At 47.1% G+C, this 1,143,894-nt stretch overlaps 27 protein-coding genes and 10 long non-coding RNA genes across 95 annotated transcripts in view; 15 read left to right on the forward strand and 22 right to left on the reverse strand.

Annotated features, from left to right (window-relative positions):
- Nucleotides 1-3,761: 3,761 nt before the first annotated feature.
- On the reverse strand, nt 3,762-12,816 carry LOC310695058. 2 transcript variants are annotated; one of them, XR_014519902.1, is made up of 3 exons: nt 12,603-12,816; nt 10,058-10,173; nt 3,762-4,304 (listed from the first exon to the last, which is right to left on the reverse strand). It is a non-coding gene; the product is annotated as an uncharacterized lncRNA (long non-coding RNA). The 2 variants fall into 2 exon arrangements; XR_014519903.1 differs by having other exon boundaries at nt 10,058-12,816.
- A 177-nt stretch (nt 12,817-12,993) lies between these two features.
- Nucleotides 12,994-22,688, forward strand: PPP1R14B (protein phosphatase 1 regulatory inhibitor subunit 14B). Its single transcript, XM_083478980.1, has 4 exons — nt 12,994-13,963; nt 18,917-19,000; nt 19,777-19,809; nt 22,206-22,688. The coding sequence occupies exons 1-4, from the start codon at nt 13,736-13,738 to the stop codon at nt 22,272-22,274; spliced, it is 414 nt and encodes a 137-aa protein (XP_083335106.1). The 5' UTR covers nt 12,994-13,735; the 3' UTR covers nt 22,275-22,688.
- A 4,217-nt stretch (nt 22,689-26,905) lies between these two features.
- On the reverse strand, nt 26,906-33,554 carry LOC310695059 (peptidyl-prolyl cis-trans isomerase FKBP2-like). Of its 5 annotated transcripts, none has more exons than XM_083478978.1 (6): nt 33,409-33,554; nt 31,028-31,206; nt 28,375-28,487; nt 27,651-27,697; nt 27,385-27,420; nt 26,906-27,070 (listed from the first exon to the last, which is right to left on the reverse strand). In XM_083478978.1, the coding sequence occupies exons 2-6, from the start codon at nt 31,193-31,195 to the stop codon at nt 27,009-27,011; spliced, it is 426 nt and encodes a 141-aa protein (XP_083335104.1). In that variant the 5' UTR covers nt 31,196-31,206; nt 33,409-33,554; the 3' UTR covers nt 26,906-27,008. The 5 variants fall into 5 exon arrangements, 4 of the variants coding, with proteins under 4 accessions (XP_083335104.1, XP_083335105.1, XP_083335102.1 ...); XM_083478979.1 differs by having other exon boundaries at nt 32,828-33,415; XM_083478976.1 differs by lacking the exon at nt 33,409-33,554 and adding an exon at nt 32,263-33,328.
- Nucleotides 33,555-41,372: 7,818 nt separating this feature from the next.
- Nucleotides 41,373-55,583, reverse strand: VEGFB (vascular endothelial growth factor B). The gene is made up of 7 exons (XM_083477669.1): nt 54,980-55,583; nt 51,006-51,060; nt 48,586-48,785; nt 46,688-46,764; nt 46,201-46,233; nt 43,576-43,701; nt 41,373-41,986 (listed from the first exon to the last, which is right to left on the reverse strand). The coding sequence occupies exons 1-7, from the start codon at nt 55,052-55,054 to the stop codon at nt 41,941-41,943; spliced, it is 612 nt and encodes a 203-aa protein (XP_083333795.1). The 5' UTR covers nt 55,055-55,583; the 3' UTR covers nt 41,373-41,940.
- Nucleotides 55,584-61,323: 5,740 nt separating this feature from the next.
- On the reverse strand, nt 61,324-100,771 carry DNAJC4 (DnaJ heat shock protein family (Hsp40) member C4). 2 transcript variants are annotated; one of them, XM_083477740.1, is made up of 7 exons: nt 100,633-100,771; nt 89,955-90,096; nt 86,957-87,056; nt 71,306-71,520; nt 69,949-70,122; nt 63,584-63,670; nt 61,324-61,629 (listed from the first exon to the last, which is right to left on the reverse strand). In XM_083477740.1, exons 1-7 carry the CDS (start codon nt 100,754-100,756, stop codon nt 61,482-61,484), a joined length of 990 nt encoding a protein of 329 aa, XP_083333866.1. In that variant the 5' UTR covers nt 100,757-100,771; the 3' UTR covers nt 61,324-61,481. The 2 variants fall into 2 exon arrangements, with proteins under 2 accessions (XP_083333866.1, XP_083333867.1); XM_083477741.1 differs by having other exon boundaries at nt 100,646-100,742.
- Nucleotides 100,772-101,122: 351 nt separating this feature from the next.
- On the forward strand, nt 101,123-112,906 carry NUDT22 (nudix hydrolase 22). 4 transcript variants are annotated; one of them, XM_083477745.1, is made up of 6 exons: nt 101,123-107,417; nt 110,093-110,590; nt 110,948-111,058; nt 111,170-111,267; nt 111,922-111,943; nt 112,528-112,906. In XM_083477745.1, the coding sequence occupies exons 2-6, from the start codon at nt 110,123-110,125 to the stop codon at nt 112,630-112,632; spliced, it is 804 nt and encodes a 267-aa protein (XP_083333871.1). In that variant the 5' UTR covers nt 101,123-107,417; nt 110,093-110,122; the 3' UTR covers nt 112,633-112,906. The 4 variants fall into 4 exon arrangements, with proteins under 4 accessions (XP_083333871.1, XP_083333868.1, XP_083333870.1 ...); XM_083477742.1 differs by having other exon boundaries at nt 101,131-107,417; nt 111,922-112,015; XM_083477744.1 differs by lacking the exon at nt 101,123-107,417 and adding an exon at nt 107,480-107,828 and having other exon boundaries at nt 111,922-112,015.
- Nucleotides 112,907-114,895: 1,989 nt separating this feature from the next.
- LOC310694571 (rho guanine nucleotide exchange factor 11-like) lies at nt 114,896-123,076 on the reverse strand. Of its 5 annotated transcripts, none has more exons than XM_083477736.1 (12): nt 122,943-123,076; nt 122,048-122,253; nt 121,198-121,373; nt 120,026-120,172; nt 119,178-119,257; nt 118,729-118,854; nt 117,715-117,832; nt 117,027-117,205; nt 116,853-116,928; nt 115,937-116,104; nt 115,743-115,830; nt 114,896-115,018 (listed from the first exon to the last, which is right to left on the reverse strand). In XM_083477736.1, the coding sequence occupies exons 2-12, from the start codon at nt 122,077-122,079 to the stop codon at nt 114,943-114,945; spliced, it is 1,266 nt and encodes a 421-aa protein (XP_083333862.1). In that variant the 5' UTR covers nt 122,080-122,253; nt 122,943-123,076; the 3' UTR covers nt 114,896-114,942. The 5 variants fall into 5 exon arrangements, with proteins under 5 accessions (XP_083333862.1, XP_083333865.1, XP_083333861.1 ...); XM_083477739.1 differs by having other exon boundaries at nt 120,026-120,107; nt 122,910-123,008; XM_083477735.1 differs by having other exon boundaries at nt 122,910-123,008.
- A 109-nt stretch (nt 123,077-123,185) lies between these two features.
- Nucleotides 123,186-125,667, forward strand: LOC310694576. Its single transcript, XR_014519761.1, has 3 exons — nt 123,186-123,308; nt 123,774-125,107; nt 125,143-125,667. It is a non-coding gene; the product is annotated as an uncharacterized lncRNA (long non-coding RNA).
- LOC310694577 lies at nt 124,738-139,258 on the reverse strand. The gene is made up of 2 exons (XR_014519762.1): nt 138,970-139,258; nt 124,738-125,269 (listed from the first exon to the last, which is right to left on the reverse strand). It is a non-coding gene; the product is annotated as an uncharacterized lncRNA (long non-coding RNA).
- LRRC71 (leucine rich repeat containing 71) lies at nt 133,041-142,351 on the forward strand. Of its 6 annotated transcripts, none has more exons than XM_083477733.1 (16): nt 133,041-133,172; nt 133,797-133,915; nt 134,182-134,301; nt 135,507-135,647; nt 135,777-135,852; nt 135,984-136,058; nt 136,689-136,757; nt 137,154-137,289; nt 138,295-138,378; nt 138,591-138,680; nt 139,265-139,393; nt 140,524-140,629; nt 140,748-140,836; nt 141,344-141,452; nt 141,755-141,870; nt 142,059-142,351. In XM_083477733.1, exons 2-16 carry the CDS (start codon nt 133,822-133,824, stop codon nt 142,182-142,184), a joined length of 1,560 nt encoding a protein of 519 aa, XP_083333859.1. In that variant the 5' UTR covers nt 133,041-133,172; nt 133,797-133,821; the 3' UTR covers nt 142,185-142,351. The 6 variants fall into 6 exon arrangements, with proteins under 6 accessions (XP_083333859.1, XP_083333856.1, XP_083333857.1 ...); XM_083477730.1 differs by having other exon boundaries at nt 133,043-133,172; nt 137,154-137,313; XM_083477731.1 differs by having other exon boundaries at nt 133,156-133,235; nt 137,154-137,313.
- Nucleotides 142,352-142,491: 140 nt separating this feature from the next.
- On the forward strand, nt 142,492-150,629 carry TRPT1 (tRNA phosphotransferase 1). Its single transcript, XM_083477757.1, has 7 exons — nt 142,492-145,465; nt 145,955-146,036; nt 146,970-147,139; nt 147,630-147,804; nt 148,385-148,441; nt 149,425-149,535; nt 150,519-150,629. Exons 1-7 carry the CDS (start codon nt 145,373-145,375, stop codon nt 150,578-150,580), a joined length of 750 nt encoding a protein of 249 aa, XP_083333883.1. The 5' UTR covers nt 142,492-145,372; the 3' UTR covers nt 150,581-150,629.
- An 867-nt stretch (nt 150,630-151,496) lies between these two features.
- Nucleotides 151,497-171,882, reverse strand: FERMT3 (FERM domain containing kindlin 3). 2 transcript variants are annotated; one of them, XM_083477727.1, is made up of 15 exons: nt 171,689-171,882; nt 165,898-166,067; nt 163,686-163,919; nt 161,999-162,124; nt 161,183-161,351; nt 160,746-160,848; nt 159,941-160,048; nt 158,549-158,683; nt 157,765-157,814; nt 157,336-157,460; nt 156,418-156,524; nt 155,488-155,697; nt 154,930-155,054; nt 152,747-152,888; nt 151,497-152,288 (listed from the first exon to the last, which is right to left on the reverse strand). In XM_083477727.1, exons 2-15 carry the CDS (start codon nt 166,055-166,057, stop codon nt 152,109-152,111), a joined length of 1,974 nt encoding a protein of 657 aa, XP_083333853.1. In that variant the 5' UTR covers nt 166,058-166,067; nt 171,689-171,882; the 3' UTR covers nt 151,497-152,108. The 2 variants fall into 2 exon arrangements, with proteins under 2 accessions (XP_083333853.1, XP_083333854.1); XM_083477728.1 differs by lacking the exons at nt 163,686-163,919; nt 165,898-166,067; nt 171,689-171,882 and adding an exon at nt 162,937-163,057.
- Nucleotides 171,883-179,289: 7,407 nt separating this feature from the next.
- Nucleotides 179,290-199,732, reverse strand: STIP1 (stress induced phosphoprotein 1). The gene is made up of 14 exons (XM_083477803.1): nt 199,517-199,732; nt 194,280-194,489; nt 193,181-193,322; nt 190,978-191,119; nt 189,793-189,961; nt 188,500-188,626; nt 187,886-187,988; nt 186,504-186,624; nt 185,376-185,472; nt 184,137-184,261; nt 182,901-182,937; nt 182,425-182,528; nt 181,252-181,424; nt 179,290-179,800 (listed from the first exon to the last, which is right to left on the reverse strand). Exons 1-14 carry the CDS (start codon nt 199,523-199,525, stop codon nt 179,728-179,730), a joined length of 1,632 nt encoding a protein of 543 aa, XP_083333929.1. The 5' UTR covers nt 199,526-199,732; the 3' UTR covers nt 179,290-179,727.
- Nucleotides 199,733-200,198: 466 nt separating this feature from the next.
- Nucleotides 200,199-204,681, reverse strand: LOC310694613. Its single transcript, XR_014519771.1, has 3 exons — nt 204,567-204,681; nt 202,616-202,853; nt 200,199-201,939 (listed from the first exon to the last, which is right to left on the reverse strand). It is a non-coding gene; the product is annotated as an uncharacterized lncRNA (long non-coding RNA).
- A 54-nt stretch (nt 204,682-204,735) lies between these two features.
- On the forward strand, nt 204,736-513,968 carry MACROD1 (mono-ADP ribosylhydrolase 1). Of its 5 annotated transcripts, XM_083477837.1 has the most exons (11): nt 204,736-205,215; nt 210,148-210,249; nt 211,407-211,526; nt 433,482-433,511; nt 487,000-487,116; nt 509,427-509,548; nt 510,885-510,915; nt 511,029-511,102; nt 512,160-512,241; nt 512,399-512,430; nt 513,787-513,968. In XM_083477837.1, exons 1-10 carry the CDS (start codon nt 204,954-204,956, stop codon nt 512,401-512,403), a joined length of 945 nt encoding a protein of 314 aa, XP_083333963.1. In that variant the 5' UTR covers nt 204,736-204,953; the 3' UTR covers nt 512,404-512,430; nt 513,787-513,968. The 5 variants fall into 5 exon arrangements, with proteins under 5 accessions (XP_083333963.1, XP_083333962.1, XP_083333966.1 ...); XM_083477836.1 differs by lacking the exon at nt 512,399-512,430; XM_083477840.1 differs by lacking the exon at nt 433,482-433,511 and having other exon boundaries at nt 204,773-205,215.
- On the reverse strand, nt 244,003-408,300 carry FLRT1 (fibronectin leucine rich transmembrane protein 1). Of its 5 annotated transcripts, none has more exons than XR_014519768.1 (4): nt 275,424-276,296; nt 253,423-253,780; nt 248,516-251,526; nt 244,003-248,485 (listed from the first exon to the last, which is right to left on the reverse strand). XR_014519768.1 is itself a non-coding variant. In XM_083477788.1 (4 exons), the coding sequence occupies exons 3-4, from the start codon at nt 253,726-253,728 to the stop codon at nt 249,841-249,843; spliced, it is 1,992 nt and encodes a 663-aa protein (XP_083333914.1). In that variant the 5' UTR covers nt 253,729-253,780; nt 293,190-294,020; nt 407,996-408,300; the 3' UTR covers nt 244,003-249,840. The 5 variants fall into 5 exon arrangements, 4 of the variants coding, with proteins under 4 accessions (XP_083333914.1, XP_083333915.1, XP_083333913.1 ...); XM_083477788.1 differs by lacking the exon at nt 275,424-276,296 and adding exons at nt 293,190-294,020; nt 407,996-408,300 and having other exon boundaries at nt 244,003-251,526; XM_083477789.1 differs by lacking the exon at nt 275,424-276,296 and adding an exon at nt 407,996-408,300 and having other exon boundaries at nt 244,003-251,526.
- A 2,412-nt stretch (nt 513,969-516,380) lies between the features above and the next one.
- OTUB1 (OTU deubiquitinase, ubiquitin aldehyde binding 1) lies at nt 516,381-530,286 on the reverse strand. 2 transcript variants are annotated; one of them, XM_083477849.1, is made up of 8 exons: nt 530,132-530,209; nt 527,993-528,023; nt 522,936-522,997; nt 520,768-520,866; nt 520,236-520,354; nt 519,614-519,698; nt 517,886-518,080; nt 516,381-516,826 (listed from the first exon to the last, which is right to left on the reverse strand). In XM_083477849.1, exons 3-8 carry the CDS (start codon nt 522,963-522,965, stop codon nt 516,629-516,631), a joined length of 726 nt encoding a protein of 241 aa, XP_083333975.1. In that variant the 5' UTR covers nt 522,966-522,997; nt 527,993-528,023; nt 530,132-530,209; the 3' UTR covers nt 516,381-516,628. The 2 variants fall into 2 exon arrangements, with proteins under 2 accessions (XP_083333975.1, XP_083333974.1); XM_083477848.1 differs by lacking the exon at nt 527,993-528,023 and having other exon boundaries at nt 530,132-530,286.
- Nucleotides 530,287-531,900: 1,614 nt separating this feature from the next.
- LOC310694714 lies at nt 531,901-543,296 on the reverse strand. Its single transcript, XR_014519800.1, has 3 exons — nt 543,194-543,296; nt 539,934-540,199; nt 531,901-532,224 (listed from the first exon to the last, which is right to left on the reverse strand). It is a non-coding gene; the product is annotated as an uncharacterized lncRNA (long non-coding RNA).
- Nucleotides 543,297-545,632: 2,336 nt separating this feature from the next.
- Nucleotides 545,633-547,153, reverse strand: LOC310694611. Its single transcript, XR_014519769.1, has 2 exons — nt 546,788-547,153; nt 545,633-545,963 (listed from the first exon to the last, which is right to left on the reverse strand). It is a non-coding gene; the product is annotated as an uncharacterized lncRNA (long non-coding RNA).
- A 2,794-nt stretch (nt 547,154-549,947) lies between these two features.
- LOC310694599 (actin, alpha cardiac muscle 1-like) lies at nt 549,948-562,884 on the forward strand. Of its 4 annotated transcripts, none has more exons than XM_083477833.1 (7): nt 549,948-549,964; nt 553,193-553,333; nt 556,275-556,599; nt 557,957-558,118; nt 559,168-559,359; nt 561,513-561,694; nt 562,396-562,884. In XM_083477833.1, exons 2-7 carry the CDS (start codon nt 553,205-553,207, stop codon nt 562,537-562,539), a joined length of 1,134 nt encoding a protein of 377 aa, XP_083333959.1. In that variant the 5' UTR covers nt 549,948-549,964; nt 553,193-553,204; the 3' UTR covers nt 562,540-562,884. The 4 variants fall into 4 exon arrangements, with proteins under 4 accessions (XP_083333959.1, XP_083333958.1, XP_083333960.1 ...); XM_083477832.1 differs by lacking the exon at nt 549,948-549,964 and adding an exon at nt 551,008-551,137; XM_083477834.1 differs by lacking the exons at nt 549,948-549,964; nt 553,193-553,333 and adding an exon at nt 554,814-554,836.
- Nucleotides 562,885-563,901: 1,017 nt separating this feature from the next.
- On the reverse strand, nt 563,902-579,125 carry NAA40 (N-alpha-acetyltransferase 40, NatD catalytic subunit). Its single transcript, XM_083477852.1, has 8 exons — nt 578,888-579,125; nt 574,699-574,794; nt 574,022-574,074; nt 573,696-573,791; nt 572,872-573,030; nt 570,811-570,894; nt 569,223-569,300; nt 563,902-568,121 (listed from the first exon to the last, which is right to left on the reverse strand). Exons 1-8 carry the CDS (start codon nt 578,891-578,893, stop codon nt 567,980-567,982), a joined length of 714 nt encoding a protein of 237 aa, XP_083333978.1. The 5' UTR covers nt 578,894-579,125; the 3' UTR covers nt 563,902-567,979.
- Nucleotides 579,126-590,572: 11,447 nt separating this feature from the next.
- On the forward strand, nt 590,573-614,727 carry RCOR2 (REST corepressor 2). Of its 4 annotated transcripts, XM_083477797.1 has the most exons (13): nt 603,428-604,889; nt 605,467-605,563; nt 607,476-607,532; nt 608,273-608,353; nt 609,305-609,357; nt 609,993-610,154; nt 610,839-610,963; nt 611,671-611,740; nt 612,299-612,514; nt 612,706-612,783; nt 612,908-612,965; nt 613,275-613,513; nt 613,604-614,727. In XM_083477797.1, exons 1-13 carry the CDS (start codon nt 604,860-604,862, stop codon nt 613,952-613,954), a joined length of 1,617 nt encoding a protein of 538 aa, XP_083333923.1. In that variant the 5' UTR covers nt 603,428-604,859; the 3' UTR covers nt 613,955-614,727. The 4 variants fall into 4 exon arrangements, with proteins under 4 accessions (XP_083333925.1, XP_083333923.1, XP_083333924.1 ...); XM_083477799.1 differs by lacking the exons at nt 603,428-604,889; nt 605,467-605,563 and adding exons at nt 590,573-590,847; nt 591,650-591,716 and having other exon boundaries at nt 613,275-614,727; XM_083477798.1 differs by lacking the exon at nt 605,467-605,563.
- Nucleotides 614,728-614,920: 193 nt separating this feature from the next.
- Nucleotides 614,921-734,805, reverse strand: MARK2 (microtubule affinity regulating kinase 2). Of its 17 annotated transcripts, none has more exons than XM_083477768.1 (19): nt 734,098-734,722; nt 650,792-650,971; nt 645,971-646,024; nt 640,647-640,695; nt 640,195-640,260; nt 637,523-637,593; nt 637,164-637,220; nt 636,786-637,022; nt 636,230-636,349; nt 633,409-633,508; nt 633,058-633,170; nt 631,221-631,353; nt 630,178-630,356; nt 629,130-629,227; nt 625,460-625,618; nt 623,852-624,103; nt 621,539-621,565; nt 618,356-618,400; nt 614,921-618,052 (listed from the first exon to the last, which is right to left on the reverse strand). In XM_083477768.1, the coding sequence occupies exons 1-19, from the start codon at nt 734,152-734,154 to the stop codon at nt 617,695-617,697; spliced, it is 2,355 nt and encodes a 784-aa protein (XP_083333894.1). In that variant the 5' UTR covers nt 734,155-734,722; the 3' UTR covers nt 614,921-617,694. The 17 variants fall into 17 exon arrangements, with proteins under 17 accessions (XP_083333894.1, XP_083333904.1, XP_083333905.1 ...); XM_083477778.1 differs by lacking the exon at nt 734,098-734,722 and adding an exon at nt 726,716-726,869; XM_083477779.1 differs by lacking the exon at nt 734,098-734,722 and adding an exon at nt 694,142-694,301.
- Nucleotides 734,806-762,386: 27,581 nt separating this feature from the next.
- LOC310694586 (dual specificity protein phosphatase 10-like) lies at nt 762,387-782,580 on the forward strand. Of its 2 annotated transcripts, none has more exons than XM_083477794.1 (4): nt 762,387-762,727; nt 774,878-776,103; nt 778,852-779,151; nt 779,569-782,580. In XM_083477794.1, exons 2-4 carry the CDS (start codon nt 774,891-774,893, stop codon nt 779,832-779,834), a joined length of 1,779 nt encoding a protein of 592 aa, XP_083333920.1. In that variant the 5' UTR covers nt 762,387-762,727; nt 774,878-774,890; the 3' UTR covers nt 779,835-782,580. The 2 variants fall into 2 exon arrangements, with proteins under 2 accessions (XP_083333920.1, XP_083333921.1); XM_083477795.1 differs by lacking the exon at nt 762,387-762,727 and adding an exon at nt 766,609-766,739.
- Nucleotides 782,581-784,396: 1,816 nt separating this feature from the next.
- SPINDOC (spindlin interactor and repressor of chromatin binding) lies at nt 784,397-794,406 on the reverse strand. 2 transcript variants are annotated; one of them, XM_083477823.1, is made up of 8 exons: nt 794,304-794,406; nt 792,609-792,801; nt 791,543-791,827; nt 789,809-789,913; nt 788,908-788,994; nt 788,203-788,322; nt 787,021-787,071; nt 784,397-785,617 (listed from the first exon to the last, which is right to left on the reverse strand). In XM_083477823.1, exons 2-8 carry the CDS (start codon nt 792,763-792,765, stop codon nt 785,193-785,195), a joined length of 1,230 nt encoding a protein of 409 aa, XP_083333949.1. In that variant the 5' UTR covers nt 792,766-792,801; nt 794,304-794,406; the 3' UTR covers nt 784,397-785,192. The 2 variants fall into 2 exon arrangements, with proteins under 2 accessions (XP_083333949.1, XP_083333950.1); XM_083477824.1 differs by lacking the exon at nt 789,809-789,913.
- A 7,149-nt stretch (nt 794,407-801,555) lies between these two features.
- Nucleotides 801,556-811,992, forward strand: ZFTA (zinc finger translocation associated). Its single transcript, XM_083477791.1, has 5 exons — nt 801,556-802,063; nt 803,304-803,795; nt 806,032-806,421; nt 808,574-808,999; nt 809,455-811,992. The coding sequence occupies exons 1-5, from the start codon at nt 802,015-802,017 to the stop codon at nt 809,979-809,981; spliced, it is 1,884 nt and encodes a 627-aa protein (XP_083333917.1). The 5' UTR covers nt 801,556-802,014; the 3' UTR covers nt 809,982-811,992.
- A 3,520-nt stretch (nt 811,993-815,512) lies between these two features.
- Nucleotides 815,513-855,122, reverse strand: RTN3 (reticulon 3). The gene is made up of 9 exons (XM_083476914.1): nt 854,594-855,122; nt 841,703-841,753; nt 830,414-832,417; nt 823,812-824,019; nt 822,002-822,140; nt 820,669-820,738; nt 819,794-819,840; nt 819,110-819,168; nt 815,513-818,046 (listed from the first exon to the last, which is right to left on the reverse strand). Exons 1-9 carry the CDS (start codon nt 854,703-854,705, stop codon nt 818,001-818,003), a joined length of 2,736 nt encoding a protein of 911 aa, XP_083333040.1. The 5' UTR covers nt 854,706-855,122; the 3' UTR covers nt 815,513-818,000.
- Nucleotides 855,123-858,887: 3,765 nt separating this feature from the next.
- On the forward strand, nt 858,888-883,359 carry ATL3 (atlastin GTPase 3). Of its 2 annotated transcripts, none has more exons than XM_083477793.1 (13): nt 858,888-859,065; nt 866,339-866,556; nt 867,402-867,545; nt 868,465-868,569; nt 869,711-869,761; nt 870,463-870,519; nt 872,326-872,418; nt 872,725-872,863; nt 875,167-875,294; nt 876,557-876,613; nt 877,815-877,886; nt 878,544-878,975; nt 880,198-883,359. In XM_083477793.1, exons 1-13 carry the CDS (start codon nt 858,939-858,941, stop codon nt 880,306-880,308), a joined length of 1,734 nt encoding a protein of 577 aa, XP_083333919.1. In that variant the 5' UTR covers nt 858,888-858,938; the 3' UTR covers nt 880,309-883,359. The 2 variants fall into 2 exon arrangements, with proteins under 2 accessions (XP_083333919.1, XP_083333918.1); XM_083477792.1 differs by lacking the exon at nt 858,888-859,065 and adding an exon at nt 863,753-864,360.
- Nucleotides 873,182-874,472, reverse strand: LOC310694617. Its single transcript, XR_014519775.1, has 2 exons — nt 873,794-874,472; nt 873,182-873,453 (listed from the first exon to the last, which is right to left on the reverse strand). It is a non-coding gene; the product is annotated as an uncharacterized lncRNA (long non-coding RNA).
- Nucleotides 883,360-886,535: 3,176 nt separating the features above from the next.
- Nucleotides 886,536-905,340, forward strand: LOC310694598 (phospholipase A and acyltransferase 3-like). 3 transcript variants are annotated; one of them, XM_083477830.1, is made up of 5 exons: nt 886,536-886,690; nt 895,103-895,188; nt 900,641-900,743; nt 902,025-902,293; nt 903,434-905,340. In XM_083477830.1, the coding sequence occupies exons 2-5, from the start codon at nt 895,132-895,134 to the stop codon at nt 903,536-903,538; spliced, it is 534 nt and encodes a 177-aa protein (XP_083333956.1). In that variant the 5' UTR covers nt 886,536-886,690; nt 895,103-895,131; the 3' UTR covers nt 903,539-905,340. The 3 variants fall into 3 exon arrangements, with proteins under 3 accessions (XP_083333956.1, XP_083333955.1, XP_083333957.1); XM_083477829.1 differs by lacking the exon at nt 886,536-886,690 and adding an exon at nt 891,029-891,719; XM_083477831.1 differs by lacking the exons at nt 886,536-886,690; nt 895,103-895,188 and adding an exon at nt 895,673-896,050.
- A 306-nt stretch (nt 905,341-905,646) lies between these two features.
- On the reverse strand, nt 905,647-907,807 carry LOC310694612. Its single transcript, XR_014519770.1, has 2 exons — nt 906,992-907,807; nt 905,647-905,783 (listed from the first exon to the last, which is right to left on the reverse strand). It is a non-coding gene; the product is annotated as an uncharacterized lncRNA (long non-coding RNA).
- Nucleotides 907,808-908,260: 453 nt separating this feature from the next.
- On the forward strand, nt 908,261-933,644 carry LOC310694594 (uncharacterized protein). Its single transcript, XM_083477821.1, has 9 exons — nt 908,261-908,505; nt 910,779-910,881; nt 913,130-913,398; nt 922,681-922,794; nt 926,800-926,905; nt 928,752-929,020; nt 929,623-929,725; nt 931,117-931,385; nt 933,353-933,644. The coding sequence occupies exons 1-9, from the start codon at nt 908,494-908,496 to the stop codon at nt 933,449-933,451; spliced, it is 1,344 nt and encodes a 447-aa protein (XP_083333947.1). The 5' UTR covers nt 908,261-908,493; the 3' UTR covers nt 933,452-933,644.
- Nucleotides 933,645-945,585: 11,941 nt separating this feature from the next.
- On the reverse strand, nt 945,586-946,533 carry LOC310693847 (olfactory receptor 6N1-like; the record flags this gene model as incomplete). The annotated part of the gene is made up of 1 exon (XM_083476233.1): nt 945,586-946,533. One exon carries the CDS (start codon nt 946,531-946,533, stop codon nt 945,586-945,588), a length of 948 nt encoding a protein of 315 aa, XP_083332359.1.
- A 4,327-nt stretch (nt 946,534-950,860) lies between these two features.
- On the reverse strand, nt 950,861-953,061 carry LOC310694095 (olfactory receptor 6N2-like). The gene is made up of 2 exons (XM_083476865.1): nt 952,848-953,061; nt 950,861-952,031 (listed from the first exon to the last, which is right to left on the reverse strand). Exon 2 carries the CDS (start codon nt 952,024-952,026, stop codon nt 951,082-951,084), a length of 945 nt encoding a protein of 314 aa, XP_083332991.1. The 5' UTR covers nt 952,027-952,031; nt 952,848-953,061; the 3' UTR covers nt 950,861-951,081.
- A 79,414-nt stretch (nt 953,062-1,032,475) lies between these two features.
- Nucleotides 1,032,476-1,063,331, reverse strand: LOC310694618. The gene is made up of 2 exons (XR_014519776.1): nt 1,063,114-1,063,331; nt 1,032,476-1,034,780 (listed from the first exon to the last, which is right to left on the reverse strand). It is a non-coding gene; the product is annotated as an uncharacterized lncRNA (long non-coding RNA).
- Nucleotides 1,063,332-1,093,258: 29,927 nt separating this feature from the next.
- LOC310694619 lies at nt 1,093,259-1,104,748 on the forward strand. The gene is made up of 3 exons (XR_014519777.1): nt 1,093,259-1,093,272; nt 1,102,244-1,102,349; nt 1,104,521-1,104,748. It is a non-coding gene; the product is annotated as an uncharacterized lncRNA (long non-coding RNA).
- Nucleotides 1,104,749-1,120,145: 15,397 nt separating this feature from the next.
- CADM3 (cell adhesion molecule 3) overlaps nt 1,120,146-1,143,894 on the forward strand; it is a 107,944-nt gene continuing 84,195 nt past the window's right edge. For 2 of the 4 annotated variants that reach the window (XM_083477825.1, XM_083477827.1), the window contains exon 1: nt 1,120,151-1,120,592. In XM_083477825.1, coding sequence (XP_083333951.1) covers nt 1,120,511-1,120,592 — 82 coding nt within the window. In that variant the 5' untranslated portion in view covers nt 1,120,151-1,120,510. Of the gene's footprint in view, nt 1,120,593-1,143,894 lie in introns of all 4 variants that reach the window. The other 2 variants (XM_083477828.1, XM_083477826.1) reach the window with 2 other exon arrangements.

Here is a 1,143,894-nt window from a genome sequence, read left to right on the forward strand (position 1 = left end):
CCCCATTCCCCTCACAGAGCTACAATTCCCAAAGTTCCCTGGGAAGAAGGATTATTGAGTATTAAACCACTCTGGGAATTGTAACCCATTCAGGGGAAATAGTGATGTATGGAAGTGAGAGCTGGACCATCAAGAAGGCTGATCGCTGAAGAATTGATGCTTTTGAATTATGGTGCTGGAGGAGACTCTTGAGAGTCCCATGGACTGCAAGAAGATCAAACCTCTCCATTCTGAAGGAAATCAGCCCTGAGTGCTCACTGGAAGGACAGATCCTGAAGCTGAGGCTCCAATACTTTGGCCACCTCATGAGAAGAGAAGACTCCCTGGAAAAGACCCTGATGTTGGGAAAGATGGAGGGCACAAGGAGAAGGGGACGACAGAGGACAAGATGGCTGGACAGTGTTCTCGAAGCTACCAGCATGAGTCTGGCCAAACTGCAGGAGGCAGTGGAAGACAGGAGTGCCTGGCATGCTCTGGTCCATGCGGTCATGAAGAGTCGGACACGACTAAACAACTAAACAACAACAATAATTCTCAGCACCCTTAATGAACTACAGTTCCCAGAATTCGGGGGGGGGGGAGAGACATGACTGTTTAAAGTGCAATGAAACTGCTTGAAATAGTGCAGACGGGGCCATTATTGCTGTTCAGAAGGGCTATAGTACCAACAAACAAACAAAAGTGGGAGAAAAATATGCCAGAACTTTTGTGGTGTAAAACATTCCTGAATTTCAGCAGGATATGCACTGCTTGGAAGGGAAGCGGTGTGGGGACCCCCCCCCCAAAAAAAGCACCTTTGCAGGTACATATGGTATTGAACGTGGGAACCTGTGTGACTGCTCTAATAGTACCAGGAACGCAAATCATCACGAGCGTGAAATAAAAAAGAAGTCTGGAGGGGTCCTCAGTGTATGGTGTGTACATAGCTGCAGATGTCAGCGAACTGAGGGGCTTGTTTGTTGAGAGGGCAGCATGCCATGCAAGCCTAGGCAAAATGAAATCTAAGTGCAAGCTGCTTTTGAGATTTAAGGTTGTGGGCCCTTTAAGGAGGCAGAAGAGTGCTGGGGCACTGGGTCATAAACATCATTAAATGTCGCTCATCGCTGATCTTAGAGTGGGATGGGAATTTCCCCAGCTTACAGCTCCTAGCCTGAGTCACTCACAACAACTACGCCATCTCCAGGGAAGAAAGGCCCAACTAGGAAAGGGAGGTTATGGCCTTCGATATCTGGGTTGCGGTCCTGGCCTTCTCCTGCTCTCCTTTTCCACAGATGTGATGTTCAAACTGCTGAACAAGGCTGCGTACACACCATAAAGCACATTATAAAGCACATCCCCCCCCTCCAAGAATCCTGGGAATTGTAGTTTGTCAACGGTTCTGGGAATTGTTACTTTGTGAGGAGCAAACTATAGTTCCCATGATTCTTCAGGGTCAAATCATAGAATTGTAGAGCTGGAAGGGGTCACAATGGTCATCTAGTCCAACCCCCTGCAATACAGGAATCTTTCACCCAACGTGGCACTCGAACCCACAACCCTGGGATTAAGAGTCTCAAGCTCTACTGACTAAGCTATCCAGCCATACTCTTTCAAGGTACAACCATCTCCCTAGTCCAAAACGCAGGCCACTACACCAGACAGTCTCCATGGCCTGCGGTTGCATACTCACCATACACAGAAAGCACATATTTCCCCACAAAGAATACTAGGAACTATAGTTTACCCCTCACAGTGCTACAGTTCCCAGCAAACTTAACAAACCGTGGTTCCCAGGATTCTTGTGGGGAAGAGGGGGAAGCCATGTGCTTTTAAAATTATGGTGTGTCCACAGCCCAAGGCATCAGATCTCAAGCTAAAACTGTCTTCGCAGGGCCGCCGTGGGAAAGGAGGACGTCACCAGCTGTAATTTAGTGGCCAGAAAGGTCATATGTGCACCAGGAAAACCTAGAGAGAATAAAATGCTGTTGTTTTGTTCCAGGCTGGAGGGCTTCCCCTGTACAGAGAGCGATCTCAGCCGCACCCTGCTTTCAAGAAAGTTATTTAACAGGATCATAGCGCTAAGCCAACTTGGCCGTAGTCCACGGAGGAAAGCAGCCTTCGCTTTTGAACTTCCAGGGAGTTGGGAGAGAATGTAAACACAGAGAAAAGGAAGAAAACAGGTCCTGACCCCACAGACGCTCTTCCTCGTCTGCAGAAGGGAAAACTGAATCACAGCCACCAAGTCACAGCGCAGAGGCGATGCTTACATCTGAGCGAACTCTGATGTAAACGTGTTTGCATAATCAGGGTGGGAAGGTTGCAAGATAAATTTAAAAACAAGATAAGTCATTATTATTTTGATGTTGCACTGGATAATGCTTATTCGACTCCTCCCCCCCCCCCATGGAGATACACACACACACACACACACACACACACACATATATATATATATATATATATATGGGCCAGACAAAAGCACATTGGCTTCCTTGTGTCACCTGACATCCGCTGAGCGTGGAAGCTGCAGTACCTCCTTTGAGCCAGCTGTATTGGTGGCACCCAAGGGCAAGAAAGAGAACAAGCCAGTGGCTCCCTCTACTGGTGAACTGCCACGGCAGCACAGGCTTAGATCAGGCTTGGTCTCTGGTTCGAGACCCAAGCCCTCTACGTCTGCTTACAACAGAGTAGCAAATACAGTGGTACCTTGGTTCTCAAACATAATCCGTTCCAGAAGTCCATTCGACTTCTGAAACGTTCAAAAACCAAGGCGCGGCTTCTGATTGGCACAGGCGCCCCGGAAACAATAGCTGACAGCCGCATCGGACGTTCAGCTTCTAAAAAACGTTCAAAAACTGGAACACTTTCTTCCAGGGTTTCAGCGTTCAGGAGCCGAAATGTTTGTGTACCAAGGCATGCAAGAATCAAGGTTCCATTATAATACAATAATTCATGTTTCCAAATTATCAAAAGCGTTCTCCTTGACTGTAACAAAGCCTTGGCACATGTATATAAATGCCTGCTAAATGCCTTTAGACATGTAATGAATAATTTATTTTAGCAGCCTAAAAGTGCATTATTGGGGCTGTCACATAAATGTGAAACTCACACCTGTCACCTGCAGGAGGTATAATAAAAATAAGAATAATGTAATTATTTGTACTCCACCCATCTGACTGGGTTGCCCCAACCACTCTGGACGGCTCCCAACAGATATAAAAAGATATTAAGCATCAAACATTTAAAACTTCCATATATAGGGGTTCAAGTCCCCTCCCTTCTGAGTGCAACAAAGCCACTTTTTAAAAGAATTTTTGCAGTTAGGAAAGTGATGAGAAAATGCATAGAAAAACGTTGGATGAACAAATGATGAGTGGGAAGCATATCAGGATCGACGTTCAGTAAAGATAATGCTTGGTCCACATAAGCATCCTACAAACAAATCAGGATGAAGGCTCAATAAACGGGTGCCCAGATGAGCCCTGTGACCCTCCAGACATTTCTGGACTACAAATCCCATCATCCCTGACCATTGGCTGTGCTAGCTGGGGCTGGTGGGAGCTGGAGTCCCAACAAAATCTGGAAGGCTATCGGTTCCCAACTTGAGGGCTAAATTGCGCATTCTGGTTCAAATGATGTCTCTCTTCAGCTCTCGGTTGCCCATCAACAACACGCAGACCTTCCCACAAATAGCACGGGGGTCAAAAGGTGCTTTAGAGTCATGTAGGGCAGCAGAGAAGCTGTATATATAGACCCCAGGATGAGTTACACACAGACACACACACCATTCCTTTTTTTAATACAAACAATTTCTTTACTCCCACGATGGTTCCAGGGGCAATAATTTTAGCGTTAGGCTCCTTTTATGGCGAAAAGCTCTCTTCCAATCCCCAACCTCGTTTATTAACAGGGAGTTTATTTTAGTCTTGACAAGATGGCAACGTTTACTCCCGCAACGCCTAGTTCATCTTCCTCCGTTTGACACTTTCTGTGCAAGAGGGGCTGGATGCCGAATCCAATTCAATCGACTAGACACACGCACCCCGGGGCCACGATCCACAGGAGACGGTCTTCAGCGGGAAAACCTCGAATAAATAAGCAGAGGATTCTGGCGGTGCAGTATCTGAAGAATTTCATCAGGGATCTTCAGCTGTCCAAGCCAAATAAATAGAGAAATAAAAATAATAATACCGCCGTCATTCAGTGAAGTTTGATTCATTCGCTTAAAACAATGAATCATGTCAGATTACAAGGCTGAATGTAAACATCTGACCAGAGGCAGGGCCCAAAGGAGACATGTTTGACTGTCTGCCAAGGTCCCACACCTAGGAACAGGAAGAGAAATTTGATTCGGTTCATATCGAAAGGCAAACGTACCTGATTTGCACTTTACAAAACAATACGAGAACAGAAACACAGCCATCCCTCGAAATTTGCACTTCTCTGAATTTCACAACACAGATCTGGACAAGTAATGCGTACAAAATTCACATACTAAAGTGTGCATGTAAATGCATGTATTTGTGAAAATAACATATGAACATTGTATTGCATTAGGCAAAATTGCATATAAAAAAGTGTATATTAAGAGGTAATTGCCTTCAAATGTTGATGAATCTTCATGAGGACTTAAAAAAATATGTATCCCAAACTGAACTTTAGACTGGAAAAGGGAGACACTGAGAGGAACCAAAATGGATATATTTGCCCATCCCTACTTACACCCAGTTTCGAAACTTCCCTACACAGGTCTGCCTTCAGATGGCTCAGGGGTTAGAGAACTCCATAACCTTCAACATTTCTCAGACAAAAATAGGGACATCCTACCATACCCTCCAACATTTCACCAATGAAATTAGGGACGCCCTAAGGAAAAGTGGGATGTTTTGGGATCAATTCAGAAACCAGGACAGCTTCTGTGAATCCAGGGCTGTCTCTGGAAAATAGGGTTTGGCAGGGTCAGTGGTGGCTGGCCGAGTAGGGTAAATGGGGCCTTGCCCCACCATCCTCTACCTGCCCTCTGTCAGCCCCCACTGGGCTGCCCCCTTACTTACGATCAGTACGGTGGTAGAGTTGGCTGCCAGCTTCCTTCACCTGCATCTCATTGTTGCCCCTTGTAGAACTTATCAGAGAGGAGGAGGAGGAGGATGGGGACAAAACTAGACTGACCATCTCTGCCTGCCATTGCCTCTGGCTCCATCTACTGGCGGCTCCCTGTCTTCTGCCCTCCTTGACCTAATGGGTACCAGCCACCCCTAGTAGGGGGCATGGCTGGGGAAGGGGTCTGGCCTAAGGAGAGGGCCAAACAGAGAGCAGGTGGCCTCAGGTCGTCCACCACCGATGTACTATAAAATCTAAATAATAAAACACAAGAGCAAGAATTTCAAAAATCAAATGAAACGATCTGTTAGAAGACGACATTACACTGGCTGTACTTCTGTTTATTTTCTATGCTTCAGATGCAAATCCTGGGCTGTATCTAACTTAACATGCACTCCGAGTAGACCCAATGGAAATAATGAACCTAAGCCATGCCTATTAACTTCAGCAGGCCTACTCTGCGTAGGTCTAGCATTGGCTACAACCCCTTACATTTAACCTGATCAGATTGGAGAGAATAAATGCTTCACCTCCTGGCTCATAATCTGATATCCTAGAATCAGGCAGACCAGGCAAAAATCTAGTTTGGGTCTGATACCTAAGATATAGAAAGGTATACAATTTACAAATTATTATTGTAACTATAAGTAGCATGGATATCACTACAGACATATTAATGCAATATACCCAACAATGATAGGGTCTGAATTTATTTTTTCTTGTACACCCCTTTTCATAGAATTGTGGAGTTGGAAGAGACCCTGAGGGTCATATGGTCTAGTCCAGGGGTCAGCAAACTTTTTCAGCAGGGGGCCAGTCCACTGTACCTCAGACCTTGTGGGGGCCTGGACTATATTCTGAAAAAAATAATGAACAAATTCCTATGCCCCACAAATAACCCAGAGATGCATTTTAAATAAAAGGACACATTCTACTCATGTAAAAACATGCTGATTCCTGGATTGTCCTCAAGCCGGATTTAGAAAGCGATTGGACTGGATCCGGCCCCCGGACCTTAGTTTGCCTACCCATGGTCTAGTCCAAACCCCTGCAATGGGGGGATTCAAAGATACAGAAATCCCGGCAGATGGTCATCTAACCTAAGTTGACAGCTATGAACTTTACTGAGTATATAATTAAAATTTTATTTTAAAGGGGGGGATCCAGCTTGAATAACTTTATACAGAGGGCAGTGCAGCAAATATTGAACAAACTTCTCTTTGTCCATAACACAAAAATGTACTGACCGCAAAGGCACCTTAGCAAAACCTCCCAGTAGTTCCATGTCCAGACCTAGGACCTCTACACATCCTTTGCAAGGAAAGCTTTAAGAGGCGATCACAGAAATGCTTAAAAAGGAGGCAATGAACTGTGCTTAGACTATATGATATTTTTTAATTACTGTTATTATTTTAGAACCGACATGGGCTGAGCTGCACAGGGGAAGAGACCACTGAACTTGGGCTCTGACATACCATGCATTACCATAGGGTTATGGAAAGAAGCCCTGGAGAAAGCAAGATAAAGGCCAAACTGAATGTGCCGTTTTTGGAGTCTTGCTTCAACACCTGTGGATATCTGTTGTCCTGGGGAGACCTTGCCATCTAGTGGCAGGTGTGGAGAGCTGCAGGCAAAAAGCCCGTTGAAGCAATTTTCTCCTCTCCAAGCCAAATTACAAGAATGAAGGGAGGACGACATCAGGGAAGGAAAAAGGAGAAGTGGGTGTTGCATTTTTAAATGGGAATTTCTGTGCAACTATAGAAAAGCAAGGAATTTGATACCGGATGCAGAATTCAACACACACATACCCAAATTCCACCTCTGGTTTTTTGTTTTAAGTTTCTAGACCTTATGCTTGTCAAGATTTACCTGAACGAAACTGCCCTGGGAACATGACTGGAGAGTAGTGCAAAAAGGCATAAGAAACTACTTGTGGACAATGTTAGGTGAAATTTCTGCTTGGAGTTGATGAACTCTACAATATGCTGAACTCAATTCGTGTGCCCCCTCCCCAATATTTTTTCTTGTTTTTCATTGCTGAATGGATGTTTGCTGTGTAAGCCTGTATAGATCCATATAGGTCCATTTGCTGAATTTGCATAAGGGATGCAGGCCACAAACAAGGCCTAATGATTAGAGATAGATAAATATCGACAGATAGCACAGAACACAACAGTGCCCACTAGAGGTTAACTATTGTATTGCGTCTCTGAGTCACATCGTAGCTGTCTTGCCCCATCAATCATCATCATAGCCAGGGTTCTCTGCGTGAACTAATGATTAACAGGGAGATGTATAAATAAATCAGAAGATGTGCACTCAAGATTCAGGTCAAACAAAACGAAGGACTTCTTCAAAGAGCACCTACAGTAGTTAAGCTGTGAAGTTTGCTCCACCAAGAGGAATACGAGTGTGGGTAGCTTTAAAAAGGGGTTTGACAAATTCATGGCCGATCAAGCTGACAGGGGCCACCGGCTGGGATGGCTCCATTCTGCATCCATTGCTTCCAAATATCAGTTGCTAGGAATGACAAGCAAGGAAAGTTGCTGTCGCTCTCAGGTCCAAGGAGCTCAGCGTGGTGTCTGGGGGTCTCCCTTTCTCATTTATTCCCCACAACAACTCTGTGAGGTAGGTTAGGTTGATTTGGGGGCCATTTGACAACTTTTTAAAAATGTGCCGCCAGACCAAAATACGAGATACTCCTCATTTAGAGCTGTGAATTTAATAAGAGATGTGATAAAAGACAAGTGTGGCTTTGTTTGCTTTTAGTTAACTGATATAGATTTTCTCATTTTAGAGTGTTAACAAATATTGATTGAAATATGTCGGTTCTGATGATGGCCCAAGATTAGGAGCGCCTCCTCTCAGAACAGCTGATTATGTCACCAAACTACTCACGCTTTGGGGTGGGGGGGGAGCTTTATTTTCTTTTTGAGTGTCATCATCATCGTCATCATGTTATTGCTAACCTAGGGACCTCAAATGCTGGACTCTGGACATCTCTGGACTCTGAACCCCTGGCTGTACGATTGATAGGGCAAGACAGCTATCCTGCTATCCAAAGGCTGCAGCCCTTTGTAGGGAACCTTCTGAAGGTCACCTGTCAGTGGTGGGCGGGGCCAAAGGCAAAGTGGGTGGGGCAGCAGACATGAGTCTTACCTTTGTACTGTAGGCCACTCACCACCACAACACCCCACCCCCAAAAACAGGCTCCTCGTCCTATTGAAGCCCTTATGACATGGGTAGGCAAACTAAGGCCCGGGGGCCAAATCCGGCCCAATCACCTTCTAAATCTGGGAATCAGCGTGTTTTTACATGAGTAGAATGTGTCCTTTTATTTAAAATGCATCTCTGGGTTATTTGTGGGGCATAGGAATTCATTTATTACCCCCCCCCCAAAAAAAAATAGTCCGCCGCCCCCATAAGGTCTGAGGGACAATGGACTGGCTCCCTGCCGAAAAAGTTTGCTGACCCCTGCCTTAAAACAATGCCGATGGAACTTAAACAAACAAAAAAGGTCTGCAAAGTGAACTCTGGGTTTTCTGAGTGGGTCTCCTTTGTCCTCCCCCACCAAAGAAACCTACTTCATAATGGCGACTGAAGGGGGAGATGTTAATTAGTTCATGGTTAGGCCTCCTGGCAAGCAAATACAGTAAGGGATTTGTTCTTTTGCTCTGCCAGAAAGACTTTGCCCCCACCCTCCTGTCCTACAGATGCCGAGTTGCCTCTTTAAAGTCTCCCCGCAAGGTGACTAATTCCAGAGTGTTAGTAGTGCGGTTGTTATGGGAGGGGGAATAAGGAAAAAGAAAGGAGTGCAAGCATCTCATAGCTCACTTGGTAGAGTGCGAGACTCTTAATTTCAGGGCCATGGATTTGAGTCCCATGGGCAAAAGATTCCTGCCTTGCAAAGGGTTGGACTAGATGACCCCCAGGGTCCCACCCAACTCTACAATTCCATCAATCTATGATAGAACATTCAAGGTGGCACAAACTGCAGCCCAACAGATGGCTGTGCCCAAATCAACCTCTTTGTCTTTTCCTGTACCACACAGCACATTTCCCCTTCCAAGCTGGGCAACCCAGAATGCTGCTTCAGACAATTCTGGGTGCCACATCAGAAAATAATAATTTTTTTAATGATATTATTGAGATGGAGAAGGTGCAGAAAATAGGCAATCAGGATGCTATTGAAGCATCTCCCATATTTGCAGGGGTGGGGGCTTATAATATGTGGGTCTCTGAGGGAGCAAGCCGGGTAAGGGGAGACATGATTGAAGCGCCTATGTGATGGAGAAATTGGACTGAGTTTTTCCCTTTCCCTGTCGAGCGGAGGCTGGTTTTTTTGGCAAATGGGGCACTGCCCCACCAACCTTGGCCTGCCCTCAGCCAGCCCCACCTGCTTTCCTTCTTTCTTGTGACCAGTCCAGGAAAGTGGCCCCACCTGCCTCAGTCTCAGTGTTGCCCCTTGTAGAATTCAGCAGGAAGGAGGAGGATGGGGACAAATGTAGCATCAGCTCTGCTTGCCATTGTCTCTGGCGCCACCTACTGTTGGGCTCCATGCTGTCCGCCCCATCAGACCCAATGGGCACCAGCCACCACTTTCCGTATTTCATCCAGTGGAGCTGAAAGGAGCTGATTCACTGCAGACAAGAGGAAAGACTCGCTCCCGCACAGCACACTGTTAACCCTGCCAGCCATCAATTTAGGGGGCTTTAAAAGGGGATTAGACAAATTCACAGAGGATAAGGAACAATGGCTACTAATCATGACGGCTATATTACCTCCAGGATCAGAGGGGGGCCGAGCCTTTGAATTACGAGTTGCTGGGGATCACAAGCAAGAGAGGGCTATGGAACCCATGTTCTGCTTGCATAGAAAAAGAACTGAGGAGTTGGAAGGGACCCCATGGGTCATCTAGTCCAGCCCCCTGCAATGCAGGAATCTCAGCTAAAGCATCCACGACAGATGACCGCCCAACCTCTGCTTAAAAACCTCCAAGGAAGGCAGGCCACAGATGCTGATGTTTTCAAAGCGCAACCTCTCGTTCTGGAGCAGATTTAGGTTCCAAGGAAGGAAGCCACACTGAGGATCAGCCTGCAGAGGAAATGGGGAGCAATTGTCAAATGTGCAGAAATGTAATTTGAATTTGCAACCAAGAGCACATAATGCAGAATGCAAAATGGCCTCAGTTTCCCTGGGTCCTAGGTTCTTCCATTTAAAAGATCTCGAAAAACAAGTGGTGGGGGCAGGAATCTCTGCCCAAAATGCCAAAGAGCTGCTGCCAATCTGGCCTATACTAGCCAACGATCTGACTCAAACTTCCTATGTTCAGAAGCGTGCCTTGCAGCTGCTGCTGCTGCTGCTGCTTCCCCCAACTCTGGCAGGAAGTGGCTGAATTAAGCTTCTGTTGGGGCCCAAACCACGTGGTCCAACTCCCCCCCCCCCAAGAGTCTTGTATCTTAAAGCTACAGAGATCTTTTTTAAAAAAATTGGTATTCGAACACACGGTATAAGCTTGTTTCCAGTCTCCTGCTTAGGCAATGCTGGGACCATGAGGATTAAAACTCAGATCCAGCACTTGGCGAGAGTCTGCCTTTCATTTGTGCATTTCACTATGCAGAGAGGAGAACTCCCTGTGGGGTGTTGGTAGCAGAGATTATGCCCTTCCAAATCCCAGTTTCTCCCAATCCACTGTGAGCAGAGTCTCTGATTTTTTATTTATTAAAAAAGCTACAAAGAAACCGACCAACCATCTCTTATTCCCAGATAATAGCCTGTTGGATATCTGCCGGATGTGATGCAGTGAAAAGCATGCTGCATTTTTTGCAGTTTGTGTTTTTATGTTGTAACCGCCCTGAGACCTGCGGGTATAGGGCAGTACATATACACAATTAATTAATTAATTAATTAATTAATTGGATTATAGGCGCCTCTGCAGAACAAAAAGGGGCATCGTTCTCAAGAATAAATGCAGATATAGTTAAGATAAGCAATTGTTGCTTTGGGACATTGCTCTAATCTTCATTTTTAAACCACAATCGGCTTAGAGTTGAAATCAGAGTACCTTGTTAGCTGATAGTGAAGGGGATTAAGGGAAGTTTATCCGGAGTCAATAATCAGGATTAAAAACAATACCATGATGTGTATCCAAACCAAGGCAAAGGGTGACAACATCCCAAACACAACAAAACCCCTCCCCAGAAGCAGATGAATCACAGTACTAGAAGCGCCAGGGTTATATACATGCTGACCCTTCCCCTTTTAAAAAATAAGTACTGTATCTCACTTCTTCCTCACCACTCTGGAGTTTTGCCCTCTCCAGATTTGGAAATCATATTTAAATCGGACAAACATGCCTGTTGCAGAATGGCAGAAGAAGGATGCAATGAGACTTTGCAATTGGATTGGGGTAGAAATGGAGTGATGGGGAGGGGTGTTTGTTTGTTTTGCAGAAATAGCCCCCCACCCCACTTAACTGGAAAGCTCCACAAGACTCCTCCTCTAACCAAAGTGGCTTCAGTTTTGTGTGTATACGTCACATATACACAGACAGACAAAATTTGTGTAGACATTAGAAAGCATACGTTCTTCCAAAATGTCTGTACACAGACAAAATGATTCAGCACATATCATTATCATCACCAACACACACACACAATTCATATATATACATGATGTAGTTGATGCAATGAAAAATGTATCCATCTGCCTGAAATGACATCCATATTTGTGCCTATCTGGACTAGCATATTTGTATACATGCATATATTTTATCGAGTGAAATAAGCAAGCATGCGTCTGTGTACAGAGACTCACAGTGCATTTTTTGGGCCGTAGTAAACTGAGTTTCATTCATGGTTGTTGAAATTTCATACATACTTTTATCAGTATATTGCATCATAAATAATGGCTTGCACCCAACTAAGTTCTACTTTGAGTAAACCCATGGAAATCAACAAACGCAAGTGAATCAGGCCTCTTCATTTTAATGGGTTTACTGGCATTGGATACAAACATTGGATCACACGCACTTGCACTTCATTATTCCATTTTTGTTCCAACAGGCTTTTCCAAATGAGCCTTTGCCCATGAGTGCCTGTTTTGTATCCTTCTTATTTTGTTTTATTATTATTAACATCTATTTATATGGCTCTGTGCACAATAAAAAAGCAATTCCTCTCCAAATCTTGTATAATCTAACACCATTTAAACGCATCTGCCTTTCCCCTGCTGTTTCTGTTCTTTATTGTACATCGCCTTGAGACAATTGTGTAGAAGGCCATGAATAGATTAATAATAATAAAATAATAAATCTTTTGATATGTAAGAAAAAATTATGTTTCTGTGTCTAAATCTCTCTCTCACACACACACACACACATATACAATTTGTGGTTCAGAACTACCCCTGCTGCTATTCATGACCTGACATTCACGTGGACGCCTTAACAGCATCCATACGATGCCAGTCAGGTCACAAGCATTAACCTAATAAACAAATGAAGCCATTAAACTAAGATTAACCTGATGGAAGCTAATCCACCCGCCCCTCCTCTCTTCCAACAAGGCACGCGGAGAGATAGAAATCAAAGCGACCTGACAAAGCGGAATTTTCAAACCATTGTGGCAAAGCAGAAAGAAATTGGTGTGTGTGTGTGTGTGTGACAACCGGGCACACCCTTTTGATAAGAGAATAGATTGAGGAGTGGGCGGAGGGGGAGAAAACATGTCTCCAGACAGGAGATCTGAAAGGGGGGGTGCATTGGGGTGGGGCAAGCTGGGGGGGGATGGATGTGGTATCAAAGAGAGAGGCGAGCGTCCAGCCGGTCAGCCCTGGGGGTGGTCAGGCAGGGCAGCTGGGCAAGCGCTGGCTGGAGAGGAAGAGCGACGTGCTGGCCCTTTAAGGGGGCGGGTTGGGGTGCGGGGGGGGGGGAGCGGGGAGACGGAGCCAGCGCAGCAGCAGCAGCAGCAGCAGCCCCGGGAGCAGCAGCGGGACAAAGGGCCGAGGCGAAAGCGGATCGGAACCCGGACTGGACCTGCTTGGCTTAAGGAACTCCTGAAGCGGAGTGAAGCAATCGCGCCCGGAGGGAGGATCGGCGGGGCGGAGGGAGGGAGAGAGTCGAAACCGGTTTCCAGTTTTGCAAACAAAGAGGAGGAGGAGAGAAAGAAAGGCGGAGTTCGGGATTCCGGTTCTGGTTCGGCGCCGAGTTATTGCCCTTGTGTGTGCAAGAAGAGGCCAGATCCAGACCCCGTCGCACGTGGCGCAGGGAACGAGGAGCAGCGATCCATCAAACCAAACCAAATAAAAGACCCCCCGGTTCCTTCCCTGGGTTCGGACTGCACGTGGCGCTAGTCCTCTTGAGGCTCGGTTGTGGGCAGACTTTGCATCGAGCTCTCGCTCTCTCTTTCTGCCTGCCCCTCCCTCGGTTTTTGGTTCAGCCGTGTGTGGGGTTTGGGTGGGGAAGCCCAATCCGGTGCTGGGGCTACTTCTGCCCTCCGGATCCAACCCGGGGGTCCTCACCACGTGGCGTCGGGGAAGGAAAAGAAGACAAAAGGAAGACTCGCCAAGGCAGGAAGCGGAGTCAGCGATTCCGTGTGTGTGTGCGGTTGATCCGCGCTCTTTTTCCTTCACGCGCTCCGGTTCCGATCCGGTTCGGATGGCGGCGCCTTGCAGCCCAGAGAGTGGCCCCCCGGCGGCTGCGGGGACGGGGCCCCGGGTGTATTTCCAAAGCCCCCCGGCGGGAGAACCGGCCGCAGAGGAAGAGGAGGGCCCGGTCCGGCGCCAGGGGCGGGTGACGGTGAAATACGATCGCAAAGAGCTCCGAAAGAGGCTCCACTTGGAAGAATGGATCTTGGAACAGCTGACGGTCCTCTATGACTGCCAGGTAAAAACTCCGAAATCCTCCTCTCGCTCTTGGGTTTCCCTACAATCCCTTAAAATTTAGCCTCCTTCCATCATTCAGGTGCTAGATCGCGGCCCCTATAACCCAGACCCACGTTATGTCATCCCCTTAATGTGTGTGGAGCCTGTTACATGAATTTCAACTGCCCACCCAATGAATCTTGTTCCTACAGTTGCAGGCTTTGTGCTACTCCCACCCCACAAAAATTACTTGTAATAATTTCTTTTTTAAGGTCTCTGCCCCCAGGAACTTGCTCAATCTTGAGGAAGGAAAAGGTTTACGGACCCCAAAGTATACCCTATGCCCCAAGACCATCTTGATCTGGAGGGCAGGCCTCCTGGTCACATAAACATAACCTTTACAATAATATTATTTCCCATCACAGCAGTACAAAGAAAGTGGTGGATAACAAAGAATGAATGAGACGCTGTCTAGAAATGCAGGCTTGACTTTCAATTCGATGCCCTCCCAAAAAAGTCCCTGAAAACCCCAACCCTTTTATGTTGGTGTCCCCCAAATCCACTCTTCCGGAGACTTGAATGTCTCCAGCTCCTCCACCCTGTTACATCCTCCTTTTAACCCAGCTTAGATCCTAGATCAGCTCACGCAGCCTCCTCCCACCCCACCTTGTCTCCCCATATATGCCTGCCCCATTACCCTCCAATGCAGCCCGGGTTCAGGGAGTGGCTACCCAGGCACTCCAACCCCTGTTTCCTGGTCCTTTAATCATCAGGTATTGTGCAGGCTCTGAAAAGGGACATTGAGGACTAGTGACCCGCAGAGTGGGGGACTCGCACCTTGGCAAATTCCACCCACTGAATCTGGGGACCATTTCTAACCCAACTTACACCCCATATGCAGTCCCTGCCCCGTCCCAAGCTTCAGGCGGCAGCCCCAAGAACAAACACCCTTAGTTTTTGGAAGGCCCCCCATTTCCACTGAGTGGGCCTGATGCCGCCCCTCCCATTTTTATTCCTCCCCAAGCCCACACTTGGGTGCTTGTCCCCCCCCCCTCAGAACCACAGACAAATTTGTAGCTTCAAGGCCTGCTCCTCTCCAGAGAAAATGGTTTCCACAGACCAGAAGAAAACTCTTTCCCCAGCCCCCCAAACCCAACTTTTATTCATTTATATTTTTAATTTAAAAGGGCATTATCTAGCGATTTTTGGCTCATCAGGGCATCTTGTGTTCACTCAACCACCCACCTCCCCTTATCTCCGCTGGGCATTTGACCCTGTGCCAGTTTTCCTCTTTCCGCTTGCCAAATTTTGGAGCGTATGCTTCAGAAGTGACCACATGTCCAACAATATGCTTCACCCTCTCCCTCCCGCCCCAAGATTCTCTTGTTCTTCTTCTCTGCCCTAAAGACTGGAGAGATGGTGATGCCAGGATCCCTGCTTTTATTCCCCACCCCCTCCAACTAACGGTGAAGGTCACTTAAGGTCAGAGGTACTCAAAGGCCTTCATGGGGCCTGTGTTCGAATCCTCCTTTTCCCCAACCCCTCTTGAAAAAGAGCAGGGGGAGGGAATTACCGTCTCCTGATTTTGCAGCATTGTGGGTGGGTGGAGGGATTGTGCCGTGGGGAGCGGCGTTCCCCACCCTCTCTGCTGTGCATGCTATGCTGTTCTGGGTTTGGAAGTGTGGCCTTAGGCCGCAAATGCAGCTGTCTCTTGAGAGGAGCAGCTGTCTTTTAAGATACGGCTTTTCTTTTCCTTCCTTTAATGCTGCAAGATGCTTGTTGCCAGAAACCTTAAGGGAAAAATGGGTGGGTGAGATTGAAACCAAGCGGGGGGGGGGGGGGTTTGATGGTGCTAACCCTGCCCCCCCCCAGACTTGTGGCCAAGGTAGCATTCGAACGCGAGACCAGTGCCTAATTTTTTTACTGTCCAGGCCGCAGCGGCAGGATCAACTTTCTGTCTGCCCTCTCCTTGTGTGTGTGCCTGCACACACACACACACACACACACACACACACACCCGCCTGCCAAATGTCATCTGGCAGCTGGCCAGCCCGCTTACTGGGGTGGGGGGGATTTAGCTGGCCATATGGGGCTTGCGTCTGAGTAGGCTAATGGGGCAGTAAGTAGCTAGTCGAGAGGGTCCGAAGAGGAGCCGCTGGGTCCTTGCAAAACAAAACACACACTAGTTGATTCACAAATGCCAGGGGGAGTGTGTGCGTGACCCAGTTACCTTTGCCCTTGTTCTGCGGCTGAGAACGTACCTCAGCTGTTTGAATTCTCCTCTGCATCCCTCAATGACTCCCTTGTTACCAGGCTGCGCCTTTCGGCTGGAGGTACCAGTCAGGGCAAGTCCTGCGTGGATTTAGCAGGGAGCTTAAAGGAGCTTAGGGTTGCAGCCAACGCAGCCCTGCTCAGAGTAGACTCGCTGAAATTATTATTTATAAGATTTATATATCGCCCTGCATCAGGAGGTCTCGGGGCGCTTCACAATATTAACATGAATGGACTTGCATTGCTCAGTGCCTTTTATCTGTTTCAATAGGTCTGCTCTATAGTAGGATTAACCCCACTTACAACCCTTAATCTGCAACCCCTAGCCCCACTTACCTGGGAGAAAGCCCCACTTTATTATTATTAGTAGTAGTAGTACTATTATTATTAATCAATTACATTTGTATACCACCCTGTACTCAGGTCTCTGGGCCGTTACAATATAACATTACAATATATAAACACAAAATAAATAATAAAAACAAACAATCCCCTATCTTGGGGTTGTACCCCAACACATTTTAAAAGGGCATTGGATGTCAGTCAGCCAAAGGCCTGGTTAAAGTGGAAAGTTTTCTCTGGCTGCCTAAAAGTGTATAATGAAGGTGCCAGTGGGGCTTGCTTCTGAGTAGACTTGGTTAGGAGCCCCGGCTGCTGGGGTCTCCAGCTGTTTTTGGACTACAGTTCCCATCATCCCTAGCCACTGGTCCTGCTAGCTAAGGATGATGGGAGTTGTAGTCCAAAAACAGCTGGAGACCCCCCCCCCATTTGGGAAACCCAGGGCTAGATATCCTCAGGGTCCCTTCCCATACTCTGATGCTATGAGTAGCATGTACGTGAAGCATTCCAAGCACATGGTTCCTCCCCCCCCCCCCAGGAATCCTGGGAACTGTAGTTTGTTACAGGTACTGGGAATTGCAGCTTTGTTGCAGGGGAAACTACATTTCCCAGGATTCTTTGGAGGAATCCATGACAGTTAAAGTGACACAAACATGCTTTAAAGGTGTGGTTGCGGATGCCAAACTCTTCTAAGACGGTGCCTACCACCCATACTTTGTTTTCCTTCAGAAATGACTTCTAAAACTTTCAAAACTGCTGTCCCATAAATAAATGTTTTACACAACAGGTTGTGGATCCCCCCCCCCCACTTACTCTAACTGATGAACTGACTAAAAGTCCTCTCAGGGAGGCTTCTCTGCTACCCTGAGGCCTGGGGAATTAAGATCTGCCTCCAGTTTTCCACAGATTGCCTATAACTCCCTCTAATAACAAACTCTGGCTAGTGAGGAAAAAAGACGAGGGTTTGGCGGGAACCTCAAGGTTTCCAAAAGTACAAAGAAAAATTGTGGGAAACCTAAGACATCACCCCACCCACCTCCCCAAGCAATCCCAGTGTTCCTGTTGGCATGGAGTATCCTGAAAAGGGCATGGCTGGCTAGCTGGCTGGCCACGTTTTGTTACCACTCTTGAGTACCTCCTGAGTGCTAAGCACTGTACACAGGACCAAAGCCTGGTGTAGAAGGGCAGCAGAATTAGATGGTTTGAGAACATTTTCTGCCATGATGATGTGCATCGAAAGGGGTATGTGGAGGAGGGCATTCCCACCTCCTTTTTCAGTGCCAGTGTGGGATTAGGCCACAGACCAGCGTCCTCCTGACCTAGACGGTTCAACTGTTCAACTTTTAAAACAGTTGAAGCCAGGAAAGGAGAGAATGACAATGATTAATCAGGTGAACCAGCACAACCTTCCCAGTTGGGGACTGGGGTGGAAGCCTTCACATTGTAGCTATTTGAGGGGGTGTGGGAATGCCTGCCCCCAAATGAGCTGAACCCCAAAGGGGCGTGTGTACACACACAAAAAAACTTGTAGCAGATGAGTGTGGCAGGATTCCAGTCCTGGGAAGTCTGGAAACAAAATCCTCGATGACATCCCTCTCCTTGATAAGGCAGAGAGAAAACAAGTTCTTACACCCAACTGGTCCTCGAATTGCCTCTGCCTATGGGGCAGGGAGAGGCCCTTTTACTAGACACCTTAAAAAGGTAAAGGGACCCCTGACCATTAGGTCCAGTTGTGGCCGACTCTAGGGTTGCGGTGCTCATCTCGCTTTCCTGGCCGAGGGAGCCGGCGTACAGCTTCCGGGTCATGTGGCCAGCATGACGAAGCCACTTCTGGCGAACTAGAGCAGCGCACGGAAATGCCATTTACCTTCCTGCCGGAGCGGTACCTATTTATCTACTTGCACTTTGACGTGCTTTCAAACTGCTAGGTTGGCAGGACAACGGGAGCTCACCCGTCACAGGGATTCAAACTGCCGACCTTCTGATCGGCAAGCCCTAGGCTCTGTGGTTTAACCCACAGCTCCACCCACGTCCCTACTAGACACCTTACCAATGCTGAAATTATATGAAGAGGTAGGTAGGGGGTTAAGTACCCCCCCACAGCATCCTAAAAGGGGTCATGTTGTTCCTGTAATCTGAACACTGCAACTCTGCCCTTTATTATACAATTTGAGTTCATTGGAAGAGTTCGTTTGAATCTCGCACTCTCAGCCTGCCCCTCCGCCAATCCACTGCCCTGGGTAAGGATTTTACATGCAGAACTCCTTTCATGCTCCAGCTACACAAACACACACACACACACACACACCTTCAAACAATAAAACGACTGGATTCCTGGCAGGTTCTTCTCTTTGTCTTCTAATAGGAAGAGGAGATTCCGGAGTTAGAAATAGATGTTGACGAACTCCTGGACATGGAGAGTGATGAGTCTCGGAGCGCCCGGGTGAAGGTAGGAGCTGTGAAAGCTAGGTTGAAAAGGGGGAGGGTGTCCCTTCCTTCTCCCCAGCCCCCCCTCCCAGAAAAGGAGGGATTGAGAGGAGGGGGCCCCCGTGCGCCGCCTGGGAAGACCAGATGCTGTTTTCGCACGATGGCAGCCAAGCAGTGGGTCGGCTGTTCTGGTCAGCAATCTGGAGACCATACGTATCTGCCAATATTTCTTTATATATAAATAAAAAGAGTGGCCTTCTGTTGCTGCCATAAACACTCAGGATTTGGCTAGAGATTAAGGGTGAGTTTTAGACTGGGATTTCTATTTTCGGAATGCATCAGAAATGGGGAACCTACAGATGTCACCAGGCTTCCATTAGCCCCACTTAGCGTCACCAGTGGGTTTGGGGGTGATGGCAGTACAGCGACTCATCTGGGGGGGCATGGGTCCCCCACACCTGCTCTACCACCAAGCTGTGGGTCTTCCCCTAAAAATTTAAGATCTAAGTCCTCATGGTTCTCAAAATAGGAACACGGGAATCTGGTTCATGTGGAGTCAGACTGTTAGTCTATCTAGGTCAGTACAGCCAACACTGGCTGGCAGTGGCTCTTCAGGGTTTCAGATGGGGTTCTCTCCTGCCCTGCCATTAGGGATTGAACCTGGGACCTTCCGCATGAACAGAGATGCTCTACCACGGAGCTGTGGCCTGTCCCTCAATGAGAGCTGGGCGGACAGGGCTTCCCGCTTGTCCAAACCTTTGGCATCTAAATTTATCTTCTTTTTCCAAAAAAAAACAGGAACTCCTGGTTGACTGTTACAAGCCCACAGAGGTGAGTGCTTGCTTGCCTGCCCTGAGTCCACCCGCCACTTTTCCCATGACCCCTTAAATGCTCCCACATCCTTCCCTTTGAGAAGCCCCCCATGTCCCAGCCCTCCTCCCTTCGCAGCTGCTTTCTTGGCAGATCAGGAGAGCAGCAGCAGCTGCCTCTGCCCAGGGCCAGCTCCCAATCTTCTCCTGTTCCTTCCTTCTCTCACAGCAGGGAAGAGAGTCCCCTCCCATTCTGGCACCTGTTAGGGGAGGGGCTGCTCAGCTGTCTCCCCTCCTCACCCTCCCTTTTCCCCTGGCAGAGAGGCTGGGAGATTTCAGGGAAGGATCTCAACCGCCACTGAAAGCTGCTGGTTTCATCACAGAACGGGAGGCGTTGCTTGCGTTTGTCGTTTCTGCCCCCCGGGGTAGAAGTAGGCAAGAACTGTCTTGCTGGATCAGGCAGCTCAAGGGTGAGGAACCGCAGGCCGTGATGCCTGGCCCGCCAAGGCCTCTTTGTCTGGCCCTTGGGACGCCCCCCAGGCCCTAGACTGGCTTGGCTCCCCCTTCCAGCTCTTCCGCCTGGCTGGAACAGAGATCATGCCTCTTGCTTGCCTGGCCGCAGAGAGCTGTCCTGGTAGGAGGCTCTGAGTTTCGTGGGGCTGGGCTCTGCAAAGAAAGAGAGCCTGTTGCCCCATCCACGCATGGGCATGTGGCCCCCAGAAGGCGACTCCCTAGGAAATCAGCCTCAGGGCTGGGAAAGTTTTCCCCATCCCTGGCCTAGATTCCAGTGCAGTTCCTAGATTTCCAGCAAGTTAAGAAGCTGGCAAGCCAGGGCAGGAAGGCAGTGCTCTCCCTGCCGATTGAAGCTGGAGGCTCTAGAGCCTTTAAAGCGAACAACAATGAGCAAAGACTCACTTTGCTGTGAATTATAGTGGTGCAGCAATGAAACTGCCGGCACATTTGCAAAGCTTACCAGGGGCCAGTATGGTTTCAAATTGGATGGGGGAGCGTGTGTTGAGATTGCTGCATTGGGGGGGGGGGGTTGGACTGGATGACCCTCGGGTTCCCAACTCTACAACTCCCCTCCCTGCTAGTTTTTATCAGCCGAGGGAGGCACGGGTCCAGGGCGCAAGTGGTCGCCCTGACCAACCCAAACGCCTTGTCCACATCTGAGCCTTACTGACTGAAACTCCTCCAACACAACAGGACCAGGCAGCGCTCTGGGCACCCCATGAGATTTCATCTGCTTTTAAGATCTCGGTGGATGCCAGTGATTCTCAAAATGCTTTGCCAACAAGTCTGTAAGAGTCCCCTGCACCACCTGGAAAAGTTCTGCCGGATGGCACAATGAGGATGCAATGGAGGCAGCCACGTATGCCTTCTTTGTTGCCTCCACTGCCACTAGGCAGGCTCAAGTATGAGCCCTCGCCAGTGTTTGATCTGAATCCTTCCATGCAGATACCCCTAGAAGTTCACCAGCAGGATGCAAAGATGCCTGCCAGACTTTGTTCGTCCCCGGTGCCTGCATTTCAGGGGTAGACTGCCTCTGTTTGTGGAGGTTCTGCTTGGATGTAATAGCACATTTAAAGCAGAGGAGAGGAACTCCTCTCTTTTTTAATCTGAGGGCCACATTGGAGACTGTACCTCAGGTTAAGAATGAGCTTTAGGATGAGAACAGAACTCACGCGGCGGCAGCTGGAGGCCTCAGGTTAAGAACAGTTTCAGGTTAAGAACAGACCTCCAGAACAAATTAAGTTCTTAACCTGAAGCACCACTTTAGCTAATGGGGCCTCCTGCTGCCACCACGCTGCCGGAGCACGATTTCTGTTCTCATCCTGAAGCAGAGTTCTTAACCAGAGGTACTATTTCTGGGTTAGCGGAGTCTGTAACCTGAAGCGTATGTAACCTGAAGCGTATGTAACCCAGGGTACCACTGTATAAGCAGAGCCAGAAGCAAAAATGGACAGGGCAACAGATGTGTACATTCCAGCCACATAAGACCAAGCAAGCAAGAAGCATTATCACAGTTCCAAGTTTCCTCACCCGCATTAAAACCTTCTGGGCTAATGGATATCATGTGATGCAAGTTCCAAAAGTTAATGATGCACTGAATTATTGGGGGGCGGAGTTAAAATACGCGGCCAGCTCGAGTCTACAGTTGTGTACACACTGTATGTTTAAAGCACCCAATTCCTCCCCCCACCCAAAAAAAGGAACTCTGGGCACTGTAGTTTACCCCACACTGAGCTACAACTCCCAGCACCCTAAGCAAACTAGAGTTCCCAGGATTCTTTCCCCCCTGTATGTACGCAACCTAAAAGGGCAGATTAGAGATCTGGTGCCTATGCCTTCTGCATTGACTCTGGGTTCCTCGCTAACGCCCCACCCTTCTCTCCCCGGCCTCCTGTCGCCCACCAGGTTTTCGTTGCTGACTTGTTAGACAAGATCCGTGGGATGCAGAAGCTCAGCACTCCACAGAAGAAGTGACTTGCCACTGGTGTGATGATCTCCCATCGCTGCCCTCCTTCCTCTTTGGAGAGTTTGTCATTGAGACTCTGGCTGCTGGCTGGGTTGGAGAGGGAGAAGGGAGCTTTTCAGGGGTCCAGTGGAGAACCAGCTACTGCCCTTATAAGAGAAGACCTTCCCTTTTTGGTGGGATTGCCTTGATAATCAAAACCATCTGGACAACTTTTTAGCAATACCAAGCTGCTCCTTCCTGTCCGTCACCCTCCTCCACCCGTGAGTGTCAGAGGAGGGGAAGAGGAACGTCTGTTTTCCAGGGGAAGAGAAAGAGGGGTAGGATCCTGAGAAATCTTTTTTTTTTTTTTAGAACGTTTGGGTTGGTTTTTTTTTAATTATTTGCGTTTTTATATAAATTTAATAAAAATGCTTTGAGAACAAGGGTCTGGTTTCTGCTTTAGGGGACGGAAGTGTGCGCCAGGGCAGACGAGTATTTGCGTACGTGTATTTTAACAAAACCTTTTCACTTTTAAAAAGAAGAGAAAGCAGGGTTATGCAAGCAAGTAGAGTGGTAGGTCTTGGGGGTGAGAACCTGGGTTCAGATACTTACTTGACCAGGAAAATTAATGTGCAACCTTGGCCAAATTATTTCACCTTAGCCTACAGCAGGCATAGGCAAACTCGGCCCTCCAGATGTTTTGGGGCTACAACTCCCATCATCCCTAGCTAACGGGACCAGTGGTCAGGGATGATGGGAGTTGTAGTCCCAAAATATCTGTGGAGGGCCGAGTTTGCCTATGCCTGGCCTACAGTCTACCTCACAGGGTGGCTTTTAGGATGAAATAGGAGGGTGTGGAGGGGAGAGAAAAGAGGGCCGCAGCCGCTGTCTTTAGTAAAATAGGCTATAAAAATGAATACCTGCTGCTTGCTTATTACCAGTACTAGTAAAAACTGAAGTGTTTTGAAGTTGGTTTGCTGGTGAATTGGGAGGACATTTGTGTCACTCCCTGGCCAAGTATGTGGGACTCGAGTGGGGGAGAACCCAGGTACAACTCCCTTCTTGGGCAGAAAACATAATAGGTGACCATGGGCAAGTCACTTGCTCGGCCTATAACCTATCCTGCAAGGTTGGGTGAGGGCAGGGTGGAGAGTGCTACAGAGGCTGCCTTTTGCTCACTGAATGTGAATGAAATAATACTCACTTCTAGCTTATCATTGTCACCCATACTAGTGAAAAACAGAAGTGTTTTGGAGATTTTTGGACCAGCTAGGCTCGTGAATTGGAAATGAAAAGGAGATTCTGCTCCCCGCTCCCAGTGGGCCTTCTTCCCCTTCCTCACCGCCTGCAGCAAGTATTTTCAACCAAGTGCATCTGCAGACCAGGCCAAGTGCAGAGTTACAGGTCCCCCCGTTAGCAACGCTGTCCCTGGTGGGGACGCAGGCGGAGCCTCCCCCTCCCCTTCACTTGTGGCGGGGCTGAACTCGGCAAGGAAAGAATGTCTTCTGGGGCCTGGAACTAATCGGGCTTCGTGTTTCCTGCCTGAAGTCACCAGGCAAGTTTCGTGTGTGTGTGTGTGTGTGTTTTGCGAAATGGCCTGCCCTGGCCTCTGGAGCTGGCCCCGGCCTGATTTTTCCACGTGGCTCCTCTTTCCAAACCAAGATGCCTAAGAGGGGTTGGCACTGGCCCCAGAGGGGAGGGAAAGGAACAGGGAAAGCAGGCACCAGAGCCACAGCCTTGCCACAAAACACTACGTGGTTTCCAGACTGGGCAGGGCAGGGCGAGAGAGATGCTGTCTCGAGGGTGGAGCAGTCCTCCTGGCATCTTGCAAGGCTCCCTTTGGCTCTCTGCCGCAAAGGGCGTGGTTGCCTTTAAAGCAGGTGCCTCATTTCCTGCAGCTGGAAGAAAGCCAGAGTTCGCTTTCTGCCAGCAAGCACAACCTCCCCAGTTTGAAGAAAGAGGCTAAGCCAGGGGTGGGGGGAGCTGTGGTCCCCCAGCTCTCCTTAGGCCCCCACAACCCCATGGCCAGGGATGATGGGAAAGATCCAAGAACATCTGGAGGGTCCGGCAGGTTCCTCACCCACAAGCAAACCCAATTTCTCACTGTGGCCTTGGCAGAATTTGTTTTCATGAGGGAGGGGTGGTTTATTTCTCTCCCACACACATACTTTTTCCTGCTTTCCCTCCTTGGTTGATGCAAGGAAGTAGTTCGCTTGCAAAGCCACTTCTGCTTCTCTGTGCCAAGAAACCATAAAGGTTCACTCACGTGCCAAGGGATTCTGCTGCAGCACCTCACAGTGGGTATAAGCCACCAACCTAGATGGCTTTAAAAAGGATTTGACAAATTTAGAGGGTTAGGCTATCTGGCCATGTTCTCCGCTGTTGGAGGCCATACGCCCATGAATGCCACCTGTAGGAAACCTCAAGAAGGAAGAGTTGCTGTTGCACTCAGATGCTGCTTCTGGGTGTCCTAATCGGGGCACGGAGAACAGAATGCTGGGTGCTAGATAAGCCCCCGGCCTAAGCAGACAGGTTCTTATGTTCTTAACATCCTAGGTTGTTTAAATTTTATCTTGGGCATGGTGGGGGAGCAACTTTCTAACCCTTATGGCCAAAGGAGGAGTCTTGAAAGTTATGTGGTGAGAATCACACTGAAATCAGGGTGTGGGAAATGGCAATGCTTTCTATGCTCTAAAGGTGGGGAGGGGGAGTTGTGCCTTGCTAAATAGGATTTTTTTTGTTTTGTTTGTTTCTCCACAGCCCTGACAGGAACAATTAATTATACCACACATGAAAATCACTTCACTGGCATTATTTATGGAGGCTGCAAAATTAGGCACAAATGCGATTTGTAGGGGTTGGGTTTTTTTAAGTACAGCGTGTGCGCACACTGTCTCAACTGTTCTTCATACTGAACAAGGGAGGCTGGAGAATGGTCTCTTTGCAAAAGGCATTCTGTAGCTAGTCCCTCTCTGTCAGGGAGGATAAGTGAGTTCCTCACAGCAACCCATCCTGCCCCTTCACTATGGCCTTCTGCAGCAATGCTCACAACTGTTCACTTTCACAGTAGACAATACTGGCAGGGTCCCAGCAGTATTCACACTGGTGGTTTCACTGGGGGAGAACACCCCCGCGCAGTTTTCTGCTCTGCAGTGCAAACTTATCTGTTATATCATATTCTCGCCCTGCTTCACAGTTCACAACTTTCACGGCTCGTTTATTCAGTACAGGTTGTCCTGAAACAAACCCAAATTGCACTACAAAATCGGCGCATGCTTCAGTTAATTAATTACACAGGTTGTTGGGAACGTGGCTTCACAAATCCCCATACGCCTCTTGTGGAGGTCCAATGCCACAAGCACAGAAAAGGCCCCCAGAATCCCTTGCAGTCTATCGCAAGGGGATTCTGGGATGTGCCGCCTACAGCAAAGGCACACAGCACACAATATTCTCCAGAGCTTGCTTTCCCTTGGCAGGTGGACAGGACCAGACTGTGGGCAGCACAAGGCCCCACGTTAAGCCAGACCAAAGACGGAAAGGTTGGCTTTGGGCAGCCAGGCCACCATGACTGCCCAATCCTGCTGCCAGCCACACACAAAGCACAAGACTTCCCTGCTCTGCAAGTCTTTTATTGGGCTTCCAATGCCCCAATACTCTGGGAAAGGAGAATCTGCAGCCTTCTAGATGTACCTAAACTAAACCCCATACCCTCTCAGGCCACTGCCCAGGCTGATCGGAAGCGACATACATTAGAATCCAATGCCATCTGGATTCTGGAAATACACAGGCTGCCTGTCCCTGGCAAGCTATCTGTGCATTTCACATATAGGCAGCTGCCTTGCTTAGGAGCCCAGCCCTTAGTCAATCTAGCTCAGTATTGTCTACACCTGTGTTCTTCAAGCTTGGGGCACCAAATACTGCTGGATAGGGCTGGGAATATCTGGTTTTCTACATCACAATAGATCACCAGCTAAACTTATTGATATACCGATATATCACAATGTCTGAAATAAGGATAGAGCATTGGCTGGCTTCACGGTTTTCCCCACATAGTGATTTTAGTATAGCAAACACACACACACCCCAAAAAAATATTGCCAGGTCAAAAATTATGAAACTCGTATCACAATATGGACTTCAAACTGGTTTTGGATGATAGATTGCCCAGCCCTACTGCTGGATTACAACTCCCATCATCCATCTGCTTAGCAAATGGTCAGGGAGGATGGGAGTTGTAGTCCAACAACATGTAGCCCATGAGGCCCAGACACCAATCAAAACCGACAGGCAGTGGCTCTCCCAGCCCCACCTGGAGGTGATGGGGTCAAACCAGAGACCAGACACCCACAAGGACTTGAACCCCTGAAGCTGCCTTACAGTCAGGCCAGCAGGGCACCCAGCCTAGTAATGTCTGCTGCAACTGGCAGCCTCTCTCCAAGGCTTCAGGCAGAGGCCTTTCCTAGTCCTCATGCCTTAGGTCGTATTTGCCGAAGATGGCAGGGGTTGACCCTGGGGCTTTCTGCACCCAAATACCCCCCCCCGGCCACAGAAGTCAGACTGGCCCAAATCTTGAGCCCAAGGAACCCCGCACCTCCACCTCCTTGGAACAGCGTTGCCCCTTCTCCTGCCACCAGGCCACCCGCTGCAGTCACAATACAACTCTGGTCTGTGCTTTTATTTGGCCCATCGGTATCAACAAATCCTGAGTCGCGTCTGGAGGTTACCTCCCCTCCCCGCGTGCCCCCTCCCCCGAAGAGATGTCGCTAAAATTCCTGCCTTCGCTCAATGTTCAGCAGCTCAACTTCAAAGATTAAGGTTGCGCCACCTGGGGAGGAAAAAGAAAGGGACATCAGGAGTGCGGGCTGGAGGGAGCGGCGCTGGGAAGAAGCACTACCCATCCCAAGCCCTAGAGCAGGGGCCAGAGGGCCCCTGGAAGCTTTGATGGCCCCACAGCTGACTGCCTGGAACTGGAGCGGGGCCACTAGGTTTTGATCCCTTCCATTCTCCTCTCCTGGTTTTCAAAAGGCCAGCAGGGAGAAGTATCAACACTTCGCTTGGGGTGGGGAGGAAGCCCCCGCCCATCTCTTCAGAATCCATAGCAGGACTGATTCCAAGGGGGAAAGGGCATGCACGATTTACCTGGGATTTTGGGTGGTGCTCCCCGGTCCCCATAACCTGTGAGCAAAGGGAGAAAAATGGCAAAGTTACCCAAGAGATCAAAGAGTTCCCACAGTGCAGGGATGGAGCAATCTGTGGGATTGTTGTGGGATTTCAGCTCCCACTGACCCCTGCCAAAAAATGATGATGGCAACTCCTTAGAACATCTTGCCACTGCCACCTCCCTGGGGCAGGTTCCCAGGAGCCCAATTTCTTCCCCCTCCCCACCCCACATTCCAGCTCCTCACCCAGCTCAGAGGGAATGACCAGCTTTCTCTTCTCACCCTCGCACATCCTAGAAAGACCAAAGGAACAGTATAAATTCAGTTACCAACCAAATACAGTACACGGCTTTGCTGCTGTATAAAAGCAACACAAAACAGGAGGGCTGGAATCTGACTCGAAAATAATTACTTCATTCATATCACTTAACCTTCCCTTCTAACGTTGCCTAGGGGCAGCTATCAATATAAAAATTACATACAAATGAAAAAGAAGCACACTAAATGTAGTTAAGACTGGAGAGAAACACAGGATAGATGAACCGTCCTGATTAACAAGACACTTTAATAAATAAAATGAGCCGGGACAGATGGATTTTCAAAAGACGGCAAAAGATCATTAGAAGATGCCAGCCAGATCTCCTGGGTGCAATTGCACAGAGTGCTCTCCCCCAACATACCCGCCAAAGGTGCCGCAGATGCAGCTGGAATACATCAGAGGCCCTTCCTTGAGGTCATGCCCAGATTATGGAATTCTCTGCTCTTTATTAAAAAAAAAAGTTCCAGGAGATCCAAATAAATAAAGTTTTAGGAGCTTTCCAGCATCCTTTGAGAAGGGAGAGTGAAAATCTGTGCTTCTGACTTGCCACTGGAGAAATTGCTTCGTTTTCCCGTTCGGGTGCTTGAAAACCAGCAACCACAACACAGCGGTCACTGCCACACCTGATCCCTGCTGGGAGGAAGAATTTACCCAAGCAAGCCCTGATCCCAGCCTTTAATGACTTGTCCAGTCCCCAAGGAGAAGATAAACGGCTGACCACGAGTCAGGCTGCTGTCGAACTCTGTCCCATCCTCCAGCTTGCCCTATGAGAGAGTGCAGAAGTTAAAAGGGGTGTCAGCCAGCCAGGCTTTCTTCTTAAAACATCCACGATGCTGTGCTTATTATCCCAAAAGAAGAAGAGCCCTCTGAAGTAAGCCCAAAGAGAGCCCATCTAGTCCAGCAGCACCCTGTTCTCACAGTGACCAACTGGATGCCTCGACGGGAAGGCCGCAAGCAGGACCCAAGCGCAACTCTTGAGAGCCAGTGTGGTGTAGTGGTTAAGAGCGGTAGCCTCGTAATCTGGGGAACCGGGTTCGATTCCCCGCTCCTCCACATGCAGCAGCTGGGTGACCTTGGGCTAGTCACACTTCTCTGAAGTCTCTCAGCCCCACACACCTCACAGAGTGTTTGTTGTGGAGGAGGAAGGGAAAGGAGAATGTTAGCCGCTTTGAGACTCCTTAAAGGGAGTGAAAGGCGGGATATCAAATCCAAACTCTTCTTCTCTCCCCACTTGTGATTCCCAGCAACAGACATTCAGAGACATACAGACAAGGGAGCCAGTGTGGCTAGCAGACACTGATAGCCTGGTTCCTCATGGATTTGTCTACTCTTTTAAAAGTCATCACTACATCTTAATAAAGTGAATTCCATAGCTTTAACTATGTGCAGTTTTAACTAAGCACATGTATACAAACACCCTCCACAGCAGGAGAATGGCCCTCCTGTGGCCAGTCATCGCTGGACTACAACCCCCATCATGCTGGCTGGGCTGATGGGAGTTCAACAACATCTGGAGGGCTGAAAGTTCCCCATCCCTGCTCCACCCTAGTAAAGAAACCCCAGGGTGTTTCAGCCTTGCTCTCTCACTGACTGACTGACTAACTCAGGGCAGATTCACACATGAGTGCCTATCACTCAGTGATTCACTGCTCCACTGTAGAAAGTGACTCATAAGAACCTGAGAGGCGGAAGCCCTGCTGGGTCAGAGCAAAGGTGAGTCAGGTCGAGGGCCCTGTTTCCTAACAATGGTTAATGAAACGCCTGTTGAGAAGGCCACAAGCAGGACATGAAATTAATACACCCACCCTCTTTTCCCCTGCTGCTCAGATGACCAGGGGCCCTCAACTCTGGAATCCTGCCACCATACAGAGCAGGGATAACTGCCAAATTGAGATGGTTTTAAAAGGGGATTATTTATTTACTTGCTACATTTCTGACCCACCCTTCATGATTCGATCCCAGGTCCACTTACACATAAATTTTTAATTTATAAAACAAACACATCCCTTTAAAAAAAACACTTAAAAAGGGAGGACAAGACTATCAGTGGCTACCAGACACTAATCTCATGATGCAACCTCCAGGATTGTTTTTGAGTCCCATTAGCTGGGGGAAAATAGTGAGAGGCGGCTATTGCTGTCATGCTTATGGGATTCCCAGAAGGATCTAACTGCATAAAAGAGAGCTCTGCTGCATGAAGCCAGTGGCCCATCTAGTCTAGCACTCTGTTCTCAATGGGAAGCATGCGAGCAGAACCAGAGGGCAATGCCGCTCTCCCTAACTGTGATTTCCAGCAACACAGAATTCAATAGCATACTGGCTGGCTGCTATGGGAAAGAGGAAACTGAACTAGGTAGCCTTTGGTTTGATCCAGAGGAGCTCTGCTTATGTTCTCTGGCCAAACAGAGGTCTGGAAATTGCAGAAAGGAACGAGGTAGAGTAACCTCATGTCCATATGGTTGGAATCAAAGGGGGGTAAAAGCTCCACCCCCTCTCCTCCTCACACAGGGAACACAGAATTTTTCTCTGGTTGTCCATTTCCTGCATTCAACTTGCCACCTAACACAGCAGTCATCAAGCCATGAATGAGCATGTGTGAGTCAGCAAGGATGCATGGTTGAAAAAAGCAGCTGAGCCAAGCATATGCTGCAATGGCAGCGTTTGTTAGTGGGTGCAGAATTCAGCTGCTTCAAGAATTCCTTTTTTAAAAAAGCTAAACATCTAGTCCTTATGGTCACAAAAATTTCCGTCAAAGCCTTGGAGACGCTTCTAGTGAAATCTCAGAGGGGTTGCTGAATTCAGATGTCAAGGAGTAGACAGTTCCATGAGACACAAGACACGTGTGCCTAATTTACAGTAGGATTCTTTTTTTCTTTTATTTCTTTCTGTTGAAGCTCTGAACTTGGGTCACCACAGACGTCTGCCTTCCTAAACAAACCCAACCCCATCCGTGCTTCAGGTCACGGATGGGGAACCTGCAGACCCTCCCGGCTGTTGGGCTCCAGCTCCCATCAACCACAGTGAGCATGGCCAACGGTCAGGGATGATGGGAGCTGAAGTTTTGCAATACCTGGAGGCAGGCAGGCAGGTCCCCCAGCCCTTCCCAAAGAGCCATAACTCTGTGATGAGAGAGCAGGGGCTGGAGTCTAGAAATGAATGGAAGGCCCAACAGGTTCTCCACTGGATTACAATTCACCCTTTGACAATATGTCTCTCCCCCGTGGCTTCTGGAAAAGACCCCGCAAACCTCAAGTTGCTCAGCTAACACTGACCTGCCCTTCCACATCACGCCTGCAGCACTCACCGTATAATGCATGTGGAGCACATCACCCTTGCGGGACTTGATGGGGCAGTTGTCCACCCGCTTCTTGACCCCAATCTGGAGCTTCCGTTTGCCTTCCGTGCCCAGCACTAGCGAGAAGACTGCACACAGTGCCAGAGCGAGTAACGCTGCTCCCTGGCTCACCTGCATCGCATAAGCTCCTGGAAGGGCAGAAACTGGTTAGCTGGGGAGAGCTCTCTGTGCCTAAAAGTCTACTGTCACCACTATCTCTTGCTTTGCTGATCACAATGTTACAGGAAGGCAGAAATGGAGCTGGCTTCCTGGCAGTGGTGTCGCTGCCTTTTATCAGGAGGCAGGGGGAAGTTGGAGCTGTCTATGTGTACCAATGGGAGTACTTGAATGGCTCAACCAGGGTGCCCACACAGCCCTGATTTCCCCAACACTTCACCCCTCCCTATAAGCAGCAGTGACATTGCTGCTGGCTAGCAGGCTCAGCTGGCCCGCCCCCCACTGGGCAAGCCACGTCTGCGGAAAGAGATCCATTCAGCAACTGCCAGATATAGGGTTCGGTTCACTGTCCTTGTACATACAGGAAAAGGAATAATGGGGAAGAGCCCCAGTCCTTCCATGCCGACACATACCAAGACATGAGTTCTATTTGGGAAGGTCCACAACACAGTCATAAACACCTGCCTTGCATGCAGAAGGTCCCATATTCAACTGTCAGGTAGGGCCCTGCCCCGTTTTTCACATGGTGCCCCAATGAACAGAACAGAAGCCTCCTCCCCATGAAGGCCCATCCTTGAATTACAGTAATTCATGCAAATTCAACACTCCCGCCCCAGTCGCCAGCACCCCCAGCTCCTACCCTGGCATGCAACAGCATGCGGTCCATTCAGGTCCCCCCAGGAGCCTCCGGACCCCGACTTACCCGTGCGGCCGGAGGCGCCTTGGACTCTGCTCCCTCCCCTGGTGGCAGCCGCCGCCACCCCACTCCAGATTCTCTCAAGGATACTGGGCTGTAGCCACCCCAGGAATAATCCAGCAAGGTCTCTCTGCTCCACCCTCCCTCCTCTACTCCCTAGTCCTCTAGACAGGATCTCCCACATATGAAATCATCCTTGTTTCTAACCCTTTCCCTCAGGTATGAGCCTAGCATTTCCTCCCCCCTCCCTCCCAGGTGCAGTATCTCCCTCCCCCAACCCATGCCCCCCAAATAGCACCCCCGCCCTAAGATACCCCATATCCACCCTCACCTTGCCCCCCTTTCCTAGGGCCCTCCTTACGGAAGGTCCAAACCCTGGTCTCCTCTGCTTCATCTTCTTCATTACAATTTGTCACCTTGGCCCAGACCCACATGATCCCAGCCCCAGAGGGATCCCTCACCTTGTGAATCCAGACATCCCCGGGACCCCCACCCGCAGGAACTGGCTTCTCTCGGGGGATCCAGACCTGGCTACGTTCTGGGGAACAACCGACACCCCTAGATTCGGGCTTCCACTCTCTCTGCTTCCCCTGGGGACTGGCTTCCCGTTGCAGCCACGGCAGCCCCATCCTATCAGAGGCCCTGGCTGGCTTGCGGGGCACCCAGACCTGCCCAGAAGCCTCCGCAGGCTCTCGGTACCACTCCTTCTGGACCCACATCCCAGCTCCCCTTACAGGATCCCTCTGGGGACCCACATGCCCCAAGATCCCCCCGGAGTGGCTGCGGCTGACGCCCCGTGCCGGGAACTCTGGTTCCTCTCCGCCTCTTCCGCTGACCACCCCGGGGCCCCCCGCACCCAACTCCCAATCCTCCCTGTGGGAGAGCTGGGTCCCCACCTCTTTGGGGGCGCCCTTTCCTTTCACGGCCACAGCCACGCAGGACTCGCAGACCCCCACGCACCACGAGGCTCTCTTCTCCTGCCTCGCTGCTTGGCTGCTCCTCCCTGAGCCGGGCGGAGGGCGGCCCAGGCTCTCCAGGCTCCCGCTACCTGGGGGACCCCCAAACCCACGAGGCCCCCATCTGCTCATCGTGACTCTCCTCGGGCCACCCTGTCCCTGCGGGGCCTTCCCCACGGCTGGGGCCTGGATCCCCCCATTATCAAGGGCCCCCACGCCTGGACCCCAGGACACCTGGGTCCCTACGTCCCTCCGCTCCAGCTTCCGCGGCCCCTGCGTTGCCCCCGGCCCTGCGAGGCCCTCCTCGCTACCAGCCACCCCCCACTTGGGTGCGCCGGACGCCTGGGTCCCTTCGGGCCCGCTGGAGCCTCCCCGCTCCCTCCAGCCCGCCTCTTGGGGCTGCCCCATATCTAGGTCTCCAGGCTGCTGCCGCCGACCCTCGCTCGGTCCAAAGCTCCTGGGCGCCCCCCTTCCCTGTCCCCCCGTCTCCTCAGGACCCCCCATCCGCCCCCCCTCCTCACCTCTCCTTTCCTCAACGGATACCACCCCCCTCTGCGCATGCGCGCCTCGTAACGCTGATTTGCCTAACAACAAGGGAAGCAGCCGTGGGGTCCGCCATGTTTCCTCGCCCGCCCCGAGGCACGTTGGCCGCCGTCACGTGATCGGCGCGGCGCCACGTGACAGGCGCTCGGCCAGCTATTTTATTCAATGACCGGCATTACGATTCTAGTTCTCTTCTCTCGGGACATGGGAGAAATAATCAGAGAAATAAAGGCATGCCCCCCCTTCAAAATACAAAAATTATAACGGCCTCGGCTTGCACGTGACAAGGGCAAGGCGTCATTTCCGTTCTGGGCTGAGGCATATGAGCTGCAGTAGGCGCACTGACGTGTGAGAGCGCCCCCTGGTGTTCAAGTGGAGAAAGGGGGCTCCCCGGCCTCTCTGAAAGTGGCCTCGTCTTCATCACGTGGCTCCGAAGATGATGATGATGATGATTACCACGCCCATCTGACTAGGAGGGCGCTAGCCACACTGGGCAGCTTCCAACAAATGTCTGTCGTAAAGTGAACTTCTTGGTGAAATTTTGGAACATATTATTTCCTTAATGCGGTTTTATTTTATTTTTTAATTGTTAATTTAATTTATTTTACTTTCTCCCCGTGCATTGTAAAACCTACATTTCAGCCAGCTCCCAAGTGGTTAACAATAAAAATTGCTTTTAATTTTTTAAAAAAATCATTGGGCAAAATCTTCCTTGGCATGCACTTTATTTTTAATGTATTCATTGATTTAATATTTTTCATTTATTTCAGCAGTCCAGTGCACACTGACATTGGAGCAAATCTCACTGATAGGAAATGGGGCTTAATTCCCAGTAGACATTCATAAGTGATTTCCTACCCCCTGCCCCCGCAGTCAGGTGAATTTACGAACACAAGAACCTGCCTCAGATCTTGGATCTATCTAGCTCTCAGTCTACATTGACTGGTAGTGGCCGTCCAAGATTTCAGTCAGGGATCTTTGCCAGGGATAAGTGGAGATGCCAGGGATCGAACCTGGAACCTTCTACATGCAAAGCAGATGCTCTACCGCTGAGCTACGGCCCTTCCCCAAATGTGCTGTACCCACTGCATTGCAGCCTCTCCTTGTATGATGCAAACCAAACGAGTAAGAGGAAGGGGTCATTCACCCCTGATCCTCTAGTATTTTTGTGCGCCAACACCCATCCTCCCTTCCTAGCTTTTAGTAGTGGCCTTGGGAAAGGTGGCTGCGGAGAGAGATTTCTCCCCCCAACTCAACATGCAGGCCTCCAACTGGACTCTGTAAATATTGACTCTTCCAAGGTTAGGGCCAAAGTCTGCTTGGAAACCCCACAGGGCAGCTTTTCCAAATGCCCATTCCTGGGAAAGACATGGCCCTGTGTCCCAGGCTGCCCATAGGACAAGGGAGATGAACCCGAGTTAGGAGGCCACACAGGTCCCCTCCACTTCCAAGAATCTTGTTTCTGAATGTGGCCAAAGGTCACTCTCATCCAATGCCCTGTTTCCAAGGCCAGCCAGTCAGATGTTTTTCGGGAAGACCACAAGCAAAGGGATGGAGGAAACAGTCCTCCCCTGTAATTGGCCTCCCTGTTCTCTGGGTATTGTGCCTCTGGACATGGAAGTTCTATTTTAGCTGTGGCAGTAAGGCTGGTTCCAGAAAGTTGGCAACACTTGGTATTTACCGGGGCCCCAAGACCCATGGCGCTGCGACGTCTTCTTCGAACAAAACACCCAGGAAGATCGGGAGTAGCCTGGGAGAAGTCTCAGTTTGCACATCAGGACTCTTCCAAATTATGGGGGCCCAATGAGAGTTCAGTGCCTGAGCCCACTCCCAAATCTTGGAGCCATCGATTTTCTTCCATGGATGTGTCCTATCCCATTTCAAAGCCAGGGAAAGTTGCTATCACCACCACCTCCTGAGGCAGCCAATTCAATAAATTAACAATGCACTATATGATTAACTAAATTTATGTTGGCTGTCCTGGATCTCTTGCCAGTCAGTTTTGTTGGCTAGCCCCAAGTTCCATTATTACAAGAGAGGGTGGGTAAATCGCCTTCCTACTTTCTTCACGCAACACATACTTTTATCACCCTCTATGGTGCTTCTCTTGGGTGTCTTTGATTCTTAACCCAGGGATGGGGGACCTCAGCCCCATATGGACCTCCACAGCCCTCCATCTGGCCCTTGGGACTCTCCCCAGGCCACACCCCCTCCAGAGCCCAACTCTGCAACCTCCTTGAGGGTTTTGCCTGGCTGGAATCTGTCCCTGAACTGTGATAATGCTCTTGCTCATCTGGATGGGGAATAGAATGTGTATATAGAAACCAACCAATTGCACAAAGGTAAGATTTACATTTGCTACTCCACCCACTTTTGCCTTTGGCCCCGCCCACCCCTATGTGGCCCCCAGGAACTTGTCAAGAATAGAATGTGGCCCTCAAGCTGAAAAAAATGTTCCCCACTCCTGTTTTAACTGAAAAGTCTGAACTAGAGTTGTTAGGAGACTGCTATTCCCCTCCCACAGCTACAATTCCCTGGGGAAAGGGATTGGTGGCTAAATCACTCCGGGTATTTCTTTTGGTACTGACATGTTTGCCACCCTGGGATCCTTTGGAGGAATTACAGTACTGTACAGTAAGCCCACAACCTGTGTGTATGTATCTTGTGCACATTCAGCCTTATGGACTTGGGAAAGATTAAAAAATATACAGTATTTATTAAGGGGGCAGTTAGGGGGCCGGCATTCAGGAAAAAATACTTCTGCAATCCCAAGCGCCATTGCACCCAATGTGTTTTGACTATGTGCAATTTTGGCTTTAGGTGCAATCCCTGGAACATAATCCCTGTGTAAGTTGCTGGCTTATAAATTTAGTAAAGTAATAATAATTAGGGTTGGCCCAGGTCAGGAGCAGCCCAGACCCTGAAATTTCGGGGCCCAAACCTGAGACCTAGAGGAGGCCACTGGTGACATCATCAGGGGTGGTCCATCCATTAGGCAAGATGAAGCCACTTGCTTCAGGCAGCAGATCTGCCTCCCTGCCCCAGCAGGCTTTCACTCGTGTCCCACATAACCCCACTGCCCTTGCCACCGCATCAGGGCAAGATTGGTGGCAGGGTGTAGGCAAAACACCTCGGGCCAGCCCTGGGGGGTCATAGGCAGACAAGCCCTGGTGTTGTGATGGGGGTGGTTCTTCCTTTGCGCTCCCTCCCACCTCTGAGCCCTGGAGACGGAGGTTAATTGGGAGAGGGGAGGGGAGGAGGGCAGATCCTGTAGAGAGTCTGTGCAATAATTTGGAGCTGGTTCCTGCTGGACTAAAGCTTGCAAGCTGCATGCGTAGTCTTCTTGATCAATTTTCTTTCAGGCACTCTCTCCCACGTGGAGATTTCTGCCCTCCCCCTGCCAGCTGGAAGGGGCCAAGCAAACCTGGAGGCTTCAGGGCAGCCCTGGAGGTCTGGCAGCCCTAGGAATAATAGATAGCAGAGTATGGTATGTGACCTGGTCAAGGGGGGGAGAGGCAGGAAGCTCCCGGGCACACGTCAGCCAGAGAAGGGGAAGGGTGAAATATTGTGCAGAGGCCCAGGCGCCAGGGCCGAGGCTGTGAACACACTCAGTGCAAACCCTTCCAAAGAGACCATCACAATATATTAGACATATATGGTCTGGAGACTAGCCGATAGCGAAATATGTAAATACTTGCAAGTGTGACAAAATGAGCAGAAAGGAGAGAGGACCACGGACACGTCATCTCAAGGCCAGCCAGCCGTTCTAAAGACAAGACCTTCAAAGGCAGCCGTGCTGCCAGCTCAATGCAGTTTTGCGATGCGATTTAGCCATATATGTCAAAGAGCAACTGTCTGTTTCCCAGCCTCTGTTTTGGTGGACAATTTTGGCCACGAGTTAGAATTGACACCCCCCTCCCCCCAGCACCCTTGGCTCTGTCACTGTCCCTGGTCCAGGAACCAGACTCACAGAGATGTGAAAAGCAATGCTTTTTTTGCCGTGCCACAAAGGGAAAGCTAGTCTCTAGTTCAGGGGTCAACGGGCCAAACCTAATTCACAGGCCAAACATCAGACTTCCCTATTTGTCCCGCCATTTTTCTGCCCCCATGGCCAACTGCCCCACACCTGATGTCATTTCATGGGGAAACTGGCTGTTGTACCTGAACCCTGCAGTAAGTAGGATTGACCCATCCTGTTCAGGAAGTCTGGTTCTGCTTGGGCCACTCCCAAGAGCCAACTTGGACAAATGGGTGGGAAAACCCACCTGCCAATCACTTTACATCAATGTAGCATCAGATGATGGGCATGTGAGCCGTCCCACCTACCTGTTAAAACATTCAGAGAGCTGTAGATCTTTGTGAAGGGCTGGGGAACCTGCCTCCTTCCAGATACTGCTGGACTACAGTTCCCATCATTCCTGGCCATGCTGGCTGCGTCGCAAGTCCAGCAACGTTTGGAATGCCCGCGTGTAATTATCTGGATGGCAGGGTTTTGCCCAGTGATATGCGTACGAAGGAAGAAATGACAAGCCTTCCCCTGAGCACATGAGGAGTGCATAAGCACACACAGTTTCTAGAATTCAAAGGTTTCCAGGTTGAAGAACCCGTGGCTTCCGCAATTGGGAAGCCTTTGGAGTCCTCGCACGTCCCCGTTTAGGATCAAGCTGCTTGTTGTTACAGAGCCAGCTCCGTATTCTTCATGTGAAACTCACACAGCCAGGATCCCCCCCACCCGACACACGCACACTGGCACACACAGCCGGCATGGCCTGGGGAATCCATGCGGAGAAGCACGTCTCCGCCTGGCACTGCCAACGCTGGGCATGGCTGGGCCCATTCAGCCAGCCTGGGAAAGAAAGGAGCGAGGGACTCAGTCATTCACGGGCCCTGAAAGGAGGAGTCGAGTTCCACGGGGCTGGGGAGGGCCAGTGGGAGGGCGCTGTGCTAACAACGGCAGCCCAACTGGAGCTGCAGGAAAAGCCCGGCACTGCTTCACGCTGGCCAAAATACCTTGCCAATTTATAAACAGCTGCCCATTAGCCATAATAGCTAAATGGGAACAAGTTGAGCAGCTAGTAGACATGGAGCCAAATGGAGCCTCCACAAGCAGGGGCAGTCTGCTCCATACCAGATGCTGGCAGATGCTGGCAATGGTTATTGTCTCCATGCCATGCTTTGTGGGCTTCCCAGGGGCATCTGGCTGCTGACCACTGATGGAAGCAGGATGCTGGGGCAGGTAGAGGGTAGACTCTGGATTTTTGCATCTCTGTGGCCTGGCAGAAGACTTGCTTGCCTCTTCCAGAAATGCAAAGAATGCCCTTCTCAGAATGAGGCAGCCTCCTCTAGGGTATAACAGGGATCCCTTGTGGATACTTTCCCATCCATTCATAGCACCGCCACCCGCTTTTTTTCCTTTTGCAAAACCTTTGGCAGAAAGTCTGCTTCCGTGTATTCAGCAGCAGCTGGGGCTAAATATGTTTCACTGAAATATTCCACCCAGTGGCGTAGCGTGGGGGGTGCAGGGGGGGCCGGCCGCACCGGGCGCAACATCTGGGGGTTAGGGTTAGGGGGCACAAATCCACGGGTTAGGGGCGCAAATCCACGGGTTAGGGGGCACAAATTACTTGCCTTGCCCCGGGTGCTGACAACCCACGCTACGCCACTGATTCCACCAGCACTCCTTTACATTTCCTTCCTCTCCCCTGAGGCAATTTCTAATTTGTAAGCTTGCACCCTTTTACTCTGTCAAACACCATTGAGATCTATAAGGTGTGGGGAACCTTTGGCTCTCCAAATGTTGGTGAATTATAAATCCCCTGGCCCCTGCCCACACTTGTTGGAGCTGATGGGAGTTGTAGTTCATCAACATCTGGAGGACCAAAGGTTCTCCACATCTGCTGTAGATGAATAGAGATTAAGGTTTTAATGCCACAGTAAACATGCACGTGCCCGGGATGTTTTCCACTGTGGGCTAATAGCAACTTGGCGGGGAGTGGGAAGGTTTTGATTCAGGAAATGGCACAGGAGAAAGGGTGAAATGCAAATTTCCTCCTTTCCTTGAGGTTTTCCAGACAAGCTGGCCACTAGAAGTACCTGTAATTAAGAACGTGCACCTGAGTTTGATTATTTCCTTCTCCCTCCCCACCCATTTTCCTTTTGTGCTGTGTCTTTTTAGAATGTAAGCCTGAGAGCAGCCATAAATGTCTCATTTATGGTTGCCTATATGCTGCTCTAGAAGTCTTTATTTGGCTGAAGAGCAAAATAAAAATTATTTAAATAAATACATAAAATAAAATAAAGCCTATCTTCCCTGAGCAGCATTGCCCTGGCCAAAATTAGAGTCCCTTTTGGCCGCCATTAGGTAAACTGGGGGAGGGGGATATGGGAAGTCTGCTCACAAATCTCCTGCACAAATAGCATTGCATTTGCTCATGCTTATTCCTAGGGACGTGGGTGGCACTGTGGTCTAAACCACAGAGCCTAGGGCTTGCCGATCAGAAGGTTGGCAGTTCGAATCCCCATGACGGGGTGAGCTCCCGTTGCTCAGTCCCTGTTCCTGCCAGCCTAGCAGTTTGAAAGCACGTCAAAGTGCAAGTAGATACTGTAAATAGGTACCACTCCAGCGGGAAGGTAAATGGCGTTTCCGTGCACTGCTCTGGTTCGCCAGAAGTAGCTTAGTCATGCTGGCCACATGACCTGGAAGCTGTTCGCCAGCTCCCTTGGCCAGTAAAGCGAGATGAGCACCACAACCCCAGAGTCGTTCGCGACTGGACCTAACGGTCAGGGGTCCCTTTACCTTTACCTATTCCTTATTCCTCCAAACATCTTGCTTTCATTAACTCCAGATTCAACATTTGAATTGACTGCTCCTAGGGGCAGGGGGCTTACCTAACATCTGCTCTAACCTGTGAAGCATCATATATATTGCTAGACTGTTGTTAAGTTGGAGCTGCAACAAGATGCTGCAGCACAGCAAGATGTTGTTTGAGAATCCAGCTAGCTGTGCCCTATTCCAGAACACTCCATTCCATAGCCACCTAATAGTCAACCACCTTTCTGGGGCCATTGAGTATGCTCAGTCCTTACTGGAGTGTTTTGGGGGTTTCCCCCTGACTTAGGATTCTTTTCCTAAATCTTTTGTGTGTGTGCGTGCGCAAGGGGAAATAGCTGCTCTGTTTGGTGTTTGTGTATGTCAGTACATGCATTCATTTGTTTGAGTGGGCAGGCTTATCAACGGTCACTCATAAGCTGAAGTGCCCTGGGCTTCATAAACATTTAAGTAAAGCCAAATTTCCCCAGATGTTTAACCCTGGAAACTATTATGAACGATAACACTCTCACTGTAAAATCCAAAATGCCTTTGAAAATACAGCTGAACTCACCCCACACATTGCCTCCTTCTCCCCACCCTGTCCTAATCTAAATTTAGGAGCATTGGAATCTGCCTTCTACTGAGTCAGACCATTGGCCCATCCACCTCAGTATTGTTTACTCTGACTGGCAGCTGCCCTCTTAGGTTTCAGGCAGGGAGTCACTCCTAGCCCTTCCTGGAGACGCCATGAGGGACTGAGCCTGGCACGTTCTGTTTGAAATTTAGATGCTCCATTACTGAGCTACCATGAGGCTTGTCCTTTGCCGCTGTGACTCTGTCAAGCAGGGTTGCAAACATGGCGCCCTGCACAGGTAACTCACGGAAGCCTTTCCTGACGCCCACAGGGTCCCCTGCTGAAATCAGGCTAGCTCATAAACTAGACGGCAGTCTGTGCTTGATCTGCAGTGTGTGTGTGTGTGTGTGTGTTGCCCACAACAACTTCTCTGGTTTGTAAATGTGCCCACTAAAATGGGCGAACCCCACGCAAACTCCCTATGATGAAGAAGAACGGCATTGTGGGATGGCGTTCTGGAAGGCACGCAAGGCAGAGAGGTCGCTGCTCCCAGGAGCTGTGTCTTAGTGGCAGATCTTTATGTTAAGAGTAATATTCCCTCTCATAACCTCTCATAAAAGAGTGGCTCTTTGTGACTCTTCTCCTTCGGCCTGGAAGAGGGTGGGATGCCGGAAGCTTCCCCAGCGCACCGCAAAACGTGGGAAGAAAGCGAGTGAGGGGCGGGTGGGAAAAGAAAAGAAAGCTCCCTCAGAGGAGAGATGGTTATAAATTAGATGCAGCCCAGGGGGAGGCCCAGGACAAACAGACGACCAGTTTAGCGGTTGTTGTTTTTAAATATGAGTGGGACCGATCTCAGTGTCCTGACACTGAGGAGATGCTCCTTCAGTCTGCCTTCCGTGGGAGTGTGGTACGGCTCTTGCGTGTGGTACAGCCTCCTTCCGCTGTGAAGAGAGGTAATCCGGTACGGTGTTGCAGTGGTAGATAAAGAAGACTGCTTCTCCTTCCCCAGCGACCATTGGACGTCTCCTTGGCAAGTCCCGTGCTTCATTCCCACCAGGGAAAAGTCATCCCCGACTGAGAAAGGTCCGAGATCCAAACTCCTCCAAGTCCTGGCTTCCCGTGCAGCTACGCTTTTGCTTTCCTGCCGGATCGCCTGCGGTGTTTCACACACCTGCAGCAAGAATAAACCCTCCTTTAAAAATGTCCTCCTGGTTTCTTTATACCTGTGGGGACTGGCTCCCACTGGGGCTGGCAGGGCGGAAGTCAGGGGGCCCAGCAATAGGTGGGAGCAGAGGCAATGACAGTTGTAAGGAGAAGGCAGGCAGGCATTGACTGAATATCCAAAGAAACCCCTGTGTTGCAAAGAGAACGTCAACAGTCTAGGCAACACAATGACCATATACATACGTAATAGACAATCTTTATAGAATTCCTTCAAACCATAAAAAGATCAAAATGAAATCGTTAGTCTCAAAGTCTCTGAAAATCTTTAAATGAAGTGAGGTGCCAAACTTTGTACGATGAAAGACAAGCTGTGAAGCTTTGTGTATTCAACAAATATGATGTCCAACACTGAACAGTGATTCCGGATATTGACTACTGTTTCGTAGAATTCTTCGTCAGTGTAGTGGGAGGATATAGAATGCTTCATAAACCCATCTTATTTTGAATGAATGCATGTAAATGAAAATATCAAATGCTGTGGAACAGTGCTCATGTAATAATGTAGTCACCATGCTGACAAAGTTTGGTACCTCGCTTCATTTAAAGATTTTCAGAGACTTTGAGACTAAAGACTTCATTTTGAACTTTTAATGGTTTGAAGGAATTCTATAAAGATTGTCTATTACGTATGTATATGGTCATCGTATTGCCTAGACATTGTTGGCATTGACTGAGGGCAGACTGAGGGTGGTGGGGAGGGACCCCTTTGCCCAAACAGAGTAACTGTCTCTGCTTGCGTCCCTTCAAGGGGTCACAGGAGGTAGAAATGTTTTCTGGGGTGCATTCCGAAAACTAGCCCCACCCGCTCCGTCTGGCACCTGCATTCCGAAAAGGGTGACTTTCATAATGGGGAACCAAAGTTTAAAAACTTGAAGCCGTGGTTTGAGTTCTACCCCCATAGCAGGAGAAAACTTGCTTGTTCCACACAGAAGATGTAGCCGCCATGTTTTCTCCTGCTCTTGAGGGTAGGACTCAAACCAATGGCTTCAAGTTACAAGAAAGGAGATTCTGACTAAACATCAGGAAAAACTTTCTGACGGCAAGAGCTGTTTGACAAGTGGAATAGTCTCCCTCTGTGACTTGTGGATTTTTTCCTTCATTGGAGGTTTTTAAGCAGAGGCTGTGTCATGGACACTTTAGCTGAGATGTCTGCATTGCAGGGCGTTGGACGAGATGACCATTGGGGTCCCTTCAAACTCTACGATTCTATGAAATGAAATAAGCCAAGTTGTTGGCTTGGATCCATGTACCTTAAGAGGTAATGTTTCCCATAATGCCCTGGGAGTTGTGGGCAATTAAAATGGTGGCCCTAAGCCACGGATCTGATGTCGTTGCTACTGGTTGGAGCTGCTGCCTGTTAAAGCCTGCCAGTGCCCACCAAAAGATTTGGGGGGGGGGGTGCCACTAGCACGCACTTGGCCCGAGACTCCCTCAGGCCCAATAGTATCTGGAAGGTACTACACTGGCGGTCCCTGGCCTGAAAGCCTACCATTAGGGGGATGTTCAGGGTTGGGGGGGGAGGGAGGCAAACCCCACCTGCAAGTGGCCTTGTTGAGTTCCCAGCCACGCTGCTGACAATGGACGGAGTCACGCTTGCATACGCATTCACATGTCAGTGGGTTGACCCGCTTCTTCCTGTCCGGACAGGGCGCGCAGGACGGGCTGTTGGGAGAGGAGAATGCCAGATGAAGCAACATATTGGAGGGGTGCCTTCCAAATGTGTGGGGTTACAAGCTCACCCCACATTTCCTCTCTTTTTAATTGTTTTCAGACAGCGTCCCTCCTGTGGCTTTTAGCGTATGGAGGGTATGTGTCTCCTTTTTGCAAAGGACACTCCTCGATTTAGAGCTTTGGGGCTATTTTTGGTTGCAACATTACTGGATTTTTTTAAAAAACAAGTTTACCTGTTGGTGAGCTTTGTGTTCATTTAAATTTCGATGTATGTTACATGAACCGTTGATTGTTCTCCCCCCCCCCCTATTGGTATTATTATGTATTTTCACTGTACTACCTTGTCAATTAAGCAGTGTTAAGAGGTATATATAGAAATTAATTGTATGCATTAAGCAGGATATAAATGAATTATTGTTATGGCTAATACAGTATTTGGATTGGTTTTTTGCGAGCTGCTTTGAACATAGATGTATTTGTGGAAAATGTGATCGATAAATAAACTGAATATGACTAGAGTGAGTACTGTTTGAAAGGTTATCTGGTCCAAGTACTTATGGCTCTGGGTTGTGTCCATTGTTTGTTAAGGGTGCTGAGAGTTGTCAGAAGACACCTATTCCTCTCACAGAACTACAATTCCCAGAGTTCCCAGGGAAGAGGGGTTGATTGTTTACTCAGAGAACTGAGGGGAATAAGGGGGGGGGGTCTACTAACATCTCTTAGCACCCTTATCAAACTATAGCTTTCAGAATGTTAAAGTGGTGTAATACTGTTATAAGCAAATGGGGCCGAAATTCTACTCAGGGTAGACCCCCTGAAATTAATAATCTATGTCACTCATGCCCATTAATTTCAGGGGGCCTATGCTGAGTAGGACTAATATTCAGGGGCGGAGCAAGGGTGGTGTGGTGGGGGCGGTCCGCCGCAGGTGTCACCATTGAGGGGGTGACAAAATGCCGGATGGCACTCAACGCGGGGCCTGCAGCGCGCCTGAGCCACGTGTCTCTCCACACTGCCCCAAACGGTTGGCCCGCCACCTCCCCCTCAGCTGTAGGGCAGCTGAGTGGGAGGAGGCAGGCAGACTCCTCGGAGGCCCCTTGGGGACAGGGCACACGCCCGATCGGCTTGCTCCACCACTGCTAATATTGGGTGCAACCAATATTAAGAACCATAAGATGTATTTGAATGCAGGGAGTTGGACTAGGTGACCCTAGATGACCTTTGCAACTCTAAAATTCTATGATTCTATTGATGCTCCCCCAACATAATCATCATCACCATCATTATTACTACAATATTAAAATTATTAATTACCCACCTTTTACCCTAAGTTCCAAGAGCAGGTAACAACAATTACCGCTATTAAAAATATTAAAAACCTACAACCACAGAAATAAGGTGGGTCGTCAAAATATACATCTCAAGTTTCAGAGTGGGATCTGTTCTGGAGGTCCGGTCGGATCCTACGGTTTCCCGAACCTGAGGACTGCTTCTGCGCATGCGCAGACAGCGCAGAGAAACCCAGTAAAATACTTCTGGTTTTGCCATGCACACATCCCAAAGTTTACGTAACCAGAGGGTAACGTAAATGGAGGTTTGACTGTAATGTTTGTATATTGGTACAGGGGGCTTGAGGGTAATTAAAACCTACACACACAAGCAAGCAAGCAAGCAAGCAAGCAAGCAAGCAAGCAAGCAAACAAACAAACAAACAATAGAGGCCTATAAGAGGGATAAATTTACTGGAGAAGTCTACCACGGGACTTTAGGCTCCATCAGGTCTTTATATTTTTCCCATACAGCAAAGAGTGACTTTCTTATTATATGGTTGGTAAAGTTTTTATGAATTTTCGCTTTTCCATATATTAGGTAGGCGTGCCATCCCCAAACGGTTGTCAAAACCTTCCAGGTCCAGGAAGTCCGAATCCTGCAACGTGCTCCAATCTTTTAGCCAGGTGAAACAGGCTGCCTCGTAGTAAAGTTTTAGGTCGGGTAGGGAAAAGCCTCCTCTCTCTTTTATGTCTATTAAGATCAGGTGTTTAATCCTAGGTTTCTTCCCTTCCCACAGGAATTTGGAAATTTCTCTTTGCCATATCTTGAGACAACCTGCTTCGCCCAGTATTGGAATCATTTGAAATAAAAAGATTAATTTTGGAAGCACATTCATCTTTATAATGGAAATCCTACCCAGAAATGTTAATTTTAGTTTACTCCAGGTTACAAAGTTTTTTCTAATCTCTAACCAAGTTTTGGTGTAATTATCCTGAAATAAGTTTATGTTCTTGGGGGTGATCCAAATACCCAGGTATTTCGCTTTTGAGGAGATTTTCAGGCCCAATATTTTTTCTAAATTGTCCTTTTCTTCTGTGGTTACATTTTTAACAAGTATTTTTGTTTTTGTTATATTCAGCTTAAAGCCTGCCACTTCTCCAAATTCTTTAATCAAACAAACAAACAATAGAGGCCTATAAGAGGGATAATTTTTTTTACCTGTGCGTGGGCAATCTATAAACTTCCTTTGGTCTGAAAAGCAGAAGAATAAGGTTAGTATTTGGTGCTTGTTTGGCATTGATGGCTTGCAGCACTACCTAATCATTGCTCTTCCCCTTCAAGCCTGCAATCAGAATTATAACGGGCTTAAGAACATAATAAGAGTCTGGCTGCTGGATCAGGCCAAAGGCCCGTCTAGTCCAGCATCCTGTTCTCACAGAAACTTATGGGGGGGCTACAAGCAGGACCTAAACACAGGAGCGATCTCCCCTCCCGAGGCTCTCTGGCACTGGCACTGGGGATCATAACTGCTTCTGAAAGAGAAGGGTGAACCTAGCCATTCTGGCTAATAGCCACTGGCTAGTAACCTTCTCCTCCATGAATTTGTCTAATCCTCCTTTGAAGCCATCCAGGTTGGTGGGTATCACGGAATGGTCCCAATCACCTGTCTCTTCTTCAGCAGCTCCCCCCCTTCTGACTCTCTCACCTGCATTCACAGGTAGCGTGCTCCTCAAAAGTCAGCTGCTGCAAGTGGCTGCGTTGGAACTTGCTCAGCAATAACACCTGGAGAATGGGAGAAAGGAGGGAAAAAGGAGACCATAAGAGGAGTCTTGCTGGTTCTGACCCAGAATTCATCTGGGCAAGGGATTGAGGCCCGGTGGCCCTCCAGATGATGTTGGACCAACTCCCATCATCCTTAGTCATGCCAGCATCTCTACCCGTCAGATGGGACGTGGGTGGCGCTGTGGTCTAAACCACCATAGAAGAAGAAGAGGAGGAGGAGGAGGAGTTTGGATTTGATATCCCACTTTATCACTACCCGAGGGAGTCTCAAAGCGGCTAACAATCTCCTTTCCCTTCCTCCTCCACAACAAACACTCTGTGAGGTGAGTGAGGCTGAGAGACTTAAGAGAAGTGTGACTAGCCCAAGGTCACCCAGCAGCTGCATGTGGAGGAGCAGGGAATCGAACCCAGTTCACCAGATTATGAGTCCACCGCTCTTAACCACTACACCACACTGAGCCTCTTGGGCTTGCCAGTCAGAAGGTCAGCAGTTTGAATCCGCACGATGGGGTGAGCTCCCATTGCTCTGTCCTAGCTTCAGCCAATCTAGCAGTTCGAAAGCATACCAGCGTGAGTAGATAAATAGGTACCACTGCAGCGGTAAGGTAAACGGCATTTCCGTGTGTTTTGGCATTTGTCACGGTGTCCCATTGCACCAGAAGCGGTTTAGTCATGCTGGCCACATGACCCAGAAAGCTGTCTGAGGACAAACACTGGCTCCCTTGGCCTGAAAGTGAGATAAGCGACACAACCCCATAGCCAGGTTGGACTGGACTTAACCGTCCAGGGGTCCTTTACCTTACCTTACCCATCAGATGTGGGGCGAGTGGGCATGGCTTGGAGAGAAGCAGCCTCACAGGCCAAATTTTACCCACCATGTGGTCCAAATTTGGTCTGTGAGGCTGCTTCTCCCCAAGCCAGAGGTTCCTCACTCTGCAAAATGCAGACTTTAGGGGCCTAAAAAAAGGAACTCCCACCTTATAAAATAAAAATAACCAAGTAGCTGAATAACTAACTAGTCAAAGGACAGTATATGTGTATGTAACTTTTAAAGATACTTTTACTCACTTTGCAGGGCTACATTTTCCAGAGCTCTCTGTGGAGAGGGATTGCTTGTTAAACCACTCTGGGAACTGTAACTCTGCAAGCGGAATTGGGGTTTTCTAGCAACCCTAGGCTCCCTTAACAAAGAATTCTTTGGGAGGAAGCCATGACCGTTTAAAGTGGTATCATAGTGCTTTCCGTTTGTGGTATGAATGTGGCTGATATGTCTAAAAATATTGTGAAGCTTTTTATTTTTATTTTTATAATGATATTGAGAACAAACCAGAGCAAATATTCTGGAAAACAAAAACAAAAAAAAAAATACCAGATTTTGTGGCTGTGGTTCACTTACCGTATATACTTTTTCATTTTTGCAGGTGGGGGCAAGTTAACCTCACATGTAACCAAGAACTGGCCTATCAACTTTGCAGGATCCTACCCTCTTCTTGAAGGGTGCTGGGTGTCCTGGAAATCTCCTGAGCCGTGAAGGCTAGCCCTTTAGGATGAAAGGGGCACTGCCCACCCACCTCAGTCTGCCCCCACCAAGAATATAAGAAGAGTTTTGCTGGATCAGGCCACAATGGCCAACCTGATGTCTCTGAGAAACCCACAACGGCTGTCTCTGAGGGCAACTCTCCCCACATGAATTTGGAGGCATCCTGCCTCCACAGGGATAACATAGCTGTCGGCTGCCACCACCACCAATCTGGAGGGCAAAAGGTTCTCTGTCCTGGCCTTACTGAGGGGATTTCCCCTATTCTTGCCCCAGTTCATTACCTCCATGGTCACTGTATACGTCCGGGACGGCATACACTGTGCCGATTCATCAGCGCAGCAGCCGACACAGCGCTTTAGAGCCACGCAGGAGGGCACAATGAGGTGGCTGATGACCAAGTCCGGGTACTCCTTGTCCAGAGATACCATTGTCTCCTTGGCCTGGCAGGCGCTGCGGCTGAACACCTCCAGGAACCTCACCACTAGAAGAAGAAGAAGAAGAAGAAGAAGAAGAAGAAGAAGAAGAAGAAGAAGAAGAAGAAGAAGAAGGGGTTAAAATCATTGTCAGAGGGCTATCTCTGAGGAAGGATGGAGGCGGAGGTATCCATTTCAAACAGATTTAAACATTTAATTTGGTGGCTCTGACCAGGGATGGGCAAATCTGTCAATCTCAGTTTCTCATTTTTCCTGGCTTAAATTCAGTTCTCCTCATTTCCGCATTTGCAGCTGGGTGTTGTTTTTTGTTTTTAAAGTGCTCCTCATTTTTTTGTCAGTGTTTTAGTGTGTATTTACCCCAATATATACATAAGAAGAGCCTGCTAGATCAGGCCAGTGGCTACTGTGAGAGCGTCCTGTTTTCACAGTAGCCAACCAGATGCCCGTGGGGAACCCACCTCATGCAAGATTCGGACACAAGAACTCTCTCCCCTCTTGTGTTTTTCAGCAAGGGGGAAATCAGGAGCTTTACTGCCTCCAGCTGTGAGGGCAGAGCATAATCATCATGGCTAGGAGGCACAGATAGCCCCCTCCCCCATGAATTTGTCTAATCTTCTTTCAAAGCCATGTAGGCTGGTGGCTGTCACTGCCTGCAGTGGGAGGGAGTTCCACAACTTAACTGTGTGCTGAGTGAAGAAGTACTTTTTTATATAGCTGTCCTGATTCCTCCAACGTTCAGCTTCATTGGATAGCCATGAGTTCTAGTGTTATAAAGAGAGAGGAAAAATTTCCCTCCACATATATATATACTTTCTACACACCATGCATAATTCTATAAACTTCTGTCATGTCACCTCTTGTTGAGATTTTTACTAAGCCAAAAAGTCCCAAGGCTGGAACCTTTCCTCACAGCGGTTGTCGCTCCATCCCATGGGTCGGCAGCCTAAGGCCCGGGGGCCGGATCCGGCCCAATTGCCTTCTAAATCCGGCCCGCAGATGGTCCAGGAATCAGCATGTTTTTACATGAGTAGAATGTGTGCTTTTATTTAAAATGCATCTCTGGGTTATTTGTGGGGCATAGGAAATCGTTCATTCCCCCCCCAAATATAGTCCAGCCCCCCACAAGGTCTGAGGGACAGTGGACCGGCCTATGGCTGAAAAAGTTTGCTGACTCCTGCTCCATCCCCTTGACAATTTTAGGTTGAGCTTTTCGGAAACTTTTCCAACTGTACGATATCCTTTTTGAGGTGAGGTGACATCTTGGTACTGAACTTTGCCTGACATGCGCATCGTTTGGCAAAGCAATTTCCCCTGACGTAATCCAGTTCTGTCCGTCATTTTCAGGAATATATGCATTTTTAGACACTTTCTAGTAGTACATACATTTCTAGACACATTGGCTAGAGAATGGCATTGCAAAATTAGGAATTTTGAAGGGCCGCTGTTTTGGTTTGTGTATCATTTCAGAATGTTGGAGTTTGTTAGTTCAGGTTTCAGTGCAAACCAAATTTCTTCCTCACTCCCAGAGAGAGCCCCTTGGAGTGTGATACAAATGGAATAAATAGCTAATAAAGCTCACACATAATTATTGATGGGCATGGTGCTGTAAATCATCAGCAAGAATAAAAATAAACCAGAGCCCTGGTTAAGAAGTCTAAAAATTTGAGAGTGGTGCTAATGAGACATGAGCTGTGAGCAAAGGGGGAGGTAGCAAGTTTATTGAGACTCGGACAGGAAGGGGACGGCAATATTGTCCGACAATAGTTAGGTTCAAGATCCTATCCTGCTAATTAGTTTCTTTCCCCATTCAGTGAGGGGAAATGTGTATATTAACAAACAAACCTGAGCATGTTAGGAGAAATCCACCCTAAAATGCCAATAAATTTTCGTGGGGATATTTCTTTTTAATTGCAGACTGGTGTGGAAATGTAGGGAGCTGAACTTACAACTGGGGGAAAACGAGAAACCGAGAGAACCCAAAATGGGCAGATTTAACCTACTCTTCCCTTTCATTTTATCGTCATAACAGTCCTCTGAGGTAAGGCCAGGCTGTGAAAGAGAGTCACCAAACCAAGATCAGGTCCCCCAGTGGGCTGCATTTGAACCCAGGTCTCCACAGTCCTAGACAAACACATGCGAGCTCATTATCTGGGGCTGGAGGAAGATGTGTTTTGGGGTGGTTTTTCTAACAGTCCCTCTCTCTGTGTCCAGGAGAGATGCGCACCCCCACTCTCAAAACCACTGTCCTCCAACTCCGTGGCTCTTACCTTCTGTATCTGGCTCCACGACTGGTTCCATCTCATTAGTTGGATGCGGCAGAATCTGCAGATAGATCAGAAACAGCAGCGGATCAGAAATAGGGAAGGCACTTTGAGGAGTCTGCTTCAAGCTATCTGGGCCACAGGGATCCATGCACTGGCAACCTTTGGGCTTGATCACTGCCCTGCGCCCTGCATGGAGCCTGGTCCGGAGACTCCAGATCCTGAAAAACACTCCCACTAGAGTCTGTTGGTGGGGACAGACCATGGCCAGCACACAACTCTGGCGCTTAAAAATATGCGCTGTTGTGGGAGACATGTCTGCACCATTTTATGGTCCCCTCTCTCCCCACCACCACCGCTCTATGACATGTAGCAGCCTTTTTGAGCTATGCCACACATACACACAAACACGGCAGCCATTTTGTGACTGGCGCTAATGGCACTTCCTGAGGACCCCAAATGTGCCTGCCCAAGAGGTAGATTGCCTCTGAACATGGAGGTTCTGTTTACATGTCATGGCTGAACAACCACCTCCACAAATTTGTCCAGTCCTCCCGTCTAAGCTAGCAGCTACTACCACATCCTGTGGCAGTGAGTTCCACAAGTGATACATCATGTGGTGTGAAGGAGCAGCCCTCTCTGCCAACAAAAGCATCATAAGAGCCCTGATGCTGGATGAGGCAAAAAAGCTGATGGAGACCAGCATCCTGTTCTCACAGTGGCCAACCATTGTCTATGAGAAGCCTGCAGGCAATGTTCCCCTTGTTTGTTCCCAGGATTTTCCTCATTGCCACTTGGTTCTCTAAGCCTTCCTTCCATGGCATCGTCATCAGTGCATCAGTGGTAGCAAATTCCAGAAGCAGGTCACACACACATAGTGATCTTCTTTCTTTCTTTCTTTCTTTCTTTCTTTCTTTCTTTCTTTCTTTCTTTCTCTCTCTCTCTCTCTCTCTCTCTCTCCCACTGAAAGATCCCACGGGGGGGGCAGAAGACATGAAGGCTGTAAATGTGCTTATAGGAATTATAATCTGCAACTGTGTGTACTTACTATACATTGAAAGCACACCCAAAGCACATTCTTTCCCTCAAAGAATTCTGGGTGCTGTAGTTCACCCCTCACAAAGTTGCAATTCCCAGCAACCCTTAACAAACTACAGCACCCATAATCCTTTGAGGGAAAGAATGAGTTTTAAAGGCATGCTGTGGTATACACAGCCTGGCTCCCTGGAGCAAATGGATTTTTAAATGGTTTTATTTAGAATATTTATATTGTCCGCTCATGGAGATGCCTGTCACTGAGCCAATTCCCAGTGTGTGCATAGTGGTGTAATGGTTAGGGTGTTGGACTGGGACCTGAGAGGCCAGGGGTTCAAATCCCCACTAGGCTATGAGTGACCTTGAGCCAGTCACAGCCTCTCAGCCTCACCTACCTCACAGGGTTGTTGTGAGAATTACATGAAGAGGGGGAGAACCACATATGCCACCTTGAGTTCTTTGGAGGAAAAAAACTTTGGATACAAACACAACAAATTATTATTATTATTATTATTATTATTATTATTATTATTATTATTATTTTGCATACCACCATACACCCACAGATCTCAGGGCAATTTACAATACAAAACTACAAAATAAAAATATATATAATAAAAATACGAACACGCCAATCCAAAAATCCCGCTAGCAGCACCACCACCACTGAGAAATGTACTATTGGCTGTATTCACACTGTATTTCCCAAAGAATCCTGGGAACTGTAGTGGCTTAAAGGTGCTTGGATTTGTAGCTCTATGAGGGGTAAACTACACTTCCCAGAATGGTGCTGGAGAGGGGCAGGCCCAGTGCCAGTGGGGCATTGGCTGAAGGCCCCAGGGGCCTGGAAAAGTCCCTCAGTAGCTCCCCCACCACCCACCACCCTCCCTGCCAGGCTCCTGGGTGCTTTTCGGGTGGCTGTGTTGCTTTTGAACAAGAGCAAAGCTCAGCTGCTGCCACCACCAGTGGCTGCCCGCTGTCTTATGCAGCTCAAAGTTCACGTCCACACCATACATAAAAAGCACATGTTTTCCCTCAGACAACCCTGGGAACTATGGTTTGTTAAGGGTTCTGGGAACTGTAGCTCTGTGAGGGGTAAACCTCAGTTTCAAAGGTTATTTGGGGGGAAGCCATGTGCTTTAAATGTGTGGTGCGCTTTTACAGCAGTTCCGCGTAGGATGACAGCCTGATCGGTGGCTGGACACATGCATCATTAAATTACCCATATGGTGGGCAGAAAATGCAAACGCACATGGGGCCATGCCAGGAAGAGAGGGAGGGAGGGAATTTATTTGTCAGAAGCCATGTGGCAAGAACCCGCAACTCTTGAATAGCCAACATCCAAGTAGCCAAGTTTGTCTATCTGCTGATTGGTGCACGGTGACTCTGTTTCTAAGCTTTGACCCACGAAATGCCCTTCTCTGTAGCGTGAGGTGGGGGGGAGCAGTGGTTTGTAATGTTGCTGTAAGGATCCATCCATGTGCAATGCTTTGAACATTTGAAAATGCAATACAGGTGTTATCTAGTTCGTAACCTTTAGTATTATTTACTGTTATTTTGTAAATCCTGCCTTTAAAAGTGGCATGCAAATTATGAATAAGATCCAAGGTGGGTTATTGCTGGTTGGGTTTTTTTAAGAAAAAGCTAACAGTGCAATCCTAAAGAACTTTACTCAGAAGTGATTCCCACTGAGCTTACTGTTACTCCAAGGTAAGTGTTGCATAGGACGGCAGCCGAAATCCTAATATTCTCTCTGGCTATCATTTAGACACAGCTGGAGGGAAATCTTTTGGGGATTTTTACCTCTGTGACTGGCTAATGTGAAAGGATTGTTTATGTGTCCCAAGGTTTAGCTCCGTGATCTGTTTTTGATTTTTAATAACTAAGGCTGAATCTTGGAAACCCCTGCGAAGCAAAGAGCCTCTGAGCATTTGTCCCTCTTTACCGCCTTCCCTCCCCAAACCACAGTTAACACAAGATGTGTGGTAAAGGACACGAAGGGGCCCCTAATCTCTGGCAAGCAAAGTCCTTACATAGACCCACTTGCTGTCTCTTTCACAGCTGTGACCCTGGAGGGAATGCAGGGAATGCCTGCAAACCATGCATTTAAAGCATATTCTCCCCACCTCCCGCAAATATCTATCTATCTATCTATCTATCTATCTATCTATCTATCTATCTATCATCTATCTATCTATCTATCTATCTATCTATCTACTGTTATTTAAGATTATTGGGAACTGTAACTCTACGAGGAGTAAACTACAGTTCCCAGAGGGGTTTTTTTTTTGGGGGGGGGGAATGCACTTTGAATTTGTACACAGTTCAAGTGGGGCACCCAAAGCAAAGCATCAGGATTTGAGTGAAAGGGGAAAAAGTGGGGCGGGGGGGAGAGATAGAAATGTCAAAAAACTTAACAGTCCAACCAGCACCACAGCTTTGACAATCAAAGCATAATCGACCACATGACGCAGTGCACACATACTATTTGAATGGCAATGCCCATCAACTGGGGGGCACCCCTTCTAGTATTTTATTGGGGGAAGGCAAAGGGACCTCGACCCCTAGTAGTTGGCTCCTATGTCCTATACCATCTGGGCACACCAGTTTGGGCTATGAACTACTCTCCCCCCCCCCCTTCAAGAAAAGTCTCGCTCCTGCCTGCAGTTCTGACAGCACCCCATAACCTCACCCCCTTCTGACACACCCCTCTGTCTTCCTCCGCATTGGATGCCCATCTGAAACCCACCCAGCCTTCTCTGCCAGCCCCCATTCGTGTCAGCTCGCTACCCCATGCCTCTGGGGAGTTATTTAAAAAACAAAACGAAACAAAAAAACCCCAAACTTGCTTGCCATCTCTCTCTCTCCTCTCACCCCGCTTCTTGCTCAATGCCAGGGGCTTTTGGGTGCCAACTCCCAGCCACGCTCTCCCTGTGCCCACCTACCGTCGTGGCGGCGCAGTAGTGCAGCTGCAAGGTGGTAGCCAAGAGGAGCTGAAGGGCACCGCAGGGGGCGTTCATGGTGGTGCCAAGGCTGCCGCTGCCGTTGCTCCTGCCGGGCAAGGGGGCACACGCGCCCGCCTCGGGCTCCTCTTGGAGACTTTTCTCCAAAGTTTGCTGGCTCGGCGGCAGCTTCTGGGGCTGCTCTCCAGTCGATTGGGGAAGGAGGTCGTCCAGGATTCCCGCCCCCCCCCGCCCCTCCTCCAGGATTTGCCACTCAGACAAAATGCCCAGCCGACGGGCAGCCGCCACTCAGGAACTGGGCATTGCCCCTGCACCTGGGCATGGCTCAGATCAGCCTGGTGCCCGGCGCAGCCTCTCGCTTCTCTCTCGGTGCCATCCTACTCCCAGCACCTGGGCGCAAGGAGAGCCAGGGGTGGGTACAGGTGCATCTCCGCAGCTGCTGCCGCCGCCGCCGCTGCCCAGGGAGGAGGTGGCGACGGCGGTGTCGTCGTGCCAGGCGGCCGCAGAAGTAACTGGGCTCCAAGTCGAGGGGGGAGAGAGAGAGAGGGAGACAGAAGCTGCTGGCACAGCGAGGAGAGGGAAGGAGGCAAGCGAGCTCTCATGTGACTGTTCAATCCCACCCTAAGGGAGGGAGGGAGGGAGGCTGAGCCGGGCTGCTGGCGCAGGTCAGAGAAAGAGAGACGGGTGGGGGGATTTGCACCCCTATCCCAAGAAAAACCTTGAGCCAAACAGGTCAAGGAGGGTCTGCTTCCCCCAGCATCCTGCACCCCATCACACCTTAAAGCAGCCACAGCTGGATGCTTTGGAGAGGTTTCCTCTAGAATTGGTGAGGGCAGCAGGCTGCAGGTCTCTTCAAACTCTACAATGTTGTGAGTCAGATGGTTAGACTATCCAGCTGTTTTCTGAAAACTGACGGGCAGCCGTTCTCCAGAGATGCAAGTAGGCAATATTTCTCCTAGCCCTACCTGAGTATCTCATTGAGGGATGAACCACTCTGCCACTGAGCTATGGTCCTCCTCTAAAAAATGAAACAAGATTCCAGTCCTCATTGTCTGCTCTATCGCTGAGTAATGTGTGTGGGGTTTTTTTTTGGGGGGGGGAGCAGTTATCTTCTGCAACATGACATGGCGGGTTTATATTGGGCCATCCACACTGCCCTTTTGCTCTGTTGTTTTGCGAGGCTCCCCCAGGGTTAGCGCACTCTTGCGCAACGAAAGCAGGACAAAGCCACAGCAGCCCTGGAATATTTGCGGTATGAAAAGTTGCAGAATTTCAGCTGGAAGTTACAAGACTTGCACCGATTGGAAGCGATGCAGTCTGCCCCAAAACCTTTGCAGCGGTGAACAAGAAGATTGAAAGCAGGATTGTGTATAATTGCCACCAAACCATCATGAACACAAATCACATGTACGAGAGCCTTCTGGAAACTCACAACCAGGAATGGAGGTGACACTGTCATCCCTTGCTGTTTGTCCACCCAGCAGTTTGGCATTCAAAGGTAGACTACCTCCGGAGTTGGAGGTTCCATCAGGCGCTCTGCTGGGCTAAAAATTGGCAGGGAGATTTCTCATACGCTCCTCCTCCTCCTTGGGAAGAGCCACAGAAGTCCAAGGGGCCATGACACCCGGCCCATATTTTGTGGCCAATGTTAATCATGCATTTTTAGAATATTGTTGCAACCCACCCTGGGTCCTTACGGTGTTAGCTGGGCGAGAGATCAGAATCTGAGAGAAGGGTGTCTTGAGAGCTCTGGCAATGATGCATACGCCAGTGTGCGTAACGGTTAGAGGAGGCATAGGCAAACTCCACCCTCCAGATGTTTTGGGACTACAATTCCCATCATCCCTGACCACTGGTCCTGTTAGCTAGGGATCATGGGAGTTGTAGTCCCAAAAACATCTGGAGGGCCGAGTTTGCCTATGCCTGGGTTAGAGTGTCAGACTATAGGCCCTGGCAGAGCAGGGTTCAAATCCCCACACAGCCATGAATCTCACTGGGTTACCTTGGGCCAGTCACTATCTCTAATCTATCACAGGGTTGTTGTGAGGATGAAATGGGGATGAGATGAACCATGTACACCACCTTGGGATCTTTGGAAGATAGCAGTGATATTATATAAATAAATAAATAAATAAATAAATATTTTAGGTGGTCGATGCTGTGACTTGCAGTTTGTTCTACCCCAGAATGGGTAAAATAAATATACAGGGTTGGAGGGCATGCGCTGTCCAGTGTTGGCAAGGTCTCCTGCAGACTTTGCCAACTTGGTGCCCTCCAGGGTTTTGGATGGCAACGCCCATCAGCCCCTCCAACTAGCAGAACCAATAGTTTAACAACGCCCTGTTGTTACCCTCCCTAGCACTTATATTTTACAGCAAACTTTGCCAGCCTGGTCCAGTTCCCCTCCATGTTTTCGACTGAGCTGTATTTGAAAACATTGGGAGGGCACCAGGTTGGCAAACTTCCCCTCAAATGTGAACTAACAAACTAAACCACAGCCTTTACCTAACTCTCCTAGAGAGTCCTTACCAGAAGAGGGGACCCAGGAACACAGAAAGCTGCCTTCTGCTGAGTCCATTGGTCCATCTAGCTCAGGATTGTCTACACTGACTGGCAGCAGCTCTCCAGGGTTTCAGGCATAGAGTCTCTGTCGGCCCCACTTGGGGATTGAACCAGGGACCTTCTGCATGCCAAGCAGATGCTCTTGACCACTTGGCTACGGCTCGTCCTCCATGAAGCAGACTTCCTAAGCAGACTTAAAACCCCAGTACCTCTTAGTTCACCAATTAAGACATAGATTACGCTGCTTTGCTTGCTAAAGGAATCCAGCGACTGGGGAAATGCCTGGATTAGCCATGGGGTACATGGGGAGGGGGAGATGTGCTGTGTCAGAATGGGAGGGGAGGGGCATGAATTCCACCCAGATTAGAGGGGGCCAATGCCTCTTCCTATCATTGCAAGACTTTTCGTGCCTGAATTCCTTCAGTCCCGCTTTCCACCTTTCCCTTCCTCCAATATATGTTAGAAGTAGCTCTAGCATGACACACAACAGGGAAGTGCAAAGGCCATATCATCTCCTGCAATGAGTGAAGTTGGCCATATCCCTGTCCCCCGCTGCAAAAACCTGGTTCATTTATGGGCAATTTCTGTTGGGAAACTAGGTGCTTCCTGAACCAGCCAGCAGGGGGTGGTAGCTGTATAAGACACACCCCTGCAGAGATGCTGCATGTGAATCTATGTGCAAGTACACATGTGTGCACATGCAAAAGGCACATTTCTATTTCATTATTTTGGTTATGGATGTTTATGTCCTAATGTCCTAAGTGTCACTAACTTAACACCCTGCCTGCGAGATTTGCACGGGCTGCCAGTTTGCTGCCGGGTCAAGTTCAGTGTGTTGGTGCTAACATACAAGACCATATACAGGTCAGGGTCAGGTTAGATGCACTCAGTAGATCCCTGTGATCTGCGGGGGAGTTTCTCCTGCAAGTTCCAAGGATCTGGGAAGCCCACTTCACAGTAGCTCAGAGCAGGGCTTCTAGGACGGCTGCCTGTTGAGAAACAACAGGCACCGTTTGGAAATAACGGAAGTAATTATTGTTCCAGCAGGTTTTCTCAGCTGGATAAATGGGTCTTGACCACAGCGTCTATTTTATAGTGTTTTGCTTTAAGCACATGGGCAGGTTTAAATTTTTAAAAAACCGCTCGCTGATTTCATTGTACATTGCCTGGTGACGATTGTGTGGAAGGCAATGAATAAAATAATGATCATAACGAATGCTTTGCCATTACCCAACTTTGTAAGCTCCCACATGCCGCATCCTTTGCGTGAGCATGTGCACGCACAGGCCCTCCCAGGTGCTGGGGCCATACATGTACAAACCCATGGGCACGCTCCAGCAGTTGAGAGCTGCTCCTTTATCCCCCCCCCTCGCCTCCCTCCAGAGAGCAGGAAGCTTTGTAGTTCAGGCCCCTGCGCACAATGAGATTAAGCCAGCATTTCACACATAGTTCCCCTTGCAAGCCGTGGTCTTGCTAATCCTCCCTGCACGTCACTCTGAGCTACCTCCAAAGGTTCATTTTCTCCTACGCTCTCCCCCCCCCCCGCCGCCTCTATTTGCTGGAAATAACAGGCTCCAAAGGGGGCAGGGGGGCACAACCGTCCTTTTAATACTTGAGTTTCCCTCTACACCAGGGGTCTGCAACCCGCGGCTCCGGAGCCGCATGTGGCTCTTTTACACCTTTGCCGCGGTTCCGGGGCAGATACTAGCGAGGGGAGGAGGCGCATTGTGTGCCCCGACACTCTCCACTGTGGCGGGCGCTGTACTGGCTGTGACGTCACATGGGGGCAGTACATGCGTTAGTCACGCACCGTCCCGACGTCACCTTCCCGCCCGCTGTCAGATCGCGGCTCCGGAGATATATTTGTTTTAAATGTCACAATGGTTTTGCGGCTCCCAGGTTTTTTTTCTTCAGAAACGGGTCCAAGTGGCTCTTTTTGTCTTAAAGGTTGCAGACCCCTGCTCTACACAGTCTCTGGCTGAATACACACCATAGATTTTAAGCACATGGTCCCCCCCCCCTAAAAAATAAATCCCAGGAACTGTTGCTTACCCCTCACAGAACTACATTTCCCACCATCCTAAAGACACTATGGTTCCCAGAATTCTTTGAGGGAAGGCAAGTGCTTTAAATGCATGGTGTCTGCGCAGTCCCTCTTTATTGTGCCCCTGGCACAAAACATTGAAAGCCATTGAGGCATTAAGCCCAGAGAAGGCTGCCCGTGGTATCTCTGCATGAATCACTGGTCTAGGCCTTCTGTCAATCAGCCGCTGCCCAAGGCGGGGTAATATTGCCATGCCTTTGCACTGAGCGCGACTGGATTGCTTCCACTGTGGAAATGCAGAATTACTAGCCTTCAGAAGAAGCTACCCATTTCATCTCTGAGTGAGTAACGGCCCTAAGCAATCTCCTTCCAATCACGCTTAGAACAGTGACTATCCAGGAAAAAGAGGGTAGGTGTTCTGAGGTCCCGTCTCGATTATGCGTTTAAGGCAATGCCATAGAACTTTAAGCAACCATGGCTTCCCCCAAAAGCCTGTAGTTTTTCTCAAGGGTGCCAAGATCCATCTTCCACCTTCACAGAGCTTTAATATTTAGAGTGGTTAAACAGCCAATCCCTCTTCCCAAGGAACTCTGGGAATTGTAGCTCTGTGAGGGGAACAGGGCTCTCCTTACCTTGCCTTCACAAACAACAATTTCTAGGATTTTTTGAGGAGAAAGCTCTGTTTAAAGTGGCATGATAGTGATTTAAACATATGGTGAAGATGGGACCTGGGTGTGGGCGGGTGTTTAATTCTTGCTCTTACAAACCTCTCTTGTTTGGAAAATGCTGCTTCAGACAACACACAGCGGCAAAGCGAGAGGAATGAGTGGCGTGCTGTTTGGTTACCTGGCGGTTCTGCTCATCTGTGCTGCCCACGTCAAGACTGCAGGTTTCCACTTTCCAGGATGGGCTGCAACACTGAGTTGGAGGATGAGGGAAAAGCTGTGTGTCCCCCTTCCATATTTGAGGTGTCATAGGCCCAGCTGTGCTGGCTGATGGAGCCTGAAGCCCACAGGGCGGAGGAAGAGACTGGGCCAGTTCCAACCGCTGAAACATTCAGCAGCCAGCTTGGGAGGACACCCTAGACCTGAGGAGGGAAATATTTTTCAAACTGAGGGATGTATTCCCTTCTGTGCCACACTCTGGGGGCTGCATGCCAGTGGTGGGTGGGCCCAGAGGCAAAAGTGGGTGGAGCGACCCATGCAAATTTTACCTTTGTACAGTAGACTAGTTTCTACACACACTCACACAGCCCTCTCTGTCTTCCCATCCAGGCAAGTACTGTCAAAGTTCGGGGAAGCATCCCAGCCAGGCAGAAAGAAGGATGTGAAGAAGGACCAGTGAGGAATATGGCCTGAGGAAGTGGGGTGTGCTGTGGGGACAGTCCTGAGGGCCAGGCATTTGGCCCCCACACCTGAGCTGCCCCACCCCGCCAAAGACCAAGAGTCGGCAATGCTGGCTGTTGCCAATCCTGGCTCCTAGGCCCTGCTTCCAGTCAAACTCCTGGGTGGAGAAACATAGAAAGCTGCCTTAAGCCAAGCCAGACCATCGGCTCCATCTATGCTCAGTAATGTCTGCACCTGTCCAGGGTTTCAAGGCAGGGGGTCTCTCCCAGTCCTACCTGGAGAGGCCATAACAGGCTGGCGTGGAGGAAGGGCGGAGGGCGTATTTCTGTGTGGCAAGAGAGGTAGGCCAAGGAAAAACAACAACAGAGGCCCAGTTTTCACTGTACAGCGATGTTTCTATTAGGAAGGAGGACAAGTGGAGAAATGGGTGGTGGAGGCTCAGAAATGCCCCTTCCTCAGCCCCGGCAGCTGGCCACAACCAAAGGCAGGGAACCCAAGCTTGAGGATTTCAGGTCCAACTCAGTTTTTCTTTTCATTTGGCAGTGGAGATGGGGGGAGCCGTTTCCCTCCCAGAGTCCAAGGCTCCTGCCGGAACCTGCTTGGAGATAGCGCTGTTTCGCTGGGCGAATTCGGCATGCTTCTGCCGCAGTAGCTCCTGCTGCTTCTGGAAGCCGATGGACCTGGGGGTGGGGGAAGCACAAGCACTGCGGGTGAGAACCAACTAGGCTTCCTCCAGGCAAGCAAGCAAGCAAGCTCAGTGTTGCAGAGTGCTAAAACAGGCAAAGACACCTTTATCAGCCCAAGGGGCACAATGACATTGCGGGAACCTTCCAAGGAGCCAGTGATGGTCAAAAGAGGGCAGAGCAATGGATGGGATTCTCACCCATGCACAGGAAGCGCCATTGCAGCCATGTAGAAATCAGTGGTACACACACAGAAAGAAGACACACACACACACACACACACACACACACAGAGAGAGAGAGAGAGAGAGAGAGAGAGAGAGAGAGAGAGAGCTCTCCATCCAGGCAAGCAAGAAGCATCATCAGAGTTCAAGGGCATATTCCAGCCAGGCAAAAGCATTCAAGGAGGGTGAAAAGCAGGAACAATGAGAGACATGGCCTAGGGAGGAGGTGTGGCCTGGAGAGACTTCTGAGGGCCAGACAGAGGGGCCTGGAGGGCCACATCTGCAGCTTGGGCCTAATATTCCCCACCCCTACAGTAAATCAAGAGCCTACTCAAAAGCACTGCAAACCTTAGTACTGTGTCCCACATAAGCACACGTTGCACTGCAATGAATGGTACCAACTTCTTAAGTGCAGCTTTATTATGTGCTGGGTAGGGACTTATAGTTTTGTTGCTTCTAGTTTAACTATTTATTTGTGCTTTTATATTGTATTTTTATCTTACGAATCACAAGATATTTTGATGAAGGGTGGTTTGTTTGTTTGTTTGTGTATTACATTTGTTAGTCATTTTAGCTTGCCCAAGCCAAACCAGAGTGACTTACAACAGACTAAACCAACAGCCCCACATTAAAACCAAGGATGGGTGTGAAATACAGTATCTGGGTTTACAGTTAATGTTAATTTGTCTGCCTGCTAATCGTTCGCTTACCCCGCACTTTCCAGTGCATCTCCCCGTAACTATTGTAACTGAAAGAAGTTGGCATTTGTTGTTGTTTTTTGAAGTAGATTTGTTGCGCTAGGACGACAGAGCCCTTTAATCCGCTTTAAATGCCCAAACCTTAAGTTCTGATAAGCGCATGAATCCCTTGTGCAAAAGACAGACCATCTGGAGACATCCTAAGAGAGAATCCCAGGATACCTTGGGAGAAGAAGCCACTGTCCCTTCCAGACTGTTTTACAGGAAGGATTCAACTGCGTACTGGAAATTTAGGTTTGCACAATTAAAGGAGATTAAACAGCTCTGGTGCAACGAATCCATGTTAAAAACAACAGGAAGACCTTTTTGAAGTTAGGAAAACAATGGGGAAATGTACTAAGGAGTGTGGGATAAAGGACTGACTAGTGGAAAGACATGCAACCACCACGCAAGAAAATCAGAATGGAATGACAATGAGTGCTTGTTATTATATAACCTCCCTGCAAAGAAATCAGAACAAATTAAAAATAAGGTACTGGGTGCAGAAATCCACATCTCAAAGATCTCAGCTTTCAATTTATTTATTTACTTTTAAAAGGCAAGTTTCTAGTCCTCATAGCCTCATGGGTTTCAGCTGTTCGGGGGTGGCAATTGCCCAGTAAAGTCACTTAAAAAAATAAGAAGGAAAAAGACTTTCAGTGGTCACACCATACATTTAAAGCACACTTATACCACTTTAATGGGCTTCCGCCAAAGGATCCTGGGAACTGTGGTTTGTTAATGGTACAGTACAATTCTCAGCACCCTTAATGAAGTACAGTTCCCTGGATTCTCCATAACTGCTGAAATGGTATAATAGTGCTTTAAATGCACAATGTGGTTTCAGTGCTACCCAGAGCTTTGACTGTACTTAGCAAAACTTAAATATAAATTATGGAAATTAAGGAAAATACAGTCATGCTGTAGAAAGAATACAGTTCACACTGAGGGTCATTTATGTGGGGTTAAAAAAAATGAGAATATATGTACCTAGCCCGTTCCTTGCTCTCATTATATATCTGGGTTATGACCCGGTCCTTCTCATCCATGAAGTTGTTGTGAACTTTCTCCAGCTTCCTGCAAAAAAGGAAGAGAAAAAAGGTGTTTGGGTAGAGGTTAGAAGTGGAACAGAAGCAGTAAAGCATCACTGGTTAGCGTTGGTAATGCATTTAACAGAAACTAAGCAAGCTGAACTGCAGCAGAATGGAAACAGTGCTGATTGCGAAGGACCCAGGGAGGGACAGAAATCATTGTGCCCCCTTATAGCCCTAGCTCAAGACAGAGGCCTTCCCTGGGGTGGGAGTGCAGGGAGACGAGAGATGGTGTAAGACCAAATATCCTGTTCCCTTGGAGGTGGGGGAAGCAGCCAGATATATTTTCTGCCCTGGTCCATGTCTTTTTTTTACAACTGGGGTGGGAGGGGTTGGGGAGACAGATGTGGAAGAGGATGAGATGAACTCTTTGGGTTCGGAATTCCAAGTGGGCAATTAGGTCCATCTAGCTCAGTGTTGTCTACACTGAATGGCAGCAGATTTCAGGCAGGGATCTCTCCCAACCCCACCTGGAGATGGCATCAGGGATTGACCCTGGCACCTTCTGCATGCTAAGCAGTTGCCCTGTCAACAAACAACAGCCACACCGCCGCCCCCAATGTTCCCTGCATTCTATGTTTCAGTTGCACACAAATGCTGTTGGTGCTGGATGTTTCCTTCCATTTGGCAGACTGCCTTTCCCTCTCCCTGAATGTCTGACAACATTATATTCACAGCATGTCAAAGAGACGGCTACTGCTTATTCCACTAGCGCCTCACCTCCTGAAACAACGGCAGGGGTGTCACGCTTCTGATAAATACAAGTCCTATCGATGCGCAGGGAAGAAGACTTAATGAAGGACTCAACCCACCCACCCTTTTTCCAGCTCCCCAAATTTCCATGAGAAAATGTCTTGCCACTTAATAGCCTTTTTGTGTGTTTACCTGGGCTCCGCAAAACTGGGGTTGTGTGTGTGTGTAAAGCAGGGAGGGTGGCAGAATTTGCTATGAGCAAACTGAACTGGCCCACAGTCTGCTTGTCCGCTCTTTGCAAGCCAACCTTCCTTGCAGATTTCCCCTAATACTGTTTTGCTTTTAGCATTTTTCTAATATGACAACATTTGTTCCCACACAATTTATGGCTCGTCCAGACCCCCCCCCTCCCCACTTTCCACCAGGGAAAACCTGCTATTTATCACAGAACTGGAGCAAACAGCAATTGGGTTTTCTGCAAGTGGGCATTTGCTCCAATTCAGTGGTACAGAGCGGGTTTTCCCAGGCAAAAAGCTCTCAGACCCGGGCTTCCTAGGCATGGGACAAACACAACTGTGGACACCATCATCAAATTTGTCCTCAACTGTCTGCTAACTTGGTATTGCAGAAATGTGTATTTATTTTAACATCACCGGTTGAAGTGTTGACGTGATTATGTTAGCCATTAACCACCATTAACATTCATTGTTTTATCGTTAACCTTTCTCTCGCCTTTTGCCCCTGTGGCTTAGCCAAATGCACAGAGAAAGTGCAGCCACTGTCTTACATCTTAATGCGAATTCATGACATCTGTTGATGCAACCCAAAATGGGCTTTGTGTGTATTTTGTGAGAGTTCAAGGGCAAGTCTGATGCACGTATTTTTTTCTAACAACGTCATAGTAATGGGTTAATTTTCCTATCATCTTGTTTATACTTATTAATCCATGCAAAAAGACAATTTGCAGTTTTTGTTTTTGTTTTCCCCCTGGGCAAAGTGCGTGGGGGGGTGTTGAGGGGGAATTATCAGCACTCCCTGAGAGTTATGCCTTGGCCCTTGACCAATATGAACTGGGCTTTTGGGGGTGTGGTGAGTCACTCATTTGCTTGGCAATATACGTGAAAATGCTAGCTGGCTGACAAGAAAAGAAATGGCAAAGTGCTGTAACTCCAGTGAGTGGCTGGGTGTGGGGAAGAGATCCATCACCGCCTCATCATCCTCACTTGAACAGACAGTAACCCTGCAGCAAGATGCACACTTCAATGAGCAATCATCGGCTCATTGAGTTTTCAGTCAGCTCTGAAATCGTCATAAAAAAGTTGAACAGCAACACTATTTCCGAAAAGCTGAAGGACCGGATCAGGAACAGTTAAAAATAGCGAAGCGAGAACTGAAACGAAACGGTACGGGTGACGAGTCCGTCGAATTGGATTAGATCCCGAGTGTAGAGTGTTTAGCTTCTTGAGCAGGCAGACGGCATTGCCCGTCCCAGAATCCTTTGCAAACGCCGCCTTTCGTTCTTAGCCAGCAAAATAAAGTGAAAGGAATGTTTGTGGACTGACTGACAAGTGCATCCCTCAGTTCCCAAGTCTTTATCTGTGGGGAGATTGCTCAAAGGTTCTGGAAGCGGGATTAAAAAGCAGGCTGGCAACCGCCTGAGGAAAATGCCTGCCGAAATCTATCCATGGGTGGCCTCCACTGGGCATTTTTTGGTGGGGCAGGGTTGTGTCTTAAGCTCCACCAGTTTCGAGAACTGAAGGTGCCCTCCCTTGACAACCTGGGAAGAAGCAGGAAGTGGCAAAGCCGAGGCTCCCTCGCCCAGCACTGTTCATACTGGGTGCATATCTCCTCCTCCACCACCACCACCCCAAACATGTTAACTGCTCTGCAGAAAGATCCTCTGAGCGCCGCACAATACTGCTGCATGAATGAAAAGTGAGTGGATGCATTAACTATTTTATGAATGAAGAAGAACGTAAGAAGAGCCCTTATGGATCAGGGCAAAGGCCCATCTAGTCTAGCTGCCTGTTCTCACAGTGGCCAATCAGATGCTTCTGGCATGTGGCGGCTCTCCAAGATGGGGTCTCCCCCAGCCCTACCCAGAGATGGAACCAGGGGCCTTCTACATGTAAATCAGATGCTCTGCCCCCCACCCCCTGAACCACAGCCCTTCCACAAACTCGGGAAAATGAGAAGCACGGAAGGAGAGGCAGTTGATGGCAAGACGCCCTGCAAAAGCGGGAGAGGGGCATTCTGTCCCCTGTTGCTCTTCTCCCCACATGGGTGTGGAATTTGATTCACCCATGTGTCCTGCCCCCCCTTTTCAGGCCCCTTTAAATGCCCCTCCCCGTTCAAGCATAAGCAGGCATGTTTAATTGCATTAGGCTTGATTAAAGGCTGCTCACGATTAATCTCTCCCTGGTCATGGCCGGCTAATTAGGCAATGGATTAGAATTAGAATTGGCTGGCTGGCTGGCAGCCGGGGTTGGCAGGCTGCAGTGCTGGGAGGGGGGTGGCGAAGCAAGCCAGGGAAAAAAGAAAGGGAAAGAACCAGACCAGCACCAGCAACTGCACAAGGGTCCGCCGTACCGCCAAGACAGGCCAAAAGGACGCAAAGGCAGTTGTCTCCAGAACCATGAGGGCTTGCATCCCTTTCTGGGTTCAAAAGGAGGGATTTCCCCTACATGAAATATGTGTGAACCAGCACCAGCTTCTGCTAAAGAGCCCATGGCCTACAAGTGTCTGATGTGGGCTCCTTCTATCTGCCATGCATGTTGCAATTATCCACAAAGCTCCCTTATAAAAGGACGTACAGGCAACTCCCCTATTTACCTGCGTTCAAGGCACAAGCGACCGCGACCTCACACATCGCTGTGAAGCCGGGAGTGGCATGAAAAGGGTCAAAAACGGCCTCAAAATAGTACAGAAACAGCAAAAATTGCACACAAACAGCGTCTAAGAATCCCAAGAACCTTTGCAAGTGCAATCCCAGGAGCCCTTGCACCTACCTGTGGAGCCTCTGGAGAGCTGGAGTTTGAGCAAGGAGGTTTGGAGGGAGCGGTTTTGGCGAAGTTTGTTTTTTAAAAGGTTTTTCAAAGCCTTCCAGAGGTTCAGAGCATGGGTAGGCAAACTAAGGCTGGACTAAATCTGGCCCACAGACGGTCCGGGAATCAGCATGTTTTTACATGAGTAGAACGTGTCCTTTTATTTAAAATGCATCTCTGGGTTATTTGTGGGGCATAGGAATTCATTCATTTCCCCACCCCTAAAAAATAAAATCCGGTCCCCCACAAGGTCTGAGGGACAGTGGAATGGCCCCCTGCTGAAAAAGTTTGCTGACCCTGGTTTAGAGGGTGTTCACAGGCTTTTTTCAATGGTGTTCCCAATACAGTATACACATTTTCACTTAAATGTGCACGTATCCCCCCCACAGGAAGTTGCCCGTACTTTTTCATGCAGCACGTACTTAAACTCGCTTGCATTTTCATGCCACCAACCTAGATGACTTTAAAAGAGGATTACAGAGGTACCTCGGGTTACATACGCTTCAGGTTACAGACTCCGCTAACCCAGAAATAGTACCTTGGGTTAAGAACTTTGCTTCAGGATGAGAATAGAAATCGTGCTCCGGCAGCGTGGCGGCAGCGGGAAGCCCCATTAGCTAAAGTGGTGCTTCAGGTTAAGAACAGTTTCAGGTTAAGAACGGACCTCCGGAACGAATTAAGTACTTAACCCGAGGTACCACTGTAACTAAATTCATGGAGGAAGAGAGCTATGAAAGGCTACTAGCCACGATGGCTAAGCTCTGCCTCCACAGCTGCTTCTGAATACCAGCCGCTGGAAGCCACAGGAGGGGAGAGGGCTCTTTTGCCCGAATCCTGCTTGCGGGTTCCCCCCAGGCATCTGGTGAGAACAGGGTGCAGGATGAGGTGGGCCACTGGCCTGATCCAGCAGGCTCTTAGCTCATTATTGCCTCCACCAACTGGCAGTGGCCCTGCAGGGGTCCAGCAAGAGATTCTCTCCCAGCCCTATGCTGCTGGGGATTGAACCCGGGACCGTCTTCATGCAAAGCGACGATGGCTTCAGCTATGATGGGGCTGATGTCAGCATTTGGAGGGCACTGGGTTGGCAAAGGGAATTCATGGAGAGAAGACAGCTGTGATCACTAAGTGGAACCTCCATGAGCAGGGGCAGTATACCTCTAAACAACAGCTGGGCTATGAAGAAACTAGGAAAGGGGAAATCCTGATTTTGCGTCCTGATTGTGGGCTTTCCCTAAGCACCCAGGTTGGAAAGAGGTCGGTGGAATAGTTTGGCTTGCTCTAGCAGGGCTCTTTCTGTGTTCTTATTCTCTCCATGTTGCATGTTGGGGGCTTAAGGCCGCCTGGAGAGTTCATGGCTGGGGCGAAATTTGAACCAAGGATTTCCTGATTTGTAGCTCAAGTGTCTTAGCTACTAAATGGGAAGGATCATCACTCTGTGGCAGGGGGAGGGACACCTCCTGCCTGCAGAAGGTCTCAGGTTCACTCACCGGCCCCTCCGACGAAAAGGATTTCAAGCAGCAGGCGAAGGGAAAGGCCCATCTCTGCCTGAGACCCTGCCGGTCAGAGAAGGCAATACTAGGGAGGATGGGCAAATGGCCCAACCTAGGAGAAGGCAGCTTATAATGTTCCAGTGTTCCTGCTTTGCATCCATAATCCCAAATACTGCCTTGAGCTCCTTAGAGAAAAAGGTGGGATATAAATGCAAAATAAATAATGATCAGCAAAGCACTTCACTGGGTTGGACTAGATGACCCTTGGGGTTCCCTTCAACTCTACAATTCTACGATCCACACCCCCCCCCCACCAAAGAAGGGAGAGGAGTTGGCTCCCAGTCTCAAGGAACAGGAGTGGCTTGCAAATCGCACAACCTCCTCAGAGCTTTTGGGGCTGCCCGCTTTCCCACGCAGCTTGTCTTCATGATGGTAAAGCAGGGTGGTGTGGGCAGGATACCTTTGGAGGCGGTCCAGGGGTGAGGAGGCAGCAGGGCGTGCTGCCAAAGGGGATTCCCAATGCCCTACTTAGATCTTTGCCCCTGCATTGGCTCAGCAAACTATGCGGAAGAAACAAACGCGGCTAAATCTGTGTGATGCATTGTCAAGCTTCACCAGGGCAGCATTGAGGAAGCTCTTATAGCCCGATGGCAGTCTTCCCTTCTGGGTAACCTTTGGGAGGGTGCGGGGAGAGGGGCAAAAGTGGGTGGAGCCAAGGATCCAAATTTTTACCTTAGTATGGTAGGCTGGTTTCTACACCCACACTCACACACCCCTCTCTCTCCTTCCTCCAGGCCAGCAGAAGGCGTTATCAGAGTTCAAGGACACATCCCAGCCAGGCAAAAACACTCAAGGAGGGTGTGGAGCAGGGCTGGTGAGGGGTGTGGCCTGCTGAGAGTTCTGAGGGCCAGATACAGAGGCCTAGAGGGCCACTTTCAATCCCCTGAGTTTCCCCACCCCAGAACTTTAAATCTGGAGCCTTCTCATCTGGTTTGGGGTGGTGGGCAGGGACGGGGGGAAAGGGAGCAGCCCCATACCTGAATCCTATGTAGTGGGCAGCTAAGCCACCCACTATGACGAGCAAACAGTACCCAAAGATGTGTCTGTTCTGGCGACGCTTCCTCTCGAACTCGGGGCCTGAGAATGACTCTGAAGGAGAGTGGTGGAACTGTTGCCAATACCGTACGTCCTCGTTGGGCTCTGATGCGCTCCTGCAGGGAAAAGCAGAAAGTCAGCACAGGGCTGGCACAGAGACTGCTGCATTCTGGTTGGCTGGCTGCTTACAGAACTGGGCAGGTGCAAGATTTTTTGTGCCCTCTCCAGTTGGGGGGCAAGCAGGGGGCTGTAGAGCCTGAAGGAGGATGTTCTGGCCTTCCAGATGGGGTTGGCCTCCATCTCCCATCAGCCCCCAGCCAGCATGGCCAATGGCAAGAGATGATGGGCAGCTGTAGCCCAAATACACCTGGCATCCCAAGCTTGAAGAGCCCTGGCTAGTGGTGCGATGTAATTGCTTAAGGCAGAGGACAAAGAAGGATGGCGATCAATGGCTACTAGCCAACAGCAGGGTTGCCTCTGAGTGCCATTTGCCAGGGATCACAAGCGAGGAGAGCATTCAGGTCCTGCTTGTGAGCTTCCCATGTGGAGGGAGAAAACAGGACATTCCGGGATTCAAACCAGAAGCTGGGACGGCTTCTGCAATTCCAGGATGTCTGGGGGAAATCGGGACACTTCAGGGTACGCTGGGAATCACAAGTGTGATTATACATGGTGACACACCCTGAGATCTGTGGATGAAGGGCAGTATAGAAATTTAATAAATGATAATAATAATATTGATTGGGACGCGGGTGGCGCTGTGGGTTAAACTACAGAGCCTAGGACTTGCCGATCAGAAGGTCGGTGGTTCAAATCCCCGCGACGGGGTGAGCTCCCGTTGCTCAGTCCCTGCTCCTGCCAACCTAGCAGTTTGAAAGCACGTCAAAGTGCAAGTAGATAAATAGGTACTGCTGTGGTGGGAAGGGAAACGGCGTTTCCGTGCACTGCTCTGGTCTGCCAGAAGCGGCTTAGTCATGCTGGCCACATGACCCAGAAGCTGTACGCCAGCTCCCTCGGCCAATAAAGCGAGATGAGCGCCGCAATCCCAGAGTCGGACACGACTGGACCTAATGGTCAGGGGTCCCTTTACCTTTACCTTAATAATAATATTAAGTGGGGAGAGTTGCTGTTGTGCTCAGGTCCTGCTTATCAGGTTCCCATAACAGGCACAAGGAGGTGAGAACAAGATGACAGACTGGATCTTTTACCCTTATGCGTGGTAGTCAGGAGCCGTTGGCGTGAAGCTCGCAGGACAGGGAGCTTTGTTCCCAGAGGTGGGGGGCATCTCTCGTTCCATACCTTTTCCCGAAGTCGCCCAAATCAAAAGGGTTCCTCCTGGCGCTACTGCTGGTGCTACTGCCATGGCTGCCTGGGGGAGGCCGAGCTCCTTGGGCTGCTTGTGTGCTGTCGTAGCGCCTCCGGCTGCTGGCCTTGCTGAGCACCCGGTAGGCCTCGTTGAGCTTCACAAACTGGCTGTGCAGCTCAGGGTTGCCTGGGTCACTGTCAGGGTGCAGCTGTGGAGAGGAGAGGAGCTCAGCTGGTTAGAGCGCAGTGCTGATGACGCCAAGGTGGCAGGTTCGATCCCTGCATGGGACAGCGGCATATTCCTGCAACGCAGGGGGATGGACTAGGTGAACCTCAGGGTCCCTTCCAACCCTATGAGAAAAGGCTGGCCTCATACGCGCCCCTCCTGCACTCCCCCCCATCCCAAAGATTTCCCAAAGAGGATTTGCTGCAGCTTCTGCTTCTCTGGTGACTCACAGGTCATGGTGGAGAGCTGACTTAAAGCACTGAGCCAACTGGCTTAATATTCATTATTATTACTATTCGCATTTATAAAGGTAAAGGTACCCCTGCCCGACAGGGCCAGTCGTGACCGACTCTAGGGTTGTGCACTCATCTCGCTCAAGAGGCTGGGAGCCGGCGCTGTCCGAAGACACTTCTGGGTCACATGGCCAGCGTGACGTAGTTGCATCTGGCAAGCCAGCACCAGCACCGCACAGTGGCGTAGCGTGGGTTGTCAGCACCCGGGGCAAGGCAAGTAATTTGTGCCCCCTAACCTGTGGATTTGCGGCCCCTAACCCGTGGATTTGTGCCCCCTAACCCTAACCCCCAGATGTTGCGCCTGGTGCGGCCGGCACCCCCTGCACCCCCCACGCTACGCCACTGGCGCCGCACACGGAAACACCGTTCACCTTCCCGCTATAAAGCGGTCCCTATTTATCTACTTGCACTTAGGGGTGCTTTCAAACTGCTAGGTGGGCAGGAGATGGGACCGAACAACGGGAGCTCACCCCGTCGCGGGGATTCGAACCACCGACCTTACGATCAGCAAGTCCTAGGCACTGAGGTTTTACCCACAGCGCCACCCGCGTCCAACCTTTTTTACTCTCCAAGGAGCTCAAGGTGGCATACATGGTTCTCTCCGTCCTCATCTAATCCCCACATCAACCCTGCAAGGTAGGCCAAGTTGAGAGGCAGCGACTGGCCAGAGGCCTCCCAGTGAGCTTCACTGGTGAGTGGGGATTTGAGCCCTGATCTCCCAGGTTCTCTCCCGACACTCTAACCACTACACCACACCAGCTTGCACAAAGCTTATGCAAAGGTCAGACTGCATCCATTTTTATCTGAGCATTTGTTTTCCTTTTTTTACTACAGCTAGCATTCACCCTGCATTTATTTTATTTGATCAAGCAATTTATGTACCACATAACTGCAACAATCTCTACGCAGCTTACAGAGAATAAAAATTAAAACTATAAAATCAGACTTCAATTAAAATGCCTGCTGGGAGAAAAGAAAAGTATTCCATAGGCACTGGTAGTTCAGGAGGGACCTCAGCTGGAAAGGAGGCCCTTAGGATTCTTCCTGATTTGCAAGCGGGGCATTTGCAGGTCTTCCCCTTAACCAGTTGTCCATCCCACACTTTTCAGCACATTTCCCTATCACCTTCTTAACCACAATGGTGAATTTGTAGCCCTAGGGCAACGGAACACTTTAATTCACCTTTAATTGTTCAAACCTAAATTTCCCACTCAATCAGAGCAACTGCCAATGGGGTTTTCTGCAGACCAATGTTTGTTCCTGAGCAAGGGGGCAGGTTTTCGCTGCCTGAGGAATATAACATCCACCTGGGAACATCAACCAAGCCTGTTCGCAGTCCCCCGTCAAACAGTTCATCTGCTTTGAAGATCAGGGGACTAGGCCAGGGGTCTGCAACCCGCGGCTCCGGAGCCGCATGTGGCTCTTTTACACCTTTGCCGCGGCTCCGGGGCGGATACTAGCAAGGGGAGGAGGCGCATTGTGCGCCCCAACACTCCCCACTGTGGCGGGCGCTGTACTGGCTGTGACGTCGCATGGGGGCGGTGCGTGCGTTAGTCACGCACCGTCCCAACGTCACCTTCCCGCCTGCTGTCAGATTGGAGGGCAGCGGCGCACATGCTTTAAATGTCGCAATGGTTTTGCGGCTCCCAGTTTTTTTTCCCTTCGGAAACGGGTCCAAGTGGCTCTTTTTGTCTTAAAGGTTGCAGACCCCTGGACTAGGCAGACTGGAACTTGTTTCTGCTTGCGCATCCTCTCAGAAGGCCAAGAAGAGAGGACCTTCTCTTCTCCCTCTCTATATCTGTAACACACAAGCCGCCTGAGAGCCTGACTACAGCAAACCAGCTGGATTCGACTTGCCAGAACTGGCATTCTAAGTCTTGAGAGCATTTGGCACTTCTTCCTGTATGCACTTTCTTGCAAGCGTATCATTGCTTCAGAAGGACTAGAAACTTGCTGCTTTGAGTTTTTGTGACTGAAAATGGAGATCCTCAGAAACCGGCCTCCAACACTCCTGCAGAATGACAGCATAGGTACAGCTTCCCAGAACCACCTTAGCCTTCCTCTTAGCGGATGTTTTGGCTAACATTTAAACAGTCACTGCATCGCCCTCCCAACGCCCTCCCTGCCTCCTGCAGTCCTAGTCTCACCTGCTCTCGTCTCTTCTCCTTTTGGTACAGCATCTAACACACTGTTGGCTTTGAATAGGAGCATAAGAAGCTGCTTTTTCCTTAATCAGACCAGTGGGTTCATCTAACCAGTGGCCTCTCCGGACATCCTTTCTATTGTGCATTCATGGTTATTTGTGCTCATGGTGGTACCAGGGCATTAATTTGCACATGGCCCCACTTTCAATACCGCAAAAGTATCGGGCCTGCATTTCCAATCGGCACACAACCCATAACTCCCCATGAAAACTTGCAGCTTTTTATATCACTGAATGATCTACGGCTGTTGTTTTTAATCCCGCTTTACTTCCACAATAGCACAAGAGTGCCTCCTCCAAACAACAAGAATGCGCTAACACTGGAGAAGCACAACAGAACAAATATTAAAGCAGAACAATGTCTGTATGGTCCAGTATAAATCCGCCACTAATGGGCTATGCATATTGCAGAGTACACAATAAAATAGATGGCTGGTGGGGTCCAAAGACACTCCGGTCAGCCCAGGCTGGCACCCTCCTCTGTAAGCTCCCGCTGTTTGAGCTTGGTTGCCAGGGAGGTGAGGCATTGGACTGAAAATCTCTAATTCCATCTGGCTAAGCTGTAGTTGTCTCCTAGCAGAGCTTTTGCAAAAAGCTGACTACCAGCAAAGGAGAGAAGGGCCTTGCTGGCTTGTTCCAAAAACAATATGTTGGGACAGAGACCGTGGCCTGAGGCTGCTGCTGCCTCTGCACTGGCCGCCCCTGTATTCCCACAAGACCATCCATCACAGAGCCGTGCGCGGTGGGTGGCAACAAAGACGTTCCGAGCCAACGTGCCGAGACCAGGAGCTCCTCTGCTTCCCGGACCGGAGGAGAGGCAGGCGAAAAGAGTTCAAGGCTGCAGCCTGATAAGTCTCTTGCTGAGGAAGCTCCCCGCTAAGGCTGCGTTCCAGGCTGTCCTCACAAACTGTTAGCAAGGAAGGCATGGGGTGAAGCTGGATGGGAATTTGTACTCAAGGGTGTTCATGGGTGGGTGGGGGGGAGAAGGACAGTCCGATCCCATAGCCTGGCCCTGGTAAGAGCCAGGAAACCTTATATGTGCATCTGCACCAGTCCAAGAGGAAGGTCCTTGAGGACTTCCTGTGTAGCTCAGAGAATATCCCAGCTTTGTGGGCCCGATTGCTGTGTTTTTTCCTAGCCCATGGGCTGAATATGACCATGCAGGTATCTTTATCTAGGCCCCAGGACTCTTCCAGCCTCCATCTCACCTCATCATGCCCTGCTCTAAGCCCTCCTTGAGTGCCTTTTGCCATGGACGATGGGGAGATGGGCGTTTATTGGGTGCAGAATGAATTTGTTTGTTTGTTTGTTTATTACATTATTACAGTTGCAATCTCATAATGCAGAAATCTCTGGTTTTCACATAGATGGAACATGGCCTACCGTACAAAGCTCTCTCCGCTTTCCCCTCTGGCCTTGCCCACTGCTGGCATGTGCCCCATTCCCCAGTAGGTGACCCATAAAGAAATGTGGCCATGGGGCTTAAAAAATCCCGCCACCTCTGGTCTGTAGTTGTTACCCACCCTGGGACTTATGTGAGGCCCAGGAGGACTTGGCCTCAAATATCTAGATGAAAGATGGCCACTTCCTTCCCTGCAGAACCTCTTGGGTTAGTGATCAGTGGGGGTGGTTCTTGGTAATTCCACTGCACTCTGAAACTCAGGGTGGGGGGCCATTCATGCGGAAGCCCCTAAGTTGTGGAACTCCATAGAGGTGGGTCAGACACCTTCGTCAGATAGCTTTTATAATATGCTGAAGACGCTTGTGAGAGAGATATTTTCATGACCCACCCTGTTCCTGTGACTGTCATTTGTTTTAAACTGTATTTAATACTGAATTTTAAAAAATTGGGACCTTATGGTGAAGGGCAGGTAAGAAACCAAAATAATGAGAATCTTTAATAATGCTATCTTTCTGTGGGTTGTATCCAACTAAGTTCTTTTCAGAAGTCGGTGAACCTAAGTGAGTCATGTCTATTAACTTCAGTGGGTCTACTATGAGTAGGACTTACATTGGATACAACCCTTTTTTCCTTTCTAACTATAAATGCACAAACACAACAGCACTCTCTCGTTCTCCCTCTCATACACAGATACACACTTGCCCATCTTCAGCCTCACTTTTTAAGGAGCTCAAGGCAGTATAAATGGTTCACTTTCCCATTTTTATCGTCACAAGAACTCTCTGAGGTAGGCTAGGCTGAGAGAGATATATATTTTTTGAACCAGTACTTTTTCAGTCTTAGACTTGCCACTCTAACCACTACACCACCCGGCCTCTCCTAATGTCCTTCCCCTGCTAAATGAGGGCACAGTACGAGCACCTAAAAGGCCCCCAGGGAACAAAAGTGGGGTGCAGAGCACCAAGGAAAAACCACCAGGGCGAAGTTGCCGGCAAGAGAATCTCACACTCGCCGCGCCATTCAGCTTGTCATCTTGACACGCTCCTCTGATTTAGCGTCAAACACAAGCAATTAAAACAGCCCTGCAGTTAAAACCATGGAGGCAAGAAGGGGGTGGGTGGGATTTTGGCTGGTGGAGAAAGAAATGAGGGGAATTTAGAATGGGGCACTTGTTCTCCCTGGAGGTAATCCTTCGGGTGAAATGAGTTCCCACAGACAACTCAAATGCGGGCTTGGCGGCGGGTGGGAAGGGGGAGAGGGGCCTGGAAATAACAGGGACCTCTCTCCTCATCCGACTGCAAATCGTGTCAAGTTTGCAGAAAACAAAGCGGCCTTCCTCCTCTTCCTCCTTCCAAGAGCTGGTTGAAGTATTTCAGTGCTCCCATTCAATTCTTAAACGCCTGCTAACTACCATGAAGCCACACGACAAATCTCTCTTTTGCTGTCTCCACCACAAAATCTTAAACTTTCAGGTTGGTTCAGGCTGCTTCCTGGCAACCAGTTAATTGACCAGTTCATCCTAATTTGTTTGAACAAAGTTTGAAAGGAGGTCAGAGACCATTCTGGCTTGATTTCATGGAGGTTGAATTGCATTGTTGTGTCAAGCAATTGTTATTCCCCGCTACACACACAGATACCTTGCAGTGAATTTACCTCTCACTTTCCTTATCATAAATAACAGGCTTGGGGGGGGGGTGAGAGAGGTTTGCTGCACAAGAGCACCAAACTCACTTTAATTGTGCAACCTGGATTTGAACACAGCACCTCTAGACGTCTTTTTTTTAAATTGCGCATTCATGATGTTTTGGGATCACGGTGATACTGAGGCACTTATACGTGACCCTGTCTGCTGCTTCATTCCCCACTGGTGCAAGTCTTATAACTTCCTGCCAAACTCTTGTTAATGATTCGCACCAGAAGCGTTCAGAGGGTTCTGTGTCTTTCTTGCGCTACAGAGCAGGAGTGCCCCTCCAGACACAATAAGGGCGGTAACGTTGAACGAGCATCACAAAATAACTAATAAATCAGAACAATGTATTGGCGTTCCGTATGAATCTGCCACTGATGCACTATTATTGAAGTAATAAATATACTTAGGGGGGACAGGGACCCAGCAGTCTGGAGGAGCCCCTTGTAGCATTTTCTCAAAGGACGATGATTCCTAATCAAGTAATTCAGCTCCTGCAAAGCATATTCCTTTACTGTTCTTTTTTTATTAAAAAAATCTGTTTATTTCATCAACGCTTGGTGGCTGCAAAAAGCCTCTCACTCACTTTGGTTCCAAAACACATGGCACTCGCCCTCATCAGCTGAAGGCAAATACAGCCTCCCGGGACTGTAATATGTTTCATGACCACAGAAGAGCAAACATCCCTTATTGCCTCTCCCCCGTCTTCCGGCCCCCCACCCCCGGCTGGCTCCCCACAATGCAAAGCTGGCATCACTCAGCGGAGGCCAGAGCAGTGGACAACAAAGATGTTCTGGAGCGATAAGGGGGTTGTGTCAGTTGGAGGCTGTGTGCAATTTTCCCTTTACATGGGGAAGTGGTGGGGGGGGGGGAGGAGGAAGCCCAGCACAACACCCTGCTCCTTTCAGGCCCTTTAGCCAGTATTAGGGACAGGGCAAATCTGTCAACTTCAGTTTCTCCTTTTTCCCATTCTTACATCCAGTTCTCCGCATGTACGTGTCAGCATGCAAACTTATGAAAATTCATCAAGATTTTAGTGCGACATTTTCTTCTAACACACAACGCAACTTTGCCTAATATGCACATTTTTGCAAGCAATTTAATGTGGGGCTTTTTGTACATTATTTTCAGCAACAAACGCATTTTACGCATTCCTTACCATAGCATGTTTGGTAGAAATGTATTGCAAAATTCAGAGAAGGTGGGCTCTCGACGGATGGCTGTGTTTTGGTTCGTGAATTGTTTTGGGAACTGTGAACTTGGTAGGTTCGTCTGGACTGTGAAATGAACCAATTTTCTCCCCCTTCCCGCCCCCGTTCCCTAGCCATGATGCCCGGCAGTTAAATAGATGTTCAGAATGTTAAAGAGTTACGGATAGCCTGCCGGTCCCTCACCCAGCCCCGCCGTCAATCCTCCCCAGCTAAAAAGGAAGCGCAAAGCTCAATGTCCTTGCAAAAGAAAAACGCTTGCTATGCTGGGCAAACCAATAAATCCTCCCTAATGGTTAATTAAGAGATTTGACGCAGGAAAACAAGCGAGCTGGAGGGGGAGGCAATTGTTTTAAAGCAGCAGGTCAAATGCACACAGGCAAACCTTATTCTCCACTGGTTTAAAATACCAGGGTAGGAAGAGAGGGACAGAGGGCGATGTGGGGGGGGGGCAGGGGCAGGAATGTGCCAAGCAAAGGAAGATTCCCAGCTGTGACCTGCCTTTTCTGGAAGAGCCTGGCTGGGACAAGGTTGTGGGTTCCCAAAATGTGTCCCCACTCCCAGCGCCTCCAGCCTTTTGAACCCCTGTGCAAGCCCTTCCTCTGCCAAGCCGCCATTGGGCAGCTGCTTTGGGTTAAGTTCCCTCCAAACTGGTTTTGTGTGGGTAGGTGCGTTCTGCAACACGCCACTGATAGCGTAACAGTGCATTAGTAGTGGGTTGATAGAGGGCTGCCTGCAGATCATTCTGCTTTATGAGTAGTTCATAGAATCCTAGAGTTGGAAGGGATCCCAATGGGCATCCAGTCCAACCCCTGCAACGCAGGAATTACAGGTAAAAAATCCCCGACAGATGGCCAACCAATTTCTCTTCAAAAACCTCTTATGAAGGAGAGCCCACCACCTTCCCACATAGTCCATTCCACTGCTGAACAGCTCTTACCGTAAGAAAGTGATTCCTATGTTTAGTCAGAATCTCCTTTCTCGTAATATGAATCCAGTGGTTTGGGTTGTACCTTCTGGAGCAGCAGAAAACAAGCTTGCTCCGCCTTCCATGGGACAGCCCTTTAGATGGTTGAAGATGGCTCTCATATCAAGCATTCTGTGATGCTTGATAATAATAATATTTTATTATTATTTATTGTGGGAAGCTGAATGTGCATTAATTAAATGCACGCATGTTGCAAGTTACAAGTAGTAGTAATAACAATAGTAACAACAACAACAACAATAATAAATGTGTGCAAAAATACATTAGGGAACATTTGCAACAATATGCGTATTAGGGAACATTGCATATTGAGGGGGGGAAATGTGTACATTAGAAGAAATGCATACTGAAACACTGGTGAATTTTCATGAGGATTAAAAAACGAATGTATGTATGTATGTATATTTGCAAACAGATGTGGAAATGTGAAAAACTGAAATTAAGAGTGGAAAAATAAGAAACTGAAAGGGAGCGGCTTGTTGATCCCTCCCTGCAACCAAGGGTGGCTGATTTTGTCCTCGTGTGCACTTGGGACGCTCCTCTTTGGCCCCAGGCACAGGTCTCCTCTCTATTTACCTTGAAAGAGGTAGCTTTCGGGAATGGCGCTAGACAGCAAACACTGGCCACTGGGCTGCTGCTTACAGGAAGAACTGTGTGAAGTGAGGTGGGGGAGAGGGGATGTGCGTACAGCAGGGCTGACTTTACCTCCTTCAGCCAAAGGGGGTGGTGAGCTACCAACTAGGCCTGGTGGGGGGGTGGTTGTTCTCTTCTGATGCCCAGGCATTGCCAAATCCCTCCTGCCCAATTAAGAGCTTCGGTCTTGAGAAACCCTCCTTCGTTTCCACTGCAACCCAAGCCAACCAAACATTGCCATTTCTACCTCAGTGGTCCGCTAGCGAACTTGAAGGTATGCAAGACCCATCTCTCCGCTCGACCCCTGGCAGACAGATTACGATAACACTCTGCAAGGCTGGGGTGGTGGAGGAGACATTTATATTGCATAGATGGGGCAAGGATGGGGAGGGGGAAGATGTTAACCAATCGCAGGCGGGCGGATTCCAAAGCCTTAGAGGCATCTTGCCCCTTTGCACCGAGCCAGCTCCAAAACTTTTGCAAGAGTGCCTGGAACGCCCCCGAATTGTACAATGTTTGGTCTGCCTTGATCCTTTCCCCCAGTATGATCTCCCCTCTCTCCTGCAGGCCTGGCTCACTCTCCTCTAGCAGGAGAGGGCTGCATGAGGGTGGAAGAGAGAAGGTAGGAGTGGAGATGGCAAAAGGGACAGAATGTGCCCCTAGAGGACCACCTCATGTTAAAAATCTACTTGGGTGGGGGGATGAGGCAAGGCACAGACGAAAGAAAAGAAAGGGAAAGAGCCCCAGTTAAAGATTGATGGGAAATGCTACTAGCTACGTGGGGCCTTTTGACATCACCACTGCTGCTCTCACTCCAGCCTGTTTTAATCACCGCCCAGGTTAGAGAAACAAGCAAACGTGCTCCACATTGGCCCAGACCTAGAGGCCCTTCCGTCCGGCCAAAAGAGATAAAAAGATTCCCAATGCTAAGATTCCTGGGCAGCTCTCCAAGGCAGCGGAGGCCAGAGGCGGGTGAAAGAGGGAGCCAGCCAAAGCGGCCACAACTGGGAGCGACGGTTTCGCCACGGAACAAGGGCAGGGGTTTCCCCAGAAGGGATTCTGGAAGAGGGAGATTGTACAGTGGAGCAGCAGGGGGACATTCACGTGCATGGCTTAAATCGGCCTTGCATTTGACAACTTGCCCCTGGTAGCCACGGGCGACCGGAAATCCCACACAGGCGAATGACTGAGCCGACGGAGAAGGGATGGATCCGTTCCATCAGTGGAGGGAGGTTTGCTTGTTATGCTTTTACAGGAGGGAAAAACTGATCATCCACTTCTGCCATCTCAGGTCTCTGCTGCCTTATGCTACGTGTGTAAAATCAGGTCTTGGTAAGAGAATGCAGGAAGATATGTGAAGTTATTTGTCCCACGTGTTCAGTATTGTTTCCTCTGCATGGCAGCAGCTCTTAAAGAGTCTTACACAGAGCAGACTCCTTTCTGTCACCTGCCATCTCAGGGGTGGGGAACCGTTTTCAATTGGGGGGGCCGCACTCCCTTCTGGACAGCTGTCTGAGGGCCACATGCCAGAGGCAAAAGTGAGTGGACCATCAAAGGTATATTCTACCTTTGTACTGTAAGCTACTTTCCGCACACACACTATATTTTTTTTAATGCATTTGTACATGATATACCACCCTCTGCACAAGTCACAGGGCAGTTTATAACTGAAGCATGCAGATAAAAATCTGAAAGAATAATGCGACCCTTTAAAAACACAAACAACAACAAATCAAGGAAAGCCAGTTAATCTGTCCTCCACTGAGACAAGCAAGAGGCATTATCAGAGTTCAAGTTACACATTCCAGCCAGGGAAAATCACTCAGGGTGCAAAGCAGGGCCAGCGAAGGATTGCGGCCAGCAGAAGGTTCCAAGGGCCATACAAAGAGGCCCAAAGGGCCGCATTCATCCAGGCAAAAACGTTAGTCACAATCAGTGGCGTTTCCACTGAGCTGCAGTTCAGTTTCTGTCAAATGCTCACTGTCTGTAGCTATGTAACTCTTTAAGTAACATATATTCATTTCAATGTAAAGGAAGCATCAAAACAATGTAAAAAAAACAATAACTCATCAATAGTGCAGTGTTTGCGGACTTAGAAGCAACAATGATGTGGAAAAATGCCAATCAAATTCATTTGACTGGTTTTCATTCCCAACCACAAACAAACATGCAAACCCCTGCAATTCCCACTTCCTTTTCCATTGGAACTCTGTGGTATTATTATTTATTACTATCTGGTATTACTATTTATTTGTTGCATTTATACCCCACCTTTTTCTCCAAGGGGCTCAAGGCAGGGTAAATGTTTCTCTTCCTCCTCCTCCTCCCCCTTGAATCCCCACAGCAAACCCGTGAGGTGGCTTAGGCTGAGAGGTAGTGACAGGTCCAAGTTCACCCAGTGAGCTTCAGGGCCGAGTGGGGATTTGAACCCTGGTTTCCCAGGTCTTAGTCCATCCCTGTGTGAGGATTTGATGCCTGTTTTTATGAAATGCAGTATGGGGACAAACGGGGACAAAATATGCAAGAGGAGGACTGACCACAGGCCACAGGCTCGGCCAACAAATAAAGCAGTTTTCCCTCCACCCCACCTTACACCTCTGAATAAATTGCCTCCACTTCTGATTTGTCACACCCTCCACCCCAATCATCCGGACGGGAGTTGGATCGAATGTTCTCTTCCTCACTGGTGCAAGGGCTTGGTCTCAAAATAGCTCCTCACTCTCCCATCCCTGATGCAGCTACTAACTGGGGACATTGAGCCCAACCAGAAGCAAAGGCCAAACAGTCGCTTCCCCCCCGCCCCCTGCCCCCCCCCCCGAGAGGTCCAAGTACCACTTGGAAGCGATCAGTTAAATAGCCAGGGTGGGGAGGGAACAGATGCAAAGCTGCTTTCTGAGCAGTGGGGGGGAAAGGATGGCGGCAGGTCTGGAAGATGTCACTTTTTGCAGGGGCAGAGGGACAAAAAACAGCTGCGCACAGATGGCGAGAGAGGCTATAAAACACTTGGCACAGGGCTACCTCTGCTGAAAGTGATATAGTGGGTTGTTGTTGTTTTGTAATGGCTAAAGAATAAAAACAAAACGGGACACACAGCAAGAGCTGCTACTGCACAGCTGGGAATCCCACCCCACACAAATTCCACGCAGAGGGAGCCCAGATTTGCAGCTCTGAAATTCTAGCAGTCAAAAGCACAAGTGACCTGCTTGCACAATGTAATCCATTTTGCAACTGCCGGGGGCCCCTCCAGACTGCTGGGGTTTGGATGGTGGGCATACTCTGCAACATGGCACTGATGCAATAACAGTGGTGGGCTTATATCGGACTGTCCAAACATCGTTCCATTGTGTTAGTGGATCGGTGATACTTTCTCAACTTTACAGAGTTCTTGTGGCATTCTTACTCTATAGTACGATGAAAGCAGGGCAGAAACTAATAAACCCCGGAATATTTGTGACATAAAAAGTTATAGGATTTCAGAAAGAAGCCATGGGACATTCGTTGGTTAGAAATGAAGCAGTCTGTCTACCCCGAGACATTTGCAAGAACAAACAGTGCCGAAAGCAGAATTGTGTATAACCACCCTGGTACCATTGTGAGAACTAATAACGCACAATAAAAGGGACATCTACTGTAACTCACTATAATAATCTCAATAATAAAAAGGGACATCTGAAGGGGCCTTGGATGTTTTCAAATTTCCTAGTGTTTGGGGCTGGAAGGCAAAGGACGGGAGATCTGGCCCACAGCAGTGAAAGATGGGAGAATTATGTGGTCTACAGAATCTTATTTCCAGTCCCACTTTTGCTACTCTAGAAAGCCCTGGAAAAAGGCATGGCTTCCAAACAACATCCTTTGCAGTCGTAAAGCCTAGAAACTATTTTCTTTTTCTTTAAAATGAAGGCTGAGATTTTCAGGATTCCACACAATTAAATCCAATGCTTGCATACTGTGCGACTGTGCAAATTTGAAGTGCACAATACCTGGAAACTTGCATAAGGTTTCTGCAAAGACAGACGGTAGTACTGCCTTAACGAACTTAGGTCTGAGCAGAGCAGGTTTAACACATTTTGCCCCAGAAATCCAGCAGTCTTGACCTTGGGGGGGGGGGGGACGACCTTATTGCTGGAGACGCAACTATCCCGAGTTCATCCACGCTGGAAGTTAAAAGCAACAAGCAGAGGGATTACTAACTGCTCTGTGGAAGATTTTGCAACCACATCAAAAGGGTCTGAATGCCTCCTCTGGCACTGAGGGGGGTCTGCTTCCTCCTTAGTGGCGCCTGGCCAAGCCGAGAGAAATATCCACTGGAGCTACTCTAACCGTGGGCCCCTCCAGACTGGTGTCTTATTGAGGGTGTGTTCTGCAGCATATTTTTGACACAATACTTGAGCATTAGTGGCAGATTTATTCTTGTTTCATTATGCTTCCCTGATGTTCCCACGTGTCAGCAGTGGGTGTCAACTCACATCTGTGAAGTTAACACTTTGTTCGAAGAATCAAGAAAACTCAGGAGGCCAGGCCTAGTGAGCACAGCAACTCGTCCTGTTAGATCTTGCCCCACCGAGGCAGTTGAGGGGACTGAAGGTCCCTGCGTTCCCACACTTCTCTAAGTCTCCTCCTTCTCTGAGTCCTTCCTAAGCAATCTGAGACTTCGCTGCCTTGCTTGCCTTTGCTCTGCCCTTTTCATACCTCTTCTGGTTCTGAAACACCAGGGGGAAGGGGAGCTGGTCACAGCAGGAGGGGCAGACCCTCTGATTTTTCATCTCTGCCTCTTGGCCCCTCTCCTCTCCAGCCTCTGCTTCTGCCTCTGATTCTGGGCTGCTCTCTGCCACAGACTCTCCCTGCTCATTAAACCCTGTTACCTCTACAGCTTCCAACACCTCCTCTTCCCAGTCTGCTCCCTTCTCCCTCTGACCACCCATCCTCATCCCACCATCAATCTCCTGGCTCTGAGTCTTCTTCCCTTGGGGGTTCCCCAGCTGGTGCCTCCCACCACTCCTCTGCATGCATCGTCATCCAGTAATGACACCACATTACTGCCGTCTAGAAGGGCTGTAGCACCACAAAAGCAGGATAAAAAAGGAACCAGAACATTTGTGTATAAAAAGTTTCATCAGGATGTTACAGAATATGCACTGATTGGGAATGAAGCAGTGTAACCAGCCCAAAGCCTTTGCAGGTACAAACCATGGTAAGCGGGAACACGTGTGACCGCCATAATAGCATCGTGAGCACAAATTGTCATGAATGCACAACGAAACAGACATCTGGAGAGGCGCTGCCCCACAGCAGGAGGTGCAAATAGGTTCTCCAGCTTGCAAATGTGTCCATGGGCTCCTGAAAGGGTGGGTTACCCTACGATGCTTCCTGCAAGGCCAACTAACCACGCACACTGGCAGTGCACCAGAGGGAAGGGGCTATTGCTGAGTGGTAGGGCATCAGCCATGCCATGCAGAAGGTCCCAGGTTCAATCCTGAGCATCTCCAAATAGGTTTGAGAGACACTCCCTGTCCGAAAACCTGGGAGAGCCACTGCCAGTCAGCGCAGACAATACTGAGCTCAATTGACCAATGAGGTGACTCAGTATAAGGCAGCCTCCTACCTTCTGCCCAGGGATGCTCTGCCAGCATGATGCTACAGTGCAAGAATCATTTTGGCTTGACACATTCAAAAGCAGAGTCAGTCACTGCAAATATGCCTGTTCTTTGCAGTATGGTGAGTGCCATTTGAGGTCTTAAGCCACCTTAAGTGGCTCCCTAGGCTATCTATATGGTAGAGACAGCTCTGGAGTACCTTTGGGCTGAGAGCACAGGAGACTGTTTGGTTTTAAAAAGCCAGGTTGTCTCTTTCTAAAGCAGAAGAGGAATTCAAAGGAGCAACTTACTACAAAAACAAACACTGTGCTGGTTTTCCTTCGGGAAGTGGATCCAGGGCTCTTTCAGCTCAACACTGCCCTCTTCAGGGAAGAAGGGAGAGGAGAAGATCCAGGACACACCTGACCTTATGCAAAGGATGTTTTAGGTAGCTTTAGAGATGCCTTTAATGACAGCCATGGGTGTAAGAAAATTTTGATTCAGTTCACATTCAAAGGCCAACCTATCAAATCTGCATTCAAAATAATGGGCAAAGCAAAACACAGCCCTCCTCCGAAATTTGTGCTTCTTTGAATTTTGCAATGCAGCTCTTCGGCCAAGTAATGCATACAAAAAAAATTGCACAGAGTGTGCATTAAATACAAACATTAGTAAAAATAGCATGTAAAGAATGCATTATGTTAGAGGAAATTGGTTTGCAAAAATGTATGGATTAGGCAAAAGTGCATATAAAAATACATACATGCTGATGCATTTTTATGCAAACTGATGTGGAAATGTGGGGGACAGAATTTAAGATGGGGAAATGAGAAACTGAAAGTGACAGATCATTCCATCCCAAGTTACAGCACACACAAAGCTTACTTGCCCTTCTCCCATCCAACGTAATCCACAGTGGTCACTTCCCAACAGCCTATTTCATCCTATTTTTTCCACACAAAGTTTGTGGGAAGGTTAAATGATGTCGGCTATTTACTGTGCATATGTTTTGAGGAAGGGTTAGCCCACACCTTCTGGCACATCTTCCCATCCACTTCTGAAGGACTGACTGTTGTCTGTGCTGGCTGAGGGTGACGAGAGCCGGAGTCCAAGAACATCTGGGTGGCCAAAATCTTTGGGCTAGTGGGTAGCCTCTCATAGCATCCTTATGGAGAGGTTCAGCCAGCCTTGTGTACATAGCATACAATGAAAGCACATGGCTTCCCCCAAAGAACCCTGGGATCTGTAGGTTGTTAAGGATGCTGGGAACTGTAGCTCTCTGGGGGTGAGCTATAGTTCCCAGGATTCTTTGGAGGGCAGGGGATGTGCTTTAAATGTAGGATGTGTATGCTCAACAAGTCGGCTTCAGGGGGTGCTGTTTCCTCCTGCAAATGTATATCCCTCTGTCCCTCCCACCCATTATATAACACACCTTCTTTGACTTGCTGAAGAAGGCCTGCTTGATCTCCTCCAGGGTGGCATCCTGCTTGATCCCCAGCAGGTCATAGTAGCTGCTGTTCCTGGCTGGTGACCTACGAGGAGGAGGAATTGGTTACGCTGACATCATCGCCCATGTCTCCTCCCCACCCAGAAATCTCTCAATGTTGACATTTGTTTATTTATCACATTCATGTACTTCCTTTCCTCCAAGCTCAAGGTGGCATACATAGTTCTCCTCTTTCCCTTTTCATCCTCACAACAACCCTGTGAGGTAGGTTAGGCTGAGAGACAGTGACTGGCCAAGTGGGGACTTGGATCCTAGTCTCCCAGGTCTTAGTCCCACAGCTACACCACATTGGCTCTGACATGCGCCACCAAGCACTAGTGTGGCCATTTTAAGTAAGTCTTTACCATTCCTAGAAAGAAAGTTAGGAGAGGATTGGAGCACCTGCTTATCTCTCATTGGAAACAGAATGTATGATCAGTTGCTGTATCAGAAAAAAAATAACAAAGAGATTACATGCATCAAATGATACGAATGATGCAAACGATTTTGTTGACATACGCCATCCTTTAATAAAACATTTTGCTGATAATCCTGAAGAATGGCAACTACCAAAATCACAGAATGGATTTTGGCAAACTTAACCAGATTGATGAGTTCGGGGTGGGGTGGGGTGGGGATTGTGGTTTTGTATTACTTCCTTTCTTTTTTGTCATTGTTATGTATTGGAAATAAATAGAACAATATTTTAATAAAAGAAAGTAAGTTATGAGGCTAAATGTGCTGGTAACTTTTAAGTGATTCTGTGAAATGAAAGGGAATGTGGCTACCTTGGATACTTTTTCTGGTACCTAGGAATGCTTCTTGTTGCTGATGGACAGCAACATCATCGGTGTATGTGTGAGAGAGAAAGAGAGAAAGAGAGAAAGAGAGAAAGAGAGAAAGAGAGAAAGAGAGAGATGCTATTGTGTTGTGTCAGTGGCGCTCTCTTAAAATCTGAAATCTGGTCCAAAAAGGTTGACAACTCCTGGTCCACACATGCTCACACTCCCTTTCCTGTTTTCCATCCAAGCAAGCAAAAGGCATTTTCAGAGTTCAAGGGCACATTTCATCCCAGGCAAGAAACACTCAAGAAAGTTGCCAGGTTTGGGGGTGGCTTGGAACGGGGTGGCGGTGGCCTAGGGCAGGCTTCATCAACCTCGGCCCTCCAGATGTTTTTGGCCTACAACTCCCATGATCCCTAGCTAGCAGGACCAGTGGTCAGGGATGATGGGAATTGTAGTCTCAAAAACATCTGGAGGGCCGAGGTTGAGGAAGCAGAGAGTCTTGGGGGCCAGAGAGGCTTTGAGGTGTGCGTTTGACTTCCAAGCATGAGGTTCCTGATCTACATAGAATAGCAACAGCTCTCCAGTGTTACAGAGAGGAGTTTTTCTTCTACCTGGAGATGGGAGGATTGAACCTGGGAGACTTCTGCATGCAGAGCAGACACTCTCCCACTGAGCTGTGGTTTTGACTAAACAACAACACCGGACGTTAGTCTAGAGGATGCTCAGAAAAGCAAACAGTCTGAGGGTGGCACTGGGAGCTGACATACAGGGCTCTTTCCCTCCTTCCCCCGGGTACGCAAAATTCAAGAATCACTGTGAAGAGTTCTCGGTAAACGATATGCAAGAAATAAGTCTCCCCCCTCCACACACACACATGCATACAGAGAGAGAGGGAATAAAAGAACAGGCGGTTCATTACAAACTCAAGAGGACAAGACTGAAAAGAATATGCATAACATCCACCAGCTGTGTATATAATATCCTCCGTAATCCACCAACCAAAATACTCTGTTATCAGTAAGGACCAGAATGGGGGCAGCTTGCCAATGGAAGGGGATGCAATTCTCCCACTTCCTTTCTCCTGTGATTCCTTTTTTTGTTTAGGGAATAAATCTTGATAATTCAACCAGAGTAAATAGTTAAAGGAAAGGAGAGAGAGAATTAAACAGGTGCAGGCCTGCAAAATGGGTGGGCTGTTACGCTTCGTGGCTCCTTGCCACTGGAGACAAAAGAAGAACAAGGGAGATTTCATACGCTGGGCAAATGCAATGGGGTGATCCCCTGAGTGCAGCGTGGGGGAGCCTGTGGGCACCCTCATCTGAATCCAGAGTACTCCAGAGATCAGTAGAAGGGACCTGGAAGTACAGAAGATATATTTGGGGTGGGCAAGAGCTGCCTTGTATCATTGCTCTGCCCTGCTCAGTTCTGTGTCCTCACTGGCAGTAGTTCTCCAGGATTTCAGACAGAGGACATTTCCAGCCCCACAGAGAGATGCCAGGGATCGAACCCGGGACCTTCTGCATACAAAGCAGTTGCTCTACCACTGAGCTATGGCCCTTCCCCTCTCTTACCAGCCTTATGGTATTTATCCCAGGTGCAGTCACTCCAGAGGCCTTATTCCGCCTGCCTGGTATTGCAAACACTCCTAAGCCCTTTTCTGTGACTGGCAGGGGCTCTGAGGACTGAGAACACACACAAGTCCTGGATAGCACACCAGGCTTAAGTCCCAGCCTAAGGCCACGAGGTCCTGGGTTCATGTCCCCAACATCCTGTCATGACCCTGGGACTGGTTCCCCTTTCTTCAGGTGAGGAGACTGAGGACTCTATGGAGCCAGAAGGGGAAATGGAAGAGAAACATCTTTGGCAAAAGCCAAGAGACACTAGATTCAGACTTAGGCTGCATAGACACCACACATTCAAATCACACAGCTTCCTGGGAACTGCATCTTGTTAAGGGTGCTGGGAATTGTAGTTCTGGGAGGGGGTGAACCACGGTTGCCAGGATTCTTTGTGGGAGGAAGTTATGTGCTTTCAGTGTATGGTGGGCACACTATTGCCAATGAATCATCAGAAGTCTGCTCTCATAGTGTTTGTTGCGAGCTTTGTTCAAGGCCCTGCATTGTAATACATCCCAAATGAGCCAGCAGGAGAGCACTCACCGGCTGCAGAACGCGGTAGAAAACACCCGGTGCCTGGCACTTTGGCACAGCCAGCAGCAACGGCACATGGAAAAGGGAACGGCTAAGGTCATATTCAGACCTCCCGAAGAGCGCCACACCCTGGTCCTGGGAAGATGCCAACCTAGGAAAGAGAGAGAAAGGGAAGGCCTCTGGGATTTGAACAGTTGATGGGTGGTGTGTCTGTGTGGTGCTTTAAGGTCTTAAAAGCATTTCACAGGCATAAATTGACTCAGTAATCCGTACAATAGTCTTGTAAGCTAGGCCAGCATAATGAACATCCCCCATGCTGCACTTGGGAGAGTGAAACCCAAATTTAAAAGTGGCTCAGGTAAGGTGACCTTGAGAGCCTTGCTGCCAAGCCAAGATTATTTTATTTAAAAGATGTGCATCAGGAAGCACTGGCAAAGTCCCCTGAAAGGATTTTTCCTTGAGATGGCAGGTTTGAAAACAAGTTGATCCTCTCAAACTGTCCCATTCAGTCCTGAAACATCTAGAGGGCACCATGTCACCAACTGGCACCTCTCTGGTGAATGCCTTGTGTATTTTGTACTTGGGACCCCAATGGGGGGGGGGATTCTTTAAAAACTTGGAAACAGCATAAGGGCTGTTGTGCTAGGATTGCCCAGGCCCTTGACCTTGCCATGCTGGGTTTGTGAGGGTCTTCAAAGTCAGGATAGGCAGGGACAGGAGGATGCAGGTCAACGACTGATTTAAGCCTCACCCACCCCAACTGGAAGAACCAGCAGGCTAGGAGCCTCTGGTCATATTTCCACGATCTGCTGAACTCTGGCCAGGAACTCACAGGTGGTTGTGCTTGGCTTCTTTCAGTTGTGGCAGCCCTTCCTTCTCCCATACAGCTGCACTGGCTTCCAATTCATTTCCAAGGACAATCTAAGGTGCTCCTATTAGCATTTAAGCCCTTGAAAACCTTAGGCCCCAACTATCTGAAAGGTCACCACCCTTGGAAGTTCGGTGGGGATGGGGAGAGGGCCTTCTCTGTGGCAGCCCCTAAGCTGTGGAATTCCCGCCTCACAGAGGTGCGTCCTGCACCTTTCTTTATATAGCTTTTATCGTATCCTGAAGACACATCGTTTAACCCTGGCCTTGGCCTTTGACACCATATGGTGTCAAAGGCCAAGGCCAGGGTAAAGCGATGTGTCTTCAGGTGTGTGTGTGTGTGTGTGTGTGTGTGTGTGTGTGTGTGTTAGGACCCACTTACCCTATTCTTGGGATTGTAATTTGACTTGAACTATTTTTAATACTGTATTTTTTAAACTGCTGCAACCCAGTATGGGATCTTACACTAAAGCACAGGTAAGAAAACATGTAAGTAAATTATTATGATTGCATTATCCGTCAGCTGCTTCAGATGTCTATTTATGCCTGGACTTTCTCTGACCCATAAGATTGGATCATGCTTATAAATATTGTTTTCCTGATTTTTAAGGTGCACCTTTATTGTTGCTGTTATTTATAAGACTTGTTACCTGGAGATCTCCGAGTACTTAAGAATACATTTAAAACATCAATGCATTATACCATAAAAACAGAACAAGACAACCCCATAACAGCCGTAGGAAGCATTGGGAGATAGCATCATCGTAGTTCATCTTAGGACACACTTGTATTATTTTTATGCTGTATTTTTTGTATACCACTTAGAGAATTTTAATTATTAAGTAGTTTAGGACTGCTTTTAAATTAACTAAAACACACATATCAGATGCCTCCGTTGAGTAGGAAAGTGGACTAGATCATCCCCAGATTTCACCCACCCCAAAAATGCTATTGATTGTTCATTTCTGCACAGTGCTGGCACAAGACTCCATGTTTGAATTCTCTCCCAGAGAAGTGGGAGGAATCCTTATTTCCTTGCTTCTAGAAAAATAGTACATCAGGCAGAAGAGCTATACTGGCTGAACCCTTGACCTTTTAACATGTCAAATTTGGCCCGTTGCCTGACAGCTGCCTCTGGTGTTCCCAGTGTTAATCCAGAGCCAAACGATTATCAGAACCCACAGCAAAACTTTGGAAAACATGTCCCCCTCCAGACGTCCTTTTTATTCTGTATTTAATCATAGAATCATCAAACTGTAGATTTGGAAGGGACCACAAGCGTAATCTAGTTCAACCTAATCTAGTTCAGGAATCTTTTGCCCATCGTGGGGCTTGTGATTGTTACTGGGACAATTCTACACAATCCCCATTCCATAATTGTTTGTGCCTGGAAAAGGTTTTGTGGTGGACGGACCGCTATGTTTCCAAACAGTGTGTGCCTTGTAACTTCCTGCTAAAATTCTGCAACTTTTTGTGCCGCAAATGCTCTTGTGTTTGGCTGGCTGGTTTGTCCCCCTTTCGTTGCTCTGTGGCGCAAGAGTGCCCCCCTCTGGACAGCAATAATGCGGTAAACATTGGAAAAGCATTGCAGAGCAGCTAATAGAATGGAATTATGTGTGGACAGTCCAGTATAAATCCAGCACCAATGCACTATTATTGTGTCAATGGCACGTTCCAGAATAGACTATCACACACACACACAACCCCACCAATCTGGAGGGGCCCCATGGCTGTTATCTCCCGCTGACCTTGAAGCGGCCAGGGGACACCGGTCCCTTCCTGGCTTCAGTCAGGCACTCCTTTAATCAGGAGCCAAAAATTATAAAGATGAAGTTCTCCATCTGCATCCCTGTCACTCGGCTGAGTTGTTGCTATAGCAACCACCCTGCGACACCCCCCCTTTCTCTGTCACGTCCCATCGCCGCAAAACCATCAACGTGCCTCCCTTTGCCCTTTCTCAGCAACAACAAAATAATCATTATGATTTCTCGCTGTCTCCTCCGGGTCCAGGCCCCACTGACGGCTAGCTTGCTCCTGAGCTGATGGGGATGAGGAAATCAGCAAGCCCCCCCCCCCCCGCAAAATTCATGCCTGGCCAGCCGCCAGCTCCCACCCTGACAGCTGAAGTGCTGAAGCAAACATTAACCAAGCAGAGGAAAACCATCTCAGTGGGAGGCAGGCCTGTTAAAAGGGGGGAGCGGGTTTGCGACCTTACGGATACGCTGTCATTTTCCTGCCGTTTTTTACAGATAAAAGACGGATTTGCCACCTGTTTGGCTTCCCAAAGCGCCTTACACTGGCTCAAATCCTCTCTCTGCAACCTCTCCCCACCGCTCATGGGATAACAGTCTTGCAAAGTTAAAAATATAACACGACAGACATAGGAAGCTGCCTTGAACTGAGCGTCACACACCATTGGTCCATCTAGCCCAGTACTGTCTTCGCTGACTGGCGGCAGCTCTCCAGGGTTTCAGGCAAGGGGTCTCTACTAGCCCCACCTGCAGATGCGGGGAATTGCATGGGACACCCTGCATGCAAAGCAGACACTCCGCTCCTGAGCTCTGCCCCTTCCCACACCCACCGGAGATGCTGGGACGCCTGGGATTCAAGAGAAGACAATTTTAGAGAAAACGTCTGCTTGCAGGAATCCTATTTCCCCCAAATATTGTCACCCCCTCTAACTTCGGCATCTCTTGGTTTCTCAATGCAGGAAGAAGAGGGGAGGGAAAGGGGAGTTGTGGGAGGGATACATGCAAAGGTAAAAAGAGAACACTTTTTAAACAAACACCTTGGAAGGCGGTGGATTCTCCCTCACGGGAGGTTTTTAAACAGAGGTTGGGTGACCACCTGTCAGGGATTCTTTAGCTGTGATTCCTGCGTCGCAGGGGGCTGGATCAAAAGTCCCTTGGGGGTCCCCCCTTCCAGCTCTACAGTCTTGTGGTTCCTTGCATCTCCTTGACTGAGCAAACTGCCCTGAGAGAAAGGGCACCAACTGACTGCCTGGGTGACTAGCAGTGTATTTTTAGCAAACTGTTTTGCTGGCCCGAGTCAGAGACCCGTCAGCTGGGCCCCCACCACATAAGGCTATACTCATTTCAAATCAATTCAGTGGACCCAGCACATTGCAATTCTTCCTCTGTTTACAGTGGTAATGTCTCGGAAGTCAAACGTTTCGGTTTTCAAACTCCAAAAACCCAAAAGTAAATGCTTCCGTTTTCGAACACGGCTTGGAAGTCCAACGACTTCCGCTGAGTGTATATGCTATTTTTTTCAATTTTCTCTATTAAATTTGCAGACCGCCTTTTGCGCCGCTGTTTTCAAATGTTTTGGAACTCGAACAGTCTTCCGGAACAGATTACATTCGAAAACTGAGGTACCACTGTATTTATTTCCATTTCAGAGGTAGGCCAGGTACTTCTACACACACACACACACACACACACACACAGAGAGAGAGAGAGAGAGAGAGAGTTTCCACCACCATCTCTTCCTTTCTGCCAACTCAGCAGTATTAAGTGTTTATTTCTCCTTGTTTCAGAGTTTGCAGAAACACCATCTGGCTCATTACAGTATGGAGCACATGGAAATAAATTCTACACCATTAATCAGGACAAAACAAACAAACAATCAGATAGAAAGAGGCCAAGCCAAGCTTCCCAAAAGGGCAGTTGTAGGTGCTTTGTAGGCACCAGCAGCTAACACTTGGGGACGGGCTGTGGATCAGTGGGAGAGCATCTGCTTTGAATGCAGAAGGTGCCAGGTTCAATCCCTGGCTTCTCCAGAAAGGGCTGGGACAGTTTACCAGCAGGTTACTCACATACAGAACCTTATTCCAAAACATAACTTAATAGCACTTTCTTCTAGCAGTACATGTTCATAAAATGGAATACTGATCGAGGAACAGCAATCTTTTCCCATCAGGGAATGATATGAGCCAGCTGGCCTTCCATTAACATGACTGTATGGTCTGGTAGATCCAGGAGAGCTCAATTTAGTCCCTTTGGATGAAACCCCATGTCCTTCAAGCAGAGGGCACAGCCCAATCAGATTTAGATCAGGGACAGTGAAACCTGACCCATTTGTCAGAGCAACCAGGGCTTCTGTCTCAAAGCAGGTAGAAAGGCAATGGAGCAAGGAGACTAAGGATTAAGTCCCTGCTCTCTTAGGTCCCCTCCCAGGCATCCTTTTTATTGTGCCCTCATGATGATTTGCACTCGTGGTAATGGTTATACCCAACCCCTCTTTCAATACTGTTTCATGGAAGCATAGAATTGTAGAGTTGGAAGGGATTCCAAAGGTCATCTGGTCCAATTCCCTGCAATGCAGGAATCTGAACTAAAGCATCCATAACAGACAGCCATCCAAACTCTGCTTAAAAACCTCCGAGGAAGGAGAGTCCACAACCTACCGAGGGAGACTGTCAAACAACTCTTACTGTCAGAAAGCTCTTCCTGATCTTTAGTCAGAATCTCCTTTCTTGTAACTTGAAGCTATTGGTTCGAGTCCTTCCCTCTGGAGCAGGGGAAAACAAGCTTGCTCCATCTTCCATGTGACAGCCCTTAAGGTATTTGAAAATGGCTATAATATCTCCTCTTTTGACGATTTGTGGCAAACCACAGTTTGCTATTTTGTTCAAGCAAGGTAAACAATGGTTTGGGCAAACCATAGTTCTGCAAACCACAACACTGAGGTCACAACTGTGGCTCTGTGGCTGACGTAAGCCACAATTTGCAAAGCTCACTTTGCACCTCCATTCATGAAGTGCTAAGGTGTGCGTGTGTGATGTTCACATCACTGCTGACTTGTTTTTCTAGTCGGATTGAAGCTGGTTTGAGAAAACAATGCATCAAACAGCAGTATTTGTCAAGAAACTACAGGATCAGCATGGATGGTGGCTAATGTTGTGCAGATTAGGGTTGAAAAGCTAGCAATAGGGGTGAACCGGATGCAGAACAAGCAGCAACATGAACACACTCTCAAGTTTGCATATTAGAAAAAGCAAAAAGGTTTGGCAAGAACTTGCTCATCACGTCCCCGAGGAGAAATTTCAACTGTAACGGCACAGTGTCTGCGACTCCCAGTCCCTGCAGCAACTTTCACCATACTAATCAAAGCAAATGCTAATTAGAACAGCTCATGCACACCGAGGCTTAGGCTGCAACTCACTTTTAAAACCTCACTGCTCCTTTCAGCCAGTGGAGCAAATGGGAGCCAATCCAGCTTTATTGCTAGTATCATTTCTGCCCCCCCCCCCCTTTTTAAATTAACGTTCTTTTTTTTTTTACAAGTAAACAAAGCAGCCAGGACCCACAGGCCATTTGTTTTCACAGTAATCCGGTCGCTTACCAGCAAGCACTACCTATTAAACTAGGCCAGGTTAGTTGCACCCCAGGGAGAACTTCAAGAAGAAGAACAGACTGGAGGAATTTAGGACCGAAGAAGTTCAAGCAACAATTGCTTAAAAGAAAACAGAAATAAAGGCACAGGGTGCAGGGGTGAAGGAAAGGAATATTTTGAAGCGTCTGACAGCTGCTTAAAATGCGCAGGCTTGGAGCCCCCTGCGGGGTATTACGGTTGCACACAAAACAACCTTGAAGCTGTCGGTTGCATGCTGTGCTTAAACCCCCACAGGAAATACCGAAGGCACAGAGTGTTGCTCCAGTCCAATGTAGCCTATTCAAGGGGAAGGGGGTCTTGGGTTAACCCAGGGGAGCACACTGTAACCTGGCAGACAAGTTTGAGCTAACAGCTAAGCCACAAGAATTTTACCAGCTGAATTTAAACCTTGAGAGGCTATCACTGGCCTGGCAATCGTGCACAAACACAGGAAGTCAGTCCATCTGCCTCAATATTGTCTACACCAAGAATGAGAAATCTGGGACCCCCCAGATGTTCACAGAATCATAGAACTCTACAGTTGGAAGGGATCCCAAGGGTCATCAAGTCCAGCCGCTAAAGCATACATGACAGATGGCCACCCAAGGAGCTTCCACTATCCCTGGCCATTGGCGACACTGGCTGGAGTTGGAGTCCGATAAACACTTGGAGGGCCTCACAGGTCCCTCAATCCACTGATGGGATGGAAGCAGCTCTCCAGAGTCTGAGAGAACAGTCTTTCCTGGGCCTACCTATACATGGCTTGACTACTGAGCTAAGGCCGTTCCCTAAACGATGGTCTGCTCTGTTGAATGAGCAAGGTCAAAAAGCCAAGCTCCTAATATTTAGACCTGGCTTGGCCAATCTCATACTGTCTCCTGCTGCCTTCATGGCACTAATGCTGTGCTGACACAATGCAACCTTTCCTAATCTGGGGATCTCTAGATGTTGCTGAACTCCATCAGCATGGCCAGTAGTTAAGGATGAATGAAGTTGAGGCCCAGCCATATCTGGAGGGCCACGGGTACCCCACCACTCTGCTAGATGGACTTCTGATGTCCTGATGCCACATAACAGCCACTGGCCCTCAGAGGACAAGCTCTACCTCCAACCTTTATTGGCTGAGCAGCTTTGGTGTTACGGACTATCTATGGACATTCCAACTTCTCAAGCAGAGTTCTCAGTGCAGCTCCAGCCAGCATGGCCAGTGGTCAGGGATGATGGGAACTGCAGTCCTGCAACATCGAGAGGGCCACAGGTTAGGGAAGGCTGACCCAATGGCTTTGGTGCCCAAAAAGGACTCTTACCTCACACTGTCTCACACTGTCTTAAGTAACCTATAAGAGAGCTGGGGTTAACAAGTCACACAAGAGTACCTTCTTTTTCAGTGGGGACAACTGGAATCCTAGTGGACTGTGGTATTTTAAATTAAAGGAGAATAGCCAGAATGTTTTACATAGTAGGATTTGTGCAACTGGAAGAAAAGTTAAATGGGGTGGCCGCAGAACTGTGCCTGCAGATGCTTATCAATATGAATTGTTTTACACAGACGTAACTCGATGAACGTAGTAAGTAAAATAAGGATTATCTTCAAACACAATTTTAAAAAGCCATAAAACTTCAAGAATGTCTTTGGTTTTTCTTTATGGTCTGTCTCACATGTCAAAGTCCCTGACAAACTCCACTTGACCTAACATTCATTTCCATGCTGTTTTAAGCCCAAATTTAGCCTTCATCAGGCAATGGGGCGGTGGGGGAACTATACTCCCAAATGGAGCTGGGGGTGGGGAGCAAGGCGAGATGAACTCCTGGCATTCCTTAAGCGCAGCAACAAAACAAACAGCAATTAGGTCACTAAAACAGGTTTAACTCTCTGACTTCTTACACGCCTTTTTTTGCTTCCTCATCCCACAAGGATTGCTATAAAGTTGAAAGGTATCTGCTAATCTGTGCTATAGAGAGGGTGGAGGAGAGTTTTGGATATCATCTTTTCCCTTCAGCTAATGCTCACACTCACCCCTACATAGCCAGGCCACTCCTTTCAAAACAAAGACAGTAAACTTTTGTAAAATAAAATAAAATATTTTTTAAAATTCCCCAAAACAACCAAATCTATTATTTCTTTCAGGTATTTATTTACCACATGAGAAAATTTCTAAGCAGTGATGGGCAAGGTTGTAAGACACATCAGACCATTACCTGAAGTTAAGCAAGGCTGAGTCTGATCAGCATCTGAATTGGTGGCCACCACATGGGCGCTGTTTTAAGCTCCATGATAAAATATATTCACATATTCACACACACACACACACACCGCAAAAAAAGCCCAAGCCTCTGCTGCAGAACGTGGTAACTAAGGGCTGGCAATCTTTGGGGCACTTCTGGACGACTTGTTTATTGAGCATTGGTCCCAATTTGTTTCAGGGGAAGTCTTCAGGGGAAGACGCTGCACCAAGCACGCAAGCGATCCCACATTTTCCAATGGATTTCCACCCCCCTTTCCTGTTTTCAGGAAGTCTGGGTTTTGAAAGTAATCAGGCTTACTGCGCAAGACATCCAACTGTGCAACTACAATGTGAGTGAATCCCACCCCAAAACAGCAATGGTCTGGAAGCACCCATGGAAATCTTGTGCTCTTGCACACTTCCTGTGACTTTTTTTTTTTTAAGTGCACACACAGAGGTACAGAAATATCATTCCAGGAATGCGAAAACAGAGTGGAGGACAGGGGTGGGAGTGGTAGCAATTGAGGGGTGGGGCCTGAATTGCAGGGAGCTGGACCACACAACCTTTGGAGCCCCTTCCAACTCACCAATTCTATGAACACACAACATGGGGAAATTGTATCACTGGTGTGGACCAGAAACAGTGGTATAGCTATGAAAAGAAGACTTAAACCATGCATTGTGTGAAGCCTGGTAGGCCAATTATTCATTTATTAATGTATATCCTGCTTATATGCCAAAAATGACTTCTAAGTAGTTTAGAATTAATCAAGAACGCAGCAGGGTGCTGGGGAGGCACTCAGCAATTTGTCTGCAAGATAGTGCCTTATACAGAAGCATTGTAACAGCATAATCCTAACCACATTGTGTTTGGGAAAGGGCTGTAGCTTGGTGATAAGAGCATCTGCTTTGCATGCAGAAGGTCCCAGATTCAAAACCCCGGCATCTCCTGGGGAAGTCTCCCTGCCTGAAACTAGGAGAGCTTCTGCCAGTCGGTGCGCAGACAACACTGAGATGGACCAAAGCTTGTGTTCCTATGTCTGCTCAGAAGTAAGTCCTAGTGAATTTAATGGGACTTACTCCCACGTAAGAGAAGTTAAGACTGCAGTCAAAGTTAGCTGCATTTATCCCCCACAGCACTGAAACTACTGAGACAAATTACTAAAAACATAAATCCAACTGATGTTCATCTAACTTAGCATGGATTGTGCCCACTATGTCATGGTAAAGGTAAAGGGACCCCTGACCATTAGGTCCAGTCGTGGCCGACTCTGTGGTTGCGGCACTAATCTCGCTTTATTGGCCAAGAGAGCCGGCGTACAGCTTCCGGGTCATGTGGCCAGCATGACTAAGCCGCTTCTGGCAAACCAGAGCAGCACACAGAAATGCCATTTACCTTCCCACTGGAGCAGTACCTATTTATCTACTTGCACTTTGATGTGCTTTCAAACTGCTAGGTTGGCAGGAGAAGGGACCGAGCAACGGAAGGTCACCCCGTTGCGGGGATTTGAACTGCCGACCTTCTGATCGGCAAGTCCTAAGCTTTGTGGTTTAACCCACAGTACTTTTTATTATTATTACATTTTCTGTTTTAAGATTTAAAATACTCATTTTACATCCTTACGTTATCAGTGACTTCCCTTCTTCTCTTTCCATGGTTCATTTTACATATCATGAATCCCTGCCTATTTCACAGAAACTATACCGATCAGTATTCCATTACTGCATCCATCAAAACTTATTTACACTGTTGAATTTATCTTAATGCTGCCAGCGTTTTCAGCTGTACACAATTATTTCCCATATATTCAATAAACGTTACCATTATAGTTATGTATAACACAAATCTGTAATATTGGTATTTATAGACTGGCTATTTGCACGAAAATCATTAACATCCCAAATATGATCACCCCATAATTAATCGGGTGGGGGTGCCCAAAATCAGAAGGGCGGAACCATACAAATGCTGGCAGATTTTTCCCGGGGTAGGAAACGGGAGGGCACTAACGTCAAAACCAACAGATAATGAAGAAGGCAGATACTGTTGCAAGCAGCGGGGTTTGAAGGACCAATAGTTTTGAACAGTGTGGAAACGGAAGGCGCGCTGCTATTAAACGAGCAGTTAAATCAATATCGGCCACCCAAGGCCGAAGGGGGAGGGAAGGATAACGCAAGGAGGAAAGGGGGAGTGGTAATGGAGGGGACACGGCGGTTACCATAGAAACTCACAGTCAGCCCTCGGGTCGCCACCGCCATTTTGATGCCGCCGCCGCCTCTTCCAACTCGCCGGCTGCATTTGGGCCCGCCCCTTTCGAAAACGGAGGAGGGGTGGAGCGACATCCGGGCACTTCCCAATCACCTTGGGCTAACCTAGTTAGGAGTCAGATTGATTTTTAATCTAAAACCGTTGGGTAACATTAAAAGCAAATCCCATTGAATGCAATGGGGCTTACACACAGGTGCAATCGCAGCCGCAATATAAACTGATAGCATTTGTATACTGTAGTTCCTTTTCCTGGAATATATAAATATGAAAATACATAAATTTGCCCAGTGGTTGCGTTAGCAGTTGTATACATTGCATGCACTGTCTTTTACAACAGGCGTGTCATGTGAGATGCAAAAATTGGGCAGATCTCCTTACTATCACGGGGAACCTGGGTTTCAATTTGCAGTGGAGAGAGGAAAACTTGACATGCATCACGTATATGTGTCCACAGTTAATAGTTAATATGTTAAAATTGTTTTTCTTTTTCATGTTTCTGGGAGTTGCTCCTGAAAACAGTTGTGAGGCGCTTCCATGGGCATGATTATGTGTTTTTAATCCACTAGAAGGAAGGGGAAAGGGATTCACTGAGACCAGATAGATAGGTTCCCCACCCACATCTTAGAAACTGGGCAAAGTCTCTGACCTGATAGGGCCCTTTGGTAACCAGTCTTCACTGCTGATTGCTTAAGGATCAGGGGCCAGTTCAAATGTTGGCCACCAGAGGTATGTGGCATCAAGTGCCTCTCCTCCAAAAGAACTGGTGTCCACAACTTGTTTGCATTGAACATTGTTTTCCTGATAGTAGCCCACAAATGTCTGAGGTCAACACACAGCCTCTGATCCAGACAGGTCAACAGCTACTGACGCAGACTATGCTAATGCTGCTTTGCTTTTTTTAAAAAAAAAATGCAAATGAAATACAAGCTAAATCCAGGGGTTTTAAGGGCAGGAAATGCCAGGGCCTCAGCCAAACCTGCCTGCCTTGACTTGAAAAGGAGATCCACAGCAAGCAGTGCTGTCTCTAAATGAAGGCTGGGGACAGATCACAAGCCCTCCGTCACAAAGGTTGTGGGAATGGTGCCAACAGCCAAGGGAAGAGGGTGCAGGAGGGGCTCTTGCCAACAAAACCCACTTTTGTCAAAATTGCTACAGTGACTTCACCCTTTCACTGGGGAAGGGAAGGGGAGGGATAATGGTCCCTTTTCTCTTGCCTGGGGTTCCCCCTACAATGGCTCCAGTCAGGGCTGCTTAGTGGAAGTGTCAGAAAGGGGATGCTGTTGCCAAGGGAGCAGGGACTGTCATGAGGGGCAGGACCCCCACATGGTGTCAAGGTGAGGTTATAGCATAGAGAGAGACGGAATGGTGAGATGTTCAAGAGGCTGTACAACTTGGAGATTCAGTTTTATTTGAAGAAAAAAGGAAGACAATAGACTTAATGGTGTTTTTCTAATATTTGGTTTATTTGCAAATATATAAGCATAACGGAGAGAAGCTGCATACACACCCCACAGAACATAAGAAGAGCCTAGCTGCATCCTGTTCTCACACTGGCAAAGCCAAATGCCCCAATGGAAGCCCACAGGCAGGACCTGAATACAACAGCACTCTCCAAACTCGCAACTCCCAAACAACAGGTATTCAGAGGCATATTGCCTCCAACAATGGAGGCAGAACATAACCACCATGGCTAGTAACCACGGATAACCTTCCGTTGATCTGTCTATTCCTCTTTTAAACCCATCTGTGTTAGTGGTCATCGTATGTGAGCAAACCTCATAACTGAAATATGTGCGGTGTGTTTTTCAACCCTTTAGGTAGAAAAATCCCCTGTAGAGTATTTGTTTCATGAAGCCGGATGTTCCCCAGCAGGCAATAAATTAAAAAGCAAGCAAGACTTTTACCATGACAGGCACCATCTTGAATCCAGCCAGGCTGTGTTTGGTTTCCATTTATTCTGACGTAATTGGAGAAATACTTCAAGAAAGAAGCCCGGAAACATTTCTCTCATTTCCTTTTCGGACAGACACTCCTCTTATTTATCTACTTTGTGGCCTTCATTGTGTTCTGTTATCTATTTCACAGCCAGGCTTGAGGGAAATGAAAGTTACCAGTTGATTTTGGTGGGTCTACTCTAAGTTGGAGTTACTTGGACACAACCCTTAAAATTTCTCGATTTCTAGATGAACACAAACAACTGAAACAACTTTGGGACAGCAGACAGCAGATGCCAGCTTTGTGTAGCAAATAAATAAAGTATAAAAACTGCCTTTGGGATTAGATAAACTTCTGTAGTCTGCATTTTTTAGATTGTGTTGATTTTTCCATGGAGTATCTGAAAAAAGGACCAGCCACCCCAGAAGCAGAGGTTTGAGGCAAAATACCTTGAGGTCTTTAGTGCTGGTCGGCAAGGAAAAATTAGTCATATAAAAGGAGAATCCCTGGATGCCAGGATCCAAGATTGTGGCAAGTACTCTTTGGTGAGAGAACACCAGCAGAGATTTAAAACCACAAAACATGCAGCAAAGTAAAACATAGAAATATAGGCTGTTAGACCTTTATAACAGTCCAAAGTAGTCCACTCTTCCCCCAACATAGAAAAAGACAAGGTTGGTAAGTTAAAAATTGTTTCTTTACAAACATGCCAAAGGTCAGGTTCATGTGCTTTTCCATACATCAGTCAGAAAACACAGGCAGTACAACTTGGCTTAGTTACAGTGGTGAAAGTTCCTAAATTATTGGTATAGGAACTCAACAACGACTTGTAAGAGCCATGCAGTCTGAGCTGCAGCAGCCAACTCAAAACCCCTTCACGTGCCAAATTTCTCAGGCAGACTGGAAGGAGAACAAAGACTTGATTACCTGTTCCCACTCAAGGTGAGCCAAGCCTGGTATTAATTAGACCTAAGCATGATGGTTATATGAGGCTGATTATCCCACATCTACCTTGCTTTGTATTCACGTTGATGAATGAATCAATACAATTTCATTTACTTTAGCTGTTAATCAGGCAGGGAGTGTCTCAGGCTTAGCAGGATGTTTTAGAGAGATAATAAAAGAGACTCCATGGCACACACAATACAATGGAACAACAACCCAGTTTCAAATGTAAATGAATTTAACTGAAAATTTGCTGTCATTTAATTAGTGGTGGCTGGTGCCCATTGGAATTGATAGAGGGGAAGGTAGGGAGTCCTCACAGTAAGTGGATCCAGAACCAATAATAGGCTGAACCAACTAATTCCAGTTTTGTTCTGCAAGGGACAACACAGAGATGCAGGTGCAGGAAGCTGGCAGGCAGGGTCAGCCTCTGGACCAGTTGCAAATAAGACAGGCAGGTAGAGTTGGGGGGGGGATGCCTGAGGGATTCTTCTTCTTTCTTTGGCGATCACTCGTAGCTGAGTAAGATTGTCTTCCTTAAACACGGCTTTAACAGTGAGTCCGTAAGTGACTGTGGAGGCCAATTCTGGATCCATACATCCTTCCACAGTGGGGACATTGGTTTCCGGGCAGGAGTTGATCACAGTGTGGATTTGCCAAGCATGCCTTTCTCTTAGCACGTTTCTACCTTGCGTCCGGAGTTCGAGTGTCTTCAAAGCCTTCGAAACCTTTGGTAAAGGCTGTTCTCCAACTGGAGCGCTCACAGGCCAGTGTTTCCCAGTTGTCAGTGTTTATACTACATTTTTTTAGATTTGCCTTGAGACAGTCTTTAAACCTCTTTTGTTGACCACCAGCATTACGCTTTCCATTTTTAAGTTCGGAATAGAGTAGTTGCTTTGGAAGATGATCATCAGGCATCCGCACAACATGACCAGTCCAACGAAGTTGATGTTGAAGAATCATTGCTTCAACACTGGTGATCTTTATTCTTCCAGTACACTGATATTAGTTCACCGACTGAAGTTGGTAGGCAGAGCTCCATTTATCTTAACAGAGCAGTCTCCACTGCATTTAAAGGTAAAGGTAAAGGGACCCCTGACCATTAGGTCCAGTTGTGACCAACTCTGGGGTTGCGGCACTCATCTCACTTTATTGACTGAGGGAGCCGGTGTACAGCTTCCGGGTCATGCGGCCAGCATGACTAAGACGCTTCTGGTGAACCAGAGCAGCGCATAGAAATGCCGTTTACCTTCCCGGTGGAGCATTTAGTAGTGCCCAAAATCTGCGCTCTGGACAAAACATGGTTCAAAAGTTGGCACCCTCCTCCGGCTTTTGGCTTTTCACAGAGTCCCATTCTGCTTCCATCAAGCTGGGATGAGCAAGGAAGTGGGATATAGGGAGTTCAGAGCAATAGGGTTGTTATGTTTATTTTATTTTCTTCTGGCAGGATTCATTGCTGTGGGACGCATTGTTGTGTCAGTTGCCTTGAAAAGATTAGTCTGCATAAAATGCTGCATCCGTTTAAAGGCAATTCCAGGGCACAATCTAGTTGGCCTTAAGGTTGCCAACTGAGCAGGGAGGGAAATGCCCAGCCTGTTGCTAGTCAGTTTTGCGCTACAGAATAATCAGTTGAATCTTTTCCCACAGCACTGAGAATTTCCCCGAGATTATTTCCCAAATAACTGTCTGCAGACTGAAATGGCAGAAGAGCAGGGGCAGAATGAAAAATTGGCCGCTCCAGTTTTGGCCTATAAATATACCAGCGTCCTTTATGGATACAGCAAGGAACTGAATGTATACCTTTCCTTTCCCTCCCCCAGTTATTATCAGTCCCACCCCCTGTGAAGTGTTCCCACTGAGATTAAAATTAATTAGTGCCAATTACAAATCAGATTACACATATCCTCTTGGGGGTCAAAGCTCTTACTGAATGAAGCTATTGCCAGAGGGGGCGTGCGGATATTTAGCACAAACGAAATGGGGGCTGGAAAGTAATGTTAATTTCCACACATGCCAAACCATCAAAATGCCTTTCTGTGAGACTGTGAATGGTAAGGAGCTAGGGGGAGATAGGCTTTTCAGCATTCTCTGCTATAACCATTGGACACACATCAGGAATCATGGCTTGTCATGGGCTGTCTGTTGCTGTGTTCAGTCACACTTAGGAATGAGAGAGGAATTTCATTCAGTTCTCATTTAAAGGCAAATAATCTATCTAATTTGCATTTTCTGAAACAGCATGTGAAGCAAAACACAACCACCCTTCAAAATTTGAACTTATCTGAATTCTGAGATACAGTTCTCCAAACCATGTTTACAAAAAGTAAGATATACTGTATTAGGGGAAATGGCTGCAATAGTTAAAATAGCATACAAAAAGGCATTAAGAGGGAATCAATTGCAAAAAATTGCCCATCAGTAAAAAAAATAAAAGCATACAAAAATGTGTTTATTAGGAGAAACTCAATAGAATGGTGATGAAGTTTCATGAGGATTTATTTTTTTAAATCACAAATTGTTGTAGAAATGTGAACTTCATTTAAGATGGGAAAATGAAAAACTGAGAAACTCAAAGTTGGCAGATCCTTCTATCATTTTCAGAGTGACAAAATACATTAGGAACTAGCATTTATAAGGACAGCTATTGTTCCAGAGCATATAGCAATAAAAGAAAGCAGGGAAGCGTGTACTTTAGTGGCACAGAGCAACAAGCCCCCATAAAAGGATAAAACTCTCATATACACACTTTAGTTGCAAGGTGGCATTGGGCCAGTTCCTCTGGTGTATTTGCCTCAAAGGATTTCTTCCTTTATCTATTTCGACGGTTTCATCTATCTTCCTTGTTACTGCTGTCAGGATCCTAATCAGATTCATCAGTCTCTTTTTCTTCTCTCCGTCTCAATCCCAAATGAAACTCTTCATTCGGCAATTTTCTTCTCCTGTATTAAATTGTGACATAACCAGCAGCTCCCCAGCTCATGGAGGCTGTCAATCAGCTCGCTTGCGTTTATTACACACTGGTGTCAGAATGGGATTAGCGCAAACCAATTTGTGCTCTGCGGAGGCAGGGAGAGGACTAGGGAAGGCGCTTGATCTGAAAGCGGCGGAAGGGGACAGCCACAAGCCCCTAGCTGGTTAAATGTAGGAGTTTTTAATCGATTAAATCTACATATGTTCGCATTCTAATTATAAAATTATTCCAGGTAGGAAAAAGCCTACTTTGCTTTTACATGTCACGGTAGGCCCTAGTGAACATTTGAACATGAGCGGTATCAGGCCAGTGGTTCATTCAGTCTAGCATCCTGTTCTTGCAGTAGCTAACCAGATACGCACTATGGGAAAATCAGTAATGTAAATGGATTATGTTTAGTGGTCACAAAATGCAGGGCAGGGGTGAGAGGATGAGAATGGAATGGCATACCTTCCAAACAAGCATGGCTGGCTTAAATTGGCATCCTGAACCGGAACACTGCGCTAATAAGTAAAATCATAGAATTGTGGAGTTAGAAGGGACCCCAGGGTCATCTAGTCCAACCCCCTAAAATGAAGATATTTTGCCCAACGTGGGGCTCAAACCCACCACCCTAAGATTAAGGTCTCATGCTCTAGCGACTGAGTTCTTACTAATATTATTACTCCTCTCGTAGTAATAATAATAAGTTAAAGGCATAAGGATTGGATTCACTGATTTTTCCGGCAGCCTAATCCTGAAAAAGAAGCGTGCCGGCATCAGACAAGGGGGCAGGCTGATAAAGCAACCGGTTCGGGAGCTGCCCGGAGCCGAGGAGAGACACAGCAGCAGGCAGCGCCGGCTTTGCAAAAGCAGACTTCCTTCCGGGAGGCGGCGGCAGAGAGGTAAGGAGCCTGGCTCGCTAGCTAGGCCCCCGATTTCGGTCCTTTCCAGACACACACCCCTTTCCGATCTCGCTGTAGCGCAGCGGAGAATGAAATCGAGACGCCTGCCCGGGCGGGCGCACAGCACCGCGCGTGGGCACCCTGCAAACGGGGCGCGCGCGTAGTTCGCAGTCTCCCCTGCCGGTGGCGCGGGGCGCCGAGGGTTAATCCGGATCGAACCGACGTGGCGTCGCCGTCACTTGCATAATAGGCGACTTTAATTAGGCAGCCCGGAATGTGCCCGGTTAGCAAATGCGCAGATTAAACGCTGATTGTCTTGGCTAGGCGCGCGCGCACGCAAGCACACGGTTAACAAATAACACCAATAAAGCATACGAAGCGAGCTCCATTGTGACGTCCGGAGCATAACAGGCATGCGTTTTAATTGGTGTGCTAATTCAGCCCTCTTGGCTTCACGTCGCTTTCAACAGCTGGGGGGAAAGTGGCAAGCGAACCCATCTGTTCCCCCCTGGGTAGTAACAGTTCCTGTCTTGCTTCCTCCCAGCCTACCAGAAAGAAAGGGATATGTTTTTTATTTGTTGGGAAAACGAGCAATAAAATCATACAGATCGAGAAAAGATTGCAGTATAGGCATGATTATAGTCAAATGGAGCTTCCGAGTATACAGATAGTCTACCCTTGATTACTTTATACCAGGCAAGGCTGTGAGATTCTCAGAAATGTCTAGCCAGCTGGTGGTGGTAGATCTGGGATAGGGAACCTGTGGTCTTTCAGATCTTGTGACTGGCCGGTGGTCAGGGAGCTGAAATCCAGCCAAATCTGGAGAGCCACAGGTTCACCTTCACTCTGCTAGATGGACCTCTAGTGTTCTGATGTCATGTAGCAGCCATTGGTACACAAGCAGACAGAGCTGTGGAACAGACGACCTCAGAAGGTGGTGGACTAATTCATCGGAGGTTTTAAAACAGAGGTTGAATGGCCATCCATCAGGGATTCTTGATTCCTGCATTGCAAGGGATTGGACTAAATTACACTTTGCATCCTTTCAAACTCTACAGCTCTATGATTCTATGAAGTCTACACACACTCAACTTCTAATCTGTATTGGCTGAGCTGCTGTGATATTCTGAACTATCTATGACCATTCCAGTTGCTCAAGGAGAGTTCGTAGTCCAGTTACTGTGAGGAAGGATGCTTGTCGGTTTGCCTGGGATTAAACCTTCATATGGACTTGATGGAAGGGAACGCTGCTTGGGAGAAAGTCTGTTTCAAAGTACCCTTAAAGTCCAGATTATTCTATAAGAATGGTAACCTGCACCTGGGAAGGGAGGTTTTGTTCTGGCCCGCAGAGGAAACAAAACAGCTTATATTATTGTAACTCAGGGGCCGTAGGTCGGTGGCAGAACATTTGATCTGCATGCAGAAACTGCTAGCTTCTCCAGGTAAGGCTTGGGATCTTCCCTGTCTGAAACCGTGGACAACCACTGCCAGTCAGTGTAGACAATACTGAACTAGATGGACCAATGGCATGGTATGAGGCAGCTGCCTGTGTTTCCCAGCAAGCTGAGCTTCAACACCTCATACTGTAGTGCTGTCTCTTTTACTGTAAATACTTAGTTGTACATTCTCTCTTATTCCTTGTAAATTTAAAATTAAACTAAAGTGTATCAGACACCTTCTGGAAGTGTGAAGCCAAGATACAATCACCTAAAACCCCACACCTTCCTTCTTAACCCTCACCCTTCCTACAATAACTAAATCAACTATGTACACACTGTATCTTTAAAGCACATTATTTCCCTGAAAGACCTCTGGGCCCTGTAATTTTCCCTTCACAGAGTAACAATTCCCAGCAAGCCTTAACAGGCCACAACTCCCAGGATTCTTTTGGGGAAGTCATGTGCTTTAAATTTATGGTGTAGGCACAGCCTGACTCAGTCAAATATAAGGTAGGTTCCTCTGTTTTGACTCTTTTATTGATTTCTAACTCTCTCAGACTTGGCTTATTGTTAATTCAGTGTCTGTGCCAATTAACACTTGCTAGTGTATTTTTAATGAGTATGCTAATTCCCTTTTGGATAAGGATGACATTGATTTAGATTTATCTTTGTGGTCCTTGTTAACCCTTGGGGTGCCAAGTTTCCAAGTGTGCTTAAATCTCAAAAGTCAAAAGAACCCCAAAGCAGAGTCAGGGTTGCATGTGAGAACTGCAGGCTTCTGTGCAAAGTGCATACTTCATGTCACGCCCTCCTGGGCGATAGGGAGCCAAGAGGTCCTTGCTCTAACCCATAGTCACTACTTTCTATCGGTGCTGTTTTTTAATGACTTGGCCACAATTTCTTCTGTGGGGGTGGGAGAAAGCTGCACAGATCTGAATATTAAAACAAAGGAGTCAGGATTTTTATTGGCTCTGCTCCTGTGCCTTTAACAGCAGCCTGACATACCAGGAAATGATTTAACAGTTTAAGTGTGTTGAGCTGCTTTATAGAGGCGGGGGAGCTGGGCCTATACAAAAAGTTGGCAACCTTGCTCTTGGGATTTTTAATTCCTACTGATTTCTGTGCATCAGGCAGCTGCAAAAGGCACAGGAGCAGAGCCAGAAAACCACAATAGCAATCCTACTGTGGCAAAGAGACTGGGGATATGGGTGGATAACTTTTATTCTTATCTTCCAGGTGCCCTTAGATGGACAGAGCAGGCAGAAGATGGATCCTGATATCTCTCTCCTCTTCCAGTGCCCATCTCCCAAGGGCATCACAGAGGCTCAGGTCCGAGCTGAGCTCTCCCCACTGTATGACCGTCGCCCACTCCCTGGCGACAGGGCCCGGATTGAGACAGCTTGGGTGGCACGTCGCCAGCAGAGCCCATGGCTCTTTGACGGAGCCAAATTCCGTCTCCACTCTATCCAGCTGGAAGGGGACATCTTGACTTTCTGCCTTGGTCTCACCTGCTACAAGGACTTTGTGGGCACCAACTTGGCGGACGCAGCCGGGCAGCTCCAGGAGCGTGGGCGCGAGGACTTGGGGAACAGCCAGGCCTACCTCGCTGAGCCCCTGGGGGTGGGCGCCATGCTGCAAACAGCAGATGACAAGTTTGTCTTTTTGCGACGGAGTCAGTGCGTAGGGGAGGCGCCTGGGAAGATCGACATTCCTGGAGGCCACCCTGAACCGCAGGTTGATGGAATGCCTGGTTTTATGTCTTGGGGGTGTTGCTGTTAACAAATGGGTCAAATTTCAGTATTGTAAGAAGCAATATAACAGGCATCAGCTTTGCAGCTTATCCCAAGGGCTCCCCTGAGTCCATCTCCTTAATTAAGGTGGACCACAGCTTGGAAGTTCTCCTGCCACTTTAGCTTGGAGGCAGAGCATCTGCTTTGCATGCAGAAGGTCCCAGGTTCAATCCCTGGCATCTCCAGGTAGGGTAGAGAGAGCCTCCTTGCCTGAAACCCTGGAGAGCCATTTGGGCTATAGAGAATGGAGCTGTGTTCCTTGAATGGGCCTGTGTTCTTCTTACTGTGCCTCGCTTTGCAGGTTGTCATGGAAGATGCCGCCTTGGAGGGGCCTGTCCGTCACCAGGACCTCCCAGGAGAATCTGTGGTCAAGGAGTTGTTCTGCTCTGTGCTGCGAGAGATCCAGGATGAGGTGAGGAGAGGGCAGGGAAAGGGGAGCGGCCAATGACTAGGCTGCCCTCCCCTCCTCTCTGAACCAGCTTTTGAGAGTGACTCTGAACCAGCTTCCCCCTTCCCTTCCCAGGTGAACCTTCCACTGCCCACCCTCAGCAGCCCAATGTTGCTCGGAATAGCCCGGAACGAGACCAGCGCAGGCCGCTGCAGTGCTGAATTCTACATCAGGTAATGTGCTGAATCCTGATCTGAATAGTAGGCCTCCCTCTTCACTATCATCCCGGTATCAAGCTGTGGTTAGTTATGAAGAGTGCATTGATTTTTTTTTCCTGCTTAAGAATGTTTTTGTTTTATGCATTATATCCAAATGATTCCACGAGCTGATGGGGCAACACTGTAGGAAACAACCCTAAAGAAAGATCTTTGCCAGGCTCTGAAAGGAGAATAAGGTAGCTGTGCCAGCCAAATCACCCTGGAGTTAGTGTCCCACAACTGGGGTGCCACCACTAAGAAGGCCCTCTCTCTGGTATACATCTACCTCATCTTTGATGGTGGTGGCATTCACAGAAGGCCCTCTGTAGATCACAATGCATGGGTACATAAGTATGTATGGAGACAGCTTGCCCTTCAATATTAGAAACTCTTCTATTGAGCTCCACCCAATAGAGGCTCATCCATTCTTTGTCCTGCAGCTCAGCTGCCCCATCAGAGTACAGCCTCAGCTTCTTCCTCCTTTACCCCACAGTGTGGGCCCTGCCATGGACACCTCTTTCTCCAGGCCCAAAGTCTCCCCAGTTTAGTCTTCAGCTCCTAGTCCCTACGCCCACCCTCAGCTTCGCTGGTTGCTTTCTTCTCAACTTTGCTATTCATTCATTAATTCAGGTGCAGTCTCAACTCTGAGCAGGTGAGGCACCATTATGCTATCGGGGGCCCTGAGGCCCAAGAGTCAACCAGCATCATCTTTGTTGACAGAGAGGTAAGTGCTGGAGCTGGAGGCAAAAGTGTGTAGCTCGAGGGTCGGCAGCCTTAGACCTGGGTGTCAAATAGGGCCCTCCAGGCCTCTCTGCCTGGCCCTTAGGCTTCTTCCCAAGCCACACCCCCTCACCGGCCCTGCCTTACACACCCTCCTTGAGTATTTTTTGCCTGGCTGTCCTTGAACTCTGATTATGCACATAATTCTTGGGACCCAATTCCTAGTTTATATTGGTAAGATTGGACAGCCAGCCATCTAAGCATACAGGAACCTCCTAGCTTCCCCATTGGCAAGTGCTAAGGCCCCTTTAAAGAAACATATGCCTCCTCTGGACTCAATTTAGAGTTAATTAGAATACATTAAAATGAAGTTCATCGTCCCCCTTTTTGCATGCCAAGGCACTGTGACCCTGTCACCCCCAATATAGTAAAATAACTAGACAGGACAAAAAGTGTAAGTGTCAGCCCCATTTACTGCATCTCTTTTAACATATGGCTGCCTTTTTCTCTGTGCAGGATGTCCTGACAATGGAGCAGAGCGGGGACTTTTGGAAGGAACTGTGCCCATCAGCCAAAGGGGCCATTGAGCTCTACAGAGGGGTCATGGGCACATGCCAATGACAAGCCCATTGGGAAGAGGTACTTTGAGGAAGTGAACTACTCTCTCAGGGACTATTCAGAATTACTTTACAGATCATCCAGTTACCCCAAAATCACCAGCAGTCCTTTGGCAAAGCAGGAATATTATGCCATGGATATGGATAGTGGGATTATTCTCACCTCCCAAACCTCCCTTGAAACTGCACTGGCTGAGACCAGCCTTAGCGCCTTGTGAGCCCTGTCGCTGTGCCTGTTTGTGCAACCTGTTTCTCAATAAAGTAGTATTATTTTTTAATTATTAGTTTTCTCACCCATGGTGTGATTTCAGGTTTCCTAGCATGCACTGGGCCTTTCTCTGCACCTGCAATATCCTCTTCTCATCTCTGTTACTAAGAGGTTCCTCTTCCCCCTATATCAGATTTCCCAATATATCTAGGTCTGGTGCACCCTGTTTGTACAAATTATTTGCCAAGAGAAGTGAATTCTGCAAGCAATGTTGCAGGGTGGAGTGCTCAGTCTTCCAGTCATGCCCTTTCCCAGGATACTCCATTCCACTGTTGGGCACAGCAAATGCTTCTAAGTACCAGTTGCTGGAAACCATTGGAAAAGAGAATTGTTGTTGTGCTTGGTTCCAGCTTGCCGTCTTCCCAGAGGCAACTAGCTGGCCACTGTGAGAATAGTATGCTAGACTAGATGGGCCACTGGCCTGATCCAGCGGAGCTTCATCTGGAGTGATTTTAAGAGGAGAAAAAACAGTTAAAATTAGGAGTCATTGTAAAATGTCCATTAACCTAAAAAAAAAGAGCAAGAAACCAGAACTGCAGTAAAACTCACCACGCAATCTCATGGGAGGCTTTTAAACAGAGGTTGGATGGGCATCTGCCAGGGAATCTTCAGCTGTGACTCCTGCACTGTGATTCTATTTTCATAGTAATTTCTGTTTCTTTTGCACGTGCAAATCACAAATGTGCAAAGAAATGCCGTAAAAAGGGCCCAAGATGAGAAGGGCTCCCCAACCGCTCAATGAACAAAGCTTGCTCCCTCCCAGGAATAAAAGGGGCAGTGAGGCCGGACCCTCTGTCTGTATGCTACATTTGCACATGATCACCCTACAGCTATGGAGTGTCTCCAGAGTTGTGCAAGAGCCTCAGAAGACTGAGGAATTGGGGGAGGGTGAGCAGGGTGGCGTGAGAGCAGTTGCATTTCAGGGATTTAGCTGATCTTCCCCCAGAGCGTTGCTTATCTGGATTACTAGCAGCTTGGAGGCAATTAACAAACGGGGATCCAGGTCCCCCCACAATCCCACTAGTCTTTCACCCACCGCCTGAAGTGGATTAGTGTCTGAGCTGTGACCCGAGGTGCTCAGGTGCTGCATTTACTTGGCTATTTCTGCTTTATACAGGGGACAGCCCTCCCCAGCCCCCATTACACAACGGACACGGCTTCAATCCATGGTGGGTTGCCAACTGTTGAGGGGGAAGTGGCCCAGCCTGCTCCTGCACATTTAACAGCTGCTTCATCTGTCTAAAGCAGTGTTGGCCAAACTTGGGTCTCCAGCTGTTTTGAAACTACAATTCCCATCTTCCCTGACCACTGGTCCTGTTAGCTAGGGGTGAGGGGAGTTGTAGTCCAAAAACAGCTGGAGACCCTAGTTTGGCCAGCACTGGTCTAAAGGAATTGAGAGGGAATCCCCCCTCCAATGACATGAAAGGTTAGCTTGAACACCTTGCTAATGCCAGCAGATCAAGCTGCGGTTGAAAACATAGGTGCATGGGCAAATAATAAAAGCTGGCAACCTGTAATCCATGTAAAACTCCAATCTATCAGACTCCAAAAGGGTGTAAGATTAGGGTCAACTTCACACACATTGCGTTTTTCTTAACTCTGATGCTTTTTATGAAGCATAGTTAATGCGCCCTACAGTTTACAGAGGCAAATAGTTCTCTGCCTCAAAGAGTTACAATTGGTAAAAGAAGGCAACACTCCACACAGCCAGAACTTTTCATGCAGTAATTTGAGGCATGGGGGGATGCTGCTTAGCTGCAAGAAAGAAACAACTACCTTTATTTTCTTGTTACCCTCTGCAGAATTTTCTGTTTTGAGAACCTCAGTTGGCCCAGAAAAGCTAGTATGAGAAAACGGCTCTTGACAACCCATTGGCCTTAACTAGTAGCAGGAACTGTGTTTGAGGAGCAGGGTAATTGGTGAAGGTACAACTGAAGAATCCCCCCACCCCTGCTGCTATTGCCATTTTATAAAGTCTGTGGAATTATGCAAAAGGGTCTTCTAATAAAACTCTGTGGTTTTAATTTATTACATGTGAAGCTAATATTATCTCAGATTCCCTGAGGGCAAGGTGGCATTTCCCTTGGCACGCCTTACTGCCTCTTCCAGAAGTTCCATCCACCTGCCAGGAAAAGAGGGGAGAGAAAGACTCACTAAAAGCCCCCAAAAAGAATGGAATAGCTGCGATTTGTCATTAGAAAGGCAGATATTAAAGAGACGCCCCATATTAATCTCAGCAGCATCTTTGTCTGGGGGAGAGGGTACCAATATCTATATATATTTTATATATTTATATTTATATCTGTCTGCCTGGATATTTTTGGGACCCACCTAATTTTTGTGACTGTAGGTTGTTTTAAACTGCTACTAATATTGTGTTCTGTTGTAACACACACCCTAGGACCTTAGGGTGAAGGGCAGGTAATAAAATATAACATTAACAATTATCTATCTATCTATCTATCTATCTATCTATCTATCTATCTATCTTGCTATCTATCTATATACACTGTACACACACACTTTTTAAAAAAACACAACAACCACAGGTGTGTGTGCACATGTACAGAAATAGCTGGACACCTGCCCAGAATGGAAAAAGGCAGCAGGAAACAGGGCAGAGCAAGGCAGAGAGAGGAGCAATTGACAGCTGGTTAGTAAAAACAACTCCAAAACACATCCTGGATACATTCCATCAAGCTCTGCCTGCAACTGGACAGCAAACAGTGGAATAGCAACAAATATCCATGACTGAAAAAGCAGGAAAGTGGGAAAGGTAAATGTGCCACACCCACAAAGAAATTGTTCCAGAACTGTGGGCGAAACAACAGGTAAAAAAATCTTACATATTCTTTTCTGAAGGTGTTGAGGCAACGAGCTCATACAGATGGGTTACCAATTCTGATGTGCAAATGACAAAGATAGCTCGCGGATCTGGACAGAGAGGAGAGACAAGATGGAGGAAGAGGCAACCACACCAGGGCTGGCCTGTCTAGCTTACAACCTTTAAATAAGGAAACATGGTTTTATCCCATTTTACCTGTGACCACAGAGCGAATCAGCACCACATTCAGCTTGAGGACGGGGCTGATCGTTTGCCAAGTGCCTGAGGATCCCCACACCCTCTTCCTGTGGCACTTGAGAATGAGTCTCTCATCCTTCCTCTGCAGGAGCAGCAGGAGATTTTCCAGCAGCAACACGTGCAAGTCTAAGAGAGAGGCAGAGATTTTGGAGTGGCTAACCAGCTCTGCGTATCCAGATAAGAACATCAGGAAAGTTTGGCTGCAGATCAGGCCAAAGGCCCAACTAGTCAGAAGAACAAAGGAAGCTGCCTATACCAGTTCAGGCCACTGGGGTCCATCTAGCTCAGTAATGTCCACACTGACTGGCAGCAATGGCACTCCAGGATCTCAGGCAGGAAGTCTTTTCCCCAGCTTGACCTGGAGATGCTGTTGGGGATTGAACCCGGGACTTTCTCCATGCAAATCAGGTGCTCTGTCACCAAGCTAGGATGGCCCTTCTTCTGAAGGCAGTCTGTCTGGGAGAGTCTTTTAATCTGTCGCCTGTTGCTTTAGAATTTCAAACACCATTGGAAGTTTTGATGTTTCAATAGCTGATGCTTTAGTTGTTTTTCGGGGTCTTGTTCTAAAATTGCTTTTTTCTGTCAAACTTTCTGCAAGCTGCTTGGTTCATCTAGCTCAGAAACCCAGCCAGATGGGTGGGGTTTAAATAATAAAACTATTACTATTACTATTATTATTTGTCTGACTGGCAGCAATGGCTCTCTTGAGGGTTTGGAGCCTTTCTACCACCAAGCCACAGGGCTGCCCCACTTGGATTACTATTAAAAGTGGGATATAAACAAAGTCAGTGAGAGCGGAACTGCAGAAACCTCCACTTTGAGAGGCCTGTACCACATTTGTGTGTTCGTTGAGGTGAGGTTGACAGCCACGTACCCACAGTCTTGTCTTTGCGCAGGCGCCAGCGCAAGGGGCCCTCGTAGATCAGGCAATGATTCCGGAGGTCAATATTCTGGACAGACGGGACAGAAAAAGGCAGCGTTTTGAAGAGCGGGGAAGTAATATTAAAGCAGGAACTCAGGCAGAGGGCGACGATGGGGAGGACCATACCTTGAACTCCACTGCCAGTGCGTTGGTGGTCCACTGCAGCGAGGTGGTGTCCAAACACATCTGATAAGTCTCCAGGCGATGATGGTTTTCGGCCTTCTTCACAATCTCTTTCACACACTGAAGGATTTCCCGGCATTGGTCCCGAGCCTGGCACAGCTTCTGGTGCTCTGAAGACTGCCCTAAGCAAAGAAGGTGCAGAGAGAGAGAGAGAGAGAGAGAGAGAGAGAGAGAGAGAGAGAGAGATGGGCTGTCACACTGCTGTTAAAGTTTGTTTCTATTTACCAAAAACTTGGAGGCTGCTTTGGAAACACAGGGGTGGTTCCTAAGTGGTTCCCAACACAAAACAGACACAACACTGCATTTAAAGGAAAAACAACCTTGGACAGATGAGCAGCACTGCAGTAGGAATACATAATCCCAAGCAATCCTTGTTATCTCATAAGAAAGTTGGCCTCTGAACAACCCTTGCAACCCTGCAGCCCCACCGTCTGCTAATACTAGCAGTGGAGGGGTGTGTATAAATACCCATATACCATCATCATTGATGTGTGTATTCACTTTCCACAATAAGCTACGCTCCATGTAGCCCACAACATCCAAAGGTCACAAAGCATAACATTCAAATTATAGGCGATATGACTCTCCTCCCTCTCCCAGCACACACATAAATATGTAGAGACAGAGATACCATCAGTGTGTTTGATAATATTATCCAGCAGCAAAGGGTAGTTTGTCAGCTGCTGCATTTCGGAGAGGATGAGATCTTTCAGTTGATGGTGGCGGCACTGGTAGTTGCTCTCTGCTTCCTGGGAAGGGGAGACAGACAGACAGACAGACAATATGCTTCTGTGACCATATGGAGACTGGAGGCATGTCCTGTCTGTGGGCTTCCCTTTGGGGCATCTGGTTGTCAACTGTGAGAACAGGATGCCTATGGCCTGATCCATCTGCAGGGCTCTTCTTTGGTTCTTATTCTTATGGTGGGGGTGTAGGTTTGCAAAAGACCCCTCCAGGGGACAGTTAGAGAACCACCCTCCTGATGAAGAGGAAGTGCAGAGCTTTCAGGAGCCTTGAGATCTGGGTCTATGGCAGGAAGAACAACAACATGCCCCAGGAAAAGAAGGAAAGCAGGAGGGGGAGACGTGAGTCCAGTGGCGTAGCGTGGGTTGTCAGCACCCGGGGCAAGGCAAGTAATTTGCGCCCCCTAACCCGTGGATTTGCGCCCCCTAACCCCCAGATGTTGCGCCCGGTGCGGCCGGCCCCCCTGCACCCCCCATGCTACGCCACTGCATGAGTCAATGGTGGAGCTGTCTTGTCATTGTAAAAACTGAGGCTGGAAGTATGTGTATGGCTGGAAGGGGGCTGGAAGGGGAGAACAACGTAAGATGAGTCTGCTGTATCAGGCCAATGCCCCATCTAGTCCACCATCCTGTTCTCACAGTGGCTAACCAGATTTCTGTGGGAAGCCCACAAGCAGGATTCAAGCACAAGAGCACTCTGCCCACTTGCGGATTCAAGCATTATTCAGAAGCACTACCGCATTCAGGGTGGGTAGCAGGGAGAGGAGGACAGGCCTCTGGCCCTCCAGAATGGAGAAAGAGCCCTCCAAGGACTTCCTCTTGCACTCCGCACTGAAAGTGCAGACCCAGAATCTGAGACAGTCCCTCCCTCCCCCTTCCTTAGCGTATGAGCACACAGATACCTGAATGATGAGCCGGAATCGAGTGTCCTTCTGCAGCTTGGTCTCGATCAGCTCCAGGGCCTTGGACTGGTTCACGCAGAAGTCAGAGACAGCCTGTTGGATCTTTTCACGTGCAGGCCCACCAAACTGGGGGAAAGGAATAATAATAATAATAATAATAATAATAATAATAATAATAATAATAATTTATTTTTACCCTGCCCATCTGGCTGGGGTTCCCCAGCCACTCTGGGCAGCTCCCAACAGAATATTAAAAATACAATAAAACATCAAACATTAAAAACTTCCCTAGATGGAAGGGGGCAAAGGGGACGGGGGAGAGGAAACACTTCCTGGTTAGAATCAGGCAGGTCAGGAAATCAAGGGGTCAAACTCAACTGGAGCCCCAAACACTGCCTACGCACACAGCCACTTCACCCGCAGCAGCCCAGCCACTCAGGGATTGTTACCTGGGAAAGCATGAAGTGCCCAATTTCATGGATGATGGGCCCTTGTTCTTGAAGTGTTTTCATCGATTCTGACAGAGAACCTGGAGAAAGGACAGGAGGAGGGAATGGTGAGAAAAGAGGCCTGGGGAAATAGCCACAGCAGAGGTGGGGGAGGGAGAAGGACAGACATGGTCTCTATCTCTTTTTTTTAGAATCATGACCCCGGTAATGGGCCTCAAAGCTGGCCATTACAGATTGGCAGACCCTCCAAGTGTCCCTATTTTCCAGGGACAGTCCCGGGTTTACAGAAGCCGTTCCAGTTTCTGATTTGTTCCCAGAATGTCCCGCTTCTCCTTAGGACGTTCCTCTTTTCATTGGTGAAATGTTGGAAGGTATGGAGTTATATGACCCCTAAGCCAAGGGGGTAAGTAACTATACAACCTTTAGTAGACATCTGAAGGCAACCCTGTATAAGAAAGTTTTTATTATGCTTTTATATACGTTGGAAGCTGCCAAGCATGGCTGGGGCAACCCAGTTAGACGGGCAGGGTACTATTATTATTATTATTATTAATATTATTGTTGTTGTTGTTGTTGAATAGGATGTCCCTATTTTTATCTGAGAAATGTTGGAGTTCTTGGGGAGCGCTGCTGTTGTGCTCAGGTCTAGATGAGGCCCCCTTTGGCCTTATCTAGCTGCCTCCTGCAGGGCTCTTCTGATCTTCTGCTCCAATGGTCCTCCTGAGCGAGGGCCTTTGATGGAGGCGACCCTACTCCTGACCTGCCCATGAGCAAGCAACGATCTGTGCGAGACACAGGATGGGGGCCAGTCCAAAGGGGCTCCGACTGAATAAGAGAGGCAGCCTTACTGTGAATCTTCAGCAGCTCTGGGAGGTTGGGGAAGAGGAGGGCCAGCTCCTCCTGCGAAAGAAGTTTCTCCCTAAACATGCGCTGATAGAAGAAGACAGTCAGGACACGCAAAAGCCGCAGGTGAGAGGCTTCTGTCACAAACAGTTCTGTGCAAAGAGGGGGGAAGAATGTCAGCTAGAGGTCAAATCCCAGCAGGATCCAGGAATGAGGCAGCTAAAGCAGGTTAATTGAAAAAAGCCTTGGGTTCTGCCTTTCAAGAGGAGACTGATCATGTTTCTTCCTGTACTGGTAGCAAGCCCATGGAGTTGCTGTTGGTGGAGCATTAAGAAGCTGCCTTCTTCAGTCAGACCCTGGTCCACCTGGCCCAATGCCTACTTGTCTCTGACTGGCAGGTGGCTCTCCAAGGTTTCTGGGGTCTTTCCTTCTCATTCCTACCTGGAAATGCCATCGGATATTGAACCTGGGGCCTTCTATATGCAGAGCATGTGTTCCACCAATGGGCTGTGGCCCTTTCACTTAAAATAAAACAAGATTCCAGTTCTCATAGTCCCGGATAAAGGGTGCTGATTTAAATGAGAATGCAGGAAGCTGAGTGAAATACCATTGGACTCTCTGGCTCAGTGTTGTCTATAGTACTTGGCAGAAAGTGCTCCTCTAGAGGGGTTCAGGAAGGGGACATTCCCAGCTCTACCTGAAGATGCCATCAGGAATCAAGCATGGGAGCTTCTGCAGGGAAAACATGGTCTCCACCACTGAGCTATAAGTCCCTTCCCCAGCATGGGCACCAATATGCAGCTGATAGCTCTGGTTACCAGCGCAACACACACAAACACCATTCATCTATGGATTTCCCTTCCTCCTCAGAGACATTACAGCACACTTCAGGGCCAATAAGCCTCCTTCCCACCCTGCTCCCCTGGCCCTGTGTCAGAACTTTACGGGTGTCCATCTTTACTGACCCATGTGGGTCTTGCCTGGAGGGAATTTCACTAATGGCAATTTTTAAGAACTAAAAAGTTCCAAGCTACGTGTACAGCCAAGGACCCTCTTCCTAGGAGAGATCTCACTAGGCGCTTATTCCACTTTTGCTTAAAGTAAGTTGAGATCCTTCTAGAGCCCCATGACTTTCTGAGGGTAACCCAAAGTATGAGCCACAGAATGACCTCCTCACCATTGATGGCTTCCTGGTGGTCAACCTCCCGCTGTGGCAGGGAAGACGCAACATGGCGGCCGACAGCGTCTTTCCACTTCTGTGAGCTCAGGTCCGACACATAGAAGAGGTCGTCCCCCAGCAAGGAGGGGAGGGAGGGGTCTGAGGTGGACCACAAGTTTGGGGTCTCGATGTTCCTGCGGGGGATTGAGCAAATGGGAGAGGCAGGGTGTCAAAAGAGGGTCTGCTAAAGCTTCTCTGGCCTCATACATTGATTTTGGACCTTTCTTGGGGCTCATAGCATTAAGGAAGGAGACACGGATTTCCATTGTCACATTCTTGGTGGACAGACATTTTGCATATTATGTATACTTTACCATTTGATTTTACTGTATTTTTAGTTGTTTTGAGACACTTTAGTAACAAGTGATTAATAAATTTAATAAATAACAATGATACCTCAGTGGGACCCAAGGGAGTGTTTTTATATGCAAGGCTTTCAAGCTGCATTTAAGCCCCTCTGGGGCTTCTTCCATGACTTTGGCCAGCAGTGAACATTGTGGATGTGGAAGAGAGGGAATAAATGACAGGAAGCATGTTGAATGCAAACAAGGAGTGTCTCCCCCTTCTCCATCACCACCACTTCCACCCTCCTACTGACAGGAGGGCCTTTGTGTTCCTTGTGTTCCTGACCACTCCATATAAATGGCCTCCCTCAACCCCGTGGCCTCCAGATGTTGTCGGACTACAACTCCCATCAGCCCCCAGCCAGCATGGGAGTTACAAGGGTCTAATAACCGATGAGCATCTTCAAAACTGGCCATAGGGGACCACCCAGCTTCAAGATCTCTCCCCTACCCCCCAACTTTACCTTCTGTGAAAAGAGGACAAACAGCCTCCCATTGTGCAATGGGAAACGACAAATTGCCTGCACTTTCAACTGTACTGAGGAACACAGATGTCTATGCTTTCAGCGGATCCAAAGTCAGATGTCTGCACTTTCAGGTGAGCCAAGGAAGACCAGTGTCTGTTCTTTCAGCTGATCCAAGGCTCAAAGCAGACTCCTCACCAGGCCTCCTGGGAAACAAATATGAAGGATCCCACTGTCGGTTGTGAAGTCAGAGCCTAGCCTATCCCTTAATTTACCACCCATCCTGCCCTCTCAGGGCCAGGCAGCTGGATCTAGGCTACCCTTATAGTTAGTTCCCCTAAACACCCCCCCAGCCCCACATGCCTCTGGGACATCAAAGGAAATAAGGAAAGCCTTTTAATTTTAGTATGTGGGCTTCATTGTATTATGGAACCAACTTCTCTTTCAACTCAGGTACACACCCACATTCACAACATCTAGGCATCTTTTACAAGATACACCTGTGCTCCCAGGGACCTTTCTTGGTGCGTACTTTTATGATTACATGAAAATCCTAACTTTCCTCAAAATAACTCAAGGAGTTGTATGTGGCGCTCTGCCCCCACCACCACCTCCAAATTATCTGCACAACAGCCCTGTCAGGTAGGCTAGGCTGAGACTTGGCCCAAGCTCACCCAGTGAGCATCACGGCTGAGTGTGGATTTGAACCCTGGTCCGGAACGAACCGCTACACTCCAGTATATTATAATTTCAACTACCCTTCCTCGTTTGCTATCTCCAGGGAGAGAGATGTGGGAATCCCTTTCTCCTCCCTGACAGACCTTCTGAACAAGGGACTGAGGCGGGTGCTCCTTGTGTTCACCTGGCACATTCGTATAGAATAATGCATGTCCACCTGTACTAGTAATTGAGATGACACTGCATAAATAGGTGGGTATATTAGAAGATGTAAGGTAATGTTCAATAGGAAGGGGGAGGTAGAATGTTAGTGGTGAGTGATGATTGGCTGAGCCGGCATTTGAAAAGTGGTTTGAATGCTGGGAGGGAGGCGGTTGAGAGTCAGTTAGAGCCCGGAGATCAGAGAGGGAAGAGCTGGGGGTGGATGTGAAGCAGGGTTGGTTAGATGAGTGGCATAAGAATAGAATAATGGCCTGGTTAGAGCTGTAATAAAGTGACAGATAAGATACTGGGACATTTGAAACAATAAGCTTATGTAGTCAAAGGCATCTTGAAGCCCTCATTTAGTGCTTTTTCATTTGATGTTCTTTTATAAATCAGTTTTTTTAAATAATATTTTATTAGGTTTTATCAATAAGGAGATTCTAAAGAATACAAAAACAGAAAAATACAAAGTTACAAAATACAAAAATACAAACATTAAACACAAAAAAGACAGGAAAAAGGGGGGAAAACATAAAGAAAACAAAACTCCCTCTTTTAAAATTTCTCTTTAACTTATTTTCCTGACTTCCTCACGCCTCCCTTTTTTGTATCCCTTTTCTTAAAATTTAGTTCAGCAAATTCATATCCAGTTTAACTTATCTATTATCAATCCCATCTTACATTTTACCTTGGTGCTAGAACCCCATCAGTTCATTTCAACGTCATCAGCATTCAAAAATTTTACAGTTTCTGTAAATAAATTTTAAATTTCCTCCAATCTTCCTCCACGAGCTCTTCTCCCTGATCTCGAATTCTGCCAGGCATTTCCGCCATTTCCATATAGTCTCTTTTATAAGTCAGTTTTATTCCGCCACTTGCCTCTTCCTAGTCTATGTAAGGGCTACTGATGGTTCCTAGTCACAATGGCTGTGCTTTGTCTCCACAGTCAGAGGGAGCAATGCCTCTGCATACCAGTTGCTGGAGACTGGGGCAGTGGCAGAGGGGTGGAGAGTACTCTTTGTGCTCGGATCCTGTATTGAGGGTTTCCCTCAGGCATCTGGCTGGCCACTGTGAGAACAGGCTGCTGGACTAGATGGGCCACTGGCTTGAATCCAGCAGAGGTCTTACGTTCTTCTGTTCCGATCCAAGTGATCTGTGGTGGAGGGTATTTGGTAGGATACCCAGGAAAGACCCAGCTCATAGCAGTACAATTTGAAGTGGAAAAGTGGCACAGGGAAGAGTGAGCAGTGCTAGAAGACCTCAGAGCAAAGGGGTTGGCACAATACCCATCTCTTCCACCTGCAGCTGTTCCCCTGCAGCTTCACAGGAAAGGAAGTAAATTTATACAATATATGAAGGACAATTGCAAGCCATTAACAGCACTGGCAGGACTTATTTAAGAAGACTTGTAATGTTGATTATATATACCTTTATACATATTGGTTAAAATTTTTGACAATGGAAAGGACATAAATGCAAAGAGGAAGTAGTATATAATACTATGATATAAAAAAGAATTAAGCTAACCATGAGATGGGAGGGAGGGAGGTCGACAGTTTATTTGAACAAACTGGAAAAATATGAATGTATTTTAATAGTATAAAATGGAAACTTAATATATTTTTTAAAAAGGAAAGGAAGCTCATAGGGGTGGCCCTAGGTCATCGCCTGCCAGGCATGGGGCAAGCAATCATGGCAAAAGCTTCACTTTGCAAACAGCCTCCAACTAGGCCATCACCACCATGCCTGCTTCCCAGAAACTACTCAGGCTCAGCCACAGATTTCTGACACAATGAAAAAGCTACACAGATGGGATATTTCATTTCATTTTCTTAAAACGCACATAGACCTTTACAAGTGAATGTCAGAAAACACCTCTCAGCTTCCTCTGGCCAGCCAACACCAACAAGGGCCCTGTTTCCAAGGCAGGCCGAGATCCTAAAGTCCAGCCGCCTATTTTTTTTTATTATTTTTCTTTCAAAATGTCCATAGTTGGTCTTGAAGCCACCACAACTCCTGGGAGAGGTTGGGGGGGGGAGGAGGAATGTTTGCAGGATGGTGATGTGTCACCAGCTCCTCCTCTTGGCCAGAGATGGCGGTAAAACAGTTGCTCTGGCAGGGGAATGGGATGTGTGGAACAGGGGTGGTGGTGAAAGTGGCTCCTCTTGAGGGGTGGGAGTGGCTTCTTCTCTTGGTGGGATGCAGGGTGGGAGCTGCTTCTCTTGGTGGGGCAGGGTGGGAACAGCTTGAGTGGGGTAGAGGGAGCTCTGAGGGGTGGCTTGGACCAGAAGAATCTCCTTTCTGTCCCAGTGTAAAATTTCTTCAGGGCTGCCATCTGGCCTAGAAAGGAGAGAGAAGGAAGGTACTTTACAACTGCCAAGTACAGCACAGCCACCAGTCTGACTCAAAATGGGAGTATCTCCCCACTCCACAGGCTCCAGCTCCTCACTTATTTTTGAAGGTGGGGAGCTGCCTGATGTGCCTGCCTGCTCACCTTTTCATCACAAGCACTGAGGTGAAGGCTCTCAACATTGGGGGGGTGGTAGTGGTGGTCAAGGGTTTTTCAAAGACCCCTCCATTTGCTCTCTTCCCCAGCTTTGGGCCTCTCAGCCACTTCTCTTTTTACAGGAGCATACCTGACACTCTAGGCTTGGATGCACCCAACTTACCGTATTTGTTTTTGAGTCTAGGTGAACAGAGAGGGGTGCTCTTGAATAGCACATGGGGATTAGGGTCGGGTGGGGTGAGGTGAGAACTTGCAATACTTACACAATGAAAATGAAAACCTCTTCAGTTTCCTCAGCCTACATGAATAACTTGCTCTGGAAGGGCAGCTAGGAAATTGGCACCAGTGGAGACCACCCTCTGTGCCTTCTTGAACTCATTTGTTTGATTCTTTCCCTCAACACACACACACAGGCAGCTTCCACCAATTTGTTCTCTCTGGCTCTAGAGTTACATGATTCATACTCCCCCTCCATTTCAACCCATTGACCTGCCTCTCACAACTGAGGCCATGTGCAGATGGGTCAGAACTTTCATAAAAGGAAGTGGAATAGAATACCAAGTCTCCCACATCCCCGGTTCCTTTGGCCTGCTAGAGCACCGTCCTACCCCCCCCCCCAACTCCTTGCTTTCAGCCTGCTGAGCTTCTGTGAGAGCTGCTTGATGGTCTGGAAGATAATCTTGGGTGAGACATCCAGGGCCACTGCTGAACCTTTGAGAGAGGTGGGCAAAGCATCCTTCATACCCTCCACCTCTTCTGAGCAAGAGGAGACATCGGTGGGGGGTGGGGAGGAGAAAGAGAATTGTGAAGGGGGAAAAAACCTGAATTACAGGAAAACACATTATATGCCCAGCACCTCAGAGAACTCCCAGGAAGTACCAAGATGGGAGGGCAGAAAAAAGGGGAGATATATTTAGGAGTCAAGCACTTGCAGATTAAATCTCAAAAGGTTTTAAGCAAGAACAATCTGCTTCCAGAAGGATTCACAGAGTCCCCTGCTCATGTCCCATCATCCTCTTGTGATGTGTTCCCTTGCACTGTTGTATCAGGATCAGGAAGGTGGGTTAGTCTGCAGTTGCAGCTTATCACAATACAGAAGGGTTGGTTTTTTTGCAGATGGGAAGCCATTGACAAGGATGGCTGAGATGGCACAAGCTACTGTGTCAGCTGCCCCCCCCCCAAAAAAAAATCCCAATGGGGAGCTCTCACAGGGACAGGCTTGCCTCCGGCATCTTGATACCACCCTTGGCCCTATTCCCCTGGCAGAAATGCCCATCACATATCTGCTTCAACTCTACCAGAGGGAGGGCAATCTCAGAGAAGATACACCTCCCCCATTAGCTATGGCCTCAGCCTGCAGTCGCAGGCCCACCTTTCTGTGCCATTTTGTGGTGGCTGCCATCCCTTTCCAGGTGGGGGAGAACCCCCTGCATGTTTGCCAACACCTCAAGGGGGCTCCTTGGGAGGAAGAACCTGCATCTCCATGGGTGGGTGGGGAGGTGTATGGAAGATGACAAAACAGGACAAAGGGCTTCCTCCCGGATTTTCACCTCCAGCTCAGTAACATTGGGAGCTTCGTCTTAGGCAGGGTGGCGACTGGGAAACATTTTGCTGTGGTGGGGAGGGGAAAAAGAAAGGCATTGGAGAGTCTAAACCAAAACAGCCACCCCATCAATGTCCAAAATGGGAAGAAGCCAATAGTGGGGAGGAGGGGTGCTAACAGAGAAGACCTTCCCTCTCTCCCTGGTCTTTTCAAAGGGAGAGGCAGGAAATGAGCAGGATACTCCCAGAATGCCTTGCAACCCTGTTGGATCTTCACTGCTTACGGGTGTGGGTGACTATCAGCCACTCACCAGAAGTCCCTAATCTCCTGCATATCTTGCTTCTCTGCTCCAGGGTAGGGGAGACTGCACCATCCACCCATCAAGCTTCACCCACACCTCAGCAGCAAGCAGCAGAATAGCAACAAACACGCATGACTGAAAAAGCAGGAAAATGTGGAAGATAAATATGCCACACCCACACACAGAAAAGTCTGGTCCAAAATCTGATCTGTTTGTGACATAAGCCATGGCCGCCATCTGGAAGCCCGCTTGAAGTCCTGGGCTGTTCTCCCAAGACCCCTCAACCCTCTCCTTCCACCTCAGCAGTTTGACCATGAAGGGCACCCTTCGCTACCATCTTCATCTTCTACTCCCTCCTACCGAAAGGGGAAATGGAGTGGTAGGAAACAGCAGGTAAAAACCTTACATCTTCTTTTCAGAATATGTTGAAGCCATGTGCTCATAGATCTGAGGTCCTGGTTCAAAGGTGGAAATGATGAAGAGGACTCACACATTTGAATGGAGAAAAGAAACAAGATGGAGGAAGAGGCAACACGCCAGGGCTGCCTTGTTTAGCTTACAACCTTTAAACAAGGAAACATGGTTTTATGGTCTCCCTTTTCATCTGTCACGGTCCGGTTCACGGGCGATCAAAGTCCCGGCTGGGGACGTTGGGACCGGGGGCAAGATGGTGGGGTGGGAGCCGGAATGGGAGTCCAGAAGCCAGGAGTCGGGAAGCCAAGGGTCCGAGGGTCAGGAAGCAAGGAGTCATGAAGTCAAGGGTCCGAGGATCAAGGAGGCAAGGAACCCAAGGCAGGGAACGTGTTGCTGTGGCAAAAAGCTGAAGGGAAATAGAATAGAATAGAATAGATTCTTTATTGTCATTACACAAGTGCAACATTGCACAAAGTGCAACGAAATTGGATGCCATCCCTTAAAACAACAAAAGCAAAACAACAACAACAACCAAACAAACCACATTCCAGCCACACCCACACCACACCCATCAAACTCCCAGGTCACACTATCGAGTTACAGCATTCAAAAAGGCCACAGCTCTTGGATAGAAACTGTTTTTCAGTCTATTTGTCTTTGACTTGATGTTTCTATATCTCCTGCCAGAAGGCAGTAGTGCAAACAGACCGTGTCCCGGGTGAGATGAATCCTGCAGGATGTTATTTGCTTTCCTAAGACAACGGGAACCGTACAGTTCTTCCAAAGATGGGAGAGGATGACCAATAATCCTTTGGGCTGTGGTTATGACCTTCTGGAGCACCTTCCTCTCCCTAGCTGTACAACTGGAGAACCAAGCACAAATACAGTATGTAAGAATGCTCTCTATGGAGCCTCGGTAGAAGGACACCAGCAGTCTCTCACTCAGATTGTTCTTCTTTAAAAGTCTGAGGAAATAAATTCTCTGCTGGGCCTTCTTCACCAGAGCAGTGGTATGTGCGCTCCAAGTCATGCCCTGATCGATAGCTACTCCCAAAAACCTGAATTCCGCCACCCTCTCCACCCGTTCCCCGTTAATATACAAGGGCTGAATGTCCGCCTTTTTTTTTCTGTAATCCACCACCAATTCCTTGGTCTTAGCCGTATTAAGAGCCAGATTGTTCTCTCCACACCAAACACAGAGCCGCTCCACCTCGTCCCGATAGGCGGACTCATCCCCTCCTGAAATGAGCCCTACCACCGTAGTGTCATCAGCAAACTTGATGATTTTGTTGCTGGAATAGATGGCTGTACAGTCATACGTATAGAGAGTGTAGAGCAGGGGACTCAACACACAACCCTGTGGTGAGCCGGTGTTAAGGCTAAGGGCTGTGGACATGTGTGACCCTACTCTAACCCTCTGAGAACGTTCTGACAAAAAATCCAAAACCCAGAGACAGGTGGAGTTGGAGAGTCCAATCGCCTCTAGCTTGGACACCAGTCTATGGGGGAGGATAGTGTTAAAAGCAGAGCTAAAATCCACAAACAGCAGCCTCACATAACTCCCCGGCTGCTCCAGATGGGACAGAGCAGCATGGAGAGTGGTACTGATGGCGTCTTCTGTGGATCTATTTGCTCTGTATGCAAACTGGTAGTTGTCAAAAGTTGATGGAAGACAGGAAATAATGTGACGGCGCACCAGTTTCTCAAAACACTTCATGATGATTGGAGTCAGTGCTAACGTTATATCCCTTCCCGGCTCTTGCCACCAGGTGCGGTGAGTTACCAATCAGCCTCACCTGTGAGGCCGTGCCTTGCCTCTTCAGAACAAACTTAGGAAGGCCCCAGTCCTGGTCACAGGGCCTGGCTCCTGCCTGCACACCTGACATCCATGAGCAGGGCTGAACATCTACTTGTTGTCTGATGATCCCAGCACCCTCTTGCTGTGGCATTTTAGTACCAGCCTTGCACCCTTTTGCTGCAGGAACACTAGCAGATCCTTGTACAGCAATGTATGCAGGTCTAACAGAAGCACAGATAGTGAGAGATGTTGTTGTTAACCTGCTTCATGTATCCTGATGAGAACATTGAGTGTGTTTGGTTGCAGAATCAGGCCAAAGGCCCACCTACGTCAGAGGAACAAAGGAAGCTGCCTATACCACATCAGGCCATTGCCATCCATCTAGTTCAGTACTGTTGACACTGAATGGCAGCATTTTTAAGTGCAATCAGTCTATGAGTTCACTTTTGTGAAATCTTTTTCTGGCTTCAAAATTAGGGTTAATGAACATTTTCCATGTTTGTGGGACTGACTCCCCCCCCTCAAGATGTATAATAATGTTTAAATGGAATAATTTTGCAAACTATGGGGAGAGCTCAGTCTGAAACACTTGTCCATCTGGTCCCAGTGATTTACCTGTCCTAAGGTGCTTAATAACATTAGTAACCACTTCCTGAGAAATTGAAGTGAGCCTGCAATGCTCAAACTGGATCACAGTGTCCCTTGGGAATTCACCTGCTCTGCTTTCCCCAGTTGGGACTCATTATGAGCCCCCTCTAAATCCACTGAGGGCAGTGGAAATGGAACCATATCCGCCCCTTCTACTTTTTCAGATAAACCACAACATTTAATGTTTTCTGTCTGTCTCTGTCCGATTTTTCTTCTAGCTTAAGTGCTAGATCATCAGTTGCCTTTTGAAGCAGCTGAATTTCAGATTGATTTTCAAGGGCTGTATTCATAGCTTCATTAGATGTTTTGGAGATTTCCTTAAGGTCTCCCAATAGTGAGTCAAATCATCTTTCAAAGAAGACTAGAGCAATTGCCCAGTCTGAGGCTAGCACTTGTCGGATCCAGTTTATGTAAGCGCCTATGACACCCTGTCGCCCTCCATATTGAGAGCAGATTTCCCGCCTTTTTGTTGCCCCAGGCCTCCCTTTGCCATTATAGAGTAGGCCTTGCGTGAGGCCTCAGAACAGATACTATTTTCTCCCTTAAATCAAGTTTTACAATTTTGCTTTATGGACCTTGAGCATTACCTTACTGGAACTGTAAATTTCTGGGTGCCAAACCACTTTTAAAAGACCACTTGATGCATTTATTGTCCTGTGGCAATCAGAGACATTTTGATCCTTGGCTAGCCATGCCCCTGCATTTCATTTTTATCCCACCATTTTCTAAGCAGCTCAAGGTGGTGTATATGGTCCTCTGTCTCAACTGTTTATGTGGATGTGCAAACGCAGGGGGGGCCACATGAATCATGCGACAGCTTTGGAGGTCAAGGGGCAGAGAAAGGCAGCATTTAAAAGAGGGGAAGAGTAGTATAAAGCCAGGAACTCAGGCAGAGGGGGAAAGGGAGGCCATTTGAACTCTGTCACCAGTGGGTTGCTGATCTGTTCCAGAGAGGTGGTGTCCAGGTACTTCAAATCGTTGTCCAGGCGCTGCTTGTTTTCTACCCGCTTCACTGCCTCTTTTACGTACCAGAGAATCTCTTGGCATTTGTCCCAGACCGGGCAAAACTTCTTGTGCTCCAAGGCCTACCCTCAGCAAAGAAGGTGCAGCGTGGGAGAGATGGGCTGACAGCTACTAGTGGTTTGTTTTTATTTACCAAAAATCTGCAATCTGCTTTTGAAAAACGGGTGGTCCCAAAGCGGTTCACCACATAAAGCAGAAACGTTGCATTTAAAAGCTGCATTTAGAACAAACTGGTATTGTAAAATCAGATTTAGAAGCAGGCGCAGGAGCCAGACATAATGCAAAACGATCCTTGTTTGCCGATACAAGAGTTGGTTCCTGAACAACACTTGCACAGACCCACAGTGTGCTAATGCAAATGTGTGTGCATATTACATAAACACACAGCATCACCTATTTGCGTGCTGACATTTCACAGTAAGCCATGCTCAAAGCAGGTCACAACATTCAAAAGTTATTTACATAATAACAGTGCACAGTTCATTCAGCCAAGTGGGTACTTGGGGGGGGGGGTTCTGTATGTCTCTTTTCTCTGCATTGCTTTAAGAGACCTCCCCGCAAACATTATAACTGATTTCATGGAATAAGACCTGCACTCATTAGGCCTGACACTCAGCCAGGTCTGTGAAGATTGTGTTTTTGCTAACAAAGAGTTAACTCCAACTTTGAACGGTGTGATTTACTGACCGACAGGCTTTTTGACAATAGGTTGGCCACCTCTCAATATAATTTGGCCAAACTCGGCATGAGGGTTACTGAGGTGGGACTGGCAGTTGTCATTGATGTTTGGACACCAGCCACCATTTTGACTCAATATGGCAGACTGATATGTCACTTTGGTATGACTTCACCTGTTTTATGGCATAAGTTCAGCCACCAATCAAGGCAGCATCACCAAATTCAGGATGAAGGTTCCCGAGGTGGGGTGGCAGTCTTCATTGACATTTGGATGCTGGGTACCATTTTGATTCAAAATGGCAGACTGAAACATGACTTTGGCATGACTTCTCTTGATTTTTGGCATGTTGAGTCCACCCTCACAAATAACACTACTCATTTTAAAAACACTTTTTTTGTTTTTGTTCCTACAAATCTGTGGGTGGCACTAGGCACTCCCTGATGGTGTATGTGTGTAGGCTTCTAAGCAGGGTCAAATGGAAAGGATGGTCAGGGGTGGGGGAGAGAAGATTTTAGGGAGAAAGTGTGGGTCTATCTCAGGGGTCAGCAAACTTTTTCAGCAGGGGGCTGGTCCACTGTCCCTTAGACCTTGTGGGGGGCCCGGACTATATATTTTTTAGGGGGGGAATGAACGAACTCCTATGCTCCACAAATAACCCAGAGATGCATTTTAAATAAAAGCACACATTCTACTCATGTAAAAACATGATTCCCAGACCATCCGCAGGCCAGATTTGGAAGGTGATTGGGCCTGATCCGGCCCCCGGGCCTTAGTCTGCCTAGCCATGGAGATATCCTTATTTATTCCCCCTCCACTCCATTCAGGTTGTATGAACAGGGGAGATGGGGGAACCTGTACTCTTGTCAGGCTCTTTGGGGAAGGTTTGGGAAGTGGGGGTCTCCTGCTCCGCCCCCCACGCCAAAAGTTTCCTTCCCCAACGACCTCTCCCCAGACAGCGGGTGGCCATAGCAAACAGCACCCAGATCAAGCCCTTTTGGTGATAGGGGAGGTCAGGGAAAGCGGGAAAGGGAATATGCCTCTTTCTAGTTCTCTTCTCCCCACTGCAAGGGTTACAGGGCCCCGAGAGACCCTGGGGGAGCTTCACAGGTGCCCGTTCTGCAGGCGTGGCGGCGGCGCCCTTTGGCGAGCAGGTGACAGGTGGAAGGAGGGGGATGCCTTGACTCGGCCATCGGCGCTGCTCCTGCGCCCTCTAGTGGCCAACAGGGCTCGCTGCAGCCGCCTCGGCCCTGCCTCTTTCCCCGCCTAGCTGCTGCCGGGGTTTGGTTGCCACGGCGACCGCGGCCTACACAGCTGTGCGAGGCCTGAGCTGAGTTGAGGGAGGGGGCTGACCTCGATACTGATATACCGCTGTTACCTCTGAGGCGCGGGGCGGGGTGAGGTGGGGGGTGGGAAGAGGGTTCGTCACGTGGCCTTGGCAGGGAGACTCACCTGCTCCAATAAAAGTGGGCGCAGCCTCGCCTTAGAGAGCTTCAGCCCCCCCCCTCAAATCCTGCCCCATCTCTCTTAGGGTCCTTCTTAATAAGTCGCCAGCACCCACTTTGAGGCCCCTCTGCTCGTTAGGGACTCACCCCACATATACCCATGGCTGACCGTCAATTGCTCCCTCTTTGTCCCGTTTCCAGACCCTCATAGGGACCCCCATCCCATTGCTATAGAAACCCCCTCCCCCGTTCAGCCAAGGAGAGAGCCTTCTGATAGAATTTTGAATCTAACAGATCTCCCCTCCAGGGATCTCCAACATCTCAAAAAATCAGCCATAATCTCAGGGACCTTGAAGCTTCCCCCCCCCCCAACAAAAAAATATCTGTGCTGGTTCTCCCAGAATTCATTAATTTCCCTCCCCCAGCCCTCACATCTTTCAGCTCTTGTCCCCATTCAGGGACCTTCGCCCTCGACTTCCTCCAATCTCATGAGTTGTTTCTTTGTCCTCACAGAGTCCTTTCCAGAGGGAGGGGTGCCATGGGGAAAAAAGGAGAGCGGTGGGCCAAGGACAAGGCTGCAGCCTTGGAAGAAGAAGCCAGGAATGCTGCCAGAAGGGCTGAACATGGGGAAGGTAGGAAGATCTACTCTGCCCCCCCCCATCTCTCATTCTGCTTTGACTCAGCCACTCTCTAGGGAAGTTTTCAGTCTCAGGACGATCTTGCGTGGCTGATACATGGTGGCTTGCTGCGTTGAGTTCCACAGTTGAGCATGGATTGCATCCCAGCTCCACTCTACTCTAGCCACTAGCTGCCACCACCCACATACAATCTTAGGATCTGAACGCCAGCTGCTTGGTGTCTCTAAAGCCCTCCCGGGGCGTCTCCCCTTTCTTCACAGAGGAATACCAGTGCACAGGGATCCTGGAGCAGGATTTCTTGGAGCTCTGCACCCGGGCTGGATTCCAAGAGATCCCAAAAGTTACACTGAGGCCACACCCCAATTCTTTCACTGTACAGGGTGAGTGGTGCTTGTTCCTCTCAATAACTTCATTGGGTTTTACATCCTCTGTAATATTTCCCCACTTCACAAATCGAGTTACAAATCGAGCCCAATGCTGGGGTTGGGGGTCGAGAGTTTAAGGCAGTTCTCGGTGCTATCTCCGCCGCCCCCTTGGATGTCTTGGGTGTCGCTAGTTCTCTGCGGCACAATTCTGACAACAAACGAGTGTGTCTTTGCTCAAATGCTGAACCTGGTAGCATTTTTTTTTTTACAGTGCCTCAGTCACCAGCATGGGGGCAATCAATTCCATAAAGTATGATAAACATCCCAGGCATCTCCAAGTCGAGCTTAGAAAGATTCCTGAGAGCTGCTGACAGTCAGTAATCGCTAGAGGGACCGATGATCTGAGGCTTTAAGGCAGCTTCCTATGTCCCCGTTTAACTCAATCAGAACCATGAGGACTGGAGTTTATTTTTAGAGGAAAAGGAGTATCTCAGTGGCAGAGCATCTGCCTTGCAGAAAGGAGGTCACAGATTCAATCCCCAATGGCACTTCCATGAAGGGCTGGGAAAGTCTTCTGGTCCGAAACCCTGGAGAGAACCATTATTGGTCAGTGAAGCCTGGATTGGATTAGATGGACCTCAAAGGTCTGACTCGATACAATTCAGCTTCCTGTGTAAAGATGGCCATCTCTTGAAGCTATCTATACCTCCAACATCCGTTTTCACAGGAGAAGAGGCATGCACTTGACCAGCCTTCCCCAACATGGTGGCCTCCAGATTATGTTGGACTACAAATCCCATCAGCCTTAGCCAGCACACCCTGCGCCTGTCAGCCCCAGCATTGTATGGACATGCTGGCTAGAGCTGATGGAAGTTTAACATCTGGAGGGCACCAGGTTGGTGACAGTCGCCTTTCCACTTTGTGGGTGGGTGCAGACAGATGGGAGAGCAAAATGTTACCCTCTTGGGAATGTCCAGACCAAAGAGGCAGCTGCTCGATGGAGAGACATCAGATAAGGTGGAAGAGGCCAGGTAAGATTATCGCTGAGCAGAGAGGAGGCCACGTCTGGTCAATGAATCCAGAAGGGTTTGATGCTCTGTAGGTTGCTAGCTTAGCTTCCCTCCTGGAACGATGTCTTGTTCCTTACGGACCCATGAGAGAAGCTGCTAGGCTCTTTCCTCCTTGTTGCTACCCTGGTGAGCTCTGACTTGTCTCCACAGAGGAGCCTGACCCACTGGCCGAGAGGGAGGGTCCCTACATCATTGCACAGATCCAGTGCAAGTATGCCTTCTTCCGCCCCACCATCCAGGTGGATTTGGAACATGAGGACCCCAAAACCACTAAGGAGATCTTCATCCGGAGTGAGTGAAGTGGTGTCCCTCTCCCTGGTCCACACAGACCTTCCGTCTCCCCTCTTTGTGCCCCTTGAGCAGGGTGGGCTGGGGGCTTCAAGGCCAACGAAAGCCCCACCTGCTTTTCTCTGTCAGCAGACTGGAAAATCGAAGACAAGATGCTGGGTATCTTTGCCAAGTGCCTGCCAGCTCTTTCCCACCTCCAATCAATTCGGTGAGTGGCACAAAGTCCTGGGGCAGGGGGCATGGCTTTCAGGCTAGTGGTTCACCCAACATCCTCCTGCAGGCTAAAGGGGAATACTTCTCCTGAATTCCCAAGTTTCATCCACTCTGCTCTCCTTTCAGGCTCTGGAAGGTTGGCCTGACAGACGTCACCTTCCTCTCTCTCCTCTCCATTGTGCCAACCTGCTCCACACTCAAGTAAGTCTTGGATCAGGGCCTGTCAGGCCTCAGCCAGGGTCTCCTCCCCTCTGTCAAGTGATGAGGCAACAGCCTGGGAGTCCAGAGGCAGGCAGGGTGGTTAATCGCAGCAAGCAGGAGCAAGGGCTGAGGCCCAGGCAAGGAGGAGGGCAACACATTTCTCGGACGGATGAACTGGCTGGAAGGCTGGGCTTTTAGGGGCCCAAGTGAGCCAGAATTGTAGGAATGGGGGCCAAGGCTGAGGTGGACCCCTTGGCACTAGGGAGCTTTGGGCAGCCTGATGCCCTGAGATGCTGTTGGGCGCCCACCATCCATGATCCTTGATTGACCATTGGTCATGCTGGCTGCTGGGGCTGCTAGGAGTTGGAGCCCAACAACAACTGGAGGGCCACATTTTGAGAAGAGATGGCTTAGCCAGCCAAGTTCACAGGAGATGGCAAATGCTGCTGGCATAGACAGGAAGGTGTTCAGTCTTGACACCTACTTCCTGCCTGCAGGAATGCCCTGGTTACTTGATCCCACAAGCACCATCTTGATTTTTTCTTTTTAAAAATAAGATCAACAATAGAATAACAGAAAGGGGCAAATACCTGACAGTGGTGGGCAGACCTCTTCTCCTTCTGCTTGCAGGACACTGGCCGTGGAGGGAAACCCTATGTGTGAGCGAGTGTTCCACAAGCTGATTGCTGAAGAGACCAAGTGAGAACTGAGGGGAGGCCTGGGGGGAGATTGGGAGTGGAAGACTGAGCTCTGTGTGTGCATGCATGTGTGCATGGAGGTCTCTTGCCTCTAGCACACATAGAGCCCACAGGAAGGGAAGGACCACAGCTCAGCGGCACAGAATGTCCAAGGCCCAGTCCCCGGGGATGAGAAAAGATTCCTGCCTAAAACTCTGTAGAGCCACTCTGCCAGTCAGTGTTTACAATACTGAGCTAGATGGACCAGTGGTTTGACTTGGCATAAGGCAAGACGGGAGCCAGAAAAATATGTGTCCGGTGCAATTGCAGTAATCCAGGCCCTCTCTGGGGCAGCTGGGTGCCCAGTCCTGCTGAGAAGTGGCCTCTCCTTTCTTTCTTTCTTTTCCTTTCCTCTCAGCTTGGCCCACATTTCCCTCCGGAACAACGAGATCGATGACGAGGCGGCCTTACTGATTGGACAGGCGCTTTCTTCTCTCAAGGGCTCAAACAAGAACCTTGCCTCCATCAACCTCAGCTATAACCACATCACAGATGTGGGTGCTGGCTACATCGCCGATGTGAGGAGGCCTGAGGCAGCTCTGCAGCTAGGATTCAGGGCCTACATTCTGCTCTTGGAGGTTCAGGGGAGGGAGGGTGACTTTCTCCGAAAAAAGCCAGGAGTGGGAGCTTCTGGCAAGAGTGCTGTAGGGACAGACTGGGAGGTGGTTTAGAAATAGCATCCCAAGACTGAAGAGATGGGAGAGAGCGGTTTGTCAGGATGGAGGAAAGGAGTGCAGTTCCACTGTCAGTTTACAGCTGACCACTGGCTCTTTGGTGATCCAGTAGCAGTTTGCCCTTTTTCCTTGGTGTGGCTGGAAAAGTCTCTGTTGGTAATTTTGGCGTAGTGAAAGCTCTTTGGTTCTCCTAGCCAGGCATGGCCAAACTTGGCCCTCCAACTGTTTTTTGGGACTACAATTCCCATCATCCCTGACCATTGGTCCTGTTAGCTAGGGATGATGGGAGTTGTAGTCCCAAAACAGCTGGAGGGCCAAGTTTGGCCATGCCTGTGACCTAGGCAGAAGATGCCATTGGCTAGGGTGCCCTTTTTCCAAGGTAGCTACTTTTGGCAAAAGGCAACTCACTTATTGGATTGGAATGCAGGAAAATAGGATCAGCAGTTGCTGACTCCCCATTGAAACAGACATGCAACTGTTATAGAAGGGCAGCCCTTGTGAGGCAGCTGCTGTTTTGAAAAGTCCAGTGGGAAGGCATCCTTGCTTTTCACAACCCATTTGGACTGCCTAGAATCACACTGGTGTACGTAGACACATCCAACAGTACTCACAGAACAAATTGGGAATTTGCCCATCAGTATTTGGAAGCCTCAGAGAGTTGCATCCTCGACTTGGCCAGGGTTGTTGCAGTCCTGGGACTGCTCAGCACCCGGGGCCTTCTCTCCCAGAGAATGTGACCTTGCTCTCTTTCCAGTCCCTTGGCCTCGGGCCACTTAATCCCCCCTGTGCTTTTTCCTCCGTGTCTTTCTGGCCCCTCCTGCACAGGGCCTGCGGCTCAATCGTTCGCTGCTTTCCTTGTCGCTGGCGCACAACCAGATCAAAGATGAAGGAGCCCTGAAGCTCGCAGAGGTCAGTCTGGCTGTGGCCCTTCAAGCAGTTCAGGAGGTTCCCCTTTTTGGGAATGGGATGTGTGGGACAGGAGCCCTAATTGACAACATTGCTGCCTCCCTCCCTTCTGTAGCAGGCAGGCCTCTGCAGCCAGGGCAAGGAGAACAGCAAGTGGATCCAGGGAGGGAGGAATATCCTACTGTCCCAACAGCCTTGCCCTGCTCACTCCACAGGTTCTCGGCCCATTTGCCCTCACACACATGGAGGTGGTAGAGAGGAGGCGACTTCTGCTGGAGAAGGAGGCCCAGGAAAGATGTCGCTTGGTAAGCAGGAAGGAGAGAAGTGCCAGAGGAAGTGGGGGGGGTGGATGAGTGGGCTCCAGAACCCCCCTCTCTAGGCCCTGAAAGTTTGCAGCAGAAGCTGGCTGTTCACAGAGCTATTTGGCTTGCCTCTGCCATGGCCTCATAGAGAAACTGCCCACCAGCCCTAAATCTCTGGAAGTGTTTCTTCTTGTTCTTGCACTTTTTGTTGCTTATTTTAGGATGAACCACAGTTGCTTGTGTAGTGTTTATTATTATTATTAGATAAATTTTAAAAAGCTGTAAAACTTACCAGAAGTATGGGTGGAGAGGGACCACAAATGGCTGAACCAGCGTTCAGTTTGCTAGGATGCATGTCAGTCCTTCCATTTCCAAAGCCAGGCTCCCTCTATGGCTGCACCGCACATTGCAACTCTGTCGCTCTCCCTTTCCCTCAGAGTCTCCTGCAATAGGTAACAGAGCTTGCGCAGTAGGAGACTACCCTGATCCATCTCTGCTGCCACTGGGCTGGGGAATCGGCACAGGGCCATTTCTGCCAAGAGGCTGCTATTCTTCTGAGCCGACTCTTTCCACTCCTCTCTCTCAAGCCACAGAGACATGCGGAACTGAAAAACGAGCGCCCCTCCAGCCACATGAGCAGCATAGCCCTCGATAAGCTCCAGACAGCCAAGACCACCAAAGCCACCACTAAGAAGAAGGAGAAAGAGAAGGAGAAAGTGAGAGCCCTGGAGCAAGCCAGGAGACAGTCTGAAATGAGGAGACCCTAGGAATGCTGTTTGGAAAGGCCTTGCCCTCACTGTGGTTGAGGGAGGCAGGGGGTAGTGGAGAGATGGGGTTTCCTTCTTGCCGGGAGGCTGATTCTCCTCCTCCTGTTTATCTCCCATGGCTTCTGCCTCTCTACTTCCAGAGGCTAGGCTGGGGACTGTTGGGTGCAAGGACTTTTCTGTGGTGGCTCCCCATTTGCACAGATAGCATCTCAGAGCCAGGGGAAGAGCCTTTGATCCTCCCTAGCCTTGGCTGCTGCTTTTCACTTTTGCTTCCACTGACTCTTCACGTGCTTTACCAAACTCATTTTCTGCTCTGCTGCTAATTGGTGTGGAAGCCATTTAGCCTGAAAGCCCCCTTGAGGCAGAATACAAATGAACCTATCCTCCTCCTCCTGAATGCTGCATAGTTTCCTCTGCCAGGAGAGGGCCTGCATCCCCCCCCCCGGCCCCCGGTCCTTCCCTTCTACTGTCCCAGCCTCTAAATATAACCCCCTGGCAACCCCCCCCCCCCCACTTCTGCCGCTCTAATTAGCAAAGTGAAATATAAAACCTTTTCTACTTTCTTACTATCTCTCATTGGTTTTGTTTACTGCTTTGTGTCACCCCTTCTAGTTGTGGAATTCACTTAGTAAGTGAAGGATGGAGGGAGCAGCAAGGCTGGGTTCCCAGTCTGGGATACATCCCCTTCCCCTCCCCAATTATCTCAGCCCTGACCCCTTCTTCTTTCCCTTCCCACCAGCGCATTTGGCTGAGGTGTGATTCTGGATGTGGGGTTGGGTTTGAATAGGCTTGCCATATTTCAAAAAGTAAAAACCAGGACACGCCGAACTTTCTTGAGCTTTTTTTTTTTTTTAGGAAAACCCAAAATTTGTTAAGCATTTTTTTTCCAAAAGCGCTTTTTTGATTGACTTGCCTAAGATCCAAGACCAAGTGCCGCCTTTTGGAAATTTCCCCCAGATGTCAATTCCGCCTTTGAAATCCCAGTAATGTTTGAACCACTTTTAGAGGGGTGGGGGAAGGGACTACGCACTACCTATTTATTAAAAAAACAACCAACCCAAACCTTCCCTTCTTTCTAGGAACTTCCTAAGAAGGATGACAAGGGCCAGGCCAGTGCAGCAACAGCTGCACCAGCAACACCAGCAGCTCAGTCCAAGAAGGAAGACTCCAAGCAGGCCAAGAAAGGTGCCCTGAAAGCCCTCTTGACTGCCATTTCCTCCCCCTCCCTATGGACTGTTTTCAGGCCTTCACTGGCACTCGCAAGGGCTGCTTGACCACAGCCTTCTTGATTTCCCCCCTACAGCGGCTCCTCCTGCTGAACAGAAAGCCGCCCGCGGCAAAGGAGCAAAATCGGGCACCAAAGACAAACGGGCTCAAGTCATAGAAGTGGAGGTGAGGCTCATTCGAGCATCGTCCAGCTCAGCTCTTGACCTGGCTTCTTCAAGGAAGAAACTGGTAGCCCCAGCCCCTCACCCTTCCTTGACACCAAGCAGCCAAACCTCAAGGCAAGGATCCTTCACCTCCTCCTTCACACAGGGACCATCTGTGGCCCTCCAGATTGTGTGTTTGGAGCCCGAGAGCAATAATGGCCAGTAGCCAGGGGTGGTGGGAGTTTCTTCCCTGCCCTATCCACACACCAGCCCTTCCAGCCTCACATGTCCACACATTCAGAGAGTGTAGGAGAGGGCTGGGAAACATCTATGTTCTTCCCAGTTGCTGGACTGTAGCTCCCCTCACTATCATCATCCTTGACCTTCGGCCATGCCGGTTTCTGCCAGGAAGCATAGATGACCCCCCCCCCATTACTCTATAGTCAAGGACTTCAACAAGCTGTTGAATGGCTGCCATCTTTCCTACATGGTGCCTTCACCTCACCAGCTTTTCTGTTTTCCTGGGCAGGTGATAGAGCCCACTGAGATGGTGAATCCGTTGCTGGAGCCAGCAGAGCACAGGGATGGGCAAGTCTTCCTGCCAGGCAACCGGGTCCTCATCTACTTGAACCTCATCCGTACGTCTCCCCTAGAGCAGCAGGGCCAGGCTGGGCCAAGCAGGGTGAAGAGGGTGACTCACCTAGCGGCTTTTTGTTGGGAGCCAAGGCCTTTCATGGGGCTCCTGACCAGCCGACCCAGCCGCTGTCGTTTCCTGACTTGTAGATGGCTCTAAGCAGAGCCAAGTGCTTGGCCAGCCGTGCCGGCTCCATTCAGTTCCCAAGATGGGCTTGGAGAGGCTGGGGACGGGAGCAAGCACCCTCCGAACGGGGAGGGAGATCCTGAGCTTGGTTCTCATCTTTTGCCTCGTGTCCAAACTCAGGTAACCAAATCACAGAGAAGGGCTTACAGGCCTTTCTGGTCGCCTTGGAACAGCAGAGTGTTAGGCTGGCTCCTGGAGGCAAAGGGCCGATGGGCCTCCTGCGGCTGTCACTGGCGGTGAGTTTGGGGACGGGGATGGGGAGAATAGCTGAGCCTTTGGGCCCTGGTTCTCTTTCCATCTGAAACTTGCACCCTCCCTCCTTTATGGGATTGAGGACAAGCTGGGGAAGCCTTACTGGTACTGCAAGCTTTGCAGGTACCTGCCTCCCTCAATCCCTCACCTGGATCATGTAAAACTGTTTCAGAAAAACAACTATCCAGTGGACAGCAAGACCTATGCCAGGATCCAAGAGCTCATGTGGACACGTGACCCCGTTCCCAGGTCAGGGACAGCAGCCAGGGTGGCAGAAGAGGAGACGGGGGCGGCGTAGAGCTTTAGCTGGAAAGCACACAAAAAATCCAGGATGATCCCTCTGGCCTCCTCACAGCGCTCCTTGGATTCAAGCATCACTTGTCATTTGAACGCAGGGAGAGGGAGGAAACTGCTTCCCACCCCAATTCAAGAGAAGTGCAAATAAACCTGATGCTCACCTCCTCACTTAAGGGTGCAGGACCCTGTACTAATTTAGGGAAAGATTTCAGGGGGAGGAGTCACTCTGTGGATGAGAGGCAGAGAACTGACTTAATGGGACTGCCAAGTCAGAGGGTCGTAGCAATATTTATCCGGCTGATAATGGAATTAGAGAACTCCAAATCCACCATCCCTGCCCAATAATATGCATAAAATCCAGGTTATGGAGTAAATAAGAGGCCTCACCTGCTAGGTTGACAACAGTTGGACTTGGGGACATCTAGGAGAGACCCCCTTCCCCCAAAATCATTGCTTTCTTGTGGCAGGATGGGGCAATCACTGGGATGGGGGGATATGGCATGGCCACTAAGCCCATGGTAATACCCACCCCAGCCTACTGCACCCCATCCAACACACTCCACTTATCACAATATTTTCCCCCTCGCTTGCTGGACACACAGACACCTCACACACAATGAGACCCCCAAAGCCCCCCTCTCCCTTTGGGAAAGGGAAGGCTCTCGGAAGAGAACTGCCCCTTGGAGGAGTTTGCTACAAAGAAGCTCACCTTTCCCTGTTGGCGAGACCCATCCAGCCCTCACTTCCTTCTACAGCATGTGCAGAAACCGCCTTCTTGACTGTTGGACCCCCATTAGTCAATGCTTGGGGGCTTGAGACCCATCAGCTACCTTTGACTGGTTTAGCTGGACAGTGGAAGTTGTTTCCCGGGTTGTGGATCCTGTCGCCTTTAGGCATCTTCTAGGAGCCACAGGGGAGAGCTGAGTGCAGGGTGCGGACCAAAGGTGGACAGACTATCCCAGAAAGAACACAGTGTGTCCTCCACCAGAGTGAATGGTGAGCAATGATTGGCTGAGAGTTTGAAGAGTGGTTTGAATGCTGGGAGGGAGTCGGTTGAGAGTCAGTTAGAGCCTGGAGATCAGAGAGGGAAGAGCTGGGGGTGGATGTGAAGCAGGGTTGGTTGGATGAGTGGCATAAGAATAGAATAATGGCCTGGTTAGAAAGGTAATAAAGGGACAGATAAGATACTGGGACATTTGAAACCATATACTTGTGTACTCAGAGGCATCTTGAAGTCCTCATTCAGCGTTCTTTCATAAACCAGTTGTATTCTGCCACATGCCTCTTTGCCTCTTCCTTGGCTACGCGAGGGTTGTTGACTTGTTCAGATAAAAAATTACCTATGGTGGCAGTGCAGATCAAGGGGGCGTTTAGTAGAATACACAGAAAAGGCCCAGCTCACCTTTAAAAAAGCGAAAAGGTGGCACAGTGCCAGAGCGACTCGGAGCAAGGAGGGCTGGCACAACACCAGCCCCCTGCTTCCCCTGCAGTCTCGCAGGAAAGGAGCTCATTTGGAAGAGGGGCAGTGGCACCCCCAGATCCCCCCCCTGCCGGGCCTGTGGCAAGTGATCATGGCAGCAGCCTCATTTCCCAAAGAGATGCCAACACCACAGCTGCTTCCCACAAGTTGATCAAACTTGGGTGTTAATTTATGACAAAGGGGAAAAGCTACAGAGACAGGAGAACAAATTAATTAATATTAATTAATGAATGAAAACCCTATACCATTGAAAGGAAGAAAATGATCGTTGGCTTTTAGCAGATCAAACAGCAGAAAAGTGCACGTGTGTACCCAGCAGCTGGTAAAGTTTCTTCCACTTTGTTGGCATCCCCCTGCAAACGAGCTCCCTCCCTGCAGTCTCAGGCTCCTTTACCCTTGGAATGACCTTCCAAAGGCCAGTAGTAAAAAGCAGGATAAAGCACACAAAAGGAGGCTGAAAAGGAAGGTGGACAGTGCCACCTCATGGTCACCTTTATTCCTGGACTGAGTTGTGCATGCTCATTCATTGCACACACAAGTGCGCGCGCACGCACACACACACGCTACAATCTCATTGGAGAAATGAAATCTTCCAAAAACAGTTCTTTATTGCAACTTCCAGTAGCTTGGGAGTGCTCCTGGATCTGACAGTGTCACCTGAGGCTCAGGTGGCCTCAGAGGCTCGAGGGACAGTTTCCAAACTATGGCTGGTTCCTGTGACTTGGCCGCAGGACTCCATGCTCTGATAACTTCCAGCATGGATTACTGTGATGCGCTGTGCGTGGGACTGCCCTTGAAGACACTTCAGACTGCGCCCAGGGATGTTTTGCTGCTGGAGGCAAAACCCCCTGTGCTTGCCCCACCTCGGCCCTCACCACTGCCAGGCGCTCACTGTTGCCAGCAGTTTGCCACCTCCTGTTCCTTGACCCTGATGGTATGCCCATGAATGGCAGCGCATTCCTCCACTCGCCCCTAGGCTACCCCAAAAAAGTTGAGCAGGACAAAGATGGCAGCAAGTAGAGGAGCACGCCGCTAGGGTCAAGGAGACGGCGGTAAGCACCTGGCAGTGGTGTGATGGGTCAGTGCATCTGGCTCTTAACCAGAAGGTTAGTAGTTCGAGCCCACCCAGGGAAGGCTGTGGGCAAGATTCCTGCTTTGCAGGGGGTTGGACTAGATGACCCTCAGGGTCCCTTCCAACTCTACAATTCTAAGATGCCTTATAACGAGTCCGACCCTTGGTCCATCCTGCTCCCACATTGCCTGCACTGGCTGGCAGCGTTTCAGACCGGGAATTGCCAGGGATTGAACCTGGGACCTGCCCCATGCAAAACAGATGCCCTACCACTGAGCAGCGTCTCTTGCCCGTCGAAGAAGAGACCATACAAGTAACAGCTTTTAGGTGGGGAGTAGGAACTACAACTCCCAGAAGTCTGTGCGGTCCGTCGTGCTCGCTGACTATAAGGACGTCAAGGTTTCCTCCTGAGCGCCGCTCGCACTTCGGGAGAGTGTCGTTTGGGGAATTAGGGAGGGAGGCAGTGTTGTGATCCGAAGTGGAGTCCTGGGAAAGAGAGGGGAGAAGAGAGAAAACTGGGAAAGCTGCAGTAAGTAACTGGCATGGGGAAATAAGGATTTTGGAAAACAGGTACAGTAGTTTCAACGCCCCCAGCCAGCTACCCGTGGGGTTTTTGGATTTTTGAGTCATCATCACTATGGATGGAGAAGCACCAGGTGCTCTTGGAAGTCTGCAAAATCCTCCCAGAAGAGGCAGAAAACATGGAAACCAAAGGAGACACAGAGATCAGGTAAAAATACAATAGCCTTGTTAGTTTTAGCCCACCTTGGGAGGAGACCATTTTCCTGTACTCCTTTTAAAAAATAGAATAAAAGAGCTTCTTAGAAGGGAGAATTCTAAGACTGGCAACTTCTCCCGTTTCCTTGCAACCTCTAGTGAAATTTTTGCACCTGTGCCAACTTGAGCCCTGGAAAAGGAGGGTCTATGGAGGACAGGATTGGCCCTGCCCTCCACCTCTCCTATAACTGCAGCCTGCAACAGTGTCTGAGGCCAACAGCATCTGCAGGGCACAGTATTGGCTACCGCCTGCCCCAGGCTAGGGCTGAGGAGACCCAGGTTCAATTCCTTCCTCAACCATGAAATTCACTTTACTGGGTTGTTGGGGGAATCCGCACAACGTATGTTTCCTTGTGCTCTCTGCAGAAAATTGGGAGCATAAAATGTAAAAAAAATGTGAATACTCGCCCCTCTCACTGTTTGTCTCCAAACTTTGTTTCAGGATGCAGGTGTTCGCCTCTCCAAGGCTCTTTCTTACGTGCTGCGCCATGGGGCAGAGAAGTTGGGGCTACAGATGGGGCTTGGTGAGTGTTTCTGCCCTTCCACACCCCACAACACTGCCTGGGAAAAAGAAAAGAAAAAAAACCTTCACTGCTCCTGTTCTGCCAGCCACAGGACAGTTAAAGGCAGAAGAGCCCTGCCAAAAGGAAAAGCTGGCAACCCTCAAATGTGTCATTTTTTTAAACTGGAAGCCAGTTATTGGTGGAGCAGGTTCTAAAGAAAACCTTGCCTAAAGCCCTGTTCAGATGAACCACCCACCCACTGGAATCAATTTGGGACAAAGCCAGGCCCTCTGAGCAGGGAGGAAATTTTTGCGAGGAGTTCCCTGCAGAGCACAGGTGACTTGAGCAGTAGAGCCAAGTTGCAGGGGAAGAGAATTTAATTAAATCTGGAATGGGGAACCTGGTTCATCCCAAGGGCTGCATTTCCTTTCGGGCAACCGTCCGAGGGCCACATGCCAGTGGTGGGTGGGGCCAGAAGCACATGTGGGCGGAGCAGTAAATGTGCATTTTGCACTTGTACACGGGGCTCATTTCTACACATACACTCAACCCCACTGCTATTTTCTGACAAGCGAGAGGCATTATCAGAGTTCAAGGACACATTTCAGTCAGCCCCAAACAGAGAGAGCCTGGGGAGAGTTCTGAGGGCCACATAGAAGGACCTGCAGGGCCACATTCAGGCCCTGGGCCTGAGGTTACCCACTCTTGAATTAAACTTTTTAAGATGGATTTACCTTTGGTTTCTCGAGCTGCTCTAGCATTTGGCGCCGCCCTGAATAAAAATTGCACCTGTTCCTCCATTATGCTCCATTCTCACTATTAACGTCGTGGGGAATTTGTTTAAAAGCTTTGTACATTTTTAGCCACGCTTTTCTCACCTCAGTCCAGCTAGCTGGCTTGACAGTGCTGTCAAAGAAGGGAGTTCTTAAACGTTTTGTTCTTCCCAAACTGCAGATGGCTTTGTGGATGTGGAGGAGGTTCTTCACCTGCCACAATTTAAGGCTTGGACCCTGGAAGATGTGCAGCGCGTTGTGGAGACAAATGAAAAGCAGCGCTTTGCTCTACGCCCTCACCCTTCCAGTGGGCATCTCCAGATCCGGGCCAATCAAGGGCACTCGCTGCAGGTGGGAAAAAGGGTGAAGGAGTTGTCACATATGGGAACAAAAACGGGAATGAGCTCCAATTCCATGCTAAATGCCAATGTGGTATTAGCCTGAGTTTCTAGCCCTTATCAGTTGTAGAGTGGGAACCTTGGGCCTTCCAGGCCTCTGTATCTGGCCCTTGAAACTTTTGACAGCCCTGTTTTATATTTTTGAATGTTTTTGCCTGTGAACTCATGAGTCCCTGAATATAGAGGGGTGTTTGTGAGGGTGCATGGGAACTAGCCTACTATGCCAGGATATAATTTATATTTGTTGCTCTGCTCACTTTGACCTCTAACCCAGCCCTTCACTGACATGAGGCCCCCAGAAGGTTGCCCCAAAGCGAATGTGGCCCCTGGGCTGAAAAGGGCTCCCCGCTAGCCCCTTCCTTATGGCAGCAAACTTGAAAGTATGTGGGCTCCCTCAGGTAAAACCTCATAAACTGACCATTAATCTTCCATGAACACACCAGGTGTCTGAACTGGAGTTGATCCCACTGCTGGACCCACGGGATTTCCCAGAGGTTGTGGCCCATGGCACCTATCTGCGCCACTGGCCAGGAATTTGCCGCAGTGGCCTCTCGCGGATGGGAAGGACGCACATCCATTTAGCGCCAGGCTTGCCGGGGGATGGAGCTGTCCGGAGTGGTGAGCATACCGTTCCTTGAGTTGCAAATCTGTGGCCTGCAGTGCTTCAACTCCCATCCCAAAGTAGAGGGAAAAAAATACCTGGCTGTGAATTGAGATTTTTGACTAAGGACCTTCTCTGGCCGGTTGGGTGACTTCTCTGCCCAGGAAGCTCCCTTAAACCACATCAGACCATTGGTCAATCTGGAACAATATTGTCTAACCAGCAGTAGGGAAGCTCTGACCCACAAGCCTTATCGGGTCTGCCAGGCCTCTGGATTTGGCCTGCATCCTAGAACCCATTTGTACAATACATTTAAAGCAGTACTGCACCACTTTCAACAGTCACGGCTTCTCCCAAAGCATTCTGGGAAATGTGGTTTGTTATAGCTGTTCCACACTGCTAGAAGACCCCGTTCCCCTCACAGAGCTCCAATTCCCAGAGGCCCCCCCCCCCCCCAGGAAAAGAGATTGATTGTTTAACCATTCTGAGAATTGTAACTCTGCGGCAAAGATCAGAAAAAGAGGGACTGTCTCCGCTAAAGAGACACGACGGGAGTGGGTGACAGAGGCCCTTAAATGTGTTGTTTTTCCTTTCTAGGAATGAGAAGCAACTGTGACGTGGCTATAGTCATTGATGTCGCCAAGGCTCTGGCAGGTAAGTGGAAAGGAACTAGAGACTGTGTGGGTGGTACACAGTCTCTCCCTATGGTGCTAGACTCCAGCTCCAAGCACCCCTGCCCGTTGGCGATCCTGGCTGGGTCTGATGGGAGTTGGAGAGCTGCAGACTCCCCTACCTCTACTGTAGGTCAAAGGAGGAATAGGACAAGCAACCCTCTAACACAATCCCCCACCCCTTTGCTTGCTGCCTGCTCAAAAGGAGGGTTTGTAATGGGGCTGGCACCATAGGGCAGCTCCCTGGGAGGGACCACTGCTGGCCTCACACAGAGACCCAATGGGTACCCTCCTCATCAGATGAACACTGTCCCTTCAGAGAAGCAATTAGTTAACTGAAATTTCCCATAGCCCCATAATCTGCTGCCGTGCTGGCTGTTCTTGTCATAACACCTTGTTGTTAAGAAATGGGACTGGGTTGCTGAAGGGTGTCACACTGAGGCCAGGGACACTGGGAGGCTGATGTAATTGCTCCCTAGGATGAATGACATGGGAAGGCGGAGACCAGCCTGGCTGCCACCCATCATACAACGAAAGTGTAGCTGCAGGGAGTCTGCTTCTTCCCCTCCCTGCCAGAAAGAACTCTTGTAAGAATGTTGTGATTCAGAACTAGCGTCCAATTTTGCTGTCCTCCTCCTTCTCCCTCCCAATTGCTTTTCCTTTGGTGTTGTGCCTTTTAGGTAGTCCTTGCCCTCAGGCTTGCAATCTTGCTAGTTATCATTGTAAGCAAGTTTGCTATTCTGGGCGCCTTTTTTTTAATCCAAAGAGTGGTGTAAAACTACCTTGAATAAGTGAATGGAATCCAAGCATCCTAAATTCTAGGGGGCCTTCCTCCCAGCCAGCAAAGCCCTCTCTGGAATGGACTCCAGACTTGCCTGTCATTCATCTCGCACCACGCTATAGGGCAGGGTGAGGAAGTGGTTCTGGGCTTAACGGCCTCTCACCTGTGAAATGTCTTCTCTGCAGATGGAATCAAGTTTTACCGCTCGGCTAATGAAGTGATCCTCACTCCTGGCGATGCCAATGGGCTGCTGCTCCCCTGCTACTTCATGGAGGCCCTACAGCTCAAGCCTAGGCGTGAGTCGGGCAGCCTGCCTCTTGCCACTCTGGCCCGGGAGTGCTTGGGCAGCTTGCCATTCATGCTGCTGCAAAACCCAGAACTTTTGAGGGGTGCTGGTTGGGCTTGGGGGAGAATGAATGAATTTTACACAAATCTCGTGAAGGATTTAGTTGCAGCTTCCAGGTCTAGCTTGCTCTAACCCACAAGGCCTGCAGTGCTGCCTTTCTGGGTTGAGATCACAACCAGAGTCCTGCACATGTTGTTCTCTAAACCCACAACCCTCGCCAGTCCAAACCTCCCTGGAAGCCCTGGCAATCGCAAGTACTTGTGCATGACATAGTTGCTATCTCACATGATTGACAAGGGGGTTGCCTTGTCCATCTGTCAAAATTCCAGATTGTTTCCTCCCTTCCTGCACTCTGCTGCTGAGGTGGGCAGTGGCGGTGGCAGCACCAGAGTAGGATGGTTGCTGAGGAGCCGCTGTGGACTGTTCTGCCACAGCTTGTTTGGGCCTCCAATGCAGCTGCAATGGGCCAGCAGCTCTCGGATGGCGAGCATCACTCTGCAGGCTACAGCACCACCTGTTGGCAGCCAAGCAAACAGTTGCATGACAACAACCCTAAGCAAATACAAAATTGGAGAAGATTCCCACCCTTCCCCAAGTAGCTCAGAGCAGCATGCATAGTTCTCTCCCCTCGCCCACTTTTGTCTTCACAATCTTGTGACATAGGTCAGCGAGAGAGAGAGAGAGAGAGAGAACACAAATGAACATGACTGGCCCAAAATCCCCCAGTGAGCTTCATGGCTGGGGTTGAATCTGGATGTCCCTAGCACTATAGCTACTAAACCCAATTGCCTTTGTACATCCTCAGGACCACTTTTGTTTCATGTTCCTGTGACATGCCTTGCAACTAAAAATCAGGAGTGGAGGCTGCAATCTATATACTGGGGCTCAATGTTTTTATGGGGAGTCACACCATGTGCTTTTTTTGTCCCCCAGGGTGTGTGTTGTCCCTCAACTGTCCTGATCCTGAGCCACTGGATGCATCTACCTCTACGTAATTTATGTCACTTACATTCATTTCAATGTAAAGGCCTTATCCAAACACTTTTTAAAAAAGCAACTGATTACATATTGTTTGAAGTGATGATGTGAACAAAATACTGATTGTATTCGCTCGACTGATTTCCATGCCAGACCACAGACAAACTGTAGCAATTTCTGCTTTTCTGTTTCCATTGTACTTCTTTGGCATCCCTTTTCCTTGTTGGGATTTTATTTTTATTATTTTTTCGCTTTTCCTGCCTGCTGCTACCTCTCCATTATGTCTGGGTGGTGCTGTTTTGGCAGCATAAGCATCAGTACTCATATCTGAGATGGTTGGACAGTGTTCTCAAAGCTACAACAAAGGTCCGTATAGTTAAAGCCATGGTTTTCCCAGTAGTGATGTATGGAAGTGAGAGCTGGACCATAAAGAAGGTTGAACGCCGAAGAATGGATGCTTTTGAATTATGGTGCTGGAGGAGACTCTTGAGAATCTCATGGACTGCAAGAAGCTCAATCCTATCCATTCTTAAGGAAATCAGCCCTGAGTGCTCACTGGAAGGACAGATCCTGAAGCTGAGGCTCCGATACATTGGCCACCTCATGAGAAGAGAAGACTCCCTTGAAAACCCTGATGTTGGGAAAGATGGAGGGCACAAGGAGAAGGGGATGACAGAGGACAAGATGGTTGGACAGTGTTCTTGAAGCTACCAACATGAGTTTGACCAAACTGTGGGAGGCAGTGGAAGACAGGAGTGCCTGGCGTGCTCTGGTCCATGGGGTCACGAAGAGTCGGACACGACTTAACAACAACTCATATCTGAACACTGAGAGCAGAATGAATTATTCTCATCATCCACCTGGAAACCGAGAAGCAGAACAAAACAAAAGAGAAAACCAAGGATAGACTACCCATATATGAAGCAGATATTGTTTTTCAGGTGAACAGTGAGATGATATGTTTATTTCACAGAGACAAAACAAGTCATTGTGGGAAAATGACAATGAGAAGCATTTCCAAGTATGTATGTATTTATATATTTTTATAGCTCCTTAGGATAGTTTACGAAAACAAAGAAAGCAAATCCCCCAGCAAAATAGACAACAATATAATTTCGTGACATCAAAATATCCTTAAATGCCCCCCACAACAATTGCTGACTTAACACTGAGCACACACACTCCCCCCGAGTGAACTGTAGGACTAGGAAGGTTCTGCAGGCTATAGACATCCTAACATAATGCAAAAGGGCAGATAATGGATTTGGGGTGCGTAGGCTGGTTCCAGGAATTTGCGCATCCCCTCCCAAGAAAAAGGCATGAGAAGACATCCCTCCCTCTCTACCACAAGCACGCCGATTGCCACACTCCTTAGAATACAATTCCTGCAGATCCCTGTCCCTATGCTCATATTGGGAAATATTTATCATGCCCAGTAAGTATTCCCAAGCCCTTATAGGGCACAATTGACCCTGGTTAAGAGTCCACAAAGAGACTGGCCTAGTGTGCGCAGTTTCTGGGGGAGCCCTAGGGTGTGGAAGAAGGTCAGAGAGCTTCATGGCCTCCCGTCAGCTTGTGGAAGAGTTCTTCATCCAGTGTCTGGCTCCTGTCATTTGCGCGGGTGGACAAGAAGATGTACCCACCAATGTACTCGTGCACGATCTTGCAGCCAGCAGAAATGCAGCTGAAGGCCACATTGATGTGCTCATCAAACTCTATGGCCACCTGGGGAAAGAAGGTTAAAAGCTGAGCTTGCGGACGTCTCTTTGGGTGATCACCTCTGGTGCGTATAAATCTTCTACAGGCGAATAAGCAAAAAAGTTTAAAGGGTTGTTCTCTTTAGGCCAAAACTGCAGTGTGGGGGGGAGGGAAGACATGTCCTTTTACTTGCACATTTGTCTCAATCAAATCTAATGCAAGGATAGGCAATGTGGTACCCTCCAAATGTTGCTCAACTCGCAACTTCCATCATCCACAGCCAATGGTTGGGGACAATGGAGGATGGAGGCAGGGGCAGCCTGTCCTGTTTTGCCACTTAAGGGGAAATGGGGAGGGCTGTGCCGTTGCACCCACTGCCTGCCCTGTCGCCTCCACTGCTACTTTGTTAGTAAGAGTCAGGGACTTGCTACGAGAAATGCATATTCAGAGAACTCAAATCCCAAGCTCCCCACCCCACCGCTGACCTGCCGGATATCCCAGTTGACGTTCCACTGGCGCATATTGCTGAACCGCCAGGTCTTCACCACGTCCCCAACGGCCAGGTCAATGCGGATCAAGCGGTTGTTGGCGATGCCCAAGATTTCGTCCTTCCGGCTGCCCTTGAACCTGCACACAAAGATGGCAAGGCTCTGCGTTTTTGCTTGCATTTATAAGGTTCCTCTACTTCTAACCTAGAGGGAGTGTGCGACTGAAGAGCTAAAGGCTGCGCCATCACCATCACTGCAGGGAGGGTGGGAGCTGCTACAAATTTAATAAATAATAATAGCAACAATAATATGGGAGGAGCTGGTTGCCTCTAACAGCTACTACAGCCCCCTTCTCTACATTTTCAACCTTCAGTTTAAAAAGGAAAGCAAATCGCTAGTCCTCATGTTTTCAGTACAGGCAACTCCCCATTTACGCGGGGGTTGCGCTCCGAGGCACTGTGTGCATCAGCGGGACACAGGTAAGCCTGTCCCCGTCCTGTTATGCCACACACCCCTTCCTAGTGTCCAAAACTGCACATGCCAGCAATTGTGCGCATGTTGAATGTGCCCAAATGGGGAGTTACCTGTAATAGAAGCATTGCAGGTATGCAGTGTTGATACCTACTAGCCCAATAGGAAGGAATCTGCAGTTCGTTGGGGGAATGTATGCAAAAGTTCTGGGATAATAAGTGTTTTTACCTTTTTTGTGATTTTTGAAAATAATAGCAACAAAGTTTTGCACTATGAAAAAGTTAATACATTAAGGGCTGGACATCCCTATACATTTTATAGTAAACCACTTTGAGGTTTTCTACAATCAAATGGTACATAAATTGCATGAATTAAATAAATAAAAATGGTGGTGTGGCGTCTCAAAGGCTAAAATTTATAGTGGCTTCAGCTTTGGTAGGCTAGAGGCCCCTTCATCAGAGGCAGTTAAGCCCCAAAAGTTTATGCAGCAATAAATTTGTTAGACTCTAAGGTGCCACAAAATACTTCGTTGGGTTTGCTGCAATATAATAGCTGAGCTACACCTCCAGAATTTTTTATCCCAAATTATAAATCATTTATGCAGCATAACATTGTAAAGACATGATCCAGCCATGAATTGCGCAATTTTTAACTCCACGAATTTCAGTAAGAAAGTTATCCAAAGCAACTCCTATTCAGGAGAGAGGAGGAAGATAGCATCAGGATACTTTGCCTAGCAATGGGTTGTATCTAAGCACAGTCCTACTCAGAGTAGACCCACTGAAATTAATTGGCATGACTAACCTGGCTTCATTATTTTCAGCAGAATTTAGTTTGATACAACCCGGTGTGTTTTAACATGGGCTCAACTCTTTGGTGCTGAAAACCAACAGGATTTTAAATCTGCATTTGGTTGACCTTGTTCATTATTTAAAAAAAAAAAACTTTTAAAAAAACCAACAGAGGTTGCTCTGATGCCAAGTCCCACATCCTGCCTTCCACAGTGGCCAACCAGATGCCTCCAGGCAGCCATGATGGCAGAGGTTCACTCCTTTCATTGCTCCTCAGCAGCTGATATTCAGCGATATACATACTGCTTCTGAACCTGGAAGTTCCATTTTGCCATAATGGCCAACAGCCCTTGATAGACCTCTGTGGGTTTTTCACACGTCTTCTTAGATGGTTTTAGCACAGCGTCTGTCACCCTGTCAGACCAAAAGGCCCATCTAGTCCAGCATCCTGTTCTCACAGTGGCCAGCCAATGTCTGTGGGGAGCCTGCAAGTAGGGCCTGAATGCAAGAGCGACTCTCCTAATCCCCGCTGCCAATCTGTTATTCTCAGCAACTGGTATTCAGAGGTAAACTGCCTCTGACTGGAGGTAGAACATAGCTATGCATCAGATGAAGGACTCCCTCTTGTCTGCCTTCTCTGGTTTCACTGGTTGCCCCCAAATTCTACTATTATCAGAGGTGTGTGGGGTGTTTGTGCTACACATCAATTTATTTCAAATAAACACCTATCATGAGAAAGGGGGGAGGAAAGACTTCTTCAGACATGCAAATAACTTCCAGAAGTTGCCTTTCAGAATAAAATAAAATAAATAACGCTGAAAGATTTTTCATTCGTGCTGTCGACACCAGTGGCAGTTCATGAAAAGGTACTTCGGTTCCCCCCAAATGGTTTTCAGGGAAGCTCAGCAGTTTCTTTACCTGACTACAAAATAAGAGATGCCAAAATCGGGGAGCGACTGCCAAACTTGAATAAACTTCATCTTGGCATCGGGGAGCGACAGCTGGGCCACGTTCTGGTAGGCCTCCAGGATGCGAGGGGTTAACTGTGAAAGTTGCAAAGGGAGAGATTAGTGCAAACCACCTCCTTGACCTCAGAACCATCTCCCAAAAAAATTTGGTCACGGGTATCTCAGGAGGTGTGCGAATGCATAGTGAATAAGCAAAGCAGTTTTGAAAAATCTACAGCAGATTTTAATTATGTTTATTTTTTAAAAAAGAAATTGGTTTGATGTTTGTGAACTGCTTAGAAGCTACTTCGGCAACTGAGAGGTATATAATAAATTAATACTAATAATGTGACCATGATGGGAGTTGTAGCCTTGAGGGCCAAAAGTTCCCCACTCCCAATCTATAGGAATGCCCCATGTCAAGACTTCAATGGATCTGATCTGTAGAGTGACCTTTTTCTCCTGGCAACTGCTGCCAAAGCAATCAATCAGTGGTCAGGGTGGTTTGGGCTCTGTGGCCCAAAATTACCTGCTTCGGTTTGAATTTCTTCTGGTAGCGAGGGGACACAAGCCACTGGGCTCCCTCGGCCTGCTGGGCAAGGCGGGCATCCGGGTTGGTTTGCTGCAGCTTCAGAAAGGACAGGATGTTTTCCACCTCGGCCTGGTAGGATGAATCTGCCATGGTCTTTCCCTTTGCTGCCAACCTACAACCCGCCATCCAGCGGGCATATTGCTGCTCCTGGTGAGGGAGAGGAGGAAGACACTTGCCTTACACTGAGTTCGCTCTAGCTACTCCTGCAACAGCCCCTCACCCATCCTTATACAAGGCTGTTTGGAGGAAGTCAACTGGGATGGCGTTAGATCCGAGGTCCAGGCTTTGTGGGGGCATTCTTTATACTCGGCTGGGAAACTGCAGTTAGTGCAGAATACTGCAGCACAGAATATTGAGAAAACCAAGACCCTGGCCGCATTCTCGCCATACATTTAAAGTGCTATGATACCACAGTAAATAGCCATGGCTTCCCCCCAAAAAAATTCTGTAGTTTGTCAAGGGTGCTGAGTGTTGTTCAGAGACTCCTGTTTCGCCTCAAATAGCTATTATTTCTTTATTGATTTATCAAGCTTATTAGATTTATAGAAAATCTCAGAGTGGTTCACAAAACCCACTTCCAGAGTTCCCTGGGAAGAGGCACTGATAGTTAAACCACTGGGAATTGTAAGCTCTGGGAGGGGAACGGCGGCCCACCTGTCAGAGAAGCTGTGCTGCAGTTGCACTGTTTTTAGATGATGACTTTCAGGGCTCCTTCCAACTATGGTAGGGGTGCCATAGTTCAAAAAGTAAAAACCAGGCTGCCCCGAAAAGTTGTTGAGCTTTCTTTTTAGGAAGACCCCAAGACTGTTGACGTACGGCAGCCCTAAACTATGGCTCTAAACCGGGCATCGCCACCACCCCACTCACATCCGAACATCGCAAGTGTACTTCGCTCATCCCGTCGGGGGAAGGTACCAAGAGCTTGATGCAAAATTTCTGGCCAGAGATGTTGACGTCCGGCACCACCTCACAGCCTGGAGAGGGGCAGAAACAGGGTTAGGAACAGTTAGAAGCTGACAATTCTTATGCAGAGAATTGGGACCACTGGTCTGTCTATCCCTACACTCATGGAGCTGCACTTTCTCTTTGAGGAAAAGGGCTGGAGCCTCAGGGATAGAGCAATTTTTTTGCAGAAGGACTCGGGTTCAATTCCTGACATCTCCAGATAGTTCTGACAGGGACTCTTCGTCTGAAACCCTTGAGAGCCTCTGCCAGTCAGCGTAGATGATACTAAACTGGAAGGACCCAATGGTCTGATGCAGTATAAGGCAGGTTTCATATACAGCGGTACCTTGGTTTATGAACTTAATCCGTTCCGGAAGTCCGTTCTTAAACCAAAGCGTTCTTAAACTAAGGCATGCTTTCCCATAGCAGCGGGGGACTCAGTTTACAAATGGGACACACTCAACATGTCCTGCTTCCAAGGCAGTGGCGTAGCGTGGGTTGTCAGCACCCGGGGCAAGGCAAGTAATTTGCGCCCCCTAACCCGTGGAGAGAGTGAGTGAGCCAGGTAGGGGCAGAGAGCTGCGAGTGCGAGCGTGCCCCCCCCCCAGATGTTGCGGCCGGTGCGGGCGGCCCCCCCTGCACCCCCCACGCTACGCCACTGTTCCAAGGCAAAGTTCACAAACCAAAACACCTACTCCCGGGTTTGCAGCGTTCTTCATAAACTAAGCTGTTCTTAAACCAAGGTACCACTGTACTCATATTTGGAGACGTGCTCCATCCTTTGTAGACCGTACTAATGCCGGATTGGGAAAGAGGCGTTGGCAAGGTGGCTGGACTCACCTTTGAGGCTGAGTTGCTGCACAGGTTCCCCCAGAGCTTCTTCAGGACTCTTGTAGTAGGAGATGGAGGTCTCTTTGAAGATCACCCAATACTGCTTGTAGCCCTTCAGAGTCAGCTTACGGGGCCTGAAGAGCAAAAAGGGTGACTGACAGAAGGACATGAGCTTCATCTCCTCTTCTCCCAGCTAAGCACACCCAGCTCTTTCATTTGTTCCCCATAAAGCCTTGTGTTCCAAACCCTTAAATATCCTGGTCAATTCCACCCATTTTGCTAATGTTTTTAGTTGATCATAATATCCCAGCCCTTCCTGGAGATGACAGGGATTGAACCTGGGACCTTCTGCATGAAAAGCAGGTGATCTAACCACTGAGCGCCACTGCCCTTCCCCAGGATCCATTCCCTCATGAAACATTCAGTTTGATAGCTCACCTGAATATTCGGAGATAATCCTTTAACTCTGGGATAACTGTGAGACTGTCCTATTTTGGAAATGACAAATATGTGTTGTTGTTGTTGTTGTTTTACATAGTTCCTGTATTTATAGACTGCCTTTCAGTCTCATGGTAAAAGTAATAATAATAATAATAATAATAATAATAATAATAATAATAATACAGCAGAAATAAAACAATGCAACATTTTGGGTTGTCTCCATCTAGGTTGTACTCCAAGTAGACCCCGTTGCAATTAATGAATGTAAATTAAGTCTGTCTTTCAACTTGGGTCTACTCTGAGAAGGCCTAGCACTGAATACAATCTGTTGGAACTCCATTCTGGTACTTTCAGATAAATACGACCCCTCTTGTCTTCTGGACCCTGGTAGAAAAAACTTTCCTTTTCTAACAAGCCTCTTAAGTGGAGATCTTTACTGCCGTCTGTACTGGATTTGAAATTGTTTTTCTTTACATACAAAATCAATTGTATTACAGGGCGTTTTTAGCTGTTTACTGATGGACATTTGTTTCTCCTTTCAAAAATTGCTTTTATATAGGTAATGTGTTTATTTATTTTACATACGGAGCTGTGCAATTGTTTGCTTGTATTGTGAAACTGCTTTGAGATATTTCATGGGAGGGGATTCGTAAATGAAAATAAAATAAATAGCCCATTTCAGAAAACCCCAAAGGAAAAAGGGAACTGAATAGCAACAGAAGCAGAAGCAGCAGTCAGAATGCCTCAGCATAAGGGAAGGGAGGCCCTGTTGGGAACTTACCAGAACGTTGGGAGCTGCTGACGAACCTTCCAGTTTGACCTCCAAGGTGGCGAGGGCCTTGTCCAGGTCGTCAAGGCCAGAGTCGCCAGACTGCTCCACGGGATTGGTGTTCAAAGACAATTCGTTGATATGATACTGGAAGGCGTGAAAGCTCTGAATTAGTTTTGTGCAGTACTGACACTCGAGTCTCAAAACAAAGCTCTGAACACTTATTTCCTTATTTATAGAACAATTTCTTCACACCTTCTAGTGCAGGGGCAGGGAAACTTTTTGAGCTCGAGGGCTGCATTCCCTTCTGAGCAACTTCCTGAGGGTCAAATGCAAGCAGTGGGCAGGGCCAGAGGCAAAAGTGTGGGATAACCAGCCTCATATAACCAATGTGCTTAAAAATATAATAATCATCATCTATTATTTGTACCACGCCCATCTGGCTGGGTTTCCCCAGCAACTCTGGGCGGCTTCCAACAAAGATTAAAAATACATTAAAATGTCACACATTAAAAACTTCCCTGAACAGGGCTGCCTTCAGATTTTTTTTTAAGTCTAATTAATGCATGAAGGGGTTAATACCATAGAGTAAGCTGTCCTGCTAGGCTTAGCAAGGTCACATCCCCATACCTTGGGACAAATGGGTAATCAAGCCTATTTGTTCAACCTTTGGTCTACCAGAGAAGCTCAAGGTGTGAGGAGGTCTGAGCTGGTTGCTGCAGCTCAGAGCACATGGCTCTTACAAGCCTATACCACTAATTTAGGAACTTTCAGCACTGTAACTAAGCCAAGCTTTACTTCCTGTGTAACTTTTTATGAATGCTGTATGAAAAAGCACATGAATCTGGCCTTTGGAGAGTTTGTAAGTAAATCTTTTTTTTTTTTACTTACCAAGCGTGTATTCTTTTTCTTTGCCAGGGGGAAACTTTGGAAAAGCTAATTTTAAAGGTCCAGCAACCTATATTTCCTTGCTTTACTTTGCTGCATGTTTTGTGATTTTAAATCTCTGCTGGGGTTCTCTCACCAAAGAGAACCCCAAACCTGGATCTTGGCATCCAGGGAATTATCCTTATATATACCTAGTTTTCCATAAACCAACAAAGCGAGTGGAGCAATTAATGTAAGTTTTCCTTTTTTGCAGTAGGCTAATTTAGATACACGCTCCTGTCTCTGTCCTTCGTCCAGACAACAGAGAAGCACCATCAGCATTCAAGGACTAATTCTAGGCTCAGTTGGTAGAGCAAGAGACACTTAAGCTCGGAGTCATGGGTTTGAGCCCCTCGTTGGGCAAATGATTCCTGCATTGCAGGGGGTTGGACTAGATGACCCTTGTGGTCCCTTCCAACTCTGCAAGTCTATGATTCTAACGCTCACAAAACTTTTTGTCCAGGGAGAAAAGGTTACCTGCAGAGCCGCAAACACCACCATCTCTTCCTCGGTGCAATCTGTCTCCTCTAGTAGCACGGCCCAACGCGCCTGTTCATACAGCTGGTTGATCCTCACGGCATCGTACTGCATGGGAGGGAACGAGCAACAGCAGAGGCTGAGTGCCAAACCAGGGTTCAAATTTCACCTCCTCCAGGAAGTTAAGTGCATTTTTAACCCACCTGTCTAGGTGGAATACAAGATCTTCCCTGACATCAGGATTGGGGAACTTGTGGTCCTCCAGATGTTGGGACTCCAACTCCCATCAGGCCCCAACCAGTATGGCCAATGGTCAGAGATGATGGAAGCTGGGAGACCAGCAATACCTGGAGGGCCACAGTCCCGTCCCCCGCCTTACACATTAAAAAGCAAAGGGCGGGGACTTATTCTGCAAGCAACCCTCTACAAATTGGTAGTTCCCTGTGGCATGTACTCCAAGGCAAATATATGTTTTAATTTAAATATTTAATTTAATTTAAATGTAATTTAAATATATGTCACATCACATACTAAACATGTCACAGACGATGGGCAAAGCAACCCTACATCTTCAGCAAGGTTTACCGACACTTAAAAAAAACCCTGTTTATATGTTTTGCTCCCTGGTCATTAAGAGTAGAAGCTCCCCAAGTCGCGAGGAGTAGAAACACACCTAGACACACACAAAGATAACTCAGATCCTCAGAAGGATTTTGGAGCAGCCACCAGGTTAGAGGATGCATATTATTTTTTAAAGAAACAAGTGGGGTAAGGCTGAAGGCCCAGATCCGAGGGGAGCACTGACCTTGGGCTCCAGGTCAAAGAAGCTGTAATATTTGAAACGTAGCCACAAACAATCATTTTCTTTCACTTCTTGCTGCAGTAAAGTCCGCGACGAGTCCAGCCACCTGGGAGAGAAATCCACTCTTAATTACAAACATGGAATTCCAACCAGCGCTTGAATCTCTCCTGCAAAGTACTGTGCTTCGTTTCATCCAGCAGTATACAAATTTTGTTAGATCAATTGACACAGGTTCCCCACTTGCGTAGTAGATAAGCAGATACCACTCTTTAGCAAAGTATCTCAAACTCTTGCATTCAAGACAGTGGCAGACCTTGGGGTCTCAAATTACAGCGGTGCCCTGTGCAACGCCAAAATTCAGGGGTCCCGCCTTTCGCCTTCCCTTCTACATCATAGTAGTCCTCCAGTTTGCCCAAGCTAGCTAGCCCTCTTCTCCTTACCTGCCGTTGATCTGCGTCTTCTCGGAGAGGGAGCCTGGCCGGTGCATCTGCAAGATCTGATCGGGTGTCAGTCCAGTCTGGCTGACCGACAGCATCCTGTAGCAGGCCTCGGTTTCGGCACTGTCCGAGAAGTGGGCCGGCATGCCGCGGAACAGCTGCTGCTCTGCACCTGGTGACAGAACAGAATGGCGGAGGGGTCATGGCTGCGGAATTGGGCAGCCTGTATAATTTGTCCTCTTGAGAAGGATCATCGTATTACGTTTGGCTTGTTCAGGTAAGTGCAGCTGAACTTCTGGGATCCATGCGGCGAGAATAAATTCCCTGGGAAGAGACCCGGTTCCAAAGAGAGAAGTGCCTCCCACAGAATCACAGAATTTTACAGCTGAATTGAGACCTTGGAGGTCATTCCTGATCAGTGTAGGAATCTTGCAATAGCAGCATCCCTGAAAGCCTCTACTTAAACACCTCCACAGTGCCTACCACCTCGAGGCAGACGCTTCCATGGTGAAAACAGCTCTTACCATCAGGATGCTTCTCCTAATGCAGAGGTAGCCTTCCAGAGCGGGGCCTTTTTAGTTGTGGCTCCTCATCTGTTGAATGCTCTCTCCAGTGAGGTCTACCTGGTGCCTTCACTGACATCTTACCTTTTTTCCCGGGTTTTTCGTAGACTGAGATAATGTTGCTTTATCCTATTTCCAGTGAATCCTGAAGCTACACGCTTTTGCACAGGGAGGTGCATGCACAAATGCGCACACACACACACACACACACACACACACACACGGTCAGTCACTTGGACACCCCTAAGTTCCTTACTTGCTGGCAAGCGCACCCCAGTCAGGTCATGGCTTGCTACAGAGCTCCTCTCTTTGTCCTTCTGCTTCCGCTTCTCCTTCTCCTCCGGCGCACGCAGTAATGACATCTCTTCGTAGTGACGGATACCTGCAGAGGGGCAGAGGCTGCATAAGTCCTTGATCCAGGCTAATCATAGCCAGACAAATTCAGTTCAGTTTGCATTTAAAGGCAAACCTCCCTAATTCTCACTTTCCAAAAGAATATGAGAACCGAAACACAACCATCTTCAAAATTTATACTTCTATGAACAGACCCTCCAACTGTCCCTATTTTCCAGGGACAGTTCCAGATTTACAGAAGCCATCCCAGTTTCTGATTTGATCCTGGAATGTCTCACTTTTCCTTAGGATGTCCTTATTTTCATTGGATAAATGTTGGAAGATATGGAGTTATGCAACCCTGAGCCAAAGAGATAAGTAACTATACAACCTTTAGAAGACATCTGAAGGCAGCCCTATGTAGGGAAGTTCTAAAATGTTTTATTATGCTTTTATATATGTTGGAAGCTGCCCAGAGTGGCTGGGGCAAACCAATCAGATGAGTGGGGTATAAATATTCTTATTGAATAGCGTGTCCCTATTTTCATTGGATAAATGTTGGAGGGTATGTATAAATAGTTGCAAATAAAAGTGTAAACTCTACAATTCTATTATTTTAAGGGCAACCAGCTGCGTAGGAGGGCAGGGAGCAGGATTAATTGTGCAGAGGCAAAAATTCCAGCCGTTGTAGCTTTCTCTGCCCCTGCACAATGAATAAAAATGTAGTGCCTGTCTGCATTTGGGACCAGGCACCCTACCATCCTCTAATGTCTAGACCGTAGGGCTTGGAAACACAGCATTAGAAAACCCAGTCTCTGAAACTGAACCAGCTGGGCAGGCGCTAAGCAAAGGGTCACCAACCTTTTGGGGACAGTGAGTCCCATTGCAACGTTCAGAAAGTGCTGTGGGTGCCACTCACAAAGTGTATATGCGATAAGACAAAATGGCTGCCGGGAGGGAGTGGAACAGCACAAAATGGCTGCCACACCTAAATTATCACAAAAACAGATAGGAACACAACATAGAGTGGGCATGCCCCTCGCCCCACATCCATCCCCATGCCTATTCACAAAGAGAAGCTCTTTATACCTCTCTCTCCTCTGTTCAAAACAGAAGGGAGAGCGGAGGCATCCGGTTAAATGTGGGCACGTTTAAAGGGCCATGTACAATGGTCAAGCCAGTTCAAACAGCATACTGCCCAACTTTTATGGAGCCAAAACTCAGATGCGCATCTTCCTGGATCTGCTCCCGGGTGATTCACATGACCTGCTCAGTGCTCTCAACCTGAAAAGTGTCCCCCCCCCCCCAGGATGAGATTTTGCACGGTGCCCCAAAACATGCAAGATCGTGACACCCAAAATGGCCACTGCGATCTCATGTGAAAAAATGGGATGTCCCTTTTTTCTAGGGTACTTGGGAGGTATGAAACGGGAATTGAACTGGAAGAGCAAACAGCCTCTAGCGTATTTTGGGTTTTTGAGGAGATGCTGGGTGCCCATGGGCCTCGCACTGGCAACCCTTGCACTAAATAACATTTCAGAGCTTTGGAGACAAGCGCTCGCCCTCCTTGCTGCTCCCAGGCGATGCTCTGAGCTTCTTGTGGTGCTCACCAAGTATCTTGCAGAGGTCGGCAACTGTGCGGAAGACTGGCTGGGCAAAGTTTGCCCGGATCCTGACTTTGCAGCGATTTGGTAGGGAAAGCAGTATAGGCTTGTGCTGGGGAGTGAACTGAAGTTTGGCATCAGCCAAGATCCCATATTTATCCAAGCTCCAGTTGGTCTTCAGTAGCCAAAGTTTCTTCTGCTCCCACCACAGGGCATGATCTGACCAGTCCCTCTGAAGCTCTGGAAGCAGGAAAGTTGAGGCAGAGAACACCCTTTAGCATTAGCATCAAGACGCAGGCCCAGAGAATACAGTACTGAAAATAATAAATAATCCAGGGTGGCTTGATTTAAATGAGCGTTGGGAAACCTTTTTCCACCCGAGGGCCGCATTCCCTTCTGCACAACCTTCTGGGGTCCACATGCCAGTAGGGTCAGAGGCAAAAGCGGGCAAAGCAACAAATGTACATGTTACCTTTGAACAGGAGGCTAGTCTTCAAATATACCCTTTATCTTCCATCCAGACAAGCAAAAGGCATTGTCAGAGTTCCGGCACATCTCAAGTGGGTGCCATTGCCATTATAAGAGAACGAGGTGCTCACAGTTAGTTCTGGCACCTCTTTTTCTAGAAAAATGGCACTTGCTCAAGGACATATTTCAGCCAGGGAAAAATACACTCAAGGAGGGCACAAAGCAAGGCCAACAAGGGATGTGGCCTGAGGACAGAGGGCATGACCTGCAGAGAGTCCCAAAGGCCAGACAGAGGCCTGAGGGGCTACATTTGGCCCTATAGCCTGAGGTTGCCAACTCCTGATTTAAACCACTGTAGTTTGCTAAGGGTGCTGAGAGTTGTGAGAAGACCCCTTTTTCTCTCACAGAGCTACAATTTCCAGAGTTCCCTGGAAACAGGGCTTAGGTGTTAAACCATTCTGGGAATTGTAGGTTCTCAGGATTCTTTGGGGGGAAGCCATGACTGTTAAAGTGGTTTAACAGGGCTTGAAATGTATTGGGTGGGGGTGGTATCAGTTTTGTCGTTCTTTATGACAGTGGCAATGGCAGACTATTATCTTGTGTACTGCCCTGAGATTTTTGGACAAAGGGCGGTATATAAACTTAATAAGTAAATATTATTATTTTATTAATTAACATGGAATACCAATATGTGATCTTGTGTGAATGGCATTGAGCTTTACCCTTTCGCATCCCACTACTTAAACAGAATTGAAGTTCTTCAGGTTCCTTAGACGAGGTTAAGATCAGCTGACGTTAAACCCAACCCAATTCCTGCATTTGTTTCTTGACCACCCCGAAGTTCCTTGTCTTTGTTTCCATTAAACGTCCACCAAATAAGAATAAGAGAAAACTTTCCTGTCTGAGAGAGAGAGAGAGGGAGAAAGAACCCTGGTTTTTAACGGCTCCATTTCCCCCATTTTCTCTGTGCTCCGTGCATTAAGTTGACATGGTACAGCCACTTTGCAAGGACTGTGCCACCTCAGAAACAGCTGTCAAAATGGCCCTAGCCCTGTTCAGCTAAGAATAGCTTGGTTAGATCTGGGGCTACTTATCACATCACCCTCCAAGTGGGTTGTAAGGGGAACTAACACCAGTTCCCCTGAAAATGACAGGCTCTAAGCTTATACATATTGCTTATCTAAGCAGTGCCAGAAACCCACACAGGAAAAGGATCCGACTACAATTCCCCCACCCCCACTGAGTCACAATTATTCTCCCAAACACCCACAAATGGGTCCAGGAGTATCCCTTGTACACACCATAGAAGAATGCTGGGAACTGTAGTTTGTTAAGGGTGCTGGGAATTATTCCTCTGTGGGAGGAAACTACAGTTCCCAGGATTCTCTCGGGGGGTCTCTTTAAATATACCGTATTTTTTGCTCTATAAGACTCACTTTTTCCCACCTAAAAAGTATGGGGAAATGTATGTGCATCTTGTGGAGCGAATGCAGGCTGCGCAGCTATCCCAGAAGCCAGAGCAGCAAGAGGGATTGCTGCTTTCACTGCACAGCGATCCGTCTTGCTGTTCTGGCTTCTGAGATTCAGAATATTTTTTTTCTTGTTTTCCTCCTCCCAAAACTAGATGCGTCTTGTGGTCTGGTGTGTCTTATAGAGTGAAAAATACGGTATGTTGTATATGCAAGCTGAGTTGGATATCACCCTCTTTCAACAAGAAAAGCGGTGAGGGAAAACATCTTGGAAAACTTACTTAACTTATCCACAATCTGCAGCATTATGCCGCCGATATGCATGTTTCCGGTGACCCGGAGGGTGACTGGGTCAGCTTCGGGTCCCAGATCTTCCACAAAGGCTCTGAGCTCCCAAGAGTCATCAATGTATTCCCCGCTGGCTGTTTTCAACCCAGCCATGGTGAGAGCCCTAGAGAGCAGAGGATACAAGGGTTGAGGGAAAGAAAAAGCACCGACAGTTCATTTCCAGGCTCAATTCAAGAAGCTCATGCTACCGTTCCAAGCCTTAAACCTGTGGCAGGAAACCATTTTCATACTGGGGGCCACATTCTCTTCTGGGTAACCTTCTGAGGGCCACATGCAGGGGCACCAATTCCAGGGGGCCTGGGCACCCACAAATGTGTTTCTGTGGGTGCTCAGCCTCCAATTCCCCCCCACACCGCTGCCTGCCGCCACAGTAGATGGAGTTCCTTGGGAGGAGGGACTGAGTCTGAGAATTGTAGTTCTGGGAGGGGAATGAGGGGGGGTGTCTCCTAACAACTCCCAGCACCCATAACAGACTACATTTCCCAGGATTATTGGGGGGGGGGGAGAGCCAAGACTGTTTACAGTGGAATGATTCTGCTTTAAACATAGAGTAGATGAGGTCTACAGGGGAAGGAATAGCATACCGGTAGTTGAATACTTTTGTGTCAAAAGAAAAGACAAAACCACTCCTGGAAATTTTATTTTTTTAAACCGAAGCCTAGCATATTGCAGGGTGCACTGTGCAATGCACTCTCCATATTTACAACCTGCAAGCCAGGTTTCACAAGTAACCCATTTCTTCCTGTGTGGTTGGGAAATCAAGCAGTATAATCTTCCATGTGCCCAGAGCAAGGCTCACTCCTACCAGCAGGATGGAACAGAACTGGGTAAGACGCTTCCTGTGAAAGGCCTTGTCTAGACTGCTATAATCTCCAGCTTTCTTGTCTTCCTTCCTTTCTTGGTACTGTGATCTCTCCTCTCCAGTTGTGCTAAATTTGTCTTTTGCTCATGTTACAATGAGTCATGATGGCCCCAAAGCCTCGACTATGAGCTGCATGGAACTCTGCCCTTCAAGCGTCTAGTCCTCTCTGAACTCTCCAAACTAAGTGCATTGTCCCCCATGCCCCAAAGGTGGCAGAACAAGGCCACCGATAGATTGTTCAGGTGTGCTGCGCGGCAGGTGTGGGGAACCTTTGGCCAAACAGATGCTGCTGAACTCCAGTCCCATCATGCACAGCCATTGCCCATGCTTTCTGGGGCTGACGAGAATTGTACAGGGGTACCTTGGGTCACAGACGCTTCAGGGTACAGATGCTTCAGGTTACAGACTCCGCTAACCCATAAATAGTACCTCCGGTTAAGAACTTTACCTCAGTATGAGAACAGAAATCACGCTGCAGCGGGAGGCCCCATTAGCTAAAGTGGTACCTCAGGTTAAGAACAGTTTCAGGTTAAGAACGGACCTCCAGAATGAATTAAGTTCTTAACCCGAGGTACCACTGCAGTTCAGCAATATCTGGAGGGCCACCTGGGTTAATGCCAAGGAATGCAACATGACAGGAGGCGGTGGTCACATCCACACCACATATTTAAAGCACATGGGTTTCCCCAATGAATCCTGGGAATTGTAGTTCTTTAAGACTGCTGGGAATTGTAGCTCTACAGTTCCCAGGGTTCTTCTGGGGGGAAGCCATGACTTTCAAAGTGGTATTCCCATTGTGCATTAAATGTACAGTGTGGATATGACTAGTGTTTAAAAAGGGGGTGCAGGCGGAGGGGGCACCTCCAAATGCTGTTGGACTACAACTCCCACAATCCCTGACTATTGGGCCAAGGTAGCTGGGGCTGATGGGAGTTGGAGTCAAAGAACATCAGGAAGGCCATAGACATTCCCCATTCCTGCTTCACAGCAAAAACATAGCAACAAACCCACTCACAGTAAATAAATTCATGACATTGCATGGGTCACAGCCCTGTGGCTATCACGCCCAGAATCTGGTGAAATATCTATTTTGCTACGGTAGTCAAGGGCGATTCTTGCTCATCTTACTTGGCAACCCTGACCAGGGTTAAGAGTTATTTCATGCTCACATTGAAACGAGTGAAACATCATTTTAAAGAACAGCCAGTTAGCAAGTTTCTTTTTGCCCCTCTAAATTTATAGCTTTGTTCCAAGAGATCCAAAACATGCACAACCCCGTTAGGTTAGGTTTAGTCCAGCATCCTGTTCTGACAGTGGCCAACCAGCTGCCTCAGTGGGAAGGAAGCCCACAACCAGGACCTGAGCATGACAGCAACTCTTGGGTAGCTCAGAACATGAGACTCTAAATCTCAGGGTTGTGGGTTTGAACCCCATGTTGGGCAAAATATTCCTGCATTGCAGGGGGTTAAACAAGATGATTCTCATGGTCCCTTCCAGCTCTACATTTTCATGATTCCCACCTGCTCTTCCCAGAAACTGATATTCAGAGGCAGAACCGGCTGGTGATCCTGATCCAGGCCGAGAGCAAATTTGGTTTCTGCGCGGTCTGCCGTGAGTGGGAGGCAGGAGTGTTTAGAACGAATATCGTCTAACCAGCATTGTGGAATGTGCTTCCTATTACTGGTCCTTCAATTATCATCTTTAGCCCTATTTTTTTGCGCTGCATGAGGCTTTCCTTTCGGGGTGATGGTAACGTCTGTCTGAGTGACAAGGAGTTACCATTATACTGTCCCAATTTTGACATCCATTCCAGTAGTCATGGGCAGGGAGATTCTTATTTGTGGGGTAAGACTTCTCATCACTGTTTCCAGCCTCTCCACTTCACAAGAAATTGCTGGTTGCCTTTCTACCGAGCCCTCTGTTGTGACAGTGCTAATACTGAATGGCAGGTCAGTCCAAAGCAAGACCACAGTCATCATAATGTGATTGCAGATGAAGGGGCAGATCTGACATGGACCACTAAGACCTGGGGGTACGGGGTGAGCTTGGTGGGTCTAACCCAGCTGCACTGTGCCTTCCTGGGTACAGGGTGCAGCACCAGGCCCAACTGGAAGTTTGGAGATGGAGATGCCCATAAGAGCTCTTATGGGCAGCTCCATCTCCTCCATTAGGAAATGTCTGGATCTCAGGGCAAGCATACAGGGTTTGTGTCTAGTGTTGGGGCAGAGATACAAACCAGGGATGCTGCTGACTGAACTGGCCCAGGTGGTTTCTAACCTGATGTGGGAGGACGCCAGGACATTTGTGATTTTAACATCCACCCAGAGGCTGTGGGGGCAGCTCAGGGCTTGATGGTCTTCACAGCCACCTTGAAGGAGTCTGAAATGATCAATGACACAACACGCCAAGCAGAGCATATGCTCGATGTAGCCTTTGCCTTGAGTGATGTGGTGGGTGCTCTGCAGTGGTGTCCGTGTGCTCTGCTCCCCCCCAAATTAAGTCTGGATTGGTGGTGGCAATTTGGCCCTGCAGGGGTGGTGGACCTGTGCAGATGGTTTGCCCTTGGAGAGACTGATGGGTTCCTGGGAGATCTTCCAGCAGAGAAACCAGATGATCCTGTTGAAGCCCTGGTCTTCTTGGGGAATGGTGAGATGAGACGGACAGCAGACAGGATCATCCTTGAACTTGTTTTCCAGCATTACACAGCCCAGCTGGCTCCCTGGTACTTTTGGGAGCTAAGGGCTACGAAGCAAACTGGATGAAGAGTAGAGTGGCTAAAAAGGAAGGGCAGGTGGGCCAAAATCAGGGGAATTGGGACTGAGTAGCCTGCTCCTGTCCAGTTCCAGTATTGTTGGTGCTTAGGTTACATACACACCGATTCCTAGGAATTGTAGTTTAAGGATCCTGGGCCTTATAGCTCTCTGAGGGATAAACCAAAGTTCCCAGAATTATTTGGGGGAAGCCATGTGCTTTAACTACCAGTATATGGTGTGTATGCAAGCCGACGTCACACATTTGTTCCATCCCATTTTGTTCAGACTTTTTGAAAGAACTCCCCAAAAGCTCGCATTTAAGTTTTATGCATCTCGTACATGCTTTGCATAAAATACACATTTTCCCTCCAAATCTTTTCAGTTCATTTTCCTGTAAAGTAAACATTTTGTACACTTATTTTTTCATTAGATGTATTTCTGTGCATGCATCAAAACTGTATTGCAAAATTAAGAGGAGTGTGCAATCTGACTGGGAATTGCACTACAGTCTACAGGCAAGTTGAGCAGCATTGGATTGGGTCAGTCCACTGGAAAAAGTAGAGCAAATTTCTCCTTCTTCCCCTTCATTTGTAAAGCATATATTTTTACATTTTGCTTATGGGGAAGCAACGTACAACTGCTGGTAAGACCTCCACCATCCATCATCTTAATTTGACTCAGTGGCAAACAAACCTATAAATTAGCAGTGCCCAAAGTCATTAGAAGTCATTTTAAGCAACACCCCCTCCTAGACACATACAACCCACCATGATCAAATGTCAGCTATTATTACAACCGTTTCCAGGAAAACCCACAAGCCCGTTAGCATATTATCAAGAGCAAAGGTGACCCTCCTCTTCTTTACAAGTGGGCACAGTAAGAAGTGGGATCCTAATCTCTCTCTCTTGTGCATGGGTGGTTCCATTTTGGCCAAGCAGGGATTGGCGCTCACACTCTGAACATCAGAAATAGAAGGAAGTAGAGGCATTTCACTTCCTCCAGGGCAAGCGACTGGGTATTTTACAGGGGGTGTTCCCTTTGCGCTGGATTAAATAACCTAGAGAATAAAATAGCACAAGTACAATAATGCTCCCTAAGAGAAATTGGGTGCTTATGAACTGGAGATGAAGAGGTCTCCTAGCATTTTTTAATGTGCTTAATTTATCTTGGGTCAGCTTGCTGTTAGATGCACAGAAGGCAGGGTCCGTACAGCCAACCTGCCAAAATGCTTAAACGGTAGAAGGATCCTCAGAGATACACAGAGTAAGGCAGACCAGCATTTAAATCCCCTGTGAAGTCCTGCTGTAGTCAACAGTTTTAACCAAACAACTTGGATCCAGAGAGAAATAGCTGAACTAGAATTAATCACCAATTTTGATTCCAATTTATTCGGGGCTCATTCGTAGCCAGTGCTCTCCCACCCACACTGCAACACGAGATTTAAAGTCAGGAGGATTTGTATTCTCTCTTCCAATCTCTTCCAGTGTGAATGGTCACTGTGCTTACAGTGGTCATTAGACTTTTGCTCAGAATTACCACAGGCTAGAATAAGCTCTTCTGTTCCGGAGTTTCTTCCCCCCCTACTGTTTGCTACTTTACCCTCAATGCCAAGTACAAGGGATAGGGGAACCTGTGGCCTGCTGCATGTTTGCTGGACTCCAGCTCCTATCATCCTTGACCATTGGTCATGCTGGTTGGGACTAATGGGAGATGGAGTCTAACCACGCCAGGAATGGTGGCAGAATCTTCATCCCTGCTGAGGAGAACATATGAGGAAGTGTGCTCTGACCTACATAGGATTCGCCCACAAAATAAAGAACAGCCCTGTTGGAGGAGATCAATGGTCTATCCAATTCAGCATTCTGCTTCCCACAGTGGAAAACCAGATACTTCCAGGAAGTCCACGAGGAGGGCTGGAAAGCAATCGCTCTCTCCTGTTGTGGGGCACCTAGTTCAAGTGATGGCTCCACCATTGTTGGACTTCAGTGGAGAGGCCCCATGGGTTTGTGCACAAGTGAGCCTGTCTAGGAATAGTTGAGGAGGAGCAGCTTCCTCTTCTTAATCTGTCAAAACTAAGCCTGTAAGCCATAAACCAGATAAGAACCCTACCTTGAGGCTTCGGTCTCTACGCAAAGAGCTCTTTGGACACCAGCGTGGACCAGGAAGAGGGTTCGGGGATTTCTGTGGACTGCTCAGTTGACTTGTTGGCGTCTCCACAGGGCCCCTCGGCTTAGGGCGTTTCTCTGCACTCCCCCACCTCTTATCAACTTCCTCCCTGCATGTGTGACACACACACACACACACCGGAACTGCCACTTGCTCAAAAGTGGAAGTCATTTTTGCAACCTCGTGTTTGCTCTGAGCAGGAAGCTTTTATAGCTCTGTGGGTGGGTCAGGCACTCGGCCAAGCACGGACTTGCCAGGACTGTTTAGAGCTGTATTTCAAACACACACCCCTCAACACATATACGTACCTGCGACCAGGTCACGGCTTCAGTTTTAACAAGATGTGCGAGCAGGGGACAGCAGCCTGCCCCCTGTTGGCTACGAGGGGTAAGAGCACCCAACCTTGGGGCTATTTAAAAAACCATTAAGGGAATGCTTTTTACACACACACACACACACACACACACACACACACACACACACACACAAAGGTAGATGAGCTGGATGAACATCTGCAGCAGAATGATTGTGCACAGTGGTCAATATTAGTTCAAGACTGCAGCTGGGGGGAATTGTTTTTGAGTGTGGCCGTGTAAAACACACACACACACACACACAGAGAGAGAGAGAGAGAGAGAGAGAGAGAGAGAGAGAGAGCGCTCTCCCTGCAAACAGAAAACCAGCACATCAGTCAAAGGGCTGATGTGCTACTTTTATACACACAGTGGAATTTTCTTGACACAGGGAAGTACAGTGGTACCTCAGTTTACGAACTTAATTTGTCTGTTCTTAAACCGAAACCATTCCTTAACCGAGGCACACTTTCCCTAATGAGGCCTCCCGCTGCTGGTGCCCTTCCACCATTCGGATTCTGCTCTTAGGTAAAGTTCACAAACCGGGACACTACTTCCAGTTTTGCGGAGTTCGGAAACCGAATTGTTCGTAAACAGGACTGTTCTGAAACCGAGGTACCACTGTATTGAAAATAGTGTCTCTTCCTCAACTGCCACATTTTGCCCCACATGTTCATCGAGGCTGCAATAGCATGAAAGTGCAAAATGAAGTATTGGGGACAACTCATGAACACAACTGTGGGCAGAACTGTGCATAGTTTCCTAGCAAAACAGTGGTGAATTCTGGGCCACAGCAACCACAAATTCGGTTACCAGGAAACCGATAAAACACAAATAATGGAGATAAGTGAGCATGACTCCCATTTCCACCCTCCATCCCAGGAGTCAGCCAGCCACTCACACCCCGCAAATGTTAGAAAGAGAAGGCATGATATTAATGAAGTTTACAGGCATTTATTTATTATTATTATTTCCTTATTGCACATACTTTATTCCACTGATAGCATTCAGGGCAAGGGACAAAGTTACTTTATTTTATTTATTAATTTAGCACTTTTGATGAAAATATCTCGGGGCAATGAAGCCTTACTATTGAAATGATAGCTCACTCTCCTCTTTCCTCCCATCAAGCAGCCAAATTTATCAGCAAATAGCAATTTCTGAACTGCTCCACAGTTAAAAAGGAATAAAGAAAGCTCAGACCTGACCTTATATTGTAGACTGCACTAGAAAGTCTTTCAAGAGTGCATTCCGTATCAACAAGCCTTCTAAATGGAGCTCTTAACCCAGGTGGCATCTGCATTGAATTTTAATTAACGCATGCACCATGATTGTCTTTTTAAAAAATTATGTACATAAACATGGGGGTTTTTTTGAAAGAAAAACATTTTATATGTGCAATTGCTTTAACTGTTTTGATATATTTAACTGTCATATCTGTTTTTATTATGATATAAATTGTTTGGGATACCTCATAGGAAGCAATTAATAAATTAAATTTAAAAATGGTTTGTACAACTAACCTTGCTTTCTTTAAAACTCACCCCAGCATTTCTAGATAGCCTTTATCTAGAAAGTTGTAGTTCTTTGGCAAGATGGTGGTGGAAGTGTACAGCTGGTATATAAAACTCTAGATAAACACAGTGCTTCCCCCCTGGAGGTACTCAAGGGTACACAGTACTAGCTAGGGCCCCCCCCCATGTTAAAAGTGTGACACCTCTGTAATGACTTCATGGCGAGCCCTGGTGCCTTTTTTTCCTTAAACACATTCCATTAGAAGGTCTTATACCAGTGACACAATGCTGACCTTGATAGTCTTTGGAACTGGCATGTGGGCTAGAAGCAAGTTTTTTGACAGAAGGAAAACCGCCAAATCTGATCTTGGGTCAGAATTTTTAAACCCACCCCGAATTTCTAGCCATTGTGGCCACAAAGGCACACTTGAGAGCAGATGGGTCGGGTCTGGTCAGGCCTGGGGAATTTTCAGAAGCCCAAGGGGTTTGTGAGAAAGCACTGTCCCTTGTATAACTGGCACACTTTTCACAGCCAGCAAGAAGCAGAATTAAAATCTCCCAGAGCCAGATGTTGCAAAATCCTATCGTGCAGAATTTGGCATCTTACATGATGGACCCAAGTAGATGGATTTGTTTTTCTTGTTGCAACGTTTGGATTCTTCAATCACACTCCTGTTTGTTATTTGGCTTGTGAGATGAAACACTTCCGCTTCCGAAGTAAATGCCAGTAGGAGGAGGTTGGTACCGGTTAGAGAGAGCAACCCCTGCCTCCCACTCTTGGAACGTTTTCTACTCTCTCCATTGCTGCTTTGGCTGATGACACAGAGGCCCAGCCCCGGCTCATGTGTTTCAGCTGCGCAAGCTCAAGACAGGAGCCATGAGGTGGCAGTGATGAAAGTAACAGCTAGGGCTGCGGTTCCCCTTCTGAAGGGAGAGCTTCCAGCGAGGCTTCCTCCTGCAGCAAGCAGAATGCAGCCTTGCTATTTATAAGCCCTGTTTGGGTTCCTTAAAGGCAGGGAGGGGGTCAAGCAGAAAGCAGATCAGCATCTACGGGAAGAGGTGGGTGATTTGTAGTAGCTCAGCAAGAGTTTTGAACTGGCAACGTCTTAATGCCAGATGGGGAGCCTTTCTCATAGCCATATTCCCTTCTGGGGGCTACATGCCGGTGGCGGACAGGGCCAGAGGGAACAATGCATATCAATCCAGGGTTGCCCCCCCCTTTGCATAACCAGCTGTTCTAGGGCACAGTCATTTAGGGTCTCCAGAGTGGTGTTTGTTTTTTTTTTGTCCTGGGAAAACCCGCATTTTCTTGCTGAATTGGAGTAAATAGCAATCCACAGAAACTCGGTTGCCTATTTCTCTGACTCAACAGTAAAAACATGAGTTTTCTTGGGGAAAGCACCAGGACCAAAAAAAACCCCCAACAACTGCACCCCCAAACCCCACTCAGATATGGAGCTTTAAAGCCTGCACCTAGAAAGATAGCACAAAAGGAAGACCGGTTAACCCTAAATTTGGCTTTCAGAACCTCACGATCTGATAACTTCAGTGCATATTGGTTTGCATATAGCAACAGGGAGGGATCTTCCCATATCCCTCCACCTTCTCATTCTTTGTTATGGCAGGGGTATTTAAACGCCATCCAATAGTGAAGCATGACTAGAATTTGGTACACTGGCTTGCCATTATTTTATTCGGCAACACTGTACTTTTTCTCAGTTACCTGTATTTTTTATGCCTACATACTACAGTGGTACCTTGGGTTACATACGCTTCAGGTTACAGACTCCGTTAACCCAGAAACAGTGCTTCAGGTTAAGAACTTTGCTTCAGGATGAGAAGAGAAATCCTGCTCTGGTGGTGCGGCAGCAGCAGCAGGCGGCTCCATTAGCTAAAGTGGGGCTTCAGGTTAAAAACAGTTTCAGGTTAAGTACGGACCTCCGGAACGAATTAAGCACTTAACCCGAGGTACCACTGTATTGTATTGTATAGTAGTAGTAGTAGTAGTAATAATAATAATAATCCCGCAACCTTTGTACTAGGCAGGCAATTCACCCTGTGGTCTCTATACCCGCTACAGACCCAACTATCTATGTTCCTAATGATTCAATTGTCCGCTACCATGATCCCTCCATCCCACAGCGATGTGTCCTCAGCAGAGGATAGCTGTGCTCCTCCAAGGAGCTGGGTCCATTCTAAGGGAACCATGCTCTCTGTCCTAGGCTCTCTCTCTCCCTGACAGCAGGGGAGGTACCAGAGTGGAAGTGGGACAAAGCTGTAACTTCCCTAAAGGTCTCACCCACCAACTTCTCTGCCTCTCTTAGCTTTCCCAAGTCAAAGGAATGAACTTGCTCCCAGAGCCAGGAGCTCATTGTACCTTGAACACACGCCTAACTTCTGTCCAAGAGGGAGATAAGCATGCATGCTACCAACAGTGCAAAACACTGGAAAGTCCCTACACATTTTACCTGCAGAACTGTTTTGTAGTTTGACATTTCTCAAATGCCTAGATATAGCTGTGATTTTTCAGTTCTGCTTGTATTAAGAGACATAGACTGAAAAGATTCAATGGTGGTGTCTCTCAATGATACGAAACTTTTGAATACAATTGTGCGGGACAGAAACACTTCAGGCCTATAGCTTTAGATTTCGGGGTGCAGAAAAAGATAAAGGCAGGGTTCTGCCCCACCTTATCTGAGTAACCAGCCTTCCCTGACTTTAAGTAAACCATTGGCATTTTCCCCAAACATGGGTAAATATTTGCAGTTATTTTCATTATCTATGCAGGTAAGCCTTCAGAATTTCTTTAAAAGCTTAAAAAAAAAAAGGCAAAGGAGATGCAGCCCATCTTACTGGTTACTCCCAAATATGGCTCCTTCAAAGGTATCTGACTTTTGGGCTACAAAAGGCATAAATCAACATTTGTGGTCAATTCCGGGCAGGGGGTGTAGATGTAGGACAAAGCAGCAACTACCGTATATGCTTGCCTGCCCCACTACAGGGCAGTTGAACTCTTGCACTGTTGCAATAAGAACTACAGCAGAATTTAAGAAGAAGCGTGTCAGAAATAAAAGGGGAAGCCTCGAAATGAATCATCCCGAGTCTGGAAAACATGAGCTGTTGGTGCAAGAAAGTTGTTGACAATCGAATACGCCCCCCTCCGCCCAAATCAGACAGAGTGACTCTCATGTTCTGCATTTCACTCCTATTGGTGTCCTGCCAGTGACAGCAGCAGTGTCACCCTCTTTTGAGTATCAGGGAGCCTGTTGGTTTAACGGGTGGCAATCCAAGGTAAGCAAAGCATTGATGCTGTTGGAAATCAATCCCCATCATCCTAGACTATGGGCTAAGCTGGCAAGGAATGATGGGAGTTGCAGTCCAGGAACTCCCAGGGAACTAAGGTTGAACAACACAGGTGTAAAGCGTTTGTTGTCTCTAGTCAAATAGTTAAGAACTCAGCCTATAGCTGCTCACAGAAATGTTTAGCTCAGGGACAGGAAACCTGCAATCTTCCAGATGTTGCTGGACTCCCAGTTCCCACCATCCCTGACCACTGGTCATGTTGGCTGGGGCTGATGGGAGCTGGAGCCCCACATTTAGAAGGCCGCAGCTTCCCCATCCCTGTTTTTAGTTCAGATGCGGGGGTCTAGTGCGTGCTGCCCTCTAGCTGCTGTAATTAAGGGGGGGACAGAACAGGAGAGGCTATCCTCCTGGGCCCAGGGAATTGATCAGATCCATTAAAGGGCTTTTTACTCTGTCCCCTGAAAGACTCCACTGCTTTTGGAGGTGGTGACAAAAAGAGAAAACAAATGCGGGCAGAGATGCTTAAATCTCTGTGCAGTTCAGCCCCCTCCTTGGTCATCACACCCATCATTTGATGAGTAAGGAGGGAGTCAAAACCTGCCTCCTCCGCATGCAGCTGTGGAGGGGTGGGCAGGTTTAGAAGCTACACCTTTTTGTGTAAGCAAACAATTCAAACCTGGAAGTCCCCGATTAAAGTATGGCTGGAATGGGCAACCTTTGGCCCTTCAGAAGTTGTTGGACTACAACTCCCATCATCTATGACCAATAGGCCACGTTGACTGGCATTCATGGGAATTGGGAGTCCAACAATATGTCAAAGGCCACAGGATCCTTATCTGTGAAGTATGCCATTAGACAAATCCACAGAATGGTCATAGGGAAGTCAAGTCTTCTCTCATCCTCAGGCTGATTATGCCCCTAACCAAAGAATATAAACAGGCAGTCCACATCTGGGCAATGAAAACTGGAGGAATTTAGAAAGGAAAGCACATCAATCCCCCTTATAGACTTGGCAGGCTGGAGAGAACCCAGACCATCTAGACAGATAAATTGCTACAGTGTTATTGGGTGTTTGCCCATTCTTCAAGATTCCTGGAAGATTAGGCACCCCCGCAAGCCCCAGAGGTCCTTTAAGGTGCCTTTAAAAATCAACCTACTATTTTCCTTATGCAGTCTAGCAAAGGGCATGGAACATGTTGTTGCTTAATGCAAGAATAAGGCCAAAGTTGACACTATTTCCTGGCTCATGTCAACATTTCTACAGCCCTTAATATTAAGTACTTAGGCAACACTTCAGTGAAATCTCAGAAGTCAAAGAGTTAAGATTTCCACTAATTGGGACATGTATTTCAGCGCCATAATAGGACTAAGGGGTGACTCATGCCCTTTTCCTGGATACTCCACTGTCACTCACCACCCCAGACATGTACCATTCTGTGGTCACTGAGCACACTCAGACCTTATTCATCTAGCTGAGGATATTTTTCAATTTTTGGTCCCTTTACAAACCTGCATTTCCCACTGTGTGGGGGCAGTACTTTTTTTCTTAAAAAAATGTTTCAGGGTACTCTCATTTTGACTCAAGAAAGCCACCATTTTATAGTTCAAATCAGGAAAAATAAATACAGTAAATGGACAAAAGTACAAAGATTCACAAAATGTTTAGGGGTATGCGTACCCCCAGAAAAAAAGCACTGTGTGTGGATGGTATTGTTTTGGTCAAGTTTGGGGAACGAGCTTGCAATAAAACAGCCTATGGACTTTATGCAGAGTACACACAGACCTAACTGCTATTAATGTAGTCTAGTTCAGAGATGGGGAGCCCGTGGTCTGCCATTGTTAGCCTTCTCACTCCAATTAGTCCCAGCCAGCATGGACAATTGCTAGGAATGTTTGTTTGCTCCCACAAGAGGCAGTGATGGCAATCAACTTGGGGAGTGTTTAAAACAAGAGTTAGACAAATTCACAGAAGCAAAAATGACTGATGGCTACTAGCCACGATGGCTATATTCTTCCTCTACTGCTGGAGGCAGCATGCCTCTGAATGCCAGTTGCTAGAAACTGCAAATGGGGAGAGTTGATGCCATACTCGGGTCCTGCTGGTGGGCTGCACATTTGAACAACTGGCTGGCCATTGTGAGAACAGAACCCTAGACAAGATCAAATTAGTGATCTGGTTTGAAGAAGAATTAAGATGTCCACAGGAAGGTATTGAAGAAATCACGCTACCAGAGACCATCTATGCTTGGAAAAGCCAAAGGCCTTGTGCAGACATGACTGCAGAAGCCACCTTTGATTGCCTGCTACGGGTGAGAGTGCCAGCATGCACATGCTCAGACCAGAACCTTGACATGAACGGAGGCGACTCGGGAAGCCAAGGCCACTAACTTTGCTTTTTTATTGGATGTGCAGCAGACGACAAAAAAAATGCAGCCTCACAGCCAAAAGAAACCAGACAAATGAACGAGTGATGCGCTTTCTCCACGCCACAGCCATCGGCAAAGATAATTAAAAACTTGGGAGGGGGGAGCGGGGAGGGAAAGAAGAGAGCAGCTCACAAATGGGAATAACTGCTGAGTCGCAGAGCGATGGGGCCACAATGACTGAGAGGCCACGCCCTGTGCTGGCAGGGTGCTTGATGTGAGCACACACGCATGTATATGTGCGAGAGAGACTAACACACCGCTCAACTGTACAAGTCTCTGCCTCTGACAGAGGGGGTGGGGGCGCCCTTGGACTGCGTTGCCAGCATCCAGAAGTCCCAGCTGCCCTTTTCAACAGGGGAAGGAGGGAGGGCGCAGAGTCAAAATCATCACCGAATTGCGATCAAACCAACATCCATGAGCTTCTGGATTTTCTGAGCAATGACGGGATTCTTCAAGTGTCTGTAGGAAAGGAAAAGAGGAGAGTTGTGTCAAGTCAGGACCTTTGTCCCCACCGTGAGGCCAAACCATGGGATGGGAGAAACTGGCAGCCCTCCAGGTGTTGCTGGACTTCAACTCCCATCAGCCCCAGCCAGCATGGCCAAATGTCAGGAGTGACGGGAACTATAGTCCTGCCACACCTGGCTCCCTCTCCCTGCCATAGTGGGATCTTTTTATCAGCATCAAAGCAAGATTTCACTGCAAGCAACTGACCAGAGCGTTTCAGAGGCCACAGGGCAGCAAGGTGCAACTGGGCACTGCATTGTCAAAGCAGTGCATATGTCTAGTCCAGTGTTTCACAAACTTGGGTCTCTAGCTGTTTTTGGACTACAATTCCCATTATCCCTGACCACTGGTCCTGCTAGCTAGGGATGATGGATGGGAGTTGTAGTCCCAAATCAACTTGAGTCCCAAGTTCAGGAAACCTTGATCTAGTCTTTATGGATGCGTTCTTCAAAGCTTACCTCCACATCATTTTTATGCTGAAAAAGCCCCCCTCGGCTTATACTCAAGTGAGGGTCCTTTCGGGCTGCTCCTTCCTCCTCCTCCTCCAACTTTGCCGCTGGCGGCGACGGAGGAACAAGCAGCCCGGAAGCACCCAGGTATGTGGTGTGGTAACCCAGCTTATACTCGAGTCAAAAGTTTTCCCAGTTTTTTGTGGTAGAATTAGGTGCCTCGGCTTATATTCAGGTTGGCTTATACTGGAGTATATACGGGTATTACCTTTATATCTCAACTCCCCCCGCCCCCCAAAGGACCTCAAAGTGGTGTACATATATTTCCCCTCCCCATTTTATCCCCCGTGTCTCCCTGTGAGTTAGGCTGAGAGACAGTGACTGACCTTGAGTGACACAGCAAGTTTCATGGATACACGGGGATTTGAACCCAGGTTCTAATCTGACACATTAGCCCAGAGTTGGTTAACTTGTTGCCCTGCAGATACTGCTGAACTACAAAAGTCCCATGAGCACCTGGCCAGCATGGCCAATGGCTGGGGATGATGGGAGCTTTTGTTCAGCAGCATCTGGAGAATCAAAGCTCAGCCACGCCAGGTCTTGCACATCTCTCTCTCTCAACCTCTCATGTCTCTCATGGCACCACACTCCAAATCTCAGAAACTTTTAACATTTCTGAACTTTTAAGAAGTTCTCAACTGAATCCAGAAGCATGCAGAATCAGAATAAATGTAAAACAATTTGCCTACATGCTGATCTGTGCTTATTGCTAGACTGCAAAGTGCTCTGTGTCTTTAGTGGCCCTCAACATCAAACATTCCACTTATAAACTAGAACTTCACTGCCTGTGAAGACAACATGAGGTGGACCAGCACATCATCTGAGTCACCACACAGGCTGTGTTAAGAGACATCACACTACCGTCCACACTGGTGCTTTCTCCCTGCCCTCACTTACTCGCTTAGGGCTTGTGGGTCTTTCTGCATCTGTTCAAGAATCAGCCTCATGGCCGGGTCACTCATGATCTGCTGCACCTCAGGGTCGGCCATGGCACGGCGCTTCACATCCTCAGGGTTGTCATTGCGGTTGTACTGGGACATGAGGCATCGCTGGTAGCCCTCTGTAGCTTCCTGTAGGAAATAGGCAGGACCATGAGGGCACTTCAAGATGGGTGTTTCCCCGCCCTCCTCCCTTGAATATTTTCACCACACCAACAAAATTCTTATTTCTCTGCATTGGTTTTGATCACAAGGCTTCAAGGCCAGATGGAGGGAAAGTTATTCGCCACCACCCCCTTGTGGGCCTTGAAAATTGTAAAGACAGATTCCGCGTAACTATTGCAACAACCTTCCTGGTGCCCCCTAGAGGCTGCTGGACCACAACTCCCTTCATTCCTTTACCACTGGGACCACGCTGGCTGGGGATGATGGGAGTTCAACACCAGCTGAAGGGCACCAGGTTGGGGGAGGCAGAAATAGAATCCCCTCCATCCCCAAATTATACCTGAACATCTCTGAATCACCCAATGAGATTGATGGAAAGTAGAATTAGGATACAAGAACATACTTCATAGAATGCATTATTAATTTGTGGGATTCACTGCCACCAGATGTGGTGATAGCCCTTGTCTTAAAATAGGATTTTAAAAAATCAGTGAGGCCAATTAACAGCTATTAGCCACAATGGCTAAATGGAAACTTCATGTTCTGAGGCACTATCTCTGAAGACCACTTTTTTTGGGGGGGGGGCAGGGAGAAACAGTGTGTGCCCTGCTTGTGGATCTCCCAGAACATCTGATTGGCCTCTGTAGGAAATAAGAAGCTAGACCACATGAATCTTTGCTGTGTTCTAGAAGGCCTGTTACGTTCTTAGCAACAACAGATGGGACAGATGAAGTGTGTACAGATAGGAGGAAAGAAATAAGCCAATTCGCTGAAAGTTCAGGAACACCCCATTCCCAGGAGAACTGATACCACCTCCCCCTTTGAAGGCTGGACTTCACTGGAAAGGCCCTTCCTTCATGACCATGACGAGGCTCAGTTTTAATTCCTCCCCGCTTGTTATTACCTGCGTTTAAGGGAAGCGCTTTCCCATTTCTCTGCCACAGCTGTATATCCAGGAAGTGCTCACCTTGCAGTTGGAGTCCAGCTCAAGGGCTTTCTGGTAGACATCCATGGCTTTGGTATAATCTTTCATTGCTTCCAGTGCTGCTGCCTTGCGTGTGTAGCCTTTGACTGCAAGCCAAGAGCAAAAGTCATCAAACTTTTGAACTTACTTGCATCTTTTACCCTGTCCTTCATATATCTCGGTTTGAGTCTGCCCACCCCACCCCCTTTGTTTATTCAAGCACCTTGTCCCAATTAAGTGCTCTTTAAGCTAACTGGCTGGCAGCTTGCCCCTCTCAGCCCAGATACTGCCTGGTGTTATCTTGACACAAGGTGCACCCCCCATCACAATGGGATTTTGCAGATAACTGGCTGCTAAACCTAAACCCACTCTCCAACCATCACTTAAGCTGCATAACCCCAAGTCCTTGCCTGATGACCTGTTCTTGCCTTTAACCTTCCCAAATCACTTCCTTCCAATTGACATATTCATGTACTTACTGAATGTGGGTTCCAGGCAGATACATTCTTCACAGTCCTGTGGAAGGAAGAGAAGCTGCTTTAAAAATTGATTTTTCAGGAATGAGTGCAAGGCTCATCTGCTCCTTCTCCAGCCATTCCCAGTCAGAAAAGCCTTCCCTCCATCTGTACCCCCGGATGCTTACGCCTCTGCTATCAGACTGCCAAGTTTGGGAATGGGAAGGTTGGCAGATGGGATGGATGTTAAAACAATCCATCTCTACCACTCCTAACCATGGAACCACACTGGGGGCCTAATTAGTCAGCCTAAGTGTGGGATTACCTTCAATTCCAGCAGGCTAGTGGTACCAAAGAATCAGAGATCACCTTCAGAACACCTCCCTGGAGAGGACTATAAAGCTACCAAGACCACATGGATTATCCTGAACCACCTACGGCTGTTTGTGGGTAGGTTACAGGCACAACGTTAGCTAGGCCTTGTTGTGCCAAGACACCTGAGCTTCTTTCAAGTAGTTGCTTGCAAAGCAGGGATAGGGAACCTGCGGCCTTCCAGGAATTGCTGGATTCAAACTCCTATAAGCCACCGGGAGAATGATGGGAGTTCTAGTCCAAGAGGTTCCCTATCCCTGCTCCTAAGCCTAGTTCACATAAGTGGCAGATGAGGTGGCAAATTTGGGTCTGAACTTCAGATTGCAAAGGTCTTCCTTATAAAAGAGCTCCCTGCAAAGATAAAAAGCTGGACACCAACAAGGTGGTTTCTTCCATGGCCAGATACCTTAGCAGCTGGAGTGTCTCTTGCCAGTTTCAGCTGGTCTACCAGCTATGGCTGTTGCTGAATGGGAATAGCCTTACCATTGGTGACCTGCCCACCTGACAAAAGTTGGCCTGTGGCAGGTAAGAATCTGGCTCACTGATTGAATTCAGTCCCCCACTTCTGGTGAAGACAATACTAAGCTTGATAGACCAACAGTTTGGCTCCATACCAAGGCCTACACCCCAAGTTTCTCTTAACTTCTGCATTGAATTGTCTGCCACAGAGCTCCCAGCCTTGTAGAGGATTTGGGGTCACATTTAAAGGGGCACATGTGCTGTGAACAAGGAGTGTGTTGTCAGACACAACCAACACTCCCCTATATTTGGCAGAAGAAGGAAAACACAGGCAGAAAAGCCTGTAACACTGAAGAACCCAATGAGCTTCTGGTAAGAGCCCTTTCCCCCCAGAACACAATTTGCACAACACTGGCCTAGGATCCTGACCTTTACTGCTAACTGGAACTCCAGCAATTTGGTGTAACAGGCAGCTCTGTTGCTGTACAGTTTGGCATCGTTGGGGTTGCGTTTGATGGCTTCTGTGTAGTGTTTCATTGCTTGTGGATAGTCCCCTGCGAGGGAAGGAGAGTCATTAGCTCATATAGATGTTTTTTGAAGGATCCAAATTCTCCACTTGTTATTTCAATAATCCTTACGAAGGACTGATTAGGCACAGCTAAGTGTGAACTCCATGCTGAGAGGCAGTTGACTTTCCCTTCGTATCCAACGTTTAGGCCATGTGTGCAATTTCATGCCTAGCCAAAAAATAGCACCACCCACGGAAAAGAGGGAGCTATTGGCAGGCTTGGCAGAACCAACAAGTTTGCAGAAGTACAAAAACATTCTAAATGTTTGTACTGATAACAATGTTAACTATAACCTAAAGAAGGGAAATCCCCAAAGGCAGCCTAATAAGGACTGGCTATACCATGGAATTCTGAACGGCTGGGGAACCACAATGGAAAGGCACGTGGGGCAAGGAATGGAATAGAGGTCCTGACTGATTGCTCCTGTTCACTTTTCTAGCTAGGAAGGGATGCTGCTTTCCAGCTCTGCTTCCTGGAGGCAATGGGTTAGCTACTGCGGAGAAGCAGGATGCAGGACTAGATGCAGCAAGGCTTTTCTTGTGTCAATAACCATGTTAAGGTAGGTTAGCACTATCAACCCCATATTGTAGATTGGGGAGGAGGCAGTTTTGGGAGAAAGGAGGCTTATCTAAGCCCCCTTGTGAGTTTATGGCCAGATGTGACTTGGGGGTCTTGCAAAGTCTGCACATTCTTTACCAAAACACATCAACTACGAAGGGAGGTCTGGTTCACCAAAGTAAGACTTTTGTTGAATTTTATACCATTCTAACTGGAACGTTATTACTTGCTTTTATAGCTGTTTTTATTGATTGTTATACCTGTACAATATATGAAAGAAATTTTATAAAGTGACCAGCAAACTACATTAGTTACATGGCTTAATATGCTCCCAGTTCAACACATGCCCTTACAGAAACTCAGTCACTATGGACAGGATAGTTAGGCATCTGGGCCTATTTCTTCTGCAAAAATCGATCACTCAGCTACTCTTGCCAGTTATTTCCTAGACAGTCTCTGCAATTAACAAGGAGCCCCCTGCTCTTTGCAGTGGCTACCTTTCAGTACACGGAACAATGGACTCGCAAGCACAATCCCTTACCTTTCTGGAAACACTCATTGCCTTTGTTTTTCTCTTCCAGAGCAAGATCAGGATTTATATAGGCGACTCTTTCTTGCTCTTTCAAGATTTTCTCAGCCTGAAACAGAAAGTGAGCTTGAACAGTCCTGTCAGATCTGAGGCAGCAGATTTATGAAGCAGCTAAGCCTTATTGAATGGATTCAAGGTGTCAGTGTTATTAGAAAATTTGGAGAGAGGGTCCCTATCCTTCCCCAGCAACCCTAGCCTAAGAAGACTGATAGCCAACCTTTCAATTGTAAGCAACAGCACACCGTATTATCATGCCAGCTTACACACCACCTACCTAAATGAAACAACTTTTGACTAGTCAGAGGACCGCATATAAAGGGAGCAGGGCCAAATGAGTCTCCTGAGAGAGTTCAGTAATTCAGCCACATCAATCCTGATATGGCCATAGTCCAGGGGATGTGCAGAAGAGCCTCCTCATCAAATCTCAAAGAAGTAAAGGAGAATGCGTTCCTAAGTAACTGGCACCGAAGCCACATAGGGCTTTAAAATGGTCACAATCACCCTGGACGTGAATGAATAGCCAGTGTTAACACTCAGGGTCATAGCCAACTATGTTATATTCAAAGTAGAACCACTGAAATTAATAGGTCAGTCAGGGCAGACCAAGGGTTCCCAAATGTTGAAAGGACCAGCTAGGAGGTGACATGACAGATATGTGCCTGGCGAGCCACTGTCACAGTAAACACTGAGCCAGCTGGACAAATAGTCAAAACCGATAGAAGGCAACTTCCTAAATGTCAAACGTGGTGCCACAGCTCAGTGATGGAACATATTCTTTCCATGCAGGCGGTCCCAATTTGGTGCACAGCATCTTCAGTCAAAAAGGAGCAGATAGCAGGAGATAGGAGAGACTCCTCTCTGTGCTCAAGACACTGGGGAGAGCTGCTGCCAATCAGAGTAGACAATTCTGCACAAGACAGACCAATGCATGGCTGGGAAAAACGGGTGGGCCACAACTGCATGGGGGAGCCAGAGTTTGCAGATTCAGCTGGAGTATGGATTTGTAGGCCAGCCACATCAGGAGTGGGAGAGGTTTCCCAACCCTGAGCTATAGCAAAGCTCTTGCAAACAAACACTTGCCTGTTGACACTTTTTCAGTACATCCGGAGTCCGGTGTTCAGCCAGAGACTTGTTGTAAAACTGAATGGCTTCCTTGTACTTTTCCTCCTTGAAGTAGGAATTGCCAATCCGGGCATAAGCTCTATATTCAAGAGAACAGGCCATGGAATGAGCGGCTGGAAAGCATCCAATAGGTGAAGAACCCTGACCCATGATTCCCAGGAGGCTTTGTTGCAGGGGAAGGGCAGGGGCATGCAGGACAAAGACAAATCCCATGCTAAGGGATGCTAGGAGAAATAATCTTTATATACATCTATGTTGTGAGCACATTTGGAATACTGTGTACAGTTCTTGCTACTGCTTCTTAAGAAGGATACTGTAAACACAAAAAAGAAAAGAGAAAGGAAGAAAAGAAAAGAAAAGAAAAGAAAAGAGAAAAGAAAGAAAGCAACCAAAATGGATCAGAGGGATGGATCGGGTGTATAAAATTCTGCACTATGTGGAAGAAGTAGATAGAAAGTGTTCTCCCTCTCATAATACTAAAGACCCAGGGTGGATTATCCAGTGAAGGTTGTTGGAAGGAGATTCAGCACAGGCAAAAAGAAGTACGTCTTAGAATCACAGAATTTCAGAGCAATGCAGAACTCTTTTGCTTAACATGGGGCTCAAACCCATGACCCTGATATTAAGAGTCTCATGCTCTATCAACCGAACTCTCCGTCATCGTGTCTTCACATACGTTAAATGATGGAGCTTGGCTATAACAAGATGTGGTGATTGCAGCCAACTTGGATGCCTTTGAAAGGGGATGAGACAAATTCAAGGAAGGAATTAAGCTATCAAGGGCTACCAGTGGCTGAGAGGGCTATTGCACTCAGCTCTGCTTGGGGCCTTCTGGTTGGCCATTGTAGAAAACAGGCTCCTGCTGGGTCAGGCCAAACGTCTATCTAGTCCAGCCATCTTCTTACATTTATGTTAGGCAGGCTAGGCAGAGTAGTGATTTTATAGCACAGCAGAATCTAGGTCACACAGCACCATGCAACAGAGTACATTTCAAGCCGTCATGACTCAAGTTTCCATTCAGCTCATGCATAAAGCTTTATTCAGTCAGCAGTCAGGTCTCATTAGTTCAGGGGTGGGAGACCTGTTGCCCTCCAGATACTCTTAGATCACAATTGCCATCATCCCTAACCTGTGGTCACACTGGCTGGGGCTGAAACAAGTCGGAGTCCAACAACTTCTAGAGGGTCACAGGTTCTCCACATCTCTCACCCCTGCATTAGCTCAACGTCTTAAATTAAGCAACCACGTTTTTAAAAAATCGAATGCTCTACCACATGGCTCAGTGGTGGGTGGAGCCAGAGGGGAAAGTGGGCAGAGCAAAAAATGTGAATGCCACTCACTTGGCAATCTGCCGGTAATCCTCCCGGTTCTCGCGTCCCACTTCAATGGCCTGCTTGCACAGTTCCCGGCACTTGTTGTAGTCCCCCTTCTCAAAATACACCGCTACAGGAAAAGGAAGGGGAAAGACACAGTCGTGAACCCCTGATTTCCCAAGACTGGGTGAGCTACAAACGAAGACCTCTTGCTGGGAAATCATAGCCTCCGTCTAGTTTTATTTATTATGAAAATAAAATTTATGTGGCGTTTGGCCTGCTTTCAAGCTATCAGTTCAGGCCTCTGGCAAGAGCAAGCCATCTCTTCAACACTTCGCTCCTAATCTTTGTGAGAGCAAGTTGCTCATTCCGAGCTATTCATGGTCCCACAACCTTCAACCAGCCTTAACTTCAGCCTCACTGCTTTCTCTGTTAGTACCCAGGAATGGACCAGTGCACGACAATGACCAAACATATGGGGGGACACAGGGTTCCCACCCCTGGTTTAAAGGAACCTTACTGACCTGGTTCAACTCCAGCCCACGCTAAGCTTTGTTTTTTGCCATTTCAAACCTACCATAAGGCTGTTCATGCACCTCAGCTCTGCCTGGAATGGGAAGAATGATGCCCCACAATCTCACCTGCTTGGTTAGTGATGTATGTCATATTGGTTGGATCCAGCTCCTTTGCTTTGTCATAATGCTTCAGGGCTACCTCAAAATCTTTCTTCTTATAAGCCTCATTCCCCAGTTCTTTTTCCTTAAGAGCCTGAAAGGCAACAGACACTCAACTTAATAACTAGTATTGCAGAATGGCAAGACATAATTCAGCCAAAAAATCTCCACCTTGCCAGAGACAGCATTTCTTATGCTAAAAGCTTTGTAAGTGTATTTCAAGGATGGCCATTTGAACCTGCCCAGTGTTTGAGATCAGTTGAGACCCTGAAAAACCACACCCCTCGCCCCAACTTCAGGTGTTAGGTGTGCAGCTACCAGAGAGCTTTATGGTTCTGGCATCCCAGCTGTGGAATACCCTCCAAGACAGATCTGCTTGTTACAGACATCAATATATTTTGTGGGCCTGGTGAAAGCTGCAGCATTCCTTTAATGAGGATATTTTGATATTGCCACATTTTTCTGATAATGGATTTCTGATGTATTTTAGTACCATTATTTATCAATTACATTCCCATTCCACCCAGTGGTTGACATTCTGGGCAGTTCACCAAAACAAGAGTATAGGGTTCTTTTGAACCAAGTTATACTCAAAGTAGACCCACTGAAGTTCATGGACCTAAATTTGCCATGTTGATTAATTTCACTGGGACATGTTAGACCTAATCTGTAAGATGTAAGAGTAAAGGTAAAAGACCCCTGGACGGTTAAGACTATAGGGTTGCTGCGCTCATCTCGCTTTCAGGCCGAGGGAATCGGCATTTGTCCACAGCCAGCTTTCTGAATCATTGGTCAGCATGACTAAACTGCTTCTGGTGCAATGGAACACAGTGACGGAAACCAGAGCGTATAGAAACGCCGTTTACCTTCCCACTGCAGTGGTACCTATTTATCTACTTGCACTGGAGTGCTTTCGAACTGCTAGGCTGGCAGGAGCTGGGACAAAGCAACGGGAGCTCACCCTGTCGTGGTGATTTGAACAGTTGACCTTCTGATCAGCAAGCACAGGAGGCTCAGTGATTTAGACCGCAGCACCACCCACTCCCTTAAGTACGAGTTTTTGATTACTGTGTATTAATTTTGTTTTTATGAACCCTCGGTATTTTGTATGGTAATAAATAAAACCTGTGATAAGATGACAGCTATAAAAAAGCTTTTAAGAAAAGGTGGCCAGTCAATATATCTTCTGAATAAGGTACATAGTGCTGAGAGGGAACACTCTACTATTGCAGCCAAGTCTCCTGGGCCAGCAGGCAGTACCTGCTTCTTATTCTCCGGCAGGTCTTCCTCCATGGGTTCTGGCTTGGGCTCCTTCTTGGGGGGTGGCGGAGGGGGCGGAGACATTGCTTCGTCCTCATCATCTGCACTGGCCAAGTCGACTCCAAGTAGTACCCCAAGGGTTGTCATCACCCGCGGGTCCTTTAGTTTCCTGTCATGAAGGCAGGCCACAAAATAGGTCACACAGAACTGCAGCCTGGTGGATTAAGTGCTGGAGACTTGAGGTTGCAACCAATGTTGGTCTGGCTCAGAACAGACCCATTGAAATCAATGACTGATGCAGGTCCATTCATTTTAATTAGACTACTCAATAAGATATAGGTGGACGTAGCCCCCAGGATCTAGTTCTGCACAAGTCAGTGTCAGACTCCATTTTCTAACTGTAAGACTATTGAATACTCCAGCAGCTTTGAGGGGCAGCCATGTTTCTGTGATTTTTCTGAAATGGACCAAGTCCATCAATTTTATGAAAGACTGTCTTAAAAGACATCCTGTTTAAGGCTCTTTTGAGGTTTTTGCTACAAACTTCCTATGAAACTGAAGATCCTTGTGCTGAACACATTAACTCAATTTCCAATACTATGCACGAAGCAGGTTTTTTTCCTGGTTGCTGCCGGACTTCAAGCACATTAAAAAAGTAAATATGAACCCTTAGTTAGAAATTTAGAGGTGCTCCTGGATATCAATAATTTTTCATTCCAAAAGACTTTGAATATACCAGGTTGAAGACATTCTGCTGAACACTATGTTTTATCTACTATGCCTGACAGTTATATTTTTACTTCTGCTACATTCTACTATTGTGATTTAAATATTTCTTAAGCTGCCTTGCACAATTCCTATATCCTGGAATTCATTTTAATGGTGTTCCCTTCAAGCGGTACAGCTGCCATGACAACCTCAAACTGCCCTTCTGTCAAGTTCACAAAATTATTAACTGTGATAGTTAAATTATATTCACACATACAAAAGCAATGTTATCTGTGAATGCCAAAATACTGGCAATGAGAAGCAGGATAAGACAATCACCACCAAGCTCCACTTATGAGCTCCCAAGAACATTTAGCAAGCTGTGAGATAGAATTCTGGGCCCGATGAGTCTTGGGCATGACTCGGAAAGACAATTCCTACACCATACAATTCCCAACTCCCACTCCAGGCACTTACGCCCCCAGGTCTGAAGGCTTGTTGCGGAGCTGCTCGATCAGTTCTCTGTAGCTCGGATCACTGAGCAAGCCTCTTGTGCGGGGATCACTCTCCAGCTTCTGATAAAGGTTGGGCAAGTTGAAAGGGTTCATGAGATTCCTTTCTGAAGGATGACCAGGGCAGGGGAGAGAAGAAAGGCAATATCAGTTTTGAGTGACACACAGCGGCATTCTTGACAACAGGGCCTTCCCTGCCCTCCACCATCTGTAAGCTCTGGGAAAACCCAGGGGGAAGATTACCTCATGGAAGGTGTGAGGTTCCTGCTGCCACATGCCCACATTATTCACATCTTTCAGCAGCTAGACTGTGTGGAAACAGAAGTGCTGCTGAATACCTGTGGTCCCCGAGCGAAAGAAACAGAAAGCCCAACCTACAGTTCTGACTCACACTAATGAGACTGAAGCCCAGCTATCTGCAAGATCTAAATTCCTTCTGGAATAGGTGTCTGCACTCACTGCAGGTCTTTGAGATAGCCTGTAGCTATCTTATCCATGCAATCTAGGGAAGTCTTTGCCAACCTGGCGCCCTCCATGATAGTGTTGGCTAGGGCTGATGGAAGATGTAGTCCAAAACATCTGGAGGGCACCAGGTTAAAGAAGGCTTTGATAAGGAAACAGAAGCACTCCCTCTTTCCTTCATTTTGAGTGAGTTCAGCTGGTGGAGCAAATGCACCAGGCACTGAAGACCTGTAGCTTCATGATTTTCTGTCAAGTAAAAGGGTATTGGGATGTTTGGTTGTGCTAGAGATGCACCATGATGTTTCTTCTCTGCGCTCCTCCTAGCAGTCATTCCTCCTCTGGTCACTGCTATGGATGCCCGATCTGTCGGTCTCCAGAAATTCTGTGTCACTCAAGAGCTATCTCCCTTTTTGTGGTTTCCAGAAATGGGTATTCAGAAACGTTATTGTCTCCAACTGTGCAGGCAGAACCTAGCCACCATGGCTAGAAGCCTCGGATAGCCCTCTCTGCCATGAATTTGTCCAATTCACTTTTAAACCCACCTAGGTTGGTGGCCATCACAGCCTCCTATGATAATGCGTTCCATAGCTTAACTACACACAACATAGTACTTTCTATTATCTGTCCTGAATCTTCCAACATTCAGCTTCAAGGGATTTCCACAAATTCTAGTTCTGAGAGAGGGAGAAAAACTTTTCTCTAGCCAATTTCTCCATGCCATACATAATCTGATAAACTTCTATCATGCCGCCTCGTCTTTAAACTAGAAAGTCCCAACACTACAACTTTTCTTCATGGAGGAGTTGCTCCATCCCCTTATTTGGGGATGTCTTTTTGTAACTCTACAATATCCTTTTTGCAGCGAGGCCACCAGAATGGTACACAGTACAGTTATGCTCTTATGCTGAGCATTTGAAAAGCTACATTTTAAATTTTAACCCGTATTTTAATTAACTGGGGGTTTTTTGTTTTTGTTCCCCCCCACCCCAATTATGTTTTATTGTAATTTTATTGGTGTTAGCCGCCCTGAGCGCGGTTCAGGCTGGGGAGGGCGGGGTATAAATAATTTATTATTATTTATTAAATCAAATTATTTTAAAATCCAACAGTCTTCAAAGCTCAGCCGTGTCGCTTAAGCTCTCCCAACTCAGATCTGTTTCCAGACAGATGTCAAGTGGGGCTCTCACAACTGACAGGCAACCACCAAGAAAACCTTCATGACTTCACTGGAAAAGCATGTGCCATCACAACATGGCCCTCTTATCAATAGTCAAATCCAGTTATATATGTATTTGATGCTCTTCCATTTTATTATTGAAATCTGCATCACAACCCCTGCACCAAAGCCATTTCCCTTTGTGGTACAGGGTACAGGCAGGGAAGGTTACTGCAATCAGTTGTCTTGTAGTTATGAAGCTTCATCAGCAACTTTCCCCAACCTGCTGCCCTCTAGATGTCAGGGGACTCCCAACTCCCATCAACCTCAGCCAGCATGGCCAGTGATCAAGGCTAATGAGAGCCGTAGTCCAATAAAACCTGGAGGGCAGCAAGGTTGGGGAACACTGCCTTTCCTAGGCCAATTTATCCAATTCCTTGTCATGGGATAATTTCTCAAACTTCCATGTCACGTTAGCCACAGAACTAGTTCATGTGGGCAAGTCTTAAGAGATAAGGAAGGAAGCAGATCAGGGTGTGGCTGCCATCACCTGCATGCCTGGACTCCATGTTTTGCAGCCCTTCCTTCAACTGTGCGTTGCCTGGCTCATGTTTCAGCCCTTCTGCATATGTCTTCTTGGCCTCTTCAAAGCGGTTCAGAAATTCCAAGGCAGCTGCCTTTCGGGAATAGCCCTTAGAAGAGAAGAGCAGCCAGGTCAGCAAATACGGTATGAGACAAGGCAGAGCAGCCAATATATCAGTCTTCCAAAACTCACAGACATGAAGGACTATACAAAACTCTAGTTCACCCATGCTTGAAGGCAGCTGCTTGACTAATTGACTATGCCAACTATCAGTTGTTGCAAACCAATGCAACAGTTGCAAGGAAGAACCTCCTTTAGCCTGCAGACTTTGCATATACAACGGTGGTGCATGACACACTTTGGCCAAGTATCTGCAGTATGGTGCAGTAGGTTAGACCTGGGTTCAAATCCCTACTCAGCCATGGAATTCACTGGGTGACATCAAGCCAGTTACTTATCTCTCAGTCTGACCTACCTCAGGATAGGGGTGGGGGAGAGCAATTTATGCTACCCCGAGTGCCTTAGAAGGATAAAAATGTAGTAGGAACTTCAGTAATGAATTTTTTAATTGTCTACACTGACCGATAGCGGCTCCCCAAAATTCCATTCAAATGAGAATCTTACCCAACCCTGCCTGAAGATGCTGAGGACTGGACCTTATACATGCAGAGGACATGCTTTACCACTGAGCTACACAGTGCTTCCCCAGCACACACAGAAAGAAAATGCTACGCCTGAACTGCAGTGACTTCATTGCCAGGCATTTAATGCCCACTTCTCTCTTGTTCCTTGTGAAGTGAGGGAGGGCAAAACCTTGGGGCTCTCATTCTGGAATCACAAGTCCACCAAACAGAATAATAGTATATGGCAAGGATAGGGAAACCTTCACCCTCCATACGTTGCTGAACTACAACTCCCATTGCCCTTGGCCTTGCTTGCTGGGGCTGATGGGAGTTGACAGTTCAGTAACGTCTGAAGAGCCAAAAGGTTTCTCACACCTGGTGTATGGAATGGGCATTTCCCCACAGCTGTGTCATGTCTCCTTGGCTAGAAGGGGGTTCCCCACCTTGCCCCACTCTGGCTTCAGTTCAATTGTCTTGCAAGCGTCTTCCAGGGCTTTCTGATATTCGCCTTTCTTGGCATAAGCAGCAGACCGATTGCTGTACAGCACATGATTGGCAGAATCCAATTTGATGGCCTCTGAGTAGTGCTTGATAGCTTCTGCCGTGTTGCCTGAGCTCAGGGCTTTGTTACCCTTCTCTTTCAATTCATTCACCTGGTGGGAATTAAAAAAGAAGTCAAAAGCTTGCTGAGGATTCCATGCACCAGTAACCCAGAAAAAGAACCTATTGCTCCAGTGAACTACTTCTTACCAAACTCTGAGCATCTCAGATGAGTAAATGCCCTGATTCTGACTCCCACTGTTGCTATAACCTTGAATTGAGGCATTTTTGCTAAAAATTGGAGTTTGATGGTCAGCAAGCAAAAGGCCCTCCTTTCTTCAGCAGACTTTTTCAGGTTTGTTTTTTTTTTGGGGGGGGGGGGGAGAAAGTAAGTTTCTGGCCCCTGTAAGTTTATTGCACACCCATTTTCAGATACTTACCAAAGGCAAAACACACAACTTATAGTAATAATACATCAATGCAATTTTTACATCTCTAGATAAAATCCTAGCAAAAGCACTATAAGGTAGGTCAGCATTACTTATCCCCCTCCTCTCAAGCTTTCCAGCTCCTTGAGTGGGATACAGGGTTAGCACCTGACTTTGGAATGGCTTGCCTCTTGCACTCCCATGGTGTGATTTTGCCTTTTTACATTTGATTGATGCTTTATGGCATTTTTGTACAGTGGTACCTCGGGTTAAGAACTTAATTCGTTCTGGAGGTCTGTTCTTAACCTGAAACTGTTCTTAACCTGAAATACCACTTTAGCTAATGGGGCCTCTCGCTGCCTCCGCCGCGCAATTTCTATTCTCATCCTGAAGCAAAGTTCTTAACCCGAGGTACTGGGTTAGCGGAGTCTGTAACCTGAAGCGTCTGTAACCTGAGGTTCCACTGTATTTTGTTTTAATATGCTGTTCACCACTTTGGCAGAAAGCAGCATATAAAGAGTAGGGGGCGGAATTGCAGATGGAGGGGCTGAGGGTGGCTTGTGAGTTAAGGGCAGATGCAAGATGTGAACCAAGGAATTCCACAGTCTCTTAACCTCTTAGCCACTAAGCAGGGACAGGGAGAAAATGGATCACGATCAACTGGCCGAGTTACCCATTCCCAACTGCTTAACAATAGCAACAAAACATTACTTTCCCACCTAAATTAGGTTGCTGAAATTAAGGAAGTACTGAACACAAATCCCAAGACTTGGAATATGTTCAGAGGCACCCTGCTCCTTAACTCTTACTCTGTATCTTTTGTACTTGACCAGGCATAGGAAAACCTGGCCCTCCAGCTGTTTTGAGACTACAATTCCCATCATCCCTGACCACTGGTCCTGTTAGCTAGGGATGGTGGGAGTTGTAGTCCTAAAACATCTGGAGGGCTGAGTTTGCCTATGCCTGTACTTGACTTTCATTGGTAGATCTTGGGAATGCGCTTTTTTGTTTTTTAAAAAAGACCCCCAAGTCTGCCTACCTCAGATTATAGCAACTGTAAGAAATAAACAGACTTCAGCTAATGAAATCTGTGCAGTGTGGCAACAGTTGTGAAGTGGTTCAGGTTTAGGTTTCTTGTACTCTAAATATCTGCAATAAGACACCAATTCTCAACCATCACTTCCAGATAGAAGTCAGTTGTTGGGCATTCCATTTTACAAGGCTCCCCAATCAACCTGGCTGAATTTAGCTGCCAGGGCTTATGCTGCACAGGACTGCATTCACATATGCATCTCTATAGGGAATAATATATTGCACTTCTTTGCAGTTTTATATGACACAGAAAGTGTTGAACCCTCTATTGCTTACAAGTAGGCGCACTTCTTACGAGTGACAGCTGTGAGACACTTCTTTCACACCTGAAGGTGAGTAAGTTGGCCAAAGCTGCTGCAAGATATTCCCAGCGACTGTTTCCCTCTAGAAAGAAATGACGTGAGCCTGAGGGACAGGCCCCCAGGTATGAGTCACCGCCTCCACAGGTAGCCAAGGGAGTTGAAACTGCAGCATCCGCAGCCCAAATGAATTAGCAGCCCACCATCTGCTGATGCAAATAGAATGTTGTCCCTGCTGTGTCCAAGGCTGCTCCTAAGGGGGACAGGAAGCTGGAGGCAGCTCCCTCTGAATCACGGCTCTATTCAGATAGGGGTTGCTTGCTGAAATTACAGACAGCCAAAGGGAAAACAATCTCCACTTAGCTGCATTAATTTGGGACAAACCGTTCAAGCTACACATGTAAGGATTTTAGAGCCCTTTCAGTCTTAGAGAGACACAGCTGTACAATAAAACACAGCAAGATGTCACATGCAGAAAGGGCACAAATTGGCAGGCAAGGCATGGAGGTGGTAAACTTTCTCTAGAAGAAGCATATTACCCTACAGCCACACACCAAACATTTAGGAGGGGCAGTGGGGAGAGAAAGAAAGCTGAGGCCAGTATTGTGAAGTGATGCAGGTGGACTACAGCCAGGTTGCCATGGTATAACCTTGGCAGATTCACCTAAACACTCGGCGCAATGGGCTCTGTTTTTCACTTGCCAGTGTGGAATCACCACCTTGCTAAGCTTGAGGCCTGTTTTGTTGAAGATTACTTTCTTCCTATACCCATTTTCACAGACAAAAGACACACTTAACAATTTGGAATGGGGAGGCAGCTCCTATGTCAGGAAGTGAGCTGGCACCATAGCTCAGTGGCATACCACATGCTTTGCAAGCAAAATGCTTTAGGTTTACAGTAGTTCCAATTTAAAAGGCTTTTTGCTAAGACGACTGGGAAAGACCTTAGTGCAACAGTTGCTAGTCACAAGAACTGCCTTATGAAGAATCAGGCTGTTGGTCCATCTAACTCAGGACTGTCTACACTGTCTAGGAGTGCCTCTCCAGGGTCCCAGGTAAAAGCCATTCCCAGCCCCTACTGGGAGATGTGAGGGTCTGAACCTAGGACCTTTTGGATACAAAGAACGGGTCTCTACTGTTGACCACTGCCATCACTCCCAAGTGTGACAGCAATTCCTACCTCAAAAGTTTCCTTCTAGCAGGTGCCGAACATGCTGCAACATGCAGGCTGTGATCGGCTCAGAAGGCTCCTTTGGAAAACAAACAGGCTTTTTAAAAGCTGCAATGCCCCACTGAGCCTTGCTCAGCCTAACTGTTTGCTCCATCTCACAAGGGTTATAAAGCTGCATCCGCACCTAAAGCACTTCACTCAGAAAACTGCCATCAACTTGCTCATGCTACCAAAACTATACAATTCACCTAGAAATATAGGAAGCTGCCTTTACTGGATCAGAACTTTGGTCCATCTAGCTCAGCACTGTCTACACAGACTGGAAGGCCTCCAGCTTTACACAATTCCAACTTCCAAGTCCTAGCAAGAGATACCAGGAATTACAGCTGGGATCTTGTACCAACAGAGTAAGAGCTACATTAAGCTACATTCCTTTGCCTAGTTCCAACGGTTCCACACATACTGTCACCATGTGCCCCTAAAGCTACTCTACAGATCTTCCTGCAAGATTATTCCGGCCGCAATCCAGGCCTTAGGAATCACAACCCCTAGTGGAGCTTCCATAAATATTAAAGATCAAATTTCCAAAATGAGGTAGAGCTTTTGGCATTTGTGCTATTTTAATTGCATGCTCCACAACAGGCTACTCTATCTACCAAAATCCATCAGGCTGCTACATCTTATTCAAGATGTCTGTCAGGATACTGCTTCCCTCATGGGCTCCACCTCAAAGACTGCATCCCAGGACTGAGGAGGAAGGTGAGGATTTCAGCTTGGGAGGGGAATACTGTAGTGAGGAACAATGCAGAGTGGGAAATGGGGATTACCTGAGGAGCAGTACTAGCTGCATTGGTGTGGGGCATAGCTTGAGGGGTAGGCTTTAGAAATAAACTTATGCACATAAATTACCTGTGATGGTTCAAGAGTCCACTCACGGTAGATCCACACCATACATTTAAATCACACCCAATGCACATTTAAAACTCATGACTTCCCCCAAAGAATCCTGGGAATCATAGTTTGTTAGAGATGCTGCGAACTGTAGTTCTGTGAAGGGAAAAGCTACAGTTCCCGGAATTCTTTGGAGAAAGTCATTAAGTTTTGAATGTATGGTGATACGGAAGGGTAACAATGGTATAGCACCATCTTCAAAGCATCACAGATTACTTATTAATATAAGTTTTTTCCTACAAAACCGAGCTCGCAAACCATGCTGCAAGGAGCCTCGCCTCAAGCTCTAACTCTGTAGCCACCTTTTTAATGGTCTCTCGTTCTCATGACCTCTTTGATGATACAGTCCTTAATTCCCATCCTCCAATGACATTATTGGTTCAATGACCCCTGCAATCAAGGGTTATGTACATTTTATGAAATTAATAAATCAAGCTTATTGCGATCCCTCACAGAAATCTAGTTCCTCTGCCCCACACACTACTGAATCTACCAGCCCCACAAAGCCTGCCATTCAGCCCTCCAATTCATATGCCACAGCCCCTTCCCCCTACTCCTAGCCCTGCCGTGATACCCTAGGACCCCTAATTCGGATGTAGCCCCATCACACTACAGTATGTATTTGCTGAAAACCCCTCCATGATGTCTGGCACAGAGCCCATAAACCTTCCCCACTTCAGACAAGCCTAGCCTTCCCCCCCCCCCCCGCAGACCCCCTTCCCCACCTCAGATCTTCACACGAGGCCTTGCAGAGCCCTTTATTTCTTTATCCCTTCAGGACCTTCGCAGTTCAGCCACTCCCTCCCGCCTCCCGCAGAAGGCCCCTTATGAGGAGGTGATCTTGCTCCCTTCAAGATCCCCTCATGACCTGGCCTACGAAGGCTTCCCATAATGCTTTGCACAGGTATAGCCGCCCCCTCTTCGCAATCATCCCGTCAAAAACTACTCTAGACCCCCTTCCCATTCCTAACACCCCCCTCAGTCCTTCCCATGGTCCTTTGCCCCGACCACCTTTTCAAAAAGAAACCCCCTCTCCCGTCAGAACCCCTTTTCCCCCAGAATCCCTTGCAAAAAATAATCTCAGCAGCACCTCACACCACATTTTCTCCCCCTCTCTCCCCTTCCCGAGACCCCCTCTAGCACCGCCACCTTCCCATGAGCCTTTGCGGTTACTAAAAAGCTCCAGCCACTTCGCCCACCTTCTCCATGGCGCCGGCCAAGTCTCCCGCGCCACCGCTGCCGCTTCTAGTTAAGCCTTTCCTCCTTCCTGCGCCCGCCTTTCCTTTTTCCCACCAGCCTTCTGGAACCTGCTAGAACCCTCCAGTCCCCGCCCCTGCCTTCTTATTGGATCCCGCCTGGCGCGAGGCCGCGCCCGCTACCCCCCTCATAGGGCGAAGGGGGAAAGGCGGGGTCTCTCCCTGATAGAAAATCCGTCCTCGGCACGCGCTATTGGCCCCAACGCTTGACAGGCCCGAGCGGGGCGGGGCTTGATAACGGCAATTGGTGTGCGTCGCTGTGTCATTTGCCAAGCGGCGGCCTCGTTCCTCTGGAACGTCCCGCCTCCGGGTTTCATTGATCAAAGCTGCGCTGCGGTCCTGTTGGGTAGACCGTGAGTTGGAACGTCACCACAGACTGCGCCCATTGGCTGGAGCTTTGTTCGGATTTCTCCGCCTCCCCATCTTTCTTATTTCCAGATTTTTCCTCGTGGGACGTCCTTGAACGCTTAGAGAAAAGTGGCATACAGTAATGCTCTCCCCCCCCACAATGGTGAACGGAAGTCTCTCTCACTGTGTTTCTATAATTTTTATTATCATATCATACATGCAATGCAGTTATAAACAAAATTTAAAATGTTTGTCTTGAGTAGTATTTTTAATTACAAATTTAGTTTACAATTTTTTATTTATTCCATTAAACAGAGACATCCACGGTTAACAATAAAATAATGTACATTAAATAAATAAACAATGACTTTAGGCTTTCTATTAAAAAGTCCCTTAAATAAGACATGGAGAGGGATGGCAGTGGTCATATAATAAACCTAACTTGGGTTCATTTACTGCAGGGGTGGGGAGTCTGTTCCGGCCTGTAGGCCAGATCCTTCTCCTACTTAACCTTCCAGGGCCAAATTTGACAGGTAGGTGGGGTTGTGCACCTGGCAAGCACCTAGCATTGCTGGTCAGGACTTCAAAGCACCATTTGAGGCTTGCAAAGAGCCCCACATGGTGCTTTGAAGGGCTGCTGATCAACTTGCTCTCTGCAGGAATTGGCTGTATGATCGAGTTCTCGACAAGGAACTGAGTCATGCCACCACAGCTGATGTCACATTCTGTCAGATGTGGGGCAGGTGTATGTGGTATAGGAAAAGATTAGGGCCCTTGTCAAAGCAAATTTGGCCAGTGGGCTAGAGGTTCCCCGGCCCTGCTTTAATGTATGGAGTCTCCATACATGGTGGGCTTTTTATGCTGATTAGATTTCTCACCGGAAAGGAAAGTTAAATGGGAAAATAATAGTGGATGGTAGTTCAATGACAGCATTGCATATGGATGGTGTGAAAAACTTGCATGCATCAGCGGCACTGAAGTATACAAAAAACTCCCACATGGAGGTATGGATCTGGCAAGTAGCTGGATGTGCGACTGCCTGGGAGTGACATGGACACAATTTGGGATTCCATGATGGAAGAAAAGTGGGACAGAAATATAAGAAAACAAATAAATCCCAAGGTTCTTTGGAAGCAGGTTGTGTGTATGTGTGTGTGTGTGAAATTGGTAACCTATGCTAGTTATCTATGATTAAACTAAAGATAGGAAGACATGATAAGGAAGTGAGTGCAGGGGAAAAGTGAGCACAGGTTAGATAAAGACAATGTAAGGCTTAACAGTCAGTGGGGATTGAGGGGTGTGGGAGAGAACTAACAGAAAATCGTGGAGATTTTAAATACACAAAGGCTTAAGTAGGATAAAATTTGAGTCTGTTTTTAAGGATATGGACTTACAGAGGAGACGGTCCTGAACTAAAGTAACCAGAAGATTTTAATTACATTCAGTGGTGGCTAGTGCCCATTTGGACTGCATGGGTAAAAGGCAGGGAGCCCAGCAGTAGGCAGAGCCAGAGCTAGAGCCAATGACAGCTGGAGCCAACTAATTCTGGTTTGTTCCCACCCTCCTCCCTGTTGAATTCTACAAGGCATGGGTCTGAGCAGTTTTGCCATTGCTCCACAACTTCCCCTAGGTCAACCCACTCTTTAGCACTAAATCAGAACAAGCAGCAATCCGCAGAAAACCCGAATGCTGTTTGTTCCAATTCAGTGCTAAAGAACAGGTTTCCCCAGGTAAAAGTGGCGAGGGAAATGGGGGCATGGATAAGACCTAAGGAGAAGAGAGCTGGCAAGCAGTGCCACCCCCTGGCCTGGTTGTCAAGTAGGAAGAAAGGCAGGTGAGGGTTGTCTGAGGTTGGTAGCGCAGTGTCCCAGTTGCCCTAATTGACCAGCTGCCACTGATAATATTAAAATCTCTTGATTTTACAATAGCACAGTATGTCTGACTTGAGAATCCTGGGGTACAATATAAATTAAAAACCGAGTCTGTTTTGTCCACATTGTAGCTGCTGGTGCTCTGGGCTGCTGTGGGAAAGCAAAAAGATTAGTTTCTCGGCTATAATTAGAAGCTTGGCTTCTGACTTCGCCTGGTGGTGCCTTGGCAACCCACCTAAAATTAGCCTAGCAGCCACTGATGCCAAGTGGCAAAGAAAGGAAAAAATGGGCCCATCAAGGGAAAGTAAGATTGTGCCTCTTTCTCCCCTTCTAAAGTTATTTTGGGACTGAACCTTTGAGGCTGGACAGTGCACCTGTTTAACCATTATGTGGTATTCCTTTTCACAGCCTTGACACAACAACTGTTCACTGATATAATGACCCGCTGACAAATCATTGAACTGCACTCTCATTTCCATCTCCCCCTGCTTTTGGTCTTATATTGCCTAAGATGACATCCACACCATAAGTTTAAAGCACATGGCTTCCTCCAAATAACCATGGGAACTGCAATTTACTCCCTCAAAGAGTTGTGGTTTCCAGCACCCTTAACAAATGACAGTTCCCAGGATTCTTTGGGGAAAATCTCTGTGCTTTAAGCATATGGTGTGAACGTGACTTACGGCTCTTCATTTATTTTTAAGTTGGACTTCATCCAGACAGCTCTTCAAATACAGGCATCCCCCACTTACGCATGATTGACCTGCGTGCAAACACGTATACTTGAGGTGCTGGGAAACAAATAAATAAATTCAATTCAAACCTGGAAGTGGGGAGAGAGAGCCAGAAAGTCCTCGTGGCTCATGAGGAGACCATCCATAGAGCCTGAAGAGAACGCCAGTGAGCCAAAAGTCCAGAAACAAAGCTTTGAAAACCAACTTATGAGCTCCAAAACAGCGCATGGGAGCTCTCACTGCTGTTGCACTACCCTGTTGAACAGCTGTTGGGAAAGCTGAATTGCAGTGTTTCCTGACCTTTCTGGTGATTTGGAGGCAAAGGTACTGTATAAAAGAAAAAGAGCACGGAGAGCAGTAAAAATAGACATTTAGAGGCTTTGTAGAGGGTGCTGCCCACTTACACGCATTTTGCTAATGCGCGCAGGGGCCTGGAACATAACCCCCGCTTACTGTACAGGGCTTATATAGATAGAGGTGGGAGTGGGAGGCAAGGGATTCAAGTACATACTGGAAATTTAGGTTTGCACAATTAATGTGGGTCAAAGTGCTCTGTCGCCATAGCACAACGAATATACTTTTAAAAAATGCTGTTTTGTGGTTAGGAAAGTGATGGGGAAGCACACTGAGAAGTGTTCAGAGATTTCCAAACTTTTCATGTTGGTGACACACTTTTAGACATGCATCATTTTGCAACACAGTAATTCAGTTTTACTAGCAAGCTGGAGATTTAACTAACCCATTTCCAGCCCTGGGAGGAGAGTGGGGAGAGTTCGCGCGACACACCTCCACACTACAACTGACACACTAGGTTCGGAAAGCTCTGTGTTAGATAAACGATTGGCCAATGGGAAGATGTATAAGCACCGCGAAAGGACAAGGGCTGATTGTCATATACCGCCCTGCAAACAAATCAGAATTAATGCTCAATAAAGACCAGACGTGGACTAAGCTCTGCATAAGCTTTTTGCAAGCAGATCAGGCTGAAGGCTCAGTAAACAGGTCTGGAGGAGGGAGAGAATATATGATGCATATTCAGATACAGAGGTAGGGCAGGATTTTCAGGCAGATGTCCATGGCCCTAACCCATTAGAATGATGGAGGGCCTTCAAACTTATCAGGGTCAACCATAGGCGTACCCAGGATTTTTGTTAGGGGGCACCTTTTGTTAGGAGGGGGCAGTTTTTTTGGGGGGGGCAATCAATTGTATTGATTTTTATTTATTTAGCGGGGCAGCTGCCAAAAGGTTGACCTAGTCCAGCATCCTGTTCTTACAGCAACCAAGCACTGAAGTAATATACCATATATACACATTACCATCAAAAGCAATTGGTTCCCAGTTTGTTTCCAGGCCCAATTCAAGGCACTCACATCAGCGTTTAAAGCTCAAAATAACTTAGGACCAAAATATCTGAAAGAATGCCTCCTCCCCTATAGAACATCTCAGGCCTTAAGATCAACAGAGGGGGTGCTCTTTGTTGTTCTAGTCCTCAGAAACTTGGGGTCACGGTGTCAGCCTGGGAGAGGGCATTATCTGGGGCAGTTCCTAAGTTGTGGGATTTCCTCCCTGCAGAGGTGCATCTAGCACCTTAACTACATTATTTTCATTATATGCTGAAGAGAAGTTATTAATGTTTGATGTTTTGCTGTGTTTTTTATATTCTGTTGGATGCCGTCCAAAGTTGCTGAGGCGACCCAGTCAGATGGGCAGTGTACAAGTAATTAATAATAATAATAATCAGCCTGTGTACAGTATATTATATATACAATATTTTAGGACCCACCCTAATTTTGCAACTGTATTTTTAAAAATCAGTTTTTAGTATTATATATTTAAAACAGTTTTGACCTGCCCTGGGACCTGATGATGAAGAGTGGGTAAAAATTGTAACCAGAAGAAGAAGGAGGAGGAGGAGGAGGATTCCTTAGAATCATTACAGTCCAGAGTCTAAAATGTGCACCACTGTTGAGATAATATATTCCCAGCAAAATAAACACATTTCTAAAGATATCAACAATCGCTTGCTCTTCTTTCCTCACCAGTGAAACTATGATGAGCTGATATTCTTAGCCTGATTTTGTTTTTCACTGTGAAGGCTCGTGCCGCTGCGTTGCAGTTGCAGAAACGCACCAGGGAAGGAGCCTTTGTGGAACTACATTGCCCAGAAGCCCTTGCGCCAGAGGCGGGGGCGGGGCCAGAGGAAAGAGGCTTGAAAGTCAAAGGCCTGCCTCCATGTGTGCTGCTGGGGTGGCAGTAGCAACAACAGCAGCAGCTGCAGCAGCAGCTAGCAATCTGATTCCACTCTGCCACCTAAATACCAGGTGTTATAAATAAGGGAGAAGAATTTCTCTCGCCTGCTGAGTGACCAACCAGGGCAGCAGGCTGAGAGCCCAGTGAACCCCCCTTCCAGCCCTTTTCTTGAAGCCATGCCAGGCTTCTTCATGTTCCTGGGAAACAAGAGCTTTCTTGGAGCCTTTGGGAGGTTGTGGAGGGTCTGGGGCAGCTGCCCTATAGCGCTGCACAGTAGTAGAAGGAAGGGCGCGTGGAGTGGAGGCAGGGCCCCTGTCTGCAGGGTGCCAGAGCACTGGGTGTTTGCAAGGGGCATCCGGAGCTGGTTGGCTGCTCCCCCATTGGCCATGGCAGCCAAAGTGGATTTGACCACCTCCACTGACTGGAAGGAGGCTAAATGTAAGTGACGTGGAGGCGAAAGTGTGTTGTGTATGTGTATGTGTGTTTCTGTGGTGTCCTGGTGCTCTGGAGCAAATTTGTGGCCTCCCGCAGTGTTGGGCCCCTTGTTGCCTGCTGGCAGTCCCTGGCACAGTTTTCGTCTCCTGGGCTACTTTATCATATACTCCCCCTGGGCACATGATCCTCATGTTTGCTGTGATTGTTTAAATCCACAATGCCCCTTATTTGTAATGGCACTGCAGCTCTGGCTCTGAGTTTTTCACTACTGCGATAGGACAAAGGGGTGGCATTTTGAGGACGGTCGGCCCGTAGTTACTGAACCAAGAACTCTTCTTGTGTCTGTGTGCACTGTGAACCATGGGTATTTATCTCACCTGTTGAGCTTGCTCTGTTTGGGAGTGGGAAAAGGCTTTTTGCGGTGCATCATGGGAAATATAAATGGTCTCCTAGGAGACTGGCAATGGTAGCCGCCATATGTTTCCCAGAGGCCTAGAGAAGGGGAGAACCCCTCCTCCCACTTTTGATAAGAAGCTATGGTTCTTGTACCAAACAGGTGCTGGGATGCAGCTGGTAGGCTGTATGCTGTTGGATATGTTTTGGAATGGTCCCCTAAATAAGGTTGCCAACTTAAAAAAGAAAGAGAAAACTTTGGCTGTGCTCCTGGGCCTACAATAACAGCTTGACTGCTAAGAATTGATGGATTCTTATCCATGCCTGGATAAGTGGTAGGGCAAGCTTTGCCGTTAAATTTCTACATGCCACCCTGCTTTTTAAAAGCACAGGAGCGGAGCTAACAGTGAAAGGTGGCAACCATGCCAACGACCAGGACTGCCTCCCAAGCCTTCCTGTTTCTGTCAGTCAGAAAGGACGTGTTAATCTATATGTGCCCCAAATGCACCTGTATAGCAGTGAATTGTTTTGTTTTTGTTTCCAAACTCCTGAAACTTTTTTTTGGAAGCGGGAGCCTGAGAATACTTTCTATACAAATTATCTGTGGAGGCACCTGCATATCAAGCTGTGGAAATTGTGTGCCTTGTAGTGCAGTGGGGTGGAGTCTGCTATGGGCCACCTCACTTGGAAGAAGTGAATATAAAACGGCTGGGAAGGAGGGATGAAAGGAACTGGTGGTTTAGAGGAAGGGGTGGGGTGGGATAAGGTACAAGTTGAGTTTGAAAGGAAAATGGGAGAAGACATTACAGGAGACGGGTAAAAATGCTTAGTCACATGAGAGTATAAAGGCAAAGATATGTTTAAAAAGGCCTTCTCCACTTAGAGCCTCTGGATCAGCAAATTCTGCCTTAACATTGGGAAGGCTGAGTTGCAATACCACCCGAGCTATGCTCAACTTGAGGAAAGCTGAGTTAAATAACTACTTGCCACAAGGAAAGTGCTGTGGCAAATAATTTTATCAATTTCCAAAGATGGGTTACATACTGGCAGAATGTAATGTAAGTAATTGTCAACTGATTATGCCAAACGTTTCCTCCACCTCCCATTTTGTGACTGGGGCTGCGTACAAGCTATGCTTTTAAATCACATTCAAAGAACATTTCTCCCCTCCAAAGAATTCTGGGCACTGTAATATGTTAGAGACTGCTGGGATTGGAATTGTAACTCTGTGAGGGGTGAACTTCAATGCCTGGAATCGTTTGAGGGGGAAATGTGCTTCGAATGTGCTTTTGTGACTGGGTGCGCCTCAGTAATTTTCAAGCGATCTCAAGTGGGGCCAGGGAGTTGAAAGTAGTCGCTGATGTAGAGGTTTTGGGAATGTGTTCCAAGGGCTTCTCAACCCTTCATTTGCATAGGCACAATTTAGGCATATTTGGCTTAGCTGTTGCCCTAGCATAAGTGGAAAACATGTTTTGGAACAGGGATGTGAGGAATTTGTGGCTCTCCAGAGGTTGTTGGAACTCCAGCTCTCATCCAGCCCTAGCCAGGATAGCCATTGGTCAGGGATGATGGGCTTTGTAGTCCAACTATATCTGGAGGCCCCATCCCTTCTCTAGAAGTGTGCCTAGCGCTACACTTTCTTCTTTGGCAGGCTTTATGCCATGAATGTTGTATTGAGGAACACATCACCCAATATGCTCATGACGAACTGTATGTTTCCCAACAATATGGTTTGAAAGCCGCTACATATATTGGTTGGATTTGCAAATCTCTGCAGAGGGGTGTTGAAGTTCCTAAGGGGTTGAGCATAAGTAATCTTCCAGGAGGCTGATGAAGCTGTAATAGAGTTGCCAAACTTTTTTTTAAAAAACCCTGCCACCTCATCTTAATTAAAAGAAAAAAGAAACATTAATAAAATGTCAAGGACAAAGTGTGTCTGAGTTGTGAGGGCCTCTTTGGTGTGAAGGGAGTCGGCTTCTGTTTGCTGAAAAGGGACTGTATTGTTAAGCACCTGGCAGAGGCAGTGTGTTTCTGAAGGCCAGTTGCTGTGACAGGACCCCCCCCCCCCCGTTTCCCCCTCTTTTTAAAAATTCATTTTATATTGTACATAAAGCAGAGCTATAATGCATATAACAAAAGGCAAAAATTAAAAGATGAAAAACAACACTATAAAGTAGGCACATAGGATGAGTAATTGTTCATGAGTTAAAATAACAAAGTCCAAGTAAAGACTATCAATGTTATCAGATCAAGTATAGTTCCAGATTTGCCAGGCTTATGATGAGGTCTTGAAAATGATGGTTCCACTGTATATGCCACAGAGAGATGCAAAATCATACAAAATGTGTCTGGGGGTTCTAGGCCTTGTCAAAATCTAAAATTATTTGTGATCCCCCCCCCATTATAGCTATATTCCAGAGTGAGCAATACTAAGTGTTCAGTGTAAGATTTTGGGCTATTTTCCACTGAATTGCAATTGCTGTTCATGCTACCAATATAATATATAAGACCAATTATTCTGACAATATATTTACAGTGGTATCATCAAAAATATTCAGGAATATTTATTTTGGACAACACACAATAGTTTATTTTGTAATGTTTATCATTTCTGCCAAAATTAAATTCCAAAAATCTTGCACCAATTGACCCCACCATAAATGAGGACATGTACCAACTTTATTGCTACCCCGAGGTAATATAAAAGAAAACATTTTTGACATTTGCAAAGGATCTTTCCTGTTTTAATATTTCTTCTTTCTTAGAAGAGTTTCAGTTGTAAAAATGAAGTGATAAAGAGAAATAAAGAGAACAAAGTGCAAAAAATACAGTAAAAATAAAACTGTAATGTGATACAATCTTATGGAAATTAGGAAATCAAAATGAAAGCCTTGACAATGCATTTTCTGCTCTGCCATGGTTTTTCTTTTATTTTCTTCCCCACCTCCTTTTTCTGTTAGCAGGATGCGATTCTAGCAGGGCTGAGACAATTTGAATCTTTTGGCAACCATATTTCAGAGGCCTTGCTGGTTTCCATATGGGTTTTTACGTGACACAACAATATGAAATTGTTGGCCCTGTAAAACTCCCCGAGTTCCATGTGAATAATAGAAAAGGGACTGGCTGTTTGATCACTCTGAAATTGTAACTCTGTGAGGGGAATAGAGGCCTCCTAACAACTCTCAGCACCCTTAACAAACAAGAGCTCCCAGAATTATCTAGGGGAAGCAAAGATTCTTTAAAATTGTATAGTGTTTTCAATGTATGGTGTGAATAAAAGACCCATTCAACTCACATAAAAATGGCTGTTGACAAAATGGCAATATGTCGACAAGTGGTGGTGAGAGGTGGCATTCATTTGAGGGGAGGAGAACTGGAGTGGCTGCCATTTTGTTTTTCATCAGAAAGCCCTCTCCTGAGGTTCTTTTTGAATTTTTGGGAAATTCAAAATGGCCACCTCCATATAAGATAGCAGCCTTCTTCATTACTTGCTGTGGGTTGCTATAGTAGTGGAGTGCAGTTCAGTATTTTAAGGGGGGAAAGGATCTTAGCAGTAATCAATTTCATTTGGTGAGGCCAACGTTTATACCTCTCCAAAGAAAGTTGGACTGCAGTGGAGGAGGGGATTGAATGACTTTTTCACATTTCTTCACAACTAATATTTTAGAAATGTTTGGATTTCTCCTCAAATTATTCGGGTCAATTTTTCCAAGGGATTTTTTGTGTGTGTGGAATAATGGTCTGTGACAGCGTTGGGGAACCTGTGGTGGTGGATTAAATCTCCTGTTGGGTCTAGCCACCATGACCAACAGTAAGAGATGATGGGAGTTGTAGTCCAACCATGTATGGTGGGCCACAGGTTCTCTATCCCTGCTCTACATGTGACACACTAGAGTGATGCCTTGGCTCGGGCATAGGCAAACTCAGCCCTCCAGATGTTTTGGGACTACAACTCCCATCATCCCTAGCTAACAGGACCAGTGGTCAGGGATGATGGGAATTGTAGTCTCAAAACATCTAGAGGACCAAGTTTGCCTATGCCTGCCTTGGCTGCATACACACAATGCATTTAAAGCACATTTCCCCACTCACAAAGAATCGTGGAAACTGTTGTTTGCCCCTCACAGAGCTACAGTTCCAGCACCCTCAACAAGCTACACTTCCCATGATTCCTTGGTGCGAAAATGTGCTTTAAATGTATGGTGTGTGCGCAATTACGTTTATTCTTTGTACTTGACTTAGGACTCAGTTATACATCTACAAATAAAACATTTTAATATACAATGTGACCCTAGAACGGTTTTTATATGTGTGTAGTTTCCACCATAAAGCAGACTTTCCGAAAGGGTTTTGCCATCATTCGGGAGAATGAAGGTTTCCATTGAGCATCCACGAGGCAAAAATATAATGGTTGCATCACTGCTCTGAAAGTCCTTCTCCCAGAATTTTTGTGAGTCCTTTCCCCTCAGACTTTGTGCCAATATTTGTCTTTATCCTACTAACCCGTCTTTATTTCTTCTGCTCCTTTTATTTGCTGTTCAGCATTTCTGAAAGGCTTGAATAACAAGCAGAGGCGAGAGCATTATTTCACCAGGGATTTCATCAAACTGAAGCAAATACCAAGCTGGAAAGAAATGGCCAAAAGTGAGATTTTATTTTGTTTTAAAGCTCTTTCTTCTTAAGTATAATTGCATGGGCATGTTGTTTCTCCCCCCCCCCCCAAACCTCCCGTGGAGAAACTCAAGGCAAGGATAATGTGGACTTTGGTTGAGGAAAGGGGGTGTTGTAGAGCTGTTAACATAGAAAGCTTCCAGACACAGGTTCAGCTCTGAGGGCCTCCTGGCAGTTCCCTCAGAAGTTACAGGGAACCAGGCAGAGGACCTTCTCGGTAGTGGCACCTGCCCTGTGGAACGTCCTCCCATCAGATGTCAAGGAGATAAATAACTTTTAGAAGACATCTGGAGGCAGCCCTGTATCTAGACGTTTTTAATGTTTGATGTGATATTATGTTTTCATATGTGTTGGAAGCTGCCCAGAGTGGCTGTGGCAATCCAGCCAGATGGGTGGGGGGTTGTTGTTGTTTATTATACCATGTCAGGCTGCTGGCTCATTTAGTCTATGGCAGGGGTGGGGAACTGGGTCCGACTTGCAGGCCAGATCCTTTTCTTCCCCCGAAACAGGTCAGGTTTGGCAGGTGAGTGGGGTTGCCTACCTGTCCATCACCTGACATCACAATGACTCATTTTTGCATGGCACTGTGCACAGAAGCCCTGATGATTAGCTAATTGCCAGTGCTTGCAATGGGCTTTTTTTTGCAGAGGGTGGGGGATCATCATCAGCTAACTGGTGGTGTCTGCAAACCCACTTTGGCCCAGCCCATACCTTTTTTACTTTCCACACACTTGGCATCAGGTGTTGGACAGGTGGATGCTGTGGAGAGACCTGCAGGCCAGTGGTCTTCCCTGACTGGCAGCAGCTTTCTAAGACTTCAAACAGTGCATATTCTTTGCAGTACCCAAGGTCCCAGGTTCAATACCCAGCTTCTCCAGGCAGGACTGGAGAGCCTTGAGAGGTAGCCATTGCAGCCCGTTTTAGATGTTGCTGGACTACAGCTCCCATAATCCCTGACTATTGGTCATTCTGGCTGGGGCTGATGGGAGCTTGGGGTGCTAACACCCAAGGGCCCAATGTTCCCTACCCCTGTTGTAGGCCATGCTGATTTAGATGGACTAATAGTCCAATTTGACATAAAGGCAGCCTTTAAAATGTGCAGTCTCTCCCCCTTGTCTTCTTGATGCCAGGCGCCCGGGTTAAGCAGCCTGAAGAGTCTTTGTTCCCCAAGGATAACCATCTGAATGAGAAGATCTCTCTCTTCCGTGGTGACATCACCAAGCTGGAGGTGGATGCAATTGTCAACGCTGGTGAGTGAGTTTGGCTCTTTTGTTGACTGTGGTTGAGATTGGTTTTGGCTTATTAGTAGCCTTTTATAACTCACATGCCAGGCACTGTCCGTTGGTCTTCTGGGGTAGCCTTGCTGCTCCAATTTGTGAAAACTGAAAATGGCAGAGAGATCACACAAGCCTTGCCGGTTTTTGCAGTGCTTCTCATTCCTTGATGGTGGAATGTAAGAAATGAATGTGTAGACCAGGACGATGGCCCTCTAGTTGTTGGTGGACTGCAACTCCCATCAGCCCCAGCAACCGTGGCCAGTGGCAAGGGGGATGGGAGTTGTGTTCCAACAACATCTAAAAGGGCACCCATTCCCACATTCCTCATGTACTTCACTGGCAACAAGGCTTCTAATCGTACCATCCTCTTAACCTCAAAAATGGCCAGGCTCCAGTTCTCATAGCTGATTTACAGAACAGCTAATACTTTTGGGATTGCAGAAAGACATTAGAGTTGAAGGTCATTTGAAAGATGTATTTTTTGTGATGTGTGCGCTCATCTCATTTTTGTCTCTGGTTAAACAGGTTTGGTAGGTTTTTGTGTTCTTTTGAAACCTGTTTAACTCGATAGGAAACAAAAAGAAATACTGTAGGGGTGTACGTAATGGGAAACGATGCCTTTCACAGCCCTGCTTTAAAACGCTCTAGAAGTTTGTCCTCGGTTTTAAAGTTACCAGCTAAGGTTAACAAACACTAAGTGTGAGCTTCCAAGTTTTGAACAGAACCCCTTTTCAAGTACAGGAAACAGTGTTGGATGAGAATAATGTGTGGAAGAATTTAGGAGAAAGAAGCTGCTTCTCTAGGTTGGCACTGGCTTAGTTAAACAGAACATTTTGTGAAGCAAAAGAGGAAGTGGGCTTGAATTGGCCCCCTACTTATATTAGACTTCAGTATCTGGCTGCGCTGGATGAGCTGAATTATATGCACAACAGGCCACAAATGAGGAAGGGAAGTAATATTTACAAGGGGTCTGTGTGTAGCTCTTAGATGTTCATTAACATGCATTATGCTCTAGTAAAACTGGTAGTGGTACTTGGCTGTGCATAGTGCCGATTGGTTTTTCAACTCAAAAAATGTGTGGTGTTATAAAAATGAGTCAATGAAATGGGTATTGGGTTTAATAAAAGTTAAAATAGGTGTTTTAAAATTATATAAAATATGTATGTATAAAAATATTATGTGTGAGCTATGTATAATAGCCAGTTCACCTGAATAAGGGGTTCAAGAGATTACAAGACACATGATTGAGTCAGCATTTGAATTACTGTCGTTATTTGTAGATGTAGCACCTTCAGTGTACTTGGCGCTTTACAGAGTAGAGGAGGACAGGCCCCTGCCCTGAAGAGCTTACAGTCAAAAATTCATGCAGGAAGGGGAAAAGCAGGAAAAGAATATTCGATGGTTCCAATTACACATGCTTAGGCTCAGTTATGGGCTCAGTTGCTGTAGGATGTGGGAAAGGAAGGTATTTTTAAGCCTCTGCAAACTCTAAGCTCAGAAATGTTTGAGGTTTGCATGGCCTAGTTGTTGTTCCCAGCAACTTACACAAGAGGGCGCCAAAGCTCCATGGTTTGTGGGGCTGCCCCCCCCCCCCCCAGTATTAATTTCCCTACCTCAATAAATCAAGCTGTTTATTAGTGGAATAAAAGTCTTTGCTAACAAGGGGTTTTGTTGGCGCTTCATAAATCCTGCCTCTGTGCATCATGAAGCCCATATGTGCTTAATTCATATGTAAAGTCGCAAGTGGGACTATAATACGTGTCCATTAAATTCTAGGAGGCCCGATAATTATCATTAGCTGTGAGTAATTACCTGCACGGATCGAGGCCAGGAACCGCTTGCTGCTGTTGTAGCCACTCAATTCATGCTAGGATGGTTGGGGGTGGGGGGAGATGAGCAATGCTGCATCTTGGGAAAGGCAGGGTGGTCTGTGTCGTGCAGGCAAGAGAATCAGGCGGAGTTTTTATTTCTTGTTAACCTTGGTTCCCTGGAAAGAATCAAGTGTGTCCAAGGCAGCTCTTGGCGGATGTGATTTGTAGTGGTTTAATGTCTTCAACAGACAGCAAGGCTGTGGGTGGATGGTGGGACTCTGTGAGAAGAGGTCCAAGTGGGGAATTGAGGGACCTTCCAGGTGCTGGTGGAAGATGTAGTTCAGTGCCTCTGACCATTGACCATGCTGGCTGGGGCTGACGGGTGCTGGAGTCCCCGCAACATCTGGGAGGGCTGCAGGTTTTCCATCCCAGGTTCAGGTGCAGCCCTCCATCCTCTGTTCAGGGCTGGTGCGAGACTTCAGGGTGCTCTCAGCACACATCCATATGTCCCAATGTGGTCACACTATGTTTTGTTTCTGTCATTGCCACAGCAGCAGCCCATTACTTCCTGCTCTCCTTGCTGTGCCCCTGAATGGTGTTGCAGTAGCAGATGGGGAGCCCCGCTGCTTTTCAATGAAAGCCAAGCTAAGCTCCCAATCCCTTGTGGCTGCCTGCTTTCTTAATTGTACCCAAAGTGCAATGCTCTGGTCAAAGCTTCTGTCCAGACCATGGATCCATGAAGAGATTTTACAGATCTGTGAAGGGCATTGCATTTTGGGTAAATTAAAATGGCAGGTGGCCACGGCAACTGGGAGCCAAGGTTGGTTCCTGGTCAAAAGTGGCAATGCTATCTGGTGTCCCTTGCAGAGTGTTAAGTGGCTGTGTGGCCAGTGAGGGGCCCCTTTGACCTACTGGAGCCCTCAGCCAGTAAGCCCAATCTTACTGTCTGCTGGCACTGGACCTGGCTTGGTCCCAAACTGCCTGCTGGGGCTAGATTTGAGGGCTGGTTGTGTGATGGGCTTGGTGGGACTGTGCGTGAAACAAATTTTTATAAACAGTTCACCTTTGTCTCTAAAGCTGGCGATGCTGATCTGCTTGGCGATGATTGCTTTTGCATTAGTCTTTTTTAAAATTGTTCTTTGTTGGCACATAGGCATTGGTGCCTATTTAACACATGGTCTGTATGTGAGTTAATTGCGATCAGATCCATGCAGGCAGGTTTAATTGTCTTTATATGACAGGGATAAATCAGGCATGCAGATTGTGCATCCAAGTCATGAAATGAGCAATAAATGCAATTTTAAAAAGTGTGCTCATAAGTAGAGGGGTGCCAAAGAGACTTCTTAGCCTGGGTCACCATTTGGTTTTGGACTGGCTCCCTGGCACCTGCAGTGTCAAACAGATACCCTGAAGCAGAAGGCGGCGAGAAGGCGGCTTGATTATTTATTTAGCAAAGAGCCTTGTAAGTCCCCACCGTTGCATGGGAATGATAAGCTATAGAAGACCAGGCTAGGGACATTTTTGCTGATAGGCTAGTTTTCTGCATACAGGGGTTTGTATTTTATATGTGGGAATGTCGTTTACTCAGCCATTTGGCTGTTAAATTGGATCGTAGTGTTCACTTTTGGCCTGTTTTCATAGTGTTAATCTTGTGGTGGAGTAGGTAGAATCCATCTTTTTTAAACTTATTTATGGATGGGTATTCTTGAGTAGTTTGTTCTGGCTGTTGTTTTAAATAGTTGGTTTTTAATGTTTATTATACTGTGTAAGTTGCTTTGAGGCATCTTTTTGTGAAAAGCAGTAAAGATAAAATAAGGGTGCAAAGTGCTGTACATAACCAAAAGTTCCTTCTGTATAGCTAGCCTGGCACTTTTGCTAGAGGCTGTGAAACTCCTGCCTGCTTTGCTGCCTCCTCTGCTCCTATGCCCTGGTAGTGATCTCCTTTCAGTTGGGAGTGGAGAGTCCCAGAACCGGCTAGGAACCGACGAAATTGCTGTGGGGAGTTCTGGTTCTGGGATGGAGATGTCTGAATCCTACAGCTCCTCAGTGTCTCTGGTGGTGCAGAGATATGCTAGGGGTGGAGCCCTGCTCCTCCAAGGAGGAGACCCAGGTTTCAACTCGTGTGCTAAACTGCTGATGAACTAGGACAATTTTCCCTAACACACACATCTTTCCATGCAGTTTTGACTAATATAATGTGTATTTGTATGTTATTTCCCCTAATATATGCATTTTAACACATATTTTTCCTGAAAACAATTTTTTTTGTACGCATTGTTTGACTGGAGAGCTGCACTGCAAAATTCAGAGAAGTGTGAATTTTGAAGGGTCATTTCATTTCAGTTTTTGCATTGCTTGGGAAAGTGCGTATTAGATATTAAAATGTTCATGTAATTAAATTTCTTCCCCATCCCTAATAGCAATAGACCAACCTTTTGCAGCCTGGTGCCTTCAGATGGCTTGGACACCAACTCCCATTACCTCCGGCCAGCATGACCAATGGTTAGGGGTGATGGGAGTTGTAGTCCAAAACTTCTGGAGGACACAAGGTTGGGGAAGGCTCTTTCTGTTCTGGGTGCGGTTTCAGTAATTTGTTGCTTTTGTGCAGGAGTGGATATGTGTGTGTATGTGCACATGTAGACATACCACATAACAATACATGAAAAGTCGGTTCTCAAGTCCTGGAACTTCTTGGCCTTCTTTGGAGGGATGGTATTTCCCACACTTCCCTCATAAGTCACAGACAGGGAGTGGGAATAAAGTCTTTCTGCCTTACACAGAGTTAATATAGCTTAGTATTGCCCACCCCAGTGGTTCCCAATTAGCTACTGCGGAGCCCCTGTTTTTCAAAAGCCAAGCCATAGACCCCCTACTTTTGAAAATTTTGATGTCTCTGTAGTAGTTTTTATTAAATGAATGGTGCCACGGACCCCCTGGGTGGGTTATGTGGACGCCTTGGGGTCCACAGACCACTAGTTGAGAACCACTGACCTTGAACACCAGTTGGGAGCCCCTTGGCAGTGGCTTCCCAGGATTTTAGGCAGGACTCTTTTCTGGTCCTACCTGGAGATGTTGGGGATTGAACTGGGACTTTCTGCATGTAAATCAGATTCCCTGCCATGGAGCTATAGTTGTTCCCTGTGCATACATAGCCAGCTGCCTTACATGAAATCAGGTCATTGGTCTGTCTAGGTCGGTATTGTCTATACTGATATGGCAGTGGCTCTCCAGGGTTTCAGGCAGTTGGCATTCCCGGCCCTGCCTGGAGATGCCACAGGGAGTTGGGCCCTGGGACCTTCTGCATGCAAAACAGATGCTCTGCCACTGAACTGTGGCACTTCCCCAGACTCACCTGGTGGCACATCCAGCTCCTTTGCTTTTATGTGGGTATTCCTGGGACCATGGCGACATTGCTTCTAATATATATATATATAGGTTCTGCAGGCAAGCAGCTGGTAGAATGATCAGAGCCTTCCTCTCCCAACTGAGTACTTTACGAGTAGATGAATGGATCGAGCCACTGTGTATCCTTGGTATTATGAATGGCCGCCTTATAACGACAATAGTTATGGGACTGCAAAGTGCAGGAGACAAAGCTCCAGGCAGATATTACGATGCCGAACTGTCAGTGTAAATCGCTTCACCTGTCACTTTGGCAGTCCAGTTTGCTTGCAAACGCTTTGCTTCTGCTCGGGCAGCAGGAAAGGAGGCCGGAGCTGAGCCAGCACCAGCCTTGGGGAAGCTTGTATGTGTTTTGTTTTGTTAAAGCTTCCAAGCTACCTGAGCTGGAGCCAGTAAATGGGGAGTGGTTGCATTGCAAGTGTGGAGAACCTCTGGTCCGGAGGGCAAATGTGGCCCTGCAGACCTCTGTTTGGCCCTTGAGACACCCTCTACAGGCCACACACCCCTGAGCTGTTTTGCTTGGCTAGAACATGTCCTTGAACTGTGATAATGTTCATAAGGGTGAGCACTGTGCAGTGGTTAGAAAATTAGAGTAGGACCTGGGAGACCAGGGTTCAAATTCCCACTTGGCCATGAAGTTCACTAGGTGACCTTGCCCTACTTCACAGGGTTGTTGTGGGGATTAAATGGGGAGGAGAAACGTGTGCCACCTTGAACTCCTTGGATAGAAAAGGTGGAATATAAATGCAATAAGTAATGCCTCTTGCTTTGCTGGATGGAGAGGTGTGTGGTGCTGGTGTGCATAGAAGCTTCTGAGTTTTGCATGGCTGGAATGTAACCTACAAAGGTAAATCACATCTACTGCTCTGTCCACTTTTGCCTCTGGCCCTGCCCACCACTGGTATGTGGCCCCCAGAAGGTTGCTCCTGAGGGAATGGGGCCCTCGGGCTGAAAAATATTCACCACCCCTGTTGCATATTGAGAACTGGCACACACAGCGATCCTGACAGCTGCCCTCCAACTAGTATCTTTATCACCCTGGTGAAAAGTGAAAGTTAAATCTGAAATTCCAAAGGCAGGGCATTAGGCTAGCCTGTAAGGTATCACAAGACTTGGCGGGTATGCCTTAGGGAGGGAAATCTATTGCTTGCCCTAGGAGGAGGGATGATGGAACCCCAAAAGAACAGGTCTGAGGGATAAGCTTGGCCCATGTGTGCGCCTCAAGCTCTAAACCAGAGTTGGGAATCTTGAGGGGTCACATTCCCTTCTGGAGAACCACATGCTGGTGGTGGGCTGAGCCAGAGGCAAAAGTGGGCAGAACAAGAGTTTTTGTTCTTGTTTTGCTTTGTACAGTAGGCTAGTTTCTGCACACCTTCCATCCATCATCCTGACAATCAAGAAAACTTATCAGAGTTCAAGGGTACATTCCAGCTAGGCAAAAAACCCTCAAAGAGGATGCTCTCCTCTTCTGTAGTTGCTCTCTTGGTGTGGATGCAGCTAAATCCATCACTAGTGCTGGAGTATCATTTTTTTCTTCCCCGTTAAGCACTCTGGTCATATGTCTTGAGACTTCTTGACCTTTAGCACTCTCCCACCCACAGAACTAACTGGGGACTGCCTCACCTCCCTCATTCCTTGCTGCATGAACAGGAGGAAGAACTGATACAAAGCTGCCCCCTAGGTGCTAACTTTCCCTTAGGTCTCATGGTGGGGAATCTTTTTTCGGACTGAGAGCCACAATGCATTGTGGGCAACCTTCCAGGGACTGCTTGTTGAGGTGGGCAGGGGCAAATGTGGGCAGAAAAAGGTATGTGGGACCTGCATAAACACTCACACATTCTTCATCCAGGCAAGCGAGAGGCATTAACACAGTTCAAGGACGCTTTTCATCCAGGCAAAAGCGTTCAAAGGACAACACAGAGCAGTGTGTGGCCTGGGGAGAGGCCTGAGGGCCAGATGGCGAGGCCTGAGCTATATAGGGACTATTTTAAAAATGCATCTCATGGTTTTCTAAAAGCAGATCTGGCGACAATTGGACTCGCAGTGCCTGGTAGTTCCTTCTAGCCTGGCACTTCACTTCTGACGATTCCTGCTTAATAAAGCAGGAATCTACCCATCGGCGTCTGTTATGGGTCTTTTTCTTTTTTTGCTCTGTACTGTTCTTTTTAGAGACTCTCTCCCCTTCCTTGGAGCAGTTCTTGAGTTGGGCGACTTGCTCAGTCTACGTTGAGAAGAGACTGTTATATAAAGTACCAATCTGATGGCGCGAGTCAAGGGGTGGGAGTGGGGGGAGCTCTCCAGCGCGGAGTTTTAATGGACAATTTTTATCTCCTTTTTTATGGCATTGAATAATTTTAACCGGCTTTCTGACTTGGCAAATAAAACCACTAGCTCTTTATGCTCCCATGGCGCTCGCAAGACCCTGCTCCCTGGACCCTGCTGGCTTTGCAGCCAAGGTCAAAAAGGCCAGTTTCTGAATAAGCACATGAGCTACTGTGTGTGTGTGTGTGTGTGTGTGTGTGTGTGTGTGTGTGTTTGGTCTGGCTTTCTGCTCTTATTACATTCTCAGATCTTGCTTTCCATTGGGGGAAGAAATATTTGTTACTTAACTTCGTCTTTCAAACCTGCCTACTGTCAACTCTTTTAAAAAAAGAGAGAGATCTTAATAGATTAACTGTCTTGCTTTTCTGAATTTGATTAATTAAATGTACTTATTGCAGTACCTCCGAGGGTCCTGAATGAAGATGACAAATAGTCATATTTTTAAAGAGGGATGGAGTTCTGACTGGGCATAGCTGAGGGGCCCATCTCTGAAAGAGAAAGGAACCTAGCCTAATGAAGGGTTTTAAGAAATTTGCCACAATTTTGCAACACAACCCATAAGACGCAAGCAATAAGGACCAATTCTGTGAGCAGATTATTGTTTTGCCCTGTGCAGCATTCTCTGTCTGTGCTAGCCCAAGACTGGTGCATTTTTGAACACTGTGCAAAAGAGGAATCCAATGGAAAAGCTGTGCTAGCACAAACTTGTGCAACAGATTGTGCACCTCAGTGTTATCCCTGATGACATGCTGATAGCTCATTCTTCTTTCTTCTCTTTCTCTGTGGTCCCATTTTGTCTCTAATCCTGTTGGGCCTCACCACCTGAGTTCACCATTAGAGGGAGCTATGCATGTGGTTTGTATCCAGTGTTAATATTAGGGCTGGTCCACCCTTCCACTTGTCCTGTGCCTACAAATAACAGGTACAAGTGGTTTTCCCCTGGCCCTGCTCCTTTCCCAGGGAAAACCCACTTTTTAGTGCTAAATCGGAGCAAACGCCAATCCACAGAAAACCCGAATTGCTGTTTGCTCTGCTACAGAGCTGTTTTCTCAGGGGGAAAGGAGCGAAACAAGATGAAGTGTGAATAAGTTCTTACTCGGCATAGACCCACTGAAACCAATGATCATGATGTGACTTGGGCTCTTTCATTTCAGTGGGTCTACTCTGAACAGAAGTGAGTTTAATACAGCCCATGGTGTGGGTAAAGTGTTTGGAGAGATTTTTTTTTTTGTCCCTCTCTTTGTAGTACAAGAGCTTGAGGGAAGCCAATGAAAGTCAATTCAGGGCAGACAAAATAAAAAATACTTTCTCACAACAATGCATAACTAACATGTGAAGTTCCCTGCCCCAGGATATGTTGCTAGCTGCCACTCTAGATGGCTTTAAGATGAGATTTGACAGACCCAGACAGACTTCCTCTGCAAGCCTCTCGGTTGCTTTCATCTTCCATGGTCTGGGGTAGTCTACCTCCGAATTCCAGTTGCTGGAGATCAGTGACAAAGGGGGCTCTTGCCTTTGGGATCTGCTTGTGGGCTTCTCGGAGGTGTCTGGTTGGCCACTGTGGGGTATAAGATGCTAGACTAGATGGACCCTTTGTCGTCTTGCAGCATTACATTTTGCTGAGGACATGTGATATAGGAGTGGCCAGGAACTCCTGGCCTACGGACCTGATTAGGCCCACCAAGCCCCTTGGACAGCCCCAGGCACTGTGCTTTGCAAGCCCAGAGGCAATCAGCTGATTGCTAGGAGTTGCACTGTGTGATGACTTTGCCTGTACAGCTTGAGTTCAAATAGGGCAAAAACAGACCACCGGATACCATTGTAACATCAGGTGATTGTCAGCTGTCAAACCTTACCTGCATGGGATGGGAGAAAATGAGGATCCAGCCACCAGTGGTACAAACTCTTTCTTTCTTTCTTTCTTTCTTTCTTTCTTTCTTTCTTTCTTTCTTTCTTTCTGCTAGTTCCTCACAGAGTGACCCCCAATGACTCATGTTAAAACCAATTAATATTAAAAAATATTAGAAGCACAGCTACACTGAGAAAAGGCAAGACTTAACAGATCCAACTCCACTAAAAGAAGCCACAATGCCACCCTTCAACTTAAGGGCCAAAAGCCTGTGTAAAGAGAAAAATCATAGGGAAAGATAAGCCAAGCAATCTTCCCTGGGGAGAGCACAAGCAAGGGGGCCACCACTGAAAAGGCCTGGATGGGAGACCGCCAGGGAAGAAAGGTGAGCTGTGAAGCATACTTAAATAAATGCAAAAGTGAGCGCTTCTGCCTTTAAGAGGCTTCCCTGTAAAAGGATCAGTGATGAGTCCAGGACTACTCAGCACACGCAGACAGACAGCTCAAGTGAAATCATTTCCGAGTTGGGTTCCTGAGCTGCCTCTTTATCTTCCCATCCCTTCTTCCCTTCTCTGTTTTCATGAAGTGGTAAGTAACAGTGGTGGTTGCTTCCCTCCCCCTCTTTGGAGAGCGGGTGTCGTGTCAGCAACCTTGGTGGCATTTGAGCCTTTGTTCCATTTTAATGAGTGCTGTTAACAAGAGAGCAAGCTGGGCGCTGTGCCTGGCAGGAAGAGGAAAGAAGGGTTTCAGTGCTGCGGAAGAGGATGTGCTACAGACAACTCTGCGCTTGGCGTGGGGGGATTGCAAGAGGGAGAGGTGGTATTACAAGGAACTGGATGGATGGAGGCTACGCTTCCTGCTCCCACCCCATCCCTGGCCATGGCCAGCTTTTATTTCAGGAAGTGTGCCAGATGTACCATGTTTTTCGACAAAGGGGGCCATGGTTAAAAAAAACCAACCTGCTGAGGTTTGGTCTCACAGCAGCTATACTCCCTTGCATGGGCAGATGACTTATCAATATGGACTTGTTTTGCAGAGAATTAAGGAAATTGCATGGATAACTGAATGCTCTGGGATGTGGCAGGGAATCTTGGTCCCCTCTCCACTAGAGCCTTGCTCCCTTCCAGGGATTCCCTCTCCAGGTTTTGGGCTTCTCTTTCCAAACCTCTAGGCAAGCTGCAACAAGTGTGGCTGGGCTGCACTATTTCCTATTCCACCCCCCTCTCCTCCTCCCCTCCTGTCTCTCTCCACCTTTTGGCTATAAAAATTGCCATAAAAGCAGAGATTTGCAGCAGCTTTCTGCATGGCTAAGTCGGGAGCACTTCCCCATCAGATGGCTCTTGTCTCAGCTCCCTTTTATTGTCACCGCTGGGCTATATTTCACAGGGACATTTTAAATATCGTTAAAACCACCTCCTCGTGGCTGCTTTCTGATGGGGTGGCTGCTGCAAGGAGGAATTCTGTTGAAGTTTCGTTGGACAGGAGGAGGCCAAGCAAACGGTCAGCAGCCTCTTGCGTGACCTGCTTTGCATAATTGGTGGGTGTTGGGAGAAGCCAGCTTCCGTGTACAAATGGGTACACATTGCGTTCTTTCCAGTCATTCGAAGTGTGTGTGTGCTGTTATTTGGGACATCCCTGATGTGAATCTAATTTAGGGCACCCCTCTGTTCCTTGGACAAAGTCCCTGCCTGTTACTGTAGAAACCAAGTCAGAAGAGAACACTGATCCATTCTAGAGATGTCACTGAATTTCACCTAAAGGAAAAAGAAATTGGGGTGAATTTGGAGAATAAGATTATAAGAAAAAGTCTTCCTGGGTCTGTCCAAAGGCCCATCTAGTTCAGCAACCTGTTCTCACAGTGGCTAACATGATGCCTCTGGGAAGCCTGCAAGCAGAATCTGAATGCAGTAGTATTCTCTGTACTTGCAATTCCCAGCAACTGGTATTCAGACACACACTGCCTCTGACAATGGAGGAAGAACACAGACAGCTGTATCTGTCAGGGGGAAAGGTGGGGCATAAATAAATATATAGTAATAATAGCAATAGTACCCACTTTTTCCTGCTAGGGGAATAGGAAGAGAGAATTTGTTCACATTCCACACATTAAGGTCGAGCCTGCCTAATTTGCACTTCACAAACCAATAGGTGAAAGAAAACACAGCTATCCTTCAGAATTCACACTTATTTAAATTTTGTGATGCAGTTCTCCAACCAAAAGACTTGTACAAAAATGGGTGAATTGGTGGGAGTGCACACAGAAACGAGTAAATTAGTGAAAATAAACATACCCAAGTGCATTCTTGTGGAAACGTAGAAAAGTAATCTAAAACTTATGTGGAAACAAGACAAGCTGAAGTTAAGATTGGAAAAATGAGAAACTGAAAACGGCTGATGAAATGGATAGGTTCATCCATCTCTAATTCTTGAGTTTGCTTTGCTCCTCCCTGATGGTTCTTTTGCAGTGGTACACTGAGCTAAGCCATAAGTACAGGGGTGGGGTATCTTTGGTCTTCCAGGTACTGCTGAACTACAACTCCCATCATGCTTTCTGGGGCTGATGGGAGTTGCAGTTCAGCATCTGGAGGGCTAAAGTGTTCCCACACCTGATGCGGTGCAAGCCTGATTTCAGCACAGCAGCAGAATGACTGGGGAGGAGCAAAGGTGCTTTGATCTCCTTTCACGGAGCCCACATGCTCCTGCATTCATGCTAAGTCTTGGTTTGGCTTAGCATGATGTGCAAAGTAGGGCTGCACTATTTTGGTTCTCTTATTTTATTCCCTAAAGGTGGAAAGAGTTCAAGAGTGTCAGATCAAGCTCAACAAATGTATCATTCGAAAACAAATCTTGGCACTTGAAAACAGCAACAACAAGAAGATTCTTTATGAATTTCAATACATTTTGCTTATTTAAAGTCTTTTGTTTGCTGGGGCGTCAACCTCTCTTCTCTCCATCTCCCACATTTTAACCTTCACCCGGCCTCTGACTCACGCCTTTGTATGCGTCCCAACACAATGTGGCCGACATGCTGGCACCCATTTCTAAAAATAAGAGCCCACCTTCCTCCTTTTGCTTTGCACCAAACAACTGTTTTGATAATTTTTGGTTTTCTACCCAGTTCTTGCGCAAAATGTTTGATTTGGGGGAGAAGAGAAAAGAATTGCTCCTCCTCCACGGATGTGACAAAGACTTCCCTTGCCTTGTGGAACGGATCTTCGAGGGATGGATCTGCAAAAAATACCTGGCGGCCGCCTGCAAGTGTCTCAGTCTGAGGAGACTGAAGGAACAGCTAGGCTTAAAAAAATAATAAAAATCAACACTTCCCTTGCCAGATATCCTTGGAGACAGGCACCGTATGCGAGGCCTCCTTGCAAAAACAGCAGGGCCTTTCTGTCTGTACACCAGCCTGCTGCAGTCTGGCGGCTACAAAATGCATCTGAAAAGCCCCTGTCAAGCCTGCTTCGGTGGTGCTAAACGGAACCACGCCTGACAGCTGGCTTAACACTCCCCGAGCCTCGCTTAGCGGCTCCTTGTTTGCAGCTGGTGGCCACGTGACCATCTGATAGCGGGGAAGGTGGGGGGAGCCTCTAAACTGTTAGGCTTTATGCCGAACCGTAGCATGGTGGCCATGTGGGGGAGCCCCATGAGTTGGTGGCTCCTGAATTGGGTCCCCCTGCCAAAGCCCAGTCCTTGTGTGGGGCCAGCTCTGTCTATGCTACAGTCCTTGTGCTTCTCAGTGTCCGGTTAGAAGCACAGGCAAAGTTCAAGGTGTGCAAGCTGGTTCAGAGGCAGTGGAGTGCTCTGCTCCAGGCCCTAGCATAGGAAGCTGCCTTGCAGTAGGTCAGATAATTTGTCCAGTGTAGTCTTCTTGACTGATAGTGGCTGTCCAGGATCTTTGGCAGAAAAGAGTCTTTCCTATCACCTGATGAACTGGAGATGCTAGGGATTTGATTTGAGACCTTCTACATGCAGAGCAGGTGCTCTGTGACTGAGTTACACACTGCTGCCACCACCGTGCAGATTTCAGCTTTTGTTGGTACATACTTGGGTTTGGTTATTTTTTGTGGGGAAGGGCTGGAGAGAGCCAACATGCTGGACTCCAGCTCCCATCAGCCTCAGCCAGCATAGCCCAATGGTTAGGGGATGGGAGTTGTAGTCCCACAACAGCTTGAGGCAACCATATTGGCAACTTCTGCCTTAGTGATAGAGTACACAAGACTTTCTAGGCTTCAAACTCTGGTGTCTCCAGCTAGGGCTGGGGAGAGAACTTTGTTGGAAACTCTGGAGAGCCACTACCAGCCGGCATAGACTGTCATAAGCAAGATGGTCTGATCTTAGTATATGGAGTTCAGTAGTAGGGAATCTGAGGGTCATCTAGTCTAACCCCCTGCAAGGCAGGAATCTCAACTAAAGCATCCATGATAGATGGCTATCCAACCTCTGCTTAAAAACTTCACATGAAGAATCTACCACCTTCTGAGGGAGTCCATTCCATAGTCAAACAGTTCTTACTGTCAGAAAGTTATTCCTGATGCTTAGTTGGAATCTCCCTTCTTGTAACTTAAATCTGTGGTCAAAATAAAAAAATTCCTTCCAGTAGCACCTTAAAGACCAACTAAGTTAGTTCTTGGTATGAGCTTTCGTGTGCATGCACACTTCTTCAGATACGAAAGCTCATACCAAGAACTAACTTAGTTGGTCTTTAAGGTGCTACTGGAAGGAATTTTTTTATTTTGACTATGGCAGACCAACACGGCTACCTATCTGTAACTTAAATCTGTGGGTTCAGGTCCTAGCCTCTGGAGCAGGGGAAAAAGCAAGCTTGCTGCATCTTCCATGTGACAGCCCTTTAGATTTTTGAAGATGGCTATCATATCTCAGTCTCACCTTATGCAGACTAAGCATACCCAACTCCCTCAACACCTCATAAGGCTTGGTTTCCAGATTCTTGATCATCTTAGCTCCCCTCCTCTGCACAGGTTCCAGCTTATTAATATCCTTCTTAAATTGTGTGCTCAGAAGGCACAGTACTCCAGGTGTGGTCTCACCAAGGCAGTAGAGCTATTGCTATCCTTGATTGGGACACTATATTTCTCTTTATGCAGTAAAGAATACCATTAACTTTTTTCACTGTGGCATCACACTGTTGACTCGTGTTAAGACCCCTAGACCCTTTCGATATGTACTACAGTGGAACCTTGGTTCTCGAACGGCTTGGTTGTTGAACAAATCGGCTCCCAAACACCGAAAACCTGGAAGTAAGTGTTCCGGTTTTCGAACGTTTTTCAGACGCCTGACGTCCCATACAGCTTCCGCTTGAGTGCAGTAAGCTGCTGAAGCCAATTGGAAGCCGCGCCTTGGTTTTTGAATGGTTTCAGGAGTCGAACGGACTTCCAGAACGGATTAATTTTGAGAACCAAGGTACAACTGTACTGCAAGCCAGGTGTCCCCAATGTTATATTTTGCAGCTGGTTCTTCCTAAGACCTGATGTTTGTCCCTATTGAAATTCATTTTGTTAGTTTTGGCCCAGTTAAGGTCATCTTGAATCCCAATTTTGCCTTCTGCGGCATTAGCTACCCTTCCCAGGTTGGTTCCATCTGCAAATTTGATGAGCGTCTGCTCAATTCCTTCATCCTAGTTGTTGATCAACAACAGGCCCTGGACAGAACCCTGCAGCACCACACTTGTCACTTTTCTCCAGGATGATGAGGAACCATTAATGAGCAATCCTTGGGTTCTGTGGAAGCACCCTTAGGCTGAGCTAGCAGAGCACAGAGGCAAACTTGATAATATGCACTTATGCTGACTTTGTGCTCACTTGTCTTATTATAAACACTCCTACCCTTTTTTTTTATATGACACTTTTTGATTAAAAAACGTCAGATTCAATTTTTTTCAGTTTCTAGTCCTCATAACTTTAAAACTAAAAATTTAACACTCCCCCACATCCCTTTGGCATTTTAAGATGTGCCCCCTTTTTGGAGTTTGGAGCAATACTAGCTAAATTATGTGGCCCCCATTTACCCCCACCCCCTGCAATTCATAAGGAATTCTCAGCCATATGCTGAGCATATGGCTTGCTGGATCTGTGCATGGGTCGTATATGTGTGTGATATTTCATACCACGGGGGTAGAAATAAGCCAATTTGTTTGGTTTTTTTGGAAAAGGAAGACAGAGGAAGCAGCTGGTTTGGAAATTTATTACAACTTCGATACGAGCCACCTGTGTAGGGACCACTTATATCTTGAGAGGGCTGTTTAGGGTAATGTAGTGTTTGCAGTGATTCTTAAAAAGGTGAGACAGGCATCCCTAGGACCACATGCGGCTGCCCTGGGACAGATGTGCCAGTGTTGAGGTGCTATGCAAATAACATAGGACTGGTAGGTCTTGGGGTTTTAGCTTCCTTTGCAAAGTCTCCTGGAGGAGGCATAAAATCTGTAGGGGAAGGAAGCTGTTTTGTGTTTAGTTTGAGTATGTATTACATTTATGGCCTTTCCTTTCCACCAGTGAGTTGAATACCATGTACGTGGTCTCTCTCGCCCATTCCTCAGTCATTTTATTCCCTCTGCATTCCTGCAAACTAGACTATGCTGAGAGGTACTGACTGGCCCAGCTCACCCAGCAAATGTCATGACTGTGTAGCAGTTTGAACTTGGGTCTCCAGGACTGGAAAACTTCAGCCCCAGGGGCCAAATTCAGCCCTCCAGGCCTCTGTGTCTGGCCCTCATTCTTCCCAGTATGTAGCCCTTGAAGTCTTTTATCTGGCTGCAATGTGTTCTTGAGAACAGATGATGCCTCTGGCTTTCATGGATGGAGTATAGAGGGGTGTGTGAGAGTATGTGTGTAGAGTAGAAACTAGCCTCGTGCATAAAGGTGAAATTTGCATTCATTGCTCTACCTGCTTTTGCCTCTGGCCCTGCCCACCACTGACATGTGGCTTCCCAAAAAGATGTCCAGAAGGCCCCTGGGTTGTAGAAGGTTATCCATCTCTTTCCTATGTATTGACCTCGGGGTATGGCCGCTTTACAGACTTACTTTGATCATATAACAGTGTGGCGATTGTGGCTTTCCCCCAAAGAATTCGGGAATCACATTTTGGGGAAAGTGCTGAGAATTAGAGAGCATTTTGTGTGCGTGCGTGTGGAGTTAATGTGGGCATATACCCACAACTGTTTGAAAAAGCAAGTCTGAATGTAGTGGGGGGAACAATTCAGGCTTGAAGTGGAGTTAAGTGGCAGGGCAAGGACTTTAGCACCGTGGTAGAACATCTGCTTAGCTGGCATCTCCAGGTAGGGCTGAAAGAGACCCCTGGCCGAAACTCTGGAAAGCCACTGCCAGTAAGTGTAGACAATATTGGCCCCCTGTTCTCTGATTCATTATAAGGCAGCTTCTTATGTTACTAGAAAAAAGCAGTTTACCAAAGTGCAAATTAAACACAACCATAATTCAGTTGTAGCTGGAACTGAAGCTGACTTGGCCTTTAGTGCTCTGGCTTTAAACTGGTTTATCAATTGATTGACTGTGTGTGCCTGTGTGTCTTTCATGCTCACTGTAGCCAGTACGCTTCCTCCTTGAAGGGATCTTTCCAGCACTTCCACTGGTTAACTTTTGCCCTTTCCCTCTCCCCGAGCAGCCTGCGCATTCATCTTTTAAGAAGACATTTGCCATCTATCCTAGTGGCACAGGGTGCCCTGAAGCTTTCCTCAGCTGTGCTTTAATGTGGGACGAGTCCATCTTCTTGTAGACCTTGAGAGCTGGCATTTGATTTTCCAGGGTTATTAACAGAGCTATGCATGCTCCTGTTTTCTCTCTCTCTTTCTGTGTGTGTGTTTTTAATTTTTTCAAGTTGAGATTTAGGTTCGGGGAATCCAGATTTTTGCAAACCAAATGGGTGGAGCAAACATGCATTTGTTTACTTTCTTTTATGTTAATAGTTATCTTCCCTCCAGTTTAGCCTCCTGTTTCATATCAGATAAGCATTGTCTAGGGATGTGGAACAAATTTCATTCAGTTCAGATTTAAAGGCAAACCTACCTTATTCATACTTTTCCAAAACAATAATTGACCAAAAGAAATAAGTTCTTTTAAATTTGTCTGCCTCTGATTTTTGCAATGGAGTTCTCCAGCCAAGTACGGCAATATGTATGAAAATGCACGTACACAAGGGTAGTGTAAATAAAAATGCACATATTGATGAAAATAACAAATAATAATGCAGTGTTTTACGGGAAAGTGCAGTGCAAAAATGTGCATATCAGTCAAGATTACATACAAAAATGTATACATTAAGAGAAATTCACAGCAAAATGTTGCTGATGTAGAACTCTTGAGAACTTAATTTAAGATTGGAAAAATGAGAAACTGAAATGGACTGATCCACCCACCCTGAGCTCCATCTCTGTTCTATTGGAGACCTTTTTTCAACAAGCTTCTTAATTGGAGATTCTAAGTTTGCATCTATATTTGATTTGAAATTATAGATCTAGCTATATATCTCTATGTATCTGTATCTATTATTGTTGGTATTTTTATGGAAGTTTTTATTAATAATCACACGATTATTTCACAATAAGCAATTCATTAATGAAATAACATAAGGGAAATAAATATGTATGTTTAGAAGTTGCATTTCACAAAACGTTCCCAGTCCCTCCCTCCCTCCCTCCAACCTGCAAAGGGTGGTGATGTAGGTCAATAAATATGGGTTTAGTGATGTTGCTCGATAAAGGCAAGGTTTATAAAAAGCAAACGGGGAACTGTTTACCCAGAGGCAAGGGAAATCGGTGAACACAGAAGGAGAAAGGAGTTTGCAGGGAGGGGATGATGAGGTATTATTGGCCTGGTGTTAAAAGTGCCATGAAGCCTTTGAATAGAACCTGGGCCATAATGTATATTTATGTGTTTTGCTGCCGCAAGAAATTCACCTGCCATCTTGGATGTTATGAATAGATGGATTGAGCTAGAAGGGTTAGGGTTAAGACAGTTTCGCTCCACTTGGCACTGATAGAACCTTTTCTGAAGTATTGTATCCTTCTTTGGGGCCAGTGCTGCTTGAGAAAATTCATCTTAGTAAATTGATGGGCAGGGGAGTTAGAAGAGAGAGGAAAGAAAAATGAAGAGCCGGGGAGGGCTGTCTAGATTCCAGAAATTATCCCAGAACCCAGATTTCTTCCAGCATTTGTAAATGGGTGGGGCATAAATAATAAATTATTAATATTATAAATGCTGTGTCCTATCATTAGGCACAGAAGGAGCCATAGATGGGTGGCAGAGAACATGCTTTGTGTGCAGAAATGTCATAGAATTGTAGAGTTGGAAGGCACCCTGAGGATGATCTAGTCTAGTCCAACCCCTTGCGATGCAGGAATATGCAGCTGTCCCATGTGAGAATCGAACCTGCAACCTTAGCGTTATCAACACCGTACTCTAACCAACTGAGCTATACAGGCTCTTAACGTCTCTGCTTCGGTCCCTGGAATCTCAATTTAAAAGCGGTGTGTGTGTGTGTGTGTGTTTGTTTCACCTCAAGGGCCATATTCTCTTCACAGCAGCCTTCTGTGGGTCACGTGTCACTGGTGGGTGAGGTCAGAGGCCAAAGTGGGCAGAGTAAAAAATGTGAATTATACTTAGGTCTAGTTTAAGGACCCACTCCAGCTAGGCAAAACCCTCAAAGAGAATGTGAGGCAGGGCCAGTGAGGGGGAGTATGAACTGGAGAGAGTCCCGAGGGCCAGTTAAGAAAAACTTGGAGAGCCATTTCTGGCCCCTGGACCTGAGGTTCCCTATGCTTTTAGTACTAGATGATGGGGATGTCCCATTCTGCCTGGGAGGCTGGACAGCCAGTGCCAATAGGAGTGCATAATACTGAGCTAGGTAGACAAGCAGTCTCACCTGAATTAAGGCTTCTGGCTGTATAAAAGCAACAGAGAGGGTGGGGAGAACCATGTTATAAGGAGACCCTGTTTGCAGCCTTGTTTAATGAGTGCTTATATGCTGGACAGATGCCTTCTGGGAAGCCCCAGGGCAGAGCAGGGCATGAATGTGCTGGCCAAACCCCTTTTTTGAATATTGCCAGCAGAGGTGCTGCTTCGAGAAGCAAATGTAAAAGGAAGCAATCCAGTTGCAGCATAGATTTGTATAAAGGTGTTATGATATTGATAGTTTTCATTTCAGTTCCTTTCCTAATGATTCCCGACATAGAATTTCTCCCTCCCCCGCCCCCGCCCATAGCAATCACACAGAGGGTCAATGTTTTCATTAAGCTGTCCCCCCCCACCCCCAAATTCCCTTTCTTTGGTAAATCACTACCAGCTCAGAGCCCCCATCACTGTATAACACACTGTATGTGATGCTTCCCTTTTATCTGGCATGGAAGCTGCAAGTAGTGCATAATGCAGTGTCAGGAACAGGCTACTGGCAAAGTGCTATTCCTCTCCTCAGAGAGCTGCACTGGTTGCCAGTTTGCTACTGGGCCAGGTTCAGGGTTCTTGTTAATTCACAAAGAGCCATAAACTACTTGGGGTCAAAGTATGTTAAGGACCCTCTCTGAACCCCTATGTCCCTCCTCAGTCACTGAGTCAGAAGAGGGATACCCCACACGCCCAAGATTCGGCCTTTATTAGGGACTGAGCCTTTAGTGTGGCAGGCCCTGCCCTGTGGAACTCCCTGCCAGTAGAAGTTCAGAATAAATCATTCCTGCCTTAGATGTCTCCTAAAAACGGTGTTATTCGCCCTTTGAAATGTGAATTTCTTTTAATCTCATTGGTATTTATTGATGTTTTCACTGGTGTATCTATTGCTCTTATTGTAATTGTGTGTGCCACCTTGCATTTTTATGAAAGTGTAAATAAATAAATAAATAAATACGTCAGCATGATCCACCCACCCACAGAAGTCTCATTGAAATGAATGTGAAGAGCTGGGGGCAAGAGTTGCCTCTTAACAAGCAGTTGAAATCCAGCCTCTGGGTTTGTCACCTTCCCTTTCTTTCTGACTCTTGTTTTTTTATGTGTCCCCCCTCCTCGCCCAAGCCTCATTTGAACCCGAGGAAGAGACACCCCAAGATAGTATTTGTGATCCTTGGATCTGGCAGTGACATTGATCAATCGCAGTTACTGCGCCACACTCTTGTTCACTGCGTGAATCTGTACATCTTCCGCAGCAGGATGAGACGGCTGGGTTGATGAATGTGAGCAAAGGGCTGCTTGCTCGCTGCGCATGCCTGACTTACTGAAGCATGCCTATGTGTGAGTGTGTCTTTCCTCCCAGGCTTGAATGTTCGGGAGGTGGAGGGGAGCTTTGAACCTTCCCCCCATATCTCTCTCGCTAGTTCCTTTTTTTTAACCCTAGCTGTACTTTTTGGCCTTGTTGGGGACCTCACAAGTTTCCAAACCCCAGACCTGCCTTTACAAGGCCAACACTTTACTGCCTGCCACCCTGTCGTAACCGCTGGCTGAAAAATGGCACCTCTATCCCCAGGAGAAATCCATTAACCTGCAGGCAGACGCCGGAGCCCGTCTAATGCAGAAGTAATGAGCTCTGGTTTTATGTTAAATTTAGCAGAAACCACTATTACAAGTGACAGAAAATAATTTCCCCTCCCCCAGGGAGTATGATAGGCCGGCAGGCAAGCAGACTAGCCTGGGGGTGAGTGTGGAGTGTGCAAGGGAGGGCGTTTGTGTTGTAGGAGGGAAAGAGGAGGGGTGGATGAATCTATCAATTTCGGTTTCTCTCATTTAACTCATTTTTTCCCCCCCAATCTTATACGTAGAGTTCAACCCATTGCTGCATTGGTTTGTGAATTTTTTCCTTTTTTAAGTCCATGGGCAAATTTATATATGTCCTAAGTGTGCATTTCTCCTTCTATATGCATTTTTGCAAGGGATCTTCCCTAGTTTACTTTTTTGTACATTACCAGTAGTTTTCCAAGTGCATGCATTTTTGTGTGCATGTCATTTCCCCTAAGATACACCTTTTTGGTATGTATTTTGCAAAATGTAGAGGAAGTGTGAATTTTAAATTATAATTGCCCTGCAGTTCATGTGGTGGTTCAAGAAGTACAGATTAGGTAGGTTTGCAGTATCATGCAAGCCAAACAAATCTCATCCCCTTTGTCTCCATTTCATCAGGAGAACATGATGCAGTCCATATGGTGCGGGAGCTGGGCTAAGCCACTCAGTTACGGATCAGCAAGCCCCCAGTTTCCATCTCCCCTCTGTCTTGAACTCTTCAGATCAGGCATGGGCAGACTTGACACATGGAATCTCCTGTTTTTGTATTCAGAGGCATCCTGCCTCTAACAGTGGAGGTGGAAAACAGCCACAAACTACCCCCAATGACTATCGCTGCCTCTTTTGGGAATACCATAGTTTAAATTTGTACTGTATTGTACTGCCAGTCTATTCAGCAATTTACCAATAATTATCTTTTGTCAGCCCCAACTCTAGAAGGCCTAAGGCACATACAGTGGTACCTCAGGTTAAGTACTTAATTCATTCCGGAGGTCCGTACTTAACCTGAAACTGTTCTTAACCTGAAGCACCACTTTAGCTAATGGAGCCTCCTGCTGCTGCCGTGCTGCCGGAGCACAATTTCTGTTCTCATTCTGAAGCAAAGTTCTTAACCTGGGGTACTATTTCTGGGTTAGCGGAGTCTGTAACCTGAAGCGTATGTAACCTGAAGCGTATGAAACCCGAGGTACCACTGTATTCTCAGAAACCTTGCACCTGCAGCTTGGGGATAATATTACTGATCTACCCAGCATGCTTGTTGTAATGAATACAATATAATGGCACATGAAACACTTAAAACACTCAAAAGCCCAGTAAGTGCTACTTCCAGAGGGGCGACCCTGTTTTAGCAAAAACAGCAAAGAGTATTGTTGTACTTTAAAAGACTGACAAATTTATTATGGCCTAAGTAATTTATTTTGAAAGCTTGTGCCATAATCAATTTGGTTAGTCCTTAAGGAGCCGCAAGACACTTCGTTAAATAAATACTAAGCATTATTAATATATACATCAAAACAGGGCTCAAACAGGAGCCTGATTTGTGCTGTTAGCTGTGCTCCAAAAGGATGCCTTATAGCAAGCCAAACTACTGGTTTCTGTCTACACCTGGGTAAGAAAGAGGTTCTGACCAGTGGGATTCCCCAATCCCCATGGATCAACTTTCCCCCCTTGTCAATCCCCAGGCATCATAATGACATCAGCTACTAAAGTTCAAAGGAGGTCACTGTAGTGACTGAACACCTCATCAGTAGTTACGGCTGTCTGCTTTGAAGATGGGCTGATTTGTGCTGAAAGTGTGCCTTCAAAATGGCTCTGGAGTCAAACCACAGATGGAGGAAGTGGTTTGGATCCAAGCAGTAGCAGCAGCAGCCAAGCTTGCATTTCTGCACCCCAGCTTTAAGCCATTAGAACCCCTGATCTATAGTAACTCAGAGGTAGATTTGTATGCCAGAGTGTGGCTCATGCAGTGCAGAAGTAGGCAATTGGCTCCTTCCCCTGAGTGAGTTCATTCAAGCTGCCGTAGTTCATTTTGCGCCATGACCTGGCTCTGGTTGGTGGGCCTTTGCGTTCGAGTAACAAAAGAAGTACATCCTGCTAGCCTGACATCTGTCCATTCCTACTGCAGAGGTTTGACGATAGCTAACAGGATAACAGAACAAAATAATGGTGTCTGTGTACATCAAAGGCAATGGTGGCTTTGTCCACCCTATTCCATTTTATATCAATCTTTGGTTTGTCTTTAGCCTAAGTCAATGTGGGGAACCACAGGCCTGGGGACAAACACCTGTCTATCTGGTTCTTGGATCTGTCTCCAAGCCACACCCTTTCCTCTGTCTGCTTCATATCCTGAGCGTTTTTTCCTGGCTGGAATGTATTTTTGAACAATACCTCCCACTTTCCTGATAGGGTTGCCATACGTCCGGAATTTCCCGGCCATACCCAGAATACTGCAGTCGGAAGCAGCATCTGGGTGGAAATTGTGGTTCGGGAAAATGCGGACATATGGCAACCCATGTCAGAAGTGTTGTTTCTCCCCCTGATTTTCCTGAAAAATAGCCCCCAAACATTTTTTTTTGTTATTTTGCGTAGAAAGCTCAACAACTTTTGTGTCCGGATTTTCACTTTTTGAAATATGGTAACTCTGGAATGGAGGAAAGAGAGGGATGTATGAGTAGGTGTAGATACTGTACAAAAGTAAAATGCATGTGTGTTGCTCCTTCTCTGGCCTTGTCCATCAGTGGCATGCAGCCCCTGGAAGCTTGCCCAGAGAGAGTGAGGCCCTCATCTCTGGCCTAAGATATCTTTGAGAAAAAGAAAGGTTAAGTAGCTCTGCACTTTGGTGAACTATTCTGCAGGCCGCAATGTTGTGGCCTGGACAGACCCAAATTTCATCGCTACTTCTGGAGAATCAAGTTTCCTTCCCTCTTAAGTGTTTTGCTCATTTATCTAAAAATGTCTTCAGTTTGAGGTTTCTTTGTGCCTCAGATTTCTTTTCATCCTGCAAGAACAGGAGGGAAGAATGAGATGAAGCCTGCTACCAGCCACTAACTTTCTGCCATGCCAGGCGTGAGGAACCTTTTTCAGCCTGAGGGCTGCAGTGCCTTCTGGGACTCACATGCCAGGGGCGGGCGGAACCAGAGGCAAAAGTGGGCGGAGCAAAGAATGTAAATATTCCCTTTGTAAAACAGACTAATTTCAACACAGGCAGAGATGAGTCATTATCAGAGGTCAAAGGCACATTCCAGCCAGGCAAAAAGAAGGGTGTGAAATGGAGCCAGTGGGGGGGGGGGTGTCGCCTGGGGAGAGTCCCAAGGGCCAGATGGAGAGGCATTACAGTGGTACCTCAGGTTACATACGCTTCAGGTTACAGACTCCACTAACCCAGAAATATTACCTTGGGTTAAGAACTTTGCTTCAGGATGAGAACAGAAATCGTGCTCCAGCGGCGCAGCAGCAGCAGGAGGCCCCATTAGCTAAAGTGGTTCTTCAGGTTAAGAACAGTTTCAGGTTAAGTACGGACCTCTGGAACGAATTAAGTACTTAACCTGAGGTACCACTGTACAATACTAGGAGAGCTCTGGCTAGAATGTTTGATTTGGATCAGGAAGACCCAGGTTCAGTTCCACCCCTAGCCATGAAGCTCACTAGATGATGCTGAGCCAAGTCACCACCTCTCTGCCTAACCTACCTCATGGGGTTAAAGACTTATTTTAAGATGGTGGCTGCTGTTTGCAGTTTTGGGAAGCACTTGTGTTAAAAATAATTAGCCCCCCCCCCCCGAATAACTTTTTTTCCTGATTAATTGAGGATGACTGTATTTATGAATTTTTGTAGATTGATGCATTTTAAAATATTTTGTGTCTGTAATTTTATGCACGCTAAGCTTTCCCAAGAGTTTCTGGAAGCCTTCAGCAATGAAGGCTGTATCATAAATAAAAAGTTTGAAATTCACAAGATGACAGAGGCTAGCCAAGCCTTTGCTTGCTTTCAGTGGTGGTAAACAAGGACTGCTACAGCAAATCTGCTTTGCGCAATTTTTTTCTTACAGTCAAGCGGTATATAAATTTAATGCAAATAGATAAATAAATTTAAGGTTTATTTTCCTTTTTGTTATATTTGCAAATAAAAAATCCTTTGGAGAAAATATGCATTCTAACAATTGCTGCTTTTGATGGTGTGCTTTACTGCTGATGTTTTTGCTGATGCTTGTTTTACAGGTTATTGTAAGGCTTTTATTGTACTGTATTATTTTCCCTGAATTTATGCCATGATTTATGTTTTCAAATTTTGTAAATTGCATGGGGGCTCCATACATGTCAAGCAACTCATAAACTGAAATAATACCATTAATAATAATGGGTTTTTAAGGTTGCAACCCTAAAATTGTCATCTGGAGCTGTTACTGGGTCATGACCTGAATTATATTCATATCTGTATGTGACCCACACCCACCCTTGTCCTTCTCCTCCTCCTATCATTCTCTTACTCTTTGTTTTCAGTTGCAAACAATATTGCTTAAATAATTGTTGTAGTTGGGTGTCTTATGTAAAAATCTTCTGTAAATTAAAAGTGTTTTTAAAAGTGATTTTTAAAAAAATAAATAAATCCCCATGTCTGACGCCCTGGGTTTGTTGGAGAAAAGGTGATATATAAATGTGATCAATCAATCAATCAATCAATCACCTCCAATTTCCTGCTTGGATTGTTTTAGCACAGTGGGTCTAATTCAGCCAAGCTAGTCCCTCCAGTTTAACTTTCATCTCCATTCTGTCAATTTGCCCTGCAAGGTTGTTTCCCACAAACCACACCATATGTGATATCAGGTAAGAGCATGAGTCTGAAAAAGCGCAGTCATACTGCCAAATGTTAGTGTGAATGCTTAAGGAAATGTTTGAGTCAAGCGGAAACAGACCCACAGTTATGTTTGTTGAACTACATGCAAGGATAGGAGAGTAATGTTATAGTACACCAATCACAGATTTGTATATATTGTAACATTGCAAAGACACTGAATGCTGTCCTCCTCCCCTCCAAAGTTGAACTAATTAGGAAAAATATGGGAGCAATTGGAGATTATAAAATTAATGGCAGTGGTATGTCCCTACAAAATAACAAGAGGAGAAATGGGCAAATGGGTCCAAGTTGTAATGTATTAAAAAAGAATCGGGCCAAAAGGGAATGAGTCTAAAGGAACAGTTGGGAACTTCAGGTGAGCTCCTGCTTTTCCTTTGAGATTGGGGCTTCCTGACAGTTAGGATTGGCTGCATTTAGGGAGTCTGCAATTGGGAGAAGGCAGAGGGTTCCTGCAAAGCCCAACACTTTGCATTCACCACCAATCAGCTGACCGTCAGCACTTGCAAAGCACCAAGTCTTTGCCTGCAGCAGTTTGATGTCTAACAAAATGGGCCAAGGAACATGGGTCACTTGACATCCTTGTGCCATCAGGTGACTGAGAGGTGGAGAGCCACAACACTTGTCAAAGTTGGCCCAGGAGTGGGTGGGAGAAAATAAGGTTTGGACCTGCCAGTCAGATTCAGTTCCTCACCCTTGCTCTAGGGCAGAGGTTTTCAACCTTTTTGAGTCTACGGCTTCCTTAACCAACTACATTCTTTCTGCGGCACTCTTGTGGGGCTCAGGAGCCCAGTTACATCACCCCTTGCCTGCAGAGCTGGCAGCCTCTCACCCTTTTTCGAACACCCTCCCTTGTGGAGTGTTCCCTCAGCTTCTTCTCCTCTTCCCTCTCCTTGGGAGTCCTCTGGGCAGCCGCTGCCGCCACCTCTGGTCTCTGAGCTGCCCCTGCCCCAAAGAGAGGTGCCTTCCAAAGGCACCATTCGCCTGTGCAGCTTATAGCCAGGGCTGCATCAATAAACAGCTGTGCAAGCCTTTGGGAGGTAGAGACATGAGGGAATCAGAGGAGGGAGGGAAGGAAAGAGGGACAGAGGCCAGTGTTGCCTATGGCACTGTTGACCATCATTCAAGGCACCCCAAGGTGCCATGGCACACTGGTTGAAAACCACTGCTCTAGGGAATCAGATCTGATTTAGCCATGAGAATTAATTAGAGATTTAATTGAGTTCAATGGGACTTACTTCCAGGGAAGTGTGCACAATATATGATTTGCACACTAACTGGATTCAAAATTATAACTAGTGAAAAAGGTGTCCCTGTTAATTGGGCAGCAGATTTCTTTTTCTTTAATTTTTTTTGCATATTTTTCATACAAGTGCTTATTAAAATTGCAGTTAGGGAGCACCATTCTAAGCGGTAGAGTCTCCCCTGTAATTCATACAGGCTATGATACCTTGTAACATGATGACTGCTGTGACATAATTGTGTTAATCATCTAAAAAACCAGAAAACATGCTTTCTTGCTTTGGAAATAACTGTGCTTACTCAAACACAAATTTCAATCAACAAATATCCATGTGATTACTTGGACCAAGTTGTAGGTTTCAATTTTTTAAATTTCAGAGTTAACCCTGGGCAATCAATTTCTGAACGTTGATTTGTGTAGATAAACCTTGCCCATTGTTGCTGATTTCTGCAGTTTCTTTAGAAGAATAAGTACATTCATTTGCTTTTGATATACCTGGCTGACACTCTACTTCTAAGAACTATCAGCTCCCCCTTTTCTATCCCACATGATCTGTCCATCCTCCCAAATTTCCCTTTACATTTGTGTCTAGTGTGTTTCATGAGTCCACCAGCAGCACCAGCACCAAGTGACACCACCAAGACTGCTATCAAAGTTAAATCTTTTCTATTTTATTCCAAGAAAGGGCAAGGAAAGAATTTTTTTTTGTTTTTATAATTATCATTTTTTTAAACTTGTACTTTTAAAATGCTTTTGTTTTTCTATGAAAAACAAAAAACAAAAAGGGACTAAGGGAACTTGCGACACATTCATTTTTTGAAACATTTTGAAAATTTTTCAAGGCACCTAAAACGAGAAGGAGGCCAAAGGAGTGCACTTTGGTTTCTCTGAAGACGAAAAAGGGGGAAACGGGGGGAGGAGAAACACCCTTATTATTTTGGCGGAGAGTCTAGGGTGGGGATTCGCCCACAAGCAGCTCAGCAAAGCAAAGGAACGGGTGTAGCAGGTAGTTGGACCAAAAGAAGTGGCTGATGAGCAGAAAGATGCTTGTCTTGTCTGACATTGTCTTTCAACCAACATAGACCAGCTTGATCCTAGCCAGTTTTTGCAAAGGTCTTCCTTAACAGTTGGGGGAAATTGCAGTGCAATGAGTTTTTTTTCTCCCCATACCCCCAGTGCTCATTGTAGGATCATGGCCAATGGTGTATCTCCTCTCCTACCTTGGCCTTTCACCCCCGGCACTGATTGATGATTTTAATCCTACCACATAATCCATTACTGGCAGACATTTTTGCCATTCTATTTAAAAAACAAAACAAAAAGCCACACACATACATGTGGGCAACAGGAACAGTGGAAGCAGGTCATTTTCTTTCCAGTCTGTTGGAGGCCGCTGTGTGTTTTTGCTTGTTGTTAAAAGAGAGCTCAGTTGCCTTCTGGCAAGATGGTGGGAGGGAGCTGTTGGCCTGGAACCCAGCCATTGTTAAAACAAAATTAAGAAGAAAGCAGGTTGGGGACACACCATCTCAGAGATTCAGATTTCACAGTTAGCCTTGTCTTCTGCTTGTGCGCACGTGCAAGCTTTCAGAACTGGCTGGTGATGCTTGGCTGCTGTCAGATGCCAGCATCGTCTGTAGATCCAGATTGTGGGATTTTTTTCAGCTTAGACCAGGCAGCCAAGAAGAGGGAGGAGGCGGCGGCATGGAACTGTCCCTCTTTCCTCTGTTGCACCAAGTTTTCCCTGGCTCCAGATAACAACCAGCCTGGCCTTCTGATAAGAGAGCAATCTCATAGTCTATACACTTTCTTCCATATCAGACCAACTGTGACCTGTTGCGAGGAAGCCAGGATCATTGCGCGTAAACACTTGCTTTCCACTTCCATCCTGCCTTAGCCACCAGGACCCCAGCATTGGGCTTCTATCTCTCCTCTAAAATCAACACAGGTGTTGAGTTCCTTCAAGCCAATCCAGCTTCCAGATCCCTGTTGGTTGGGTTCCTTCCTGTCCACTGAGGTCCTGACCTCTTCCTCATTGCCTCCTCCCCTCAGGGAACTGATTTTAGCACCCATCGGACGTGTATAGAAGATGTCCGAGGATGTCATAGATGTTGCAGATTGGAATGATCAGGGCTGGGCTGTGTGTGCACCTTGGGAAATGTTGAACCAGGCCTACTTCCTTTCCCAGGGAAGCTAGAGAACACACCCAGTGCCTGAATATTCACTCTGCTATAATTTTCCCAACCTGACAAAATGGCAAGAGCAGGCAAATGTTTAACACTGTCGGCTCTCAGTGTACCCCAGTACCATCTGCCTCTTGAGGGTGACCCCAAAACATTTGTGGGTAGCATATAATGAACTACTTGTACATTAATCCTGAATGTAAAGCAAATAACAAGCCAGGGAAACAAAAGTGTGAGGCCTCTTTGACCCAAGAAAAACAAAATCCCACAATGCATTGCATCAACTCCCCACCTTCTGCCATGTTGCCATTTGAAACTATTCCAGTATTATGATCAGTTTCCCACTTTTACCTCTAAAGAAACGGTAACATTTTTGTCTCTAGACGATACTGGGATAGATGGAGCAGTGATCTGACTTTATGTATCAAATAGGTTGCACATGAATTCCTTCTGTTTTCAGCCTACACACCAAAGTAGAATGGTGGCTGGTACCCATCAGAACTGATAGGGCATGAGGCGGGGAGCCCAACAGTAGGGGGAGCCAGAACCAATGACAGGCAGAACCCACTAAGTCTAGTTTTGTCCCCATTCTCTTCCCTGCTGAGTTCTGCAAGGGCAATACTGAGGCTGAGGAGGAGGAGTATGGCAGGCGAGGGCTGCCCCCTGGGCTGGTTGTAAGTAAATATGCAGACATGTAGATAGGAGTGCAGACTGAGGTTAGTGGGGCACTGCCACTTTTGTCCTAATGGAGAAGATTCCACTGGTGCTACCTCTTGTTAGCAGTGTGTTTGACATGCCAACTTTGTGACAGATGCATGCAACTCCAAGGATTATCATAGGGGTGGCAGGTTGGTACCTGCCTCCTGTTTGCCAATATTAACTGGATTAATCTTGAGACATGTCTGCCTGTTCAAAGCACTCAGGATTGGAGGATGCTCACTTCAAATATACAGACTCCTGCAAAGTAGAAATCTTGTGTTACAAAGGATTATAAAAAGTCACAGGATGGACTAGAAGTGGCAATTCTTTATACCAGGTCAAAGTTTAGGGAGCCCCTTTGCTCTACTTCTTAGGTTAGGTGGGATTCTTAAAATTGTTGTGATTGCATGCCTGTAGGATATCATATGGTGGATCTCATGCAAAATCTGTTACTTGGCAACACTTCCTACATACCCTTTTACAAAGGGAGGGAGGCGAGTGTTTAGTCCTTTGTGCATCCCTGTCATAATCAGGAATCTTTCCTCTTTCTGTTTAAAAAGACTTTGGAGGGACTAAAGATATAGGCCTGAAATACTGAAGGTTAGACTAGAAGTGGCCAGTAAATGAAGAGCAAAATTGCTTTTGGAGGAAAGGAAAAATGGAGGCCAAAAAGAACATAGCTTCCTTCAGATTCAGTGATTTCCAAAGCATGTCTGGATTAGGAATGTGGAAGAATACATGATTCGGTTAATATTTAAAAATAAACCATGTTGAATTCACACTTTTTGAAAAACAGTGCAAACCAACCACAGCCATCCTTTGAAATCCACACTTCTCTAAATTTGATGATGCAGTTCTTCAGCCAAGTACAAAAATGCATATACAGGGGTAAAATGTACATAAAAATTCATACATTAGTGAAAATAACATACAAAATGCATTATATTAAGGAACATTTCTTTGCAAAAATGTGTAAGTCAAAACTTCACACAAAAATAGGAAAAATTAGGAAAAATTCACAATATAATGCTTGATGAATTCTCACGAGGACTTAAAAAAATAAATCCAGAAATTTTGATGGAAGTGTGGACTGAATTTAAAATTGGAAAAGTAAGAAACTTGGAGAACTGAAAGTGACAGATTTGTCTGGGATAGGAGATAAGTAGAATAAAGAGGGAAGTGGAATTAAGAGCAAGGGTTTTCAGGACAAAACTTCTGTGTGTGTATATATGTATGTAAGCGCACACACCTCAACTTGCAGAATAGTTAAGTGTTCTTCCACTGAGGAAGTGGAGAGCCCAGGGCAGCTGTCAAGTTGGATGGGATGGACAGAACAAATAGCTGAGTCTGCTTGATGGGTAATGCTGCCTTGCAGGGACGATGGATTGGAAGTTGTGCCATGGGCTCCCTTGACCAGACTGGCTTTCTCAGCCTCTTTTGTGTGCTGCTGTCAGCTTTAACTATTTTCCCTCTGCAGACAGAATGCCTTGGTTTTACTTAAGGGACAGCAAAACCTCTCTTATTTCCAAAGACAGTTTTATCCAGTTGTAGTCTGAGTCACAGTAGACCCCCTGAAGTCACTGAACATGGCTAACGTAGGTTCATTAATCTCATTGGGCCTACTCTAAGTAAAACTTAGTTGGATACAGCCCAGAGTTTCCCCCTTTTCTTCCCCATGCTCTATGGAAGGTTTCTGATTTGTTTCTGATATCGCTTTGCTTTTCTGAGCAGCTTACGTGCATGCAGGGTTCTTAGTTTTCTCTCAGTGACAAAGCAGATATCCAAATGAATGCTTATTATTGTGATGGGGGGGCATGCATGCTAATTTGTTGCAGATGGGAACATGCATCGGAATGCATCCCACACTGGTGGCAAAAAAACAGTGCTGGTGGATCAATGTGCTTGCATTCGCTTTCAGATTATTTTTTCAGTCTCCATTTCCCAGATATCTGCCCTGCCCAAGCAAACGGGCTGGAATCTAATATACATTAGTGGATCAGCCAGTAGTGCTTTCTATTATTTTCTCGTTTCCAATCTTAACTTCAGTTCTCCTAATTCCCACATCATGTTTGTGGTTCTTTCTTTTTTTAAAAAATAGCCCTAATGAAAATTCATCAACATTTCTCTTAATATCACCATTTGGGTGTGCAATTTCCCCTAATATTCAGGGTTTTACAAAGCGATTCCCCCTAACATAATGCATTTTAGCATGTTTTCACTAATATATACTGTACATCTTTAGGCACACAGTGGGCCTTTTTGTACACATTACTTGGCTGGAGAACTGCATTGCAATTTTTTTGGAGAAGTGCACATTCTGAAGTATGCCTATTTTTCAGTTCACATATTGTTTCAGAAAAGTGCCAATTAGGTAGGTTTGCCTTTAGATGCAAACTGAATCAAGTTCAAGTTCCAGCCGCAACATCCCTGAGGAACCCTCTTTGAAAATCTGAGACCTCCCATCCTCATGTCCTTAAGACCTATCTGTTGCCACATTCCGGGGAGTGGGTAGGTTGGGTTGGGAAGCCAAACTTGAGTGCTGCTTTCTTTTCCTGTTTCCCACCCCTGCCCTCTCTTGCTCACTCTCTTTTTTAAAAAGCTCGCTCTCCTAAATGAAAACTTTGCAAGCTGAGCTGCAAATTGCTTGTTACTGTAAACTCTGCATGCGTGCCAGCAATGGCGCACACCAAACAACCCTCGAATCACCTGAATTAATGAGCAGCAGGGAGAGGCAGGTTTTTAAGGTGGTGGGTTTTTTTGCATTGTGCTAAATGCATCCTCCCCAAGAGCCTGCTCACATTAGCTCTGTTTGTTAAGTACTGTATATAGAGTTAAACACTTAATAAAATTACACTTCACGGGAGGCGAGACTGACGCGTCGGGTCCAAGGCCCGGATTGTGTAAAGTGATGTTTAGCATATAAACATTAGCTGGCCTGGAGCACTCTTTTGTAATTTTTGTTGTTTGCGTTTTCCTTGTTGATGGTGTTTAATAGGAAAGAAACAAGCTACCCACCCACCCACTGCTTCTTTCCAAAATGACTTCCGTGGACGGCTTTGTTCCCCCCCACTGGTTATTTCAGTGTGCTGCTAATGAGCTGCATAAATTTGCATACTGAGAACCAAGGATTGGGATATATAGCTAGAGAGAGGTGTGCATGCATTTTATGCAGGGTATCTGTGATTACAGAATTGGAGTTGTGAGCACCTGTCTCTTTGGACTACAGATAGTGAAACCATGGCCCTCCAGATGCTGCTGGATTCCCACCATCCCTGACCACTAGGTCATTCTGGGTGGGGCTGATAGGATTTGGAGTCTTAACAGCATTTTTTTTCCTTACAGGGGGAAGGGCACAGATTCCCCACTCTTGGGGCACTTGGTCTGTTCCAGAAATGTGACTTCTCCCACCTAGGCTTTATTACTGCCCGCCTGTGCTCTCCATTAGATCCTGCCTGAGTTGCCTGACGTTTTGCTGTTTTCCAAGAGATTAATGGTGTCGTCCTTGTTTCTTGTTGCATTCCTTTTCTCTCTCTCCCTTATTTTATTTTGCTTCATTTCCCCTTCTTCAATCTAGGACAGTTCCTCTTTGCGTCTGTGCTGATCTTGGCACAACTGCCTTGTGCAAAGCTCTGCACAGGAATAGTGAGGTTACCTGGGGGGGCGGGGTACCACTCTGTTACTTGGAAATACATGACAAGGTGTCCCCTTGTTAACTAGGCTTACTCGTGGGCAAGCATACCAGTGGCAGACTTGGGGCTGCCAAATTTCAGCAGTGCCCTGTGTGATGCTAAAATTCAGCCTCTCCCACTCCATTCTACAGCATTGTTCCTGCAGCACAGTGCCCAGCGTGACCACACCAGTCACACTACACTAAAACCACCTTTGGGCACACCAGCTTTCCATTTCAACCAGAAAACTAAGAAGACAGTGCTCTGTTGCAGTTGGTTTATTTGCTTTAAAGAGACTGATGGAAGGCATGCTCTAATTTTACACCCAAGAAGGACCGTGGGAGGTTTTTTTAGTACATGCCTAGCTTGGCATGGTGAAATCCCTTGCCTGTGTTTCCACGACACCTCATCTAGTTCTTTCTCCCAGTTAAGGTATCCACCCTATTTAAAATATTTTCAAGGCAGCTTACACAGTTTAAGATTAAACAATACACTATCTGGGGTTGCTAGACTGCAACCTAGGTTGCTTCCAGATGTGGCCTTAATTTGCAAACAGATCATTTGCAAGTTTTTTAAATAAAAAAACCCACTTAATATTTTCCCTGGAAAGAGTAAATCCAGATTAAATGGGGGGCGGGGGTGGGGTAAAATGAGCTGGGATTTTGAGGCAAATTACACTGTGCAGATGCTGCAAGGGGAAAAAAAACCTCTGCATGTGTGAGGAGCACCAACCTCACAATAAACATGTCTGGAAATGCCCCTAGAGCAGCAGTATTTGCCTTGAATTTTTACCATGTACATCATACATAGATCTGCAGTGTAAAAAAAGAAGAAGTCTGGATTCTTCTAAATTTGAGCTCCCAACACAGATAAGCACTAGAGCTTTACGAAACTGAAAAAAACCCACAGGCTTCCTTGGACGTATTAGGAAAGTGTCTTATCTCACTCTGTTTCCTAACCTGTGACATGTATATTGCTATACATAGCAATAGATGGGGACTAGAATCTTGCACGGCTGGAACATCTGGTATTAAATGTAAGCCTGCTATAGGCCATTATGATAGGAGCACACCTCTATCCCTGGTTTTCTGTGCATAGAACTGGCAATTTTAGAGCAGAAAACAATTTCAGTCTGATACAGGAAGTGCCAATAAGGACTGTGTTAGAAGACAGTGCAAAAGTCAGTTAAGCCAAAGGCACTGTGGGATAAATTGGTAAATCTAGAGGGGAACTGCAACCCAGAGAGGGATGCGTTGCTCATTGCGGGAGTTGATGGACACAAATGCCATTCTGCTGATAATTGGCCAGGCTTTTAATGTTTTTCCTTTTTTGAGTGTTCATTGCCCACCCTGCTTCCTCAGTCACTTTGTTTTGTCACAAGCCCCTTGAAATGCATTTTTTCCTCCCCTGAACAGTTATTGTTGCTATTAAGGAATGCTGGGCTGTCAGAGAGCCCCGCTGGCCAGGAGAAGGAATCCCACTGAAAGATGCCTCTAATGGCGTGTTTATTGCCTTGCTCTCCAGTTAGCCAGCTAATCCCATTTATTGCCATTTGCAGAAATTAAGGGGTTGAAACACTGCACATTCTTGTACACAGCAGAAGGCGTGCAAAAAGAGAGAAGCTGCATGTCGAATGACACCTAAAGTGACTTCTAATTACTTTCCTCCATGAGTTTGTTTTGCTTGTCAAGATCAGGATCTTGGAGTGCGGGAATACTTTAAATTCTACCCAAACCTAACTAGAGGTCAGGCCTGCACAACTTGCAACCCAGCAAGTCAAACAGTGGCAACTGGTCACTGCTGGATCGGGGGGGGGGGCAAGGGGACCACCAGAGGTGGATCCAACTGGTTATGTCCCCCCCCCGCCCCATTCTCTTGCCTTCGAAAGGTACTGTACTGCGGGTGCTTAAGTAACACAATGCAATTACTTGAAACACAGTCTCCTGGCTGTATATGGTGGTATGGTGGCCCACAAGGAACTTTTAAATTATCGTTTTTGCTGCCTACTTTGGACTATAAAAATTGGTGTGAAGGTGGTGTTGGGTTCAAGACCTTGGCAGGTCACTTTATGTAACTGCTGGGCGACATTTGGTATGAAGTTGTTCCAACCCTGGCCTAGGGCTTATGTTGGGGACTTTCTTTCCTGAAGTGAATTTATTGAGGAGGGAAGTATAGCTATATCCCCTTTGCCTGATGCTACAGAATTGCCCATCCTGTGATATGTGGGGGAAAGTATTTTCTCTCAGGACTTGAAGAAATACTTAAATATTAATGGCAAGATGTAAATTAAGATGTAAATATTAATGGCAAGATGTAAATTAAAAGGGCTCCCATAAGGGGGAACTTCTTCAATGGGGTCCTATTTCCAAAAATCTTTGTTGAACCAAAGCTAAGGTTCATCTCACTCAGCATCCTCATTCAAATGGTAGCCAGCCCAATGCTTTTGAGAAGCACATTTTGTTCTTAGCCTCTGGCGCTCATAAGATATGCTACCTTTACAAATGGAGGTTCCACACAACTATCATGCTTAATAGTTCTTGATGGACTTAGCCTCCATCTGTTTTCCCCTCCCCTTCCTTGCTTTGTTACACTTTCCAGCTAAGTAACAGGTTGTATCCACCTAAGTCATTCTCTGAGTGGACCCACTCTACTGTTAGATGGGACTTAGATGGATGCGACCCAGTTCCTCACCACACCCATCCATCCTAAAAGTCTTGTGGGCCTCTTCAATCTACATCTGCACTTTTGGGGGGACAAACATGTGCAAACCTGACCATCATGTGGAACAGCAAAGCTCTCTCCTACGAATTCAGACCAGTGGTCCATCAACCAGATTCAAAGATGCACCTCCCCAAGTTTCTCCAAACTTTCCCAGCCCTTTTCCTGAAAGTGCACCACCGGCAATGCTGGGGATCAAATCCAGGAGCCTCACACAGACTCGGGGTATGTGCATTACTGCTCATTTCACAGCCCCTTTCTTGTAACTCATCCTGCCAGCAATTCACAAGATCTGAATAACTCAGGCAGGCAGACATGCAGGTTGTCATACTGGCTCAACTATAGCAAGTGGCAAAACTTTAGGTGTTCAAACACAGGGTGGATGTGGGTTTGAATTTCCTTTAAGCCTCCTGATTTGAGCAGAAGAATCTCTTATACTAACACCTCTGCAACTTTTGAATCTGCTCTTGGGCAGGGGAAGAACCAAATTCCAACATGGGGCTGTTCAGATATCCACATTGGCCAACGTGAAGGCAAGCCACCAACCACATGTGGTGGCCATTTGCCAGGGGCTCAGTACTCCACCTGCTTTTGCCCCTTGCTTTGGATTGCCAGATAATCATAAACACCTGGCAGGCAATTGGATGTGGCCTCAAGGGCTTGCCACTGTGCCCAACACCTGCAAAAATTTATAGATTGTCAGTTGGACGCTCAAACCTTATCCTATCAGGGAGGAGGCAAAAAATAAATGCATACAGTAGGAGACCAACAGAAACCCTCAACCATCTTAGTGATGAGCTGTTGAAAAAGACCTAGCTGGTCATTTTCTGAGTTGATGCAAAAGAAAAGAACTTGAACCAAAATCCTGCTTTTCTCGTCTTTCCTTAACATCTCAAAAACCATTCACACTCTAAATGTGAACCTGAGATTCATTTAGGATTTCCAGAGCCCCCACCTTGAAAGGAACATCTTGCGAGTTGGAAGACGCTGGCCCATCTCCCATTTCCATGTCAGTTTCTTTCTTTTTTCTTTCTTTTTGCTAAAAAGACAAGGAGCTACGTGTTGCAGTTATTCCTACAAAGAGAATATTCTTGAATGATTGTCCCAAAGGATAGATGGGTGAGGAGGTAACCAAACAGAGATTTCTCTTATGATCAGTCTGTGTTGAGCAGAAGAACAAAGTTGACGGATTCTGAGTCTTGCAGAAAGGAGCTGAGGGGAAACTTGAGTCAGGTGTGGAAGGGGCAGGTTTGGGGTTAGGGTCTTGTTTCAGAACTCCAGAAAGATATATATATATTGCCAATGCTTATTTTGTTGTGGTGGTGGTTGTTGCTCAACTTTGCATGACAAATTTGGAACCTGTAAGGAAAGCAGAGTTATGGAATGCAAAAGGAGAAATGGAAGCAGATTTGCACGGGCCCCCTCCCCCCCTATGCAGTCAACAGTTTAGCCGCCAGGAAAGACATTTTGATCTTTTTTTATAATCTAACTCCTGAACAAAATAGAGGATTTATACAGGAAGAAAGATAAAACAGGTAGCATTTTTGTTTTTCATTTTCACTTTCCCCCTTCCCTTCTTCCAGGTCTTCCCCCCTGCCCCCCTCAGGGGGAGGGGTGGGACCCAACAACAACCCAATGTTCCTTGATGGTCTGAGTTGTATGTTTATGTATTTTTTAAATCTGGTATATTAAATATAAATTATGTCTTTGCCCCACTCCATGTCTACTTTTTTTAAAACTTTTGTGTGTGTTTTTGTTGGTTTTCTACAAAATAGGCTTTGCTTTTGTTTGCTTTTTCTTTTTTTCTTTTTTTTTTTTGTAAAACTTTCTTCCCCTCCCCTTTTGTTCCACCTGGTTCTGCTTGGAAAATAGTTTTTGTGTTTTGCCATTTTTTTTCCACCTTGGCAAAAAAACAAAACCTTGGTGTACATGTTTGTGTGTGTGGATAGGGAGGGGGGGGTAAAAACAGAGAAGTGGCTGGGCAGTTGAGGGGATCAGGAGGGATGTATGTGAGAGGAGGGAGGGGATTCTACATCATGTATACGAGTAGTCTATGTCTGGAATTCCACCGTCTCTGTACCCACGGGTTGTGCCGTAGCCGATGGTGTGGGTGCTTTTGTAAAGACTGGTTCCATTGGATGGGAATATGGTATGGATGACGTACTCCTCCTTTGCCCGGTGCGGGTTGATTGGAAGCATCTGCAACCCGGGGCCTCTGATTTCCAGGATGGAGTTGTCCTTCTTGGTGCCCGACTCCACATAGTCATCTTTCTTCCGACTGCCTCGCTCCCGTGTCAGCAGCTCTCCTGTCCGGTGGACATACCAGCAGATGGCAGCCAAGACTAGGAAGAGGAAGACTAAGGACACCGCCCCGCCAATGATCCCTGCCAACGGCAGCCCGGCCATTGGGTCCATGTTTTGCTCATGGTTGAGGGTGGTGGTGGGGCTGTACATGTCTGCCGTCTCGGCCTTGGCACACACTGGGGTCTCATCAGGCACATAGGTGCTGCCCGTCTCCATGGTGACCATGCAGATGATATAGGTGGACTTGGGCTCCAGGGCTGTCAGCAAGTACTCTGTCTTGTCACCTTGTACCAGGGTCTCTGTGATGGAGCCCACGGCCGGGCTGTGGCCCAGGCGCAACCAGCTCAGGCGGAAAGAGGCTGCCGGGAGCATTGCCTTCCAGCTGATGCGGATGCTGTCAGCGGTTAGCGGCTTGACGTTCAGAATCAGTGCTTTGGCTCCAGCGCCGGTGGCCATTGGGTAGTCAACATTGGAATCTGGCAGTTGGATGCCAGGCCTCTTGGCCTTGAGGGTGAAAAGGGAGCCCTGCGGGGTTGTGACAGCGGCATTGCTGGCAGTCGTCTTGGCTGCCACCACCACTCCCGAATTGCTCTGCGGGCCCACGTCAAAGCACTCATCCATCTCATTGGTGATGTCCTTGATGGCCATGCCTCTGACCTTATCGGGGCCTTGGCACATCAGCCCTCTCACATTCACCACAGCAGCCCGGGCCTTGACCCAGTCCCTCAACCACATGAGGTTACAGCCACAGTACCAGGGGTTGTTCCTCAGCAGGAGCTGGGAGAGACTGTCAAGGTCATCAAAGAGACCCTTGGGCAGAGTGGTCAGGTTGTTGTTGGACAGGTCCAGCTTCTCCAGTTCCCTCATCTTGGAAAGGGTGTTGTAGGGGATGTGGCTGATGGCATTGTCTTGGAGGTACAGCTTTTGCAGATGAGCGCTGGGCAGGTTAAGAGGTGGAGCTGCCAGAGAGTTGCGCACCAGCGAGAGCTCGCTGAGGTTCTGGAGGCGGCTGAAGGTGTCGTCTGCAATGCGCTGGTTGGCCAAGAGGTTGCCATCTAGCACCAGGCGCCGCAAGCTGATCAGCCCCTTGAAGGCATGGAGGGGGATGGTGGATATGCGGTTGTCGTCCAGCCTCAGTTCCTCCAGGGTACGGGGCAGGCCAGAGGGGATGCTGCTGAGGTGGTTGCGAGAGAGGAAGAGCAACTTGAGGCGTGTGCTGTCCGCAAAGGCATCGTCTTCGATGCTGACAGTGGAGACGGAGTTGTCGTCCAGGTGCAGCTTCTCCAGGAGAGGGATGCGCGCCAGGGAGTCTCGGGCGATGGTTCGGACGTTGTTGTCCTGGAGGTGAAGTTCCCGCAACGAACGGGGCAGATTGATGGGGAACTCATCCAGGTCATTTTCATAGAGGTAGATGACCTGATGGGAATTGAATTAAGAGGAAATTCAACAGGGCAGAAGTAGAGAATGGAAATGCCATGCATGTTTTTGTTTTTTTAAAAGCTGCATTTAACAGATCCTCAAACCTGAGCAATTTGGGTTCCAGTTAGCCCATATTAAAATGCCTGTCATCAGCCTAGAAATCATGAACTTACCACAAGGAAAAGGTGTTTAAATTATTACATTTTTTTAAAAAATAGGACCTGGCATTAAACAGGCAAGGGAACTTGAGCTTCAAAGCTAGTGTGTAAATTCCAATCCTCTGCTAAAAATCAAAGTATGCTGCTAAACATACCCCAGAACCCTTCTCAAAACCAAAAATCCACATGGAATCTAAAATGTGAACATATTTTGAATTCCAACATGGATTTGGGTGTATCTACTCAAAATAAAAAAGAAAAATAAAAAGTTTAATTTCTAGCCCCAAACATTATCTCCAAAGTCTAAGGACCACTTGGGCACTGTGGGAACCTTTCATGGGGTCAGACCACTGGTGCATCTAGCCCAACATTACATAATTTAGGAGCGGGGGACCTGTGACCTTCCTGATATTGCTGAAATACAACTGCCATCAACCCTAACCATTTTGGCTGGGGCTGATGGGAGTCCAACAACTCCCAATTCTGGTGTATTCCCATTAGCAGTGGCACTTTAAGGCCTTAGACAAATTAGAGGTATTTCTTGGCCTCTGCTCCTTGATATCCTTTTAACTGAAGATGAAAAACATTGAACCAGAGCCAATTTTTTTAAAAAAAATACATTTAAAAATAATTAAAAACAATAAAATTTAAAAACGGATGCAATCAAATCACTTCGGGATAGGCTAGTCAAAACCCAAACATTTTCAGCAGGCATCTATAAGTCTGCTATTAATATTTCATGGGCTGGGCTTCAACTTTAGGAACATAGGAAGCTGCCTTTTATGAGGTCAGATCATTGACCCACCAAGTGCAATATTGTCTATATTGACTGGCAGCAGCTGATGAGGGTTGGAGACAGGAGTCTCTCCTAGCCCTACTGGAGATTCCACTGTGGATTGAACATGGGACCTTCTGCATGCAAAGCAGATGCTCTACCACTGAGCTACAGCTCCCATCCCATGCATTGTAAATTTATGGCAAAACAAGCACAAACATTAATTCAGTGTGAACTGATGAGGGGTCATAGCCCAGTTTGTGCTGGGGGGATCTCAGTTTCAATCCCTGGCATCTCCTATTCAAAGGCTCAGGTAACAGTTGATGCAAATGACTCTTCCTTCTCAGACCCTGGAGAGCTGCTGCCAGTCAGAGCAGGCAATAGTGGGTGAGGTCTAATCTCAGATAAGGCAGCTTCTGATACTGTCGCATTTGCCTGGCAATTTTGGCATGTTGAACTGGTCTTGTGAATATTCCAGTGCTTGTTTTAAGTTCTGAAACAGCACGTCCTGAAAACTTCTGCAAATCGGTAATTTGAAAGAATTGGGATGCAATGGCAAGTCACCATGATGGCAAGTCACACTAAGACAGCCTTCCCCAACCAGGTGTCCTCTACTTATTTTTGGACTCTCATCAACCCTGGCCACTGGCAATGCTGGCTGCAGCTGATGCGAGTTTGGTCCAGCCACATCCAGAGAGCAACATGTTGGGAAAGCCTGTATTAGAGTGTCCACAAGACTGTAGTTCAAGACACCAAAGTCTGAGCAAAACATTATCAGGTTAATCCTTGGGGAGGGGGAAAGTGTCCATCAACGTAAGTTTCATAAACCAAAGATTTCTACAGCTACTATTTAAGAATTCTGAAGGGGAGAAAAAGTTGGGTCAAGCCACATTCAGCCTCAGCTCATTAACGAAGATCAGCCACCCTCTTTCCAAAAATAAAGTCCCCCGGTTGTACAACCTGAACATTTAGCTTTTTCTTCAAGGTGGAGGGGATGCCGGCATTGTTGATCTGATTGTTCTGCAGGTATAGGGTGGTGGCATCATCCGGGATGTCAGCTGGGATGGAGGTCAGGCCCCGGTCATTGCAATAAATGAAGCCGTTGTCACAGCGGCAAACAGATGGGCAGGTGGTGCTGTCAATCACTTCGCTCAGGAAGGCAACCAGGCCGTAGCAGAGGAACAGCCAGTCACGCAAATCCATGGCAGCTGCTGTTGTCACCACGGTGGCTGTCACCACAGCGGCTGTGGGTGAGGTGGTCGCCATGGTTCGCAGGGGTGGGTGGTGCTAGGCTGTCCTGCGGTTAGGCTTTTGGAACCTGCAGATGGAATGTTTTTATTTTATTTATAGTCTTGTTTTTTTGTTTTGGTCTCAAGGTGAAAAGATGCAGGGGGAGCCTAGCACCCCTGCCATGCAATTAGTTTCCCTCCCTCCCTCCCTGACTACCAAGTTAACATTTAATTCAAAACCAGGGCTTAGCTCCAGAATATGTCTTCAAATCTAGAGTTTCAACCCTAGGGTATATAAAGTGCAAACTCATTTATATATGGAAAGCCAGCATGATATAGCAGATGTGGGATGTTGCAAAGTTCTAATCCCCACTCAGCAAGCGATCTTGGACCAATTCACTCTGTCTTAGCTCAGCCTGCCTCCACAGGGTTCTAGAGTAGGGGCAAAGGTAGCCAATGTAGTGCCCTCCTGATGTTCTGGAGTACAATTCCCATATTTCCTGACTGGCCATGCTGTCTGTGGCTGATGAGAGTTGTAGTCCAAAATGTCTGGAAGGCACCACCTTGAGTCCCTTAAGAACCAATGTTTTATTAAGTGATGATAATCAGTTGCAGAGCGCCTTTTCCCCTCAACGCAGCATAAACCACAAACAGCACCCACATGACTTTGATTAGACTGGACTGAGTTTACTGCACAGACAATATGTGGTATTGCCTGCCCCATACTATGCCACTTCTGACTGCAGGTGTGTCCCCCTGACCCCATCATCAAATGTTCCCTGCTTGAAAGAAGCCAGCACTGGTTGGAGATGGCAAGGCTGAAACCCTTCTCCCTGATGCACTTGATTTCTATGGGCATTGGAAGGTTTCATTTCATGCGGGAGGAGAACTCATTCATAAAGTTTTCCCCAAGCCATGATCTGAAGTGATAAAAAGTCCAGGAAGAGTTACTGTTTGCATGCCTAAATTGTCTCCATTAGGGCCTGGAATCTGGTGCCAACATCTAGCAAAATAAATAGGCTTGGAAGAAAGGCCCCACTAAAGGTGTAAATAACTGGCACATGCTAACAACTTGTGTGAGTCAATAGACACAATGGGGAAGTTGTGTGTTAACCTTGTTAGGAAATGCCAAAGTCTGATAGCTAAATACCTGAAAGGCTTTGAATGCCTTTTAAAACAACAACTTTAATTGGTGTGAAACCATTGATTGGATTTTTAATTGGATTTTAATCAGAGTCATGCCTTTCCCCATGAAAGGATTTCAGTGTTGGTGGTGACCTGGGCATTTGTTTTAAAGTCCCAGGATCAGAAGGGCACCAGTGGAGATCATCTAGACCAGGTGCTGCGGAACTATAGCTCCCATCATCCCCTGCTGTTGGCTATGCTTACTAGGGCTGATGGGAGTTATAATGCTGCAGTATCTGGGAAAGTCAATGGTTTTCCACCCTGATCTTGACTGACTACAAAGCAGGAGGAAAAGATCATCAGAGAAGGCTGCAAGAATCTCAGCTTGGCCTGTGTGTTCATTTTGCTGGAACAACTACAGTTCTCAAATGCACAATGAGTCTTACCCAGATCCCTGCTCTGAATTTAGCCAAAGTCCTGGGTTGGCCTATAAGCTTTATTCAGGTTCCTCAGCTTGCTGTGTCCTGTTCAAGACTATCTGGATAATGGAGAATGAGTTACTGACTAAGGAATCCTCCTGCATTTGGAACAAGACCGGTGTGTGGAAATCTGCCACTTTGCCATAAACTTCAATATGCCTCCTTCCCTGCTAATCCCCTCCACCCTGAAAGAGAGAGAGCATGTAATAGAACAGGGGTGATGGCATTGCCCATGCTGTTTCATTGCCACCTCTGACAAAAGGGTGAAACTATTTTGGTCTGTCATCTTTACAGTGCATGGTCTCTCCCCTTTTGGAGACAAAGCTTAGTTTAAGTTCTCTATGGTCCTCGACACACCTTGTACATAGATTTTTTTGTATGTGTGATTGGGATAGACCTGTCAGAGTGCTGGGCATGTCATTTGCTCGGAGATGTTAGTTGCTAAGAGCCACACTAGCAGCCAAGCACATGGTGTTGCAATGCTGGAAGTTGCCTATTGCTCTTGAGGCTGAGCAATCAGTCACACACATGTTGGATCAAACAGCAAAGGGAGGGTGGTGGTGGTATAGACTAAAAGTTGTATTCAGTGTTAGTACTACACAGAGTGGACTCATTGCCATTAATGAATGCAGCCTAACAGGTCCGCGAATTTCAGTGGGTCCAGTCTTTGTTGAATACAACCCTTAATAAAATATTGAGAAGTTTCAAGTAATTTGGCAGGTCTGCTTGGGCTTTTTCAGAGACTGGCAGTCTGATTCTCTCTGTATCAACACTGTCAGTCCTTTAAGTCTACTGTATCCACTTTCTCTCCTTTTTCCCATTTAACTTTTTCTTCAGGTTGTGAGTTAAGTGGGATGGGAGTAGGACTGGGTTTTGGTAGAAAGGAAAAGGGGGTTATTAACAATCACAGTAATTTGTTTATATTCAAAACACACACACCAGACAAACACCCTAACAAGGGGAAGCAGTTCGGTATTTTAAAAAATGTAGCAGGTGAATGTACTTTTTTCTTTTTCTTTTGAAGTACAGTGGTACCTCGGGTTAAATACTTAATTCATTCCGGAGGTCCGTTCTTAACCTGAAACTGTTCTTAACCTGAAGTACCACTTTAGCTAATGGGGCCTCCTGCTGCTGCGCCGCCGGAGCCTGATTTCTGTTCTCATCCTGAATCAAAGTTCTTACCCTGAAGCACTATTTCTGGGTTAGCGGAGTCTGTAACCTGAAGTGTATGTAACCTGAAGCGTATGTAACCCGAGGTACCACTGTATCCTCTTTCCTCCAATCCTCCCCCCCAAAAAAAATAAAACAAGGGACAAAGGCAACTTGGATCCATGTTCTTTTTGTGGACATCTTAGTGTAAATAGCACAGAAATAGCCAGATTTATATCCTCATGGTTTGATACATATGGGCCAGGCCTCTGTATTTCTACCACCAGATTGAAAGAAAGGGAGCAGCCATGCCACCCAATCCATAGGCGCAGCTCCCAGCGCTAAACCCTTTTGGTAGCATCTGTCAGACTGGAGAAGCGGCTTGCAGTGGCATTATAAATCCCTCTTAAGAAGACCGTATAGAGTGGGAAAGCTGACATGCAACAATCACAACCTCTGGGAAACTTCAATCTTGCATACATTAAGGCTCCATTTATACCATACATTTTGAAAAGTATTGTACCATTTTTGATAGTCACGACTTCCCCCAAATAATCATGTGAAGTGTAGTTTGCTAACTACACGAAAGGATTCATGTGTTGCCTCCTGCCACTTTGCTTTCAAGTGGGGACTTCTAAAGTACTTCTTCACCCAGTAGTTCAGCTATAGAATTTGCACTCACAAATAACTTTTGTTCAGACAAATAACTGGAGGATACAAGGCTATCAGTTGCCATTAATAGCCACAGTGGCTCCATTCTTCCTCCTTTATTGGAGGCACTTATGCGTCTGAATACCAGTTGCTAGAGAATCACAAGTGGGGAAAGCGCTGTTATGCTCAGAGGTCCTGCTTGTGGACTTCTCACAGGCATTTGGTTGGCCATTGTGAGAACAGGATGCTGGACTAGATGGGCCACTGGCATGATCCAACAGGGCTCTTCTTAGATGATGACGTTCACATCAGAAAATATAAGCCACGAGTGAGCAGCCTGTGGCCCTCCGGATGTTGTTGATCACAGCTCTCACTGCCAGCATGGCCAGTGTCAGGGATGATGGGAGCTGTAGTCCAAAGAATGGAGGGCCAGAGTTTCCTTATCCCTCTAATTAGATCTATCTATCTGTATCCTCATGCAGCTGTGTTGCATCTGCAGGGGTTTTTTGTTTTTTTTGTAACCATGCATAATATCTCTAAGCACTTGCAGAATCAACTCAGAATTTGGGCACACCAAATCTGGTGGAGTTCCTTTTGGCGGGAGGAGGTACATAGAGGCTTGGCTATTTGACCAAAGTTGTTAGATGGCCTGAAGTGCTCTTCCCCTTCTGCTGAAAATGGAAATAGCAACGTTTCAGGAGTTGGATGGGGGGCTGGGCGGGGGAATGAGTGCCCTTGCAGCTTCCTCACTGCTGCTCATCAGATTCCCAATTACATTGCATAAAAGACCTTTGGAGAGCGAGGGAGAAAAGGCCTGGCTTCGGAGATGGAGGCCTGAAAGGCGCCTGTCGCTTTAACCACCTCTTTTGGCTGCTCCTTTATGCCCCTGTTGTTTATATTACACGGTTTATGTAGCCTATCAAATTAAGGCCAGTAAATCGCTTTGCTTTATGGCCTCGGTTTTTATTCTCTTGGATCTCTCCCCGAGAGCGGGAAGAAAGCAAAGGAAGCAACAAAAGAGGGGGTAAGGAGTGGCGGAAGGAACAAATGGAAGCTTGGCAGGGCAAAGGGATAATAGAATCATAGACCTGTAGAGTTTGAAGGGACAATGAGGATCATCTAGTCCAACTCCCTACAATACAGGAATCTTTTGCCGAATGTGGGGCTCAAACCCACGACCCTGAGATCTGTATTCTAGGGCTGTCTTCCAGCTGTCGCTCTTTTATAGAAGGGATTCACATGTCAGGAATGTAGGTATAGTGGATGAAAGGGCCTTGGCCCAACAAATCCACTTTAACAACAGCAGAGTTTTTGCAGTTAGAAAAGAGATGGGGAAACACAAAGAAAAGTGTGGGATGACAACAGAATGACAGGAAAACCTATAACCTCCCTTCAAACAAAGAAGAATGACTGTTTATTAGTTGTATAACCTCAGTGCAAATAAACCATTAGCGAAGAGGAAGCACTGTATAAACTCCACAAAAGCTTTGTGCAAGCAAATCAGGATGAATGCTGAATAAACAGGTTATCTGGGAAGAGGAGGATTTCAGCTCAGTAGCTGAGCATCTGCTTTGCATGCAGAAGAGTCCCCTGCAGAAAAAAAACCCAATAGGATCTCCAGGTATGGCTGGGGCAAGACCCCTGCCTGAAACCCTTGGATGCTGCTGCCAGTCAGTGTAGCCAATACTGAGCTAGATGGACCAGTAGTCTGACTTGATATAATGCAGCTTCCTAGAGGAGACTCTGGCCTATTCCTCTTGCCATAGCATTCAGTGGTGATGTTAGAGTGCTTCAGAGTCTTAAAGGACCTGAGTTAAGATGGGACGGCGATAAAAGGAGAGTGCTTGCTAAAAGAAAAGGGAAGAGTAAAATCCCATGGTTGGGGGCTGTTTATACACTCTCCTGCACCTCCCTATAAGAAGATACTCAAACACCTGTGTGCTAAGAGAAGCTGAATTCCACATCTGTAAAAGCACAGCATTGCAGCAGTGTGTAGATCAGTGGCAGAGCCCCTGCTTTGCATTTAGGAGGTCCCAGATTTGATTCCTGGTATTATTGATTGAAAAAAATGGGCATCAGGTGACAGGAAGGACCCATCTTTGTCCAATACCTTGGACAGCCAGTCAAGAACAAGCTACACTGGACAAATAGTTTGACCTGGTAGAAGGCATCTTCCTAGGCTCCACATATGCAGATAACTTATGGTCTGCATTTATCTATCTTTGGGGGCTGAGAGATAGTTGTCTGCCAAATGAAAACTTAAATTTTCTTGTGCTGGGCGATTGAAACAAAAGAAGCTATTGGCTCCTAAAAAGTTAGATTTTTAATTTTGTTTTGCATTTTGCTGTTGGGGAGTTCTGCCAGGGCCATGGCTCTGTGGCTGTAGAAGATTCCCAGTTTAATGCCTCTTCAAGTAGGGCTGGGAACATCCCGTCTGTAACCCTGGATAGCCTCTGCCAGTCAGTGTGGACAATACTGAGCAAGGTGGACCAATGGGTCTGACTCAGTACAAAGCAGATTCACATGTACAAACTTCCTTCTGGTCCTGTTCCACCCATTTCTATGCAATTCTTGCAAGAACAGCTCCTTTTTGTAGCAAATAAAATACATTTAAAAGGGGTGGGGAAATGAACTCAGAGCAGAATCACTTTTTCAAAAAAAATATGTAAACAGATTCATCTGTTCTCTCTCCCTGTTAATTCACTCCTTCAGTCGCTAATCCATCGCCCCAGCCTCCGTGCTCATCAAGCTGTTCTCCCAGCCCCACACCCCACCACATATGCTCCATCCATCCTCTGTCCTTCCAGCTTTGACTTTTCATCCCTGCTTCCCCCAAGCTGGGCACTCACTCATGCGGGACACTGGCAGCTTCCGCTACAGGAGGCGACACTTTACAGGGCTCCTGCGCATCCCTTTTAACCTCGGCTGAGTTAAACTCCTTCCAATGTTATTTTTTACAAGGCCCTTTTCATGGAAGATTTGAGTCGGCAAGGTGTCTTGCTGGGCCAGTACCCATTAAATCACTAGAAACCACTCACTTGCCTTGACTTCATTATGCATTCAATTCCTCTATAAATTTTACATTTCCTTTTTCTTTCTCCCACCACCTTCTTCCACCCCACCCCCATTTTTCTATCTCCCTCTGGCTTATTCTTACTTTGGCCATATTCTCTCCATTATGGAACATAAAATCCTTTATAGCCCAATATTTCATGGTGTCAGATAAGAGAGACCAACTGGACACGGTTTCTAGTCTTTTTGCAAAAAGCGGTGCAGATCCCACTAAAATAAAGTCACCGTGGGATTTCCCTTCATCCCTCCCCCATTCAAAACTTCCCAAATTGCTGTAGACAATGTTTTTAACCTTTCAGGAGTGGCTCTGAGCCCCACAGCATGATACTGCTGCTAAGCGGGCTAATGCAATCAATCTCTGGCTGTATTAAGGGATGAGATTACTGGGAAGGGAGACAGGACTGGCTACGGATGAAGCAGGAAATATGGAGGAGAGGACAGCTACAATCCTCTTCCAACACTATAGTAATCTCACCCAGCTCAAATATTTGGGTAGTGGGGTGGTCTCTTCAGGCAAAGCCTCCTGATGGGGAGCCATCGCTTTTGACCTGGAAGAGGCAGAACATGCAGTCCAATCATTTTATCAACTTGCCTTCAGCCTTCTCAAGTGCCCCAGGCAAAGGGGATAGAGCAGCTCTGTTGGAGCATCAGGCCATTACAGTACTAGGTTTGGGGCCCTCCCAACAAATGCTTCAAACAATCTGTGGAAGAGAGCTCTCTATTAGTGCCTATTAGGCACAACTGCTAAATAGAACCTTGCGTGTGCTATGGCACTATGCTTCTGAAAGCAATGTGCTGAAGATCGCATGAGAGGGAAGGGCTCTTGCCTTCCTGTCCAGCTTGTGGAGTTCCCTAGACACATCTGATTGGTCAGTGCTTGGAAATAGAAGGCTGGCTAGATGGACTTCTGGTCTGGCCTAGCAAGGCTTTCAAGAACACAAGGAGGGCTTGCTGGATCAGGCCACAGGCCCATCTAATCCAGCTTCCTGTTCTCACAGTGGCCACCCAGATGCCTGTGGTAAACCTCAAGCACAACCTGAGCACAAGAGCACTCTCCTCTCCAGTGGTTTCCAGGAAGTGTGGAAGCAGAGCCGAGCCATTGTGACTGGGAGCCATCAAAAGCCCTCTACTCCCTGAATTTGTCTAATCTTCTTTTACAGCCATCTATGTCGGTGGCCATCACTGCCTCCTATGGGGAATAGTACTTTCTTTCATCTGTCTTGAATTTTCAGCGTTCAACCATTTTCTATGGTTGCTTCCACATGACCTGATTATTGAGCACTCTTTTTTGATCCGTTTGCACAAAATTTGAACATTAATTTTAATGAGCCTACTCTGAGTAAGACTGACTTTGAATACCACCTCACTGGTCTGTGTAGCTCAGTATTTTCGACACAGATTGGCAATAGCTCACCTGGATTTCAAGCAGGGAGGCTTTCCCAGCCCTATTTAGAGATGCCGCAGACGGAATCAGATATCTTCTGCATTCAGAGCATGTGCTCTACCACTGAGCTATTGCCACTTTCTCTAACCAGAGCAATGTGGACCTAAATCACCGCTGGACAACTGACTTAGCTGTGAAACACCTTCACAGCACCAGTTGCTGCTTTCTCCCCTATGTTACTTCTTTTGCAAATCCAGTGATGATTTCAAAACCACTGCATGTCTAGGATAGCTATCTATAATGCTAAATATGCAGGGGGGAGGGCGGTTGTATCAGATGCATTCCTGGCCTAAAATAAAATTCTGCAAGCCAGTGTTAAATCATTTTTAAAAAACCAATCAGAATACAGAGTAAATTTGGTTACTGTTGTGGCATGGGTTCTGCTAGGATTAGGCTGTGGTTCACAAATGGATTAGCTCCTACCATAATGTCACACCTCCACCTGTATTATTGAGGTGGTTAAAGAGCTTTAAAAGATTAGGCTGCTTCCACTCTTCTGAAGAGCTTTTTAAAAGAGGAGAACAGAGGCGATTCTAATCTGCCCTGGCGATTGTGAAAGCCTGTCAGGATAGGTGGATGTGGAATAAAAACAGAACACAGGAGTGTGTAAACGCTTCCATGAAAGTGAGCTTTAAAAATGGGGAGAGAAATCCGCCATTTAATCCAACCACACTGGATATGCATAACAATGTTTCATGGCAGCCAGGGGCGGGGAGCTAATCTGTATTAAGTGATCTTAAATATGGGTGCCAATTTATGCAGTGCTGATTGAGACCTGGTTAAAAGTGAGCAAAATGCCTGTTGTTATGAGAGGGTAAATGTGTTATGTGGTGGGAGGAGGCCTGCATATTGGGGCTGGGTGATATATGGTTTTCAATATCCTGATATATCACCAGCTAAACATCGCGATATCTGAAATAAGATGGAGCTATGTAGAGGTGAACATGGTTATGTCCTGGCAACTGCTACTAGGTTACAGGTCTAAATCACCACACACTGATGAAATCATCACTTTCTTCAGCAGGCAAGCCATCCAAACAGGACTTTGGTTTGGGGCTTTGATACCAAATGGTGGTATTCAGGTCCAAGACAATCCAAAATACAGTGATGAGTCATATTGAATACAAATAATCTGGGAAAATATTGAACAACAACAAAAAAAATCTAAATTTGATGCATATAATTATATGACAATTACCTCAATGATAGCATGCTTCAACTAAACCATTAAAGATTTCTGGAGAATATATTAATGTTCTATGCAGTTTTAGGGGCAAATTTAAAATTTACAAAAGTAGCGGATATAGTAAAAATATTAATTAAACTTGCATATGATTAACAATTTAGTCTGTTTTCTACTAATTTAAGAATAATTTATGTAATTTACTAGTGTCAAGTTGCATCTCCTTCCCCACTCTGAGGGCCAACTGCAATTGTATGCATGAGTAAGCCCCACTCAGTTCAGCTACTCACTTCTACTTTCCTGGAAATAAGCCCCATTGAATTCACTAGGGCCTGCTTCTGAGTAGACACGCATTTTCTTGCACTGCTTAACGACAAGCATCTACCCTCCCCATCATTTTCACCTCACAACAACCACCCAGTTTCCCATTTCCAGCATCCAGGTAGCAACTGTTAAATCTCCCCCCCCCCCTTCATTTCCCCCTATTGTGACACAGAAGGGCCTCCCAAAGCCCCCATCCCACCAATCTCTCCTTTTTTATCAAAGGAAAGGAGGAAGGGCAAGCAAGCAACGAGGTAGCATCCTTTAATTATTATTTTTTTAACTTCCTTTTTACATGAGGGAAGCTATGGAAGGCAAAACCAACAATGTCTTACACAGCAACTTGTCTTTTTTTTGTTCTTACTTTTACACAGGGGTGAGGGTAGGGGATCAATCCCAGCCTCAGAAGGGCAGTAAAGGCACCAGGGAGGGGAGAGAAAGGCTTTTTGCACATGCACGCACGCACGCACACACACACAGGCAGAACGGGAGACGGGAATAAAGAAAAAGAGTTAAATTATAGGGCAATGTTTTTTGTTCTTACTCTGAAGAAAACAACCCAGTTTCTCCTTTTGAGGGTGGGTGGGTAAGGAAAGGGCAAAGGGGAGAAGGGGGCTCCCAGCAAGAAGTCCCGAGCCAGCTCAGACCAGTATCTCTGTAAATCACACCTTCAGACCACTACTAGCCTGCTGAGCCGGGGCTTGCTGCAAAATCAAAAGAAGCTGTTGTTTTCCCAGCTACGTACTTTCATATCGGACACCTGCTCTTGCAGAGGCAGCAGAGCTGAGCTGGGGCTCGAAAGAAACAGTGCTGGCTGCTACGTCTGCTCTTGTGAGTCGCTTGCTGCTCCTGCAGGAGGCAGAGGAAGCACTAAAAAGCACTGGCCGGCTACACGGTTTTCTCAAAATCGCGATGTTTGCCAAATAACATTTTATGAAACCGCTATTGTGTTGTGGACTTCATAACCGACTTTGAACAATATATTGAAAAATCTCCCAGGTCTGCTGCATATTGCAGTGACCTTGGTCACCTCCATACCATCAGGTGTTTTGAGGCAAGGATTCAAATACACACCAGGCTTTCACAGTTAAAGCGGATTAAAGGGCTCTCTTGTTGTAGTGAAGCGTTCGGGAAACGTGCTGAAAAGTGCGGGATGAATCAATGATTACCAGGAAGACATAAGCATTGCACTAACAAATCAGGATGGATGCTTTTTGTCGTATAACCTCCCTGCAAACAATTGAACAAATGCTCCCTAGAGACTGAATATAATTTAACTTCTACATAAACTCTGTGCAAGCAAATCAGGATGTATGCTCAATAAACAGGTCACCTGGAGGACACCCTTGTATGGTTTTATAGCCTTCCTCAGCCTGGTGTCCTCTTGATGTCTGACTACAATGTCATGACCGTTTGTCAGGGATGATGGAAGTTTTAGTCTCAACAGCATCTGGAAAGCACCCAGTTGGGGAAAGTGAAGACAAGGGGGTATGATTTTTACTTAGGGTGTTGGGTTCAAACACCTGAAAAGCCCTGCCAGGTGGCTGCCAGCTGGGGTAGACAACACTGGGTTACATGGCCAAATAGCCCGAGCTCCTTTAAGGCAGTTTCTTATGGTCCTGCTGTACCATTTCCCTGGGAGGGAGGCAGAAAGACAGATCTCAGTGGTAATGATTTACATGCCAAAGGTTAGAGGTTCAACTGGCTTCTACCAGTCAGAGTAGACAATATTGGGCTGAATACCCTATACCAGGCCAGGATATATTCCAACAGAGAGATCATGGCTCAGTAGCTGAGCACATGCTTTTCATGTAGAAGGTTGCAGCTTCAATCTCCCAGAGTCTCTGGTTAAAAAGAGGGATGAGGAACCTGTAAACTAATCCATGAATGTTACTGTAGAAGCAGCAGCTTATGTTTTGTTTTTATCATTTTACCAGAAGCCTTTACCAGGCACTGCTCAGGAACTCCCAAAAATCTGACCAGTTTTGAAACTAGGTATTGCAGCAGTTCAATCCACCATCTTGATTCAAAATGGTGTCCAATGATATTCAAACATAGGAACCCGAATGTCTGACGCAGCTTCCGCTTGAGTGCAACCAATCGGAAGCTGCGCCTCGGTTGTCAAACGTTTCGGAAGTCAAACGGTCTTCCGAAAAGGATTACGTTTGACAACCGAGGTTTGACTGTATCTTAATAATTGTCCAAATGCACAGTGAACAAACAAACAACTTTCAAAAAAATATGGTGCCATTTGTTGGTACAGTGGTACCTCGGGTTAAGAACTGAATTCATTCTGGAGGACTGTTCTTAACCTGAAACTGTTCTTAACCTGAAGCACCACTTTAGCTAATGGGGCCTCCCGCTGCCGCCGCGCTGCCGCAGTGTGATTTCTGTTCTCATCCTGAAGCAAAGTTTTTTTTTAAGCGTTTATTATTTTCCAATAAAAACATCCAATTAACATATCAAATCAAATCCAATAAAAAAAGCAAAAGTTTTTAACCCGAGGTACTATTTCTGGGTTAGCGGAGTCTGTAACCAGAAATGTCTGTAACCTGAAGCGTCTAACTCGAGGTACCACTGTAATGGAGGTTTATCCCCTTGCGCTGCATACGTCAAGAGTAAACCTAAACCCTGTGATTTAAGTATTTGTGAGGTGGAAAAGGTCAGATATCCCCTTTCTGATCTTTGTTCCACATCACACAGGCTTGTTTCCCATGGGAAACACTCCAGAGCAGAGCTGGCCTGCTTCTGCATAGCTCCTCCCCTTTAGTCTACTTATCTCCGCCTTGGGTTCTATTTCTTGGTGTGATGGGAGAGTGACTGGCAGATAGACAGATGCTTCTTAGCACAGAATTTGAGGGGTGGGGGGAAGAGAGGATATGTATCAGATGAATCTATTTTGAAATGTTTAAAATAACACGTTTTCTGGCAAGTATCCCCTTGGGTACCAATTGGTATGCATTAATTCACTTCTATCTGCCATCCGGCTATTTTTGCATTCTGCAGAATGCTCTTGTTATCTGGCCATTTGCTTGCCTCTCTCAGCATTCCTGTATTAGAAACGCATTCTGCATCCTCACTTTGGTGAGTAACTCCACATCAACAGTTTTCCTCGCTTTTGAAATCCAATCACCAGATTTCTGCCTTTTGTTTCTACCTTCCTTTTCACTTTCTTTCAAGTTTGCTTTACAAAGTTATTGTAATTGAGGCATCTGAGAGCCTGATACCTTACTAGGTTAAAAAACAAAACAGTAATATGTGATCAGCACCTTTGCAAGATAATTAACATCCACTTTGCAACCCTTCCCTTAGCTTCTCTGCACACAAAGTGCCTTGCTTTCACCTAGCAAACTTGAAGCCTTAGAAAGCTTTGCTGAACCTGAGCAATTCATATGAAAGTAGGTGAGTCCTAAGTTCACTCTAAGCCAGTGGCTGGATGCTGGAGATAAAGAGGGGAGGGCTGTAGCTTTCATGGCATGGTTTGTGAGCTGCCCATGCTCCTCCAGCTGCCCACTGTCAGAAACAGGATGCTGGACTTCCCATTTCATAGATTTTTCACACAGCACATAGTTAAACTATGGAATTCACCCCCACAAGACAGAGTGGTGGCCAGTAACTTACAGCTCTAAAATAGGGTGATACAAATTCAGTGGCTATGTTCTACCTCCATTGTCAGAAGCGGTCTGTCTCTGAAAACTTGGGAATCACAAGTGAGGAGGGTTGCTGTTACACTCAAGTCCTGTTTGTGGGCTTGCTATTAAGGCCTCTGGTTGGCCACTGTGAGAACAGAGTGCTGAACTAGAGGGGCCACCACAGACTTGATCCAGCAGCCAGGCTCTCCTTATGTTCATTATGGCCCTTGGGGCTGATCCAAAAGGGTGGTTCTTCAAGTTAACTCAAACTTTGCTAACTCTGAGCTGCTCTGAGATTTAAGAACTTGCAAGCACACGTTTGGGCAGATACCTTGCTCACTTGACAAATGGAGAAGAAAAGGCGTTATGCGTGTGGGAATGGGGGGAAAAGATTTAAATCTTATACTGAGCCAGAAAACATGTCTCTGCAAAGCGGTCCGTGCTTTTGCTTGTATCCGGTGATGAAAATGGGCACAAAGTTTCGTGGAAGTATGTGAAGTAGTACTCTAAAGATCTTACTTTTAAAAGATAAGTTAAACACACACAAAAAGGTGTTCTCAGGGTGTTATCAAGGGAGGCTTGGTGCATGGTTTAATTTCCTGAGAGGGGACTCAGAGGTTGGAGAAGCATTCCTCCTTAGAATCATAGAATTGTAGTGTTGGAAGGGACCTTAAGAGTCATCTAGCCCGACCCTCGTGCAATGCTGGAATCTTTTGCTCAACATGCAGCTTGAACCCACGATCCTGAGATTAAAAGTCTCTACCATTCTAAGTATGTGGGACATGCTGCTTTTGCTTATGACTGAGAAAAAAGGCAGTCTGTTTATGATCAGTGGCACTCCTGTTTAAATTACAATATTACTTCAAATCAAATTTGTCAGAGATTGCATTGGTAGGCCATCTGCTTTGCATGCCTAAGGCGTTGGGTTCAAGCCATGGTGACGTTCCCTGGTGAGCTGTACAGGTGAGCAGAAATTCAAACAGGATGAGATCCAGATTCCAAGTCCAATATGACAGACACTACATCACACCACACCACACCACACCACACCACACCACACCACACCACACCACACCACACCACACCCTAGTCTCATCTTTCTGGATGTCTGTGTTGGCAGATGCAGTATTCTGAGATAGCTGGGTTGGTTGAGGCAACATAGATCTAACTCTTATATTTTTGCCCAGTCTTTCTTTGAAGGAGCTCAGGGTGGCCTTTGCGGTTTCCTCTTGCCCATTTTTATCCTCACTACAAACCTCTGAGGTAGGTGAAATAATTTTTTTTAAAAATAGTCTAGTAGCACCTCAGAGACCAACTAAGTTTGTTCTAGGTATGAGCTTTCGTGTGCATGCACACTTTTTCAGATACGAAGAAGTGTGCATGCACACAAAAGCTCATACCTAGAACAGACTTAGTTGGTCTCTAAGGTGCTACTAGACTATTTTGTATTTATTATTATTATTATTATTATTATTATTATTATTATTATTATTATTTATTTCGACTGTGTCAGACGAACACGGCTACCTACCTGAATCTTTGAGGTAGGTGAATCTGAAAGAGAATACCTAACTGGCCCAAGGCCACCAAGTGAATTTAATGGCTGAGCGGGAATTTAAACTGGGTGAAACCCAGATTCAAAGTCCCAGTGCTATGGCCACTCTGTCACACTGGCCTCCACGTATGCCAACTTGCTGTTATACTGAAGGACTGTTAGCTGTGAACATTTTAAAACAGCAAACCCATTCAGTGCAAGAACATGCACAGGCACACACAAACACTGAAACTCCTCAAGTGACATGGGGACCAAGGGTGGGGAACTTCGGGCCCAGGTGCCAAATGCAGCCCTCAGAATCTCACTGCCTGGTCCTTGGGACCCTCCCCACACCACACCCCTTCCCCAGCCACACCCCCTCTCCCCAGGCCATGTTCCTTACTGCCCCTGCTTTACGTCCTTGGCTGGAGGATTTTAACCTTACAATTCTTTATTAAAGGCCCCTCCCTAGCCTTTTCTTTAGTATTCAGATGCCAAACCCTAGGGCTACACAACCTGTTTTGTGACATCAGAGCAGCTCAGCCAATGGCAGAAAAGAGGGTGTGTATGAGACACAGACACCTCTGTTTGTTCAGCCACACTCTCTCACACACTTCTTTCTAACAGGCCATGGGCATAACAGTCTGCTAAATAATTGACACCCCCCCCTTCACTGTTTGTACTTGGCGTGGGAATGCATTATAGAAAGGGCAGGGAACAAAAAGAGTTGACAAAGATGCAACAGGCTCATCCCAGAGGCAACAATCCAGTTATTGGGATTTCCCATCTACACGCGTCTCTTTTTTGTCTTTTTTTTTTAAAGTAAGGTAAATTAGGATGATGAAATCTACCTCTCTCTAACCTGACAGCAATTTTTCAGCATGGGAAAACTGTGCTGTACTGATGCCCAGATGTTGTCGCTGCAGATGAGGTTGATCAGATGTAAACTACTAATGTTATTTTCCCCAGAAGGAATCCGTATCCATCTGCTTTGTGTGTGTGTGATGTTGCTCTGCGTAGCTAGAATTTTAGCATTTGGCACCAACACCAAGTCTCCCCACCACCGCACCTGAATATTTTTAAGGCGTATGTGAGCCAAGTGGCCTAGTTTTTCACAGAATGCCCACCACCTGCTGATTTGAGAGAGGGATGGGGAACCTGCGGCCCCAGGTTGCCTACCTATGTCTCAGGTCACACCCACATCATACATTTAAAGCACATGGCTTTCTCCAAAGAATTCTGAGGTTTAAGGGTGCTGGGAGTTTTAGCTCTGAGGCATCGACTGCAGTTCCCAGGATTCCATGGGGGAAGCCACTTATTTTAAATACTTGTGAAAGCTCTGCAAATGTATGGTGTGGAGCCGCCTTGTTTTTGTGAACAGGTGAACTGCATAGTGAAGCAGGAAGGAAGTGCAGCCACTTATTTCACAGCAGGGATGATGATGTTGCCTCCTAGGGTTTTATTTGCCAATCAATAAGCTTTTCTCAGAGAGAAACCCACCAAATAAGCTAAGAAGAGGAACAGATAACTTACATGAGCATGCATGCTTAGAGTTAAACTGACACTTTTTTGGGGGGTGAGGAACGATGACATAAAAATCCTTTTATTATGACCAAAGTGATCCAAAATGGTGGGCAAGCTTTTAAGTCCACCAGAACTTATTACCAGGCCAGATATTAAGTTTGAGGCAGTGGAAGCCAACTTTGTATTCAAGCTATATAACATCCATATTGGTCAAAAAATCATTTCTGTTGAATAGTTTTAGGGTGCTTTCAGATAAGCTGTTCATTGTGCATTTATCCTTATTTGATTGCAGGGAGGTTAGACAATGTTGGCTATTTGTGGGGGGCGGGGAGCAGTCTGTGGGGAAGAGAGTTTGTTGTGAGTGGGCTCCCAAATAAACTTTTAATTGTGCAACCAGAATTTGCCAGCATGTGATGGAATCTCACCCCAAAATAATGCCAGTCTGCACGTGACCTTAGAACCATGACAATGAAGGCCTGCATATCAGAATTTAACACTAAACCACTGCTTATAAATCTTGTTGTGATGCTAAGTCTCTGAACAACAGAGCTGGCAACATTTGGGAGCTGAACCCCTTGGCAGCTATTGTATAGATCTGATCTGGCAGTGCATGGGACAGGATGGATGGAACGGGATTTGTGTGTGTGTGTGTGTTGCGATGCTTCCGAATAAATTCAGCTTCCATTCACCACATAACCAGAAAAGAAAAGAAAAAGAAAAACAGCCCAGTTCCTGCAGGAGTCTTTAATCTGCCTAATAATTCATATCGCTGCTAAATCCCTGCCCACAGCCCCCAAGTTCATACACCCTCTTCTTCCCAAACCCCTTGCCTGAAGGAACACATGTTTAAATATTAAAACCGGCTCTTGCGTCTTTAAAGTTTCCATCAGGCTTGAATGCATTCAAAGCAAAGAATATTAGCTAGGCAGAAGAAGTAAGAGTAAACTTGGGATGTTGACTCTTCCTACAAAGCTCTCACTCTTTCTCTTTTTATTAATAGAAAGGGCCAGACCTTACATTGGTATAAAGATCTGCGAAAGAGCCATTTCTTTATTTCTTTTTTTGGTCAACACCACCCAGCATTTCAGCTCCAAAGCTGCAACCATGTTTTTGCACTAGTGGCAATGTAACACATTTGGTGAAAGGGTTTGAGGAGAAAGATTTGCAACTTCTGCCACATCTACACTATACATTTAAAGCACATGGCTTTCCCCGGAGAGTCCTGGGGAATGTGGATCCTCCCTCACAGACCTACAATTCCCAACACCCTTAACAAACTATTATTTATTTAAAACATTTACATACCACTTCATATTCACCATACATATTCACATTTCTAAGCAGCTTACATAAAAGCAATCCATAGAAAATGGGGTGCTCAAACAATACAATTTTAACATAAAACCAAACACTACCTTAAACTGCCTGCTGGAACAAGAAAGTCTTTTGTCATGTGCCTGAAGTTCCGCAAGGAGGGGTGGCCTTTCATTTGGGAGAGAGTTACCCAAGCTTGGGCCCACAGACTGAATGTATGGTTCCCAGGATCCTTTTCAATGTGTGGTGTTGATGTTAATGGAACCAAAGTCACTTCCAAGGACAGATGGGAATCTATCCTAGGGATGGGGAACCTGTGCCCTCCAGCTTCTGTTAGAATACGGCTCCCCTCCGCACCGGCCAGTGTGGCCAGTGGTCAGGGATGATGGGACTGGTAGGTGAGCAACATCTGAAGGGCCATAGGTTCCCCCATCCCTGAACTGTGAGCTTATTCCAATAACTCAAAGCTAATTGGAAACAGTAGGGAACCAGGTTATATTGTTTCTAGCAGATGTTAGCTAATGCATACCGAGTGGGAATCTGGGCTTTTGACTCCCTTAGATCGAGGTACAACCGAGGCTGGTTTAAAGGCTGTGGATCTGGTCCTCTTAACACCAGTGAATCAGCTGTTTCCCAACGTATATCAGCTGGGTATCCATTCCTACAGTTCCCAGGATTCTTTGGGGGGAAAGCCATGTCCTTCAAATGTATGGTGGCTGTGACCACTGTCTCCAGTGTCTCAAGGGAGACCTGCACCTAGTTGTGATCTGGCTTGACTCCAGTGGATTAAGGCTGATCCTCAACATGCCACGGCTCTGATCCCGTTTGTTTCCAAAGAACTACTGCTATTACAACAAATGACAATTAGTTACATTAATTCCAATGGAATGAGGCTGATCAGCAACAAGTTGGGATTTAGCATTGACTCAAGTGGGTAGCGGCTTGGAAATATAGGAAGCTGGCTTGTAATGAATCAGACCATGGGTCCAGCTAGCTCAGTACTATCTTCACCATGTGTGGCCCTCCAGATGTTGCTGACCTACAACTCCCATCCTGCCTGCCCATTGGCCATGCTGGCTGTGGCTGATGCAAGTTGCAATTCAGCAACATCTAGAGGACCAAAGGTTCCCCACACCTGGTCTGCACTAGCTGGCAGTGGCTCTCTAGGGTTTCAGAAAGAACATTGCCAGTCTGTGATCTTCTGCATGCAAAGCAGAGCTCTACCACCGAACTACAGCCCCCCTCTCCTTTATACATATAGGGACCTGGCTTAGACCATTGGTCCATCTAGTTCAGTATTGTCTACCAGTGTTTCCCAGACTTGGGTCTCCAGCTGTTTTTTTGACTACATATCCCATCATCCCTAGCTAGTACAACCCGTGGTCTGGGATGATGGGAATTATAGTCAGCTGGAGAAACACTGGTAAGCTGACAATTGACTGGCAGCAGCTTTCCAGGGTTACAGGCAGGGGTCTTTCTCCACCCTTCCAGGAGATGCTTGGGCTTAAACCTGGGACCTTCTAAATGCAAAACACATGCTCTACCAGTGAGCTTTAGCTGTTCTCACAGCTTATCCATAGTAAGTGTGGAATCTAACTCTCAACTGCAGTGGATTAAATCAAGTAGGGTTGGGAGCTGGTTTCATCTGCTCAAGATGACGCAAGACTAACCTACTGCATGTGAGGAATTTGGGCACATTTGTTTTTGGGAGACAGACTATGTAGTACCGGTAATTGTTGTAATTTTATCATTACTAGCTGCATTGAGGTCTACTGAGGAAAGCTAGGGTACAAAGGTTTTAAAATAATAGCCAATTACCTTAAGAGAATATTTTTTTCTCAGACTAAGCTTGGGGATTTGAACCAGTTTAAAAGGGATCAGTCCACTGGTGGTCATGTATTTTTACAGCTTTCTTACTAATGGGAAGAACAAGCAGGAGGTTAATCAGCAGCAGGAGCTTTCATGCATATGCTAATCACAAAACTGAAAAACAAATTAGATAATGCCATTGTTTCCCAATAACAGGTAACTTTAATAACAATGGTAATGAATTATTAATTTTATTACTTTTTTCCCATTCAACCCATCTTCCCAGGGATGCATAAATAGCCCTCCCCGCCTTTCTTTTATTCTTATAAGCCTACGAATTGGTAGGTCTTAAAAGTGTGTGAATGGCACAGTGTCATCTAATCAGTCTCATGGATGATTAAAGATTTGAACTTGAGTTCCCTTGGTCTGCTCAGCTACTGATGACAGCTTGTGTTCCTGTCTGGAGATGCGAGCAGTATTTACATTTGTATCTCACCTCTCTTCCAAGGAGTTCGAGGAAGTATATCTCCTCCCCCTTGCTCCCCACACAACAGCCCTGACAATTAGATTAGGCTGAGATATATTGACTGGCCTAAGGTCACAGAGTGGGCCACATTGCTGAGTAGGGATTCGAACCTTCGTCTCCCAGATCCTTGTCCAAGACTCTAGCCACTAAACTACACTGGCAGCCACAGTAGCTCTGCCATACCACTAGGTTTCCCCCAGAGTTTTATACAGTGCCAGGGGACAAGCTGCCTTCACGCTTCCATTGCTAACAAACAGCACCATAAAATTATAAAAGCAAGACAAGCTGCTGTCTATACAGTAGCATTCTTGGATTAGTTTTCTATATCTGACCAAAACCCACTGACAGTATTTGACTGGTCAAATGAAGAGGCCTGCCACACCTAATCAAACTCATCACTTCTGTTGTACAAGGCTAGGGAGCATGTGGTTCTTCAGATGTTGGTGAGCTCCAGCCAGCGTAGTCAAGGCTCAAGGATGTAGGAAACCTATCCAATGACATCCCTGGTTTAGGGGGTGTCTCTAATTCCATCATGCAGTTGAGGATTCCAGCCACATTTTACACCCAAGTTGCAGCAATATTTTTACTAGAGTTGGGATGTCTCTGGTTATTATATTTGCATCCCATTTGCACATGTGCCAAGGTGCTCAGAACAATTTTTTTCCAAAGACTCACAACAACCCTGTATGGTAGATTAGACTGAGCACTAGCAACTTGCTAAGGCCACCAAAATATATTCACAGTTGAACAGGTTTCTCAAATTCAGTCCCAGTATCCAACATTTTACACACACACACACACACACACACACACACACACCTCTTAATAGGAAGAGGAGAGGGGTGTGTGAGTCACTTCCCCCACTGTCTCCATACACCTCACTTGCTTCTGGGGGCCTTTCCAAACTGTCCCTATATGTGGGCACGAGTCATGCACAAAATCAGGTTGCACAATTAAAGCTGATCTTCCATTCTTGAGCAACACCCCCCCTCCCCCAAAAAAACTTATTTGGCAAGAAAATGCACTGGAAAAGGTGAAATTAACACAAGCTCAACACATCTAACCTCCATGCAGGAGTGCTCAATAAACAACCCCTTCTGCAAACTTCATCAAACAAATCAGGATGAATGCTCAATAAACAGGTATTTGGGGAGCAAACCACGATGGAAACATCTCTCCCCTCCCAAACCTCCCTGATGGTCTCTTCTGTGAGATGGGGGGACGACGACGACGACCCATGGCCCTCCAAATAGGCTTAAACTCTAGTCAGCGTGGCCAATGGCCAATTCCCATCATCCCTGACCATTGGCCAGGCTGGCTGGGGCTGATGGGAGTTGTAGTACAGCAACCCCTGGAGGGCCACAGGTTCTCTCAGCCCTCCTACAAGAAGAGCCCTGCTGCATCCTCCACAGGGTCCATCTCATCCAGCATCTGTTGTTTGTGCTGGTAACCAGCATGGTGTTTCTGCGTAAAACCTGAATGCAACGGTCCTCGTCTGCTCTCCTGCATTTAGAAAATGCACACCCGCCCTTTCATTGCACTCACAGCACTCTGGACGGCTTAGAATGGTTTGAGAAATTAAAAAAACAATCATAAACACCGTCAGAACCTTAAAAACCAGGGATGGGCTAGCTCTCGGGGGGCCAGTCTGTGTGTGTTGACAGGTCTCTCTTCCGTGCGAACCGCTCCGCTGCCGCCTCAGACCTACGGCTTGCCCAGTGTCCAGTTTCCAACGGTGGGCAGCTAGAAGATGCCTTTGTAAAGCGGGGTAGAGGCGGCGGCGGAGAGATTTGGTCCAAGGGCCGATCTCCATCGCCAAGGCTGGTCTCCAGCAAGCGGGAGACTTCACCCCTACCTACTACACGCAGACACCCAGCCAGCCACGGATCCCTGCTGCCAGGCGCCCCGGGCAATTCAGTCCCTGCCTCGCAAACTTTTTCTCCCCCTGCCTCGCCTCGAAGCTACTCACCGCGCCTTGGCATCCCCGGCGACGCTCCTCCTGCCGGCTCCCCTTTTGGCAACGCGTGTTGAGTTTGTATGGCGCGTGTGGATAGCTAGGTCCTGCTTTTCCCCCTTCCCGGTCTGGGGACTGGGGGTGGGGTGAGAGCTTTCTCCAAATCCGGGCGCGCTCGCCTCCCCTTCTGCAACCGAGGCGGCAGCGGAGCGATCTCCAGCGGGCACCTAAAAACCCTCTTCCCGGCATTGCGGTGCCATATTCCGCTGCTGCCGCTGCGCCCGAATCGCGACCCTCCTCTCCTTTATTTGTGCTCGCCCCCCCCTTTTTTTTGCTTTCACTGCCTCCGCTGCTCCGGATTCATCCCTCTCTGGGGGCCCATTTGAAGCAGCCGTGCAAACGGGAGAGCGGGGAGTGATGGCTGCGTGCAGCTGCGTGTGTGTGTTGTGCAAAAGGCCCGTTGCAGGGAGAGGAGGAGGGGGGAAAGAGAGGTTGGAAGGGGGAGGAGGATTTAGGACTAGGAGGCGGTGCTACGAAGCAATTCCTGGCGGGTGGTGGGGAAGGAGAGATTCAGTTGCAAAGACCCCCACCCTACCCCGCGTCTCAACGTTTTACAGTCTGATCAGGACCCTCCCCCAAATCACATCTGTCTCCCATCCTTTTCACTAGTTCAGATGCAAATAATCTAACAGACTACATCACTGGGTGGAGGATAGTGTACACGGGTGGAGCTTCACTGGGGGGCAAAGGTTAAACTGCCCCTCCCCCACCATCCCTCTCTTCCATTCACAAAAAGCAGCCCCGAGATTTGTGACTGAATTCTACAGGGCATATTCGCTGAGTTAGGGAGTATAACTGGCAGACCCTGAGAGGCAGACTTTCCTCCTGTGCAAGTTTACTCCAAAGTAACCCCATCTGAATGCAGTTGAGACTTACACATCCCAAGTGATACGTTGTGCAGATTGCAGGACTACAAATCCACATCCCCATGCCCCTTCCTCAGAAGCTTGGTCCGAAAGGTCACGCTCCTACCCAGAGCCATAGCTGGGGGTGGGGGACTAGCCAGGGATTTTGCCTGGTGAAGCCTCTAGAGGGGCACCATTGAGGAGGGGAGGCGCCAAACTGGGTCTTTGACCCAGGTGAAATAAAGCCTAGTTTCGCCCCTGTCCTACCCAAAAGTACGCTTGTAATTTTTCTGTGAAGCAAGCTTTGTTGAAATCAGAGTAACTATTCCATGTGTAGGATCAGGCCACGTGTGTGAAGGACAGGGTTGGCACCTCTACTTCCAAGTAAGCATGCAGCCAGAATCACAGCCTGTTGTGTGTTTACTTCAAAATAAAGACCTACTGAGCTCAGTGGGGCTTAGTCCTGTGTAGGATTGCAGCCTAATCCTGTGCATTTTTACTCAGAAGTGAGCCACACTCCCTTAGGACTCAGCTATACAGCTGCAAATAAAACGTTTTAAGTGAGTCTTAAGTGCAATATGCAATGTGACATTAGATGGCGATTGTGAGCCTTATGGAAAATTCAATGTATTTTTAAAAAACATTTTAAAAAAAGCATTTTCAGAACGGCTTTTATATGTGAGTAGATTCCACCTTAAATGAAACATAATTCTCAAGTAAATGTGTATAAGATTGCAGCCTTAGAGCCCTGAGCTCAGGGGTAAAATTCTAACACAAGAAGAAGATAGCCACCACCCCTGCCCTACATCATATAGGAAGCATCCAGCACATTGCATCATGTCATGGCTCTCCACAGACCCTGAAGTGCCCAGGCTGGCAGACAGAGAAATGAATATGGAAAAAAACTCAGTGGAAATGAACAAAACTCAACTACCACCAGAGCATTCTGAGGACTGCTAAAGTATATTTAATAAGGCATGTTATATACAGCGAACTCTTCTGATTAAGAAATAATTTATTTTTCTAAAGATTTTTTGTTTTCTGCTAACCTAACACAAGTAAAAAGGTCAAGTTCTAAAGCCCTGAGTTTATTTGTTTATTAAAATTGCTTATTTTTTTAGTTTTCCAAAGGAGCCCAGGGCAGCAAACGCTTCTGTGATTTTTAAAAAGACCAACAATTTAAAAAAGCATTTTTTAAAAAAACTCTTAAAAACAATAAAGCCAATTTAGAAACATACATAACCAAATCATGTGCCTGGATAGGCCAGCCAAAACAAACAAGCAGGTATCTAAAAGACTACTGCACCTTCCCTCTAGGAAAACAGGAGGCTGAATCTGAGATGTCAACCTCAGATTCCATTCATTGAGGGGGTGTTGAAATATCTCTGGGCTTCCATCACAACAGATGGGTGCAGCCTACCTGATTTTAACAGGAGGGGTATAAATGGTGCAACTGGCTGGGAGTCAGAAGAGAGTCTTGTTTTTCTCCCCACCCTTTCCTGGGCAGAATAAGTTGTACGGTTCCGTTTTGTCTCAGGGCCCAGACCAAAATACGCAAGTATGGGCACTTCCCTCTGTTGCTCCCCACCCCCAGCAGTGTGATTCAATCACATGCCCAGCAAATTCATGTTGTGCAACGAAAGATGTGGTGCTCTTGCATAACAAACCTGCTTCCCCCTAAAATGAGACCTTTCCCCCCAATATGGAAAGTGACAGCAAAATGCTCTGGAAAAAAGGTGGAATAATGTTTCCTTGATGTAACCTTGTCTAAGCTCCCCATAAACAAATCAGAATGAATTCTCAATAAAATACCTGATGTTATCTCACCTCCTTGTAAGCCCCACAAACAAATCAGGATGGGTGCTCAATAAACAGGTCATCTGGAAGCAACCCATGTACGATCCTTTGCAAAAATAAATATAATTTCCATAGCTGTAAGGTAATAGAAACAGAGTATATATATCATGGTTGAATCATCTCTCTCCCTCCCCCCTTTTTTTACTCCCTTATTTATTGTTTTCAGAAGGGTATGGGTTGGGGAGTTGTTAGGCAAAAACATCACAGAGTAGGGCTTGTGGATTTAATTAAAGGCCCCCACCTAGCCTTTTCTTCAAAATTCCATCATGTGCTTGACCCTGGACCAAAATGACATACCTGCCAACAAGTTTCCTTTCCTTTCCTTCTTTGTCTGCCTTTCTCATGCTTGGGGAGAGCTAAGGTCTCAGGTTCAATTCCTGGGATCTCCCGGTACGGCTGGGAGTGTCCCCTGGCTGAAACCTTGGTGAGCTGCTGCCAGTCAGTGTGTACAATAATGAGTTAGCTGGACCAATGGTTTCTAACTTGTCATTAGGCAGCTTCCTCTGTAAGGGTCGGGTTCAATCACTGGCACCTCCCCAAAATCCTAGAGAGCTGCTGCCAGTCAGTGTAGACAATAATAGATGAAACAATGGTCTGACTTGGTATAAAACACCTTCCTATGTTCATTTAAGTGCTAGCTTTCTATAGGCAAAGAACTTCTGGTGTGGGGGAGATAAAGCCAAATCTGCAAACCTATGTGATGATACCATGCAATTTACTTAAAAATAAAATAAAAAATATTTCAGTTGGCACTGATGGCTGATTTAGGTTTCCTTCCTCGAATATCCAGCTTTCGTTTAAAAAGTGGGGGAAGTCTGTAACCCTTTTTCCTTGCAGAGATGCAAGGAACTGTATGCAGGCAGCATTCCACCCAATTGTTCAGCAAGGAGCATGCTGCCTCTTGCCTTTCCAGCACTCCTGGAGGGATGACACTTAAAAAAACAAACCCATTTAAGTTGCCTTTATTGAAACTGTTCAATGAATGTAACAGGGCGGCTGGGTCTGTCCAGGTCTGAGCACTCTTGGGCTGAATCAGCCATCTGTCAGACCCGTGGGCTGTGCCACAGAGCACAGGAATGAGCTCCAGACAAATGAGCCCTGAGCCCAGCCGGGTGGGTGGCACCTCACAGCCCCTGGCAGAGTCTGAAAGGAGCTAGTCATTTTCTTAATTCCCTGGCAACGAGGGCGGGAGAAGTATTACAATATACTTTTTCTTTAATTAAAACATGTTCGTTTGGTACACCAAAGTGCCTTAAGTGAGATGAATAAACACGTCAGAGAAAGCACACTGCTTTGGCCCTTGGGGATGGCACCAATGGCACCTTCAGCTCCCTGATTTTGCCGTACGCTCCCCTTGCGGCTGGGCAAGTCCCTTGATTATCCCTACATCTGCCTTCTGTGGTGTCTTCTTGGCAGACAGGACCTGAGTCTCAAACGTTAGCTACATATGCCTCTGCCAACAGGGCCCTCCCTGACTTCACCAAAATGAAAGGGAGGGGTTTTGTCTGAGTCCTCCTGCTGTGTATGCGTGTGTTTCGAAGCTCAAATTAAATCCATTATTTATAGACAAATATAAGAGCTAGAGATTGAATCGCTGTACATGTTGGCTTTCCCTGCTCAGTGCCTAGAGAAGTTGGGAAATGCAAGCTAATAGTAATTGGGTGTACAATGTGTGTGGCCTCATCCTAGGCATATTCGGAGGCAAAGCCCCACTAGAGCTGGTGTTTTGCTCTCAGCTAAAGGTGTGCATGGTTACAGCAGCTCAAGCTGATTCATCACTTAGATGAACTGATTAAAAACATTTTGGTAAATTAGAAAAAAGATGCCTCTGATTAATCAAGACAGATTTCTTTTTAAAATGGTTAATTATTTTCAATACACACTTATAAGGAAAAGCATGTGGTTAGTGACATCTTAGAAGAGGTATTTCTCCTTTTCTAGCACGGGAGAGAACACCTTTTCTAAGATGGTGCCTATCACATTGTACTCATTAGCTAAAAGCAGAGTTCCTTCTCCCCTTTCTATTGTTTTATCAGTTTACAAATTTATGTAGATTTATTTGACCAAGGTTGCTTGTTTCCAGATGACCAGTTTATTGAGCATTCATTCTGATCTGTTTGCATAGAGCTCAGACAACATTGTGGCAAACAACAGTTATCCCACACTTACCAGTATGTTTTCCCATCACTTTACCTGTAGCAAAAAGTCTAATGTTGGGTAGGAAGTGAGTTTGTTGCAAAAGAGCACCTTGTGTTTGGCTTCCGTCTGTCTCTAGAAACAAAGAAGTGTTCCCCTGAAGGTGAAGCCAAACTGCTGGAGAATGACAGCTCCCCTCCCCTAACATCCCATACACCAAACCAATGTTGATTGTGCAACCTAAATTGTCCAGTATGTGTTGAATCCCACCCAAAAATAGTTACAGTCTGGGGACACCCCAAAATTCACATGATTAAGAGAGGGCACTTGCTTTAGTTAACATAGTATTCACAGATAGCATCTAAAATGTTTCTTATTACAACAATTCTGTATTGTTATCTCCAAATTAAAGATTTGGGTGGGGAGTGGGGAGGCTGAGAAATGATAGTTTCTCCTAAAGCACCTGTGGAACAGGAACCAAAACCCCGTGACCTAATGTGGGTTGCAGCAGTAGCAATGTTCTGCCTCCCCCAAGCATGCTGCCTCCAACAGTGTAGGTCAAGCATAATCATTATGGTTAGCCACCATTGATATCTTTCTCCTCCATGAATTTGTCTAATCCTCTTTAGACCATCCAAGTTGAGGCCATCACTGGCTCTTGTGGGAGCAAATTCCATAGTTTATATGCCATATGAACTCTCTCTCTCTCTCTCTCTCTCTCTCTCTCTCTCTCTCTCTCTCTCTCAGTGTGTGTGTGTGTGTGTGTGTGTCTTTCTTTAAAGAGGCATACCAGCAGGCCAAGTTCTGTCTTCTGCACAGGAGCAGGGTATCAGGTGGGGATATGAAGCAATGCTTAAATCACTGTTGGGCTCTTTATGAAATCCACAAGCCCCAACCCTGATTCTCCCCAACTGTAGCCAAATGCATGGACCTTTGAGCTAAAATCTGCAGCTAAGGGGGCCAGGTCCCCTTTGTAATTCAGGCACTAAATTGGAGTCTAGAGGCTGGGCAGCTGAAGCCCAATTTGCTACAGACCTTTCTTTGGAGTGGAGATTCTCCCTCCTCCCTCTGTGACACTTCGCACCTCCCTCCCCCCAAAAACACACACACTGAAGTAGTTAAGAAGCATAATTCTCCCCCTGGCAGAGGTGCCAAGCCTCCATTAAGTTAATATCTATGGAACTGTTTGAAGTAAATAATAAGTTTTTCTTCCTTTCTCTTTTTGGGTTGCCCCTTTCATCTTTCCAGAGCAGGCCGGATGGCAGACCATAATTACCCTCGCTGCGGCTTGCTCGGGGCTTTTATGCTGCAGTTGTTATTAAAAGGGCCAATGGCTCTGGGGAGCAAAGGAGGCTTGTGCGGAGTCTTTCTTTAATCCAGAAACTCAGGTGCCCCTTCATCCCCCTCCAGGGTAGCCATACTCAGCCCTTGTCAATCTGACAGACGGGAGCAGACCTTGCTGGCTGAGGAGCTGAGGCTGACGTATGGCAGTTTCTGTCTTGAGCTGCTTTGTGCAGGATGCACATCTGGAAGAGAAGCTGACCCAGGCTTTGCCTTCAGCTGCTTTGTTCTGCTCTTTCTCTTCCCCTTAGAAAACAAAAAAGGGAAGAGAAGAGCAAGGTTCTAGGCCTCATGAGTCCACACACTGCTGGAAAATGTGCAAATAGGTTTGTTCTTTTAAACATAAGACAGTCTGTCTTACTCCATCAACCACAGGCTTGCAAGCAAAACAGACTTGTTCAGTGGACAGAATGGAAAACTTGACTTACAGCAGAGATCACCTATGTGGTACACCCCTGGGGATTCCCAGTACCCACAAAACCTCTGAGCTCTTGCAATTCACCACCTACTTGGTGATGAGGTAGTGAGAGTGGCTACCTTTTTTCTCCCTTGAGAAGTACACAGAGCTGAAAGAGGAAGTTGGAAGACTGATCCTCCCCACCCCACTTCCTCTTTTAGCTCTGTGTGCTTTTCAAGGTTTATATTAAATCTGCTGGCTCTGACTTTTAACCAGACACCTTGGAAAAGCAACGTTTTGACATGTACCTCTGAGGGAGTAGGGAAGCTGATCCCCAGGGGGCAAGTGGCTAAAAAAGGTGGCTCTTCCCAGCACTTCCTCAAGAATAATGTTCATGGGCCTAAAAAGGATGACAGGCTCTAACTTACAGGAATCTGAAACATGTTTCAATGTTCACGGTGTGTACGTTTTTCCTACTGCTGCCTCTGGGTTAAACAAGTTTGGTAGGTTTTTGTATTGTTTCAAAAACCCCGCAGGCCCTGTTTGAGCAGAAGCATAAAAAGAATTACAGTGGTACCTCGGGATGCGAACAGGATCCGTTCCGGAGCCCTGTTTGCATTCCAAACGGAACGTAAGATGCGACGGTGCATCTGTGTGTGTGCAGGTCGTGTTTCGCCGCTTCCGCACATGCACGTGACGTCATTTTGAGCGTCTGCGCATGCAGCGAAACCCGGAAGTAGCGTGCTCCGTTACTTCCGGGTTGCCCCGGAGCACAACCCGAACACGCTCAACTTGAAGCACATTCAACTTGAGGTATGACTTTATCTCCACATTTGTGTGGGAAGTGATGCCTCTATCATACCACCTTCGACCCTTTTAAAAACTCTTGTTGGTCTCCATCTCTATCCTAAGATTGCAATTCTGTCCATACTCCCCACTAAGTAAGTATGGATGGGATTGTGGTTTTAGGATGGAGGTGGAGATCAACAAGCCCCATTGAACACAGGAAGGCTCACTTTTACTCAGTGCACAGGATTGGGCTCAACATCATAATATGCTTTAGTACGGAAGGCTCATATCTTCCTGCTCTAGTGCATTTATTTAAAAAAACAACCCACAACAACCCACACTTGTGAGTTTGGATAACAAGTCATGTAATGTGGAAAACTGCCATGTTTCATTTGATTGATAGTCTCTATAAAGGTAGCTGTTTAGTTCTGCTCCCTAAATTCAGGTTTACATAGAATTTCAAGTGTTTGGCAGGAACCAGAAGTTGATGGAGGGGAACCAGAGGAAGGCCTGGAAATTGAGCTTAATTCCCTCTCTCCGGTCTCCCTCTGTGTACTCATTGCTTCACTGAAAGCCTTAAAAAACAAATAAATTCTGTTTTAATTTTGCAATATAATTGCAAACAAAACAAACAAACAAACAAACAAACAAACCAACCACTAAAAAGAAAATAAAAGCATAAAGATTATGAGTTCATTACATACCTGGTGTGAAATCTTACTCCAATAATATAAAAAACAAATAAATCAGTTTTGTAGACTGACCGTCTCATCTTTCAAATAACCAGGGCATCTTACATTCTCTTTCTTTTCTATTATTTTAAGGAAAGTTATATCCCTTCTGAGAGATGGGAAGCAGCAATTTTCAGAAGAGACCTGAAGTTTTGTATCCTGGCCCTCAAAACCTTGTCCCACTGCTTTCCCCCAAGGAAAGCCGCTCTTTAGCGCTGAATTGGAGCAAACAGCAATATCTGTTGATTGATGTTTGCTCTGATTTAGCAATATTAGCTGGGAAAGGAGCAGGGCAAGGGGAAAACCACTCAGACCTGTGCTTCCTAGGCATGGGACTAGCAGAAGTGTAGATGAGCATCCTATCTGGATTCTGAGGCAGATTCCGCCTCCTATCTTCCTTAGTTCTTCTCTATGCTCATAACAGCTACTAAACGGCTTCGGCCCAGTATACCTGAAGGAGCGTCTCCACCCCCATCGTCCAGCCCGGACACCAAGGTCCAGCTTCGAGGGCCTTCTGGCGGTTCCCTCACTGTGAGAAGTGAGGCTATAGGGAACCAGGCAGAGGGCCTTCTTGGTTGTGGAGCCCACCCTGTGCAATGCCCTCCCATCAGATGTCAAGGAAATAAACAACTATCTGACTTTTAGAAGACATCTGAAGGCAGACCTGTTCAGGGAATATTTTAATGTCTGATGTTTTACCATTTTTTTATGTTTTGTAAGTTGCCCAGATGGGCGGGGTATAATAAATAAATAAATAAATAAATAAATAAATAAAACAAACTGCCACTTGCATTTTAAAAGGGATACCTAATCCTGTGGCATAGATTCTGAAGTCACTTTGCATGCCTGCTGATGAGTAAACTACACATTACAAAACTCATGCAGCTGCGCTATAAAAGTTCATACATTCTGCAGGTAGTCATACGTTGGAAGCCGAATGCCTTGGCACTTCTACGCTTTGGCTCCTGAATGCCGCAAACCCAGAGGTGAGTCTTCCGGTTTGCGAGCATTCTTTGGAACCTGAATATCCGGTGCGGCTTCTGATTGGCGGCAGGAGCTTCCTTCAGCCAATCGGAAGCCTCACCTTGGTTTCCCAACATTTTGGAAGTCGAACAGATTTCCGGAACGGATTCCATTCAACTTCCGAGGTACGATTGTACCTAGAAACATGGGAATGGAGTCAGACCATTGGTCCATCTAACTCAGTATTGTCCACACTGACTGGCAGCAGCTCTCCAGTGTTTCAGACATGGGATGTTCCCACCCCTACATGGAGATGCTGGGGATTGAACCTGGGACCTTCTGCATACCAAAGCAGACCCCCCTGCCACTGAGCTATGGCTCTTGCTGTTCCTGACTTTCCTTGCAACAAAATCTGAGATAATTCCACATATAGGAGGGGAAAACCCCACACTGGTGTTAGAGAGGTAAAACTCCACCATAATCCCCAGTCTCATTGCAGTGGCTCCCAACACAGGAAACAGAAAGTTTCTATCTCCTAATAAAGGCAAGCACAAAATTGCAGCTTTCGATTCCTTTATTTCCCTATCCTCCTCTTCCCAGCAAAAATATTTTCATATCAGATGTTACTATCAATATAATTAACCTCCCAAGACACAAGTTTGAAATCCTTTCTTGTTCACCAGCGTTTTCTATTAACTCTGCTAGTTTTTCAACGTGGCGGGGGAAGAGGTACCCCATCTTCGTTTTTAAAGCATTTAAAGCATTTTTAAAGAGATATATAACATTTACATACCTGCCTACAATTACAGGAGAGATAAGGCAAGATGCATAATGCATGCAGCATGAAATTGGCAAAATAATTAACTTTAGGCTCCTTTTATTTTTTGGGGGGGGGCAGGGTAGGAAAAGAGAATCGCAAGGGCTGCCATTTCTATAAAAAGACACCTCCAGATAAATATCAGACAGATGCTTAGTTGGTCCTGGTTCTAGCTGGCTCGAGGCTCACATCATGATACTATCTTTCCCTAGCAAATTCTTGCAAGCCAAGCAGGATAGAATGCTGTCTTGATCCTTTAAGGAGCACCTTGGTCCCTGCAGCTCAGAATTGGGACAGACAGCTCTGCTCTGTCAGCAAGATGGAGAACCTGTAAGTAGAGAACTGGTGGAACCCAATTCAGATCTTAGCCTTGTTATGCATCCAGCAAAGTATAAGTCTCAGGCCTCAGCTTCTGCAAAATGGGTACAATGATACTAGCCTTCTCACCTTACTGGGTTGTTATAAAGAATAAGATTACTGACACGTTGAATGCCCTGAAGTACTGGTCCTCAACTGGAGGATGCACAAGTAAGGTTAAAAATAGACACTTGCTTATTGTGTAGCAGGCAGTGAAGGCTGGTATATTAAGGCAAATAGGAGACTCCCCCACCAAACTCAGTCATCATGCCTTCTTACTTACATCCAGTTCAGTGGGAGGCACTGCCTATCAGCTTCTTAGTCTCCGAATGTCTTTGTAGAATTCAGCCAGGAGGAGCATGGGGACAAACCTAGAATCAGTTGACTCTGCCTATATTTTGCTCTAGCGCCACCTACTGTCAGGCTCCTTCCGTCTTACCAGTTCCCATGGACACCAGCAATTACTGGTAGCAGGGAGCTACATGCTTGTTTTTCCTAAAACAATTACAGGTACAAGGAACCTGACCAGCACCCCAACATCTGATAGTAATCTTTTCTTTTTCTCCCACTTTCCTCATTTTATCTTCTGAGCAAGGTAGATTTGGTTGTCACAAGTTTGCCACGTACGAGTTCATGAAGTCTGGAAAGTCAGTTTTGTCCATAATGCAGATAGTTTATACTAACGATGGAAATCATGTGGTGGGATAGAAAAGGGTCAAATGATCCAACCCACCTTCTGCTACTTTCTCACTTCACTCATCCACTTCAAAGTTGTTTTATAAAGGAAAAGATTACTGGGCAAAACATGTACCCAAAAGATAAATAAAATTTAAGAATTTTTTAAAGCCAGCTAAGTTCTACTTAGGGTTGCGTGAATCTGTAAATTTTGGCTCCTCTAAGTTGCTCATTTTTTCATTCATAAGTTCAGTTCTCCACATCGGCTTGCAATCTTTTTTAAAAAAGGCTTCATGAAAATTCATTAGCATTTTAGAACTATTTTCTTATAATATACGCAGGTATGTATGTAGTACACATTTTTGCGAATCAATTTCCCCTAATAACATGCATTTTTTACATGTTGCTTGCTTGCCTTGCAAAATTTGGAGAAGTGAAAACTTCAAAGGTTGTGTTTCAATTCTCATATTGTTTCAGGAAGTGCTAATTCAGTAGATTTGCCTTTAAATGTGAACTAAATCAAATTTCCTCCCCATCCCTAACTCAGAGCAGTCCCTTTGATATTAGTGGACATAGGTTTGTCATACACAGTAATTTTAATGGGTCTACTCTATGTGGGATTCAACTGCATTCCTATGCACACTTTCCTTGGAGTAAGTCCCACTGAGCACGCAGAAGGGTCATCATTTAGTGATAGAGCATCTGCTTTGCATGCAGAAGGTCCCAATAGGGCTGGAAAAAGAGCCCCTGTCAGAGGCACTGCCAATCAGTGCAGACAATACTGAGCTAAATGGATCAAGAATCTGACTAGGCTGCATCCTACATTCCTTGATATCACTGCTAAAGTAGCCTTCAGCTGTTTGCTTAGACAGTAGTAGTCTTCATTAACTGCCCTTTCTTCTCTCATGTGTGGTATTTTCTTACTATATCCCTTCCAGTATGTAGTTTGGTGCTTTTGTTTCTTGTCAGTTTTAACACCTTTAGGTGACATTTTTCTCTCACACTCTGATACTGATACAACTGTAAAAAAAAGCAAAAACCTGTTTTTGCTAAGCTTTGTGCAAACTTTCCCCTAACCCTTTTACAACACAAGCTGCAATTCTTCCTTGTACACAGTATTTTAAGGTTGGCACTTAGGAGCACTGGAGAGGGGAGAGATCTGGGGTAAGGAGGAAGAGGGGAGGTGGAACATGTGAGGTTGGTGTAGCTCAGGCTTCTGAAACACTGGACCAGGGGAAGCCAATGCAGTACCCTGCGCATGGGGTGGGCTGCAGCTTCCGTCATCCCTGACAACTGGAAGTCCACAACATCTGGAGGGCACCACTTTGGCTATCCTTGAACTGATTTGAAAAATCCACATTAAAAATGCCTTTATTAGATCAGCCAAAATGTTATGAAATAGTGTGCAAGCTTTTGAGGTCTCCAGAATTATTTGTCTGGCTTGATGTCAAACTAAACTCGAAAGCTTGTACGTTATTATATAACATTTTGATTGGCTTAACAAATGGACCAACACATCCATACTTTTATATGAGCCAGCATGTTCACGTTTTCCTTACGGCTCCCTTTGCTTTTTGTGGACTAATTTGGAAATTAGAAGATGCAGGCTGGACCTAGAAAGCCTAGATTCTTCCAACGGAAACCCCAGACCCAAAGGTTAAGTTGCATATTCATAGGGCCTTTCCTGTGAAATTGATAGCAGCATCATGACCTGCCTTGGGATATTAGGTTGGGGTGAAACAACGGCCAACAATTAATAAAGACCATGCACTCTCTCCCCCAAGAAAGCAGCTTGGAGGGCTGTTTGGAACAAAGGTCAGGAACAGGCTTCCAGACAAGACACGGCAATTTCTATCTTTTAACTGGCTGAATCCCCCACTCTGTGTCAGAAAGAAAACAGATCATCATCTCTATTGGGGGCGGGCCGCAGTTCAGTGGTAGAGCATCTGCTTTGCATGTAGAAAGTCTTGGTTTAATCCCCTGCATCTCAAGGTAGGACTGGGGAAAGACTCCTGGTCTAAAACTTTGGAGAGCCACTGCCAGTCAGTTCAGACATTACTGAGCTAGATAGAGCAATGGTCTGATTCAGTATAAGGCAGCTTCCTATGTAGGGAAAGGGAAAGCTGACACACTGAAGCCCCGAGGATGGTGTTGGACTCTGACGAACAACCATGTTAGCAGCTCACACAGAGAGCAGTTCCCCCACAAAAGGCAAATACAGGAGGGCAGTGATATACAAGGGACAGTTTACTGGAAAAGAGGGGTTATTCTTGACTGTGATGGGTTTTATTTTCGCAGCACACCCAAATGTTGGCTTACAGAGACACTGCGAATGTGTGGGCTTCCAGAGAGAAGCTCATGCCTGCTCTGCCCCTCCCTGGTCCTTTTTGCTGCCGCACCATGCTAAGGTTTGTTGCTGGCTACAGCTTTTAATTAGTGAGCAGAGAGCTCAACCACAAGTCTTGGTTCAGATGAGGTGCTAAGCCAAACCTTGGTTTGTTGTGGCACGTGGTGCTGCAGCAAAAAGAACAAGGGAGGAACAAAGTGGCTGCAGCCTATTATCCTGGAGTGCACATTTATACAATCTTGCTAAGCCTTTTTCTGACTGACCAGCAAAATCCTTCTCTCCTTATTCCCGCCGGACTAAATTTAACAGGTGGGGAGGGGCCGCCCAGCTGCCAATATCCTGATGTCACTATGACATCAGGTAACACAGTGCTTTGAAGCCTTGATTGTTGGGACTTCAGAGCGCAGCTCAGGGCTGTTTGAAAGCCTTTTTGGAAACAGCCCAAGGCTGCTGTTTCAACCTCTGAAACCTGGAGTTCCGAAGAGCAGCAAGGGGCTGTTTACAAAAGAGATTTCAAACAGCCCCACACTGCTGTTTGAATCTTTGGTTTTTTTAGTTTCAAGGAGCAGTGTGGGACGGAGAAATGGTTTCCACTGAAACCGCTGCTAAAGTGGAAATAATTTTTCTAGTCCATTTTAACATCCCCTCCAAAACAGTACTTCTGTCTTGTCAAGATTCAACCTGAATCCATATAATCCTTATAAGCAGTAGTAAGGCCCTCACACACAGCAATGCTAACTGACCACAGTTGGACTGCCATCTGTAGAGGGTCTCCCTTCCTTGTAAGACCTGTAGCGTCCAAAGTCTATTGCCTAACTGCACTACATGCCCAGAACCAGCTGGTAAACTTAGGGGTGTACAGATTGTTTTGTGCAGATTCTCTCAGTTATGCATCCACCAACCCACCATTTCATACTGCTGGGTTGAGAGAATGGCCGCTTGCCACCTCTTGAGTTCATGAGCTGATGGGAGGCTTGAATTGGGGACATTTTGTGGCATGCCAGTCGCATTCTTGGCCTCTGGGCTATGCCAGCTCTCTTCAGGACCCTTTTTGGGGTTTTCTGCTGCTGGCAGGTATATATGTGTGTGTGTGTGTGTGAGAGAGAGAGAGAGAGAGAGAGAGAGAGAGAGAGAGAGAGAAAGCAAGCAAGCAAGCAAGAAAGAAAGACAAGGGAAGTTAGTTAATAAACTGGTAATCAATGGTGGGAGGGGGCAGGGGGCGGATCAGACGCACTAGCAGCCGATTCATTACAACGCCCGAAAATGAGGCTGAGAGATTAATAAGCCTTTGATTTATTGGTGCTTTGAGCCCTTGAGCATTACTCACGGTGTGGCATTGACAGGCCCTCTGTTCCCACTGTGGCCTCTGAGAGCGGGGGTGGGAGGGGGCTGATGCCAGGACCCATCCGGATGAAGCCCTAAATGCCTGACTTGTCAAGGCATTAATGGCTTTGTTGTAAGCCCCACGGCCATGAAAGATTCCCTCTGGATGGGGTAATTGTTATTGATTATGAAAGCAGATAAATCCAGCAGGAGGGCAGAGCCTGTCGCTGGCGGAAAATCCGCCGATGAGGTTGCAAAGAGCTGCTTTGGCTGGTCTCTTGGTTGTAGGCTCCATGGGAAGGGCTAAAGCTCTGAGCATCTGCTTTGAATGCAGAAGATCTGAGGTTCAGTCTCTGGCATCTCCAGGTCTGGCTGGGAGAGACTGCTTGTTGGATACTCTGGAGAGCGGCTGCCAGTAGGTGTGGACAATACTAAGCTAGATGGGCCAATGGACTGGCTCAGTATAAGCAGCTATACTTGACGTATAGGTGACTTGGAGTGGTTGTGTGTCAAAGCAGGTATGCAATTGTTCTTATTTTGCCCCCATTTTTCTCTTTTAGTGGATGCCTTATTGAAAATTTGTTAGTGATTTGCTAAGTGTTGTTTTCAGGATTCAGCTGCAATTCTGGAGTTGCTTGTATCTTGTGTCTCTAAGACACATGCATGTAAATGCACACACATGATCACTAAGGTACCATGTGGTACACAGCCTGCCAATCTCTCTCTCTCTCTCTCTCTCTCTCTCTCTCTCTGTGTGTGTGTGTGTGTGTGTGAGAGAGAGAGAGAGAGAGAGAGAGAAGCTGTTGCTCTGAAGTCTGTTTTGATCTGTTGATAACAAATTGTAGGATAGTTTTGTTCTCCAAGAAGTATATCTTTTTAAAAAAAAGAACAAACATCCTGATAGTACAAAATCAGTGTTGGGTTGGGAGTAAATTAATACGGCAAGTAGAGTAGAGCTTCATGTAATATTAGGTAGTGGCTTGGGGCTCCACCAACTTGTTTATTGAGCATTCATTTTGATTTGCTTGCAGAAAGTTTTTTTGCAGAGGTTAGCTTATGTCTGGTCTTTACCGAACATTCCTTTTGCTTTGTTTGCAGGGTGGTTATGTGACAAGGAACATTCATTCTGATCTGTTTGTGGAGTGTTCCTGTTAGTTATTTGTTCACCCCACACTTTGCAATGCCATTTCTGCAAAAAGTTATTTGTTTTTGAAAGTGGATTTGTCGCCCTAGGGTAACAGAGCATTCTGGGCATTGTCATTTACACCTCAGAGAATTACAATTTCCAGCAACCCTGAGTGGTTTTACAATAAATCTGTATTTCCAGGGAACTCTGGGAATTTTAGGTCTGCGAGGGGGATTGTAACTTGAAGAATTTGTGCTTGGGTTTGCTTTTTCCTTCTCCCTCCCCTATTTCCTTTTCCTCATGTGTCATGTCTTTTTTGATTGTGACCCTGAGGCCAGGGAGTGACCCATCTTAGAAATGTAAGCCACATAAATGCTATAAGTAAAGAAATTAATAAATCTAGTTGGCTGTTCTGAGAAACAGGATACTGAACTGGCCTGATCCAGCAGAAGTTTTATTCCATTGTTATGTTCTTAAGGGATGGGCAGGTGAGCCAAGGAAGTGTGATGGGTGGCTGCCTTTCACACAGTGGCTGCAGTTGTACATCACAGTACACCCATAGTTTACTGTCAAGACACAGGTGGCCTTCTGCTTTGCTTTCCCCTTACTGTGTAAAGCAACAAGAATCCACAGTCTCTGTTTTAGTGTTATGTCTGGACCAGGGATTGTGGTTTGTTTTGCTCCAAAACTCCATAAAGTAAGGCCAAGGTTTGTTCTTAGCTTCTTGAACCATGGCCTCTGGTTCAGAATGCAACACTAAATCAAGGATCAAGGTCTGGAACTTTTCTGAGGAAAGCAGTAAAGTGTGAGCCATCTCCACTGTCACAGTAAACCGTGGTGGCAAGGCTACATGTCTTGACTTTGCTATGGCACATTATTTCATGGAATCATAGAATCACAGAATTGTAGAGTTGGAAGGGATCTTGAGGGTTGTCAAGTCCAACCCATGCAATGCAGAAGTCTCTTGCCCAACATGGGGCTTGAACCCTTGACCCTGAGATTAAGAGTCTCATGCTCTACTAACTAAGCTACTTTATATGCTTAGTTCCCAACTGCAACCAGCTGCATAGTATACTTGCAGCATGAAATGGGCCAGTCCCATAAAAGCCTTCCTTCTGGAGTCCATGGGTAGTACACAGTGGTGCTGTGCTACAGAACCTAGAAGTGCTTCTCTAATTATCATTTGCTGTAATTTAGGGATAGAGACGGGCAAATCTATCAGTTTCAGTTTTTCTCAATTTCTCATTTTTCCAGTCTTCAGTTTTCCACATCAGTATGCAATTTTTTTTAAAAAAAGTCCTTTATAATTTATTGGCATTTTATTGCAAATGTATCATAACTTTGAAAAAAAATGTATGCAGTTTTACCTAATGTACATGTATCTTTGCAGAGCAATTCCCCCCAATAGAATGCATTTGTATATGGTGTTTTCACTAATATAAGCATTACTATGCACATTCTACCCTGGTCTGTGCATTTTTAACACATTCCTTGACTGGAGAACTGCATTGCAAATTTCGAAGTGCGAATTGCAGAGAATGGCAGCATTTCAATTTGTGTATTGACTTGGATGTGCACATTAGATAGATTTGCCTCTAAACGCTAACAAAATCAAATTTCTTTCCCATCCCTACAACGGGTTGGGGAAGCTGTAAGTGGACTACAGTTCCCATCATCCTTGATTGCTGGCTAAGGCTGATGGGAGTTGGAGTCCAGTAACATCTGGAGGACCACAGGCTCCTAATCCCTGCCATAACTGCTCTTTCTCTCCAAGAGCTGCAATCGGAACTCAGCGATCTCTCGCCTGCTGCCTTTGCCTCCTATTCAGCCTACTTTAGCTCTTGTTTTTTTTCTCAGCTCTTTCCAGAATGGCTATCCTTCCATTTCCCATTCAGTGCTGTCTGCCTTTATTTAAAGGATGGATTAGATTCACAGAGCTTTGCAACAGCTGATGGAAGACCAGCACACTGGTTTAGGGCACAGCTGTGAGTTCAGTGCTTCAATGAATAATCTTTACCTGTCTCTTAGATTCAGAGAAGTGGCCGGCGGAGGTTAGGGTTCTCGGATCTTGCCTTTTAACGTTGATTTCCTCCTCCTCTTTTTCCCATCGACCTTCCTGAAGGCTTCAAGACCACTTGCTAGTTGAAAGGAGCTGTTTTACATGCTGTGGGTTGCCTGCCAGTCGCCTCTCCTTTGCTCCTCTCAGTGTACAGATAAATTCCAAGGACACCTTCTGGCCCACCATAGGCCACGCCAAAGTGGCTCGGGAAAATACCCTTTGCGGGAAAGGGAACACTTTCCTCCTCCCCAGCAGTTCTTCCACCTGCTTTTCTCTTCCTTTGCTTACTCGCCTTCAGATCCGGTGGTCTGAGCTGGTGCCAATTTGAGATCCCATCATAATGGTGAATCGGTGTCTTCCCTTGAATTTGAACATTTGGGACAGCGTGGTTCGAAAAAGAGTTCTGGTTTAGCCTTTCCTAGACCCACCGCTTAAGCTTTCCTCCCTCCTTTTCCCTGCTTTCTCCAAAACTTACATCCAGCAATTCTCAAGCAGATCTCAGAGGGATGCTTCTTCAGAGCTGGGCTAAGACAGGGGAGCAAGCAGTGGCCACCAGCCTGGTTGACCCGCAGAGCTGACTTGTCACAGGCAGGTGGAGGGGGCTGATTTGTTATGCTGAGAATAAAGGTTATTTTCACCCCCACAAAAAAGTACAGGTGGGACTCCAAATCATCACAGTATTCCTTCTATGATCTGGCAGTGGAGTGTATCCTCCCAGCGATGGCAAAATGCGGATGGAATCAGGTTGGCAAGGCAGAGGCCGCAGGACCAGACAGCAGCTTCTAAAACCTGCAAAAAAGTCATTTGAGAAGGCCGTTAAAGTCTGCAAAAGCAGGAGAAGTCTGCAAAAGCAGGGGAGCTGCTTCCCACTGCCCAACAGAACCTTGCATGCTGCGGTGCCTGCATGCAGCCCTGCCGAGCCTGGCGGATCAAAGGCAGGCACTGACTGGCAAATGCACAGACCGCTGAGCTGCAAAGGGCACAGCAAAGGCTGCTTTACTCCACACGCACATACACCAACTCTAGGCTTTAGCTGGGCAGTTGTTTTTCAACATTCTGCCTTTAGGGTCCAGGGTCCACATCATTCTTATTTTTAATATTATTTTTAGGTCCAGGTTACCCATGCGGCAGAATGAGGAGGTGGTAGCCTGCTGAGTTCGGGTAGCACTGGCTGAACCACTTTGGATAGCAGGGAGTTGGGGAGTGTCACAGTATTGAATAGTTCTCTGTGTTTAAAAACTCTGTAAGCAGAAAGGCAACACAGCAGGCAGAAGTTCTGGGCAAGAGCCTTTCCATGCGATGTGCTCATTTTTTCTTTACAGAGAGTTGTGTGTGTCTCAACACAGTAGAGCATTCAAAAGTGATATGTCTAGAGGTGGTAAAGTATCAACCCATCTCCTTCTGCTAAATGTGTGGTTCCACCCTTTGTTTTAACTAACTGTTTTTTTAAAAAAAGGTTGTAAAATTGTTGGGCATATACCAACAATCACCATTTTAATTTTTCCTTCCCTCCCCCAAACTCTTACTTTATATAGATTTTAAAAATATAAATAAAAAAATGGTTCTATACCACCCAACAACCTGAGTGGATCGTTTGCCTTTATTCTAAAGGCAAAAACCATAAAACAGAAATGTACATAAAATCTAAAATAGCACAATACTTAAAATAATTATAATTTTATATACATAGATGGAAACCTTTCATTTGATCTCAGGAACTATTCTGCAAAATTTGGTTACAATATCTTAAGAGGTGTCCAAATACATAGCAAAGAAACAACTTTCTTGAATATATAGTAGCTGGTCCCAAGAATTCATATCAGTGATCAGTGGTGCTCATGCCCAGAGCATAGAAGTGAGTAGGATAGACCTGACCTTTGTTTGCCACAGAACCTCTGCACTGTGCGAAGTATTCTGGGATCTGTTCTAGGGCACAGAGATCACATCAGGCACCAGCCAGGCCTGTTGGCATCACTCATTGCCTTGTGTGAACTGAATGCGGCAGAATTCCACCAATGCCTCTTTTCACCTGTGCACTCCAAGGGAAAACTGGGAAGTGCAAGCAAACCGTCTGCCAGGGAATCTTGGTGCCTTTATGTTTCTCACTTCCCTTACTTCTCAGTGATGAATCCCCAAGACAACCTGTTTCCTGAGAATGCATCCTGATTTTCTTGCATGAAGCTTACATGGAGGTTAGACCATGTCTGGTGTTTATTGAGTAGTCGTTCTGATTTGTTTGTGGGTAGGTTACACAACAGGGAACATTAATCTTGAGTTGCTTGCATGATATTTTATCGGTTGTTCATCCCACACGTTTTAATGCATTTCCCAATCACTTTCCAAAATGCAAAGTCATGTTGTTTTTAGGTGGATTTGTGGCTCCAGAGTGCTTTAATCCACTTTAAATTGCACAAGCCTAATTTTTTTTGTATGCACCTGAATCTGAAGGCAACCTGATAAACCTGAGCAGAGGTGATTTTAGGTTAGCACGGCTGGGTCAGCTGCACTGGGTGCCAGCACTGCAGGAGGCACTGCAGGTATGATGTGGAATCCTTGCAAGAGGTGGTGGTGGGGGACAGCAAATTTTAGCATTGCGCAGGGTGCTGCTGAAATCTAAGAGCCCAAAGTCCGCCACTGTTCTGAGGAACACTAAAGCCAAATTTGAAAACAGCTGCTGTAGAGGATTTGAGGCCCCATGCCTTTCTTTCACGTGGTTGTTGGTGCTATTTAGATTCCAGAGTACATATTCCCCCTATAGGGCATTTTCACATGTGAAGCCTAAATTGGTTTCTGCAATTAAATGAATATAAAGAAACCTTGAATGTTGTTTTAATGGAAAGGCAGGGTGCAACTTCTCCAGATATGGAATGCAAGCACAACACTGACTAGAATGTCCTTTATGTGAATGTACATTTCATATACTCATATAATACTCAGATGCAATATTAAATGGACAGTGTCAGTTCCCAGACCATCAATCCCTCTTTCCAGGGAACACTGGGAATTGTAGCATCCTTATCAAATCGCAGTTCCCAATATTCTTCAAGGGAAGCCATGGCATTTTAAAGTGGTATGATAGTGCGTTAAAGGTAAAGTGCACATGGAGCATGTGATTTGACACATTATGTGGAAGGTGGAGCTGCTGCTGAGAATGACATCTCCGTGTAGAGTTCCCACTCCACACCATTGTCTGCCACTGGCAGAAGTGGGAAAACATAGCAGCAGGACATGGCGGTCTAGGCCAAATGAGATGTTATGGAGTGGGGCAAGGGAAATGGGTACAGGGCTGAAATAGGTACAGTGACGGCCTGTTGCTCTGCATCACAGGTAGTTGCCCCTTCTTCTTGAGCTGCCATACAAAATAGAGAGAGAGAGAAACTCAGCTCCCACAATTTCTCTTAATTTCTGTTCTGATGGATGGCGCTTCACGTAAGCCTAAGATGACGCCGTCACCAAGATACCTTTCTTTCACGCCATGGCACAAATCCACCTTCAGTTTAATTTGCGAGAGGGGCGGGGAGAGGAAAGAGAGAGTGGGGCTGGAAGACAAAGGAGGGTGGGGTTCCGATCAGGACTGCACAGTGGTGGCCTGCAAAAATCCCCTCTTTTTCCGGGAATTAATTGGAAGCCCCGACTTCCGGCTCTTACATTTCCATAACACAAATGCTCCTTGCTGCTGCGGACAAAGATGCTGGGCGAGGGAGGCCGGCCCTCTGCACCTCCCGTTGCACAAGCACTCGGGAGACTTCAAGCCAATTTGTAAGAACCCCATGCTACTGAGAAGCGGTTTCTAAAAACCCTGCAGACATTAGATTGCCTTTCATTGTGAGGATTGGGAAGCTGGTTAGCCCAGCTGCAGGCCCTTTTGCTTTCTGCCTCCCTCCTTTTTTTGCTTCCCTCTTTTCCTTCCCGTCTCCTTTTGGAGAGGGAAGGGTTGTAGCTCAGTGGCAGAGCATCTGCTTTGCACACAGAAGGTCCCAGGTCCAGTCCCTGACATCTCCAGAGCCCCCTGCCTGAAACCCTGGAGAACGGCTGCCAATCAGTATAGAGAACCCTGAGCTAGATGGACCTGACTTGGTCTGACTTGGTATGAAGCCGCTTCCTGCGCTGACATGGGTGACTGGGACCAGCATAGCTGGTGCTGCTGAGGAGCACAGAAGGGGCAGGGTTGCCAGCCTTTTAAATTCCAGATATATTGGCCCCTTGCTAGTGGGGTTGGTGGGTGGAGAAGTAGAACTGAACTTGGAGCCTGGAAGGAGAGCAGAAGAATAAAATTTAAATGGCAGGCTGTCTGAAATTTCACAGCTTGTTTTGGGAAGAGCTGTGGCTCAGTGGTGGAGCATCTGCTCTGCATGTAGAAGGTCCCAGGTTCAACCTGCGGCATCTCCTGGTAGGGCTGGGAATGCCTGCTGTCTGAAACCCCAGAGAGATGCTGCCAGTCCGTGCAGATAATACTGAGCAATTGATGGCCTAATAATAATAATAATAATAATAATAATAATAATTTATTATTTATACCCCGCCCATCTGGCTGGGCCTCCCCAGCCACTCTGGGCGGCTTCCATAGAAACAAAAAATACAGTAAAATATCACACGTTAAAAACTTCCCTGAACAGGGCTGCCTTAAGATGTCTTCTGAATGTCAGGTAGTTGTTTATCGCTTTGACATCTGCTGGAAGGGCGTTCCACAGGGCGGGCGCCACTACCGAGAAGGCCCTCTGCCTGGTTCCCTGTAGCTTTGCTTCTCGCAATGAGGGAACCGCCAGAAGGCCCTCGGCGCTGGACCTCAGCGTCCGGGCAGAATGATGAGGGTGGAGACGCTCCTTCAGGTATACTGAACCGAGGCCGTTTAGGGCTTTAAAGGTCAGCACCAACACTTTGAATTGTGCTCGGAAACATACTGGGAGCCAATGTAGGTCTTTCAAGACCGGTGTTATATGGTCTCGGCGGCTGCCCCCAGTCACCAGTCTAGCTGCCGCATTCTGGATTAGTTTTAGTTTCCGAGTCACCTTCAAAGGTAGCCCCACGTAGAGTGCACTGCAGTAGACCAAGCGGGAGATAACCAGAGCATGCACCACTCTGGCGAGACAGTCCGCAGGCAGATAGGGTCTCAGCCTACGTACCAGATGGAGCTGGTAAACAGCTGCCCTGGACACAGATTTGACCTGTGCCTCCATGGACAGCTGTGAGTCCAAAATGACTCCCAGGCTGCGCACTTGGTCCTTCAGGGGCACAGTTCAGGACCAGGGAATCCTCCACACCTGCCCGCCTCCTGTCCCCCAAAAACAGTACTTCTGTCTTGTCAGGATTCAACCTCAATCTGTTAGCCGCCATCCATCCTCCAACCGCCTCCAGACACTCACACAGGACCTTCACCGCCTTCACTGGTTCTGATTTAAAAGAGAGGTAGAGCTGGGTATCATCCGCATACTGATGAACAACCAGCTCAAACCTCCTGATGATCTCTCCCAGCGGCTGCATGTAAATGTTGAAAAGCATGGGGGAGAGGACAGAACCCTGAGGCACCCCACAAGTGAGAGCCCAGGGGTCTGAACACTCATCCCCCCCCACCACTTTCTGAACACGGCCCAGGAGGAAGGAGCGGAACCACTGTATGACAGTGCCCCCAGCTCCCAGCCCCTCAAGACGGTCCAGAAGGATGTTATGGTCGATGGTATCAAACGCCGCTGAGAGATCCAGCAGAACTAGGAAACAGCTCTCACCTTTGTCCCTAGCCCACCGGAGATCATCAACCAGTGCAACCAAGGCAGTTTCAGTCCCATGATGAGGCCTGAATCCCGACTGGAAGGGATCCAAATGGTCTGGTTCTTCCAGGCGTGCCTAGAGTTGTTCAGCAACCGCTCGCTCAATCACCTTGCCCAAGAATGGAAGATTTGAGACTGGGCGATAGTTGGCCATCGTGGCCGCATCTAAAGTTATCTGATTTAGTATGACAGCTTTCTACATTCCTATGTAAAGACCTCAGTCTGCATTACCTTCCAGCAGCATAAGGGGAACTGGTAAGAAATAAGAACTTTGGAGGGAAGAAAAAGGTAAATTTCCCATTAGATGGATGGCCCAGGGAGATTTTGGAGGGCCAGCTAGGAAGGCCTAGAGGGCCACATTTGTCCACCAGGTCTGAGGTTCCTCACCCCTGCTCTGCACACTCCCCAGGGAGTAAATTAAGGAAACCTCTGAGTTGGCATGCACAGGATTGCACTATAAACCTACTCTTTATTGTTTTCCTTTCAAAGCTCTGGCAGAAGATCAAAGCCAAGCTGGATGAAGCTCCCAAACAATGGGAGTCTTCTTTTCTTATCTCCCTCTTTGCTCACTAGGCTAGCCTTGAACACAACTGTTTAAAGGCTGCCCCCCCAGTCTGTGTCTGAGGACCCTGGAGACTATGGGGGCTGGAAAGTATGATGTCGTGTTGTGACATCATTCTGAAGTTGCACATAATGGAAACACTAGACTCTGCTTGCATCATCCCTCGAAAACACCCTCAGGCTGCATCCTTAGTCTTTCTCCCACAGTGGCACATCCATGAACTCCTGTCTTGTTTTGCTGCTGCAGTGTGCAGCTGGGGCCCAAGGCGCTTGGCACAGTAGTGCATATATATTGGTCAGCTGTGCATGAACTCCAGCAGTAAACCTGCTAGTGCAGGGCACCCCAAGGCTGGCTCTGGCAGGTGGCAAGGAGGGTGGATGCTGGGGCCTTGGGTCTGCTTTTTTTAAGCCAGTATGTCTCATAGCGGGCAGAGCAAATCTCAAACTAGAGCTCTCACCAGCGTTACCACCTGCCAATGCCAATGCTGTTTCTATGACAAGGCTGGCAGACTGACTTGGTGCTTGCAGGGGGCCATCTGGGCTGCAGTACCAGGCTGCCTGAGCATTCTGTCAGCTGACTTCCAATGTCCAATCCTTGAGCAGCATCCCCTATAAAGCTCCAGCCTCGCAGCTTGCTTCTCAGTCTGAACAACTTTCCTCTGGTGTGGGGACACCACCCAAGCCCCTGCTGCTCTTTCCTGATTGCTGCTTGGGACTTGACTGCTAAATGTTTTAGACTAGGCACTTGCTTCTGGCCCATTTGGGCTGTCAGTCACCTCTCCCCAGGATCCCAGAACTTGCCTGCTTTTACAGGGCTTAGTAACCCCTAAATCCAGGGATGAGGAAACTGGAGGTGACATTTGTTTTTTAAAAAACGGCATCTAGCTTGGCTCATTCATACAAATCACCTGGCTGTGCCCTCAGTTTGTCATGGCTGATCCCTGCTCCTGCTTGCTAGTTAAGAAGGCATACTGATGGTCTCTTCTCCATCTCCCCCCACCGAATCCTGGTGCCAATCCTTGATAGGTCTAAGTAGCAGCACTTTTAAAGTGCTTCCTTATTAATTAATCTGCTAATGGTTCATTTCGGAGCTGCGAGGCGATCTGCTTAATGAACAGAGAAGCGGCCATCGCATGGGGCCCAAAGAACAAACAGGGAGCATAATTCCTTCCTTCCTGTGAGATTAGATATGGAAATATATGTTTAAAAATAAAAGTGTGCATGCATATGTTATGTGTGATTTTGCTCCTCCTCTGCCAAGCTCAGCGACAGTTTAATTCCTCGCCTTTGATGTTCTGATTGGAGCTTTCTTCTCATTTAATAGCAAAGAAATGGAGAGGTGCTTTGATTACTCTTTTGAATCTTGCACGCTGCTAAATAGCCTTGCAAAACCCTCCTAATCCATTCTGAGGCAAGGTTTGGGCCTGGCACGTTATATATATATATATATATATATATATATATATATATATATATATATATATAGTGGGGCATTCTGTGGGCTTCAACATAACAGTGTGGTGGAGGCTCGGGTGTTCTGGAAATGGCAGCATTTGTTATGTTCACTGGGCCTTGGATATTCTGATATGAACATCCTCCTAGAATAGTTTGATTCCCACTTTGAACAGGCAGGTTAGAGATTTGGAGTAGGGAGGTGACATCACTTTCTCATGGTGTTTGTGTTTGTGTGTGTGTGGTTTGCTCACAATAGTAAATTTCCTTGCATTTTATTTCACTCTTTTTTCCAAATTGCTCAAAGCAGTGTACATTGTCCCAGCTTTATCTTCACAATAGCTAATTGTCAGAGATTGGGGCTGAGCAGAGATTTGAGCTCAGCACCCCTCTTCGAGCTCAACCTCTCTAACCAGAGCACCATGTGGGTTCTCTAAAGCACTTTACACCCATTATTTTAATATTTCTTACATCAACCCTGCAAGGTGAGCCAGTATTATTCACATATTGCAGATTGGCAGGCATGATGGTGGCAGTAGATGAGCTCAGCAGCTCTGAGGTCCACTGAGCATAAATAGCAAACTGGGCACAGAGGGCCTAAACCCTCTGTGCCTTTGCTGAGCTGGTAGCAATTTGAAAGAGCAGAGAGCTGGGAGTTGTGTTGCCTGGCATTGACTGGACAATTAGTTCTCTTTCAGGAACTCACTGGGGAGTAGGGCAGGTGAACCTACAATGGCAGAGCTGTGGAACCTTGATCCTCATTTAGGGTCTGACCCTCAGGCCTATACAGCAGCACCGGCCTATGATTCCTTTCCTTCTAGGTGTTCCATAAGTGCACACTCTCTGACTCAACCTCAGACCTGTTTGGGGGGCTGTGGTAGAGAATGGCAAATCTGGCCATTTCAGTTTCTCTCCATTTCTCATTTTTCTACTCTTAAGTTTTGTGCTATACATTTCCACAACTGTGATTTATTTATTTTTTAATCTTCATGGAAATTCAGAAGCATTCTAGTATGAATTTCTCCTAACGCACATATTTTTGTATACAGTTTTGCCTGATATACACTTCTTTGCACGACAAATATTTTGGTATGTTATTTTAACTGATACATGCATTTTTAGACATATATTTCTTTACACAATACTTGGTTGGAGAACAGCATTGCAAAATTTGGACAATTGGGAATTTTGAGGGATGGCTGTTTGGGTTATTGTATTGTTTCTGACAGTATGAATTAGGGAGGTTCTCCTTTGAATGTGAACTGAATCACATTTCTCCCCAACCCACTCCCTGATCCCCAGTCTATGGCATCCCTGATGGCAGATGCTTGCAGAACCACAGCTGCAGAATCCAGCTTTGCCTCAGAGTTATTCTTTGATGTGTCTGGAGACTGGAAGGTGATGCCAACCTGTGGATGAAATGTCATCATGCTAAAGGCAGGCGAAATCTTGGTATTATTATTATTATTATTATGCACCACCCATATATGTGGTGCTGTACAAAGAATACAAGGGCAGATCCCTGCCCCAAGGGGCTCACCATCTTGGCAACAGGCACAGGGGAGACCACAGAGGAAGGAGGAGGAAGTAGAGACAGAGGTAAACAGGGGAAGAACCTGCAATTATTGCCATTACATGCATTTTGGCTTAGTTGCAGAAGGGCAGCCTCCCCCAGCCTCAGGATGTTGGACTGCAGTTTCCATCAGCCCTAGCCAGTATGGCCAGTGGATGATGGGACTTATAGTCCAACAACATCTGGAGGGCACCAGGTTGGGGAAGGCTATGCTAGGATGTGCATGATGTCGATAAAGTGAACAGAGAGCAGTTCTTTTCTGCCTCTCTCGTAACAATGGAACTCAGGAAACACCCAACACAACCGAAAGATTCAGGGCAGACAAAAATAAGGACTTTACAAACAGCGCATGGTTAAACTGTAGGATTTGCTCCCAAAAGAGGCAGTGATGACCACCAACTTGGACGACTCTAAAAGAGTAGGCAGATTCATGGACGATAAGGCTACCAACCCTGATGGCTATGTTCTGCCTACACAGTTGGATGCAGTATGCTTCTGAATGCCGGTTGCTGGAAACTGTGGGGTGTGTGTGTGCTGTTATGCTCAGGTCTTGCTTGTAGGCATCCCATGCACATCTGCTGGGCCGCTGTGAGAACAGGATGCTGAACTAGATGTGTCCCCCTATTGGGAGGGGGGGCAAGACCTCCCTGAACAGCTGGGCTTCAAGGAGGGATTTGAAAAGGCTAAGAGGGCCTCCTGGGAATTCTAAGAGGACATTATGGGAATGCGTTCTGGGCATGAGGTCCAGGAAGGGAGGAAGAATGGAAGAGCAGAAGACATTTTGATGGTTGAGGAGGTGGAGTTTGAGTCGGAAAAGTGAAGGTCATGGGCCTTGACTGTGTTTGCACAGGTACGAGCTCTCATCTAGTTTTCCTGCTGCTGTGTGCAACCAGGAATCCTAGGCAAGGCCATTGTGGTGCCTTACTGTTGGGCACATGTATCCGGTCTGGTTTTGTTAACCTCCACCTTGCTCTGGATGCTCACAGTTTTTCCTTCTGGGGGTGCTTTGAAACCTTTCATATTTTGGCGAAAGGAAAAAGTGCTTCAGGGGGGGAACGAGGCAGCTCCCTCTGTTCTTTTGGGAAGCACATCTTTTCTCAATGCAGTGCCCTTCAGATGTTTTGGACTAGAACTCCCATAAACTCCAGTCAGCACTATCTGGGGTTGATAGGAGTCTTAGTCCAAAACATCTGAAGGGCACCACGTTGGCGAAAGCTGCTGTAGTCCCCTGCCACTGCTGGGATCTGGGAATCCACCCTGAGCTGACGAAGAATTCCCTTTCAGGCTCCTGTCCCGCCTCTCAACCTGCTGTCATGTGAAAAAGAGACACACAGAGAGAAAGACATTGTCCACAGCCAAACCTGCCTCTTTTTCCAGCCTTGTGCACAAATTGGACAGTGTGTGTGTGTGTCTGCCACAAGAATAGTTGTAAGCAGGAGTTCCATTAATTATGAATGGGCAACAAGAGATTCCCTGTTGTTTGTAAATTAGCTGCTGCTTTCCTTCTCCCCCTCCTTTCTTCCTTTTTCTAAATTTATGTTTCTTAGAAATGAGTTTGCTCAGAGGGTGGGGAGCGTAGGAATGGAGGAAGTTGCCTGCTGAAAATGCAGAGCTGACTGGAATACCCGTCAGGACCAATTGAGAGTTTTTTTTCTTTTATTTTTTAAGAACATGGTACCGTAACTTTAGGATGCATGTAAGGGGAATGGAGGTTTGACTGCTCCCTCTTTCCCTCCCCCGGCCAGAATCTCCTTGTCTATGGAAAACTAGGGTTGTATCCGACACTCAGAGCAGACCCATTGGCATTCATTATTCATTTCAAGGGGGCTGTTCTGAGTAGGACTAACATTGGATATATCTCTATTGGAAGGCACTGCTTGAGCATCAGATGATTACGTAGTTTGTCTAATATTGTCTACACTGACTGGCTGTAGCTCTCCAGGGTTTTCCGACAAGTTCTTTCCCAGCCTTCTTGGAGATGTCTGGGATTGAACCTGTGATTTTCTGAATGCAGAGCAGTTGCTCTACCACCAAGATAGCTGACTAATAAGTTAAAGACCATTGGCCCATCTAGCTGACTGGCTGTGGTTCTCCAGGATTTTGGGCAGGAATCTTTTCCCACCCCTACCTGGAGATGCGACTGGGAACTGAACCTGGGACCTTCTGCAAAGCTCTATTAAGGCCCGTCTGTATACATTACGAGAAACATCACAGTTTGCATTGTGTCACCTTGGGAAAAGGTTTTGCTTCTGAGAAACATCTGACTGGCCACCACTGGGAACTAGGTACAGTACAAGGCAAGTCCCTGGTCTCATCCAGTGAGAATGTCCTCATGTCTGCCTCTGCCCAGTCTGGCACTTTTTGTTCCTGACTGTCCACAAATTTGCTTTAAGCACCGCCATCAGTTCTCCTCCTTTAAGCAAAACATATTGAGGTTGTTTAAGTGGGGATGTGCTAATTTGAATCCCTGGCTGCTCGAAGTGGTTGTTTTTCAAGCCCTTCTTAATGGGAGAAGAAAGCCGTTAAAAATAATGGGAGTCATTCCAGGCCTCTGCGAGTGGCACTGGAGAGAGTACATGGGAGAAGGGAGGACTGCTGCTGGTGCCAGTGGTGCTGGTGGTGGAATAATTCACTTTCTAGATCTGAGGTCATCCTGCGAAACTGATATACAGTGGCCGGAAGCGAAGCAGAAGGGAGCATAAACAGCAAAGTCCTGTGGCACCTTAAAGACTAACACATTGATTGTGGCATTGAGCTTTGGTAGCTTAGACACTGTTTCATCAGATGGATGAACTGTCAAAGGGGAGTTGGTAGGTTTACATTAAAAAAGTATCTATTCTCTCCAGCTCAGAGGTGAATTGTGCTGGGGTTATGGGGCGGGGTGTCAAAAATCCATGACTATTTCTGCAATAGGATCCCAGCAGGGTTCCTGTTCCCAAGAGTCCTAGCGCCGTCCAATATGAAAGGGCTTCTTTTTTAAAAAAAAAAAGCCACATAAGTCTTCTCACTCTTTGTGATGATTGTAGCCGCTGAGGATTGGCTCCTAGGGTCACTTTGGATAAAGCATGCAGAGAAAAACACCAAAAAGGTGTTGTTCCATGCCCTCCAAAGCTAAGAATTTAGGAACACTGAAAACACAAGGTACTTCAGTTTCAAGAGAATGGAGTGCAAGTTCTGTTAGGTACAGTGGAACTTAAAGGAAGACACAACTTAAGTATGATAAAATGCACTGAAATATGTTTATATTGAGATAAAGTATGTTCTTAAATAAATAATAAAATGCTATTTAAATACAAATTGCTATTTAAATACAATTTTTCATGTAGTTTGGTGGGGGGTTTTTGGACAGATTACTGTAGAAACAGGTTGGAAGGGACTTATGAAGGAACATGTGTGAAATTGGCATGGGCCCCAAAATATATCGATCCAGAAATAGAGGCCTCCATCAGCAGTGTCACACCATTTTAAATAGTCAAGGTTTCCCCCAAAGAATAATGGAAACTGTAGTTTGTTAAGGGTACTGAGATTTCTTAAGAGACCCCCATCTCCTTCACAGAGCTACAATTCCCAGAGTCCCCTGAATAGAGGGATTGACTCTTAAACCACTCCTGGGGCAGATTAATAAGAGTCCAGCCGCCCTAGGCCATTTTTCCTCTCTCTCCTCATTCCATGCCCTTTTAGCTCTGTCATCTTTACAAAAGTATTCCAGCATAGGGTTTTTGTTTATTTATTTTGGGGGGAAGGTAGCAAATTTTGGAACTAGAATGGAGCACATCAATGACATGCATTAATTTTTAAGCACATGATTCCCCCTCCCCACCACATTGGCCATAGCTTCATGGACAAGGTACCAGGCCACAAAGAGTCAGCCCGACTTGTGTTTTGAAATCTGAAAGCTGCCAGGATTTTCAGCCTGGTGATTAAACTCTCTCTCTCACTCCCCCGGAGAGTGAGGAAGGTAATAAATCCACATTGTGCCATTGCAGCGAACAGCTTGGGATAATTGCATTGGTGAAATAAAGCGAGGCGTTGCATATTTGGATGTCCTAACTCCTCTCCCCACCACCACCACCTCCTGATATACCCTCCGGGACTTGGAACTCCATATTGTTGCTTCCAGACAAACAAGAACCTCATTGAGAATTTCTTTCTGCTTTTCTTACACCTATACAGGGAGAGGGTTGGGATTGCGTGTGTGTATCCCGCCGGCCATTCTCAGTCATTGGCATTCAGAATAATTTGTCTGCATTTCTAGAAAGGATGTGGAAAATCATCTAATCAAGGGCCAACCAGAGGCTGAGCATTAAGAATTTTTTGACTCTGGGAGTTATATATTAAAATAGCACTCCCCCCACCCCAAATCAGGTTGTCCTTCTTGTCTGTTGTGTCCCTCTAGCCTAGAGCTGAGGCTGATGGGTTTTAAATACTCTGCCTTCCCATTGTGCTTTTCCTTCCTGCCTTTATTGCCTTTGCCTCCTAGGGCTCCTCCAGACAGCTCTGTTTTTGCAGGTATCCTGCACCATGTCAATGATGGTGCAAAAGTGGTGGATTCATACTGGACTATCCACACACCATTCCGCATTACCAGTTGTTCTGCAGTGCTTCCCCCCAAGTTTTCCCGTTATTGTTGTCTGGAAGGGCGCTTTTGCTTTATAGTGCAACAAAAGTGGGGCAAAAACAAACAAACTCCTAAACCTGGAACGTTTGCATTGTAAAAAGTCGCAGGATTTTAGCAGGAAGTTACAGGGCATGTGCTGATTGGAAACAAAGCATTATGCCCACTCGGAAACTTTTTGAAGTATTTAAAGCAGGATTGCATATAATTGTCCTGATACCATTATGAACACTGGTCATGATGAGTGTATAAGACAAATGAAATCCTGCACAACTTCATTGAGAATGCTGTGCCTGCCAACCCAGTTATAAATTTACAAAAAGAAAAGAAACGCCATGTCCCCAGGTATCCCTAACACCGCTTCACTTTCATGCCTTTTAGGATGCAATCCTTTACTGAAGATCCACTGGCAGAGGGGTTATACAGGATCTGGTGGAAGCCACAGGACTCTGGTGGAATGCCCCAAATATCTCACCCCAGACATGCTGAAGGAATGGCTGGAATGGGGTGGAGATGGGCGGGGGACGGACATGAGTGACACAGGGGAGGAGCTTTTCATCCATGGCCGCAGCTGTTTAATGGGCAGTTCCAGACAACCTGTTTACTGAGCATCCATCCTGATTTATTGCACAGATTTGTAGGGAAATTAGGCAACATAAGCTCTATGTCGAGCATTCCTTCTGGTTTGTTTGTGGGAAGGTTAAATGACACTGGGAGAAAGCAAGTGTTATCCCACACTTCCAAGTGTGTTCCCCCATCATTTTCCTGATTGCAAAACGTGCCACATTTTTAATTTTTATTTTAGTGGGAGGGAGGGAATGTGTTTCTCACACAAGAGCTGCAGTCTCTCCTCTCCCAATAGCAACAGTCTGGAAGTGCCCAGCAGTGCAACTTTGCACCAGTCCCGGACATGGCACAGGAAATTTGGTAAGGGGGGGACAGTCCCCGCCCCAGGTTGTTGACTGTCCTGCCTTCGTTTCCACCAGAGCATAAGGTTTTATATAACAGCGTCCAATTACAGCACAGCAGCAGCACGCAAAACCCCTCACAGGTACAAACCCCACTTGCAGATGATAGGGTATGGGGCTTTGTCTCTCCGGCATAAAACCCTACACACACCCTCTATGTCTGTTGAACTAGTGACTGCTGTAAAGGGATTCAAAGCCCTCCCAGTAAGGATATGTGGGGTCTGGCTGTAGCAGGGTCGTCAGTGGTTGTGCCGCTGAAGCTGAATGGAGTGGGGTCTGTAGTACTTGCACTTTGTGTATGTTGTGATGCACAGGGGTGTGTACTGGAAAGCAGCTTTCAAAACACCAAATGGTTTTTTGACAACTTGCTTTTGTCCCACCAGTTTTGATCAGGGGTGTCATATAAGGGGCCTGTAGCACCTTCCCCCACTCCAAAGAAATGATAGAACCATTTTCAGAACTAGCAAGCAGGGTGCTTTCAACCATAAGAAGTGCTCTCTCTCTCTTTCTCTCCTTTCTCTCTTTGGACTGTCCTTGCCTCCCGCAGCAAAACAATATATATTCTGTATATGCCTTATACCTTTTTGCTATCGTTTTCCTGCTATAAATGTTTGAAAGCAAGTGATGCGCCAATGCTCCCGCCACCATTTCTCTTTGTCCAAATTGCACTGTCTGACTGAGGTGTAATTGATAGTTTGGGGTCGGATTCAGGTGGAGTTGACATTTGTTCAGTGAAAAATTATAGGCGTCTCCCCACTCCGGGGCATGTGAGGGGCAGGGAAGTTGATCCCCTTAGCTCACTTACACATAGACAGACACAAGCGCACACTTACATCTTGAATCCTTTTTGCAGTTCGGGACAGAAATTATATCTATATCTATATATGTCTGTGTGTAAAATGAGATACTTAAAGGAGTAAAATAAAACAGGGTTTTTATCACCTTGTGTGCTGCTGGGCGAGTTTCCAGCCGCTCTGGTTGGTATGGAGAGAGGTGGAGAAGTGTGGTGTGGGAGGGAGGGAGGGAGGGCATCACTTTCAAAATGCAAATGACATGGCAAATCTTAACATCTGGGATAATTTATTTTAAGTGCCTCCTTGGGCATTGTTTCAGCTACTCTTCTCCCCTTCCCCCATTAAACCCGACATAGGCAGGGCATTGCTGTCATGTCCTAATCACACACCGCCAGATGAGGGAGCAGGCCAGCGTTGGATGGTTGGCACATGGTAATGTTGGCGCCTTTGGTGGCCGATGATGTGTCTTCAGAGGCCGACGGGGAGGGGAAGAGATCCTCATAAAGGAATATTAATGGGACAGTAGGCAATGGGGAGACCTCGGTGGGAGGAGGAACAGACCTGTGGAGTGCTGGAAACTGCCATTCTGGATCCACACAGGGGTCCATAAGTACTGTATCCTCTCCATGATAGCGGGAGGGCCAGATGTGGCCGAGACCAGTTCTTACCCTCATGAGAGCTCTATTGGGCTGTCTTTTTCGAAGGTCATGCCAACCCATGTGCTTCTTCCCCAACATCCACACATTCTACCACAACTTTGGGTTGGAGGACGCACCTGCCTTTAGTTGTGAGTTCTTAATTATTTGTTACACAGTCAGGGGAATCCACTTGGAACAAAGGCAAGTAAGCTTTTCCAGCCCAAGAGTTGCATCCCTTTCTGAGTAGTGGTGGACAGAAAGGAATAAGTGTAAAGTTTGCCTTTGTTTGATAGGCTAGTTTCTACACACACTTACATGTCTGCCCCCCCCCCCCGTCCTCCATCCAGGCAAGCAAAAAGGCACGGTCAGAGTTCAAGGACACATTCCAGCCAGGCAAAAATACTTGAGGTGCGGAGCAGGGCCAGTGAGGCGTGTGGCCTAAGAGAGAAGTGCAGTATGGGGAAGGTCTGAGAACCAGTTGGAAAGTGTTTTTCAGATTACTAAAATGCAAGAAGACTGGATTGAACCTCTTTTCATTTGCTTTCTGTGTTTAAAAGCCAGCCTAAGCGAGGTCTTGCAGTACAAGTTTTCAGGTTTAACTCTGGAGCCGAACCAAGCTTTAAATCTCCCTTTCCCCTAACTTAAGAGACTTCTTCCTGAGCCCCATTGAAATGAATGGGAGTTATGCAGGTGCACGTGCATTCATTTCAGTGGAGTTTGTACTACTGAACTAGATTGTGCCCCTTTCATTTAACAAAAAAGAGGGAGAGAGCACTTAATTAAGTATGCATATTCATTTAAAATTATTTCTCTCTTTTTTCTTTCTAATGAAGTGGATTGGATGATGCAAAGCTCTGTCCCTTGAGATTCAGGGAGCAGCTGTTGTTGGCCTTACACTATAATTTCTGGATGCTGTTGTCCATATTTTTATTGACCAGCTGATTTCATTTATAACCTCCCCTACCACTTTAGGATCAAAGCAGGTAATAGTAATTTAAAATACAAGTATCGGTTTTTTAAAAACCCATTAAAAAACTAAATGTTGCTACTACCATGCCTCTACCAGAGCTTGAAAATATGTTTGAACAGGAGGAGGATCCCACCCCCTATAAACCCCAGCACTGCATCCACCAACCAAGGTCCCAGGTCTGAAAGGTTGCAAGTAATTCTCTGTTCACGGCTACCGATCACTGTTAAATAACTAACAAAAACTAAAGGCTGGGCTTAATGTGTGCAGCTGGAGGAAAATATAGAATTCTGAGCTGGACAAATGGATGGTACCAATACAGAATTCAGGTGCAGGGTTTTTACATTTTTTACTGGGGGGGGGGGAGCTTTTCACAGACAGGAAAGTTCCATAATGGGAGAGTGCTAGGCTATTTCCCTTAAAGTCCTTTTTCTTCTTCGCAGGAAATGTTTTTCTTTTAATTGTGGGGGAGCAGTCAAAAAAGTTATCTCCCTGGAGCGGGGGAAGAATTTGATTTTGTTTGCATTTTAAGGGGGGAAATGACCTAATTCACACTTCTTGAAGCAATACATGAACCAGAACACAAGTATCTTTCAAAATTCACACTTTACTGAATAGTGCAATGCAGCTCTCCAACTAGTGCACACAAATAGGGGAAAGTGTGTGTAAAAATGCATACATTCGTGAAGATGACATAGAAAAATGCATAATGTTAAAGGAAATTACTAGTCAATCAGCATACACAAAATGTGTATTTTAGGAGAAATTGGCACAAAATGCTGACATATTTTCAGGAGGATGTTATCCAAAATGCATACGTATAAAATACTTTGTTATAAAATGATAACGGTTTGATGCGTGCTTTGATTGGTGTTCTTAAAGTCCACTTTGCCACGTCAGGACCTTAGTTCTGTTGCTTGTATATATTCAACCGGAGAAGTAAGGGAGGAGAGAAAGAACTCCCTAGTTCATAGTCTTGATCTTATGATTTTTTTGTTTGGGGTGTTGTTGCCTTCCAGTTGTTGGTACTCCAACTCCTATCAGAAGCGCCCAGCGTGGCCAATAGTCAGGGATGATAGGTGTTCAGCAACATCTGCAGGGCCTGAACATCTCTACCCACAACCTAGGTTGTCAAATATCTTGAAAAATGTGTATTACAGAGGCAGCAGAAGCCACTCCTCCTCCTCCCTTCCCTTCCTCTGCTTTTAGGCTACATATTACAGCAAGAAGGAGACACAATTGGAACAGACAGAGTCACAGCTGGAGCCCTCTGGGTCCTTTCCTCCTGATCTGGTTCTAAGCTGTCGGCCTGGTCACAACCTTGGCGACCTCCACAGGGCCTCTGTCTCCACACCCTTTCATGTGCTGCCTGGGAACCACTGTAAACATTTTCGTAGAGCAGATCACATCTTTCTTCCTCCGCCCCTGTTTCTCACTTTCCCTTTTAGCCCCCTTGCCTTTTGCCATCTGTTGGTTCTGAATGTTACTCCGTGCTCCTGGGCAAGCCCCAGATGCCTCCTACTTTGTTTTATTTCAAAGGCCATGAAATGTCTCTGGCGTGAACGGCTCGTGATCCTGCTCCCTCGATTCACCGACCCACAATCCTAATGCCAGGGTTGTGGCTCAGGTGACTGTCTATGCCTTCAACCAAAACATGTGGAGACCAGGGATTCTACAACATTGTAGTGCAGGTGGAGGATGGGGGTTTGCTTTTTTAAAATTCCTCATGTAGAAGGCTGACACATCAGGCATAAAAGGTTAGGCTTGAACAGGTGCCCAGGGATCAAATGCAATGCTTTAAGGCTCTCTTACTGACCCCTGGGACTCTGTATGTTCAAAATAGTGGTCTGTGTATTGGTAACCTCAGGACTGGATTACTGTAGCATGCTTTATGTGGAACTGCCCTTGTATGCAATTCGGAAGCTGCAGCTAATGCTTCAGGTTACTGGCAATATGTTGCCCTTCTGCTAAGAGAGTTGCCTATTTGCTCTCAGGCCAGGTTCAAGTTTCTTGGGTTAATCCACAAAGCCCTAAACAATTTGGCCCCAAAGTACATTAAAGACCTCTTTATTCCTTATGTGTCAACCTGATCACTGAGACCCTCTGATGAGGCATTTCTGGTGGTTCCCTACACCCCTGGGGTTTAGTTAGCCTTCAGCAGGGTCCAATCCTTTCAGCGTGGCAGGCCCTGTCCTTTGGAACTCCCTTGGCAGGAATCATCCCTGACTACTTTCAGACACCTATTGAAAATGGTGTCGCCTTTGAAATGCAGATTTTTTTTTGCCCAACCAGCTCTTACTGAAGCTTTTATTGACGACTTAACAAAGTTGCTGTTATTTTGTATGTTGTACAGTGGTACCTTGGTTTACAACCATAATCCGTTCTGGAGGTCCAGTTGTAAACCAAAACGGTTGTAAACCAAGGTACCACTGTATACTGCATTTTTAGGAAAAATGTGGTCTGAAAATATTTAATATTTAAATAAGCAAATAAATAACCCTTCCCCAGCCGCAACCACTCTTCCCACACCACAGCCGCTTCCTAGCCACCGCCCTCCCTTTCTGCAAGCCACAATCCTCACTGGCCTTTGAATGGAGGGACTCTCTAGTCTGAGCACGTTGTCTCATTGAAGCACAGATTGTACAGCTGGCTGGCTACCTGCCCTCCTTGTCCACCTGCCCCAGGCCTACTTGGCCTCGCCCTCCTCATCTGCTCTGTTACAACTTGCTCCCCGATGACTTTGTGCTTAGTCTGCGAGCCTTGACATGCCAACTCGGAAGGCAGGGGAGTGTCAATGAGACTCCTGGCTTTAGCCAGCTTCCTAGTACCATGGGTAGTGCGGCTTTTAATTTCAAAGGACTGGAGTCCATCGCAACGCAAGCACACCATTGCTGACTGCGCGATCTATGACTGCAGGAGTGGGAAACACTTTTCTGCCTGAAGGCCGCATTCCCACCTGGGCAGCCTTCCCTGGGGGCCGCATGCCAGCAGCAGGCATGCCCAGAGGCAATAATGGAGGAAGGAGCAGCCGTGTGCTGTCCTGCCTTTGTACAGCAGGCTACACTCAAGCCGTGCGAAATCCAGAGGCTTCTGCTAGGGATGGGGAGGAAATTTGAGTTGTTTCGCAGGTAAAAGTGAATCCACCTAATCTGTACCTTCTGAATCAATAAGAGAACTGAATCATGGCCGAGATATGCTGTTCTCCAGCCAAGCACTGTGTTAAAAATGCATATGTTAGTGAAAACAACACTCACAAAATGCAAGGAAGTGGGAGCTGAAGCCATTTCCTCATGCCAGGGACAACTTACGCAAACAACTTACTTCTCCAACTCGGGCTTTATAGGAACATAGAAAGCTGCCTTTATGCTGAATCAGACCATTGGCCCGTCTAGTTCAGTATTGTCCACATTTACTGCCAGTGGCTCTCCTGGGTCTCAGGAAGGGGAGACTCCCAGCCATACCTGGAGGATTGAAAGTGGGGCCTTCTGCACCCAGAGCAAATGTTCTACCACTAAGCTACAGCCCCTCCCCTTGCTTAATACACATAGGAAGCTGATTTAGACTGAATCAGACCACTGGTCCATCTAGTTCAGCACTGTCTAAATTGACTGGTAGCAGCTTTCCAGGATTTCAGGCAGGGGACTTTCCCAGCCCTTCCTGGAGATGCTGGGGATTGAACTTGGGGACCATTTTGCATGCAAAGCCAGTGCTCTACCATTGAGCCATGGGCTGGTGGGCCCCTTGGGAGGCCTGGCGATCTGCAGTTTGGTACTGCAACTTTGGTGGTGCCCTCAACAGCCCAGAATTCAGCCTGCTGGCCTTGCAGATGAAACATGGCACTTGTAGAGCAGATGGGAAGGAGCCTGGCTGCTGGGAACTCCGGTTTGATACACACCAGCAGCTTATGCTAACTTATTTGACTAGCTTGTTTTGGAGATAGCACATCTTGTATGCACCACCCTGAGCAACTTGGAGGAAGGGTGGGACACAGATGTGACACGAGTGGTCTGCACAGACAGATCACTTTTGGACTACAGCAGCTGCTTAGACAGCAATTCTTGTTTCCGGGATTGAGTCTGATTTTAGAGCAACAGTAGTGTGTGAGTGTGTGTGTTGTGTGTACAAGGGCCCTGTGTTTGAACACCCACCCACCCCACCACTGCCCTTAGATGCAGCTGCCTCTGGGGTGAAGTGAAAGTTTTAAACTCCTGACTTGCTAAGAGGATGTGTGCCTCTGGAGCAGGGGCACATTGGCAGTGTGTTTACACCTGAGCGCTGGATGCATGCATTTGCAATGAGCAGCGGAGCTGAAAGGAGCCAGGATTTTAATTACTTGAGCTGGATAAAATCCAGGGCACCAGGAGCAGGAATCTTAAGCTCTGCCAAAAAGGGCTGGTGGTTCTTTTAACGATTACAGCAAGGTTGCCGTCCCCAGATTCTCCAACACGTTAATGCCATCCCTGTAGCAGCCGCACTGTTCTGCTCGCCCCGCAGCCTGCTGCCTTGAATCAGGGCATGTGGGGGGTGGGAGGGGCTGGGAGGACCAGGGAGCCAAGCTCTATTTCGAATCTGCTGGTCCCCCGAGTTTCAAGGACATTTCCAGCCCGTCTGCCAGTGCAGCTGGTCATGAGAAGGAGAGTTTAAAGGGAAGATTTATGAGACAAGTTAAAATTTAATTTGGGTGGCAGGGCTCATGTGGCTGCGATGCTCCTGAATAAGATTAATTGCTCCCTTTCTCTGAGCAGTTTATATTGCCCTCACCCTCCCACCCCCCAACCACTTGGCATCCGGCAAAGGGAAATTCAAACGGGGGATAATAGAACAGGGAGCTGCCAGGCAAGCGGGTCCCAGGATTGTCAGATGGAAGCACTTAGAAACAACACTGAGCTGAAGACGGAAACTTTATTAAATTGCAATCCCCATCCCTTCTAAATCGATTAGCTAATCCTGCCATGCAAGTAAGACCACCAAGTTTCTAGACCTCTTTCCAACCACCCTTCCTAGCTTTCTTACCTTGCAGCACCCTTCCCCAACCTGGTGCTCTCCAGGTGAGTGTCAAGCATGTGGTTTGACACTGAGCAAGAGGTTGCCCTTGTGCCTGCATGTAGCCATCCTCACTTTGTTCCTGTTGGCCTTTGTGAACCTCTGTTAGTGCTGTAGCTGAGCAACAGGATAAGGCCCCTGCTTTGCACGCAGAAGGTCCTAGGCTCAATTCTTGGCATCTCTGGGTTGGACTGGGAGAGACTCCTGCCAGTCAGTGCTGAGCTGAATGGCCCAGTGGTCTGATTCAGTATAAGGCAGTTGAAACACACACACATATATAAAAAATGTCCAGTAGCACCTTAGAGACCAACTAAGTTTGTTCTTGTTATAAGCTTTTGTGTGCAAGCATACTTCTTCAGATATACTGAAACAGAAGTCACCAGACCCTTATATATAGTGGGAGGGTGGGGTGGGGGTTTTCTCCTTCTACCCTCCTGAGAAAAACTACATCCCACCCTCCCACTATATATAAGGGTCTGGTGATTTCTGTTTCAGTGCATCTGAAGAAGTGTGCATGCACACAAAAGCTTATAACAAGAACAAACTTAGTTGGTCTCTAAGGTGCTACTGGACATTTACATTTTTTTAAATATGTTTAGACTGCGTCAGACCAACACGGCTACCTACCTGAATCAATATAAGCCAGTTTCCTATGTTTCAGTCCCTTCTTCTTCCATCTGTTTCCTGCTTCTCATTCCTTTCCATTCATTCCCCTGGATTGATGGGCATATTAGATGTTGATGCAAGGACCAGTCTCCTGGCATTTTTTTAAAAAAACATGAAAAGCAGTCTTGGAGGCTGCCTTTGGAAGCAGAGGAGCAGAATTAGAGAGGGACTACTTAATCCTTTCCCTCCCTGCCATCTTTCCGCTAAAAATTGCGCTCACTCCCCCAATCTGCTTTTCCAACTGCATGGGAAATGATGTTGGGACCGACAGTGCTGTAGGTAGGTAATTTTTAAGAATCTGGACTTAATGGTCTTGAGCACCCCTTCCTCTTTTATATGGTAATGTGTGTATTACTTCATTTACTTCAAAATGCAGTGAGCTTGCAGTCTTGTTGCATTTGGGGGACCCTCCTGTTCCTTCTACTGAACCCTAAATTGCACTAAATAAGATAAAGAAAGAGATGGGGAAATGCCCTGGCATATGTTGCATAACAATTGGCTGATGCAGCAGCATCTAACCTCCCCGCAAACAAATTAAAACAAATGCTTAATAAATAGCTGACCATCCTGACCTCACTTTAACCTCCCCGCAAACTTCGTGCAAACAAATCAGGAGGAATGCCTTTAGACAACCTGCTTTATTCAGCAATCTGATTTAACTGGTCACTCTTTAACTGTGGCTCTTGCCACACTGTCCCCAACTGTCTTTATGTTCTTAAAGAATTTCCTTATCACTGTACTTCTGGTCATCCCTAACTCCTCTTCACCTCTTGTCCTTGCAGTGGCAGTTAACCTCCAGTAATCCCATGCTGGGCTATGTTCTTCCTCCCAGATTTCAGCCCTGACCTTTCAGCCATAAACAGCTGTCGATGCTAGACAGAGGCCACCTTTGCCATGCTCTGTCTCCACTGTTGGAGGTAGTGTGCCTTGGAATATCCATTGCTGTGAATCACAATAGGGGAGAGTTGCTGTTACACTCAAATCCTGCTTGCGGGCTTCCCAGAGACATTGGGTTGGCCACTGTGGGAACAGGATGCTGGACTAGATGGGCCATTGGCCTGACCCAGAAGGACTCTTCTTATGTTCTTATAGGATTAGACAAATTCATGGATGATAATGCTTTGTATGGCCACTAGTCACAATGGCCATGTTGTCCTCCACTGTCAGAGCCAGTATTGCCTCTGAATACCAGCTGCTGAGAATCACAAGTAGGGGGGTGGGATGCTGCTGCACTCAGTTTCTACTTGCAGACGTCTTGCAGGCATCTGTTTGGCCACTGTGAGAACAGACTGCAGGGCTAGATGGGCCTTTGGGTTGACCCAGCAGCTAGGTTCTTCTCATGTTCTTATGCGGAGGCTTGGGATGGCACTTAGCACTCTTCCCCCCTCCCCTTTGCCTTCCGCTAGTTAATTCTCCATAGGTCTCTGTCCGAGCAGTTCTGAATCACAAAGCCAAATGTACTCCCAGGCTCCTTCCAGGGCTATCAATCTCACTTACGTTGCCAGCTAACACTGTTCGCTGCAGGAGCGCTCCAGCTGGGAGTGCCCTCCCATTAATCTAGCCCCGTCCCAGCCTCCCTCCCCATTAGACTCCCGCCAGTTAGTAGGATAAAAATATTTAGTATCCGGGTGGCATCAAATGGCGCGACAAACCAGATGTTCAACTGGTGGAAACACAGTGTGATTTGCAAGTTTCTCCTTCCCAAGCTCAGGAATTGTTTCTGCCTCTCACCTATCACGGTGATTTATTCTAAACTCCCCCCACCAACCATGCTGATACAGCCCTTCCACTTTGCAAGCACAGTCTGCTCTGCTGGACGATAGAGGCTGTCCCATTTGGGAAACAGAGCCACCAACCTCAGTCTGCCCTCAGCTATCCTCCACCTGCCGGCCTTCTTATTACAAGCAGCCCAAGGGGTGACACTGGCTGCCAGCTTCCTCCTCCCCTTAGGGTCTATGTTTCCTTTGTACAGAGCAACCATGAGGGTCATGGAGGACAAAACTAGAATGAGCTCCTCCTGCCTATAATTGACTGTGGTTGTGCCTGTCATAGGCTCTGGCTCCACCTACTGCTCGCCTCCAGCCTTACGTCCTGCCAGTCTCAACTGGCATCAGGCAGCAGTGCCGTGGAACTACTGCTACTTTTAGAGGGAAGGAGAAGCAGAGCGAGACCTAGCTCCTTATTGAAAACCCCTATGTTCCAAATCCAAAAAAGAAAAGAAAGGAAAAAGGTTCCACCACACAAAGTGTGTTCAGATGCACGTTAGGATAAACTCCACCTAGGATCTTCCGTGTGCACAGCAGGTGCTCTGCTGCTGAACTAGTCCCATCCCAGTCCAGCTGGCACCTGCAGGAAACAGCATGCAACCCAGCAAGGTGTGTTCATGTGTTGCAGTACCAGAAGTTACATGGACACACTTTGGAAGAAAACAGGCCCGGCATGCGCCAGATTGGCATTCCCCCTCATGGGGAAAGGACTGTAGCTCAAAGGGAAAGCATTTGCCTTGTGCGCAGAAGGTCCCAAGTTCACTTCCTGGTGTCTGGGGGGAAACTCCATCTGCAGACCTCCAGAGTTCCTGCCAGTCAGAGCGGATGGTGCTGAGCTAGATTGATCAGTGGTCTGACTCGGTATAAGTCAGCTTCCTGTCTTTCTAGGCACTGAGCTGTCAGCAAGGCAGACCTATCCTCTCTGGCTTCTCAGTGTGGAATCTGCAAAGGCATCGCCCTATAATGCAGCACAATACTCCAAGAATCCTTCCGACGCTATCTCCAGATTAGATTTAGAGCATATCTGATAGATAAAGTAAAAGAAGAGCATGAAAGAAACAGGAGGGGATGGACCTCTCCAGGAGCCAGGCAGATGGATTAGATAAGGGCCAGGCCTTATTGGGAGCTTCCTAAACTCCTGCTTTTTGTTGTTTTTAAGACAAAAGGAATTATGGTTGCCATCTGACCCAGAGGAAACCACCTTGGCCTGCTCTTCTGCCTTTTAAGAGTGGAGAAATGCCTCTGAATACCAGTTGCTTTGAATCCCTTTTAGCCCGCTGCCGCATAATGCCTAGCTTTGCCCTGGGCTCTTCCAGCCCCCAACTGTTTTTATGTTCTTATAGAGCTTCCCTATCACTTGACTTCAGCTAAACCCTGACTTTTCTATACCTCTCATCACTGGCACTGCTCTGCTGGTTGCTAATCTCCAACCATCCTATGCTGGGTTAGATTCCTTCTCCAAGATTTCAGACCCGACCTTGCAGCTACAAACAGCTGCAGATGTCAGACAGGGACCACCTTTGTTATGCTGTATCTCCACTGCTGGAGGCAGTATGCATCTGAACACAAGCTGCTGGGAATCACAAGTGGAGAGTGTGCTGTTGCACCTCTGTCCTGCTTGCTATGGGTATCTGGTTGGGCACTGTGAGAACAAGATGCTGGATTAGATGGACCACTGGCTTAATCCAGCAGGGCTCTTGTTGTGCCCTTAAGGTTAGGGCACCTTCCTTCACCAGCAGGGAAGAGGCTGGAGCCTTGGATTGTCTGGCCCTCTGTATCACTCCATTTGAGGAGAATTTCCATTCTAGCGGAAGAGCAGACCAGTTTATGGCCAAGAGATCTTGGCACAGAACTGCAGATGCTGGGCTGGAAGGGTCTGTGGGCATTTCTTACACTCTTAGATGACTGCCCCCTGCCCACTCCACACACTCCCAGAATTGCAGAGGTATGCAGGCACATAGCCAGACATTTTTCTGGTGTGTGCTAAGGTTTAAAGAGCCCTTTGCCTAGTTCTCGTTGAGGCTCTCTGTGTAAAGCTCTCTGTGTGGGCTGCACCACTTCCCTCACAGAATGCTCCTCCATGCAAACAAGAATTTCCTGCGCATAGAACAAAATGGAGACCCATTTACCACCTGGGCAGAGCTCAGTCCAGAGGCGGCAGCAGCACCGCCACACCTGGGAGAGTGAGATGTGTTACCCACACACCCAGCCAGCCCAACCCACTTTGCAGAGCACCTCTTTAACAGGCATAAACTTAGCAGATGAATTTGTTTTAATATTTTTCTTTGCAGCAAGTTTTTTTTTTATGTGAGGGCAGACAAACCAGTCTATTTCCAGTTTTTGTTCCTATGAAAATGTGTTCTCCCTGAAGCCTATTCCATCCTGTTACCACATGACTCTGCAATGGGGGGAAACAGCAACACATAAACACATAGACTGGCATTTCAAAAGGTATTTAAAACGTATGGTCTCTCAAAATACACATTGCTAAAATATATTTTCTCCTTGAAAACACACACTTCTAAAATACACACTTTTTGTGCTGAGAACCGCATTGGAATATTTGGGAACTGTGAAAGCCAAAAATGAGGGCTGGGGAGGATTCTTGTTCACTCTGCATTTTGCAGCATGGTCCCACCTCCAGACCCATGCACAGATTGGAAAGTACACCTGCAGCTTAAGCTGCTTAATCAATGAAATGAACAATAAGTGGGTCAGTACTGAATTTACAAGATGGTCCGAGAGCTTCCTCTTTCTTTCTTAAACTTAGAAAAGCTCTGTGACCATATTATTTTTTTTAAAAGGTTTTTTAACACACCCTGGGGAAGCAAGTGTACATCATAATGTGCAATCCCTTCCTGGGAAATTCTGTGGTGAAAGAGATTGCTGCACAACCTTTAGGGGTGCAAGGAGGCAGCAATTTCTGTCATGCCCTGTGCTTGATGTAATCAGCATTGTTTCTGATCCACTACATTTCGGTTTCTATGGGAAACCTTGTCACTGATAGCATATGAGCTATGTCTCCTCTGCCAGGGAGGATGATGTCACCCCTTGTCTGTGAGGTGCTTGGTGGAAAGGGGTGGGGGCCCACTTTCCACCTGGGGGCCCTTCCTGCACCACAACACTTCATTCTGCCGAAGTCCCGGCAGACTGGAGGAGGGCAAATGTCCCTATTTTCAAAAAGGGGAAAAGAGAGGACCCAAATAATTACCGCCCAGTCAGTCTGACATCAATAGCAGGGAAGATTCTGGAACAGATCATTAAGCAAACAGTCTGTGAGCACCTAGAAAGGAATGCTGTGATCACCAATAGTCAGCATGGATTTCTGAAAAATAAGTCATGTCAGACTAACCTGATCTCGTTTTTTGACAGAATTACAAGCCTGGTAGATGAAGGGAACGCAGTGGATGTAGCCTACCTTGATTTCAGCAAGGCATTTGACAAGGTGCCCCATGATATTCTTGTAAAGAAGCTGGTAAAATGCGGTCTTGACTATGCTACCACTCAGTGGATTTGTAACTGGCTGACTGACCGAACCCAAAGGGTGCTCATCAATGGTTCCTCTTCATCCTGGAGAAGAGTGACTAGTGGGGTGCCACAGGGTTCTGTCTTGGGCCCGGTCTTATTCAACATCTTTATCAACGACTTGGATGATGGACTCAACGGCATCCTGATCAAATTTGCAGATGACACCAAACTGGGAGGGGTGGCTAACACCCCAGAGGACAGGATCACACTTCAAAACGACCTTGACAGATTAGAGAACTGGGCAAAAGCAAACAAGATGAATTTTAACAGGGAGAAATGTAAAGTATTGCACTTGGGCAAAAAAAATGAGAGGCACAAATACAAGATGGGTGACACCTGGCTTGAGAGCAGTACATGTGAAAAGGATCTAGGAGTCTTGGTTGACCACAAACTTGACATGAGCCAACAGTGTGACGCGGCAGCTAAAAAAGCCAATGCAATTCTGGGCTGCATCAATAGGAGTATAGCATCTAGATCAAGGGAAGTAATAGTGCCACTGTATTCTGCTCTGGTCAGACCACACCTGGAGTACTGTGTCCAGTTCTGGGCACCACAATTCAAGAAGGACACTGACAAACTGGAACGTGTCCAGAGGAGGGCAACCAAAATGGTCAAAGGCCTGGAAACGATGCCTTATGAGGAACGGCTAAGGGAGCTGGGCATGTTTAGCCTGGAGAAGAGGAGGTTAAGGGGTGATATGATAGCCATGTTCAAATATATAAAAGGATGTCACATAGAGGAGGGAGAAAGGTTGTTTTCTGCTGCTCCAGAGAAGCGGACACGGAGCAATGGATCCAAACTACAAGAAAGAAGATTCCACCTAAACATTAGGAAGAACTTCCTGACAGTAAGAGCTGTTCGGCAGTGGAATTTGCTGCCAAGGAGTGTGGTGGAGTCTCCTACTTTGGAGGTCTTTAAGCAGAGGCTTGACAACCATATGTCAGGAGTGCTCTGATGGTGTTTCCTGCTTGGCAGGGGGTTGGACTCGATGGTCCTTGTGGTCTCTTCCAACTCTATGATTCTATGATTCTATGATTCTATGATTCATTCGATGTTTGAGCTAGCTGTTGAGTGGCAGAATCCTACTAAACCCTGGCAGAATCTGCAGTCTGGAAGCATCAGCCCTCCCACCTGTGTTTCACATCTTGTTGCGTGCACAATGGAGGCGAAGCTCCTGGCTGCTTTATCCTCCTCTCCTTACCTCCCCACCCACAACCCCGCTGCTCCTGTTCCTCCTACACTTTCTCACCGAAGCCTAGACCAAAGGGTGGGTGTTTTAATAAGCATTTACTCTACTGGGGCTGCCACATTTCAGGTGTTGGGGGGCAGAGTAACCAAATTACTGTAAACGGCTTGTCTTGTTTGCAGATGTAATTGGATTGATTTTGTGTGAGGCATTTATTCTAGATATGTGCCTCTGTAGTTGCATCAAACTATACAGAGAGAGAGAAAGAAAGAGGGGAGGAGGGGTGTTATTGAGTTGTCACGCAAACAGGAAAGGCTTAGTCATTTGCATTATACAAAAATGGCTTCCAGGGCTGCATATGAGATTGGAACAAGAAATCGGGCCCAGAATCGGACGGAGGGGATGCAACCATGTTCCTCATTTCACTAGGGTTGGCCTACTAGGGCAAAAGGGGCGCGGCCCCACCAACCTCCGCCTGTCCTCATTTGGCTGGATCTGCCTGCTCCCACCTACATGCAGAACAGTCCAGGATGTGGACTTGCCTGTTAGCTTCTTCTTCCTTAGTGTTGTCCTTGTAGAACTCAGCAGGGAGGATGGAGAGAGAACCAGAAGGAGTTGCCCTTGCTCCGTCACCTGCTTTGCCTCTGCCTCTCATGGGCTGTGGCTCCATCTGCTGTTTGGTCTCCCTGCCTTCTGCCCTGTCAGTCCCAATAGTCAGCAGCCACCACTGCCCTTACTGAGCCATGGTACAGCCCTTCCAAATCAGCGTGCCTGGGTGCTCAGTTATGGTGAATGCAGCAGCCTGGAGGAGATGGCGTCTCTTCCCTGCATGCCTTGGTGCGTCATCCTTGTTGTGCTGCAAGTGAAAGAGGTGCACAAAATGCAGGGACGAGTAGATCTTGCTTGAATCTCTACATTTCTGCATCAGTTTCCAATTTTCTGAAGTCCTCATGAAAATTCATCAGCATTTCAGTGCTAATTAAGTCCTAATATATACATTTTCCTATGCCTAATGCACACGTTCTTGCAAAGCAATTTCTCCTAGTATAATGCATTTTGGGGGTACGTGCACATTTCCCCCTAATATATGCATTTTTGTGTGTGCACATTATTTGATTGGAGAATTGCACTGGCTGGCAGGGAATCTTGTTAGAATAAAGTTATGATCTCAAACAAAAATGTCGCAGGTCCCTAATGAGCTCTATCCCAGCCGGCTTAGCCCTCTGAGGCCCAGTGCAAGTGTACCAGGGTGCTCCCCGCCCTGTATGGCCCTGCTGGCTGGAGAACTGCATTGTTCTTGCATTGTTTCAGAAAGTGCAGATTTGGTAGGTTTGCCTTAAAATATGAACTGAATCAAATTTCTCTCCCATCCCTACTTGGCATAACAACCTTCCAGTCCTCTTAAGTTTTAGAAATCAAGCAGCCAGCTTCTGTGTTCTCTCCCTCAGCTCAAGGTGGCTTGCTTCAAGCTACTGCAAGTGCCTGGACTCGATGCCTTATCTGTCTGTTTCCAGCCTGATTGCTGTGTTGGGAAAGAAAATATGACGGAGTCTTAACAGACAGCCATTCTGACCCCCACCCCCAAGTACGCAATTGAAATCCAAGAGACAGGGCTTGGACAAGCCTTTTCTTGAAAACAAGGCACTACAGACTTCCGTGCTTCCTTTGTAGGCCACAAAAGCAGCTGGAGTAGCCCGTTCTCCTCTGGCGCTGCCTCGTTACGATTCCCACAGCATCGTCAGCAAACATCAAGGCGAGGAACCGATAGCATCTCTCGGAAAGAGAGACTCCACGGCAGGAAAGAGAGAATGACTTGTCAGGCGGAACGGCGGCCTTCAAAATGGCCCCTCGGCTCCCTTGAGAGATCCACTTTGCTGAGCGCAGGCGGGTGTAACTGTGAAGTGAACTCCAGCCATCTGAGACAGTGGGTTTAGGGATCTGGGTTTTTTTTGGTGGGGGGGGGGGCAATGGCAGGGTGGAAAATGGGCAGGTCTGATCGACAAGGGGTAGTCCTCACTCACCCCCCAAAGAGGTGTCTCTGCCCTGGTATGGTAAAGCGTGCCTTTTGGGCCTCATGGGGTTTGCGCAGAATAATTTTCCTGAGGGTTGTATTCCCTGTTAATTAGCTAAGGAGATCAGGGTGTGTTTGGGGATCTTCTGCCGAGATTTCTCAGGCCTGCCTTAGGCTGATGATGGGACCCAGTTGGGCTTCCTTGTGCCTCTTAGCACCTCAAGCACTGCCCTCGGCTAGGCTTGGCAAGGCTACAGCACCAGGGAATTGTGTCCTCAGAACCTCTGAGGGCACCATGGCAAAGCAGGTCTCTGCCATGGACAGGGACAGCCCATGCGAGGCTACCATTGCCAGCCAATGCCAGGTGGGGAGCTGAAGGGAAGGCCGTCTCCTGCCTCCTACAGGGAACAGATTAACACACATCTGGAAGATGCTGAGAGGGGATAAACAGTGCGAGCAGCGTGTAGGTTAGCCACACAGCTTCCTCGCTGAGAGACAGAGGGGGAAAGCACACACACACACAGACAAGACACACACAGCAAATGATGAAGAGGCACAAAAGCAGGGGAGGAGAGTGTCCTTGCTGTGTTGATCTGATTCATCCCCACCAGCACCTGCCTGACTTTGGGTGGGGGGGTTGCAAGCCTACTAATTAAAAGGAAGTTGGGAGTCTGGCTTCCTGAGGTTCATTTCCCAGCTGAGGGAGGTATTTTGTTGGACTAGACTAGGTGTAGGGAACCTCAGGTCTGTGGGCCATGACCCATGAGGTCTCTCCCTCCAGCCCTCAGGTGTCTTCCAAGGCCACACCCCTCACTGGCCCTGCTTCATGCCCTCCTTTAGTACTTTTGCCTGGCTGAAATATGTCCTTGAAATCCTCCATCCCATCCCAGCTGCAGCTTGGTTAGCGTTCAGCCAAAGCCAGCTGAGCCAGCTGGGGTAAGTTCTGGAAAGGGGTTGTTCGGGGGGGGGGGGGGGCGAGACAGGGCAGGAGGAGCCATACCCCTATTCCAAACCCTGCTCAGCTTGACCACATGCTCTAGGTACCCCAGCACAAGTTACACTGGCAAAAAGTATGGTGTAATCCAAACTCTGCTTTGAAGATTGCATTTCCTCTGCCAGGCTCAGGCCAACTCAGTTTGGAATGGGGGTACATTACACTGATAAATTATGCTGGCTTCCTATAGTTTGGAGAGATCTGTAAGCAGCCAACCACTACTGCCTTTGTCCGTACCCACAGTGATCCTGTCTGCCTACCTTACAGAGGCGCTGTAAGGATTGCCAAGGCAATGTACGTGTCTGTGTAGTGCTTTGAAATGTGCTGCAGAAATGCTAGATATGATTATTTAAATGGTCTAGAGAGGTATGTTCACTGCGGTTTAGCTTTCATTTTGGTTTTTAAAGCTTTTGCCTTGTAAAAGCGACAGCTTGTATCAGTGGGCTCCAGGAGCATATAGTCTGAGTTTAGAAGCCAACCTAACCAAGTGGGCTACACAGGACATTGTATGCTCATGCCTGCTTGAATCCCATTAGAGCGCTGAAATGAGAAAGGGGCTGCATAACATCCGCTGTTGCTATTGGTAGGCATAAATGGGTAGGTGCCTGAGCTTTTTGTTAAGCCTGTTGGTGACTACTAGCCACGATAGCTGTGTTCTACTTCCACTGTTGGAGGCCTCTGAGTAACAGTTTCTGGGAACCCACATGCGAAAGAATGTTGTTGCACTCAGGTCCAGACTTACTTTGGGGGCAATTTGCTGGCCGCAATGAAAACAGGATGCTGGACTGGATGGGCCTTTGGCCTGATCACGGAGGGCCTTTTTTTTGTTCTTACGCCAACAGAGCAGAAATCTTGGGCATACCTTTCTAGCCTTATATGGATGTAAATATGGCTATACCTGCCACATTCTTTTTCTTGCAACTACAGTAGGATTCCTTTGCAAACCACAGGCCTTCCACACTACAACCTTCTGCCAAAGGGTCTTTGCCACCTGCTGTTTCATGTACTCTGCTACAACTACGTGACCTCCCCTGTTTATTTGTTTCTTTAAAAAAGACACAAGGCATCAATCGTTCTTTTGGTTTAAAAATGTGCTAGAACAACATAATTGCCCAATAATATATGGTCATCAGTTTGAAACGGCAAGCTGTGCCCGAATGGCACCTTAGTGTTCATGCACATTTATTTACGTATTTTAGAAAAGTTTATAGATCATAGAGATATAAGAAGAGCCTGGCTGCTGAATCAGACCAAAAGTTCATCAGAGTCCAACATCGTATTCTTACGGTGGCCAACCTGATTCCTATGGGTATTAATCACAAAACTCTCTAAACCATGTACAGTACACTATAAAATTATCAATAAAGCACAGCTAAACATACACAATTTGAGAGACTCATGGACTAACCATCATAAGCTGCAGTGTTGTCTCACGCTAGACAACATATAAACAGCTTAGCAACTTTTCTCTCTTTTTCATTAAGCAGTATACAAATAAACCAACAGGCTTATTTTAATTACGAATGGTTTTTATGTTTGTGTCATAGTTTTTAAAATAATACGGTAACATTTAGTTTAATAATAGTAGTAACAGAGAGCTAATAAAACATATAAATGTTCAGATATGCCCCAAATTCACACACGCACACCCCCCACTGGCTAGATTAGACACACTCCCCTGAACCAAGATGCCAGTGCAGTGCAGCTTCTTATTCTCACCAGCTTTGGAACATGCCAATTAAACTGGGACCACCTCATGTGTGTTGAGGGTAGAGGAGATCACCCAGAAGGTTGGAGCAAAGTGGAAAACTTTGTTCGCTTTATATAAACAGCAATTAATAGTCACATTTGTTTGAAAAACAATGCCTAATTAATCCCCTTGATGGTGGCATACTGCTTTGTTTTCTGCTCTTGGTGCAAAGTTACTAATGGTGAGATGGAAGAAAATAAAGGAAAGCCAGAGCCTTGGCTTCCAGACTCACCCCTGCCTTAACTTTCCTGCTACCTCTTGACCTTGCAGAATAGAGACTAAAATCCAGGTGTTTCTGGGATGAAGCTCCTTGGCCCTTCAAGCCTCTCTAACCAGCTCTTGGCACTCTTCCCACACCACAATTCCACCACAGCCCCTCTCCCCAGACCCTGGCCCTCACTGTTCCTGCTTTACATCCTCCATGTGTGTTTTTGTCTGGCTGAAATGTATCCCTGAACTCTGATAATGCACCTTGCTTGCCTTGAATAGATAGAGGTTTGTGATAGTACATGTAGAAACTAGCCTTCTATAGAAAGATAGTATTTGCATTTGTTGCTCCACCTACTTGTGCCTTTTGACCCACCCACTGCGGTCATGTAGCCCCACCCCCAAAGGGTTGCTCAGAAGGAAATGTGGCCCTTGGGCTGCAAAAAGTTTCCCACCCTGGCCTAACTGAAGGCAAGGACTCTCTGCTGACACCATTAAGCCCCACTTCCTTCCTAGAGATGAGGGAGGAACCCAGAAATCCTGGTTCTTAGGCTCTACATAGGGGAAACAAGGGAACCTTAACTTTCCTCTACGTATGCACCTCAGCCACTGGAGTCTCAACCCCCCATCTTCCAGAGACAGGGAACGGAGTTCTGCTGGCCTTTCCCTCGACTGTTAGCTGCTTCTTCCTGATCCACAGCAGTTGCCCCCAGCGGCTCCATTCTTTGTGCCATCATTGAAATGATGACAGTGTGGATTAAAGATCCACCGGTCCTTTGAATGCCTCTCCCCACCACACCCCCCACCCTGCCCTATACACTCTCCTCCCCACAAGGTGGTTAACACTTGTTCTCAATAAAAGAAATGGCTTGTAATATCTCCAGGGTTGCAAGGCGGCTATAACAGAGCACACAAAGGGCCTTTTCCATTTGTGTCCACTGACAGGGCTATTCTTGTCCCGTTATCTCCACATCACAGGGCCCAGCACTCTGCGTGCATTCGCTTGCCGGGGCTGGCCTCGCTGCTCTAGAGGAGAAAAGGGACTCGCTGCCTGTGATTTATTTACTCCTCTGTTTATTTGCCCTGAGCAGCTTATAGAGAGCGTTAATACACTCCCAGCCCAATGTCATCTCTGAACAGCAGAGAGAGGCAGAAAGCAGGCTGGGAACGCCAAGAGGACCTGGGGGTCTGAAAGGACATTTACTTACCCACGCCTGGTCTCTCTCTACCTACGGTACAGCTGAAAATGGGAAGCCATGGGGGTGGGTGTCCTGTGGCCCTCATATAGGGCAGCAATTTACAAATAGCCAGCCCCCTCCTCCCAAGAAGGAAATGCATCATCAGAAAAGAGAACTGCATAAAATTTGCATGCAGTGATTTAGACATATAGCTGTATATTTAGAGACAATTAGCACCTCACCATACTAGGGAGGGAATAATATTGTGACCAGGTCACCTGTGTGTGCCCATTCAGTCTGCCACCTGGGTGCCAATTGTTGAAGGGCAAATTCAAGACTTTTCCTTTCCTCCCTTCTTAGGGTGAACCAGGCAGCCCTTTAAATAGAGGGACATTTTCAAGTAGGAGATCCTCTGAAAAGTAGGAAATATGACTCCCTTGCTCTTATACCCCCCACACACATTATGACTGCTGTCCCTCTACTTTATATAGCCATCTTCAACATTTTTAGAATTGCTGCACCCTACCTTGTAGCAAAATCAGTTTTCACTTTGGACAGCAGCACCCAAAGGGGTGTATGGCATTAAAATAAAAGGTAAAACAGGACCTAGAAGCTGCCAAATGTCATTTAAACCTGCCTTCTTCAAACAATATGACAGAGCAGATCAGTAACAACACCAATAAAGCATTTACTATTTTTTTTTATTTTTCCCATGTCTGCTTCAACAAGGAATGGCTTATAAAAATATGCATGGTACAGAGAAAGTGGGGAAAGGCTATTTTAAAAACAACCTGTGAGTCTAGCATTCAGGAACCACCCAACCTAATAAAATTGAGGAGAGGTAAATGGCCTAATCTGTCAGTTTCAGTTTTTCTCACTTTCTCCTTTTTCCACTGTTAAGTTTAGTTCTCTACTCCACTGTGCAATTTTACAATTTTTAAAAGTCCTCATGGAAATTCACCAGCAGTTTTGTGCAAATTTATCTCAGTGTGTACATTTTTGTATGCACTTGCCCCAGTCTACGCATTTTTGCAAAGTACTTTCCCCAATACCTGCATTTTTATGCACACTTTACTCTTGCGTATGTATGCATTCTTAAGCACGTTACTTGGCTGGATAACTGCATTGTAAAATTTGGAGAAATGTGAATTTTGAAAGATGGCTACGTTTCGGCCTGCAGATTATTTCAGAAAAAGTGAATTAGCTTGGTTTGCCTTTAAATGTAAACTGAATCATATTTCTCTCCCATCCCTGCTTCCCTCAAGGCATCTTTTGGAACCCACTGCCACAAGATGTCCTGGTGGGCACAAGTTTAGATAGCTTTATAAGGATTCACTGGCAGGATTTGAATAAACTTTTACAATTTCATTAGAGTAACAGATATTTCAGAGAAATGATAAGGGATTTTATTTTTGTGTAGGAAAAGCAGGATACAATAAATAAAACTAAATAACTCAGCAGAGGGGCCATTGAGGGAAGTCCAGAGGTGGGGAGGGAGAGTAATTGTAAATAACACAATGAATGAGATTTGTATTATTATTATTTGTTACAAAATTCAAAAAATATATATTTTTTTTTAAAAAAAGCTTCATAAGGAAAACAGGCCATTTGTTGAAGGAGCCGAGGTGAGATCCACCAACTATTATTATCCATGATAGTGAAATGCACAGTTGGGCAAGCTGCAGTCTGGAAATTGCCCCCTGAAGCTGTCCCATTCTTCCATCCCATCAGAGTCTGTTCCTTCCTGTTAGTTTCCTTCTCATTTTCCTTGGCTTTTAAAAATGTTCTCTCCCCCCCTCTCATTCAGAATAGCTGGAAGTAAAAGTGTGTGATGTGATAAAAAATTAATAGATTTTAAAACAACTTTCCCCCTAGTTGTGTAACTTGGGGGGGGGGGGAAGAATCCCTTCCTCCAGCCACCTGAGAATAATTTGGGAGGCTTTTCCTGTGCATGTGCAGCACACTAAAATCAGAAAGGATTTACTTTTGCTTGCTTTCCAGAACAGTTGGCTGCCTTGGTCTACTGTACTAAAAAATTATCCTCTGTATACTTGCAGAGCTGTAGAAGATTGGGAATTCTAACCTGAGGTGACGTTTGATTCAGGGCAGTCTTTATTCTGGATTAGTTAATCCAGATCTAGTTTGTCTGTGGATCCACCCCCATGCCAACATGACCTTCTCCATGCAGAGCAGACCACTGAGCTACAGGCGTCTCCACATTTAACACCTGTACAGCCCTTCCCCAGTTAACTCCAGTTCTGGACAGCAAAGGCTGCTGCCTACATGCTATTAGGCAAGGTGGGGTATAGTCTGGCCTGATCCAGCAAGCTTTTCTTTTTCTTACCACATCAATCCTTTTTGTGAAGCTATCACACACCAAAACATGTCATTATCACCTGATTGCATTATTATTAACATAGCAAGGCATGGTTCTCTCTCTCTCTCTCTCTCTCTCTCTCTCTCTCTCCCCCCCCCCCCTTCCTCTCCTTGTTTTGCCTTTTAGCTGCCTGATTAGCTTCTCTGGCATGGCAGGCTGGCGAATTTAATCAGATCAAAAAGGCATAATAGCCGCCGCGGTGGTGTCAGTGGGCTTATTCCACAAGCATGAGGTTAATGGGGAGTATAAATGTTCTCTTCACTATTATTACCGTTAATATTAGTATTATTTTGTTATTTGGCTGTGCTGGAAAATACATTATAAAGCAAACAACGCACACACACGCGCACACATTTCTGGAGAATTAGCTGGTAGCAGTTCTGAGTTCGCTAATGGTCACATCCTCCCGCCAAAAAAATAGAGTATTATTAAATCTTGCTTCCTGCTGGTGTAGCATTATTTCAGAGACATAAACTGTAGCATTGCCTGGAAATAGGAGGATCCCTATTAAAACAATAGCAGGCTGGTGTCAGGAAAGGTACATATGCATAAATATTTGAGGGACAACTTACCTTTCCTAAAGGGAGTGGAATTCCTGTACCTGCCCAGGAGAGGACAGCTTGAGTTGCCGCTGAAAAGCAACAGCATGCTATCGAGCCAGCATGGGAGTTAAGATGTTGGATTTGGGCATTGCAGGAGAGGGGCAGGGGGGGAGAGAGTGTATTGATCTTCGGATTTCTTTAAATGGCAGAGGGGAATAAAGAGAAGGATGATCTCCAGGATGACTGTGTGCTCATATGTTACAATTTGTGGAGCTCTGTTAAAGAGAGGGTACGTGTTTGTTTAATGTCATACCAGAATGGAAGAGAATTTCACCTAGTATGAACCAACCTCATTAGCACCTCCTAGACCAGTGCATAGAAAAAGGTAATTATTCAATGGGTTCTGCACTTCTCCAAATGTTGTGTTACACTTTATTGGTCAAAAACCATACCAAAATGTGTTTTTAAAATGTATTTTAGGGTAAGTGTGTCCACAGAGATGAAATACATTAACATATAATTATTATTTAAAATGTATTTAATTACAATTTTCCATACTTTTTGATTTTAAAAAATCACGCATTGATGTAAAATTGAGCAGTAAGGATTTATGAATGGATATATGATAATGACATTGTCGTGGACCAGATGCAGACTGGTCTATCCATCCCTATTTCATACTAAGGAACTTATTTATTTACAGTATTTATAATCCACTCTTTGTTTAGTATTTTCAGTCTCAGACTGGGAAACAAAAGTAATAAAGGTAAACAAAGAAGAGGCAACAATTTACAAAATTTACTAAATCATACAAACAGGTCCAAAAAGCAGGACGCTAACCATTCTGCATAAGAAAAACAAGCAGTGGAGTCTGTTCACACAACCAGCTATTTTAAGGGCCAACAACATGTAATAATGCATTTGGATTTTTGAGTGAGTGCTGTCAGCATTACCCCCTCTGGCCACTTCTCTCTCTCCTCCCTGTTATCAGCTGCTGCCTCAACCCTCCCCCCACCCCCCGCACACTGCACGGACACTTTAATTTTCCAAGGGATATAGATAAATGTCACATCCAAACCTTGAAAAGCACATAGAACCAAAAGAGGAAGTGGGAAATCAATGTCTTTCTTCCAGCTTCCATTTTCAGTTCTGTGTACTTTCCAAGGAATAAAAGAGTAAATGCACATACAACCTCATGACCACGTTGTCAGAAGTGTGAAGGGCGCCATTGTGCACATGGGCATCATGTTGGCAACCCCTGGGTAAGCCATCCATAAAGTGTTAACATAAATTCATGAAAAATCAAGTTATGGGCACACCTGTTTAAGCAACCCATCAGATGAAATACCTGGTTCCATAACATTCCAAGGGGAGGTGTGTGTGAGAGAGAAAGCATAAATCATATAGAATAATAGACTTTTGCGTTGGTGGGGCATTTGGGTAGAATCCGGCCTGCCTTCAGGATCCCCACAAGCAAAAGAGCTACGCAGGCCTAGGGCAGTGCCAGATTAAACCCTGTGGAGGCCCCTAGGCATTCAAAATCTCGAGGGCCCATCTTGCAAATTATTTCCTGATATGTTTTTCATTTTGCCAACCAACAATTTTAATAAACCAATCTTATTACACAAAACGAACAGTATTTATTTTGATCTGTTACCGTGAGGCCCCTAAAAGGCTTGGGGCCCATAGGGCAGTGCCTATTCTGCCTATCAGCCCCTGCCAGCCTGGCCACTGACCAAAGATAATAGGAATTGGTATTCAATGACATCTGAGGGGCAGTCAATTCACCACCCCCTGGGCTGGATAATTCCCCCCTCCCATTTAATGAAAGCTTAAAATTCAGGGAAGGAGCAGTTAATATCCCTCAGGGAACCCAGTTGCGTTTCTGAGCACCACACTTTTCTTCTGACTTTGTCTGAGGCTGGCAGTCCTACACACAGAGTCATCAGGGAGTCACCCCCATTGCATTCCTTGAGACTTATTTCCAAGTAGACACGCACAGGATCTCGCTACACAGAACCCACAGCACAACTCTGTGTGTTTCTACACAGCAGCAAGTCCCACGGCCACTCAGTGGAAAATGTGCAAAAAATTGCAGTCTCAGTCTCAGTTGAAACATTTGCTCCATGGCTATTCTCTCATGCACAGCTCCTCTCCCCCTTTCCCCACATTTTAAGATCCTACAAGCTCATCCATCTATGTATTACCAAGCAGGGCCCTTCAAGGCTCACACACTACAATAGTTATTCAATTTCCAGGAAGGAAAATAAATCCATTTTTATCGTAGCCGTGGAAGAGTGTGTTGTGAATGCGCGTTTGCCTGTTTGTGTGTGTATGCTGCTTTTGCCGTGTTTTATTTATTCCTATCATGTCCCCTATTGCTTAAACCAGCAGTGAAATCTCCTTCTGGGGAGTGCCTGGAATACTTTACGGCATTTTCCCATCATCAGACAGCTGTAATATACCAGCTGAAAGATCTCTCTCCTCCCCCAATGAAATAGAGGTTGTTTGCAGCATAGCCTGGTGTTGGGGAGGATTGGAATGAAAAGCCTATTAAATTATGCCCGAATCTTGCACAGTTGGGAATCTGATTAAGAGTGAAGTAGCCAAAGGCAATCCCACCATACTCTTGACGATGCACTGAGTACAGCAGGGGTGCAGAACCTTTTTCAGACCGGAGGCCGCATTCAGGGGTGCGTGGGGCTGGAGGCAACAGCAGATAGAGCAATGAATGTAAATTTTACCATTGTAGAATAGTCTAGCTACTGCACACACTCACATACTCCTCTCTGCCCTCCAACCAGACAAGCAAGAGGCTTTTTCGGAGTTCAAGGACTGCTATAATAGCCTTCAGAAATGCCCAGGATCTGAAGCAGGACCAGAGGGGCATCGCCTGGGGAGAATTCTGACACCAAGATAGTGAGGCTGCAATTGTCACCTAGGCCTGAGGTTCCCCACCCCTGGAATACATAAATGTTACTGAGGAATCCTGGCCCATTACCTGCCACCCAAAAACTGCTACATTTCCATGATCGCCATGGATATTATGGCCCCCCCAACCAAGAATCCTCCTTGTCATTTTCTGCTGTGTAGGTTCTAATTCTCCCTATTTTATGGCACTTGCCCCTTGTCCATAACTGTCCTTGTTTTCACTTTTTTTAAAAAAAGGATCTTATGTTAATTTCTTGATCTGTTTTTCTGCAATTCAGCTTCTGCTCAAAAAAACCCCAACCCCTATGATATTCATCTTGTTATCTGCTATGGCGAGAACTAAGGTTTTTAATGCAATTGATCTGAATGCGTTTCAAAAAACAATGTAGAAAATAGTGCAATTGTTTGCATAATGTTCGTGGATAAAAAATAACCAGATGGCAAATACTGCTTGCTACATTTTGATTTCCATTTCTGACCTTGGTGAACATGCAAGTTGTGGCAATTGCTACTCCTGTTTCTATTTCCAGTGGAGTTATCCCACATCCCTACCCATGAATGCAGAGGGGCACTTATTTTGGACTTGGTCTTAAGCAGTGTAGGACAATGATACCCCCACCCCACCCCCTTTAAAAGAATCTAGCATATCTTCAACCAAACAATAGTCCTGGCATTTAAAAAAAACAACCAACACGATGCGGGAAAAAGCAGATTAAATTAATACAGTGTACAGCAAGCAAAGTGGAGCCTCCAACAATATGCAGCATTGAGCAGGAGCGAGGCTTGGGCAGTGGAAGTAGGGGCCTTAGAATTCATGCACATACAGTTACCTTTACGCACAGTAAAGAGAAGATGCATCTGTTCCCTGCTCAGCGACTGAACTCCTGAAGACCCTGGGAGGAGGCTGAGCCTTGAAGGTGTGACAGCCCTAGCAATCCTCATTAGCAACAACTCAGCAAGGCATTCCTCAAAGGCACAAGTCATTTTTTTCAGGGACCCCACAGATGAGACTGTCCCTGGTAAACAGGGACATTCAATGGAGCATACACATCAGAACCACTCCTGCCAGGGGTAGGAGGTTGCTGTTTGAGCAATAGCACAAGTGAGCAGACAGAGCCACCTTGCAACATTTGGTAGAGTGGTTAGGCAGTTGGATGAGGACTGGGATGACCCAGGCTCAACCCCACTTCAGCCAGATCTCTCTCCCTCTCCCTCTCCCTCTCCCTCTCCCTCTCCCCCTCTCCCTCCCTCCCTCCCTCCCTCCCTCCCTCCCTCCCTCCCTCTCCCCCTCTCCCTCTCCCTCTCCCTCTCCCTAACATACCTCACAGGATTGTTGTGAAGATAAAATGGCAGAGGGAGAGGCAGAACCTTTGTACACTGTCTTGAGCTCCTTGCAGGAAGGGCGGTTAAAAACCTACCGTATTTTTCGCTCTATAACACGCACCCGACCATAACACGCACGTAGTTTTTAGAGGAGGAAAATCCATAGGCATGCCACCCGTAGGCATTTCCTCCATAACACGCACAGACATTTCCCCTTACTTTCTAGGAGGAAAAAAGTGAGTGTTATGGTGCAAAAAATACGGTAATCATTAGATAACCAAATATATTGTTTGGCTGTTTGCCCAGAGGCAATTTTTGTTTGCCTCTGGCAACCAACACAGCAAAAAAGGCATCAGCAACTTGAACCAGGCCCACCTGACTCAAGATTAACAGTGTCCTCCTCTTTTGCTGTGGTCTGCCATATGTATGTTGGCTCCCATAAGCTGTATTTGCAGCAGTAATCCAGGAGGAGAAAATGCAAGACTCACTGAGCCTTTGTCCACCTAGTGACAGGCAGCTGCTTGCATGCTATGGAGCTTTTCCTACTCCATAGATGCTGACAGAAGATTTTGGGGATGGAAACGGGGAGCCCTTGGTGTGCAAAGCATGTGCTCTGTTACTAGGGATGGATGACTATCAATATCAGTTTCCACCTCTTTTTCATTTTTCCAGTCCTAAGTTGTTTAAACATCACTTTGCAGCTGTTTTCTTTAAAAAGTCCCCATGAAAATTCACCAGCATTTTAGTGCAAATTCTCCTAGCGTATACATTTTTCTATGCAATTTTACCTAATGAACACTTCTCTCTCTTTTTTTGCAAATAAACTTTCCAGAACAGAACATATTTTTTGCATATTATTTTCACTAATATATACATTTTAAGGCACAGTTTCCCACAGTATATGCATTATTGTACTCATTACTTGACTGGAGAACTGCATTGCAAATGTATGCATTGTAAAGGATGGCTGTTCAGGTTAACCTATTGTTTTGGAAAGTGCAAATTAGGCAAGTTTGCCTTTACAAACAGAAACACAAGAAGACACCTACAATGGTGTAAAGAGAAAATGGAGATGCTTGGAAGGATGAATGTTTGCTATTAAGTGAGCCTGATGTGTTTTGGCTTAAGTGAGCCTTTTTTCAAGAGCTTATCTCACCAATTTCATTATAGGCTGCTCAAAGACCATGCATTTTAAGGGACCTTGCAGGGCAAACAAGGCTCACTTGAGCCAAAAGTATTTTGGTTATCATTAATTAATTTATATACCACCTATATTCCAAGCTGGCATCTCAACACATAATTAAAATATACAGTTATAAATGTGTTAGTATAACGTAATAATAAGCTCCTTTCCAGGAGCTCTGACGTACACTTCTCCCTTTTTTGTTGAACTGTTGCTACTATTTCACTCCCTCAGGGACAGATGAATAATCGTCTTTCCATTCTGTAAGTTGTATCCAACTAAGGGCTTATCCGCACTTGCCTTTTCTCTGCTCTTTCCAGGCACAGTCCGTGCTTTAAAGCTCCATGGCCAAGTGCCCCCCCCCCTTTATTGCTCTAAGCTTTCCCCGTGAAAACCTGCTCTTTAAAGCTCAGTTGGAGCAAACATCAATTCACGGAAAACCTGAATTGACATTTGCTGTGATTCAGCTTCAAAGAGTGGGCTTTCACAGGGAAAGTTCACAGAAAAAATAAAAGTGCTTGGACATTGAGTGTTAAAGTGTGGTCCTTTGCCTGGAAACAGCAGGAAAAGGGTAAGTGTGGATATGCCCCAAATCCTACTCAGAGTAGACCTGTTGAAGTCAATGGACTAAAAGCTTGTCATGGCTATTGCTTTTGTTGGGTCTACTCCAAGTAAGACAACCCTGTATCAATTTTGTCCCATTTCTGCATTAATCTGAATTTATTCATTTTAAAAATCTTTATGAACATTCACATTAGAAATGTGTTTGAATACATATCTTATCACAAAGTACGTATTTAACTGCGAAATTTATCTCAGTGCACATATTTCTAAACTCTGGGCTGTGTCCAACATTAGTCATACTCGGAATAAACAGACAGTGGTCAGTGCTTTCTGGGGTTGATGGGAGTTGTAGTCCAAACCTTCTGGAGGGCACCATGTTGGATTCCTCTGGAACAGACCCAATGAAATTAATGAACATAATTCACCAGTTGGGTGGCACTCTACAAGGCTATCATAGGGTAGTGACCTGAAAATGGGGTATTCTCTACTGTTGCAGAATGCCCTTTACCAGGGGTCAGCAAACTTTTTCAGCAGGGGGCCAATTCACTGTCCCTCAGACCTTGTGGGAGGCCGGACTATATTTTGAAAAAAATAAATAAATGAACGAATTCCTATGCCCCACAAATAACCCAGAGATGCATTTTAAACAAAAGGACACATTCTACTCATGTAAAAACATGCTGATTCCTGGACTGTCCGTGAGCTGGATTTAGAAGGCGATTGGGCCGGATCCAGCCCTTGGGCCTTAGGTTGCCTACCCATGCCCTTTACTTTGCCATTAATGAAGCAGCATCGGTCAGTTGCTCCGGGGGTCTTGTGAAGACCTATCTTTTGTGCTCAGGTTTCCTTGACCCCTAAGATCGGACCCTATTTTTTGTGCTTGACTCCCCTGATTCTCTGTTTTCTTTTATGTTTTTATAATGTTTTGTTGATTTTCAAGCTGTATTTTTGTTTTATTGGATATTGTTTCTATATTGCAAATAGTGCACAGTGCTTACATTTTTTAAAAAATATGCTGTTTAGAAAGCTGATTTTTAAAAACTTGGGTCCCCCAAATTTCAGCGGGGCTACTCTGAGTGTAATTTAATTGGCTTCAGGAACCCATACTTTATCCTCAAATGCGAAAAATAAATAATAATAAAGAGCTGAAAACCGTATGCGAAAATTCGGAGAAGTGCAAATCCAAAAGGATATTATGTTCTGATCTGCCTATTAATCTGAGAGGTGCGAATTAGGTTGGTTTACTTAAGAAAAGCAGACCAAACGAAATTCTCCTCCATTCCTATTCTCTCGCCTTTGAACGGCATTGAAGTTGTCTCATCCTTTCCTCTGGACGCAGTGAAACTTCCCTTTTAAGATTAAAATTGGTGGAACCGCCACAGGCTTCACTCTTTGGAACATATTGTCCTAGGAACACATCCCCCCCCAAAAATCCACTGTCACCCCCCCCCCCAGAAAAAAGACACAAAGTCTACCTTTTTCTTCTTGCTAGGGATTTACAACAAAAGGAGATGACAGTGGAGAAATAGATTTGGAAAAGAAACATCACCCCCCCTCCCAAAAAAGGTGGCATCTGTTCTGCCACCCCCCCTTTAGAAAACACAATGGCAATTATTTTTAGCATTCATCTGAAGGCTTAACGAAAGCCGCTAATGAGAAGAGCAAGGGCAGGCTGCTCTGAGCACTGGCTCACACATGGGCCCTGGAGGGCCTCGTGGAAGGGGGAAAAACTAATAAGGGACGCCCTAACAAGGTGAACCCGACCTACTCATTAATCCTGCCGCTTTGGTGGAGATCTTTGGGTAGACTGCCCTGCTCTAAGGTCGGCAATGGGCACGGCTCAGCCCATCCGCCTTACAAACAGAGCGCCTGCTTTGGTTCCTGTGGCATCCACTTAGCTGAAGCAACAGAGATTCATAAATATCCACCCTGGGGGAGCAGAGACAAAATGGAGGTGATGGTGGCTGGTAGTGTTTTGTTTAGAGCATTTGCCCTATTTACAACAACAACAACAACAACAACAACAACAACAACAACAACAACAACAACAACAACAACTTACTGGCTTCCCCCAGCCACACTGGGCGGTTTCTGACAAATTAAAACAACATTAAAAACTTCCCTATATAGGGCTGCCTTTGGATGTCATCTAAAAATTAGGTAGTTGTTTATTTCCTTGACATCTGATGGGAGGGCATTTCTCAGGGTGGGCACTACAACCGAGAAGGCCCACTGCCTGGTTTGCTGTAGCTTCACTTTTTGCAGTGAGGGAACCACCAGAAGCTGGACTTCAGTGTCCGGGCTGAACAAAGGGGTCGGAGGTGCTCCTTCAGGTATACAGGGCCAAAGCCGTTTAGGCTTTAAATTCATTATGCTCAGGAAACTAGGTAATGGTACCCCTGCCCGTACAGGCCAGTCTTGCCAGACTCTAGGGTTGTGCGCTCATCTCACTCTATAGGCCGGGAGCCAGCGCTGTCCGCAGACACTTCCGGGTCACGTGGCCAGCGTGACAAGCTGCATCTGGCGAGCCAGCGCAGCACATGGAACGCCGTTTACCTTCCCACTGGTAAGCGGTCCCTATTTATCTACTTGCACCCGGGGGTGCTTTCGAACTGCTAGGTTGGCAGGCGCTGGGACCGAACGATGGGAGCGCACCCCGCTGTGGGGATTCGAACCGCCGACCATGCGATCGGCAAGTCCTAGGCACTGAGGTTTTACCCACAGCGCCACCCGCGTCCCACCGCTCAGGAAACTACTGGGAGCCAATTTAGATTTTTTAGGATCGGTGTTATATGGTCCCGGTGGTTGCTCCTAGTCTAGCTGCTGCATTCTGGGTTAGTTGTAGATGCTAGAAAAGGGGCCTTATTTTTTAAGAGTAAAATAAGTGCATAGATGAGGACTTAACTTCCTCTGTTGCTCTAGCTGTTTTTCTCCATTATTATTATTAGCCACTGCTGTCCATTTTTCAATTGATTAGATATAAAAAATATATAACATGAAAGATACCTAATGAATTTGTATACACCTTTTCAATAATTCCCTCCTTTCCTAGTGGTTTATATACTACGCTAATATGCCAAGTCCTTCTGGCATTTAAATTGTCTGAATTTTCTGCTGTAATGGTGTGGACAGGTTTTATATGTATGTGTGTGATTTTGGTTCCTCTTGGTTTCTCGTTTTCATAGATCTTAAGTTCAGTACCTTCATATTTCCATGCCAGTTTGTGACTTTTCCATGCTCAAGCCACAAACTGGGGCAACCCAGTCAAGAAGGGCAGCATGTAAATAATAAATTGTTGTTGTTGTTTTGTGGTTGTTGTTAAAACAACCCTTAATGAAAATTCATCAACATCTTAGTGTGAATCTGTATGATAATTTTCAGCAATTATGTTCATTTTATGCATTCGTTTATATTTCATTTTCATCAGCATTTTTGTACACACTACCCCACTAGTATATGCATTTTTGTGTACACATTACTTACATTGCAAAATTTGGAGAAGTGTGTTTCGGTTCGTGCATTGCTTCAGAAAAGCACAAATTAGGTAGGTTTGCCTTTAAATCCCTAGCAGAGTAGTGATGAGGAGGAGAGAAAGGGAAAGCACCCTCCCCCACCAGTGTGATTTCCTTGCTGCCCCTCTGGGCCTCACCTATCTAATTGGGTTCCCTGCTTTTAATGTAAGGCCACGAGAACCTCATAAACGCCCTGCTGGATCAGGCCAAAGACCCACCTAGTCCAGCATCCTATTCTCTTAGTGGCCAACAAATGCGTCAGTGGGAAGCCCGCAAGCAGGACCTGAGCTGAGACATTTCCCTCTCAGCCCACCTCACCTTAATGTAGAACATGAGCACATTTCTCCACCCGGCAGTGTATAAAATGTCCCCCTAGACTCCAGAACCCGGATTTGTTTTCCTTAAATTTTATTTTATTGTGAGCCTACTTAACATTAAACGAGTTTGCTCTATTCCTGACGCCAGTCGTAACAGGGGAGTCGTTTCCCCCCTAATTCCACTTCTGCACACGCCACCCAAGCCCACAGTAAAAACTGGAGCAAGCAATTTCCGAATCCCTGAGGCTTCCAGAGCACTGAGGACGTTGCCTGTTCCCATGTGTGCTTTGAGGAGCATTGGCGCATGAAAAAGTCTCTTTGTGGAGCCCTTTCAGGACAATTAGGAACCTAGGAAGCTGCCTTATACTGAAACAGACGGATGATCCAGGCAGCTCAGAATTGTCAACACTGACTGACAGTAGCTGCCCAGAAATTCAGGAAGGGAGTCTCTCCCAGCTCCACCTGAAGATGCCAAGGATCAAATCTGAGACCTTCTGCATGCAAAGCAGGTGCTCTACTCCTTCCCTAAAAGTAAAGCAAAAGATTCTAGTCCTCAAGGTTCTGCACAAAATAGGAGCACAGGAAGCTGCCTTATACAGAGTCAGACCATTCATCCCCCTAGCTCAGAATTGTCTACACTGACTGGCAGAGGCTATCTAGGGTTTCAGACAGCCGGGACATTCCCAGCCCTATGTGGCGATGCCAGGGATTGAACCTGGGACCTTCTGCATACCAAGCAGATGTGCTACTACCAAGCTATGGCCACAGGTGCCATCTAGCGGGGGCCGAGGGCCCCCCAAATTTTCAAGCAGGGGCCACCCCCAAAATCTGCAGTGGCAGTGCACACAAGCCACACAATGTGCTTACCTTAATTGTGCAGCCTGCCCGGCATGCTTGCTGTGTGTTCAGACACCCTGCAGCGTGCATGTGACGTGTGCACATGACACGACATCACTCACACATATCGTGCGGTTTCAGCCCCCTCAATTGTGGGGGCAAGGCGGTGCACTTGGCTACAGCCCTCCCTGCTATGTTATGGCAGAGTAAACGAACACAGCTCAGAACAGATGGAGCAGAATCCCCAACACACACATATTTTATCCTCACAACAGCCCTGCAAGGTAGGCTAGGCAGAAAGGGTCTGCCCAATAGGCTTCATGACAGGCTAAACGAGGCTTTGAATCCAGGCCTTCCTGGTTCAAGTCTGTCTGTCACATCACACAGCGCCTTGCCCTTAGTCCCATTTCTTTTCAAATGCGTGAGGCTTGCAAGTGCAGTGGCTAATCAGACAGCGGTCTTTGGGATGAGAGCAGGATATTCCCAGCATGTCCCAGTTTCCACTTGTTAACTGCCAAAGACTACAAAGGCCTGGTTTTGACCCACTGGTGTGTGACGTTTCTGTACCTGCTGGCCTAGCAAACAGCTGGAACGAGATCTGTCACACTGGGGGGGGGGGACACACGTCTCGGGACAGTGCAGAATCTCAGGCCTTTAATTCCCCCCTTCTAAGCCGCCTGTTGCTGGTGTGAAGAAATTCTGACCGGGGGTGGGGGGGGATGAGAGAGAGATGGAAAAGGCTCCATCTAATTCATGGCCTGCTGCTTCCCAGGAGAATAAAAACCCTGTTATCAAGGATATTGATGCGAAAATGAGTTATGGACATAAACAGCTGGGGTCTCTCAGCGACGTGCCGGGGAGAAGGAGCAGGTTGGTTGGCAGGGACAGAGAAAGCCGTTTTTCGAGAGCAGGAGTGAGGGAAAGGGGCGGATGGGTTAAAGAGGCTACCTTTTAAAGGGGTTTTAGAGGGATTTTCTGTTCCAGGGAAGGAGCAAGGGGCAATGGTTAGAGTGCAGAGGACTGGAATATTAAGTCCTCTTTGCCCTGCTTCTGGGAGAGGATTGAGTTGTGTTTAAAAGAAAGCATTCAAGGGCTAGGAACACAGGAGGTGGGGTACAAACTGGGAGTGGTGGGTGCAGAGTGGGGGAAGGCATAAAGTTGCCTGGAGTAGGCAGGAGGAATCTGTACATAGTACATTATTGCTAGGGATGTTGAAAAATTCCAATGAAAACAGGAATGGAAATTGTCAATGACCCCTTATTTGCCCTATATCCAGAATGGAACTCAATCCGGTGAATACAACTGTCCACAAATGATACGTAACTGGTTACATTACCCGCTAGTCCCATTTTCACCGTGTTTCCTTTGCATTGTAATGAACGGAGTGAAATGACATCACAGCAACATAATTTATGTAACGAATTCTGCAAATCAGGTCAGTTATGTAATTTTGCCACAGCAGACAGAGATATGAATATGGCAGAAGACTAATTGTAGCAGAAAGGAAACAGCGCAGCATGCAAGAAACATAATATAGTATCATCATCATAATTTATTATTTCTATCCCAGCCACTCTGGGCAGCTTTCAACAGAACATTAAAAATAGAATAAAACTTCAAACATTAAAAACTTCCCTAAACAGGGCTGCCTGCAGATGTCTTCTAAAAGTCAGATAGTTGTTTATTTCCTTGACATCTGATGGGAGGGCGTTCCACAGGGCGGGCACCGCTACTGAGAAGACCCTCTGCCTGGTTCCTTGTAACCTCACTTCTCGCAGTGAGGAAACTGCCAGAAGACCATCGGAGCTGGACCTCAGTGTCTGGGCTGAGTGATGGGGGTGGAGGCGCTCCTTTGGGTATACTGGGCCGAGGCCATTTATGGTTTTAAAGGTCAGCACCAACGCTTTGGATAGAATGGGACAGAAGACAATGCCTCATTACACCCCTTATATTTACTCCATGTTTTCCCCACGAAACTCGGGATATGTTCCACCCCAATCTCACCCCACATTTTATTCCTGCGACAACTCTTCAGGGTAGGTTAGGCGGAGAGGGTGCCATGGCTGTCCCAGAGTCAACCCAGCAGCCTTCATGGCTGACTGAGTAAGGCTTTGAGTCCCGGCATTCTTGGTGTGAGTCTATCTATCACATTACATGGTGCCCGGTCCTTGGCCCCGGAAAGGATTTCAGTTCAAGCTGACATCATTTTCTTTTATCGCGAGAAAAATAAATAAATAAATGGCTGAGCAGAGATCAAGCGCATGCTGATCAATAGCAATTTTGAGGACAAATAAAAGTGAGTTAAAGAAGTCTCCCTCTGCTCACCTCCCTCCCTCCTGCTTTGCTCAACGGGAGCTGGGCTAGCAGTAAGTAAGGAGGGATGAATGACAGAGGGGCAGGACCCCAGGGAGAGGCAGCATGGGATAATGGTTAGAGGAGCAGATTCATGCCATACAAGGAAAGTGTGGGCTTGGCAAAGAGGGTGGAGAGGCAGGGGTTGTGAAATATACCAGTGCCCCCCAGGTGGGAGTGGAGTTGCCAGCTCTCGAAACAAGCTTCACTCCTCTGCCTTAAACAACAGCTCACTCTGCAGGAATGAGCAGGCAATCATGCTGACCTCGGTGCCTAAGAACATTTTGCTGGCTGGTTTCTGCAGGTCAAGCTGCTGCTAAAAGTATAGGAGCAAACCAGGCCTTCCCCCACCCCCCACCCCTGAGAAGTTGGCACCCTAGCAGGGGGCAAAGGCTCAGTAGAACCTAACAAATCAGGGGTGGAGCGTGGAGGAATACAGATCAGTCAGGCCAAAGCCTGGCTTTCCAGGTGAGCAATGCTAGTTGCCTGGTTGAGCAACCTGCGGCGACTGGTTGTGCTTTGCTGGAAAAGAGAAAACACCTTACCAAAAAAATTGCATAGCATTTGCATATGCTAGTTTGCATACATTGATGTAATTTTAAAAATGATTACTATAGTTTAAATAGAAATCTCACAATGGCGGGGGAAGACTGTACCAGGTGACTCATATGCCTGCTCACTCCAGGCGCTTCCTCTGGGATGGGCAAGTTCAAGGCTCCTTCTGCTCACCCTTCATGTAATTTTTTAAAAAATCTTTCAGTCAGACTTGGGCTTTCAAACAGAGAGGATGCCTTCAAAAGAAGGACTGTCCTCTGTGAAGTAGGACACTTGGGCACCCTTGAAGGAGCAAGGAGGGACTCTGGGGGCCAGATTCAACTAATGGGGCCCCTGTTGGGAGCCTGCACAAGGATTTCCAATAGCATAATGAGGCTTTACTCCCTGCAAATTGGCTCAAGGAGGGGCTTTTTGTGGGGGGGGGGGAGAACCCACAGAACAGCCTACATGGGTGGGGTGGGGGGAGATGGTTCCCTCAGGTAAGCAGAAATATTGTGCTCCTTAATGCTATGTTGCATTCCTCCTAGACTATGACACAGGTGTATGACAAGGGACCATTGCAGAACAGCAAGGGAGGTGCTCTAATATGCTTGGTTAGCTGAGTTAAACAACAATAAAATAATCTTCAGTGTTATAAAAGTTCAAAGTAAAAAATCCTAGAGCTGACCAGTTATTCCAGTGCTTCTGCAGCCATTGTACAGAACACAATAAAGCCAGGGAAGCTCACCTCCTTAGTGACCCATGGGATAGCATCCTGTCTATAATCTTCTTCCACAAGTAAGAGGGACTAGAGACTTGCTTTTTTGCTCCAGGCCTCTCTGTGACTGTCATATAGGGGTGGGGACCAGTACGGCTAACAGCATGGGATGATGGGAGCTACTGATGTCCAACAAGAGGTTCACCACCTTTGGACAAGAACCTGCAGTTCTGCCTCTGAATCTCATAAGGAGCGCAAAACTATCATCACGATAGTTTATAAAAAGGCTTTTCAATGTGCAGAGAACAAAGTCTTTTTCAGTGCTCAGAGCATGGGGCAAAAGGTGTGTGTGAAGGTTCATAATGAAATCTACACACCCCAATCACAGAACAAACATCCCCATTTTAGCTTATGCAAGTCTTCACGTCCTACCCAGAACCTTCTGAAAACAGCAGCTACGTTTATTTTAATTTACAGAATGTATATACTGGTCAAATAACATTTTTTTTTGTTAGTTTACACACACGCGAAAAGGTCAATAAAATATAAACATATCATAAAGCATAAGCATAAAATCTAAAGTGGAATGGAGCCAGCAGCAGAATAAATCCTGTTTTAAAACCAGCAGCCAGGAACAGCAATAGTACCTAAAAAAAAAAAAATCTTTATAAAGGACTAAAGAAAGATGGAAGTGTCAAGATGGAATTGTTAGAAGGGCCTGGTTGCAAGGGCCATCTATTCCAGCATCCTGTTCTCACAGCAGCTAACCTGATGTCCCAATGGGAAGCCCACAAGCAGGACCTGAGTGCACAGGCTGGGTGGGAAAGGTCATCACCAGGGACTGATAAAGCCACGCTATAAGCACCAGGCAAGACTCTATGGGGAGGGAATTCCAAAATTAGGGCACCGCTACTGAAAAGTCCCTATCTCTGGTAACCACCAACCGAATGTCATTCAGTGTGTGTGTGTAGGTGGAGTACCTAGAGAGGAACTTCAGAGGATGCAATCCTTCCAGGAACCTGGCCCCAAGCCATTAAAGCTTAAAACAAGCAGATACAAAAGGTAAGGAGGTTGGGTCCCCTCTATTCCACTCACAACCCAAGTCCTCAGCAGTAGTTCAGAAGTGCTAGCAGTGCATCCCGCCTGTTTGGATGTGCAGGAGCTTGTTGTGGGCTACCCACTCACACAAGAACACTCAGATGTACTTGGGTACCTCTTCAGAAAACTGGGCCATGGCCACAGTAATGGCACAGTCAATTGAGAATGACAGATCCCTCACGTCTCACTTCCAAGGTTCTCTAACAGCTACTCCTTACTCTCTGCTAGGGCCACAAGCCCAAAAATATTGGGACAGTTGCAAAGTTGCAGGGGGCAGAGCTTAGAATAAACCAACTAAGGTGCAGCTTTGGACGGTCAGGACAGAAACAGGGTGGAAAGGTCGTAGCTCACTTTTTGCATGCAAGAGGTGCCAGGTTCAATCTCTGGCTTCTTCAGGTAGAACTGAGAAAGACTCCTGCCTGAAACCCTGGACTGTGGAGGAGGAACGACATCCTTTCTATTTGGCCCTTGGGACTCTCCCCAGCCACACCCTTCTGTCCAGGTCACACCCTTGTCCAGCCCTGTGTTGCATCATCCTTGACTGGAATGTGTCCTTGAACACTCGTAATGTTTCTTGCTTGCTTGGATGGATGGATGGAGGACAGAGTGGGGTGTGTGAGTGTGCAGAAACTAGACTGATGTTCAGAATTAATATCCACACTAATTGCTCTGCCCATTTTTACATCTGCCCACCCCTGTAAGTTGCTCAGGGGGAATGTGACTGGAAAGGGTTTTCCGCCCCGGTAGTAGACAATACTTGGCTAGACAGATTCAGTATTGGGCAGCTCCTGGGTTCCCTCTGTGTTGCATGAAACCTTCTGAACGAGGGGCAGGGTAAGGATGGAATCTGGTAGGTCAGAGGTAGAGCCAGAAGGGAAGCTGGTAGGATTATAGCCTAGGGGAACATGGAGCTCTTTTTAGACCCCAGTTCCAGCTCCCTGAAAGAAGGCAATGAAATGCAGGCCTGTCGCGAGCCTTCTTCTGCTCCCTGCAGAGGCGACATTTAGGACTCCAACCAGCCCGCGGTGCAGATGTGTCTACAGCGCAGCCAGCTCTCCGAAGTCACCTTGACCTAGCTCAGCTGCTATGTTCTGCCGTGGGGGGTTCCAGCTTCCCTGATTAGCAGCAGCTGCCCCCGTTCTTCCTTTGCTGGGGGAAGGGAAGGGAGGGGCCCCCGCAGAGCCATTAACCGGAGCTGCTGCACAGTCAGCCGGGCGGGGAGGTCAGGCGCGGAGGAAGGGCCTTCTGGCCTCTGCCATTTCCCGCTTGAACGGCGCTCCCCCCCCCCCCGCGCTGCAGTAATGTAGTTAAGGACACGCTTGGATTCTTAATAGAGGGGAGAGGATTGAAGGGAAATATTAATCAGGGAGCGCTGGGCTGCAGAGACCGAGCGGCTGGGGAGAGGAGGCAAAGGAAACCAGAGGAGTGGGGAGCATTTGTCATCATGGGAAGCTGGTGGATTTCCCTGAGAGCGTGCAGCCTCCCTGATCGCCCTGAGTAGGGGTGGGGGAGAAATTGGATTCAGCGTGCAGGGAAAAGCCAACTTACCCAATTTACACTTCCTGAAACATAATGCAACCAAACCTCAGCCATCCTTCACAATTTTGCATGTCTCCAAACTTTGTAATGCAGTTCTCTGGCCAAGCGATGTGTACAGAAATGCATACACTGGGGTAAAACATACATATTAATGCGTGTATTAGTGAAACTGTCGTAAAAAATGTGTTATATTAAAGGGAAATAGTTTCACAAAAATGTGTATGTTAGGGGAAACGGCATACAGAAAATATGTGTACTTTTTACCAAGACGCTAATGGATTTTCCCGTGGACTTAAAAAAAAAGGAATTGTGAAGAACTTAACTTAAGGCTGGAAAAAGCAGAAACTGGAGGGAACCAAAATTTACATATTCACCCTTTCCTAATCATGAGACACCACTCCCCTCCTGCAAGAAAGAAGTCCAAATTCCCAGCTCCTAAGCTTGAACTTGAATTACAGTGGGCGAGGGAAGGGGGTGCCTGAATGAAATTCATGAGGCCCATCCTATAACGTCTACCCAGTTTTAGCCAAATCACACCTTCCTGTGTGGTCTCCAACAACAGTAGCTGGGGGATGGGCTTGCAAAAGGTGACTGGTGCACTGCCTCCTTCGGTAATTTGAAAAGTAGCCTTTCCTTCCATTCATCCTGGAGATGGAAAAAGGCATCCAAGGTCTCTTCCAGACTCTCACAATTTTGGGGTGGGACCTAGACCATGTGCACCCTATGCATTTGAAGCATATGGCTTCCCCTAAAGAATCTTGAGAATTGTGGTTTTCCTTTTGCGGAGCTGTAATTCCCAGCACCCTTAGCAAGCTACAGTTCCCAGGATGCTTGTGTGTGTGTGTGTGCGTGTGTGTGCGCGCGCTTTAATGTATGAAGCATACACAGCTTCGGTCACATATTGGTAAACTGAGGTATGTGCCAATTAAAGTTGATTTGGCACTCTTTTGCGTCAAATCCACCCCTCGCCCCAAAAAAGAATTATCAAAATTATTTAGATAGCAGTGTGAATTAATTCAAAATGTGGCAAGTCAGCTGTTTTGTATGTTGGGACTCCCCCTCATCCTGCTCAGTGGGGGCCCTGGACATCTGCCCCCAAGTCCTGCCCTGATGGGGCTTCTGCTTTTACTCCTCTGTAGCCCATTTATTGAAACAAGGCGAATGGCCCCACAAATGAAGAGGGGCTCATTGCTACTAAGGGACAAGAGATAGGGCTACACAGGGTCAACCATTTTTATTTTGCTCTTTACCCTATGTACATACATCTTTGTGTATACAGTGGTGCCCTGCAAGACGAATGCCTCGCAAGACGGAAAACTCGCTAGACGAAAGAGTTTTCCGTTTTGGAGGTGCTTCGCTAGACGAATTTCCTATGGGCTTGCTTCGCAAGACGACAATGTCTTGCGAGTTCCTGCTGTTTTTTCCCCCTAGCCCCCTTTTCTAAGCCGCTAAGCCGCTTATCAGCTGATCCGATCAGCAGATAAGCCGCTAAAAGCCACTAATAGCGCTAATCCGCTAATCTGTCAATGGGCTTGCTTCGCAAGACGAAAAAAACGCTAGACGAAGAGAATCACAGAACGGATTCTTTTCTTCTTGCGAGGCACCACTGTATCATACACACACACAGAGAGAGAGGCATGCAGGCACGTGCGTGCGCACGCGCACACACATACACACACACACTCATAATTCATATGCTGGTAGGCACACAAATGCATCCACACTTTTTGCGGGAGGTTCTTTTCCAGGAACCGGCACAAAGCTTTGTACAAACATCGCAATACACTCCCCCCCAGCTCCTTCATCATTTGCAACAAACAAATCTGTTGCCAGTGATCTGCCAATCCCCACTGGGCTTATTCTCTTGCATGCACACCCCCTCCCTTATTACTACTACTACTACTACTACTACTACTACTACTACTATTATTCCAAATCAGATGAAGGCCTTTTTTAGAAGAGGAGGAGAGAATGGGCGGGGGGGGGGTTGTGTGCGCGAAGCGGGTAGCATGGAGGCATTGTCTGTAATAATTGCATTGTTAGGCCAAAGAGATTCCTTGTTCTGCTATCTAATTTCTGCGCCTTTATTAAACGTGATTGCCGGCTTGACAGCTGCGGGGAAATGAGCAGCGCAGTGGCGTGTCAGCGGGAGAGCCCGTCGCTTTACAAATTGTTGCGCGTGACAAGAAAACCTTATTGTAGGGAGGGGGGAGGGAGGGAGGGAGGGAGGAAGAGAGAGACCTCCAGCCCCTCTGGAAAAGCAGCAGAAATGCAGCTACAGCGCAAGGTTTTGTGTTTCCCCTTTCCTCTTCCTTGGGGAAGGGCTGCAGCCCAATGATATCGCATCAGCTTTGCATGCAGAAGGTCCAAGGGTCAAAACACAATGGCAACTCCAGGTGGGAGTGGGAGAGACTCCCTGTCTGAAACCCTGGAGAGCTACCGTATTGGCCCGAATATAAGCCACACCTTTAAAATTGGAGGGAGGGGGGAGAAAAAAAAAAGAAAAAATAACTGAATATAAGCCACTCCATTCCTCGCTGCACACTGGGTGGGGGGGGAGCTGTGCTGCCTTGCTGGCGGCTGGGGCGGGTGCTGCTTTGCTGCGCTGCTGGTGCTGTTTGCCCCACGCTCCTGGCTGCATACCGTAAGGTCGCAAATATAAGCCATACTTTACCTTTTCACGGTTGGAATTTGTGAAAAAAGTGAGGCTTATTTTCATGCCAATACGGTACTTCCAGTCAGTGTAGACCAGTGTTGGCCAAACTTGGCCCTCCAGCTGTTGTTGGACTACAACGCTCATCATCCCTAGCTAACAGGACCAGTGGTCTTGGATGATGGGAATTGTAGTCCCAAAACAGCTGGAGAGACAAGTTTGGCCAACACAGGTGTAGACAGTACTGAACAGTCCTTTATTTAGAACCATGAGGACTAGGACCTTCAATTTACTTTTAGAGAAGGGTTGTAGCTTACTGGTAAAATCTCTCATCAAGATTCAACCTCAATCTGTTGACCGCCATCTACCTTCCCTCCAACTGCCTCCAGACACTCACACAGGATGCTTGCTGCCTTCACTGGTTCTGATTTAAACAAGAGGAGATGAACTTGTTGCCAATTTATTTGCCTTTCTGCTGATCATGGGGAAGGGTAAGGTCTAATGGAGTCCTGTCCAATAGCTGAGAAAGGTGTTCTGCAGCTTCTCTATTCTGAAGCCTCTGAGACTTCTCCCAGTAGTGCAGTTAGGGAATTTTAGACTCTGGATGTAATGGGGTTCTTTAGGTGGTAATGTGTATTATTTCATTGCTGCTGTGTTTGCTGTGGCACAATGACCCCACCCCACCCCCCGCCTGTGCATTCTGCAGAGTGGGGCCTGGACTTGTACCTCAAAGCCCTGCCTTGAGGGTACCATTGACTTCACCAGGCATTATCACACATGTTTTGAAGGTGAATCTTGGCACCAATGAGGGCTAGAAGATTGTTTTCAAAATAAAGACTGCAGAGACTATTCTAAAATCAAATGGTGTACTGAGCGCAGCACAGCATTTCCCAAAAAGCTGTTCTGTGCAAGAGATATAAATATGCCAACTCTCTCCCGGTTTTCTCAATTTGCGTACTTTTTAATGCTATCTGTCTATTGATTAATCTGTTGGTTTGGCTATATATCTAGCCGCGCAGGGCATTTCTGTTGCTGCTCACCAAGAAACCTCGAATTCTGCCTTCAAAATGCATTATGCAAATGGTGCTGGCTTCGCATACAACTTCCCCTGCTTTGCACTGGGTGCTCCCTCCTTCTCTATCCAACTATTTATTTATTTTTTTGCGTGGGGCTGTTCATAACTCTCTGCCGAGAAGGCTTCTCGATTTCAGCGCTCACAATAAGTGACGCAATCAATACATTGTTATGCAAATACCTTGGTTTTTGCATAACGACTTCCCGTTTGCATGCCTAATTTGAAACCCGATGCTTGATGATTGGCATGGCACTGAGTGGTTGCGGGAGCAGCAGAGTAGGAACGGAAAGTGCAGCAAATTTACTTATTCATGATGAATATGAATCGGCACCTGCAAGAGGGCAAGAGGTCTCTGCCCCGAGGAGCTGGTGCCTGGGAAATTTAACCCAGGGGAGACAAAGGAGAGTGGAAGGGAAATTGAGAGGCGAGGGGTAAGAATGGAGAGGGAAAGGTGGGTTTTGGTGAGGGATTTGAACAAAGTAAGGCAAGGGAGGGACCTATGGTGTGTGTGGTAGAGGGCGATGGTGAGCCTCTCAGCAGAGGCAGACTTAGGGTCGTTCAAGTGGGACACTGGGCACTGAGCTGAGGAGGTGCCATCTCAAAGCCCAGTAAGCAAGGGTCTGGGCTTTGGGAAGAAGGCATGAGGGCATTGACAGGGGTCCTAAAGTCCTCCTGCCTTTCCCCCAAAGCCTAATTAGTGCTTTCTCAGCTTTGGGAAGGAGGAAGGAGGACTCTAGGACCAAGCCAGAGCCTTGCGCCTCCTTCTAAAGGCAGGCGTCGTCTTAACAGCCTTTGGGAAGACAGCAAAAGGACTGGGTGGGTGGGTGTGCCAAATGTTGGTCTTGCACAGGGTGCCGTTGTACTACTACTACTACTACTAGTAGTAGTAGTAGTACAGCCTACTGTAGAGAATGAAGCCCTGAGTCTGAAAAAATTCCCCACCCCTGAAGCCATTTGTTCTGGGGCAGTTCCAGGTATAAGAGAACAAGTTCCCTAGCACAATTGTCAATGTTTTTCCAGGTTGATATGGTACTTATTTAGCCAATGATGCAGCTGTTTCTGGGGCAGCACAGTAGTTTATAGCAGCCCTTGCACCTGATGCTCACTGAACGATAGGGTGGCCACCTATGCATCGAGGAAAGCAAGGACCGGAGATGTTATGTCCTTAGTGAGGTTTCCACAAGAGAACCTCCTAGTAGATATGTTCCCTATGGGAATCACCTTCATCTTCCCCTGTCTTGCCTTTAATGGTGGTACCCCAAACCCACAGCCTCACCATGACTTGTGGTGGGGCCTCGTCTGCCCCGGATGCCTGGGTTTCCCCACCTTGCCACAGATCGAAGACCACCAGGCAGGTTGGATGGATTCCGGAGGGAGGCAAGGAGTGATTGTCTCGCTCGGGTGGCTGTGCCAAGCACGAGCCTTCTAGGACAGGGTGTGTGTCTTTGTGTGTATGTGTGTGTGTGTGATTGGAGACAGGGCAGGGAAGGAATCACAGCGTGAAGGAAGGGCACGGCGGCAGCAAAGTCAGGGCCCGCCGCATCAATTTGGGCTGACAGCTAGCAATTACACTGTGCGATAGCCAGATTACTGCAAATGCATTTATTACAGGGCTGAGGAGCAAGGGACTTATTTACTGGCAAATCCATACTCATTACAAGACTCACCCTACCCTGGCCACAAAACAGCTCAAGTGAAACAAACAATTATCGAAGGCCTTGTGGGACCACAACCATTTCTCGGGGCTTGGAGGGTGGGGCGGGGCAGGGACACAAGGAGAGAGGCAGGACAGGAAGATGTCTGCCTCTCTTCTCGTCCTCCTTTCCTCACTGCTTCTATCTATCCGTTACAGTCCTTACCACACTATATACCACGAGGGTATATAGTGTCCCCCTGTGTGGTGCCCTCCAGATTTACTTATTTCTACTACAACTCCCATCGACCCTAGTCTGACCAGCCAGTCATCGGGGATGATGGGAGTTGTAGTCCAACAACATCAGTTCTAGCCAACCTATAGAGGGCACTTGGTTGGGAAAAGCTGGGCTGGAGTGTGCCTCAGGAAATACATTGTTGTAGGTAATTGAAACGCTCTTCCTCAGGAACCCCAAAGCATATCCACCCACAGAGGAGTCTGCCCACTGCATCTCTGCACGAGTGACTGTTCTAGCTGCCTTGCCTTTCAATCCACCTCTATTGGGGGATGGTATTTCTGCCCTGTATTTGCCTCAGGGTGGGTGCTGCTGATTGAATTGTTCAGTGACTCAGGATAAGGCAGCTTCCTTTGTTCCTCTGTATTCACCAGCAAGGAAGCTCACCCAAGACTCAATGGCAAAAGAGTGGGCTCATCAGGGAGTACTGTCAAACCCGGAGCCAGTCTGGCCAGCAGGTTCAGGGAGTTTCTCCATTCCCACTATTTGGCAAATGGGCACAGTGGGGAAAGGGTTTTCAAAAGTCCTCTTTGTGCCAGGACTCTGAAATGAAATGCTTCAATTCCTCTATGGATACCAATGACACTTTAAAACAATGTGGGAAACCTGCCTGTTGTCAGAAGATAAGGCTATCAATGGTAGGAATGAGGGAGGAATTTGATTCAGTTAGCAATTAAAGCTGAATCTGTAGCATTCACATTTTACAAAAAAAAGAGAGAAGTGAAACAAAGCATGCCTTTAAAATTCCAACATTTCTGAATTTTCCAATGTAATTCTCCAACCAATGTTTACAAAAATGTATATATTAGGGGAAAGTGCACACGAAAATGAATATATTCAGTGAAAATTGCATATGAAATGCATTACAGTAGGATAAATTGCATGCAAAACTGTGTACGTTTTCAAAACCAAATACAAAAATGAGCTTATTAGGAGAAAGTGGCACTAAAATGCTAAAGAATTTTCCTGAGGATTTAAAAAAAATAAATAATAAAATTGCAAATTACTGTGGGAATGTGGAAAACTGAAACTTAAATTGGAATAACAAAAAACTGGGAAAACTGACATGGACATATTCTCCCATCCCTGATCAAGGGCTACTAGTTTGGGAATGTGTTTCTGAATACCAGTCACTGGGGCTCACAAGCAGACAAGTGATATAACACTCAGTTCCTGCTTGAATGTGAAAGTGTTGTGTGACCTCAAGGCCAGTGTGGCTTAGTGGTTATTATGTCAGGCTAGAGCCTGGGAGACCAGAGTTCAAATCCCCACTCAGCCATGAAGCTCACTGGCAGGGGACAACGACCCTTAAGGCCAGTCACTGTCTCTTGGCCTAAATCACCTCACAGTGTTGCTGTAAGGATAAAATGGGGAGGGAAAGAACCACGTGTACCAGCTTGTGCTCCTTGAGGGAGAAAGGCGGGGTCTTAACGTGATAATAAATGAAATAAAATTTCAAAACCAGCAAGGTATCTGAGTGCCCGGTCCGGGTCAGCCACTGGCCCCTTGTGGCCTTCCTGCCCTCACAGCCTCTGTGGCCCAGCATCTCCGATGGCCTAATTGCCCACGATCAATACTGCCTCATCGAGGGGAAGCTGTCAGTTTAATTGAAATGTGGCCGCAGGCTTGCCAAGCGCTCTTATTGCATTTGCCTGCCTGCCTGCTGGGGGCCAGCCCTGGCACAGGGCTCCACGGCGCTCATCTTAAATATTCATTCACTTGACAGAACACTAATTAAACAAAGTAAGGTGCATTATTACTTGATTAAATTTTTTATTGGCAGTTTAATTGGTCTGTTAGTCGCCCCGCAGGGAGCCGTGAGGAAGCGACCCCCCCCTCTACCCTTCCCCACCCCCACCCCGCACACATTTAATGGATCAGTCGCCAAGAAACGTCCTTTGTGACTCCATGCATCTTCTCGCATGGAAGATTCCATGGTGGGACAGAGAGGGGTGAGGGTGGAGGACCACGGTTGTCTCTGTGCTCCCAGCCTGCTCCTTGACTTTTCCGCCATAGACAGTGTGGTATGGCTGCAAGTGTGCCTTTTCAATTCCTTCTCTAGATTTCGATGCCCTTTGATTATAATCCACAGCCCTGCGCCCTTCCTGACATGTGTTTGGTATGCAAGCTCCTCTGGTGGTGACCTGTGCTTTGGACTGGCAGCCAGTTAATACACACCTGGCTATCCCACCCTCCTGCTTCCTGCCTTTGAAACCGAACGGGCAGAGATGTTAAGCACAGCAAAAGCAAGCTCTCTGTTTACAGTGTAAATTTTACACAAGGCACCCTTAACAATGCCACAGTTTTTTTTGTTTGTTTGTTTTGTCACTCGCCTGCACATTTATAGAAAGTTGCAGTTGTCGCCTTGAAAACAAGGCTGCTAGCTCCGAATTTTAGGGAACCCACTTACTGCACCATGCTGTCCCAGGGCTGACCCTGATGAATAAGCCCCATTGCGGTTTCAAAGCCGTAAAAACAGAGATGTACAACCAGGGCCATAGCTAGGGGGTGGTGAGGTGGGCCCCTGCCAGGGGCGCAGGCAAGAGGGCCCCTTGCAAAATTGACTGCTGAGACCCTCCGCTGGGCGCCCTGTACAACCAGCGCTCCCTGCCCGCAGCCCAGGCAGGGTGGAGAAGAGGGTGCGCTGGGGGGCAGCTGCTCCCGGCTGCCCCCCTTGCTCCTTGGCCCTCCTGGTGTTGGAGGAGAGGCAGAAAGAAGAGCTAGGGGGAGCAATCTGGACAGTTCTGCCAGGGGCGCAAAATCACCTAGCTACAGCTCTGGGTGCAACCTATCCCAATGCAGTCCTTATGCCGCTTCCGGTCTAAAATTGGTTTCTAACTCTAATTTCCAGTGCAAGGCATTGCAAAACAAGATAGAGATTCCAAGGGATGTGGACTTTGGTTGCCTCCAGGCGGTCCGTATTCTGCGGGAGGGATTAAAGCGTAATTCAGGTTTGTGCAATTAAAGTGGATTAAAGTGTTCTGTTGTCCCAGTTCAACAGTTCTATGGTATAAAAAAAAGAACATTTCACAATTTGGAAAGTGGTGTAGAAATACACTGAAAAGTGTAGGATGAATGAAAGATTACTAGGAAGACGTATAAAATTCCTGGAAGCAAGTAAGAACAAATGCTGATTGTCATATAACCATACCACAAGCAAATTGGTGAATGCCCAGTAAAGACCAGCTATAGTCTAATCTTTGCATAAGTTTTCTGCAAGCAATGAGGATGAATGCACAACAGATAGGATTTCTGAAGAAGCCCTCTGTGTCTATAGGGAATCATTTACAGTATTATTATTTTTTTAATGAGCTTTCATACGGGATATATTTCAGGCCAGTGGAGCTGGTCCATTAGGCCAAAGGGGCAGTCCCCCACCAACCTTTGTCTGTCTTCAACCAGCTGCCTACCTTCTTAGTTACAACCAGTCCAGGGGGTTTCCCTGCCTGTCTGTTTTCTCTTCCAGTATCTCAGTGTTGCCCCTTATGGAACTCAGCAGGGAGCAGGAGGATCGGGGCAAAACTAGAATTAGTTGGCTCCACCTACTGTTGGGCTCACCTGCTTTCCATCCCACCAGTTCCAATGGGCACCAGCAGCCGCTGTTTTTAGCTCCCACTCTTTTTTAAAACCCATATGGGTCAACAAAGCAGCTCACCCAAAAAGCAACAATGATAACATGAAATAATGCAAGCCAAGGGAGGGTCTCTAGCTTGGTGGCAGGGCACTTGTTTTGGTCATTGGTTCAGTCCTCTCTGTCTCCAGTTTAAAAACAGTGTCAGGTAACAATGAATGGGAAAGACCCTCCTGTGCCTCAGACCCTGGCAAGCCACTGCTGGAAAAAAGCAGACAGAGCAGAGCTTGATGGGCAAAAGAATCTGAGTTGGTATAAGGCAGCTTACTATCTATCCTCCCTGTGTACTAAATACATCACTAACCAAAGCCACAGCAGCTAAACAGAAAAAAAATGCTCCAAAGAACTTCAATGAGCTCTGAAATAAAACTTTTGTCACTTGGTGCCCGAAAAAGGCTGATAGACTCCGTGTGTTGGGAATTGTAGTTCAACCAAATACACAGGGACTTAAGGTTGAAGAGCGCTGCTACAGACAGCCCACAGGTTGGCTGCATGCCAGTTGCTGCATGATTGCACACAGGGTGACTACAGAGTCCAACGAAAACAGGGGATGATGGAGGCCCCTGTAAGCTCAGTAGAACATACATAGATCCCTGCTGGGTCAGACCAAAGGTCTATCTAGTCCACAATTCTGCTTCCCACCATGGCTAGTCAGATGTCTCCAGGAAGACCACAAGTAGGGACTGGAGGCAATAGACCTTCCCCACTCTGTTGTGTCCCAGTGGTTGGCATTCAGTGATAGGCTGTCTCTGAACATAGGTTCCTATTTTCACTTACCAGGAGTGCTGCCAAATCAGACTCCAGCAACCCACAGTTTCCCGTTTCCCCACAGTAGCCAACCAGATGCCTCTGAGAGGCCCACAAGCCATTCATGAGAGCGACGGCTCTTCCCTGTGCCAGCAGTTGGTCTTTAGTGGAGACTCCATTCAAATTTCACAACTAATAGTGGTTGATAGACCTCTTCCTCTTCCATGAATTTGCTTAATCTCCATTTTAAAGCCATCCAAATCAGTGACCATAACTACATTTTGTGGCAGCAAATTCCATCTATTAATAAGGCAGTTTGTGAGGCTTTCATCTGTTCAAGCACTTTCATTGGGTGGCTCCTGAATTCCAGTGTTATGAGAGCAGAAGAAAAGAAGTTCTCTCTCCCAGCTTTCTCTGCACCGTGTATAAATTTATTAAGCTTCTTATCATGTTTCCAGCATCTAAACTAAAGGTGCAGAGGTGTAATACAGGGACTCAGGAATTCTTTCCTCATCACTGGTGTGAGAGAGTTATGAAATGGTGTGTGTGTGTGTGTGTGTGTGTGTGTGTGTGTAGGCTCCTAAGGCTCCTCCAGACTAGGGATGTACTAAGTCATTGTTTTCCATTATGCCCCTTATTCAATGCATGCAGTGTGGCTTCTGTTCTGCTGCAGTTCATCATCCACCAAGTTCTTCATCTCACATCTGCTGTGGCAAAATTATATAACTTACACAATTACTTATGTAACACATGTAAGTTATGTTGCTGTTATATTATCCCACTTCAATCATTTCAATGCAAAAGAAATGCAGTGCAATTTGTGTGTGTGTTTGTGTGTGTGTGTGTGTTATCAATCACATATCATTTACAGACCACCAACAACAGTGAATATCAATTGTGTCCCTTGGATTGATTTCTGTTTCAGACATGGGACGAATAAACGAACGCTGGCAATTTCCTCTCCCATTTCTGTTTTCGTCTGAATTCTCTGATATCCCTACTCCAGACAACCTGTTTATTGAGCCTTCATCCACATTTGCTTGCACAAGGTTTATGCAGCGGTTACACTATGTCTGATCTTTATTGAGCATTTGTTCTGATTTGTTTGTCGGGAGGTTATATTACAATGAGCATTCATCCTGATTTGCCTCCACAGAGTCTATACGTCAAACCGTTAATCTTTTGTTCACCCCACACTTTTCAATGCATTTCCCTGTCAACCCATAAAAATCCCTTTTTAAAAAGCGGCTTTCTTGTACGAGGCCCTTTAATCTACTTTCATTGGGCAAACCTAAAATTCCAGCATGCACTCATATCCCTGTCACAAAATACTGTCAGCCCAGAGGCAACCTTGGCTTTTGTTTGTGCTGATAGTTCTGGGAATGTTCCTGGCATTGGTAAGTGCTGAAACCAGCTCAACACGCCCCTGGTCACTCCCCACCAGTAATTAAGCATATCAAGGTCCAGCTGCAGGGGAAGAGAGGTGCAAGGATAAGCGGATTACACTGCTAAATCCTTCCCACTATCAGATAAAGAGAGAGAGAGAGAAAGAAAGGGGGGGGGAATCTTTTGTCTCAATAACAGGAGGACTAGGAATGAGCAGGGGCTGCAGGGGGTGGGTTTTTCAAGTGGAAAGGGCAGGAGGAGCCTTGAAAGGGATTTGATGCTTATAGGGTGCCAGAATTTGACCAGCACAGAATCTCCAGCCTGCTGTAACTTTGATCCACACACCCACACTGCCTTATCACTGGACAGACTAGGGCAAATCTGTCAATTTTGGTTTCTCTCAGTTCCCCATTTCTCCACTCTTAAATTCAGTTCTCCACACTTCCAGATCAGTTTGTGGTTTTAATTTATTTGTTATGTCCTCATGAAAATTCATCGGCATTTGGGTGCGAATTCCTCCTAATTTACACACTCTTTCATGCAATTTTGCCCAATATGTACATTTTTACAAAGCAATGTAAAGAGTACATCCCCTCCCATGTGAGTCAAGAGGGAATGCCTCTGCTAATATGGCCCCTCCTGTGACAGATGCACACATCATCTACAAACAAAAATATCTGGGTTTCCTCCCCTTCAGTAATTCCGTTATTTCTCATGCAAACTTAGTTAACTGATTGAGATTTTTCTTAAACCAAGTGACAGCCCTGGCAAATGATGCATCCTGGGAAGAAGTATGCCACACCAGCCCCGCTAAGTCTTCTAACACCCGCCCCCTGAACCTTTTGCTTCTTCCTAACCAGTCCCTTCCTCCGTCCACTGCCATCACTTGCCACATCCTCCTGTGCTGCTTGTGGGCTACCTGTGCCGCAGCCATCATGTTTCCTTCTAGTAGTTTACGTGCCCACACAGCCACAGCCTCATAAGCAGGCGTGGTGCACCAGGCCTGGCACACTGTGTGGAACTGTTGCCTGAGATGACAGGGCAGAGAGTGGGTTGGTCAGCCTTGTAGCTGAATTATGTGCAGTGGCTCTGACAGATTTTATCTGCTGTACAGAAGGAATAACCAGCACATCCATGTTCTACCCTCTAAACTCTTCCTTCAGAAACAGAACCCATGTGTCTGGTTCCATGGAATCAGATGACAGAGATCTATGGTGGTGTGGCAAAAAACTGGCCTCAGTTACTGGCCACCCCATCGACTCTTGTCCTCCCTGCTTCCTATCATTTTCTGTCCTGGGCCACATGGGCTAGCACAAGTGTAGCCAAAAGGATGCACTCCAAATGTTGTTGCGCTCCAACTCCCAGCATTTCTCTGCTGGCTGGGACTGGTGAGAATTGTAGCACAACAGCATTTGGAAGGCACCATGTTGACTCTGTGGGCTAACGTTTGCACCGACGCCCCTCCAACCTTTCTCTTCTGCATCGTTGTCTCCCTGCTTTACTTGCAACAACTTGGACAGAGCTCAAGGGTTTAATTTATACGCTCGTCCCACCTCGCTCCCCACTCCCAAGCCCTGATGGAGGCCACAGTGAAATTTACAGAGCACATAATTAACACTAGGTCCCTGGCAGTGCAAGGTCACCAGTTAGGTCAGGCCTTGGATGTGGTGGATCAGAAACTAAATGGCAAGGGCAGAACACCAAGGAAGGCAGCTGGTCAGCTGGGTGAGGAGTTGGGTTTGTACTAGAGAGGATCAGAGGAGAGCAAGGCTCCAGTATGAAATACGGCCACACTCATCTCTCTCTTCCTTGCCTCCTCTTCTCTCCCAGGATTGTGACCATATTGTTTTTGAAGGCATACTTTTACCTAGTCGAGCAGCCTTCCCCAATCTGATGTGTTGGGCCACATGCCTCAGCCACAGTGGCTGCGCTGGCTGGGACGAATGGGAGTTTTAGTCCTAAACATCTGGAAGACACTAGGTAGGGCTTTAACAGACGGCAGTAGGTCTGCCAATTGTTTGGTTTCCCCTCTGCAGTCGGAGGCAGCCTCTGAAGAGCAGCTGCTGGGCATTGCAAGCAGAGAGTGTTACTGTTGTGCTCAGGTCCTGGTTGTGGGTTCCTTATGTGACAACAGTCTGCTGGACTAAATGGGCTCCTGGCTTGATCCAGCCAGACTCATCTTTCATTCTTAGTAAAAGTGGAGAAAGTGGATGCAGAGAAGTTTTTATCCCTCTCTGATCTCTAGTATTCTGTAGTACTAGAACTACAGAGCATTTGAGGAAGATGAACATTGGAAGATTCCAGACAAAGTCTTTCTTCACACAGTGTGTAGTTAAACTGTGGAATTAGCTCCCACAGGGGTGGCTGCCATCTTGGATTTGACAAATTCACTGAGAAGAAGGTTACTAGCCACAATTCCTTTGTTCTCCCTACACCAGAACATTCCAGACTTTTCCTGTTGGTGACATACTTTTTAGACATGCATCATTTCGTGACGCAGTAATTCAGTTTTACTAACAAACCAGAGGTTAAACTAACCCCTTTTGAGCCCCTAGAGGAGCGCGGGCAACGTTTGCGTGACACACCTACACACTGCAGCCGACACACGAATGTGTTGCAACACACAGTTTGGAAAGCTCTGTCCTACACTGTTAGAAGCCGTATGCCCCTGAATGCCAGTTGCTGGGAATCACAAGTGGGGAGTGTTGCTGCTGTTGTCCTACTTGCAGGCTTGCCATGGGTCTCAGCATGACCACTGTGAAAACAGGATGCTCAACTAGATGCGCCTTTAGAATACGTTATGCGGAAGGTGGGAGTAGAGAGAAACGAAGAGCCGAATCTGAAGCATCTCTCTCACAGCACACTGCAGGCGAGTTCCCACAACACGGCAGCCGGATGGTGCTGACTGAATTTGCACCTCCTCACACAGAAGCACTGGCTCACGCTCTTTGTGAGCTGTTAAATGCGTTTTCACGCAAGAGACTTAAAGCGCGTTTGAGCCTCTGGCATGGTATTTGTTCAAGCGGGAGAGAATGTGGAAGAGGCAGTGGGCTTCACAGTTGGGTTACAGAAAGCGGCAGCAAAGCGTTTGAGAGTCTGACTTAGGCCCTGCAGAATCCGTGGAGGGTTTGTGTGCGCGCGCATGTGTGTGTCCACACACAAATCCAAACACAGAAGGATCCTCTCTTGCTCTCAGGATCAGGGAGCATAGCTCTTCCCGCTGATTGTGAGGCAGACAACAAGGTGTGTGTATTTCTTTTCCAGATAGATTGAAGACGGCACAGCAAAGGAATCATAGTGTGTTGCACACTCATTTATTTTCTACCCTCTGAATTGTTGTCTGCCATTGGATAGGGATTTTTTTCTTCTAGGTTTCTGAAGCACCACACACACACACACACACACACACACACACACAAATATGCACACAGGTCCATAAGGCCTATGAATGGGAACAACAGCAAGATAATGCACACTATGCAGAATGTTTCTTCTATGTTTTTTACCAACTATTCTTCATAAATTAATGAGAAAATAATTTGCATGCAGAAGTTTTTAAAGAGGAAGAGAAATTCCAGTGAAATTCTTATGAGCAGGGTTTAGGTTTTCCCCATGTACCTTATTTTTGGGGTGGCCAAGGGGTTTTGTGGATGTCCTCTCTTTCAACCCACAAGTCATTTCTCCAGTGGTCTGAATTCTGTAGCCTTCCGAAATGGCTGCACTTTTTTCAAAACCTATGGTATGCTTGGCTAGGCTTTTCTGTAAGTGTGGAAAGTCAGGGAGGCTGCTTTCTATATGCCTAACAGCTGTTTCTTTCTTTCTAGAAAACACTATGGACATACTATTATTTTTAAGGTAAAAGGGATAACTTCCCTACAAAACAAATTCAGTGAGCCCACACATTTTGGGGTTGTATAAAATGTGAATCATACTCAGAGTAGCCCCATTGAATTTGATCAGTGTGATTAGGTTCTCATCTCTGCTCTCTATACCACTTTAAACGTTCACGGCTTCCCCCAAAGAATCATGTTTAGGGTGCTGAGAGTTGTTCAAGGACCACTATTCTTCCAGAATAATTATTAGAGTTGTTTAACAACCAGTCCCTCATCCCAGGGAACTCTGGGAATTCTAGCTCTGGGAGAGGAATAACAACAGAAAACTGTTTCTTGTTTTTCTTAAGTCTTTTATTTTTAATTGCTGCTGCAAGTGGCAACAACAGCAACTGTCTCAGCAGCCTGGCCAATATTTTGCATTCTGCACAATGCCCCAGATTTAACATCTTTTAGAGGAACTGAGTGTGTTTTTGTGAAGGGGACTCACAGCCACCCACCACACACACACACACACACACACACAATGGTGAAGAGTATTTGGAGAAAATTCAGCAAATTGGGTTTCTTTTTCTAGGGTGGGGAGTTGAGAAAAGAAAATTCCCAGATCCCCCCCGAAAAACAACAACACTGAAATATTTTCACTCAAGTCTAGTCTTAACTGCGATTTTCAAGCTTCTTGGGGGTGTGGGAACCTCACTCGGTTTCAACATTTCTTGTGGTTTAAATTCTCACAGGTACACACATGCCACATATGTGCACAGAGATAGATTGATCAGCAAGTGGATAACTAGATGTAGACTGATCACTGGCATGTGGGATCACTTCTGAGGTCTGCCATTGACCTTCCCAGTGGCACTTGACCCTCAGATGACCCTTCCTCTCTGTAGGCCTCTGTGTATGTATATATTCTGCATCCCTTTCTTTGTGTCTTTGAGTTCCCTCGCTATGCACACCCACTGCCCCAGGGTAGGATCCCACCATAATGCACTTAAACAGTACCCTTTTGTAAACCATTGAGATGCCTTTCCCAAGGCACAGCTCTTATATATGTAAATGTGAGAGGGCTGAAGAGAGCTGCATGCTATCCTCCTCTTCCTCCTTATTTTATATGCCACTTTCAATGTACATTGCACTGAACAAAGTAACATAAGCAAAAAAGAGCAAGCCAAATAATTTAAGAACGTAAGAGCCTGACTGCTGGATCAGGCCAAAGACCCATCCAGCATTCTGTTCTCACAGTGGCCAACCAGAAACCTCAGTGGGGAGCCTGCACTCAGGACCTGAGCGGTCCCAACCCATGGAGTGCTCCAAATAACAGTATTTATTTACATGCACCATTATCCAGGTGATATCAAGCTTGCAATCTATTTATTTATCTATCTATCTTTTGAGAAATGCCGAGCGGAGGAAGATTGCAAAGGGCAGAGAAGGGCGGGCAAGGGGAGAGAACATTAAGAAGGCAGTTACAGTTGAAACACTTCTAGATCTGTATATTTAAGAATACAGGGGCTCCTCATTTCCTCCTGCATTTGCTGCTGTGAACTTTGTAGAATTTTGAAATCTCAGGAATTTGGAGCATGAAGTGGAGAAACATAAACTCTTCCTTCTGTGCAACTCTTACATAGCAATAAGATGGTTTCCTTGTCTCTCTTGGTCTTACATGGTGCCCCCTAGATCTACTTCCCTCCGTATAGCACTGCACGGAATACTTTGGTTCCCACTTGGTGTTGTCAGTGCTATGCGAGTGATATGAAAGGTCCCCAAATCATGCTGGGGTGGGCTGAACTGAAAGGGAAGATCTTTCAGTCTTCAGGGCCTGGACAGCTTCCATATCTCAAACGTTGCCTCTCCTCTTATATACGCCCACAGGCAAGGTGGCCTTTTAGTGTTAGAACAGTGATGGTGCAGCATTTTAAATGTACAGTACTTTTAAGGGGCCTGTAATGGAAAGTTTGTTTTTCCTCTGATGCTTGCCTGGTTTGATTTTGTTCCAGTGGGTGTGGCTCTTTATTTGTTCTACTAATCCTGATAGGCATGCCACCTGTCCTGTATAATTTTGTCCCGTATTTCAGGTCTTCTCTCTCTCTCTCACTCTCTCTGCCAAGTTATGGATCCTCTCCAAACGCATGTGCTTGAAAAGGCATGTGAAAGGGCATGTATTTAAGCTCTGGGTAGCCAAAAACAGACAGATTTCCAAATTAATGTATGTGTGTGCATGTGTGACAAATTTCAGAGGGGGTATCCTGATAGGCCGCAATAGATTGAAATGGATTACTCTGAAGTCACTTCAGCACCAGATTGGGGGGGGAAATGGCCCCCTTACCCCCAACCTCTATTTTGCCAGAACAAAGGTGATGTCTGTGTTCTATCTCTACTTGTTGAGTCATGATGCCTCTGAACACCAGCTACTGAAGATCGCAGGCAGGGTGAGTTGCTGTTGGGCTCAGATCTTGCTTGTGGGCTTCCCACATGCACCTGGTGGACCACAGTGACAACAGGATGCTGGGCGAGATTAGCCCACCGGGTGCTATCCAGCAGGACTCTTCTCATGTTCTGTGGGTGTGCCAGCAGGAGTGCAGAGAACGCTCTGCGAGCTGCTTTGCTTCGCTGCAAGATATCTCTGCATCTGTGGGTGGTTTCTAGTGAACGGAAAGGCCATTTATGAACCCACTTGTCTTTGTTGGCTGCAAACCTGAAAGTGGAGCCCATCGGGGCACAGAAACACTAAGGGAGGTCTTTGCCCTTGGAACCCACAGGCGAAGAAGAGGAAATACTATAGATGGGATGGAGCTGAGTGTTTAATTATTTAAATATTTATTAAACCACACTTCCACATAAAGTATCATAGGAAAGGATAGAGGTTTGAAAACCACAGTACAACTATCAAAACATTACATGCATCAAACAACTGGCAAAGAATCTCAGGCTCGGAACGCCTGTCTGAATAGTGTGGTTTTTAGAAGATGTCTGAAATGTGGGAATTAGATTCTAGTTCCCATAAGTATCACCTGCCTGTCTTGTATGTTTAATCTAACAAGTGCAAGTATGCCTAGGAAAAGTTATCTGTTATTTAAACTTTAAAAGAAGAGTGTCTTGTATAATTTTTATAGGAGGGAAAAGGGAACTAATTATAGGGTTAAACAGCCCGGTCTCTTCCTTTTGCTTACCTCTGTAAATGGGAACTGGAATCTTAATTCCCACATTTAAGACGATGTCTAAAAGCACACTGCAGTGACTCCACTATTGGCCAGGAGTTCCACAGGGCAGGGGCTGCCACAGCAAAGGCTTGAGCCCTGGTAGAGGCCAGCCAAACCTCAGGGGGATGTGGGGAACCATCAGGAGTGCCCCATCAGATGGCCCCAGCAATCAAGGAAGAGCAGAGAGAATCAGGCAACCCTTAAGGTACTCTAGGTACTTTTAAGGTTAATGTCCTTGCGACTTTGGGCGTTAATACAATAAACCTGAACCCGAGGTTATGGAATTTGCTTCCCAGTGAGGACGCTCTCCATTTTCTTTTGAAGTTAAGCAGAGACGTGATGGTCACCTTGGAGTGGCTTGGAGTAGATGACTCTTGGAGCACCTCACAGCTATGGTTTTGCTGTGCCTTATATATTCAGAAAGTTGGACAGTTTTTATGCTCAAGTGAGCATTTCAGGATATTTCGCTGACAGCAATAAAAAGCGGGGGTGTATCCTGCTAAGTTCTACTCAATAGACCAAGTGGAAATAATGTATCTCAGCAATGTCCATTAGTTTCAATGGGTCTACTCTGAGTAGGACTAATGTTGGGTCCAACCCAGTGTCTTTTTGTCATTGATAAGTTATCCTAATGTGTCTGGATTAGAATGAAAGGGGGGGGGGAGATAGGGAGTAGAACGGGAGAAAAAAACAATTTCAGAGGATGCTGCTTTCAATGCAAGATCCAGCGAGCTCTATTTACCAGGAAAAGCCCTTATTTTCTGGTACATGTCCCTGGGAGCTCACCAAAGGTTGATAGGAAAATCATTTATTTTGTCCACATTTTTGCCTTTTGTGGATAGCTCTATTAAATGTTTGAGTGTGAAACTGCTTGTATCGTCATCCTTCTGGGTTTTGTCCCCACTTTAAACTCTACAGAAATTTCTGGTAAATCCCTAGGTAGGGTACATCTTGTATTTGGCACATCCATGTATTTAAATGTTAGCAAATGACCACTAAAGTACCACACAGTGCACAGACTTCCATTTCATACACTGCGGCTGCTGAGAGAGATGTTTTGAGCTGTTGATAGCAGCACATTACACGACAATTGCGTTTTTCATCCATATCTTTAACCAAAAGAACAAGCACTCTTGGCTTTGAAAATGAGTGGCGGGCAGGCTAGCAGCAGAGTAAATGAAGGCAGCACCCAGCCATTCTCCAAAGAGCATTAAACAAATCTTCCCAGTGGGAGGAGAATCTAAGAATCCAGCCTGTTGAACCAGGCACAGAACCGTGGCTTTATTTTTGACTGCTTTTCTATTGTCTTTGTCTTAGTCCATCCATAGCCAAATCATATTTTTCCTCTCATTGCAACTTGGCAAAAACAACAGCCCTTACTGTCATAAGAAAATAAGAAGAGCCTTGCTGGATCAGGCCAGTAGCCCAACTAGTCCAGCATCCTGTTCTCACCAGCTAGATGCCTCTGGAAAACCTGCAATCAGGACCTGAGCACAAGACCACTCTCCCCAGAGCATGGCCAGCTTAAGACGTTTTGCTGCCTGAGGCGAAGGACAAAATGGTACTCTCTCCCAAGGCACATGCAGAAGCCAGTTTGACTGGTAGCTGAATTTTACCCTAAAGCTAGTGAAAGGACAATGTCTTCCACTGCACTTGAGGGCAGCAGGCTAGTGTCGGGGTACAGGGCAGGCCTCACTGTACTCACAGCTCTGTCAGGTCCCCGCACCTCAGTATCTGCCACCTGAGGCAACTGCCTCACTCTGCCTCATCATAGGGCAGGCCCTGAGGCACTTCATAGCCCTTATTTGTCTGTCTCTTTTAAAGCCATCCAAGTTGGTGGTCATATCACTGCCTCTTGTGAGAGTGAATTTCATTGTTTAAAAATGCACTCTCTGCAAAAAGTCTGGTCAATGTCGTGGCCGTTTCTCACCTAGACTACTGCAATATTTTTGTCTTTTATCATCTCGTTTCTGTCATCACTATCCAGCACTCTACTGCCAACAACAGAACAACAGCAAAAATGGGTGTGTGCACCGTAGGTAGAAAAGTCTCTTGCACCATTTAAAAACAATAATGATAGTGTTGGTCCATCTTTGCTCAATGTCTTCTACACGGGCTAGAAGCAGCTCTCGAGGGCTTGAGAGACAAGTCTTTCCCCCAGCCCCACCTAGAGATGCTGTGGATTGAACCTGGACCTTTCTGTATGCAAAGAGGTGCTCAACTACTGAGCTAGGGCCATTTACCTAAAGAAAGTAACATTCTAGTCCTCATGTTTTGGAATAGGGGGGTTATTTAAATAGAAGAATCAGAAGCTTCTTCATGCTGTTGGATCGTTGATCCATCTAGCCCAGTATTGTTTACACTGATTGGCAGCAGTTCTCTGGTTTCACAGCAGGTCATCTCCCAGCCCTAACTGGAAATGCCAGGAACTGAACCTGAGACCTTCTGCATACAAAGCATGACCTCACTGAGCTGAACTGAGCTGTAAAAACAAAGTCTCTTCCTTTTTGTCCAGTCTTCTCCTTGCCCCATAGTGTGGTTAAGATTTTCGACGAGTGGAATCACGGTGTATAAATATCTGCTTTCAACAATGCAGGGGTTTTGCTGCTACTAGCAGTCGAGCCATGACCTTTGCGGGGACAATGCGGGTGTAACAGGAGCGTCCCCCAAGGCCCCCCAGATGGCAGGCGCCCTTCTAGTGCAGAGTAAAGGGATTCCCTAGAAGTGATGTGCTGGTGAAACTGAATCCGCTGGTTTAGCGGTGCACGATTCAAAGCCTGGCCTTTCTCCAGGCTCCTATAAACCAAAGTGGAGGAGGGGGATAGTGCATGTGTGTGAGTAGGCAGTTGTCTGTGCTATAGGTCCTATGAGAGGGAGCAGCAACAAGCAGAAAAGGTGTCACACTGATGCCGCTGTCAGTTATCAACTTTGCTCCTGACACCCAAATTGCTGTCTTCTTTCTGCAAGCGGGTCTTGTCTGTCAGGGGAAGTGCAAATTTAGGCAGAGCAAACAGCTGTCGGTCCCCTCCTTTGCATCCTAGTTCCTCCTTCTCCCCACTCCCCCCATACCTACAGAGAAACACACCATGTATTAACCACGCAGCAGCTAAAAGCATCTGCTTAAGAAGCGAACTATTAAGCTCCAGGAGCATCTGTTGGAAGACTAGCATTTGCATGCATGCTCATGGCTAGGTGCATTCTATCGCCGACAGCTCCAAGCAAGAGTATAATATGCTTGTGGGCGATACCGTTCAGCCTCCTGAAAAATCTCAGCTTTCATTGCACACTACCTAGCAAACAAGAGCTCAGATGTTACTAGCACACGCACACTGAGCTAGGTAAGGTTGCACCCAGAAGACCTGTTTATCGAACATTTATTGTTTTATGAAACACTTTCCCTGAATCTATTTGCAATTCATCCTGATTTGTTTGGGGAGGTTAAACAATACTGACTTATCGAGTATTTGTTCTGATTTGTTTGCGGGGAGGTTAGATGATGCACCGAGCAATAGTTCTCTCAAACTTTCCAGCACATTTTCCTGTCACAAAATGAACGATTCCAGGCATAAGTGGCTTTGTTGTGAGAGAGCATCCAATCAGCTTTAATAATTCAAGCCAAATAATTCAATATGTGATGGAATGTCACCCAAAAATAGTGACAGTCTGGAACTGACCCCAGTCAATTGTGACCCAAAAGAAGACAGGTAGGGGAGAACCAGCATCCCTTCCTTGTCAACCAAAGATAATTCTGGGCTCACCATTGGCGATCAGGCAAGTGATTACCGTACTTCAACACTTTGATTTTTTTTTAAGCAAGCGTCTGGATCCTTAGGTTATAGATAGTTTTAAGTAGTGAGCCAGTCTGCAATGTAGTGCAGAAGCGAGCAGACAACCCCTCCCCTGCCCCTCCAATCACCAAATGAATTGTTGGTGTTGCTCCTTCCCACACGGTCTCCTCTTGCTTGCATGGTCCAGTCTGGTTGGCCTCCTGCCTGCCTTTGCAAGACGAGTGGGAAACCAGACTGAGGCTGGTTGTTCTGGTGAGAAAACACATGAGCATGGTCTCTCCCTGCTGGGTTCCTGCTTCCCTTTGAAAGGTGAGTGGCAAGCTGGGTGTGCATGCCGTCTAGTGCTCTAGTGCATGCATTTATGGCACATTTGTTCCTTGTACCACCAGAGGACCTAGAAGTGAACAACATGCATAGGCAGACGCGCACACACGTGAGAGAGAGAGAGAGAGAGAGAGAGAGAGAGAGAGAGAGAGAGAGACGTGCTCTATGGATACTGCTTCAGGTCACTGGAAGTGCTATAGTATGGCCCTGATTGTGTGCTTTCATTTTGTTTCGATTTCAGGATTAATTGATTGATTCCAGTTTAAAATGCAAGTCCTGCTGACGGCCCAGCAGGCAATGCAATTTCCCCGTGCTGCACATAGAGATGTAAGAGTATTCTGATGAAAACGGATACAGAAGTGGAAATTGCCAATGCTTGCTTATTTGTCCCATGTCCGGAATGGAAATCAACACTGTTGTTGTTTTCAGTCTACAAATGACATGTAATTGATGACGGCTTATCCCCATTTAAATCCTTTGCATTAAAGTGAATGGCCTTTGCATTGGAACGAATGGTGTAGAAGTAATTACATCCTTAACTACGTTAAATTCACAGCCTACATAAATCACGTAAATAATACAGTAACATTAAATAGCAGTTAGTGAGACAAATAGCATAGTTATTGGTAGAAACTGAACTGCTGTGGACTGGAAACAGCACTGATTGTGATGGACAAGTCAGAACGGAAATCAATGCCTCTGTGCATCTCTGGTTTGTCGTCCCCCCCCCAAAGTATTTTTAGACTCCCCTCCCCAAAAAAAACTGAATAAAATAAAGCACAAATGGTTGAAACACTGAGCAGAAACTGAAGACCCCCCCCCCAATATTTCCTTTGGGGTGGTCCTTTTGTTACCACTGTGCAAAGCTAGGCATCAAGATCTGGCATGGTTGGGCATAGGGATGCCAGAGAATTTCAACAAAAGCATCAAAATGGTAGTGGAAGTTGTAGCTGCTGCTTCCAGCCTGCCACCAATATGTAATTGATTAGCCCCTCCCCTTGATTTGCATTGGGGTTCCTTTGCATTGAAATGAATGGGTTCATTATGTAAGTTACATAGTTCTGCCATAGCAGACAGCATGGTGGTGATTATTTTAATTTTTGGCAGAAAGTGAACTGCAGTGGAACGGAAACGGTGCTACGTGTAATGTATATAAGGTGGAAAGGAAAACAGTGCCATCTTACATCCCTAGCTGGCCACCTGCCAACAGTTCACACACCCTCAGGGGGCTCCCTGGCAGGAGCACCCCTGGACCTGCTCCTCCTCTTCACCCTTGCAACTTGCTTGATCACCTGCCTCTCAGTATGGCCCAGAGGAGCAGGAGCTGCAACCTCCTGCTTCCTCATTGGCTGTGTTTGGCAAGGAAGCAGGTGGTACCAACAAGGAAGCAGAAGAGCAGCATCAGCAGCTGGTGATACTGGCAGTGAGGAGGTGGACTTGCTAAGGGAGGGGAGCCCATGGAGGGGGTCTTGTCTTAAGGCCCCTCCAAAACCTGGAGCTGGCACTGCTGCTGCGGTTAATCTGTTACAGGGCCAAGCAGCTTCCTATGGTCCTCTGTCTCATGCAGAGAGCAACCCAGCTCTCCACGTGTCTCTTTTAGCCCCTGTATCAGCTGCCAGTCACAGAGGAACACAGGAAGTTGACTGCGACTGAGTCAGGCCATTGGCCCATCTAACTCAGTATTGACTACACTGGTTGGCAGCAGCTCTCCAGGGTTTCAGACCAGGAGTCTCTCCCAGCCCTGCCTGGAAGTGCCAGGGTTGGAACCTGGGACCTTCGGCGTGCAAATCAGATGCGTTCCCAAATAGGAATATAGGAAACTGGCTTACAGAGGATTGTGTTCAGCTAAGCCCTGCTCAGAGTAGATGCGTTACAATTAATAAATCTAAGTCATGTCCATTAACATCAGTTGGTCTACTCTGAGTCGGACCAGCATTGATTACCACCCACTGAGACAGACCCTTGTTCCATGTAGCTCAATATTGTCTGCACAGACTGACAGCAGCTCTCCAGGATTTTAGGCAGGATTCCTTTCTCAGCCCTACTTGGAGATGCTGAGAACTGAACCTGTGACATTTTGCATGAAAAGCACATGCTCTAGCACTGAGGCACTGCCCTTCCCCAAATAGGATGAGCCCATTGTCTAACTGGGAAGATCGAGGAGGGAGGTAACCTCCCCCTCCTGCCACCACTATTTTTTTCCCCCAGAAGGGTCTCCAGCCATTAACTCCTATGGCAAGAAATTGCTTGTATTTGGCCAACTATTTTACATAACAAAGCCAAACCTATTTGGCAGGCTTGACCGCTCCAGCAGGCCTTCTGTTGTCCAGATACCAACCTGAGACAAGCATAGAATCCCTGAGCTGGGGTGGGCGGGAATGGAATACTTGACCTGTCTCATTGCAAATAAATCTAACAGCTTTAGAAAAGGCCTTGCAAGTCTGTGGTGGCCCCAGGGCTTCCTTTGCATCTAATATTCTATTTGCCCAATTTAATTACTGTTATTTTATTTATTTTTTACAGAGCAAATGCACTTGTAGGAATTTACCTCCCACCCAGATTTTATCTATTCCTTGGTCACTCTCAGTTGTCCATACTTACCGGCCTTTGCCTGCTCATTTCCTGCTCTTCCCACCTTTTGGCAACCACAGCCCCACCAGAGTCAGACAAACCCTCCTGAAAAGCGGGACATTTGTAAATGTTTGCCTTGCACTCTGGACATACAGCATTCACCCCCTGAGCATGAAGTAGAACAATGGTTTGTCATTATCCCCCTTTGCCTGTTTTCTATCAGATTGCTGGGTGGTGGTTTTTTTTTCAAGTTTTTTTTTCTTGTTTGCTCTGGATCCCAAACCTCTTAGCAATAATATTGCATGATTGCTGAAAGGGTTGTTATTTTTCTAGCGTTCCCAAGGAGCTACTGCGCAGGCAGAAGTCTCCCAGTGGAACTCCCAAGAGCTTGGCAAGTGATTGGGCTTGCGCAGCTTCTGGCTAATTATTACGAGGCGGCAGCTTGTATGTGTGTCTCTGGGTTTTAAGACCCCCTCAACCAAGATCAGAAACCACTTGAAGCTGAGCAGGACATAAGCACAGTTAGACTTGTGCTAAAATAGCCTTCTCCAACTGGCCTTCCTCCAGATGTTTTGGACTACAGCTTTCATCAGTCGCAGTCAGCCCCACTTAAGAACATGTTGAGCATGAGAATATTAATCTCAGGGTCATGGGTTCGAGCCACACATTGAGCAAAAGATGCCCTCATTGCAGGGAGTTGGACTAGATGACCCTCATGGTCCCTTCCAATTCTACAATTCTTTGGTTCAATGATTCCATAGGAGTGTGAGTAGAAAATAGCCTACTGTACAAAGGTAACAAGGGGGGACGCGGGTGGAGCTGTGGGTTAAACGACAGAGCCTAGGGCTTGCCGATCAGAAGGTCGGCGGTTCAAATCCCTGCGACGGGGTGAGCTCCCGTTGCTCAGTCCCTGCTCCTGCCCACCTAGCAGTTCGAAAGCACATCAAAGTACAAGGAGATAAATAGGTACCGGCTCCAGCAGGAAGGTAAACAGCGTTTCCGTGCGCTGCTCTGGTTCGCCAGAAGCGGCTTAGTCATGCTGGCCACATGACCCAGAAGCTGTACGCCGGCTCCCTTGGCCAATAAAGTGAGATGAGCGCCACAACCCCAGAGTCGGTCACAACTGGACCTAATGGTCAGGGGTACCTTTACCTTTACCTTTACAAAGGTAACATACTCTTTCATTGCTCCACCCACTTTGCCTCTGGCCCTGTCCACCACTAGTATGTTCCCCCCCCCAAAAAAAAGGTTGCTAAGAGGCGCATGTGCCTCTCAGACTTAAAAAGCTTTCCACCCCTGTTCAACTGTTTATAAAGAGCATGGTGGGATAGTTGGGAGGGGAAGGAATTTTTGTTGTGACCACGACAGGAGTGAAAAGAGTTAAATCTCCCAGCATGCTACAGTCCCAATGAAAATGGTCCCCCACTGCACTTCCAAATTAAGACAAGAACAACAAAGTGATTTGGAAGGACACGCTGAGCGTCCCATCCAGTTCCCCACCCCCCTGGAAGAGAAAGGAAGCTGAGAGAATGGGCAAAGAGTGCAGATAGCGAGGAGCAGCGGTGGTGAAGAATCACATATCGATTTGAAATAAGCAGCTAAAAATCTGTGGCTGCAAACCCCAGGAAAAAAATAAATGACTGCTTGAGGAAGAGTCGGGAAGAGTTTGTGAGGCCATTTAAGATGGAGGCACTCAGATTGCAGGAAACGACGTGTCAGCAGCATGAACAGGAAGAAGAAGCACTTAACGGTCCTATGCAGGGCTTAAGTCAGGAGTGAGCAACCTTTAGCCCTCCAGATGTTGCTGAACTACAACTCCCATCATCCTGAGCCTTTCTCTTCTTCTGGTGTTGCCACCAGGAGGAATATGGAAGCTTTCCCTTCTGGTCTAGATGAAACATGCCCATGTCCAAATCCAACACACTGTGGTTAATGTGAACTACGGCATGTTAAAACAAGCCAGCTTCACATAATAGTTTAAGAAGCTGGCTTATTTCCACAAACCATAGTTAGGATTAGCCCCCGGTAATCTCCACTGAAGGCTCTCTGTGGCTCATCCTCAGGAGGCTAAATCATAGTTAGTGTTAAGATGTGAACTGGGCCCCTGTGTTCAAGAGAGCTTGATAACGGTCCTGGATAAATGCACATGGGAGATGGAGCTTTTCAGAGTTTCCAAAAAGTAAGCGTCGCTGAACTTAAAGGGACTTATTTCTGAGTGTTGTGCTCTCAGGCTATACATTTTACACCAGAAATTCCTAGTTTGAGATATTTATTTATTTTCATTGAGAAAAGTGGGGTTTTAAAAAATCTTCCCAGTAAAAATCTTCCAAATTTGATATGCAAAATAAAGTTTGTGAGAGGTGATCAGTCTGGTCATAACAGAGTCCCTTCTGAGTCTTGGAGGGGGTGGGGGTTGTTTTAAAACACCAGATGAGCCCTCACTCACCCGTTTTTCACTACAGAAGTAAAGCAGAATGTAATAAAATGCTTAAGACTCTGTGTTTCGGCCTTTAAAAATGCTATAGGAAGTGCCCCTCCCCTCCCTGAACTCTTTCATTATGTAACTTCACTGTATGATGTGGAGCCCGTGGTGCTCCAATGTTATTAGACTACAGCGCCCACCAACCCCTGCCAGCATCAGCAATGGGCAGAGTGGCAGATGTTGTAGTCCAGCAACATCTGGAGGTGCACAGGTTCTCCATCTCTAGGGATGGGCAAATCTGATAGCTTCAGTTTCTCTGTCTCTCTTTTTTTCCAATTTTATGTTCAGTTCTCCACACTTACTCATCAGTTTGCATTTTTTAAATAAAAATCCTCCTGAAAATTCATCAGCAGGTTAGAGTGATTTCCCCCTAATTTACACATTTTTGCATGCAGTTTTGTCTTATATACAAATTTCAGCAAAGCAAATTTCCCTTTAAAAATGCATTTTACCATATTATTTTCAACATTATATGCATTTATATGCATACTTTGCCCCAGTGTATGCATTTTTGGTACACATTAATTGCATTGCAAAATTCAAAGAAGTGCAGATTTCAAAGGATGGTTGTCTTTCAGTTTATGTGCTGTTTCTGGAGAATGGGAATTTGGGAGTTTCAAGTGTGAGCTGAGTTGAATTTCTGCGGCATCCCTGGTATATAAGAACGAAAAGGCTGGTGATACCTTTGAATCTGCTTATTTTCCTCTTCCGTTCCACCTCCCTCCTGCCTTTTGAATCCAATCTCTTTGCTTCCACTTGCAGCAGACTATGAGCCATTTGCTTAAATTGCAAATTGTCTTTTGGTACTTTGGAAGAAAAGTGGAGTATAAAAAATATTTTTTTTAAGGCTACAGGAGGCCTGCTAGGGAAAAATAAAACAGTAGGAAAGAGCAACCGTCTTTCTAACTAGAGGTATATATCGGTTGGATCAAGCAAGAGGAAAGACCAGTGACAAAGGAACAGAGATGGGGCAGGGAATGGTCACTGTGGCAACCTGCTTGAGCCACTGCTAGCCCCCTTACACAGCCTCCTTCTCAGCCACCCTCTGCCGTTCTCTATCTCTGGGACGCACTTTCTCACCTGCTGGGAACAGTGCCTGCGATTCTTGCCATTTGAAATACGTCACGTCTTCCCGGCGCTGCCGGGATAAATCAGGCAGAGTAAGGCTGCTAATGAGCTGCTTCTGCAATTTCTTGCAAAAATTGACACGTCTGAAGGAGGGGAGGGGGGTGGTAGTGGAGGGGGAATGGGGGGGGGGACCTTAATTGGGGAAGAGCTGAACCAGTTAATTAAGAGCCAGGAACAAACAGGATGTTGGTATCGGGCCATATTCCTGCACAGTTGCATCTGTCTGCTAGGATCTCTGCTGTTTTCGGGTGGGGCTGCTGGTGGTTCAGACCTAAGGCCTATCTACTCCATATTCCTGCTTCCCACAGTGGCTTCTGGGGAACCAGACTCCAGGACTTGAAGGCAACTTAGCCCTCCCCTTGCTGTCTATTCCTAAGCAACTGGAATCCAGAGATAGACTGTCTCTGAACTGGGAGTTTGTTGTGACCAAGTGCCACCAGTGCAGCCTCCTCCTCCGTGAATTTGTCTAAGCTCTACTTAAAGCCATTCTAAGATTAGTGGCCGTTACTGCATCTTGCAGCAGTAAAGAATTCACCTGTTGACTTCTGTGGGGCATCAGCAGTTTGTGTCATGAGGACTATGCTCTTAGGAAGACCCATTAGTGCTGGGGTGGGTGACCTCAGGACCAGCCCTCCCCTCCCTACCAGGCCACACACCTGACACATCCTCCCCTAGTGATATTATCTGGCTGGGATGTGCCCTTGGTTTGCAATCATGACTCGTGTTTCCCTAGGAGAGAAGCATGCATCTGGCCACACCCAGTTTTGCCACACCTCTCTTTGGCATGTGGCCCTTGAGCTGGAAAAGGCTCCCCACCCCTGCAGTGTTGGAAAGCAAGATGGGCACATTGTGGTAGAATGCTGCCACTTTTTCTGTCTTCTGGTCACCGGATCTATGTGCAGAAGTTGGACAGGGGACACTCTCCGTACCCCACACCAGGAACAGCTTTGTCTCCTGGAAAGCAAAATGTACACCTCTGGGGACATGGTGGTGCGAATGAGCACCACCATCTTTTTCTCCTCTGCATGTTGGCATGCCGAAATTCAGCAAGTGAAGCTTCCCCTTCTCTCCGTGGCTCAAACAGATTCACCTTCTGAATTCCTGCCTGACGCACTTCCGTTAAAGGCACAGAAAATGGGAGCAAAATAGCACTAACACTAATAATACTTTACGTTTAAAATTTACAGCTGAGAACTGAACTATTTAATACTAAAATCACAATAAAAATATTACAGAGACACAACAAGGCCCACCTCACATGCATTATTTAATGAACTTGCAGTGGCAAAGTTTTGTATCCTTTCACTGCCATGTTCCAATTATTAATAAAAGGCTTCCATGTTTTCCTCCACTGCAAAGAGTTAAGTTTCCATCTTTTTTTAATAACACCCTATTCATAAATGCCATTTTTCAAGATCACCGCAGCTATTCTCTTGCTAAAAAGACTCCTAGTTTATTTTATTTTATTTATCTTGCTGTATACATATTCTAGCAGTTGTTATTAAATTCTCAACACGACTGATGCATCTTGAACACACATTATCTTTAAGAAAGCCAATAAGTAACACATTGGAGACTGTGATGGAGGATGCCCTGGCTGTCTTAGCAATAACTCCCAATATCGATTTTCAGTAGCTCTTTGTTTTATTTTTTCATAGTCCCAACTCTGGGCGTATCGAGTTAACTCCTACCGTAACTGTCGCACAATTGCACATACATTTAATCTGTCAGACACATAACACAAACCGCCACTGCTTAGTATTGCTTGCAAGCATCTGAAACAAGGCAAGTTACTTACAGCTTTGTATGCTGCCTAATCGTCACCATTTGTTTAGCACTCTCTTCAAATCTCTTCACATGCATGCAATCCTTGCACAACAACCCTGTAAGGTTGCCTTCCCCAATATAATACCATCCACATGGAGATGTTGGAGAATTCCAACAAAAAATGGAAGGGAGAGCAGAAATTGGTGATGGCCACTTATTCATCTCATGTCCAGAACAGAGATCAATCCAGTAAGTACAACTGGTATCTGCTGCTGTTGCTTTCAGTCCACCAACAATATACAACTGATCAAATTTCCTCCCTATTTGCATTGTGTTTCCTTTGCACAGAAATGAATGGGGTGGAATAATGTAGCGACAACTTGTGTAATACTTGTGTAAATACCATAAGCCTTGTAATTTTGCCACAGCGGACAACAACAACAACAAGAACAACACAGGTTTGGTTGGAGGACATACTGTAGCAGAATAGAAACAGTGGATGTGATAATTGATGGGAGAACTCTGCCTTCTTACATCACTGGACTACAACGCCCATCAGTCCCAGTCAGTATCCCAGAGAGCCAGTGTACGTTAGTGCAGACAGTGCTGAGCTGGATAAACACATGGTCTGACTTGGCCATCTTCCTAGGTTTAAATCAGCCCTTTATTCAAGAACCATGAGGACTAGAATTTTGCTTTATTCTTAAGGGATGGGCTATCGCAGGAGCAAGGAAGTCTCCACTTTGAATCTCAGTGTAGCCACTAACTCAATACGTTCGTTCTAAAGCTGATTAGGGGCAGGGTGGGAGGAATCTGTCCTGCTCTGCTCTTCTGCCTTTAACAGTGTATTGGTCTGCAGAAACCTACAGAGGAGGCTTTTCACAACATGGAGACACATGTTTTTAAATAGGGGTTTTTAAATAGCTGTGTTTTCTGCATTGCAGGGTGTTGGGCTAGACAGTTCCATTATTCTATGTGATAAAATGCTAATGCCGGCACATCATAGGCACAGCAACAGTAGCTGGTGAAAAGTTGGCAACCCTACCAAACCTCACCATGTGCAATAGGGTGATTTAAAAACAACAAATACCCGGCCTTACTGAGAGTGCTTTGAACAATCAAGGGAAAGTGCTACTTAATTGCTAAGTAAAATGTTGATTGATGTCTGCTTATCGCTTTCGAAGGTAAACGTTTGAAGGCTACACCGCTTTGCCCTGGCCAGAAGGTGGCACTGCAGACTCGTCACACACTGTGCAGTGGGACACAGGTGTATGAGCACCACCCTGCCTTTGCAGAGCTAAAAAGGGTGGGTGGGGGAATGGGCAAAGTCATTGACTGGAGTTGTCTCCCACTTACCATTTTTCTGCATGCAGACAGCCAGCCTCATGGGTGCAATGGGACAACAAGATCCAAGATCTCTCTCTCTCTCTCTCTCTCTCTCTCTCTCTCTCTCTCTCTCTCTGTGTGTGTGTGTGTGTGTACTGGCTTCCTCTCCTGTCCTTCCAACCCAAGCAGCCAAAAACTGCTTCAGAAGTTTGCTCACAAGCAAGGCAACTGCCACACACAAAGCAAGGTCAGCATTAGTGATCACTGGATATTTTCTTCTTTATCCAGTCCATCAAGCAAAAACACCATCCTCCCTCATTTCCCCAACAGTGGCGGCACTGCCTATTGATTCCAGCAAGCCAGGCGGTCAGGCAGGCGGCCAGGACTCCTGGGTTCTAAGGCCAGCCTGGAGTGTGTTTGTGTAAGTTCCAGCAGTTAAAGGAAAACAGCAAGCAAGAGGGGAGAGAAAGGGAGGGGAGGGGGGCTGCGAATGAGGACTTCAGGGTTCTTGGAACAAAATGACTCCTATGATCACCACCCAGCTCTAGGAAGGAGACAGGGTCTAGTATAGAATGGCCAATTATTGTGTGGACAATTTATCTTTGGCACAAAAGAGGTGATAGCTTTTCTCCCCAAGAGCAGGTTTGGAGAACCTGTAGCCCTCCAGATGTTGCTGAACTACAGCTCCCATCAGCCCCAGCAACATCTAGAAGGCTAAAAGTTCCCCACACCTCCCCAGGAGTATTGATAGTGGTATGTAGGTCCACATATTTGCCTGCTACACTGCACACCCATCCCTGCTCTGGGCTCTGATTGTGCACAAGTACTGTTGTGGAAAACCTGAAGAACCTATTTGATCAGAGGTGACTGCTGGACTAACAAAACAAGTGTGTTCACCGTGGGTGACAAAGCCTCCAGTCGTTTAAGAGTTGCTTAGAAATTGTTTGTTTGGTATCTTGTCATGCCATAGCAGTGCAGAGTTAAGAAAATAAAAACTGCAGAAATAAAGGTGACCTAATATATATGTTCTTTTGATTATTATATGCATTTCTGTGTGCACTTTAGCCTAGTATATGCAGGTTTGCGCACATTACTTCGCTGGAGAATGGCATTGCAATTTTTGGGTGAGTGCGAATTTCAAAAGATGGCTGTGCTTTCCATTTATGTACTGGTTCATAAAGCTTAGATAAGGTAGAGTCACCTTTAAATACAAACTGGATCAAATTTATATCCCATCTCTGTGCAGATATTCCCTCTTTTATGTGCTGGTCAAAGGCCTTCTGGCACCAGTTCAGTCTTGTTAAGTCGTCAGAGAAGCTGGGATTCTCCTGTGTTTCCAGATTATTTATGCGTCTAGCTCAACGTTGTAGCCGATGATGACGTGTGTGTGCATGTGTGAGCTGTGAGGGTCTTGCCCTGTGGGGGACATTCCTGGACCTTTTCTGGAATGTACAGGTTAGGGTCTATCTAAGCTCAAGTTTTGGGGGAGGGGCAGTCAATATGTCTTTTTTGTGGTCAGAGTGTCATTGACCAAACAATAGTGCATTAGTGGTAGATTTATACAGGCTTGTCCCCATATCATTCCGCTTTATTAGTTCCTCTGTGATGCTTCCTCCATGTTTACTGTAATGCTGCGTTCTGGAGGGGCATTTTTCGCAACAGTGCAGCGAAAGTGAGACAACCCACCCAACACTAGAACATTTGTGGTATGAAAAGCAACAGGATTCCAGCAGAAAGTTACAGGACATTCTCAGACTGGAAATGGAGCATGATGTCTGCTCTGAACCTTTGCAGGCGTGGACACTGAAAGTAGGACTGCCTATATAACTGCCCTGATAGCAGCATGAGCACAAATCATCACAAATGGACATCAGGAGAGACTCTGACTTTTTTCTTTTTAAGTCTCTGGTTTATTTTACGTGTGGAGATCGAAGGAAAAGTATTCTACCCGATTGCACATTGGGAAGAAATAGAATTAAATAACTTTATAAACATATTAGGCTGCTTCTATTTTCGTCCAGCCTGTTCTGCAATGATTTCCCAATCCTTTTACCAGGAGATCTTTGGCCACAAGCCTGGTCTGGCTCTCTGTGGCCGTGATTCTCTTGCCATTTCTGTGAAGGGAATGGGTCCCAGGGGTTAAAACAGTGTCCGGGGCGGGGGGGGGAGAAAAGCTGGGACCCATAACATCTGGGCTCTTCTGTATGAAGGTGGGGATACTTTTGCAGGGGCACATTCCCTTATGGGGAACTTTTTGGGGGCCAGACGTTTCACCTTCAAACATCTATTTAAAATTTTAATATTTTGCAATAGTTATGCAGGCAATTGAGAAAATATATTTCCATGAGAGTTGATCTCTGATTTTTAATTTTTATGTGTGTGTGTGTGTGTGGTTGCTGTAAGCTGCTTTGATTATTTTGTAAATAGTGCTATACAAATTATTGTATAAATGAAAGGGGTGGAGCTATGGCAGTGATTTCGTACATTTGGCTAAATTTCAATCACAGAAACGTCACTGGGTTTTGTGTGTTTGTGTGTGTGAGAGAGAGAGAGAGAGAGAGAGAGAGAGAGAGAGAGAGAGAGAGACGGAGAGAGACCCCCCTCTAGCTTCCATCTGGTCAGACAGGAGGCAATATTACACTTCAAGGACACATTTGAGGCAGGCATAAGCACTCGAATAGGGGGTGGAGCAGACTTGGTGTGGGGTTTTGCCTGGGGAGAGGTGTATAGCCTGGCAAGAGAGGCATAGAGGGCTGCATTCAACACCTATGCCTGTGGGTTCTCCACGACTGTTCTGCGCCCATACCCAGTAAAGGAGATGGCAGATATATGAGCCTATAAGGACATGCCTTATACTAGGAGTAGCCCATGCTAGCTGGGGCTGATGGGAATTGCAGTCCAACAGCATGTGGAAAGCACCACATGGGCTTCCCCTGCCTTATGCTTTGGCTAGCTGTTGGTCCCTTTTGCCCTGCATTGCCCATTCTAAATGGACATGTGGTCTGTGTTGGTGTAAGGCAGCCCCCTATGTCCCTGTTACCATGTCCCCGGTCAGTAGACAGAAAAGCTGACATCAGTGGTGGAATGCCTGCTTTGCAGAACCCCGAGTTCAAATCCTGACACTGTTCAGAGCTCAGGTGACGAGTGACACTCTTTTCTGCCTGAGTTCCTGCTGCCAGCCGAATATGGCAATACTGGGCGAAGTGCAGAAATAGGCTCTCCTGATTTACGTCATCTTCTGATATTCCTATGCTTGGGAATGAGGCTTGCAAAACAACACACACGCAAACAGGTGCACTCTTGCTGAGGATGCCCAGTGAAAGGGGCCAGCGAGAGTGGGTGAACAGGGGAGAGAGTGCCTGCCGTAAATCCATCTACACACGCACCCACACACAACCCCCGTCTGAATCGGGTGGGCCTTGCGTTCCTGACCACAATGAAGGCTTTGAGGTTGGGGAAAAAGAGCTCCCATTAATGAGCGAGTGTCTCACGGTCTGGCCTTGCTTGCAAAGAGCTGCTTCCTGAGCCACCCCCCTCCCAGGCACCCAGCTGCAGAGCCTCTGGCATAGAAAGGGGGGCAGGTTCCCTTCTCGCCCCTTCCCCACCTTCAGTCAGAAGCTCTTCAGGCCTCCTCCGTTCTCCAGGATAGGCACTGCAGGATGACTGTTTTCCAAGCACGCAGCCACTCCAGAGCAGGTATACAGAAGGGAGAAGTGGTATTTGGTGTGTGTGTGTGTGTGTGTGTGTGTGTGTGTGTGTGTGTGTGTAATAGAACATCCCCCTACTCCCCAGCTGTACTGAGCCCAAAACAGCCTCTTACTTATCTAAGCCTGCAAGTCCCCAACTCACTACATTAGACTGTAGGGTCCTGGATCACTGCTGCCCTTTGACTCCAGGTGAGGTAGCTTCCAGTTGCCCAATGTTAAGCTGTAGATCTCGGATCTAGTTCTCAGTGATGTGGTCCACCCATGTTGGGGCTAGAGATGGGCAAATCTGTCTATTTCACTTCCCTAAGTTATTTTGCCAGTCTTAAGTTGAGTTCTCCACATCTTTACAGCAATTTGCAATAAATGTCTTCCATCTTTATGAGAATTCATCAGCGTTTTAAACACATTTCTATATGCGGTTTTGATCAACACACACATTTTTGCAAGCAAGTTCCCCTTATTTAAGGCGTTTTCATGTGTTATTTCATGAATATATGCATTTTTATGCACATTTCTGCATAATGTAAGGAGTTTTCGTACATATTGATTGGTTAGAGAACTGCATCAACAAATATTTTGAAATATTGGCTTTTGAAATACTGCAGTATATTGGTTAAAGAAGCATGAATTAGGTAGTTTCTCATAAAAATTGAATTTAGGTTTGACTAAACTAACATGTTTTAAGCTGGTACTGGAAAAAGTACCATGAAGGTGTCTACCTGATGTCAATAGACAGGGAGTTCCAGAGTGAAAGGGCTGCCACACTAAACCATTGATTTCTTACAAGCGCGGAATGAGTATTATGTGGTACCCAGTGCTATTTTTCTAGAAAAAGAGGTGCCAGAACTCACCATGAATGCCTCCTCTTAAAATGGCAATGGCGCCCACCTGAGAGGTGCTGGAGCTGAGTTCTGGTGAGTTCCAGCTGGGGGGGAGCCCTGGTAGTACCTGTAACAGTGCCAGTTCCACTGAGCAAAGCAGTTGAGTGGGCACATATGGGGAAAGGTGATCCCACATCATTCCAGGAAATGCCACCACTGCTCACAAATCAGAATGTGCTGGCAATTACAGCCCCTTGCTGCCCACAGACAGAGCAGCCACCAATAAACTAATAAGAAGAATAAGAATAAGAATAAGAATAAATTTATTATTTATACCCTGCCCAGATGGGTTTCCCTGTCTGGGTTTCCCTCACCTGCAGCACACACCTCCACATCACAATGCACATGACAAAACCCGCCTTATTTGGGCTCCTTACTAGCATTGTTTTATGAGCAAAATGCAGAGCAGGAGTAGGAAACAGAGAAGATGCAAAATATCCCCAAACCTGCACACAGCACACAGCCCTCCTAAGACAAGAGAGTGGAGGACACCCACCAGGCAGGGAAGCACTCTTTTGCTAAGAAACCAAGGGAAGGACATAGCTCAGTTGCAGAGTTTCTGATTTGCACACAGAACATCCCAAGTTCAATCCCTGGCATCTCCAGGAAGCGCTGGGAAAAGACTCCCTGCTCAAAGCACTGGAGAGCAACTGCTTGTCAGCAGAGACAATACTGAGCTAGCCAGACCGAGGGTCTGATTCAGGATAAGGAAGTTTCATCTGTTTCTGCGATATACAACAAGGACCCTCACAGTCCAGAGAACCAGAAGGCGTGAGAGGCCCTTGCTCCAGAGTCCCAGATCCTGGATCCACAGGCAGCGTTTAGGAAGGAGTCAGAGAAGGAGGAGTGGTGTCACTCAAGTGCCCAGGAGGGGTGGGCAAATTTGTCAGCTTCAGCGTCTCTCATTTTCCCAGTCTTAAGTTCTATTCTCTACATCACTACATCAGTCTGTGATTTTTTAAAAAAATAAGAAGTCCTTCTGCAAATTCACTGTCATTTTAGTGCAAATTTCTCCCAATGTGCACATTTTTGTGTGCAATTTTCCTGAATATAATGCATTGTTGTATGTTGTTTTCACTGATACTGTGTATTTTTATGCACACTTTATCCCAATATATGCATTTTCCTACACATTACTTGACTGGAGAATTGCACTGCAAAATTCAGAAGTGTGAATTTTGTACAGCAATGGTGTTTCAGTTTGCACTATGTTTCGGAAAGTGTGAATTAAGAGAGTTCATCTTTAAATGTGAACTGATTCAAATTTCTCCCCTGCCTTGCTGTAAATTAAGCAATTCACAAAGGGAATGCCGCTTGCCAAATCTAGGAATTTTTCCTATTATACACAGTGTTTCTTGCAATACAGAATTAAAACAATTTTTAAAGAAATTTTAGCTAATAACATATATCTACAATCAATTCCTGCTACTATTATGCCTGTTTGTTGTGTCACTTACACTAACCTATGCATTTATGCAAACCTTTTGCTAGCATATTCATTTTTATACACATTACTTGGTTGGAGAACCACACTGCAAATTTCGGAGAAGTGCAAATTTTGAAAGATGGCTGTGTTTCAGTTTGCCTTTTGTTTTAGAAAGTTCAGAGCTCTATGCATCATATCTCTGTGCAGATATCCACTCTTCTGTATGGTGGTTAAAGGGATAGAACCCCTGTCTCTCCTGGCACCTGCTTAGTCTTGTTTAGTGCTCAAATAAACTTGAATTTAGTACTCTGAGCACCTTTCCTTCTGCACTGAGCTCTAGCTTGCATCCAGTGGTTTGTGTGGCAGTATTCAACTAAATGGATAGGCTAGCTCAAGGTTTTCCACTTGTGCGCCCCCTCTCCTGCCCTCATGCCATCCCCAAATCTGCTTCAGAGGGTTGGGGGGAAACCCCAGAACAGGTTTAGGGGGCACAGGGAGATGAGAGGGAGAAGTTCCTTTGCACAGTCAAAAGTCCTTGCATCAGTGGATATATTTTGCTGGGTTCCACCTCCTAGGCGCTCTCTCTCTCTCTCTCTCTCTCTCCCTCTCTTTCTGATGTAAGCCCCCTTGAAGGGCTTGGCATTAAAAGGTGCTCTGACTATGCAGTGATGGGGCTGTATGAAGGCCAGTGAACCAAATCTGAGTGCTAGCAAGATGGAGGAGGTCCTGTGGGTGAGCGGCTCCCAGGTTTGGGAAATGGGTGAGTCACCTGTTCTGGATGGGTTCGCCTCCCTCTGAAGCATCACTCTGCAGGCATATGTGAAGGCTGCTCTAGATTTATAAGCTGGCCAACTAAGTGTTACACACATGCAGGCCTATGTCACAGAGTCACTTCAGAAGCGGGGGGGGGGGGGGTTAGAATGGAGAAGCAGCAATGGGAAATGTTGCTGAAAGTATTATTATTTATTAAGTTTCTATACCACCCTTCATCCGAAGATTGCAAGGCAGTTTACAATACAGTGGTACTTCGGGTTACATACGCTTCAGGTTACATACGCTTCAGGTTACAGACTCCGCTAACCCAGAAATAGTACCTCGGGTTAAGAACTTTGCTTCAGGATGAGAACAGAAATCGTGCTCCGGCGGCGCGGCGGCAGCAGGAGGCCCCATTAGCTAAAGTGGTGCTTCAGGTTAAGAACAGTTTCAGGTTAAGAACGGACCTCCAGAACAAATTAAATTCTTAACCCGAGGTACCACTGTATAGTACAACATTCCTTGCTTTCCCTTCTTGCTTATCCCCACCACCTGGTAACTCAAGAGGTAGAGTGCTTCTGAACTTGGGGGTTCTGTTTTGGGCTAATTGCACTCAAGCTGCAATCAGACAGATATATTTGAATGACAGAAGCAGTGAGAAGACCTGGGGCACTTCCAGACAAACTGTTCATTGAGCAGTCGCCCTGATTTACTGGCGGAGAAAGTGGATGACGTTGGTTATTTATTGAGCATCCATCCTGATTTGCTTGTGGGGAGGTTAGGTGGCCTTGTATCAAAAGCAAGTTGTCACCCCCACACTTTTCCAGAGCATTCCCTCATCGCTTTCCTTGTCACAGAACCCTGGTCATTTGGGGGAAGGGGGGGGGGTTAGTTGTGCAAGGCTTCCCAATCACCTGGCACAACCTGAATTTGCCAGGATGTGATTGAATCCCACCCCAAAATAGTGGCAGTCTGGAAGCGCTCGTGGTTCCTTCAAATCCTGGAAATGGATCTGGACTTCCTCTCTTCTCCAGTTCTGTAGCTGCTTTTCTCCAGCACAAAAATAGAAACAAAAACATGGGAGTCTGTGTTTTGGGCCTCCTATGCCGTCCGATCGCTAATAGGCCCTTCAATGCCTCAACTAAGAGCAGAGTCCGTTGCTCTCTCTCTTCCTCCTTCTCTCCCCTCCCCAAATCCACTGATTTATTCAACTCATGGTGCTCTCAGAGGGTGGGGGGAAGACCACAGATCCTCTCTGCATTGCAAACCCTTGTCTCTGGAGAAAGACTTGTCAGTATTTCCGCTGGGTAAATACTATCATCCCAATATTTTCTGACCGCCATTAGCCACTTGGGGAAGGGGGCTGTGTGGGCTAATGGTGAAGCGCCGTCTCCTGTGACCAACCAAGCAGGCTAATAATGAAGGGCACGAGTCTCAGCTAACGAGACATGCAATCTGTACACAGCAGCAAGGCAGCATGGCTGGGGGGTGGGGGCTGTTGCCTACTTTCGTCCTTCCCAGGCTTCTGCTGCCTGGAGAATTCACTTTGGTGGGGTGGGGTGGGTGGGTTTGATGCTTTGAAATATCCAGAATGGGTAGCCAGTATTTCCTGAAAACAGAATGCTTAATTTACAGCAAGGAGATAGGGGAGAAATCAGATTCAGCTTGCATTTAAAGCCAAACCTACCTAATCTGCTCTCTATGGGTTTTTTAAAGATACAAATCAAAACACAGCCATCCATCAAATTTCTCACTTCTCCAAATTTTGCAACGCAGTCCTCCAGCCAAGCAATGTGTCCAAAAATATGTTTATAAAGGGAAAGTCTGCATTAGTGGAAACAACGTACAAGAACGCATTATAAATGGGGAACTTGCTTTGCAAAAATGTGTACAGCGGGGGAAGCTCCCACATTTTCATGAGAACTTTTTATAAAAATTGCAAACTGGTGAAGAAATGTGGTCAACAGAATTTAAGAGTGGAAAAATGAGAAACCGAGAGACTCAAAATTGACAGTTTCATCTATCCTTATAAATTACAGCTTATACCTGTGATCAGCAATATGGCCTGTGAAGCATCCTAGCAGTTGGGGACGGGGGCGGGGAGTGCGCGACACCAAGACTTAATTTGTGGAAGTATATGTGTGGAGTGTGTAATAATCCAGGAACTGTTCTCAGAAGAACTAGGGCTCAGTCCTGGTATGTGAGAATAAATAGTTTTTTAAAATAATGCCCTTGATAATCTGTTCAGTACTTAGCACCCCACCCAACCACGGTCATAGTTGGGTTGTCATTCATTCATTCATTCATAGATAGATAGATAGATAAAGATAGATAGATAGATAGATAGATAGATAGATAGATAGATAGATAGATATAAGCATTTTATTCTGCATTTCTCCTAATGCACATTTTGCAAAAACAAAACAAAACAAACAATGAAAACTGCCAATACACATAAAGAGAAAAACAAACATTAAAAGAAACCTAACTAATAGAAGTTCAGCACAAGTAGCTTTTGATAGTCAAAGTCAAAAGAAAAACAAGAAAAATCAGGAGTGCATAAAATGTATACAATTATTAAATTTTAAATGGGGTATTAAAACACAACATATTGTACAAGGAAAGAAATAGGAAGGAAGAAAACGGTCTTGCTTGCTTGTAGACGCCACCCAATGAAATCATACATCAAAGGGATTTGCCACCTCTGTGACTGCGATGTCATATATTTCATAAATAACTCAGATAGAGATGGAATCAGAAGGATCAATGTCACCCCTAGCTGCTTAAATATTACATGTCAATTTATCTGAAATAGCAATAAACATAACTTTTTAGAACCAGTTATCTAGGGTATATCATGAAGTGTCTTTCCAGCCCAAAGCAGTTACTAATCCCTAATATACATATTTTTGTATGCAATTTTGCCTAATACAGACACTCTTGCAAGCCATTTCCTCTAATATAATGTGTTTTTGTATATTATTTTCAAAACTATATACATTAGGTTGTATCTGGTTAGGTCCTACTTTGACTAGGCCCATGGAAATTATTATTATTATTTTTGTTTATTGATTTGTTTATTAAATTTGTATACCACCCTTCATTAGAAGACCACAGGGCGGTTCGCAGTGTAAAAATACAAAATTAAAACACAAAATACTTTATAAAACAAAAATAAGCCAATAAACACCCCCCCAAACACACACATTTTAAGGCCACAGAATGTTAATCAGCCAAAGGCCGGGTTATACTGAACTGTTTCCTCCTGGTGCCTAATGATATGTAATTAAGGTGTCAGACGGGCCTCCCTTGGGAGAGCATTCCACAAATGGAGCCACTGCAGAAAAGGCCTGTTCTTGTGTTATCACTCTCCGGACTTGTCATGGAGGAGGCACATGAAGATAAGCCTCAAATGATGATGACAAGGTCCAAATCAGTTCATATGAGGGGAGGTGGTCCTTGAGGTATTGCAATCCTGAGCTGTTTAATAGACCACAGCCATGTCCTTCAATCTCAGCGAGTCTATTCTGAATAGGACCTTTGTACACATATTTTGTACACAGCGGGTGGCGCTGTGGGTAAAACCTCAGTGCCTAGGACTTGCTGATCGTAAGGTCGGCAGTTCGAATCCCCGTGGCGGGGTGAGCTCCCGTCGTTCGGTCCCAGCTCCTGCCCACCTAGCAATTCAAAAGCACCCCTAAGTGCAAGTAGATAAATAGGTACCGCTTTATAGCGGGAAGGTAAACGGCGTTTCCGTGTGCGGCACTGGTGCTGGCTCGCCAGTTGCAGCTTCGTCACGCTGGCCACGTGACCCGGAAGTGTCTTCGGACGGTGCTGGCTCCCCGCCTCTTGAGCAAGATGAGCGTGCAACCCTAGAGTTGGTAACGACTGGCCCGTACGGGCAAGGGTACCTTTACCTTTACCTTACACATATTTTGATAGGAGAGCCACATAGCAAAAATGGAGAAGTGTGAATTTCAAAGGATAGTTGTGCTTTGGTTCATTCGTCGTTTCAGGAAGTGCAAATCATGTATGTTCTCATTGAAATATGAAGCTAAATAAATTTCCACTCCATCCCTAGTCAAAACTGGGGGGTCATGGTTAGCCTTCATGTATGTGAATGTGAACTGAGTGAATATTTCAGGTCAGGCAGTGTGACTTTAAGGTTGCAGCACTTACAAATGAATTCCAGGGTTCTTTATCATCCCAGTATGATTTTTGCTAAGTTTCTTTTTCTCATTGTGGCGGATATTGGTTTGAAAATGTGACTGGCTAAAATTAAAATGTGAAAAGATTAGAAATAAGGAAACAAATAAGACAAAGACTGGATTTATTGGCTACTGTGACTTTTAAGTGTCTACAGTACTTTTCCTTTGCTTGCTTTCTGGTCTACTCCTGAGAGATGTGCTTCCTTTCTGTAGCTAGCATCATCAGGAAACCAGATTCCATTCTGAAAAAATCAGAAAATGGTGTGGGCAAAGCAGGGAGGGGACAGAACACCTGTGTTACTACTCATTGTTAGCGATGTCGTGGATGTGAACCAATCAGGGGGACGAGTTGCATCTCCTGCTCTGCCTACATTTCTCCTCTGGTCCAGCTCACCACTCAAATGTGGCCCACAGGAGGTTGTTCACAAATAGAATGCAACCCCCAGTCTGAAAGAGTTCCCCCATAGACTGGTGTCCTTTTGATACTGGTAGGGTGGAAATCAGGGAGGCCAACAGTAGGGGGCACCAGAGAACACGGCTGGTAGAGCCAGAGTCCATGACAGGCAGAGCCAATTAATTCTAGTTTTGCCCCCATCCCTGCTGAGTTCCACAAGGTCAACCCTGAGACAGAGGAGGCTGGCAGGCAGCGCCACTCCACCAGACTGAAGGAGAAGCCAAGTAGGTGGGGGCTGGCTGAGGGCAGACTTAGGTTAGTGGGTGTCGAGGCTCCACTTGCCCTAATGGACTCCCCCCATTCCCCACCCTCTGCAATATCTGGAGAATTCCCTTAACTTGCTTCCCTCACCTTGACCAAAGGTACTGGGGGTTGGCAACGATCTTCAGCCCTAAGAACCATGGTGGGAAGTGGATGATTCATGGCTTATCATGGGTGTCTTTTGCTAAAGAATGTGTGTAGGCTAGACCAGGGAAAATATGGTGGGAAGGGTAGGGGGGTGAGCAGGAGCAGGTCTGATGTGAGGGAGTTGGAATCGAGAATCAGCAGCAGGCAGAAGCCTGCTTAGCGTCTGCTTTTTATTATTCCGAGTCTGAGTCCAGAGTCAGCGATTCCTTTTACAGCTGTTAAGCATGAAAAATCTACTTCTCTGGATCGTGATGAAGGGAACCGGGAGGGAGGAGGGGGGTTGAGAAGGGGGGTGGGGGGAGAGAAGGAAGAGCTGATCATATTTAATGGCCCCGTTAACACAGCAGCGGATGCGCAAGCCAGCGATAGCCATTAGGAATGACTCGCTGGGCTGGATCCGGGAGCAGAAGCCTTTCAAGATTTATTAGCTGGAAACAGGCAGCCATTGATGGGGTGGGTAATGTCACTGTCAGTAGGCAAGTGGGCCACACATGGCCACGAAGAGAGCTGTGTGGTTGGCCCAGGTGGCGATGTGTAGGCCCCAATCAAAAAGTCTACTTCCAATCAACACTCTGGGGGAAGCAAAGGAAGCAGGGTTCTTCTTGATTCTAGACCAGCCTTTGCCAACCTGATTCTCTCTCAGTGGTTTGGACAACGACTTTCCCAATGGTTTGGACCATAGCACTAGCTGGGGCAGGCAGGAGTTGTAATTCAAAGCGTCAGGAGGACACCAGTTGTCTTTGCATAGTAATCACACAACAACCATAGCCAGGCGATCCTCAAGAGCAAACTTCCCATCGCACCCCTTAAAAGGAGGAGCACAACTTTCATCAAGATGTAAGAATGAGTAAGATTCAGGCTGAGCTAAATGAGAAGAAGAGGAAGAAAAAGGAACAGCAGATTGTTCACACACCTTGTCCTCTCTTTCTTGGGCAGTGTGACAGTAGCAAATGAGGAGGAGGATAGACCCAGTAGGGCAGGGTCCCCTAGGATTTTGGAACAAAGATTGTGATCCCTCTGTCAAGCCAGCATTGGGCTGAGCCCAGTACTTACCTTGGACACAAGACCCTGGCTGTCTGCACACCATACATGTAAAACACATAGGAAGCACGTGACTGCCCTCCAAGAATCCTGGGAACAATAGTCTGCTAAAGGTGCTGACATCCTGTGAACTACATTTTCCAGACTGCTTTTGAGGAAAGCCACGTATAGTGGAAGCTCGGTTTTCAAACATAATCCATTCCGGAAGTCTGTTCGACTTCTGGAACGTTCAAAAGCCGAAAATCATAGGGCTGTCAGCAAAGTGAATGGTGAAAATGGAAAAATGCGCCCTGGAAGTTGTTTGACTTCTGAGGTGCTTTCAGAAATGGAAGCATTCACTTACGTGTTTTTGGTGTTCAGCTTCTGAAACGTTTGGCAGCCAAGGCGTTTGAAAACTGAGGTTCCACTGTACTTTAAATGTATAATGCGTAGACAGCCACTGTGGAATGAAGGAGGCGCCCTCTCCCCACAATCCAAAATGCTTCAAAATAAGGAGGAACAGGGTGGGGGTGGGGCTGTACATGCTCCCAGTGAGCTCCCCCAACCCTGGAGACCATACAGATCTCCTCTCCTCTCCACCCCACCCCACCCCACCCCACTCCATTTGGTCCTGGTCTCTGCTACTTCAGTTTTTGTCTGTTGTATGATACTGACTTAGAATCATCGAGTTGTAGAGTTGGAAGAGACTATGAGGGTCCTCTAGTCCAACCCCCATAATGCATAAATCTTTTGCCCAACATGAGACTCAAACCTGTGACCCTGAGATTAAGAGTCTCATGCTCTACCAAGTGAGGTGTCCCAGATTCTCATGCTCCAGGGCGACTGTGTCCCTTCTTCTTGGTCATTATCCTTGACCACACTTAGATGGCAGAGCCCTCCCTTTCTTCCAGCCCACCCAAATAATGATCATTCCGGAGCTCAGAAGTGCAGACTCCACACACTTGCTGCTCGCTGCGACAATTTATGCAAAGTGTGCACATTATGCAAATGTTATTAGGATTATTTGATCTCGCAAATCTCGCCGTCTGATTTATTAGACACAAATTGCGTTCAGTGTCAGCAGACGTCGTTACGGTGTATCCAAGGCAGTTCTTTCCACACTGGCAAAGGGAGGGGGGAAGAAGGCAGGAAGCAGCAGTACTGAGTATCTCCGATTTGGGCATGTGTACCCAGTTGTGCTTTTAATATCACATTGTAGAACACTGGGAGAGAACAGAGCTCAGAAACAGAGGCACCTGCTTTGCATGGAGAAGGTCCCTGCTTCCATCTTCGGTTGAAATGACCATATAGCAGGTGGTGGGGAAAGACCTTCCTTTGGCTGGGACTCTTTAGAGCTGCTGCCAGTCAGAGTAGACAATACTGGGCTATATGGACAAGCCAACTCAGTCTAAGGCAGCTTCCACACCTTCTCCCAGAAGTAAATGTGTGTATAGGTATATACCCAGCACCATTGCTGTTCGCTTTCTGCATCAAGCTGTTTGCCTATGAAAGTACACATGCTACCATCTAGGTTCAAAGGGAAAGGCTCCCAGCACAGCAGTTGACAGCTGCTCGCACTGGTGCAGTTCAGTAATGCAAGACTCTGGACTTAACAGTCTGGAGGATTGCTGGATGGTAATGTGTCTTACTTCAAATGTAAGTAATCTGCCCTGCTCCATTTGGGAGGTCTCTCGCTCATTCAGCTGCCGGAGGGGGTGGACGCTTGCCCCAAAGTCCTTCCCTCATGGCACCACTGACTGCTAGGCAGCTTTAACTAGAAGAACTGTTTTACTGGATCAGATCAAAGGTCCATCTAAACCAGCCAGACACCTCTGGGAAGCCCCATCGCAGAACCTGTAGGCAAGGTCCTTCTCTGTTGTTCCCAGCCTCTGGCATTCATTTCATCACTAGGCCTGACACTCTTTGGCTTACTTGTATTGGCCTTTGCCAACCTGGTGTGCTCATTGGGGCTGATGGGAGTTGTAGCCTGACAACAACTGGAGGGCACCAGGTTGATGAAGTCTGGTTTGCATAATTCAGAAATGTTCCTGATCATGAAACACACACACGTACAGACATCTAAGCCACTGACCCTCAAAATCATTTTGTCATGGTACATTCCAGTAGCGCTATCCTGAGACAGAATGAAAAGGCCTCCACGTTCCCCAACACAGCCAGGATGCTCACTCACTACATTTTGAAGTGAACTGAAGTAATGCATTAGCACAGGGAAGAGGGTCCTCGGTCTCAGGGGCCAAATGTAGCCCTGCAGGCCACTCCCCAGGCCACACCCCTTTCCGGCCCTGCCTGGCCGCCTTCTTGATATTGTCATGCCTGGTCGAATTCTGTCCTTAAGCTCCAGTAATGATTCTTGCTTGTCTGGATGGAAGATAGGAAGGTGGGTGTGGGTGTGTAGACACTTGTCTGCTGTACAAGGGTAAAAATCCTGTTCATGGTCCTGCTTTTGACTATACCCACTTTTGCATGTGGCCCCTGGAAGGCTGCCCAAAAGGGAAGGTGGCCCTTGGGGTGGAAAAGGATCCCCACCTCTGCATTAGTATCTAACGAGAGGAGAGCACCCAAAAGACCATTAAGCCCAGAGTCTAGAGCTGCTGAGCTGCATCACTGGCCAGTTCCATTAAGTCCATTTCATGTTAAGCGAAGAAGTACTTTATTATTGCCCATCAGTGAATAGAATTAATTGAGTTAGTCCACAGACCATATCAAAAGATATTTTTTGTTTCGCCTGTCCTGAACTATCCCGTCAATCAATTCCTGGGGTGATCCCTGAATTCTACTGCTACACGAGAGGCAGGAACGTAATTCTATCCCCTCTCTTTTTCTGCTCTGGCACCTCTCATTTTTTAAAAAAGATTGGCATCCCCCCCTCCAGTCTGCACTTCCTGTGTTGTTAGCATTCTGATGGACTCAAAATACACAGCTTGGCCTATTAATCATTGGAAGGCTATTGGCATAAGCTAAATGGCTGAGCCGCAGCGTTAATAAAGATGCCCGAATCCGCCGACCTTGTGGGTTTTCTCGTTGGGATTGGCAAAACATTCCCACTTCTGCCTTCTCTGCTGGATGAATACCCTTGGTGGCGCGCAGCAGCAGCCAGGAGTTGGCTCAGGGCAGGGGAAATCAAACTCCCAACCTGCTTATTAGCCGCTGTCACACTGCAGCAGGAGTGGGACTTGAGCAGCGCAGAGGGGTTGATGCCACCCCACCCAACCGTTACATCAGCCACCAAGTCCCGAGCGGCCTGGGCAGGGTAGGGAAGGAGAAGTAAACATGCTCGTGCCACTGCCTGCGGGCACACATGGCTAACATGCTGTCTTTTTCACCTCCACCCATCAGAAAGCTTTCTTTGGCCACAGAACTCATCCCCAAGGCCAGGGATGGAACAATCTCATCCCATTTCAGTTCTCCCAGTTTCTCCTTTTTCCAATCTTAAATTAGTTCTCCACATTTCTGCAGCAATTTGTATGTTGTTTTTAAAATCCTCATGAAAGTTCATCAGCGGCTGGGTGTGAATTTGTCCTCTAATAGACACATTTTTGCATGCAGTTTTGAGTAACGGAGACAATTCTGCAAGCAACACCATCATTTTTATGCAGCCTTTCTACTAATATATGCATTTTTTGTCAGTGCTGGTTGGTCAGAGAGCTGCATTGCAAAATTCGGATAAGTGTGGGTTTCGGATAAGTGTAGGGTCATCTAGTCCAACACCCTGCAATCCAGGGCCTTGACCTCTGACAATGCCTCTTGCTTGTCTGGATGGAACATTTTCTTTCTCTCTTAAACCCAGTGACTGTCATGTCTCCGTCTCACAGCAAACTCAGGTGGTGCAATGCTTAGTGGGCTGCTTGGAAATAAGAGGGGTTATCTGCATGCTCGGGAGAACCCAGGGTTTGCAGAAGTAAAGGTAAAGGGACCCCTGATCATTTGGTCTAGTCGTGACCGACTCTGGGGTTGCGGCGCTCATCTCGCTTTATTGGCCAAGGGAGCCGGCGTACAGCTTCTGGGTCATGTGGCCAGCATGACTAAGCCGCTTCTGGCGAACCAGAGCAGCGCACGGAAACGCCGTTTACCTTCCCACCGGAGTGGGACCTATTTATCTACTTGCACTTTGACGTGCTTTTGAACTGCTAGGTGGGCAGGAGCTGGGACCAAACAATGGGAGCTCACCCCATTGCGGGGATTCGAACCGTCGACCTTCTGATCAGCAAGTCCTAGGCTCTGTGATTTAACCCACAGCGCTGGGGGGGGGGGAATCCAATGGGCAACTTATACCCTCCCCAAAATTAGTGTGATGTGGATTAAGTAGCCATGGAATGTTGACTACCAGTCTTTAAAAAAAAACTAGGAGGGGTGCTGATACAGGCTTCTGGAGGACTGGCATAACTGGCTGGCTGTCTAAAACCCAGGACAGGACTGATCCTGCTAGGAGATGAGCAAGCACAGCAGCATCGTATTGCAGATTCCACATGTTCCTTTTAATAGGTAGTTCAAGTGGCTAATTCAGAAGCAAAAATGAGTGCTACAAACAAACAAAAAATCTTTATTAAGGCAGCATTTTCAACATGCTTTGGGGACTCCCTAGGCACGCAGAAGTACGGACAATTGTAAATAAAAGGAAAGTGTTTTGTTTCATTTTAAAAACAACCAAACCAAAATGAGTAGACAAATGGCTCTTAACAGATATATTGATAGAGATACTTGTCAATCTATTAATTTTGTCTGTGGTTGAGACACAAGGAAATAGGCCGAGGGAGAGAAGAAATTGGCTTTATTTCAATTTGATGTTTGCATTTGTAACCTGCCTTTCTTCTATGAAGCTCAAGGAGGCATACATTGTTCTCCCCTTCCCAATCTTATCCTTCCAACAACCCTGTGAAATCGGTTAGGCCAAGAGGCAGTGATTGGCCCAGTGTACTTCATAGCTGAGCGGGGATTTGAACCCTGCTCTCCTAGGTCTTAGTCCAGCCCACCAACTACTACAATCATCACTGATTCTCTCACACTGACTTGCTCAAGGCCCAAACATCTCCTAGTGAGTATCCTAGAAAGGTGGGAGATGTACCTTGCAATTTTTTCCTTAGAGATCCCAGGTTGGGAACAGGACGCTAGGGTAAGTGGGCTTTTTCCTGGCCCCTTTATTCCTCTCCATTCCTCTTGTGTGCCAAGGCCCTGTGCCCTGTAGTTCCTCATTGATTACTAAACACACCAACACAAGTGTTTTGGATTATGGGCTAAAACAGGCCACAACTGTATTGGTTACAGATGCGAGCAGTTTGGCTTAGGCATTGGGTGAAACCAGGCGTGGAGGCAAGAGGGAAGCCCCCAGCTGCACCATGATTTAAATTACCTGCGGCCACGCTTCCCACTGGCATAGATTGGCACAGAGGGCGTTAATCTCCCGCCCCCTAGCCGGGTCGCTAAAAGGGCCTAGATGCCTGCTGCAATACTGCCCACCCCAGAAGATGAGCGGGCTTGCTAAATCCTTCTCTGTTCAAAAGAAAATAGCACACAAATGCACACACCGCCCCAAACAATACTCTTAATAACGTTGCTTTTTGTCCCAGAGGGTCAGGAGGAAAGGGCCTTTGTTCTCTGGTACTTTTCAACACATAGGACACCATTACTAACTTTATGAAATTCACTGTGGGGAGATATACTGTGTAGTGATGATGGAGGCCACAGAAAGCTTTCAAAAGAAACTGGTCAAATTTGCAGAGGAGGAGGTCTGTCGCTGGTTGCTAAACCATGATCATGAAAAGGAAGCCCCAGCTTCAAAACACAGCTGAGTATCGGCTTCTGGGGGGGCAATAGCAGAAAAGGCTCTCACCTTCCCTTTCTTTAAATAAAATATAAATAAATAAATATTTTATATTAAATAAAAAAATTAATAAAGCCAATTTCTTCTCCCCCTCTGGCTTCTATTTCCTTGTGTCTCAACCACAGGCTTAACTAATAGATTCACATAGTATCTCCATCAATATTTCTGTAGGTCCTCAGAGCTGTTTGTCTAGTCATTTTGGCTTGGTTGTTTGGGGGTGTTTGTCTGATCACTGGTGGAAACAAAAAGAGAAACTAATCCTGGGATAACAAAAAAATTCCTTCCAGTGGCACCTTAAAGACCAACGTGTTGGTCTTTAAGGTGCCACTGGAAGGAATTTTTTTGTTTTGACTATGGCAGACCAACACGGCTACCTATCTGTAACTAATCCTGGGATAGGAAGCCTCATTTCCAGGGACCAAATGCAAACCTCTCTGTCCCTTGGGAAACCAGCCATGTCACACACCCTGTTCTGGCCCTGCCATGCACCCCAGCCCCCTTGAGAGGTTTTGCCTGGCTGGAATGTGTTATAGAACTCTGATCACATTTCTTGCTTACCTGGACGTAGGCTAGAGAGGTGTGTTTGTGTATGGAAACAAGCCTACTTTACAAAGGTAACATTTACATTTGTTGCTCCGCCTACTTTGCCTCTGGCCCCACCTGCAACTGGCATGAAGGTTGCTCAAAGGGAACAGGGACTTCAGGCTGAAAAAAGTTCCCCACTCCTGACACAGAATGACAGAATTGCTCCAGGGCCCTTCAAAAACTGCAGCCAGCACTGAGGTGGGTCTTTGGGCTGATCCAGTAAAACCTTTTGCTTACGTTCCAGGGCAAGCACTCATTAATATGCAACATCTTGGAAATTCAAAGCACCAGTTTGCCAACAACAACACACCCAGGCCCCCTCTTGCAAAAGGAGTGGCATGTGGGGCATTGTGGCCTCGTGGCCACAGTGCCATGGTCATCGACATACCTACATACATCTTTCCCCGAAACAGCAGCAACAAAGCAGAAGGCACTGACCCAGGAGCAGAGCTCTTCCAATCTTGTTGGGAGAGGCTCCTGGCTTTCTGTGCTGGCTGCTTGGCTTGCGCTGCTTTGCTGTCAAAAGCAGGGAAGGGACCCGCCTGGCACCGGCCTGACAGCTTGCCAGGCCCCCTCACCCGCGGGTGGCAGAGTCCATCTCCCAGAGCCCAGGAAGGTGATTAGAGATGACAATGTCAGAAGCCTTGCGCTCTGCCAGGAGCCTGTGGGACGGACACAGCGGGGAGAGCGGATCTGTAGGGCAGACATCCAACCTCTGCACGTATGTACACACACACACACACACACACACATGCGCGTGCGCGTGCCTGACCTCTCCATGGCCTTGCTGTTCAGAGACCCGACGCACAGGCAGCTCAGACAAACAGTAAGCAGCGAGGCAGCACCAGGTCTTGGATTTGGGGGGGGGGGCTGCTTAATATCCCAAAAGTGGGACATGAAAAAAAAAGACTGGACCTTCTTAGGAGTTCCATGCAGAGTGGCAATCTCTGCCATCTCCAGGTAGAGCTGGAAAAGACACCCTGACCGAAAAGAAGAGCCGCTGCCTGACAGTGTAGACAATACTGCACTAGATAGACCAGTATAAGGAAGTTTTCTATGTTCCTATGACTCCACACCTTCAAGGGGTGGCTAGCCTACTTAGGTTTGCTGTAGAAGGGCCTCAGTGGCAGTGCTCAATGGCAGGGAGAGAGAAAGGAAAGGGGGTGGTTCTTTCCACTTTTAGTTCTGGACTAATCCATCACTGGCTTCAGCCCCTACCCGAAGTTGTCCTCTGTCTAATTCCCATTTAAAGCCATAGAAGCTACCAACCCTCATCACATCTTGTGGCAGTGAGTTCCATCATTCAGTTATGCATTTGTGCAAATAAAAACTTTCCCTTTGCCAATTCTAGATCCTGTGCTGATTGGATAACTCAGATTCTAGTGTTAAAGAAGAATGAGAAAATGATATATATTTTTCTTACTTTATGGGGGGGCAGGGGGCAGTAGCTCCTGATTATTAACTTGTCACTGTATCATGTCCTACATTTTAATATCTAAAAAAGGATAAAGGAGTAACTACAGAGAGAGTTTGCTAATTATTACATTTAAAATAATCAAAAAGTTGGTTAAAAAGCAGACAATTAATCAGCTACCTATTCTTCCATAGGTGCTCAGCAGTCCTAAATAAAGAACCATCATCTTAAATGCTAAGATAGTGATAGGACGAACAATACCACAGTGTGTGTCTCCATGTCATTTCTAGAGCCAACTGTGCTTCCAGTCCTGCAGACCATTCCCACCCCCATGAGGGCTAGAAACCTGATTTTAAATAAAACACAAAAAACCATGCAGCCTGCTGGCTCACAGTGCATTATCAGGGCCACTTCCCTTGGATTCACATCTCTGCCACCTCCCTTGCTGCACTGGATGAATAATAATCATTGTATTGTCTTGATTTTTCACTGTCACGGGTGCAGCATGCCTAACAATCACACTTAGAGCCTCCATGTCCAAGCCCCACCTGGCTGGCGAATTAAGCAGCTGATTGTCTCAGAGTCTCAACAGCTCCACCCATCCTGCCCAGCCCTGTTTGCCACCCTCAGCCAACTGAGCAGCTTCAGACATCCCCATCATGGATGACCTTCTCCTGTGTCTCCAGCTGATTGGTGCACTGGCATCAGCCTCCAGGCACCCTGCCTCAAGTCTCCCGCCCTCCAGTAGCTCTTCAGAAAGTCTCCTTCCGTCGGCTGCTGTACCAAGCCCTGCAAAGGCAAGGACCACCCCTGGCTCAGGATGGAGAAAGGTAGCACTGGAACTAGATGCAGGCGGGATCAGCTGGTTGGCAGTTACAGTGAGCCTCTTCGAAAGACACGCTGTCAGTGCCAATCAGGGCGTCTTCTTCGGTAGCAATTCTGTCTCTGCCATCTCACCCAAATATGCTCACAGACATCTCAGATGTGCTTTGGCGGACTCAAACCCAGCCTGTAGTCTTTTATTCTACACACACGTTCATAAATAGGTTCGCCAAAGGTGCACAGTTTAGCTATTTGGTTCCAGTCTCGGGGTTCCTCCTCTAACAGGGTGTCGCCCATCACCGCCTTTGCAAACTGTGATGGGAAAAGGCCATGTTGCTCGTTTTCCCCGTTTCTGTCGCATAGTCAAATAGGCACAACAACCCCATTTCCGGAGACTGAAGGAACAGTGCTGGGAGGAAACGGCACAGGTGGTTGATACCTGCTCTCAAATCATAGCATAGTACCTGTGCAATAGGGAGGCTTCGCAAGTAGGGATGTGTAAACCTGTCAGTTTTGGTTTTTCCACGTTTCTCATTTTAAAGTCAGGTATCCACATTCCTGTATCAACTTGCAAATTCTCTTATTTTTAAAGTCGCTGATGAAATTTCACCAGCATTTTGCTGCAAAATTCACTCAGAGTACATATTTTTGTAAGCAATTTCCCCTAGTATAATGCATTTTTGTATGTCATTTTTACTAACCTAGGCGTTTCATGCATATTTTGCCCTAATGTGTGCATTCTTTAACCCACTATTTTGTTGGAAAACTGCATTGCGAAATTAAGAGACGTGCGAATTTCAACAGATGGCTGCGTTTTTTGGTTTGCATGGTTTCAGCAAGAATGAATTGGGTAGATTTCCCTTTAAATGCAAACTGAACCAGATTCCCCACCCCATGCCCCTAGTTGATGCCCATTCTCATGCCACAGCAAAAGTAACAATAAGATCCCTGTGCAACCAGGAAGATGGCTACCTTGCCCTACCATTGCAGAAAGTAAGGAGAGATATGTTTGGACCTATTTTGATGCTGTTCATCTTTCTTTATGAACAACACAGTAATTGTACAGGCATAACTTGGTCAGTTCAGACCACCTCAATAAACTGAGTCTCCCCCCGCAGTGTATATAAAAGATATGTTTACACTATGCTATACAATAAAACCTCGATTGTCAAACGTAATCCATTCCGGTAGTGCATTCGGCTTCTGAAATGTTCAACAACCAAGGTACAGCTTCTAATTGGTTGCAGCAGCTTCCTGCACTCAAGCAAAAGCTGTGCCGGATGTTCAGCTTCCGAAAAACCGGAGCATTTACTTCCGGGTTTTCAGCATTCGGGAGCCAAAACGTTCCAAAATGGAGGCATTTGGGAGCCGAGGTTTGACTGTAGTCCATTAAGCCAGGCCTCCTGACTCCAGGACTGGGAGGGGAAAATCCCACTTCCATCCCATGCCAGCTCCACTCCCATGGCCAGAAGAGGGGCAGTGGGAAGCTTCCTTCTCCTAGAAGTGGCCAGGCTGCCCACAGCTGCACCCTCATCCTCGTAAGGAGCAATGTTTGCCAAGGGCAATAAAATGAGGTATGCCTGTACTCGCAATTGGAACATTTGCCATTGAAATACTTCATACACCCACCACCTCCTGTGTTTTCTGGGGATACAGATCAAGGTGGAAGAGGAGGGGGGGCATATAGCATGGCTTTATTCCCACCCGCCCAAAATCCACACAAAAATGCTTCCCAGTCTTTATTTACTTATCACAGGTGCTAATTTGTTAAATCATTACCACCTGTTGTAGACAACTTGATGGATGGTTTCCACCTTTCTGGCCTAAGTTTTATTTGTTAGAAATGAAGCCCCAGGTTCAAAATCATATCTGTCTATAAAGTTATGCCTCTCCGTATCCAGAATGTCTGTGGGTCTGACTGTCATTCCTTAGAAGGAGGCAATGATAATCTGTGCATGTTCAAAACATTCTGTGAATATTCAAAATTTGATAAAACATTAATTGGTAGCCAAAATCAGCTGAAGCTTTAGTCTTATTGCCATCTGACTGTCTTAGGAGACCTTCATAGAGTCATTGATAAAGGGCCAATTTTAATTGGTTGGTTAGTGTTTCTGCGACGATTTTGGTAATTGTTGTAGAGAGCAAAAGAAAAAGGAACATTGCAGATGGCCTTCTACATATGAGTGCCTGCTTTTGTTTATATCCTCTTGGACACCATCAAACTGCCGCCTTCCAAGGCACTCAGGGTTTAGCAGATTCAGTAACATACTTAAGTCTAACTGATTAATTTAGAAAATAAATAGATGATAAATCGGCTCTTTAGGATGTAACCCTAAACCCACTTACCTGGGAGCAAGCCCACCTGAACTCAGTGGACTTACTTTCAAGCAGACATGTATAGGATTGCACTGTTAATCAATTAATAGAACACAAACCTCTTTAATCAATCAACAGCCCTAATTGCTACCTGGTGTTGCAGAATTGAGTCCCAAGCTCTGGGGGCTGCATCTGAGCAACCATCTGCTCAAACCAGCACCCCCCTCCTGGCTTTTACACAACACACCTTCATATCCTTATGTGATTGCACTTTTCTCCCTGTTTCTTGGAAGTTCCCTCGAGGTGTGCTGCTTGATGATGACAGATGATGAAACACCCCAGAGCAGAATAAGACGCCCCCCCACCTCCGCAAACACACACACACGCATGGGGATTTCTTCACCTCTGATTTTTTACTCTGTGGTTGCTGTGTTTATTTCTGAACACTTGCAAGACTACTTCTAGGCACAGGGGGCTAAAGAGCTGATTTGCCAAGAACTGTGAAAATTAATGCTGTGTGAATAAAAATTATTACAGAAAGAAAGAAAGAAAGAAAGAAAGAAAGAAAGAAAGAAAGAAAGAATCTGTGTGTGTTTGTGTGGTTGTAACATCAGCTACAACCCCTTATTAAATGCTTCGGAATGAGCATTTGGGGGGACTGTTTGCACAAGTCCCCCCCCCAAAAAATGATGCACACATAGGTTCCATCCCACACCCAGTCTGGGAGAAAACTTACAAGAAGCTCAGAGGCTTTTTCTGGGCCTGACATCTCTTCCATTAGATGATCAGGACCATGTTTGCAGGGACATGGCTCTTGCTATATTAAAATAAAAAGAACACTCTCCCTTCTTGGAGATAAATAGATAGACTATAGCTTTGTAAAATGGTTACCCTCTTTGGGGGAAATGTCCCCGGTTTGGAATTGTACGCACACACACCACACGCCAGGGTAATAAGTAAATGGCACACCTATGGAGAATAGCCATTAAAGGTTAAAGTTCTGCAAACTTTGACATTCTCCTATGCAAGCCCTCTTTTGAGACTAGTAGCAGGTTTGCACGACCCATCCACCTCCAAGGGGTCCACACAGGGTGAGTTCCTGGTCAATCACACGCTTGTTTCTCTTCTCCATGTTTAAACCCTCTGCAAGGCCAGGGGCCCTTTCCCGGAACATCACATACTGTAGGGCATGAAACAGCCACTACTACTACTAGTACTCTAGCATTCAACTAAAGATTGCAGTGTTAGTTCTAGCACGTACACACCCATGTGGAACCCCCCCCCCAAAAAAACCCACACCCTTTCTCCTCCCACTCCCAGATAAGCAAAACATGTAGTAGAGATTAGGTGCTGTCCAACTAAAAACACAAAGGCAAACTTTAAGGGGTGGGTGGGTGTGAAACAGATACAGAATAAAAGATTGAAAAATGGGGTCATAAGTAAAGCTACAAGCCTAACTTTGAAAAGTGCATAAGACTCTTAAAAGCTACATAGGCTGAGGAATAAACAAACCCAAACATTAATGCACTTAGTAAAATCAAACTGAAAAGCAGCCACAAAATCCATGAAAGCAAATTGACCGGGGGGGGGGGGCACAAACGTCTGCTCCTTTTCCTCTCTCCAATTGTCATCCACTGGAAGAGCCCAGGTTCAAGGAAGCACAGAGAGGGGGAGGGGGAGCCTGTGCAAAGCTTAATTAAGATATTGGGAGAAACTTAATCCCGAATAAGCCCAAAGTTTGGAAGTTTACAATCTTATATCCTTTAGGGAAGCACTCAAACATACTGTAATAAGTGGTGCCTCGGGTCTGGGCATGATGCAACTTTCCCCACCAAGCCGTCTTAGTCTAGGACAGAGGCTGCTCTTAGCTCTTCTGATATATCGTGCTTTGTTTACTTAAAATCAATGCTCTGCCTCATGGAAAAAGAAGGGGTGGGGGAGAAAGATGGGATGGCTTGACAATATGAGATTAAAAGCTTTACTAATATAATAATCTCCCTTTTGCCCTTCTCCATCACCTGCCACCTAAGCTCCTTGCAAACATCCATTAATTAAAGCCTCCCAACTTTCACATTCACTGTGTCGCCATTTTTAAAAATGAAATAAATCTCAAAATCTTTGAAAGTTGCAAGGGGAGGAGGGGGAAAACATGTAGGGTACCCCCCCCTTTCTAACTAGTAGACTCCGAAAATAGATCTACACCTCGGTATAAACTGTAGATCATAATGCCAACTCAGAGCTGGGAAAATGAAGAGTTTGCAAATCAAATCCACATATTCGTTTTCTTCGGGTGGGTGGGGGAATGCACTCTATTTGGGCTGCACAAATCATCAGTAAATCAGAAAACAGATCTTGCTGAAGGCTTGTTTTAAAACCTCGGAGAAGAAGAGAGCAGAAGAGAGCACTCTGTTGTCAACAGCTGGGACCCAGACCCAGAATGTCGGTTTCCATTTGCTTTGCTACAATTTGGATTTCAGCACAATTTAAATAAAAAACCACAAATTACTATCATTTTAAAATTTGGCTTTTATATGTGACATTTGCCAGCCTACTGAGACAGCTGGTTTCCTTTCGATGCCAGTTTTGTGGGGTGGGGAGAAAGGGAGATGCAAGACATGTCATATATATGGTAAGATGTATCTATATTGCCAAACTGTTCTGCTGCGCCACTCTCCAGAGCTGCCAGTCAGCCCTCTTTGCCACTCCTGGTGAGAAATCAAATATTTTGCCATTTTGGGGGAAAGATGGCAAAGTGTTAGGAGTGCCGTTCCCATGCCTTGTCCGTGGAAAATACCTTCGAATGTCTCTATTTGTGTACTGGGATGTGCGGCTCGGCTACGCATGAGAAACCCACTAGACAAAAACACAACCCAAAACACGCGCGCAAAAGACGAACACAGAATAAGAAAAATATATTTCCCATGGCTAATCAACAACCCCCTGCTTCCATTCAGGTGTTGTTAACACAACCTCAAAAGCATCAACATTCCACACTTGCAAATGACCGTCAGTGCTTCGCACTGTGTTTCTGAACTGTAATTTCCCCCTCCCCATATCAAATGTCCAAATCACAAACATCAGAAAAACAGCAGCAGCATCAAACACTTTAAAAGTGCCACTGGGCATCATCGCCATCATTTATGTTCCATTGTTTAAAAAAGAAAAGAGGGGATAGAGAAGAAAGATTATCCTCTTCGTCTCCCTTAGAAATTCTGATGGCTTTTTTTTTTTTTAATCCACTACATATTTGCCAAACCCACCAGCAATTTCATCAAAAATAAACAGAAAGAAAGTAGCAAAATGCCTAATGGAAAGACAGGATCAAAACCTGCCACAAATATCCCGGTGAATTACCCTTTCTCTTTTCCTATGTTTGAACCGCTGTGTTCTTTGGGCATTTGTTTGTTTCGGGTTCCTTAATAAATCTACAGACACACAGTCCAATTCAGGCACTTGAAACCCCCAGCTCCATCTCATCAGCTCTCCTTGGCTGATCAGTTCTGCCGGGCAAATCCTTGCCTCTTTTGGTAGCCAGGTATCCTTGAGTCTTCAGAAGGCAACATTTGTAGATATAGAAATAGAAGGGATAAAACGACATTGCCTTACCTGATCGGAGGAGGAGGGTTTGTGCTGTATGGTTGGGGATGGGCAGAGAAGCCCTCTCTCTCCCCTTTGCAAAGTTTATCACGACAGCCAGCCGCTTATTCCAGTAGCAGGAGCAAAATAACCGATGGAGAAGAGAATAGGAGATGGCATGGTGGGGGTGCAGAACAGGGGATACAGCATTGAGAGGTGGTGGGGACGTAAGAGAGAGAGAGAGAGGGATAGAAATGAAAGGGATTAGGCCAGGGGTATTGTTCCTGTAAGGAGCAGAAGGCAGTGAGATGTCGAGATCCCTGTGTGTGTGTGTGTGTGTGTGTGTGTGTGTGTGTGCCTGCCTGTGTGCCACACGCTCCGGAAAGGGAGGATGCTGTGACACACACACGCCAGATGAGATCAAGAGCGCTGTTGGTTTGTACTAAGCGTTACCGCTGCTGCTGCTGCTGCTGCCGCTGGTAATTTGGTCCAGGCTGAGGAATAGGGAGCCGTGATGCCTTTAGCATCCTTGCAAGTTTTCTTTGATCTGCATCCTCCAATCTGGACTATGCTGCACACACATAACATTGCAAGCAGCTGCAAATGACAACTGGGTGGCTGAAATGTCAGGGGTGTGGTGGCGGGGAAAGGCTTCTCAAGCAGGAGAAGCTGCAGCTTATAGAGACAGAGGGTAGGGTTTGAATGATGGGGCCAGGTCTGAAAGGGGCCTAAGTGCTCTCCCCGCCCCCTTCCTCTCTCTCTCCCTCTCTGCTGCAAAACTTGACCTTTGCCTCCTTCTTAAGATCCACTGGGCCAGACCCACTTATGGTGTAAACATGGAAGTACCTGATTTAAACTGGTCGGGGAAGAGAGGAAAATTCCCCAATGATGTAGATGACATAAGAATAAATAAGAGATGGTGCGATTTTAAAGTCTCGTGGCATTAAATAAATTGAGCCACACCTTCATTGGGTGCAGAGCCTGGAAAGTTCATTAAAAAAAGGAACTAGTTCAAGTTTAAGATGTCCAAAAAGGAACAAATTCCAATTTACCTTTGTCCCTATTCAAAAAGAACTTGTTTGGTTCATGTTCAGTTCACAGTTCAATTCCAGTTCATCCACAGGATGCTTGGCTATCACCCCCGCCCCCGCCCCAATAATTCAGAATGTTGCAAGCTGCTATGCTGAAATGCAAAATATACTTAAGAAAACTAAAACAACAACAACTATGGAAAAATCAAAACATGCAGATGGTGGAATATGATTTTTAAAATTTATTTCCCCAGCAATTATGATCTTTAAGCTCGAAGAGTCTAATGAATACAAACCACAGGTATGAGAATGAAAATTGTTCCAAGTTCTACCCAAAAATGAAATTACACCTTTCCATCTGCAGGTGAGGCAGTGGGTGTGCTGGACTATTGTCTTGCCACAGTAATGAATTGGATGAGAGCCAACAAACTGAAGCTCAATCCAAATAAGACTGAGGCACTGTTAGTGGGTGGTTCCCTAGACTGGATGGATGGGAGGTTGCCTGCTTTTGATGGGGTTACACTCTCTCTAAAGGAGCAAGTATGTAGCTCACAGATACTTCTGGATCCTTTGCTGTCGCTTGAGGCTCAAGTGACCTCAGTGGCATGGAGTGCCTTCCATCAGCTTTGGTTGGTGCTCCAGCTGCACTCCTATCTGGACAGGGATAGCCTAACTTGCCCCTAACTAGCCCCTGCCAGTATGGCTAATGGTCATTTATGCTCTGGTAATCTCTAGGCTAGCTTAATGCAGCTCATTACACGTAGGGCTGCCTCTGAATACAGTTTGGAAACTTCAACTGGTGCAGAATTCAGTGGCCAATGGAGCAAGATGGTTTGAGCATATTACACTGATCCTGGCCCGTCTGCAATGACTGTCAGTTAGTTTCCAGGCTCAATTCAAAGTGCTGGTTTTGACCTGTAAAGACTTAAATGGCTCAGGACCGCAGTACCTCAAGGACTGTATTTCCCCATTTGAAGCAACCTGGACCCTGCAATCATCATCTGAGACCCTTCTTCATGTGCCTCTTCCATGAGAAGTCCGGAGGGTGGCAACATGAGAACGGGCCTTTTCTGTAGTGGCTCCTAGTTTGTAGAATGCTCTCCCCTGGGAAGTTCGCTTGGTGCCTTCATTACATATCTTTAGGCACTAGGCAAAAACATTTTTCTATAACCAGGTCTTTGTCTGATTAACATTCTATGGCCTTTTAAATGTATTTGTGGGAGGGAGTGTTATTGGTTTGCTTTTGTTTTATTGTTTATTTTTTGTTCTCAGTTTGTATTTTTATGCTGTGGTCTGTGATCTTCGGAGGAAGGGTGGTATACAATTTTAATTAAAAATAAAAACAAATAATTAAATCACATTTGGTTCACCTGACAATTATGGGAACTACTTTCAGGTGTTGTTCAGAGATTATTGAACTAATTCAGTGAATTAGTTAAATTGAATCAGTTCATACAAAGCACCGGTTAGGTATATAATTTAGTCCCGTTACTGTACAGTGTGATGTGAGCATATCTCCATATTAGATTGTCTGGGAGGGTACAGAACGGGGGCGGGGGACCTGTAGCTTCTCCCGACTCCATCTCCCATCAGCCCCTGCCAGTATGGCTCATGGTCAGGGATGATGGGAGTTGCAGTCCAGCAATATCTGAAGGGCCACAGTTTTTCCCATGCCTGATATAAAAAGAAATCTGTCTAAAGTCATTGAGAACAAATCCCTGGTTGTACACTTGTTAGCATATTGTAGCACCAAACGCTTTTCAAAGGAATACTTCTTAAAATAGGATACCCCCCTCCAATTGTTCCCATTTTAGAGAAGGAGCAACTGGGGCCAAGATCTAGGAGGTTTGAAGCCAAAGTTCAGAGGTGATCAACTGATGTTCTCACCATTGAACCACACACACATAAAGAGGGCCCGTGACTCAAGTGGCGAAACAACATGCTCTCTGTGCATCTCCAAACTAAAAAGGTGTCAAGGAGCGGAACTGGGAAAGACCTCATTCTGCCAAATACTTTGAAGAGAGGTTGTCATCAACGCCAAAGCATGTGGCAGCAGATACAATCAATTGTGTGTGTGTGTGTGTGTGTGTGTGTGTGTGTGTGTGTGTGTGAGAGAGAGAGAGAGAGAGAGAGAGAGAGAGAGAGAGAGAAGGCCTATCTTTCTCTGACTTGAATATCTACCTCATTGCTTTCGTTAGGTGGCCTGGGGTTGTATCCAACAAAGTCTTACTCAGAGAAGATCTGTTGAAATTAATGGACCTAAATTAGCCGTGTCTATTAACTTCAGTATGTCTACTATGAGCAGGACTAGCATTGGCTACAACCTCTGGATTATTATACTGTACTGTGAAAGAAGGGAACAGAAAATGCTCTCACTCGGTACTATGCATAATTTTATAAACTTCTCTCATGGGTTCCCTTGCTGCTGCTGCTGCTACCGCTGCTGCTTGTAGTTGCTGTTAATAATAATTAAATTTATATACTGCCCTTCCTCCCAAAGGACCCCAATGCAGCAGCTGTATTCTTTCTAAACCAAGAACAGGGAATCTGTGGATCTGTTAGAGCCCAGCAGTAATTCACATTTAATGGCAGACCTTCCTAACTTGTACTTTCCAAAGCAATTCAAGAACTGAAACACAGCCATCCTCTGAAATTCATACTTCTCTGAATTTTGCAATGTAGCTCTCTAGCCAAGTAGTGTGTTCAAAACTGCATACAGTAAGACTGCAACCTACATGCATTTAATGTGCACATTCAGCTTTATGTGCTTGGCAATTAATTTTTTTTTTTTAAGCGGGATAGGAAGGGGGCAGGCGTCTGGGGGGAAAAGACACTGGCAATCCCACCTGCCATTGAACCAATGTGTTTTGACTATACGTGATTTTGTCTATAGGTTACGTTCCCCTGAATGTAACCTCTGTGGAAGTTGTGGGCTTACTGTAAACTAGGCTAATGTGTGCATACAAAAGAACATACAAAAAGAACATATTAGGGAAAAATGCTTTGCCAGATGGGTATAATAGCAAAACTGTATACAAAAGAATGTGTATATTAGGATAACCTTAGCATGGAAAAGCAGCTGAATTTAAAAGAAAAAATCCTCAAACCAATGTTGAAATGTGGAGAACGTAAAATTTGAAAAATGAGAAACTTAGAGAACTTTAAATTGACAAATTTTCCCATCCCTTCCCGTCCTCCTTTGGGCTGTGAAGCCGTTTTGCTGAAGCCACGCCACCTACCATCAGGTGTGTATTCAAATGGATAGTTTTAGATTGTTCTTAAGCTGCTTTCGGCATCTGGGTGGACAGAAAAGGCAGGGTATGTCAGTATTTTAAACAAACAGAATTCTGTCCCACTGCAGTGACAAGTCTCGTGCACTTTGCACACAAACACACACACACACACACAGCGCAAAAAAGGAAACCCTTCTGCTTTGCCTCGCCTAATGAATCCAGGAGGAACGATGGCAAACGTCATAAATATTTATTCATCCCTTGTCATTTCCCTGTTCTGCGACACTAATGAAGTGCCCTTATTAGTCTCTGATTTTCTCTGCCAAATTTTTGCATTTCACCAAACAGCTATTTCTGCCTGCAGAATCCATTCTGTTGTGCGCGCACACACACACACAGAGAGAGAGAGAGAGAGAGAGAGAGAGAGAGAGAGAGAGAGAAGTCTTTGGCCCAGAACAGCTTAATCCCTCACACAAGAGATGCCAGCACTTGAGGAATCCTGCTTACAGGAGAGGGAGAGGGAGGGCGGATCCTCAGAGCCTTCACATCCTGGGACCCCTTCTTCCCCGATCCCAGATTGCACCTGTTGGTTTGAGGTTATTTCCTTGACGTGAGAAAAGTTGGCCACAGACAAGTAAAAGATTGTTGCTTTTATCAAGAGCGGAGAAAATTTTTCAGTCCGACAACTGCATTCCCTTCTGGGCAGCCTCCTTGGGGGAGGCGGGCATGGGCCGATGGTGGGCAGAGCTATAGGGAGAATAAGGCGGAGCAAAACATGTAAATGTTACTTTTGTACAGTGGGCTGTTTTCTCAACACAGCGCTCTCTGTCTTCCATCCAGGAAAGCAAATGGCATTATGAGGGTTTGAGGACATATTCTAGCTAGGCAAAAACATTCAAGGAGGGTGAAAACAAGGAGGGCGAGGGGCGTGGCCCAATAGAATGATCTGAAGTTCCCCACCCCTGATGTCTAGGATTCCATAGCCATTCTGCTGGGGCAGAAGCTGTCCATCTCGACCAGCTTGCATAGTACGAGTACAATTCACCTGTTGGTGGTTTCACATGGGCAAAGGTGGGGGTGGGAGATGGTTGCAACTGTCCTACTTCACAGCAAATGTTTCTGCTTCAGTTGCTTGCTTGTTCGGGGTGCCCAGAGTTGTTGGGAGAACCCTATTCCCCTCACAGAGCTACACGGAATCATGTAATTGTAGAATTACAAGGGTCATCTAGTCCAACCCCCTGCAGTGCAGGAATCTTAGCTAAAACATCCATGACAGATGGTCATCCAACCTCTGCTTAAAAACCTCCAAGGAAGGAGAGTCCACAACCTCCTGGGGGAGATTGTTCAACTACAGTTCCCAGAGTTCCCTGGGAAAGGATGTATTGATATACCACTCAGAGAATTGTAGCTCTGTTGAGGGATTAAGCGTCTCCTAACAACTCTTGGCATCCTTAACAGACTATAGTTCCTGGAATACTGGTCATTGACCGTAATAAAGGAATTGATTGATTGATTGATTGATTGATTACAGTTCCCACGAGTCTTTGCAGGGGAAGCCATGATCTTTTAAAGTAGCATGATGCTGCTTTAAATGGATGGTGGAGATATGGCCTAAGATTACTCTGTTAGCCATTATGCTATGTCAGCCTTTATGTATAAGAAAGTTCATTAGATTAGATATCCGTAGGCCACGCTCCCAGTAAGAAATTTGAGCTCAAAACAACTCACAACAATGGCAAAGCAGTAGAATACACTAACAGATATTACCTATCTGCGTAATATCCAAATCTCAATCCCCTATCAAAAAAACAACGAACAAATCAAATCGGCCTGAATTTGAAGGTATAGCAATCAATAATGCAAAAATTGCTTATCACAGAAATCAATACTTAATATCAACATTTCCAATTAAATAAGCCAATGAAACAAAATAAAGCCGATAAATCAGCAGCAAAATAACAATATGAATGTTCCGGGTTTTTTTATAAAAAGAATACAAAGTGGAAATTCATGTAGATGGATAGGAACAAGATTTAAATGTTTAGAAATATAGTAAATGAATATTCACATATCTCTGCCTAAGAGAAGCATGCCAAGCATACCCTTCCCTCACCAGGAATTGGGTATCACCCAAAGCTGGCGCAGCTAGGGAGGCTCAGAGGACAGCGTTCAGGCATTCCCCAATTCCTGTTATATGTGAACTGTGGACATGGTCTAGGACATACCCAACATGCCCTGTAGCTTCATTTTCCAGGTTCAGCTTTGGTATTGATCCACTGTGCTAGCCACTACACTAGCTTCCTGGCAGGTGAGTCACTGCTGAGTAGCAGGACAGAGAGAGGGATGAGTGCAGTGGTGGGGACGCTGCATTGGTTCTGCCGGTGAATTTGCACCGCACTGACCATCCTGCTGCCTTGTCCCTCCCAGTAAGCACAAAAGAAGCTGGCTCTGCCCCACCCAGAGAGGCACTTCTGTTAGTGGTAGGCAACCTGTCTTTCAGCAGCAGTTGAACACCACGACTGATCTTCTATTTGGAGCTTTTGTTGAACTTCCGAAGGAATCTTAGACACTCTGGGGTCGAGTCTGAAAACCCCTGCAATAACCGATGGTGTCATGAAATTGGCTAGACCAGAGTAGATGTAGTTTATGGTCGAGGCAATTTTATTCCTAAAGAAAACCTCATTTTACAAGGGTGTTTCTAAAGAGTAGTGGAATTCTTTTAGGCTACATAGTTTCTTTTTAAAAGAACACAGATATAGGCATACTAAAAATGCACAATAAGATTGTCTTATTGTTCTTAAAATTCGCTAAGCATTGAAGAAATTGTTGGAAAGGCATTTCTCATTGAGCATCCATGACAGTCAGTTCAAAACGTACATATGTCTTAATTTGTAGCAGTCTTGGTTACGCTACTAGGGGCTTGTTTGGGCTTTTCGGTGGTACAGCTTGAACAGCCACGAAACGCTGCAAAATCGATTTAATCTGAGACTCTGGAAGGACACACCGAGTAAGCATGTGTACCACGAGCAATGACAGCTCTACTGTAATGCTTCCAAGTTTCTGGAAAGCTCTCATGTTCAGAGACAGTTTGCCTCTGAAAACCCCCACACCCAGCTTCTTAAATTGGTCACACAAGGTATCCCACCCAGTCAAGGATCCTGTTGATAGAAGGATGGCATCTCCCTGCTTTGTCTGGGTATAACAATGTCACTGGGTGTCATTAAACAAAAATCATAGCCAGTCATGCTTACCTGTGTGATGACCTCATAGAATCAGAGTAGGAAAGGCCTAAGCTCAACATAAAAAAACCCCTAAGATCATGGCCACTGGTCCCATCACCTCCTGGCAAATAGAAGGAGAAGAAATGGAGGCAGTGAGAGATTTTACTTTCTTGGGCTCCATGATCACTGCAGATGGTGACAGCAATTAAAAGACACCTGCTCCTTGGGAGAAAAGTGATGAGAAACCTAGACAGCATCTTAAAAAGCAGACATCACCTTGCTGACAAAGGTCCGTATAGTTAAAGCTGTGGTTTTCCCAGTAGTGATGTATGGAGTGAGAACTGGACCATAAAGAAGGCTGGTCGCCAAAGAATTGATGCTTTTGAATTATGGTGCTGGAGGAGACTCTTGAGAGTCCCATGGACTGCAAGAAGATCAAACCTATCCATTCTTAAGGAAATCAGCCCTGAGTGCTCACTGAAGGTCAGATCCTGAAACTGAGGCTTCAATACTTTGGCCACCTCGTGAGAAGAGAAGACTTTTTGGAAAAGACCCTGATGTTGGGAAAGATGGGGGGCACAAGGAGAAGGGGACGACAGAGGGTGAGATGGTTGGACAGTGTTCTTGAAGCTACCAACATGAGTTTGACCAAACTGTGGGAGGCAGTGGAAGATAAGAGTGCCTGACGTGCTTTGGTCCATGAGGTCACAAAGAGTCGGACACGACTAAACAACTAAACAAAAAAAAATCTTAACAGCCTGCACAGAGCAGGAAAGTCAGGGCTAGAGCATGTCTGCCTAACCTGTGCTGAATGACTTCCAGCCACAGAGAGACCACCATCACCTCCCCTCTCCAGGCCACTGGTTCCCGTGTCAAACTCCTCAACACTCTCCTAATGTTCAACTGAAATCAAGTTAAGGCCATTAGGGCCACAGTCACACCAAACATTTAAAGAATTATGATACCTTTTTAGGTAGTCATGGCTTCTCCCCAAGAATCCTGGGAACTATAATTTGTTAAGGGTGCTGAGAGTTGTTAGGAGCCCCTATTCCCCTCACAGAGCTACAGTTTACAGAGTGGTTTAGTGATCCAGTCCTCTTCCCAGGAAACTCTGGGAACTGTGAGGCCAACAAACCTCAGCACCCTTAACAAACTATAGCTCCCAGAATTCTTTGGGGGAAGCCATGGCTGTTTTGAGCAGCATTGCAGTGCTTTAAATGTGTGGTGTGAATGTGGCCCCAGTCTAGTCCTGCTTGGTGGGGTTCCATTCTCTGTGACAGCTCCTGAAGGCAATTTGGAGATAGCTTGTACTTTAAACAAATAAGGAAGCAGAGGCAATGTGAAGAAGCGTTTTTCAGCGCTGCTTACCACCATTTGGTCGCATGGGGGTGCAGCAATTAGTTTTTTGTTCAGCCCTCATTTCAACCTTGATTGCAGAATGCCCTTTAGAGGTGCTCCTCTCTGGTCACTCTCACAGTGCACTCCTCCTGCTCACCGCAGGCGAAAGCCACCTTTAATTCCTGCTCCACTGGTGCGGGAAGCTTTCGCAGTTTGCAATTTAGGCACTGCATTTTTAATTGGCCAAGGACCGTGCCAGTTTTACAGATGACCCTCTCTCAGCAGTTTGCCATCTCGTAGGCAGCTGGCACTGGGCACTGCTGCCCTCTGCTGGTAATATAGCCAGGTACCCAGATGTGTTACTAGGGCATCTATATTGTACCAACTGCTGGGTGAAGACTTTGAGCCTAGGACCAGATTTCATTGCCAGGTCTTAGCTCTGGATTATGCAAAGTGGGGCATTTGCTCATTTGCATTGCTATCGTTTGCTAAAGGAGGACAGCCTGTCACTCCCTGCCAGCAGTTCCTCCCCCACCCACCCAGTGCTGCTCTTCCTGGGAAACTCAGATTTCCTTGAATGAAATAAAGAGGAATAAGTTTCTAGTCCTCATCACTCTGAATCAGCAGAGGAGGTCAGTGGACAGGCAGGGTACGGGGAGCTAAGCAAGGCTTTCGGTGAATCAGGAAATGGGACTTCAGTGCTTTGTGTAGCACCATGTCATTCCTTGTGCATATCAGAAGAAAATTAACTTACACAATTGTGGGGAAGAGAGGTGGGTCATGCCATGAAGGTTAAGGACCACAGTTCGGTGATGGAGCACCTGCTTTGCATGCTGAAGTTCCCAGGTTCTATACCCATCTAGGATCTCCAGGTATGGCTGGGAGAGACCCCTGCCTGAAACCCTGGAGAGTCACTGCCAGTCAGTGCAGACAATTCTGAGCTAAATGGATCAATGGTCTGACTCAGTATGAGCAACAGGGGATTATTCCTACCTGGTTCCTCTACAGCAGTGGTTTCCAACCTTTTTTTGGCCATGCCCCACCTATGACATATAATTCTTATTATGCAAAAAGTGAACTCCTATTCACATGGAGGAAGCCTAAAAGGCCATTAACTTGCTCTAAACAAGCTTCCAAATTGCCCCCCTGTGAGTCGTGTGCCCCACGTTGGGAACCATGGCTCTACAGCAAAGCCTGTTTCCTGCCTCCTTCCATTGCCTTTATTGTGAGCAAATCTTTACTCATGAGCAGGCTGTTTACTCACAAGAAGGCCTCCCTAAGAGACAAGAGACTGACTATGCCTCCACTGCAGGGAAACCAGCTGCTGGGAATGGGAAGTGCGAAAAGTGCTGCTGGTACTTTCCCCAAAGAATCTTGTCGACCATTGTGAGAACAGGATGCTGGACTAGATTGGCCTTTGGCCTGATCTAGCAGGCTCTCCATAAGTTCTTACGTTAGTGTAGCACACACTCCAGTGCTTCCCATTTATTAATAGATGACACTGGTATAATTACTGGAATGCTATTCAACAATAGTAGTTCAATTACACTCCTGCAAGTTGCAGCGGTGGTCACCAGCTTGGACGGCTTCAAATAGCTACTGCCCATGATGGAGATGTTTTCCATCCAAAGTCAGAGGCAGTAGGCTTCTGAATCTCAGCTGCCGGGAATCACAAGAGGGGAGAGTTGCCTCTGCACTCGGGGGCTTCTTGTGGGCTCCCCGTAGGCACTGGGAGGTTGTCCATTGGGAGAGCAAGATGCCGGAATCTTCTTTTTAGGTTCTCCCTGGCAAAAGGGCCACTTCCTCGCCTCTTGCTCTTCCACCTCTTGCATGCTGTGCAATTCACATGTATTGAACGAGTGCATCACATTTGCTTCTTCTGAACATTGCATAGATTCTTCCAAGTTGATTGGGGGCCCCGTATTCATAGTCTCCACCTTCAGTCTTTCCTCTTAGTGGAGTAGGGCGGTCAGTGGAGTTGGCAGGGGTGTTGGGAGGGCTAGTGTTCATAACCCGCCTCCCCCTCAGCAAGTTCCTTGAATGCCTGGGAGAATCATTTCTGCATAAGGCTTATGGTTGCTTCCAGATGACCTTTTTGTTGAGCATTCCTTCCTGGCTTGTTTGCCCACAAAGTTTGTCAGGGGGTTAGATGCCCTTGGATGTTTGTTGAGCATTCATTCTGATTTGTTTGCTGGCGGGGGCAGTTAGATGGCATTGCTATCCGATACTTTTCAGGGCATTTTCTATTTTCTAATCACACAAAAATTATGCATTTATTGTGCATGATCATTAAATCACGATTAGTTGAACAACCTGAGTTTGCAAGCAAGTGGCTGAATCTCACCCCCAAAACAGTGGTAGCTAGGAACGGGTGGATCTGTCAATTCTGGTTTCTCATTTATCCAGACATGTGCAGTTCTCCACATTTCCACATCAGTTTGATATTTGCTTTTTAAATGATGAAGCATCTTAGTGTAATTTTCTCCCTATATGCATATTTTTGTATGCAATTTAGCCTAATATGCACATTTTCCAAAAACAATTCCTCCTCGTATACTGCAATTGTGATATGTTATTTTCACTAATGTACGCATGTATATGTACATTTTGCCCTCATATATGTATTTTTGTACACATTACTTGGCTGGAGTACTGCACTGCTAAATTTGGGGAAGTATGGATTTAGGACGGCTGCGTTTTGATTCATGTGTTTTTTCAGAAGGTATGAATTATGTACGTTTGCCTTGAAACACAAATCAAAATGAATTCTACCTCCCACCCCGCACCATCCCTAATGGCAGTCTGGAAGTGCCCTTGGTCTTGAAATTCCACATCACCTTCTGTGACCTCTATTCAGATACTTAGTGAGAGCCTGCCTTTAGTTTTGTGCATCTCACTATGACAGGCTAGACCAGCTGTTCTGCGTGAACTTCTCTCATGAACCAGTAGGTTGCTGCCTTCCTGGCTGCTGCTGCTGCTGCTGCTTAAACCTTGCGTACCCTGCTCTTTTGTGTGTGCAGGGCAGGCGGGGACTTTGCAACAGGTTGCATCCTCTCGGCATGTGCCCTCCAGACAGGGTGGAGCAAAGACTGCCGGGAGCAGGTGAGCCGCGGTCTGAGCAAACGTCTGCTGAAATTGAGTGGGCACTAGAGTGATGACAAGGAAAGCCTTGCTGCACGGCGGTTGCCCGGCAACAGAAACGCCTGATGCCAGAGAAGTGGGAGAAGGAGGAGGGTGCCAGGGAGATGGATGGGTTTTTCTAATACAACCGCCAGAGCGTAAACTGTGTGGTTTGGGAAGGAAAAAGAGAGGCGCTGGTCTACATATCAATAAGAACTCTGGTACAGGAAGCCTGAGCTTGTCGGGCTCGGTGTGGGTTTCCCTGATGGGTTGAGCCGCAGGCTGTGAGGGGCTCCCTGATTGCCAGGCTTCTTTTATGGCGGCTTATTTTTGACAGTCACTGTTAATCATTATTGGGGCCGATAAACAGCAATACCACAATCAGAGCCAGGCCTGCCTTGGGCGGCAGATTTGGGGAGGCTGTGAGAGGCCACCAGAATGCCCATTATTTAGTTTATTTTACCCTGCAGTGGGTGTCAGGGGAAGGAAGCAGTTTGGGGTTTTCTGCCCCCAGGCTCCAAAATGCTACTAAGCAAAATTGCAAAGTGAGAGACTCTGTAGTGTTGTGGTTAGAGCGTCCTTCCCCACCACCCGATGCCCTCCAGATGGGGATGGGAGAGATCGTCAGGTTGCATTTAAAGTCATATCTACCTAATTTCCACTTTCTGGGGACCCCCCCCCAAAGAACAGCCATCCTTTGACATTTGCATTTCTCCAAATTTTGCGGTGCTCTTCTCCAGCCAAGTGATGTGTACAGAAAGGCATGTACTAGAATAAGGTATGCACAAGAATGCATATATTCTTGATGACAGCATACCCCCAAAAAAGCATTAGGGAAAACCACATTGAAAAATGTGTGCATTAGGAAAAAGCACACTAAAATGTTGATAAATTTTCATGAGGATTAAAAGAAAAACACAAGCAAACATTTATGGAGATGTGGGGAACTGAATTTAAGATTAGAAAGGGGATAAACTAAAGTGGAAAGATTCCCATTATTGTTGGACTGCGGCCCCATCCTCTCTGAGCATTGACTATTCTGGCTGGGGCTGATGGGAATTGCGAGTCCAGCAATATTGGGAGGCCAGCAGGTTGGGAAGGCTGGAGCAGCACCTTCAGGGACATGTAATAGGTGGGAAGGGGAGCTCATAGGAACATGTTATTTGGTGGTTGTGGGGAGGGGATAATTCAGAGCCACCTGAGTAGCCATTGCTGGAGACGGCTTCTAGTGTGACTTCATAGGGCAGTGGTCATGCTCTTAAAGCAGGAATGGAAAATCTGTGTCCTTCCAGATGTTTGCTGGACTACAACTCCCATAATTCCTTGACTTTGAGCATGCTGGTTGGGGCTTATGGGAATTGGTGTCCAGCAATGCCATTGAACTACAACTCCCATCATTCCTGGCTGTTGGGCATGCTTGGCTAGGGCTGATGGGAATTGCAGTGCAACAATATCTGGAGGCGTTGGGTTAGAGTCGCAGACTAGGGCTGAAGAGACTCAGCTTTCAAATCCCCATACAGACATGAAGCCCACAGGATAACTTTGGGCCTATGGATACATCGCAACTTACCTACCTCTCAGGGTTGTTGTGAAAATATAAAAAGGGGGAAAGGGGAAGAGAGAGTGTGGGCAGGATTGCAGCCCAAGTAAGACAGTGATGTATAGTGGCCAGCGTAGACTAGGGCTAGGAGGACCCAGATTCAAATCTCCTCTTTGCTGTGAAGTGCACTAACTAGGTGACTGCTTGAGCCGGTCATTACCTCTCAGCCTAACCTACCTCAAAGGGTTGTTGTGAAGCTGAAATAGAGGGAGGAGAACCATGCACACTCCTTGAGCTGCTCGGCAAGCATGTGGAATACTGATGTAATAAGCAATCCAAGCCATCTGACAGCTAGGGAGCAGGAGTAGGGTCAGCCCTTCGACAGAAGCAAAATTATTGCATTGATTTCCCACTCATCCTCCTATGAGCTTTGGGGCAAGTGAACGTTATCCCTCACTTTATCCCTGCCTTTCAATCAAATGATTCTCAAGGCAGTTTACAAGCAAATGGTTGCAATAATACAGATGGGAGGCCAGGATTCAAATTTCCACTCAGCCGAGAAGCTCACTGGATGACCTTAAACCAGTCACTGCCTCTCAGCCTAACCTACCTCACAAGATTATGGATCAAATGGGGAGGGGGAGAAGTATGTGTGCCACCTTCAGCTCCTTGAAGGAAAGGCGAGATGTTTTCATTGTCGTCATCCCTGGCTAACGGACGGGGCCAGAGTCCTTTAGTTCTGCAGTGACAGGGCAACAGGCAGAGGTTTCTGGTGGTGTTTGGGGATGGGGCGCCAGCTCCCTGTAGCTGCTCCTTCTCTGACTGCTGGTTGGCACCAGGGTGGGCTTCCCTTCCTGCCATGATGTTCCTCCTGGGGCGCTGGGGACGCAGCTTCTCAGTGGCCCTGGCCCCACAGCCATCGATTAAGGCTAGCATGTACGTCCCTTCTGCTTTCCAGTCCCCAGGGCTATGGGTTGTTGCAGCCACATATGTCTTTTCTGGCAAGGAGGTGGGGAAGTAAGCAACACCAGCTTGTGGGAGGAAATCTAGCTTTTCCTGATCTGTGTTGAAAGGCGCCTAGTGCCCCAAACCGGGGCTGGGGTCATGGCATCTTCAAAACCTCTGAGCCAGCACCAGGCCTGCTGGGCACAGATGCCTTTCCCACCTGTTGCCAGCTGAACCACAGTGTCCTTAATTAGCAAAAAAGAATGGTAGGAAGGTGGGCGGGGGTACTATACCGATCAACAAGAGTGCTTGGGGTGGGTGTAAGGGAGCTGCCCCAAAGCCACCGCAAAGGTAAGAGGGCCCACCCACATATGTGATTTATCTGTAGCCCTTTGCCAGGGGTGGCTGGTTCAGCAACCCCCTCGCTCACTCCCATTGCGCTTCCCTCTTTGCAGTTTGGGAGCAGCACATTCTGTCTTAATTAGCTGCTCATATTAATCTGGCAAATAAAAGCAGCCCCCGTGCTTTCAGGCTGCTAGATTAATTATTCCCCAAGTGCAGGACTGTCAAGGGGGGGGAGCAGAGAGAGAGAGATGGAGGGGGGAGGAAGTTGGGTTTGTGCAGAGGGGGGCAAAAAAGTCGAAGGCTTGATAGTGCACAACTCTGTGTTGGCTTGCCATGTGGCTGAATGAAGGAACGGGGGAGAAATCTGTTCCAGGTTACATTCCAAAGTGAATCTGTCTTAATTTTCACTTTCCAAAGCAACGGGTGAACCGAAACACAGCTATCCTTGGAAATTCACACCTCTCTGGATTTTGCAATGCAGTTCCCCAACCAAAAAACTGTGTACATTGGAGGAAAGAGTATATAAAAATGTGTGTGTGTATCAGTGAAAATAAGCCACTCAGATGTATCATACTACAGGAAATTGGTTGCAGAAATGTGCCTAGGAGGAGAAACACACACTAAAATGCTGGTGAATTTTGTGATAATTTTTTTTTTAAATTGCAAACTGATGTGGAAATGTGGCAAACATAACTTAAGGTTGGAAAAATGAGAAAAGGAAAGGAACAGATAGTGACAGGTCTGTCCATCCTTAGTGAGTGTACAGGTAACTACTGCGAAGTTTTTCCATCTTATAGAACAGGGCTGTGGAACTCCAAGTCACTAGGCTGGTTGTGGCCCATGGCACATTTCTGTCTGACCCATGCTCTCACCACCTCAGCCATAATCTGCTACATTTCCATGCTGGGAAGGGAGGAAGAGAATCCTTAGGGGGTCAGCAGGTGAGCAGCCATGGGTCAAATCTGGCCTAAAAAGGCAGGCATGGGGAACATTTTTCAACTTGAGGGCAGCATTATCTTCAAGGAAAACCTTCTGAGGGCCACATGCAAGGAGTGGACAGGGCCAGGGGAGAAAGTGGGTTGAATAATGGATATGAATGTTATGTGTATAAACAACAACCGCAACAATATAATCTACGAGCGGGAGTGCCTGGCTCTGCCTAGGAATTTGTAGAAACTACAAAAAATTGTAATTTCTAAAGGGATAGTACAATTTGGGAGTTTGGATCCATCACGTTGAAAGCTGGGCAAAGTCACACCAAAGTGTGTCACAAGTAAAAATAATGTTTTCTTTCCTATTTTTTGTACGGCTTGTGCTTCTGATCTATTTTTGCACAGCAGTTTTCTTCAAGTTCTGCTGCTTGGGGGAAGCAGGAGGAGGAGGTATTCAGCTCAGAGATTCCACACAAACGTTGCATCATATACACTTTCCAGCATACATCTGCAACAATACGGGCTAGAAACTTTAAATTATTTTCTTTCTTTGTAGAAAGGAAAGGAAAGAATGACCACTGCGATTCCCAGGGAGCTGAGCATCACAACCACTTCTGTGCTTGCCTTGAACTGCTGTATACAGAACTATTTTTACCTGGGTCTAGCCATTCATCTGGTCCTCACTCCTCCCTGTAGGCTCCAGTCTCCTTCCCTCCCTTCCCTGTATCGTCAGCCCCATCTCTTCCTATCTATTTAATCTGTCTATCTGTGTAGCCTCCCTTCCCAAGAGCCTACCACACGGCCTTCTGCTGTTCTGCCTGTCCAATCCCATTTACTCTCCCCGTATTTCTGCAAATCTCCTTTCAGTTTGTCCCAGGTGGTTTCCTTGATCTGGGCAGACACGGAGCAGGCCAGCTCACACATGGCTGCTGTACCTTGGCATAAACCCACGGGCAGTTCCTGACTCACACACGCACATGTGCCCCTGCTTATAAATATACCCTTCGACATGTGGACTCTGGCAAGTTTGTACACACACAGTGCTCTGCTTGCTCGTATAGAGCTTCTCAAGGTTTTGTGCTCTTTCTTAAACAAGCCTTGATTTATCGAAAGCCCTGATCAAGTCTGAAATTGTAGAATCCAGTCCAGCATCCTCTTCTCCCAGTGGCCAACCTTTAGACCTATGCACAGCACCAATTCTCCCTGCTTGTGACTCTCAACAACTGGAATTCAGACACCCACTGGCTCTAATACGGAGGTAGTATATACGCATCATGGCTAGTAGTCATTGATAGCCATATCTGCCATGAATTGGTCTAACCCCTTTGAAACCATCCAAGTTGGTAGCATACTGCCTCTGTTACTGCAGGAGAGTAGGTGGTCTTCTGGAAGGCCACGCAAAATTATGGACCTTCCTCGTTCTGGCAAGTAAACGAGGTTATAATAAGTATTTCAGGTTTGACTACAGACAACGATTGATTTATTGATGCATGACCATGCACCCGGGCATCACAGTGACCTGGAAGGGGCTGCGAAAAGGGGCAGGATAGGGCAGGGTTGGGTGGAAGAGGGCAGAGTGGGCTTGTGTGCATTCTGCTGTTGCACACGCTGACCCAGAACGTGCCCCCCGTGCAAATTGGGGGTTGCCTTTGTGACATTGTAGCATAGAGCAACCTTTGCCAATCTGATGCTCCCCCCCCCCATGTTTTGGACCATTGCTCTCATCAGTCCTAGCCAGTGCTGAGGGTAGATACCTTCCTGTTCTTCAGTGGGGTTCCAACTTCACGCTAGCAGTTTAAACGGCAACATTTTTTTTTTGCAAGATTTCTAATGAAAAGCTGAAGATTGCATTTCAGCTGACTAATTTTTTATATTTTTTATGTGGTTAAAGCTCAAATATAAACATATGCAGTCGGAAGACAGCAGCACTGAATTCAATATGATTTACTCCTTGGAGCCTATAACCTTAATGAATTGGGTATTGTGTTATGTAATGCTGCTCTTTGATTTAGGAATTTATTATTGCATTTATATCCCACTTTTCCTGTATGCAGCTCAGTATGACCCCGGGGCTCCCTTCCAGCTCTATGATTCTATGTGGCATACATGGGGTTGCATCCAACTAGTTTTTACTCAGAGAAGACCCACTAAAATTGATGGACCTAAGTACTACGTAGCCATTAATGTGAATGGGTTGTGGTCTGAGATTCCCAGCTCTTCCTTGTCCCCAGTTCTAGTCACATTCTGGGCTTCCCTAAGTCACAGGGATTCCAGGTCATCCTTGGAGGAGGAATCCTCTAGCTGAGACATAACACGGGGTAGTTACCAGCAACAGCAGCCTGGCAGCTGCCTGGTGATTCCTCTTATTGGCGCCAGCCCTCGTGATATGTTGGGGTGGGAGGTGGGAAACGGCCTTCAGGAGAGAAATTATTTATTCTTTTTCATGTGACGCTCACCTAAACCGAACACAGCAAAAATTAATCCCTTTCAGAAGGTGCTCTTCCGCCCCTCGAAAAGCGACAAGCTTTTTTCCGGGCCGCTGTCCACCTGGATGCGGTCTAGCTGGGGAAAGACTGACAACCTCAATTAGCTTCACAACTCGGGAGCCAGTGGATTAAGTGTTTGCTGGGTTGATTGACAGGAGCTGGTGGAAGCGCAGGCGTCCGTGGAGAGATGGGCTGTCTGGATGCCTGACGGAGGGGTCAGATGCTGACCCAGGGAGAGGCAGCGCGGGTGGGCCTCACAAAGTGGTGTGTGTGTGTGTAATATGGTTGTTGAGGCCACTTGTGTGGCACTCGCAGCTCGACTGAGAGACTGACATCTCAGTTAGCAGAACTAAAATAGGGGTTTCTTCCCACCCCAAGCTGCAGCCTCACCATATTTTAATTTTGGGGGTGCAGTAAATACAAAATCAGTTAACCCCACACAGGCAGAAAGGGGATCACCCTAAGGTGACCTGTTTATCCTGATTATTCATTCTGATTTGCTTGCACAAGGTTTTCACTGAGGTTAGGTTATCCAGTGGTACCTCTGGTTAAGAACTTAATTTGTTCCGGAGGTCTGTTCTTAACCTGAAACCGTTCTTAACTTGAGATACCACTTTAGCTAATGGGGCCTCCTGCTGCTGCCGCTGCACAATTTCTGTTCTCATCCTGAAGCAAAGTTCTTAACCCGAGGTACTACTTCCAGGTTAGCGGAGTCTGTAACCCAAAACGTTTGTAACCCGAGGTACCACTGTATTTGGTCTTTGCTGAGCATTTGTTCTGATTCGCTTGCAAGGAGGATATATAAAACAATGAGCACCCATCTTGATTTGATTCACAGGGTGTTTACATGTCTTCCCATTAAACATTCATCCATCCCTCACTTTTCGGTGTATTTCCTAGTCACTTTCTAAACTGTAAGAAGTCCAGTTCTTTTTAAAGGGGATTTTAAAAGGGGGTAGGGAGACAATGGGCCAGTATTCACGTTGACCCATGAGGCCATTTTCCCCAAACCACATCCACCTGTCCATTGGCTGACATCACTAGCAGCAGCATCTGAAGGACAAGAGGCCAAGCTTACATCCTGCATTAGGTGTACCCAGTGCTTTTTTTCTGGGTGGGACGCAGGGTACACATACCCCTAAACATTTTGTGAATCTTTGTACTTTTGTCCATTTACTGTATTTATTTTCCCCGATTTGAACTATAAAATGGTGATTTTCTTGAGTCAAAATGAGAGTACCCCTAAACATTATTTTTTTAGAATAAAAAGCACTGGCTGCTGCACCTCTTCCCAGCAGCAGAGGTTAAATAATCCTCCTCAATTCAAAAAGATTCATTCCAACTCCTCCCTGATTCAATAAAAGGGTTTCATTGGAATCCCTTGTTTGAACAACATGGGGGGGGAGCTTTTGTTTTAGCAGTGTTTTGCAAGGTGGTTTGAAGTCCTGACTTCAGTGCAGCTTGTAGGTGACTGACAGGCAGCCACATAGCATGGGCTCTTGACAATGGTTCCTCTGGTTTTCAGACAGAGAATCTTTCCCAGCCCTACCTGGAGATGCCATACCTTCTGTATGCAGCATTGGAGCCCTTTGCCTTGCTTCAGTCACTGCTAAATCACAGTCAACGGGATTAAGCAGGGCCGTCCAATAGCTCTCTGCTAAGCTGTGGGCATAGGCAAGTGCCCAACCACGATGACCACTGACGCCAGCCCCAAATGTGCACATTCGTCACTTCTTGTCGTGTTTTTCATCCTTCAAAGTGCAGCAGCCAGGAATGGGAACTGGCTCCCATCAAAAAGCATTTCCTTTCAAGGGCCCTGCAGGGGCAGGCAGACGTTCTCTTCTTGTGAGCTGGATCCGTGGCAGGTCACAGCTTTTTTTAAGGCACCGCTTGGATGTTGCATGCACCAAGTGAGGGGCACAAGCATGTAAATTTCCTCAGCAAATGGAATGCAACTTTTATGCCCCAGTGGAATCAATGTGCCGTTTGCATACAGTGGTACCTTGGACTAAGTACTTAATTTGTTCTGGAGGTCTGTTCTTAACCTGAAACTGTTCTTAACCTGAAGCACCACTTTAGCTAATGGGGCCTCCTGCTGCCACAGCACCATTCCTGTTCTCATCCTGAAGCAAAGTTCTTAACCCGAGGTAATATTTCTGGGTTATTGGAGTCTGTAACCTGAAGCGTATGTAACCTGAAGAATATGTAACCCGAGGTACCACTGTATTGATTTTATTGTTGCCGTTTTCATCCCCCCCCCCGTGCCCTCCCCACCCTTAGTTAATAAGCTGTTTTGAGCACACGTTGGAAAATGCAGTGTGTATGTTTTAAAAGCAAATGAAATGAAACAAAATCTGGTCATGCTCTCTTGTCCAGTTGTTTTCAGACTTCTTTTAAATTGAAAATTCCTATCTTTAATTCATCCTTTCCCCATCAGCTTGTCTTCTGGAAATGCCAGTGATTGAACCTGGGATCTGCTGCATGGAAGGCAGATGCAAAACCATTGAGCTATGGTTCTGAGCAGACTTTCGAATAACTACATGCAGAAATGATATAGAATTAGGCTAGTATAGTACTTGGTTTCAAGGATGCTCACCATCCTATCTGCTTTCCTCTGGATGAGATGCAGTTTGTCAATGTGTCGCCCTGAACTACATCCAGTACTCCAGAGGATGCTGGGACATTTTCTATGGGATACTCTCAGGCTGGAGAAAGTCTAATATGATTTCAAAGTGCCATTGCTGCTCAGAGAGAATGTTTTCGTGCCCTTCTTGCTTTTGGTCAAACAGGTTATGTAGGTCCTGAATTCTTAATAATAATCTTGCACAACGTGTTTGAGCAGAAGCGAGGAAAGCTTTCAAACCACTCTGAAGAATTTGTTTCTTTTCATGAACTGAAGCTACACCCTGGGACACGCACATTCCGCCCCCCCCCCCCATCAACTGCAAATTCCAAGAGAAGATTGGTGGTGGGTGGAAAAGCCATTCAGCCCCATCCCCAGTGTAAGCTGGTGAAACGTGCTTGCAACACCCCAATTCTCATACAAAAGATTGCTTCCCTCCCTCCCCACACTATGACGCATTGCCAGCAATTCTACTCCAGCTGCGGTCTTCGTTTACTCTACCGCAGCCTGTCCTCCTCTGATGTAAAAGTCAAGTTATTTTTAAAATATTTTTGTTAAGGATATATTTGCAAAAAAATAAACAAACAAAAAAACCGGTGTGATGCATGCAAGCACTGCTCCCAACACCCCTATCTGGCATGTTCCACCCCAAGTTTCCTGTTCTAACCAAATGCAATTGAGATGTGGGGAAGGGCTGTAGCTGGGTTGTAGAACTTCTGAGAGGCTTACTTACTGCTGCTTCTGCTTTGCATGCAGAAGGTCCCAGGTTCAATCCCGAGCATCTCCAGGTAGGGTTGGGAGAAACCCCTGTCTGAAATCCTGAAGAGCTTCTGCCAAGAGTGTAGGCAAAACCCAATGTTCTGCTTTCTGTGTTCCTAGAAGCCTCTCCGGAGTTGGGAATGCTGTAATATTATGTTGGGAACTGTCCTGACATTTGCAGGTATAGGGCAGCATACTGAATGAATGAATGAATATTAAGAGTTTCAAGTCATGCAGAGACTTCTATGCGCTTTCATCCAAACGTGCTCCAAAGACCTCTTCAGACCTTTGTGCTCAACCAAGAACAGCCAGGTCCACACATGTAGAACAGGGACATTTGGGGGGTGGGGCGCGCACAACCCCTTTTGCTCCCTATACACTTCCCACCCACAAATGTTGCTTGGACGCACTCAAACAGGGCTGCCATTTCCCCACAATGGGTTTTCCAGAGTTCTAAATCACACCTCATCAGTTGCAGCACTGGCAACTTAGCGTTCATGCGTGAGCTGTGTGCATATCTGCGCTAGAGGCAAGGTGCACTACCCACCTTGCCCAGCTGAGAGATTTGATTTCTAAAGACCCTGGGGAGGGAGCTGAATCTTGAAGAATAACCATACCAGCAGCTCAGTCGCGAGAAAAAATTTAACAAGAGTATTCCCAGAAGCCCTGAGCGGTGATTCACCAGGGACAGGTTCCAGAAAACAGGGATCACCTCTCATAAAGAGGAGTGCAGTCAGAGTACACGTGAGCTGTCTTTTCTAAGAAGGCTTTTCAGCCCTCCTGGTGGTCTCCTTGGGGAGTCTTCTGATCAGCTCCCAAGGAGCCCATAGCTGAGTAGTTGAGAACGTGTTTTGCCTTCAGAAGGTGCCAGGTTCCAGCTGTCTCCAGCTAGGAGAAAGGAACAGGAAGCAGGTGACCCTGAGGAGATGCTGCCAGTCTGTGTTGTAGGCAGCTCTGGGTTAGATGTGCAGCCAATCAAATCTGGTATATGTGTCAAGAAAAGGCTAATTCTGAAAGACCTGATAAGCAATTTTCCTTGGCATTCTCTTGATGTGCTTCTTTCCTAGCTATTTTGAGACCCCCTCTCTCCATATGAGATGTAGCCCGTTGGCTGTTTACACACACACACTGCGCTGTGGGGAGACTGACCTGAAGTTTCCATGCGTGCCCCTCCCAACCCGCATTACACACCTCACTTCTCCCAGCTCCAACCACAGCGGCGTGGATCTCCTGGCTAGGCTCCCTGGGAACAGGGGCTTATTCTGTACTGGGTGTTTCCGAGGTGACAGCAATCGTATGCGATGCTCCCGTTGCCAAGGTAACTTCTCGGTAACAGGTGCTAAACCTTCAGCAAACTGCTAGGGCATGAATGAAGTCTGGAACGGCATTTATTTCCAGCTGTAACTGGGGACAGGGGTGTGAGGGGGAAAACAGTGAGGAGATTTTGTCTACAAGCTGATTTGAAGCATAAACACGGCTTATCCTACAGGTTGCCCCCAGTAGCGAAAGCCCAGGGAAATACAGGGCTGTATCTAATGCTAGTTCTACTCAGAGGACACCCATTGAAATTAATGGGCATGACTTACTCTGAGAAGGAGAAGCATTGGATACAGCCCATCAGTAGTGTCCAACTTCAACATAGGCTTATGCAAGCAGATCCCTTTCAACCCAGGGGTCTCCCAGTGAATCAGGTTTAGAGTATAAAAGTAAGCAGGGATGTAGGATGTGGAACTCACTTCCACAAGATGTGCTGCTACCTTTTATTTATTTGGCAGATTAGTATATCCACGATGTGGTGACAGGTGCTAACCTGTGTTGGTTTCTTTGCTTGTTTACTTCTTTATTTTGTGTATTTGTATAGCACCCTTTGGCCAATTGGCTCAAAGTCCTGAGGACAGCATGATAGACAATGAAGGGGGTTGCTGCTGGACAGAAGCTCCAGCTCCTGGGGGCGGCTGAGCACTTTTGGGCCCCCTGAATATTTTTGGGGTAGGATCAGTATAGCCAGGTGCCTGTGGGGAGCTCACAACAGTCACATGTGATTCTCAGTTATTCAGAGGCACATGCAACCTCTGACAGTGGAGGTAGAACACAGCCATTGCGGATAAGAAGAAGAAGAGTTTGGATTTGATATCCCGCTTTATCACTACCCTAAGGAGTCTCAAAGCAGCTAACAATCTCCTTTCCCTTCCTCCCCCACAACAAACACCCTGTGAGGTGAGTGAGGCTGAGAGACTTCAGAGAAGTGTGACTAGCCCAAGGTCACCCAGCAGCTGCATGTAGAGGAGCGGGGAATCAAACCCGGTTCACCAGATTACGAGTCTACCGCTCTGAACCACTACACCACATTGGCATTGACAGCCTTACCCTCCAAGAAAACAATAAAAACAATATGAAGTCAGAATAAAAAACAAACACGAAAAGGGCAATCAATAAGACCAACATTAAAAGCAGGTGGTTAAAACAATGAATTAAACTTAGAATGATTTTCAAAATGGATTGAAGAGATTCAGGGAGGGAGAGACCGTCAGCTGCAAACCTCCCATTACGAGGTGGTCAGAATGCTGGGGGGGTGGGGCAGCCAGCAAGGGGAGGGATTTTGCCTTCATGCCCTGTTGGGAATTGAATAGAAATTTGGTTTGGTAACTTGCACTTTCTGGAGCAGTAAATGAACTGAAATGCAGCCATCCTTTGAAACCCAGACTTCTACAAATCTTGCAGTGCAGTTCTCTAGCCAATTAAAATGGACAAGAATGCATAAAGTGCACATTAAAATGCATATATTAAGCAAAATAAAGGAAAAAATGCATTGTAGATGGGGAAATTGATTTGGGAAATGTACCTATTAAGATAATTCTGCACTAAGATGCTTAATTTACACAAGGGCTTTCTGGAAAAAAATGCAAGCTTATGTGGAAATGTGGAAAACCGAACTTCAGACTGAAAAAATAAGAAACTGAGAAAAAGTGAAATTCAAGGTTCACTTATCCCTTTCCTCTAAGCCAGGGGTAGGCAACCTAAGGCCCGTGGGCTAGATGCAGCCCAATCACCTTCTTAATCCGGCCCACGGATGTTCTGGGAATTGGTGTGGTTTTTACATGAGTAGAATGTGTCCTTTTATTTAAAATGCATCTTTGGGTTATTTGTGGGGCATAGGAATTCATTCATTCATTTATTTTTCAAAATATAGTTCGGCCCACCACATGGTCTGAGGCACGGTGGACTGGCCCACAGCTGAAAAAGGTTGCTGACCCCTGCTCTAAGCATTTCTCACCAGAGTGTCCACAACTATGGTCCTGATGTCAATAGCTGTCATATTGCCCACCTGTCAAAGATGGCCCAGAGGAGTGGGGGAGATAAAGACCAGGCCTGTGAGGCCAAAAGGTTCCCGCCCCCTGGTCTATCTGTATATAAAGCCATCAGCAGGTATGGCCTTTTACCAAGCGCAGAAGGACAGGTCTCTGCCCCAAGTGACTTTGCAGTCAGAAACTCGACACAGAGAAGATTACAGAGTGAAATGCGGTTGCGCAAATAGCTCAGCTGGTAGAGCATGAGACTCTTGAGCTCAGGGTCGTGGGGTTGATCCCCACATTGAGGAAAATATTTCTGTATTTCAGGGGGTTGGACTAGATCACCCTTGTGGTCCCTTCCAACTCTATGACCCTATGATTCAGACAAAGGGATGAAGATGCTTTGACTTTCGGTACCTGAGTTCCCACAGGGAGATGGGCCTGGTAAGAGAAGCAGCTTGGTGCAAAGTGGGGGTGGAGGGGACTCCAAGGGTTGGGACAAGGGCTGGAGGGAAGAAGGAGCCTTCCAAAAAGCCAAATGAGTTAGTATTGTAATGCTTCCCCCTGCTTTTTTTGTGAATGAGCTAAAGTGAAATGGTTCCTGAGCAGGCAGCGATTTAATAACATCATCTTTCTCTGTGTTTTCTTTGTAGCTAACAGTTCCCTGCTGGGAGGAGGCGGTGGTGAGTCTCCTAATTGATACCTTTTTCTTCTTCACAGCATTCAAATTAATATCTCTACTGGTTTGAAAGGGAGGGGGAAGGAAGCACAGGGTGCTGCGAGTTGGGTACTGCCTGTGGCTGTTCAGAATACATGAGATGCCCAGCTGGCTGAATCCCTGGAGAGCTGCTGCCAGTCAGTGGTGGACTAGATACAGTAGACAAGAAGCTGGACATAGTATAAAGCAGAAGGTTGTGATCTTAAGTTCAAGAACGGCACAATGTTAAATAAGTATGTCTTCCACAGTACATAACTTAGAGCATTTCATTACCAGGTGAGATAGCTTTTTAATTATTATTTTTAAAAAAGGGAAAAACAAATACTTGGAGAATAGGTCAATGAATCACCACTCATAATGAGGCAAAATAGAACCTCCGTCTGCAGGGGCACTCCACCTTTTGGTGACAGCTGATGGAGTCAAGCAGTACAAGAAGGGGTAACCAACATGGTGCTCCTCCATGTGTTGTTGTCCTACAACATGTTGTGTTATGCCACACCTCCACAGCATCCATTTTGTGACTGGCAACCCTAAAACTCTCTCAAAATTAAAAATGTGCCCCTTGGTCAGAAAAGGTTGGTCTACTCTGACTGGCAGCAGCTCTCCAGGGATTCAGCCAGAGAAAGGTGTTTTTTCACCTGGCTAGGCAGAACAAAACAAGTGTTTGGAAAGAATATAAATTTTGACTCTTGGTGTGTTGTTTATTTGGTTGTTTAATATTGTGCTACCCAGGGAGAGGACAGAAATCCCATTTTGTTTGCATTTTTATGTGGAGCTGCCAAATTTGTTCTTCTCAAAATGTTATGCAAACCAAAACACACATTCACTTTTCTGAATTTTGCAGTGCAATTCTCTAACCAAATAATATGCACAAAAATGCACATGTTGGGGGGAAATGTGGTTCAAAATGCGCACACTGATTAAAATAACATACAAAAATGCATTATAGTAGGATAATTTGCCTACAAAATTGTGCATATTAGTCAAAACTTCATATAAAATATTGATGGTTTTTTATGATTATCGTTTTTTAAAAACAATCAAGCTGTAAATTGCTGGGGAAATGGAAAACACTGAGAAACCAAAACAAATACAGACATCCTGAATGCTACCCCACCTTTCAGAGTGAGCCCTCACAAGGCAGTTTACAATCAAACAATTGAACAAACATGCAACAAAAACAGCATCTGATAAAACCATACATACAGGGAGCTGGCAAAATAAATAAAAGCCTGGACTAGATGTTCTTTAAAAGCTGAGCGTAGAGAGGCCAGACAGGGCCATTCAAAGGCTAGTGGGCTGTAGGGGATATGATGGAGGCAGGCAAACTGGGTGTTCAGAAAAAAAAGTGGGGCTAAACATCTATTGCTCCCCCTGCCCTCTGGGTCTTTCTGCCAATGAGAAAGTTCTGAGTTCTTTTGTGATGACTTCCTGGCTTGACATTGTGCTATAGAATATTCAAAGGGGGAGGGGGGAACCTGTGGACCACACTGAATTTGGATGAGTAAGGGCCCTCCCACCCACCCCCACTTATGTGTCCTTTCCTTTGCCCTTTTCCAAAATGGTGGGCATTGTCAGCATACTATGTGCTCTGAATAAGAAACTGCCTGCACTCCCCAGGGCTCTTCTGCAAAGGCTGCTCTCCATGCAAGTAGCAGGTTGTGCTTGGCTTTTGACATGGCACCTGGGAGGGCCAGCGACTCCCAGGATTTATCTGTAAAGCGGGGAGTGGAGGTCACGCTTGGCCAGTGGCAGCACATAGCTCTCCAAGATGCTCACGGCTCTCCAGGTGTTAGGCAGGCAGGTGTCCCCTGGTGCAGGTTGAGGTCGGCTTAGTTTTTGCTCACATATGGTACACAGACAGACACACACAGAGAGAGATGCACTTTCAGGAGGAGGACAGCTATGCGCCCTGGCAGCTGACATGCCCGGGATCACTGCAGCTAGTATTTCTGTGTGGTGTGTACACAGCCTTAAAACAAGAAATTAACCATCTTAATAAACAAACAAGTAAATAAATTCGAAAACAGTTTGACACCAGCAGAAGCACAAATAATGTAGCCATGAAATATTATAAAGCAACAGGGGGAAAACATATTTAAAACACAGCCACCATAAAAAATGTGGGATAATTATGGGATAATCCTATGCCTTTCTACTCAGGTGTGAGTCCTACTGAGTTGATTGGAACTTACTCTCAGGTAAGTTGAAGTTAGCTTTAACTACAGCAGTTATGCCACTTCAGAAGGGAATAACCATTTACCCATGAGCCCCAGCAAGTATGGCCAATGTCCAGGGGTGATGGGAGTTGTAGTTCAGCAAACAACTGGAGGGCCAAAGGCTCCCCCACACCCGATGAGCCTTCTTGAGGATTGGTACATTCTGTTAATTCTCCAGTTCAAGTAATCACATGGTGGAGACACCCTCTATGCAGATGCATGGTAGAATTATTCTTCCCCTGTCCTCCCCTCCCCCCAACTCCCAAGAAGGTTCATTGGATGAAGACAAGCCGAGAACAGTCACTCATGCAGAGAAGCAACAAACAGCCTCCTCTGGGGGCAGGGAATTTTGCTGCAGGCAGGGACTAATCCAACCATGCATGAGGCAGAGGTGCAGCAAAATTGCCTCCCTCTACCCCACCCCACCCACAAAAGGAGACTTTGGAAAGAGGCAAGTCCAGGGCAGTTACTCACGCAGAGAGACGGCAGGCATCCTTCTCTGTGGGTGGGCGATTTGGAGTTCACAGCAGCCTGCAGTTATTTGATTCATTCATTTACCTGGCCTGCTAACAATTCTCTTCGTGAACTTGCAGACTGGTTTAAAGGAAGAGCGGCTTTCTAGGGACTCCCAACACTGCAGAGATACAAGAGTGTGGGGAGGGGCTCCTCTCGAGTTGAAATGGCCCTCTGGCCAAGCCTGCTCTAACCTGCAGCACAGTGCCCCCCAGAGGCAAGGCTGCCCTTTACCAGTCTCTGCCACTACAGCCCCCTCATCTGTATCCCATCCATGCCACGCAGCGTAGGCCTCGCTGAGCCAAGATTTCACAAAGTCAAAGCCCAAGGTGGCAGGAGTCTGGAAGCCGAGCCAGCCAGCAGAAGAAAATTGCAAGGAAATGAAGGAGTCAGGCAAACAAACAAGCCCCATCCTGAGGCCACTCGCTCCCAGCGGCATCACTGCCAATGTTAATGGGTCCTTTATTTATGCCTGACCCGAAGTGATCCCATTTTATTTCCACTCTTTAAAGTCCTGGACCTGTCGCCAGTGTGCGTGGGGCTTTTTTTCGTACGGTGATAAACAAGAACCAACCGGGATTTATCCTCCCGTCCATTAACCTGTGATCTCACAGCTCGCAAATAAACGCTGAAGCTGCAGGCTGCCTAACGACCCACCCACCCACTCGCTCGCCCAACCTCTTCCTCAGCTTACCAGTCCTGCAGACACAGCAGCAAAGTGGGGGACAGGGATTGGCCGGGGGGGGGGCATAGCACAGCACAGCCAGCCTGGACAAAGAGGCTCCTTCTGTTCTGCAGCAGGGGAACCTAACAAGATTAGAAGAATCTGGCTTTCCAAGCATCTGGACCTCATGGTCTGAAAGAAAATGTGCCGCTCCCAAGAATCGAGTGTACAGTGGTACCTCGGGTTACATACTCTTCAGGTTACATACGCTTCAGGTTACAGACTCCGCTAACCCAGAAATAGTGCTTCAGGTAAAGAACTTCGTGCTCCAGTGGCACGGCGGCAGCAGGAAGCCCCATTAGCTAAAGTGGTGCTTCAGGTTAAGAACAGTTTCAGGTTAAGTACAGACCTCCGGAACAAATTAAGTACTTAACCTGAGGTACCACTGTACAAGGTGTGAGACAAAACATGCAGATTCTGAGAATCTAGTCCACAAGGACTGAGAGAAAACATGAAGCTGCTAAGAATCCAGCCTGCAAGGTCTGAGAGAATACGTGCCGATCTAAGGATCTAGTCCACATGGTTTGAGAAATATATGTTGGTAGTATACCAGGAACCTAGGCCTTGAAACAAGAGCTTTGGTATTAGCCTGGTGAGCTAGTTGCTGGTCACCAAGGAGTCGCAATCTCTTTGCCCTCTCCTCTTGTGCATGGAGAGTTGTGCAAAAAAGATTTAAGAGATTCATGGCTTTCCCTCTCCCACCTCTCTCACTGTATTAGTCATAGGATACTGCTCTTTTCTGAGTCAGACTACTTGGTCGCCGAGCTCAGTGTTGTCTGCAGTGACTGGCAGCTAGGGACATCAGGAGGCAGCAATTTCCATCTCATCCTGTGTTCGTCACAATCAGTTCTGTTTCTGTTCCACTGCAGTTCGGCTGTCCCACTTAGGTCATTAATTTCAATGCATGTTGATGGAAGGGAAATGCCATGAACATAACGTTTGCAGACTAAAACAAAAACAAAAAACCCTGCAACAGCAAACACCACTTGTATTTGCTTGTGCGATTTCTGGTCCTGACCTTAGACGAACATCCAAATTGTGTCAAATTCCTCTCCCGTTTCCAACAGAATTCTCTTACATCCAGGCTTTCAGGCAGTGGGCATTCTCAGCACTATCTGAGGGTGCCAGGGATTGAACCTGGGACCTTTTGCACGTCAAGCAGATGCTCTGCTACCGAGCTTCAGTTCTTGAAGCTTGAGCTTATTTAGTAGAGGAGTAATTCATGACTGGCTGTGGCCCAGACTGTGTCCTTCCCCCATTTCTGTCGCAGAATGCATCTCACTTAGCAAGCACACCTGCTGTTCAGTGTTGCTGGAATGTCAATCAACTCCCTACCTTTTGCAACCACGGTAATTCCCCACCAACAACACTGGGCAGTGCTGAGTGGGTGGGAGCAACAAATGAACACAGGAAGCTGCCTTGTCAAGCCATTGGCCCACCCAGCTCAGGACTCTCTACAAGAACTAGCAAGTTCTCGCCAAGGTTTCATGCAGGGGTATGTCTACCTGGGCATGCCAGGGATTGATGCTCTACCACGGAGCTAGGCAGGTGCAAGAAAGCATGCAGGTAGAATCCCTCCAGGCAGCTCCCTCCTATGCTTCCAAGTGATCGACTTAGCTCTCTGCTTGGAGCAACAAAAGGCATCCTAGGGAAATAAGTTAAAAAAATTGTCCAGGATCACCTTAGAGACCAACTACCGTGGTGCCTCGCAAGACGAAATGTATCCGTTCCACGAGTCTCTTCGTCTTGCGGTTTTTTCGTCTTGCGAAGCACGGCTATTAGCGGCTTAGCGGCTATTAACGGCTTAGCGGCTTTAAGAAAAAGGAAACAAACTCGCAAGAACTCGCAAGACGTTTCGTCTTGCGAAGCAAGCCCATAGGGAAATTCTTGCGGAACGACTCAAAAAACGGAAAACTCTTTCGTCTTGCAAGTTTTTCGTCTTGCGAGGCATTCGTCTTGCGAGGTACCACTGTAAGTAGTTCTGGGTATAAGCTTTCATGGGCATGCACACATCTTCAGATACCTGCATGCACATGAAAGCTTATACCCAGAACTACTTAGTTGGTCTCTAAGGTGCTACTGGACAAATTTTTTATTAATTTATTTCAACTGTGTCAGACCAACACGGCTACCTACCTGAATCTAGAATCCTATGGAAAGGTAGCTTTCATTCCCCACCACCACCACATCCCAGGCCACGCCATTGCACTCGCTCTGCAGGGAGCCTTCTGTGTAGACCACACACCTGGTTGCTTAGGGTGGAGAAGGTGCTGAAATAGTGTGCCCAGTCTCCAGAGCTGGAGCTTATCCAGGTGTGCTTTCTCTGTCTGATTGCATGTTTTCCTCTGCCAATACAGGGGACGCTGTATTGCACATGCTTTGCATGCAAAAGAACCTGCGGTTCAATCCCAGCATCTCCAGGAAGGGCAGTGGAGCAGCAGGGCAGTTTGTCTGAAACTTTGTAGAAGCTGCTGCCAGTCTGTGTGGACAGTAATAAGCTGGGTGGATACCAGGAACTGAGCTAGACCATTTTCTGTGTTTCCAAATTTGCATTTAGATATATGAATTACCATCGGAGTATTTTATGCAAATCCAGTTCTTCATTTGCTTTCCCCTCTCTCTTTTTGGTGATGCATTTCCTCTTTATGGTGGTGGTGAAGTGTAGACCACATGACAAATGTCTGGGAGTAAACAGGAATGTTTTTAACTTCTTCCTGGAAGTTAGTAATGAGGGGAATAGTTGCACCTCACCAAGGAGAGCATTCCGCAGCTAGGGAGCCACCATCAATAAGTCCCTGTAATGGGTCAACACCACCAGGCATCAGTCAGCAGTGGCACCAGCAACAGGGCCTTCCTGCTGACTGTAGGAAGCAAAGTAGGTGATAATGCTGTCACCCCTCCCCTAAATTAAAACGGAGTGGTATCCAAGATTCTACTTAAACTAAGCCCATTGAAATGAATGGAGCTAAGTGAATCACACTCGTTAATTTCAGTGGGTCTGTTCTGATTAGGCAGGGCCTCAGACGTTGCACAGGTCCTTACACCTAGAATTGCTGCCTGAATCACCGCAGTTCAGCCCCTGCTTATCTCCCCACACACAATTGCTCTTGAGTGTTGTGCTAGCAAACCAACTGCAACTGCTTTCTTTCTTTAAATAAATAAATAAAATCAACTTCAGAAGCTTTAATCTTACGATGAATCTGAGCTGTTGTTATTTCAGGGTAGCGGCAACTCACAATGCATTCAGCAACATTTATTATCTGAACTGGCATCCTCCGCCCTTCACAGATCTAACCTCTGGAGAGAGAGAGAGAGAGAGAGAGAGAGAGAGAGAGAGAGAGAGAGAGAAGGGAGGGAGAAAGCGAGAGACAGCGGAGGGGGGGGCAATGGGGCATAATCTTCAAAACCGCAAAAATAATTTCATGTACGAAGTTCATTTTTGTATAGTAAAAAAAAATACTATTCATGAGCTTTTAACACTCTTCCTCTCTTCCTCCTAAAGCTCATAGAATTATGTGCAAATAATTAACACCATTCGGGATTGCACTCATAAGTTCCTCTATCCCCAGCCCCTCACTAGCTCCCCCTTTCTCTCCTGGTTTTAAAAGGCACACACATACCCTGGGCAAAACAGGGGTGATTAGACTAGGAGCCACAGGGCTCAGTCGTTACCATCTGGAATGAAAAAACAAGGTAGCCTTTTTTTTATATAGCCCATGACCATAGTAATTTATCAACCCTGAGTAGCTTTCAATGAAAAACATACCTTAATCATGTAAACAAATAGTCAAAAATACACACTATCCATATGGGGGTTTCACAGCTTTTATCCAATTATATACCAACATTTTGGCATGTTATATACCAAAACTTTCCTCATTTAGTCTGCTATCTTACACTGATCAGTGATCAATAATCTCTCTGCTGGGCTGGTATAAAGCAATACTCACCCATTCTTATCTGCCAGCATGGTTCCTCCCAATTACTTGTGTGTCTTAAAATAGGTTGGACGGTAGCATCCTGAGGGATTAAACTAAGTACTTCCCCCCAAAAAAAGAATATGACCTAGTAAAATTATTAGCCATGGTGGCTGTCAGTTCTGAGTTGCTTTCACTCAAAAAAAATTATTTAGCTGTATAAATAATGATAATAATTGCCAGAAATAAATAGTAATCCAATACGAGCAAGAAAGTGACAAAAGAACTTGTCAAATGCAATATATATTTTATGTGAAGTAAAAAAATCAGAGAGAAGAAAGCGAAAGAGAACAATACATCCTCAAGAATATTTTTAGTATTACGCTACTGCATCGCTACTATACCTTCATTCAGAAATCCGCAAAGAAGAAAAAGTTAGGTACAAGGTTCCCTCCAAAGTTTTAACGCCTTGTAAAAGTAATTGTCATCATTCTCTACTACTTCAAGGACAGATTCAGAGCCGTCTTCGTCACCTTGGTTGTCGCAACGTTGTATATGGCATCTTGCCATGCACATCAAACCATTCTTCATGCAAATAGGCAGCTCTCCTGGACAGTTGTGGATACATTGTCTGTGGTGGCCCAAAGCTTATTTTGGGGTGCACACCCTATCGTTTTATACATATTTTGGCTCTGACTAGATTATCTGCTATTGTATCCAACATTCGTTCTATTGAGAGTGGTAGCTGGTTCCTACTGGGGGCTGGTGGGACGGAAGGCAGGAGGGCCAACAGTAGGTGGAGCCAGTGAGCCACTGGCAGGCAGAGTCACAGCCAATGGCAGGCAGAGCCAACTAATTCTAGTTTTGTCACCATCCTCCTCTCTTAACAAGGGTCAACACTGAGACCAAGGAGGAGAAAGCTGAGAGCCAGTGCTGCCCCCTGGACTGAATCTAAGAAAGAAGGCAAGTAGGTGGGAGCTGGTTTAGGGCAGACTGAAGTTGGTGGAGCAGTGCCCCCTTCACCCAAATGAACATACCTCCACTGCCTGTTGAACTGAAATTAATGGGCATAACTAACATGGGTTCATTAATATCAGTGGGTCTACTGTCAGTAGAATTTAATTTAATACAGCCCTAGGACTGAGTTGAATCGACCCCATTCTAAGGTCAATGTAACTGGAGAGGAATTGGGTTAACAGATGAAGCTTTGCACCAGGAGTGTTACCTAAGCAGATACATGATTCATCGCTGATCAATGTCAGGTAGCAGGCTAAATTAGGAAAATGTTGGCATATAATATGTAGAAGCTCCTCAGCCTTCATGAACAATTTTATCCAAAAGTGAAATCTGAAAAATGAGATCTTAGTGTACACTAGGGTAGAGTTTCTACCCACAAATCCTCCCTATTCTTCATCCAGGTACTCAAGGATAAGGCAGCTGAAAACACTGTAGCGGGAACAGTGAGAGGCATGGCCTGGGGAGAAGGGGTGTGGCCAAGGAAGGGCATGACATGCGGAAAGTCCCCAGGGCCTGACAATGAGGCTTGGAAGGCCACATCTGGCTCCCAGCCCTGAGGATTCCCACCCCAGTGTAGACAGAACTGAGATGGATGGACCAATGGTATGATTGAAAGTAGGTGGCTCCCTATACTCCTTTGTAGGCCTAGATGAAATAAGTACAGCATGCATACAAATGTTGCGCTTCATCTCTGAGCTGTGGGGCTCTAGACATGCGCCTAGTCGGTGGAGAAGAGGCTAAGTGCATTCATTGTTCCTGCCATTAAAGTCTCTTTGCCAAATGCTGTGCGATCTTTTTCCCTGGATAGCCAAAAGATATTCAGCCCACCAGAGCGGGGAGCGGAATTAAACTCCTAATCAGCAAAATAGCTCGATGCTTTAAAAAGAGAAAGAGAGAGAGAGAGAACAAAATCAATTTCTCCATCTCCAGAAGGATATGCGTATATCTCCCCCTAAATGGGAAGTGACAGCACTCACTTAAAACCAGGGTAAGATTGATGCCACAGAGAGCAATCCTCCTGACAACTGGGGACGCTTTTTGCTGCTACTGGAGGGGCTAAAAATAGCTCTTGCAAAATGCTTCTGTGGGGGCACATCTGCGAGTGTGTTCATCCAGATGTTCCTCCAACACCTGGAAGCAGAATGGGCTTGAATATTTGTGGATACAGACAGATATAGATATATATGAATGGCGGGAAAACACGCGGTTGGGAAAACTGCAGGATGAACCACTTGAAAACAAAAATGGATTGCGCAAGCACGTAAATGTACTCCCTAAAAGGTAAATCCAGCCCCCCGTCGCCCCCCAAAAAATCTGGGTGAAAGGTGATAAAAACAAAGAGTAGAAAAATAGATGTATAGATAATACGTTTCGGTTCCACAAAGCTTAAAGATGGCCATTCCTTTTGAGCTTTTGCACAGCTGAAGACCCCTTGGGCTTTTGGTCACTTGCAAAAGCTTGCTGAAGTGAGCACTGATAGCTTCTGGTGACAGGTGGCTGTTAGGAAATGCACACACCCAATGATTAATGCAGTGCTATCAATGGCTACAACCCCAGTGGCTGTGTTCTGCCTCCACTGTCAGAGGGAGCAATGCTTCTGAATGCCAGCTGCTGGGAACCACAGGAGGGAGAGTGCTGCTGCGTTTGGGTCCTGCTTGCAGGCTTCCCATTGGAGCAACTGTTGGGCCATAGTGAGAACGGGACGCAGGGCTAGATCCAGAAAGTTCTTTGTACGTCTCTGCGTAAATACAGTGCTCTGAACATTAAATAATGCAAAGCACATACCCTCCAACATTTGAAAATAAGGACGTCCTATTCCATAAGAACAACAGCAGTAATAATTTTATTATTTATACCCCAGCCACTCTGGGTGGCTTCCAACATATATAAAAACGTAACAAAGCATTAAACATTTAAAAACTTCCCTATGCAGGGCTGCCTTCAGATGTCTTCTAAAGGTTGTTTAGTTTAGTTACTTATCTACCTTTGCTCCAGGGTCGCATAAATCCATGCCCTCCCAACATTTCTCTGATGAAAATAGGGGTGAAAAGCAGAGGCGGAGCTAGCTGCTCCGGCACCCGGAGCAGCGTGCACCCAGGGGGCAGGGCTAGCCGCCCACGGGGGCAGGGTGAGTGTCCCAGGGGGGTGGGGCGAGTGTCCCAGGGGTGCACTGCCTGCCGCGAGCCTCCCGGGGGCATCGCCCACGGCAAGCATCCGGGGGTGGTGGTGCAGCAATGTCACCCCCCTCAGGGATGGCACCCCAGGCAGTCTGCCCCCACCCACCCCCTTCCTACGCCCCTGGTTCTAAGGAAAAGCAGGACATAAAGGTAAAGGTACCCCTGACCATTAGGTCCACTCGTGGCCGACTCTGGGGTTGCGGCACTCATCTTGCTTTATTGGCCGAGGGAGCCGGCGTACAGCTTCCGGGTCATGTGGCCAGCATGACTAAGCCACTTCTGGCAAACCAGAGCAGCACACGGAAACGCCATTTACCTTCCTGCTGGATCAGTACCTATTTATCTTTGACGTGCTTTCGAACTGCTAGGTTGGCAGGAGCAGGGACTGAGCAACGGGAGCTGAACCCGTTGCGGGGATTCGAACCGCCGACCTTCTGATCGGCAAGTCCTAATTTGGGATTGTCTCTGGAAAATAGGGATGCTTGGAAGGTCTGTAAAGTATTACAAGCTACTTGAATTCTCTCTCTCTCTCTGTCACACACACACACACACACACACACACACACACACACACACACCACAGATTATCATGGTAACCACGCTTGCAGCCTTTTCAAAGCAGGAAATAGCTTTTATTCCAGTTAGGTGAGTTCATGGTACACTGTGGCCTCCACAAAGACATACTTTCTGAAGATTTATCTGCACAGAAGTGTCTTGTAATATCTTAACAAGACTCTCTTGGGGGGCGCTGCTTCCTATACCGGACTTACAACCCATCCCCAGAGTTTATCAGTTTTAAGGTTGAGGGAGATGAGCTCCCTCTGTCCTGCTAACATTCTTCAGCTCTGCAGAAGACACAGCTCTTCACCCTGGCCTGTCAAGCTTCCTTTGACACCTGAGCAATAGATTTTCAGATCCCATCCTATTCCTGGAAGTGTAATTTGTTTTAAACTGTTTTTCCTGCTCAATTTTAAATTCCTGTAACCTGTTCTATGGTGAAGGGCGGGTAAGAAATTGAATCATTAATAGCAATAATGCTATTAATTTCTGAATTTAACAAGAAAGAAAAGGGGAAATGGGGGGAAAACCAGGAAAAGATGAAACAAAATTAAAGAACAAAAAGGGGGGAAATAGCTATAAATCATAACAATGACCTATGAGCAATTTTATTTATCAGTGGCACAATGGCCATTACAAAACACGGGACTAGCCCATATACTGCACCAACAACTACAGATTGGTTGTGGCAAATCTAAACTGCTATGACAAACACCAGGGAAACAGATATAAAAGGTAATATAAAAATAATACTTATAATAGACCACCATCAGTTCACATTGCAGATAACAATTTTATAAATCCAGCGATGATGGATTGACTTAGAATTGGGTGCTTCAAGTTGAGATGGGCTAGGAGTGGAGGTTTTTAACTTGCAGCTGTGTCATTGGTAACATTGTTTTTGGTTCTTTTACTTACCCCAGAATTATCCCCAGAAAGGGTAAACCCAGATTAATGAGAAAAAAGCCACAGAATTGTCACCAAGTTCAAGTCAGAGAACCTAAGTTAGACGTGTCTATTAACTTCAGTGGCAGATAGGTAGCCGTGTTGGTCTGCCATAGTCAAAATAAAAAAATTCCTTCCAGTAGCACCTTAAAGACCAACTAAGTTAGTTCTTGGTATGAGCTTTCGTGTGCATGCACACTTCTTCAGATACACAGTTATTTTAACTTCAGTGGGTTTCCTCTGAGTCGGACTGGCAATGGAGGCAACCCTTGGGGTGGAGTTTCAATGCCGACGGTGTCATGCGGATGCTGCAGACAGCTTAACATGGATGTTTAGGACCAATCCCACAATAACTCCCAACGCCCTTTAAGCACACCCTTCATCCACGCATCCCGGCTCTTCTCTCTCCCCCCCTCCCTTCCCATCCATTGCACTCTAGTGTCACTCCCCAGACGTCCTTGTCCAGAAGTACAATTAAGCCCATTACCTTGGATTTTATTTTCCTGCCTTTAAAAGTTGTTTTGCAATCAAATTAAAAAGAGAGGAAGAAAGATGGGGAGCGGGGCGGGCGGGGGAATTGGGGGAAGGAAAGCTGCCCTTCCGTTAATGCACTCTCGCGCTGCTAAGTGCCATAAATCTCGCCGTGGCGTTAAAAAGCTGGACCTCGGAACTCGGCTATTTCACAAAAATCTGCCATAAATCTCTGTCAAGCCAAGCTAATGAAGAGAACAACAAACTGTCAATAGGGGAAGCTTCCAGAGGGGCCCCTCCCTGCTGTCCCTTATATCTTCTCACACCGGACGTCAAGCTGGTGCTTTTTAGAAAAGAAAAGAAGAAAAAACAGTGTTTAAGGCAAGGGGCCAATTGCTTCCACTACCCCATTAACGGATGCATTACGGTAGGAGCATGTGGGGGGCTGCCTTTAGCACCAAAGACAGCCAAAGAGCTGGATTTTAAACCCCCACGAATCTGCAGCAGCCTCTACTTCAGCTCTGCAAGAAGTGAGATGATGCTCAAGGAAACAGCTATGGATGGACCGCTGGGCATTGCCTGTCCAACTGCTTTCCATGCTAGGCATGCTCCAAGGCACCACAGGCCTGTGGCCAGGGATTTTGTGCGGAGGGGGTGCCTGAAGCAGGCGAGGAATCGTTGCAATGCAGCCAGAACAGAAATACAGGTAGCCTGATATGTTAACGTTACTGAACAAGCTTCAGTATTCACCCAACTGAAGTATCCTAGAATTTAAAAACTAAGGGCCTAGCGCCTGTCAGTCGTCCTCCTAGTTTGCATTCATTGGCCAGAACGCTGGAAGGGGTGAGAAAGTTGACTCCTTGGAGCTCCTTCATACGGCCTGTTTATTGAGCGTTCACCCTGTTTGCTTACACACAGGTTAAGCTATATCCAGTCTTTGCTGAGCATTCCTTCTGATTTGTTTGTGGGGAGTTCATATGACAATCAGCATTCATTGGCTTGCACAGTGTTTATACACCTTCCCATGAATCATCTGTTCATCCCACACTTTTCACTGCATTTTCCCACCATCACATCCCCTATCCACAAAAAGCCCATTGTTTTTGGTTAATCAGTCGTCTACTGTTTATTTTTTTAAAGTGGGTTTCTTGCAGTGAGTTGACAGAGTGCTTTAATCCACTTTAATTGTGCAGGTCTAAATTTCTGGTATGTGATTGAATTCCTTCCTGCACAATGCTGACAGGCTAGAGGTGACCTTAGTGGGCCGTTTCGGAGAATGCTGTCTGCACACCCTTTTCTTTTATCTGTGCAAGGCAATTATTTGCTTGCTGGTTTGTTTATAGAGCACCACCGTGTCTTGCTTGTGGGCTTCTTACAGGCATTTTGTGGGCCTACGGTGACCACGCGGCCTACTTTATAGAGGACAGACCTTTATTGGAAGATATCGTACATATTTTGAAGAGCTGGCTGGTCTACGTGTGGTTTAAATAGAGAAAACTGTAAGGAGGAAAGGCAGGAGGGACCCTATAGGCTGAGCTGGCACACAGATCATCTGGTCTTCCCCACTACGGCAATACAGTGGTACCTCGGGTTAAGTACTTAATTCGTTCTGGAGGTCTGTACTTAACCTGAAACTGTTCTTAACCTGAAGCACCACTTTAGCTAATGGGGCCTCCTGCCGCTGCCGCGCCGCCGGAGCACGATTTCTGTTCTCACCTTGAAGCAAAGTTCTTAACCTGAAGCACTATTTCTGGGTTAGCGGAGTCTGTAACCTGAAGCGTATGTAACCTAAAGCGTATGTAACCCGAGGTACCACTGTATGTATTTTACTTCTACATCTATGCATATATATTAGCATAAGATTTTATGCAAATCTGTCTCCTCTGCTCATAGAATCATAGAATTGTTGTGTTGGGTCATCTTGTCCAACCCCCTGCAATGCAGGAATATGCAGCTGTCCCAAAAGGGGATCGAACCAGCAACCTTGGCATTATTAGCACCATGCTTTAACCAACCAAGCTATCCAGGCGAGGCAATGCATTCCATACTTTTTGATGATGCATAAGCAACCTCCTTAGGTTGGCCACTGTGGTCGTAAGGTGCTTTGTGGCCTAAAACTAGGCTTAATAAATAGATATCTAAGCAGGATGGTGAACTACATAGAGCTCTTCTTATATTCATTGGTTTAGCCCAGGGGTGGGGAACCAGTGGGCCTTCCAGTACTTGTTGGGGCCACCTTTCCCATTAGCCTCAGCAAGCATAGCCAACAATCAGGGATAATGGGAGCTGTAGTCCAATGACCACACGCTCCCACCTCCTCGTTTAACCAGAAGAACAAATTCCTTCCTAGCTTTTAACATAGAGCAAGGCAAGCTGTTGCAGTGTGAATGAATATCGGATGCAGAAGACAGAGAAGAGCATTCATCAATGTGAAAGGTGTGCCCTGTGGTGAGAAACTAGGCAATTGCCTTTGATATGAGGCTATGGGCGTCCCTACTTTCATCTGCCAAATGTTGGGGGCTATGTTGGCTATAGAGATGTGCAGATCCTTCACTTTTGTTTTTGCTCTGGTTCTCAATCTCCCCCCCCCCCATCTTCAGTTTTCCACATTTGTATATAAGTTTGCGACTTACTTAATTTTTAAACGTTCTCATGAAAACTCATCAGCATTTCTGTGCAAATTTCTCCTAACATTTGTGTGTGTGTGTGTGCGCGCGTGCGCGCAATTGTGCCTGACATAAACATTTTTGCAAAAGCATTTTTTTCTATAATATAATGCATTTTTGTATGTTATTGTCACTAATACATGCATTTTAAATGCTCACTTCACCCTAGGATACATTATTTTTGGTTGGAGGACTTCACTGCAAAATTCACAAATTTGGGAGGGATGGCTGTGCTTCTGTTCGTGCATTGTTGGAATAGCGTGAAATTTGCTATATTTGCCTTTTAAGTGTGAAATTAATTGAATTCCTCCCCCCATCCCTAGTCCAATACCATGTTCTTTATTCATCCTGGACTTGTGGTTTGGGTAAAATATAAGTGGAAAGGTGGTTTATAAATGAGATAAATAAAAATGAATGAACAAATCAGTGGTTAGGTATGAGGCTGATGGCATCTTTACATCATGGACTTTTAAATGTTAGAATATCCCTCCTCCCCAGGAATCCCTATAAACTCTAATTCTGTAAGACAGTGGCTTCCAAGCTTTTTCCCCACAAACTACTTGAAAATCATTAATTTTTATGCCTCTTGTGTCAGTTACAATGTGTGGTGCTAGATACTGTGTTTTTAATTGCATTTCTATTGCTGCTTTTATTTCTTCTATATTGTATTTTATTGTATTACAGTTTGAATTGCAATGCGGTTAGACACAATATAAGCAATAAAAGTACAATTAAAAATCAATATGAATGTTTCTTAAGCAGCAAATCCACAGGTGCCCGGGGCACCTGAATTACCATTGTGGCCACTGATGGTCCACGGGCCGCAATTTGGGAACCCCCTGCTGTAAAGGGTGGATGTGTTGAGGATAAGCGTTTTGTAATTTTATAAGCTTTGTGACTTTGCTGCTCAGTTAATTTTTTGAAAAATAAACAAACACAGGCTGTGGTGTGTTTTATGTGTTGTGAATTTGCTGTTATTTTTATTGATTATAATCTAGTAATGATTTATTGTAATTGGTGGGAGTGGTTTTCTGCTTATCATTTGCTGGTTTTGAGAGTTGCTTTTTATCGTGCAATACTATATTTCAAATGGATTATTGAATATGACTTCAATTGATTTAAGTTGTTTCTTTTCATAGACACATTTTTCATTATGACATTCGCGTTGGATCTGATTGTTGTAAGATGTGCGATCGTTGTTATATATTTTGTCACTTCTGTGGCTTAAAAACTGTCCCGTGTTGTAGCAAAGTGGATGAAATGAAATGAAATATGGGGAAAGAATCCTTCTGAGCACCCTCACTAAACCACAGTTCCCAAGCCATGATAGTTGGCATAATATAAAATCAGCATAAATTTGCAGTAGAGATCCAAACAGACAATCGGGGTTTGGGGAAAGAGGGGAAGGTCAAGGTGGTATGATACCATTGCTGACAACTGTATGCACACCTTTGCAGGTTTTTTGTGCCGTTTCAAAAGCCTGTTTTAAGAGCAGCCATAGCTGGGGTGAGGATCGAAGCACACTCCTTTAAAATGGCTGTCTGTTTAGATCTACTGTTGACTGTGTTTACTGGTCTTGTATAACTTTGGCCACCATGACTTTCCAAGGAAGGAGTAAATTGGATTGTGGTGGGTATGGAAGAATGGAGAACAGAGAAAGGGGAAATGTAGGATGAAGAAATCAGAATGAGAAGAGAGGAGAAAGTGGGTTGACTTATATTGCTCCCTCTAATAACAAACTATGGTGGTGAGTGCCGATGGAAATTGAGCTGTAAAGGGGCCTTTGAGAAACAATATAAACAGCGTGTTCTGGGGAACCTTGAGGTTTACAGAAGTAAAACTCTCTTTTTTTTAAGCCTTAGAGTGCAAAGCAACAACAGCCTAGTGAAGACTAAACATGCTTCAATAGGTAAGGAATGCAGTGTGTCAGTTTGAAAGAGGAGGGAAGGGAAATCCAGGGGAGTGGAGAGTGGGATGCCCTGCGCAAAAGGAATAACTGGCCAGAAGTCTGAAGAGGAATACTGTGTGAGGATATATACTGCAACAATTAGTTGTCTAGGTCTTAGGTGTGGTTACATGTTAAAAAATTGGCTACTTCACCTCCCCTGTATATTTTTAAGTGAAAACATAAGGAGATCAAAGCTATTCAAGTTAGCATTCTTTATATGCAGTTTGACATCCCCTGCCTTTTGTAGGTTTTGTGGACCTTTACAGTAAAGTGAAATGTTATAAGCGTGTAAAAATGGAACACCAGAAAATTAATTATTTTTTAAAATGTACCAGTGAAGGATATGAAAACTTAAAATGGGAAAGATTCAAAGACTGGGTTGTAGCCAGTGTTGGTCCTACTCAGAATAGACCTGTTGAAATTAATAAATCAGTTAGTTATGTCCATTAATTTCAGCGGATCTACTTAGCTGTATACAACTTGATTCCTCCCATTTAAGCAAATGATTGCCATAGATTCCTGCATGGAAATGTAAAAGCCTGCCATAGGCGACAGTTCTGCAAACCAACCCAGTCCTCTACCGCTGATGCGGAATGACCTGTTGGTCTTCAAGAGATACCTGAACGTCAAAAGTGGGGGTGCCTACCAACTCCCTCCTGGAAGAGCATTCCACAGCATGTGATTGGCAGCAGCACTCAATGCCCAACTTGTACTTGGGGTCATTCAGGCCTCTGTAACATTTGGGACAACTAGCAGAGATCCCTTGAATGCAGAAGCCAAGCCCAGATGTTATTGAATGCACATGTGTGCGCGCGCACACGCACACACATTCTGCCTATGGGCTCCTCCAGATGACCTGATTACTGAGAGCATTCATCCTGATTTGTTTGCACAAAACTTGTGTGAAGGTTAATGTCTGATCTTTATTAAGCATTTGCTCTGATTTGTTTACATGGCGATAATGAGCTTGCATTCTGATTTACTTGTTCGGTGGTTGCACTTGTTCCCACTAATCAGTTATTTATCCCATAGTTTTTAGTGCATTTCCCCATAACCCCTAGCTGCAGAAAGTTCATTTTTTAAAATAGTGGATTTGTTGTGCCAGAGCATTTTCATCCACTTTAATTCTGCAAACCTAAATTTTCACTATGCAATTAAATACGGTCCACAACATGGTGACAGTCTGGAGGTAAGGATGGGGAAGGAAATTGATTCCTTTCACATGTAAAATTTAATCTACCTAATTTACGCTTTCTGGGGGGGAAATACGCAAAATGAAACAGAACCATCCTTCAAAATTCACACATTTGAATTATGCAGGGCAGTTCTCCAGCCAAATAATGTGTACAAAAATACATTATATTAGGGGAAACTGCCTTGCAAAAAATGCATGCAAACGTGTGGATAGTAGGCGAAATTCACACTAAAGTGCTGATTGATTTTTCACGAGGATTTAAAAATAACAATACTTTGCAAACTGGTGTGTAAATGTGGAGAGCTGAACTTTAAGATTGGGGGAAATGAAAAGTGGAGAAAAATTGAAATTGACAGATTTGTCCTTCTGCAGGTGACCTAAATTCACCTCCCCAACCAATACAGTTCTGAACTTCTCGGCACCTTCCACACCAGCTCTGCTCTCCAAACTACAGGTTGTATCATCTGTGTCCTGCTCAGAGTAGACCCATTGAAATTAATGAACCTAAGTTAGTTGTGTCTTTTCAATTAAGTGGGTCTACACACTGAGTAGGACTAGCATTGGCTACAACCCTGTGCGCCCAGAGGGACCACCCAGAGAGGCAAGGCCTCAGGCCTACTTTGGCTCCCTTGCCCTGTGGCTCTCCATCCTCACCAGCATTTAGTTATCTAACAAGGGTGTTTGTTTGTGTGTTTGCTGCCAAGTAAATCCCCTTTTTAAAATGGCAATAAAGGCAGGGTGGGGCAGCAGCATCTGGGTGGCTTCGTGCGTGCATGTGTGTGTGTGTCTTTTCAATTTCATATTTTGCGTTTGCTGTTTGTTTTCTCGTTCCTGCCAACAACAACAGTGAGGCGTAAACAAGCCGGCGAATGTGCAGGCTGGTCCTCCGGCTCCCCGGAGGGACTTGGCGTCTCTGCCGCCGCCGTAGCTAGAAAGGCATTCCTGCCCTCTTTTCTGCTACCACTTCACAAGAAGCCAGCCTTTTAAGCCTCCCCGCTCCCCATCCCCTGCCCGGGGGTGGGGGGGAAGAGAATAATCAGTTTCTTTAAGAATTTCTGCTCCATTGCTTTCCCTTGGGTTGGGGTTGGAGAGGGGGAAGAAACTGACTAGAAGCGGGAGATGGGGGGGGGAGGGAAAGAGGGAAGAGAGAGAGGCTAATTTTTCTGAAGCAAAAAATGCTTCCCTCAGAAGATGTGTGTAGACGATGCTCATGGTTTCAAAGCAGAGCTGCAGAGAGGCCGGTGCAGCCGCTAAAGCCTCCCCCCACCTCAAGGGACTCCCACCCCCTTGAGATTACAGGGATACTGGGCCAAGTTTATTTACTTTCTGGGGGGTACGTTAAGGTTGCTTTGTGCCCCCCACCCTAGTCTCAGTCTTCTCCTGTTAAAACTAAGCTACTTCATTGTGTGTTGGGGGATGAATATATCTGGTATGATGGTTCTGACTGCCGACTTCTTATTATGAGACAAGGCCTTGGAAGATTTGATTTTCTTAATATCAAGTGATTATTAAGTTGGGGGCTGTGGGAAAGGGGGAGCAGCTTGTTGGGGAATATAATTCAAATTTAGCAAGATCCTAGCGGGGACATTGTTGCACGGGCAGAGATAGGGCGCATTCCAGTCGTTTTATGTCCTTTATGACTAAGGAAGTCATAAACCAGCACCCCCTGGCCAGCCCCAGAGGCAACATTCCCCTGGGGAGCTTGTAGCCAGGGCTGCTGCAACAAACAGCTACGCAAGCCTTAGAGAGGCTGAGATGCAAGGGGGCATCAGAGGAGGAAAGGAAGGAAAGAGAGACAGAGGCCAGTGTTGCCTGTGGCACCCCTGACCATCATTTAAGGCACCCCAAGGTGCCACAGCACACTGGTTGAAAACCACTGTTTTAAACCGTTAATGTGAGTGTACCCTTCAGACCCTGAATTTAATAGTGTTACTCATTTCCCTTCTTCCCCTTTGCCCTCCCCTCCCTCATGCATACACATTCCATGCTTTACAATAGGTTCTATGTGCCTGACATGTCGGAGCAACAAAGAAACAAACAAGTCTCCTCCCTCCTCCGATTTTAAAAGGAGAAAGAAATTCTCTGAGCATGTGCAGATTTGCATTTTAAATCCTCTGAAATCATCACACCATCGCCACTACAGAGATAACATTTGCTTGTACTGCAGAAACACGAAAATGCATTTCCAATGTTAAACACATTTTCGTGGGAATAAAGCGGCATTTTGTTGTAGAAAATGATTTTTGCTTAAATTACAAATAATAAAACAAGCATTGTTAACCATGTACATGCCTGGTTGGCCACTCCCCCCAACTATAAAATTGGGGGGGCGGACTGGAAGAGAGAATGCTGTTGAGACCAATGCTGCCCCCAGTGGACCCCCTGGCCCAAGAGCTAAGGCAGGATCTCTTGGTAGCTGCTCCCATGGTCTGCCGAGAGCCGCTGTCAGTCAGTGTAGACAATATCAAGCTGGAGGGACCACTGCCCTGGTTCAATATAACACAGCTTCCTATGTCCCTATATGTTGAATCAGCTGTCTGCATGAACTGAGAGGCTTTGGCGGCTTACAGCACAATACTAACCATGTCTACTCAGAAGTAAATCCTATTGAATTCAGTGGGGCTTACTCCCAGTCAAGTGAGTTTAGGATGTCAGCATTACTGCCAGGCGCTATGGGAGGTTCTGAGTAATTAAAGCTACAGTCCTGTGTCAACTTCCCTGGGGGTAATCTACATTAAGCACTGTAGCATTCACTGTACAGTGGTACCTTGGTTGTCGAACGCCTTGGCTCCCGAACAAATCGACTCCCAGAAGTGTTCTGGTTTGTGAACATTTTTTGGAAGCCATCCTTCTGATGTGGCTTCCACTTCTTTCGCTTGAGTGCAGGAAGCTTCTGCGGCCAATTGGAAGATGTGCCTTGGTTTTCAAACTCTTCCGGGAGTCGAACGGACTCCCAGAATGGATTAAGTTTGACAACCAAGGTACCGCTGTACTTCTGCATACACATGCATTTAAGCATACAGAACCAAAAGGAATTTAAAACTGCAGAGACAAAATAGACTCATTAGTGTTTGTGTTCAGTCAGTGGTAGCTAAGTTACTACTCCTTGGGTTGTACATAGTTCAGTGGTAAAGGACCTGCGTTGCAAGTGGAAGGTGGTCCCAGGTTTGATCCTCAGCATCTCTGAGTAGGGCTGGGAGAGAGCCCTGCCTGAATAGCTGCTGCCAGTCAGTGTGTAAGCAACACTAAGGTAGGTGGACCAGTTGTCTGATTCAGCATAAGGCAGCTTCCTATGCTCCTGTATTCCTAATCAGCACTTTAGGTTGAGCCTGGAAACAGATGGGAGCCAAGCACAGCCGGATAAAGCACTGGCAGAATGTGATCAAGCCGCCCAGGCCTTGTCTCTCTTTGGGAGATGGGTTGTAGCTCAGTGGTAGAGCAACGGCCTTGCATGCAGAATGTCCCAGAAGGACACCTGTCTGAAATCCTGGAGAGGAGCTGCCAGTCAGAGTAGACGATACTGAACTAGATGGACCATTGTAGTAAGGCAGCTTCCAATGTTCTTATGACTTTGACCCCCCCAAACCAGCTGTGGCTTCATCACGGCTTCTACATGCTCAGAGACATTGTCTCCTGCTTTTGCTGGCCAAGGGGCAGCCCTGTGATAGGGGCCATTGCCAGGGGGCTTCAGATTGTGCTAGCTTTCGCTGCTGTTTATTAAAAATTGCACTTAATTCTTTTCAGGTAGCTGATGTTGGCTACCCCCAAAGACAGCAAAATCCAGAACTACAGAATTCACTCTCGGGGGACATACCCTCCAAGCTCTGTCTTTCTCCTTGTGTTTTTAAGTGTGCTATGAATATTTATTTTAATCTCATAATGCTTTTTAAGTATTTAATATCTGTTGTCCCCTGACCTGTTTGTTTTAAAATGCGCTTATTACGTGCACTTTTGAATTGTGTGTTTTTTCTTTTAAAAAACATGTTTCTGAGCCACTTTGTGAAAACAGCTTTTTTTAAAGGCAAGGCATAAGTTTGTCAAAGGCACATTATATAGATATATATTTATATAAATATATTAAGTAACAGAGAGAGATGGATCTGGTTCATGGATCACAAGCCACAGCTCGGCACAGCCTCTTTGACTTTCAATAAGGTGTGCGTGCACCATGTGAATGCATTAAACCACATATATTATTGAACAAGACAATAATATGGGGGGGTGCATCCAAAAATGTGCATACAGTATTAGGAAAAATGTGCACTATAATGCTGATAAATTTTCATTTTTAAAAGAAGACGCAGCAAACTTAAGTGAAAATGGGGAGAACCCAAACCGGGAACCGAAAATGCGCTCTTCCCTTGTACTCGTGGAATCCATTTCACTTCCTCACGTGCAGAGAGGGCTCTGGACCTCGCCCCTGGCATTCGCAGTGATTTTTGGTAGCGACGCAGCCCTGCCGGTTCCTCTGCCCTCTTTCCTCCATGTGGGGCGAGCTCAGAGGCACCATCGCCCTCCTGACCAGCGCGGTCGGCATCAAGGAGAGGGGAGCGCACTTCTTGCTGAGCCAGCACCCAGCTCGCCCTTGCACCCCGAGGAGGCACCCACCAGCCCTGCCGAGCCCATTAGCGTTGTTCGCCTCTCGTCCAGCCTGCAAAGCCGGCTGGGCCCTGCCGAGCTGACGGCCTGGGACAGAGGTACGCCTGGCGCCCGCAGAGCCCGGCGGTGCCAAGGTTGCGGCGGGTCCGCAGCGTGGGCACTGCCAAGAGCGTCAGGCTGAGCGGCGCTCTTCCCGGGCCAACTGTAAAAGGCTTTTTACTAGGTCGATAAAAGCGTGCACGGAGAGGTGGGGGTGGGGAGAAAAAGGCCCTTTTCTTTTTTTATTAGTCTTATTATGATTATAACCCCCACACCCCCAGAACCATAAAAACGACACGGGCCCCTTTTCTCATCGCGAAACGCGCGCGCGCAAAAACGCCCACCGGGGGGGGGGCAGGAGGGGCTTGAAATCATCCCCTAAATCAACGCGCGCGCCCCAACTCGCGTCTCGCTCTTGTTTATTAGGCCTGACATGTTTACTCTGCGATAAGAAACGGCGCTTTCACCGGGAGATTTGTGTTCTGTTTTTCAATTACCACTCGTCTTTCTCTGCCACTTTTGCACTAAAGGGATAATAAATGTATCGGAGCGTTTCAATTATTCATCTAAATCACGGACGCGCCATGGCCGAGGCTGCTGCTGCCGCCGCCGCGCACCATTGACAGTTTAATTCAAGAGACTCTCTTCCTTTCCTCTCCTCCTTTCTTTCTTTCCTTCCCTCCATTCTCTCCCCACCCCCAGCTTCCCTTTCCTTTCCATTTAGCTGTGATCCCCGCCCTCCCTCGGCCCCTTGGAAGACCCGGGGCATGTTAGCTTTGTGGATTCAATCCAGGCAGAAGTCACCCCGCGGTCAGCAACTTAGTTCTTAAAATGTTTTGAGGGTAGACAAGAAAGGCCCTTCCAAACATCCTTTTTATGGTGCATTCGTTCTCAGTTGTGACCCTGATGGTAGCAGGGCAGTCACACCTGATTCCACTTTCCATGCCCTTCATGCCCGCAAAAGTTTCAGGGCGATCACACTGTTTCATTTCCAGTTGGCACATCCTGTAATTTCCCACTGAAATCCTGCAACATGAAAAATAGTAATAATAATAAAAGCCTGCACATGGGCCCGGGAGAGAAGCAAGCACATTAGGAAAGAGTCTTTAGCCCTGCCCATTCCTTTTGGCATCTGTTTTCTACATAAGGAGGCACTCAATAATGGCCTCCCCACCTGCAGTCTAAACCAGCACAGTCCCTTCCGCCATCTTATATTTCTGTTGCATAGACCAGGCTTTATTTGCTCAGTCTCAGAAATTGGCAGGTCATGAGCAGAGTCAGAACAACCTAGCAGCTTGGGAATGGTGCCAGGGTGGAATGTGGGTCTGGGCAGAGCCGGGGCAGAATCTGGATAAGAAAGGCAACCAGCATGACACTGGCTGTTTGGCAGTCTTTGCTAAAGGCGTATGTTATAGGCTAGAACAAGGTGCAGAGCCCATCATTTTTTAGGGCCTAAGAAATCCAAAGATCACCTGGCACTCCTTGTTTATTATTACAAACAAGTGGAACATGAAGTTTTATATCTTGTGCTTTCAGTGGTATTTGAAATGCCTTTTAACGGTGTTTTTATCCACTGTTTTGTTTTGTTGTTTAAATCTTTTATCCTCTTCTGCTTTTGCTGTTTTATTTTTTATGTTGCTAGTTGCGTCAGGATTGTGTTTTGTCAACTCATTGCATTTTACTGTTTTTACAACTTTAAACCTCCTTGTGTAGCAGTGGAAAGTGGGGGGGGGGGATATTTTCCAAACAAACAAATGATTTCCCACTTCTCCAGAGCTGAAACCTAGACTTATCGTTTTCTCCCCCCCCGACCCCCCCCCCAGAAGCTCAGCTTGGCTGCTTCCATGCAAACCATCCAAAGGCCTGCCGCATAGCACTCTCTCCTAGAAAAAGGTGTGGGAGACAGAGCTGGCAAAGAAGGGAAGCAGGCAAAATTTGGGAGTGTGCATGAAATATTGTGTATGCTTTTAACTATCTGGGTACCATCTTTCCCCCTTTTCATTTTCTTTCCCTTGCCCTCTGCCCCTGGCTGCCCTGTGGTTGCAGAGGTCCTTTCTCTCAATCAGCATTAACCTGCCTAAGAGACCCTATTGGTTTTCCAAGGGATTTGGAAACTACTCAGTTTGAGATTAGCATGTTGAAAGGGCTTGGGGAGCGGGGAGAGAGAGAGAGGATGGAATTACGGTAGCAGCAGCAAAGCTAAGAGAACTCACTTTGGGCAGGGGAGGGATTACTTATTTGACTAATAAAGCAGCCCCATGAACCCACAGAGGGGCTAATCCCCTCCTCGCACTGGGAGCTCTCTGAGGTCATGCTCCCCAATACTGGATAATAATCCCCCTCCCTCTTTACCTGGGGCACTTGCTCTTTTGTTGGCTAAATTTGTTATTCAGTTCCACTAGAATAGTACAAGATCTGCCCGAGTATTTTCTTTTTTCCTATTTTTTCCCTAAAAGATAAATTTGATTGTCTTTTATTCTTTTTGTTTTTGCTTGATTTATTGGTAGCAGCCTATTGCTGGTAGTAACATTTTTACTGGGCGATGGGGCCGATATATACAAGAATATATACCTCTGCCCAGTTTTATTTCCCTTTCCATCAAAGGTACCTTACGGAAAGCATTACAGCTGCAACCGATATAGAACACAACCAGCTGTGATTCTTGCATTTCAGGGGGCTGGATGAGATTATCCTTTGGGTCCCTTCCATCTCTACAATTCTATGGAAAGTGAACTAATAGTGGGGCATGGGAGAGACACCATAGAAGTTCATAAACTTATGAATGGAGAAGAGGAAGGTTGGGGGACCTTGGGCCCAAATGCTGCCCTCCATTAACTCTCCCCACACCATAACACACACCGCCCCTGCTTTGCACCCTCCATGAGTGCCTGGGCAGGAGTGAAACAGAAGCAGCTGGATAGCACGCACAGCACAGGGCCTATTCTCAATAAACCAAGCTAAGCAAACTCAACCAGTGCTAGATTAGAGCCATAGATTCATATATTCTTAAAGGAGCAGCATGCTCACGCTATGCAGTGTGTTCCAGCCTTGCTTAGTCACACCCTGGGATAATTTGGCAACTCCCTGCACAGACCCAAAGCAGGCGCTCAGTCCTCTGCGTTGCCCTGCCCTGCAGGGGGTGCCAAAGTGTGGCAAAGGAAACAGATCCTGTCTGTCTGTGAGATGTTTCGCTGCAGCCGCCTCGGCCAGCGCCCCAGCTGGGTACAAGGGAAGGATTCATCACCCCTTTAAATAATAACCTTCCATGCACTTTGGGAATGGCGCCTACGCCAGTTTGGGGGCATGAATGGGGGGCATTCATGGCTGGCCTGTTTATGTTTCTGTCAGACAGCAAAGCCCTCCTTTACTCCGTCTCCCCAGAAAGAAAAAGGAGGGGATTGTGCCAAAGTTCGAAGTGGCATGGGAACCTCTTGGAGAGGATGCTGGCAGGGTCTTTGGGGATGGATCTCTTGGTTTAGGAGGGGAGGAATTGAATGGAGCGGGGAGCAGACTTTGGAATCAGGACTCCTGTTGTTTCTCACCCTTTTTATGGAAGGGGTCTAATTTGGGGCCAGGAGCCATGGATTCTGTCTCCAGACTAAGGTTCCCTATTAATTTAACTTTATTACTGCCATCGCTCCTGGGTCATTTTAAGCATCCTGATAAAGGCAGAAGTTCAACAAGTGAAACACCCCACTTTTATTTCCATGTTAGGAAAAGCTTTGCCTGCTGAATTTCTGCCTGCTCTATGCTACTGTTAAATCAAAGGAAAAAGATTTTACAGTGCTTCTCAGCCTTGTTGGTACACATTTTCCAGTCATCCTGTAAGCTCAGGAAGGAGGCAAGTTATCTTCCATATCAAGTATATCTCTATGTATGTATCTATGTGCAAGCCACACCTAAAGGTCCAGTGCTTCTAGACCTCTCTCTTAACTAGTTCACACATTTGTCACTCAGTGTCTGTGATAACCTGTGACAAGAAGCCACTATGGATATAGCACACCACAGGTTAGGATTTCCACATCTCACATGCAACACACGTTGCATGTTAATCCACAGTGCCAGCCCAGCATCAGGGGTAGAGACGTTCCTGTGGTTTTAATTTTTTGGTACGAAATCTTAGGCCAGGGGATCAAATGCAGCCCTCCAGGCCCTTGGAACACTTCTCAGGCCACACTGTCTCCACTTCACGCCACAAGGGTTCTTTTGCCTGCCTGGAATGTGAAACGTGAAATCTGATAACGCCTCTTCCTTGTCTGGGCGGAGGATAGAGAAGGGTGTGTGAGTGTGTGAAGAAACTGTACAATAGCGAAATCTGCATTCATTGCTCCACCTACTTTTGCCTCTGGCCCCACCCACCACAAGCATGTGGCCCCCAGAGGATTGCTCAGAAGGAAATTAGGCCCTCAGGCTGAAAAAGGCCCCCGCCCCTGGTTTAAATGCACTGCCCTCACCTAGGCACACTGAACACTCTCAGATGAGTTAGCTGCAGTTGAACCAAAACACAAGCAGTGGGGAAATGGCTTACCCCGGGCTGGAGATTTGTGGGGACCATTAAAAGCCACCCTATTGTCAATTATTTAGTTTATTACTTATGCTCCAGTGGGCCTTCTTTTCTGGTAGCTGTCCATGTCCCCCATTCTTTCCTTTTGTGAATGCCTTGTGAAAACCATGTTAATGCGTGCTTCACTCATGTTATCACCCCTCAAGGTTCAGCTCTTCTCCCAAGGTCTCTAGAAAGCATAATATCTGAGTGGGGAATGGATGGGAGCTCCCCACACCTGGTATATCAGGCCCTGCTCCCAACACTTTCAATAGATCAAACAGGTAATGAATGCAACTGATGTAAAATTGCTCCCAGATCCTTTTATCTGGGACATGCCAGGCATTGATTTTGGGAACTTCCGCATGCTGAGATTCTGCTCTGACACTGAGCCAGGATCCCTTGGGTGTTGCTTCTTGGTGCATTGAAGCATCGCAGGCATGTCACTGTTTCCACCTGCAAATCCTCAGAGGGCACGTTGCAGCCATATACATCCCAGGACAAATATGCCTAAAAGATCACCTAACCCCCTACATACCTGCCCAACCCCTGCATTCTGCGGAAGGCAGTGTCCTGCAGATCCCATCCTGTTCAGGAGACCCATTCTGCATAATGTCGTGCCTTTAGCACAGTGACAACTATTCCTTGGAAATTCCTCTTGCTGCAATAATGGGGTGGGTGTGTGGGTGTGTTTTTGCACCTGCTTTAATACATTCCTCTTTCAACCAGGTGTCTAAAATCTTTGTCTCAGTTGGGACCTGCCTTGGATTTGAATTGATTTTATTTATGTGCTGTTGTTGTTTTAAACTGTTTTTATGTTTAAAATTGGTTTTATACATATGCAATCATTTATTTATTTTTATATATGTAACTGTATTATATGTGCTGTTACAGTGTAAATTGCTTTGGGATGCCTCATGGGAAGCTATCTACAAATGACATAAATAACAACAACAACAACAACAACAACGGTGGCAGAGGGATGGTGGGTGGGTGACATTTATTTTGTAGAATTTATTTTGTAGAAACCTTTGGTCATCACAAGAATACAAGCTATATAAAAAGTACATTTCAGCACAGGCGGTCCCTAGCACACGGAGCCCCATGTTGTATGGTAAAATTCTGTCTGATCTGTTGAGCTGCTAAAGTGAATATAAAAACCTTAGCTGCAATGTATTTATCCCCCTCCCATCAACAAATAGCAGACTTTCTCCTTCTGAGTCAAACAGAAAACTCGCTGGAGAATTCCTTCATGTAGCACTTGGGTGTGTGGGCCTTAGGAAGTCTTTGTTTTGTCCCCCAGGAAAGTCCTTGCTTTCTTACATGAAGCAAATTCCCAAGCACACATGCACATTCACATGCACATACACCCACAGATTCCAGGAAGACTGCTGATTGGGCCATTGCTTCTCCCCCTGACCCCAAACAAGCCCTCCATGCCCTGCCATAACTCACTATGCCCCCCACTCCCTCCAAGAGCTGTTTGTTGTACATAATGAATGGGACAGTCTTTCTGTGGTTGGGAATGGGGGCCACCTGATTGGTGGCTATGCCGCAGGAGTATGACGGGGGTTTTTAATAAAGGAAATTATTGTATGCAATGATGAATGCAGAGCCGTCGCTTGTGCACCCATTACGAAAGCTTAATGTTTTCAAATATCAATTGAGGAAGCTGATCAGTCTTAATAATGGCCCCAGAATTGCATCTTGACGAACGGCAGCATTTAGCCGTCTTCCGCTCTGGATTTCAGGGTGCTGCTGTGGTCTTGACAAGACCCCACATATTTGTGGCTTTGGAACCTACCCCCACCCCCACCCCACCCTTGATATTTATTCAGATCCTGAGAAAGAAAACCAACTTTGCTTACAGTCCACTTTGCTCCAATTCAGTCAAATTGTTCTAATCCAGCCACATCCAGTCATTGGATAAGGAATGGCCAACTGCTCATAATAAACAGTTTGGAGTATTGTTGGGTCAGAAAGGAAACTGCAATATGTCCATTTGAGTCCATATTGTCGATGGTGACTGGCAGTAGCTCTCCGGGGACCTCCTGCAAGCTAAGCATGCTCTCTAGCAATGAGCTATGGCCCTCAGGACTTTGAATAAAGGGTCAATTTAAATAGGATCTTATGAACAGGCCATTGGTACATCTAGCTCAGTATTATACCAAGAGTGGGGAAACCTTTTCCTCCCAAGGGTCTCATTCCCTTCTGGGTCAACTTCTGGAGGTCATATGCCAATGGTGGGCGGAGCCAGAGGCAAAAGTGGACGGGTCTGACACTTCCCTTTGTACAATAGGCTACATTCCAGCCACAAACAAAAGAGAGGTCCCCCCCCCATAAATCCATCCTCTGCTGCTCAGGGACATATTCCACCCAGGCAAAACCACTTGGCATGGGTGCAGAGCAGGCCTGGGAAGGGGCATGGTCTGTGAGATTCCCATTGGCCAAAGAGAGGGGAGCACTTTGCCTGTGGGTTGGGAGCCAAGCAACCATGTTTGCAATAAGTTACCTGAACCAGCAGGGACACAGTAGACAAGAAACCAACCTATTCTTCCCTTACTGATACCTTTTAACTAACTATCTGTCGGTTGTTTTTTTCTCAGGCTTTACTTGCTTCCTTCTCCTTATTCAGCCAGTAAGTGCTAGACGTTCTTTTATGTTAACATCAAGACTCCATGAGGGCCACTTGTAAGCCTGTGCTCAGAACAGCTTTGTTCGTCAGGAGTAATAAACCCTAAGCTTATTTTTCTTTCAACCAGAGGTCCTACCAGACACACACACACACACACACACACACACACACACACACCCCAAATGCCCAATGATCCCTGGCATCTCTATAGTTTACAGGATATCAGAAAGATCTTTCACTGCCAAAGGGCATATTATAGGGTGGTGCACCACAAGTAAATTAAACATCCATATGGCCAAATCTCTGGATTTTAAATAGTTTGCAGAGTGATTGCCCCCTTCAAAAACCTATTGCTCTAGGGATTTGTCAAAGATGGGTAGCAACACCAGCAACTCACACTTGGCAACCTCGCGTGAGTGCGGGGCCGGAGCAGGGCTTCTCCCCTTGCATGCGTGCATATGCAATCGATACTGAGCCCGTTAATTTCCATCAGAGCCTGGCTCTCTCTCTTTCTCTCTTTCTGCTGATATAGTGCAGCTACAAGAGCTGACATGTGGTAGTGATTCATGGACTCGAAACTGCCGAGCCTGGCATTTAGGACACGTTTCCTAGAACAAAACAAACAGCGCTTGGAGAGCCAAGGCGGAAAAGAGGGGAGGCCAGCGGGGAGGGGGCGTCAGGGGTGGCAGCACCAGGAGCCAAGTGGAAGGGGGAGGGGTGTCAGGGGCTTTCCGCGGCAACTGCTCCCTGCCATTATAAAAGTGCGTTTTCAATAACACGCGCCGAGCTGGAGTGGTGATGAATAAATGCGTGTGGCAAGGTGTCCTTTTCACTGAACTTGGCAAACCCCAGTCTTCTTTCCCCCTGGGCTCTTTCAGCCCACTGCGGAGGGGAGGGGAGACCTTTTTCAGCTCAATGACCACAGGCAAAAGGGGGGCACGGTCAGAAGCAGAAAGTAGACAAAGCAACAAACATGAATTTTACTTTTCTAACCTAGGCAGATTTCTACACACTCCTACACATCCCTCTTTATCCTCCTGCTGGACAAGCAAGAAACATTTGAGGGGCTGTTTGAGGATGGATTCTAGCCAGGCAAAAACACTCAAGCAGGATGCAAGTAGGACTGGTGCTGGGCATGGCTTATGAGAGTGTGCGTCCTGGGCAGAGTCCCAAGGGCCAGATGAAGAGGGCTGGAGCGCCACAGTGGGTTTTTCATCTCTGGAAAGTGCCCGTTAGGGTTTGTCAACTCTTGAATTCAGAAATGGTGACTGTCCTGGGGGGGGGGGGGAAGCTCAGTACAAAATGTGGCAAGTTGTGAGAGGTGCTAGAGTGGATCCTGGTGGATTGTGGGAGGGGCCATAGAATATTCTGACAGGCTGTAGGAAGCTGGCGGAAGGTATTTGTTCTTCGTTGTCAAAGACAAACTTGAAAAATATAATTTTCCTACACTGTGCTGTCAACTTCAAAACATACCTCAGCAACAGTTTTTGGTGCCTTGGTGTTCATGTGCTTGCAATGACATGCATGTGCAATAGAGTTCAGGGATTGGCAAATCTGTCAAATTTCAGCTTTTCTCAGTTTCCCATTCTCCCCCAAAAACTTTAGTTCTCCACATTTCCACATCAGTTTGCAATTATTTTTATATTGATCATGATCCATCACCTTTTTAATGCAAATTTCTCCTAATATACAAATATTCAGTATGCAGTTTTGCCTAACTTACATGTTTTTGCAAAGCAATTTCCCATGATGTTAACACAATTTTTTAACATTGTATTTCCTAGGGCATACCTTTTAATATACTTTTTGTCCTCAGTGTATGCATTTTTCTACACATTGCTTGGATGGAGAACTGCATTGCAAAATTCAGAGAAGTGCAAATTTCAAAGCATGGCTGTGTTTCACTTCATGTTTTGCAAAGTGCGAATTTGGTAGGTTATCCTTTAAATGCAAAATGAGCCAAATTCCTCCTCCATCCCTAGATACACACCCACCTCACTTCCTGGGAGCTGTACCTTAAAGAATGACAATGCTGTTGAATGGATTGGTCTATTCCCAATCTCTGGTGGTTTTGCATGTGTTGGCTTCAAAGTCTGCCCCATCCTGTTTCCAATTTACTTACAAAATACACATTTCTAAATGTATATTCTCTATCTAATCACATTTGGTAATAAAATATATATTTTTATAAACATTTCTTTTGAGCCAATAATAGGGCTGCCATACGTCCGGAATTTCCCAGACATAGCCAGGATTCGGCAACTCCAACAATTGCATTGGAATACTCAGGGAGAATCATTGGGTGACAATTGTGTCTTCAAACATACATTTAACCCAAGGCTTGGCTTTTAAATCAGTGGAAAGACATGCTGACACAATGCAAACCAGTCCTTGCCAACCTGGTGCCTTCCAGATCTGCAGGTCACCTGAGCCCTAGATAGCATGTTGGCTGGGGCTTATGGCAATTGTAGTCCAAAACTTCCAAAAGGCACCAAATTGGTGAAGGATGACGTAAACGAATGTGGCACATACGGGTAATGAAACCTTCAGCAATGTGGAATTTGGGGTGGATGGGTGTTATTGGTTTGCAAATTGGGGTGTTTCAGGCATGTGCCTGCTTTAACTGAGAAAGGTTGAAGGTTATGCGATTTAAAAAACAAACAAACCACATATTCAATAACTGGATATCCCTGCAATCAAAATCAGTGGGGTTAATACCGATTCACATCAGACAGAGTGAAAATGTACCTCTCCGCCGCGCCCCGGCCCTAGATCTAAGTGCACTTATTGATGAGTAAATCTTATTGAAAATCCATGGGATTTACTCACTTGTAAGTGCATTTGAGGTCACCACCTTAATCTACTATAACTGGGAGTGTGGGTTTAATAGGAGCAAGACCGTACTGATTAACTCTGCCCTCCCCTCCCCGTCTTCTCCCCTCCCCCCAAACCACAAGCCTCGGGCACTCTTAATACATGTTAAATCCCTTTTCTGAGTTAAACTTAATCCCTTTGCAAACCGGGTTAATCTTAATTGGGGAGGGAGAAATCCATTTAATCCACATGAGTTAAGTCCCCATGGCTATGTAATAGGAGCCAACTAACCCATATGAAATGCAGGCCTCTAATGGGGAATTGATTAACGGGAGAGATATTCTCCCGCCCGCCGCTGCCCCGCTCCCCTGCCCAAGTTATTCTGGCCGCCGTTTCCCACCGCTTCCCACACCACAGTGCAGTGAGGTGCATGTGGGAATCAGGCTTTCATTGGTTGCTGGATTTGGCCCATAGCTCAGCATCCTTTCTTCAGCCAAGTTTTTTTTATTGATTTTCCAAAAATTTTAAGACAAACAAACAAACAAACAAACAAACAAACATAAATCTTATCTATACTTAATCCAATCTTCATAACATTGTTAGGTGACTTCCTCTAATCCACCTGGCTGAATTTCAGTGTATATCATTGTAACAGTTTTCCAAAACTAAATTTCTCATAAAATTAACTTAATCAGTTAACATTCTTCTTTCATAGCTCAGCCATCCTAGCAAGGAGTCCTGTTGACTGTGGTTCTGTAAAAAGGGTCAGGGATCGAGACAGTAGCGGCCACCAACTTGGACAGCTTTAAAAGAGGATTGGACAAATTCATGGAGGATAAGGCTGTCCGTGGCTGTGTTCCCCCTCCACTGTCAGAGGCCATGTACCTCTGTATACAAGGTGCAGGGCATCACAAGTGGGGGAGAGTTGCTGTTGTGCTTAGTTCCTACTTGTGGACTTCCCACAGGCATCTGACTGGCCGCTGTGAGACCAGGATGTTGGGCCTTTGAGATGGGCCTTTGGCCTGATCCTGCAGCCAGGCTGTTTTGGTGTTCATAGGGATAGGGGAGAAATTTATTCAGCTCGGCAGTTAAAGGCGAACCTACCTGATTCACGCTTTTCAGAATAATAAATGAACCAGAACACAGCCATCCTTCAAAATTATCATTTCCCTTAATATTGCAGCCCAGTTATCCAGCTCAATAAAGTGTACCAAAAAAAAGCATATACTAGGGTAGAACGTATTGTACATAGTAGGGGAAATTTCTTTGCAAAAATGATTGTACAGTGGTACCTTTGGTTACGTACTTAATTTGTTCCGGAGGTCTGTTCTTAACCTGAAACTGTCCTTAACCTGAAGCACCACTTTAGCTAATGGGGCCTCCCGCTGCCACTGTGCCGCCGGAGCACGATTTCTGTTCTTATCCTGAAGCAAAGTTCTTAACCTGAAGCACTATTTCTGGGTTAGCGGAGTCTGTAACCTGAAGCGTATGTAACCCGAGGTACCACTGTATACAAATATATGTATATACTGGGAGAAAATTGCAGGACAATCACTGATGTGGACATCAGGCCTGGGAACCAAATGTGGCCCTCTCAGCTTCTGTATATGGCCCTCAGAACTTTCCCTAGGCCCCACCCCTCACTGGTCCTGGCTGGAATGTGCCCCTGATGCTTGATAATGCCTCTTGCCTCACTGGATGGAGGTTAAAGAGGATAGAGTAGCTAGCCTACTATACAAAGGTGAATTTGCATTCATTGCTCCACCCACTTTTGCCTCTGGCCCCACCCACCACTGGTCCCCAAAAGGTTGTGCAGCAGGGAATGCAACCACCAGGCTGAAAAAAGGTTCAATCTTACGGTGTTAGGCTGATTTACGAAAGCTGGAGAATCGCTCCATCAGACACCAGATAAGCCTGTGATTTGTTCCTCCATTTTGTCTCTTACTATTAAGAGGTTTTTTAAAAAAAGGCTCCTGTAAATTATTAACGACCAAGCATGCCAATGTGCTTCTTTAGCATAAACTGACATGCAAGTCTTCACACCCTGCCTCTCCCACTTCTTCATTTGTTTAATTTTTTTGTATTATCGGCATAAATTTCAATATTTAATCTCCCCTTCATGAATATTACAGGGACCCTAAATATCTCTGGAACAGATTGTTAAAACAGGTTTTTATTAAAATTGCTCCCGCCGGAGACTTCCAGACTACGAGGGTGTTTTAAAATTCCTTTATGACTGAGAAGTGGGTAGGCTTGGGCGGGGTGTGTGCTTGCGTTAATCTATTAGCTCTGGGGAGTGCCCAGAGTGCGGCTGCACAGCGCATGCCTGTTTATTTATTATTTATATTTACTAGCCGCCTCGTTTCTCTGGGTGATGTGCAGTAAAGTAAATGCAAAAGCAGGATAAAGAAAACGTGACAGCGGTACAATCAAATTCAGCAACTAAAACCCAGCACCAAAGAGTAAATAAAGTACCAGACGGAAGACAGATATATAGCTTTTCTGCTGAGGGCACCCAAGGCAGTTTGCGACTTTGAAACGCTAGAACAAATGCATTGTATAAAACGAAGACTTACAGAGTCTCACTGGCCAACTGAGAGCTGATAGTCATTGTGCTTCTTTGCCTGAGCTCCTTGGCTTCAGCCTGCCCTTAGGGCACACAGGCCCATAGCAGCTCTGGGGAAAGAAGGATGCCACTGAGCATGTACAGAGTGAGCATGTACAGCTAGCTTTTCCCACCCTCCCCATGGACCTACAGTGGTGCCTCGCAAGACGAAAAGAATCCGTTCTGTGATTCTCTTCGTCTAGCGGTTTTTTCGTCTTGCGAAGCAAGCCCATTGACGGATTAGCGGATTAGCGGATTAGCGCTATTAGCGGCTTATCGGCTTATCGGATCAGCTGATAAGCGGCTTAGCAGCTTAGAAAAAGGGGGGAAAGGGGGGGGAAACCCGCTGGAACTCGCAAGACATTTTCGTCTTGCGAAGCAAGCCCATAGGAGATTCATTTAGCGAAGCACCTCCAAAACGGAAAACTCTTTCATCTAGCGAGTTTTCCGTCTTGCGAGGCATTCGTCTTGCGGGGCACCACTGTACTGCCATGCCTTTTAATGCAAACCTGTTGTGAACTGCAGATATCAAACATATACCCATTTCTTGTTTATTAAATACGAAGTTTTGTACTTAAAAAAAATCACAAATGACTGTGGAAATAGAATGGAAAATACTTATCAACAAACACATATGAAACTGATACGGATTATTATTATTATTAGAATTTATATACTGCCCTATACCCAGAGGTCTCAGGGCGGTTCACATAAAAGGATCACAGTATATTAAATAAAAATAAAAGCAATAACCCAATAATTTCCCCCCCAAATCAGCCATATTTTAAAAGGGTATGGGATGGGAAATAAGGTAATAGATAGAGAAGTATCTGAGCAGGAAAGCAAAGGCTTCCTCTCAGGTTGTAGAGCGCAGGGTTGTTTTGTAGGTCCTCTGATTCCCCAGGGCGCCCCAGCCTTTCCTTCCTGTCTCCTGAGGGGCTAAGCAGAAACTGCAGATAAACAAGCTTTAATTAAGCTGTGGCCGAGATAACGAGCCCCTAACTAGGCTGGGTTGAGCTAGCTGTGGAAGGGCGTGGGATGGAAGTGGAGAAATTATATGCGGGAAGGGGCGCAGGACTTTTGGAGGTGAGGCAGAGATGTAAGAGAAGCTTTTTTAAAAAGCTGGAATTGGGGGAAAATCTATGTTTAAAAAAGGAAACGTATCAAAAACACAGAATAAGTCGAAGTTCTGTGCATACTTACCTGGGAGTGAGACCCCTTGACCGCAGTGGGATTTAAGGTCCGAGTAGACACACGTAGGATTGTGTTGCATGAGAGTGAGCTAGGAACCAGGAGGTTTCTTTTTATAGATATAAATTTATTTAGTTAGTTTTTCGGATTAAAATTTTGCAGTCACATATCCAACATACAACATAAAAACAAGATTCCAAGGAATCTCATGGACATCCCTCCTCCCTGTGGGTCCTATTGCTTAGTCATTTCCTCCTGCATCTTTTATGATAATCCAAATCTTTTACATCCCTGTTGTGTCCAAAATTCACCATTAAACTACAAGTGATATTCAAATTCTACAGGAACCAGGAGGTTCCTGGTTGGAATCATGTCTGTGCATGGCTCTCATACAGTGGAATCATATCATATAACAATAAGAGTTATTATCAGAGATTTAGTGAATGAAAGAAGAACCCTGCTGGATCAGACCAATGGCTCCTCTAGTCCAGGATCCTGTTCTCACATTGGACAATCAGGTGCCTTTGGGGAGCCTAGAACAGGGGTCAGCAAACTTTTTCAGCAGGGGGCTGGTCCACTGTCCCTCAGACCTTGTGGGGGGCCGAACTATATTTTTTGGGGGGAGGGAGGAATGAACGAATTCCTATGTCCCACAAATAACCCAGAGATGCATTTTAAATAAAAGCACACATTCTACTCATGTAAAAAACATGCTGATTCCCAGACTGTCCACAGGCCGGATTTAGAAGGCGATTGGGCCGGATCCGGCCCCCAGGCCTTAGGTTGCCTACCCATGACCTAGAAGCAGGAACCTGAGTGCAACAGCCACTCTCCTCTAACTTGTGTCCCCAAGCAACTGGTTTTCAGAGTAAGGAATCCTGGTTTGGTTCAAGTGGACTTGCCTCATTTGTGGTCCCCCCTCAAAGAAAGAAAGAAAGAAAGAAAGAAAGAAAGAAAGAAAGAAAGAGAACCAAAATGTAGCTATCTTTCAAGATCCACACTTCTCCAAATTTTGCACCATAAGATTGCTGCAGTATTGCTTCAAAAGCCTCCTCAACATTTTCGATCGGAAAAAATAATGGAGAAAATAAATCTGTGTAGACACACCACATGCCTCTCAAACATCTTAAAAACAGTTGTCTGTCTCCAGTGTTTGGATCATTTTAAAGAGGCTTGCTAAGGGCAAATTCCCAGTGGATGTTGATTAGTAAAGAGGGGGTTGCTATTTGGGTGCTCCACCTCTTGAGATCATAGAGGTGGAAGGTACCTCAGAGTTCCTCTCGTCCAATCTCCTTCTTGGTGCAGCACCTAACTATGCAGGCTGAAATTGAAAAATCCCTGACAAATGGCTGTCTAGGATACCTTCAGCAAAGAAGTGCTGCTGCCACCATCACCTCCAAAGCAGGGGTGGGCAAAAATGAGAGTTTTGGTTTTTCTCATTTTTGCAACCTTCTCCACACAAAAAATGTCCTAATGAAAATTCTTCAGCATTTTATTGCAAATTTCTCCTAATACACACATTTCTGTATGCAACTTTGCCTAATATATCCTCTTTTTGAAAAGCAATTTCTCCCAATACAATGCATTTTTGTAGGTTAATTTTCACTCATACATACATTTATATGCAGACGTTTCTCGTGTATATGCATTTTTTGACTGGAGAACTGCGTTGCAAAATTTAGAGACATGCAAATTTCCAAGGACGGCTGTGTTTTGCATGCTTGCATGTGTTTGCAAATTTGCATGTTGCTTCAGAAAGTGCAAATTAGGTAACTTTGCCCCCCCCCTTCAAATGCACTGAACTGAATTTCCTCCCCCATTCCCTCCTCCTGAGGTATTCTGCTCCACTGTCAAATTGCTCAAACCATTAGGAAGTTTCTCCTAATATTTTTGCCAAAATCTCCTTGTTTGTAATTTCTACCCATTGATTTCCAGTTGTGCCCTCTGGAGCAACAGATAACTCATCTGCTCCATTTCCTGCCTGACAGCCCTTCAGATATCTGAAGACAGCTCTCCTGTCTCCCAGTCTGACCCTGGCTAAGTGATCCCCTATATATATTTTCATTCTGTAACTCATATATATATATATATATATATATATATATATATATATATATATATATATATATGCTTTCGTAGATTTTCACGGGTACAGGAATGCAGGTTTTGGTGTCTTCGGGTGTCTTCCCGTGTAAGAGTTGGGGTGTCTAGGCGACGTTTCGACGAGGTCTCACTCGTCATCTTCAGGCTGGTGCTTTCGGCTTCTTGTTCCAGTAACTCTGTTCCAGTAACAAGAAGCCGAAAGCACCAGCCTGAAGATGACGAGTGAGACCTCGTCGAAACGTCGCCTAGACACCCCAACTCTTACACGGGAAGACACCCGAAGACACCAAAACCTGCATATATATATATATATATATATATATATATATATATATATATATGCATTCTGTAACTCTCTTTTACCCACAGCTGCCCATGCGCACGCACGCGCACGCGCACACACACCCTTCCTGCCCCCCCTCCCTTGCCTCATCCCTGACACCAGATTTGTGTTGTAGCAAAGAGTCAATTTGCACTTTGAAATTGATTTTGCGGAGGGCTTTGCAGAAGTGCGAATGCAAAGCTGGTGCAAGCAGGGATCAGCCGAGGAAAGGGGTGCCAGGGAGACAGCTTCTTGCACCAAAGAGATCTCCCCTCCCCAACCCCAGTTAGGCCCTGTCTTGTCCTGGGATGTGTAAGGCAAGCCCCTCAAGGCCACATCCCATAAACAGCTGCCCTAGCCTGCTTCCTGGGATTGTGTTGGCAAGCCCTTCCGAGTCAACCTGTTTAATAGGTACTGCAGGCGTTTTTTCTCACCTGCGCACATGTTCTGAATTTGTGTGCCTAATACTGGTGCTTCCGTTCACAGATAAGCCTAGCTAGCTAGCCCAAACAATGGTCTCTGTCTGTTATGAACTAGATGTTGCTACTTTAGTGGCACATGGTAAATTTTGAAACCCTGAAGCTTTGAGGATTTGAAGAGTGGGGCTTCTGCCCCCTAATAACGGATTTGGGTGGCTTTGAAAGAAGTTTAGACAAATTCATGGAGGGTTAAGGCTATCAATGGCTCCTAAACCTGATGGCTATGTTCTACCTCCACCCTTTCTCCGAATATAAAGAATTACTTGTGGCCTTTTTGAGTGAAGTTATTGATGGACTTCTCCCAGTCCTCCTCTGGGAATTTGTCTGGTCTCGCTTTTTTAATATCATCCAAGACAGGGGACCTTCCTCCTGTGACAGCCAATTCCACACATTTAATTATGCATTTTGAAGAGAACGACTCTCTCTTGGTCTGTCTTGGATTTACTGTCAGTCCATTTGATCAGGTGATCCCTTGTTCTGTCGTAATGGGAGAGAGGACAGAAAAGTGTTTTGCGCAGCCTGTCAGACTGTCAGTATTTTGGAGGAAGGAGGGATTCAAGGCACACTGGGAAATTTAGGTGCGCACAATTAAATTGGATTAATGTACTCCTGTTATCCTGGCGCAGCAAATCCACCTTCAAGAAAGAAGCAGACTCCTGTGCAGTTAGGAAGGTGACGGGGAAGTGTCCTGAGAAGTGTGGGATGAACGAAGGACTAAAAGGGAGATGCATAAACACTCCACTTGCAAATCAGGATAAATCCAGGATGAATGCTCATCGCCATATAACTACCCAGAAGCAAAACAGAACAAATGTTCAGTAAAGGCTGGATATACTGTGGTACCTCATTTGTTCTGGAGGTCCATTCTTAACTTGAAACTGTTCTTAACCTGAGGTACCACTTTAGCTAATGGGGCCTCCGGAGCACAATTTCTGTTCTCATCCTGAAGCAAAGTTCTTAACCCGAGGTAATATTTCTGGGTTAGCAGAGTCTGTAACCTGAAGCGTCTGTAACCCGAGGTACCACTGTAGTCTAACCTCTGCGTAAGCTTTGTGGAAGCAAATCAAGATGAATGTTCAGTAAACAGGTTATCTGGGGGAGCTATCTCTGCCCACTTCTCTCACACACTACTTTGTCGTCCCCCCTTTTTAAAGGAATCTTTATTCTGAGAAAAGACATGCTCAGATGTAAGGACCAGCATACTAGGTGGTGACCCTCTCCATGTATTTGCAAAGGTGTTGGTGCACTTTTGCCCACTCCCCATCTCTAATGTCCCACACTCATGTCTGTGCATCATTCCCTCCAAAGATGCCCACCACTCCGATAGCCTGAGAAACCACTTTTCCTTCCCGGCTCACCTTCTTTTTCCTTTCCTTTTGTGTCACACAGAGCATTATGTAAGCCTCAGCCTGATCTATTATTTATTAACTATTATTTATTATCTATTATTTAGCTCGCTTATGTAACCTGGGACTTGTATATAATTCATGCCTCTCCACTGTGGCTCCGGGGTGAACAGAAATGGCTTGACTCCTGTTGCAGGGAAACTTCTTTCCAGTAGGGGGAGTGATCCAATTCCAACCAGAAAATACCGTGTTCCCCAAGTACCATATTGTTGGGCATCTGTTTTCACTGCATAAGAAACGTCATTGCAGCAAAATCTTACGTTTCAAAATTTTCCTGTGCCAAATATGAATTAAAATGTGCACACTTTTCAATTTTATTTCTTTTAATGTCACTGAAAACATTGCATGCCAGTAATGCTTTTGAAAGCTGGCTTTTTAGTTGCTCATGTGATGCAGTTAGTGACAGCTGGTGACATCACTATGCCATGGTTAGAGATGGAGGACAGCATTCCTCCTTTGCCATATTAAAAACCTGGAATTCCATTTTAATTTTCTTCTTGTAAAGTGGTTGTTTGGAGGCTGTACACCTGTGTACATCTTTTCCTGCTCCAAAGAGCCTAGCTTATCAGTTTGTTTTATTTTCTCAAGGTGGAGGAAGCGTGGCACAGTGAGTGTGGTACAATGCAATGAGACTATTGGATTTCAGAAGTGGGGACTTAGGTTCAAATTTATTCCCAAGAGAGTGAACTGTGAACTAGGGATCAGGGGTGTCAACTTCAATAAAATACGGGAGGGGCGCTGCCCTGCATAGCCAGTCACACAAACACCATTTGAATGGCAATGCCCATCAACTTTGGGGACCCATGGCGCCCTCAAATACTTTATTGCCGGGGTGAAGGGTCCTTGGCCCCTAGGAGTTGGCTCCTTTGCTAGGAATAGGGGAGAATCTCAAGTAAATTCAAATTTAAAGTGAACCTACCAAATCCATAATTTCCAAAATAACATGCAAACCAAGACATGCCGAGCCTTCAAAATTTCCAGTTCTCTGAATTTTGCAATACTGCATGTACTAGAGTACAGTATGCATTAAAATGCATTTATTAGTGAAAATATTATGGGTATGGCTTTGCAAAATTGTGTACATTGGGCAAAATTGCATAGAAAATTATTTATTAGGAAAAATTCACATTAGAATGCTGATGAATTTTGATGAACTTTTTTTAAAAAGGAGAATTGCTGAAGAAATGTGGAGAACCAAATTTATGCTTGTAAACATAAGAAACTGAGAGAACCATAACTGACAGATCCATCCAGCCCTTCTATGGCCTGCAGCCCAACAGTGTATTCTTATACATCAAGTAAAATGGGACTAGCTAATATACTGGTAAGATGCTGTGGAGTACAGCTTAAATCTATTGGGTGTGTGCTATGTTTAGGTCAGGGGTGGGGAGCTGGATCCAGTCAGTGAGTCAGATTCCGCTTTCCTCCAGCCCCACCACAGGCCAACTTTGACAGGTGGGCAGGGCCACCTTCCTGTCAATCACCTGCCATCATTATGGCTTCAGGTAACAACTTAAAAGGAGCTGACCTTTGAAGCACCTTTGGAAGAGGTTTCAACATGAACTGCTTGGAAACAGACTTCAAAAGCAGATGTCTCTCCACTGATCAGTGGCATTATTTAGAAGTCTGTTTCCAAACGGGAGCCCCTTTCCAGTTGTCGCATGACATCATAATGATATCAGGTGATTGACAGGAGGGCATGGTTTGCCAAAAATGCCTTTGTGGGCCAAATTTTACCTTTTCCTAATGAGGCCTATGGGCTAAAGGCTTCCCAGCCCTGGTTTAGATGTTCACTAAAAAGTATGTAAAATGTTGATTTCCACAATTCTGTAAAAATACAGGGTGAGAACTTCCGCTTTCTAGCCATTGTGATTGTAAACATACATCCAGTAGCCTCAAAAGCCAAAATGCCAGGTAAACAGCTATCTCCTGGAAGCCTTCCCCAACCTGGTGCCTTCCAGCTGTTTGGGACTATAACTCCCATCATCCCTGACCAGTGGCCAGAATCGATGGGGCTGATGGGAGTTGTAGTCCGAAACATCTGGAGAGCGCCAGGTTGGTCGGGAGGGGTGTAGAATTATGCTTTCGAGACATATGGGGTTGCATTAGCACAAACCCTTTGCTAACTCTTTCAGCTCCATTGAAACTTCCATCCTTGCTCATTGTAGCTGGGAGAGCTTTATTGACTGTGCCCTAGATCTGCGCTGAGGCTGCATGGTGGATGAATGAAGCCTCCGAGACTTAATTAATGCCTAGGAAAAAAAGGAGGCTGTCTTGGCGGGCTGATTAGCAACTGCCTTTGCCGCAGATGGGCCTAACCATCAGTTGCTGCTGCCGTTCTCGTTCTCCATCCTCCCCCCCCCCCCGCCTCCCTTCAGCCCTTACCTAGAGACTCTGCTGCTAACTGCTTTTGCCTCCAGCCTATATGTGGCTATTAGGAGATACAAACTTGTGAGCCTCATTGGGGAATGCCCACGCTTAACAACGCAAGCTTTGATCTGTATAATTAGCGTTCTGGTGAGGAGGATGGGAAGGCAGGAAGGAAAGGGTCAAAGCAAAATATACACTGCAACTGTACCTTGCAGTTTTAAAAGGTTTTGTTATTATTACTATTATTATTATTATTGCACATTTTGGTGCATATGCTTTGGAACTGATCATCTGCCAAAATGTTTACTGAAGGTGCAAGATTGCATGCCCTTGTTCGTTGTCACCCGAAGCCCCAAAGTCTTGTTGAATGCGGTGGCACCTTCTTCCATGAAAACCTGGGTATAACCAAAGCTGAAAGCAGCTTTGGGGAGGCTGATGTGCCAGAAGCTGTCACAGACTGGAGCATGGGGGGGGGGGGAGAGGAAATTCAATTCATTTCTTATTTAAAGGTGAACCTACTGTACCTAATCCGCACTTTCTGAGACTATACGCGACCTAAAACACATTCACACTTCTCCAATTTATGCAATGCAATTCTCCAGCCAGGGAATGTGAGCAAAAAGGCATGTACTAGACTAAGTGTGTGTAAAAATTCATTCATCTATATAGTGAAAATTTCAAAAATGTGTTATATGGGGAAATTGTTTTGCAAATATTGGTCTATTAGGCAACGTTGCATACAAACAGGTATATATTAGGAGAATGTTGTTTGTTTGTTCGTTGCATTTATATCCCACCTTTTTCTCCAAGGAGTGTAAGGTGGCATACATTGTTCTCCCCCTCCTCATTTAATCCCTACAAGAACCCGGTGAGGCAGGTTAGGATGAGAGAGGCAGTGACTGGCCCAAGGTCAGCCAGTCAGTTCATGGCTAAGTGGGGATACGAACCCTGGTCTCCCAGGTCTTTGTCCAACACGATTTCTACAGTTCCCAGTAAAGAGGGATTGATTGTTGAACATCTCTTAAGACTTGTAGTTCCAGGAAGGGAATAGGAGTCTCTTAATAACTCTCAGCACCCTTAACAAACCACAGCACCCAGAATTCTTTGGTGGAAGCCATGGCTGTGTAAAGTGGCACTCCAGTGGTTTAAACGTATGGTGTGAATGTGGCCCACGATTCCATCCCACCTTCAAGGCTTTGAGGGGGAAAGCTCTTGACTGTTTCCCACCCCTATGGCATCATCCATGCAGGAAACATCAGCCCATTGCCACAAACACCGGGATAAAGTGCTTTTTGACGCCAAGAGGCGAAACCACCTGCTGGGAGGATTTTTCCACTTGGGGGTTGAAGGCTTGGTTCGAGAACCCTGATCCTGGCCGTGTGTCCTGACAGCCGGCCGCCGCTCCTCCTCCTTGAGCTACAAGGCCTCAGAGATGCCCAGCAGCCAGTGGGGAAGGAGGAATGAAACAGGCCCTGATGAGATCTGAGGGGATAATTCTCAGACCTGACAGATGGGCCTGGCGGGCGCCTACCCCCTTCTTTATGTAAGGAGATCTCGGGGAAAGTGGATTACGGAGCGATCCCATTGATTTGCCCTTGAGGGGGGATTAGAGGCCTACACACAGGAAGGGCAGCTGGCGGGAGGGGGAGAAGAACTGGTTGCTTTCATCAGGCTTGTTTAGGATGGGCTGCGGTGGATGTCGGGACTAGGCCTTTTGTGTGTCTGTATGGAAGAGGGATAAGAAATGCCAGTCAGGAAAACAAGGGGGAACACAGAGAGCTAAGGCATTTTATGTAAGGTGGCTGGATGCCCCCTCTCCCAGAACATAGGAGCATAAGAGTGAAATCTTTCACATTCATATTAATTTTTAAGGAGGTCTCATTGTGTTCAGTGGGGTTTACCCCCTCAGCAATTAAAAATCTTTTGGGGGGATTTATGGATTACGTTCATGCTTTGGGTCTGATTGCCATATCATGGGTTGGGAAGGAATCCCAGGTTTTCCATGTATGTATATTTTCCTTAGCCAGTTTAGGTTGCCATATGAAAGGGGTCTAGTTTCATTATGGGGTGGAAATTCAACAGTTGAATCATGTGGTGTCTCTCCCCTGCTTCCCTCTCCTGCCCCACACACCCGAAGCCCACAAACCTCTGCATCTCCAAAGCTGAATCTATTGGATGCTTTTAGTCACGGCTCATTGTGTCATGGTGAAAAGTTTCATGACTGGTTTCAACACTCCTGTAAATTATATTTCCCTTTTGTAAATATTATGTTCAATTCTTCCATTTGGTTTTTATGAGTCTAATAAAAAAGAAAGAAAAAGAAATAAAAATAGAAAGGCACCAGGATTGGTTTCTGAATTGCTGCTTGTGAGGGGGGGCACACACACTCATCCCCCCCCCCTTCACACGCACACATCCCTCTCTGTGGTGTGGCTTGGTCCTCTTATTAAAGGCATCTGGTGCTGTTTGCTCTGCAAAGACCTTCTGTGAGACATCTGTTCTCTAACTGTGACTGCTCTGGATTGCATAAAGCTGATCTTTGGGGAAGGAAAAGAGGGCATGGGAGGGGCTGATCCTGCTCACGGCAGGGTGGGGCTTATAACATGTTGGTGACTTCTAGGGCTGGACAAATCTGGCAACTTTGGTTCTTGAAGTTTCTTATTTTTCCAGTCTGAAATTTAGTTTTCTGCATTTCTGCAGCAATTACTGATTTATTTATTTTTAATCCTCATGAAAATTCATCAGCATTTTAGCATTACTCCTGAGAAGCACATTTTTGTATGCAGTTTTGGCTAACATACACTACCCCCCTGCAAGCAATTTCTCCTCATATAATGCTTTTTTGTATGTAATCTTCAATAATATGCATTTTTATGGACATTTCTCCCTAACATATGCATCTTTGCACATACAGTGGTGTTCAACTTTTACTCAGAGTAGACACATTGAAATTAATGGACCTAATGGGCATAGCAATCCTAACTTTGGGAAACCACCATAAATTACTCTGGCCTAAGTTAACTTTCCTGCCAACCTAGCAGTTCGAAAGCACGTCAAAGTGCAAGTAGATAAATAGGTACCGCTCCAGCGTGAAGGTAAATGGCGTTTCCGTGCACTGCTCTGGTTCGCCAGAAGCGGCTTTGTCATGCTGGCCACATGACCCGGAAGCTGTACGCCGGCTCCCTTGGCCAATAAAGCGAGATGAGCGCCACAACCCCAGAGTCGGTCACGACTGGACCTAATGGTCAGAGGTCCCTTTACCTTTACTAAGTTAACTTGGTCTAAAGCATGCCACATCCAAACTTGTCCAGGAGCCCCTGAGAAGGGCAAATGTGAAATGAATTGGCTCCCACCTGGCAGAGAGAACAGAAGCCAGCCAGACACAGAGAGCCAGCTCAACTGGCATTGTCACCTCTTGACACACAGGGGAGGGTTTCCAAGCACCCTTTGCATGTGTGTGCAGAAGCAGCTCAATCTAACAAACAAGGGACAGGGTGCAGATGACATCGCTGGCAAAGTTCAGCATGGTTGCCAATCGGCACACACTGCACACCCCAGGGACGCCCACCACACGCTCTGCTGGTCACCAGTCAGACAGCCACATGCCACAACTGCACAACACAGCCTGATCAGGGAAACAAATGCACGTGGTTCTCACCAGCACACCCCACAACACACAAAGGCTGCGCCCCCGCCAAGAATGTGCAACACACGTATGTAGGGATGCCAAATGACAGATTATGAAAAGCACCTTATGAGATACCTATGCACAGCACAGACAGCAGGCGGGCAGGAAAAACACATGCACCCTGCTCCAAACAGCCCGGAAGAAGCACTCAGGGTGGCTGCGGTGGGGACCAGAGTGGGCGGCAAGCCCTTCTCTGGACAATGGGATGGGGCTCACCCTGTTCAGGGGAGCCATGAATGAGGTTGGGGGCGAGGGGAGAGGAACGCTTGTCCTGTTTTCCTCACTCTCTGCACTGCAGTGCCTCCTAGCGCTTTTGCGGGGACATTCCATGTTTTTTTTCAGAAGAGGATATGGGAGAGCTATTGATGCCCCAGTGATGTGCATGTTCATTTATTCTGCCCCCACCAACCCCCTCCGTTGCCTTTGGACCCCACGGCAGTCCCCCACATCATTAAAGTGTCTCTGTGAGTCCAATGCAACAGTACATGCTAGATCCCTCTCTCAGCCTCAGCACCTCATCTATAAAATGGGAATGCCAGTGGCTAGAAATCAAGTATTGATAGGAGGGGAATAAGAGTTGGGTTGTCACGTCTGCTAAATGTTATATACAAATCACTAGTAATAACAAGGGCTTCAATGCTTAGTCAGTCAAAAACATTCTGATCAACTAAAAAGGTGGCCCTAATTAATCAGGGGGCAGCTTTTTAACGTATTTGGGTTTCTTTCGTTTTTTAAAAATCAATATAAATACAAATTCCAACTGGTAAAGGCTTCCTTAAAAAAGGCATTCCCTCCTATGTGTGAAAATGTGGGGGGGGTGCCTCTTCTAATGACAGTGCCCCCCACAATCTGTTTGTGCATCATCTAAACACAAAGGAAGCATGGGTTGTATACAGTGGTAGTCTCACTCAGAGTAGACCATTGAAGTTAACAGACGGGACTAAGTTAAGTTCAGGGACACGGGTGGCGCTGTAGGTTAAACCACAGAGCCTAGGACTTGCCGATCAGAAGGTTGGCGGTTCGAATCCCCACGACGGGGTGAGCTTCCGTGGCTCAGTCCCTACTCCTGCCAACCTAGCAGTTCGAAAGCACGTCAAAGTGCAAGTAGATAAATAGGTACCACTCCGGCGGGAAGGTAAACGGCGTTTCCGTGTGCTGCTCTGGTTCGCCAGAAGTGGCTTAGTCATGCTGGCCACATGACCCAGAAGCTGTATGCCGGCTCCCTCGGCCAATAAAGCGAGATGAGCGCCGCAACCCGAGTCAGCCACGACTGGACCTAATGGTCAGGGGTCCCTTTACCTTTAAGTTAAGTTCATCTATTTCAGGGGGTTTGCTCTGAGTAACACTTAGTTGGCTATTACCAGTAAGCTTTTCGGTCAAGATATACTCCTCCCTCTTTCCTCATATGCAAATTTATACAGATTTAGTCAACATAGACTAATACAACTCATCGGATGTGGGTCTCTGTAATGGCAATGGCTGAAGGGTTCCATTGGTGCTAAGATGACCTGGATGTCCCACTTTCTAACCTCTGTCTTCTTGCTTCCTTTAAGTTGGGACCCTCTTGACTGGCGCCATCCCCCACCCCCCTTATCCTCTGCCCTCTCTGGGTCTCCTTGAAATATGTCACTTTTGGTCTAGATCTCAGAGCATCTCTGTGTGGGAGTATCGGTACGTGGAAGAGATGGGGAACCATGCGTGATGGCAAAACTCATTCGCATTATCAAGCTGGGTGTCGGGGCGGAAAAATAGCTGATTCAAGGACTGAGGGCAGACCAGGGGGAGGGAAGAGAGAGCAGTCCATCAAGTGACTACAGGGGAGACAGAGGGGGTGCATCTTCCTTGCTGGGGGGGGCATAATGAATGGAGCATTTGTCCCAGATGAGGGACCCTTTAGCCATCAGAGCTCCATCCCTGGTCCAGATAGGCCCAAAGTCTCTCAGATGCAGTTGCTAGGCAACCATATGCGTTCCTCCACATCCACTGCTGAGAGGAGGCATGCAGGCAAGCACTGCCATGGTCTAGGAAGAGAGAAGGGTACAGAGCTATATCCATGTGCCTGTGGCAAACTTGAGAACAGACCCTATGTGCACCTGGCAAAACAGACATATGCAGTCATCACTCATATATGCAGGATATATTAAAATTTCTATTTGGAAATAGAGCCTGAAATTTGTTCAGATGCCTCTGAGCACATGCATGGTGCCTTTCATTGAGTAGAACAAGTATATTTTATTTGAAGGGTTTTAAGAGTGAACTTCTTGATAATTCAAAGTATCTTGCCTTTCAAAATGTCTTTTCAAGACAGTGTTATTGAGCATGTGTAGAGTGCCCTCTCTCAAGGAGACTGGCTCCTTCCTTCCTTCCTTCCTTCCTTCCTTCCTTCCTTCCTTCCTTCCTTCCTTCCTTTCTCTAAAATAAAAATGCACCATATAGAGAGCAGGAAAATCACATGCACACAAACACACACAAATACTCTCTCTCTCTCTCTCTCTCTCTCTCTCTCTCTCTCTCTCTCTCTCACACACACACACACACACTCACTCACTCTCTCTCTCTCTCTCTCTCTCTCTCACACACACACACCTGGGTTTTACATCCTTGTGTTCTGACAACTGGCCAGCAGAAGGAGATTTTGGCTGGGCCAGTCAAAATCCTCCTCTGCAATTATAATTGTGGGGATTAACTGCACATAGAGCCTTCCAGGTTGTCTCGATCCAGAGCTGGCAAGGGGAAGGGGCTTATGGTTGCCGAGGGCAGGCAAGGCTGTATTAAGTGTGGGAATTTCTGCTTGGCTGCTGCCTGGGTTCCCCGCTGTATAGGCCTCAGGCCTCGGGCCTGTCAAACACAGCACAAGAATAAGCTTGGAAGAACGGGAGTTAGAGTGGCGGGGGGTGGCGGGGAGAGAGAGAGATGGGGGGGAGCTGCTAACCTTGGGCACAATCTCCTTTGTGGTGAACGGAGATGACAGGCGCCTCCCCGGAGGCCCCCTGCTTTGTACGCTGCCAGAAATAGCCCAGATGCCAACAAGCGCACACACACACCGCCTTCCTCCCACCATTATTGGGAGCGTCAGGACAGTTGGGCTTGAAAGCATCCTTGTCTCCTCTCACCCCATCAGTTCCATTTCAAGCTGCAGAACTGGCACCAATGTGCATTGGTCACAGCAATACCCTCTAGCTGCCCCTAGTCCTCATCTCCCCACCCCAGGTCATCCCCCTACATAATAGGCATAAATAGTGGACTCTTGAAAAATTCACAGGCAAGAACAGAGACAAGCTTGTAACACTGCAATCCTCATTACCTAAGAAGGTTAAGAACATAAGAACAGCCATTACGGCTAGTAGCCATAATGGCTAGTAGCCATTTTGTGGCAGGGTGTTCCACTGTTAAGCTGTGCACTGTGTAATGAAGTCAATTTATTTTCTCTGTCCTGAAACTTTCACCATTCAGAGTTCTAGCATTATGAGAGAGGAACAAAAACTTCTCACTCTCCACTTTCTTCACACCTTGCATACATAATCTTATGCGCCTCTGCCCGGAGAGATTCCCTGAGTCTGTGCGCGCACACAAAGCACCAGCTGCACGCTCAGTCTTGTACATTTTGGAAGGTTCTGCTTCATCTCTTTTCTTCCCGTGTTCATTTGTTCTGCAGCAGCCCGTCTTTCGCCAGTTTAGAAGCCAAGAGGGCGGTTAAGAATATGCTAGGATAATCAGAGCTGAACAACAGTGGGTTTTCAACATTTCAAAATACCCCTCAGCAACTGCATTAAGGTGCACAAGGACCAAGGACATGATGCTTCTCCACGCTGAGATTTTATTGGTGGGGGGGAGGTGGGAAATGGTGACTCCTAACACCTGAACCCAAAAATGCAAACATTCCCCAAAAGCAAAAGCAGTGACAACTACACAGGTCCTGGAGTTTACCAAGGTCAGGTCCCAGAAAACAGTGATTGTCCCTGTTAGGGGCAGTTGGGGCATGTGAAATAATGTTCCTGCATTATTGCTCAGCGGACATGTATCTATTGAATTTATATCCATTCTGCTTCTTCAGATATAACATCTAGTTTGGTTTGCTGCTGGGTCTGCTCTGGGGTTTGAAACTTTGTGTGTAGGGCTGGGCAGGGGGTTATGGTGTTTGGAAGAATAGGTTTAGCAACCCTAGTTGACATACAGGTTGACTCTAGACTGTCACTGTTTTGCAAGAGGGATTCAGTCATGTGCAGGAAATTTAGCTTTGCACAATTGAGGTGGATTAAAGTGCTGTGTTGCCCTACAGCAACAAATCCACTTAAAAACAATCCACTGACTTCTAACAGTTTGGAAAGCGATGGAGAAATGCATTGGAAAGTGTAGGATAACCACTGATGGACAGGAAGACAAATCAGAGCGAATGCACAAACAAATCAAAATAAATGTTCAATAAAGAGCTGGGCATCACATAACCTCCATGGAAGCTTAGTGCAAGCGAATCTGGGGGAAATATCAGTAAACAGGCCACGTGGAGGAGCCCACCGTCTGAAAAAAGCAGCGAAGACAAATGGGGCTTGCAACAAATGTGTGTTGAGTGCTGGTGTATTCCAGCCAACCCCATTAGACCAGGCATCCTCTCTCAACTTCCAGTCTCTCTTTTCAGAAGTTAGTAGTAGTATTACATTTATATCCCACCTGTCCACCAATTAGCTCATGGTGGCATACATAATTCCCCTCCTCCATTTTATCCTCACAACAACCCTGTTTGGCTGAGAGGCAGTGATTGGTCTAAGGTCGTCCAGTGAGCTTCATAGCTGAGTGAGGATTTGAACTCTGGCCTCCCAAGTCCTAACCTGACACACTAACCGTTACAACACACATGCTGTGTATATCCCCTGCCGCCCATCACACTGGGTTACTTACCTGGCTACAGTTGTCTGATTCCTACAGTCAATGTGTGTATTTATATCTCTTCCTCTCATTTGCACCCACATAGAGAGCCAGGCTAACGGGGGTTGGGGGAGGGGACAGCTTTGTACGATCAAAAAATTGCCCATTGCCTCTGTGGTTTTTATCGACTCCCCTTGGAGTACAGCTGATAAAATATTGTTTTATGGATCAGGAGATGGACTGTGAATGAGCTAATAATGGACCCTCCTGATCAATGCTTCTCTCTAATGTACTCGAGAGTGGACAGCAAATCACCCATCCCCTTTAGGCCTTGGAACACCAGGCCACGCTCTCCTTCTCTCCCCCCACCAAAATCCTTATAACCTAAAAATTGCTGGAGAAGGCGAACGATCCATCAGGTCCAGCATCCTCTTTCTACAAACAACCAATCTCTGGGAAGCTCACAAAGCCGGGTGTAAAAGGCAATGGCCCTTCCCCATTGTTTGACTTCAGCAAATTGTATTCTGATGTATACTGGCTCTTCACATGGAGGGTCCATGTAGTAAGAGAATAAGCAGCGCCCTGCAGGATTAGGCCAGAGGCCCATCTAGTCTAGTTTCTTGTTAGCTCAGTGGCCAGCCAGATGTCTCAGTGGGAAGCCCACAAGGAGGGCTTGACGGCAGCAGCACTCTCCACATTTGTGATTCCCAGCAATGGTACATTTCCCAGCACCCTTAACATACTACAGTTCCCAGAATTCTTTGGGGGAAGCAATGTGCTTTAAGTCTCTGGTGTGCATGTGACCCAAGTTGAGGAAAATGCACTACAGGAAAGGAGCAGTGGAAAGGAAACTTGAAAGGAGCAGTATTTGGAACCTGCAGTAACTATTTCAGTCAGAACAGAGATTTCACAGAAGTGTTTTGCAGGGAAGAAGCCATATTTCAGTGGCAGAACATCTGATTTACATGCAGGAAGTCCCAGGTTCAATCTAGTTTAAAATATGGGAGTGGTGTTCGGAAGGATGGCGTTAACAGGCAATGAGAAAGGCTGGTAACATCCACACCATCCATTTAAAGCAGCTGTGTATCACTTTGACAGCCATGGCTTCCCCCAAAGAATTCTGGGAAGTGTAGTTTGTTAAGCCAATCTAAGAGCTGTTAGGAGACTCCTCACGGAGCTACAATTCCCAGTGCTCTTAACAAACTGCATTTCCCAGCATTCTTTGCAAGACTGTTAAAATGGTACACATGTGCTTTGAATAGATGGTGTTGGATGTGACTAATTCTTTCTACTGGAGAGCTGTTTCCAATCAAGGCAGGTAAGACTGTGCTGGGATGAACGAGTTTTCTGTCCTGATACAAGGTGTGTGCAGTGCTGCCCATATCTTTATGCCCGAGTCTGATTCTTACATTGACAAGGTGGTTTTTTTTTACATTCCTTTGCTAGTGGATGGCTGCATCCATCGTGCTGCGGGGCCTTTGCTCAAAGAGGAATGCCGGACCCTGAGTGGCTGCGAGACTGGAAAAGCCAAGATTAGCTGTGGGTATCGCCTCCCAGCCAAATGTAAGTGTTACTATTAGTGTTATTTTAAGTTTCATTGAAAAACCAAGCTTGTTTATTCTTATTGGATTGAGAGAATGCAATATAAAGTAAACCTATATGTGACATTGGAAGATATTTTAACTAAATAACTTTTTAAAAAGTTTTATTTTTGTACACATGTTTCTTCTCTTTAGGTTTACTAGCAATAACATTGACATACACACACAAATATATACACATATATCTCTGTCATTAATAAGAAAGAAAGAAATGTGGCTTATAATTTATCCTTTTTTGACTGGAAAGCATGAGTTTGATCCGAAAATATACTAAAAACGAAACAAAACAACTATTAGTCACTTGTTACTGAGAGGTCTCCATGTGACTTACAACAAAATTTTAAAACGTAAATATAAATAGTGAATAACATTAACAATGTCGCAGAAAACATTAACAAATTTATACAAGTGCAGAAATAAGATACACACATACCCAATAACAAACACAGAAAGGTTTGGCAACACACTAACAGAAAAACAACTGCTCAATTCATCAAAAGTTTGGCGGGGGGGTGGGGGGGTAAATTTTTACCTGGCGCTGAAAAGCTGTCAGGAACAGCAGCGTAGCTAGCCGCTTGGGCGTCCGGGGCGGTGCCCACTCCCCCAAGCTCTGACTCTGGTCAGGAAGGCACCAGGCAAACCTCTCCAGGAATAACATTCAATACATGGGGAGCCGCCACTGAAAAGACCCCTCTCACCTGTCACCACCCTCTGAGTCTCCCTCAGAGTGGGGACCTGGAGAAGGGCCCCCATAAAAGAGCTAAGTGTATGGGTGTGTTCATATCAGGAGAGGCATTCCAGAAGATATGGGGTCCTGAATCATAGAGAGCTTTACAGGTCAAAACCAGCACTTTGAACCGGGCTCAGAAGCATACAGGCAGCCAATGTCTTGAATCCGGCCATAGTTGGGCAGCCACATTCTGCGCTAATGGAAGCTTCCAATTGGTGTACAAAGGCAGCCCTGCCTGTCTTAATTATGCAACACAGGATTGGGGTGCGTGTGAGTGTCTGCTCCAAAGTCAGTGAAAATGGTGCTCCCCACAGCAGAGGGAGGTGATGCTTGTTGCGACTGGTCGAGTGGAAACCAGGGACCTGGAACCGGTGACAATCAAAGCCCCCATCTCCTTCCCTGCTGAGTTCTACAAGGAGCAATACTGAGACTAAGGAAGCATTGGCTGAGGGCAGGCTGTGGTTGGTGGAGCAACATGCCATTTGCCCTAATGGACAACCTCCCATTGCCTGGTGTAATCCTTATCATTATTATTGGTATGAATTAGTCTCCCAAAACAACTTTGAATGTGCATTCCTTCTGCCTTCCCACACCCCCTCCAAAAATACCTGCTTCCCCCTCTCCCACTGCCTTTCCTTCTTATTTGCCTCTCTTCAGCCTACATTCCACCGCCCCCCCACCAATACGCTTGTCTGTCTGAGAGGGAGTAGAGTCTGTTAATTAAAGCTGCTCTGGGACACAGTCTTTGCTCTCACACATTCAGACTGATAATTCGGCAGCAGAGGATGCGTTGAGAGAACAATAACGTGCAAATGTGACACTTAGAGGAGCGGAGGGAAGGAGTGGGAGACACACCTTGCGCTCCTCAACAAGGGCTGATAAGATGCAGGAGGAGTAGCAGCAGCGAGACACTTTTTGCTGGGGTGGGTGAGGGTCTAGGTCAGCGGCTCTTTTGTGTGCAACCTCCATGCAAATGTCACCATGCAAGCGGGGAATCTTGTACTGGGCAAAGGATTTAGCATCTTGAGAATCCTCAGCCAACCTGAGATCTACGGATGAAGGGCGGTATACAAATTTAATAAATAATAATAGTAATAATAATAACTTGCTTTAAAAGAGCAGTTTTTTAGACCTTATTGTCGCAAAGACAGAGTTGGAGGTGTGCAAGCAATGGCTTGTTAAAAGGCACTGAAAGTGGGAGAGGTCTTCCCCCAATCTGAGACCGAGGCTGTGTACACATTAAAGCAGATTCAGAACATTCCGTCCCTCAAAGGATTCTGGCCATGGTAGCTTGCCCCTCACAGAGTTACAATTCCCAGGTGCACTTAACAAACTACAGTGCCCAGAATGCTTTTAGGAAACGAATGTATTTCGAATGTGCTTTGAATGTCCGGAGCGGTACCTATTTATCTACTTGCACTTTGAGGTGCTTTTGAACTGCTAGGTGGGCAGGAGCTGGGACCGAACAACGGGCGCTCACCCCGTCGTGGGGACTCAAACTGCTGACCTTCTGATTGGCAAGCCCTAGGCTCAGTGGTTTAGAGACCACAGCACCAACTGCATCCCTTAATGTTATTTCCTGGTGGGGTTCAATCACATATTGGCAAAATTCAGGTTGCGCAATTATAGCTAATTGGGAGGCCTTTCACCACAAACCAAGTACCCAAAATGATCAGACTTTCTGCGATAAGGAAAGTAAGAGGAAAATGCACTGGGAAAAGTATAAGATAACACTTGCTTTGACCTCCCCACAAACAAATCGGAATGAATTCTCACGAAATAGTCAAGGTCATCTAATCTCCCTCTAAGCAAATCTGGAGGAACACTGGATTAGTCTGGAAGTGCCCCCTGGTTTCACACCTGCTGTGGCCCTATCTGCAATATACATTTAAAGCTGTATCGTTCCTCAAAGATTCCTGGGAACTGTAGTTTATTAAGTGCCCTAAGAGTTCTTTGGAGGTTCCTATTCCCTATGCCAGGCATAGGCAAACTCGGCCCTCCAGATGTTTTGGGACTACAACTCCCATCATCCCTGACCACTGGTCCTGTTAGCTAGGGATGATGGGAGTTGTAGTCCCAAAACATCTGGAGGGCCGAGTTTGCCTATGGCTGCCCTATGCAGAGCTATAATTTTCAGAGTGGTTAACAGCCAATAACTCTGCCCAGGTATCTCTGGGAAGTGCAGCTCTCTGAGGGGGAATAGGGATCTCCTTCCGGTTCTTTGCACTGTTAACAAACTACAGTTCCCAGGATTCTTTGGGGGAGGCATGGCGATTTAAAGTGGTATGATACTGCTTTAAATGTATAGCGCAGATGGGGCTTACCCATAGAAAAGGACAAGGTTTCAACCTGATTGACTTAAGTGACAGGTTGGTAGATTTCATCTGAACATCAGGAGAAACTTCTTAATGGAAGGAAACATGCAACTGTGAAACCAATTGCCTTGGCCAGGGGTGTGGAGTCTGTGTCCCTCCATGTGTTGCCGGATTCCAGCTCCCATCATCCCTGACCATTGGCCATGCTGTCTGGTGCTGATGGGAGTTGGAGTCCCAACAACGTCTGCAGGGCCACAGATTCCCCAGCCCTAGCATAGAGGGATAGTGGGCTCTGCCTCTCTAGAGGCCTCCAAGCAGATGATGCTGTCATCTTCTGGGGAGGCTGTTGCCCTGAATCTTCCGCAGGAAGTTCAGCTGAACGGCCAACAGAGCCTCCCCCCCCCCACCTCCCAGCTATATGCTTCTGTTTTCTAGGCAGTCAGTGTGTGTGTGTGTGTGTGTGTGTGTGTGTGTGTGTGTGTGTGTTTGCGTGTACCTTTTCCCACTCTAGCTGGAGAGAGTGTGCTGACATTTAACACAGGAACAGCGTAACTTTCGAACTGTGGTAATGTGTGCATTAAGTGAAGCGGGATAGGGAGGGGAGATTTCCGGAGTGATAATTAAAGTGCTTTAAAATGCATGTTTGATTTCTGCCTGACTGTGGCTCTCCTCATTCCATTTGCAAATGCGGCCCCCACCATCTGGAGAGCTGAGTGGCTCCGGAGAATACAGAATCTGGCTGCTCCTCGCTTTCCTCGCTTGGGTTGCAGGCGACATTTATTGTCCTGCCTGAAGACCTTGGAACAGCATTGTGGCCTCACAGCAGCCCTGCGAAGTGGGTTAAGGATGGGAGAGGCCATGTTTTTCCAAGTCGCAAGTGACAGTTCGTAAGAGAGATGAGAGTGGCTTGAGCAAGGCATTTTTCACTTCTACTCAAACAGACTTGGTAGGGTTTTTTAACTAATATCAAAAACCCACCCTACCTGTTTAACCAAAGATAGAAGTGGGGTGATGCAAAAACTTACCATCCTTGCTTAATCAGAGGCACAAGCACTTTTAACTCTTCAGGATGTGACGGGGGGGGGGGGGACAGGGACGGGGCAGCTTATCCTGAAGGCTTCCAACCCCCTGGGGGGGGGGAGAGAGCAGGAAATACAGTTAATTTTCATAAATAGTAATTTGTCATACCAAAACATCTATAATCAAAAAATGTTACTCCAGAACCTTAGGCTTTTCTTCTAATAATTTCAGTAATTTGTATTATAAAACAGGCATGGAGAATCCCAGCCTCCAGGGGGTGAATATGCCTGCCCCCTACCCAGGACTTAAAAACTCCACCTGGGTCACATCCATGGGTATAACCAGGGGGGCAGCTACCCCCCCATCAAATAATTAAAATAAAATAAAAATACTTAACTAAGTGGCCAATTGCATCACAGTTAAGTTGCCCCCCATAAAGCCTGCCCCCCCAAATCTTGGGTACCCCACCCATAGTCACATCCCTTACCAGCCTTGATTTGCACCCTCTCTGAGAGTGTTTTCCTGGCTGGGATGTGTCCTTAAACTCTGAAAAAGCCTTTTGCTTGTCTGGATAGAGGACAGAGAGGGCTGTGTGAGCGAGTGTAAAAAAAGACCCTACTGCACAAAGCTAATATTTATGTTCATTGCTCCACCCACCTTTGCCCTTTGCCTCCCCTCTGCTGGCATGTGGCCCTAAGGCTGAAAAGAAGTAGACAGGCAGACAGACCGACAAACTTGTAGAGTTGGAAGGGACCACGAGGGTCATCTAGTCCAACCCCCTGCAGTGTTTTAAAATGTTCCTGCTGTGTCAAAGGACCTTTGTTATCTTCCTCCACACAACCTCCAGTCATCACCTGAAGTCCTGCTCCGAGCCTCATGAGCCACAAGTGGCAGTGACCAAGGCCAGAGGGCTTTTTCCATAGTGGATCCCTCTTTACTGAAGCAGAAATAATACTGAAGCAGAAAAAAATAGAATTATAGAAATGTAGAGTTGGAAAGAACTCAAGGGTCATCTAGGCCAACCTCTGTGGGATGCAGAGATCACACTCAATGCAGGAGCAGTTAACTTGTGGACTTCCATATGTGGTTGGACTCCAACTCCCATCAGCTCCAACCATCATGGCCAATGGGTCAGGGATGATGGGAGCTGAAATCCAGTGGCATCTGGAGGGTACCCCATCTGATATCCCAGTCATGACCCCAGAGTCCAGCAGTGATCAAGGCTCTGAGTTGGAGGCTGAGGATTCTCCAGCGGCGGAACCAGATTCAAGGCCTGCCCCTGGAGATCAGGAGACCACCGAGCTTGAGGTTGACAGACAGGATCTGCCAGAGCAACCTCCCCATACCACTAGGGGATGTGAGTCCAGGACCTTCATAGGCACCTTCTCCCACCACCCCAAGGAGCCAAAGGCACTGCACAGTACCTCGCTGGTTCAGTGGCACAGGGATCTCACCAGGTGGGAGGTTTGGGGGTGGAGGAGGAGCACCAGTCTTCAAGTTGGTCCTCTAAGAGTCAAAAGTTGTCTACAAGTGGGTGGAGTTTGGGAGAGGTAATCTGGAAGCAAGGGCTTGAAAGAATGCCTGCTCTCTCAATCTTTGTTGGAGCAACTTGTCCCCTTGGAGCTATCCGTGGTCCTGCAACTCCTAGCTGTTGCCATCCAGCTTTCCCCGAGGGATTTGGCATCAAAACAGGACAACCCCTGATTTATGTGGTGCCTAGCAGCTTACAAACCAAACTGCAAGCAAAAAGAAATACCAACGTGCCAAGTCAAACCATTGGTCCATTTAGTTCAGCATTGACTACATGAAGCAGCAGCTGCTCTCCGGGGGACATTCCTAGTCCTGTCTGGAGATATTGGGTACTGAACTTGGTGCCTTCTTCATCCATAGCAGGCGCTCTCCCGTTGAGCAATGACACTTGCACCCAAATTCTGTCTCTTATTTACACTAGCCGTTCCAGTTTCAACAAATTATAAGAGGCAAGCCTTCGCGCAATCTCTCCTTTTAAAAAATTCCTCTGCTCAAAATCAGCCCTTCTTAATAATCTTTTAAAAAAAGAATTAAGTGAATGAGGCAGTGGCATATTAATCAAAGGCTCATAAATACAGCTCTTAGCTCATCAATCGCTAAGTGAGAAACAGAGAATGGCTTAGCTTGTTGGAGAAACAGCAGATCCCAGATGAATGAATGACAGTGGCTGGGCTTACTTCATGTTTGCCTGATTTCTAAATTGATTAAATACTGCTGTAAATACCATCTGCCGTGAGCCACGAAGTAGCCATTTCCCTTCTCCCCAAGGAGGGAGGGCAGGCGCCTTTCCCTCTTCCTTTGGTCTCTTCTCTGCTGTCCAAACTGCACTTCATGCTTTGGTAAGTAGAAAGTCCTTTTGCAGAGAAGACGAGATGAAAGTTCTCTATCCAAATATCGCCCCCATTCTCTAAACTCACCGGGAGGCAATCAGTAAGGATTGATAATGGTTTTCAAGTCTCTTAAGCTTCTCATTTCTCCGTTCAGAAAGTCGCATCCATCTAAGTTCTGCTGAGAGCAGACCCATTGAAACTAATGAACCTAAGTTAGCCATGTCTTTTACTATTAAAGTAAGATCCATCCTCTCTCTACATATGTGAATGAAAAGAAGCTACCACCATCTTGTCCCTTCCGAGAGCCTCAGGGCCCCTCCGGATGGGTGGGTTTTTTGGCAGGCGTATTCTGCAACAGGTTGTTGACACAATATCAGCGTATTTGTGGTAGAATTATACTAGACCATTTCCAGAATGGCATCCGAGCACTGAACCACTGGTATATCACAAGTGGGATCTTTATTATTGCATTTGCAAGTGGACTCCAAATCAACAGCTTTGGGGGTTCTCAAACATTGGTAAAGGATATTTTACCTGTCCCACCCAGACTGAATATTGGAGTGAATTGCTGCTGCTCTTGGAGGGGCAAGAACTTTGCTCCCCACCACCATGAGGGTCTCTGTGCCTCAACAGCTGGGCCCATGTGGGGCGTGCCAGGAATGCTGAGCTCGAGCAGAGTGTGCCTGGCACACGTCCGTCTCCCCTGCCCTCCCCTCCAGATGTGGTATTCGAGTCACATCCTAAGCAGGTGGTTAGTATTCAGCACAGGCAGTTTCCTCCAACAGTAGCTTCAAGAAGTCGCCGCGGCTGCCTTGTGGGCAAGGGAAAGAGCGATACTGAGGGGCTGGGGGCTGGAGGGGGGAATCATCAGGATGTCTCTCCAAACTGGAAATCACTCCTCAGGTGGTGACTGCTTCAGGATTGTACCAGAACTGCTAAATAGAAGGCTTGCGAACCCTGAGGTTGACGGAAATACAAATTTCCCTCCCTCCCTGCCTCTCTAGCTACTTACTTAAGTGGGCACACACACCTGTATGAAACAGCCCCTTGTGGACTGAGTGGCCATAGGATGGGGAGTTACTGAGGGGGTTGAGGAGTAGGAAGAAAGCAGGGGAAAGGAAAGGAATCCACATCCACACCATACATTTAAAGCGCATGGTTTCCCCCAGAGAATCTTGGGGACTATAGTTTGGCAAGGGTGCTGGAAATTGTAGCTCTGCTAGGGCTACAGCTCGCAGGATTCTTTGCGGTGGGGGAACCGTGACTGTCAAAGTGTCATAAATGTCCTTTAAATATATGGTATGGATGTGGCAACAGTAATGTTTCTTTGACTGTTTCAAGTTCCTCTTGTCCAGTGAACAGAATTTCAGATTCCTGAAAGGTCTTTGGTGTGTGTTTTTTAACAATTGCCACCTATCTGACTCATCCTGCAGCCCTCTGAGGTAAGCTTAAACTCTTTCGTTTTCCCAAGCAAAATAAACTTTCCCCCCACCCACAAAACTCCCCATTCTATGGCCACTCAGTCCACATGGGGCTGTTTCATACAGGTGTGTGTGTCCACTTAGGTAAGTAGCTTGAGAGGCAGTTTGGGAGGGAAGTTTTTATTTCTGTAAACCTCACGGTTTGCAAGCCTTCTATTTAGCAGTTCTGGTACAATCCTGAAGCAGTCACCACCTAAGAAGTGATTTCCAGTTTGGAGAGACATCCTGATCATTCCTTGATTGTGTATGACCGCCCTGATACCATCGTGGGCACAAATCATCATGAATGCAAAATAAAAAGGACGTCTGGAGGGGCCCTCTGTCATACTTTCTGGTGCCAACCCTGCCAGGCTCTGCCAAAAGGCAACCTCTCCCCTCACAAGGTGTGACCAAAGTGACCTCTGGGGGGGCAGACCAGCCACAGGTTGGTGGAGCCACTACCCCTGGCGTGGATGAAGCAATGGGGACACCCAGCCTGCCACTTCCACCCCCTATGGGGCCTAGCTCACAGGCATAGCCAAACTGTGTGTTCAGGGGCTGCCGTTTATCATGCCAATATTATAGACTCAGACAGCAAATGCAAAGCGCTATTGATTGGGCTGTCACAGGAGACGGACGGCACGGGGCAGGCGTCAATAAGAGCTGCAGGATGCCAGGGCCCGGTCCCTCGGTAAATCACATCCACAGGAGTCGATTCTTCCCCCCGCCTGGCGCTAATAGAGAAACCACCTCTTTAACGGCAAATGCCAGCTGCCTCTAAATCATCCAGCAGAGGGCAGGGATGGAGGTGCGTCCACTATCGACAGCCCGCGAGAAAATCGGACACGGAGCAGTGATAATGGCCAGCCTGGCAGCCATAAATCACCCGGACAGAGAGCAGTCGGGCGGCTCAGTTTTGCCATGTAGTAGCAACATAAACACAAACTTTGGGTGAGGTTGTTGTTGCTTTAAACTATCCCGGTGGCCTTCAGGATTGCCCCCTGTTCTCTTGGGCTAACTGTCCCTTCTTGTAGTTAACGTATTTACAAGACGATGACGCAGATTCGTCACAATGCATTTCAGTCACTCTTTTGTACTCAATTGGATCCAGTGGTTTTTATCTACTTGACACATATGCATGTTTTGGAAGGGCATTAGAATTACTGAGCAACACTGGGCACTTTCCACTAGTGCTACTTACTTTTTTAAACTTTTTTTTTTTAAGTGTTTTGATATATTTATACTGCCAAGAACTACATTACAACTTTCTGACAAATGTGAAACTCTCTTGGATACTTAAGTTCCCATCTGCATGTTAGTCTAGACCTGTAGTCTTCAACTTTTTTCACATCTAGAATCAAGCATGCATTTGGGGACACATTTCTTAATTAATTAATTTTTTTACCATATATTTATCTGGTGGTAGTGTTGCTATTGCAGCTTACCTTAGATTAAGCTGTGACCCAGTTGTAGGTTATATGACCCACCCTCTGAAGACCAGAGGTCTAGAGGAAGTGGCTAGGGAGTAGTTTTTCCCCCTCACAAAATACTGAAAGTTGGAGGCCCCCCAACACAAGTTGGAAGATTTGGGACAGACAATTAAGTCCTTCACACAGTGCATAGTTAAACTACAGTGGACACTCGGGTTGTGAACGTGATCCATGCGGGATGCACGTTTGCAACCTGCAGCGTTTGCAACCTGCGTTTGCGCAGGTGCGGGTTGCGATTCGGCGCTTCTGCGCATGCGCAAAGTGCGATTTAGCACTTCTACGCATGCACGACCGCCAAAACCTGGAAGTAACCCATTCTGGTACTTCAGGGTTTCGGCAGTCCGTAACCTGAAAAAACACAACCTGAAGTGGCTGTAACCTGAGGTATGTCTGTGGCCTTTATTCCTGCAAGCTGTGCAAGGCTTTAAAGGAAAGACAAATTCATGGAGGATAAAGCTACCAATGTGTGAGGAGTCTCTACAGTCATACCTCGTGTTGCGTTCCGCTCTTGTTATGGACTTTGAACTTACAAATGCAGCAAACCTGGAAGTGTTTACTTCCGGGTTCACTGCCCGCGCATGCGCAGAAGCGATCTGCACGCCTCGCGTATGTGCAGAAGCATTCGGTTGCACCGCGCACATGCACAGAAGAGGCGCTCTAGTTGCGGACTGTTCGGGGTGAAAACGGCACCCTGAAATGGATTAAGTCTGCAACTAGAGGTACCACTGTACTTACATTCAGGCATTTGTTGAGTTAAAGCAACACAGTGGGGGGGGGGGGAGTTGAATATACACCTGTATACATCCCACTTTTCACAGGTCTGCCGTGGGGACCCTTCTCTGCTCCCAAAGGCTCCCTGCAAGTTTTAGAATCCTGCTTTTTAAAATTCCGGGTAGAGCAGGCTCCCGGCTGCGGGCAGTCACTCTCTGACTCCTCACAGTGACCGGTGGGGTGGAGCTTGTCCCCACTGTCCCCCCTTGCATGTTCTTCTAACCCAGAAGATGAACACTTGAATACGGCTGAGGGAGATGCACTCTGCGTGTGCTCAGAGGCAGTTTCATCTAATTTGTAGCGTTGCCACTTTTGACTTTTCTTTTGTTATACAGATTGTTGGTTAAATACCCCGGAATCACTGGCTGATTGGAGCTTGTGGTTGCTAGAGAGATGGGAATCTCTGTGCTTTTAAATGAGGTGCCCATTGAAGCCTGGGGAAGGTCGGACACTTCCCCACACACATGTCCACTAAGGAGGGCTTGTGCACGTGCATGTGTGTGTGTTCTGTGTCAGGGATGGGGAACTTGTGACCCTCCAGGTGTAGCAGGATTCCCAACTCCCATGAGCCTCAGGCAGCATGGCCAGGAGTGAGGAAGGGTGGGAGTTGCAGTGCCGCAACATCTGGAGGGCCAGAGGTTCACCATCCCTGTTGTAAGTGTACCTTTGTAAACAAAGCAAACCTTAGAAATATGCCATATAGGTCTCCAGTACCATCTCAACCAAAGAAAACCTAAAGCTGATAGGAAAGTGCTGCCCCTGGAATTTCTCACCGCTCTTGCAGTGGAGACTAGACCTTGGTCTGATCCCAGCCACCTCTGCCTGCCCTTTTTCTTGCAGCCAGTACAGCGCATGGCCCTGACTGCCAGCTTCTTCCTCCTGCACCTCAGTTTTGCCCCTTGTAGAACTCAGCAGGGAGGAGGAGGAGGAGGAGGAGGAGGAGGAGGAGGATGGGGACAAAATTTGAGTTGGTTGGCTCTGGCTTCCAGCATCTCTGGCTTCACCTACTGCCTGGGCTTCCTGCTGTCCTCCCAACCATTCCCAGCAAGCACCAGGTGCTGCCACCACACTCAAGGAAGTGAGGAAAACACCGTTGTATCATTTCCCTAACGCCAGGATGGATGGGGACTTTCTCTTCCCACTTTCTCTCTGCTTATTCTGTGGGATGAGGAATTCACACTCTGCACTCACTCTGAGGGGCTGTCATTTATTCTTACTTGGCATGGTTCTTGGCTAAACCCTGGGACTGAAAACACAGTGGGGGCGAAGTAAGCCCCAATTTTGCTCCCTACATCTTGTATATTTTTTGGATACTGAGGCAGGGGCCTTCTCCGTCTGAAGCATTAAGAGGGTTAATTTTAACTCGCTGCTAGATCTGTTTCGTAGCTGCATTTCTGCCTTCCTGGGGGCCCTTGTATTTCCACCTACCTGCCTAGTAATTGAATTTCACGCCAGGCTGGGTGCCCGCCTCTGACTAACATTTTGGCTGCGAATTTCTTTTCTCCCTTTCTCCCTCTCTCCCTGCAAGACAGCAATTTCTTTTTCTCTTTTGTTTTTGCTTCCATCTTGTGCTCTTCTGTGGAAGGCAGCGCCGCGTTGTTGGCAACAGCAATCTGCGTGATTAAATCGATTCGCTCGCAAAAGGCAGATCAACATGAGAGATTTTTTAATTGGGATTTCCTTCCTTCCTTCCTTAAATCATAGTCCTCCAAGGGCAATAAGCATAGTCGAGGGCGTCATTCTGAACATTTCTCCCTCTCCATTTGGGGGCTGCCTCAAAGTCACGTTCTCTCGAGGGGAGAATAAATACCGTGCTGAAAAGAACGGAGAGGTTGTCGACTCCAACTTTATCTGTACAAAATACGTCCACGTTAACAGCCATGGCTACTCACTGTGGCGGTCGTGACAAGAGCAGTGGAAGTGGAATTAAAACTGAGATTCCACACGAGTGCTTAATATTCGGGGGGCCTCCAAGCTTTTGGGGTCAGTGGGCACATTTTCTGTGGTGCCTGTCTCAGAACGGCTGCTGTGGGGTGCATGGCATAATGCGAAATGCCTCCTATGGAGGCGGGAGCCAGAGAATTGGTGTGACACAAAATGGCTGCCACGTGTGAATAAGCAGAAACAGAGCCAAGGCCGCAAAATAGTACTGGTGTGGCCCTCCCCACCCCGTCAGCCTCCCATTGATGTGAAGAGAAACATATAACCCACTGCTCACAGGCAGAAGCTCTTTGCACCTCTCCTCTGTTCAGAATGGGTGGGTGTCAAATCCTGGCATCCCATGAAATATGGGCAAGTATGTGTGTGTGCAGTGTAGGAGAGGCTGCCCCAGGGCAGGCAGGAACTGAGCAGGAAGAACAAGTGGCTCTTTGTGGATTGTAGATTTTTGAGAGGCTGTTTACTGCTATCTTTGGTGGACATCGTAAGAGGTGCTGGCAGGCACACTGGCGCCCATGGGGTCCGCGTTGGGGACTCATGTCATGGCTGAGATGGTTATATAACATTTGCTTATGAGTTCCTTCAGCAAAGGAGATTTCCAGTGTTAATTAAATCTTCCCTGACCCACCCCCCAGGAGCCCCCATTTTCCCACTTAATCCCAGAGCTTGATCCCGCTCTCACTTTCCTCCCATGTTATAATCACTCGCTCCTTGCCTGTCTTCCTTTTTGGAGTCCGCATCGTTGCGATCTGGACCTGCTCCCATAACTGGAAGAAGCGGGATGGGGGAGCTTTTTACAAGCAACTTCCCATAGGAAAAGAGTCCCTGGGCAGCAAGTCTTTCAGATCCTTGAAATAGTGTGGAAGCACCTAGACAATCAGGGCACAGTTATTTGCTGCGATTTTCAGATAGTGGTTAGCTCCAGACTGACGCCCAGAACCAGTCCCTAGCAAGACCTTCAGAAATTTCCACTCCAAAACAGACTTATTAGAAAAACTAACCAATAAACTGAAACTGACAAAGGGACAAACAGAAGAAGACACCTTCACCCCGGTATGGCTCCCCTTTATCACATACACAGCCCAACAAGACAATGACAAAAATCCACCAACAGCATACAAATCAATCTGGCTAACCAAAAACACACGCCCCACTCACACACGAAAACAAATCTCACTACAGCGAACCAAAGACAACCAACCACACCCTAGGCCACCCCCAACCTCTCTCACCACCAAGGAAATACAACAAGCGAATAGTAAGAGAACCCACACAAGTGACGCTGACACAAAACCCCACACATACACTAAGTAGAAAAATAGAAGCATCGCCACCCGACCCCACCCTACTCGCCCTCCCCCTTCCCCCTCTTTTCTTCCTAACCTAACACTGTGTGTGACACTGATGTCTCACAACAAATGAAACTGATCAGTAGAAAACGCAATTTGAAAAAAGAGACGATGCACGTATTTTTGTAAACTAAGAAATCTTTAATAAAAATATTTTTTAAAAAAAACAACAAGCCCTTTTTACTCTGAGTGTCCTGGACCAGCCAAAATTCATCCAGGTTGCTTTTAACTCATCACACTGCTGCTGCTCCTGCATATCCGTCCAGGGAGAGAGGCCACTAGCCAATATGCCACGTTGCCAACGTGGGGACTGAGTGGAAGCAGCAGGCCGCTTGACTTGCCTTGGCTTAAAGCAGAATCAGGGAACCATGAGAAAGGTCATTTGGTTTCTGTGCTGTGTTGGAAGAAGAGGCCTCCATCAGCAGAGAAAAGCTGTCTCTGCTCTCCCCCTTTGCCTCTCTCTTCTTCCCCTTCCATCTCCTAGCCTTGCTCTTTCTTTCCCCTCGCTCTCAGCCTCACCATTCATTTCCCCTCCATCCCTTAACTTTTCTGTCTTGCCCCCATCCCTACCCCCTAACCTTGCTTTTTCTTAACCCCCCTGAAGTCACTTCCAGGCATCCTGCTACTTGAGCACTCATCCTGATGGGTTGGGTTGGGTTGCGTCAAGGCACACTTCCCCATCACTTTCCAGTCTTTGCTTCTCAAGATCTCTAAATCAACTTTCATTGTGCAACCTGAATTTGTCAGTGGTTCCCAATTAGCTGTGGGCCCTCTTTTCAAAAGCCAATCCATGGACCCTCTACTTTTGAAAACGTTGATAACTTTGTGGTAGTTTTTGTTAGGTGAACCTTCCAACATGTCCCAGCGCAAAACTGGGATGTGCGTCTTCTGGGCTGTGCTCCTGTGTTAGTCACCTGATTTGTGTGAGAGCACAACCCCCCAGTATGGGATGTCTCAGACAGTTAACGGGTATGTCCCACAGACCCTCTGGGTGGGTTTTGCAGACCCCATGGGGTCTGCCAACTACCAGTTGGGGACCGCTGGGCTGGGTGAACTGAGATTTCTTTGATGAGGTGATAGCCCTACTTTCTAACCACACTAGCTAATGGAACCTTCAGCTCCAGGAACCCTGCCCTTGTGAATCTCAGATGATGCAGTTGTTGTTGTTGTACGTCATTATAAATCTATTTATACTCCTTCTTTTCCCCTGATGGGACTTCAGGTGGCTTACAGATTAATAAAAAAAAAAGAACTTCTATTTTATTTTTTTTAGAAAAAGCTATCATTAAAAATCAATTAAACAATTGCTAGAATTAAAACTATATACATATATAAAATATGTTAAAGCACATAAGCAATAAAAACAGCACAGCACCAGTTTCCAAAAGCTCAACAGTCTTTTGGAAGACATCTCCCCCTGCCTGTCTTTTGGGCTTTCTGGAAGCTGCTGGCTGAGGCGGGTGTCGAAAACAGGATGCTGAACCAAACTGCCTTTGGTTCCCTCTCCTTTTTTCCTGCCTGAGTAACCCCACTCTACCCAATGATAGGGCCGGACCTACAGGGGGAAATGACCATTCATGCTTGGCATGTGGGGTGAGGAGGGCCGCAAACACCCAGTGGCCTCAGGGTGGGGGTTGAGCTGATGTCCCTCAATGCAGGTTACCAGAGAAGCTGATTTATCGCCAGCATCTCCATGGAGTCTGCACGGGCAATTTGTCTTTATTATCAGGGGCAATGCTGGTGTGTCAGTGGGAGATTTGCATTTTGATTGCATTTCCCCAGAGAGGACGCAGAACCTCCTCTTGCTTCTGTGCTCAGGCAAAGAGGAGCCCGAGGAAAGGACATCATCCCAGGACTGTGCTTTTCCTTCCTTTTTTTCTTTGACCTAGGACCAGCTGTTGTTCCATTAGTGGGTGCTGGGTCATTATTGCCATTTTTAAAAAAAAAATTTAACTGTGGTTTTCATTTGAATTTTTGTGTTGTTGTTTTTTATTGTTGTTTTCCATTGGTTTTGACGTAAATTGCTTTGAGTTACCTTTGTAAGAAAAGCAGCTGACAAATACAACAAACAAATCAGAGCCAACGCTGTGCCCTCGAGACTTTGGACTACATCTCCCATCTTCCCATGCTGATTGAGCCTGATGGGAGTTGGAGCCCAACAACATTTTGACAGCAACCACCCTGTGACTGAAGTTCCTTCCCCAGTCCTGCCGCTGTGGATCCTTTGCCCCTCTAAAGCTTGAATCCATATGCTCTCTTGGGTATCCATTTGACCTTCCAAACACATGTCCCTGACATGGGGGGGGGGGTGGTAGATCAGGGAAGCCACAAAAGGCCAAGCTCAAGTCCTGAAACATGGGAAGGAACTCCCGTGTTTACTGGGGTAAATCAGATCACATTGCTTCTAAATCTTCAGCCCAGGAGCCGGGCTGTGAGCACAGCAGCAAGCCTGCGAGCCACCTCTGGGCACTGCAAGGAAGCCAGGCCACCCTCCTTGGGTCAGTAAATCACTCACAGAGCTAAGGCTGCATGTGGCCACTCAAGGAGCCGAAGCAGCAGTTGGCCAGCAGCATTTGAGGGCTGAAGGATGGAGTGCCAAGGCAGGACTCCTGGGTCTTTTGGGCGAGGGCTGGTAGCTCGACAACATCACACACATGCACGAAGTCTGGTATACTTATGCTGCAGTAAACACACCTGCTAGATTTCACAACCAGTGCTTTGGCTTGAAATTTCTTTTCTGGTTAGCGCTCTTCAAATTACTGCACGGTGGCCCCGCGAAAGAGGGCAAAGACTCATTCTCCGCTGCTGCCTCAGAGGACAGGACTAGTTTTCAAGGGCTTTAATGACAGAAGGGCAGATGGGTGTTCAAGGTTAGGAGAAAATTCTGGATGGCAAGAGTAGTTAAACAGTGGGCGCAATGGCCCAGAACAGCGGGTGAAGGCCCTTAAGCAGAGGCCGGACAGTCACCTGTGGGGATGCTGTGAATCTGGATTTCCTGAAGCAAGGGGGGGGGGCAGACCAGATCACCTCTCAAGATCAATTCTGTGGCTTCACTACCAAAATTTAGCAGGGGGAAATGTGCAGGTGACAGAAGCAAGCCAACAATAAATCATACCCTGAAAGTTGGCGTTAACTCTTTATTAGCAAGAACACGATCTGCGCAGACTTGGCGGAGTGTCAGGCCTAATGTGCACAGCAGTTCATCCCCGGTGGGTCTTGTCCCATGGATCAGTTGCCAAGACTGAAAGCCCCTGCCTCACCACAGCCGTCCAAGTCCCCTCCTCTCCAAGACTTTTTCCAAACAATTGGAGACTGTGTCTGTGTGAAGCCAACCTCTCCTCTGCCCTTTTCATGCCTCTTCTGGTTTTTGGAAACCAGCAGGGAGGGACACTTGTTGCAGCAGAAGGGGGAGACACCCGTGACTCTTTTGCCAAACTCATCTCTGTCTCTTCGCCTCCCTCCTCCCCTGCTTCAGCTTCTTCCTCTGATTCTGGACTTCTCTCTGCCACAGACTCCCCCTGCTCACTAAGCCCTGTTACCTCTTCAGCTTCCGACACCTCCTCTTCCCTGTCTTCTCCCTCTGACCACTCATCATCATACCACCTCCAATCCATGGGCTCTGAGCCTTCTTCCCTTGGAGGATCCCCAGCTGGTTCCTCCTTCCATTCCTCTGCGTCCAACCAGTGCATGGCAGCAGGCAAGATTCTGCCAAGTTGCTCAGCAAGGGCAAAGCTGGTTAAGATGCACAGACCTGTTTCCCCCAACTGGGGCGTATGTGGGCAATGAAGACTGGGAAACTGGTCCAAGGGATCCAAGTTGCCCCTGCCCCACTCATGGCTGCTCAGAAAGGGAAAACAGTGAAAGCACTGGGAGCTCTGGTCATGTCATGTCCTGCACCAGTTTCACCCTAAGAAGTCAACTTGCTCCCGCCTCCTGGTGGCTGATTGACAAGTATGCTGGCACTCCATCTGTTTTTTGTGGGGTTTTTGTGGCAAATTCTGTTTTAATTTTATCAGAATTAAATGTTTACTAATTGATAGCATGTGTAATCATTTTGATTTGTTAAAACGCAGTGTTTTTTACACACACACACACACACACACCCCTCTGTGCTGGCTGACGCCACTGAGACTTTACTACCGCAGCAGGGCAGGTGGTGGCGGTTGTGAGGTCAACCGTCCTTTAAGGAGAAAGCTTTTTAATCTGCAAAATTGAATTGCTTATTTGTTTTAATCATTTGAGCTGATTTTAATGGAGCTGGGTGTCGGTGCCTGTATGTGTGTTCCCGTGCACTGTGCATTATCATTGCCCTTTAAATTGGACAACACCTTTGAGAATTTGTACGGAAAGCAAATTGTAAATATATCCCTCATAAAAGAGGCTAAGTAGACCCTGAATAGTTTTTTGTAGTTATCCAGTAGTGGGGTGCCCCCATGTATGCTACTTTACGTAGGACAGCCTTCCACTTGAAGAAGTCCTATCAGTTTGAAGGGCTATAAATAGTAGTAGTAGTAGTAGTAGTAGTAGTAGTAGTAGTAGTAATTCACAAGTGGCCGCTTGTTTGTGGTGGAGTCCCTGGGCAAAATACATTTTTGTGGAGGCCTTGCCTCCTCCAACCTGATCACCTCCAGCTGTTTTTGCACTCCCATCAGCCTCAGCCAGCATGACCAATGTTCAGGGGCGTTGGCAGCTGGAGTCCAGCGACATCCGCAGGGCAACAGGTTGGGGAAGGGTGGCTTGCGCATTCCCCCTCCTGCCTCTGAGTCCACTTCTCATGCGTGGCTGGAAGAAGAGAACAGGCAAGGGGATGTGAACAGGTGGCGGAGGGGCGGGCAGGGGCCTGTCAGGGGCGGCAGCTGTGCTTTCTCTTATTGCTGGCTTGGAGAAGATAGCAACAAGCAGGCAGTGAGGAGCAGCAGGGCCCAGGGGTTCTCTGCTGGTTGGCAGTGGGCTTGACAGATGCCTGGCTGTGCTGATCCCTGCAAAACAAAGCAAAATTGGAGAGAGCATGATGAAGGCAGTGTTTTAGCAGGGGCTGGAAGATTACCTTCCAGTGCTTGCACACTCCTCTCTACAAAATGACTCCTTCTCCATGAGCTCAAACACTGGACACTCATAGCAGGGCAAGGGCAGGCTCAGATGAAGTCCTACCTCACATAAATCACACACACACAAATACAAATACGAAAAGCAGTTTTCCATCCTTAGTGGGCAATGATTGCTGGCTCAACAGCACCCCCTGCTGACCATAGCTACTCTTCCTGATTTGTACGCTTGGATCCTGAATTTTACGTAGCAGGCAGAACAACTTGATTCAGCTGAAAATGAAGAGGGAGGAGGCCTTTGGTACTCTCGGCAGGCCCGAGCCCCCAGACCTCCTCGCTTCACTCATCTTCCTGCTCCCTTCACTACCGTCTACAAATTCACCACTGCCTCCTCCTGCAGGAGACACTGACGCCAATAAATCTGGGCCTGGTATTTTAATATTTGCACACTTCCTCCTGTATTTAACTAAACCCAGCTGTTGGCTGAGCTTTGACTCACCCCACTCGATTCAGAAACTAATTCATTGGGTCCAGCTCACCTTCAGCCTCTTTCCCCGGTAAATAAGTCACTGCCCCTCGTTTATCTCCGCATTTGCCTTGGCGACTGGTGCCTTGTTAAAACATTGGTATGTTTTGCTGCAAACATCATCACTCTTTGGGGTTCCACTCTCTCCCAGGGATCACTAGCAGATTTTAGAGTAGGGAATGGGTGCGTGCACAGGGACACCAGGAGCCCAATTGGATACTTACCATAAGACTGGCTGAATGTCCTCAGCTGGATTGCTCAGTTGGTTAGATCGTGGTGCTGATAATGCCAAGGTTGCAGGTTCAATCCCCATCTGGGACAGCTACATATTTCTGCATTGCAGCAGGTTGGACTCGATGATCCTCAGGGTCCCTTCCAACTCTATGATTCTGTTGTATTCTGGATGCGTAGTAGGTGCCACTGCAGTGGCAGAGGCAGGAGTATGCGGCAGGGGTATCCTTACACCACTGGGAGCTTGGCAGAAGCTTTGTGCCAAATGCAAGGCGCCAGCTTTGGGACTCAACACCCACACCCCTCCCAATACCAACCCAAGCCCTGTGTCCCAAGACCTTCAGAGACTTCTCTCCTCTGCATTCCTGCTGGCAGCAGACATGCTCTGTGTGTAGATTGAGGAAAGAGGCTGCTGGCCCCTGCTTCTGGGATGGCCTCACCGGGGAGCACCTCTGACATAGACATTTCTATCTTCTGGTGACTCGTAAAGACCTGCCTGCTAAAGCATCCCTGCTTGAGAGCGAGTAACCCACTCTGTAGTTTTTCAAGTTGCTTTTGTAGTTTTAATGTATCTTTATTTGTAAATACAAGTGTAATTCATGTTAGCTACTTTATTATTATGCCCACTTACAAAGTTTTTTGGGGTTGGGTGGGGTGGGGTGGGGGGGTTAGTAGTTCATGCATTTGTATATTTTACTCTGTCCTGGGACAGATTATGGTGCAGGGGTGGGCTATAAATATGCCTAATAAATAGACAATGAATTTTAAAAATGCAGATAGATAAAAGCCTTTGGCAACCCTTGAGATGTGGGGCTGGGGTAGGGGATGTTTCTGAAGTTGTCCAAGCCATGAGGATATTTATTTAAAATACATTTATACCCTCTTATGGGACCAAACCTTTACCAGGCAGTTCCCGTCGTGCAGATATAGGATTATAATACCGAGTAGAAGCAAGAGCAGCACAAATGAGAAACGTATCTATATATAGCTATGTAGATATCTGCAGAATAAAAGGCAGCAATAAGATTCGGCAACAGTAAAATAGCAGCAAGACAATGAGACCAATAAATAGTAACATCCAGCTTCAGTCCAAGAAAATTAAAACAAATAAAATAATTCAGCACCACTTCAGTTAATAGCAGCACAACGATATCAAGAAAAGGCTGTTTGAAACAGGCAAGTCTTTAATGGTTATTTGAAGGTTGCAGCGATGAGGTTGTCTGAGCCTCTTTTGGGAGACAGATCCATGAAAGTGGGGTCACTGCAGACGAGACCCCCGTTTGCCATATTTGAAATGAGGTCTTGGTTATTCTCAGGGGCTGCTGTTCATTTATTTCGTAAAGGCCAAAAAAAAAAAAAAAGTCAGGAGTGTAAGTGATATAAAAATGCTAACATGAATCATGCAGAGTATATGTTCTTGTAGAAGTGTCTAACCTCACTATAATAAAAGAGAACATTAAAGAATATGTTGCTACTCAGTGAGGGCATTACTAACTGCGTGTTTTACTTTTTTTATAAAAAAATGAGAACGTTCCATATACTGCTGCTTTAAGCCTGAGTAATAACTTCAGAACTACCCAGGGAGCCTAAATGTAGCCAAAGGGCTGTATGTATGTATAAAGCAAATAAAGGAAAATAAGTAATTGTCACTTAATAATTTATCTAAATGCCTAAGGGATACTTGAGAAATAATCTTTATTCTTCAGAAGGAACAGGCTTGCAGTAAGCTTGTTTTAGAGAAGTAATGTGGTTCCCTCCAGAAGTTGCTGGACTCTCAACACTCATCAGTCCTGAAGAGCAGGACTACTGGACGGAATGATGGGCGTTGTAGTCTAGAAATATCTGCAGTGCCCAGGGGCATAGCATGGGAGGGGCTGCCAGGGCAAGTGCCTTCTCCAAACCAGCCCTGCACTGCTTTGCGAGGCTGGTATCTGATCAGCGGCTCGGGGAGGGTGGCATGAGAAAGATGCAATAGTCATGCGCCCTTTGATCCCAGACTCCTGAGGGATCATTGCAGCCTTGCAAAGTGGGTTGGGGCTGGTATCGCTCCAGTGGCATTGGCGGTTAGGCCTGGGCTGGCACGTGTCAGGCTCCGTTCGTCCTCCATGCCCTGCACTCTGCTCCCCAGGCACGTGTGGGCGCACACTCTGGGCACCACAAGAACACACTCCGCCGCTTGGAGTGCCAGAGACTCACCACCCATAAGAATTTGCAAAAACCTCTGCTAGATCGGACCAGTGGCCCATCAGCATCCTGTTCTCAGAAGAGCCATCCAAATGCCTCTGGGAAGTGCACAATAAGGACTTGAGCACAACAGCACTCTCCCCACTTGGGATTCCCAACAACTAGTACTCAGAAGCATTACAGCCTCCAACCTCCAATTAGAATTTGTCTAATCTTTTTTTATTGGGGACGCAGGTGGCGCTGTGGGTTAAACCACAGAGCCTAGGACTTGCTGATCAGGAGGTCGGTGGTTCGAATCCCCGCAACGGGGTGAGCTCCCATTGCTCGGTCCCAGCTCCTGCCAACCTAGCAGTTCGAAAGCACGTCAAAGTGCAAGTAGATAAATAGGTACCGCTCCAGCGGGAAGGTAAATGGTGCTTCCGTGCGCTGCTCTGGCTCACCAGAAGCGGCTCAGTCATACTGGCCACATGACCCGGAAGCTGTACACCGGCTCCCTCGGCCACTAAAGCGAGATGAGCGCCGCAACCCCAGAGCCAGTCACGACTGGACCTAATGGTCACGGGTCCCTTTACCTTTTAATCTTCTTTTAAAACCATCCAAGTTGATGGCGATCACTGCCTGCCTCTTGTGGAAGCGAGTTCCGTCGTTCAGCCGTACACTATGTGAAGAAATGCTTTGTTTTGTCCCTCGGTGGTTTAGAGAATTGGAAGGAGCAATAGCAATGCGCTCTTGATTAAGTCCAGCAGCTCAGTTCTTGTAAGCATCTCTCAATCAAATTGCAGAGGACGGAACTGAGCAAGAGGGGCTCTGCTTCTGGCCGATGACCCTCATCTGTCTCTCTCTCTTTTCTCAGTCGTCATTCACACGGTAGGACCCATCGCCCAGGGGCAACCCAGTGCTGCGCAAGCAACCGAACTCAGCGACTGCTACAAGAACAGCCTGAAATTAACCGTAGAGAACAAGCTGCGGACTGTGGTGAGCAGACAGGGAAGAGGCTTAAGGTGTTTGATAGAGCAGGTGGCAAGGCTTGGTGCAAATCTGCATGCCTCAGCCCTGGGACTAGCTCTGTAAGTGATGAAAGAATTTACACAGGTAGTTCTTGATATTCTTTCTTTCTTTCTTTTTTTAAAAATGGGGGTATTTCTCTACCAAAGCCAGCCAGCACTTATCCCAAGCACAGCTACTCTCCTAGAGCTGCTGACAGTGTAATTTTCCCTTTCATTCACCAAGGGTACTTTGAAATTAAATCTGATCGGAATGGAAGGCACAGGAAAAAAATCCAGACATCAGATACAAGGACTGTGTACACACATTTAAAGCACACCCACCCCACAAAGAATCATGGGAGCTGTAGTTTACCCCTCACAGATACAATTTCCAGATTTCCAGCACCCTTAATAAACTTCCCAGGAATTTTGCAGGGTGCTTTAAATGTATGGTGTGTACGCAGCCAAGGTCTCTGGTGCCTGCTTACGTCTTCAGAAGGTGCAGAGCTGCAGCCCAGTTCATTGTGTCTGCTCCCCTTGGCTGGGCTACTGTTCCTTTCCCTCCTTACAAAAAGCCATCTCCCCCAAGTCTTCTGCCTCTGCCAGTGGTCAGCTCAATGTCCCAGGAGAGCTCTGAACAGCAGAGATATTTCTAGCTACCATCCCCCTTTCGTCTGCTCTTCTGATACTGCACTGGAGCGCGCAAGTTGAATGCTTCGCTATTATGGCTGATAGATAAGACAGATAATTAAATTAATTAGGTTTAACCACAGGTCTAAATGATGATGACAGATATATATTTGTAATACAATTAGAAAGCAGGGGCTCACAATCGAAATATAAAATCATTGAATTCAAGCGCTGTTAAATTGAGTTAGCCTTTTTATAAACCCAAGCTTTCAGAAGAGAGCAAAAGCCTCCAGCTCTGTGGTTTATCTGCAGCACATGGGGCAGCACTGTAGGATGGCCATGCTGGCTGGGGCGGCTGGGAGTTGTAGGCCAAACCCTCTGGAGGGCACCAGGTTGACAAAGGCTATTTTAGAATATATAAGCTCTTGTTCTTCGCTGCTGGGAATGGCAGGCCCTTGCAGGTTCACCGTCCATGCACTGGGCCTATTCTATGGCTTTCTGGGAGGCAAGGAGGAGGCTTTTGACTGCCAGCCACTGCCTCAGGTTGTAAACCCCTCTTCACCTTCAGCTCCACACCTGGAACCAGGGAGCGGGATGGAGCTCCTGCACCCTTATTGCTGCAAATTAAGCACCCAGAGATAAGAGTGCTCACGCACATGCAGAATCTCTCTCATGCACCGCCTTTCTCCCCACAGGCCTTTCCCTGCATTTCCACAGGCGTATTTGGTAAGTACCGCATGGGAAAGTGGGAGTAGGGAGAACCGTCCTTCCCTAGGCCAAGAGATAGAATGGAGGTTGTTCCGCAGCATTACAGCTCTTCCTTCTCCCTTTCTCAATAGGCTATCCGAACGATGCTGCTGCTGAGGTGGTGCTCAACACGCTGCGCAAGTGGCTAGAAGAGAATAAGGAGAAGGTGAGGGAAGAGGAGGAGGAGGCGTCTGGCTGGGGAAGGTGTGGAGGAGCAGGTTTGGGCACTGGCAGGTGCCTCCTCATTTGAGACCCAAAATTCTTTCTTCCATGCTGGAGAGTGCAGCAGGGGGAAGTTTTGACTTTGGGAGCAGAGCTCAGTCTAACCATCCCTCCTGATCCAGTTTCAGAGCCCCCTTGCTCTTTAAGGCATGGGTGGGTTCAGCTCAAAGGCCACACGCTTTCCAATGAGGGAGGGTGGGTGTGTTGCATGCCAGTGATGGCAGGGCAATGCTACATTCCAGCCACATTAAAAAGGAGGTTTCCCTCAGTCAGTAGACTCTTAATCTCAGGGTAGTGGGCTCAATCCCCATGTTGGGCAAACGATTCCTGCATTGCAGGGGGGTTGGACTAGATGACCCTTGTGGTCCCTCCAACTCTACAATTCTACGATTCTACACATGTACCCCCACCTTCCTCATCCAGCCAGGCAATTGATAGGCAATATTACACTTCACAGGCCCAATTCCAGCAAGCAAGAGCGCTTGAGGGCAGAAAGGCGGGCCAGTGAAGGGTGAAGCCTGAGGGCGATTCTCAAGGGCCAGACAAAAGCAGCCTAAGTAAAACAGGCAGGCATGTGCAAATGTTTTCTAATTTTAAATACATAATTTTTGGAGATGGGTGAATAGGTAGATGTGTGCACCATCAGCCCTGAAGAACTAAAAAAACAAACCCAAGGTATTTAAATGGCAGAGGAGGAACAGAGCAAAGAGCAAGATGGAAGGAAAGCTTAAAAATACCCAGCAGTGGAAGACAAAGCAGGAAGAGACGCATGGTTACGCATGGTGGATCACACCAGCTGCAGGCAGCTCACAGCAGCAACAGACTCAAACTCCCATCAGCCCCGGTCGGGGTGACCAATGGTCAGTGACGATGGGAGCTGGAGTCCAGCAACACCGGGGGGGGGGGAGACAGGCTTCCCAGCCCTGTCCTGGAGGAGCAAATGGCACAGAATGCAAAGGTGCAGCTCTCACTCCCCGCTCCAATTCCTCTTCCTCCGGCAGGTTGACAGGCTCATCATCTGCGTCTTCCTCGAGAAGGACGACGAGATCTACAAGGAGATGCTTCCCCGCTTCTTCCCCGTGGGTGAGTTGGCGGCAGCAGCAGGAGGCCTTTTCAGGAAAGGAGGATGCTTCCGATAAGCTGCTGGTGGGCCTTCCACAAAAGCTCCAGCTCTTCGAGGGAGGGCGAGAGGGAAAAGCCCGTCGTGGGGGATTCTCACCTCTCCTCCGTTTGTTTCCAGCTTGACCACACTCCTCACGCTCTCCAATGGGGGTAAGAGCTTTCCAGCACCGATTGCAGTGCGGAAACAGGCACAGGGGAGTCTGCATGCGCCGCTTCCCCGGCAGCCAACACGGACTAACCTCTTCCTCGTTTGCTGGATTCCCATTTCACTTAGGGAATCCTGCGATGTGAGAGACCTGTGGCTGGTTCTCCTGGTGTTTCAGTTTACAAGCAGCTATAAAAGGTTCCCCAGCAGAGCAGTGACTTGGAGGAGGGGCAGGGCCTTTCTCTAAATCTCTCCGCCTCCCCCTCTTTCTCTCTCACACAAGTTACTATTAGCCTGACTTGGGGGAGGTGGGGGCATCAAAGGTGTCCTATAGGTCATTGTTCATGTCTACCCAAACAAGCCAAATACCAACTGCGGCCACTTTAGATTTAGTGGGAGCGACACCCATCCTGTCACTGCTCCTTAAGAAAAATAAAAACAGACACCCCTTCCCATCAGCTTTTAAGCAGAAATAGTAGTGGATCAGTCAACGACAGGTCTCCTGTGACACATGTGCCCTTTAGCCCTTACGTGCATGCGCGCACGCACACACACACACACACACACACACAGGCAATGCTACTGGCCTCCAGGGTTAAGAAGCGGTCACAGCCAGGACTTATGGGGTCCTTTTCGATCCTGGGAAGGAAGCACAGAGCAGCTATCCAAAAGCTCCCCACAACAGCCTCAGAATCGGGGTTTGAGTCCATGAGGTTGACAGAGAGGAAGGAGTCAGCAAGCCAGGATCCCCTCCCTCACAGAAGGCACAAAGGATTTAGAGCCCCGGAAGATTGAGAAGGGTTTAAAATGCTTTTGGCTTGGGGAGGGGGCATTACTTGGTTACTGCATTTGTGGGGGTGGGGAAGAGAGGAACACCTTAGGGAGTAAAGTGGCACACAGTGGTCACAACAGCTGCAGAAATTGCACGTTCAAGGGAAAACAAGACTAGAAATTGCTGCATGCAGCAAAGAACACAAACTGAAGCGGCAGCAATGCTAGAAATCCAGGAGGTAGCTGGTGGGGCTGAGGGCCAACCTAACACCTGCAGCACTAACAAAAGCTTGTTGAGTTGGGGGTTTGGTGCTTGTCGAACTGATCACTCAGTCTCTCCCCCCCCCCCCCCCCCGTTTTATTGTTGAGGAATGGAAACATTTGCTCCTGCATCCTTCTCTTTTTACTTCCTCCCTGCTCCCAAAGCTGCAAGGCTTACTCCGCCAGCCAGCATGTACATCCCTTGCTTCGAGCCCTGCCCTCTGCATACCCATTGGGCAACTCAGGTCATGCTGATGAAATATGCTGGGCAGAGGGGAGGCAGCCCCCAGCCAGCAGGCCTGACCTTTGCCTCTTTCTCTTCTCACCAGATGCCTCGGGGGTCCTGCCCTCCCGCCTCTGAGCTTGCTTTGCATTGACTATCCTACCCCTGCGAAGCACCCCGCTGCAGAATACACCGTGGCTCAGAGGAGGCGCAGTGGTGGTGGGAGAAAACGCCCAGACAAGAGCAACATCCAGGAACTGCTGTTGGAATAAAATCATGCAAAACACACTCCAGTTGCACGCCTTGTGAGATTGGAAGGGGGGGGGACGTCAGAAGAGTGAGGATTCGGCCTTGCAGAGAAGCACAAGCATAACAAAAGGTACCAGCTCACCTGCTCCTACCTGCCTGAACCTCCAGGGAAGGAGGCAAGCTGGAGCGGCATGTTGCTTGTCTGGAAGGAGCTGGCACTCGCTCCTCACAAGGCTCTCGTCATAGCAGCAACAGGAGGCAGAAAAGAGCTTTGTGGGAGTAGGAGACCATGGGCTTGGGGAGGTGGGTGATAGTCATGGCATGACTAAGTTGTCACTTTTTAAAAAGCCCTGCTCTGTATCTCCTTTTTAAAAAAACAAAAGCAAAACCCAAACATTTCTTTAAGAACAAGGATGAGGAAGCCTATGAGGCCCCTTACTCCCATCATCCTTGGCCAGGAACCATGTTGGCTGGGGCTGATGGGAGGTGGAGTCCCCAGAGCCGAACTTAACAGAAAACTGCTTATAATGCCTTTGGCCTTCTGCTCCCAGGAAGCAGATGGAGGACACCCTATTCTGCGCTCTCTCGTGCGCGCGCTCTCTCTCTCTCTCTCTCTCTCTCTCTCACACACACACACACACCCTGCCACTGCCCAATTTCAAGATGAACTCCAGCCTTTGAACTGCACAGCAGAACAAGACACACAGAGAGAGTTGGGAGCTTTCTAGGACCCAGACCCACCTCCAGATCCTGCTGGCAACCAGTCAAACGAGGGCACCAGGGGAATGATGCAAGAGTAACTGCGAGTGTGTCTGTCTGGGCAGCATCTCCACAGCAGGGAAAAGGCAAATCACATGTGTACACCGCACCTCCACCCCCCACAAACTGCCTCTGAGCAGGGTTGGATTAATTAATTCCTCCATTATCTATTCAGGAGAATCCAAACAGCAATTCCTCTCTCACACACATGGAGCTCCATAGAGACAACAGTTGGAAGAGACATGGGTAGATTATGGATCAGCCTAAGAGTGAGTGAGTGTGTGTGTGTGTGTGTGTGTGATAGAGAGAGAGAGAGAGAACACTACAGGGAGAGAGAGAGCGCGCGAGAGAGAGAGAACTACAGGGAGCGTCTGCCAGCAGGATTAAAGACACCTGCTGCAAGTTGGCAAAGCAGAGAACATGGAGGGTCTGGACAAAAGCAGTGCCATGCTCCATGCTGTCTGGTCGGAAGCTAGAAGCGCTCTTTTTTTAAGAAGGCTACACTTCCTCATGTGAGGGGGGAAATGCATCCAACCCAATACATCACCACATACCCCCCATAGATTTAAATTGGTACAATTCAGGAAGTCCTTTACCACAAGTAAGGGATTTTCTGAATGTGTAGGATACACACGAGCACAATGGCTCATACAAATATGTGCACCTATCACACTCTTCACAAAGCAAGGAGACTCTTCCAGGGAAGCAACACAACACTGGCGACAAAGACTGGGACCCCCTTTCCCAGTCCTGCAATTAGAGGCTTCCTGTTTGAAGAGACAGTTGCCAACCAAACACCGAGTCAGGCTGCTGAGGTGCCTCCCCCCAAGCCCCATAGCAACAGTGGCACAGCCACCATTCTGGGTCACGTGCCTAGCCAGGTTCCAATTCCACGTCTCCCAGGAAAAACCTTCTCTTGGCTCAGCTCTACCAACGAACCTCACTCTCCACTTTTAAAAAATAACACAGTGGATGATTGCATTCCGAGGGAAGCCAAATTCTCTGCCGATAGAAAAACTACTAAGGTTCTTAAAAAAACAAAAACCCTGCAGATTCATTCTACATTCCAAGAAAAAAAGTGGCAAGGTGTCTGGTGACAGGCTGTGGGGCAGGAAAATATGCAAGGTTACAGTAAGACAGGTGGAAGACAGGTCACTGTGAATAAACTAAACTACTGGTCCCTGAACATCTGGAATCTCTACCCACCCCTCCTCAGGACTTTACCAGATGCTGTCTACTTATTTCTTTTTTAAAAAAAAATTTGCAGCCTTGAGGAATAGAATCTCTCCACTTAAGTGATTCAACATGCTGGCAACCAGAATCTGCACTGGCACACACTGAACCCTCACGATGATCCTTTAGAAAAACCATCACTTGCTCACTCGCTTTTTAGGGGTGGGGGTTTGTACCAAAGCAAATCAATCATTGCTCACTCCATGAGGGCAGAAAAGAGGAGGAAGAGAAAGGTTCCACCCAGTGCTTTTTTCTGGGCAACGCAGAGGTACGCATACCCCTAAACATTTTGTGAATCTTTGTACTTTTGTCCATTTACTGTATTTATTTTCCCCGATTTGAACTATAAAATGGTGATTTTCTTGAGTCAAAATGAGAGTACCCCTAAACATTTTTTTAGAAAAAAAGCACTGGTTCCACCCCATAAAAGCCCTAGAGAGAAGCTACAGGCAAGGTAGATTGTTTCACCGGCATCCCCTTTAATAAAACACAGAAGAGTGTGAGTGTAACAACAAAAAAGAGGAAAAATATAATAATAACAAACCAAGTGAGCGAGATGGCAGCAAGAGCGATCACCATTTACAACCACAGACGATGCTGCCCGGCGGATGGGCAGGGAAACACGGGCGAGAAAGACAATGCGAGGCAGAGAGGAAGAAGAGGGGGGGCTTGGTGCACCGGCCAGACTGCCTCCCCCCGCCTCTCCTCTATTTATACAGGATGTCGTAGTGTCCCGGTCTGTACAGTAGATACACTTTGGGCTCCGAGCCCTCAGGGAAGATGTGGGGGTTGGTGGTGCCGCCCTCACCCCGGTCCATGTATTCCACCTGAATGGAGACGTTGAGGGCCTGGGCCAGCGCAATGATGTGGATGTGGTCGCTTTCCTTGCACATGGGCTCCACCTCCTGGAAAAGAGAGGAAAGGCACACAGAGCTGTTTACGCCCCTTGACAGTACTCACTTGAGAAAGATTAAGGCGCCTTGCAAGGCTCCGAAATCCCCACCTGAGCTGCCCTGCGCAGACCAGCCCCTCAGATTCCATGCACCCAAGCTATTCTGTGATCATGAGTCCTAGAAACCTAACTTTAATACTGAAGGAAAGCAACCTGGAGATCTCAAAGTTGCCAAGCAAGACACTAGATGCTAAGCTCTGTACTCGATGCTGTGATCTCACCCAGGTGGACTGTCCACGCTGCATCTTGTAGGCCACCGGCCAGATAGAGAACCACACTGAACACGTGCAGATACCAGAATCCTCACCTCAGCAAAGGCTGGATACACACGACACTAAACACCCCAACTGCTCCTGTGTTTGAATACCCAGAAGTCCATGGGTTAGCCGCCGCCACCCTTTGCTTAAAATAAGCTATCTTTGCTTGGGGGGGGGCTCATTCTTGTCACACTTGTGGTACTGTAGAACATTCTCTGATTATTTAACCTGAGGGAGTTGGCAGGCCTTCAGGGAGCAAAGGCGCTAATGCTCTTCCCCCTGAGATACGTATTATATTAGGGCCCACCCTATTCTTGGGGCAGCAGTTTTGTCCTGGGACTCCTCAGTGCGAAAGGAACGTAATAAACTGAATGACTGGTGAGAACAACAGAATGAGGGAAAGAGCCTGCTTACAAGACTTGTGCGGTCTGTCACTACTGAGCCCACTCAACGGCCAGTTTTAAGCAGACTCTACCTAGATGTTCCTCCCCTTTTCAATGTGTGCTAGAACTATGATTCCCAGAAAAAGAAAGCAGAAATGTTTAAAAGCTTCATAGGGAAACTACAGCTATGCAGCCTCGCAGATCCTGCCAGGAAAGGTCTGTATGGCCAAAGCAGAATGGTCACTTCAAGAGGAAAGGAAGGGCCAGAGGAGTGAATGGAAAGTGTGTGTGTGTGTGTGTGTGTGTGTGTGTGTGTAAAATCTTGTCTCATCCTGGTCAGAGATGTCCTTCCCCTGCCTCCACGCTCCTGACCTGCTGGCAAAACTCTTTTATGCTGCGTCCTCCCTCAATGAAGTGCTCGAAGAACTTGTTCTCGCGTTGCAGGTACCCAGAAGTGAGCAGCCGCAGGTACACAACAAGGTAATCCGAGGTGCTCTGGTCGTTGAAAGAGGCCAGCAGGTCTGAAACTGTGATTTGCTTCTCCACTTGTTCTATCAGATCCATAAACTACAGGGATTAAAGAGAGAGAGAGAAGGAGAGAGAGGAAAGATCAAAGAAAAGCGCCCACAGCTGGCTGATGAAGAAACAGTGGAGAAGGGCTTTAACTTGGTAGCACAACATCAGACTCATTTATTAATATTTCAAAACTCTCTGAGCAGTGCGCCATCTAAAACAAACAACATATCATTAAAACAAAACACAAACCTAAAACCAATAAGAGAGCAATAAAAAAACACCCAATAGCAAGCAAAACAAGTTCAGAGGCCTCAAACCCATAAAATCTTAAAGGTCTGGGAAAGCCTGGGCAGAAAGACACATCTTCACAAGATGTACAGAAGGCCCCAGGTTCAAGCTCTAGCAGCACCAGGAAGGACCGGGAAAGGCTCCTGGTCTGAATACCTGGAGAGTTGCTGTCAGTCAGTGTAGACAACACAGAGCTAGAAGAACCAAGGGCTTCCTATGTTTCTCCAGGTGTCCAGATGCCCATCTTCCCTTCAACAACATCTGGAGGGCCTGACTGTCTCCCCACCCCTGGTATCTTAAGAGGTATGGCTGGCACCAGGGTCTCCCCAGCAAAGTACTGCTTGCTGCCCCAACAGGGGAGGGGCCCCTGTGGTGACACTGGAGCCGTGATTTACGGCAACCACTTGTGAGCCAACCATCCTTTTGATTTTCCCAGAATGCCCCACTGTAGGGGCATAAAACAGCAGACACCTGGGAGCCACCTGCTGCCAAAGACAAAGAGAATCCGGGAGGCTGGACAGGCACTTGGGAGGCCCGCGGGTGTTTTAAGCACCAATACTACTTGCACTTGGAAAGATGCAGAAGGGGGCAACTGAAGTGCACAATGGAGTGGAGCACCATGCCAACAAAGAAAGGTTGAGGTTTGTGACTACTGAAACACAGACAGTGAAGTCCCTTTATTCCCAAATTCTTCCAATCTCAAACTATCGCTCAAGTTTCCTGTCTCCACCCCTCCCCTTCATGGCCTTAGCACAGGCGTCAGGGATATTTTCCAGCCCGAGAGCTGCAATCCTTTCTAAACAATCTTCCATGGAACGCCTGCCTGTGGAGGGTGGGGCCAGAGGCAAAAGTGGACAGAGCAACGAATGTGAATAAAGGTAACTGGCAAGTTATGCGCTCAGCAATCTATCAATCAATCAAAAAAATGGAGCAAAAAGGGGGTGGGTGTTGGGGGGGGGGAAGGAACTTTGGCAATTGCACCTGCCATTGCATCCAGTGTGTTTTTACTATACTTGATTTTGGCTTTATGCACTCCCCGTAACATAACCCCTGTGTAAACTGAGTCACCTGCATTGCTTTTGTACAGTAGGCTGGTTTTACACACAAGCCCCTCTCTACCCAGGAGACTAAGGGCCATTATTCGAGTTCAAGGACATATTCCAGACAGGCAAAAAAAATTATAGAGGGCAAAAACTTCCAAGAAGGGTGTGAAGTGTGGCCTGAGCAAAGTCCCAAGGGCCAGGCAGAGAGGACCGGAAGGCTGCATTTGGCCTGAGGTTTCCCACCCTGGCTTACCGTGTTGTGGAAGTCCTCAATGGTGAATTCCGTGAAGCCCTGCGAAACCAACACTTCCTTGCTTTTGGCAGCCACCTCTTTGAAGCTGTGCACAGTAAAAGAAACAAGTACAGAATAAGTAATTCTAGTAAAGCAAGAATCTTTGCACTGCAAATGCTGACGACCCAAAGTTCAGTAATGGGCTGAGAACTGCCAAGTATACTTTCATTGACAGCTGACCACCCCCTGCATCCCAAGAGACTCCCTTATCCAAGATGTAACCAGTAGGTCACTTTGGTCGGTCTGCAGAGAAGCTTCTCCTTCCAGTTCCAGAGAGATCAGAAGCCACCTCTGCAGTAATTCAGAGCAGGACTTTCTGTGTGGCTGCCCCTGTTCTGCGGAACGGCATCCCTGTTGAGACGCACTCTCTGGAAACAACGGAAGACATCTTTGTTCCAACAGCTGGATGAATGTCTCTCTGTTGTGGGTGTCTACTTGGTAATGTTTTTCTATTTATCTGGTCTTATTTCCTGCGTTGCTTTTAAGGTTTAGCTGTTTTTACTGAGATGTGTGGAAGGCAATAAATAAGTAGGAGCATCCCAGAGACACACCTCACACTCCCCCCCCCCCCCGCATGTCCTACCGTTGGAGCTCCTTGCCATCCTCCAAGAGTGCCTCAAGATGGGAGAAGCCAAATGCCCGATAGAAACAGTTGCCGTCTGGCCTCGTCTTCCGGATGAATGCATACTTCTGCAACAGATCCTGTGCAGGGAGAATGGAGGAGGTGGGTTAGCATCCGACTGGCTTGGTGGCCTAGAGACAGAAACAGAATAAATGCCCTGTCTTCTAAAAGCAGACCTCAGGGTACTTTCCCCTCTTGAACCCCGATGACATAGGAAGCTGCCTTGTACCAAGTCACACCACTGGTACATCTAGCTCAGCATTGTCTACACTGACTGGCAGCAGCTCCCCAGGGCTTCAGGCAGGGAATCTCCCCCAGCCCTACCTGGAAAGGTCACTGGGGATTGAACCTGGAATTGCCTGCATGCAAAGCAGTGCTCTGTCCCTGAGCGACGGCTGTTCCCCTTTCCTCATGGAGGAAGGGCTCCACCCCATTCCTCCATTTCAGCTGCCCTCCACAGCCCATGCGCTGGAATGGTTGTGGTCCTTGTTACCTTGATCTTCTGCTGGTAGACGTGGTCATCATCAGCGTATTCCTTGTACAGGACAGACAACTCCATCCTTTCTGAGACAAGAGGATTCTGGACGGCTATCTGCAGAGAAGCAGGTTGGTACGTGAGAGGTGCAGAACAGGAAGGAGAGCACAGAAACACATATTTTCATATGGGGGAGGTGGGCAGCTTAAAAAGGACCAGCCTTTTATTTAAAGCACCAGCTTGGTTGCCACGGGCGATCAGGAGTGGTATGCAGGCGAGTGAGTGGGCTGGCAGAGGAGGATGGAGTGAACTGGCTCTCCTCTGTACTCCAAGTAGAAACCAAGCCCAGAAGAGGGGAGCCCCGCTCTCAGCATTCAGCATAGAAATGGAGGATTGTTTAGAAGTTCCAACAGTAAGCAAAATTTCCCTCTTGAGCTGCAGGGGCTACGTGGGGCTTCATAACCAGATGTTCTGAATTACGGTCCCGGGGGTATAAAGGCTTGCTTTTATTGCAAGTAGACACAGTTCTGTTGTTGCAGCAACCCAATTCTGTCCATGCCGATGTAGGGGTAACACTCCGTATTGCGAAGGCAAACCTCGCACAAAAGATATGCCACAGCATGTCTGGGAGCGTTACTCTTGCTTTCTCTGACCTTTTGCCTTCTTGGCTGGAAGATAGGGTTTTCCCCTTGACCTTTTGTCCTTTCGCAAACTGCTTGCTTAGACATATCGCTTGGCTGGAGCATGACGAGTAAAGCAGACGTTATCAAGTATCAGGGGAGCTTTTGGGGGAGCACCTGTTGACACGTGTATTGCTAATGCTGGAAATGTGCTTTGCTGGAAATATGTTAAAGTTCAGAGTGGTTTCACTACTGCTTTCCAACTTGATTTTTGCCAATAAAAGAGGCTCTGCAAAGCTAGCCGATAGCTTGCTTCAGCACAGCTCACTTGCATCGTCAACCCTTATTTCTACAGCCTCTTTGCAAAATACATTAATCAGGAAGCTGGAAACTTCCATTTAAAGCAGGGGTGTGGAGCCTTGGGCCCAGGACCTCCCTATCTGGCCCTCAGGACTGTGAAGGGGCCACACCTCCCTCACCCAAGCCCTCCTCCAATGAAGCATCCTTGCTTTGATGTTCACAAGAAAAGAGAGACCATTGCCTTCTCCATGACTAGAAGGTCCTTCTACTCAAGAGTCACATCCATTGCTCCGTTCACCTCTGCCTTTGGCATCGCCCACCTCTTTGCCTCCAGCCCTGCTCACCACTGGCTTCCCCCACCCCCACCAATTTAAAAACAAGAACTTCCCCTTAGGACAGGTGTGGGGAATTTTTGGACCTGAGCTACAACTGTCATCAGGCCCACAAGCGTAGCTTAGGAACAGGGGTGGTGGGAGTTATAGCTCAGCAGTATCTAGAGGGCCAAAGGGTCCCCAAACCTGCCTTAGCTATTTGAAAATTGGGCCTGCATAGCATGGTGCTGATGATGCCCAGGTTGCAGGTTCGATCCCCCATAAAGGACAGCTGCATGGTCCAGCATTGCAGGGGGTTGGACTAGATGAATTCCAACTTTACAATTCAATGAAAATCAACCAGCTTGCCCTGACTAGAATGTGTGAAGCGGCCATCCAAGGCGCAACACCACAGAAAATAATGCAATGGATCATAAGAGCCTGGCTGCAGGATCAAGCCATCAGGGTTAGCAGCCATTATAGCCTTATCCTCCATGAATCTGTCTAGTCCTCTTTTAAAGTAATCCAAATTGGTGGCCATTGCTTCTTCTTATGGGGAGTGAATCCCAGAGTTTCACTCTGCTTAACGCAGAGCTTTAAGGGAGCCAGCACCGCAGAGCCAGCTCCAGTTATCAAGCACAGAGAAATCAAGGAGGAATGTAGGTGCATTTGTGAACCAGCCCTTAGTTTCACGCATGTTGCGATTACTTGGGAATCACGGGGTTAGTCACATCAGGCTGCTACCGAGCTTTCCGGAGAGAGTCTAGGATGTGACAACGGAAGGAGTACAATGTTAAGTCCAGCATATCTGTACACAGTTGGAATCTGTAAGACGGGATGGGCTGTGAATCTGAATGAACGGGTACAATTTTTTGTGGTTGCTTGCTGCTCCTGCAGCCGAACACAAAGCAGGCAGGAGCACACAGGCCAACCTCCTATGTTCACAAGGGCTCACCTCCTGCTGAATTCGATCCTGCTGTGCCATTATGGCTTCATCATAGGCCAAGCAATTCACTCCTGCGGTAGGGAAAAAAGAGAGAAAAGATAATAATGAAGTTGAGAAAGGTCCCTTTGCACCAGTGTAGTCTTGACAGCATTAACAATGATCTTCTGGCACACACACACAAAAAGATAAAACTTGCTTTTTCACAGTATGGCTCAAGACAAAAACAACGCCTAAGTTCCTAGTCCTCGGGGCTTGAAAATACAATAAAGACAACAAAGTCAAAGGATCAGAAGCAAGACAGCAATTAGAGAGAGAGCTAAACCTGTTACCATTTTCAGCTGCAATTGATTTTGACATCTCTAGAGCAGACAAGGGTCAATTAATTAATTCTTATCATTCAGCACATCTCTTCTTGTACAATACAGGGTGCTTTATGGTCCTGATCGCAACATCTCATCACACTTTAAAACCTCTGCAGGGCAGTGTATCAAAACTGCAGGAAGCACACAGCTTTAAACCGCCAAATCTAAAGCTTAGCCTCATCAAATACAAAACGGAAAAAAGAAGACACCCTCGCAAACGAAGCTATGCCGGTTTATGTTCAAGGACATGCAATGCCATCGCACCTTCACCGCAGCTCTTGTGCCCGCAACCACGCTTCCGACACAGAGCCCCCAGGGCTGAGCAAGTGGCCCATCCCCGCCTTATTAGCATGACAAGCTGCATTGGGTACCATGTTTTTGCAACAACAGACGCTGACGCTGCCTCCCTTTTACAGCCAGGCTCCAGCGGGGTATCCATTTGAAAAGGCAGAAAGAGAGAGAGCAAGAGAAAGGCCCAGCTGCTGCAGAAACCCAAGCAGCTGCACACCACTACAAAAAAAAAATTAAAAATTGGAAAATAGTAACACCGCAGCCTGCTGTGCGGAAGTTTTTATCTGCTTTGTAAGACAGGCAGTGCAGGTTCTCAGCTGCTTCCTCCAACAGCATCAATTGCTCACAGCAGCTGCCAACGCTGCAGAAAAATCAGGAAACCTGATCTGGGACCGTTCCATATCGTACATCATCCAGAGAGGTGTCCCAGCTCCCAGTCTGCTAGGATGCTACCGCAGTGAGGCTGGGACTCACAACTGCAACTCTTTCTCATGCAGTTGGTTTTGCAGGCTTCACCTCCCTGCCTACCCCCCCCCCAAACCTCTTCCCTCCCAGGCCACAGAAAGGTAGTGGAATTGGACACAATTTACTCCAGACTTCCTTCCAAAACTGGATCAGCCAACACTCAGGCCAGATTTTCTTGGCAAAAGATGAGTTAACGAATCCTCAAAGGGCAGGAGCTACGTGCAGGATTTGTTTTAGGGGGGGGACACACAATGTATATTACCGTGCAATCTGGGTCAAACGGTTGACACACAACTCCGAAGGGGCGAGTGTGATTCAAGAGAGCAGCAAGGAAGAGAGCAGCTATTTTCAGGGTCTGGAAATAGTATCCCATTATTAAGTAGGAGCTTGTGAGCCACAACAGGAATAAATTTGGGAATCAGGGGCTCTTCTGGTTGCCAACACAGGCAGGCAGCTATAGCAAGCAAAATTCATGCTCTGATTTACAATCAGCAAGGTACAAGATGAAGGGTAAAAGAACACAACAGCCCACACCACGGGCATGTCTACCCCTCCCCTGCCTAGAGTTGCCAACTTTATTGGCCCTTCTCAGGTGCCTTTGACACAATCCCGGTCATGCAGAGACTGAGCTTTTCTTGGGATGGAGTAAAGCAGTGGAGAAAGCTCAAGATGCTTAATTTTCTTTGTGTGAGTCCACTTAAAAGCCCACATCCAGGGCTACTTAACATGTTGGCAACCTGGCCCTGAACCAACTGCGACTTCAGGCACTTCTTACACAACATATATTAAGATGCACTCAATCAAGATTCCATTTTAAAGGGGGACATGCTGTCAGAAAGGCAAAACTGTCAGAAGAAACTGTCAAAGCAGATGAGCAATAATAAAGCAAAGTTCATTCCAGGGCGAGAGTGTCTCATTCTGGGAGGGATTATCACATCAACCTAAATGGGGTTCCCAGGCACCTGGTGGGGTGCAGTCTGAATGCAGACACCTTCTGGAGAACCTGTGGCCCTGCTCTTGTTGTTGGACTCCAGCTCTCCAGCGGCCAAGAACGAGGGAAGTTTCAACCCGACATTTGGGAAACCGTAGCTCAGTGATTGAGCACAGAAGGTCTGGGACTCAATCCTTAGCATCTCCAGGTAGGGCTGGAAACATCTCCAGAACAACACCCAGTAGAACCACTGCCAGTCAGTGTAAACAATATGGAGCTGGTTAAACCAATGGCAGCTTCCTATGTTCACATCAGGTTCCCCACCAGAGCAATAGATGCTCTCAAACACAGACAAGGGTCCGTGGTTGGGTTATTTTGAGAATGTGGATTCTCTCACCATGGCAGAGGAGGCCTGGATTCCAAAGGGAAGCAGACTTGGCACAGATTGTTCATTAGGCAGAGAGCCTATCCCTCTGCATCCCTGACCGGTTCCCCAACATGACAATGCATAAATATTATTTTTTCATACTGCACAGGAATTCAACGTATGCAAACTGGGCAGCACTACCTAAGAGACAATAGATGTGCATGTTAAGAGTGTGTTTGGCGCCGAGGGATTGTACACACCAAGTGAAATTATACAGAAATCTCAAAGTGTTGCCAATGAGGCAGTTTCTCAACAGGGAAAGGTGTCAAGAGGAGTAATTGTTTCTTTAAAATAGCAAAGGAGAAGTTTGCGAAGAGGAAGGATGATTAGAAGAGGAACAAAGTATGTATACAGACAGAAGGGAATCAGCTTTGTTTGGGGCTCTTAACTGGAGCGGTCTTCCCCAGGATCATTTTGGGAGAAAGGGAGGAGGAGAGTTTAAAGCAGGAGTGGCTAAGCCGCCAGATGTTGTCAGAACTCCAGCTCCCTTCAACCCTGATCATCAACCATGTTGACAGGGGGAGAAGAAATCTAACACCATCTGGAAAGTCACAAGTCCCCTCACCCCTGTCTTATTTCAGAAGAGGGGCAGTTGTGGGTTTAATCCCTAAAGTTTGGACATGAAAGATCCATGAAGCAGTGTGTGAAGTGGGAGATCAAAGGAATGAATGTTTGGGGTGGGTATTTCCACGGTGTGTGTGCATGGAGGAGGAAGGCAGCAAGCGCAAGTGAGGCAGGAAAGTGGGGAGGTACATCTTATGGAGAGGCTATTCAGTGGAATGTTTGTTACCTTTTGTTTTACCCTAGCTCACGCATGTCCAAAGTTCATTTTGGGGGCCTAATCCGGCTCAACAACTTCAATCCTAAAAAAAGCTCAACAACTTTGGTCAGCCCTCACACATGTTCACTCCATCAAATCTGGCCCTCTTTGAAAAAAGTTTGGGCACCCCTGCCCTGGCTGGTGCTAAAGAAGGCAGTTCTTTTCCTCAAAGGAGCTAACATGTGTGGCTGGGTGTATGTGTGAAATTCTACCCCTACATTTCTGCCTGTGTTAGGCTGCTGTTGAAAGATCAGTAGAGATGGGAAGAGAGAAACTGCAATACTATGGGACCAAAAGTGAATTCTACTATCTGTTAAAACACATCTCTGCCCATTTTTCTTTGCTACCTCACATGCTGATTACTCCCTTCCTGAACATACAGTGGTGCCCCGCAAGACGAATGCCTCGCAAGACGGAAAACTCGCTAGACGAAAGAGTTTTCCGTTTTGGAGGTGCTTCGCAAAACGAATTTCCTACGACAATGACTTGCGAGTTCCTGCTGGGTTTTTTTCCTCCCCCCCCCTTTTTCTAAGCCGCTTAGCAGCTGTTCCGATCAGCAGATAAGCCGCTAAAAGCCGCTAAAAGCGCTAATCCTTCAATGGGCTTGCTTCGCAAGACGAAAAAACCGCTAGACGAAGAGAATCACAGAACGGATTCTTTTCGTCTTGCGAGGCACCACTGTATATTAGATCTCCCGTCATATCTCCTCTCAAAACTCAGAATTTCTATTAAACCTTTGGTTTAATGCCATAATATTTGTTCCCAATTTTGATACCGCTTAAGAACATATAAGTGCATTGCTCCTATTTCATTCCAGACTACATTCCTCTCTCCTTCCCCACTGACAGATTGTAAACATATTGGGAATGTAGACCTGTATTTTGTTTACCAAAAGAAAATGTATTGCACCATGCACACATACCGTATTTTTCACACCATAGGACGCACCGGACAATAGGACGCACTTTGTTTTAGAGGGGGGAGAACAAGAAAAAAAAATTCTCCCCCTCTCTGCCCAGCGCCCCTTCAGTGAAGCGGCAGGAGGCACTGGACAGAGAGGGGGAGAACTTTCCCCCTCTTGTTTTCCCGCTCTAAAACAAGGTGCCGTTTAAGGTGCGTTCAGGCGGCTACCTCGGAAGCCTGGAGAGCCAGAGGGGTCGGTGTGCACTGACCCTTCTCGCTCTCCAGGCTTCAGGTTCCTTTCGACCTGCTCTTTGGGGCTGGCGGGGGGAAGCCCACCACCAGCCCCAAAGAGCAGGTCAGGGAGCAGCGGAAAGGCGCAGCGGAGAGGCTCCTGCCATAGCCGCGCGTCACCTCTCCAGCCGGGAGAGGGTCGCGGGGCTATGGCTTCTTTAGCCCCGCGCGCGCTCTCCCGGCTGGGGAGGTGACGCGCGGCTATAGAGGCTCCTGCCATAGCCACACGTCACCTCTCCAGCCGGGAGAGGGTCGCGGGGGGCTGCTTTAGCCCCGCGCGCGCTCTCCCGGCTGGGGAGGTGACGCGCGGCTATAGAGGCTCCTGCCATAGCCGCGCGTCACCTCTCCAGCCGGGAGAGGGTCGCGGGGCTATGGCGTCTTCGCTCCACAGGACGCACACACATTTCCCCTTCATTTTTGAAGGGGAAAAAGTGTGTCCTATAGAGCGAAAAATACGGTAGGTAACATAAGGCTTTTGGTGTTGGTCTCCATTATTATTATTAAGGTCCAGTTGCAGCTTTACTGTTTAGAATGATTTTATTAAAAGAACAGGAACTTTCAGATATGATTATTTACTACGTCAACAGCTGGACTTCTCAATCAGCATCTGATGAAATACGCAAGTTGTTATGCTTCTTCAATTTTAAGGGGTAACAATATTTTTTAAAGTGTGTAAATGTTAGAATGAGGGAAAGGAAGTGTCCTGTGTGGCAACTTAAAGATGAGCAGGTTTACTGTGGCATAAATTTTTGAGGCACTTCACTGGGTGCATCAAGTGGGCTCAAGTTTATGAACACTTCTCCAACAATAAATATATTCATCTTTAAGGCGTCACTAGGATCTTATCAGTAAGTTTGATCCTATTCTTTTTGGACTCAGCCAAAATCAGGATTCTCTCACTAACTGTCCTAAATAGGCAAAGCAAGAAACGTTAATTATCACACAGCTCCTACGGTTATGAATGGTCCTCACATACACATCTTTAGCTTTGAACAGAATATTACAGGCAATGCCTCGTGCTTCTTGTTGCCTTTTGATCCCAGTTTACCATTTTTGCACATTCATTCATCGTGTATCTGCCAACTGAGGATAGAATTTCATGTGTTTAATAAATTGGCCTTCTGCTGTGGCATATGCCACAATAAATCCAGTTAATCATTGATGTACTATGCTGGTGTTGCTAAAATTGACATGGCTGCTCCTCTATAATCGGTCACTCTAGCAAACATCAAAGGAAGTCCCTGCTTCTTCAATTATTTTTAGAACTCAATGCTTGCACATGTTTACTAAGAAAGCAGTCCCCAGTCAGTGTCTTTAGGATTGCGGTCTCAATGTGTACGCTAAGGGGAAGGAGGGCTGTGGCCCTCCATAAGTCCTTGGACAACAACTCGCCTCATTCCCGACATCTGCCATGCTGGCTGGGCCTGAGGAGTTGTGAGTGCAACAACACCTTAAGAGTCATGGGTTTCTCAGCCTTAATTGAAGCCACAAGCAATCCTTGGAACATACAAAGGTCCCTTATACTGAGTCGACCCTTTGGTCTATCTAGCTCAGTATTGTCTACAATGACAGGCAGGTTTCAGGCAGGAATCTCTCCCGGCCCCACCTGGAGAGACTGGGAGTTGGACCTGGGATTTCTGCATGCAATGCAGCAGACGCGCTACCACTTCCTTGCAGCACAAACTTACCCTTGCTTCCTCAAAATTAACCTCCGCTACCTTCAGCAGGGTGGGTGGGTGTGGGTGGTTGTGACCATTAGGGAAGTGTGCACAGAAGTCCAACCCTTTTATCAATTTTGATTCATTCCAACAGGTACGTTGATGGCATACTAACAGGAATAATTGTTCTAGATTCAGGTAGGTAGCTGTGTTGGTCTGAGGCAGTTGAAATATATAAAGAAACTGTCCAGTAGCACCTTAGAGCTTATACCAAGAACAAACTTAGTTGGTCTCTAAGGTGCTACTGGACATTTTTTAAAAAAAATATATAGTAATAATTGTTTTTAGGCAAGAGCGGAGATGGGCTTGAGCAGCTCATTCGGTAGAGCATGAGACCCTTAATCTCAGGGTCGTGGGTTCGAGCCCCACTTTGGGCAAAATATTCTTTAATTGCCAGGGGTTGTACTGGATGACCCTCGTGGCCCCTTCCGACTTTACAATTCTGTACATTTAAGGATTGAGGAATTCTGCGTGGGGAGAGGATAATAATAAAGCCCTTAAGTGCAAAAATGCTCCCTTTCCCTCCAGGTGTTTTTTTCCCCGGGGGCCAGTGGAGCGTTTCTATGGAAGCCCATGTGGGAGCGAGAAGCCTGGCCATGGACGATGTGCCTCCCCCGTCCTGCTCAGAGGTGGGGGGAGGGGGAGAGAGAGAGAAGAGGCGGGGCCGGAGAGGACGGAGGGGGCGCCGTTGCCATGGCGACCGGAGGCGGAAGGACGGGGTCCCCTCGGCGGCGGCAGCGCGCGGGCGCCGTTGCCCAAGAGACCGCGAGGCCTCCACGGGAGGAGAGGGCGGGGGGGCCGGCGAAGCACGTTTCTGCTCTGGGCCAGGCAGGGAAGGAGGGAAGGAAGGAGGCGCTGCTGCTGCTGGAATGAAAGAGCTTCTCCCTCAGAGGCGGGAAGCGACGCTGCCACGGAGGGAAAGGAAGCCGCGCCTGCGCACTCCCCGTCCCGCCGGCGGCGACCCCGAGGGAGGCTCCCCCGCCCCGCCCGCCATTACCGTCCGTGTCCCCGCCGAGGGGCTCCGGCTGCTGCTGAGGCTCCTCCGCCGCCATCTTCGCGCTTGCAACCCCGCAGAGAAGCGCTTCCGGGTTGCTTTCGGGGGACACCGGAAGCACTTCTCTCTCGCGCGCCCTCTCTTTCCTAGCAACCACTACCCGCTCCTCACATCCATGGACACACGCTAATTGGGAAGCTCCGCCTTCTCTCAAATCCACCCACCTTATCGTCTTCTTCCCCAGCTAGGAAATCTTTTTATTTTTTAAAAAAAAAAATCACGCTGCTGCTGTGACGTCATCACAACAATCCGCAGCACGTGCGCCCGGCTATGACGTCACCCCTGGTCGCGACTCCTCCTCCTTCTCCCCGCATGGATGGGTCGCAAAATGACTTCACAAAGCATCGCTGTTTCTTGCTTTCGTTTTTAAAAACGACAAATCAATATGCACAGCTGTGTCTATCGATTAGTTTAAAAGGTGGAGTAGGAAATAACGGGTTGTAGTCAATGTTTGCCCTGCTCGTAGACTCATTTGGGAATACAGTAATGGGCATGGCTACTTTCCAGTCAAAACCGCCTGGAATAATAGAACTGTAGAGTTGAAAGGGACCACGAGGGCCATCTAGTCCAACCCTCTGCAATGCAGGAATCTTGGCCAAGGGGGTGGGAGCCTCAAACCCATGACCTGTAGATGAGTCTTATAGTGTGGTGCTGATAAGCCAAGGTTGGAGGTTACAGTTGCATATTCCTGCATTTCAGGAGGGCAGACTAAATGATCCTCAGGTTCCCTTCCAACTCTACAATTCTACTATTCTATGACTGGTTCTAGCAACTGAGCTGTCCCAAGTGTGGCCCTACCTTAGGCCTGCTTATTTCAATGAGCCTACTCTGCATATAATTTAGTAAGATAAAACTTGATACTTTTGTAATAGGGTTGCGGAAACGTTTTCAGCCCAAGGATCATATTCCCTTTGGGACAACTTTATGAGGCCACATGGCCGTGGTGATTAGGGACAGAGGCAAAAGTGAGTGAAGCAGCAAGTGTAAATTTTAGCATTGTGAAAGCAGGCTACTTTTTACACGCACATTCTGTCCTCTATCCAGGGAAGCAAGAGACACAATCAGAACTCAATGGCACGTTCCAGCAGGCAAAAATATTCAAGGTGGGTGCAAAGCAGGGCTAGTGACGGGTGTGGCCTAGGGAGAGTTCTGAGGGCCTGTTAGGCCTGGAGGGCCACATTTGGCCCGCAGCTCTGAGGTTCACCACCCCACTTCATAGGGGCCAGCTGTCTCCCACCGCCATATAGCTCTGTCACAAGGAAGCATGCAAAAATATTATTTCATGTTGGAGTTTGGTGAACCCAAACAACTTACACATTGTTTTCCAAGGTTTTTCTTTCCCCCACTCCTCCAAAATGATTCTTTTACTCTCATCATCACTTATAATGTGATTCTCATTCTGCCAATGCCTGGCCATGTTTTATCAGGGTGAAATGGGTCCTTGTACCTGTTACCTTTTCACACCCTGACTTTCAATGTGTTATATATTAGTACCAATTTTAGTATGCATTTACTCCTGTTTTTATTTTGCGATCTGGTTCATCATATACTATCCTGATAATTCAGCAAATACTGGTGTATGAAGATAGAAGGTAGCACTCATTTCTCTCAACGCAGCAAAGAAATAGAAAGCTTTTCATCTTAGGTATACTAAAAGCCTGAAGAGGTTTCAAATCTTATTACAAAATGATAATAATGAAATAACAGTGAAACCTAATGAGAAGCAGAGGAGAATCATTTTGTACAGCAGAACTTATATACATATTCAGTGCCCCAACTTAATCCTTCTAACATGGAAGTGTTTTGCCATATGAACATTCTTTAGAATTGAAAGCTTCAAGGTTTGCAAAAAGAAGAAGAATGCAGAGGGCAAGGAGGAGGAAGAGACCAGAGCAACCTTGCTAGAGACAAGCAAAATGCAGTTCATATTGGTGCTTGTGAATGTGTATGGAATTTCATACGGCAGGTCGTTGCGGCTCTTAATTTATCCAAAGAGATGTTTGCTTCATGGATGCACCAGAATCCTAGTAACAGAACTGTAAGAAAGAAGGAGGAGAAAATAGTTTAGCAGAAAGAAAACACTGCAGATCTTAAAAAAAACAAAACTGCACATTGAGATCAAAAGCATATGCCTCACAGTGACCCTTTCGAGAAGGCAAAACTGTAGTAGGACTAGTCTTCCTTTCTTGTTTTAGTTAATCTTACTTCTCTCATGGGACATGGGTGGCATTGTGGGTTAAACCACAGAGCCTAGGACTTGCCGATCAGAAGGTCGGCGGTTCGAATCCCTGCTCCTGCCAACCTAGCAGTTCGCTTCTGGCGAACCAGAGCAGCGCACGGAAACACTGTTTACCTTCCTATTTATCTACTTGCACTTTGGAAGTAGATAAATAGGAAGGTAAACAGTGTTTCCGTGCGCTGCTCTGGTTCGCCAGAAGCGGCTTAGTAATGCTGGCCACATGACCCGGAAGCTGTACGCCGGCTCTCTCGGCCAAGAAAGCGAGATGAGCGCTGCAACCCCAGAGTCGGCCACGACTGGACCTAATGGTCAGGGGTCCCTTTACCTTTACTTCTCTCATAGCATTTTAGGTTCCTTCTAAGAAGGTTCACTTAACATGGAATTTACCACCTCAGGATGCAACATGACCATTTCAATGCCTGTAAAAAGCAGGAGGTTAACAAAAGGGCACCTCCAGTTGACCTGTTTAGCAAGCGTTCATCCCGATTTGCTTGCACAAAGCTTGTGCAGAGGTTAGATTATATCCAGTCTTTATTGAGCACTTGCTCCAATTTCTCTGTGGGAAGAATAAAGGCCAACAAGTATTCTTCCTGCATCTGTCTTTATTTGCTTGCATGGTGGTCAGACATCTTCTCATTAATCATTTATTCTTCCTACACTTTCCAGTACATTTCACTGTCACTTTCCTAACCACAAAACATCCATTTCTTTCCTTCTTTTTAAGCGGGATTGTAGAGCTAGGGCGACTAAGTGCTTTAATTACACAAACCTAACTTTCTCAATGTCTGCTTGAATTCCTTCTACACAATGCTGACAGTTTAGAGGCAGCCAAATTTGTGGAGAAAGGTATATTTATGACCCATGGCATCTAAATGGAACTTCCATGTAATAATAATAATAAATAATAAATTTTATTTATATCCCGCTCTCCCCAGCCGAAGCCGGGCTCAGGGCGGCTAACAACACTAAAATAGTGCAACATTATAAAAACATCATAAGAATTAATTAAAATCAAAATTGATGGCAACCATAAACTAAAGTATTGTAAAGATTGCCAAAGGAGGGAGTCAGGCTGCGCCCTGACCAAAGGCCTGGTGGAACAGCTCTGTCTTGCAGGCCCTGCGGAAAGATGTCAAATCCTGCAGGGCCCTTGTCTCTTGTGACAGAGCGTTCCACCAGGTTGGAGCCGCAGCCGAAAAAGCCCTGGCTCTAGTTGAGGCCAGCCTAACCTCTCTGTGGCCTGGGACCTTCAAGATGTTTTTATTTGAAGACCGTAAGTTCCTCTGTGGGGCATACCAGGAGAGGCGGTCCCGTAGATACGAGGGTCCTAGGCCGTATAGGGCTTTGAAGGTTAAAACCAGCACCTTAAACCTGATCCTGTACTCCACCGGGAGCCAGTGCAGCTGGTATAGCACCGGATGAATGTGATCCCGCAGCGAAGACCCCGTAAGGAGTCTCGCTGCGGCATTCTGCACCCGCTGGAGTTTCTGGGTCAGTCTCAGGGGCAGCCCCACGTAGAGCGAGTTACAATAATCCAGTCTGGAGGTGACCGTCGCGTGGATCACAGTGGCTAGGTCAGGGCGAGAGAGGTAAGGAGCCAACTGCTTAGCTTGGCGGAGATGAAAAAATGCCGCCTTTGTTATAGCTGCAATCTGCGCCTCCATGGAGAGGGAGGTATCGAAGATTACACCCAAACTCTTAACGGACGGTGCTGGCACTAATTGCACCCCCGCAAGAGCTGGGAGTTGCCCCCTCAATCCCATATCGTCCCATCCCAGCCAGAGGACCTCTGTCTTCGAAGGATTTAACTTCAACCGGCTCCCACGTAACCATCCAGCCACAGCTTCCAAGCATCTGATCAGTGTGTCTGGGGCCGAGTCAGGATGGCCATCCATCAACAGATAGAGTTGGGTGTCATCAGCATACTGATGGCAGCCCAGCCCAAAACTCCGGACAAGCTGGGCAAGGGGGCGCATAAAGATGTTAAAAAGCATCGGGGAGAGAATCGCACCCTGAGGCACTCCACACACCAAGGAGTGGCGGGATGACAGTTCCCCCCCAAGCGCCACCCTCTGTCCCCGACCAGAGAGAAACGAGCGCAGCCATTGAAGGACTGTGCCCTGGATCCCCACGTCGGCGAGGCGGTGGTCCAGAAGTTCGTGATCGACCATGTCGAAGGCTGCTGACAGGTCTAGGAGAATCAGCAGCCCCGACCCGCCTCGATCCAGCTGCCTGCGGAGATCATCTGTTAGGGTGACCAGAGCCGTCTCGGTCCCATGACCAGCGCGGAAGCCGGACTGGAATGGATCCAGAGCCGATGTTTCATCCAGAAACCTACCAAGCTGTTCAGCAACCGCTCTCTCAATCACCTTACCCAGGAATGGAAAATTCGAAACTGGGCGGTAATTGGATAGATCTAAGGGATCTAACGATGTTTTCTTTAAGAGCGGACGCACCACTGCCTCCTTCAGTTCCCCTGGGAATGTCCCGCTGCCAAGGGACAAATTGATGATATCCCCCGGGGGGCCCGCACCTCGTCTGGACACGCTCTAATCAGCCAAGACGGGCACGGGTCGAGAGGACAAGTGGTGGGCTTTCCAGCTCGGAGGAGTCTGTCCACATCGGCTGGGGATATCTGGTCAAAGTGGTCCAATACTGGACCCGAGGACAGTCGAGGGGCCTACAAGTGAAATGTACCAGTGAACAGCTGCTGCTGAGGCAAATGCCATGGAGGGTGGGGGAAGGCTGTTGCTTTCACAGTAGGAAATAGGAGATCGTAGAAAAGGAGGAGGTGCCCACAAGTATGGTTATGGAAACTCCCAGTTTTAAAACAATACATCCAAATAAAAGACGTGTCCAGCTTCCTAGCTGACCTACAGGTCACAGCACATAGCTGTCATAGATTCATATATTTGTAGAGTTGGAAGGAATCCTGAGGATCATCTAGTCCAACCCCCTGTGCAGCTGTCCCATACGGGGACTGAACCTGCAGCTTCCTTGGCGTTTTCAGCACTATGCTCTAACCGACTGAGCTATCCAGTCATGATCCTCCCAGTTGCTTGTTTCAGTATTATTAATCATTTGCAGCTTGGCCTTTTGATTTAGTGATGCTACTTCATAAAGAATAGCCAAGTCAATTACAATTCATCCCAACCTCTCACCCCTTTCAATAATTTGACACGCAACATCCAGTTCTATGGGAGATAACTTACACATCTTCTCATTATCTGCCATTTTGCAAAAAAGGTACAAAGCCCCATATTTATTCCACAAGACAGATAAGGAAGCTCATTTATTTTATTTTATTTTTTAAAAATGGATTTTAACAACGTTCCGATCTGCGTTAATTGGTTTTGCAACAGATCGGCACTGTCATTAGCACTCATTAATCTGCTCGTTCACAGCTATCTCGAAGCCCAACGGAATGTTGTTTCCCATATTAACCAGGAGGTCAGATGAGATTAATGCAGGGTTACCTGTAATTAGTAAACATTTATTCAGATTGTAAAAGGTAAAAGCTTGACAACCCCCCCCCTCCCCAGGCACTCTATGTACTAATTGGTCGTTTTATGATTACTTTGAAGAAACACTTGGATGGAAACAGAAGCCAAATTAAAATAAGACATATGAATACAGCATTTAAATGCCGTTAAGGTCAAATACTGATTTACCTGCAATAGCTCATGCAGATTTATTTATTTTTAAAGATCCTGCCAGTTTAGTAGAGCAGCAAAAGTGAAACCAGATGATAATTACGGTATGTAGCAGGAAAATTATCTAGAAGGACAGTTGGAGAAACTTGACATTTCCAGACAAAGATCAATACAGCAATTACTCGACAGTTGCGGAGCAATTTAAAATGGAGAAAAGTCAAAGTACTTGTTTACAGCAGCAAAAGAAGTGTACGAAGGCATCTGAGAAATGATAAGATCTGAAGGGAATGGATGACCAGAAATAATAGAATAGAGTCCTGTCTTAAAAAGTACAAATTTCCAATAGAAACTTGTAGATGGGTTCAGATTAGCTAAGACAGGGGTGGGGAATCTGCAGCCATAGACCCTTGGCTATGCCCACTAAGCCTCCCCATTGGATCTCACAAGGCCATTTTGCCCAGGCTACGCCCACCTGTGGGGCAGGTAATGGCGCAGCTGGACCAGAAGTGGGGAAGCAAAGCCCCATGAAGTGTGTGTGTGTGTGTGTGTGTGTGTAAGCAAGCAGTGATCAACTGATTTTCAAGGCTTGCAAAGCGCTCTGTCATGGTAACAAATGTAATGAATTGATCTGACAATTGTTTCAGGTCGCATCCACACCATACTTTTAAAAGCACATGGCTTCCTTCCTACTCCAAGAATCCTGGGAACTGTCATTTACCCCTCACAAAGCTACAATTCCCAGCACCCTTAAACTACAGTTCTTATTCTTTGAGGGGTAAGCTACAGCGCTTATAATTCTTGAAGAAAAGAATGTGTTTTAAAGGTACAGCACATACACAACCTCAGGGGATGTAAAAACATACCTCCAGCATTTCAGAGGGGGAAAGGGTTGTTTTCTCTGGAGCCTCAGCTTTGCCTCTATTCCACACTGCTGAGGACAGGAGAGGGGTCCCCCCCCCAGCTTGTTTTCGTTTAGCTTTGCAGCAGTCTGTTCAACACAGATTTAAAAGCCAGAACTGTTTGTTCTTTTGGGTTAAATATATATTAGAAAAACAACAGCGCACAGTTGTCTGACAGTATGTCACCAACAGTTCAAAACATACTTTGGCTCTTGCAATGTAGGAGATGCAGGCTGCGGATAAAGGGACACATTCATTTCTCCTCAAGAGTTGGCTTCTAAGGGAGGAAATGGACCCAAAGCGGATGAGAATGGGAGTAGTTTTATTTACTTACTTACTGAATTGCTCCATTGATATCCCACCTTTCCTGCAAGGAGCTAAAGGTGGCCTGCTCTCCATATTTCCCTCACAACCACCCCACGAGGTAGGCTAGGCTGAGAGACAGATGCTGTCCCAACATTACCCAGTGAGCATCAAGGTTGAGTAGGTCTCCCAAATCCTAGTCCAACAACCTAACAGGGGAACTTTTTCTTTTTCTTTTTTTTAAATGATATTTATTGAAAAAAGAATTTTTAAAAAAATTACAAAAAAATAGAAAAGACAAAATTACAAAGAGAAAAGACAAAAACAGAAAAAGAAAAGGAAAAAACAAAACCATCATTTCCAAATCCTCCAATTTCATTACCTTCTTTCCATGACCTCCTCCTCCTCCCATCTCTTGTATCTTGATTAATAATTATCACAGCAAATCCTTTCCATAATTCATAGTATTCTGTCCTTACAGTAACAGGGGAACTTTTTCGAACCAAGGAGCCATGTCTAAGGCTGTGCAATAAATCGTCATACAGTCAAACCTCGGTTCCCGAATGCCTCTGTTATAGTACGTTTCGGCTCCCAAACGCCAAAAACCCGGAAGTAAATGCTCCGGTTTTCAAACGTTTCTTGGAACCCGAACATCCAACGCGGCTTCCGCTTGAGTGCAAGAAGCTCTTCCAACCAGTCAGAAGCTGCGCCTCGGTTGTTGAACGTTTCAAAAGTCGAACGGTCTTCCGGATCGGATTACAACCAAGGTTTGGCTGTACTGTTGAATACCTTTATTACCGGTATTGAAATAACATTGTGGTAAGTGTTTCAAAAAGGCAGTATACCTGTGAACAAAAGGTGGAAACTTAACAGCTTCCCAGGGGTAAGCTCAGCTGAACCCATACTTTAGTTACAGTGGTGCCTCGCAAGACGAAAATAATTCGTTCCGCGAGTCTTTTCGTCTTGCGATGTTTTTTGTCTTGCGAAGCACGGTCCGTCGCAACTGCGCCTCTTCAAGTGGCTTTAAAAAAAAAGCACAAGACGTTTTCGTCTTGCGAAGCAAGCCCATAGGGAAATTCGTCTAGCGAAGCAACGCAAAACTGAAAAACCCTTTCGTCTAGCGAGTTTTTCGTCTTGCGGGGCACCACTGTACTTTGCAGATACAGTGGTACCTCGGGTTAAGTATTTAATTTGTTCTGGAGGTCGGTTCTTAACCTGAAACTGTTCTTAACCTGAAGCACCACTTTATCTAATGGGGCCTCCTGCTGCCGCTGCGCTGCTGCTGCACGATTTCTGTTCTCATCCTGAAGCAAAGTTCTTAACCTGAGGTAATATTTCTGGGTTAGCGGCGTATGTAACCTGAAGCATATGTAACCTGAGGTACCACTGTAATTTGCAGGCACTGTGTCTCCAGCTTTATTTGCTCTTTGCCTCCTCCCTACTAAGAAATGAAGATAAGCCCTCACACAAACCAGCAAACTCTTTCAGTTTCACTGGTATCTTCCCACTTAGAGCTCAGCTATTTATGCAGAGTCTGCTAACAATCCAGGAGGAACCCCCTCATGACTGGACTTCTTTCTTTTTTCTATTAGGAAAAAAAGAGGCAGAATAGTTATTATTTTTGTTTTCTGGTGGTGTTTATGTTGTTGTTTCCCCCTAAATAGCTTTCCTCCATATCCGAAAGGAAGGTTTATTTATTTAAAGGAGATTGTCTTTTTGCTTGCTCTTCCTCCCTTTGATAAAAAAGGAGATTGGTGGGAGGAAGGCTTTGGGGGGGGGACAGAATGGAGGGGAGAAGGTTTAGCTGGCAGCCTTATGCTGAAATGGGAGGTTGGGTACCATGTGAGAATGATGGGGAGGGTGTTTGTCGGTAAGCAGTGCAAGCAGATGCGTGTCTACTCACAAGCAAGCCCTACTGAATTCAGTGAATCCCAGGAAAGCAGAAGTAAGTTTAGTTGAGCTCACTGGGGCTCCACTTATCAGGAAGCAGATGCAACTTGACTAGTAAATCACTTAGCCTGATAGTTTATTCCCCTTTCTTCCTTCCCCCTCCCCTTTTTATGAAGATTACCTGTTCTGGGATCCCACAGCTAATTCTCCCCTGGTCTCCTCACTGGCCCAAATAGGACTAATTTAGCCAGCTAGCCCTGGTGATCATCTAATGTTTATTGGATGGATTTCCCCCCTAAATTGATTTTTGAATTCTGAATTTATTGTTATGCACGTTTTATACTGTATTTTATGCTGTTTTTTGTTGCATCAATTAAGTGTTTTAAATTTGTTGTTAGCCACCCGGAGCCCGGTTTTCTGAACCAGGAAGGGCGGTGTATAAATAAAAATTTATTATTACTATTAAACTACTCTTAAATTAGTTGAAAATATATTAAATATGAACGTTTATTGAATATTTTTATGGTAGCAACAACCCACCTGAGATGGCCTCACGACCTAGCTATGGGTTGAAGACCCGTGGTCTCTACTGATTGGCAGGCAGGGCATCAAATAGCGAGTCTTCCGCAGCTCCACCTGGAGATGCCGGGGACTGATCCTGCCACCCGGGACCTTCTGCATGCAAAGCAGATGCCCTGCCCCTGAGCTATGGCCCTCTGCGCTTACCCATACTTGGGAGGCTGGGAGAAGGGAAGACTTACCAAAGGGGAAGACTCAGCCATGGCAGGCCTACAAGGGCTTCTTCAGTCGGAAGGAGTCTACTTTGGACGAGATGGGCCTGCCCTTATAGAAGCCAATGCGTTCACGTCTCTTGGGCAGGGTGTGGTACAATCCCAACCTCTCTTCTATACTCCTCTTCTCCTGCTGGCTCTTCAGAGGGGTCTGGACCGCTCTGGGACCTTCTGGGATTTCTTGAACGGAAGCCTTCGTGTCATCAGGTGTGGCGTTGGCTTCCAACATGGTGTCCCTGGGAGGAAAAGGAGCATAGTGGAAGGAAGCAAAAAAACAGCCAACCCAGAAGTGAGATTTAACCCTCAGGCTGAAATAGGTTGTCCAGCCATGTTTTAGGCACTTGCCTCCCCTGTAATTGGAGCATGAAACTGAAATGCTATATGCAAATCATGGGGGGGGGGAGTTGCCAACACAGAGCATTGCTTGGACCAAGGAAATAGGACTTGCCTGTGATATAGCACCCTGTATTCCAAGATGTTGCTGGACTACAACTCCCATCATCCCTGACTGGCTAAAAATAGCTAGGGAAGATGGCATTTGTAGTCCAACATTTGGGGACCCAAGAACACCAATATAACTAATGCAACAGGAGTTAGCCAAACCATGACACTACGGCCATCAGCAGGAGAGTAACTTATCATATTGATCTATGTGCCAAGGGTCTGTCACCACTCCCTGTTGCTTGCAAAAGATGGGAAGGAGGGAAAGCTGGGCTTTCTGAAACTTTTCACAAAACGTTTACTATACCAGGCAAGAGACCTGGCCTGAACAGAGACATTGGATTCTTATCTCATTATACATGACTAAGCCATTTCTCACCTTCTCACCCCTTGCCTTTTCCTGTAAGACCTATTACAGTCGTTAAGAGTCGTCAACAGGCTCATCTCAGCTATCTGCCAATCTCCCATTCCCACCACCCTTCTGAGTAATACCCCTCCCGACCTTCTCACTATATAGAAGGATCTGGCAACTTCTGTTTCAGTGTATCTGAAGAAGTGTGCATGCACATGAAAGCTCATACCAAGAACTAACTTAGTTGGTCTTTAAGGTGCTACTGGAAGGAATTTTTTTATTTATACCAGGCAAAAAAGTGAACCATCGGTGGAGCTACCATCTTGCTATATAAGAGCTAGTTAGTTTTCCTGTGAGGAGGCTCCTGAGGCATCCTCAATTCACATGAAAACCCCAAGAACATTTCTGCCTCAAAAAGAGCTCTGCTGGATCAGGCCAAATGCCCACAGTCATAGAACTGTAGAGTTGGAAGGGACCCCAAGGGTCATCTAGTCCAACCCCCTGCAAGGCAAGAATATTTCCAGCCTCTTGTTGTCATTATGGACAACCAGATGATTGTGGGAATCCCACAAGCTGGACCTGAGTGCAACCACAATCTTTCCACTATACTATACTGCTGCTAAGAGGCTAGATCAGGGGTCAGCAAACTTTTTCAGCAGGGGGCCGGTCCACTGTCCCTCAGACCTTGTTGGGGGCCGGACTATATGGGGGGGGGAATGAACGAATTCCAGTGCCCCACAGATCACCCAGAGAGGCATTTTAAATAAAAGTACACATTCTACTCATGTGAAAACACCAGGCAGGTCCCACAAATAACCCAGAGATGCATTTTAAATGAAAGGACACATTCTACTCATGTAAAAACACGCTGATTCCCAGACTGTTCGCGAGCTGGATTTAGAAGGCAATTGGGCTGGATCCGGCCCCCAGGCCTTAGTTTGCCTACCCATGGGCTAGAATAGATTCCCAGGGTATGGTCCTAAAAACACATGATCAGTCTAGCAAGCTTGCTAATGCAAAATAAAAAAATTCCTTCCAGTAGCACCTTAAAGACCAACTAAGTTAGTTCTTGGTATGAGCTTTCGTGTGCATGCACACTTCTTCAGATACACAGATACACTGTGTATCTGAAGATACACTGTGTATCAGATACACTGTGTATCTGAAGAAGTGTGCATGCACACGAAAGCTCATACCAAGAACTAACTTAGTTGGTCTTTAAGGTGCTACTGGAAGGAATTTTTTTATTTTGACTATGGCAGACCAACATGGCTACCTATCTGTTGCTAATGCAAAGTTCGTCTTTGTCCTGATACCACCAGGATGGAAGACTGGAAGCCCCACATACACCGTCTTGAGCTACATCTTGGGCAGAAGGCAAAATATAAAATGTAATGAATCATAACCAAGCAAAGCTAGATGTCTCTTTAACCAGAGAATGACCCAGAACCACACAACTGCGCCACCTACTGCCAATGAGGGGCAACACACTTTCAATGCATTTTAATTGATCCCAATATGACGGGAACTCGAAACTCGTTTTGAATGAAAAAGCAACTGCTGCTAAAAAGCTTGCAGGGCACAGTCTCCCCCCCCCCCCACTTTTTTCGCCAAACTTTAAAACTTCCAAATAAAAGAGCGTGCTCTAAACAATCATTAGATTCAGAACAGCAGAAGGAAAGTAACATGCCATCATTAAAAACACCCTATCCTGTTTTTGAAAACTAAAAAAAACAACAGGGAGTGGGAGCTGATTCGTTTCTTGATGAGTAGCTATGTCGGTCTATTACAAGACACTCAAAAGTTTCGTTGCACCTTAGAAATTAACAATTTACTTACATATATTTATCATCTTTCAATATTTTCCCAAAGCGGAATACAATACAGTGGTACCTCGGATTACATACGCTTCAGGCTACATACGTTTCAGGTTACAGACTCCGCTAACCCAGAAATAGTGCTTCAGGTTAAGAACTTTGCTTCGGGATGAGAACAGAAATCGTGCTCCGGCAGCGCGGCAGCAGCAGCGGGAGGCCCCATTAGTTAAACTTCAGGTTAAGAACAGTTTCAGGTTAAGTACGGACCTCCAGAACGAATTAAGTACTTTACCCGAGGTACCACTGTACTGGAGGAGAAAATAAGCCTGGGGAAAATCAGCCAAAACCATGTACAACCTTAACAATATACTATACTGTATAATAATTGTAAGAAACCATAAGAAGCAAGTAATTACTAAGCAAGAAACCATAAAACCATCATATCTATTTCAGCAAGCCAACCAAGTCATGAGAGGAAGGCTGCAATGATAACCCTATTTACCTGGGAATAAACCCCTACTGCAAACCAGTAAAACTTAGCTTCTGACCCAGACAAGTTAGCATTGTAACTTATATTAGATATGCACACATCTCTAAAGTGTTGAACACAAACTACCTACATAAAAATGTCTTTAGAAACTGCACTGCTTGAATGAAGTTGCAAGAAACACCCAACAACACTTGTATAAAGAGCGTTTAGGTTGAACGCCCCCCTGCTTCCCGCCCCCTTACTAACTGGCCAGCCAGTCAGATCCAGTCCTGCTTTCCTACAAATTGGAACGAAGTCAGCCAGTTTTTTCATTCGCCTGCTTGATTCCTGCCTTTCTCCACGTGGCTATGGATGCCTCTTGGCAAGAGCTGGGGGATTAAATGATTTGTTGAGCCATTAAAAGGCCAGGATGGAGCAGCTGTAGTAGCTCTTTTAAAGAGATTGTGGATTGAATCCTATGCTGGCCATACTCAGAGTAAGGTTACCAGACATCCCCGTATTCCGGAGACAGTCCCTGGATTTACAAATCAGCCCCCATACAAAATCCATTGAAGTTGAAAAGTGTCCCCAGATTCATTGAAAAAAATCTGGTAACCTTCACTCAGAGTAGACCCACTGAATTTAATGAGCATGACTACCTTGAGTTCATTAATTGCAACTGATCAAGTCTTTGCAAGACTAGCATTGGATAAAACCCTACATTGACCATTGTCCAGGGAGGGATTGGTTCTACCTTCCTTATTCCACTCTCCAGCTCTGAGAGGACTTTTGGGCGTGTAAATACTAACACTGTCAGCTTTGGGTATTACTTTTGGATGTGGAAGCTATTAGATAGCTTTACTTGACCTTTGGGTGATCTTTATGCTCACTTACAATATGGCCTACATTAAACTGTTAATTGTTGGTGGGGGGTTTTCTAGTGTTAATGCTGTAGTCATATTATTTTACTTTTTTATTATGGATTGTAACTGTATGACTATTTAGCCTTTAAAAAAAAAATGTGAACGACAAATACATTTGTGGAAAATAGGGTATATAAATAAACTGACTATGACATTATTCATTCTGTTACTGCTAGCCGTTTTACTCCTAAATATCCACACTATTCAATTATCGATATTCTAAATGGGGGGGGGGGGTCACCAACTGGGTGTCTGTAAAGACCTTCATTAGTGCCTCAAACCCTGAGCTTTCATTATTATCCTTTTTAAAGTACCATATTGGCCCGAATATAAGCAGCACCCAAATATAAGCCGCACCTTTAAAATTCAAGGAGGGAAATAAAAAAAGACAATCCCCAAATAAATGTGTCCCTAAGTCGATCCTGGGAAATGTAGTTTCTCCCAAGTGGTGTTTCAATAGTTTCCCTGTGGGCTTCTTGGACGTGGCACCAGCGAGAGGTGGCAAGAGACCTCTTTCTCTTCCCTGCTCCTGTTTTCCCCCAGATTGTGTCAGCAGCAGTAGCCAGGCATGTGGGGCAGGAAAAAGGGGTTTGGAGGGTGAGTGGGTGGGAGGGAAGAAAAGGGTATTGGAGGGGCAGGGGGCAGGCAGGGAGGCTTATGGGGAGATAAGGGAGGGAAGCGTGGGGATTAGGGCTGCAGCTGGTGGCCTCCAGTCCAAATTCAGATTAGCTCAAAAACAAGCAAAGTTATTTTTCACTTTTGCACAGGAAGGGGAATAGCATGGCTTATTTCTGATGCAACCGTTTGAGGAGGTGGGGGTCACCTATCACTGCTTTGCAACCTTAGGGCTACATTCACATTGAACAGACATCTGTGCCTTTGAAACACAAAAAATGTTGTGCTTAAAATACTTGTATTGTCTTCAGGGCAAGTTCCATGGTCTGCAACTGACCTGTGCTCGGGGGAGCGGTGGGTGGGCTGCGCGCCATGGCCCGCGCTCCCAGTTGCATGGTGGGGGGGGGAGAGCTGTGCTGCTTTGCCAGCGGCCTCCCCCCCCTTCCCACAGTTTAAGGGAAGTTTGGTAGCAGCAGGCCGGCTGCACGCCATGGCCCAAGCTCCCGGGCTGTTTGCTTGGTGGTGGGGGAGCCACTCCACTTTGCTGGCAGTGTAAGGTCGCAAATATAAGCCCCACTTTAACTTTTCACTGTCAGAATTTGTCCCCACCCCAAATGTTTTTAGTGATTCTTATTTTCAATTGTAAGCTGCTTTGATTCCCATCGGGGGGAAAGGCAGGGTATCAATAAATTAATAATAACAAGAGATGCAAGTTTGCTTGCGCTCCTCAGAGGAAGCACATACAGTGGTACCTCGGGTTACAAACTTAATTCGTTCTGGAGGTCCATTCTTAAGCCGAAACTGTTCTTAACCTGAGGCGTGCTTTCGCTTATGGGGCCTCCCGCTGCTGCCAGCGTGCAATTTCCGTTCTCATCCTGGGGCAAAGTTCTCAACCTGTGGGACTACTTCCGGGTTAGTGGAGTTTGTAACCCGAAGTGTTTGTAACGTGAGGCACCACTGTAGATAACTGTGCACCAATTTATTTGGGATGTTTCAAAGTATAATTCTATGTGTTCTGCCAACAGTTAACAAGAGATAAAAGAGGACACAAGTACAGGAATGTAACAGGATTTATTGTAACAGATTTAAGTCTCCGGAGTGCTGCCATCTTGAACTACATCCTCTGTGACGGCTGGGAAGCAGCAGAGAGTCTATTTCAGGACACTGGTCCCCATGGAAGATTGGCCTTGGAGAGAACTCTTCCCTGGAATGGAGGAAGCCATGCATCTGGGGAGGAAGTAGCACCTGTGCTTCAGGGCTGATGAGGGTTGGTCCACTCCTCCTTCCTCATTCTCTGGTCTTGTAGCTTTCCAAGTTCTTCAGGATCCAGCCTGATGGGACCATGAATGCTATGAAGAAGGTGGTCAGGCCAATAACAGTCTCCTGTACAAGAGAAGACAAAAGCAGCAGTGCTCAGCCCTGAGGCTTGAGGGAAGGAAGGATCAGCAGCAAGCAGATGCCCCAGGGCTAGATCCAGTCCTCTAAATGCCAGCGCAGACATGGCTGTTCACATCTCCAGCTACAAGACACCACTGAGAGCTGACAGAGAACATCAGCTAAGCACAGGAAGCAAGAGATTAATGGATTACTTGGTAGGCCCAAAAGGCTCTCTGTAACAAATGACATCTATAAAAGCTCTGTGTTATATGCATTATGCAAACATTCCCACCAGAAGCCCTCTCCTCACACCGCCCATCCTCACAAACCTGCCTGCACTGCAGTCCACAAGGGACGTCTGTCCTCACTCACCCTCAATCTCTAGCCCAACTTCAACTCCTTCCTAGCAGCAAGCTTGATTGATACACATCATTCCACCCAACCAAACACCTTTCAATGACCAATCTTTCAATGATCACGACAGTTTAAAGGGGCACGTTAACTGCTTTAGATGTGCAGCACAGGAAAGGCCTACGCTGAATACCAGCCACACGTCTAACGTGTCTGTATCCCTCCCACCCACCTCGTTTTTTGAACAGCACAAGATCAGCTCCCCAAGTGCACACTAATCCAAATATCATTTTATTTGGAATAATTTATGATTTACGTAACCCATTTCCATGAGAAACGGCGGTGGTCCGCGCCACCTGTTTTCTGGGAAGCTTTTCCTCCTGGTTCTGTATTTCTGTTACGTTTTCTCGTCTTCAATAAGTTTTTTTTTTAAACGGAATCCTCCTCCTCCCCATAACCCTCCCCCGGTACCTCCTTACCACGGGCCCTATAGGATCCTTGGGGGGCTTAGCAGTGACGCCTCTGGCAGGCTGGGGAGCCAGGCTGGGCAGCCTGAGCGCCGCTCTTCTCAGCAACTGCAGGGACATGATGAGGCCGAGAGATGCAACCTTCCTCCTCTCCTCCGGTACGAAGCAAGAACAAGATGGCGGCTGACCATAGAGTTCTAACAGGAGCCGGGACTTCCGTTATAAACGAGATCGGCAGCCGCCATTGGCCAACGTACTGATTCCATAGAGGAAAAAATAGAGCGGCTGATAGAGTCAGAGCCCCAAACTTCCGGGTGGGGAGGAACGCCGCCATCTTGGCTTATATGGAATGGTGCCGCTCTATTCCTTAGCACCTCTGTGGTGAAATGCTCATGTGCTTTGGAATCTGAAAAAATCAGCTCCGGCGGCGGTTTCACTCTAGCCCTATACATCTCTATGGAAAACCCTCCCACTCCCAGTATACCGGAAGTGCCGTTAGCACCGCGTTAGTACTGCGCCCTCTTGCAGACATGATAGAAGAGGCGGGGGAGTGGCTTCAGAAAAGGGCAGCCAGAAAGACGACGTCACGTTACGTAGGAAGTGGCGCGAGATCTACGAAGCAGAGAGCTTTGCTAAGAGTCCTGTACAGTAGTTGTGTCTTAGCCGCTTTCCTGCGGTGGTCGCTTCCTTTCCATGTCTTCCCACAATGCACTGCTTCGGTTGCCATTCGTCTAGCCAGGCCTACAATACACTTAATTGCATATTCCTATTCGTTTATTTTATCAAATATATATCCCTGATTTTAGTTGAGATTCCTGCATTGGAGGGAGATGGGCTAGATGGTCCTTGGGGTCCCTTTCAACTCTATGATTCAGGGCCAGAGCACTTGCTTTGTACAAAAAAACTCCAGACTGAGCCTCTGTCGTTTCCTGCTCGGGCGAGGAGAGACGCCTGTGGACGCAGCTGCTGCCAGTCAGTGTAGATGCTGCTGAACTAGATGGAGCATTTATTTGATTCACTTTAAGACCGTTTCCTTTGTTCCTACTTAATGCAGTCCTTCATTCAGAACCATGAGGACTGGACTCTTAGTTTTTCTTTTCAGGGGAACGACTGCAGCTCAATGGTTTGCATGTTGGACATCTCCAGGCAGGGGTTGGGAAAGTTTTCTGCTCCATAACTCTGGTGAGTTACAGCCACCTGTCAACAGTACAGAGCCAGCAGTGCCAAAGTGAACCTCCCTGGGGTACCAAGCCTGGGCAGTGTGTATGGAGGGCCTGGGCTGCCCGGATGACAAGACCCCCCTCTCAGCCTCAATTATGTGATCCAAAGGAAAGGAAAGCAATACATTTGGCAGCTTAGCAGCAGGAGTTGCCGGAAGGAGGCATCCAGGATGCCATCCAACCAGCCTAGGGGCTCCAGATTTGTGTAGGGTTTTCCCTCTTAGCCTTTTCTTCTCCTGAATATACCCTGCAAGGCTGCAGAGGTTTAGGATCAGTGTCTTCCTTCTCCTAGATGGGCTTCCTTCCCAGGTTGACAAACCCCATCTGCCTCTCACTTCCCTCTGCAGCACATGCAGAAGCCACCTTCTTGACCGTGGGACCCACCTTCGGCCTCGCCCGCTCAATCTGCCAATGCCTGTCTTCACATGCCAGGGAAGTCCCTAACTTTGTGACCCACTAGCTACCCTCACCAGGTTTAGCCAGCCAGTTGAAGCTGCTCCGGGGTGTGGCCACTGTTGCATGCTGACAGCTTCTAGAAGCCACAGGTGAGAGCTTAGTTCAGGGTGGGGACCAAAGGTGGACAAACTACCCCAGAAGGAGCACTACTGTCTCCCACCAGAAGCACCACTCCTCCCCTAACACCCCATACACCCCTAGGACAATACATCACTCTTAACAGACGGTGGTGCTTCAGCTTGGTGGTGGAGACTTACATGCAGGAGATTCCCCAGTGTCTCCAGGAAAGACTGGGAATATCTCCTGCCTCAAACCCTGGAGAGCTGCTGCCAGTCAGCGAAGACAATACAGATCTAGATGGACCAGTTCTCACCTGAGCAGGCTCCCAGCCCATGCACACATCGGGTTAGGATTTTGCACTGAGCACAATTTGCCGAAAGCTTGACCTTGCTTATGTCCATAGTGCGGTTCCACAAAGCAAGTGTGGAGGTTCCCTTCTTTGATTGGCCCCCACCCAGACCCTGTTCCATCCTTCCTAGCCATAGATGGGACTCAAGGTGCCACTTTCCCACACAAACTTTCCCACATAAGGGCTGGATGGATCTCACTTAGCTATTCCTGGCTCATCCTCCGCGGTCGGTTTCATCAGGATGCTCTAGGCAGCTCCTTGACTTTTCGCCTTCGGCCACTTGCTCTCTGTCTGTCTCCCACCTCCCTCTCCACCTTATGCTGGAGGCACCGTGGGAGGGACTTGATTCGCTTCAACCCCTTTACATGAGGACAAACAAGGAGGACCCTGTGGCTAGGAATGGGTGGATCTGTTAATTCTGGATTCTGTTTCTCACTTCTCCACTCTTAAGTCCTATTCTCCACATTTCCACATCAGTTTGCGCGTTCCTTAAAGGCAAGTCCTTGTGAAAACGTGGCAGCATTTTAGTGTGGATTTCTCCTCTCTTGCTATGACATTTTGCCCAATATATACCTTTATGGCAAATCAATTCCCGCTTTTAATGCACTTTTCACTAATATATGCACTTGGCTGGGCTGTAGAAGTGCATTTTGGGAAATGCAGATTTCGGAGTATTTTGGGAGCAGAGAGGGCAACCAGATTCACTGCACCCCCTTTCCTTGGGGGGCAGTGGAGGACCCTGAGGCCAAGAACACACGTTCCTTGGCACTGCCCAGCGGACGTGGTACTGGAACTTATCCATGTAAACACAGCTTGCATCGTGAGCCCTAGGCTTCTGGTGGTGGCATCTCTTGGGCTGCCTTCTCACTCGCACCCCCCTCCCATTTGCTCTTTTAAAAAATGCTGGAGCAGCAGAAGCCCAGGCCAGCTGACTAGCAGAGGCCTCCCTTGGTGAAAGGAGGAGGATTAGCAGCTTTGTAGAGGCCTCCGGTTAGCCTCAGTCAATGCCACTCAAACACAGGAGGGGAAAGCTTTGCATCATGATCCACCTCTGCAGTCTGAAGCGAAGGAGCTCAGAGGATGCACTCAGCATTAGGCATGCAGGTAGGAACATAGGAATCTACCTTATGCTGAGTCAGACCAGTCTAGCTCAGAATTATCTGTACTCATGGATTGGGAGTTTCAGGCAGCCCTACCTGGAGATGTCATTGTGGAATGAACCCCTATTCTCACAGAGCTACAATTCCCCAAGTTTCCTAAGAAGATGGATTGATTGCTCAGGCACTCTGGGAATTATATCTTTCTGTGTATAGGAATACAGTGGTACCTCGGGTTAAGAACTTAATTCGTTCTGGAGGTCCGTTCTTAACCTGAAACTGTTCTTAACGTGAGGTACCACTTTAGCTAATGAGGCCTCCCACTGCCCCGGTGCCGCTGCCATACGGTTTCTGTTCTCATCTTGAAGCAAAGTTCTTAACCCGAGGTACTATTTCTGGGTTAGTGGAGTCTGTAACCTTAAGCGTCTGTAACCTGAAGCTTCTGTAACCTGAGGTACCACTGTAGGGAGTCTTCTCTAACTACTTTCAGCACTCCTAACAAACTACAGTTCCCAGAATTATCTGCGGGGGGGGACACCTAGATTGTTTAAACTGCTTTAAAACCTTTAAAAAACCTTTCCCCCTCTCTTTGGAGAGGAGGTAGAGAGCTGCTTCTGGCCCACAGGCCACGGGCTGCCCACTTGCATCTAAAAATAAGACCCCTGAGCAAAGTGCCTCCATCTCTCGCAATCCGAAGGCAGCAAATGGATCTTTACAGATTGCTCTGAATGTAAATGAATTCCCAGGTCTGTGTGTCACAGCCGTAAATGGCTGGGGAATGGCTTTTGCCATGGTTACTGCAAGCAGGGGGTCTGGACCGTCCCCCGTCCCCCACTCTTGGCCTTGCAAGTGTCTGCAAAACAGAGATGGGAGAAGGAGGGAGGCCAGACTGGTGAGGGGTGGGAGGTAAGCAGGTGGGGTCTGGCTTCCCCCAGCAGCTGAGCCATAAATGCCCATGAAAGGCACAAGTGACAGGTGGCCTGGAATGTCTCCAAATATGGAATGCATGAAACGTCCCTTTCAACCCCTGCGGGGGAAGGAGGCAGAGGGTGAGAGAGGCCGCCAGGAGCAGAGGGGAGGGGAGTAAGGCCAGTGGGAGTTTAGGGGTATAAAGGACTGGACTCTGTGAGCCAAACCTGACTGCTCTTTGCTTCCTTTCTCTGGGCTGCTGCAGGAACTGGTGAGTACCCCCAGAGCAGCCGACACTGACTGTAAGCTCTTTGGGGCAGAGACTCCGGCTGTGTACACAGCATACATTTAAAGCGTGTTCCTCCTCCCCGCCTTGCAAAGAATCCTGGGAATTGTCATCTACCCCTTCACAGAGCAACAATTCCCAGCACCCTTAACAAATCACAGTTCCGAGGCTTATTGGAAGTGTGGAGAAACATGCTTTGAATGTATGCAGGGCTGGGTGAGACAGAACTGCTTGTAGGAAGATCAGAAACTGCCTTATGTTGAGTCAATTTGTCTCAGAAGCGTCTATACTGCCTGGCAGTGGTTCTCCAGGGTTTCAGACAGGGGTCTCCCCCTGCCTTACCTGGATACACTAGGGATTGGACTTGAGACCTTCTACATGCAAGGCAAATGCTCTGTGACGGAACTAAGTGCCTTCCTCCCCTGGAAAGCCACTGCCAGTCATAGTGAAAAGGAATAGCAGGCCAGGTATGGTCACCTCTACAAAGGATAATGCGGACCTGGGGAAATGGCAACTAAAAGGACAAAAACGCCAAGCATCTTTCCCCATGATCATTTTTAGTTAGGTTTTTTTGGGTGGGATGCAAGTTAAGGGAGGATACGGCTGAGAGGTGTATATGATTATGCATGGTGGGCAGAAGTTGTAGAGAGGGATGTTTTTCTGCCTCTCTTAAGACACACAACTCGTGGGCATCCCATAATTGCCACGCCATGACTCAATGTTGGCAGATTCGGGGCAGGCAAAAGGAAGGACTTATTCACACGCCGCACAGTTCAACTGTGGAATTTGCTCCCCCAAGGGACAGTGATGGCCACCATCTTGGCTGACTTTAAAAGGGGATTGGACCAATGACTGGAGAAGGATGCCAATGGTCTCTGAATACCAACTCCTGGGAATTGCAAGCAGGGAGAGAGAGCTTGGGTCCTCTTTGCGAGTTTCCCAAAGGCATCTGCTTTGGCTGCGAGAACAGAATGCTGGACTTTGTGGGTCTTTGGCCTGATCCAGCATCCAGGCTCTTCTGTTCTTCACATTCAATGCATGACATCTCCCGTTGAAAGGATCCCAGCGGAAAACCTCTGCCTATGGCCGTGGTGAGCTGCCAGCAGCAGGAATAGGCAGCATTGCTCTAGTCTAGAATTTGGAACCAACTTTCTCCCGCCGCCGCCACGGATTGCAGCTACAGCTGTCTGGCGTGTACACTTAAAATGTTTGCTTTCTGCCAAGCGGAAAGCTGAGGAAGCTTTCTATTTGGAAATGCAATCTGCTTGTGTCCCGGACTGGAAAGTATCCAGATTGATTCTAGCTTTTCTGGGTTTTACCATTGTAGAGGAAACTCTATGAGCTGTCTCCAATATTAGTCCTACTCAGAGTAGATCCATTGAAATTCATCAGCATGGCTAAGAGCTTATCCACACTTCCTCTTGTCCTGCTGCTCCTCCCTGCCCCACCCCCCAGCTGCAATTTGGATTCCCCTCAGATTGCTGTTTTCCCTGATATATCGCTAAAGAGCAGCTTTTTGCTTGGAAATGAGTGGGGCTGGGGGCAACCCATGCTTTCTAGGCAGAACACCAGCGGAAGTGTGGATGAGCTCTAACTTAGGTCCATTGATTTTAATAGGTCTACTCAAAGTAGAATTTAGTTGGTTCACACCCTATGAGTTTATTCTACAAGAGGGAGGAAAACCAGGGCAAACAACCCCTTCCTGAATCCTAAAGTTCACGCAGGAGAAAAGGAATCAGATGGAATCTGAGAGGGATTTCCAACCAGTGATGTATTCGCTAATTTGCTAGACCTTGCAATTTAAAAAAATATTTGAATTATGTGTTCTCAGCGACCGTGTTTCATGTGCCATTTAATGGCCCGCCATTAGGTCTCAAGTTTGGGTCCTGAAATTTCAGAGTATGGGATGCTCTAGACCTGGCAACACTTGCCCCACATAGATATGGCACAGAAGGACTGCTGTCAGGGGGAGAAAAGAGATGAGGTCAGTGTGAGTCACTTCCAGAATGTAACCCTCGCCACCCATCTCTCATCCCTTAGTGAGCCAGCACCATGTGTGATGACGAGGAGACAACTGCCTTGGTGTGTGACAACGGCTCCGGCTTGGTGAAGGCCGGCTTTGCCGGGGACGATGCTCCCCGCGCTGTCTTCCCCTCCATCGTTGGGCGCCCAAGACACCAGGTAAGGAAGCGGTGGCTGCAAGGCTCTGTTTGGTCCCCACTTGCACTATTCATTTAAAGCAGAGCCCTGCCACTAAAGTCACAACTTCCCCGCAATAATCCCGGGGAGTTCAGTTTGTGAAGGGTGCTAAGAATTGTTAGGAGAGACCCTCTTCCCCCTTGCAGAACTACAATTCCCAGAGCTCCCTGATTGGCTGTTAAACCACTCTGGAAATGGTAGCTTATTGTGGCATTCATGGTGATTTGTGCTTATGGTGTTATCAGGGCAGTTATACAAACGATCTTGCTTTCAATCGTGTTTGTGCCTTCCAAAGTTTTGGGGAAGCCACACTGCTTCGTTTCCAATCAATACACATCCCATAACTTCCCCCTGCAATCCTGTATTTTTTTGCATCACAAAATGTACTGTGGGGAATTGTTGTTTTCCTCTTTCCTTTTGTTGTGCCTTTCCATACAGCAATAGCATGTTATCGTTGGCCAGGGTGGTTTAACAACCAATCCTCCTTTTCCAGGTAGCTCTGGGAATTGTAGCTCTAGGAGGATAGTAGAGGGTCTCCTAAGAACTCTAGAACTCCCAGGTTTCTTTGGGGCTTGAAGCCGTGACTGTTGAAAGTGATGCGGTGCTGCCTTCAGTGCAGTCTCTGCTGCTCCCTAGGGCAGGAGTGAAGTTTCTGGAGAAAGAAAGAAGAAGTGCTGTTTCACACGCCACAGAGGAGGCAGCGATAGTCCCCAATTTAGCTGGCTTTGAAAGGGGACTAGGCAAATTCATGGAGGATAACACAAGCGAAGGCTCCTAACCACAATGGCTATGTTCTCCCTCCACGGTTAGGGGTCTCCTTAGCACCCTTAAGAACATGGGTAGGCAAACTAAGGCTCAAGGGCCGAATCTGGCCCAATTGTCTTCTCAATCCGGCCCGCGGCCGGTCCGGGAATCAGTGTGTTTTTACATGAGTAGAATGTGTCCTTTCATTTAAAATGCATCTCTGGGTTATTTGTGGGGCAACGGAATTCGTTCATTTTTCTTCTTCAAAATATAGTCCAGCCCCACACAAGATCTGAGGGACAGTGTGCTTCTATTTAAAATGCATCTTTGGGTTATTTTTGGGTCATAGTAATGTGTTCATTCCCCCCTTCAAAATATAGTCTGGCCCCCCACAAAGTCTGAGGGACAGTGGACTGGCCCCCTGCTGAAAAAGTTTGCTGACCCCTGCTTAAGAAGCTGCAGTTCCCAAGGTTCTTTGGAGGAAGCCATGACTCTTAACTTGGTATCTTAGCGCCTTAAATATACGTGTGAATGTGGCCCTTGAGAAAACATTGCAGACCAGCTAATAAAAGCTGAATTATGTGCGGGCGGTTGAGTAGGAAAAACACCACCACCAGTTTTAGAAAGCTTCAGAATGCACCTGCAAACCCGCCCACCCCACACCGGTCTGGAGGGGGACACCCTAAGGAGAGAGCAAGGGTGTGGGTGGCCTTCCCTTTGGAGTCCTCCACCACCAGCCATGTATATGACCTTACAGGCAGCCTGTCGGAGATCACCCCCAGAACAGCAGGGGTCTCCCTGACAAATTCCAACCCAGGCAATTAAGAGATCATTTGCCTCTTGGCTTTCCAATGGGATCCTGTTTCCTCCTGAGGTGAAGTTATGCTCTTAAACAGCTGCTAGGCCAAAGCTCAGAAGGCAAAGAGCATTTGGGAGCCAGGGCATAAGGGTCAATGGCAAGGGGAGAAAGAGAGTCTGTCACGCCCTCCAACATTTCTCCAAGGAAAATAGGGATGTCCTAAGGAAAAGCTGGACATTCCGGGATCAAATCAGAAACCAGGACAGCTTCTGTAAATCCAAGACTGTCCCTGGAAAATAGGGACACTTGGAGAGTCTGCGCTCTCTCTCTCTCTCTCTCTCTCTCTCTCTCTCTCTCTCACACACACACACACACACACACACAGAGAGAGAGAGAGAGAGAGAGAGAGAGAGAGAGGATGCTTCAAGTTTCAGACACTATGTTTATTGAGCCTACATCCTGATTTGCTTTGTACAAAGTTCCGCGGGGAGATGTATTTTGGTAGAAAGCTGCGGTATAAATTCCAACAATAATAACAATAATAATTTCAATATTTTAGTTATCATCGAGTAACAAGGAGTTACTCGGCTGAATATGAGTGTAAGAAAAAGAACAAGAAATTATCAGTTATTTAACTTTCACTGACATCCTAATCTTCGCTGTATAATTTATTGCTATTGCAGCAGGAACATAGAGACAAAGTAAGTTGCCTTCTACAGAGCCAGACAGTTGGCCTATATAAACAGTTCTCTACACTGGCTGGTAGCAACTTTCCAGAGTTTTAGGCATGGAGTCTCTCCTGGCCCTGCCTGGAGATGCCACAGGGGAGTGAACCTGGGACCTTCTGCATGCCAAGCAGGTGTTCTGCCACTGAGCCACAGCCCTTATTATTGCCCTAGAGGGGACATGGCACTACTTGGATTTGCTCCCCAAATGACTTGGCCAGCCTTGAATACTCTGTACCCTTTTGGGGGAAGCACCATTCCCTGCTCCCTTTAAGGGGATGATTGGGAGAACGGAATCCAGATTGGAGGGCAGTGTTTCTACCCCCCAAAAAAACAACAACCCTGTATCTATTTTGCTTGAAATTAAGCACCAGAAAGCATAGGGAGGATTAGCTGTGGTGACCAGCACCCACTGGGGCTGGAGGGCAGGGAGCCCAACAGTGGCTGGAGCCAGAGCCAATGGCAGATGGAGCCAATTAATTCTGGTTTTGCCCCCATCCTCCTCCCCACTTCTGTGTTCTACAAGGGCCACACAGAGACTAAGGAGGTAGAGCCACCCCCTGGACAGGACAGGTAAGGGCTGGATCGAAGGCAGGCTGGTTTGGCAACGGTCTAGCTCTCCCTCTCCTGAGTCCCTGCTCTCACTTGCTTCCAGGGTGTCATGGTGGGCATGGGTCAGAAAGACTCCTACGTGGGAGACGAGGCCCAGAGCAAGAGAGGCATCCTGACCTTGAAATACCCCATCGAGCACGGCATCATCACCAACTGGGACGACATGGAGAAGATATGGCACCACACTTTCTACAACGAGCTGCGCGTGGCCCCCGAGGAGCACCCCACCCTGCTCACCGAGGCCCCCCTCAACCCCAAAGCCAACCGGGAGAAGATGACCCAGATTATGTTTGAAACCTTCAACGTGCCTGCCATGTATGTGGCCATTCAGGCAGTGCTCTCTCTCTATGCTTCTGGCCGTACCACTGGTAAGTGTGTATGTGTGTGTGCGTGTGTGCCTGCTGGGGGGGGTGAAATCAGCAAAATTGTTGGTTGACCCCCCCTTGGGACCAAGAGGCAGGGGTAAACATGTTTTCAATGGATTAATGAATGGCATGAACATGCCAGCTGCTTCCAGAACCAGCTGTTTATTAAGCACTGGGTAGCTTAATAAGTGGGTAGGTTAGAGCATGGGTAGGCAAACTAAGGCCCGGGGGCCAAATCTGGCCCAATCACCTTCTAAATCTGGCCCACGGATGGTCCAGGAATCAGTGTGTTTTTACATGAGTAGAATGTGTCCTTTTATTTAAAATGCATCTCTGGGTTATTTGTGGGGCAAAGGAATTTGTTCATTTTTCTTCTTTAAAATATAGTCCAGCCCCCAACAAGGTCTGAGGGACAGTGGACCGGCCCCCTGCTGAAAAAGTTTGCTGACCCCTGGGTTAGAGTATGGTGTTGATAATGCCAAGGTTGCAGGTTCAATTTCCGTATGGGACAGCTGCATATTCCTGTATTGGAGAGGGCTGGATGAGATGACCCTCTGTGTCCCTTCCAACTCTATGATTAATTCATCCTGACTTGTTTGCAGGGAGATTGTGGGCTGTTTAATGAGCAATTTACATTTGTTCCTCCTCTTGCTTTCTCCTCGCATTCATTCCTTGCTCCAGCTACTTTTGCCTCTGGCCCCAAGACCTCCAGAAAGGAACGAGGTCCTCAGACTAAAAATGGTTCCCCACCTCTATGCTTTGGCAGGGGTGGCCAAACTTTTAGGACCAGCGGGTACATTTCATTTGTGCCAGTCACAAAACAGTAGCTACTATGCGGGGGTGGGGGTGGGGCATAACACAAAATGGCTGCCATGGAGAGTGTGCCATAACACAAAATTAGAGAGAGCGCCACCCCTGGCAACCATGAGAAGCCAGCTATGTCCTGCTGGTCCTGATTCTGGAGATCACGCAGTATTGATTTTACACACAATCACATGCACAATGCTGCTGTTTCTGTCTAACAGGAACATAGAGCATTCCTCAGTACCAGGGAAAATATACAAGGTGTCCCCACCACTCTTGTTTCTTATAAATTGCTTAGAAGGCACATTTGACCCCTTGCTTTCTAGGAGGGCAAGAAAGCTCAGAGGCTGGAGCACCATGGTACTTCTGTGGGTGCTGGGTTGGCAACCCCTGCTCTAAAGTATTGTGGCAAATGTTAACTGGCAGCTATCTGGCATGCATTCACCACATAAGGCCAGCCAGGCTAAAAGCCCCCAGCCAAGAGGCTGTCTTGTGGGACACCTAGCAGCTTCCTCTCTCTCCAGCTCCCTACCAACTCAGGTCTCCTCTTCTGTAGGAATTGTACTGGATTCTGGAGATGGTGTTACCCACAACGTCCCCATCTATGAGGGCTACGCCTTGCCCCATGCCATACAGCGCTTGGATCTGGCTGGCCGCGACCTCACCGACTACCTGATGAAGATCCTAACCGAGCGTGGCTATTCCTTTGTCACCACTGGTAAGAGAACTGCTACGTGGTACCGCTTTAATTCTTTAGCCAGTGTCTGCTTGAGTCTACTCCCTGCACCGGCCAAGAGCATTGTTCATGCCATTTGAAAACAAACACTGAATGCCTTAACTCTGACCCCATGTGCGCTAGACATTTACTGTAGAGCAGTATCATACCGCTTTGAACAATCAGGGTTTCACCGAAAGAATCCCGGAAGGTGTAGTTTGTTAAGGATGCTGAGAGTTGTTAGGAGACCCCTATCGCCCTCACAGAGCTACAGTTCCCAGAGTGGTTTAAACAGTCAATCTCTCCTCCCAGGGAACCCTGGGAATTGGAGCTCTCTGAGAGGAACAGGAATTTAATGAATTGAAAAAGATGTTTAAAATAACGTTTGTAAAAATACAACAACCCAGAACTTTTCATTTTTTTGGAATTATATAGACAGAACTATGCAAACTGTATAGAAATTTATTCATGTATGCGACTACGGAGGCAAGAATGTTACTTGCCCAAAAATTGAAAGAAGATTTCATCCCAGCAAATGAAGAATGGATACAAAAATTACGGAGTATGCAGAAATGGCGAAACTTACCAGGAAAAAAAGAATGGAAATGGTTTATGGAATATTTACAAACTGTAAACAGATAAGATTGGCAGGATTATTGTAATAACCTGCAGTTTTATTAGAGTATATCTTTAAAGTACATGAATAAATGAGCAAATTAAGTTAATTTGGATATGCCGAAAATATTAAAAATAAATTTAAGGAACTGCAGGAAGAGTGGGAAGGAAGTCAAGTTTTGAAATGTTAAAATGATTGTAAAATTATTGAAATGTATAAAACTGAAAATCATAAAAAGGAATCTCCTGGCGCTTCTCAGCACCCATAACAAACTGCAGCTCCCAGGGTCCTTTGTGGTGGGGCCACAACTGTTCAAAGCGGTATGATAGTGCTTTAAATCTTGAGTGCAGATGGAGCCTACAGCTGAGCGACAGAACCAGTTCTTCCAAGCTGTGGGCTTCCTCTAACGGACCAAATCCTTCCTGCCTCCCCGCAGCTGAACGGGAGATTGTTCGTGACATCAAGGAGAAGCTGGGCTACGTGGCTTTGGACTTTGAGAACGAGATGGCCACCGCTGCTTCCTCCTCCTCTCTGGAGAAGAGCTACGAGCTGCCTGATGGGCAAGTCATCACCATTGGCAACGAGCGTTTCCGGTGCCCAGAGACCCTCTTCCAACCCTCATTTATTGGTGAGAAACAGCGGGAGCACAGGAGACCTCTCTTGCGGAGACTGCTGCCCCACAGCTCCTATTATGCCAGACCATGGGCTCTGGTGGCTGTGGCTGAAGGGCGTTGGGGGTCTAACAGCATTTGGAGGGCCCACAGACTGACCCAACCATGGGGCTTATAGGTGGGGCAGGGTAATCTGCAACTGGTGGGCTTATTCTGGAAGAGTGAGGGGTCTGGAGTACCTGAGAAGTCAGTTGCGGCCATAGGTGAGGGATGAGGAGCTTCTGCAAATGTCATCAAAGCAGAGGCTTGCTGGCTGGGGCGGCAATTGAGAGATGTGTGAGGGGTTAAGGCATGTCAGTGGCAAAAAGGTCAGTCTTCTCCTTTGAGACCGCTCAGAAATGTCACACTGGTTTTACTGATGGCGAAAACGTTTACTGACACACGTCAGGAAGTGCAGGGAGCCCAGGGTGGGCGTCTCGATGATACCAGCCTTGACCAGAGAGGGGGGTATCAGGTAGACGCATTCCACTTACGGATTAGGGCCGAGGCTTTGGCAGCGGGTGGAGAGGAACAGCTGATCACGCCCGGACAGGGCTCTTCGATGCTCTTTTTTCTACCCCAAAAATAGGCAGGGAAGCGGCAAAATTCCAGGATAGTATCCTCCTTCTCCTAAATGGAGGGGGAAGCATGACCTCCTGCTAAGCAGCTGCTGTAACTTGAGGCCATCACAAAATCCTTTGACTTTTGCCCTTGGCGAAGGATTCTTCTCTGTGGGTCTCCTCACTTTAAAAGATCTTCCAGCCATTCTTTCTTCAAACTCCTTCCGGCCTTGCAGCACCAGGTGCAGAAGAGATTGCATGATGTACCCAGGACTAGCATGACAAAGCAGCAGTATGGGCTGTTTCACCTTATTAAAATCAAATCTGGAAGATACTGTGTTCTGTCTCTAGCCCTAATGGGGGCTCACAAGGCCCGTAGGAGCCGGAAAATAAATAAATAAAACTTGCTTAAAACTAGGCAACTTAGCAATTACCCTAATCAAGGCACTTCCTGGGAGGTCTTTGAGTGTTGTTGTTTTTAGTAGCCTCTTGGCAATTGCTTTTTCCTGTTTGTTTTCTACTAGGCTAGCTCTCTCTGCTTCTCGTCTGCTGACAGCCTCCACGGTTTCTGTTCTGGCTGTGGAGGCCAGGCTGATCCATCTCTCCTCCACTAGCCTGTTCACTTGCACAGAATTACTTGTCGCCTGTGGTGACCAGGCATGGTAGTTAAATGCAAGGCTGAGCAAGATTGGCTCTCAGAATGAATACAACCATGCCTGTCACATGCAGAATTACCATTAATTGCCAGCCCTTCACCCTGAGGTCCCAGGGCAGTTTACAGCAATTTAAAACGCAACATTGTTTTGTTGTTTAGTCGTGTCCGACTCTTCGTGACCCCATGGAGCAGCACGCCAGGCACTCCTGTCTTCCACTGCCTCCCGCAGTTTGGTCAAACTCATGCTGGTAGCTTCGAGAACACTGTCCAACCATCTCGTCCTCTGTCGTCCCCTTCTCCTTGTGCCCTCCATCTTTCCCAACATCAGGGTCTTTTCCAGGGAGTCTTCTCTTCTCATGAGGTGGCCAAAGTATTGGAGCCTCAGCCTCAGGATCGGTCCTTCTAGTGAGCACTCAGGGCTGATTTCCTTAAGAATGGATAGGTTTGATCTTCTTGCTGTCCATGGGACTCTCAAGAGTCTCCTCCAGCACCATAATTCAAAAGCATCAATTCTTCGGCGATCAGCCTTCTTTATGGTCCAGCTCTCACTTCCATACATCACTACTGATGTATGGCACATACAGGGCACCCAGGATGGACAGGTCATAGTGGAGAGTTTTGACCAAACGTGATCCACCTGGAGCAGGAACTGGCAAGCCACTCCAGTATCCCTGCCAAGAAAACTCCATGGACAAAGACAAAAATGCAACATTAAAAACAGTTTATGGCAACTTGGTATCACAAAAAACAAGGTGGTTCCTGAAAATACACACCTCAGGTGTCAAAGGTCAGGGTAAAGATGTACCTCTGTTTAAGGATACATCCTTTTGTGCCAAATATAGTCAATTAGCATTAAATTAGCCATATACCCTGCTCCCCAGATTTTGCAATCTTGCTCTTTTTTTTTTTAACCCAGGCATGGAGTCTGCAGGCATCCACGAAACCACCTACAACTCCATCATGAAGTGTGACATCGACATCCGTAAGGACCTGTATGCCAACAACGTGCTCTCTGGCGGCACCACCATGTACCCTGGCATCGCTGACCGTATGCAGAAGGAAATCACCGCCTTGGCGCCCAGCACCATGAAGATCAAGGTGAGACTGGCAAATAGACAGCAGAATTATTAACATTTGGCATTCCATTCCAACAGATAGGTAAGAGGAAAGCTGTGATAGATTCAGAGGTTACTGGGGTGTTTGTGTGTGTGTGTGAGGGCAACCAAGATGATCAAGGGACTGGAAACTAAGCCTTAAGAGGAGCACTTGAAGGAGCTGGGTCTGTTTAGCCAGCAAAAGAGGAGACTGAGAGGAGATACGATAGCTATCTTCAAATATCTTAAGGGCTGTCACAAGGAGGAGGGAACATGCTTGTTTTCTCCCTGTATTTAGAAACCTCCAAGGAAGGAGAGTCCACCACCTCTCGTAGGAGTCTGTTCCACTGCTGAGCAGCTCTTACTGTCAGAAAGGTTTTCCAAATGCTTAGTCAGAATCTTGCAACTTGAAGCTATTGGTTTGAGTCTACCCTCCTCTGCACACCTTCCAGCTTGTCAACATCCTTCTTAAATTGTAGTGCCCAGATGATCCCCTTGTTGGTTCTCCCACCTTTTGGGAAATTGTCAGCAATGCAATGGAGGAATTTGTCAGACCTTACACTCTTGGCAGAGTTTGAGTCCCAACAGATATCGGGGAAGTTGGAAATCCCCCGATTACTATTTCTCTCCTTTTTGAATGTTTGGTAATCTGCTCTAGTAAGGCATCATCCACCCCTGGTTAACTTTCTCACTTCCTCCCTTTAGATCATTGCTCCTCCGGAGCGGAAGTACTCTGTGTGGATCGGCGGCTCCATTTTGGCTTCCCTCTCCACCTTCCAGCAGATGTGGATCAGCAAGCAAGAGTATGATGAAGCCGGGCCATCCATTGTCCACAGGAAGTGCTTCTAAAACGTCTCTCCATTACCCTCCCTGGCTTCTCCATTTCAGGTTCCAGCTGCTGTCCCTTCCTCCCAGATTTCATGGTGGTGCTTATGCCACTGGCTCACACTGCAAGAGCCGTTCCTCCTCTTGACTGCCCACCTAACCCCAGCCCTGAGAGGTCTACTCATGAGTATAATGGGGAAAAATATTTGCAGAAGGCTCTTCTGCTCCTCAGGGTCTTATTTCCATGGAATCATCCCTTCTGCACCACCACATATGGTGCTAGTGTCTCAAGTTTGAGTATTTGTCATTACTCCCTCTTTTCTCTCCCCTTCCTGAAACCTTAAAGAATAAAGCAGTTTTACAGTAGAATACTGTGGCTCAGTGTCTTCTGGGGCATTCACAAGACTTGCCCAAGATGTTTTCCTACTTGAGGTGAAGCAGCAAATGGGCTGGTCCTGTACCAAAGGTCAGTCATAAGAAGGGCGCTGCTGGATCAGGTCAATGGCCCATCCAAGTCTAGCCATGAGCTTTATGGCTGACCAGGAATTAGAATCTTTGGCTTCCAGCTCCAACACTTGAACCACTACACCAGGGATTCCCAAACTGTGGTCTGCGTGCTTCATTCAGGTGGTCTGTGGCACTGTGTGGCCTTGTGGTTGAAGAAAGGAGATAGCACATCCATCACATTCTATATGTATACAATACTGATTTGCAAAGGTATTTTTATTGCTCCCCTGCTTTCTTATATTACGTTTTACTGCATTACGTGGAATACGTGTATTACATTCTATGGAATTCAAACTGCAATACACTAAAAGACAAGAAAGAAAGGAAGCAATGAAACTGCAGCTGAAAATCGTACAGTATCTAGCACAGCACATGAAACTTGATGCAACAGGCAGAAAACCATTTAAGTGGTGCCTAGAACTGGACGCAGTACACCAGATGGGGTTCTGGCCAAGGCAGAATAAAGTGTACTATTGCACCCCTTGATCCGGACACTATACTTCTGTTGATGCAGCCTAGAATTGCATTAGCTTTTTTTGCTGCAGCATCACACTGTTGACTCGCATTCAGCTTCTGGCCTGCTAAGGCCTGTCTCATCTCAGCTGAGAGTTCCACAGAGTTGGGAGCACAATACTGAATGCACAGCTTCTGAGCTGGGCATCTGAGCCACCAACAGTCTTCCCTGAATATCACAGTGATCAAGGGGGAATATAAAGGAATCAAGTGGTCTTTAATGGCCTTTCATCCTTGGGAAAGGATGGAACTGCTCAGATGGTTGAACTAATGAGCGCTTATTAAAAAACCATAGGGGGAAGGGCCAGGTTGCTTCCAAACATCCCAGGATTTGTACACTTGAGACATTTGAGAAACACACACTGCTAGAGACTGAAGTAAATGTTTATTTTCAAACATATGAATAAAACAAATACCAAAATTAAAAAGTCAGCTTGTTCCCTTTGATTCTGGTGAAAATATTTGCCAAGAAATGTAATTACCATAGAAAATTATTCTAAAAACATTTGGGGGGACAACCCCCCCAAAAAAACCACAAAATAAAGAGGGCAAATGAAGGGGGCAAAAAGGACACTAGATACATAGAAGTATACAGTGCAGAGTTTACAACTTAATATGACAAAGCATGCCAGATTTTTTGGGGGTGGGGGAAAAATAAAAATACAAGTGAGAGTTAGCCACACTCAACCACCTTTTCTTGATACTTTGGAATACGGAAAGAGATCCACGTATAAGGTAACAAAAACAAAAGGTTAATATAGCAAACTGCAATTATCAATGGATTTTTGCTATGGGGAGGTAATATCCAGAGAACTGTTAGCTTATCTACTGTTCAAAAAGTCCAAAAGAGCTAGAAGCTTCGGAGACTGTCCCTAGCATATCAAACAAAACAAAAATGAACACGATAGCAACTTTTCCCTTGTTAATAATTTTTAAAAAAGCAACAGAGGGGCTTATCTAAGGAACATGGTTGTTTTTTAAACAAAAAAAGGGATTGTTTTGTGTTAAATGAGGCCCATTTGTTTCTACACCCTGCTACAGGTGATTACGTGAGACCAGGATGACATGGTCATGCCAAAGAGTGAAGTTGACTCCACAAACTTTCAGGGGGAACAGTGCTAAGATGAGTAATGCCCCATCCAAGAGAGGGGAGCGGAATAGCTCTCTTTGCCTTGGTCCTGCACACAATGGAGCAGATTAGATTAAAGACAGCCACACAAGGCTGAATTCTGCGTCTCTTGTTGCCCTAGGCCAGGGCGGCATGTTCCTGCACAAACCGGAGAGTGCATTAAAGAGCCTCCGACTGCCACATGGGAGAAAGACATGCCAAACCCACGCAGGGGAGCCAAGTGTTCTGGAAGCAGCAAGTGCTCAAAATTGTGTGCTACCCCCAGCAAAGTGAGCGCCCCTTCAGTTAGGGCGCCCAGCCTGCCTGAGTGGTCTATCCTCCCCCACAGGCGGCATTTGGACCCACTGCCACAACTTCACCTTTTCATCACTTTGTATCTAGAAGGCACACATTTCCTGGGAGGTGATGAGTGGCAGTGCCACATCCCAAAACCGTTGCACAGCAGGATCTGAGGTCCTCCATGTGTTACTGGACTACAACTCCCACCAGCCCTGACCAGTGACCACGCATACCTGGGGCTGTTGGGAGTTGGAGTCCAACCAAATCCAGACGGCCACATGCTCCTCGTCCCTGCCATAGAGTCTGTGACACATTGCTGCCTATTCTGTAGCTGTAACTGCCCCTTGATAAATGAGAGGTTGCAGAACGGGCACCAAGCTCATGCAGACGTCTCCTGGCTGAGTCTCCATCACTTCCAGCAAGGGGTAGGGAGATGCCTGTTAGACTGACTGAAAGCAGTGCTTGCAATGCTCTCAAGTTATCACTGGTCCATGAGCCTTTCCCCAGTGCTGACAACTGAAAGCAAAGCGAGTTTCTCCAGGGAGAAGGGGTGCAAACTAAGAAACAGTCTGAGACTTGCAGCTTGCCTGTCTGTCTCACCATGCAGGCACTCTTGTCCCTGTCAATTCTGCAGCCAGGGGTGAGAAGACACAGTGGTAAGATCCACTTGTACCCCGCCTGCAGATCAATCTTGGAAAATCTGATCCCCAGATGCTCACAACGTTGGCCATCGCTGCTCCAGCCCTGAATGATTCTGCAGCCTGAATGATCCACACACACACACACACACAAAAGCCTGCATGCAACTCACTCCTTGGCTGTAGACAATGCATTTCTACAAAAATCTAAGTATGAACTTGTGGGGGTCCGATCCAATCTCCAAGAGAGGAAAAACCACTGGCAACCTCTCCATTTGGTAAGATGCAATTCAAGTAGCAGGGCAATTTTTAATTCTTAAAAAAGAGGCTTGGGGCCAGGGAAAGCCAGCATGGTGTTCTCCAGATGTTGCTGAATAATCCTCCCTGATTGTAGGTCATGCTGGCTGTGGCTGATGGGAGGTGGAGTCCAGCAACATCTGGGGGAGGGGCACTCACACTGGCCACCCCGAGTTCAGGCATTTAAAGGCTCAAGAGTAGGAGCACCCATTTTGCACCCCTTCAGAGGGAACCAGAAAAAGGCAAAGAGGCACACCCTGAGACAGAAGTGAGGTCCTGAGGTTGTGCAGCTGGTGCAAGAGGCTCCATTTTGAGCAAAGGGGAGTTATGGGATGGATCACTTGCACCACCAGCATTGCTACAGCAGAGGAGGACCAACACTGGGAAATACGACCCAGGCAGTTGTCAGCAGGGCCTGGTGCAGCATGAAACGACAGAACTTGGGACGCATGAAAGCTATTGGCGGTTGCCTGGCAACCAACAGCCACTCTCTTCCCAAAACTGCTGCTATGTTGCAGCCTCGATTGCTAAGGAAGCCTGGTGGGAAGAGCAGGGCCAGGCCAGTGATTGACAGTTGCAGCAGGAGGACCTGGCTGGTCAATTCTCAACACCTCAAATGAAGCTTGTACACACCAACACACCTCACTGAGGCAAGACGGGAGTAAGATGTCATTTCTGTACAGCAAGACATAAAGATGGGAAAACGACACTACACTGTGTTAAAAAGCTGGCAACTCAAGATAATTAACTGAAGGCAAAGGCTGTCCCTTCTGATGATGAAGCATCAATGCAAAGCCAAGGCATTCAAGAACATCTTTAAAGAAAAACCCAAACCAGAACATCCTCGCTTCATAATATACAGCAGGGATGAGGAACCTATAGTTTTCAAGATGGGTGTTTGGGCTCCAGTTCCCATCCTCCCCAACCACTGCCCATGCTGGCTGGGGCTGATGGGAGCTGGAAACCAATAGCAGCTAGAGGGCCACAGGTTACTCACCCCGCTACACAGGATTCAGAAATGCCAGAGCTGCCTGTTTCCCAAAGACTAAAAAGGGTGAAGGGCCCTGACCAAACAAAAACGTTAATAGTATTTGAAAAAAATAAATCTCTTGCACACTTCCTTCAACTCAGCCTTTTGGACACAGGAATAGCAGATTCAGATATCATTGCTTCGAACTCTTGCAAGTTTTCTCCAGGTGGTTTGTCTGTGCGCAGAAAGTCACCTGTGTAGGTCACTGATAGCTTGATTTGGCTTCTAAGGTCCTCTAAGGACACAGCCATATGGGACTTGCCAGCAGCAAACTGCAGAAGCAGAACATCTGCATCAATATTTCCCCCACCCCCCACGTATAAACAAAAGGGAAGTGCTCCAGGCATGATCAATGCAGAACATTAATCAGGGTATGATTCTAAAACCTGTACAAATCTTTTCTCCTCCCCTCCCCTCTCCCCCCATCAACCAAAAAACAACAGGTGGCTGCAACATACACCCAGGAGAAATCCAAGCAACAGGATGGAGTCAGGCAAGGTTTCCCCAGGTAGCCCATGCAGGGGACCACATCCAATTTGATACACATTGCAGTTTTGTGGCAAAACAGCAGTCCAATGTAACAACCGAAGAAAGGAGAGGCACAGATCAATGCAGGTGAGGAAAGGTCACGTTTCTAGATCTGCTACTCCAATAAGGATTCTGTAAAACTCACTCCCTGCACCTCTTCAGCTTGGAGGGAGAGAGCTATCCCCACCATTCACTTGGGGATTTAACTATTTCTTCACTGCAGCAGTGTGAGCTTAACAAATAAGCAAGCAAACCCTGCTGCCCAGATTCATGCCTTCGGATCAAGACTGTAAGTATGCAAGATCTAGCACTAGGTCTGAGACTTAGGCATGACTTTGGTTCCCAGAGCCTCCCGTACGGAGGAAGATCTTCCATCCTGGGATTCAGGATGCAATAAAGGAGTCTTGTTTGTCCTGGCTTGGGGGTGTACCAAGAAATGGAGGAAGTGGGGAGGTGGGGGGCAGGATCAGGCAATGGAAACCAAAGAGAAAGGCAGGGTTGTGTGGAGAGAGCCGGGTTCTTTCTCAGGAGTGAAGGACAACCTCAATGGCAGCAGCCTCCGCAGTGACCACCCAGGTGAGCGTGCTGGCTCTCGCCAAACTTTGTTCTCCGGCTGAGGATCTCGTAAGAGCAGTCATCCCCGCAGCAGCCAGACATGCTGGGTGAGGTATCATCGATTTCAAACCTGCAGGGGCAGAAGTGGTGGTGGTGAAGGAGGAGGAGGAGAGGAGATAGAGAAAAGTGTCAGGTGGCATTTGCATCAATGCTTAAAATGCAGCCACATCTGTGCAACTGGAGCTGGCCTGGCCCCTTGGCGTGGTCTCCACAAGCTACTGATTGCATGAAGAGTCTATTTGTAGAAACAGGGCAGCATCAGAAGAAAACAAAACATGTGAGGAAAGCCCTGCTGACCAGACCAAAGGCCCAGGATCCTTGTTTTACAGTAGCCAAGCAGGATCAGGATCAGAGAACAGCAGCAACTCTCCCCACTTGTGGTCCCCAACAAAAGATTTTCATAGGCATACCTCTGACAGTGGAGGGAAGACTGTGACTAATAGCCTTATATTCCATGAATTGCTCTTATTCCATGAATTGCTCTAGTCTTGTTTCAAAGCTTTCCAAGTTGGTCCAGGCCATCACAATATCTTGTGGGAAGCTGGAGTTATTTGGTAGTTTGTGCTGTTGTTGAACAGTGCCTGCTGCCCTTGGCCTAACAAAGGTGTGGGGAACCTCGGACCTGCAAGGCCTCCTCTCCTGGTCTCATCTACACCCAGCAATTAGACCGGGGGGGGGGGGAGCCTTCTACTGGAACCAGTGGGAGCTTTCTTTCCATTGTTGAAGGAGGAAAGGAAGCAGGAAAAATGGATGATCTGCCTGGAGACTGTAGCTGGGAAGGGAAGGACTAGGTGTGTGGATGTATAGGATATATATGGGCACACCCACTTTGCTTTGGCCCCACCCACCTCCGGCATGTGGTCTCCCAGAAGGTTAGCTATCAAGGAATATTGTTCTGAAAAGGGCTCTGTGCCCTTTGCTCAGAGAGGGACAGGGAACCACTGGCCCTCTACATTTTGTTGGACTCCAACTCCCATCAACCCCAGCCAGCATGCCCAGAGGTCAGGGATGATGAGTCCAGGAACATCTGAAGGACCACATGCTCCCCATCCCTGGCCAAAGAGAGTCAAAAAACCAACTATCACAAGGGTAGGAGAGGGGCATCTCCCCAAACCCATCTTCTTCTGGTCTCTACTTCAGGTGAGCAAAAAAGAAGTAAATGAAGTCTTACTGTAACGCTTCTCTGAAGAACTGGTAGGCCCCATGATTGTGTTTAAATACTGTTAACATGACTTTCTTCATCTGTGTACTAAGAGCCAGGGAGAAGACAAGGTCAGCATGGTATGAGGTCACAAGAAAAAAAGCAAAAGCAAAAGCAAAACAAAGCTCCTTGCACTTTCACAGTAGTCTAATTTAAATTAGTTCCAATCCCATGTAAAAATTGAAATTATTAAATAAATACACACACGTGTCAGTATATTGGGGGATGGCCATCTTCTCTTAACCCAAAGTTTGGAAGTGCATTTGGTATAGAATTGGATCCTCCAGACAACTGCCAAGTTTTAGCAGAGCTAACACAGTACTAACTAAAACCAAGAGCATAATCTAATGACTGTACCCAATGATGGTTTACTCTGAGTAGGGCTTATTCAAAAGAATGGACTTGATCAACTTTGGTTTACTCATTTCAGTGTGCCTACTCACAGTAGGACTTCACTGGATACAACCCTAGATTTTAAAATCCAGACATTTTCAAAGAGCACAGCAAGATAGCTAGCACGACAGCAGTTTATAGCTGCACGTTCATCTGGGAGCAATTATCTTGCGCGCTCACACACCTGTTATGTGCAAATCAGATGATGCCGATGATTATAGTAAAGCGAGATTGTAGCCTAGGGATGGGAAATCTGTGGTCCTGCAGATGTTGTTGAACTCCAACTCCCATAATCTCTGATGGGGCTGATGGGAGCTGGAGTCCAGCAACATTTGGAGGGCCACAGGTTTCCCTATCCCAACACTAGTCTTTACAACTACCAAAGGAAGCTCAAAAAGGTGTCAGAAGGGATTGTTGAAGATTTAGGGAAGGGTGCTGCTGAGGAATTTCATCACCCAAGGTCTTCAGAAGGCTCCAGTTCTGGTCCACACTAAATTCGTTGCCGTGTGCTTTTTATTTTAATGCAAGCAAAATAAAAATGCCTAATTTGATACATACAACATGCAGAGGGTTGTATACAACGCTAGTTCTACACAGAGCAGACCCCCTGAAGTTAATAGACAGGAGTAATTTAGGATCATGAATTTCAGCTGGGTAGAATTTAGCTGGATATGGTTAAGAGGTTAAAAACAGAACCATCTGAATTCACACTGGCCTGGTTCAGACAACAGCACAGCAAGTTCAAACCGTGGCTTACCAGGAACTGTGCAGCTGCTTTTCTTCTCCCCAGTCATTTTGAGCACAAACCCTGGCAACAGCTCAAGGTTAAGCTCTCTCCTCTCACTAAGCTTGAGTCCCAGTTCAGATAACACACTAAGCCAAACCTTGGAGTGGCAGTAAAAAAGAGCAGGAACAAGCAAAGCAGCAGCAGCAAGCTTATGTCTGGAAACCTGCATGCTTGCACGAACCTGGTAATCCATAGTTAGGGTGGCCATGCAACTCAGGCCATTATATGTTAATCCTTGGTATCAAGATATTCAGGGTTTGTTAGGGGTTTTTTAATGGGGAGAGATTAGCGACTCCAAGTGGGCATGTTTAGGACTGCAGCTTCAGACAGCTAGAGAGAATTGTAATTCAGAGGAAGAGGAAAAAATAGTGCACTTACCTGTTCGCCACGAGCTGTAGGATCTGTATGAGAAATTTGCCAAGACCTTTCCTTCTCACTTTGCTTTCCAGCTGTACTTCGTAGCTGAGGGGTTGAGGAAAGGGTGAGCTTCAACATGCAATTAAAGAACACCCAGGCCTTGAAATCCCCCCGCAAACCTTGCTGCCCTGAGCTGCAAAATTCCACCCCCACCCCCATTCTGTCTTTCCCCATATGACATAATGGATGCAAATGGCTTTCAAACTCTCAGAGTAAAAGGAAAATAGAACTATATAAGCACTAAACAATGATTATTTAAGCCACAACTGATTTGTAATGTTGCGTTCACCCCTTCCCTTCCACCAGTTTGGCAGCTGCAAGAACACAGCCCTTCAGATTTTGCACCTGGAATAAACACAGCAGTTTACACACATAAATCAAACAACAAATCTGTGTGGATTTTCATGGAAGATAAGGCTTTGAAGGCCATGCTCCATAGTTGGAGGCAATATCTTTCTGAATACCAGTTTCTGGAAACCACAGGGCAGAAAGTTGCTTGAGTCCTGCTTGTGGGCTTCCCATAGGCATCCAGCTGGCCACTGTGAGAACAGGAGGCTGGACTAGATGGGCCACTGACTTGATTCAGCAGAACTGTTCTTTATGTGCTTCTGTTCAGAACACAGGAAGCTGTCTTATACCAGGCAAGGCTACACCAGAGTAGGCCATCTAGCCCAGTACTGCCTACTCTGATTGGAAGAAGCTGTCCAAGGCAGAGAAAGGTGTCTTCCGTCACCTGCTACCTGATCCTTGAAGCTGGAAGATGATGGAGACTGAATGCATCATATGGTCTTCCACAACCAGATGACCGCCAGGCATTTTTTAATACAACTCTCACTAGGCCCAACCAGTGTGACAAGTGACGTAGGGTGATAGGAGCTGTAGTCCAACAACATCTGAAGGGAAGCAGCATGGAGAAGGATGGTATATATCAAGATTGGAGTTAACAGCATCCTCAGGGAAACCCAAGGGTTTTTTTAGAGACAAAAACTTAAGAGACTAAAATGAATAAATCCCCAAACAGCTGAATGAGGATCAAGTAGCCAAGGAATATAGGAATGTTGTATGGGTAGGTGCAGAATGGAAAGGAACAACCTGAAAGAGGGCATGGCTGGCCTGCGCACTGAACAAGAGCACTTCACACTAACTTTTTTTGTGTGGGACATTACTGCAGTCAACCCAACAATTTGTGCTTTGCCAGATGGGAACATGAAGGAGCTGAGGCTCACAGGGCTTTCCTGTAAAATTTGCTACAGAAAACTCTGAGATTTCTTCCTTTGTCTGCCTTTGACAGGAAGCTGTAACACTATGTACTTCCTTCCTCCTTGGGGCAGACTCCTCTTTCTTCATTATGCTTCCAAGCTGGCCACACATACGTCTGAACTCTGAACTTACCATTTTTGAACTTACATTTTGTACTTTTGTAACTCAGATGGTAGTTTTGCTGATGGTCTTGCTACTGTAACTGATGATTCGAAACCTAGATTATGTAACTAATTACTACATTCATTTCTTCACAAAACAATGTGTGTGCGATTGTTATTTTAAGAGGGGACAAAAGGGTAGGTAATTCCAGGGAAAATACAGTCCATTTTAAAGCATTCTGGATTATTGTTTCAAGAAGTTAAATCAATCTTGTCTTAGTTTCCAAGTTTAAGCTGCAAGGGATGGTACTGTGCTGATCTCACTAATGTGAGCAAGGAAGCAGTAATAACTAAACAACATATTCCCTCCTAGTGTCTAAACCCATTCTTACATTTTGTGTGTTAGTTATCGAAACAGCAGTGATTTACACAATAAAGGAAGCTTTCTGTCCCCAATTATATAGCTGGGCTGATACAGGATATCAATAAGCTTCCACTTCCCACATCCCTCTTCCTGTACCCTGCAAAATTTTGTAGCAGGTTTGACTTGTGTGCATCCTTCCACTCTGCTATGATCCACCTGGCCCTCCCCAAGTGCAGAATCTGAGGGCACTCCAAGAGTCCTGAAAATAAATATGAACGTGCCTAGCAGGAGACGTACCAATAGAGGACCTCATCCCCACACTCCACATCAAAGCGGAAGTGTGAGAAAGCCACGGGAAGGGAGCCGTCATCCAGAGCGATTAGGTACCAAGCACGGTCATCTGACATCTCATCTCGTTTCTCCCGGTCTTTCCAGCCCCACTCGCTCTGCTCATACCTGCGGAGAGGAAGAGAGCATAAAAACCAATCGCTTCACACCCTCTCCTTAGGGGAGAGCTCAGCCACCTGGAGATAGTACTCACCATAAGAAGCAGCCTGCATTGCTGCCTAGGAGAGGGAGGGAATCTCTTGGGTACCGGAGCACGTTCGGGACCCGTTTCCCTTCTCCACCTGGGCTTTGAGCAGCACCTCTGGATGGCTACCTAGCAAACTCTGCAAAGCGGACCCAACTCTATTAGCCATCAGAGGGGGCAAGAAGCTGGTTTGCAAGACAATTGCAAGATCTCTGTGACAGTTAGCAATGCAATTGCCTGATAGGCTCTGCAATCTGTTCTACTTTCTTTCTTCCTCGAATCCCTTACAGAGAAAAATTGTGAAAAACTGATCATCCTTACTAACAAAACAGCAGCCTCTGTTGGGAATCTCTGAAACACAGAATACTGAGTCAAGCCCTTGATCCATCTACCCCAGGATTGCCTATTCTGACTTGCAGTAGCTCTCTAATATCTGGAGCACAATGCTTCTTTTTTTAAGCGGAGATACGACTTTTGGGGGATGGGAAAGAAAGTGAGTCATCCCCCCTGCTCTTGCACATCCCCACAACAGCTGGCAATAGCTCCCCACTGCCGCCCACTACCCCTGAGTGTCCCCCTTGGGCCTTACAAGGTCTGCATGTTTGTTTTGGTTAGTTCAAAAGCCCAGTCGAGTGTGGTCGTGTCCAAGCTGGAAACTCGTTTGCAGTCAATGGAGACGTTTAACCTGCAGAGAGAAAGGAAACGGAAGCCATTAGGTTTCAATAGGCATAAATAGAAGTCCACTTTGTAGCTGAGTCCCAGGAGCAAGAAGCATGCAATACCAGATGGAGCAGCAGCAAGCGTTTCATGGCTTTCCACACACACACACTGTCTCAAAGCAAGCGCTTTGACCAAGAAGACCTGGGTTCAAATCCCTCTAGCCTCAAAAATGAAGAGCAGAGAACTTCTACTCACCCATTTCTGTCATATTTCTTGAACACTGGGAAGGCTTCTAAGGGGTCTCCCAACTATGGAAAGAAAGAGAGCATACTAAAGATAGGAAGAGATAGATGTCCGCAGTGCAGTCAAGCAAAGAGATACTTTTTCAGGGGCTTTTAACATTTAAAGGGTTCACTTTGGGAAAAGTGCTCTCTCTCTAGCTTTTAGCTCACCGTGAATTCCAAGTGGGGAGGAGAGAAAGTGTTTGGAGTTGGGGGGTTTTTTAAACAACTTCATCCTGTTTATTTGCATATACTGTCCAAGAAATTTTGGAACAGCAAACAGCGGATAAGTTATAATCAGTGGTCTCTGACATTCAGCAGCAACATCTTGGCAGCAGTGACAGACAGTGTTAATTGGCTGGTGCTGCACAAAAATAAGCAAACTGGGTCCAGGCCATTGAGGGAACTTCCACAACCAAGTGGGGATTTGAACCTGGGTCTCTAACCTGAATCTAAGCTTTGAACTTCCAGACTTCCCCAACCTGGTGGACTCCTAATGTTTTGGACAACTCCCATCAGCCCTGGCCAGCATTACCAATGGTCAAGCAAGATGGTAGCTGCAGTCCAAACTATCTGGAGGGAACTGCTGCTCTATTGCCACTATACCAGGCGCAGTCTCCATGTCGAGGGGAAAGAGAAAACAAAGCTCACTTTATTTGCAGCTTCCACCTTGGCACAGATGGCATCCCTTGCTGCTCGCTCCTCCAGTCGTTTCTGTTTCTTCTCCTTGCCTTTACTTGATTTCCTCTGAAAGAAGAAGGGCTGAGATGTTAGAACAAGGCACAACATGTAAATGCAGCCGAGTTGTACTCAGTATATAGCCTTAAGCGTGGCTTCCCCTACACGGACTACAAAAGTTCACTCCACAGCCTCTCCAGGTATCTCCCAGCATCTGCTCTCTAGGGCTGGGAGAGACTCCTGCCTGTAATCCTAGAGCCACACTGTCAGTCAGCGTAGAGCAGTGGTTCCCAACTTTATTGGTGGCAATAAAAATACAATAAAAAAATCATACAGCATCTAGCACAGTGTATTTTTAACTGCTTCTTTTATTTCTTATATATTGTGTTTTATTGTATTCCACAGAATCCGAAGTGTAAAACAATGCAAGATATAATAAGCTATTGAAATACTATTACAAAGCAATGTGAATATGTAACACAATGCACATGTGGTTTCTGTCGTTGACTACAAATCCACAGACACTCCACAGACCACTTAAATGAAGCTCGTGGACCAGTTTGAGAACTCCTGGTGCAGACAATACTAAGTGAGACAGGCAGAATAGTCTCGCTCAGTTTAAGGCAGCTACCAGGGCTCCTATGTTCTATGAAACACTGGCAACCTAAGGATTATGCCAAACCAAATGATGCTGCCAAACAGGGAAAGCTATTTCTAGTAGAGCAAAAAAGCAAAATAAAAACAGAGAGCTTACTCTCAATTTGCAGCTCCACTGATTAATATTGCCCCTCACTGCTTCAACTAAACCTTGTGGATTAATTGACCACTTCAGCCAATTAAAGCTTGCAGGTTTAAATACACACTTACACAAACAAACAAACAAACAAACAAACAAACAAAAACACCCTTTTGGCAAGAGCAGTGCTAGGGAACACAGGGAAATGCTAAGAACTTGCAGCTCATGGGTGACAGAGGATTTTTTTATTTGTCACATTTCTCCTCTCATATCACGATTTTTCCTGTCCAGGGTGTGGGTGAGTGTAAGGAGGTTATGATGCAGGCTTTGAGAGCAACAGGGAACATCAAACCCTAGAACAAGGGTAGCCAGTGGGGTACCTTCTAGAGGCTTTGAAATAGAACTTCCATCAGCCCCAACCAGGCTAGCCAGCGGTCAGAGATGATAGGAGTTGTAGCTAAGCAAAATCTGCAGGGCATGCAGCCTCCTCTTGTGCTAAAGAGACAGGAACCCAGGCTTCCTAGAGAAACAACTTTCTATCCTACATTTGTTTTTCCACCTACAGTCCCAAGAGCCAGTTCAAATCTGACTTGGAAATACCGAGTTGTGTCCAGTGCTAGTCCAGCTCAGAATAGATCCATTGAAGTTAACGACTTACCTTATATTCATTAATTTTAGTATATCTGAAGGAGCGTCTCCACCCCCATCGTTCTACCCGGACACTGAGGTCCAGCACCGAGGGCCTTCTGGCGGTTCCCTCATTGCGAGAAGCCAAGTTACAGGGAACCAGGCAGAGGGCCTTTTCGGTAGTGGCGCCCTCCCTGTGGAACGCCCTCCCACCAGATGTCAAAGAGAACAACAATTACCAGACTTTTAGAAGACATCTGAAGTCAGCCCTGTTTAGGGAAGCTTTTAATGTTTGATGTATTACAGTATTTTAATATTTTTTTGGAAGCCACCCAGAGTGGCTGGGGAAGCCCAGCCAGATGGGTGGGGTATAAATAATAAATTTATTATTATTATTATTATTATTATTATTATTATTATTATTATTATTATGTCTACTCTAAATAGGACTAACACTGGATACAATCACCATTTTTTGAAAAAAGGAAGAAAAAGAAACACTCGCTTATGAAGTGTTGTTAAGTTTTGCCAGGCTGGTGAGTCAGTGAATAGCAGAGGTTCTGAGCCAAAAACATGCGCCTAACCTCAATGCAACCCTTCCACCCTTGCTAAAGTTCAAGCAAGGACATCCTTCTCCCCCCACCCCCGACATGAAATTGGCTGAGAAGCTAGTTCAGTCGGAGCAGGGAGAATGTGGGGCAGGAAGACTGCCAGCAGATGGGAGCAGAATGCTGTGCCTGCATCTTCCTGGCACAAGCAAGACCTGAAGCAACTTCCAAAACAATAAAAAAGGATAGATGGTGTGTATCTCCTGGCCTGAAGAGGCATGCACCTGCAATAGATATATATTTTTCCCTTGCAGGTGCTACTCTGTTATGTTGGACGTTGGGGTTCTTTAGATTGCTTGGAAGAGATAATTTTATGAACCCTTCTTTGACTGCTTCTGCCTTGCAGTGTAAGTATGTGAATGACATATTGTTAAATGTTATTTGTGGCACATCAACAGCAAGAAAGGTAAATAGGCTTCTTCCAGTTAATGGAAGTGTTTGTGTCAAGCTGTCTGAAGGCAGTTCTTGCGCACCCCTGGGAAACAGGCAAGTGGTGACTGACAAGCTTGACCTATGACACGTTTTGAGAGAAGGTGCTTGTACCTTTAAGGGCTGAGCAGGCTAGGAGAATTCCAATAACTGCAGCTTCTCCTACAATGACAAAGTACACCTGCCAACACTTGGCATCTAAAAAACTGATTTAGATTTCTAAAAATAATACTGATGCTTCATGGGTAACATATAGCCCACCCTGCCCCTGAGTTCCAGACACCTAGGATCATCCAGCTATAGAAAGGGAAAGAAAAACCATTCCTATCAGCAAAGCAAACAAATGCCAAAGCTGCTTCAATTTGCTAACTTGAAGCACCTCCAATGCCATCCAGATTTTAGAAGTACACAAAGGTGTGAGGACTGAACTGGGTTAAAAGGGAAATCCTTTTTATTAGCATGGGTGGTCTCTTCAGATCTCCATGGAGAATGATTATTTGTTCTGCTTTGAACAGAAAAACCTCTTCAAATAAAAAGTAAATGTGATTTAAAAGAATGTGGGCATTGTCATAGGGCTGAACTGCCTGACAACCCCCACTATTGTTCTTCCATCCCAAATATTTCTGCCCAGGACAATTGAGCCTAACCTTCCAAATATTTAACCTTTTCAGTTCTGCGATTATCCATTACTTCCTCCCTGTAAACTGAGCCCACCAAGGCCACATATCTCCGCCCCCCATCCTAAACCCTACTTCAAACCAGGCTTCCCCCTCTGTTTTGCACTCTCAAGTGCTATCAGTCAAGCCAGCATGTCTGATGGGTGTTGTAGTCCAAAACAGTTGGAAGGCACCAGGTTGATAAAGTGGCCTAAAACACACCCGTCCACCACAGCCCTAACTCCATTCACACCTCCTTCCAATACAAAACTTTTTATCTCCTCTTATATCTTCCCATTTCAAAACCCCACAACCTGACCCCATGCCATCAAATCCCATCATCATTATCTTAACACCCCTTGTCCCCTCCTCCTCTCTCCTGCACCCTGGATTTCCCTCTTACTTTTTCATTTTCCTGCCCACATCAAATTTTCTTTTCTCCCCACCACCCCCCTCCTCCAAATCTTCCCCTGCATAATACATGTTTCTCCAACTTGCTTTCACCTCTCCAAGCCAGTCTTTCCCTCCCTGATTTACCCCTCAGCCTGTGTTAGGGTGTCATTAACTCAAAGCGCCCCCCTAATACCTGCCCCTCTCAAATTACTTTAATACCACCAATACCATCAATTTATCCCACTTTCCACCATCTATTTTAATCCTCGCCCCCCATTAAACCTTAGTTGCCTTATTACACGCCTACAGGTGTCCCCCATTTACTTTCCTTCCTCTAAACTTGGCGTCCCCCTCCCCAAGTCTCCTAATCCTACCACTACCAACCTGCCTGTAGGGGGGGGGGTCAGGAACCCCCGCCCCACTCATTTTTCCATGAACTACTTTAATATCTCAAATACCAATCCCTAAGCCCCTCACTTCTTCCAGCAGCAAACTTCCCATTAACGCCCCCAGCTCTCCCCCCGTTATTATTCCTTTGGTACCCCCACACTGACCCCGCCTCCGGATTTCCCCTTTATTTTTTCTCCCTACCCAACACAAAACTTTCCACCCACAGAATAGCGCCCCCCCATTTCACCCCCCAAAAAAATCTTGACCCCCCCTTCCCTTCCCGCTCCCCCACCCACCCCGGGAGGAATCTAGGCCTTACTCACTCCCATGGCGATGACGACAACGAGCCCCCCTACAGTCTCCTCAAGATATCCGTAAAGCCGGGGGGGGGCGAATATGATAAGAGGCGGGGGGGTGTTATTCCCCTACTGCGCCTGCGCAGTGCCCCAAACGGCGGGGAAGAAAGAGACAACCAAACAGCACCTGACGCACAGCGTGGAGGTGGGATGCATCTAAAGGAGAGCGGGGAGGGGCGTGGCTGCGCACGCGTGGCTCGGAAAGTGGGTAGTGAAGAGGGCGGAAGGTAGGGGTAAAGGGGCTTCCGGAGCGCGTGCGCCGAAGAGGGGTTGGTGGCCTAAGCTTCAGAAGGCGGGGAGGGAAGAGGAGAATTTAAAGCGGAGGAAAGGCGGGAAAGTGTGGAAGACCTTTATGAGAGGGAGAGGATGGCGCGTGCGCCGTGTAGCTCTCGGAGTGCCCCGGTTCAATCTTCGGTCGCCGGTCTCGCGCTTTGGGGGGGACCGTTGAGGCGAAGTTTCTTCCGCGCTGATTGGCTATTGAGAGAGACGGCTGTTTTACCTCAGTGAGAGGGGAGATGGATGACTTTGCTGTGCCTCAACAGATTTCTCCTCATAATAGCCCTTGCTTTTCAGCTCTAACTACTTTTCCCTTTTTTTTAAAAAAAGAACAATTAAAAATCCAAATCCGTATATGAAAAGGCCACCGCCAGTCATCGTGACTAGCACAATAAAAAGCGGGACACCATTCTGAATATGATTAAAACATTAGCTAATTATTTATAATTATTTAAATCTCCAATATGTACTGTACTTAAAAAAGAGCCTATACTTTTAAAAGTACCAAATAATGAGCTGTGTGGCTCAGTTAAGAGATTAAATAATCCAATTGAATTAAAATATACCCCACTTTTCCAGTACAGTGGTAAAGGTAAAGGTACCCCTGCCCGTACGGGCCAGTCGTGTCCAACTCTAGGGTTGTGCGCCCATGCCACTTAAGAGGCCGGGGGCCAGCGCTGTCCAGAGACACTTCCGGGTCACGTGGCCAGCGTGACGAAGCTGCTCTGGCAAGCCAGCACCAGCGCAGCACACGGAAACGCAGTTTACCTTCCCGCTATAAAGCGGTACTTATTTATCTACTTGCACTTAGGGGTGCTTTCGAACTGCTAGGTGGGCAGGAGCTGGGACCGAAAGATGGGAGCTCACCCCGCCGCGGGGATTTGAACCGCCGACCATACGATCGGCAAGCCCTACGCACTGAGGTTTTACCCACAGCGCCATCCACGAGGTACCGCTGCTTGCGGAGACTTGCCTGCATGTTGAAGCCTGCGCGCGCTGAGATCAGCGCGCCCAGGCTTCGCGGACTTCTCCGCAAGCAGCGGGAGCGCTCCCGCTGCTTGCGGAGAGCTGCCAGCATGCCGAAGCCTACGCGCGCTGAGAGCAGCGCGCCCAGGCTTCGCGGACCTCTCTGCAAGCAGCGGGAGCGCTCCCACGGCTTGCAGAGAGCTGCCTGTTTGGGGGCTGGGGTCCCCGCGCCTGGGGGGGAAAATAATTTTTTCCCCTTTATTTCCCCCCCAAAAAACTGGGTGCGCCCTATGGTGCGGTGCGCCCTATGGTGCGAAAAATACGGTAATTCGTTCTGGAGGTCCGTTCTTAACCTGAAACTGTTCTTAATCTGAAGCACCACTTTAGCTAATGGGGACTCCCGCTGCTGCTGCGCCACCGGAACACAATTTCTGTTCTCATCTTGAAGCAAAGTTCTTAACCCGAAGTACTATTTCTGGGTTAGCGGAATCTGTAACCTGAAGCAGCTTAAACTAACATGGAGAGGGGGAGAATAAAATTACAGCAATATACAACAAAAATAGATTTTAAAACATAGTGAAGAACATAGGTCAGCCATTAAAAATGCTATATTAAATGTGGAAATATTTATTTAGGCATTTTTATACTGCCCAATCAACCCATAGTGGTTCATAATTTAAAATCAATAAAGAACAAACAGTAATTGCTATGCAAAGGCAACACACACATGGGAAATTAGGCAGCAGTCCTATTCGCAACAGGGTTTTTCCTTCTGAATAGACATGCTTTTGAATCAAGATAGTGGACTGAACTTTTCAAAACCACTGATTCTAACAACCAATTAAAAAACTTCACTGATTTTTTGATTTCTTAGAATTCCTGAGCAGTACCAGATACAGAGCTGCTAGTATCCCATAAAATAAACTTTTGTAATGCTCCCTACTGCCAGCTTATCCATCTTTCAATATTTGGCATGATTAAATGCTTAAAATGACTGCTCCTGACATTTTCAACTTAATTTTTATTTACAGTATATCCTAGAAGCAGATACTATACAGGCAGTGCTTTTTTCCCCTAAAAAAAAATGTTTAGGGGTACTCTCATTTTCCTACTTATATTGAAATACTGCCCCTCAATGAGACCAAGGGACGCGGGTGGCACTGTGGGTTAAACCACAGAGCCTAGGGCCTGCCGATCAGAAGGTTGGCGGTTCGAATCCCCGCAACGGGGTGAGCTCCCGTTGTTCGGTCCTTGCTCCTGCCAACCTAGCAGTTCGAAAGCATGTCAAAGTGCAAGTAGATAAATAGGTACCGCTCCGGCAGGAAGGTAAATGGCGTTTCCGTGTGCTGCTCTGGTTCACCAGAAGCAGCTTTGTCATGCTTGCCACATGACCCGGAAGCTGTATGCCGGCTCCCTCGACCAATAAAGCGAGATGAGCACTGCAACCCCAGAGTTGGCCACGACTGGACCTAATGGTCAGGGGTCCCTCTACCTTTAATGAGACTTAGATTTGCAAAATGCATACCCCTGTGTCTCCCCTGAAAAAAAGCACTGGATACAGGTTATTATACTACAAATGCACAAAGAAGTAATTAAACTCTTATCAATATATATTCTACATGCAAATTGAATTTCTTACCTAAATATTACTAATCGGAAAAGGGCTTTATCCAATATATACAAGGATTTCAATTGTGCAATGAGACTGTCACAGTCCCCCATCTCCCTCAAAGTCTGCTCAGTGGAGTTGGGGGACCCTCCAGAGTAGATTTGAGAGGGAAGGGTGTGGGGGAAGAAAGCAATAAGAAATTTAGTCATGCAGTGCAGGATTTTCAGTTAATATTTTCAGTTTCTCATCAGATGGAATGTCTGGCAATAGATTCAGCAGAGATGAAATAAAGCACATCACAATGATTCATAATTAACATATGGAATTCACTGCCGTAATATGCGCTGCTGGTCGTTGCCTACAAATGGGAATTGGCCATAATGGCTAAATTGAATCCTTGTTTAGAGGCAGTATATAATACCTTTAAATAAGGAGCTTCTGCTGGGAGGTACGAATGAGAGAGAAAGGCAGTGTTGCCTTCATGTGCTCCTAGTGGGCTGCCCAGAGGCATCTCACGGGCCACTGTAGAAACAGATTCTGGACTTGATGGGCCTTTGGTCTGATCCAGCAAGACTCTTATATTCAGCCTGTGAATTTCCTTGCAACTTAACCCTTTGCCCTTTCCCTGCACTCTTCTGCAGAAAAATGAAGTTTGCTGTTCTTGCTCAGTTTAGGATTTATTTTTTAGAGTTTGAAACTAATTATTTTATTAACATTTTTATTAGCATTTTTTAATTCACATTCTAAAGATCATGGTTGTTTCAGCTCTACAGTGGTGCCTTGCAAGACTAAAGGGAGATGGGAAAGGTTTCTCTCAATATTTTCTGTGCTTTGTATTCTATACCTAAGAAAGGTTGCTCTCAAATACTATCTGCAGTAAATTCCTGTGCTAATCCTGTGCTAATCTTACTTCTGCAAATTTTGGCCAGACAGTTAGCACACCGCCAGTGACTGTTGCTAAATTCGGCTGGCAGGTCAAAAGTCCATTTCCTGCCTTGACTGGCTAGCAGAAGCTGCTACTGTAAGCAATAACCAAAGAGGCCCCCTTTTCCTGTCTTATGCTTACTAATGCAAGAATAAGAAAAGATACGAAGGGAATGCTTAGCTAGCAAAAGAAGACACGTGTATGAAGGAGAGGGGAGGGAGTGCTTGGTTAGCAGAAAGACAGGAATGTTTAGCAAGCAATAAAATGTGTTTAGCAAGCAATATTTGCTAGCCGATTGGGGAAGTCTGGGGGTATAAGAAAGTCTGCTGAAGTGTCTTGCTTTACAGCCAGTGTATTTTTAGGAACTATCCAGCTGGTTGTCTCTGAGTACAGACCTTGTCTCTGTGCACAGATCTCAATAAACTCTTTTTCTCCAAAGAAGATTTTGCTTTCCTGGTACTTTTGTTCCCTCCGAGGTCCAGGGGATGGCGTGGCTAATGGATCCCTAGGTAAATAAGGCTTCATCTCTCTGGGGGCTCGTCCGGGATAAGCCCCCTCCCCAATACGGACCGGAGGGCCAGGCTCAACCAAGGTGAACAGCTCCGATCGGCGTTCGCATTTCTGGTGCACACCCTGCCAGTTTGTAGGGGGAGATTGCCACACCGTCCTGGAGTGGAGACACCTGGTCGAGGGAGAAAAGAGGCCGAAAGAGGGAATCCGCAGCGGAAAGAAAAAGGTAAGCCCGAAGGAAAGGGCTAGGGGCCCGAGGGAAAGGGCCAGAGGCCTGATCAGCCTCACCTGGTAGTTGGCAGTAGAGTGCCCGGCAGTAAGAGTGCCGCCAGGAAAGGAATTGGTAAGGTTTGGGAAAGGGAATGGGGCAGAGGGAATTGAGTGTTTTGTTGGCATGTTGTGTGTCAGATACTCCAGTGGATGAATTGTTGAATGAGGGCCAAGGCTTAGTGTCCCCTTGGCCGAGCGATTGTAGGGCTGTGCATTTTCTGACAATCTGTAGCATGTGGAGTGTGAGAGAATTTTGAAACCCGGTTAGGAGGGGAGTATCTGAAAAATAGGGTCTGGAGCAAGCCAATGTATTCCTCTGGAATGCTTTTTAAATAACTGGAAAACAGCCACGAAGAGTGATGATTTGGGGATTCAGATTGAAAAAACAGAGACTCAGAACTTTATGTGAGGTGGACTTGCCAACCCAGGGAAATGCGTGGCTTTGATTTGCAATTAATCAACCCCCTGTGGCGAATCAACCCCCTGTGGCAAAATATATTAAATGTCCACCCTGACCAGATCCCCTATATCTCTACATGGAAGACCAATGTAGAAATGAATCTACCATGGCTAAAGTCTTGCCGTGACAGCAACACACAGAACAGGATTTGTACAGTGAAGCCTCTGGTGTTAGAAGACCCAGAAGATGAGGAGGGGGAGTGATTAAGCCACCACCTTACACTCCACCAACAGCCCCTCCAACCCCCCCAGGCCAAAATCAAGAAGCACAGGGAGGTGCTGGTGTAGGGGGAGGAGGACCTGCGAAGGAGGATAGTGAGACGGAAGAAGAGGAAGATGAGGAAGAGTTTAGGAAGACACTAGATGATATGAATCAAGGAAAGAAAATGTGGACAGAAAAACAGAAAGAGAGACTAAAGGAGTTTGCAAAGCCATTTGAGGGAGAAGTTGGATGTGAGCCCCTTGTTAGTTGAGGCAGCAGAATGCTACACCCCTGAAAAGAGGAAGAGATGGCAACGTAAGTGGGGACAGGCGGCGAAGAGAGTTATGTCTCACAGACAGTATGAGAAAACCAGGAAGGATCAGGCAGCTGGAGAAATGCCCCTTCGGAGGGTTTATGATCCACCAGCCCCTGTCCCAGCTGGACAAGCGAAGGCACCACAGACAGCATATACCCTTTTCAAGTGCAGATGTTTGTAATTGGAGAAATCAGAACCCCTCTTTTGAGGAGAATCCAGCAAAGATCGTAAAATTGTTTGAAGGGATTTTTTTAAACCTATAATCCCACTTATGATGATGTACAATATCCCCTGGACTCACTATTAACTACAGAAGCATTGCTTGGCCCCTGCATGAGTCAACTAGGGGAATAGAGAAGGATCCTTTTATATGGGGCAGGAAACAGCAGCAGGCTTTTCAGGATCTCAAAGTGACATTACAACAAGCCCCAGTGCTTGGCATCCAAACCCCAAGAAGCCTTTTACCTTGTTCACAGATGAAGACCAGGGGGGTAGCCAAGGGAGTCTTATGCCAGAAACTGAAAAATTGGCAGCAACCCGTCGCATACTTGTCAGAGAAGCTAACCCCAACAGAACAGAGATTGCCCCCCCCCCCTGTATGAGAGCGATTGTGGCAGTGGCCACCCTACTCACAAAGGCAGATAAATTTACGTTTGGACAGGACACCACCTGTGTGACTCCACATGCAGTCCCAGCCTTACTTGACATGAAAGGCACCTAATTCCTATCACAAGCGAAAATGAGGAAGTGCCAGATGCTGTTATTACATTCACGCCTGAAGTTTCAGGTTACCACAGCCCTTAACCTAGCTACCTTATTACAGGTAGGAGAAGGTGAACAAGGGAGCTGCCCACTCAGTCTTACCTGTGCCTGTAACAAAACCCACAAACCAAGTGGTTAATATAATTGGGGCCACAGGTAAATCACAAAAGGCCCCGTTTTTGCAGTCTGTTACCTGCTGCCTAGGTGGCCAAGTAGTCCAGCACAAATTTTTGTATATACCAGAGTGTCCCATTCCTTATTGGGCCGAGACTTGTTAACAAAATTACAAGCCCAGATTTCCTTCCAACCAATGGGGGAAGTAATGATGACAGCTGGACCAGCAGGAGAGTTTTCTTTAGAAATGCCCCTGAGAGACCATTGGTGCTTGATGATGGTAAAAGAAGAGGAGGGAATCCTCCCTGTTAGCCTGCTTCATGATGTTGACCCTGGACTATGGGCGGAGGATAAAAACCAATACCCCATCCCACGACAGGCAGCTGAAGGAGTGTGGGTGCATTTGAAGCGATTGCTTCAACATGGAATCTTGAAACAATGCCAATCACAGTGAAACACCCCACTGTTGCCAGTGAAGAAGGAAGATGGTGGGTACCGCATATAGGCCCCAAAGTTCTGAAAAGAGGAAAGGATGAACAGGATTTTGAAAAACCATTGACCCAAGAAACAGGGTCTAATTGGGTGTCCATGTTGCCCTTGGCTTTGCTTAGAGTCTGTAGCCTCCCATTGAAACGTATTCACTTGTCACCCTTTTGAAGTGATGTTTGGGAGACCGATTCCTTATGTATGCATGCTTTCACCTATCCCTGCTCAAGATGTGGAATTGAACAATTATGTACAGTCTCTCTCTCGAGATTTTCTCTCTCAACCCAGGCCCGAACTCCTTGCGTGACCAGTTTGAGCCAGGTGACGAGGTGTGGATAAGACTGGTCCCAGGCACCACTGCAACCGTGCTGGAAGGGCCCATCTGCTCTCCACACCCACAGCTGTGAAGGTCGCTGGCGTCACACCTTGGGTCCACCACATTCGAGGAAGAAAGCTGCTTCAGATTGGACTGTGTCTCAGCATCCTGAAGATCCCCTCCAGTGACGACTGCCTTGCTGATATCACTCCAGAGGCTGATATCTCTACGCACGGTGAAGAATTGGATGGGAGGGGCGCCCGCAGGCAGCGCCCCCAACGTAGACATTTGTTCTCCAGCCAATTTAGAGGCACCACCAGGACTTTTGATATTGGTACCAGAACTCACTCCAGACGATGTGGAACCACGTTACACCCTTGATGAACAGCAGTGGACCAGCCAAGAAGGAGCAACGCTCCAGGAAGGACCAGACAGCCGTGTTTTTGTGCCCCAACATCTGGCCAGCACAATTGTAAAGAATTACCACGAGTCCACCCATTTGGGAGGCCCAGCTGCTAAAGCACACCTTGGGAGAATATTCTATCTCAACTAACTGCTGCTATAACTAACTGCTGCTATATCCCAAAATGTGCCCTGTGCGCCAACCAAGAGACTGAGAACTATCACCCTTTGAACTTCTATATGGCAGGCCAACCCCTTTCGTCCGAGACATCCCCGCCAGTTTGGGGCAGATGGGAGATCACATCACCCAAGAACAAGTGCAATCCCTGTGTTTGTTGTGTGTGTTTGCTTCCTTTCCAGGTATTCCCTCGAGCGTACACCTGCAGTCCCGCGGCAGTCTCGCTGAGCCGGTTCACCAGTTCCTCTGGGTGACAGCGTCTGGCGACCCCCTCATCCCCAACTGCAGTGAAAGTAGTCGAGGTGATCCCCTGGGTACATCACACGCATCTGAAGAAGGGTGTCTGGACTTGCAAGAGAAATCCTGCTGACCCTCTGAAGTTGATCATCACCTTGTGTTTGACGCTACCAGGAAAAAAGCGTTAGGCCACGGGCAACGAGAGCCTGCGACTAATCATCACAAGGAGAGTTACAAAGACTTTCTCTTTTCTCTCTTATTTTCTTTATTGACTTGCTCTATGTCTTATTGCCCTGACCCTACCGAACCATACCAACCCTATTGGCCTGCTGGCCTCTGCTACGACTAGTTCGTCTTGCCGGTGGTAAGAGATGGCGTGCTCTTTGGCTATTGGAAACTGGGGTTTGATGAGATTGCCGTATTGAGACACCCCACTGCCCCGTTGTGGCTCCTCTCCCACACCACTGTCCAGCACGAGCCAGGGCCTTCTCGGCTGCGGCTCCAAACTGGTGGAATGCTCTGTCACAAGAGACTAGGGCCCTGCGGGACCTGACATCTTTCCGCAGGGCCTGCAAGACAGAGTTGTTCCGCCAGGCTTTTGGTCAGGGCGCAGCCTGACTCCCTCCTCTGGCAACCTGCACAGAATTTTGTTTAATCGGTTGCCATCAATTTGATTTTAACTAATTTTTATAATGAAATATTTTTAGAATGTGTTATTATTTGATTCTTTATTTGATTGTTGTTAGCCGCCCTGAGCCCGGCTTTGGCTGGGGAGGGCGGGATATAAATAAAAATTTATTATTATTATTATTATACGGAAAGTTGCAGAGACGATCGAAATCTATCAAGCTCTGGACCGCTCTTGCTGTTGTGGGAGGGTAGTCAACTGTTATCTGGGAGGTAGAGCACTGTACCAACCTCATTTGATAGACCAGGTCCTACTCTTAATCCAGGTGATAGATGGGACGGAACCTATCTTGATGCAAGTATTGCAGGGGTGGGAGCCTTAACATTGAAATTGCTAAACAAGTGCCAGTAAGAGAGGCAGCACGAGAGTTCAATCCACCCGACAGGGTTAGTAGAAAAATTGACCCACATAGTGGGAGCATCAGCTCACCGTTGGGCTCTCATCCTTGAGGCTCAACAGGTAGTCGGGCACAAATATCAGTGGGCTCTTCAACTATGAGCACACCCCCTGAATATTGGTGGGAGGAACCATGGAGATATTGGGTTTGGTGGGTAGGAGTGATATGTACCGCCCTTGTCATATGGATGCTCTCTGTTGGCATGAACGGTATCGTATTTGTGGGAGGAATAGGCCCAATAATGCTTCTATTGCTTTTCTGCTTTTGTATTCCCTGCTTGATGCAATGCTTGCAGAATATGATGGGAAAGATGATGTCTCGCATGATGGGACCTTGCGTGATTGCTGTAATGAGAGAATATAGACCCCTACCCCAGAACGAATCTAAGTAATAGATTGTTCAAAAGAAGAGGAGGGAGTAAAGGGAGATGGGAAAGGTTTCTCTCAATATTTTCTGTGCTTTGTATTCTATACCTAAGAAAGGTTGCTCTCAAATACTATCTGCAGTAAATTCCTGTGCTAATCTTACTTCTGCAAATTTTGGCCAGACAGTTAGCACACCGCCAGTGACTGTTGCTAAATTCGGCTGGCAGGTCAAAAGTCCATTTCCTGCCTTGACTGGCTAGCAGAAGCTGCTACTGTAAGCAATAACCAAAGAGGCCCCCTTTTCCTGTCTTATGCTTACTAATGCAAGAATAAGAAAAGATACGAAGGGAATGCTTAGCTAGCAAAAGAAGACACGTGTATGAAGGAGAGGGGAGGGAGTGCTTGGTTAGCAGAAAGACAGGAATGTTTAGCAAGCAATAAAATGTGTTTAGCAAGCAATATTTGCTAGCCGATTGGGGAAGTCTGGGGGTATAAGAAAGTCTGCTGAAGTGTCTTGCTTTACAGCCAGTGTATTTTTAGGAACTATCCAGCTGGTTGTCTCTGAGTACAGACCTTGTCTCTGTGCACAGATCTCAATAAACTCTTTTTCTCCAAAGAAGATTTTGCTTTCCTGGTACTTTTGTTCCCTCCGAGGTCCAGGGGATGGCGTGGCTAATGGATCCCTAGGTAAATAAGGCTTCAAGACGAAATTAATTCATTCCGCGAATTTTTTCGTCTAGCGAATTTTTCGTCTTGCGAAGCACAGTTTCCCATAGGAATGCATTGAAAATCAATTAATGCGTTCCTATGGTCAAAAAAAGTCCAAACAAAGCCAAATTTGGTACAACAAGAGTTTATTAAGTGCTCTTTAAAGTCACACATACTGTAAAGAGCATTTCAAAATTCAAACGCAGAATTTTTTTAAAAAAACAGCAGAGTGGCCAAATGGTCACAGAAAATCATAAAAATGCAGAAAAAAACCCACAAGCTTCCAGATTCTTGCAAACCCCTCCCCAACTGTTCCCCTAGCCACCCAGCACACAGAAATTCAAATCCAGAATTTTTTTAAAAAAACAGCAGAGTGGCCAAATGGTCACAGAAAATCATAAAAATGCAGAAAAAACCCCACAAGCTTCCAGATTCTTGCAAACCCCTCCCCAACTGTTCCCCTAGCCACCCAGCACACAGAAATTCAAATCCAGAATTTTTTTAAAAAAACAGCAGAGTGGCCCAATGGTCACAGAAAATCATAAAAATGCAGAAAAAAACCCACAAGCTTCCAGATTCTTGCAAACCCCTTCCCAACACCAAGTCCTTGAATTCCAAACACCCCAACCCAAAATCCAAAACCCCCCCAAAAAAGTTTTAAAAGCTTAACTTACCAAATGGCTGCAAAAGAAGTTTTGGAAAAGCTTCAAAAATCACCAAAGTCTTTAAAAACCTCAAAAAAGGCTACTATGTACACTGCGTTCTATGAGTTGCTCCTCGAAGTCAAGTCGCAACTGTATTAACGGTGTTAATAAAAAGGAAACAAACTTGCAAGACGTTTTTGTCTTGCGAAGCAAGCCCATAGAGAAAATCGTCTTGCGAAGCAGCTCAAAAACGGAAAACCCTTTCGTCTAGCGAGTTTTCCGTCTTGCGAGGCATTCGTCTTGCGGGGCACCACTGTACTTGGAACAACCTAAGAAATTCTCCCTTGTTTTTCAAATTCTAAATCACATGTCCCCATTCAGATATCAATGTGTCCCTTTAGAACTGCTTTTTTTGGTAGAACCTTATGTGCAGCTGGCAATAAGACTGGAGGGAAATACAATTGTAGTCATATAAAGCCAATAAAAATATAATTTTTAAAGAACATAAAAATGTGTGACCCATAATTTTTTAGAAAAAGAATCATCTGTTCAGTGTGGAATTCTTTTCTGATAAATTTCAGCTTAGTTCTAGAGGGTACCCACACTCTGCAGGTCCTCATGATGGTGTTAACTTCTTGGTTTAATCTTCTGTGTTCCAACTTTCCTAATCACTCTACCTACACCTTCTATGACTCCTAAAATGTTTCCCTACCTATTCCTGATCTTTCACTAAAGGAGAGATAGCCCAGTAAAATCAGACCAAAAGTGATCAACTCTTGTTATAAACTCACACAATATTTTATGTCACTTTGTTTGTGGCAGGGCTAAGATGAGTTCTTCTTCAGTAGGATTTAATCTGAGCCAAGGCTCACCAGAGTTTGAAACACAGGTCTCAGCTCTGACATGGCTGAGGGCTTCTGAACATGTGCAGAGTTCTTCTCCTCCTCTTGCACAACTGAAAAATCACCATCAGCACGAAAACATCTGGGATTGCAGATATGGACTTGTAGAGGAGAAGGTGTGGCTTCCTGGTTGATTTGTAAGGCTTGTTGTAGTTTTGAAGTCACAACAGGACATCGGACTCTCCTTGGGAAAAGGTAAAGTTCCAGAAACCTCTTATTTGTTGTGTGTGTCTCCTTAAAGCCAGAACATCCCAGCCCCACAGAACACATCAGCTGCAGCACCCTAGATATTCAAAAGTATTAATTTGGCAAGTACACAAGCCCATTTCTTATGGGGATCAGCTCCAACAGATCAAGGACTTTTGCTTTTTGTAAACTGTCCTGAGGCAGGCTGAACTTTTGTCACATCCCAGGAAAAAGGCTCCTGTCAGCCCGTTTTGACCTCTATCCAACCAGTGTTGTTGAATTTGTGAGAGGAATGCATGAGGGGGTGGGGAAGAGGAAAGAGAGTAAATGTTGGGAGAAGGAACAAGAAATAAGGAGAAGGCCATTGGGGAGGCTATGGTGGGCTTTGCCATGTACGGTTTGCTCTTTCATCATCAAACAACAAATTGATCCTGGAGAGTCTAGCTGGGGATGAGAATCTTTTACTTTGAAACACAAAGACACAAAGGCTTTGGATCTTTTATCTGCACCCCCCTCCCCATGCAGTCCCTACAGATGCTTATTCCTATTCCTGTAGCTGGAGGGGATGGCTTCTTTGCCTGAGGCTACAATCCACATACCACACTTAATCTGGTTTAGTCTCATTGCAGTCAATGTGGCTAAACATGGTTTTATTGCAAGAGGATACTTGGTTTTTATAGGTGGGTTTTGCCTCACAATAATGCTTTAAATATTAATATTGCACATTTCAGATATTAAAAGGATTTGACTTAAACTCAGGAAATCTTACAACAGCCCTGTAATGTAGGTTACTATTATTCCTATATTGCAGATAGAGAGCTGAGACCAGGAGAACTGTAGTTTATCTAAGAAGACCACCTACTGAGTTCATGGCAGAGGTAAGCTTTGATCTAGATATCTCCAGGCTCACAGTCATATGGTCTGGAATAGACATCCTTCATTCACTGCAATTTTATAGAAAACCCAGGAGGTGTCATTGCCTAATAATAATAATAATAATAATAATAATAATTTATTATTTATACCCTGCCCATCTGGCTGGGTTTCCCCAACTACTTTATTATTTCATTTGAGAATATTCTATGTTGCCTTCCCATCTCAGAACTGCTCTGTGGTGATTTCTTTTTATTCAAATGGCATTTCAGTCCAGTATGGAGTGATAAGTGGGAAGGTTTTTCTGGGGTGGTCTCCCTTTAATTAGTAGCTTCCTCTTTGTCTCTTTCTTTAAAATCAAGTGTTTTATTTCTCTTCCCTCAATATCAATTTCCAGATGTGAATTTTTCACAGTTCAGTACTGTTAAAATACAATGCTAAAAAATAAAATATATAAAGTTCATGAACCATCTTGATAATACCTTGTGGAGGGAACAGGAACTGACTAAGGAACATCCTACCTATTTTAGAGAGGGCATGCCTGATGATTCTGGGCAGGGCACATGTGAAGATTAAAACCAGATGTATTGTTAAAAAAAACCCCTATTTTGCTTATGCAACCTAAGTCAGGCACCAGAGGGCGCTTGTGCTGTAAGTTTCCCCCCTCAAAACTAGACGGAAAAGGGGAGGTTCAACCGCTCCCTCCTTTCATGCTATGGTGGGGTGGGGGCAGGAGGTGAATTAAACTAGGAGGTGGTACTGAGTTGCCTCCAGGTCACTTAGGATGTTGCTGCTTGCTTTTTCACTGGGTCATATGACCCTGGATTCAGGTTGTGTGCCAGAGACCCAGTGTCACCTTTGGAGGAAATGTCCCTGAGACTGGAATTAGAGTCAAAGAAGAATGAGATCACAAGTTAGAGGACACCCTCCCACTCAGAACCCCCACCATCTCCTGTACTGCTTGCTGCTCTCCCTGCTGTAGTATCGTACAACAATATATAAGATTCTCAGCACTAACCTTTTAACATATGTGACCTTTTAACATACATTTTTACTCCTTTAACTCCACACATTTCTCTCTCATTATTAAGCTTGCGTCATCACCATCTCCTCCTATTGAAAGCACAAGGACCTAGTGATATCTTGTGATTTACCTAGGTCACACAGATTAAACCTGTGTTTAATTCCAGTCCTCTGCTTTGTGACTCAGCTTTGTTCCTCTGAATATTACCTGTATCCTTGTTTTGAATGTATTATATAGCACAAAGCATCATGGTTCCCTGTTAGCCTGCTGGAACCGAAACCCATTCAGAGAAGCATCAGAAGCAGTTAGTGGCTCCAGAGGCCCACAGAGGGGAAGGTGATGAAAACACAAAATTTAACACCAGAGGTGGGGAAACTGTGACCTTCCATATATTGTTGCACTCCAACTTCCATCATTTCTGACCATTGGCCATGCTGACTGGAGCTGATAAGAACTGGAGTCCATCAACATCTGGAGGGCCGCAGGTTCCCTACTGCTGCTTTTCACAACCTTTATAATTCATTGTGTGTTTTTTGCCTGAGTTCTGTAAGTGCAGCAGCTTTGCTCAGATTAACACAGTGGTACCTCGGGTTACAGACGCTTCAGGTTACAGACTCCACTAACCCAGAAATAGTACCTCAGGTTAAGAACTTTGCTTCAGGATGAGAACAGAAATCGCACGGCGGCAGCGGGACACCCCATTAGCTAAAGTGGTACCTCAGGTTAAGACCAGTTTCAGGTTAAGAACAGACCTCCGGAATGAATTAAGTTCTTAACCCAAGGTACCACTGTAGTGTCCTTGGTTCACATTATCTCTCTATCAGTTTATCTCATACACTGGAAATATGCATTAATCTTTATAAAGATGGAAATACTACATTTTTATATATTTGCAAATAGTGTTTTCCTGAACTTGTGAATATGATCAGAGCAAAATGCTTCATTTCTGAATGATTGCTGCCAGAGTCCTTAATGCAGTTTCATGTCTTTGTCTGCATGAACAGCCACAGCCTGCTTTTCAGTCCAAAGCTGTGGCCTTTTGATTCTCCTGGCCTTGGATTTTTGTGACAAAAGTTTTGAGGGTGCTCTTCAGCTCTCATTCCTTGGGTGTTATTTCACACATGGAAGCAGTTTCCCTGCAGCTAGGCACAAGTGCCTCAACTCTTCAGGCTCTTTTCTCCCTCCTTTTATGTTAAACAGCTCTTTGACCCAGCCTTCTGCCATTCTATACTCTGCCTTCCACCATTGGGCCCCAAACCACATCCCCCCCCCATCTCCTTTTCCAAGAATTGACCTTCAGTCCAGCTGCTTCCCCTCATTCTGCTCTTCCAAACCTGGAACTACATATTACATTTATAGCTGCAACAGTTCTTCTCTGTTGAGAACTACAGGCCTTTTTGCACTTCTTACGGCTGTGCCAGTTGTAGATCAAGTTGCTAACTGTAATATATGAGCACAGAAAGTATGGAGTGTGAACAACAGGCTGTTTCTCTCCTCTCTGTTTGCAAACTGAATATTGTTGGCTGATATTCAAAAAGCATTCTGGCCTAACTGATCCACACCACCACCAGGTTTCTTGTCCAGCATCTTTCCTTGAGTAGCATCCGCAGTCATGGCTTTTATTTTGTAGTTCTTTTTGCAGAGGTGCTGGTGGTACTATTTCCATTTCCAGCCTATTGTACCTATTGCTTTGTGAATGACAAAGCAGCTCAGGAAATGCAGGTATTCCTTCTCTTACTGCTGGTGGGGGGGGGGGAGTGCAGGAGGAGGGAGAGAGTGAGCTTCCTTGCATAGCCAGCTCATGTATCCAGTCTCCAGGGGAAAGGCCAAGGTGATGGCAGGAGGGGGGGAGGCTGCATTTCACTACATTGGCTCCTTTCCCAGGCTGCTAGAGACAAGCTCCTGTGTCCTCCTTCCGGAGGGGAGGCATCATCACCCTCCTAGTTGAGAGAGAGAGAGAGAGAGAGAGAGAGAGAGAGAGAAATAGACAAGCTCAGGCAAGAGGGACTAGTGGTTAATCCAAGAAGAACAATATTGCTCTCTACCCTGTACCTCTTCACCAACACTCCCCAGGGAGCAGATTGCTTCTTGCTGTCCGATTCTGCCACCCCCTCCCATCTTTCTTTTCTTTCTGGCATCATCCGTGGCAGCCTCCTACTTTCCCTTCAGGCCTCTCCAGGTTTGGGGTTTCTGCCAGTCAAATTCTATATCCTCTCTTGGCCAGCATGAATGGACATGGCCAGAGGGACAGGCAGCTTGGATCATATCTCTTGTTGCCCCCCCACTCCTCCTCCTGATGAGTAGAGCTGCAAGAGGATGGCTTGGCACAGCTTGACTGAAGGCGCAGCTGCCACTGCTGAAAGCTTAACCCCTCAAGCACCAGGGCATGGGGCTTCATCTCCATCTCCACCCTAAGGGAACAAAAGGGCAGACATTGTGCTTCTTGTGACAGTGGGGTGCTGTAGGTATGGGTGTCTGCAGGCGGCTAACTGACACCATGAAGTCCATTTGCCTGAGCAGACAATTTTTCCTACTCTTTCTTGTTGCCACTGCTATAGTTCTGCCACACAAACATGCAGGTTAATAACCTAAACTGGTGTCACTGGTGCTTGGGACTAGCTGGCTCCTTCCCCATCACATTGTTCTAACAAACATTCTTCACCCAGATAGGTTTAGGATTTGGGGTGAAAAGGGAAGCTTGCACTTCTCCATCCTCCCTGCCACCAAACACTAGCAACCCTCCGCCCCTCACCCCTCGCTCTCCTGGCAGAGGGGGAGGGGGAGGGGGAAGTGTCTGTCTCTTTAAGACTGTCAGGTTGCAGGGAGCAGATGGCATCTGCTTCCAGTCCTTGTTCTTTGTGTGGCTGCACAAAAGAGGGAGCCTGTCTCTCCTGAATTTACCCCCCCCCCCTTTGTGTTGGGGTGGAGCTGGGTGCAGGGAGAATGCAGCTGGGGGAGGTCTGAAGAAGGGAAGGAACCATATTGGGAGGGGGTGGAGCAGATTTATTGCAAAAGTAAACTTGAATTTTCCAGGCCTTTGTGCACTGGGAAAGGGGGAAGCCAGGGACTTATTTTATTGTGGATGCAGCCCCCCACTGCACTGCACAAATGCAACCTCAAACCTTCCCTTTCTTAGCCTCTAAACGATGGGGAAGTGCTGAAGTGGGAAGGTTTGCTGTAGCTGGAAAGCTGGGGACCATCATGAGGAAGGCAGAATCAGCAAAAGAAGAACTAAGTCATTCAACAAACCCTAGAAGTAGTGGGCAGTAGGCTTATGTGGGTGGGGAAAGATGGGTCTGTGTATCAGGAGTGGGAATGCTATATAGATGAACGGTAAAGCAGTGGTTATGGGTTCTACTTTTCTATAGAGGTGGATGTCTCTGTCACAGAGAAGGAGCACTGGGGAGGGATGCATAGGCATTGTGGATTGTTAGTGCATGTGGAATGGACATCTGAGTACAGGGTATACATGCAGAATACTAAATCCAGAGACATGAGAAGTAGTTCAGAGAAATCCATACATAGGTGTGTGTGTGTGAGAGAGAGAGAGATGGCTGTAAAGTATGTGGAATGCTTGGGTAGGAAACAGCTGTAGGCACTGGAGAGGGAGCATATAAATTGGGAACAGCATAGTCTTGTGTGGTGTGTGACTCTCTGCATTCAAGGTGGGGAGTGACACAGTTTGTGGTTTATGAGCAGGAAGGGTATGACTCTTTGTGTAAGGATGGAGTTTATGGAGCAGCAGCTGTGGAATGAGTGTAGCTTTGCAGCAGCAGAGTAAGGGAGGAAGTATGTGATGGCAGGCAGTGGGGAAATGTGATGGTATATGCATAGAGTGATGAAGTAGTAGCAACAGCATGTGACAATAGAGGGAGTGTGTGTGTGGCTCTTTGTGTGCCTAGAGAAGGGAATGCAGGATGTGGAGTGTGACTAGACTTGAGGGAGCATGGCTGTGCTTCTGGATATAGGTGGGAGAGTAGAGTTGTGTATCTGTGTGCCGATGGCGGCACACAGTGTGTGTACGTGACCCCAATCAGGCCCTTCCTCTTCCCTCTGCTCTGGGCAGTGCTACAGGCCAGGCACGCTCCCTGGAGGGCAATCAGATCCTTTAATCTTCAGCAGGATGGAAAGCGGCTGGGTCTGTTCAGAGCTCTCACTCTCCCTTGCATCAGTTCCCCCCACCCCTTGTGCTTTGGCTTTGATGTTCAGCTTCTCCATGTTGAAGCAGACAGACTTGGGCATTCACATCCTTGGGCTGCATTTGAGCATGCATGTGCAACGCGCACGCGCGCACACACACACACACATATACACACATGCATGCATTATTGGCACATGTTCTCCCATACATGTCCTATTATTCTGTAAATGCTGCAGGGGGAGCAGCTTGTGCACTTAGAAGACTGGAGAGTTTGCAACACTAGTCAGCATCTACTCTAGGCTCCCTAGCCTGCGGGTTCCTCATCCCACAGCCCCAGTGGAGGGAGGGCTGGTGGAGGGAGGAAGGGTAGGCGGACTCATGAACTCTGGGATCCCTGCTGACAGCAGGAGGTTTGAATGGCCTCATATGCGGTGAAGGGACCAGGCAGGCTACTCATTGGTATCTTCTAAATTTAGAGCCTGATTATAGTTTGGGGCTTGGAAAGAAGAGAGGAAAATACCCACCAAATAGAAATTCAGCTTGGGAGGAGGAGAGCGAAAAGCACATGCTTGCATGAATCTGCATCATGAGAATGCATTCATGATGTGTGAAAGGCACCTGTGCTCCTTATTTCTCTCTCACACTCTCAAACACATTATTTTTTCTTGTGCACTCACAGTAACTCCATATGACAGCTGCTCCTGGGTCAATTCCCAAAAAGAGAAATGCAATACAGACAATGTGTTGTATTTTAATTCAGTAACGTTTACTGGTGTCAAGCTGGAGCATGCAAGCTTTTGAGCTGCACAGAGCTCTTCTATCAAAGCAGAATTAATGGGGGCCAGAGTAAAATGTTTCCCTGTAATTCCAAAGCCACTGAAGCAATCTTTCTAATCCTGCATGTATATTCTATGTGTCTAAGTGCACACATGCATGAACACACACACAGTGTCTCTCCTTCTCACTTGAAGTCTCTGCCCTCAGTCAAACAAGGCAGCCGTGCTGGATTAACTGTTGGAACAGAAACACACAGTTTTGCTTTTCCCGTAGGAGCAATTTTCCATTGATTGTGTGGTAATTCATCCCACTTGAAATCAAGAGTTAGACACTTGAGTATTTGCTTTTCTGACTGTTGCAGTAGCAGGACAGTATCCCACTTTCCCTTCATGTCAGTCCAGTTCTTATGGGTGCATTGTGGCAGGGGCAGCATCTTCCTGGCTGGGAGAAAAACAGTGGCCAGATTGTGATAATGGTGGAAGTTGCCAGATCTCAGAACCCTACCAACAGTGCTACCCTGAGAGGGGAGTTGGTGTCTCTTATTTTTGAGCCAATATGGAAGCTAAACCCCAAGCAGGGCATTGAGCCAGCAGGGCTGTGCTGCTGCAGAGAGATACAAGCCACCCCACTGCTCCCATAAGCAAAGATTGTAGTCCTCTTGTCTTAGCCTTGTTGGCTTTCCCTCCAAATCCTGTGTCCTCCTGACCCCACTGCAAACAGAGTGGGTGGCAGGAACAGTGAGCTATAGCTGTATCTTTCTGCTGTTCAAAAGTACAGGGGCTCGCATTAGCTTTATCCATTGTCTAATCATAACCATGGCACGTAATCATAGCAAACCTCTTAATACACACAGATAGTCATCTCCAGCAATTCAACCATTTTGGGGCCTTGTCCTGACCCACTCAATTTACCCTGGTTGTATGATACGAGCAATAAAGGGGTGGTGGTAAAAAATAAAGCACTTCTTGCCTGGTTCTCTCCGCAGCTTGGCAACTGTCTCCTTCCTGGGACAGTAGCCTGGGCTCCTGCTCTCAACCCCACCCCCAGCATGTCACTCAAATAAAGCAAAGGGGGTGGGAGAGGCAGAAGTCCAGCAGGGAGTCAGCAAATCTGTGTTGTGTGGGAAGTGGGCAGACTGGCCCTTTGCTTTTGTGTTTGCAGCTGCTGCTATTGCCACCCAGCCTGGCATTCACATTATGGTCTTCCTTGCACCACTCCCTCTGCAAAGAGAAATGAGCAGTAGTCAGAAGGAAAAAGCTCCCCTATAACTTATAACTCCTTCTTACTCCCCAACAGTCTCCCTCATGCAGCCATTTTTATAGGGCTGTTGCTGTGTGTGTGTGTGTGTGTGTGTGTGTGTGTGTGTGTGTGTGCGCGTGTGCGTGTGTGTGTGCGTGTGCATATGCATGGTATACACACACACACACACACACACAGAGCGAGCGAGCGAGCAAAGGAGCAGGTGTCTGTTTAGACAATGCAGTTGCTTTGTCGTGCTCCAGTGGGAGGGCAGGATGGGGGTGGGGTGAAGAAGGGAAAGGGAATGGGGAAGAATAAATGTAAGAGCAGGATTTCCCCTGTGTGACTGTGACTGTGACTGTGGTAGACGGGTCTGTGTGCACGACTCCTGTATAGGCTGCTATAGTTTTTTTGCGGAGGGGATTAGTGTGCATGTGTGAATAGATATTTGAATGACTGACTGACAAGAGGATGTGATTTAAGAGACATCACTTACATGTGGAGTGAGAGTAGAGGTAGTGAACTTTCTGCTGTCTTTGTTGTGCATTGTGCTAAGGGTGTAGCTCATAGCTCTTGAAATTTTGGGATGAAGACAGAGTGAGAGAATAGAATGCTGGATTTGGTGTGGTGTTTGGGGTTGAGGGGGGAAATGGTTTGGTTAGTGACCACTGGGAATGTTTGTTTTTCCATTTCAGTTTCTCCCTTGATCCATTTACCTTACCCAGGCCTGCTCTGTTTTTCATGCCTTTTGTGACAGCATGTCATGCCGTTAGAGGACTGTGTGTCCGGTCCTTGCTGCAGGAAGCAAACTCCCTTCCATAGCTGCCTGTACTGAATGGATTTAGCCCTTGTCTGACTAAAACACTGTGTCCTCCTAGCGTGGTTAAGGCCTAAATAAAATGGTTTTTCCTCTGTTATGCAGCTGCTCATGCCAGCAGATCTAAACTGCCACAAAGGCTGAAGGGGCTTGTGGTGTTAGGTTTGCCGTGCTGCAAGAGGTATCAGTTTCATCATGTGTGTATTACACTGGCCTAGGTGCGTGTACAAATGTGTGCATATGCTCTACAGTTTTACATGCTTCCATGTCCCTTATTCTCATTGTTAGCCACTTGGGTTCAAATTCTAGCCCAGCCACATATATTGTAAAAACACACACACACACACACACACACACACTGAAAAAGGAGACACATCTGCTTACAGTCCAGGAGCCATCTAGATTCACAAGGTACACTTAGGAAAATCTGTTTCTCGGTCTCTAATCTCCAGCTAGGAATAACAACAATGTGCCTCAGCGAGCTTTGAGATTTTGTTGCTGTAGAAAGCAGAAGTTGTGTGCTTCTACATCCTCTTCACTACAGCTCTCCAATGCCACAAATCCCCCTCCTTTGTGTAGGGAAGAGAGAAGCCTGTAATGCTTCCTGGATGATGGACTACAGCTCCATATACCATAATCAATCAGGCACAAACTGTGTCCCCCCACCCCTTCTATACACAACTGTCCCCTCTTATTCTGTCCTCTCATGGATTCTATAAAATACAAATTAAAACCAGGTTCCACAATTGAGCTAAAGATGGGATGATAGCCCATCTCAGGACACAAAACCAGAGTAACTGCTCTCCTTTGCAGAAGCAGCCAAGATAGAAAACCCTGACCCCTGCATTCCATTCCAGCTAATTGACCAGGAAACAAACAAGACTCCAGAGACAGGGTGGATGGCCTCAGCTCCCAGAGTCCTCCCTCCCTTCCTGCCAGCTCAATCCCCTCTCCCCCCACTGCGCTCCTCACCACCTCCACCGTACAGGGCTGGAAGGCAGCCTAGGACCTGAGCTCCTTTGACACATCAAAGAGCTGCTACAAAGAGTCTGTGAACAAACAGAATTCCCTACTAAAATTCTCCCCTTTGCTTCCTCCCGCTTCCAAGCAGCAGGGTTGGGGAAGAAGCTATTGTTCCTCCTCTGCTCTCTCCTTCCAGCAGGGAATTTCTCTGTCATGTTGACAGTGCCATGCCTCTTTGCACCCAGGCGCAGTTTTGTCACCTTGCTTCTCTCCGCCACCCACCACAGCCCTCCTCAACCAGCCATTATTTTATAGCCCTGCTCTTTCAGATCTCCACAATATTTTTTAGCCCTCCTGAATCATTAGTCTGGCTGCCTTGGAGGCTGGTAGTCTATTCCCACAGTGAATCCTATTGCGAGTAAAATGACAGGAAATAAGAGAGGCTGATATTTATGAAATGGAAAAAGAGAGAATGCCTGAAACAACCAAAAAGGGAAAGCAGGGGGGCATCACCACATGAATTTTTGTAGAAATCACCGAAAGTTCTAGCAGGCTGACGGGAAATGTGGGGAAAGGACCTAATGTTAAGCAGGCTGGGGTAGACAGAGAAAGGATGAATAGAGGAAAGCATGGTAGAGTTTTTTGGGTTAGCAGCTGGTAATTGGATGGACAATTTACCTGGAGTCCTGGATCACCATGCGAAGGAGGGGTAGAGTTAGGTAAACCCAGGTCTTAAAAGTTAGGCAGTGTACACCCCACACATTAAAAACACACCCCTCCCCCCAAACTCACGAGAAGGGTGCTGGGAATTGTAGCTCTGTGAGGTGTAAATTAAAGTTCCCAGCACTATGAGTCGGGAGTGCTTAAGTGCTTGGTGTGTAAAGAGCCTAAATCTGTGGCTCCCTTTAAGGACCCTTTTCATACCTTATGCAATTCTTCCTCAGGAACTCTTACTCACTCTGGCCAACTCAGACTGAATGCCTATTGCTAGAAACAATTAAATAGACCTCCTCTCTCCTAGATAAGGTAAAGGTAAAGGTACCCCTGCCCGAACGGGCCAGTCTTGACAGACTCTGGGGTTTGTGCGCCCATCTCACATCTATAGGCCGGGGGCCAGCGCTGTCCGGAGACACTTCCGGGTCACGTGGCCAGCGTGACAAAGCTGCATCTGGCGAGCCAGCGCAGCACACGGAACGCCGTTTACCTTCCCGCTGGTAAGCGGTACCTATTTATCTACTTGCACCCGGGGGTGCTTTCGAACTGCTAGGTTGGCAGGCGCTGGGACCGAGCAGCGGGAGCGCACCCCGCCGCGGGGATTCGAACCGCCGACCTTTCGATCGGCAAGCCCTAGGCGCTGAGGCTTTTACCCACAGCGCCACCCGCGTCCCTCTCTCTCCTAGATACACATTGCCAAATACTTAAATCAGTTTGCTTCAAGTGGGGGATGGGAGAGGAGGTAGGGAAAAGATTGTCTTTGATTGGGAACATGGACACAGGACTAGCAAGGGGTGTGGCCTGAGGAGAGTCCCATGGACCTGAGTGTCTCCACGCAATGTTAAATGCACAACCACCATTCAGTTTAATCTTGAATGTAGCCAGGAAGTGGCTTAAATCCCCCACCCCCAACACTGACATTTGCAGTGTCACTTCTGTAAGACATACTACAGGATTGGTTTGAATCCAAGTGGCTACCTGATATGTTGTATTTTCCTTGTAAATCAGTTTATTATTATCCATCTTATAAGAGAAAAGGACTAGAATAATATTTTTAACTTGCGTGTAATGGGGTTTTTAAGAACATTTGCTTTTTGTTTCTTCACTATGGTATATATTCATAGACACAGGTGTGCAGGGCTGGCCCAAGACATGTTGTCACTGCAGGCAAAATGCCCTGCTGCCCCCCCCCCCCAGCAGATCCAGGTCCCTGCGCTCACCCAGTCCCTGCAGTCTAGCACTGCAACTGTACCCTCACCTGTGGCTGTGCCCATGCTGCCACCATGACACAGTGGCAAGGGTGCAGCTGCAAGGGCAATGGTGCTGTGATGGTGGTGCAGGAAGCCCTGGTGGGGCTAGCAGGCACACAACAATGGGGGAGGGGAGGGTTGGATCCGCTACCTGAAGCAAATGGCTTCACCTCGCTTTGTGCATGGGCTGCTCCTGTGGGCAGTAAACCTTGTGTAAGGGCTACCATTTTATCCTTATCCATGAGTGAGACCACCGAAGAGAATTTAGACAGAAGCAGCCCAACCATGAGGAAAGGTTAATTGGCTGCCTTAGGCAGCTGATTGTGGTGTGGCAGAGGAGAAGAGGGTCTGATCTGATGAATAGGACTCACAACCATTGGTAATTCTCTTACATAGGCTCCCCTGAAATGAATGCGAACTGCGCAAGAACATCAGTGTGTCGCTCGTGTTCATTTCAATGAGCCTAGTAAAGGGCAACTTCCTTCTCAACTAATTGTGCCCCTCTGTGTAGAGGGTGGGGTGAGTGGGTTCATTTGGGTTTTCCTAGTTCTGTTCTGCAGAATTGCAGAGCTATCCAGATTGAAGCTGTCTTCTAAAAAGCCGTGTGGTGGAGATAGTGATGCCAAGGGAATAGGTCAATCTGATACCTGTATAGGGGTGTGGACTTGTTTTCTCTCACTTTGGAACTCTCCCATACACAGCAGCCAAAGCTCTACATAGTGAGCATAAAATGACAGCTAAGTGAAATTTTGAGAGTGTTAGATGACTTCACAGTTATGTGTCTTATAAAGATGCTACTGTTCTGCTGCTACCAAACAGTGCCTTTCTCCTGGATAAGGAGAAAGTGAGAGAAGCCAGATTAGAGCAGAAGCAATGGAGGGGGAAGAGAGACTTTCCCACGTGTCTCCTGCTGGGAATTGAATATCAGCATCTCACGGCACCTTCTCCTCATTCGCTACAAGGGGAACAGACTTTCTCCATCCTTCACCCCTTTGAAGAAATGGGAATTCTTTTCTTTTCTCTCTTTTTTAAGACAGAGCAGCTTGTGCTTTCAGAGGACTGATGTGCTCCCTCCCCGCTCCTGACCTTTTCCTCCCTATTCTGCACATCTGGCCTCCACCCTCCCCTTTCTGCGCGCCTCTTGCCCCTGCGTGCCTCCTCTGGCCAGATGTGCAGGCAGGCGGAAGAGTCTGAGGGGAGGTGCTAAGGCAGAGAACTGGAACTACTTTCTCACAGCAGCAGCAGGAGCAGCAGCAGGAGCAGGAGCAAGAGCAAGAGCAAAGCAGCCACAGACTCATTGTGTGAGAGGGAGGGAAAAAGAGATGGTGGCGGCAGCAGTAGGAGACGGCAGCGCCTGCAAATAATCCTCCTCATGCAACTTTTCCTTTAAGTGCCTCACACGCACGCGGGAGGCTTTCCTCCTGATCCTTCTTCTCTTTCCTGGTGATAAAAACTGGGACTCTGGAGAGGATATTCCCTTTTTGTACAAGTTACTGCAGCTCTGAAGAAGAAAAGAAAAGGACTGATCTTTTTTTGAGGGGGGGGGGCTTAGGTAGACTTTTAGGGACCAAAGGACTTCTCCCCCTTTTACGTTTCCCTAGGATTTTTAAGGTGATATTTCCTCCCTCCGCCTTCTTTTTGCAGATTGGAGGATCTTAGCTGGAGAAGCAGCTTATTTTAGAAGTTATCTTTTTTAGGTTGCTGCTCCCCCAAACACACATCCTATTCCAGGTGTTAAGCTCCCCACTTTCTCAGAGCATCTCCTACATAACTTCAGCAGTACCGAGTTTCCCCTCATGGTTCATACCCATTACAAGGAAGTTTACAGTAACTTTGGAATGAGAGACAAAATTTCAGAGTGGGAAAGGAAAACCTGAACTCTGATCTTTCCTCCCTTTGCACAGAATTTACGTTTAACTCCTACCTTCACTGCAATGGATTTTTACAAGGGGCATTAATTTCCTCCTGTTAATGTTTTAAAGTTGGAAGTTGTGGCAAAGGGAGAGAAGAGACGGCGGAACTTCAATTTTTTAAAATTTAAATAACACACAAGTATTTCAGTTTCCTGAAAGAGGTACGAAGACTGGAAGGGGAAAATATATCCTTTCCCAGCCTGGTGGTCTGCTGGGACTTGGAAGATGCCTTCCGTAATGGAAAAATCAGGGATCCTGTCCAGAAGCCGGTCCAAGTCAGCCACCAACGGCAACCACCAGAACTCAGAAGATGACAGCAGTGAAGAGGAACACTCCCACGGTAAGCCAAGCTGAGCTACATGCTATGCTCACACGAGGAGTTATTAAAAGTGGCTGTTTCTCAAGACTTCATTGTACTCAAGGGGGTGGGAGGATTTGAACCAATGGATGCGTGGGTTGAAGGTCTAAGATGCCCCAGTTAAAAAGAGGGCTGAGAGAATCCACTGTGCTGTGCTGCGGTGGAACAAAGAGTTTGGTATCAGGGACCCTTTTGGAGCTGGACTTTAGGCCACTGAGCTCATGACACCAATGGCTTTAGTTTGGCTCTTTCCAATAGAGGGGAAAGGCCTTTATTAGGCTCACCTTGCCCTCTACTGGCCACAGAGTGAGAGTGGGTGTGGGAGAGGGAGAGCTGGTAACACAAATGTGGGGGGTGTGTGCAGAGAGAAATCTGGCTCCATGAGGGCTGTGGGGGCACAGCTGATGGATAATATATCTAAGAAAATGTTTGTTTTGGGGTGCATATGACAGCATGTGAGAAACATGTAACTTGGAAAACTGTAGTTTGTAAAGCAACAGAGATGGTGCAGGGAGAGGGCTAGGAGTGTGCAAAAGAGAGAGACTTATCCTGATTGCAGGAAGCAGATGATGAGCTCCTTCAGTGTTGTGACATGAGGCTTCAAAAGAAGAAAGGGGGGCGCACAGGTGTTAGTCTGGCTCAAGGTGTTCCAAAAGGTGAGGTGCTGTTAGTGAAGTGCATCTTCCCAAATGTCAGCCCAAGCATGTGTTATTCTGCTGCTTGGGATCCTTGAATAAAACAGTGTGACAGTTGCCAGATCACTGTGGTTGGAAGAGACACTTCTTTCCCTTAATCCTTTCTAGTTGCTTCACACTTTAGTGATCACCCACCTATCTTACCTCTGTGTGGTCAGACCCAGAAGCAGGATGAGGGTGGGGATCCTCTGCAACTGCCCCTTTCCTTTTTTCCACCTTCACCCATTGGCCAGGTTAACAAAGGAGCCAGCTGGGGGCTAGAATTAGAAAGTTGGTTTGGGTTTGAGCTCATAGCTTTATTGTCCCCAGAGCCCTCCCGTCATCTCTCTCCCCACCCTCCCACCCGAACTCTGTTATGATTTCCTGTACACCTCTGGCTTTGTTAGGCTTCCTCTTCCACCTCCCTCCATTCTCTGTGGGATGTGGTGGTGGAGGGACAACCCCCCGCCCAGTACTCCACATGTCCACTGGTGCACCTGCAGCTGAACATCTGCTCTAGGAGATATACAGTGCTGTTGATAGGGCTGGATAGGGAGAGACTTTTGTCTATCTGCCACAGGCTATAGATACACAACACAAGTAAAATCACCCTAGTCAGATTTCATTCTCAAAACACATTTTGGACAGAAGCTACCTCAGTGTGTCACCTGCATTTCAAGGTGTACAGGATAGTATAACCCTGATAGTATAACCATGACCATCCATCCACCAGCAGGTTTTGCTTTAGCTCTCTTGAACTGTTGGATAGGACTGCTGCCTTCTCCAGTTCTCTCTCTCCACCTTGAATATTGGATCATGCTCTAGTGAGCCGGGTAGTGATGGTGCATGGCCCTAAGGTGGTGTCATTTGTCTTTGCCAACTGACACCCACCCCTCACCCCACCCTGCCCAACACCACCCTAGAGCTGCCAGATGCACTCGGGGGAGATGCAGATGGTGCCCCCAAGATATATCAGGAGAACCATGCCCCTTCCTGCACATGGCCACATGAGGATCCCATCACTGCCATCCCAGAAACTGCTCTGTAGGGCACAGTGTGGGTGTTTCCCAGAATGGATATGGAGCCCTTTCAGCAGACACTCGGCCCCCAGCCCAGCATGTGTTTCTTGGCCCCTCTGCCAGAAAGTGAAAGCTCAGGAGCTCCTTGGCATGACGTTGGCTAAATGTTTCCAGATCTTGCCTGCCGTTCAGCAGCTGCTTGGGTTTTTTTTTAAGGAACAGGAGTTAGCAGAGGGTGGTGGATAAAAGACTAGGCTATCCAAAGTTATAGTGAAAATGGTGCATTTGCTGCCTGGGAAGGTTTCTCAGCAGTAGCCTTTCTCTTGATGTTTCCCTGGAGGGCTCCCAAGGGTCCTTGCTTCTCAAGTGCCAAAGTGCTTCGGGTGGTGGAGGATATGTGCACTGAGTGTTTGTACCAAGATCTTCCTTATTCATTTGGAAGGCTGCTATGGCTTGCTCAGCCATTTATACTGTTGCCCCCTTGGCCACACTGCCACCACCTTTGAGGATGGAGAAAGGCAGTGATAGAAGGAACACACAAACACTCCACTGCAATATCTCAAGTAGAACCAGGACTCCTCCCAACCAAAACATGCAATTGCCCCTTCATATACAGTAGAAGTCTTCCCCCAAATACTATGCTGGACCACTGAACTTAAAAGCAGTAGAGCGTCTCATTCTGCTTCCTGCAGTCTCCACATCCCTTGGGAATGTCTCTGGGCATTTGAGGCTATTCAGGCAGGAAGCACCAGCCAAAAGTGAAGGGATGATCCGACTCCTCTCTTGAGGGCTTGTATCGCTGTCTGAGCCAGCCTTTGCCCTCTCTCCCTTGCAGCAGCAGGTCCTTCAAGCTTGTCTTTCTTGTTCCCTTACAGACAGCATGATCCGTGTGGGAGCAGATTATCAAGCTGTGATTCCAGAGTGCAAACCAGGTAAAGGGGGGGGGGGCACATATAAGCATTACAGATTACAGGAGAGGGTTAAGCAAGAAGGCAGTCATGTTCCTGGCTCCTTCAAATAAAGGCTCTGGCTTAACAGCCCTGGTGGATCATTGCATTCTGAGTCCTCCTCCTTCCTAAGTGGAACCTGAGCATTTCCCCCTAAGGTGAACAAGGGCGACGGGTCTCACCCCCACCCTGCTGCACCAGATGGCTTCTCTCTGACCATCCCCCTCCTGCACCTGGCAGCAGCCCGAAGCTCTAATGCAGTCACACTCTCTTCCAGTGCCAAATCTTTGGCGCCTCCTGCTTACAACCACCCTGGCAACGCGTAGCTGCTAGTTTCTGGACCTGGAGGCTCCACCTGTCTTTGCTCTTGGTTCCGGGGTGAGTGGGGCGAAATTATATGTACCTCCTCCCCACATGCTGTCCAAGAGTGAAGGGAGGGGTCCACCAAAGTGTTGGATAATGTGTAATACAGGTGGGGACATGAAGACACCTACCAGGAAAACACAGTGAAAGCTGACTGAGCTGGGGTAGCTCGCACTGCTGGCTAGGATACCGGAGAGAGGTTGTGTTTGTGTGGACACCAAGCCATCCACTGCTTGCTTCAGCACAACAGCATTCCTCTCTCACCACCTTCATTTTCAGCAGCAGCAGCAGCAGATGAACCTATCAGGAGATCCTGTCCAGAGTGCTTAAAGCTTTCTCTTCCCTCTGTCTTTGTAATTCAGAGAGCCCAGCTCGCTACAGCAACAAGGAGTTGAAAGGGATGCTCGTTTGGTCTCCAAATCATTGCGTTTCTGATGCCAAATGTGAGTTGCTCCTCCCTCTTTATTGTGTAAAAAGTGGAAAGGCCAGGTCAGATCAATGGCTGGGGCTGGGCCCTGCGCACTCCTGTGGAGCTCTCCTCCCTTCAGGCCATGTTGGATGTTCCAACAGCCTTTGCTCCCTGGCCTGGATTCTGAACCAGTTCCAGAATCAACCAAGAACCAGCCTGGCTAAAATAGGGGTGGGGGTGGGGAAATGCATTCCATCTTCAGCTGGTAACAGAGCCTCTGATTGACAGCTCCCCCTTCCCCCCCTCCCGGGACTCCTAGAAGCAATTACCGAGCGGCTGGTGCGCTGCCTCCGGCTCCTGGGTTATTAATCTGGCTGGTGCAGGCAGCTGGGGGGGGGGGAGAGAAATGGTGTCACTGCCTATGCTGAAGCAGAGAGGCCCAAAGTTGGGGGTCCGCTTGCCCAGGTAGTGCTGTCGCTTTTGAAGAGGGCGGCAAAAGATTGATGCATGGCCAATTGTCACCCCAATGGCTTTGTCATTAAGGGTTTGTGTGAGAATATATCACATGTACATAATATATTTTACAGCCACACTTTCCACTTCTATGGGGGATGCTTCTCCCCTCCTTCCCAAACATGAATTCACATGGGACTGGCAGACACATCTCTTGGGCAGTGCTCTTGTAACACAGATGTAGTGTGTGCTGGACCCTCTGGCCACATGCCTGCTTTTATGTTCCTCTAGAGGGCACACCGCAACATAGCACTTCAATTTTCTCCCCTCTTTGCTAGCAGGAGGGGCTCCTCACCGGAAGCCCCAAAAGTGGTTGTGGATGTCATGGAAGAGGAGATGATCACTGCCATCCCCACCGGGCAGGCAGGCAGGCTAGTCAACCACCGAGGGAAAGAGATGTCAGAGGACGAAGCATCTACATCTTCTCTGTTTCCCTCCCCCAGCACTGACGCTTGCCTCTTTCTCCCTCTAGTGGACAAATATATTGCCATGGCCAAGGAGAAGCACGGATACAACATAGAGCAGGTAGGAAAACCAGAACAAACTGGATTCCCTGGGTGGTGCTTCAACAAGTTTTACTTGGAGTAGACTCATTAAAATTACTGGACCTAACTTAGTGGTGGTCATTAATTTCAGTGTAAATCTTAAGTTGAATACAACCCCTTGTTTCTTGACCCTAACTCAACATTTCTGAAATCCTACAAATTCTCTAAGAGCAGAGAAAATAACACAAAATTAGACATTGTTTGATCGGGTTAAGCAAATTAGATTTATTGGACACTTCATTCCATTTAGCATCAACTTGTAAGCCAGTAAAAGCTTATTGGAAACAATGCTACCCAGTCTTAAGATAGGCATTTTCTCATAGCAAAAATGTGATACCACAGGACCAGGTGAGAGGTTGAGAGATACATTTAAGAGGGATCCCTCCCCCAAGAGCTGACAAACATGCCATTCCATGGCCAAATGTAACCCTTCCTAGCCCATCTCTCTTTCACTGATCTGCTTGCCATCACTATCTTAACCTTGTAAGGTTATCTTCAGAATTGCCAGAAACTTAGGTATCGCCAGACTTTCAGGAGCCACATTTTCAGGAGTGACATTCCATTGCTGGGACAGTCACTCCTCTCTCTTACCCATTGCCTTCTTTCCCCCAACAGGCTCTGGGGATGCTGCTGTGGCACAAACACGATGTGGAGAAGTCCCTGGCTGACTTGGCCAATTTCACACCATTCCCTGATGAGTGGACGGTGGAGGACAAAGTCCTGTTTGAGCAAGCCTTCAGCTTCCATGGCAAGAGTTTTGCTCGAATCCAGCAGATGGTATGCGTTCCCCTCTTGCTGGTGTTAAGTGGCAGGGTGGCTGGGGTCCAAAGAACAATCATCTTCTCACGAGTGTCCAGTGCCAGGTTGGTCTCGTCAGGCCCCTTCCGCAGCCCCACTGCCACCTCCTGGCTGTTCTCTGGGTGAGCAGTGATGCAAGTGAAGGAGGGGAGCAGCCTTTCCTCACCCTCTTGGCCCTGGTTCAGTTGGCCAAGAAGAAGAGGGCAAGGAATGGGAAATAGGGACAGCAGCAAAGTGGAGGTAAGGCTGAGGGTATCTTGCATAAGTCCCCCTCCAAAACTTGCAACCAGATATGTGCCTATATTGACAATTTACAAAACTGTTTTAAGGCCTGCTCTTTGAAATCCTGGGCTGGCTGCACCATGATTTTCCCGTTATGTATCCCCTTTTTACTCTGTATGGGGAGCCAGCTTGTGCAATTATATGGGCTGATGGTTGTTTCTGGACCAGATTCCCCATTTCACTAGTCCCATTCTGGCACCTCCTGTCTCACACACACAATATACGAATGACCCAGTGCCACAGCTCTACTCATTAACTCTGTATTTGAGCATCACTCCATGGCCTAATTACATGCCTATTAGAATTACCTTGTGCCACACAGTAATTCAGGTTTTGGCTGCCCTCTTCTACTCACCGTTCCTCCTGCGACTCCTTGCTTAGCTTCCTGATAAGATGATTCCCAGCCTGGTGAAGTATTACTACTCCTGGAAGAAAACCCGGAGCAGGACTAGCGTGATGGATCGGCAGGCCCGCAAGCTGCTCAGCAAGAAGGAAAAGGATGACAGGTCAGAGACCAAGAGTGCATGTACGTGGGGCGGATGGGCTTAGCAGGCTCGTGAAGGAAAGGGTTTATAGCAGAGGTAGCTGGGTGGCTGGGCCTGTCACAGAGCCAATAACTTTGCCTTCAACCCCAAAGCAGTTTCATTAGTGGGACCCCACCAATTAATGAAACACTACAAATCAGTTTCTGAGGCAGGGAGCCTGCCCAAACTCAGTTAAGCTGAATATAATGTCAAGATTTGCCCATAAAACCAATTGCAATCTAGCAAGGACAGAACCAGGCAAAACATTGATGGCTTGGAAGTGACTACCTTGTACACAATTATTGGGTGGACACAGCCTGGACTTCTAAAACTCCAAGACACCTGCTTGTGCTAACCACTGCATCACTGTAAACTTGTTTTAAAAAAAAACAAAGTACGTGACAGAATTCCAAACTTTTCTCCTGCAATTTAAGTCTCTCCCACTGCATGGGAAAAAGTGGGGGCACAAGCAGAGATGGCCAGAAGTTCGTTTTCTCCAGTGAAGCCGAGCCAGGATGCAATGAACAGCAGTAATTACTGCCTCCCAGAAGAGCTCAAAGCAAGGATGGCAATAGCCCAGTAGGGGGAAGAGACCTATTTGGAGAAACCAGAAAAAGACTGCAGGAGAGGCAAGTCATATTCTGGAGCAAGCAGAATAACTTCTAATGTCTGCTGCATTTCCCCTACAGTAATGATGAACTGGAGGAAGGACGGCAGGCTAGTGAGGGTGAATTTGATGCCATGGATCCCAAGAAGGAGGTAAGGGGAATGGCCACTAACAGGTCTAAACTAAGGGTAAACAAGATAAACAAGGGTCAACATGGTTCCAGTACCTTCAGCGGCAAGAAAACAGGCACTTTGTCATGAAAGTGTTTTTTGGTGTGTGTTTTTTAAGTACAGGGCACACAAAGTCTTGAATTTATCAGGATGGAGATATCATGTGCCAAGGAACATTAAACCGCTTAGAAGAGCTACAACTGAATGACAAAAGGAACTGGGTGGTAGAGGACTGGCTGATACATTAACCTAAGGAAGATGGGGTTGTAACCAGTGAAGTTCTACCTGGGGGGTCGACCCACTGAAATTAACGAACCTAAGTTAGCCATGTCTATTAACTTCAGTGGATCTGTACTGAGTACAACTAGCACTGGATACAACCCAAGGAGTTACCCCTGCCAAGACAGATTACAATCCAGCTCCTCAAGGAAGCAGCATTAAAGGGCATGGGAGGAAGAGCTGCAGTGGAGCAGTAAAAACCATGGTAAATTTGAAGGGAGGTCCTGTTCAGTTTTCTCTCACTCATTCTCTCCTCTCCAGCCTAGTTACCAGAAGCCCCTGAACAGCAAGCCAGGGCCTGTGAAGAAGGAGGTACAACTGTCACAGTATCGGCACCACCCACTACGCACTCGCCGGCGTCCTCCCAAGGGCATGTACCTGAGCCAGGAGGACATTACCGGCCTGTCTGCCAGCCCAGACATGGCTGTTCTCACCCTGCGCCACCTGGACTCCCAGCTGGTTTCCCTCAAGCGCCAGGTAGCAAAATCCTAAGTGTGTACACGTGGTCACAACTTGCTGCCTGCCTGCCTCCCTCCCAATGAGCATGCACCGCCCCTTACGGAAAACCTGTTCTCCTTGTCATCTTCCAAAGAATTTGGGCTCTTCAGACTATGGGGGTGGGCAAGGGAGCTGTTGCCTCCTGACCTTCCAGTCTCTGTCCATACTAGGTACAGAGCATCAAGCAGATCAATAGCAGTATGAAGCAGGTGCTAGAAGGTGGAATAGACAAACTACGGCCACCGGAGGTGAGTGTGCATGCGCAGGCAAACTGCCCTTTTTCTGTAGTGGTAGTTTCCAGATTTCTCTGTTCGGGGGAGGCATAAGAGGGAGGGAGGCAAAGCTCAGACACGCTCCTTTTCTCCCTTGCAGACGAACATCAAGTTCAATTCACGCTGGACAACAGATGAACAGCTGCTGGCTGTACAGGGTGAGCCTTCAAGGTCCAGCAGGTGGGAGCCCATGTAGCAAAGAGGCGACAGGCTGCCTCCTCTTAGCAATGCAGGGCTGAACTAGGAGAGGATGGATGGGTTATTCCCCTCCGTTGTATCAGAGAAGAATATTGGTCTTTGGGATTTGAGGGCCAGAGTGCAGGTTATGATCACCCTAAAGTGGCACCAAATTTCTCCACCATGGATTGGGGGCCTGGAGACACAACAGTAGGTAGCTGGCTTGCCAAATGGTGGCATTTGGTTATGTGGCGGGACGGTGCAAAAATCACCTCTCTTTTCCTGCTCAGCCATCCGAAAATACGGCAAAGATTTCCAGGCCATCGCAGAGGTGATTGGCAACAAGACAGTAGCCCAGGTGAAGACTTTCTTTGTCAGCTACCGGCGCCGGTTCAACTTGGAAGAGGTGCTGCAGGAATGGGAGGCTGAGCAGGAGGGTGTGGGGCCGGCTGCCCCCCAAGGTAGCTCCCCTTCTCAGGACCAAAAGAGCTCTAGCGCTTCGTTAGCAAGCAGTGAGGAAGAAGATGAGGTGAGGAGAGGGGCTGCCCCCAAGTACCAACACCGCACAGACCTCTTGAGCGTCTCCAGCACTGAAGGCTCTCCTTCTGCCCTTTTGCAGGTACAGATCACTGCGGTGTCCCGTTCCCTGCAGCAGCAGCAGCAGCAGCAGCAACCGCCGCCACTGCCCCCTCCGCCGCCACTCCCAGCGTCTCCCCGGCCACCACCTGCTGCCCTCTCACAGCCACCCCCTTTGCTGAGGCCCACACTTCCAACAGCACCCACGCTGCACCGCCAACCCCCACCACTGCAGCAAGGCCGCTTCCTGCAGCCCAGACTGTCGCTCAACCAGCCGCCACCCCCGCTCATTCGGCCAGCCACCTCGCGACAAGCGCCCCGCAGTGGCCAGCACCCTCCATCACTCCTTGGTGGGATAGGAGAGCCCCCTCCCCCCTCCTCCAGCTCCCTCTGAGGAGGGGTTTAAGAGTGCTTCCTTTGACATCTGTGAGCCTGGCTCTACAACAGTCACAGCTGGGATTGGTACAGTCCTCCTCTCCCCCCACAAGTTGTGCGTTGGCTGTGGTGGTCATGAAAAGGGAACAGCGGAAGGAGGGGCTTCGGGGTCCCAAGTGTCATCTGACCCAGTTCAGGTAGCATCCAGAAAGCTGGCAAGGAATCCCAATCCCCATGTACATTGGGGTGGGGGTGGGGTATTTTTTTTCTTGGGAGGGGAGGGAAGAGAAAGGAAGTGATAGGACTAGTAGCTTGGGGTGGGTTTGGATTATGTTTACACTTTTGCAGGATCAGTTGCGTCAGTGCCTGTGAGAATCGGGGATTGGGGGGAGGGCAAGGGGAGGTATGTCAGAGTTGACACAGGTGGAAGCTTGGGGGGAGGGGGAGGAAGGAGGGGAGATTTACACCTGATCAGACTGGATGCAGAGGCAAGAGTGCTCCCAAGTAAAGATGCCCCTCTTTCTGTAGCAGCAATTTCCCTTCCTCTCCAGTTTCTACATGGAGATTTGGAAGGGGGGGGGAGGGAATGAGTGGCAGCTTGCTTTGCTCTGTACTTGCCTGTCCACCTTGCCAGGCAGGAGTCCCTGGCAGCAAAGATGTAACGACTCCCTAAAGAGTAGGATTGGGCAGTCTTTTGTGTACGATTCCCCTCCAAGGCCCCACCCATTGCTGGGAGTCTTTTGTTGTTGTTGTCGTCCATGGAGCATTTTCAATAAAGGTATTTTGTTACAACTGGCTGGTCTTTCCACCCTGTGTCTAGCTCTGGAGGCAATGGAGCATGGGGAAAGTGTGTGGCATTCACAATTGCCCAAATCAAGGCAGAAGATAAATTCTGTGCTCTAGCAAAGGGCTGTCATGTCTCAAGATGCATGTCGGAGATAAGGCTTCCCCCTCCCCTTCTGAAAAACAGGTCTGGAGCTTATGATTTTTCTTCTTTGGCTTTTAATAAGAATGGAAAGGGGAGAATCAGGCAAGCTACTTGGTCACAAGCAAGAGGAAGGAGGTCTTTGCCCCGTCAGCCTCCTCCCAGGCATGGTCTTCCAAAAGGTGCTCTGATCCTGTCACAGAGACAGCTTTGCCCAGGATGAGTCCTGCCAGTCTCAGCAAGATGAACACAGCAAAGGCCAGAAGGAATTGCATATGCGGTGACATCAAAATTGCCACTCCCAGAGCCTTTAGCAATTCGCCCTGCTGTAACAGGGACAGAGGGAGCCTCTTGTGGAACACTGCATCTCCTCAGAATACAAAAACAGTTCAGGGTATCACAGCAGGCCACAGCATTTTATCTTGTGGGTGCCACACTGCCCCTCTTAATCAGTTCCTTCACCAACTGTTGCCTGGTCAGGGCACAGAGCAAAAAGAAATCACGCAAAGGGGGCACAGAATTAGCATTCCACGTTCAAGGGGAACCACTGGGCACTTGGAACAGCTGCACCTAGGCCTTGCTTCCCATCACCACAACCCCATGGAGCCACCCCCACCCACTCTTGACAGGACGGTACCAAGGCTTGTAGCCTCCCAGGGAGTGGAAGCAAATCTCCAGGCAAAGTGCTTGGGGAGGGAGGTGGGAACAGAGGAAGCCAAGGCCAGGCAGGTACTTTCTGGAAAGTTTTAATCTAGAACCTGTAAAACTACATCAAACGGCAGCGTCCCTAGGGGGGGGGGGAGGGGGATGAACAAAAAAGGGACATGATTTTTCTTTTTTTTAAAAAAGGCATTTTGTGATCAGAATTAAAAAAAAAAAGTAACCACTCACAAAACCGAGGTATCAGTACAGTTATATACAAACCAGATTTTTGTGTGTGTGTGTGTGTGTGTGTGTGTGACAGTGGTGGGGTTGAAGGAGCTCAGTACAGACTGCCAGGGTGGGGAGCCCAACCACCCCAAAGAGGATTGAAAATACATTCTCAAGTGGTGATATGACAATGGAAGAAACCCAGCTTGAGGGGTGGTGGGGTAAAGGGGAGGGAGGAACAAGAGAGGTAATTGCAGCCAGGGTCCCATTTTTCTCTTGTGCTTTGGAAAGAGGAGGGGAAAAGCCGGCTTGTCAAATGGGAAGGAAGGGCAGGCTGTGCTATCCTGCTTTTGTAGATGCAGGGAAAGAGGTAAATGGGAGGGAGAGCTCCCCTTATCTTCCACCATACTGGTAAGATACTGGTGACCACTGCTGCAACCACTACCTGGGCAGGGAGAGTGTTAACAGAGGGCCCCCCCTACATACCCCACCACAAAGCTCTTCCTCTTGCCCCGAAACATCAGCATGACCTGTGTATGTCGTCTTCCGTAATGGAAAGACTGGGGCAAAAATAGCTGTTCCCCCAGCTAATGACCCCTCAGGCAACTCTCCCCACAGGCAGATGGTGCCACTTGCTTTAATAACAGCCAAAGCCACTCTCGGGCACAGAGGAAAAGAAGCCAAGTATGAACACGTGTGCAAAGTTGGTGGCCAAGATCTGGTGTGTTCCAGAGCATCCTGGGTCAGGAAGAAACATGCTGAAAGTTATCTTAGCCTGGAAGTGCTGGAGACGGGGGTGGGGGGGTGGGGGTGGAGGCTTGGGATCAGAACCAACAAGCAAGGCACCAGCAAGACTGATGGGGCAGCAATTCTAACCATGACGCTGTGCAAGCTGTCAAAGCCCATAAAAGAAACTGGCTCAGGCTGAACAAAGGAATGCTCTGCTCCCAGAAGCCCTTGCTAGCTTTATGCTGTTGCCCCTGGAGCTTGCAGGGAAGAGAATTGCTGGGGAGGGGGGTGGTCAGAGGTGAAGAAACGGACTGCTGTGGCTTGGGACACTCCCCATCCTTTGCTCTTCCAAGGTGGGAGGCAACCATATGCATGGCTAGAATCTCCACCCCACTCTTTTTATAGGGGGTCTCAGGACCCCTGTCAGAAGAAGAGCAAATTGGAGGACAGTGCTTCCAACAACCTTGCCAAAAACAGGCCGTGATCTCTGGGAGCAGAACTGGCCGAGAGTAGGAAGGTGAGGAGAGGGAGACCGCAGAACCGTCCGAACCCACCACTGTCCATCACTGGCCTGACGGGGGAAACCCAGAGGGAGAACCACTGGCACCATTATGCCCTAGGAAAGCCCAACTCTCCCAGGGCATGAGCGAGCCCACGCCCACCCGGCAGCTGAAAGCCCACCACCAACACAAGGAGTGGGAGAGGAGGGTGCGAGTGAAAGGCATTGTGGGAGGTAAAAGGCATTGTGGGGGAGGGCGAGCTCTGGCAGTTGAGGGGCGGGGTGTCCACTTATCTCCCCATCTTTGCTTTTTGCTGTGTTTGGTAAAAATTTAAAACCCTGTCTCATGTGCAACAACAACAAAAAAAAGAAAGAAATAAAAGGAAAGTACCATGGTCGCCACGGAGACCAAAAGGGATGCCCCCCAACACAGTCACTATAGAGACCAACAGCCCTTGGTACGCTCCCACTACTGTTGCCACGGAGACGGGCTGGGTGGCTGCCAGCCACTACCCCACGCACTCTGTCTCCATGGCGATCCAGCAGCGGGGGGGGGGGATTGATGGAGAGGGGGGATGTCCCCAAACATCCAGCTGCCGCCCCCTTTCCCTGCCCCCCCCAATCTCCGTCCTGCACCAGGGTATCGAAAAATAAACCCTTCCAGAGTTAAAATTGCAGCTTTTTACTCCTAACCCCACCCCATGCGCGTGCAGGCTGGGCCCCCCCGGGGGGCCTGTTAAAGCTTCAGTTCGTTGGCGATTTTTGAGGCAATGTTCTTGAAGGCCATGGAGGTGCCCGATATCCGCTTGAAGCGGACACCGTTGAGGGAGAGGCGGGGGAGTTTGCACACCTCCATCTCCCACTGGACAAAGGCCTCGTGGCCTGGCGCTCCGTGCATGCATAGAAGCATGTACTTCTCCTGCAGCTCGCACTGGCAGTTGTTAGCGTCCAGCACTTTCCGGATCTCCTTCATCATCTCGTTGGGCTCCATGGAGCTCGTCGTCTTCATGCTCCAGGTGAAGCGCAGCGAGCGCGGCTTGGCCTCCCGGTTCTCGTCCCGCTCCTTGTCGCCGCTGCTGCCCACCATGTGAGGCCTGAGAGGGGAGAGCGAGACAGTGAGCGGAGAAGGGCGCCCTCCCCACTCGGCCCCTTCGGCTGCCCCCAGAAGCCAAGCCTGGTCGGCAACCGAGAGCTGGAGAGGGGAGAGAGAGACACACACGCACACACAGAGACGCTAAGTAGTAGTTTGGGAGCAACAGAAGAGAGAGACAGGCACACGGAGGAGACGGAGAGGAGGTGCCAGGGAGCAGCCTGGCCCTGCTGGAGAAACAGACAGAGTGGAGCAAAGGCTTCCCCCAAAGGCTGGAGGAGGCCCCGTGACACTGGCTGCATCTCACCTGAGCGTCTCCACACGGTCTTTGCTTTCGGGCTCATGCAGGTTCCTCAAAAAACAGAGCAGGAGAACAAGGTATCAGGCACCCTCCAGTCAGCAGCTCCTAGACCTGCTCTCCTTTTCTCCCAGGGGGCAGGGGGACGAGTGTGCATCTCTGGCAGGTGGGGCAGGGCGGGGGGCAACTCAAGACACGGAAGGGGCTGGGGAGGGCGTCATGAGGGCTGATGCCAAGCCCACAGGCCCCCCGGCATGCAAGACTCTGCGCGGCATGCTGGGAAGTGCGTTTTGCCAACATGGTGGTGAGGAGGAGGGCATCTGGGCTGGCTGGTTGCAGGTGTGGGATGCGCAGCGGCACCTCTCTCCCTGGTCCCTTGGCACAAGCAGAAGCCACAGCCAGGCAAGGGAAGAGAAGAGAAGAGGAGCTGGAGTGGCGGGGGAAGAGGCTGCCCTGTGATCACCAGCTCAAAGCATACCTCTGCCACAAACTTGCATAATGAGCCATGATCTCTCTTGGCCTCCACCTGCAATACCACCACTAGCCTACCTTACAGGGTTGCTGCAAGGACCACGAAGAGAATGCACACATTAACGCTCGAAAACCAGTATATAGGAAGCTGCCTTATATGGAGCCATACCACTGGTCCATCTAGCCCAGTACAGTCTACACTGACTGGCAGCAGCTCTTCAGAGTTTCAGGCAGGGAGTCTCTCCCGGCCCAACCTGGAGATGCTGCTAGGGATTGAACCTGGGACTTTCTGCATGCAAGGCAGATGCTCTACTATGGAACTACTGTCCTTCCCCTGTGGCCCTCAATGCTAAATAGTATTAAATCATGCTCTAGGAATTCTAGACATTATTGCAATATAAAGTAAATGACTTGGGAGGTGCTTTCCCTCTCATCTGAGCACCACTCCCCAAGCCTAAAAATACACTGTGCCCAACTCTGCACCCGCTTCACAGAAACTTGCATCATAACCCACCTGCCCACTGAGACCAGTAAATGAGGAGAGCGTGCTGATGGCACCACCATGCAAGAGAAAAGGAAGAGCACAACCCTTGCCACGGTGGCTTCACAGTTTGCGGAATCCACTTACGAGTCTCAAGAGATGGCAAACTAAAAACACTTTGGTTTCCATCAGGTTTTTAAGCAGCCCAATGGGCTGTCCTGGGAGAATGGTTTTGTGACATTGAGAGCCAATTTTATCAAAGCTGCTGCTTCACTGGATTCAGGCTCCGAATGTTTAGTAGCATGCACCCTTTTAATTTGGTTTTGGTTATACAAAGCACCACTTCTGGATTTATTTTTTAAAGCAACTCCTCAAAGCTCTTCCTGGCGTTGAGGCCAAGTGATGCTGGCCTTTTAAACTGCCCAGATTTTTTGTTTAAGCAGACATTTTAAGCTGTGTCTCTTTCTTTGTTTTGTTTTTGGGTATTGCTGATATTTACTGCTTGCCATTCTGGGTGCCCCTTTCTGGGGGATAAAGAGCCATATACACCAGGGGCAGTGTGTGTATAATATTTGGCCTTCCAGATTTTGTGGGACTACTACAAGTCCCTCCACGCCTGACCACTGGCCATGCTGGTTGGGGAAGGCGGGAGCAAGCAGCTATTAACACCTGGAGTGCCACAGGCCCCCCACTCCTTGCTATCCTTAAATATTCCAGCCACATCCATCCATCACTAAGCCATGTGACTTGCAACAGCCAATGGAGCTCCCTCATGCCAGCTCAGATGAGGGAGGGGGCAAGCAAGCAACTTGCTTCCTGATCACCAGTGTGCTTCCTTCTCTGCTCATCCACCATCACCAGGCAGGAGGTGGGGGGGTAGGGGCGGAGGATGGGGGGAATCAAACAATGGAGAAACCTTCACACACACCCCCACAAGCCTTTAATACAGCAGCTGCAGCTGCCTCTTATGGTCCACGGGATCAGAGAGCTGGGAGGAGGTCATTTCTAGCACAACCCTCTGCTCAACCCCTCTGTTCTCCTCCCCATCCCTGGTCATCCATCTTATGGCAAGTAGCTCCACAATGCTAAGGTTTTAAAGTACTTGCTGTTCATGAGTAGAGGGGGAGAAAGCCCCCCCAACCCCCACTTTTAGTCAATTTTACCCAGGAGAAAACGTTCCTTCCTGACCCCACAAAGAGAGAAATCTGTTAGATGTTCAGCATAACTTGAAACAATAAAAAGGTGAAGTAGACTGAATGAGGAAGGCCAGGGTTTTTGGAAGACTCCAGAACCAAAAAGGTATGTAGGATTCACATCCTGCCCTGTGCCCTGGGATGTCCAAAGAAACAAGCAAAAACCCACAGTCCTTTAAAGTGGAACCTGCTGACACTTTCTGCAGATTTGTTCCCATGAGGACTAGCAACCTCCCCCTTTCTAAAAAAGAACAAGATTAAAAAGGCTACCTAATATAACCGGGGGGGGGGGGAGGGGGGAGAGAAAGGAAACCAACCCCCAACACACCGACTGCTAGTATCTTCCAGATTGTGCTCAAAACCTGCCACAGGATAATAATATCTGCTCTTTGGGGCCATGCAGATTCCGAGGCAACCGTCTCCCCACATGTCCGCCCTGAACCCTCAAGGCAGCTGCAAGCAATAGAGGCACAGCGACAGCCCAGCGCCTCCTAACCACCACCATGCAGGGAGAAAGGGGATTAGTTGGGTTGGGGGGGGTGGGCGTGTGTGAAAGAGAAAGGCGAGGGGGGGGGGAGAGAAGGGTTTCGGTTAAAGATCAGAGGCCCAGCCTGGGGGACCAAGGAAGATGGCAGGCACCTTTAAAGAGACAGCATGCCCAAGTGGAGGAGGAGGCCCAGCACCGGGTGAGCAAGCAACCTCTGCGGCTTCCCCTGCCCACCCTCCTCCCCACCGAGTCCCAGGCCAGCTCATTTGCAGGCGGCTGAGAGGCAGGCCAGAGCCAATGGGGGTCTTTCTCCACCCCACATCCCAGAGGCAGGGAGTTAACAAGCCCCCCCCCCCGCTGTCCCTTTAAGCATGCTCTGTGCACACACGCACAGACACACGCACAGACACACACGCACACACAGACACCATTAGCAGCCAGAAGGCACAGAAGGGGGAGGGGGGCGGGGAGAGGAGAGGAGAGGAAGAAGCCGGCAGGGAGGAGGTTAGTACTGCACAGGAGGAGGAGGACAGAACAAAACCAGAGTGATGAACGCCTACCTTCTGGCAAACCTGAAAGACAGATTTCTAAAAGGAAAAAAAAAAAGGAGGGGAAACGGTGGGTGGGTGGGTGAGCGAGTGCGCAAATGACCGAGTGACAGGAGTGCCAGCCGCGCGGGAGCAGGCCGGGGCGCCCCAACCTCCCTCCCTAAAATAGTAATTGGCTGTGGGTGTCACAGCAAGGCCCCCACAACCCCGCCGCCTCACCACCCTCCTCGACCTTAGCTCCCTCCTTCCTGCAAACTTGGGAATCTGAAGAGCCTCCTTTGCTTCAGACAGAGACAGGCCGGAGGGAGGAGGGCTGAGCTGGGGCTCCCATTGCCCCCCTCCCATTTGTGCTGGAACCTTGCAGAGGGGGAGGGAGGGAGGCCAGGACCCCAGAGGCACTTGGCTGCCCCCCTCGTCCCCAGTCCTGCCACAGCCTAACTCTCCCCACAAAGCTGGGAACAGAAGCTGGGGGTGCGGTGGAGGGCAGGTTAAACACTTACAGCAAAGAGGGAAAGGGGTTGGGGGCAGGAGGCGCTGGGCTGTACAGAATGGCTCCCCCGTCATGCACCATAAAACACCCCCTCCCCCCAATTGAGACAAAAGGCTTTGCCAGGAAACTGTGCCCCATCTCACAGCCCATCCCCTCTCAGGGCTGTACGGGAAAGAGAGAAGCCATTTTGAGACATATTCACACACACATATACACACACCACAAAAAAGCTGCCTTGAGGGACGGGTTCGAGCCGACCCCAGCTGCAAGACCTTCCTGGCTGGATCCTCACCAGAGAAGGCAGCTGGTACTGACAGGGTCCAGAAGGCATCTCCTCCATCCTGTCGCTTGGAAGGGGATGGAGCAGAATCGGGGAACCCTGGAAATGAGCTTAGTTGCCACCCTCACCATCTGGGCTGCTCTGCTAAATCCTTGTCCACCCCCCACCCCTGGGATGGCTGGGCTGCAGGCGAGGCGGCTCCCACCCACCCTCAGCTTTGCGGCCTTCACAGCACCCCAGGTCACTGCAGGAACCACAACAGAAACAGAAGCAGGGTGCCATCGGAGGGTGTGGGAGGCAGGCCTGGCTTGCTCTGCAGCTCAGCTGAGACTCTGCTGGTCTCCTTTTCTGAGCTGCAAGCAGAAATGGGAATTCCCGGGGAGGAGCGCATAAGGCAGCATGCGCATGCTCTTGGGGAGAGCGCAAGGTGGTTCCTCCATGGCCTTGAGCTCTGCAGTTGCCAGTAGGAAGGTGACCTTCAGCCCGCTCTTCTGATCTCCATTCCCAGAATGCCTCTCTCCAATGTGGCGCCTCCTGATTGGTCTTAACACCTCAGGGAAGCACAGGAAGTTGCCATGGAGCAAGTCAGGCTATTGATCCACCTAGCGCTGTATCACCTACAACAGGTGTGAGGAGCCTTTGCCCCCCCCCAATGTTGCTGAACTACAACTCCCAGCAGCCCCAAGAAGAATGGCTAATGAGCAAAGGACGATGGGAGCTGAAGTTCAGCAACACCAGAAAGGTCAAAGGCTCCCCCAAACCTTGTCTCTGCTGGCCGGAAGTGGCTCTTAGGGTTTCCAACAGGGGACAACTCCCAGACCTACCGGAAACTGGGGATCAAACCTGAAACCTTCTGCATGCAATGCAGACACTGCCTAAATGAGCCATGGTTCTCCCCAAGCATCCCTGGTCCAGGTGCACTCCCTTGCGCATGAGCCCATTTGTCTGTAGACGTCCTTTGAGAGGGGCCTCTTCTCTGCCGCTCAATGCTCCAATACCAGGAGGGAGCTGAAAGGCTCCACCCCTACATGCACACATATAAACACGTGCAAACACACACACACCCCTCTTGGTTGAATGCTACAGAAAAAATGGGGTACCCCAAGCTTAATTAGGAGGCTAGTCCTCTCCAACCCCTTCCAAGCACAGTTTGGAAAGGATCCGGCCAAGGAAGGCAGCTGACACTCCTGCCCCTGCGCTGGTTCTGTGCAGCAATACGGTGGGGGCAGGGAGGAGAGATGCAAGACGAAGAGGAGGCGGCTGGGGTCACCAGGACATCCTTGGTGTGGGGTGGGGAAGAGGGGTACTTATGAGGGTGGGCCTGGCTGTGCACAACACACACACAAGGTAGTGAGACTTCATGCTGCGCCCTGGGGGAGCGGGGGAGGATGGCTTGCATTCACCTCTCACCCCCAAACTGAACCCCCAAAGCACATATCTCAAGCAATCCTGGAGTTGTTTCCAATCGGCAGAGAATACCAGCTACGGATTTGGAAAGGGCTAAAAAAGGGGGACGGCTCCTCTTCCGCCCACCCCTGCCCACTTCCTTGCTCACCTGCGCACGAACTTGGAGGTGAACTTGCTGAAGATGCTCCCTGAGGCCCCCCTCCTGCCTTGGCTGTTCCCGGAGGGCGACGCGGGCGTGAGGCCGTAGGGGAGGTTCTGCTGGTCCCGGACCTGCCGGAGCTGCCCGGCATGGAAAGTGCTGCGGCTGGAGACGCCCCGCGGGAAGTTGGTGCGCTCCGGGAGGGCACTGCTGATGTTGTGGGCCGAGGGAGAGGCGACGGGGACCCTCTGGGGTGCAGTGCTGTGGGGAGGGGAGGGGGAAGAGCAGAGAAGACGACAGTCAGCGACCCCACTTGCTCGCCATCCAGGAACACTCCGCTGCCTGGGCTGAACAGGAAAAGTCTTTGGGGTAAGCCACTTTCAAGGGTTATGGCCTTTGCGCCCCAGAGGATTCTGGGAGGTGTTCTGCTTGTGGGGGTGGGAGGAAACACAAGGGGAGTTCTACGAAGAACCGCACAGCTGGGATTATATGAAGAGGTGCTCCTGAAATCCCAGGAGGAGTTCCCGAAAAATGGTGAGCCTGTTAAAATGGGTTTGCAGCCTAGTTTAAGACTGCAGAATAATTGCAGGCAGAATGTTGGCAGCTCCCCACAAGGCTGTGGTTGCTTAAACCCAACATGTGCAGCAGATACCTCGTTGGCAGCCAACGCTTAAAAATAAATGAATAAACAACCCATATTTTGAACTGAGCACGGGCTGAAGGGCCTGCAATCGCAAGTAAGGGCACCAGGTGGGGGGGGGGGAGGATGGGGCCCCTACACCTTTAATTAAACCTCACCTGCTGAAATCCCCTCTTCTACACAATTGTGAAAGGTGCAGAAGCCATTTGCCATTTCTGGCCGCTTCAAATCTCAGCTCCTTCCGCTGCTCACTCCTGCACCAGCTTGGATAAGGGGAAAAGATTTCCAAAGCCCCTAGTCCTCAGTGTGAAGACTAGCCTTTTGCGCTGGCAGGAGGGGCACAACAACAACAAGCTGACAGGAATGAGTCTCCAGGAGAGGATACTTGCTAATAGCCTCTGCTGTTGCTGTTGACCCTGGAGATGAGGTTAAAGAGCCGCTTGCCTGAACCCCAGCTGGTGAAGTAGAGACAAACAGAGCTGAATAAAAAAGAAGGGGAAGGGTTCAGAAGGCTCCAATTGTCCTTTTTCTGCCTGGAGAAGACAGGCAACTAACTGGAGGCTTCTGATCTCGTTCTCAGACTCCTTTCAAGCCATCCAACCTGCCATTACCTGAAGTTGGAAAGGATGCCTGTTCTACTTTCTACCAAGCAGCCCTGTTCCTCCTGCATTAGTGTTGTGCCTCCTTTTTTGGGCAGAGGGGGAGACTATTCCTGTCACATCCTACAAGTCAGCTTGTCCAAAAAAACAGCTGCAGGGCACCAAGTTGCCCTCCAAGGCACCACAATCCTTCCAACCCCAAAACATTTGGCTGTCCCCCTCTACTTACCTCCAGGCCCTGAGCAAGCGCACTGGGGAAGGGCAAAAAAAGAGACATGGCTCCAGGGTGCGGAGCAGGCGGAAGACACAAAAATGCTGGAGAGCCCTGGGGGTGGGCAGGGGACGGAGGACACAAGGCACGCAGAGCTGCCCACTTGCCTGGGTCGCTGCGCCTCACAGTTATTGTCGGAGGGGGGCAGCGCGGGCTTGGAGGGGTGCACCGAGGCAGACATGGATTTCTGGTGCTGTCGCGGGCGCGCAGAGCTCACGGCGGCGGAAGCTGAAGCAGTAGAAGCCCTGGAGCCTGGAGTGGTTAGGCTAGGGGGGGTGAGGGGAGGAAAGAAAACACAAGCAGGGGAGAAGCAGATGTTTAAAAAAGGAGGGATGGAGTGGAGGGTGGAGGGAAAAACCAGGGAAGGTGGTGGGCTGTATCCGTAGCTGACCCAAACAGACTCCCGGTCTAGGAGGGAGGTGCCACCTTACCCACTGCACCCAACATCTCGTTTGCCCCGTTTTAAGGAGAGTTCCTCGTTCTATGAGTCTCGGGTGGATTTATTCCCAAGCCCCCAGGAATAATAATAAAAAGTCATGTGACAAGGAAAGGTACTTGGGACTGTGCACAAGGTGGGGGTGGGTGGGCTCTGAACAGACTGCCAAAATAGCAATGCACTGATGCTGCTGCTCTGGCAGATGCCCCCTTATTCCCACCCAACAGGCATGGAAATGCAGAACTCCTCTCGCTAACTGATCTGCATTCTTTCATCAACAGCCACGTTTGTCGAATAACTGGATTTATATCCCGCTTTTTGACTGGAGTCCTTAAAGCAATTTAGGGCATTTGCAAAACGGAACCAATGCACGTTTATTAAAAAGAACCCTTTTATAACAAAACAGGCCAAAACAAAAAAGCAAAATGGAAGAGCCCAGCCAGAGGAGGCACCAGGGGCTCTTGTCTTCCACCCTGCTGTCTCTCTGACAGTCATTTTCCTCCCAGGCAGGAGAGGCCACTCAAGGGCCTTGCAGCAAACCTTTCCTTTCCTTGCACATGTCTGTCTCCGGTGCTTTCCCCTTGTGTGACCCTAATGCTTTGTGCAAGAAAGGGGGAAGGGCCCCCTTATTCTCCAAAAGCCCCGACTCACCCCGGTAGGGCCATGCTGCAGCTGGGGCCTCATTGCAGGATTGCAGGGCGGGGGGAGGAAAGGCAGCGGCTCCTCCACCTTCAGCTTTGGATACGGCACGTGCTGTCAAATAATCAATCTGTCTGTTTGGCAGCTCAGACCACATCCACGTGCTTGCCCTTGCTCAATGAAACTGAGCTGCTTCTAATCATTTCAGCTGAAGGAAGAAGGCCCTGGATCTCCCCCTCCCCAACCCATCCCTTTCTCACCATGGATACAGCCGCTACTAGGTACATGGATGTCCCGGGGAAGGGGAGGAAGAGCAAATATACAATATACAACCCGGTATATGTGTATATGTGTCAGGCACAACCTTGATGCAAGAGTGGGAATGGATGTGGAGGGAATCGTGCTGGGGTCGGGTGGGGGACGGGACACCATGGCAGTTAGACCCTAAAAAGAGAGAGCCAATGTTCTCAAGCAAAAAGAAAACGGGTTTTGCTTGCATGTATCTATGCATGTTATGTTATGTGCGTGTCCATAATGGATGAGAAATGAAGAGGTCAAGCAGGGCTGCTGCTTCTGAGCCGTATCGGAAGTAGGAAAAGTGGGGAGAGCTTAACACCAGCTGTGGATTTAGCAACTCTTTTGGTAGAGACAGGCGACCAGGATCCCGTCCAGGCGAGTGAGTGAGCTGGTTGGCAGAAAAAAAATGGGTCCCTCCATTCTTCCTGTCGGTCCCATTGGGTGGGTGGGGCTTCCTCTCCTCCACGGCCAGCATGGAAACACAGGCTAGTAGCCTTTGATGAAATAAACCCTGCAGGCTAGTAGCTAGTAGCCTAAGACCCGGAGGTGTGCTGACACAAGGGTGGTGGTGGGATCAACACGCACCGGACTGGCCTTAACTGCAGAGGGTCCACAGTTCAAGATGCATCCGGCTCATTTGAAAAGGCTACGTTGTAGGGAAGGTCTAATATTTGCCTAGTTCTCTCTGAAGTGGCTCAAGCTGTGTTTGAGCTCCACCACTTGAGGCTGCCGTGGGGGGGGGGCAGGTGAGAGAGCTCATAGGAGGAGATGCTCCTCCAATGCTGCAGAATTCTCTGAGGAGAAGGTGGGGCAGAGAAAGAAGAACTCTGCAGGGAGCAGATTGTTTGGTTGAGGAAGGGACCCTGGACAGGAAGGCCAGTTTCCATTTGGCAGGGCTAACTATGGGCCGGGGGTGTGTGTGAACATTGTTGCTCCAGATCCAGGACATGTGGTTCAGGCTGCTGCCGCTGCTGCTGAACCAGACAGAAGGAAAGAACAGAAGCGCCCCCACCCAGTAATACCCACAGCCATCTCCCCTCTCTCAATCAATTGGCAGAACAACGCTACAAATCATCTTTCAACACTTCTGTAGTATTCCAAACTAGCTCATAATCCCACCTTGCCGCCACCAGGATGCAGCTCCGTTCTTTGAGGACTGTGTTTGGGGAGCAGGGGAGAAGAGAATGGACCACTGACAGAGAAGGCACCTGAACCCAGGCAGGTTTGGACCCACCGCCTCTGAGCCTGTGTAAATGCAATGGCTGCCCCACAAAAACCCAGGGAACCACAGCTTGGTAAAGTCGGGGAGAACTCTTTGAAACGTGAGCACTGCTTCCTCCGTCCCAGGAACTACTGTTAAAATCAGTTTTAAGTATGCAGCGCATTCCTAATATTCTTCAAACAACACAGGATTAGAGCAGGGGTGGGGAATCTGTGGCTCTCCAGGTGTTGTTGGACTCCAACTCCCATCAGCTCCAGGACGCACAGGCAATGGTCAGAGACGGTGGGAGCTGGAGTCCAGCAATATCTGAGAGGCCATAGGATCTCCATCTGTGACTTGGGAGAGGAAATAAGAGAACCAGAAGCAAAGGTTCATGCATGCCTGTGCAGGTCTGTTTGGTGGTTTTCATTCATGCAGTCCAGCCAGGCAGCAACTGTGGCTTTGCCCAGCCAAACAGAGAATTGACAAGGCAGGTCTGACCTTCCAGTTGAGGCTGCATAGTCAGCTGTTGATTTCCAGCACTGCGCTGGATGGCCTCACAATGACCTCTCCAATTTTAGGATTGCCCCTATTACAGACTGCTGGTGGAGGCAATCACTTGCCTCCTTTGCATTACAAAGGTGCCTGCAGACAGAAAAGTTGTCATGCCAGAGAGAAGGCTTTTGGCTGACTGTTGCCTCTTGATATGTTGGCTTTCTGAGTGCAGGAATTCCCACCCTTGAGGATTCAAACACATGCCTCGGCCACCATCTTGCAATCTCTAATGGTACATTCCAGGGATGGCTCTCTCTCTCCCCACCCCCGCCACACACCCCGCATTAAGAAATGCATGACCCATCAGGGCTGGCCCAAGACATTTTGGCACCTGAGATGGACCTCAAAATAGTGCCCTGCTCCCCACCAGGGGTTGGGGAATATCAACACCAGGATCTGCAGCCTTGGTGGGCCCTGTTGCCTGAGGTGGTCGCCTCACCTTGCCTCATAGGTAGGTCGGCTCTGTGACCCATACACAAAACAGCCCTGTGCAGCCACCTGCATTTTGCTCCACCTGCAAAGCTGCCCCAAAACAGCTGGACACCACTCTGCTACTGAAGTTTTCTCTTTCTCCACTCTTCCTAGTGCATCTTTATGTCCGCATCTGGCAAGTGACATGACCAAGCTGGCCTGGGCTCCAAGCCCTTACCTATCTTTGCCGTTCTGGATGGAGTTCTGGCCCAAACTGGCCCGGTCCAGCATGGGGGAGTTGCGGCTCCGGTTTGTGCTGGTTGAGAGGACACTGTTCTGCAGAGGGGTAGAGACAGAGAGTGAGCACGAGCCTTTCACTGCCCACACTTCAGAGAAAGAGAAAGGGAGTTAAGCGGCTCCAGCCTGCTGCTTCTGCAGAGACTACTTGAGCTAGGTTACCTGAGTCAGCACCCAGGTCTCCCAGAGAGTCATAACATAGGGGTAGAGGAAGCTGCCTTACACAAGAGAGACGTGTAGGGGTCCATCAAGCTAAGTGTTTCCCAAACTTGAGTCTCTAGCTGTTTTTGGACTACAATTCCCATCATCCCTAGATAGCAAGACCAGTGGTCAGGGAAGATGGGAATTGTAGTCCAAAGGCAGCTGGAGACCCAAGTTTGGAAAAGACTGATCTAGCTCAATATATTGTCTACCCTGTCAGCAGCTCTCAAGAAGCTGCAAGGGAGGCAGGGGATCTTTCCCAAGCCTACCTGGAGATACCAGGGATTGAACCTGGGACCTTCTGCATGCAGTACATATGTTCTACCACTGATTGGCCCTTCCCCCAAAACAGGAGGTCACCTTATACTGAGAATGACCTACAGAGGTCCATATAGCTCAGTATTGTCTACAGTTCTCCAGAGTTTTAGACCAGGAGTCATTCGCAGTTCTGCTCGGAGATGCTGTACTTTCCCAAACTTTAATTCTGCACCCCCCCTTTTTGCAGTCTTCCAATCCTCAAATTCCTCCTCTAAACTCTCAGAAGCATGCCCTGGTTCCCTTCACCCCCACTGACAGCTGAACAGAACCTCCGTGTTCAGAGGCAGGATGCCTTTGAGGGCCAGCTCCTGGGAAGCAGCTCCTCATGTGCCATAATGGCACGTTCTCCCCCCCCCCCCACTGCAGCAACCCTCTGACCTGGAAGCTCAGCTCCCTGAGTCCTAAACATGCAGAGGCCACAACGGGATAAGAGTCCCTCCCCACCCGCCCCAGAGCAAGAAAGGACTGACTGTGGAAGGTGTGGGGGTGCTCTTCTTCCTCTCGAGGCTGGGCAGGGGACTGGCAGGCACTTTCACCGTGCTGCTGGCCTTGTTGCGCCCAGCCTCTCGCTCCTCTTCAGGCCGCTTATTCTCTGCGTTGGCTGCCTGTGTTTTCTTGGAGTACGAGGAGGATGTTGGGATGGTGGGTACTATGGTGGGAAGAAGAGAGGGCCAGGGAGTGGAGGGGAAAGAGAGAAGAAGAGTTAGCGTGGCGAGGTCTGGTGTGAGGAAGGGATACCCAGCAAGGGGAAGCTTGTGTTTTCTGGGCAGCACCCTGTTTCACAAGTGTGGAAGGAAGGAAGGAAGGAAGGAAGGAAGGAAGGAAGGAAGGAAGGAAGGACTCTTCTAAGGAGTCAATGAGCAACTGGAAAATTCCCTGCACCCCAATGCAGGGAGAGGGAGATTAAAAACCATCAGGAGTTTTAAATAACCTGCATGGCTGCAGTCATGAGCTACATAAAGCAGGAGGGAAAATATAACCGTGTAATTAAAAACACACACACAAACATCCCAGTTTAGTTTTCCAGCTCTCCTTGCTGGATCTCGGAATCTTAGTCCCCGCAGTGCCTGGTGAATGTTGTAAAATAGCCCGTATGGATGCACATTCCCCATCTCACATCAAAAAATTTATGCCTCCTTGTTGAATAGGCAGACCCAGTCAGATGAGCAGAGTAGTAACAGTAGTAGTAGAAATAGCAGTAGTAAGAATTGTAATACAGTGGAACGTCAGGTTTCGAACATCTCTGTTGAAGAACGCTTCGGAACTTGAATGCCGAAAACCCAGAAGTAGCTGTTTCCGTTTTCGAACGTGCCTCAGAAGATGAACTTCTGAGGCAGCTTCCGTATTGATTTTTCCGTTTTCAGGCTTCTGTTTTGAGTTTTTGAACATTTCGGAATTCAAACGTTCTTCCGGAACTGATTACGTTTGAAAACCGAGGTTCCACTGTAATGGCAGGGAAGCCTCACTGTGGTCCCCCCTGAGCAAGAAATGTGGTGGTGGTGGGATGACTCACCCTGGTCGCTTAAGCGGCGTTGCTTGGGGTTGGCTGATACACTGCGCTGTACCTTGTGCGACGGGGAGGGGGCGGTGCTGTTGGCAAGTTCGGGTTGGGTCCGTGGCTTCAGGGTAATGCTATCGTTGTCAAGCTGGAAGAGAGCAGGCAGGAGCACGAGGGCGGGGGAGAAGAGGCTCACTCAGTGGGTGAAGCTCTGACCCGGGCATTCCATTCATGTAATCATTTATTTATATCAGAGATGAAGAACATACACACATTATTTATATGATCTCTACTCTTGGCTGAGGAAGAGGAGAATAGGAGTTCTTAACAGTTGCTGCTGGAGGGTGAAAATAGAAATTGGGGTGTGCTTGTGAACATTCTGAGATACAAAGCACAGTCCCTCCTTGAGCCAAACTGCAGCCTGCCCACCACCCTGCCCTGCTCAACAGCCAAATGATGTGGCAGAACAGATTACACCATTTCAGGCTCAAGGAAGAGATACGAATTTTGGAGGATCCTCTGTGCTAAAAAACAACAACAAAAAATCCTAGGAGAAAGTTCCTAACCCAGCCTGCTCACTTTGTGATACATTTTTTTAAAAAACAAAGGTGTGGGCAACCTCCGGCCCTCCAGAGGTTGCTGAACTACAACTCGCATCAGCCCTAGCCATTGGCCATGCTCACTGGTGCTGAGGCAAGTTGCAGTTCTGCAACCTCTGGAGGGCCAGAGGTTCCCCCAATCAGGTGTGTTCATGACAATATATCTAATTTCAGATGGTCTCCAGTAGTATTAAGCTTGCTCTTAAATTCTGTTCAACTGGTACCACAAACAGCGCTACAATATAGGTTTCAGATGCAAAGCCACTGGAAGTCTGCACACCTCAACAGACGAGGTTGCCATAAACTCCAACAACAAGCCTCTTCGTGGTTCAATGGGTTAGGGCTTTTGGCTGTTAACCAGAAGGTTGGTGGTTTGAGCCCATCCAGGGATGGCTGTGGGCAGGATTCCTGCATTGCAGGGGGTTGGTTTAGATGACTCTCAGGGCCCCATCCAATGCTACGATTCTATGATTCTAATCAATCAACAGGGAAGGCAGGCATCTAGTAGAGGCTGGTTTATCAGGGCGACTGGGGCACCACCCACCAACCTTAGCCTGCCCACAGCCAGCCTGCTCTTGGATGCCTTCCTACCTACAACCAGTCCAGGTGGTGCCCCTGCCTGCTGACTTCCTCCTCCTTGGTCTCGATGCTGTCCTTGCGGGACTCGGCAGGGAGGAGGAGGAGGAGGATGGTGAACAAAGTAGAATTTGACGGCTCCGCCAGTCACTGACTCCGCCTCCACCTCCTGTTGACCTCTCTACCTTCCGCCCTGCAGGTCCCAGGGGGCACCAACCTCTGCCGCAGACACCCAAAGGGACAGATTCAGAATTGTGCTTTTGCACTTGGAAGTTTCATGCCAGTGTGTTTCCACTGATGGAAGAAGAAGAAGAAGAGTTTGGATTTGATATCCCGCCTTTCACTCCCCTTCAGGAGTCTCAAAGCGGCTAACATTCTCCTTTCCCTTCCTCCCCCACAACAAACACTCTGTGAGGTGAGTGGGGCTGAGAGACTTCACAGAAGTGTGACTGGCCCAAGGTCACCCAGCAGCTGCATGTGGAGGAGCGGAGACACGAACCCGGTTTCCCAGATTACGTGACTACCGCTCTTAACCACTACACCACACTGGCTCTCTGGACCACACTGGAGCTTCAATGGGGAAGTGCTACCGCTGAAGACATGCAAACACCCAGATGTTTGCAGCTCAGTCCCTCAAACGGAAGCCACATACGCACACAAACAGACAAGGAACTCACCTCTGAATTTTTGTATCCTAGCAGCAGATATGTAGCCATGACTTCGTTATACTTCTGGCTGACTAAGGAGTCCTGGATTTCCTCCCGGGTATATCCCATGGATATCATGAGCTCTGCAGGACAACGGAAGGGAGCACGCACACACAGGGAAAGGAGAGAGACGGTCAGAGCGCCTTGAAGGGTGAATAAATAAATAAAACTGTGTTTAAAAGATGCATGGAGGGAGGGAGGGAAATCTGTGGGTGGCCCTGCAGGGAAACGATAGCCAAGCCCTTGCCCGGGAAGATCTTGCGCAGCAGCAAGTCACCATTGCAGGGCCACCCAATCACCCGCCCCGCCTCAGTGACACACCTGTCCGCCGGGGATCCTTGTAGTCGGGCAGAGGCTCCACGTAAGGCTTCAGTTCATCGTCCTCGTGACCCACATTCATCCAGCGGTCTTTCATGATTTGCTATGGAGAGGGGAAGGGGAAACGTTGGCTCAGTATGCGGGGGTGGCGGTGACAATAGCGCAGAGGAGTGCGTTCTTCCTTTTTAATGTTTCGGCTAGGGTGGTCCCAGTTGCGTAGCTGGAAGAGTTTCCTATTGGAAAACTGGAACCACTTGCGCAACACGCAGGCTCTGCACACACCTCTCTCCCCAATGTTCACAGCCAGCTCCCAACTGTGAGGAGATCTGGCCCAACTCTCCCTCTCTCCGCAAGTCTGGGTAATGCAATCCATGTCGCCACCCAAGCCCATGATTAATTCGTGAAAGACCATGGCATAATCAGCAAGCTCTCCCAGCTAGTGTACATAATAAAACTGCAAATAACTAAAAAAAATAATCTATGAAAACATGTAAGCATGAAATAATGATAATAAGAAATAAAAATCAGATAGGCTTTTATGAATATAGGTATCTAAATTAGATGTCTGGTTAGGATTGCTAAAATTAAAAAAAAAGGTTTCAGCAGCAACTGAATATATATATATACAGCAAAGGTGTCTGCCTAATATCAATCTTCCTTTCTCTGCTTCTTCACTTTATCTGATGAGCTTTATGAATTGCTGTCTTTGTGGATTTTGATATTTTTGGCTTTTTTATTATGCTGGGCTTTTTTGGCGGTTGTCTGATGTATTGTGCAGATTTGGATTTTCTTGGGCAATACCCAACTAAGTCAGACTCAGAGTAAACCCACTGAGTTAATGAAGTCCACTAATTTCAATGGGTCTACTCAAAGTATGACTGACAATAAATATTGCCCATTGTACATATACTCTATTGTTGCAAGCCACTCTTATTTGGGGGTGGGGTGGGGATAGAGATTTTTATAATGAATGAATGAAATAGGTTATTTTATTCTATAAACAAGGTGTAGGCAAGCTTTGGCTCTCCATATGTCGCTGAACTACAACTTCCATCACAGAGGTTCCCCACACCTGCTACACACAAACCAAACCAGGAAGAAAAACCATGCAATTTGCACCGTTGACTGGAAACCCCAGCTTGCTGCTCCAGTGATCTGCCAAGACCTTCTCCTTGCCTCTCGCATGAAATCAACACAGCACCCTCCCTCTGTGTATCACGCAGAATGGAGAGGGTGTGTGTGTGTGTGTGTGTGTGTGTGTGTGTGTGTGTGTATTCATGTGTGTGTCTTGCCTTGTCTCCGCCCACACCCGAGCACAAACCCAACTGCCCCCCTTAATGCACTCTTCCCTGCACTTCCCCTTCTGCATCCCTGAAGCCCACAGTTAAAATTGTTGCTTGCAGGCAGAGAGCAGCAGGGGCCATGGCATTCCAGCACCAGACAGCAAGGAACTTCCCTCTCCTATTCAAGAGAATAGCTGGCGGGGCTTCTTAATTACTTGCCTACGCAGAAAGGCAGTTTCGGATGGCAGGGGGCACTGCAGCCCAGCCAGACAAAGGCAGGAGCCAACCGCTGGGAAATGAACCAGGCCCTCTTCACGCTAGCACTGGAGGCAAGGAAAACCGCCTTTTGGAAAATAAAACTAAAAACAAACAAGACCGCACACTGCTTGCAAGGACAGGGCTTTCCTACCAGCATGGACTTGGATACGCCTTCTAAAAACTGAGACAGCGCTGGCACAATTCTAAGACTTAAAAACCAAGGGCAAAACCTGGATGCAGAGTTGGTTAAGCAACTGCCCAAAATACACTTGCTTAACCAAATACTGTCAAAGGGTACATTCACACATTACGTTTTACGTATACACCGAAAGTGGTTTTGTAATTTTTGTTTCCAAGAGCGCAAACTGAAAAGCATTAATGGGTGAATGAAGCATAAGTATTTGGGAAAGGATCTCATCAGAGAGAGAAAGGGAGGGAATCGCTTAAAGGCATCCAAAGAAGGAAATCTTCACATACTTCTCAGAATTTTTTTTTATTTTGGGGGTGGGGTGGGGAGGCAGGGCAGGAGGGAATGGGTTCCATGAGGGGGGTCTAGCCAAAACTACTGATTTAAGGCAATGACAGCACATATTTTGCATTCAATAAGTCCTCTCATGTCCCTGGCATTCAAACCCCAGTGTTGTCCCAGGAGGACTGATTCAGATAGCTCACAAATCACCCCACTTGGGGGAGGGAGCCCTCAGCAACCCACTACTGCACCATCTTGGCTCTCCCATCACCCTCAAACTCTAGGGATGAGTCCCTTGTAACATCTCTTGCTCAGCAGCTGCCCAGCAGCATGTGGCCACAGAATCGTGCCCCAATTCTAGATAGCTTTAATCGGAGTGGGGAACCACTAGAAGGCTGTGTCAGCTTTCTAAAGTTTTGGGATTGACTCTGGCCCTTTGCTGAGGCAGCATCTTCCATAGCTCAGTCAGCAGAGTCCACCGGGAGCTGCCCAGGGACCTGTCTTGCCCTGTATGGAAAACTGCTACCACTTCACCAGTGAGAACAAGCTAGGTCTCAGGTTTCATCCCTGGCAACTCTGGACAGAACTGGGAAAGACTGCTAGTCTGAAACCTTGGGAGAGGTTCTGCCAGTCTGTAGAGACAATACTGAACTTGATGGCTCACTGGTCCGCTTTGGAAGAAGGCACCTTCCTATGACTAGATGGCACGACAGCAGGAGCTCCAAAATGATGGGTGGTGTGGTGTACGATTCCACAAGCGGATGCCGGCCTCCCTCCTGCCCAGCCCACCTGGTCCCCGGTCCTGTCTCCTCACCTCTAAAGTGCCTCTCTTGCTAGGGTTGAGGATGAGGAATTTTTTCAGCAGGTTCTCACAGTCCGTGGACATGTAGAAGGGGATCCGGTACTTCCCCCTCAAGACCCGTTCTCGCAGCTCCTGCAGAGGGAAAGAGGAGGGAATGAGCAGCAATTCCGCACGTAACTCAATTGCAGATGCAGGGGAGCCTTTGACCCTCCAGATGTTGCAGAACAACAATTCGCATCGGCTACAGCAAGCATGGCCAGTGACCAAGAGAGATAGCTCAGCAACATCTGGAGAGCAAAAGGCTCCCTATACCTGTTCTAAGGGAAGATACCCTGATCCTAGCATACACATGCACAGAAGGGAGTGGAGATACTGGAAGGCCCTGAAGCCTTTGGCCGGCTCTGGTCCATTGCCGAGGCAACTTCTTCCACAGCTCAGTCTGACTGACACAACTGGGAATCCACAGAGGTTGTTCCCTCAATACTGGGACAGCCAGCCTCAAGTCGCAATTGTGCTGCCAACCCCTTGAAGCTGTAATCCATCTCCTCACCCTCCACAACTCCCTTACCTTGAGGTTCTGCCCATCAAAGGGCAGGGAGCCGCTGACCAGTGTGTAAAGGATAACTCCTAGGCTCCAGACGTCCACCTCGGGGCCGTCGTACTTCTTGCCCTGGAAAAGCTCAGGGGCAGCGTACGGGGGGCTCCCGCAGAAGGTGTCAAGCTTGTTGCCAAACGTGAACTCGTTGCTGAAACCGAAGTCTGCAATTTTAATGTTCATGTCGGCATCTAAGAGCAGGTTCTCTGCCTGCAAAGGGAGGCGAAAGGCAAGTCAGGCTGGGGAAGCCAACGGGCCAACAACACCACGTTTTACCTCCAACAGGAAATCCAGCATTTGCACAGGGTAAACACAGAGCTTTACAAGAGCATTTTCAACATTTATACTCACCTTCAAGTCTCTATGTACAATGAATTTTTGGTGACAGTACTGCACAGCAGAAACTATCTGGAAGACAAGAGGACAGAGAGGTCAGGGGGGAGGTTTGTGTTGCTTCATGACACACGCAATCCAGATGCAGTGCCCTTTAATCACAGTCCCCAGAAGTGCAGGAATCGATTTTCTGCAATGTATCCCCATATGCCTGTGGGCTGTGTGTGAATAATAGAACTGCTGGGGGGCGGGGGGTGGAATTACATGGATCTTCACTACAGAAAGCATCAAGCCCCACTTTCATATTTGCTGGGCAGCTGCTGGGGCCCTATAAACACTGTTTGCTTCCCGCAGTTCAAGGAGGGTGCAGCACCAACCTGTCGGAATTTTGCCCGTGCTTCTTTCTCTTTCATTCTTCCATGGGCTACTAAATAGTCGAACACCTCACCTGCAGGGGGCGCAAGAGGGAAGCATAATGTTATGTGGGAGTTCCGCTGAAAGTCTGAAGCTGAGCTTGTGTGGGGGGGATGTCAGAGGAAAGGACTTAGAACACTGCCCTCCATCCTGTGCCTCCTCCACCCCCATTTTTTGCCATCACTGAGAATAACAAAACTCAGGAGCAGATTCCACTTGGGCCTGTAGGAGCAGAGCACACCAGTCCAGCTGTACTTTTCAGAAGTCTCAGCCACTTCTCTCACCATAGCTCAGTAGTAGAACACTTGCTTGACATGAACAAGACCCTGGATTCAATCCCAGTCATTGCCACTTTTGTGTGTGTGTGTGTGTGTGTGTGTGTGTGTGTGTGTGTGTGTGTTTCAAGGATCAGATAAGTGATGGGGAAGCCTCTGCTCTATTACAGACCCTAGAGCAGGCATCCCCAAACTCGGCCCTCCAGCTGTTTTGGGACTACAACTCCCATCATCCCTAGCTAACAGGACCAGTGGTCAGGGGTGATGGGAACTGTAGTCCCAAAACAGCTTGAGGGCAGAGTTTGGGGATGCCCACCCTAGTGAAATGCTGTTCAGAGTACTGGGATAGACAGATAAATACCAGGCCAAGGCTGTGTTCTAAGGAAGGGACAAGAGATCAGTGGCAGGTTCAACCCTCATTATCTCCAATTAAATAGGAAGGCAGCAGGTGATGGGGAAGGACCTTTCTCTGCACGAGACAATTGGAGAACCACTGCCAGTCAGAGAGCAAGATTCACCTAATGAGTTCTCCCAGTGGAAACCCTGAGCAATGGTTTGCACAATGGGGCTTCCCCCCATCTCCTCCCCCATGCACCCCTGAAACTGGCTTGGGGTGGGGGGTCAGACAAAACCCCAGACCAGCATATGGGGAGCGGGGAGGAGAGGGAAGGTGGTTCTGTCTGGCAAGCTGACATGATTATGCTGACAGAGTGACTGAAAATTCCTCCCACAGTTGACTGTGCTGGATGAACAAATAGCTTGGCATAGTATTGGGCAGTTGCCTATGTTCCAAAGAAGGAAGCAGCATTCACCGGCTTGGCATGCAGTAGATCCCAGGTTCAAAGTATCAGGTAAAGGGAGAGACACTTTTTCTCTGCCAGGGACTCTGCACTGGACTAGACAGCCCCACATAGTTGAGGCTGGTATAAGGCAGCTTCCTATATTACAATGAGTCTTTCCATAAGTCACTACAGCTTCATCTTGAAAGAGAGCCATGCCCCACGGATGGCTGTCTCCAGGCACTGCCTGCCTGGTGAGTAGGATGCGTTCCGTCCATCTCCTGCAATTGGCTAGGGCCCACCAGTAATGGCAATGGCATTTCTAAAGGCCTTTGTGTTTCCCAACAGACCGCGTGACATTCGCACAAAACTGGCAAGATTGCCTCCAGAGATTCAGAGCCTGCTTAAAAAAAAGGGGCAACCCTTAAACTCGGCAAAGCCTCTGTCAAGAGTCACCAGGGGGTGGGGGAAGAAAGAGAGGAGGGAGATAAAACTTACCTACAGATAGGCACTTTCAAAAAAAACCCTCTAGGATGTGGTATTTAGAACATTTACAGGCACACCTCGGAGATGTTGCGGGTTTGGTTCCAGACCACCGCAATGAAGCAAATATCGCAATAAAGTGAGCCACACAATTTTGTTTCCCAGGGCATACAAAACTTATGACTACACTATACTGCAGTCTATTAAGCCAGGTCCACCTGACTGCAGTGGCGGGACGGGGAAAACCCATCTCCAGCCCTAGCCAGCTCCACTCCCATGGCCAGGAGAGGGGCGACAGCGGCAGGGGGCTTCCTTCTCCTGGAAGCAGCCAAGCTGCCTGTAGCTGTGCCTGAAATAAGCTGCAATAAGTGCAATAAGATGAGGTGTGCCTGCATGTACTTACTGTTCATACACTGTACTAAATGGCATACAACACTATCAGTGCACACCTTGCTGTCTATGGGAGAAAAGCCCCCTGGTGAGCCGCTGCCAGTTAAGTAGATGGTCCTGAGCTAAGATGGGTCACTGACCTGACTCAGTGCACCTTCCATTCTATAACTAGTATGTCACAGGATACATGTCTCACATCCCAAATTATGTGATGAGGGAGGTGAAGCTAGCTGTGACCCCACCCTGTGATTCTTCTTCTGTCTCTGGGCCGAAAGGGGAGAACTGGGAGAAGAATGTGACAGATCTAGGGATATATCTCATTCTTCATTTAAAGAGCTCAGGAGAAGCCCCTCCATTCTATCCTCCTGACAACCCTATGAGGTAGGTCAGAGAGAGTATGTGTGAGAGAAAGAGACTGGTCACCCAATGAGCTCCCTGGCTGAGTGAGGATTTGAACCTTGGTCACCCCAGTCCGACAATTGAAACCAAATACGCCATTGTTCTTAAACCTGGGCCCCCAAATGCTGTTAACCTACAACTCCCATAATCCCTGACCATCAGGTTAAACTGGATGAGGACGATGGAAGCTGCAGTCCAGCACAATCTGGGGAAAGTAAGCTACAAATATATTGAAATACACCACATAGACTCTCGGAATAAGGTTCCCCACAACGTGTCTTTCAAAGAGGCTTCAGATCAAACACTCACCCCCACTGGCATACTCCATGACGAGGTACAGTGTCTTCTCTGTCTCTATTACTTCAAATAATTTAACTGCAAGACAAGAGGACAGAAGACTTTTAAGGGCAGGGAAGGTGGAGGCAGACTACAAAAAATTACAAAAGGCTCAGAGAGAAAGTGCTCTTCCTCTCTCCTGCGTGATGAAACGGCCTGGCAGTTCGTTCAGTGCAGACAAAGAGGAAGCACTCCTGAACATTAGAGGTAATTAATGTGTGGAATTCACTGCCGCATGACGAAGCAGCAACAGCCGCTCACTTAAAGGCTTTCAGAAGAATTGCCACAGAGGTAGGAAAGCCTCAGGGACTCTCTCTCAATTACCCTTTTGGAAATTAAGTGCCTTGCAGGTCAGAATATACTGTTTAAGTACATCAAAATCCAGTGGCAAAAGGGAGGGGAAGGGGGAATGGAAGGGGGCTCACCTATATTAGGATGATTCAAAACCTTCATTATTCGCACTTCCCGGAAGAGCTGCAGAAACAGAAGAGCAGAGCAGAAACATAAGGGTCAATGCAGGTGGATTTACACAGGCACAAACAGTCCTATGCCCCTTAGCTTAAGTCTTTCCCAACCTGGCAGCTGCCTGATGCTGTGGAGTACAACTTGCATCAGCCCCAGATTGGGAAAAGCATGGCTTAAAGACATGTGGGGCAACTGGCCGGATGCTCCGACCTTGCAGGAAGTGGCTGAATGGGGTGGCCTTTGGAGGTCCGTTCTACACTCCAAAAAAATGCCAAAGATCACATTCTCCAAAACCTCAAGCTTGGTCAGAACCTGCCCTCCCTCCCAAAACCTTGCCCCAATCTTTGTTCTCCTTGGATTAGACATTTTTTAAGGATAATGTGTTACAGTAATCTGTTAATTAAAAAAAGGCAATCCGATTGCCTGCAATGAGCCTGGGTAATAAGCCGCTAATAATTGAGCCGGAGGGATAGGTGGGGGTGGCGAACACACAGCTCTCCCCCAGCCCTCCCCGGCATTGGCTTGAGACAGGAGATTGAAGGGGCCAGGTTCAAACTCAACACAGTTATGATAAATAAGGAGTGTAACTTCCCTATAATATTTCCTTTATTTATAAAAGGATGTGGCGGGGGGTGGGGAGAAAAGGGATTTCTGCTCAGGATCTGGTTGGCGAACGTCAGGCAGTTGGCTCTGCAGCCCTAAAGGGCGGGTCTCCTGTGACACTTCATCTCCTTAGCGCAAGGAACAGATGCTTGGGCTGATGCAGGAGGGAAGACCCCCACCCACCCAAGCCCAGGAGCAGCTGTTCAGGCAAATAAATCCCTTTGCTGCTGGGGAAAAACACCACTACCAGCTCACAGCTCAGATCCTGCCTTGGTCCAGAAGCTGGAGGCAGATGGATATTCCAGCTGCCGGCTTCCACCCCCGCCCCAGTTCCTAACCCGTGTGCCTAGATGTTGAGGACTCTGACATGTGAGGGGAGGACAAGATAGTGATGGGCTCTGAAGATGAAAAACCACCCCAATCTTGGGGAGGGGTCAGCACCCTGCTCTGCCCTGGCTCCCAGTATAGCTCCATCTCAATCCTGCAACCTTGAGGGCTGCATTTTAGCTTCCGTGCTCTTGGATGGAGTTGCAGAGCTTACGCACACACAGGTAAAAGAACCCCACCAGCATAGTCGGGGGGAGGAGAAACCCTACAAGCACGCTGGCTGCATGAGTCGTTTCTGCAAGACCCTAGACACTGCCTGCCTGGCCCTGCTGGATTTCCAATGATTCAGTTCCCTCAGCTTTGAGTCCACAGCAATTATGTAGCTGGTGAGATCCCCAATGACCGTTCCTGGGAAGAGCTCTATAAATTACTTCTGAAACCAAGAAGGCGAGGAGGAGGCATCTGGGAGATATGGCAAAGCTGGCAGCCCACTAGACAGGCAGATGTCTGCCCAGGCTGCCAGCAAGGAGGCTTCTGGGCCAGGCACACCGGATGCCCAACCAATGTAAGCAGAAAGCACTTTTGGCTCAAGAAGGGGATGCAGCTGACAGGTGTTGACAGAACATTGCACATACGAGACGTTTTCCCGATTGGCTGAAATCTGGCCACTTGGGTGGGGCCTGTGGCACTGAGATAGAGGATTATGAGGAGAGGAACAGATGAAGACCCCTACCGGACCAGGACAAAGACCCATCTCAGCACTCTGTTCTTAAAGCGGCCAACCACATGCAAGCAAGACCCTAGTAAAACAACGACTCTCCCCACTTATGATTCTCAGCAACCGGTTGCCTCTGAGAGTGGAGAGAGAGAGAACACAGCCGTTGTGGCCAGCAGCCACTGACAGAAGCCTTATCCTCCAGGATTTTGTCTAACCTGAACAACACTTTGCCTAAGGCCCAGCATAAGCACTAGCTCCACACTCTTCCTCCACCCACCTGGGCAGTTGCAATGATGCCTTTCAAGGCACCTCCCGGTCTGCAGAGCAGCACTGTGGGGGAATGACTGGCATGTTTGCAAGATGGTTGCTAACCAGCGAGAGGTTAACCACAGGAAGGCCTGAACTGTTTCAAGTGAGCCCACACCAGTGCAAACAGGAACTGCCCTCCTGGGCAGCCATCCTCTCTCAAGTACATTGAGCATGCTGGTCCCCATCCATCATCCTGAGGAAGAAAGCTATAAAGGGTTTCTTTCGGGGGAAGGCTTTTGAGAAAAACCCATTGCAGCTGGCAGAGAGAGGGAGAGAAGGGATTTATCTTTGCAGCAACATTCCTTCCTCTCGTGGAGGAGTCCATGTGCTTGTGACACCTACGCAGTCCAGGCGCCTGCAGTGGGAACAGCAGAAGGAACATTTGGGAAGCAACATGGGGACGGCTACCTTGCTACCAACAGAGCAGCATGCTAGAAAGAAAGAAAGAAAGAAAGAAAGAAAGAAAGAAAGAAAGAAAGAAAGAAAGAAAGAAAGCTGCCATGTCCAGCCTTCAGTAATGCATCTCTCTCCTGTGCTGGCTGAGGGAGTGAGAGCAAATCATTCACCTGAAGCAGGGATGGTTTGGGCCTAGAAGCAGGCAAAATCCTGCAAAATTGAAAGGGCCATCATGTTACCTTGCAGGTCTCAATGGACAGCAGAGTAGATTATAAATATTTTAAAGGAACAAGTAAGAAGATATGCAACTTAATCTCTCTTCATTTTTCATTACTGAGTCTTATTACACAAAATGCCTTTTTCAGACAAAATATGGTATAGTTTGTCCCATCCTAGGCTGGGTGGTAGGTGGGACAGAGATCAAGACAAAAGCAGGGAAGAAATGGAGAGAGGGGGGTGTCTGCAATTGTTTCAGGAACATAATCTTATTATTGATTTTATAATGTGAACCTCCATGGTATTTTTTTTCTTAATGTTGGTGGTCTGGTCTAGAAATTTTTGCAAGCAATTGGTAATAGCAACACAAGTGTCAGGGTAAGGGGCAGTGAACTATACTGAGTGAACTATACTGACCCACAGCCCAGCCACTAGCTTTGGATACACTAGAAGGGATAAACAACCTTTTTTAAGAGGTAGGGAGAAGAGAGGAAGCAAAAATCCTCAGAATACAGTGGTACCTCGCAAGACAAATGCCTCGCAAGACAAAAAACTCGCAAGACGAAAGGTTTTTTGGTTTTTTGAGCTGCTTCGCAAGACGATTTTCCCTATGGGCTTGCTTCGCAAGATGGAAACGTCTTGCAAGTTTGTTTCCTTTTTCTTAACACCGTTAATACAGTTGAGACTTGACTTCGAGGAGCAACTCATAGAACGCGGTGTGGTAGCCTTTTTTGAGGTTTTTAAAGACTCTGGTGATTTTTGAAGCTTTTCCAAAACTTTCCCGACACCGTGCTTCGCAAGACGAAAAAAATTGCAAGACGACAAAACTCGCAGAACGAATTAATTTCGTCTTGCGAGGCACCACTGTAACAGCACTTCACGTGGGGAGGCCATGCTCTGAAGTTTACAATACAGCTGCCACTAGAAACCTAAAGCCTCAACTAATACCCCAGAGTTATTCTCAGCAGGACACTTCCAAGCACTGGGATCGGCATGCAATGCCCATAAATTTGGTCACTGGTGAAGGCTGGGAGAAAAACCTTTGACCCTCCTGGAGTTTATTCTCCCTGCAATGTTTTTGCTGCTTCAAGTTTGCTCTCAATTGCAGTCACAGCGTACGGGGTTGGTCACTTTGTGGCCTCTTTTAGCTGTTGTGAGGGCCAGCCTCATGCGGATAGAACAGGCTTCTCTTGGCAAGCCAGCCACCACCATGAAGCCTCCAAAGCAGAACCAAACTGCTCAAGGGAAGCAATTCCATGCTGGTCTGCTGCCGGGGAAAGAGAGGTCAAGCCCCACCTTCAGCCACCAGCAAGCTGAAAGGCAGTGCTGAAAGCTTCAGCAGGTGGGAAGGCAACGCAAAGCAATCTGGGCTGGAGAGGGAAGCTTCTGCTCTGAGATCCAGGGAGCTGCTGCAGAAACAGAAAACCCAGCTGGCTCGCTCAGCCTTTTGTTTACAAGGCCGCGTCAGCAGCTGCTGCTGCTACTGCCAAGCAGAGTCACAGTGGGACTGGCTGGCTGTGTCAGCCCCGGAAACAAACAGGACCCAAAGTCCAACTGGCTCTGCGGTCATCACTTTAGCCACTGGCTGCTGCTGCTGACAGGTGCAATGTCTGCAGGTTGTGCGCACACCACTGTGGGGACACGGTGAGGCTAATATCGGGTCTCAGCCAGACACAAGCCCAACTCTGATGAGAGGTGGGGGATTATATCAAAGGGCAGCCAAGTAGAGGAGGAGGAGCTAAGATGCTTCTCTGGGCTGACAAAGGGTGCAGATGGAGAGAAATGGGGAGGGGAGGTGGAGGAGGACAGATCAGTCTGCGCTGAATTGCTTGCTCTCTGGCCTTACCTTTTATCAGGCTGAACAGTTTTCCCCAATGCAGGGAGGAGGAGGAAAAAAGGTAAACAGCGCCTCTGCCATCTGTACAGGGTTAAACGTTTTGATATAGGGTGGAGATGTGTAACCTCTGCCCCCAATTAAGCCCACCAGACAATCCCATATGGCCCACCAGGCTCTTTTGGCCAAGTCAGACTCACCTGGCCTAAGCATGACACCATATGTGATGCCAAGTGCAGGGCCAGCAAAGATGTGGGGTGATAAGGATCCAGCCCAGCAGATATGGGGCAATGCTGTCAGGGGGTGCCTAGTCTTGGGTGTGGGAACTTCACTGCCCTGGGCAAAGAATCATGAAGGAGAGAGGGAGAGGATGCAGGAAGCATGCTGAAGGCAAGGAAGAAAAGAAAAGAACGAAGTGGGTCTGGACAGCTGGGGGAATCCTAGGTTGTCAGCAGATCACCAATTTCAGGACTGGACATTCCCCAGAGACAGGATGTTTATGCAGAGCTCCAAGCTTTGGACATTTTCACATTTATCTCTCATCTCTCCTCTATTTCTCCCTGGATTCTTCTACTCCAGCACTCCTTTCCAAAGCTGCCCAATAGCCAATGGCAGTCAGAGCCTCCAATGCTCAGCCACTCTGTGACATCATGGAAACCTCAGCCTATCACTGACAGAGACTTCATCAAACACCAAACCAGTATGAAATCTTTTCGTGCATTTACAAATAAATACAAAGTCCTTACTCTCTTAGTATGTGGAACAAGAAGTGAGCAGCTTCACAAGAACAAACCCAATGAGATAGCAAAAGCGTGCCACACAATCCTACAATGATCCTCAGTTAAGTGTATAAAAATCAAAACTACCCACACACTCCTTACCTTCTGTAAGCTGGAGGAGTTCAGCTGCGTCTTATCAATTATTTTCACAGCCACCTGGATGGAAGGACACAAAGAATGGTCATGTTAGTCTGTCTTGTTAACTGATGTAAAGGATGCATATTAGGTGACCTGGGCATTTGCTACGGTAATTCTCGATGGTACAACACCATTGCCCCCCCCCCCCAGCCAGGTATGTGAGCTGTAACCGTGTATCTGAACACAGGGGCTTCTTTGAAGCATCCCCACCTTTTTAAAAAAGAATTTTATGATCCCAAGTCACTCTGGAAGCTCATTTCTGGACACAGGTCAAGTGTAACAGTAATGCTATCAGAGTGGGGCTAATCATTCAGGAGGCTGGCTATTAACCCTGATTGCAAATGTTTTCCACGGTTTTGGGGTCTTAGTGCAGAATGTTGGTAGCTGTTTCAGGACCAGGTTAGCACACTGCATGGCCACCTGGGCTTGGTTCAGAGATGGAATCAGTAAAGTGTTTGTTTGATTACTTATTCCTATTTATTACTTTTCTTATACCTCCTGCCCTCTCCAAGACTGAAGGTCAGCAGCAAGCTTTTTTGCGGGCAGAGATTTAAACCCAAACCCTGTAGCTACAAGGACACAGTGCTTCTTCATATTTACACAGCATTTTCCCTGAGTGTTCAAGAGTGCTTTCACATGCAACATTGCATCAGCAATAGCACAATTGTGCCCATGATGCAGAGGAGTGCGGCTGAGTTAAAGCCATCTCAGGGGTTTGTGGCCAAGGCAACATTTGATCCAGGTCCTCACACCATCAGCCATGACATCACATTGGCCCTTACATGGGCAGTTCCATCTAGGAGGGGAAATCATTCTACAATGACTGTTTCAAGCCTAAAGCAGACACACAGACACACACACAGACACACACACACACACACACACACACACACACGGGGGAGAGAGAGAGAGAGAGAGAGAGAGAGAGAGAGAGAGAGAGAGAAGGCTCATGGTGCATTCCGCTGCAGTTTCCCCAGACACTGTGCTAATAAGACACTCTGGGAGATGTATTGTCTTGAGTGGGTGGATGTTCAAAACACTCCCCATTACACCACTTGCTAAATGGCTGCCTGCACAGCTATTGCTCTCTAGGCAGGCTGTTACAAGGACAGGCAATTAAGACACAAGGCAGAATTTCAGTCTCCTAAACATCTTTTCACGGGTCACTGATCTAGAGACACTATCAAGGAACAGACTTGCATGTACAGAAAGGCAGCTCAGTTTCCAGAACCTGCTACTGTCACCGCTAGGGGTTTTGGGGTGTTAGAAGCTGGGCGGTAGCAAAGAAGCTATATCCTTCCATCTTGATGTCTCTCAAGTCCAGGGTCCTGCCCTGGATGTTCAAATAGATGGGCCTTGCGTCAGCCAGCAAGGGCAATTCTTACATTTACAAAACAGAAATGCCTGCATCTCCAGGCAGACCTGGCAGACAACAATGTCTGAACCTGCTGCCAGTCAGTGTAGTCAGTACTTAGTTACATGGGCCAACGGTCTGACTCAGTACAAAGCAGCTTCCTATGGTGCTCATAGGTCAAACATGCCACAATCCTATATAATTTCAATTAGTTTGGTTTGGGGATAGTGTGTGAGTGAGCATTAAGAGAAACATAGCCAGCAACCCGCAAAACAAGAGATGGAACCAGGCCAGCTGCAACTCCAGTCGATCGGAACAAGGCTGGTAATTGCAGCTCTTGTCAAGTGGCAGGGAATGATTGTAACGAGCACAGGGACTCAAAGCAATATCAGTGCTCCAGTTTCCCCTGGCAAGCTCACCCCCCTGCATTTAAAAGACTTCTGATTCCACTTCAGGGAATCCCTAATCATGCACCACAAAAAATAAAATAAAATCAAAATTAAAAATTAAAAACCCTGAAAGTCAATTAAAATGCATGTGCAAAGCTAGCTGATTAGGGATAGTTTACTCCAAAACACAACCTTTCACATTTTTAACAGAATTCTGTGCTCCTGTGACAAAACAGTGGTGATGGGGGGGTGTAAGCAGGAAGATGCAATGTGAAGGATGCACAGGAGTAACAGACAGTCGTGCAAATTACAGAAATGACAGGCCCTTTGCAACCACTGCCCTGCAGGCCTTTTAAAGTACCTCCATAAATAGAGGACTAAAAGCCTGTTTTTTTAGAGAGAGAAAGAGAGATTCTGGCAAATGCTACACCTAGGAAAAAAATTCAGGAGGAACAGCATTCCATGACGCTAGGGCAAGAGGCGTGACAAAGTCACTAGTTAAAAGAGCCCTGTTAGGTACGAAACTAGGCGCCCCAGTGTAACTTCAGAGCTGTATCAGACATGACCAGTCAGTTGTGGAAAGCTCTGATCAGCAACTAGAATTTCTCAAAAGCTGCTTTAAGATGGGAATGAGGAAGCGGATGCACCTACAACCCACTCCCCCTTAAAGAAGGGGTGGGTGGGTGGGTGGCTGTTTGGCACCAGGAACTGCAGGAATCTAACTGGGAAGCTCCAAAAGTCGAGTATCTGTGGTTTCACTCACCACTAAGACTTTAAGCCAACAGAAAGCCTTTAGGGTTATAGCCAATGGAAATTAATTGATCTAAGTTCATCATGTCCATTAATCTCAATGGGTCTACTCTGAATACAACAAACACTGAATACAATCTTTAATCTGAGGTCTAGTCTACACATGCAGCAGAATATGACCACTGATTCATCTGGCTCAGAATCAAGCCATGATGTTTCAGGGTTTTGGACAGGAATATTTACTAGCAATGCCAGGTACTGAATCTGGGAGCTTCTGCATGAAAAGCATGTGCTCTGTCACTGAGCTATGGCCCTTCCCTTAATAATCAGGAGCAGCCAAACATCTCAGGCTTCCTCCTCTCCAAAGCTTGGGGCCTGGTGCTTAGTCTAAGCTACAATTCGCCTAATGAAGCCATTTGGCTTCTTCCTTATTTCCCATCAGGCCTCCCGCAGCCTGCCCTTCCTGCCTGTTACATCACTGAGTGCCTGTCCTGGCAGGAAAGGTGCCAGTATGGCCCTTATTGCATGCTATGTGCGAAAACTCAGCCAGAAGGGGAAAGAACTGGCTATTCCTCACGCAGAGCCTTCCATATGTATGGCACCGAGTCGCCAGGGACCTCAGACAAGAATGCAGGACGTGATTTAGTAGAGGAAGAACAAACAAGGTGGGCAGGTCAGCTTCAGCCAAGCCACTCCTGCTCTCTTCAGTGGAAGCAGGTATTTCCCTCAAGGATCCTCATCAGAGAATTGCCTGCAGCATGTGCTTACAAGCTTCCAGGAAGCTGAGTTCGGCTGCTTGGAAAAATAACCAAGAGTCCAGAAAACTGTCTGCCCCACAGGGCAGCAGATTCCATCTTGATGAGCAGTGGAAAGGGGGGGGGTGCAGATTCTCCCCACACTGGCTGAAATACTCAGGAGGAGAAGGTAGAGAGCATCTGAAAACTTTGCAAATGGAAAAGTTGCCTTTTTTTTTCAAGGCTGCATGTTTCTTTCTCAGAACTAGTCCTGGAAAAAGCTTGGGGTGTGTGGTATGTTCAAAGTGCTTCACTAACAGAAGGGAGTGTGGTACAGTAGACGCAGCATGCCAACGTCTCAAGAGGAAAACCAGTACAGGCTATTTTGGTACAATGACTTTGGTGTGGTTCGGAGTGGAGTGGGGTTCTCATTTGGACAGGCACTTCAGTGGCCGGAGATAAAGATTTTATTTCAGTAGTATGTTTTTACTGCTAAAATGTGGTTTTAGAAACAAAACAAAATCCATACGCAGTGAGAGAGAATATTTGTTTTTTTAAGATGCAATGTACTGGCTTGAAACCTAAGAATGACAATGAGATTTTGACTTGTGCTATTGGCCTCTTACTGCTGCAGCTACGAATGCCACCCCAAACCACCCAGCTGCTTCTGAAGGTTAGGGGACCTCTTCAGAGTTGAAGAATGGTGGAGCAGAGACAGTGACAACTGGCCCCGCTGACTAACTGCACCTTATGCTCGTTCAAGAGGCTCTTGGGGGCCAAGCCGCAGTGCTTATAAAGGTCATCTGCCCAGAGCCCTTGTGGATAGGAAGGATTATAAATCAATTTATACATGACTCAACAAGCAAAGGGCCCTTTACATATATTACTATGCAGTGAGTGCTGATGCAGCACAGCAGCTAAGGATGGGAGATATATCCATTTAAATCTCATGAAACTCACTAGGTGGCTCACTAGGCCACCCCCTCTCAGCCTCAACCATTCCACCTTTTTTCAGTTAATAACACTGTGCTACCTTACAGGCTTGTTCTGTGGACTGAGATAATGTAAGGCAAGTTCTTTCAACACTCAAAAAGGCACCACAAAAGTGTTAATTATTACTGCTGGTGCAGAACTAGCTCTCCTGAGAACCTTGGCTTTTGTTGTGCTTATTTGTAGTCCTCAAGGTTATGGAGGTGTGACAAACACACATTTTGTGTGTGTCTCCCCACTTCCCTTCTTAACCTTTGTACTTCTTACCCGTTCACTCCAGGTATTCATCGGCCTGTCCCTCTCCTACTTCTGCACCCCAGCTGAGCCTAGAAACTCCAAGCCCAACACTAAGAGCTATGATAATCAGATCTGAGTAAAATTGTGCTTTAACCTAAACCACTGGGACAGGACACAGAAGCCAGCTTTTCTGGTTGCAAAATTTGATTTCCCCACACCTCTCTTTTTAAAAGCATTGTTAGTTGGACAACTAGACTCTCATTCCCTCACATCTTTGGAGGTTGCCTGCATAAGCAAAAGTCCCCCATTGCTCTTGCTTCCCCTCTCTCACCTCTTTCCCTGTCAGGACATGCCGTGCCAGTTTGACCTTGGCGAAGTTGCCCTTCCCAATCGTCTTCAACAAGCGGTAGTTCCCAATGTGTGGCTGCTCATCAGCGGAGGTAACTGGGCCGCGGCCTCGTAGCATGTTGGACTTTGTGTTGGGCTTGGACTCCGGATGTCCCAAGGCCGGCTGAGAAGAAATTAAAAAAACAAAAAGTTTGGTTTCTGCAATGTCTAAGCAGTTCTATTCAGTGTCAAAGTTCCCCATTTCCCACTTTCCATTCCCATTCTGGAATGAGAGAGAGACAGAATGTCACGCAGTACCTAGTAACAAATACTTATAAACAGCAGTCCTTCAAAAATGCGACAAAAGTTACTAGTCTACAAGAATGTGGAGAAATTGCTCAGTCTGTGCAATGTATATACTGCGTTGCAAAATTTATTAGGCACAGAATTTGTACTTTAAAAATCCATAAAGTAGACACAACCCTGCCCTCTATCACCCTACAAAACCTCCCCCATTAACCAAAGCTGCCCACAGTATATTTAATGAGATGACCAGCTGGGCAGCTGAAAAGTAGCATCCAGGGGTGATACCCCAACTCAAAACTCTAGCTGGGAAAAGATCCAGGATGCTATCAGTTCGAGGAAGGGAGCACAGCTGCTGTACAGGCTGACTGCTTGGACCTCTTTGTGGATCACAGCTCAAAACAGCCATTTCCAACACACCCTCAGGCAGATACAGGCTGACTGAGGATCTAGGATCTTATTTGCAGGGTTTATGGAAAGCCAAAGAGCAGAGCATGCTCAGAAATTCAAGGGATGCCTCACCCAGTTGTTGTTTAAACATGCAGTTGAGGCCATAATCTAAGGAAATGACATTGCCCGCTTTACCTTGCTTATCACATTCACCCTGCCATAATCATCCCCAATTCACACATAGGGAAATAAAACTGAGAACATGCAAATTTGGTTCAGGCCAGTCAAAGGCATAGCTGTGAACCAGAAGTATCTGAGCTGCGGCTCCCATTTTCTAATACACCACAGATGGAGAAGCTGTGGCCATCCAGATGACACTGAACTGCAACTCCCATCAGTCCCAGGCAGCATAGCCAATGGTGAGGGATGATAGGGCCTGTAGTCCAGCAACACTGGGAGGGCCACAGGCTCCCTATCCCTAGGCTATTTTACTTTATATATTTGAAGGATTTATCAGCCCGTCCTTCATCAGTACAGATACCAGGGCAGAGTTTGCACAAAATTTATAACCAGCATACAGCGATAACAGACCAAGCTTAGCATCATAGGAAGCTGCCTTATACAGAGTCAGACCACTGGTCCATGTACAGTCAGTACTGTCTACACTGATTGGCAGCAGCTTTCCAGGGTTTCAGGGAGGGGACACTCTCAGACCTACTTGGAGATCCCAGGGACTGAACCTTGGACCACTTGCCAGATGCTCTACCACTGAGGTATGACCCGCCCACAAAAGTAAACTAAGATTCTAGTCTTTGTGGGTCTGAATGGAGGACTGTATTATACTGGAACCTAGGAAACTGACATATCTTGAGTCGGACCACTGTTCCACCAAGCTCAGCATTGCCTATGCTGACTGGCAAAAGGATCTTCAAAGTGTTATCTTGATGTCAAAATAACTATGTTAGTGTTTGCAAGAGGATGGTATTCCATAAGAGGCGACACCACAGAGAAGGCTCTGTAAAGAAAGGTTTCCAAGAAGAGGAACATGGAGAAGTGCCTCCATACATCCAATTAACAAAGCAAGAGAAGTAAAAAGAAAAGGAGAGATAGTCTTAAGGAGCTTGCAGTCAAAACAATCTTTGCTCCCATCTATTCCACCTACCAATCTCCTCCCCAATCCTATTTCTGAATCTGTCCTCAAAACTGAAACCTCCAGAGCTCCATCTCTGGATGGCCTTGCCAACCACACCTTTGGGTCCGGAGCCCCCCATCAAAGCACTTGCTTGCAACATCTCACAAGCTAATTATATCTCACACAAGGGCAGAAGTTCGCTTTTTGGGGTGGGTGGGTGGGTGGTTTTTTTAAAACCCACCACATTAAAAGAAAAGAGTTCAAAGACAATCAATAGAATTTCAAAAATCAACAGTACTTTATATGAGTGTGTTTGATTCCTTCCATTTTTTGTTATCCTATGTGAAGCCACTGGCACAGGGCATTTGTTTGCACTCTTCCTAGCAAAAGGAAACAGAGCTCTGTTTGCACTCCACTGACTGCAAGAAGTATTCCTGACTTGACAGTGACCAGAGAGGACAGCCGTAGCTGCAGCAAGTAGCAGGGAGCACAAAGACTCACCCAGACTTGACAACATGAATGTTGACTGAGGACAGCATCTCACAACACGTCAGGGTGGGGTGTGTGTGTTGGTTTTTTAAAGTGGTTACAGGATAATTGGACTATGACTTAAAAGTGCCCGATTGAGACCAGGCTGAACATGCCCACAACATTCCCACTGGCCAGATTTTCAACCCGTTTAAAAATCATGACCACTGAAATGCAGCCGTGCAAATCTCTGCACCTTAGAGCAGGTCTTGAATTTTGTGCAGTGAGCCTGCAGATGTGCAGAATGCAGACAGGCCTGGCAAAACGGAAAAATGCTTTCTGCTCTGGCACTGCACCCCACATTTGACTTGCTTTCCCAAGGACACTCTGGGCTGTTGCTCTCTTGGGCTCACTGCAACAGCTGAGCCACCGTTCCAAAAGGCACCCTGGAGGAGCAGAATCAAACACTGCATCACTCATTTATAATTTACACTCATGTCTGGGTACGGAAGGAGGAAAAGGAACACAAAACATCGACAACAACCAAATCTCGACTCCTGAGAGCAGGACTAGAGGCATGGGGACTTCACATGGCTGCACCTTCAGGGGAACCTATTCCGTAGATATTAAAATGTGGGCTGCCACTAAACAAGCAGCATTCAAAACTCCCATTGTTCTGGGCGCGTTTTGTGACAGGGAATTTCATAAACACGAGCAGTTTCTGAGGTCTGGACACAGTACTGTGCCTAAGATTTCAGATTAAAATTGCCACTGTTACTTGGAAGTAAAACCCAACCAAGTTCAGTGGGGCTTCCTCCCAAGTAAAACGTGCATGGATTGGGGACCTGAAAACTTTCTTTTCTTTTCTTTTCAACCCAACATGTTTTGTTTAGGTTTCAATTGCCTTGTTTAAATGCACTTTTAATGTATGCTGTGCTTTTAATTTGAAATATACTAGCCAGTTAGTTATGATGGTTCAAGAAGTGCATGTTAAAGTGTTATCTACCTCAGACTCTCACAGTGATGCTTAAAATCAAAACCAATTTTGGAGTGGAATCATTGAAGGACCCTTAAGACTTAGGTTTGCGAACTGGACACTCAAGGCGGGTGTCTCTGCCATCAGTTGTATAGGCCTTTAATATGTGCTAATTGTGGTGCCAAAAAGATACATTTATGTGAAGGAAAGGGGGTGCAGGGAGAATCCAGGGCTTGTATGCTGAGTGGAAGGAAAGGAGGACCTTTTTCTGCCTCCCCACTTCCAGCTACTCTCTGAAGACTGGAGAAGAGACCCTCTTAAGAATATTAGGGGAGTGGGCAGGGGAAGGACTAGACCGTGTGAAAAAGGAACATAGTATTTTAGCTGCAGTTCATTCATTTTTAGCTTTGTATTCTTTTAATAAAAAAGTATGCCTAGACATTCCATTGTGGCGCCCATAACCTAGGTTTAAGGTGCCATTTAGCTCTTAGCTTTCATATCTAAGTTTCTAACAACGTAAACAAGTTATCCTAAAGGGAATCTGGTGGGATAGGAAGCTGCCTTATACCAAGTCGGACCTTTGGTCAATCTAGCTCAATACTGTCTAGGCTGGCTGGCAGTGGCTCTTCGGGGTTTCAGACAGAAGACTCTCCCAGCCCTGACTGGAGACACTACCGGGGATTACATCTGGGGCCCTATCAGTAAGGTTCCGCCCATTCCCAATCTCAAGCAAAAAGATGGTTCTGTGAAATGAGCAGTGCAGTGGGAGCCCCACAGGCAGAAAATGGAAAGCAAAGGCCACCTTAACTAAGTTAAAGCAAGGATGGGAAATCCATTTCCCTCCAGGTGATGCTGAAGATTGGCCATGCTGCCTGGGACTGATGGGGTCTTTAGTCCAACATCACCTGGAGGTCACCAAGTTCCTCCATCCCTGCAAGAGAGCAGCAGAGCCATGTTGTGGGGTTGATGTTTTCCGATGGTAATAAATCTGCGCGCGCTCTCTCTCTCTCTCTCTCTCTCTCTCTCTCATATGCTAAAATGGATGCTTATACATTACCAAACCGAACTGAAAAGTGTTAACTTTCATGTATGACACCTTGGGATCCATATACTGTACATGAATGAGGCCCTCTCTCTGTATTAGCCTGCCTGTGCATTAAGATCATCAGGAAATGCCTTTCATGTAGTTCTGCTGATAAGACGTGGCTCAGTGTGTGGTTATGTCGCACGGGGCCTTCTCCATGACTGGCATTTCAGCCACAGAATTCCCTCCCTCCTGAGGTATAACAGGCATCCTCAGCTGGTCATCTTTTGATGTGGATTAAAAAGGTACCAATTCTCTCAGTCTTTTGCTGGAAACTGATGTGATGCTTCTGAGATTTTAATTTTTTTGCATTCTAACTCTATTTTAAATGTTGTTGTGATTTTATTTTATAGGCATTTATCAGTTTTGTAAACATCATGAAATTGGTGGGTGGGATACAAGTGCAAGTATTAAGTATCTTTATAGCACCTGTTTATTACATTTCTCCCATCTTTCCTCCAAGAAACTCAAGGTGGCGCTGAACATGGTTCTTCCCTCCCTCTTTGCTTAGAAAAGCACAAACAAATACAGATCAAACAAACCAAACAATCCTAATTGATAAGGTACATTGGCTCAGTTAACAGTGCCTTTTAAAGCGTTAGTGAATAGTTTCCTTTGTTGTTTGCAGCTTTCCTTCCAAGTAAAAGAAGGTGGAGGGTTTGAAGCAGGTATTTCAATTTCCCTCCAAACACTTCCTTTAGCAGGCTGAGGTAGTGCACTTTTTTGTTTTGAGTCCAGGTGAGTTTAATCTTTGTCCCATAATTTTAAAACAGCTGCTTTTAAAAGAAAACTTTCCAAGGAAGTCTTTCCCCCCCACCTGTCCCCTTATTACTTCAATTATCCTCACAGCCCTGTGAGAGAGTGTCACTACCCTCACACTGGCATTATGCAGCAGTGTAACGTTCCAAACCAGTTTCAAAGGCCGCCCTAGACACAGCACATTGCAGTAATCCAAAGAGAAGGTTTACAGGGCGTGGAACACTGAAGCAAGGATCTCTTTTGGTCCCGGTACAGTCATGCCTGGTGCAGCAGCCTCAGCTAGAACAAGGTACTCTGAGCCACGGAGGGCATTGTGACAAAGACGGAACAATGAGCACCTCAACTATGAACCGCTCCCCTTTTAGGGGAGAGTATAGCCTCCTGCTGAACAGGTTGAACACCATTCACCAGTGCAAAAGTGGACTAACAGTACCTCTGCCTTGTCTGGACTGAACATCAGTTTATTGGCCTTCATCCACCCCATTACCATGCCTAGGATTTAATTTAGCATATCCACCATCTCAGCCAATTAGATAAATAAGAGAAATAGAGTTAGGTGCCAACTGCATTCCAAATCCCTAAATGATCTAATGTAGTACAGGGTTGTGCATCAGATTAAGGCAAATCCTGGGGATATGTCTGTATGGGGGGGTGTCCTTGGCTTGTCAGAGGCAAAATGAAATCCGTATGAGTGGCACAGGTTGAAGCAAGACCTCCTGTGGTGCTTTGGTGATCCAAACAATAGCAAAAAGTTGCAGAGAAAGTGAAAGTATGATCCCTAAGCTTTCCATAACATGAGGGTGGTGGCAGTGAAGGAACAGAGAGCAAACAATAGAGAGGAAAGAGAGTTGAGGAAGAGCTCCATTGTGACTGATATGTTTAGACAGCAGAGGGAATAATTTTATCTGAAAAATGAATCCCTTTTAGTTCTCTCCACCTTGAATCAACTTTAAAAATATGACTAGTGCAAAAGCCCCTTGAGCAATTTGCCTGCAATTTGGTAGCTTTTCCCCCACTAACTATGGGCTAGTTACGGGACTGTGGGTAAAACCTCAGCGCCTAGGACTTGCCGATCGCATGGTCAGCGGTTCGAATCCCCGCAGCGGGGTGAGCTCCCGTCGGTCGGTCCCAGCTCCTGCCCGCCTAGCAGTTCGAAAGCACCCTTAAGTGCAAGTAGATAAATAGGGACCGCTTACTAGCGGGAAGGTAAATGGCGTTCCGTGTGCTGCGCTGGCTCGCCAGATGCAGCTTGTCACGCTGGCCACATGACCCGGAAGTGTCTGCGGACAGCGCTGGCTCCCGGCCTCTAGAGTGAGATGAGCGCACAACCCTAGAGTCTGTCAAGACTGGCCCGTACGGGCAGGGGTACCTTTACCTTTACCTTTTATGGGCTAGTTTACCTACAAATTCCATTGACTTTGGTCAAAAACAAAGAGAAGTTACAGCCTTTAAAAAACAAAAACCCAAATCCTATGAGTGAATGAGAGGTGATGGAATGAAATAGACTGATGGATCCTGAATCAAATTGGGCAGCCCACAAAGCACCACAAACTGGAGCAGACTATTTTCTCAAGTACTGACTTGAGGCCCAAATGTTATGATCAGTAAGCACACTTGGTGGTTTGATGTTTATGTTACCTGAAGCCTGAATGCCACAGAGTTACAGAGATACCCACAGCACCACTTCTGTAAGCAGTTGCTACACAGATGAGTAAAACTACAGAAGAGCAGTGCCACCCACACCCAATTTGGACAAGCTCTCCAGAATGATACCATGATTGATTGAGGGATCAAGAGAATCAGTAGGGTTGCACCTCCATCTCACTTTGAGCAAAAGTCATGCTACAGAGTGACCCAGGCAGTTTTATTTCTAAAACCAAGCCAAAACCTCAACTGAAATGGACCTAGAAAATGAGTTTCATCTAAGAGTGTCTGGAGACGGCTGGCAACTACCGCTTGAACACTGTGTCCGGGAAGGGAGTGTTAGCAATTGGCCCACAGTTGTTCAGAACTTCTGGGCCCAATGAAACTTTTTAGGAATAGTAACACTATTGCCTGGGAATAAAGGAGGCTGGGAATACACCCTCTGTTAACAAGGAATTTGCTACTTCCTGCACTCAACTAGTCACCCCCCCCCCTGCTTGATGCAGTTAGCTAGGATAGGCAAGGGCCACATCCACAGGCCCTAAAAGGTAAAAGTTATCCAGCAAGACAATTGTGAGGTCCGAAAATTGGTGGATACAGACAATTTTGTTCTCAAAGTCTCTTGCAAACACATCACAAAGAACTACAGTACTGGGATTCCACCAAACCTATCAAATCAGATTTCAAAAGACTCAAAACCATTTGGAAAAGCTCCACAGGATGGCTTTGTGGGAATGCAATTATGGTGTAGAAAAATGGCTACTTCACCATCACTACAGAGAAGGCTTGATAATTAGCTCTTGTGTTCGGTCGAACTCATCATGAAATCTTATCCAGATGTGTTCATGCCATCTTTCAACCTGCTTCAATGCCCTCAGCTCAGGTGTAGGGTTCAGCTTAGCTCAACAACCACTCGAGTAATCTCTGCATTCCACAGAGTGACCAGGAATTTGAAAGAACTGCCAGTCAAACCATCCAGAAAACTCACTAGATTCCATCAGAATTCATTAACCTCTAGTACCCACCCCCCTTGTAGAGGGGAGCAGTTGCTATAAGCCATAAACCTCAACAGGGAGTGATCTGACTATGAAAAATACTGTATTTTTCGCCCTATAAGACACACCCGACCATAAGACACACCTAGTCTTTAGAGGAGGAAAACAAGAAAGCAACGCAAAGCCTCTTGAGCGAAGAGGCAGGAGCGCTCCCGCTGCGCTCAAGAGGCTTTGCGTGGCTATCCCCGAAGCCAGAAGAGCAAGATCACTCTTGCTCTTCTGGCTTCTGGGATAGCTGCGCAGCCTCTTCAGGGCAGCGGGATGAAGGCTCCCCGCTGCCCTGAAGAGGCTGCGCGCAGCTAAGCCAGAAGCTAGAACAGCAAGAGGGAGCGCTGTGCAGTGATCCCTCTCACTGTTCTGTCTTCTGGGATAGCTGCGCAGCCTGCATTTGCTCCATAAGACGCACACACATTTATCCTTACCTTTTAGGAGGGGAAAAGTGCATCTTATAGAGCGAAAAATACGGTGAATTGATGTACAATCTTTCACTTTCAGATCACCATCCTCCTTTTCCATAGAAAGAAGAAAACTGAGCACCTGTCCTACTACATGGGTTGGACCGGTGGTATCTTGGGACAGCCTTATGGTCCTAATGTATTACGCAACTCCCAAATACTATGGAATCAGGACTCCATGGGCCAAGTGGGTTATTCCACATTAGTTCAATTTTGATGTACTTGGTGTACACCCTTCCTTTATGGTTGAAAAAAAACCCTTAAAAAAATTTCCTCTATCTCGAACTGTTTTAATTTTATAGCACTTCAAAGTTTTGTGAAATCTGCATTTCATTCTTTGTCGAGAAAGAGCATGCCTTTGCAATAATTTTCACCATCAAAAACTTTTGATTCCATCATGCCCACACACTGAAAATTTAGGTTTTCTAAACCTAGTTTTTCCACCCAAAAAACTACATTTATATTTTTTTTAAGGCATTTATAAAATCTTTTGAGTGCTGGTGTATATTTCCCTGAAATCCTCATCATGTTATTGAGCTCTGTGTACATTTCCAAAGAGATCTGATCATTGGTTATGGAGAAAAAAATAAAATGTACACAAGGCTGAGGATCTCAAGAGGGACAGAAACGCAGATTTCACAAAACTTTGAAGTGAGATAGACGAAAAAAATTAAAGGGGTTTCTTTCAACCATAAGGGAAGGGTATACACCAAGTTTCATCAAAAAACCGAGACGGTGGGTGACGAAACCCCTGTTTTTCACATTGATTTAATGTGGAATGACCCAAGTGTGACTTAACCAAGAGCAGAGCATGGGTTGCCCATCCCTTTCTCTCCTAAATTAGCAGCAAGAGGGGTTTCATCCTAATTCTCCTAGCTTTTTTAAGTCACAGAAAGGACAAGCAGGCTGCTCTCAAAGCAGAAAATGCATCCATGGAAACCCATGAATATCCTATTTCACTTGTTCCCAGTGTATGAGCTAAGTCTAAGCCACAAGAGCAAGGAGAGGCAAACACGACCATTCACTCTTGTTGACAAAGGTCTGCAGAAAGCATGGAGAAGAGGAACCATTTCTGCTGTTGAGACATAGTGGTCTGGTGTGGGGAAAGTGGATAGGGAGAAGTTTTTCTCCCTCTTGTAACACCAGAACCTTGGCCCATTCAATGAAGCTGAACGCTGGAAGATTTAGGATAAGAAAAAGTACTATTTCACACGTTGTATAGTTAAACTATTGAATTTGCTCCCACAAGATGTAGTGATGCCTACAGACTTTAAAGGATTGGATACATTCATGGAAGATAAAGCTAGCAATAGCTACTAGCCACTGTGGATATCTTCCACCTCCACTGTTGGAGTGAGCCTCAGAATACCAGGTGCTAGGGAATCAAAAGTGGTGAGAGCACAGTGGCACTTAGGTCTTGCTTGCTGGGCATTCTGAGAACAGGATGTTGGACATGGGCCTTGGGCCTAATCCAGCAGCAAGGTTCTTCTTATCTTCAAAGTGCTTGCGCCACAGAGCAAAGTGCTTGCTCTGTGGAGAAGTTAGCACCCCACGTTGTACAAAGACCTATCTTGAAGAATCCACCTCTCAACATCTGGAGCGGAGGGTAGCAATGGCAGTCCTAATCGTTCCAGAAAGAAACAAGAGGTACTGTGGTAATTTGGGCAGAAAATGTAGCAGGGAATGTTTTCAGTCGTGCCGTAAGACTTCTGGATCAGGCCCAGAGACCAATCTAGTCCAACATCCTGTTCTCACAGTGGCTAACCAGATGGTTGTGGGAATACCACAAGCAATAGTCCAATAGCTTTTGTGATTCCTAGCACCTGCCCATCTCCCAACAAGTTAGTTTTCTATTTGCAGAGATTTCCCCATTATATATAATATGGAGGAGCCATCCCATCCCGTGTATCTCTGAAGAGAGATGCTCAAGGTATAGCATTACCTAGCAAGAACTAGGCCATGATCAGGAAAGGAAGTTAAGAGCTTTATGATCATCTAACAGGCTCAAGACCACGAGGAGCACAGAGGTCAAAATCAAACACATTGTTCTAATTATCTCTTCTTGAACCAGCTCATCATTCAAACCTTTTTAAAATGCTGCTCTCCCTCTCCCAACTTAAGTGATCATTCTTTGTAATATAACTTATCAGAGGAATATCAAGCCTAGTCCGTTGCAGCAAAACCAAGAATGCCCTTTGGCACCTTAACAAGACTAATAAAATTATGGTATAAGCTCTAGTACACATAAGCTTACGCCATATTACATTTGTTTAAGTCATTTAAGTTGCCACAAGACTCTTTGTTGTTTAAGCTTTAATCAACAGATTAAAAACAATCTTCCTTCTAAAATAAATAAATGACTGAGTGGCAGCTTTTGTTTATTAAATTGCACTTTACTCCTTAAACACTCCCTTTTGCTCGCTAGCTATCAACAACACAGGTTGTGGTAACATCCAAATTAAATTATTTTGTCAATTAAAAAACAGTTTAAAATCAACAAAAATGATTTAACTGGCTCATAGCTCTTATTTAGATGCCATGTTTTAATATTAATTTACTGTTAATTGTCATTATTTTTAAATGCTTTTAGTTAGTTTAAACATTTATTGTAAATTGGAATATTTATTGTAAAATGGCTTAGAGGTTTTACTACAATCAAGCAGTATAAAAATTTTATTAAATAAGTAAAATAAAAATTATTTTCAGAGCAAGATTTTTAAAAAAGTCAGATGCCTGAAGTCATGCAGTTAAGTCACTTACACCAGTATCCTGAAATAAACTGTGATCCGAGTTTACCCATTATGTGAAAATCTGATTTATTTATTTTATCCAAAAATGTATATCCTGTTTTTTCCACCACAAACATATTGCTCAAAACAGTTGACAGGTATTTAAAAAATAAGGACAAAAATAAAAATAGGAAGAATAATCCATCAATAAATCCACGATATCAAAAAGTACCAAGGCTAAGAGAAGTATCGCAAAACTAAGGGCACAAAGCTTAAGTCAATTTGGATAGCCGGACTGGATTCTAGCAATGAAACTCCACATAATATCACCGCTAACTCTTTTTCAGACCTAACAGATACCGCCAAATGCAAGAAGGGAAGGATATTTTCTGCCCCATAATATTTCAGGACATATCATGTTTTAATATTCTGTTAGGATTATTAGAGGAGCGAACTGCTAATTATTATTTATTTATACCCCGCCACTTATGCCATGGGGCCTATCCAAGCGCAGCATCCCATTTTCCACAGTGACCAACCAGATGCTGAGGGGAAACCCATAAGCAGGACAGAAGAGCACAACAACCCTCTACTGCTGTTGTTCTCTAGCACACTGTCCCTTGTCGCTAGAAGCTAATAAAGTCATCATTTCCAAGAGGGGTACTTTCAACGTGTGCAAGGGCCTCTGTTCATGAAGGATAAGTCTACAAATGCCTATTAAGCCTGATGGCTATGTTCTACCTGCACTGCTATAGGCAGTATGCTTCTGAATACCGGTTACTGGAAACTGCAGGAAGGGAAAGTGCTGTTGTTGCACACAGCTCCTGTTCACAGGCTTCCCACGGGCATCTAGTTGGCCACTGTGAGAACAGGATGCTGGACTGGATGGGCTGCTGGTCTGATTCAGAAGGTCTCTCCTGGGATAAAACAAAGCCAGTTCTGATCCAGCAATATTCCCCTATCCTTCCAGGACAGTACTTGGGTAGAGAGAGATCAAGAATGAGGCCTCAGCTTGAGTCTGCTTTCCTCACTCACCATGGGCCAACCTGAAAGGACCACATGCCCAAAATCTTACCAATCTGCATGGAATTAAAACCTGCTTCCTAGCCCTTGGGATTGGTGAATTTTACCTTTCTGAGGTCAAGGAAGTTTTTTTTCATATGGGATCTCCCTGTTCAGTTACTCACTCTTGCAGTGAGGAGGAAGAGAGAGCATGTGAGTCTGAGGCCTGATCCCAATTTATCCCAGGGTGTAAAAGAAAGGTGAGTTGGGGGGGGGGGTCGCATTCTCTAAATAGAGTCCCTATTGGAAACTCAGTTTCCTACCCCCATCAGATCACTAGCCACAAAATACCAGTTTTTCCTCATATAATCACCAGATCTTAATCCACCACCTCATATAAGGATCCCATTTTGGACCCCAGGAACCATACCCAGTAATACAAGAGACTTACTACTCCCATTGTCATAGGCACAACGTATCTATGTCCTCCACTCATTAATCGTAGTCTTCTCTGCTACCTCACGCAGTAGTGCCTCTGCCAGTCAGAGGCAAGCTGTACCTCATCGATCCACCGCTGCTCCAAGAGAGGCCAAAAAAAAAAAAAAAAAAAAATGAGAAAGAGAAGGAGAAAAGACTGGATCCAGTTGCCTGCTTTCTCAGCCGTGAAGAAACAGATAAGGCAGGTATCCCAAAATTACTGCGAACAAGTCTGAGCAAAGCAGCAGCTCGTGGAAACTCAAGAGGGAATAATCCTTTCCTGGGACGGTGCGTTTACCCCTTCATTTGTTGACCCAAAACTTTCCTGACGGAGCAAAGTACAGCAACAGAACTGAGGAAGTGTGGAGCTTCCTCATTCAGCCGGTGCCCAAGTCTCCACCTCCGATACCTGAGCGAGGCAACACCTTTCGCAATTTCCCCACTTGCTGAGCCAGAGAGCACCTGGGTTGTTTAGCAAGTCCTCCAAGCCTCTTTTAAAGTCTGAGTGATGGTGGCGGGGAAATATCTTACACACACACCTCAAAAAAAACAACCCAAAACCAAATAGTTAAATAGAGGTAACGGGTTATTCTAGAATCCAATCAAGGTTTACTCCAGAAGGAAGTCCGAATTGCTAGATCCTCCCCCACCCCCCACTCAAGACAGAAGGTAGGAGGAAACCTGCGTCTCACTTGGGAGGAGAGAAAGCGTGAGAGAGAATGAGTTAGAGCAACGTCAGGTTCTCCCCCACAGGAAGCTGCCTGCCCCACCCATGCAATCGGCAGGCAGGGCTTTGGAGAGAACCAGGGAGGGGAAGAGAAAGCAAAGGAAAAAAGGATGACGTTACCCCTTTGACCTGCCGTCAGGTGATCTGGAGCTCTGACAGGCAACTCTGTTGACTGAGCCCTGCAGAGCCTACTAAGTTTGCAAGGCAGATTTTTTTTAAACTTTTTTTTAAAGGCTGCCAATTTGAAAGGAGTGGAAGGGAGAGAAAGCCTAGGAGAGATTGCACAGAGGTACGGCTGAGCAAACAGCTTCTAGGCAGGGCTGGGTGTACTCTGCACTTAAGAGAGACAGAGTTCTGCAGCAAGGGAAGCTGAATTCTGCAACTGGTATAAATTCTACACCTCAGCATGAATTCTGCCCAATTTATCCTGCCCAAGCATCAAATCCTGCCCAATTTATCCTGCCATTCTGCCCCCCACCTCCCCGCAACATAAAATGTATTCACTTTCTATGGTTCTCTGATCACTGGAAAGTTTATATACTTCAGATTCAGTGGTTTCACGAGGCATTGCCCATATCCTTGCAAGCCATTAGGACCAGATAGCTTTAAAGAACACCATGAAACCTGAACATCTGAAACATCTGCATCCAAGACTATATTCAACTTTTGTGAGTGTGTTCCCTCAAAACTGCAGTTATAGGCCATCTACCTAGTTATAAGCAATCTCTTTCAGCTGTGTACAGGCACCAAGGACCATGGTTTTCTGTATACGTATAGCATTATGAAGCCTAAGGCACTCCATACCATCCCTTCACCCACATCTGATCACCTGCAGCAATTAACAATTGCCTCCATGCAACCAGCCCCACCTCTGCAGTGTGTGAACGCAGAACACAGATGCAGCAGCCAAAACTATTCAGCTACATTGCAGATCCCCCTAGCAAAAAGGACAGAAAAAGGCCCATTTGCAGAGGTGCCACAGCTGTTAAAATGAGCCACAATACCACAAGAGGGTATTACAACTCCCTAATAGGGATAGCAGCTCCAGACATGCTGCAATCTTTAAGCTCCATCTCCACCCCCACAACTGGGACAAACTTTCTACTCCAGGGAGAAACCTTTTTAGGTGCCAGCTTCTCAGCAGCCAGGAACACAGGTGCTGTGAACTGCTCCAATTCACTCAACACTGTGCTTACAAAATTCAGGAGGAGTGTGCACCTTAGAATTAAGATTTTTTAAAAGCACCCATGGTTCTGTACACAAAGCTGCCAGTGGTCTGACTCAGTGGCCACCTTCAACACGGCTCCAACTAGGATGTCTCTTTAACCATATTTTATTATTTCGTGATCATCAGGAAACTATAGTTGCCAACTTCAGAACAAGCTAGGCTCTTAAACCACAGTATGATGTTTGTTTAAGGCTTGTTTTGAAGCTGATAACCAGAGTTTCCTTATTTTAGACACAAGTACAAAATGAAGTTTAATTAATTAGAGATTTCCTGGTTTAATCACAGGTCAAGGAAAGGTGCTCATAAGTTTCTCAGTTTAGTAAGCGTGATCATCTAAAGAGGGCCAATATATTTAAGTACATAAGTCTCGGCTGTGTCTGGGAACAGCTCTCTCAAGTTTCAGGCAGAAAGAAGTCTTCCCAGCTCTACTGTCAAAGATCCTTTGATAACTGGAGATGCTGAAAATCGAATCTGGGACGTTCTGCATGCAAAGTAAGTGTGCTAATACAGAGCTCCCCATCCTGCAATCAGGGCAAAATAAATTTGCATGAGGATTACAGAGCAGGGTGGGGGTGTGGGGTTCTATGAGAGAACAATTCATTAGGAAACAGGAAGGTAACAAAGGCTCCCAGCAGCCAGGGAATGCTCACTTTCATTTGTCACAGTGCAGCTTACCAAAATATCAGCATATATACCCTATTTGAAATACTGAAGGAAGTGCAAGGTAACTTGTAGTTCAAATTAAAACTACTTCCAGCAGCTGGATATTTGCTTCAGTGTCATTACGGCAACAGCCAAAACAAAACAGTAGTGAAACACCCCCACACAAGTGTTAATTGTCATCTGTTAAAGTATTAGTTTATCAATACACTGGATTAGAGCTTGCAGCACTACCCCCAACCCACAAAATGGAACACATGCATAGCCAACACCACCCCCAGGGCAGGTTCTTGCGAGTTACATTTTAGATTCTAGTATTAAATAAGTTTTAAAAACTAACAACAAAAAAGAAATACTAGTTCGCATCTTTACTGTTACTAGTTTACTTGGAAATCATGAGTGTTGAGGAGCATAATAAACATGGTGTTCTTTCTGCTTGTAGAAAGCAGACGAAAGACCAACTTAATTATGTTTCCCAACTCTCATGATTTTGAAGTCGTTGTCAGTTGTGTTTTTAAAGGTCTGCCTGAACTCTTAACGTTTGATGTAGGAATGAGAATGGTGCACAAGAGGAAATGTAGTCAGCAGTTCATTCAGCACCTTCCTGTCACATTCATGAAAATGAGCAGGGATTAAATGTGCAAATTAGAGGAGAGTCCCTCCCAACCCTGATGCTGCTCCAAAGCAGCTGCCTAGAGATGCCTAGAGGGGGCTGACCCTTACTGGAGTATATGCAGGATGGAGCCTTTTGTTCAAGGCCCCTGAAGGCTGGGAATTTGCAACTGCAGCTGACTGGAGATGACTAGAGAAGCTTCCCGCAGGCATGACATGCACAGAGCCCTGGGCCAAATTGGGGCGGTGCTGCAGGGTCTAGCATTTTCTTTCTCCAGAGGCTTCCCTATATGGATAGAAAGAAGACAGCCAAATACTTCCCTCTGTAATTTAGTTGGTTGTTGAATTGCAGGTGTTGCAATACAAACCCTAATCTTCAACAGGCATACATTGTAGGAATATCGCAGCTGCTGCACACCAAGTCCCACCACCTATCCATCTAGGTTGGTATTGCCTTCATCAGTGCTGCAGACCCCCTGTTTTTCAAAAGCCAAGCCATGGAACCCTGCTTTTGGGGGGGGGGGGAATGATGTCTCTATGGTGGTTTTCATTGTGTGAATGGTACCATGGAGCCCCTGGGTGGACCACCAATTGAGGACACTGGCCAACATGACCATCAGGGTAGACTGTAAAATCTCTGTCAAGTGTAATGTACAGCAACAGTGCAAATAACAACGCCACCCCTCCAAAAGCTTCACACATATGACCTGCATCCAGTTATGGTCATAGGAAACAAGATTCAAATTCACCCCTTTCCCTTTGGTCTCGGAAGTGCTCTGCTGCATCCCATCAGGCCAACTCTGCAGTGTCACAGACAGCAAATCATGAACCTCTGCTTTGTTCAAAGTCTCTAGAATGGTTGGTAAGCACTGTCCCCATGAAAAACAACAGCAGCTGCCACATGCCATCCACTAAGATACCCTGTCACTGCTCCGTTTGCCACTAGACTTGCAAATGGGCCTGGTAAAATTAATATGCTGCACCTTGGGTTTCCATTTTGGGAACCGGAGGTTTCCTACTTCAGAGTAAGTAGGATGTCATTTGGCTTAACCACCCCCACTACTTAGCTCATTTCCACAGGCTTCCCTATGAAACCCTGATGCAGGAGAGTGGCATTCTCTGAACACTTTCTGATTGGAGAGCAACCTCAGTTCACCTTCTCCATTTTGAAAGGATTCCAAAATGCACATGCACATAGGGAGGCTGCTGTCTGGTCGAACAAGCTTCTCCTGATATTAATAGGACAACTGCGAACAATTATTTAACCTATCTGAGACTGCTCTTCTATTAAAATTAAAGATACAAAGCAGCTTGCAGAGAGGACAAACACAAGCAAAAATGGAGGCAATAAATTATTAAGTTATTTCAAACCTAAGAGTGGAGATCAATAAAGCTTACATAAAATAAAAATCATAATAGCAGCAGCGAGACAATAAAAGCTATAAAAAGCTACTAAAAACCACTAAAAGCCTCAGAAAACAGATGAAAAGTACCTAACCTCTGGAAAAGTCTAAAAAAGACACCCTTGTGCCAGCTCAGCCCACCCCAGTCATTTATGGCCTTCAGTTTCCAAAGTTCTCTTTGGGAAAACTTTGAGGGCAAGATAGCCAACTATTTGCATGGATGGATGGATGGCACTGACAAGGTGCACTGTGACCTAGCCCTCATAAAACATAAGAAGAGAGGTTTAACACATCCACACCCCTACATACTATGTTATGCAATGGAGAAGGCTGGAGCGGCTGTCTGTATGTTTAAAGCAGGAGTGGGGAAACTCTGGCCCTCCAGTTGTTGCCAAGCTACAGCTCCCATCAGCACCAGCATGCATGGCAAAAGGTTCCCCACACCTGGTCAAAGCAAGGAGATCCTTATGATCAAATTCTGCAACACATTATTATTTGTACAAATGTGCATTTAATGTGTCTGGCACTTCACTCAGCACCGGAGGGCTGGGTCCTACCTTGAGGAGCAGACAATTTAAAACCTGACATAGGCAAAAAAGAGGAAAGGTGTGTGTGGGAGAGTAACCCAAGGAAAGAAAGTAAGCCTGCCTGAGTGGGGAAGACAGTCAGCAAGTGAATGTGCACTTGAGAAAGTCTCATCTGCTTTTGTAGAGGCCCGGATTAAGTTCCTTCTCTGGGTCATCCAAAAATCTTTTCAAATTCTTAGTCTACATCAAGCCAATTTTTATTCTGCTGAGCCAATACACAAGTTGCCTCAGAACCAAATTTTGTTTGGGTAAACAACAATCACCACAAAATATCCTAAGAGTCATTAGCCTCATTCACCAATTAAAGGCAAACAACAGCCTGCAGACATCTGGAGGAGGAGATGGAGGGACACCCTAACACACAATTATCCCACACAGTGTAATGACCCTTCCTTGCATTTTATTTGGGCTAGAATGCATCAATTTGACATTCTTATCTAAGGTTTTGGAGTCACCTGAGGCTGAGGCTTAAAAAAAAATGCTGTATATTCACCATCTATTTGGTGTGCTTGTCTTAAAGCCACCAATATTTCAAAAGGCATAAAGGTTTTAACACATTTCATGTTTGCAAAAGCAACAAACAAAGGAATACTGTAAGTGCATTGTGAGGGGACCATGTCCAACAATTGTTCAAAGTGCTGCATAGTGATGTGTGCACACAAAGATGTATTGCATTTCCTGTGGGAATCCTGTCTAGGAAGGCTCAAGCCACATAAGTCTCCAGAGGAGAGCAGGCTAGACTTCTCTTCCTCTAAAAGGGTCCCCAAGTACAATGCTTAACTTTGGCACCTATTCATTTAAGTGGGGATAACAGGTGTATTTGGGGAACACCACTTGTGTGCTAACCCTGCTCCCTCCCTATTACAAGAAAAATATTAAAAAATCAAGTTGCTTCTACCTGCACCATTCTGAGCTTGTTACCCAGGAACATGAAAAACCGTCTTGTAATGAGTCAGACCACGGGTGCATTTAGCTTAGGGACCATTCACAGACACTGTCTGGTAGTGACTCTCCAGATTTCAGACATGGGCTTTTCCAGCCTTAATTGCAAACAATGTGATCGACCACTGAACTATGACCCTTCCCTAAAGGCATTTCACTCTTGGTCAAGCAAAAGTATGGGGTTGAGGAAAGAGAATGAAATGAATAGAAGAGCTGCCATCATTATTCATGTTATGCTATCTCAGGTGGGTATCTATCAAAATGGCTGCTACTTCACATCATCTGGCCAGTTTTAGTCTGGCCACCATGTCATCCACCTCACTTCTGGTCCCAAAGAAGCTAGGAATGCATGTCATTACTGATTAGTATATTGATCCATATCTATTGCTCCAAAGCAATGAAACTGTACACTGGAAGAAAACTCAGCCTTTAATCTTGGGAGCTTCAGACTATCATCTCAGCATACTGGCAGAGGAAATACAGATATGATGTGTACACACAGATCCACCCCGGGAAAAACCCCAAGCAGATGTTCTGTGGAAAACACAGACCAGGCTTTATATAAAGTGTATTTCAAGAGCATTAAAAAAAGAAAGAAAAAGAGTTTAAACCAGGGGAATTCATTTGGGGGGCCTGGTTCATGACATCATTTATTCTGTGGCAACCAGAATTTAGACAGTGACAGAATTCTGTCTTTCTTGGTGTGTATGTTTCTATCTATCTCATACAGAGCAGACCCTGGGCATAAAAACCTATGATATGCTTCAAGGCGGGGGATGGGGAAGAGTCTGTAGCTCTCCAGATGTTGTTGGACTCTGAACTGCTGTAAGTGCCAGCCAGTATGGCCAATGATCAGGAAAGATGGGAGCAATATTTGGGGAACCACAGGCTACCCACTCCTGCTTTAAAGGACCCCTGCATGAAAATATATCAGTGCAATTCTACTTGGGAGTCCTCCCTCTAGTTCACCTCCCCAAGAAACTCATGAGGCGGATTAGGCAGAATGGGGAGGCAACTGGGACCAAGGTTGCATAGAAAAGCTTCCTGGCTCTGGAGGGATTTGAACAGCTCCCAAAAGAGAGCTCAATCTAGCCTCTAAAGTTTATCTAAATCTCCTTAAATGCCAAAAGGTTCTTTGAAGGAGAAAAAAAACACAGAAAGGTAAAAGCAAATACGGGGTGGAATAAAGGATGCTTCCTCAGGCCACCAGCTAAAAAGTACACCCACACCCCTAGAAAGCTGTGTGGTGGATAGGCTGTTTCACCAACTTTGCTAACCTGTCGCCCTAGGAACTTCCTTCTCCCCCCCCCCAACTTCATTTTGAGCTAGGCAGCCATGGAGAAAGTTCCACCACCACCCCTTAGCGCAGCCCTTCCAGTTTCCTGCCAGAACTTGTTAGTCCGGTTACCCAGCAGAGCAACTCCAGTTACATTTGCATCTCCCTGCAGTATGTTTGTTCTGAATAAACACCCACTGAAGAGTTAACAAAAGGAGATAGAGCTATTTACCTCTGACAGAAGGAGGTCACCTAGGAAAAGATTATGCTTCATTTGAAGTCACTCCTTAGGAGTAAAAGGGGTGGGGGATAAGAAAAACTATAAACCAGGTGTGGGGAACCTGTGGCCATCCAGATGTTGCTGAATGATAACTTCCAGTATTGCTGGGGCTGATAGAAGTTGTGGCTCGGCAACATCTGGAGGGCCACAGGTTCCCCGCACCTGGTATAAATCCACCAAGCCAAGAGCCAAAACATTTGAGGAGGAAGCCACATAGGGCGGTCAGCCAGTTTACGTTAATGCTCACTCCGGAATTAAATTTAAATCAATGCATATATGACCAAAATCTCTATTGATACAGGCAAGCAATTTGCAATAAAATTTAACAAAAATACTCACCAGTCAAGGAAAGCCATGTTACTTATTTCCCTTTTCATTTACAATCACAGCAACACTTTCTTGCTGGAAAAGGTCATAAGAACAGTACTGCTGGATCAGGCCAGTGGCCTATCTTGTCCAGCATCCTATTCTCACTGTAGTCAAACAGATGCCCATCCACAAGCAGGACCCGTTAGTGTAGAAAGAACATATCCTCCACAAATCTGTCTAACCCCCTTTTAAAGCCATCAAAGTTGGTGACCATCACTATATCTTGTGGGAGAAAATGCTATAGTTTAACTATGCACTGGATGAAGGAGGAAGAGAACCATGTAAGCTGCCCCAAACCATTTGGAAACTCTCCATTCCATCTGAATCAGGAGATGCTGTGAAGAAAGTAGACTGGTGTCTGGAAGCAGTAAAAAGTTGAATGGGGGCCAAGAAACTGAGGTTGAATTCTGATAAGATGGAGTTTCTGTGGATGCGTGGTTCCCATGCCCAGGAATTAGATGTAGAACCTGTTCTGGAAGGGTTGCACTCCCCCTGAAGGAACAGGTTCCTAGTCTGGGAGTATGCCTGGATTCCGACTTCTCAATGAAGTCTCAACTGAATTCTTTGGCCAGGAGTGTTTATGCCCAGGTTGGGCTGAACTGCCTACTACTTGGACAGCCTGATCTCAACTGCCCAGACTCTAGTGAGCTCCCACTTAAGACTACTGCAATGTGCTCTATGTGGAGCTGCCCTTGAAGACAACCCAGAAACTGCAGCTAGTGCAGAAAGTGGCTACTAGGTTGGCAAGTGGGGCAGCCGGGTGGGACCATGCACCACCCTCAGGAGAGCTCTCCAGCAGCTGCCAGTGAGCTACTGAGTCCAATTTGAGGTGTTAGTACTAGCATACAATGTCCTAAATGGCTTGGGATCAAGTACCTGAAGATCCCCCACCACTAATAGTACCCAAAGATCAGGATGGGAGGCCATGTTGGTGCTGCTGCCTCTGGTTAGTGTTGACTTGAGACAGGTTCATCTCCCTCACTGACTTTCAGGAAAATGTACAAACATTCCTGCTAACCCAGGCATTTGATGACTGAAAAAATACTGGCTATGACAACCTTGAAATAAGCAACTGTGAGGGGGTGTGATCATTTTTAAATGTGTTTTGATGTTCTAAAATGTTTTACGTGGTTATTAATGTTACAGTGGTACCTCAGGATGCGAACAGCATCTGTTCACATCCTGAAGTGAGCGTAACCCGCATCCACAGGTCGCGATTCACCGCTTCCGCGCATGACGTCATTTTGAGCGTCTGCGCATGTGGTGAAACCCAGAAGTAACACGCTCTGTTACTTCTGGGTCGCTGCGGAGTGCAACCCAAAAATATTCATCCCGAAGCTACTTCAACCTGAGGTATGACTGTATTTGTGTTTTTAAATTCAAAAACACGAAAGTTTTGCTGCTCTATGCTCCTTTGGGAGGAAGGGCAGGGCAGAAATCTGAAAAATAAAGTAAGTAAATAAAATAACACAACTGACACGGAATCAAATATGCTCAAGCACATTACTTTGATGGCACTTTAAAAAAAAAGCACAAGGGCAAACCAGTCCCTGCCCTGAGAACCTTCCGATCAAAAAACACAGCAAATCAAATGCACCATCATCTTCATCATGATCACCACCACCAACTGCATGCTAGCCAAAGTCCACATGACTGAAGCAGAGGAATCTACATTTCATTTTGGCCATGTTAATCCTCAAAAGCACACAATTCTCCTAATACATATCTGCCCAGAACTTGAGAATAATTACTTGGGAGAGGGCCTTTTCAGTGGTGGGACTCTGCTTGGGAAATGCCCCCCTCAAAGAGGCTCCCCTTGTGCCTAAGAACAAGAGTTTTGGGGGTGCCAGGGAAATGCTTTCTTGTTCTCCTGGGATTTTATATTAAAATCCATTGGGAGCTTCTGTTTGTGTACCAAATTCATCCCTGCTAGGTTCTTAAGTCCAGTTTTGTTTAAAAAAGGAAAATTCAACACTTCATTATGAAGCTAAAATAACAATATTTTTATTAAAAGGAACAAGTTCAGAGTTCTTAACAAAACAATGATGTGCCAGGTAGAAATCTAGACTTGCAAAGGGGGCAGCACTGAGCAGGACTTGTAAGAATACTAATCTAGCTTTGCCATCTCCCTCAAAGCAAGCCCTCAAAGCCGGAACTTGGACTAGGAATATATTACATGAACTTTCCATCATCCTTAAAGGTAAAGGTAAAGAGACCCCTGACCATTAGGTCCAGTCGTGACTGACTCTGGGGTGGCGGCACTCATCTCGCTTTATTGGCCGAGAGAGCCGGCGTACAGCTTCCGGGTCATGTGGCCAGCATGTCTAACCCGCTTCTGGCAAACCAGAGCAGCGCACAGAAATGCTGTTTACCTTCCCGCTGGAGCAGTACCTATTTATCTACTTGCACTTTGACATGCTTTCAAACTGCTAGGTTGGCAGGAGCTTACAGACACCATATTAGTAAGTCACCTAAGTTTCCCACATGAAGAAAGGTGGCTGTGAGACTAACATCACCAAACCCACTGGGTGAGGCAGAGCTGGAATTGAGCGTTAGCCAATGAACCATACTAATCTTCAAGTTTTTTTCTTCTCCTTTCTGCTTAGAAGCTAGCTCCCTCTACTGCCAATAGGTGCATCAATACACCTTTGCAAGTTTCTGTAAATCTGGGATAACAAACTAGCCTGTAGAAGATTAGACTGTATCTTCTTTTTAAGATATTCTCCAGTACTTATCAATCTAGGTTCTAGCTGGCACAAGGCCAGGCCACAAGGGTCTGTTTGACACAGCACACACACACACACACACACACACACACACACACACACACAGACACACCCAATATCACCAAGGACAACTGGCACTGTGCTTGAGTAACATGGTCACAACGGAGCTGCAAACGAGAGTCCCAATACATTTCGATCCAAATTTCTCATTTCCTACTGCGCATGGCCATCTGAAAGGCAACTAATGTCAAACAGCCAGCCCTGGAGTTACAGAGATAAGACGGTAGAATGAACCTGCTTCCCAAATGGCAGCTTTCAAACAGGAACAGGAAGTGAGGCCTGTTTGTCACTCAAGGCTCCTTTTAGCTTTATGGCTCCAATTTAATGCCAAGCTCAAACTGAACAGGCACCTGGTGACTGCCTCCTTGCAGTCTGGAGGAGGATTCAGGAGGCTACTGGGAACATAAATTGCCGTGGTGGTGCTGTTGTGAATTGACACAAACGCTGCTTCTCAGCAAAGGCTGCCACCTATCCTATTCATAACAGGCCAACAGGAGACGGGGTAGGGTGAGGACAAGCACTTGTAGCTCAGCTACCTTTGCAGTTCCATTTTTAAAATCAGCCTAAATTTCAGCATCAGATTAACTTAAAAGTCAACAATAAAACAAATCACTTCCTTATACAGAAAGTCCAGATGGCTGCCCTTACATGTGCCAGTTTATTAGTCTGGCCCGGAAGTGAGGAACCTTTTGCAGCCCGGGAGTCATATTCCCCTCTGGGCAACCATCCAAGGGCCACATGCCAATGTTGAGCAGGGCTAGGGGTGGAAGTGGGTGCGGCAATATATGTGAATTTTAGTATTGTACAGTAGGCTGGTTTTTACCCACCCACTCCCTGAATCCTCAATCCAGAGGATGACCTGGAAAGAGTTCCAAGGGCTAGACAGTGAAGCCTGGAGGGTCTCATTTGGCCCCAAGACCCGAGGTCCCCTACCCCAGGTCTAGCCTGTTGACAACAAAGCCCCGTGCACTAGAGAAGGCTATCATTAAACAAGTTTAAAACTACTAATGAGATCATGCGAGTGCACACATATCCAGGGTGGCAACTGAAGACCGGACTTCTTCTGCTTGCACATTTAACACAGTGCTGCTGCTAGCACCAAATTGGAACTGGGGTCTCGCAGGGGTTAGAGCACGGCACTTGCAAGAATTGCATTAGGATGGTGATTTCATCAAGTCACAAACCAGCAGGCACTCTGATTCTGGCTAGTGCTGCTTTCTTCTTGTCACAGGAAGTGAGCCTATGACTATTCTCAGCCTTTCCCAATTGCAAACCCTGGGGCAAAAGCCCCAGCCGAAGCTGCCAGCTTTCTTGGAAGAGCCAGTTTCCATTTACAAGATGAAGGCAATCATTTGGTGATCATCAGGGGCTGGTGGAGGAAGAAGTTAAAGAAACTGACTCGTGTAAAGCACGGCACAATTTTAAGTTGGAATGAAGTGAGCAGATTAAAAAATACTGATGTACACGCCCCAACTGTGTGACTATGAAACAGAATGCAATATGTGACAAATCTCTTCCTGTATTTAAAAAAGGAGACATTTGCTTGTCATTGCTTAAATTCTGGTGTGATGCTCAAAGCAACTTAACTCCAATTAAAAACTATTTCAAAATTCTTGCTGTAAGCTTAGTTGTTCAGAAAGCTAGTATTCCTGTTACTAGAAGCTGATGTTAATTCATTACATTTATACTCTGCCTTTCCTCCAAAGAGTTGAAGGTGGCTTCTTCTTCCTCCCCTATATGGATCCTCCCCTATTCTTAGTCTCACAATGACCATGGCTCAAAATCACCCAGTGAGCTTAATGGGATGTTACAGAACAGATCTCTGCCAAATCCAACTAGTTCCATAAATACTGAACTGGGTTTTCAGATAATGCCTCTGTTCTACCTCAAAACCTTCCTGTAAATCAAACACAAGCTAAATTCAGAAAAACCTCCCAACTGTGGCTATAAGACGGAAAACAACCCACTGACTACCAAGTTCCCTCTTTCTCTCAAATGGCTTCCCTCTCTAATTTCTGTCTAGTGCTAAAGTCTGCCTTGTTGTGACGTCCAAATCAACCACCCATGGCTAACGCTTGCCTTCCAAAGTGGAATCAGAAGCCCATTTCAAACCCTAGTTTCTGATTCAGGTTGGGGAGAGGGGCAACATTAACTGCTGATTTGGACACCAGGTTCTCATTAAACAGGAAAAAGAAAGTGAAACTACCCAAGAGGGAAGGAAGGAACATCTGAGCCCCACAGCGCTCACAATCGTTTGGAAGAGCATCTGAACTAAACCACAAACAGGCAGTAGCTACAAGTTAGATTTTTCACTATAATTTCCCAAGGAGGATAGCAACTTGCAACATCCCCATGACTCACAGGGACTAGTACTCTTTCCTAATCCTACAATTATAAAAACAAAAGGTGGCTTCAGCTGATCTGAGGCAGAAAATACCAGTGGTTCAAGATAATCATGCACTAGGATCAAGCAACAGTGGACAACAGGGCAAGCACAGACATTAGGACTCAGATATCACCTTCCATCAGACTCTTTGGGTTGCATTCCATGCTAGTCCTACTCAGAGTAGACCAACTGAAATTAATGGCTATGACTAACTTCATTGGGCCTACTCTGAGAAAAGCTTAGTTGGCTGCAAGTCTTTGAAACTCTTCTCCCTCTGTCCACTCATCTTCGTCCCACCACCAATTCCCTGGCTCTGAGCCTTCTTCCCTTGGGGGTCCCCAATTGATGCCTCCCATCACACCCCTGCATCCAGCCAGCCCATGACATCCTGCCTCCTTCCCAAAACCTAGTTAGCACTTTCCCAGCTTTGGGAAGGAGGTAGGAGGGCTCTAGGACCATGCCAGAGCCTCACACCTCCTGTGGGTTTCCTGTCAAAGTACTCTTGCAGCCCATTTGCTATGAAAAGCTGTGCCGCCCTGATGTAGAGAGTAGTCAGTAAGGGCTGGTATGGAACATGGAGGGCAAAATTTGCAATGCCAACAATAAATCCACTCAACCTGATATTCTTGCTGGAAAGCAACCTGTGTATTATGCATGTAAATAGTATAGGCAGTGTTGCATCCCCTGAATAATCACTTCAGAAGTAACTAAGTGGATTGCTCTGGTAAGTCAACATTGCCTCAAATGGCAGGAGACTATGAGCACTGTGTGAAATCACTATGCTTCATCTTCCAGCCCCATAAACTAGCAGAAGGGCCATAGCTCAGTGGCAGAGCCTATGCCTTACAAGCAAATGGTGACTGCTGCAACGCCATAGTCACCTTTGACTTAACAGTCCAGGGGTCCTTTACCTTTACCCAGGTTCAACCCCCGGCATCTCCAGGTAGGCTTGGAAAATACTCTTGCCTGAAATCATGGAGAGTGAGGCAACACTGAGCTAGATGGACCAATGTTCTGACTCTGTGCAAGGGCTGCCTATCCTATGTTCTAAAGCAGGCATAGGCAATCTCTGGCCCTCCAGATGATTGGGACTACAATTCCCATCATCCCTAGCTAACAGGACCAGTTGTCAGGGATGATGGGAAATGTAGTCCCAAACATCTGGAGGGCTGGAGTTTGCCTATGCCTGTTCTAAAGCCTAACTACTGAACTCTTTGACACCCTCTCCCTTTCCCCCCTCACTGCCTAATATGGAAAGGTTCCAAAGGGGCCTAAAACCCTCTGGGTAAAGGCTCGACGTCATCAGTTTAAGAACAGGAGCATCAGTTCCCTATTCTGCTTAATAAAGGACTGTGTTTGAATCACAGGGGATTCCATGCTACATCATTTGGGATTTTCCAAGGCAGAATACTTAGATCCCTGTCTGTGAGCAACTTAAATATTAAGCAACATGAGCAGGGGATCTGAGAGGGGGGTGGATGTCTGCAAAGAAAGAAGAGGAATCCTTAAGCCAGGCTTATACAACTATGACTTATCAAACTGAATGCAGCCACGTCTGTGTTCTTGACAGTGCTTTGTGCTTGTAGAGCTTGGCAGGCAGCTAAAAGAGGTGTTATCAAGCTCCTGGTGGCCTGCATTCAGCTTGGGAGTGTTGCAAGTTACAGAGGTCAACCAAGAATACTATCCATTTTTGGTATGAATCCACTCTGCAAGGAGTGGGGAAGAGACAATCAACCTGTCTCTGGGCTGTACCACTTCAGAACTGCAGGTGAGACAAGAAGCTGGCAGATTCCAGCAAGGTCTCACCCTATAAGGCCAACAACTTGTCTACATTACAGCCACTTCCATAAAGGCTGGCTCGCCAGGCTGCTTCTCAGGAGCCCAACAAGGACTGCTTTTGAATGGTGAGAAGACCCTCTCTCTCCCAGTTGGCTATTATAAGAGCCTTATGACAGTAAGAACTTGGTGCCTCAGCAATCTTGTTTTCCTCTTTCCTTCTCATCCCCTTTTCCTTTTGTGTGGTGTGTTTCTAGACTATATGCTTAAGGGCAGGAACAATGTTATTTTTATTGATATATTAGCCACTCTGGGAGCCTTCCAGGCTGAAGAGTGGGATATAAAAGTTTGGAACAAACAAACAAAGAGAACAAAATAAACCGAATCTTCTGTATAAAAATAAAATAAATCCCTGCACTCAGAGAAGTAGCATGTCAAGGAAAACACTCAGCTAGGGCTGCCTTCCACCTTTCACCAGGGGAATTCCCCCCCCCCCCAAAGAAAGTGTGAAGGAGAGCATGTAACAAGAGAGCGAGCGAGAGCAGATTGATTTTCCCATATAATAATAATAATAATAATAATAATAATAATAATAATAATAATAATTTATTTATACCCCGCCCATCTGGCTGGGTTTCCCCAGCCACTCTGGGCGGCTTCCAAAAGAATATTAAAATACTGTGATACATCAAACATTAAAAGCTTCCCTAAACAGGGCTGCCTTCATATGTCTTCTAAAAGTCTGGTAGTTGTTGTTCTCTTTGACATCTGGTGGGAGGGCGTTCCACAGGGAGGGCGCCACTACCGAGAAGGCCCTCTGCCTGGTTCCCTGTAACTTGGCTTCTCGCAGTGAGGGATGATCTCTCATGGAGAAATTTTCTAAACAGACTATATTCTGATTCAGTTTTTTATTATTTTATTGTATTTATGGCATTTTACAATTTTTGTAAACCACTTAGGTATTTTTGTCTATACACAGAACTCTATATATTCTAAATAAATAAATACCATAGACTCTAAAGTGCTGTGACTCACAGTTAAGCCTCCCTAGGGTGAAACACATGAAACCTTGGGGAGCAACTATAGTCACTGCAGGCAATACTAAGCTGAGTGGTGAGTCTGTTTAAGGTAGCTTCTTATATTCCTGTGTGGAATATTTGAAGTTACTGATTAACAGCTTTTTGTCTGATCAATGGATTGGCATTCCGAACTTCACGCTAAAATGCTGTCCTGTTTCAGAGCTCATTCTAATTGCAAAGGAAAAATCATGCAGGAATCCCACCCCTTTGACAACATAATGATCACCAGAGAGCACTAAGAACCACTGGTACAGTTTCCTTTCACAATTCACCTTCTTTCCTAAGTGAAAACACATCTCCTTGCTTATTCTATCTTTCCGACAATGCTTTAAAGAAGAAAATTAGTTTTTCCATTTTACCAATGGGAACCCAAATATACCGTAAGTTATTTTCTTGCTGCGGCTAGAATCTTAATTGTTCAACACTTAAAGGAGGCTAAGGCTCTACCAATTCAACAATGAGAGCTTAACTTATTTGAAATTCACGTATTTACTATGAAGTACAGAGGATAAAGTGAAACTGGTTGAGAATGTGACAGTAATTGATGTGATTTTGTTGTTGTTACTAACAAAACAGCTAAAAGTTAAAATCAGGTCTAAAGTTATATTGCATTCATGGTGGTATGACAGCATATCAGTGATAATAGAACAGGAATAAGATGCTGTGATGCTTTGTGTACACACTTGTACTTTATCTGCTGCTTCTCTGCTGCGTGAGATTTTTTTGGTATGTACTTTTTTCTTTCAAATAAAATAAATCAATATATACATCATTTAATTTTTTTTAAATGGAGAGCGGGGGAGAGAAGACAAGACCTGTTCAAAGAAGTATGTCCCCCACTGGCCAAGTACAACATGAGACAATGGCTGGGTTAACATATCACAACAAGCCCGGGATGCTGGCTGATCAATGTTTCTTGTGGACAAGCAGTGCACTGATGCACAATGCTCTTCTGTTCCTGCTTCACTCCTCCCCTGGCACGAGTGGGAACACAAGAAGCTGCCTTATACTGAGTCATGATCCATCTAGCTCGGTATTGTCTACACTGGCCGGCAATGACTCTCAAGGATTTCAGACAGAGAGCATTTCTGGCCCAACCGAGAGATGCCACTGCAAACTGAACCTGGGACCTTCTGTATCCATACCACTGAGCCACCACTTTTCACCAGATCAAAGCAAGAGGTCACAATTAAGCTTGGCTTCCCATGACATCTGAATCCAGGATCCTGGTTTGTTGCCAGGATTGCTAGACAGCCTTAAACTGTGGTTTCTTGCTGGCTTATGAATTCTGGCTTAAATAACCAGGATCCCGGGCTCAGGTGTCCCAGGAAGCCAAGTGTTATACACATTCAGCCTTCATGGGCCCAGGGCCTTTGTGTGATTTTATTCAACTATGTCCCACCTTTCTGTCCTAAAACAGGATCCCTCAAGATTAGCAAATCGTAATCAATCAAAAGACTGCCATCATGAAAATAAAACAGCAGCAACAACCATAAACAGAAAGAAAACCCAATGAAACAATGTGTCCAAATAAATTAGTTTTCATTGGTGCCTATGGCCATAGAGAGCAGTGGCTGGCAGAATCTCCCACACAGCAGAGCATTCCACAGCTTGGACACCCACATTACGGTGGGCTTGTCTTGCATCTCCGTTCACATGGGCAATTTCTCTTATCCGGTGGTACCTCGGGTTACATACGCTTCAGGTTACATATGCTTCAGGTTACAGACTCCGCTAACCCAGAAATAGTACCTCAGGTTAAGAACTTTGCTTCAGGATGAGAACAGAAATCGTGCTCCAGCGGTGCGGCGGCGGCAGGAGGCCCCATTAGCTAAAGTGGTGCTTCAGGTTAAGAACAGTTTCAGGTTAAGAACGGACCTCTGGAACAAATTAAGTACTTAACCCGAGGTACCACTGTATGAGCCAGGGAGCAAGTATTAGCATGGCATGGGAGACGCAGGCTGGCATGGCACCAGTCTCTGCAGCCTGTGCTGCATGTGGGTAACCTGTGCCTCAGGTGAGGCATAGAACAGCCCTGAGATTTGAAAGTATATCTAAGCCTACCACCAAGATGCCAACTCTCTCAACCTAAATAAGTGCGCATGTTCTTGTGGAAGGCTATTCTAGAAAGGTGAGCGCAGTGACCACACAGAAAAAACAAAGCCACTTTAGGGTTGAAGAGACAAAGCTGAAGGCTTCCTTCTGCTCACCACCTTCAATGGGCATTAGCAAAGCACTAAAATATTCCCAGGAAAGGCTCCTGCATACCAGTCAACTGAAAAGATCCCTTGTCATCTACTGTAGCAGATTTGATGAGTAATGCCCCCAAGTCACACATTAGTTTCCCTAAGCTAGTTGTGATGTCTTGTGTATTTGAGATGCTTTCCGGTAAGGAAAAGGAGCAACATGGCTAAAACGTGCATTATTTTGCCTGCCTTTTTGTCCATGGCCCCCAATTACTGTTTTAAACAGGAAAGCAGGCAAGCAAGATGCTCACTGTGGGAGTGGAAGGAAGCTTTATCATAAGCACCTTCACAGCTAAGTCAGATGGTGATGGGGAAAGATTATCAAAGTAAGCTTGTGTCAGTTCAACAAAAGGTGACCCAGGAAAAGTTCTCCAAATTGTATGCTTAATATTGGAATATTTTCATGTAAACAGTATCCAAGAAACACTAATTTAAACTTTCCCAACCAGGTGCCCTCCAGATATTTTGGATAGCCCATCACCCAAAGCCAGTATAGCCAATGTTCAGGGATTGTTGTTGTTGTTAAAATCTGTATATCGCCCTTCATCCATATATCTCAGGGCAGTTTACATATTTAAAAGGATGATGGAAATCATAGTCTAAAATCATCTGAAGGGCACTGAGGTGGGGAAGGCTGTGCTAACATGTTGCATCTCTCCAAAATGGAAGCAAATCCATAAACTCTTGAATGACAAGAGGCACAACCTACAAGACAGTAAAAAATGATCTGCAGAGGTGGGGCAAAAGCACTTAACCTCCTTCATGTTGGGAGGGTAAAAGGAAGGCCATTTGTGCCACCATTAACACCTTGGAGAGAAAGGCAGGATAAAAAATGCAAGGAATAAAACAAAATGAAATCCGACCTCCTCCCTTAAATGGCTGGAGGAAGAGAATTGAATAAACTTAATGTGGCCAAAAGCAGGTAAATCCAAGTCCAGAAAATGGAGGTCCTTTCGTACTGGAAAAATTGACGCAAACTGCCCCCATCTGCATCTGAGAAGAAAAGCTAAAAATAGGCAGCTAAGAATATGAACTTTTATTCGGCACTCATCCTAGCATTTGGCATATGTTCTCCCTCTCTATTCTCTCCACCCCCATCCCCTCCAAAACAACCTTCCACTTCTGTGGTTAGCTATAAGCTTCCTCTGGTAAGCTCCATTTTCCCTCCCACTGGGATTCTCTCTCCCCCCATTAAGCAGCAATTCTTTGTAGCACCCACAGAGAGCGTGGAGCACTTCTCCTTCACCCACATGGCTCACGTGAAGCCCAGAGGGAAGAGCTATACACTCCTGATGAGGAAGAGAGACAGGAGGCGGTGAGGGGTGGAGAGGGGGGAAGTCAGCACACAAGCAACACAAATGACAAGGAAGACTGATTTGGTGGGAAGCAGGAAGGTTTGCTTCTGAGAGCAATTTGATTCTATCCAGCTTTGCTGCCTTTAGAACAGGCATAGGCAAACTCGGCCCTTCAGATGTTTTGAGACTACAATTCCCATCATCCCTGACCACTGGTCCTGTTAGCTAGGGATGGTGGGAGCTGTAGTCCCAAAACAGCTGGAGGACGGAGTTTGCCTATGCCTGCTTTAGAAGAAATGGAATTCCTCCCTCTCCCCTCACCTCCCTGAAAGTGCTGCTCTTCTTTCATTAATAGGTCCAAGCAAGAGTCAGGGCCAGGGAACACAATCCATATCACCACCTTGCTCTGTTTATTTTATTAATATGCCACATTCTGAGCCACATATATCCATGCCAGAAGCGGGCTACACGCTGAACCACCACCACATACATTGAAATAAAGACCATAATGCCACCACCGAAACAATAAAGAAACAGCCTGATTTTTTTAAAAAATCAGCATGGTGTTAATCAGAACCACAAAAGAAACTCTGCTCTTTGAATTGCTGTTGCCCATATTCCCTGGCTGCCCACCTCCCATGCTTGCAAATCCCTCCGCAAAACCCACGGCTTTGGCCATAGGAAGGTTCCTTATACCGGCAGTCTTTCCCAGCCCTACCTGGATTTGCCACTGGGAATTGAACCTGAGACCTTCTATATGCAAAACATATGCTCTACCACTAAGCTGGAGCTTAAGGATCACCTTGTTCTGAGTGTGTCCCTCTGTGTGCTCCATCCCACACCCAAGGTGTCATTACCAAATAAAGGTCAGCAGGCACTCACCTGTGTGGGACCTTCTCAGTAGTCGCACCAACTGATCCAAGTCCTGACATTGGCCTCTCTTATAGAAGAAGTTTGGCCAAACAACCCCTCTCATGCAAAAAGTGCATGTAGCAAGCTCTCTTTTCTTACCAAGAATTCAATTGCTGCTGGTTGCTGTTCCTGAGACTGTAGCCATGTTTTTTGGTCTCTACTGAAAAGAAGGTTATCCGTTTTAGTGCCATTGCTGTTGTATTACTGTTATTTATCATGTCGCTACGAATTTTAAGCCACTTCACATTCACTTTGGATAAATGAGAGGAGGGATACATTTGTGGGGGGTTTTTAATGCTCCAAATGAAGCAAATACCCAGACTCTCATGGCAGGGCAAAGAATGCTAACTCTTGACACTATTCCTGCTGAGGACAGAGTAATGAACTGAAGTCAGGTTACAAAGCATGAGTTCAGCAGGTAAATCAGACTGGAATACTTGACTAAGCACAAGTCAAAACATTTCTCTAACAAGCAAATATACGTCTTGGCACGAGGCAATCATAGAATTGTAGAGTTGGAAGGGACCCACAAGGGTCATCTAGTCCAACCACCTGCAATGCAGGAATCAAACAAGCTCTCCTTCCAGTAGGCTGGCTTTGCAAAGCTTGTTTGCAATGACACTGCCAGTCCTTGGAGATGGGGGCGGAGTGAGAGCCAGCTTGGCATTAGACTCTCAGATGCATTCCCAGAAAGGAGGATGTCCTCAATGGCTGGAGGCAGCTCCTTTGTAGGAGGCATTAGACTTGGGATATCCAGAGTCTTGTGGGCAGAACACTCTTCTAACAGTGTGTTCGGTCCCTCCCCAGGATCCAACTCTTCACCTTCCAGCCCACTGGAGCCTTCCCCTGGGCGGAACACTTTATGGGGTCCCAGCTCTTCTCCCCCAGTTCTCTAGGACCCTCTCTGGAGTCATCCAGCTCCAACTCCCTGATCTCCACCCATTCTTTTTCTATGTCCCAACCATGGAACATATTCAAGGCCAGGTAATGTGGATTAAACACCATTTAAGCACTCTGCTGTACTAACTACCACAGCCGAATAAAGAGCTTGATCCCCCTTCAGCTAACTTGCACCTACTTTTCTGAGCACAGGTTGTAATTTGAAAACAGGCAACACCCCCCCATCCACACACATATGCGCACACACACGTGAGGATTTTTTTTGGCATATGTTTTGAAGATGGCATCCACTCTTAGGCTAGTCAGTTCCTAGAGGGGACGGGAAGGGAACCATCTAAAATAAAAATATAACACCTCTGAGTGAAATCTGGCTGCAGGATACAGAATTCATAAGGACAGGTTACCTCAGGGAGGGCAGGTTAAGCAGAGACAACTGTCTGGAATCTCTGTTGACTCACCCTGCATAATCAGTACCTCCTCGCCCAGGGCTCTGCTGCCAGAGGATAAGCAGCAAAGATATCCTCCCCACCACTCCCCACCAGAGTGGCAACTCCCTATTTGTGCAAAGCCCTCTTCTACTCCTTTGTGCACAATTACCCCCCCCCCCACAGAGGGAGAGAGAGCTTCAAAGAAGGCAGTAGCATCTCCACATCAACATGGGAAGATGCAAGCCTATAACTGAATAAAGCAACACCAGGACATCCAAGCTGGGAGTTTCCTAAAACAAACAAACACACACACACACACACACACACACACACACACACACACCTGAGAAACTGTGTTGTGGTTTAGAGCAAGGGGCTGGAAGTCCCTGTGTGAAAACCTCACTTGTCCACAGAATCATTGGCTCAATTTAGAGGTAATGCCAAACCAGTTTGGTGCTACTATGAGAACAAGCCTGGGAGGAGCCTCAGGATTGCTTAAACAGTTCCTTCCCAGTTACAGCTACGTCAGAGTATGCTGTTATAGCCAAACCAGCAAACTACAGCTTGCGTTTGCCCTGAAGGTCAGGATTCAAACCCTGGTTTGCAACACAAGCACAAACCAGAGTTTATCAGTTTGAACACAACAGCAAATTGTGGTTTGCAGAAGATTAAGCAGAAATGAATGAGAGCAGGCAAAGGGAGAAGGGAGGGTGAGAGCCTAAGGCTCTTTTCAGGTTCAGTCTCATATCACCAAACCATGATTTGTTATTATGTTCAAAACTATGGTCTCAGGCTCAGCCCTCCAACTGTATTACATATGGTATATATGCAATATACTGGTATATGAGAAGCTTTATTAAATCAAGTTAGATCACTGGTTGCTCATTCTATCCCAATATTGCCTGATCTAATTGGCAGCGGCTCTCCAGGATCTTTTGCATAAGCTGGCCCCCAATCCTACCGAAGGTATGAGAACCTGCGTGCCAAATGTCCCATGTTTAAAGCAGGTAAGTCTACCACTGAGCTAAGGCCCACCCCAAATAGTTAAACTGCTCAAGTGCTGAAAGGATCACTGAGAAACATATTAAGTGCTCTGAGCATTTGATGTGTGCTATATAACAAATGCCTGAAAGCATTCTGGTTGGAATTTTACAGATGGCCCCTGATATTTTTGGGTAAGTTGTTCCCAGGCTTTGCTGTCCTTCAGAACACTCCTGCTGCCCTTTTTCTGACCCAAAAACTGTTGGCGTTGTGACTTTATTCCCCCATCACCAGTAGCATGGCAATATGCCCGTAAGGCTCAACCCCTTTGTTTGGGTACAGGCCTAGAGACCTCTGGTGTTTTCACACAAGGCCAAAAGGAATGAATGCTTCTAAGCTGGGGGCAGGGGGGGAGCCCAACTAGGCACCAGTTCAAGCCATCATATTTATAGCTGTGCACACTGTTACTTCTGTGGTTAAGTGGTTCTACGTTGAAGCTGGCAAGACCCCAGTACTGTAGAAATTAACTGTGAAGAAAGAGGGGGGTGGGGGAGACATGGACAACTTCGTATGCGCCACAAGATTAACTGCACACCAGGCCGCTTGCCAGCTCTGCAGTTCTCCCTTGGATCGCAGCAAACAGAGACAGCAGCAAATCTGAGTTTCTCTCTCTTTCTGGCACCTCCATGGATGCTGTGGGCTGCTAAAAGTAACTTGCCTTGCAAACAGGTCTGCAAAAGAGATTAGCCCACACATTTTCAGTAGTGTGCTTGTCCATACATGTGTGTCAGTTGTTTGTGCCTGTAAAGCAGGGACAGGGAACCTGTGGCCTTCCAGATCTTGCTGGACTACAAGTCCCATCCTCCCCGACAGTTGGCTGTCTGGGACGGACGGGAGCTTAAGTCTAGAAACATCTGAAGGGCCACAGGTTTCCCACTCCTGTCCTAAACAGAACTTGCTTGTGAATGTTTATTTATTCTGTTCCAAATTCCATCTTACAATTTCCCAAGGGCTGGGGCAAGTTACAACAGTAATAAAAAGAGTCAGACTATACAGACCACCTCATTAAACTTAGTCCATACCTGCTTACTGCTGACTGTTTAATGCCAGCCCAAATAAGAAAGCTGCACAGCTGTTCTGGAAAGTATTTATAGGCAGGCTTGTAGAAGGAGAAGGTTCTACAGTCATAGCTGTGGCCCACCAACTTTGCCTCTCAATGTGCCCTTGTTGTTTGAATGTGGGACAATCAAGGAGACGCTATTGAGCTAAAAATTAAATGCTGCAGAATAGCACAACCAAACAGCATGAAAGCAAGGCAGACACGCAGTGAAATTCAAGCAGACACCCTTGTAGCCCAGAAAGGAACCCAGCAATCCAATAATCTAGGTTCCAAATGATTACCAGTGAGACAATATTGAGATCAACAATGAAATTGTACTAATTGACCTGATGAAAATCAAATTCAGCTGGTTAAACAGAAGACTATCACTCCAAAGCTGGGTTAAGCTGTTCTCTCTAAGTGCTCAACAGTGCACTTAGAAGCAAAGACTAGTGGCAGAAGAACTGGGCCCTGAAATCAATGGGGAGCAATGACTGTCTGTGAAGGGCAACCGCCCTAACGATGCCCAAAGAGAAGCTCTTTCCAGTTCCTCTCAAATGGCTGGTTTCACCTTCTCTGTTGCAATGACAATGATTAACGTGCATCTTTAAAAATGGATGGTGGAATTCTCCAGGAAGAGACTTGAAGTACAAGTGCAGTTACAAAACTGTTAGGAGTCAGAGTCTCTCTGTCTCTCTCTTAAGGCAGGCATCATCTGCCTACTAAACTCTGGGTTTTTAGCACCTTCAGCTCTTGAGTACCAGAACAAAGGATAGAACCCTAAAATAGTTGCTCTTGGAAATTCCTAGTACCTTCCATAACACCATGGCTCAGTGGCACATGACTTCTAGCATGACAGGGTCACTCTCTAGCAATTCCACTGAAATGGGTAGGGTAGCAGGTAACGAAGAAGACCCCCCACCTGATATGTTGTACAGCTGCTGTCAGTCAAAGGAGACAATGCTAGACTAGATGGACCACAGTTTCATTAAGTCTGAGCTAACCTTGGAGCACATGCCCAGCCTTACCCAGCTGTGCCTCCTAGCAGTTTCATGATAATGCATCTTGCAGACAGAAACATATTTGGTGCACTGCAGACACCACATACCTTGGGATGCTCCAAAAGTATCTCTGCTCACCATCTCACTGCGAAGCCAAGCCAAGCAGGGTTTATGCTGCAATTCCAGGGACTCTCCACAGAGCCAAGCACAATTAGGAAGCAGGCCAAAAAAATAAAAATAAAAAATAAATCCAAGTCCAAAAAAGAGAGTCACGCAGCAGGGTGTGCCAGAGAATAGATTCAGTGGCTTCCAGTTGTTTATAGCTCTCAGGAAAAGCAGCCTCATTATTCCCCATTAACGCTCCAAGGCATGGAACCACAACTGCCCCATCTGCCATCCGGACATGGACACAAACACACACACCATGGTATCTGGGACACAAGACAAGTGCTTTTCCATGCTGCACAGAACAGGAGCAACAAGGTGCTCTGCTAGAAGGTGCCTGCACAGTAATTAGTACCAACGAGACACAAGGAAATGAGACAGGCTGTGTACCACTGAGGTTTTCAACTGGTAGCACTGCTTTTTGCTACCAGCACAGGGCAGCATCTAAGAATCTAAGCCAGAGCATCCTGTGTTCAAATCCTTCCTCTGACATAAATAGATTAGGCAGCTTGGGAAGCTGCTAGCTCTCAGTCCCACCAATGGGATGAGAAACAGGTTTCATCAGGTATGTGATGCTTTTTTAAAAAAAGGTATTCACACACAACCCACTACAGCAACACACATACACATATTATTAAAAGTTATATCAAATATGCATTCACTAACTTCAGCAGATAAGACCTCTCATCTACACTGATCACAGCCCCAAAGTCATCTGTGCTATTCAGTCACATTTCGGCAACAATCTCCAGCCTTCCGCCAGGACGCCTTTAACTGGCCAAAAGATTTGCAGTATCTCAAAGTCTGACACCAGTACTCTACTTAAAGATAAGAGCCACTCATGAACCAGAGTGAGCATGCTCTGGGGCAACTTGTTTACAAGGCAAAGGGGTGCCAAAAAAACCTCACTTGGGGGGGGGATCTGGGTAGGTGATGTAAAATGAGTCATGACCCTTCCTTAAACTCCATCTTATATGAAATACCCATATTTTCACCACCACGTCATGGTCATCACAGAATATGACACTGCCGCAGAGCTCTACTGGCCAGCATGAGCCTGTGACCTTCGAGTCCCTGCTAACAGCAGCAGCAAAAGTTGTTGAGAAGCAAAACATGTCACTGGAGATAATGTGGTCGGGAGTAAAGAATGCTAGCCAAGCAATAGAGAGAACTCAAGAGGCTTCAGAATTAACCCACTCATGATTTCTCCACTAAAAATAAAATAAAAGCTAATGCCATTCGACTCTCTTTTAAGGAGGACATCCCTGGCACTTGTGGTTATGGAGAAAACATCGTCAGCCCTACATGAATATTTCAAATTCTTAAGTGCCAGCAACAATTTCTTTTAGATGCCCAGGCAACCATGAGCCTGGAAAGCTTCCAACCCTGGTCTCTGTCTTCAGTAGTCTGCACAGCTCATTGCTTCCCCTCTCTCACAGCTACCGTTTCCACTTCACCCTATGTGCCATCAACTGTCCTCTCCATCCCAAATGGTCACACACGTCCTTCCTTCTAGGCTCAGCCATATTGTCCTCTTCAACTCCATTTCAAACTGCTCCCTGGAAGGCTGCCAGGAGGAAAAAAATGTCCAGCCCCCCCAACCTTATACGGGCGATGAGCATGGGCAGATCAAACTTCAGTTTAACTCTCACGCAAACACACCACTCCTATGCCCTCAAGGGTATACAGATGGGCTCCTTCCTTCTCGGTCAAGCATGACAGCGTCACAGCAGCTGATGTGAAGCATTCGTGAGAGAGAACAGCTCTATTCCACCAGTTTTCAAGAAATTCTTACCTTTTCTGCACCAGGCAATCTGGAAACACACACCTCTGCACAGAGCAGCAGAAGATTCTGGGGCATGCTCTATGGCATTCCACTCCCTTCATGTGGGGCCTCCTTGTACAATCCTTGACTGAACACCCAGCTCCTATACAACCCACGTTTGCACGCAACCCTAGACCAAGGTTTAGGGTTATGTAGATGAGACTCAACCAACACAAGCAATGCATAGCCCCAGAGTACTCCTTGCCTCCTCTTAGGTGGCTGGAAGACTTCTGCTGAGTTTCCTTTCAGTTTTTAAAGAACCTCAAGCTTGGCCTTATCTTTGTACCAGGAATTTAAAACCCAAACCAGCTTCATAACCCATGAAGTTGGCATGTTTGAAGTTGGCATGTTATAGAAAAAAAGCTTACTGGTGTTTGCTTTAAACCAGGGGTCAGCAACCTAGGGCACATGGGTCAGAAGAAGTCTGCGGAGGTCGTTTAACCGGCCCATGAGCCACCTCTGAACTCAGTTGCCAGCTCGCACGCTGTGCTAAACAGGCACAGCGCGGGGACTCGCTTATGCAGCACTGAAAATCACGTCTTCACATGTGCAGATGCTAAAAATCACATCTGCACAGACGCCGAAAATTGCGGGCAGAAGCGATCCAACCAAGGAGGGATCTCCGTGGGACCGAACCGGCCCAGGTAAGATAAACCTTGCTGACCCCTGCTTTAAACCTTGGAACCAAACATGACATCAATAGTCTTTACATGACACCAATAAAAAGAAAAACAAAACTCAGCAGAAATCCTCCTCCTGAAGGAGGCAACACACAAGCCCAATGCTTTGCTTGAGCTCATCCATGTAGCGCCACCAAGCCATGGTTACATGAGAACGCAGCCACTGCTGCTGGACTCCGCCAATGGTGGACATGCTGTCTTTCAAAGAAGTTGACCATCTATTCCTGATTTCTCACTGAGGATGCACAGTATTTATTATGCAGAAGGCTGCTGATGGCTACTAGCCATGATGACTATGCTCTGCTTCCATGGTTGGAGGCAGTTGCTGGAAACAGCAGGAGAGGAGAGTGCTTTCATGCTCGGATCCTGTTTGCGGGTTTCCCATAGGCATCTGGTTGGCCACTGTGGGAACAAGATGCTGGACCAGATGGGCCACTGGCCATATTTGAGCAGGCTCTTCTTATGTTCATATGAATACTGCCACTTTCAACCACATTTAACATGGGGATGGCAAACAGCAGTACACGGCTATAACACATCCAAGATCAATATCAAAATATGACCTGGAACATAGGAAAGTACCTTACAGAGAGTTAATTGGTCCATCTAGCTCAGCACTGCCTAGTTTACAATGATTGGCAGTGACTCTCCAGGGTTCAAGGCAAGAGCCATTTCCCAGTCTTATCAAAGATGCTGGAGATTGGACTGGGATCTTTTGCATGTGACAAACATGCCGTGTTTGAAATTCCCATTGTTCTAAGTGCATTTTGCGACAGGGAATTTCATTAGCGCACGCAGTTTCTGAGCTCTGGGCACAGTACTGTGCCTAAGATATCAGATTAAAACTGCAGAGTGGAAGGAAAAAAGTGTTCCTAGACATTCCGTTGTAGCGCCCATAACCTAGGTCTAAGGTGCTATTTAGCTCCTAGCTTTCATATCTCAGTTTCTAACACTGCAAACATGTTCCATCACTGAGCCAATGGGATATGTTGTTCCCTATAGCAAATGATAAACGAATGTAAATAAGTACCTAAGGAGTATTTCTAAACTTTCTGGGCAGATAGCATGCAGTTTCTGGGGCCTTGTGACACTTCGAAGTATTTTTTTTTTTTAATGAAGAAAAGCATACACCAGACAGGAAGTCATGAAGAGTTCCTGAATCAAAGGCTTAAACGCTGAAACGAAAGTAACAACCAGGTGGTCAGACATAAAAAGGTAATTTGCTTATGATACACAGGCCAATGAGTTGTGCTGTATTCGCCACTCACGTACAAGGTAAGACAGGGATCCCACTAATATTTAAGAGCATCTGAATTTACAATTCAGATTTCTAACATAAGCAAATTGTTCGAGCCCTCTGAATAAATTATCTTCTTAAAGATGTGCACTAAAATGTGGAAGAATTTGAGCTCTTAAATAATTTTTTTAAAAAACCTTGTCATAGAATCAGAAATCCCAAGTGCCAAAACATCCATGAACAAGAGTGTGTGGTGCAACCAATGAGTTGGACCAAGAAAGCTGCCTTATACAGAGTCAGGCCACTGGTCTGTCTAGCTCAGTATTGTCTACACTAACTGGCAGCAGCCCTCCAGGTTTTCAGGCAAGGAGTGTTTCCCAGCTGTATCTAGAGACTGCTCCTGGGACCTTACGCTTGGAGACATACGCTCAAGTTACATATTCACAGCCTCAGTTCCCATCTCTAAACAGGGAATTCTGGCATACTTCTCAGTAATGTTGAAGACAAACAACACTGGTTTTGTAAATTAAAAGGTGTTCGTTTTAAAAATGTAGCAATTTGGGCTTCCTTTGCATTTGGTTCCATATTTGTGACCTTTTGGCATTCTGAGACAAATATGTGCCTGAAACCCTGAGGACTAGGAACACAATTTAAAAAAGAAATCAAGCAAGCTGGGAGCTTTCTAACAAGACCTCCTGCCAGCTAATGGAGCCATTTCAGGAATCACCAGTGGTCCAGAGATACCTCAGGACATTCTTTTTTAAAAAAAAATTAAACAAGAGTACTTCTGCTCCCCCCACTTGTCAAAGTTTTCTACTATGCCAAGGAGGAAATGGGCGATGAAATGTTTGAAGATTATTCAATGACACCAAAATAAACCCCAGGCACCTCTGTTTTGCTGGCCGGGCTGTAGTGCACATGCCATCAATAAAAATAGCTGAGGTATAAAAGGAACCATTAATAGCAGGACTGCCCAGACACACACATTAGACGGCTCCAGCTTCTTGATTTAGAGATCTGTGTACAAGATTCCAGGGTTCATTCAAGTTTTTCACCCAACAAGTCTGTATTCTACAATTCTGCCCAGGAGTATTGACTCCTGAGATCCCCAGTTTCAATTGATTGTCAATTTTAACGCTTTTGCAAACAAGCAAAAGCAGCAAGTTTGTAGTCCTCAATGTTCAGAGATACCTGAAAACAAAGAGTGTCAACAACAGCGCCAAACCCCCGCAATGTTCAGAAGCAGAGTTTCTGTGCCCATTGCTACCTGTCCCCACCATTTATGACATGCAGGTGTGCCCCCACCCCTCCAAACACCACTACGGTCCCTGTCCACTTGTTTACACCCCTCTTTTGCCACAGGAATATTCACTAGTGTTTCAAAACCTGCAAGTCACACTCCAAATTTCAGGTTCTGAATAAAGCACTGTAAAATTGGCATGTTTTCTTGAACGGGAAAAGAAAGAAAACAAAGCCAAGTTGGATACATGTTCACTACTCCTCAAAGGGCTGCATAACCGTGCTTAAACAAATGACTTTCCCAGCAGAAAACCTGCCTCCAAGTGCAAACAGCCCTGCCTAATAGCAGATCCAAAAAAATAAACGCAAGAGAGGAAGAAAAAGATGACTCTGTTTTTACTGGGCTTTCAAGTAAAAGCTTCAAATATCACTTATGGGAAGGTAAAGAGTTCCAGCCGAACAACAGGAGTTAACATGATTTAAACAACAATTAAAGAGAGAGAGGAAGAGAAACAGAACCACAAAGACCGTCTCTCCATCAAGGCAGGGTAATCATCACCATCATCAACTGGGCTCTCCCCCCAATGAACAGAGGCTGGAGGCTCCCAAGGCACCTCCCTGTTTTCCCCCAAAGGCTCTCAAGAGTAGTTATGAGAGTGACAAGCGCAGCTTAAGATGCCACACATACACACACACCCCACCCAGAACACCGGGATTGTGGTTGGCTGCTCAGCTCCCTCCCCCTCCTGCCCGGTACTCACTAGCCCATTAATTCTCTTCCATATCGCAGCCGTCATGGGGAGCTGTTAGACAGGCTAGCTGCCACTTCTCATGGGCCAGCAATTCCTGTTTGTCCTACTCCTTGCAAGGGAACTGAAAGGTTACTTCCCTGTGTATGGCACTAGCCCCGCCTCTTCCTCCCTCCCGCTAGGAGGGAGGAGGGAGGGAGGTGCAGGGTGGATGGGGAGGGGAGAGATTTGTTGGCATTTTAGAGAAAGCTTCCTGCTGTTTGGCAGCACACATCTAACTCAGATGTGCTGTGAGATATCTGGGGAACATACAGAAAGCTACACACAGGAAAACCTGAAACCCCATAACAGTTATTTCCCCTCTGCACTCCAATCCGCCCCCCCCCCCACACACACACGAGAGGGGGAGGGAGGGGAAACTGGCTTGCTTCCAGAAACTTAACATACCTTGACACAAGTAATTCAGCGAGACGAAGACGCAGCTGGGAAATATCATGAGAAGGAGAGAGTTGATATTGCAGCGGTAAAACAGGATGCAGAAGTTTAGCAGGGCCGGGAGTGCCACAGAAAAACAATTGTGAGAAGGAGGGGAAGTAATAGCAGAGTATTTTTTCAAAGGGGAGAAAAACAAGCAGGTGTGGGGGGAATCAAATGCTGTGGAAAGGTTCACTGGGACAAAATCCATTGCACTGATGGATTACTTTTATGGAGAGGAGAACAGGGAAAGTGCAAACTGGTTATTCTTACATGATCTCCAAGCAGTTTTTGCTGTCATTGACCATGTTATCTTTCTGAGTCGACTTAGTGGGTTGGGTACTGGAGGCACTGTTCTATAGTGCTTCAGATTCTATATCCAGGGTTGGTTTCAGGTATTACCAGTGAGTGATTGTCTCCCCGCCCCCCTGGGGTGCCACAGGGTGGCATCTTGTCCCAAATCTACATGAAGCCTTTGGAAGTGGTCATCAGGAAATCTGGGGCGAGGTGTGAACACCTGGCTGATAATACTCAGCTCTGCAACATCTGGATCAGTAGAGGCCATGCAAGCTCTGAATCAGAATGGAGGGCCACTTTTCAGGGGTGTTGTAAGAATTACAACATTACTGTATATATGTGGAGCAATAAAAAAATTAAAAAGCACATTGTAAACAAACTAAGGTATTCTCCTCATCTATTCGGCATGCGTCAATAGCCCACCATAAGTAATAGGTTGCTTCCCACAGTGTCCTTGACTGCAACAATCAACCCCACTTTGAGGTGGGTAGCCAGATAGCAGAAGCGGGATTATTACAACAGCCGATCTAAAAACCAAATGTGGCTCAAGTTTAAAAGATGCCATTAAAAAAAGAGGGGGGAAATAGATCATAAAGGTCTTCTCAAGTGAGGGAAGCCTACCTCCCTTGCTAATTGCATTCCAGCAAGTTGAAAAAAAGACACTTGTTTCAGTGCTGCATAAACTAGCATTGTTTCTATTATGAATTGCAATTTTAATTATTGTTTCAGGTTTTATTTGTAACCCAAAAGAGGGGAGTGAGGAAGGAGGTGCCAAGACTGAAATCCAGATAGAAATGTAGATAAAGCCACTCACCTGTGGTAAGTAAAAATTGCCCCCAGGGGAGCAGGGAGGAAAGTTTAAAATCAGGTGAGAATCGATTTCCCCCACTTTTCCTGCATAGCTTACCTACCCATGCAGACCCATTATTTCTTTTCCTATTATGAATTTATTGAGAAGATTGTATTCCTCATGCACTGAAACTGGGGTTTCCCCCTGGTCTGTTTTACTAAGCCATCTTTGTCTTGAGGTAGCCTTCTTCTCATAGAATCGTAGAGTTCTAGGGACCCCGAGAGTCACCTAGCCCAGTGTTTCCCAACCGGTGTTCCGTGGCACACTAGTGTGCCGTGAGATGTTGCCTGGTGTGCCGCGAGATGTTGCCTGGAGGGAGGCGGGTGAGGGCGTTTGCTTCCCGGAGGACTTGTGGGAAGCCGCCTCTTCCCTGGGCGACGCGCCGCCTCGCGACTTCGGAGTCAGTCCCGAGGGCTCTCGGAGGGACTCGCGAGCGACGGCGCGGCGGCTCCGGGGCGCGCTCAGCCGGGCCGCCGCGCGCCCCCGCGCAGCCCCTGCTGCAGCTGCCCGGCGTGGAGCACGACGCGGAGCCGGCCGGGCTTGGAGGCACCCAGGTAGGGCCGAGCCGGGCGGGGGCGGGGAGGTCTCGGTCTGCTGCGGGCGCAGGAGGGCGAGCGGGAGAGGGGGAGCCGTCGGGTCTCCTGGAAGGAAGCGAGGCGGCGGCTGAGGGGGATGCAGCCCCGTCCCCAGCAACAGGCGCTCCTCGAAGTGAGGCCACAAGTTGGGGCTCGGACAGGGCCTGGAAGCAGCGGCTCCGGCTCTTGGGAGCGGAGAAGGGGACTTCGAAAGCGGCCTGGAGGAGAAAAGCCACGATGCAGCGAGAGCGGGGAGCGTGCTGCCTTGTCCAGGCCTCCTCGCTTTGTGCCGTCCGCTGCCGGGAGCAGGACACGGGGGCTCCTCGTTCGCATGCTTTCCCGGGTGATCGGTTAGGGTTAGGGTCCCTCAGTCCCTCGCTTTGCTGCCTCCTCCCCCCCCACCCCCAAAGCTTGGAGGTTCCCCGGCAAGGGGGAGGGGAAAAAATTGAAAGTTACACTTTCGTGCGTCCCTCCCGGCGTGACGCTGCGCGCTGACGTCACGGGGCTGTAATGGTGGTGTGCCTCGAGATTTTTTTCATCAAACAAGTGTGCCTTTGCCCAAAAAAGGTTGGGAAACACTGACCTAGCCCACCCTCCTGCAATGCAGGAATCTTTCTGCCCAACAAAGAGCTCGAACCCACAACCCTGAGATTTAGTCTCATGCTCTACCAATTGAGCTAAAATCGTATCTTTCATTATAGGAAAGCATATAAAAAGACATGGGGAAAAAATTTTAAAAATTGGCCAGTGTCATTTATATCCTTTCCTCAAGATTCAAAATAAATTTAAAGCAAATGACAATGTCTACAATTCCTGAGAAGTTAGAAAACATTCTGGCCGCCTTCTCTAGCATTTCCATACAGTTAAAATGGAGTCCAGTATGTAAGAAAAGGCTCTCAGTTTCCGATTCTTTTCCTGTTTTTAATCTGTCCCCTAATCTTTTCTAGTAAGTCATCTGTATATTAATACCCACAGCCATGGGGCACCTCCATTACAGGTACCTTACACCCACTTCCTAGCCTCTTTATATGGAGCACCATAATGTGAATGATATTTAAGGGAGGGGTAGTGAAAAAGAAACAACTGCCATAGGTCAACAGACTTTGCCAGATCTCCCCCGACCCCTGCACCGCCATGCTACTTTTGCTGGATTGGAGAGAGCTGGTTAAAGAGCTGTATAATCCAAGCCTAGAAGCCAGAGAAAAGAGCATTCTTTACAGATCAGCTTAAACAGCTGGCAGCAGGAGGAGGGGCTGGGACCAAAAGAAAAGATTGCAGGCGAGTGGGGTGGGTTTGCATGGCTCCAATTTAATTCCACTAAAGTTCCGGATGGTGGGAAAGAGCTCTCTGCATCCACAGAGGCTGTGTCAGTGACTTGCTACAGACACAAATCAAACTTATTTATTCATCTGATATTTTTATACACTGCCCCTTTCAGCAAATCTTCCAGGACGGCATGCAAAAGCAAGTCAAAAACACTAAATGAAAATTTATATTAAATTGTAGTGTGTCTAAATAACAACCTAAAAAGTCTGTGAGATTTATCTTTTTTAAATCCGTGCCTAATACCAAAAGACAATAATGCTGGTGCCAGGAATGCCTCTTCGGGGAGGGAATTCCATAAGCCAGGTTCTGTTTATTTTATTTTAACAGCAACAATAATTCTTATTATTCATTTCCATACCACTTTATATTTTTAGGGAAAAATTTGAAAGTGGTTTACAACACATTAAAACATCAAATAAAACAATCCAGAACAAAACATTACTGAAGAAAGTCAAACATAAACTATACATTCAAAGCAACATAACCAACAGGAAACAAACATTTCAAAATAAAACATTATAGAGAAGTCAACGCAGCAAAGTTAAAAACAACAAAAACCTAAAACATTTCAAAAGGAAACCTTACCAAAGGAAGACAAATATAAAATGAACACTTAAAACAGCATAATTAAGAGAATAAGATATTATTATAAACATAGAACACAGACTTTATTCCACTTTTCACCACATCAGGGTCTTAAAGCTGCTTCTAGGCCCCCATCCTTGAGAAGTCAACCTTGCCCATAGTTTGCAGACAGAACAGGAGGACCTCTGCAAGACATATGGGGTAAGGAGGTGAGAGGTGTGGGTGTGTTCATAAACCCCAATATCTGCACACTTTCAAAGGAAACAGAGGCTGGGCAACCAAGTCTCCTGGACTGTAATGCAGCGACTGGAAGAAGATGAAGCAAGACAGTTTGACACTGCTTCCTTGGTCCAGACACACCAAACAAAACGTGAGGAGAGGCTGGAAAAGTATTTTTCCAACCTATCAAAATCATGTCACTTTAGGATCTTGTGCATCTAAGCATCCAGGATGGTTACTGGAAGGGAGCGCTCCTGCCTCTGCTTGTACATTTTGTTTTGGAGGGTATTGTGTTTTGACACACCTCCTTAGACCTCAGTTTCTGCAGGTATTCCATGCGGTCCCCCTCTCCCTCCAGCTGGCAACCATCCCTTAACCATGCTTGTTTCAATACAGGGCCTTTAAGAACACCTGGAAGTGGAGGATAAAGTGGATCCAAATACGGAAGCCTTTGGCAAAGGTCCTGGTGGGTGGATGCAGACACTTAGGTCTGTTGCTGGCCAGTCTTCAAAGCCTGTACCATGTAATGTGACACTGAACTCTGTGCCCTCTGCCTGTCGTCTTGTTTTGTATAAAGGGCTCAGCTGCACTTCCACTCCATTTCTGTCCTTCCCCTACCCCAACCAAGGAGAGAGAAAGGTCTCCAAATCAAGCAGGGAGAACATGCTGCTATGGTTCTCTTCCAAACAACAAAAATAACACCCAAAACTATTTAGAAGCACTGGTCACATTGTCCCTCCTTCAGGAACCCTGAGTGAAAAGTTTCAACTCCCAGCTAGACAGCTGCTAACTAGGAAAAAAAATCACTACTTTTGAAGGAAGAGAGATGTGGGTGGGGTGGCGGTGCAGAAAGAGACCAAATAAGTAATTGGTGAAGGGGAAATTTCAAGCTGCCCATCCAAGCATGCAAACAAAGTCGTAGGCTAAGGAAATACCTTCAAAACTGAGCCATGTCGTGTTAATCTCTGCTGATGGATCTAGATGGCTCAGGGCAAACAGGTAGCACAAATAACAAGGATTTTTTAAAAAGCAAGACGAAAGCACCCAATGGCTGGGCTGACAGTCAAGTTTTGAGATGTGTTCTCTCCTTATCAAGGGAAATTCTGCCACTGCTTCTAACATTTTCTAATAATAATAATAATAATAATAAATTTTATTTATATCCCGCCCTCCCCAGCCGAAGCCGGGCTCAGGGCGGCTAACAACAATAAAACAGTATAAAAGTATAACATAAACAACACTCTAAAATCATTCATTGTAAAATTAATTAATTCAGGCCACTGGCAACCATTGGGCCAGAGCTCCGCGAAGATTGCCGAGGGAGGGAGTCAGGCTGTGCCCTGGCCAAAGGCCTGGCGGAACAACTCTGTCTTGCAGGCCCTGCGGAAAGATGTCAAGTCCCGCAGGGCCCTGGTCTCTTGTGACAGAGTGTTCCACCAGATCGGAGCCACAGCCGAAAAAGCCCTTGCTCTAGTTGAGGCCAGCCTAACTTCTCTGTGGCCTGGGACCTTCAAGATGTTTTTATTTGAAGACCGTAAGTTTCTCTGTGGGGCATACCAGGAGAGGCGGTCCCGTAAGTACGAGGGTCCTAAGCCGTATAGCTAACTCACTCTATTCAAGGTGCAAGCAGCAGAAAGAGCACTAGATTCAGGTTCAGATCCATAGTCAGCCATAAAGCTCACTGGGTGACTTTGGGCCAGTCACTATCTCTCAACCCAGCCTACCTCAGAGGGCAAGAGCAGTATGCCACCCAGAGATCCTTCAAAGAAAGTCAAAACAAAAATGGTAATATATAATAAATGGAAGTAGTGCTCAGCTTCAAAGGAGTTGAAGCTTCTGAGAAGCCCTACCATCTGCCCAGGGGTTTTTAAAAAATGAAGGTGTTTGCACAGTTCTCTGGAAGCAGCAGCTGCAACAGCAACCCTCGTTTTGTACAAAGTCACGTTGCAGGATGCAAGAAGGGAGGGGGGTTGAAAGTCTGGTTACATCTACATTCTGTCCCCATTTTTAAGAGCACAGAGGGTTGGTTATTACTAGGGCTATCAGTCAATTAAGTTTCTTCTTTGTATTTTAAATTGGGAGAGAGCCCTGGCAATTAATTAATTGGTGATTAGTCAACCAACCAACTGATACTAATATGAGCAATCCTTTAAAATCTGCATTTGAGGAAAAAGTAGTTCCGAGGGAATTGGATGCCTTCTTGAGGCAGCCAACTCCAACCTGGTATCCTACATATGTTTAAGACAAATTCCACCATCCCCAACCACTGGCCAAACTACATGTAAATGATCAGTGGAGTGGAGGGTACCAGGCTGAAGCAGGCTGTTTCAAGTTGATGCACTCATACGTCCTAGCCCACATCAATGTAGAGAAGGCAACAGATAATAAAAAATGAAGAATCCTTCTAAGATGGTCTGTGCTATCTGCAGCTTTTCAAAGTACATATATTAAAAAAAATCTGCAAACCAGTTAACTAGGGCTCCTTTTTAGTAGCCATAAAAGACAATAATAGGAAAACAACTTGTGTGACCTGTGAGATGGTTTTCCATCTAAACCAGTATTACCTGCCCTGACTGGCAATGGCTCTCCAGGGTCCCAGGCAGAGAAGGGTCTTTCCCATCACCTACTACCTGAAATTATTTTAACTGCAGATGCTAGATTCCCCACTGAGAAAGGGGGCCTAATTTTATCTGCAGAAGAATTTAGTTAACAAGTGTAGTAGCACAGGCCTGCACAGGTTTGGTGTACATGCCCTGGTCATTGCCTGTACTACCTACTCTATCTGGTAGGGGCTCTCCAGAGTTCCAGTCCTGTCTGGAGATGCCAGATTGAAACTGGAGCCATCTGCATACAAAGGAAATAATTGTACAGACAACCCCCCATTTACACTAGAATTACATTCACCAGCACCACACATTCTGCGTATATTTGAAATGCCACCGAAAAAGCCTGCAAACATCCCCATTCCGCCCCACCCCCTTTTGCAACGTGTGCACACATTGAACATGCATAAAGGGGGGTTTGCCTGTACTACCAAGTCAGAGGTGGGCAACCTTTCAATCCTGCTTGCAGTTCAGATTCTGTTTTCATTATTCCACTGGATTTCTTCATTGGCCAGTTATGAATGACCACCTGCAGAACATCTGGGGACCTCTTTTTAGAAGAATCATCACTGAAATTTGAACTTTCTCCCTCATTCACTACCTTTCAAAGTGGGTTTATTAATTCATCGTTTTCTGCCTTTTCCTCTCGTCTCCACTGTAGAGCAGGAAACTTGGGAATGATGGCATAAAGCATCTGGAGTTCCATTGAAAGATGCCAGATTGGGGCTTAAACAAATTAGATCAGGTGATGGGCTGAGATCATTTCCTTGGATGGTAGCAAGTAGGTTATCAGAATACTAATCCACTACCAGGAGGCTTGAATCTGAAAGGGTTGAGAATGGAAAACAACTCCCACAAATCCATTTCTTGAGCATTCATTGTGGTGTAAAAGCAGGTTTCTAAGGTCCGATCTTCATAGATGTAATTTAACTGTTTGGTTACTGAATCTGATAGGGTCTCAGCAAATACAGACCTATTCCCATCTTGATGTACCTTCAAACCACCACTAACTTCAGTTTCTTTGCTGGTAGGTCTTATCTGCAGGGCTACAGTCAGAATTCCTGTCTTCACTAACACAGCCAGTGCACCAATTATGGCATTCAAACCCAAAATTTCCTTTTCCAATGTGTCGAGTCTGCTAAAGATTCCCTCTGCTGTTTGTTTAGACAGGAGACATTGGTGGCGTAAAAGTTCCCACAGTGAAGGAGTTTCAGTCTCTGTTGTGGTAGAGTCTGTTATGCCAAGATTGTTATTACGCTTAGTTGAGCTTTCATTATATGGAGGAAGCTGAGGTTACCTTGGAGCATATATATCAGCTCCTAGCAAGCCCAGATCAGTTGAACAGTTAACTAAGCTTTCATTAGGAGTATGTAGCAAAACCTCTTACCTGGGATAAGGCTGTTGAATGGTTTCTTTAAATGTAAAGGTTCATCATTGTTCCACTCCATGTGTATGTCTTTAAGGGGCCGGAGCAAGGGCCAGAGCAAGATAACGAGACCCAGCTTTACAGCTGTGAAACATAGCAGGTGCTGCTGAGTTGTATTTGATTAAGGCGTGTCAGCATTTGGGTAGAGTATATAAGGAGCAGCACCTAGCTCTCCCATTACCCTGGGGGATGGGTTGGTGGTTGGGTCATGTTTGTTTGTTAATATATTTAGTGTTAATGGAGTTTTTGTTTTTCTTATTAAAACCTTCTTTAAGTTATTTTTGAGTCCCTTCTTTTTAATGCATGGTCTCCCCAGCAAGCTCTCTGCAGCGCTACCATACTGCAAAAAGCCAACATCTTTGGTTATGGGCCCAGCTGCTGAGTGGATGACTGCATATTTTTGGACTCTGAGAAAGGTTTGAAAACTCCTTCTCCTGTTAGCGTAGTTTTTGTGGGTCTGGAAGAGTTCCAGAATGGTTGACCGGGTTCCTGAAGCTGAGAAGGCTCTGGTCTTCCCACAGCTGACAGATGAGAACTATAGTTTATGGTCTTTTCGGGTGGAGGCGCTTTTGACCTCTAGAGAAGTATGGACCTATGTAACTGATGACCCTCCTGACCCTGTAACTAATGCTTGGTCGAAAGGAGATGCAAAAGCCAGGGCGATAATTAATTTGGCAGTCAGCGACCAGCAAGTAGTCTATATAAGAAATAAGAAAACTGCCAAAGAAATGTGGGACAGTCTTGCAGCAGTGCATGTTAGAAAAGAGTCAGCGTCTGCATTGACGTTTTTCAAGCAGTTGTACCAGACGAAGTTGCAGCCTGGTGGTGATTTGGCAGCACACTTGAGACGTCTGGAGGCAATACGCGGCGAATTAATTCAAAGGGACATGGAGATACCTGATATTCAGTATGTTTTTATCACCCTTTGTTCCCTTAATGAGGACTTTGATGGTATAGCTAGCCAGATATCTGCTGTTCCACCAGCACAATTAACTGTGGAAGGGGTAATGGCAAGATTAATGGGCGAGTTGGATAGAAGGGAGGCTTGTGCCATAAGCACTCCTGTTTCCAGAAAGAATGAGGAACGCCATATGCAAACCTGTGGTGATACAACTGCATTTAAAGCTGCAAAGCGTTGTTGGTTCTGCAATAAGCAAGGACATTTTGCAAGGGACTGCAGATCCAAAAGAAAGCAAAGTACTCCCAAGCCTGTTTCTGTTCGTCAATCACGGTCGTCAGCCCAGCAGCCGGCATCGTACCGTAAGGACAGAAACGAGCCGCGAGCTTTTCACGCTCGGACTAAAGATCGTAAAAGAATTAAAGGTGCCAAGTGGAAGTCTTTTGTTGTCGACTCAGGAGCATCGCAGCACGTCTGCAATGATCGAAGCTTGTTTATTTCTTTCGAAGAGGAAATTGGTAATGTACATTTAGCCAATTCACAAGTCTTGCAGTCGCTTGGCAGGGGTACCGTTAAACTTGACTCTTTAAACATCACAATAGCGAACTGCATTTACTGCCCGTCAGTGGACAATTTATTATCAGTAAGGTGTTTTGCCCGTCAAGGCATAACTGTGCGTTTCTTAAAGTCTATGTGTGAGTTTTTCGAGGGGAACAAACGTCTATTGTATGCCCGGGAATCTGATGGTTTATATAGACTGTATTTTCGCACCTACTCCCAATCGCCTATAAATTGCAGAGCAGCACAGTTAAGCCAGGGGTTGAGGAATGTAAGGCCACATTCTGGGTGTGTCCACATGGCGCACAGAATTCTGGGACACCTGAATTTTGCTGATGTAATTAAGACAAAGAATATTGTCGATGGCCTCAACTTAAAACCATGCAAATTCTTTATGCAGTGTCTATCCTGTTGCAAGAATAAGATTAAGGTTGCACGCAAGGGTAGGTGCTCAGATAGGAAAGTAACTGAGCCATTTGAGCGTGTACATTGTGATTTAGTTGGGCCACTCCCACCATCATTAGGAGGTTCTAAGTACTGGCTTACTCTCATAGACCAGTATAGTAGATATTGTTGGACTTATGCAATAGCTGAGAAGTCCCAAGCATTTGAGAAGTACAAGGTTTTTTGCAACTGGGTAAAAACACACTTTAACAAACCAATTAAGAACCTGTTTTCTGACCGGGGTGGGGAATTTGTTTCTGAAGATTTTGAGAAATTCCTGGAAGCGCAGGGGACTACTCATGAGTTATCTTGCCCCCGAAGTCCCTGGCAAAATGGGCTTGTTGAAGTTGTGCAGCGTGACTTGCAGGCAGGGGTTAAAACTTATCTGCACGATGCTAATCTGCCCAAAGACTTTTGGGCTGAAGCACTCCATGCTTTTTGTTATGTTAGAAATCGCAGTTATCATTCTGGTTTAGATGTCACCCCCTATGAGAAGCTGTTTAAAAAACGCCCTAATCTGAAATACCTACGCATTTGGGGTTCAGATGTAATTATGCATTATCCCGCTAAGCAGAAATTGGGTGAACGTAGTGTTCAGGGAAAATTAATGGGCTACCAGCAGGGGGCGTACAGAATTTATATACCAGCAACTGGCAAATTTCATATTACCAGAAGCATGATACAAACTGTAAATTGGAATGGGGTTGCTGTTTTCCAAGATACTGATGGTATAAATGATACTGAGGAAGAAGAGGAAGCAGCAGCAGCAGGAGGAGGAAATGGTGATTCTGAATTAATAGAAAAAGACAAAAAGCCTGTTGAATCTGATAATTTGTTTGATGATTTAAAGTCACAGGCATCTGAGGGGAGGTTAGATTCTCTTGAGTTTTCTGACCGTGAGCTTAGCCTACAGGCACCTCTTCAGTCTGACAATGATAATTTACAACCTGAAACTAGTAGTTCACTGAGTCCCATTAAGTCTGAGGAGTCTGACTCTCCTTCCGGACTGAGACGTTCAGATAGAAAGAGGCAGAAGCCACAACGTTTCGCAGATGAACATTTTAATACTGTGTATGCCAATAAGGTGGTTTTTGAGCCAAAAAGCTACAATGATGTTCAGAATTTACCTAAGCACCAAGCTGTAAATTGGTATAAAGCTATGAACTCTGAGATAGCTTCTTTAAAAGAGCATAACACTTGGTCTCTCGTACCACAAACCCCAGATATGAGACTTATTGATTCAAAGTGGGTTTATAGAGTTAAAATGAATGACAAAAATGAAGTTGTAAGGTACAAGGCAAGACTAGTTGCTAGAGGTTTTCAACAAATTCCAGGAGAAGATTATGATTTGTGTTATTCACCAAGTGTAAAATATGAAACTGTTAAGCTTTTGTTAAAAGATGCATCACAACGTGGACATTCTGTTTATCACCTAGATATAAAAACTGCATATTTGTTTGCAGATTTAAAAGAACAAATTTTTATGCGTGTCCCTGAAGGCATAGACGCTGCTGAAGGTTTGGTATGCAAATTAAATAAATCCCTTTATGGTCTGCACCAAAGTGGAAGGAATTGGCACCAAACTTTAGCAAAAGAATTGCTAGATATTGGTTTTTCACAAGGAAAGGCAGACAATTGTGTGTTTATAAAGGAAAGGGCAAACTCTGTAACAAAAATATGTGTGTATGTAGATGACGTATTAATTTCTACAAAAACTAAACAGGAATATGAACAGGTAGTTTCACAGTTACAGAAGAAGTTTGATGTGGTAGAATTAGGCATAGCTAAAAATTACTTATCCATGCAAATTGAGAAAGGCAAAAATGGATCTTTTCTGGTTCATCAAACTGCAAAAATTGATGATCTAGTTGAAATGCTACGTTTAGAAAATGCAAATGGGAAGGAAACACCTATGGTGTGTGGTTTCACCTTTACAGGTGAAGATAAGCCATTTCCTAACAAAACTTTGTATCGTTCTGCTATAGGCAAGCTAAATTTCATTCAAAGAATCTCAAGACCAGATATAACTTATGCTTTTCACTTTCTGGCAAAATTTGTGGAAAAGCCCACTACGCAATGTTTCTCTGCTCTTAAGAGAGTGGTAATGTACCTTAAACATACCAAACATTATAGGTTGCAGTTTACATCAAGTATTGACAAAGGTTTTGAAATTTTCTGCGATGCATCTCATGCAGTAGAACAAAATAATTGTAGGGGTGTGTCTGGTATGGTGTTTTGTTATAACGGTTGTCCATTTGAATGGAAGTCCCAGACACAAACCATTATTTGTCTCTCCACAACAGAGAGTGAATTATGTGCATGCGTTCAGGCCACTCGTGATGTAGAATGGTATCTGCAAGTATTCGCAGACCTACAGATGCAAGTAACACTACCAGTAAAAGTTTACCTTGATTCCCAGAGTGGACTTGCTATCCTGTGTTCAGAGACCAATACGCAGCGCACCAGAGCCTTAAGATTACGTTTAGAATTTGTAAAGAAACTAATTGCTGATGAAATGGTTGTATTTAAATATGTTCCAGGTGATAGTCAAATTGCAGACATTTTTACTAAAGCACTTCCAAAGGTTACACATGAAAAACATGTACAAAGTATGCTTTATGTTTTTGTTCCACAATGATGAACCGCAGGGGAAATGTTGAATGGTTTCTTTAAATGTAAAGGTTCATCATTGTTCCACTCCATGTGTATGTCTTTAAGGGGCCGGAGCAAGGGCCAGAGCAAGATAACGAGACCCAGCTTTACAGCTGTGAAACATAGCAGGTGCTGCTGAGTTGTATTTGATTAAGGCGTGTCAGCATTTGGGTAGAGTATATAAGGAGCAGCACCTAGCTCTCCCATTACCCTGGGGGATGGGTTGGTGGTTGGGTCATGTTTGTTTGTTAATATATTTAGTGTTAATGGAGTTTTTGTTTTTCTTATTAAAACCTTCTTTAAGTTATTTTTGAGTCCCTTCTTTTTAATGCATGGTCTCCCCAGCAAGCTCTCTGCAGCGCTACCATACTGCAAAAAGCCAACAAAGGCTTCTCCAGTCCCATCCTTGCACACTCACAATGTATAGTTCCAGGCCTCTCCATGTAAGATATATCAATTTAATCTTCCTGCAAGCGCTTTAAAGTTACATCTGCATCCCATGTGGGGCACAATATTATGATGGTGGATTGGGAGAAATTGTGGAAAAAAGGAATTAAACTTACAGCATGTAATGTATTAAGAGAAAATTTGATGAAAATTTTGTACAGATGGTACTTAACACCAGTGAAGTTAGCAAAAATGTATCATACTCATGATAATAAATGCTGGAAATGTAAGGAAAAAGAAGGAACCTTTTACCACATGTGGTGGATGTGCCCCAAGGTAAAAGGAAAGGATTTATAATGAAACTGAAAAAAGTGTTGAAAAACACATCTATTAAGAAACCAGAAGCCTTTTCACTTGGTATAGTGGCGGAGGGGGTGAAATCCCCAGAAAGGATGTTACTTTTTTTCTGTATGCCACAACAGCTGCGAGAATATTACTAGCGAAGAACTGGCAGAAACAAGATTTACCAACTATCAAACAATGGCAGATGAAGATGATGGACTATGTGGAACTTGCCAAACTGTCTGGGAGACTCAGAGATCAGAGAAAAGACTTCCGGGGTGGCGCCATCGGCAATGGCGGACTCCCTCTGAACTGGAGGGACTAGCTCCGCGGGAAACGGGTCTTCTCCGCTACGGTGAAGCGGGGACCCTTTTAAAAATCACAGGCGGATGAAGCCTGTGACCATGGGACTCGACGGGCACCTTTAGCACCCCCCAACTCGCTAAGGAACCCACTAACGGGCTCCGAAGTGAAGAGGGGGAAGTGGCGCGGTGCTGTGGGTCAACTGCTATTTCCGCGGAGCGAAGCCGCATAGCCATTGCCAGAGAGCGCTGCCTTTTTCCTGGGACAATTTGGACTCTAAAATAAGCACCCGTGAGTACTTAGACTTTGAACAACTGGACATTAAATGGGGACTTGTGAGCAGAAAGGAATTGGATCTTAAAAATCTATTTTAATCTGGTACGGAACGGGAAGGTCTAAACAGGAAGTCAGCCTTCCGATCTTTTGTAGACAGAATAAAGCAAAGACAACATAAACTAGAGCTCAGAAAATCGCCTTTAAAGGATTGGATTTCACCATTTAAAATTTTTAAATGGGGATCATTTTCGGACTGTTTAAAGTGAATTTAAAGTAAAGCAACTTTCCTCCGTCCTGATCCTGGAGCGGGGTGTCAGGACTGACTTTTGAAGTTCATTGACCAGAGACAAACGTTTTTGACAGATAGCTAAAAGAAGAGAAACATAGTGATTCCACTGCTTCCCTTCGCACTTTAAAGGAATAAATATTGACAAAGTATCTCAAAAAGGGAAACTTTGTTGCAAGAACAAATAGAAGTTTTCCCCCCAGAGGGAGACTGTGAAACTGTAACCAACTCCAGGGAGCCGGCAGCTGTTACAGATTACAATCGTGGGAATAGGCATTTGACCTTGCAGGACAATGTATTCAGAAGCTTTGTTGTGTGCTTTCTATAAAACAAATGCCCTACTGGAACAGTTACATGAGAAGGCGAATTTGATGGCGACTTCGACTAGAAATTTTGAACAGGCAGTGGGAAATTTTGAACAGGCAGTGGGAAAATATGTGGAGCCCACCCAGGAATTAAATCAGGAGTGTGTCTTGACAGAACAGGCCCAACAGGAATATGAGTTTTCGGATTTGACAAATGAACTTGGAAAAAGCCAGATTTGGAAAGAAAAAGTTTGGTTTGGCTTGGAAATGGGGGGCTGGATTGACCCCCCCCTATGCTGGGATGTTTGGACTTTTCAAATCTGGCAATGGGCCATGAGATGTTTGGGATTGTGGGGGCTCTTAATTTTGGAGGGTCTTTGAAACATGCTTTTAAATACCATATGGAATTCAGTGTTGAATATGGAAAAGGGGCTGATCTGTCGAGAAGGGTTAAAAATATTGCCAAGCTGGAGTTAGCACGAGCAGGAGACAAGGGAAAATACAGTTACAAATATGAAGAAGAGCTGTGGAAGGGATATGGAAGAGACTTGAGGGCCTCGGATATAAGGTTGCCAGGTTAATGGGCTAGATCGATGGGATAATAAGGACTGACAAAACCCAGAACCAGGAGGAAGGGACGTTGGATGAAGATTGGATCTGTTTGTATTTCTTTTTTTTACCATTAGAACTGTTTTATAAAATTGATGAATGTCAGAAAAATGTTGGAATGAAATTACTCGGCTTTAGTAAAGATGTTTAAAGAATTATGAAAGAATATTATGGTTATGAGAAGTTGGTAAGGATAAGATTTAAATTTTAAGCTTTAAGGTTTATTTTCCTATGTAAAGATAAGATTAAAACAGTTTAGGGTAATGTAATGACAGAATATTATGAAATATGGAAAGGATTTGCTGGGATAATTAATAACTAGGATACAAAGAAAGGGAGGAGGAGGAGGTCAAAGAAAGAAGGTAATGACAGTTGAGGATTGGAGAATAATGAATTTGTTTTTAAATGTTCTTAATTGTTTGTGGTGTATTTTTGTATTTTTTTCTGTATCTTTTTCTTATTTTTGAATTTGTATTCGTATGGTTGGAAGGGGTTGGTTTTTTTCCTTTTTCTACTTTGTTAATTATTTTTATTTTGTATTTTCTTCTGCTTTTATTTTATTTTGTAACACTTTGCAAATCTCAATAAATATCTTATAAAAAAAAGAGAGAGAAAAGAGACGGTGGAAGAAGATTGGAAGAAGTTGAAAGAATATCTGAAAAAATATGTTAATATTTAAATCTTAGAATAGCTTCGGAAGTGGATATAGGCTGTAGGGTTAGAAGTAGAAGATAGTGAATTTTAAAATAGTATTATTTGTAAGTGATAAAATGTGAAGATTTTTATGGTAAAAGTAAGCGTGATAAAAAAAATGGTTAAAAATTATTATATATGTAAACTGCTAAAGATGAGGTAAAACAAAAATCAGATGGGGGGACTTGGAGAAGCCCACCTAACAATGTTTAAAAAAATAAGGATAAGACAAGAATTTGTAATTGTTTGTTTTTTCTTTTTGTGTTGTTTAGTTGTGTTATAAAATGAATATTTTGGGGGGGGGGAATAAAGTTACATCTGCATCCCTTGCTGAGTCACAATAGTGCAGCATAGATTCCAGGACTAAATTTGGCAATGGACACTTCTGGAGTTCTGAAGTACTATAGGTCTGTACACATGTAATAACCATGTTAAAACTGTTAAAACTACAGAGCATCTTTTGGTCAAGAAAGGTATTTTAAGCGTTTATCAGTTTAAAACTCTGAGCCAAAAGAGCTGCTCTCCAATCTCCTATCCTCCAATTAAAATAAATGGCTTTTAAGTCCACATAGAAGTAAAACAGATATGCTTCTTGACTGTACAGTGGTATCTCACAAGACGAATGCCTCGCAAGACGAAAAACTCGCAAGACGAGTCGTTCCGCAAGACGAATTTCCCTATGGGCTTGCTTCGCAGGACGAAATGTCTTGCGAATTCTTGCAAGTTTGTTTCCTTTTTCTTAAAGCCGCTAAGCCGTTAATAGCCGCTAAGCCGCTAATAGCCGTGCTTCGCAAGACGAAAAAACCGCAAGATGAAGAGACTCGCGGAACGGATTAATTTCGTCTTACGAGGCACTACTGTATGTGGCAACCAACATCAACTGCTATCAAGATAAAGCAAATTAAAACTAGAACAGACCATGGAACTCAAGGACAAAGCAGCCTCAATCGTTGCCATCTTCACCTGGAAGTCTGGAAAGTATTTCAAATAGGAGTGCCACCCAACCACTTTTGCTTCCAGCAGCAGCAGCAGCAGCACCCTTCCTTAAGTTGCTCTTCTCAGGTCCCATCCCACTCTAGTGGGTGGGTGGGTGGGGAGATAGGAAATGTGCACACTCAAGAGAAAAAATTCACATGCTGCCCTGTCTGAGGCTGCCTGCAAGAACACCAATGTGCATTATTTGGGGGAGTGGTTGATTAGTCTAGCAAGAAATTGGTCACCCACAGAAGGAAAGTGCTCCTCTCTACTTCAGCTAGCGTTCAGTTGAAACTAAATCCCAGGAATTGTGGGAACTCTCCCCTACCAGAGGTGCTAAACTAACACAGCAAAGCTAGGAAGACTGTATTAGCACCAATTACCACTGTTGAGGGTATGCAGACCTACTGCGGCTCTTGCATTTCACGGCCTTTGTGGCCTTGCTGGTTACAATTTCCCCCCTCTGTACATACAAGTTTTCCTCTCTCTCTTTCAACTAAGGATAACAGGTCATGCATCAGATCAGGGGTCAGCAAACTTTTTCAGCAGGGGGCCGGCCCACTGTCCCTCAGACGTTGTGGGGGGCCAGACTATTTTTTGGGGGGGGGAGATGAACAAATTCCTATGCCCCACAAATAACCCAGAGATGCATTTTAAATAAAAGCACATTCTACTCATGTAAAAACATACTGATTCCCGGACCATCCGTGGGCCGGATAGAGCCCCCGGACCTTAGTTTGCCTACCCATGCATCAGATGAAATGGGCTCCAGTCCATGAAAGTTTCTACTACAGTACATTTTTATGGTGCCAAAGGACTTGTGGTAGTTTCTATATGAACTCGAGCAACCATGTGCCCCTGTATCGGTAGTGGGGAACCTGTAGCACACCAGATGTTGTTAGACACCAACTCACACCAACCCATGACAGAATGGCTAATGGTCAGGGATAATGGTAGCAGCAGTACACAACATTGTAGAGGGCCACAGATCCCCTGTCCCTGCTCTATTATTCAGGCATGCCCCCAAACACACAGGCCTATCAATTTCCCATGCCATCAAGAGAAACCACACTGCAATATTTGACTCCACACACATACTTTAAAAAGTTTGAGAGAGGTCTATCATTCCTGCCATGGGGCAAGAGTTGTCCTTTTTTATACCTGTTTTTGGATGAACATGTTTATAAGGGTTTGCTTTACTGCATTTCCCCCCTATATATATAGTTTTATATGATCAATAAACTATTTGGTATTTTATATATTTGTAAGTCACTTTGATACTTTTTTGTAGAAAGCAGTGAATAAATAAATGTAAAATATAAAAAATACTGCTGCACTGGGGTTGGGGTGGAGGTGGGCAGCCACAAATATTTTGGAGTGAGCCCTGTGTGTTATATTTGCTTAAATTCACTTTAAACAAATCTGATAACTGCTTAGCCTATCCTTAAGATTCCTGCACGATAACAACCAAAGAGCTGTTCACAGTTTCTTGAGAATGATTCATGTATGCTAATATCTGTAAACATAAGCAGTCGACCCATCACATGCATGCTTAAACCATGGGGCAGGAGCAGGGGAGACTGCAGCACACCTAGAGAGGAGCACTGTGGCAGGCTTCGTCTTTCTCCATTCAGAGTTGACTTTGAATGTGGATTTTTAAAACCTACCAACACAAAATTAGGAGACTTTGAATGCTGTTACACCAACAGTCCTGTAACTTTTTCAACAAGGAGGACATAAGCCTACTGTGCTACTTAAAAAAGAGAGTGAATCACCCCCAAAGCAGACAAACTTTCTTTTGCCTTCACCTTCTATCAACTGGTTACACAACAAGAGCCTTAACTGAGCAAGCGCCAAACTGTATCCTACTTTGTGGTCGCTTATAGCAGGGGGTCAGCAAACTTACCGCGCCTCAGGCCAGTGTCTCCAGCACCAATCGCATGGTGGGCCGGAGGGTGGGGGAGCGCATGCCCATATGTGTGCGCACACGCTATTTCTGGCGCACTTCCGGGTTGGAGGAGCACCGGAAATAGCTTGTGCGCATGTGCACGGGCCTCCTCGGACCCAGATGTGCACTGGAAATAACGCTTGCGCATGCGCACAAGCTATTTCCGGTGCTCCTCCAACCCGGAAGTGGGCAGCCGTGCAGCGCAGCGCCGGTAAGAGCGGGCAGCGGCAGCAGGCGTCACTGCCAGCCAGATAAACAAGTGCCTCGGGCCTTATCCAGCCCACGGACCTTAGTTTGGGGACCCCTGACTTATAGCCTGCACTGTTCTCTGCCTGTGTTTAGAGCATGAGTGGGGAATCTCAGGCCTATGTAGGCCAAATGCAACCTCTCAAGCCTCTCTTTACCCAGTGATCAGAACTCTCCCCAGGCCATGTTCCCTCTTTCCCAGCCACACCCCACACCACCTCTGCTTCACACCCCAAGTCATAGAATCATGGAACTGCAGAGTTGGAAGCTACCATCTAGTCCAACCCCTTGCAATGAAAGAATATGTAGCTGTCCCATACCAGGATTGAACCTGCAACCTTGGTGTTATCAGCACCACGCTCTAACTCACTGAGCTATCCAGTGTGAAAAGGAACTCTGATTGTTCCTTTAGGTTGTTTGCATGGATTGACAGACATGTGTGAAGGGGGGGAGGAGGAGGTAAAACTGTCCACTAAGCAAAAGTAAGAATTGCCTTGGTTGCTCCAGCAATTTTTGCCCCTGGCTCCACCTACCACTGGCTTGTGGCCCTTGAAAGTTTGCCCAGAGGAGAATGTGGCCCACTGGCTGAAAGACATCACTCACCCCTGGAATGAAGGATTAGCCTTGGCTCAGTAGACAAGTGACAGAACTATGGTGGGTGTGTAGAGGAGGGGAGAGAATGGCTGCATATGGAGATGCTACGTGTTCTAAAAAGTGGTTCAAGTACTTATTTTGAACGGAACTAGTGGTACACTTGCTGAGAAATGTTGGCCAGCACTGGTTTAAAAGGATTGTGTTTCTTTGTTTCATAGCTTGTTCAGAAAAAAACCACAAGTCTCTCTGGTACAGTACTATGAAATCAATGCTGTAAAGTAATTGACCATATATAACCAGCCTGTTGGCCAAGTCTCCTCCCCCCACAACTCTTTTTGGACCAGTTAAATAGTAAACCTCCTGAAAAAAATCTTTTGTAAATATCCGCTCAACTCCCTCTGAACCTACGGTTCTTTTGAGCATCTGTCTCCCCGCTGCCCCCCTTTCCGTTGTTGCTTAATCAGTTCCACTACAATGTCCCACTGTCCGGCACACAATGGAATCAGCCCAAACAGTAGCTAAAGAGTTTGCTGCTCTATTTGACGCAAGCTCTGGTTTCCAGTGGACTGTGAAGCTACTCTTTTTTTTTGCGGGGGGTGGTGGGGGACACAGCCACAGCAATATAAGCTTCCAAAATGCTGAACAGGAAAAGCAGAAGAGCAAAGGGGGAACTCTGCATGCTCAAGTTAATAGGAGTTTACTGAACATGTAATGGTCAATGGGGTGGGGGAGAGAGACAGCTTATTTAAAATATTTCTCTCTCATCTTTCCAGGAAGAACAGGACTGCTCATAGTCAACCTCAGCACAATCCATCATGGTAAAGTTACACTTTCAGGGGTAGCCAATGTGGTTCCCTTCAAATGTTGCTACACTACAACTTCCATGATCCCCAACAACTAGCCGTGCTGGCTGGGGCTGATGGGAGTTGGAGCGCAATTACAGCTGGAGGAAACCACTTTGGCTACCCTTGTACTTATAATAATATAAGAAGGCTCTTTATACAAAGTCAGTCCAGAGGTCCTCTAGTCAAGCACTGCTTCTTCTGATTGACAGTGGTTTTCCAGTGTTTCAGGAACATAAAGGCCTTTCCCAGCTTTACCATCTTTTAACTGGACTGAGCCTGTGATACAGGGTGGAAATCCCCACCCCCAATAAAACGTTCCATTTCATAGTTCAGTAGTAGCAATGAATGGGTGTCAACTGTGAATATAGTATTAGGAAAGTCTCGACCATTTCAAAACTGCAATTGTTTTTCAGTGGTTAACTCTCTGAAGTATGCAAGTCAGCATATTATGCATTATTTGGGTTGATAAAACGTATTTAGCACCTCTGTCTTTTTTGTAAATTTAAATGTTAATGTTACAGAAATTCATGTCATTGTCTTTATACTTTTAAAAGTATCCCAATAAAAATGACCACATAGCAATACACTTCAACTTCATTAAGAGTGCTTTTATTTTCACCCCTCCAATATTTCAGGTCAAATGTGGTACTGTATACTGGAATAAAAACTGTCATGTATACTATATGATGTACCTTGCAGACGTACTCTTGTGCTGGCTGAGGCTGGTGGGAGCTGGAGGGCTGAGTCTTTAATCTCTCTAGTGAAGACAGTTTCAGAACTAGAAAACAAGAACTGGCCTCCTGATTCAGTAGAAGGCAGTGTCATATGCTCATATCCAAAAGGCAGAATGGCACCTCCCCTCTGGGCCTTCACACCATTTCAAACAACACTGTATTTTAAGTCCCTCCTGCTCACTAAGGCCAAAGACACTACTGTGACAAGGCAGAGGCATAGCTAGTCAGATGGTTTAACGCTAGCAAGGAACAAGCTTCAAGAGCAATTGCTTCTGCAGTTAAAGAAAGAAACTTGACAGGGAACAGGTTATTAGGACAGTCATAAACTGAAGGAACAGACCACAAGAGGTTTCCTTTCCTCAGCTTATTTGCTAAGGGAGGGCAAGCCCAGAGCCTAATCAATTAGTATCCATCTCTCTATCTGACATGATCAGAGTAATTAAGGTAAAGATTCCCCCCTCCTGCCGCCACCTCCTGGGGAATTCATATTGCACTGAAGTACTGCTAAGCAGAGCCTGTTAAAGGAAGCGTTCATAATCAACATCTAATGGGCCATCTCATAGGAACATAGGGAGCTGCTTTACACTGTCAGAGGCTTAGCCTATCTAAGCTCAGTATTGTCTACACCAGGGGTCAGCAACTTTTTTCAGCCGTGGGCCAGTCCACCTTCCCTCAGACCATGTGGTGGGCTGGACTACCTTGGGGGGGGGGGGGGAATGAACGAATTTCTATGCCCCACAAATAACCCAGAGATGCATTTTAAATAGAAGCACACATTCTACTCATGTAAAAACAAGCTGATTCCCGGACTGTCCGCGGGCCGGAATGAGAAGGCGATTGGGCCACATCCGGCCCCTGGGCCTTACGTTGCCTACCCCTGATCTACACTGACTAGTGGTGGTTCGCTAGGAATTCACGCAGGGACTTCTCCTAGTCTCACATGGAGATGCCATCAGGCATTAATCGGGGGCTTTGTGCATGGAAAAAGGATGCTCTACCAGTGAGCTGCAGCCCTTCCTTAAAGGGAAGTTGGAACCAGAAAAAAATTGCCAAGCTAACTGGATGAAGCTCAGGTGCTTGGTTTTTTTCCCCCAACCCTTTGCTGCTATTTGTGGAGGCAAGATTTCTACTTAAAAAAAATAAATACATTGCCAGTAGCAGATAGTGATAGGTAGCCCTTCCAAACTTGCCATGTAACACACCATAAATTATCTCTAGAGCCAACAGGCACCTCCAGATTGATGCAGAAGTACTTTTCAAAGCAAGAGAGCTGCCCCTGGTTTGCACAGCCCTTCAGAATATTGCTAGCAAGCTAGCAGAATGCATGTGGTAGTTCTGGGGGTTGAAAGCAGGAGTTGGAGGAGGCTGAAGGCACAGAAGCTGTACTGGCTCCATTCCCCAAACCAGCTGACCTTCCTCCTTCCAGGTTCCCAAGTCTTAGGGTAGGAACAAAAGCATTAACACAGGCAGAAAGCATAGCTAGAAGTGAGAGGCAAAACTGGAGGAAGAGAAGGGGCTAAAGGCAGGCAAGATCCAGAGGCCAGATGTGAAGCAGATTCTGTTCGACTTCCAAGGTACGACTGTATAAGAACAGCATACTAATTAATTTACAAGTTCTGAGTGCTGACAAAATATCTTTTTCAGTGCCTGGGTGTCTCAAATGGGTGGGGCAGCTGGCTCAGGAAGCCACATAACCTCACTTTGGGTTGACATGAAGAGTATCCTTGTAGCAATAAAGGAAACTGTATGTTGAAAGGGGATGTTGCTTAGCTTTTGCTAAAGCTCTTGTACCAATGCTATATTTGGATTTCTTCACACCTCTAGGATCTCTCAAATCTGAAGCTGTTTTTTTGTACCAAGTTGGCATTTCTCTTAAACATTTATATACAACCATAGAGACAAATGGGGCCTTGTAGGCCATTAAATCTAACATGGTTTCACGCAGGAAATCCAGGAGACAACAAAAGGTCATTCATCCTTTAGCTGAGCCCACCCACCCCTGTAGGGAATCATTGTCAAACTGCTTTTACCATGAATAATGTTCTCTTAATGTTCAATCAAAATATACCCTCCTGCAACTTAAGCCTATTACATCTAGCCCTGTTTTCTGGAGCAGCAAGAACAAATCTTTTGCCCTCTTATACATGACAGCCCTTCAGCTATTTGAATAGTACAATCATTTCCCAACCCACTCAGTTAGACTCTGGGGGGAATGTATAGATCTTGAAAGATATTAAGATGCCACCCTATATAATCCATAAACCCTACCAGATAAGGGTATTTCAGTGACCCTGTAGGTCATTTTACCACCAGTGGTCACCAGTCTATGCCTGCTTAAAAGTCAAGTCTTTGCCACTTGTCAAAAGGAAGCAGTGAAGAAGCTTAGCATGCTTCTCCAGCCTGACTACTGCACAAAGGTGAACATGTACATATAGTGAACCAACCACTTTTGCTTCTGGCTCTACCTCACCACTGTCATATGGTGCCCCCAGGTTGTCCAGAAGGGAATGCAGCCTTTAGATTAGAAAAAGGTTCTCCATCCTAAACCACCTAAACAATGGGAAATTACTTCCTGTAGTGAATAGTACAGGAATAGTCAGCTTTAGTCTCATCTTACATAGAGATAGTACAGCTTGGCTTATGTAAGAGGCAGAAAGGCACTGTGGGCACATTTCATGTCAGAAGATGTGCAGGTGAAAGAATCCCTGCTTGGCATCTGCTGTGATGTTGGTTTATGAATTGATGTCACTTCACAAGAAAGATTGTGTGAGTGAAACACACTCTGCTGGTCTGTTTATAAGGGCTGCTCTTCTGTCAGTATCTCAACATTTATAGTCAGGCCAGGAAGAGCCAACCAGATACAGACAGAGCCATGAAGAACTCCTAACACTATTCATTCATTTAATTTATACCCCATCCTTCCTCCCCAAAGTAGTCCGGGATGGCATCTTCTCCCATCCCCTTTGAAGCCTCAAGAGGCTCACCAGCATACAGACTCAGTTTAAGTTGCTGCTGATCCTGGCACAACTTTTGCCTGCCCTCTGTTCACTGTACAGGATTCTACAGTCATCTCAGTTTGGGCAGAGTCTATGGCTCAGTGGTAGAGTATCTGCTTTGCATTCAGAAGGCTCCAAGTTCAATCCCCAGAATCTTCAGCTAAATGAGTCAGGTAGCAGGTGTTGAGAAAGAACTGTCTCTGCCTGAGACGTTGGAGGGTTACAACCAGTCAGTATGGACCAGGGACAGCCAACCTAGTGCCCCTTCCAGATGTTACTGGACTGCCAACTCCCACCAGCCTCAGTCACTATGGCCAATGGGTATGGGCTGATGAGATAGTCCAGCAATGTCTGGAGAGCACCAAGTCAGCGACCCTTGTGGCTAATCTCTGGCATGCCAGTTGTTGCTGACCTACAGACAATCGTCGACCTGGTCTATGGTAGCTTCCTGTCTCCTATGCATTCTCAAAAAGGCATCTCTTTCCCACAGCTACTGAAGACACTACTGGAAAGATGTGGTTCACCAGTCTAAAATAAATTTCTGTAAACATGCCAGTTCCAGCGAAAAGCCCTTCAAGTCTTACTACAACAACAACATTAACATTCAGTTATCCAAGGACTGCAAGATGACCAGAAAGAAAAATCGGAAAGAGAAAGCGAGTCATCTCACTCTAAGTTTGCCAAGCAGAGGTTAAGTGCGAGAAAGCGGGGGGGGGGGGTGCAACATGAATTGCTGCTCCCCACTTAAATGCTTAAAATTTTTGCAGCTTTAAACAAGTTGAGTACTGTAATGCCACTGATGAGTAAACTGTCCACCCAGAGCCAGAGCAGGTGAACAATTGGATCTGGGAAGGGAATTTGCTGACAGAGGTGTTCAAGACCCAGGCGGCTGTTCATCTAAGTACGTATCAGCAGGCATTTGACATGCTTTTATAGCCTCCACCATCAAACCAAGACACACATACCCCAAACAGACCCTCTGCTAACCCCCTTCCACCTTAGACACATCCCCTCAACAGAACTACAGTGGTACCTCGGGTTAAGAACTTAATTCATTCTGGAGGTCCGTTCTTAACCTGAAACTGTTCTTAACCTGAGGTACCACTTTAGCTAATGGGGCCTCCCACTGCCGCCGCACCACCACCGCGCAATTTCTGTTCTCATCCTGAAGCAAAGTTCTTAACCCGAGGTACTATTTCTGGGTTAGTGGAGTCTGTAACTTGAAGCGTCTGTAATAGAACATGCAGAGAGAAGGAGTCTGTTCAACTGAAGGAATAGCTTAGTAAAATGAGCCGAAAGGCTCAACCAATGAGTGTGACCACATCCTATACATACAGCACTGGGGGAGTGCATGGAGGTGAACTGTGACAGCTCTTCAGATGTTCAAAGACCTTTTTGTGTCTCCCTTTTATCTCCTCTCCAGGTTAAAAAAAATCCCAGCTCCCCACTCCCCATTACTGTTCCTCACAGGATGTTTCCAGGTGCTTCACCATCCTAGCTGCCCTCCTCTGGCTCCTGCTTGTGCAATCTCTCCTTTGACACTAGCAAACATTTAGAATTACATTCTGAAGAGAGCTGGTGTGGCATAGTGGCTTAGAGAACTAGCTGTAAACAGAGAAGCTCACCAACTCAAATGTCATCTCTGCCAAGGACTTACCATGTGGTCTTAGGCAAGCCACACCTCACCTGCCCTGAAACTGCAGCATGGGGAATAATACTAACCTATCCTAAATAGTTACGATACGGAATAAACAAAACAGCATGTAAAGTGCTTTTGAACACTTAATAAGTTATACACATGCTCAGTATTACCTTGCATATAATCCTGACATGAGAAGCAAAAGGGTTAGCTGTTTTAGGCGGGGGGGGAGGGGTGTCACAAAAATGTGGCAAGCTGGAAAACTGCAAAACTTACCACATTTTTGTGATTTCTTTAGTTGGCCCTAATAAAGGTGCTGCCCAACAGTGGACTATGGAATCCTGACACGGAAGCTGACTTTAGGATTAAAGTGAATTATTCCTCAATACAGGTATATATCTGTAGAAGAAATGAATTAGAACCAAAAAAATCATCAAACCAATGTAAAAAGTAAGGGTAAAGGTACCCCTGACCGTTAGGTCCAGTCACAGACAACACTGGGGTTGCGCACTCATCTCGCTCTATAGGCCGAGGGAGCCAGCGATTGTCCGCAGACAGCTTCTGGGTCATGTGGCCCACATGACTAAGCTGCTTCTGGCAAACCAGAGATGTGCATGGAAATGCCATTTACCTTCCCGCTGGAGCGGTACCTATTTATCTACTTGTACCTGACATGCTTTTGAACTGCTTGGTGGGCAGGAGCTGGGACTGAACAACAGGCGCTCACCCCGTTGCAGGGATTCAAACTGCCAACCTTCCAATCGGCAAGCCCTAGGCTCTGTGGTTTAGACCACAGCACCACCCGCATCCCTTTCCAAACCAATGTAACAGACGGTAATTACTTTTACATAAAATACAACAAACCAATTGTCTGACAGATACAGTATGATCGCAACTTACATGCGTTTAACTTGTACAATTTCAACCATGTGCATTTGAAGGCCAGCTGGTTGAAACTGCACAAATTAAATGCACGCAAGGTAGAGACATTAAAAGCTCTTTTTGCATCAGGTTTTCCTTGCACAGATAGAGCTTTTAAGCTCTCTGGCTTACTTACTGGGCAAGGCCTGCTCCGTGCATGTGCTCCAGAAATATAAGGATGTATACACAGGGGTGGTTCAAGTATATGCACCAGAATGTAACACCCACGCAAGATGTGATCATACCGTATTGTAAATGTTCAACCCTCTCTGTATATAGATGAGGGCACTGGGGCTCAATGTAAATTGAATAAGAGATTTAAAAAACAAACTGCACAAGCCACTGTTCCAATCTGGAATAAGATTCTTTACTACAAGAATGCTGAATCAAATTAATGACCAACAATCACAACAACTGAACCAAAGAGCAGGTTACTATCTCAACTCCCCATTTGAAACAACACCTGACCTACCTTACAAGGCTGTGGCTGAGTGGCCACAATTTTAATTATCCCACAGTGCACCAGAGCACCCAAAGTTGTATTGCTTTGGGGAACCGAAGGAAATTGGTGGCTGCTCAGTTCCAAAACAGGTGTCAGCACCTGTGAGCCCTAGGAACTGCCCAAGGCCAATACCAGCACTATTCAAAAAGATGCCATATAAATGATAATTATTATTCACTACAACCCAACCCAATGGCAATTCAACAAACACCATTCGCCATTTTCCTTTCTTATTCTCAGTCTGAGAGAACACCTGGTGACTTAAACGTACAGTAAATCAAAACTGAGGAGTAACAGCCCTCAAACCATTCACCTTACTGTCCACAGGTCAAAGTGGACCACTAGAGGTGGGGAAACCTGCTGGATCCAATTTCCAATTCCTTGTTTAACTTAAATGAAAGTTGCTCTTGTTTTTCAAATACATAAGAAACTGCCTTGTGCTAAAGCTAGACCATTAGTCTACCCAGTTCAGTACTGTCTACACTGACTGGCAGCAACTCTCCAAGGTTTCAGGCAGGAATTAATTCCCAGCCTTACTTGGAGATGCCAGGGAATGAATAATTCTACTACACATATATATATTTTTAAATTGTTTTAAATTGGAGGCTGCCATGTAGGATCAACATGGGTTAAAAAACAAACAGTAATAATTTCTACAATCTTCTTGTGCAGCGGCAAGCCTAATTATACCAGGTTGACTGCAATTTTGGCTACACATAGACACTATGGCGCAGGCCCCATCTCCAGCCACCTTACTTCTTAGGTGCGGCAGTTAGTAGTATTAAAGCAGAACCTATAACCTGGAGGCTTATCTCCAGGCAGTAACTAATTTCCACATTGCAAAGAAAATGAGCTTTAATATTCAGAAAATTGAAGTAGTCTTAAGACAGCAACAGAGCCTGCTGCAATCCATTGTACCTGAAGGCACGTGAATCCAAACACATGCCCTGGAAAAAAGTCAGCAGCTAGGGAAAACGAGTTTGCCGAACTGAAACTGTAACAGAACATTGTGTGCTCTGAGTAAACCTTATGACGGATAATGTACAGAGGCGATTTCAGGATGGAAAGCCAGAGAAAGAGAGAGAGAACACTCAAGTCTCCCATTCAGGTAGTTTTAATTAAAAGTAGATTTATGCACAGAGGGAACTTTGACGCCGCTCTGCTCTCCTAACCCAGGTCCAGGATTGCTTAATGAGCATTTTTTCCCTCTGTGCATTTTGCACATTTGATTTTTTTTTTTAAGGCACCATCGGAAGGGTAGCATTCATTCTTTTAATACATCTCTATCTACAAGTATAACACTGATCATTCCAGGTCACAGGGAACACCCCCCCCCAAAAAATCCACATTTCCTGCAAACTGCCTCCTGATTTGCAATGCTAGCTACAGAGCTTCTAATGGCCCATATAAGCATAGCCACACTGCTCTGCCTGTGTGGTGAAGGTGGGGGGAGCAAAGTACTCACCAGCTTACTACATTACTGGGGCCAAAAGTTGGGGTGTTTCTCCACACACTTAGAAATGTCAAGTGGGATGTTCTTTTAAAAATAACCAAGTAATCGTGTCTCCTTCACCTCCTGAGAGCACCAGCTGGGAAGCCAATCAGACCAGAAGTTAGGAACATAATGAATCAAACCACTGCTCCTTCTAGCTTAGTATGGTCTGCACTTGCTGACAGCCGCTCTTTTGGATTTCAGGCAGTGATCTGTCTCTCACCAGTGAGATGCGAGGACTGAACCTGGGACCTTCTGCATGGAATGCAGCTGCTCTACCACGGGGCTACAGTCCTTTCTCTTGACTGAACTGCTGAACCTTACTTCAGTACTAGAGATGGGACAGTGTTGGGGACAGCAGGCTAGCTAACAGAATGTGGGGCAAGCCAGATGGCACGCACAGCTCTGCCCACTAACATCTGAGTAGCAACCTCAGCATCTTCCAAGCCTGAGGCAGCTGCCTCACTCTGCCAGTGGTATGGCTGGCACGGTGGAATGGTATCAGACCCCTTCTTTGCAAGTGTTTATACTCTCCTCCTCCAAATTAAATTACCTGAACACCTCTGCTGATACCACTGGTCAGTGGACTACTGAGAGACCCAGTTGTACTTCTTTCCAAAACACACTGAGTAGCTCCAATACTACTGCAGACTACATGGCTTCAAGACACACAGCTCAACCAAAGCTGAAAAACTGGTCCCAAGTGCCACGTTAGCTATGGCAGACAGAAAAGGCTTCTGTTCAGATCTTTGCCATTTAGACATTGTCCAGGAAATGCATAGATCATGGAGAAGCTGCTATTTTGGAATTTGCCAGAAGGCCCAGGCAGCTATAGTACAAGAGTCAGCATTAAAGATGACAGAGAGAGATTCACCAAAAGATCCATGTAGTTCAGCATCCTGATTCCTACAGTGGCTGACCAGGTGCTTCCAGAAAGTTTTGTTTGAGATGTTTATTATACCTGTGTGAAGTTAAAAAACTTGCTTAATGTTTATTTGCACTTGGCATCCATTTGTTGTTACGAATGAACTTACAAAACAGAAAATTACACATAGAAAAATTACACACTGAAAAAAATATATCTGGAAACGCTTTCACCCCGTATCACTGCCAATGACCCTTGAATCTGTGGCTGAGGTGAGATTTGAACCTCATTTGTGACTTAAGCTCCTATGCCACACCAACAAAGCACATTTGGTTTGTAACCCTACATTTTTTAAAAAAAAAGTTACACCAGCAGGGGCAGATGCTAGGAATTTACAGCAACAAATATATCTGATAAAAATGCAGCAAACTATTACACACCACAGATGCAAGAGAGGAGATTCCTCCACCCGCGAATGAGATTTTAAGACTATGTGCGCTCTAGTCTAAGCAACTAAATTTGCAAAGCGGCATAGCATGTGCCTTGGATACTGGGTAATAAAGGGTAACAAAATGTACTGTTACAGCCCAAGCTTTCCACTGGGTATTAACTACAGTCTCTACTTGTTACAGAAAGTTCACCATCTATCAAGTGTAGCTTGCAAGACTGGCATACAGTATGTGTGTTTTTTTAAATCTCAATCTGTCCCGGAGCACCACAGAAAAAGAAAGAGAACACCAATCATTATCAGAACTGGCTTGACCAGTTTGGCAAGCGAGAAAACTTTGCCCTCCTCCTCGTTCTCCACCCTCCCAATGGAAAGCAAAAGGTGGGTTAAGAACCCTCTTCTTACTCAGGCTGAATAAATGTGCTGCCAGGACACACATGGTATCCAGTCACTGCATCTCACCTACCGCACTTGCACAAGGGTCCTCAAGAAGCAGGAATAAAAAGAAAAAGGTGGGAGGAAGGGACACAAAAACAGCTGGCTGCAAAGTGATGCGTAAGTCACCCCTATTGGTATTGGCCTCCACAGATTTCCAATATGAATTGTTGGAGCAATGGGGGGGTGGAGACAGAAATAACAAACAGAAGGACAGAGAGATCCAACCACGAATGCCGAAACTCAAAAGCTGAGATGCTTCAAGAGAAATATCCTGCTGTGGTTATGTATATGGGAGCCTGTGCTCCTAGACAGCAAGTGCAAACTGTCTCCATGTAAATCCTCACTTTGCTGCCACTGAGTTCATGACCCCTTTCTCCCTTTTTGGCCTTGTCAGTCATTCAGACATTCAGTTTCTAGGCTGGGAACTTGGATTAGGCCTGTTCAACCAGCACAACCCTTAGCTAGGAAGCCTGGATCCAAACAAAAGCATTCCCTTTTCAACTGTTTTCTACATTCGCTTTGACCCCCATCAAAAAAGATGGGAGCCAAGAATGGTGGGGGTTCACTTCTTCAGCAACAAAGGGCTGTGTCACCCCACACACATTGCCTCTTTCGTAAGTTATACCTTCCCCGTGTCCCTTGGAAACAGCCCTCATGCCACATTGACAAGCTCTCACCAAGGAAGGGATGGGGCCCAGACCAGCAGCACAGTGGGACCGATGGAACAACTGTGAGGGTCCAGCTGGAAAGGGGAGCAGAAGCTCTCCAGCCATGCTGCTAGGTTTCACCAGCCAGGAGATGGAGCCAGCCACACAAGATAGCACACAGACCTGTTTATTGAAATGTTTCGGACACATCAAAAGAAACAGGATAATTGAGTGGACCAGCTCTCCCCTGGGGACAGGATTTCCAATAAAAAGGGAGTTTTGTATGATTAGATTATATAATAACAGGGTTTAAGTTGTGTGTATACAAGCATTCAATCAGGGCAAGACCAAGGGGTGGGGTGGGGGAAATCTCCCCTCACTTTACTTTTAAAGGGGATACTTGAATACTTAAGATTTACCAAAGAAAGATCTGCAAAAAGCAACAGAAATGTATTATAATGTTAAAACCAGGGTGGAAAGGGGGACAGGGAGAAAAGAGCCGCACACTTCTGAGGAAACAAAAAAAAATCAAAATTTCAGTTACTCAGTTAAGAAGGTGCAGCTGCCACAGGTAACCTGAGTCATATGGGCTCTCCCCCCTCCGCTTTCAACTAGTTTAAGCTGAAACTGCAGAGGAAAGAATAGGGTGAAGGGAGGAGGGGAGAGAACTACTTTGATTCAGTCATGCTTAAATGTTGACTAAATTTGGTTATTTTGCTAAATAGATGTTCTTGCTTTATAAACCAAGGTGGAGGATGTGCCTTCCTTTCTCTGGACCCACATTTGTTTAAAAACCCCCCACTGATGAGACCAAAGCTAGAAGGGCTCAAAAGAAAAGGTACCAGGCACCAGATTCAAACCTTCTTTTTCTTTTCTTTCTTTTTTCCCCTTCCTCTGACACCCCTAAGATAAAGGATGCTGGAGATATATTTAGTCCACTGTTATACTTGTCTCATTTCCATGCTAGCTGTCCTTTTCAGGCCTTGTTGCTAAGACACATGCATGCGCTTGCAGAGAAAGCAAGAAAGAGGAGAGCCCCAAAGACTCGAGTTAGAGGCTTCCCACCCCCTCCCCTCTGTGACACATAGGGAGGGCGACCACTCTGCCCTGGGAAAATAAGGAAAAGCACAATCAAGTGGAAGGCAGCTGTGGGAGCCAAAACTGAGGAGGCGGCCTGAGGAGACTCACCGGAGGAGGAGAGGACAGCAAAGCCAGTGGGTGAAGGCTCATTGAGAAGGAATTCAAGGCCTGCCAGGCCTCTCTCCTGCAGCTGGTGTTTTCAAGTAACCACCCCTACCTACCCTTGCTACCTTTCCCCTGTAATCTGTTAAGCACGTCACAAGGTGCGCTCACAGTCTTTGCAGAACCGGAACAGTTGCTGCACCCTGTCTTGCCCCACCCTGCAACTACCTTCTGGAAAAGCACAACTCCCCCCCTTTTCAAAACACACACACACACACAACAGTGGAGAGTAAGTAACGCTCAATACACCACTGAGTTGCCCTCATTGCTATTTAACCTGCTTGGATTAGAGAGTTGCAAGAATCTTCCCAAGGATGATCCAAAACGGATTTTAATTCTATTAATCAATTGTTGTTATCAATGCATTATGCATACGCTACCTTTCTAAGTAACTTTCCAAGACAGAATACAAATCAAAACCATACTAATAAAATCAACATTTTAACAAGGGCCATGTAAAACTGCATGATAAAGCCAGAAGAAATCATGAATTAATATAATTACTGAAAGGCCTAACCTTTGGCCCTCCAGACATAGCTGGATTGAAGTTCCCATTATCCATGGCCATTAGCTGTGCTGGCGAAGGCTAACAGGGCCTGGAGCCACTCCCAACAGATAACTGACTCTAAGGACATCTCTCAAAAGGTGTGGCTATGCTTTTGTTTTTAAAGATTTATTGTTTTATTGAACTGTATTGCAGCTTTGTTTAATATTGCATTGAATTCTTATTTACACTACACTTGATCTTAGCCAAAAGGCCAAGAAGCGATAATTCTTATTTATTATTACTTATTCGCTTCATACCTTACCCCTCCCCCCAAAGAGCCCATATTGTAGATGCATTGTACTTTCTTGGTTTCACTGCTACATATACTGTATTTATTATTATGTATTACAGTCATACCTCGGGTTAAAGTTGCTTCAGGTTGAGCGTTTTCGGGTTGCGCTCCGCTGCGACCCAGAAATTACGGAACGCGTTACTTGCAGGTTTCGCCGCTCGCGTGTGCACTCAAAATGACGTCACACACATGCGCATAAGTGGCATATTGCGACCCGCGCATGCGCAGGTTGAGTTCGCTTCAGGATGCGAACAGGGCTCCGGAACGGATCCCATTCGCATCCGGAGGTACCACTGTACTTACAGGCTGCCTTAAGAGGCACATAAGTATGGTAAACAAGCAAACAACATCCAGAGCACTGGATGAGAGGGCGGGCATGTCACAGGTTTCCCCAATGTATAGCACTGTGATGAGGAATGTGCAGTTCAACCAAAGGCTTTGTGGAGGGTGATTCTGAGAAGGGATCTGAAATGATGGAAACAGAAAATATGAGGAAGAGAGGTAGCACCACACAGGTGATCCAGCAGAGTACATAAGTTATTATGAACAGCAGATGCCAACTCTGTCCCCATGTCTACCCTGGCAACACTATCACAGGACCTAATAATGTCATCCACGACATCAAGTGTTCATTCACCTGCTCATATTCCAATGTGATATATGGCATCATTTGTCAGGAATGCCCTTCTACATTCTATGTAGGACAAACAGACCAGTCTCTATCCAAAAGAATAATGGACACAAACCTGACATCAGAAAGGTCTATATGAAAAAGCTAGCAGGGGGAACACTTCACCCACCCAAAATATTCTCTTGTAGATGACCTTAAATTAGCCATTCTGGAACATCACAAGTGAAATAGCAACACAGAAGTGCTGGATTTCAATACAGCAAGAGTTTTAATACCATCACCTGTGAATTAGCTCAAGACAAAGGATTTCAATGCAGTGTGTGTGCGCGTGTGTTAATTGGCTATCAATGCCAGGATGTCTTTATTATCAATAACTGTTTTGTGAATTACCATAGTTAATTATGTAATTATCACTCTCTGCATTTTATTTCCCTCTGACCTCACTGTTTACAGCCAGCCACCAAACCATGTGAATAAACTGTATACACCTGTGTAACTCAGGATAACAATTCATGTATCATCAGATGTGTCCAAAAAAGCTTATGCTGCAATAAATGTGCTAAGTCTTTAAGTTGCCACAAGACTCTTTGTTATTTTTGCTGCACCAGACTAACATGGCCCCACCTCTGGGAAGATCAGGAAGTGTCACCTTAGGAAGTTACTTTCTAAGGAGAAGGGAGAAATTTACTAGGGTAGGAGTTTCAAAGGAAGAGCACCCAGTGTGCTAGCAAAGGAAACAGCATCTCTTGGACGTTGCCTTGCACAGACTCAATCTAGCTCACTGTCTACTCTGATGGTGGCTCTCCAGGGTTTCTAGCAGGGGACATTTCCAGCCCTATGCAAAGGTGCCAGGGATCAAACCTGGAAACTTCTGCATGCAAAGCAGCAATACCATTGAACAATGGCCCTTCCCCAAAGAGGCAGCAGCAGTCATTTCCCAACCTTCTCATAAGGCCAAAAATATGTCAGAAAACAGAAAGAGCAAGCAACAGCATCACATAATAGGGCAGGGGATTCAAGGTGTCTCTAAATTGAAAGATGCAGAATAAGGAAGGGGCTCAGGATTACCCATCACCCTGGCAAAGACAGGACAGTGTGATGCATTATTATTGCTACTAATACCACCATTAATAAGGAATGCAGGTGGCGCTGTGGGTTAAACCACAGAGCCTAGGACTTGCCGATCAGAAGGTCGGCAGTTTGAATCCCCGCAACGGGGTGAGCTCCCGTTGCTCGGTCCCAGTTCCTGCCAACCTAACAGTTCGAAAGCACGTCAAAGGGCAAGTAGATAAATAGGTACCGCTCCGGCGGGAAGGTAAACGGCGTTTCTGTGCGCTGATCTGGTTCGCCAGAAGCGGCTTAGTCATGCTGGCCATATGACCTGGAAGCTGTACGCCGGCTCCCTCGGCCAATAAAGCGAGATGAGCACCGCAACCCCAGAGTCTGCCACAACTGGACCTAATGGTCAGGGGTCCCTTTACCTTTACCTCCATTACGGTAATTACCCACCCTTCACCCTAAAGCCACAGTGTTCAACTTCCAAAGTGAGGTGCAGCCACTGCAAGCTGAAATGGAGAAGTTTATAAATTGCTGGAAATGAGTCAGTACACACACTGCACAACCCCAAACAGCAAACTCTCATTGGAATATAGGAATCTGCCTTTGCAAAGTCAGACCATTGGGTCCATCAAGCTCAGTACTGTCCACAATGGCAGGCGGCAACTCTCCAGGGTTTCCAACATGAGGTTTTCTCATTCTGGAGATGATGGGGATTGAACCAGGAGCCTTCTGCATGCAAAGCATGTGCTCTACAGCCCTTTCCCCATTCCACTACCCTCCACAAATCAATACTGTAATTTGGAGTACAATCCATCAGGATATTATCATAGACTCAAATAACTGTAGAGATGGAAAGTACACCCAAGGGTCATCTAGCCCAACCCCTGCAATTAAGGAATCACAGCTAAAGACAAGGTGGCACTGTTAAAAAAAAATGAACTGTGCTCTTGTACTTGCATTCTCATTCACTTTAATGAGGAATGTGCAGGAGAAATTATCAGTGGATTGTGCCACCTAAATCTATCTCTGTCTGCCACTGAGTCACCCCATTAATGGCACCCACAAGCTACTGCTCAACCATGCCTCCTCATACGGCTGAACTACCAAGGGCAAGCCCACATCCGCACTAGACAATTGAAGTGGTAAAATAGTACTTTAAGAGCCATGGCTTCCCGCAAATGATCATGGGAACTGCAGATTGTTAAAGGTACTGACAGGTGTTAGGACACCCCTATTCCCCTCACAGAGCTACAATTCCACTGGGAAGAGGGTTTGGTTGTTAAACCACTTTAGGAATTGTGGCTCTGAGAGGGGAATAGAGGACTCCTAACAACTCTCAGCATTCCTAACAAACTATACTTCCCGGGAATCCTTGGGAGAAGTCACAATTGTTAATGTGGTTTAAAATGCATGGTTTGGATGTGGCCCAAGATACATGTATTGTATAACTACAGAGGAAATTTTTAACCATCAGCTACAGCTCACCTAATCCTTGATGCATTCCTCCACCCACCTGCCCCAGCCCAACCAAAGAAAGAATTGTCCCACCAACGCAATTAAGAGATTGCGGAAGCTGCAAAGAGCAGCCCACAAGAGCAAAAAGCGGTTGGAAAGAGAAATAGGCACGTAAGAGGGATGAATGAGACAAAAAGGGTGGGAAGCGGGTTTTTATCCTCTTCTCGGCTCTGAGGGAGTGCTGGTTCTGGGGGCAGTCAAGTGATGTAAGGAGGCAGGAGAGAGTACACATGATCACTCCTCATGTACAGTAGCAAAAAATAAGCTATGGCAGGCAAGGAAAGGTTGTTGGAAGATTCAGGACAGATAAAAGAAAGAGGACATACGAAGGAATGTACTTCCTTTGCACAGCACATAATCACACAGAACAGATAAACTATGGAACTTGTACCAAGAGGAGGGTAGTGATGGCCACCACCTTAGAGGGTAAGGCTATCAATGTCTGTGTTCTGTCCTCAGTGTCAGAAGCAGTATGCTTTGGAATACCAGTAGTTGTTGAGAACTACAAGTGGGGGGAGTTGCTGTTGCACTCAGGTCCTGTTTGTGTGCTTCCCTTTAGGGCAGAGCTTTCTAAACTTTTCATGCACTTTTTAGAAATGCATCATTTTGCGACACAGTAATTTCGTTTTACTAGCAAACTAGAGGTTAAACTAACCCATTTCCAGCCCCAGGAGGAGTGAGGGGAACGTTCGCATGACATACCTACATACTGTAGCCAAAACACTAACATGTCGTGACACATTTTAGAAAGCTCTGCTTTAGGGCATCTGCTTGGTCACTGTGAGAACAGGATGCAGCAGTAGATCATCCTCTGGCCTGACCCAGCAATGCTCCTAGTTTGAAAGAAGGTAGCTTATAAAACTGAAATATTCTATGTGCATTCCACATGTAGCATAACAGCTGAGAAGTCTCATGTCCAAACTGCACCTCACCACAAACTCAGTAGGTGGCCTTGGTGAAACCATACTTCTCTCAGTCTCCACCCTACACTTGAAACATAGGAACAATATTGCTCTACTTTAGATTACAAGGATTACCTGAACAACATGTATGGAGTGCTTTCAGCACTTGAACTGTGTCATTTACAAAATTGGCCACAGATAGATTAGGTAGGCATTCAGAAGTCACCCAAACAAGATGATGCCTCATCACTTGGAATCTCTAAGGGTATGTCAGCTGGGGGGAACGCATGTTAAGGTGTTGCTTCAAACTCTTGGATGAAACCCCTTTTAAGGGCATGAAAATGGTATGCCTTCATTGAGGAGATGCCCTTTGTCCACAGCACCTGGGCAATTCACTCATGCTATCACACATACATCATGTTCAGAGATAACCCCCATGGTAGTGCACTCCAGAATGGTGACTGAACCTAAGTGACAGAGTGTTCCTGACATGTACCTCTCAGAACCAGACTTTGAAATCTTATCGGTGGTTTAAGGTATCACTTGGGCAACATCAAACCTCAAACTCAGTTGGGGTAGTTGACCTATCTGCATGTCAGAAAATGTGCTATCCTCTACCTGCTTCACTCACTAGCTTCCTCAATCCAAAATAATAATCCAAAAAAAAAGCATGAAGGCAAGTGGTACTTAAGGGGGATGGGGGAATGGGAGAAGAGTGATGTTTCCACGTGGTACTCTTTCAACCTCCTGCAGCCTTCTAGATTGAGTTGGCTCCCCAATGCATCCCACAACAGCACTCCCTGCCACAAAAGAGCAAAAAGGGGAAGACGACTCAATGACTCAATCTCCCAGAATAAAATGCAAGATTACACACACACACATGCAATTCCTGACAATTCAACCTCATCCTCTTATCCATTGCTCAATTGCCTTCTTCAGTCCAGCAAGCAAACCAATACAGCTCCTCTCAGTACCAGCACTGTTCACTATTAAGTACCATTCCCAAGTGTTCTTTCTGGATAAAAAGAGAAAAGATGCAAGAAAGATATTCTCTAACCATCTTTAGCTGCACCTTCCTGTGATTCATTTGTCCCAGTGGTGGCTGCTTGTTACCCAAACCATTCACCAAAGCAATACCTTTCACAATGTCCCAAACAAGTAACAGGTAGTAGTAACTCCACCCAAATAGCCGCTTCTTCCCCAGCTCCTGGTGTTTTTACCTACCCTCCTGGATGTTACCCTGCATGTTATTCACTTCTACCACCACCCCAATTACCCCACACATCCACCTTTACAAGAGGAAGGTAAGCCTGAAGGTTTCCTTTCCCAGCCTCCTCCTAGCACTCAAGCCTTGTCCAAAGTTTACAGGGCAGGGTTGCCATTCAGTTGCTTTGTTAACCCTGCTCATGAAATCTAGAAAGGTAAGCTTCCCCCTGCATCCCCCACATAAGAGATGAATCAGTGGTGGTGAGAGTTATGCCTGTTGAATTTCTCCACAACAACCTACTGTTGAAAAGCAGCACAGGAGCAGAGTCACTTTAAAAAAAGAAGTAACAATATCCCTTCATGGGAAGCTGTTCCACGAAGAATGCTCCCCTTTAAACATTACAGTACACAGAATGGAAAATCAAGTCAGAGGCAGCTCCTCCCCCACCCCCAAATCTTTGGAGCACAGAGGAGGTCAGGGTTGCCCCTTCTTTTCTGTACCGTTTCAATCTTTCCCTGCACCTGCCTATCAAACAGGAAATAAAAACAAGAGAAGCACACTCCCTGGAATGGAACAAACAGCTGAACAACGCTTCACCTGCTATATTTCTGCATGCCTCAAAATGCTTTTATAGGTTTTTTAAAAGGCACAGGAACACAAGCAGTTAAAAAGGAAAGTGGCAGCCTTAAGCTATTCCCATCACAGTGCTCCAGAGACTTAGACTGAGGAGGGGGAATGGGTGGGAGGTGAAGAACATCTCATCTGGCTAGATTCTCCCTACCACGCAACTCTTAAAGGGACAGCACCTATCCAGCTTCCCATGCAGGATTGCCACCCGTGTGGTGCTATGTTTTTAAAAATATCTGTCTGCTTTCTGACAACAGCCTGGTGGGGGAGGGGGCAATACGTGGGAGGCTTCACATACCCACACAGACAGATGTACCACTACATTTCTGTGACATGGGAAAAGAAGAAGATTCCCTCAGCTAAATTTCCCACATGTGCTGGGCTAACCGAACCAGGATCACTTTTCCTTTTTCCTTTCAAAGAAGAACCTAGACATGCCTCCCCATCCACATTAACCCCAACAGAAGGAATATATGTGGGATCAAGGAACCCCCAGGTTTCCCTGTGGGATTCCACCCCCTCCCCAAATGCACATCCAGCCCTTTTACCTGCTCCGTGTCTCTCTCATTGAGGGTGGGCAGGGGACTCCGACCACTGTTCGACATGGCTCCCTTGGGCAGGGCCTGAGGGGAGAGTCCCCCCACTGCTGCTCAGCTGCTTCCCCTTCTCCTTCGCCCTGACCCAGCTGGAAGGGGTCGGGGTCTTCCTCCTCCTCCGGCTCTTCCTCCTCCTCCTCACGGCGAGGGGGGCGGCCAAGCCACCAGCATGGGGGAAATGGGGCTCAATGGGTGGTCGGAAGGCACCAGCACCGCCTATACATAGGTGGGTCCCGCGCCCCGCCGGGTTTGAATGAGGGGTGCCCGGCTTGACAGTTCACGCGAGGCCGAGGATGAGGCGCGGGGACAAGGCCGCACCGGTCGAAAAAACCCGAAGCGGGGAAACGCCGGGACCCAAAGCGAGCTTTTGTCTGGTCTGAGGCTTCCGAGCCCCGGCGCGCCTCCAGAACCGGGCCCGGACACCGTTTTCCCGTCACTGCCGGTGCCCGAGCTCCACTCGCCGCCCCTCAGCTTCACACAGCGGAGGCTCCCAACATGGCCGCCTCCGCCGGGCTTCGGGAAGTTCCGCCTGTTTTCCGGAAACACTCGAAAGCAGCCTCGACAACAACGGCGGCTTCGCACGCCTCGCTCTCGTCATCCGCTACCCTCCAGCGGTCTGGCGGAAAGTTCCGAACGCCAAGCCGATTCTACTTCCCACGGTGCACGGAAAAACACGAAGGCGCCGGTGGATAGTTGATTGGTTGGGCAAGGAAAGAAAGGCGGGGCTTCTTTGCGAAAAAGAGAGAGAGGGAGAGAGAGAGAGGGAGGAAAAGGAGAGGGCGTGGCTAAAGCTTTCTATTGCGTTGGGGTGGGAGAGAAAGTCACTGGGAGAGGGAGGGGGGAAGGTAGAGGCAACATCCGGAAACCTGTGGAGAGAGAGAGAGAGAGAGAGAGAGAAGTTCGGAAATGGACGTAAACAGCCGATTGGATCTGGTTGGCAATGTCCGGAAATATCCGAATTAATTTCTCCTCCATCCTCTGGTCTAAAAGTGACGAGGCCTGATGGGCAGAAAAATAAATATATATTGTGTGTGTCTGTGTCTCTATTTATTTCATAAAATTTATACACCGCTTGACTGTAAAAAACAACAACCAACAACCTCAAAGTGGTTTACAATAATTTGAAAATGAGAAAACGGAGAAACATACTGTATTCTTTAAAACATACATAAGCTAAAATACTAAGACAGATCAAAATTCATACCCTCCCCACGTCCTAAGGAGAAGAGGGACATTTCCGGGATCAAATAAGAAATGGGATGGCTTCTGTAAATCTGGGATTGGACCTGGAAAATAGGGACACTTGCAGGGTCTGAAAATTGTCTCAGATTTCTAGGCATCTGGGGAGGCTCCTATAAACAGGGGTGTTTTTAGCAGGCGCCACAAAGAGTACAGCGAAGTCGTCTGCTTGATCTCAATAGGCAAGGAGTTCCAACAGTAGGCTCTGCCACGCTAAACAACCAAGTTTTTACAAGCACAGAATAGGTATTAAGTGGCACCTGTAAAGGTAAAGGGACCCCTGACCATTAGGTCCAGTCATGGCCAACTCTAGGGTTGCGGCGCTCATCTCGCTTTATTGGCTGAGGGAGCCAGCATGACTAAGCCGCTTCTGGCGAACAAGAGCAGCGCACGGAAACGCCGTTTACCTATTTTTCTACTTGCACTTCGTGCTTTCGAACTGCTAGGTTGGCAGGAGCTCACCCCGTCGCGGGGATTCGAACCGCCGGCCTTCTGATCGGCAAGTCCTGTTATAATAATAACAACAACAACAATTTATTATTTGCACCCCACCCATCTGGCTGGGTTTCCCCAGCCACTCTGGGCGGCTTCCACAGAGACCAAAAATACACTAAAATGCCGCACATTAAAAACTTCCCTGAACAGGGCTGCCTTAAGATGTCTTCTGAATGTCAGGTAGTTGTTTATTGCTTTGCCATCTGATGGGAGGGCGTTCCACAGGGCGGGCGCCACTATCGAGAAGGCCCTCTGCCTGGTTCCCTGTAGCTTTGCTTCTCGCAATGAGGGAACCGCCAGAAGGCCCTCGGCGCTGGACCTCAGCGTCCGGGCAGAACGATGGGGGTGGAGACGCTCCTTCAGGTGTACTGAGCCGAGGCCGTTTAGGGCTTTAAAGGTCAACACCAACACTTTGAATTGTGCTTGGAAACGTACTGGGAGCCAATGTAGGTCTTTCAACACCGGTGTTATGTGGTCTCGGCGGCCACCCCCAGTCACCAGTCTAGCTGCCGCATTCTGGATTAGTTGTAGTTTCCAGGTCACCTTCAGCGGTAGCCCCACGTAGAGTGCATTGCAATAGTCCAAGTGGGAGATAACCAGAGCATGCACCACTCTGGCGAGACTTTCCCCAGGCAGGTAGGGTCTCAGCCTGCGTACCAGCTGGAGTTGGTAGACAGCTGCCCTGGATACAGAATTGACCTATGCCTCCATGGACAGCTGTGAGTCCAAAATGACTCCCAGGCTGCGCACTTGGTCCTTCAGGGGCACAGTTACCCCATTCAGGACCAGGGAGTCCTCCACACCAGCCCGCCCCCTGTCCCCCAAAAACAGTACTTCTGTCTTGTCAGGATTCAACCTCAATCCATTATTTTAACTAATTAAGCAGACGTCTCAAGTTGCTGCCTGTATGAAACCCTAAACCTTTGTCAGGCTGACAAATGTCAGAAGGGCCGCCCCGTTAGCCTCTTGGATAATGATGGCAAGATTTATTTGGGACTAAACCAAGACCATGGATCACTTTCCCGCTGCAAGTGCTAAATTGATGTTGCAAAGCTAAAGGCCCATATAAGTGACCTTGGGGTCAGTCACTACCTCTTAGCCTAACCTACCTCACAGTGGCGTAGCGTGGGGGCTGCAGGGAGGGCCGGCCGCACCGGGCGCAACATCTGGGGGTTAGGGTTAGGGGGCGCAAATCCACGGGTTAGGGGGCACAAATTACTTCCCTTGCCCCGGGTGCTGACAACCCACGCTACGCCACTGCTACCTCACAAATGAGGAGCTGGAGAACCATGTTGTAAAACTTTGATCTCTTTGCAGGGGCGGGGGGGGGGAGGATATAAATGCAATAAATAAATAACGGGATAGAAGCAAACTCGGGCGCTATTTATTAGTTAACAAATACGTTTCCTCTTTCCCTTGCCCTGTTTTTTAAAACAATGAGAGGTGTTTCAAAGCTTCCCCAGCTGTTCACCCACCCACCCCCCACCTCCACACCTTATCCTTTCCCTTCCTGAAGAAGGATCTCTCACATAAGAACTGCTAACAAGGTGGGTGGGAAATTATGCAGCGAAAATCTTGCATGTGGCTGAGCACCAGCTATGAGGCTGCTGTTGAAAGGATGAAGACTCTGCTGCACACTTCACTTCGGAGGCAGAGCAGAACAGAACATGCACCAGTTGTTAGCGTTTGTGTGTGTGTTTGAAACCATGCCTGTCCTGCAGTGGTACAGTTCGGTTAATATTAGGGCCCTTCCAGACAGTTGCTATTTTCAGGTGGGATTCAATCCTAAATTTAATTGGTGCAATTAGAGTTCATTGGAGGCTCTCACACAACAAACCAGCTCCCTCACTGCCCCATTGGATGTCTATGCAGTAAACAAAAGCGACAAGGAAACACGCTGGAATAACACCTGTATGACGCAATGTCGTCTAACCTCCCTGTGAGCAAATCGAAATGAATGCTCAATGGTTAGCCGGCATTGTCTAAATATAGGAATACAGGAAAATGCCTTCTGCTGAGTCTGGATTTCTGATGGTACTTTCTGATGGGAAGAGCTGTTTCACAGTGAAATGGACTTGCCTTCATTGGAGGCTTTTAAACAGAAGTTGGATGGTCATCCGACAGTGATTCCTTAGCTGATTTCTGCATTGGGGGGTGGACTAGTGGACCACTGAGAATCCCTTCCAACTCTAAAATTCTATGTATCTGTGAGTCAGGCCATTCACTACACTGACTGGCAGCAGCTCCCTGCAAATTCAGACAGGGAGTTTCTTCCAGGCCTACCTGGAGGTGCCGGGGATTGAACCTGTGACCTTCTGCATGCAAAGCATATGTCCTGTCCACTGAGCTACGGCCCTTCCACTAACTTCCTTGCAAACAAGCCAGGATGAATGCTCAACAAACAAGACGGCCGGGAACAGATACTGTCTACATATTCCTTCACTTTAAAAGAGCCTGGAGCTCTTATTGAGGACCCTCCTGCTCACTCTGCTCAGTGGGACCCCAGAATTCTGACCCCTGCGCTTGCTTCCAGCACTCATCCTAAACTGGCTCCACTGGTGCCCAAACCTTGAATGGAAAAAATATGCAGTTGTGCTCTGCCCCCTGGTGGTATTAGTGAGGCACTGCAGCAAATTTAGCACCGTTAGCCCCAGCGCACTCCTAGGCATACTTCATAGAATTCTAGAGTTGGAAGGGACCGCGAGGGTCATCTAGTCCAACCCCCGCAATGCAGGACTCTTTTGCCTAATGCGGGACTCGAACCCATGACCCTAAGATTAAGAGTCTCATGCTCTACCGATTGAGCTATCCCAGCTAAGTTCTGCTGAGTTGAACACTTCTTACTCCCAAATGGATCTCACCCTGTAGGATGGCATCCTCCGAGTTATTAATTGGCCCACTACCCAACTAAAGAAATCTTAGCTGATTGCTTTAATAAATTTGTGCATGAACAGAACCATGGTTCTGCAGGAACACAGGAATCTGCTGTATACCAGACTATGGCTATGTGCGCATTACTGGTTTAAAACACAGAGCAGTCGTTTCCTCCATCCCCCCACCCCCCATGTTTCAAATTGCTTTTTAATGTTGCTGTATACACCAGGGACTGTGTGGGGTTGTCTTCACCCAATGCACATTACTGTACTTGATTTATTTTCCCGGGGCTGATATCTGATCTGGTGTTGCTGTCATCTGAGCATGTGCAGAACATGTCTCAAATGTACACACCTTGGCTTAACGGCGGCTTCTGCTTTCAAGTCAGATGGAAGCTGTTTTGACGGAAAGTGCATCAAACGGGAGCATTTCTCGAGAAACTATGGGATGCCTAAGGATTGGGCTAAAGTCATGTGCGCTCAGCTTCAGACGCCAGCGGTGGGAAGACGGAGAAGACAGTAATGTGTGCACAGCTTAGAGGACATAATCATCAAATAGTTGCTTAAGCCTTGACAGGTTAAATGCCTGACAGAGCGGCTGGTGTCTCTTGGGGCTGGTGGGGTGGAAGGCAGGGAGGTGGAGCCAATGACAGGCAGATCCCACAAGCTATAGTTTTGCCCTCCATCCTTCTCCTCCACCCTGCTGAATTTTCACAGAATCGCTGGAAAGGACCCCAAGGGTCATCTAGCAAGGCAGGAACCTCAACTAGACCATACATGGCAATATTGAGACTAAGGAGGAGGAGGAACCTGACAGGCAGAGAGCCACCCCCTCGACAAGATGCTAGTAAGAACAACTTCGTTGGGCTGGTCATGTTGTGTGGATGCCCAGTGATCGTCTTCCAAAGCAACTACTCTATTCCGAACTTAAAAATGAAAAGCGTAATGCTTGGTGGTCCACAAAAGAGGTTTAAAAACTGTCTCAAGGCAAATTTTTAAAAATGTAGTACAAACACCGACAACTGGGAAGCACTGGCTTGCGAGCGCTCCAGATGGAGAACAGCCTTTACCAAAGGTGTCATGGGCTTTGAAGACACTCGAACTCAGGACGCAAGGGAGAAACGTGCTAAGAGGAAGGCACGCTTGGCAAATCCACACCACTATCAACTCCTGCCCAGAAACCAGTTTCCTCACTGTGGAAGGACGTGTGGATCCAGAATTGGCCTCCACAGTCACTTACGGACTCACTGTTAAAACCGTGTTTATGGAAGACAATCTTACTCAGCTACAAGTGATTGCCATAGAAGAAGGAGGAGGAGGAGGAGGAGGAGGAGGAGGGCAGGGCAGGGAGGGACCGGATGAAGGCAGGCCGAGGTTGGTGGGGCAGTGTCATACGAGCTCCAATGCACCAGCCTCCCCCGGAGGCACAAAAGCCGTCAGGGCTGCTAGTTCTTTGGAGGGCAGGCAAGGCAGAGTGGGAAGAGACAATCCCCAAATATCATTACCAACAGGAAACAGGGCAGTCAGATGTCGAAAATTGACTATTGTTAATTGATGTTTTTATCCCCCCCAAAAGTTTTTGATTGAGTTTCCACTGAAATGAGGCTACATTTTAATGTTTAATGTTGTATTTTAATCTTGTTTTTTAAGCTGTATTTCAATCAATTGTTTTTATATCTGGTGTTAGCTGCCCTGAGTCCGGTCTTGGCTGGGGAGGGCGGGGTATAAATTTTTTTATTATTATTATTATTATTATTATTATTATTATTATTATTATTATTAAAGTAGAAATGGGCATTTCAGCAGGTATTGCTTGCCATGCATAGGAACGTAAGACAAGGCTGCTGGATCAGGCCATTGGCTCTTCTCGTTCAGCATCCTGTTCTCGCAGTGGCCACCCAGATGCCTCTGGAAAACCCACAAGCAGGACCTCTGAGCACAAGACCTGCCTCCTCTCCTGCGGTTTCCGTAAACTGGTATTCAGAACCGTTACTGTGGTGGGGGCAAAGCACAGCCATTGCGGCCAGTAACTATGGGCCTTTTCCTCCACCAGTTTGCCCAATCACTGCCGTCACTGCCTGCTATGGGAGCAGATTCCATAGTTGAGCTATGTGCTCCAGAAATCCTCTCTTTATTTGGCAGCTATGCAAGGGCCGGAACCCTGTCCTCTTTCAGCGCCTTTTCTTAGCAGCGGTGGAGAAATCTGCAGCCGCCTGCATGTGGCCAGACCACAAGGCCCACCCACCTTGGCCATGCTTGCTGTGGCGGATGGGATTTGTCGCTCAGCAACACCTGGAGAGCCCACACCTGTCGTTAGGAAAAGGATCCCTCTCCCAACATGGTGAAGGTTAAGTACAAATCCGGTTCATCACCTGTCTCTAGCTGTGGCAGGTGGCTGTATGATGAGCAAACAGACCCAGATGGAAACTAGGACGTGCTCTACAAAACTATGGCACATGTGTGTACCTCCTGCACATTGTAAACGGTGCCTTGCCTCGGCACTGATCTGATTTGCAAATCGAAGACTTTGGCAGAAGCTGTACTGGGAGTTCGAGCTCTTCATTCAACAGTGAGGGCCAAGGCAGCCCTTGCATGCCTCCAACATTTCTCCGATGAAAATAGGGACTTACCATTCCATAATGGAAATAGGGACATCCTAAGAGGGACATTCCGAGATCAAATCAGAAACCGGGACAGCTTCTCTAAATCAGGGACGTCCCTGAAAATTAGGGACACTTCGAGGGTCTGCCCTTGAGTCTTTTAAATCAAAGCCTTTGGGGCCCTCCAAGTGTAGGTGGATTCCAAATCCCATCAGACCCAGCCAGGATAGCCCATGGTCAGAGGATGGAAGTTGCAGTCTAGCAATAGCTAGAGACAGGGCCGGCCGATCCCATGAGGTAGACTGAAGCAGCTGCCTCAGGTGGCAGAATCCAAGGGGCCCATGCTCCTCCCACCACCACAGAAGCAAGGAAAGGTGGCTGTGGCAACTTCTGGGTTCTGGAGATTTCTGTCTCCAATCTACCCTTGTTTGGGATCCTGGCCATATTGCACAACCATTGCAGAACAAATCCCAGAATCTGTCTCTTGTTGCATAGCTTTTTTTGCATCAAAAATTCAACAGCTGGAGATAGCCACTTTTCACGTTTAAAGGAAGGACCAAAAGCTAAAGTTTAAAGAGGACCAAGGACTGTTGTGATGGGTGAGGAAACTTTCCTTTGGGCTTGCAGCCCTAATCTGTAATCTTCCTATGCATGTTTTGTTGTTGGTATTTGATGATGTGAGGGTTTTTTTGGGGGGGGATGCTTTATATTTTTGTGTTTTTTTCTTTCTTTTAATAAAATGTTTTGTATTTTATTATGCTGCTCATACAAACTGGCTAATACAGTAATACAGTAACAAAGATTAAAGTGTGCAATGCCACATGCTGACCACCAGGTGGCAGCGGTTTTTCTGAAAAGGTTATCCATCTCCAAAAAATAAACGAAAAATATTGCAATGTTCTCACGTGTTCCAAGAAAGACGAGCGTGTACACACACAAACACACATCTTTATTGGAGCACGTGAAAACATTGCAACATTTAAAAATCTACCGGGGTCCCTAGATCTCTCAAAAGATGACTTGTTCCTGTAATTCCCCTTACATCATTGTTCAGCTCCAGAGGAGTCCTTTGAAGTGTGTGTGTGTGTGTGTGTGTGTGTGTGTGTGTGTGTGTGTGTTTCAGCCCATGCAGGACCTGCAGGTCTGAGCACAGTGGCAGCCCATGTGCCTTTGGACAAGGGATGTGGAATCTGTGGCCCTCCAGCTCTTGATGGACTCCAACTCCCATCAGCCCCAGCTGGGGTGTAGGGCTTAAGGTGTCAGAGACTAGGGCCTGGGAGACAAGGGTACAAATCCTCCCTTGGCCATTAAGCTCACTGGGTGACCTTGGGTCACTCACTGCCTCTCAGCCCACCCCGCCCCGCAGGTTGGTTGTGAGCATAAAATGGGGAGGTGAACAGTGGCGTAGCGTGGGTTGTCAGCACCCGGGGCAAGGCAAGTAATTTGCGCCCCCTAACCCATGGATTTGCGCCCCCTAACCCTAACCCCCAGATGTTGCGCCCGGTGTGGCCGGGCCCCCCTGCACCCCCCACGCTACGCCACTGGAGGTGAAGTTTGTACACCGCCTTGAGCTTGCTGAAGGAAAGGTGGGATAGAAATGGAAATGGAATAAATAAATATGTCTTGGGGAACCAGGGGAGATGGGAGCTGCAGTCCAGCGAACATCTGCAGAGCCCCACTCTAAGAATCATAGAATTGCAAAGTTGGAAGGGACCGTGAGAGTCATCGAGTCCAACCCTCTGCTGTGCAGGAATCTGTTGCCCAACATGGGGCTCAAACCTGTGACTCTTGAGATTAAGAGTCTCATGTTCTATTGACTGAGCTATCCCAGGTCCAGGGACTTCCCCCACATCCCCAAATGCTTCGCAGTGGACTGGGTTTGCACAGCAGACGCAGGAGATTAGTTTCCTAAAGGGAAATCGCTGAGATGCTGCTGTCTTACTTGCTGCTGTTATGCAGCAGCATAACAGAAATGCTAAAAGAGACCGAATCGAAACGATAGTGCAAAACTCATACCAAGGAATCCAATTTGGGTTTCAGGCAGGGGGTGCCAGCGGAGGAGGGTTCTGAGTGCCAGTAAGATGCTCTAGCAGAAAACAGGCCTTTCACCATGATTTTTGCTGCCCAAGCTCCCCTAACCCACACACATTTTTTTTCGGTAGCAACAGAGGATATTCCAGATCACTTGACACCATGTGTACAAATGTGCTAAGACCTTTGCAGCTGAGCAGAGGTTTGAAGCTGGGTCCCCTGGCCCGCAGCTCTAACCGCTATGCTACACTGCCTCCCGAGGAAACGCAGATCAAGTGAAAGCGCCAGGTAGCTAGGCTGGCTTGCTTGCTCTGCGTCCGTCTCTCTCTCTCTCTCTCTCTCTCTCTCTCTCTCTCTCTCTCTCTCTCTTTCTCCCTCTCCCTCCCTCAAACCAGCTTGCTTTTGCTAATGGACTGAGCAGGCAAGCCGCCTGAAAGGCCCCCCTGGGGGAAGGTCAGGTGTCCGCTGCCTGGCCTCCCGCTCCCTCGCCTTGTCGATACCCATTAGAGGATAGAGGGTGGCAGCAGCGGGGTGCAGCTGGGCACACGGCTTCTCCAGAGCAGTCCACGTTGGGCACCTGAAGCAAAGTCAGCCTGTGTGTGTTCAAAGCAGGCAGGACACGGGCTGCAGAAACGCAGAGAGGCTCCCCAGACACTTTGGACTTCTCTGCTGGGCACCTGCACCCATTTCCCCCTTCACTTTCATGTGCCTCAGACGGAAGAATGCAAGGTAGGCAGCACTCAGCCTTTGCTATGATGCTGGTAAAGGGGGGGGGTCCTGTTTGTGTCTGCGTCTAAAGTCGAGAAGCAAAGTCAGGAGCCAGGACGGTGCGCCGAGTCGCCTAGGCTTCGTTCGCGACTGCTAGCACTCAGCGTTGCTCTCTGCAAAGTGCTTTGCTGCCTTTGTCGCCTTTATTGCACAACAGTCCTGGAAGGTAGGTCGTTTTTTACCAACAGGTGACACTGGGACTTGTAGGGCAGAAGGCAGGGAGCCCAACAGTAGGTGGCGCCAGAGAAAGATCTACAGTGGTACCTCGGCTTACGAACAGCCCTGTTTACGAACTATTCGGTTTATGAACTCCGCAAAATCAGAAGTAGTGTCCCAGTTTGCAAACTTTACCTTGGTCTAAGAACGGAAGCCGAACGGTGGAAGGGCACCGGCGGTGGGAGGCCTCATTAGGGAAAACACGCCTCGGTTTAAGAATGGATTTGGTTTAAGAACAGACTTCAGGAACGAATTAAGTTTGTGAACCAAGGTATCACTGTATATATCTTTCTATCTCTCTTAGGGTTGCCATATTTCAAAAAGTGAAATTCTGGACAGAAAAGTTGTGAGCTTTTTCTTTTTGCCGGTGTTGTTGTGGAAAGCCCCCCTCTCCCCCGCCATCAGATGTCAAGGAGATAAATATCTATCTCTTCAGAAGACGCCTGAAGTTTTTAATGCTTGATATTTTATTATGTTTTCCTATATGCTGGAAGCTGCCCAGAGTGGCTGAGGCAACCCAATCAGATGGGTCACATTATTGCTATGATCTATAAGGGCAGGTTGTTGGGGTAGGGAGAGCACTGCTGAAGTTATAGCATCACAGTTGCAGCTTTAAAAGGTACCGTTCTGTGGGCCATATCTGATGATAGTCCTTTTCAGAAAAGACCCATCGAAATCAGTGGACTTAAGTTGGATGATTCCAGCGCCCTTCATTATCTGAGCTTTTCTTTTCTTCCTTTACACAGTCTGCCATTGCATCAACACTTCTGGTATGGCCTAAAAAGCTGGAATTGGTGCATATATATACACCAATCAGTGGAGAAAAACAGGAGAGGGGGGAAGAAAATAGGGCATGTCTACATTTCCGGCTCAGGTCTCAGGATAGAACGCCTACGTCATAAAAGCAATCAAAGCAGTCAAAGAGAGAGAGAGAGAGATCAAACCAAATCTGCCACAGGAGTCTTCAACTCAGCAACTTCAACCAGCTTCAGGTGGGCGGGTGGAAATTGCAGGAGCACCCAGAGAGCCCATTTTATTTCAAGCCTTTCTAAGGTGCTTTTACAAAATGGGAATGGTATCACACACAAAAAAGATGTGGGAAACCTTTTTCAGCCAGAGGGCCACATTTCCTTCCTGGCAAAATTCCGAGGGCCACATATCAGTGATAAGAAGGGCCAGAGGTGAAATTTTTACCTTTGCACACTTGGCTGGTTTCTTCCTTTTCTCTCTCTTTCTCCCCCCCCCCCCTTTTTTCTTACTGGTTTGTTTTTATTAAATTTCCGGAATTTCACAAATTAACTTCAAATCAAAGAATTACGGTACAACAGTTTTGACTTCCCAGCCACACTTCCACAGTGTTTGTGCTTGAACCCTTTTCTACTGTGTTGTATATCAGACTCTGGTCTATTACAAAAATCCCCCCATGCAATTATTTTTATCATTTTTCTTCCGCTGCTCATCTCTCGAATCCTGCCAGCGATTTCATTTGACTCTGCTCTTCTTCTATAAAATGTTTATCATTTGGGTCTCCTGGTTTTGCTGTCAGCTTTGCTGTTTCTACATAAAGGTAAAGGTAAAGGGACCCCTGACCATTAGGTCCAGTCGTGGCTGACTCTGGAGTTGCGGCACTCATCTCATCTCGCTTTATTGGCCGAGGGAGCCGGCGTACAGCTTCCGGGTCATGTGAGCAGCATGACAAAGCCGCTTCTGGTGAACCAGAGCAGCGCACAGAAACGCCGTTTACCTTCCCGCCGGAGCGGTACCTATTTATCTACTTGCACTTTGACGTGCTTTTGAACTGCTAAGTGGGCAGGAGCAGGGACCGAACAACGGGAGCTCACCCCGTCGTGGGGATTCGAACCGCCGACCTTCTGATCGGCAAGTCCTAGGCTCTGTGGTTTAACCCACAGCGCCACCCGCGCCACCCCATTTCCACATAGTCCATTGCTTTTGAAAGCTGTTCCTCCTTCATTCGAACTTTCTCTTCTTTCCATTTCTGTGCAGTTGGCTGCTTTCTTCACACACTCAGACACTCCTTCCATTCAAGCAAGCAAGTGGCATGATGCAAGGTTTAAGGATGCATTGCAGCCAGGCAGAAACATTCTAGGAACGTGCAGATTATGTATATATCCCATGCATGCAAGTCTCCAGCACTTACTAGCTCTGTAAATCTGCTTGGAGAAGAGAGCAAGCTGTGGCATAGTGGTTCAGAGGCTGAACTAGGACTGGGGGGACCAGGGTTCAAATCTCCACTCAGCGCTTATGCTCCGTGAGGTGACTCTTTCTCTTTGTGAGGAGGGGGAGAAGCACATACGCTTCCTGGGATATGAATGCAAATGTAAAAATAAATTGATGGTCACAAAAGGGATGCGTTCAGAACTGAAGCTACGTTGGCAGGCATAAAACATCAGAGCGATGTCAGAATATAATAGCGAGTGTTGTAAGAAAAAACTGCTCCTTTATCCCTTATGGCAGGGGTCATGTAGTGGTTGGGAGTTACTCGTGCGTAATCCTGCTCCGTTTGAGCATTAGATTGCCTGGTTAAACCCTCCGGACTGCACAGCCCATCTTAGCGTGGCTGCTCTTAGTCACTCGTAGAATCTGTCTGTGGGCGTTTCTTAAAGCATTGCCAACATAAGAGTTGTTTGATGCCCAATCGTCTCCGCCTCTCACTGCGCGGAAGTCTCCTGCGCAGGGTGGGCGTGGGCAGCGGGGTGCCTGGGCTCTCCTCACTAACTTCCAACAAAGAGTCCTGGAGCCCCTGCACCTCCCTGTCCCGTTGCTCTCCTGGATCCCTGGTGTTACACTTATTCCCTTCCCCTTCTTCCCAGCTGAGTCTCCCCCTAGCGCTGGGACCTTCTCCTGCAGAATCAGAGACCCTCTCCTTCTCCTGTGCCTCTGATGGCAGTTCCCTGACAGGTCAGCAAACTTTTTCAGCAGGGGGCCAGTCCACTGTCCCTCAGACCTTGTGGGGGGCTGGACTATATGTTGAAAAAAAGTATGAACAAATTCCTATGCCCCACAAATAACCCAGAGATGCATTTTAAATAAAAGCACACATTCTACTCATGTAAAAACATGCTGATTCCCGGACCATCCGTGGGTCGGATTTAGATGGTGATTGGGCCTTAGTTTGCCTACCCCTGCCTTATGGGTATCCAAGAGCCCCTATAGAGTCCTTATGTAGGTTCTCTATTGGTAGGAGAAAATAACGGAGGCCAACCAGAGAATATTGAGAAGCAAAGCGGCTACTAAGCATGATCTTTATTAAAATGTTGCAACAGAGTCCTCCACTCCCCCCATGCAGGGAGGGAAGAGAGGAACCCAGAACAATGATGTGCAAGCTCTTCATATCTGAAGAAGTGTGCATGCATACAAAAGCTTATACCCAGAACAAACTTAGTTGGTCTCTAAGATGCTACTGGACAATTTTTTAACTTTTTATTTATTTATTTCGACTGCGTCAGACCAACATGGCTACCTACCTGAATCTAAGCTCTTATACAGTATAGAAATTTGAAAATTGCCTCCCCTGTAGCTCAAGACCACCCCCCAGAACATCATCCATCCATCACTGAAGGGGCAGTCTACAGCAGAAAACCTGTCTGTCAGGATACCTGATAATGGCCACGGATTGCTTTTACCTGGGCATCCTGGCCATTCTTTTGTGATGGTAAATACTCAGTTCCTGAATCCAGGTCACAGGCTCACCCTATTCATACACAGATACGCCCTTAAGACAGGATTTGTGAGCAAAGAGACAATGGGGAGGCTTTCCCATTTCCTTCCTCCTTGCAGAGAAACATTTGAAGTCAATTTGGGAGAGTCAAAATGGTTTCAGGATTGCTCTCCTGTACTATTTCAGACACAGATAGGTAGCCGTGTTGGTCTGCCATAGTCAAAATAAAAAAATTCCTTCTAGTAGCACCTTAAAGACCAACTAAGTTAGTTCTTGGTATGAGCTTTCGTGTGCATGCACACTTCTTCAGATACACTGAAACAGAAGTTGCCAGATCCTTCTATATAGTGAGAAGGTGGGGAGGGGTATTACTCAGAAGGGTGGTGGGAATGGGTGATTGGCAGATAGCTGAGATGAGCCTGTTGACGACTCTTAACGACTGCAATAGGTCTTACAGGAAAAGGCAAGGGGTGAGAAGGTGAAAAATGGCTTAGTCATGTATAATGAGATAAGAATCCAATGTCTCTGTTCAGACCAGGTCTCTCCATGGTTTTAAGTTTGGTAATGAGTTGCAATTTCAGACACGTAGTTTATATACTTATGTATGTGTTTGCCTTGTAAATTTATGAACATATGATTGATATATATATGAGACCTTAGAATTCCTATAACACAAGCGTGAGCAAAAGGTTGGTGGTGCCATAACTATAACCAGCCTCAACTTGGCTGAACAACCCAGGGCACAGTATAGATTTTCCTCTTAGGCCTAGCCAGCTGCAGGGCGATCGCTGGCGTCAGACATCGACCGAGCCTATTGAGCTCTTGCCTGATACAACAAACCTTCTGATTCCCCCCCCCCTGCAGTGGCCTGAGACACGGTAAATGTTATAGAGAGAAAGACGACTATGTCAGCATATTGCATACCCTCCAACATTTATCCAATGAAAACAGGGATGCATTATTATTATTATTATTATTATTATTATTATTATTATTATTATTATTTTGTGCACCACCCATCGGACTAGATTGCCCCAGCCACTCTGAGCAGCTTCCAACATATATAAAAACATAATAAAATATTAAACATCTGAAGGGCTGCCTTCAGATGTCTTCTAAAGGTTGTATAGTTACTTATCTCCTTGGCTCCATACCCTCCAACATTTCTCTGATGAAAATAGGGGTGTCCTAAGGAAAAGTGGGACACTCCGGGATTGAATCAGAAACCGGGACGGCTTCTGTAAATCTGGGACTGTCCCTGGAAAATAGGGACACTTGGAGTGCCTGATATTATGTGTGTGTGTGTGTGTGTGTGTGTGTGTGTGTGTCTTTCTTTTTACTTCCCACCCCGTTTTCCAAGGTGTTTTTATTTTCTCCCATTTCTTCTGTTGCTCATAATTTAAATCCTGCTTTTGAGTTCATCATACTGTAGCATTTCCTTAAGTAGTCCGAAAAGGGCTTCCATTCTTTCACAAAACAGTCATTGTTAGGTTCTCTTATTTTAGCTGTTAACTTTGCCATTCCAACATAGTCCTTACTTATCCATCCTTCTTTAAGTGGGAACGTCTTCTTCCTTCCATTTTTGTGCATAAAGAATCCTAGCTGCTGTTGTTACATACACAGACAGCATGTGTATCTCTGTAAATATCAGGACTTAGCAGTACAGACAACCACGGTTTGAATTTTACTCTTCCGCCTTGGTGTAAGGAAGCGACAACATGGTTTGGTTTCTAGGTTGTTGTTTTTTTAAAGCATGGGACTCAGCTACACAGCTGCAAATAAAGCGTTTTAAATGTGTGGTATGTGACACTAGGTGGCGACAGTGAGCTATGCAAAATTCAATGTATTTTTCAAAACTTTTTTTTAAAGCATTTTCACAGCGTTTTTTTATATGTGTGTAGATCCTACCATGGATTCCCCCACAACCTGAGCTGCACAAATGCAGGTGTTAAAAACGTCAGAGTCAGCTTTCATTGCAGCTTTCAACATGAGGACTAGAATCTTACTTCAGTTTTAAATGAAGGCCTGTAGCTCAGTAGCAAAGCACCTGTTCAGTGGCCTCTACAGGTGGGGCCAGGAAAGAACCCTGCCTGAAACTCTGGAGAGCTGATGCATTACTGAGCTGGATAGACTGACTCAGTATACGGCAGCTTCCAATGTTCCTAAAACTTAAAAAAGGTTCGTGTACCTGCCTGGTTCAAGCCCCTTCCAGCTGCCTCCTTGCTACTGAGTTGGGTCATGTATCTTACTTTACAGAAGACAGTCCTCCTCTATCCAAAGCCGTCATCTGCTTGAAAAGCTGGCAAGATGGCTCGTGATGGAGAGCTCAGTCAATGAAGCCTGAGACTCCATCTTAAGGTCATGGGTTCGAGTCCTATGTTGGGGGAAAGATTCCTGCATTGCTGGGCGTTGGGCTAGATGACCCTGGGGATCTCTTTCAACTCTACAATTCTATGATTTACGTTTAGAAGGGGTGTTGGTGTTGAAATCATCCATCAGCCGTGAGTTTTTATTTCTAAACCTGCAGCTCCATATGTTGAATTAGTAAAGGCAGATTTTGTGCAGCTCTCGATCACATCTTTCTAGCTATCTCTCTCTTGCCTCCCCGAGCACTGCTGAAATCTTAAGCCGACTGCCAGGGTTCGTTTTTTGCCAGCTTCCTGTTGTGCTTCACTTGCTTCTGTACCAATTGCCTGTTTTGTTCATGCCCGTCAACATTACTCAGATGAAAAACTGGGTCGCTTCCCGGCTCGAGCGTTTTAAAATATATACATATACCATATTTTTTGCACCATAACACTCACTTTTTTCCTCCTAAAAAGTAAGGGGAAATGTCTGTGCGTGTTATGGAGGGAATGCCTACGGGTGGCATGCCTACGGATTTTCCGCCTCTAAAAACTACATGCGTGTTATGGTTGGGTGCGTGTTATAGAGCGAAAAATATGGTATATACCGCTCTTGCAGGAAGCGTTGCTGCCTTAGTGCCTTCCTGCCCCCCATCTGACATATGGCAGGGAAAGAGTTGGGGGGAGGCTGGTCCAGGAGGACAAATGGGGTGCTGCCCCACCAGTCTGCCCTCAGCCAGGCCCCTCTTTCTCATTTTCTTACTCAGCAACTGGTCCAAGAGCAACACATGCTGCCATCTTCCTGCCCCTTAGGCTCAGTGTTGCACTGAGAACCCATTAAAATCGGTTGACTTGAAAGTTAATCGTGGCTATTGATTTCAAAGGGTCTTCTCTGAGTAGGACTTATTTTATGCAAGCGCAGAGCCTCCAAGGGTCCCTCTTTTCCAGGGACAGTCTGGGATTTACAGAAGCCCCTTGGTTTCTCATTTGATCCCAGAATGCCACGCTTTTCCTTAGGACGTCCCTATTTTCATCGAAAATATATTAGAAGGTAATGGAGTTATGTGACCACTGAACCAAGGAGATATGCAGTGCTTTTTTCTGGGGGTACGCATACCCCTAAACTTTTGTGAATCTGTATACTTTTGTCCATTTACTGTATTTATTTTCCCTGATTTGAACTATAAAATGGTGGTTTTCTTGAGTCAAAATGAGAGTTCCCCTAAACATTTTTTTAAGAAAAAAAAGCACCGGAGATAAGTAACTATACAACCTTTAGAAGACATGTGAAGTTTAGGGAAGGTTTTTTTTTTAACTTTTAATGTTATGTTTTTATGTTATTATGTTTTTGTATCTGTTGGAAGCCACCGAAAGTGGCTGGGGCAACCCAGTCAAATGAGCGGGGTATAAATAATAAAATTACGATGATGATGGGGATGTTGCTGCTGCTGCTGCTGGAATAGGATGCCCCTATTTTCATCAGAGAAATTTTGTAGAGTATGCAAGCTAAAGGAATTGAACAAGGACGGGGCCACACATGCCTTCCTTAGCAGGAAATAAATCAGATTATTTCAGGTGCTTTGGAGAATGAGAAAGGAGGCAATGGGGTGATCTGACTCCCCGTAGTAACTTGTAGTAACTCAGAGCAGGGCTTTTTGTGCGGCTGCCTCTGTTCTGTGGGAGACGTCTCCTAGGACAGGTGGCCTATGGCCTGCGCTTTCCAGAAACACCTGAAGACATTTGGGTTAAGACAGGCTTTCCCAGCTGAGTGAATGGGTCTCTGCCGTGGGTGTATATTCTGCATTGTTGTGTTGTGTTTCTTTTAAAGGAATACAGTGGTACCTCGGGTTACAGACGCTTCAGGTTACAAACTCCGCTAACCCAGAAATAGTAGCTCGGGTTAAGAACTTTGCTTCAGGATGAGAACAGAAATCGCGTGGTGGCGGCAGCGGGAAGCCCCATTAGCTAAAGTGGTATCTCAGGTTAAGAACAGTTTCAGGTTAAGAACGGACCTCTGGAACGAAGGTTCTTAATCCGAGGTTCTTAATTCGGAACGAAGTTCTTAATCCAAGGTACCACTGTATCTGGTGTGTGTGTGTGTTTAGCTGCTTTTTGCTGTTTTTACATCGCCTTGAGATGTGTAAGGCGACTGAGGAAGCTTTTAAAAAAAAATCACAATGAAACAAATGAAACAAAGCAGCTCCACAATAGTCCCCAACCACCCAGTTTCCAAAAGTAAAATGTAATTAATCATCATCATCTTAATAGTCATAATGATGATGATTCCTAAGGATTCCCCAGCACTATTTAAAAAAAATCTATAATCTATCTGCCGCTCCATTGTGGTTAACAATGAAACAAGCGGAGAGCTCTTATTTGCTAGACACACACACACACACACACACACACACACCACCCTCCTTTTACCCTTCTGCCCAATTAAAATAAATAAATAGGAAGATTTACAATCTGGGGTAAGCGGGGTGCGTTCTGATTGGCTAGCGGTGACATCATGTCTTGAGTCCCTAGGGAAAATAGGTGGGGCAGCAGAGGGGGTGTGGGTGTGCTCTTTATTGTATATGGGCACAAGCTGCCAGCTGGGGTTGGAAGTCTCAAGGGAATATAAACACACAAACACACCACGGCTGCTTTTAACCAACCAACCCCCCCCCCCGAATAAAGGCTTTGTCATCAGACTTTGAGAATGCCAGAATATGGGTTATACAAAATGCATGTGCGACTTTCTCCAGCAAGGCAGGATTTTATAATATGTGGGCAGAATGAAATCTTACATTGCTTTGACTTTTTGCTTCATTTACCAAAAAAAGCATATTGTATATTGATTAAATAAATGCGGCGGCGACGATTCTAGCTGCACGATGGTGATCTACTCAATTGCCTATTTAAAGAGAATGGTTTTTGCCAGGTGTAGTAGTTTGTTGTGTATATGGAAGAACTTACACAGAGTTGGTGAAATTTAGAGACGGAAGACAGTGGGGAGGGGGGAAGCAATTTGAAAACACACGGGTCCCCACTGTCAGCAATGGGAAGCAAATGTTTACATTGGAACTATTTGGCATGCTGTGATAATCAATTATTAATATAATTGATATTTATATAGATTATATCAAAGCGTTTGAGTAGGAACATTATTATAGTTTTGTGTTTGAATATACAAAATTATACACATATTTGGATGAGGTCCCTTTCAGGTGATCTGCTGAAAGAGCGTTCAGCTCAGTCTGTTTGCAGGAAGATTAGATGATGTTAGGTATTTAGTGAGCATTTGGCTTGATTGGCTTGCGGGGAGATTAGACTGAGAGTTGTGTCAAGCAAATGCTATCACACACTCTCTAGCACATCTTCCCATCACTTTCCTTACTGCAAAAAGTCTAATATTTTTGGGAAAACAGATTTGTAGCGTAAGAGCTCCAAATCAGCTGAATTGTGCAACCTAAATGTCCTGGGATGTGTCTGAGCCAGACTTGCAAAATGGTGACAGTATGGAAGTGACATTAGTGTACACACACCATTTGCCACCCACTCTCATCCTGACCAATGAAAATTTGCACATTCTCTGCAACCTGCACACCCAACAGGAAACTTGTCTGCCTCATTGCCGTCTTTAAGTCCGGCTTTTTTTTACTGTAGTGGTTAAAGAGGTCGTTCCCAAATAAAATCTCACCTGTGCCGCAATCGCAGTCAGTGGGCTAGGTGTCTTAGTCACTACAAGCCTTTCAGCTTAATGAACTGGTTCACATATAATTCTAAGCCATGGTTAGCTTAGCCAAAGCATGGTTTGCTTGAACATGTGAACCCAGTGCAGCAGACTATCCATGCTCTGTTTTCCACCCACAAACTACAATGGAAAACCATGGTTTGTTGTTGGCTTATAAACCATGGCTTGCTTAACTATGGTTTGTTATACTGTTTTGTTTTATTTGATTGAATAATAAAACAGACAATGCAAGTGACATTACAGACATTAACAATAAAAATTTTAATATAAGATAAGTTCCAATTCAAAGAAATTCAGCTTTAGTCTTCTCAGAATAATAATAATTTTATTATTTATATGCCACCCATCTGACTGGGTGAACCCCTTTGGGCATCTTCCAACAAAAAATTAAAAACACAATAAAACCTCAACCATTAAAAACTTCCCTGTACAGGGCTGCCTTCATATATCTTCTAAAAGGCATGTAGTTTTAGACACATACTGGGAGCCAATGTAGATCCTTTAGGACCAGTGTTATATGGTCTCAGTGGCTGCTCCCAGTCACCATTCTGGCTGCTGCATTCTGAATTAGTTGTCATTTCCGAGTCACCTTCAAAGGTGGCCCCACACAGAAGCGCATTGCAGTAGTCCAAGCGGGAGATAAGCAGAGAATGCACCACCCTAGCGAGACAATGCGCAGGCAGGCACGGTCTCAGCCGTCATACCGGGTGAAGCTGGGAGACAGATGCCCTGGACGCAGAATTAACCTGTGCTTCCATGGCTTGGCAGTAATTTTGCTCCTGCCAGGACAGAGTAAACTAGGCCTCCTTGTGAGGACTTTGGAGCAGGTGTTTGCTGTAATTGCACCGAGTCTGTGTGCTGGATGAGTCATCACCAGCTAACGCCCTTGTGTTTGGTTCAACCGGCTCATCTGGAACGAGGAAAAATTAAGACTCAAAATCAACTGCTCCCATTTCCTTCGCCTTGAAGCTTGTCTGTGTGTGTGTGTGTGTGTGTGTGCGTGAGAGAGAGAGAGAGAGAGAGAGAGAGAGCGCACTGTGTTCACCTATCATAGTAACCCAGTTGTAGGGAACCTCAGGTCTACAAGCCAATTGCGGCCCTCCAGACTTCGCTAAATGGCCCTCATAGCTCTTCCCACCCACACCCCTCTCTGGCCCTACTTTGTGTGCTTCTGGCTGGCTGGGATGAGTCCCTGAACTCCAAATAATGCCTCTCCTTTGCCTGGATTGAAGATAAGGGAGGAGCAGGGCTGGCCCAAGACATTTTGGCGCACGTGGCAGACCCCAAAATGGCACACACACACCCCGCCAGGGAAGATCAACATTGGAGTCTGCTGCCACGGTGAATCCTGCCACCTGAGGCATTCTCCTCACCTTGCCTCATGGAGCAAGCAGGAACAGCAAACCATGGCTTGGTGTTCCGTCTAAACCAGAAACGGGTTTGTTTCACTCAAAACAGGTAATTCTATGATAAAGTGCATGGGTTGGCTTGAGTGAAACAGTCCACGATTCCTGGTTCAGTTTGTAGTGCTTCAGTTTGTAGTGCTTATCTAGAGAAGCAGAAGCTATTAACTATGGTTTGCCACTGAATGTGGCCCTCAAAGTGTCTCTGTCTGGCCCTCAGAACTCTTCCAAGGCGACACCCTTGCTTCACACCCTGGTTGGAATATGGAATACCGAGGGCCTTCTTGGTAGTGGCGTCTGCCCTGTGGAACGCCCTCCCATCAGATGTCAAGAAAATAAACAACTATCTGACTTTTAGAAGACATCTGAAGGCAGACCTGTTCAGGGAAGTTTTTAATGTTTGATGTTTTATTGTGTTTTTAATATTCTTTTGGGAGCCACCCAGAGTGGCTGGGGAAACTCAGCCAGGTGAGTGGGGTTAATAATAATAATAATAATAATAATAAATAATAAATTGTTTATACCCCACCCATCTGGCTGGGCTTCCAGGCAAATATTAAAATACAACAATAATAAGTTTATTATTATTATTATTATTATTATTATTATTATTATTATTATGTCCTTGAACTCTGAAAATGCCTTTTGACTGTTTTGATGGTTGATAGAGGGTTTATGGGTAGGTTTGGGTCTGTAAAATCCACTCTACTATAAGGTAATTTTTATTTTTTTATTTAATCCATTATTATTGGTAGTAGTGGTAGTATTTACCCATCCTTCACTCTACTGTCCCAGAGCAGGTCACACCCATTGAAACAGTGATTGACATGTTGCTCTGCCTACCACTGGCCTGCGGCCCTCAGAAAGTTGCCCAGAAAGGGGCTAGATTTACTCCTTCACGACGACGTGCAAACTAGGGCAGATAGATGTGGACAGAGCCCTGAAATCTGGGACTATCATAGTCCAACACAGCCTTTGCTGACTTGGTGCCCTTTTGAACTACAACTCCCATGAGCTCCAGCCGGCACATGGGAACTGTAGTCCAAAACACTAGGAGGGCGCCGGGTCGGCGAAGGCTGCCCCTGAGTATCTGACTCATGCTGAGGCTGGGCTGGGATTTGCCGGTGACTTGTCAGCGTGGGAAAAGGGATCCAGGCTGGATTTTCCCTTCGCCCACACAAGGAAGGTTGCCTGGCTGTTGATGATAATCCGGCAGCTGGGACAGCGGGCAGTGATGCAGCAGTGAGCAAGAGGGGATTTTGCGTGTGTCAAACAAAAGAAAACACACCCCTAGGTGATAGCGGGGAGAGTATGAGTAAGGAAGGGGGAAGAGAGCATTGCAGAGGCAGATTTCCACACTAGAGATGATCAGGAAAGAGATCGAAGAGAAAGACTGAATATATTGCCGTGCTCTTCAGCAAATCTGAGCTGCATCCCGGCTGAAATGCTGCCTGCGGTTCTGATCCTTGCATCTCACAAGAGATAAAACAGGGAAAGGGGGCAGAGGAGGGCAAGTGAAAAGACCCAGGAGCTGGAGCCAGTCTCCATCCGAAGGTGGAAGAAAGGGGCCTACAAAGTTCACTTGGGGTTTTTGGCAGGGAGGGAGGCACTGTCATTGTCTTTTTTTACAGGTAGAATCGCAGTTGGACGGTACTGAAGGGAAGCTTTTAATGTTTGATGCATTACTGTATTTTAATGTTTCGTTGGAAGCCGCCCAGAGTGGCTGGGAAAGCCCAGCCAGAAGGGTGGGGTATAAATAATATATTATTATTATTATTATTATTATTATTATTATTATTATTATTACTCCTCCAAGGTCATCTACCCAACTGAGATGCAGGAATCACTGCTAAAGAATCCCTCACACTTGCCCGCCCCCCCAACACCTCTGTTTAAAAGCCTCCACTGAAGGAGGGCCCACCCGCTTCTGAGGTGTTTTGTTCCACTGTTGAACAGCTCTGAGCACCAGAAACTGCTTCCTGATGTTTAGTCAGAATTTCCTCTCTTGTCATCTGAATCCGTTGAACCCAAACAAACGATGATTAATCAATTGCTACTCCATTTATATCCAGCCCAGAAACTCAGGAAGTGCTGTATGTGGTTCCGCGCGGGCCAACTTCGGCAGGTGGGTGGGGCCACCAACCTGTCAATCACCTCACATCGCAATGACATCCAGTGAGAAATGTTCTGCCTGCCCAGTCAGCTGATCCTCAGAGGCTCAGCCATATATTTACCTGCCCCACATCTGATGCCATCTGCAATGTCAGGCATAGGAACCAACTCCTAGGGGCCGAGCTCCCTTTGGCTCCCACCAATAGAATATTTGAGGGGGCTGGGACCCCCCCCCCCAAAGTTGATGGGCATTGCCTGGGACCCCTGATGTCAAGTGCTGGGCAGGATGGGAAAGGTTTGATCAAAGCGGCCTTCCAGCCTCCTTCCCCTCCATGGGAGGAAGAGGAGAAGGAGCCACAGCCATTGAGGCTCAGCTACGTGCCTGGCCTTCTTTAGGGTGGGGGTGGGGGAAAGGACTGAGGCCTTAGGAAATGGTACCCCTGCTTGCAGGCCATGCTAGAAAACATTCTGGGCCTGGACTGCCCCTCAGCCCTGACTTTTTATTCAGTCTTGACTACAGACTATGTTGCTGTATGCTGCTCTGATATTATGTGAGAGGATGGTACTTTATTTATTTATTTATTTATTTATTTATTTATTTATTTATTTATTTATTTATTTTTCCACGGTTCATCAGAGAAATTCAGGACCACCAGATAAAAAATGCAATATATAAATACTTTTATAAATCAAAACATATTCATTACATTAATTGATTACATTTTTAGCCCACCTTTCCTTCCAGGAGCTCAGAGCAGCCTATGTCCTCCTCCCCTTCCCCCACACATTTTATGCACACAAGAACACTGTGAGGTAGGTTAGGCTGAGCCTCATGACTTTGAACTCCGGTCTCCTAGGCCCCAGTCCAACTCTCTAACCATTACACCACCGCTGTCTCATGCGCATGCTGTGTGGAGAGGTCAGGGATAGGGGATTTCCTTCCTCTCTTCTATAATACTAGGCCTCAAGTTCACAAATGGACTGGCAGTAAGTTCAGGACAGACCAGAGGAGCAACTTCTTGACACAACACATAATTAACTTATTTGTCACCACAGGATGAGGTGATGAGAGCTACAACTGACCTCAAATGTGGATTGGACACATTCATGGAAGAGGGAAGTCAATAGCCACTAGCCACAGTGGTTATGTGGAGGAGCCACATATAGAGGCAGTCTACCTTCAAATGCCAGTCACTGAGGGAGCAACAGCAGGTGGGGGCTGTTGTTTCATGACATGCCGGTGGGCTTCCCAGAGGTATCTAGATGGCCAGAGGATACGTAGATGGACCACTGACCTGAACTAGCAGGGGGAATTTATAAGAAAGGGAGCTGACTGCACAGAAAGTTTATTTCCACATTAGTTAACAGGTTTTTTTTTTAAAAGGCTTCTATTGGGGGGCTTCCTGCTTTTTTTGGGAGCCCTACTTAAAGACACTGGGAATTGAACCAGGGGCCTTCTGCATGAAAAGCAGATACTCTCTCACTGACCTACGGTCCTGAGTAGTGGGGCCCTGGACGTCTGCCCCAAAGTCCTATTTTCATGGCATCATTACCCAAGACCTTTTTTTCTGCTCAGGGGCCCCACTAGAGACCCACCTCATGCAAGAAAATCAAATGATGCAGAGAATACACACTCCAAACAATGGACAAAACACCTCCACCTGGCAGGAGAGAGCCAGCAGTAAATCACACTGAGCGAGAGTTAGCTCTTTATTAGCAAAAACAGGATCTGCACAGGAGTGTCAAGCCTAATAAGCACAGCAACTCATCTCTGGCAGGTCTTGCCCCCATAAAGCAGTTGCAGAGATTGAGGGTCCTTGCCTCCCCACAGCTGCCTAAGTCCCCTCCTCTCCAGTGTTCCCCCCCCCAAGCAATCAGAGACTGTTCCTGTGTGTGGCCAATCTCTACTCTGTCCTTTTCATGCCTCTTTTGGTTCTGGAAGGCCAGGGGGGTAGTGAGCTTGTTGCAGCAGGAGGGGGAGATTCCCTGGCTTCTGTACCAGCCAGATGCATCCCTGCCTCTTGGCTTCCCCGTCCCGTGCTTCAGCTTCCACCTCTGATTCTGAACTGCTCTCTGCCATAGACTCCCCCTGCTCACTAAATCCTGTTACCCTGTCAGCTTCCGACACCTCTTCCCAGTCTTTTCCCTCTGACCACTCATCATCGTCCCACCACCAACCCTCAGGCTCTGAGCCTTCTTCCTTTGGGGGTTCCTCAGCTGCTCCCTCCCACCATTCCTCTGTGCCCAACCAGTCTGTGACAACACCCTTAAAAAACTACAGATCTTAGGATTCTTGGGGCAGGGGATAGCCAGCTTGCCTTGAATGTATAGTGTGGTTATGACTCCCTAAAAGAAGTTAGAGCATTTTACCCCTGACAGGCAGGGCTGGGGGGTGGGGAGGGCATGGGGAGGGCAGGATAAGACCTTACCTCCGTGAGCTCAAATGGCTTAACAAGGTATCAGCTAGGTATCAACTAGACACTCTCTGGAGTGAGCACACAGGCACCAGAACAAAGGGCAGCTTGACAACTGAATGACACACGCCTTAGATGACACACACAATCCCAATGACCAACACACATACTCATCCCTGATTGCAGGCGGCTGCAGAGGAGCCTGTTCCTTGACTCAGCCCTCAAGTGATGTCTGTTGCATCACCAGGCAAGAGGCACCCAAATGACGGACAAAGGAAGTGTTCAGGAAAGGAGCAAAAGGCACTGTGGTTTATCCAACCCAGGGGTCAGCAAACTTTTTCAGCAGGGGGGCCGGTCCACAGGTTAAGAACAGTTTCAGGTTAAGAACGGACCTCCGGAACGAATTAAGGTACCACTGTATTTTAATTTCTTTGGGGAAGAAAACCAGTTCGGTCTCCCCATTTTGTACGTGAGAGCATTTCTTCACATGGCAGCACAGCTAAACTATGGAATTTGCTCCCACCAATGTAACCGGAGCTATCCAGCTTGGAGGGCTTTAAAAGAGAATTAAACAAGTTCAGGGAAGTTGTCTTGGACATCCTGGGAGGTCAGGGTTCAGATCGCACCCCCACTCCAGCTCTGGAGCTCACTGGGGGACCTTGCACCAGTTACCATCTCTCAGCTTTATTACCTCACAGGGTTGTTGTGAGGATAAAGTGGCAAGCAGGAGAAGCGTGTCACCAGCTGGAGCTCCTTGGAGGAAACGTCGGCAATTAATGTAATAATAAAAGAATTTGAATACAGTATGTGTTATAGCTCTGTCTGGATTGTACCATTTCAGACTGCAGGGGAGCAGGATGAACCACGCAACACTGCCCTGTGAAAATACCTATTGCCCCTAGAAAACAAAATTCCAAAGAGGCTAGGTTGTACTCTTCTCCCTGACTGACTGGCTAGCTTTCTACATACAAGGACATTTTCCCGCATGGACACATGCATTCAGACATGCAAAACTCCCCCTGAAGGGGCACAGTCCATGTGCTAGACTCTGCACGATATATATTACTTCACTTACTTCATAATGTGCTGTGCCCATCATGTAGCAACCCTGCTGAAAAAGCAGGTATAATGCATATTGCTTTGCTATTTTTTTTCATGGGAGGCTGCTGAAATAGGAGTGGGGAGACAGATGCTTCTTTCACACATGATCATTCCTCAGGATCTATGAATGTAAGGAGAGCTCTGCAGGATGGACCAATGAGGGTCCACCTAGGCCAGGATCCCATTTCACACAGTGGCCCATTAGATGCCTTCAGGAAGCCTACCAGGAGGGCACAAAAAGCCCTCCCTCCACGGGAAAGTTATTAATATACACTAAGCTCTGCATCTGGAGGTTCAACCAGAGCTGCTGAGGGGTGGTAGGACTCTCTCTCTTCAATATTTCTGCCTCATTCTCCAAATAGGGGCATTTCCTCAAGCTGTTGGGTGGTTACAACTGAGTCGCTGCAACCACAAGCTCTCACTTATTGAATTGCTATTGAACTCTGAACAGGCCTTATAAGACCTGCTTGGCTTCCTCTATGTCTCACTTCTCTCTTCTTGGGTGAACTGTCCCTCTGCACAAGGTTGGTTTTCCTGGCATGGAAATAGAAGGGAAAGCTAGCCAGCTGCTTAAAAATCTGGTGGGGGAGGTGCTCGGTTGTTTTTGCAGCAGAAATTCATATTAACATCAACGATGGGCAAGTGAGGAAAATTAGTTGCTTACATTCCACACACACCCCACTTGCAAAACAGACACATTTAATTCTGATTGCTATTAAATGATAATAATACGTTCGGACATATGGCATTTGCACTATTTATATTAATGTTTAAGTTTAAAACAAGATGGACACAGTGGTCTTATTGCCAGCTAGTAAGGGATTTCTGTGGTTTTTAGTCATTTTTATTAGCATTATTTCATTTCCCTCTTTTTTCTGTGACCATTGCAAATAAATTACTACTGATGGTGATAATCAATTATTATAATTAATAATAATAATGTCAGGTGACATTTAAAATGCATAGGAAGGCCCACAGCCAAGCATCCCTCCCCCCACCAACCAGCCTGTCCCTCCCCCCTCCCCATTTTCACCCCCTCCCCACCCCCCACCCCCTTTCTACGGGGCCGAAGTTGCTGATGCTGATCAAGCCCGTTTCACAATGAATGTAAGCGCTTCCCTGAGTCACGTGCCGCCTTCCTGCGTCACCTTCGCCGGGAGAGCCGGGCCGGCGTCTCATTGGCTGCCGATGATGTCACCCTACAACCCTTCCTCCTCTCTGCCCCCTCCCATCCCGCTTCCCTCTCCTGCTCCCATCAAAAGCGTCCCCAGCACCAGAGCCAAGGAGGGGGGAAAACATAACAACAGGAAGGAAAGCAAGACAAAGCGGGCTGAGGGGGGAAAGAGGGCTGGATGCGGGGTGATCAGCAGCAAGGCAGACCTAGGATAACCCGGAGGGTGCAAAGGTGTCAGAAGTCGAGGACCAGCAAATCCAGATTCCTGCTGGGTTTCAAACGTCACCTTCTCTCCCCTATCCCAGCCTCACCAACAAGGCATCTCCCCCCTCCCCCTCTTTTCACGACCTCCAAAAACATCCTCATGGATTTCAGGCTTAGACTGTAATGCAGGTGAGTGGATCTGAAACGGAAGGTTTTATTTTTAATTTTGCAACAGGGGACTTACTGGGTGTCTTGCGATGGTTAAACACCTGGAAAACTCGATTTGCGTTAAGTTAATGGAGGGAGGGGGAATGGCTGTATTGGGGGGGGGGTTGAGAACAGAGGGACGATGTGGCAAACGAGCCTCCCTTTCCCGTCCTTGAAGGCACTGTTTGCAGGGGGTGTGCACGCACTTTGCAACAAAAGAGGGGCAGCGTTTGCTGAAGGGATCGGGCGCCCCAGATTTCGACAACATGAAAGACGAGAGAAAGAGAGAGAGAGAAAATGTGTTGTTTATTTCTTGATGGGGGGGGGAGATCAAAAAGCAGGGAAAGAGATGAGAAAGAGAGGGTGATGAGTTCTTGTTTCCTCCGCCTCCCCCCCCCCCAAGGTGGCAATAAAAAGAGTGGGTGTTTGTTTGTGGTGGCTGTCGCCTCGGTTTGTTGTGACAGATCATTCTTTTGGGGGGTGCGTAGGAGGTGGGGAGAGGCTGGCAGGCTAATGCCGAGAGGGTGGAGGTGCCACCGGGAGCCGGAAAAGTGTGTTTGCTGTGGGGGGGGGGGAGGAGGTGGATGTCAAGGAGAGAAGACCAATGTTTTTTTCCTTGCAAGCATCAACACAAGAGGTTAAAAGAGGATCTGGTGTGTGTGTCTGTGTGCGCGCAGAGTTCTCCCCTTACAGGTACCCTTAACGTCTCCTGACTGCTAGGATGACATTCGGGGATATTTTAAGCCGGTGATGCCATGGTGGTTATGGGGACACCGGCGGGCTTTATATAGAGACGGGTGAAAACTGCGGGTGGAAATGGGGCACACGCCGACACGTGTGCCCGGGCTCACATGCAGAGGCAGACACGCAGACACAGAGCTTTCCTTTGTCGAAACACAAGGCTGTTAGAGCATCTGCAGAAAATCCTAGGTTCTATTACGGTCGGCATTTCCAGGTCTGAAACCTGTCTGAAACCCTGGAGACCTGCTGCCTGCCGGTACAAAACAACATTGAGCTAGACGGACTTTCTGTGCTCCTATTTAATGAGGTCTTTTCCTCAGAACCATGAGGACTAGGATCCTGCTTGGCTTTTAAGGAAGGGACGCAGTTCAGTGGTGGAGCATTTGCTTTGCATGCAGAAAGTCCCCAGTTCATTCCTTGATGGCATTTCCAAATGTGGCTAGGAGAGACTCTCTAGCTGAAATCTTGGAGTGCCTGGTGTAGACAATATTGAGCTAGATGGAGCAATGGTTTTGTATAAGTCAGTTTCCCGTGTTCCCAAGTATGTAGAAAGATATGCATCAGTGGGAAGGCCAATGAGCCCAGACACACGCGGGATGTGTGCAAAGGTTAATTAAACACCCAATTCATATGGTATAAATTGCACACACAGAACTGAGGTGCATATCACATAGTGCTTACGATCCACTGTGTGCCACCTGTGCAACACACCTGTGCAACACACCAACACACCAAGGTGAACAAACAGTAATGCACAGGAGATGCCTGTTTTTCATAGAATCGTAGAATTGGAAGGGACGACAAGGTTCATGTAGTCCAACCCCTTGCAAGAATCTCATGCTGTACCAACTGAGCTATACCAGGCCTTTCCCCCCCTGTTGTTTCAACTAAAATGTATGTCCTCTTTAAAAAAGAAATCTGAGCAGGCGAAGGGTCATGGCTAAGTCCTCAGGCCACCTTTGCCATGAGACAGCAAGCCCTTGTCTCTCAGACTCAGTCCTCCTGTCTGCAATATGGGGAGAATAATACTGACCTGCCACACAAGGTTTTTGCAAAGGTTAGAATGGAATGTCTGCAAATACTCAAAAACGACATAGAAATTTTCTCATTGTCATTATCTAATAACAAGCGGAAAAATACTACCTGCATAATAATTCCATATTAACTCCCTTCTTGGCAACATGAATACAGTGGTACCTCAGGTTACATACGCTTCAGGTTACAGACTCCGCTAACCCATAAATAGTGCTTCAGGTTAAGAACTTTGCTTCAGGATGAGAACAGAAATCGTGCTCCGGCTGCGCGGCGGCAGCGGGAGGCCCCATTAGCTAAAGTGGTGCTTCAGATTAAGAACAGTTTCAGGTTAAGTACGGACCTCTGGAACGAATTAAGTACTTAACCTGAGGTACCACTGTATGTACTTTGTGTTCAAAATTACCTCCTAGGAGGGGTAGATTTAGGGCACTGGAACCACGGGGCACTTTGTAGGACAAGGGGGGTGGTTAGAGCAGCTGCCTTGCATGCAGAAGGTCTCAATCCTAAATGGCATCTTCTTCGAAACCCCAGAGGAGCCACTGCAGGCCCTTATAGATATAGACCAGGGGCAGCCTAAATGGGCCCCATCAACTCCCACCTGTCCCACCAGCATAGCCAGTGGTCTGGGATCATGGGAATTTTAGTCTGACAACACCTGGAGGGCACCATGTTGGCTACCACTGGTGTTAAGGCAGTGCCCACCCCCGCAGCCCTTGCACCTTCTGACTTCCTTGTGTCCAAACTGTTGTAAAGAATCTCAACTTTCTTGGATATGCATAGCCAAAATCTAGGTCACGCGCTGCCAAATCTGAAGTTGTGGTTGCGAAGAAGGTTTTCTCGTGGCCCGCAGATTAGGTTTTCCTGTTACGTCTAGTGAGTTGACGCCGAAAGCCACTTTACACATGCCAGAGGAGGACAAGTGTCTGAGGATGCCTGCATGTGTGAATGAGCCACTAACAGAAGAAACCTGAGCATTGTGCTCTGTTGGACAGAATGCCAGTTTAAGTGTTTTGCTGCCAGTCTCCAACTCTCGGGAAGATTTGAGTGCTGTGAATGCATGCTGCCAACCAATATTGAAAGGTGTGCGGACAACCCTCACCTTGGGTGAGTGGGGCTGATGTTCTGAATGGGTGCACATGAAGGCCTTTGCCCCCTTTGGGAAGTAAGCCTAGGAATACCAAGGCTGGATCCCAGATGTAGCTGCGTTTGGCTTTTTGGATACAAGGCTGATGAAATGAAGCCAGAGGCAGAGTGTGTGAAGACAAATATCCATCAATGTGTTCCAGAAATCACAATGCATGGAACAAGGAGTTGTGTGCAGTTGGGGAGAGCTACCTGTTACTTTTTTGGGGGGTGGGGTGGGGAAGTGGGCCGTGGAAGCAATCTCAGTGCCCTCTGCACATTTGCTGGACTACAACTCTCATGAGTCTTCATCATGGACTATGGTGGTGCTGACGGCAGAGAGTTCAATCCCTGGCTGCTCCACATAAAAAGAAGGCAAGGGGAAATATATTTCTCTGCCTTAGATCCTGGAGAGATGCTGCCAGTCAGAGTGGGCTGCACTGGGCTAAATGGACAAATAGTCTGATACAGGATATAAGGTGGCTTTCCATGTTCTGTAGGAAAGTTTGTCCGTTGCTGTACATACAGAGGCTGTTGAAAAGAACAGCAACCGCCGTCACATTGATTGCAGCACAGCCTTGTAAGGTAGACCGGGATTATTGTGCCCTTGCTGCAGATGGGAGGACTGCAAGAACCGGGGGAAGTTCCCCAATGTGCCAAAATTGGAATCAAAGGCTTTGGGTGATTCATACCAATTAATCCCGGCCAGCCTCGCATCCTTTCCTGCTGTTACCAGATGAGACATTGCAAATGCCGATTGGAACTCCGCGTTCCGCCCATCAGCATGTTTTGGGAGGCGGCAGGGAGCACCCGGAGGCCCAGGGACATGTGGAATCCCCTGGAGGCCTCTCCCCCTCCTCGTCTCTCCCCCCCACACACCCCGCCCCCGACACAGCAGATCTAGGGCCAAGTGGTGAGCTCATGGTGTGGGGTGAAACCCGAGGAGACAGATGCCCTCATTGGGCACTGCCAGGCTATGAGCTCAGGAGGGTATTTTTAGAGGCAGCACACAACTTCATTTGGTGGAGGAGAGAGCTGAACGGCAGCCCAAAAGGAAGTGAACAGGCGCTGCAGGGGGACCACCAGCCACGTCAGGGTGAGTGTTTGCAGGGGGGGGGAACCTCGTCTTTCTTCCTTTCTTTCAAGTGCATTTGGAGAGTGTACACCAACCCAAGCTGGAAAGGGAGATGCGTGCACTGCGGAGTGTGCAGATGTCTGTACACACACACATGCACACAGCCGTTTTGTGCGTCCACAAAGCGGCGGGCACCCGCCTGCGTGTGCAAATCCGATTCAGGCAGGAGGGAAGGAAGCGATGTGTCGGAGGGCTTTGGAATTCCCTGAACGCAAAGCAGGCTGAGCTTCAGGGCTGAGCAGAGGGATGGAAATCCCCGCCGGTGTGTAGTGAGCATGGGTGTTGGTTGTGTAGAAAGCAATGCCAGGGGGAGGCGGTGTGCACAGACCAGAGAGGGTGCATGCTTGAATGGCTAGATTGTGCAATGGAGAGCCTGTTTGCAGCTAAATTGTCTGGTGTATGTGTGCGTATAAACTTCTTTGAGCACACGGTGTTTGCAGGAAATGTGGCGTGTTAATAAACTGACCATGACTCTGTGTGTGTGTGTCCCAGTGTTAGAGCATCTGCCTTTCATGCAAAAAGTCCCTAGTTTAATTCCTGGCACTTCCGGGTACAGCTGAAACCCTGGACAGCTGCTGCCAGTCAGTGTAGGTGATACTGAGCTGGATGGGCCAATGTTCTGACTCTTTGTGAAGCAGCTTCCTCTGTGTATATGCGGGTGAGAGACAGACAGAGAGAGTGAGTGTGCAAGGGTACCGTATATGTGCCACGAAGCACAGAGGCACGTGCCGAACACAGTACTTCGCACGAGGGAGTTTTCGCTGGCAAGGAGCGTTCTTTGGGGGATGCTTGCATTACTTATTCTTATAATGATTAATTACTGTAGCCCCATCAATGTCAAACACACTTTACATAGTTTCCCAGGAAAGAGGGAGGCAGAGGTCCCTGCCCTCAAGGAGACCACAGTGGAAATGCTGCCGGCTGGGGAAATCAGCATTCCGGCAATTTCTTAATGGGAGCATTACGTTATTGGGGTGGGCGAGCTATTTGTGGAGCAGAATTCCTCGCTACTTTGGTAGGGGGAGGCTGAGAAGGGAGAGCTGCTTTCTAAGGCCCTCCCCGCTGCAAGATCTCATGGGAGATGTTGGGGGTCTAGAATGACAGGCAGCTCCAGGATGGAATGGGGAAGCAGTGAGAGAAAAAAGCACAGAGTTTTAAAAAGGTGAGGCAGCAGTTGATGGGAAAGCTTCTGTTTGCAATCCTGCCTGTCAGAGCAACTGTCCAGATCAGGTGTGGAGACTTCTGTATGTTGCTAAACTACAACTCCCATCATCCTTAGCCATCAGCCATGTTGGCAGGGGCTGATGGGAGCTGTGGTTCAGCAACATCTGGAAGGCCAAAGGTTCCCCACACTTGAGCTACATGGATGAGCAGCCTGGCTGGTTATAAGGCAGGCTTCGTCAACCTGGTGCCCCTTCCAGATGTTTTGAGCTGCGACCTACTGGCTGCGTTGTCTGGGGCTGACGGGTGTTGGTTTCAAAGAACAACATCTGGAGGAGGGTGCCAGATCGGTGGAGATTGTCTTAGAGATATCTGCCGGAGATAATCGGGGTGTAAGGAGAAGCAAGAACAAAGTAGTGGAACAGGGCAGGGCTAACCCTCAGCCAGGAATTTTGCAGGAAGGAGGAGTTGCAATAATCCTTGTAAACCAGCCAGAGCGTAAATGCAGATTGCCCTACTCCAGCCGAAAAAGTTATTTCATTGTCTTGCTTCCTATGGACTAGAATCTTGCCTGCCCAGTGGCGTAGCGTGGGTTGTCAGCACCCGGGGCAAGGCAAGTAATTTGCGCCCCCTAACCCGGAGCAGGGTCCCCATAGATCCCCTCGCGAGTGCGAGCGCCCCCCCTAGATGTTGCGCCCGGTGCGGCCGGCCCCCCCTGCACACGCTACGCCACTGTGCCTGCCCATTTTTGCTTATTATCTCTGCAAGAGCTAGATAGAGACGGAATGTGTTTAGCTTTTTTTAACAACAGCTGAACAAAAGAGCCAGGGTGCTGTAAGGGTTAAGAGTGTCTGATCCACACTCTGACATGATGCCCACTGAGGGCTGTGGGTATGCACTCACCGTGCATTTAGAGGACCTGGTTTCCCCAAAAAGCATCCTGGGAACTGTAGTTTACCGCTCGCAGAGCTACTATTCCCAGCATCGTTAAGAAACTACAGTTCTTAGGATCCTTTGAGTGCTTTAAATGTACACTGTGTACGCAGACACTGTCTCTCACCCTAACCCGCCTCGCAGGGTTGTTGGGAGGATAAAACTGGGGAGGGGGAGAATCACCTTCATCACCTTGAACTCCTCTGAAGAAAGGTGGGGTTGAAATGCAATGAATAAATAAGTCAGGGAGAGGGGATTAGAATATCCAGTTGGTGGACAGTCACCCCCCCCCCCCAAATCATCCAAGGCAGTGTGGTGATGCAATTCCTTTTTCTGCAACCGAGGGCGGAGCTTTCTCCCCCTCTGCATCCCCAAGTGCTGCACTCGGCTGTCGCGCGCAATCGCCCCTTGCTTGCCGGGCACACGGTTGATGGAAATAACAGCGCTGTCGCCCCAGATTAGTGTCGCTGGGCTGTGTGGCTGTTCTGCAAAAGAACCTCCGGGAGAAGGAGACTTTTGTGCTGGCTGAGTGTGTGGGCGGGGACGCAGGCAAGCCAAGATTATAATTCCTAGGTTTTTTAAAATTTTATTTTAAAGGGGTAGCAGAAGATAGGCGCAGAACCGCGGGGCTTTGGCTGCAGATGGGTATATATGGGTCACTAGGAAATAGGGGACTTTGAGATTGCGGGATGTGGAAGAGGGAGAGGCGAGGAACAGGCAGAGGAAACTGGGTGTTTGCAGAGGGGTATTTTGTTTTCTGCATGCACATGTTACACGAATCAAACATGCACACACAATTTAGCTGTGAGTCCTGTATCGCAGGGGGCTGGACTGTATGACCTTTGGGGATCCCTTGCAGGTGGTGGATGAAGGAGGGGGTAGAGATTTGGAGAGGGAGGGTCCCATAGATCTGGGACAGAGCTCGCTGCTTTCCACATAGAAGTGTGCAGGTTCAGTGTCTGGACCTACAGCAAAAACAGAGGTGGGAAAATTCATTCAGCCCAAGAGCCAGGAAGGTTTCTGGGGGCTGCATGCCAGTGGTGGGAGGGGCCAGAGGCAAACGTGGGCGGGGCAACAAATGCACACGTAACTTTTGTACAGTAGGCAAATTTCTACACTCAGTCACACATCCTCCATCCAGGCAACCAAAAGGCATGATCAGAGTTCAGGGATCAATCCCAGCCAGGCAGAAACACTCCAGGAGGGTGTGGAGCAGGCATAGGCAAACTTGGCCCTCCAGCTGTTTTGGGACTACAACTCCCATCACCCCTAGCTAACAGGACCAGTGATCAGGGATGGTGGGAGTTGTAGTCCCAAAACATCTGGAGGGCCGAGTTTGCCTATGCCTGGTGTGGAGGGAGGGCCATTGAGGGGTGTGGCCTGGGGAGAGGGGGTGTGGCTTCAAGAAGGTGGGGGTAACCTGGCAAAATCATCCATTAGCATATAAGCTACTACAGTGTCAACCACACAGTGTTTCTCAAACTTGGGCCCCCGGCTGTTGTTGGACTACTACTCCCATCATTCCTGACCATTGGTCCTGCTAGCCAAGGATAAGCTGAGCCTGGCAGATAAGCTAAGCCTGGCAGGAGAGCTTACTCTGTGGTCTTAACCCTTTCATGCATTAATTAAACTTAAGCATGTTGATTATATGAGGTTGGTTATCTCACAGTTTGGGGGTTGAGGGAGAGCGGCACAGACATCAGGGCAGAGACAGCCTTCCTGAATCTGGCACCCTCCAGATGCCATTGGACTATAACTCCCAACAGCCCTGCCTGCAAGGCCAGAGGCCGGGAATGATGGGAGTTGTGGTCTGACAACATCTGGAGGGCCAAAGGTTGGGAAAGGCTGCTGTGCAGCAACCACACACAAACCCAGAGAGAAAGAGAGAGTTCTTAATTTTTGTTTGTCTCTGTTTTAGTTTCTTCCTCCGCAGTCCCAGGCGCCTTGTTCCCCAGGCGGCACGCAGCGAAAGGGTTTCTTAGCAAGCCTGGCAAACATCGCAAGGCTGCTGTGGTCCTTGGTGTCTCGATCAAACGCTCACACACACAAGCCACACACACAGAGCCCTTGAGCAGCTTCTGCCCTTCAGAACAGAGGCTGCCTCCCTCCATCCCAGAAGTGTGAAAAACGCTTGCAGAGGAGGGTGTTGCTGGGCACGTGCTCACACCCTCAATGCCCACAACCCCCCAAAAAGCAAAGTGCTTTTCTTATTCTTATTCTCCCCCCTCTCTCTCTCTCTCTCTCTCTCTGTGTGTGTGTGTGTGTTGGAAGATGTGATTTTGGAAGAAGATGGCTAATCTCTCCTTGGCACAGAACCTAGCGCCTTTGAATCTTTTTCCAAGTCCCTGCAGGGAAATGTGGCAGGGAGCTGTATTTTTCTTGATAACACGGCTTTAATGGGGATTGGGGGGTGGGGGGGGGAGGATGCATCAAGAAAGCTGGAATGGGGGCGGGGGGGGGAGAGAAAGGAGGCTGATCCAGGATCTCCTCCTCCTGCTCCAGCAGCACATGAAGTGCTGGAAAGATCTGAGGGTGGGGGAGCCAGCATGTTTGTCTCCCATCAGAAAGCCCTTTTGCTAAACCTGACCCAGTTTATATCTAGAGAGAGAGGGTGTTTTTAAAAGCAAGAGGGGGAATAAGGAATTTAGTTAAGCGTTCCTTGGCTCTTAGTGGCATTCTCCCCCCCCACCCCCCCACCCCAGTTTTTAACCACAAATGAAATTAGATGCTGCTTGATTGTATAATTGTCATCAAATTGTAGAATTGATAGAAGGGGCCCCAGGGTCATCTAGCCCAACCCCCTGCCGTTCATTATTATCATGAACGATCATGTAATTCATGGCATCAAAAGCAGGGTGGACATACCAAGTGAAAGGATTTAAACATAAACAGAGGGAGAAGGAGGTCATTAATTGATCGAAACCCACTTTCCACCAATTAATGACTACCTCTCAGTTTTCCCATGTGTAAAATTGGAATGAAATAGTGGGCAAGCTTCACCGCTTTGTGACGGCAGATGCAGCAAGGATTTCGTCAGCACATACAGCGTGGGTGCACCCCACGGTGAAAAGAAAAGATGAAAGGAAGGAAGGAATATTAAGATATACCAGGGATGATGGCTAGAGCTGGCCAAGCAAGTAGCATGTAGAGCTAAGTCATAAGCCCACAATTCCGGACAAGTGCACAGCACACATACACAAACAGACGCAGAATTTAGCAATCTAAGAATTATCAGTTTTTGAGGGTTTCGTTTTTCTTAAGACTCTAGTCCTTAAGGCTGCGATAATCAGTCATAAATAATTTATTCCTTTATTGCATTTATTTCTCACCATTCCCCCAAGAAGCTCAAGGCTGTGTACATGGTTCTCCCCTTCTGATCCCCACAACAACCTTGCGAGGTAGACTGAGAGCCAGTGACTGGCCCGAGGTCCCTCCGTGGGCTTCATGGCCAAGTGGGCATCTGAATCCTGGTCTCTCCCAAGTCCGAATTTGACACCCTAACTACTACACCACACTGACTCTCAGTGTGAATAATGTCTGCTGGAACCTTTTAAATTAGAGGGGCACTCATTACAATTGCTAGCAATTCAGGGAGCAGAGGTCTATTCCTTTCCCCATGATAAGCCGGCACTAGATAAGAATACAGTGGTACCTCAGGTTAAGAACTTAATTCGTTCTGGAGGTCCGTTCTTAACCTGAAACTGTTCTTCACCTGAGGTACCACTTTAGCTAATGGGGCCTCCCACTGCTGCTGCGCCGCTGCCACACGATTTCTGTTCTCATCCTGAGGTAAAATTCTTAACCCAAGGTACTATTTCTGGGTTAGCAGAGTCTGTAACCTGAAGCATCTGTAACCCGAGGTACCACTGCACGGTGAAAATAAATCAGTAAATCTGACAGAGAAGCAACACTAGAATCCCACTTCCCCACTCCAAGGCAGAATTTGTCAATTATGATTTAAGTGCCAAATGTATGCATGCAGCAAGCTATCACAACACTAAAAGACATAACCAAACAAACCATACCTGGATTTAGTCCAGAGAATTGGCTACCTGCTTAAGTCAGGACAAAATGATGACACCTGTCTGGGGAAGGTGAGCGAAGGAGCAAAATGCCACAGGTGAGGGTAGCAGCTGTGAAGATTTCTGGCACAAAGCCTCTGCCACATGTGTGGGGAGCCTTTGGCCCTCCAGATGTTGTCGGACCACATGCTTGCTAGCACTGATGGGAGTTGTAGTTCATCAACATCACTCTAGCTCATTAGCCAATCAGGAAACCTGGAGTACAGCCAATCAGAGCCTGAGGGAAAACTCCCAGGCCTGGTGGCCAGACGCTGGTGATGCATTAAGGTAATTTGAGCCTGTGGCTCTGCAGACCACCAGCTATGGCGACTGGGAGTGGTTGTAACATCTGGAGGGCCACAGGTTCCTCATCCATGGGCTCCGTCAGGTTTTGAATGTAAAGGAAAGTGTTCCCCTGAGCATGTGCAGAGAGCTATACATCTTGGTGCTGAGTAACCCAAAGCCAGTTGCCTCACCCATTATTTGGAGAAAGATGGGGGTGAGAAATACACGGAGAACGTCCATTCGCCAGAGCGCGAGACTCTTAATCTCAGGGTTGTGGGTTCAAGCCCCTCCTTGGGCAAAAGATTCCTGCATTGCAGGGGGGTTGGGCTAGATGACCCCCATGGTCCCTTCCAACCCTATAATTCTATGATTGTATCTCAAAAGCTTGGAAGCCTTTGCCTGCCATGGGGAAGACCAGTCAGGTTGGCGTTCCTGGCGAGTCCCCCTGGGGAGGGCATTCCACGACTGGCGTGCCAACTGATAGAAGGCATTCTCTGGAAGACTTCCACTTCGCTACCCATGGCAGCCTTCCCTGTTTAATGCAGGGATGGAGAACCTGCAGCCCTCTCTCTGTTGCCGGGATACCAGCCAGCAGGGCCAATGGCGGGAGTTTTCACCCAGTGTCAGATCTGGAGGGCCGCAGATTCCCCTACCTCTCTCAAAGGCTACATGCACACTGGGACCTGCAATCAGTGGCGGACCTACATTTTTGAGGCCCTGAAGAATGAACTTCTACGGGATCCCCTTTGCAACCGACAAGAAGGTCTGGGTGATCTTAGTTAACGGGGTTGTTCCACAACAGTTCACCACAATTCTTTTTTTTTTAATTAAAAAATAGCCACTGCATTTCATATTTTGATTAAAATTGCTCTACTAGACTATTTCACATCTCAAAGTCACTTGTGTGAATTCAAGTTATTTGCGGGGTGTGTGTGTGTGAAAATTAGGGAAATGTTATTTACATTCATGATGTGTCATAAAATGATTGTGGGTCGTGCGATTCAAATTGGGCCGACTAGACCCAATTTTTTAAAAAGCAATGCAGAGTAAAGTCATTTCTGGTGGGGCCCTGGGATTAGAGGCCCTGAAATTTAAGCTTCATTAGTTTCATAGTAGATCTGCCCCTGGCTGCAGTTTGTTAGAAGCGCTGGGAATTGTAGCTGGCTGAGGTGTAAACTAGAGTGCCCAGGGAAATAATGCGTTTGAGTATGCAATTCCCACATTGTAATACAGTGGTACCTCGGGTTAAGTACTTAATTCATTCCGGAGGTCCGTTCTTAACCTGAAACTGTTCTTAACCTGAAGCACCACTTTAGCTAATGTGGCCTCCTACTGCCGCCGCACTGCCAGAGCAAGATTTCTGTTCTCATCCTGAAGCAAAATTCTTAACCCGAGGTACTATTTCTGGGTTAGCGGAGTCTGTAACCTGACGCGTATGTAACCTGTGGTACCACTGTATCTGGATCGTGTGGGGTGGCAGAGCTCAAGGAAACCTTAGACACCCCTGGCAAAAGAAAGAAAACATGGGCGCCATCTTGCTGCATGCTCTTCTGAGCCCGGTTTTGTGAACCGGGAAGGGCAGGGTATAAATAAAAAATTATTATTATTATATATTATAATCTCTCTCTCTCCTTCCCCCCTCTCTCTTTCCCCCTGCAGTTCACCTTTCCCAATGCCTCCCTCGCCTCTGGAAGAACGGATCGGCGTGCTGCAGCGACCCAAAACTTTGGCCTTGCGCCTCAACCACAGCTTTGCCAACGGGGGCACCTCAGGCGGTGGCGAGAAGCAGCCCCCGGCGGCCTCCAGAGCGCCTGGCCAGGCCGCCCCGGCTCCCGCGAAGGCGCCCTGCGACGAGGCCGCACGCCGGGGGACGCCGGGCGTCCTGCAGCCCAACCACTCCCACACCATTGACATCAAGCTGACGGTGGGAGGCGTGCAGAGCCTGTCGCCTGAGAGGAACGTCTCCCTGCAGCTGGACCTCAAGCAGGCCGAGCCTAAGCCAAAAGGCCTCGCTGGGCCCCAGCTGAAGGTCTTCTTGCCCCAGGCGAAGCTCAAGAAGCGCTGCTTCAAGGAGAACTCCAAACCGGCGGTGCTGGACACATCCACCAGCTCCTCCTGCCTCTCCAGCCCCGCCATGCACCCCCTCAAATGTGGATGCCGCGGCTGCTGGCGCCTCATGCGCTGCGAGGACGCCGGACCCAAGGGTGGATTGCTCTCCCTGGGCTGCTTCTCCTGCCGCTCCAGCCTGCGCTCCCTCAGCTGCTCCAGCTGCAGCCCGCCGTCCGTCAAGAAGCTGGGGTGCCTGCCCTGCGCCCCCTCCTCGGCCCTGCGCTCCCTGGCCTGCCTGGCTTGCAACCCCTCGGTCAAGTCGGGCAGCTCCTCCTGTAGCTTCTGTAGCAGCGACCCCATCGTGGCCTACGACCCCCGGGCGGGCTCGTCCCCGGCCCCCAGCTGCGGGGACGACGATGACTACAGCGTCCGCACCATCTGGCCCGACGAGCTGGCCAAGAAAATGACACGGTCCCGGGCGCAACAGCAGCAGCAGCACGTCTCCCCGCTCATCCTGGACTGCCGCAACCTGATGGAATACACCAAGAGCCAGCTTCAGGGCGCCATGCGCTTCGGAGCAGCCGACGCAGCGGGCCGGAGGCGGCTCCAGCAGGGGAAGATGGCCATGCTGGATTTCATCTCCTCGCGGGGAGGCTGCGACGCAAGGGACTCCTCGCTGCAGCGTCTCTGGGCCAAGGAGCCCGGCGGCCACGCCAGTCCGGAGCCTCTCCCCGCCAGCCCCCCCAAGCCCCGCAAAATGCAGCCCTCCCAGAATCTCCACCTGGTGCTGGATCTGCTCAACAAAGATGGCGGGCAGGAAGGGGTCGGCCGGAGAGGTGAGCTGGGGGTTCTAGGTGCCGACTGCTGTGGTGGCGGCAGAAGTTGCATTGGTGTGTCAAAAGTTCTTTCTCCTGGGGCCACCACCTCCCTAGTTGCCCTGAGCCTTCTGCTGGTCTGAGGGGAATGTGTTCTGGGCTAACACAGTGTCTCCCCGCTTTAAAGAACTCCTGCCTCCAGACAAGAGGCTGATTATTTCTGCAAGGCTGCCACTTATCCATCAGCCTTGAGTTTCCCTCGGGTCCTTCTCAGGCTTCCTGAGGTTATATTTTTCCTTATTACATTTTGTTCCACATTGAACTACCTTTTTCCCGGTTGGTAATAATAATAATAATAATTTATTATTTATAGGCCACCCATCTGACTGGGTTTCCCCAGCTACTCTGGGCGGCTCCCAACAGAATTAATGATGATGATGATGATGATGATGATAATAATAATAATAATAATAATAATAATAATAATAATAATAATAATAATATAAAAAGCAATAAAACATCAGACATTAAAAATTTCCCTGAACAGGGCTGCCTTCACATATCTTCTAAAAGTCAGATAGTTGTTTATTTCCTTGACATCTGATGGGAGGGTGTTCCACAGGGTGGGTGCCACTACTGAGAAGGCCCTCTGCCTGGTTCCCTGTAACCTCAATCTTGCAGGGAGGGAGCCTCCAGAAGGCCCTCAGTGCTGGTCCTCAGTGTCTGGGCAGAACAATGGGGGTGGAGATGCTCCTTCAGAGCCAAGACCGTTTAGGGCTTTAAAGGTCAGCACCAACACTTTGAATTGTGCTCGGAAACAAACTGGGAGCCAATGTAGGATGTAGACTCCCCTTGAAAGCCACAGGGAGAAAGGAAGTTTGGAGGAGAACCATAGATGCTCCCTAGAGTTCATTGGGGGAGATATGGGAAATTAAACCACAAAACATTGTGTTGATAGAATGAATACAGCAGGAAGACACAACAGGGCAGTTCTTTCCATGCATGTTTTCCCTATGCCAATTGGGTTAGGTTTAAGATTTGCACCACTCCACCATCTCTTTGGTGACCTCATCCCAGCTGCATGAGCAGATGGCAAGATGCGAAGGGGGGCTTCACACACCCCCAGTTCCCCCCCACCTCACTTTTAGCACCTGTTCAAAACCCCATTGAACCAGAATGAACTCTACCAGCTGGTAGCATGACATCATTTCTTTGACCTTCTTTCACACTTGCCCCCTCCCTTCTCCACAGCCCCTGCCAGCCCCCACCATGGTGGGTGGGGTGTCATTTTACATAGCAGATGTTTTAGGTCAGGAAGAAGAACAAGTCCCCTCCCTTTCCGCCCCCACCTTCCTCCCACAGAAAACTGCAAAGAGGAAAGGGGAAGCCACTCCAAGTGATTTGGTTAGCACCAATTTGGAGCAGACGGAGTTCCCTTATACGGAATTGGACCGCTGACCTATCTAGCTCAGGCTGCCTGCTCTGACTGCCTGAAACTTGGGGTTTCAGGCAGGGAGCTTTCCCATCCCTATCTAGAGATGTCACTGGGGGGTTGAACTGCATTTAAGCAGAGGCTCTCACACGACCTTTTTCAGGGGTTGTTTCTGTGGGGTGGGCACAGAAGAGATTCAGAAACTCACAACTTAGAATATTACTCTGCCACCAAACTGACCAGCTTTGGGTGTCACACAGAGCTCTTTTCCCGTGTTGTGCCTTTAGGTAATTTTATACCTTGGACTTCAGCATCTGGCTGGGATGGGGGTGGCTGGAGAGGCTCTTTGGTGCCCCACCTGCCCACCAGTGGTGGCCAGTGGTCAGGGGTGATGGGAATTGTAGTGCAAAACATCTAGAGCAGGTGCAGCGGGCAAAGGGGGGGAACCTTTGGCTGTCCAGATGCTGATGAACTACACATCCCATCAGTGCCAGCAAGGATAGCGTACGACCAGGGAAGATGTGAGCTGTAGCTCAACCACATCTGGAGGGCTAAAGGACCCCCCCACCTGATCCAGAGCGCCCCCCCCCATTCACTTGCTTCAAAATTAGGGAGCGCCAGCCCTGCTGTTTTTCCAGCTCCCTGTCCCCAACACACCTTTTTCTGAGTGGGGCTCTGTGCCTACACCTCCATCCAAATCTCCCACCTTGGCAGCATGACTGGCAGGTCATTGGGAGGGCAGCTGCTTTGCAGGGGGAAAGTCTCTGGTTTCATCCACAGCATCTCCAGGTAAGGTTAGGGAGACCACGCCGCCCCAAAATCCTGGAGTGGTGCTGACTGTCAGTGCAGACAATACTGAGATAGGCAATTGTCTATCACTGCAGTCTAGTGCAAGACTCCTTGAGGATCATTTGATGCAAATACTCCAAATAAATAAGGAAATGAGAGCAAAATGTTTTGCCTGTGCTCACATCCTTGGTTTCTAACTGCTCAGCCAAACCTACTGATCGATTAAGACTTCACAGCCCTAATTAAAATTGAATTATTACAATTCATTTCTTTACTCGCTTACACAAAGCTTGTTATCCTGCCAGAAAAGGCTCCCAGATCAGCTTACAAATGTCAGTGGTAAAATAGTCCCTGCCCTCAGGCTTAATTTAAAGAAAGTGAGAAAGAAAGAAAGAAAGAAAGAAAGAAAGAAAGAAAGAAAGAGGGGGGGCACACACAAAAGGAAAACAGATTGGGAGGGAGGAGGAAAAAATAAAACTCAAGCACTTTTTCTGCACAATGCTTCCACTCCAGGGACTCAACCCCTTTGCTTTGTGTTTTGACCACAGGCAGTCTGATTGGGCCAGATGTTGCGGACGGCCCAGATGACTTGGGCCCCCCACTCACGCCTGACCTGGAGAACGCCGAGCTGAGCCCCATTCTGCCCTTCCTGTTCCTGGGCAACGAACGAGACGCGCAGGACCTCGAACGGATGCTGAGCCTCAACGTGGGGCACGTTCTCAACGTCACCACCCACCTGCCCCTGTACCACGCCGACAGCGGGCGCCTGCGCTACAAGCGCCTCCCCGCCACCGACAACAACCGCCAGGACCTGCGCCAATACTTCGAGGAAGCTTTTGAGTTCATTGGTGAGGTCTAGTCCTGCGGCGAAATAAAGGGGAGGGTGTAGCTCAGTGGCAGAGCGTCTGTCTTGCATGCAGCAAGTCCCGGGTTCAATCCCTGGCATCTTCCTCTGGAATTGTCTTTTATTTGAAACCCTGATGATTCAAAGCCAGCCAGGATAGACAATAGCTAGATGGATCAAGGGGTCTGACTCTGTACAGGGCAGCTTCCTATGTTCCTCATTTCTATTTTCCTCCCAATCTGTTTCCCTTTCTAAAAAAACTCGGCTGCCTGTTCACCTGGGGCCTATTCTTAACTCGCCATAGGCGAACAGGCAAGGAGCTGTGTATGAAATGGAATTTAGTCCAGGAAGCATTTGTGTGCACCCCCTTTCTCAGGTTAGCGTTGACGCTATTTCTCCCCCCCCCCTTCCCTTACTCCAGAGGAGGCACACCAGAGCGGCAAAGGAGTCCTCATCCACTGCCAGGCCGGCGTCTCCCGCTCGGCCACCATCGTCATCGCCTACCTGATGAAGCACACTCTCATGACCATGGGCGACGCCTACAAATATGTCAAAGGCCGAAGACCCATCATCTCGCCCAACCTCAACTTCATGGGGCAACTGCTGGAGTTCGAAGTGGACCTCAACGCCGGCGTCACACCCCGGATCCTCACCCCCAAGCTGGCCGGAGTGGAGACCGAGGTGTGAACAAGATGGGGGTGCAGGATGAGCTCCGTCAATCTCAGGGCTGGGAAGAAGAGGAAGTGGGGGGCGGGAGTGCAATAAGGGGACTGATGGACGGCTTGTGAGGGCTGAAGCAGTGAGCAGGAATTTGGGGAGGGGGGGCTTCTCAACTACTTTATTACATCCCCCCCCACTTGAGGGAACTTTGCTTGGATACCTTTCTATGTCCACCAACCTGAAAACGCTCAGCGTACAAGACGACAGACAACGCCAAAGACTGACGGCGCTCTGTTTTGTAGGTACCGCTGCTGCTGCTGCTGCCGCCATTGGAATTTCGGGGAACAGTTATTTCTATAATGACTTCTGAAAAAAACTTTCTTACCTTCGTGGGGTGGGGAATGGGTGGTGTGTGTGTTTGTGTGTGTGATCATGCTGAGTTTTAATTTATTGGGGTGGGGAGTGTGTGTGTATAAATTGGGGGCGGGGGAGTTCTCTTTGTCTTCCCCCCAGTTTTTTTGATCCAGATGCTGATATTGCCTTGCTTCCCACCACGATGGACTAATTTGGGGCTGGGGTATCCTAAGCAATTTACACGTGTGTTTGTTTGTGTGTGTGTGTGTGTGCAGTAATGGAAGAGGGGGTGTCCATGGGGAACATTGCGGGTGTGAAACTCCTCTCTCCCCCCCCCCCAATTCCCAGCAGATTTTAATGCTCAGGATCACAGAATCTCTTCTGGATAAGAGTGTGGGTGGAAAGAAGGAGGGGGGAGCGATTCACTATTAATCTCCCCCCTCCTTTGCTTGGGGTGTATGTGGGGGGGGGAGGGGGGGGAAGAAGAGCCCTCAATTCTGCCCTCGCATCTAGTTATTTATTTGAACTGTAATTGCTGCTTAGACTCTTTTGACCACCAACCTGTTATGTGGCTCTTAACAAGGGTTAATACTGTGTAACTGATGATATTATGGGATGGGGGGCGGGGACTGGACCCTCCTTTTCCTCCTGCCCCTTCCCTCAAACATATTGTTAAGCACTTCTCCCCCCTTTCCCCTCCCCTTCTCAGGGTAATATGATGTAACTGGAACTTGTCTTCCATTAATTAAGGGGTTCAGGGTTTTTTGACAATGGGGAAGGGATGCTGAAACTTGGGGGGGGGGAGTCCCCCTAGGACTCTCTAGCTCCCCTAAATTTTATTTTAGGTTTTTTGGGGCTGGTATGGAGTGGGTGTCGTCGTCTCCCCCCAGCTAATTTATCTTACGATGCAATATATACACAAAAATTTTGGTTGTTAATGCTAGGTGCTTTAAAGTGTCCCTGCCCCCCACCTCCGGCTCCTCTTCCCGCACCGCACAAAGAGGAGGCAGGGTGTGACATGCGCCCCTTCATGTCAGTGGTCTTTCAGCTGTTCCCAGTCTTTTCCCAAACGGAATTCGAACCCATCACCAGCAAGGAGCAAGTGGGGGGGGGGTAAACGTTATGGAGGCTATGGGCCCCATCTCTCCACCAGTGAACTCGCCAATCATACAAAAGCCCAACATCCCAGTCCATAAAGCTGTGGCACAATATTTGTTTGTTCGGGGATGGGGTAATTTCCCTTGTAATCATCAGCATCTCATCATTTCTGTAGATGTAAAAATACATTGTGGGAGACGTTGCTCTCATCCCCAGGTTCTTGCCAGTGTAGCACTCTCTGGAAGTTGCTAGACTCCAGCTCCCATCATTCCTGACCATTGGGGCTGATGGGACTTGGAGTCCAGCAACATCCAGAGTCTCATCCCACCCATCCTCAAATACTCCCAGAATCCTAACCGGGATGGCATGGCACCCACTTGGAACTCATAATTTTCTGGGTGGCTGGAAAAACACCCAATAGCCAAGAGGCCAGGAGATGCAATAAGGTAGCTTGTTCAACCCTCAGCTTGATGATCAAAAATTACTGGTTCAAGGACCTATCACAAGACGCCATAGATGTGCCGCCCGCGATTAAGCAGGGGCCACACCAGACCAGCGCTCCAAACTGCCATTGAAATGTTTTTTAAATCAGTGCCCCCAGCCCCACAAAAAAGATGCTTTAAAATCCTCCAGCCCCCAAATTTCACTTCAGCTATTGAGGTTGGGGTGATGGTGGTGGTAGCACCTAAACATGAAAGTGGGATCTGTGTCAGAATGGTTGGTGTTTGTGGCTGAGCTGCAGGCAAATCTTCGCTCTCGCCTCTTCTGGAATGCAGAGATGCAGAAAGGCTTCTGTCTGGCTTTGGCGGCTAAGTGACGTTTGTCCAGCTGCGGAAGGGAGCAGTGCAGCTCAGTGGTTAGAGCCTTGCATGCAGAAGGTCCCAGGTTCAATCCCTGGCATCTCCAGGCAGGACCGGGATTGTCCCTTACCTGGAACCCTGGAGGGCTGCTGCCAGCCAGTGCAGACAGTACTGAGCTGGATGGAGCAGTGGGTCCAGTGCAGCATAAGGCTTGATGTTCCTGAGGAACAGCAAAGCACCCTCTGCTCCCCCCCACCCCCCCCGGTGCAGATCCAGAGTGGCTGGTGAATGCAACAGTTCCTCCCCCCTTTTTTCCATTTAAAGAGTTTTGTAGTGAAACTAAAATGCCCCACCCCATTCACCCGCTGGACAGGAAGCTGATGTGGTCAAGACTATAAGGTTCCCCCCTTCCCTTTCCTGCTGTGTCTTTTTGGATCTCGTCTTTGTTATTTATTGGGCCCAAGTGCGAGGCCCCAGCGTCATAATTTATTAAACGTGGTCTTTCTCTTTTTTTGTAACAAGACTCTGTCTCTCTTGGGGGTGGGAGAGGTGGGGAGATCAAGCCAACATCTACCCAAAGGTTGAACTCAGCCCTGGTGTCCCTTTCAAAGCAGAAAGAAAACCCACTGAGACCTTGGAAGTCAACAGTGGCAGAGTAATACATACTTCTCTTCTGTCACCCCTTCATAATCTAAAAAGGAAGAACTGCCTCATTTCCCCCCACCAGTCTTCCCCGTGTGGTTGGCTGTTGCTTAACCAACTCGCCCCAGGCGAGTAGCTGTTTGCAAACTGCCACTGAAAGTCTGCAGTGCACAAAGTGGGTCCAGTAGGAATTTGACAGGTTGATCCCCAGTGCTGGGTACATTTTGCAGGATTTATCTCAGGGTTACCTGAGCTGGTCACTGTCATTCTTACTTCACTGGAACGAAGGGCAGGGTGGTAGACTCTGCACTAGTCACATCTACCCACAGCAGGCTGAGGCTCCTGAATCTTACGTTAGAACAGGGGTAGGCAACCTAAGGCCCATGGGCCACAAGCGGCCTACGGGGGGTTGTTTAATCGGCCCATGAGCCACCCCCAAACTGAGCCACCCCCAAACTGAGCCACCCCCAAACTGAGCCCACCCACTCGGTGAGTCCCCACACGCTGCGCTAAACCGGCACAGCGCGGTGCAGGGACTCACTTCCGTGGCCCTGGAAATCGCATCTGTGCAGACAGAGACGCTGGAAATCACATCTGCACAGATGCAGATGCTGGAAATCGCGGGCGTGTGCACTCACACGTGCACACAATCCGGCCCACGGAGGGATCTCCCTGAGTTAGAACACTGTGGTTAGTCCATCTGAGATCTAGCCTCCTCTCCTGCAGTGAAGGGTGCCTCCTAATGGCAGCTAGCAAGAACTGCATCAATTTGCAAGCACCTGCAGAAGTGATATTCATTGTGCCCAAAGAATCCTAATTTCACATACATGCTGATCGCTTCCTGAACTGGCAGTGATTGACCAGGAAAAGGGATATTGGGGTTGTGGCGGACAGCCCAGCACTTGCAGGTGCTATGAAAGCTCCATGTTGGGAATTACTAGGAAAGGAATTGAACGGAAAGCTGCCTCTGACCAATCTGTTGGTGTTAAAAGACTGAGGAACTGTCTCCCACAGGAGCCAACTTAGATAGCTTTAAGAGAGGATTAGCCAAGGCTATACATAGCTGCTAGCCACAATGGCTCTGCCTAGAGACAATGCTCATTGTGTAACCTAGAGCCGGCTGATATTACTTAGCTCATCTTAACCTCGCAGGGTTGTTGGGAAGATAAAATGTGGGATGTTCTCAACCCGAGGTACCACTGTATATAGCAAGCTACATCTTGGTCACACAAGTAAGTCAGAGGTTTCTACAGCTACCCTTCCACTTCCTTCCAGGAAAGCAGGGGGCACGACCCAGTTAAAGGACACTTTTCAGGCAAACAAAAGCCCCATGACAAACATGGCCTAGGGATAGGAGGAGCCCCGACTCAGTGGGAGAAGCAGATTGCAAGGAGATGGACTAGATGTTCCTTTGGATCTCTTCTAGCGCTACAGTTCTAGGATTCTGTGTTTAGCATGGAAGAGGTCCCTGGATTGGCTCCAGTAAAAGGGGTTAGGTAGCAGCAGTTGGGACAAAGAATCTGACCTATTGGAAGGCGCTTGGTTGGCTTGTGTGAGGAGGCTAGAGAAGATGGGACACTTTTGGCCAGACCCAGCGTGGCTGCTCTTAGGTTCTTCATGCCAGCCAAACACAGAAAAGAAAATTAAGACAGAAAGAGGGGGAGAGAGAGAAAGAAAGAGAGAAGAGCAGGAGGGTATCATAAAAATAATTTATTGTTCCTTTGTATAACAACAACTCGGATTCCCTTTAGTATAACTCATCCCTGGGAAAGTGCTGGGCAATGGCGCTGCCCCCCCTCCCCACTCGGATGTGTGCCTATTAAAAGTCATATAGCAGGGTGTGAAGCCTCATCCTGCCCTGCCATGGGTCCTAAGTATTGTGCCCTGTTAGCTGGAGTGCCAGTGGGGAAAACATTATTGCCAAGGAGGGAGCCAGAGGCATCCCTTGCCTGTTCCGCTGGTGTGGAAACTAACCGATTAGGCGGTGGGAATCCCCGGTCAGGCAGAGCTCCACCTCCTGATATGTTCCACCACCCCTGCTCTCTCTGGGGAGACAGAGAGGCAAACTTTTGGGAACACATGGGGTGTGGGGGGGTAGTTGCCACGTGAAGGGTCTCCCCCAAACCTTTGGAGGCGAGGCAGCAATGGCCATTTCCCTCTCCTGCCACACAGACACACAAAACATTCACCTTCCTCCCATCATCCTCTGTGGTAGTGATCAGGCGGACTGGTGGGGAACAGAGGGCAGGCACAAAGACAGAAGAGGCCGTGGCTGACCCCGAACATGCTTGAGTAACGAAACGAGACAAGAACGAGGCGCCCTCTGGGCAGGGAGCCCGAGAGGGGAAAGAATGAACCCCACTTAGTAACTGGGTGCCTAAACTTTCTTCCACCCGCCCACCCCCCAGCTGCCGTGGGTGGCCAGTCCAACGACTTACGTCGCCACATTGGCATATTGGAGGGGTGGGATGGGCGACGGCCAAGCTCCCCTTCACTTCCTGGGGGGCGCAGAGGGGGACTGGCCCCTGCTCTCCCAGACTTCACGGATGGTGCGGCGGACCTCCCGCGGGAGGTGGAGGGTCTCGGCATGGCACTGGAGGATGTGCTGCTTGACGGTGGCCAGGCAGACGCGGCGCAGAGGGTACTCGCACACCATGCAGACCAAGTGGTTGGCCGCGGCGTCAAAGTCCACGAGGAAGCGGGCGCGCCAGGTGGGGTTGAAGCTCTTGGCCAGGAGAGGGGCGTCCTCGCTGCCCGCTGCCGCCCGCTGCCGGCGGGGCTTGGCGTCGCAATCTTTGGCGTTGCTGCCGGGGGAGTTGGCCAGGGCACGAGGGGCAGGGTCCCGTGGTGGGCAGAGCTGGCGGGGAGGAGGATCCGTGGAGTGGAGCCGAAGTAGAGACACAGAGCATTTGCGATCTGGGAAGGAAGAGGCGGCGAATTGAAATGCACAACAACAGGCCGTTCGCTCAGTCCACCTATCCCAGAATTGTAGAGTTGGAAGGGACCACGGCGGGTCAACTGGCCCAACTCTCCGCAATGCAGAAATGTTCTCCCCAATGTGGGGCTCGAATCCACAACCCTGATATTCAAGGGTCTCCTGCTCTGTCAACTGAGCTGCTCTCACAACTAAAAGTGAGCAGTTAGAAAGCAAAGAAAGAGCTCAGTTGGATCAAGCCAAAGACTGCCCATCTAGCCCAGCATCCCATTCTCATGGTGGCCAACCAGAGGCCCATTATGGGAAGCTGATCACAGAATCAGAGTTGGAGGGGACCCTGGGGATCATCTAGTCCAACCCCCTGAAATGCAGGAATATGCAGCTGTTCCATATGGGTATCGAACCTGCAACTCTGGAATCATCAGTACCATGCTCTAACCAACTGAGCTATCCAGGCTGCTAAGCGGGACTTGAGGACAAAAGAGCTCTCTCCGGCCACCCAGATAGCTCAGTCGGCAGAGCACGAGACTTAATTCCAGGGTTGTGGGTTCCAGCCTCATGTTGGGCAAAAAGATTCCTGCATTGCAGGGGGTTGGACTAGATGACCCTCATGGTCCCTTCCAACGCTGTGATTCTGTGAATCCCCAGCAGCTGGTTCCCGGAGACATGTACTGCCTTCATTTACTGCTTCCACTCTGGAAGTAAAGCAGAGCAGCTGTGGCTTGTAGTCATGAATAGCCTTAAGCATCATGAATTTGTGTAATCCTCTTTTACAGCCATCCAAGTTGGCGGGCAGTACCTACACCTCAGAGATGCCCCTGGGAAGTCCCCAAGCATAGCAGAAGGCTCAGGGGGCGGGCAGGGCTGAGAATAGGGATATACAAAGAGAAGAGATGCTGGTGTGCAAATCCTGCCTTGGGAGACGGAAGGATTTCCAGTCCAGTTTTCAGCCGGGCTTCAGGCTTGGAGGGAATAAGCCAGTGATGTGACGTTGCTCTTGTTTTGGTGGCTTTTGATACACAGCCAGCAAGATTGGAGCTAACATTCAGCCTCCCAATTAGCAGGGGGGAAACCATAACACAGCAAAGACAGGAAACATCGCTTGTTTCTGCTAAAACAGGGGTGGTGAGTTTCTGGCCTGCAGGCCAATCCTGGCCAGGCAGGGGGTCCAGTTTGGCCAGCCCAACCTACCCGTCCATCAGCTGCCGTCACTCAGGAAAATGGGTTCAATTCTGCCTTGGCTGTGGAAACAGGCACTTGCAGCCAGAGTGGGATTTAGCACCCCTGGCAGTCAGCTGAAGAATGGGTGGGGGGTGGGCCTAAATCCGACCCACTTTGGCCCCTTGCGTCTGTTCCCTTATTTGGAACAAGCGGCAAGACTTACCCACTGCTCTCTTCCTTGGGCCTGACTTTGCTTCAGAGTCCTGGGGTGGTTCTGTAACAACAACATTGACAATACGTTGTGGCCATCTGTAGGAACCCGTGCCATCAAAATGCAGTGGTGCCTCGCAAGACGAAATTAATTCGTTCCACGAGTTTTGTCGCCTTGCGATTTTTTTCGTCTTGCGAAGCACGGTGTCGGAAAAGTTTTGGAAAAGCTTCAAAAATCACCAAAGTCTTCAAAAACCTCAAAAAAGGCTACCACACCGCGTGCTATGAGTTGCTCCTCGAAACCAAGTCGCAACTGTATTAACGGTGTTAAGAAAAAGGAAACAAACTTGCAAGACGTTTCCGCCTTGCGAAGCAAGCCCATAGGGAAAATAGTCTTGCGAAGCAGCTCAAAAAACTCGTTTTGCAAGTTTTCCGTCTTGCGAGGCATTCGTCTTGCGAGGTACCACTGTGCTCCCCAAATCCCAGAATAACAGAATAACAGAGTGGGAAGGAGCAGTGATCTGCAACATTCCAGGCAGAGGGCCGTCCCACCTCTCCTTAAGCCAACGGCAAGACCACCAACAGCTCCCAAAGAAGCCTGGCTCCCTGCCATTTCCACCCCTTGGCTGTAGTTCTGCAGGTGGGGAGGGGGACTAGGATGTAGCTGGACTCAATCACCCCTAGCCGTTAGCCATGCTTGCAGGGACTGATGGGAGCTGGAGTCTTCCAGACCTGCTTTAACAGGTTAGAACATGGTGGCCAGTGTTTAAGGGTGGGGTGGGCAGCCTGCGGCCCTCCGGACATTGCTGGGTGCCCAACTTGCAACAGTCAAGGAGGGAGCTCCCCCCCCCCCCCAGCTTCCTGACCCTGCCCTGCTCCTTCCGCCACTGCCAGTTGCCAGGGTGGGAAAAGAGAAGCCGATGGGATGGGAGGCAGAGGGTGGGGAGAGGTCAGTGCAAGTCCGAGCCTCCAGGACACCGACCCTCAAGCCCGACCGTGGCTCTGCCTCCACCTCCTCAGGGAGGCCATGTGACGGCCTGGCTGTGTGCATGTTGCATTTGACAGGTAACGTCCCTCTGGTTTGGGCCCGGGTGGCAGTGGCAGCAATGCGCATGTGTTTTACCTGCTCCCCCCTTCCTTCTACTTTCCCTAACGGAGGGAGATTTATAAGTATGAACGCCAAAGCACTACTCACCCGGTTGAGTCCGGCAGTACAGTTTCAAGGCAAAGCCAGCTGGGAAAGTGCCGTCCGTGAAGATACGGATTTCGGCAGGTGCCGAGCCTGGGACCCCACATTCGGAGAGCCATTCCTTCCCTGGGAGGAAAAGAGGCGGCGAGGAATTAAGCCAAGGATTGGGCAACTTTTCCAGCCCGAGGGCTGCATTCCCTTCTGGGGGCCATGTGGAAGTGGCACCGGTTGTGGAAGGGGCCAGAGGTGAAAGAGGGCAAAGCATATTGGACCTTTGTCAAGTAGGATGGCTTACACACACGCTCACACTCCCCACACACCTGCCCCACTTTCTCTCCTCCATCCAGGCAGGCTAGAGGCATAATCTGAATTCAAGGACATATTCCGGCCAGACAAAAACACCCAAGGAGGGTGCGGAAGCAAGGCCATGGAGGCAAGTGGCCTGGGAAGAGTCTGCCACCTCTGAAAGTGACTGCTATAAACTCAAAGTTAGACCCATTTAAAGTCATGGGTGTGGCTCCACTAGGTTCATTAGTTTAAATGGGTCTACTCTGAGGAAGAAACTTAAGTTGGGTGTACACACAAGGAGGCAGCTAGGCACGCAAAGGGAAGGAATAGTGGCAGCGACTGAACGGAAGGCGCTTCCATTGCTTTGGGAAGGGAAAAACCTGCCCCCACTCTAAAAAGCAGCCTTACAGCTCTGCTGCTAACCTGTGGTCTTGCTGGGATGCTTGCTCATGTCTTTGATGGTGCTCAAGCTGTGCCGCCTCTGCTGGCCTTGTGATCGCCGTTCAGGGTCTAAGCATACATAAAGGAAAAACAGTTCCACGCGTTAGGTCCATGGTCTTCAACTGGTGGCTGAAGTCAAGTCATATCCCACTCCAACGCTAAAGTGGAAGGCCACCAGGCTTCGTTCATCCCGCACACTTTGCAAAAGAAGAGATTTCCGCATGAGGCTCTTATCCCTACAAGACGAGCCTGCAGCCACAAAGACTCCTCCTTTTACCCAACAGCCAGAGTTACAGAGATGCCCTCTTTGGCACCTGGGCACCTGGGAAAGAGAAGGCTAAAGCCAGACATGTGTGTTAAAAACAAACGAACATTGGAATGGGATGTCGTTCTGCTGGTTGAGGGATTAAGGCCCATAGCTTGGTGCTTTGCACACAGAAGGTGTCAGGTTCAATCCCTGGCATCTCCAAGCAGGGCTGAAAAAACTCCCCCCGGCCCCCCAAATTGAAACCCTGGAGAGGTGCTGCTCGTCAGTGTAGACAGCACTAAGCTAGACCCCTTGACATAAGGAAGCTTCCTATTTTCCAGTTTAAATTCAGAACCATGAGGACTAGAATCTCATTTCGTTTTTTTAAGGGAGGGGCCACAGTTCACATGTTTCCTGCAGAAGGGCCCAGGTTCAGCTCCCTGGAGGCATCTCCAGGTGGGGCTGCAGAGCACCCCCTGCCTGAAATCCCAGAGAGCCCCTGCCGGTCCGTGTCGGCAGTGTTAGGCCAGACGGCAGCTCCCTATTTTTCTTACGAGTGGGTCCTGGGTCTGAGAACGATGACGATGACCCGTCTAAGCGACGACCACCACCACCACCTCCGGCCCCAGCACTCACCGCAGCGCGCTCTCAGGTGCCCACGCTTCCGACTCGCCGGCTGCCGCTCCTCCGAATCGAGGAGCACCTCTATCTCAGCCGGCTGCTTGCTCTTGCCGGGGTCGCCTGGCAGGGGATAGTTTCAGAAAGGGGAATCAAAAGCGGCACACAGCACTGCGTGTTTGTTCCACGGCAAAGAGTGGAAATGGGCAGCAGCGGGCAGAGGACTTGGCCTCCCAAGGATCTCATCTTCCGTTTAGGGGGAGGGAGAAAGGAAAGAGACAAGTTTCTAGCCCTTATGGATGTGAATTGGTACTCCAAGGCAATGCCTGGAGGAATCTTGGTATCCAGGGTAGAGCTGAGAGAGAGAGAGAGAGGCTAAGTCAATAGGCAATCGTCTAGGGCAGCCTTTGCATACCCAGAGCCCTCTGGGTGTTCTCAGCTACAACTCCCATCAGCCAACATGGCCAGGATGGCTGGGGCTGATGAAGAGTTGTAGTTCCAAACACCCAGAGGGTGCCAGGTTGGCCTTAGTGCTTTCGCCAGCTGTTTGCTTCTCCCAGTGACTAACAGGCACAAACATAGGCAGAGTGATTGCATTTCTATACATTCTTCATGCATAAATACACAACTTCCTGGTTGCGTTGTCCAACCTAAAGGCCGATATCTTCCAACGCCTGTAGTCATTACATGCCTCTAAAACCCACAATTCAAGTGCTATTTCACTGTCAATCCTCAACACCATCAGGCCTCCTCTTGATCCTTACACTCAACTTTTGCCCTGGGACTGCAAAGATGGAAGGCAGCATGCCTGGACCTCTGCCACCACCCGGGGGTCTAAGGAAGGCAGCGCCCCCTGCCTTCTAGGAAGAACATCACGGCAAGGAGGAGACCAGCCTGACCCAGTCCACTGGCCAGAGAAGGAGCAGCTGCAGAGAGCTGGCTTCCCCTCTCCGTGCCAGGGAGAACATTTATGAAACACTATGTAAGCGAGAACAAGTCCACGAGTTTGCTTTTCCTCTCCCAATCCTTTTTCCTTTTGTGCTGTGTCTTTTTTAAAGTCTGTAAACCTGTGGGCAGGCTCCGCCTTATCACTGGTTGTCTGCAAACTGCCCTGGCTTTTTCGGCTAAAGAGCAGAGAAAAACACTTCCGCTGAAACGTTTGCCAACATCCTGTTAGTGTAGTCTAAACAATGACTTGAAATGATTCTTGAAAGATTTTGCCCTAGCAACAAGTCTGCCCTTGGCAACAAGTTTCCCCCTTATCAACAGGTTTCTTTATAAGGCAAGGTATGGATCAGGGAGAGAGAGAAAAAGAAAGCGTATGTTGGAGGCTGTTGCTCTGGCCAGATGGTTGAAGAGTACAGCGAGACAGAATGATTATCTGAACATAGTTTTACTTTACTTTACTAGACTAGTGGTTATACAAGATGTAGTGTTAATTCAACAATAAATGCATTCAGAAGAACCAAAACGGGAGGTGTGTTTATTCCCACGTGGGCGTTCGCCAAGAGAAGAGCTGAATGGTGAAGAAATGGATTCTGGAAGACTTTCTGGGCGACTCTGCTGACCGGAAAAGGAACCCCAAAGGATGGCAAACTGCACTGACACCCCCAGCCCCTTCTCCAGGAGGCACAGGGGAAATGGAAGAGGCAGACACGGAGGGCGACTTTGCTCAAAACCCAAAACCTTTTCCAGACCCAGCTGGAGATGGCACCATTTAATACAACACTGATCTGTGTTGGTGTGTGTTACCTGCAGGGGAAGGTTGTGGCTCTGGCTCAGGAAGCACCACCCCTTCGCTCCAGGCTTCCAGGATGTTGCGCTTCTCTTCGAAGCTGAAGTCCAAGGAGTGGGCGTGATGCTCCAGAATGTGTTTGCGGGCGGCCACAGGCCCCGAGGCACTCAGGCTGCCGCCGCACACCATGCAGACTGGCTGGCTGCCCCCCGAGCTCTCGGCAATCAGGTACTCCTGACTCCAGGAGCTGCCTGCCTCTTCTGGGCCAACCTCGGCCACCGGGATTACAACCAGCCGCTCTCCTGGGGGTGAGAAAGGGGGCACGTTGGGATGGAGGAGGGGTCTGACGCCAGCCTTGGAGACAGTTCCCATCTCCCTGATTCCTTGCGCGCGCTCTGCCCCTTCCTTTCTCTAACAGAGATGCTCTCTAGACGCTGCCGGACTACAAGTCCCATCACCCCCCATGATCATGCTGGCTGAGACTGATGGGAGTTGGAGTCAGGGCAGGCAGACAGAGCCCTTGGCTGCCCTATGGATGGCACTGGGAATGAACCTCTCATCAGCCACAGCCAGTGTGGCCTACCAGCAGGAATGGCATTAGTTTTTGCCTAGAGAGCAGCCACATGACCTCCACTCCTCTCTTCTAGGTCAGCCTCATTGGCTCAAGCTTTTTCCAATGGCAACAAACAGCTCTTATTATTGTTTCATGGGCTAACTCAAGGCTGGGGGTCCTTTTCCATCCTAAGAACCCAACAAAAGCCCTGCAGGTTCAGGCCTGCAGCCCCTCCAGCACCTAATTTGCGTAGTGGCCAGCAACAGACAGTGGAGGGAGAACATGGCCGTTGTGGCTGGTAGCCATTGATCGCCTTGTCCTCCGTGAATTTGCCTAATTCTCTTTTAAGTTGGTGGACACCACCCCATCTTGCTGGAGGGAATCTCCCAGTTTAGCTATGTGCTGTGGGAAGAAGTATTTCCTTTTGCTTGTCCTCAAGCACCGGCCTTCGTTGGGCATCCCTGAGTTCTAGGATGATGCGAGGGGAGGGACTTTCCCTGTCCTGCACCCTGGAGGGGCACGTTCCCCACCTCTGTCCACGGGATCTGCATGGGGCCCATCCAGCCTGACTGGGGGGCAGCTGGGGAGCAGATGCTCTGTGGCCACTTTCTCCTTCTCCTTCTCTGTTTTGCACTTCAAAGAGACCTTGAGGTAGTCCAAGAGGGGAGCTTCTGCCTTCAGTGCCATGAGTGTTTCGGTGGGGCTGGCACAACAAAAGCCCACCTGTAGAAAAATAAGAAGCACCGTTCAGGTTGCGGAGGGGGTGGATGGAGAAGGGAAAGAAACACTTCCAAGTTGACAACCTCAGTTCCCACATCTCTTTTTCTCCTGGCCAGGAAAAACCACACACACACACACACTTTAAGAATACAGTGATACCTTGGTTCTTGAACGGCTTGGCTCCAGAACAAATCGTCCGGCTCCCGAATGTCGCAAACCGGAAGTAAGTGTTCCCGTTTGTGAAGTTTTTCAGAAGCTGAACATCCGACAGGAAGCTCCTGCAGCCAATCGGAAGCTGTGGCTTGGTTTTCAAACAGTTTTGGGTATCAAACGGGCTTCCAGAATGGATTAAGTTCAAGAACCAAGGTGCCACTGTATAGGAAGTCTCTGTCGTTATTTATTTATTTAAGACATTTAAATAACACTTAATATTTAAATATTCTCGGTGGCTGCTCCCAGACATTGGGACTCCCTCACTAGAGAAATTAGACAGGCTCTCTCCTTGTTGTCCTTCCTCTGGCAGGTGAAGACTTCTTGTTCCAACAGGCGTTTGGGAACTGACTGCTTCTAAGGAAAGGGCTGGTGCTGTGCTGTTTTTATTGTAATTATTGGTATGGTTTCAGTACATCCTATGTATGCATACAGTTTTAATTTTATCAGTGTTTAATTATTTTTCAGTGATTGCTTTTTCTGTTTTTAGCGGCTCTTATTTTTCACCTGTAAGGGGCCTTGCTTCCTATCAGGGGGAAAAGGCGGGGTTTAAACAAGCAGGCAAGCAAGCAAACAGAATCAGAATTTCTAAGCAGCGTAAACAAATTGTTAAAAACCATTCGAAAATAAGAACAAACAAAACTCATCATAGAAACAGAGCTTTACTGACTTCCTGCTGATGAAGCCAAAAAGGAAAAAGGGGAAGAGAAAATAAGCAGACTCAGACCACGACACGAAGCAATTCTGGGATACAGTTTCTGAGCAAGCTGTGGGAAACATAGCTATTTGGGGACCTGAAGGCCATTGCTATAGTCACTCCTCCCCTCAATTATATTTGTTTATTTCCACTCACAAAAGTCTTCTTTGTCTTCAGGCCACGGGAACCAGGATGCGGGCGGGGATCCGAGGGCCATACGGGAAGACATACAGAGCCAAACTGCACACTCTGCTGTTCACTGTACATTTTAATGTGTTATTTGGATGAACACAAGGATAAAGTTTGCCAGCCTGCTGGAATATAGGATACCCCCTTCCTCTTTGCTGAGTACATGTGCAAAACATCCCAAGAAACCTGCTCCCTGAGTTGTTGCTACCCCCAATCTTTTGTTTTCTTGTTCAGGGTTTTTTTAAAAAAAACAAACAAACAGGCACCCTGTGTTCAAATTTACCTCCCACCACCTTGAGGACTAGAAACTTTGTTACTTTTAAAGCAAATACTTTGAGACTGCCACACTGTGGGCGAAAGGAACTGCATAATGCACTGGGGTGTGACATGAATTCCAAACCCTTCCTACCTGTGGCAGGGCGTCAATCTGGATCGTAACCAGAGGAAGGGCTTGGGATCTAGAATCCACTCAGTGCTGCCTGGTGATAGCAAAGCTGCTCGCTCTTCTGGAAACAAAAGTGGGGAATAGTAAATCCATTAGCCACAAGACACCAAATCCCCACCTCTTTAAATTATAAAGGTGTACTCCATGCATATCCGAGAAAGAAACAATCTATACGTGGAATTCTAACTTCCCTCCCCAAAGCCACAAGGCCCTGTTCACATTTTTGCCATGTCCGCAATTACTCCCACCAGCACCTTAAATCTCCTCCATCCTCTAAAGCAAACCCACAACTATTACTTTTATTATGAAATTATCTATTCTGATTTCATTGTTATAAGCCACTTTGAGCATCATTTTGGGAGGGGTGGGGGGGGGGAAAGGTGGCCTACGAATAAAGTGATAATACTTATGAAATAATATCACTTTCCTTCAAGTCTTTATTTCTCCAGAATCTCATTTCTCCCACCAAACCATTTGCATTGTTGCACCTCCCTGTTCTGAACCTTCTACTCCAAAGTGTATCATTATCATTATCATTATCATCATCATAATCATCATCATCATCATCAAAAATTCATTATTTGTACCCCACTCTGGGCAGCTTACAACAAATTATTAAAAATACAATAAAACCAACTTTGCACCTCCTTCCCCCTCACCAGGCACCATTTTAATTCGTTCCTGGATCTCAGCTAGCTAGCCAGCCAGCCTGACTTCTCCTTCTAGACCTCCCACCCTTCTCTACCTTGCCTCTACTCACAGATTTCTCCTCTGTTCTCCCTCTACATCCTGCTCCACACCATCCCCACAAGGTAATACTCTTTTCAGGGTCTTTGTGTGTCTCATCTGCATCTTAAAAGAGGCAAAATGTCCCCATCTTTTGCAGATGCACCCCATACTCTCCTCCTTGGATTAATCCATAGTACCTTCTTCTGAATTACAATCTTCCCCATTATCTCCCCAAAAGAGGCAAAGATCCATGTCCCTCCACCACCACCCAGATCTCCCTGCTGTACCATTTTGATTCCTTCCTGAAACTCAGGCCTCCCCAATCCCAGGTATCACTCCCATCCACTCAGCACAAGGGGCTCCATTTTCACATCTCCTCCCTTAAGAGTCCATGGGTTGTCTCCAATGTTCAGAGTAGACCCATGGAAATGAATGGACCTGGATGCTCATTTCAGTGGGTCTGCTCTGAGTAGGACTTAGCTGGATACAACCCTAACACACTAAACCACAGCTGTCAACTTTCCCCTTTTCTTGCGAGGTATCCTATTCAGAATAAGGAAATTTCCCTTAAAAAAAGGGAAACGTTGACAGCTATGCGCCAAACCCCCTTTCCACTACTTGCCATGCAATAGGCTCCCTCTCCCCCCCATTAATATTCTTCTGACCTCCCCACATGCTCACCCTTCTTGAGCCAGGCAACCCCAACGAATATGCCTACCAGGCACTTGCCCTTGTGACTTGATCCTAACCTAGCTCTTTGCCAGTCCTTCCCCTTCAACCTAAGCAGCTATGGGGGGGACACGACAAAAGTGACCTTGTAATACAATTAAACTGCAAAAAGAAAATAAGTTCTTCCCCCAATCAAACACCACCCCAGATGTTTTTCGGGGGGGGGGGGGACACCAGGCCTTCTCCCATCCCACCTGGTGGTGACCATCTCTGCGGTGGCAATGAGCACATCAACACATCAAAGGTGCATTTATGGCGGAGGAGGGGTAGGGAGCACCAGCCTCTCCCCTCTTCCAGATGTGCCAACCCAGCTGTGGAGGGCCCCATCAGCCCCCCCACCCATTGTGCTGCTGGTGTGGGGAAACGCCAGCCCTTTCCCCCCCAACCCAGCTGTGTTTATGGGAGGAAGTAGCACCCCAGTTGCGGGACCACCCTAGGTGTGTGGGAGGGGAAATACCACCATAACTGGGGTGGCCCCACAACTGGGGGAGAAATACCACCACAGCTGAGGCGCCACCAACCCTTCCCACCACCGTTGTGTTTCGGGGGGGGGACATCACCCCAGGTACTGAGGACGCCAGCTATGTTTACTGGGGAAGAAAAGCCCCCACCGGCAACGTCTATATGGGGGGGCGTTGAACAGCTCCCCAGCCCCTCCCCCACCCCAGGTGTGGTGGGACAGCAGCCCCCCCTCATATTTGGGGGCCGGTAGGACCTCTCCCCCCCCCCGGCGCCTTGGCCCCCGCCCCTACCTACCCAGCGGGCCTCTCTCCCCACCTGGCCGGCCGCTCAGCTGCTCCAGGCCTCCCGAGCTCTCCCGCTGGAGCCCCCGCCACGCAGCATAGAGTTCTCCGGCTCCCAGCGAGGCAGAGCGGCCTCTCCTCCCCGCTCCCACTCTATGGTTTCATTGTCCGAAGGACCTTTCCCTCCTCCGCTCTGTTGTCAGAGATAGCCATAACTTCCGGCGGGAAAGGGAACGCCGCCATAGATACGTCGCCCCGGCAGCTGTTTTCTTATCTCTATGTTCCGCATCGGAAGTTGCGTCCGGTAAGGAAAGGAACAGTCCGCTTTCAGGCCGGAAGTTCTCGCTAGGGAGTGCGACGACGGCGTATATGTCTCTATTTTCTTAGATCTGCGTTGCCTTCGCTACCCAGCGGATCCAATGGCCAGCGCGGCGTTCTCTTCTCTTCTCCGCCCCTCCGCAGGTTATAGACCACTCGGCGCAGCGGACAGACCGGGAGCATGGAGGCGGGCGGCTAGGTCGCCCCCTGGAGGGGAAGGGGTGGAGTTGCAGGAAATATAAGGAAGTGACAAAGGCGAGTTAGAGCCTGCAGAAAGGGATCAGAGAGCCTATGGAAAACGAAAAGTCCAACTCTTCCTGCTTCCAAATAAGTGCCAACCAGAGATGCCTGTAACAAAACCTCACAAGTCTTCTCCTGATGCCTCCCTGCCAGCATCCCTGAGATACACTGACATTTGAAGGTAGACTGCCACTGGCTTTGGAGGCTCAGTTTAGCTGTCATTAGTAATATAGCTCTTCCTCTAGCTCTCTTCCTCCATGGGTAGGAAGCCATCGGACCTAGTGGCCGGCCCTCACAACACATTGTAGTGTTGAGTTCCATATGTCTGCTTGAAGAAGTGCTTTCCTTGACTTCTTCTCCACTAGCTCCCAGTCAGTTTTGTGAGAGGATACCCCCCTTTCTAATCATTGCGGGACAGGAAGAATAGATGGACTATCCATTTTCTTCTGTATAGTGTTACAAACGTCTATCAAGTCATATCTTGGTTTACCACCACCACCCTGTAAACGCCCCAAATGTTTTAGCTTAGCTTTCTTTTCAGGGAAAGTTCTTCAATGATCCGATCATCTGGAAAACAACAAGGAGTCTTGTGGCATCTTTAAGGTGTTTCAAGGCTCTTTGTCCTTTTGGCGACAACAGTTTAGGAATCTGAGTAAACTTCAGGCCCCTTTCTCCATCTCCTGTTTTCTTACTTATTACAAATCAAGTTATATTGAGGGGAAACAGCAAAACTTTGGAGTGCTACAAAGCTCTGAAACAAACAGAACACCCATATTGTCTCGCTAAGCCTTACAAGAACCTTATAAGGTAGGACAGTATTATAACCCTTACATAGCAGACTGTGCAGGCGGAGGCTGAAAGAATTGCCTGCTGCCCAATTGCCTAAGCAAATTGATAGAGCTCCCCCCCCCCCTCCAAGTGGGAAGAAAATAGATTTGACTCTTGTGTGTGTAATTAACAAAAGAATCAGCTGGATGCCTAGATTCAAAACACGGGGCTTTGCACACTCTCCAGCAGGAGAGAGCCCCCAGCAAAGTTAAAAACAGTAAAGTGGGGGAATATGAACTGTTAGACCCATATTGTCTGCTTTAAAGCTCTTTGCCCCTCTCTCTACCATTCTTGCAATGAACAGACCACACACACTATTAAGTAAGTTTAAAATGCTTTACTTACTAAATCTAAACGTCTGATTCATGAGTTGCTCCATGCAGCAGTAAGGAGAACATAGCTAACAAAATACAGAATGTACAGTGGTACCTCAATTTAAGAACAGTCCTGTTTATGAACTATTCGGCTTACGAACTCTGCAAAACCGGAAGTAGTGTCCCGGTTTGTGAACTTTACCTTGGTCTAAGAACGGAAGCCGAATGGTGGAAGGTTACCGATGGCGGGAGGCGTCATTAGTGAAAGTGCACCTTGGTTTAAGAACAGTTTCTGTTTAAGAACGGGCTTCCGGAACGGATTAAGTTCATAAACCGAGGTACCACTGTAGTTTCAAACATGCATGTCCTGAGCTTGGAGAAAGTTCAGGCATGTCCATCCTGGTCGTTTACATGGTGCAAAGAGAATGAGAGAAAGGAAAAGAAGCAGTTTCACATTTACCCTCATGGAGTCTGAGTCTGAGAAGAGAACTCTGTGATCTTAACCCCTTTGGGGGCCAACTAGCACTCATGTGCAGTTATGTTTGAATGCAATTTCCTCCAGCCCACCCCACAACTTCCTTGTGAGGAAAGGTTACAACATTGAGACTTTTTAGGGGAGTCATGATCACAGTTTATAAAATCATGCATTATGTGGAGAAAGTGACAGAAGTTTTCCTCCCTCTCTCATGTCACTAGGGTGGAATCTACACACACATAAAAATGATGTGAAAATGCTTTTTTAAAAAACATTTTCAAAATTTATATTGAATTTGCCACTAGCTCACCATCGCCATCTAGTTTCCTCTTTGTATAATGCACTTAAAACACACTTCAAATGTTATATTTGCAGCTGTATAGCTGAGTCCTAGAACTCATGGACATCCAGTTCAGCCAAATGTTGGAAAATTCATGACTGGGAAAAGTAACGACTTCTCCACCCAGCACCAAATTAAATTGTGGAATTTGCTACTGCAAGATGTAGTGATAGTCACCATTTCCTAGATAAATTGTGAAAATGCTGGACTAGATAGGCCTTTCACCTGATCCGGCAGAGCTCATATGTTTTTGCCCTTTGTGGTGCGCTTGGTCCAAATTTGGCCCCTCCTACAGCTTTGCAATCTGCTGTGTAAAGCTTGGCTCTTAGAACCCAGGTGCCAACGTAATTTAAGCCTAAAGGGATATTCTGGAGGAAATGCTATTCTTGAACTTTGTCAACTGCTGAGCACACCGATGGCACTAGATTGGAAAATAATAATAATGATGATGATAACAACTTAATGTCAACATTTGTCTCCGTTAACAGTGACACAATGGCCAGAAGTGCAACAAATAAAGCTTACCTGTTGCTACCAATCCTGGCCATACCTGTTGAATTCAGTGGCGTAGCGTGGGGGGTACAGGGGGGGCCGGCCACACTGGGCGCAACATCGGGGGGGGGGCTCGCACTCGCAGCTCTCTGCCCCTGCTAAAATCCACGGGTTAGGGGGCGCAAATTACTTGCCTTGCCCCGGGTGCTGACAACCCACGCTACGCCACTGGTTGAATTCATACCCTAGGATAGGGGAGGCTGCCTTCCAACTGTTGCTAGACTCCAACTCCCATCAGCCACTGCAGGCCAAGCCAATAGTCAGGGGTGATGGGAATTGGAGTCTACACCTGAAGGGTCACAGCTTAGCCACGCTTGTAGGCACAGGAGTCTTGCCTGGTGAAAAGCAACAACCTGGACCCAAACTCGACAGTTCACACAACCCAATGGGCAGCTTGTAGATGTGGTTTTCCTGCAAGTCTTTCAGCAAGGGCAAACCTCGTCTCTCTTCAACCATGCTCAGCTCCAAACTCAGTCTGCCTAAACAGGGATGAACTGATGTGTTGAGTTAGTGTTCTAAACTGTTTTTAGCTTGTTGATTTTAATAAAATTTTGAATTTTTAAAAATACCAGTTTTTAACTGTCTTTTATTGATATGTTTTCGCAAGCCACTTTAGAGAGTCTCCTTACAATCAAATGACACAAGCTCTGTTAAATAAATCAATAAGCTTATTGCATCTTCTGTCTCAAGCTTCTTCAGCTCCCTGTCAACCCCATTAAAGTTGCCAACTTATTTACTGTCCCCTGCGCCTGTGCTCAGCTGGCACGCATTAGCCAATAACGCTGCTGATCTCTGCGCAGCAAATCAGTGGTCATCTGAGGACTTCTGCAGATAAAACTGTTGCTACCAGTGCAAGAGCAGGCTGTCCCTGTTTTCCCCTTCTGGTCAGTTGGCAACCCCAAAACCCCTTTGATTGTGTTGATCACTCCTCTATCTATCCCTTACAGCTAGGATAGAGCGTCTGTGGCCCTCTGGATTTTGCTGGACTCCAGCTCCCATCAGCCCCAGCCAGCGTTACCAGTGCTTAGGGATGAGAGGAGCTGTAGTTCTACGGAATCTGTAGGGCCACGGGTTCCTCATCTCTGCCCTACAACATACTGAAAATATGGGCCCCAAAGAGGGTTGATCTCTCCACATTTGTTGTTCCTAGCTAAGCTCCCATGTCTTTGAACCCTGCCAGGTAGGCAGAAATGCAACAAGGGAAGCTTTTCGTAGCAGTGCATCTCTGTATGCTTCACCTGTTGGGTTTCTGCATATTTCACACCTGCCACAGAGAGATGTGTCAGAAGGGCGGAGAATGGTAACTCTCCAAAACTGCATCTGGGAATCTCCATAATGTATTGACCCATTTACCTGCTTGTGCATTCCTCTCTAGAATGTGCATTAGGGATAGTGAGGATACATTTAAAGCACATGACTTCCTCACAAACCTGAGAACTGTAGTTTGCCCCTTATAGGGCCAAAAAATTCTCAGCACTTCTAAAAAGCTAAAGTTCCCAGGACCTGTTGTTGCGGGGTAACGTGTTTTATTCCGGAGTCTTCACTTTAAAGCCCGTTCACACACACGAGCTGTAGTTTGTTAAGGGTGCTGGGAACTGTAGCTCCGTGGGGGAGGGGTAAACTACAGTTCCCAGGATTCTTTGGTGGGCGGAATAATGTGCTTCAAATGCATGATGTATACTCAAGAGAACCTGCAACAGCTAAAACACAATCGGATTGAACGGAAGGCTTGCTTGAAGGGCCAGGGACCACGGGGAAGCCCCTTCCTCTCATTCCCCCAATTCTCCCCTCCCCCCACTTTCCAAAATCTCTCATCCCCTTGCGCCAGCAGCAGGGGGCCGCGTTAGGGACCTGGTTATGTAGGCTTTAAAAAAATACACCTTAAATACGGATATATGGATATATATATATAGCTTAGGGGACAAAACAATACAACGAGGAAGAACCGGGTTAGGGATGCTTTGAGACACTTTTTTTTGGAAGGGGGTGTCCAGTGAATCACCCCCTCTCCTCCCCTCCCCTCTTTTTCTCCCTACCCTCCCCCCTCAGCTGCAAAAATAGAGCACGTCCCCTTTAAATTTACCCAGGAGCCCTTAAAGGAGCCCCAGGGGCCCCGGGGGGAAAGGCATCCCCACCCTGCTAACCGGAGCCTGCCTGGCTCTGCTTCTTCTTCTTTTTCGGCCGTGGAAACGGAGCCTTGATGCAAGTCGATTAAAAGCGGTGGGGGGAGGAAAAAAATTGCCATTTATCCATATATATATTTATTTTAAGAAATCGGGGTTGGGGGGGAAGGGGGGAATATTGCAACGGATCCGAGAGTATCCACAGCGAAGCCGGGAAGGTTATTTGTGTGCATCGAGGTGGGGGGTGGAGATGAATCCCTAGGCAGGGAGGGAGGGAGCCAAGCATGGAGGAGCCCCCCAGCCTTTGCATCAAGCTCGAGCCCCAGGATCCAGGTGAGTACAAAAGGCCCCCTCTTTGGGAGGGGGGGATATATGCGCGCGCCCCCCACCTCTTTTCCACGCCACCTGCTGGTCGTGTGTGAGTTGGAAGAGTGGCACCCCCCGGAAAAAAATACCTGGTCGGTGTTGGTAGGGGTGTGTTTGTTGTGGGGGGTGTTGCAAGTTTGCCCAGCTGGGCAGAGAGAAGGAAGTCGGGGGGGGGGCGGGTGGAGGAAGAGCGATGGCCCCTTTAAGATCCCCCCCCTCCCCGTCTTCCTCCATCTTCCTGGGCGCTTCAGCCCTGGACGGATTCCTGCCTCTCCCATTCAAAAAAATAGCGACGAGGGATTGAGCACAAAAGGAACCCGAGCTGCCAAGAATCAAATGACGTGGAAAGGGGGGAGCCCTCTCTCCCTGAAGGGATGTGTGTGTGTCCTCGCCCTTGAAGATCAGGAAGACTTAGGGGGAGTTTGGCTCCTCCTTTGGGGAAACCCCTCCCCCCCCGTTCGGACAAACCCCTCTCAGCCCCAGGTGTGGTTTTGTGGGCCTGTCTCTTTGACAGGTCCTGCTGCCCATTTGAAACCAGCCCCTTCCAATGTTGTATACAGCACCCCTCGCTTTTCCTTTGTACCCCTGCAACGTCTGTTACTCCTGCTTTGCAGGGGGTTGGACTAGATGACCCTGGTGCCCCTTCCAAACCTATGGTCCCACTGCTTCAACCTTGCTTTCCCAAAGTGACACAACATCTTTGCTTCCTGGCCAGCAAGTCTTGCACCACCTCCCCCCGCCCCTGTCCCCGCCATTGTTTTGCCTCCTGTCAAAACAGTTACAGTGGTACCTCGGGTTACAGACGCTTCAGGTTACAGACTCCGCTAACCCAGAAATAGTACCTCGGGTTAAGAACTTTGCTTCAGGATGAGAACAGAAATCGTGCTCCGGCGGCGCGGCGGCAGCAGGAGGCCCCATTAGCTAAAGTGGTACCTCAAGTTAAGAACAGTTTCAGGTTATGAACAGATCTCCAGAACGAATTACGGTAAGTTCTTAACCTGAGGTACCACTGTACACTGTATCCTCCTTGCAGCCGGGAACCTATCTGTGTTGTTAATCCATTGTGCTAATCCTAACCGCCACCACCCTTACTCTCAGCAGCTCTTTAATTCCTTTTTTAAAATGTCAAATAGGAAGCGGTTTCGTCGTAAGCTCCACTCATTATTATTATTATTATTATTGAAGGCGAGTGTTTGTGTCTCCCCAGAAGAGTCGCTGTTCCCAGAAGAGGCGGCCGATTCGCAAAGCAGCGGCGAGCTGCGCTCCGGACACGCCCTGCGGCCCTCTGGGAACGGCCTCGTTCGAGGGACCACCATCAAGGACCCCTCTGCCCTCCTCTCCGGAGGGCGCAAGTACTCGGATCACTGCGAGGAGCGGGCGTCAAGGCCCGGGAAGAGCCGCATCCCCGGGCGCGACCACCGGCGCTACTACCATGAGCACTGGAGGGCAGAGTACCTGATGGACTTCAACGCTGCCCGGCATGGCATGATTTGCATGGTCTGCGGCAGCTCCCTGGCCACCCTCAAGCTCAGCACCATCAAAAGGCACATCCGCCAGAAGCACCCCTACTCTCTGGCCTGGAGCGCCCACGAGAAGGAGGTCATCATGAACAGCTGGGACGCCCACCTGGGCCTCGAGGCAGAGAGCGACGGAGCCAGAGAGCACCCCAACGCGCCCGAGACTCAGGAGGGGGGCCACGGTAGGGGGGCCTAAGTTCGCGGGTTTGTGGCTCATTTTAATCGTAGCCACGGATAGCCTTATCCTTTGTTTGTTTGTTTGTTTGAAATCGTTTTTATTGATTTTCCAATAAAGACAGCCAATCAACATATCCACATCATAATCTAATTAAAAACAAAAAGCTAAAATAAAAAAGACCAAATTGTAATCCAAATTTGAATTATTAATTTTTCTGGGCTCCCCGTAGTCTGGACCTCTGAAGCATATCTCCAAGTCTTCAGTCCCGCCTCCTCTCATTGTTTTCATATTTTCCACATCCCGACCTTAACGCTTTAAAGTTCTCCATCCCTGGCTCTGCGATTCTCAGTCATGTCAAAAATAATATATTTATGATTTATGATGCCTTATCTTCTGTTTGTTGGTCTAATCCCACCCCCTTTTTTAATATTGTCAGAAATGGTATATTTTTCTTCCATAGTGGTAATTTTTATTCAGTGACTATATTTTTTGGCCATAAAAATTGTTACTTGAACAGATGACAAAAAACCCCCCTGAGAACTAAATTTTTATATAGGTTTCATTAAAAAAAGAGAGAGAATTATGTTTCTAGTGTTTGTTGAACTTTAGATATGAGGCACAATTTTTTTATTAAATCTCCAAAAATATTCCAAAACATTTATCATCATATCCTCCCCCCCCCAAAAAAAAATCAGCAAAGATTTCTTCTTGACTTCCTGCTCCCCCGCTTTCCTGATGTGTGTTTTCCACTTCTTTTTCATAGCTGTTTTACAGTACATGTGTTTTTATTATCTAAACTTTGTTATCCTTAGTTCTTTCAGTAATCCACTGCTTATATTTCAATTCCTGCCCGCAACTTCATGTATGGATGATACTTTGATAGCTAATCCTGACAACTAAATTGCTTAACACAGTGAGAGGATTGGACTTGCACTGTGGAGACCCAGGATATAAATGTGTCCCCCAAATGCTGTTTGACTCCCATCATTCCCAGTCATCTTACCGGGTTGTCGGGGATGATAGGAGTTGAAGTCCAACAGCAAAGGTTTTGTGCTAAGTCAGGCCGTTGCCTCTTTCTAGCTCACTATTGTTTACATCACGGGTGGGGAGCCTCCAGCCTGGGGGCTAATCCTGGCCTCCCAGGGTGGGTTGGTTCTGATTTGGTCAGTTTGGTCATTTCCCCCAAGCCACACCCACTTGCTAATCAGCTGGGTGGAATCAGCTGAGAAGTGAACTGGGTTCACTTCTGTGTTGGCCACACCTGCCAGTTTCCCTTTCTGCACTGTCTGGCAACAGCTTTCTAGGCTTTCAGACAGGGAATCTTTGCCAGCCCTGCCTGAGGAAGCCACTGGGAATTGAACCTTGTGGATGAAAGACAAGATGATCTCTGTTTTCCCTCCCTAGGGACCCATGCAACTTTTTTTACAGATGGATATTCCTTTCATCCTTCCTTTTTTTAATTTAAAAAAATACATTAAGTGGCCATCCCAAGCAGATAAGGAGGTTTTATTTTTATCTTTTTGTGAAGATTTTTAATTTAATTTTATAGTGTATATAAAAGTGAACAGATGAAAATTAAAAGATGAAAAGCAAAACGATAAATCAGGCACGTAGAATAAGTGCAGTTGTACGTGGGTTAAAAACAAAAACAAAGCCCAAGTAAATATTGTCGTGATCTGATTATCATAGTTCCAGATTTGCCAAGGTGGTGACGGGGGTTGTCTTGAAAATGACGGTTCCCTTGTATATGTCATAAAGGAATGCCAAATCATATATCTGATGAGGTTCTAGGCTTGTCAAAATCTCAAATTATGTGTGATTTTTTTCCATTATAGCTGTATTCCAGAGTGGGTGGTACTGAGTGTTCAGCGTAATATTTTGGGCTGTTTCCCCCCTGAGTTTCAATTACTATTCGAGCTGCCACAATCATATATATAAGACCAATTCTTTTTTTTCTTTTCTTTATTAATTAATTTATTATTAATGTTGCAATACATATATGAAATCTTTACATATTGCTACATATACATTATATTCGTAAATTCACATTTCACATGTGAAAATGTGAAATATAAGACCAATTCTTCTGACACTTTATCTACATTGTAGATATCAGTAACATTAATTTTGGACAGCGGACAACAGTTTATTTAATAATGTTCATCATCTCTGACGAAATTAGATTCTGAAAAGCGGACAAGAAGGTTCACCTGCTCTCCACCTGCCTTGCTTCTGTACAGGTGGAGAATTTCCGCTGAGTAGCAGCCGCAGGAGGCGCCGTGGCCCAGGACCCCTCTCCTCTCGTGGGGGGCGACGGCCCTCCGGCCTGGCCTTGAAAGCCTCTCCGGGAGGGGAAGAGCAGAACTTGGAGCGCTACCTGAAAGAGTCCCTGCAGAGCTGGTTCCAGTCTGAGTTCCTGATGGACTACGACCCTCAGGGCAACCGCCTCTTTTGCATGATGTGTGGCTCCTCGCTCCCCAGCCTCAACTTGGACGACATCAAGAGGCACGTCATGGATGCCCACCCCAGCTCGCTTGGCTTCAGCCCCGCCGAGAAGGCCAGCATCCTGGAGACTTGGAACGCCCGGGCCGTGGTGCCGCCAGCCGAGGGCACAGGAGAGGCACCAGTGGGTGAGGCAGGAAGCGGGCAGAAGGCGGCAGGGGAGGGCGGAAGCAGAGCGCTGGAATTAGAACGATATTTCAGCAGGCCTGCAAATGACATGATTGTGCAGGCGGCGGGAAAGTAGATAAATACCGTCGTACCTTGGTTGACGAACGCCTTGCGACTTGAACATTTTGGCCCCCGAACGCTGCAAACCTGGAAGTGAGTGCTCCGGTTTGCGAACGTTCTTTGGAACCCAAATGTCCAACGTGGCTTCCGATTGGCTGCAGGAGCTTCCGGCAGCCAATTGCAAACCGCGCCTTGGTTTCCAAACATTTTGAAAGTTGAACGGACTTCCAGAACAGATTCCATTTGACTGAGGTACCACTGTAAATGAAGAATGCAGAGGGTGAAGAAACTGGTGGAAGAGGCTGTCTGAGACCTCGCGAAGACCACACGGGATTTCGTGTGACCTTCGCAGAGCCCAGTAAGCAAGGCAGAGGGCTTGGAAATCTCTTTCTGCGCCAGTTTTTCCTGCCGTGGAAATAGTTTTTAAGCCATCAGCCTTGATTCCCAGGCTCTGGGAAGGCTGCTTGAACCCTCAGGAAGGGTGTGGACCCCCCCCAGAGCATTCCTGAGGCCTCAAATGACCTTCCCCTTCCCAGACTCCAGGAAGGTAGGATTGGTTGTACAGAGGGGAGGTTCCAGGTATCTTCCTGACTTTGCATGATTTTGTATCTGCTCATGGATCCCTGGAGCGTAAGCCCCGCATAGGTTTTGGGCCTGCTGTGTTGCTTCTCTGAATCAGGCACTGTACTTAAAATCGAGGAGCTCTTGTCTGTAGCTTCTTCTTGAAGGAAAGCCAGGATACATGCTAGTGACCAAGGATAAGGGAACCCGGCGTTGTCCGTATGGTGGAGAACTCCAGCTCCCAGCAGCCACAGCCAATGGTCAGGGGGGGGAGGGCCAAACAGCAGGTGCAAACAGGAAGCTCATTCCTCCAAATCCTTGTGTAACCAGAAAGTGAGGCATCCAGCAGTCTCTTGTGGGAGGGAGAGCGGAAGCAAGAGTTGCGCAAGTACAAAACAGATAAGTGAGTGCGGACTGAGCATGCTCAGTGGGCACAGAATCCTGGTGAGTGGCAAAACCCGGAAAATCAAAGATAGGTGTGCGGAATGGAGTGTCCTCAAAACGGGGATGGCTTGCGAGTAGGAAACAAACTGACTTGTGCTGCCTTGAACCTTTAGTGCATCTAGCTCGGTATTGTCTTCGCTATCTGTACTATACATTTTAAAGCAGTATCATGCCGCTTTAAACAGCCATGGCTTCTCCTCCCCAAAATCCTGGGAGTTATAGTTTGCTAAAGGTGCTGAGAGTTACTGAGCAAACCCCCTTGTCACAGAGTTACACTTTCTGTCTCTTCCTCGGGAATTCTGTGAATTGTAGCGCTGTGAGAGGAATAAGGGTCTCCTAACAAATCTTAGCACCCTTAACATGTCACTGTTCCCAGAACTACAAAGGGGTGGTCGTTACTGCGGATGAATTGGCTCAGAGCAGAGGATGCAAAGTGAGGCACATATAGAGGGCAAGACAAGAACCTTGGCAGTACTACGCCAAAATAATGAATGAGAAACAGTGAACATTCACCTGTCCAAACATGAGGAATGGCTACCCAAGCATCGCTAGACACATCGCAGATTCAGATACTTGAACAGAGAGCATCTTCTACTTCCTTGCTTGCCGTTTGCTGGTTGGTGGAGCAATGAAGTGAGTGAGTGAGAGATCAGACAAATCAGAGCATTTTTTCTGTTTTTCGGTGGGAGGTCAAAATTCAAAATTAGAATTTTTCAAAAATTAGGGGGGGGGAATCAAAACTGGAAATTTCCCCACAGGACTCAGTGGAAATTGTTGACTCCTTATGCAAACGCTCGGCTAACGATTGATTTGCAGGGAACACTGGGAGGTCAAAATTCAAAATTATAATTTTTCAAAAATTAGGCGGGAAAATCAAAATTAGAAATTTCCCCACAGGACTCAATGGAAATCATCGACTCCTTATGCAAACGCTCGGCTAACAATCGATTTACAGGGAACACTGTGTTTGGTAAGCAGGACCTTTGTGTAATTAAATCCGTCCTCTTGTCCCCCCCCCCTTCCCCACTCCTTCCTGGATCCACCCAGAGGCAGAGTCTGAGCCGTCCCCTCAGGACCTGACCAAGAAGGAGGTGGACCCCCCCACGTCTCCAGACCAGCCTGCTGGCGAGGACGGCTCCGAGGAGGCCGGCGCTTGGGACTCGGAAGAGAGCGGCCTTCCCGCCCCAGCCCGGGGGAGGGACCACCGCCGCTACTTCCAGGAGCACTGGCGGGTGGAGTACTTGATGGACTACAACGGGTCGCGCCACGGCCTGGTGTGCATGGTGTGCGGGAGCTCCTTGGCCACGCTCAAGATGAGCACCATCAAGAGGCACATTCAGCAGAAGCACCCGGACTCCACCCAGCTGAGCCACCACGTGAAGGCCCTCATCGTGGAGGAGTGGAACCAGAAGGTGGCCCGCCTGGCGGACGCGGAAGACTCCTTGCCCGAAACAGACGGTGAGGCAGACAAAGGTAAGGAGCAGGCGGTGTTTGAAATCCCCCAGGTGCATTTTGCTCCTGGTAAAATAATAATAATAATAATAATAATAATAATAATAATAATAATAATAATAATAATACCTTTATTATTATTTTTCAGCCAGCTAGCCCTGGTGATTATCATAAAAAATGGGTGGGGCTCTTTCATGGAGGGCAGTATAGTAGCAGGGCTGTTAACAGGAAAGCTAAAAGACATGGCACATAAGGAAAAGGGATTGAGGAGGGAGGAGGAAAAAGATAGCACTTGGACTCCCAGCTTGGTGGTTTCCCAGGTACTTTATTTCACAGTTCAGCATACGGTTTAATATTAGGAATAGTGATAATAATTAAATATAAATATATAAATACGACAGTCCTAAGTTGCAGAGATATTTGATTACTCCTGGTTGGACTGTCATCGCCCCGCTGTTGTTCTTCTGTTCCTCCAGTGGAATCTCAGCAGGCTTGCAACCCCCCTTTGTCCCCTGAGGAATCTCAAGAGGGCGGGACAATGCCTGCAGGAGAGGAAGAAGATGAGGAAGAGGCTCCCGCAGCAGGAAGACTAGCTCCCTCTCAGCAATCCTCGGAGGCTGCGTCTTCGCTGGCCGGTGCCCCGTCCCGGCGGGGTCAGCGCCGGAACTACCAGCCGCGCTGGCGGGTAGAGTACCTGATGGATTACGATGAGCAGCGGCACGGGCTGGTGTGTATGGTGTGCGGGGGCACGTTGGCAACCCTTAAAGTCAGCACCATCAAGCGGCACATCCTTCAGGTCCACCGGTTCTCCCTGGAGTTCACGGCGCTGGAGAAACAGACCATCCTCGATGCTTACGCCGAAAATGGGCCGGCTCAGAATCCCAGGCACCTGGGCACAAAGACCTCCCCCAGCCCGGACTCTGAGCCTGCCGACGTCAAGCCAAGTGTTCAAGGTGCAGGGAAAATGGGGTTTGGTTACAATTTGCCGGTATGTACGGTGTAGCCTGCGGACGTGGACTGCCCTCGTGGTGGCAGGGTGGACTCCGCTGACCGACGAACTCAACTTGTTTGTTTTCCTCCCCACCCCTTCCTCCTATGGATGGCGGAATTCCCTTTTGGAATTCTCAGGTTTCGGAATTCTGCGACTGGAATCGGATAGTGCAGAATTCTGCAACTGGAAGCGAATAATGCAGACGCCGGGGAAGTCTTGTTTTGCTTTGTCTTTGTTTCTCTCTGCACAGCATCCGTTTTGATTTGCATGTTCTGTTCTAGTGACAAAGGGTTTCTTAAAGGTGTTTTCACCCCCCCTTTCCCCAAACCCCCTTTTCTCTGCACCTGGATTTTTTGTGCTCTCAACTATTTTGGTAAGGTTTCGGAAAGGTAGGTGGGGTGGCGGGGGGGGGGGGAAGCTTCGGTATTTTCTGAAGTGAGGAAGATCTGTAAGAGCACTCTTGCGGGAGGCAAGTACACTTAATCGAGGCCCGAGGCCTGGAGGTTTCTGTGGGAAGCAAAGTTTCTGCTACTGTATGGTGGGGCACCCTGTTTTTTCAGCCTGAGGGCTGCCTTCCCTTCTAGGGGTGTTTGGCAGTGGTGGGCGGAGCCAGAGCCAAAAATGGGAGGAGCAACACAGGTAAATGCTTCCTGAGGTTCTCCCACCCTGCTCCAAGACATCAAGGGCCAGGTGGTTTGATAGCTAGGCCTCCCCTTCTGGTCTGGGAGGCTGTTTGGGCCAGGCCTCAGCTGAGCCACATCCAGCTGCCCTACGTGCGAAATAGATGGCATGAGACGTGGTGGATATGTCATTCGGCCAGAGGAGGGTTTGCAGTTGCCAGAACCCTGCTGAAGCCCTGGGGTTTTTTTGAAAGCTGCCCACCCCAAGCAGGTAATCATTGGCACTTTGTGGCCTGTTCCTTTACCCACACAATCACCTGACGCCATTGCGACACCAAGCGGTTGACGGGTAGCTGCCCACTGTGACCTGCCCGCAGGAAGGTGGGTGGTAACATTCAGTTCCTCCCTCGCAAGCTGTGCCATGAAGAATTCCCACAAGTGCCTAGGCCCCGAGTTGCGGCTGTGCATCATATAGCCGAAGGGTGAACAAATTACGGCCCTTGCCCCCCTCCCATCCCTAGAAAATTGCAGAACTCCTGCTTGATGCAGCATAGGCCGTGCTTAATATACCATGTTAAAATATTTGAAACAAGGAGTTGGGCTTGTTGTTAGCATTTCCCCTGCGATTGCACTTAAGATGGCCATTTTGGATTCTCAGATGAATTGAGCGACTCAGCACTTCCTGGATTGTACTATGCCAGGCCCTGGGGTGGGGGTGGGAACCCTGCTACATAGGAAAATGCTAGGTTGAATCTGTCATGTGCTAACTTTCTACATGCAGGGAGGTCTCCCCCCCTTGATTCTACCTACAATGAAACAGTCCAGAAAAATGTCACCTTGAAGAGCTGCTGACAGCGTCCCTGTATCCTGATTTGCATTTATAGTGTTCTGTCATTGGGTTTTAATTTGACCCATGTCTTTCCAAGTCCCTACCCCTAAAAGCTCTTACTTTGGTGTAAGTGAATTAGGAGGACGTGGACTACTTTATTTGCTGTTGGTCTTCCTCGTAAAAAGATGTGAATTGACATAGGACACTTACCTTTTTGCTCCCAGTGAACAGGTGCTGAGCAAGTTTCAGTAGCCAAGGAACCAAGTTCAACCCCCAGCACCTGCAGGTAGGGCTGGGAGAGAACCCAGAACCCTGGAGAGCTGCTGCCAATCAGTGTAGACAGCACTGAGCTAGATGGACCCAAAGGTCTAACTCTGTATAAGGCAGCTTCCTGTGATCAAGGCGTATTTCCTCCTTTCCAGATGCAATCCCACTTCAAAACAAATAGCTACATCTGTAGGACTCAGGAGGACGATGTATGCTTCACCCAAATTTATCTGTCTAAAAAGCTTAGAATTATGCAAGATGTGGGGTGTTTGCCTACTCAGAAGAGACCCATTGAAGTTTACAGACATAACTACAGTGGTGCCTCGCAAGACGAAAAGAATCCGTTCTGTGATTCTCTTCGTCTGGAGGTTTATTCGTCTTGCGAAGCAAGCCCATTGACGGATTAGCGGATTAGTGCTATTAGCGGCTTTTAGCGGCGTATCTGCTGATCGGATCAGCTGATAAGCGGCTTAGCGGCTTAGAAAAAGGGGGGAAGGAAAAAAAACCCGCAGGAACTCGCAAGGCATTGTCGTCTTGCGAAGCAAGCCCATAGGAAATTCGTTTTGCGAAGCACCTCCAAAACGGAAAACCCTTTCGTCTAGCGGGTTTTCCGTCTTGCGAGGCATTCGTCTTGCGGGGCACCACTGTAACTTTATTAATTTTGGTGGGTCTGCTCTGTGTAAGGACAACACTTGGGTTTTCCCAAAATGGATTTTATTTTTATTTTAAAAAAAGAACAACAGCACTATTCATAGCAGAACTGCCAGAACAGGGTTAGATCAGGGTTTCTTCAGCTGTTTTTGGACTACAATTCCCATCCCATCATCCCTGACCACTGGTCCTGCTAGCTAGGGATGATGGGAGCTGCAGTCCAAAAACAGCTGGAGACCCAAGTTTGGGAAACCCTAGGTTAGATGAGGGGACGCGGGTGGTGCTGTGGGTTAAACCAGAGCCTAGGACTTGCCGATCAGAAGGTCGGCGGTTCGAATCCCCGCGACGGGGTGAGCTCCCGTTGCTTGGTCCCTGCTCCTGCCAACCTAGCAGTTCGAAAGCACATCAAAGCGCAAGTAGATAAATAGGTACTGCTCTGGCGGGAAGGTAAACGGCGTTTCCGTGTGCTGCTCTGGTTCGCCAGAAGCGGCTTAGTCATGCTGGCCACATGACCCGGAAGCAGTACGCCGGCTCCCTCGGCCAATAAAGCGAGATGAGCGCCGCAACCCGAGTCGGCCACGACTGGACCTAATGGTCAGGGCTCCCTTTACCTTTTGAGGTTAGATGGAATTAGGAGACTAAAGAAATGGAGTTGGTAAACCTTTTGCACTTTGTCTTCTGGCAGCGGGGACCCTAGAGAATCTGTCTGGCATGCAGAAAATCCCAGATTTAATCTCTGGCATTTCCAGGCAGGGCTGAGAGACACCTTGCCCAAAAAACTTAACTGTTGCTTCCAGTCAATGTCAGGAATTCTGAGCAAGATAGACCAATGGTTTGATTTGGAGCTTCCTGCTTATAAATAGTCCCTTTAGCTCAAGAGGCACGAGGACTGGAATCTTCACTATCTTTTTAGGGAAATGCGGTTGCTCAGTGATGGAACACCTGCTTTCCATTTGGAATATTGCAGGTTCATTCTCCACCATAAAGGGGCTGGGAAAGATCTGTGCTCCAGAGTGAAGAGGGTCTGTGGTTGAGATGGGCAGCTCTAGGCCAAAGGAACAGCCTGATTTCAGCTGTTGAGTTGCTGAGCCTCTGCCCCGCACAGGCCATGTGTCCAGAGTTAGTGGTGACCAGATGCGTTGGAAATAAATGAGGGCTAGAAACTGAATTTAAAAAGAGCCTACAGCCATATATCAAAAAAGCAGGGACAAGAAAAGCCGCACTTACAATCCAATTTGCTGATCCTTGCTGGAAATTAGAGCCAGAGAATTGGAAGGGACCATGAGGGTCATCTAGCCCAACCCCCTGCAATGCAGGTATCTTTTGCCCAACGTGGGGCTCGAACCCACAACCCTGAGATGAAGAGTCTCATGCTCTACTTTAATTCCATTTAAAGGAATGTCCCCCCCCCCCCGCAGAGTTCCTTTCCCCCACCCAAGGTGAAAGTAGGAGTCACATTTTTTGCACAGCTGTTCTCCTTCAATCCCATCTTTCTGAATCAATAGCTTGGTCCTTTTTGTAGCTATCCTTGTGAAACGTGAACTCCGAGGTAAAATTTCAATAATGCCCGTTATGACCTTGTGACTGTATTGGAACCTCATCCGTGTCTCTTGTGAAAAGGTGTTTTGCATTAATATGGAGGGTTTTTAAAAAATATTATATAAATATATATATATAAGCACTAAGTTTTGTAAAACAGGTTATGTCAATAAATCCTTAAAAAATGATGCTATTTTAAAATGCAACCTAAGGCTCTGGGCTGGCTGTTTGTTTTTAATTAAAACCTGGGATGCCTTTTAGATTTTAATATTTTCCTCGATTAAGAACAGGGGTTCCTAAACTGTGGTCTTTGGACCATCAGCAGTCTGCAAGATTTGTTCAGGTGGCCTGCATCATATCTGTAAAACACAATTACAAATCGCACAGTACATTACAATGGCTGCAACAGGCAGAAAAAACATCTTTCAAGACCATCAGACATTTTCAAATTGTCCGTGGGAAAAATAATGGGAACCAATGTAAAGCTTTTTTTGGTGGTGGTGGGGACCTGTGTACTTCCGCTTGTTGCCATCTCCTACTCCCATCAACCTCTGCCAGCACAGCCAATGTTCAGGGATGGGAGTTGGTGGCAGGCAACAACTGGCAGGCCCCAGGATCCACCCCCCAACCTCTGTTCAGGTACAGATTGTTCACCTTCTGGTAATACATTGAAATTAAAACACTGGGTTGGGAGATGAGAGTCCCTACCAGGGTGGGGAAGGCTGGGCTATGCAGTACAGGGGAACCTCGGTTGTCGAACGCAATCCGTTCAAGAAGACGGTTCGACTTCCAAAATGTTCGACAACTGAGGCGCAAAGGGCTGTCAGCAATTTCCATTGAGAAAATTGAAAAACACGCAGTGGAAGCCGTTCGACTTCCGAGGCGCGTTTGGAAACGTAAGCAATTACTTCCGGGTTTTCGGTGTTCAGCTTCCAAGGTTCCACTGTACTGGCTGAGATGCAGCAGCGCATCCAAGTCCTTATGAGGCCACTTCATGCGGTTCAAGCCTTCACAAGCCATCCTGTGCCGTTTCATCGAATTGTAGAGTTGGAAGGGACCCTAAGGGTCCTCTAGTCCAACCCCCCTGCAAATGCAGGGATCTCAGTCATTGGAAGGATGCCGAAAGGCAGGTGGGTACGTGTGGCTCAGCATTGCCTGCTGATCATCCCAGGCCCATTAGCCATGCTTCCTAGGGCTGATAGGAGCTGCTGCTCAGGAACATCTCTAGAGGAACAACAGTTCCCCGACAAACCACCTAAAGCAGGCATAGGCAAACTCGGCCCTCCAGATGTTTTGGGACTACAACTCCCATCATCCCCGAGCACTGTTCCTGTTAGCTAGGGATGATGGGAATTGTAGTCCTAAAACATCTGGAGGGCTGAGTTTGCCTATCCCTGATCTAAAGCAAGTATCCTTATTACTAATCAGAGCAGACCCACTGCAATGAATGAACTTGCATTAGTCGTGGCCATCAATTTCAATGGATCGACTCTCAGTAGGACTTGGCTGTTGTTATGCTTACCCTGGAAATATAATGGGTGGTAGCCGACTGAATGTTACTCAGAGTAGAGCCATTGAAATTAATGGGACCCTGGTCACGTCCATTAATTTCCCAGCAAGAACTTAAGACGACAATGTTTCTTGGAGTTTGTACATGTTGTGCTCTTTTTATTAACACCACATCAAATTGCATTTATCCAGTCCTCTTCCGAACCTCACGCCAGGTTTCCTCCTGTACCCAAACTGGCACTACCATACTTTTAGAATGCTGCACACACTGTACACAACAAACGCACACAAACGCAAAAGAGCTTCATTAGTAGTTTTTGTCATTTTCTCCACCTACGTACAACTTTCTCTTTTTTTTGTTTTGTTTTTTTAAAAAGCCTGCCGGGCACAAAGAGGTCGGTTCACGGTATTCAAACACAGCAGTTAACAGAACAGATGGAAGAGCTGAGCCAAAGGCTTCCAGTGCAGAGAAGAGGTCTTCGAAGGGGGTGGGAGTGGAGAGAAGAGGAGTCAGGACAAGACAGTGCAAGATGCCTACTCAGGCTGGGCTGGGGGGTGGGGAGTGCAGAAGCACATCAGACACTCATGCACCTCTCACTAAGATCTGCTGCTCCTATTCCACCTAAAAGAGACACACACACAGCTCAAATTGCTTGGGTCTTTAAAAAAAAAAAAGCCAATGAAACTATTTGTTGGATTGATTTATGGTCCTATCGTCTCTTTGCCAGACTTGCATAGGGCAGGGCCCTGTGGGTGCATGCCCTCCAGGAGCTTTGCACCGAGGTCTGCAAAGCAAGGAAAGAGTGGGAACAGGCAATACGGGGCTGGGCGACAGCAGCCATTTTTGCGCGAGCAAAAAACAGCAGCCTGATGCTCTGCTCACGCCTATTTTCAGCACCACCTTCCAGCTGCTCCGTTTACAACTGGAAAGGTAGCGGCTGATGAAACGCAGCTGGACAAGGCGGAGGGATGACCAATCCTGGGAAGTTCTCTGGGGCAGAGGACAGCACAGGCTCGCCTTCTTTGGATTTGTTAAGAAATATGTTGCCCTTCCCCAACTACCTTCCACTTGAGATCCATCAGCCTAGTGGGGGGAAAGGTGGTCCCTTCCATTTTAGCTGCCAAGTCGACTCTTTCCCCCCTTGCTCAGCCTTGGGCAGGAGGTGGGCTCCCTTTGGCCAACCTGAATTTCAAATTTATCCCCCACCTGTCCAGCTGTGCATGGTCCCATCTTTCATCTGAAAGCAGCTGTGCCACCAATTTAGCAGTGCCTGCCGGGGGGAAATGGGCTTAACTTGGTGCAGACCGCCAGAGGGGGGAGTCCGACCGCAGCTGGCAGCTGTGGGTGATAAACCATCACGGAATCATGGAAGATTTGCTTCCCAACAAGGAAGCCTTTGAAAACCCAAACCAAAAAAAATATGCCTTTTTAAAAACTGTAAGACTCTTCAAAGACAATCCTCCAGTCCCAAACATCTTTCTAAAACTGTAAACACACATGACATAGCCTGTGAAAGGGGGACCCCAAACTCTAGCCCTGAAACTGCTGTCCTTGAAGACTGCAGCTCCTCGCCAGCCCAAAGGTGGGTGGGACGGGAGGGGGGGGGGAGGACAAAGATCAAGGTCAAGGTGTGTCAGTGCTCTGCAACTCAGCCCCTGTCCTAGACTGGAAGTAAAGTGACTGGGACATCACATGCAGAACTCTCGGTTTTTCGCCAGCTTGAGTTTTGCTTTTTACAGCAAAGTGTACAGCAGTTACAGACATTTTCATTTAAGAGTAAGGGGAAGGGGAAGTAATCTTAATCAGGGTGGGGTAAGGAACTGATTTCTGAGGCTGGGGGTGGTGGTAAGGAAGGCAGAAGATGAACCAGACTAAAAGAGAACTGATGTCATTAAGGGGGACGGGGGTGGGTGGAGAATTCCCCTTTCCATCAGTGAGGGTACACGCGCTGGGGGTGGGAGATAAGTACTGGCTGGGTACTTTCTGAAGCTTCCTTAAGCTTGCCCTCTTCATTCAGGCCAGTTAGTCCATGGCAGAAAGATGGGTGAGCCTGGTAAGAGACACTGCCTTAGTGGAACTAGGGAACATTGCACTTGAAGCAAGTCCTGTCATTTTAAGGAGGCCAGGCGGGGAGGAGGGAGGGAAATAGAGAACAAGGAAGAAGAGAGGAACAGACTAGCTTCACCTTGCAGCTATTTCAGCCTACCAAAGCTGGTTTTAGAAATGCTAATGTCCCGTTGAGCAGAGAGCACATCTCTTAACATGAAAAGGAACACCCATTTTTGATGGCTTACTATAATGTTCCATCCAAGACAGGACACCAGAGCTGCTTTGGAGCCAAAGGGTGCCCCCTCCCCTCTTTTAAACTTCTGACACCAGTTCGTGTTTAGTCCAGTGCATTCTGAACCCAGTGTTTAGGCTTTGGGGAGGGGGTGGATTTTTTAAAATCTTTTTATATATATATAAAAAAACATAATCAGTAAGCTTGGAATGCACACATCAAGCTGATTCGGCATGTTCCTTCATAGGTACAAGTAACAATGGTTATAACTATGACACAGGGGGTATTTTTTGTTTCATTTTAGTTAACAGCTGAGTCCTGGCTCCTTGCAAGGTTATTCTGCCTTTTTCTTCACAACTCCAGGAAGCTTTGCTTGAATCCTGTTTGGGGGGGGGGGAGAAAGAGAGAAGAGGTGGGATTAGATGCTGGGGGCACAGGAATGACAATTATGTTTGTGTCGTTTTAAGCCCTGGTGTTAGATAAAGTGACCCACGTCACACTTCTCAATATGGTATGAAATGACATGATGCCAACAGAAAGCAGATCTGGATCTGGTCAGTGCCAGGATGGGCGACAAATACAAGGCACACCATCCTGAGTTTTACTGAATAAAGGTGGGGTATGAATAACAAAACACACTCAAATTCACATAAGTCATCTCTCAAAAATGGACAGAAGATAGACCTTGCCAGTTGCATGTATTTGATGATGAATCAAGTGTTCTGGATTAGCTCCCATCCAGCCTTCATGCCATTGTTAGAGTGGCATCATGAGCACTAGACGCATTCTCAGTGCCCCAAAATGGAATTCCTTGCTAGGTTAAACATGACTACCACATGCAGGCAGGATTAAACTGATCTCGATGATGGCTGTCTAAATAATGCAAGCTGCTTGTGTGTACAGGGGCTTGTCCCTCTGGACTGGCAAAAGCCCTTTTATGTCTTGAAAGGTGAACTGTTCCGACTGCAAGACAGCCAAAAGAGGCTCAAAGATGAAAGCAAAGCGTAACACCACACCTGTAAGGAATTTCATAATTAAGATGCCTACAATTTCTGACTGGCCTTGCTCTCCAAACTAATGTTCTCCTGCCATTAATTTGATTGGTTTTTAAAAGTGACAAATACAATAATAATTAAACAAACAATAACATAACCAAGGAACAAATAACACTTAACACTGTCCGATGCGGTCAAGGACCAAGCTAAGTCACCCTACAGTCTGATGAGCAGCAGCCAGGAAAGGGTGGGCGATTTGTTGCTTTGGCCCCAATTATTAATTATCCTTAAATACCTACCCTAAGGTCCCAGGGCAGGTTACCACAGATGCCCCCCCCCAGGCTTTGCCTTCCCATCTGAAGTCTAGCTGCTCACCACACTTCCCAGAGGGCTGCACACGGCAAGAGTCAAAATACTGAAGCCTGCCAATAACTCTGATGGGACTTACTTTGTTACAACTGACTTGATCTGCTCCCGGGCAATCCCAACGTAATGGTCAATCTGAGTCTAGGAACAAAAAACCCAAAAGTAATTAGAAGAGGTGTATGGGAACCAACTTGCACAAGACCATTGTGAATTTCTAACCAAGACTGCCATGTAAACCATGCTCTTATACACACACACACACACACACACACACACCAGCATAACCTCTCTCTCTCTCTTCCTTTGGATAGGTAAGCTGCACCTGCCCAGATGTTGCTAGAACAGCCTTTGCCAACCTGGTGTCCTCCAGATGTTGGAACTACAACTCCCACCAGCCCCTGCCTGTATGGCCTGTTGGGCAAAACATATTGAGGGCACCAGGTTGGCAGAGGCTCTGCTAGATTATATTGGATATAGTGCATAACTGTAATTGTGCTCGCTGAATGAACGTTTTTGTAGCTCCAAGTTCTATTATGGAAAACACTCGGGTCTTTTTTTATATAAATAGTATACAGGATAAATTCTGTTCATGCCTGCTCTGTGGAAAGCCCCTGACCAAAGAAACATGGCACCAAAATAGATATCATCCCTCATCCAAAGATGGGCCCACTGTTCCACACTGCCTACCCCACCCCCACCCCCCGAGCACCAGTCAAGCAGCCCACTGTGGTCCAGACAACACAAGCTCACATTCCAGGTTACCCACCTTGTATTTCTCATAAACGACAGGGACGCTGAAAACCAGCAACTCCGCTGAAACGACACAAAGGCAAGTCACAGGTCACCAAGGCAGCCAAGATGGGTCACAAAACTGGGGCAGGCTGATCAGATGGGCTGCATAGCGCAAGGGCAGCCATGATGGAATCTGGAGGTTTCACTCTTTTGAGTTTCGCTGTGCCTGTGACCCTGGCTGACCCAGGCCTTAAAAATGGGACAGCGCATGAGTGACCAAGAACAATTGCAGCTCAGTGGTGGAGGAGCATCTGCTCTGTTTGCAGAAGGTGCCAGGTTCCACCTCTGGCATCTCCAGGTAGGGCTGGTGAAGAAAGACCCTGCCTGAGACCCTGGAGAGCCACTGCCAGCCAGTGTAGATAATACTGAGCTAGATGGACCAAGGGTCTAACTCAGTTCACAGCACCTTCTTATGTTCTTCCTATGAGACATGCCTGTTCCTCAAGACACAGGCAGCCTTTGAGATCTGTATTAATTAGGTGGAATTATGGAACACTCTGCCACAAGATATGTCGATAGCCACTGACAGACCTCCCCTCTCCTCCGTGAATTTGTCCAATCCTCTTTTAGAGCTAAGTTAGACTCTTTATCAGTCACAACCAGAGGGAATCTGCCAACGAAAACCAGTTGCTGGTGGGCAAATGGGAGGATATTGGCCTTCACATCCTGCCCCTGGGCTCCCCGGAAGCATCTTGCTGTTTGCTGTATGAAACAAGATCCTGGATGAGCTGGACCTAGAGAATGACTCCACAGGGCAAATGCTTTAAGATTTCCCTGGTCAAATGTAACTGCAGATTGGCGAGGGGCCAGGCTGCCGATGCCACGGCATCTATCGTCACTGCGTCTTACCAAGGATAAGGAGGGTGATCCCGTTGAAGATGGCACCAACGTACGTCATCAGCCACATGACAACTGCCAGCTGCAGGCAAAACAGGATGGCACACTGTTAGCAAAAACCCTAGGCTGTTTATAGTATCAATGCATCAGTAAGGCCATGCTGGAGCAGAGGATAGCAGAGGATCGTGTGAAGTTGTCCTCTTTGACCTCCCTGGACCAGCCTGCTCGCTGCAGTGCCCCATTTATTAGGACAGCTGCAGAAACTGATTTAGAAGGCTGTGCCAACCTGGGTTTCAGTGGTCATTCCCACAATGACTCTCCCTCTCTGCCCCTTAGCCTTCATTCCCATTCAAAGCGAAGTATTTGCTTATGCCAATCCCTTGTTACCCATCCCTCTCTCATTTCACCCTACTCTTTCACTCTGCCTTTTCTTTCAAGGTTCAAAAAAGGTGACCACTCGACACAGGAGAGCGCATCTTTTTGTTTGGCAAGAGGGCTGTGGCGGGGGGGGGGGGAGTTTCTACCATTTCCTGAGCCTAGAAAAGGACAGGAACTCTTACAAATTCTACACTGACCTCAGATTAACTACAAAAGCGGAATTTAGTCTCGCTGCATTCCAGTGTGTCCTGACTCAGCGTGGCATCGCTACCCTTCTCTGGGCTCAGGGTGAGACCTTCCTGCTTTAAGTCTCAGGGAAAACAAGCACATGTCCTATCTCCTCAGCTCAAAGCAACAGGCACTCCAATGACACTGTGGTAGGAGCTGTTCTCTGCTTGTGGCCCCTGCTCTGTAGCCAGTGTTAGAAACTCAAATATATAAGCCAGCACCCAATAGTTCCCTAAACCAAGGTTAGTTACCAAAACAGAATGCCTAGTTGCCATTTTTGAGCAAGATAGCTCTAAAGTCTTATTTTTTAAATGATGGACCGACTGTGATTGATTCTCGGTAAAACATCTGGCTAGTTCAGATGACAGCCTTGAGCTAGGCTAAGAACTATGAGAACTTAAAGGAAGAAAAGTCACTTGATCCAGGGACAGTCCACATATCTATTGGCCTGTTCCAACCTCTTTTTCTTCATGGTGACTGCTCCTGTTCTGGCTGCACAGAAAAAGCATTTGGATTCCTGAAATTCATTCAGATTGTGCAGATAAAATATAACTGATCAAATTCCACAGGAATGGAGTATTAGTGTGTGAAAACACTCCAGATCCTAAAAATCTCTAGGCATGCACCTCCAGATGGTGGGTGCTCAGGCATCTTCACTTGGTCACGAGTGGTTGAAAGCCAGGTGCAAAACGCACTGTCTGCAGCACACTAAGTATACTTCATCTGGCCCTCCACTGACCTTCAGCGAATCCACCAAGTCTTCTACCAGGAAGAGGCGCATGATGAGTTTCAGGGTGTGGTTGATGTGTCCCATAGCAGCGCTGACGTAGTTGTGGAAAGCCTCAGAGGAGAGCGCAACGTCGACATCCAGATAGGCTCTGGGAGGGGGAAAAGGGCAGAAAGCCACATTGTGGATAAAACTGAAGCCCCAGATGGCAACAAACACTTCTGCACTGCCTGCCAGTCATGTTATGACAGGTTCCTTCCTTCTGTAGAGTAGGCCAATTTTTTTATTAAACTCCATCATGGCTGTTGGGCTGATGCTGACTTGTTTCCCCAGGAGGCAAATAGGGAACAAGGCAGGGTCCTTTCTACCCTCAGAGGGCAAATGAAGGCCTGCCCTCCCAGCAGCAGCAAAGGACTAAGTCTGCCCTTTGATGACTAAAGGAGAGAAATGGTTCACCAACAATTAGACTTCTCCAGTGGGCACTCCATACTTATGCGGCGCCATCAACGATGACCCAATTTTAAATTAACAAGAGTGAGTCCTTAAGAAGAGCCCTGATGGACCTACTCCTGCCAATTTGAAAGTGGCTCATCGCTGCTGGCACTGCATCAGTATACTAGAGGACAAACAAAGGATTCATTTTCAGCTATGTGGCAAAAAATGTATTTCTATAAGGGACGACAATGCTCAAATGCTTCCTGTGAAACACACTACTATTTTGACTTTTCAGCATCAAGTGAGAATATCGTATGACAACACCCTGATATTTATAAACAACATATTTTTTTTAATGGACATGCTATTTATCATACCAATAATAATCATTTCCCCCAGGGATTCTGAATGCAACAACTCGAATGTGTATTTCATTTTAATGCAATTGTATAGTTTCCTCTTCATTTTTCATTTTAATACATTGTTGAATTATAAGTCTTTGATTAAGCAAAGGGGGGGGGATCTATTTTTAAAAAGGAGCCCAGTTGGATCAGAGGATCCGTCAAGTCCTGCAAACTGCTTCCAACAGTGGCTAGAGCCAGATGCAGAGGGACTGCAGCTCAGTGACAAGTGCATACACAGGAAAGGCCAGAGCGCATGAGAATATCCCGTTCAATCCCTGGCATCACAGGACAGGGCTAAATGGGCAGGGAAAGACTCCAACCTAAAACCGTGGAGAATGACTGCTGCGCAGTGTGGGCAATGCGGAGTTGGATGGACCAGCGGTTAGACTTGGTTTAAGGCAGCTTCCCCTGGTCCTCTGGGTAGTTTCCCGCTTTGCATGCAGACTCTGCCAGGTTCAATCCCTGGTGTGCCCAGTTAGGGTTGGGGGAGACCCCCATCTGAAAGCCTGGGGAGCCCTTGCCAGTCAGCAGAGACAATGCTGAGCTTTTGATGTACCTTCCCCTAAGGTCCAAGGTCCGATTCCCAGCATTTCCAGTTAAAACGATCGGGGACTTTGCAAAGCTGCTGCCGGCTGGAGTAGACGACACTAGATGAACAAATGCTCTGAACTTCTCAGAAACTCTCATACCTTGCTTCTAGGCCCTAGAAGCAAGAGCCCACCTGTACTACATGCCTCTAGTATAATCATGTATGTAGTCACTGCTTCTGAACCTGGAGGCTCCATTTAGCTCACATAATTGACAGCTACCCACAGAATTCTCCCCCTTCCATGCGATTGCCTATGCTTCTTCACATCCAATATTAGCATTTACTACCTGATCTCATGGTCACGAGTTGATGCAGGCCATTTTTCAGAAAGTGTAAGGGAGAATGGAAATCTGCTTGGCCTGAAAGGAACCTGGTGAGAATCAAGCCCACTCACTTGAATGGATGCCCCTCTTCAGACTTCTGCACAGCCTGAATGACAGACTTGTAGACCCGGAAGCTGATGGTGACGGAGAGGAGTGCCAGGATGAGGTACGAGATGACGCTGATGACGCTGAAAGCAGCCAGGGAGAGCAGCAAGATCAGTGTGGTGCTGAAGACAAGGCCCGTCTTCTTCACATCCCGCCAGAAGACCAGATCGCGCACTGCCAAAGAGAGAAATGAGCACAAGAGGTCACTGGATAGGGTTGGAAACTGCTGCAAGAAGAGCACCCAGGCCGTGCAATTCTAAGGGCGATAACCAAGGACCTTCTCTGCATCCTCCCAGGACCAAGGCATCCATGAAGCCTCTCGGGCCCCTGCTCCCCTCACTGCCCCTTGGTCATGAGATGGCGAGGACGGTTATCTTTTTCTCCCTTAGAGCATAGAGCTGGAGGAGGAAGTTGGAAGAGTGGCACTATCTCTCACTTCCTCTTTCAGCTCTATGCTTTTTCAAGGCTCAGATTTATTCTACCGGGTACGACTTCTACCCAGATTCCTTGGAAAAGCAAACACGCTCTCACATACGTGTTTTCTCTCCCAGCGCCAATCTAAAAGATGGGGAAAGAATTGTCCAGAGGGGTGGTACCCGTGGCACTCGCTCAAAAATCCAAATATGCCCATGGGGCCTAAAAAGGCTGGCACCCCTGAACAAAGAGATGGCAGGTGGCAAACAGGAGAGGGCTTGGGTGATCACGGCACCACTGCTGTGGAATGCAGTTTTGAAAAAGGCCTGTTTGGCCCCATTCCTGCTATCCTTGGGCTGCTTTGCAACTTCTGTAAAAGGATACTGTGGGCCAAATGAACAGTTATTTATAACCTGGCTGTTTCTGAAAGCTTCTCATATACTTTATTTTAATTTATTGCAGCAAAACAAAACCAGATTTAGTAGGCACCTTGAGGATCTTTTCAAAAAGACAAAAGTGGGATACAAGTCTGTTTTATAAATATAAATGCAATCTGCAGGCACATGAAGCTCTTGCAATCCTGTATGTCTACTCGGAAGCAAGCACCATCACAATCAAATTCAATGTGATGGAAGTTTGCAACCTGTGCACAGTCTTACCTGGAGGCAAGTCCCCTTGAACTCTGTGGGGATGGTGCTTACTCCCAAGTAGACACATCTAGGACTGCTATCTTAACAAACCATCTCAATTGCTTGCTTAAAAAGGACCAACTTGGTGGATTTGTTGAACTAAGCCTAAGGGCCATCACTGAAAAATATGGTTCAGTGGTGGTCTCCATAGTGTGGGGGACTGCGAAGAGATTTTCCCTAGATCTCTAAGGAACAGAGCAGAGCCACTGACAATGGTTTTTAAAATGGTAAAATGGTAGCTAGTTGGAAGGGGGCGGGGAGACATTACTATATGTAAGAAGCCACCCACTACATTATTTGCACTAGCGTTTGTTGGCCTGCATGGCAGACCTGCAATACTATTTTATATGCTAAGTGAGGCTTAATTCATTGAAGCAGTCATCTATAATTGATAAAAATAGGTGTACATATATTTCAACCCCCCTCCAACAAATTTCTACCCTTTTCCAAACATACATCACCTTTCTGCACGGCTTCAAAATTCCCGAGTATTTTCTGTTTCTACCAAAGCTCTTTTTAAATACAAGCATTCAGCCCTTCCCCTGCTCAAGATCCTGGAATCATAGCTTTGTAGAGTTGGAAGGGACCACGAGGGTCATCTAGTCCAACCTCCCTGTGATGCATGATTTTTTCACCCAATGTGGGGCTCAAAACTACAACCCTGAGATTAAGAGTCTCATGTTCTACTGACCGAGGTCAGTCTTGTCCAAAGCACAGCCAAAACGATATATTTATTTTATTTACAAATTTATAATCTGCACTTTCATAAAAAAATACAGCAAGGCAGAGTACAACATATAAAGCTAAAATCCAAAAATGTAAAAGAGAAGTTTTCAAAAGACGTCTAAAGGAAGGATGGTCCCTGCTGACGTCTACTGGCAGGGAGTTCCATAGGGCAGCCTGGCCTGACACACTAAAGACTCAGCCCCTAGTGAAGGCCAACCAACACTCAGGGGGTGTGGGAAAATCACCAGAAGTGCCCCCATCAGAGGAGCTCAGCAAGTGAGGTGGAGCATTAGGAATCAAGCCATCCTTAAGGTACTTTGGGCACAAGTCATTTAGGGCTTGATGCATTAACACAAAAGTAACTTGCAGTTAGTCTGGCAAGGCAAAGTTACAGACTGACTCCCTGCCACAGCTTACCTGGGATTGACCCCCTCCTTGTTCCTACAGGGTATTTCCCAAAAGCAAGTGCTGTGGAGAGCTGAGTTTCCTAAAGAAAGACAGCCCGGCTAGGGGGCCTGTGGCCCTCCAGATGTCGCTGAACTCCAACTCCCATCAGCCCCCAGCCAGTCAAGGATGATGGGAGCTGTAGTCCAACACAGCCTCCCCACCTAGGCTCTACAGTATTTTAATGCCCTGCCTTCCAAATCAGTTAGTTGTTGCCGTGAAACTAAATCGTCTTTTGGAAACAGGCGCTCAGGTTTGATTGCTGCTGTTAGGATGAAGGAATCCAGTTCAGGAATTAGGCACAACAATCTTGTGGGATGTGCCAGGTTTGAAAATAAGGCGTTCACCCACCCAGGCGGACGCCTGCGTCAAAGGTGGTGGAGATGGTTGCCCCACTGTGCGGTTCTGGCCTGTAACACCCAGTCGCCTCTAGGAAGGGGGCACTGTTGCCCCACACCGTGGGGACAAGCCCCTAGTCCTTGGATCTGCAGCAAATGGCGTTAAGCCAGCCCCCTGCTTTTTATTCTTCTAGAGAGGAGGGAGGCTCATGGGGGCTGAGGGAAAGAGAGGCTGGTTCCTCTCCTGATAGGCTGGCTGCAGGCCACACAGCTGAGCTCAAGACAAAGCCTGGCTCCCAGTCCCAGCCCAGGAGAGGATAAAGGAAGGTGAGTTTGCCTCAGACAAGACATTGTGCTTGGCTGTTCTCAGGATCCCCCCCCCCAACACACACACACACACACACACACACACACACACTTGCACGTCAGGGTTGTGGGTGGATTTGTAACTTTGGGAGAGAAGCCAGCACAGCCAGTTCCTGCCCTGGACCTTCCCACTGCAGCCTCAGGAAGACCAAAAGAGAGAGCAGGTAACTGGTTCAGGGCAGAACCCCATTGCTTCTGAGGGGGCAGGAGCGGAGGAGGGAGCCTGGCTGCCAGCCTCCCAGCAAAAGCTCTTTCTGCTGCAACAGCCTGGCCGAGTTCCTTGCCCATCTTCTGCACTCCCCCCCCCCAATGCATTAGCTGTCAAAACAGGCAGAAATGGGAGGAGGTTGCAGGACAGAAAGAGGACAAAGGAACAGATCACGGGTCGCTTGCCCACAGCAAGGGTATGAAGGAAAAACAACAGCCCGCACATACACACAGCACAAGAGAGATGCTGGAAGTGTGGGTTGCTACAGCATCAACGCAGACATCTTGGCGATGATGCTTTCTGCAAATGCATCAAGAAGGGGAGGTGCATGGGGGGTGGCGGTGGTGCTGGGGAGATGATGGATGAGTAATCACAGCATCGAATAAGGCAGGAATGGAAGAGCGAAAAAGAAAAACGCCTGTCAGCGTCTCTCCCATTTCGCCGCTCTCTTGCTCGTGTTTACTAGTCTGCTGCAAGGGGCTGCTGGGAAGTCTTAAGCTCTGCTCGCCACCCTCTGGGGCATTTAGCGTGCATTTTTCATGAGCCTGCGAAGAGGCAAGCAGGAAGCCAAACAGGGCTGTTTTGTACTGCAGCACTCTCAGAACCTTAGCACTCATTTTTATTTTTATTTTAAAAAGAGATGTTGCTAGCTCTCATGACTCTGAGGCAAAGTGTGAAGACTAGGACCAGGGGATGCCTATTCAAATCTTCCATGTCGGGTGGGGAGGCACAGCTCGAGGAAGGATTGCAGAAGGGCTGCAGTGCCCCCATTCTCAGAGGGGTTTTTTTTTTGGTACTTCCTCCATGTCATGACTACCAGAAAACAGAATTAGGCAGCCAGATCCCGTCCCCTGTGTGGTAAGTGAAGTAGGCTAAAGAAGGGCCCTCCAGCTCACCATTCCTGTTGTTAGGCAGACTGCTGGCTAATAATAATAGTCCAGGAAGGCTGGTTGAGATTTTGCTAGTGGGAACCGGATGGTGGCAAGAAATGCTCTCTTCGTAACAGAACTTGTGTGCTTTTTGAAATGAAGTTATCCTTCAGGTTTGGGGGAATGCAATAAACACTCTTTGAGCGGAAGAGGCAAGCAGAGACAGCAGTTGCCTTGTAGATGTGCCTCTTTGCCTCTACTTGTATTATCTATTTTTTTATTTAAACACGTCTATATTACTCTTGATCTAAAAGATTATCTGGGTGGTGTAAATATATGCAAAAACGAAATAAAAAGTAACGAAGTATGATATGAAATTAATCAGGACTGAGCAAAATACATCTTAGAAACGCCATAAGGAATACCACCAGAAGCAGATACATAAATATCTGCCACTAAAAGCAAGGGAAAAACAACAGTCTTTAAAAGCTCGCTTAAAAACCTGAATTGAAAGAACCAGTTGTGCCTTTGAAAAGGAATCCTATGGTGTAGAAGACAACTCTGAAAAGGTCCCCACCCTGTCTTATTCATATTTGGAAATAAAGCAAATATTATGAGTCTCCAGGGTTCTCTCTCATTTCAAATATATTAATCTCTGCACACCTGGAAATTGTGGTGTGGGTTGAGGTTCAATAAATTTGTATATGGCTTCCTAACTCAGAAGTCCTGAACTGGTTTACAAGCAAGGGAAAAAACACAATAAAATTACAAGAACATGTTAAAAGCAGAACTAACAATATAGTATCACTTGGTGCTGCCCTAATGCCCAAGCAAGAAAGACACACATCATATGACAACATGAGGCTGCCTTGTATCAAGTCAGACTGGATTGGCTCGCCCAACTTAGTACTGCTTGCTCTGACTGGCAGCAGCTCCCAAGGATTCCAGCCCCGCAACCAGAGATTCTTTCCATTGGAGACTGTCAAACTGGGACGTTATGCAGCCAAAGCATCTTGCCATCCCCTGAACTACCCCAGGGATTGAGCCTGGGACTTTACACATGCAAAGCATGTGGCCCACCATGGGGCAAGGGCCCCTCCTAGGAGCAGCAGCACAGAGGAGGCATTTAAAACTCAGCACAACACTCTCTCTGTTCAGACATGGGAGAGCCACTCCCTCTTTATGAGAGATGGGCGACTGGCAACTCGCCAAAGATGAAAGTTTATAAAAAACCCTTTTCAGGCTGCTTGCTCCTTGACCCACAGAGGAGGGGAAAATAAAAATAATGATGGGTTTTGCCTCTCATTAACCCCCACCCCTCTGCTTGCAGTTCAGCTTGAAAATAAAAACAAAGAAAGGGAGAGAGGAAAAGCATCTGCAAAAATTGAAGCCTGCAGCCCAAACAGAGCAGAAGCCAAGAATCCCTCTGTTGTGCTTGTCTGGTATCAAGCCCATAAAAGCCATGCTGGTGAACAAAGGAGAGCAGGGGGAATACAACATGCACTCCCCAGGGTTGTGATGGGCTGAGATTTCCCTCACTGGGAGGAAGTCTTCCTAGCAACAACTTCTCCCCACCCACACCCACCTCCAAATGCAGAAAGATACTCTTACGGCATCTTTTCAAACAGGCAAAGAGGAAGGCCAATGCCCACCTTCCCTTACTCTAGCAAAAGGTTATCTAAAAGTCTTGGGAGTGTGTGAATGAATACACATGAGTTCTAGACATGCGTGAGTTCAGACACACACCTTGTAACATTAGAGCGATTCATACTGCAGAGCTATACATCCACCAGCTGCAGTGGAACACAATCTGGAATTTACCCTGCAATCCTATACAGAATCTACCCAGAAGTAAGCCCCAGTGAGGGCAAAAGGGATTACTCCTAGGTAAGTGAGCATAAAATGGCAGACTCCTGCATATACAAACTTAGGTACAACTTAGCTCAATTGAGCTCCCAAATTTCTCTGATATTCAGCAATTCGGGGGGGGGGGATAATTTATGAACTACTTCATCCCGTCCACCAAAGTCCTTGTTCTCTCTCATATGCAGATTAATGCAGATTTAAAGCAATTGCTTCATTCCCATTACTGCTCAGCATTTTGTGGTTCTGTTTTAGGTAAGGTACCATGGTGTGGTTGTTACTGTTTTGGGTGTGGTGGGGGTAATATTTTTTTCCCATTACAATTTTGGGGAGTTAAGCAAGCCATATAAGCACAAGGTTACACAGCTCCTCTCCCCTGAAGAAATATAGAGTTCTAATAGGGCCAGTAGCACTAGGAGGGACTGGGCATCTTTCAAGTTTGCAGATCCCTCAGGTACTCCTGGAATCTCATCCTTGATGAACGCAGAGCAGGTTGATAACACTAAGTTGCAGGGGCATGGCTGCTGTAAAACTAGGGTACCTGTGGAGGGGCCCACTGCCACCCCTGTAGAGGTAAACTAACATAATATTGGTCTTTAGAGGGCCACACATGCAAGGCATAAAAAAGCAGCAACCAAAGAGTGTGTTTACCTGAAAATTCAGCCAGTAATTTTGCAATAGCATGTTGCATAGGAGGCTTGGGAAGAGGGGCCTGGGAAGATTTGTTGGGAATGTCGTGCCCGCCAAGGGCAGCAGGGGCAGAAGCCAGCTTCACGTCCACAGCTTGCTCAAGGCAGAGGGGTCTCTTCTCCAAGGCAGACTTCTGAACAAGACCTCGGGGGTCTGGGGGTACCTCGCAGTACTGCCCAGGACGCCTCCCTCCGGGAACGGAGACCTTGCTTGGTGGAAGTGGCTGCTTCTCTGTCTCACCCTTCCTGCCGACTTCTTTGAGGGCCCTGATGGTGAGGTGCTCTTGCTCAAAGTCTTGAGTCACCTTTGGCGGCTGCTGTGAATGGGGATCCGTCACCTCGGATCTTGCTGCTTTTAGCTCTGCTTCCGAGAAGGTCTCAACAGCGTCATCCGGAGATTCGCTCCCTTTGGATTTCAAGCACTCCTTCATGAAGCCCATAAAGTTCTCCCCATTGAGGGAGTCTGGGCACACAGCCTCTTTTACATTGTCCAAGGGGAGGCCGTCCATCCTGGGCCTTTTCCCAAGTAGGTCCTGTCCATAAGTGCACAATTCCTGCCCCGCTTTAGGAGGTATGCCAGGAGAGGGCTGTTTAGGCGGCAGAGAAGCAGCGACTGGGCTTTCCCCATGAACATTTGTCTTGGTCTGGATAGCTTCAAAGTCATCAATGGATCCCCAATTGCATTCCAGGGCCTTGGGTGGAATTGCGCCTTCTGGGCTGGGTTTACGTGGCTTGCTCCCTTTGTCGTCTATATGTACAACCACTGTCTTGACAGAGTCAAGTGCCTTGGAGAGCGACTTGCTGCTCTCTGCAGCAGTCTCATTTTGGGAGGCTGGAATCACAGTAGCATCTTCTATGACGGTGTCGTCCGACTCCCCAGAGCTGTCAGCATCAGCCATTTCGGGTAGGCTGGAATTTGGCCAGCGGACATCTGCCTTCGGCTCTGCTGCAGCGGTGGGAATTACTTTCACAACAGATACCTCACGACCGACTATGGCCTGCTTCTCATCCTTCTCCACTGGAGATGTGCTGTCTTTCTGGTGGATGCTGATTTTGAGGGGCTGGTGAGGGCTGGAAGCTTTGCTCGCTTCCACCTTGCCACCTACCGACCCGGCAGCGACACCATTTGAATCTCGGGTAGGCGATGGCAAGAAGCCCGAGCTGCCAAAGTCATCAGGCTTGTCCTCCAGATCCTTAGGAATCATATCCCAGTTGAGCAGCTCGCTCGTGAAGCTGTGCAAGTCACGGACACATTTGGACACTTCTTCCAGTGCTGCCGTTGTGCCTGAAGACTGGCGTGAGAGGCCAGGCCCCGGCGGAATTCGGCTCCCGCCCCGTGGCTTCATTTGAAACTCACAAACGCTGTCTTCTGGGATGTCTGTGAGGAGCTCCCTTTCGCTGTGCATTACCCAGTTGCTACCGATATCATTGGAGTTGCTCGCAAGGACATCTTTGAATTCCTTATCAAATTCCAGTCTGTCAGCAATGACCTCGAATGGAGACTCAGGGGAATCTTTTTCCACAACGGCCTCACCAGTTACCACTGGGGATGTTGGGGAATGAGAGTAGGCAACTCTGGGTGGAGAGTGCTCGGGTTCGTCTTTTGGGTTGGTTAGCAAAGCTAATTTGGACTCTCCACTTGAAGCTGGTTTTTTGTGTTGGTCACATTTACTCAGCTCAACTTTTCCATCTAGGGCAACACCTCCCTTAAAGTCATTATGAGTCAAGGAAGAAGCTTGTACCACCGGGTCACAGATGTGAACTTTGGATCCAACAGAGAGAGACGACTCCTCTAGGCCAGTGGATCCTACAGAGACTGGCCCTGCTCCCAAACCTTCACTGGTCCCATAGATGTGGTCCTGACTTTGGCCATCTACGAATTCTTTTCCTACATCTGAGGGTGCGGATTTGCCATTTCTTTCCCTCTGGTTTCCTGAATATGCTAAAAAAGCAGCTTGAGCTCCAGCTGATCAAGAGAACACAGGGGAGGAAGGAAATTGCAACCTTGGAAGCCCAAGTTGTTGGGACACATGGAAGAAGAGACACGGACCCATCTAAGGGCCCCCATTTTACAAACGGGATAAAAGGAAAAGAGCAGCAGTCACAGATTTCACAGTCAAGCAGGCAAACATGCTCTTAGAACTAGGGAGACAAGACTCTGAAACATCTGCCTTGGCAAACATGCAAGAGACTGTCACCCATAGGACTTCACAAGGGAGCCACTTCACAGGGGAATTATGATCCACAGGAACATAAAAGCCACCAACAGTTAAGTTCATAGCAGATGAAGAGCTCAGGTCAGCCAAAATAAAATAAAATAAAATAAAATATCTAAGTGTGCAATGGTGAGCATGCCGGGTGGATGAATAGAAGTAACCCAAATTAGTGCATGTAAACAGAATGATGCTGGTCGCTTACAGGCTGGCATGGCTGCAGGGAGATGCACCCCAGTTCTGATAAGCTGTCAATGTTTGGAGGGGCTTCTTGAGCAAAGTGTCTAGGAACTCTGAAGCTCTACAAGAATGGCATGTTTTACTAGTTTGCAACAGCCTGTGCTGCTTGCACAGGACAGAGCAAAAAGGTCCTTCCAACTACTGTCACACCAAGTAATATAATAGAGCGAACTGGAGAGAGACTAGCTCAGCAGGAGACCACATGCTTTACATGCAGAAGGTCTCGGGATCAACCCCAGGCATCATGTCCTGAGGGACAGCTCAGCCTGTAGAGCACGAGACTCTTAATCTCAGGGTTGTGGGTTTGAACCCCACGTTGGGTGAAAGATTCCCACATTACAGGGGTTTGGACTAGATGATCCTCATGGTCCCTTCCAACTCTACAAATGTATAGCTGTGATAAATGAGGCTGTACTGGGAAAGACCCCTCCATGAAACTCAGGAGAGTATTAACACCATAAGGATAGGTGCACCTAAGATCTGACTACATCCTTCCTATGTGCCCTCTGCCTTGACTGAGCTATCCTGTCCTTTTTAAGTGTCAGAGAGCCCTAAGATGGGTAATTCTACCAATGCTTCTGGACTGGGTTGACACGACAGAGCAATACTGGGAACCACTCCCTAGGCTTGGGGCAATGGTTGAGAAAGGCACTGGAGGGGTGTGCCAAGAGCCTAAGGGCACCAGCCCACATATTGCAATAGAACCGAGTTTCAGTTACTCAGTGGATTTTTCTTCTCAGTCACCCGACACTTAGAATGCCATGGGAAAATAAAGCTGGAACCGTGACAGGCTGTTTCTTGGACAAGTGCAATATTACAGCCAGAAGGCATCATCCACAAGTGAGCTTCTGAAGAACTGCATTCTGGACTAATGGTTGCAAGTCCACAGCAGAAATCTCCCCTTTGTGTACAGAATCTAGACGGGAAGGGTGTTCATTTCTCCTGCTCATTATCCTCATGGAGCCACCTTAAGTGCCCTTAACGACAAAAAGGCAGGGAAGAAATCCTCGTTAATGAACATGAACACGTCCCCTTCTTGCTTCATGAAACATATCATGGTTATGACTTCATCCATCCAGTCTCAAACCATGAAAGGTCAGGTGACAGTTGAAACTTTTCATGGTGCTACTATATTGTATTCTGAATTTAGCCAGTGAGGACATGCTCTAGGAAGGAAGTCCTGATGACAGCTTGTTTTCTTGAAAGAGGACCATTTGAGCACAGGACTCTCTACTGAAACATTTTAGCCACTGCCTTGATTGCATCAAAAAAACACGCTCCTGAAACATGGAACGGCTATTCTCACATCTTCACGCCATCTCACTAATTTCAAAACAACTCGCTTCCATGCAAGACTACCCTGGGTCACAGGTATGCCGAGAAGTCCCTGTGATGATGCATAAGCCTGTTGGGTCTGTCAACTATCTAGTGCAGGGGCAAGCAACCTAAGCTAATTAGTCCAGTGTTCAAAATTAGCCAGGTGCCAGGCACATTTTGTAACTGGGGATTGTCAGAATGCGAGAACTTTGAGAAGTCTTGTCATGCATGGTGACAGAGACTCAAGAATAAAATTGCTGCCACTGGTGCTGAGGGCATAGGAGGAGAAATTCCTTCCCAGCTGACTCCAAAGTAGGCTCGCTGCTGTGTAGCGCAAGTCACACTTGCAAAGGTGACTAGACTTTGTTTTTGTGGCCATAACGTAGGATCCAGAAGCCATGTGGCAAATAACTTTTCTATCCTAGTTTCTAACACTGGAAGAGTCGTAGGTGGCCGTAGGTGGCAAGAAGGCAGGGGGAAATGGGGTGGCAGAAGAACAACAGAGAAAGAAATGGAATGGCTCCATTCACCTTTAGCTCTGTCCCCACCTACTTTCTGTCTATCATCCCCAATCTACTTCCAAGGGAGTGTGGCCCAGCAGAAAATAGGCTGCCCTCCCCTGATCTACTGGGGTTGGTGGACAGACCCCATGGTGCATGTGTGCCGGTGGCAGTGCAACAATTTAAAACATTAAGAAAGAGGAAGAATGAGGGTATGCCTATACCAGGGTTTCCCAAACTTGGGAAATCCTATCATTCCTAGCTACCAGAACCCATGGGATGATGGGTGTTGCGAGTCCCACAACAGCTGATGACCCAAGTTTGGGAAACCTTGGCCTACACTACTAGTTCTATACAGCTGGCTAATCTATCAAAACTTCTTATCTGCCACCCCCTGATGGGAACTGTAGGGTGCTAAGGAGTGTTACAGACTCCCCACCCCACCAAATTGCAATTCCCAGGATTTCTAGAGAGGCAGAATGGCAAACCAGTGTGCCTGATGTGTAAGTATGTCAATGGGGAAGGGAGCGAGGGAGGGATATATACACCTTAAATTAAAGCTGGGGCCCATGTTGCAGCTGAAGGCTTAAGTTGGGTCCCAGATTTGAAAAGGTTGAAGGTCACAAGCATACCTGCTGGGGAAGGTCAGTAGTAATAGGCAAGCTGTGCTTCAGGGAAGCCCAATGCCCAGTTCTGGTCTTCTTGAGGAACTGTGTGAAGATCATGCCATGGAGGAACAGAACAAGGTTCCAATACAGCAGATGTGACGTAAAACTTTAATGTCACTTGCCTGAGACAGCTCAGCCTTAAAAACAACTGCATGCCTATAGGTGGCTCCTCTTCACCTCCAACTACAAGCCTGGCAGGCACACCAGTTACAGCCAAGGAAAGCCTGAATAAGGTCATAATGCTCAAGATAAGCACACAGATTAGTCAGGTGAATTTTGGTTTTAAGGCAACTACACTGAGCAGAAGCAGGGAATTTACTCACAAACTTGACGGAGCTCAAAACTCTTATTACCGTCTACTTTCGAACAGTGTAAGTCTCAGCACCCTCAGAATTGTCCGCTGCTTGATGGCATTTAAATGCCCATCTCAGTGGTAATTTGCATTCTGCACACAGAAGAGCCTAGGTTAAATCCCAAGCATTTCCAGTTCCAAGGATTCTGGTAGCAAGGCCAAGAAGACCACTTCCTGAGGATCTTGGAGAGCCACTGCCCATCCGAGTAGACAACACAGAATTAGGTAGACCAATAGACTGACTTGGTATAAGACAACTTCATCGACATTCTTTAACTTGCAGGAGTGCCTACAACTCAGTAGCAGAATTCTCACTGTATATAAAAGGTCCAAGGATCAACCTCTGGCATTCTCCATGGAGAGAAGTAAGAACCTTGCTTGGACAGATGTCACAGTAGTGTGTACCAGGGTAGATGCACCAAGGGCTCTGCTTCAATAAAGGCAACTGTCCCCAACCTGGTGCCCTCCATTAGTTTTTGGCCATCCAACTCCTGTAATCTGCAACCATCCACTATATTCACTGGTGGTGATGGGAGTTGGAAGTCCAGCAACAGGAGTACATGAGGCTGGGGAAGGCTGCAATAAGGCAGTTTTCTAATTTTTTTGTGGGGGTTACCCCGTTAGTCAGTAGCCTTACGAAGAGTGGAATTATTCTCAGATATCTCCCTCAGGCCATTCTGAAAATAAAGACACCAGGAGTGTGACATATATGTTACAATAGGATATGATCTATCTCCATTGTCCTGCTGGACCCAGCAAGACACACAATGAATGAGACATTGATTGGCAAGACCAGGTAGCACAACGTATTTGCACCTCAAATTTTCAACGTCAGCTTTAAGTCAGGCCCAGAGGACAGCAGCCTGCCTAACTTGGAAGCAAAACAAAAACCACCTGCAAATCATTTCAATCTATTTCAATCTGCACTAATTAAGTCACCCAGCACCTGGACATCATCTCTGGCTAGAATTCAACTAACTTTTACTCAAAATAGACATGCTGCAACAGACCTTGGCTTAACAACAAGAGGGCTCCTTACATAAGGGTACAGTGCAGTAGTTTTTGCCTTGCATTAAAACAGAAATTCTCTACCTTTTCAGTTTTCAAACACTCATTTCCAGCTCTTTTCCCCCTAGCTTTTAAACAAAAGCAGATCTTGTGATTGTGGGCACACTATCAAATTAAAGCAGTGGCTTTCCAACAGTGTGCCAGACAGCTGTGATACCCTCATTAGGGTGTCCTTAATTAGGGGTCCTTAATTAGGAACAAGCTTTTCCCACTGCAATACTAAGAGACGTGTTTGGACACATTCTAGGCCCAGTAGGTGCCATGAGTATATTGAGTGTGCTTTAGAATTTTTTGGAATATACAATGGTTCCTCAGTTGACTAATAAGGATGGAGAGCCTTTGTGGAGGGTAGGGAGCCTGAAAACCAGTGGTTTAAAGGTTCCAAAGCAGGAACAGATTTGAAAGGGGCTCCAAGCTGTCCAATCTCTTTACAATAGTCATGGCTATATCACAATTTAGTTGCCAGAGCTGTGACCTGGGCTCACAAATTCCCTTCTGCAATCCTGAGTCCCCCTAAGACTGTTCAATTTACAATAACCATGGTTTGTTGTTATGTTCAAAATGGAGTAAGCTACGGTCACCACCAAACCATAGCTTACCTGAAGGCCAGAAATCAGTTCAAACCAAGGTTTCCAATTCTAGTTTGGAGGCAAATTGCCCATAGCTTGTGCAAGTAAGATGTCATGGCAAATTAGTTGTTGTGAATCACAAAGCGAGAGTGCGAGGAATCTGGGCATGTGGGAGGAGAGGGAGAGGGAAAAAGAGTGGGTGAACCTGAGGCATAGTCTGGCTGTAACATCAGAATTTGCCATAATATCTGGTTATGTCACTGCAAGCCTAACCACCTTACCTATCTTCCACATCAGCCCTTGGAAAAACCAAACCAAACCCAAATACTACCTTGATTCTGCTAAGCAAGAATAAGCCCTCAGATATTTTTTTTCCAGTTTAATCAAATTTACATGAATTGTTTCCATTGCAGAATCAAGGAGGATTTTTGTATCAGAGTCAGGATTTCTTTACCAGCACATGCCCTAGAGCCCCTCCTGACTAAGCATCTTGCCCAGAAATTTTAGTCGCCTGCATGCTTTACTGCCATTGCCACCCCACACCTCCATTTTTTGCCTGCCAAATCAAATTGGCGAGTGCTCGGTTTCTTCAAAAAGCAAGTTTACACAGACAAAGGTGAAGCTCTTCGAGAGAGAGAGAAAGAAACACACAGCGTGCAGAAGCAGCCATAGAAATAGCACGTGATAAGCCACAGCACCAAGATAAGGAAATCAGCCAGGACTTTGCAGCCAAGCTAGGTCTCGAGGGAACTTTAAGTATTAGAAAGGGGGGGGGGGAGTGAGAAGAAAAATGTTTTTTGTTGTTGTTTACAAAAAAGGCTGTAACTGGTTTGCTGCTGTTTGCCCCAAATGTCTTTCATTGTAGCAGCTTCCTATTCCGGGACTGAAAGCATTTCAGATGCCTAAATCGTTTCAGTCTACCCCCTGAATGCAAGGTGCTAAGGACAAACAAAAGGGCTCCACAGGGTTGGGGAATCCTTTGGCCCTCCAGATGTTGCTGGACTCCACTGCTGACTATGCCAGCTGTGGCTGACTAGAGTTGGGAGACAAAGAACATCTGGAAGGCCATAGATTCCCTATTCCTGTTCTAGAATAGGCCAACATGGTGCCCACTGGATTTTGTTGGGACTCCCAACTTCTGGCAAGCCCAGCCACAATGACCAAAGGTCAGGGATGATGGGAGCTGTGGTCCAAAATCTGGAGTCACAGGTTGGCTACCCTTGTGGTAGTGACATCTAGCAGGACACTGTTTGGAAACAAGATGCTGATTGGCCAGGGCCTGCTCTGGTCTCAACTGGGGTGGTTAGGATATATATTGACAGCCAACACTCCCTTTCAGCTGCATGACGCAGTGGACAATAATCCACAGTATCGGGTGTAGCTGTAACAGAGATGAAATGGGTGCCAATGGGGTGTTGCAAGGCAAAATGCTGGACTGACAACAACAACACCAGCAGCACCTGATTCTCAAGATCACGCCTGGCTTGCACCTTGGCGTGTCAGAATGCTCATATGGTGCTTATAGCAAGTCACAACTGTGGATGCTTTAGCAAAACAAAAAGCAGCCAACATTTCAAACCTGAACCCTCCATCAGCAAATAGCTAGCTCTGGGGGCAGAAATGGCTACCACTTTTCACTGGGCCAACCTGTGCTGGCAGTGGGAGCAAACCTAAGCCAGCGTGAACTTCTAAGGCCTTGCCTGAAATGCTGTGTTGCTCGGGGTGGGGAACCTGTGGTCCCTACAGATGTTTTTATGCTCCAACACCCTTCAGCCCTCTACAACATGTCCAAGAACAAAGAAAGATGGGAAGAGCAATTCAACAACTGCTGGAGGGCTGTAGATTCCACACTCCTGGATGCAGGTCCTAAGCTTCTACCTCTACTAGTGGTCATGGAGAGTGGTTTTATCCAAACTGTGTTCTGGGGAGCCCTGGGGCTCCTCAGTGAGAAGATCAGGACTGGCAGACAAACTTTGTCAGATCATATGCTACTAGTAGTCTCCTCATGTAATGTAAAGTCACAGGTGAATGTGGTGTGTGTGTGTGTGTTTCTAGCACAGGTTTGTAAATAAGCTCACTAAAATTATTAGCCTGCCATGAGGCCTGCATTTTCATGCTGGCAGTGGAAGAGGGGTAGGCCCATCCTGCATGGCCTGCATAGAAGCATGGCCTTCTGCCTTTTTGTAGACTGAAGAAGGAGGTAACCTTCTACCACACTGACTGGCTACCTAGCGAACTGTTCTTCTTTGCCAGCCCCCTCTGCATTTCTATACTGGTCATGAAGAAAGGAGCTTTTCTTCCTCTGCACTTAGCACAGAAACCGAACCACCCAAATGGAATTCTTAGTTGCCTACTAGGCAAGCTATTCTAGGGCACAATTCTGTTTATGTGGGCCAACTTTCCTCCATCTGGAGCCCTCTTAAAACTACTACCCTAGGAGCCCCTGCCAGCATGGCCAATTAGTTGCAACTTGGGAGTCCTAAATATTTGGAGGGCACTAGGGTGGGGAAGGCTGACTATGGACCAATGGTTAGGGGTCCACTAAGCCTGGCCAACACCTGACATCCTCTGCAAGGTAACTTGGCATATAAAGAGTTCCATGGAGGTGAAAATTCACCTAATGGAAGGTAAGATGTGAGATTCTGAATCCTGTTGAAGACATACATCAGCACCATTATTCATGTGACTTCTCTGAGAAACATTAAGGGTGGGAAACACAGAAATTTTGTTTCATTGCAATTGAAGCCTACTATTTGCATTCCCATGGAATAAGGGTATGGGGAGCTGGTGGCTTTCCAGATGTTGCTGGACTACAACTGCCATCATTCCAATCATTGGCCATGATGGTTTGGGCTGATGGGAAATGTAGTCCACCAACATCAGAGAGCCACTGGTTTCCCATCTCTGGATCAACTTATCTTCAAATTCCTTCTTACCTGGTCTTGTTATTTAAAGGTGCCATAGGAAATCTGACCATATGGTCCGTCTAGTCCGGTAATGTCTACTCAAATTGGCAACAGCTCTCCCAGATCCCTTCAACTGGAGATGCCAAGGATCAAATGTGAGATCTCTGGTATGCAAAGCATGAGCTTCACCATGGAGTTATGGGTCCTCCCTTATTATGTAACATTCATAATATGTAAGCCTATCCATACCCTCACCAACTGTATTAAAGAGCCAAGAGAATTATCAACACCTATTAGCACCTTCCCTACCAGCATCTTCCTGGTACATCACACACCTCCTTCCCAACAAAGGCAGGTCCCACCATTCCTTCTAACTGACTTTGTATGACTGCAAAGGAAACCCACATCAACACTGCCAGCACCAAACTATCTGCTGCCCAAGGCATGCAAGCTGGAGAGAGTTTCCATTCATTCACTTTAGCAGAGAGTCCAGGACAGCAATTTTCCAAACTCTGTACCACTACAGGCCACCAACCTGTCTGCAAAGTACATACTGAAGCATCTTCTATGGGAGCCATTGTGCACTGTAAAGATTCTGGGGCATGATCTGTCAAGTGTACCACAATTACAGGGCACCGGGCAGGTCCATTGGACCTCACTGCCCCCCTTGTGACATATGTAACCAAGTGCATGCTCAACTCTCCCTTACAGCCACACATCACATGGGAAGATTGTTAAGCACAGCCAAGCTGGACTTCAGGAAGTTGCTTACTACTATTGCTGACCACTCAGAGGTACCTCTTGAGTGCCCTAGAGCAGAGTTTGAAAACCAGTAGCCTAGGATGCAATACTATCCAACAAGACAACTACATAAGGGTATGGCTGTTTTGTTAATTATCATTAACCTGAGCAAAGAAGATTTATTTTGTGAAACATGTCACAACGTCTTGGAGAGGCCTACTGGAGCCATACTGAGATTGTAGTTCCTTTCTAAACTTGAACTCCTGAAACTTCACGATCTGGAGAAGTTTTTGATCTGAATTTGTGCCCCTTCACAGATGGGGCAACCAAGCCCCCACTCTCCCTGAAATATATATTGTTTCACTGAACAATAATCCATGTACTTTTAGCAAATATGGTGGGTTCAAGACTGCACCTTTAACACAGACAAGAGTTTAATGCTACAAATAGTAGTGGGAAATAGTAGTGCTAGAAATAGTAATGGGAAGGTAGACACTAACTACCATATACTAGGCCATGAACGAACCTCTGTTGACTATAACCCAACAAGCTATTATGGAGCTAGCTAGAGGATGTGTGGGATAATTGAAAGAGATGAACCTTATCCTGCTCCCAGTTACAGCCTCTTTTGCAACATTTTTCTTTTAGCAGGGGTACAAGAAAAATGACAGACTTGCCTTGTGAGGTCGAAAAGAGAGAGACAGGCTGAGAGGAAGAAACAAAGGAATCTGAAAGGAAAATACATAGGATGAGACTTGATGACCTTGGAAAGGAGGAAAAAACAAACATTACAGCAGCTTTGTAGTTCCAGATGTCTCGGCTGTACCTGGGCCACAGGAGAGGGGCTGAGGAAAGATCAGCAGCTACTCACTCACCTGGCTGCAAAGTTTTATGAAGTTTCTACGACAGCAAACCCAAACTGAAGGATATTATCCATCTGCTTAAGAAGGGAAAAGGATAACCTCGTCACACGACAATACCTACAACACACTTTTCCCCCTCTGATTTTTCTTTTTCTTGCTTGAAATGCCAGGAAAAGAACAGGTATGTAACAAGCAACTAACTACACTTCAGGGTAATTGGAAGGCTTTTGACAACTGCTTAAATGAGACTTTAGAGAAAGAAAACTGGTCAACCCCATTTTACACAGAGGCCACAGCCTCAGATGTGCAAAGCTAAGGGCAGCCAATGTGGCCCCTGTCTGAGTCTGGTTACTAGATCATTTCCTGCAGCTCCCAAAGTTGAGTACCTGGATGCAGCAGAAATGGCAAAATTAGCTTCGCCGTGCCAGCTTTCCTGCACTGGCTTTCAATGCAAAGTTAGTAAGAAATGAATTCAACTTCCTTATAAAAATAGGTAGAGGAATTTTGCCAGGCCACTGAAACCCATCTGAACCCTTACTCACACTGTTTCTAAAACACACAATACATATCAAAACATACTATCAGTTATGCTACCAGAATCTGCAGTCAAGAGCCTCAAAACGCATCCCTCACTTATTGCTGAGTCTTCTCTCTCCAATCATGCCACACCCTTTGCTGTCATTTTGCTTTCTGTGCTTCTCACACCTCCATTCTCAGCCAGCATCTAACCAGAAAACAGCTCTGTTGCCCAAGCCCAACATCCCTTTCTTGCTGGGAAAGACAGAAATGTTTACATATTAGAGTTCTTTATGCCAAGCCATGATTCACATCTGCCTTCCCCAACCCAGTGTCCTCCAGATGTTCTGAACTCCCAACTCTTATTAACCCTAGTCATTGGCCACGTTGGCTGGACTGATGGGAGCTGGTGAGTTCAGAACATCTGTGGGGCACCAGGCTGGGGAAGGCTGGTTTGTACTAACCATAGCTTAGCATCCAAACCATGGTTGAGCTCCACAATTTTACTTGCCAAAGCATGCATTCAGATAGCCCTTGGGCAAGTGCGATGAGCCCCAGGCTTCCTTGCAACCTCACTGCCAGTGGGGCAGAGGATTCCCACCTGCTCCCCCAGCCCAAAGTTCAAAGGGAGCAAGGGATTTGATTTGGCAATATGAGCTTCCCTTTGTCCTTGAGCTCAGAGCTGGAACAGGGAGAGAGAGGCACACATGCATGCATGGGACAGCTGACAAATGCAGCCTCCGTCTTCCCTGCTCCAGCTCCAAGCTGGCTTGGAACATGGACACAGACACTCACGAACACACCTGTTTCTGCATTGTGTGGCACTTCTCGCCCTTCTAACTGCAAACTGGGAGCTATAGAGAGGGGGCAGGGGCCTTGCGCCTTCTTTAATGCTGTCCAGGTGCCTGGGCATGGCTGCTCCCCCCTCAAAGGTTTTCTCCTACCGAAACTGTTTCAATTTGTAGTTTTAGCACACACTATAATTAGCTGCTGCAACAAGTTTTTACAGGACATATGATTTTTGTATTATATATATATATTTTACTAATTACATTAGCCTTTGTAAGATTTTTCCTGAAAGGCAGGCTACATACATTTTAATAAATATAATCTATGGCCAACAAGGAAATGTGTTACAAGGGTTGTATCCAAAGAAGCTGTTGAAATCAATGATCATCAATAAGAAGTTCATTGATTTCAACTGGTTTACTCTGAGTAGGGTTTAATCGGATGCATCCCAAAGTATCTGAAAGTGCGGTTTCTAACACACATCTTTGAGAAGTGATTGTCTCTCATGGACTACAGTACATGAAACTTGAGGTTCAGTGTGGAATTGCCAAAAAGGATTGTGTCCAACCCATACCTAAGGAATCTCAAATTCTGCAGTCTGCTTAAGGCTAGAACTATGGCCTGGAAACTGTACATGACAAAACCAGTTTATCCACTCTATCACAGACCTTAGTAGATGACTCATATTTTCCAGAGTAACTGTACAGAAAAGAGGGAGAACAAGCTTGAAAACCTGACATGCCAGGCTGGGAACTGGTATTGGCAATAATTCCTTAGGGGGGAAAAGGAAGGGAGGAGGCTCTCGCCAGTTGCTTCTCATGCTTATCCCTGCCCAAACACCCCTCCGCAAGGGGAAAATTTCAACACCAGAGCTTATTTAGCAACGATGAACAGCGGCTCTATGCAGACCATAGATGACAAGTTACAATTTGCACCAGGGGTCTCCCTCTTTTAAAAGAGGTGCATTGTGAAGCAACTGGCAAATGCATTCCTTAGCTACAGCCCGATGTTGTGCAGCAGAGAACAAGACTCAGGGTGGGGGAAGAGATGCACTGGTAGAATAAATGAATGAAAAGCCCCTGGCCCCCCTTATCAATCACTCCTCCGTTCCCAGCTGTTCTGCCAATAGGGCTATTTAGTGTCATTTGCCCACAGGATTAAGCTTTCAAAGGAATCTTTATTTTGATTTATCAGACCTTGCAAGAGGCTTGCGTGCACAGCCAGAGCATAATTGCAGAGTTCTCGATGGTTCTTTGTGGAGGCCTTTCTGAGGCAGCCTGAGCGGATCCCAAGCTGGGATTTGCATTGAGAAAAAGCAACTGTGCTGAAAAACCATGGAAACAATATCGTTTTGTTTTTTTTTAAAAAAAAACACACCACCAAAACAATGAACAACAAAGCATTTTTCTACCTATGACAAGACAGACCTTGACAGAGAACAGCACAAGGCAAAACAGGTCAAGTTACAGACATATTCCTTATCGTTCTTTCATATTTGTACCATGTCATTCTACCCAGTGGAGCCCCCCCCCAAAAGAACTACAAAGATCTAAAGCATCTAATAAAACATTTAAATAATCCGAGCACAGACCAATGTAGTAAGCTTAAAAAGCACAAGCTACTCTAAGCTTTAACGCCATTCCCAAAGCATATGGTCAGTTTTTCTGAATGTCCAGGGCTGTGTTTAAAGACCACAAAATGGTCTGAAAACCATTTTAAGATTTATTGACTGTCATCAAGTGCAAAGATATTAACCTCCTAAAAAAAGGTTGAATCTTCATTAAAAGTGCAAATTACTACTAGTGGGCAGTAGTTAGCCTTTGTACAGCTACCAAGTCCAGCATTTATCTCATTAGTGTTCAAATTGCTTCTTATGTCGTCTCAGTAGTCTTTACAACCTCCACCAAGTAGACCAGGATTAAATCCTCACTGTAGACAGAGCCGGTGAGGAGGCTGAAAAAATAGCTTGTTAAGGTACACATCTAGGATATTTGTGGCTGGGGCATCACAAGTCACACTCTTGGCCACTAACTCTCCCCTCACCAATTTACACTCCCCCTCCCCCCAGCTTACTTCTGTTTCGTTTTCACATATTTATTTTCCTCCAGAATCTCATAACTTGTTTTTCTGGTTTAAGAAACATTTGCTACTTGCAGAGTTCAAGTTAACAAACAAGACAGTCACAGGACAATCTTAGGACCACAATGCAATTGATTCCCTCCCACAATTGTTTTTTCTTTTTTTGAGGCAGAAAAAATATATCCCTTAGATGTAGTAGTAATAATAATAATAATAATAATAATAATAATAATAATAATAATGTAATACCACTTAATTGAAAGTAAAACAAAATTAAGGAAAATAAGCACTGTAGCAGAACACTCAACGGACGTAGCTCCCCAAAGGCATGGCAAAAAGAGAAATGCCTTCACTTTCCACTGGGGGGAAAATGACAGGACAACCATAACAAATGACCTTGACACACTGGAGCCACAACTGAGGAAGCCTTGCTTCTTGTGGAAGCTGATCTGCCATCCATATGAGTCTGTACTTTTACCACAACATCACTCAAAACTGGAGGAGATTCACATGGGAGCAGACATACCCCAAGGCCCAGCTGTAGGCACTACCTAAACAACAAAGCTGGGTTATAAACAAGAATCCTTAAACCACTGGTCTTCAAATAAATGGTGGCTCTGGATCTGCTGGTGAGTCATGCATGGCCTCTCATGATCCTCACAAGTGGGCAGCAAATAGTCACAGCAGGCCTCTGAGGGTGTCAGCAAAGCCTGCACAACTCAGAATAGCTCTGCTGGACAGCTACTTGAGGATGTGATGGAAACTGTAAATAGGTTGCATATAAGTATGTAAATAAGGCAAATCAATCACATGTTGCTGGTAAGATTCATGTAGTCTTATGACAAGGCTGCCACCAAAATAATAATGTCAGAGAAATCATTTCAGGGGCCATTTCAGAAGTCTTCTCCGCTACCCACAGAATCTTCTCTGCTTGATGAAATTAGGAAAATTTTACATCTCCTCCCTGAACATTCAACTTTAATTTTAAAGCAGTCTCTAGTTCTTTTGTTTTTTTGGGGGGGACCCTGCAGGCAGAATTCTACCCAAATGCTCAGTAAGAAGCCGCCCTGTTCCCACCCACCAGCGTTCTGGCCAATGGGTGTCGAGTTCTTGGGGTAACTGAGAAGCACCTGGAATTTACTGTTTATACAAATGCACAGCTATAAGCATAACAGGCTACCTATATTTAGTTTCCAGCTGTGCTGCACTGATACTTCCCCACCCCATTTCACTGCAACATTCCTGGCTAGAGGCCTGGCTGTAGGAAGTTTGTGGTTGGTACAGATTCACATCATGGAATGTATACCATACTACCTCCCTCCCTTCATTTCACATCAATTGAAGATTGAGTAATGATGACCTTTAGAAGTACCACTCCCAGGTATACCACTGGGGATCACTTCATTAAGAAGCGTGATTGTAGCTTTTCTTTTTAAAAAATAGAAACAAAGCTTGAAGCAGCTACAGAGAAGCAGCTCAGATTTTGATCTGAGCACTGTCTCTCACTTTTTTCTTTTTTTAAAAAACCCCTTTCTTTTACTCTCCTAAAAATTATGCTGGAAATGCTTTGGGCGGGGAGGAAGAGGGAGAAAGACAGGTACTAGTCTTAAACCTGCCTTCTTCCACTTCCCAGCTGACACAACAGCAGCTCATGCGTGTTGGAGTACAAGAGCTCCCCATCTCCCCAATGTGGCTTCTCCTATCAAAATCTATATGTCCACCGCCCTTCCAAGTTGCTTTAATGTGGTGGGAAAAGATGCTGTGAGATGGGATTGTACCATGTCTGTTTCATGAGCACCAGAGACCTGTTCTGTAAAAAAAAAAAGAAGCATTAAGGCCATCCCAGCTGAAGCAACAGCGGCCTGCACATAAGGGGTGGATCACAGGAAAGAGCTGTATGTTATGATGGCTGGTGTGGGTGCGTGTTGCTGGGACAAAGCTGGAAGGCTGCCTAGAGCTGCCTTTGTGCAGAAGCACAGTGTATTCCCAATGCAGAGGAGATGGGAAAAGCAGGTTGTCAACTTTGCTTCTGTTTGGTGGAAAACACAATTAAGCTGCCTTGCGTAAGAGGAAACGCATCCAAACAAGGGACATTTCCTAATTGCTTGAGGGACAGTACCCAGACTTCTGGCTAGGAGTGTCAGGCATCTAACGGAGCTGCTTGGAGTCCAGTATTTCTAACCAGTCTCGAATTTAGTTAAAACGGCACCATCAAGGCACTTGGCTGACTGTACAAGCAGATGATATGTAATCAAGCCTTTAAAACCTGGGGGGGGGGTCCCCACACTGCGGCCATTTTCCTAAGAGTCCACACGAACACAACATCAAGCCAAGGTTTTTCACATGGTGGGTTGATCCCAAGTTACCAGCTGCCTAACTGCCATGCAGCAAAGTCTGGGCCATTGTGTCATCAAGTTTAAGAGCTTCATGACACACGTATTGCATCAACTCCAAACCAGAGATGGTCCATATCAACCCCCAATTAAAATATGACTGGGACCAACACTTCCAGTTTCACTGGCCTGCTTTGCCAAGAAGTAGCATCTCTTAGCCCAGAATCACACCATGAATCATCACCTCACCCTAAAACATTAAAAAAATTATAAACTGACTCATGAGCTACCTGGAGCTTTCAAAAAATAATGATTTAGTCCCATAATTTCAGCCAGACAAGTGCTTTTTAAATTAAGGTTCTCAACAAAATGCATCTCAGGACCACTCTACAAATGGAGCAGAATAAGGCGGTAGGATGGATCGACAAAAGCGCTGCAGGCGGGGATCATTCCCCCCCCCCCATGCTGTCCTCTGTTGATTATTTTAAAAAGCAAAAGTGGCATGTCTCCATTAGGGATTAACATGGAGCAGGAAGCCAATTGCAGTGGTTGTTGGACTCCAACTCCCATCAGCCCCAGCAAGCGTTGCCAATGGTCAAGGATGATATGAGTTGCAGTGCACCAACACCAGAAGGGCATCACTTGGCTATCTCTAAGAAACAGGATATGTTAGTCCCTCATTCTACTGCCATGGGCAGACACAGCCTCCAAGCCACCAAATAATTCTGTTTGAGGCAGGTCAGTGTCCCAATGAAAGACTCAAGACAACGGGCCAGTTTAAATATCACAGCCAAGCCATGGTTTTGTCATCATGTACAGACTTTGAGCTTTCATTCTCCCTCCTCCACTCACCTACCAAAATCTGGAACTTGAGTTCAAACTGTGCTTTCTTTCTAATTCCAGTTCTGGAAGCAAACTATGATTGACTCAAAGCAAGAAGGAAAGAAGGCAAGTGGAGCATGCAAGGGAAGAAAACAGAGCCAAGGGGTCCACCGTTTGCTCACAAGGGCCTATCCGTGGCTTGGCTACATTGGACCCAGAGCTCTGAAACCATAATCTCTCTCCTAATGAGGTCCACTAAATTTGCAATCCAAGGCTGGGGGGGGGGGAGATTCAAGTACAACAGTGTCCCAGGACCAAATTGCCTTGAAGTGGGTAACTATCCAAGTATTCTAATTGTTCACCAGAACACACATAGAGAGATCAATATCTTATTCATAACTATCCCAAATGCAAAGCAAGTGTGCTGCATAATTTATTATTATTATTAGTTATGAAGGAGAATGGATGCAGCTCTCTGATTGCATCTCAGCCCAGCCAAATGCATCTCAGAGAGTAAATGGATGCATTTCTTTTTCTCTTGCAATATCCTTTGGGGCTCTGGCTCCACAACAGCAAAAGGATCCCAGGCTTTTTTAGCTATTCTGCAATGCAGCACCTGCAAGACTACTTTTTTTAATGCATTAGTGCACAATTCCCCAACCCGATGCCCTCCAGTTGCTGTTGCACTCCAACCCCCAACAGTCATAGCCAGCATGGCTTCCAGTCAGGTATGATGGGAGCTGAAATACAACAAAATGTACCATTTCAGGAAGGCAAAAAAGAAGAAGTACTGATCCAACAGGGAAGGGGGTGCCATGATCCACATTAGGGTTTTAACCCAACAGTCTAAGTACAATTTTCTTGCAGGGCAGAGAGGTATCAGATTGGGACCTGAGAGACCAAGATTCAAATCCCCACTCAGCCTTGAAATCACTGGGCAACCTTAGGCCGGGCACTCACCTTGAGCCCATGGAAGAAAGGTGGGATATGAATTAAACACACAATCACTCAAACAAACCATGGGTAAGAGTAAATGCTGCTGCACAAGTACAACAGCAGAACCATACACAGCCATGACCCTGGATGCCAAGCAGTCACATCAATATTTTGGAAAGCAAATCCAAGGTTTCAAGAACAGGTTCTGTTAACTCAGCACACCACCCTCACAATTCTGAGATAGTGAGAATTAAGGAAATGACATCTGGCCATTTTTTACCGTCTAGTCTCAACTAAGGTAAGCATGTTAAAGTAGGGCTGCCATATGTCCCGATTCCAAAGGCGGAATTGATGTCAGGAGGGAATTTCCAAAAGGTGGCGCTTTGTCCTGGATCTCAGGCAAGTCAATCGAAGAAGTTCAACATTCGGGGTGTCCTGGTTTTTACATTTTGAAATATGGCAACCCAAGTTAATGAGAGGAGCTCTCAGCCCTCCTGCAAGGTAGGACCATGCTATCCCATTCTGAGGGAGAGGGTATTGTACCCTGTCATAGTGACTCAGCAGATGAATGTCTGAAGAGCCCAGTTCTTTTAGTCGGTTAAGTCTATTAAATTCCTTAAGATGCCTTTTTCTAAAAAGAAAAGAAAAGATTGAAGACCATAATGCAACCAATTTGGATCTGCAATTCTCTTGCTAGTGATTATAAATTAGCCATCCTCTTCAATATTGAGAGGCAGAAAATGGCTTTAGGAAGAGGTACAGGAAATAGTGTTTCCTTTTCTTCACTGCATCAAAACTACTCCATTATGGTTTGCAATGTTGTAAAATAAAGCCCACAAAGTTACTAGCCTGCTAAAAAATGTTTTACAAAAAATAATAATCCTAGCCTGCTGATGCCTGGCAAAAGAGAAACAAAGTGTCCCATTTCTATGCTGGGCCCAGAAGAGGGACAATGTGCTTTATTCCTCCTCCACTCGCCCACTCACTCACCTGGGTGCAATTTCTGGTTCTGTTTAAATGCAAGGCTGATGTATTGTCAAGCTAAAAGATGTGCCCAGTTCTTGTGTCCACATGACAGTGAAAGAACCACGAGCCACAGGCCAAAATGGAGGCCTGGTGGCTAATCTGTGCGTCGTAAACAGATGCAAACAGATTCTTATTTAGAATACTTTGCCCTGCTTCTGCTAGTCATGAAGAAGCACTGCTTATGGTACTGAGGCATGTTCCTGGTCACCGAGAGTCCTCCCCCACGTGTGTACATGCACCCTTGCACACACAACTTGGCGAAAGCATTGATGACACACCCAACAACTCCATATTTACAGGGTTAGAAACTAGCTCTCTTAAACAGTTCACAAGTTGTCAGTTTCTATGCCCAGCTCAAAATTAGGAACATAGGCCTTATATCATTGGTCAGTATTGCGTACACTGACCTGGCAGCAGCTCTCCTAGGTTTCGGAGACAGCTCTTTTCCAGTTCTCCCTGGAGATGCCAAGGATTGAATCTGGTGCCTTCTGCATGCAAAGCAGGTGCTCTGACACCGAGCTATGGCCTTTCCTCAGTCAGGTCTTGCACAACATTTCTGTGGAACACATGCTGGGGCACTGTTAACACAGTCAAAATTGAATGGTTTTGATTGTTGAATTTTAAAGTTACAATTAACTGGTTAAAACGGCTCTGCAGAGAGGTTTAAGAAGCTGACCTCTGGTTCAAGTACACTGGAACTTGTGAGTCCTCAGAAATAATACCACCTATCATTTATAGGGCTTTGTGTGTGTTCAAAGTGCTGCCCATCCATTGTGGTACAAGAGCATCTGCTGCGTGTCCGGCTGATAAGGCACAAAGACTACACAGAGAGATACACATTCACATGTACATATAGTTAACATTCTTCTTGTTTACCATGTTAAGCCTGAATCTTGTAAGACGATGCAGATAACACTACTCTGCATCTGTGGGGGAGTTGGGCATGTGTACGGCAGCAGATGAAGTCCACACCTTGCTCTGTATTAAGTGAGGTGACCTTGAATCTCATACATGTCTTGAGCACCTTACAGCCTTATGCCTGGAGCCTCATCTCTACTAAAAAAGGCTCAGCTTCCATGATGGAGACTGATGCTCACTGATCTGGAGAAGAACTGGCGGTGAAAGGGCCTGATTCTCGAGACAGCTGGTTTGGGTTTGCAGGAGTGGCCTCTGAGGAACTGTTAAACTTGAGGGGCACAAAGATCAGACCACGGACAAGGAAACAGTTATATGGTTGGCAAGGATCAACAACATCCCTTCCCCATCTGGCATTAAGTCATACATCATACGTGTTTGCCTACTGGTCAGTCACAAGACAATGGACTACTGCATGCAATATAGCTGCCATTTGACCTTGACTCTACAAGGAAGACTATGCATGAAAGAAGCTGCTCTTTCCTGAGCAAGCAGCCACAATTCAGACATCTCAAGACAAGACTGACAGATCAGAGACGTAAAAATATACAGAGAATATATACAGAGAAAGACGGCATCTTGACTGAAACGTTGGCACTACAAGAACTGCCGCATACCAGACGCTACTAATATGCCCATGCAAGGGAAGGAGCGTGGTCAGGAATTTCAAAACAAAGCCCACAAAGGGGTGGTTTTTTTGGTTTTTTTAAAGTCAGCTAACCCCCAGCTGGGCCACTTGATGAGGCAGAGCTATTGTTAGATGGGGTGCATTGCAAGACTCAGCCCTTTTAAAGCATTGTCACTTGGGCCTGTGTTTTCCACCCTCAGTGAAGCATCTGCAGTGCAGTTTGTTGTGGTGGTGGTTTTTTTAATGAGCATTCCCACCTCTATCTGAAAGCTGCCTTGGAAGATAAGAACCATTTACATCCCAGCCCTCTGAAGCTTATTAGGAGAGGGAGGAGAGGAGCGGTACATATTGCAAAATGTTTTCTGGGGTGCCTCCCTGCCCCCTCTCCAGTTGCCTAAAGCCATCACGAAAGGGAAGATCTGTCATCAAAGCTGCCTTCTCAAAGACAAATAATTAAATGTACACCTCCAAATGTCCCCCACCCACAAAAAAACCCAAGGTTACAGGGATTTTTTCTCAGGTAAGGTTTTAAAATAATTAAGACTGCTTTCCTGCTTGAAGTGGGAGCCAGCAATATAACAAGAGACCTTAGTCAAGACGATGACAGAGCAACTGTAAAGGAAAAAGGCAATGCACCCCCCTGCAGTTCGATCACCTGCTTGAGGAAAGGGGAGGGGGCAGATTAAAGAAGCAACTAGCCTAGATTCAGAAAAACCCCAGCAAGCCCTCCCCAATGCAGATAAAAAAGGTTGCTCAATTCTTGGAGCTATGAGACACATTTTGGAGTCTAATCTGACAAACATACAGCAGACAGAAGCTTCCCTCTCCCCACCTTCCAGTTGAGACACCACTCCCTTCTCAGCCTCTAGCCCAGCTGGTGTTTTTCAAGTGCTTAGCAAGCGACCACATTTGGAAATGCACTGAAAAGGTACAAAAGCAACATTCAGCCGACCGTAAGTGTATCTGTTCCCCAGTTTGCTACGGAAGAGTGCCCTTAAAACCCAAGCTTTCCTTATCCCATTCAGAATCACCGCCAGTATCAGGGAATGGCCTCCCCAGAGTCTGAAATCCAAACCTTGCCATTGTATCATGCCTGGTAAGGCTGCAAGGCATATGAAATGGTGGATTAGGAAGCAGCAGGTTGCTGAATGGTGGGAGGAATACCACCATTATGTACAAAAGACTATTACATTCAGTTCTCCTTCAGTCACACCCCTATATGCAACTACATACCACAAAGGACATACAATTATTGTACAACTCCCAACACCCCATTACCAACCAGAATAACACACTGGTGTTATACCTTAGTCTCTTAAGGATTGTCCATAGCACCAACACCACACCCACAGTCTTGCTTGCCTTCCACCCCATCCTACCATATTTCCCACACAGTCCTGTTTGCATAGCAATCTTCATTCACCCCACATTAGCCACAACACATTTTATATTTGGTGCACCTCTCTGCGTTACACATTCCCAATGGACATAATCCAAAATGGCATTTTCTTCCAGAACAGTTCCTCTTAAACCTTTCAGACACACCCTTTCTCTCCTTAAGTGTAGCCCACTTTGGAGTTCTATTTCAGCTCCATGCTTCATCTTCTACTCACTGATTCTTCTGCAGGGACCATCAAATACCTTTAGCAGGATCACCATATGTTCACAATACAATATGCAAGCTGCTCTGTAACACAGTACTCTTACTCTCTCAGGCTAAATTTTAAAGGGAGATAAATATTTAAAAAAAGAGGGAAGAAAAGTGTTTCCTATGCAGTTATAGTCAGTTAGCAGTAGGATCCCCCCCCCCAAAAAAACCAACCATTTCCCACCTTTATAATTATACTTTAATCAGGCCTAATGAAGGGATCAGTGTAACCCACAAATCTATATGACACAATGTGAACTCTTGGCTTGACAAATATGTTATTTGGTTCTAGTGAAATATGTTTTTCCAACACTGCTCTTCCACCCCAAAGCCCCAGCTCCTGTTATATAGGCTTGTCATCTTGGTATCCCTCCTTTTAATACACACACACACACACACATTGAATGAAAATGAGTTAACCTTTGGAAGCCTTCTATGCAAAACACCCACATATTATCAATGGAAATATGCATTAGTCCTAACAGCAGCTGCAAAAAATTAAATGCAAATTTTGATGTCAATAAAGGGATGTTATCCTTATTGAAGGCTCTCCTAATAGCAGTTACTTTATATATATAAATATGTATATGTATATGTTTATATACCGAAACACACACACCCTGGTTCTGTGCAATGCTAAATCTTGTCTACCATATTTCAGACTTACTAAAAAAAAATGGCATTCATGAAAGTCAGTACTTTAGCCCTGCCTGCATGTTTATGACAATAAAGGCTATTTTGCTTTCTTTTCTTTTTTCATTCCAGGCAAAGGACTCCCTGTAAGAGCCGATTTACCTGAGTTGGTCTTAATAAGAAGAAAACAGGATTCGGAAATGCAATGATTTAAGCGTCTCAGGGAATCCTGGTGCCTTTCAGGGTTTTAGGTTTTTGCTACACCGCCTCCGCCCACCCCTTCCTCGTGCCCACAAACCACCCGGCACTTCCCTACGCCAATCCCCATCCCCCCACCAGCTGTTCTTTCCCCCTGCCCACCTCCCCCCCCCCACACTCACCAGCGCAAGGCTGGGGGGAACCTGCCCCCTTGAGGTCTCGGCCTCCGGGCTCCGAGGAGCCACCCCCAGCAGAGGAAGAAATATACGGGGACTGTGTGGCGGGCTCAGCCATTTCGTCGATGGCGGCAGCGGCGAAAGCTACGGGGGGGGAAAGAAACCAGCGACGAGGACCTTGGCTATAAGCGACCGCCCCTCTCAACAGACAGGCGCTGACTGACAAGAACGAGGAGCTGAGGGCAGACTGCGCAGGCGCGGCAACTGGGCGGCGGGCCGGAGCGCCGCGCAGGCGTACTCCGGAGGGGCGGAGGTTGCTCTCCGGTGCAGGCGCAGTGAGAAGTCTGGAAGGAAGAATACTGTATACGATACAGTATATTGTGCCTCCTGCGTCCTCCCGCAGAGTATTTCTGCTCCTCCCTTACGTTGGTATTAGAAGCGGCGGGGAGGGGGCGGCGGATTTATTTTGAGTGTGAGAGAAAATAGGCGGTTTTTGAGGCTGGTCACTGAACATGCGCATCACGCCCCCTCCCCATTCTCGCGAGCTTTCCGTTTATTACGTTTGTGTGTGAGCGTGCGCGCGGGTAAGGCCGGCGCGTGCGCAGTAGCCATAGGAGCCTGAATAAACTGCCAAGAAACGCGGGCGGGCGCTTTTGTGTTTTAAGAATCTGCTTTTTTGAGTCGTGTTTCGAACCTTTAGGAAAAGGGGGGAAACAGCTCAGAAGGGACGCTTTCTCCTCCTCCTCCTGAAAAATCTCTTTCCAAATGGCAATAGGGATGCATTAAGTATTCCTGAAATTCGGAATTGGGAAAGGGCAGGGCCATAGCTCAGTAGCAGGGCACCTGCCTTGCTTGCAGAAGGCCCCCCCCCCCCCGGTATCTCCCATGTAGGGCTGAGAATATTCCCTGCACAAAATCTTGGAGAGCCGCTGCCAGTCAGTGTAGACCAGCATTTCTCAAACTTGGGTTCCAAACTTGTCCGGCTACAATTCTCATCATCCCTGACCACTGGTCCTGCTAGCTAGAGACGATGGGAATTGTAGTCCAACAACACCTGGGGAACCAAGTTTGAGAAACACTAGTGTAGATCAGAGCTTTCCAAACTGACATGACACGTTAGCTTGTTGGCTGCAATGTGTAGGTGTCTCCCACGAACACTCCCCATTCCCCTCCTGGGGCTGGAAAGGAATTCGTTTAACCTCTGGTTTGCTAGTAAAACTGAATTACTGTGTTGCAAAATAATGCACATCTAAAACGTGTGTCACCAACATGAAAAGTTTGGAAAGCTCTGGCATAGATGATAGCCAATGACCTGACTCAGTGTAAGATAGCTTCCTATGTTCCTATGCTCCTCAAGGGAAATGGCCATAGTTCATTGGTAGCGCTTCTGCTTTCATGTTTACTCAGAAACTGAGTTCACTGAGACTTATTTGAAAGTGGATTATTGTAGGGCAGCCCCACATTGGGCAGATTACAGTAGTCTAATCTGAAAGTCACCACTGCATGAATGGCAGTACAGTATTCAAATATTGTAATAGAATGATAAGAGTTGGAAGGGGGACCCTGAAGTTCATCTAGTCCAAACCCCTGTAACAACTGTCCCTTTCAAGGATTGAACCTGCAACCTTGGCGTTATCGAGGTGATGGGGGTTTGTGTGAAGTATCGGTTCCAGTTTAATCAACAAAAGCTTCTACTTGCTGTTAGTTTGAGAAAACAGTGTGAACATTTTCCTTTCCATTCCTGATTATGGTTCCACATCAGAATCAAAAGAGCACTAAATATATAAATAAATGTGTCTTTAACTTAAGAGTTCTAAATATACTTCTAATCCGTAGTACAAACACCTTTGTAATCTTAAGGCCGATAAGCAGGAATGGTAGGTAAGATAACAATTGTTCCTTTATCTCTGTGAGCTTTTCCGCTTTCATTATTGAATGGACTGTACTACACACATAGAAACTCAATTGCCAATGTTTAATTTTTTAAATAAATCCTGCTCCTGTGCTTTTAGCAGCCTAAAATGAAACAGGGAAAGATTTTGGCATTGGTTTATCTTCATGTTTGAACATATGCTGCAGATCAGGAGAAGTACCAGCAACGACAAGAGCAGCCAACAGAATACATTGCAGTATGTCTGTCGTGCCCATAAGAGCTCCAATTTACAAATGTGCCCACAGGCCCCCAAAGGCTGACAACTCTTGTCATAATGGTCATGTTCTACCTCCACTGTAGGCCTCTGAAAACCAGTTGCTGGGAATCACAAGTGGAGAGCATGCAGTTTCACTCAGGTCGTTTGCAGGCTTCCCAGAAGCATGTTATTGTACAGATGACAGCGTATCTAAGCTGAAGCGTATGTAACCCGAGGTACCACTGTACAGTCAAACCTTGGTTCTCACACCGCTCCGTTGCCGAACGTTTCGGCTCCCAAATGTCTGTTACTTCCGGGTCGCCATGGAGTGCAACCCAAAAACGCTCAACCTGAAGCAACTTTAACCTGAGGTATGACTGTACAGTCAAACACCAGAACTCGAATGTTATCTGTTTCGGAAGGACATTCGAATTCCAAAATGTTCAAGTTCCAAGACGCGGCTTCCGATTGGCCGACAGCTAGGTTTTTGCACAGCGGATGTTTTTGCACAGCGGTTTTTGCGTCGGATGTTCGTCTTCCAAGGAATGTTCAAAAGCCAGAGCATTTACTTCTGGGTTTTCGACATTTGGGAGCCGAAACGTTCGGCAACGGAGCGGTGTGAGAACCAAGGTTTGACTGTACAGTGGTACCTCGGGTTACATACGCTTCAGCTTAGATACGCTTCAGGTTACAGACTCCGCTAACCCAGAAATAGTACCTCGGTTTAAGAACTTTGCTTCAGGATGAGAACAGAAATCGTGCTCCGGTGGCGCGGCGGCAGCAGGAGGCCCCATTAGCTAAAGTGGTGCTTCAGGTTAAGAACAGTTTCAGGTTAAGAACGGATCTCCAGAATGAATTAAGTACTTAACCTGAGGTACCACTGTACTGTGATAATGACACATGACAGACCTGTAACTCCTGTTTTATTATTCCTGTTATTTAATGTACTGTAATTTATCTATCTCCTGGACACCACACACACACAGATACCAGATCCTCCAACCATTGCAGTGTTTGTTAGCCTAACTTACCTCACAGGTTGTTGTGGGGATAAAATGGGAAGAGGGAAGAAGCATGTACCGTATGTAACCTTCAGCTATTTGGAGGAAAATGGAGATATACACGTTAATAATAAAAAATAGTACATCACATGTGGAATATTTTGTACAGTTCTGGTCACCTCATCTCAAAAATGATAGAGTGGACAAAGAAAGGTTGCAACGTTTGAGACTTTTTAGTTTAGAGACAAAGTGAGTAAGAGGTTACAAGATATGTTTATTACATTATGCATAGAGTGGAGCATGGGCGTAGTGAGAATTTATGTTGGGGGGGGCAGAACAGCTATCTGTGAAGCGATTGGTCAGTTAAGTTTTTTTATTTATTACCTGAAGGGGGGCAGCTGCCCCCCTGCCTATGCCCATGGAGTGGAGTAAGTGGACAGGAAAAAGTTTTTTCTCCCTCTCTCCTAACACTAGAACTCTGGGAAATCCAATGAAGCTGACATTTGGAAGATTCAGGACAGATAAAAGAAATTCAAGCAATGCATAGTTAAATCTATGGAACTCACTTCCACAGGAGGCATTGGTGGCCATAAACCTAGATGGCTTCAAGAGGATTAGAAAAATTCATGGGGGGGATAAGGTTATCGATACCCACTAGCCTGGACGGCTATGTTCTGCCTCTATAAGTTGCTGGTGCAGTGCTCTTGTGCTGGAATCCTGCTTGCAGGCTTCCCGCAGGTTGGCCACTATGAGAACAAGATGCTGTCCTAGATGGGCCATTGGCCTGATCCAGCAGCTTCTGCCTATGTCTTGATGATTTCTATTTACAAATCATTATTTGTGATTATTTATAAAGTTGCATATAAATTAGCCTCTTTTTCTGCAAATCTGCGCAGAAGCGGCTTGCTTTAAAAAAATAATAATAATAAATTTAAAGGTACTGTATCCTCAAAAACAGGATGCCTTCCCCAGCACGCGCTTCCAAAGCTCCTCCCTGGCGGCTCTGAAAGAAGCCCGACCTCTTCCGTTTGCTTCTCCCAAGATCCTCCCTTGGGGAGAAAGCGAGAGAGCGCGTCCTTTCTTGATTCTCCACCTCTTGGTCTCTTGGGAGTTGTAGTTCCCTTACCCAGTTCCGTGGGCGAGAGACGGCGGCTGCTCGGACTCCAATTCCCAGCATGCACCCTGCCGCAAGGCTCCTTGCCCTCCTCCTTTCCCCGCTTCATGCCTGGCGGCGACCCCGCCTCTTGCCTGTTCCGAGATGGGGCGGGAAGGAGGGCGGGAAGGAGGCGGATCCGTGTCATTCCTTCGGCGGCGGTAGCTGCGAACGGTGCCAAGCTGGCGGCGGGCGGTAAGGGCCCTTTTTTCTTAATCGGATTTGGATCAACCAACTTTTTTGAGGGGGTTTAATATCCTCTATGGGGAGAGATAGGAATATATCCCCCTCCCCATGGAAGATAAGGTCCCTATGGAGAAACTGTATGAACACCCCCCCCCAAAAGATGGGGCGGGGGAGCGTGGGTCCCCGATAGGGATGAGGTGCCTCTGGAGCAGTTTGCAAAGAGCCCCATATAGTGATAGGGACCATTTGTGGGGGAAATGCATGGAGCCCCCCTCCCTTTCCAGGGACAGTGGAAACTTACTTTCCTTCCCCAACCTGATGCTTTTAAGATGCATCGGACTACAACTTCCATCCGTGATAAATACTCATGGATAATGGGAGTTGTAGTACTAAATGCAAACTCTGTGGTAGAGCCAGAATGTCTCTGGAGGCCGAGTTGGGGGGCTGGGGCATGGTAGCTTGTTTGGTAGAGCATGCGACTCTTAATCTCAGGGACGTGGGTTCGAGTCCCATGCCGGGCGATTCCTGCATTGCAGGGGGTTGGGCTAGATGGCGGTCCCTTCCAACTCTACAATTCTGTGGTTCCTGTTGTTGTTGAACTCATGTCAACCCCAGGCAGCATGGTCAATGGTCAAGGATGATGGGAGTTGGAGTACAACAAAATCTAGAGAGCCACACTGCCCCATGGATTGAGGTTAATATGGGGAGAATGCAAACACGCCATTGGAAGGGGGTAGTTTGGGTTGGCCCTGTAGGGATGGTATAAAACGTATAGAAGTACCTTCATAAGAATGCAGCATCTAGACAAAATTCTTCCTCTCTTGTCCCTCTGTGCACAACCTGAAGGTAGTGAGCCTTGCACAATTCTTTATTTTGAACTTTTAACCACACATGTTTCTGAAGTTAGGCACCACTGTTTTCAGTCGGGCTCACTTCTAAGAAAAGTGTGAGCAGGATTTCTTCTGTGGAAGCTCAACCGAGATGGAGTATGGAAAGGAGGATCTTATTTTCAATGCTATTTCCTTGTCTTCCTTCATTATATCACCCGTGTTTAGCATCCGCCTCAAACATGCATGCAATGCAGGGATGTTGCGCTTGGACAAGCCCCTCTTCCAGGTTCGACAGTATTTGGCAGGCAGATTCCCCGACCAGTATTTCAGCATATTTCTCAATTGTTCACCTCTCACGCTGCTGCCATGTTGGGCGAGATCACCGATCCAGGTGGTGTGGCAATTTTACCTTTCACCAGACTCCTGAAGAAGGTTGCTGCAGTGGCAACTTCTTCACGCACAAAGCACGAGTCTTAAACTACTTTAGATACTGGAAGGGTTGCATTATCTTGCTTAAGCCTTTCCATTCACGCAGGCCCACATGGGGAGGATCTTCTCTGCCTCCCACTGCCATGGACGGAAGTTTGGTTGGTGGGTAAGTGGGAGACGGCTTTCCCCACAGTGATGCCCCGAAAGCTGGAACTGGACATTTGCTGAGCTCCTTCCCTGATGGCGTTTCAGCTCCAGTTTAAAACTTTTATTTCAATGAGCCTCAGTGGAAGGGCTGAAGCTCGGTGGTAGAACACACACTTTCCATCAGAACGCCTTAGGATCAGTCTCCAGTGGCAGCTCTAGGTAGGGCTGGGAGAGACCCCTGCCTGAAACCCTGGAGAGCCGCTGCTGGTCAGTGCAGACAGTCCTGAGCTAGATGGACCAATGGTCTGACTTGGCGTAAGATAGCGTCCAGTGCACCTTTTAAAATATTTGGTTATGCTCACAATGTTTATGATGTGGTTGTATTGGCTTTCTATATTTTTATGTGTTATAAGGGCATAAGAAGAGCCTGCTGGGTCAGACCAGATGCCTGTGGGATGCTCACAAGCAGGACATGAGCGCAGCCACTCTCTGCCCGCCTGCAGTTCCCAGCAACAGGCCTTCAGAGGCATAGAAAATGCATTCAGAGGCATAGAACATAGCCTTTGTGGGTATTAGCCATCAATACTGCTGGGATAGCTCAGTTGGAAGAGCATGAGACTCTTAATCATGGGTTCAAGCCCCAAGTTGGGCAAAAAAGATTCCTGCATTCAAAGGGGCTGGAGCAGATGACCCATGTGGTCCTCCTCTCCTCCATGAATTTGACTAATCCCCTTTTAAAGCCCTCCAAGCTGGTGACCATCGCCACCTCCTGTTGTTTTAAGCATAAGACCAATTATGGATGTACACTGCTACCAGGATCAGAGGCACGATGCCATCGAATACTGGTTGCTAAGATTGGGGAGAGTTGCTTTCTCGCTTGTGGGTTTCTGAGAAGCATCTGCTTGCCGCATAGGACTTTGTTTTGGTCCAGCCTGAATGCTTCTGAAGCTCTTTCACCAGTTCCAAGTTGCCTTGGGTGCTGTTACCCCACTGGAAGGCGCAATGTCATTTAATGAGCAATGACAGTAATTGAATTAAGGCGTTTGTTGCCACGAGGCGTAGCTAGCTGGCGGTTCTGTGGGCTCTGATGATATCAAAACAGGGGTTTGCACAACGACGTGGAAGATGGGAAGCTGCCATATCCTGAGCCAGGCTATTTGTCAGTCTACACTGACTGGCAACAACTCCCCAGGGTTTCAGGTAGGGCGAGGACATTCCCACAGCTCCCTGCGCTTGAACCTGGTACTTTCTGCATGCTGTGGTCCTTCCATAGAGGAGGAGAGGTTTATTGAGGGCTATTGCCTGTGATGGCTAAACGGAACCTCCCTGTTTAGAGGCAGCATATCTGCAAATGCCAGTTGTGTCTTGGGGAGCAGGGAGGCAAGTGAAATGATTGTTGCCTTAATGCTTTTCTTATGAACTGAGTTTGCAGAAACAGGGGTTCTGCTTTACTGAGGTGCTGGGAGGCCACAGAAGATGCGATGGGTTGTGTAGAGATAGCACTTGCGTAGGCCTCTGCTTCATGGAGCAGAGGAGATGGTGGAGAGGCTTCCCTTCCAGACAAGTGGCAACGTCTGCTAAATGCAAAACAGGCGAGATTTCAAGGGAGCGGTTGAGGTTTCTGACTCACTGCAGGCAGCAGCTAGCTGGCAGAGCTCATGGTATGTGAGTGAATTGTATTCACCCCCCCCCCCCAACTGGGTGTGTTCAGTGTTGCCTTTTTCCTTTCACGGAAGTTTTACGTTTCAGAGGAGTGTGGAAAACCCTCTTCCGAACTTGCGGCTTGCCAGAAGTAGCTTAGGGCATCTCTGACGAAGGTATTTTAGCAGCAGCAATCTTTGCAGGAGACATTTTAACTGGATTCTTCCCCCTGTTCCCTAGCTCCCCTGAAAATTCTCAAGCAGACACAGCCAATATGTTTGGACCCATAACCTGAAATGTTGCAATGAATAAAGTCTAAGGGTGCGGATTTGAATTTGGGTCCCCCCCCCCCCCAGTTCTTGTCTTATGTTCTGGTAACTACTACACAATATTAGCTTTATCTCTGCTGTTCTTGAGAAACCTTTCTTACCTGCTAGCAGCTGCAACAGTGCCAGTCCTTGCACGCAGCAGCAGCAGCAGCAGCCCACAGGGAAGGCCTAACAACAAATTCTGCATTATACTGCTTCTGATTATCCGGGGTTGGCAGCTTAGATCTGGAAATAAGCTTAATTAGCGTGTGTGTGTGTGTGTGGAACAAGAGTTGTATTATTGTTATTATTATTACTATTACATATATTCATCGATTTTTCAAAAGATGCCAAAAGTGTTTTACAAAAACAAACATTAAAACTAACATAAGCATTATAACAAATTAACCTCAGAGGATGGAATCAGGATGGCTTTAACAGTTTGGAGAAGTGGGTCAAAATTAACCAAATGAATTTCAAAAGGGACAAATGTAAAGTTCTGCATTTAGGCAGCGATAATCAGATGCACAAATATAGGATGGGGGACACCTGGCTTGCCAGCAGTACATGTGAAAAGCATCTAGGGTAGACCACAAGCTTAGCATGAGTCAGCAGTGTGATGCAGCAGCAAAGTAAGCTAATGCAACTCTAGGCTGCATCAACAAAGGTATAGGATCCAGATCTAGGGAACTTACAGAACCACTCCATGCTGCATTCGAAGACCGAGAGGTGCTATGATACCTGAAAAGCTGCCACATGGATGATGGAGCAAGCATGTTTTCTGCTGCTTTGGAGTGTAGGACCCAAACCAATAGATTCAAATTGCAAGAAAGAAGATTCTAACTCAACATTAGCAAGAACGTTCTGACAACAAGAGCTGTTTGACAGTGGAACCAAGTCTCTTGGAAGGTAGTGGACTCTGCTTCATTGGAGGTTTTTAAAGAGAGGTTGGATGGCCACTGGTCAGGGATTCTTTAGCTGTAATTCCAGCATAGCTGGGGGGGTGGAATAGAAGCCCATTGGGGCCCCTTCCAGCTCTGCAATTCCATGATTCTCTAAGCCAAAATACTGACTGGTGATGTCTTTTTTATTTGCTTTATGAATGCCATTTTATTTACCTTAAAGCTGTTTGCTGCCGTAATATTTTTTCCCTTAATGTTGGCTGGGTAGAAATATTTTTTCGCAAATAAATAAAAAATAAAAGTTCCCTTGTGTTTAATTTCCTCCTAGCCTGTGCTCTTGCAGTGCTAAGAGCAGGTGGCCTATTGAATTACTTGGGCAGGAAAACAGAGGTTTTAAAGGTGATGCTAATTTAATTGGCCTATTTTTCAACCAGGCAGATAAGAAGATCAGAGAGGAGGCTGGTGTGGTCCTAACTCGACAGCTTGCAAACCGCTGAGTTCAGGGGAGAAAGAAAAAGGGTTCTTTTCGCGTAGCAAAAGTGTTTCATTGTGGGGAACCTCAGGCTGAGTTGCCCATGTGGCCCTCCAGACCCCTCTTTCCTGCCCTCTCCTGAGGAGGGGGAAAGGAGGGTTAGAAACCTGAGTGAAATAATGGTTCCTCCTTGGAACTCGGCCTAGTGAGCCCTTTGGCTGCTGTTGCCATGGAGACCGGATTGTTATGATCTCCTTGGGCCAGAGAGGATGGGTTTTGTCCTCTTCCTTTTAGCCTCCTGCTGCCCTCGTTGGTTTGAAAGCTCATGAAAGCCCAGAAGAAGAAGAAGCCAGGCTTGCAACAGAAGCCGCGGCCCTCGAGGAGCTGCCCCAGTTTGCTGGATGCCACCCCCAGGCGGCCCATAATATCTCGCAGAGTTTGCCCGCACAGGTGGGCTCCTCTGACCCGGCCTCGCGGGGCGGTGAGTGGTCCCGGCCGGCGAGAGCCATGGAGGTGTGAACCCTCGCCTCAGGAAGTGCCTCTCCTGGATCGGTTCGGCTCCGTGCACATGGATGGTGAGAAGCCAACGAGTGGGGCTCCTGTTTGCTGCGCTAATAATGCACAGCTCGATCTGTGCATTATTCTAGTGTGTGAAATTCTAGCGTGCCAGAATTTCAGTAGTCCTGGCAAGAGTATTCTATCTGTGCCACTTAATACCAAGGCAGAAACACAAACACATAAACACATGGGTGTATCTCTCTCTGTATCTGTACATATATTACATTTATTTTGACATTTAAACCCCCCTTTCCTGTGAGGAGCTCAAGGTGGCCTAGATGGTTCTTCTCCCCATTTTATCTTCACAACAACTCTGTGAGGTTCTTTCTCTCTCCCTCCCTCCCTCCCTTTCTCTCTCTCTCTCTCTCTCTGTCTCTCTGTGTATGTCTCTTTGTCTTTCCCTTTCTCTTTCCCTTTCCCTTTCTCTCTTGGTGGCCTAGATGGTTCTTCTCCCCATTTTATCTTCATAACAACTCTGTGAGGTTATATTTCTCTCTCTCTCTCTCTCTCTCTCTCTCTCTCTCTCTCTCTCTGTGTGTGTGTGTGTTTTTGAATCTCAATCGATCCAGGACTGGAGTGAGAAACTTATGTGGCTCCTGCCACTTGTTGATGGACTACAGCTCCCATCATCCCTGACCATTGGCTATGCTGGCTGGGGCTCATGGGAGTTGGAGTCTAGGACTGGGCAATATCAGGTTTTCATGATGTATCACCAGCTAAACATCGCGATAAAGTGATACATCACAATCTTGAAAAGGATAGAGCATCAGCGAGGCACCAGGGTGAAGCTGCTACCACCATGCCCTCCACTGCCAGCAGCCAGCGAAGGGAGAAAGGAGGCGGTCCGCCTGCTTGGCCAGAGAAGAAAGTTAAGACGCCAGCCGGCTGACAAGCCCCACTTGTAATATACCTCTGAGTCCAAACGCCGTTGTGATCTGGCCCTCAAACTGGTCCTGAACAATGTATTGATACATCGCCCAGGCCAATTGGAGTCCACCAACATCTGGAGGGCCACAGGTTTTTCACCCCTGCCCTAGACTGATTGAGGTCATAGAATCATAGAATTGTAGAGCTGGAAGGGACCCAAGGGTCATCTAGCCCAACCCCCTGGAACCCAGGAATCTCAACTGAAGCCTCCAGTACAGATGGCCATCTAGCCTCAGCCAAATATGTTAGATCTGATCTTCAGCTTAACAAAACTGAAAAGAGTATGCTTGGTTAATTTTACTCCTGCGTGATTCTCATTATCTTTTTTCCCTGTGACAAAAATTACTTGAACTCAAATAACTAGATTATTGTGGGTGGGGGAATCAATGTTCACTTCATGTGGTTTAAATGCTATATCCAGTTAAAGCTTTCCTTGGAATCTGTTATGGCTGAAATACCTGTTAATGTCCTGAGACATGACAATTCAACGGCACAAATCATTTTACCTTATTTACATGCAAAGGTAAAAAAGCACTAGAAACTGCTGATATGCTAATCTTAGCATATCCAAAGAGTTGTGTGTTTATACCAGGGGTAGGCAACCTAAGGCCCGTGGGCCAGATGCGGCCCAATCGCCTTCTCAATCTGGCCTGCGGATGGTCCGGGAATCAGTGTGTTTTTACATGAATAGAATGTGTCCTTTTATTTAAAATGCATCTCTGGGTTATTTGTGGGGCATAGGAATTCGTTCATATTTCCCCCCCCCCCAATATAGTCTGGCCCACCACATGGTTTGAGGGACGATGGACTGAAAAAGGTTGCTGACCCATGGTTTATACCATACCGTACAATTAAAGCACATGGAATCTTGGGAAGTGTGGTTTGTTATGCATGCTGGGAATTGTAGTTCGATGAGGGATAAACTACAGTTCCTAGGATTCTTTGGGGGAAGCCATGACTGTTGAAGTACTATAAACGTGCTTTAAATGTATGGGGTTGGCAGGCCTTGCTAGCCTGGTTGTTGTTGTTGTGTATTGACACCCAGCTCCCTTTCTCTCCTTTGTGCAGCTGGGGATGCCATGGGGGGAGCGAAGCCTGGCCCAGTGCAGATTGTGCTGGTGCACAAAGACCAACACTCCTTTGAGCTGGATGAGAAGGCGCTGAGCCGTGTCCTCTTGGCTGATGCTATCCGGGACCTCGATGTGGTGGTGGTGTCCGTGGCTGGTGCCTTCCGCAAAGGCAAATCCTTCCTCTTGGACTTTCTGCTGCGTTATATGTACACACAGGTGAGCCACCCCCCCGTTCGCTGGTTCATTGTCTGTTGCTATTGTTATAGGCCCTTTATTAATTTACAAAGCCCAGAACGACCTAGGGCCAGTGTACCACAGGGAACACCTGAATGAACCCTTACAGCCCATCTCAGTCCTCGAGATCATTTACAGGAGTGTTGTTGACTGTTCTCCAAATTGACGAGGGTCATTTAACAAGGAATCAAGCCTTTAGTGTCACCAGCTCAATCCTGTGGAATACTCTGCCAGCAGAGATTCAGCAGGTGCCTTCTGTGCCAACTTTTAAATGCCTGCTGAAAACTTTCCTAATCCTTCAGGCTTATGCAGGCAATTAAGAATGCATCTTTCCGCAATGCTTAGCTGATTTCTGATTTTGACTTTTGATATGATTTTTATTGTGTGGTTTTATGTACAATTGTTGTACATAAACGAATAGCAGTATATTTTTTTTATTAAAAAAAGCATTATTTAAAACAATGTACCTGGTGCTTAAGAGAGAATTTTCACAAGTAAAACAAAATGGACACAAAGCTCCTATTTGCAAAGAGCCTACATTCTGTTCATCTTCAGCCCCCAAACCTCGGTGGAACCATGCAATCTGGTTTCGTTTGGGCTTTTTTGCATCATGATACCAGACCACGTTTTGATTCTGGTTTGTTTTATTTAGCTAGAGATAGAATCAAGCACAGTTCTGCACAGGTTTGTAATATGACTGGAAGCCTTTGTCAAAACTGAAAGCAGGAGCTGTTATTCTCTTACAGGGGACACGTGGGAGCCTGATGGCTCATTCTTGTTGTACTACAGAGTTTCCTTATTTGTGCTGTTTCCCTGTTGCTCCGCAGAAAGAAGGGGGCAGCACCAATTGGCTGGGTGACAAGGATGAACCCCTGACAGGCTTTTCCTGGCGCGGTGGATCTGACCCGGACACCACAGGCATCCAAATCTGGAGCGAAGTTTTCATTGTGGAGAAACCAAGTGGAAAGAAGGTACGGGGGCAGTTGAGAAGGAGTTGGAATTTGATTAAAATGGAAAGCGAAAACATTTCTTCACCCCTCCATGGCCACAGTAGGAAACCTCAGGACTGAGGGTCAAATGTGGTCCTTTGGTCTGTTGCCGGAACCCATGGTGAAAGAAGCTCAGTTGGTCAAAGGTTTCTGCGCCATGGACAGCTCCAAGTGAGCAACTTTCTCCAGCAAAGGCCCTCTTGCAGACTGCCTCCTCCAAACACCCCCTTGGGAGAACACCAGAACCTTAAAGGGCCAACCCTGTGGTCTGAAGATGGGTGCTCCTCCTTCATGCCATCGCCTCTCTCCTGCTGCGCTTCTGACACTGCAGGACGTCTGGTTTGCAGTGGGAAACTTCTGGCTTTTTTTCTGGCTCAGGAGAAGGTGTCTGCGAGGGTCCAGGCTCTTTCCTTATAGCAGTTTTAGAAATTAGCCAGACTGTTTTCACACACTAATACCCCATCCTGTAGAATTCTATCAGTTATATTTTAGCTCCGCAATCACAATTTCAGGAATAAAAATGCTTTTTCTGTGCAGCCTGAGCAGTGCCTTAAAGGCCCTAATGGTCTGGAAAGTGTCTCTGGGAGCTCTTGCCCCATCACTTCAGACCCCATGCTCTCCCTAACTTCCACAGCCAGCTCTGAGCCCAGACCCAGGTACCCCTGCAGCCTCTGGGCCTGTTTCATGACACCCTCCGGTCCTTGCTATCAGGTCCTCTGGACTCTTCCCCAGGCCACACTGCTTCCCCAGCCACCCCCACCCTTAAAGAAATAATAACCCAGCGAGGACTGAGTATATTCAGAGACCACAGAATGCCAGGGTGTGGGGAGAGTGGAAAACTGTGAGGTGGAGGGAGCACTGGAGCATCTCTTGAGCCTGATGCTCTCACCTGTGCTTCCAGGTGGCGGTCGTGCTGATGGACACCCAGGGAGCTTTTGACAGCCAGTCAACAGTCAAGGACTGCGCCACCATCTTTGCTCTCAGCACCATGACGAGTTCGGTTCAGGTGAGTGTCCCCTGTTTTTTGGTCGTCGTGTGAATAAGGTGTGGCAAGGGCTTTCGCCATGAGCGTGTGATGGGACTCCTCATTGATTGGAGGGGAAGGCGGCTACAATCAAGACAGAAAAGCCAAAGCTGGGTGGTTTCTGGAAAGGCAGTCTGTGTCGCTAGGCCTCTCCTGGCCTTGGAAGTGTGTGTGTGTGTGTGTGTGTGTGTGTGTGTGTGTGTAAGCATGTGTGTGTAAGTAAATATATATATACAGTGGTACCTCGAGTTACAAACACCTCAGGTTACAAACGCTTCAGGTTACAAACTCCGCTAACCTGGAAGAGTTACCTCGAGTTGAGAACTTTGCCCCAGGCTGAGAACGGAAATCGTGTGCCAGCGGCACAGTGGCAGCAAAAGGCCCCATTAGTGAAAGCACACCTCTAGTTAAGAACAGTTTCAGGTTAAGAAAGGACCTTTGGAATGAATTAAGTTCGTAACGAGAGGTACCACTGTATATTCACCCATCCAATCAGGAGCCTGAGCTTGGGAGCCTTTTGGAGACCTGAGGGGGTTATATTTAATCATGTATATTTAAATCCCATCCCAGAAAGTGAAAGCTGGCAAAACAGAACAAGATCTAAAAACTCGGTGGAATTTTGTCCTGTTGTTTCCCTATTCATCCCTGGGCGCTGAAGAAAGCCTGGTCCAAGGTTTCCCAAACTTGGGTCTTCAGCTGTTTTTAGACTACAACACCCATCATCCCTAGGTACCAGGACTAGCGGTCAGGGATGATAGGAGTTGTAGTTCAAAAATGGCTGGAGACCCAAGCTTGGGAAGCCCTGGGCTAGTCTAAGTGAAAGCATCTAGGAATGTAGGGAGCTGCCTTATGCTGAGTGAGGCCATTGGTCCACCTTATACTGAGCGAGGCCATTGGCTGAGTGTTGCCTCCACTGACTGGGAAGCGGCTGTCATGGGTTTCAGCCGGGGGTCTCTTCCAGCTCCACCTGGAGATACCAGGGATTGAGGCTGGGACCTTCTGCCAGATTAAATCAGTTGAGGCAATCTTTAATGAGCCATAAGAGTCTTTTTTGCAACAGGCTAAGGCAGCTGCCCTTCTGGATTTTTTTCACCATTGCAGCTGTCCCTTTCCCCCTTTTTAGATCTACAACTTGTCTCAGAACATCCAGGAAGATGATCTGCAGCAGCTACAGGTAGGTGATAAGAAAAATAAGAAAAACATTTCCCCTTGCAGTGCTCATGGTGCTGTGCAGAACACAACAGGGGGTACAGTTGTTGTTGTGGTGGTGGTTGCTATAATTCCTATTTATTTATACTTACTGCTTGATGCCAGGATAGGCTTCTAAGTGGTTTCCACATAGAACAAGCTCTAGTCCTGCTTGCGGGTTACTGTGATGATAATCTGGTCGGCCACTGTGAGAACAGGATGCTGGTCTGATCCAGCAGAGCTCTTTCTGTGTTCTTTATACTTTCTGAACTCAGCTGTGAGAGACCCGGAGTCAGGGGCACACCTGCTGCCGCCATTCCCTTATCAGGGGTTCCCAAAGGGAGTGTGGCAGGAGAGAATGGCAAGCGTGGCAGGAAGGTTCAAGGACCATCAAAGAAACACCTAAACATGTCAGTGTAGTGTAGTATGGTATAGTCCCAGTATAGGATAGTACTGTATCAAAATAATTTTTATTTATATGGATATATTTTCAAAATGAGAGCAAGAGCATCGAGTGATACTGCGTTGTTTCTTTTTGTTTTCCAATGCATTACTTATCAGTAGAAAATTTGGTGTGGTGCAAGCAATTTCTTTTTCTGAGAGTGTGGCCTGAGTAAAAAAAATTTTGAGAACCGCTGCTTTAGATCTTTAAACAAAATTCAGCATGTTTTTGATTTCCTTTTGTAGCTCTTTACAGAGTATGGACGCCTGGCCATGGACGAGAGCTTCCTCAAACCATTCCAGGTATGCATCTGAACAGATGGGGCTGGGCCAGGAGGTGGGAGACTCACATACAGTCTTGGCTGGTGGGCCCTCACTTCCCGCAGTCCATGCACACTCCAGATTTGCAGATTTGTTACCCCACTGTACGGAAGCTTGATGCAGATTTCAAGGGTCAGTGGGGAGAAATGGGCAGAGGGGTGTTTTTTTCAAATCCCCGCTCAATGACAAAGCTTATTGGGTGACCTTGGAGCACTCACAGTCCTTCAGCCTAACCTTCCTCACAGGGTGTTCTGAGGATTTCCCCCCCCCAGGGCATTGGTTGGGGAAAGAGCAATGCTCTGAGCTGCTTGCAAGGAACAGTGGAGTGCAATGGGAGGTGGATCGGTTTTGTAGAACTGAACTGAGCGGTGAAATTAGATTTTCTGTTTGTATATACAGTGGTACCTCGGGTTACATACGCTTCAGGTTACATACGCTTCAGGTTACAGACTCCGCTAACCCAGAAATAGTACCTCGGGTTAAGAACTTTGCTTCAGGATGAGAACAGAAATCGTGCTCTGGCGGCGCAGCAGCAGCAGGAGTCCCCATTAGCTAAAGTGGTGCTTCAGGTTAAGAACAGTTTCAGGTTCAGATCGGACCTCCGGAACGAATTAAGTACTTAACCCGAGGTACCACTGTATTTAGAGTTGAGTTATTCTCACTCGCCTGACATATTTCCGGTCCCCTCCAAACATCCTTTTTATGGTGCATTCATGGTTGGTTGTGTTCATGATGGGGGCAGTTAGATACGGTCCCGCTTTCAATCCTTTGTGTTTGCAAAAAATTCTAGGTGGACGTATTGCTTCATTTCCCATTGGTGCCTGTCCTATTACTTCCCTGTAACTTTTCATACCGCAAATGTCCCAGGGTGGGTGGTGGTGGTTGTTTTTTTACCCACCTTAATTGCACTGCAAGGCACGTAGACAGCCAAACCAGGATGAATGCTCCTTGTTGTTAAACTGCTAACCCCCCCGCAAACAAATCGGAAGGAATGCTCAATAAAGATAATGTCACATGACCTCTTCAGGCATCCTTTCTATGGCACATTCGTGATGGTTTTTTGCTTCTGATGGTGTCGGGGTGGTTATGTGCAAAGAGTGCCTCCCTCCAGACAGCGGTAACACTGGGGAAGCCTCGCTGAACATCTGTTAAAATGGAACAATGCGTGGATGGCCCAGTACGAAACCCATCATGAAAGCACTATTATTGCGTCAATGATATGTTGCAGAATACAGTGGTACCTCGGGTTACAGACGCTTCAGGTTACAGACTCCGCTAACCCAGAAATAGTACCTCGGGTTAAGAACTTTGCTTCAGGAGGAGTACAGAAATCGTGCGGCGGCAGCGGGAGGCCCCATTAGCTAAAGTGGTACCTCAGGTTAAGAACAGTTTCAGGTTAAGAACGGACCTCTGGAACGAATCAAATTCTTAACCTGAGGTACCACTGTACTGTATATCCTCCCCCAAAATAAAACCCCCGCCAGTCGGGGGGGGGGGGGCTTCCCATTTCATTCAGGGGAAGCAGAGCTGCTCCCATGGAGGGAGGTCTGTTTCTCTCACGTCCTCTTCATGACCTTCTCATTGGGGCATCTGGCTGTTCTTTGCATGAAGCAGGATGCTGGACTATAGATGGGACAGTCTCCCCACCCCTGGTTTAATGGGTTAGGTTCTCAAGGAGCTCTTCCAGCCACACCTGCCTCCCTGTCTTCTAGAACTGAGCCAAACTGTCTCAGAAGATCTGTTTTTGAGGCCCTTTCTCAGTCCTCCCACCTCTCTCACGCCATGCAGACCCTGATGTTCCTGGTCCGTGACTGGAGCTTCCCATATGAGTACCACTACGGCCTGGAAGGTGGCATGCGTTTCTTGGACAAGCGTTTGCAGGTAAACAAACCAACCCAAAAGCAATTGAAGCCGTTGGAGGAGACCTGGCGGAGAGGAGCTTGTCATGGCATGGAATTATTAGGAAAAGTAACTACAGGACTAGAACCTCCGCCGGGTTTTTATTTTAAATGAAAGTTGACAAACTCAAGGATACTACCACGTTGCAGCATGCAAGCATCCTTCTCCTTAACTTTGTCCATTTATATTTCCTCCAATTTGGAAATTAACATTGTTCTTAACTTGAAATTCTCTTGTCATTTAAAAAAAGAAAAGTGTGAGATGACTTATGGTCCTTCCCACCACCAGGTGAAATCTCACCAGCACGAGGAGATCCAGCATGTCCGGAAGCACATCCATTCCTGCTTCACCAACGTCAACTGTTTCCTCCTGCCCCATCCAGGCCTCAAAGTGGCCACCAGTCCGAATTTTGATGGGCGTCTGAAAGGTATGGGCCCCGTGTTGTCCAATGGCAAACTCAGCAAGCCAAGATTAGAAACTCTGCTTTGTTCCCGGTTTGCAGGGCGTGGAAGCAGCAGGTGGAAAGGCAAAACTGTGATCTGGTGGGCGGGCATTGTTGTGCATGAGCCCGAGGAATCCGAAGGATCTGTTTACGTACCACCAAACCATGCTTTGGTGCGACTAGCCCTTATGTTGTCCCACAAACCAATGGCTAAGCTTCCTTAACCATGGTTTGGTGTGATGCAATGTTTCAGGGGTACCCAAGGTAGAGCTTGTATGTGCTTTTGTGGAGGGGAATATTATATATATACAGTGGTACCTCAGATTACAGATGTTTCAGGTTACAGACTCCGCTAACCCAGAAATAGTACCCCGGGTTAAGAACTTTGCTTCAGGATGAGAACAGAAATTGTGTGGCAGCGGCGCGGCAGCAGCAGGAGGCCCCATTAGCTAAAGTGGTGCTTCAGGTTAAGAACAGTTTCAGGTTAAGTACGGACCTCTGGAATGAATTAAGTACTTAACCTGAGGTATCACTGTATATGTAACTTTCCAACAAGGCTATTGAAATTCTGTGGCCTGTTATGAAAGAACCAAAGTTTAAACGTGTAAAAACAATAATATGTTATATTTTTAGAGCAAATGGAGAATAAGGGATTTAAACTTAAATTGCAATTGAAAGTACAAAGAAACACATGAAACAAGGGTATAACTTGCTGAAAATTTTTATTGTTAAGAATGCACTAGGCGGGAGATGTGGGGAAGTCCGATAGAAATCTGAAAAAAGTTGTTGAAAAGGTTGGGATTTTTTGTTTTTTCTTCTTTTCTATTTTCTATGTTTTTTCTTTTTTCTGTTGTATGTGTAACTGGAAAAATCTAATAAAAATTATTATAAAAAAAAAAAAAGAAATTCTGTGGCCTGTATGCCAATTGACTTGCTCTCTCAAATTTGCATAACTGATTTTGCACACTTCCTTACTTTGCATAATTGTTTTGACTTCCACTAGTTTGCTTTGGGGCTCAGTTCAAGACACTTGCTTTGACCTTTAAAAGCCCTAAAGCGTTTAGGACTGGAATATCTCCAGAATTGTTTTTGCCCATATGAATGTCTCGGAGGTCGTGCTTTCAAAGTTCAGGTCCTTCCACTTATCTGAGATAAGCCACAGGGGGTACCTGGGAGAAAAAGTCTCCTGGTCTGTATTTAGACAGCCTCCAGAGAGAAATGTGCTTGATTTTGTTTAACTGGGTTTTTGGAGGATTCTCATTTGATTATTCTGCTTTCATTTTTAAATAGCTCAATTTTTCCTGCAATTGGTTGTCATTTTAGGTTTTTATCATGTTGATCTTTTTGTGTCATGTACTTTTGTTTTGTTTTTGTTTTAAAAAACCCAGTATATTTATCTGAAATAATTGTGATTGGGAAGGTCAAGGAACTGTATTGCTTTCCAATTCAGCTGCTTCCCTGGCTTTGAACACAATTTTTCAAAAATAGCTTTGCCGACAGAATCTCTGTGGAGAGGATACTTGAACTGATGATGCATAAATAAACATATTGATTGTGTAATGTGTGCTGTACTGTGTGCTGTATATGTGTGCCACTGGACAAGTTACTGTAGTTATATGTAGTTCTGGAATAATAATAATAATAATAATAATAATAATAATAATAATAATAATAATAATAATAATATAACAACAACAACAACAACTTATTTATTTATACCCTGCCTATCTGGCTGGGCTTCCCCAGCCACTCTGGGCGGCTTCCAACCAAATATTAAAATATAGTGGTACCTCGGGTTACATACGCTTCAGGTTACATACGCTTCAGGTTACAGACTCCGCTAACCCAGAAATAGTACCTCGGGTTAAGATCTTTGCTTCAGGATGAGAACAGAAATCGTGCTCCGGCGGCGCGGCAGCAGCAGCAGGAGGCCCCATTAGCTAAAGTGGTGCTTCAGGTTAAGAACAGTTTCAGGTTAAGAACGGACCTCTGGAACGAATTAAGTACTTAACCCGAGGTACCACTGTACAGTAATATTTACATGAAAACCAATAGAAATTATTGGGAGGTCGAGAGAAAAAGAATAGTTTTGCCATCATGAGGACTAGAATTGTCAATCTTCTTTTTTTTTTAAAAAAAAGAAAGTTGATGTGCTCAGCTGCCTTTTGTGTACCTATTTCTGTGTTTGGTGTGTCTTTTATGTGGAATCGCAGAATTCCGGCTATCCGCCAATGAGAGCAGTTTCCTTCGATTCTCTCCTACCTCCTGTCTATCTCTTTTTCCCGCAGACATTGCAGATGAGTTTAAAGAACAGCTGCAGAAGCTCATTCCGTTTGTGCTGGATCCCAGCCAGCTCCTGGAGAAGGAGATCAACGGTTCCAAAGTGACCTGTCGGGGCTTGCTGGAGTACTTCAGGGTATGCTTCGTTTCTCTTTCTTCCCCCCCCCCCCTTTAAGGCAGGAGCTGGGGATCCCTTGTGCCTTGGGATGTCGCGGGACCCCATCAGCTCCAGCCCACTCTGTGGTGCAGCCGCATTTGGAATTCTGTATACGGTTCTGGTCGCCTCACCTCAAAGAGGAGTTGGAAAAGGTTCAGAAAAGGGCAGCCGGAATGGAACAACTCCCCTATGAGGAAAGGGTCCAGCGTTTGGGACTTTTTAGTTTAGAGCAAAGGCAGGTGAGAGGTAACATGTCAGAAGTTTGTAAAATGATGCACAGCACATTTAAACGCTAGAACTCGTGAGCTTCCAGTGAAGCTGAATGTTAATGGTAATTCAGGACAGGTAAATGAAAGGACTTCGTCAAACAGTCCGTAGTTAAACTGTGGAACTCCCTGCCACAGGAGGCAGTGATGGTCACCAACTTGGACGACTTTAAAAGAGGATGAGACAAATTCATGAAGAGAAAGGACTAGCGATGGCTACGCTCTGCCTCTGCAGTTGGATTTGAGGTCTGAGCATGCTCCTGGGGCATAGAATATTGACTGCCTGTTGATGGAAAGAAATAGAAAGCCAGAGGGGAAATGGAATGGAGTATCCTGGGAGAGGGCACGACTGGCTAGATCGCTGAGCAGGATCACTCCACAATGCGACATTTTGTTGTAGGTGTCGCTTGTTTCTGGCAGCTAGTACTTTTACCACCTAAGAATCTCTTGCTTTATTCTTAAGTTACTGTATTGAATTGTTACTAGACATTCCAATGGAAGAACAAAATAAGTTTGCCAGTCCCAGCTATAATAACTTTTCAGAGGTTGTATCACAAATGTATCCGCTAAGGCCGATAGGTTTCTTTTTCTCAGTGCCTTTGGTCAGAAGACCAAAGTCTACCCATTCCTAACCATCCAAACAGAGGATCCAGCCATTTGAAGGAGGATGGTTCGAGAGAAATATAGTCCCAGCAACAAAGCTAGAATTCACTATTAACTGCTCCTTTTGGAAATATCCTCTGTTTAAGTGACTCAGACAGATTAAACACCACTCCTTCTCTGTTTGATAGCGGTTTTACTGGCACTGGGTATTCCAACCTCCTCCCGTGACTCCTTAGCAGCCTCCTGAAATTCCAGCTACAAGATTCAGTCTATTCTTTTGGATCTCAGTTTGTTTGTTAACTAATTGGTGTTGGTATTCTTGTTACTGGCAAAGGACTGTAGCTGAACCCTGTTGACCTTACCTCCCTCCAGGCTTATATCAAGATCTACCAGGGGGAAGACCTGCCTCATCCCAAGTCCATGTTGCTGGTGAGCTTTGCCTGGGGTAGCAAGATACAGTATGTTCCTATTTGGGGAGTTGCCATCACTTGGCAGAAGGTCCCACCCAGTAGCATCTCCAGGTAGGGCTGGGAGAGACTCTCTGCCTGAAACCCTGGAGAGCTGCTGCCAGTCAGTGTAGACACTGCTGGGCTAGGTGGACCATTGCATCTGTGGGAAGAAGGGCACACTGCTTCCTTCTTAAGAGGAAGGCCCTGGCTCACCGGGAGAGCACATGCTCAGCATGCAGAAGGTCCCAGGTTCGATTCCCTGCGTCTCCGGGTAGAGCTGGGAATAACGCCTCCTCTTTGAAACCCTGGAGAGCCACTGCTAGACATTAGCAATCTAAATGGATCCAATGAGTCTCACTCAGCAGAAGGCAGTTTCCTATGTTATTTCAGGGCCAGATAGATCCAGAGGGGCAAGCTGGATAGAAGGCAGCTACACGAAGCATGCCAAGGGGAGAAACTTGCTCAGAGGTTTTGCGTGGAGCTCAGGTGCCATGCTTTCCACTGCCTCCCTCCGCTCCGCATGCCCCCTGCGGTCTTAAGCGCCTCCCTGTTTGTGATGGGTGCTAGATTGACTGTCCCACAGCACTTGCTGATGCCAATGTTTGAAATTCATTAGACGCGTTTTGCACCTGGCTATCAGTCACTTGCTACCAAGTTAAAGATGCCGAGGCACTAGGAGGCGCATGCCTGGGGATCCTTGGATCTTTCCTGTTTTCACACACTGACAACACATCCTGTAGAATTCTCTCCATGGTATTTTTTTCTGCACCACCAGAATGAATTTCAGGAACCAAAAGGTAACTAAACATTCTGTTTTGGCAACTGCAACCTTGGTTTAAGGAGCCATTTGGCATCCAGCTTATATATCTGAGTTTCTAACACTGGCTGACGCTGGTGCCAGGGCACTTGGTCAAGTGGGTAGTTTGCAGTCTGGGATGTAGAACTCACTTACCTGCAAACAACCCAGCTTTTCTCGAGCCTTCCTTTTTCTTTTTCTAAAGCAGCAGAGTTTCTGGTCCTTATGATTGCAAAGGCATGTTTGCTGAGCATGTACCCCAGTTTGGGGGGAGGGCATAAGATTGCAGAAGTGGGAAATATGCCTTGTTGGGGGGGGGTGGAGGGGGGCACAGACGGTGGAACTGATTACATCCCTGTTCTCATTTTACGATCTTTGCTCTCAGGCTACTGCAGAAGCCAACAACCTGGCTGCTGTTGCTTCGGCCAAGGACATGTATTACACCAATATGGAGAAGGTGAGAACGGAGTTGGGGTTGGGGCAATAAAATGGCAAGAAATTCACATTTTAAAGTGATGACCCAGAACAGTTAGAGAAGCTCCTCTTTAAACACCGCTCGGAACTGAAACAACTGAAACAGTTGAGACCAACAGGCCCAAAGAACAGAAAAACAATCAAGACAGCCCATCAAGTTTATAAGGGAGTGGCATTCACGTCTGATATTTCCTCCCCAAGGTAGGGCACAATGACACTCCACAAATTGAACTCCCTTATATCACCAGTTCCAAGCTATAGTCTGACCTCTGATGGGGCAGCTTCCTAACACTGAGCTAAAAAGGATGCTTATAGCCAGTGGAGGTTGGTCTATTAGGGTGAATAGGGCACTGCCCCATCTACCTTAGTCCACCCTCAGCCAACGCCCACCCTGCCTTCCTTCCTACTTGCAACCAGTCCAGGATGTGGCAGTTCCTGTTAAGTTTTCTCCTGCTTAGTTCAGCAGCAAACAGGATGGCGAGATGCTAGAGTGAGTTGGTGCTGGCTGCCATTGGCTCTGGCGCCACCTACTGCCAGGCTCCTTGCCTTCCACCCAGTGTGAGCACCAGCCAGCGTTGTTCTTAGCCTGCTTTGGAAGGTTGGCTGTGTTAACACCTGTATCCCCTGTCCTGCCCCACAGCTGTGTGGCGGCGACAAGCCGTATGTTGCGCCGGATCTCCTGGAGGAGAAGCACCGCGTGCAGAGCGCCATGGCCTTGAAGCAATTCCAGACCACCAAAAAGATGGGGGGCAAGGAGTTCAGCCAGCGCTACGAGGAGGAGCTGGTGAGGGAGATGAACAGCATCTACGAGGACCTCTGCAAGCACAACCAGAGCAAGAACATCTTCAACACGTTCCGGACGCCTGCCGCCATCTTCAGCCTCATCATCTCCCTCTACATGGGCTCCAACTTCTCAAACTACATTGGCCTCGGCTTTGTTGCCCAGCTCTGCACCTTTCTCGTAGGGATCCTCCTCCTCTGCCTCCTGGCCTGGGGCTACATCCGCTACTCAGGCCAGTACCGCGAGCTGGGCGTCATCATTGACACTACGGCTGAGTTCCTGCTGGAAAGGGTGAGTAGTGGCCTACAAAGCACCAGGTGGATTAACGGTGGAAGCCCGAGGAGATAGCCCCACATGGACCTCCGCTTCCATATGTAGTATTCTGTATCGCATGGCATGCAGGGACCAACAGAAACACCCACCATAATGAAACGGTGCGATGGCAGAGGATCAGAGGCGTAGTGTGGGGAGGGCTGGGGGGTCGTGGTCCCAGGCGCAGATTTTGGAAAGGGTGTGAGGGGGTGCAACCAGGCACCCCCCACGACAGGCTCCCTCATTCACTGAGCTGTGTCTGGGCTGGGCTGGGCCTTCAGGGCTGGGGCAGCGGCACCTCCTCCTTGTGGCTGGTAAAGGGAGGCCCTTGTGTGCCTTGACCCTAGGCTGGCTGAGGGCGAGGAAGTGGGAGGGTGCTGCCACTGCTACCTACCGAGGCAAGAGGCTCAGGCAGCTGCCTCCTCCTTTGCGAACAGGATGCCACAGCCCTCAGGTCTCTCCTCCTCACGAGGTGGCTTCAAGTCTCTTTCTCCCTCCCCTCACTTTGGCTCAGACCACTGCAGCTCAGTCGGCGATGAGGGCTTGGGCTTGTGCAGCCACCTTTCACTCCCTGGGCGCCAACAACCCACATTACGCCACTGTTCTGGATCCCAGTTGCTAGAAAACATAGGCGGGGAGAGGAATGTTAGATCTGTCTCCTGCTTGTGAACTTCCCAGAGGTACCTGGATGGCCACTGTGCGAACAGGATGGTGGACTGGATAGGGCAGTGGCCTGATGCAGCAGGACTGTTCTTATGTTACTAACAGAATAATATTTATATGCTGCCCATCGGGCTGGGTTGCCGCAGCCACTCTGGGTAGCTCTCAACAAAATATTAAAAACACAATAAAGCATCAAATATTAAAAACTTCCCCATATGGGGCTGCCTTCAGGTGTCTTCTAAAAGTTGAATATTTGTTCATTTCTTTGCCGTCTGATGGGAGGTGGGGAAGAGGAGACCTGTTCAAAAGTGGGATCTTGCTCTCAATTCTGTTTTTTGCAGCACCTGGCCTCAAATAATTATGAAAAGAAAAAAATGGGGGAGGGAGGAGCAGGAATCTCAGTTCCTCAGAAGGCATTTGTGTGACTGAATGCCACCTGTTACGTCTTTTGACGATTCAATGTTTTGAATGTTATTCCTGCATTGAAGGGGGTTGGACCCCGTGATCGTATGACCTAACCATTCTCCCCTCTCCCCAGGCCACCAACCGTACAAACAGTTCCACTCAGGTTGCGGAAACAAGCAGCTCGCCGTCGTCCTCCAGGCCTTCGTCGTCTAGGCCAAGACCCGAGGATAAGAAAAGCAAGTGAGGTCTTAGCAGGAAAGAGAAAGCTACAAACTCGTGGCCAAGCGACTGTCTCGCTGCAGCCTGCAAACCCGGGAATCGCTTGCAGGGCTTCTAGAGAGCAACTCAGCCTCTGGTTCCGGATATTATTTGCTCCCTTCACATTTAATATTTCTTTCTTTTTTAAAAAAGGAACTGCTTCCCTTGCTCCCCTCCCTTTTAATTTTTGTGCACTTTAAAAGAAAAATCAGCTTTAACGTTCTGTACCAGTTCGTGCCTTGCCTGGGAGCTTTGGGGGGGGGGACACCCCCCCCAAACGTCAGGTGCTGATCTTGTTCCTTCCACTACCCCCTTCTTATCTCTTTCTGCATATTCTTCTTGGGGATGGGAGGCAGCGGTTATCTCCCTCCCCAAAAGAACCAGCTGCACCACTACCGGCAGCGAAACCTCCAGTGCTTCAGCTCATTGCAGCCATCTTGCTGGCGGGGCTCCTGCTTTGGGCATCCTTTGCCCCAAAGTGGAAGATGCGGATCTTGTGGCCTGTGCCAGGGCCAATCCGAAGCAACTTGTGCCTTTGTGACGCTGAACAAGCACCCTTGTGCCTGTGGCAGCGAAGGGACCCCTCACTTAGTCCTGCTGTTGCCTTAGAAAACAGTATCGGTAGGCTTCTTTCAGGGAAGAACTGATTTATTTAGCATCCTGCAGGTGCTGAGACTGTGGTCTCTGTCCTTTTGCCCCCAGTTCCGATCCTGCTTTCGCTCTCGCGCAGCCGTGATGGGTTGTGAGGGCTGGGGGACCGAGTGTGTCCCTATGCCAGGCTCCAGGCAGGTGTCTCTGTGGGAACGAATCGGCTGTGTGCGCAGCCAAATACCCGTGGCAATGCTGAATCCTCTATTCAGAGGGTTGCATCGAATGCTAGTCTTACTCAGGATAGACCTGCAAGACATGACTAACTCATTTATTTCAGTAGGTCTACTCTTGAGTGGGAGTAGTAGGCTGCAACTCTCTGTGTACCGTAGAAGCTGGGGATAGCCACCAATGGTGCCTGCCAGGTGTTGATGGACTACAACTCCCATAATCCCTGTCCATTTTTCTTGCTGCCTTGGGCTGATGCTGGTTGTACTTCTGTGATATCTCTTGGCTGCACTTGCTCTCGGCAGCGATCTGGGAATGTGCCTAGATCAGCAACCTGTGACCCATCAAGCCAAACAGCCATGTGTGACAGCCTCTTATGGGGTCGGGGGGCAGGTTGCCTGTTTGGCACTTCGGAAAAAAAGTGTGTGTGTGTCAAGATGCAATCTCCAGTCTGTGGGCGGGTCAGGCTTGGTGGGACACAGATTGTGCAAGTCTGCTCTGGATATTGACCTGTGAGTCAGGTGAAATTTATTCCAAGAAGGCTGGGAGCAGGCTTAGGAGATCCATCGCCTGGACTGGGGAAAGGAGGATTGGCCAAGCGGGCTCACAGTTTTAAAGTCTTACTTGAGGGTTGGGGAAAGAGGAAGCAGACTCCCATTCTGCACAGTGCTCAAAACAAAGCCCTTAACCCTACTAGCCTTCTCTCCCCACAAACAACGCCTGCCCCACCATGTGACCGTTAGAAAGTTCAAGTCTGCTTGGATGCCAGAAATGTCAGGTCAGAGGGTCTGGTTCTTGTTTCGGTTCCAACGTCTCTCCCTTATTCTTGTGCCACACCAAAAAAATAATTATTATTCTGCTCAAGGCTCTTAATTACTCCCGCCTCTTCTCACATTCCTGGTTTCCTCCTTTCCGCGCAGGTTTTAATAGCTTTATAAGGCCAGGGGTGGGGGCTCCCTTCTTGGCCTTGCCTTTTGCTACTTTGCTGTCCCCTTTCCCCTTTGCAGCTGGAATAATATCCTGATCAAAAAGCACAAGACACTGATAGCTTCTAGGCCCACTGAATTGCAGAGGGGGAAACTGGCACCACACGGCTTAATATTCATTTCTGCTCTGCTTGTTGGGGGGGCCTCCCTTGCGTGGCCCCACTGACCTTTCCATTCCATAGCTTGCTTGTGTTTTTGGTGAACCAGGTGTGAGGAAAGTTTGGCGCTCCCATCACCCCTGGCTATTGACCGTGCTTGCAGGGGCTGATGGGAGCTGTAGTTCAGCAACAAGGGTTCCCCCACACCTGTGGGACAGATTTTCACGGTGCCCCTTTCCCAATGGCACACGTTTCATGTTAACGATTTACAGTGTGTGTATGTGCACACACGCGGGGCGGGAGCTGAAACATTTTTCCAAGGCTGTGATGGCAGTGAAGTCATCTGGGCGACTAGCTAGAGCTCCAGGTGGCTGTAACATTCCACTTGTTCTATTGCTCGTCGACGGGTAACTTAACTCTTTCTCACTTGCGTATAGGGGCACATTTGCACGATAACCTGGTCGTGGGGAAGGGATGCATGAGTCGTTCCTGGCCTCATTGCTTGTAACCTTTTGAAGAAATGGGGTGTGGGCAACCTGTTTGCACCTGTGTCTTTTTGAAGGGTTACGTCAGGAGCACAGAACAAGATGGTGCAACTCCTGTTATCTGCTTTCTGCAACCAGGCAATGAGTAGTGCCAGCCTGCATTTAAATCTCCCTCCTCGCACACTCTTTCCCCCTCTGTAGTGGATGTATCATATAGCAAGGGGATGCCCCTCTCTGTGTTGCCACGTACCAGTTGAAATTGGCTTGCAGCTCAGATTGGTTAGGAAAGGAATACGCTCTTTTTGGCTCCCTTTGGAACACACAGGTTCCACACAGAAGGGAGGGGAGTGTTAAGTTCAAATCAGGGACCTGCGACTCCCCTGCCCCAAGAAATAATTCTGTTGATAATTGCCCATGTTATGTGCTCATACAGCCAGGTTGCGTGATCATTCCTTTCTCTTGTTGAGAGCACTTCCTTGCCTCCTCGTCTTAAGAACTCCCTCTGTGAGCTTGTTAGTCATTGTATTAGAACTTTCAGCCGGGGACCAACGCTGTGGGGGAGGGAATGTAGATGCCAAATCATATTTATAAAGCGCAAAAAAGAATTGCATTCCACTTTGCAACTGCAAAAATAAAGACCAAGATACTGAAACTGTGTTTTGATGTGTGTTTGTTCCTCCCTCCCCATGTGTGCGCGCACACACACACACACACACACACACACACATTAATGTGAGTTGAATGGATGATGTGCATAACAACCGGCCATTATGCACATTTACCAGGCCTCATGGACAGTGTATACAATCTGTCCGTGGGGAAGGAATTGTGCATAATCTCCATCAAACCTTGGGGAATGTTCACATCTTGAGTGCATTTTGAACATTCTCTGGGCAATATGCACATTCTCTGGTCAGTCTGCATAATCAACCAGGAAACATTCCCATGATTTCTATCTCCAGAAGCATGCAGTCTACCTACTCTTGCATGGGCCACAATATACCCTCCCACTGATCATTCATGGTTCGAACCAGATTCACACTTGCTAAGCTACAGCAACTCTGCAACATCAAGAATTCCCAAATCTGGGTTTGCTCTTTTTTTCTACACCCAGTTTGCAGTGTGTGTCCTTCCAGAGGCCCTCATTAAATATACATATAAATACATTGGCAGCTGCCTTGTGTCAGGTGAGGCCATTTGCCCAGCCTTCCCAGGATTGTCTGACTTTGACTTCAACAGAGAATGGCCTCTTCTATCGCTTGTGGCCTCATCCTCTTAGGAACTGAACCTGGGACCTTCTGCATGCAAATCAGGTGCTCTGCGCTGGGCTCCAGGAGTAACATATCATTTTGCATTTTAATTCCTGTTCTGTTCTCTCTGTGCCACAACTTATGTAGCCAAAACAGCAGCATCGTCCACAAAAATGGGGGCTTTATTATTCTTTGCTTGCTCGGGCTGATGGGAGTTGCAGCTCAATAACATAGTTCAAGCATATGAAGCCAAGGCAGCTGCCAAGATCCAAGTGTCATGCAGAAGAAAGGCAAATAGTGCCCCGGGTGAGAACATCATTGCCCTTGCACAATGAAGCAACAAGGCATTGCTTCATCAAGAGCTGGAGTTAGGAGAGAGTGACCGGTTTGGTTGTACTGGGTGCAGAGCCTCGGGTGCATTGCTGGGGATGCTGCAACTATCATTTAGAATGGGGCGCAGGAGGTGGAGGGGTGTGAAATTTGGGTGTTGTACAGGGTGGCGCTATGGGTTAAACCACAGAGCCTAGGACTTGCCGATCAGAAGGTCGGCAGTTCGAATCCCCGCGACGGGGTAAGCTCCTGTTGCTCGGTCCCTGCTCCTGCCCACCTAGGAGTTTGAAAGCACGTCAAAGTGCAAGTAGATAAATAGGTACTGCTCCAGCTGGAAGATAAATGACATTTCTGTGTGCTGCTCTGGTTCGCCAGAAGCGGCATAGTCATGCTGGCCACATGACCCGGAAACTGTACACCGGCTTCCTCAGCCAATAAAGCAAGATGAGCGCCACAATCCCAGAGTCATCTGCGACTGGACCTAATGGTCAGGGGTCCCTTTACCGTTTACTGGGGGCCAAGGTCCTCCAATGCTTCATCGCGGCTCCAGTACACCACTGTTCACACCCAAAGGGGAGCACTTACTTTCTGGAGTGGCAAAGAGCCTTAGGATCTTCGCCAACTTTCCTCCTGATTTGCTCGTGCAAACGTCTCGTGGTAGTTAGACAAAGGACCCTTCCAGGCTGGTGATTGATTCTGCAGGTGTGCCCTGCAACATTTCATTGGTGCAATAATCGTGCATCACTGGCAGGGTTTATGCCGGATTGTCCATGCATCATTCTGCTTTATTAGTAGTTTGTGATGTTTCTGCAGTGTTCCTGCATTACTGCCATCTGGAAGTGCCCTGATACCACCATGAACATAAACTATGGTGAATGCACATTGACAAGGAGGTCTGCAGGGTGTTGTGGATGATCTTCATTGGGCATTCATTCTGATTTGTTTATGGGGCTGTTATACTGCAATGTGCATTCATCCTGATTTGCTTGAGGCTGTTTACATGTCTCCCATTATCTCCCATTATCTCGTTCATACAATACTTCTCAGTTCATTTCCTTGTCACTTTTCAAACCACAAAAGTCTTTTTTTTTTAAAATGGATTTGTTGTGGTAGGGCGACACAACCTTTCTTATTCCACCAGGCCTATGCAGGCAATTAAGAACACATCGTTCTGCAATGGTTAATTGATGCCATTAACACCCCCCCCCCACACTTTTTATGGTTTTGTTATGCAGTTTTATGGTTTTATTGCTGTGAATGATACAGCAGTATACAAATATTGTTATAAATAACTAATAAATAGTAAATAAATGTGTAAATCTATATTTCAAGTATATGCACCCAAATCCCTCCCGCAAAATACAGCATAGAGCAGCCTTCCTCTCAGTTGGTTAGAGCGTAGTGCTGATAATGTCAGGGTTTCAGGTTTGATCCCTCGATGGGATAGCTGCATTGCAGAGGGTTGGACTAGAACAGGGGTCTGCAACCCGCGGCTCCGGAGCCGCATGTGGCTCTTTTACACCTTTGCTGCGGCTCCAGGGCGGATACTAGCGAGGGGAGGAGGTGCATTGTGCGCCCCGACACTCCCCACTGTGGCGGGCGCTGTACTGGCTGTGACATCGCATGGGGGCGGTGCATGCGTTAGTCACGCACCGTCCCGACGTCACCTTCCCGCCCGCTGTCAGATCACGGCTCCGGAGATATATTTGTTTTAAATGTCGCAGTGGTTTTGCGGCTCCCAGTTTTTTTCCCCTTCGGAAACTGGTCCAAGTGGCTCTTTTTGCCTTAAAGGTTGCAGACCCCTGGACTAGAATGATCCTCAGGGTCCCTTCCAACTTTGATTCTATGACTCCTCAACCTTAGGGTTTTCATTCACCCGGAATTTCTCGAACATAACAGTAGAACCACAACCGGTGTCCGGGAAAATCCGGACGTATGACAAGCACTTTCGGCGCTGTCGCTTTGGCCGATTTTCTTTAAGAATAGCTCAACAACCACCAACTTTCGTCTCCGGATTTTCACTCCTTGAAATACGGCAACCCTACTTGGGTTCCCATGTGCCATTGGACTACCACTCCCATCATCCATAGCCAGCTGAGGCAGCAATCAGGGATGATGGGAGGGTAGTCCAACACCTGGGAACCCAAGGTTGAGAGAGGCTCCTTTAAACTTGAATTAAGCCACGAAATTAACATGTTGCAGACAAACTTTCCTCCAGCAGGGGGCGGCAACCCCAGGCCTTAATCCCCCGCTTCCCCCTCTCCTTTTGCTCTTCCCCAGATGACAGAAGGAGGAGGCAGAGCTAGCATGACGTCACTGTTTGTTATTTGCAGCCTTCCTGGTTCTGCTCTTCTCTCGGCCCAGGATATTCTCAGCTGCTGCAGGACTGCCGCCCGGCTAAAGGTTTGTTTTGCGTCTCCCTTTCTAGAATCTGATCTGTGCTGAATCAAACCACCGATCCCCTCTAGCTGAGGATTGGAGAACTCTGTAGCCGTCGAGGGGCTGTTGGACTCCAACTCCCATCAGCCCCAGCCTGCATGACCAATGGTCAGAGAGGATGGGAATTGTAGTCCAGCACCGCCTGGTGGGCCGTATCTCCTCTATCTCTGGTTTAGCTCAGTTTTGCTAATTTAGGCTGGTAGTAGTAGCTACCCAGGGACTTTCTACCTAGTATTTCCCATCTCTGGAGATGTCGGGGATCGATGCTGCGTGCAATGCACGTGCTTATTTTTTGAGGACCTGCCTTTCTACTTAATGGGGAAGTCACACAATTAAGATCTCCACTGTCTTCTGGATTATGCATTTTATATACAGTATAAGGAAGGGCTGTCAATTTGGATGCTTTGTGCTGCAAAAAAACCTGGACTGTTGCCTTGTTGTTGTTGTTTAGTCGTTTAGTCGTGTCCGACTCTTCGTCACCCCATGGACCAGAGCACGCCAGGCACTTCTGTCTTCCACTGCCTCCCGCAGTTTTGTTGTCTGTCTCAAGACAGTAGCACTCTTGACATGCTCGTAGCAGGAATGCATGAAGTTCCTTCCTCCTTTATTTGCTGTTCGAAGTTTCAGCACCAGTTTTTAAAAAAGTGAGGTGGTAGAGGGCAGAAATGGGAAAGCGCATTTCTGCAGGGTGGTAGTAGGATAAGTGTTTTTGGTGAGTCCTAGACAGTGAAATAACCATATATGTTACAGGGAGGCCTGCAAAGTGTGGATTGCATCCCTCTTATAATTTAGGAACTTAGGAAAGCTGCCTTATGTAGAGTCAGGCCATTGGGCTATCCAGCTCAGTCCAGTCATTATACTGACCTGCAGCAGCTCTCCAGGATTTTAGATAGGGAACATTTCTAGCCCTGCTTGGATAATTTGGAGGTTGAATGTGGGACCTTCTGCATGCAAGGCTCTACTCCTGCACCAGGGCCCTTCCCTATTTCAGCTCTATGATTCCCCATTTTCACTTTATAGAATCATAGAATATTAGAGTTGAAAGGGACCACAGGGATCATCTAGCCCAACCCCCTTTCAAAGGAAGGATTATGGCTCTGATTCATGATTTTATGTGGAAACACTTTCCCCTCAAGTAACGTGATGGGCTAGCTATGTGAGATGCATGTGAGCATTGGGCACATCTTTGACAAGGAGAGTGGTGTGATTGGCTCAGCTGATGTATGTACACACATACACACGCACTACCTGAGACGCTCTTGGATAGGATAGGGCAAAGACATGCTGCTCTGTGCCTGCCTTGTATATTTCCACGTGGCTGAAATGTGTCCTTGAACTCTGATTATGCCTCTTGCTTGGCTGGATAGAGAGGGTGTGTAGAAATTAGGTTACTGCACAAAGGTAGCATTTACATTCACTGCTCCGCTCACTTTTGCCTCTGGCTTGTAAGGATGGGTGCTAGTCTGAACTTTGTACATGTCTTATTTCCGCTGGGAGAGATCATCAGGAGGTTTGGGCTGGGTGTTCATCAGTATGCGGATGATACCCAGCTCTACCTCTCTTTTAAATCAGAACCAGTGAAGGCGGTGAAGGTCCTGCGTGAGTGTCTGGAGGCGGTTGGAGGATGGATGGCGGCTAACAGATTGAGGTTGAATCCTGACAAGACAGAAGTACTGTTTTGGGGGGACAGGAGGCGGGCAGGTGTGGAGGATTCCCTGGTCCTGAATGGGGTAACTGTGCCCCTGAAGGACCAGGTGCGCAGCCTGGGAGTCATTTTGGACTCACAGCTGTCCATGGAGGCACAGGTCAAATCTGTGTCCAGGGCAGCTGTTTACCAGCTCCATCTGGTACGTAGGCTGAGACCCTATCTGCCTGCGGACTGTCTCGCCAGAGTGGTGCATGCTCTGGTTATCTCCCGCTTGGACTACTGCAATGCACTCTACGTGGGGCTACCTTTGAAGGTGACTCGGAAACTACAACTAATCCAGAATGCGGCAGCTAGACTGGTGACTGGGGGCGGCCGCCGAGACCATATAACACTAGTCTTGAAAGACCTACATTGGCTCCCAATACGTTTCTGAGCACAATTCAAAGTGTTGGTGCTGACCTTTAAAGCCCTAAACGGCCTCGGTCCAGTATACCTGAAGGAGCGTCTCCACCCCCATCATTCTGCCCGGACACTGAGGTCCAGCGCCGAGGGCCTTCTGGCGGTTCCCTCATTGCGAGAAGCAAAGCTACAGGGAACCAGGCAGAGGGCCTTCTCGGTAGTGGCGCCCGCCCTGTGGAACGCCCTTCCAGCAGATGTCAAAGCGATAAACAACTACCTGACATTCAGAAGTCATCTTAAGGCAGCCCTGTTCAGGGAAGTTTTTAACGTGTGATATTTTACTGTATTTTTGGTTTCTATGGAAGCCGCCCAGAGTGGCTGGGGAGGCCCAGCCAGATGGGCGGGGTATAAATAATAAATAATAATAATAATAATAATAATAATAATAATAATAATAATAATAATTATTATTATTATTATTATTATTATTATTTCTATGGCTCATGGTATGAGTTTCGTATGTACTCCTCATGAACCACCTTTGATCCTGGTACAACAGCTTATCTCAAATGTGACCTGGAAAGAACGCTTAGCATCCTGACCCTGAAAGCTGCATAAAAGATCAGAGCACTAATCCTTTGCCAGAAATATATCTTCAAGGTAAATTTGTGGTTCAGGAACTGCAAAGATAAATATGTGGCCCTCCCAAAATTAATGGGGGTCCACTCACTTCAAACATATATTACAAAACAGAATACGAAATGTACTAGAATGAATGAACAAGACGTTACGGGGTGTTATGGAAGAGGTAGTACCTCTGGCGGGAGACACATCTTACTTCTTCTAGGGTAGTTTGTCCACCTTTGGTCCTTATCCTGAACTCATCTCTCACCTGTGGCTCCCTGAAGCTGTCACCATGCGACAGCGGCCACACCCCTGGGAAATGGCTTCAACTGGCCGGCTAAACCAGGTGAGGGTAGCTGATGAGACTCAAATTCAAATCAAAATCTAATTTGTGATGGAGATGCAAAACAGAGATAGGAACCATATATCATGTGTGGCGGGAGTGTGTGTATATTAAACAATTTTGGAGTGACATTCAAGAGGAACTTTTTTAAAAAAGCTTAAAATACAATGTAAAAAGAAACCAGAGGCATACCTCTTGGGAATTATATCGACTGACATTCCTGCCGCTAGGAAAAATGTTTTCTTATATGCAACCACTGCGGCCAGAATGATTATAGCAAAAAATTGGAAGGGGGAAAAAACTCCCTCAATAAGAGAATGGCAAATAAGATTTTGTGAATATATAGAATCAGCAAGTCACTGTGTGCATTGTCCCATAATCTTTGCTTTAAAGCCTTTTGGGTGCCTTCATAACCCAGGTAATACAGTTGGGGGGGGGGAGACAGACCAATAGACTTTGCTCGTATGCTCAAGACATCGATTCCATAAATCATATTTTGTTGCATTGTGCAAAATATGAGCAGGCCAGGGCTGAACTGATACTACCCTTGCTGGTACCTTTCCCAGGAAAATCAGAGGCTCACTATGTCAGGTTCCTACTGGAAGACCGGACAAAAGCTAGAACGTTAGCAGCGGCAAAGTTTTTATCGGTGGTTGCAAGAACAAATGAGCCCTATATTCTAAACAAAATGCTTGATTAACCTGGAGGTAGGCTGTATGAATTGTGTATTGATTTGTAATGATTTGTTGGGTCTCTGGACTGTAATAAAGAATGATTGATTGATTGATTGATTGATTGATAGAATCAGCAAGACTTACAGCAGTGTTAAGAAGCCAATCAGACCAAAAACTGATAGAGGAGTGGACTTGCGTGAAGGAATACATCCAAAAACATTGTTCTGGTATTAATATATCAATATGTAATGAATGAAACTTATAGAGTAAAAAATTAGGAAGAAATGGGTATAAGATGAGATAGTAAAAAATAATATTGATAACACAGTGAAAAGAAGAAAAGAAACAAAGGAAGCCACATATAGGTGGAGGGAAGTCAAAATTTATATCTGCATGTTTAGTTTGTATGTTTGTTTCTTTTTTTGTAATCTAAGTTGAGAGGTGTATGTATAATAAGTTTGTTTAGTGTTCTGGTTTGTGTTTGTAAGTATTGCATTTATCAATAAAAGTTAAACAACAACAACAACAACAGTCCAATCAGGAGCCCCTGGCAAAATGGAGTCACTATTGCTACTACTAGGCCCGTTGCCGGTGGTTACCAGGCTGTCATAATTCTTCAGGCCCTCAATGGGCACCTCCAGCTGTGCTGGAAAAAAAACAATCAGACCAGTGACATGTCTGAAATTTTTTTGAGGATCTGTGACAGGGGCCCTTGCCACAAGGCCACCCAGAAGCCAAAGACCCTGATGGCTCGAGAAAGGGGCACTGCAGAAGCCATGACCTCAGCCCCACTCCAGCCTCTGCTCCGTGAGAACAGCGTGCTTCTGCTGACACCTCCAACCCAAAATTCAGCAAAAGCGGGACCTGAGAGAATGACAAAAGTCCTGAAGGAACCTTCAGTGCTGAGTCGGAAAGAATACCCACTGAATAAGGAAACTGCTGCCTCCACTCGGAAGGGTCTGAACCTAGTATGGAAGAGAGTGTGCTGTGGGGATGAATCAGAGAGGGGCCGAGTGATACATCCGGAAAATAATGCGATGGGGAAAGCCAACCGTCCCTGGGGGACCATCCCCAAAGGCTTTGGGGGTTGTGTCCCCCAACCTCCTTGTTCTTATGATAAGCAACTGGCAAGAATGTCTAAAAGCCTGGTGGCAAAGCCAGGGGGCCTACTCCACGCACCCCATATGCAAGCCAAAGGAGACCAAGTGGGGGTGCCCGCCAGGGGCCCCCCTGGCACGTTCAGGACAGGAGTTGTAGGGTTGAGAAGAAGCAAAAAACCACCTCGCCAGACCTCCTTCTTCAAAGGTAGGGCGGCTCAACACCAACCTGTCTGGATCATAGTTAGCAATGACACAGGGAGCAGGTTGCTTATAAAACAGGTAGCTCTAGCAATCGAGCCCAGCTGCGAAGCAGGCTTTAAAATGCTAAAAGTCAGAACGAAGGTAAACGAAACCTTTCTAGAGCAGTCATATTCAGTGCGTCCAGACCCACGTTGGACTCCCAACCCCAGAACCTGGGACTTTTACATTTTCACTGTGTAGCCTTATGAGGCTTTGCCCTCGGGTGGGAAAAATATTGCGCCTGGGAAAGGGAAGTGGGAGTCTTAACAGACATTCAAGGAATAGTTTCGGAGAAAAGGCTTTTTATTTCTACCATCCATGAACTGGTAGAAGGAGCAAGTGTGATAGTCCACAAAAGCATGCATGAGTTCACAATCATGTGCACAAGCATATATACCCCTTTTCAGTTCCCTCCTCCTTTCTCCTCCTTCCAGAGTCCTGCCCCATGAGTTCCTCTGAGCATGAACAGAAAGCTCCTGTCTTGGGACTATTGGGACTCTTCCCAGGAAAGGGGGAATGAGAAGCCGAGGGGGTGGGTCGAGGAGCCCTCGTGATTCAGCATGTCCAAGATGTTGCAACCGAATGAGATAAGATTCGTTTCTCAGGCCTGAGTATTCTTGGCAATGACAGAGCCTATTCATTAGCCTTTAAAAGTAACATTTTGCCTATGCACAGCATCTTGTGAGAAAAACAGAGACAAGCAGAGAAAAGCTGTTTTGGATTTTTAGAAGACAAAAGGAGTTTGGGATAGTTTTGAGGCCTGGTGTGATTATTGAAGCCTGGGGTGATTTCAGACAGGATTTGGGTATCCTGTCCCTTCAACTGCATATCACACATTGAGGTGTTGACATACTGTCCGTCCTGTCCCCCCCATACAAGTGAACCAGTATTTCATGTATTGTTGGTTAAACATTTGAACCCTTTTCGTAGCTATGTCCTCGCTTTGATTTCCAGTGGTTTTCTCCTCAGTGAAGCTTGTGGTTGTGCAAGACAGCAAGTCATCATTCCTATTTGTGAATGCATTTTGTTACATCCAAAAGTCCTATCATTTCCTTTCTTTCTCTGTTACCTGCTGCTGCTGCCTTTTTCTTTCCCTGCCTTCCTGCACTTTTTGTCCCCCACCCTATTTTGCTTTTGTGTTCCTCTCTCATCTTCTGCCTTCTTTATGCCTCCTCAGCCATTCATCTCCTGTCACTTCCATGTGTGTTGCCTTCTTTCACAATCCTTTCTGTTGTTGTAAATAAAAATATGCCCTTTTCCCTTATGGGGTATCCAAGAGCCCATATAGAGTCCTTACATAGGTTCCCTATTGGTAGGAGAAAATAACAGAGGCCAACCAGAGAATATTGAGAAGCAAAGCAGCTAGTAAGCTTGATCTTTATTGATCTGTTGCAACAGGGTACTCCCCTCACACACAGGAGAGGAAGAGGACCCCCAAAATTGCTGTGCAAGGGCTTATAAAGACTTTTGAAATTCCCATCCAGACCACCCCCAGAAACATTATGCATACATCACAGAAGGGGTGTAACCTAAGACCACCCCTCAGATACATCCCACCTACATCACAGAAATTTAAATGTTTTTCTCCTGTTGTTGTTTATCTCCTGTCTAGCAGATTACTTGATTGGATTTCCTGGGGAGCCTGGCCATTCTTTTGTAGTGGTAAAATACTTATTTCCTGGGCCAGGTCACAGGCTCACACCTTATTCAAACAGACATATCCTTGAGACAGGATTTGTGAGGAAAGAGACAATGGGGAGGCTTTTCCAGTTTAACCTTGCAGAGGAAAGAGACAATGGGGAGGCTTTTCCAGTTTAACCTTGCAGAGGAAAGAGACAATGGGGAGGCTTTTCCAGTTTAACCTTGCAGAGAAAGGATTTGGTCAGTTTAGGAACCAAAATGGTTCCAGGTTGGCTTTCCTGTGCTGATCTATGTACGTGTGGTTATGAACGTTACCATATATCTAAGACCATAAAATTCCTATCACACTGTCACCAGCTGTCTGTCTACCTGTTGCCTCTTCCCTGCCGCCCCTTCTTCCGGCACATTCTCTTTACCTTCTCAAACATTTCTACTCTTTTTCTAACCTCCTGCTTCCTTTCACCTGTTGCTATTGCCTTTCCGTCTCTTTTTCATTTTCCCTTTTTGACTCTGCTTGCTTTCTTCCACCTTGTGCTGCCTTCCCTCACACTTTAATTCACACCTCTGTGCTCCTGCTCCCTCCTGATGTCAACTTGTCTGAAATAAAAAAGAAAGAAAACTGAACAGGATTTCTGGGAAAGATTCATCGCTCTCAGAACCTAACATTGGCAGCGACTGTTCCTTGTCGCACCTTTGAAATTTGAAGAAAATGCTCAGATTTTCCCACACTGAAGTAGCATATAGCTGTAGGTTTTTTTAAATTAAAAAGTCTCCTTTTAGTTTGCCATTTTACAATTCTTTTTTTTTAAAAAGCAACTAAATAAAAGTTATTCTTATTCTAAATCAACACTGAAATATTAAAGCTGAAATTCTATGCATACTGACTTGAGAGTAAAGCCCCGCCCATAGTTCAGCCTTGGGAAACCTGCTCCCAAAAAAGAATACAAAAGATCAGACTGCGGAATTGCCACAGTCCTACCAGGACACATGTTTACTGAGAAGTAAATGAAAAAATGAGAATCCCTCCCATGTTGTTGTTTAGTCGTTTAGTCGTGTCCGACTCTTCGTGACCCCATGGACCAGAGCACGCCGGCACTCTTTTTTTTTTTTTAAAAAAAAAGATATTTATTAAAGTTTCCAATTTTTTGCAAACAAAAGAAAAAACAAACATAAAAATATTAAAAACGCTGGCACTCCTGTCTTCCACTGCCTCCCGCAGTTTGGTCAGACTCATGCTGGTAGCTTCGAGAACACTATCCAACCATCTTGTCCTCTGTCGTCCCCTTCTCCTTGTGCCCTCCATCTTTCCCAACATCAGGGTCTTTTCCAGGGAGTCTTCTCTTCTCATGAGGTGGCCAAAGTATTGGAGCCTCAGCTTCAGGATCTGTCCTTCCAGTGGCTGATTTCCTTCAGAATGGAGAGGTTTGATCTTCTTGCAATCCATGGGACTCTCAAGAGTCTCCTCCAGCACCATAATCCCTCCCATGGTTGAAGCTAAAAATCCCCTCTCCCCATTAAACCTCAGGGAATCCAGTGCCGCAACTGCAGCAATGGAAACCCTATATACCCTGCCCTTTAAGAAACCTACCAAACCTTAGGTAGGTTTGAGGGCCTACTTAGAAATCAAAGTGAATCTATCTTCTCCAAAAAGCTCCAAAAAGCAGATCAGGAGCATTAAAAAGTAACTTGTCGGATTTGATTTCACAGGGACTGCCTTAGCTGTTGCACATGGAAACATGGATGTCAAAAGGAAGAGCAACCATAAATTTTCCAGGCCGCCGTCTCCCAATCTGGTAAGGCACACTGAGCTTACTTATTTCACAGCACCCTGAGCTCCCCTTTTTGTACCCAAGAGTGACACTACGCTGAGCACCCCAGGGCATTGTAGGAAATAAAGATGGATTAGCGCTGCTGCCATTATTCCCAGGCAGACCTGAAGAGGCCTGTCAATGTAATAGGACCTCCCAGAAGATGGCACTTTGCCCAGAGTCCCCTCAAACAAGGAGCTGGCGCTGAATAGGTTTATTTTAAACATTTATTTGATTTCTGGTTTTCCTCCAAGGAGCTCAGGAGGGCATATATATTGATCTTCCTTCACTTTTATTCTTGTAGCAACTCTTTCAGGTAGGACTGGCTGAGTGTGAGACTGGCAATACCGTCTTAAGTTTCAGCGGATGAAAGGTTTCAGCAGATGTGTAAAGGTTAACAGGAAAGACTCCTGCTTAATCTCCCCTGAGGCTCCTCCTGCTCCTTCTGTTGAGCGGGTCCTGTTTGTTGTCTGCTTCTCAGCCCTGCCCTGCCTGGCACAGCTGATTTTTTCTTTCTCTTTTCAAAAAAGGATCCTGTCGTCATCATGGGTAATATCTGCCGTGAGCAATTAGGAATTTGGAGATAGTCCCTTACTGGACTGTACAGTTATTTTGACTTGGCAGAGTCTGCTGTTTTTCCGCTAGTGGCAGAGTTTCCTGTCCCTGTTCCCAGCTGTTTGTTAGGTCCCGGGCAGCAGTCAGGATCCTTCCTGCTTTAGCTCTAGTCAACTTTCGAGCCCTTTGCTCCTGGGTTTTTTTTTTGCAAAGCTCCTACCCTGGTGACAAGGAGGAAGCGGCAGTCCTAGTGATCATGGCGATGCACAGCAGGGTGCCAGAATTTGATGTGGTAAGTGAGCTGTGTTGGGGGGGGCACTGGATCATTATTTTAAGGTAACAGAGTGTGGCGCAGAAGTGATCTGTTGCTTTGGCTGATTGTGGAGAGAACAGTGGTGTAGTTTGGCGATTTTGGGTTCTGGACTTAATGGTGCTTAGAGAAACCCCTTCCTCCCATCTTTTTCCACTGATAAAGTGTATGACCTTTGAAATGTGGGAAGCCATCCCTGTGTTATACAAAACATGAGGGCTGCACTTTTACAGCCCAACTCCCCATCGAGAGATCCAGTATCCCTTAAGTCCGAGAAAAATGAGCGTAGGCAGGAAGCAGTTGAGGAAATCAAGGAAAATCTTTATTTTCTGTTGTAATGAGAGCCCCCCACCCACCTTGCAAGGGGGTGGGGGGACCCAGAACAAAGGTGTGTGACAACTTTTACAGACTTTAGAAATTGCCCAGCCCCATAGCCAAAGATCACTCAAGCACCACAAACATAAATTTGAGAGCATGACTTGTCTCCTGTGACTCAAGGTACCTGTCAATACCTGTTAGCTGCTTCTCCTGGCCCAATGAATCCATTGTCACAGATCTTCCCTGATTTATACACAGAAGATGCCCTTTTTTGACAGGTCTGCTCTGCTTTTAATAAGACACTTGCCAGACTGGTTCTGCCTGTGCTCTGGCTCTGGTTGCGGATTCTGGTGTGTCCACTGAACACCCGCCCTCCTTCCTTCCCTGCGGGCCCAGCACATCATAGGATCATGGAGTTGGAAGGGGAACCCCAGGGTCATCTAGTCCAACCCCCTGCAATGAATCGTGCAGTGCGCAAGGGGGAGCCAGCCTAAACTTGCCTACGACCAGCCCAAGGACATGGTGCATGCAGGCATTCCTTCACTGGCCAGGAGGAGAAGAAGGCTCTGACCCAGCCCCAAAGGCCTGGCTTGCCTCCCCCCAGTTCTGGGAGTAAAATACTTTGACCCTGTCGTAATGTTTGCATTGGTGTGTGCCTGTCTCTGTGGCCTCTGACTAACCTGTGAAAGGTTAGTTTCTCTTTCCTTTTTGGGACCTTGCAGCCGAAGCTGTGCAGCGTAGCTCTTCAGGACTTAGTAGCCAATGGCAGTCCTAGCAGAGTAGACCTAAATTAGTTATGTACATTAATTTCAGTGGGTCTGCTCTTATTTATTTATTTATTTATTTATGCATTTATATTCCACTTTTTTCTGAGGAGCTCAAGGTGACATCCTCATTTAATCCCCGCAGGAACCCTGTGAAGTAGGTTAGCCTAAGAGAGGCACTGACTGGCCCAGGGTCACCCAGTGAGTGTCATAGCCAAGTGGGGATTTGAACCCTGGTCTTCCAGGTTCTAGTCGGACACTCTAACCACTGCTCCACTCTGGCTCTCAGTAGGACTAGAGTAGGACTCCTGAGTAAGGTTAGAATTGGACACAAATGATGATGGGAGTCGTAGTCAAAAACATCTGGAAGGCATCAGGTTAGCAGAGTGGACTATGGTCACTACACAGGAGATTAGCTTTGTAGATTGGATCTTTTAATAGTGCAGGTAGCATCCTTTGTGGACGAAATTTGTTGATGTTCCCTTGCTGAGTATAGGAATCTAGAAAGGAGCCTCTTAGGGGAAAAGCACTTTCAGTTTTACTTTTTTACTCTGACTGATAGTGACTTGCATCCCTGCAGGATTCAGGAGAAGCCCTGCCTGGGTTCTAATAAAGTTTTCAGCCCTTTGTTTACTGAATATTTGTGGAATTAGGACAATAGCCGGGACTCTGTGTGTGGTTTCAAAGTGTTGTACCGAAGGAACCCAAATTCTGAATCTCATACAGCGCAGAATGGGGTTGTATCCAACATACAGTACCCTCCAACATTTCTCGGATTAAAATAGGGACGTCCCATTCCATAATGATAATTTTACTATTTATACCCCATACATCTTATTGCGTTGCCCAAGCACTCTGGGCAGCTTCCAACATATATAAAAGCATACTAAAACATTAAACAAACTTCCCTATACAGGATTGCCTTCAGACAGCTCGGGGACATTCTAAGGAAAAGCGGGACATTCTGTGGTCAAATCAGAAACTGGGACGGCTTCTCTAAACAAGGGACGTCTCTAGAAAATAGGGACACTTGGAGGGTCTGTATCCATTATTAGTTCTACTCAGAATTGGAATTAATGGGCACAATTTACTTAGCTCCATTTATTTCAATGGGTCTGTTCTGAGTAGTTGGAAAGAGCCCATGCATTTTAAAAAAATATATATGCATGTACCTTTGCTTATTTACCACAGTTATACTCTTCTTAGTTATGGAACAAGCAGCTATACATAGGCCCCTACTGAATTTCTGTTGATAAGAGCTGTTTGACAGCAGAACGGACTCCCTCAGAAGGTTGTGGACTCTCCTTCCTTGGAGGTTTTCAATCAGAGGTTGGATGGCCATCGGTCATGAATGCTTTAGTTGAGATTCCCGCATTGCAGGGGGTTGGACTAGATGACTGTTGGGGTCCCTTCCAGCTCTACAATTCTATGAATTAATGAAAGTCTTATTAAGCCAACCTTGTGGCTTCTGATATTTCAGGACTCACGTGCTTTCAAGTATTTACTGAAATCATAAGGGCTGAAAAGTGAAAGCCAGAATTAAGAACATAATGTGTTCGTGTGCACGTGCATAACTTGTATCAAGGTGTAACTGTCAGAAATAGATAGATAGATAGATAATTTGTTGTATACGAACCGTAGACTGTTGCAAACAAAGCTGTACAAATTTTCAAATGAAAGAAGGCAGCTGTGCAGAAAGTTAACCCCCCCAAAAAACCTTAAAAAAACATCAGCAGGAAATGAATGAGCTTGTATCCAATCTACAATTGATTGCAGAAGCATGTAAAAAATGTTGCCTGCATCTAAGATAAATCTAGTGCATTCCAATAATGCCCTCCTATGGATAGGCTGGGAAATAATCAATGATTTGAAAGGTTGAAAAATAGCCTCCAGAAACTGATGGAGCAACTTAACTGTGCTACATTTATTGAGCTTCCTCCAAAATAAATGGAACATACTTTCCACTGAGCGCTCCTAAGCAGAATTGGGAACTGAAATAAATATTCTATATTTCTGTCCTCAGACATCAATGCTTGCATATTATTATTACATACCCTGCCAAAAGCCCCAACAGGAGTGCTCAGAGGTGCGCACAATGCGAAGACGTTAGAATAATGCAGGCATAAACACAATACAGATAAAAACAGTTTTTTAAAAAAACAACAACACACACACCAAAGAATTGCTTACAATGGGATGATAGAATTAGAACGGCAGCAGAAACAATGGGATTCCAGCTGGCCTCCATCAGACCCAGAAACAGTCTGTGCCCTTTTTCATAGGGCTGCGTTTGTGACTGCTCTGGAATGCCCCTGCGGTGCTCTGAGCTTTCCCATGACTCGCTGGCTCTGACTTTTGCTTTGTTTGTGGGTTCTGTGTGCATTTTTTTTCAAACTTCCCTAGCAGGGACGTTGCTAGGCATTTGAACGATTTGGAGCACGGGAGCCCATAGGAACAAGTTTGCCTAAGGTGTGCATTTGTAGGTAATACCTAGAGCAGCAGTGGCTGGTGTCCGTGGAGAGCAGTAAGGTAGCAGGCAAAGAGGCTAGCAGGAGACGTGGCTGGGGACAGGTGGAGCCAGAGCCAGGGCTGGGCGATACAGTCATACCTCATGTTACGTTTGCTTCAAGTTATGTTTTTTCAGGTTATGTCCCACGGCGACCTGGAAGTACCGGAAAGGGTTACTTCTGGGTTTCACCGCTCGCACATGTGCACAAGTGCCAAATCGTGGCACTTCAGGATGCGCTTTTTTCATGTTGCGAATGGGCCTCCGGAATGGATTCCGTTCGCACCCAGAGGTACCACTGTATCTGGTTTTCAGCATTGTGATATATCACCCGCTAAACATCACCATACACCGATGTATCATAATGTCTGAAATAAGGATGGAGCCGTGTGGATGCATTGGGTGGTTTCATGGTTTTCCTGGTGTCATAATTTTTGTGTAGCACACACACATAATGATTTGTGATGTATTGCCATGTCAAAAATTATGAAACCAGTATCACAATATGGACTTCAAACTGGTTTTGGATGATATCTCGATATATCGCCCAGCCCTAGCCAGAACCAATAACGCGCAGACCCAGCTAATTCTAATGTTGCCCCGTCCTCATCCTCCCAAGTGAGTTCTGCAAGGGCAGCACTGAAGTGACGGGGGAAACTGGTAGGCAGTGGTGGTGGTCCTGGCCAAGGGCAGACTAAGGTTGGTGGAACTCTGTGCAATTCACTCTAATGGACCCACCCCACATGGTATAGGTACAAATTTATGATTTACATGTCACAGAAAGCAAGCCAACTAATTTCCAACCCAAATCACTCCTGATACACCCTTCTCTTTCATTTTCACTCCAGTCCAGATCGTCCAGACTTCAATTAAGGCTGCCTCCGGCAGTGCCCCTGTTTCCTATTTTCTTTCTTCCCGTTTCCATACGTGTTGCTGCTGAGTGTGGCTGACTAACACTTTCCCCCTTGTCTGCTCTTCTTACAGGATGACTTGGAGCTTGGGGACTTGATTGAAATATTCCGCTTTGGATACCAGCACTGGGCCATCTACGTGGGGAACGGCTTTGTGATTCACCTGGCTCCACCCTGTAAGGAATCGTAAGATTAAGATGGCCAAGTGACTGGGCGGTGCGGTGGGTGGAGGAGGTGATCTTCCCCTGTGCATCTTAAATTCAGCTTGCTTCCTGCGTTACAGGGGTTTTTGGAATAGATGACCCTTGGGGGTCCCTTCCAACTCTACAGTTCTGTGAAAATGCTACAGGTATGGAGCTTTTCACAGCGTGGAGAGCACCTTGCTCATCTTTGCTAGTCAAGCTGCAGTTAAAGGCATTAAATCAGGGGCCAGCAAGAACGATAACAACCCTAGCCTCCATAGGCCTAGGGGAAGGTTTTCAGTATTTTATTTTATTACAGGGTAGGTTGATAAATAAATAATAGTAATAGTAATAGTAATAATAATAATAATAATAATAATAATAATAATAATAATAATAATAATAATAATAATAATTTATTTATACCCTGCCCATCTGGCTGGGTTTCCCCAGCCACTCTGGGCGGCTTCCAACAGAATATTAAAAATGCAATAAAACATCAAACATTAAAAACTTCCCTAAACAGGGTTGCCTTTAGATGTCTTCTAAAAGTCAGGTAGTTGTTTATTTACTTGGCATCTGATGGGAGGGCGTTCCACAGGGTGGGTGCCTCTACCGAGGAGGCCCTCTGCCTGGTTGAAATTGGTGCTGCACCAAAAACTTTTTCTGTGTCCCCACTACCACCTGAACATTCTCCGTCAACAAATCACATACAGTGATACCTCTGGTTACGTACTTAATTTGTTCCGGAGGTCTGTTCTTAACCTGAAGCACCACTTCAGCTAATGGGGCCTCCTGCTGCTGCCATGCCGCCACCGTGCAATTTCTGTTCTCATCCTGAAGCAAAGTTCTTAACCCGAGGTACTATTTCTGGGTTAGCGGAGTCTGTAACCTGAAACATCTGTAACCTGAAGCGTATGTAACCCGAGGTACCACTGTATTCCATTTGAAAATAATCGAAGGGGAGAGAAAATGCCCGTGAAACCCTAATGGGTGTGGTACAGAGCTCCATTTGCAGGCATCTCAATTTTGCAGTGGCCCAAGGGATACATCTACACCATATGTCTTAAAGCACACTGAATGCGCTTTGGAAGCACATGGCTTGCCCCTCAGAATTCATCTGTTAAGGGCTCTCTGAAGCGTTAACTACAGTTCCCAGGATTCTTTGGGGGGAAGGAATCTGTGTGCTTTAAATATATGAGCATTGAAGGGACATGGGTAAAAGGTTTTTGTAGCCAGCTTTCCCCCATCATGGCCTCTCCCCCCCCCCCCCAGCTGAATATGCAGGAGCAGGCTGCGCGAGCATCATGTCCACCCTAACTGACAAGGCGCTGGTGAAGAAGGAGCTGCTACGGGAGGTGGCAGGGAAGCACCGCTACCGGGTGAATAACAAGCACGACACAAAGTTCCCGCCGCTGCCCAGGACCAAGATTGTTCAGCGGGCTGAGGAGATGGTGGGCCAAGAGCTACAGTACAAAGTCACCAGCGAAAACTGCGAACACTTCGTCACTGAGCTGCGCTATGGTGTGCCCAGGAGTGATCAGGTACTATTCTTATTGTTTATTTACTCAATGGCATTTGCGCCCTGCTCTCAGAGTGGCTTCCAAAAAAAAAGAAAAAGCAGATCTAAGATGGCCCCTCCCTCCCTGCTCACTGTCTTCAAAAAAAGACACGGCACACAAGGAAATAGGAAGGGGAGGGAGGAGGAGAAAGCAAGCAAGCTCATAATGCTAGAACTCGGGGGCACCCAATGGAATTTTTGAATATTTGGGGCATACAAAAGGAAGTTATTCTTCACACAGCACATAATTAAACTATGGAATTGGCTCCCACGAGCTGGAGTGATAGTCACCAACTTAGATAGCTTCCAAAGGATAGCATCCTGTGTGAAACAGGATGCTTGGCCTTTGGCCTGATCCTATAGTAGCAGGGCTCTTATATTGTGCAGCATGAAGCCACTGGATGCATAAAAACCAGATCGTTTTGGAATAAAAATTGTCCAGACCCATAAGTATTATTCAAAGCTTTACTAACCAGAACTTATTCAAAACAGGTACAAAAACACCAATGATACATGCAGTTAATTCCATAAAGCATATGATTATCCAAGCATAGGTTCTTCTTCTTAAATATATATAACACAATAAAGAAGAAGTGTGCATGCACACGAAAGCTCATACCAAGAACTAACTTAGTTGGTCTTTAAGGTGCTACTGGAAGGAATTTTTTTATTTTGACCATGGCAGACCAACACGGCTACCTATCTGTAACTGTATATAGAACACAGTTACTATCAGAGCACAAATCAATGCTCTGTCTCTCCCACAGCCTGCATCCAGCCTAAAGCTATGCAACTCCTTGAGAGGCCCCTTTACACACTGTTTTGTTCTCTGTGGCATCCAGAGAAGGACTAACGGGCAACTCCCTTCTAGATGGAGATTTGCAATTGAATAAATTAATCACACGCTCTAAGATTAAACACTTGTGTTTCAGCTAGCAGAGAACAACAACAGTTCTTCTAAACTCAGTCAGAGCTCAGAGAGAGCTTCAATGGAAATTTCCAATGTTAAACCCTTTCTGCAATATACATACAGGCACTTTCCATTTCAGTGTGCAATTAAACATTCATACTTAACATCCTTCTGGTGGTCTTTGCTGACTTGGCTCCCCCTTTGATCCTGCAGGTCCGAGACGCCCTGGTGGGGGTTAGCATCGCAGGGCTGGGTTTGGCCGCCCTGGGACTCTTTGGTGCTGCCGTGGTCAAGAGGAAGAAACAACAGAACCAATAACAGAACCAATAACAGAGACTCTGAGATTTCCGTGCTCCCTTGGTTTTTTTCTTTTTCAGGTTTCGTGTTCTTTGAACAATTACCTCTTTGGGGAAACAAACAAACAAGCAAGCAAGCAAAATACTTGCTCCCATTTTGGGCCACAGCCTTGGACGCCCACTCCCGTTTCTTAACTCCTTGCTGAGAGTGGCTTGCTTCTCTCTGAGTCCCAAGTCTAAAGCAATTCTTCTCGGCCTCCCTGGAGTGGAAAATTGGAATGTCGGATGCTGCCTTTAGAGACCATTGGTCCATCTAGGTCAGCACTACCCATGCAGATGGGCTGCACCTCTCCAGGGTTTCGGACTGGAAACTAGGGATGTAGGAGGGCATCCCTTCCTGTATTTGTCAACTGCAGTGCTGTCTCTGTTCTGCTGCAGTTCGCCCTCTGCCCCAAACAACGTCATTCGTGCCGTCTGCCGTGGCAAAACCACATAATTTGCATCATTTACGTAATTAATTGTGTAAGTTACGTTGTCATTACGTTATTCCACTCTCTTCATTTCAGTGCAAAGGAAACACAATCCAAATGGAGGGAAACAGTGTGATCCATTGGGTATTGATTGCAGACTGAATGCAACAGCAAATGCCAATCATACTGATTTTCGTTCCGGACATGGAACGAATAAGCAAACACCGGCAATTTCTGCTTCTGCCTTCCGTTTTTGTTGGAATTCCCCGACATCCCTCCTGGATACATTTCCAGGCCTACCTGGAGATGCCTGGGATTGAACCTGAGACTTTCTACATGCCAAGCAGTTGCTCTACCACTGAGCTTCAACGGCCCTTCCCCAAAAGATGGCTGGGGGCTCTTCCTTTGGGGCATGAGCCTCCACAGGCTGTGTCCTGCTCCTGCTGTTCAATGGGCAGTGCCAGGGATTGGTACCAGTTTGGGAAGGGCAAAGCCTCTTCCCTTCTCCCCCTGCAAACAGTGACGGGGTGGTCAGGGGGAAGCGAGTTCTCTCGCTCTGCTGGACCCCTAGAGTCCCCACTTACCCGTGGGGTTTTTTCGGGGAGTCACCTAGCCCTGGCGTTTCCCCCCGGAGCCCTAGCAGCCCGAACCGTGTAGTCCTTTACTCTGACGACACAAAGCACGCCGCCATTCCCTCCGCAGCAGACTGGAAGTCTAAACAGAGGAGTTTTTAGTTGGTAGCTTAGGCCTGTAGCAGAAATGTAGCTAAACATGAACCACGAGGAGAGCATAGCTTAAACTGGCAGTGGTAGAGGTGATTTTCAGCACTCATTTCTTTTGTTTAACACTCCCTTTTGGGCTGAATTTCTGTATACCACTGCACAATAAAGCGCTCTGGATTTAGATTGGGGTGTAGTAAGGTGTAGGTTCTAAACAGCACACGTGGATTGTATCCAAATTTTACTTAGACTCATGGAAATGAATGGACCTAAGTTGGTCATGTCCATTAGTCTTGATTTTGTTCTGACTAATACAGTATTGGACACAACCCTGCCTATACAGAGCATAGCATGTATTTGCATATTTTGTTCTTATTCTGCATTTTAGTTTATTTATTTTGAAAGATTCATAAATTGGATAAGGCAAGAGCTCTCTAAGTGCTATATGTAATAAACTTCTAGATAGACCACAGCTAAAATCCACAAAGCTACCTTTAAAAAAACTAATATACATAAAATAATTATGATTAAAATTCTGAGGAAATCAGTAAGGTTGTTCAAACAAACATAGGTGAGATATATGTCTGGGTAGGCTTGCTGAAATAAAATTTGTTATCGATAGGCATATAAAACAATTTAATGAGGGTGCCTGACTAATTTGTTCCGTACTTTTTTTTAGTGATTTGTGCTATCTGTGCTGGATTTGCTGGCAGTGGGAAAGGATAAGGAGCCTAATTCAGGGCCCCAAAGGCCTACTTCAAGGCTCTGGGCATCTTATTCAGCACCCACTCCAGCTTCCAAGCACACACACTTTCAAAGGATATATTCACAGTCATAAGGACTAGAAACTTGACTTTAAAAAATAACTGAAAGGTGAGGTGCTCAGGGTCTGAGCCCAACACTATTTTGTGTGTGTGTGTGTGTGTGTGTGTGTGTGTGTGTGTGTGTGTGTGTTTGCTTCTCTAGCATCTCAGACATAGAAACTGCCCTGGCAACATCCCTGCAAAAATGAAGACCTTATAGCTGTAAGATGGATGTGGTGGCCAGCTTGATGATTTCCCCCCTCCTCAAGCCACTACTTTGGCTGAAATCCTTACCCTATGCCAGGCATGTCCAACAGGTAGATCGTGATCTACCAGTAGATCACTGGATGTCTGTAGTAGATCACCAGTAGATCACTGCTCCCCACAAAGAAGCTAAAAAACTTTGGCTCCCCTAAAAAAAGCTCAACAAGCTCAACATCTTTGCCCTGCACCCCTAAAATGACCTGAACCACCAAAAACAGGGCTTTCCTTCCTAAAAAAAGCTCAATGTCGTTTTCCTCTTCCCTAAAGAAGCTCAGCAACTTTTACGTGAACCCCCAAAAGGGGGTAGATCACTGCCAGTTTTAACTCTGTGAGTAGATCGTAGTCTCTTGGAAGCTGGCCACCCCTGCCCTATGCTATGTCTCTTTATCTCTCCTTATAACATGCAGTTTCTGATGCCCATTGAAAGTGGCCTGCCTAACATATTTTTTAGGGAATCTTCCAGGAGCTGCTATCAGTCAGTTTTATTGTGTAGCTAATGATAATATGTTAGTAAAATCACAATTGGGGTGGGGGCAACCTTTTTTCTCTGCCAAGGGCTGCATTTCCTTAGGGATAACCTGTCAGGGGCCACATACTGGCAGAGGGTGGAGCTGAAGCCAGCAACCAAAAATGGACATATCCAAGCTGGCTGCCTGGGAGAGAAATTACTTCTCCCAGTGGTCTGAATCAGTCACTTGCAGAGGGCTTGTCTACTCTCCTTCCATTTCCCTGCCTCTTCCTCTCCCTTGGGACTCCTCCAGCTACATGAAATTCAGCTGAGAGTCACATAGGACTCTCTTGGCAGTGGAGTCTGCTCCATTTGGGCACATGAGGCACTGCCCCCCAGCCCCAGCCTGCCCTCATCCAGCCCTCACCTGTCTGCCTTCTTCCTGACGACCAATCCAGAAAGTTGCCCAACTCCTCCTTCTTAGTGTTGCCCCTTGTCGAACTCAGCAGGGAGGAGGAAGATGGGGACAAAAGTAGAATTCGTTGGCTCCGTCTGCATTTGGCTCTGGTGCCGCCTTACTGTTGGGTTCCCTGCCTTCCACCCCACCAATCCCAGTGGGTACCAGCCACCACCACAAGTTGCCTGTCCCTGCAAGAGAGGATGATGGACTGCAGAGCAGAAGGAATGCCTCCCAAAAAGCACATCCAAGGAGAGGTCAGTGTGGCCTCCTCCACTGGTCCAGAGAAGGAGCAGATGCAGGGAGGCATTAACTTTTCTGCCAGTTGTTCTGGGACTACAGAACGGAGCCATCCATCACCCAGAGGACAAAGGGTTGGGGATGGGAGTGTTTTGGCGTTTGTATTGTTGCAACCTGTAAAGCCACCTTGGGCACCCGTTGATTAGAGGCGAGAGTCTAAATCTTCAAAATGAATAACAACAAAAAAGTGATTTTTAAAACGCATGTTGCAATCTATAACAGGGCAGCAAGCTTTCCCGTTGCTACACTAACAACAGTGATGTTGTGACTCTGCTCATTTTTTACGGTACGTTTTGTACCAGCTGTTCTAATGTTTTATAAGTGAGATCAGTAAAATAATTCCATGAATATAAAACGGGCTGGACTGATGGATTATTTATTTAGGAAATTTATTAACCGCTTGCTCAAAACACAACACACACAGACATCTCCATGCTGTGCACGTTTTCAGCTATATAGAGAACAAGCTGTGTGTGTGTGTGTGTGTGTGTGTGTGTGTGTGTGTAAATCCACCCTCGCACCCCTCCGTTATTAAAACATTTAAAATAAATGTACCTAAATCATGTGTCTACAGATACGCTTGATGAAACAAACAAGTTTTCAGCAGGCATCTAAAACAGTATAGTCAAGGTGCCTGCCTTTTGTGGGAGTTGGAGAGGGGGTCTTCAAGGCCTTATTTATGCCAGCATTCACAGATGTAGGCTATGTACACATCACCATTTATTCTGACTCCCATGAGCTGCCCACAACTGGTGTTTAGCCCAGCGCACATTACACTGGCCAGTATTCGTGTGTGTGTGTGTGTGTGTGTGTGTGTGTGTGTGTGTGTGTGTGCTTTAAATGTATAGTGTGCATGTAGCCAGTATTTCAAAAGTATTTTCTCCGAAAAATATGTTACTTTGTGACTATGCCAAGGTCTGCATCCTTTTAAAAATTACTGATGGTTTGATTTTTAAACAGCAGCACAACTTGTGATACATCGATATACACACACACACCAAATCCCGGGAACTGCAGAAACCTGCAATTCCCAGCACCCTTAAAACTGCAGTTCCCACAATTCTTTTTGGCGGGTGAGAGGGAGGGACGGCCTTTTCAAAGTATGGCATGTAGGCAGCCAGAGATGGTTGCAAACAATGCCCTATTTACAAGCCTCTCTTTGTATGTTTTTGTACCTTTCCTCTGCATGAGAAATCCAGGGGAAAGTTTTGCCCTTTCGTTGGCAGGGCCCACATTCTGGCTAAACACAAATATTGCACCTTTTGAAAAAAGAAAAAAACAATGAGAGGCTTCCTCAAGTTTCCTCGGCTTTGGCTTTTGGCAAGTCAGCCGGTCCCTCTGGGATGCCTGCCTCTGTCCATTTCAACACCCTCAGCCCAGGCCCCTTCCAGCGCAAAGGCGATTTGGAGCCTTCACCCCGCCCTGCCTGCAGCTGTCCACAATCGCTAAACTAAGCCACAGTCTGCTGGCGAGGGTGGAGTATCCGGCCGGGCCGGCCTGCCTGCAGCTCCTCAAGATGTCTGGCTATGTAAGTACCAACTGCAGTTGACAGAGAAGCCGAATTGCCTCTGCTGTTGCTCTGGCCATTTCTGTTGGTGCGCATTGTGGTGTGTCACAGAGCACGGCCGCTTCTAAAGCGTCTCTCTGTCATCTCTCAGCCGAGTTAAATATAGCCTTCTGTGGGTGCCCCTCAGGGATTATGCTGCTCAAGGTTGGATTTCGACTCCTAGCAAAGCGTCCAGACAAGCCTCTGGACATTCAAAGTGATTGCTGTTTTTGCTGTTAAATGATAAGTTTCTAGTTCATCGGACTCTGGCAAAACACACACACACAAAGGCGCTGCTGTGTCTTAAATGACAGGGCTTTTCAATTTGACGCATGGAATCAAACTGGGGTTTTTTTTGGGATTATTGTGTCATGTTGTGAAATGGTTTAGTATGTGAGTGTTATTGTAATGATGCATTGTTCTGAATTTTAGTGGTTTTGTCCTGAGCTGGTTTGAGCATGTATTTATACGGAAAAGCAGCATAAAAATGTCAATCATGACATCAGGCCGTGGTGCGTGGCACTGGACACCCATGACGACACTTGTAATTCTGAGCCCCAGTTCAGACTCTGTATTTAAGCTAGACTTAGTATGTTTTAGGAACTCCATTAGCATTTTAAGCCTGCCTGCACCTAGCTGCTATCTCTGGCGTTCTTCAAGACATATACTGAGAGAGAAAAAGTTATTTTTACATTTTGCAAAACTGTTTGTGTGTGATTGTTATTTTAAGGGGGAGAAAAGGAGGTAACACCAGGAAAATCCAGTCTGCCTTAAAGCAACCTGGGTTACTAAAACAAAAAGGCTACAAGTAGCCTATCTGTATGGGAGGTTTTTAATGTTTTATGGCGTTTTTCTTATTTTTCTGGAAGCTGCCCAGAGTGGCTGGGGCAAAAAAGTCAGATGGGTGGCATATAAATAATAAAATTATTATTATTATTATTATTATTGTTGTTGTTGTTGTTGTTGTTGTTATTATTAAATTCTTAATAATAAAGATAATGATAATAATAATAACAATAATGTGAGAAGTTGTCCGTGGATAGAAACTGACAAAGGACTTCAATATAAGGGTAACCCTTTTATTAGCGCGTTTGCAAAGGCGGACCCTCCGTACCCGTGGATACGAAGAGCCCCGATCGGGCATAAGCACAGCAGTTTTATCCCTAGCTGCCGCCTCTCTTTTGGAGGCTTGGCTTACAATCTATCTACCAGAATTCAGCACATTCCTAATACATTGTCCAATCTACATTTGTTACTTCAGTTATCACAAAAACCGGTTCATTCTGCCTGCCTGGCTCGAAGGGACTTTCCAGCCTGAGTTTGAGGCACATTCCTGAATAGTAACTTTTTATTCTCAATCTCACAATAACAACAACATATTACTTATACCCCGCCCATTTGGCTGGGTTCTCCCAGCCACTCTGGGCGGCTCCTAACAGATTAAAAACAGAATAAAACATCAAACATTAAAAACTCCCCTAAACAGAGCTGCAAAGGGATGGCACTTTGTTGAACACACTATCGTGAGGGAGGAAGGATAATATCTAATAAATATATCCTCTCCTAGCATCTAATCAAATCCCAGCACAAAGCTTTCTTCAACGTTTGCCCTCCTGCCACAGTCCTTTTTTATTTACAAAGTAATAATAATAAATAAATAAGAATAAAAATGTGCACCCCACTACCGAGACCATTCCATTGTAACTATCCAACCTCCCCAAATTTCAACATCTCTTGCAATGGTTTGACCCCTTTCCATTTTAACAGTACAAATGCTACAAACACCTTCCATATCTCCTCAAAATCATTTCTCCTGCATATTCCCTGCCTTACCTTAATGGCACATGTTAATTTATCATTAATAGCTATATCCCTCACTTCTTTATACCATTCTTCCAATTTATATTCTGCTTGCCCTTTCCACTTCCTGGCTATAATAATTTGTGCAGCTGTCAATAAATTTGTGAGCAAGCCCTTCAAAGCCTGCAAATCTTCCACCCACCCCACCGTAAATTGATAATAATGCTACCTCTGGACTTTCGGTCAGCTTTAACCCAGTGATTTCTGTTATCTCCTTAAACACCCTTTACCCAAAAAATTGTACATATTTACACCACATGTGAACATAATTCCTGGTTTTCTGGCATCCTTAGTTTCCTGCCACAGTCCTGCCTGCATTGTCACTTTGCTGATTTACACTCCTTTATCACATCAGCTCCGTCCTGGCACTCGCTTCTCTGATTCTCTCTCGACAGATAGAGCCGAAACCTGGAGACCTGATAGAGATTTCCCGTGTGGGCTACCAGCACTGGGCCATCTACGTGGGTTCCGGTTACGTGATCCACCTGGCTCCCTCAGGTAAGGTCCTCAGGCTTGTATCAGGTGCACGGCCAAGTCAGGCAGGGTTTACGGTTGCCAGCAATGCCAGCTGGTCCTGTGCCTCTATGCTGGGCAATTGCCAAGATGGAAATTATTGGCCACCTTTTCACGACGCAGAAAGCTGCGGGGCTTTTCCTAGAGTACTGGATTAGGGCCCTGGGTCTGGAGAAGGATGTTTCTAGAGAGATGTGCAAAATGGCAGTTTCCCCTGGATCACACCTTGCCACGCAATCGGGCCCAGACTCGCACACGCACACCCTCTCCCCTCCGTCCAGGGAAACGGGGGGCATGAACAGAGCCGTAGCTAGGTGATCTTGCGCCCCTGGCAGAACCATCCAGATTGTTCCCCCTACCCACGAACAAATTAGCTCTTCTTTCCGCCTCTCCTTCAACACCCCCTCCACCCATTCAATTCATCCTCTATTTAAAACCATTTATTATGAGGCAATAATCGATACAGTGGTATCTCTGGTTGCGAACGGGATCTGTTCTGGAGGCCCGTTCGCAACATGAAAAGAGCGCAACCTGCAGCAGTGCGTCTGCGCACGTGTGGGTTGTGATTCGCTGCTTCTGCCCATGCGCGTGATGTCGTTTTGCGTGTCTGTGCATGCGCGAGCAGCAAAACCAGGAAGTAACCCTGTCCGGTACTTCTGGGTCGCCGCGGGACATAACCTGAAAGAACGTAACATGAAGCGGACGTAACATGAGGTATGACTGTATTTATATTTATAGACGTATTTTTTAGCTGATTTTGCACCCCATCCCATCGCCTGCGCCCCTGGCAGAGGCCCACCTCGCCACCCCCTAGCTATGGCTCTGGGCATGAACAGAGTTCAAGGACCCATTTAAGCCCAGAGAAAACACCCAAGGAGCGGGTGAAGCAAGAAGAGTTTGGATTTGATATCCCGCTTTATCACTACCCTAAAGCAGCTAACAATCTCCTTTCCCTTCCTCCCCCACAACAAACACTTTGTGAGGTGAGTGAGGCTGAGAGACTTTATAGAAGTGTGACTAGCCCAAGGTCACCCAGCAGCTGCATGTGGAGGAGCGGGGAAGCGAACCCGGTTCACCAGATTACGAGTCCATCGCTCTTAACCACTACACCACACTGGCCAGTGAGGGATGTGGCCCAGAGAGGGTAAAATTTACATTTGTTGCTCCACCTTTTTTTTTTGCTGCACCCTGGTTTTGCCTCTGGCTCCACCCACCTCTGCCATGTGGCCCCTGGAAAGTTGCCTAGAAGGGAATGTGGCCCTTGGGGTGAAAAAGTATCTCCACTCTAGTCCTACCTTAAAAGGGCTGCATCCTCCAGACTTTCTTGTTTGGGATGATGAGGGTCAGATTCTGGCTTCACACAATTAACTCAAGGCAGTGTCAATTTACTCGTAGCAGAAAGCCAAGGTCTGCTTGACCTAGAAACTATTTACACTGATTGGTTAACGACCAGCACTCAACTCTGTTATCTAGGAATGCTAGCACAGTTTGTGTGTTGAAGAAGTGCTGTGTATGGTTAAGAGAGAGAGAAAGAAAGGATTTATTTGCTTTGCTTTGTATGCAGAAACTCTGCTGGTTTTTTTCCCCTTTTAATAAATCCTGTAAATAGTTATTCTGAGTCTAGCTGACTAGTCATTTCCACCTCAACTAGCTTCTTCGCTGTGCAGGAAAACTCTGCTACGTTTGGGCTAAAGCCATTAGGGCTACGCCTGACACTTCAAAGTTCCATGAGACTATTGGTCTTTTTATTTTTATTTTTTTGCTGAGAAACCAGACCTATAGGATTGCATTTGGCACAGCTAGTCTTCTAGTTCTGGTTTTGTGTATTGAAAAGCTCATCCTGTATAACTACATGGGTGGTTTTGAATAATGAAGGTGGGCGAACGAAGTCAGGGAGCACAAGGACTGTCAATTCTGAAGAAGAGTGGACTTGAATTATCAATGGGCAGGATCCTTTCTTTAAATGATTCCTATTGCAAAAGATATTGGATATCACAATGGATTATGTTATTACAGGCTGGTGAAACTCAGATCCGGGAGGAGCAGGGCAAACGTGGCCCTCCAGTCCTCTTTACCTGGCCCTTAGCACCCCTCACCAGCCTTGCTCCACACCCTCCTGTCTGGAATGTATCCTTGAACTCTGATCATGCCTCGTGCTTGTCTGAATGGAGGCTAGAGAAGAATACAAAAACAGGCCTACTGCATTACTGATGTTCCCTTTGTGTCTTCTAAGATGACTTAGACCAGGCCAGCACCTCCAGCCTGATGTCTGCCCTGTCCGAAAAAGCCGTGGTGAAGAAGGAACTCCTGTGGAGCGTCGTCGGGGACGACGTCTGCCGCATCAACAACAAATATGATCAGAAATATGAGCCGCTCCCGGCGAACAAAATCGTTCAGGAGGCGGAGGCGCTCCTGGGCAAAGAAATCCGCTACAGCTTGGCCAGCGAGAACTGCGAACATTTTGTCACCAGGCTGCGCTACGGCACGGCTAGGAGTGACCAGGTGCGTATCGATGGGCCACAGCCGTGTCTGCAGTGTGCCAGAGAAGCACAAGTCTCACTGCTTCGAAAGGGAAGAGCAATTTTGTGGCCTTCAGGAAAAAACGTTAATCTTATCAGCCCCTTTCTCCCAACGTATTGGTGTAAAAACTCTTCCTGGAGCATGACGTTGCATGTTCCCCAATTGCCGAGCAGCTTAGGGACTCCAGAGTTTCCTGTGCATATGCAGAGTTCAGTTCTCAGACCTTGGAATGAAGGTCACTGCAGACTGTGGTGCATTTAGGATACTGTATAGGATTTTATTTACATACACACACATATATATAACAGTGTTATTTTTCTAGAAAAAGAGGTGCCGGAACTCACTGTGAACGCCTCCCTTGTTCTCTTAGAATGGCAATGGCCCCCACCTGAGAGGTGCTGGAATTGAGTTCCGGTGAGTTCCGTCTGAAAATAAAGCCACATACACACAGCAAAATCTAGAGGTGGTGTGGGGAAACTCTGAACCATCTAGATCTTGCTGAACTGTATCTTAACATGCCCATCAACCCAAGCAGACCCTCCAAGTGTCCCTATTTTCCAGTGACAGTCCTGGATTTACAGAAGCCGTCCCAGTTTCTGATTTGATCCTGGAATGTCCCTCTTTTCCTTAGGACATCCTTGTTTGCATCGGAGGGTGTGGAGTTATGCAACCCCCGAGCCAAGGAGATAAGTAACTATTCAACCTTTAGCAGACATCTGAAGGCAGCCCTGTATAGGGAAGTTTTTAAATGTTTCATTTTTATTATGTTTTTATATATGATGGAAGCTGTCCAGAGTGGCTGGGGGAACCCAGTCAGATGGGCGCAGTATAAATAAAATTATTATTATTATTGACGAAGGCCCTATTTTCACTGGAGAAATGTTGGCAGGTAGCCCAGCAAAATCTTAGAGGCCTATACAGCTTAACAATTTCCCCTTCTGTGTTGTTTGCAGGTGAGAGATGCCTTGATTGCTGGCACAGTAGGGCTCTTCGGCGTAGGCCTTGTGGCCATTGCGGCGACAGCGGTCAGCAGCTTATTCCTGCCCAGAAGGCACAGAGAGGAATAAATGGCTGCACACTCCTCCACTGATCCCCGTGGCGGGGAATGCTCTCCTGTTAGAAGCTTAGCCTCTTTCCTAGTCTGTTTCATATTCTGAAATCAGTGCAGTTCAGGAGACGACGCTTTCGTTTTTAAACGCAAGATTCTGCTCAGTGAAGGTTAAACATGTCGACTTTGTGCTGTCATACTGGGGATGTTTTCAAGGGTGTCTTATAGAAACCTCACAGTTTCAGTGCCAAGGGTTTTTCTGGGGTGGAGTGAGAGGTTGGGGGGTGTCCTGGGGCCACATGCCAGTGTCTACCTCACTGCTATCACCCACTCTTGCTGTGGGCCCAATCTGCATGGATGCCCAGAGGAAGAGCGCATGTCATGTGGGGAGTGTTCCCTGAAGGAGTAGAGATGCTTAACTCTGTATGTAATATTATCCCAGAAATCAAGATTGAAGACTGACAAGGACCTGAACCATAGGGTTTTAGCCAATGGTAGCCCTACTCAGAGCTGGCCCATTTAAGTTAATAGGCATGCCTAAGCAAGCTTAAGGGATGCGAGTGGCGCTGTGGTCTAAACCACCGAGCCTCTTGGGCTTGCTGATCAGAAGGTCAGCGGTTTGAATCCCTGCGACGGGGTGAGCTTCCGTTGCTCGGCCTGTAAAGCGAGATGAGCGCTGCAACCCCAGAGTCCTTTACCTTTTTTTAAAGCAAGTTTAATCAATTTTAATGGGTTTACTCTGAGTAGAACATAGCTGCATACAAGCCACAGAAACCAGCTCACGCATTCTATTCCTCAAAGGAGGCTGATATGCCACATTTGCACTCCTTGTTTCCTCACCACCTGAAGTGTGCTTGGTGGGCATGACTGACACGGCCTTCTCAGTGGTGGCACCTGAGCTGTGGGAATCCCCTGCTGCAGGAGATTTAGCTAGCTCTCCTTTTTATGTCTTTTTGGACACCAGATAAAACTTTTTTCTTTTAAAGGATACCCCTTTTCTAGATAGCCACATTGAGAGACAAGCTCGCGACAGCCTGATTGCTGTTTCTCTCCTTCTAGAATTTTGTCTTAGGTACCTTTTGTCTGCTGACTTTTGTAAAAAATAAATAAATGCCTTGTGGCTTCTGTTTTTAGAATAGAAAGGTGGAATTAATTTTTTTAAAGTCTTAATAAAAATGTAAATAATTATTAAAAAAGTCTCCCTCTCTGGTCTTTAGGCAATTGTAAATGTGGAATAGAATTCCTCCTTTGCCTCCTTAATGTCTCCAGAAGAATGGAGGGCTAACTTATTTCTCTGTAACACCTCAAATAGGAGAGGCGATGCAGTCCCTAGACACAGTGGTTAGCTGTCAATTCTGTGTCCAGGGCATCTATCTACCGTCTCCATCTGGTATGCTGTCTCAGACCTTGCCTGCCTGCGCCTGTCTCGCCAAAGTGATACATCCTCTGGTTATCTCCTGCTTGGACTACTGCAATGTACTCTACGTGGGGCTACCTTTGAAGATGACTTGGAAACTACAACTAATCCAGAATGTGGCAGCTAGACTGGTGACTGGGAGCAGATAAATAACAGCAGTTAAATTTGAAAACAATATAATGTAGACACCTGTGGCAGAGACCTGTTTATCCAGCTAGGATAGCTTGTTGGTGCAACATATTGTTTCCAGTTACAGGTAGGTAGCCGTGTTGGTCTGCCACAGTCGAAACAAAATAAGAAAAATCCCAGTAGCACCTTGGAGACCAACTAAGTTTGCTATTGGTATGAGCTTTCGTGTGCATACACACTTCAGATATTTGAAGTAGTGTGCATGCACATGAAAGCTCGTACCAATAACAAACTTAGCTGGTCTCTAAGGTGCTACTGGAAGGAATTTTTTTATATTGTTTCCAGAAAGTGCAGGGGTGCCAACTTGAATAAAATATTTGGGGAGCGGGCCCAGGTAAGGGACCTCAGCCTTTTGGAGTTTGCTCCTATGGCTGTTGTATCTCAACAGGAACACTGTTCCACAGAACAGGGGCAGCCACACTGAAAGCCCTGCTCTGTGAAGTGGGCTTGTGATATCTTTGGAACTTGCAGGGGAAATTCTACAGGAACCTCCAGCTCTCCAGAAGTTGCTGAACCCCCACTCCTAGCAGCCCCATGGCTGGGATGGGAACTGTAGTTCAGCGACACCCAGAGGGCCAAAGGTCCCTTAGCCCCAATGTAAGGGCTAAGGCAGTCTCCTGAGTGACTTTGTCCCCATGGATGAAGGAACTGAGAAAAAGTGAGTAAACACTTTCCTGAGTTGGTGGGGCAAATGGTATCATACTCCCCCACTTCACATATCCCCCCCTCCCAACAGTATTTAATGGTTACTTGGTAACAGATGAGGTAGCGCTTTCCCTGTGATGTCACTCCAAGCATCAGGTAGAAAATGGGTGGTTAAATTCATTTGCCACAGGGAAAAATTGACAGCTCACTGCAGGTACACAAGGGTTTGTACGTGATTGGAAGGGGGGGTTTCTGCCTCTAGTTTTCTCTACTTTATCTGCGGTGGTTGCTGGGGTGTATTGAATTTGTACCTACCTCAAGCCCAACACTCGCAGAAGGAGGCCCTGACGTGTAAGTAAGAAAAGAGATCTTCCATCAGGGAAGTTAAGGGTATAGGCTTGGTCCACAGACACCAAGCTCGGAATTCCGGAGTTCAGGAATGAGGCAAGATGTTCAGGACTGAGGGAAAAGGTCCCAGTGGTTTCTGTGCCCCTGGCCTATTTCTAAGATGAGGCACAATGGGCTTACCTGCTTTGCGGGACTGTGGAGATCCCAAATGAGTGTTCTCCTCCTATTGAGTTGTCTCCCCATCGCAGCCTCCTCCAGCCTCTGCAGAGACTTTCTGTTCTGCTTTGAGGTGGTGGGGAGGAGCCAGGACCCCTGATCCCACCTCAAAAGTGGCTGGTTGAGGCCCACCAGGGAGACCCCACCTCCCATCAATTAGCTCCTTCTCCTGGTTTCCTCCTGCTCTGGGCACTGCCAACACAAAGGCTTATGATGCTATCGGGAGAGCAGAGTCTCTCTCTCGGATTCATTTAGATGTCAGAATATTGGTTTCCTTGCTTTGGGATCTGATGATCTGCCCATGCTAAGCCAAGCTGCCAACCTGCTACAGTATTATCTACAGAGCAGCCTTTGCCAGCCTGGTGCCCTCCAGGTGGATAGCTCACTTGGTTAGAGCATGGTGCTGAAGACAACAAGGTTGCAGGTTCGATCCCCTTATGGGACAGCTGCATATTTCTGCATATTTCTGGACTAGATGATCCCTTCCAACTCTACAACTCCAGGATTCTATGTTTCTATTTTGGACTACAATTCCCATTAGCCTCACCAGCAGAGGGCAAATGGGTTGCAGTCAAAAAAACATCTGGTTGGCGAGGACTGATATAGTCATCTATATACAGGACATTTGTTGACTTAGACAGGCCCCTGCTCCCAAGGGGTTTACAATCTAAATTTTAGCTGAAGTTAAATAACAGAAGTGGCAGGGATGGGGAGGGAGGCAAAGACAGGCAGAGGGGGGCGGGCGATTAATGCATATTAATTTTGGTTGATTAATCATCTGTCTTTTAAAGTGATTAAATGGAAATGAATTTGCAAATGAGAAAACACACCTTGGGGTGCTGGAGAAATCTTGTTGAATAAACAAGCCGTATCACTCATTGTCAGAAGGAAAGGCCACCAGTATTTATTCGTTATATGTCCTATTATAGCAACAGGCCGGACCCAAAATAGCTTTTCTGAAACAGACACGGCTGTCCTTGACTTTCAGCTGCACTGATTAAAATTGGTATTAGTCGTAGTTGGAATGGCATTTAGGCAGCACCGTCTGAACATTACAAGTCATCCTGACGATGGTCTTGCAAAGTAGGCCATGATTGTTACCCACTGCTCCCTCATGTTGCAGCTGAGGCTGAGAGAATAATGGCTTCACTAAGGCCTCTTAGTGATTTCATGGATGAGGTAAGAGGATGGTCTTAGTCACTGCATGCACCAGCTGGTGTGTGTGTGTATATACACAGAAACCAAAATATATTAGTATTTTCAGGCTTTTGTCCCTGTTTGGTATGACCATGGGTCCTGTGGTGAAGGCAGAGAGCTATGTGTGTGTAGAAAGGAACTGACATCTATTTTGCTGAACTATTGTCGATTCCCACCTAGAGGTTTTGAGTTAATTAATTAATTAACTAATTAAATAATAATAATAATAATAATATTTATTACTTATACCCCGCCCATCTGGCTGGGCTTCCCCAGCCGCTCTGGGCAGCTTCCAACACAATATTAAAAACACAATAAAACATCAAACATTAAAATTTTCCCTAAACAGGGCTGCCTTCAGATGTCTTCTAAAATTCAGATAGCTATTTATCTCCTTGACATCTGATGGGAGGGCACTCAATAGGGTGGGCGCCACTACTGAGAAGGCCCTCTGCCTGGTTCCCCGTAACCTCACTTCTTGCCGTGAGGGAACTGCCAGAAGGCCCCCGGAGCTGGGCCTCAATGTTAAGGGAAGACTTTATGCTGGATGATGCTCCCGATTCAAGAAACCACAATAATCATAGATATTATTATTATTATTATTATTATTATTATTATTATTAATATACCGCCCTTCATTGAAAGATCTTAGGGTGATACGCTAGATAAAAACACAAGATAAAAGCACAAATAAATAATTAAAACAGAAACAAAACAATAACTCAAAGCTTAAGGCAGCTTCCAACATGACAAGATTTACATAATTATGAAAGTCATCAATAAATAAACCACATCAAAAAAACACACAAAAAAACACACAACTAAATGGAAAACAATTTCCACATAAATCAAAATCTAAAACTAAGAATACAGCATTAATATCACAGTTTAAATGCCATAGGTAAAAAATAACAGCAATTTAAAAAACAAAACAAAAAACAGAGCCCTCTCTGCCCAGCAGCAGCTCTTATATGGCCTGTCAGGCCCTGCCCTAGACCAGGTGGCGAGTGGCAGGACTGGGGCCCGCCTCTGATGTGAAGCTTTTCTCACAGTTTCCCACCTGCTATGTTTGCCTACAATAAATTTCCCCCCTTTTTTTTGCAAAGGGAAAATATTTGGGGGGAACTAGTAGGGTTGCTGTCACCATCTGCGCCACGAAATTAAAAGACGCCTGCTTCTTGGGAGAGAAGCAATGACAAACCTAGACAGCATCTTAAAAAGCAGAGACATCACCTTGCCAGCAAAGGTCCGTATAGTTAAAGCTATGGTTTTCCCAGTAGTGATGTATGGAAGTGAGAGCTGGACCATAAAGAAGGCTGATCGCCGAAGAATTGATGCTTTTGAATTATGGTGCTGGAGGAGACTCTTGAGAGTCCCATGGACTGCAAGAAGATCAAACCTACCCATTCTTAAGGAAATCAGCCCTGAGTGCTGACTGGAAGGACAGATCCTGAAGCTGAGACTCCAATACTTTGGCCACCTCATGAGAAGAGATGACTCCCTGGAAAAGACCCTGATGTTGGGAAAGATGGAGGGCACAAGGAGAAGGGGATGACAGAGGACAAGATGGTTGGATAGTGCTCTCGAAGCTACCAGCATGAGTTTGACTAAACTGCGGGAGGCAGTGGAAGACAGGAGTGCCTGGCGTCCTCTGGTCCATGGGGTCACGAAGAGTTGGACACGACTAAACAACAACAGAGTAGGGTTGCTGTAAACCACCAGAGGGGACAGAGCGCTTTTGTGCTCAGGTCTTGCTTGTGAACTTCCCAGAGGCATCTGGGTGGGCATTGTGGAAACAGGAAGCTGGGCTGGATGAGCCTCTGATCTGATCTAGGTCTTGTGTTTTCATTCCATGCTCATGGGATTATGGGAGCTGGAGTCCAGCTCTATCTGGAGGACCACAAGTTCCCCACACATCCTCTAATAAGACGTAGAAAGTGAGCGTGCTTGGGCAATTCTCCCTTCCCCACTCTAGGCAATGGATCTCCTAGGTGTGTTCCCAGCTGCCAAGGCCTTCTTGGAATAAATTTTGCCTGACTGATGTGTCAATATCCAGAGCAGCCTCATGCAATCTGTGGCCAGCTCACACCCAGCCCAACAACTGGATGTTGTGTCTTGATTCTCCTTTTCTTTTCAGTACCAGACAGGCAGTCACCCCTCTGAAAAATAGAGGCCATTACACAGGCCTGATGGGCTTGGTTACCCAGAATTGACCTAGGCACACTCCCAGGCTCTTGGATCAATGTTTAGAACAGGTGTTGGGAATTTTGACCCTCCAGAAATTGCTGAGCTACAACTCCCATCATCCTTGGCCATGCTGCTTGGGGCTGATAGGAGCTGTAGTTCAGCAACATTTGGAGGACCAGTGGTTCCCCACATCCCTTTAGAGTAGGGTTCCCCAAACTTGGATCTCCAGCTGTTGTTGGACTACAACTCCCATCATCCCCAGCTAGCAGGATCAGTGGTCAGGGATGATGGGAACTGTAGTCCAAAAAGAGCTGAAGATCCAAGTTTAGGAAACTCTGCTTTAGCGGATGTTATGCTTGTGCTCTGAACCTCCCTCTCCCTCTCTGCCTTCTCTCACCCACCTCCTTTCAGACAATCCATGGTTGTTTCTTGTTTTTATAAGTACTTGTATGCCAAGTGGGCTGGGGTAGAGGGAGAGTATAGGCAGAGTTCAGCCAGAATCAGATTCTTTCAGGAACTTGAACCAGGTCTTTCAGGACCCTGGACAGCAGAGCCCAGGGAGCAAATTATTTGATCCCACTTGAGTGGGATGTGTGGGAGAACTTTAACTCCTCAGATATTCATCAGTCCCAGTCAGGATGACCAATGGTCCCAGGGATCATAGAATCATAGAACTGTAGGGTTGAAGGGACCACTAGGGTCATGCTCTACCAACTGAGCTATATGAGTTGCCGTCCAGCAGCCTCTGCAAGGCCCAAACTTTCCCATCCCTGAACCAGAGTTCGTGTTCTCAAGCCCTTCTCTGCATGCTGGGTGGGACCTCTCCTCCTCAGCTTCTGCCTCCTTGTTGAGGTGAGTAGAGCCTTAAAGGGGCAGCTGCCTATCCTGGAACCTGGCATTCCGTTATGCTCTCTGCTGCCTCACACTGGGCAGGCTGCCTCTGCTAGTGAGCAGGTGCCCTGGTTTTGGACTACAATTCTCATCATCCCTGACCACTGGCCCTGCTAGCTAAGGATGATGGGAGTTGTAGTCCAAAACCAGCTGGAGATCCAAGAATGTGCTGGATTATGCCCATTTAGTCCAGCATCCTGTCCTCATGGTGACGACCCAGAGGCTTCTGGGAAACCAGAATCTGAGCACAACAGCACTCCCTGCTGCCTGTGAGTCCCAGAAACTGGCATACTGCCTTCTATTGGACGAGGCAAAGCATAAGGAGGTAAAGCATGAGGCTGAATCCTGACAAGACAGAAGTACTGTTCTTAGGGGACAGGGGGCGGGCTGGTGTGGAGGACTCCCTGGTCCTGAATGGGGTAACTGTGCCCCTGAAGGACCAGGTGTGCAGCCTGGGAGTCATTTTGGACTCACAGCTGCCCATGGAGGCACAGGTCAGTTCTGTATCCAGGGCAGCTGTCTACCAGCTCCATCTGGTACACAGGCTTAGACCCTACCTGCCTGCGGACTGCCTCGCCAGAGTGGTGCATGCTCTAATTATCGCCCGCTTGGACTACTGCAATGTGCTCTACGTGGGGCTGCCGTTGAAGGTGACCCGGAAACTACAACTAATCCAGAATGCGGCAGATAGACTGGTGACTGGGAGCAGCCGCTGAGACCATATAACACCGGTTTTGAAAGACCTACATTGGCTCCCAGTACGTTTCCGAGCACAATTCAAAGTGTTGGTGTTGACCTTTAAAGCCCTAAACGGCCTCGGCCCAGTATACTACCCCCATCGTTTTGCCTGGACGCTGAGGTCCAGCGCCGAGGGCCTTCTGGCAGTTCCCTCACTGCGAGAAGCAAAGCTACAGGATTATTATTATTATTATTATTATTATTATTATTATTATTATTACCACTGTGGCTATTAACCACCAATAGCTTTATGCCAGGGTTCAAACCTGGGACACTCTGTATGCATTTATACGACACTTCACCTTTATTGGCTGGCCCTTGATTTATAGATGTGAGAGAAGGAGGAACACCAGTTATCTGTGCATTACCCAAATGCTTTCCTCCCTAGCTATGCCCATTGGAAGCCGACACTGAGAATAACACACCAAGCCTAGTGAAGATGAACGACGAGGAGCAAAACCACTCAGCCTTCTTCATCAGGGTGAAGAACCCAGCTGAGCGGGTAAGTTGCGACCCGTGCACCACTTGAATCACAGAGCTGGAAGGGACACTCAGGGTCATCTAGCTCAACCCCCTCCAATGCAGGAGAGTTGCTTGCGGGCAAGGGAATTTGTGGTGACAGAGCAGGGTACTTTCTCTGTCGCTCCAGATGTTGGGATGAACTGATGCAGTGGAGGCTAGTGCCCAGTGGGAACGAGGCCAACAGTAGGTGGAACCAGAGCCAATGATAGGTGGAGCTGCACTGGCGGAGGAAGGGGGTGGGGTGGGTGTGGTCCACCTGGAATGTCATCCCTGGGGTGTGTGTGACATTGCTGCCCCGCCCCCCTGGGATGCTCGCCGTGGGCAGCCTCTGTGGAGCCAATTCCTTTTCTTCCCCTCTGAATTCTACAAAGGCAACACTGAGAATTAGGAGAAGGAGGCCGGCATCTGGGGTCGCCCACTGGGTTGGTTGTAAGGAAAGAAGCATGCAGGTGGAGACTGGCTGAAGGCGGGCTGGACTTGGCAGAGCAACCTAATAAACCAGGGGTCAGCAACCTTTTTCAGTCCACCGTCCCTCAGACCATGTGGTGGGCTGGACTATATTTTGAAAAAAATATATAAACGAATTCCTATGCCCCACAAATAACCCAGAGATGCATTTTAAATAAAAGCACACATTCTACTCATGTAAAAACACACTGATTCCCAGACAGTCTGTGGGTTGGACTGAGAAGGCGATTGGGCTGCATCTGGCCCCCAGGCCTTAGGTTGCCTACCCCTGTAATAAACCTAGAAGGCTGTGGACAGGGGTGCACATCCCCACTAAACCAGGAAGTGCATTGGGCGAGAGTGAACCAGGAGTTCATTTATCAGTGTAGCCTAGTTCACAGATTTGTTGTGAAGCTGAGGCAGGTTGGGGGGCAGGGGGAGAGATATAGCCTTGTAGGCTACCTTGAGTTGTTTGGTGAAAGGGCAGACTATTAAAAGGAAAGGGAGATGATGAAGAAGAAATGTGTAATACATGCTCATCTTCCCATTTCTCTTCTTTTCCTGCTGAGCACAAAACTGCCAGCAGAGGGAGCTTTGTCATAACTGGGGGCGGGGGGGGGCGGAGAACCACCACCTCTGAAATATTCGTGCTATGGTATTTGTTGACTTTTGAGAGGGCCCTCCCCCCCTTACTTTTCATTGAAGATTTCCTTGTGGAACAAAAAAGTACATACTGTATAGCGTCTCCACTTTCATTTCATAGAGTCTTTTTCACAGTTCGTTTACATGCAGTAAGAGACGCTCTTGTCATAGACATTATGTGGGAAAAGAGAGGAGACAGCATAGGCGCCGACTCCATGGGGCTTGAGGGGGCCCGAGCCCCCTCAAAAATTTGTTTGGGGGGGCTCTGCCCCCCCAATAATCTCCGGCGCCCCTCCAGCAGAGCGCCACCGCCGCCCCTTCCCCAGCCCAAAATGCACAGGGTCGGGCTGCATGCCTCCTGCCCTCCCTCCCCAGCAAAAGCTCCACCCAATTTCCTTCGGAGCTGATTAATAGGCGCAGCACGAGGAGGCGGCGCCACCTTATTTGCATATTCATGAGCTTATTTATTATTCATGAGCTTTCCCGGGCCCCCCCAATATTTTTTATAAGTCCGCGTCCCTGGGAGACAGAGGTGGGGAGAGATAATGTTCTTTCGTTCGTGCAAGGTTTTTGTAAGGGGTGTGTGTGTGTGTGTGTGTGTGTGTGTGTGTGTGTGTGTGTGTTGTCATATTTCAAACAGTGAAAATCCAGACATTTTGCCCAAAGGAGTTTTTTTTGGGGGGGGAAATGCATTTTAAAAAATGTTTTGGAGCTTCTTTAAAGTAAAATTGCCGGAAATGGCACTGCCGACAAGGGTTGCCATACATCCGGATTTTCCCAGAACTATTGCAGGCTGGTCGGCTGGTCTGTATGGGTCAGATTAGGCATATTCAGTACTTTTTTTCTGGGGGTACACATACCCTTAAAAATTTTGTGAATCTAAGTTTGGCCTCATTGAGGGGCAGTATTTCAATATGAGTAGGAAAATGAGAGTACATAACTTTTTTTTTAAGGAAAAATACTGGGCGTATTAATTCATATGCTGTGGTGGTGGTGGAATAGGTCAATTCTATTGTTGTGCTGTATATGTGATAAAGAGGGGACATGGGTGGCGCTGTGGGTTAAACCACAGAGCCCAGGGCTTGCCAATCAGAAGGTCGGTGGTTTGAATCCCCGCGACGGGGTGAGCTCCCATTGCTCGGTCCCTGCTCCTGCCCACCTAGCAGTTCAAAAGCACGTCAACATGCAAGTAGATAAATAGGAAGGTAAACGGCGTTTCCGTGCGCTGCTCTGGTTCACCAGAAGTGGCTTAGTCATGCTGGCCACATGACCCGGAAGCTGTACGCCGGCTCCCTCGGCCAATAAAGCAAGATGAGCTCCTCAACCCCAGAGTCGTCCGCGACTGGACCTAATGGTCAGGGGTCCCTTTACCTTTATATGTGATAAAGGGGAGATATTGGGGTGAAGGCACCCCCCTCTGCTTATCCCCGTGCTGGCTTAAGCTTACGTTTGCTGGTTAACTTTCCTAATAATAGGACATGGCGACAGATACAATCCGAAGCACTCACCAGACTAGCGTAACCATTCCTCCAAAACAAACTGAAGAAATCTCCTGTCTCTTTAAGAGCAGCACAGCAGGGAGTAGTTTTGCCAGTGGCAGCTTCTCTGCTGCAGCCATGCAGTTAGCTGTGATAAGAAGGAAGTGGTGAAATTCCCCCCTACAGCACAGCTGTTTAAAAAGGCACAGGAGGTCTGGATCCAGCAACCCAGAAAAAGGATTTGCAAGGGTTTCAATTCCAAAATGAATGGCCCTCTGGGCAGCTCATGAGCAGAATTTGGCAGGCTGGGGTGGGTGGGTGGGCACAGAGCCAGATAAGAACATGGCAATGGCCAGCTGCCTCGAGGGTTCTCAGAAATTGTGCTTGTGGACGTATCTCCTTTCTGCAGTTAGCTGGGCAGACTGCCTCAAAGGCGCCATCTAGGCTGCAGTCCCAGCCTGCCTGTGAATTTGGTCAGCTGACGTGAATGCCAATCCATTCCTGCTCGGCCCTCTAGGTGTTGCTGTTGACAACGTCGATTTAAAAACAACCAAAGGTCTTTCCAAAGATGGACACTATAAAAACTGCTCATCTTCAACACCCACAGAATTCCAGGCATAATCATGGAAAAGAAGGCTCACTTAGCGCAGAAAGACTTTCCTTACCAGCATTCTGTAGACACAACAACCTAGCCCCCCCTGCTTGCACTGAAAAGTAATATTGTCTACTCATCCAAAGTTGGCACTTGTTCTACAGCTAAAGAAGCTCTCAGTCAGAGGGAAGGATTTTTTCATCACGTACCACAGTATCAAATAATATCAAATAATCCACAGTATCAAATAATAATCGTGTCCCAGATTCAACAGACTGGTCAGTACCAGAGGAAGCGGATTTGCTAAATAACTTTACTAAGCTAACAGACGAAAAACAAAGTATCTTTCTTATCAAACTGAAGAATTTACACTCCAAGTTGCTACAAATAAAACAGCATGGAAAACAACATACCCTGCAAGTGTCTCAGAAAAAGTGGAACATCCTGTTTTTTATTGCAAGAGAACGGCAGCCATTTTGGTTGCCACGATCTCAGGCAATTTCATGGCACAAAATCCCCCCCAAAGCACTTTTTCAGGGTTGCAATCTTGTGAGGTGCCCCCAAATGCATATTTTGGGGTGCTGTGCCTTTAAAAAGCACTTTTGGGGGAGGGGAAACCACAGTGTTGTAAATCTCACATGGTGCTGTGAGATCACAGCAACCAAAATGGCCGCCATGCTCTTATGATAAAAAATGGGAAGATGGCGTCTGGGAAGATGATGTCCCAGATTTTGGCTTGGAGGATATGCAAATGCAGGCCACCCACATCGTCGTATTGTGATGGTTTAGAGCAACAACTAAACTTTGTCTCCTGTTTTCCTTCTAGGATGAATTAAAACCTGGAGACCTCATTGAGATCTTCCGTTCTTCTTGTCAGCACTGGGCCCTCTATGTTGGGGATCGGAAGGTTGTCCACTTGGCAACTGAATGTGGTGAGCTCAGCAAGACTCGTGGCCACTTATCTCGGTTCTGATGAACTATCCCTAGAGTCATGGTGGGGAGACTTTGGCGCTCAAGATGTGGTTGTACTCCAGTTCCCAACCACCCCTGGCTAGCGTGGGCAACTGTTAGGGGTGGTGGGAGTCCAAGACTCCAAATTTTCCCTTATCTGAAGCCTGGGGGAGTTTCTCTTCCCAAACCATTGCAACGACTCCCCCTCTTACAATTGCACTGATGCTGTGCCTTTTAAGCAGAGCAACAGCACCACCTACTGGCAGGAGTAGAAGTACCCAAACAATGCACTTCAGCACACTGCGGTACCCCTCAGTTAGCTCCAAGGGATTTAACACCAAGCTAGGAAGATGGGGATGAGTTGTTTACGGTTCAATAAGAGATGCAAAGTTTACTGGTGTCAACATGTGGTTGACAAGTGCGTGCCCTGGCCCAGTGGTGGAGCAAACCGATCGGGCACCTGGGGCGGGGCAAGCCAGGGCAGGCTGCTCTGTGGGGCATGGCTCGGGCGTGCTGCAGGCCCAGTGGTGAGTGTTGCCTGGCATTTTGTCACCCCCCTCAGTGGAGACACCTGGGACTGCCCCCACCACACATCCCTTCCCCTTGCCCTGGCTGCCAGTCGAAGCTGGGCCATGGGTCCATTTGGCCAAAGAGGGGGTGGGGAGCGAGAGCAGAAGAGAAGGAATGGGAGAGGGAGGGAGGGAGGAAAAGAAAGAAAGAAAGAAAGAAAGAAAGAAAGAAAGAAAGAAAGAGGTGAAGTAAATACTGCAAATTCATAGAGCCCCACAGGGCAGGTGTGGGGAGATTCAGGCTCTTGTGGTGGGGGGATACTAACTGGAGGCTCTTGTGGTGGGGGGATGCTAACTAGCATGAGGTATGCCAACTAGAGTCAAGGAAAAGATGGATCTGGGGAGCAAGACAGAGCACAGGTGGGGACAAATATGCAATCATCACAAAGGGACTTAATGGAATATTGAATCCACTTCAAAATAATCTTACAATAGCTCTTATATTAGCTCCTCTCGTTTTCAGTCAGGGCTATAAGACTTCTGATGCACCTGTTAACTTTGCATCTCCATGGCTGCCTGGGCCTTGCAAAGCCTCTCTGCATCAATCCAGTTTTAACATATACCTGCAGCCTAGTAACTGGTGTTGCTCAGGAATTCTAAGAAACCTCAAAATAAATGCAGCTTTGAAAGGTTCGGTCCTCCACCTGCTTTCAAAATGGCACCCAAATTGTATCCAAACACAGATGAAAAACGAGTCTTTGATCTTAACAACCACCATGCCAAATTTGGGTGGAATCTAGACACATGTTTAAAAAACACTGAGAAATGCTTCTTTAAAAAGCTTTTCAGAAAATATTGAATTTGCCATAAGCTCATCATCGCCATCTAGTGTCACATTTGTATAATGCACTTAAAACGTCTCATTTGCAGCTGTATAACTGTCTCCTTAGAATCATAGAATCATAGAGTTGGAATAGACCACAAGGGCCATCGAGTCCAACCCCCTGCCAAGCAGGAAACACCATCAGAGCACTCCTGACATATGGTTGTCAAGCCTTGGTTAAAGCCACTGCAGTTTTGAAAGGCACAGTTTGCCATCTTGATTAAAATGGCACCCAATTGCTACCAAGCGTAGATAAGAAACCTGCTCCTTGATCTCAGGAACCGTAATGGCCAACTTGGTTACGGGATCTTAAGAGGTGTCTGAATGCCTAGAGAACAGATGGGGAGACAGGCAAGCTTGCTGAGAGATCGAGAGATGTGCTGTTTTCATCCCGTTCTCACTCTGTCTCTCCCCACTCTTCCTTCTCCTCCCCAGGTGACCATCTTCCGGATGGAACTCCGAATGCCTTGGCGGTCTTGCCCGACAGAGCTTATGTAAAGAAGGATTGGCTGGAAGACGTCGTGCGGAAGGACCGGTACCGGGTGAACAATAAACATGACGAGACGCAGCCGCCGCTCCCCCTGGCCAAGATACTCTGGCAGGCCGAGGAGCTGGTGGGCAAGGAGATGCCCTACACCTTCAACAGCCCCAACTGCGAGCATTTTGTTATGGAGCTACGATATGGAGCGGAAATGAATGAGCAGGTGCAGTGGGCAGGATGCCATGTGCTGGTCAGCATACATGGGAGTTGTAGTCCAGCCACATCCATTGACTATTGGCATTGGCTACCCCTGGGGTGATAGGGACTCGGGTTAAACCACAGAGCCTAGGACTTGCCGATCAGAAGGTTGGCGGTTCGAATCCCCGCGATGGGGTGAGCTCCCGTTGCTCGGTCCCAGCTCCTGCCAACCTAGCAGTTCAAAAGCACGTCAAAGTGCAAGTAGATAAATAGGTACCACTCCGGTGGGAAGGTAAACGGCATTTCCGTGCGCTGCTCTGGTTCGCCAGAAGCGGCTTAGTCATGCTGGCCACATGACCCGGAAGCTGTATGCCAATAAAGCGAGATGAGCACCACAATCCCAGAGTCGGCCACAACTGGACCTAATGGTCAGGGGTCCCTTTACCTTTACCCCTGGGGTGAAGCACTGGGCATGGAACCAGAAACAGCAATCTTGGCCACAAAAGGAAATGCTACCCTTCTGTCTCATCTCTGGGATATGAGGTTGCAAGCAGCAACCTTTTAGCACCACCAAAAACCCCTACTTCAATCTTTCTTTAATTTTCGTTTTTCTTTTCTTACCTGTAGGATGAAATTAAACCTGGCGACCTTATTGAGATCTTCCGCTCTTGTTATCAGCACTGGGCCATCTACGTTGGGGAAGGCAAAGTTGTTCACTTAGCTCCTGAATGTAAGTTTCCATGGAAACCCATCAGCCCAGGACAAAGCCCATGAAATATCTTGCTCCTACAAAGTCTTGGAGTGGAATGAAGCCTGTTATACCTTAGGGACAGACCACACCCACTCAGGCCCCTCCCCTTCTTTGGGTTGCAGAAGGCCTTAAAGGGGCAGCTCCGTGGCTTGGATCCTAGCACTCCTTCTTAAGAATTATTTCATGGCAAGAGTTCCTCGGATGGCTTATGGGCAGGGGCGAAACTAGGCTTTATTTCACTCAGGTCAAAAACCAAGTTTGGCACCCCCCCATGCACATTTGTGTGTGTGTGTGTGTGTGCGCGCGCGCGCACACACACACACACACACACACACACACACACACACACAGGCTGGGAGTCTCAATAGCACCCCTCTGGAGGCTTCACCTGGGGCAAAATACCTGGCTAGCCCCCTGCCCCCCAGCCATGGCTCTTCTTGTGGGAGAGGTCTGAGCTGTTCAGGCTTTGTAACAGAATGATAGCAAGAACCATTTATAATAAGGATACCAGATTTTTTCCAATGAATCTGGGGACACTTTTCAACTTCAATGCATTTTGAATGGGGACTGATTTGTAAATCTGGGGACTGTCCCCAGGAAACGGGGACATCTGGTAACCTTAATTTATAACACACACACATGCACACACTTTAGAGCATTTCCTGGTATTCTGTGCAGAACTCCAAGGATTGTACATGGCTTGTAGAAGGCGCAAGTGCCGCCTGCAACAAAGCGTTGCAGCACGGAAGTGCTTCTGTTCAGGGTTCCAGACAACCAGGCTCTTTCAAATACTCTATTCAATTTGAAAGGCCTTTGGTCTGATCGGAGGTTCTCAAAGAGCTGTTGCAGGAAACTTTCATGCCACCAGATGTTGCTGAACTCCCATCAACTCCCTTGGCCATGCTTGAGGGGGCCTCTGGGAGTTGTAGTTCTGCAACATCTGGAAGGCCAAAGGTTCCCCATGCCTGTTGCACAGAACCTGTGGTCCTTCAGATATTGCTGGACTACAGTTCCTGTCATCCTTGGCTATGCTGACTTAAGGGCCTGATGGGAGCTGGAGTCCAGCAACATCTGGAGAGACTTCATGTTTCCCTGTAGGAAGGCATTGTGGGAGCCAGAAGATGAAAACAAGTTTCCTTTAAATAGAGTGTTCCACAGATGGTCTAGTAATAAATAATAGTGGAAACAGCAGCAGCAGCAGCAGCAACAACAACCATCTTAATGGCAGGAGGGTGATCAATGTGCTCCAAATTTTTGCTTCCCCAGATCTCCCTATTTTAATTTGTCTTTTCAGTTCTTCCTGCCCTGTTTGCAGATTCTGAGCCCCTGAGAGTCTCCCCACCTCTTTCTTTCTTCCTTCCCTCCACCAGGCGACCGCCTTGCAAACGGTGCTGCCAGCGTACTGGCGGTCTTGTCTGACAGAGCTTACGTGAAGAAGGACTGGCTTGATGTCGTGGTGAGGAAAGACCAGTTCCGAGTGAACAACAAGCACGACCTCACGATTCCTGTGCTGCCACTTGCCAAGATCCTCCAGCGGGCAGAGGAGCTGGTTGGGAGGGAGATGCCCTACAATCTGACGAGCCACAACTGTGAACACTTTGTGATGGACCTGCGATATGGAGTTGCAATGAGTGACCAGGTAAAACTGCAAAATGTAGAGCTGGAAGGGGCCCAGTCTAGTTCAGCCCCCCCCCCCGCATTTCAGAAATCACAGCAAATTCCGAGGACGTCTGTTCCACTGCAGAACAGCTCTAACCCTCAGAAAGTGATTCCTCATGTTTAGTTGGAATCTCCTTCCTTGAAGTGAGACAGCGTTAGTTCAGCCTCAGTGTTTCCCCTTTCTACAACATGGAAATAAGGCTGGAGTCTGATATTTTAATAATAATAATAATAATAATAATAATAATAATAATAATAATAACAATTTACTATTTATACCCCGCCCATCTGGCTGGGTTTCCCCAGCCACTCTGGGCGGCTTCCAACAGAATATTAAAATACAATAGTCTATTAAACATTAAAAGCTGCCTTCAGGTGTCTTCTAAAGGTCTAATAGTTGTTGTTCTCTTTGATATCTGGTGGGAGGGCGTTCCACAGGGCAGGTGCCACTACCGAGAAGGCCCTCTGCCTGGTTCTGGGCTTCTCGCAGTGAGGGAACTGCCAGAAGGCCCTCCATGCTGGACCTCAGTGTCTGGGCAGAACAATGGGGGTGCAAACGTTCCTTCAGGTATACTGAAGAGAAAGAGGGAGGCTTCTTTCTTTCTGCTTTACATTTCTTTTGTTATGTTGTCATGTCTGGCTCAGACAGGTTTTGCAGGTTCCTGAAGCAAGGCCAAAAACCTGCAACACCTCTTTGACCAGAAAAGAGAGCAGAATGAGCACGTTCACTATGGCAGCAGTGATGTCCTTTTTTTGGTAGCGCTTTCAACTCTCTGGAGCAAAAATCCCAAGACACCTGCTGCTTCCCTCTTACCCCAAAGGCTACCCTATTAGAGCTAATGCATTGCAGCGAGTAAACTGTAAACCAGGAAGTCTCTGGTTCAAGTGTGGCCTCGAATTCACTTGAAGTGAGGCAGTATTCGTTCAGCCTCAGTGTTTTCCCCTTCTGCAAAGTAGGGGTCACGATCCCGCCCTACTTTACAAGTATGGATGGGGGATAAAGTTGCATTTAAAGGTAAACACACTGAATCTGGGCTTTCCAAAACAATACACAAACCAAAACACAACTATCTTTCAAAATTCACAGTTCTCTGAATTTTGCAATGTTGTGCTCCAGGCAAGAAATGTGTAGGAAAAAATGCACATTTTGGGACAGCATAAATAGTAAAAAATATAACTTGGGGGTGGGGGGGAAAGCATTACATTGGGGAAAACTGCATGGCTAAAAAGTGCATATTTTGCAAAATTGCATACGAAAACATGTGTATGTATATATAGGAGACATTCATGCTGAAATGCCGATGAATTTGCAAACTGAGATGGAAATGTGGAGGAAAAATGAGAAACAGAGAGAAAGTGAAACAGACAGATGGACCCACCTGCTCCACAGTTCCCAGCGATCCCTGCAAAGAGGAATTGATGGTTAAACTACTATGGGAATTGTAGTTTTGTGATGGGAGTAGGGAACTCCTATAAACTCTCAGCACGCTCAGGATTTTTTGGGGTGTGTGTGTGAGCCACAACTGTTTAAAGTGGGTATAATACTTCTTTAAATGTAAGATGGGGTCAGATTCAGCCAGCCCTCCATACAAGTCTGTTTGTAACCATTTATTAGAAGAACGAACGAACGAACGAACGAACGAATGAATTTTATTATTATGGTCACCAGTTCCGGGATTAGAAGAATGGATATGATGTGTAGACAGGGCTTCTCCACACTTCTGTTTGCCCACCCACTCCCTGCCAAGAAAACCAGGGGTTTGGCATTTGTGACGATTTAGTGGTAAAGAGCGGTTTATCCGAAAGAAAATGGTGGGGGCAAAGGTAAAGCCGCTCAGACACACGACAAGCGGAAGTGTGTGTCGGGCGTGTGACATCAGCATGCAACTTTTGTGAATTTCTCTCTGACTCATAGCCCGCCCACCGTTTTCTCCCATTTTCTTACAGGTCACCGAGGCCATTGCTGTGGGGACAATTGGCATGATGGGTGTGGCAGCCGCCATGATCCGATCTGCGGCGAAGAGGCGCAAGCACCGCTACGAATAGCTCGTGGGGAGGGGCCAGGGGCCTCCATGGCGGGATCATTACCAGCTCTGGGGGTGTTTTTTTGACTGCCCAGCGTCTTTTATTTGACAGATTGTTTTCAGACCACCAGACCAAAGATTAAATCAGATTTCGTGACAGAAGAAAACCATCCACCCACACCGTGCTTGGAGCCAATAAAACTCTCTTCAGGATATACGCTTGTGGCGGTATCTGTTTTGTTGACGACTCCACTAAGCCCTACTTTGTCCGGTGTACGTTGCTAAGGCGACAAAGTGGTGATGGCACCGTCGCCAGTCTCGAATGTGAATAGCTAAGCAACAGAAATGGTGGTACTAAGCCTCTTGTAATGGTTGCTTGGCAACAAAGAGGCGGGGGCAAGGTTGGCCTTTTGCTGTGGTTGCCAGGCAACAGAGAGGGGGTGATGCTGCCCTGTGTGGTTGTTATTGGTCGGCACAAAGATGGTGGCAACAGAAGCCTCTCACTGTCTAGCTATGCAACAGTCGGGATGCCTTGCTAGGCCTCTTGCAACTGTTGCTAAGCAAGCTAGACCACTGGGACTACTGGATTCATTATGTTGGCTAAACCTTCTCCTGGAGCTACCTCCTACCAACCTGTGGCTGTAGCTTAGTGGTAGAGCAACCTCTTTGCATGTAGGACGTCCCAGGTCCAGTCTCCAACATCTCCATGTAGAGATGGGAACGTCCACTACCTAAAATCCTGGAGAGTCACTGCCAGCCAGTGCATGCATTACTGAGCTGGCCGGACCACTGGTCTGACTCAGTGCACAGCAGCTCATACCCTCCAACACCTTGAAGCCCAAATCGAGGATGCTACTTCCAGGACACCATCTTGCTATTCTTTATCGCGAGAGCACGGCAGCCATTTTAGTTGCTGTGATCTTGCTTGTTTTTGCGCTGCAGTCCCCCCAACACCAAAAAATGCGCATTTTGGGGCACTGCGCAAGGTTGTGCCCCCCCAAAAAAACACTTTTCGGGGGAAATTGCATCAGGAATTTGTGTCTGGAAATCAAGTGAGATCACAGCAACCAAAATGGCCGCCATTCTGTGGCAAAAAAAAAGGGATGTTCTATTTTTTCCCTGGTACACTTGTGGGGTTTGGCAGCTTCCTATGTGGGTTGTGGTGGTGATGGGCAGAAGCACGACTCTGAATGAGCACAGGGCATCAGGAAGGTGCCATTTTAATTTCCCACAATGCTCCTGAATGGTGCAGGCATCAGCAGTGGGCCCTGTCAGGGTCCTGGAGGACCCTGGCAGCTGGCCAAGGTCGTTGTGTGTTGGTGCCATGCCCAATAGGGACTTGAAGGATTCTTTTTGTCTCAACATGTTCCCCAATTCCCACTCCTCTTTTTCTTATTCTTTTCCGGCAACAGCCCATGGGTCACCCCAAGGAGAGTAGGCCTCCTATCCGAACCCTGCTCTCTTCTCCTGGCGTTGCCACATTCTTTCTCTGACCCTTTAATAGCAGCTAGCCACACAGAAACACGGTAGTTGACATGCAAAAGCAACACCTGCTAATTTTTTGTCTGCCCGGCTTCTGCTCAAGTCATAAGAACAGAGTCTGCCCCCAAAGATAGCAACGTTTCCTTTCTTCATTTTTGGTTCATTTGGCAACATGCCCCACATGAGTCTTTGGTTAAAAAAAACACACACACTTAGAAAGGCCCGTTTTAATTTTTGCAACAACAAAAAGAAGTCACCCATAGTTTGCAACAGGGGTGGGGAATTATTTTTCAACTCAAGGACCATGACATTCTGAGGGCCACATATTGGTGGTGGGTGGGGCAAGAGGCAAAAGTAGGCAGAGCTAGAAATGCAAACTTTGCCTTGGTGTGTAAGCTAGTTTACACCCACCCACACCATCCTTTGTCCTTCATCCAGGCAACCAAGTCCATTTATCTGGGCGCTAACTGTGGACACCATCGAACCCGGTAAGAACACTTGGGTGTGAAGCAGGCCCAGTGAGGGGTTGCGGTCTGAGGAGAGTTTTGAGGGCCACTCAGAAAGGCCCAGACGGCCAGATTTAACTCCTTGAGCCAGGTGAGTTTCTTGACCATCAGTTTACAAAACACCACAATATTCCCCTTCATATTTTTTTTAAAATAATTTTTTTATTGGTTTTTCAACATTTATATAAACACAAACAATGCACAATACAAACAAACAAACAAACAAACAAACACATAAACACACAAGTATAATTTCAAATCTTTTTTTCTTAAACCCTACTTCACCGACTTCCCCGTACCTCCCCTTTCTGCATCCCTATTCCCAAATTTATTTCAGCAAATCCTCCCCCTTAAATTTATCTAATTTCCCCTTGTTCTTCTCTTTTACTTAATCTTTTACAGCTGTAATCCCCTTTTTTCTATAACCTCAACATTTTAGCACTCATTAATTTTACAATATTTCTTAAGATAAATTTTAAATTTCTTCCAGTCTTCTTCCGCCGTCTCTTTCCCTTGGTCTCGGATTCTGCCAGTCATTTCGGCCAATATTCCCCTTCATTGCCAACAGTGATGTTTAGGGAAATTTTTAATGTTTGATGTTTTATTGGGTTTTTAATATTTTATTGGAAGTCGCCCAGAGTGGCTGGGGAAACCCAGCCAGATGGGTGGGGTATAAAATAATAATAATAATAATAATAATAATAATAATAATAATAATAATAATAATAATTCATATACAGCTCAGCCCCACTCCTCTTCTGAAACAGCCTGTGAAGTCACTGGAGGATTCCTGAGGCCAACTGTGATAGGGATCCATTTCCTTGGTTGTAAACGTATATCGATGGAGCTGTTCCTAGGCAGCTGGCAAAAGAGGAAGTCCTGAAAGATAAGCCCTTCCTGGGGCAAAGAGCTCCCTCTCTCCATAGATAGGTAGATAGATTCTCTCTCTCTCTCTTTTAATGGCCAGGGATAATGGGATTGTAAAGGTGGCAGCGCAGAAAGACTAGGAAGATTACCTAAGGGTGCTTTTAGAGTTTGGGAGCATGCTCCAGCTGGAGAGAGCAAGCGAAAGAGAGAGAGAGAGAAGTCAGAGTGGGTGGTTGCAGAGAACAGAAATCCTCTCAGAAAGGGGATTGTGTCATCAAAGGCAGTCAACAAAGCATTGCTAAAAGAGAGAGAGTAAAAACAAAAGGGAATGTTGATTCGCACACTATTTACATATTGCCATGTATCGGTACAACTTAAAAAAAATATCTATTTAACTCAACGAATCTCTTCCTGTAAAAATATCCCAGAGCGATTTCACAATAAAAACACCAGCCGTAAAAACAATTGCACCATATCATACGGAAAAAACAATTATAACCATTAAAAAACATACACACAAAATAAAAAAATGCTCTCACATGCAAAAGCAATTAAAAAAACACCTCCATGTGCAAAAACAATTTATGTTACTGCAAGTTGAGCACTTCTAGTCAATTAGTGTTCTAGATGAAGAGAGGCCCATCTGAGAGGAGCAAGCCAGCAGTAAATTACCCTGAGCAAGTGGAGTTAACTCTTTATTAGCAAAGACAGGATCTGCACAGGAGTGTCAGGCCTAATGAGCACAGCAACTCATCTCTGGCAGGTCTTGCCCCCATGAAGCAGTTGCAGAGACTGAAGGTCCCTGCCTCCCTACAGCTGCCTAAGTCCCTTCCTCTCCAGGGTTTTCCCCAAACAATCTGAGACTGCGCCTGCGTAAAGCTCTCTTTCCCCCTGCCCTCTTCATGCCTCTTTTGGTTCTGGGAGACCAGGCAGGAGGGGAGCTTGTTGCAGCAGGAAGGGGAGACACCTGTGCCTCTTCACCAGTCAGACCCATCTCTGTCTCTTGGCCTCCCTCCTCCTCCTCTCCTGCTTTTGTTTCTGCCTTTGCCTCTGATTCTGAACTGCTCTCTGTCACAGACTCCCCCTGCTCACTAAATCCTGTTACTCCTTCAGCTTCTGAAACTTCCTCTTCCCAGTCTTCTCCCTATCCTCCCTCGGACCACTCATTGTTGTCCAACTCCCCTGGCTCTGAGCCTTCTGCTCTTGGGGGGGTTTCCCAGCTGGTTGCTCCCACCATTCCTCTGTGCCCAACCTGTCCGTGAAACCATCTGACTTGTGAGTGTGGCTGGTTTTAACCTTTAAAGCCCTATACGGCCTAGGACCCTCGTACCTACAGGACCGCCTCTCCTGGTATGTCCCACAGAGGACCTTACGGTCTTCAAACAAAAACATCTTGGAGGTCCCGAGCCACAGGGAGGTTAGGCTGGCCTCAACCAGAGCCAGGGTTTTTCCGGCTGTGGCCCCGATCTGGTGGAACGCTCTGTCACAAGAGACTAGGGCCCTGCAGGACTTGACATCTTTCTGCAGGGCCTGCAAGACAGAGCTGTTCCACCAGGCCTTTGGCCAAGGCACAGTCTGACCCCCTCCTTTGGTAATCCTCGTAGAACTCTAGCCCAATGGTTGCCATTAATTTGATTCTGGTTTGATTTTAAAATGAATTGATTTTAGAATGCTGTTACTTTTATTGTTGTTAGCCGCTCTGAGCCCAGCTTCGGCTGGGGAGGGCGGGATATAAATAAAATATTATTATTATTATTATTATTATTATTATTATTATTATTTATTATAAGAGTTGAATCCTTTGCCCCACCCAGCATGTGGCCTTTAGAAGGCTGCTGACTAAGGAATGCAGCCCTTGGATTGAAAGGGCTGCTTGGGTGGGTGGGGCAAAGTGGCTTCTTCTTCTTCTTCTTTGGTGATCACTCATAGCCAAGTAAGATTGTCTTCCATAAACATGGTTTTAACAGTGAGTCCGTAAGTGACTGTGGAGGCCAATTCTGGATCCACACATCCTTCCACAGTGGGGACTGAGGTTTCTGGGCAGGAGTTGATCACGGTGAGGGTTTGCCAAATGTGTCTTCCTCTTAGCATGTTTCTCTCTTTTGTCTTGAGTTCGAGCGTCTTCAAAGCCCATGACACCTTTGGTAAAGGCTGTTCTCAAATTGGAGTGCTCACAGGCCAGTGTTTCCCAGTTGTCAGTGTTTATACTACATTTTTAAAGATTTGCCTTGAGAGAGTCTTTGAACCTCTATTGACCACCACCATTACACTTTCCATCTTAAGTTCGGAATAGAGTACTTGCTTTGGAAGATGATGATCAGGCATCCACACATGACCAGTCTAAAGAAGTTGATGTTGAAGAATCATTGCTTCAACACTGGTGATCTTGGCTTCTTCCAGTACACTGGCATTAGTTCGCCTGTCTTCCCAAGTGATGTGTAAAATTTTTTGGAGACACCATTGATGGAATCTTTCGAGGAGTTGGAGATGACATTTACAAGTGGTCCATGTTTCACAAGCATACAGTAAGGTTGGTCGTACAATAGCAAACAAGCATTTTGGTTTCCCTGCGAATGTCCCAGTCCTCAAAAAAATTGTCCAGGCCCCACTGCCCGAAGGAGACTGCTTTTCTCATTTTGCACAGAGAGTGAAGGAATCCTTGGTTTACCTGCCCCACTCACTTCCAGGCGGAAGGATGCTCTGCTCTTGCTTTGCTTGAGATCTCCCCAGATCCCAGAGCATTCTGGGGAGCTAAGAGGATCTGAGCATTCTCCAAGGGGAAAGAGTCGATGGTTCTTTGCTTTCATTCCTCCCTAACTGGAGTCGAGGCTCAGGCCGTGGATTGTCGGGAGAGCAGGCAGGCAGTAAAGCCTCTGAATGTTCAGCTGGATTTAGCTTGCCTTAATCCCTTTCCTCAATCCTTTGCATCTGCTTCCGTGTCGCTGTCTGGGAAAACTCAGGGACCCTCATGTTGATGAGCTGATCGATCAAGCACCCCTCCTGTGGCCTGACAGTGCGGAAGGAGTCAAGGCCCCTTCTTTACACAGATCCAGTTGCTTAGGTTGAGCGTCTTAAGCAGGAAAGCTGGACGGATTTTTCTCTTTCAACTCTTACTTCAGGCCTTCCTGCAGCCCAGCTGGTGAGTGAGCAGCTTTTCCTGAGTGGCAAGACCTGAGGTGTGTTGGGGAGGGGGGGAGGAGTAGCCCATAATGTGAGGCCTTTTGCTTTATAGCCATAACCCCCCCCCTCTCCTTGGTAGATGTCGTAGGGATGGAGGAGAATTATAATTTTATTTGCATTTGAACGAGAAACAACCTGATTTGCACTTCTCAAATCAATATGTGAACCCAAACAAAGCTACCTTGTAAAATTCTCTGAATTTTACAGTGAAGTTCTCTAACCAACTATGTCTGCCTGTATTTCCACAGGTCATACATTAGTGAAAATAGCATACAGAAATGCATTTAGTTAGAGAGAATTCTCGTGCAAATGTATCAGCCAAAGCTACATGGAAAAAAGTGCCCATGAGGAGAAATTCTTCTCAGTAAAATACTGACAAACTTCCACTACGTTGCTTTTATTCAAAGAAAGAATCGCACACCACTGCAGAAACATGAACAGATGTTTTCCTGAGAAACCGGGAGTATCATAATTGACAGGTTCATTATTTTTTAATTATTGGTGCGAGTCTCTGAGTTACTTTTGTAAAAAAAAGGAACTAATATGCTTATTAATAATAATTATTTTAATAATGTCACTCTAATTAAATCTGCTCTATGTGGGACTGCCTTACAGCATCTATTGGGAAATTCAACAGTTGCAGAATATGGCATCTCAGTAGTTTACTGGACCACTCTTAAAGAGCCTTCCATGTCTTTTGGTTTCTTTCAAGTCCAAGAACTGACACTGTCTTATAAAAACTGAAACTGCCTCGGGCCTGAGGGAAGGGCTGGTTAGCTCAGTGGCAGGACACCTGCAAAAGGTTCTGGGTTCAATCCCTGGCATCTCAAGTTACAAAGACCTGAGAGCAAATTATGAGAACGACCCCCGTCAGATACTGGAGAGCTTCTTAGTTGGGAAAAGACAAAAGCACCGTGGAAGGGAGCACACTTTGCATCTAGAAAGTCTTAAGTTCAGACTCCAGAATTTCTAGTTTCAGGTAGCAGGATGATGGGGGAGACTCTAAATCTGCTTGAGATGCTGGGGAGTGGTTGCTGGTCAGAGCAGACAATACTGAACCTGTGCTGTTGTAGTATCAGTTCCAGGACGGGGACCATTGTTCAATCTGCTTTGTATACGGAAGGTCCTAGCTTCAATCCCAGCTGGCATCTCCTTTTAAAAGGATCAAGCAGCAGGAAGCTTTTCTCTGTCTAAGATCTTGGCGATCCGCAGCCAGTTCTGGACTAGTGAATTGCTTGCGCTGATCTGCAATGGAGTCTGGTCCATTAGGACAAGTGGGGCACTGCCCCCATCAATATCAGCCTGTCCTCAGTAAACCCCCAACTGCTTGCCTTCTTTCTTATAACCAAAGCAAGTGATGGCCCTGCTTGCCAGGTTCTTCCTCCTCCTTAGTCTCAATGTTGCCCCTTGGCAGAGAGTAGCAGGATGGGGACAAAACTACAATTAGTGGCTCTGCCTGTCACTGGCTCTTGCTGAGAGTTGTTTACCAACCAACCCTCCTTCCCAGGGCACTCTGGGAATCGTAGTTTTTTTTCGGGGAGAGGGGGGAGGAAATAGAGGCCTCTTAACAACTCTCAGCATTCTTAACAGACCACAGCTCCCATAATTCTTTGCGGGAAGCCATGCCTCTTTAAAGTGGAATCATTGTGCTTTCAATGTATGGCAGGCTTCCTCAACCTCGACCCTCCAGCTGTTTTGAGACTACAATTCCCACCATCCCTGACCACTGGTCCTGCTAGCTAGGGATCATGGGAGTTGTAGGCCAAAAACATCTGGAGGGCTGAGGCTGAGGAAGCCTGATGTATGGTGTGTGAATGTATTCTAAGGAGGAAGGAGCTGACAGGCAGCACCATCTGCAGTGACTGGTTGTTAGTACGAAGGCAGGAATATGGGGTCTGGCAGGCTGGCTGAGCTTTGGTAGGGCAGTGCTTCATTTGCTCTAATGGACCAGGCCAAACCGACTTGGTGGCTCCTTGATCTGACCCAAGAGCTCCTCTTTCTAAAAGAATTAGGCGAAATATTCATGTTCCCCTTTTGCAGCGATGTCCAGGGAGCAGATTGAGTCCATGATCAAGACGGTGGAGACCTTGCTTGCTGAAGCAGAGCAGCTCAAGAACCGCTGCAGGCGGCAGAACCAGGACGTCACGTTGATCCTTGAGCAGCTGCAGCAGGAGAACCGGGAGCTGGCCCAGAACTACGAGCAGGCTGAGCAGGAGATGGAGGCAATACGCAAGGCTCTGGCCGAGCTGATGGATGCCAAGATAGCTTTTGAGGCCCGCGAGAGACAAGTGCGCAAACTCAGCAAGCAGCTCTGAGATACTGGAGTGGGTGGGTTTTTGTGCTTTCAGCTTGGGGATTTCCTTTCCCCCTCCCATCGGTGGGATTCCCATTGCAATGGCTTTTCTCGCATGAATTGCCACCCATTACAATGATGTGGGAACATCTCCAGCCCCTTAGGAATATAGGAAGCTGCATCAGACCATAGGCCTATCCAACTCAGTATTGTCCACACTGTCTGGCAGCGGCTCTCTGGGATTTTGGGCAGGAGTCTCTTTCAACCCAGCCTGAAGATGCAGGGGATGAGGGCCTTCTGGTGGTTCCCTCACTGCAAGATGTGAAGCTACAGGGAACTACAGGGAACCAGACAGAGGGTCTTCTCAGTATTGGCAGCCACCCTATGGAACGCTCTCCCACCAGATGTCAACCAGATAAACAACTGTTTGACTTTTAGAAGACGTCTGAAGGCTGCCCTGTTCAGGGAAGTTTTAGTGTGTTTTTAATATTTTGTTGGGAGCTCCCCAGAGTGGCTGGTGGCAACCCAGTCATATGAGCAGCAAATAAATAAAATGATGATGATGATAACAACAACTATCACCATGGAGCTATTGCCCTTTTTTTTAACCTGCCTGTTTGTGGCACTCATTTCTTCCTGCAAACAAACACCTATTCATCACTGTGGAAGACCAATTAGTTCATTCCACCTTCCATGAGGTCGTTATAGAGGCCTTATATGGTGACCCCCAGAGGAAGCCACCTTGCAGCTTATCTCACATCACTTATGTGGTCTTGGAAGCTTTGGCCAACACCCAGGGCTGGTGTGTCTGGTTTTCTCACTTGAGGAAAAATAGGAAAGGCTGTCCTGCCCTGCTGCTGCTCCTGCCATGCCCTACTTGCTCCTTCTGCTCTGTTGCCACTGTGTGCCCTGCTGTATCTGCCACCGGCGGAGAAGCAAGCACTACTGCCATTGGTGCAGATTCCAAGCAAGACAGCGTTCATTTGGGGAGATATCTCACCCCAAATAGACATGATCTTGCTCAAAATCAAAGCTGGCAGTGGTGCTGCTTCTCTGCCTCTGGCAGAGGCAGCTGGGCAGCCAGGTCACCTGTGGGCATGCCAGCTGGGGTGATTCCGCCACCTGAGGACGTGGCTTCACCCTGCCTAATGACTGGGATAGCTTGGCCAACATCCCATGAATCTCATCTGCAGCTGGTCAGTCTTATTAAAAACCCTCACCGATTTCACTGCTGCCTGTTTAGCAATCATTGGAGCTGAGCTCTGACTTGTCCTCCTTCTCCAGGGAGTTTATTTATTGCCTCTTCTTGTGGTCACAGAGAGCTCTGCTCAGAAAGTTTTGCTGTCATTACAGGGTCTTCACAGCAATCATCGTTGCTGTTGATCTGGACGTAAAGGGCTGGCCTCTGAGCAACTCTCACCCTTAGTGGTTTCATTATCAACATCTGCTTGCCGTATTCAATTTGACCTGTTATGTGGACATAGAGGACTGTCCTCTGGCCATTTCCTGATGATTCTGTTTCCTTAGCGGCACAAGGCTTCTTGAAGAGATGTGGGGATTTTTGTGTGGTTGTGGAGGCCTGGTTCCGGGGGTTGTACTCAGCCGATCCTTTTTCTGGGCAGCTGTGTCCTAGATCCTTCCAACAAAACCCTGCGTTACTGACTGCTAGACTGTGGAAACCTAGGCTCTGTTCGCCACACTCAAATCCATTCGCATTTGCTCTGCCATCTTTGAAATGCTCCTGTTGACACAAACTGCTCCCCAGTGATATTTAGATGCTCCAAATATGGGAACTGAAGTACATGTAAATGTGCTTTTCTTTAAAATGTTCAATAATACTGTTTCAAGCTAACATTTTATTTAAAATATATGTATTTTAAACCAAACTGCTCATTTGTTTGTGAATGTGTCCTGTTCCAGGCTGAGACCACCAGAAAAGCCATTGACCAGAGGTGGAGAAGAGCTTCCATTCTTGAAAAGGGTTGACTGAAGTAATTTTAGAGAGGAAGCAGAAATGGGCAGACAGTTCAAGTTAGGAGTGGCATCAGGACCATGGACAGAGCTCCGGGGAGTCTTTGTAGTGTGTGTGTGTGTGGGGGGGGGGGGGGAGGTAGTAAAGATGGAAGAGAATCTTGTTTGGACCACATTTTTAAGTGAACTGAACTAACTTGTGAATGCATAGATAAGAATGCAATTATTATTTGGATTCTGTGCTCAGATTATTATTATAATTAATTACCTGCCAGTCACACCCCAACCCCATCACCACTCCCAAGGATAGTCAGGGACTACCTTATAATCATGGACCCCATGATTTCTATGTTTTATTTCCTCAGGTAAGTACCCCACAATAAGGCTCCCACAACCTTCCCTTTGCAAAGGTTCCTTGCCTTATTGGAAACCCTGCTCCCTCAAGTCCACCATTGGAGGATTTCTGCCCCCTCAACTTTCCTAACCACCCCCGATACTTCAATTCCTCCCCCTCTGGGCTGAAGCTTCTCACCAGCTTTCCCTGTTGCCCTTTCCTCACACCAGTTGCTCTCTCTCTTGTCTTTCTTTCACCCCACTTCTCCCTCACAGCCCCCATAGCCCTCCCACTGAGAGGGGAGCCTCCTAGGGGCTTGACTCACCCTAGAATTCCACCTGTTTCTCTACTTCCACAGAGACGGGTGAAAGGTGGGACCTGCGGGCCATAAGTGAGGCTTATGATTGGCTGTGCCGTGCATAGCTGTGATTGGCCTGTAAAAATCCAGGGAATCCTTGGATAATAGGAAATTGTGGATGTCGCACAGAGCTGGGCCAGAGCTTTGGCTTTTGGGGTGCAGAAAGATACATGGGCAGAGCTCTGCCCCACTTTGCTCTCCTGACTAGCCTCCTCGGCCTATGCTGACTAGTTGATTCTAGATTTTCAGAGGGGCAATCATGGAACTGTTAAAGGCACACAAGCCCTAGAATGTGTGTGTGAGAGCAAAGCCTTGGTGCTCTCCCTACTTATTTCAGCCTTATTTCCAGCCCCACTCCCTCAAGTCTGCTCCATTTCTCTAGTCATTATTGTCAGGGGTTTAGGAGCAGAAGCACGGGCAAGGGAGGAAACAGAGAGCGAAGGGGAGGAGGCAGAAGAAAAGATGAGTGACGACGACGACCCGAGATCTCCTAGTCTTTCCAGTGAATCAGAGGATTCACAGAAAGGAGCACCAGTGGCGAGGGCAAGGGGGGAGTCTAGGGGGGCACCCCAGGAAGACAGAGCCAGAGAGGACTCAGGGGGGAGCAGCTGGAAATCGGGACCAGCGTCACCGCCAGGAAGCAGGGAAGAGGAAGGGAGCCAGGGGGGAAGCGCTGGCAGCTCACCACAGGAGGGAGGACATGAGTCAGGAGTGGCCACACCTCCACAGGAGGGAGGACATGAGTCGGGGATGGCCACACCTCCATCGGGGAGCGAAGAAACGGTTGAGAGGAAAGTGGAAGGTTGGGCGCGCGCGCCAAGTTCAAATGCAGAGGAAGGCGGCGCAGTAAGCAGCCCCGAAAGAGAGCCAGGTCCTAAAGCCCGGCGCAAGGAGGCAGGAGGGTCTGGGTCAGCGTCAGAAGAATCCCGGAAGGAAGAAGCCCCGGGGGGTAGAGGGACCCAGAGGAGGACAGTCAGGAGGAAAAGGTGGAGCAAGGCTAGGATATTAAGTTGGTGCACACAGGGCGGAGACTCAGACGGAGCTTCGCCGACCTAGCTACTAGGCGTAGAGTTGCGCGCAGCAGCGTGAGAATGGAAACTGTAATTCAATAAAGACTTTTACTTAATGACCGCTGGCTAGCGTGATCCTCTGTGAGCTAGGATCTTCAAGCAGCTCTGACAATTATTTTCTGGCAGTGGAACGTTCTCTTTAAGGCTGCCTTGATTTCTTTGTTCCGCAGGCTGTAGATAATCGGATTAAGGAAAGGGGTCAGGACAGCGTATACAACAGCCAGCGCTCTGTCATAATCCAAGGAGTAACTTTTCGTCAGTCGGACATACATGAACAAGATGCTCCCGAAGAAGATCACGACCACAGTGAGGTGCGCGGCACATGTGGAAAAGGCTTTCTTCCGGCCGGTGGCCGAGCGGATCCGAAGGATGGCCCTGATGATCTGCAGGTAAGACGTCATGATCAGGAGGAAGGTTGCCAGGATCTTGCAAGCATTGACCGTGAAATCGACCAGGACGTTGATCGAGGTGTCGGTGCAGGCTAAGCTGAGGAGTGGTGGGAAGTCGCAGAAGATGTGCTCAATCTTGTTGGGTCCGCAGAAAGGGAGCTTGGAAGCCAAGACGATTTCGGCGATGGGGCCTAGCAAGCCGCAGACCCAGCAGCTGGCAGCTAATCTGATGCACAGCTTGGACGTCATGACGGCTGGGTAGCGCAACGGTCTGCAGATGGCCAGGTACCTGTCATAAGCCATGACGGTGAGCAGGTAGCATTCGGTGGCCCCCAAAGAATGGAAGAAGTAGATCTGTAGGAGGCAGCCAGAGAACGAGATGCGCTTCCTCTCGCTGAGCAAGTTAGAGAGCATCTTTGGGATGGTGGCAGCTGTGTAGCAGATCTCCAAGAAGGACAAGACGCTGACGAAAAAGTACATGGGCGTGTGGAGTTTGGGGTCGGTGCGGATGATAGTGAAAACGAGCAGGTTGCCAAAGATGGTGAAGAGGTAGACGAGGAGGAGCAAGAGGAAGAGGGGCTTGTGGAAGGGCTGGAGGCTCGGGAAGCCCATCATGATGAACTCTGTGACTTCGGTCTGGTTGAGGATTCCCATCTCCTCTAGAACCTGATCTGGAGAAGTGTGAGTTGTGGACATACAGTTGTGCAAAAGAGACAGCGGCAACAGGATACCTGCACATCAAAAGGAGCCATTGAATATGGATTAATGCCGCAAGGCTGGAAAGATAGACTCCAAGGACTCCAGGATCTGAAGAATTTACTGCCCTTTCTACACTGATGAACACAAGACTGTGAACTTTATAAGCCCTTTATACCGGGGTTTAATATTTAATCACATTTTTAAAAAACTCTATATAGTTGGGCAGGGGGCAGGGAGAAGGAGAAAAGTCTGTTTCTTTCCAGCTGCTATTGCTTTGGCAGCATGTTCCCTGCAGGGAATACAAAGATGAAGCAGATCCCCGGAGCCTGCAGGATTGCACCCACTGCAGGCAATTCCTGTTCTTCTACAACACATAGTCAGCTGCCGCAGCAGGTCTGCTTGGCCTCACCTTTCTGCCTTCCCCGCCCCTGCACTGTTGTGCCTAACATGTCCCAACTTGGTGTGATTCAGGCCCTAACCATCCCCAGTGGTGATGCCACCTCTTCCTACTCCATTGCTACCACTTACACGGCTGCAGCCACCTGAGCTATGACCACCTCACTTTCCACACACACCCAACTCCTGCACCAGCTGTCGCCATGAGCACAGGGGCCACAACTGACTAATAAACTGACAGGTCCCCAATGCTGGCCCAACATGGGGGCAGTAGCCAGTTCCTCTTTCCTGGTCCTCGGCATAAGAAACTATTTTTTTAAGCAATAGAAATCATAATAAAATAAACACCCAGCATAAAAACTCAGAGCAAATTAACCTAATTAGCCTTGCTTACTATAGACAGATAGATAGATAGATAGATAGATAGATGTGTGTGTGTGTGTGTGTGTGAGAGAGAGAGAGAGAGAGAGAGAGAGACAGACAGACAGACAGACAGACAGACAGAGAGAAAGAATTCATTATTTTATTTTCCTGTGTTAGTTTTCCATGGGGCTTGCTCAGCTGAGGTATGGCTTTCCCACATGCCAGCTGTTAGGCTGAAGAAGAAGAAGAAGAGTTTGGATTTGATATCCCACTTTATCACTACCCTAAGGAGTCTCAAAGTGGCTAGCATTCTCCTTTCCCTTCCTCCCCCACAACAAACACTCTGTGAGGTGAGTGGGGCCGAGAGACTTCAGAGAAGTGTGACTGGCCCAAGGTCACCCAGCAGCTGCATGTGGAGGAGCGGAGATGCGAACCCGGTTCCCCAGATTGCAAGACTACCGCTCTTAACCACTACACCACACTGGCTTCAGCAAAGCCCTGCTGTGCCCCCAGCTCATGAGGACATCCTCTCTGGAGTCTGTAGAGGATGTCTCCTTTGGGGAGGTGCAACAGGGCTTTGCTGAGGCTGGTCAGGTCTCTCCCTCCACTTCTGGGGTCCTTGATAGGTTCTGGAACACTGTACCAGTGTGTTCCAGCTGGGGAAAAAAGCCCTGGCTCTATCTCTTAGTCTACAGTGTTATACTTCCACAGGAAGACCCAGTATCGAATCCATGTTTGGCCACTGGGTGGTCTTGGGCCAACCACGCTTGTGTCTTGGCCTCATCTTCCTTGCAGGGTTGTTGTGAAGATAAAATGTGTGTGTGCTCTAGGGATGGGGGAGAAATTCCATTCCATTCACATTTAAAGGCAAGCTTACCCAATTTGCACTTTCTGAAACAATACAGGCAACTCCCAATTTACGTGGGGGTTACGTTCCAAGGCACTGTGCATTTAAGGGAAATTGTGTATATTTGAAACACCGTTGAAAAAGCCAGTAAAACCCTGTTCTGGGAGGGGGAAGCTGCAGAATTCCAGGTGTTGTTAGCTCCCCTCAGTCAGCAAGCTTAGAGATGATGGGAGCTGTGATCCGGAGGAACAGAGGTTCCCCATATCTGTTGTGGGTGAACCTTTAGTCCTGACCCAACAGGGCTCTGTTTTCATAGCATCCTCCACTGCAGAAGCTTTCCCAATTAGAAACCCACAATAAATGCAAAATATGTTTCTCCCCCGCCCTTTAGGAAAGCACACTCAGCACCAGAGAACTGATGTTTCCAAGGTATTCACTTACCTGCCTTCTCATTTCGTACAAGGATTCCTGCAGCATTTAAAGGTTCAAGGGAATAGCAGATCAGGAAGGCATCAAATGGGTCTCCAACCTGTGGCTTAAATGTGGACTTGGTTGGCTGCCTAATTCCAGGAGTTACCTGGGGATTACGTATGTATTTTGCATCTGGCCTTCGGGAGCTCATTGTTACAAACCTAATGGGCTGGATTGAGACTATTTCTGGGAATCAGTCCCTATGCCAGGCTTAACCCCCTTGGCACCAGTTTGTGAAAATGTTTCCCCCCCTCTCTTACCAGGTCAGAAAGTGGCATCTTACAAAATAAAGTGATCAAGTGTGTGGGGGGGATTATTGTAAAGCAATCACTTTGATATTTTTCATGTTTACAAATGGAAGTGGGTGGGCTTTTGAGGGTTATGTGTGCTACCAGACAGGTTGCTTAAATTATGCCTATACGTCCCATGGAAGTAGCCATTTGAGAATATACCTCATGTTCTCTATTTTCAGAGTCAGCCAAATATTTTCATGAAAATAGTAACTGCAGCACCAGATAGGCAAATCGTATCTAGACATTTCAAGGCTACTGTGCCTTTAATTAGAAGTTTCCTCCTCCAGAAGGAGAAACACCCTGTATCTCTGATTGCTTCCTCTTCGTTCCAGCTGGCATTGCTGATGAATGATGGACATTTATTTTATTACATTTGTTACTTGTTTTCTCTTGCCCTGGGCAACACATTACAATGCAGACTTTAACTGCCCTGTAATAAATTACAGAAAGCAAAACTGTGTTTATAGCAACCAGGATATATTGGAAGACATGGGTACCAAATTGTCCGTGGGTCCTAAATTTTACATGAGGCATGAATGATATTACAAAAGCACACAAGAGGAGCTCTGTTGAGTCAGGACAATGGCCCATCTAGTCCAGCATCCTGTTCCCACAGTGGCCAACCAGATGCTTATCAGAAGCCTGCAAGCAGGATCCAACCACAAGAATACAATCCCCTCTGGTGGTTCCAACACATATAGAAACATAGAGGGCTGCCTTCAGATGTCTTCTAAAAGTTGTATAGTTATTGATCTCCTTGACATCTGATGGGAGGGCATTCCACAGATGTTCAAGGCTGTGTACATTTTTCTCCCCTCCCCCCTTTTATAGAATAATAGAATTGTAGAGTTGGAAATGACCATCTGGCACAGCCCCCTTGCAACGCAGGAATCACAGCTAAAGAATCTGTTAAAAAAACTCCAGTGAAGGACAGTCCACCACCTTCTGAGGGCTGCTGTTCCACTGTCCTCAGAAAGATCTTCCTAACGTTTCATTGGAATCTCCTTTCTTATAATTTGAATCCTTTGGTTAAGGTCCTCCCCTCTGGGGCAGCAGAAAACAGGCTTGCTCCATCTGAGGTCCAGCGCCGAGGGCCTTCTGGCGGTTCCCTCACTGTGAGAAGCCAAGTTACAGGGAACCAGGCAGAGGGCCTTCTCGGCAGTGGCACCCGCCCTGTGGAACGCCCTCCCACCAGATGTCAAAGAGAACAACAACTACCAGACTTTTAGAAGACCTCTGAAGGCAGCCCTGTTTAGGGAAGCTTTTAATGTTTGATGCATTACTGTATTTCAATATTTTGTTGTAAGCTGCCCAGAGTGGCTGAGGAAGCCCAGCCAGATGGGCGTGGTATTAATAATAAATTCTTCTTCCTCTTCTTCTTCTTCTTCTTCTTCTTCTTCTTCTTCTTCTTCTTCTTCTTCTTCTCTTCCATGTGACAGCCATTCAGATACTTGAAGTGGGCTATTGTATCAGCTCTCAGTCCCCTCTTCTCCAGGCTAAACATACCCAGTTGCCTCAACAAGGCTTGGTTTCCAGAGCCTTGATTTTCTTGGTCCCAACTGAAATACGTTTTGTTAGTTTAGGCTCAGTTCTCCAATCTTTTAGGGAAGGTCATATTGGATCCTGATTCTATCTTCTGAAGTATGAGTCACTCTTCCCAGTTTGGTGCCATCTGCAAATTTGATGAACATCCCCTCTATATCTATATTTGTAACAGCCTTATGAGGAAGACTAGGCTAAGTTAATATATGTAAACAAGCAGCAGTTCTTGTCAATAAATTGTGGGGTGGGTGGGATGCAGGGGCCCCAAACTTACATATAGTGTATATAGCCCAGGAAATCCTGTTGGCATGTATTATCATTACTCTACTGAGAATTATTATTGTTGCTCTACTAAGTTCTACTGAGATTAGACCCATTGAAATTAATAGAACTAAGTTAGTCATGTCCAATAATTTCACTGGGGCCACTCTGAGCATGAGTAGCATTTGGTACAATGGATATGGAAGTTGTGTGGCCTTGAGAAAGGCCTGAGGGCCAGAAAGAGAGGTGTGGAGGGCTGCATTTGGTCCTTGGGCTTCCCATCTCTTTTGTAGAGAATTGGGTTGACTAACGGGCTGAGGATGGTGAAGTTCATGACAGAAGCTCTGCCATATTCATCCTGATCCTCCTCTTTATCGCTCTTAGGATTTCTTGGTTCCGCAAGCTATAGATGATTGGGTTGACCAATGGCGTGAGGACGGCATGGATCACGGCGAATGCTCTGTCATATTCCAAAGAATAGCTTTTCTTCAGCCTGACGTACATAAAAATGATGCTTCCGAAAAAGAGCAGGACAACCGTCAGGTGGGAGGCGCAGGTGGAAAAAGCCTTCTCACGACTCTCGGCCGCCTGGATCTTCAGGACAGACTGGATGATCTTCACATAGGAGACCATGATGAGCAGGAAGGTCACCAGGATGATGAAGGCATTGACCACAAAGTCAACCAAGACGTTGATGGAGGTGTCAGTGCAGGCCAGGCTGAGCAATGGTGGGAAGTCGCAGAAGATGTGCTCAATCTTATTGGGGCCGCAGAAAGGGAGCTTGGAGACTAAGATGACTTCAGTGACAGGGCACATGAAGCCACAGATCCAGCACCCAGCAGCCATTTGAACACACAGCTTGGTTGTCATGATGGATGGGTAGCGGAGAGGGTTGCATATGGCCAGGTACCGATCATACGCCATTGTTGTGAGCAGGTAGCACTCAGTGGCCCCCAGCGAGTGGAAGAAATAAGTTTGCAGGAGGCATCCGGCAAAGGAGATGCTCTTCCTTTCGCTGAGCAGGTTGGAGAGCATCTTTGGGATGGTGGTGGCTGTATACCAGATCTCCAAGAAGGACAAGATGCTGATGAAAAAGTACATGGGCGTGTGGAGCTTGGGGTTGGTGCGGATGATGGTGAAAATGAGCAGGTTGCCGAAGATGGTGAAGAGGTAGACAAGGAGGAGCAAAAGGAAGAGGGGCTTGTGGAAGCGCTGGAGGCTTGGGAAGCCCACCATGATGAACTCCGTGACTTTGGTCTGGTTGAGGACTTCCATCTCCCCTAGATCAGGAGAAATATGAACTATGGGCATAGAGAAAGAGACAATGGCTGCAGAAGACCACATTAAAAGTAGCCCTTGCTTGTGAAGCATGTGTACTGTTTAATAATAATAAAATAAACATTAAAAAGTCAGTAAAACAAAAGTAGTTCTTGCTTGCTGATCCCTAGGGTTGTAAAGGACCTGCACTCAATAGCTGGAAGTATAGATACCAACCATCCCTTCCTCAATTACCTGTATATCTTAGTGGCCTGTCTACATTTAAGTACACATCTTATAATTGCTGATCACATTTGGTTATCTGTTTGGACATGTAGACTGACTATACAGTATTAATATATACATTTAAATCAGGGTTGATTGATCCTTCTTATTTTCAGTGGGAGTTGACACTGCTTCTTTTTTCTTTCGGTTACATTTGCAATAAAAAATCAGCCGACGATGGCAATAAATCGCTCTTGCCTAAGCTGGATTCCGACTATCCGTCTTGAAGACTCCTCCAGAGACAGGCTGGAGGGCACCATGAGCTAACACACCAGGAAGCAGAAGCATCCAACTCCCTTTTCCTGAAACTCTGCTGGTAACTCACTTTATCTTTCCTTCGCAGTGAATTGTCCCCAATCCTCCCTCTCAACCTTTGTCACTAAAAGAGAGTTAAGCAGAGATAAATGTTGGAGACAGAAAGGTTCCCAGGAACTGATTCCTCTTCAGTTTTCACTGCCTGTCTCCAGAAAACTTCAAATTCTCAGCTATCAAAGTAAGTTTCATGCTTGACATGCAGTGCTATTTTTCTGAGAAGAAGAGGTGCCAGAACTCACCATGAACGCCTCCCTTGTTCTCTTAGAATGGCAATGGCGCCCACCTGAGAGGTGCCGGAACTGAGTTCTGATGAGTTCCAGGTGGAAAAAAGCTCTGTTGACATGAAGAATTAAATGTGTTAACTACTAACCAAGCTCTACAAATCTCAGGAATTGGGAACCTCAGCCTTGAGAGTCAAATTTGGCCTTTATTTGACTCTTGGAACTGTTCCCTGACCGTGCTCCTTTCCATGTTCCCATAGTCTCAGTCTGTGAAGAGGAGCAAGCAGATCTCTGCAGCACCTGTGAGCCAGATATCCCTGACCCAGGACCAGAGGCCACCACACCTATTACTGGGGCTCTTGTCTGGCTCTCCAGTTCTCCAAGGGCCACTGATACAGATAAGGTGATGAACCAGGCAGGAGTTTCAGAGCTGCATGTGAGGCTACTCAGGAGGATGGGGAAGTATGTGCAAGCCTGTGTTGGCTGGTCCATATGGGCAAATGGGCCACAGTCCTGCCAGCCCCAGTCTGCCTTTACTTGCCTGCTTTCTCACTTGCAACTGGTCCAGGGAATGGCACCATCTGTCAGCTACCCCCTCCTCATTCTCAGTGTCTTGTAGAAGTCAGCATGGAGGAGGATGGGGACAAAACTAGTATTAGTAGGCTCCACCGATCATTGGCTCTGCTCTGCCTGTCATTGGATCTGGCCCCATCTGTGGGTGGGCTTCCTGCCTTCTGCTCCACCAGTCACAATGGGCACCAGGGTATGATGGAGAGCCAGGAAGGGATGGAACCTTCAGCTCCTATTTGAAGTTTTCAGTCCAAGCTATTTCATTGCGGAAGTAACAGCTCTCTTATAGCTTACAAGAGCATCAGGGGGGAAAACCCTGCTGGATCAGGCCGATGGCCCATCTACTTCAACATCCTGGGGTCAGCCTGAAAGCACAACCTGAGTGCCACAGCGCTCTTTCCACTTGTGGTCCCCAGTAACTGGTATTCAGTTGGAGGAATCTGTTGAAAAAAGGGCTATCAAGCAAATTTCTTTCCATCTGTTCCTTTGATCCTTTGCTGTGAAGGCTATTTCCCTTAGTTCTCTACCATCAAAATTTTAACTCACTCTCTCAAGAGATAACTAAATTGTTTAGCAATGTACATTATTTACATATTCATTGATGTATGCAACTTCCTCTTTGCTTTTCTTGTTTCTGAAGTGTTGTTTGTTGCCAAGGGCAGCCTACGTGCACCAATACTGCAATCCTAACCATGTCTACTCAGATGTAAAACCCATTAAATCCAGTGATGATTACTCCCGGATAAGTGGGTTTAGCATTTCCACCTTAATGTGCTTCCTATTGTGATTTTTTTAAAAAAAGGAATGCACCACTCATTTTTGTTCTTTTCACATGGAAAGAAGTGGAATATTTGTTACCTGCAGCTTTTACCTGTGCTCCACAGTTGAAGTCCTAACATATTTGTCAAAATGGGGAGAATCAGCTTGATTTGACTGCTGATTTTTGACCACCCATAACTCTTCTTTCTAGAAGTAAAATTAAATTAAAATTCATGTCCTTCTCCCCCATTTGAAGTTCTCTTCACTTGTCAAAAAAAAAAAGAGAAAAAGGATGACAAGGTTATACTGAATTGAGAAACCAAAGCTGCAGAAGTGGCTGGAATCCTAACCTCACATACCTCACCAAATTCAATGGAATTTACTTCTGAGAAGACACGGTTAGGTTTGCAGCCATAGTTGGCCCTAGCCACTTTGTTGTTATGGTGTTGTTTTTGCCGCAAAAACCCCCAACCCTAACAGGGCTACCCTTCTGGAAATTCATTAACTTGGGGAACAAGCAAGGAAGATTTGCAAATATTAGTTGATGGTTGAGATATGTGTGCCTGTTGTGTGCTACATTAGAAAAGTTATAAATATGTGCATTTCTGCAGCAAAAGACAGTGAAGCGGTAGATTTCTGCAAAATAAAGCAATTACACCAGATTGTAAAATACCAGATGAAAGCGCAAATGAATATTGGAAGAAAATGTTTGCACATCCCTGATTCAGAGGCACAATGTTCTCAGCCGTTGAGGGAAAACGTAGCCATCATGGTGAGTAGCCATTCCTTCCTACCTTATCTTCCACAAACCTGTCTAATCTTCTCTTAAAGTTGTCCAAGTTGGTGGCCATCATTACATTTTGTGGGAACTAATTCCATAGTTTGACTATGTGCTGTGTGAAGGAAGTACTTTATGTCTGTCCTGAATCTTTGGCTTGACTGGATGTTGATGAATTCCAGTGTTGCTGTGCTATGGAAAGAGATAATTTGGGTTGCACAAATTTTTTAGACTATCCTTCTCCACCCCAATGTATATCTCATTAGCAATGGAATCCCCTGTTCCAAATAGTTTAAAAATAAATGAAACAATAAACATCTGGAGCAAATGAATGGGTGTAACTGCTTACCACCATGAAGGAAATCATATATTTCTCTGTCAAACAATTTTTTGTAGGAGCTAGGGAAAGGAGACAGTGTTATTTGCCTTCTCCAAATCTTGGTGGTTTCTGGCATGAAGCACCTTCATTTGTTGTTGTTTAGTCGTATGATCATTGCAGATGGTGACAGCAGTCACAAAACTAAAAGCTTCTTCATGCTTTTAGGCATTCTATTCCTTCTGTTCATTCAGTGATCTATCCTTTGTCTTGGGAACAGCATAGTAGGTGATAGAGATTGCTTCCCTGTCTGTCTCCAGCTGCTTTTGAACCTGTCTGTTCCTAACAGGTACTAGCTGTGATGGTTTATATGCTACCTCCAGGGTGAGGGGAATTTTGCCCCCAGCTGCTGAGAATTATGAGCAGGAGAATGTTATCATCCTCATGCCCTATTTTTGGCTTCCCAGAGATATCTAATTGGCCACCACTAGAATTGAATGCTGGACTAGATAGGACTTTGGTCTGCTCCAGAAGGGCTCATCTGACGTCCCCATTTACGTGGCGATCGCTTTTCCCTACTCATCTCATCTCTCAAGAGAGAGGGGCTTTGTTCTTTGTTAGTTTGGTCCTTTGGGGTCAGAGGAGAAAACATGCTCTCCCTTGGTTGAAGATGGAGCTGGACCTCCAGTGGTTCTTCTATCCCAGTTGGGCAAATCAGCAAAACTCACTGGAAACCACTGCTCCAGAACACTGTGTGTACTCAGTTCATATGCATGCACGTACAAATGGAATATGTACCTATGAAACTGCTTTAGCATGTCAGAATGTTTCTCCAAACACACTAGTATTGTCTATTATGATTGCTCACTTGCTGGATCATCACCTTGTTGTGGTGAATGGGCTTGCACGTTCCTATGAGCTTTGTGAGTGAAGCCATCGGGAGTCTCGTACTCCCAGCAAGGTCACCCAACGCTGTAAGGTCAAGGGGAGGAGCTAGACAAAGAATGATCCAAGAAGTTCTCAGTGGCAGAACAGGTGGAAGATACAATGGCTGTGAAGGCGGATGAAGGCTGCAGCATACAAGAATCTACTGGTCGTTGTGATACTCATGCCACCGGAATAGAGCCTTGCTGCAAAGACTGGGCATTGGTCAGTGTCCACTGATCTACACACATAAAACAAATTCACGCACAGGCGTCTTCTAAAAACGCATCCCAAACCCAAACCCTAAAAAGTCCCATGGTGATCAGCAAATGCTAACGGGGGCAGGACTGTGAAATCTGGAAGCCCTTAGTCATGAACCAGGACATGAGCAGTGGATATAGATTCAGTTGCTCTGACTCAAGGAATGAGACAGTTGAGCAGCTGTATCCATGACTGAGCAGCTCTACTTAGGATCCACGCTGTGCACCCCGAAAAGGGATTGGCCCAGAATCTCAAAGGTCACAAGTCTTATTCAGCTCTATCACTTGAGGCTGTTTTAACTGGAGATGGCAGGAAGGTTCTCTCTCTCTCTCTCTCTCTCTCTCTCTCTCTCTCTCTCTCTCTCAATATTAGAACTTGGTGACCAAGAAGCTGAGTGATGGGATATTTAGGACAGATGTAGGGCAGTGCATCTTCACACAATACCGAGTTAAACTATGGAATTACCTCTCACATGACGCAAGGAAGAACACCAACATGGACAGCTTCAAAATGGGATTAGACCAATTCATGGAGATAAGGCTACTGATTGCAACTATGTTTACCTCCATTGTGTTTTTAATGTTTTATTAGGAGCCACCCATAATGTTTGGGGGCAACTCAGTCAGCTGGGTGGCATATAAATAATAATAATAATTGTTGTTGTTGTTCTTGGAGGCAGTAATACCGCTTTCTGGGAAATTCAGGGCAGGAGTGTGCTCTTGCACTCAGGTCCTCCTTGTGGGCTTCTCCCCAGGGCATGTGGTTGACCACCATGAAAACAGGATGCTAGAGTAGATGGGTCTGATCCAGGCCTCTTCTTATGTTCCAGAGCTGCTCTGCCATTGACTCTCAATTGCATTATATGAAGTCAGAGAGCCAGATCATCAACCCACCTTGTCTTCTCCAACCTGGTGTCCTCCAGATGTTGTTGGACTACAGCTTCCATCATTCCTATTGGACGTGCCAGCTGGGGCTGACATTGAGATGTGTAGCTGCCATGGGTTGTATCCAAGGCTAGCCCGACTTAGACCCATCATGTATTTATTTATAGAAAAATATTTATATACCACTACTTCATAAAAAAATAGAAAAGCTGATTAAACAAAAATATATAAAACTGTATATTGAAAACTATATACAACCATATACTGAAAACCATTAAAAAATGGTTTAAAACAGACATCAGCTAACCATTGTGGAAAGGTGTGTTCTTAATTGCTTGCATAGACCTGGCAGAACCGAAATGTATCCAGCAGCTGTTTAAAAGTTGGCACAGAAGGTGCCTGCTAAATCTCCATTGGCAGGGTATTTTACAGGACTGGGCTTTATTTCTTGCCATTATCAAGTGAGCCTCACCAACTCGGGGAAGTAAACTGCAGTAAACTCAGGGAAACTCATTGAAGTATATTGACACGACTAGCTTAGATTTGCCAATTCCAGTGGGTTTTGTGTGAGTAGGACTTAGTTGTCTACAACCCCATGTCAACACCTGCTTTGGCTTTTTTTAAATGGATCTGTTTGGTCTCTTCCCTCCCCCCCATGGAATCTTTGGTTGTATCCATAAAGTGTTACTTAACAAACAGTTCTGGGATTTCCTCCCTAAATGCATTTGTTTTCGCTTCTTCTTCTTCTCCTCTGGAGGATGTGGGACTCTCATCATCAACACTTGGGAGTTGTGTGTCAAGTGGCTTGTTTGTGGGGAACAGGGGGATATGAAGTTAGTTCTCGTCAGGCTGGTATGAGGGATGTGTCCCATCACAGTTCCATTCCTTCCCTCTGGGGTAATTAACTAAAGGCAATTAACGAGGCATAAGAAGGTAAGGGGATAAACATTCTAAATGAAATTTGGCCAGAAGTTCTTGAAGAACTTTCATAGGTGCTGGTTGTATTGATCCACCCGTTATCAGAAACATCCACCCACCTCACAAATCTTTCTGATGAGATCCATCTTTATCAACTTTATTTCATTTTATTGGGGGCAATTTAAACCTTCTTCTGTTGACATCTTATTGCTTGTCCATGGAACCTGTGGATTCTATATTTCAACAAAGCACCTTCTATCATTTGAAATGACAATTCCCTCCCAATAATAATAATACTAACAATAATAATATTTGGACCTAAGAGGTTCATCTGGATGAACTTGAGCTAAACTAGTTTGTTTTGTGAAACGACATACTTGAATTGGGACCAGTACATTTTGGGACAGGAGGAACATGAACCAGAGCGAATTTTTAGTGTTGCAGCTCTCGCAGCCTGGAATCAATTGCCAGGCGAAATCAGATAGGTGCTTGGATTGGAATAAAGAATTGGAGCTTTCAATATTTCCCAGACAGTTTTAGCCTCAATACCAACAGACCTCAAATTAAGACTTACACAACAGAAAACAATATTCAGAATCTATTGGACTCCTTTATGATTGTGTACAAAAGGATTTGCTAAGGTTGCTTTATGCCTCCCCAAACCATATCTCAGCTTTTCACTTTATGTGTAAGTAGGCTAAGTTTTGGGGGGTGGACGGATGTTGAGATCCACCCAGTTCCAGACTTCTTTAACAATCAGACTAAACGGCCTTGGTCCAGTATACCTGAAGGAGCGTCTCCACCCCCATCATTCTACCCGGACTCTGAGGTCCAGCACCAAGGGCCTTCTAGCAGTTCCCTCACTGCGAGAAGCCAAGTTACAGGGAACCAGGCGGAGGGCCTTCTCGGTAGTGGCGCCTTCCCTGTGGAACACCCTCCCACCAGATGTCAAAGAGAACAACAACTACCAGACTTTTAGAAGACATCTGAAGGCAGCCCTGTTTAGGGAAGCTTTTAATGTTTGATATATTATAGTATTTTAATATTTTTTTGGAAGCCGCCCAGAGTGGCTGGGGAAGCCCAGCCAGATGGGCAGGGTACAAATTATTATTATTATTATTATTATTATTATTATTATTATTATTATTATTATTATTTTGGGGCCAGTGTGTGCACAATAAATTTCATCTTCCCAGCATGTGTGGAAGTTAATGTTTTTTTTGGGGGGCCCCTGCATTTTTTGATGGGCAGGTGTCAGCGTGACCCAGTTCTAGACTTCCTTAGTTTTCAGGGTGTCTTTAGCCTACGTTTGTTCCAAATGTTAACTTTCTAGCTTGAGTGGAAGTTCTTTGGAGTATACTTCTCCCTGCTCCTCATTTTGAGGGAGATGTGCAAATGTCCTCCTTTCCTGGTAAGCAGAGGTGATGATAATGCCAGATCTATCTATCTATCTATCTATCTATCTATCTATCTATCTATCTATCATCTATCTATCTATCTATCTATCTATCTATCTATCTATCTATCTATCATCTATCTACCTCAGTGTGCTCATTAAAACTGCAACAAACTTTATTCCGACGCCAAACAAACTTTGCGGTCACGTTGGGGAAATCAGAGGCAGGCATGTAAACAAAGTCATTAGAAGATTGGGAGGAGAGCCTTGTGATCACATCCACAAAGGAAGGAAAAATAGATTAGGTGTATTTGGGTGAAGGTCTCATAAGGGGTTATTTTGCAGATGTTATCTCTATAGACTTGGTAAGTGAGTGGGTGTGCTGAGCTGGTGTGATCTCTAAAGGGTTTGTGAAGATTTCAGAAATCAGGTGATGCATCTGTTGAGTTCAACGGCGTTTTGTTGGTGCAATGTCTGTCATCAGACTGTGGCCACAACAGTTGAATGTGGGTGATCTGGTAGCATAGCAATGGAGGAGAAGCTTTGCCCTTGTGGGCTGGGAGAAGGGGAAGATATTAGAATCGTATAATTAGAAAGTTGCAACTCCTGAAATGCAGGAATCACAACTCAATAGCCACCCAACCTCTGTTGAAAAAGCTCCAATGAAGGAGAGTCCACCACTTGAGGTGGCTCATTCCGCTGTCAAACCGCTCTCATCATCACTAAGTTCTTCCTAAAGTTTAGTTGGAATATCCTTTTTTGCAATTTGAATCCATTAATTTGAGTGATACCCTCTAGAGGAGTGGAAAAAACCCAAGTTTTCTCCATCTTCCATGTGACATTTCAGATCTTCAGATATTTGAAGGTGGGTATCCTATCACCTCTCAGTCTTCTCTTCTCTGGGCTAAACATGCCCAGTGCCCTCAACCCTTTCTCATAAGGCTTGGTTTCCAGACCGTTTATCATCTTGGGAGATGGAGAGAGCTTGTTTCCTGCTGCTTCAGAGGGTAGCACCTGAATCAATGGGTTCATATTACAAGAAATGAGATCCTGTCTAAACATTAGGAAGAACTTTCTGAGGGTGCAAGTCAGTGGAACAGACTTGTTCGGAAAGCGGTGGACTATCCTTCATCGGATGCTTTTAAACAGAGGTTGGAATGGCCATCTGTCATGGATGCTTTGGATTAGACGATGCTTGGGGGTACCTCCCAACCTGACAATTCTATGATTCGAAGGCCCTTTCATGATGTAAGATAAGGCAAGGTGGGACAAGGTTCAGTATTGATGTGGGATGCGGTTCAGGCTGTGCTCTGGGGGAACACATAACTCTGAAGTTGTTCTAGCAAGAAATAAGCTGAAGATAAGCCCTTATATAGCTGCAGTGGCAGCAGTGGAAGTGCAACCTAACTTTTGCCACCACTTGTTCTGCGAGATGTTGCTTTGGTTTAAGGATCGGACCTTCTCCAGTCACCTTCTGCTGTAACAAAGAGGGCTGTTTCAGGTCTCCCTGGCTCTTCAGCAGCAAAGTCCTCTAAGGCAGAGGGTGGCAGTGCAACATCCCAGAAGCACACTGAGAGTGCTTCTGGGACTGACCCTGCATATCCTTCCCCTTATGCTTCAGAGACCTCAGCCTCATCCCCCAAAGATGAGAACCTTGGCTCCAGGGTCATGACAGATGGGTACCAATTGTGATGGCCTGGGATTTGGAGTTGGATGCTGAACCTGAGGGATCGCAGCCTGCACAGGATTCCCCGCCTCCAGAAGAAGCTGAGCCAGGGCTGGGGCATGAGCCTGAAGGGTCCTCACCTGTGCTGGATCCTCAGGTGCAGGCACCAGCTGAGTCTGCTCTGGCTCCTGAGGGGATGGAGGACCCATTGCTTGCAGGTGCTCCATTCTCAGCCCCGTTAGAGGAAGATGAGGTTGCCTCTGGGTCCGATAACCCTCCAGCCTCTCCTGGGCTGCAGAGGCTTAGGGGAGAGAGGCGGAGGGAACTAAGTTCCCGCAGGAGGAGTGCTTGCCTCCAGGCCAGGAGAGGCGAGTCACCAGAGGATCGGGGCCGCCATATGCCTTGGGGCAGATAAAAGCCAGCCAGCCCCAGTCCCAAGTTGCAGGAGCAACATTGCTTGTTGCTAGATCCTGCCTGAACCCTGCCTTCCTGCCCTGCCCTGGCTCCCTGCTTGCATGCCTGTTCCTGACTTCACCTGACTCCCTGCCCTGTACCCAGCTTCAGCTACTACGGACTGCCTCCATGTTGCACCTTTGACCACGGACCGGACTTGGACCTCGCCTCTCAGGTAATCCATGGGACCAGCACACCTACGATTAACCTGTCACGAGGAGGTCAAGGTCCTGGTTCCCTGCAGGTAGCAATCCATCCCTGTGAAAAAATGAGAAGCCAACATTAGAGAAGGAATGTTTGACTGTGGACATTTCCTTGGGCAAGATGAGGGAAAACATCCTATCCATCTGTTTCTGCACATATGTGCTCCTAGGGTTATGTGCAAGCTTCCATGCATCAGTACTTGGGTAAGTGCAAGAGGATGATTCTCTTGCACCTGCTGTCCTCTGGATCATGGCTACAGGCTGATATCTTGAGCACACTACTTAGGAACATGAGCATCTTTGAACTAAGCCAACGGGGTATAAATCTCATGAATACGGTTGGGGTGCAGGGGATATTAGTGGCTGAAGGATCTATGAACAGCCCAACTGGCGCTCATCTTTTCAAGCAGACTGTTCAGCAGTGTTGTGGAACCTGTGGCACCTGGGATGTTCTTGGACTCAACCCAAGAGTCTATGGTGTCATCCATGACCAATGGTGAGCGATGTGGGAGTTGTAGTCCAACAGCATATGGAAGGCCACAGCTTCCCCATCCCTGATGTAGACAGTGGTTGGTTTTGCCTTGTGTGAACTGCCTAAATACCGTGTTGGGTCCATGGTTCCCTTGACCAATTACATTCTTTCTGCAGCTCCCCTGTGGGGCTCAGGAGCCCAGTTGCGTCACTCCTTGCCTCCAGAGCCACCAGCCCCTCAACCCTTTTGAAATACCCTCCCTTGTGGAGTGTTCCCTCAGCCCCCTCTCCTCTCCCCTCCCCTTGGGAGTCCTCTGGGTAGCCGCAGCTGCCGCCCCTGGTCTCTGAGCTGCCCCACCCTGCCCCACAGAGAGGTGCCTCCTCACACTGCCCCACAGGGGCCAGGGAAGCACCCCCGACCAGCTCTAGAAGCTTGTAGCCAGAGCTGCAGCAGCAAACATGTGTGAAAGCCTTGGGAGGCAGAGATGCAAGAGGGCATCAGAGGAGGGAGGGAAGGAAAGAAAGAGGGACAGAGGCTAGTGTTGCCCTCAGCACCCCTGACCATTATTCAAGGCACCCAAGGGTGCCACGGCACACTGGTTGAAAACCACTGGCCTAAATCCTTATCTGCACCCATTTCCAACAGTGGCAAGATCGAAGGCCTCCATAAAGTTTGCAAGAAGGGCATAAAGGTGCCTGTTCTGAGCAACTGGTAGTCAGAGGTACACGACTTCTGAACCTGGATGTTCTGTTTAGTTTGCTTTTAGCACGAGCCTCTGTGTGGCCCACCTGGAAGTAAACATGGCTGAGCTGGCAGTGGAGTTGTAGGGTGATAGCAGTTCATCTGATGTTTTTGCCATGCTCACCACAGGTGCATAAAGGCCAGGGGCACAGTGAGGGAGCAGGACTGATGTGGAGGGATGGGGAAGTAGGCAGGAGGCGGCTGAAAAGCAGAGCCCCTAGCAAGTACCCAGAAAAGTGAAACTGATTGTGTGTGTGTGTGTGTGTGTGTTGATGTTAGAACATAAGAACCACCCTGCTGGATCAAGTAAAAGTCTACCATTCTAATTGCAGTAGCCAGTAAGGTGCCTCTAGGAAATATACAAGCAGGATGTGAAGGCAGTAACTACTCTCCTCACTTGCAGTGGACAAGAACCGGTTTTCAGAGGCCCATTGCCTCCAATAGTTGAGGGAGACCACAGCCAATGTGGCTGATAGCCATCAATAGCCTGTTTTCTGGGGATGTAAATAAACAGTGACAAGGCAGTTCTGGAGAGTAGAGAATAAAATGGAAGAGTGGCTTTTATGTGCGTGTGTAACTTATGGATTTTATGTTTTGTCAGCTTTAATAATTTATGTGTCGAAATTCTGCTGCCGGGAAGCCTATTGATGAGAAGAGTATTTGAGCTCTACTTGAAAGTAAAGCACCTATCCGACAGACCTGTTAATGAGTCTCTTCTGGGGTTCTGAGGACTTTCTGATAAGCCTTGAGCTGGTCGGAATCGGTGAACCCTTGAAAAACACATTTTTCACTGCAAAGAAAATATCTGTTCCCAAATACTGTACATTGCAAGGTTTATAGTACTGACAGGGAGGGGTTCTGTTTACCATAGGAAACAATAATATGGTAATAATAACATAAAAAATGAGGTCTGTGTTCCAAGACAGAAAGCTATAAATAAACAAATATAAAGGAAGGAGAGACCATGCATTTTGAATCTGGTGATAGAGGACGAGACAGAAACAGAATGCATGACTCCAGGGATTTCAGGAACAGCCGTTCATTTTCTGTTTGAAACCCTCTGGAGTGAAATATAATTAATTAGCATTCCTTACTTGAAGATGAGCGAAAAATTAAGACACCTGTCCTGGAGACCATCTCTGCCGGGACTCGAACCCGGAACCTCTGGATTAGAAGTCCAGCGCGCTCGTCCATTGCGCCACAGAGACCTCACCACGAGCTCAGCATCAGGACCAGAACTGAAAAAGCACGTACCTTCTGCATCACTGCCGAGCAATTCCAGCATCCTGCTATTTCTGTACAGCTTTGTCGAAGGGGGCAGAGTGAAAACGTGGAGCTGGGATCCCATTTCCTCTGCTGATCGAATAGGTTCCTCTCAGCGTCCCCCCACCCTCTGCTTTGGTGAGGGGGAAGGGGAGGAAAAATTCTATATATAATTCATCGGATATCTCTGTTCCTACCACAAAGGGGAGAAGAGACAGCAAAAACCTGGAGCTGGGATTGAAATATCTGTTTATCTGACAGCGTCCATCTGAGCATCAGCACCACGGACAGCGCAAGATGCCTGAGCTTGAATGTAACAGCTGTATCCTGGGAGTGTGTGCGTCTGCCAGCATCCCCCCCCCTGCCCCCGTCTGGAAATAAGCTAATGCTGAAAAGCAGTTTCCACAGCGTTCTGGTTTTGTTAAAGAAGAGCAATGGTGTGTGTGTGAACTGGAAAACACAACCCACAGGTTTGCCACAATAGCTTTTGTCTACATCTTGCACTTCCAGGAGACTGGTCCTCATCTTTTTCTGCACATGAACTAAAAATTATGCACAGGGTCAATACTTTGTTAACTCAGATGGGCAGTGAATCTGGGGCATGAATAGGCCTTGGGGCATGGATGATCTTGACCAGTGGTTCCCAGTTAGCTAAGGACCCCCTGTTTTTCAAAAGCCAAGCCATGCACCCCCTAACTTTTGAAAATTCTGATATGGTAGTTTTTCTTATGTGAATGGTGCTACAGATCCACCCGGGTGAGTTACATAGACACCCTGGGGTCCATGGACCACCAATTGGGAATCACTGCTCTGAGACAGTGGCTCTTAATTAGCTAAACATTGCAGACTCCAATTTTTCAAAAGTCAAGCTATGGACCCCCTATGTTTGAAAATTCTGATGTCTCTATGGTAGTTTTTGTTATGTGAATTTTGCCACAGCCCCCCTGGGTGGGTTACTTGGGAACCACTGATCTAGATAAATAAGGGTTTTTGTCATTGTTGGGGGGGGGGGGCTTTTTTCAGTCATCATGCCATGATTCTGCAGCTTCTTTCTAGAGTGTAAGGAAAGCTGGTCTAGTGTCTTCTTCATCAGATGCTGGGGAAGAGTTTAAAGAGGTCTGTGTGGAGTGAAGAACTGTAAACAGTGAGGCCGGGTGGAACTGAATTCCAAAAGTATAATGTGCCACCACTGTGTTTAAGCTTAAATTTATGCAAAGTAACTAGTGGCCATTCACAACAGCCATAACTGAAGAATGCTAATATTGCTATGTTAACTACGTGAGACAATCACCTCATTCTGGCTAATGTTAGGGCCCACCCCAGTTACACAATGAAGTCTCATTTTGAAGTTTCCTTTGATAAGGTCGTAATTTAGCTGTGATCCTTTCACTGCAGGGGGTTGGAGGAGAAGACCCCTGGGGTCTCTTCCAAATCCACAGTTCTAGGATTCTGTGATTCTTTCTTCCAGTAAGAATAGAGGGTCCCATGAGGATTTTCTAAAGGAATGAGAAAGGCCACCTACCTCCAAGATGACAAACCTCTAATTTTCCTAATCTCTATTTGGTGGACTAAACCTTCATTGGAGGTTTTTAAGCAGAGGTTGGCTGGCCATTTTTCAGGGATTCTTTAGTTGTGATCCTTGCATTGCAGGGGGTTGGATGGCCCTTTTAGCCCTACAATTCTAGGATTCTCTGTGGGGCCTAAGAGGCCACATGCCAGCTGTAGACCTCACTGCAACCACGTCTCATTCCACGTTTTCTGGAAGTCCTCCCATACCCTCACTCATACCTGCAGTAGATCTGGAGCACTTCCTTCTAATGATGGCAGAGGTGTCCTCTCTTGCAAAAATATTTGCATGGTGAATCTGAGTCTTGGCACTCAGTGCCCCCACTGCTGCCAAGTTCTGCAATGTCAAATATTGCGAGGGAGATTAGGTAGGCAGGGAACTCACCAGATTATATAGATTAACTCACTTTTAAAAACCATTCATTCCTCACCCCCTGCTGGGCTCTCATGAGCACTTCAGTTGGTTCAGACTGTTGTCCACTGCCTGTTGATTGATGCAAGTCTAGTGATCTAGTGATGGGTGGATCTATTTCCAGCCTCTGTCTCTTTCCATACGTCCTTTCATAACTCCATTCCATCTCATTTCCACATTAATCTGTGGTTTAAAAATATCTGGATGGAAATTCATAGGTTTAAATTCTCAGTGATAAGGCATGTGCCTCAAATTCGAATAAATCCCAAATCCTAAGGGGAAGCAGGAGGCCTCTGAGATATTTTGAGCTTGTCAAACTTGAAGTGAGATCTCCAAACAGTGGCATGAGTCAATGTGGGACCTCTGAAGCACTTCATGGCATCCCGGTGATGCGGACATTTAAAAAATGACTGCAGACAAGCTTCTGCTGAAAGCAAAAGCAATATCTCTGCCCTTAGCATAATGCTATAATGACAGTCTGAGATTATAGGGGTAAGGAGGGCAAACCCAAGAATGGGAAGAAGGCACAGAGGATGAGCTCTCTTATGACTGGTAGACCTAGCTTGTAATAAGAGGAAATGATTTACCTGTGCTAGGGTTGCCATATTCCCAAAACATGTTTGCGGTAGCTAGACTGGTGACTGGGAGCGGCCGCCGAGACCATATAACACCAGTCTTGAAAGATCTACATTGGCTCCCAGTACATTTCTGAGCACAATTCAAAGTGTTGGTGCTGACCTTTAAAGCCCTAAACGGCCTCGGTCCAGTATACCTGAAGGAGTGTCTCCACCCCCATCATTCTGCCCGGATACTGAGGATGAGCTCTGAGGGCCTTCTGGTGGTTCCCTCACTGCGAGAAGCCAAGTTACAGGGAACCAGGCAGAGGGGCTGCTCAGTAGTGGCACCCGTCCTGTGGAACACCCTCCCACCAGATGTCAAAGAGAAAAACAACTACCAGACTTTTAGAAGACATCTGAAGGCAGCCCTGTTTAGGGAAGCTTTTAATGTTTAACAGACCATTGTATTTTAATATTTTGTTGGAAGCTGTCCAGAGTGGCTGGGGAAACCCAGCCAGATGGGCAGGGTATAAATAATAAATGATGATGATGATGTTTTTTGGTCAAAGTTGTTGAGCTTTTCTTGGAAAATTGCTCTATTTGACATACGTTTCTCTGGACATTTTGATGCAGAAATCCGCCCGGATGCTGTTTTGCAGCCCAATTCCTGGATTCCTGGATGTATGGCAGTCCTACCTGTGCTCCCCAATCCCAGTGCTTTGGGGGAGCTATGTCTCCTAGCTTAAGGAAGAAGCCAGAAAGTGCAGCAGGGGAAAGAGACTGATACATCTAGGTTGTAATCCGATGGAACGGTTTTATCCAAAAGGCAAATCCCTTTTAGTTCTTCCAATGTCCATCTCTACTTGAACGGTGTTTAGTACAAACACCCCTGGACCAATTTGTCTGCAATTTGGAACTTCTCTCGTGCCTGCAATTTTCACACCAATTTCCCACAAAACACTGAGGGAGATAAAGCAAATATTTCTTTTTTCTTTTTCTTTTACCCACCCCCAAATTGTAATGGCTGCCTTTGCAGGAAAAAAATAATAATACTGCACCCATCCTTCTGAATTGTGGACGGCTTCATGACCTTTTGATTGAATCCAGCTAAGTTCTACTCAGAAGAGACCAAGTGAAATTAATGGACCATCGTCATTAATATCAAGGGGTCTACTCTGAATTATAGGACTGAGGATAGCTGTCTGTCAGGAATTCTTGAGCTGTGAGTCCAGCATTGCAGGGGGGTTGGACTAGATCACCCTTGGGGTCCCATCCAGCTCTATGAGTCTAGGAATAATTTTATATTTTCAAACAGATACAGTAAAAATAAGGGTTGCATCTAATTTTGGTCCTACTTAAAGCAGAGCCATTAAAAACCAACCAATGTGACAGACCTATTAATTTCAACAGGTCCTCTCTAAGGAGAACTTAGTTGGATACCAATCAAATAAGCAGTAATGCAAGAATCATTACTGCAGAAGTCAAATGAGCAGACCGAGTTCTGCATACATGGACCCCATGTAGCTGTTATATATGTATATTTTTCCTGAGTTTGAAGATAAGTTCAGAACATCTCACCATATTTGATCCAGAGTTGAGAGTAGGGATGGAGGGGAAATTTGGTTCAGTTAGGATTTTAATGGGAACTTTCCTAATTCCAGCTTTCTGAAATAATAGGCAGACTGAAACACACAATCCTTAGAAATTCGCACTGCTCTGAATTTTGTGGTGTAATTTCCCCAGCCAAGTCATGCATACAGAAACATGCATATTAGGGGGAATGTGCACACAAAACCCATGTATTAGGGAAAGTAACCCATAAAATGCATTATGTTAGGGGAAACTGCTTGCAAAAAAAAAAGTCTATTTGCAGCGAGTTGTGCCGAAATGCTGATAAATTTTCACGAGGACTTGTGGGGAGGGAATTGTAAACCGGTGAAGGAATGTGGAGCACTGAACTTAAGGCTGGAAAAGTGAGAAACCGAGAGAAACAGAAATAGACAGATTTGCCCATCTCTTGGTTTGGGTGCGTGAGCCATGCATGCTTCTGCATCCATATACCTTGTTGGTTGTAAATCTAATAAAAGGGTTCCAAACTGCAGAAATGGAATGAAATGAAATGAAATAGGCCAGTCTGCGTTCCTTTTCTCATAGCCTGCACAGAACATGGGAGTTTCTCCATGCTACCTCTACTGCCAGGAGCAATTTGCTTTTGCTTTTCCAGTTGCTGGAAATCACAAGTGGGGGGAGTTGATGTAGCACTCAGGTCCTGCTAGCAAGCTTCTCAGAGGCCTCTCTGGCTGGCAGCTGTGAGAAGTGGATGGTGGACTAAATGGACCATTGTGAACCAGACAGAGAGCCTTTTTGGTATTGGCACCCTCCCATCCGATGTCAAGGAAATAAACAACTATCTGACTTTTAGAAGACATCTGAAGGCAGCCCTGTTTAGGGAAGCTTTTAATGTTTGGTATTTTATCACTTTAATACAGTGGTACCTCGGGTTACAAACACCTCAGGTTACTAACACTTCGGGTTACGAACTCCACTAACCCGGAAGTAGTACCTCGGGTTACAAACCTTGCCCCAGGATGAGAACGGAAATCGTGCACTGGTGGCTTGGTGGCAGTGGGAGGCCCCATTAGTGAAAGTGTGCCTCAGATTAGGAACGGTTTTGGGTTAAGAACGGACCTCCGGAACGAATTAAGTTCGTAATCCGAGGTACTACTGTATTATTCATATTATTTATATTAATATTATCAATATTATTAATATTATTAATATTCTGTTGGGAGCTGCCCAGAGTGGCTGGGGAAACCCAGCCAGGTGGGTGGGGTATAAATTATTATTATTATTATTATTATTATTATTATTATTATTATTATAATTAGCACTAGCAGTGCTATTCTTATCAGTGCTGAACTCCTTCTTGATACCGTCCAAAGGCGCTAAGTTGAGTTGTGCCCAACATTGCGGCGGGGGGAGCATCACAGACATTCTGTGATGTGCATCAGGAGGAGGCCAATAGCGGGAGGCCACGGTGGCTGTGAGGCCCAGCGAGGCTGGCTGCCACCGCAAGGCCTGGTGAGCACCACCACTGTGAGCCCCGGTGAGGCCTGCCACCACTGCCACGAGGCCTTGCCCCTCAAGATTGGAGGGCTTAGCCCCATCCAAACAGAAGACACCTCAGCCCTATAAGAGTTGGTGCCTAGGATATCGTCTGCTATTTATTTCATAAAATCTTTATACCATTTGCGTGTAAAAAACCCCCCAAATGAACCTCAAAGCAGTTTATGAAAAAGATAAAACAATAATATCATTGATAAGAAACAAGCAACCATAATTTCAAAGTTTCAAAATGTTAAAATAACAGTGGATAAAAAAAAAAACCTTCACATCGACTGGCTTGTCTAAACGAGGATGTTTTTTAGCAGGCGTCCACAGAAGTACAGTGAAGGCACTTCCCTAATATCATGAGGCAGGAAGTTCCAAAGCATAGGTGCTGCCAACCCTAAAATATCAAGTGCTTACAAATGTGGAATGGGTTTTATGTGGCAGCTGCAACAGGGCCATTCTGCTGATCGAAGTGGTCGAGTGGGCATAAGTTTGTGCTTGCCCCCTTCCAATTTTTAGCCACCATGAGCCTTGCCGCTCTTGAGTTATTTGTATCTCAGCTGGTCACACTCCGGGGCTTGTCCATCTCTCTCACTCCTCTCTCTCTACACTTTCCCACACTGTGGGTGTTGGAGGGAGGCCTCTCAGAGCATCACTATGGAGCCGTTGCCATGGGAACCAGAGGTGGGGGTGACTCCGGCCTGCTTATCTCCACCAAGGCACGGCTGCAATTAAAGCTTTTACAAGAGGGCAATGTCTGGGTGAAGTGTGGAAGCTTTTCTGCCCAAGCATGATAAATATAACCGCTTGCTTTTAAAGTATCTTTAAAACAAGAACAATAGCTGCAAAAAATGTTCTCATTAGTTGGTTTTCTTAACTCCTACCAGCAAAAGCCCGTCTAGCCCATTTGGAGATGTGGGGAAGGCTGCCAAATTGGAGGGCTATTAAAGGGGTTTAGAAAAATTCACGGAAGACAAGGCTGTCAATGGTTACTAGCCATGGTGGCTGTTATTGTTGTTGTTGCTGTTACTACAGTGGTACCTCAGGTTAAGTACTTAATTCACTCCGGAGGTCCGTTCTTAACCTGAAACTGTTCTTAACCTGAGGTACCACTTTAGCTAATGGGGCCTCCTGCTGCCGCCGTGCTGCTGCCGTGCGATTTCTGTTCTCATCCTGAAGCAAAGTTCTTAACCCGAGGTACTATTTCTGGGTTAGCGGAGTCTGTAACCTGAAGCGTATGTAACCTGAAACGTATGTAACCCGAGGTACCACTGTATGACTACTACTACCCACCCTTCAACAGAAGGCCCCAGGGTAGGCTACAGAAATATAAAATGCAGCATTAAAAACAGCTCATAACAAATTCCATTCATGAAAGAAACATGGGCCCATAGATAGGAATAGAGATAACACAATTCAAAGAGTTGGTGCTGACCTTTAAAGCCCTAAACGTCATTGGCCCTATATACCTGAAGGAGCGTCTCCACCCCCATCTTTCAGCCCAGACACTGAAGTCCAGCTCCGAGGGCCTTCTGGCGGTTTCCTCACTGTGAGAAGTGAAGCTACAGGGACCCAAGGGCCTTTTCAGCAATGGCAGCCACCCTATGGAATGCCCCCCTGCCAGATGCCATGGAGACAAGGAACTACCCAACTGTTAGAAGACACCTGAAGGCAGCCCTGTACAGGGAAGTTTTTAATGTTTGAAATTTTATTATGTTTTTATATGTGTTGGAAGCTGCCCAGAGTGGCTGGGGCAACTCAGCCAGATGGGCGGGGTATAAATTAAACAATTATTATAATAACAAAGGTCCTCAATCAGGGTGGTCAAGGCAGTTTTGGTGCCCGGAAGCTGGATTGAAATGAATCCAGATAGCTCTGTTTCATTTGAGTTATCTTGAAAGACACGGTGACTTTGCAGGGTGCTCTCGTCAGTTCAGAATGGCGACAGCAACATGCGAAACATCACGGCACCTTAGTGTCCATGCACCTGCCTTTATACATGTGTGCACTGAAGACAAGATGCACCTAGCCATCCCTTTGGAAATTCACCATCTAGGGCAGGGAACCTTTTTCAGCTGAAGAAACATTCTCCTCTGTTCTACTCTCCTCAGTTATACCCTGGTTTTGTTTGGTTTGCGCTGTCTGTATTATTTAAATTACTTTGCTAACAACGGGTGTGGTCCAGGGAGAGTTCTGGGGGCAAAGCCACTTCCGAGCTGGGGAGGAGGTGGGGTTGCGGGCTTCACACCCCTTCCCCCCCCACAGGGGCTGGCTTTCAGCCCCCGCGATACCAGGGGAATCCTCGGACGTGTCACTACCCCGGCCAGCCAAGAGCTCCCTCTTTCCTGCTCCTCAGCTGATCAGCTTTGGACTTCAGTTGGTCGCCGTCAAGGGCCCTGGTAGGAATTTTTCCACTTGGCAGATTGGCACCAGCCACTTGGTTTCTGCCTACCTTGTAGTAAACTGTCACAACTCCCGGTATGGGCGGTTAGGCATTGGTAGGGGTATTATTATGCAGATGAAGGGGGGGAGGAAGCGCCATCACCTTCCCCCCAAACAAAGGGTAGTCCGGTAAAGGATTCTGGGGGGCGTGGCCTTGTCCTAAGCCTATGGAGGTGTGGGCCCACAGCACGCCCCCGAGCGGTGACCCTGGGGGAGCTCCTAGTTGATGTGCATCCGCGGAACTCCCCCTACTGGTGGTTAACCCTTACTGGTCTTCAAGCAAGCGGGCTGAAGCCGGTTAGTTGATAGAACCAATGCCTAAGCCAATACCGTTCAATTCCTGTAATCAATAAAGTTGTGGCCTAATTTGACCCATTAACTCGAATTCTTGTGTCTCGTGTCTTTATTTCTGAGGGGGAGGCGGGAACTTGCATGACTGTGGTTGGCAGGCCAAGAAGCAAAAGTGAGTGAAGCAAAGATTGCGAATTTCACCTTTGTACAGTAGGCTTGCTTTTCTACTCCTGCTCACAGACCTCCCTGGATCCTCCCTCCGGAGCAGCAGTAGGTGCTATCAGACTTCAAAGACACATTCCAGCCAGGCAAAAACGCTCAAGGAGGGTGTGAAGCAGGAGTGGTGAGGGGTGTGGCTGTGGAGAGTCCTGAGGACCAGCCGGAGAAACCTGGAGGGGCAGATTTGTGTCCCTGGGCCTGAGGCTCTCCATACTTGTTCCAGAGACCTGGGGAAGGAGCTGAACTCTGCAAGGCAACAACTTGCACAGGAGCTCACCAAGACAGTAGCTAAGTTCCTCTATTTGATTTTTTGTGGCCGAAGTACACTACAGGATCCTGCCCTTGCTGGAGACCCACAGAGATGAAATAGATTGCTCGCCTCTTCTTCCCTTTGGCAAATGACTGTACTGTTGAAATGGCGAGGAGATGGCACTGGCCTATTTATTCTGGATGAATTCTGAATGTTTCCATGTGATGCCAATAAAGGTTTGATGATGATGAAACAACTTACACAAAGAAGATGTTCTATCGCTGAGCTACAGTCTCTCAGCTTGCACACACTTTCACATATATTCTTCTTCTTCTTATTATTATTATTAATTGAATTTATATGCAACCCTATACCTGGAGGTCTCAGGGTGGTTCACATCTTGCACTCAAGCTCTGCAGCTGTGCCCAGATTTTATATCCATTCCTCAAGCTGCCAGGCGTCCCTTTTCCCTTCTCAGGAGAAGCCACATTTCTCTCAGCAGCTGCATGCAAGGCAGAAACCCAACCGGTGCAGCTGCTCTGTCACCCCTGCATCTCCCCGCTGAGGAAAAGCCAGGGCGTTTGCATTTCTGCCTATTGTGCAGTTCCTAGAGGAGCAGAACATCTGTCTCTGAGTGGGGTGGGGGGGATTTGGGAGGAGGAAGTGGCAAACTTAATGTCTATTGCGGTCAGGTTCTCCTTCAATTCTCCACTCCGCCTCCTACCAAGTGCTTAAGCAGACGGCCTCAGGCTTTCTTGCCGGCTGTTCTAGAAACGGTTTGCTCCTCCTGCCGTGCCTACAAACCCTCACATTTCACGCAGCAGGCTCTGCAAAATGCTGAACCAGACTGTGACACTGGAGAGGGGAACACAAGGAAGTGAGAATCAATGTGCTGTTTATATATATATATAGAGAGAGAGAGAGAGAGAAGAGAAAGGCAGAGGAGAGGGAAAAGGAGAGAGATAATTCATCCTCTTTCAAGGGACATAAGTGAAGGTAGAGGACTTCTCTGACCACTTGAAATGAAGTGGGCGATTAGAGAGGGCTGTGCTTGTGAGAGTTAGCGGGCGGTGGGCGGGCGGTGCAGGGAAGACGTGCCCTGATTCGTAAAGGTTAGGCTTGGCTAATCAGGAGACGGGGAAGGGCAACGTGCGACGCATAGAGAACCCTGAGCGGCCAGGCTAGGACCCTTGAAGAATCACAGAACCAGATGTGGCTATGCAGAATTAGACAAATTAACAGGAAGGATTCGAAACCTGCGGGACCAGAGATTCTTAGAAGACTGGAGTAAATATATGAGCTATTTGAAAAGCAACTGTAATGAACAGATTACGCTAGTAGGATTGCAGGAAGTTTTGTAAGGAGGACTGTTTGAAATATTGCAAGAAAGACTATGAGGAGAATTATTAGTTAATGATAATGAAGAGTAATAGAGAAATTAAGAAATGCAGAATACGTGATAAAGAACGAAAAATCACCAGAGGTGTTAACGGAAGTCTAAAACACTGTATAAGAAAAGAAGTTATGTTATATGACTGTTGGAACTGATGTGTTAAAAAACCAATAAAAATGTGTGTGTGTGTGTGTGTGTGTGTATATATATATATATATGAATCACAGAACCAGAATGGTTGAGCTGGAAGGGAGCCCAAGGGCCATCTAGTCCAACCTCCTGCAATAAAGGAATCACAGCTGAAGAATCCCTGACAGATGCCAGCCCCCCACCCCAACTTCCAAGGAAGGAGAGAAAATTGCAAGACAGGAAGTTTGGACTAAACATTAGGAATAGCTTTCCGACAGAGCGGTTTGTCAGTGGAACGGATTTCCTCGGAAGGTGGTGGACTCTCCTTTGTTGGAGGTTTTTAAACTGAGGTTTGATGGGCACCTGCCAGGGATTCTTTCACTGTGAGTCCTGCATTGCAGGGGGTTGGACTAGATGATTTTTGAGAGTCCCATGGACTGCAAGAAGATCCAACCTCTCCATTCTGAAGGAAATCAGTCCTGAGTGTTCACTGGAAGGACAGATCCTGAAGCTGAGGCTCCAATACTTTGGCCACCTCATGAGAAGAGAAGACTCCCTGGAAAAGACCCTGATGTTGGGAAAGATGGAGGGCACAAGGAGAAGGGGACAACAGAGGACGAGATGGTTGAATAGTGTTCTCGAAGCTACCAGCATGAGCTTGACCAAACTGCGGGAGGCAGTGGAAGACAGGAGTGCTCTGGTCCATGGGGTCACGAAGAGTCGGACACGACTAAACGACTAAACAACAACAAACCAACTCTACAACTCCGTGGTTCTGAGATTCTACATTTGCACACAGTTGCTTGATGATTTTCATGAGAACATCATCATCATTACATTCTGCAAATGCAGAGAACTGAACTTTAAAGGGGGGAAAGGTGAAACAGAATATTCAAAATAAAGATACTCACCAATCTCTAAGCTGCATGTGGGCTGTGGAATGTAGCAGCCAAAGGTGAAAACTGAGTCGTGGTGTGATAAATAAGAGAACTGTCTCTGAATAAATCTCTTCTTTATCACTACTGTTATGCCTCCACAGATAAGCTACTGGGAATCACAATTTTTTTCCAGCTGGTCCTCAAGACTCTCCGCAGGCCACACCCCTCGCCGCTCCTGCTTCACACTCTCCTTAAGAGTTTTTGCCTGGCTGGAATGTGTCCTTGAACCCTGATAGTGCCCCCTGCTGGCCTGGAGGGAGGATCAAGGGACAAGCTATTGTTTGGCCCACCTACTTGAGTATTTCCCTATCTGACTTGAGTATTTCCCCATCTTCATTTTGACATTTCATTTGGAATTCAGGCCTGGTTCTGCCACAGAAATGTGTAGGGAAGCCCTGTATGATCTGTGCCAGAAGACAGGAGGAATGTGACCTTGTTGATACTCCTTGAACTCTCAGCAACTTTTGATACCATCAGCCATGGTGGTCTTCTTGGGTGGCTGGATGAGCTCAGGATCAGGAGCACCCGGCCACAGTGATTCCACTCTTGCTTTGAAGGTGGACTCCAGAAGCTGGTGCTTGGAGGATAGTGTTCAGTCCCTTGGGTCCCCCAGTAAGGGTCCCGCAGGGGCCAATCTTCTATCTCCTCCATGCAGAGTTTTGCAGTGCATTGTCACCAGCATGGTGAAGAATGGCCACTAGATGGCAGCAGAGGGACGCACCTAGCTTGCTTTGTTTCTTCCAGTGGAACCCAACCCAAAGTCTTCCTGATTCACAAAGAAATTTCGCCAAGGAACCATGTAGTTAACAAAGTAAACATTTTATTTGATTTATCTGTTTTTTAAAAAACAGAGTCAGATATAACCGAGAAGGAAATGAATCAAAAACAGGCCTGTGCATTTGAAATATGTACATAAATAAGTCTGCATGGATCTTGGTGAGTGGGGGACAATATCAGAATGGTTAGGACAGACATAGACAATGGTGCCCTCCGGGTACTGCAGGACTCCAACTCCCATCAGCCCCGGCAAGCATAGCCAATGAGTGGGGCTGATGGTGATAGGAGTCCAACAAGACCTGGAGGCCACCCTGCTAGGGATGCCTGATTTAGGGGCTTTCCTGCAACAGATAAGAAGCTGAGATTTGGTGAGATATTCCTGGGATGTCTCCCCTGAAGGAGAATGCACTTCCAATTTTGCTTTAAGTCACTTCCCCACCATGGGAAATCAAGGGTTGGGCAGAAGAAATATTAAATCTCTGGGGGATTAGGAAGAAGATCCCCATTCAGTCTTGCTACATGAAGATGTCTTAATTAAGTTCCTCATAGTGCATTAGCGAGGTGATGGAGATGCTCTGATCCACTTGGCAAGGCTAAAACCTGCAGTTTCCACCTCATTTATTCTCATTAATGGTGCTTTTTTTTAAAAAAAATTAAAAATAAATAGACAAGCTTTTCCATTCGAAATAAGTGTGTCAGGTCTGCGGAAGGCTAAACCCAGCAGGTCAAAGTGGTAAAAACTCAGGGGTTTCACCCAGCAGAAGTTGGTGCACATTGATATCAGTAAGGCAGAGGGTGAGGATCCTAAAAGGAGACTGGAGCCAGAGCTGCCCTTTCCCTTGTCATTCCCTGTTGAGTTTTACAAGGGACAACAGAGAGGAGGAGAAGCTGATACTCAAGGCCACTCCCCAGGTGGGTCACATGTATGAAGATAGGCAGGTGGGGGCTGACAGAGGGCGCTGCCCCATTTGCCCCAATGGACCAGCTTCCTCTGGACATCCCATGAAGCCCTTTGTTCAAGCGTGGCTTCTGAGGGAGTCCATTCCACCGTCAAACATCTCTAAGTCCTTCCTGGTGTTCAGCCAGAATCTCCTCTCTCGTAATCTGAGGAGATGGAATAAGAACAATGCAATATATAGCCCTTTGCAAGCAGCTTCCCTTAACACGCACACGCCCTCCAACGGCACACATTTTTGTACGCTTCCTTTGGCAGGAGAACTCGCATTGCAAAATTCGGAGGAGGGTGGCCAAGTACGTTTCAGTTCACGCTTTGCGTCAGGAGGCATAAATCGGAGAAGGTTCTTTAAAAACCCCTCTTCCCTCCCTGTACCCCTTTCCTTGTGTGTCATGTCCCCCCCATTGTAAGCCTGTGGGTAATTTTTGCCTTGTTTTGGTTGTATGTAAGCCACCCTGGGAGACTGTTTTGGCTGAAGGGCAGGGTAAGCGCTCTAAATAAATAAATAAGGTAAAAACAAGCTGCGAACTGAACCAAACTTCTCCCCGCGTCCCTAAGACCCTCCGAATACATTTGCAACGTAGGCCGGACATGACTCCATGTCAGCCTGCGCAAGGACTGAGCTCAACGTTGGCCGTGACGCCAGGCCCTGCCTGTGCCAGAGACAAGCCTTAATTATTTCGGAACCGATTTCCACCAGCCGTACGGAAGAGCATCTTCCTGACGCAAGCATGCTGATGGTGAGGGCAAGGCCTTGGTTCCCAGCATTAAGGAACTGGGACATCTTCTCCTCCTGTTTGGAGTAAGGTCAGGGGAAGGCCTTCCTTAGATGTGATAATCACCAAGTATAGTGACAGCTCTATTTATCACACGGCGAGGAGCCTCTGCCTTTCTCTTTCTCCCCCTCCCCCCTTCCATCTTCAGAAGCCCAATCCATATATATATATATATATATATATATATATATATATATATATGCCTGCACCCATCTCCTGTCACTGCTGTGACTTCGCCTTACAATGAAACGTTAAAGAGAGAGAAAGGACTCGCTTTCTTTTGCATTCCCAGCGCGCTCTCTGCGCGGCGGGCAAAGTCAGTAAATAATGGAACAAGCGGCGTGTGCCTTGTGAGGTGCCCTGGGTGGGGGGGGGGCAGCATGGTTGGGGGTGAGGGGGGGGGGCTTGTGTGAATCTGCTCTCCCTTTAGCAAATATTTAGCAAGATTATCCATCAGGAAAAAAGGGAGGGGAAAGAATCGCTGTTTGGAGAAAAGAAAGGGCGGGGGAAGGCAAAGAGGGGAAAAAAACCCCTCTTTCTTCTTTGCCTCTTGCAAAGCGCTGGCTTTGGCACCATTCCCTGCCCTTTCCCTTCCCATTCGCTCTTTTCTAAGGGTCTCGTAATCGCCAAACGAATGCACGGAAAAGGTTTAATTAGATACGGTTAATGCCGCTTAATAGCCTTTCCTCCGTCTTTTCTCTCTCCCTCCCTCCCTTCGCCTTTCTCCCCGGACGAGCTTGCTGTTGGCTTTTTCATCTGAGACTGATAAACAAAACGTTGACGGCGTCGGAATTTAGAGGGAAGTGGGGGGCCGCGGCGTCTGTGCCCAGGCACTGTGCGCCCACCCCCTCCTCCCCCTGCCAGGCAGCCAAAGTCTGCCCTCAGAAGGGATGGTGCCAATTAAGTCGAGTTGCACATGCTTGCTCTGCATAATTGAGCCTGTTTTGGAAAGCCAAGACCGTGGACTTTCCATGGGAAAGCAATGCCATTTGGGGGGTGTGGGTAGTCAAAGGGAGGCAGCAGACTCACCAAGCGTCCCTCTTTTCCAGGGACAGTTCTGGAATTTTCAGAAGCCATCCCGGTTTCTGATTTGATCCCAGAACATCCTGCTTTTCCTTAGGACGTCCCTATTTTCACTGGAGAAATGTTGGAGGGTATGGAGTTATGCGACCCCCGAGCCAAGGAGATAAATAGCTATACAACCTTTCGAAGACATCTGAAGTCAACCCTGTGTAGGGGAGATTTTTAATGTTTAATGTTTTATTAGGTTTTTATGTATGTTGGAAGCCGCCCAGAGTGGCTGGGGAAAACCCAGTCAGATGGGTGGGGTATGAATAATAATATCATCATCATCATCATCACCACCATCATCATTCTGGAATAAGATGTCTCTGTTTTCATCAGAGAAATTTTGGTGGTGGGGGGTGGGGAAGTCTCTGTATGTGGAGTCATTTTTGGCATGAATTATGGTGCTGGAGGAGACTCTTGAGAGTCCCGTGGACTGCAAGAAGATCAAACCTCTCCATTCTTAAGAAAATCAGCCCTGAGTGCTCACTGGAAGGACAGATCCCGAAGCTGAGGCTCCAATACTTTGGCCACCTCATGAGAATAGAAGACTCCCTGGAGTCCCTGATGTTGGGAAAGATTGAGGGCACAAGGAGAAGGGGACAACAGAGGACGAGATGGTTGGACAGTGTTCTCGAAGCTACAAACATGAGTCTGACCAAACTGTGGGAGGCAGTGGAAGACAGGAGTGCCTGATGTGCTCTGGTCCCTGGGGTCACAAAGAGTCGGACATGACTAAACGACTAAACAACAACAACAACAACAAATCCACACATATGCAAGCCATCACTTGATGTTGCCGTCATCAGCTGATGGTTAAGCTGGTTGACATTGCAGTCGCCAAGTGGTGGTAAACCAGGTGGCCTAAACCTTACTCCTTGACAGCTGCCCATTGGCTCATCCCTGACAGCCTGTGGTGCATCTATTCCAGTCTGAGATGGGAAGCTTTTTGGGGTTGGGTCCTGCCTATATTGCACAACAGAGTCTCCCTCGCACTGATGGTGCCATAGAAATAATGAATAATTTAAAAATAATAATCCTCCGTTCTTCGGAGAGCCCTTGATCAAATTTGCCTAGACAAACTTTCCCCTCCCTTCCGCTGGCGGTGAGGCCTCTGGCCTTGGCTAATCCTCCTTCTCCCCTCATCGTTTCTCTGGGGTTGAGCAAAGATGCTTGCCTTCCCCTGTCTTCTGGGTCTTCGTTGTGTAATTGAAAACAGTAAGTTAAGAAAAGAAAGATGGCAGTGGCGGCAGCAGCAAAGGAACCCTTAAGACGCCAGCAATGAATCGAGAGCTAGCACTTCCTGAGGAATGACAGGTTTATTTCAGGGACTTGGCAAAAGTCACCGGCCCTCCCTGGCCAGCTCCCCCACAGGTACTGATTCATTTGGGATCCGGAGAACTGATTTATGTGGGCATGTTAAATAAATATGCCAGGTAAGAGGGGCATTGGCGCCTGGGAATGGATGAATGGATAGGGAAGATGTGGCCATTTCCCCTGGCCTTTGCGTGATCAAAATGATCTCCTCCTTCCCTGCACTCCTGACAGGTTCTAGATTTCTTTCTCCAGGGTGGGGGGCTTTGGACAATGTGGCATAAAACGAAATAGAGAGGTGGGTGGAAATGGGTAGGAAGGTGCCCTACACTGAGCCAATCCATCTAGTTCTGTATTACCAACGTGGCGTAGTGCTTAGAGTGTTGGACCAGGGTTCAAATCCCCCCTTGGGCATGAAGCTTGGGCCAGCCACTGCCTCTCAACCTAATCCAACTCACAGGGTTGTTGTGGGAATTAAATGAGGAGGGGGAGAACATTGCATGCCACATTGAATTCCTTGGAGAAAAAGGTGGGATACAAATACAGTTTTTAACAGCAGCAGCAATAACAACAACAACAACAATAATCATTTGTCTGCCTTGAGAGATGGTAGTAGTAGTATAGTGGTACCTCGGGTTACAGACACTTCAGGTTACAGATGCTTCAGGTTACAGACTCCGCTAACCCAGAAATATTACCTCGGGTTAAGAATTTTGCGCGGCAGCAGCAGGAGGCCCCATTAGCTAAAGTGGTGCTTCAGGTTAAGAACAGTTTCAGGTTAAGAACGGACCTCCAGAACGAATTAAGTTCTTAACCCGAGGTACCACTGTAGTAGTAATAGTAGTAGTAGTAGTAGTAGTAGTAGTAGTAATAATAATAATAATAATAATAATAATAATAATAATAATAATAATACCTACATCAAAGACAACCCAGCCATGGAACCAAACATGTGGCCTTCCAGGCCTCTGTCCAGGCCACACCCCTTCCTGAGCCACACCCTTCCTCAGGCCCTGCCTTCCACTCTCCTTAAGTATTTTTGCCTGGCTAGGGTATGTCCTTGATCCCTGATCATGCCACTTTTTTGCCTGGATAGAGAACAGAGATACGAGTCTCTAACTGTGGTACAAAACTCTTCTAACTGTAAAAAGGCACAGTTTACATTTGTTGGTCTGCCCGCCTTTCAGTATCTTAAGCGTTGCTTCTACTTTTTGCTTTCTAACTTTTTAATAGATTTCTGAGTGACATCTTTTTTTAAAAGTGAAAGAGTCTGAGCCCCCCAGGTGGTTTGGGCCCCAGTACATGACCACTCCCTGTAACCCCCTGGCCCTGCCCAACACTAGAACGTGGCCCTGGGAACATTGCCTAGAAGGTAATGTGGCCCTCTGGTTGGAAAAGCTCCCCACCCCTTTACCAGACTTTGGGTCAATGTGGCATTTACTTCAGCAGAAGGACTGCACTGGCAGGCCTCCTTCTTTTCAAACATTATCCAGGTAAAAGGAAAGAGAAGTTGCTTCAACCCTGAACAGCTGCACTTAGCATCTGTCTTGAAATGAACACCATAAAAGTTTAATTAAAATATTATATTATCCCGGCCAGTGGTGAGGGTACTTTGGATATTAATGCGCTTAATAAAAAAATGATAACATATTTCAGACTTGGAGATGTGTTAAAAATTCAGCCACGAAAGACTAAAGAAACCTGATTAATTTCTTTCAGGGAGAAAAAGACACAGTTCCCCCTCCCTGCTGTAAGAAGGTTAGCTCCTTCTTTAAAAAGACCTCAATGGTGCTTCCACGGAAACTGACATTTGAGGGATTGGCATGGGAGCTGGGGGGGGGGGAATGCTCTGTGCACATCTGCTGCTATTCCCGATGAAACAAGCAAGATCTAAATTGTCATGCAAGCTCCAAAGAGCAATGGTAGCTTTAAAGAACCCAGAACAGGAAGTCCCTGAGCAGGAAGTGCTTTAATGTTGAATTTCCGGTTGCGTTTCCTGTTTGTTTGCTGCCTTTGCTTAGCCATCGATAGCCATGAGTTGGTCTCATCATCTCTCAAAGTCATCCAAGTTGGCCGCCATCACTGCCTCCTTTGGGAGCCAGAGCCATAGTTGAACTATGAGCTTGATTCTGATGAAACTAAACCTCCTAGAGCAAAATAGGAGGTTTAGTTGGTCACAATTGGGTATACTCTTCCAAAGTAAATACTAAACAGATTACTTCTGGTAAATGAGCCACCATAGCCACTAGAGGACCGTGAAAATTTGTGTCCTGGGCTTTTTTCTTTTTCTTTTCTTTTACCAATGTTCTATCTGAAACAAAAGGGGCACATTGGTTGCCAGATGTGAAATATATTGGCACTGTTTTCAACTCTCCTACCCCACTAGAATAGCCTTTAGCAGGAACAAAGCCTTTGCTCCCTGAGCACTGTCCAGGGTCCTGAAAGATGGGACTCAAATCACCCTTGTTTTCTCAGGCTCCTGACTGAACCTTCCTGTACCTGCCCTCTTCCCCAGCTTCAGTCACTGAGCTTGGCCTGCATCTTTCCAATCTGCCCAGAGCCTCTGCTTTACCAGGAATGGAAGGACAATGACCATCAGGTTTGAATGTTGGAAGATTCAGGATAGATAAAGGAAAGTTCTCCACACAGCGCAGTTAACTTGCCCCTGCGAGAGGCAGCATTGGCCACCAGCTTGGGTAGCTTTAAAAGAGGATGAGACAAATTCATGGAAGGGAAGGCTATGTTAGAATTCATGCTCCATGATTGCAGTCATGGGATTGTTGTCTTTCACATGGCGGTATGTGTTTTGACTCCACAGAGTGGGAAGTGATAGAGACTGGATGTTTGTGTTACTGTGTTCCGTGAAGTTGGACTGTTGTCCTTTGCTCTTTTTCTCTTTGCTGTCTGATGCTAGAGAGAGCGGGAGCTGTGTTGCAGTGCTCCGTGTGTGTTTATATGGAAATAAAGTAGATTGGTCAAAATGCTGAGTTGCTGAGGTCTGTTATGTAAGTTGCACAAACTCTGCTAATCCCTAAGTGTGCCGGTGTCGGTTGGCATAGGTTGCTGTGATGTTCGGGCTGAAGAAAGCTTTTGAAGCTCCTGAATGATTGACCAGGAGGGAGGGAACATGCCAGTCGGGCATGTGTCTCTGCCAGGGTTCTACTCGAGTGTAGGCTGAACTCCTGACAGGCTATTGATGGCTATGTGCCACAATGGCTATGCTCTGCCTCCATGGTCAGAGACAGTAATGCCGGAAACTGCAGGAGGGGAGTGTGCTTTTGTGCTTGGGACCTGCTTGCAGACTCCCCACAGGCCCCTAGTTGGCCACTGTGAGAAGAGGATGATGGAATAGGTGGGCCACTGGCAGCAGACTCTTCTTGCGCTCTTTCGATGCATGGAAATCAGGGCTACCAGAAACACTAGGACTCATGGAGGACAGGAGTGAGGAACCTGCAGACCTCTATATGGTCCCTGGTGTTCTCCTCTGGCTGTATCCCTCATTGGCCTTGCTTTGCATCATCTCTGGTTTGGCTGGAGTGTGTCTTGGAACTGTGCGAATGCTTCTTGCTGGCCTGGATGGAGAAGGCTGTGGGAGTGAGTGTGTGTAGAAGCAATCCTACTGGCACAAAGGTAACATGGTTGGTTGTTGCTCCTCCCATTTCTGTCCCTTGCCCTGCCCACCACTGGAATGGGAGTCCCCCGGAAGGCTGCTCAGAACGAAATGTGGCCCTGGGTTCCTCAACCCAGTCTTACAGAATGTGTTGGGGGTCCATTTGTCAACAGCAACCCCCCATTAGCTGCACAGATACCTCTCCTGACACAAGAGGGCAGCAGATGGCTCCGTTTGAACTGGGAAGGAAGGTGGGGGGGAGAGAGAGAGAGCTTTCCATTTGCAGATGTGTGCTGTTTGCTATTATAAATCTAATCCAGAATCAATTTCTACTGCTCTGGCAGGAAGGGGAGATATATAGGGCTTACGATCTAGCAGCCTAAAATGAAAGACTTTAGAGAAGGTATTCGTGGAGTTTGCAGCTCAGCTTATAGGCAAAGAAGAAATGCAAAAAGAATAAAAGAAAAGAAAAGAAAAAAGAAAAAAGCCTCCGTGCTATAGAGGTGAGGGAAAATAATAATAATCTGTGTATACAGTCTGAAGACCTCAGTTAGGCACCAGAGGGAGACCAGTTACGGCGAGGACCATATTTATATATTATATATTTAGCCTTAGGAATGGGTGAATTCCTCACAGCATGATCCCCAATGAATCTGGTTCTTAGACTCATAGAACTGTAGAGTTGGAAGGGACCCCCAAGGGAATCTCAGCTAAAGCATCCTTGACAGATGGACATCTTATGGTCCTACTTTGATCATCTTGAGGTCCAGCTGCATGGTGGCTGGTTTCATTAGTTGTGGTATCAGGCCAGGGCTGGGGCAGAGAGGCTTTTCCTGCCCAAGGGCCACACTCTCATTCTGAGCAGACTTCCAGGGCCCACATGCCAGTGGTGGGTGGTGCCAGAGGGGGAAAGTGGGTGGAGCAACAGATGTAACCCTTTGCTACATTCCACCCCCAAAGAAGCAATAGATTCCTAGAACCCCTTCACCCCAGATCTCAAGCAAGACGCATGATCCAAGCTCAAGGACACACCCTATCCTGGGAAAAGCACTTGAGGAAGGTTGGAAGCAAAGCCAAGGAAGGTGTGACCTGGGGTGAGTTTTGAGAGCCAGGGAGAGAGACCTGAGTGGCCCCTGCCATTTCCCCACGTTATGACCCTGGGATCAGGGGGTGGGACTAAAGAGTCAGAAGAGGACTAGCACACACCATCAACCCTGTAAGTGCATCCTTACAGGATGTGGTACCAGCGCCACTTTGGCCCAAGGATGCTGCCTTGCCCTCCCCTAACTCAGAGGACTCCATTGCAGAAGCCCCAGTGCAGCCCCAGTCTATTCCTCCACTGTTGGAGTAAAAGATCGCTGGAGCAGGCTGGGGCCCTTTAACTGAAGAGCCACCTTGACATCAGAGGTGGCTTTTGGGACTAGGAGAGCAGGAGGCAGGGAGCCCAACAGTAGGTGGCACCAGAGCTAATAGCTGGCAAGCCAACTCATACTAGTTTTGCCCCCATCCTCCTCATCCTGCTCCTCCCCCTCCCTGCTGAGAAACACCGAGACTAAGGAGCAGGGGGCTGCCAGCCAGCAACACTCTCTGGGCTGGTTGCATGTAAGAAGGCAGACAGATGAGGGCTGGCTATAGGTAGACTGAAGTTAGTGGCTGAAAGCGCCATTTGCCCCAATGGACCAGCCTTCACTCTCTCTCTCTGTGTGTGTACAGACTCGGCCCCTCCCTTGAAAGCAAAGCCCATTCACTTTGTCCCATTGAAGTGACTGGGAGCCCTTGACCCCGAAACCTGATGCCCTGATGCAGATGGCACCCTCTGCTCCTTCAAATAATTATAGTCCCGGCTTCTGTCTTTGCAATGGCATCATTGCCATCCCGGGGTCCTGTTTCTTGGTCACGCTTGACAGTGACGAGAAGAGAGAAGGCTTGCAGCTGATCTATTGAGAGAAAGAGGGCTAGAGCATATATCTCCTAAGTCCCTAAAGACATCACATGCCAGCCCTGTGTGCACATGCTCTCCCTCTCTTAACGTTTTAGCCAGGAATTGGATCTAATGTTCCCTTGGAAGATGCTTCCATGTGATTGAAGGCCCAACCCCCCTCCTTCCCCCCCTCTCCCTCTTTCTCCCTCTCTAGATTCCACCACCAGTTTGTTTTCCCGTTTTTGCATGAACTGTGGCAAACAGAACGGCTTGCGTTTAGACAGCCCTGTCAATTACTGGCGCTTTGTGCTGTGAGCTACAGAGGCATCTGCAGAATTCAACAGAGGTATGATTTCCTCCCTTCCTCTGAATGATATCTTGAGTTGTTTTCAGCTATTGCGGAGACGTCAGCCTGCTTTTTTCACCATTTCCCTGCCCTGTTGCTGCCAGAGAACCAAGACCTGGTCTCTATAATTGCAGGCAGCAGAGCCTCACCTGCCTCGACAACCCCTTCAAATGTGGATGCTTCTTCGCTCTTAACCCAGCGTGGTGTAGTGGTCAGCATGTCAGAACTAGGAGCAAGAAGTCCCAGGTTCAACCCCACCCTGGTTGGCCATGAAACTCATTAGGTGCCCCCAGGCGAGCATCCCTGCACTGGGCCCGGGGGTAACCCATGATACACGGTCCAGGACCGGTCCCAAATCCAAAGATTCCGCTAGGAGTCAGTCCGACAGGGCCAAGGCAGGACACGAGGCAGGAAACCAGGCAAAGACAGGTACAGGTTCTCAAGCAGGATCTAGCATACAGCAATGTTGCTCCCGCAACCTGGGGTGGGGTCCGACAGCCTTTTATCTTTGTTGGGTCCTGATCCCCTGGTGACTCACCTCCCTGTTTCGCCAAAGGCGAGCACTCCTCCTGCTAGTACTCAGGTCTCTCCTTCTCTCAGACCTTAGTCTCTGCAGCTTGGGAGATGTTGGTGGGTTACTAGACCCAGAGGCCGCCTCAGAACTCCCCTGACCCAACCGGTAGTGGAGCAGCTGTAAGTGATGGCCCAGCTGAAGGCAACGAGGTAATCCCCGCATCTGGAGCCAGGGCAGGCTCAGGCCCCAGACTTGGTCCATTTGCCACCTGAGGCAAAGGATCCAGTGCAGACTGAGTCTCCTCTGGTTCCGAGTCCAAGCCCGAGTCCCAGGCCATCACAATCCCTGACAACTGGCCATGCTGGCTGGAGCTGATAGGAGGTGGAGGAAAGGAAGCTGCTACACCTCTGATCCATTGCTGCTTCATCTCCTTATTTGCAGCACAGGGAAGGAAACACCAGCTGACCCTACAAGGTTGTTGTAAACACTGGATGAAGGACCCAGACTATGGTGTTCTTTGGAGTGTGTTTGTCTTTCCTGGCTGTACCTAGAGAAGCTGGGGATTGAACCTGAGGCCTTCTTCCTGCATGAGCTACAGCCCTTCCCCAAAGAGAGAAATGATTGGCTGAGCAAAAAAAGGGGCAGCCCATCCCGCTTTACCTCTGGCCCCACCCACTTCAGACTCCATCTCTGCCCACTACTGGTACATGTCATCTCACCGCTCAACCCCTGGGGGAATGTAGTGCTCAGCATCAGACAAAAAGGTCACCCGCCCTCTGCCTTAAATGCCTCCTCATGTGTAGATGCTCTTAATTTCAATGCTGCTTCCTCCTGAGCAAGCTTGTTTAGCGTTGCAGCATCTGCTGGAGAGACGCTCTTCCCCCCGCCTCCTCCTCAATGAGATGCGTGTCATAACATTGTTACAGCTCGGCCCCAATTCAATTAATTTCTCTGGCATTTTCTTTTTAGTTAAGACTGATTCTTTTGATAAGATTATTACTGTTGTCACTGTGGTGGAATCCGCTCCCATCTGCCTTTCCCCTCCCCTCCTATTTTTATCTCCTTATAAATAGCGCATAGGTGTTGCTATGTTCTCTGTTCCCTCCTCCTTCGTGCCAACCTTTTTTCTCTTTAATAACTTCTGTGCTGCTGCTTTATTTTAACACCTCTGCTAGGCGCAAGGAGGGCTGGGCGGAGCGATAGAAGCCTCCTTGGCTGGTGTGAGCGCCGCTCGCTCGCTCGTTCATGGGAGATGCTGTTTCAGGACCAAAATTTGCAAGGCCAGTTCTCTCTGTTGAAGAAAAGGCATGGAGGTTGTTTCGGGGGTGGCTGGTGCCTGTTGGAGCTGATGGGGTGAGAGGCAGGGAGCCGGACAGTAGGTGGTGCCAGAGCCAATGGCAGGCAGAGCCAGCCAGTCCTAGTTTGGCCATCCACCCTCTTCCTCACTGCTGAGTTCTACAAAGGGCAAAAGCAAGGCTACCCTCTGGGCTGGCTGTAAGAAAGAAGGGAGGCAGGTGGGGGCCAGCTGAAGGTAGACTGAGATGGGGCGGTGCCCCATACGCCCTAATGTAGGGTTGAGCTGTTTTTAAGTTTTGCCCAAAGTTGCGGAGCCTGGACACTGTTTCCGGTGACCAAATCCTGGCAATGCTCGGGGAAATTCCAGGTGTATGGTAACCCTTCCTAATGGACTAACCTCCACTGCATTATTAGGGCATGATTAAGGGGACTGCAGTCCCAGGCCTTTTGTAGTGAGCCCCAAATCTCTTACCTAAAAGATAAAGGTAAAAAGGTAAAGGACCCCTGGATGGTTACGTCCAGTCAAAGGCAACTATGGGGTTGCAGCGCTCATCTCGCTTTTCAGGTCAAGGGAGTCAGCGTTTGTCCACGTTTGATATATTTTTGGTTTGATGTATTTTTGTTTGAATGAAATTTATATTGTCTTTATGCAGTTTTTAAAGATTTTTGAAAATATTAAGTGATTCATTTATCTATCTATCATCTATCTATCTATCATCTATCATCTATCTATCTATCTATCTATCTATCTATCTATCTATCTATCATCTATCTATCTATCTATCTATCTATCTATCATCTATCTATCTATCTATCTATCTATCTATCTATCTATCTATCATCTATCTATCTATCATCTATCATCATCTATCTATCTATCTATCTATATCTATCTATATCATCTATCTATCATCTATCTATATCATCTCTCTATCATCTATCATCTATCTATCTATCTAATAATATCAGGAGGGGAGAAGCTTTTTCCAGCCTGAAGGCTGCATATGCAAGTGGACTACCTTCCAGGGGCCACAAGGTGTTGGTGAGATCCCAGCACAACCAACAACGGGACTGGGCCAACTGATTCTGAAGAAAGTGCCCTTCTTGCCCTTGTGGCAGGACTTTGATTTGCAGTTTGGAGCAGGGGATGAAGTGGACTGGGCCACAAGATAGACAAAGATGAAGGGGACTCCCAATGTGCCACTGAGAAACCAGGTTTGATCCCACAATTGTGTCTCGAAGCCCTGTGTGTGGCTGCAGGAACTGTTTTGGGGCTGGAGTGTGTGTTTGATCCACAACTGGGGGGAAGGGAGCAAAGCGAGAGAGAAGGCTTCCAGGAAGATTCAACATGTGATTTTAGCTCCAAGGTAGCTGTCTGATCTACTTGAATGGAGAACTCTGTGAAACTCAAGACAAAGGACCATGCAGGGGACTGCCTAATGGGGGGTGGGGGGGCTTGTGTTTGTGTTTTTTGGGACTATTTTCTTTTGCTACAGGATTCCTTCCTGCAAGCTTTAGAAATGGGTTGTTGTTTTTTTGAAATGCTGTTGAATTGTGCCTTTTACACGTTTTTGTTGGTGAGAGCGGGCAAACTTTTTTTAAAGGATCCCTCCCCCCCCCCCCGATAACTCTGTGTGTGTTTGAAGACAAAGGGAAGAATGAGAAAAGCCTTTGAGGTGCACCAAGGAGAAAAGAAGGCCTGAAGAGTTCCCGAGGGGCTGGAAACTGGTTTGACAGGAATGAGATGTTACTGTGTTGGTGTTGGGCTAAAAGGCAATTTGTTTTATGCTCTGTTCTTGATGATGAGTGTTTTAATGCCTTTGCTAACTTTTTTGTTGTTTTTCTATAGGGGAGTACACATCTGAGTCAGATCTCTGATTTCTTAGAAGGGAGTGCTGTTATAAGTTTGAGGGTGCCTTGACTCCCCTAAATTCCTGGGTCTGGTGGGTGTTGGAGTTTAATCAATGCTTGGAGTAAGGAAATGGACTGCCAGACACTGGATTTAGCAAAGTGCCAAGCCAGTTTTTCCGGGCTCCTGGAGAAGAACCTCGTGCTTGGGAGAAGAACCATTCAAGAGTTAAAATGTAGGTGAAGAACCATTGTGAAAGCCATTAGGAAGGCATAGGCTGTGTCAGACAGCAAGGAAGTGGAGCCCCTCCTTCCATGGAGAAATGGTTAGCAGAGAAAAAGCAGGTTTCCGTTTTAGGATTGCAGTTGTGATGACGTGACCTAGAGAAAAGAGGTTGCAGTCTGTTAAATGCGGCAAGCTGGAGAGGGGAAAACATAGCACAATGTGGGTTGTCTGTTTTGAATCAGAGGCTGCAGCAATGGGAGAGACGGGACCCTCTTGAACCCCTCCATCGTAGCTCAGGTTGTATATATGTGTAAATAAACCTTATCTCATAAAGACAGCCTCTGCTGTCCCTCATTTCCAAAGGAAACATGAACCCTGGGGAAGCGCTTGGACCGCTGGAATCTCACACCACTCAGAGATTAGATGGCATGTAATAATATATTATATGACTCTATCCCTTCCCACTGCTTCTCTTTTTATCTGGTAATACTCCACCTGCTTCTCCTCTACCTGGGCTAAATCTTTGATTCTGTGCCTTGGCCTTCATCGATCTTCTGCCATGACTGCTGTAACCTTAGTCTTTCCCCTGGACTTTTGCTTGTCACATCTCAGTCCTCTCACCTCTGTCCAAATCTCTCTGCTGTCAAAAGCATCTCCCACTCCCAGTGCTCCTGATGCCTGCTCCGCAGATCCTTATTCTGGCTTCCTATCCCCTTTCTGCCTCTTCGACAAATTCATTGTCATTGTATTAAAGCATGCCATTTTATTTATTTAATACCTTTTTTTTTTAATAGACAGTGTTCCCGACAATGCACTATAGGCAGTTTATTATGTAAATATAATGACATTCCATCTAATAGACACAATGGAAGCAGGGTGAGATACTGGTTGAAAAGGCGTGGGGAGGAGAAACACTTGTTGTATCATTGTTATCATGACTGGGCAAAATTACCAGTATTTCCTTTGCCAGGGGCGGGGGCAGGAAAGCCAAATGGCAGTGGGTTCCAGCCAGGCTGACGAAGTGAGTCTTGCATACACATGTCTCATATTTCCCTCAGATAAAGTTGCTGTTGGAGAGAGTTCTGAGAAGGAAGAAACCACATAGGTCCCAACTGGGCCAATGGATTGGGCTGATCTGCTCCACCACTCCCTCAGATACAGCCAATGGCCTTGCTTCACCCCGTTTCAGGTCCTTAAGCCCTTCCCTGAATGGGGAAGGTTCTTTCTTCCACCTGTTTCTTCCAGGAGATTCTGGGACTAGCCATCTCCATCCCTTTTCCTGGTGCGAAAAGAAACTCTCCTGAATCCTTGGGAACATCCACCAGCTCAGTCCCCACCTTCCCATCTCCTGCTCAAAGGCCATTTTCCAGGAATTTGGGGGCAGGCGAGGTAGGTGGTGTTTACTTTTCAAGGGCCCACTTGAAAAGGCGCTGACCCAAATGCAACTGCCATTGATCCAGGGGCAACGTGATGTGGGCCAGTAGAGGCAGGCAGGAAGGTTCTGAAACAGGGGTGGTTAACCTATTGTGGTTGGCCTTCATCTTCCATCAGCCCCCATTAGTGTGGGCAATGGCAAGGAAGATGGGAGCCGGAGTCCCACAACATCTGAAGGACCACGTTCCCCATCCATGACCTACGTTGTGCTTTTATGGAATGAATGAAAATGGCCAGGTCTCTGCCCTCAAAGTGCTTCCAATTCCAAAAGCACCAACGGTAACCCTTGTTGCCAAGGACCACCTCTCTTTTCAGGCCTGCTATCTGCAGTAGTTCATTTTGACGACATGGAGATGGCGTTGTTAAAAGTTGCGAGCGTCGCTAGAGTTGCCACCCTTGGGGGGTTAGGTGGTGTTTGGAGGAATGGCTGCAACGTGGTGGTAAAGTAACGTTTTCCATGCCCAAGGCTCTAGATGCAGTCCCTCGTATCTCCAGATGGGACCAGGAATGACTCCTGTCTGAGATCCTGGAGAACCAGTGCTGATCAGTGTAGACCAGCGGAGGGAACCTGTGGCCCTGTAGGGGACGCTGCTTTCTCAACTCACATAATAGTAGGGGGTGGTTAGAAGAGTGACTAACAAACATTGCAAGTTGCTTGAAGACCTTTTAGGTAGCAAGTGAAACAACAACAACAATAGTACAGTGATACCTCTGGATGCAGGGACGTGGGTGGCGCTGTGGGTTAAACCACAGAGCCTAGGACTTGCCGATCAGAAGGTCGGTGGTTCTGAGCTCCCATTGCTCGGTCCCTGCTCCTGCTAACCTAGCAGTTCGAACGCACGTCAAAGTGCAAGTAGATAAATAGGTACTGCTCTGGCGGGAAGGTAAACGGCATTTCTGTGTGTTGCTATGGTTTGCCAGAAGCAGCTTAGTCATGCTGGCCACAAGGCCCGGAAGCTGTATAAAGCGAGATTAGTGCCGCAACCCCAGAGTCAGTCATGACTGGACCTAATGGTCAGGGGTCCCTTTACCTTTACCTCTGGATGCGAACAGGATCCGTTCTGGATCCGTTCTGCCTGGGGTGTGATTTGCCATGTCTGTGCATGCACGTGAAGTCATTTTGAGCGTCTGCGCATGTGCGAGCGACGAAACCCAGAAGTAACCTGTTCTATTACTTCTGGGTCGCTGTGGGACGCAACCTGAAAAGATTTAACCCAAAGCTACTTTAACCCAAGGTATGAGTGTAATAATAATAATAATAATAATAATAATAATAATAATAATAATAATAATAATAGGCTGTCAGAGGCATTGTGAGAAATGGCAGTGGTGGCCTGGCATTTGAAATGTACCTTGCTTAAGGTGGGGAGAGGAGGGAGAAGTGACAGCTGCCTAAAAATGGCTGATGTTCAGCTTGGAGAAGCATGATCCCTTCCAAGTCCGATCTTCTGCTTCCGATCAAGCCCTGCTGCTAATTGGGGCGGAGGCAGTGTGTGTGTGTATTTGTGTGTGTGTGTGTGTTTGACTGGCTTCCTGTTGCGCCCTCCACCCACTGCAGATTCTCTCCTTGTACCGCTCCTCTGATGAACAGAAGCCCTTTAATTCCATTTGCAAAATGAAATTGGCACGAAGGGCAGGTGCTGGGTCCCTCCTGCCCAGTTCCAAAGTGCTCCCCCTGAGGATGATGTCATTGCTCTCTGCGGGAGCCCAGCCGCTCTGCGGCCTCTGCCTCTCCCAGCCTCCCCTTCCTGAGTCCTCCTTTCTCTCTCTCTCTGGCATTTTTGGACACTGGGCAGCGAGATGACTTCATGTTCTTTGGACAGCTCCAAGTCTCCCCCCCCCCATTACTCTGCATGCCTTCCTTCCTTCCTTCCCTCCCTCCCTCCGTCTGCTTCACGGCTCCCTGCAAAGGCCTGTGCATGTGCTGTTGCTGCGGTTCTCTGGACAGGGAGGGAAGAGACAGTTGTTTTTTTTAAAGTAAAAAATCTTGGCAACGCCTGAGCACAGGAGTGCATAGGGAGATGCTAAGTGAGATGTAGAGGCCCCAGGCAAAGTCGGATCCAGAGGGCTGTGGCATGGGATTGCTTCAAAAAGGAGGGCAAAACGAAAGTGTTTCTTCAACCTGATGCACCTGGGTTCTCCTTATTGTCAGAAAAGCATCTAAACAAACAAACAAACAGGTAGAGAAACTGCCTTGCTGGATCAGGGAAAACTGGCCATCAGTTTCCAGCCGCAGCCAGCCAAAAAGTTTCTGCACCTTAGTAGTAGTAGTAGTAGTAGTAGTAGTAATAATAATAATAATAATAATAATAATAATAATAATAATAATAATAAAAAATTATTTATACCCCACCCATCTGGCTGGGTTTCCCCAGCCACTCTGGGCAGCTTCCAACAAAACACTAAAATACAATAACCTATTAAACATTAAAAGCTTCCCTAAACAGGGCTGCCTTCAGATGTCTTCTAAAAGTTTGGTAGTTATTTTTCTCTTTAACATCTGCTGGGAGGGTGTTCCACGGGCGGGTGCCACTACCAAGAAGGCCCTCTGCCTGGTTCCCTGTAACCTCACTTCTCGCAGTAAGGGAACCGCCAGAAGGCCCTCAGCGCTGGACCTCAGTGTCCGGGCAGAACGATGGAGGTGGAGACACTCCTTCAGGTATACTGGGGCGAGGCCGTTTAGGGCTTTAAAGGTCAGCACCAACACTTTGAATTGTGCTTCAGAAACGTACTGGGAAACATACGCATGGTCTAAATGTAGCTTCTGTGCCCAGCGTTAAGTTATTCTGCCTTGGTATATGGAGGTTCCATAGCGTTAGAAGTCAACCAGGGCTAAAAGCAAGGGATGCAAGAGAAATTCACTTTAGGTCACATTGAGAGGCAAAATTCTGTAACTCAGACTTCCTGAAACAATACGCAGACTGAAAATGTAGCCATTCTTCAAAATTCACATTTTTTTCTGAATTTTGCAATGTAATTCTCGAGCCTGGTAATGTGTCCAGGCATGCATAGGTTAGGTACATTAAAATGCAGATATAAGTGAAAATAAAGGCAAGAATGGGTTAAATTAGGGAAATTGCATTGAAAATTGTGAAGGAGAAACCTGTGCTATAATGCCGATGAATTTCCGTGAGGATTTTGGGGGGCCTGAAATTGCAGACTGGTGTGGAAATGTGGAGATGGGAAGAGTGGGAAGAAAATTAAATTGACAGATTCGCTCACCCTTAGCCAGAACCGGAGCCTCTGTATCTCCAGATATTGTCGGACTACGATTCCCATCCTCCCTGTTAGACTGACTGAAACAAGGATGCAGCTTTGTAAAGGCTTCATGGTTTGCCCTGCATTGTGATGTTTGCATAGTGTGTGCCCCCAAGACGCATGCCCCGCCCCCAGGTGTGTGCCAGCCCCGCCCCACCTGCTCTCCACCCCCCCAGTGCCAGGGCCTGAAGCTCCGCCACTGCCCATAACGTGTTTTAAAAGTTGTTCACCGCTCTGGGATCTTCTGATAAAGGGCGGTACATGAATTGAATAATAAATAATAATAAATAATAATAATGGTATGATAAGCTTAAGGAAGAGGCATGAAGCCTTCCCTTTCAGACTCAGGACAGACAAGAGAAAGCACTTCACACAGTGCATAGTTAGAGACCAACGGCTGCAAGTATTGCTGGACCAAAAACCTGGAAGCTGCAGCTGTGCCACTCTGGTAAGTGAGGCTTCAGCAGGGGCGGCAATGAGGGTCTGGCAGCAGCTTCCCATTTTGCCTCAGGCGGCAAAACAGGATGGGCTGCCCCTAACTGTGGGAAGCAGGATGCTGGACTAGATGAGACTTTGGTCTGATCCAGCAAACTCTTACGTCATTGCAGGTTGTTGCCTGGACAGTGATAGTTTTTGACTGTCTCTGGGCTCAGTCTCTGGATTTGCTCTCCTGGCTTCTATTCAGGGATGACTTATGGCTTAGCTCTGACATGCGGCTTCTACCTCTTGGTAGACCTCCTCCTCCATTGATCTGACTCTAATCCTTTATTGAGAACACCTAAGCTAGTCCTGACATCTTGCAGTGGTGCATGCCATACGTTTTCTGCCAGATCAAGGAGGACTTCCTTTTGCCAACCATGTCAAGGGTGTTGGTTTCAAACAGGGAGCTGAGAACATGGAGTCGAGCCAAGGGGTCAGAGCCAAGGACCTTATATGAACCAGGGAAAAGCTTGTTGCTCACAAAATCCCAGCCAGGGAGGATGTTGGGGTAGGATGGCTTGAGGAGAAAAGCTGTAGCTGTGTCACCACTTGGAGGTCCAAGGGGCAGTGGGTACTTGGGCGTCCTGAGGGTTCTACTGAGGGCAGACCATCCAAGGTCCTCCAAAATCCCAGATGTGGGGCTGAGCAGAATGGCAGCTAGTCCTGGTCAGGCTGGTGGATGGAGCTAGTGTGGTGTAGTAGTTAAGAGCAGTAGACTTGTAATCTGGTGAACTGGGTTCGCGTCTCCGCTCCTCCACATGCAGCTGCTGGGTGACCTTGGGCTAGTCACACTTCTCTGAAATCTCTCAGCCCCACTCACCTCACAGAGTATTTGTTGTGGGGGAGGAAGGGAAAGGAGAATGTTAGCTGCTTTGAGACTCCTTCAGGTAGTGATAAAGCAGAATATCAAATCCAAACTCTTCTTCGTCTCCTTCTCACCTCTTCCTCAGATGCATCTAGGTAAAATGACCATTGGCCACTGGTGGAGGCGGTTCTGACAGGGGAGGAGCCAAATGGCTGCTGGTTCCAGCCGAGTCAATGGGGTGGCCCATGCTATCCCTATCTGTTTCAGCCATTAATAGCGAGAGAGCACACTGTGCCAGGGGAAACTTCAGCTGACTCGAAAGAAGCCTACTTGCAAGTTGATTAGGTTTTTAAAGCATTAGAAGGTGAACAAAAGTTATATTGCAAGGGCTGTTGCCAAATTTGCTCTTGCAGCCCGTAAGGATAAGGGGAAGTTGTGTAAATAAAAAATTGTATTGATTGTTCGTATGACTGCCTTGTTTGATACCATTTATTCTTGCTGTGCATGATGTAAGGCGTGTGCATAATCTTTGTTTCCTTTGTATGCTGCTGCTTTATGCTGAAATTGTAATGGCCTTGGAGGCTAGTCAATAAAAGACACGCGCCATTCATTCATCTAACGATGATGAGATATATAGGTGGGGCCCTGGAGTGTGTGTGGAGAGCTTCTGTTCAGGGTTTCAGCTACCCCATTCCACTTCCTCTGGTCACCGGTGGAACATATGTCCGTGCTGCCCAGGGTGGGCGCGCTCCTGAGGGGGGCCTGGTATGGAGGGTGCCCTCCCAGGCTCAGGATAGCGACTCCCAAGCCTCCCCCAAGCTGTCAAAATAAGGGGGAAGGGGGAATGCTGCTGGCAAAGCTGTGCAGCTCCCCCCTTACCCCAACGGCTCGGGGTAGGCTTGGGAGTTGTGGGTGGGCGGTGTGCTGTATGTCACCCCCCCTCAGTGAGGGCACCCGGGGCAGTCCGCCCCCCCTCCTACGCCCCTGCCTCTGGTTTTCTGTCCCCTGACCCTTACAGTTGCTCAACTTTCTGTGTTCAGTTAGTATGCACACTCTCCACTGAGATTCCCCACCCCACGAAGGGATCAATAACATGAGAACGCAACAACCTTGCAGGATCAGACCCATGGGCCATCTAGTCTCGCATCCTGTTCTTGCAGTGGCTGACCAAATACCTGCGTTTCCAATCGGATACTGGTATCCATCCGATCCTTGCTATGTTAAAATGTTGGCTTTCTCTATTGATTATTATGGGCAGCTGTCCCTTCCACCTAGGGGACATTTAAAAATAGCTTCTCAGGGCAGACCAGGACATGAACAATCCAGGTAATGAGAGGTTTCTCTCTGGAGTTTTATATCGATGTCCCAGCTCCATCAACCCCCCTCAACTGTCACCTGGCAGCTGTCATTCCATCAGGCTGCCTCAGTGGGAGAGATGAGGGCTCATTCTCTCCGCTTTGCTGAGAGACCGGCTCCATCAGGCACCCCCTACTCCTGAACTGTTTCTATGCCAGCTGGTCATGGTAGGATCCACTTATTTAAGAACTGGTGCCTGGGTGTGATTTTTTCCTCTCCCCTCCCCGTCCTGCTTCCCTTGTGTGCCATGTTCTTTTGACTGTGAGCCTGTCAGGCTGGGACCGCCTTGATTTTATTGATTGTACGTAATCTGCTCTAGGAACCTTTTTGGCTGAAGAGTGACATTCATTTTTTTTAAAAAAATATTTTTTATTAGTAATTTCAACATCACGTTTTATCAAAAAACATATCATCCTTAAATCCCCCTCTGTTTTTTCCCTTCCCCCTCCCCAGAAACATACCCCCCACCCCCCCAGACTTCCCTCAGCTCCTCTCTCTGGTTTATCAACCTTTGTTGTTTTCTGCATGTTACAAAACTGTACAGATCTTTTATCTGAATGTTATCAATAAAAAGTTTGTGAATGTTTATTCAAAGCCTGTCAAGGAGTCCAGTTCATTTTGCTTTTTCTTTAAATACTTTGTAAAGGGTTCCCATTCATCTTTAAAATCACAGTTATCCTTGTCGTGTGGTTTGTGTGTCAATTTTGCTAATTCTGCGTAGTCCATCAATTTCTCTTGCCATAGTTCTTTAGTCGGGATTTCCTCCATTCTTCCATCCTTGTGCTATTAAGACTCTTGCGTGTTTGAAAAGTGGCGTTCAAACACCCTAAATCAGGGGTCGGCAAACTAAGGTCGGTGGGCCAGATCCGGCCCAATTGCCCTCTGGATCCTGCCCATGAACGGTTCTGCAATCGCCGCTTGGATTGGCACGATTACCATTTTTTTTCCTTTCCAAATTTTTTCCTGGGTGCTATTTTTTTGCGATTCCCCCCCCCTCACTGTGGTGGCGTCTCCTCCCTCTTCCTGGCTTATCCCCACCCTGCGGAGGAAGGGGGCTAGGCTTTGATAGGAAGCCTTGTTGCCTACCTGCTGGACTCTCCCCATGGCTGCCCTGTGGGCTGCAGCTTGGTGCGCCTGCTGGCCCCACTGGCCCAAAAAGGAGAGGTGCTGCCGCCACCACCTCCCAACCGCAGACAGAGCAACAGTGGAGGTAGGGAGAGGGAGGGGAGAGGTTGGGGGAGAGAGGGGGAGAAAGAGAGAGGCCCCCTCTGCCGTGTGTATGGGCACACACACGTGCTGTCCTGTGTGCACAGTCCGGTCCGCCACTAGGTCTGGGGGATGGTGAACTGGCCCCCTCCCAAAAAAGTTTGCTGACCCCTGCCCTGAATAAATGAATGTGTCTCGCTCATTGTTTTAAAGGTTCTTTGCTTCCCTTCTCCTCCCCAGTTATTTTGTTTCCATTCCTGGAGCCACGGAAGGTGGCGAAGTCTCCTTCATCAGAGGTTTTTCCAACAGAGGTTGGGTGGCCACTTGCCAGTGGTTCTTCAGCTGTAATTCCTGCATTGCAGGGGGTTGGACTAGATTGCCCTTGGGGGTCCCTTCCAGTTTTTCAACTCTACAATTCAATCTGTGGGCACTGGGCACGCTCTGCCCTCCTTGGGTGGTTTCATTGGGATGAGGGGTTGGAACTCGGAAAAGCGTCAGGTGACTGGAATCTGGCACCTCCTCCCCAATGTATATATTTAGGTGCCCACTGGTGTACAGATGTGGCTGCTCTTCGCTCCGCAGAGAGATTTAATTTCTAAAGATCCTGGGAGGAGGATGAGTGCACTGGGACCCGAAGACCTTTCACCAGCAGGTACAATAACAAGGTTTCGGAAAGCCACTTAGGAATAAAAAGAGAGAAAAGCCCTCTTGGATCAGACCAAAGGTAGGAAAGTTTTTATTCTTGCAACCTTTCATTTTAGGAGGCAGACAACATTTCCCTGATTTTTTACACTGCTGACTCTGTCTCTTTTCTTATAGTTTTGGACAAAGGCAGAAGGCCTCTGAAAAGCAGCTGCCAGGAACCGCAAGTGGGGAGAGTTGCTGTTGGCATTCCTGCTTGCAGGATTCCTGGAGGCATTTGGTTGCTCACTGCGAGAACAAGATCCTGGACTAGGTGGGTCTCCTTTGGCCTGATCCACCAGGGCTCTACTTGCACATACGTTATCAACAGCTACTAGTCTCCATAGTTATATGCCGTCAGGGACCATGCTGAGAAGGGCTGCACAGATGAAGAATGGTGGGAGCTGGCATTTGTCTACAGACAATTTTCTGGGTCATGTGCCCAGCATGACTAAAACACTTCTGGAACACAGGACACTGTGACGAATGCCTGAGCGCACAGAAACGCCATGTACCTTCCCGCCGCAGTGGTACCTGTTCATCTACTCGCGCTGGTATGCTTTTGAACTGCTAGGTTGGCAGGAGCTGGGGCAGAGCAATGGGAGCTCACCCCGTCGTGTGGAATCCAACTGCCAACTTTATGGTCGGCAAGCCCAAGAGGCTCGGTGGTTTAGACCAGGCACAGGCAAACTCGGCCCTCCAGATGTTTTGGGACTACAACTTCCACCATCCCTAGCTAACAGTACCAGTGGTCAGGGATGATGATGGGAGTTGTAGTCCCAAAACATCTGGAGGGCCAAGTTTGCCTATGCCTGGTTTAGACCATAGAGCCACCCATGTCTCTGATTATATGCTAAATACTATACTGTAAACAGTGTGATGTAGCGGCTAGAGTCAGTCTAGGACCTGGGAGACCAGGGTTTGAATGCCCATTTGGCTATGAAGGTCATTGGGTGACCTTAGGCAAGTCACCACCTCTCTCAGCCTAACCTACATCACAGGGTTATTTTGGGGGCTAAATGAGGATGGGGAGAACCGTGTCTGCCCCCTTGGAGGAAAAAGGTGGGAGTATAAATGCAGTACGTAGAGAAAAAATAAAAACAGCATTATACTCAACTCTCTCGCACTGAAGCTTGGCACAGGCACAAACCAGGAAAAAAACCAAGAGGAAAAGCAACAGAATTAAAAACGAAATAATTAAATTAGCTGCATTCTTTATTGGTAAATGGAAAGCAACAGGAAAAGGCAGGAGGGACGCCAGCAGATCTACCATTCTGCAAAGTGTCGTGTTCCGAAAAGCGAAGAGGAAAAGCTAGCAAAAGAGCAACGAATGAGCACATGAAACAAACTATTTCTGTCAACGTATGATTGGAGAGGTAAAATAATCCCCTGTGATTATAATCTAGACCTGTCCATCAAACAGAGCTATCCCTCTCCTTCTCTCCTGTTCCATACCAGGGTGTTCCCCTTATAGACAGCTTTGCATTGGAGTTTAAGAAAAACAGAAATCTGCAGGAGTTTGGGGTGACTGGGGTGACAGAGCAAGAGTTGCTTGCTCCACTCGGGGCAAGGGGCTTGCTAAGGTTGCAGGTAGAAGCAGCTAATGCCCCAAGGCACCCTGGTTAGACTTGTGCCCTTGATTCTGTACAGACTCCATGTACACCTCCAGTATACAAGCATCACAGGCAGCAGCTTCCTTCCCTTTCTCACCCAGCAAAGTAGGGGATGTTTGTTACCAGGAAAAGGTAGGTGGAGACTTCTGACAAAGACGGAGTCTGAACTCAACTCATGTCGGACTGCTCACCAATGCTGATGAACCTTTGAGAGTGTCTGGACCATTTCAGTGTTTTGCCTCCAACTTTGAGACCTTCTTGTTGATCAGGATGCTTACAGGAGATAAGGATGCATGAAGAGCCCTGCTGAGGACGGTCGCATTTCCCACCATGGTCCCTAGGAAGCCCAGAAAACAGGACATGAAGGCAGCAGCTCTCTCCCATGGTTGGTCCTAGTAGCCACAAATATCCTACTCCTACGCAGTCTTGTCTAATCCCCTTTTAGTTGGGGGCATCATGACATCTTGCAACAGTGAGCTCCAAAGGTTAGCTAATGCCTCCGAAGAAGGGTTTCATCCTGCGTGTTCTAAATACGAGCACAAGAGGAGCCTGCTGGGTCAGGTTAGTAACAACAACAACAACAACAACAACAACAACAACAACAACAACCTTCAGGCATAGGAACCCATTCCCAGGGGCTTAGGGCCCCCCAATAAAATATTTGAGGGGGCCAGTCAGTGGCGTAGCGTGGGTTGTCAGCACCTGGGGCAAGGCAAGTAATTTGCGCCCCCTAACCCGTGGATTTGCGCCCCCTAACCCTAACCCCCAGGTCCCACTGGGGCCAGGTCCCTCCTCCAAGTTTCTGGGCATTGCTATTCAAATACTGTGCATGCATTATGTCTTGCGATAGATTATGTGGGGTGGGGTATACCTCCCCCCCCAATATTTTATTCAGGTTGGCATCCCTGTTATCAAGGTTAATCCTCCATGGGCTTATTTTTTCCAGAGCTTGGTGCATGCCTGGTTCGTTGCGGCTTCCAATTTCCTTTCTGCAGGCCATGGGGAAAGGTGGGACGACGACTGAAAGAATGAATTAGTTCCCAACCCCTCGCATCTAGTTCCTTGCAAGGGTAATGGTGAACTGCTCCCTCCCTTTCCCCTTCCTTTGAACGCCCCCCCCCAGCTCATTAACACAATGCATTAATAATGAGAACGGGCCATTTGCACCAAGGCTGGGGAAATGCTATTTCTTGCTTCAGCTACTTAATCCTTGGATGCCCCTTTCTATCTCCGCCGACTGGGAGATGCATTTGGAACCAGAGTGCAGAGGAGGGCAAAGGGGAGGGATGGGGCACAGCTGGTGTGTGTGTGTGTGCATGCGTGTGCGCATGAGAGGTGTGTGATATCAGCTAGGACGGAAACGTAGGTGAGGTGAGCCGCAGAGTCAGAGAACAGACAGGCTCTCTCTGCCGATGGCTCAAGAGCAAGGAGGGTGAATCACAATGGATTCTGACGGCTCCCTTGGCTCCTTGACATCAGGCAGAAAGCACGCCTGCATTACATCACAAGCAGACTACAAAGCATAAGAAGACCTCTGCTGGATTAGGCCAGTGGTCCATCTCGCCCAGCATGCTTCTCTCCCAGGGGCCAGCCAGTGGGAAGCCTCATAGCTGGACATAAGTGCAACAACAGCTCTCTCTGCTTGCGATTCACAGCAACTAGTATTCAGAGGCCTCCAGTTACATTACAGAAGGGTTGGGACAAGCTTCCTCAAACTTGGCCCTCCAGATGTTTTTGGCCTACAACTCCCATGATCCCTAGCTAGCAGGACCAGTGGTCAGGGTTGATGGGAACTGTAGTCTCAAATCATATGGAGGGCTGAGTTTGAGGAAGCCTGGGTTGGGAGGACCTCAACCTCGGGGCCGAATGCTGCTCTCCAGGCCTCTTACTGACTGCTGGGCCTCTCCCCCAAAGGCCTCTCCCCCTTTTCCCTGACCACACCCTTTAGTAGCCCTGCTCTGCATTTTCCTTCAGAATTTTCGCCTGGCAGGAAATGTGTCCTCGAACTATTTTTTAAAAAAATAATTTTTATTAAATCTTCAAAAATATTCCAAAACATTTATCACCCTATACATTCCCCCCCAACAAAGTTTTCTTCTTGACTTCCCACCTCTCCTTTCCTGATGTTTGTTTGTTTTTCTTCTTCTTTTTATTAGCTGTTTTACAATACATACGATTTTATTATCTAAACCATTAAATCTTTCAATAATTCACTGCTTATATCTCAAATCCTGTGCAGAAATGTGCCCTTGATGGTGCTTTATGCCTGCCTGGATGGAGGATGGAGAGGGACGTGAGAGTGAGTGTAAAGCCCACAAAAAGTGACATTCAAGTTTGTTGCCCTGGCCAGCTTTTGCCTTTGCCCCTGCCAACCATTGACACGTGGCCCCTGGAAGGTTCTCCAGAACCCTCAGGCTGAAAAAGATTCCCTCTCCCTGTATCACCTGCCGTCTGTGCCTCTTTATTGTAAACAGGGCACCTGCTACTGGAGATGCCACAGATTTGGAGCCAGCTAGAGGTCCAGGCCAGGCTCCTTCAAATTGATCATGGAACCAACCTGGCTGTTGTTGACCCAGACCAATGGATTCATATTAGAAGAAAGGAGATTCTGACTAAATATTAGGAATTACTCTCTGACAGTAAGAGTTGGTCCACAGTGGAACTGAGTATAGTCATACCTCGGGTTACAGACACTTCAGGTTGCGTTTTTTTGGGTTGCAGACCGCCGAAACCCGGAAGTACCAGAATGGGTTACTTCCGGGTTTCGGCAGTCGCACATACGCAGAAGCGCTAAATCGCGCTTTGCGCATGTGCAGAAGCGCTGAATTGTAACCTGCACGTGCACAGGCATGGGTTGTGAGCGCAACCTGAGAAGATGGTGGACTTTCCTTCCTTGGAGGTTTTTAAACAGAGGTTGGATGGCAATCTGGGAGTCTTTAGCTGTGATTCCTGCATTGCAGCGCGTTAGACTAGATGTCCCTTGATGGACCCTTTCCAATCTTATGATATGGTGATGTGAGAAGTGTTCCGGTGGTGCAGGCCTCTGCCATCATCACTACAACCTACTAAATTTGCACCCTACCTTTCTGCCAAGTGGCGCTTGAGGCAGTTTGCAGTAAAATGCAAAGCAAAAGAGAAACCAGCAGCTCAAAACATAAAAAGAGGTAGGCAAGGTAGTGGGGAATCGATAAAAGGGATAAAAGCAACAGTCAATGCAACAAATTGCAACTTTTCCCAGTGGCTGCATGCCTTTTAAAATCAGCGCTGGGGGGGGGGGGCCTCTGGCCCAGACCACACCCCTGCCCGACTTTCCCCCAGTTTCCTCTACAATCCCAAGACGCCGTGAATGCTTTTCTCTTCCATATTATCTCGATAAAATCTTGAGGAAGCATGTGCATTGTAAAAGACTTTACCTGGGTTGCAAAGTAAACTTACAGAGCAACATTAAATGCTTTTGAACTTCTCTGTGTAATGCCCACTCACTAACCTACATGCCATATAGGGAGGGTTACCCGGCCTCCACCCCTTCTTTCCTCCCCAAATCTGGCTCCATTTCTTCTACGGCACATGTACCTGGTGGAACTTCTCTTCATGTGGGAGAAAGCTCCTCCGCTTACATTACTGTGTCAAGCTGCTGTTCAAAGAGCAAGGACATTTCCCTTTCTTTCCTTATTGCAAGTTGTCCAACAGCTTTGCATAGGGAATAAGTTTCATGGAGCAGGATGATCGATGTATTGTGAGGCATAATTCAGATCATAGCTACTTAGAGTCGGCATAACAAGGGCAGGAAACTAGGATATCCCACACTGAATCAGGCTCGGTTTCTGTTGTATTGGGGAGGGCTAAGAGGGAAGTGTGGAGTTTGAGAGGGTATTAGTGGGTCCCTGTGTCCACCCCCTCCCTGAAATCTCAAGCTAGCCCCTATCATTATCACCATCACAATCACCATCATCATCTCAGTCGGTAGTCAGACCTGCAACACTGAATACAGTGGTGCCCCGCAAGAAGAATGCCTCGCAAGACAAAAAACTCGCTAGACGAAAGGTTTTTCCGTTCGCGATTTGCCTCGCAAGACGAATTTCCCCTATGGGCTTGCTTCGCAAGACGAAAACGTCTCGCGACTTTTTTTCTTTGACTAAAAACAAAGACATGTTTTGTTTATAAAGTTAATTTATTTTCCCTTAAATTTTCGAACTGCTCTTTACAGTATGTGTGACTTTAAAGAGCAGTTAATAAACTGTTGTTGTACCAAATTTGGCTTTGTTTGGACTTTTTTTGACCATAGGAACGCATTAATTGATTTTCAATGCATTCCTATGGGATTTCGTGCTTCGCAAGACGAAAAATTCGTTAGACAACAAAAATTGCGGAACGAATTAATTTCGTCTTGCGGGGCACCACTGTACATGGTTTCCATACCCTCTAACATGTTGAGTCCCAAAACCAGGCCGCACGGCTTCCCGTCCGTGCTTGTGCACGAGTCGTGCCACCCGTGCGAGATCAAGGAGCCCCAAAGAAGCGCTTTTTTGGGGTCATGCTCTCACGCAAGTTTTGGGGTGCCACATGAGATTGTGGCCCTGAAAAAGAACAACACTTTGGGGAGGCAAGATCTTGGTGCAAAATCACACAAGATCATGGGACCCCAAATGGCCACTGTGCTCTTGCAGGGAAGAAAACGGGATGTCCCGGTTTTCCAGGGAAACTTGCGGGTTATGGGTTTCTAGTAGTGTCAAGCTGTGCATCTGAACTACGGATGACCACCAAGCTCAGTGACTGAGCAAGTGGGAGGTGGAAGGAGGTTTCTTTCTTGTCTGTGTAGAGAAATGTGTTTGGGGTTGTTGTTGTTTAGTTGTTTAGTCGTGTCCGACTCTTCGTGACCCCATGGACCAGAGCACGCCATGCACTCCTGTCTTCCACTGCCTCCCGCAGTTTGATCAGACTCATGCTGGTGGCTTCGAGAACGCTGTCCAACCATCTTGTCCTCTGTCGTCCCCTTCTCCTTGTGCCCTCCATCTTTCCCAACATCAGGGTCTTTTCCAGGGAGTCTTCTCTTCTCATGAGGTGGCCAAAGTATTGGAGCCTCAGCTTCAGGATCTGTCCTTCCAGTGAGCACTCAGGGCTGATTTCCTTCAGAATGGAGAGGTTGGATCTTCTTGCAGTCCATGGGACTCTCAAGAGTCTCCTCCAGCACCATAATTCAAAAGCACCAATTTGGGGTTGCAGGGCTATGTAAAAACACCTGACTTTTGCACAGTTGCAATATAGCCTGTGGCACAAAGTTAAGAGCCACTCCTGTTGCTCCAACCACTTTTGCCTCCGACTTTGCCCACCACTGGCATGCGGCCACCGGAAGTTCTCCCACGAGGCCGTGTGGCCCTCAGGCTTCTTCTGTGCCTCAGTAAACAGTCCCTTGTGTACATTCATCTCTTGTAACCACCCAGAAAGAATCGCTATGGTTTTCAGCTCCAACCAATTCTCTTTATGCTCCTCCCATGGATGGTTGATTCTTTTGTCAACTGTAGAACAGCATGCTGTTCTGTTACTTGTGGGGGTTTTTTTTGGTTATTTTATTAAAAAGAAACATTCGTAAAGATCCCCCCTCCCCCCCAATAGCTAACATTGCTTTAGGGCTATAATTGTCTATTTCTCTCCCCATTATAGGATCCTTGTTGGGCGTTTTATCCGCGGGAGCCGACACGACACCGTTTTTTATGACCAATAAGGGTTCAATAAAAATAATTACACCCGCTGTCTGTCGGAGAGAGAGAAATCTCCAAACATGATCCTTTTCCAAAAACACTGTAATTTTAACAACTATCGAACTTCTTCCGCATGCATAGGCTGTGGCGGCGGCAGCCTCCGCCACGTTGGGCCTTTTGTTACTTCCAAGTGCCTTGTTTCCTGAAGAAAAAGAGCAGAAAACGTGCACGCTTCCAGCACGAGGAGGGGAAATCCGGCTGCGAGCCTCAAATGGACAGAGGAAGGGTTTTGCACAACACTTAGCGGGACTAAAAGCCTGCCTGGAAAACAAAAACAAGGGGGTGGGAAGAGAGAGATGCTTGCTTAATGGCAGGAAATATTGAAAACTTCAAATGAAATTAATTCAAAGTGCATCTCGCATTGAGCTGTTTAATGCTCGAAGTGGGTGGGAGGCCAAGATCCTGCAGTTCTTTGCACTGGGACTGGAAGGTGACCTGAGGGCACCCATCGATCTGAGGCCGACTCACTGGGCACTTCTTTCGCACTTGGATAAAAAGGCTTGGGAGCACAGGAAACTGCCTGAGCACTGAGTCAGGCCCATTGATCCATCAAACACAGTCTTGCTGATGCTGACTGGCAGCCGCTGTCCATGGTTTCAGGCAGGGAGATTCTCAGGCCTACCAGGAGATGTTTCGTGATTGAACCTGGGACCTTCTGCATGCAAACAGGATACTCTGCCATTGAGCAATGGCCCAACCTCCTAAATATACAGTGGTACCTCGGGTTAAGAACTTAATTCGTTCTGGAGGTCTGTTCTTAACCTGAAACTGTTCTTAACCTGAGGTACCACTTTAGCTAATGGGGCCTCCTGCTGCTGCCGCACAATTTCTGTTCTCATCTTGAAGCAAAGTTCTTAACTCGTGGTACTATTTCTGGGTTAGCGGGGTCTGTAACCTGAAGCGTCTGTAACCCGAGGTACCACTGTACTTAGGGATGTAGGAAGCTGCCTTATAATGAATCAGGCTCATTGGGTTGCTATGGTCTACACTGGCTAGCAGTAGAGTCATAGAGTCATAGAATCTTAGAGTTGGAAGGGACGCCAAGGGTCATCTAGTCCAACCCCTTGCAATGTTGGAATCTCAGTTGAAGCATCCATGACAGATGGCCATCCATCTGGGATCCTAAGCACACTCTTTGTCACCTCCCGAGAAATTGAATATTGTAGTTGAGGGGTATGGGCTCTCTTATGTGTGTGGTGGAGAGAATAAGGAGTGTTGTTGTTGCTGTTACTATTAAAAACCAGTTTCACTGACTCTAATGGGAGGGCTTAGCTTCTGAGTCACATGCCAACAGTGGGCGGGAACAAGAGTTAAAGTGGGCGGGGCAACAAATGCAAATTCTACCTTTGTACTCTAGGCACTTGCATACCCTTCTCTGTCTTCCATCTGGACAAACAAAGAAACATTATTGAAGTTTGACAACTGACTCCAGCCAGTGTGCAATGTTGGGGGCAGTGAGGAATGTGGTCTGGGACTGAACAGAGAGGTCTGTGGGGCTGCACTTGGTCCCTGGGTCTGAGGCTTCCCCAGCCCTGCGTGAGCTGATCATCTCTGACCATTAGCAAGCAAACAGCTTAAACCAGAGTCAGCCACTGCTGTCTTGACAAGATCACTGCTCTGCTATGCCAGCAGATTGCAGGATGATCTCCAACGCCTTCCGCTTTGACTTCAACTGCCTTGCAAAATGACATGCTTGCTTCCACACCCTGCAATACTCTTGGGGGAGAAAAGGGAAAGAAATTAGCATTTAAATATACATCTCTATCTCTATACATTTAGTTCCCAGACCTTCAGAGCACTTAGTAAAATACTACACTGCTCCTCTTCATTCCTGCTGCAAAGTAAAAAATATAAACGGCGAGATGAGAATGGAGATTTCTTTTTTTTTTTTAACTGATCACGCCGCGCATTGGGTTTTGAGAAGCCCGTACAAATTTTCAGCCTTGTGGCAAATTGGCGCGAGCTGGTGGTGCTTCTAATGCGGAGAGATAATTGCCTTTGCTTCCAAACGGTTCCCTCCCTTTTCAAAAATTATGAAAAGCGTGATTCACTCGTGTGTGTTCTCCCTCACCTCCCCCCCCTCAAATGTCCTGTTTATTTCTGTAAAGAAAGACATGTTGCCTCTTGAGCTATGGAGAAGAAAACAACTCTGTACATAAGAGAGATGTTTGGGAGGAAAACGGCTACGAGGAGATTTTGGAGTATAAAAATGAAATTGGGGAGATGACTGTTAGTAGCAATTAACTGTCTACTCCATGCGCAGAGGGGGATGAGATTCAAGGGCTCAGCCGGGAGAGAGAAAGAGTGGAGCTTGTGGAGGAGAACAGTGACGGCTGGTGGTAATTGGAGCTGGTGGGGTGGAAGGCAGAGAAGCCAGAGGGAGGCGGAGCCAGAGCCAATGGGAGGCGGAGCCCAGAGCCAGTGGGAGGTGGAGCCAAATAATTCTAGTTTTGCTCCCATCCTGCTCCCTGCTGAGTTCTTTAAAAGCAACACTGAGATCAAGGAGGAAGAGGGGAAAGCTGACTGGCAATGCTGCCCCCTGGATTAAATGTAAGTGAGAAGGCAGGCAAGTGTGGGGCTGGCTCAGGGCAGACTGAGGCTGGTGGGCAGTGCCCCATTTGCCCTCATGGACCAGCTTCCATGGGCAGACTCGTAGAATTGTAGAGTTGGAAGGGACCATGAGGGTCATCTAGTCCAGCCCCTACAATACAGGGATCGTTTTCCCAACATGGGGCTCGAACCCATGACCCTGAGGTTATGAGTCGCATGCTCCACCAACCAAGCTACCATGCCCCAGTCCCTCAACTCGTGGGGCTCGAACCCATAACCATTTAAGAGCACTTAAGAGTTTCTATCACAGCATTGGAGGGGTCCAGGCACAAGCGACAATAACTAGGCAAATGCTTTGTATGCAGAAGGTGATATAAACCTAGAGATGGAGGGGAGTCTTCTATACCACATGCTCCAACTCCTTGTTTGGTGCAAGAAATCCAGCCACCAATAGCCTCCATCCTGCATGAGTTCATTGAATCCTCTTTGAAAGCCACCAAGTTGGTGGGCATCGCTACAGTGAATGCCATAGTTTAATTATGCCTATGTGGAGAAGGATTTCCTTTTGCCTGTTTGGAATCTCCCACCATAAAGCTTCACTGGACGTATTATGATGCTCTTGTATCATGAGCTAGGGAGAAGCTTTCTCCTCCGTCTCCTTTCTCCACATCCTTGCCTTTGCTTCTTGTTGTGGAGATTTTGAAGCAGGAGCATTCATCACTGCAGTCGGAGGCGACTGGCCTGACTCCCTATCATGGAATCCATTTCCAGGCCAGTCTAAGCAAGGCAGCTCAATTTGGGAAGATGTCCTCCTAATAGATTGTCTCGGTCATTGAAACCTTGGTCCAATCAGTCAGCTGTCTTGCTCCCCCAATGGGAAGCAGTGTGACTCCTGGCCCTTACATTGCCAAGTGTAATCTATGGAGCAATAGGATCTTCCATTTCAGTTCTTCATTGTTAATCTGAAGAGCTCAAAAGCAAAACTCATCAATGGAGAAGACAATGGTGTATGTGTGCATTTGCCTGTGCTGTGAGATGCAACTTGCAACTTGTTTACCAGTGTTGGTGTCTTGAGTTGGATTCCATTTGGGAGGTAAGGGAGATTAAAGAGCTGTGGTTGCTACATTTGTTATGTGTCAGGCAGTGGGGTTTGACTCTAGGAAGCCTAGAGCCAGGGATGGGAAATCAAGGGTTGGCAATGCGGCTCCTATGGCTGCAATGGCATCTTTGAGGTCTTTCTGTGGTGGGAAGCCTCTGAGCTCCTCCCAAATCCACAACTTAGTGCCCCATGGCCAAGGTGAGGATTTTTACTTTTCTTGCTCTTGAAAAGTACCTGGAGCTGAAATAAGAAGAGTGATACCCATTGTTTGCGGAACATCATATTGTGCTTGGAGATTTACTGCCTTTGAAGATGGAGGGTCTGTTTAGCTATCACAGATTCTATCTTTCAATAGACTTTTCTACCTAAAATTTGTCTAAAGTGATGGGAAAGTAGGCCAACCGGAGGGCTGTGGGTTCCCCATCGCTGTGGTAGACCTTCTCATCCTCACAAATTTGCTAAACACCATTTAAAGCCACTGAAACCAGTGGCTTTCACATCACCCCCCCTTTTTGTATCCAGTGTATTCCATAATCCAAGGATTCCCAATCTTTTTTTAAAAAAAAGTTTATTAAAGATTTTCTTGGTTTACAAAAGTACATGCCTTGTCTCTTTTTTCAGATTGTACAGCCTTTCTTAGAAATCAGTTGCATTTGTTGTGAGACATTAATGTTGAGTACAGTATAAGATTGGGAAAGAAGAGGGGGGAGAGTGTACGTGTAGTGTTTTCAGTCAGCATCAACTGGGTAGGTTTCTGTTCATTTATTACATTTCCTTGGTAGTGAGAGGTATTGGGGGGCAGGGTGTGGTTGGTTTTCTGTAGTGGGGGTTTGTTTGCATTTGTGAGGGGGTGGAGGGCTTGTTGGGTCAGGTAAGTCAGACTGATTCGTATGCTGTTGGTGCGTTCTTGTCATTGTCTTGTTGAGTTGTGTATGTGATAAAGGGAAACCATACTGGGGTGAAGGTGTCCTCTTCTATTTATCCCTGTGTCACTTTCAGTTTATTGGTTAGCTTTTCTAGTAAGGTGTTTCCCATACAAGTTTGATACCATTGGTCCATGTTTACTCTTGACAAGTCTCTCCAGTGTCTGGCTATGAGGCTTCTGGCCGCTGAGAGTAGGTGGGTGATAAGCTCTGTATAATATGAGTGGTCATTATGATCTTGGAAGATGTTCAGTAGGGCTGGGGTGAGTTCTAATAACTTTTTAGTTATTTTGCACATGTCTTGTAGGACTGCTGTCCAGAAGGGTTGGATTTTGGGGCATTCCCACCACATGAGGAGGTATGTACCTGTGGAGGTGCAGCATCTCCAACATCTTGGTGAGGTTCCTGGGTGTATCAGCACCAGTTTCCGTGGTGTTAAGTACCACCTGTAGGTGAGTTTCAGAGTGAGCTCCCTTCTTTTGGTTGAGATGGCACATTTGAATTTTTGAGTGCATGCTGTGGGTTCACCTTTCTCCCCTTCTTCCTTAGATCGGTCCCTTCCCCAAGAGACACACAGACAGAAAGCACACACACACACACACTTCATTTTTCAGAGATCTGTGAAAAGTCAAGCCCAGTAGAATTAAGCTGCATTTTAAAAGCACATAGAGCAGAAAGAAGAAGCGGGAGAGTGGCACTCTTCCAACTTCCTCCTTTAGTTCTACTTTACAAGGGAGAAAATGGTTACCATCCGCACCACTAGAGATGTCAGAGGATTCCACTGAAAATGGAAGTGGGAGTGGAAAGTGTCACAATTCACATGTTGGTCTGAGGTCAGGAGCGGAAATCACGCAAGCGAATACAAGCGGCCTTCCTGAACTTTTGTTAGTCTGCAAACATTAATGTAAATGATTATATTACTTTACGTATTCCTTTTGACACACTCCCTTCCACTGAAATTCATTAACTATTTGATTACATTCAGCCATAGAGGATAGCAAGGTGAATAATGCAGGGCTCAGTAGAAGTTGCATTGAAGCAGAATGGAAACAGAGCAAATTGCAACAAACCAGGGACAGGATAGAAATCACTGCCTCCTCCCATCCCTCCTCATGACCAAGGGGGTAGTGCTTCAGGGGGGAGAGTTCAGAGGCTTTGTGGATGCCATGGGAAAACCACAAGGACACCATTGTGCCTACGGGCACCATTTTGGCAATCCCTGCCATAACCAAGCTATGTGTTGCTGATTTCCAGTTCATAAACTCGTGTTCTCGGTGACGATGCTGCACCCTTGCAGTGTGACTCAGGGATAATACCCCAAATGGTATGTCTGTGTGCACCTTATCCCCCCATCTCACCTTAACTTGAGACTCTCTTTCCTCCTCCATCTTCAGCCGAGCGCTGCGAGCACAGATGGAGCAACTCGGGGGAAATCGCCTCCAATGGCGAATGTTAATGGCAAACCTTGCCGCCAGTTTGCACCTTTCCTTCCTGGAGCTGGTCCAAGGCTGCCGCAAACACAAAAGGATTCATCACTCTCCAGCTGTCTGCAGACAGGCAAGCCGAGCACAATGTTTGACAGGGAAAAATAATTACTCTGCCAGCATTCCTGTAATCCGTGGTTTGGATTTTAAAAAAGGGAACAACAGAATTGGGGCTCCCGCTCCCTGGGGAAGGGGTTCAGTGGCACACCCCCACCGAAGCGCATTCCATCAGGGATGCTATTCTCCATTCTGTCTTGTATCAGACATATGGTGCTTGGGTAGGAGAGGTGAGATCAACAGATGGCATTCGCTTGAACTACGCCCTCCTTGATCTTCTTGGCACCTTCTTGCTGGCACACCAACCAACGTTATGGAAATCCAAAACTAAGTTCAGAACTGGGGATAAGGGATAAATTCACTTCACATTTAAAGGTGAACTTGCCTGCTTCACACTTTATGAAACAATGCACAAACTGACACACAACCATCCTTCAGAATTCACACTTCATTGAATTTTGCAATGCAGTTTTCTGGCTAAGCTTTCCAAAGAGTGTCTTCTTTTAATTGATTGCATGCAAGCCACCCTGGGAGCCCTTTTGGCTGAAGGCCAGGGGACAGGTGATAGTGGTGGCGGTGATGCTTAGCATTCAGACTAGTGTTCATGGTTGTCTCTCTCCCCCCCCCCCCGTAAGTTGCCTGAGAGTTGTAGTTTGGCATCATTTGGGCATGGCCAGCCATACTATTACGCAGAGAAGAAGCAGTCTCCTCAGGCCAGGTGCCACAAAAGAGCAGCAGATTTAAGGAAAAGGTTGTAGTATAGTAGTCAGGTCAGAAACTAAAAGAAGGAAGCAGCTGGAGGGAATAACTCTGAATGTTTCAGTTGTCTCTATACTAATGCACAGGGTATGGAAAAGCAAGACAAATTTGAGCTCTTAATAGGCATTACTGAAACCTGGTGGGGTGAGACTCATGAATGGAATGTAGAACTTGAGGGGTATAACATATTCAAAAGGAATAGACCAAACAGGAAAAGAGGAGGCATAGCATCTTATGTAAAGGACGTGTAGACTTGTGAAGAGATCCATGACCTGGAGCATGGAAAGCAGATTGAGAGTATATGGGTAAAAACAGTGACCTAACTGGGTGTCTGCTGTAAATCCTCAAGCCACACTGAAGACTTGGATGATGCCTTCCTACAGCAGATTACCAAACATTAAAAAGGAAAGCTATAGTAGTTACAGGGGACTTCAACTACCCCAATATCTGTTGGAATTCAAACTCTGCAAATGATGTAAGGTCCAACAAATTCCTCTGTTGTCTTGCTGACAATTTCATTTCCCAGCAGGTGGAAGAAGCAAAAAGGGAATCATCTATCTTGGACCTGGTCCTCACCAACAGAGAGGAACTGATTGAAAAGGTGGAAGTACTGGGAACCCTGGGAGGAAGTGTTCATGTCCTCTTGGGTTTCATGATATAGAGGCAAGGGAAGGCTGAGTGTAGTTGGGCATTCACTTGTGCCATCTGCAATGGATGCTTTAGCTGAGATTCCTGCATTGCAGGGGCTTAGACTAGATGACCCTCAGGGTTACCTTCTACAGTTCTATGCTTCTGTCTCACTTTTGCACAGACGGCCCCAGGTTTAATCCCCAACAGCGGCAGATACGAACAAATTATGATTTGGTTTTCATTTAAAGGTGAACCTACCTAATTAACCCATTCTGCCCTTCACGAAAAGGCCCCAGGGCCCTTTACAGCAATATAAAAGTTATCAGAGGACTTGGGGGTGTTCCCATAAGCATCTGGTTAGCACAAAATGCTGGAGTAGATGGGCCACAGGCCTGATCCAGCTACAAGGCTCTTCCTACAGGATGGTATCTGCAGAGAGCCTCTCAACTGCAGTGCACAGGGATCGACAGGGTGTATAAGGGATGAGATGATCTTTCAGGTCACTTGCAATTTCTAAAGCCTTGTGGGAGTTTCCCTTTCCCTTGAGGGGAAACCCCTATGCTTGATTTGGGGGAGATCATGAGTTTGGAAGAAATCAACAACAACAAAATAAGAATCCTTGCAGCTTTACATGCATGCGCTCACTGAACACCGAGCCGGAGAAACCAGATAAAGCCAAGAGTCCATGAAAAGCCAGTTATGTGGAGACGACATGCTAAACTGTGTTTGCACAACATATATCATGCTAATAAACTATGAGCTCCTGGGAACCGCTGAGTGACATTTTTCCAGGGCTTGTTTCGGTCTCTTCGTGTTAGCACTCAATGTAGCTCCAATTTTCCTCTGAAGCAAATCTGGTTGGGGAGATAACATAGAATTTGCACGGACGTAGATGTAGCAAAATGGGGTCTGCGTGTGTGAGAGACAGAGAAGGATCAGATGAGCCCTTGCCGTACTCATGGAAGATGGTGTGATTCCCATTTATTCATTTTTTAAAAAAATTCAACTGGGCCTCTTCCTATGCTGGAATTAACAGCGGCTCTCAAAATTGGTTTAAATTGTTGTCAGATGATAAAACCCACCACCCTGTTGCAGGTTTAAACTGCATGATCTTGGCCACTGTGAGAATCAAGAGTATTGGATTAGATCAGTGTTTCCCAAACTTGGGTCTCCAGCTGGTTTTTTTGGACTACAGTTCCCATCATCCATGACCACTGATCCTGCTAGCTAGGGATGATGGGAGTTGTAGTCCAAAAAAAATCTGGAGACCCATGTTTGGGAAACACTGGATTTGATGCCCCTTTGGTCTGAATCAGCAGGGATCTTCTTAAGATCTGAAGCCTCTGAGAGATCAAGGAGAAGTAACTGAGTTGCACTCCCCCTACCTATCTCCCAACACAGGTAATCATACTGGATGAGCAAGGCATTTTCTACGCCCACTCATACACCACTTTCTATCATCCACCCGGGCCAGCAGGAGGCATCATCCAAGTCCCAGGACACATCCCAGCCTGGCAAGAACAATCAAGCAAAGCTGATAAAGGGCATGGCCTGGGAAGATTTCCGAGGGCTTGAGGGAGAGGCTTGGAGGGCTGCATCCAGACTCCAGGCCTCAGGTTCTCTACTCTTGCCCTAGTGCTAGGCTAGCTTGACAGTCCATCCTGGTGTGCTAGGTGGTGACTCTGGACCTTGTTTGTGGAATCTTCAGCCCTCCAGATGTTACTGATCCACAACTCCCACCAGGCCTAGTTCATCAACCGAGGTTCCCTACACAGGCCTTCCAACTTGAATAAAATATTGTGGGAGGGGGCAGGTAAGCCCCACCCCACTTAATCAATCACCTGACATGGCAACACCCACCCCCATTTGAATGGAAATGCCAATCAGCTTTGGAGGGCCCAGGGCACCACAAATATTTTATTGAGGGGGGGGGGAGGCAAATGGACCTCAGCCCCTAGGAGTTGGCTCCTGTGTCCCCACACCTGCTCTAGACCTACCAGCTGTTGTGTGGACAGTGAGTGTTGCGCGCGGGGGGACAGATTGCTGTTAGAATCATAGAATTGTAGAGTTGGAAGGGACACAAAGGCTATTAAAGTCTCACACCACCTACAATGCAGGAATCACTGTTGTTTCCTAAGGATGTGGGCGGTGGAGCTGTGTGGGGACCCACTGGGTGAAATCCTACACATTCTTTTATTTTTAATTTTAAAAACATTTTTATTGATTTTCCAACAAAAACAGCCAATCAACACATCCGAATCATAATCTGATTAAAAACAATAAACTAAAAAGCAACAATGACCAAATTGTAGTCCAAATTGTAATTATTAATTTTTCTGGGCTCCCCATAGTCTGGATCTCTGAAGCATATCTCCAAATCTTCAGTCCTGCCTCCTCTCGTTGTTTTCATATTTTCCGCCTTCTGGTCTTAACACTTTAAAGTTCTCCGTCCCTGGCTATGCGATTCTCAGTCATGTCAACAATCATATGTCCTTTCATCCATAGAATACAGCTTTATTTGTAAATATATATTCCTACACATTCTTTTTAAGCGCTCTCTCTCTCTCTCTCTCTCTCTCTCTCTCTTTCTTCTCCTCCCTCCACACAGCTTCTTGGTCTCTTGCTACTGTGTGCTAAATACACTGTTGACCACTCACTGTTGCCAACAGCGCACAGCATCTCGGCAGTTCTCCTTTTGCCCTTCCTTCCTTCCTGCAGCACCCCCAAGCATCCCACCTTCCAGGCCAAAGATTTCTCTCTTGGCGGTGGCTTTTTGAAACTTTGGCCTGGAAGGTGGGATGCTTGGGGGTGCTGCAGGAAGGAAGGAAGGGAAAAGGAGACTGGAGATGTGTGCGTGTTGGCAAAATGACAGAAGGAGAGAGGTAGAGAATATTTAGCACTTGGCAGTGGTTAGCGAAGGGACAAAGGGAAGCTGTGTGGAGGGAGGAAGAGAGAGAGAGAGAGAGAGAGAGAGAGAGAGAGAGAGAGAGAGAAGGAAAAGGAAAAGGAGGGGAGCCCTGATTTGTACATTGACTTGAGAGCCTGTCCTGATATTTACCGTATATAGGAAAAAACTGACTGGCAGGGTTTCAGGCAGGGAGGCTTTTCCTACCTGGAGAGACAATTAGGGATTGAACCCAGAGCCTTCTGCATGCAGAGCAGATGCTCTAACTACTAAACAAGGGCCTTTTCCATACAGGAGCATAGGAAGCCGCCTTATATCGAGTCACATCTTTGGTCCATCCAGCTAGGTGATGTCTTCACTGACTGGTAGCAGTTCTCCCAGGTTTAAGGCAAGAGCCTTCCCCCCACCACTGGGGATTGAAGCTGGGACCTTCTGCACGCAGAGCAGGTGCCCTACTTTGGACCTTCAGCCCTTTCCTCCCGAAAGAAATAAAGAGAAGAGAGGCAAATGTCCTAGTAGGGGGCAGGAGAATTGGCAGGCAACCTTCCGACCAGCCTATTGGTTTGGCTAATGAGACGGAATCAAGAAATCCTGCGTGTGACAATAGGAGGGCGATGCAAAGACATCTCTGCAATTTAACTTGGTGCTTTGCCAGGTGACACCCTCCTCCCCACCACGAAAAAGGGTGAGAGGAAGAAGGGGAGAAGAGGAGGAGGGTCAGAGCCTGTGGTTCTGTGGCTTCCTGGCTTCCTGCCATGTGTTTTAGAAGGTGATCTGCAGTGAGAGGGCTGGAGGGGGTGGGGAAGATGAGGGAGAGAGATAAAATGTGATCCAAAGCGCCTGAAGTCGCTGCCAGGCGACAGATGAATACCCCGGCTCTGCCTTGAAGCTTCAAGCAGGTCATTTCAGTGTCTTGTTGTGCGGCTGGATGTTCCCATTTAGCAGAGCTGCGCCGCTGACATGCGCTGCCTGCTTTTGATGTGCATTTGAGGAGAAAAGGGGCACGGCGGCAAAAGGCTAAGGCAACAGTATAGGTTTGCCGGAGGGTGGGGGTGGGGGAAGCCGCTCTGTGCCGCTCTGCGGAGCTGTGAGGATCCTGACCCAGAGGGAAAAAAGAGGGGGCACAACGAAAGCAGAGGACCTAGATTTTGCGAATAGCATTCTTGCTGCAGATTAGGGTTATTTTTAAAAAAATTAAAAGGATGCCACCAGATACATAAGAAGCTGTGCTATGCCAGATCTGACTATTTGTCCACCGGGCCCAATACTGCCTACTCTGGCTGGCAGCAGCTCTCCAGAGCCTGGAGAAGAAGCCTAGCTCATCTCCTGCTCCTTGGTCCTTTCACTAGAGGTTCTGGAGACTGAACCTGGGATACATTTTCTGCTGCTGAGTGGGTGGGCTGCAGATTCCTCATCACCTGAGTTTGAGGGGTCATATAGCCCATGGGATGGGGGTTCCTGTGGCTCTCCAGCAGGACTACAACACCTGTGGTTCCTGATCATAGAATCAGAGAGTTGGAAGGAACCCGAGGATCATCTAATCTAACCCTCCACAATGCAGGAATATGCAGCTGTCCCTTATGGGGATTGAACCTACAACCTTGGCGTTATCAGCACCACGCTCTAACATAGACTTCGTTCATTGGGGCTCATGGGGCTGAGGTTCCCCTGCTCTGCATCAATGGCTCCTCTGCTTGGCAGAGGCTCTCTGGAGCCATAAGCAGAGATCTTTCCTAACACACCTAAAACGGGTTAGGCCGGATGGATTAGGGCAATGGCTCACCTGGCCTAGCATCCTGTTCTCACTGTGGTCAGCCAGATACCTGTGGAGGAAAGACACAAGCAAGACTGGAGCACAAGAGAGCTCTTCGCACCAGTGGTGCCAGGCAGCTGGCATTCAGAAGTCTGCTTGTCTCAGACTCTGCAGCAACATGGATGACATCCGTCTGTTTAGGGAGACAATGGCAGAGTGTGCTTGCTGCACTGAGAAAGTGGCCAGCTCTGGGACACCATGGAAGATGCAAAGAAACTGTTGAAGGATGTTTTTGTTGGGATACTGCCAGGGAGATATAGTCCATCATGGCCCCAAGCCGGCTGCCGGACGATCCATCGACCCCTGTAGTCATGCAGTATCAGCAATAGCGACATGAGTTTCTTCTAGAGCTCATGCACGCTCTATCAGCAGATAAAGCACAGCCAAAAGTTGCACAGCAGGAGAGCATATTTACAGACTTTATTCAGCGTTGATCAGAACAAAAGAAAAACATGACCGTTCTGAGTCAGAGTCTCCGACCGACTGAGAAATTGAAAGGAACAGCAAAACATAAACATCCTGTGAACAGGAAATACGCAGGCTGTGACACAATCATCCTGCTCCCTTTTAAGGTGGAACGGAAATATCCTAACAGTTTTCCTCGCCCATCTCTATAAATATATAATTGAAGAAGTGTGTATATGTGTGTGTTGGGTGAGATACATCTGGGTTTGGTTCCTGATCATAGGGTAAAGGTAAAGGAACCCCTGACCATTAAGACCAGTTGTGAACGACTCTGGGGTTGTGGCACTCATCTCGCTTTACTGGCCGAGGGAGCCGGCGTACAGCTTCCGGGTCATGTGGCCAGCATGACTAAGCCGCTTCTGGCGAACCAGAGCAGCGCACGGAAACGCCATTTACCTTCCCGCCGGAGCGGTACCTATTTATCTACTTGTACTTCGACATGCTTTCGAACTGCTAGTTTGGCAGGAGCAGGGACCGAGCAATGGGAGCTCACCCCGTTGTGGGGATTCGAACCATGACCTTCTGATGGGCAAGCCCTAGGCTCTGTGGTTTAGACCACAGTGCCACCCGCATCCCTTCAAACTGAGAGGGTAGGAGGATCCAGATAATATTTCAGCACCACGGACAGAGCATTGGGTTGACTTGGATACAGGGCTAAGGAAACAACCACACCACACCTTTAAAGCACGCTTTAGCTTCGTTAACAGCCATGGCTACTTCTCAAAGGATCCTGGGAACTGTAGTTTGCTAAGGGTCCCCTAACAACTCCTGGTGGCCCTTAAGAAACTTAGAGCTCCCAGGATTCTTGGGGTGGCGGTGGCGGGGGATCCATGACTCCTGCAGTAGTGTAAGAAGGCTTGACATGCATGATGTGTAAACAGGTGGTGTATTTACTCTGCAAACCTGAGTAATGTCTGCTCACTTCTGGGTACTCCTTTTTTTAATTCAGTGGGTCTGAGCTCCTGGGTAAGTGGGGTTAGGAATTTATTTATTTACATTTCTATTTATTTGCAGCCTGTCTCTCCAACCCAAAGGTCTCAAGGCTGCATACGATAGAGATTAAAATCACTTTTTAATCTATCTATTCATCACCTATCTATCCGAATCAAAACAAAATAAATCAAACGAGATCAGAAAATTAGTACCTGTTGCAGAGAAAACAGGCAGCAGAAGCAGAAATCAAAGGATTTATTATTTATTTATTCGATTCCATTTGTGAATCACTTCCCATGAAATACCTCAAAGCAGTTTCACTGTAAAAAGAGAAAGAAGGAAAAGAAAACAGCAAAAAAATAAATAAACAACAAAAAAGCAATTTCGAATGGAAAAACAATTTCAAATCCGAAATGGATCTCCACCTGAAAGGCTTGGAGAAAGATCTTCTACTAGAATGAAGATAAATACCACCAGGAACTTTATCCTTCTCAAAGGCTGGGCAAGCAGATGCATCTCTAGTTTCACCTCTCTTCACTCCTGTTGGTATTCCACCAGTGCTGGTCAGAATCCTCCTCAGCTCTGAAATACTGATTTCCTACTGTAGAAATCTCGAGGGGGAGGGGGACGTTACAGAATCATAGAAACATAGACTTGAAGAGGGTCATCTTGACCAACCCCCTGCAATGCAACCACAACTAAAGCACCCCAAACAGGTGGCCACCCAACCTCTGCTTAAGAACCTCCAAAGAAGGAGAGTCCAACGCCTTCAGAGGTTCTTTTATTCATTGCTTCATTTATTGGTTGCATCACGCTCTGGTGTGACCAAGAGACAGAACCCCAGGTTATGAGGAGTAGAGTCAGCTAGGGCCACCTCCACCCATTTGGCTTGGACTGTATCGTTCATGGGGATGACTTTATTACTGCAACATGCTTTTGGTGGGTCTGCCCTAGAGCAGAATGCAGGGACCAGATGGCTCACAGGGCCAGATTACTGGCAACACATTACTCTGTTGCTGAGAGAACCGCAGCACTTGCTGGTTTGCTACTCGGCCAGGTTCAAGGTATAGTCATACCTTGGCTTTCGAACAGCTTAGTTCACAAACAACTCAGAACTCGAACGTCACAAACCCAGAAGTAGGTGTTCTGGTTTGCGAACTTTGCCTCGGAAGTCGAACGTCCAGCACAGTTTCTGTGGCATCTGCTTGGCTGCAGGACACCTTGTTCTCCGGAACGCATTCTGTTCAAAAACCAAGGTACGACTGTACTTGTGTTAATCCGCAAAGCCCAGAACAACTAGGGCTCAAAGTACCTATCAGGAGCATCACCTGTCAGGTGAAGGTCAGCAATAAAAAGCCCCAGTGTCAGTGAAGTTAACTCTTTATTCAAGGAAACCAAAACAGTGCAGGCCTAGTGATCCCAGCAACCAGTGCTATTTTTCAAAAAAACCCAGAGGTGCCAGAACACACTATGATCACCTCCCTAGTTTTATTCTTAAAAAAGGTAAAAAGGTAAAGGACCCCTAGGCAGTTAAGTCCAGTCAAAGGTGACTATGGGGTTGCGGTACTCATCTTGCTTTCAGGCCGAGGGAGCCGGCATTTGTCCAAAGACAGGTTTCCGGGTCATGTGGCCAGCAGGACTAAACCGCTTCTGGAACAACGGAACACCGTGATGGAAACCAGAGCACACGGAAATGCAGTATACCTTCCTGCTGCAGTGGTACCTATTTATCTACTTGCACTGGCTTGCTTTCGAACTGCTAGGTTGGCAGGAGTTGGGACAGAGCAATGGGAGCTCACCCCGTCACAGGGATTCGAACCACTGACCTTCTGATCAGCAAGCCCAAGAGGCTCAGTGGTTTAGACCATAGCACCACCCGCTTCCCTTTACCTGTTTTCTTCTAATGGCAATGGTGCCCACCTGAGAGGTGTCGGAACTGAGTTCTGGTGAGTTCTGGCTGAAAAAAAGGCCCGTATTTAAATAATTATAATCTGCACTTTCATCAAGTATGTTAAGGTGGCTTGCAGCATGCAAAATATAATAAAATCAACCCATAAATATCTGTAAAGCATAATTAAAAACATCAATAAAGCATCAGTCAATACCTGTTGCTTAAAAAGAGAAATTCATATTGTGAAGGCCTGCCTAAACAGTAGAAAAGACGTCTGAAGGAAGGGAAGGATGGTTTCTGCTGAGCGTCTACTGGCAGGGAGTTCCACAGGACAGGGCCTACCACTCTGAAGGATTGGTTCCCAGTGATGTCCAACCAAACCTCAGGGCATGGGGAACCACCAGAAGTGCCCCATCAGAGGATCTCAGCCATTAAGGCAGATCATAAGGAATCAGGAAGTCCTTAAGGTACTGCAATGGACTGGCTGGGTGCAGAATAGTGGTGGGAGGCACCAGCAGGGGAACCCCCAAGGAAACCCCCAGGGGAAGAAGGTTCAGAGCCAGGGGATTGGTGGTGGGATGATGATGAGTCATCAGAGGCAGAAGAAGAAGCAGACAGGGAGGAGGAGGTGTCAGAAGCTGAAGAGGCAACAGAGTTTAGTGAGCAGGGAGAGTCTGTGACAGACAGCAATCCTGATTCAGAGGCTGGAGAAGAGGGGAAGAGATAGCCCTTGGGGTCCTTTCCAATTCTACAGTTCTGTGATTCCATGATTCTAAGGCTACATGCATTCCCATGCACACACAACCCTCAACTCAACGCGGTTGCCATAGAGGGTTGACTGTCTAGATTCCAACCTGGGAATCCAGCCCAAGGAAGGTGCCCATGAAATTCCTCCTCCTCTTCCTCCTTCCTCCCAAGGCAAAAATCTGGGTCCTGCATGACCAAGAACACAACCTGTCTTTATTTCACTTCTGCCCCCTTTTTTCCTTTAAAGCAGCAAGCTAGATGCTTTGACGGCTGCATATACTTAGAAAAGAAGTTTGATTCAGCCCAGGTCCCTGGACTGAACGTGATTTGCTGCAAAAATGAAACTTGTGGGAAAACATGACCTCAATAAATCCATGTGCCAGTCCGTCAAAGCAGGGGTAAAAATAACTTCCAGCAATTTGCACAAGAAGATTTCTAAGTAGAAAAGGGCAGCGGGGAGGGGGAGTCTAGATACAACATCTGCCCCACACCAGAAACTACTGAAAGGTCTGATCTCTGGCTTCTTCAGCAGCCTCAGATTTTGTAGCTGGAGTCAGTCAGGGCCCCACCCAACCAGGCTAGGTGGGAAAAGGCTTGCAGGGCAGGGAGCAGGTCTTCCAGGACTCACAGCCAAGATTATCAGAGTTCAAGGGCAGGAATATGGGAAAGAAGTCCTGTGGGGAAGGGTTGAAGGAACAGGACATGGTTAGCCTGTTGAACAGAAGAATCAAGGGAGAGCATGATGGTGTCCATCAAATTTTGGATGGGCTGTCACACAAAAGAGGGCAAAGATGTGTTCTTTGCTGCAGATCCACAAGGCGAAATTAGCTCTCATGCAGTTAAAGGTTAGATTTCACTTGAGCATTAGAAACATAAGAACACAACAAGAGTCCTGCTGGATCAGGCCAATGTCCCATGCAGTCCAGCATCCTGCCCTCACAGGGGCCAACCAGATACCTAAGGGGAGGCCAAGAGCTGGACCCGAGTGCGAGAGCAACTCTCCCCTCCTGCAGTTTGCAGCACCTGGCATTTAGAAGCATATTGTCTGACAGGGGAGGTAGAACATCCATCAGGATTAGTGGCCCTTGATAGCCTTCTCCTCCATGAATTTGCCTAATGCTCTCTTAAAGCCTCCCCAGTTTGGGACCACCACCATGGTGGCCGGGGGGGGGGGAGAATCAAGCAAGTAAATAAAAATACTCAACTAACTGACCAATCGCATGACAGGTAGCTTGGTTCTGCCCCCGCCCCAACATAACTCCTGCTCCCTAATATAAATCCTGACTACACCCATGGCCACCACTGCAGCAGAAATGTACACACAATACAATAGAAGCCAAACTAATCTAGAAAAGAAAGGAGAAAAGAAGGAAAAGGAAAGAAAAGAAAAGTAAGACAGGAGGGAGGAAATAGGAGGGAAAAGAGAGACAGAGAGAAAGAGAAAGGGAAAGAGAAAGAGAAAGAGAAAGAGAAAGAGAGAATCTAAAGCCCTCCGTCAGGAGAAGATCTTAACCCTTATTTCACACAAAAGGGGGTGGACGTTCCCAGCTCTCAGCTGGGAGCTTCAATGTCTTCTCCTGGACCCCCACCCTGGGAGATCTTTCCTTCCCTGCCTCTCATGAAGGATCCTTCCTCAACCATCCACCACCTTCCTGCAAATATCCTGTAGGGGAAATGTCTTGAAGGTGGGAGCAGCTTGAGAACAGAACCAGGGACCGAGGAAGGAGGTGAGCTTTCCTTCTCTGGAAGTCTCCAAGCAGAGGCTGGAGGACATCTTTTGGAGCTACTCTAGATCAGACAGACGGTTGGTGTAGATGGTGTCAACAAGAACCCCCTTCAGTCTTTTGATTCTATCATTTTTTCTCTCCCCCCCCCCCGCCTCAGCACACCAGGGACTGGATCAGATGTTGAGCCAGCTGATGGAATGTCCCTTAGGGCAGATGCTGCTGGTTTCTTCCTGTCTTCCTTAGCCAATTATCGTTTCCTAGAGCCACATTTGTGAGTGCTTGCCTGGGACTCATTAGGAGCCTGGAGACCTTAATGGGTGTGTGTGTGTGTGTGTGTGTGTGTGTGTGTGTGTTCCAACAAGAGAGCAGAGTTTCCAGTTGCTTGGAGCCACAGAGAGGGTGAGTTCGCTGTTGTCAACCCCTGTGGGGGATGTTGCAGCAACATTAGTGAGTCCCATAGGGAATTCCCGCTGAGCTGAGAATGGGGGTACCTGGCAAATGAGCTGCGATAGGGAAGGAACAGGGAGGAAAGTGTCCTCCACATGGGAAGAGGTAGCAGGAAGCCACTGGCGATTGTCCTGTTTCCTAGCTGTTCTTAGGATTTGCTAGCAAGGAGACCGTCGGTCGCGAGGAGACCCAGAGGTAGTGTAATGGTTAGAGTGTTAGACTTGGTACTGGGAGAACAGAGTTCAAATCCCCCACTCAGCCCAAGCTACCTCACAAGGTTGTTGCGAGGATATAATTGGGAGGGGGAAAGAGCCAGTGTGATGTAGTAGTTAAGAGTGTTGAGACAAGGGACTCAGCTACATTAGTAAAAAAAAAGGTTCTAAATGCGTTATAACAGTGTGATACCAGAGGGCACTGTAGAGTTCGATCCTTTGACAATTATTTCGCATTGTGAGCTTTACAGCACGTTTTCCTGAAACATTTTTTTGATGTATCTAGATCCAGCCAAGGACTGAATTTCCAGCTCACTGGGTCACTTTGGGCCAGTCGCTGCCTCTCAGCCTAACCTTCCTTGCAGGGTTGTTTTAAGCATAAAATGGCAGAAGAGGAGAACCATCAACTGATGGTTGGCTCCTGCAAAGCCCTGCACACAGTACTGGCAATCTGCTGATCGTTGGGGGTCTCAAGGTGCCACACATGGAGGTAGGCAGGGCCTGGCAACCAGCTGATCATCTGCATGGGCAAAAATGGCTCACCTGATGTCATTGTGGTGTCAGGTGATTGACAGGTAGGTAGCTCCACCCACCTGGTGATGGGTGAGCGAGGTATTACTGTCTAGCCTGTTAACCGGATTTCATTCTCCACCACTGAGGTAGTGTCAAGAAGCAAGCCAGAAACCAGATTCAGGAACACACCTGAGCTCAGAGAGAACCTTAACAGATTGGAGAACTGAGCCCAAGTTAACAAAATGAATTTCAGTAGGGACAAATGTAAGGTTCTGCAGTTAGGCAGGAAGAACCAAATGCACAAATATAGGATGGGGGACACCTGGCTTACTAGCAGTACATGTGAAAAGGAGATCTAGAGATCTTAGTGGACCACAATCTTAACATAACTCAACAGTGTGATGCAGCAGCAGCAAAAACCAACAACCCTAATGCTATTCTAGACTGCATCAACAGAAGTATAGTGTCCAGGTCAAGGGAATGGTTGAAGGAGCTGGGTATGTTTAGCCTGGAAAAGAGAGGACTGAGAGGAAATACAATAGCCCTCTTCAAATATCTCAAGGGCTGCCACATGGAAGATGGAGGACACTTGTTTTCTCCTGCTCCGGAGGGTAGGACTCAAACCAACGCAATTAAGTTACTAGAAAGGAGATTCTGACTAAACATATGGAAAAAACTTTCTGACAGTAAGAGCTGTTTGACAGTGGAACAGACTCCCTCGGGAGGCTGGGACTCTGCTTAAGCAGAGATTGGGTGGCCATCTGTCATGGTTGCTTTAGCTGAGATTTCTGCATTGCAGGGGTTGGGATGGATGACCCTCGAGGTCCCTTCAAACTCTCTGATTCTAAGAATGACTCAAATGGAACAGGAAGTCTTTTATACTCTTTCCTATCCCATGACCAGCCTCGGTGGACAGACAGTCTAGGGCATAGGTAGGAAAACTAAGGCCCGGGGGCTGGATCCAGCACAATCACCTTCTAAATCTGGCCCGTGGATGGTCTGGGAATCAGCGTGTTTTTACATGAGTAGAATGTGAGCTTTTATTTAAAATGCATCTCTGGGTTATTTGTGGGGCATAGGAATTCGTTCACCCCCCCCAATATAGTCTGCCCCCCCCCACAAGGTCTGAGGGACAGTGGACCGGCCCCCTGCTGGAAAAGTTTGCTGACCCCTGGTCTAGGGCCTGAAGGTACTTCACTGAAAAGACTGCCACCTACAGTTCAGGGGTTCAACACAAGGGGCAGCCACACACAGATCCAGACACCAACATCCTGATCTTCCAGGCTCTCTCTGCTTAATGAGCCAAAAACCTGGCAGGGGGAAGTCTCCTGCTCCCCATGCTGGATCAAAGCTAAGCCCTGGTTCCATATTTTAAAAACCACGCTTCTAGCCCCTGTGGAGGCATGAGGAAATATTCCGGCACATGTGCGTGTCTTAGAGAGGGGGCAAAGTGCATTTCTGAACGGGGAGGGAGGCTTCTCTCACGGCAGATTCCTGACAGAGAATGAACTGCGTATTTCATTTTAATGCTCCCATCTCAAAACACACCGTCTCTGAAGACAGTCCTATCGATTTAACTTTCAAGTAAGCATGCTTAAGGTTACAGCCTTATAACTTGTTGGGGGAGAAGCTTAGGCTAGTTTTCCATGTGGAGGAATTTTTTTTATTGGCAAGCTGCGGGGAGAGCTCATCCATCTGATGAGCTCCCCAATCTGGAGTGGGAGGTGATTCAGGCCTGACACAAGTGAGCATTAAGCCCTCGTTGCTGGAGGTGGGGGTCCGCGGAGGGAAAAATTAAGTTCAGGTCACATTTGAATGCAAACCCACTGTGATGGTCGGGGTCTCGGGCTCAGACTTGGAAGCAGAGGAGTCTCAGTCTGCACCAGATCCTTTGCTTCAGACATCATCTGAACCCAGTCTGGGACCTGATGCTGAAGAGTCCCAGTCTGCACAGGTTCCTCTGCGACAAACACCAGCTGGGGTGAGTCAGGGGCCTGAGCCTGCCCTGGCTCCAGATGCGGGGATTACCTCGTTGCCTTTAGCTGGGCCATCACTTCCAGCTGCTCCACTACTGGTTTGGTCAGGGGAGGCTGAGGTGCCCCCTGGGTCTTGTAACCCACCAACATCTCCCAAGCTGCAGAGACTCAGGTCTGAGCGAAGGAGAGACCTGAGTACTTGCAAGAGGGGAGTGCTCGCCTTCGGGCAAGGTGAGTTGCCAGGGGATCAGGACCGGCTGTTACCCCAACAAAGATAAAAGGCTGTCAGACCCCACCCCAGGTTGCAGGAGCAATGCTGCTGTTTGCCAGATCCTGCCTCAGATCCTGTATCTGTCCTTGCCTTCAGATTTGGGACCTGACCTGGACCGCATTTCTCAGGTTACCCCTGGGGCCAGCACACCCACCCAGACCTGCAGTTCCTGAAACCATATGTGGATGGAAACAAGGCAAGCCTTCAAGACTGGGTCTTCTTTGAATTTCATGATGCAGTGTTCTGACCCAAAACTGTTTGGTTTTTTTAAAAAACTGCATATTGGGGGGATGTTTGCATATTGGTATGTAGCAGAGTGCAAATAACGTGCCGCAGTGCATTACATTAGGGGACATGTCTGGTGAGAATGTCTAATTTAGGCAAAATTTCACACTAAAGCCTGTGCATTAGCAGAAATGTGTGTACTCTCAAACAGAAGCAGCGTCCAGATCAAGGGAAGCAGTAGCAGAACTCTATTCTGCCTTGGTCAGCTGTCTGCTGGAGTTCTGAGTCCAGTTTTGGGTACCACAGTTTGAGAAGGATGTTGAGAAGCTGGAACATATGCAGAGGAGAGAAGAAGAAGAAGAAGAAGAAGAAGAAGAAGAAGAAGAAGAAGAAGAAGAAGAAGAAGAGGGGGAGGAGTTTGGATCTGATATCCCGCTTTATCACTACCCTAAGGAGTCTCAAAGCGGCTAACATTCTCCTTTCCCTTCCTCCCCCACAACAAACACTCTGTGAGGTGAGTGGGGCTGAGAGACTTCAAAGAAGTGTGACTGGCCCAAGGTCACCCAGCAGCTGCATGTGGAGGAGCAGAGATGCGAACCCGGTTCCTCAGATTTCTAGTCTACAGCTCTTAACCACTACACCACTATACTACACCACCCTGGAGAGACCAAGATGATCAACAGTCTGCCTCATAAGCAGGGTCGGATTTAGGTTTGATGAGGCCCTAAGCTACTGAAGGTAATGGGGCCCTTTATATGTCCAGCTGTCCTTTGTCAACAACAAATTGCCACCGTTTTTTGTGTTGAATATATGCTACAGTGGTGCCTCGCAAGACGAAAAGAATCCGTTCTGTGATTCTCTTCGTCTAGCGGTTTTTTCGTCTTGTGAAGCAAGCCCATTGACGGATTAGCGGATTAGCGCTATTAGCGGCTTTTAGCGGCTTATCTGCTGATCGGATCAGCTGATAAGCGGCTAAGCGGCTTAAAAAAAAGGGGGGGAAGGAAAAAAAACCTGCAGGAACTCGCAAGGCATTGTCATCTTGCAAAGCAAGCCCATAGGAAATTCATTTTGTGAAGCACTTCCAAAATGGAAAACTCTTTCGTCTAGCGAGTTTTCCGTCTTGCGAGGCATTCGTCTTGCGGGGCACCACTGTATATGGTAATTTATGGACCTAATAGGTATCTAAAGCCATTTGCAGGTAACAAATAGGAGCTTACACAACACAAAACACTGTTGCTGTATGTAGGTTTTATTTATTTGTTTTTTATCTTATATTTTGGAAATGTACATCCAGGTGTGCTTTTTTCCCTTTAATTTTTTTGGGGGCCCCCAAGAGAGTGGGTCCCTAAGCTATAGCTTGTTTAGCTTATACGTAAATCCGGCACTGCTCATAAGAAACGGTTGAGGGATTATGTTTAGCCTGGAGAAGAGGAGACTGAGAGGTGATATGATAGCCATCTTCAAATATCTGAAGTACTGTCATCAAATATCTGAAGTACTGTCACATGGAAGATGGAGCAAGCTCGTTTCTTGCTGCTCCAGAGGGGGAGGACCTGATCCAATGGATTCAAATGGCAAGAAAGGAAATTCTGACTAAACATTAGGAAGAACTTTCTGAGGGCAGGGGCTGTTCAACGGTGGAAGGGACAAAGAAGAAGAGAAGAAGAGTTTGGATTTGATATCCCGCTTTATCATTACCCGAAGGAGTCTCAAAGCAGCTAACATTCTCCTTTCCCTTCCTCCCCCACAACAAACACTCTGTGAGGTGAGTGGGGCTGAGAGACTTCACAGAAGTGTGACTGGCCCAAGGTCACCCAGCAGCTGCATGTGGAGGAGCAGAGAAGTGAACCCGGTTCACCAGATTACGAGTCTACTGCTCTTAACTACTACACCACACGACCTTGGAAGGTGGTGGAATGTCCTTCATTGGAGGTTTCCAAACAGAGCTTGGGCAGCCATCTGTCAGGGATTCTTGAGCTGTTATTCCAGCATTGCAGATGATTCTTGGGGTCTCTCTGAACCCCACAAATCTATGATTCTGTGGAATGGGTAAATTTTCACGTGGGCTATTTGTTTTTTATTGCAAACTGGTGTAGAAATGCAGCAAATTGAACTTCCAGAATTGGAAGGAATTCCTGAGGACCATCTCGTCCAACCCCCTGCAATGCTGGGATATGCAACCGTCTCATACAAGGATCGAACCTGCAACCTTGATATTATCAGCACCACGCTCTAACCCACTGAACTATCCAGGCCTTTGGATATCTTTACCTTGGCCCTTGAGAGTTAAAGGTATTTTGTTTTGTGGGATATGCCTCTTTGGCTGGTTTTATACCATCCCGTTTCCACTTGGAACAGTTTTACCTGTTTTATAATTGCAATGGCTTTTATCTGTTTTTATAATTGTATATTTTATTGCTGTTACTCCTCCTGGGACTTCCTGGGGAAGGGGAAACAAGAAATCTTAGAAACAACTAAGGCTGCATTCATGCTTAAAGCACACCCCAAGTGCTGGTAAGGCACAAAACTTCCCCCAAAGATTCTTGGGAACTGTAGTTTGTTAAGGTGCTCTGTATATGGGCAAACTATGATTCCCAGGATTCTTTGTGGGAATCCATGTACTTTAAATGTGTAAGTGGATAGGCAGCCTAAATGAGATTGGAAAAATTAGAAAGCGAGAGAAACTGAAATGGGTAGATTCACCCCTTCTTATGCCACCAGAATACAAAAAGGCAATAATTGGAAGGGGTTCAGGGTGAGTGCTAGCCTTCCTTTGCCCTGGGGAGGCCCACCACGTGCAGAGAGACCTTTTCCAAAATAGTTCTCCAAAGCCAACCTAAGATTGCTTGGCATCGTGCCCCCTTGCTCTCTGCACCCCCCCCCCAATGCCTTGGCTCTGGGAACACAGAACACTCTATTCCTCGGCTCTCCGGCTTCGAGAATTTTCTGCGGTGATGAATGAGACTTGGAAGCCGTCCCAGAGCTGTCGCCCGAGCCTCCGAGCTGCAGCTAATTGAGTCAGATCTGCTCCGCCAATGCAGCAGGATTAATCGGCTCCACTTCTGAGGCCGTTGCTGGGAGGAAGCGAAGCAGGGATGGGTGTGTGCAGGGGGGCGATGGGGGTGGCTCAGAAGTAGAAGAGAGAATATGGGCAGTTAGCATTGGGGATTGTTTCATAGACGAGGTGGGATTTATCGAGCTGCATTGGCAGTTTTTGATAATGTTAACCATGCAATGGCACATAGCAACTGGTTGTTTGATGGCTGACATGCAATGGCCTACAGTATCTGTCTAGGCTTGATGACTGATGACATTGAATGCATGGCTATGTTTGATGGCTGATGTTTTTTTTTTATAATGTTAACCATGCAATGGCATATAGAAACTGGTTGTTTGACGGCTGACATGCAATGGCCTGCAGTATCTGCCTAGGCTTGATGACCAATGGCCAATGGCATTGAATGCATGGCTGTGTTTGATGGCTGACGTGCAAAGGAATATAGCATCTATCTGCACCTGTGTTTTTGTAAGTGGTGGTTGTGCTGCACTATGCTCCAGAGAGTGGTCCAAAAGGCAGGGAGTGGCCAGCTCTATGGAGCAGGATCGCAGTGATCAGAAGATAAGAAGAGCCTGCTGGATCAGGCCCACAGCTCATCTAATTCAGCATCCTGTTCTCACAGGGTCACCCTGAGAAGCCTGCAAAAAGGATCTGAGTGCAACGACCTTCTCCCCACTTGCAATTCCCAACAACTGGTATTCAGAGACATACTGCCTATGACAGTGGAGGAATGTCAGGCTTCAGGGACTCAAGCTTCCTCCCCCCCCACCTTTGGCAGTAGATAAGCAGAACAAAGCGAAAGGAGTCTCTTACCAGCGAGAGATTTTAATGATCACAGCAAGGGAAAACAAAGAATCCATTCCTCGGAATGGAGGTGCTCCCAATTAAGGGTTTCACCCACTTCACCCCTAGTCACCCATGTCACTTCTGTGTCTTGCAACCTGATCTCACAACCACGGTGTTTTCTGTGCTGCCACCGTATCTGCTCTTCGTGACCTTGTGCTGAGCCGATGGAGGCTTTCCAGCGAAAGAGATTCTGTTAACTCTCACTCTCCCAGTTCTTCTTCTCCTAGTTGTTCACCACCCAGTTCTTCCCAACTTCGGTCTTCTGAACTATGTCCCTCTACAAACCACTGTTCCAAATCTATACTGTCCTCCTGCTCCTGGGAAAATTCAGGATCCGGATCCGGAGCAGGGGGAGGGAGAGGCTCCCACTATTCCTCATCTGTGCCGCCCTCCTCCTCACAGTCCCTGACAAGGAAGAACAATGGAGGTAGCTTTAAGACAAATATGCAGTTCATACAAATATGCACATTGACATTCACATTTTCACCAGATTAACAAGAACAGCAAGAATTTTCGTCCCTTAATGAATGAGTTAGTCAATCAATCAAATTTGCATAGGAGAGAACCCAATTGCTCCAAAGAATAAAAGGAGCACATTTTATTGTTGGACGTTACTTTTTAAGTAGGGTTTCCCAAACTTTGGTCTCCAGCTGGTTTTGGACTACAGTTCCCATCATCCCTGACCCCTGTTGCTGCTAGCAAACGATGATGGGAGTTGTAGTCCAAAAAGCAGTTCTAAAGTATTTCAGAAGGTGTCATTGTAGAAGAGGCATCTTCTCTTTTCTCTCACCCAGGATTGATTTAACAATCAATTCTTCCTGGGAAATTCTGGGAATTTAGGCGTTTGCTAACAACTTTCAGCACTTTTAATGAACTACAGTCCCCAAGGATTCTCTGGGGGGGGGGGGAGCCTCAGCTGTTTAACATGGTGTGATTGTGGTTTAAATGTTTATTTATTACATTTATATACTCTCCTTTCCCCTCCTCAATTTATCCTCACAACAACCCTGTGCAGGAGGTTGGGCTGTGAGACAGTGGCCGCCCCTCAAGGTCACCCAGTGGTCTTCATGGCTGGGTGGGGATTCGAACCCTGCTCTCTCCAGCTCTCTTACCATTGCACCACATTTTCATATTCGACAGCAGCCAAACTCAAATGAAAGAAACCCTCAGGTCCAAGATGCATACTTACTTGGGAAGTGAATCCAATTGTGCACAATAAGATTTACTCCCCAGCAGCTGAGTGCACGATTGCAGCCTAATTCTGGGACCCTATAATAATAATTTATTACTTGCACCCTGCCCATCTGACTAGGTTGCCTCAGACACCCTGAGCAGCTTATACCTGCGAAAAATTCCTACTGAACTACAGATGGAGGAGAAATTTGACTCAGTTCACATTTAAAGGCGAACCTGCCTAATTTGGCACTCCCTGAAGCAACATGCAAACCAAAACACAGCCATCCTTTGAGATTTGCACTTCTCTGAATTTCCACAATGCAATTATCCAGCCAAGTACAGTGGTACCTGGGGTTAAGAACTTAATTCATTCTGGAGGTCCGTTCTTAACCTGAAAGTGTTCTTAACCTGAAGCACCACTTTAGCTAATGGGGCCTCCCGCTGCCGCCACGCCGCTGCTGCACAATTTCTGTTCTCATCCTGAAGCAAAGTTCTTAACCCCTAAGTACTATTTCTGGGCTAGCGGAGTCTGTAACCTGAAGCATCTGTAACCTGAAGCGGTTACAGGTATCATTGTAATGTATACCAAAAATGCACATAGCAGGGTAAAAATGTGCAGAAAAAATGCATATATTAGTGAAAGTGACATACCAAAATTGCTTTGCAAAAAGGTGTACATTAGGAGAAAATTGTACTAAGATGCTCATGAATTTTCACAAAGACCTCAATAATAATAATAATAATAATAATAATAATAATAATAATAATAATTTATTATTTGTACCCCTCCCATCTGGCTGGGTTTCCCCAGCCACTCTGGGCGGCTTCCATAGAAACAAAAAATACACTAAAATATCACAGATTAAAAACTTCCCTGAACAGGGCTGCCTTAAGATGTCTTCTGAATGTCAGGTAGTTATTTATAGCTTTGACATCTGATGGGAGGGCGTTCCACAGGGCGGGCGCCACTACCGAGAAGGCCCTCTGCCTGGTTCCCTGTAGCTTTGCTTCTCGCAATGAGGGAACCGCCAGAAGGCCCTCGGCGCTGGACCTCAGTGTCCGGGCAGAACAATGGGGGTGGAGACGCTCAACCTGATGTAGAGATGCAGAGGACTGAATTTAAGACTGGAAAAGTGAGAATCCAAGAGAATCCCAATGTTGCCAGATTGCCACACCCAGCACTGAACCCCGTGGGACTTCCTATTGAATAAACCTATGCTGCCTTGAACTTGTTGATCATTCAAATGAAGGGCTGTGGTTCGGTGGCCGAGAACGTGCTCTGCATGTTTTACAACTCCTCCATTAGCTAATTGAGATAAACGTTCCAAAACGTGGTCTGCCAGAGTGCTTATACACGGTGCCATTTGAGTAAGGATTTCCAAGCGGTCTGTCTGCTGAGTGAAAGCAAGCATTTTGCACGACAGCAGCCACTCTGCAAGCAAATTCAAATAAGCATCCCGAAATGTGACCAAGCTGGAATGCAAGGCCTCATCTTCTTTGCAAGCTATTCTGTGCGAAACAGGAGTTCCTAGATATCGAAGGTCTGGAGAGCAGATCTGAGCAAGACTGTAGCTCATTCATCCGGCGAGCAGAGACGGTGTAGATTAGAATCAGTGATTTGGGGTTATTTTAAGCACTATGCAAATCCTATCAACAGTTGGTGTAGAATAATTAAACAAATGTACTGCGCATCTAAAAATATTATTACAGCCCTTGATGTTCTTTTATGCAAAATGGCTCGGGGACGGATGGAGATTGGCTCTTGCTGAAATTCCCTATGTGCCTTTAGGCAGTTCTCTGTGCAGTGGAACAACAACAACAAGGTGCATACTAAGTCAGGCCAAGTTAAACCATGGGGCCTGTCTAGCTCTGTGGTGTCCACAATGAGAGGCAGCAGATCTCCAGGGTTTCAGGCAGGGAGTCTCGACCACCCACAGCCCTTCACAGGATAAAACAAGTCCCCCACCGACAATTTTGGTACAGGTTAAGCAGATGCGAGGATCTCAAAAGGAAGCATACAGGAGACCATGAGTTCCTAAAGCAATGTAATGTCAGGTGCAGGTGTCAGGAGTGGGCCAGCAATAAATTACACCGAGTAAGTGAAGTCAATAATAATAATAATAATAATAATAATAATAATAATAATTTTATTATTTATACCCTGACCGTCTGGCTGGGTTTTCCCAGCCACACTGGGCGGCTACCAGCACATTCAGAAACATAGAGTTAACTCTTTATTAGAAGAAATAAGAGCTGCTCAATAGTGCCCAGCCTAATGAGCACAGCAACTCTTCCCAGTAGATCTTGCCCCTATGAGGCAGTTGTGGGCACTGACAGTCCCTGCCTTCCCACAACTGCCTATGTCTCCTTCACTCCTGAGTCCTTCCTAAGCAATCTGAGACTCTGCTGGCACACCTGTCTCCGCTCCTCCCTCTTCATACCTCTTTGGGTTCTGGGAAACCAGGGGAGAGGGGAGCTAGTCATAGCAGGATGGGGAGATCTCCTGGCTTCTTCACCAGCCTGATTCATCTCAGCCTCTTGACCTCTCTCCTCTTCTGTTTCTGCTTCTGCTTCTGGACTTCTCTTTGCCACACACTCTCCCTGCTCACTAAACCCTGTTGCCTCTACAGCTTCTGACATCTCCTCCTTCCAGCAGGCTCCCTCTTCTCCCTCTGACCACGCATCATTGTCCCCCCCCCCCCAGCTCTGAGCCTTCTTCCACCCAGCCAATCCATGACATGTAAGCACCCTGCAAATCTGACTGCAGCTCCTTCTACGATGCAAATCCAGGCCACAGTTTTCCATGCACATTTTCTCCCGTGTTCGCACCTTGCAAACAAATCGGTTTGAGTGTCGGAGCAGGACCAAGGGACCCCACCATCAAATCCCTACTCAGCCTGGAAGATCACCGGGTGAATTGCGCTATCTCTGTCACCTACTCTTGCTTCCCTTCCAAGATGAGGTGTGGTCTCTTAGAATCAGGAGGAGAAGCACATTCCCTTCTGTGAAACATTTCAAATGCTGCATGCCAGTGATGCACTCAGGTCATTCTGGTTGACCAGGATGCTGGACCAGAAGGCTGTTGGCCAGATCCTGCAAGCCTCTCGTCTTTTCTTATCATGGACAAGGTTGGAGGTAAAACTGGGCAGGGCAATGGATGTAAATATTCCCTTTCTACAGTAGGCTAGTTTGTACACACTCATGCAAACCTCCATGTCCTCTGTTCAGACAAGCAAGAGGCGTTATCGGAGTTCAAGGACACATTCAAGCCAGGTAAAAACACTTTGTTGCAAAACAATAGCCAGTGAGTGCTGCAGAGAGAGGAGATGGTATGGGGTGGATCCTGAGGGCCAGATTGAGCAGCCTGGAGGCCTACATTTGGCCCTCGGACCCAAAGCTCCCTGCTACTGCTTTCAACAAATCTCTCTCACTGCCAGGTGTGGAGAGTCCTCCTCCCTCTTTGGTAATTTTGCAGATAAGAATTAACGAGCACTTGATAGATTTATAGTCCTTTTATTACAGCCTCATGTTGCAAGCACAAATATACAGCCCTCCACAAGGAGGCCAGTTGGCTACTCTAAATCCTCCTCCTGACTTTCGCAGCAGTTAAGGCACCAACGGGAAGTTCCTCCCCCTTCTGCCTCCTTTGCTCCCTTATATGCTAGGACCTCTGAGTCCGTGGTGAGGAGGGGCACACTCTCAAGTGACGTCTTGACCAGCTGCCCCCTCCCTTCTTGCTCCCTTGTCATTATCGCGTAACTCCTTCCTAAGCTGTTCAGTTTCCGTCTCTCTCTCTCTGCTTCTGAACACGCTGTGGATAAGGGGGGGGGGAGGAGACCTCTTCCACCTCCAGCTCTCCATCGGAGAGAAGCTGGTCTGCCATAGAATGCACTCCCCAGTCCTCATCTTCAGACCCTGACATATACTCCCTCTATCTATTCAAAGGTTAGCCAATTCCACTGTCAGGAGTGCATGCAGGAGCCAGGCCCTGTGACCAGTAGGGCTTCGCAGGACTGGGGCCTTCCTAAGTTTGTTCTGGAGAGGTAAGGCACGGCTGCATAGGTGAGGCTGCTTGGTAACTCACTGCACCTGGTGGCAAGAGCCGGGAAGGGATATAAGGTCAGCATTTGCCTTCGGCTCTTTGCCACAGCAACACGCTTCCTGCCTTGCTGCATTTGGCTTCTTGCTTCCTGATCCTTGGACCCTCAGCTCCTTGACTCCTTGCTTCTCAACCCTCGGACCCTTGACTTCATGGCTCCCTGCTTCCTGACCCTCAGACCTCTGGCTTCTGGACTCTCATTCCTGCTCCCACCCTGCCATCTTGCCCCCGGTCCCGACGTCTTCAGCTGGGACTTCGATCACCTGTAGACTAGACCGTGACACTTCCTGACAAAAAGAAGAAAGATACTCAAGCAGTCATTGAGAACCATGACCATCTGGCCAGTGCTTTCTGTGTTCCCTCTTCCTATGCAAGGGGTTGGACTAGGTGAGCCTTAGAGGACCCTTCCAACTGCACAATTCTGTGATGCTGTTAGCACAGGACGTTGGGGGCAGAGGTCCAGGGCCCTCCTTCAGCAGAATGACTCCAGCCTTGAAAGGCTGGTGTACCACATTTTGAAGCTGGCAAATCGATGCGCATTACCACCCAGAGTAGGGCCGGGGGAACCTGGTGACCCCTCCAGACATCAGACTACAACTCCCATCATCCCCGACCAGTGTGACTGATGGGAATTGCAGTCTAACAACATCTGGAGGTACAGGTTCCCCAGCCCTGAGCTACAGCCCCCCCCCGCAGCCCCCCCCGCAGGACAATAGCTTTATTGTTATTATTATTTATTGGACTTCCCAGACATGCTAGACATTTGTTACACAAAAAGGTCTCCAAGCGATGTGTAACATATTTAAGGGCATGAGCAAAGGTAAACAAACAAAACACAAAACATGCATTATAATAAGCACACATTTATAGAAAAACACATGGGATTCATTTTTTTAAAAAAATACACAGTGCAACCTTTTATAACAACAGTGGAAAGCTCTGGCAGATCAACTGACACAGAATATTATTTATTGAATTTGTGATCTGCAGTCCCAACAGTGGAGGCTGGTCTATGAGGTCTCCTGGATCAAAGACCTCTCAGGGTGGATATCGTACATTTTTACTCCTCTTCTGGAAACCAAGGCTGTGGCTATGGAAGAAACAAGACTCTTTGGGAGTGTTAATGCTGTGAACTCCTCCATCATAGGCTCAGGTTGTATATATGTGGGTGGTGCTGTGGTCTAAACCACCGAGCCTCTTGGGCTTGCCAGTCAGAAGGTCGGTGGTTCAAATCCCTCCGACGGGGGGAGCTCCCGTTGCTTGGTCCCTGCTCCTGCCAACCTAGCAGTTCGAAAGCACACCAAAAGTGCAAGTAGATTAATAGGTACCACTGTGGTGGGAAGGTAAATGGTGTTTCCGTGCGCTCTGCTTTCTGTCACGGTGTCCCGTTTTGCCAGAAGCGGTTTAGTCATGATGGCCACATGACCTGGAATGCTGTCTGTGGACAAACGCCGGCTCCCTCGGCCTAAAAGTGAGATAAGTGCCGCAACCCCATAGTCGCTTTTGACTGGACTTAACCGTCCAGAGGTCCTTCACCTTTACCTTCATATGTGTTAACAAACCATATATCATAAAGACACTACAGTCACTGCTGTGCCTCACTCCAAAAGGAGACACAAACTCTGGGTAAACGCCTGGAACCCCTGGAATCTTGCACCACTAGGAGATTGGGGTGGCATGTGACAATACTTACAGAGGCTGGGGGGGGGGGCATTTCGATCACTCTGGTGAATCGCCTAATATAGGAATAGCCGTGGCAAAGAGGTCCCTTCTGTACGTCTCAGGGTGAAGGTAAAGGTAAAGGGGCCCCTGACCATTAGGTCCAGTTGCGGACAACTCTGAGGTTGCGACGCTCATCTTGCTTTATTGGCCGAGGGAGCCGGTGTACAGCTTCCGGGTCATGTGGCCAGCATGACTAAACCGCTTCTGGCAAACCAGAGCAGCACACGGAAATGCCGTTTACCTTCCCGCCTGAGTGGTACCTATTTATCTACTCGCACATTGTGCTTTTGAACTGCTAGGTTGGCAGGAGCAGGGACCGAGCAATGGGAGCTCACCCCGTCGCGGGGATTCGAACTGCCGACCTTCTGATCTGCAAGCCCTAGGCTCTGTGGTTTAACCCACAGCGCCACCCATGTCCCAGGGTAGAAGAACTTTACGCAGCTTATAGATAAACTATGGAAGTCGTTTCGACAGGAGGCAGTGATGGCCATCAACGCCAATGAGTATTAGACAAATTCACGGAAGAGAGGACTAGCGATGGCTACTAGCCACGATGGCTATGGATCTGCCTCCACGATCAGAGGCAGCCATGCTTCTGAATACCAGTTGCTGGAAGCCACAGGAGGGGAGAGGACCTGTGTGCTTGAATCCCGCTTGCGGGTTTCCCACAGGCATCTGCTTGCACACTGGGACAAAATGAGGCTGGACTAGATTGGCCACTGTCCTGAACCAGCAGGATATTCTTATGCTCTTATACACCCTAATGGAACAACCCCCTCTGGGATCTGAGTGAATTAGGGGTTGGGGTGGGTGGGTTAGAAAGGAGGAACATTAAGAGCCCGTGGCGAATATGAAAAAAAACCCCAGTACCTGGGTTTTGTCCTTCCCTCCCACTCCCTGCCTCCCTCTCCCCTTGACTGTCAGAGGAAGTTCTATTCAAACGGAATCTCGACAGCGTTCCCCTTCACTTATTAATACCGCCGAGTACATTTCAGCGCTGGGAGTGTAAATATTCAAACAGTTGTATCTCTTTCCCTCCTTAGCGTCTGAAGAGAACAGCTTCCTTGTGTGTGAATGAACTGAAACAGAATAAATCATTCCTGGCAGCTGCATTGTATGTGTGAGGGAGGAGGGGGGGAGCACTGGAGGGGAAGTGAGGATCTCCCAAGGATATTCCCACAATGCACTGCTGGCAGGGCCCCTTTGCTTTCTCCCTGGACTTTGAAACAAGGGGTAGGAGGCCTCCAAAAGCAGGAGGGGGTTGGGACAAAAACACCTTGAAGTGGGGTGGAAAATGGAGGCCACTGTGGCTCTTCATAAACAAGAAATGAGGAGGTTCCACATCAGAAAAGCACTGCAGGGTTAGGGCCAAAGGCCCACCTAGGAATGGGCAGGAATCTAGTTTGTTCCTCATTTTTAAGTGAATTGATGCAATTTGTGCTTCCCCGGGTCATCTGTGGATCAAAACGCAGTTATCCATCAGTTTTTGCTGTTATCTAATTTTTGCAACACAGTTCTCAGCCAAAAAAGACATTAGAAAGTGCGTTTTGGGACCAGGATGTATGCAGAAACGTGCACTTAGCTATATGGCGCACTAAAAATGTGAGATTTTGGGTGGTTTCAAAAAATAATTCGCAGAATGGTGTGCATTGTGGGATAAAACACCCTGTGAAAATGTACATATTAGGGAAGACTGTGTACCAGAAATGTGAGTTTTCGTGTGGCTTTAAAACAAGTAATTCGCAGAATGATATGGAAACCAGCCTTGGGGAAGTAGGCAGCTGCCTTATATGGAGTTAGCCCACCAGGTCCACCTTGCTCAGTATTGCCAACACAGACTGGCAGCAGCTCTCCAGGATCTCAAGTAGAGGTCTCTCTCAGCCCTCCTTGGAGATGCCAGGGCAGAGCACGCAAAGCAGACACTCTACCAGTGGGCTACAGCTCTTCTTCATAAGCACTTATGAATAAACAATAATCAGGGAACAGAAATAAGACCGATCCATCCACCTGTAGGTTCATCTAGTTGGTGTTGGCTTGAGATTTTGGCGAGCCCTTGGCCAAGACACCATTCACATCCTCCTCCCTTGGCAAGTCTATCTTCTCACTGCAGCAGGACAAGGAAACATAAGGCTGATCTTAGAATAGAGTGATGGGCAGGTCTAGGATTACAGTTCCTTTGCCACCTCCACCTTCTGCCTGGACACTGAGGTCCAGCACCGAGGGCCTTCTGGCAGTTCCCCCGCTGTGAGAAGCCAAGTTACAGGGAACCAGGCAGAGGGCCTTCTCGGTAGTGGCACCCACCCTGTGGAACGCCCTCCCATCAGATGTCAAAGAGAAAAATAACTACAAAACACTTAGAAGACATCTGAAGGCAGCCATGTTTAGGGAAGCTTTTAATGTTTAATAGGTTATTGTATTTTAGTGTTTTGTTGGAAGCTGCCCAGAGTGGACGGGGTATAAATAATAAATTATTATTATTATAATATTACTCAGGACGTGGATGTGTAAGACTGGGAAGGACCGTGCTTGCCTGGTGGCATGCAAAAACACTCTGTGCATGCCCAGAGACCTTTGATCCTCCCAGGGCTGTGCTGCAATGCCAGCAAGCAGGCTGCCCTGTGACTCAGCAGAAAGTCTCTCTGCGCCAGCTCAGCCGTCGGGCACTCTGCCCATCTCGGCGGTGCATCTGCCTGACAATGGCATCTGCAGATGTCGGGCGCGTTGCAGATGGGAGTCTCGACGCTCCTTGGAGGACGCGGGCTCCTCCGTTAATAACGGCGAGGCAAAGCTCTTCTGAAGAGGGTCGTAAATCTTTGATAAGGGCTGCTTAATGCGCCGAGTTAAGAAAGGAAGGGGGAAAAAGACAAGTCTAGGAGCAGGCTGGGTGTGAATATGCCAGGCAGGGCCTGTCTGAGTGCTGGAGAGATCCTTGGGCCGCCCATGTGGCCATTGTCCAAAATAAATCCTTCACAAATGCACCATTATTGTGTCAATGATATATGGCAGAATACACCCCTCTGTGAAAACAAAAAAACCCCACCGGTCTGGAGCTTCTGCAACAGTGCTGTTCCCACTCTTGGGGCAGGAGGAGGGGCAGGCAATTGGCCACATACCCTGTTTCCCCCAAAGGAGCACTCATTTGGTTTTGCTTTGGGTGGAGTTTGGGGGTGGTGTGGGTGACCAAATGGGCCAACAACAACAACTTGTATCTCTTACTCCTTTGCAGTGCCCTCCCTATGCAGTATGGGCCCTGTCAGTTACCTGTTGAAAGGACCAAGTGGGATTTTTCAGGGAGCCCCTAATTGGCCCACAATTCCTTTTTTTTTTTACCTCCTTCACACTGTTGGGAGTGATTTTTTGGAGTACAGTAGTACCTTGGTTCTCAAACGCCTTGGTACTCAAACAACTTGGAACCCAAACACTGCAAACCCGGAAGTAAGTTTTTTGGTTTGCAAATTTTTTTCGGAAGCCAAAAGTGCTCCGTTTTGAGTGCCACATTTCCGTTTTGAGTGTTATGCTGAGGTCTGTCTGTTTTTGCTATTTTTTTGCGTTTTTATTTTTGAGGCTCTTTTTGTTTTGTTTTTGTGACTGTGTGGAACCCAGTTCAGCTACTGACTGATTGATTGTGCGACTGCAGTACATTGTTTATTGCTTTCATTTTACAGATCAATGGTCTCATTAGAGAGTAAAATTCATGTTAAATTGCTGTTTTAGGGGTTGTTTTTAAAAGTCTGGAATGGATTAATCCATGTTGAAATACTTTCTATGGGAAAGTGCGCCTTGGTTTTGGAACGCTTTTGTTTTGGAACGGACTTACGGAACGGATTAAGTTTGAGAACCAAGGTAGCACTGTAGTGCAACTTATTGTTTAATCTGACTGGCCCATGTTTATCTGGCAAGCTTCATGGCTGTACAGGGACTTGAACCCTGATCTCCCAGGTCCCAGTCCAACACTCTAACTGCTATGCCACGCTGGCCACGCACACTTTCCCCTAATACATACAGTTTGTAAACATTGTTTGGCTAGAGGATCGCATTCAGTTAAGGGCAAATTTCAAAAGAGGGCTGAGTTTTGGTTCTTGCATTGTTTCAAAAAGTGAAAATGCACACACTCTCGTATATACATACACACACAGAGACACAAAATACAATGTAATATACTCCCACACATTCTTCTATACTCAAATCTAATGCTCACCTTTTTGGCCAAATTACGTTGCGAAAACTAAGGTGCGCATTAGATTTGATGGCACATTTACATTCGCCAGCAAACGCTTTGTTTGTTTGTTTCAAGGTTCTGGAAATTGAGGTGCACATTAGATTCGATGGCGCATTAGACTCGAGTAAATACAGTAAATTGATATGGTGTTATGATCGTAATACATATGTAGATATTAATAGCCTACTACATTCTGTATAAACTCATTCCGAACGTTGTCATATTTATCCAAACAATGTCTCCGTCTGTAGGCAGCTCATTCATAAGTTGCGAGTGTTGTCATGCTGTTGATCCATTGATTAAAGGGTATCATATCTTTATTCTTCAAATTCATCAGTATCAGTCTCTTGGCCACCATTTGGATGCACAGAATGCATTTGCGTTGCCCTGTTGCTAATTTCAATACAATAGGTATATAGTTCAAAAGAATGTTCTCTGCTGAAAGATTTAACTTTTTCTGCAGTCATAGTTATACAGTCCAGCACTTTCTTCCCAAACTTAGGAAGTATAGAACACTGCACAAACATATGTTTCAGAGAGACATTGTCCTTGCCACATCTCCTTTTCTGTCATTTTTTTATAAAACCGTAAAGGAGAGAGGTAAGGGACGCGGGTGGCGCTGTGGGTTAAACCACAGCGCCTAGGACTTGCCAATCAGAAGGTTGGTGGTTTGAATCCCTGCGACGGAGTGAGCTCCCATTGCTCGGTCCCTGCTCCTGCCAACCTAGCAGTTCGAAATCACGTCAAAGTGCAAGTAGATAAATAGGTACCACTCTGGCGGGAAGGTAAACGGCATTTCTGTGTGCTGCTCTGGTTCACCAGAAGCGGCTGAGTCATGCTGGCCACTTGACCCGGAAGCTGTACACCGGCTCCCTCGGCCAATAAAGCGAGATGAGCGCTGCAACCCCAGAGTCGGCCATGACTGGACCTAACAGTCAGAGGTCCCTTTAGCATTTAAAGGGGAGAGGTAAAAATTGGCATCCATTCCTTTGTCCACTTTTGCCTTTGGCCCTGTCCTCCAGTCTGGCATGTGGCCCCTGGAAGGCTACCCAGAAGGGAATGTGGCCCCCAGAGTTTTCCACCCTTGCTTTAGATTAACCTTTGGGTCATATGTTTATGAGAATCCATCCCTCATCTCTGCCTCCCCATCTATCTGTTTCTCTCCTCCCAATTCTGCAGTCACGAGTAAAAAGAGAAACCATCTGATAGGCCATATTATGCTCATTTTTCTTCTTCTTAACACACATCCATAGCATGATCTTGCTGTTTAGAAGCCAACCAAGGTACAGAGAATTTGTAAATCATTTTTTATTGGCACCGGGGGAAGACATGCACTTAGATATCACGACCATTAAAATGAAGATTATATAAAGCATAGATTTATTCCCGTTAGGCAAACCCATTCTATAGGCGAACCTCTCCCTTTTAAAACCTCAAAGCAAGGGAAATCCTGCAGAGTACAGCAGCAAATGCATCTTCTGTGGGGCATTTGGGTCCGTCCATCCCTGCCCCCCCCCCAGATTTAATTAGACTTTTAACCAATTGATCTAGTGACAAAGCAATTACATTGAAACAAATCTGCATGTCTCCAAAAACGTCAACTGAAGATGCCCTTTTGAGATATCGACAGAAGGGCGAGAACGTTTATTGTTTAATAACCAAAAAAACTACTGCTGCCTATTGGAAAAAATGACTGCCATCATATTTACTAATCACATCCTCAATTCTCCCAGTGCCAGTCTTTAAGTAGCCAAAACACCACCACCCATACATAAGGCAGATGCGTCAGGTTTGCAGAAATAGAAGCTGAGGTTTGCAGTAAGACAAAAAAGATCGAAGAGAGCATTCCCCTCCCCGACCAAAACAGCCCCCAATTGAGGGCTGAGCATGCTCAGTGGGCACAGGATGTTTGCTGGTTTGTGGCAGTGGGGGTGGGCTGGGCAGATGGATGAATGGGAAACTGGGTAGCAAGTCCTGCTAAGAGAAGGTCCTGCCTGGCCAAAGGTCACGAAGCGAGCATCATCGCCGAGTGTGGCTGATCTCCTATGCCCACTGTTAGCTGCTGCCCATTGGAACTGGTAGGGTGGAAGGCAGGGAGCCCAACAGTAGGGGGTAAGGGAAAGGTAAAGGGGCCCCTGACCATTAGGTCCTGTCATGGCCGACTCTGGGGTTGCAGCGCTCATCTCGCTTTATTGGCCGAGGGAGCCGTACAGCTTCCAGGTCATGTGGCCAGCATGACTAAGCCGCTTCTGGCGAACCAGAGCAGCGCACGGAAATGCTGTTTACCTTCCCGCCGGAGTGGTACCTATTTATCTACTTGCACTTTGACGTCCTTTTGAACTGCTAGGTTGGCAGGAGCAGGGACTGTGCAACAGGAGCTCACCCCGTCGCGGGGATTCGAACCGTCGACCTTCTGATCGGCAAGACCTAGGCTCTGTGGTTTAACCAAAAACAGGTAAAGCTGACTCATTTTTCCTCCATCCTCATCCCTGCCATCTTCTGCAAGGGCAATACTGAGAGCGAGGGCTCATCCACACTCACCTTTTATCCCTCACTTTCTAGGCACAAGTTGGTGCTTTAAAGTGTCATGTCCAAACACCATGTTTGGGAGGCGGGTCAGCACTTTCCTGGTGAAAACCTGCTCTTTAATGCTGAATCAGAACAAGCAGGAATTTGGGTTTTCCATGGATTGCTGTTTGTTCTCAATCGGTGGTAAAGAGTGGGTTTTTGCAGGAGGGGGGGACTCGAACACAACACTTTTAAGTGTGGGGCTGTGCCTAGAAACACAGTGCAAAAAGCAATCAGGATGAGCCCTGAACAAGAGGAAGCTGACAAGCAGAGCTAACACCCCCCCCCCGACATATTGTAAATAAAAAGGCAAGCATGCGTCTGAGAGCACACGGAGTCTGATGAGGCATCAATCCATCTGCCCTAATGGACCAGCGTCCCCTGGCCTCTCTGAGGTCTTGCACTTAGGACTGATTTACAACGGGCTGGGCGCATTTCAAGCCACTGGGTGAAACGCTTCGCAAGGCAGCCTATAGCCTTCCAATGCTCATCTTGCGATACACAGCCTACTTAATTCTACTGTACTACAGCTGCCTCCGTCGGGTGTGTGGGAAACCCATCACCCTCTATGTTGTCAGACTCCAACTTCCACCAGCCCCAGGCAGTTCCATCAGCTCCCATCAGCATGGCAAGGGTGGGTGGGAATTGGAGTTCAACTAAACCCAGAGGGCCACGTACTGTTACGTGAGTGGAGTTCCCTGATCTGGGCCTTGTGCCGAATCCACAAGCTCTCTACGCCAAGAACGAGTTCCAAACTTTTGCCGCAGACCGTCTTTAAACTTGTTACACAAACCTGTTGTAAATACAAATCAGCCCATTGCTCTCAAACAACTAGCAAAGCAGCTGGGTTTTCTTTACGTTCTCACTTGTTAATGTAGTCCATGAACAGTTCTCTTTCTGGTCCCAGGGTGAGATTCAGTTAAGTCAGATAAGTAAGAATCGGGCAGCTTCTGAGAGAAACCTGGACTCCCAGGGATGAGTCATCAATTAACATAACATTGAAGCAAAGTCTCCGCTCGCCTTTTCGCGGCTTTAGTCGCACGAGCACCTTCTGCACTTGCCACAGTTCTCGGCAAAACAGGAATTCTGCAAATGCAAACCTCCCTATAACAATTCATGCATGTTAAACATCTTTTATAGGTACTGTTATGTACTGACGTTCTCACCCTGGGCCAACAGGGGGATACTGTAGATAGCTATGCAAATAAGGGATCGAAAGTGACGTTCAGTGATTGGATAGTTTTAGAAAATTGTTACAGTTACGTTGTACTGGAGCTCTATATAAGCAGGCTGACTGAACCCTTCAGTTCAGTTCAGTTCTGTTCTGGCCTGTGAATAAACAAGAGCTGTTTGAAGAATCACTGTGTCGTCTGATATGTTCACCCACAACTTAACAGGTACATGTCTGTCCACAATATCTATCTATCTATCTATCTATCTATCTATCTATCTATCTATCTATCTATCTATCTGTTCTTCTGCTACTCCTGGGAGTAGTTGCCCTGGATTCACCCCTTTGCAGAATAAGCAATATGGATGCATTAGCTCTGATGGGCTCTGATTTATGAAGTATGACCAAATAAATATGCTAGTCCTTAAGGAACCACATAACTCTTTGCATTGTTTCTGCTGCAGGACCACATGGCTGACCTAAATTCTGGGAGAACATTGCATATCTCTAATTTCCTCCTAGCCTATGAGTCCCACTAACTAACTGAATGTTCTGTTGTGTCAGGCTGCAGGCAAAAAGCCAATGGGCAGCTGGAATGGCGCTACTGACTGGCCATCTGCCCTTACTAAGCCTCTGAATATCTGGCTGCCATTTCAAATACATGCCCCGTGATTCCCAACTTAGAAAGGAAACTTGGCATAACTTCATGAACTGTCAATATACTTCATGATGTTGCCTGCTCATTTTGCCCCTCCATCAGGGCCTGGATTAAGGGACAGCATTTTGGTAGAGTCTCTCCCCCTCCCCCTGTTTGTGCCGTCAGCTGTGATATATATTTTTAGTGCAGTCATATATATTTATATGACTGAATTAAATTTGTGTGCATTTCTTCTAATATGCACATTATTGGATGCCTAATCTGCGAAATTTTTGCAAGCAATCCCCCTATTATAATGCAATAGTTATAGGTAGAAGAGATCTTTATCTATAGTTATGCATTTTTTAAAGAATGCTTTCGTTTGGAGAACTGCACCATAAAATTCGGATAACAGCAATTAAGTTCGCTAAATTTCAGTTTGTATATCAGCTCAGGGAGTGAAGAATTTCTCCTCATCTCTTGCATTTTTAAAAAATAAATAAAAAGGAGGGTCATGATTTATTCTGAACTAATGCAGATATTAAAACACCTGACCTATTTTTCATTTCTTGACTTCCAGCACGGGTTGTGGAGGTGTGTGTGTGTGTGTGTGTGTGTGTGTGTGTGTGTGTGTGTGTGTGTGTACTGGGGGGAGCGATTCTTTCCTCTAACTTCCCCTCCCATTTATCGAATCTCGTTCTGCCTACAAGTTTTTTAAAAATACAAAATTAAAAAAAACCTCCACCACTGTGTAACTGCTTCTTCTTATTCATTATTTATATAATGTCTGCAATGTACAGGAAGTGTTACAAGATTAAATAAGACAGACCCCTGGCGAAAGCTTACGCTTTTTTAATTTTTATTTTGAAAACACCCTAGATGACTGGGAAGGCGGGGGAGGAGGGATAAAATCACCCAAGGCAAAGGAGGAGAACGTTAGCTGATAGCAGACCACAGAAATGGATTTCGAACAAGCTTGTTTACATGATCTAGGGAGGGAGGTGGTGCAAGCCCAGGAATGGTGAACCGGGCGGTTATTATCCGGAGCAAACAAATCTTGTTTACAGAGGCAGTGAATTGCTGGGAGTGCATTAGTTTCATCATATTCCTTATTTATATACACAGCATTTGGTCTCCACGAGATCCGACCTTTCCTTCCATTGCTGATGATCAGGCTCTGAGTGTTGATGTTGGTGCCTTCAATGGGGGGGGGGGAGTGGCGGTTTCCTCAGGGTCCGGTTATATCCCGCATGCTTTTTAACACTACATGAAACCGCTGAGTGGGGTCGGGTTGCCATATTTTGAAGAGCAAAAAAGAGGACACATTTGCCGACTTCTGCTTTTAACTATGGATTGCTGTGATGACTCATGAAAAAGAGTATGTGTCCTGGAAAAAGAGAAGATATGGCAACCCTAGTTTTGGAGTACCTTGTCATCCAATTTGCAGATGACATCAAACTGGGAGGGGTAACTAATGCCGCAGAAGACAGAATTGGGATCCAAGATGAACTTAACAGATTGGACCCAAACTAACAAAATGAATTTCACTAGGGACAAATGGCAGGTTCTGCACTTAGGCAGGAAGAACAAGCTGCACAAATATAAGATGGGGGACGCCTGGGTTGTCAGTAATACATGTGGAAAGGATCTGGTGGTCTTAGTAGACCACAAGCTAAACACAAGTCAACAATGTGATGTAGCAGCAAAAAATGTTAATGCTACTCTAGGCTGCATCAACAGAAGTATACTCAGGTCAAAGTAAATCTAAGTACCTCTCTATTTTGCTTTGGTCAGACCATGCCTGTACTCTTTTTGACACCCAAGAGAAACATAACTGTTTAGAGAAGCCTACCTAGATGTTTAGAAAGTTGATGTGAGTTTTAATCTCGCAGCCTGGGAGTCATTTTGGACTCACAGCTATCCATGGAGGCGCAGGTCAATTCTGTGTCCAGGGGAGGGGCATTCCAAGGGGGGCAGTGGTCTGTTCTGAGTACCTTTCCAAAGGGAGGTGTGACAAAATGCTGACCCCTGATTGGCAGCACCCCCCACGACACATGCCACACCCCCGTGGGGCATACCATACCGGAGCAGGTTGCTTCGCCTCTGGTATGGGGCAGCTGTCCACCAGCTCCATCTGGCACACCAGCTGAGACCCTACCTGCCTGCAGACTGTCTCACCATAGTGGTGCATACTCTAGTTATCTCCTGCTTGGACTATGTGGGGCTACCTTTGAAGGTGACCCAGAAACTGCAATTAATCCAGAATGCGGCAGCTAGACTGGTGACTGGGAGTGGCTGCTGAGACCACATAACACCGGTCCTGAAAGACCTACATTGGCTCCCAGTACATTTCTGAGCACAATTCAAAGTGTTGGTGCTGACATTTAAAGCCCTAAATGGCCTCGGCCCAGTATACCTGAAGGAGCGTCTCCACCCCCATTGTTCAGCCCGGACACTGAGGTCCAGCTCCGAGGGCCTTCTGGCGATTCCCTCGCAGCAAAAAGTGAGGTTACAGGGAATCAGGCAGAGGGCCTTCTCAGTCGGTGGTGGTGCCCACGCTATGGAACGCCCTCCCATCGGATGTCAAGGAAATAAACAACAATCTGACTTTTAGAAGATATATGAAGGCAGCCTTGTTTAGGGAAGTTTTTAATGTGTGATGTTTTATTCTGTTTTTAATCTGTTGGAAGCCGCCCAGATTATTATTATTAATCTGTTTTTAACCTATTGATTGCTATCTTAACTTTTCAAACTTTTAAAATTATTGTTGTTAATTTTTCTTAGTGATAATTCTATTGTTGCATCTTTTTGGAAAAACCACTTTGAGGTTTGGTTTGTTTGCTTTTCTATCGAGTGGCAAATAAATGTTATGGACAAAACAAACAAATTTGTTAGTTGGTTTTTGGCAGCTCAAAGCATCTTACAATGCTTTAAACAAACAAAAATACATTAAAACCAGCATTAAAAACCAATCTCAAGGATATATGTATATATTTTAAAAAAAATAGATTAAAACACCCTGCCCACACAAAAAGGCCATATATAATTAAAAGCCAAAGGCATGATGAAAAAGCAAAATGTTTTGGCGTGGTGCCTAAAGTTATGTAACAGGGGAGAGCATTCCACAAGTAGGGAGCTATCACTGAAAAGGCCCATCCTTGTGTTGCCACCCTCTGGACCTCCCATGGAGGAGGCAAACAAAGAAGGGCCTCAGGGGACGATCACAGGGTCCAGGTCAGGTCTTCTTCTTCTTTAGCTACAATGGAATCTCCATACCCAGCAGCAGTCTACCTGTAGAAGCCAGGCATTGGAAACAGATGCATCCTTTTGAGATGTGCTTGCAAGCCCTACCCTCCCACATTGTGGGGGAGGGGGGGAATGACACACCCCCCCCCCCGCTGGATGGTCCTTTGGTCTGATCCGGTTTGCTTTTCTATCTAGGCTCTGCCAGGTTCCTTTTGGAACAGCTCCTTTTAGCATAATTTGTTGTTGTTGTTGTTTAGTCGTTTAGTCGTGTCCGACTCTTCGTGACCCCATGGACCAGAGCACGCCAGGCACTTCTGTCCTCCACTGCCTCCCGCAGTTTGATCAAACTCATGCTAGTAGCTTCAAGAACACCATCCAACCATCTCATTCTCTGTCGTCCCCTTCTCCTTGTGCCCTCCATCTTTCCCAACATCAGGGTCTTTTCCAGGGAGTCTTCTCTTCTCACGAGGTGGCCAAAGTATTGGAGCCTCAGCTTCACGATCTGTCCTTCCAGTGAGCGCTCAGGGCTGATTTCCTTCAGAATGGAGAGGTTTGATCTTCTTGCAGTCCATGGGACTCTCAAGAGTCTCCTCCAGCACCATAATTCAAAAGCATCAATTCTTCTGCGATCAGCCTTCTTTATGGTCCAGCTCTCACTTCCATACATCACTACTGGGAAAACCATGGCTTTTACTATACGGACCTTTGTTGGCAAGGTGATGTCTCTGCTTTTTAAGATGTTGTCTAGGTTTGCCATCGCCTTTCTCCCAAGGAGCAGGCGTCTTTTAATTTCGTGACTGCTGTCACCATCTGCACTGATCATGGAGCCTAAGAAAGTAAAATCTCTCACTGCCTCCATTTCTTCCCCATCTATTTGCCAGGAGGTGATGGGCCCAGTGGCCATGATCTTCGTTTTTTTGATGTTGAGCTTCAGACCATATTTTGCGCTCTCCTCTTTCACCCTCATTAAAAGGTTCTTTAATTCCTCTTCACTTTCTGCCATCAAGGTTGTGTCATCTGCATATCTGAGGTTGTTGATATTTCTTCCGGCAATCTTAATTCCGGCTTGGGAGTCATCCAGCCCAGCCTTTCGCATGATGAATTCTGCATATAAGTTAAATAAGCAGGGAGACAATATACAGCCTTGCCGTACTCCTTTCCCAATTTGGAACCAATCAGTTGTTCCATATCCAGTTCTAACTGTAGCTTCTTGTCCCACATACAGATTTCGCAGGAGACAGATGAGGTGATCAGGCACTCCCATTTCTTTAAGAACTTGCCATAGTTTGCTGTGGTCAACACAGTCAAAGGCTTTTGCATAGTCAATGAAGCAGAAGTAGATGTCTTTCTGGAACTCTCTAGCTTTCTCCATAATCCAGCGCATGTTTGCAATTTGGTCTCTGGTTCCTCTGCCTCTTCTAAATCCAGCTTGCACTTCTGGGAGTTCTCGGTCCACATACTGCTTGAGCCTTCCTTGTAGAATTTTAAGCATAACCTTGCTAGCATGTGAAATGAGTGAAATTGTGCGGTAGTTGGAGCATTCTTTAGCACTGCCTTTCTTTGGGATTGGGATGTAGACTGATCTTCTCCAATCCTCTGGCCACTGCTGAGTTTTCCAAACTTGCTGGCATATTGAGTGTAGCACCTTAACAGCATCATCTTTTATAATTTTAAACAGTTCAGCTGGAATACCATCACTTCCACTGGCCTTGTTATTTGCAGTGCTTTCTAAGGCCCATTTGACTTCACTCTCCAGGATGTCTGGCTCAAGGTCAGCAACCACACTACCTGGGGTGTACGAGACATCCATATCTTTCTGGTATAATTCCTCTGTGTATTCTTGCCACCTCTTCTTGATGTCTTCTGCTTCAGTTAGATCTTTACCACTTTTGTCCTTTATTATGGTAATCTTTGTACGAAATGTTCCTTTCATATTTCCGATTTTCTTGAACAGATCTCTGGTTCTTCCCATTCTGTTGCTTTCCTCTATTTCTTTGCATTGCTCGTTTAAGAAGGCCTTCTTGTCTCTCCTTGCTATTCTTTGGAAATCTGCATTCAATTTCCTGTATCTTTCACTATCTCCCTCGCATTTTGCTTGCCTTCTCTCCCCCGCTATTTGTAAGGCCTCGTTGGACAGCCACTTTGCTTTCTTGCATTTCTTTTTCATTGGGATGGTTTTAGTTGCTGCCTCCTGTATAATGTTGCGAGCCTCCACCCATAGTTCTTCAGGCACTCTGTCCAGCAAATCTAAATCCTTAAACCTGTTCCTCACTTCCACTGTGTATTCATAAGGGATTTGATTTAGATTGTATCTTACCGGCCCAGTGGTTTTTCCTACTTTCTTCAGTTTAAGCTTGAATTTTGCTATAAGGAGCTGATGATCTGAGCCACAGTCAGCTCCAGGTCTTGTTTTTGCTGACTGTATAGAGCTTCTCCATCTTTGGCTGCAGAGAATATAATCAATCTGATTTCGATGTTGCCCATCTGGGGATGTCCATGTGTAGAGTCGTCTCTTGTGTTGTTGGAAAAGCGTGTTTGTGATGACCAGCTTGTTCTCTTGACAGAACTCTATTAGCCTTTGCCCTGCTTCATTTTGATCTCCAAGGCCAAACTTGCCAGTTGTTCCTTTTATCTCTTGATTCCCTACTTTAGCATTCCAATCCCCTATAATGAGCAGAACATCCTTCTTTGGTGTCACTTCTATAAGGTCTTGTAAGTCTTCATAGAATTGGTCAATTTCAGTTTCTTCAGCACCAGTAGTTGGTGCATAAACTTGGATTACTGTGATGTTAAAAGGTCTGCCTTGGATTCGTATCGAGATCATTCTATCATTTTTGAGACTGCATCCCAGTACAGCTTTCGCCACTCTTTTGTTGACTATGAGGGCCACTCCATTTCTCTTACGGGTTTCTTGCCCACAGTAGTAGATATGATAGTCATCCGAACTGAATTCGCCCATTCCCATCCATTTTAGCTCACTGATGCCCAGGATGTCAATATTTATTCTTGCCATCTCATTTTTGACCACATCCAACTTACCCAGGTTCATGGTTCTTACATTCCAGGTTCCTATGCAATATTTTTCTTTACAGCATTGGACTTTCCTTTCGCTTCCATGCATATCCACAACTGAGCGTCCTTTCGGCTTTGGCCCAGCCGCTTCATCAGCTCTGGATCTACTTGTACTTGTCCTCCGCTCTTCCCCAGTAGCATGTTGGACACCTTCCGACCTGAGGGGCTCATCTTCCAGTGTCATAACTTTTATATGCCTGTTGTCTTTGTCCATGGAGTTTTCTTGGCAGGGATACTGAAGTGGCTTGCCGGTTCCTACTCCAGGTGGATCACGTTTGGTCAAAACTCTCCACTATGACCTGTTCATCTTGGGTGCCCTGCTCGGCGTAGTTCATAGCTTCTCTGAGTTCTTCAAGCCCCTTCGCCACGGCAAGGCAGTGATCCATGAAGGGGTAGCATAATTTAGCATAGGAGATTCAGAGAGGCCTGCCCCTGCCTCTTTGTTTCCTTTTCCCGATGAGAAGAGCTGATAAAATCAAAGGGAGAGATAGCAATCTCAGGCAGTTAAAGACAATGCTCTGTGTAGCTATGTGGGGAAAGGCAGAGAGGTTTCTCAGGATGCTGTTATTACCATGGAAATGAACCCCGGGACAGCTCTCCTCACCCCCACAACGTGAAAGAAATGGAGTCTGCTGGCAGGCGCTCATCAGATACACCGTTGCCTTCTTCCAATTGTTCTTCGGCTGCAGTCACACGGCAGTTTACCCCATTTCCCTGACTGTTAATTTCTGTGTTGTATTTGCAGACCTTCTAAGTGCCCACTGGCAAAGGAAGAGGCATGTGGGGGCAGCACACTGCCCCTGGCAGCGCAATCCCAGCTGGTGCCGTCGCGGCTGCCCCGCCCCACTGGGCGCTACGCCCCAGGGACATGCGCCAGCCCCAGCCCCGCCGGCTCTACCCCCCCCCTGGTGCCAGAGCATGAAGCTCTGCCACTGTAAGTGCCCCTATTTTCCAGGGACGGTCCTGGATTTACAGAAGTTGTCCCAGTTTCTGATCCCGGAATGTCCCGCTTTTCCTTAGGACATCCCTACAGTGGTACCTCGGGTTACAGACGCTTCAGGTTTCAGACTCCGCTAACCCAGAAATAGTACCTCGGGTTAAGAACTTTGCCTCAGGATGAGAACAGAAATCGTGCGGCGGCAGCAGGAGGCCCCATTAGCTAAAGTGGTGCTTCAGGTTAAGAACGGACCTCCGGAAAGAATTAAGTTCTTAACCCGAGGTACCACTGCATTTTTATTGGAGAAATGTTGGAAGGTCGGGAGTTTTCCACCATGGAGTTAAGAACTGATGGGTTCTAGGAGGCTAAAGGCGTCTCTTGCTGTTTGTTTGTTAGTTTTTAAAAGCAAAGTTCAGCCAAATTAGCTTTGATTCCTGCATTGTAGGAGATTGGACTTGATGACCCTTTGAGTTCTTTCCAGCTCCTCAATTCTGACTCTAAATACCTCTAGGAAGCCACAAACAGGGTCTGAACGCCACGGCCCCCACCAATATTCATCCGGCATGTAGCAGGCAGAAGTTTATGCCAGACCTCCAAGTCTCATCTGAAGTCCCTAGGTTTGCCTGGCCCACTCCAGGTGGCTGGCGGTGGGCCTGAATTTCCAGGCGGACTAGAGTGCCTTAAATGATTATAATAATTTTTATGAAGACTCTGCATGCAACTTACAAACTTCAAAACCTGGCAGGAGCTGGTCTCAAAATATAGCACAGACACTCTTAGTGGGGAGAGGGGGCAGTGGCTGCCTGCTTCCACTCCAGTCTCCCAATTAACCTCCGTCTCCAAGGCCTGACCCCATGACTGCACTGCAGGCAACCCCACCCCCCAGGCCTCAGATTTGGTCCCTGAAAACTCTGGGACTGGTTTGCTCCTGGCCTGGCAACCCAAAATGCCTCTGCACACTGAGGTCCTGAACTTTCACAAGAAGCGGGGAGGGTGGGGCACTTTGGATATGCTCAGAGGCACGTAGCCAGTCAAGTCAGATTCCCTCCTCCCCCCCCCAGCAAACCTCAGCTATTTCAGTGTCAAGTTGAGTCGGTTGCCCCTGATAGGACCAGATGAGGGATTTTCTTTTTCTTTTTTTAATGCCGAGCTGAACTTCCCACTTGAATGAGCCGCCTTGAATTTCCTTCCCTTGTTGATGTCCTTGCTCTCCCAGCCCTCCCCCCTCCCCATTATAACAAATCGTTCTGGAGATAATTACAGATGGGGGCTATTTATAGCCTGCCAGGCATTCTCTAAAGAGGAACGTTGGCTGTTCTCTACAACACATGTGGCTTTGATATAAATATAGATATTGGCTAATTATCCAAGAGCGGGAAGTTACAACGTGAATGTAGATATATAACAGCAGGGAAATAACAGAGGGGATGGTCTCCCCCTCACTCGCAGTGGTTGCTGCTCCCTTCTCTGCAGGCCAGCAGGCAATTAAAAGGGGCTTGTCTGCTGTTCTATATATCTGTGGGGTGAGGATCCCTTCTTTCCACCGCATTCTATTTTTTATTTTTAAAAAGATTTTCTTGATTTACAAAAGTGTGTGCAATGTCTCTCTCTCGTATTCCCCCCCCCCCCATATATCATTCTTACATATCAGTTTCATTTGTTGAGGCATTAGGAAGAAAAGGGGGAAAGAGGTGGAGGGGGGGGGAAGATGAGTGGGGGTGGGGTAGCGATGTTTCTATTTTACTTACTATATGTAGGGTTTGGTGTCAGCGTTGCTTGTGCAGGTTCTTTGCTGTCCGCTTGTGTTATTTTGGTGGTGGGGTTGGCCTAGAATAGGGTGTGGTTATTCATTTGTGGTTGGCTGTGGTGAGTGGGGTGTGTGTGTGTTTTGGATCAGAATTGGCCTTACCAAACACCTTCCAAGACAATAATGCCCACTTACACCACAAAGAACTCATAACCCCCCTACTTTCAGCAGCCAGAAGCATCATAGCCAGACACTGGAGAGACCTGTCAGGAGTAAGCATGGACCAAGGGTACCAAATAGTATGGGGAACAGCCCTACTAGAAAAATTAACCAATAAACTGAAACTGACAAATAGAAGAAGACACCTTCATCCCAGTATGGCTCCCCTTTATCACATACACAGCCCAACAAGACAATGACAAAAATCCACCAACAGCATACAAATCAATATGGCTAACCTGATCCAAAACACCAGTCACATTCTTTTCTGGGCAGACTTCTGGGGTGGGCGGAGTCAGAGGCAAAGTGGGCGGGACAACAAATGTACATTCTCCCTTTGTGGAGTTGGCAGACATGCCTTTCTACCTTCCATCTGGGCAAGCAAGAGGCATGGTCAGCCTTTATATCCCAGCTAGGCAAAAGCACTCAAGGAGGGTGTGAATCATAGAGGGATCACGAGGGTCATCCAGTCCAACCCCCTGCAATGCAGGAATCATTTTTCCCAGTGTGTTGCTTGAACCCATGACTCTGAGATCAAGAGGCTCATGCTCTACTGAGAGTGTGGCCTGAGGAGAGTCCCGAAGGCCATACAGAAAGGACTGGAGGGCCAGATTTGGCCCTCAGGCCTGATGTTACCTACCCCAACAATATATGAGAGGCTGCAGCCATTCATTTGGGTGAAAGCCTCCCCCAAATGCCACTCCCCCTTAGGAACCAGATGGGGGGCATCCTTCCTCCTCCCTGCATTAGGGAGCTGCCAGAGCTTTTCTGAGATCTGCAATGCATGGATTAGTCTCCCATTCCTGCCTCTCAGTTCTATTTGCAAGGCAAGCCATCAACCCATCTCTGACTTAGGTAGGGTAGCTAATAGCTGCAGTGCTTTACAGGTCAGGAAGCAAAGAGGTCTCTGAAGGAAAGGTGGCATTCAGATGTAGCTCTATCATCTATCTATCATCTATCTATCTATCTCCTGTGCATTAGAAATTCACAACATGTGAAATTGATTGACACGGTCATGCATCCCAGTGTTTTCAATGCCATTTGTTTCAGAGGCAGCGCTAAAACACCCAGTGCTTCACCCCATATCCCTACTCCCCCCCCCATTTTTTTACTGGAACTGACTGTGTGGGGAAAGGGAAGAGATTATTTACAATCATGAGCAAACCCTGGGAAGTTCAGTAGCCCCTGCCTGGCCTGCCTGGAATGACTCCCAGCTCCGAGTCACTCCATTCCCTGATTAATTTTTGTAGTGGCTCCTTCAGCCTTGGCAGGTTGACAACTGTCGGTAACAGCCAGGCTGCAGTCGTGGAAAGTGTGTGTGTGTGTGTGTGGTGGGGGAAAGGAGAGAAACATCAGCAGCTTTCTCTGCAATCTGTTGGACGCTGCCCAAAGCCAAGACCTGTCCTCCTGCCTTCTGAACTACCGCCTAGGCTGGCAGACACCTCCATCCACTGGCTATTACTGATGCCAAGTCTGGAGAAGGGCCGAGACGTGATGCGAGGGGAAGCATCGCTATAATACATGACCTGGCTTTGAAGGGGGGTGGGGTGGGCGGGTGGAAGAGAGCATTGTGCTCAAGGTGAGCAGCAAAAAGCTGAGCATGAACCACTGTGGGTGGGACTGAGCTTCCTGAGATTACCTGCTCTCTCCTTGTTACCCATCAGGTCAGAGGATATAAACATATAAAGTATGGGAAATGGTAGTAGTTTTCATGGCTGGTCTACGGGTGATCAAACTCCTGGGCTGAGGATGTCGGGACCGGGGGCAAGATGGCGGAGTGGGAGCAGGAACGAGAGTCCAGAAGCCAGGGGTCTGAGGGTCAGGAAGCAGGAAGTTACGAAGTCAAGGGTCCGAGGATCTCGAAGCAGGGAGTCAGGAAGCCAAGGTCCTAGGATCAGGAAGTAAGAAGCCAAATGCAGCAAGGCAGGAAAGTGTGTTGCTGCAGCAAAAAGCTGAAGGGAAATGCTGACCTTATATCCCTTCCCGGCTCTTGCCACCAGGTGCAGTGAGTTACCAAGTGGCCTCACCTGTGCAGCTGCGCCTTGCCTCTCCAGAACAAACTTAGGAAGGCCCCAGTTTTGCGAAGCCCTACTGGTCACAGGGCCTGGCTCCTGCATGCACTCCTGACAGTAATCAGTGAGTCCTATGGCAAAACGTTGCAGTGTGTTCATGGTTCTGGGCTCTCCATGCCATAGAATCATACAACTGTAGAGCTGGATGGGACCCCCAAGGGACATCTAGTCTGAGGCCCTGCAATGCAGGGATGTATTTCTTAGCTGCAGGATCCCAGACAGATGGCCATCTAACCTCGGTTTAAACACCGCCAATGAAGGAGAGTCTACCACCTTCCTAGGTGTTCTGTTCCACTGCTGCACAGCTCTCACTGTCAGAAAGTTCTTCCTGCTGCTGCGTCAGAGTCTCTGTTCTTGCAATTGGAAGCCATTGGGTTCGGTTCTACCCTCTGGAACAGCAGAAAACAAGCTTGCTCCATCTTCCATGGGACAGCCCTTCAGATGTTTGAAGACGGCTATCCTATCAATTCTCAGTCTCCATTTCTCCAGGCTAGGCATATCCAGTTCCCTTGGCCGTTCCTCATAAGGCTTGGTTTCCATTTTTTATTATTATAAATATTTATTGGATTTTCACAAATTATAAAAAACACACAAAATACACAATACAAACATACACACACAAAAACAAACATGTATAATTTTGAGTCCTTTTTTTTCTTAAAACTTACTTCACCGACTTCCCCATACCTCCCCTTTCTGCATCCCGATTCTCAAATTATTTCAGCAAATCCTCCCCCTTAATTTTGTCAAATTTTTCCTTCTTCTTTTCTTTTACATAATCTTTTACCTCTGTAATCCCCTATTTTCTATAACCACAACATTTTAGCAGTCATTAATTTTGCAATATTTCCTAAGATAGTTTTTAAATTTCCTCCAATCTTCTTCCGCTGTCTCCTTCCCCTGGTCCCGAATTCTGCCAGTCATTTCGGCCACATAAGGCTTGGTTTCCAGACCCTTGATCAGCTTGGTTACCCTCTTCTGCATACATTCCCCCTTGTCATCATCATCATCATCATCATCATCATTTTATTTGTATGCCGCCTTTCCATAGTTAAAAAACAGTGCTCAAAGCGGCTTACAACATGACAAGATTTACATTTACCAACATGACAAAAGTCATAAACAATAAATAAAACACATCAAAAAGTACACAACCAAACGGAAAACAATTTCCACATAAATAATAAAATCTAAAACCAAGAATACAGCATTAATATCAATCACAATTTATGGCTGAAATGACTGGCAGAATTCGAGACCTGGGAGAAGAGACGGTGGAAGAGGACTGGAAAAAATTTAAAGATTATCTACAGAAATGTTATAAATTGTATGAATGTTAGGAGTATGCACAAATGAGAGTAACATGGCAGCAGTAAATCTAATGTAAGATATATGAGAATAGGTGATGTGTAGAGAAATTGTGAAATCTGAAGAAACATTATGTTCAAATTTAGCAGGTTAATTTATGATCAAAATATTTATAATTTGGAATTGGATATTTGAGAATTACAAAATAAGATTGGAAGTAAGGTAACAAATTGCTGTATTTAACTATATGATGGAGAACGCAGGGGAGGGCGATGTGAGGAAGTCCAAAGATCATGAAAGTATGACTTATGAACATTTGTGATCTTTTTCTTTTTTTTTCTTTTTTACTCTTTATTCTTAGTCTCCTTATTCTTACCTTTTATATAATTTTACTTTGAACTTTTTGTTTTTTCTGTAGCTCTGTTGTTATTTTTGTTGTTTAAAATTGCAATAAACATTTTATAAAAAAAATATCAATCACAATTTAAAATGACATAGATAAAAAATAAAAGCAATTTTAAAAACAAAAACAAAAACAAAAACGGAGCCCTCCCTGCCCTGTCCTTTATGGAGCCTGTCAGGCCCCACCCCAAGCCAGGTGGAGAGAAGCAGGGCAGGGCCCTTCAGCCTCCCAGCAGGTCAGTCCTGGGCAACAATATGGTTGCCCTCCTCTGCACACATTCCAGCTTGTCAACATCCTTCTTAAATTGTGGTGCCCAGAACTGGACACAGTATTCCAGGTGTGGTCTGACCAAGGCAGAATAGAGTGGTAGTATTGCTTCCCTTGACCTGGACACTATACGTCTGTTGATGCAGTCTAGAATAGCATTAGCTTTTTTTGCTGCTGCATCACACTGTTGACTCATCTCAAGTCTGTGCTCAACTAAGATGCCTAGATCCTTTTCACATGTACTTCTGAGGTAGTCGAACAACTCCTAGCAAGCGCATTCTTGCCAGCCACTGTGAGGTGCAATCTAACTCTTGCTGCAAGTCCTTCTTCATGGAAGTGGAGACTGTGGTCCAAGAGGCCAAATCTTTCAAGTGCAGGGCAGGTGGGTGTGTCTTGTCAGAGCTGGCCTTGTGGGCCAAACTGGGTGATCTGGTGGGCCTGGTGATACCTGTGAGCTGGAGGTTCCCCACTTCTGGTGTAGACACACCCAGTGACAGCAGAGACCTAGAATCATAGAGCTGGAAAGGGCTGCAGCGGTCTTCTAGTCCAACCCCCTGCAATGCGGGAATCTTTCACCCAATGTGGGGATCAAACCCATGACGCTGAGATTAAAAGTCTCATGCGCTACCAACTGAGCTATCTCAGGACAGCACCTCCTCTCCTGGTTGATTTTATAGATGGAGAGTAGAGCCTTGTCCAGTGCGAGAACTGCAGCCCCTGGGGAAGTAAATCTCCCTGACTCCTGGGTGTCTGAGTGTTTGCACTGCAATCTTTATGTCCCTTTTATTAGGGCAATTACGCTCCTTGAATAATACATGGCATGTATGCAGTAAGGGTCAGCCAGGCAGGGATGATTTAATCCATGAAGAAAAGGCCTCAGGAGACAGACGGTTCAGCATGCACTCAGGACAAGGAATCCCCCAAATTTCTTCTTCTTATTTCTTAATGCACTTATATATCATGTTCCTCCCTTCAAGGAGCTCAAGGCGGTATATATGCCCCCCCCATATTATCCTCAGAACAACACTATGTGTTAGGTTAGACTGAGAGTTGATGACTATCCCAAAGTCTCCCTGGGAGCTCCATGGCTTAGTGGGGATTTGAACCCTGGCCTTCCAGGTGCTTCTCAAACACTAGCCCAGGGGTCAGCAAACGTTTTCAGCAGGGGGCCAGTCCACTGTCCCTCAGACCTTGTGGGGGGCTGGACTATATTTTTTGGGGGGAAATGAATGAATTCCTATGCCCCACAAATAACTCAGAGGTGCATTTTAAATAAAAGCACACATTCTACTCATGTAAAAACACGCTGATTCCTGGATCGTTCGCGGGCTGGATTTAGAAGGTGATTGGACTGGATCCTGCCCCCGGGCCTTAGTTTGCCTACCCATGCTCTAGCCACTACTGTTAAATCCCCTCACCCCAAGTGGAGAGATAATATCCCATTTTAGTTTCTGTTGCTCTAGCGAGTAGAACCCAAACCAACCAATCCATCAATCAGCCAACCAATGGATTCAAATGACAATAAATGAGATTAGAGCTGGAAGAGACCCGCAAGGTCCATCTAGTCCAACCCCCAGCAATGCAGGAATCACAACTAAAGAATCCATGGCAGATAGCCCTCTAACCTCTGTTTAAAGACCTCCAGCAAATGATAGTCCACCATTTTCCAAGGGAGCCCTCCCTCTCCACTGCCAAACATCTCTCACCATCGGAAAGTCAGAATCTCCCCCAAGGTAACCAGTTAAGGTTCTGCCTTCTGGAACTGCAGAAAGCAGGCTTGTTCCATCTTCCATGTGGCAGCCCTTCAGAGATTTGAAGACAAATGGAGGGGGAGGGCATGAATGTGAAGAAATCAGCCCATTGCAGCATGGTAACATTTCCATCCATTGCTCCGCCTTCTTTTACCTCTGGCTCCTCCCACCTCCGGCATGTGTTCCTCAGAATATTGTCCAGAAAGTGCACCTCAGCCTGAAAAAGTCCCCCCACTAGTTTACTGCCTGTGCCCTCCCTCCCTCTGTCTCCTATGTGCCGTTTTCCATTATTCTGGCATAGCTAGACCTGCAGTGCTTTATGAACCAAGAAGCAATTATTTAGCGAATATCTAATTGTCCTAGGGCTGAGCCCAAATCACCCCCTGCTTTTCACAGCCCTGTTTGCAAGAGACCATTCCCCCTTTGAAGGGTTTTTTGTTTTGTTTTTTTTAAAATTCCTGTTGCTTGTAATGTTGGTGTAAAAAGAACTGGTTTGTATTCATCAGCTACTATGCCATTTTAATTCTGCCAGCATGCTTTGTCATTCTGGAACATCGGGGTGGGGAGATTACAGTGGCCAGTGGGGTCCCACTTTTGGGGGTGATGGCTGCCATTCTCCCCCCGCCCCTTCTACGTCCCTGAATCATATTGCATCTGGGGAATAGAGAAGGACAGCTGGACTCCTGGAGAAAAGAGCATTGCGCCTCACAGTCAGACACAAAGTTTTTAAGAGAGGAAGTCCTGCTACCCCAGTTAATGAGGCATCATTTTATTGCATTTCTCTCCTGGAAACTGCTGGAACAGCATCCTGAAAATAGAGAATGTCCACTGTCTTTTTTTAATCAGGGAAAACTCAAGCACAGGCGCTGTTGTCCAAAACAACGGTTTCTGTGGAGACACAAGAGGTGCCTGTGATCCTCCTGAGAGAGGGTGGGGAGCTGTCTTGGCCCAGCAGGCTGGATCTTTATCCGCTCCCTCCTGCAAGGGCAAAGAGCTCTCTAGAGTTAGACAACAGGTCCAGACATGGCCACAACTGAAACTGGCACATGCAGCAGGAAATCAGGCAAAGCTGGAGGTCATAAGGCAATCCCCAGTGCGTAGGAATCAAGAACCCGGTTGGTTTTCTTCCTCTCCTCTCCACCGCCCCCCAAAGAGCATGATTTATCTTCGTCAAGGAGAGAATTAGGGGGAAATTACAGAAAGGCAAAAGGGTTTATCCAGAGGGCAGGCCACCCTTTCCAGAACCTGCTTCTCCAAAGACCTTTTTCTGGCTCTTTTCAGTCCCGCCATCAATCCAGACACCAGCCAGCCGAGCAGCTGGAAAGGACAGAGAGGGGGAGTGGAGCAATTTGTTCTACTTGGCCACATGTGAGCTCAGCTCATTTGGTTTGGTGGATAAGAGGATGCTGAACTGAGCTGCGCCCGGCCCTCGGCATCCCAGTCTGGGTGCTTTCCTGGTGCTATTTTTCTAGGAAATAGAGGTGCTGGAACACACCAGGAACACCTCCCTTGTTCTCTTATAATTGCAATGGCTGCCAGAACTGAGAGGTGCCAGAACTGAGTTCCAGCAAGTTCCAGCTTTAAAAAGCCCCCCCCCCAGATGTTTGGCATCCAAATCCTGTCAGCCCCAGCCAGGTGCTTGTTGGGCTAATGAGAGCTGGAGGCCAAACATCTGGGGGGACCACCTTAAAGGTAAAGGGACCCCTGACCATTAGGTCCATTCGTGGCCGACTCTGGGGTTGCGGTGCTCATCTCGCTTTATTGGCCAAGGGAGCCGGCGTACAGCTTCCGGGTCATGTGGCCAGCATGACTAAGCTGCTTCTGGCGAACCAGAGCAGCGCACAGAAATGCCGTTTACCTTCCCGCTGGAACGGTACCTATTTATCTACTTGCAGTTTGGCATGCTTTCAAACTGCTAGGTTGGCAGGGGCAGGGACAGAGCAACAGGAGCTCACCCCGTCGCGGGGATTCAAACCGCCGACCTTCTGATCAGCAAGTCCTAGGCTCTGTGGTTTAACCCACAGCGCCACCCACGTCCCATGGGGACCATTTTGGCACAGGCTAAATTACAGCATATCTCTGTGTTTTCACATGGTAGGGCTAGTCTGCTTGGGTGACGGGGTCATTGCCCCCCCCCACCTCAGCCTGCCCCCCCCACCTGCCTTCCTCCTTATTTACAGCCAGTTCACAGGTGGGCTCTGCTTGTCAACTTCCTACCCCTCTTTACTCTCAATGTTACCCTTTGTGGAGCTCATCAGAGAGAAGGGCAGAGGCAAAACTAGAACTCGCTGTCTGTGCCTGCCATTGGTTCTGGCTCCACCTACTGGTGGCTTCCCTGGCTTCTACCCAACCAGTCTTGATGGTCACCTAGCCCAATGCACTGCAATTCAGAAAGCCCAGCTAAGATCACAGCAACTTTTCTTCTCCACGTCCTTCTGAGTTGAGCCAAGCCATCGTTTGACCTAGTGTGCCATCTGAACCCAGGCTCATGGTTTAGCTCTGCTGGACGTGCTACAGATTGTAGACCAGGGCTGTGCAACAAACCCGGCCAATTCTCAAACCGAATCAGGTCAAATCAGGACCAGACCAAAACGATTTGAAGCTATTTGTGCCAATCCAAAGCTCAAAACAGTATTTAAAATAAAAATAGCAAGACGGACAACCTCCAAAGTCATAGAGCTAAAGCTTACTTATTGTCTGCAGAGAGCTGACCACAAGGCCAGATTTGGGCAGCACACTAGGTCAAACCACAGCTTAATTCAGCAGCAGGATGGCCAGGCGGGAGCTGCAACTGCCTCTCCAGGAGGCTGCCTGCTTGCTCACTGTCAAATATCAGCAAAGAACTAGTTGGGAGTTGGGTATGTTTAGCCTGGAGAAGAGAAGACTGCAAGGTGATATGAGAGCCATCTTGCTGAATCTGAGGTTGCCCAAATTGACTGGGATAGCTCAGTTGGTAGAGCATAAGACTCCTAATCTCAGGGTCATAGGTTCGAGCCCCATGTTGGGCAAAAAAAAATCCTGCACTGGGTCCCTTCCAACTCTACAATTCTATAATTCTATTATTTGGAGCATCTTATGCCCTCCTCCCACCAAAGGGATGCATTTTCTTATGAAATCAACCTCAGCTCTTACTTACCCCCAGGTGCTGAATGGGGCTCAGCCTTCATTTGACTAGAATGAAGTGTCTTTGCCTGTCATTGGCTCTGGCACCAACTCCTGTTGGGCTCCCCTTACTTCTGCCCCACCAGCCCCAATGAACAGCAGCCAACCATTGCCTGGATGTCCGGAAAGCTGGAAGCCTGCTCTGTTATTTCAACCAGGATTGAAAGAACAGTTCAACTATAGCTCCGTTTTGGGATACATTTGCATTTCTCCCTTTCTCAAACAACCCAGATCCCGGATTTCTGAATTACCTTGTTTTCTTTCTGAAGTGGAACCAATTTATTATGGATTCCCCATCATTCCAACTCAAATTATTATTTCTGAATTTTATACAAAGCACAGCGCTTGTACAGTTTAATGCGGCTTTCTGTTCTGATAGTTTCTTTGTGTCTCCCCCGCACACCTCTGCAGCTCCCGTGCACAGTTTGCATATTGATAATGTGCTGTGAAAAGCGAGCTTGATGAGACTATTGGCAGCTTCTGCAGCAGAAGGAAATATGGGGCGGCAGGGCCCACTGGGCTGAAATGGCTGCCATTTGGCTCCTCCCCTCCCTGAACTGCCTCCGTGCAAGCTGGTCATGATCCCAGGTATTGCAAACTCACAGCCCGGTCCTTGTTTAGCCAAAACTGCTTTAAGGGAAGACCAACAGGCTTGGAAGAATCCTAAGATTTCCACAAGTTAAAAAGTAGAGAAATTGCCTCCTGCCCCAAATAAGCCAGTGATCCATGAGCAAGCTCAGTGGTCGCAGAATGCCAGCTGACTTTCTTTTTTTAAGGGGGTGGAAGAATAGTCTATCCTGGGGGGAAAGCATGACTGGAATCTTCAACAGGTGCCCACTGCCTATCTGTGGCAGCTTCACTCAATAAGAAAAATTATGCTGATGCCTGCACTTGCTCGTTTTCCTCTCTCCTCCCCATCCTATTTTCCTTTTGTGCCATGCCAACTGGATGGCAAGCCTGCAGGAGAGACGACCCTTTTTATTTCAATATATCCATCAAAGCGCCTAGGAGGCAAGGAATGAATAAAAAGGAAGGCAGGACCGATTTGTACAAATACATTGAGGGTCTTTCTATGGGGCATGTGCATTTGTCCTGTAAAAAAAGGTTGCATCAATAATTCAATAATGCAGTGTGTATGGGGTTTACCAATGCACCAGAGTACCCGGCCATTAGGAAACCTAGGTTGAAACCCAAACCCTTCCCTGCCAAGATGCTTCCAGCCTTTGCACTGCAAACAGGGCTCTCCTCACCCTCCATCTTTGGAGAGGAGGGGTGACTCAGGGATAGGAGCTCCATGCACATCAGAGAGGTCCTGCATACTGTACTCAGGTGCCCTGAACCCAAGAAAACAGGGAGCCATCTCCCATCACTGGTGCTGTCCAGGGTAAAAGGTAAAGGTACCCCTGCCCATACGGGCCAGTCGTGTCCAACTCTGGGGTTGCATGCTCATCTCGCTTAAGAGGCCGGGAGCCAGCGCTGTCCGAAGACACTTCCGGGTCACGTGGCCAGCATGACGAAGCTGCTCTGGCGAGCCAGCACCAGCGCAGCGCACGGAAACGCCATTACCTTCCCGCTACAAAGCGGTACCTATTTATCTACTTGCACTTAGGGGTGCTTTTGAACTGCTAGGTGGGCAGGAGCTGGGACCGAACAAGGGGAGCTCACCCCGCCGCAGGGATTCGAACCACCGACCATACGATCGGCAAGTCCTAGGCACTGAGGATTTACCCACAGCGCCACCCCTGCCCTTGCTGTCCAGGGTACTGATTCACATCAGACCCAGATTCCCAAATGCATCCACTAGCATAGGGAGGGCAAGCTTTCTGCAGAGGCAGGTGGGCAGCCAGTGGCAACATGCCAATGGGTGAGGCCAGAGTGGGCAGTGACTGAGTCCAAGGCCAGTGATTTGGCCATTCATACAAACCCAACATAAGGAGAGTGGTGCACAAGGATGGCCCTCCTCATTCACCACAATCCATATGGAAATCACGCCGTGACCCTCACTGTACGACGTCTGCTCCATGTAATTTATGCACCCAAGGCACAAGACCAGCATTTGAAATTTGCCAGGCACCTGGCTATCGGCCACTTGCAACTAAGTGAAGATGCCCTGACGTCTCCACCATCTGGAGATGCATGCCTGGGGATCCTTGGATCGTGACTGTTTTCACACACTAACAGCACATCCTATCAAATGCTATCTGTTATATTTTATCTGCACAATCAGAATGAACTTCAGAACCAAAAGTCTTATTGAAAAATAGGGCTTTTGAGCAGCCTGGCCTCCAAATGTCAACTAGGCATTCTGTTTTGCTGACTGTAACCCTGCTTTAAGGAGCCCTTTGGTGCCGAGCTTATATAGCTTCTAACATTACACAGGACAGGAACCCAGTTCAATGGAGGGGTGACTTTGGTGGTAAGAGGGACGTGGAGGAGGATCCCAGCTGTGAATCTGGAACTGCAGTGAGTTGGACTAGGTAGCCCTTGGGGTCCTTTCCAACCCTACAATTCTAAGATGCTGTGATCTCCTCTCCTGGAGATCTCCTGGTCTGCCCCGCAGAGGACCTTAAGGTCCACGAATAACCATAGTTTAGAGGTCCTGGGCGCTAAGGAAGTCAGACTATCCTCCAGCAGGGCCAGGGCCTTTTCAGTGATGGCTCCAACCTGGTGGAATGCTCTGTCCCATGTGACTAGGTCCCTTCAGGATTTAACCTCCTTCCGTCGGGCCTGTAAGACAGAGCTATTCCGCCTGATCTTGAACTCAGCCTGATCTTTTATTTCCCTTCTCTTCCCTTCCCCTCCCCTTTTATGAAGATTACCCACTCTGAGACCCCACAGCTAATTCTCCCCTGGCCTCCTCACTGGCCCAAGTAGGACCAATTCAGCCACCTAGCCCTGGGGATTAGACTAATGCTTATTTCCCCTAAACTGATTTCTGAATTTTGAATTTTATTGTTATCCATGTTTTTATACTGTATTTTATACTGCTTTTACAATTAAGCGTTTTCAATTTGTTGTTAGCTGCCCTGAGCCCAGTTTTTGAACCAAGAAGGGCGGGGTATAAATAAAAATTTATTATTATTATTATTATTATTATTATTATTATTATTATTATGGAGTCCATGTTAAAGCATGGTTTGGCTTAGCACGATCTGCAAACCAGGTCAGTGTTGAGAACAGGTGGAACCTGTTAGCAGCTGCCCTGCGTGGCGAACCACTAAACTGCGGCCGGCAGCTTTCTTAATGAAGAAGTTCCTGGCCAGACTGATGATTGGTTCCCCTAGGCTGGAAGGAGTAGCTACAAAGGGATTCCTTTCACAGCTGAGCCTTGCTGGAGCCACAATGGTTTTCCTGGGCTTTGGTGAGCACCTGTGTCCTGGCTTCTGACTCACTCATCGCTTCCGAATGCCAGCCTGCCTTGCAATGCCTGATTCACTTCTGATTGCTGCCCACCTCAGCCCTCACAGGGACATCCTCTCCCAGGGAAAAGGGGTTAACCGTGCAGTTGCATTTTGTGCTCAGGCTAGGGGGGAAAGCAACCAGCAACAATGCTGGAAGCGGCAAAGAGATTAATTTTGTCTGTAATGAGAGAGAGAAATTCCTCTAGCATGCATTGTGGTCCCCGAGCGAGTAATTTGTTTGATTACACACAGGTTGGTAGCAGAGCTGAAATGAAAAATTGTTTCTCTCCCCCCCCCCCCACGGCCTCCTCCCTTTCTCCCCCGAAACTTTGAGTCTTTGGGGGAAATCCAGATCTTGCAACATTATGGATTACTTCCCGTTGTGTTCACGATGAACAGGCCGGGATTTAACCATGGTTGCATACAGACTTAGGGGCGATTGAGAAAGGCAGGCAGGCAGGGCCCATTCAGTTCAATTTGTCACTGTTAACTAATAGTGAGAGGAATCGTTGAATTGTAGAGTTGGCGGGGACCTCAAGGGTCATCTAGTCCAACCCCCTGCAATGCAGGAAACTCAGCTAAAGCATCCATGACAGATGGTCACCCAACCTTTGCTTAAAAGCCAAGGAAGTAGAAATTTGTGGCATTTGGGGATGAGGCATGCAACTGAAGGATGGTTTGGGGCCACCTCTAACCTTCCAAGGTGCTCCATGCAAAGCGGGGCATGCGGTACGCTCACAGCACTCTGCAACTGGAAGAGTGCCACCCTTGGTCAGCCTTTTTCAACCTGGGGTTCCTGGATATTTTGTTGGACTACGACTCCCATCATTCCTAGCTAGCAGGCCCAGTGGTCAGGGATGATGGGAGTTGTAGTCCAACAGCCCCTGGGAACCCAAGGTTCAGAAAGGCTCCCGGAGTGTCATGAGCTGTAAACGCTGCCCCATCTGATGAAGCAATGAGCTGCTAGTGGCAGCTTCTCGGGGAAGTACTCCAAGCCCTGGCTAGCCCACCCAAGCTGCCCACTGGATCCTCCGGGACAGGAAGGAGCATCAGAGGGCTTCCTGTTCCAACTGAGCCTGGCTCAAGCATCATTAGCTCAGCTGCGCTTCCCTTGCGAAAAGAGAAGAGAAGAAGCCTTTCTCAATCTGGCTCCGAAAGAGAGTTCATCCATGTGATTCAGTAGCCAAGTGACTTGTGACAAGGTTTAGGAAGAATGACGATGAATGCAAATGTGTTGAACAGAAGAAGCTGCTTCATTCTGAGTCAGACCACTGGTTCATCTAACCCAGCGCTGCCTGCACTGACCGGCAGCAGCTCTCCAGGATTTCAGGCAGGGGATCTTTCCCAGCCCTGCCTGGAGATGCCATTTGGGATGGAATCTGGGAACTTCTGCATGCAAAACAGGTGCTCTGTCACGGAGCCACTGCCCTTTCCCAAAAGCAAAGTAGGATTCTAGTCCTCGTGCTTCTGAATGAAAGACCTAACAGCAGCAGAGGAACTTACCTTACACCAGCTCAGACCATCAGACCAGCTAGATCAATGTTTTCTACACTGACTGGCAGCTGCTCTCCAGGGTTTCTGGTGGGGGGATCTCTCTCCCAGCCCTACCCAGTGCTCTTTTCACTGAGCTACAACCCTTCCCCGTAGCCAATGGTTCTTTTTGGAACGAGACACCCCCAGGTTTTTGAAGATTTGCCTCCCCCCCCCCTTTCTTGGAACAAGCTGTCTGAAGGCGCTTAGGAGGAAACTGGTTCATCCATTCAGCCTTTTCTTCTTTTTAATAGAATGGAAAATGCTTAGATTAAAAATGCACACGTGCGTCCATGTTCACCCTCTCTCTGTCCCCATTTATAGTAACATATGTAGGTCCTCCTTTGTTTTTATTGACTGGTTCTGGCGCTGTGAATAGGGGTGGGTGGGGGAGAAAGCAGATCCTGTCCATCTTGGCAGGGATACGGTTCTCCCCAAAGACAGGAGCGGCAGATTTCTCCCCTTCTCATTTAAAAAGAGGCTTTGATTTAATCAGCTTAGGAGAGTGTTCCATTGTGTGCCAAGCACAGGTGCAGCAGATGTACTGTCTCTCACTAGGCTCCAGGGCTGTAGAACCGCTGAATTGTGCAAGTTGGAAGGGACCCACAAGGGCAATCTAGTCCAGCCCCCCTGCATTCACAGCTCAAGAATCCCTGACAGAGTCCAACTTCTGCTTAAAAACCTCTGATGAAGGAAAGTCCACCACATCCGGAAGTAGTGTGTTTCTCCGCCAAACCCTATGAATCACAGATAAATCACGGGTGGGGTCACAGCTTCCAGATCTTTGTGGGACTCAAACTTCCTTCATCCTTGAGCATGGACTCTACTGGCTGGGGCTGATGGGAGCTGGTGTCACAGTTCAGTTTACAGGTGATCAAAGGCCCGGCTGAGGACGTTGGGACCGGGGGCAAGTTGGCGGGGTGGGAGCAGGAACAAGAGTCCAGAAGCCAGGAGTCAGGAAGTCAGGAGTCCGAGGGTCAGAGAACCAGGAGTCAGGTAGCCAAGAGTCCGAGGACCAAGAAGCAAGGAGTCACGAAGTCAAGGGTCCAAGGATCAGGAAGCAAGGAGTCATGAAATCAAGGGTCTGAGGGTCGAGAAGCAAGGAGTCATGAAATCAAGGGTCCAAGGATCAGGAAGCAAGGAGTCACGAAGTCAAGGAGCAGACCCCACCCCCAAACCGTTGGGAATATTTTGTTTCATAATATTTTGTTTCATATCCAGCCTGTTGAAAAGTTTTGGATAACTGGAAAGCCTGGTTGCAGTTTTCTCTTCTCTTCTCCTAAAATACACCTTTTGTGTGCATTCCCTAGAACACACAGTTTTGGTATGCATCTCCCCGCAAGAGATTTTTGAACCAAAACTGCATAGCAAAAAATCAGAGTTGCACAATCCGATTGTTTGTTGCAAATTCCGGGAACTGCAGATTATGTTTGTTGGCTTTAAAATGCAAAGCAGACGAAATTCCTCTCCATTCCTTTCGCCCAACTGGGGCTATTGGAATAAAACAGCTGGTTATCGGTAGAAAGCTGACAGCCCAAAAACAAGAAGAGAGGACATAGCAGGGATCTCTGCAGTGGTGGGGCTTCACCAAGGAGGTGTCACGGTCCGGTCTACAGGCGATCGAAGTTCCAGCCGAGGACGTTGGGACCGGGGGCAAGATGGCGGGGTGGGAGCAGGAACGAGAGCCCAGAAGCCAGGGATCCGAGGGACAGGAAGCAAGGAGTCACGAAATCAAGGGTCCAAGAGTCGAGAAGCAAGGAGTCACGAAGTCAAGGGTCCGATTGACCAGGAAGCAAGGAGTGACGAAAGCAAGGGTCTGAGGACGAGGAAGCGAGGAGTCACAAAGTCAAGGGTCCGATTGACCAGGAAGCAGGGAGTCAAGAAGCCAAGGTCCGACGATCAGGAAGCAAGAAGCCAAAGGCAGGAAGCGTGTTGCTGTGGCAAAGAGCTGAAGGGAAATTCTGACCTTATATCCCTTCCTGGCTCTTGCCACCAGGTTCAGTGAGTTACCAAGCGGCCTCACCTGTGTCGCCACGCCTTACCTCTTCAGAACAAACTTCGGAAGGCCCCAGACCTGTAAAGCCCTACTGGTCACAGGGCCTGGCTCCTGCATGCACTCCTGATAGCTGGAGTCCAACTATATCTAGAGGTCAACAGGTTCCCACCCACGCACCCACCCTGATCCAGATGTTTGGCCTATGCCCTTGTGGTTGAAAAGAACCCATACCCTAACATTTCCCAGAAATTTTCGCACTCCAAAAAATCTGTAACCAGAGCGGCGCTCCTGTGCATGTGCGAAGCACGATAGAGCACTTCTGCACATGTGCGAACTGCGCAGAATGCTTCTGCGTATGTGCGCACAGCAAAACTCAGAAGTAAACACTTCTGGGTTTGCTGCATTCTATTTACAGTGGTACCTTGGGTTAAGAACTTAATTTGTTCCGGAGGTCCGTTCTTAACCTGAAACTGTTCTCAACCTGAGACACCACTTTAGCTAATGGTGCCTCCCGCTGCCACTGCCGCGCCACCGCCTCGCAATTTCTGTTCTCATCCTGAAGCAAAGTTCTTAACCCGAGGTACTATTTCTGGGTTAGCGGAGTCTGTAACCTGAAGCGTCTGTAACCTGAGGTACTACTTTATTTACTTAGAATATTTATATGCTAGTTTTCAAAGTGGCAAACCATTTAAATCACATTTTACTGTGTTTCAGTACACTATCTTCTGCTCGCTCTCTCGAATAGGGATGCTTCTTCTTAGTCATGGAGTTCTTGCAATCACAAGCTGGGAATTGAAAGATTTTCAGGAGAAGGGGAGCCCAAAGTCGCCGGTCTCTGAGTTGAGCTGACCGTGAGGCCCAGCAGCACCATCTCTCTCCCTGTTGTAGCCTGGCAGTTTCAGGGTACAGTGCTCCTTTCCCAGAATACTCCATTCCATTTCCCTCCCACAGTTATCCTTTACTCCCAACAGACACACATCATTGCATTGCCATTGAGCGTTGCCAGTCTCGTGGTGACAATTTAAGTTTCTAAGCAGTGGTGGCTGGTACCCCTTAGGACTGATGGGCGGGAAGGCAGGGAGCCCAACAGTAGATGGCGCTAGAGCCAGAATCAGCAATAGGCAGAGCCACCTAATTCTGGTTGTGTCTACTTCCTCCTCTCTGCTAAGTTTTAAATGGGCAACAACTGAGTAAGAAGAAGGAAGCTGGCAGGCAGGGCCACTCCTTGGACTGTGTGTCATTTAGAAGGCAGGCAAGTGGGAGCTGACTGAGGGCAAACTGAGGTTCGTGGGGCAGGGCCCCATTCGCCCTTCCAGAGCAGCCTCCACTGAGTGGACCCCGGCAGTCACATCCCGTCTTTTCCACTGAGCAGCTGTTCCCTCTGTTTAATACAACATGGAGCCAGCCTTTTCCTCTCCCCCATTCCTCGCACCCCACCCCCAAACCGTTGGGAATATTTTGTTTCATAATATTTTGTTTCATATCCAGCCTGTTGAAAAGTTTTGGATAACTGGAAAGCCTGGTCACTGTTTTCTCTTCTCCTAGAACACACAGTTTTGGTATGCATCTCCCCGCAAGAGATTTTTGAACCAAAACTGCATAGCAAAAAGTCAGAGAGTTGCACAATCCGATTGTTTGTTGCAAATTCTGGGAACTGCAGATTATGTTTGTTGGCTTTAAAATGCAAAGCAAACGAAATTCCTCTCCATTCCTTTAGCCCAACTGGGGCTATTAGAATAAAACAGCTGGTTATCGGTAGAAAGCTGACAGCCCAAAAACAGGAAGAGAGGACATAGCAGGGATCTCTGCAGTGTTGGGGCTTCGCCAAGGAGGTGTCACAGTCCGGTCTATGGGCGATCGAAGTTCCAGCTGAGGATGTCGGGACCGGGGGCAAGATGGCGGGGTGGGAGCAGGAACGAGAGTCCAGCAGCCAGGGATCCGAGGGACAGGAAGCAGGGAGTCACGAAGTCAAGGGTCCAAGAGTCGAGAAGCAAGGAGTCATGAAGCCGAGGATCAGGAAACAAGAAGCTAAACACAGCAAGGCAGGAAAACGAGTTGCTGTGGCAAAGAGCCGAAAGGAAATGCTGACCTTATATCCCTTCCCGGCTCTTGCCACCAGGTGCAGTGAGATACCAAGTGGCCTCACCTGTGTGGCCACGCCTTGCCTCTTCAGAACAAACTTAGGAAGGCCCCAGACTGCGAAGCCCTATGGGTCACGTGGCCTGGCTCCTGCATGCACTCCTGACAGCTGGAGTCCAACTATATCTGGAGGCCAACAGGTTCCCACCCACGCACCCACCCTGATCCAGATGTTTGGCCTATGTCCTCTGTGGTCGAAAAGAACCCATACCCTCCAACATTTCCCAGAAATTTTCCAGCTGGCTCACACAGGAGCACAGCAGCAAAAGACGTGCGAGCGAGTCAGCTGACCACCTTCCTTGCCACAGCCCCTGCCAGGCAGCTGCTTGCTGTCTCCCCTCTTGTTTCCTCTGTCTGTGCCAGACCTCATGCCGCCAAGTGACAGTGGCTTTGGCAGTGGCAGAGAGGGGCTGGCAAGAGGGGCTGGTGCAGGGCCGGATTTGGGTTTGATGAGGCCCTAAACTACTGAAGGGAAAGGGGTCCCTTATATGTCCAACTGTCCTTTGTCAAATTGTCACTGTTTTTTTTGTGTGTGTGTTGAATATATGCTATACAGTGGAACCTCGGGTTACATACGGTCCTCCCGACAAATGCTTCGGGTAATGAGCTCAGCTAACCCGGAAGTAGATGCTCCTGGTTGCGAACTCTGCCCTGGGATGCAAGTGGAAGTTGCGCGCCAGCAGCGGGAGGCCCCATTAGCGGAAGCGCACCTCAGGTTAAGAACGGTTTCGGGTTAAGGACAGACCTCCGGAACGAATTAAGTTTGTAACTGGAGGTACCACTGTATAGTAATTTATGGACCTAATAGGTTGTCTAAAGCCATTTGCACATAACAACATATGTATTTTATCAAAGGGATTGTTGAACTGAAATGCAATTAAGAAGAAGTATATTAATAGTGAAATACAATTAAGCAGATGTATATTAATAGTGAAATAATTTTTGAGGGGCCCCCAAGAGAGTGGGGCCCTAAGCTATAGCTTGTTTAGCTTATACGTAAATCTGGCACTGGGCTGGTGCCTTCATTATACACTTTTAGCTTCCTCTTTTACCAGGCCTTCAGTTGATTTGATTGACATCCTATGCCCTTTCAAAATGTGTTGAAGGGGGAGGGTTTATTGGGTTGTTGTTGTTGTTTTTATTTTGATTGTGTACTTTGAGGTTTTATATTCTGATTTTATCCTGTGAACCGCCAACTCTGCATAGTTCATCAATTTATGTTGCCACTCTAACTTTATCGGTACCTTTTCACCCTTCCCGTTCATAGCTATTAACATTCTTGCAGCCACTGTGGCATACAAGAATATTTCCTTTGCATTCTTGGGTATATCAGAGCCTAGTATCCCCAAAAGGAAAGCCTCTTTTTTTAAATGAAAGAAACATTAAACATTCTTTTAAGTTCCGTGTATCTTCTTCTTCTTCTTCTTCTTCTTCTTCTTCTTCTTCTTCTTCTTCTTCTTCTTCTGCAATCACTCGTAGCCGAGTAAGATTGTCTTCCATAAACACGGTTTTAACAATGAGTCCGTAAGTGACTGTGGAGGCCAATTCTGGATCCACACGTCCTTCCACAGTGGGGACATTGGTTTCTGGGCAGGAGTTGATAGTGGTGTGGATTTGCCAAGTGTACCTTCCTCTTACCACGTTTCTCTCTTGCGTCCTGAGTTCGAGTGTCTTCAAAGCCCATGACACCTTTGGTAAAGGCTATTCTCCAACTGGAGCGCTCGCAGTGTTTTCCAGTTGTGAGTGTTTATGCTACATTTTTTCAGATTTGCCTTGAGACAGTCTTTAAACCTCTTTTGTTGACCACCAGCATTATGCTTTCCATTTTTAAGTTCGGAATACATACCTCGGGTTACAGACGCTTCAGGTTGCGTTTTTCCGGGTTACGGACCCGCCGAAACCCGGAAGTACCGGGTCACCTCAGATATTGTTACGAGACGGTTTGCTAAGATCCTTGCAAGAATTTTGCTGGCTGCAGCTAATAGAGAGATGCCTCGATAGTTTCCACAATCAGTTCTGTCACCTTTTTTTAAAGAGATTGATAATTTTGACATCTCTAAAGTCTGCTGGGATTTCTTCTCTTTCCCAGATTTTTTCAATGAGCTTGTGAAGTGGTTGTGTAAGTTCAATTCCACCCACTTTGAAGATTTTGGCAGGTTTCCCATCAGGCCCCCTGGCTGATGGGACCTGGACCAGTGTATATTACATCCCAGAACTCCCTAATTTTCTTTTGTCTTATCCATTCCTGGCAGCCTACCATGGGGGGGATTGGATCCCCTGACACCTGATACTTCTGCTGCAAGAGGGAACTGCCTCCCCTACACACAAGGGTTCCACTTCAAGATGGTTCCCCTGCTAAGTGCAAGCACCGGCTCATCCTTCTCCCATGCTTGGTGGCGGCAGCGTCGGAGGGAGAAACCAGGGCATTCCCTGTTGAAATCATAAGCTGTGATTGCTTCTGTAATTCCGTGACTGTCCTGGGAAAACAGGGACACTTGATGGGGATGAGACCCCAAGTAACCATATACCCCTGCTGTAATGTGGCCCGTTCAAATCTGAAATGCCCCATTAAAAAAGCCAAGCGGCGAAATTTGCGCTGAACGGGGAGATATTTGCACCTGTTCATTTCTGCTGTAAACAAAGCCTTCAGATTGGATCACCAAACAGCCTCTAGGTAAACATGAATCTTTCAGTGGCCAAGGGATTCCCGGCGGGGGCCTGAACGGCAAACTCCCTGCTCAAATGGGAAGCACCAACCCGAATGTGCTACATACGATAACAGCCCTCCCGGATGCGACTGAAATGTTAATCTGAGTAGTCAGCAGAATGTTTGTTATGCAAATGTTTCATTTTGTCGTGTTGAACTTTTGCAGTTTATCGTTAATTGGAATAATAATGAAAAATAAACAGCTTGGGGTGGGACAGCCGGAGAAGAGGAACTTTAATGGAGTTCTGCCTCATTCGCCCATTCTTAGCAGGAAGCTGCCCTATATAGCCAGGACACTTTTTGAACCTAGGAATTTGGCTTTCCTGGAGTCAGGCCACTGGCACATCGACATCAGGAACAGAAGTTCTACCACAGAGCTTACCCTAAAAAACTCAGGAACTTGGGAAGCTGAGTTTCACTGAGTCAAACCATTGTTGACCTTGACTGGCAGCAGCTCTCCAGGGTTTGAGGTAGGGGCCTTTCAATGCCCTCCTTGGAGATGCCGTTGGGGATAAACGGCCTTGGCCCTGTATACCTGAAGGAGTGTCTCCATTCCCATCGTTCAGCCGGGACACTGAGGTCCAGCGCCAAGGCCCTTCTGGTGGTTCCCTCACTGTGAGAAGCGAAGTTACAGGGAGCCAGGCAGAGGGCCTTCTCAGTAGTGGCGCCTGCCCTGTGGAACGCCCTCCCATCAGATGTCAAGGAAATAAACAACTATCTGACTTATAGAAGACATCTGAAGGCAGCCCTGTTCAGGGAAGTTTTTAATGACTGATGTTTTAATGTATTTTAAATATTTTGTTTGAAGCCGCCCAGAGTGGCTGGGGAAACCCAGCCAGATGGGTGGTGGGGTATAAATAATAAATTATTATTATTATTATTATTATTATTATTATTATTATTATTATTAAACCTGGGACCTTTGAGTGGAAGCCCAATGCTGTACTACTGAGCTAAGACCCTTCCTTGTTTCTGCCCAAGACAGGAAGGAGGACAATATGTTGCAGTAGCCAGGCGCATTTGCTGAGAGGGGAACTTGTGGCCCTCCAGATGTGGTTGGACTCGAACTCCCAACAATATGGCTAAAGGGAAGAGAGGAGTTGCGAGCCTTGGCAGTTTTGTCAGTAGAGCATGCAACTCTTAATCTCAGGGTTGTGGGTTTGAGCCCTGTGTTGGGCAAAGAGTCCCTGCATTGCTTTGTTAGACTAGATGACCCTCGTGGTTCCTTCCAACTCTACAATTCCATGAAGACCAGCAATGCTTTGGGCAAACCAGCAGCATTCTGAGGGCCACAGGTTTCCCCTCCATGCACTATAGTAAGAATGGTGAACCTAATTATCAAGCGTCTCCTTTGCATACAGAAGATCCCAGTTTCAATCCAGACATCTCCAGGTAGGCCTGGGAAAGCCCCCTGCCCCGTGTGAAACCCTACAGAGTCTCTGCCTGTCACTACAGGCAATTCTAGATGGACCAATGGTCTGACTTTGTGTAAGGCAGCTTCCTGTGTATGCTGCCCCCTAGCGGATACTCTCAGAACTACACTTCCTCTCAGCTATTATCCCAATAACGCTTTAACAGCGGACAGCACCTCCCCTAACTAAGAAGCTGTGTGGGGGGGATCGTGGCAGGCGAGGAAACTCTGGTTGCGGTGACCGTCTGATCTGTTAATTCTTTAAAATGCTTTGCAAACCCTCTTGCTTTCCCCTCTGGCAGCCGATTCTCTCCCCCCATACACCGCCCCCCACTATAAGACACTGAGCAGGGCTCATCCATCATTCGACTGATCTGGCAGCCTTCCTGGGACTTTCAGTTCCAGCTGTACGCCGATTCCCAGAATTGGAGGGGGGGGCAGTCTTGTGGGTGGCTCAAGGCAGCGACCCAGCTGCAGCTCTGGAACATCCAGGAGGCAACAGAGTGGATCTCCTCCATGACTTGCACAAACTTTGGCTGTTGTCTCCCTCCCTCCCTCCCTCCTATTTTTTTTCTTTTCCCCAAGATAGAGGGAAGCCATATGGTTTCTTTGATTTACTGTCAGTTGAGCGAAAAGAGAATGAGTGCTGTTATGATGGGCAAGGGGGCCTGTCGTGGCCGTCCCAGATACAGGAAGCTCACATCCAGTTAACTCTTTATTGGCAGGAGAAACACTTACAGCAGCTGTGGTCACACACATGCACAAATGCTTCTAGCCTCTGGGCAGCTGTCCACAGGTCTGGACCCAATGGGGCAGTTGCAGCAACAGTGGGGGCCCTCCCCTCCTCCAGCTTATTAGGGCCGGGCGATGTGTCAGCACATTGTCCCAAATTGGTTTGAAGTCCACATCATGGCCACAGTGTCAGAATACTGGGCATGACAATATATCACGAATCGCAATGTGTGTGTATGATGTAAAAGATCGTGATGTGGGGGAAATGGTGAAGCCAGCCATTGCTTCTCTCCTGATTCCTGGCAGCCCTGTGGCTCTGTACTATAAAATAACAGTTGCAACGATATGAGAGTTGAAGTTCCAGCACCTGGAGGGCATCATGGTGGCTACCGCAACAACCTTTGCAAGCTATGAAAGTATTTATCATGATCATTAGTATTATTACTATTAAATTTATATCCTGCCCTTCATCGCAAAGGAGCCCAGGGCAGCAAACGTAAGTGATAAAACATCAAATTCAAATGCAGACGCAGACTGGGAAAGATATCTACTTAAAAGGCTTATTTAAAGAAAAAGACCTTCGGTAGAGGCTGAAAAATGACGGCACCCTTTTGATATTTAATGGGGAGGGGGCATAGCCTCCAACAGGGGTGATATGATAGCCATGTTCAAATATATAAAAGGATGTCACATAGAGGAGGGAGAAAGGTTGTTTTCTGCTGCTCCAGAGAAGCGGACACGGAGCAATGGATCCAAACTACAAGAAAGAAGATTCCACCTAAGCATTAGGAAGAACTTCCTGACAGTAAGAGCTGTTCGACAGTGGAATTTGCTGCCAAGGAGTGTGGTGGAGTCTCCTACTTTGGAGGTCTTTAAGCAGAGGCTTGACAACCATATGTCAGGAGTGCTCTGATGGTGTTTCCTGCTTGGCAGGGGGTTGGACTCGATGGCCCTTGTGGTCTCTTCCAACTCTATGATTCTATGATTTCTCCCATGAAAATAAGGACGTCCTTTTCCATGATAATGGTAGTAGTAGCAGTAGTAGTAATTTTATTATTTATACCCCGCCCATCTGACTGGGATGTCCCAGCCACTCTGGGCAGCTTCTAACATACCGTATATACAAACATAGTAAACCATTAAACATTAAAAACCTTCCCTATACAGGGCTGCCTTCAGAGGATTTCTAAAGGTTGCATTGTTACTTATCTCCTTGGCTCGGGGGTCAGATAACTCCATCCCCTCCAACATTTCTCCTATGAAAATAGGGACACCCTAAGGAAAAGCGAGACATTCCAGGATCAAATCAGAAACTGGGATGGCTTCAGAAAATCTAGGACTGCCTGGGAAAATAGGGACACTTGCAGGGTCTGGAGATAATTCCAAAGAGAATTCATTCATTGTGTGGACCAGACTTCCTAATGTGATGGTACTTGTATCCCCTGGTGTAATTATTATTCCCATATTGCAGATGGAGGAAGGGGGAACTGAGGTTGACAATGAATAGCAGATTAACTACACAGGGAGGGCCCCTAACCCCCGTAGTTTTATTTTCCTTTTGACAAACCAAGCGATTATGAACACTTTTCTTGCTACTTCTCAGTTTCCCTTGCTGTCTATCCTATGCATAGTGATTTTTTAAAAATATTTTTCATTTTGCTAGGCGAGAAGGAAAACAGGGAGGAGGGGAGTGGGCAACAAGGAATAGCATAGAAGACAAACAAATGTACGAGGGAAGACAAACAGCAGTGTTGACATGGTATTAGCAAACCTCAGAGCAAATATATTACTCAAATCCGGGGATAGAAAGGTGACTGCTGGGTGTGCGTTTTTTATTTCCATGTCTGACACATTTAATTTCTTCTTCCTAAATAAGATGGTTTCAGAAGTACAAATTTAAATACAAAGATATCCTTCCAACTTATAAAACAAGACACACACACACACATATGAGAGAGAGAGAGAGAGAGAGAGAGAGAGAGAGAGAGAGAGAGAGAGAGAGAATATGAGGTTCTGTTTGCACAGAGCATCATAAAAAGATTAATAGAAGCTGGTTGGATCTCTGTACATTGCCACTAACATTTCATGGGAATCTGGATATATTTGGCAATCGCTGTTTTCACATTGAGGATTGCTAAGTAAGCCCCTGCATTTTCCAAACTCGGCTTTCTTTATTCATATATTCTGTAGTCGTCTGTTCCTGAGAACATAAGGAGAGCCTGGCAGCTGGATCAGGCCAAAGGCTCTTCTAGTCCACCATCTTATTCTCATAGTGGCCAAGCAGATACCTCTGGGAAGCCTGAAAAAAGGACTTGAGTACAACAGCAGCTCTTTCAGAAGCATACTGTCTCCAGCAGTGGAGGAAAACATAGCAACCAGGCAAAACCGCAGAGGGGTGTGGCATGGAGAGAGTTCCAAGGGCCAGATAGAGAGGTATGGAGGGGCCACATCCAGTCCCTGGCTCTGCGACTGATGCCCACCAATGGGTGGCCCCCCTGCACATGATTCTTTCGCTGTGATTCCTGCATTAGTCTCGATGGCCTTTGGTGTCACTTCCAGCTAGACAATTCTGTGATTCTATGTTACTGAGCCGAGAATGGTATTGCAAGATTCAGAGGGATACAAAACTCAAGGAATAACTGTCCTGATCCACGTAGGAATCCAGGCAGTGTGACTCAGGTTGGTTGCTTTGAAAGTGTGGATCAGATCTTCCACATTTTCAGAGAAATCGTCAAGCGTTTCTCGCAACCTCACTCTAGCCACACCTGTCCAAACTATTGTAGCAAGATGAGCACAGCAGAAATGGCACTTGGATGCCTTTTCTGGAATCATTGACTTTGCAAAAGTGAACACTGAGTAGGAAAACTTGTGTGTCTGAGTGCTGTAGGTAGCAAAAGGAATTTACATGGAGTGATGCAGCCACTTTGTTTAGTGTCCTTGCCTGCGACACGCTTGCTAACATTTTATCTCTCCCCCCAACCTTTGCCAAACAATTCCCCTCTGCATAAACAAAGCCAGGCAAAAACAATGGAGCAAACACATGTCCCCCACATGTGGTGGACTTGTGCAATCATTAGGGAATTCTGGGATAATCTCTATAATGAATTCAAGAAATTATTCATACTAACTTTTTAAAAAAAACACACAGAGATCTTTCTTTTAGGCATTTTACCATTCGGAATTAAAAAAGCCGTAAGACCACTGTTCCTGAATGCCACCACAGCAGCAAGAATTCTTGTGGCGAGGAAGTGGAAAAATGAAACAATACCGACAATCACAGATTGGCAGATACTCATGTTAGAATATTTACAACTAGCAAAACTGACGGGAATTGTTAGAGGAGTGTTGAACCAGAAAATATTTGGAGAATGGAGAATATTTAAGGATATATAAAATCATATTGTACCAACCACACCATATTAGCAGAACTTGAGTTATACTTGTAGACACAACAAATACCGTTTGTGGAGTAGACGGGAACAATATTAAAGAATATAAAACTGTGCAGGAAAAACGATGACAGTATAAACAGTACAATGAGAACGACTGGAGGACTCGTTTTGTCAGAAGTCTTTTTTATTTAAGTGTTTATTTAGGTATTAGGAAGATTAAGTTTTTTTATGCATGTAAATCTGCTTTTTCTTCTTTCTTCTTTCTGTATTTTCTTCTTTTCTTTTTTCTTAATTCTTTTTTCTTTAATTTTCTTTTTGTAGTATGAGATTGTAAATTCTTTGTAATTTAAATTAATAAAGATTATTATTAAAAAAAACTAGAAAAAAACAATGGAGCGAACAACAGCAGACAGGGGACCTGGAAGCAGTCTGGATGTTGGTGCTGTTGGCTTTCTGGATTGGCATCGGACCTTCGGGACTACTTCTTCTGGAATGTATCCTTTCTGGTGGGAAACCTTAAGAACATATAATCATAGAACTGTAAAGTTGGAAAGGTCATCTAGTCCAACCCCCTGCAAGGCAGGAATCTCAGCTAAAGCATCCATGACAGATGGCCACCCAACATCTGCATAAAAACCCAAGGAAGAAGAGTCCACCTGCTGGATTAGGGCAATGGTCCATTTAGTCCAGCATCTCACAATGGTCAACCAGATGCCCATCAGAAGCCTGCAAGGAGGATCTGAGCTGAAGAAGAAGAAGAAGAGGAGGAGGAGGAGGAGGAGGAGTTTGGATTTGATATCCCACTTTATCACTACCCTAAGGAGTCTCAAAGCAGCTAACATTCTCCTTTCCCTTCCTCCCCCACAACAAGCACTCTGTGAGGTGAGTGGGGCTGAGAGACTTCAGGGAAGTGTGACTAGTCCAAGGTCACCCAGCAGCTGCATGTGGAGGAGCGGGGAAGCAAACCCGGTTCACCAGATTACGAGTCCACCGCTCTGAACCATTACATCACACTGGCAGTGTTCTCTCTGGAGGAAGAGTTTAAGGGACTCTGGCACTTGGAGGCTAAGGTGGTAGCGAGTGGGATGCCCTCCAGGAAGTCACCAGACTCCAGCTCCAATCTGCCCCGGTGTCAGGCAGCAAAGGAACCAACCCCCACGGCAGGTTGCCAGGAATGGACATCAGACAGGGAAAAGTCCTTACCATCTGCTTTTATTCAATATTCACAGAGAGAGGCTTGGGAATGTGGCCTTTCGGAATAAAGGTGTTGCTTCGAGTGACTCTCCCCCTTCCCACTTCCTCATGAGTCACCACTATGGCTCCTGGAACGTGCCCTCTGCCTTTGAGCTCTTTGCTCTCCTATTTTCAATGCCCGCCACGTTCTGGAAGGTGGGGTCTGGATGCTTTCTAAAGACACTGAAGCCATCAGCTGTCTCTCCCCTTGTGCTTCTTCTTCTTCCTCCTCCTCCTCCTCCTCCCCCATTATTTCCAAACTTTTCTCCTCATCTGCCTCTGAGCTGTGACCTCCCTGTTGTATGTCTGAACTGTCTCCTTCTTCTCTGGAAGGGTCAGGCTGGGGAGGCAGTCTCTACGATCCCTCCTCTGCCCAGTTCCTGGCACCTGGACAGCCCAAACTATGGTGGAGGATGATGGGAGTTGGAGCCCAACAACATAAGGAGGGCACCACATTGCCCATCCCTGCGTTATGATGAAGCCGTGCCCTCTTCCCCGGATCGGCCCCTTGCCAGCCTGATCTCAGCCCCATCACTTGTCTCTCCATCTCCCTGCCTCTGGCTTTCCTTCCTTAGCCCAGAATGTGAGGGAATGTCAGCCAGCGGCTTTTCGAAAAGGCAATTTGCTAATAAAATATCCATGGAAATATAAAGGGCAGGATTCGCACGTCCCTACTTGAAGTTACCTTGGTAGCAGCAGTGGCATCTGCACATTCTTTTCTTCTCCTCTCCCTTCCACCCCGCTGTCTTTCTGGACAAAGGAGAAAGCTGTTGTTTGTGGCTTCTGAAACACTTGTGCATTCTGAGCAGTAATCAATTAACGGTAAATTAGGTTCGTTTGTCAAATTCAAATCAAGTCCCCCCCCCCAATCTTTCCTCGCTCCGTTTGCATCCATCGCCCCACACTTCTTGCTTTGCAGTCTGTGCGTCATTCTCTCTCTCTCTCTCTCTCTCTCTCTCTCTCTCTCTCTGGGACATCTACCCTCTGCTGTGTCTCTTTTGTTTCAGCTCTTTTGAAAGCGAAAGCGATGAGATCTCTTGGTTTTGGTATCAGAACATTCTTTCGGGGGGGGGGGGCAGAGTGCAAAAAAATTTTCCGCTTGGCCCCGGTTGCTTAAATGTCAGATTAGTTCAACCGCAAGGGGATGTCATCCTAGGAAAAAGGCCCAGCCATTTATTTCCTCACACTGCCCCTCCTTTGCTAAAAGGATGACCCTGCGCAGACTCGGCCGCCAAGATTGCACACAAATTCCGCACCAAGTGGAAAGGGATTCTGCAATGTGCCCACATCATGGGTAGGCAAACTAAGGCCCGGGTGCCAGATCTGGCCCAATCACCTTCTAAATCTGGCCCGCGGATGGTCTGGGAATCAGCGTGTTTTTACATGAGTAGAATGTGTGCTTTTATTTAAAATGCATCTCTGGGTTATTTGTGGGGCATAGGAATTCATTCATTCCCCCCCCCTCAAAAAATAGTCCGGCCCCCCACAAGGTCTGAGGGACAATGGACCGGCCCCCTGCTGAAAAAGTTTGCTGACCCCTGGTCTAGGGCCTGAAGGTACTTCACTGAAAAGACTGCCACCTACAGTTCAGGGGTTCAACACAAGGGGCAGCCACAGACAGATCCAGACACCAACATCCTGATCTTCCAGGCTCTCCCCGCTTAATGAGCCAAAAACCTGAAAGGGGGGGGAGTCTCAAAATATAGTCCAACCCCCACAAGGTCTGAGGGACAGTGGACCGGCCCCCTGCTGAAAAAGTTTGCTGACCCCATACATTGTGCAAATTAAGGATCTGGATCAATAGAAAGACACCATCCAGAAAGACTTAAGAGCCAGTGGGGTGTAGCGCTTAGAGTGTAGCACCCTGCTTGTGGTTAACGCTTAGCTGGAATGAAATATTCAACGCAGCAATAGAGAAATTAATAATTTATTTGTCAGACAAATAAATGAGAGACACAGTGGTATATGGATACCAAAGCTCTGCCCACTCCAGCCCTGATGGCCAGCACTTATATTCCTCAGCCCAGCCCTCTTGCTCCTCCTTTGGCTGCCTCTGTCCAATCAGCCTGGTTGAAATTCCTATTGGCTGTTTGCTAGAACCAATCATAAAAGATACACCCATTTCCTATTGCCTTTTATGGGAGACAAAGAGCTACCGTATTTTTTGCACCATAACACTCACTTTTTTCCTCCTAGAAAGTAAGGGGAAATGTCTGTGCGTGTTATGGAGGGAATGCCTACAGGTGGCATGCCTACGGATTTTCCTCCTCTAAAAACTACGTGCGTGTTATGGTCGGGTGCATGTTATAGAGCGAAAAATACGGTATATTTCCTTCTATCTATAAATGGCAGACAAGTAGCCATATATCTTACATTTACCTCGACCAGGCACCTTAATTACCAGATAACCTTTGGCCCCTGTTGCCCTATTCACTGCAAAACAGATGGCTAAAGCAGATGGTGCATGGTTTTTAATTTTTATCTTAAAGAGATCTTGGGTTCACCTTCTCACACACCATCAATGAAATAAGAATCTAACATAAGAATCTAACATTTCTTACTTTCTAAATCCTTTGCATAATTACATTTAAGCCAATATATTTCATACATAACATAGATAGATTTTTAGAAGGAAAGGTCTTTTCAAAGGAACTTAGTAAAACAGTTTCGAAAGCAGCCTCTTTCAAGCCAGCTGCTGTTCCCATTAGCTCTTTAACCTTATGAAGATGTGGCTCTCTGATGGGAGGCACATGGTATATTATCTGTTAAACAATAAATTTCACTATTTACCAACTCTTAATTGTGTCTTTGCAGCTTGATTGTATTCTGTAATTTGTATGGTCAGTGTGACCTTTTGCTCCTAGCCTGTAATTTCTTTTTACAACCCTGAGGCACTGCTTATAGATCAGTGGGGCCCTTAAACAGGAAGATAAACAGCTGCCAGAGTATTCAGCTGGTTTCTGCCTGGCATGAGAGATACAAACATTTACAAATGTATTTTTTAAGCTCATTTTAAAATGCAGGTCTTCATCAGATGCCTCAAGAGTGCCAGACTAGGACCTGGGAGAGCAGGGTTCAAATCCCCACTTAGCCATGAAGCTTACAGGCAAGTCCTTTCCTCTCATCCTCACCTCCCTCACAGGGTTGTCGTGGGGGTTACATACCCTCCAAATGTCCATATTTTCCAGGGACAGCTCCAGAATCACAAAAGCCACCCCAGCTTCTGATTAAGCCCAGAATGTCCCTATTTTCGCAGCTGGCTCTGACTAGAATAGCCACACGTCCAGGATTTCCTGGACATAGCCGGGATTCGGCCGTTTGTAACAACGCCCAGATGTATGGCAACCCATGTCGGAAGTGTAGATTTTGGCAAATTTCGTTAACTTTTCACTTTTTGAAATATGGCAACCCTACCTCTGAGGGGCAGGCAGAGGGCAGGGCTGCCCCAGGCAGGAAGAAAGGGGGAGCAGAGCAGAGCACAAGAAGTCTCGGTTTCTTTTTTGTCTAATGCTTTGCACTTCTGCGTCTAACCTTGCCCCTTTCTACAATTTATTCGTTTGTGTTTTTCTTTTTCTTTTTGTAAATCTATCAAAGAAAAAAATCAGATAAAATCGGGATTTGAAATATACTCGGAGTCGAGAGTGGATTTCATGGTCTTTATTCAGCTCATAGTGGGAGGAGGAATTGAAAGTTCCCCCAAAGTATCTGCTTTATATACATTATTTACACAATGGGCTGCATGAGATTGGCTAGTTCCGGAATTCTCCTGTAGGCCAATCAGGTTGTGGATTCACTTCCATCTGGAGCTGGATTGGGCGGCTCCTGCAGACCAATCATACTGCTGCATTGTTCTAGGACCAATCAGACTGCTGCATTCTGAATCCTATTGTTCTAGGACCAATCAGACTGCTGCCTTTAAGATCCTGTTCACCTCAGTACATAACAGGATTAATGGGTTTTCTTAAAAGGTGTGTGCTGTGTCCCCCTTGGGGCAGTGATGGTGGCACCCAGCCTTCCTCTGACATGAAATGGTGGGGATGGAAAATGGGAGATGGAGGAGGGTTGGTCGCAGGGGGAGTGAGAAATCCCCTCCATCCAAGCAAGCAAGGATCATTATCACTCCAAGGGGGCTGGCAAGGCATGTGGCCTGGGGAGTGTCCCGAGGGCCAGGTGGAGAGGACTGGAGGGCCACATTCTCTCCCTGAGGGCCTGAGCTTTCCCATCCTTTCTCCACACCAGGGATAGGTCTATCAACCTCAACTGCTGTCATTTTCCCCTGCTCAAATCTGAGCTAGGAAAACTTACTTGTGAATCCCCCTCCCACTCACTCCCACCCACCCCAGATTTGTTCTAGTCTGAGCTGGTAAGAGAAGGAGCTTTAAGTGGAACAAGGAGGGGTGATGAAGGAGGAGATAAGGGTGGAGGTGGAGATCTTGAAAGGGCCCCCTCTGCTCCGAGATGAAAGCCGAGCTGTGCAGCGCAGGGAACCCTCAGAGCCTCCCGAAGCTGATTCTGGTGGGGGAAACTGCTCAACTTTGATGGGATTAAATGGTCTGATTAAGCTAATAGCTTGCTTGGCTTGGTAATGGGCCCTCTTTTGAAGGCTGCAGGAACAAAGTGGGGAAGGGGGATGGGGTTGCCGTTCGAAGGAGGAGCCTCACATCTCAGCTGCGATGTAGTTTGAGCTTCGGTGTTTGTGCTGAGCTGAACAACAGCAACAGTGGCGCTTGCTCATAATATGATGAGTTATTATTTCCATAGTACTACCAGTGCACATGGAGCCTCCACTGACAGGAGCAGTTTATCTCTAAATATAAGTTACTGGGGATGGCAAGCAGGGAAGCATCTTTGCATCTAGGGGGAAGCTTCCAAGCAAGTCGTGAGTGCCACAGTGGTGTAGTGGTTAAGAGCGGTAGGTTTGTAATCTGGGGAACCGGGTTCGTGTCTCCGCTCCTCCACCTGCAGCTGCTGGGTGACCTTGGGCTAGTCACACTTTTTTGAAGTCTCTCAGCCCCACTCACCTCACAGAGTGTTTGTTGTGGGGGAGGAAGGGAAAGGAGATTGTTAGCCGCTTTGAGACTCCTTCCGGTAGAGATAAAGTGGGATATCAAATCCAAACTCCTCCTCCTCCTCCTCCTCCTCCTCCTCCTCCTCCTCCTCCTCTTCTTCTTCTTCTTCTTCTTCTTCTTCTTCTTCTTCTTCTTCTCTTCCCATTTGTGATTCCCAGCAACGTGGAGGCACACAGGGCAGGACCTCCAAAGCGGAGCTCAGTTTTCACATAAAACTGCACATTTACCTCAAGATAAGGATTTCCAAACATATTTTAATCTAAAACAGCATTTCCCAAACTTGGGTTCTCCAGCTGCTTTTGGACTACAGTTCCCATCATCCCCGAGCACTGTTTGTTTGTTGAACTTTATGAGTTACTGCCGTTGAAAAAAATAGTTTGATATAGTTTGAATATTCCACACATTATTCCCCCCCCCCCTCAAATTTTCCTGGAAAAAAAGGCTTTGGAAAAAACAGAAAAAAACCTGTCATCCCCTCCCCCCAATTTTTCTGTTTTTCCTCCAGGCCTTCCAGCACCCACACTTTGGAGCTCTCACTGTAGGTGCTCTCACTGGACTCTTTCTGGCAACTTCTCAAAACATTTTCATTGGGGCCAGCCCATCTGAACACGTACGTAGAAGCTGCATGCGATTTACTTCCTTTTAACCACTGCTGACCTTAATCATCTTTTGAATACTCTTAAATACCTGCTTTTAACTGTTTTATCAATCATTTTAATGTTCTGTTGTATATTTTTGTCAACTGTTTAGAAAGCTCTCTTACCATCATGTGGTTTATAATATATAATAACAAATTCAATTTAAAAAACACACACACTCATTTTCCTTTCAAAGAGAGTTTGAGCCTTAGTGCAACATACTATTCAGTAACTGGATGTTGGTTACTTCTGGGCCTGGCATGCAAAAAAAAAAATTTGCCTTACGCTTTGCCCCGGCTGTCCTAAAGTAGAGATGGGAAGGCCTGGAAAAAACCCAGAAAAATTGGGGAAAAAACAGGTTCCCCCCCGAGTTTTTCCAAAGTCGTTTTTTAGAAGTCCATGAGAAAAATGACAAAGAGGAAGAAGAAATGAGATAGAACAAATTGCATGTATATGTTTGTGTCTTGGTTTTTTTTGTTTTGTTTTTGTTAAGCACTACTCAAAGGGTAGACTTTCTATGGAGCTTAAATATTGAGGTGGACCTTAACTTTGTTTGCTGTCAGTGCTAAGGGGCAAATCTGACTTTTATTTATGTTGATGGTTTCTTGCTTTTTTGTTGCTTTTGAGGGAAAGCGGGGTGGTTGCCTGTTTTATTGCAAGTATAATACTTTTATATACACTGCATTTGATGCAATTTGTAAAACTACTCCACACTGAACTTTTTCCAATTTTTCCAAAATTTCTATTTTTTTCTGGGGGGAAACATTCCCCCCCCCCAATTGCTTCAAAATTTCCAGAACGTTTACATCTCTGCTCTGGACCTCTCGTGGAGGGGTCCCACAAAGATCTGAAAACTAAGATGCAGATGATTGCTGGTCGCTAGGTTGCTGTCAGGGCAAACTAAATTTTATTTGCTCATTCTAAGTGTGCTCTGATCTATTTTAGCTATTTTTTTGGAACTAGTTTGTTTTTATTACTTTGCGTGTAGTGGGTATGAGTTACTCGTGTGTAAGCTGGTGCCTTTCTCGGTTAATTAGCCTTGTTAAACCTTTCTGACTGCACAGCCCCTTCTCATGGTGGCTGCCTCAGTCACTGGCAGAATCCGTCAGTGGGTGTTTCTTGAACCTCTTCCAACATAAAAGTTGTTTGACACCCAGTCTCCTCCTCCTCTCACTGCGTGGGAGTCTTCTGCGCAGGGAAGGCATGGGTAGCGGAGGACCTGGGCTCTCCTCACTGATGTCCAGTGAAGAGTCTTGGAGCCCTCTCTCCAATTCCCCCGTCTGCCCCCTTTATCCCTGGTGTTGCGCTGATTGGCTTCCCCCTCTACTGAGCTGTTTCTCCCCCTGCTGCTGGGTCCTTTGCCAGCATCATCTGGGAGCCTTCCCTTCACCTCTCCTTCCGATGTCAGTTCCCTGACATTGCGTTTTGCAGTGGCATTTTTAAGTGTTGGAAGGCTACCTTGAATCCCAACTTTGGAGAAAGGCAGGATAGAAATACATTAAACAAATACCGTATTTTTTGCTCTATAAGACTCACTTTTTCCCTCCTAAAAAGTAAGGGGAAATGTGTGTGCGTCTTATGGAGCGAATGCAGACTGCGCAGCTATTCCAGAAGCCAGAACAGCAAGAGGGATTGCTTATTTCACTGCGCAGCGATCCATTCTTACAGTTCTGGCTTCTGAGTTTCAGAATATTTTTTTTCTTGTTCTCCTCCAAAAACAAGGTGCATCTTGTGGTCTGGTGCGTCTTATAGAGCGAAAAATACGGTAAATGAACTTTCGTTGCTCTGCCCCCTTTTCTCTGGCTCTGCCCACCACTGGCATGCGGCCTCTGGAAGGAGGAAACGTGGCTCTTTGGCCGTCCCCAGTCTTTTTGTTCTCCTAGCTCTTTGTTGCTTGTTAGAAACCGCTGGATCTTTCCCTCTGATTTCATATCTTTGAATTCCCTTTCTTTTATTGTTCCTGACCTACAGCCTGCTTATACCAGCCAATCTCCGCTCAATTGATTCTCTTCCTCTTTAAAAATAAGCACACAAAACAAAACAAAAAAATCCCTCTAAGACTCATTTATTTCAGCTGGCCTTTGTCTAATTGTTTTTCACCTTCTCTTCCTCTTGCAGCTTTCCCATTTATTTTTAGTTTCGTTTCTCATTACAGGTCTGTGGGGTAGGAGTTTTGTACACCACTTAGTTTGGGTGGATTTTTTTTAAAAAATGTGCTTCATTATATATCATTTAAATCTCACTCCTTAGCTAGGAAAAAGTTCCCATAGCGATATACAAAGATTGGAAATAGGGGGTTGTAGCCAACTATGTTCTACTCAGAGTAAACCCATTGAAATTAACGGACCTGGAGTAAACATCTAACATGGGATTCAACCTAATTTATTTTCTGCCCTCTGGCTTTCAAATGGAAAGTCATGGCATTAGAAGAAAAGTAGGTTGGGAGGGAGGAAGAAAAAGCAAGAGAAGAAGAGGAGGAGGAGGAGGAGGAGGAGTAGTTTGGATTTGATATCCCGCTTTATCACTACCTGAAGGAGTCTCAAAGCGGCTAACAATCTCCTTTCCCTTCCTCCTCCACAACAAACACTCTGTGGGGTGAGTGAGGCTGAGAGACTTCAGAGAAGTGTGACTAGCCCAAGGTCACCCAGCAGCTGCATGTGGAGGAGCGGGGAAGTGAACCTGGTTCACCAGATTACGAATCGACTGTTCTTAACCACTACACCACACTGGCTCTCAGTGAGCAAACCCAGGCACCATTTCTGTGTTGCAAAATTCTGTGTTGCAAAATTCAGCAGAACAACAAACAAACCTATGGTCACGTAAAGCATACTCAATAAACACACAAGACTGTAAAATGTGTGAGATCATGATATTGTATTTATTTGCATTTGCATTACTTATTTGCATTAAGTACTGATGATGGTGAAACAAGGCCAATATTCCGGAAATCCTTGCCTAGATTCTGCGTAAGGATTTTATGGAACTGTAACAATCTTTCATGTGGATTTTTTGGACTTTACGAACAGACTGATGGAATAGACACCATTACACGGGTGGACCTTATGCATGAACTGACTAAAGAATGATCCTATCCACTGGGTCTTCTGCTTTGTTTGTTTGTTGAACTTTATGAGTTACTGCCATTGAAATTTATAATTTGATACTATGAATGGTATGCCTTATTTATCTAAGAACACAGCCGGTTACGTCTCGTGTGTTTATTGAGCAAAATTCAGCAGGGCAAGGAGCAGGCTCTAAGCACAGTGGAATAGCGGCTGTTTCTTTCCCTCAAGGATGGCAGCCTTTGGTCAGTAGTGTGGGATGTAAACACAGGAGCAGTCAATGACAACATTCCTAGAGTGTACATGTTAGAACATGGGGAGGGATGTCTGTCCAGCAAGCAGGTAAACTTCCTGGGGACGGACTTCCTCCGCATGTGACCAGAGGTGGGTGTGGCCTCACCTGTGCAGGTAATGACAAAAGCACAGGGCAGGCAGCCATCTCTCTCTGCCATTTTCCCTCGATGAGGAAGCATCTGAAGATGCCCTCTTGGCTCTCAGCCAAGAGAGGAGATAAGGTCTATCTTACAACAAGATAGATTCTAAGTGTATGTAACTTTTTAAGCCTGTCTGCCTTCTGGGATCATGTTGTGAACAGAACGTGAGTAAACTCTTTTATACTTTTATAAAGACTGTGCTGTGTCTTGTATTTTAAGAGGGAACAAAAGGGGAAATTACCAGAGTAATTATTATAGAGGTTCTAGCGAACCTGTGCACACGTTACCGTTGCGAACTTAAAGGGGAATGTCTATAAACTCTGCTGATATTTTGGGAACTTGTTAGCACAAGTTGGATAAGGATATAATTAGTCAATATATCCTCTCCTGCACCCCAGAACATTCCCACAAGTAGAAAGTCTTCAAAATGTGAGTGATGAGAGGACTCACTTAAGCTTGATTCAGAATCCGCTTGGTATTTCTGGCCTTTCTTGGAGAAGCCTTAGGGAAAGCCGAGAGCCCTCTCCTGCCTCGCAGTGTTGGCAGCTGTGGGGTGAGGGCGCCATGGGCATGCTAAAGCTGGGCACTGGATTTGGCTGACCCCAAGCCCACCAGGCAGTGACCTGACCACCACCTGCATCTTCCCAGGAGGTAGGAACCCACCACCACCTGGCCCTCCTTCCTGCCCAACGCCCAAACCCTGCCCAATCCTGGCAGGGCAGGCTCTTACTTTCAACCAACTACCCCACAGAGAAGCAAAACCGAGAGAGAGGGGAAAGTTCCTGCATTGCAGGGGGTTGGACTAGATGACCCTTGGAGCCCCTTCCAACTCTATGATTCTGTGTTTCTCTCCAACAGCCTATGGAAAGCCCAATGCATCAGGGGCATTTTAAAGAGAAACAGGTACAGTATATGGAATTTTAAAAATAATATTTCAAACATTTTTTTTTGGGGGGGGTGACACCCAAGAGGGTTAGTTTCCTGTATGGAGGTGAATAGGGTAATGTAACCATGCCTGTATATATGCGTTTTCAAGGCGTTTGTTTCATTTTGCATAGACTTTAAGAGCCTGCTAGTACTTCTGCATGTGTTGTTATGTTACAGTTAAACTGTTTGAAAGATTATTTAAAAAAATTCTGTATATAAAGCTCTTTTCAAGATACCCCCGATGAAGGAATTTCTCTGAAATGCGTTGGGATTTTAATAAATAGCTTGCGGCACTTCTATCCCCCTTGGTTTTGCTGGTTGGTGCCATGCCTTCCCTGCTGTTGGTTTCTCCACAGAGAAGCCACTTGCGAAGGAAAACCCTGCAGGATTGAACCCCCTGCTGTTGCTTGGGGGGTGGGGAAAGGAAACACAGCATCTCCTTCCCCTGCCCCCCTCCTAACCTTGAGTTTAATCAGGTGCTTTCTTTACCCTAAATCCCTGCCCCAAACAAATTCCGGACTGGATCTTGTGGGACATTATTGAAGTCAAACCAACAAGTCCTGCTTTGCCAGATGGGCACATGAAGGGGCTGAGGCTCACAGAGCTTTCCTGTAAAATTTGCTAGAGAGAACTCTGTGAGATCACTTCCTCTGTCTGCTCTGGCAGGGAACTGTAACACTACATACAGTACAGTGGTTACAGATGCTTCAGGTTACAGACTCTGCTAACCCAGAAATAGTACCTCGGGTTAAGAACTTTGCTTCAGGATGAGAACAGAAATCGTGCGGTGGTGGCGGGAGGCCCCATTGGCTAAAGTGGTACCTCAGGTTAAGAACAGTTTCAGGTTAAGAACGGACCTCCAGAACAAGTTCTTAACCAGAGGTACCACAGTACTTCCTTCCTGCCTGGGCAGCCTCCTCTTTTTTCAGCGTAAAACCAAATCTCTTAACAACACCACACTCTCCACGGACCTTTATTCCAAGGAATCCGAACCTGGCAAAGCACTCAGAAGCCCTGGAGTCTCCCAGCACTCAGAGCTTGGGGGGTGGGACGTGTAACAGTACAATGAAAACAGCCTACAAAAAAGGCCATTGAAAAGCGATACAGAAATTAACAGCAGATAAACTGCAGAACATGAAGGGGCGCTGATTTCTCCCTCTTTAGTTGTACCCACCCCATAGTGCCAGCCATGACACAGAGCTACTGTTGTGTCTAGCCCTGACTTGGTAGCAGAAGCAGAGTCTTCAGGATATGAACCAGATCTCCCTTCTCAAAGCTTGGGGAGCAGGCAGGATCCCCTGGAACTGGGGATAAGTATCTCATCGAGGGGCCCTCTGTGCAGGAAACTTGCTAAAGGACCCTTTGACCTCTCAGAGGATGAGGTGGAGCCACCACCTCCCAGTCCATGAGAACAGCACCCTCAAAAATTCTCTGCTGAAGAGTGAGGCTGTAGCATGCATCTGTGCACCCAGAACAATCCCATGGCTCATGCGTAAGGGGTGTGTGTGTCTCATCATGAGCAAGCAATCCCTGATGCACTGAAAGAATCCAGTGGATTGACTGAACCAAGTGGGAAACCAAGCCATATGAGGAACAGTTGAGGGAGATGGGTATGGAGGCAAGAGAAGCCTGAGAGGTAAGGTCGTCACATGGAAGATGGAGCAAGCTTGTTTTCTGCTGCTCCAGAACGTAAAAGCTAAACCAGTGAATGACAAGAAAGGAGATTCTGACTAAATATTAGGAAGAACTTTCTGAGAGTAAGAGCTGTTCGACAGTGGAATGGACTGCTCTGGAAGGTAGCAGACTCTCCTTGGTGGGAGGTTTTTAAGCAGAGGTTGAATGGCTATCGGTCTTTGGTGACTCCCGGGGATACCTTCCAACACTACAATTCTGTGTTTTTCCTGCAAAGAAGGTCAGCTGATGCAATCATGTGGTTGTTTCACAGTAATCAATGAGAATTTAATTAAGAGTGAGGGGCAAGAGCAATCCAATGAGGGCCAGAGATAAGGCCTTCTGTCAGGAGTGCGTGCAGGAGCCGGGCCCTGTGACCAGTAGGGCTTCGCAGGACTGGGGCCTTCCTAAGTTTGTTCTGGAGAGGCAAGGCATGGCCGCACAGGTGAGGCCACTTGGTAACTCACTGCACCTGGTGGCAAGAGCCGGGAAGGGATATAAGGTCAGCATTTCCCTTCGGCTCTTTGTCACAGCAACACGTTTCCTGCCTTGCTGTGTTTGGCTTCTTGCGTCCTGATCCTCAGACCTCGGCTTCTTGACTCCTTGCTTCTCGACCCTCGGACCCTTGACTTCGTGACCCCCTGCTTCTCAACTCTCGGACCCTTGACTTCACGACTCCCTGCTTCCTGTCCCTCAGGTCCCTGGCTTCTGGGCTCTCGTTCCTGCTCCCACCCCGCCATCTTGCCCCCGGTCCCGACGTCCTCAGCTGGAACTTTGATCGCCTGTAGACCAGACCGTGACACCTCCTTGGTGAAGCCCCACCACTGCACAGATCCCTGCTATGTCCTCTCTTCCTGTTTTTGGGCTGTCAGCTTTCTACCGATAACCAGCTGTTTTATTCTAATAGCCCCAGTTGGGCGAAAGGAACGGAGAGGAATTTCGTCTGCTTTGCATTTTAATGCCAACAAACATAATCTGCAGTTCCCGGAATTTGCAACAAACAATCGGATTGTGCAACTCTCTGACTTTTTGCTATGCAGTTTTGGTTCAAAAATCTCTTGCGGGGAGACTCATACCAAAACTGTGTGTTCCAGGAGAAGAGAAAACAGCGACCAGGCTTTCCAGTTATCCAAAACTTTTCAACAGGCTGGATATGAAACAAAATATCCCCAATGGTTTGGGGGTGGGGGTGCGAGGAACGGGGAGAGGAAAAGGCTGGCTCCATGTTGTATTAAACAGAGGGAACAGCTGCTCAGTGGAAAAGATGGGGTGTGACTGCCGGGGTCCACTCAGTGGAGACTGCTCTGGAAGGGCGAATGGGGCACTGCCCCACGAACCTCAGTTTGCCCTCAGTCAGCTCCCACTTGCCTGCCTTCTAAATGACACACAGTCCAAGGAGTGGCCCTGCCTGCCAGCTTCCTCCTTCTTACTCGGTTGTTGCCCATTTAAAACTTAGCAGAGAGGAGGAAGTAGACACAACCAGAATTAGATGGCTCTGCCTATTGCTGATTCTAGCTCTAGCGCCATCTACTGTTGGGCTCCCTGCCTTCCTGCCCATCAGCCCTAATGGGTACCAGCCACCACTGCCTAGAAACTTAAATTGTCACTGTGCTTGGTATCAGCTTGGGCACACCACACCACGAGACTGGCAATGCTCAGTGGCAATGCAATGCTGTGTGTCTGTTGGGAGTAAAGGATAACTGTGGGAGGGAAATGGAATGGAGTATTCTGGGAAAGGAGCACTGTACCCTGAAACTGCCAGGCTACAACAGAGAGAGGGAGAGGGATATGGTGCTGCAGGGCCTCACGGTCAGCTCAAGACAGAGACCGGCGACTTTGGGCTCCTCTTCTCCTGAAAATCGTTCAGTTCCCAGCTTGTCATTGCAAGAACTCCATGACTAAGAAGAAGCATCCTTATTCGAGAGAGCGAGAAGAAGATAGTGTACTGAAACACAGTAAAATGTGATTTAAATGGTTTGCCACTTTGAAAACCAAGCTAGCATATAAATATTTGGAGTAAATAAATAGTCTTCTTGCGAACGCTTCATGATGCGTTTTTTCGGGTTAAGAACGCGGCAAACCCAGAAGTGTTTACTTGTGGGTTTTGCTGCATGCACATGCACAGAAGCATTCTGCGAGGTTCACGCATGCGGAGAAGTGCCACTCTGGTTACTGACTTTTCAGGGTGCGAACAGCACCCCAGAACGGATTGTGTCCGCAACCAGAAGTACCACCGTACGAGGGAGTGCCTGGGTTTGTTTCCTCCCTCCTCCCTCCTCCTCCCTCTTTCCTTTTGTGTCATGTCTTTTAGATTATAAACCAACAGACAGGGGTCATCATGGGAAAACGTGCGCGCACGCACATACACACGTGTATATATGTGTGATAGACACACACATATAATACACATATATACACACACCAGTGTGGTATAGTAGTTTGAATGTCAGACTAGGGCCTGAGAGACCAGAATTCAAATCCCTGCACAGCCATGAAGCTCATTGGGTAGCCTTGGGCCAGTCATTGCCTCTCTCAGCCTACACTACCCTCATGATGTCCTTGGGATGAAATACAGAAAACCATGCGCTCCACCTTGAGCTCCAATGAGGAAAAAGTGGGGTAGACATGCAGTAAATGAAATAAATGCACACACTTTAAATAAAGTATCAGATATTATTCATCGCGAAAGGGAGGCGACTGGACTCGACGCCCCACAATCTCTCCACTTCCTGCTGGCTTCTGGTGTTTTCCAGGCCATGAGTGCTGCAATATGGCTCGCCTAGAGCAGCTGCTTGAAGCCATCGCCGTGCCAGAAGGTGGAGGCTGGGGGGGTGGGGGGAGGCCAGAAGACCCGCGGAACAAGATTTCCTGCGGGAGCCCTGCCGTTTGACTCTGCTCCCGTCTTGCGGTTCCTCCGGAGCTCAATTCCAGACAAGCGTGGCGTGAAGCGAGCCTGGGGGTTCTTTGATACGCTGCTCCGGGGGAAGCCTCCGGAGAGACGCCTTCAAAGCCGGCAGCTTAGCTCCCTTCGGATGGTTTTGCCTTTCATCCGGAAGATGGCAGGAAGAGAGAGAGAGAGTGAGTTGTGGGGGGAACTTAAGCGGAAACGGGGAAGGCTGATGCCTGTCTGTTCTCCTTGGGCAGGGGAGAGAGGCTTTTGGGAAGAGAAAGGAGGCCTTTGCGGATATGGCACTTGCAACACGGGGCCCCATATGCACCATATGTTTAAAGCGGTGTCATACCACTCTGCACAATAGTCACGGTTCATAAACTCCAACATGTCCAGGGGGTAAAAACAGGATCCAGCCCCCCCCCCCCCCGTGCGAGATCGCACAAGATCATTCCACCCAAAATGGCTACCATTCTCTCGCATGGAGAAGCAGGATGTCCCAGTTTTACCAGGACAGTTGCAGAGTATGATGGTTTCCCTCAGAGAATCATGGGAATAGTAGTTCCTGAAAGGTGCTAGTTGCAGAGGGGTTTAACAATACAGTGGTACCTTAGTTTTCGAGAGTCTCGGAAGCTGAACGTTTCGGTTTATGAACGCTGAAAACCCAGAAGTAAATGCTTCTGTTTTTGAACACGCCTTGGAAGTCGAATGGCTTCCACTGCATCCCCCCCCATTGAAACTGCAGACTGCTCTTTGTGCCTCAGTTTTCAAACATTTCGGAAGCCGAACAGTCTTTCGGAATGGATTACGTTTGAAAACTGAGGTACCACTGTAATTCCCTCTTCCCAGGGAATTACAGTTCCCAAGATTGTTTGGGGAAAGCCGTGGCTGCTCAAAGCAGTGTAATACTACTTCAAGTGTGTTGTGTCGTTGGGGCAGACAGAACCTGTCCACTCAAATTCTACAGAAATTATTTCTCCAGGGTCACCAGTGCATCATCCACAGGCACCAGTGTACCTGACAGGACCTTCTGTACCTGCCCAGGAAGGGTCTCACTGAATGTTCCCTCAAAAATCCACAATTCATGGGAGACTATTTACACTTTCTGCTCAGTTCCTGCTTGCACCAGCTTGACATTTCCTAGACTGAACATGCCCCCCTGGATCATGCCCACATTTCATTTGTTGCCAGGCTGGGCACCATCCATCCTTGGTTCTGAGCAAAGGAGAAGTTCAAAGAGCCTCTCTGTGAACAAACATGCCAGTGGCTGATGGAGGCTCCTTTCTCTCCCCATTGATGGGGGAGGGCCTATTCATACCATTTTGTGGCCATGTCTCTCCCTCATTGCAGTTTTCAATATGGCAGTTATTATGCCATGCCCACCCCCAATCACCACTTTGTGTTTTGCCACACCCAGAGCAGCCATTTTGTGGTATGCCACACACCCCATGGCGGCCATTTTGCAAAACCCATGGCACTTTCTCAAGATTACAAGTGTGCCCACTGGCTCAAATAGTTAAGTGACTCCTGCTTTGTACTGTTCTTGTCACCCCATAGGAAAACAGGAAGCTGGCTTATCCTGAGTCAGACCATTGGCCCTTCTTGCCCCGGTGGAATCCATACAAATTCATCCATGTAGTCCATCCACACACAGCCATAAAACAGGATCCTGCTTTTTCAGCCAGCGCATGAAGACAGCACATGGAGAAGGAAGGTGATCTCTTACTTCACGAGTAGTGTGACCAGTGAGTGGCTACAGTGGCATAGCATGGGGGCACAGGGGCGGTTGCCCTGGGCACAAAATTGTTCAGGGTGCAAAATTTCACCACCTGTTGCTGCCTCAGTACAGCTGTTTGCTGGGCTCCATTGAAAACAGCTTCTCCATGTGAACCAGGAAGTGACTTCTCCAGACAACAGAACAACTGTTCTTTTCTTATCTCTGTGGCTGGAATCTCCTGGGTACCATTAGGAAGTTGAATGTGCATGCTTACTCCTTCTGTTTCCCTTTCCATGTGGCCCCGGGCACTGGCAAGCCACGCTACACCACTGAGTGGCTGCTACCCATTTGGGCTGGTAGGACTGAAGACAGGGAGCTCACCAGTAGGTGGAGTGAGAGCAGAGCCTAGTCATTCAAGTTTTGTCCCCATCCTCCTCCTAATCCTTGCTGAGTTCTACAAGGGGCGACACTGAGACTAAGGACACTGAAACTGGCAGGCAGGGACACCCTCTGGGTTGAATTCAACATCAAGCCAGCTTTTCTCTTCCCCGCCTACTCCAGCCCTGCCTGCCACCCACTTCTGGGCACTATAGATAAGCCTTGGTGCAGGAAAGGTTTCCTTGCCCACAGTCTCCCTCGTCGCTTTTCCTCTGCCAAGAGTGGAACAGCCAGTGTATGGGACGACGTCCCTGCCCAGCCTGGCAGCCCTGCATCCATAATTCTCTGCATCCCCAATTAAGTGGCCAAGCCCTGCTGTAAAAGCAAGAGATGGGGAATTATTGATCAGACATGGCTGAGGCCGTGCCAAGTCCTCCCACTGCAGATCTGCTGCCTCCTTTGCAGCAGCTTCTCGATTCCCGGGGGAGGCTCCCCATGCAGTCCATAAGGAGTCACAACTCTACGGTGAAAGCAGAAACCTCAGGCCTGACAGGGGGAGGCGGGAGAGAATGTGGCCCTTGGAACCTCTCTGAGTGGCCCCAAGACTCTCTTATCCCCTTCTCCACAGGCCACACCCACTGCTGACCCTCTTTGCATCCTCCTTGAGTGCTTTTGCCTGGCCTTGAACTCTGATTGTGACTCTTCTGTGTCCAGATATGTGATAGAGAGGTGGGGTGAGTATGTGTAGGAACTAGCTGGTTGTGGCATTCGTTTCTCTTGCTTCTGGCCCTCCCTTCCTACTGGCATGTGGCCCCCAGCAGGTTTCCCATAAGGGAATGTCACCCCTGGGCTACAAGAGGTTCCCCACCCCTTGCTCTGTAGCCACTGAACTCCTCCTTTGCCACAAGGAAGACTGCCTAGATGGAACCTTTGGGGGTGAGCAGCACTTTTGCTGCAGCAGCAAAATTGGCTTTTTTTCTTTTCCTGCATTGCCTTACTGCTAGGGCTGGGATTAACCTCCTCTGCTAGGACTCACCTCTTTCCTTTGAGAAGTTCTTTAGTTTTGAATGGATCCCTGGACCACTTCATCCTCACCCATCCCCTTTATGCTATAGTGCGATGCTACAGAAATGTTCCATGCTCAGAACACCGATGCTGGCAGTTCATGATGCTCACCTTAAATATAAAAGTTGACAATTAATGCCCCTGACTTCTTCTCCAGCTCAGACCCAGGGTTCTCTCCTTCACTTTCCTACGGCAAAAGTGATCACTACATGATCACTCGGAATGGGAATAGGACTTGGTTTCTGCAGTGGCCCCGATGCCTCTGTCTCCTCAGGGAAAGATCACAAGGCCAGACTCCCTTTGGCCTGAACTAGTAACATTACCATCCTTGGCCTCTGAAGCCACTGCTATTCCCCTTTAAGGGTCGAGGCCTCACTCATAGAGTATCATAGAATTGTGGAGATGGAAAGGACCTGAGGATCATCTAGTCCAGGCATAGGCAAACTCGGCCCTCCAGATGTTTTGGGACAACAACTTCTACCATCCCTAGCTAACAGGACCAGTGGTCAGGGATGATGATGAGAGTTGTAGTCCCAAAACATCTGGAGGGCCGAGTTTGCTTATGCCTGATCTAGTCCAACCCCTTGCAATGCAGAAATATGCAGCTGTCCCATATGAGGATCGAATATGCAGCCATGGTGTCATCAGCACCACGCTCTAACCAACTGAGCTATCCATTAATAGGAGTGGGGAACCTGTGGCCCTTCAAATTTTGTTGAACTGCAGCACTTATCATCCCTGACCATTGGCTATACTGGCTGGGGCTGATAGGACTTGGAGTCCAATAACATCTGGAGCTGCACAGGCTAAAGGAAGCCAAAAACCCATTTAAGGCTCAGGCAGAATTTGCTCGCAATGCTCAAAGCTTGCAGCCTCCACTGGGCGCTCTCCATGGTGCTAACTCATTTCCCACCTCCCTCCTACTTCTCTAAATTTGCATGTAGGACCTGCATAGACTACAAAGCGTGTGATGCACTGTGACTGAGTGGGGAGGGAGGGAGGGAGGGAGGGAGGGAGAGAGAGGGAGAGAGAGAGAGAGAGAGAGAGAGAGAGAGAGAGAGAGAGAAGAGTAAGCATGATGCTGCAATGGGTATTGTAGCAAAGGCACATTGAGACAACTAAGTCTCCCACACATTTCAGCTCCAAATTCACCTTCAGAACAAAAGGGTGCATGTAACAAAACAATCATCCCAAATAGGAGTGATGCTGTTCAGGATTCCAGTCAGCCACGCCTTCTTTCAGGATGTTCTAAGCTGTGAGGGGCTGAAGCAGGTGTTGTTTGTAGGGGTTGCCAGATGCCCATATCAGATGCCCATGGGAGGTTCACAAGCAGAACTTGAGTGCCAGAACACTCTACCCACTTCTGATTCCCAGCGATTGGGATTCAGGGGCCTCCTGCCTCTGATAGTGGCGGGAGAACATAGTAGCTATTTTGGCTATAGTCACTGATAGCCTTAACCTCCATGAATTTGTCTAATCCGTAGTTTAAAGCCATCTGAGTTGGTGTCCATCATCATCAGAATCTGTGTCTGGCTGCCCCATGTGGTGAATCACAGAACTGCAAATGGCAGCCTTCTTAGTGCAAAGAACTGTCCAGATTGACTCCACCTGCCAGGGCTGATTATTAGATGCTACTAGTCAGGGCTTCTTTTGCCAACTGAGCCTTCCTTAAGCAGCATGTTCTTCCTGAGCTCTGGTCTGCTCCTGCATCCTTTTGTGCACTCTCTCTCTCTCCTTCTCTCTCTCTCTCTCTCTCTCTCTCTCTCTCTCTCTCTCTCTCTCTCTCCCCTGCTGGTTTGCTGGCTTGATCCTTGTCTCTGCCTCTGGGTTTCTCTTTCAGTTCTGCCTGGCACCTCAGCCATGATTCCTGGGTCCACCCCATGCCCAGCTCTGATACATGTCTTGCTGGTATTAAAGAATGCATGTGCACCCGAGGAAAGAGAACTCTTAGTGTTCAAAAGTGCACATGTGTAAATGAAAGAAAAAACTCGCCAGCAAAATCAAGTTGGATGCAACTCATAGCATCACATCCAAACACCTTTCCAGTGGCTTTGGCATTGCATACCTGAAGGAGCATCTCCACCCCCATCGTTCAGCCCAGACACTGAGGTCCAGCTCTTAGGGCCATCTGGCAGTTCCCTCACTGCAAGAAGTGAAGTTACAGGCCATTCTCGGTAGTGGCATCCGCCCTGTGGAATGTCATTCCATCAGACGTCAAGGAAATAAACAACGATCTGACTTTTAGAAGACATCTGAAGGCAACCCTGTTTCGTTGTTGTTGTTTAGTCATTTAGTCGTGTCTGACTCTTCATAACCCCATGGACCAGAACACGCCAGGCACTCCTGTCTTCCACTGCCTCCCACAGTTTGGTCAAACTCATGTTGGTAGCTTCGAGAACACTGTCCAACTATCTTGTCCTCTGTCATCCCCTTCTCCTTGTGCCCTCCATCTTTCCCAACATCAGGGTTTTCAAGGGAGTCTTCTCTTCTCATGAGGTGGCCAATGTATCGGAGCCTCAGCTTCAGGATCTGTCCTTCCAGTGAGCACTCAGGGCTGATTTCCTTAAGAATGGATAGGTTTGAGCTTCTTGCAGTCCATGAGATTCTCAAGAGTCTCCTCCAGCACCATAATTCAAAAGCATCCATTCTTCGGAGATCAGCCTTCTTTATGGTCCAGCTCTCACTTCCATACGTCACTACTGGGAAAACCATAGCTTTAACTATACGAACCTTTGTCGGCAAGGTGATGTCTCTGCTTTTTAAGAGGCTGTCTAGGTTTGCTATTGCTTTTCTCCCAAGAAGCAGGCATCTTTTAATTTCGTGACTGCTGTCACCATCTGCAGTGATCATGGAACCCAAGAAAGTAAAATCTCCCACTGCCTCCATTTCTTCCCTTTTCTATTTGCCAGGAGGTGATGGGATCAGTGGCCATGATCTTTGTTTTTTTGATGTTGAGCTTTAGACCATATTTTGCACTCTCCTCTTTCACCCTCATTAAAAGGTTCTTTAATTTCTCCTCACTTTCTGCCATCAAGGTTGTGTTATCTGCATATCTGAGATTGTTGACATTTCTTCCAGCAATCTTAATTCCGGCTTGGGATTCATCCAGTCCAGCCTTTCGCATGATGAATTCTGCATATAAGTTAAATAAGCAGGGAGACAATATACAGCCTTGCCGTACTCCTTTCCCAATTTTGAACCAATCAGTTGTTCCATATCCAGTTCCAACTGCAGCTTCTTGTCCCACATAGAGATTTCTCAGGAGACAGATGAGGTGATCAGGAACTCCAATTTCTTTAATAACTTGCTATAGTTTGCTGTTTAGGGAAGCTTTTAATGTTTGATGTCTTCTTACTGTGTTTTAATTTGTTGGAAGCCAACCAAGTCAGATGGGCAGGGTAATAATAATATTGAATAACACACCCCTATTTTCATCAGAGAAATGTTAGAGGGTATGTCCCAGTCAGGTGGGTGGCATCATAATAATAATTACAGTGTTTCATCCATGATTTTTTTTTTATATCCTCCAAATGTGAAGATGTGTCTATGACCATTCCTCCACTCCCAATATGCTTCAGGTTTGTTTGCTCATTTTGCCTGAGGATGGCCACCTTGAAGAAGTCTCAATTTGAGCTGATAAGAGTCAGAGTGTTAGTCGGGTGTTGTGTTAAAGCCTATGGGGGGTTGACTGGTGTCAGATGGCTACTGCTTGAAGGGGCACAGAATACTTAACTTCATGGGGCTCCTTGGCAGAGGATCTGCCTTGCATGGACAAGGTCCTGGGTCCAATCCTTGGTTTCCCCAGGAAAAGCACTAGTCTGAAACCTTGGAGAACCACTGCCAGTCAGAATGGACCATACAAGCTAGATGGACCAGTACTCTGGGGCAGTGTAAGGCAGCTTCCTGCATTCCTATTTAAACCACCCCTAGATTTAGAGTGTTGGGGGACTGTCATCTTACATTATTTCTGAAGGAAAGGCTGCCATTCAGTGGCAGAGCACATCATTTCCATGCAGAAGGTCCCCGGTTCAGGACCTGCTACCTCCAGGTAGGGCTGGAAAAGGCCCCTGATCTGAAACCTTTGGAGAGCCTCCATCAGTCAGTGTAGTCAATAATGAGCAAAATGGACCCAATAAGTTTAAGACAACTTCCTATGCTCTTATACATGTCTTTGTAACATAGCGGGGAGGAGGGGAGGAGGGAAGGAGATGCAAGGAACCGACACCCCACGGCAAACTGTGCATGCTCCAAATCCCAGAATTAATTTTAGAATTTCTCAGTTAAACTGGAATTCAGGAGGGAACAGAATGCATATCAGAGCAAGTCAGAGGAACAATGAAGAAACAGGGGAGAGGGAACGTCTCTTGTCCTGATTTCTGGTTCATTTCATTCCTAAACTTTATCTTCTCCCACCCTATCTTCCAATAACTATTTTTTCACCTTGTTTGTTTGTTTACACAGTAAGCTTTCCGCACATTTGCCAGGCTGGTAAGTGGGTGTGGATTAGCTAGCAATGTCCCTCTACCCAGCTATCCCGCTCAGCTAGTTGCCAATGGAGTCACTAGTTTGGTGTCAACCTGTCCTTTCTGACCACCAAACCTGTGGCTGAGTGGACCAACAGAAAGGCCCCAATGGGAATTTCTATGAGTGGCAGTGATGGTGGGGGAGCAAGGTTGCATTGGTACTCTTTATATAGTAGGCTAGTTTCTACCCTGACTCACACACCCCTCTCCAGCCTCCATCCAGGCAACCAAACACATGGCCAAGAGTTCAAGAACAAATTCCAACTCAGGGAGCTGTTTAAAGTGAGGCCAGTGAGGAGGGCCACAGTCTGCCCCTGGGCTTGAGGTTCACAGCCCCTGATGCCGAGAGTCCACTTTGCAGCACTTCAAGCAGAAGACAGAGCTTGAGCTCTTATCTTGGAGAGGACAGAAGACTTGGTAATGGGCATGCCAGCTTGGAACAAGGTCCCATCGCTCAAAAGACATGTTTGGGGCTTTGACACTGTGTGCATCTGACTCCTTCATCCTCCTGTCATAGATGCCTGCCCAGGGAATGATTATCACCAACAGCCATTCGGGCTGGGATGGAGGGAAAATTAAAAACAGTTTCAATCAAAGCCACCTGCAGAGCTCTGTCTTCCTCTCTCTCTCTCCCCTCCCCACTGGGCTTCCCTAACTGGGCTTCCTGCCAGCTCTCCCTCCCTCCCTCTCTCCCTCCCCCTGCAAATTCCCTGGCACCAGTTTCCAAGCAACAATATTTGAGATACGGCTATGAACACATGATGATTATTTTATTATATGTTTTTCCCGTCGCGTCACTGAGAGATCCCCGACGTGAAATCTGCCAAGTTAAGCACTCTGGAAATACATGCTGGGGTGGAAAGAGAGAATAATAGGTCCAGGAGCAGGGCGGGGGGTTCCTCTCCCTGCCAGCCAGGAAAGGGGGTGGGCTTGGTGCCCTCCCGCCTGAAGACTCTTCTTGGCATGTCTTGGATCCACAAGGGAAAGGAAGCATTGAAGAATGTAGCTTAGCAGATCTCTGCCTAGGGATTGTCTGAGGAACAGCAATCTCTGAGATCCTCACACCGGAAGACGGCAATGTCCCTGAGGTTGTCCCTTCACATTTCTCAAAGGAGGACACTATTCACCGCTTCCTCACATTTCACTCGCCTTGGAGCTTCCAGAAAAATGGGAAATCTAAAGATGACTCAGCATAGCAGGACCTGCCCCTTTTAATTCCAGCTACCTGACAGACTTGGGATGCTCATCTGCTTCCCCACTCAATCAAACACAGAGCAACAACCTTCTTCCTTGGGAGCTGTCTGTGGTCCTAAACATCACCAGCCTGCACACCACAATAACTGTCCATGGTCCTGCACATCATTACCTGCTCCTGGCTTCTGGCGAACTCACATCCTGGATCAACGTCCTCCAGGCATCTCTACTGCCCATCATCACAGCATGTTTTGGCGAGAGAGGAATCCGAGAGGAGCTGCGGTTTTGTCTTGTGACAGCCTCACAATACTTTCCTCGGTGCAGATCTTAGCATGGGGGTCGGAGGAGACATCTTTGCATTGTGATCCAGTAAAAGGGCCTTGCACACACCTGCAAACCAACCCCTTGCAGGAGCTCCAGGGGTAGAACCACAGAGCTGCATGCTGACTCTCAGGATACAGATTGGAGCATGTATCAGACAGTAAAGGATTCCTAGGCTCCAGAGGGGCTCCAGATGCCCAGGCTGGAATTGTCTTTCCCTGATCCAAGAGAACTATAAAGGGTTGCTGCCTATGGTCCAGTTGTGATGCCTGCATGCAAGGTTCCTTCAATACTTAAGGAACAGAAGACTGAGGTAGGTTTAGGGCAGGGGTGGAGAAACCTCAGGCTCAGCAGCCAAATGTGACCCCCACCCCCCGGACTCTGTAGCTGGTCCTTGGCTACACCTCCTACCAGAGCACAGTCCTAACTAGCCCTACTCCTTGCCCTCCTCAAGTGCTTTCGACTGGCTGGAATACAGCCTTGAATATTAATGACAACTCTTGCTGGCTTGCCTAGATGAAAGATTGTCAGGGTTCTGCTAGCGTGCATCAAAACTAGCCTAAATAATAATAATAATAATAATAATAATAATAATAATAATAATAAATAATATTTATACCCCGCCCATCTGGCTGGGTTTCCCAGCCACTCTGGGTGGCTTCCAACAGAATATTAAAATACAACATTCTATTAAACATTAAAAGCTTCCCTAAACAGGGCTGCCTTCAAATGTCTTCTAAAAGTCTGGTAGTTGTTTTTCTCTTTGACATCTGAAGGGAGGGCGTTCCACAGGACAGGTGCCACTGCCGAGAAGGCCCTCTGCCTGGTTCCCTGTGACTTGGCTTCTCGCAGCGAGGGAACCGCCAGAAGGCCCTCGGGAGCTGGACCTACAAAGGTAACATTTATATCTGTTGCTCCATCTCCTTTTGCCTGTGGCCCTGCACATCACAGGCATGCGGCCCTTGCTTGCCCAGATGAGAATGTGCCCCTCAGTCTGAGTTGGATCTCTTCGAGAGGCACTAGGCTAGCTAAAGTTGTTCTGCTGATGACATACCACCAGCAGAGAAACCCACAAGCGTTGCCTTGTGGGATCAGAGGCCTTTGGATTTTTATCGGGTGGGGTGGGTTGACATTGCTGGACCCCCATTGCACCAGGAGCTTTCAGTCGTGCCATGATGTATGGCCTGTGAGCTGTGCCGGCTAATCCAGCAACTTTCAAAATGACAACTCCCGAGGAATGTTATTTATTGTGCTCTCCTAGCGGAGGAACTGTGCACATATTTACCAGGACAGCCAAGCAGAGGCAGCAAACAGTCTCTTTGACTGTGCCAAGCGGACGGCTTCTGTTTGCCTCCTCCTCTCCTCCGGAAAGACTAAGCCTTAGCCTCCCTCTCCACTGCGGCTGCTTCAAAGGAGGATGGAGAGACAGGCACTTCCTAAACGCACCTGGCTGATCCAACAGCCAGCTGCTCTTCTCCTAACAAGCTCTTCACCTTGGTAAGTACACGGATAGCTCCACAACGTTGTGCATAAGAACAGCTCTGCTAGCTCAGGCCAATGGCCTTTCTAGTTTTCTCCGTGGCCAACCAGATGCCTCTCAGAAGCCCACAAGCAGGGCCAGAGTGCAACAGCAGCTATCCCCTCCTGCAGTTTCAGAATCATGCTCCCTTTGGCAGTGGAGGTAGAGCATAACCATTGCGGCTAGCAGCCTTTGATAGCCTTATCTTTCCTGGCTTTGTAAGAGAGATGGCACACAAGGAAAAAGGAGTGGGGAGGGAGGAGGAAACATGAAAGCTCAGGCCCTGCCCTTAAAGTTACAGTTCTTATAACAACCAGCTGGTGGAATGGCTGCCACTATGTGACAGTCAAGGGAGGCCAAAGGCAACTGGTGTCTCAGCAGAGCCAAAGGAGAGGTCCTGATTCCCTGCTCTCCATCTGCTTTGCCGCTTGCTTTAAAAAAAACACACACACACAACAGCTTTTTTTATTGAAAAGAAAAGCATTTTCATATAACCTTTACGGGAAAGAAAAATGTTCTAAAATATAACAACTGAAACATGGTAGGGGAAACCCAGAGTCAGTATATCATTATAATAGGGCTTAAGTTACTTACCCTGCAAAGATATCTGATCAGAATGACATATGTCTCTTAGGAAAACATTTAACCAATGGCTCATTATTTACAATTGAGATGAATAGATAGCAATACTCCATAATGCTTCTTCTATGGTGGTGCTCACTAAATGCAGTTTCCAATAACGCAATCCAACCAATTTTTCCTCTTTTTTAAAGAGAAACTTAAAATCTGCCAACGGATTTAATTGGGTGCACTAAAGTAACAGCCTGCATTCAAATTAAATTTTCAAAAATGTAAAATCTACCAGCAGATTTAATCAAGCACATTAAAAAAAATACTTGGTTCAAATACTTCTAATCAATGAGTCAATGAGCAGCACAATCCTCAGCCATGTTGACTCAGGAGGAAGCCCCTTTGCTTTTGTTTGGGCTCAGCTGAAGGTCTTTGGGTCTGTGATTGCGCACTTCACAGGGCTGGCACAAAATGCTTTGTTCCCTGAGGTAAAGGGAAAGATGGTGCCCTTTCTCATTCCACTGTGAGAGAGCCAGTGTCTTGTGGTTAGAGGGCTGGGCTGAGGCCAGAGAGGCCAGGGTTCAAATCTCCACTCAGCCACGAAGTTCAGGGGTGGCCTTGGGCCAGACCCTCACTCACCGCTTAACCTCCCTCACAGGGTTGTTGTGAGGATAAAATGATGAGCAGGGAGAACCATATATGTTGCATTGAGCTCCTTGAAGGAAACATGGGATAGAAACAAAATAATACTCATCATCATCTTGCTCTGCTTCAAATGATGTATACACTTCAGCTACCCACCTCAAAACTGGTAGGTATCTAGAAAAGGTGCAGAAAATGATAACATTTTTTAAAAAACTTTCACTGACCGTTCAAATCAAACTCCAATAGAATATAGCCATAAACCAAAAGACGACTCTGCATTCACCATTTCGGCATAAGACTGGTGAACTGGTCAGTTGGTGACTGGTGAACAAACACTATATAATACAGTGGTACCTTGGGTTACATACGCTTCAGGTTACAGACGCTTCAGGTTACAGACTCCGCTAACCCAGAAATATTACCTCGGGTTAAGAACTTTGCTTCAGGATGAGAATAGAAATCGTGCTCCAGTAGCGTGGCGGCAGGAGGAGGCCCCATTAGCTAAAGTGGTGCTTCAGGTTAAGAACAGTTTCAGGTTAAGAACGGACCTCCGGGATGAATTAAGTACTTAACCCGAGGTACCATTGTATTGTCCACCCAGATTAGAAGCATATGCAACATGAGAGTGGGAGGGAAGTAGAATTGAATGTCCATACATGATCAATACCAAATAAAATCATACTTAGTGCTGACCTGCCAGCACTGTGTCTTGCTATAAGTCAAGAATGGCAATCACACGGCTGCATAGTCCATAGGTTCAGATCCTCCAAGTGCCCCTGTTTTCCAAGGACAGGCCCAGATTTGCAGAAGCCATCATTCCGGTTTCTGATTTGATCCCGGAATGTCCCACTTTTCCTTAGGATTTTCCTATTTTCATCTGAGAAATGTTGGATGGTATGGAGTTATGCGACCCCTGAGCCAAGGAGATAAGTGAATATACAACCTTTAGAAGACATCTCAAGGCAGCCCTGTGTAGGGAAGTTTTTAAATGTTCAATTATTTTCTATATATGTTGGAAGCCGCCCCAAGTGGCTGGGGCAACCCAGTCAGATGGGCGGGGTATAAAAAAATGAAATGATGGTGATGATGGCAGAATAGGACGCCCCTATTTTCATCAGAGACATGTTGGTGAGTTTGTAGGTTGTCTCTCAGTACTCTTAATGAGTGGGTTAGCTTTCCAGAGCTGGTGGTGTGCAGGGTAACAAATGCGATATGGATTAGAGCATCTTCCTTCTAAGGAAAGGCTGAATGTAGGGGGAAGAAATGTATTTATAGTTTTCAATCCATAAAGCATTTCAAGTAGTTAGCTTCTTAACCAGTGGACATGTCCCTTCCCAAGTGCCATCATTTCTCCGCTCCAGATTATACCTAGCACTGCAATTTTTAGTATCTGTGGAATGGCACATAAATTGAAGTCAAAATCCGAAGCGAGGGAAATGGAAAACAACAAGGACAAAGGTTTTCTTCTGGGTAAATGGATGCAGATTCTCCAGCCACCTTCTGTGGCTTTGCCCTTCCCCTTTCTCATAGCGCTGGGTCAGGCCAATGGCCCATCTAGTCCAGTATCCTGTTCTCGCAGTGGCCAACCAGGTGCCTATGGGAAACCTGCAAGCAGGATTCAGGCAAAGGAGTCCTCTCCCCTCCTGTGGCTTCCAGGAACTGGTATTCAAAAGCGTTGCTGCCTCAAACTATGGAGCACAGAGCATAGCTATCGTGGCTAGTAAAACTGTTTGGAATGAGATGGCTAAGGAGCTCCCTGGCCACCCATGGCAAAACCTTGAGAAGGCAAAACTGCCCCATTATTGGGATCCACCAAGCAAAAGTCCTATCTTGCCCAGGGTCCTAAGAAAAATCAGTGCTAAGATGGTCAATGAGATATCAGCCACCACAGAAGCCCACAAGTCGGGTCTGAAGTTCATAGGCTTCCCAGTATTTTTCCAGCAAATAAATATTCCCTTGTGTTGGTGCTGACCTTTAAAGCCCTAAACGGCCTCGGTCCTGTATACCTGAAGGAGCGTCTCCACCCCCATTGTGCAGCCCGGACACTGAGGTCCAGCTCCGAGGGCCTTCTGGCGATTCCCTCGCAGCAAAAAGTGAGGTTACAGGGAACCAGGCAGAGGGCCTTCTCGGTGGTGGCGCCTGCCCTGTGGAACACCCTCCCAGCAGATGTCAAGGCAATAAACAACTATTTTACTTTTAAAAGACAACTGAAGGCGGCCCTGTTTAGGGAAGTTTTTAATGTCTGTTGCTGTATTGTTTTTAATATTCAGTTGGAAGCCGCCCAGAGTGGTCTGGAAATCCAGCCAGATGAGTGGGGTATAAATAATAAATTATTATTATTATTATTATTAATATTATTATTATTAAATAGGGTAGAATGGCATTTAAATCAAAACGTCAGCCTTGGTAGTGGAGCAGTGTCCTATACTACAGTGGAGGGCAGCAGTAGGGGGTGCTGGCCAGACCAGCTCTTCAGATATTTGAAGACAGCAGTTATATCACATCTTCAAGCTAAACACACCAAACTCCCTCCAAACTTCCTCGAGGGCTTACTTTCCAGGCCCTTGATCATCTTGGTCACCCTCCTCTGTACATGTCTCAGCTTGTTCTCAAACTACAGTGCCCAGTTTACACACATGCACACATAGGTATGTATTAGGAGATGTTTGCTCTAAAATGCCGATGAATTTTCCTGAGGATTTTTTATTATTAAAAAGAAAAACCTGCTAATTGCTTTGGAAAGGTGAGAAACTGAAGTTAAGATTGGGGAAAACGAGAAGCCGAAAGAAAGCAACCGCAAGAGATTCATACACTTCTATCCTCAACTCACTTCCTCTCCTGCCCTTTGGAGCTTTGCAGGCAGAAAAACGTACCCCCCCCCCTCCAGCCCATTTCTTCCTGTGATTGTATCTAGTGTAACTTCCATTTAACCTGATTCTATAGCCTATTTCCCCCCAAGGTCTGGCCTTTGGAAGGGGATATTGCGTGCAGACCTGAATCCACTCCACGGGGAATAGTTCTCCCATCAATCACCTGGCTGGACTTGCAGTCACTGGTTAAAGCAAGCCTGATGTCGGCAGACAGCATTCTTGGACAGTTGTTAAGATCCTGTTGTGCGGATGCTGCTGGCCAAGGCTCTCTTTTCTGCCTCTCCAGTGACTAATAGCTGGACATGCATAAAACATGAAACTTTTAGTCTCAGGGTTGTGAGTTTGAGCCCCATGTTGGGCAAAAAAGATTCATACCTTGGACTAGATGACCCTTGTGCTCCTTTCCAACTTTATGGTTCTATCATTCAGGGCCCCACAATGCCCAGAGTGGCTTAACATTTCATTTCCCTTTCCAGGGAACTCGGGGAATTGTAGCTCTGCAAGGGGAGCCAGGATCTCCCGACAACTCTCAGCACCCTTAACAAACTACAGCTCCCAGGATTCTTTGGGGTGTGTGATGCTGCTTTGAATGTATAGTACAGGTGGAGATTGAGCAGACGTAGCCTTGGATGCAGCCCCCAGCCAGCATTCTGTGCTCACTGAGCATGCTCAGTCCTCATTGGGCTGTTTTTGCTTTGTAGAGATCCATACTCAGAGAACTGAGGTTGCTATTATTATAAATGATGTGTGTAGGGAAGTGGAGTGGGCAAGTTATCTTGGATTAACCAGGCCTGGCAAAACATATTTCAAATTCTGAAATATTGTCAAGCCTTCCCCCAAGACAGCCCCCTCCCCACCCGATTGCTAGAATCCTATATGCAAAGTATTGGATGAGGATTGCTGAGATGAATTGATATATGTGGGTTCCTGCTTTCAAGGCAAAAAATTTACTGATTTCATCAGGGCCAGACACAATAGGAAAAACATTAGAGCCGTCAACTGCTCTTAAAGAATGTTGAGTTGATAAATCATCAGCTCCTTAGTTGGGGAATGGAAGTAATTAATTGATTGAATTTAAATGAATGTGTTGGCTGCCACAACTTCAATAGGCACGTGATATATAGGTTTATAGACACCTGGCAGGAGCAGGACCCTCTATATTTTGTTGGACTACAACTTCCATCATCCTTGACGATTGGTGATGCTGATGGGAGCTGACACTTAGAGGGCCAGTTGTAAGGAGAGGGGTCAGAGGAAAATGACATGCCCAGAGAAGAGAGCAACAATCCACATAGAAGGAATACATATGCAAAATATACACAGTGACCCATTGCAATGGCAGCGACAGGTAATAACGAAACAATCAATCTGACAAGGTTAAGTTTAGCATCTGTAGTGGGAAAGGAAACCCATGTCCCCCTTTTTAAAAAATAACATTTTTGTTGAAAGTTTTTTTTAACATATTAAACACTAAAATTCAAATTCATTTATAAGAAAATAATAAAAAGCAATATATCAAAATGGAGAAATTATATATATAATTATATATATAATCTCCTTACAAAACACAATTGTATGAGAAGAAAAAAATAGAGAAAGAATAACTAAAATAAACCTTTATCACATTTATATTGTGCATATCATATCATTTATCCAGACAGGTAATAACGAAACAATCAGCCTGACAATGTTGAGTTTAGCATCTGTAGTGCGAAAGGAAACCCACATCTCTCTTAAGGCCCTAATGGATACTGTTGAATTTCTTGACGAACTCTCATCCAGCAGTTTCATACTGGAGCCTGCCTGCAAAATTCTCTTATTTTGTGTACGCCCTAGCTCTTAAAGGAATTGTGGCCGTTGGCACTTTCTAGCATTTAATTTCCCTCCGGCTCCACTGCGTATATCAACAGCCCCGCTCTACCCACAAATGTGCCAATACTGGGTCCGACGGTCAAGAAGGTGGTTTCTGCATGTGCTATAGAGGGAAGTGAGGGGCAGATGGGGCTTGTCAAGGTGGGAAGGAATTCCATCTAGGAGAAGGAAAGCTCTGGTCCTAAATCTCTGTTCCCTTGCGGGAGAAGAAAAGACTAAGGAGCTAAACCTTCCACAAATCTGGAATGGAGTCCCTAAGATGGTTGGATAGCGCCTTGTACACCTCTTTCCGGCAACTCCTGCAGCCCAGCTGGTGCCAAACGTCTTCCTCTGCTTTCCTTTGGACCACATCAGTGAGGTCAAGAGGAGGGTCTTGTCGTCTAGGCATCCCAGGCCCCCACCCCATACACACTGCCCAGGCTTGCACCCTCTGGAGTTCACTTCGGTGATGCTAATGTGGTGATTTGACCTCACCCCTTGAGGCACACTCCATTGTCTCTCAAGACAGATGGATGCCAATAGTTTTTGCACAACACGCACACACCCCTCTGTGTTCTCCATCCAGGGAAGCAAGAGGCGCTGTCTGAGTTCAAGGGCACCCACAGCCAGGTGGGACTGAAGCAGGGCCAATGAAGGGGCATGGCATGGGGGGCGGGAGTTTCAAGGACCTCTGGGCCTGAGATTCCCCATCTTTGTTCCAGAGGATGCAAAACGTGTTGGCCAAGCTGTCAGTCAGAGGACTGGGAGATAAAGAAGCTGTTCTGTTGCCACAGCTTCCCCCACCCCAAGAGAATTTCTCAGAGAATTTCTCCTCTCCCTGGGGAAATTCCATGCAACGGGTCCCTTCTTTACTCCTGAGCAAACTTCCAGGCAGTTTTCTCTGCTCCATAGTGGCGATATCTGTGTTTGCTTTCTCCCTGTCGTCTGGGGTTTGCCTGGAGGAGAGCATCCCTGCATCTTCTGAAGACTGATATGCACTGGTGTGTGTGTGTGTTTCGACATGCTGGAAGATCTCCTGCTATTTATTGTTGTTTGTTATATCCTCACTCACCACCTCCTCCCACAGCTCCAGATGCTCTAGGGCTGAATCGCAGAGGTTTGTTGCAGTAAGATCATCTTCAGCAACTGCTGGGTGTGCTACTCTCCCCCCACCCTGCCTCCCCCCTGCTGCTTTTAGAGTAGCGGTGTGGATTTGCAGGTGTAGAGACCAGCAAGGAAGATCTAGAGGGGGAAATCCTCTTTCCTGTGACCTTGTAGGAAAAGGAAAAGAGGAAACAGTGGTTTTTTGGGGGGGTAGGGAACATAAAAAGCTGTTTATAAAAGGCTTCCACTTGTGATGCAGAACAGCGCTTAGCTATATTAGGGAGGTGTGAATCCCGCCCTCCAAATTTTGTGAGTCTTACACATTTCTTTTTTTGTTGCCTCCCTTAAATTTCCCCCGTGATTTTCTCAGGAAGAGAAATTCAGTTGATGGGGGACATGATGAGGTTTGTAACAAGATGGAGAACCCAGATAGGCAACAAATTTGTTTTCTCCCTCTCCCATAACACTCCAGGTAAGAATAACCCAGTGAATTTGATGGGCAGTAGATCTAAGACAGGAAGCTGGTGTCTAATGGGCTTATGGAACTGACTGCCACCATATGTGGTGATGACCACTCTTAGATGGTTTTTCATTATTTTAAAAAGGTTTTCTTAAAAAAATAAATAAATAAAAACTCCCAGTGCATAGGTGTAATTGTTAATAACAGAAGTGGCTCACTGACTGGGATGGAGCTACTATGCCAGTTTCCCTGGGTCGCTGTTGCTTGGTGCAAGGGATGTGAGCAGGCAGAAAGTGGGAGCATCCAGGAAGCATGGGCATAGCCAGGATTTTTGTCAGGGTGGGGCAGGACATTGGGGGGGGGGGGCAGAACTGACATGATTGCTCAGTCAAGAAATTCTATTTTTTTACTTGATCTAGGGTGGGGGCAGCTTTCCCCCCCCCCCCCGCCTCTCCTTAGCTACACCCATGCCAGGAAGGTCTTTGGCTCAAGTGTGCATGAACAATTGAGAAAGAACATTAGAACTCAGCAGTGAGAGGAAAGCACCTTGCATATGCTCAGAATACTCCCTTCATCCATCTGGGGATTAGCCCTGGCAAAGATGGTGGTGAATAATATCCGTTATGCATTCTGAGCTGGTTGTTGTTAGTATTCATCCTTGTTTATCTTTTGGCCTGACTCTTTAGGACCGGGTTGGGGGGCGGCGTCCTCTTAATGGATGCCTGAACTGAACCCACGTCTATCTTCTTCCACAAGCCCTGTATTCAGCCCTGTATAGGGAAGTTTTTAATATTGGATGTTTTACTGTGTTTGATGTTTTAATTTGCTGGAAGCCGCCCAGAGTGGCTGGGGCAACCTAGGAAGATGGGCAGCATACAAACAAACAAACAAACAAACAATAAACTAATAATTAGTCAAAGCAGTAGTAGTAGAATTATTATACAGCTCAGTGGAAGCTCCCGAACTCTTAAGTATATAGTAGAGGCACCTCATTCCTGATTTTTGCATAGCCCTGCCCTGATTGCTATTTCTTGGCCTGCATCTCCAGTGTAGGAGAAGGATGGAACTGGAACACACTTAGAAAAACTGCAAGCTGCCTTATACTGAGCCAAACCACCGGTCCAATTGAGTTCAACATTGTCTACATTGATGAGCAGCAGCTGTTCAGAGTTTCAGACTGATGTCTTTCCCCTCCAACCCTACTACCTCTGATGTATGCCATGTACCCACACAGTGGGAGCTTACTTTTCAGCAAACACACTTAGGGTCAGGCTGTACGGTGTTCAAGGGCTGAATCCAGTCCTCTCAACCCAATTCCAGACTGACCCCATGTGAGTCCAGCTGCAGCTAATCTGGCAACAAGCCCTACTTGACTCTTCGTTTTGACACCTGGGACAAATAACCTCCTTGCCCTAAGGCAAGCCCGGCCCTGCTCCTGAAGGCAATGTTTTCTGCACCTGGGAATGGGGGACCTGTGGTCAGTCAGATCCTGCTAAACTCCAACTCCCAGCAGCCCCAGCCAGCATGGCCAATGGTCAGGGATGATGGGAACTGTAGTCCAACACACACACCCTCCCTCAGCTTGGCTCCAAATTAGTGGGTTCAATCAGGCCACACGTCGCACCTTCCAGCCTGGAGAGGGTCGGATCCAGGGTGCCAACCTGAATAAAATATTGGGGGGGAGAGAGATAAACCCACCCAGCATAATCGATTACATGGCACGGTGCACGCACTCACACTATCAACTTTGGGGGGCCGGGCCCCCTCACATATTTTATTGGGGGGGCGAAGACCCCTCGGCCCCTAGGAGTTGGCTCCTATGGTCAGATCTAAGTGGCTTTGTTTGTCCTTTGCCATCAAGGTGGCTAGCCGCCCAGCGGTCAGGACAAGAGCTCCTCTCGGCCCCCCCCTTTTTTTGGAGGACGGGGAGGGCTGCTCTTCCAATATCCAACCCTGGGGGGGATCAGCAGCAGCAGCAGCAGCCCCGGTATCAGCAACAGCATTCCACTCCCTCGGGGGAACGGAGCCATCTGGACTGCACCAACTCTGCTCTAAAAGGGGGGAGCGGGAGCGGGGAGGACAACAAGAGAGAATGTGGGTACCCAGCTAGACCTGCCTGCAGGGAGGAAGCTCTGAAACTGGGAGGGGTGGAACCGGTGCAAAACATTGCAAGCTCCTGACCCCTCTCTCCAGTTCCATTCCAAGCCCCCCCAACCCCCCTAAATTTGTACTGGTATAGGGGGTGGGGTAAGGGAGGGGAGGCTGGCGTCTCTCTTCTCCCCTCTCCTTTTTCCTACCTCTCCTCTCCTCTCTCTCCCTCCCGTCTTTCCTCGTCCTCCCCCCTCCTCCGAGGCCGAATGGTCTCGCCCTGGTGCTCTATTTAATCCCAGCTACTGCCGCATCCCTTCTCTCCCTCTTTAGTCAATACAGCAGCATCTATTTTGCCTGGCCCCTCGCTCGCCCGCCCGCCCGCCCGCCCGCCCGCCCGCCCGCCTCTCTCCGCGCCTGGGGTTTGTGCCACTGCGGTTTGGATCCAGAGAGAGAGCGAGACAGAGGGATCCACCGGGGAGAATTAAAGAGGCAGCGCGCCAGCGTTGATTTCCCCCCTTTTTCCCCCAGTGGGGAGGGGGAAGGACTTTAAGTTTGCTAGAAACCCAGGAAGAGGACGATTTCCCCTCCTCTCCCCCTTCGCCTTCCTGCCTTCCTCCTCTTCCCTCTTCCTCCCCCTCCCTCCCCCCGAAGGCAACCACCGGGACCCCCCACCCTCCCCAAGATGCTCTCTCCGGCTTGCAACGTCTTAATCCTCCTGGGGTCTTTCCTGATCGCCGCCAGCCAAGGGAACCTGTCTCACGATCGTGAGTTTCTGCCTAGCAAGAGGCATCCTTTTTATTTTAAAAGGGGTGGGGAGAGAGAGAGCGGATTGAGGATGTGGTGGTGGGCGATAAGGCATCGATGTGTATTATTGTGTTGGATATACATATATATATATTTAAGGCGCGGGGAGAGAAACAAAGGATGGTCCGGGATGGCAAGGGTTAAATAGCCAAGAGGGTCTTTGGGGATCGCGTTCCGTGGCTCGGGGCTGCGGTGGGAACCTATAGATGCGCATCATATGTGCGGGATATTTTTATTTATTTATCGCGAAAGCGCCGCACCGTCCGTTGTGGCTTGTGGGGCTGCGGGATGTTTATTTTTTCTGTCACGGTGGGTTTCCGCGTTTAAGTCAATCGGGGCTGCCGGTTTTCGCTATCCCACAAAAGACGGTCCCTCATCCTTTTCTGGGAGCTTGCGATAAAATGGGCCAGTCTCCCGACTCCAGTGTGCCAAAATGTGCCAATCGCCTGGCTCTTTCGAGAGGAGGGGTGCCCCCCCTCAAATGCAACCTGCCTGATTTCCTTCCTCCCTCCCTCTGTAAAAGGGATATTCTCGCACCATAAAAGCCAATCTCCTGGGATGAACGGATGGCCCGTTTAATAGGCGGCCCACCTGTTTTAAAAGGGCGTTGGAAGGGATGTCCCCATCCTTGTCCAATAACGGGGCAAGGCGGTTGGCCGGGACACCCTGGAAGCCAAAGGGGTCCCTACTCTGTTTTTCGAGGGTTGGGGGGAGAGAGAGAAGGGTGGCTGGGCGCTGGGTGGGGAATAAGAGGGGATGGCAGCCGCCCAGACTGCTGTGTTGATGTGTCTGGGGTGGGGTGGCAAAGCTGCAGGAACGCTGCCAGATCTAATGTATGCAAACACACCCACATTGGGAGTGAGCGGGCGCTTAAGAGCGGGGAGGGGCAGGTGGGTGGCGGAAGAAAGGAGGCGATGCTGGGTGGGTGGGTACTTCGCCTTGCCAGCAACATCAACAAGCCGAGTGGGGCTGGCTGCCTGGCTGGCTAGGGACGCTGCCGCAGCAACAGACGCAAGGCTGGCAAGGCGAGGGGCAGAGGGCGATGGCACCGGCTCCGCTAGCCGCCTCTTGCCAAGGCGGCGTGGGCTTGGCACCCGGCAGGGCCGCCTGCAGGTCGCGTCGCTGGCTTTGTTTGGGTGGGCGAGCAGCAGATTCTTGTACAAGGAGGTGGCTGGGCCAATTTCTCCATCATTTTTTTTTTTTTAATCACAACAACTACTCTGCCCCCTCCTTGAAGTCTGGCCGCAGTGGCGTCCAAGGAGTTGGAAGCTCGGATGTTGCAGTGACAGGGGACAGTAGGGCGGGGGGACCGGCCTGGGAGGGGCCAGGCAATAATAAATAAGAGCACATGGCTTCCATCCCACCCAGGCATCGATCGCGCCCGCCGCTGCTTCGCATCATCCGTGCATCTGGCAAAGTAGAGCGTTGCCTTTGGAAGCTCCCGGAAAGGCCGTCGGTCTTGACTGGGCGGGGGCGGGAGCGCGGGGCGCTAACAAGGGCGTCTATCTATTGTCTTGTTGCCGTTCTGGGCAAAGGCAACGATGGCATGTTGCAAAAGTAGGAGTAGACATTAATGACCATAACAGTGGGACGTAGGAGTCTCCTTGCAAAGGTGCATATGGCTTCAGTTGGGCGGTTTGTTGTTTTGTAACATTACAAGCATTTTTTAAGAAAAACAACAACACACACACAAATACACTGGCAGTGAAGGCCGAGGCAGAACAGTACGGAAGGTTGGAGGAAAGAAATAATATTCCACATTCCAACAACTACGCAGCTGGAGAGGAGAAGAGAACTGAACTTCCCCTGTTGGATTCTGAGCTGCCTGCACAAAGATGAAGAGCTATTTCTGCAGGTTCTTTGCTGGCTGTGTGGGTCGGATGGTGGGGGATGAAGTGTTCGAGGGGGTGGTCTTTAGGAGGGGCTGCCAGATGCATACCCACACCCCAGAAATGGGAGAGGAGAAGGTGCTTCATTTGTGGTGCTGCTGTGCTGAGCAGAGGGTGTTGCGGTTATGTAGGTCAGAGAGGGAGGGCCTCCCCCCCCCCCACTGAGTACATCCTTAATAGCTCCCTACTGGATTGGACTGTGGGGGTGGGTGGGGGGGCGTTAGGTTGCTAAAAGCGGGAGCATCTGGCCAGCCTGCACTCTGGGACTGCAGAAGAGAACAGCCTGTTTCTGCCGTTGACTGATTTAGGTGCTGCAGAGTGCCCGTTTGATGCCAACCGTCCCCTTCTCTCTCCAGCTGGTTGGGATGGATTGCCATCCATCATTTGCCCAGCAGTATGCTAGAAATGCTGATGGCCTTCAAAAATCCATTTTTTAAGGGAGGGGTGTCATGTTTGATGGGGCAGCTAGCAAGCCTACAATGTCCTCTTTGGGATGCAGTCCAAGATTTCCTGGCAGTGCGGGGCTCTTAGAATTGTTCCTTGTTTTTGCTTCCCCCACCCTCCTCCCAAGTACCTAATAAGAGCCCTGCTGGATTGGACCCAAGGCCTATCTAGTCCTGCAAACTATTGACCCACAGTAGCCTATCAGATCCCTCTGAGATGCCTACCACCAGCCTTCTCCTGCTGTTCTTCCCCAGGGACTGATCTTCAGAGGCAACACTGCCTCTGGTCCTGGAGACAGGACACTGCCCCACCATGGCTAGTAGCCACTGGGAGCCTTACCCTCCATGCATCCATGCATCTAATCATCTCTTAAAGCCACCCAGGCCTGTTGTGGCCGTTGCCACATCTTGTTGCAGAAAGCTCCATAGTTGGTCATAACTAGCTGCCTGCCTGCTAGCCCATCTTTAAGCATTCTTGGCCTGCCAGCATAGGAAGCTGCTTTATAGAATCATAGAATTGTAGAGTTGGAAGGAACCCCGAGAGTCATCTAGTCCAACCTCCTGCAATGCAGGTAGCTTTTGCCCAACATGGGGCTCAAACCCACAACCCTGAGAATAAGAGTCTCGTGCTCTACTGACTGAGCTATCCAGGAAGCTAATGAATCAGACCACTGGCCCATCTTGTTTAAGATTGTCAGGACAGACCGCTGTGAATGCAGCTGAGTCCACTTTGCTGAATTAGGTTTGCGCAACAGGGAACCGACCCAACACAGAACACAGGGGTGGCCCACCAGGAGCTGAATAAAACTGTTCTGAGAAGCTAGTCTGGGACAAGGAAAGGGTGTGTGAGAGAGGAACATCTGGCAAGAATCAATGTGTTGCTGGTCATGGGTGGGTTCCTTTTTATGCATAGGACATGGGAGTATAGGAAGCTGCCTTACAGAGTCAAGCCACTGACTTGGTAGCTCCGTATTGTCTACATCAGGGTTTCTCAAAAAATGGATCTCCAGCTGTTTTGGGACCACAACTCCCACCATCCCTAGCTAGCAGGACCAGTGGTCAGGGATGATGGGAACTGTAGCCCCAAAACACCTGGAGACCCGAGTTTGGTCTACACTGACAGGCTGTAGCTCTCCAGGATTTCAGACTAGGGGACTTTCCCAAGAGCCCTACCTGTAGAATGGCATGGATTGAACTCAGGGCCTTCTGTGTGCAAGGCACATGCCCTCCTACTGAGCTGCAGCCCTCAAGACTTGCTCTCACGTCACACAGAGAGGTTGCAAGTGGAGGTGGGGGATCTAACGCCAGTGTTAGAATCTGTCACCTGACATGATTGACTCATGGTGCTTTATGGCAAGGGCTGCCCTCCCAATGTGGTTAGACTCCAACTCCCATCATCCATAGTGGCTGAGGCTGATGGGAGCTGGAGTCCACACATGAAGGGCGACAGGTTCCCTGCCCCTGATACAGAGGAAAGGATGGGTAGAAAATAATAATATTATGATCACAGGTAGTTATCTGGGCACATGTTGTTATTGCATTCAAAAATATACAGTGATGGTAAGGTAAAGGTACCCCTGTCCGTATGGGCCAGTCGTGTCCGACTCTAGGGTTGTGCGCCCATCTCACTTAAGAGGCCGGGGGCCAGCGCTGTCCGCAGACACTTCCGGGTCACGTGGCCAGCGTGACAAGCTGCATCTGGCGAGCCAGCGCAGCACACAAAAACGCCGTTTACCTTCCCGCTAGTAAGCGGTCCCTATTTATCTACTTGCACCCGGGAGTGCTTTCGAACTGCTAGGTTGGCAGGCGCTGGGACCGAGCAACAGGAGCGCACCCCGCTGCGGGGATTTGAACTGCCGACCTGACGATCGGCAAGTCCTAGGCGCTGAGGTTTTACCCACAGCGCCACCCGCGTCCCTCACAGTGATGGTATCAGTTCTTTAATCCTCGCTGTTTTGGAACATGCAGAATGTATAACGTGGCCGTTGGGAATTTTGTGTTGCATATATATGTGGAAGTCTGAGGGCTGCATTTGAACAGAGTAGACCCACTGAAATGAGTGGAGCCATGTTAATCATTTCCATTATTTTCAATAGGTCTATTCTGAGTAGGAGTACCACTTAATCCACTGCAGGGCAAGGGGCATGAAAGTGCAGTGCACAAAATGTAGGTTGACCCAATAATTTTAATACTACCTTCAATATGATCTATACATGCCTACTCACAAGTAAGCCATGCTGGGTCCAGTGGGACTTAATTCCTAAACTAAGTGGGTATTGTTTTATAGCTTTAACATATTTAAAGCAGTTGACTAAAGGAGAATGAAATATTTGCCCAAGTACATGTCAATCACCCCAGTTTCTTTTTCCTCATTAGTGGGAATACTAGGAAGTGGGCTCAGGGACATTCCTTACTGGATTGGTTTGGTTAAACGCTACCGGTGCATGAAATGCATTTATATAAAATCATAGAACTGTAGAGTTGGAAGGGATCTAGTCCAACCGCACAAATGTTACTGGTTATTCAGAACAGATCCCCCTTTGTCATTCCTTCCCAGCATGTTGCTCTTAGCAGTCATAGAACGAGCAGAAGTTAAACAGACCTGGCTGTAACAGAATGTCACCTGTTGATTTTCCGCCTGTTGTGCAGTTATTGTTTCCCGTCATCTAAGCTGAGGGAGCTTGGGACTGGAAGACAACTTGGCAACATCACTTGTTTAATTTCTACACATAGGAAAGTTGTTTCTGCCTTTTCAGTCTAACCTACCTCACAGGGTTGTTGGGGGAGGACCACGTGAACCAACCTGAGCACCTTGGAGGAAAGGTGAACTTAAATGCCTTAGAGCTCTGGAATCCATCTTTCATCAAGGCCACTGGGCTTAGCTCTGGTCTTAAGCACAGACAAAGGCGGACTGATGGGTTGGGCCAAAGATCTTTCTAGCCGAGTCTCCTGTTTATCCCCCGTGGCCAGTCAGATGCCTCTGGCAACCCCCCAGGGAAGACACAATAGCAACCTGCCTCCCTTTCTGTAACACAGCGGATAGAGCTGGGCAAATCCATCAATTTTGGTTTTTCATTTTGCTGCAGTTCAGTCATTTCCACATCGGGTTGTGATTTTTTTTTCTTTAAAAAAGTTGTGAAAATTTAGCATTTTGGTGTGAATTTCTCCTAAGATACACACTTATTTATTTATTTATTGGTATGCGATTTTGCCTAATATATACAGTTTTTGCAAAGCATGTTTCCCCCTAATATAAAACATTTCATTGCTATTGTCTTCATTAATATATGCACTGTAATGCACACGTTGCTTTTGCACTTAGCCATAGAACAACACTGCAATATTTGCAGAAGCACAAATTTCAGAGGGCGCCTGGGTTTTGGTCCTCATTATCCTTTTGGGAAGTGAAAAATGAGGCAGGATTGACTTCAACTGCCAATGGAATTGAATTTTCCCCTCGTTGCTGTTTGGGGTGGAAGAGCCTGGTGCTCTCCAGGAGTGGTTGGACTGCAAGTCCCATCATCCCTGGTCAGAATGGCCAGTGGCCAGGCATCATGGTAACTGGAGTCCAACCGCACCCTGAGGCCATCAGATTGCCTCTCCTGTTCCACATAGCTTTTCCAGGCTAGATGGAAGGGTCTAGACTTCTGTCAAGCGGTGCCTCTCCCCACCCTCTGTAGCCATTCTGTACTGTTGGAATGTTCCAGCAAGTTCCTCTTGGCACGTCTCCAAAAGCCTTCAGGGGGAAAAAACCCAAAAAACCTAGAACAAAACATCTAAACCACAGAGGCAGAAAACAAAGCACTGGAGCCAATGGGATTCTGAAGGGCTCTTGTCCTTTCTGTGGGAGAAAGAACAAGGTCACATTCAGTCTGTATTGATTCTAGGAGAAGGATCTGAAACGAGGGAGAGAATAGCGGCGACATGGGCTTGTTTCTTGGCTAGGTGCTGAGGTCGAGGGCAATTGTGGATGAGACAGGCCTAGGATAGCTCTGCCCTCCAAAAGTGGGCTGCCTCTTCCACCTCTATATCTTTGTGCTGGGGCCATGCTTTTTAAATCAGTCTGCAGTGAATGCTAATTTATGGGGGGGGGGCGCGCGGATGTCCCAACCCCTTTCCTGTTTTGTTGATGATTCCTGCTTCTGCACCGTTTTTTATTTGGAGGGGTGCGTACATCTTCCAGGCAGTGTGATTCCAGCCAATCAGGGATCACAGTGTGATTCCAGCCAATTGGGGGCCATGCAGACTGCTGCTTCCATACCATTTTACTTGGAGGTGTGTGTACATCTTCCAAGGTTTGTGATTCCAGCCAATCAAGGATCGCAGTGTGATTTCAGCCAATCAGGGGCAACACCAACTGCTGCTTCCTCACCATTTTATTTTGAGGGGTGTGTGCATCTTCCAGGAAGTGTGATTCCAGCCAATCAGAGATTGCAGTGTGATTTCAGCCAATCAGGGGCCACACCAACTGCTGCTTCCTCACCATTTTATTTGGAGGGGGCGTGTGCATCTTCCAGGCAGTGTGGTTCCAGCCAATCAGGGATCGCAGTGTGATCTCAGCCAATCAGGGGTCACATGGACAGCACCTGTGCTCTGCAATGCCCTGCTTACTGACACCAGGCAGCCCCGCCCCCAAATTGTTTTAGAAAAGTTTTCAGGAGGTGGCATTTTCAACAAGCCTGTCCAGAGGACACACAATTTAGCTGCCTTGATTTGTTTCAAAGTTTTTATTGATGCTGCTGCTGTACTCAATGATGGTGGTTTTTATGCAGATTTATTTTTAATTGGTTTGTGGGGGTTTGTTTCCAGCCATGGTAGATTGTATCTAATTAAGCTCAGAGTAGATTGATTGAAAATGGTGGGCTGAAGTTGGCCAACTTTGTGAAAGACAATGAGTGCGCTTGGAGCAGGACTAACATTCAGTATATTTCACAGACCGCTTCGAGACCAAGTGGATCAAGCTATTCGCAAATATTCAAAATAAAATAAAATGATGCGGGACTACCAGTTGACTTTGGCTATGTGATGAAGTCACATAGCCAGTTGAGAGAGAGAGAGAGAGAGGAAGTGGTTCTTCCTGGGTTAACACTGCCCTTGCTCTGAATGGGCCAGTGCTTACTCCTTTCCACAGCATCCCTTGAAAAATTGCTGAACGGGGGTTACTTTTCATGGCATATATAGCCCAGCTCTTGTCTCATCTCCACTGTCAGGTATGGATAAAGGCTGTGGACTTAGCAGCGAAGAGGTGCTTTCAGGACATCTCTTTTACTCTCTGTCAGGCTTGCTTATCGGGCTTCCGATGACTCCTTATTTGCCTCCCAACCCATATCGCTCCATTTGTCTCTCTCTCTTTGCTCCTTCTCTTGATCCATCTGCCTTTCCCATTAAGTCAGTACAGAGAGTGCCTCAATTAAGACAAGCTACCCAAGTTGCAAGAGGAGCAGCAGAAGGCTGTAAAGGGAGCCCAGAGGAAGGAGCAGCCAAGTTTTCCTTTTGCCAACGCCTGTGCCGCTAGGGCTCCAATCCCGGGCTGCTCCTGGCCCCTTCCCAGTACAGTATTTAGCTTCCTTCCTTCCTTCCAGTTTCTAGACCTTTAAGTACTTCAGAAAGCAGACCCCTCCTCCTTCCCCTTTCAGGGGTCAACTTTGAGAAGTCGGCCATACTTGCTGGGAGTTGTAGTTCAGCAATGCCTGGCGGGCTGAAGATTCCCTGTACCTGATTTAGAACACAGAACCATAGGAGCTGGAAGAGGACCTCAAGTCATCTAGTCTAAGCGCCTGCAATGCGGGAATCGCAGCACATTCCAAAACATGTAAAACCAATCACATATCCTTGCAGTTCCAAATTTCAAGGGAGCTGCAGCCAGTATCTATCAGCCATCAGGTACAATCTTTAAATCCCCCACTCCCAAAAGGCAATACATTTGCTCTATTGATTGTCCAAAAATGGGTATCTGAAGCCCCTACTCCTTGCAATGCCCTATCCCTGCTGATGGGCCTGAGCAAACATGCCCCTTTCTTCCTGCTGCAAATGTAGCTGGAATTTGTGCATCTTGCAGCGGCCAAATTGCTTATGAACTCCACCCTTCCGGCACTTCAATATTCAGCGTGGTTTAGCAGGTGGGTTTGAAAACGGTCGGCTACTCTGTTACCCACTTAACCCTCCAGACAGAAGAGTGTTTTTCAGCAACTGTGTGACAATGTCAAGCCGCACACCACACAACAAGCCAACCTTTAATGAAACGATGCAGAGCAAATATCACTGGGATCAAGGAATCTGCAACGACAGCCCTCTCTTCTACCAGGCTTTCCACTCCCTGCCTTTCCACAAACCATTGCAAAGCAAAGTTGCTGTTTGGCAGTGACAGTCCGGCTCGGAGCCTGCCGGTTCTGAATGTCTGGGAGTGGTGACATTTCTTAATGTCTACCCGGGCACTGAGGTCCAGCGCCGAGGGCCTTCTGGCGGTTCCCTCCCTGCGAGAAGCCAAGTTACAGGAAACCAGGCAGAGGGCCTTCTTGGTAGTGGCGCCCGCCCTGTGGAACGCCCTCCCACCAGATATCAAAGAGAACTACAACTACCAGACTTTTAGAAGACTTCTGAAGGCAGCCCTGTTTAGGGAAGCTTTTAATCTTTGATGCATTACTGTATTCTAATATTTTGTTGGAAGCTGCCCAGAGTGGCTGGGGAAGCCCAGCCAGATGGGCGGGGTATAAATTATTATTATTATTATTTTATTTTATTTTATTTTATTTTATTATTATTTATTATTCAGACGGTCTTGCTCTCTTTTTAAAAATTACCTCCAAATTCCAAGTGAGAAAATAGGAAGAGAATCCCTGCTGGATCAGGCCAAAGGGGCCCATCTAGCCCAGCACCCTGTTCTCACAGTGGCCAACCAGATGCCTATTTGAGAAGCCCACAAGCGGGACCAGGGTGCAACAACAACTCTCCCCTCCTGCAGTTTCCAGCAAGTGCATACCAGAGCATACCCTCCAACATTTCTCCAATGAAAACAGGAATGTCCTATTCCATAATAACAATAGTAGTAGTAGTGGTAGTAGTAGTAATTTTATTATTTATGCCCCGTCCACCTGACTGGGTTGCCCCAGCCACTCTGGGTGGCTTCCAACATATATAAAAACATAATTAAACATTATTATAATTTTTTTAAAAAAAACCCTTCCCTATACAGGGCTGCCTTCAGATGTCTTCTAAAGGTTGTTTAGAAGTTACTCATCTCCTTAGCTCAGGAGTCGCATAACCACATACTCTCCAACTTTTATTTCTCTGATTAAAATAGGGACGTGCTAAGTAAAAGCCAGATATTCCAGGATCAAATTGGGAGGGCTGCTGTAAATCTGAGACTGTCCCTGGAAAACAGGGGCCCTTGGAGGATCTGTTCAGATGCCTGCTGTCTTCAACCATAGACATTGTGACGTGTGCAGAAGCGTTAGGACAAACCAAAGAAAGTCCTTCTTCACACAGTTAAACTATGGGACGTGGTCCCACAAGGTGTGCCGATGGCAGCTCATTTGGAGGATTCAACCAATTCATGGAGAATGAGGCTATGAGGCTCTACCTTCACTGTTAGAGGCAGCATGGCTCTGAATATCTCTTGCTGGGAATTATGGGGAGAGTTACTGTTGGGCTTAGGCCCTGTTTGTGGGCTTCCCATTGGGGCCTGTACTTGGCCACTGCGAGAGCAGGATGTTGGACCAGACGGGCCTTCAGACTGATCCATCAGCCAGGTCCTCCTTACATTCTTACAGACCCTGATAGACGGCCACCCAACCTCTGCTTATAAACCTCCACTGAAGGAGAGTCCAGCACCTTTTGAGGGAGTCTGTTCCACTGCCCAGCAGCAATCTAAACATGATCTCTTAACAGCGGTGCTGTGTGAAGGGGCACAGTCCTCTGAGAGAGGAAAACACTGCCCAATTCCCCTTTAAATGCAGACCTGTGACTTAGACTTCATTACCATAAGGCGGAGAGAGGGCAGTGGATTAAATCAAGACTTTGAATTCCCAGGTACACCCCTCCTCTCCCCATCATGACCCCCTGCTGGCTAATGTATTTTCTGCTCTTGATGAGATTTAAGCTGTCAGTTTTGCAAAGCGGAATGGGCAAAGGAGATGAGGTGAGGGGGGCGGGCAGCTCCCTCGCCGGCCCCTAAACCCACGTTCCTCCAGGGGCATCAGGCAAGCGAAGGAGAGAGAGAGAGAGAGAGAGAGGACTGTGAGCTGTATGGCTGGATCTCTACGGGTTTTTCAGTTTAGAGAGAAGGCAGGTCAGAGGAGACCTGGTCGAGCTGTGTAAAATGGCATGGAGGAAAACGAACAGGGGGAAGTTCCTCCTGCTTTCTTTCGTCATGCTAGAACTTGGGGCCATCCAAAGAAGCTGAACGTTTGAAGATTCAGGACTGAGGGAGGAGAATTTTCTTCACACGTTGCAAAGAGGAAACTGTACAGTTTGTTCCCACGAGGTGTAAAGGGACCCCTGACCGTTAGGTCCAGTCGTGGCTGACTCTGGGGCCAAGGCGCTCATCTTGCTTTATTGGCCGAGGGAGCCAGCGTACAGCTTCCGGGTCATGTGGCCAGCCTGTGAACCAGAGCAGCACACGGAAACGGTGTTTACCTTCCTGCCAGAGAAGTACCTATTTATCTACTTGCACTTTGAGGTGCTTTCGAACTGCTAGGTTGACAGGAGCAGGGACCGAGCAACGGGAGCTCACCCCGTCGTGGGGATTTGAACCACCGACCTTTTGATCGGCAAGTCCTAGGCTCTGTGGTTTAACCCACAGTGCCACCCGCATCCCTAGTGATGGCTTTAAAAGGGGGCTGTGCCAATTTGTTGGAGGTCTGGGCCATCAATGGGTACTAGCCACAGGATGGCTACATTTTAATTGAGCTGTTGGAGGAAATATGCATCTAAATACAGTGGTACCTCAGGTTAAGAACTTAATTTGTTTTGGAGGTCTGTTCTTAACCTGAAACTGTTCTTAACCTGATGTAACACTTTAGCTAATGGGGCTTCCTGCTGCCACCATGCTGCCGCCACGCAATTTCTGTTCTCATCCTGAAGTGAAGTTCTTAACCTGAGGTACTATTTCTGGATTAGCAGAGTCTGTAACCTGAAGCGTCTGTAACCTGAAGTGTCTGTAACCTGAGGTTCCACTGTACCAGTATTTGGTTAGCCAGATTGATTCATATGTTGTCAGTGGATTCTTGTTGTTGTCTTGTTGGACTGTGTATGTAATAAAGGGGAACCATACTGGGGTGAAGGCATCTTTTTCTATTTGTCCCCAGGTCAGTTTCAGTTTATTGGTTAGTTTTTTCTAATAAGGCTGTTTCCCATACTATTTGATACCCTTGGTCCATGCTTACTCCTGACAGGTCTCTCCAGTGTCTGGCTATGATGCTTCTGGCTGCTGAGAGTAGGTGGGTTGTGAGCTCTCAAAAACAATTTTCACTACAGCCAATCAAAGACAAGCAACCACACCCTAGGCTACCTCCAGCCTCTCTCGCCACCCAAGAAATACAACCAGTGAATAGTAAGAGAACCCACACAAATGATGCTGACACAAAACCCCACACATACACTAAGTAGAAGAATAGAAGCATTGCCACCCGATTCCACTCACCATTCCCTCTCCCCATTTTCTTCCTAACCTAACACTGTGTGTAACACTGATGCCTCACAACAAAAGAAACTGATCTGTAGAAAACACACCATGAAAAGGGAGACAATGCACGTCTTTTTGTAAACTAAGAAATATTTAATAAAAATATATTTTTAAAAATAAAAAATAAAAATAAACAGCAGAATCTGGGAATCTTAAGTGGGGAGAGTGGTTTTGCACTCAGGCTACTCTTGTGGGCTTCCCATGGGCATCTGGCTGACTTATGCAAGAGCGGTGGGCTGGATTAGCTGGGCAGTGCTATTAGGTTCTTCTACCTTCCAGAGCTTCTTCCATTTTGTGGGAAGGATTTCAGACCCTCCAAGTGCCCCTATTTTCCAGGGACAGTCCTGGATTTACAGCAGACGTCGTGATTTCTGATCTGATCCCAGAATGTCCGGCTTTTCCTTAGGACATGCCTATTTTCGTTGGAGAAAAGTTGGAAGGTGTGGAGTTATCCGACCCCCAAGCCATAATGTTTAATGTTTTATTAGGTTTTTATATATGTTGGAAGCCGCCCAGAGTGGCTGAGGAAACCCAGTCAGGTGGACAGGGTATAGATGATGATGATGATGATTGAATAGGATGTCCCTATTTTCATTGGAGAAATGTTGGAGGGTATGGGATTTTCATTGCCCAAATGTTGATTTTTATCTTTGTATGGAATGAGTTACATTTATAATGTTCCCTTCCTCTAAGAAGAACAGAGTGGGTTTTAAGCCTCACAACAACCTTGTGTGGTAGGTTAATTGGAGACCAGTGGTTCAGTCCGGCAGCTTGTTGCGTCTCTGAATGGAGTTGGATCAGGTTCAGAGACCTTCTGTTTGCGTGTGATTAATTATTGTTATTTAGGAAGATCCATAGATCACTAAATCAAAAACTAGAATCTCTAAACAGTTTATGTAAAATGGTGTACGTTATTCATTAGAAGTAGCAAATCGAAGGAAACCTTTAAAAAGCAGCGAGCAGACTAACATGATCAACATGTAGATAAAATCAATGGATTTTAAAAACAGATAAATGTCACAAAATGACATGTCTGAGTAGGCTTACCTAAACAAGAAGTTTTCAGCAGACCTTGGAAGCAGCCAAGTGAAGGCGCCTGTCTAAGTCAATAGGCAAGGAGTTCCAGAGAGAGTCCGTAGCTGCTGCTTGCCATGCTAAAATATTGATTTATTGTTAATGCAAAATGAACATTATATGGCGCTTGTGAAAGTGCCAGTTCCACAGAGTGAAGCGGTCCAAGTGGGTGCACGTAGGGAAAGATGATTGTTCAAGTAAACTGGCCCTAAGCTGTTGTGGGTTTTGTATATTTAATAGTGACACTTTGAATATGGCCAGGGAACAAATTGGCAGCCAGCGCAGATCTCTGAGCGCAAGTGGAATATGCTGCCACGGTCTCCCTTCTGTCAGCAATCACGCTGCAGCATTCTACACTATATATCTATTTTATTTTAAGGTACTTATGCAGCAGTTATCTGGCAAGCCTCACAAAGCAGCTGTTTAATGCTATCTCCCATCAGCTTTATGGCTAGGGGGAACATTTAAACTTGAGTTTCTCGCAGGCAAACTAAACGCTTTGGCCGCTGCATCGCACCGTAGCTCAGGGGCAGAGCAACTGCTTATGCGGAAGGTTCCGGGTTCAATTCCTGCCATCTCCAGGTAGAGCTGGAAAGGACTCATGCCTGGAGAGCTGCTGCTGCCAGTCTGTGTAGACAGTACTGAGCTAGATGGAGCAATGCTCTGACTCTGTGTAAGGCAGCTTCCTAGGTCCTTACCAGCTGTCCTGTTGCGTCACTTCCTCCTCCATTTGCACTGACATGCTTGCAGGGGGGGGGGGTGATTGCAGGAAAGTGTCCTGCAGTGTTCTTGATACTATGCAAGCCTCCATAGAATAATGAGATCTAGAAGCTTTAAAAAAAGGGGGTAAGGAAAAGAATTCTGGACCAAGCATTCTGCACCAAACAGCATATTCTTCATGGCTTCTGGGAAGGACATCAACTTTTTTCTTTTCACCTTTACACAGGGGCAAAAAACCCGAGCTTCTCCAATTTTGGCTCCGCAGATTATGGCCAATCTTCTGTCTATTCTCTCCTCCCCCCACCCTCTTTTTCAGTAGCAGCAAATCTCTATGTGGCTGGCTGGCAGCCACTGTGGGGAGCCTGACATGCAGTTAGCTGCTCATATTGAGGCTTTTGCAAAAGAGCTGTTATTCCATCAACAACACAGCAGCCCGGTAGATCTCTGGAGCAAGGATGGAGAGCATCCCTGTAGACATTTCTAAGAAATGGTTTTCTGGAATGAGAGGCCTATGTGGTGTATGTTTTGCTCTCTCCTTGTTCTTAGGTGGGCCTGCTGTGATAGAAGCTCCCACACCCGCAGCCCACAAATTCATACATTACGTTCTCTTGCTCAAAAAAAGGAAAATGGTAGACTCATTTAGTGGTTAGGCGAATGGTGATGGTGAATTTTGTGCTGCCTGTGGGCTGGCTTCTGTGCCTTCCCCCGTACCTGCTAAACCTGCCGATCTGTCAGTGAAAAGATTATTGTATAAAGCTACTCACAAGCTGTTGGTATTCTTGCTGCAATTAAACTGCAGAGCGTGTTACTTTGCTGCTTCAACCTGGGCAGAGTTAAAGGGTGGAATCTGCTCCCACAAAAGGCAGCGATGGCCGTAAACTTTGATGGCTTCAAAAAAGGATTAGACAAAACCTTGGAGGGTCGGACTACCAGTGGCTACTAGCCACAATGCCTATGTACTTCCTCCACTGTCGGGGACATTCTGCCTCTGAATAGCAGACACTGGGAATCAAAGTGGGGAGATTTTCTGCTGTGCTCAGGTCTTCCTATTGCAGACTTCCAAGAGGCATCTTCTTGGCCACTCTGAAAACAGGATGCTGGACTAGATGGGCCTTTGGCCTGATCCAGCAGCCAGGCTCTTCTTAATCATCTTATTTGTAGTGGAGGGTGAACTCATCCAAATCCACTCCAGTTTTAAGCTGGAGTAAACTGGATCAGTTTCCTTTGCCTGTTTAGAAAATTGATCCAAACTCTGGGTTGGGTCTGTAGACCTTGCAATGGCCTTGTCACCATCCCCGTGACATCATCATTATGAGTCACCATCCACAGTCTTTGACAGGGGCGTTTGCACAGCAAACGCTGCCTTCCTTGTTGCCCACCGCTCTGCCCAACATTCTGTAGTTGAGTAGGGGATAAAATACACAGGAAAGGGGTCCTTAGTTCCTTGTGGGAACACTTCAGAACTGGCTGAGGCCTTGGAGGACAGTTCCCAGGACCTCTGGGCTCCACCGTAAGCTTATAATGGCATTCCTAGATGCAGTGCTTGAGAACGACGTGCAGGAGGCCAGCAAGAAGCATTTTTATTTATTTATTGCTAAATAGCAGGCCCAAGCTAGCTGAAAGTGACCAGTCAGCTATCTTGGTAAGTCTCATTAGCATCAACGGGAAATCACCATGTTCCGGAAAGGAAAACAATCTCTCCCCAACCGTGTTCACAGGGTATGTCTGCCTTCTTGTGCCAGAGTCTAGGCATCACTCTGGATTTGGGGTCTTTGGGAAGCACTGAGATATTTTGGGTGGTAATGAAAGGCAAGGATCTCCGGCTCATAGTGTGGTGCGTCCTGGAGGAGAGACAGGGTGGGGCTGAGAGAGCTAGCGTACAAGCATTTGTGGATTTGCGTGATGCTGAGCAGCACACAAGCGTATTGATATCATTGTGTCTCAGGTGACTGGGTTGTTTTGCCTGTGGTTTACGGCGCACTAGGGACAAGCGGATTACTTCCACCCCGTTTATTTTAATGTTTCTCCGGTACACTGTGCTATGTGTGCCACTCCTTTGTGGAATGCCCATTTTAACGAGGTGAGTTTCAGCCATGTAATTCCAGAAATTGAGCATGTGCAGTTGGCCTTGGCTCCCAGTTCATTCACTTCCTGCACACCACACACACGCACAAAAAGAATCTGGATGCAGTCATGCGGGCCATCACACCAAGGCTGGTTTTCTTTTGAAATCAGCCAGTGTTTGTGTGTGCAGCAAGACATTCCAGAACCAAATGCTGTAGCAGGCTACAACTGTAAAACTCTGCACAAAATCCAGAAGTTAAATAAGCGAGGCAATGGAAGACAACAGAGGATTCCTACTAGAGCCAAAAAATTATTGAAACAATTTCTGCAATTTTCTTTGCCAAATTTTCTCCAAATGTTCTCCATCATTCTTTGTGGGGACTGGTTCCCCCTATCCCCTACAGTGCCTTGGAATGCTGCTAGGCCCCAAGAGCATTGTGGGGGATGCAGAATGGCAGCCGTCCTCAGCCAACACAGTTGCTGTTTCCACGATGCAAAAACCCAACAACTGACCTGGCAGGGGGGGAAGACCCAGTGTGTGGCGAAGTGGTTAGAATTCTTCGATTAGGATCTTGGAGGCCAGGGTTTCAATTTCCACTTGTTCATTTGTCGCACTGGGTGACCTTCGGCTAGTCACAACCTCTCCTTCACAGCCCAGCCTGAGATGAACCAACACAGCTAAAAGCAAAATCCAAGGCAAATTTGTGGGGATTTTTGTGTGTGAGAGAGTGAAAACATACATGCTTTTGGATGTTTGGCATGTTGTCTAAACACACCTGGGCTCTAAATCTGGGGGCAGAGCCTGCTTGGCTCAGACATGGCTCATTCCAAGTGGATGTGCAATTTTGCTGGCTCCAGGCATTGCTTCCCTATCCTAGCTTGGAGTAATGACAGTCCGCTGAGATCTCCCCCCGCCCTTTCCCTGGAGTCATCAGTTTCCCAGCAGAACTTGTTTGCTGAAGAGATTGAGTTTTGTAGCGGCAGAACCTACACGCTCTGCCATTCATAGCTCTGCTGACGTTCACATTCCCTGGATGGATAGGCGGGTGGATGAAGCAGCTGCTTTTATTTCCAGCCTGTCTCCCCCCACAAAAAATTGAAATCCCTCCATGATTGAGTGATTGCACTGAAATATATTTCGCAGTCTTTTTCTGAGACAAATCACACAACCGTTGTGACTTAACCTTTGGACTCCATTTGCAAATGCATGGTGGTGTAGCAACATAGGAAGCTGCCTTATACAGAGTTGGACCATTGGTCCATTTGGCGCAGTATGGTCTACACTGACTGGCAGCAGCTCTCCAAGGTTTGCAGTAGAGGCCATTCCCAGCTCTACCTGGAGATGCCAGGCGTTGAATTTGATCCTGGGACCTTCTACATGGAAGGCAGAGGCTCTTCCACCCAGCTAAGACCATTCCCCAAATAAATTTCTGGCCCTCATGGTTCTGAATAAAGGACTGTATTGAATAGGAATGTGTCAGGGCTGGTTCAGTTGCAAGTCAACACGGAGACTCAGAAATGAGCAGCAAAGTTTATTCTTTATTCAGGGAAATAGAATACAAACAGAGAAGCTCAAGGCAAGATTGGCTCCGATGAAGAAGTTGCCAGAACTTATGGTCTAGGGCCTCCCACTTCCCTCTAAGCCTCCTCCCCACCCAGCTGTTTTCACTGTAGTTGTAAACTCCACCAGGTGGGACCCCCTGAGACCTCTGGGCTTATTGTTCTGCTACATGCAAAAGTCTGAGGCTTTGGAGACTGGGGGGGGGGGGGGGCTGAATATCGTAGGACCAGCAGACTCTTGTGAATCTGTTGCAGCCTTGGTCCCCACCTCCTCCTCAGCAGCCTGTCCTGTGTCCGCAGTGCTTTCTGCCCCTTCTTCTTCTCTCTCACCCAAGCCTGTTGCTTCTTCAGCATCCAACTGTTCTGCTTCCCCTTCATTCTCTGACCTGTCTCCCATGTCCCACCAACCTCTCCCTGGTTCAGAGCCTTCCTCTGCTGAGGCTTCCCTAGGGGATTCTCATTGTCCAGCCAGTGCCCGACAGAATGTAGACCTTCTACTGAGTCACATCATTGGTCCATATGGTTCAGTGTGGCCTATGCTGACTGACAGCAGTTCTCCAACCCTGGAGGCAGGGTTGGGGGGTCCTACCAGGAGATGCAAGGGATTAAACTTGGGATCTTCTGCCTGCAAACCAAATGCTCTCCCACTGATCTACAATCCACTCCCCTGAACTTCAGGGATCAAGCGCCACCACAGGCAGAGAGGTTGGGTGTTGGATTGCTTTTTTCCAGAGGAATGGCAGGTGCTATGATAGAGCTGTTGTCGTCGGTGGAGTACACACACATATTTATCGCCTGTGGTCAAAATATATATATGTGAAGGTTTCTTTAAAAAAAAAAAAAACTTTACAAAAACAGTTATTTGACCAGTGAGGGTAGCAGGAGAAAACAAAACAAAGAGTCCGCAGACTGCCACTAACAATGGATTTATAGCACCATGCTTGGTCTCTACTCAAAGATTTCAGACATCGCCTCCAGAATATTGTAGAGCCAGGAAAAGTGGGAGCTAAGCTGCCTTCGCACTGTACGTTTAAAGCACAATTGTGCCACTTTAAACAGTTGTGGCTTCCCCCAAAGGATCCTGGGAGGGTGCTGAGCATTGTGAGGAGACCCCTGTTCCTCTACCAGAGCTACAATTTCCAGAGTGAATCCCTATTCACAGGGAACTCTGGGAACTGTAGCTCTGTGAGGTGAATAAAGGTCTCCTTAATAACTCCCAGTACCCTTAATAAATTACAGTTCCCGGAATTATTTGGGGGAAGCCTTGACTGTTTAAATTGGTATCACAGTGCTTTAAATGTATGGTGAGGTTATGGCCCAAACTGATGGTGTCGGAGTGTGTGTGTAAAATCTGAGGACGGGGTGGGGCAGGGCCTTCTGACTAATACATTTGCTGCTCCAGTGCCTCTTGCATGTGCTACTTACCAGAGCTTCTGAGCTGTGAGAGACAGAAGTGGTAGCAACCCAGTGAGTAAGCTCTGACCTCCGAGGACCTAATGTTTGAGCTACTTCAATGGCCAGTTCCAGGCCAGGGGATTCAGCTGCAGATTCAGCTTTTGCGACATTGGAAAGTGTGGGGAGGAAACATGTGCCTTTGCCCTGCCTTAATCCCTCTTGTCTATTTTATGATGTGTAAAATGTGTTGGGCTGACTCCAGCCAAGGCTTGCTCTTAGTCAATCCATTGGGAGTGATGGGTGGGGAGTGGGTCTCCTCTGAGTAGGACAGCATGGGATGCAACCCAGCTGCCCCGAGAAATTCAGTTGACAGGCATGGTATAAATATGCCACATACATTTTTTAAAAATAATGTGGGGCATTGCAGTTTAGTGGAAAAGAAGCCTGAATATTGTGGTGTAGGCAATGATGGCTGCCGCATAGCAAAAGCCAGTATGGTGTAGTGGTTAGAGTGCTGGACTAGGATCTGGGAGACAAGGGTTCAAATCTCTATTTAGCAATGAAGCTCATTGGGTGACCGTAGGCCAGTTGCTGCCTCTCAGCCTGACCTAGGTAAAGGGACCCCTGACCATTAGGTCCAGTCGTGACAGACTCTGGGGTGTGGCGCTCATCTCGCTTTATTGGCCGAGGGAGCCGGTGTACAGCTTCCGGGTCATGTGGCCAGCATGACTAAGCCGCTTCTGGCGAACCAGAGCAGCACACGGAAATGCAGTTTACCTTCCCGCCAGAGTGGTACCTATTTATCTACTTGCACTTTGATGTGCTTTCAAACTGCTAGGTTGGCAGGAGCAGGGACCGAGCAACAGGAGCTAACCCCGTCGCGGGGATTCTGACCTTCTGATCAGCAAGTCCTAGGCTCTGTGGTTTAACCCACAGCACCACCCGCGTTCCTTGCCAGCCTGACCTACCTAAGCTTATAAATATGTATTGTAAAAAAAAAAAAGTCTTATGCTTTAATAAGGTGTTGGAAATAACTTGCAGCTGCCATCTTTTATTTCGCTGTGTTAGAAATGGTGCTCTGAGGAGGGGGGAGAACCAATGTATGCCACCTTGAAGAAAAAGATGGGATATAAATGCAATAAATAATAAGTTAACAGACAGTGGTTCCTATTTCTCTCTCCCTATCCCTTTCTTAACACTACAAAAACCCCTCCCTGCATTTTTTGTGTGAAGGGGTGTATCATACAATGACCTCACCAGCACCCAAATCTTGGGTGTTGAGCAACTCCTCATTACATGTGGGAAATCTCTGGCCTACAGAGCTAGGGGCAGGGGTGGGCTCCCATAGGCCAGCTAAGAGGGTCACATTTGGCCCCACAGGTCAGAGATTCCCAACCCTTCCTATGCACATTTATCTGGTAGGAAGCACCTTTAAGGGCTGTGGCTCAGTGATGGAGTAGCTGCTCTGTAGGCAGGAGGTTCTGGGTTCAAACCCCAGTATCTGAGAACATCTTCCAGCTTCTGATACCCAAGGGAGCCACTTCCATTCAGGCCCCGTCTGCACTGTACTTTTTTCAGCTGGAGCTCACCAGAGCTCAGCTCCGGCACCTCTGAGGTGCTTAACTCTTGAGCACCCTTAACAAACTACAGTTCCCAGAATTCTTTGGGGGAATCCATGGCTGCTGAAAGCAGTATCAGGCCACTTCAGTGTGGACAATGCTGATTTAGATGGACTAATGGTTTGACTCTGTATTAGGTAACCTTCTGTGTTCCTATGAACTCGGTGGGAATAGCTTCTGAATAGCCATTCCTAAGCTTGTACGCTAAGCTTTCAAACAACAAAAGAGAGGAAATTATCCTTCTCTCTCTCCCCCACCCCCTTTTCTAATTCACTCCGAGGGGGGGAGTGAATGGTTCCATTTGGATTCAGATAGGCACCCATCTCGTCTTGGTTTGCCAGCAGAAAGGTGCATGAGCTGAAACAGGTTTCCCAATCTCCAGTCAATTTCAGCCATCCGAGATGGATGGCGGTGCTGCGTCTGGTTTGCGGTAATGAGACTCACAATCCAGCACTTATCTGGGGGAGTGTCAGCAAAATCAGATTATAATGATGCATGGAAGGAAGTTCTTTTGCACAGTCGCTCTGATTTTGTTAACCCTCAGTGCTGCTTGAGAATAGTGCTTGGAGGTACCCCTCATCACTAGCCAAATATGCCAGCAAACACACACACACACACACACACACAGAGAGAGAGAGAGAGAGAGAGAGAGAGAGAGAGAGAGAGAGAGATTCAGTTGTCCAAAGCATAGGCATTGCCTACAAATTCAATAAAACAGAGGTAAAGGTACCGGTACCCCTGACCGTTAGGTCCAGTCACAGACGACACAGACAGTCACCACAGTTGTGGTGCTCATCTCACTTTCTTGGCCGAGGGAGCCGGCGTACAGCTTCCGGGTCATGTGGCCAGCATGACTAAGCCGCTTCTGGCGAACCAGAGCAGCACACGGAAACGCTGTTTACCTTCCCGCTGGAGCAGGACCTATTGATCTACTTGCACTTGATGTGCTTTCGAACTGCTAGCTTGGCAGGAAAAACAGAGGTAGAGAACCTTTTTCATCCTGAGGGCCGCATTCCATGCAGGGGAAGCTTCTGGGGGCCACACGTCCGTGCTGAGCAGAGTCAGAGGATTGGCTTGCTACTTTCTGAAGCTAACGAGGGAATGCAGCAGGGAATGGGAACTTATGGGCCTCCAGATATTTCTGGACTCCATCTCCCATCATCCAGTGGTGGCTGGTGCCCATTGGGACTGGTGGGGCATCAAGCTGGGGGCCCCAGCAGTAAGTTGAGTCAGAGTCAATGACAGGCAGTGACTACACATGCTACTTTGGTCCCCATCCACCTCCCCAATGAGATACACAAGGACAACACTGAGACAAAGTGGGTGGTGCCGGGTTGCAGGCAGAGCTTCCCACTTGCCAGTCCAAGCCCTGACCTTGGCCTGAGTGCGTTTGCCGCAGGTGGTGCTGGCTTCCAGGTGGATGTCATGCCAACTCCCCCCCCCCCACCAGCACCACTGCCGCCATGGCTGGCTCCTTCCCTTGGATCAGCTTGCAACGCCGCTGTGTTTTGTTCAGCTAATTGGTGTAAAAAGAAGTGTAAACACAATAGGGACTCTCCGCCAGGATGTCTATCTGCCAAGCCACTGGCAGGGAAGTGTTGCTGATGACGAGAGGGAAGCAGATCAGGTTTCTCCTTCTGCATTTAACACGCTCTCTCAAAATCCAGAAAGAGGCAAGCTGGAGATCTTCTCGGGAGCTGTTGTGGAGATGAGACAGATCATTTGTCCATCTAGCTTGGCATTGTCTACTCTGACTGGCAGCAACTCTCTGTGTTCTCAGGAAGAGAAAGCTTGTTCATGCCAGCTGATTTTGGACCACAGCTCCTGTTATCCCTAGCTAGCAGGACAAGTGGTTGGGGATTATGGGAATTGTAGCCCAAAAACATCTTGGAGACCCAAGTTTGGGAAACCCTGCATTACCTGCTACTTGTGAGCCCTTTGTGGAGATTCTGGTGGGGCTTGAACCTGGGACCTTCTGCATGCAAAGCAGATGCTCTACCACTGAGCTACTGTCTCTCATTTGGAACCCAGGTGTTTGTCTTCCACTAAGTGAGGCCAGATGCCCATCTATCCCAGTGCTGTTACTATAGTGGTTCTCTGGGGTCTTGGGCAAAAAAACCAGCCTTTTCTGCCACCTCCTGTCTCAGGGGTAGCCGATGCAATGTCCTCCAGATGATGTTGGACCACAACTCCCATCATCCCTGTCTATTGGTCATGCTTGCTAGGGCTGATGGGAGTTGAAGTCCAGCAACACAGGGCAGCCATAGGCTTTGCCTTCCCTGCTTTACATGTAATATGTGAAACCTGATTGTCTGGGACATGCATCTATGAGAAGAGTGGAGCACCCATGACCTTCCAGATTTGCTGGAGAGCAACTCCCATCCCTGCCCAATGGCTCCACTGGTTGGGGCTGTTGGGAATTGGAGCCCAACAACATTGGGAGTGTTGGGTACCCCTGTTTTATCTGATTCTTTTCTTTTTAAGAAAGAAACAAAAACTCCAGTTCTTTCCCACTGAGCTCTGGACCCTTCCCCTATTTAGCATGGCATCCTTAAGAATATTCTTTGTAGCATTTTTTTTTTTAAATTTAAATTTGGCACCCCAACAACCCATGCTTCAGCAATTCGAGCAATGTGTGTGTTTAACTTATTCTGATTTTTTAAAAATATATATTACTATTTAACTGCTTCTGATGATTTTGCACCAAAGCCCTACTCTCAAGTACTGCAAATCTTTAACTTGCTTTCTGGATTCTAAGAGTTCGACATGCAATGCTTATAGCTACAACACAGAATTTTACACTTATGCCCAAAGAG

Source organism: Podarcis liolepis, assembly GCF_965112155.1.
Source record: "Podarcis liolepis genome assembly, chromosome: 15".
Classification (NCBI taxonomy): Eukaryota; Metazoa; Chordata; class Lepidosauria; order Squamata; family Lacertidae; genus Podarcis; species Podarcis liolepis.

Bases quoted from the DNA above. Each gene is read 5' to 3' on its own strand.
- TRPT1 (XM_083477757.1), top strand. From the start codon at position 145,373: ATGGATGGAGAAGCACCAGGTGCTCTTGGAAGTCTGCAAAATCCTCCC. The intron at 145,466-145,954 runs GTAAAAATACAA...ACTTTGTTTCAG, and splicing joins AAAGGAGACACAGAGATCAG to GATGCAGGTGTTCGCCTCTC. The intron at 146,037-146,969 runs GTGAGTGTTTCT...CCCAAACTGCAG, and splicing joins GGGGCTACAGATGGGGCTTG to ATGGCTTTGTGGATGTGGAG.
- MACROD1 (XM_083477836.1), top strand. From the start codon at position 204,954: ATGCCAGGCTTCTTCATGTTCCTGGGAAACAAGAGCTTTCTTGGAGCC. The intron at 211,527-433,481 runs GTGAGTGAGTTT...TTTTCTTTGTAG, and splicing joins GGATGCAATTGTCAACGCTG to CTAACAGTTCCCTGCTGGGA. The intron at 510,916-511,028 runs GTAAGTACCGCA...CTTTCTCAATAG, and splicing joins CATTTCCACAGGCGTATTTG to GCTATCCGAACGATGCTGCT.
- ZFTA (XM_083477791.1), top strand. From the start codon at position 802,015: ATGGAGGAGCCCCCCAGCCTTTGCATCAAGCTCGAGCCCCAGGATCCA. The intron at 802,064-803,303 runs GTGAGTACAAAA...GTGTCTCCCCAG, and splicing joins GCTCGAGCCCCAGGATCCAG to AAGAGTCGCTGTTCCCAGAA. The intron at 803,796-806,031 runs GTAGGGGGGCCT...GCTTCTGTACAG, and splicing joins GACTCAGGAGGGGGGCCACG to GTGGAGAATTTCCGCTGAGT.
- DNAJC4 (XM_083477740.1), bottom strand. From the start codon at position 100,756: ATGTCGCTCCACCCCTCCTCCGTTTTCGAAAGGGGCGGGCCCAAATGC. The intron at 87,057-89,954 runs GTGAGTGCTCTC...TCCTCCTCGTAG, and splicing joins TCTACCGCGTTCTGCAGCCG to GTCACCAGCCAGGAACAGCA. The intron at 70,123-71,305 runs GTATGGAACGAG...TTTTCCCTGCAG, and splicing joins TTGGGCGACTTCGGGAAAAG to GAGCGCATCAGAGCCCAACG.
- LOC310694599 (XM_083477833.1), top strand. From the start codon at position 553,205: ATGTGTGATGACGAGGAGACAACTGCCTTGGTGTGTGACAACGGCTCC. The intron at 558,119-559,167 runs GTAAGAGAACTG...GCCTCCCCGCAG, and splicing joins CTATTCCTTTGTCACCACTG to CTGAACGGGAGATTGTTCGT. The intron at 559,360-561,512 runs GTGAGAAACAGC...TTTTTAACCCAG, and splicing joins CTTCCAACCCTCATTTATTG to GCATGGAGTCTGCAGGCATC.
- LOC310695059 (XM_083478976.1), bottom strand. From the start codon at position 33,295: ATGGGGCAGCCCCAAGAGGCGGGCTGGAGGGAGCGGGGAGGCTCCAGC. The intron at 27,421-27,650 runs GTGAGGAGCTGG...CTTTGCTCACAG, and splicing joins GGTCATTCCCTCTGAGCTGG to GTTATGGGGACCGGGGAGCA. The intron at 27,071-27,384 runs GTAAATCGTGCA...TTTCCTCCCCAG, and splicing joins AGCACCACCCAAAATCCCAG to GTGGCGCAACCTTAATCTTT.
- NUDT22 (XM_083477742.1), top strand. From the start codon at position 110,123: ATGGATCCTGATATCTCTCTCCTCTTCCAGTGCCCATCTCCCAAGGGC. The intron at 111,059-111,169 runs GTGAGGAGAGGG...TTCCCTTCCCAG, and splicing joins TGCGAGAGATCCAGGATGAG to GTGAACCTTCCACTGCCCAC. The intron at 111,268-111,921 runs GTAATGTGCTGA...TCATTAATTCAG, and splicing joins AGTGCTGAATTCTACATCAG to GTGCAGTCTCAACTCTGAGC.
- LOC310694095 (XM_083476865.1), bottom strand. From the start codon at position 952,026: ATGGAAGTCCTCAACCAGACCAAAGTCACGGAGTTCATCATGGTGGGC.
- FLRT1 (XM_083477789.1), bottom strand. From the start codon at position 253,728: ATGGCGACCACCTCACCCACAGCCGCTGTGGTGACAGCCACCGTGGTG. The intron at 251,527-253,422 runs GTTGTACAACCG...AATTCCCATCAG, and splicing joins AGAAAAAGCTAAATGTTCAG to GTCATCTACCTCTATGAAAA.
- VEGFB (XM_083477669.1), bottom strand. From the start codon at position 55,054: ATGAACGCCCCCTGCGGTGCCCTTCAGCTCCTCTTGGCTACCACCTTG. The intron at 43,702-46,200 runs GTAAAAAAAATT...CTCTCCCAACAG, and splicing joins TATAGATTGCCCACGCACAG to CCCGTCCTGCGCGCCCTGTC. The intron at 41,987-43,575 runs GTGGGGTTTGCC...TTCTTGCTGCAG, and splicing joins CTCAACAAGGCCACTTGCAG to GTGTGTGAAACACCGCAGGC.
- LOC310694586 (XM_083477794.1), top strand. From the start codon at position 774,891: ATGCCTCCCTCGCCTCTGGAAGAACGGATCGGCGTGCTGCAGCGACCC. The intron at 776,104-778,851 runs GTGAGCTGGGGG...TTTTGACCACAG, and splicing joins GGAAGGGGTCGGCCGGAGAG to GCAGTCTGATTGGGCCAGAT. The intron at 779,152-779,568 runs GTGAGGTCTAGT...CCCTTACTCCAG, and splicing joins GGAAGCTTTTGAGTTCATTG to AGGAGGCACACCAGAGCGGC.
- LOC310694594 (XM_083477821.1), top strand. The intron at 926,906-928,751 runs GTGAGCTCAGCA...TCTCCTCCCCAG, and splicing joins CCACTTGGCAACTGAATGTG to GTGACCATCTTCCGGATGGA. The intron at 929,021-929,622 runs GTGCAGTGGGCA...TCTTACCTGTAG, and splicing joins GAGCGGAAATGAATGAGCAG to GATGAAATTAAACCTGGCGA.
- RTN3 (XM_083476914.1), bottom strand. From the start codon at position 854,705: ATGGCTGAGCCCGCCACACAGTCCCCGTATATTTCTTCCTCTGCTGGG. The intron at 841,754-854,593 runs GTGAGTGTGGGG...TTTTCCTTTCAG, and splicing joins TTCCCCCCAGCCTTGCGCTG to ATTCCTTTGTTTCTTCCTCT. The intron at 822,141-823,811 runs GTGAGTGGGCTT...TCCCCCTCCCAG, and splicing joins GAAGAGGGGCATCCATTCAA to AGCCTATCTGGATGTCGACG.
- RCOR2 (XM_083477796.1), top strand. From the start codon at position 604,775: ATGCCTTCCGTAATGGAAAAATCAGGGATCCTGTCCAGAAGCCGGTCC. The intron at 607,533-608,272 runs GTAAAGGGGGGG...TTTGTAATTCAG, and splicing joins GATTCCAGAGTGCAAACCAG to AGAGCCCAGCTCGCTACAGC. The intron at 611,741-612,298 runs GTAAGGGGAATG...TCTCCTCTCCAG, and splicing joins CCATGGATCCCAAGAAGGAG to CCTAGTTACCAGAAGCCCCT.
- LRRC71 (XM_083477730.1), top strand. From the start codon at position 133,822: ATGGGGAAAAAAGGAGAGCGGTGGGCCAAGGACAAGGCTGCAGCCTTG. The intron at 134,302-135,506 runs GTGAGTGGTGCT...TTGTCTCCACAG, and splicing joins CAATTCTTTCACTGTACAGG to AGGAGCCTGACCCACTGGCC. The intron at 135,648-135,776 runs GTGAGTGAAGTG...CTCTGTCAGCAG, and splicing joins TAAGGAGATCTTCATCCGGA to ACTGGAAAATCGAAGACAAG.
- ATL3 (XM_083477792.1), top strand. From the start codon at position 864,111: ATGAAAGCCCAGAAGAAGAAGAAGCCAGGCTTGCAACAGAAGCCGCGG. The intron at 864,361-866,338 runs GTGAGAAGCCAA...TCCTTTGTGCAG, and splicing joins CGGCTCCGTGCACATGGATG to CTGGGGATGCCATGGGGGGA. The intron at 872,419-872,724 runs GTAAACAAACCA...TCCCACCACCAG, and splicing joins TCTTGGACAAGCGTTTGCAG to GTGAAATCTCACCAGCACGA.
- STIP1 (XM_083477803.1), bottom strand. The intron at 187,989-188,499 runs GTGAGATTGTGG...CTTTTCCTGTAG, and splicing joins ATACATCACTAACCAAGCAG to CGGTGTATTTTGAGAAGGGG. The intron at 186,625-187,885 runs GTGAGTGGCATT...TCTTGAATATAG, and splicing joins GATTACCGGCAGATTGCCAA to AGCTTATGCCCGGATTGGCA.
- PPP1R14B (XM_083478980.1), top strand. From the start codon at position 13,736: ATGGCGGCGCCTTGCAGCCCAGAGAGTGGCCCCCCGGCGGCTGCGGGG. The intron at 19,001-19,776 runs GTAGGAGCTGTG...AAAAAAAAACAG, and splicing joins CTCGGAGCGCCCGGGTGAAG to GAACTCCTGGTTGACTGTTA. The intron at 19,810-22,205 runs GTGAGTGCTTGC...GTCGCCCACCAG, and splicing joins ACTGTTACAAGCCCACAGAG to GTTTTCGTTGCTGACTTGTT.
- SPINDOC (XM_083477823.1), bottom strand. From the start codon at position 792,765: ATGGCACTGAAGGCAGAAGCTCCCCTCTTGGACTACCTCAAGGTCTCT. The intron at 787,072-788,202 runs GTGAGTAGTGCT...TTGTTGTTACAG, and splicing joins GTACTGCCGGACTCAACCGG to AACCACCCCAGGACTCTGAA. The intron at 785,618-787,020 runs GTAAGTCTTGCC...CTTCCTTCCCAG, and splicing joins CCCAAGGAAGAGAGCAGTGG to ATCGCAAATGCTCTGTGTCT.
- NAA40 (XM_083477852.1), bottom strand. The intron at 570,895-572,871 runs GTACGTCTCCTG...TCAACCCCTCAG, and splicing joins GGGGATGAGGTCCTCTATTG to CTACGAAGTACAGCTGGAAA. The intron at 568,122-569,222 runs GTAAGACTTCAT...CTGCCCCTGCAG, and splicing joins TTCTTCAGAGAAGCGTTACA to GTTTGAAATCGATGATACCT.
- OTUB1 (XM_083477848.1), bottom strand. From the start codon at position 530,186: ATGGCGGCGGAGGAGCCTCAGCAGCAGCCGGAGCCCCTCGGCGGGGAC. The intron at 520,867-522,935 runs GTGAGCCCTTGT...GCTTCTCTGCAG, and splicing joins AGGATCGAATTCAGCAGGAG to ATAGCCGTCCAGAATCCTCT. The intron at 518,081-519,613 runs GTAAGCCAGGGT...TAATCCCTGTAG, and splicing joins TTGAGGACTTCCACAACACG to TTTATGGATCTGATAGAACA.
- LOC310694598 (XM_083477829.1), top strand. From the start codon at position 891,089: ATGTCTGAAATTTTTTTGAGGATCTGTGACAGGGGCCCTTGCCACAAG. The intron at 900,744-902,024 runs GTAAGGAATCGT...CCCCCCCCCCAG, and splicing joins GATTCACCTGGCTCCACCCT to CTGAATATGCAGGAGCAGGC. The intron at 902,294-903,433 runs GTACTATTCTTA...TTGATCCTGCAG, and splicing joins GTGTGCCCAGGAGTGATCAG to GTCCGAGACGCCCTGGTGGG.
- FERMT3 (XM_083477727.1), bottom strand. From the start codon at position 166,057: ATGGCTGGGTTGAAAACAGCCAGCGGGGAATACATTGATGACTCTTGG. The intron at 161,352-161,998 runs GTAAGGAACTTA...TTCTGTCACCAG, and splicing joins TGGGGTGCGCTTGCCAGCAA to GTGCAGAGCAGCAGCTGTTC. The intron at 157,461-157,764 runs GTGAGCTATCAA...TTTGCTCTTCAG, and splicing joins GATTATCTCCGAATATTCAG to GCCCCGTAAGCTGACTCTGA.
- MARK2 (XM_083477768.1), bottom strand. From the start codon at position 734,154: ATGTCGAACAGTGGTCGGAGTCCCCTGCCCACCCTCAATGAGAGAGAC. The intron at 629,228-630,177 runs GTCAGTCCTTTC...ACCCCTCTGCAG, and splicing joins GCACCCCCACACCTTCCACA to AACAGTGTCCTCTCAACCAG. The intron at 618,053-618,355 runs GTGAGATGCAGC...CTCCCCTCTCAG, and splicing joins GACCGTGTGGAGACGCTCAG to GCCTCACATGGTGGGCAGCA.
- LOC310694571 (XM_083477736.1), bottom strand. From the start codon at position 122,079: ATGGGAGGCTGTTTGTCCTCTTTTCACAGAAG. The intron at 120,173-121,197 runs GTGAGGAGGTCA...CTCTTTGCACAG, and splicing joins CCACCAGGAAGCCATCAATG to AACTGTTTGTGACAGAAGCC. The intron at 115,019-115,742 runs GTAAGATTTTTT...TTTTCCTGGCAG, and splicing joins ACACCTTCAGAAAAGAATAT to GTGGATGGAACTTCTGGAAG.